The sequence below is a fragment of the Eumetopias jubatus genome, unplaced genomic scaffold (genome assembly GCF_037043125.1).
Source record: "Eumetopias jubatus isolate StellerSeaLion01/CBP00866 unplaced genomic scaffold, mEumJub1_p1.0 scaffold_7, whole genome shotgun sequence".
Classification (NCBI taxonomy): Eukaryota; Metazoa; Chordata; class Mammalia; order Carnivora; family Otariidae; genus Eumetopias; species Eumetopias jubatus.
This window is the reverse complement of record NW_028274813.1, coordinates 28,666,746-29,820,178: the sequence shown is the minus strand read 5'-3', so window position 1 is coordinate 29,820,178 and position 1,153,433 is coordinate 28,666,746. Positions and strand designations below refer to the sequence as shown.

Genomic DNA, 1,153,433 nt, shown 5'->3' with positions numbered 1-1,153,433 from the left:
TCTTTGTCTTTTGGGGGAGAACTAATAATGATAGTAGCTAAAGAATGCAGGTTTTTGATTGAGTGGCTGTATTTGTGTCACTTTGTTAATAAAGATTGTAAAATATTTTAAATAATAGCACTGTAAATTACTTATGCTAATGAAGGACACAGTTGAATTCAGTAAGCTGATAGTCACCCGCTAGAAGCAGCCAACTTCTTTCTGTGCACTGTCCTTTCCTCATCACTTCTGCTTGTCTTGATCACATCTCAGAGTTTTTTGTGGCCCTCACCCTGGAGAGGGATCAGGAATCCCCAGAGCTGGGAAGAAGTCTGTGTTCCAGGAGCTGTGTGGGGCAGAAGGAAGGTGGGAGCCAAAACGTGAGTCTAGCTCAATGGAGCAGCAGAGACAGGGTGCCAAGGAAAATGGGCCCCAGCTTTGCTTAAATAGTCATTGACTGGTTCAGATTGGGAGCAGAAAGCTGGAGGTTTTAAAAACCACACTGTGATGTTTCTTCTCTTAGTCTAACTTTTGTGCGTTTATGTGTTTTATGCACTATTGCATAAAACATTGTCATTTAACTAGCTCAGAAATATTTGGATATCATGTAGAAATAATTTATAGACAACAACAACAAAAAACTAGTTGTCTTTCTAAACTTCCTCACTTAATCCTGGAGATCTACTTACAGAACTCTACTATTTATCTCAATTAAAGATTCCTCCCAAAGTGGCTACTTTAGTATCTGGACTCCTCTTATTTTCATCATTTTTGAGGAGGAAAATATCTAAGAGATCTCTGAATAAACTCTTTGTTCTCCACATTCCAAACTTGGCTCTCCCTGAGGTGTGTGTAAACTGGAATTTATGATTTGGCCCACATTTTGAAAGATGAACTGTAGGAACTCATTGTTTGGAGAAGGACCTTCTCAATGCTATTTTCTTTCTCTTTCAAGACAATCATGAGACTTTTATAAGTTAAATTGTTTTGTGTGGTTTTCTTTATTCAATATTCTGTATAATAAAAGAGCAGGATATATTTTGATTCCATGCTGAATTTAATTTCTGCAACAGAAACTAAAGCCTGTTGCTGAACATCCTGACCTCAAAAGTGGAAATATTTTTTGTATCTAATTATCACCATATGATGCAAGCAGCTTTTAGTGCTAGAGAATGCATCAGCTCCCTTATTTCCAGATGGAGCTCTTTTGAGTTTTGAGAGGTGATTTCCGAGGGTACTTGTGTCTTGCCGTTCATCTTAACCACTACACAGTCCCCCACCCCTGGGGGCAGGGGAATTGGAGTGCTCTCCCTGTAAGACCATCAGTGTAGCCCTGGGACCTTCCACGCTTTACAGATGAAAGTAGCAGGAGCGAGGTTGCCAGTGGTTTCAGAGATATTTAACTTCTACTCAGTTAAGACTTTTTAGTTTCAGGTATCTTCAGGACACTGGACTGGTATTTCAGATCTTATGAAGGAGAGTTTATGTGACCTGTAAAATCTCAGGTCTACATATGCAGGATATTAGGATTATTTGGCTCACCTTCCTTTTGAAATATGTAGTAGTTAGATATTCTTCCTCTGTGGAAACTTAAGAGTTCAATTTCCTTTCTCATCATTGCTCACTTTCAGTAATGCATTATTTCTTTTTTTAAATTTTAACTTGGAGTCACAAATAGAAGGTGCTATTTGAGAACCTTTTGTTTTGCTACTGTTTCAAGGATATTTAGATATAGAATAGACTCATGACATTCATCAGGAATACTTCCTGAGTCCTCCATGAATCCCCAAATTCATAAATTTACCCGGAAGTATCATTTTCTCCATGTAGTAAATGTAGTAAAATGTTACTGGAAAGCATCCTGTCATGGTGTTACTGAGAACAGAACACCTTACTGAAATGGGGAAGGGAGGCTCCTGGCTGCCCGGCTCTCATCGTCCATTTGGCCTTCCCCTTCCTACCAGTCCTGCCCTGGGTGCCATTTGCATTTGTACCTGGGCAGTCTGTAAAGTGTGACTCCTTTCAGATGAGTTGCAAATGGTCAGAATAAATGCCAGGGTCTGCCATACCTTGAATCTTGCCTTACTGATAATGCTATGAGCCTAATACTGAGACCAAAGTACTGCCTTTACGTAATTTCCATTCCATTTATTTTCCTCCCCTTGGCGCTAGGCAAGTTGTATTGAACTGTAGAGTAACCAGCTGTATTTAAGCTGAAGCCAGCAGCCCTCTCAAGTGTGCCCTGCCCAGATTTGCTACACAGATCTGCCCGCTTCATTCATCATGGCTGGTTCCAGCCTCGTTCACTCTCCATGAAAACACCAATTTACTGCTTGTAGAAGCCTAGTTTTTCTTGCATTTTTATGCAAGATCCCAGACTTGAAGGTCATTAGGAAGATTTTTTTTTAAATACTTTTGGAACAGATTTTCCTTTTTTCTTTAATATCAAGGGCATGGTTTTTATAACATACCAAAATATGTTGGTGTTTGAAGTTTCTAATAAGAATTATTTCACTGAATTGTATTCTGAATACATTGTTGAGAGAAACTGATGCAGTAAAAACAGGAGGATTCATTTGCCGTCTAAATAGACCAAAATCTAATTCTGTTTGCCTTAAATATGTGAGCTTTATGCTCTCCAGGTGGACTTTTTGAGTACAGAATTTTATAGTATTTGTGGGAGTAGTATTTATTAACAGAATTAATATTTACTCAACAAAAATAGGTAATATGATGCAAAAATATCACTATTTTGGCCTCAAATTTATCTAGAGTGTAAGGGTAGAACTGGAACTAAAATATCTACTGTGGCACATTGAACTTATCACATTACTGTGTTTAAACATAGTGTGGGATCAGTCATAAAGCCCTGATGTGTGTTAAATATGCTCAGAAAAGTTTACCTATTTCAGGGGCTTTGCCGGACAACAGGCGTCTTAGCATAAGGAATTTTCCTTTCTCCGTTTTTTTTTTTTTTTTTTTTTTTGAATTGAAGCATCACCAGCCTTTATGCAGCTTGGTGCATAAAGGTGTTGGAACTTTAACCGGCTTTGGTACTTTTAAGTTGTACCTGGATGCCACTATTCCCCGTGTCTGCTGCCTTTAGCTCAGCAGCTGGGGGGAGCGCTTGCCCACTTGGGAGGTTAAGACTGGCCACGTGTGCAGCCTCCCCATGCCCTCTCTGCAGACTCCAGCCCCCCACAGAGAGCATCACGGTCATGCGCCCGTTCAGTCTTCGTTTTTAAGGAAATGCTAAGTTTATTTCAGCAGTCCCATGCCGTCTTCACTGTCGTTTTCTGCTTTGACATAAAGCAAGCGCCCCTTTAATCCCTCGGCTGTGGTTAGATGGTTCAGGACTTGCACGTTCCAGATGCAGTCTGCCTGGGTCATAGTTGTTTGGCTTGAGTTGAGGACCCTTAAATCCTAGAACTTGAGAGCTTCACTGGGCTCGCTCCGCCTACATCCCTGACCTCTGTGTTTCTAGAGCTGAACCCCCTGGATGTGGCTGTCTTTAGTTTACCTGACACTGTTCGCCGCTCCCTCCTTCAGACTCCTTTTTCCTGTCTTCCATAACTTCACTCCTGATTTTTTTTTTGGTCAGCTCTTTGCACCTGTCTCATTGCCCCCCAAGCTGTGTGTCCTGCACGACTCCTTCCTCATTTTTCTCTTCATCCCATGCCGGGCAGTGCTACGGGTGGCTCGTTTTTCTCCGCAGCATCGGCCGTCACCTGTGTGTGGGCAGTTCCTCAGTGGTGTAGCCCTGCCTTGACCTCCTTTTTACTTTTCATATCCAGTTGCCTGACGACGTACTGAGTCTGCCCTTGAAGGTCATGCGAGTGTCTCCTCCCCACAAGCCCAAGTGGCCTTCAGCTGCCCCCCTGCTCGCCCGTCCCCTCTTCTTTCTCACGTGTCACCCGCGCAGTGACCGGCTCCCCGAGTGTCGGGGCAGCGCTGGGATTCCTAATCGCCTTCCTGTCCACCCTCAGCCCCATCCTCGCACCCATCTAGTTAGGAGGCCTAAACTTCTCCGAGTTCTTGGTTTTTGAGCTTCCCCCGACCTTGCCGCAGGGGTGTCAGGTCACACTAAGATTGTTCTGGCCCGGACAGCGCTGCAGGCTGCAGGTGGCCGGGGGGGGGGGGGGTGCATGGTGTGTGCAGGCTGATAGAAGTGGATGCGCCCCTCATCACGGCCGTCAGTGCAAGTCCGCCTCCCTGGGAGCTCCTGCCAACTGGCTTTCGCCTTCCACCCACCGCCCCAGGCCCCGGGCCCAGGAAGGACTCTGTTTGCCGGGTACTGTCTCCTTGACGCCTTGACATGAGCGGCCCTGCTCCATCTGTCCTTCCGCTCCCTGTTTCCGCAGCTTAACAGCTGGTCCTTAACAGAACTGGTCACAGTTGACCCTTGAACAACACGGGTTCGGACTGCGTGGGTCCACCCACATGCGGTTTCTTTTTTTTTTTATAAACACAATGCAGTACTGTAAATGTATCTTCCCTTCCTTAATAACATTTCCTTTCTCTGCTTTATTGCAAGAATACAGTATATGATATAGACAATATAGAACACATGTGTTAATCAGCTGTTATCAGTAAGGCTCTGGGTCAACAGGAGGCTCTTAGTAAAGTTTTTGGGGACTCGAAAGTTATACATGGATTTTCACCTGGGTTGGGGGGGTCAGCACCTCTAACACTTGATCAAGGGTCAGCTGCATATTTCATTTTAATCTTACTTGTCAATTTTGCCAGCTTTAGCCCGTCTTACTCATCATTGTATCCCAAGGATCAGTTATAAATTCTGGCATTGTCATGGGCCTACAATCAGTTTTTTTAAAATTTTATTTAGTAATTAAACCAATAAGCAAAAAAACTTAAAGAAGTAGTAGGAACAGAAGTAAATCAATTCAGGAGAAAACGAATCCAATATTTTACTCTTCTTTATTGTAGTTTAATATACATGACCTGAAAGTTACCCCTTCAACAGTTTTTAAGTGTGGGGTTCTGTCGCACTCATTCACAGTGTTGTGCAAGGCAGAGCAGAGACTCTGTCCCCATTAAACAGTCACTTCCCTTTACCTCCCCACCCCTGGTGACCACCCTTCTACTTTTTGTCTCTATGACTTTGACTACTGATTTAAGTGGAATCATAAAATACTTGTCCTTTTAGGGCTGGTTATTTCACTTTAACATAGTGTCTTTGAGGTTCATCTGTGTTGGAATTTCCGTCCTTTCTTAATGCGGGCTGCTATAGCAAAACTCCATTGGCCAGGTGGCTTAAGTAGCAGACGTTGATTCCTCAAGGCTCTGGGGGCTGGGAACTCCAAGGTCGAGGTGCCAGCAGATGTGGTTCTTGATGAGGACCCTCTTCCTGGCTTGCAAGACAGCAACCTTCTTACTATACCCTCACATGGCAGAGAGAAAGAAGCCCTGGTTTCTCTTTTTCTCCTTACGAGGGCACTGATCCCATCGTAGGGGCTCCACTTTCATGACCTTGTCTGTGACTAATCACGCCCCAAGGCCCCCCGCTGCTAATATCATTACAGTGGGGGTTAGGGCTTCAATACATGCCTTTATGCTCTGGTTTCTCTTCAGATCGCATAAATCTTTCGCCTTTTCAACACATGCCTTTGGTGGGGTAGCACACATTCAGTCCATGGCATTTCCTTTTGAAGGCTGAATAGTATTCCATTCTCTGTAGAAATCCACATACTGTTTATCCATTCATCCTTCAGTGGACACCTGATAAATCATTTTATTTTTATTAAAAATTAAAAGATCAGTAGAAATGAAGCACTCAGTAGTCTGACAAAGCTATAGAATTAAAGCTAGATTTAAGTAGAATTCCTTGATTTTTGTCAGCTAAGTTTCGAATACTCCTATTTTAAAAGTATATTGCTAGTAAAGCTGTCTCAAACTGACCCAAAGTGAAATGTGAGTTGTTCTTGATTGAATTTCCTATAAAAGTTTTCAGTTTAGTTGAAACCGAATTATTGGCCAAGATGAGGAAAAGCAGAGGGCCATACTTGACTTAAGTCACTGGGCTCATAAGACTCCTTTTCCCCCAGCTCTCCAAAGGAGCTGGTGCCCTGTGGCATCCACACTGGGATTAGAGTTAGATGGATGCATGCTCACACGTTCAGATTGTAGTGCAGTGATGTTTCCTATTTAAGGATTCAGGAAAGGGGCATAGTGCTGGAGGTCCTCATAACCCCCCTGTTCCCTTTCCTTTATGCACTCCAGACAGACCCAGGGGATGAGACCAGAGTGCTCCAGCGTGGCCTCCAGCTCAGGCTCTCCAAGTGCTCAGAAGTTACTCCTCAGGCCTGCTAAGTAGCTTTCGTGCACTCGGCCCAGACACATGTCCCCACAAGGCTTCCCGCCTGCGGGACCACCAGTGTTGCAGCGTGAACCACCAAAAAACTCCCCGAGGTGCCAGGAGTGCGGAGGCCTGGGTTTGCATGTGGACGAGGGGAGCGGTGTGACAGTGGGAAGTTCCCTGTCCCCTCTGTACTTCACGGCGCTGAGAATCAAATGGGCACCAGCCCCACCCCCCAGAGCTGATGTGAAGATTGATTGAGGCAGTATGGTTACTCTGTGTTCGATCTGAGCTTTAGGACAGGCTGCCACATAATGAGGCTTAGAAAATGATGGTTGCTGTTTGTCACTGTTGTCATTTTGTAGATGCTCTTCCAGAAAGAGCTTCATGGGGGCGGGGGACAGACCGTGTTCCCAAGGAGCGCTCTTGGGCTCTGGTAGTGCTGCCAACCTGGGCTAGCGAGGCCGTCCGCAGCCTAACCGAGGCTAAGCGTGTGGTGGGTCAGTGTGTTTGCACAGGCAGGCTGTGTTGTCTTCAGCGACAGTGTCACGGTTCCCCTTGGTCAGACAGAGGATGGGTTCAGGAGGCCTGCTGTGCATTTGCAGAAAGTGTAGGAAATTCTGGAAAACCCATCCATGCAAATTAGAGTGACCTTTGAGAGGATCTTATGAAAAGCAATTGTGTTCTGGGAAGAGCAGTGAGGGGGCATGTGACCATGCTGCTCTGCGCGTCACTAAGGAACTGTTGTCCTCTGAGTGCCCAGCAGCGGCGTCTTGCCCTCCAACCTGGCGCTAGGGGGTTGCTACCTTAGGACTATCCAGGAGGCCTGGCCTGGCCACACCTTATGGGAGGTTCTACAGAGGCCCATGATGGCCCCGAGGCTTCCTCGGCCCGTACACACGCACGCACGCATGCACGCACGTGCGCGTGCATACAGGACACGGGGATGGTGTTCCTAGAAGCCACATCTAACATATGTCCTGCTGTCACCCTCTTCCCTGTGGAGAAGTTAGGCCTTTGCCTCATGAAGGCACATCAGCTATTTGAATACATTTTTCAAGAATTTAACTCACAGGGGAAAAAAGTATGTTCTGATGCCTTATATTTGAAACCACTGACATTTTTCTTTAAGATTTGTTGATTGCACAGTATATATATATATATATATATATATATATATATATATATATATAAACTTGTAGAAATTAGTGATAAGACAAATTAGCTACCAAACCCACCGCCACAATCATCTGTGTGAAATTTTCCCCTAAGCATTTTGTTCAGAGTCCTGGACAGTGAATGGTCTAAGGTCAGCTTCCACTTGTGAGAATCACACAGTATGGTTACAGAGTGGCCATTTGGGATCTGCCTGTCATTAAAGTGCTGGCTGAGAAAAGTAGATTTAATTTCCATTTTACTTGCAGGAACAGTTGCCATGTGCCATGAGATGGGCTGGTCTTCAGAGTTGAGTTGCTCTCCCGCCCGAGAGTGTGTTTCTGTGTTGGGTGTGTTTGGGCCGTGCCATGAGAGGGCTTGTTAGACACTGCTTCCGGCCACACAAAGATGGCCCTGGACTGCTGGCTGTGGAGTTGCAGGCTCATTTTAAGGAACACAGTGCAAACACGTAAGGAGGGCCGGCAGGGCCAGGGCCGACTCCTGTACCTGTGCCCTGCTTACAGGTATGTGTAGGAGTGCACTAGCCCTAGCAGTTTTGGTCTTCACTATCCAGAGAGTCTGCTGTCTCTGGAGAGAATCAGAGCCAAGCCCAGTGAAACAGCCTGGAGTGTCCCAATCTGTCACTTTTTATTTGACTCTTTCAGTGTCCCATTATTTATTTATTTTTTTAAAGATTTTATTTATTTATTTGACAGAAAGAGATAGAGCAGGAACACAAGCAGGGGGAGTGGGAGAGGGAGAAGCAGGCTGCCTGTCCAGCAGGGAGCCTGATGCGGGGCTCGATCCCAGGACATGGGATCATGACCTGAGCCGAAGGCAGACACTTAACGACTGAGCCACCCAGGCACCCCTGTCCCGTTATTTTTTTAAAAGGACAGATGATGATGGCATATGAAATGGCACAAAATAAAAGGGATGTAGAGATGAAGATGTGGTGCAGCCCTGAACCGTGGTCAACAGCAAACGGTTCGGACTCAAGTACTGGTAGGATCCTATGGGAGACGGAAGTGGGTTGTGTGGTGGTGTTTTTCTCTTCTCCTAGCTTAGGGCAGTTGTGAGGAGAGGACGGGGGGGTCTCAGGGACCCCTAGAGGGAATTGCCCTGGGCAGCCACTCTGAGCAGAGGCCAGCATGGCGTGCCATATTTTGGCTTCTGCTTCCCTTATTCTTGTTTGTAAACTGGGATAGGGAATGAATTTTTCTTGTCTAGTTTTTTCCAGCCTTTAAAATCCTAGTGTGTCAAAACCAAACAAAAAATGACTTAGCTTCTCACTAAAGGATTTGGTTGTGACTTCATTTCATGAAGGATTTGTGAATATTGGTGAAGGGTAGGACTAATCAAAGAGGCTAGTGTTTGTGGTGGGCTAATGGATTCTTATCTGTCTGTATCTCCCTCAAATTTGCCTGCTTACCCTGGGTGTTCAGGATCAGCTCTGTCCATACCACTGCTTTGCTACCGAACCTTCTGTGTGTCCCTGTTAGCTGACAGAGAAAGGTTGTGCTTCCTCAGCTTACCATAGGGGGGCTCACCCTTCAAGACCCACTCATCCTTCCAGTCACAACCCCTGCCCATCTTCCCTCAAGCATAGTGCTCTAGTCTAACTTGTCATCATGGCAGCCACATACACCCTCACTCTCCTCTGTCCTAACTCCAGAGTTCTGTGGAAATCCTTGGTTTCCTATAAGACCTGTTTCGGATGCATTTCTTCATAAAGCTTCCTTTCTCTTAGTTTTCACAGTAGGAGTTGACTTCTAAGCTGCCTGAGCCCCCCACACACACCCTATGTGTACTGCCCTCATACCAGTTATGTTTTACTTGTGCTTTACTTAAGAACTGTAAGTAGGTGGTATTGAGTTCATATCTTATGCCAGGCTCTGTTCACAGTCCCTTGTGTGAGTTTTTGCAGTTCACCCAACAGCCCAGTACATTGACTGCTATTCACCCTCTTTCTTCAAATATGGATGCCCCGGGATTGAGAGATGAGATAATTAGCACAAAGTGATACCTGGTTGGTGGTGGAGCTGAGATTGAGAGATGAGATAATTAGCACAAAGTGATAGCTGGTTGGTGGTGGAGCTGAGATTAGCATCAAGGCCTCTCTCTTAAGCACTGTGATACATGAATGAAATCTAGCACCATACCTAGAGCAGAGCTCATGACATACTTGTCCGATGAGTGAGTGTTAGGGAGGCCCCCGTCATGTGCACTGCAGAGCCGGCTCCATAGTGGTACAGGTTGTGCAGGTGCACAGAGCCCCACACTTACACGGGTCCATGCTGGGTTTCATGCTCTGCTGTCACTGTCTTACAATCTGCAATACTGTTTCAACAAAGGGGACTCTTCATTTTCATTTTGCACTGAGTCCCATGAATTATGTAGCTGATCCTGCAAGCAATCCATTTTTATTTTCTGTTCTTTAGAGTCACCCTTAGATATAAAATTGACTCTTCTTAAGAGGCCCTCCATGATGGGGTACCAGGCTGGGAACTTCTAACAGCTGGCTAGCAGCTGTGATGTGATGATCCATTTATCTCAGTATGATGAATTGCCATATTTCCCTAACTGTGTAAAGGAGTTACTCCTTGTTGTAAAGTGATCTTGTCACGGGAGGCTCATCAGAACAGGATTTCCATGATCCAGCCTGAACAACCGGTATGAAAGATGGTATGATATGGTCAGAAAGCCAGGGGTAGCTCTGGTTCACAAAGAACACAGTAGGAACAGATGAAAAGGCAAAGGGAAGAGTGGCTTGAATTAGACTATAGCTTGTTCAAACTCTGGTCTGGGGATAGCACCCAGATTACAGTACCTTGAATCATTAATGAGAATTTTTTTTTTTTTTTTTTACAAAATTCTGGAAGAATCCTGGTTGATAAACATTTCTGAAGACAGAATTTCTGAAGACAGATTTTAACTTGGTCCTGTTCCCTGGATGAATAGCATTTTAATTGCTAAGTTGTGGTAAAGTGCTGTGCTTAATTATGGACTCAAGTATCTAATTTGTCAGTCATTGGTGCTATTTGAAACCCTCTCTCTCGTTTTTGCCATCATTCCACTGTTTGCACTTGGGTTACAGAAGGCCTTGTGTCCTTGGACACATCCAGACGGTGCTGTCACTTTGGAGTACAAAGCAGGACAGAGAGGCATAATTGAACCTATATGTAACCACTCAGGAAAATGTTTTATCATAAGCCACTTGGATACTGAGAATTCTTTATCCACAAGTTGATAAATTATAATCAGTCACGATCTGAGGAGATCAATTTAATGAGAATCTATTAATGTTAACAGTGCGTGTGTGGTCCTGTGAGTTGATTTATGGGAAGGGTGTGATGGGGTGCAAGAGTTTTACTTTATTAAAAATCGGGGTTTAGTGGGTCTCTTCTCCCTTTTGCCCTGGTATAAGAGTGCTTCTGGAAAATGAGGAACTGATTCTGATCTTGGACCATCTCTTCCTAAATGTCCATTTCGTTCAGTTTTGTGTTTTCATTGCAGTGAAATGCATCGCATATAAATGAAAAGCTGGTGTTAAGTGGAGTCTTGTGGACTAAGGAGGTATTGTCTGTCTGGCTGATGATCATGACTTTTTCAGTTATTGCATTTTTCATAGAATCAAAAAGCCCTGGTGTTCTATTTCTGCAGAGGGAAGTCAAAGGGAGCTCCAGAGAACATTTAATATCAGTTACTTTAAAAACATTTAGTTATTTCTTGGCTAAATTTACAAAAATGTAGGGGAAAAGAACCTCCTGAAATTAACACTAAAAGGTTTAGACATTTCCTTTCTCACAGTGACCAGAACATTCTTGAAAATTCTTACATTCCACAGAATTGAAAAATCTCACAGCAACTGAAAGCTGTGTTAATGTTAGTCCTCTAAATCTATTAGAATTAGTATCCAGATGTCGGGGAGGCTCGTTAAGACTAAAAGAAAGTAGAAAGATCTTAGTTTCTCAAAAGAGAAGAAAAGCCTTGTGGATCTTGCACTAACTCTTCAGTGGCCTCAGCAATCCTTAAAATAAGAGTGGGTGGTGGGGGATGGAGAGTCAAGAAGTCAGCATGCTGGCTTCCTGTGTGAGCCAATTTAGGGGGTCCCCCTTTTCAAAGTGGCAGGACAGCTTGTGGCCCAGCTTGAGTGTGACCAGCCACAGGCTCGCTCTGGCAGAAGCAGACTAGCAGGCAGGCGGCATCCCCTGCTCCCTGAACGAGGTCTGTTCTCAAACAATATTTGTGTGATGGTATCCATTTCAGAGTGTTTGAAAAGAATAGTAAGTCATCAGAATAAGGGCTAATTCTGAAAATTCTTTTGCCTGCCATACATATACATCTAGCATCCTAGAAACATTTGGGTGGCATTCCATCAGTTTCTGTTTGTGTGTTCTGTGTGTGAACAGACAGAAAACAAAGCCGCTATTGAGTTATATAAATGCAAAAGAGGGATGGGAGTGAATGCTGGCCTTCTGGAAATGCTATTTTTTCACTTTGGGATAACTCCAGTAACCAAGTAGAATTTTCTGATACATTTGCCAAATAAAAGAGCTGAGGTTGAGAGCTAGCATGAGATATTTAATGTACGTTTTGGAGAGCAGAGTAAGAAAAGCAAGCTCTAAATACAAATGTAAAAGTCACATCTTGACTTTTCCTATGAAATCAGTTGTCACTTCCTCACAGAAACACAAACATTTGAGTATTTACTCTACGTTTAATTCACTGGCATTACTGGTTCAGCCTGAAGAGAGTTAGAAGATCATGGGCCCCCAGATGTTGCACTGGCCCTGACCATGTGAACATGCTCGGACTGTGTCTCCTGTATTTTCATCTTTCTGTAACACCTTCTCCTCTGCACGGTAGAAAAGCAAAGCACCCACAAATGAAACTACATTTGAAGTTTCTCTGTATTACAAGCCTATGAAAGCCAAATTCTTAAGGCAGAAAGGAGTATGGTATCTTGTTACCTCAGGATCCACGCTGCTCCTTAAACCCTACCTAGTTTTCTTTGTAACTTACTTCTCCTGTTCCTCCTCCGCTCCAGCCCCCTTCGGATTATTTCAGAATAAACAGTGAGAAATTTGGGATATGTCTTAATGGAAAAGAATAAAGGGAGGGGGCGCCTGGGTGGCTCAGTCGTTGGGCGTCTGCTTCGGCTCAGGTCATGATCCCAGGGTCCTGGGATCGAGCCCCACGTCTGGTTCCCTGCTCCACAGGGAGCCTGCTTCCCCCTCTCCCTTTGCCTCTCCCCTGCTTGTGTTCTTTCTCGCTATCTCTGTCACTGTCTCTATCAAATAAACAAATAAAAAATCTTTTAAAAAAAAAAAAAAGGGAGGTCTATTTTATGGTACCCAGATAAGTGTCTTGATCTCTCTTTTACCGAAGCATGTTACCCAAAGTAGGCATGAGCTGGTGTTCCAGGAGCCCACCAGTCCCTGACCTCACCGGGGCTGCCCCACACGTACCCCTTTCCTGAGCCTGTATCCTCCTGAGAGTACCAGCTGTGTAGCTCATATTTCTCTGAGTTTGTGTAGCAATAACAAGATTGGTGATAATAACAGGAGGAACTTAGGGACTCTGCCTCTTCCTAGCCTCTCATCCCATCCCCCCAGGGCCTGGCATCGGCCACATTGGATTACCGGTACCTAGAGGAGCCATTATCAGAAGTTCTCTTGCCAGGATATGTCAGAGTGATGATATGTTCGGGATGGCTGGCTGTAATTCCATCATCCCTTTTTCTCACACTTCAGGAAGAATATTAACTTTGAATCTGTTCTGATTGCTTTTAGTATAATATTCACAAATTTTGGCACTTTGTTATTAGCGACCAACTGATACAGACCCACCATGGCTGAGAACCCCTGGCTTGGGCATCTGATGTCCCTATGGGCCCTTACTCTGAACCCACCTACTCTTCTTCATTTTCTGCCCTGCTGATAGGAGTTCTCCTTCATTCAGCAAATGTATTTTAAGCAACCAGAGATGTAAAGGGAAATAAGGCTCTGTGCTGCCCCTTAAGGAGCAAATCTAGTTGAGAAGATAGACACACATAAAACTGACCATGCTCAAGGATGTGCTATAGTGGTACAAAGAACAGGCCATGTGGGACTCCAGGAGGTTCTGATTAATCTAGGGAATCAGGGACCTGATGCTGGAATTAGGCCTCGGAGAAAAAGGATTTTATGTCAGAAAGGGGGAAGAGAGGCAGAGAGGACAAGATGAGTAGAAGGATGCATACGGTAGCTGAGTCTGAGAAGAAGGGCGTACGGACGTGTCCAGAATGTAGGGTGCAGGGAGGCCGGCAGAGCGCAGAGGGAGAAGGAAGCGCTTGGACAGCATGGTCCAAGGCCTGCAAGAGGGGGCCGGGGATTCGGTCCTCTCTTCTGTAGGCAAAGGGAAGGCGTGCCGCGCACATCAGCAGTCTGACGACTCAGCCAGGTGGAGACTGGAGGGGTGGGGCGCGCAGAGCCTAGAACTCAGAGGACCAGTGAGAGCACAGTTGAGCTGCTCCAGGCCAGAGATGGGGGAGGTGGGGGGACAGTCAGCAGGTTGAAGACCAGTTGTCTTCTTAGTCTTCACATTGTGAAGACCAGCCCCCAGGGTGCCTGACACACTGTACTCATTAGGAGTTGAACTTAATTAGACCAACTGAAGTGGAAGATGAGGAAGGGGGGAGGGGGAAGGGACGGTTTCAGGGTGTTTAGCTTGAGGTAACAAATACAGGGGGGACAGGTTTGGGGGAATGGCGAAACCTGTTAGGTCTGACGCGGTTTAATCTGAGCTGTGGTTGAGGGTGTTGGGTAGAGATGTCTAGGAGACGCAGGGAGAGTCTAGGCTTGTTGCAGAGCAGAGGGATCTGGATTCTCAAGTCTTGGGCGTAGATGGATTCGGGAGTCACACTCTCAGCATCCATCCTTATTCTTGCTCTGTTAGAAAAGCTCGTTGTGATTCTGTTCTCCCTTCCGTCCCCTTCCTGCTCCTGAAACCCCATCCTGCGCTGCCACAGAAGGCGCGCAGCTGCACTGTTAGAAAATGCTGTAGTTCAGTGCATCGGGCTCTGTCCCCCGGCTTCGGAACTTTGGTTTGAGTAAAAGATCTCTTTCCCTCAAACGCGTCCGACCGTGCAGACACACTGCAGGCTGTCCTAGGAAGGAGAGAAAAGCCGGCCTTCTCTAGGGGACCGCAGTCGCTTCGCCCAGAGCAGTGGATTCATAGTCAGGAGGCCCGGCTCACTGAACCAGTGCCTTAGATTCCACTTCCTCAGCTGTCCCACGGAAGTGACTTCCCTGCTACAGGAGGCGGAGGCTGGGTGCCAGCTTTCGCTTCTGAACTAAAATCTTCGTAGTAAGAGGGACGTCACACCCAGTCACAGTGACCAGCATCGCTTACTGATGTCCCCGGGGTTGTCCTGTTGTCTACGCGGAGGATGTAAAGGACAAAATCTGTGTCCCGATGACGGAGCTCTGGTTTCTGTCCCCAGAGTCTGAGGAGCACACCTCCACTATGACATTATGTAAGTTCACTAATGCCAATTAAATTCAATAACTGACATTCTAGGCGTTTTTTATGGAGGTTTTTAGATGGTAGATGCTATACGATCAGTCACGTTTATAAATACTAAATAGCAAAATCTGAATATTCATTCCAGACTTTGAGTAATAAAATTGGAAAACAAAGACACATACAAAGAATGCACTCGTCTCACTGTGGGCATGCACTCTGGGAGAACCAGTGTGAAAAATTGGACTTAATTGCTATGTTAATGTCACCGGGGTTCAGCTATCCTCTGCACTGCCGTACTAGGAAACTGCATAAGCATTTCAGCCCATTGAATTTTGGCAGCTTTTGGAAACATGCATGTTTTTTTCCCCCCTTTTATTTTTTGATGTCCCCTATCCCCATCCCCCTCAAGGCCATTCTCCAGCTGTTCCCTTAGGGAGTCATTTTGTGGGGAAGTTTCTTTTGTAGGCTTCCAGCTGGCTTCATTTTCACTACCTCCACAAAGTGGCTTTCTTTGTCGCGTTTATATGATATGAACCATCATGCACTGCCTCGGGACTTCCCCTTGGATTGACTTCATATTTTTGGTTTGCACTCACAGGCTGTCTCCCGGTTCAGATATCTACGTGACGGTCTCATCCATGGCTCTAGCAAGGTCCCAGCAGTGTCGTAACTCCCCTAGCAACCTGTCTTCATCCAGCGAGACTGGCTCTGGTGGAGGCACTTACAGGCAAAAATCCATGCCCGAAGGGTAGGTGTGCCCCCACCCCCCGCCACCCCATGATATCGCTGTCTCTCATCTGTAACTCAGACAAGCGCCTCAATCGATCTACAAAGGAGTGAAAGGGAAAATGTGGTTAATATCCCAGATAGAAAAATGTTTCAATGTCTGGTTCAAACCACGTCTCGGGAAGTTTATCCTTCTCTAGCCTCCAAGGGCTCCATGGCAGAGAAATCAGGTTACATTCGTTTCTCCAATTGTATATATGGTCTAGTTTTATATAGTACAGATTTTGTTATTCCTTTGAAGCAAACTCCATAGTACTGGCTGGAGTTGGTGTTGCTGTTAAAGGAGGGGAAACAATCATCCAAGCCAAAGCTTAAAATTATTTTTCTCACACTTTCAAAGTCTCTGATTTTAGCTTGTGAGTTTTGTCGTTTTTCTTTTCTTTTCTTTTCTTTTCTTTTTTTTTTTTTGAAAACACCAAACACCCAGAAGTAACTATTTGCTTCTGACAAGACTTAAAAATAAAAGGCTAAATGCACATGATTTTAGAGGCTACTAAAAAGGAAAAAACCACCACCACCACCGGAATGTCTGAAGCTGGGAAGTAATTAGCAGCAAAATATGATGTGGCACACACATGCCCCCTTTGCCCAGAGGAAAAGAACCATCAAAGACATCCTGCTGGGCCATCTCTCTGGGGAAGTTGGTAGAGAACTTGGAACCATTTGAAAATCAAATGTGAGGCATTTATAAAAACTGATATTTCTATTCTGAGTTTTCCCCATGTATATTTTTAACAAATGCACACTTGATTTGGTTACTTTCTTGAGATTTTACCGTGTTACAAAATAGTCACGCTTACTAAGAATACCTTCATAATGGGTATTTTGGTTTATCCTATAGCATTTTGTTGGTTTTTACAGCCATTAAGTGTAATTTTGTTGTTGTTGTTGCTAAATATTTATGTTAGCAGGAAGTAGGCAATAAAACCATTGTAAAAATATGCTTCCCCCCTGCATCCCAGTGTCCCCCGGAGGATTCCCCTGGTAGTATATCTAAAATGCACATATCTTCTTTTAATTACTTGACGATGAGAAAAAAAACTTAACTGCTATTCATGAGTCCCTGCAAAAGGTTTTATGAGTTAAGTATTACTATCATACCATACTACAGGCCCAACTACTTATTTCTTGGTTTAATTAGTAGATTTTAAATGGCCTGGTTTGACTTCAAAAATAAGAATTCACTGCAAATTCAGTGTTAGTACAGCAATAAAACATAAACGAGCTAACAACAAAAGCACTGTTTTCTTGTGACTGTGATACACTTGCAATGTGTACAAAAATGTAAGCTGAAACCTGAGTGTTTTGGTGAATGGCAGAGACATGATTACTGTGCCCATCCTGCACAGTGTTTTTAATGAGGTGGTAATTATGGAACCTGATATGTAACACCAACCCTACTGTAGGTGATACTGAGGGTTTTTCCATTGTTTGTGAGGTTACCCAGTGATTGTTGACCATACTGTATAACACCTTTTTTTTTTTTTTTTTTTTTTACCTGGCGTGATCTTTGACCAGAAGATAATGATACAGTGTTCAGTGGACCTCGGGCAGTTTTTGCCTGTACCCGTGATGTAGGAGACCGTGCACTGTCTGATTCACATGCATTGCCAGTGGGCCAGGTTGTATTCTAAAGTTACCCTTATCAAGAGAAAGATGTTCACATCTACTCTACAGCATAGCCAGTTGACGGTGGGGCAGGACGGAACTTGGTCCACTGCAAACTCAGTAATGCTCAACTTTAAGAAGCTCGGAAGCATGGGGTAATAACCAGTAGATGAGAGCAGGACACAGTGGTTGTCCACAAGTATAATCTGCTGATTCCTTGTCCTCCCTCTGCTTTAGTGGGCCCGCAGTATCTGCCTTGCCCGCTCCCTGGTGCAGGGATGCTGAGACCATATAGATCGGTTGAGAGGCGAAATTTACCAGGGTGACTAATAATGCCTGTTCCACGCAGGTGGGGGAGAAAGGCACCTGCACAAGTTTAGGATGGCAACAAGAGATGTGTAGAAAGCAACACTGTTGAAAAGACCTAGAGTCTGTTCTACCGTCCTTGGAGATTTATCTTCAGGCCACATGCTTGAGGACTTGATGAGTCAGACAAGGGCCAGAGGAAGGGATGGGCTGGGTGAATGAGGAGCTTGGAGATCGTGGCCAGAAGCGTAACTGTGGGCGCACAGCCCGAAGACGAGACCGACAGAGGCAGGCAGGCCACTGTAGCTTCCTTCCACACTCTTCCGTGAGGGAGGAAGCTTGTCCCTGAGGACCACTGAGACCAAGAAAGGAAAGTTCTAGAGCAGTTTCCACTCCGGGATGAGGAAAGGTTGTGAGCCTGCTCTGCAGCTGTGGACTGGCTCCATGAGGCAGAGTCCCGTGGTCCCAGAGCGTGCCTCATGCCGCCAGATGGTACATGCTTCTCAAGGCAGGATTGAAGGACAGCCGTGCTTTTCGTTTAAAACCAGACAGCCAGAAAAGCATTCGGCTTTAAATCCAGAGGTTTTAAAAGTTGTCTTTGGTTTCCACTGCTACCAAAAAGGAAAAGCAAGATTGAATCCATGTCTAACTTTTATCTCTGTGCCTTTTCAGAAAAGTCTTCCTTTATTGCAAATTTAGAATAAAATCCTAGGGCCAGTTGGAGGATATTCACTGTTCTGAGCTAAACAAGGACCCTACTGAGGGAGGAGATGGCAAAGATCATTAGTGACTTGCCCCCGTCACCTGTTTTTGTTGTCACTGTTAATGAAAATAAGCATCATTGCATCAAGTAATAAATACATACAAAGATGCAAACAGTTTTAGTCATTTTCTTCCAGATGTTTGGATCAACTTACAGGAAAGGCAGAACTGAAATCCACACATGGTCTGCAGAACCACCCTTCTGTTTTTTAAAGAGCACCTTTCACTGCAATTTTCATAAATCAGGTTTTTTTTATCGTAATGGAGGTAACTTTGTTTAGGGAGGCTTATGACTGAATTTGTAAACAATTGTCATTGTGCAGAAGTAAATTAGGGAGATGTTAGAGTAGGAGGTTAATGTTACAGCCTTCTCTGCTTTGCAGATGCTTTTGTATAGATTTTTCTCCCCCAATCCATAAAATGGAATTGCCATTCTACAAATAAAGAAATGGAGACAAAACTCGAGTGACTTTGGGTGGGGAGCTAGAACTTGGCTCCAGGCCTTCCTCCTCCTCGTCGCCCGCTCTTTGCAGTACCCCACTTGCTGGTTCTCCCCATGCATTTATCAGTCTGTAGCAAAGAAGACACCTGTCATAAGCATCGACCAGTTCAGGCTCTGATGATCTTTTATCATTATCGATTACTCATAAGCTCATTAGTAACCACGCACAAATGTCTAACGTCCACACGAGTCTTTGAATTTTACACTCTGGCCCCTTTTCCTGGTCTCACTCAGTATTTACCTGCCGATATTGCTAATCAAGGCATATGCTTTAATTAGGCATATATTATTATTTTACCCAGGGTAAAATAAAACTGGCTCATTAAGTAGCTAACTGTTCTTTCCAGAAAGAGACATTTGCCTTTATGTATGCCAGTTTACCTACTTCCAAATTACCCTTTAGAGGCAATTTAAAATTTAGACATCTTAAAGTGGTCACTCTGTAATGTAAATGATAGCAATCTTTGTCTTTCAGACCTTAGAGCACATGTTCAGGAAATATTGGCTCCAAGAATGAGTGACTTAGTGTTTTAGCAGATTACTGAGTTAAGAGAAACCCCTGACATGTTCCAGTCAGAAGATAGACATGGAACATGAGGATGGTGAAATCGTGCCTTTGGGCGTGAAAGAGAATCTGAGTGTGGCTACACGTGGGCTAGAAAATTTGGGTTTTCTTATTCTGTATTTCGTGGGTTAGCTCAAGGCTAATGTCTCTGGCCCTTGTTTACAGCGTATGTGCTGAGCATACATCCCTTTCTTGAACAGAGTGATGTGTGTTGACCGTGACACACACAGTTTCGGCACCCGAGCACACATGCACAAGCATGAGCAGGCGTGTGCCTTCATTAGAGTTTAGTTCATTGCCCCCAGGCCTGTCTTCTCCTTCTGGGTGAGGTCCCTGATGTCGTCTTTGCCTTTGTTTGGGGGGAATCGCCACAGGTTTGGAGTAAGCCGCAGATCGCCAGCCTCCATCGACAGGCAGAACGCCCAGGCAGATATTGGTGGCAGTGGGAAATCTACACCCAGCTGGCAAAGAAGTGAGGATAGCGTTGCTGACCAAATGGGTAAGTAACTAATTCCCACAAGTAGCAAGTTGCTTTTCTACCAGCGTGACGTTGGCCACCTCTTGATGACGTCATGAAAGCGTTCTGTGATAGAATACAGCCCTGGTTAATACATGTGAATGAGAATTAAGTCTCAGTTCGATTATGTATGCATGAGGGCCGCAAATAAGACCTGAGAGAAAAGTCAAGGAATTCTAAGTGACCCCCCCCCAGTTTAAAAATAGAAAGGGCATAGGAATTATTTTCATCACCGAGATTAAAATGCTACACTGCCAAACCACATGTGTCCTGAGTATCTCCCTCGGCCCTTGTTTGTCGGTTTGTTGTTGCCTACTGTAAGTACCCTGAGAGATGCAGTTGTTGTTGGGTCACATCTGTAGTGTGGTTAGGACCTCTCTCCTCCCGCCTGTGCTGTACCCCTCAACCCCCACCGCTCTGCTAGTAAGCTCTCAGCTGAGGACACGTTGTAGCAGTATATAACAGCTGGATGGGAAGGATTCTCATTGGTGAGCCTTCATTTGGATTTCTGGCATAGCCCTTGATCTCTCTATGTGGAACTGTTCCACAGTGACACCGTAACACTAGTTGACACCATAAAATTTTGCCATGAAATAAGACTAAGTCTCAAAGCAGTAGCCTCAGGGATTTAGTGTCAACACTGTTGATGATACATCAGGGACTTGAATCTGGACTGTGGGGTGGGGTTCTCCCCCACCCCGATACTGTCTCTAGTAGCATTACCACCAGAGTGGGGTAAAGAGAAGGAAACTTCAGGGCTGAAAAAGTTAACACTTTTAAGGCAAAGACCCATCTTTTTTTCTTTTTTGCCAATACATTGTTTTGCTCTGTTTTAATGACTCTTCCCCTGTAAATGTACTAATAACCATGCACATAGAAAGGAGTGGAGACGTATTTAGCTAAGCCAGGAAATGAAGAAGAAGAAAAGTAATTCTCAGGTTCGGAAGATCTGCTTTGTTCCAGTAACTTCAGTGAGATGTGCCTTGTTACTGGAGCCATCTGTCATTACCCACTCTCATGGCACCCACCCCCAACACACAAAACCTGAGCATTTTCCGATCTGCTGTTCTGCTCTTGACAGAATGTTTTTAATCCCATATGTTTTGATACTGTTGAGATGGTAACGACACATGTGAAAAGGATCCCTTCTTCAACATGACTTTAGCAGCTTTTTTTGGCTCCTAGTGCAGGCTTCGAGCAGAGCTGTGAGCAAGGTCTTTGTGCAGTGTTCAGAGCCCCACTTCCCACTCATGTGAAGTCACAAAGGTGTCTTGGGACTGGAAAGGGTAATTATAAGGTTCATCCTAGACCTAAATTCATTCTTTCACATAAACCTCCCTCCACTCTTTTTTGCTTTGTATCTACTCTCATTTGGTGGCATCCCACTCTTAATAGATGAGACTCTGAAATTAATATCAATGAGTCTTTTTAACAAATCTGTTCATCCTTTTAATAAGATATGCTTTTTTTTTTTTTTTTTTTTTAAAGTAAGATACCCTAGAACCTGCCAGGGAAGCCTTTTCACCAATGGGTGGCCTTTCTCCATCCAAAATCGAAGCCTTCATAGAAAACGTTAAAATAATTTTTTTCTAACTTTTTATATTCCACCATTCCAGAGGAATAACCTTGCTTTCTCTAACTGGCACATCAGATGGAATCTGGGGCTTGATTGGTATAAGCCATGCTAGGGAGAAATCCAGAAAAATAATTGTTCCGTTCTCATTACTCAGCGTACTGTACATTGAGTGTATCAAGGGCTGACCTTTACACATTCAATTTTTAAAACAATTCTCTAATGACTTTCAAGTCACTGAGTGAAAATGCTGAGGCGGTTTTTATCTGTTAGCCAGACCCACCTGTCTCTGTGCACTGTGTGACACACTGGTGCCCTGGTGGAAACAAGGAGTTGAGCTTCATTGGCTCGCCCATCTCAGCGGATTTCGTTTTTCTGCCTCTGCTTTTGGAGGTGGTTGAGAGTCCGAGTAGAGGACGTTTCCCAGTTCTTTACATTCAGGAATGGTGTTGCAGAAGTCCAGAACTGTTGCTGTTAGCTATCGGTGTGTTACAGAAGCTAAATCGCTTACCTTTTACCTTTGGAACCCCACCTTGAACGCCGGCTTGGAGTCCAAAAGGAAGCAATTGTCTTAAGTAAACTAGTTGCTGTGTGTCTTTTCTGTTGTGCTTAGCTTACAGTTATAGAGGACCTCAGGATTTCAATTCTTTTGTCCTCGAGCAGCATGAATATACAGGTAAAATATTTCCAAAGTGTCCTGGTAAGTAACACGTGATTGCATCCGTGCCTGTCTAGGTAATGTAGACCGAGCTAGGTTAGCCACACTTGGCAATGAATGAATTTCATAAATTGAATCCATATATTCTCAACTTTCCCCCAAAACCAAAAGTTGATTCCTAACTTTGCCGCGTTGTTCATGGCCTTTGGTTTGGTGGTACTTGGCTCTGCTACTGTGTATGACGTGACACACTGTCACCAGCTGCAAGCTTTACCCATCAGCCACTTAGTTTCTGACATGCTGTCTATTGTGTAAACTCTCAACAAGCTTATCGCTGAGATTCAGAGTTTGCTGGTCAGTGACCTGAGAGATGCAATGGCAAGCCGTCTTCATTTGTCAACACGTGCTCGGACCCGTTTAGTGCCTGCCCCATAATGTCCTGTGCTGTATTCCAGAGCCAACGTGCCACCTCCCAGCAGTATCAAAGGTACTGCCTGCTTTTCGAGAGAGCCCCAGCGGGAGATTAATGCGGCAGGATCCGGTGGTCCATTTATCTCCAAACAAACAAGGGCATGTAAGTTAACTGTAAAATATTAAAAATGATCAGATTCCTAGCAACGTACCTTCCAGGAGTGCTTTGCCGTTTCTTCCACGTGGTCAAAGAAGAGGTCATCCTGGCGGGAGGTGGGCATTCACTGCTCTGGCCCTGGAATTTCTATCGCCAGTGGCCCTAAGGTTGCTCTGAAATAAACTCAAATTCCTCCTTGGTATGTATCTTCCACCCCCACAGATCTGGATGGAAGGCCATGTGATGTAGTCCTAAAATGTGGGGAACAGAAATGTGCTAAACGTGAATTTTATTTGCTTACACAATGGCAAGCATAGGCTATGGTTGGAGCATCAGTCCAGGGGACAGACAGCTTCCTGACAACTGCCCTTCCTGCTTTGTCTTGCGTAGCTACACACATTTTTGTTTTACCATACTTCTATATAATTCCTGATCGCTTATGGGTGGAATTAAGAATCAGAGGTTTTGCTCATGTAAGTTGTGCTCTAGTAAAATGAATATGAAGCTAAAGAAACAGAGCGCACGCCCATGCGTGGGCAAGCACCCTGCACTAGGCTGTGTGGTGAGAGATTTGCTGAAGAAATGTGATGTTGTCATAGTTCTACTTGGAAGTGATAAGTTACCCAGTCTGTCAATTTCCCTTCCTTCATTAACACCTTTATATTGATGACACAGTAAAATAATATTTTCAATAGATTGAGTTAGATTAAGTATATTCTTAAAATTAGTATCACCTGTTTCTTTTTACTTTTTTAAACGTTGCTACTGTAAAGTTTAAAATTACAAATGTGATTCCTGTTACATTCCTATAGAAATCTGTTATGTATTTTACACTCTCAGCACATCTCAGTTTGGACTAGCTGCGTTCAAAGCACTCAGTAGCCACACATGGCGAGGGGCCACCAAATCCCACAGCACAGATCCAGAGCTAAGGAAGTTCTGCCTGCAAACATTAAAAATAAATAAAGGCCTTGTAACGTAAATGGTGTTGTTGCAAACAGTGGCACCAGTAAAGTAATAGGTTGATTGGTTCTTGTTTAAGAAGAAATCTTTCGCTTTGAAGTGAAATTCTTTTGTCCTGCTCCTGCTCCCTCCCCTACCTTAGCGGGTGAGGAGCGTGTCTCTTCCCCGAGCAGCACGCGCGCACGTGTATGCACACCCGCGCACGTGTAGTTCCTTCTGTTTTCACTCGATCTCCACCAGGTATCTGGACTTCCTGTCTCGCATCTAATGTAAAATATTATTCAGATAGCTTTTGAAATCTTACTTCTTTGGTAAACTATAGAATGTTCTAAGCAACCAAGCAAGCCACTGTGTGGAGAGGGTTCCGTACACATTCTAATTGAGAAAATTCACATATCATAATATTCACCCCTTTGAAGTATACAGCCCAGTGGGTGTTAGTAGATACACAGAGTTGTGCACCCATCACCACAGTCTAACTGCAGAATGCTGTTATCACCCCCAAACAGAAATCCTATACGCTCAGACAGCCCTTGACCACCACTCATCCACCTTCTGCCTCAGTGGATGTGCCTGTTCTGGATGTGTCATGTGAATGGAATCATACAGTATGTGGCCTTTGGGTCTGGCTTCTTTCACTCAGCATAACATTTTTAAGGCACATCTGTGTTATACCGTGTATTAGTACTTCATTTCTTTCTGTGATGGAATAATATTCCATTGAATGGGTATACCACATTTTTTAATCCATTCATCAGGTGATGGACATTTGGGTTGTTTCTACATTTTGGCTGTTATGAATAATGCTACCGTAAATATTCGTTTAGGTTTTTCATGAACATGTTTCCTCTCTCTTGAGTAGATACTAAGAATGGAATTGTAATTGTTTTTCCCCTGCAGTTGTCCCAATTTACATTCCCACCAACAGTGCCAACCATCATTACTGTCTGCCTTTTTGCTTAGAACCATCCTAGTGTGTGAAGTGTTATCTCATTGTGGTGGTGTTTTGCACTTCTCTAGGGACTGAAGATATTGACCAACTTTTTATGTGTTTGTTGGCCATTTGATACCGTCTTTGGAGAAATGTCGATTCAAATCCTTTGCCCATTTTTTAATTGGGTTTCTTGAAGCACAAAAGTTTTTAGTTTTGATGAAATCCAGTTTGTTTTTCTCTCTTTTGTGCTTTTAGTGTCATATCCAAGAAACCATTGTATAAATAGGTCATGAAGATGTATATTTACATTTTCTTCTAAGAGTCTGATAGTTTTAGCTCAGGCATTTAGGCCTTTGATCTTTCTGGGTTTATTTTCCTGTATGGTTAAGGATGCAGCTTCATTCTTTTCTTTTGCATGCAGGTATCTGGTTGTCCCAGCACCATAGTTTCCCCCCATTGAATTGACTTGGCACCTCTGCGTAAATTTTACCTCTAAGCACTCCTTAGAAAGCTGTCTTCTAAAGAGATGCCAGTTGGGGAAGGAAAGGGAGATCTCTTTAGGAATAAGTCTTATATTCTGCTGTATATTGACTCCGAGTGCTAGGACTTTTAGAATTCACACTTTTTGATTAGGGTAATCTCAATATTATTGATATTTTAGCCTCAGTGAATGAAAAATGGATTCTAAAAAAAACCCTGTCTCTAGCACTCTTTGCCACTAACACTCTGAATGGGTTTTCCAGGCCCCTCCTGTCTTGGTTATCGTTGGACTTCCGTGCCGTGAGCACCCCATAACCAGGCACACACCAGGGCATCCTTCTCCCTGGCGCTCCTGGCGCTTAAGTCAGTCGTGCTTCCCTTGCAGTCCGATAGCCACTACTCGAGCCACTCCAGCAGCAATACCCTCTCCAGCAATGCGTCGAGCGCCCACAGTGACGAGAAGTGGTATGACGGGGACCGCACCGAATCCGAACTCAACAGCTACAACTATCTGCAAGGCACCTCTGCCGACAGTGGCATCGACACCACCTCCTACGGCCCCAGCCACGGCAGCACGGCCTCCCTGGGGGCCGCCACGTCATCACCTCGCTCAGGGCCAGGCAAGGAGAAAGTGGCACCCCTGTGGCACAGCTCCAGCGAAGTACTCTCCATGGCAGATAGGACTTTAGAGACCGAGAGCCTCGGCATGGACCGGAAGGCAGAATCCTCCCTGAGCTTGGATATCCACAGCAAGAGCCAGGCCGGCTCAAACCCCCTGACCAGGGAGAACAGCACTTTCAGTATAAATGATGCTGCTTCCCACACAAGGTAACTGCCGCCCCCCCCCTCCCCACGTCCACCTCCGCCGTGCCCAGCCCGGTCCTGAATCAGGTTGCCAGCCACATCCCACTTTCCTGCACTCACCATTATACAAAGAAGGGGGTTTCCATGCAGTGACTGCTCTTTTTAAGTATGCCTTGTATCTGCCGCCAAAATACTTGATTCCTACAACCCTAACACATTATTTTAAACTGCAAGTAGAAAATAGAAAAGTTCACAGATTTAGCCTTCATGAAATTGTGTTTGATTATTTTATAAAAACTTTCTTCTGTGCCAGAATCAGAGAAGAATCTTAGAATTCTGGCTTTCAGGTAGCGAGAGAGAATGAAACAGCCTTTGAAGGCACTGAAAGAAAACCTTGAGCATTTTTCTTTTTTTTTTTTTTAAGAAAGGGGTCTTTTCTAAGACTAATGTGGCATTATTTATGATGCCAGACACATCCTCCACACTGCCTCCCTGTCAGAGAACATCACTTAGCCAGTGTTTGCATGGTAACTCTTTTTCAGGAATTGCCTCCTGATAGTGATGTGTTGATTTGGGGAGGGGGGTGTCCAGTAGAAAAGTGTAGCTAAAATTAGACATCCCATCTACCTTTCCAAATAGGAAAGAACACATTCTCCTGTATCCTTGGAGATCTCTCTGATAGGCAAAATAAATACCATTTTTCATTTCCTCTTTTGGATTTGAGCCAAAAATCCAAAGTATGACAGGATTCTTCCTTTTTTTTTTTTTTTTTAAAGATTTTATTTATTTATTTGACAGAGAGAGACACAGCGAGAGAGGGAACACAAGCAGGGGGAGTGGGAGAGGAGAAGCAGGCTTCCCGCGGAGCAGGGAGCCTGACGCAGGGCTCGATCCCAGGACCCTGGGATCATGACCTGAGCTGAAGGCAGACGCTTAACGACTGAGCCACCCAGGCGCCCTGGGATTCTTCCTTTTTAAGGAGGAAATATTCCACCACTACCTTTTTGGGCCCACTGATGCCTGTGGTGGTTTCTCCTTTTACTTGTTATTGTTGTCAGTCATTGATGAGTTTGCATGACAGCCCCTAACCTTGCTATCTTCTGGGCTTCCTTTTATTATGCCCTAAAGAAAAGTAGCAGAAAAACTGAATTTAGTTTTACTTTTCTGATGGGAATCTAGGCACATAATCTGTCAGTAAACCCCGGATAGTCTAAATGACAGAGGATGTCCTCTGTGTAATTTGGGTTTGTTTAACTTGATTGGTTAAATACTCAGTTCTCTCATCGTGCCTATATTGTTACTGATGAGATTAGATTCTTGAGCTTCCCATCTGAAAACACCAGGTCGACGTTTGAAGCATTTCACAAGTTTTATTTGTTTACCACTACCACATTGCCTGTCTAGAAACCAAATGACCCTCAAGCAAAAAGGCGATTGGGAAAGTCATCTTGGTGTTCTTGAGTACCGGGCATCCGATTACCTTTCCACAATTCAGAAAATAGAATGTATGATTCAGATAGGTTAAGGGCATTTTGGGGAAAGTAGAACAGAAAGCTGAGCATCAAACATCATAATGTTGTAATGTAGACCAAGAGTCACAAGACAATTATGCCAATCACTTGCTGTTTGGGACATGCCCCACCATCTCATCAGCTAATCCTGTGCCCTGACTCAGACTGTTTTTCATTTCTGAATAGTTTCTGTGTGGTTTCTAGGCTTAGCTCGACTCCTATCTTTTTGGTGTTGAGTTATTTTGAAAGGAGGCTATCTTTTTAAGAATGATATTCCAGGGGCACCTGGGTGGCTCAGTCGGTTAAGCGTCTGCCTTTGGCTCACGTCCTGATCTCAGTCCTGGGACTGAGTCCCGCATCAGGCTCCCTCCTCAGTGGGGAGTCTGCTTCTTCCTCCTCCTCTGCCTCATCCTGGCTTGTGCGCACATGCACGCTCTCGCTCGCTCGCTCACTCTCTCAAATAAAATTTTTAAAAAATGATACTCCATTTGGAGATATATATGTCTGGTCTAATTTGATGATAGAAGAAAGTCAAGTTATGGAGGTCTTGTCTGGAGTAGCATCCCCATAGAGTAAGGTTGAAAAGAGCTGGGCCTCTGAAGCCAAAGCACAGGCTGTTAGCTGTGTCATCTAACAAATCCCAGGGCTACAAAGTTCCCCCCGTGCAAAGTAGGCGCCTGGGCTTGCATTATCTGAATGTGCTGACTGGGGCCGCCTAAAGGCCTCAAAGGATTATCTGAATTTTCTGCTTCAAACTGACCATGCAGAAATCATTTAAATCATCATTTGGAAATAACTCTTCTGTTGAAAGTCAAACTTTGTAGAGAAGAGAAGAATGTGGCCTTTCAAGGAGGGTGGCAGGGCTTCCCACCCGTTGGTAGGTTGAGTCACATTCATTTCTAGACTCTGGTAAGCAGGGGTGCTTTGTGACTTCAGTCTGTTGATCTTGGCAGAGTGAGTTGGATAATCAGAGCTTTAGCAGACTTCCTTCTCTAGAGGAAAGAGGGACTTAGCCACCAAATGCACAGTACTGGAGAAACTAAAATCACTGCAAATTAGAGTGTTTGTGTCCTCAGAAGACAGGAATAGCAATTAATGTGGAGATCTCTTGACAGTGCATAGAAAAGCTCGTACCTGGGACTTGGTGACAAAATCTAAATTACAGTGATTAAGTTCCACCGCGTATTTCTGCCTGGGCTGTGTTCCTACCCCTCTATCCTCCAGTCTCCCTGTTGATGATTGTACAGGTTTTTTGTGGCACCCCAGGAAAACTGCACTAATGTAAGTTGGTAATTACACAGGGTTGTTCTATTCACATATCATTAAGAGAAGCCATATACACTGATAACTTCTTACAATTAAAAAGTCTATTAATGGCTCTGAAGTGTTGCTCTCTAGAATGTATATGTATTTTCTGTGAAGTTTGGAAATTTAGGGAGAGATTTTTATTTATTTTTTTTGCAGTGGCTGTTTCACTTTCAGGTCTTAAACCACCCCCCCCCCAAAAAAAAGGTTTATGGTGACCACAGGAGAGATGAAGACCATTCCAGTTTTAAAACACTCTTACCAGGGGCTCCAGGAGTGGCTCAGTCAGTTAAGTGCCAGACTATAGATCTCAGCTTTGGTCTTGATCTCAGGGTCATGGGTGCAAGCCCCACATTGGGCCCCATGCCCAGCATGGAGCCTGCTTTAAAAAAATAAATAAAAAAAAAACTTACCAGCTGGGCTCTTCTTAGAGTTCTGGCCTGGGCAGTAGGCAATGCTGGTTTGTGTGATGACCAAAGACCCCCTTAGTTAGCCTACAATGCTCTCGTCCCGCGTAACCAGTGGTATTGCTGACCTCAGAACTAGATTCAGGAGCACATGTTATGAAGCTGAAAACCCCACTCATAGTTGCAAACACACATTTCTTCTGTAATGTCCTGACCTGATCTGTTCGGGGGTCCAGGCTTCCACAACCACCCTCATTTGCCAGCCGTTCTGCTGCTTCCTCCTGATGCCTGTAGGCCCCCTCAGAGCTCTGCAGCCAAGGCATTCCCACCCATGTGATGATGTACTTTTTCCCTGACATCTTGTACTAGAGGATTTCTCACCCACTGTTCATCCTGAGCACTAGTGGGTAGGTACTCAGGACATCGTGGTCATCAAGTAGGAATAACTTGCTCCTTAAAGTTCCCCCTTTTTGCCTGATGACTCCTCGGGGGTCCCACCAATAATCCAGTTCAAAAGTAACATAAATCCTCTGCTCCCAGCTACTACTGTATTTCAAAGCTTATTGTGTAGAAGGGTCCATGTTTGCACAGAGCTGTAGTGCTTTTATGAATAGGTATATGTATAAGAGTATACAGAAGTCCCGTACAGCATGAACGTTTAATAAAGTCATCTCTAAGATTTGTTTCATCTGCAAAATACAACCGGGGAGGACTTTTTAATAGCTTACATGCAAGTATCAGTCAATATCTGGCTGTAAGTTGGTCGGTGTCTGACATTCATTGAAAGGCCTGATTTAAGTCCAGGAAAAATGCCTGCCCATGGTCATCAGTACAGTTCAATTTCATGAATGTGCTTTTTCTGGTTGACTTACTATAAGTTCACTGTTCATGCCAGAAAAGCTGTATGTTTCTTGAGAGTAGAGGTGAAGAAGGACTTCTTAGATGGAGTTTACATCGAACATCAAGACGTGCCCTGGGCTACTGAGCGCACTGGACTGTCTTTGTGCCACTCTGTGTGCATTAGAGCTGGTGTGTTTACATTTCGCTCTTTGCCCTCTTCGGCATCCTGTGTATGTGAGAAATATGCCTTCTTTGTTTAGAAATTATTCTGCTGTCTTTATCTGTAATGTTTCTCTCTCAAATATGTCCTGCCTGGAATTTTTTTTTAATTGCTAACAATTAATTAATTGCCCCTTATCTACACTTTTTTCTTAAGGTGAGAATATTATTTTTTCTAAGTTGTATAGGCTAATTCAGAATTTGAACATGCAGCCTCTGAAATGATAAACCCAGAACTTCTCTCCAACATATTGTTGGCTCTGCTTGTCTTAAGTTTCTGGGTCATTTTCATTGGTCATTTCTTCTTTGTGGTCTGACACACAGTGGACATTCAGGATTATATTGTGTTTTGCTTTTATATAGCAGAACTCCAGGTGATCTGTGCTAAGCTAATTTCTTTCAGTTTATGGGAGTAGGTGATTATTTTATCCAGAGTATAGCGCCGTTTGGCTAACCTCAAAGACTGAGAAACAAACCACTGTGGTTGAAATTTCAAGTGAATGCTGAGAAAATGAGGCCTCTGTCAAGCCACAGATGCCGGAGTGCTTGACGTGGCCCTCGCTGCCGCAGCGTTTGTCACCGCTCTCCTCTGTGACGCAGCCCGCTCATTCACCCAGTCAGCAGGGAGGGCGCAGATTCTCCAAATGCCATTAAGTCATAAGGCCAAAAGGAATTCTAAGGAACAGAGTCCGTCCCTTGTCCTACTGAAGAGGACCTCCCAAGGGCCTACCAAGAGGGGACTTGCCCAGCCGCCTCAGAGGCGGGGGGAGGGGAGATAATCCCGAAAAGGGCGAGCCCGCGTCCTTTCTGAGCAGTTCCCGCGCTCGTCGTGTCCTCTCCGTCTTCAGAACCTCGTCCCGCGTCTGCCTGTCTCAGATTTCTCTCGCTGCAGCTGAAATGCACGATTAACAGAGAATAAGTGGTTTCTCTGAACTGAGTTTTTTCTGAACATTAAGAAGATTTTTGAATGCTAAGATTATAAAAATTGTAGACACAACAAGAAACAATTTGCAATATATATATATATGTATTTTTTTTTAAAGAAATTTTATAAAAGCCCTCCACCTCCAGGCAAGTCGAGAGGGAAATAGAAAGAAAGTAGATTTGCATCCTGAGATGGAGGTACAAGTCCAGCTCTGCCACTGACCAGCCCTGTGGCCAGTCAGGGCATTCACCAGGTGTGTCCCTTATCTGTGATCGAATTCTTACGAAATGGTTGTTTTTATATGTTTGTGAGAATAAGAAAAGGTTATCAGGTGTATTGCAAACTATAGGTGTTCTTTTGAAGGTTTTTGGCATTTCCTTTTTCAAGCTCTCTATCCACCTGCCTCAGTGAGGTTTATCTTGCTGCTTTTCCTTCAACAAACATGGATCTCCCACAGATCCTATAATTGTCCTTTAGATGTCTCATTCTACAATTACATTTTTGCTTCTCAAGTTGTCTGCTTTGTTTTCTTTGTCCTTTTTAGATGCCAAACCTGAACGTGACATTCTTTTCAGCTGTGCTTAAAAAAGTGGTAATATTTGTAGTTCTCTTGTTAGCTCCCTCCTAACCAGCTCAGCATTGCAGACCTGTTCAGCTTGTGGTCCACCATGACACCGAAGCCCCTTCTACTGTGTATGCCTAGCCACCTATTTCCCTACACTTTACATAGAATCGGTGTGCCCTTGGACATATTAAATATCTCATGTTACTTTTTTTAAATTTAAATTCTAGTTAACATACAGGGTAATATTGCCTTCAGGAGTAGAATTCAGTGACTCATCACTTAATACAGCACCCAGTGCTCCTCATATAAGTGTCTCATGTTCTAGATGAACCGTTTTCTTGACCACAATTACTTGGACGTCCCCTTTGCCAGTTTAATCATTCCTATTTCATTTTCCCCTGATCCTTTAGAATTAGTGTCTCCTGAAGCCCGCCCTCCTAAATTGTGGAGCCCAGTACTGGACAGAATTGGCTAGTGTTGGACACAGAGGGGGCGGGAGTCCTCCTCAATCATATCCTCCACGTTATCTGTCACGCAGAGGCTTATTTATTTGTTATTTGTACAAGTAATCACAGGAAACCCAATCCCCTCCCCTTGGTGTTAGGCCAGCATTCAGCCTTCGCACAGATTTTGTCATTAGACAGGTGACTAATTGCTGGTGTCTCCCTTCTGAAAATACCATCCTTAAGCAGACTCAGGCTGTCTAAAATCTGTCCCCATGTGTCACGCCTGGATAGCAGACAACGCCAAGTGTTTCCTTCAGCAGCACAGAGAGCGTGGCAGATGTGCCCCATGGGAGGCAGTGGTCTCAGTGACAGTGCAGAAGCGCAGGACGGCTCCCCAGGCCGTCAGAGCTCTGGCACTTGGGCCTTTGTCTCCTCACACTCAGGCCGCTCCGGCCTCTGTGGTCCATCCCTTTGCCAGGTTGACAAGCAGGTGTAGCCCCTCCTTCGTGACGCGGTACCTGCCGTGACTAGCAGATTGGTCATCCAGCAGCCCCTCCTAGAAAGCTTTACCACAGCTGGGATTGTAAAATCACCAGGTTGCAGTGCACTTGGTTCATGGCTTCACTGGGTTGAGACAACAAGTCTGGACAGACTGCCCCTCATGTCGAGTTAATCCTGTTGCCTCCTTTCTCTCTGTGTGAGGGAGCAAGTGTGCGAGTGCAGGCGCGTGGGCCTGTGTTCCCACAGCTCGCTCCCTTTTCGAAATCCGTGTCCCGGAATGACCAAACAAATCAAAGCTTGGTCCGTTGTAAGGAAAGGGAAACGCCCTATAGTCTATATAAAAAGTAAAGGTGGTGGCCCCTTCGTGTGGAGCCTGGGAGCCCTCCGACCAGATGGCTCCGTTTGGCCATACTTGCAGTTAAACTCACTTCTGATACAATGAGAAGTCGCGGGGATTGTATTTGTCATGTCCTAACGTATGGATTGCTCTTCTCTTTTTGTTCCGTATCATTCGCTCATTACTTTCCTCCACAACTCCCGTGGAGAGACCTAATTTGCCAAGGGTACCACCGGATTGCAGTGTATTGAATTAACGTGAAATCTCCAGGATAATGAAACAACTCAGCCACACAGCGCCCCCTGTAAAAATGAGCTGATGGCTTCGTTGTAGTTGTTTTGTAATTAAAGCTGCCTCAGAGATGCTCCGGGGAAGCGGGCAGTGGGCGTCCCTCCAGGGCGTCTGAGGCCAGCAGGTGGGGCAGCTTCAAGGAGCCCCACCACCAGCAGGGCCCAGCTACAGGGCTACAAAGGAAGGAGGAGACCACCCATTTTAGAGCAGGAGGTGAGAGGCTAACACAGTAGTTCTTAAAACTCTAGGGACATGGGATTCCTTTGGGATTCCCCCAGATTTCTGGGGCTCACGAGATCTGACATAAGCCAAGGAATCTTCATGTATATCAGTCCCTGCAGGTGGCCATAGTCCATGGCTGGAGAAACACTGCTCCAGGGGCTTCACCTTCTTTTTGTTTGTTTAGATTTTTATTTGAGTGAAAGAGGGAGAGAAAGAGCAGGAGCAGGGGAGAGAGGTGAAGGAGAGGGAGAAGCAGACTCTCCACTGAGCAGGGAGCCCGATGCGGGGCTCGATCCCAGGACCCCAGGATCACGACCTGAGCCGAAGGCAGACGCTTAACCAACTGAGCCACCCAGGCGCCCAGTGTCTTCCCCTTCTTGATCTTGGCGATAAGAAGTTGGATTTTGATGAAGTCATAACAGTATGAATAATTCAACTGATTCGAGCTGTTCTCAGTGTGCACACTTGGGGGAGATTCTGTAAAAATACATAACCCAGGCACCACCCCGGCTCTATCAAATTAAAATCTCTGCAGTTGGGGCCCAAGAATGTGTGTTTTGAAAGCTCCCAGGTGATCCTCACGTGCCTGCTTGGAATTAGAGGCCAAGTGCACTGAAGTGCTCACCTTGCTTCATGCTGTGAGTTGCATACATTAAAGAAGGAAGAACTGCCAATGAATTAGTCATTTGTTTTTGCTTTTACCTTTGTTCCCAAATCTAATCAATTGTTAAGTAGGGCTGTCTTGATTATAACCATTAGTGAATAAAAGTGTGCTGTTATTTCACACCTGGAAACTTGTGCCAGCCATCATGTTCACAGATAAAACCAAGAGTCGTGGTCTGTGGTCTTATTTAAGCAACTATCCTTTTAAGAATACACTTATGAACAGTAGCATAATCTGTAGATTTAATTATTTCTTGCAGTAAAAATAAAGCCACACCCAGTTTTAAATACAGCCCGAGTAAAACACAGTCTTCACACATGACTCTCTCTTACATTTAAAATGAATAGCTAATTTATTTGACAGTTTCTTTCATCAAATATTGAACGCCTGCAATGGCCAACGACTGTGGTAGGCATGGAGAATATAGCAGTGGAGGAGAAAAGGATCAGCCCTTGTGGGGCTTACATTTAAGTGGGGGAGACAGACTATCAATAAGATAAACAAGTTAAATAGATAGTGTGCTCTGTACGTGCTAAAGAGAAAGCCTTTGTCCAACAACGATTTTATTGGGAGTCTACTGTTTTCTGGCATTGGTAGATACACAAAAATTTCTGCCTTCAAAGAGTTTATAATCTAGTACAAACACTTACTGAATGCCTCCCAGGGATATGGTACTAATTAAATTCATGCAGGAAGCAAAGAGCTCCAAAACTGTATATATATATATATATATATATATATATATAACTGTATAACTATAAACTATATATATATATATATTGCTCTCTCTCTGATGTTTCCAGGCCTTTTCTATAACTTCCCTTTTCACGCAGGCCAGACATTATGGCTAAAACCAGCATAGCCATTTTGTAAAACAGGAGGAGAAATGGAGAAATTATTTATAAATTAATGGACTGTGCAATTTACATTTTATTCTCATGGCTAATTATTTCTATTTTGACCAAATGTGTAGTCTTTGAAAGCCCCAGCGTTCTGAATGCTCATGCTATCATATCAAGATACTTCCTGAGAAATGGAAACTATGGGCATTTCGAACGCATATCTGGTACAGTGGTTTTCAGATTATGAGTTAAGGACCACGGCATTGGCTGGGAATGAGTCAGCGTGCAGATTCCTGTGTGCCTGCCTGCCTACCCAATCAGAATCCCTGCAGTCTGTCCTTTAACATAGAACATGCCTTAACATGCATTGGCTCTAGTAATTCACAAACACTTGCATTTGCTGGTGGATACTAATCAAGGCAGGTAAAGCAAACACATGATTATCCAAGACAAAGATGTGCATGTTAGACCCTGATGTACTGTTTTTCACTTTTTCGGAATCTGCTTCAGACCGTAACCACGGATGAGGCTGCAGACACCCCCACATCTGTGTTATAAGTGTGCATGAGGTAGGTATAGTCAGGTGGGGAAAGTCTGCAAGCCAGAGATAGCTTTTGTCCTTAAGTAAGCAATAAACAGCCACAAGCTTGTCACATTGTAGCAAATGACTGCAAAAGCTACATCCACCCTTAACCGCTTAGGAAGCTCCTATTGATGCTTCCTGAGTTACTGGGTATTGCTGTCTCTGGTGCTGCTCCAGGCTCTGAGGCTGAGCTTGTCTTTATGTCCTTCCCGCTTCCTTTTTCCTTCTGGTTCATCTTTCCACTTTTAGTCTGTTTTCCCGAGACCTACTATTATTTTGTTCTTACTGATTTAACGTATGATATTTATGGAAGAGTTCTGCATTCCTTTTCTTCATTTTAAAAGCAAACAAATGGAGTATTTGTTATCAAGAGGTAAAAACAAATTGAGATTACATGGACTTTAAATTTATGGTGCCCTCTGAGGTCTTGTGAGGGATTTTTTTTCTTTCCCTTCCTCTCTAGCTACAGAAGTCTCTGGGAAAAAGAAAACTGTCAGAGCGATGAGAATATGGCGAGTCATTTCTTTTTATCATACTTTTTGTGAAGTCTGAGCCTGGTACCTCCTCCTTAGTTACAAAAATAAAGCTGCTCATGTTTGATCTGTGGCAGTAAGACCCACTTAGTGTGGAGAACTTTGCAGATCGCCTTCACGGAACGCAGGTGCTCGGTTCCCTCCAATCCGTGACAGAGCCTCATGGACTGATAGAGCCTTCTCCTTTCGGGTCATCTACTCTTGATTTATTTTTGTGGGTGTGTTCTCATTGAAGCATAACATGCATACCGAAAGAGGTTCAGGTCATACCTGTGCATCGGCGTGAATTTTCACTAAGTGAACATATCCATGTAATCACTACCCAAGTCGAGAACTGGAACATAACGAACATCCAGACACCCGTCCTCTCAGCTGTCTTCTCCGGTCATTCCCACCTCCTCCCCAAGGTAAACAGAATCTTGAATCCTAAAATCACACACACATTTTGCCTATTTTTGGCTTTATATAAATGCAATCGTACCATATGCTTTATTCTGTGTCTGGTGTCTTTAAATCAACATTATGCTGGTGAGATTCATCCATGTGTAGCAGGTAGCATTACTTTATTTTCATCGCTGTATTTACATTGTGAGAACATACAGCAACTCATGTATCTGTTCTACTGTGGAACATTTGGAGTGTTTCCTTTTGGGGGTATTACAGATGCCAGTACATGTCCTTTGGTACACATATGTGTGCAGCTGGTGAGCCTGTACCTAGGAGTGGGGTTGCTATGTCCTACGATACACATACAGTCAACTTCAGCAGAGACTGTGAACTACTTTGTCCCAACCAGATTGTGACAGGTAACACATCAGTAGTGAATGAGAGTTCTCGTTGCTTCACATCTTTTCTAGCACTTGATGTCATAAGTCTTTTTTATTTTAGCCATTCTGGTGAGTGTGTACTGGTTCTTCTTTTGGCTTCAATTTGATAACTGATGATGATAAGTACTAATGTTTATTAGCCTTTTAGGTATCCTTGTTTGTGAAATTCCTTTTTAGATCTTTGCTCATTTTTCCTGTTGGGTTGTCTGTCTTGTTGATTTTTAGGAGTTCTGCATTCTGGGTAGGAGCCCACTATTGGGTATATGTTTTACATATATTCTTCTTCTCTGTGTCTTTTGAGGAATAGAAGTTCTTACTTTCACTGGGATTCAGTCCTTTCTTTTGTGATTCAACTAAAGAAACCTCTGCCTCTATCATAAAGATGTTCTTCATGGTATGGTCCAGAATCTTTAATATGCAAGCCAGCAGGAATGGATTTATAGGTAAGGTTGCAGGTGTGGGTTCAAGACTGACTTTCATCTGTGTGTATTCTCTCAGCACCACTAAGATTTGGGTGATTTTTTGATTTTTGTTTTGTTTATTCGCTTAGTTTTTTTTAATAAAAAATGTTTGTGTTTTAGAATAGTTTTTGCTTGGCAGAAAAGTTACGAAGACGGTGCAGAGAGTTCCCGCGTACCCCCCACCCGTTGTCTGTGGTACACTGGTCGTAGCTAATGCGTCATTATTAAGTCCATACTTGATTCAGCTCAGGACCATTGGTTTCTGACAGACGAAGTGCTGCTGGCAAATGCTGTGAGACCACGTCTTGGTAACTGAACCTTCAGTGACCAAGTTCCCTGTGGTAAGAGCCCGCGTCTCTGGTCTCAGCCTAACCTGGAGAACTCAGCAGAGCTCCCGAGGTGTGGACTCAGGTCCTGTGAGATCCCAGGGGGGGACGTGTGGAAATTCTACCACCGAAGGGCCTCCAGCGTCGTAGACCACCTGAACTCTCAGCCCCAGGTTTAAAAAGCCCGAGTTTTAATATGTGATGAGTAGCCTTTTGCTAGAGTCCTGTAGACTTTAGTTTTGTAATCTTGAACCAGAGTTTAAAACACATCGATGATGAAGAGCTTTGGGTTTTTATATTTAGTCAGCATGCTGTACATCACATCCCCAGGATTCATCGTATATGTGGACGTTTGTACCTTTAGACCCTCTTCCCCCATCTCCCCCAACCTCCACCCCCGCACCTGTGGCCACCACCAGTCTGTTCTCTGTATCTATGAGCTTGGTTTTTTTTTTAGGTGGTACACTTAAGTGAGATTATATAGTATTTGTCTGACTTATTTCAATTGACATAATGTCCTCAAGGTCCATTTATAGTGTTGCAAATAGCAGAATTTCCTTCTTTTTTATGGCTGTATAATATTTCTTTGTATATGTATGTCACATTATCCCTTCATCCATCAGTAGACACTTAGGTTGTTTCCATAGCTTGGCTATTATAAATAATACTGCAATGAACATGCGAGTGTAGACACTTTCAAGTAACTATTTTCACTTTTTCTGGATAAATACCCAGAAGTGGAATTTCTAGATCATATGGTAGTTCTATTTTAAATTTTTTGAGGAACCTTCATACTGTTCTCCATAGTGGCTGCACCAGATTACATTCCCACCAACAGTGCACAAGGGGTCCCTTTTCTCCACGTCCTTGCCAACACCTGTTATTTCTTGTCTTTTTGATAACAGCCATTCTAACAGGTGTGAGTGATATTTCATTGTGGTTTAGATTTGCATTTCCCAGATAATTAATGAGGTTGAGCATCTTTTCATGTACCTGTTAGCCATCTGTAGGTCTTCTTTGGAAAAATGTTTATTCAGATTCTTTGCTAATTTTTTAATCAGATTTTTTTCTGTTGAGCTATATGAGTTCTTTATATATTCTGGATAATGTGCCCTTATCAGATGTATGATTTGCAAGTATTTTCTCCTTCACTAGGTTGCCTTTTCATTTTATTGATGGTTTCCTTTGCTGTACAGCTTTTTAATTTGACATAGCCACTTGTTTATTTTTGCTTTTGCTGCCTTTGCTTTTGGTGTCAGATCCAGAAACATTGCCAAGATCGATGTCAAGGAGCTTACCCCTGTGATTTTCTCTAGGAGTTTTATGGTTTCAGGTCTTATGTTCAAGTCTTTAATCCATTTTGAGCTGATTTTTGTATATGGTGGAGGATAGTGGCCCACTTTCATTCCATTGAAGAGCTTTTTTAGAGAGTCCATCTTAATGCCAGATGCCACAGGGAAGGACACGTCAGTGTGCCCCTTTGGCTTTGGGTGTGGGTGTTTGGAGAACTGTATGCTGATCTGGCTCGGACCTGGGGAGCATCACCATGACCCCTAGTTCTGAGGAAGGCAAGGCAGAGAGCCACTGAGATGACCAGACCTTTTATTGCTGGTTCTCCTGTTCCTCCGGTGTGCCGGCATGTTTCAAAGCGTCCCCGACAGTCTCAACTGATTTTACCTTTTGACTTACTATGCAGACTAAGCCACAGTGACCATGTTTCATTTTTACCGCAGACATTTAAATTACAGCGAGAAAACAAGAAAGACTAGCCAGCCAGCCCCATTAATATCTTATGAAGCAGTCACTGTTCTTTCACCTGGCCATAACCCCTGTCCCGGACGACACTTTGATAGCTGCCGTGTGGACCCCAGGATGCACATGTGCACACCGGGGTCCTTTGGTCTTTGTCACGCTTCTCCTCAGTACCGTGGGTTCCCGACACTCTGCCAGCCCGGTGGTCTTCACCAGTGCCAGAAGTTCCCCGAAAGAGGAGCTCCATCCTGCCGCCTCGCAGCTCGCACCTGCCTTCCCCTCCCCCTCGTCCTCCTCATCCTCCTCGTCTGGCCCCAGGACCTTCTACCCTCGCCAGGGCGCCACCAGCAAGTACCTGATTGGGTGGAAGAAACCCGAAGGAACCATAAACTCCGTGGGATTTATGGACACGAGAAAGTAAGGATTCTTTTGCTTCTCTTGCTTGGGTGGTGTGCTTTTAACATGATGGAGAACAGAAAAGGCCGAGGCAGTTTCCTACCACAGAGGAGGCCGGCTAGGGTTTGGTTGGGAGATTTTCTTTTTTTCTTTTCCTCCTAAGGAAAACTTACCTTAAATTATTTCTCTGCACTTCATTCCTTAAATAAATTGTGTGGCCCAACATTGATTTGAGAATCTTAGATCTTGTAGGAAGGAGTATGTCTGAAGAACAAACTTCCGAATAATTGACCCTCTGGCACGAAGGTGACACTCTCCCTTTGATGGTAATCATCACAGCCTTCCCATGGAATTTTTAACTTAGGAACCACCAGACGGAGTATTAGAAAGGGACTGCCCTGAATATAAAGAACTTTTTGACAAAGTAGTACGGGGGGTGGGGGGGATTCCAAATGATTCATTCAGTTATGTTGTTTGTACAAAAGTTACATTTGGGATTCATAGCCTGTGGTCTTATTAACAAGTCTTACTAATTTTGGCTTAGTGGAGGTAATGGTTTCTTGTAGAAGAGCAATTTTTATCCATCAGATTTTTATTTTGTGCTTCCAGTTGGTTGTGTTTCTTTCACAAGCATTTATCCAAGCAGATTGTCCTTTGCTCTCCTTTAATATGTCCCCCCTGACTTCCAGCCTCAGGGTCCATCATGGCTTTACATCACCCTTGTCTGCTTGATCTCTCCCATCTCTTCCCTTCAAGGCGCCATCAGAGTGATGGCAACGAGATGGCCCACACCAGGCTGCGTGCCTCAACCAGGGACCTCCGGGCGTCCCCCAAGCCAGCCCCCAAGTCCACCATCGAGGAGGACCTCAAGAAACTCATCGACCTGGAAAGCCCAACTCCCGAATCCCAGAAGAACTTTAAGGTACAGGACAGAGCTCGGGGCACATGGCCGTTAGGGAGGCCAGGGGCACCCTCCAGAGGTGTTGGCTCCCAGTTCCTGCCCTCTCCCACTCTGCCCTAAAATTAGCTCCCATCGTTCTCCAAGCATTCTGTCCCCGCTGCCACACCTCTTAGCCCCTGTCCTTACCACCCTTCCTTTATCTTCTTTAAGCGTACCCCACTCCCAGTGCACAAGCCACGTTCTCTCACAGACATTAGCTCAGATGACACTGCTTCAGAGAACTTGGCAGAGCACCTGTGGCTCCCTCATCAGACAGGAAGTTTTCTGTAAATGCTTTAGTGCCTTCTGTCCAAAGGGTCTCTCCCTCCCGCCGCCAGTAGCTCCCAGTAGCTCCCAGTTCACGTCCTGCCCTGGGTGCCTCACCTCTGCCCCCAACCCCAGCCAGGCAGGCCTGCCGGCTGTGCACCATGTACTTACTGTTCAGTCAGCCAGAGAAACGGCCTGATGGACACCCACTCTCTTCACCCCAACCCCATCCTCCAAAAGCCACCTCTGCCGCTCAGCAAACTAGGTCTATACACTTACCTTCAGAACTTTCTAGACTCTCTTTACTTGGCAAAACCTTCTCTCCACTTCCTTCGCAGAATTCCAGACTAGAAATGTCACCTCTAAAGCCAGCCTCCCTCCCCATCAAGTCCCAAGTGTGTGCTCAGGGTTTATGTTTGTGTGTCAGTGGCCACGTGGAAGGGTTTGTTCTGCCCACCTCAGCTCGGAGGATTCCTGAAGACTACTTGAGTCTCTCTGCTTTCTTGTCCTCGGAAGTGTGCCATTCTCACCCTCCCAAGGCTCGGAGCTGGCCTTTGTTGAGTGGGGCCCAAAGCTCTGAGCACAAGGCATTTCTCCACGCAGTATGCCATATAGTCCCAGAAGGAGGGAATCCACCCCCAGGAAGGACAGCACAGCAAACTCGCACATGTTCAGTTGTCCAGGTTCTTAGTTGAATGACTGAGTAGTCTGTTGGAAGTGACTAGCGAGTGTAATTTAAGAAGAACTCTGACAGTTGATTGAAAAGGTAAGCTAAAGTATTTCCCTAACCACTTGCTGTCCTCAAGCTGGGATCAGAGTACAGAGGGCGTGCCCAGCAGGATGAACTGTGTGGTCTTGTCCATTCCCACTCAGGCTTCTCATCACCTGTGTGTGCGCGCCTACCTCAAGATAGGTCAGACATACCCCCTAAACTGAAAGATCAGCATTTACAGAAATTAAAAATGTACTCCAAAGGCCATTCTGGCATTCTGTTGAGAAATAAAAGATTTATTAACATAAACATTAACATCATAAATCATTTTAAAGACTTGCCATTCTTGATTTCTGTGATTTCTGTTTTATAAGCCAGCACTTAACAGTTCTGACTCATCACGCAGGGTACAAATGGTTTCCTTAGCAACTTCGCAAAAGATAGTGCTTGAAACTTCTTTAGCCATCAGAACCCAAAGAGATGTATTAAAATGTTTAAGTACCAGTTTCAAAATAAAAATTTTTTTCAGATTTTTCCTTTGAGGTTAGAGGAAAATAAAACTTGCCCTGAGAGGAATCTTTCCTCCAATTCTCAGTTTAACATTTTTGGAAAGGGACGAACTCAGAGCTTTCATTCTTTTGATTTACTCATGCCGTGGAAATAATTGAAAGCAAATGTCTGTTTTGCCCTTATTCCTATTCTTGGCTTTTATTTCCAAAATGAATTATTTTAACATTCCTAGTTGAAACAGGGGTGCACTTTGTCATGACTGCATTACTGAGACCCTCTGCAAAGAAAACGCTCTGCTGGCTACTCTGTTACTAGGAAGGGCTGGAAATAAGGCTGTTTTTTTCTGTGTGTCGTCCTTTTCAGTTTGGTTTCAGATGACTTTAGCTAACTATCTCCGTGTATCTTCCAAGATTCTCCGTCAGAATGCCCGTGGCTCTGCTGTGTCAGGAAGACCAGCATGCCCTTGAGAAGTCTTCCAGGCCATGCCTGGCTCAAGGCCCCGAGCCCCTGCCTCAGGTGTCAGGGTCCCAGCGGTGGCCATCTTTGGGCCGTGATACTTGGAACCCACTCGGACCACATTGGCTTTCTTGGATAGCAAGTGCTTCTTGGAAGTGATCGTTAATATCAAATGACAGGGTCACTCCCAGGCTGATTTGCCAGCAGAGTGAGATGTCTGCAGCAGGACGTGGCAGGCTGTAGCTCAGAGGTAGGAGCCTGCAAGGCCTGAGCAACCGCTGCAGAACTCCTGCCTCAAGGAAAATGGCAGAGCTCAAACATTCTAAGAAACCTCATTGGCAGGCAGAGCTGAGATCACCTTGTCTTCCCCAAGGGCTGCGTCCAGCGGCAAGTGAACAGGCACAGTGCAAACCCGTAGTCCTGATTTGCAGCCAGACTCTCAGGCGTAGACCACAGGAAGAGGCTTCGTGCAGCGTCAGTGTTCGGGAAGAGCTGGTGTTTGCTTACTGCAGGTGCAGGTGACCCCTCACACAGAAGCCAGGAGGACTGGAAAGAGTGAGAGAACAGGAGCCGGACCTGGAGCAAGATGCAACTCCTCTAGGCCTTGTTCCTCAGCTTTGAAATAGATCCATGGTGCCCAGATGATTTTAAAGTTCAAGAACCGCCCCCCCCTTTTTTAATAAAATTATACACAGAAGTCCAATATGGAGAAGTGAGAAAGCGCAGTTTCTCTGATGGGAGGGGTGGGTGTCATGGGCGCCTGGGTCCCACCTGAACATCTCTTCTCCCCAGGCAGTGATGCAGTGATGCAGTGATGCAGTGATGCTGTGAGGAGCCTGTACAGCCCCCTGGAGCAATCTGTAACCGCCCCCCCCCCCAGCCTGATGTGCTCTCAGATCCCTTGCGAGTCAGCATTGACTCCGTGGTGGTTCTTTCCCAGGGCTGGCAGCACTGGGCACCACCAGCAAGCACCCTGCAAGGCAGGCCACGGCGCTCTTGGAACCAGATCGGTGTGCACACACTTTCAAGACTGGAGGGGGAGAGGGTTGGGGTGAGGGGCCACCCCAATGTGTTGGGACAAGACGACTTTTTTTTAATGGGCGGAAAACATCAAGGCAGATTGCTGCCTTCCATCTCCTACCCTGCCTCCCTTTAGTGCAAGATGTTTTAACTTTTAAGAAAGCATGCCGCTCCAAGGATCTCTTCAAGATAGAGGTTCACTGCCTTAAAGTATGTTAATATTTCCCAAAGAGGCTGAAACTAGAATTGGTGGAAAACCTCCTTCCTGTATAACCATCAGGGTGGGGACAGTCACTAGAAAAGGAAATCCCTTTGCTGAACCCAGAAGTGCTAAAAAAGATTGGGGGCAGTGTTTGAATGGAGAGATCTGGGGCCTGGCCTGGTAATTTTTAAAATTATAATCAGCAAGCCATTTAACCTCTGTAATGCCCACAAAAGGGAAAGCACCATTTCCATACCTAGTTCCCTGTCCTTAAAGACTCACAGAGCATTTATCACAGCAGCTTCATTTTCTAGGCAAGCGTATATGTACCTTGCTCCTAACTCATCACGAATTTTTAGAAGTGAGCACAATTTTTACACAGTTGGCTACACCTGGGGCTCATTTACATTGAGTTTGATTAATCATTTTTTCATATTTATGCAGCAACTGTGCACCACTTCATGGGTAGCTTTGACTTGATTAACCCTTGATTTGATGAACAGAAGCCTGTGCTTCCAGAGCACAGCAGTGAACCTGAGCGTCAGCTCTATTCTCGGCGTCCTAAACGGGGACGCGGCCGTGTCCTTCTCTCTCTGCCCCTTCAGAGTGTCCCGGAAAGTCCCACAGAGGTCTTCTGGCAGCTATGACTCAACCCCCCTACTCACACCCTCACCTGTCCTCCACAGTGTTCTCCCTGTCAAGGTGAACACTAGTCTAGGAAGGACTGAATAAATGCAACTTTGTTGCTAACAGGCCAAATACTCTGTTGGCTCTGAGGCTGGATATTTAAATACTGTTAATGTGTCTGTTGTTTCTCAACGAATGGGATTCTCAGAAGCTTGCTTTTTGCAGAAGAACCTCAACTAAAATCAAATCTGGTCACAAAAACAAAAGACGAAAGAGAACAGCTATCTGGAACTTACGCCATTTATATAGAAATATAGAAATATATAGGTGGCTTCCCTATTTTAGTGAATAGAAATCCATCCTAAAAAAGCAATCTCCAAAACTCATTACATACACTATCAGTAGTTGATGTGTATCAAGAGGCACCTCCTGCTAGAGCTACTCTATCATGATGATATATGCCATCATACAAATACTTGTCTGCATGCTCTTGTTCAGTTCCAGGCGCTTTCCTCTCCTCAGTCCCCGTTTCCTACCACCCCTATGGCAAGACGGGCCCTGCACCGAACGCTGTCGGATGAGAGCATCTACAGCGGCCAGAGGGAGCACTTCTTCGCTTCCAGGGCTTCGCTTCTGGACCAGGCCCTGCCCAACGACGTCCTGTTCAGCAGCACGTACCCTTCCCTGCCCAAGTCTCTCCCATTGCGGAGGCCTTCTTACACCTTGGGAATGAAGTCGCTGCATGGTAAGTGGGGCTTGCGTGCTCAGCTTTGCAGCTCCCCAGCCTCCCTGGGTCAGCCTCGCACCTGTAATCCCAGACCACAGGGTACAGATGCTCGGCCTCACCAGACCCTAAAAGTCATCTGGGATGCCTGTTCTGGTTTGGGTTATAACTGAAGACATTGTATTAGTTTCAGTGGTACAACATGGTTCAATGTTTGTATATATTATGAAATGGTCACCACGGTGAGTCTAGTTAATATCTGTCACCTTGCATAGTTGGAAGGTTTGTTTTTTTTTTCTTGTGATGAGAACTTCTAAGATGCCTTCTTAGCAACTTCCAAAATGCAGTAATTATTAACTGTAGTCACCATGCTGTACATTACAGTAATCCCCATGACTTATTTGTCTTCCTCTAATTTATTTCAATCAGCATAGTGTTCTCAAGATCCATCCGTGTTGTTGCAAATGAGATTTCATTTTTTTAAGACTGAGTAATATCCTACTGTGTGTGTGTGTGTGTGTGTGTGTGTGTGTGTGTGTCATTCATCCATTAGTGGACACTTAGGTTGTCTCCATATCTTGGCTGTTATAAATAATGGTGCAGTAAACTTGGGTACATATATTTTTTTCAAGTTAGTGTTTTCGTTTTCTTTGGATAAATACCCAGAGTGGAATTTCTGAATCTTATGGTAGCTCTGTTTTTGAAGAACCTCTGTACTGTTGTCCACAGTGGCTGCACCGATTTACATTCCCATTAACAGTGTGCAAGGGCTCTCTTTTCTCCACACCCTGGCCAACACTTGTATCTTCCCTTTTTGATAATAGATATTCTAACAAGTGTGAAGTGGTATCTCATTGTGGTTTTGGATTTTGCATTTCCCTGATCATTAATGATGTTGAGCATCTATTCATTTACCTCTTGGCCATCTGTATGTTGTCTTTGGAAAAATGTCTATTCAGATTCTCGCCCATTCTCTAATTGGTTTGTTTTTTGGCTATCGAGTTGTAGGAATTCTTCATATATTATGAATATTACCCCCTTATCAGATCAGATTTGCAAATATTTTTTCCCAGTCCATAGGTTGCCTTTTCATTGTTAATGGTTTTCTTGCTGAGCAGAGATTTTTTAGTGTGCGTGTAGTCTACTTGTGTATTTTTGCCTTTGTTACCTTTGCTTTTGGTGTCACATCCAAAAAGTCATCATCAAAACTGATGTCAGGGAGCTTACTGCCTATGTTTTCTTCTGGAAGTTTGGTTTCAGATCTTACAATCAAGTCTTTTATCCATAATGAGTTAACTTTTGTGGTTTGGTGTAAGATAGTGCTCTGGTTTCATTCTTTTGCATGTGGCTGTCCCATAAAGACCATCCTTTCCCTATTGTATATTCTTGGCTCCTTTGTCATAAATTAATTGGCCACATACGCATATGTTTATGCATATGCATAAGGCTCTCTCTTCCATTGTTTGTTCCATTGATGTGGAACACATAAATGATGTGTCTGTTTTGAGGCTAATACCGTACTGTTTTGATTACTATAGCTTTGTAATATAGTTTGAAATCAGGAGCGTAATACCTCTAGCTTTGTTTTTTTCCAAGATAGCTTTGGCTATTCAGAGTCTTCCGTAATTACAGATGATTTTAGGATTGCTTGTTCTACTTCTGTGAAGAATGCCATTAAAATTTTGATAGGGATTGCACTGAATCTGTAGATTGCTCTGTGTAGTATGGACATTTTAACAATATTTTTTTATGAGCATGGAATTATCTTTCTACTTATTTGTGTCTTCAGTTTCTTTTATCATTATCTTACAGTTTACAGTGTACAGGTCTTTTACTTCCTTGGTTAAAGTTACTCCTAGGTTATTCCTTTTGATACAATTGTGAGTAGGATTGTTAATTTCTCTTTCTTATATTTTGTTATTAGTGTATAGAAAGGCAACAGATTTGTGTGAATGGATTTGGTACCCTACACCTTTACTCCATTCCCTTGTTAATTCTTAGAGTTGTTGATGGAGTCTTTAGGGTTCATAATATCATGCCATCTGCAAATAGTGAGTTTTACGTCATATTTGAATGCCTTTTATTTCTTGTCTAATGCCCTGAGTAGGACTTCTAATACTTTGTTCAGTAAAAGTGGTGACAGTCCACATCCTTGTCTTGTTCCTGATCTTAGAGGTGAAGCTTTCAGCTTTCATCATGATGGAGTATGTCAGCTATGAGCTAGTCATACATGGCCTTTATTATGTTAAGGTATATCCCCTCTATACCTACTTTTTTGATTTTTTTATCATAAATGTTGATTTTTGTCAAATGCTTTTTCTGCATCTACTGAGATGATTATATGATTTTTTATCCCACATTTCATCAATGTGGTATATCACATTGATTTGTGGATGTTGAACCATCCTTACATCCCTGAGACAAATCCCACTTGATCATAGTATATGGTCCCTTTTAATGTATTGTTGAATTCGGTCTACTAATATTTTGTTGAGGATTTTTGCATGTAGATGGAATAATATATCCTTCATCAAGGGTATTGGCCTGTGACTTTTTTTTTCTTGTGGTGTCCCTGTCTAGTTTTGGTATCCGGGTGGGTAATGCTAGCCTCATAAAATGAGTTTGGAAGTGTTCTTTTTGCTGCTGCTGCTGCTGCCGCTTCTTTTTTTTTTTGGAAGAATTTTAAAAAGGTTAATTCTTTGAATGTTCGGTAGAATTCAACAGTAAAATCCTCTTTTGTTTGAATCAGTAATCACAGACCTTCCAACCATCTCCTTGCTAGTAATCAGTCTGTTCAGGTTTTTGGTTTCTTCATGATTCAGTTTTAGTGACTTAGCAGGTGGCACGTTAGTCTCATAATCATGATTCACTTTTGGCAAGTTGTATGTTGGGGTTTATGCATTTCTTCTTAGGCACAATTTATTGGCGTATAATTCTTCACTGTAGTCTCTTAAGATCCTCTGTGTTTCTCTGGTATCTCAGTTATCGTGTCTGCTGTTTCATTTCTGATTTTGAATCTTCTGTCTTTTTTTCTTGGTGAGTCTAGCTAAAGCTTTGTCAATTTTATTTATCTTTTCAAAGAACCATTTCTTAGTTTCATTGATCTCTGTTTTGTGTGTTTTGTTTTAGCTTCTGTTTTATTTCCACTCTGATCTGTTACTGCCTTTCTTCGACTAACTTTGGGCTTTATTTGTTCTTCTCCTGGTCCTTCAGGTGTAAAGTTAGGTTGCTTATTTGAGATGTTTCTTGATATGTAGGCATTTGTCACTATGAACTTCCCTCTTGAAACTGCTTTTCCTGCATCCCATAAGCTCTGGTATGTTGTATTTCCATTTTCATTTTTCTGAAAGTATTTCTTGATTTCTCTTGTGATGTCTTCTTTGACCCATTGCTTGTTCAGTAGCACATCATTTAGTTTCCACATATTTGTGAATTTTCCTGTTTTCTTCTTGTAATTGATCTCTAGTTTCATAGCATTATAGTGGAAAAAAATGTTTGATTTCATTTCAGTCATGTTAAATTTATTAAGACTTGCGACCTAACATATGACCCATCCTGGAGAATGTTCTATGTGTGACTGAAAAGAATGTATATTCTTTTGTTTTGGGATGGAATATTTTGTATAAGCTGTTAAGTCCATCTGGCCTAGTGTGTCATTTAAGGTTGATGTTCCCTAATTGACTTGTCTAGATGATCTGTCCATTGATGAAAGTGGGTTATCAAAGTCCCCTACTATTACCATATTGCTATTTCTCCTTTTAGGTCTGTTTATATTTTCTTCTCATATTTACGTGCTCCAGTGTTGGGTACATAAATAAAAATGCTATGTCCTCTTATTGGATTGGCCCCTTTATCATTGTGTAATGCCTTTTTTTGTCTTTATTATAGTCTTTGTTTTAGAGTCTTTTTTGTCTAATATAACTATACCAGCTTTCTTTTGGTTTCCATTTCCATGGAATATCTTTTTTCATTCCTTCACTTTCAGTCTGTGTATGTCCTTAGTTCTCAAGTGACTCTCTTAGAGGCAGCGTATAGATGGGTCATTTTTTTTACCCATTTAATTGGAGAAGATAGTCCATTTACATTTAAAATAATCAATGATAGGCATATGCCTTTTGCTGTTTTGTAGTTCCTCTGTGTTCCTTTCTTCTCCTGCTTTCTTCCTTCATGGTTTAATAACTTTCTGTAGTGGTAGGCTTAGCTTCCTTTCCCTTTATCCTCTGTGTATCTGTCATAGGTTTTTGCTTTGTGGTTACCATGAGGCTTTCATATAACTTATATTTATAACCATTTATTTCCAGTTCATAACAACTTAAGTTTAAATGCATGCTAAAGTTCTACATTTTTACTCTCTCCCCCAACATTTTGATTTTGATGTCACAATTCACATCTTTTTACCATGTGTATCTCTTATTAACTAATTACAGTTGACCCTTGAGCAACAAGGGAGTATGGGGTATCAACCCCCGATATGGTCAAAAATCCGTGCATAACTGTTGACTTCCCAGAAACATTAACTATTGATAGCCTACTATTGACCGGAAGCCTTACTAATAACATAAACAGTCATTTCAAATATTTTCTAGGTCATACGTCTTATATGCTGTAATCTTACAATAAAGTAGAGAAAGGAAAATATTAAAAAATCATAAGAGAAGATACATTTACAGTACTGTAGTGTATTTACCAATACTGTAAGTTTACCTTGTCTGTTTACATGAGTAACCATCTGTCAGTACCTACGCCAGTTTTGTCTTATAGGATACAAAACTGTAGATGTTATACATATTGCTAACACTAGACATTAGAAGTGAAAAGGAATGCAGACTTATTTACAGGTATAACAATTCATGCACTAATAATGAAGCAGCGGCAGCATGATTGCTCTATGGTAGCCTAGTGGAATTGATACAGTTCTTCACAGTAGCCTCTCCTATACACTAATGAAGGAATCACTATAAAATTTTTATGGCGTAAAGTACAACAGTCATATAGTACAGTTTTAGAAACATTGTTACATTTTTTAAAAACCGCTTACCTATGACAACAGGCTGATACACAGTTTCCCAAGTTACGAGAGGCATACTTTAAGGTAATGTAATTCCTTGAGAGCAAAATTATAAAGCAGTAAGAAAACCAAAACATTATTACTTTTATATTAAATATCACTTGCATATGCCTATGTAAGGACAGGGTATCCACTTCCATACAAGACTTACACTCACTGTTCTACATGATGACTACTTCGGCGATGATGATGATGATGACACAAAAGCATCTCGTACAATTATTGCTGTACAGTCAGATTTCACACAAAACATACAACAGATAAGTTTATTAACTGTATGGCCTGATGATTATTTATTATTCATTAAGTGAAAGTGGATCATCATAAAGGTCTTCGCCCTTGTCTTCACGTTGAGTAGGCTGAGGAGAGGGAGGAAGATGAGGGGTTGGCCATGCTGTCTCGGGGATGGCAGAGGTGGAAGGAGAGGTAGGAGAGGCAGACACGCTCAGTGTACCTCTGTAGAAACACATTGTAATTTCTGTCTGTTTTGCTGTGTCATCTCTCTCAATATGTTTTTATACAGTACTGATCCTCCCACTGTGAGCTTTAGTTTCAGAGCCCATATCCTAGAACAGTTCATGTTGTAAAAGAAGTCACAGCAGTCTTGGAGAATCGGAGTCCTTCTGCCAGACTCTCTAATGTCAATTTGTTTTCTCATCATCTGGTGCTGGTTTGGAAGCACTCATTTCCATCCGGTCGTCTTCTTTTAAGTCCTCAGGTGTGATGTCTGTGACCTCTTGGACTTCTCCATCTTAAAACCCTTCACCCCTACCTTTTTTGCCAAATCCGGTCTCTTTCATGATTTCCTTGATTGGCTCTATCACAAATCCTATGAAGTTATGCACAACATCCGGACAGTTTTCTCCATCAGGAATCCATTATTTCGGGCTTGATGGTTTTCATGGCTTTTTCTATAACAATGATGGCATCTTTGGTATAGTCCTTCCAGAATTTCATGTTTTGTCTATCACAATTCCCACCCATAGTGTTGACAGTCCTTTTCACAGAATACTATGTATAGGGACGCCTGGGTGGCTCAGTCAGTTAAGCATCTGCCTTCAATTCAGATCATGATCCCAGGGTCCTGGGATCGAGTCCTGCATCAGGCTGCTTGCTCAGCGGGGAGCCTGCTTCTCCCTCTGCCTGCTGTGCCTGCCGGAGGCTCCCCCTGCTTGTGCGCCCTCTCTCTCTCTGAAAAATAAATAAAATCTTAAAAAAAAAAAATACTGTGTGTGATCATCCTTAAATATTGATCCAGAGGCTGAATTAGAGATGTCGTGTTTTGGGGGCAAGTAGACCACTTCGACACCTTTGGTGTTGAACTCATGGGATTCTGGGTGGCCAGGGCATTGTCCAATATCAGAAGTACATTAAAAGGCAATCCCTTGCTGGCAAGGTACTTCCTGACTGGACAAAGCATCAGCGGAACCAATCCAGAAAAAGGGTCTTCATTGTCCAGGCCTTCTGGTACAACCAAAAGTCTGACAGCTGGTTTTGTGTCCCTTCGAGACTCGGGTTGTCAGGGGTTGGTAGGGTTTATAGAAAAGGGCAGTTCTGATCCTAAACTAAACTGCATTTGCACAACAGTCATTAGTCTGTCCCTTTCTGCTTTAAATCCTGCTGCTCACTTCTCTTCATATGGAGTAAATAATGTCTTTTGTGGCATTTTATTGCAGAACAGGGCACTTTTGTCTGCATTAAAAATCTGTTCAGGCAGATATCCTTTCTCCTCAATGATTTTCTTAACGGTGTCTGGGAACGCGTCTGCTGCCTCTTGGTTGGCAGAAGCTGCTTCTCCTATTATCTTGACATTTTTAAAACCAAACCTCTTTCTAAAATTATCAAACCATCCTTTGCTGGCATTAAATTCTGCAGCTTTTGACCTTTCACCTTCCGTTTGCTTTGAGTTGTCATATAATGACTTCGCTTTTTCCTGAGTCGTGTTAGAGTCTATAGAAATGCCTTTCTTATTAGCAGTCCTGGACCCACCTGATAGCTGCATTTTCAATAGGAGATCGAAAGGTATTTCCCAAAAAGTACAAGGTTTTTATGCCTACTGGCACCACTCCAGTGACAGCTTTGTGAATTTCCTCTTCTTGTTTTCACAGTGGTCCTTACGCTAGATTCATTTACCTTGAAGTGGCAGGCGACCGCAGCTGCAGACCTCAGTCTGTGATACATATCAAGCAGTTCAACTTTTTCGTGTCATTTCATATCTTTTCTGTTTTGGGGGAACGCTCACAGCATTACTAGTAGCACTTTGAATGGATCCCATGGTATTATTCAAGGTTTATGGTATTGCACTAAACAGGATGAAAAGTACGTGCGAATGGAGACCAGTTTTTACCGGATACCCAATTTACTGGAGAGCTGAACTGCTCATGTGAAGATAATTAGCCTCACATGCATTTTAAGTGGATACCTTGAACACTAAGCCTCACTGCAGTAGCCTCAGGAGGTGGCTATGAAATTATTACAGTAGTACACAGTATGTACCATAGTTAATTTTGGGCAATTATGATGTAATACTGCATCTTTGTTCACATTTCTCTCAACTGTGAGTGGTGCCATGTATGGTATGCGTGAGTTTTAGAAAGTTTTTTTAACTTTTTATAATACATTTGTATATATTTTTGGCATTCATGACATCTTTTTTTAATTTCTAAGCTGTGTAGTTTGTCTGCAAGTTTTTGAAATTGTTGCAAATCTTCAAAAATATTTCCGAAATATTTATAGGAAAAAATGCACATAGAAGTGGACCCATGCAGTTCAAACCTGTGTTGCTCAAGGGCCAACTGTAAGACAATTATTTTTATTATTTTTGTCTTTTAACCTTCTTACTAGCCTTGTAATTAATTTACTCCTGCCTGCACTATGTGCTTACCTTTTCCAGTAAGGTTGATATTTTTATGTTTTCTTTTTACTAATTAGCAGTCCTTCTTTTCAGTTTAAAGAAGTCCCTTTAACATTTCCGGTAAGGCCAGTCTAGTTGTGTTGAACTCCTTTAGATTTTGTTTTAAAAGATTCATTTATTTTAGAGAGAGACAGCATAAGCAGGGGGAGAGACAGAGAGAGGGAGACAAGCAGACTCCCCACTGAATGGGGAGCCCAACACAAGGCTCAATCCCAGGACCCTGAGATCATGACCTGAGCCGAAATCAAGAGTCGGATGCTCAACTGACTGAGCCGCCCAAGAGCCCCTCCTTCAGCTTTGTTTGTCTGGAAAACTCTTTATCTCACCTTCGGTTCTGGAGGACAACTTTGTTGGGTAGAGGATTCTTAGTTCGCAGTTTTTTTTCTTTTAGCCACTCCCTTCTGGTCTGGAAAGTTCCTGTTGAAAAGTCTTACTGGGGATTCATTTGTACGTACCAAGTTGTTGTTCTCTTGCTGCTTTTAAGATGTTCTTCTTGTCCAACTTTGGAGACTAATTGTAATGCGTCTCGGTGTGGGTCTTTTTACAATCATTGTATATGGAACTCTGGTCTTCCTGGATCTGCATGTGTGTTTCCTTCCTTAGGTTAGGGAAGTTTTCTCTCTCTTCTTCTGGGACCCCTATAAATAATGTAAATGTTGGTCTGCTTGATACTGTCCTATAGGTCCCTTAAGCTATTTTCACTCCTTTTCATTCTTTTTTTCTTTTTGCTGTTCTGATTGGATGAGTTCCATTGCCTTGTCTTTGAATTCACGGATCCTTTCTTCTGCTTCATCTAATCTGCTGTTGAACTCCTCTAGTATATTTTTCAGTTCAGTGATTGTATTCTTTGGCTCTGTGACTTCTATTTGACATTTCCTTATATTTTCTTTTTGTTGAAGTTCTCACTATGTTCATTCGTCTCCCAAGTTCAGCGAGCATCTTTGTGTCCATTATCTTGAACTCTGTCAGGCAGATTACTTATCTGCTTTTCACTAAGGATTTTTTCTGTGGTTTTATCTTGTTCTTTGTTCATTACATATTCCTCTATTTCCTCTTTTTTCTAGACTCCTTGTGTTGGTCTGTGTGTTAGATAAGAGAGTCACCTCTCGCAGTCTTGAAGGAGTAGCCTTGTTTTGGAGATGAACCTTATCATTCAACCCTGCCCTAGCTCTTTCTTGTCTCTCAGACCTTTGTGATGGTCCAAACAGCCTATTTCATTTTTAATAGATCCCAGTAGTTGGGGTTGTGCCAAGACCAGTGTCCCAAAAGTGACTGATCTCAGTCAGCGCCTAGATTTAGGCTGATTGTAAGCCGGACCCTCTGGCGGCAGCTCTTAAAGTATGCAAATATATACAGTCCTATGGGCCCACAATTGTAAGCCCCACTGGCCACCAGAGCCAGGCGATCTCAACATGTCCCCTGGGTGGCAGTCCTAAAAACCAGAGTACTAATAAGTGAGTGTCTAAGTTCCTTTCTGAGAGATAACAATGAGCCAGAGGAAGGCAGAGGGCAAGCACAAAGATAGCATGCACTGGCCTCCGTGCCCTGTGAGCACCACCATGGACCCCTACTTGTGTGCCAAACCTGAAGCCTGCCCTAGGCCAAAGCTCTGGAATAAGCAAATAAGCCTCTTTCACAGAAGTCTGGAGTTTGTTTCCGTCTGCATTCTGTTCAGTGCCCTACATGTGGTAGTCAAGAATTATCCCTCCAGGGGCGCCTGGGTGGCTCAGTCATTAAGCGTCTGCCTTCGGCTCAGGTCATGATCCCAGGGTCCTGGGATCGAGCCCCGCATTGGGCTCCCTGCTCAGTGGAGAGCCTGCTTCTCCCTCTCCCGCTCCCCTTGCTTGTGTTCCCTCTCTCTCTGTGTCTCTCTCTGTCAAATAAATAAAACCTTAAAAAAAAAAAAAGAATTGTCCCTCCAATTTTTAAAGTCCCATGGGACCCAGGAATGGAGGAGGCCCCCCCGGCCGCCAGAGCCATATGGTCAAGGGGCAGCCCTTGGGTGGCAACCATAAATACTGGGGCAGCAGGTGCATATAACAACCCTCTCCTGGCATGCTTGCTAAAAATAACAATTTCCAGACCTTACCCAAGACCTGCTGAATTTCAGTACAAAGGTGTAGTTTGGAGATTATATTTTAACCAAACATCCTATCTGCTACTGTGATTGGGCACATTTGGCTAACATTAAATTATTTTTTGGAGAATTGTATCCATTTGCTCCTTCCAGCCACTATAAGAACCCGGACTTGCCATTGTTCTGTCTTTCCTAGACCGTGAGGGTATTGCCTATGGTGTCAGCCAGTTGTTTGTTGACTCATTCATTCATTTAGTGAACAAGCAAGTATTAGTTTAGGGAAAAGTGTATTGATGCCAGTGGCACCTCCATCTTGCCTTTGGTTCATAAATGCCTTGTTTGCTCTGTGACCAAACTAGGTCCCAGTTTTATGAAAGACCATATTCTGGGACTATGGGTTTACATTCGTTCTTTTCCTTTCTCCTCTCTCTGTCCACCTCCATTCCAGGGTTCTACACCCACCCTGCCCTGCTGTGACCCAGCCCAGCAGACACCTGCTATGGAACCTGGGGTCCTGCTTGTTCATTAGACATATGCTATAACCTTGTCTCCCATCTGCCCTTCTCCTTCCGGGCATTCTGCCTCCATTCATACCCATGTTTCATATCCTTTCTGCTGCTTCTCTGGAACAGTATTTTCTTTGACTCTCCTGCTTGCCTCATTTGCTTTCTCCCTGCATCACACATGAGCTCTCAACCCACTCTCGTGCATGTCCGTCCACCACCTCTGTCCTGCTCACTGCTCCCCTTCTACCCGATGGCAGGCATCACTCGGGGGCATGCCAGCTTCTCACTGCCCCCTCTCCCCCATCTGACTACAGCTGGACTCTGGCTTCTCTTTTCTCCACGAGGGCACCCTCCAGAGTGAACATGTGAAATGACCACTTTTTACCATCTAGACTCTAGAAGAAAACTTCCTGGTAGTGACCAAATAGGCCCTAATCTTTTCTCCCCTTGTGTCTCCACACTGGGGCCACTCTCCCCTGAGTTCCATGGCTCCTGCAGCAATAAACCCTCCGTAAAGGCATGTCTGCATGTGTCCTGTCAGAGTAGACCCTGTCTTCTAGAGGTTTCCATTCTGAGAGAGCAACCTGGTCACTGTCCAGCTGCAGAAGGGAGGGAATGGGCTGCCCTCTGTGACCCCCCCATCCCCTCTTCTTGCTTTCCTGGAAGTCAGGCAGCACGGTGACCCCATGTCCTAAACGGAGCAACCCTTATTGGGCTGATCCCTCAGCCCTGGCCTTGTTTCGTCGACTGTCACTGGGCAATGGGGAGGAGCGACTTCTTTTGTACATATGGAAATTTGGGTGCCAGAGATAAAAGGGCAGGAGGGTTGTGAGTGACACACAGAATTGTCTGTTCCACCTACTTACCCTTGGGAGCATGTTTAAATAGATCAGAGCATTTAATATCTGGCAGTATTTGTTGATTTCCATTTACTCATCATTTTGCTAATTTAAGCACATTAATAACTAGCAGCTGTACTTCAGAGCAGTTCTTTATGTCATTTGAAAGGGAAAATAAGCACTAAATATACTCTGGTTTCCCAGGCTATCATCCTTGGGGAAACTTTTTAACTCCTTGTAAACAGGTGTTTCTGGAGTCACTCAGTGATTGTAACTGAGGTTTGAGCTTGTGGTGGCATGGATTTTTAGTGTTACAGTCCCACCCTGAGGGTGGCCGTTCTGCTGGAGCCGCACACCCCGCCCTTGCCCCTGCCACAGCCCCTGCCCCGGGGAGAGCGTCTGCGTGTCACGGGCCCAGCAGCCTTCCCACGCTGTTCTCTGCCTGCGTGACCTCGAGCGTAGCAGCATGCCCTCCGACGGCACAGCGGCCCCCTGCGCCCACCCCTCTCTGCCCCAGGCCGAGCAAAGGCTCGTCGTTATGATGGCTTCATGTTTGTGTTTCTAAAATTGTCACCTTAGAAGAAGCTCAGGCTCTTGGACTGCTGTGATCCAAAAGTGATCCCAAGAGTTGCTTCTTCTGTCCTCGGGAAGGAGAAGAATGCCGACACCAGTCCTAAAATCACCTTCCTGTAGTAACTCCATTCGGGTAATCGAGCACTCTCATACAATCTGCTTTGGTTCCCACATCAGCCTGCAGACACATCCAGCTGCGGAAACCAGTGGGCCATCCCCTGGGGACAGGGGGTCCATAGCAGGTGGCTCAGATCCCGGGGCCCAGTCCAGTGAGAATAAGCCTTATTATCCCCTAAAACAGGGATCAGCAAGCTTCTCCGGTCTGGCTTCAAAATCCAGCTGTCTGTTGAAACAGGCCTCGTTGTCCTAGCCTGGATCCTTGACTCGGGGGGGAAAAAAAAAAAGCAAGACATGAGAGCTGCCCTGGGCCCCCCTGTAGACAGACAGCTCCCAGAGAAGCAGACGTGTTGTCTCCGTGCAAAACTAACTTTTCTGTGTCTCACGCTACTAGAGGTGAGACAGTGGAGGATGATTAAAAAGTCAGGCAAGCCTGGAGGAAGCCAACCCCTAGTTCACGTCAGCTTCAGAATAGCCCCTGGTGGTCTGCTGGACTGGATATGGATTCCAGGTAACAAGTGCTTGGCTAGGATCTCGAGCGGTTCTCCTGTGGGCATGAGAAGGATCTTACCTCTCCTCTCTTGCAGGAGAGTTCTCGGCCTCAGACAGCTCCCTCACGGACGTCCAGGAGACCCGAAGGCCTCCCATGCCTGACCCCGGCCTGATGCCCCTGCCCGACACTGCTGCGGATTTAGATTGGTCCAACTTGGTGGATGCTGCCAAGGCCTATGAGGGTGAGTCTGCGGACGATCTGAACAGGACGGGCGGGACCGGCAGGGCTGGGGGCTGCGAGGCTCTGGTCGTTCTCTGTCCACTCTGCTGCTTTGAACACACTGACCACACAGGGTGGAGCCCGTGCAGCTGGAAACCAGTTGGCCGAACCATTACCGAGCACTCAGTAGGGCCACATGCTGTATGATTTAATCCAATGGGGCCTGATGTTTCCTCTGCATAGGAATTCATAGCATGGATGTCTCCCCTCCCCACTGGTGGGAAGGGCAGGGAGCGGGGGAATCCCAGCTGTCACCTGATTGAAAAAAACACCTATCCAGAAAGAGTCTTTGACCCCGTCATGAGGACCTCCCTGTGAAGTGCACCATTGGATCTGTTAGGGATGCTTGTCCCACTTGGCCCTGCCCCCAGGCTTGACAAATGTTGGGTATCTTCTTTGTGTTGCTCTCCCAACTCTGGTAGCACGTTTGCTGTCCACGTCGTTCCTGTGCCAAGCCACCGTGTGTGTGCTTGCATCACTGCAGGCCCTTACGCCGGTGTGCTGGAATAGAAGAAACTCGGTGTAATGCTCTCCGTGTATGTGGACGTGAGGTTGTCGAACGCCTTTTGTGAATAGACTGACTTCCCTCTATGGTCATCATTCCAAATTCTTTGGTGCTAAAATGTTCTTTATAATAAACAATGATAGCAAACGAGTGGTTTAAGGTTGAGTTAGTTTCTTTGTGTTTGTTTTTTTTCCTCTCACGTTTGAAGAATTGAAAGTGGCTATTCTGTCCAAGCTACAATTTTCAGGAGAACTTGATTAGCCGACAGTGGAGTAGCCACAAGGCACTCCCATGTTAGCTGGTGGCAGTTCCCCAGTACAGATGCTCCTTTATATGATATGGTAGTAGTTTTGTGTTTCTAATGAGAGGTTTTGAAAATTTGATTTTGTTTTCTTGGCTCAAGTTTTAAGTTGGGTATATTTTGAAACCCATATGGTTGGACTTTGGCTAAAACCCTCCAAGGTAGCCAGGAATCTTGTGGAAAACATACTTCTACAAGTGCATTTTCTATCGTCACTGAGTGGAAAAAGCCTTGGTCTGGAAATTTGGCACAATGCCTGTTTCCAGGGAAACATTTCATAGAATGCTACTTTGATGGGTAAGAAAAAGAAGAGTACAGTTGATTCACAACGAGTGTTTTCAAAAGGGATCTTACACTGCTACTGTCCTCTTAGAGCTGAAACAGTAATTTTTTCCTACACGGGTCAGGAGATAAGGTTCCTGATGCATCCTCACACGTTGATTGGATTCGACCGGTTGTTGACCTTTGATAGACCGGGCCGGGATGTGGTTCCAAATACTGAATGGCTTCTCCTCTCCCTTCCAGTCCAAAGAGCCTCCTTCTTTGCTGCTAGTGACGAAAGCCACCGGCCCTTGAGTGCTGCATCCAACAGTGACCAGCTTGAGGAGCAGGCTCTGGCCCAGATGAAGTCCTACAGCAGGTTGGTCACCCAGTAGCGAGGTCAGCACTCTGCACCATGTGTCCCCTCCACTCATGACAGCAGGTGTGGGGAAGAGATGGAGGCCACATGGATTAGCTGACTGAAGCTCATCACCGCAGTGCCAGACTCTTCACATTTTAGAATGCTTTGTAACTCAATCCTATAAACATAATTAAACTGTTCTTGATGACTTAGTCATAATCATGAATATTCATTATTATTTAAAGCCATAATACATTTATGCTCTCGGGGCTGATCATGTAAGGTGAGAAGAATCATTTGTCTGATGTCCTTGAGCCTGGTTTTGGAGTTTCTCCCCCTTGCTGTCAGTTGATCATACTTGTAAATGTGCCCCCATCTTAGCAGCTCCCAACATGCTGCTTCAGATCGACCTTAGATCCAAGTCACCAGGAGAGGTAAGATTCGAGAGAAAATGAAAGGCAAGCAATAACTGAGGCCCAGAGGGTTTCCTTAGGAGTTAAGAGCAGGGATTTTGACTTTTGTTGAACTGTGCAGAGGCGGATTTCCATTTTCCCGTTTCACGTGGTGAGGATGTTGGGTAGATGCGTCCTGTTACTATATAGGGAAGCATCCCACAGGCCGCTGTGGTATACATGTACCCCCTGATGCAGAATAATTTCCTCAATTTGAAATCTCTCCTTTTAAAACCTTTTGAGGATGGTTAAGAATCCAGGTATCTAGGAAACATACAACAATAGGAAAAGTGAGGTTAGCCTAGGTTGTTCAAATAGGCTGTGGGACTTGTTCCTGAAGACTTGGCCGAGCAAGTCTGCAAGGAAGTGCTCTTCACAGAGAAAGCAGAAGGGTGATGGGTGGTTTGTCATGAGTATAAGGGACAGGTGCTGCACTCACTCCGATCACTGAGACATCTTGGGAGGGAGAGTGGCAGTTAGTTTGGCTGTTGAGAGCTTTAACAAAACAAAACAAAACAAAAAACAAAACGTAGTGTCAAGGGTGCAGTGAACCCAAAATGTACCTCCTTATAATGGGCCCTCCCACCAGGAGAAGTCTGGGTGAACAAGTCCATTTTCCTCAGAAAGGATTATTCAGCACCTAGTTCTTAAATCCTTACAGAATCCTAAGATGAGGGTGATGGTTGGCACTTTTCTTTGTTCAGTGAACAAGTGGAGTTAAATGTGTTTTTAAAAATTAAAGCATACACAAGCACATAATTCACTTTGAAAACATTCAGAAGTCAAGATAGGCTTCTAGGAGTTTTCATTGGGCATCCCATCTTAAAAGTTTGGAGATCCTTATCATTTCATTTATTTACAGCCTGGAGCTACTCGTGCCACTGCGAGTTTTGCCCTTTGGGCTCGTAGATCTAGAATCAGCAGAAGACATCAACACAGCTCAAGTAAAGACCGCCTTTTATTCCGGGATTCCAAAACTTCAGTCTATCTGTGTCTTCCCTTTTTGACCTCTGGAAAGAGGCACCTGCGTGTTCTCCCAGTGGAAGGCTTTAGATTCTTGGTTGTGTGACTCTGAGGTGGTGTGTCTGGCTAGAGCTCACTTGGAAACTTTCTGCAGCTTGAATTCAGGTAGACAGGAGTTGGACAAAGAACAATTGACAAGGGTCTTCTGTCCAGCCAGTTGGGTGGCCTTCTCATCTGCTAGCTCTTTGGGGGTTTTTTGGTACTCCACTAGCACAGATAAATTGGGCGAAAGAACATTGGGGGCCTAATTTTATTATGCAGAACATAATAGCAAAAGAGACATTAAGGTTGGACTGACAAGCTTTTGAAACAGGTCTTATTTTTTAAAATATTTTAAGATATTTAGACAAGCTTTCAAGACGGGAGCATGGTAACTTAGCTGCAACTGGATGAGTAACCACAGACTGTTTTCTGGGGAGCCAGAGACCTACCCTCGGCCGGCCGCCCCAGGGTAGGGCTGACCTCAGCCCCTCTGCACACAGAGGAGGGGCTCTCTTCTGCTCACAGCCACTAAAAAGAATAGGAAACACTGCACGGCTTGACACTTGGGCCTGCCAGAAAGTACCTCTCCTGCTGCCAAAGAGACCAGTTTCACTTACTGTCCTGTATTCTTTGGTCGTGAAGAGCCGGCATCTTTAACAGAGGAAGCTACTGATTCGCTGCCGTTCACCCTTGCGTTACCTCTTGTTAAGATTACCATTTTCCTTTTTAGAGTGAACATGCACATTGGGTCACCGTACTGATTAGTTTGACATTAAAAAACCATTTTACAAATACAGCGGCCTCATTAAAAATGCCAAACAGACCCAGCCGTGGAGGCTTCTGCCAACACCGTCTTTTGTTTCTTGTCCCCAGCAGTAAAGATTCCTCCCCCACTCTGGCTTCTAAAGTGGACCAGCTGGAAGGGATGCTGAAGATGCTCCGGGAAGATCTGAAGAAGGTAAACACACATTCTCAAAGCAGAGTGCCTGGTCTGTGCAAACTGCCCTTGAACAGATGCCCCGTTAGTGGAATAACTTGGGGGCATTGTCCCTGTCTCCTTGGGACACATGCTCCACGAGCTGCTTGGAGCTCAGTTCCCACCGACACACACCGTGTGAGCAAGCCTTGTCGAGGGTGCGGAAAAGTTGTTGAACCCCAGCCAGCCCCTTGGAGCCCTCTCTGGGCCTCCCCGCCCCTTGTCTAATGGGCCAGTAGCCCAGACCCACCCCTCTTCACTGTCATTCGGGCTTTCACAGCAGGAGAACGGAATGTTGTTTTGTTTCTTAGTGGCTTTGACTATATTAAGACGGCAGCCACCCAAACAACAGTCTGAAAGTTAAGACAGCCCTTATTGAAGACATTAAAGTACACGTTAATGTCTTTGCATTCCAAAATAAACCTTACTGAGCCTCTGGCCTGAGTATCCGAATGCCCAGTGTCAGGTCACAGATACAGAGGTTTAGGATGAAGAACAGAAATGGGTGAAGGGCACACCGGCTCCCTAGCCGCCCCTCCAGCTGCTGGGTCCCAGCCCTTTCCTCCTCTGCCCTGCCTCCCAGGAAAAGGAAGACAAAGCCCACCTGCAGGCGGAAGTCCAGCACCTCCGGGAGGACAACCTGAGGCTGCAGGAGGAGTCCCAGAATGCCTCGGACAAGCTGAAGAAGTTCACGGAATGGGTCTTCAATACCATAGACATGAGCTAGGGCCAGCCGGTTGGGGGGGAGCCCCGGGAGGGGGTGGGGAGCTCTCCGCTGCGGTTTGGCGCTCCTTCGGCCATGACCCCGGAAAGCCTTCTCAGCCGACCCGCCCTCACTTCCCACTCCAGCCCGTCTCGGGGAATGCACAACACAATTATTGCAGATCAACAATCATTATCTGCCTTTTGTAGAAAAGAAAAACAAAAAAGTAAATAAAAATTTTAAAAAGTAAAATAAAAGTTTAACTGCTAAAATGTGAATGTCTTTATTTTTTTGCACAATATCTCTATCTGTTACGTATTTAAAAAAGAAAGTGGGCCTAGGCCGCCCTGGCCCATATGCCTCTATTTCCATGAGCTCTTATCAATTTCAGGTAACCCAAGCTTTCCCTCCTTATCCTGACCCATGTCATTGCTCCTAGGAAAATAAAGTTTTTGCAAATGGTTTATTTGGGGAGGGGGCTTTCCTTACCTTAGTTCCTAAAATGCCTGGGGAGGGAGGCGCCTGGAGAAAATGCCTACCTCCCTTGAATGACATGTGCATGAGCTAGCATCCCTACCTTCCCGAGGATAGCGGGGTCGGGGTTACCCGCAAGTCAAGTGCCCCGGAGACAGAGCCAGGGCTTCGGGCGATGCCCCTTTCCTGTCCTGCATTGTGACGTCACTCTACCACCTGCACCCCCTGCTTCCTCTCCCCGGGAGATGGTCCCAGGTGTGCTCCTCAGAGCTAGAACTCTTTCTGTCTGGTTTAAGAGAGTCCCACCAAATTGGAATCAGCCTCTCTATGGCTTCCTGGCTCCAAACATTAATTGGTTTCAGAATTCCTCCAGAGTAAAATCTTACTTGTATGTATTTTGGTCGAAAGTATAGCTTTTGTTTGAGATGTGTGAAGATGAAAATGTGGCAAAATTGTATTTTTAGCTTACTCAAAATGGCCATATTAATTAATCCTCTCCAAAGCAAGACTTGACCAGTATTTATAACTAGGGAAAGTGAATGTTAAATTGTTTAATACTTGCTTGTTAGGAGCAACGACTGTGATCATAGAATGGGCTTTTGAAACCTGCATGTCCCAGTGTGCAATTTCAGTACGGCATTTTCTGAATCCTTTTGTGGCCAGCCAGAGGATCGATGTGCTATTTTTCCTGTCTAGTGATGCAGCTGCTCTGGGCCTCTGGCCATCGTCCCAAGGCCCCCAGTCCTGCAGACGGACACACTGGGCCCACCAGTGTTAAGGGACCCGGGGAGCCCCTAGTGGCCTTGTTTCTTGCCTTCATAAAATGTCACGAAGCTGATGCCTGTGTCCCTTCAGTGGCAACTCTGATGTAGGGAACATTCTGCGATGTCATCTGCTCGGAAGCTCCCTGCCCCAAGTAATCTCAACTCCTTCCTCCATCCCTGAAAGAAACAGGATGGATTTTCTCTCTTCTCCCACCCCCTCCACCAGACTTTTACAGTTTCATTCATGATTGTGATTTTTCCATGGAATTTTTTTTTCGGGTGACATTTCCACCATGGAAATAGGAAGATTTCGGAGTGCTTTGTAAAGATCTCAATTGTCTGTCTCTTTCTCTCTTGGACTTGTATGAAGGAGATTGTTACATTGCCTGCTATCTCTTTGTAAATGAGAAATATCGCTAACATCCAAGCATTCTGAAGTCTTGCTTATCCTTCTGAGTTTAGTTTTTATTTTGTCTTTCATTTGTTTGGGGACTTGGGGCAAGCTATTTATTAGAGTTTTGCAACAGAATTCTTGTTTGAAGCCTTTAAAGACTACTTGTAAAATTCAAACAATAAAATTCATTTTAAACGCTCTTTTAAAATGCTTTGGTATTATTGCTTGAGGTTTTCTTATTTTAAAGACCACCCAGTAAACTCATTGACCCTCCTTGCAACCAATTTTTTCATGAGGTTCCATTAACGCTAAAAGATGATTCTTCAAAGTTTCTGTCCCTCTCAGAATGTTAATAACCTTTTTTACTCTGTTCACATGTCCTTAGAGAATTCCTAATTTGGCTTCTCTGCTTATATAATATTTGCAGAGCACTTTCTAATTAGTTGCCTCTTCATTATCCATGTGTGGATTTTCCATAACGACACTGTCATTCCCTGAGACCAGCACATTTTTGGACTGCCTCTACTGCATCACCCAAACCTGAGTTAGATGTTGTGTGCTCAGGGAATACAAATGCTTGTTAATATTAGGCTGTGCAAAATATAATTAGAAAAGTTAATCTACTGAAAAAATCATAATGCATTCCAAAGCCAAATGGAACCAAATTTTTAAAATCTACCACATCAGTGTTCCTCTCCACTGGTGCAGCTAATTGAGAACTGACAGAGTTCCTTCCTTTTATCTGGTTCAACAATTCTACAAATTCTAGAGTTACAAGACAGGGTAAGACTGGATGCCACAAGATAAACCTCATTAGCAAGCTAAAAGGGTCTGTCTAGACCATGATTCTTAGCTGGTTAGAAGGGCTTGTCCATTATTTCTGAAGGGCTCGGAGGTGGGTTGGGAGTCCCTGGGAGAAGGTGCCATGAGCCTACGTGGATGAAAGGTCTTCATATATGCCATTTGGTTATGCTTCATATCTGCTGCCTATGATAAACAGATGGGGTTGGGTTGGGTTACCAACTCCTCAGATGGGGATAACATTGATAGTCCAAGGGCAAAGGAAATAGGCGCAGTGAGCGTAAGCCCCTTGTCCCTAGTTAAACATAGAATGATAACTTGAACAGATTCCAGTCTTGCAGCTGATCCATTTCAGCAACGTGGTGCTGCTTCCCCGTCTCAGCCAAAGCTGAGGGCTGAGAGCTGTCCTCGCTTACTCTACCTGAGCACATCCTGTTACTCCTCCTATACGGGTCCTCTGCCAGGCACGGTCTGCAGCTCGTTTTAGCCTTCAGTGTGGACCTCTCATGACCCATTTTCAACCTGAATGATCTCCCGGACAAAATAACCTAAGCTTTGGGTACCTTACTCTGTATCTTTAGACAAATGCTTTCCATAAGGGATCTCGTCACATATTTTGGGGGTGAATCTATCATTCTTTTCCCTTAACCGAAGTGCTCTGTATTCCTTTAAATGGGCCAATCTCCCTCCACATTTTTGTTACATATTTGTTAGCACACCCCCATATCTCTAATGAGTCCACCCAGCCACCCCTCTCCTATGCATTTCTGTAAGTCAGCATGTAAGAAAAGCATCATAAAATGGTATCCACCAATAAAATCCAGCCTCTTTTGCAAGAATGTACAGTTTGGGAAGATATGGGCTCTCCAAAGTAACACAGACACCTCCAAGCCCCTATTGCCTTCCACACTACCAGCTCACTGCACACATTTCTGTACCTGGCCTGGTAACTAGGCATTCAAGTTGCTGTCCCCTGGATCCTACTGCCAAACCCAAGAGAGCCATTACCTTCCCCAGCCGCAGTGCCCATCATACACACACACCCCCCTTACACCCCTCCCACCTTCACCCACCCGGTGTTCCTGGGAGTGAATGCTCTTAGAAAATACACTGAAGGAAGGAGTTCTATTTAAGTTCAAATAGCAAACTAGAAGTGACTAACAAAGTTACCTGGAGGTGGTCCTTCAGTCACCTATCCTATTGAAGAGGTAAGACAGGGGTGCCTGGGTGGCTCAGTTGGTTAAGCAACTGCCTTTGGTTCAGGTCATGATCCCGGAGTCCTGGGATCGAGTCCCGCATCGGGCTCCTGGCTCAGCAGGGAGCTTGCTTCTCCCTCTGACCCTCTCATGCTGTTTTTCACTCTCTCTCTCTCAAATAATAAAACCTTTAAAAAAAAAAATGAAGAGGTAGGACGGATTTGTAACTGACCTAGTAGTTTTTCTAAAGAGCTTAAGAGTATATGAACAGTTACTTTTTAAAGCTGCTTAAATGTTCTGCCATCTTAAAAACAATGAATATGCTTAGCAAACTTTTGTTTTAGTTGGTACAAAGAGAAACTCGGCCCAAGGTAGGTTCATATCAAATCAATGAGGCTATGGCTATTAAAACATGCACCATAAATGCAATCTAGCTTAATACTAAAGATTCCAGCTGGAGTTGAAGCTAGGGCTTCCTTCATAGGCCCTGGGAACAAGCAATTCTACCTCTAAAAAGAAAAGACCTGGTGGCAGATAGGAGGGGTGGGGGTATGGAGTTACCGACCACCATCTTTAAGTATTTGACACACTGTGGTATGAAGGAGAAACCAGCTTTGACATCTGTGGTTTGAGAGGCAAACATGGAACCAGTGGATGTTTGTTGCAGGAAATAGATTTTTTCGCTGAGATAGCTAATCAATGGTGACTGGGTGGTTTCCTGGGCTCAAAGTCAAGAATTAAGAGTCAAACTAGGAACCTCTTCGTGAAGATGACATCCTTTCATCTTTCTTAGTGGACTCTTGCTCTCTTTAAATGAACTTGGGGTCATGAGTCAGACTCAGGAAGGAAGGGAACCTATAGAGATAGGCAATTCTACCTCCCAGCCCAGACAGGACTGAATCTGCTCTTCATCGTCCAGCCACCTGAGCGTGAGCACATCCACTGACGGGGAACTCACTCCTGCCTGGGGCAGCACATTGTATCTTTCAGGGTCTCTTTTAAGTCATTCCTTTCATTTAGGGAAAGTCCATTTCCCTTTCGTTTTTGTGACTTCCCCCAGTCCTACCACTTCGAATTACACAAATAGAAATTTCTCTCCCCAAGTAATAACCATCAATATGTTGGAAAATGTCAGGTCTTCCCGATGGTAGTTATTCCCTGGACAAAAACTCCCTATTCATTCAACTTTTCCTCCTGGGTCATGGATTCCGGTCCCTGCCCCACAATAATATAATCATGTAGGATATGCCTTAAGGACACAAATGCTCTACGTGCATTATTAGCCAATCGAGCCTCACAACTGCCCTGTGAGGTGGGGCTATTATTGTCCCCATTTTATAAAACAAGAAACTAAGGCCTAGAGAGGTCAAATAATATGTTTGCTGTAAAATAGCTGGTGAATGGTAGAGCTGGGATTCAAACCCACACTTTGGATTCCAGAGCCAATAGTTATTTAATCTGTACTTTCTCAATTCCATTGGTCCAACCTGTGGGTCCCCCACATTGCCTGATTGCATGGATCCTTGCTGCAGGGACCTAGGCACTGAGCATCGTGGACACTAGATGGTAAATGGGGTGGGCTGGGGGGCCACAGAAGATGACTAAAAGTGTACCTAAAGGCCAGAAGATGAGGAAGAAACCACCTCTTTTGGGGGCCCTTAACAGAGAGGGGACTCTGAAGTGCTTCAACATTCTTTCTCATACAATATAGACATTCTCCCTGCAAATTACAATTCAAGAAAGCATCTCTGTCCAATCCCAGGCCAAATCTAGAGGTAAAAGAATCTTTGATAGCCTGAGTCAGTGGTTCCTAGACATCAGCACCACTTGGACAAGCTGTTTAATTCCTATTCTTTGGCTCTATGCTTAGAGGTTCGGTATTAATATGTCTGGAGAAGCAGGGAATCTTCATTTTAATAAGCATACCAAGTGTTTATGACATGGATGATTCCTGGATCCATTTCTTTGAGAAACTCCACCCTAAGCTTTCAAAAACCTGTGGCCAGCTCTTCTGAGCCAGGGAATAGCAAGTTAAGGCAAAGTGTTACAGGTGAAGGCTTGAGATACTTGGATACTTTGCTGCTTCTCAGCATGGGAGAATGGCTAGCCGAGCCCAGCTGGCCAGGCAGATTCTCTACGAGAGAAGGGTAGAGGGACCCTTTGAAGAGCCATTTACTCAGTGACTAGTAATTCTCAGCTTCAGCCCACCCTACACCCAGATTTTTTTTTCTCTTTTTCTTTTTTTAACCAAGAGGCATTTGCTTAGTGGAGGTCAATTAAAATCTTTGTTTTAAAACTAACTTCTAAATATTGTATAGAACACTCATCTGTCCTTAGGATAAACTGCTACAATGTTAATTTTACACTCTGGTCTAATCAGATCTCATCACTGATGTTCCTGTAATATCCTGCTACCAGTTGTGTATCCTTATCAGTGAACAGATAGGAGTCAGAGATTTCAAAGTTGGTCCCTGTTTTCAGCAATCAAAAGACAAAGAAGAGACTTCCCTTTTCTACCTTTAAAGCTCATCTGTCAGAAAACTGCCCAAGATCCTTGCAGTCTGCTTACTGAAGAAACAGAAACAGAACAAGCCCTGTCCCACAGTGTAAATCTCGGCAACAGTCCAAACCCATCCCAACTGCCAGCCAAGGTGCTTCTGGGGGCAGGGTTCCTGGTCAGGATCTCTTCCTTTAGCCAGTGTTCTGATTATCAATGGCCGTCGAAGCCACTTCATACTAGTTACTTAAAACAACTACCACTTTATTACGCAGGCATACCTCATTTTATTGTGTTTCACTTTATTGCACATTGTAGACATTGCATTTTGTACAAATTGAAGGTGTGTGGCAACTGTGCATTGAGCAAGTCTATTGGTGCCATTTTTTTCCAACAGCATTTGCTCACTTTCGGTCTCTGTCACATTTTGGTAATTATCACAATATGTCAAACTGTTTCATTATTATTACACTTGTTATGCTGATCTGTGATCAGTGGTCATAGATGACACTATTGTTAATCATTTTGCAGTGCCAGGAACTGTGCCCATATAAGACAGCAAACTTAATAAATGTGTGTTCTGCCTGCTCCACCAAACAACCATTCCCCCATTTCTCTCCCTCTCCTCAGGCCTCCTTGTTTCCTGAGACACAGCAATATTGAAATTAGGCCCATTAATAACCCTACAATGGCCCTCTAAGTGTTCAAGTGAAAGGAAGAGTGGCATGTCTCTCATCCTAAATCAAAAGCTAGAAATAATTAAGCTTAGTGAGGAAGGCATGTGGAAAGCCACCAGGCCAAAAGCTAGGCCTCCTGCACCAAACAGTGAGCCAAGCTGTGGACGCAAAGAAACCTTCTTGAAGGAAATAAAAAGTACAATTCCAGTGAACACATGACTGGTAAGAAAGTGAAACAGCCTTGCTGATAAGGAGAATTTTAGTGGTCTGGAGAGAAGATCAAACCAGCCAAAGCCTAATCCAGAATAAGGCCCTCTCTTCAATTCTGTGAAGGCTGGGCCAGGTGAGGAAGCTACAGAAGAAAAGTCTGAAGCTAGCAGAGGTTGGGTCATGAGGTTTAAGGAAGGAAGCCGTCTCCGTACCATCAAAGTGCAAGGTGAAGCCACAAGTGCTGGTGGAGAAGCTCAGCAAGTTACCCAGAAGATCCAGCTAAGATCATTCATGGAGGTGGCTGCACTAAACAAGAGGTTTTCAATGTGAATGAGACAGCCTTCCATTGGAAGAAGATGCCATCTGGGACTTTCATAGCTAGAGAGGAGAAATCAACACCTGGCTTCAAAGCCTCAAAGCCCAGGCTGACTCTCTTATTAGGGGCTAAGGTAGCTGGTGATTTCAGTGGAAGCCAGTGCTCATTGACCATTCTGAAACTCCTAGAGCCCTTTAGAATGATGTTGATTCTACTCTGCCTGTGCTCCCTGAGTGGATTCAGAAAGACAGAACATTTGTTTACAACATGGTTTACTGAATATTTTAAGCCCACTGTTGAGATTACTGCTCAGAAAAGAATCCTTTCAAAATATTCATTAACTGCTTTTTCATTAACAATACACCTGACCACCCAAGGGCTCTGATGGAGATGTACAATGAGATTAATGTTTTCAGGTCTGCTAACACAACGTCTATTCTGCAGCCCATGGATCAAGGAGTAATTTTGACTTCCAAGTTTTATTATTAAAGAAATGCATTTCATAGGCTATAGCTACATAGTGATTCCTCTGATGGATCTGGGCAAAGCAAATTGAAAAACTTCTGGGAAGGATTCACAATTCTAGATGGCATTAAGTTCATGATTCCTGTGGAAAATCATATGGAGGTTCCTCAAAAAATTAAAAATGGAATTACAATATGATCCAAAGAAATGGGGTATTTACCCAAAGAAAAAAAAACACTAATTCAAAAAGACGTATGCACTCATGTGTTTATTGTAGCATTATTTACAATAGCCAAGATAATGGGCGCCTGGGTGGCTCAGATGGTTAAGCGTCTGCCTTCAGCTCAGGTCATGATCGCAGGGTCCTGGGATCGAGTCCTGCATCGGGCTCCCTGCTCCTTGGGAGCCTGCTTCTCCCCCTGCCTCTCTCTCTCTCTCTCTCTCTCTGTCTCTCATGAATAAATAAAAAAAATTAAAAAAAAATCTTACAATAGCCAAGATACTAAAGCAACCCAAGTGTTCATTCATAGATGAATGGATAAAGAAAATGCAGTATATACAATGGACTATTACTCAGCCATAAAAAAGAATGAAACATTGCCATTTGTAACATGGTCAGATCTAGAAGGTATAATAATACTAAGTGAAATAAGTCAGTCAGAGAAAGACAAATACCATATGATTTCACTCATATGTGGAATTTAAGAAACAAATAAACAAAGAAAAAAAAAAAGAGACAAAAAACCAGACTCTTAAATATAGAGAACAAAGTGGTGGTTACCAGAGGGGAGGAGTGGGGGATGGGTGAACTAAGTGAAGGGGATTAAAGAGTACACTAATCATGATGAGCGCTGAGTAATGTACAGAATTGTTGAATCACTCTATTGTATACCTCAAACTAACATAACCCTGTATGTTAACTATACTGGAATTTAAAACAAATTCATGATTCATGGGAGGAGGTCAAAATATCAACAATAACAGAAGTTTGGAAGAAGTTGATTCCAGCCCTCATGGATGACATTGAGTGGTTCAAGTCTTCAGTGGAAGAAGTAGCTGCAGATGTGGTAGAAATAGCAACAGAACTAGAATTGGAAGTAGAGCCTGAAGATGGGACTGAATTGCTGTAATTTCTTGATAAAACTTTAATAGATGAGGAGTTGCTTCCTATGGATGAACAAAGAAAGTGGTTTCATGAGATGGGATCTACTTCTGGTATGAAGGTTGTTGAAATGACAATAAATGTCTTAGAATATTACAAAAACTTAGTTGATAAAGCAGCAGCAGGGTCTGAGAGGATGACTTCAATTTTGAAAGAAGTTCTATTGTGGGTAAACTGCTATCAAACAGTATCACATGCTACAGAGAAATTGTTCATGAAAGGAAGAGTCAACTGATGTGGCAAACATTTTTGTTGTCTTAAAAAATTTCCAAGCCACCTCACCAAGCAACCACCACCCTGATCAGTCAGCAGACATCAACATGGAGACAAGACCCTCCAGCAAAAAGATTACAGCTCACTGAAAGCTCAGATGATGGTTAGCGTTTTTCAGTAATAAAGTATTTTTATTTTTAATTTATTTTTTATCTTTTTTTTTTTAAGATTTTATTTGAGAGAGAGAGAGCTAGAGAGCATGAGCACAAGCAGGGAGGAGAGGGAGAAGCAGGCCCTCCTGCTGAGCAGGGAGCCCGATGCAGGACTTGATCCCAGGACCCTGGGACCATGACCTGAGCCCAAGGCAGATGCTTAACCGGCTGAGCCACCCAGGTGCCCCTAAAGTATTTTTTAATTAGGGTATATACATTGGGTTTTTTTAAGACATAATGCTATTGCACACTTAATAGACTACAGTATAATGTAAACATAACTTTTTTTGGTAAACATAACTTTTACATGCACTGGGAAACCAAAATATTCATGTGACTTGCCTTATTGCAGTGGTCTGGAACCAAACCTGCAATCTCACCAGGGTAAGCCTATATACAATTCTACAGGTCAGGAATTTAGGCAGGGCTCAGTTGAGTGATTTATCCATTCCATGTGATATTAACTGGAGTGAGTTAGTGGTATTCAGCTGGGCTGGTTTAGAGAGTCCAAGATGGCTTCACTCACATTTTTGTCCCCTCAGCAGGGCCCCTTCTACTCTCTATACAGTCTCAGAGCCTTTCCATGTGCACTTTCTAACAGTGTACTTGGGCTTCTAACATGGTATTCAAGGCTGCAAGAGACCAAGGTAGAAGTTGCCAATCTTCTTAAAAGCTAGGTCCAGAAATGGCAGAGTACCACTTTTCCATGTTTTTTCAAGTCTAAGGGAAACAGATTCCACCTCTCGAGGAGAAGCTTGTCAAAGAATATGCACCATCTTTAATATCCCACAGCTGGCCTCTCCTCCTCTGGTCCCCATGTGATCAAGTGTCATCCTCTCTCAGACTCCTAAATCCTTCACCAAGACTAGAATATGAGGTTCTAGTTCAAGATGGCAATGTAGGAGGATCCTGAATTCACCTCCTCCCACAGACACTGAATCTATGGTTACATACAGAACAATTTCCTCTGAAAAAAAGAGCCTAAAACTAGCTGAGTGACTCTTACACATTGGGCAAATGAGGAAGAAACCCACATCAAAGTGGGAGAGAGAGGCTGAGACACAATCTCACCATAAACCCCACCCATGGTGTGTGACCCACAATCAGGAGAGAACATACAAACCAGTTTGCTGAGGAGCAAAGGGTTTGAACCCCACATGTGGCATCTGAACTTTTAAGACCTGCACCTGAGAGATAAGCCCCCAAAACATCTAGCCTTGAAGCCAATGGGCTTGCATCCATGAGACCCACAAGACCCATAGCAAACGAGAAACAGTTCTTAAAAAGTTCACAGAGGCAGACTCTCCACCCCAGGATGCAGAGCAGAGGCAGAGGCTTATTTGATTATCTTAAAAGTGTCAGCCTGAGGAGCAGACATTTAATTTAACATACATCTTAAGAGCTACTTAAAGGGCTTAGGGGCACCTGGGTGGCTCAGTTGGTTAAGCAACTGACTCTTCATTTCAGCTCAGGTCATGATCTCAGGGTCCTAGGATCAAGCCCCATGTTGGGCTCCCTGCTCAGTGGAGAGTCTGCCTGTCTCCCTCTCTCTCTGCCCCTCCCCTTGTGCTCTCTCTTTGTCTCTGTCTCCATCTCTGTCTCTCTCAAATAAATAAATGTTAAGAAAAAAAAAAAGCTACTGAAAGAAACACTCTCCAATGGCACGGTCTGGTAGGCACCATCTTTGCCTTCTCCTTCTTCCTCTTCCAGTTTGCCAGTATCTCCCAAAAAGGAGCTTATACTTTCATTTGGCACCCTGGTTTTGTAGCTGCCACCCAAGGGACACCTCTAACTTGCTTGGCTCTGCTGGCCAGTAGGGCTTATGCTCATGGGCTTCACAGAACTGTAACATATGGAAAAAGAGTGTTTAACTGGCTACCATCTCTAGAGCACAGCAGTTAGGAAACAGACTCAGTCTTTCTGTGAAAGATGCCTATTAGCCTATCTTCAGATCTCTGACCTAAGGGCCAGTCTTCTAATTAAACACACATCTAAAAGCCAACTGTAATCCTCTCCGGGCATGTCCTCCCACTCTCCCTGTGCAGTGCTCCAGAGCACAGGTTTAGAGCACAGGTTTCCCAGAGGGGAGCCTGGACACATGTCTGATGCCCCAGTTTTTAGACCAGTGTCCTGGTTTCTGTGGTTGTCACCCAGGAGATATCCCTTGATCACCTGAGGCTGGTGGCCAGTAGGACTTGTGTTCATTTCAATGTGACAGTAGCCAAGAAAGAAATGGTTCTTTACTATCATCCCAGGGCTCAGGACAGAGGGAGCAGAGAGAACTGCCAATTCCCAATCTTCCCCTGAGAGAGGTATATTTGCGTATTTTAAAACCTGCAGCCTAAGGGTCTGGCTTCCAATCAGCCTTGATTTAGATGCTGACTTAGATCCTCCCCTTTGGGACACCAACAAGTGTTGGCACACCTTCATCTACTGGGAGCCACTAAAAATAAAATTGGCTGTTTGGGAGAAAATTAAGAGCTAAGGCAGGGTTGAAAAATAAGCTTCATCACCTACATGAGGCCATCCCTTCAAGATTGGGAGAGTTGGTTCTTTTATCTAATACATAAAAACCAACAGACACACACACACACACACACACACACACACACACACACACCCAACAAGGAGAGTCAAGAAAAATAAAGAAATAGACAAATACATTTCATACAGACAGCAAAATGAAACTTCAGAAAAAGATCTTAATGAAATGGAGATAATTAATTTGCCTGATAAAGAGTTCAAAATATTAGTCATAAAGATGCTCACCGAGCTTGAGACAAGAATGAATTAAAGTGAAAATTTCAACAAAGAGAAAATATTAAAAGTACCAAATAGAAGCCACAGAGCTGAGGAATACAATAACTGAATTGAAAAGTACACTAGAGGGGTTCAACATCAGACTAGATGAAGCAGAAGAAATAAAGACAAGGCAATAGAACTCACACAATCAGAGCAGCAGAATGGAAAAAATAAAAAAGCAAAGATAGTTTAAGGGACCTATAGACAATATCAAATGGACCAACATTTGCATTATAGGGGTCCCAGAGGGAAAAGAGAGAGAAAGAGGCATAAAAACTTGAAGAAATAATGGCTAAAAACGTCTCTAACCTGGGGAAAGAAACACACATCCAGATCCAGGAAGACCAGAGAGTTCCAAATAAGATGATCTCAAAGAGACCCAAACCGACACACATTATAATAAGAGTCTCAAAGAGAAGGAGAGAGTCTTAAAAGCAGCAAAGGACAAAACAACTTGTTATATATGAGGGAACCCTCCTAAGACTATCAGATTTTTCAACAGAAACTTTACAGGCCAGAAGAGAGTGCATGATATATTCAAAGTGCTGAAACTAAAAAAACTTCCAACCAAGAATACTCTACCCAGGAAAGTCATCTTTCACAATTGAAGGAGGGATAAAGAGTTTTCCAGACAAGCTAAAGCTAAAGCTAAAGCAGCTCATCACCACCAGACTGGCCTTAAATTTTAAAGGGACTTTAAACTGAGAGGAAAGGGTACTAATTAGGAACAGGAAAAACATATGAAAGTATATATCTTACTGGTAAAAGCAAATATACAGTATAGTTCAGAATAATCTAATGTAAAGATGGTAGATTGATTACTTATAAAGCTACTATGAAGATTAAAAGACAAAAGTAGTAAAACTATAACTACAATAATACATTAAGAGATACACAAGATAAAAAGATGTAAATTGTGACATCAAAAGCAAAAATGTTGGAGGTGGCAGAAAAAAGGCAGAGCTTTAGAATGTTTTCAAACTTAAGTTGTTACCAACTAGAAATACACTGTTATAAATATATATTCTTTCATATAAGCCTCACAGTAACCCCAAAGCAACAAATCTATAGTAGACACACAAAGGATAAAGAGAAAAGACTCTAAGCACACCACTAAAGTAAAAAAGTTAACAAAGGAAGAGAGCAAAAGGAACAGAGAAACTACAAAACAGCCAGAGAACAATGAACAAAATGGCAATAAGGACATACCTATTGCACATCACTGTAAATGTAAATGTACCACAGTTTCCAATCCAAAGACATAGTGGCTGAATGGATTAGAAAAAAAAAAAAAAAAAACATAATCCATCTATATGCTGCCTACAATTCACTTCAGATATAAGGACACATGAAGACTGGAAGTGAAGAGATGGGAAAAGACACTCCCTGCAAATGGAAACCAAATGAAAGCCAGGATAGCCATACTTATATCAGACAGAATAGACTTCAAGACAGAGACTGTAATAAGAGACAAAGAAGGCCATTACATAAAGGGATCAATCCTATAAGGATATAACATGTTTTCAAACTTAAGTTGTTTGTGAATAAAGAAGCATTCACAATTGAAGGAGGGGTAAAGAGTTTTCTCTTTATTTATTCACCTAATATAGGAGCACCTAACAGACCTAAAGGGGAAGAGAGACAGCAATGTAAGAATAGCGGGGGTCTTTAATACCCCATTTACATCAATTGATAGATCATCCAGACAGAAAAATCAATAAGGAAACATCAGCCTTAAACAATGTGTTAGATCAGATGGACTTAAAGCATAATATACAGGCTTCTCAAGTGCACATGGAACATGCTCCAGGATATCATATCATATGGTAGGCCACAAAACAAGTCTTAATAAATTTAAGAGGATTGAAATCATATTAAGTACCTTTTGTGATCACAATGGTAAGAACTAGAAGTCAGTTACAAGAAGAAAACTGGAAAGATCACAAATATAAGGAGATTAAACAACAACCAATGAACAAGCAGTGGATCACAGAATAAGAAAATACTTTAGACAAACAAAAATGGAAATATATCCAAATTTATTTGATGCAGCAAAAGTAGTTCTAAGAGGGGAAGTTTATAGTTATAAAAGCCTACACATCAAGAAACAAATCTCAAATAAACAGCTTAGGTTTATACCAGAAGAACCTGGGAAAAGAAACAAAGCTCAAAGTTAGTAGAAGAAAGGAAATAAAGATCAAGAGCAGAAATAAAGACTAAAAAGACAACAGAAATATCAATGAAACTAAGAGCTAGTTCTTTGAAAAGATAAACAAAATTGACAAAATCTTTAGCTCGATGAACCAAGAAAAAGAGAGGGGAGGGGGTTCAAATAAAATCAGAAATGAAGGAGGAGATGTTACAACTGATACCACAGAAATACAAAGGATCCTGAGACTACTATGAACAATTATATGTCAACAAATGGAACAATCTAAAAGAAATGGAAAATTCCTAATTCTATAACCTACCAAGACTGAATCATGAAGAAATAGAAAATTCCAGGACCAGAAGCCTTCACTGAGAAATTCCACTAAACATTCAAAGAATAATTAATACCAATGCTATGACCTATGATTAATACCAATGCTATGACCTATGACTTTATTTCAGGGATATGAGGATGGTGCAACATCTAAAAACCAATCAAGATCATACAGCAGATTAACAAAAAAAAAGATGAAAAAATATATCATCTCAATAAACACAGAAAAAAGCATTTGAAAATATTTAACATCAATTTATGATAAAAACTCTCAACAGAGTAGATATAAAGGGAACATACCTCAACATAATAAGGGCCTTATATGACAAGTAAACAGCTAACATTATACTCAATGGTGAAAACCTGAAAGCTTTTCTTCTAAGATCAAGAATAAAATGGGGAGGCCCACTTTTACCACTTCTATTCAAGGCCTAGCCAGAGCAATTAGGCAAGAAAAAGAAATAAAAGGCATCCAAATAGGAAAGGAAGAAGTAAAACTGTAACTTTGCAAATGGTCTGATACTATATAAAAAACTCTAAGCTGGATACTATATAAAAAACTGTTAAATGAATTCAGTAAAGTTGCAGGATACAAAATCAATATACAGAAATCTGTTGCATTTCTCTACACTAATACTGAACTATCAGAAAGGGAAATTAAGAAAACAATCCCACTTACAATTATATCAAAAGATACTTAGGAATAAATTTAACCAAGGAGGTGAAAAACTTGTACACTGAAAACTATAAGATATTAATGAAAGAAATTTAATACACAAATAAATAGAAAAATATACCTTCCTCAAGGAATGGAAAACTACTGTTAAAAATGAAGACTGATAAAATAATTAATAAAATTTTATGAAAATATGGATGTTGAATATTGTTAAAATGTCCATACCACCTAAAGCAATCTACAGATTCAAACAATCTCTATCAAAATTCCAGTGGAACTTCTCAGAGAAATAGAACAATCCTAACATTTGTATGGAACCACAAAAAACTGAATAGCCAAAGCAGTCTTGAGAAAGAACAAAGCTGGAGATATTACACTTCCTATTTCAAACTATATTACAAAGCTAAGGTAATCAAAACAGTATAGTATTGGCATAAAAACAGACACACAAAGAAATGGAACAGAATAGAAAGCCCAGAAATAAGCACACACATATGTGGTCAATTAATTTATGATAAAGGAGCCAAGAATATAGAATGGGAAAGGGACAGTCTCTTCAATAAATGATGCTGGGAAAACTGGATAGCCACATGCAAAAGGATGAAACTGGACCCCTATTGTACACCATACAGAGAAATTAACTCAAAATTGATTAGAGACCTAAATGTAAAACCTGGAACCATAAATTCCTAGAAGAAAACATAGGCAATAAGCTCCTTCACATTGGTTGTGGCGATGATTTTTTCAGATTGACTCCAAAAGCAATGGTAAGAAGAGCAAAAATAAACAAGCGGGACCACATGAAACTAAAAAGCTTCTGGACAGCTAAACCACCCTCAACAAAATGAAAAGGCAACTTACCAAATTGGAGAAAATATTTGGAAATCATATATCTGATAAAGGGTTAATACCCAAAAAATATGCAGAACTCATACAACTCAATAGCAAAAATCCCAATCTGATTTAAAAATGGGCAGAGGATCTGAATAGACATTTTTCCAAAGACAACATACAGATGGCCAACAGACAGATGAAAAGATGCTCAGCATCACTCATTATCAGGAAAATAAAACAAATCAAACCCACAATGAGATACCACCTTGCACCTGTTAGAATGGCTATTATCAAAAAGGCAAGAAGTAATAATATTGGTGAGGGTGTAAAGAAAAGGGAACCTTTGGTGAGCTGTTGGTGGGAATATAAATTCATGCCACCACATGGAAAATAGTGTGGAGGTCCTCAAAAAGTAAAAGTAGAACTACCATATAATCCAGAAATTCTACATCTGTGTTTTTATCTGAGGGAAATGAAAACACTAACTCAAAAGGTAACTGTAGCCCCACATTCATTGCAGCAGGATTTATAATAGCCAAGACATGGAAGCAACTTAAGTATCCATCAATGCATGAATGGATAAAGAAAATATGGTATGTACACACACACACACACACACACACACACACACACACACACACACACGACATGCAGGAATATTATGCAGCCATAAAAAAGAAGGAAATCTTGCCATTTGTGACAACATGGAAGTACACTGAAGGCATTATGCTGAGTAAAATAAGTTAGAGAAAGACAAACACTGGATAATCTCCCTCATATGTGGAATCTAAAAAACTCAAAAGCTACCCGCCCCCCCGCAACCAAACTCTGAATGAACAGAGAACAGATGGATGGTGGCCACAGGTGCGGGGGTGGAGGTTGGGGGAGATGGGGGAAGAGGGTCTAAAGGTACAAACGTCCACATATACGATGAATCCTGGGGATGTGATGTACAGCATGCTGACTAAATATAAAAACCCAAAGCTCTTCATCATCGATGTGTTTTAAACTCTGGTTCAAGATTACAAAACTAAAGTCTACAGGACTCTAGCAAAAGGCTACTCATCACATATTAAAACTCGGGCTTTTTAAACCTGGGGCTGAGAGTTCAGGTGGTCTACGACGCTGGAGGCCCTTCGGTGGTAGAATTTCCACACGTCCCCCCCTGGGATCTCATAGGACCTGAGTCCACACCTCGGGAGCTCTGCTGAGTTCTCCAGGTTAGGCTGAGACCAGAGACGCGGGCTCTTACCATACGGGACTGGGTCACTGAAGGTTCAGTTACCAGGACGTGGTCTCACAGCATTTGCCAGCAGCACTTCGTCTGTCAGAAACCAATGGTCCTGAGCTGAATCAAGTATGGACTTAATAATGACGCATTAACGGGGCGCCTGGGTGGCTCAGTCCGTTGAGTGTCTGCCTTGGGCTCAGGTCATGATTCCAGGGTCCTGGGATCGAGCCCTGCTTCGGGCTCCCTGCTCCATGGGAAGCCTGCTTCTCCCTCTCCCACTCCCCCTGCTTGTGTTCACTCTCTCGCTGTGTCTCTGTCAAATAAATAAATAAAATCTTTAAAATAAAAAATGACGCATTAGCTACGACCAGTGTACCACTGACAACGGGTGGGGGGTACACGGGAACTCTCTGCGCCGTCTTCGTAACTTTTCTGCCAAGCAAAAACTATTCTAAAACACAAACATTTTTTATTAAAAAAAAACTAAGCGAATGAACAAAACAAAAATCAAAAAATCACCCAAATCTTAGTGGTGCTGAGAGAATACACACAGATGAAAGTCAGTCTTGAACCCGCACCTGCAACCTTACCTAAAAATCCATTCCTGCTGGCTTGCATATTTAAGTGTAGATCTAAAGATTCTGGACCATACCATGAAGAACATCTTTATGATAGAGGCAGAGGTTTCTTTAGTTGAATCATAAAAGAAAGGATTGAATCCAAATGAAAGTAAGAACTTCTGTTCCTCAAAAGACAGCGAGAGGAAGAACATATGTAAAACATATACCCAACAGCAGGCTCCTATCCAGAATGCTGAACTCCTAAAAAATCAGTAAGACAGACCACCATACAGACAAAAGGAGCAAAGATCTGAAAAGGAGTTTCACAAACAAGGATACCTAAAAGACCAAGAAACACTGATGTTCGGCATCATCGGTTACCGGGAAAATGCACTTTTATCCCCGGCTGGGTCTGAGGGCCACGGTTTGCCATCAGAATTGGCTGGCGGAGGATGAGGGTATCAACCTTCAGCCCCTCTTCCCACGAAGACCATGAACTCCGCCCTAAAACCCCGCCGAAGGTTTACAGTTGTTGCAGGTCCCGAGAGGGCCCCCAAACCTTCAGGGCTGGGAAAGAGCTCTCTCTGGGCCTGCCCTTCATTCCTGAGAATGTGGGTTTTGCTATATATTTGGGGAAGCCCTCCCAGGCTCCAGAAGACCACCTGACGGCCCCCAGGACAGGGTAAGCAGGGCAGTGGGAGGCTAGCTGGCAGGAAGGGAAGGCCCAGCTGGCAGCCGGCAGTCTGTCCGCTCCGAGGCTCGGAGCAGGTGGCCGAAGCTCTAGGAAGATTCCTAGCTGCTTCGGGAGCCCCAGTGACCGCACTCCCGGTGCCAGGGAAGCGACGTGCCCTGAACCGCAGTTTGCGGGGCCGTGACGCCCCCTGCCGGCCGTCCCGACGTACGGGAGGCAGCCCGGCTACCCCGCCTTCTGGGCCTCAAGCCTGGGTGAGCTTAATGGGGGAGATCTGTCAGCTTAATCCCCTACACATCTTCCTCCTGTGAACCTAGTGCTCCGCCTCGAGTCCTGCTAGCTGGCCCAAATCCTTCACTTGCCGCACAACTGGCCACAAGCCGCAGCGGCGGGGGGGGGGGGGGGATCAAGAAAAGCCCCCAGCTGGGGCGCAGGGGGCATCTCCTGGTATCCCCGTGACTCTTTAAGAAAGATGATGTCGGGTGAGGAAGGGACACCCACCTCCCCCAACACCCACAAGCCTCTTCCCGTCCCAGCTGCACCCAGGCGGGCTCTGCCTTCACAGCTTCTGCGCCTCACTTCATGGCAGGGACGGGGACCCCTGGCTCAAGTTAGGGACAGCTTCCCCATGTCTAGCGGAGGGGACTTCTCCACGCCTCCCCTTTGACTGGTGGAAGGGGGTCTGCGTGGTGTGGTCAGAGAGGAGCCAAGCACGGTGCTTATCTCAAAGGCAGGAAAGAGCTTAATCACTAAATTCTCCCTTGAGGGGAAACACTTGCAACCAATCTCGCTAGGCCGGCAGAGTACACGAAACCATCCCGTCTTCGGTGTTATCACCACCTGAATGTCTGCCAAAGCTGCCAACCCGCCAAAGCTGTCCTCTGTGCAGGGGAAGCTCCAAGGGCGAGAGCCTTTTACACTTAAACCAAAAATTGCCTCCCCCTAACTGCTCCGCAGTAGTAACCAGAGGTACATTATCAAGCACTTACAATATTTCTGGCCCTCTGTTAGGCACTTCGTGGCTGTTGTCCTATCCTGGGGGTGGTTCTGGAGCTCAGTGGTAATGGGACCTTTGCATTACAGCCGAGAAAGCTAAGGCCCAGGGGGCTAGGGAAATCACTGAGTCACTCAGTGATGGGCTTGGACATGGGTCTGTGGGATCCCAATGCCTTGGGCCAATGTGCCCCCCCCAGCCTGCTGGGCCTGGTTCTATGCTCCAAAACCCCAAAGTGTCACCCCTCTTTCCCAATGCCTTTCCACATCCCTGTCTTTTCTCCCGGACCAAGCATCCTTGAGCTTCTCATTGCCACTTACCATCTTTGGCCTCAGTCCCCTCCCCATCCTGGTCACTGTGACTTGGGGTCCCTTCTAAGGGTGATGGGCAGGAATGGGCACAATCTTCCAGCACTGCTAACCACCTCTCCAATTCTGAATTCAATATCCCTCATGAGGCAGCTTATGATTCACATGCGTTTTTTTTTTTCTGCCATGCCCTCAAAAGCAACTCCAACACCTGAGACTTTATCATATGTGGTATTTGAAGTTCTTCCTTCTGCCTTCAAAACTTCACATTTATCTCAGTTAAATTTCATCTTGTTCGATTTGACTATTTCAGTCTGTTGAATACTTTTAACAGTGCTGATTTCTGTCATTTAGGACAACAGCTATCCCTCAAAGTATGTCACAGGAAGCGTGATCCACGTGCCTCATGCCTCCATCACCATCCCTGATGACGCTGTCGAATGGCCGAGGACAGGGCCTGCGGCCACCACCCACCGCCCTCCAGACCAGGACCCCTCACTTTCAAACAGGATTCTTCGGGAAGCACTGTTGCCTGTTACGAACCCTCCACTTAATCCAAACCCATACCCTTCCAGGCTCCCTCCTGGCCACACTGCCTTCTCTTGGCCCTTCAGGCTCCAGGCTTGTTGTGTCTGCACAGATAGATGAAGTCTGACTTTGACTCCTTTGGGGAGGAAGCATCGTCGGTGTCGCCCCCCCCGCCCCCCGCCGGCAATGTTCTCTGTGGTGTCTTTGAACAAGGTTGATGGTTGGGTGGCTGAGGCCTCTGTGATGCTGCGGGGGTATCAGGATGCCGGTGACGACGGAAGGAGGGCCTTGGGAAACAAGCAGGTAACTCAGGGGTGGGTGAGGAGGAGGAGGAAGGGGAAGGCACCTCCTGGAACGTGAAGGGGGGAGCGCTTCTGAAAGCAGTCAGCGGTGCTGATGGCAAGAAGCCTCCAGCACCTGTCCCGCGAGTCTGTGGAGAGCCCACGGGCCCTGTGGAGAGCTCGAAGCCTTAGCAGAGGGAAGGAATTAAGAAAGTCTGGCCTGGCCTGGCCGAGCCCACGGGCGTGGGGAGTGGACAGACGTTGCCTCAGCTCCTTTTTTTCTTCACAGTTTGCTCCACAGGAGTTGCACCCAGGTTTGCTCTGACGCGGCTCAGCCCCTCCTTGGAAATGATAGCCCTACAGCACAAAGTGCAGCGTGCCTCACTTTAAGCATGCCTCTTCAAAAATCAGGCGTCGGATAGTTGGCTGAGTTGATTAGCTTCATGGCCTAAAGCTGCTTCTTATAGACGATTCATTCATTCCAGGCCCTCAGAAACTGGGAGTCCCTCTACCACTTTCCCACATGTCCACAGACTAACCATTCAAAGAGAGCCAGAGGGAAGGGGCAAACATGTCAGATCCAGGACAGGGGAAGGATTGTCTCCCGCAAAGGAGTTGGACATGAGGGTAACTTCCCTCTGTAAGTCTCTGAGGAAAATGAGCTTTAACAGACAAGAGCTGTATTTCTGCCTGCTGATTAGGAACAGGACTAGGGTGGAAGGGGGGGTTTAACATGTGGAGGGACGTAGGTCCTGATTTGGGAGGGAAACCACAGTGAGCCCTTGGGAGGCATTCACCTAAGTGACCGTGCGTTTTCTGTGTGCCCCAGTGCCTTGCGGGGGGGGGCGGGCGGTGAGCCAGCACGGCGCCCTGGAACAGTGACTGTGAGGCCCAGCCTGAGTGCCAACAGCAGGCCGCTGGCTCCCTCTGCTGTCTGCTTCTGAGGTCTGCCTTCAGTGAGGGAGCGCTGTGCCGGGAGAAAATGTGAACTCGAGAAGCCTCAGCTCAGAACAGGGGCTCTCCCGGGACCCTGAGAACCCCTGTGCTGGACCCAGAGCTCTGTCAGTATCTGAGCTAATGCCTGGAGTGACCCACTCATGGGCCAGGTGAGCCCCAGAGCACTACTGTCAAGGACGTTTCTGGGGCAGGGGAGAGGAAGGGGTCCCCGGAAGCAAAGGGATCCTCAGAGCACTGAGCAAATGATAAAGACATTATTCCTTCAACCCAGAAGGCGTCCAGAGGAAAGAAGACTTCGCATTAATGGCTCCATCCTCCTCTCCTCAGACTGCTGGCAACACTTTCTGCCACCCATTACTCCCTCCTCTAGAACCTGAGCCAGTGTGGAAAGAATTAGGGAGCAGGGATGGGGATGAGGTGCTTGAGCTTGGAGAGAGCTGCCAAGCACTGGCTTCTCTGACCAGGGATTCTTCCACAGCGTGATCTGTGAAGTGTCCAGATGCAGAAACACAGATCGTTTTTCCCCTAAATTCCAGAAGCATCATGGGTTGTCCGGTATGGAAGGCCCCAATGCCCACTTTTCTCCAGACCATAAGCTCCTCCCCTCACTTCAAGATGGTGGGACAGAGAAAAGGAGGAGAAGAGTGTCAGGCTTCACCAAACTTATTTATGTGGTGGATTATGATTTTGTTGAACAAAATGGTGTGTAAGAAATGTCACCTTTCTTTCTTCCTGCTCTAAATCTGGCTAATGGGTTCTGATCTGGCTACGTTGAAAGGGCGTTCTAGTTTGGTGACTACTGAGGCTTTCACCTGTCCTTCAAGGGTCGTATATAAATGTCCTGGGGGTCCTAGCAGGGAAGTCTCTGGTCTTCTGGCCACCACACCCCATTTGATATGCTCCTTGTTCTGCACCTGCTGAGCTGCGGCCTGGAGGTCACTGCCCAGACCAGGGTCCCTGCCTCTCCAGCTGTGTTCTAGCAGATCTTCCTCTGAGGTCCCCTCACATCCCCAGGACACTGTGCTCAGAACCCAGGACAGGGGAAGAATTGTCTCCAGCAGAGGCTTGGGGGACGCTCTCAAGATTTCATCCTAGACTTCCTGCTTTTCTGTGCCAAGCACAACCTGAGGCAGGTGGATCCCAAAGAAAATGGCCCCTCAATCACAGCACCAACCCTTAAACCTAAGCAGCAGGGGTGCCACGTATACGGGGCCCACAAACCATGCACCCATGCAACATATACAATGTGCAAGAGAACACTGAAGTCACTCAGGATGCCACCCCCAGTGCTAGTACAATGTCACTTGTCACCCGAAACCCTCCTCACTAACACCGTCAGGAATCAGAGAAATGCCTGTCTTTGTCTCTTGTTCTAGGGCTTTAAAACAAAAGGGGGCTGTGGTAGACTGCTCCAAGGTTTATGGGAGCCGGACCCTGTTGTGAAATGTAGGATTTGTGCCCTAGCAGTGCCTAGGGTGGAAAAAAGACAAATTGACTTGTCAAATACTTCCTCTTGGCATCAAAGGAATAGTTTTGTGCACAGCAAAGGGTTGCTTCTCTCGGTGCCAAGTGTCCATTTTCTTGCTTTGTGTTCTGATTCATGGTTCCAATTCTGTGGTATTCACAACAGGTGCATATAGTGGCTGAGGAACATTTTGTAACATTAAACAATTCCAATGACGCTTAAATGTGTGTTTGTAAAGGTCTAGAGGTAACATGTTTGAAAGTGCGATGCCGATTCATTTTTATTTTTACGTTTATGGTAATTTACTTCTTTTGATAAATAGATACAATTCCATTTCATTTTTCTAGATCCTTGAAAGCATGAGAACAAGTCAAGATAATGATAAAAACAGAAAATATGACAGCAGAGCTCAGAAAAGAAAAAAAGAAAATCTTCAGAGAAATGAACTGTTTAAATTTTTAAAAACTGGAAACCCTAAACGTGAGCAGGTTTGCATGTCAAACGCATCATGCCTTTATTAAAACTGACAGAAGGCTGAATAAACAGCCTCTAGTCAAGGTACTCAACAAAGACAAATAAGTGTCAAAGCCTGAAATAATATTATATATCAATATTTAGCCAAATACAGTGATGGCTTTTGATGGCAGGTAGCAGTGCAATATTTACAGAAAATAATGGATCATTTTTAACTTTAATAGAAATGATTTTGAAATTTGATGCTAGAATGGTTGCAATGTGTAGTTTGGATAAAAATTAAAGAAGTAACCCCTCTCTAGGATAGAAAGTTCCAAACGAGATTATTAATTTATGAGTAACAGTCGCAAAAGAAATCATACATATTCTATAGCCAATTGAACTAGATTGCACTAGGGAGGGACAAAAGTCATGTTGCATAACTAACATTCATTATATATTGAACTACCAGAAGAAAACAAGGAAGCTGAATTTAATGTTTTTAGTTGGTTTTACAAATATTGTGAAAGATAATATTCTTGTTCAAAGCAAAGGACTAAAAAAGTTTAAATTTTAGGCATTGATTTAAAGTGCAAGTCCACAAACTTTTTATATAAAGGGCTAGATCATAAATATCTTGGTCTTTGCAAGCTGACCGTGCCTCCAATTCTTCTAGCTCTTTCAGGCACAAAGGACAGGTTCTGGGATAGTACTGGGGTCAGCCTGTTCCACCTGGAACACGTTAGGAAATGCTGCAAGACATCATGGGATCCCCAGCTCCGGATGCCTGGCAGGGTTCCTGTTTACAAATGTGCCCCACGAAGGGGCTTGTGCAGAGTTAAAGACCCCAGTCTTCATTTTTCAACATCCTGTTTACCATCTGCCACTGGAAGAACAAAATTAGACATGCCTGTGGCACGTTATGTTTAATAATCTCCTATTGATGCTGCATATTTTCTTTGTGAATATTTAGGATTTTTCTCGTTTAACTGGATTCCCACATCTTCTAACTGATCCACGCTATTTGACCGACCAAGTTGAGTCTTGACATTGAAAACTCAATGAAGAAGAATTTCCCATTTCTTTTATATTTTTTAGGTTTCTTTCTGGGGTCCAACCCTTCACCTTCGTATTTCTAAAAGAAGGAGCATGAAAAAAAAAAAGCCCTCACAGGTTGGTAGGGGTTTCTATCCCAGCATATCATGCCACTATCCTAAGGAAAGCAGACCACAGAGTTACAGGTGAAACTTAAGAAGTCGAGGCTATATTTTACGTGTGTTCATAAATAGTTTTGTTATTTCTCTAATAATACATGCAAAGTCTCCTTTGAAGTTATGAAAGGGGAGAAGACAGAGAGTAAGAGAGGGAGAGAGGGAGGGAGTTTTCCCCTTCTTTTTTTCTAAATGTACTGACAGGCTACCCTGGGCTGGGATTAGACCAAGAACTTCAGAGAGAAAAGGTAGAAAGCACTCATCTCTTGAAGTTTGCCTGCTGGTCTCCTAGCAACTGGCTTCCTGTTTGAGGTACAGTTGAGCTGTGTCAGGACTCAGAACGCTGTGAAGGGGCACGTATTCGCTTTCCCACCGGATGATGAAGTTGTTTGTAATTAATATAAACACTCCATTTAAGCAGCAGGGAAGGAAAGAGGAAGAGTGTTCAGAATGAGCTTTTCGGAGTCGCTGTGCCTGTTGTTGGGACAAGAGGCAGGTGTGTGAGGCGAGGGCTGACGGAGGGCCCACACGGGCCAGGGGGCTGCCTGGCTGAGGCGAGGCACTGGGGGACAGAGCCAGCTGAGGAGGCATTCACTCTCTCTCTCAGGCTGAGGCAGGTGCTGGCTCTCCTCCAGCAGGATTCTGAGAAGAATCCTGCTGACAGGAGGCCACCCACTTACCTCAACTCAGGCCCCGCTGGGAGGGGGCCTCACCCATGTCACCTGCAGAGGGGGCACGTCTGGCCTCCAGACGGCGTTTGCACGGAGACTGTGAGCCCAGTTATCAGATCACTTGGTTTTTAAAGAGACAATAGGAATCTAGATTTGTGTGTGGATGAGAGCATGCACTAAAACCTCCCGATTTAAGAATATTTTCCTCAAACTTTTTCCATTCACCTGAGTCATATAAGGGCCACAATTTGAACAATATCCCTCTGCTTAAATCTTTTCTAAGCAGTCTTTGTTGTTAAAAAAATCTTTTCTATCCCATTTCTAAAAGCCATGCACCTCCCCTTTGAGCAGGGTGATGATATGATGATCTGGGAGGGTGAGAAGCTTCTGAGGCTTTCCAGGCCCACAGCTCAGCCTGTGAGCCTTGTCCCCAGACGCAGGGGCTGTGGCACTCCCACACCTGTCCCCGACCGGCGCAGATCCTTGGCAAAGGGCTATGCTGAGAGGGGAGACCCTGGCTATCGGGGAGCCAGAAACGTGGTGACCAGGGCTTGCCATCGGTGTTTATAGGAGTGAAGAGTCCAATGAGGAAAAATAGCGCAGAGTAAGGGAATGGAGAGTGCACATTTCGGGGGCAGGTGCAGGGTGGGCAGCGGTTTAGCCAAGGACAAACCTGTGAAGCCGAATTCTGCTTCTGGGTAGGTTACAGTAGATCATGGCAGACCAACTCACCCACTGGCAAAAAGCAGGAAAAAACACTTGGTAAATTACAAAAGTCTTATTTTTTAAAATTTTTCAAAAAGGCTTTATTTATTTGAGAGAGAGACAGAGAGTGCACGAGACAGAGCACAAATGGGGAAAAGGGGCAGAAGGAGAGGGAGAAGCAGACCCCCAGCCGAGCAGGGAGCCTGTTGTGAGGCTCAATCCCAGGACCTGGGATCATGACCTGAGCCAAAGGCTCAGACGCTTAACCAACTGAACCACCCAGGCAACAAAGTCTTATTTTTAATGGCATCTGAGAGCTGAGGAAGCTGCAAGAATATATGGACTAAAATTTCAGAAAGCGAAGAGCTGTTGGAGGTGGGTAGACCTTTGGCTGTCCTTCATTCCCCTGGGTCATTTTCTGACTGTAGCCTGAGCTGAGGCCACATGCTCAAACATGTGGCTAACCCCACCTCCCCGCCAGAACATTTTTTGAATCTGAAGCTGGATGGGTAACCAAAGAATTAGGTAAGAAGTTTTAAAAGGTGGAGTGAAATATCCTATGGTCTGGAGGCGCTGAAGAAAGGAAAAGGGTCAGGGGAGCTGAACTAAATACAAAGAGGCAACAGATGAAGGCTGTAGGGAGTGGTGTACTGCCCCAAGGTCCCGCGGGCCCCTTTCACCTGCAGATTCTGGAAGCTGCTAGAGCCTACGAATCTAGGCTTGCCCCTAAGCCAGCTGCTGGAGGACAAAGAGTTTATGACAGTTATGAGAGACAGGGGTGACCCGACTGAAGATCAGAGAGACCGCAAGCAGATGGCTGGGCTCCCTCTTGATATACACCAAATCTGGAATGTGTGTAAGGTGAGATGTTAAAAAAAAACTAAGCACAAAACCTCCCAAAGGTGGAGCTGAATCTCCTGCAGTCTTTCGGGGTTATGGGGACAGAAACCTGCCAGGCTCTAATTGAAATCTCTGGGGAGTCACACCATAGGAAAGGGATAAGCTGAGGGTAGAGGGGGTTTTCCCATAACTCTTACCAAAACTGTATCCACGTCTTGATCCAGCTCAATCTTTGATGAACGGTCTCCTGCCTGACGCCTGATGAGGATCTGGAGCCTTTATACGTCTTTATCCAAATGTCTGGCATACAGTAAAAATTGGCTAAAGAGCAAAGATCATGTCACAGATAACTAAGCAAAAAAACCAGGCAATAGAAATAAACCCACAGGTGGGTCCAGATATTAGCAGTTAAGAACTTTTAAATAGCCATGATTACTATATTTGAGAAAGTAGAGAAGAAGACGGACAGAAGCAATGACAGAATGGAAAGTGTCACCAGACATTTGGAATAGAATCTTTAAAAAGAATCAAATGGACATGTTAGAAATGAAAACACAGTATCTAAAAATGAGAACTCAATGACTGGATTTAATGGCAGATTGTGAACACAGTTTACTAACTAGTTAGAAGATAGGTCATTAGAAAACATTCAGAACAAATGATAGCGAGGACAAATATGGAAAAGGAACATCAATAGTGTGACAGGTGGGTGAGTCGGAGTCTCAAAAGGAACAGGGAGAGGCAATGGAAGCAATATTTAAGGAATTATGACTGAAAAATTTCTCAAACTGATGAAAGACATCATCCCATAGATTCAGAAAGCTCAGTGAACCCCAGGTAAGATAATCACAAACCTGTGGAGCCCTTCTGTGGTGTTTTTAGATCCTGGACTGAGTACATTAAGAAATAAGGGCCTTGACTTAGAGGAATACAAGTATTTACTCAGGGGCATCCACCACCTTTGGTTAGAAAACTTACAGACTCCAAGAAACTCTCTGCTTTTTGCCCCATTTCCCAAGGCACTGCGTACACTGAAATCTCCCTGCTTTGCTCTTGCTTTTCTGTCTCTGAGGGAAATCCGTTTATCCGTTGAATATCCGTTTATCCTTCCAGACCTGTTGGCATGGATGCTCCCCACTGCTCCTCACGTTTGGGCTGAGGGGAGGGCACTCCCGCTATATTCACCAGGAGGGAGGAGTGTTGCAGGAAGAACGTCTGTTCCCGCTCTTCTGCTTGGCCCTATCTCCTTACAGAAGGAGGCCTAATCTTTTGGACTGGAGAGTCAGAGGAGTCTGACTCTTCTCTGCCACCTGTTTCTTTATGCCGTGAGGCTGCCATGTTAAAAATGTCTCCCACACACGCCTTCCTCTCTTCTGCGTTCAGCCTGCATGAGGCAGTCAACAACCCTGCCTGCTGCCGAGTCCGCCCTGCTCACCGGGTTTTCTCCTGAACTCCGTGTGGGTGCAGTTCCTGAGGTCTAGACTTTGAGAGAAATATAAGGACAATTTTTTTTTTTTTTTTTTTTGGCCTGTAGGCCCAAGCCTCATTTTGTAATCCATTTTTATATGCAATATTTTACTCCTTATTATATTTCTTAATTGGTTCAAACTCCAAGGAGATAGAGTGAGCTTTGTTATCACCCTCAAAACCCCAATAAGACACATCTCAAAGGTTACATCTTCTCCAAAGCCTTTCTCATCCCTTGAAAGCAGAATAAACTTTTCCCTTTCTGGCTCTGAAGCACTTCATTATAGCAACCTATTGTGTGGTAATTATTTCTTAATCTAGAAGTCTTCCGCGCTAGGCTCGGGCAGCCTCTTTGAGGCAGGCACCATATCTGATTTGTTTTTGTTTCCTCCTATCGTCTGACAGCATCCGGCACATTCTAGGTATTCGGTATTTGTTTAAAGAAGGGACTCTGGAATTCGCCAAATATCACTGTGTGGGAATCACTAACGCTACCAACTAGTTCTTTGCTCCGCAGCCGTTTTCAAGATCAGGTCCTGAGTCACTGAGACGGGGAAACTGAAGGGACGCCACGAAGAACTGCTTTTTTGGCTCCTTTTCCTTTTTATTCTTGTTAGTTCCTGCACCCCTGCCCTGCACGTGTCTTAGGTTACAGATCATGGACATCTCCCTTGCAGAGGTCAAGGAGTTCGTGATTTCTGTGGAGCCTTCCAGCACAACAGATAGTATCGAAGGAGTGACTGGGTGGGGTGGTTAGGCTCGTTTTTCAAGATCTCGGACTCTAGCCAAGACCCCTGACTCCGGGGCATGAGTGACTTATGGAGGACACCGGAGCACTCATCCTTGTTTTGACCAGTTCCTGGATGTCGGAGAGGACTCGTACACCAGACCGCTGTCTTCAATAAAAACTCCGGACCACAAAGACGAGACTCTCTCCTTTCCTAGTCTCCTTCATGCTGTGTCTGCATCCGCACTCTCTCTATGTCTTCAAGAAACTCTGCTCTCACTTCCTCCCTGCTCACATTTGATTTTGATTTTGCTTAAAGCCAAGGATCCTCTTAGCTGGTCCTGCTGGACCCTTCTGGATTCTTGGACCCAACCTGCCTACCTCATAACCAGGAATGGGCTATTTAAAAAGGTTAACTCTTAGATAACAAAAATTTCTTCTCTAAGCATCAAGTCTAAAATTTTTTTTACCTTTTTGAAAAATAAAATGTTTCCATACATTTGTAAATGTATAACTTTATTTATATATTTTTTTCTGCTCTCTGAAATAGAATATCTTGAGCTCTGCGTAATCTTCCAAAGTCTCAGGACCATAATCCTCAAAAGGCTGTCGAGATCTAAGTTTTTTTGTGCCTGCATCAAGGGACTGAAATGATTTTCAAGTTCAGGGCTTTCTGTCTTCCCCTTTTCTGTTATCCGACACTCATCGCCTCTGACAGGGGCTTAGCTCCAATAACCAGTTAGCCACTTCCAGTCTGGTAGGGTTTAGGAAACCAGGTAAGGAGGACTGTCATAACTATGTGTTCCAAAAAAGTGAAAAGATTCTGAGTGAGAAGCTCTTTTAAAGAGTCAAGAGCCTGGTTTAGTGCATGGACATCACGAGAGGTACAGCTATGGTCTACACTGCTGGGTGATTTCAGTGTCTGTCACCCCCACACTTGGATCAGTGCTGGGGAAGGTGTAGGTGTGGGCGTAGGGGGTAGATGGTAAGGAGCACAAGGGAAAGGAAAAATCCCAGCTCTGAGGAGGTCCCCCATTCTTTTTTTTTAAATTTTTTATTGTTATGTTAAGCACCGTACATTACATCATTAGTTCTTTTTTTGTTGTTTTTTTAAATATATTTTTTTAAGATTTTATTTATTTATTCATGAGAGACAGAGGGAGGGAGAAAGAGAGAGAAGCAGAGGGAGAAAGAAGCAGGCTCCCAAGGAGCAGGGAGCCCGATGCGGGACTCGATCCCAGGACCCCGGGATCATGACCCGAGCCGAAGGCAGATGCCCAAACATCTGAGCCACCCAGGCGCCCCTACATCATTAGTTCTTGATGTAGTGTTCCATGATTCATTGTTTGTGCATAACACCCAGTGCTCCACGCAGAATGTGCCCTCCTTAATACCCATCACCAGGCTAACCCATCCCTCCACCCCCCTCCCCTCTAGAACCCTCAGTTTGTTTTTCAGAGTCCATTGTCTCTCATGGTTCGTCTCCCTCTCCGACTTACTCCCCTTCATTCTTCCCCTCCTGCTATCTTCTTCTTTTTCTTTTTTCTTAACATGTGTTGCATTATTTATTTCAGAAGTACAGATCAGTGATTCAACAGTCTTGCACAATTCACAGCGCTCACCATAGCACATACCCTCCCCAATGTCTATCACCCAGCCACCCCATCCCTCCCACCCCCCACCACTCCAGCAACCCTCAGTTTGTTTCCTGAGATTAAGAATTCCTCATATCAGTGAGGTCATATGATACATGCCTTTCTCTGATTGACTTATTTCACTCAGCATAACACCCTCCAGTTCCATCCATGTCGTTGCAAATGACAAGATCTCATTCCTTTTGATGGCTGCATAATATTCCATTGTGTATATACACCACTTCTTCTTTATCCATTCATCTGTCGATGAACATCTGGGCTCTTTCCACAGTTTGGCTATTGTGGACATTGCTGCTATAAACATTGGGGTGCACGTACCCCTTCGGATCCCTACATTTGTATCTTTGGGGTAAATACCCAGTAGTGCAATTGCTGGATTGTATGGTAGCTCTATTTTCAAGTGTCTGAGGAACCTCCATACTGTTTTCCAGAGTGGTTGCACCAGCTTGCATTCCCACCAACAGTGTAGGAGGGTTCCCCTTTCTCCACATCCCCGCCAATATCTGTCGTTTCCTGACTTGTTAATTCTAGCCATTCTGACGGGTGTGAGGTGGTATCTCATTGAGGTTTTGATTTGTATTTCCCTGATGCTGAGCAATGTTGAGCACTTTTTCGTGTGTCTGTTGGCCATTTGGATGTCTTCTTTGGAAAAATGTCTGTTCATGTCTTCTGCCCATTTCTTGATTGGATTATTTGTTCTTTGGGTGTTGAGTTTGATAAGTTCTTTATAGATTTTGGATAATACCCCTTTATCTGATATCTCATTTGCAAATATTTTCTCCCATTCTGTTGGTTGTCTTTTGGTTTTGTGGACTGTTTCTTTTGCTGTGCAAAAGCTTTTTATCTTGATGAAATCCCAATAGTTCATCTTTGCTCTTGCTTCCCTTGCCTTTGGTGATGTTTCTAGGAAGAAGTTGCTGCGGCTGAGGTCGAAGAGGTTGCTACCTGTGTTCTCCTTTAGGATTTTGATGGACTCCTGTCTCATGTTTAGGTCTTTCAACCATTTGGAGTCTATTTTTGTGTGTGGTGTAAGGAAATGGTCCAGTTTCATTCTTCTGCATGTGGCTGTCCAATTTTCCCAACACCATTTGTTGAAGAGACTGTCTTTTTTCCATTGGACATTCTTTCCCGCTTTGTCACAGATGAGTTGACCATAGAGTTGAGGGCCCATTTCTGGGCTCTCTATTCTGTTCCATTGATCTATGTGTCTGTTTTTGTGCCAGTACCATACTGTCTTGATGATGACAGCTTTGTAATAGAGCTGGAAGTCTGGAATTGTGATGCCGCCAGCTTTGCTTTTCTTTTTCAATATTCCTCTGGCTATTCGGGGTCTCTTCTGGTTCCATACAAATTTTAGGATTATTTGTTCCATTTCTTTGAAAAAAGTGGTTGGTATTTTGATGGGAATTGCATTGAATGTGTAGATTGCTCTAGGTAGCATTGACATCTTCACAATGTTTGTTCTTCCAATCCGTGAGCGTGGAACGTTTTTCCATTTCTTTGTGTCTTCTTCAATTTCTTTCATGAGTATTTTATAGTTTTCTGAGTACAGATCCTTTGCCTCTTTGGTTAAATTTATTCCTAGGTATCTTATGGTTTTGGGTGCGATTGTAAATGGGATCAACTCCTTGATTTGTCTCTCTTCTGTCTTGTTGTTGGTGTATAGGAATGCCACTGATTTCTGTGCATTGATTTTATATCCTGCTACTTTACTAAATTTCTGTATGAGTTCTAGCAGTTTTGGGGTGGAGTCTTTTGGGTTTTCCACATACAGTATCATATCATCTGCAAAGAGTGAGAGTTTGACTTCTCTTTGCCGGTTTGGATGCCTTTGATTTCTTTTTGTTGTCTGATTGCTGTGGCTAGGACTTCTAATACTATGTTGAATAGCAGTGGTGAGAGTGGACATCCCTGCCGCGTTCCTGACCTTAGGGGAAAAGATCTCAGCTTTTCCCCATTGAGAATGATATTCACTGTAGGTTCTTCATAGATGGCTTTTATGATATTGAGGTATGTACCCTCTATCCCTATACTCTGAAGAGTTTTCATCAAGAAAGGATGCTGTACTTTGTCAAATGCTTTTTCTGCATCTATTTAGAGGATCATATGATTCTTGTTCTTTCTTTTGTTAACGTATTGTATCACGTTGATTGATTTGCGGATGTTGAACCAGCCTTGCAGCCCAGGGATAAATCCCACTTGGTCGTGATGGATAATCCTTTTAATGTACTGTTGGATCCTATTGGCTAGGATTTTGGTGAGAATTTTTGCATCCATGTTCATCAAGGATATTGGTCTGTAGTTCTCCTTTTTGATGGGGTCTTTGTCTGGTTTTGGGATCAAGGTAATGGTGGCCTCATAAAATGAGTTTGGAAGTTTTCCTTCCATTTCTATTTTTTGGAATAGTTTCAGGAGAATAGGTATTAATTCTTCTTTAAATGTTTGGTAGAATTCCCCTGGGAAGCCATCTGGCCCTGGGCTTTTGTTTGTTGGGAGATTTTTGATGACTGCTTCAATTTCCTTAGTGGTTATAGGTCTGTTCAGGTTTTCTATTTCTTCCTGGTTCAATTTTGGTAGTTGATACATCTCTAGGAATGCACCCATTTCTTCCAGGTTATGTAATTTGCTGGCATAGAGTTGCTCATAATATGTTCTTATAATTGTTTGTGTTTCTTTGGTGTTGGTTGTGATCTCTCCTCTTTCATTCATGATTTTGTTGATTTGGGTCATTTCTCTTTTCTTTTTGATAAGTCTGGCCAGGGGTTTATCAATCTTGTTAATTCTTTCAAAGAACCAGCTCCTAGTTTCGTTGATCTATTCTATTGTTCTTTTGGTTTCTATTTCATTGATTTCTGCTCTGATCTTTATTATTTCTCTTCTCCTGCCGGGTTTAGGCTTTATTTGCTGTTCTTTCTCCAGCTCCTTTAGGTGTAGGGTTAGGTTGTGTATTTGAGACCTTTCTTGTTTCTTGAGAAAGGCTTGTATTGCTATATACTTTCCTCTCAGGACTGCCTTTGCTGTATCCCAAAGATTTTGAACAGTTGTGTTTTGAGGCGGTCCCATTCTTAAAGAGATAACAAGCATGGGGAGGGGGAGCGGGGAGGGTGAAAAGACAGCTGTTGAAACCACTTATGCGAGAAAGATTGGATTTGTTGTGCTTCATTTATTGATGAGCTCACACTTAGCAGTGACTCTGAATTAATTTACTTTAAACATCTTAAATACAGCACAACAATATAGTTTGGCACCATGAGCTGAGCAATCAGCCTTCCCAGACTGAGCTGGCTTAGGAATAAAAAGAGTCCTCTAGGGAATTTAACACAGAAGGAATTTGGTTTATTTTGTGAAGCAAAACAATTTTTAATGGCATGTCTTACTAATTACTAGGGAACTGAAATATCAGCTTTGGAATCACTTAGGAAGTTTTAGCCAACATCAAATATATCCAGATGTTGACCGCACTCCCAAATCGGATTGTATATATTTTGGGAAAGACCTGTGCAGGTGGTTCTTATCAACAGTGTTATACACAAAGCAGGAAAAGCAAGGGAATAATGTATAAGACTTTATTTCTCCCTTGTATTAATATTAAAAAGATTTTTTGTTTCATATAAAACTTATTGTAGTTTTCTTTGGATATTTTCCCCCACAATTTATGGACAAGTGTAGCTTCATGTGTCTTTATTCAAATGAGAGAAATGGTCTGTGTCCTATAAATGGTCTCTCATTTAATCCCTCTTAGTTATGTAAATACAAAGAGAGTTGGCCTCATTAGTCTAGAATTAGGGATAAAAAGATTCTAGAGTTTTTTTTGAGCATCCTAGAAAAAACTACCTTATCCCATGGTATGCAGAATTGATTTCCAAGGAGGAAATGAATTGATGCAATGATCTCTGTGGTTGCCTTCTTTCTTTTCTTTTCTTCTCTCTTTTTTCTTCTCTTTCTCTTTCTTCTTTCAGTAGTTCTAGTGAGATATAATTCACATGCATGCCATGTCTCAGTCTGCTTGGCTTAAACAACAGATACTTATTTCTCACAGTTCTTGAGTCTGGGAAGTCCAGAATCAAAGTGCTAGCAGATCCTGTTCTTGGTGAGGGCCTCCTCCTGGCTTGTAGATAGCACCTTCTTGCTGTGTGTTCACAGAACCTTTCCTTGATTCATGCACCTGGACAGATAATCTCCCTGTCTTCCTTATAAAGGCATTAATCCCATCCTGAGGGGCCCACCCTCATGACTTAATCTAAACCTAATTATCTCCCCAAAGCCCCACCCTTAAATACTATTACGATGGGGTTTAGGGCTTCGACATCTGAATTTTGGGGAGACACATTCAGCCCAACATTAACCCATCTAAAGTATACAATTCAATGAATTTTAGTATTAACTCACAGATACGTGCAACCATCACCATAATCAACTTTAGAACATTTTTATCACCTCAAAAAGAAACTCCATACTCTTTAGCTATTATTCCATTCTTCCCCTAGTACTCAAATCCAAGCAATCACTAATCTATTTTCTGTCTCTATAGACTTGCCCATTTTGTACATTTCATATGAATGAATTCATGTAACACACGGTCATTGGTGACTTAGACGGGTGGTGTGGATAAGGCTCTCTCATGAAGTTGCAGTCAAGATGTTGGCTGGAGCCTACATGGGCAGAAGGTTTCCGTTCCTCATGACATGGACCTCTCCATAAGACTGCTTGAGTGTCCTCACAATGTGGCTCCTCTTAGAGCAAATGACTTACTGTAAAGCATTTTATGACCTCGCCTCAGAAGTCACACATCATCAGTTTCACCACATTCTATTTGTTAATACCAGTCACCAAACCTACACTCAGAGGACAGGAATAGGATCCACTTCTTGAAGGAAGGAGAATCAAATGATACGTGGACATATTTTTAAGTCACCACAGAAATATTGCTGGATTAAAGATCATTTAAAAACCAATACCATTTCTGGGGCACTCTGGGTGGCTCAGTCAGTTGAGTGTCCAACTCTTGGTCTCAGCTCTGGTCATGATCTCAGGGTCAGGGGATCTAGCCCTGCATCAGGCTTCATGCTCAGTGGAGAGTCTGCTTGAGATTCTCTCCCTCTGCCCCTCCTCCTGCTCACATGCATGCACACTCTCTGAAATAAATAAATATTACTTCATCAAGATAAAAAACTTCTGCACAGCAAAGGAAACAGTGAACAAAACTAAGAGGCAACACACAGAATGGGAGAAGATTTTTGCAAATGACACCACAGATAAAGGGCTGGTATCCAAGATCTATAAAGAACTTCTCAAATTCAACACCCAAAAAACAAATAATCAAGTCAAAATATGGGCAGAATACAAGAACAGACACTTCACCAAAGAAGACATACAAATGGCTAACGTGAAAAAATGTTCAACAACATTAGCCATCAGGGAAATTCAAATCAAAACCACATTGAGATACCATCTTACACCAGTTAGAATGGCAAAAATGAACAAGGCAGGAAATAGTAAATGTTGGCAAGGATGTGGAGAAAGGGAAACCCTCTTACGCTGTTGGTGGGAATGAAAGCTGGTACAGCCACTTTGGAAAACAGTATGGAGGTTCTTCAAAAAGTTAAAAATAGAGCTACCCTATGACCCAGCAATTGCACTGGTGGGTATTTACCCCAAAGACACAGATGCAGTGAAAACAAGGAGCACCTGCACCCCAGTGTTCATAGCAGCAATGTCCATAATAGCCAAACTGTGGAAGGAGCCAAAATGCCCTTCAACAGATGAATGGATAAAGAAGATGTGGTCCAAATATACAATGGAATATTACTCAGCCATCAGAAAGGATGACTATCCACCATTTGCATCAACATGGATGGAACTGGAGGGGATTATGCTAAGTGAAATAAGTCAAGCAGAGAAAGACAATTATCATATGGTTTCACTCATATGTGGAACATAAGGAATAGAGTGGAGGACATTAGGGGAAGGAAAGGAAAACTGAAGGGGGGGGAATCATAGGGGAAGACGAACCATGAGAGACTATGGACTCCAGGAAACAATCTGAGGGTTTCAGAGGGGAGGGGTTGGGGGGATGGGTAGCCAGCCCAGTGATGGGTATTAAGGAGGGCACATATTGTAATGAGCACTGGGTGTTATATGCAAATAATGCATCATTGAACACTACATCAAAAACTAATGATGTAGTGTATGGTGAGTAATATAACATAAGAAAAAAATTTCAAGGAAAGAAAATTCAGTTGTATTGCTAATTATATTTCCCTTCTAATAATAAAATTCTAATCATAGGTAAAAAAATAAAATAAAGAAATATTTTTTAAAAACCAATGCCATTTCTTTATACCAGCAATAATTAACTAGAAAATGTAACCACAACAAAACACACTATTTACCACTTAAGAATTAACTAAGAACTAATGATGTAATGTATGGTGATTAACATAACATAATATAATAAAATAAAAAAAAGAATCAACTAAGGAAAGTGAGTCCTCTATAAAGGATATAGAGGAAGGTCTGATCAATGGAAAGATATTATATGTTTTATCATGGGACAACATACTAATATAAACATGTCAATCTCCTCCCCCAGTTCTCTAAAACTTTACTATTATCAAAATAAAGAGTCAATTTTAACTGTTTGAGATTTTGATAACTTATGCCAAAATCCATACGGAAAAATGGCAGTCTACAAATAGGTAAGATAATTTTAACTTTAACAGGGCGCCTGGGTGGCTCAGTTGGTTAAGCGACTGCCTTCGGCTCAGGTCATGATCCTGGGGTCCCGGGATCGAGTCCCGGACCGGGCTCCCTGCTCAGCAGGGGGTCTGCTTCTCCCTCTGACCCTCTTCCCTCTCATGCTGTTTCTCTCTCTCTCTCTCAAATAAATAAATAAAATCTTTAAAAAAAATTTTAACTTTAACAAAGAGGCATAAAGGGGGCACTTGCAGGGCACCTGGGTGGCTTCGCTAGTTAAGGGGCCCTGGGTTCAAGCCCCGAGTTGGGCTCCCTGCTCAGTGGGGAATCCACTCGTCCCTCTTCCTCTGTCCCTCCCCGCAATGCGAGTGCTCTCTCTCACACTCTCTCCCCCACAAAAATAAATAAAATCTTTAAAAAAGAAAGAAGGGTGCTTGCCCTATCATATATTAAACATATTGGAGAGTGATAATAAAAACCACACCAAGCCCCAAACAGTATGATACCAGCACAAGAACAATCAAATGGACTGTTGGAACAGAGGGGAAAGCTCATTAAGAGAGGTACAAATGTATATCAGAACTTAAGATAAATATGATGCCACAAATCAATGGGGACCAGTTGGCTTGTCTGACAGATGGTACTGGGAAAGTGACCACTATAAGGTGAAAGACACAATGCACGCTTACCTAACACCATGTGAAAAGAGGGATGCAAGATGGATAAAAGAACTAAATATAGAAGGTTAAACTATCTGGTTCATAGGAAAAATGTCAACAATATTGTTCTGAATTAACAGTATAAAACCTGACAAAATTGTATTTGTTTAAATGAAAATTAAGTATTACTTTCCAAAAAAAAATAAACCATGGATATCTTTTGATAGAATGAGAGATGTTTGTAATGTCTAAAACTAAAAATTATATTAATATCTAGAATGCTGCTTCTGAAACTTTAATAGGCATACTAATTCCCTGGGGACCTTGTTAAACTTCAGATTCTGATTCAGTAGGTCTGGGGTGGAGCTCTGAATTCTGCATTTCTAACAAGCTTCCTGCTGATGTCAATGCTTCTGAAAAGCAAGGATCTAGAAGATGCAACAAACTCCCCAAATGGGAGAAATGCCAATGGAAAAATGGACAAAGGTCATGAGCACATGATTTATAGATAGAAAACCCAAAAGGTGATCAAACATATGGGTTTGATAATTAATGAGTCTCAAACTCATTAATTATCAGATAAATGCAAGTTAAAACAATAGCAAGATATTATTTCACATATATCAGTGTGTCAAAAATTAGGAGGATTGAAAATGCCAATTATTGGTATGGATTTGGGGAATATGGAAATACTCATGCACTGTTGGTGGGAGGGTAGACAGGCATAGCCATTTTTCTGAGCAGTCTAGCACTATTTGATAAATTTAAATATATTCATACCAGTTGTACAGGCACTCTACTCCTGGTTACATTTTTCCCAAAAAATTCTCACAAAAGCTCATAAAAAGACATGTTTATTTATAAAGATGTTTATTAGATCATTATTTATGGTGCTAGGAGTTGGAGGTTCTCTGGAAGTCAATTCCTGAGAGAGTGGACAGACGCCCACCTTAGAATATGCATCATGTTAATGGATCAGAAAACTTAATGTTGTTAAGATGAAAATACTCCTCTAATTGACGTACAGATTCAACATAACCCCTATTAAAATCCAAGCTACTTTTTCTGTGGAAATTGACAAACTGATCTTAAAATTCATATGATAATGCAAGGGACATAGAATAGCTACATGGGGGGTTCCTAGGTAGCTCAGTTGGTTGAACATCTGACTTCTGCTGAGGTCATGGTCTTCGGGGCATGGGATCCAGTCCTGTGTTGGGCTCCGTGCTCAGCAGGGAGTCTGCTTGAGATTCTCTCTCTCCTTCCTCTGCCTCTCCCTCCTCTTTCTCTCTCTCTCAAATAAATAAATCTTTTTTTTTTTTTTTTTTTTTTTTTTTAGCTTAATGGGACTTTTGGCATGGTGGAGTGAAGAGTTTGGCAAATCCAACTAATCTTACTCAATGGTAAAAGACTGAAAGCTTTTTCCCTAAGATGAGGAACAAAACAATTATGTCCTATCTTGCCACTTCAATTCAACATTCTGCCAGAGGTTCTAGCCAGAGGAGTTAGGCAAGAAAAAAAAAGTAAAAATCATCCAGATTGTAAAGAAAGAAGTAAAACTATCTCTACTTGCAGATGACATGATCTTCTTTATAGAAAACCCTAAAGAATCCACTTAAAATATTATTAGAATAAATGAGTTCAGCAAAGTTGAAGGATATAAAATTAATACACAAAAGTCAATTATATTTCTATATACTTGTACTGATCAATTAAAAAATAAAATTAATAATATGATTCCATTTACAATAGCATCAAAAAGAAGAAACTTAATACATTTCAAAAAGGGGTGTAAAACCTACACTCTTAAAACTACAAAACATTGTTAAAAGAAATTAAGAGAAGCCCTAATAAATGGAAATCCATTTCATGTTCATGGATTAGGAGATTTTTCTATTTAGATGACAATACTCCCCAAACTGACCTGTAAATTCAATGCAATCCCTATCAAAATCACAGCTGGCTTCTCTGTGGAAATTGAAAAGCTGATTCTAAAATTTGTATGGAAATTCAAGGGACCCAGAATCATCAAACAATCCTGAAAAAGAACAAAGTGTGACAGCTCCTGATTTCAGAACTTACTACAAAACTATAGTAATCAAGACAGTGAAGTACTGATAAAGATAGACTTTGGCGTCAACAGAATGAAAATTTCAGATAAACTGTCACATTTTTAATCGACTGATTTTTGACAAAGGTGCCAACACAATTCAATGAGTAAGAATAATCTTTTCAATAAATAGTACTGGGACAGCTGAATATCCACATGTAAATACATACTTTGGACTCTTCACACCACATACAAAAATTAACTCCAAATGGAACAGGACCTAAATGGAAAAGCATTGAAACTATAATATTTTTAGACAAAAACAAGGGCATAAACCTTCATCACCTCCCATTAGGCAATGGCTTCTTAGATACGACACCAGAGGAACAAGAAGAGAAAAAAAAATATTGGACATCACCAAAATTAAAAACTTCTGTACATCAAGGGACACCATTAAGGAAGTCAAAAGAGAACGCACAGAATGAGAGATAACTTTTGGAAATTGTATGTCTAATAAGGGAGTAGTATCCAGAATATGGATATATGGAAAGATATGGAATAAATATATGGAAAGATAGATATGGAAAGAACCCTTAAAATTCAATAATAACCCATTTAAAAAATGGCCAAAGGATCTGAATATTTCTCCAAAAAAGCATACATATGGCCAATAAGCACATGAAAAGATGCTTAACATGATTGGCCATTAGAGCAGTGCAAACCAAAACCACAATGAAATAGCCAGTCAATAACAAGAACTGCTGAGAATGTGGAGAAACTGGAACCCTAATACATTGCTAGCAAAAATATAAAATGGCACCGCCATTTTGAAAAACATTTTGGCAATTTCTTAAAAAGCTAAATAAACTTTCTATATGGTCCTTCAATTCCATTCCTAGGTATTTACTCAAGAGAAATGAAAGCGGGCTGTCCAGACAAGGATTTGTAAGGCAAACGTGTAGAGACAGGAAACATCAGTGTTGGCCTGGGTCTGCAGGTGGGGAGCAGGTATTGGCTACAAGTGGAATGAGTTAAGTTTTGTGGTGTTGGAGACATTTTAACATTGGGTTTTTGGGTTACACAGATCTACAAATTTACTTAATGGCATTGACTTACATGCATACAATGGGTGAATTTTATGGTATGAAAATTATAGTTCAGTAAAACTGTTAAAAAAAAATAACCAGTAAGAGGTAGGAGAAATGGTGGTATGGATAAATCAAGACTGGCAATATGCTGGGGCACCTGGGTGGCTCAGTCGGTTAAGCATCTGACTCTTGATTTTGGCTCAGGTCGTGATCTTGGGATCATGGGATCAAGCTACAAGTGGGCCTTGTGCTCAGTGCAAGTCTGCTTGAAATTCTCTCTCCCTTTCCCTCTGCCCCTCCCCCTGTTCTCTCTCTCTCAAAATAAAATAAATAAATAAATAAATAAATAAAATATTTTAAAAATTGGCAATATGTCAAAAATTGTTGAAGCTTCATGATTTGCAATGAGGGTCCATTATACTATTCCTTCTATTTTGGAATAAATTTGAAAATGTTCATGATACAAAGTTAAAAAATAAACCAGTAGTGTTCTAAGAAAAATTTGTAACCAAAAACCACGCGACCAGAAAAGTCTACTTAATGGCAAGACTATTCAGAAAGAAATTCCACCTAGAGATTAATTGTACACATTTCTAATTAATAAATTCAAACTAAGCATTTGAGTTGTCTTTATTCAACTACCATTTAAAGAGGTAAATCTTGAAAATCTGTATGGCAATGCTCACAGGTCTGTGTGCCCCAAAACACCATGTTGCTAGATGCTCAGCATCTCCTCGGGCGGGCAAACAAGACTGCCCGCTGGATGACCCCACTTGCTCTCTGCAGGTTGCCTGGCAACAAGTTCTCTGGGATCAGGGGCTTTCCCCCCACCGGTAGAAGGGGCTGCACACAGTCTTGACTTTCCACAGTCTCCAGGTGCTATCAGCACTGGTCTGCAATCCCCCTGGACAGCTAGAGTTTATGCTCAGACATTTTCTCCTCTTGTGAGGCTGCTCTCTGATTGCCCTGTGAAAATGCAGAGCAATAGAAGGACACGGAGCACAGTTTTTCTGCTTATAGCCCTTTTGAAAAAGTTAAAGGGGTTAGTTAGATCATTCTTGGGGTGGGAGACATGGCTCCAGGGGGCAATGGCAGGCCACTGGCTGAGCTGAGATTGTCAGTGACCATGTGGTCCGAGATTGATGCCCATGGACTGCAGGAGCCATAGAGTAGTGGTTCAGACTTTAAAGAGAGGTATCTAATGTAAGATAAGCCTGCCCACGATTCTATTACTTTACTTTTCTGGAAAATATTTTGAGCTTTAAGGACAAGAAGAAAGAAACAAAAGAGCCCTTTCCTAGGCCATCAACAGAATGGCTGGGTCATCCTAACCAATTAAATCTGAAATCTATTAATATGCAGCAACCAGGGTCATTTTGTGGAGAATCGACAGCAGAAGTGTGAACTGGGCTCCCTCCACCATTGCCACCACTGGCCAGGGGAGCCCTGATAAGTGTGTTCATTTACAGGACATGAAAGGGCCACAGAAGAGAAGTTAAGGGAAACCAAGAGGCAGGTAATAGAGTGGGTGGTTAATCAAGATCCCCTGCTGCTAAGTGAACTGTCTAGAAACCATCGAATTCTTTTTTTTATCATTTTATTTTTTCACCATGATAAATGTGCTCTTTAATCCCCAGCCCCTATTTCCCCCACCCCCCCCCCACCTCCCTTCTGGTAACCATCAGTTTGTTCTCTAGAGTTAAGAGTCTATTTCTTGGTTTATCTCTCTCTTTTTTTTTCTTTGCTTGTTTGTTTTGTTTCTTAAATTCCACATATGTGTGAGATCATGTGGTATTTGTCTTTCTCTGACGTACTTATTTCTTTTAGCATAATCCTCTCTAGATCCATCTATGTCATTGCAAATGGCAAGATTTTATTATTTTTCATGGCTGAATAATATTCCATTGTTTATATGTACCACATCATCTTTCTCCATTCATCTATTGATGGCCACTTGGGCTGCTTCCGTTATTTGGCTATTGTAAATAATGCTACAATAAACATAGGGGTGCATGTATCCCTTTCAATTAGTGTTTTTGTATTTTTTTGGTAAGTACCCAGTAGTGCAATTACTGGATCATAGGGTAGTTCTATTTTTAATTTTTTGAGAAAGCTCCCTACGCTTTTCCACAGTGGCTTCACCAATCTGCATTTCCACCAACAGTGCACGAGGGTTCCTTTTTCTCCACATCCTCACCAACACCTGTTATTTCCTGTGTTAATTTTAGCCATTCTGACAGGTGTGAGGTGATATCTCATTGTGGTTTTGATGATGAGTGATATTCAGCATCTTTTCATGTGTCTGTTGGTCATCTGTATGTCTTCTTGGGAGAAATGTCTGTTCAAGTTTTCTGCCCATTTTTAAGTTGGATTATTTGTTTTTGGGGTATTGCTTTCATCAGTTCTTTATACATTTTGGATACTGACACTTTATCAGATACATCATTTGCAGATATCTTTTCCCTTTTGCAGATATCTTCTCCCGGTAGCCTTTTTGTTTTGTTGATTGTTTCCTTTGCTGGGCAGAAGCTTTTTATTTTGATGAAGTCCCAATAGTTTATTTTTGCTTTTATTTCCCTTGCCTCAGGAAACATACCTAGAAAAACGTTGCTACGACCAATGTCAGAGAGATTATTGCCCATGCTCTCTTCAAGGATCTTTATGGTTTCAGGTCTCACATTTAGGTCTTTAATCCATTTTGAGTTTATTTTTGTGTATTGTGTAAGAAAGTGGTCCAATTTCATTCTTTTGCATGTAGCGGTCCAGTTTTCCCAACACCATTTGTTGAAGAGACTGTCTTTTTCCCCTTGGATATTCATTCCTCTTTTGTCAGAGATTAATTGACCATATAATTGTAGGTTTATTTCTGGGTTTTCTATTCTGTTCCACTGATCTATGTGTCTATTTTTATGCCAGTACCATACTGTCTTACTACTACTTTGTAATATATAACCTGTCCAATCTAGAATTGGGTGACAGGGGATTCGGGTCCACATAACTGAACAAAGGACACATCTCTGAGACTTTGAACATAATGTGGAATTCTATTGATGTCATCATGGCCATTTGAGATAGTTTGTGGGCATCAGGAGGAGCTCTCAACCAACCCCTGACTCAGAGTCTGCCGGATGATTTAACACAGAGACTTCCAAATAGAAGTCATGCCAACCTTGTTCCATGAGTGAATGGGGGTGGGGGGGTGGGGAAGTATTATGAGATGTAGGATAATTTTAGCTGAGGTATACCATGTCTCAAGGGAGAAGATGGAGATAAGGGGCCAAATAGGGGCCCGCATGTCTGGCTGCAATGGAAAGAAAGGGGTGGAAGTAGGGGTGAGCAAAGAAAGAAGACCTAAGGGTCAGACTCATGTAAGACAATCAGGCTGTTGGCCAAAGGGCTTGTTACTGAGGAAGCAGACTGACAGGCTACCCAATCATAATCTGTGGGGAAAAAAAAAAGGCAGACTTCTGAAATCTGGGCTGCTGCGGGCTCTGGGATCCCCCTTCCTTCCTGGGTCAGGGGCCTAGGACGGTCCAGAGGGGCTGTATCAATCTCAGTGCTGACCCTTGAACAAGTGACTTTCTGGCTTGGAGGCCTCTCCTGGCCAATCTTGGGGGCTGCCTAGAGGGACAGAGAAGTCAGAGGCCATAGGAACAGTTGTGGAGGGGGGAGGAGGTAAGAGGTAAGACATCCTGCCTGGACATGATGCAGGCAGGGTTTCTGGGGGATGCAATCTTGGGTCTAGGGGTCATCTAGGGGCTTCTGGGTTTTTTAAAATCTCATTCTTGCTTTTTTTTTTTTTTTTTTTAATCTCATTCTTGTCATAGCCAGAGTGATCTTCATGATGGACACGTCCTGGTTTACACTGGGGAAAGTGTGATGGCCAGATGGGCTTTGTCTCCCTGAGAAGTGGCAACAGTGGCAGCCACTGTAATAGCCAACCCAGGCTGACCACTCTCCAGGTGAGGACTTTGTGCATATTAACTCATAAATCCTCACGAGGATTCCATCAGGTAGATTACCTCTGCTTTACAGATGAGGAAACAGAGGCACAGAGAAGTTAAATATCTAGTCCAGGGCAATGCAGCCAGTAAGGATGTTGGTGTTCAGGAGAAGCCGCTGGTCATGTGAATGCACAGACATGGAAGGACACACAGACTGCCTCTCAGACCATGGACTACATACCTGTGCCACTTTCCCACCTCACCTCTGCTGGTCTCAGAAAGGCTGGGGCAGTGAGTGGTGTGGTATGGTGTTAAAGAAAGTGAACTATGGAGTCAGATGACCTGAGTTCAAGTCCTGGTTCTAACACTTGGTCCATGGCAAGTTACTTAGACTCTCGATCCCGGGACTCCAGGATCATGGCCTGAGCCGAAGACAGTCGCTTAACCAACTGAGCCACCCAGGCACCCAAGTTACTTAGACTCTCTACGCCTCTGCATCCTTATCCTTAAAAAGTGGGTGCTTATGTTAGCACCTCCCTCATAGGACATTATCAGTATTAAATGAGACAACGTGTTAATTCCAGACACAGGGCTGGGTATGCAGGAAGCCCTAAGTAAATGCTGGTCATTGTCGTTGCTCATACAGCTGGAGGTGCAACTCACACATTGTATGACTCTATTATATCCATACATCCATATATATCCAGGCAGCAAGACAGAGGATGGCGGGAAGGACAAAAAGTACCCTCTCTGTTTAAAGGAGCCCTTCAGGAAATCCAACACAACTTTCCAGCTTGCATCTCAGAAGCCAGAACTTAGTCATGTGGCCACTCTAGGCACAAGGAGACTCTGAAATACATGGTGGTCCTGAATCTAGGTTCTGATTCCAAGGAGAAGGGGATAAAGGATGATGAGATCCATTCTTTGCCATACTTCTCCAGACACGTGGAGGTTTTCAGAATTTCAAAATAATCATAGAGATGGATGATCCATTTGATTTTACATTGTAGCAGAATCTTCTCTTGGCTTACTCAATCAATACCCATTCCCTCTATCTCCCTTTCTAGCAGAATCCCCATTTTTAGGGGAGAGAAATGCAATTTTGAAAGAAAGCTGTTTCCTTTACTTCCCTTGTATAAAGTGAAGCCATGAGACCCACTTCAGGTCTACGAGGCATAAACCAGCATCTTGCTCAGTATCTGGGAAACTATTTGCTCCCTAGAGAGAGGTGCTTTCTGCCATTTCCCCTCCTTCTTCCTGCCTAGACTGTGGAGGTGATGGCTAGAGCTGAAGCACCACATTGAGCCCAAAGGCAAAGACCAACTATAGAGGTGACCTTAGTTTTAATATCCTGAAGCCTGTCAACTCACATTGGCAACCATGCATCCAGACTTCTTGTATGAGAAAAAAACAAAAAACCCCAAAAAACCACTTAAGTGTTTAAACCACTACCAGCCTCTCCATTTGTGAGAAATTTCCAAATGTCTATCATCTAAGCCACCCAGTTGATGGGATTTTGTTGTAACTGTCCAAGCAGACAAGGACAAAATGTATACAAATAAACTTAAGAAACTTAAAAATTCCCTTGCAGGGACGTATATAGAACTTGAAATAAATGGAAAGCTAAAATATTTCTGATAAGAAAATTCAAATATTGGGGATGTCAATTTTACCTAAGATAGTTTATGCCATGATCCTGATTAAAAAAGGAATATTAACTGGATATTTTTGAGAATTGGGCAAGTGGGATGATGAAGTTCATATGGAGAAATAAATGTGTCATGGAGCCAGGCTATCTCCATCCCAGTTCCCCAGTGAAAATGGAAGAAAGCCAAAAACCAAACAGAAATGTCCTGGTGAAGCTTGGCCTATTCTTCGTTCATCGGTAAGACCGAGTCATGGGGCCAGACCTGGCTGCTGGGGAGAGTAGGGCTGGGGACATGGCAGTCTCCCAGTAACCACACTGTGACTATGGAAGGGGACCCATTGCCTTATGTATTTCTTCCAAGGACTGAGAGGAGGCTTATCATCATCCCTATTTTAGATACCTCCCTCAGCTTTAGGGAGGTTAACAACGCTCCCAAGTTCACAATTAGTCATCGTCAGCACTGGGAAGCAAACTGAGTTTGTTTTTTTGCAGCAATGAATCCCAAGCCTGAGCTTTTTTTTCTCCACAGCATGTTTAGATTTTAGAGCTGGAAGGGAATTTAGAGATGACCTGGTTGCCCCCTAGATGGTAAAATGCATGTAGGCATCTCCTGGAGTATCCACTCAATTAGACATGTTGCCTGCCTGATTCTCCTCCAGATGAGCAAACTGAGGTCTGGCAGAACTGGAATGAGGCCCTGTGTCAGTTTATTGCTTTCTGTCTTCTAGGCCACAATGCCATGATGCCCTCTGTCCTCCATATGAAGACATTCCAGCCCATCCAACCCCTCTTGCCAGAGGCTAAATCCTTTATTCTGCACTAAGAGGGTTGAATATGGCCCACAGGCAGGCATCTTGCAGTTTTGCATGCAATGATAACTTCACAGAAAAGTTTGACTTCTCATCTGAGGTCCTTCATTTCACTTCTGAGGCTTCACCAGCCTCACTTTCTTCTTGATGACCCCACTTCTAGATAAAAACAAAGTTCTTTCTGACTTTCCTTCCTCCTTGAATTCAGTTTGGAAACTGCCCTAAACTCTTCACACCTGGAACTGATTTCTCTCTCAGCTGCTTCTTTACAAATCTGGACTCTTAAATTGTCATTCCCTTGCACTCCTAATCTGAGGCCAGATCCACCTTTGGTTTAATTCCAAATGCCTTCTGCCTCATAATTAACTGTTGCTATCCCTGGCAGTCACAGGGAAGAATCTGGCACTGGGCCCAACCCTGTCCCCAGATGTCTGCCTTGCGTCGCATCTGCTCTGCTCACACCAGGACCACACCACTCGAACTTTCCTGCACGGTTTAGTCACCACCAGTAAGCTTCTTACCTATTACCAATTTGCACTTGCTGGACACACACACACACACACACACACACACACACACACACCCCTTACAGACACACACAGCCTTACCATTTATATGGGTTTGTTCTCACCTGCACCTAAACACAGATACATGCATTACACCCCCCGGAACCAGTGGGTTATTCGTCACAGCAGTAATGAATCTGGGAAAGCCCAGACCTGCCCTTGGAGTTGACTTCACTTTTGCCCATCAGGAACGATTCTCCTGGGTGACAGGAGGGAGTAGTTCAATGTCAATCATTGAGATGCAAGAGCCAAACTGAACCAAACCTCAACAATTCATAACCTGAGGCACTGGAGAACTCTAATTAAAACCTCTTAAAGGAAATTTTGAGAGGCAGTGATTATCTTGCTAAGTAACCCCTATTTTAAGTGTCCTCCTGAGTAGGAAAATTTCTGTCTGAATAGGCCAGCATCCTTTAAATTTCATGCAGATGAAAAAAGTGTCATAACATTAAAGATACAGGAATAAAAGGAGTTCCTTCAACTCATGTATTTCTTTGACACTGAAAATAATAGCTCTCATTACAAGTAATATTATGTGATGTCTTGAGCCTACAAAGTTGGACATTTGGTTATGTCATTACCAACATTTATCTGCATTCACCTTGTGTGTTCAATCTTATTTTAGGGAAAAAGAATGTAAATCCAAATAATCACAATGTAATCAGGCCATAAAGGATTCTTTACAAACCAGCAACAGACGCTGTATCTCTCCCTTTCCATGATCACTTCTTTCAGCTAAGTCTGAAACACAAATGTTGGAGATACAAGGACCAACCCTGGCTGAAGTCTTGAGCTCTCTCTCTGTCTACATCTAGGAAAACTGGGGGCCACATCAGTAGCCAAATGCAACACCTTTGAATTTCTTTCTGTTCATGTCCTAAATCTCCTGATTTATCCTTATCCTGGGAAGAAAAAGGAAAGTCAGATGCTCCTGGTGAAAGGAAGTTAGAGTGTGAAAGTCATCCAAAGTGAGCTGCCAGGGAGGAGGTTCTATGGTGAGTAGGGAAGATGGAAGAGGGCAAATCAAAGGCGTTCACCAGGCTGGGACGAAGGCAAGGTGGCTGTGCCAACAACCCGTCATCTGTCTGGGGAACCACTGCAGGCCTGTGGCTCAGGTGCAGAGGTGGGGAAGCAGGACACGTGAGGGGTCTAGCATATGTCTTGGGAACAGCAGCTGAGGCGGGAAAGACCATGTGTGTGGGGCCAGCTTTGGGCGCAGCAGCCCAGAGCCCAGGAGCCCACTGGAGATGCGCTCGACTGGGGGTCTTGCAGATGGGTACAAGAATGAGGCAGAGTGAATGCTGACAGCAGGGAGAAACATGCTCGTTGTAATGAAGTAGTGCGGAGAGCGGCCCTTTATATGGGTAGTGTAGTTGTATTCCCGCATCTCCAGAAGCTCCTGGGACAAGCCAGTCCCAGGGGTGATGCTCTGCATTTCCACAACTCCCCTGAGGCCCTACCCTTCCACGAGCGTCAGTCAGACTGTGTTCTCAGGTGGAGGTTGTCAGAGTGAAGCGCTAAGGGCAAAGTAAAACCCCACCCATTGCTTGGGCTTTGACTTTCCAAATGGACGTTTACATCGCTAATTGGGCAAAACCCCATCTTTTGAGTACCAAAACCACAGTGTGTGCCATACACGATAGGCCTGGAAAAGGAAGCCGGATGTTGTCATCACCAGCTCTCCTGCCCTAAACTTGATCAAGGGTCTGCTGACTGAGGAGAGTCGGGGAGGAAGATGAGAGCCATGGTGCTGGCATGTGGCCCTGTGCTCTTGCCCCACCTCACCTCTCTGGGGCTGAGTCTGGGACACAGACCCCTTTACGTTTAGGAGTGTAGGGGGAGAGAGAATGTGTGCCTTGCTATGCATCTGGTGCACTGAGGGCCTCACAAATGTGGGGGTGGAGGCCATTATGGCTGGGATGGTGTCAGGGGCACGGAGGGCTTGATGCCGGCCAGCCCTGGCAGCACTTCAGCCCACAGAGGCCAGGGCAGGCAGCTCAGAAGGGAGTTTTCTTGTGTGGGAGAGAGAGGTGCGAGAGGGCAGACTCACAGCTAGAAACAGAAGTGCAGATGGTAAATTGCGCAAGGTTGTTAGTCTACTGCAGGAGTCTGAGTGGGGCGGGACAAAGATGAAAATCCTATTGGGATTTACAGCTTTCAACCCACCTCTCCCTCCTGGAATCAGGAATCCACAAGTTTATCGGTTTGATTGTTAGTTTGCTTGGCTATTATTTCGATCATTCATTTGTTTCCATTGTTTTCAGCACCTACTCTATTTTTAGAGTTTAAACCTTGAATGAGCTACCAAACCAGCTCTTTCCAGCTTTAAGGCACGTTTCCTCATTCCATCCTGGGAAGTGGTGATCAGACGGGAGTTGCTCTGCCCAGACTTTTCATTGTTCTGGATTCTGTGATCCTACTGCCTTTTAGCTGGAAAGGTAAAGTTTTTAGAAATTTTAAGATTCATTTATTTATTTATTTGAGAGAGAGAGAGAGAGAGAGAGAGAGAGAGAGAAACAGCACGAAAGGGGAGAGGGTCAGAGGGAGAAGCAGGCTCCCCGCTGAGCAGGGAGCCCGATGCGGGACTCGATCCCGGGACTCCAGGATCATGACCTGAGCTGAAGGCAGTCGCTTAACCAACTGAGCCTCCCAGGCGCCCAAGTTTTTAGAAATTTTAAACCATCAGACATTTGTGTGGTCATTTTGCAGAGAGGGGAAACACATATTATCTCTCTGTGAGCTTCCTGCAGTTCAGCAACTATTGCACTTATGAAAAGATGTGAGAGAACATCTAATTTTCAGAAGTCAAAGACATTTCAGGATGGTGAACATATAACTTCTTTGTGGATCTCAAGATCAGAGGGCTCAGAGAGAAGTTCCAGCCTCCGTTTAACTTCAGGCCCCTTGACTGACTCTTATTCTTCTTGAGCAAATAAGGCAGTGGCTATGTTCCAAGTATTTCTGAGGAATAGACTCCACAAACACTGGAAACTCATAGCCATAGAGATTTAACGCGATCTAGGAACAAAAGTGTAATGGCTCCCGGAGGCTGTCAAGAGTGGCTTTCCTCAAGCTTCTTTTATTCTTAGGTTTCTTCTGGGGGAAAGAAGGATGGTAAGTGGATTTATGGACCATACATTAGGTGGATCATCAACCTCGACATTTCCAGAAGAATCCATTAACATAGCAGTAGACACTGGCAGACATCCTGCCTCCTGTGTATAGAATTCAATACAAAGTTTCTTCTATACACTCGCAAAGGGGACTATGTATTTTTCAGTACCTATTTCCTTACTGTAAAGAACAAGAGAAGTGACTGAGGTGTTTTGCATGTCAAAGTATGTGGATATCTCGCCTAGTCCATACTCAATGTCTGACCACAACTCACCTTCCTAATGTGACTTGCAAATGCCTAGCATCGGTCATGAAAACCGATTGAGCTCAGGGCATATCCATCACCCCCAGTGGGGAAGTAATGTGAAGTGCATGCTGACAGCTTATTCCAGGCAACAAATGGCTTCCTTTCTGGTTGTGTTGGAAGCTGAAGGTTTTTCTTATTATAAAAAGATGCTATTTAAATTATTGTTTGCTTTTGCTCTGATGTGAGAAAGGACAAAAAGAGAGTGTGGATTGCAAAGACCCCTTTCCTGCTGAGATGAAACTGAGAAGGATAGGCTGCAAGCTGAGAGGGCATCTGTGGTCTCTGCTTGCCTATAGATCCCAGGCTAGCTGGAAGACACCTCATTCCATTACAGGGGCGACGCAGATTCAGAAAGGAAGTACAAAAGCCTCCAAGGTCACAGGCTTTCTCTGAGAGGAAAGGAGCTAATGAAGGAAGCCACAAAGAGATGGCAAGGAAACCCAGAAGGAATGAGTCTGTCAAGAGCAATTTTCCATTGGCTTTTGTTATGCATAAGACAATTAGGAGACATTCAAGGCCAAGTCCTTCAAGGGCAGTCATAAACAAAACTTTCTTCAGCATTTGTGGTAGGTTCACAGATTAACTGGGTCAGTGCCTCATTTGCAACTCAGCTGGTGAAGGATGTCCCTGCCTTTCAGATGTCATGTGGCAGGTTGTTCTCTGGGCTTTGAGGAATTCACCAAGATAACTGGTAAGCTGAAGAGTGATGTTCAGAGCATAGCTGATATCAGCTGAGGCAGAACCTCTTGGGGGAAACTGAGCCTCACCCTGAGCAAGTCCATACATTTGATTTTTGTTTATGTGTTGAGAGTCTGTGCCCAAGGAACTGACTCACACTAACCAAAGCCACAAGAGGCAGAAGCAAAAGCTCAAGTGACAATTCATTAATTTACAGCACAAACGTCACAGTGGCATACTGTGTCAGCTCATCAGCATGTTGGCTCCCCAGAGGGATGGCAAACCCCAGTGCTGATAAGACCAAGCAGGTAAAGAAATGAACTGACCAAAGGTAAGGTGAAGGGGAATCATGGAGATTGTGCCCAACAGGGAACCCTATTTCCCTTATAAAATATGCAGCCAATGTGATCTCTACCCAATTTTTGCTGTTCAGAATTTGTTGTGTCCAGAGTTTCTGATTTTTCAGAAGTTGAAGATCTAGATTTATATGAGAAATTTCCTGATATATAAATATTAGCAACTAATTTTAAAAATCACTGTGCAAGCCAAACATGCCCACACACTTCTCATTTGTAACCACTCATTAAATTATAACCAGAATGCTGCTTTGAGAGCCAGTTTTAGGATAAAGGAGTTAGTTGATTGACCTCAATGGTTAGGGTCATCAAACTGTAAAAGTTGATGTGTCTGTTTCCATCCTGCAGGCATGCATCTGCCAGGAAGGGTGGAAGTCTCCTCTAGTCCAGATACACAGTCACTTCGTCTCAATTTTACAGGTCTCAGTAAGATCACCCCCCTGCCCCCCCAGGCTAGCAAAACTCTCTTCATTTACATTGTGGTGTTTGCCAATTAAGGCCCCACCTTTCTATACCTCTTCTGGTTCCCCAGTTGGATTTTACCAATCTCCTGCTTTTACCTAAGGATTCAGGAGCATTCTGTCCATGTGGATACACAAGCTTATCCATTAGGAATTGATTTTTCTTCTTCTTCTCTTTTAAGATTTTATTTATTCATTTGAAAGAGAGAGAGCACAAGCAGGGGGAGAGGCAGAGGAAGAGGGAGAAGCAGACTCCCCGCTGTGCTGGGAGCCCAACATGGGGCTCGATCCCAGGACCTGGAGATCATCACCTGAGCTGAAGGCAGATACTTAACCATCTGAGCCACCCAGGTGCCCTGGAATTGATTTTTCTTGTTTAATTTTCCAAAGGAAACAATGCCAATACTAATAATATTTATTAATTCAACAAGTGTTTATTGAGTTCCTACATTGCACGAAGCACTGAGCTGGATATCAAGGATGCATTTGCAAACAAGAAGGAACTCAAGGAGCTTACGTTCTAAGCACCACCAACATTTATTAAGCTCTTTCCATGTGATTAGGCTCTGTGGGAGACATTTTATATAATTACCTTATTTAATCTTCAGGCCAACTCTACAAAGCCAATATTATAATTATTTCTATTTTATGGTTAAGAAAACTTAGCTAATCAAGATCAAATTGAGACAAGGAAACTAAAGGGATCCCATGAAAAACTGTTTTTGCTCCCTTTCCTGCTTCTCTTCTCATTAGGACCTGCACTCCCCCCCTGCATCATGGTTGATAGTACAAATAATGTATGTCCTCCTTGTAAAGGTCAAGGAATTAATGATCTCTTTGGAGTCTCCCAGTACAATCGATAACATCTAAGGAGTGACTGGATGGGGTGGTTATATTCATTTTTTCAAGATCACAGACTCCAGACACCACTGACTCCTGAAGCCAAGACTCCTGGCTCCAGCATGAGTGACTTATGGTGGACACCTGAGCACTCATCCTTGTTTTGGCTAGTTCCTAGATGCCAGAGAGGACTCTTATACACCAGACTACTGTCCTGAATAAAAACTCCAGACCCCAAGCAAAGGCGAGACTTATTCTTCTTTCCTTTCTGAGTCTCCCAGACGTTCTGTTTGCATCTGCACTCTCTCTATGTCTTCAATAAACTCTGCTCTTGCTTTCTGCCCACTCACATTTGATTTCTATCCTGTGGAAAGCCAAGGATCCTCTCGGCTGGTCCTGTGGACCCAGCCAGGCTGCATCAAAAATGACCCCACCTCCACTCTCCAGAGAGGCACTATGGGTCCCCATCTATCAACCTCCTTGTCTAACTAGGTTGTCAGGACTCGGCTCTAGCTCACACAATGCTGTTTTAGGAGGGGACTTGGTGGAAGGTAGCAGCTCTTTTTCTTTTGGAAATTCCACATATGTGTTCAAGGTCTTTCCAACTCAAGAGTTATTAATATTATTTTTTAAAGATTTATTTATTTATTTGAGAGACAGAGAGAGTGAGCCCAAGCAGGGAGATGGGCAGAGGGAGAGAGAGACAAGCAGATTCCCTGCTGAGTGGGAAGCCGGATGCAGGGCTTGATCCCAGAACCCTGAGATCATGACCTGAGCAGAAATCAAGAGCCAGACGCTTAACTGACTGAGCCACGCAGGGGCCCCAAAAGTTAATAATAATTATTAAAAAGAGATGCCATTTACTGAGTGCTTACATTGTGCTGGGCCCATGCTAAGTATTTTATAAATATTATTCTATTATATCTTCAAAGCTATCATATGAAGTAGGGATTATTGCCCCTTTTGACAAAAGAAGGAACTGGAGCTCAGAGAAGTCAATAGTTTGTCCAAGGTTACGCAGGGGTCACTGTATATCTCAAGAGGCACTGACATTACAGACCATGGAGTTAGGTGATACACAATCTAGTCAGTTGTTCACAGAGTTAACACATGGTAGCGCTGACAAATGACCCACAGCAGATACAATGAGATTGGAATATAGGTGAAGGTGGGGAGGAAAGAGAATGCCAAGGAGGGATTTGAGAGAAACCCCTCAAAGGAAGTGAGAAATGCCACCATCATATGGAAGCAACCTCTCCAACATCCTAATTTTGCTTGTGGTCAATCCCATCCATTGGGAAGAGCTGGCTCAGCTAATAACTGGCCCTAAACACAAGCAATGGGTTGCTTCACCTATAAGATAGAATCTTGTTAAACTGTTGGATTTGTTCAACATCTTTGATCTGACTGATCTGAGAACAGAATTGACTCTCTTGACCAGGTCTTTTGACATTGTGTGGGCAAGGTGGCATAAACAGTCAACTCTAAGATCCAAAAATTCTAGGTCAAGATGTGATTAAGAAGAGTCAGAATGTTTTGTAGATCATGGGGCTTTCCCTACTTATGGTTTGTCCTATTGTGCTAACTGGGTTTGAGGAAGGAAATATTTTCCTAAGGTTTAAAAATAAATAGGTGGAAAGCCATCAGAAGACATAGATGAAGAGAGTCCTTGGAGAACAGCCAAACAGGATTTGTTGGTGTGGCAGCCTTCCTGAGCAATAGGACAACTCCACAGCATGTCAAAATGGCTTGCCGATGGAATACATAGTCTTGGAATTCTAGAATATTAGATCTGAAAGGGACTTTAGAAACCAGCTAGGCCATCTCCCTTATTTCTTAAATGAGGAACAAACTTAATGACCAGAGAGAGCAACTTACCCAAGGTCACACAGCCAATAATGAAGGAATATTAGGGTGAAGCCTTCCTGAAGCTCTTACACTGGGCCAGTGTATGTCTCTGCTGTCCTTGAGGGTTACTTGGGGCTATTTGGGGGATTTAAAATAAATAGTTGATTTATTAATGTTATAAATTCAAAAACACAGTTTTCCCCTAAACTTTTACTTTCAACTTATATCTTATATTTTTGTTTATCAAACAGCTTTATTGAACCCAGTTAATAAAATTCTTTTAAAATCCATTAAACATTATTTATAAAGGTCATATATTCCATTTTCATTTTTAAAGGTTTTAAATGTCTGAACTAACAAATAACTTTCCCAAGTACTTAACCCTAACAAATCTAATCAATCTAGTAGAATTTTTAGTGACCATCAATCTTAACTGCTTCAGTAAAGTTGTAAAACTCTCCTAACATCTATGAACTAAAAATCATAATCTAGTCAACTACTCAATCTTACTTTTTAAATTGGAAGCACAAGGCAATGTTTTATTCTCTAATATACCAAATTCCCTTAAACATTTTAGACATCTTAAGCATCAAATATATACAGACTGTCCCAATGTTCATAAACTCTGTTCTTAAAATTAATAAGAAAGTATCAATTCTCCGGAGTTAGTGTACTTCATCATCTCGTTATTTAGAGTCTAAATCTTCCCCTGAGCAAAAAACAGCCATTACTCCATCCCTGGGTTGAGGCTGTCATCTCAAGAATTGAAGTTGCTGAAGGAGATCCATGAAGCACTTGGCTGCGATAAGCAGTCGAGAGCTTTTGCAAATAAGGGAGTCATCCCAGGATGTGCGCTACATCTTGAACCCTTTTAAAATTGTTTCTTCAGTAACACAGTCTCCCAGCCCAGTTCCTCTGGCTTGAAATGATTCCTTCTCCTTCTCCTTTCTCCTTCCTCCTTCCCTCTTCCTCCTTCCTCCTTCCTCCTTCTCCTCCTCCTCCTTCTCCTTCTTCTTCTTTTTGAGAGAGAGACAGGTCCTGCGCCTGCTTGCAGGTGGCAGGGAGGGACAGAGGGAGAGGGAGAGAGAATCTTAAGCAGGCTCCATACCTAGCACTAGCCGAAGGGGGTGGTGGTGGGAGGTTCAGTCTCATGACCCTGAGATCATGACCTGAGCCAACATCAAGAGTCAGATGCTCAACCAAGGAGCCATCCGGGCACCCTGATTCATTCTTTCTTTTGACTTAATCTCCATTCCCTTCCCACCAGTAAGTGTGCTTTGCAACTTGATTGGATTCTACTAATCCCTTTACTGCCTGGTTGTGTTCTGAAGATTATCCCTTGTTCCTGTTGCCCAGACTACAGTTCTTCACGATATTTAAATGACATCTGTTTGGATTCTGTTTGGGTATCTCAGAGCTTTGTCCAGTTCTGTGGTCCCAGAATCCAACGACACCCCACAGGTCTTTCTATCACACATCTTTCTCTATTGACATGATGGTCAGTCTTTGGGAACTGTCTGGTGACTGCAGCCCTTTCCTTCCACTCTCCCAGAAAAAATATACCCCCAATGCTGATTGCCTTATAGACCTCTGAACCAGGGCCCAATTCTCCCCAGGGATCCAGTTGCATACAACAGCTTTATTATGGCAGTATTCTTTTTTTCCCCCTTTCTTTCTTCTTCTTCTTCTTCTTCTTTTTTTTTTTTTTAATGAAAGCAGTGTTCTTACATGGAAGAAATTTCAATAAAAAGCTTTTTAAGATAATGAGATTTCTGGTGTCTCTTAACATTCATAAGAATACAAAATTTGGAGGATATGTTTGGGTAGTAATAAAATAAAATAAAATAGTTATGTTGTGTGGCCACATTGTACTTAGAATGAGTCCTGGGAGCTCTAAAGTGATTGGGAATTACACTTCAGAGAAATGGAAGCTCAGATATAATAGGAGGTCCAAATGGCTTTTGGTCGGGAGTAATCTGTTCCATGTATTAAGATGCTGTAAACAGGGTGCCTGGGTTGCTCAGTTGGTTAAGCATCTGCCTTCAGCTCAGGTCATGACCCCAGGGTCCTGGGATCAAGCCCACATCAGGCTCCCTGCTCAACGTGGAGCCTGCTTCTCCCTCTGCCTCTGCTGCTTCCCCTGCTTATTCCCTCTCTCTCGCAAAAATAAATAAAATCTTAAAAAAAAAAAAAGATGCTGTAAGCAGAGAAAACAAACAATGGTTTCAGATATGAGTTCCTAATCAAAACTCACCTTGAATTACAGGTGTTGATTTACAATTGGGCTGCTTCTCTCATGAGCATATTCCTGGGTACAGGGCAGCTGGGGATGAATGATTAACCAAGGCTCAGTGTGTTCCTATATATGTGTACTCTTTCAAATTAAAAAAGGAAACAGAAGTTCCTTCAGCTGCTTTGTTTATTTACAAAAATATTTAGCTGAGCTTGACACAATTTCCGAGTGTGTGCAGCAGACGTTGTAAATCTGTGCTCCTTTGGTAAAACCCAGCCTGTAGATGGGGTAGTTTAGCCCATCAGAACTGGGTCTTAATGGAGTTTAAAAAAAAAAAAAAAAAAGATCCAACATTTAAGAGTAGAAAAGTAGCAAACTATTCTCTACACCCAGTGTTCCCCCAGGGTGATGATGCTGTCCCCACTAGATGGGGCTTGTACTCTCTAGTCCCCATCAATCCCCATCAGTCTCCATTTCTACCTGACATCGCGTGCCAATTGCTGTTTATCATCACTCTCACCCTGTTCTTTTAACAGTAGTGTTAAGAATCAGCAACATAATTCTATCCAAAATGGAAAAACAAGATGAAGGGAGTTGTGTGTTTTCAAGGCATAAAAGAGTATATTTCTGTGCAGAAATCAAGACTACTCCTGTTTTTAACACGCAAAGTTTGCTTAGACCCAGCGTTATGCATTGACCTGGGGTTTCTTGTTGGCACCTGAGTATGCACCTCCCTGGGTAGGATGTGCTTTGGAATGGGTCCTTATATTCGGCTTCCTGATAATAATGAATGTCAGCATACTGTAACCTACTGAAACACTCATGGCATGGAAGGGGGGTGAACCTCACGAACTTTAGTTTCTACTTCTTATGTTCCCTAAAATCTTAGAGTGAACCCTCTTTTCTCATGAAATTTTCAAGCTGGTTGCACTAACTCCACTTTATACAAACATAATTGCCTTCTCTGGTATCTTTGCTTTTCCAATCTCCCTTGAAATAACTGGGTTATTGCACTAGAAGGGTTTCTGCTGATAGAAGCGAATAGAACTATGTAACACAGAAGACCCAACATTCCCCTAGGAAATTATAGTGGAATAGAGTTGAAAAGGGAAGGTATTAAAACCAAGACAATGTTGAATGAGATTGAAAAGGAAACACAGTAATTGAGAGGAGGAAAAGAAAGTCATTGGAGGGATTTCTTGATTTTAAAATTCATTCTATTGGGGCACCTGGGTGGCACGGTAGGTTGAGCGTCTGACTCTTGATTATGACTCAGGTCATGATCTCAGGGTCGTGAGATCAAGCCCCCAAGCAGGCTCCAGGCTGGGCATGAAGCCTGCTTGAGTTTCTCTCCCTCTGCCCCTCCTCCTAATCTCCCTCTCTCTCTAAAAGAAAAAAAAAAATCATTCTATTAAAAGGATATTGTTGGTTTAGGATAGGCCATACTCTTACCTTTGATTAAAAAGTTGGAAGAAGAAATAAATATTTCAAACTTCCATACGGGCAGAAATAGAGTTGTAGATCACTCATGTCAAAGGGGAAAGAAAAGAAAATGTTTTCTTGCGGTAATGGAAATAATGGAAATAGTGCTGAAGGAGAGGCATATTTTTCAGACAATGAATCTGATCTACTTAAATTCAGGGTCTGGAGAAGCATGGAAATATCAAAGTGCTAAGGAGTCACTACGATCATGTCCTCACTTTCGTATATGAGACTTTTGTGGAAAACCACAACTAATGCAACGAACAGAAAGGATTGAGTGCTAAGGTACTGGCCCAAACAACCTTACTGGTGCTCCCACCCCCAGATCCTGGCTCAGATCTGCTCTGTAGAGCTCCTTTTCCTGAGATCTAAGGTAGGTTCCAGATTGTCTTGGTCACTTACAGATAAGAAAAAAAGTCTTCTGATTACCTCAAGTCACAAAATCAGTCTCATCTCAGTAATTAGGATATTTGGTTCCATGAAATCATCTCAACTCCAGCTGCATTTAGAGTTACAGGTCTTTCCTCTTTTAACTCAGCTTTGCCCCAGGAAAAGGGGGCCTGATTGAATTCTTCAAGATTTCCCAATCTAGCACTTACACCAACTCTCCCCGCCCTCCTTCCTCAGTTTGCTAACCAGCATTTCTGATCATTCTAGAGCAAAGGAGGAAGAGGGAAGAGAGGTCAGATGTCAGGAATAGTCTTACCTGACAGGGACAGACATGACTGGCATTGGGGCTGGGATTAAGACATAAAATTTAAGGGCCCCCCAAATTAGTAATCAATATAAATAATATTTTAATGTATAATTCTAAAGAACTATCTAATGCAAAAAATCAGATGAATAATATGTCAAAATTTTAAATAGACAGGATAAGTTGAAATTAATTAAAAAATTATTTCAAATAGTCACTTAGACAAGAGAAATTGCCAAACACAGCAATTCTCTCAATTGAAAATGTCATAAGCAAATACATTGATTTTGAAAATATTGATAAGTTTATGTCCATAAATGCCAGGAAATTAAATTGGTAGTAAATCTGTTTGGGATGTAAATAAAATATTTAAATGTAAAGCAATGTGGTTTCAATACACCTCAATTTTTCAATATTTTTTCAACTATGTTGATGTTCTGGAAAAAAATTCCCATGAAAAAGATACATTAAAAATGTATATAGAGAACATACATCTTTTCTTTCACCTCAGGCTCTGATATGGCTTGGTGTAGCACTGTTATGAATCCCTCCTTTATTTAAAATTTTATTTCTTTGTTCATCATGGATGTTTTAACCTTAATTTTAATTTATAAAAATGTTGTATCAAAATATCATTCATCTTGATTACTTATATCCCAGACTTCTTTGGTGTCCCCTGAAATTTTGCGCCCACCTGAAGTTCCTCACTCCCCTTACTCTAATCCCAGCCCTGGCTGACGCTGGGTTTGTCCTGCTGCAGGCGCATATACTCTGTCTATACACTCATGACTTCTCCCTCAGGCTTTGGACATCCCACAGGACACTTCCAGCCTTCCCTGTAGCTCTTGGGCACGATCCCCAAGCACACTTGAGTGACGGTCAGGTGCCCATACCTTTCCCAGAAAGCAATGCCTTAGACCCACTGTTGGTGGGGTACAGTCTACCCCAGCTATAGCTCTCTCTGGCTGCCACCACCTCCTGCCTTTTAGATTTTTCAGGTATATGTCACCACACGTCCCAAGGAGTCATATCAAGTTTCTAAAGTGGTCACCTTGATGTCCCTCTCACTAATCTTAAAGTGAAGGAAAGGTAGCCCTGCTTTACCTCCATGGGGAAAATTCCTCTGAGCCTCTCTTCAGTCTCCAACAACTGTTTCTACCTCTACAAATTCTTAGACTGGAAGACCGTTGTCAACTTAGGCTTGCAAAACTTTTTTTTTTTTTTTTTTAGTAACAGCATTATTGAAATTTAATTTGCATACAATGTACTTCACCCATTTAAAGTATAAAATTCCTTAATTTTTAGTGTATTCATAGAGTTGTGTAACCATCACCATAATCAAATTTAGGGCATTTTTATCAGTCCCATGAGATATTCCATCCCCATTAGCAGTCGCTCCTCATACCTCCCAGTAGCACCCCTAGCTCTAGATCAGCACTAATCTACTTCTGTCTCTATGGATTTGCCTATTCTGGACTTTTCATATAAATGGAATCATGCAATGTGAGGTCTTTTGTGATTGGCTGTGTATAATTAGCATAATGTTTTTAAGGTTCATCTACGTTGTAGTATGACTCAGTACTTAATTCCTTCTTATTGCCAAATAATATTCCATTGTACAGAGAGATGTCTATTCATATTCTTTGCCCAAATTAAGTTATTTATTTATAATTATGTTGTAAGTGTTCTTTCTATATTCTGGATAAAAGTCCCTTATCAGGTATATAATTTGCAAAAAAGATTCTCCCATTCTGTGGATTGTTTTTTCACTTCTTCATAGTGTCCTTTGGTGCAAAGAAGTTTTGAATTTTGATGATGTCCACCATATTTATTTTTCCTTACTTGTGCCTTAGGTGTTGTAGCCAAGAAGTCATTGCCTAATAAAAGGACATTAAGATTTATACCCATGTTTTCTTCTAAGAATTTTACAGTTTTAGCTGTCTGATTAGGTCTTTGTTGAATTTGGAGTCAATTTTTGTAAATGGTGTGAGGTAGGGGTTCAAATTATTTATTTTCTATGTGGATATCCAGCTGTCGCAGTACCATTTGTTGAAAAGATTGTTCTTTACTCACTGAATTGTCTTGGTACCCTTGTTTAAATCAATTGACTGTGAATGTTATGGTTTATTTTTCAGTTCTGTTCTGTTGACTTATATGTCTATTTTAGGCCAGTACTTGACTGTCTTGCTTACTATAGCTTCGTAGTAAATTTTCCAAATCAGGAAACTTCCATCTTTATTCTTCTTTTTCAAGATTGTCTTGGCTATTCTGGGTCTCTCAAATTTCCACACCAATTTTAGGATCAGCTTGCCAATTTATGCAAAGAAGCCAGCTGGGATTTTGATAGGGATTTGTAGATCAATTTGGGGAATTTGTACTTCAATTTGGGGATCAATTTGGGGAATATTGTCATCTGAACGATATTAAATCTTCTGAACCTTGAACATGGGAAGTGATTCCATTTATTTAGGTCTTCTTTGAATTTCTTTCAACCATATTTTATAGTTTTAAGAGTATAAATTTTGCAGCCTTTTTGTGAAATTTATTCCTAGGTATTTTAATTCTTTCTGATGCTATTGTAAATGGAATTGTATAAATTTTATTTTTGGGTTGTTGAAAGCAAATCTATAGACATATAATTGACTTTTATATATTGGTCTTATATTCTGCAACTTGGCTGAACTCATCTGTTAATTCTAATAGTTTTTTAGTGGATTCTTTAAGGTTTTTAATTTACAAGACCATGCCATCTGCCTATAGAGATAGTTTTACCTCTTTCTTTCAAACATGGATGCCTTTTATTTATTTTCCTAGCATAATTGCTCTGGCTAGAACCTCTTGTACAATGTTGAATAGAAGTGACAAAACAGGACATCATCTTTGTTTTGTTCCTTATTTTTAGGAGAAAAGCATTCAGTTTTTCACGCTTTAGTAAGATGTGAGCAATTGGTTTTTCATATATGCCATATTTCAGATGAAGGAAGTTCCCTTCCAGTTCTACTTTGTCAAGTTTATTTACCATGAAAGTTTTTAAATTTATTCAAATTTTTATTCTGCATCTATTGAGATGATCATGTGGTATTTATCCTTATTCTATTGATATGTTGTAGTATGTGAACTGATTTTTGGATGTTAAACCAACCTTGCATTTCTGGGAAAAATCACACTTGATCATGGTATATAATCTCTTACATGTTGCTGGATTGGTTCGGTAATATTTTCTTGAGGGATTTTGTGTCCATATTTATAACACATATTGGTCTGTTATTTCTTGTAATGTGTTTATCTGCTTTTGATATTGGGTAATACTGGCCTCAGAGCATGAATTTGGGGGTAGTTTCTCCTCTTCTATATTTTGGAAGAGTTTGAGAAGGATTGGTATTAATTCTTCCTTAAATGTTTGATAAAATTCACCACTGAAGCCATTTTGGTCTGGGATTTTCTTTGTGAGTAGTTTTGTTGTTGTTGTTTCCCCCCTAATTCAGTCTCTCATTAGAAGGCTATTCGTATTTTGTTTTTCTTGAGTCAGTTTTGGTAATTTGTGACTTTCTAGAAATTTTCCCATCTAGGCTATCGATATTTGTTGGCATACAGTTGCTAATAGTATTCTTTCATAAACCTTTTTAATTCTGTAAGGTTGGTAATAACGTTCCGTCTTCATTGCTGATTTTAATAATTTGAGTCTTCTCTTTTTTTCTATGCCAGTCTAGTGAAAGGTTTGCAACTGTGTTGATATTTTCAAAGAACCAAGTTTTCTCTATTGTTTTCCCATTCTCTCTTTTTTTTCTGCTCTAATCTTTATTATAGTCTTCCTTCTGCTTACTTTGCATTTAGCTGCTCTTCTTTTTCCATTGTCTTATGGAGGAAAGCTGGGTCATTGATTTTGAGACCTTTCTTTGCTATAAAATAAAGTTTATTTGTAGAACTGTTTTATATTTACAGAAAAACTGAGCAGATAGCACAGAAGTTTCTCAAATATCCCCACTCCAGTTTTCCCTATTATTAACACCTTACATGAATAAAGTACATTTGTTACAATTAATGACCCAATATTGATACATTACTAATAACTAATGTCCTTAGTTTATTTATATTTTCTTAATTTTAACTTAATGTCCTTTTTAAATTTAAATTTTATTTTTATTCACAATTTTGTAAAGAAGTCTTCATTTTTTGGAGCATTTTTAGGTTCACAGCAAAATTAAGAGGAAACTATAGAAGTTTCCTATATACCTTCTCCCCACACCGTGGATAGACTCCTGAATTATCAGCATCCTCCACTAGAGTGGTACATTTGTTACAACTGATGAGCCTGCCCTGACACATCATAATCACCTAAAGTCTGTTGTTTACATTAGGGTTCAGTCTTGTGTTGTACATTACGTGGATTTAGACAAATGTATAATGACATGTAGCCATCATTATAGTATCATACAGAATGATTGCACTACTCTAAAAATCCTCTGTGTTCTGCCTATTCATCCTTCCCACCCAACTCCTAACCACAGCAACCACTGAAATTTTTACTGTCTCCACAGTTTTTTTTTTTTTTTAGAGATTATTTATTTATTTATCTATTTGAGAGAGTGAGCGAGCATGAGTTGGGGGGCAGAGGCAGAGGGAGAGAGAGAAGCAGACTCCCTGCTGAGTGAGAAGCCCGACGTGGGGCTTGATCCCAGGACCCTGAGATCATGACCTGAGCCGAAGGCAGACACCTCACCGACTGAGCCACCCAGGTGCCTCTACTGTCTCCATAGTTTTGCCTTTTCCCGAATGGTATGTAGTTGGAAACATATAGTATATAGCCCTTCAGATTGGTTTCTTCCACTTAGTAATATGCACTTACATTTTCTCCATGTCTTTTCATGGCTTGATAGCTTATTTCTTTTTAATCCTGAATGATGATACTCCACTGCCTAAATGTCCCACAGTTTACTTATTTTACCTGAAATTTACTTATCTTACCTAAAGAATATCTTGGTTGTTTCCAAGTTTTGGCAATTATGAATAAAAGTACTGTAAGCGTTTGTTAAGTTTTATGCATAGACATAGTTTTTAATTTCTTTGGGTAAATACCAAGGAGTGCAATTGCTGGGTCATATGGTAAGGGTATGCTTAGTTTCGTAAGAAACAGTCAAACTGTCTTCCAAAGTGGGTGTATAATTTTCCATTCCAACCTGCAATGAATGAGAGTTCCTGCTCCTCCACAGCCTCACTAGCATTTGATATCGTCAGTGTTCTCAACTTTAGCCATTCTAATAGTGGTATCTTGTTGCAGATTTAATTTGCATTTCCCTGGGGACATGTGATGTGGAACATCTTGCATATGCTCATTTGCCATCTGTATATCTGCTTTGGTGAGGTGTCTGTTAAGGTCTTTGGTCCACTTTTTATTTTATTTAATGAACTTATTTTAAAGGCCTATTTCCTTATTTATTTAAGGAATCCCTATACCCAACATGGGGCTTGAATTCATAACCCTGAGATCAAGAGTCACATGCTTTTCCGACTGAGCCAGCCCGGCGCCCTGGCCCACTTTTTAATTGGGTAGGTTGTTTAATTATTGGTGAGTTTTAAGAGTTCTTTGTATATTTTGGATAATAGTCTTTTATCAGACATGTCTTTTGCAAATATTTCTCCATCTGTGTCTTGTCTTCTCGTTCTCTTCACCTACTGTCCTTTTTAAGTTCTAGGATCCCATCTGGGATGCTCTATATCTGTCATGTCTCCTTAGGCTCTCTTGGCGCTGACAGTTTCTCCGACTTTCCTTGTTTTCGATGTACTTGACAGTTTTGAGGAGTCCTGTTCAGGCATATTATAGGATGTCCCTCTATTGGAACTTGTCTGATGTTTTTCTCGTGACTACACCGGGCTATGGGTTTTTAGGTGGAAAATCGTAGAGGTGCAGTGTCATTTCTATCATGTTAAGAGTATGTACCATCCACATGATTTTGGTCACCTGGATGGGGCAGTGTTTTTCAGGTTTCCCCACCGTGAAGTTACACTTATCTCCTTTCCATACTGTACTCTTCAGAAGGCAGTCACCATACGCAGCTCACGTTTCAGGAATGGGAATTATGCCCCCCCTCTTTTATTTATTATTTTCTCCAAGTTTTTATTTAGTTTCCAGTTAGTTAACATACAGTGTAACATTAGTTTCAGGTGTAGAGTTTAATGATTCATCACTTACATACAACACCCAGTATTCATCAGGATAAGTGCCCTCCTTAATCCCCATCACCTATTTCACCCATCCCCCGCTCCCCTCCCCTCCAATAACCATCAGTTTGTTCTCTAGAGTTAAGAGTCTGTTTCTAGCTTTGCCTCTCTTTTCCCCCCTTAGGTTCATTTATTTTGTTTTTTTCTTAAAGTCCACATATGAGTGCAATCATATGGTATTTGTCTTTCTCTGACTGACTTATTTCACTTAGCTTAATACTCTCTAGCTCTATCCATGTTGTCACGAATGGCAAGATTTTATTCTTTTTTATGGCTGAGTAATGTTTCTATCTATCTATCTATCTATCTATCTATCTATCTATCTATCTATCTATCTTATCTATCTATCTATGCACACACATACCACTTCTTCTTTATCCGTTCATCAGTCAATGGATATTTGGGCTCTTTCCATAATTTGGCTATTGTATCTAATGCTGCTATAAACATGTATCCCTTCAAATTAGTATTTTTGTATCCTTTGGGTAAATACCTAGTAGTGCAATTGCTGGATTGTAGGGTGGTTCTATTTTTAACTTTCTGAGGAACCTGCATACTGTTTCCATACTGATTTCCATGCTCCCTTCTTTTATTTTTTCTAAAGATTCTATTTATTTGAGAGAGAAATAAAGCGAGTGAGCATGCATAAGTGGGGGGAGGGGCAGAGAGGGAGAGAGAGAGAGGGAGAGAGAATCCTGAGCAGACTCCCCGCTGAACACAGAGCCCCACACAGGGCTCAATCTCACAACCCCAAGATCATGACCTGAGTGGAAACCAAGAGATGGAGGCTTAACCCACTGAGCCACACAGGCACCCTTCCATGCCCCCTCTTTTAGAGGGGAGTGTCTATATAAGTTATTTGTAATTTTTCTATATAGGAGATTTGTCATTGATTAATGTATTCAATAACTTATTTGTATCAGTAGGACTCATATACATTTATTCTTTCTTCTTTTTAAATGTAGCTATTTATAGCTATGTAATTCCTTAAGCACTACTTAGCTGCATTCCGTAAGTACAAAATGGGTTTTTAACCAATTCCTGAGCAAGTCCTTTAGAGTCCTTTAGGTGCTAGATGTAACTAGCACCTAGAGTGCTAGTTACATCTTGGAGCTGAGCCAAAACTTGGAATGAGTGCCATTTTAACATTTCAGGACACTCACAACAAGGTTCTCTGGCACTTCCCCAGCGAACTCCTTTATTATGAAATCACAATAGATATGCATTGATTTCACAGTTCTGTGATAGAAAGCAAAGTTCTAGGGCAGGAGGCTTCACGCAGTTGGGGATTACCAGAACAGGAAGTAAAGTTTCTAATGTTCGCCATGGTTACTTTTAGTTTAGTTTGGGCCTACCCTGGGGTCAGTTTCACAGCTGCATTTGTAAGTTAAGCAGAATAAACAGACCTATCTCTTCTAAATTATCTGGTTAACTTAGACAAGTATGTGTGTTTATATGTAGAAGTATGGAGAAAGGGAGAGTGGAAATGGTAAATATTTGCAATAGTTGAGTCTGGCTCAACCTCCAGAAAGGAGCCCAAAGGCAAAACTCTCAGTCACAGTGACTTCAGGAGCACGATAGTTTGAAAATTCTTGTTGGCACAAAACCAACCACAAACAAAGTAGCTTATTTGAAAGAGGATTATTCCGGCCCACTTCCTCATTTCTTGGCTCTGAAACAAACTGAAGTTGGCCTTTGGCTCTGGGAAGGCTGACATCCCAGGACCGACTCCTGGGGAAGCTGGTATCTACTGGGGACAGATATTACCTTTGAGGCTTCCCAGGGCTGGCATACTGTCACATCAGCCCCAGCTGCTCCATAACTTGCTGTGTGACCTCTTGCAAGCCCCTTAACCTCTCTGACCCTCACTGTCCTTATGTAGAAAATGAGACTGAAAGGGACTGAGTAATTGATTTCTAGATTGTCTTCCAGCTCTAATCTTCTGTTAGATTTCCTACCTGGTTTTAGCCTATCTTCCATTATAAAATGACCCCACGAAACACAAAGAGTACTCGTTTGGTCTTCTCCTTTCTATTTTTTTTTTCTCCCCTCACCTTTGCCTAGGCTATTCTACATTATATTTATCCAAATACCAAAATCTCCCTTAACCTTTAAACTGCGATGGAATTGGAAAAGACATGTGACTTCCCATACATCTGTGTTTAGTAAGGTGGAATGGCTGTTTTAATTAGGGAGGGAAGACCTCTGAAAGCCCAGCAAAAGAAGCTAGTTCTTTAGGGCATGCCCCAATTATGTTTTCATCAGGGCATTTTCAGTTACCAAAAGATAGTTAACAATACAATAGAAGCAAAGCAAGTCCATTCTCTTCACAGGGTGATGCCTAATTCTGGAAGTAATGGTAAAAAAAAAAAAAAATGACCACAAAGGGCTCTGTTGTGCTGCAGTTGGTCAACAGCACACTCCAGTTCCTTTTAATATGCACAAGGTCAGGGAAGGGCTCAAATATGACTAGGTTGCAAGAGCCTTGTTTGGCAAAAACTCAGTGAACTTTTCCTTTGTGTCGTACCTCCTGAGACCTGACGTGGGAAACGAAGACAGAAGGAAATGTAGATAAAATTAAATGTCCTTATAACCTGCAGCCCATTGATGAATGCTTGAGGCAGGCAGAGTGGAATGTTCCTCTAGGAAGCTCCTTAACTGTTCAAAGTTAATGCCTTGCTAGAGGGAAAAACAACCTTGGTCTGACAATAGCAAGGCCTCAGGCGGTATCCTGTGAGTCTTCCTTAGCATATGAAAATCCTTCTGGAACTTCCCTTATCTTGGAAGTGCACTCTCCCCAACACCAAAGTATATAATCCGTTGCTCCTCACAATCCCCCGGGGGCGGGGCGGGAGCAGCTCTTCCTGCCCAGGGGCCCTGTCCCTGGCCTTTAAGAAAACCACCTTTTTTGCACTGAAGATGTCTCAAGAATTATTTCTGGGCCATTGGCTCCAGACCCCAACAGCACTACTCCAAAAAAAAACGACGTCAAAACCCACTGAAACGGGGCACCTGGGTGGCTCAGTCATTAAGGATCTGCCTTCGGCTCGGGTCGTGATCCCAGGGTCCTGGGATCGAGCCCCGCATCGGGCTCCCTGCTCGGCGGGGGGCCGGCTTCTCCCTCTCCCACTCCCCCTGCTTGTGTTCCCTCTCTCGCTGTGTCTCTCTCTGTCAAATAAAGAAATAAAGTATTTTTTTTAAAAACCCCACTGAGATATCTTTTCTGCTGAAAGCACTTCGGAGCAGGGGGAGAGGGGGAAAGAGAAGTAATGTCAGGGATAGGTCCAGCAATCCAGCTTAGGCCAGAGAAGGCCTGGAGTCCCCCGCTGCTCAAGGATGACAGTACAGGGGAGATGAGCGGGGCACGGGAGTTGGAGTCAAAGCCTGGTTCGCAGCCTGACGCCAGCCTCAGTGTCTGAGCCTCCTCAGAACCACAGCTAGTACCTGTGCACGTGATTATCGTGATGACCAACAAAAGATGTGTTAAAGTGCTCTGGAAACCACAGCAGCTCCTGTCGGCCATTGTCGGGAAGAGGCCATGCTCCTTGGGAACAGAGATGCATTCTACACAGAGCAGGGATTGCTGGGAGGGGCCGTATTTGAGGATGGTGAGGGCTGTGGGGATGTGTACGCCATTCTTTCCACATGTATCTCTTCCTGCAGAGACAGACTCGTAACCCGTGAGGCAGAGGCCCCACAGGCAATGGCCAAAGGGAGGTCAGGGGAACCTGAACCAGCCTTGGGGACTCAGGCAGGGGAGTTACTTGAGGACCTGGTGATGCTCCAGGGAAGGGCTAGCTTGCTAGAAGCTCTGAGAAGGGCCACAGTCACTTACGAAGGGTCCGTGCACCTCTCCCTCCTAGCTACAGTGGTGCTGAGCTTAGCTGGGTGGTTAAGCTTTCTCTCTCTGAAGAGTTCAAATGAGCATGCCCAAGAGCCACAGGGTCACAGACTAGGAGCTGTTATCCCTTTTAGTAACTCATTTTCTTCTACTATCTGATGGTCTGTCCTTTAGGCTTCCAGAGTGCTTTATCCTACCAACTTCATTGCCCTTTATCCCCTCTGGGTCCTTCTCTTGGCTTTTCACACACACACACACACACGCGCGCGCGTGCACACGCACGCACGCGCGCACGCGCACATGCATGCGCACACCACTGCTATGTCCCAATCTTCCCTCTCTGGTAGTCTTCCAACTCTGCCAGAGATATTCATTCCTTCCTACGTGATAAAGAAGCCCTGACTCCATATTCTGTGTCTTGCAAACTCTAGCCACTTGGGTTTCAATAGGACAGTGATGGAGGGTTTCCTTTGCTGACTTTAAGTAGTGTGTGGTACGTGGGAGCTGCAGAGGGGTAGCCTGGTTAAGGAAGGAGGATGTCATTGAGGGATACAATGTGGTTTTCTAATCCAGGTGAGGTTAGGTGATCCATCAGCCACAGATGGGTTGAGTTTTCTCCTAAATTAACCTACGTGAAAATATATCTTGTGTTTCTAGACAAAAGTATGGAAAATTCTCTCTCTCTCTCTCTGTGTATGTGTGTGTGTCTGCTGGGGTTGGAGGAAGAGGGATCTTAATATCATTCTATTTTTAAGTGGGATCATTTTAAAATTTAATTTCTACTGGGAGCATGGATAGATGGTTAAACATCATTTAAGTATAAGCTTTAATGTCCACATGACAATGAGGGACATTCAGAAACAAACTGAAGTAAATGATAATTCAGCAGATCTGGTGTGGTCTTGAGGCTTCATAATAAATCTCCATAATGAATAGCAGAGACAGCACTACCAAAATCCATCACCTATCTCATTGAAAATTTCTTTAACTTGACCAAAAGGACACATTTTCACCCGCACATCATTTAAAATGGAGCAAACCAAGCACAATGAAATGTAAAATTCATTAATGGTTTTAGTCTAATCAGAAATAAAAATGGGGTTGACTTTAGTCTCTCAGAGTTCAGATATGTCTTTGGAATGTATAAAAATGCATCATCTCAGCTTGACTGTCTTTTTTTTTTTTTCTCCTAGAGAGGGAGAGAGAGCGAGAGCACGTGTGAACGAGCAGGGGAGGGGCAGAGAGAGAATCCCAAGCAGGCTGCACACCCTGCCCAGAGCCCAACATGGGGCTCGATCTCATCACCCTGAGATCATGACCTGAGCTGAAATCAAGAGTTAGACACTTAACCAACTGAGCCACCCTGGTGCCCCACTTGGCTGTCTCTTCTAGAGCTGAAACACATTCAGTCAGATCTATAACATAGATCTTGACCAAGTTGTCTCATATGAAGTAATTCTGAAATTTTGAAATAAGCTTGAAGCAATTTGTATTTGCTTTCAGTTGTATTATTTCCAGCCCTGACATATTATGACCAAGACAGAAGAGACATCACCTCAATGGTGGATGTGTGGTGCGTCCCCTTACGCTCCCCAGCCCTCTGATCCACTGAGGCAGCCCTGGTTGTCAGGACTTAGCTCGATTTCCCCTGTGCCTTCCTCTTTGTCAAACTTGGGGAAGCTGGTCACACCATGATCACTTCCTCCCTGTGATGTAGTGAAAAGAGTTCTTACTGACGTGGGAGTTTTTTTTGCAAAGTGCTCTTCTGGCCCAGTTCCCAGGTTATCTGGTGGGTACTTCATAAACGTGTGCAGTCTTGAGCGGTGTTCGGCTGCTGTATTTTGTGGGCTTTCCCGCTCAGGGTACTTGGGCTCTCAATGCACTTTTTGAAAAGTATTCTTTTCATTGTGGCATTCTCTTTGACTTTGCTGGTTTCGAGTGCCTGGTATTTTTGGTCTTTGGCACACTCTTCCTGGGTTTCCAATAAGAGGCCCTTTAAATAGCGTCTAGCCTTCCTGTGGGTTTGTTTGCCTGTTTTTTTTAATATCTTGTCTTGTAACTCTTCCTTTACATTTCCCCCCCTCACAAGTGTCCACATGGTGTCAAATTTCCCTTTTCTAACATTGAATGGCTATCCTTGGTTTTCTCTCTCCCTGTGGGCAGTGGGGGAGAGGTGTGGTTGGTGTTGAAAGGAAAGAGCATTCATTCTAAACACATTATAGACTTTACATGTAATTTTATTTAATCCTCACAAATGCTTATGCCCAGGATTATTACAATAAAGAGGCAATATTTACTGAGCATTTACCACCTCACTAAAGACCCAGCTTTTGCTAAGTGATGTGTACTATCTCATTTGATTCTCAAGTGGGGTAGAATATAGGATTCCCACCATTTTAAATGTGAAGGAAGCTGAGGTTCAGAGAGGCCAAATGACCTGCGCAAGGTCTCATGTCTAGGAAAATGGCAAAAGTAGGCTTCACACTCCGTCCAGAGCTTCAGCTGCTATACACTTGGACATCTTGCTAATAGCTGCTGCAGGCAGCGTTCACAACCAGGAGGGCCCGGCGGCAATGGCCATGCTCTTCCCTGATAGCACCCCTGCCTCCCTCGCTACCATGTGCTGTTAAACTCAACTGCAGTGTGTGCAATTTAATTGTCTTGCAGTTACTGGCCCATGGTGAAAAGGTGATATCCCTACGTTGCCTCTAAAGATGTAAAGCCATAATATGGCTGAACAACTGTGGGCATAAATGATCTGAAAATTTATACTGAATTTTGAATAATTTGCAAAAGGTTAAATGATATGGACAGAGGTACTTTCTGTCTAAGGATGCAAAAGATTCACCAGCCCTGTAAGAACTTGACCACGTTCCCATTGCTCCTATTAGCCACGTTTGTGAAATAGAGGAACTGAGCTTGTAAACGACTCCAGTTCATTCACGGATTCATTCTTTCCCTCATTCGTTCATTCAACAAATATGTTTATTAAGTTCCACCAGTATTTCAGGCACTGTTGCAGGTAATGTGGTTATAAACTGAACAAGACTGATAAGGCCCCTGTCCCCTTGGATTGTAGTCTAAGTTGACAGGAGTCACTGGAAGGTTTAAGCAGGGCTTTGTGGATGACTATTCTTGTGTATGTTTTTAAAAGATCACTTTGGAGCGCCTGGGTGGCTCATTTGGTTAAGCATCCGACTCTTGACTTTGGCTCAGGTCATGATCTCAGGATTGTGAGATCAAGCCCCAATTTGGGCTCCAAGCTCAGTGGGGAGTCTACTTGTCCCTCTCCCTCTGCCCCTCCCCCGCTCACATGTTTTCTCTCTCTCTCAAAAAAAGAAGTAAATAAAATCTTTTAAAAGACAAAACGAAATAAAATAAAAGGATCACTCAGACTGCCGGAGGTCAATAGCAGAGGAAGGTAGGCTAGGTGGAAGGATTTTGCAGTGGTCTGTGCAAGAAGTTATGGCAGCATGAATGAGGTGCTAAGGGTGAAAGGCTGAGGTCAGGATGTACTCTGAAGCCACAACCGATGTGACTGCCTACAGATGAGCCGTGGGGGGTGAAGGAGAGAGAAAGTGGAAGATGGCTCCCAGGTTGGGGTCTGGGGAGCTGGCGGAAGGGAAATGCTGCCTCCCGTGTAGGCAAGCCCCGTGGGGGAGCAGGCTGGGGAAGGACTTCTGTTTTGACGACTTGCACTTGCAGGCACCATGTCAGGGTGGTCGAGGCTGTGTGGTTCTCCCTGCATCTGAACTGCCCCACCCAACTCTGGTCATTCAGAAGAAGATAAACTGGGTCTAAGGTTTCCTGCCTCTTCCACTTGGCAGTGACTGGCCACACCCTGCGCGGACCTGGAGGAGGCATATGTGGTTTCTCTGGTGTGTCCTCCTGAGGAGCACCTGACCCCCCAGTGCTCCTCACATTTCCACAGAAGAAATTTTCCAGACCGAGGACATGGCTCCCAGGGCTCTGGAAGGGGGGCACAATGGCCAGCTGGAAGAGGTTTTAATCAACTGACAACGTGCTGGATTACTTCTCTACCTCCACTCCTCCTTCCTAAATCTGTGGTGTAAGAACAGTAGTAAATACTTTGTAACGCTCATAGGAGCCAGGCACAGTTCTAAGCACCTGAATATATCATCCCATTAACCCTCACAATCCCACGTGGAAGGTGCTCTTATTATTCCCATTTCACAGACAGCACACTGAGGCACAGAGCAGGTATAGAACACGTGGCCAATAGGCTGGACTGCCCTCCGTCCTGCTGCCCCCCCCCCCATGAGGTCCGCCTTCCTTGGACCTGCTGCTCACCCTAGCCCCCTTCACCTTCCTTGCTGAATGAAGCCTGGCAAAGGTGATGGACTTTCTGCATAGTGCTCAGGGCCTCATTATTCTCCTTACACCCCTGGAGAGCTGATGGACCACCAGCTCTGCCCTCTGTGATGGGGTCCTCAGTCACAGCCTGGCCTACATGAGGTGAACCCCACTTCTCTGCTTGACCTCTGAAGCACTCCAAACAATCCATCCCGCAGGCATTTACCAAAGTGTGACTGAGGAAGTTCCAAATAGAGGAAAAGAAGCCCTCATGGTTCCTTGTACTGCTTCGAGCATGTCACTTGGAAGGGTCAGTGCAAAAGCTTCCTGGCTGACCCTCTTGTTTCTGCTCTACTCGATCACATCTCCTTCTGGGTCTTCATAGCGTTTAAACATTTTCCTTCAGATATCCTTGTACATGTTTTGTTAAGCTTCTTGCTACTTGTTTTATCTTTTTTGATTGTTACTTAAATTTCAAAAAAAATCCCCCTTTACTAACTAGTTGCTATTTATATATGTTTGAAAACTCCTGATTTTGTATATTTATTTTGTATCCCACTAGGGCACTGAACTCTTACTGTTAGCAGTGAATTTTCAGCTGGTTTTCTTGGGTTGTACAGGTAAAGAGTAATATCTTCAAATAATGAGAATTTTAGCCTCTCTTTTTAAATTTTTTATACTTTTATTATTTATTTATTTTTTTAAAAAGATTTTATTTATTTATTTGAGAGAGAGAGAATGAGAGAGAGCACATGAGAGGGGTTAGGGTCAGAGGGAGAAGCAGACTCCTTACCGAGCAGGGAGCCCGATGCGGGACTCGATCCAGGGACTCCAGGATCATGACCTGAGCTGAAGGCAGTTGCTTAACCAACTGAGCCACCCAGGCACCCAAATTTTTTATATTTTTAATTTCCTACTCCCTCCTGCCTGTGTTGGCTAGTAGTACCTCCAGGAAAATGTTAATAATGGTGGTGAAAGAGAGCATACTGACTTCTTGACTTTGGTGAGACTGCCTCTCCTAGGTCCTGATTCACCCTACCTCAGGAGTGAAGGAGATACATCATGTTAAGAAGTATCCATATATTGCTACTTTATTGTGCATTTTGATCAAGGTGGTTTACTGATTTTGTCAAATGCTGCTTCGGGTCTATGCATATTATTACATGATTTTCTCTTTAGAGTTATTAATCTGTTAAATTATATTAATAGTTTCTTTAATACTGAATCATATGGGAGTTCAAGGAATAAACCCCACTTGGTCATGATGTATTAGTTTTAAATGAGCTGTTAAATTCACAAACGCTATCCATACCTGAGATCGATCTGTAGTTGGTTTGTTTTGTACAAGCTTTGACAGATTTTATCTTTACTATACTGACTTCATAAAAGGAATTTGAGGCTTTTCCTTCTTTTTCCATGCTCTGAGACAGTGTGCGTTAAAATGATCTACCTTTGAGGGTTTGGTAGAATTCCTCTATGGAACTTCCTGGTGCCATCTTGGGAGTCAATTCTTTGACAACTTTCTCTCCTTTTCCCCGTGGAATAGACATGTTGTGATTTTTCTCTTCCTTGTGTGTTGGTTTTATTAAGTTCTATTTTCCTAGAAAATTGTCCATTTCATCCCTACTGACATGTTGTCACTCTCTTAATTTCCTCTTTATCTATGGTATTGTCCTATTACCATTTCTCATTCTGTGTCTGTGTACTTTTGCCCTCCCTCTGCTGACCTGAGCCAGTGGTTTGTTGGGAGTTGGATTCTCAGGGTAATGGACTACGAGGAGATTTGGGGGTACAGATGTTTATCAGAGAACACAGCTAGAGTCAACACCTGTGGAAGGTGGGGGGTGGGGGTAGGAGCAGCAGAGGAGAAGTAAGGCAGGACCACTGACAACCTCTGGTGACTTCTCAGGCAGCTCTGGAGCCAGAATGTTCCTTCAGAGTTGTTTCCTATCAGGTCAACTGATAGGGATGGCCAGGCCTCTCTCTGCTTCGAAGAAATACTGGATCTGAGTGATTCCAGAAGAGGTGTCCACTTGAGTGAGGTGGCTCTCCTCAGCTGAGGCAATCCCCAAAGTTGTTGGCAGCTGAAGTGACCAGTCTTTCAAGAAGAGAGAATTGGGGTGGCACATCTCTGTGTCCCCACATGAGTAATCGATGTTTTACTTCTGGAAGATTCTACTTTTTGACTTATTTATTGCCTCTGCTGTTTTCCCCCTATCAATTTCTGCTTCTATCTGTATTAGTTCTCCTGTCTTCCTTTCATTTCTTTTTTTTTTTTTTTAAGATTTTTTAATTTATTTTTTGACAGAGAGAGACACAGCGAGAGAGGGAACACAAGCAGGGGGAGTGGGAGAGGGAGAAGCAGGCTCCCAGCTGAGCAGGGAGCCCGACGCGGGGCTCGATCCGTGGACCTGAGCCGAACGCAGACGCTCAACAACTGAGCCACCCAGGTGCCCCTCATTTCTTTTCTTGTTTATTTCCTGACTTTTTGAGTCAGATGCCTAATTCATATGTTTGGTTTTCTTTCATGTTTATTTTTATAAATATTTTTAAGATTCCACAATTTCCTCTGAGTGTGACTAGCTGTATTCTGTAGGTTCTGATACATCTTTGTTATTCTTTCTTTTCCTTTCTAGGAAGTTAAAAATTTCTGTTTGTATTTCCTTTTGTCCCCTAAAGTTGTTTAAGAGTGTTTAAAATTTGCAGATGGAAGGAACTTTTTTTTCTGAGGTTATTAATTTCTGATTTTATTGCCTTTCACTGGAATATGTTGTCTGTGCTATTTCTACTACTTGAAATTTACTGAGGTTTTCTTTGCAGATTTAATATATGGTCAGTTTTTATGAAAGTTCCATAGGCACATGAAGAGAAGGAATGGTTTGAATTTTTAGGATACACGGTTTGATGTGTATCAATTTAGACAGACCTTATTAATTATTTAGGTATTCTATATCTTATTTGTTCTTTGTTCCATTGAGTGCTTTTTGGCCTAAATTCTAGCTTAGCTTATATTTAAGACTGTGACCTCTGCTTTTTTGTTTGTTTGCTTGCTTTGATCTAGTATGTCTTAGCACAGATTTCTGTTTCCAACCTTGCTGTATACATTTTTTTCGTGTATATATTTTATATGTTGCACAGAGGTAGTTTTTGCTTTATGATCCAATCTGATAATTTTTTTATTTTACCTTTTTTTACAATTTTTTTTAAGTAATCTCTACACCCAGCGTGGGGCTCAAACTCACGACCCTGAGAGCAAGAGTCATATGCTCTATTGACTGAGCCAGATAGGTGCCCCCTGAAAATCTTTTTATTTTAATAGGTAAGTTAAGCCATTTATATTAATTGATGTGACAGATATATTTGGTTTCAGTTCTATCATTTTGATTTATATTATGTTTTCTGAATTTAGAGAAGTTCTTATTTTTTTTAAGATTTTATTTATCTATCTGAGAGAGAGAACGGGGGGAGGGGTCAAGAGAGAGAGAACCTCAAGCAGACTCTGCTGAGTGCAGAACCCCACACGGCTCAATTTCACAACCCTGAGATCATGACCTGGGCCAAAATCAAGAGTCAGACACTCAACTGACTGAGCCACCCAGGCACCCCATGTTTTGTTTTGGTTTTTTAACCATATGGTCTTTTTTCTTTGCAATGGGTCTCTGGGCAGTCCTTCTGCTAGTTAGAAAGGTATCTATTTTTGTTTGTTAACAATAATTTGTAATGTAATTGTGTTTAATGCCCTTAGTCCTCTGTTTTTTTTTTTTTAAGATTTTATTTATTTGTTTGTTTGTTTGTTTATTTATTTATTTATTTTACAGAGAGAGATTGAGAGCGAGAGAGGAAACACAAGCAGGGGAAGTGGGAAAGGGAGAAGCAGGCTTTCCTACCGAGCAGGGAGCCTGATGTGGGGCTCTATCCCAGGACCCTGGGATCATGACCTGAGCCAAAGGCAGATGCTTAACAACTGAGCCACCCAGGCGCCCCTAGTCCTCTGTTTCTATAGAAAATATCTATTAATTCCTTACTAAGAGAAGTTAAAAAGTTAATATGTCTTTTCACTTCCACTCCCCCTTTTTTTCCTCCTTTTTTCCTTCACTTAATTTTTGTCAATGTTCTCTTTCTTAGCATTTCTTTCGACCTGTTACATAGACTTTGACTTTGATTACTTGTTAAGTTTTAATTTTTTTTCTTTTAAGAGAGAGAGCACGCAAGCAGGGAGAGTTGGGAGGGGTAGAGGGGTAGAGAAGAGAATCTCAAGCAGACTCGCTGAGCATGGAGCCCGATGCTTGATCTCTCAACCCCGAGATCATGACCTGAGCAGAAACCAAAAGTTGGGTGCCGAATGACTGAGCCACCCAAGTGCCCCTAATTACTTGTTAAATTTTAAATGATATCTTTGGCTCCCATTTTTATGGATGAGATCATCTGTGAACTCACTCTACCATCCCTAACAAGATTCCTCTCCCTCTCTCCCATTTTTTATTGTATAATTTTTAAATCGTCAAGAATAACAGTTTCCCTGACATGGGAAGTGCCATTTCAATATGCAAATTTAAGATTGAGGCAAAAGCTCTTGAATTTTACCTTTACATGTTCTTCTCTTTGATTGTCTTGACTTTCTTCTTTCTTTCAGTTGAAGGCATATCTAGGGGCGCCTGGGTGGCTCAGTTGGTTAAGCGTCTGCCTTCGGCTCAGGTCATGATCCCAGGGTCCTGGGATCGAGCCCCGCATTGGGCTCCCTGCTCAGTGGGGAGTCTGCTTCTCCCTCTGCCTCTCCCTCTACCCCAGCTTGTACTCTCTCTCTCACTCACTCTCTCTCTCAAATAAATAAATAAAATCTTTAAAAAAAATAAAGGCATATCCAGTTTAATTCATCCGTTCTCCGTCTGTTTTCTCTAGCCCTTTTATGTTATTCCTTTGCTGACATTTCATTTTAGTCTTTGCTTTTATTTCTATCCTCTGTGTCCCTTATTACCTTTTCCTATAATGTCTGAGCTCCCTGTGCTCCTTCCAAATTTTGCTTTTTTTCCCCTTTGACATTTTTCTGTGTTATTCTAGCTCAGATTTGATCTCCTCTTGAAGCCTGATATCTCCTCCTTGATATCTTACATCTGTGCTCTGTGGATTTTCCTTTGCAGAAGCAGTTACTTCATTAGGTTAATTTTAATTCTTAGCAAAATATCTGCCAGCCATTTCCATCCATTTCATTGTAACATTTTTCTGATAGCAATTTTATCCGTTGGTAAGTTTTATTGTTCTTCTCCACCTTTTTTTTCCTGATGGTATCTTTGTATCAGTATGTGTCAGTCTCCTTATGATTACTCAGGTTTGAGTGAGCTATGTTTTTGTGGAAGTTATTTGCAGGAATTTTCCTTGGGGTAGGGCAGTAAGTAACTTTTAAGTCTTCATAATTCAAAGGCTCTCTACTATCTGCTGCTGAAGACACTGCACTCTGAAAATATGGCTCATCTGGTGATTCTTTGTGTAGTGAGTTCCCACTGTTTCTCTGATGCCAGCCAGACCCAGGAGGTCACCTGTCACCAGCCCCGATCATTTCAGTTCCCATGCTTGCTTTGTAAATAAGAGACATTTGCACTTTGCACGAGGGTGAGCCTTGTCAATTTCAGCAAGAGTATTTTATGGCACATTTGTAGATATCATACCACTGAATCTTCTTGCAATTCTCTATGGTTCTCGCCTTTACATTCTACCCTATTTTAGCTGCTTTGTGGCATCTTTTAGCATATTTTGAAGGCCATGAATTATATTTGTCTCCTAGTATTGCTGAAATTGAATTTGTGGTTTTTCTTTTTCATTTCTTTATTTCTTCTGTATAATTTCCCGGAGAATGGAAATGATACTGATTTGGATACTTTGTTTATATCAGAGGTTCTGAAAAATGACCTTCTTAAGAGAAAAACCAAATCCTGTCATTCCCAGCTTGAAATTCTTTGTGGCTTCACACTTCATCTAGAATAAAATCCAAATTCCTTTGTACTAATAAATCTTGCATGGTGGCCTAGCCTCTGTTCATCTGTCCAACTTCACCTTAAATCTCCCTCACACACATCATGCTCCAGCCACATGGATTATCTTGGGTCTCTTCGAACATACCAGGTTCTTGCTCACCTAAGGCTGTTTGTCCACTAAACACCTCTTTCTCCTCTCCCTCTGGTCTCAGCATTCTTTACATTAGCTCCTTCTCATTTTATCGGTCTGAGCTTAAATAACACATTTAGAATGATGCCTTCTCTGACCATCCTATTCCAGCCCCTTGCTTGTGATGGCAGTAGAAAACACCATCCCAAAATATGTGTGTTTGGCATATTGATCATTCTGAGCTGTAGGAACTTGAGAACCAGCAAATGAAAGGAGAGGCTTTCTCTGAACTCCCCTATATGCCTAAAGATAGATCCTCCAAAAGGAACTCACTTGTCATAAATCTCCTTCCCCGGAGTTTCATTAACCAGGAAAGATGGACTCTTATCACAGGAGAGGAGACTAGAAGCCAACACCTACACCCAGACAAACTTTGTCACAAACCATCATACCTCCCATCAGTTCTTCTAAGGCCCCATTCATCTTTCCTAAAAACCATCTACTCTCCCCTAAGAGGCCTACATCCCACTCCTCTTTCCCTATTAAGATCATATGTAATCCTGAATTCTAAGGGTCTTGGGGAGTTACTCAGTTTTCCTGGTTTCTCCCACGCGTATAGGTGGTATACATGTTAATAAGCTTCTGTTTGTTTTTCTCTTGTTGATTTGTCTTTTATCATAGGGGTCTCAGCTAGGAACTCAGAGAGCAGAGGGAAATTATTTCTTCTCTACACTTGCTTCTTTCATGGTATTTCATACATTTTGTGATTATTTATTTGTCTCTTTCCCTTCTCTCTCTCCTTCCTTTCTTCCCTCTTTCCCTTATTTCCTTGCTTCCTTCCCGCTCTTCCTTTCTCTCTTTAAGCTTTAGGAGAACAGTGAAAGAACTATGATTGTCTTGTTCTCTGTTTATCTCCAGCTCCTAACACAGTGCCTGTCATCAACATGTGCTCAGTAGGCATTTGTTAAGAGAATACACTAACACATGAAGATTGTTTTCACATATGAGTGTCTTATTTCAATAGGGAAACTGATAGGGTCTGTTGTTTGCATTAGAGAATAAACAATTTGGAAGGAGGTCTGGAGACCATTTCTTAGAAGAGTTGGTCATAGGAATAAGGGAGATTTCATTTTGGAAAAAAGAGAAGTTTGGAAGTAGAAATTAATAACCTTCAAACACAGAAGTTTAATCTTGTAGAAAAGTGGTTTTCATCCTCAGAATCACCTGAAGGGCTGTTGAAAAACATGGAATCCAGGCTGTTTGCTGATCTTTGATTCACTGGGTATGGAGTAGGACTAGAGAATCTGGAATTTTTTTGTTTGTTTGTTTGTTTGGCTTTTTAACCCCATCTAGTTCTTTATGTCAGAAAGTGTTGGGAAATGCCATCTTATAAGAGGCAGTGTTGTTATTGTGGGAAAAACTGGAACACATGGGTTGAAGCCATAGAAAGGCGACTTTGGACAAAGGGCAGCTGCTTCAAGCTAGAAAGGCACCAGAGAGCTGAGGCTGCCTCCCTGGCGGGATGCCCATTAGAGCCTGTCAACCCTCCAGGGGCCAGTTTTGCTGTGGATCTTGCAGGTGGTGAATGAGAGCTGTGCTAATGTGGCTAAAATCTTGGGTTCAAGGAAATACAGTTTTAAATGCTTGGGGCTCGCCGCTATGGTGCCAGTGGGGAAAGGCAGGAAGTAAGAATAGTAACAAACGAGAACCAAAAAGAAAACCACATCCACAAAACCGAGTGGGGTTGGAAGCCCTGCAGGGGATGTAATGAAGCCCTCAGAGGCCTGGAAGAGCAGAGGAAACCTGACATTTTCGGTACAGGTAGAGCCACAAGACAAATGACAAGCGCGATGAAGTAAACTGCCATCTCAGTTAGTAACTAGGCTATCTTAAAGAGCAATGAACTTGCCAAACCATTTTGCATTCGCAAATAGGAAATTATGAGGAAACATGAGAAAACGGACTACAAAGAAGCAGTAGGAGGAGGAATTTTCCAGAAATTTTTTCTCTGTGGTGGGTAATTCCACAGGCAGTCCCAGGGAGGAGGGAAGCCTGTTGCCATTCTGACTTCCAGGGGCCACAAGTCAAAAGCAAAAGGTCTGGTTTGTTTCTGGATCCAAAAGCTGGTTCTAGAAACTCATCCTAGACTGGCCTGAGGGAAGTTCAGAAGGGCAGGACTCAACATCATCACTGTTAACATTTATTAAGTCACGAATATTATCTATGATTCCATCCTCATAAAAATCCTGAATGATAGATCACATCATCCCCATTTACCAACAAGGAGACCAAAGTTCTGAGAGGTTATGTATGTTGCCCAAAGGAACATCGCTATTCCCTGAACAAAAGCCTACTGAGTATTTTCTAGGGGCTAATAAGTGAAAGAGAGGCCAGATTTGAACTTCTAACTAACTCCAAAGCCCACACTTTTTTATCCATTTTTTTTTTTTAAGATTTTATTTATTTGACAGAGAGAGACAGCGAGAGAGGGAACACAAGCAGGGGGAGTGAGAGAGGGAGAAGCAGGCTTCCCGCCAAGCAGGGAACCCGATGTGGGGTTTGATCCCAGGACCCTGGGACCATGACCTGAGTCGAAGGCAGACTCTTAATGACTGAGCCACCCGGGCGCTCCTTTTTTTTGTCCATTTTAACAAAGGGTCAGTTTTAATAATAAAGAAAATGCTATCACAAACCTGTAAGAGAAATTCCAAGAATCCAAAAGAAAAATTGACAAAGGGCACGAATAAACAGGTTTCCAAAGACTGAATACAAGTGAATTTAAAGGACATATGAGTGGGGTATAAAAATTTAAGGACATCACAATAAAAGGAAGGCAGAGAACAAGCAATGGCATATTTGTTGGAGAATATGGAAATTAGTGCAACTGCTTTGGAGGGCAAGTTGGCAGGCAGTACCTCTGAAGATTTCAAATGCACATTCCCTTTAGGGCACCTGGGTGGCTCAGTCAGTTAAGTGTCTGACTCTTGATTTTGGCTCAGGTCATGATCTCAGGGTCCTGAGATGCTCAGGGTCCATGCTCAGGAAGGAGTCTGCTTGAGGATTCTCTTCCTCTCTTTCTGCCCCTCCCCCCCAAATAAATAAAGAAACCTTAAAATAAATTCACATTCCTTTGGCCCAGAAATTCTACTCTAGGATTTTGTAAATATGTATATATATGTATATAAAATATGTCAAATATATAAGTATATACATACATACACACATAGAAGCAAGGATATACCTGAAGACACTTCGGGGTTTTTTGTTCAAACAAAAGACCAGAGAAGCAACCCAAATGACCTTTAATTGGAGACTTAGTAAAGAAATCATGGTAAAACACAAAATGAAAAAAAAAAATTTACAAAGCCCACAATTAACTACTAGGGGATTCTGTTCCTCAATTATGATGAGAAGACCCCAGTCATGGCACATTGTAGAGAGAGATGTTGAGTTTTGTACTATTTAAAGATCACTTGGAAATCGGCCTTAATTCTGAGTCTTTCAACAACACAGAGAGGCAGACAGAGCAGGTGTTGTCCTACCCTGTAGACAAGGAAGGAGGGACCCTGTGAGGTTGAGTTGTCCAATCTAACGGTGAAAAAGACTGTGGCTGGAACACAGCTTCGTGGACCTGTGCCCCGTGTGTTTTATGTTGCCTGGTATTTAGAAAAATAGACACCTGCAGAGGAGGTGACCCTTTCCTCTGGGAAAAGGGACAAGATCAAGGAGTTACTTTTAAGTTGATACGGAGAGGGCCCCTTTGGGATGGAGTCATGGCTTGCTCTGCTGGTGGCGTGGTTTCTCCGGCTCCTAGTAAGGCCTGGCTTCTTCTCCTATGCAGGGAAGCAGACAGCTCCGGACACTTTCACTGCTGGTACCGAGTGTCCAAAAATAGAGGCAATTCTTTTTGATATATACCTTCTAGTGGGAACCAACCCTGCAGCTGAGGAAGCCATGGGATCACTCTATGGCTTCAGACTTCTGAGCAACAGAATCATGTCTGCTTTCCTCTACAGTAGAGTTTCCAATCCTGACTGCTCACTGGACCCATCTGGAAGAAGTATATTTTGGAGATGGTGCATACTAGCTCATAAAAACCAGTTCTGAAATTTTCAGAAATTTTGTGAAGCAGTGGTTGAATAAACCTATGGTTAAAAATTAATTACATAAAGGTATAGTTAGCTAAATTATATTAAAAACAACACTTATCATTTCCTAATTATTTTACCCTTCTCTGTACTCTCGAGGTTATTTGCATGTGTTGTATTTGCATGGTGGAAATACTATATAATGGTATGCACCTGTTCATCTCTTCCCAATTCCTGTGCTCTGTGATGGCACATTGCTAGCTAAAAACTGACCATGATGAGAGTATTTACACCATTGAAACTGACAAATACTATAATTAGGGCTTGATCTATTGTCTTGTTGATTATCTAGACTTAAGAAAATGATAGAAGAAATGCCAATAATGCAGATTAAACTTAAAAGTATGTCCTAAAACAAGTAATAAAATGACAATAAATACATACCTACCAACAATTACTTTGAATATAAGTGAACTAAATGCTCCAATCAAAAGACATAGGGTGGGGGCGCCTGGGTGGCTCAGTTGTTAAGCATCTGCCTTCGGCTCAGATCATGATCCCGGGGTCCTGGGATGGAGCCCCGCATCGGGCTCCCTGCTCGGCGGGAAGCCTGCTTCTCCCTCTCCCACTCCCCCTGCTTGCATTCCCTCTCTTGCTGTCTCTCTCTGTCAAATAAATAAATAAAATATTTAAAAAAAAGACATAGGGTATCAGAATGGATAAAAAAAACAAGACCCATCTATAGGCTGCCTACAAGAGACTCATTTTAAACCTAAAGACACCGGCAGATTGAAAGTGAGGGGGTGGAGAAACATTTATCACACAAATGGATGTCAAAAGAAAGCTAGAGTAGCAATACTTATATGGGACAAGACTTTAAAACAAAGACTGTAAAAAAAAAAAGACAAAGAAGGACATTATATAATCATAAAGGGGACAATCCAGCAAGAAGATATAAAAATTGTAAATATTTATGCACCCAACATGGGAGTACCTAAATACATAAAACATAGAGGAGCTAATTGATAATAACACAATAATAGTAGGGGACTTTAACACCCCACTTACATCAATGGACAGATCATCTAAACAGAAAATCAACAAGGAAACAATGGCTTTGAAAGACACACTGGACCAGATGGACTTAACAGATACATTCAGAACATTCCATCCTAAGACAGCAGAATACACATTCTTTTCAAGGACACATGGAACATTCTCCAGAACAGATCATATAGTAGGTCACAAAACAGGCCTCAACAAATATCAAAAGATTGAGATCATACTTTGCATCTTTTCTGACCACAAAGCTGTGAAACTAGAAATCAATCACAAGAAAAAATTTGGAGAGACCACAAATACATGGAGGTTAAACCACATGCTACTAAGCAATGAATGGGTCAACCAGGGTGTCAAAAAAGAAATAAAAAATTACATGGAAACAGATGAAAATGATAACACAACAGTCCAAAACTTTTGGGATACAGCAAAAGCAGTCCTAACAGGGAAGTTTATAGCATTACAGGCCCACTTCAAGAAGAAAGAAAAATCTCAAGTTAAAAGTGTGTCCTGTTTCTAACCATCACACTGTCAATAACACAAGAAGTTGAGGAAATAGGCATTCAAAGTTATCTGATTAAATGAAGAAGTTACTCATGTAATTGACAAGTAAAATTCTGGCATATTTTTTACATGGTTCATTTTCATTTTCCTTGTTAACATAAATAAAAATACTAACCAATATTCATGTCTGAACTACATTCCTCTGTCAGCTGCAACCATGTGTCACCCAGAAATGTAAGAGTTTACCAAAAATCAATGAAACCATTCTGTGAGATTTAATTGGCTAAATGGAATTTACAACAAAGGGTATTATGTTTTATTTTTATACCTAAATTGTGTACTACATATCCTTTATGTTACTAACATTTGTAATACGCTTATGTAGGTATATGCATACAGATTTTTTTCTTTTGGAGAGCTGGTTGTTAAACATTACCACCAGACCACTACTGCCTGGGAGCTTCAAAAACCCTGAATATCTGGAAGAAAGTTATCAGCAAGATGGTGGAATAGGCAACACCACCCTTTGTCTCCAAAATAAAACAATTAGACACCTACCCATGAACAAAAGTAGCCCTTGGAGGGCACAAGTCCAATGAAGAACCTGCAGCAACACAGTAGAACATCAACAATAGCAAAAAATGGAGATAACTACATAGATAGCATTGCTGGGGATGTGTGCATAGCTGAAATGTCTGGAGATGGCTAGGAACATAGAAAAATAGAATAGGGCCATCAGTGTCCCCGGGCGCTACTGCATTTCCTAGTGGCCTGCTCATGATTGACGCTGGCTGTCTTTAACACTGAGGACCTCAACAGTCTCTGAGACAGCCACAGACTCCCTGCAACTGTCATAGCAGAGGACCCCATAGTGTTTGTTGGCATGGATCCCAGTGGCCTCCTCCAAAGAGGACACCTACACCTTCCTAGGTAACCGACAGTTATCACTGCTGTGGACCCCTTGGAGAGGGAGATGCTACTGTGCCCTTGCCCCAAGAATGAGCAGCTGTTGTGCCATCCTGGGCCTGGGGCCAACACCTCTCCACCCAGCCCTGCATTCGCACTGGACCCAGGGGCCATGGCTTCTCTGTGTGCACCTCTCCTTAGTTACCAGTCCCACTGTTACTGTGGGCTAGCTTGTGCCTTGAGTTAGTTGTGGACCCCAGCTCTGCGGCTCCTCTGTGTTTGCCCACACTGGGGAAACTAGAACCAGCACTGTAGCAGGTGTGCCTACACCCTGAACCCTGGAGCCATAGTCCCTCTGCTCATACCCCCACTTAGGACCCCGGCTCCACAGCCATTCTGTGAGTACCTGTGCCTAGGACACTGGGCTACCACCGCAATGGGCACATCTACATCCTGAGCCCCAGAGCCGTGGTTAATCTGCACACACCTGTGCTCAGGACTCTGCAGCTACTCTGGAAGTGCCCACCCAAGGGCACTGAATCCATCTGCCGTGGGACGTGGACCGACTATAACTCTGCACGTGTCTGTGCTCTAGATCACTGGGTCCATGGCCACCCTCTGGGTGCCTGTACATTAGACCCTGGTGCCACCACCACTGGGAACACACTCAAAAGCCAGAACTAGAACCAGAAGGAGTCCCTTGGCCACAGCTTCCCCTATGGGAGAAAAGGAGATCAGGAAGAGCCCAGAACCCTTTGCCACTAAAGACCCCAATAGCTTTCACTGTTTCTATGGTCACCTGCAGTGTTAGCTGCTGAGGACCCTGCAAACCTTGCAAACATTGGCCTCGATTGATGAAGAAGCACTAGACTGGCACCACTGTGCCCTCACTGGAGCAGGAACTGCCACACTCCACCCAGCCAATGCCCTTGCCCACACCCACAGGTAAAGGTCTTTCCCCACTGAAACCAGTCCATAAAATCTGGAAGACATGACTGCTACGTCAAATGCATAGACGTCGACATAAGGCCACAGAAACACGAAAAATCAAGGAAACATGAGACTGCCAAAGGAACACAATAATTTTCTAGTAACTGACCCCCAAGAAATGGAGATCTATAAATTGCTGGACTAATAATTCAAAATAATTATTTTAAGAAAACTCAGTGAGCTATAATATAGATAGGCAACTCAGTGAAATCAAGAAAATGATAAATAAACAAATGGTAAGTTCAACAAAGAAAGGAGAAATCTTAAAAAAGAACCAAACAGAAATTCTAGATCTGAAGGGTACAATGAATGAAATAAAAAGTACAATAGAAGGCATCAATAGCAGACTTGACGGAACCAAAAAAAAAAAAAGAATCTGAAAACCAAGAGTTAAATCATTTGAAATTACCCAGTTAGAGGAAGAAAAAGACCAAAGAATGAAAAAGAATGAAGACAGCCTGCTGGTAAAGGAAACAACCAACAAAATGAAAAGGGAACTTACAATATGGGAGAAAATATTCACAAACCATATATCTGATAAGGAAATAATATTCAAAATACGTAAGGAACTCATGTAACTCAGTAGCAGAAAAACTCCAAATAACCCAATTAAAAAATGGATGAAGGAGCTGAATAAACGTTTTTCCAAAAAAGACATAGAACAGCTATATGGGAACACACTCAACATCACTAATCACCAGGGAGAATGCAAATCAAAACCACAATGAGATATCACCTCACACCTGGTGGGATGGCTGTTATGAAAAGTCAAAAGACAAGTGTTAGTGAGGTTGTGGAGAAAGGGGAGCCCTTGCGCACTGTTGGTGGAAACATAAATTGGTACAGCCACTAGGGAAAACAGTATGAAGAGTTCTCAAAAAAATTAAAAATAGAACAACCATATGATCCAGAAATCCCACTTCTGGGTCTATATCCAGAGGAAATAAAATCACTGCCTCAGAGACATCTCTAAACTCTCATGTTGGTTACAGCATTAAATTCACAGTAGCCAAGATAATATGGAAACAAGCTAAGTGTTTGTTAACAGATGCACAGATAAAGAAAATGTGATATGTATCTATCTGCCTATAGTAGAATATTATTTAGTCCTAAAAAAGAGGAAATTCAGCCATGTACAACAAAATGGATGAACCGGGAGCACCTTTTGCTAACTGAAATAAGCCAAACACAGAGAAAGACAAATACTGCATTATTCCACTTATATGCTGAATCTAAAAAGTTAGTCAAACTCATAGTAACATAGAGTAGAATGCTATTACCAGGGGCTGAGGGATGGGGGAAAAGGGAGATATTTGGCAAAGGGTACAAACTTTCAGTTATAAGGTGGATTAAGTTCTGGATACCTAATGAATAGCATGACTATAGTTAATATGTGTTATATGCTTGATTGAGAGTAGCTCTCAAGTGTTCTCACTGAAAGGAAAACAAAAGGTATCTATGTGAGGGGATGGAAATGCTATTTAACTTCTGCGATAACCATGTCACAATGGATACATATACCAAAACATCTCAGATACCTTAACTCTATCGTTTTTATTTGTCAATCAGACTTCACTAAAGCTGGAGAAAAATGGCTAATACTTGGATTCTGTTCCCCAAATTTCAATGTAACAGTTTCTGACTTAATTATATCAGCCTTAGGCTGGGAATTAGTACCACAGTAGTTTTCAAAATTGAATTCTAGAAAGTTTAGGTTGGGCCATTGGACCAGGACTGGCTTCATAGAAGATGTGGATCTCCCTCCCAGGCCCAGATGACTACAGGGCAGCTTTACCCTCTGAGATGCAGCCAGCCTATCTTAAGCTCCCAGCTCTCAAAAAGATTCCAGCTAAGGCAGGGAGGGCGGCTTGGTATAAATGAAATATGATGAATAATGCAGAGCTTACGAAACTAAGCTCCAGATTATGGGAAGAGGAAGGAAGTATGAAGATTGATTTGTCACAGGCAACTAGGTAGGTACATGTCGGCAATAGTATACTATCAGAGATCTTTTTGAAGGAGGCCAGAAGTAGCCCAGGGCCAAACTTAAAGAGGTTACACCTCTAATTAATAAAACATGTTACTTACACACACACACACACACACACACACACACACACACACACACGGTACAAGTGAGGGCCAGAGGCTGAAATACAGATCTTTTAGGGAGAATATCTGCCTAAATCAGTAGTTTCTTCTTCTCCCCTTTGGTTTTAAATTATTCTTTATACTATTTCTTCCTATCAATTCCTTTCTTTGATCTTATAATAAATACATCTTACTCATTCTTACTGAAAAGAATCAGAGTAACTCCATGTTCTTCCCAAGCCTCCTGAGAGCCAGCAGACTGCCAAGAGCCTGGCTAATTAGCCCAGGATGAGGCTCTCGGGAGGGTAGGAAACCAGGGCTAGAACTTGCAAGGAAATAAAAGGAAAAGAGCTGTTAAAAGGTCAGCCTATGCCTACTTCTTTTCCTGATCACACTCAGGTGAAATTCAAAAAGACCTTCAGCTAGAGTGAAGCCTATAGGGGGTCAGGCGGGAGGGGGGGCAAACATCGTCCCCCGCTCTGACTCACAAATCTCAGCTGCCCCGACGTCCCTCCCAGGGTACTGCAGGGAGACTAGTGGGAAATGCAGAGCAGAGTGTTCTATAATAATTTCATTTTCTATAATACATTAGGACTGACTTCAGTGCTGTACACACTTTAGGTATTTTTAAGAGATAAGGATTAGAAAAAGACATTGGAAAGAGCTGAAATGAGGCCTTTGTGGCAGGCTGCTGCTTATCCCCCGTATCTTAATTCTCTTCTTTCTTATTCATACAGCGACCATTTCTTAACTAGTCAAATGATTATCTAGAATAAAACCCACTTGGCAGTGTATTGAGGCTTTGTGGCAAAGTTCTGAAAATAAGACACGGTTATATGAGATTCTAGAAAATGTCCTTACAGTGAGGGATGTATTCTTTGTCTCTTCCTCCTTCTTATTGACTGGAATGAAGACATAAAAACTGGAATGTTGCCAACTGTCTTGGACCACTGGGGATGATGAAGAGCAAGATGGAAGGAGCCTGAGTTCCAGCTGCTGGTAAGATGGAGTAGACATTGCACCTGGTCGCCCCCACTGAACACAGCTATAGATCCTGGATGGAATACTTGGAACTGATACTTCTTAGAGGACTCTAAAAAAATAAATGATAGTAGGAAGATTGGGGAAGAAGACCAGAATTCAAAAGATCACCAAATCAGTAATTCATTTCCCCCCTTTTTTCTTCTGTTATCCCCCAGCCAGGACTCAAGGCACCCTGAAACCAGAAAGTAGGCACCAAGACATGGATGTGAGGAGAAGCCTTTAGTTCTGGCTTGAAGAGTGGGAAAGGGGATTCTTAGCATATTGAGAAATCCTCCTTGTTTTCTTCATCCTCTTGTACCTTAGCCCCGAGGCGATCCCGTGACAATGGCAGTTGAGTGGAGAGACAGTGACAGCAGTGGAACCTGCAGGTACCTAAAGCTGAAACAGGGAGATTTTCCTCTCTGATCAAAGGGGCTGTGGTCCCAAAAGTATAAGGTAAACTTATATTTTGTTTTGTCCCTCTGACTTTCTGCCACTTGGCCTCTGTTAACAGGTGCAGTTGTGGGAAATATGCTGCAAAATAAAATTTAAAAAACCCCAGTTTTCTGGCCAGTGAACCACAAAGAGGAGCCCCAGGGAGCTTGGGGAAAAAAATCCCATAAAGCTCCTGGGTTCATCCTCAAATTCTGCATACTTGGACCTGACCCTAATAGCACACCCTAGACATGGGGAATTAGCTCCTGGTTAGGCCACTGCCTAAGTCCCAGACTGGCCGTGGAGGGGCATACATGACTGACAGACATGAATAGCACAGCAATGACTTTCAAAACAGATTTGACACTGGCATTCCATTCCACAGAAGACTGGTCAGAACTTGATGCCTGAACCCAAGCAGAGCTATATCCCAGCAACACAAAAATATCAACATTCTCTGTGGTATTTAAACAAGACTTGGAGTCTCATAATATTCAACATGTCCAGGATACAATATGAAATTATTTGGCATATTAACAACCAGAAAAATCTCAATTTGTATGGAAAAAGACAATCAACAGGCACTACTCCTGAAAGGACATAGATGTTGAGATTATTGGACAAGGACTTTAAAGTAGCAGTTACAAATTGCTGTAAAAAGTAAGAGTGAATTTTTTTAATGAATGGAAAGATAGAAAGGCTCAGCAAAGGAACAGAAGATATAACGGAAAAAAACAAATGGAAATTTTAGAACTAAGAATACAAGAAATGAAAGAAAAATTTCACTGGATGGATTCAACAGCAAAATGAACATGACAAAGGTAAAAGTTAGTGAACTTGCAGATAAAGTAATAGAAATTATCCAGTGTAAACTACAGAGAGAAAAAAAATGGGGAAAAAAATTAAGAGCCTCAGGAACTTATGGGACAACACCAAATGGTCTAACAGAATCCTACAACATGAGGAGAAAGAATATGTTACAGAAAAAAAATTTGAAGAAATAGTGCTGAAAGCTTCCCAAATTTCTCTGAAGACATAACTCTACAGATTCAAGAAGCTCAGCAAACCTCAAACAAGATAAACCAAAGAAATCTATGTCTAGCCACATCATAATTAAACTGCTGAACACTAAAGACAAGTGAAAAAAGTCTTAAAAGCAGCAAGAGAAAAACAACACATTGCTTATAGTGGAAAACAATTCAAGGGACTATGGAATTTTTCATCAGAATTCACAGATGCCAGGAAGAATTGGAATAGCATTTTAAGGTGCTGAAAGAAAGTAAGTCAACCCCAAACTGCAGTCCTGGGATAAACGAAACTTGCTTATGACAGTCTTGTTTCTATAACTTCACTGGATTTGCTTAATTTCCCCCCCATCCTTGCTCATGAGAAAGACTGACTTATAATTTTCTTTTCTTGTGTTTTACTTGTCAGATTTTGGGTTCAAGATTATGTGCCTTATAATACAAATAAAGGAGTGGTGTCTCTTTTTCTATACTTGGTAACAGCTTGCATAAGACTATTTTATTTGTATTTAAATTTGTTTGGTAGTAATAGTTAGGAAACCATCTGGGGCTCAAGTTTTCTTTGTGGGATTTTAAAAAGTCGATTGAATTTCCTTAATGATTTCAGGGCATTCAGATTTTCTATTTTTTCTTAAGTCAGTTCTGGTAACTTATATTTTTCCAAGTATTTATTCATCTCATCTAAATTTCCAAATGTATAGGCACAAAGTTGTAGATCTCATTATTTTTTTAATGACTGCATCATCTAGAGTATGTTTCCCATTTTATTCCTAATATCGTTTATTTTGCCTTTTATTAGGAGTCTTTCCAGATTTTTTTTTCAATTTTATGGGTTTTCAGGAAACCAGTTTTGGGTTTTGATTTTCTCTATTTGTTATTTCATCAATTTCTGTATTTATCTTTATTATTTTCCTCCTCCCATTGCCTTTGAGATTATCTTGCTAGCCTTTTACTAAATCTTTATCTCATTTTCTAACTTCAGCTCAATAATTTCCAGCCTTTTATCTTTTCATATATATACATAAGCATGTAAGGTTATAAATATCCTTATAAGTTCTGTTTTATCTTATCTCTTAAGTTGTGATATATAGTGTTATTTTTATGATCATTCATCTTGAAATAGTTCCAATTTCTTTTATGATGAGAGACAGTCCAGTGTTTTGATTACAAGTGTGAATCTAGGGCTTTATTGATTGAATGTAGCACTGCCAGCTGTGTGAGCTCGGGTAAATCACTCCTTGGGGTCATTGATTCCTTTGTTTGTGGAAATGGGAGAAAATAATAATGATGTGTACCTTGGGTGGATTTTTGTACAGATTAAATGGTGCCTGGCACCCAGTAAGAGCAATGTACATGTTAGCTGTTATGCAGTAGCTCTTATTTCTTCTTTGATTCATTTATTGTCATTCCTTAATTTCCAAACATGTTTTTTTCTAGTTATTTTTTACAATTTATTTCTAGTTTTAATACATTGTAACCAGAGAACATTTTCTGTATGATTTCAGTTACTGATGGTCCAGTGCATCATCAAAGCTGGAAATATTCTGGGGACCTGGGTGGTTCAGTCGGTTAAGCATCGGACTCTCGATTTTGGCTCAGGTCTCGACCTCGTAAGATCGAGCCCAGTGTCAGGCTCTGTGCTGGCGTGAAACCCACGTTAAGTCTCTCTCTCTCTCCCTCTCCCTCTGCCTCTGCCCTTCCCCCTGCTCACTTGCCCACTCTTCTCTCTTGCTCTCAAAAAAAAAAAAAAAAGCTGGAAATATTTCACACATGTTTGAAAAGACAATGTAATCTGCAGTGTTGAGTGCAGTGTTACACTGTATTAGTGTATCAGTCAGTACCCTCTGAGAAAAGTGGAAACCATTCTAGGTATTTCAGAGAGAATTTAATACAGGAAATCGGTTACAAATTTGTTATAGAGCTAGAAAAGCAAAAAGAGAAAGAAAAGGGGGGGAAGCTTAGTAACCATAGAAAACCATTAGCATTCCTCCTCACCTAGGAGAAAAAGTTAACGTGGCTTTATCCAAGAGCCCAATATCCCCACACATTTGAGGATGCTAGAGCACCCACAACTGCCATTAGAACGATTGCTGTTGCTTTGAACAAATAGGAGCCTGCACAGGGACAGATGATGCAGAAGCCCAGCAACCAGCAGTCAGGTGCTTTGCTGCTGCTGGTGCGGTTGCCACCAAAAACAGAAAAGAAAAGAAAAAGGGCTTCCCTTTCCCTTCTGCCTTCTGATCTCTGACCAGTGCCTCCCATCGATAGACTATAAACTGAAGCCAGCTGACAAAGGAATCTGGAAACACTGTAGGATTCAAGCCTGTTTTGAGACAAAGCAATGCTCGGACGGTCAATGACTGACCATCTTAAATGTGTTGTTCAAATCTTCTATATCTTTGCTGATTTCTTTGTCCTGCTTGTTTTATCAATTATGGAGGTAGTGGATTTGTATATTTCTTAGAGTTCTGTCCATTTTTTCTTTAATTACTTGGGTGCATACAAACTTAATGTTTTTAGAGCCTCCTGGTAAATTGAATCTCTTTTTTTTTTTTTTTTTTTTTTACCAATTAGACCCTCTTTATCTCTAGTAAGCATTTTTGTCTTAAGGTCCATTACTATGATATGATAGTTTGTTCTAGGCTGGGTTCACTAAGAGCAGAACAGAGACAGGGATTCTGATGCAAATTTTACCACTTTACCCATTTTTAAGTGTACAGTTCATTGGCATTAAGCACATTCATATTGTTGTGTAACCATTATTGTTATAGATTTTTTTGTAGATGCCCTCTCTAAGACCAAGTCAGTTTCCACTTTTCCTGGCTGGTAGAAAGTTATCATAAATGTGTGTTAAATTTTGTTAAATGTTTTTTCCTCTGTGTGAAATAATTATATATTTTTTCTTTTATTTTGTTAATTTAATAAATCATATTAAACTTTGTTTTTAGAATATCCCATCAAAATATTTTGGATTAAAACCCACTTGTTCATGGTGGATTACATTTTAATATATCGATGGATTCATTTTACGTTTTGTTAAATATTTTAAAGCTTATGTTCATGAGTGGAACGGCTCTGTGATTTCTCTTTCTTTTAATATCTTTACAGTTTTGCTATAGCTAAGCTAGTCTCATAAAAACAAATTGGGAAATGTTTCTTCTATTATTTGAAAGAAATTTTGTGAGATTATAATTATTTCTTCCTTAAATGCTTGCCATTTCTTTTCTTAAATGTTCATCACTATATCCACCTAGGTCTGAAGTTTTCTTTGCAGAAAGGTTAATTACAAATTCAATTCAACAGATATTCTATCTCTTCTTGTGTCTTTGATAACTTGTATTATTGACATAAAGATGTTTGTAGTATTCACTCATCCTTCTACTGTATGTAATAGTGTGGTTACCTTCTGATACTGGCATTTAGAGTTTTCTCTCTTTTTAAAAATTCAGTCTTGTCAATGTTTACCAATTTTATTAATCTTTCAAAGAAGCAATTTTGACTTTTAAACATTTTATTGCTGTTTTTCTATTTTCCATTTTAAAATTACTGTTCTTACCTTTATCATTTCTTTCCTGTTACTTGTTTTGGGTTTACTTTGTTGTTCTTTGTCTAGCTGTTAATCTAGATCATTGTTTTAAGCCTTCCTTTTTATTAAGATCAGTATTTATAAGTTTTCCTCTAAGCAATGCTGAGTCCTACACATTTGTTGTATTTTCAGAATTTTTCAATTTAAAGTATTTTCTAGTTTCTTTTATGATTTCTTCTTTGACATATGGGTCATTAAGAAGTATGTTGTATAATTTTTAAAATGTGGAGCTTTTATTTCTTTTTATTTCTTATTTCTAATTTAACTTTATCATGGTCAGAACATACACCCTGCATGATTTCAATATTTTGAATATTTTTGAGATCGTGTTATGGCCCAGCAGGTGGCCTATTGTGGAGGATGTTTTATGTTCACTTAAGAAGTATATTCCACCATTTTTGGTCATTGTGTTCTAGAAATGTCAGTTAGGTTGAGTCACTTGATAGTGTTCATTTTTTCTGTATTCTTACTGATTTAAAAAAAATCTACTTGGTCTATCTATCATTGAAAGGGAAGTGTTAAAATTTCCAAATTAGTCTATTTCTCCTTTTAGTTCTACCAAGTTTATTTCCTGCATTTTGAAACTCTAATCTGAGATACATAATGATTTAGGATCATATGTCTTCCTGATGAACTTATCCTTTTATCTTTATAAAATATTCCTCTTTATCTCTGGTTATAGTCCTTACGATTTTTTTCTCTCTCTACTTAGTACCAAGGTTCAAGACAATTAATTTTCCTTATAGTCTCATGATTGTGTGGGGGCAGACATGACTACCTTTATACTAATGATGTAGTTATTTGGGGTTCTATAGATAGTAGGTGTCACTTTTTTTTTTTATTTTTATTTTTTGAGATGGAGAAAGCTAAAAGAGATGTAGCAGCTAGGGAGATAAACCAAGACTTACAGACATGTTATATTTGAGATTCCTAAGAGCTATACAAATATAAGTGGAAATAATTTTTTGAGCCTTTTCTATATGACAAGCACAACTCCAAATACTTTACACGTACTGACAGATTTAATATTTGTAACCACTCTATGAGGATAACATTATTATTCTCTTTTTTCTTTTTTTTTAAGAAATCTCTCTACCCAATGTAGGGCTTGAACTTATGATCCTGAGATTAAGAGTTGGTTGCTCTGCCAACTGAACCAGCCAGGTGCCCCCCCTTTTTTAATTTTTTTTTTTTTTATAAATGGGAAGTGCAGAGAAGCTAGATTACTTGTAGAGCTAGTAGAGGGCAGAGGCAGAATGTGAGTCCAGGCAATGATGCTTAGAGACCCAACTCAACCACTATGAACATACAGTGATAGAATGACCTCAGGTCAACCGTTAGGTTCTGAATCTGATATGCTCATCTGATCATGACACTTGATGCTCAAATCCTTTTAATGGCTTGTCGTGGTTCTTAGGCTGAAGACCAAAATTCTTTACCTGTTCAAGGAAGATTTATCTCCTGTCCACCTCCCTAGCTTCATTTTGAGTTACTTTCTCCCTTGGTCTATTTCATTCATACAGCTTAGAGAAATCATCTCTAAGATTTTCCAGTATAATATGCTTTCTCCTTCTCCAAGAGCATGACATATACTGGACCCTTGGCTTGAAACCCTCTTTCCCTCTCTCTCTGTCTCATAATCCTCTAAGTCTCAGATATTGCCTCCTCCAGGAAGCCTTCCCTGATGCTCCTTGGTTACATTCCTCAGCATTACATGCTCACAGCAATCTCTAACACTTACCATGCTTGGAACTGCTTGTTGGATGTATGTCTTCTCTTCTAGACTTTAAACCCAATAAGGCCAGGGAGGGTAACTATCTTATTCACAACTGGGCCCCTATTGCCTAACAAAGGGCTTGACATATAACAGCTCTACAATAAAGATTTTTTAAGTCCCAAAGTAAAACCGGCATCTCTAAAAAATAGTCCTCTCTCTGGGCCCACGGTCTCTGAGAATTTGGATATCTTATAAACACTTCAGGCACTTTATAGGGCTTATATCCACGACATAATTCACCATCTGAAAATTAGTTTAGCATTCTGGGACCAACCCTCAGGAGACGAGATGTTTGAGAATTTTGCTTTATAAAATGCTTCCTTTAGAAAAGTATTTCTTTTGGTATTTTGACCTCATACATTCCAGTCCTGTCTGGAAACTACAAAAGCAAAGTTATGTATACTTATGAGGAAGCACATGGCTACATCTGTGAAATAATTCTTGTTTTTCAGATTCCAGATACATTTGTTGTAACCAATGAATAGAGGGCATAGGGGATATTGTGTATAGAGGGACTGAATTGAAATATGAAATAGATGTCAGCAAATCCCCCACACTCTGAAGTATTTCCTTGATGCTTCCTTTAGTTCCTCTTGCAACATTGTTTATTTTGGATAAAAGCAATTGCCTCCTTTTTTTAAAAAAAGATTTATTTAATTAATTTATTTATTTGAGAGCAAGCAGGCGAGCTAGCGAGAGAACGCACACAAGAGTGTGAGTAGGGGGAGGAGCAGAGGGGGAGGGAGATGGAAGGTGAAAGAATCTGGAGCAGACTCCACTTGGGGCTTGATCTTATGAGATCAAGACCTGAGCCCAAATCAAGAGTTCGCCGCTTAACTGGACCACCCAGGTGCCCGGTGATTGCCTCTTTTAAGATGCAAATATCGGGATGCCTGGGTGGCTCAGTCAGTTAAGCAGCTGCCTTTGGCTCAGGACAGGATCTCAGGGTCCTGGGATGGAGGCCCTACCTCCCACTCCCCCTCCCCCGCCCTCACTGGAGAGTCTGCTTCTCCCTCTCCCTCCCAAACCGCTTGTGTTCTGTCTCTCTCTCACATAAATAAATAAATAAATAAATAAGTAAATAAATAAATAAATAAAATCTTTTAAAAAATGCAAATATCACCAAGGTTTGAGAGGGCAGAACTAAAGGAGGTAGCATGCCATACTTTTCATGTTTGCTTGTTTGATTCTTCCCCCTGCAATTTTGTGTGAATTAGTAAATCATCTCCTTCCCAGACTGACAGGTACGTTGAAAATAGGTTCCAAGAGGAGGAAAAGGGGGAGAGAGAAGACAAGGGAAGGAGTTGCTGCCAGGGTGATCCTTCTTGGAAGCGAGATGGCAAACCCTGGATGCCAGCTCAGCAAGAATTCCACAGAATGCCAGGGAAGGAGGAGGGGTCCCCTGTAGGCAGGAAGGACAGCTTCACAAAGAAACTGCATCGTGTTCACAGTGCTTCAAGGGACAATTTTTTCTTTTTCATTTAGCTTTGCTTAATGACCGCTATCCTACCCCTATTAATTTGAAATAAGAGATCTTTTTAAAAAGATAGTTTTATTGAAGAATAATTGGCATACATTGCACATACTTAGAGCATACAATTACACATTTTGCTATACGAACACACCTGTGAGCTTTTACCACAGTCAACCTAAAGAACACATCCACCAACCCCAGAAGTCTCTTTGTCCCTCTTTGTAAATTCTTTCTCCTCCCCCTTCCCACCCTCTGCTAGGCAACTACTGATCTTTCTCTTACTATAGATTACTTTGCATTTTCTTGACTTTTTATACAAATGGAATCATGTTGTACGCATTTCTTTCATTTGGCATAATTATTTTGAGATGAATTCCTTATTGAATGTATTGATAGTTCATTGCTTTTTCACGCCATTGCATGGATATGCCACAATTTGTTTATTCATTTGCCTGTTGCCCATTTGGATTGTTTCTAGTTTTGGGCTATTACAAATAAAGCTGCTATGAACATTCAGGTATGAGTCTGTGTAAGTCTCTGTGTGGACATATGCCTTTAGTTCTTTTGGGTAAATACCAAGGACTGGAATGGCTGGGTCATATGGTAGGAGTATTTTAACTTTGTAAGAAACTGCCAAACTGTTTTCTGAAATGATTGCACTATTTTGCATTCCCATCAGCAGTGTGTGAGAGTTCTCGTTTTTTTGGCATCCTTGCCAGCATTTGGCATGGTCACAGTTTTTAATTTTAGCCATTCTAATAAGTGTTTAGTGGTATTTCCTTGCGGCTTTAATTTGTATTTCCCTCATGGCCGATGATGCTGAGCATCTTTTCATGTGTTTATTTGCCATCTGCATGCCTTCTTTGGTGATATGTCTATTCAAATCCTTTGCCCATTAAAAAAGTTGGGTTGTTTTCAAATTTTTGAGTTTTGAGAGTTCTTTATATTTCCTGGATATAAGCCCTTTATCACATACACGCTTTGCAAATCCTTTCCTCACTCTTCCAGTTGTTTTTTGTTTTGTTTTGTTCTTAACAATGTCTTTCAGAGAGAAGTTTTTAACTTTGGTTAAGTGAAATTTACCAGTTTTGCTTTTTGGACTATGCTTTTGGTATCGCATCTAAGAAATCTTCGTGTAACCCAAGGTCACAAAGATTTTGCTTCTACATTTTCTTCTAGAAATTTTATAATTTTAGTTTTTGTGTTTGGGTCTGGGATCCATTCTGAGTTAATTTTTGCACATGCTGGAGGACTGGATAGAAGTTCTAAATTTTGGCTTATGGCTATCCAATTGCTCCTACACCATTTGTTGAAAAGACTGTCCGTTCTCCACCAAATTGTCTTTGCAACTTTGTCAAAACACAGTTGTCCATATACGTGTGGGCCTATTTCTGGACTCTATTCTGTGCCATTCGTTTATTTAATCTTTATGTCAAGGCCATATTGTCTTGATTATTGTAGTTTTATAACATGTCTCTAAATCAGATAGTGTTAGCCTTCCAAATCTGACTTTCTCAAGGTTATTTTTGGTTAGCCTAGATCCTTTATATTTATCCACCAAGTTTAAAATCAGCTTGTGAATTTCTACCAAAACAAAACAAAACAAAACAAAACAAAAAACCTGCTGAAATTTGGATAGAGATTGCATTGACTCTATAGAACAATTTAGGGGAAACCTGACATCTTAACAATTTTGAGTCTTTCAACCCATGAACAAGGCATATATCTCTATTCATTTAGGACTCCTTTATTTTCCTTTGGTTACTTTTGTAGCTTTCAAAGCCCATGTTTTAAACATTCTTTGTCAGATTTATCCCTATGTATTTCACATTTAACACTATTACAAATGGTAATTTTTTAAAATTTCAATTTTTGATTCATTGCTAGGAAATAGAAATATTACTGATTTTTAATATTGATCTTATATACTGTAACATTGCTAAATTCATTTAATTCTAGTAGCTTTAAAAAATAGATTCCAACAAATTTTCTTAATAACCATACCAAATATTGGCTACAAATAAAGACAACTTTATTTCTTTCCAATCTGGATGCTTTTATTTCTTAGTCTTCTCTTGCTGTACTGACTAGAACCTCCAGTACAATGTTGAATAGAATTGGGGAGAGTGGACATCCTTGTCTTGTTCTGGATATTAATGGTGAAAGACTGAATGTTTTCCCCTAAGTATTATGTAAGTAATAAGTTTTTCTAAATTACTAATATCTAGTTAAGAAAGTTCCCTCTGTTCTCAGTTTGCTGAGAGTTTATTTTTCCTTTAACAGGAATGGATGTTGGACTTTGTCAATGCTTTTTCTGCATCTATTGAAATGATCATATGCCTTTTCTTTTTAAATACTTTTAAAAAAGTGTGTTAACAGGTGAATCACATTGATTTTCCAGTGTTAAAATGGTATTGAATTCATGGGATGAATTATATTTGGTCATGATATATTATACTTTTTGTATATTATTGGATTCAGTTTGATAAAATTTTGTTCAGAAAGTTTGCATATATGGGGTGCTTGGGTGGCTCAGTCAGTTAAGCATCTGACTCTTGATTTCGACTCAGGTCATGATCTTGGGGTTATGAGATTGAGCCCCGTGTTAGCTTCTGCACTACATATATGCTCATGAGGGATTTTGATCTGTAGTTTTCTTTTATTGTAATCTGCCTAGGTTTTGGTATCAGAGTAAAGCTGACCATATAGAATGAGTTGGGATGTCTTCCTTCCCCTTCAATTTTATGGAAGAATTTGTGTAGAATTGATATTATTTCTTCCTTAAATATTTAGTAGAAATCATCAGTGAAGCCACCTGGGCCTCGGGTTTTCTTTGTGTGAATGTTTTTAATTACAAAGTCAAGTTCTTTTTGATATAAATTCATTCAATTTGTTTCTTTCATTTTGAGGAGATTTGGTCCATTTCATCTAAATTATCAAGTTATTATGAAGTTGTTCACCATATTTCCTTATTATCTGTTTAATATTTGTAGAATGTATGGTGAAATAGCCATTCTCATTCTTGATTGTGCAAATTTGTGTGTGTGGTTTTTTTTTTCATGATCAGTCTGCCTAGGGATTTATCAATTTTATTGATCACTCATAGACTTAGCTTTTAATTTTACTGAATTTCTCTACTGTGTTTCTGTTATCTAGTTCACTGATTTTTGTTTTAATATTTATTGTTTCATTTCTTCTGCTCTTTTTTTTCTAGTTTCTTAAGGTGAAAACTGAAGTCATTGATAGGATACCTCTATTTTTTCCCTAATACAAGAATTTAAAGATAAGGGTTGGGGGATGGGCAAAATGGGTGAAGGGGAATAGGAGATATAAACTTCCAGTTATGGAATAAATAAATCATGGAAATAAAAGGCAGGGCATAGGGAATATAGTATAATGATAATGATAATAGCATTTTATGGTGACAGCTACACTTGTGGTGAGCATAGCATAAACTATAGAGAAGTTCAATCACTATGTAATAGACCTGAAATTATTGTAACATTTGTGTGTCAACTCTCCTAACATAGAAAACAGCTATAATTTTCTCACAAGTAATGGTTTCATAGCATTCCTTACATGTGGATTGCTGTATTTTCATTTTTGTTCAGGTGTAAATACTTTCTAATTTTCCTTTTGATTTCTTCTCTGACTCACGGATTATGTAGAAGTGTGTTATTTAATTTTCCAAATAATTGGAAATTCTCTAGAGGCCTTGGCAATTTAATTCTACTGCTGTCAGAGAACATTCTTCAGATGAACTGAACCCTTTTAACTTTACTGAGACATATTTTATGACCCAGAATTTGGTCTATCAGGGTAAATTTTTCCTGTGCACTTAAAAAGGATGTGAATTCTGCTATAGTTGGGTGGAGTGTCAAGTAGGTCGCATTGGTTGATTGGTGTTGTTCAAGCCTTTTCTATTTTTACTGATTTTTATCTCTATTTTATTAATTATTGAGAAAGTGGCAATGAAATCTCCAGCTATAGTTACAGATTTGTCTGTTTCTCCTTGAAGTTCTAACAACTTTTATTTTATGGACTTTGAAGCTCTATTATTAGATGCATAAATCCTTATTATTGTTATGTCCTCTTGATGAATTGATCCCTCGTTATTATGAAATGACCTTTTACCACTGGTAATATGCTTTGCTCTGAATACTACTGATATTAATTTAGTCACTCCAGCTTTCTTTTGAGTGTAATATATATTTTTCCGTTCTTTTACTATTAACTTATGTCTTTATAGTGAATGAGCATTCATTATATAGAGCATTTAGTTAGATGCATCTTCTTTTTCCCCATCAATCTGACAATCTTTACCTTTTGACTTTAATTTTTTTTTAAGATTTTTATTTATTTTTGAGAGAGAGAGAGAGAGACAGAGAGCACTAGTGGGGGGAGGGGCAAAGGGAGAGGGAGAAGCAGACTCCCTGCTGGGCAGGGAGCCTGATGTGGGACTTGATCCCAGGATGCCAGATCATGACCTGAGCTGAAGGCAGACACTTAACCAACTGAGCCACCCAGGCGCCCCTTGACTTTAAATTTTTATTAGGACACTTAAAGTTGTCTCAGCTCATTTAAAAAAAATTATTTTTTCTCTGTTTTATTTGGTAGTTTCTATTGTTACATCTTCAAGTTCACTAATCTTTTCTTCTGAAATGACTGATCTGCCATTAATTCCATCCAATTTTCTTTTCTTTTTTTTTAATCTCAGATATTATAGTTTTTATGTATAGAAGGTCAATTTGGGTCATTTTATTTCCTTCATGTCTACCTGTTTTAACATAGAGAATGTAGTTATAATGACTGCTTTTAATGCTTTTGTTGGCTAAGTCTTACATCTGTGTCGGTTTTTATTAATTGATTATCCTTACTATGGGTCATATTTTCCTGCCTCTTTAGATAGCTGGTAATTTTTTTTTTTTTTTAAGTAGGCTGTATACCTAGTGTGGAGCCCAGTGCGGGGCTCAAACTCATGACTGTGAGACCAAGACCTGAGCCGAGATCAAGAGTCGGACACTTAATTGACTGAGCCACCTAGCCACCCCTAGATAGCTGGTAATTTTTGATTGGATGCTACAAATTGTGAATTTTACATTGAGTGTAGGATATATTATCTTCCTAAAAATATTCCTAAATTTAGATTTGAGATACAATTAAACCACTTGGGAATAGTTTGCTCCTTCCAAGTTTGGTTTTTAAGATTCTTTAGGTGGTAAGACCTAGAGACTCTTCTGAGTAGTCAATCCATTTTCTTGCCAATTCTGAGGTTTTCCACTCTTCTATCTTATCTTTTAGAGGGGTTCTTTCCCTGGCCTTGGGTAATTTTCTCACATGAGTATGATGATTGGTGCATGGCTGAGTACTCAAAGCAGACCCTCTGCACATCTCCAGGATTCTCACTCTGTGCAGTGCTCTTCCTTTAGTACTCTGTCCTGCCAGTTCTGCTTTGGTCTCCACCAGACTCTGTTCTATCTCTTCAAATCAGGAGTCTGCTGGGCTCTGCATAGGTCTTCCTTCCCCGCACCACAGCTTGGAAAGTCTTTCAGGACAGTAAGTGAGGGCAATTGTAGGGAAAGGAGCTCCCAGGTAGTATATAGTCTTGAAGTGCTGTTTTCTTTGATGCAGATCCTGCTTTGGACTCAGAAAATATGCTGAGGCTCATTATAATTGGATAGAATTACTACAGAAAAGTGCTTTTGTATCTTTGTGTGTATGTTCAACTGACCTAGCATATCTGGATATAAACACTAACAATGTTTTGAATTTTTGGCCCGGTCCCACTGGTAGCCATTTTTACAGAGACAACGGCTCAGGCTGCCTTAAATGGGCCCAGGAAACACAGCTTCTGCCTGGCTTTCCATAGCTACATTTTTCAATTCTTTCTTGAAAGTGTAGTGGAGTTAGATTACACAGGCTTGTGGTACTTTAAACTTGGGCAGGACCTCTAAGCCTCTGTTTCTTCATCTGAAACATGAGGATACCCTACCTTTCACAGAGGGTTAGTGGGGGAATTAGAGACGTTGAGTAAATGTAAAGCATTTATTACAGTGCCTGGCATATAATAAGCTCTCAGTTATTGCCAACTACTGTCATTATTCATCATCTAATAAGTACTTATTGGGTAACTACTATGTACAAAGCCCCACACTGGGTTTTGAGATATTCTAGTGAAAAAGCTATCATCTTTGCACTACAACCTAGAGCAAGCTCAGCAAACTTTTTTCATTAAGGGCCAGAGGGCAAATATTTTAGGCTTTGTGGGATATACAGTCTCACAACTATTCTATTCGACTTTGCTGTTATGGCTCAAAAGCAGCCACGTACGAGACAAATGAAAAGGGTCTGGCTATATTCCAAAAGCTCCAGTAAGTAGTTTGCCACCCGCAGTCTAGAGGGCAGACAGAAATTCAAGGAGGCCATGACAATACAGTATGATAAGTGCTATGATAAAGTGGGGGAAAATCTAGTCCCTCACTACTCAAAGTATGATCCTCAGACCAGCAGCACAGACATCTCCACGGAGCTTGTTAGAAATGTAGAATCTCATATCCTACCCCAGAACAGTTGAATCAGAGTCTGCATTTAGTAACAGAAAGTCTGGTAGGAGGCACTTCAGAGAAGGAAGAACATCCAATCTGAAAGCTGAAGGACAAGTAGATTGTTTCAAGGTGATGTATGGGCATGGGGACATCTCTCAGGCAGAAAGAACAGCAAGTACAAAGGCTTGGAGGTAGGAGAGAGCATGCTTGAAGAACTGAAGGAGTTGAGGGCCTCACCAGCATTGTTAACATGTTAACTCAGGGTAGAAGAGAGTTAATGAAGGTAATAGTCAAATGCAGTGACTTGATTTTGTTTAGATCCTGTTTTGAAGAAACCGATTATAAAAAGACATTTTTGAGACCATTGAAAATTTGAATATAGAGTAGATGTTAATACCATTGGCTGTGATGATGGCTCTGTGTTTATATAGGGAAAAGTCCATATTTATTAGAGATATGTATGGAAAGATTTAGGGGCAACATGACCTGATGACAGGAACTGGCTTAAAAAAAAAACCCACAAAAAAAAGAGGAGGCAGATAAAAAGGAATGAAGAAAGTAGAGCCAAAGTGAGTAACTGTTGAATCAGGGGGATGGGCACATGAGGTTCATTATATTATTCTCCCCTCTCTTGTGTACTTCTGACAACTTTCATAATAAAAAGTTAAAAAAATTTTTGGACTTCATCAAATCTCTTACCTTTGCTTTTATGTGAAGTTTGGTTCATGATTAATCTATCCCAGGAGCTAGGCACAAAGCAATATTTTCTTTCTTTGAAGATGATTCAGAAGCCCTTGACAGAAGGTCACTTTGAGCCCAGTGGATCTATGTGCATTTTCTTTTATTGGAAAAAGCAGAAAAACATGGCTTTGTGGAGGTTTTACTCCACTTCTTTAAGCAGATGCATCTGGGCCTAGGGCTGGGGGGGCTTCTGCCCAGAGGCAGCACAGACCTGCACCCAGAAGGTCCCCTGTGGTGCAGGCACAGCCAGGCCTGCAGCTGGGTGGGCAGCATTGCGCACTGGACGTGAGAAGAATGTGCACTTTGGTGCTAGTGAGTTAGAAGTCATGTATACACAATAGTGGCTTTTGATGGTGAGGATTATGGATTTTTCAATCTATAGGGACATTTACCACATCTCTGGGAGGATCAGTAAAAAGGAAATGAGGACAGAGTAAAGGGGATGGCTTTGGAGCTACCATTTATCAACTCTGTAGCCTTGAGAAAGCTACTAGATCTCTTGAGGCTTCATTTTATCACCTGTAAAATGATTTCACCTGCTCAGTTGGGTGGCCGTGAAGATTTAATGAGATGATTTGTCTAAAAACCTCGTCTCGTTGGAAGCTGTAAAAAGTGATCAATAATTTTGCATTTTTTCTCAGTTGGACTTCTTAGTATTCTCCCCTCTTTCTTAGGAGGCTTGGAAAGCTTAATTTTGGCTCTCAAATTTGACTGTTCTCCTTGAGACCCTGCCTTCATTTCTAATGCAAAATGTGACCTTTAGCATGTGCCTCTTAACCTGGATCTTCTTCCTGCCTGCAATGTTGATGTGATCCTGGAGGTACAGTAGCCATCTTGCCATCGTGAGGATTATCCTATAACCTAAGGGTATCAGGGCAGAAAGATAGAAGGAACCTTAGGTCCTTAGTGGCTGTGTTGGACTGTACCAGGGTTGGACTACCCATTGAACCTCACCTTTGAAGAATACACATTCTAGAATTTAAAACTCCAAGTGTCTCTAAAATAAGAAAGAAAATAGGTGTAGTTAAGAAAGTATTGCGGAGCACTGATAAATGATGATCTGAAGACTGGATATATGGATTTACTATATTTTTTTGCTTCTGAGTTTCTGTGTATGTGTGCACGCACGCGCATGTGCCTTGGTGGCTCAGTTGGTTAAGCATCTGCCTTCGGCTCAGGTCATGATCTCCGGGTCCTGGGATTAAGCCCCGCTTTGGGCTTCCTGCTCAGCAGGGAGTCTGCTTGTCCCTCTCTCTTTGCCCCTCCCCCTGCTTATGCTCTCTCTCTTTCTCTCTCTAATAAATAAATAAAATCTTTTCTAAAAAAGAAAATTTTCATAATAAAAAGTTAAAAATTTTTTGGACTTCAAAATATTTTGCATCTTATCATATGACACTCCAGCTCATAATCAAGTTCTTCAAAGAGCAGAGCACATTGATTTCCTGTTGGCAGAGTTTCATTGGCCTCACCATATACCCAGGCCTGCTTCCATGTTCCTGCCAAGCTGCTGCCCTCTGCTGGCACCTGCCATGTTGTGTGCCTGAGTTTAAGCCTTCCAACCACGTCAGAGAGTCCTGGTTGTAAGCTCTCTCTACTGAAGGTGTTCAGGGAGTTCTGTCTCTTGATATCAGATGATATTTAATAAGTGAATGTCCCTTCTATTCCAAAATTCTTAATGTCTGCTTCTTACAAAGCACCATGGCCCCTCAAAAATGGCATATGTGGAAATATAAGAGATATAAAACCCCAGGATGAGGATTCAGAAAGATCCCCCTGGAGTTGATGCCCTCCTTTTTATTCTTATTCCTCTGATTTCTTCAGTTCTCTACTTGTGGACATGTTCTGGGATATGTTTCTGAAAACCCATCCTTTCTGTTTTTATTTGATCTTAGATTTCATGGGTGTGATGTTGGTGAAATGTTGGAGATGGGCCAAGGAAAGAGAAGGGATTGGGTGTGCAGCGTACTTCACCAAAGAGGTTATGGAGTCACTTCTGTGATCCCAGATCTAAATAGAAATTTTATCACTAGGCTGACTGACAAGAGACTGAAGAAGTTGCAATATCTTTTCAAGTTCAGAAAAAATGAACAGATTCACATCCTCCTTTCTTAATATTATTAAGGCTGCAGAAACTTCCTTGTAAGAATGAAATTTTTGTATGTAGTTTTTCAAATTCCTCATGGCTTCTGGGCAACTAAAGACAAGGCTTTGCAAACAGGTTGTATCTCCCATGTCTATTCATTCAGGAGTAGTTAAAATTGGTTTGTTATTGTTGACAGATGGGCAGGAAGGAAGCGGTCTCATTTCTATTTACTCATGGAAGGGGGGTGCACATTAAAGACAGAGGGGAACTTCTAGAGATTATCTAATTCATTCTAATTTTATAGACATGGGAATAGAGGGCCATGTGAGATGGGGTGATTTACCAGATATCCCATTGCTAGGCCAGTAGTAGACAGGTGCTAGAGCTTAGACATATTTTCAAGTGCACTTGGACTATTTGCTAGGATAGATCATATCTTGGATGATAAAAGAAACCTCAAGATATTTAACAGAATTGAAATCATACAAGAATGTTTTCTAATTATTATGGAGTTAAACTACAATCCATCAACAAAAAGATAATAGGAAAATCCCCGAACACTTGAAAAACCATGCATCAAAGAATAAGTCTCAAAGAAAAGTATAAATACTGTGAACTGAATTTAAATGAAAATAGATTTTAGTATGCCACTAAAGCAGTGTTTAGAGGAAAATTAATAGCATTAAATACTTGCATTCGAAGATAAATGTTTCAAATTAATAATCACAACTTCCACTTCAAGGAACCAAAAAAAGAAGAAGAAAATAAACCCAAAGCAAGCATAAAGAAGGAAATAACGATAAAAGGAGAAATTCATGGAATTGAAAACAGGAAAACAAATAATAGAGAAAAATCAATAAAACCAAAAGCTAGTTTTTGGAAAGACCAATAATATCAACAAACTTCTAGTGGGACTGCCAAAGGGGGAAGAAAGGAAATAAGAGTCACCACCTCAGCCTGATTTGCCTGGGACTTGCCAGTTTTAGCACTTTAAGGCCTGTGTCCCAGGCAATGCCCCAGTCTGGAACAATCTGGGAGGGTTTGTCACCCTACAACAAATTACCCAGGTATGGGTGGCTCAGTCGTTAAGCGTCTGCCTTCGGCTCAGGTCATGATCCCAGGGTCCTGGGATCAAGCCCCACATTGGGCTCCCTGCTCGGCGGGGAGCCTGCTTCTCCCTCTCCCACTCCCCCTACTTGTGTTCCTTCTCTCGCTGTCTCTCTCTGTCAAATAAATAAATAAAATCTTAAAAAAAAATTAAAAAACAAATTACCCAGGTATGAGAAAGGACATTTCACTATAGACCCTGCAAAGGATAAGAAGGAAATACTAAAAACAACTTTACACATATAAACTCAACCAAACCAGATGAAATGGACTCATTCCTTGAAAGCCACAAGTTACCAAAATTCACCCAATATGAAACTCACACATATAAAACAGACAACCTGAATAGCCTTATAAATTAAAGAAATTAAACTCATAGTTAACAATCTTCTGTAACAGAAATCTCCAGTCCTAGATGATTTCACTGATAAATTCTACCAATCATTTAAGGAAGAAATAGCACCAACTCTATACAATCTCTTTCAGCAAATCGAATAGGAAGGAACATGTCCCAACTCATATGATTACTTAATTACTCTGATAGCAAAACCAGAAAAGAGATTACAAGGAAAGAAAACCACAGACCAATATCCCTCATGAACATAGGTATCAAAATTCCCAATGATACATTAGCAAATTAAATCCAGCACATCCTATCTATCTGTCCGTCCATCCATCCATCCATCTACCTACCTACATATATATCTATCTCACCATGACCAAGTGGGTTTTATCCTGGGGAATGCAAGAGACTGGCTCAATTTTTAAACAACAAACGTAACATATCATATTAACAATCTAAAGAAGAAAAACCACTTAATCATACTAATTGTTGTAGAAAAAATTTTTTTGACAAAATACAACATTTAATCATGATAAAAACTTTTGATGAACTAGAAATAGAAGGTAACATTTTCAACCTGATAAAAGCATCTGTAAAAAAATTTACAGCTAACATCATACCTAATGGTACGATGTTTTTCTTCTAAGATCAGGAATAAAACTGGGATGTCCACTCTCCTTGCTCCTATTCAACATGGCACTGAGTCCTAGCTAGTGAAATAGGGCAAGGAAAAAAAGGTATACATAATGGAAAGGAAGAAATGAAACTGTCCCTATTCATAGATTACATGATTAAGAAAATCCCAAGGAATCTACAAAAAGCAAAGACAGGACCCCTCCTAGAACTAATAAGTGAGCTCAGTGACAGGTATGAGGTCAATTCCCAATTCAGTTTTATTTATATATACTAGCAATGAACAATTGGAGCCCCAAATTCAATACAAATACAGTAGTCACCACCCCTCCCCAACAAAAAAGAGGAAAAAAAGGAAAGAAATACTGAGGTCTAAATCTGACCAAACATGTATAGGTTCTGTAAGCTAAACACTACAAACTCATGAAAGAAATCAAAGACCTAAAAAAATGCAGATATACATCTTGTTCATGAGTTGGAAGTCTCAACATAGGAAAAATCCAGTTCTTCCTAAATTGATCTACAAATTGAACATAATTCTAAAACAAATTCCAGAAGAACTTTTTGCTGACGTGGATAAGCTTACTCTAAAACTTATTTGGAATGGCAAGGGAAATAAAATAACCAAAACAATTTTGCAAAAAAAAAAAAAAGTTTGAGGAATCACAGTATACAATTTTAAGACTTACTATAAAAAACTACAGAAATCAAGACAGCATGGTATTGGTGATGGGACAAAAAATAGAACAATGAGCAGAATAGAGACACGAGAAATTGACCTACACAAATATGGCCAACTGATTTTTGATAGGAGTTCAAAGGCCATTCAATGGAAAAAGGGTTATCTTTTCAACAAATAATGTTGGAACAAGTAGACATCCATGTATAAAAAAAAAAAAGAAAACCTAAACTTCACACAGATACAAACATGAACTCAAATAGATCATAGATCTAAATGTAAGACACAAAACTATAAACTTTTACAGGAAAACAGAGGAGAAAATCTTCATGATCAGGATTAGGCAAAGAATTCTTAGGACACCAAAAGCATGACCCACAATAGAAAATATTGGTAAATTAGACTCCAGCAAAATAAAAAACTTTTGCTGATAAAAGTATTGTTAAGAGAATAAAAATACACACTGCAAACTGGGGGAAAATATTTATAAATCCCACATCGAAGGTCTTATATGCAGAGTATATAAAAAGCTAAGCTCAAAATGTAATAGGAAGAGCAGGATTGATCCAACCATCTCAGTCCTCTGTATTTACCCTAGGAAAATGAAAACTTTGGTTCATACAGCTCTATTGAAAATCTACCCAAACTGAAAACAACCCAAATGTCCATCAAAAGCGAGTAAGTAGGGGCGCCTGGGTGGCTCAGTCGGTTAAGCGCCAGACTCTTGATTTCAGCTCAGGTCATGATCTCAAGGTCATGAGATCGAGCCCCGTGTTGGGCTCTGCACCGGGTGTGGAGCCTGCTTAAGAGTCTCTCTCTCTCTCTCTCTCCTTCTTCCTCTGCCCCTTCCCTCTCTCTCCCCCTCAAATAAATAAATAAATAAATAATAAAATTTTAAAAAAGGGAATCAGTAACAAACTGTGACACATCTATACAATGAAATTTTACGTGGCAATAGGAAAGACTGAACCACTGATAACACACAACAATTTGGAATTCCTCAAGGCATTATGCTAAAAGGTGATAGACAGTATTATTCCATTTATATGACATTCTTGAAAAGACTAAAGTATAATAAAAGACAATAGATTAGGGGTGGTGTGAAGGTGTGCTTACCCTGGGGCACCATTTTGGGTGTAGGAACTGCTCTGTATTCTGACTGCGGTGGTAGTTACAGAAATCAGTACATGTGCTAAAATTCACTGAACTTTACATCATATGTTAACTTAAAAAAATAACATTTGAGTTTTAATAATAGACATTTAGTTTTCTGAAATAATTTCTGCAAACTCTAAGAATCGGGAGTTGGACTAAATGACCCCTCGAGATTCTTCTAGCTCTGATTTTTATGGAGCAGTTCTTTTGGAAAAGACTAAGGGAGAGATTCATCTATATTTAATTGAATTGCTTCCAATACCATAATTTTGGGTCAAAACTCAATCTTGAATACTAAAGATTGAATACTCAATCTTTAATTACAGAATAATAGAGACTTTTAAAAGTAGGTATTTTATTTATCACAGAAACAGTTGTTTTTGTTAATGTGTGAGGCAAGAATATAGGTGGGAAGAGAGTAAGAGTCATTCTAACCTAATTAGAACACATTTGCATTTCAGTCAGGAACTGTTTTGACCACAGTGGCTTAAATGTAATAGGAAGCCCTGACCTCCTATTTTTCTGCTCCTCCATCCTTAGCATATAGCCTGTATCCTCAAGGACACCTCATGGACCAGAGCTGATGATCTCCAACGGTTGTGTTTTCTTTCCAAGGGAATAGGAAAGATGGAGAGAAGGATTTGCAAAAGGGTACACCTTCCAACGGAGTCAAGTCCTTTTAAGGAGTTTTCTTTGGTGTTCCTTATATACTTGCTCTCACTGGCCAGACCTTAGTCACATGGCTATACAAATCTGCAAGGGAGGTTGGGAAATGTCTTTTAGCAGGGCCCATGGCAGCCCAGGATAAAATCAGAGTTTTGTTACCTAAGGAAGCAGGGGAAATATATATATATATATATAAAATATAATTGACTCACGTGATTATGGAGGCCAAAAGTCCTATGTCCTGCCATCTGGAAGCTGGAGAACAAGGAAAGCCAGTGGTATGGTTCAGTCCAGGTCTGCAGGCCTGAAAACCAGGAGTGCTGATGTCCAAGGGCAGGAGAAGATGGGCATCCTGGCTCAGTCAGGGAGCAAATTCACCCCTCCTCCACTGTTTTCTTCTATTCAGGCCCTCAATTGACTGAATGATGCCCACCTGCATTAGTGAGGCCTCTTCTTTATTCAGCCTACCAATCCAAATGCTAATCTCTAAATGCACTCTCTAAATGTAACCCCCTAGATCCTGTAGCAGTCATTGTCAACTTCTAGCCCTTGTGCCCCCTCCACCCCCCAGATTTCTCATTGGTAGCACGGGCATTTCTTTGCCTGAGGACCTTCTCTTGCTCCTGGAGCCCGCCGCTCTGCTGCTTACATAGCAGGCCAGAAATACTTGGGAGTTAATGCTCCCCAGAAGCAGCCCTCAACCAGTTGCTTACGTGAATTGGTGTATAAATGCCCTCTTGTGTGGGCTAACTCTGAGACACACACTTTATGCAGGCTGCCAGAGTCTTCCCAGCGGGGATAAGCAACAAGCATCCACGTGGTAGTTACCTTAATGACATACTCTTAGCTCCCACTGGGGCTTCCTTTACTTCCCCCCAAAATGGCTTATGCTAGAGTCCTTGTCTTAGGGTCTGCTTCTGAGGGAACCCTAACTAAGGCAGGTCCCAAGTGAGAGTACTGTGAGAAACAGCACAGATAAGCAGACAAAAGAGAGATCACTAATTTTGTGCATTTTTCTTTTTTGAGGAGCACCGCTGAGTCTCACACTAATGACCTAACTATCATTACTTCATACCAATTCTAGCAATCTTAGATATCTATTTTCTAAACCCAGAACAGATTAGAAGTAAAAAAAAAAAAATTAGAAGGGAGTAGTTTTATGCTACAGGAAGGCATGGAAAGAACCAAAAATGAATACAAGGGAAGGGCAAAAACATGATGGAAAATAAGCAGTCATAATTATTAGTAGCCTCAGTGCATGGGGCCACCCATTTAGTTTAGGACAAGCAGCTCTACACAATTCAGGTGTGGCCCCAGTGGATTGGTGTTTACAGAATTTTAGATGAAATGGGTTTAATTCCTAACTCCTTGTTCTTGACCTGAAATAGTAATCCATTGCCCACTGCTGTTGCCCAGGTGGAGACTCTTCCTATTTCTTGCTTGGACTATTGCAACAGCCATTTAGCTGGTCTCTTTGGCTCACCCTCATCTCTCCTTAAGTCATCCCCACTGGAATTGCCAGAGAGATCATTTAAAAATGCAAACCAAGTTATGCTTCAAATCCTTCAGTAGTTCCCAGCCAGGGAATGTCTCAGATGTCCTAGGGGGTTTATGCCCTCAAAGTCTTTTTTTCTTAATTTCCTGCTTCAGTTTCTATTTTTCTGAATATGAAATATGGATTTTAGAATTATGTAATTATTCCCACCTGTTAAAGCTGAAGCATTTGCTCCCTTCCGAGTGGGCGTGCACGGTGGTTAAGAGGTGGGAAGAAGGAAAGCTCTCTCGAAACAATTACTCAGCTGGGATAGCCAGGGACCACTGATGTGCATGGTGGGGTTTTTAGCTGTTATACTATTTTAAGTTATTTGTATTTTAGGTCCTATATTTTTAAAATGTATGCCCATAATGGATTAAAGGCGAAAGAAGGGATACACGTAGGAACTTCTGTGAAATGCAACAAACGAATGGAAAACATAAGAAAGAAATTTTCTAAACCTCTTCAAGATGATTTCATCAGATCTAGAAGTTGCAGTTATATAATACAATGTCTTATATAGTATATCAAGGTATTGCTGATGCTTGTGACTCTTCTATCCAGTTGGGTGTCCAGTTTATTGGGTACAGAGACCACTAATACCTGTAAAGTGTTCGTTGCTAAGAAGGGGTGGAAAAGAGGAGCCTGAAGGCCTTTTCTAACTTCATCATTTAGAAACAAACATGAATGTTTCAAAAATAAACCCGTTGCATTTTTTTTCCTAGCAAAGACAAGTATTCCAACATTAGGTCATGAAAGGAGTTTTCATCTATTTTTGCTACTGTAAAATGTCCTCAAAATCATTCTATATTAGGTGTGTTCAATCTCAAAACACAAGGCAAGATGTTCATATTAAATGTATACTGGTCAAGAGACCATGCCTTTCCTTGCATAATTAATAAGGTAAACTAAGGAACATGTGTTGCTTATTAATGGAACAAAGAAGAAGTATCTCTTAAAATAAATGTTATAAAGATTTATTAAAAAAGTGAAACTTGTAATCTGTAATATGCTAATCTGAAAATGTTTTTTAACTCAAACCTATTTCTTTAGCATATACCACATATAAATGACCTTAGATTTTAAAAATCCTCCAAGAATGTCACAAGCCTATCATAACTCTATAAAGGGAATCCTTGAGTCCTGTGTTGACCCGTCAGTGTGACACGCTAGGCTCTCTGAGGCTTGGTCCACATTCCTGCCCTTTGGCAGTGCACACTGCCTTCCCAAACTATAAGAAGTTTCCCTAGACATGTCCTCAAACCCTGGGTTTTTGCACGTGCTTCTTTTTGCCTGGAATGTTATTCTATCATTGTAACCATTTGGGAAAGGAAGCATTTCTTAATCTTTGACATCAATTTCTCTCTAAACATTTCCCTTTCTGAAATTCACGGAGAGCTAGATGTTATGTTCTGTGTTCTCAAACCACCCTTTTCACAATCCATTTAATTATCAGGAAGTTTTGTAAGGAGTTGATTAGTCCTCTGTCTCTCCCACGAGGCTGTGGGGCTTGCGTGTTATTTATGTTTGTATCCTTTTGGCATAGCGCCTGGAACAAAAATTGGCTCCCAATAAAAGTTTTAAATGATGTACCATAAAGTGACCCCATCAAGAAAAGGCTTAATTGTATTCTACATATTCTGCTTCAAAAGCCAGAAACCGTAAAATGTTATTTTGGAGAAGACTGCCATCACAAATGACTAAAACAGAAACAAAGATGTTGATGCTCAAAAGGGTACCCTCTTGGATGTTCATGGCAATGGGCTTCCTGCAGAGTCCATCCTCTAAGGGATGCTGGGTAGGTGAACTGTGCTGGGCTCAGAGTTGCCCATTTGCTTCCCGACACTGACTTCTGGTTATCTTTGCAGAGGGTCCTGTTGCTTGAGTTAATGGGGTAAAGTCAGAAAAGGACAAAGGAGCCGGGCTATCATTAACATAAGACATTATTTTAGTGCCTGGAGAGGAAAGAGCCCCTTGGAGAGAAGAATCCATGTACATGAGCATGTGACATACATTTAAATTTGCTTCGGAGAAATCCTAAGAAAAGCTGAAGGAAAGCAATGATTCCTTTTCTCTTTCTGGCACAGGAATCAAAAGAAGTGAATGCTAAAAGCCTCCTCGTTTCTAATAAATCAGGGCTGGGTGGGGCTGCTGGGCATCCTCTTTTATGTCTGATGAATGTCAGAACATCTCTAATTAAATATTCTGAAGAGGTGCTCTAAACTTTTTGGAATTTTGTTTGAGCAAAACTCCAGGGATGGGGAAATAAAAAGTTGTGTCTTAAAAGTCTATTTCTCTTTTCTGCTTGAAAGGGCACTGGTGCATTCTAGCAAATTCACCCTCACTTCCCTAAAGAAGTGCATGCAGGTTAAGTGGGTCACCCTTAATCCCTTCCAAGAGAGTTTAATTATTTAACTCAGCTCCAGGTGATTTAGCTGAAAGCAGTTTAGCGAGTTGGTCAAACATAAGCCGGCCAATAAGATAATTTTGGTTAAAAATGAATGCTTCTCTGTCATTGATTTTTCATGTATTAGTCATTCTGGCAGATCATGAAGGAGGTTTTGAAACCCATTAATACTTTTTTTTAAAGCATTTTTTGGTCTCTCCTCCCTTTCTTTTTTTAAGTACAGGGAGATTCCCCCCCCTTATTCTTTGGATATTTAAAATTTGGAGTTAATTTTCGAACCATTATTCCAGCTTTGCACTGTGTATGATAATGAAAAATTGGAAACCTCCTAAATGTGTAGCAAAAGAATATTAGTTGAAATAACCTCCATGTCCAACAACAGGTGGACTGCTCAAATAAATTATGGTGTGTTTCAAAGAAATATGAAAATCCTCAGCTATTTCCCCCATATTAGCTGTTTTTTAAGAGCTATAGACGTGGGGCACCTGGGTGGCTCAGTCTTTAAGTGTCTGCCTTTGGCTCAGGTCATGACCCCAGGGTACTGGGATCGAGCCCCGCATCGGGCTCCCTGCTCAGCAGGAAGCCTGCTTCTCCCTCTCCCACTCCCCCACCATGCTCCCTCTCTGGCTGTGTCTCTCTCTGTCTAATAAATAAATAAACTCTTAAAAAAAAAGAGCTATAGACCTGTAACCCATTCTTATAGTAAAGACATATAGACACACACAGAAAAAATCTGGAAGATGTATACCTTGGTGATTGTTTCTGATGGGTGGACTTATATGATGGTTCTTTATAGTTACCTTTGGTTTGTCTTTTTTTTTTTAAATTTAAGGCAGACACTTAACGACTGAGCCACCCAGGCGCCCCCCTTTTTTTCTTTTTAACAAACACCCATTGCTTTTTTAGTAAAAATAATTTGAGAAGCGTTCTTTTTAAAAAAATATTTATTTATTTATTTATTTATTTATTTATTTATTTATTTATTTATTTATTGGGGAGGGAGAGGGACAGAGAGAATCTCAGGCAGGCTCTGTGCTGAGTGCAGAGCCCGATGTGGGGCTTGATCCCAGAGATCATGACCTGAGCTGAAATCAAGAGTCGGATGCTTAACTGACAAGCCACCCAGGCACCCCAAGAAATGTTCTTAATAAAATAAACTATGAAAGAATGATCCGGAATTTTCTTGCTTTGGGGATATGGTGGAGACCATTGCCTTACGTCACCCTCGTGGCATCTGAGGCAGTAGGTGCACTTGGCCAGAGGGCTGCCTTTCTTCTGTGACTGTATGGATCTTGGGACTGGGTTTTGAACTTAGCCGAGGGGCTCCATGATCCTTCCAGAATATCTTCTTAAAGGGGGTGGACAGGTCCCTTGCTCTTCCCTTCTTCTGTCCTGCTGCTGAACTGGGATGTGATGGCTGACATTCCAAACTTAAGACCAGGGATAATTGACTGAAAATGAACTAAACAATAGAGGAAAAAGCAGCAAACCTCCCTGGCCAGAACGTGAAGATATTTAGAAAAACAGACAGGAATTCATAGAGGTTGTAAAATCACCCCAAAAGGCACTAGAATTGCTAATATTAAAAAAAAAAATTCAGCTGCTGGGGACATTTATGTAACAGGATGAAGATAGGTACCAAGTGAGAGTTCTTTCTCATATTGGTTGGAACTGATAACTAGCTTTACTGTTGGAAACAAAACCTCAAGTTTCCCCACATTGTAAGTGCAGAGAACGGCCAGCTGTTGGGGATGGCAGGGTTCCAAAATGATTTGCTGAGAGGCAACACTTACAGCAGATCCCATACCACCACCATCTCCAACCTCCCAGGGTCCCTCCAATGCTGTCTTAACTCCCACACCATCTCCCAGTAGAGGACTTTGAGGGAGAGAAATGGTCTTCCTGGTAGGGGGACGTGATGAAGAACAGCTAGGTCTCACCTTTCCTTCACCCCTCATGGGGATGGGGAGTAATTTCCAAGACAAGGAGAAGAAACTGGACCTGGAGCTCGGCTGTACAACTTGGGAGTGTCTTCAAGGAGGGCAGGCCGACATCTCCTCTTCTGGCTGGGACGGAGAAAGCACCGTGGAAGAGATGAGGAGCACAGATGACTAAGCAAGGCAGGAACAAGGACCATCTTTTAAATTTTCCATTCCTGGAGGTACAGGAAATAGGTTCCACTTATACTGGCAGATTACAGGATTATGGGCCTTCTTGAATTGAGAAGTGGGTAAAGGGCTCACTGGGGTCCACCATAGCAAGAAGCAAAGAGCCTAGGACTCTCAGAAGTATAGCTTGGACTGCTCCCAGGGGGTCATCCTGAAGATGGGATCACTCTTCTTGAGGGACCCCACACACCTTGGGAAACTGTGTCTCACATCAGTGAAGCCTGTTGAGACCATCAACCATCCACACCCAGACCACAGAAAACAGCTAGAACAGGAATTATAACAAACCCTGGAAAGGGTCATACGTGTACTAGGCCTTCAGGGAGACGATGCCATTTCCTTGCTCTTTCCTCCTCCCACCCTGACATAGGAGGGGGGTGGGGAGGAGCACCGGAAAGAAGAAGGGGGGTGTCGGGGAGAGTCCACCATGCCCCCATCACGCTCCAATCCAACCCGGGCTTGGTGGGGGGCAGGGGGATGGAGAGCTTTGAATTGAATTTGAAATGGAGGGACTCAGATACAACTAAAGGACTAGAGTAAGATGACTTTGATAACTGGAAAGTATCGAAGAGGTGTGGGCTGAAGCTGAAATAGCATGAGGGAAGCTCACTCCTCCGTGGGAAGGGGTGTTCCACAGAGCCTGGTAGACAGCAGGTAGGGAAAGGAGATTTATTTTGTGCTTACACTCCAGTGTGGGATTCCCCGTTGCTAAACCAGTTGAAATCCTTTTCAGAAAAATTGTCCAGCTGACCATACTATTGCATGGCATCCTGAAGTCCTGACCTTGTAATGAAGTGATCACACAGTGCGGGTACGGAAGAAAGTTCTAGAAAGGCACCTTGTGGAATATTGTGTTAGATACATTTCATGAACCATTGCCGATCCTCTTGATCTCCCCTGTCCCTGGGACCTTTGGCAGCCTGCCTGCTCCAGCAAGCATTTTTTCAAGGACACCAGCTACTTTCAGGAGGGCACAATTCCACAGCCCCTTAGCCTTTTACTCTACTGTGCTCCTTCTAACTCCTGCCCTGGGGCATCCCTGTTGGTGGGGGCAGCAGCTCTGCTGTGAGATCTGCTGGGGTGCCAAGAGCAAAAGCATGGGGGTTCACACCCTGGGGGACAGCCCTCCGACCCACAAGAGATGGAATCTGTGGATACGTCCTCCGTTCCTCCAGGGACAGCCTGCCTTGAGCTTCAGCTTCCAGCGCCCCTGAGAAGGCAAGTGTTTGAGCAGTCGGTCCTGCCTGACACCAGCACTCCCTCCATTCCTCTTCACTCTGACTTCCCTGGGATTGTCGTCTTTAATAAGGAGAAGCTCAGAAGCCTTTGCCTCTGGCTGCGCTTCTGGGGAACTCAGGCTGGGACTGGTGTGCAAACCTGCCTTGATTTTCAAAGTATTGCTTCCTGGGTTCCTGGGCCAGATTTGCCTTGAAAATCAGCTTGGTGTTGTGAGCGGTAGTGCTGAGTGAGCAATAGTGCTGAGGATCCTCCAGCTGGAGGCAAGCAAGCAGGTTGCTTTTCTTCCTGACACCAAGTGTCCACGTGCTTGCAGGCAGAAAGTGCAGACGCTCTCAGACCCCAGCCCCAGTGCTGGGACTGGATGACCATTCCGGAGGCCCTCTCCCAAGTGAAGGAACGGAGACTGTCCTTCGCTCCACAAATGGAATCAGGTTGAAATGACAGTCACCGGAGAAACAAAAGCTCTCTCGAGACATTGTTGCTGTAGTCACTGCTGCTGCTAAAACCCAACCTGACAAGCTTTCCCAACAAAGGAAAATGACACAATGTGCTAAGTTAAAAGTAAAATATCCATTTTGAAAGAGAGAAAACCTGTTCCAGCTATAGAATGCCTGCTAATAAGATGAGGCAAAACCTTGAGATAAAGCCCCTCAAACCACTCTAGCATCTTGAAACTTAACACAGTACAGTTTACCAAAAGAATGACTTCCACACCAAGGTCTTTGGGCCCCACTCAGCTGATACCTTTCGCCAGGACGCAGTGTCCGACCCTGTACAACAGAAGGCAAAACCATCTCTACTAATCTTCAGCTTTCTTCTCCTTCTCCTTCTCCTTCTTCTTCTTCTTCCCATTCAACTATTAGTCCCTTTGCAAGGAGGCTAAAGAGAGCTGAATCGAGTCAGGATAACAATGACATGTGTCTGATTCACCTCCAGGGGGGGCGCAAAACAGAATGGAAGAGTCTTCAGTGTTAGTAAAGCGAGCTGACATCATTGCCTCCCTGGGAGGTGCCCTAGGCTCTTCAGAGGCAACGGTAGGGTGTGATGTTTGCAGATGGCCCCTGAGCACTATTGGGGTAACCAAAGCAATAGCTTGAGGAGTTGCTGCTTAACAGGTCTGGAGAGTCTGAGAACTCACCCAGAGTCAATGTGGTGGGTTTGCGCCCTCACGTGTGATACCGGCTCGGTGTCCAGAAAGCACATCAAAGCTGCCGGGGGTCCCCAGAGGGAAGGATTCTGAGGCTGCGGGCTTGGTGGCTGTCGCCGTGCAGGGCCTGCAGGCCCCCTAGAACCCTGGCACAGAACATCTGGAGGGTGTGTGCCCAGGCTGCTGGGACTGTCCACTGAGATCGCCCAGCTAAGGGCTGCACTGCCTCCCGTGCTGGATCACTCCATAAGGCAGACGTAGTTTTCTGCTCGAGGCTCCGGGAATGGTGGAGGTCATTCACCGGGAGGAGAAGAAAATGGCAGCCCAATGAGGTGGGGGTGCCCGAGAAGTGGGATCACCTGCTTCCCAGCTCTGCTGAGGCTTTCCCTGCCACCCAGGGCTTCCAGCTGACTTCTGGGTCACAATGGAACAGCCTAGGTAAAGCTTCCTCCACCAAGACCCTGTTCTCAGTGACTGTGCTCTTGATGGGTAAGGAGCCATTTGGTGAGTTCAGGGTAGTAAGATGGTCGAACCGGACCCACGCTCTCAAAACAATGACTGGAAGGGAAAATCCCAAAGCAGAGCATTTCCCCCAGAATCTTCCACTCACAAAAATGGGGTGTAGATGTGTAGTTGATAGAAGCCAAGCTGCCTCCCAAAGACACCAAAATCCCTTTTTTGCTAGTCCCCAATCAGCTTTTGTGTTCCTTCCTTTTGTCTCTGTATTTGGTGACTCTTCTTCGTTCAGACCATGCACTGGGTATCCCAAAGTTTGGTCTTTATAGCTCTTTGTTCTGACTCTTTTCTTTTTTGAGAGCTAATTTTCAAGAAGCCCACTCCCCAGATATCACCTCTTTGACCTCCTCTCAAATCCATCTCTACTCCTGCCTACCTGTGAACCTGTCCATGTGAACGCTCCTGTGACCCAGGTGTCAACCAACAAACTCCGAACCGGGATGTGTCTCCTCCCCCCACCACATTTGATGGCCATCAAGTTGGGTGATTTCCTTCGTCCCCCCCCTTTTTTTTTTTTTTTGATGTTCCCATGCCTGTCACCCTGACCTTCTCTCACCCCTGAGTTACTGTGCCAAGGGATCTGGCTGGCAGCATCCTGGCCTCTCCTGCTCATTCCACATCTCATCGTTGGGTGAATCGTCCTCGGGCATCTTTCACCATGTCCTGCCACCCACTTATAGCCGAACCTCTAACAACTCTTTCCGGATGCACCAAATCTGTGCCTGACCTGTGTGGGGATGGAGGGGGTGGTGCAGGAGAGAGGGGAGGCGCGCAGAGCGACAGGGCAGGTGTCCCTCCTTGACAGCTTTGCCGGGAGCAGCCGTGGGCAGCCGCCCAGCAGGGCTCTGGCTCTGCTTTAGACTGAGGTTTCTTCGGTTCTAATTACAAGTGAACACAATGCCACCCCCTCTCCTTAGCCACTAACTCCTGTTACTCTCACTAAGAGGAGCTGAAAAATGAGCAGTTTTCCACACTTCCTCCCACGGGATCGGATAAAAGAAGAATCGATTCGGTGACTCAGGGCTTCCTTCTCCCACTGACAATCCCACCCTCCCGCCCGAGGGGCACCCAGTTTCCCAGGATTGCGCTGGCTAATCCCAGTGGTGGCACGATTTTCTCATCAGGACCAACTGGGGAGTCGTTCCTGTCCCCTCCAGCTCAATCAAATGCTTTACCTCCCTCGGGGGCCTCGCCCGGTGTGAGGGGTCTCAAACCACTCATTTCCTTTGTCTGGAAGCCCCAGGGCATTCTAGGTCTTAAAGGGAGTTTTTAATCAAATGGTACAACTGGGCAGAAGCTAGCAAAATTGAAGTAATATTATGCATAAATGTAAAAAATCTATCCCAAACCCTCATAGAAATGAGGTGGGTTTTTGTTTGTTTGTTTGTTTTTAGATTCAGCAGTTTTATCCTTGCCATAGCTTCTTTTCTTTAGGGCTGTTGATTTAAACGTCTATTTCTTAGAGTCCCACCAAGACTCTGCTTCTGTGTCTGGTGTTGTGTCGTTTTCCCGGACATATTTGGCATATCTGTTTTTCCGGATGTCGTCCACTTCCTGGTCCGTTCTCTTTCCCGCCCTCCACACACTCCTTGTCTGGGTTCACGACCCGGCAGGAGGCTGAGCCTGAGGCTTATGGAAGGGGAGAAAAAAACTTGAGACTAGAGCCCCTAAGCTGTAAGACCACATGGGGAAAAACTCACTGTGGATTTATGGGAGAAAGTTATTTTCATTCCCCCTCTTGGAAAGCACAAAATGAAAGAGCTTGGAAATGTAATAGCTATCTTGGAAATTTGCTTTATTCAGAAGTGAAAGATTTGACTGGAAAGAGGAGGAGGCAGTAAAGAGCATAGGCTTTTTTTTTTTTAAGTTTTTTATTTATTTATTTGACAGAGAGAGACAGTGAGAGAGGGAACACAAGCAGAGGAAGTGTGAGAGGGAGAAGCAGGCCTCCTGCAGAGCAGGGAGCCCGACGCGGGGCTCGATCCCAGGACCCTGGGATCATGACCTGAGCCAAAGGCAGACGCTTAATGACTGAGCCACCCAGGCGCCCCAAGAGCATGGGCTTTGAATGGAGACAGAGCTAGCTCGGCTGTGTGACTACAGGGAACTCACTTAACCTCTCGGAACCTCCGTATTCTCATGTAGAAAACAAGCGGGTTAAGTCCTCACAGTGTTGTGAAGATAAAATGACAGGTGCTTTGCACACAGCCGACACGCAGTAGCAGACAAAATCACAATCCCCCCAAACTAAAAGCAAACCCAGCAACCGGACAGCACCTTTTTTTTTTCTCTCCTTCCCTCCCCGTCCTTCCCTCCTTCCTTCCTTCCTTCCCTCATGCCCTCCCTTCCTTCTTTCCATTCTTCTTTCCTGCTTTCATTTCTCCTTCTTTTTTATTGTGGTAAAGGCCACGACATAAACTTTACCATTTTAACTATTTTTAAGTGTATAATTCAGTGGCATTAAATACATTCACGTGGTCATGCAACCATCACTACTATCCATCTCCAGAACGTTTTCAGCATCTCAAACAAACGCTGTATCATTAAACATTAATTCCACATTCCTTCCTCCGCCTAGCATCTGGTAACAACTTTCTGTCTCTATGAACTTGACTATTCTAGGTGCCTCATATAAGTGGGATCATGCAGTATTTGTCCTTTTGTGTCTGGTTTATTTCACTGAGCATAATGTCCTCAAGGTTCACCCATGTGGTAGCCTGTGTCCTTGCATTTTATGGCTGAATAATGTTCCGTTGTGTGAATTTATCACCTTTTGTTTATCCATTCATCTATTGATGGGCATTGAGTTGTTTCCTCCTTTTGGCCATTATGAATAAAGCTGCTACGAACATTGGTGTTCAAATACCTATTTGAATTCCTCCTTTCTGAACAGCACTTTTGAAAGATGTAGTTTGTCATGAAAAATTATCCAAAGTTTGGAAATAGGCAAATGGGATTACTGGATGCACTTTCCGTGCTGTGCTGGGTGCTGTTTAACAAGTCTGTCCTGTGTCAGGATGATCGGATTTGCTAGGGATGTTTGCCTTTGTTTGGTTTCCTATTTTTGATTGATTCAGTGATCTTACAGCTCTGTAAGGGTAGAGGTTGAAGCTTCGAAAACCAGGAGCTTTACAAACGATTCTCGTCCAGCTGCAGTGCAAATGATTTCTGCCCAGGAGAAAAGAAAGTTAACCCAAAGGTTATAGTTAATGCCTTGTAGGATCTTTTAGCAGCTTTAATGCAGGTAGTGAAGGAAATAGAAAATCTGTATAATTTGAATAAGGACAGTTTCTGCTCCTTGGTCTATCTTGCTCTGCTTCCCGAAGAGTCCCCAACAGTGTTTGGTGGACTTGCTTGTCCCTTCATCTACCAGATGCTGCCCCTAAATTGCCCTTCTTTAGGCCAGGCTTGGTCTTGGGCAAAACAGCGAGAAGCCCATGTTTGTCTGTTAATGATACATTCAAAGCTTCTTCCTGTGCAGGCTCTTATCTGAGCACCTACTTTTCTGATCAGCTGAGTTTGAAGCAGTTTCTCTCTTTCAGGGGCATTTGCGTTTTAACTATGACCTAACTGTGACCTAAGTAGGCTCAGAAAAAGCTCAGAGAAAGGAATTTCAGGCTTTATAAATCAATGCAAGATTTCAGCAGATACTAAGATAATATCAAGCACCTGTAATATCATTTTTATTTTATCTTATTTTATTCTAAATGCTGTTTTCAGCCAGTATTGAGGCTGTAGCTAGAGCTGGTCAGTTCCCCCTTTTGAGCAGCTGATTAAACCCACTTTGCCAACCACTTCCCTTAGGGGCTCTCAGACTCCATGGTGCTGTGTACTGGCCTCATTGCCTTAAGGACAAGTACCAGGCAGCTAGGGACAGCCCCTGTGCCCTGGAGCCCACAGAATTACTCAAGTTGACTAGTCCACAGGGAGCCTGAGAAACCTAGCTAAGCCTATCCCGCTGGTCATATATAAGCCACCCCCTACAGCTGCAGCTCCCTATTACCCTGTCCCTTGTCCCCGGGTACAACTCTCTGTATGGCCAGCCTGTAACACAGAATTCTGCCTTCTATCATCCCTAGTGTCACTGTGTTGTGTCCACCGTTGAAAGTAAGTTCCACAGCACATACTGTGTCAGGGACTCTGCTGTAGCTCAAGGAAATGTGGGTGAAGGTGAGATGGTCTCTATCTTCCAGCAGTTTGCAACCCAGTGGGAGAAACACAAATCCTTGTATGAAGAGGTAAGGGAGAAAGCACAGTGTCTTCACGGTCAAGAGCATGAGGGTGGGGCTCTCAGGAGGGCCTGAGCACTCCACCTGGGGGTGGTTGTTTGGGGATTGGAGGTTTTTTTGGTTAAGATTCCTTATTCTTGACTGGAGTCTTCATTTCTTATGGAGAATCCTGCTCCCTCTTTCAACAGTTCAGACATATTTCCCTCCCCTTCTTCATTTTATGACTTATGTTTGTGTATTATTTTATTCTGGTGATAGGCAGGGTGTGGAAAAGAGAGAAGATCAGGAGTGAGCAGGAGGGGGCCAACCTGAAAAGTTGAGTTTTTATAACCAGCCCTCCTCTTCCCTCGGGAAAGTGGCCCTGTCTCTTTGAAGCCAAGATGTACTTCATTCTTCTCAGCCAGAGAATGAGGTCTATTCTGTTTTAGTAGTGAAGCTGTTTACCAGCTGTTCACCAATCTGGTTTTCCACCTTTTCGTGTCCACTTGTCATGACGAAGAGAATCTGTGTGTCTGGGTCTCCTCACTCTCGTGTAGCCCTGACGGAACTCAATTCCTTGGAGCCCGAACTAGGAGCTAGAGGCAGGGGTGCCTGGACATACCATGCCGGGGTGTACATGAGCAGGGGCAGCACCCAAGAGTGATGATGCCTCCTTACTTGGTGCACCCTCACTGTCTCACTTGCCTTACCCTGGCCCTGGCCCTTCTACTCCCATCCTGTGGAAGCTGACCCACGGCCAATCGAAACTTTCTCTCCAACGCCGTCTCCCTCCCTCAGTATGAGCCTCAGCTGGGCTCAGACAGTTTCATTCATTCCCCTTTCTCCCCTTAACCCTGGCCATTCTTCTAACTCACCAACGGGAAGAAACAATTCTACTGACATTGTAAACAAATGTGGTTTGGCCAACACCAAAGAAAACAAACGTTTCTACTTCACAAACACGACCAAGTCCGTTTTTTTTCTTTCCTTCATAAAGTTGCCGAACTAACTCAGTATATACTAAAAACACGTGACACTGATTTCTAGAAAGCCTGAGCAAGGCAACAGGACATCCATCTCTGGATTAGAAATTAGAAGTATTCTTCACTACGGTTCTTACAAGAGCAAATTCTAAGGGAGGCAGTGTACCGTTTGGGGAGCTCAAGTGTTGGTGGGGCAAGTCTTGGTGGTTCTCCTCATGTCTCATGAGGGCTCCCTTGGGGGGTCAGCAGGACTCAGAAGGGATTTGAGGAGGAACAATGATTGAGGTTTTTGAAGGATTTGAAACATAAACAGGGGCTGCAGCATTAATAATGTAGTACATTCTTTTGAACATAGGAGAGTTCAAAAGCTGTTTTTGTGGGACATTAGCTATTGTTTCCAGTGCCAGCTCCTTTCAGAGAAGACCTGCCCCCTTGGCCTTGTTTTTCACCAGTAGCATGTCCCCCTGTGGCCACAGAGGAGGAAGTGTGCTTAACAGTAGGATAAAACTCCTTCCTGCCCTCCCCCTCCCCTCTCCTTCCTTCTTTCCTTCCTTCCCCCCTCCCTCTCTCTCTCTTTCTTTCTCTCTCCTTTATTTCTCTTTCTCGGCCGTTTATTTTATTCAGAAATGTATGTGATCCTAAATTCCAAGAAGGAAAATTGACCACCCCATCCCTTAGAAAACAATTCGCTCTCAGGACTTGAACTGCTGAGGTAGAAGTGATGACAGTGAATTGTGCTTAAATATGGCCTTCCTGGAATATTCCAGGTGTAGTAGTTCTACGGCCTACCCTACTTATCACTCTCTGAAACTCTTCTTTTTCTGTGTAAGAGTAATGGTCTGTTAACTCCCACTAGAAGTTAAGCTCGTTGAGGGCAGTAACGTTGCCTTCAATGGTATAGTGCCTATACCACTGTGCATATCACATCAATTAATGTTGGATAAATGAAGGAATGAATCAGTGTATGAATGAGTTGCCTTCCAATAATGAGTAATTTAAATAAGTCGATAATAGTGTGTTGAAATTCTTTTATTTAGTCATTGTTCTATCCAAAATATCTCTGGGGACATATGCCAGGCAGAGTGCTAGACACTGAGGATTAGGCAAGGAACGAGACCAACATGGTTCCTGCCTCATGGGGCTTAGAGTCTTGTAGGAAATATATGCAGTAAACAAGTAATTTCAGTGTACTGCATTTTTCATAAGGTAGAACTTTAATTTTGTTTGTTTTGTTTTGGGGGATAATAATTATGGTGTAAGTTGAAGGCTGCTGGGTACAGCTTGACAAATTCTTGAAAGAAACCCAGGGCTTCTGGCAGGCCATTACCCATTAGAGGTTGCTTTTGCTTGCATATAATGGAATCCTGACTCTGGAAGTGTAACCAAATTGGGATTTACTTTTCCTCATATAGAAACAGGCTGGCCAGGCAGTCTAAGACTGGTAAAGTGGCTCCCTGATGCCATCAGTGTTTCAGGATCTTTGGATCCCCCTGCTCTGCCATCCTAAGCATCAGACTTTACTCCTCAAGATGGCAAAATGGCTCTTCTACTTTCGGCCTCCTATCCACTTTCCATTCCGAGAAGGAAAAGGAAGTGCCAAGGTGGAAAGGGAGGTGCCTATATTGGGAAATTAAAATCTTCCTTAAAGTCACCAGAGACTTCTTCCAAAGCTGTGTGAGATGCTCGTCCTCAGATGCAAGGAGCTTCTTTACTTTGGGCAAAAGCTGTATTGGGTTAAGGGAGAATGGTACATGCCCCTCCATTACAAAATGGCTTCTATTTCCAAGGGAAAGGGGGAGAGTACATAATGGGTAAACAACTAGCCACCAGCAGAGTCTTGCACAGAGGACTCATTTCTTCCCAAACTTGTTCAGAAGTACTGAGCTGGCCTGACTATGGGTTAGTGACTGGAAACAAAAACTTAGTGAGTTGCATAGGAGAACACATCTTCAGGATGCTGGGGTTTCAGCAGGTGGTGACAACAGACTCAAACACCAGCAGCAGGTGCAAGGACATGGAGCAACAATGCACCTCTCAGTTTGGTGACAGCAGCAACCAGGATCTGGTATGTGTTATATTAAACAGGGGACAGGTTAGAGTGATATAATAAGAGAGACCCCAAAATACAGTGTCTTGAGCAAGCTGGAAATTTATTTCCCTCATACGTAACCTTCCACAGGTAAGCTGTCCAGGGCTATTTGAACAGCTGTCCTTCTCAACCTGTGGCTTCCACCTCAGGACAAGAAAGCTACTCCAGTTTTCTTTATGTCTTGGTCAGAAGGGAGGAGAAAATGGCCAGAGATGTATGTGCCAATTCTTTTAAAAACAAGGGCTGGAAATGGCACACACATCACTTCTGCTCATATCCCATCGGCCAGAACATAGTCATGTGATTATCCAGATCCCAGAGGCACGAGATACTGGGAAATGTACTCTTTTTTTTTTTTTTAAAGACTACATTTATTCATTTATTTGAGAGAGTGAGTGAGCAAGAGAACATGAACAGGGGGAGGAGCAGAGGGAGAGGGAGAAGCAGACTCCCCGCTGAGCAGGGAGTCCATAATCCTCAGGACCCTGGGATCATGACCTGAGCTGAAGGCAGACGCTTAAGCAACTTAGCCACCCAGGCGCCCCTGGGAAATGTACTCTTAAGACAGTTATGTACCCCACTAAAACTACATAACTAAGTAAGAAGAGGAGAATGGATCTTAGCAGACAACAAGCTCTCACACTTACGAGGCCTCCTAGCTTCAAGAGGCTATCTTGATTCCATTAGTGATTCAGGAATGCCCAGGTCTGGCTCTCTGTGCATTAGTAAGATCTGGAGTCCATAAGAGGATGAAGATCCCAGAAAAAAAGGCACACTTTTAATTAAATGGGCAGATAGGAGCTCAAGTATTGAACTAGTGGATAAGTAATGAACTGCTGGATAAATACTGAACTACCAGATACTACAGGAAGGCTTTTATTTGTACCCCATTTTGTGAAGTGGAACTCCAAGTCTCAATAGTAAAATGTGATGATTAATAAAAGGAACTATCTTATCCTGGGTACTCCAGAAAACAGAGTCTGAGGCAAGGATTAAAGCGCTAACCCTTTTATAAGGGAGATGCAAACCCAAAGCAGGAAGAGTAAAGGAAAAAGAAACAAAGCAAGGATGATGATGGGAAGTGATGCAATGTATCACCACACTAGCCACCACTTCACTGAACTACAAAGAGACAAGGGACAGAGCTGGCTGTTCAGTAGATGTGCCCATTCAGCATCTAGGACTTCTCCTGGGAGAGTTGTAAAGAGAAATCACACCTTGGAGTAGGTAACAGGCAAAAAAGAGGAGGGAGAATTTATCTGTCTTCATCCCATTCACATCCTATTTCTCATTGATCAAGGTTCACTCTACAGGAAGCATCTGCTGGCCCCTCAAAAGCCACTCAAATTGGCCAGATTCCATGCTCAGCAATACAATGTTCTTAAGTCCATAAGTAGGAGGGGTGACTTGATATAGATAAGATGCCAATCAAGAGAGAAAAAGAAGGAAGTGGTCAAAGAAATTTGCGAAAATGCACAGATTTCTGTCCTAATTATAAGGACATACAGGCTGTGATGGGACTTTAAAGGTTCAAGAAGACCTACTCTGGTCTAAAGGGTCAGCTGAGTCGCACCAATATATCTTCTCTATTTGGCTGTTAAGGGGCTAAAAAAAAAAAATCTCCTTAGACATATCCCTAAGAGTTACTGTATTGTTGAAAGCAGTAAGAACAATAGGACTTAAATGTATTAACTCCCTAGGAAGAGTACCTATGAACTTTTGATATAGATGATCTCTTGACTGAAGCATTATTGTTGTCTGATACCGGTTGAGTGTGAAGCATGGTGCATCAGAGATACCAGAGACACATGCTATTGTCACTGGCCCACACGGAGAAAGGAAAATATAAATACATGAATAACATTACAACATAGCACATGCTAAGTGCCTGGTGAGCAATCTAGAATTCAGAGGAGGACATGATCACTAGAGTGTGCCAGGAGAGGAGACTGCTTCATGGGTCTGGTCAGATTTGATGTGGGCCTTGAAAAAAAGGTGGACTTAGGTGTGTTTGGAGTGGGAGGGGGGCATTCTGTGTTGGGGGCAAGGCACAGACAAAGACATGGTGAATGACAGCAGAAGAAACAATGAATATCTGCCTTTGAAGGAAAGATTGAGAAACAGCTGTAAGATGGGTCGGGTCTTAAGTTGGGGATATTCTTAAATACTTAGATATAGAATTTGGATCATTTCCCTAACAGAGAGTTGCAGAGGGATTTTAGCACTCTGAGAAGGGGACACTGGAGAACAGCTTGTGATGAGTGGGGGCCGGGGGGAGTTGGAAAAAAATCCCATTATGGAAACCATCCCTTAAAAAGGACCCTTTAACCGAATAGGTCATACCCACTTGGCCAGAGGGGAGGGTTAAGTGGGATGGGCACACCATGACGTGTATTTCAGGGGGTATAAATTGCAAAAAGGAAAAGCAGGGGGGGGGGGGCAACAAAAATAATTTTTCCATGTTGTCGTTTTGCCAAGTTTCTGCCCTGAACAGACCAAAGATTTGGTCAACCTGATTCATGTGGAGTCCTTCTAATGCTCTGTGGGCAGCATAATCACGCAGGAGAGGTCTGCCATAAAGAACTACAGGAAATGGTATTAGTCTGATTTTATGGCTGTGTACTTCAGCTTTCCTTTCAACCAACCACTCACAATTCTATGGCACCTGTTTTCCTGTTAGGACAACTGTCAGATGTTTTTTGGTGAGCATAAGACCTTTGTTCAAACCCACTTTATAAAAGGTTATTTTCCAGTTTATTCCTTTACTAATCATGTACCTGCTGCTAATCTTTAGTGCAGTTAATTCCAGGCCTGCCTACAGATTGTGCCATGGATGTTTTATAACTGTTACAACTTACTTTTCAAAAGCATTTGGGATGTTTTCCCTGTAGTAACTTACCCTTCTAGAAAGTCTTTAGTTGCTGCCCACACACCACATGAGTCACAATAGAACTTGATTCAGAGCTAGTGAAACCTTTAAGAATAAAACTGTTATTAGTGAAAAAGGTTTAGTTCAGGAGCAACTAAGGAGGATTCGATTCAATTTGGGCTTAAAAAAGAGAGACTTCTGGTAAAATAAAATGTGAAAAAAATGATTCCAGAATTAAGGGGTAATTTACTTCAGTTTTATTTGATGTCTGGAGGACAGAAGCACTTTTCTGGATCTGGAAAGAAAAGAAGGCTCCATGGTTGTTAGGACAGTTTGCCAGAACCAGACAAGTCCACTTTCTTAAGTTTGCCTAATGCAGTTCACAGAATATTCTAGTTTGTAACATTTGCACCCAGATCTCCTGTAGGTCCATGAATCAGTCCTTATTCTTGTTACCATTGCTTGTAAGACAAATTATCCCAGGGACAGAAATTCTAAAGGGCTTGGCTGGATAGTTCTCACTTGGCGTTTCTCAGGTAATTGGTCAAATGTCTACTGGGGTCGCAATCATTTGAAAGTTCAACTGGACTGGATGTCCAAGATGGCTTGTCACATGGCTGGCCACTAACGCTCCCTGTTGGCTGACATGAGCATCTATACATGGCCTCTCCAGTGGGGCAGTCTCAGAGTAGTCAGACTTCTTTCATGGCAGCTGGCTTTCCTCCAAGCAAACATCCCAACAAAACCAGGTGGAAGCTTATCTGGCTGCTTCCAGCCCACCTCAGAAGTCACATGGTGCCGTTATTGGTTGAAGCAGTCAGGGCCACCCACACCCAAAGAGAGGAGGCAGAGACTCCCCCTGTTGATGAGAGGAGTATCAGATAATTTGCAGGCCTTAAAACAAAAACGAACCCCAGAAGACTGCTACAGTCCTATACAGACAGCTTTCATGTCTCTCTGAGCACCATTCTAGGAATTCCTACCAAGTTCCCATCTAACTTGGTTAGTATTCTGATACCCACTTAGGTTGTCTTCTCCACCTTCTTCCCAGAACTTCCTTGTCACATTTCTCCATTTCTTTCTATCTACTTGGATAAATCACCTGAAAGAAATATCTCATCCTTTTTTTAAAAGCACTTTCCAGCTGATTTAATCAGTTACTGGATTCTTAACTTACGTGTAAAATGTCAGTCATAAAATTTTATTTTTGCATTTATTACAAAGCAGAGATTTTAATAGAATAGCTTAGTTTTTGAACGATCTTTCAAATGACTGCATTACACATGAATCTTATTATAATACACTGAAATAATCATTTCAGTGAAGAGTCTATGTTTTTTATCTTAGCAGCATCTAATTGCCCTTCTATTTCAAACAATACAATGAAATTCCTTCCCAATAAAATATTATGGACAGTACTTTGGAAACAATTGTAATGGGTTGGGCCCACATTAGAAAAGGAAAGACACTGAGAGCTGGTTGAATGCCTGAGAAATTGTGTTCTGTCAAACATTTCAAGCAATTAGCCACCAATAAGCTTCATAAAAATAGATTCTTCCCTGCTTTAAAAAATGGATAATTGCCAATGATCTTCAGCCAGATGGGTACAGCCTTCCTATAATCACCCTAGATTTTCCTTCTCGTTCTTCCCAGGGCAGCCTGAAAGTTATGCTCACGTTAGTTGCCTAATAATGAATGGATTGAGATTGACAGGCTGGACCCCTTCTTGAGTAAGGATACAAGAGTGGTTTCTCTTCCTGTAGGAAGAAGTTCTGAAGATGGATGGTGTCAGGGAAGAGCAAATGTCACAGTATAACCTGAGCGCTCACATTGAGTGCTTCCATGGGCATGGACTTTGATTTGCAAACTGTTTAAATTGCTCTCTGAAGCAAAAGGAAATGGTAAATTTAGAAAGAATAGCATGTCACTGAGATGCCAATAGGGTTATTCAATAAACTGTGAATGCTTTCTTAGAAATTAAATGGAGGTTTTATAAGACAACGGGTAATTGGGGATCTACAAATAGAACATGGTTCCTCTACTACAATGGCATTTTATGGCTTTTCATGATGATTTTGCATTAACGTTCTGTTTTGTATGCAGTTTGGTCTTACAGAAATAACGTAACAGGACACTATAATGTGCTCTGCGTGCACATGGAAAAGTGACCTGAGGCAGTATCATAGGAAGTAGTGTTCTGCCCCATGGTATTTATTTGCTCTATTGTTTGTATTTTCCTTTAAAACATTTCTACGTAGACACTGAAAAATCTGTATTAGTTGGTTTTTATCTACACTTCAGAAGCAGTTAATATTTGAAGTACTCTAATCAGAAATTATACACCAAGGGGATGGTTAATTAGCATTTAAAAGTTCTACATAAAGTCTACACTCCAGAGACAGCTGGTAGGAGAGGGACTTAAACGTTCCTTATCTCTGATCTGCACTAAGGGCTTTGATTAATAGGGTGGATGTTAGAATTTTGTCATCAATGAAATGAATGGTCTTCAAATGTGTGGACTTGCTAGAAGTATTGTGTGGGTAGTTCCACCTTTAAATAGAGTATAGGGTATAGGTAGCAGGACCAATACCTCTCCCTAGGATTCTGACTCCAAACTTGTTTTGTGCTCAGATGCTGAGTGGAGAATTTTTGTGACACTGCTTTGGCTTGGCAGCTGAGTCTGCTGCTAGAATATTCACATTTACTTTCAGTAAACTTTTCATGAGAGATGCTATCTCACTACCCAAAAGGGCAGAAATTTGGAACTTTATTGAGTGTACAGAATAGGATGTATGACTCTTTTTGTGCTTATATTATTAAAGTAATGTCTCAGACAAATTAATTGCAAGCATATATCAAAGATATTTTTCAACCTTGCTGCCAGGGAGGAATCTTATGAGCACACTAACTTAAGTATTCCTTGCTTGATACATATTTTGTAGGAAAAAAAATTGTTTGGATAATCACTATTTGTATTAATTTTTTTTTAAAGAATGTTTAAATAAAGGTCATGAGACCCCTGGGAGATTGGTCAGAGGTAGCTAAACAGTTCCTGAGGTTGACAGTGGACGTGTTAGTTGAAGTCTTGGTGGAAAGCAAATGGCTCACTCAAAATGGGTAACGTGAAGACACTGGAAGAGGGACTGTTATGGTGTGTGCAGGGTTTGCGGATACTAACAAGGGATGGTGTGGTCCTCAGAACTAGTAACAGTGGGAGCCATTTCTACTCCTGGGCCTGAAGGGGCAACAGAAGGGTAGAGATCTGAAGATGGGAGCTACATAGAAGGTGCTATCTGCCAGGAGCAGGGGCCTTCAGTAGAGGGATATAGCCCATCCATGGCATCTCTGCAAGGAGAGAACCAGGGCATATATACCCCAACCCCATTCTGCTGCCCTTTGCCTTCCAATCTCTGGCTGGTGTTCCTCACTGAGCCAGACTTAACCCAAACTGGAAGGCCAGGAAGCCCAGGAATGCAATCCACGCAGGCTAGCTTCCAGGGCCCAGGAGGGTGGGGAAAGGTGTAGAGTGGAGATGGAGGGGCAAAGAGAAGATCCAGCACAGTAAATTTTCCATCTAGAAAGGACTCTTGAGCTCATTGAAGTCTATCAGAAAATAGCTTATGTGATTTATCAGGAACAGTAATTATCTCTCCAAAGGAGCAACTAATCACTTCAGAACACAAAGTTCTGCTTCAGTTAGGGACAATTTTCTTTCTCAGTGTGTGTAGCAGAAAGTGGTATGACCCGGCTTTTATTATAAATCACCACCTGGTAGGAGGCTTACTGCTTCATCTACCTATAAGGAGTGGTGGCTATGAGGAAGAGATTTTCTTCTTAATACCTCATACTTAGATTGGATTAGGTAAACTCTGTACATCTTTATACAGAAAACATTCTGGGTTTTTTTTTTTCTCATCATACTTGTTGCCATTCATAATTATATATTTATTAGTTTGTTGGTTTGTTTGCCTTTCATTCCATTCAGTGACCATAATCCATGAAGACCAAGAGCTATGTCTCTCTACACTGCCTAGGTACATTGGTGCTAGGCACACTGTAGGTGCTCAATCATTATTATTTACTGAATGAAGGAATGATTATCTGTCAGCAAGGCAGCTTAGTGAAGTGGGGAGAGTATGGGCTCTGGAATAAGGAAGAACTAGGTTTTGAATCTTGGCTGCACTTAGAAGTTGAGAAGCCTTAGCAAATGGCTTAATCTCTCAAAGCTGCAATTTCCTCCTCTATAATATGGTGACTATAAAATTTACCCACCTAAATTTACTCACTTAAGTTTGAATCAGACACACTGTTAAGTGCCTAGTAGGGCTGGGAACATGAAAGAAGGCAGTTGGGAATTAGAGGGACACCTGCTGCTGTTCCCATCCACTGTTGTTAGTTTTTGTAAAAGCAAATTTACAATAAGGGAGGACTCCTTTGAAAAGAGTAATGATCATTAAAAAATTTTTTTTCTTAAAGGAACAACCAAGGGCTTGGCATATAAAATAAAGGCTTCATCTTTTTGAAGCTTATTGAGATTTATCTTTTAAATGATCTTTGGTTACTAGTGTTTGGTACAATCTAGTAGAAATATATTCAGCTGAGTCTGAAGCCTTTAGCATCTGTGAAATCGGGTATTCTACAAAATTGGCATGGTATATGCAATAGAAATGTTCCTAAAATATGTAGGAACACTTTTATTGATTATAACGTATTTTAAATGCATTAGAAGCATTCATCCCATGATGAATTTTCCTCCAAAGCTAAGAATGACCCCAATATTATTGTTTTAAATCCAATTTCCTTTAAGTGGTGTTGATGTGGGGAAAACCCATATGCTGGTGATGTCCTCTGGTCTGGTTTTCCAAGTACTTATCAGTAAAGCACCCTCCCCCACTTTTTTTAAAGTGGTCTTTAAATTTTTTTTAATCATACAAGTTGACTTTAGAACAAAAATAAATACAGATGAGCAAAAACAATTAAACAATGTAAAACCCACCCAGAATCAAACTTTTCAAGTGTGAATTTGTACTTTCTTTATAGGCTTTACTAAGAAAATTCTTCATCAGAGCAACTTTTTTCCTCCCTGGAATATCAGTAGGCTTTCACCAGTTTGAGTAAGTATTTTTGTAAACTGGATCCCTTTTGCAAATTTCCCCCATTTTCCCACTGCAAGAAAACACTGTTAAGAACCTGTGATTGTCTCTCCAACATTGACTTTAACTCCTCCACAATAAGTAACAACTATGTTGTTTAGGTGGAATTGGCCCAACCCCTCAGTTTTAAGGTGGGCACTATGTGGTTTGAGCCAATCCACCAGGTAATCTCATTTTCCTTTGCTGATGTGATTGGTTCAACAACCTAGACTCTGCAGTCCATATATTTCTAAATTCATGGCTTCCTCCAGTCAATTCAAGGATTAACTACCTATATCAAGAGTATGGACTTTGGAATCAAACTGCCTTGTTTTCAAGTCCTGACTACCCCAAACCATTTGTGTGAATTTTGGTAATTACTTGGTTTCTCTTGGCTTCAGTTTTTATCTGTATAACCTATACACCAAGTAAAGCATTTCATACATTGCAAGCACATGGTAAGCATGTGATAATGTCTAACCCAATTATCAATGTTGTTTCCAATCTGACTTATAGTTAATCTGATTGATAAATTCTTGTCTACATGCCAGTAGACATGGGTTACCTATTGGTCTTTCTTCTTGCCAATTAATATATATGCATTTTAACAAACACATCTTAGAGACAATATACTCAGTTCAGATGCTAATGGAACGGCTCCAGTGGTTGAAAGCTCAGGCCAATCCTAAGGTGAGAGTTGTATGACTTCCTCAAACCTGCTTGGGTCAATCCCCATCCCATCTCCATCTCCTTGTTTTTTTTTTTGGTTGATCTTGTTTACAGAGGCTATTGATTGCCTACATAACAGCCATTCCTCCTTGCTAATAGAAATCTAATTGTACATTTATTGGTCACATGGCTGCTTTAGGGGATTAAATCTTGATAATACGAGTTTCTAGGCCAGTGATTGGTTTAGAAATGAATGTGTAATACAATTTTAGTCAATGAAATGTGAGGAGAGCCTTTTCACAGGGCTTCTGGAAAAGAAAACTTTCTTGTAAAAGGCAAATGGAGATGGAACATTCTGTCTTTGGGTATTGATATGCGAGGAAGTGATGCTTGAGGTCGCTGCAGCCATCTTTCTATCATAATGGGTGAAGCTTGAGACCAGAGTCTACATTCTGAGGAGAAAAGATTCTGGTTCTTGAAGACATTATTGAACAATGGAAAACCAAAGTGCTTAGGGACTTCTTGTATGGGAGATTAAAGCCTTTTATTGTTTAAGCCATTGAAAGCTGAGTTTTCTGTTACTTGCATCAGAAAAAAACATCTAAATGGTTCAATTATGGGACATGAATAACCTATTTTCTTCTCTTAGATATTGTTCTTTTTATTCAGAGAGAAGCAGGCTGTGGAAAAACATGAATTGCCTCACTCAATTTGTAGACAAAAAATTACCAAAGGTTCTTTTGGTAACTCACTCTTTATCATAGCCACTTGAGTGACATCATAGCTTATTGGCTTAAAGAAAAAACAAAACCTTTTGTTCCTGTTAGATATGGCGACTTGGGTACCTCCAAGGGAACTCTGGGTATCTTTGGCACATTTTACTTAGTACGGTTTTTAAAAGTCTATGCTCACAGGGAGGTGTGGAACTGTTAGGAAATATAAAATTCAGATAGAGAAAAATTGTCTTCTTAGGGACAGAGAGGAAAATTCTTGGAACTGCAACTTCTGGCCAAGTCGATATAGTTAGGGAAATAGAATAGATGCTGTTTCTGGACATGACAAAGGACATAAATCAAATATATAAGCTTATTTGCCTTTGGAAAGTAAAAGATTGTGTGGTATTTATGTAAAGGCAGATCAATCCCTCTCCCTGGCTAAATGAGGAAGAGATTAATTGAAATCTTAATGAAACATAAAATTGGGCATTGGTGATATTGCCTGCAACCATTGTAGATAGATAGTGCAGCCAGTCTATTTACCTTATTGGAATGAGCCCTGGGAGGTGATGTGCCTGATTCCTAGTCTGGGAGTCTAATCTTTACTCCTTAGATTTTGTTGACAGGCTGACTTCCTGACTCACTGGATCAGCCAGGTATGTATCCAGTCTCCTTTGTTTCTACCTACAGAAGATATACTGACATTGGTCTAGGCATGGCAGGGTCCCAGCATTATATTTAAAAGAACCCTAGGAATCTGGGATGCAGGAAGTCTTGGTCCTGTTAAAAGCAGTGCTCCCTTTAAAACTGCATTAGGGAAATGATGCCCTTTTGAAAGAAAGCACATGCTATAGGGATCCTCCCCTCTCTACATGTCAGCTACCTTATAATTACATGACTTCTTTTCCTAACTAGTTGAGCTCCTTGAGGGAAAGGCCTTTCGCTTTATCTACCTCTTCCTGGTGTTTGATAAATCCTAGTTGGTTGACGATTGAGGTCAGCCTGTTCTCTGACCTACGTTTTGAAAAGTTGGGTTCGTTAATAGTGAGGCTCTAGATAAAGACCATCAGGATTAACAGGCTGGCCCACTAGTGTCTGACACTGAGTTTGCTGGGGTCAGAAAGAAGGTGGGTGTCCCACTTCAAGGAGGACAGCTTCTGAGAGAGGTCCTGGGGTTAGTCAAACAAATCATAGCATAAGGCAGTGAGTCTGAATGATGCTGGGTGGGAGGAAGAGAGAGTGGAGGGTGGGAGGCCAGGAACCGGAGGGATAAATGAGTAAGTGGAGTTCACATTCTTCTCTTTGGACTCATTATTAACATTACCACTTCTGAACATGATGAGTGTGTCACTGTCAATCCATATATCTGTATACTAAATGTTAACAAAGCTTCCTTTTATCCCCTCAAAAATTAGGTAAGAAAAATAGAAATTTTACTATCATCTTCATGCACCACATTTTTTTGCACATCCCACTGTAAAGACTGCTTGTCTACACATGGATAAATAAGATAAACACAGTCTCTGCCCTCATGGGGTTATAATCCGCTAGGGAAGATTAGTGACAAACAGGCCATTACAACAATATAATATCTATATTCAAATACAGGACTCTATACTTAATATTAAAATAAGTGAATATTAACTGATAGATATTGTGGAAATTAATAAAAGAAAATGCGTTTAGAATGGAGTTGGGGGCCGGCAGGGGGAGCTCTTACCACCCTGGTATGCCTGGTCAATCCTAGACCCAATAGGAAGAGAGGGATGGTGCATGTGGATTCTACCTTACTATCCCATCAGGAAGAAGAAAGACTTACCTCCTTCCCTGGTAATAGCCCAGCCAATGAAAGACTGTCATAACTTAGCCAATGAGAAGTCACTATACGTCCAACTCTTAACTTACTTCAGTGGACTTTTTGTTTATGACAGCCAATCCAACTTCCCTGTTTTTCTCTATAAAAGAGCATTCTCCTTTGCTCAGCGGGACTTGTCTGTGGTTTTGCAGTAGCTTACTTGTCCTGGATTACAATTCTCTACTATTCCCCAAAAACCACCCCTCCTTTTTTTTTTTTTTTTTTTCTGGTAAAATAACTGGGCAGATTCATTTTTAAAGTTAACACATTTTTGTGCAATTAAACAGACAAAAATATTTTTCAGCCATTGTAGCAGATTATCATGGCTTCTGCTACCCAGAATCTATTTCCTTTTTTTCTGGGAAGATCGTGAGTTTTTTCTTAGGAAACTTATCTCCCCTTTCCACTGTACTTTCAATGCATGGGGTTTGGTCATCCCTTTACCACTCCTCTCCCCAGATCTAGGGGTGGGAAAATGATCCAACTCTTGGGAATATTGTATCTTAGGGGCACCTGGGTGGCTCAGTTGGTTAAGCGACTGCCTTCGGCTCAGGTCATGATCCTGGAGTCCTGGGATCAAGTCCTGTGTTGGGTTCCCTGCTCAGTGGGGAGTCTGTTTCTCCCTCTGACCCTCCCCCGTGCTCTCTCTCTCTCTCGTCTCTCTCAAATAAATAACAAATCTTTAAAAAAGAAAAAATAATGAAATACTGTATTTTAATCCCTGACCAGGGAGACTGTTTCAGAAGTAGTCATGTGACCAAGCTTTTCTAATCAGAAGTAATCCTGGGATTTTTTTTTTTTTTTTAATGGAATAACCTAGAAAAAGGAGTTCTCTTTTCTACAGACTTGGAATCAAGTATGAATGGTCAGAACTTCAGGCAGATATCTCCACCACAAGAGGAGAAAAGAGAAACCAAGATAGAAGGAATGTAACATTCGAGAGCCAAAGGCAGAGTGACTGAGTTTCAATGATGTTTGACCTCCTGAATCCTTTGGAGACTAGTTCTACTATTTCCATTTACATGAACCAATTGATTTTTTTGCTTAAGCCAGTTTGAGTTGGGTTTTCTCTCACTTAACTGAAATTTGGTACCTAATTTACTAATTTGCCCCTGCTTTCACTTACTGGTAAGCTAACTTTGGTTTTGTCTGATGTCTGAATGGAAATCACCTTTCCAAGATCCTGAATTTTTCTTGGTTTTATACTCAATATTTGTCTTTCTTTCTGGGCTTTTAACAATGACAGTGAATCCTAGATACCATTGTCCTTTCTCCTGCACCCCCTATTGTGATTTTAGCTATTCTACCATGGCTTTTCCTCAGGTTGCTTTGGAATCACATGTGATGCCCAATGAAAGTGCAAATGTTGGGCCACATGCCATCAATATCTGAAAATCTGCACTTTTTTTAAAAAAAAGGATTTTATTTATTTATTTGAGACAGTAAGCAACAGAGAGAGAGTGAGAACAGGGGAGGGGCAGAGGGAGAGGGAGAAGCAGACTTCCCTTCTGAGCAGGGAGCCCTACACAGGGCTTAATCCCAGGATCCCGGGATCACGACCTGAGCCGAAGGTAGATGCTTAACTGACTAAGCCACCCAGGTGCCCCTGAAAATCTGCACTTTAAAAATGCTCCCAGGTGTTTCTGTTGTAAAGTTTGAAAAACAGAGTCTTAACACTAGATCTTGTCTACGATTGCTTTCTGCTCTTCCTCCCAAACCCATAGGTCACTCTCTGCCCTTGATCAGTTTCTCTTCCAATCATGGATAGACTGTAAATGAGAAACAGTAGAGCTACATGAACTTCCAACTGGCTAGTGTGACTCTGAGCTTTCTGTCATTCACTTAGCCAGGAAAATTTTTCTGGATGAACTATCTCAAAACTCAGCTCTTTGCCTTTTGGAAATATGAACTTATATCTTCTAATAAGATACATTGATGTGGTCTTCTGTATTCTTTGCAGCTATAGTTTTTGGTTTTGTTTTATAAGATTTTATTTATTTATTTTAGAGAGAGAAAGTAGGGGGAAAAGCAGAGGGAGAGGGAGAGAGTCTCAAGCAGACTCCAAGCTGAGCACGGAGCCTGACACGGGGCTTGATCTCAAGACCTTGAGATCACAAACTGAGCTGAAACCAAGATTTGGATGCTTAGCTGACTGAGCCACCCAGGCGCCCCCCATAGTTGGTAGTTTTTGAAAGGAACACAGAATTCCCAAAACTCAGCTCAAATCAGAGATTGAAAAATATACACTTAGAACATAACACAATATTTAAGTGTTTTCCTTTTTCTTTCCCCTTTTATGAGAGGCAGGAGAGGTCTAAGGTCACCTGCCCTCTCTTCTGTAAGGTGAGTCCATTTATCCTCTGGGCTTCTATAGCAGTACAAAATCAGGGTCTTTAAGCAAAATATCCAAATATTTCCTCAAATTTGATGGATTGTTGATGACTGTGATACATGAGGTTGAAGGAAAAGTCATGGGACAGACATAGAAGCCAACTTTGAACTGTAAGCTTTTCCCATGACCTGTGCCCCCAAAATAGTAGCTCTCTGCCAGTGACCATCTGCAGCCTTGATCTGACCCTGCCCTAAACATTTGGCATGTGGAAGCTGGCCCAGTTGTCACAGAGCAGGCAGATTAATTTCCCAGTGCTTACAGCCTTCTTTTGGGCTTCTGCATGTCCTCAGAGTAATCACTGTTTAAAAACACTGATAAAATTCAAGAATGTGCCAATAATAACTCCCTCATCATAGGCTGGGCTGGATTTCCAAAGCACCAGAAGCTGAATGCTGATCCTCCAGGGAAGGCGTGAGTAGGGTGACAGTGGGGACCCTACTGGGGGCATTGTTCTCACCAGGCCCTCAGGCCCACCGTACTGCAAAGCACAGGACTGGTCCACTGCAGGGCACAGAGATGTGGGTGGGGCAGAGTGGACAAGAAAGGAAATCTCACCTTTTACATTAGTCTTTCTTAACCTTCTTCGCCTTGAAGGTCCTGCTGCTTGTCTTGCCGTTCCTAACTCCCCCTATTCCCCATGGAGACAGATTCCTTAAAGCTTCATGTAGAAAGCTTTGAGTCACCTCCCTTGACACCATTAATTTTTCTTCTCTGCCCTCTTTCCTTAGACCTCCTCCACAATACAAGTGAGCACCCAAGACTCCTCTGCATTGAGATGTTAGAAAATATGTATTTTTAACTTAATGGGGAAAATGGTATATGAGATCTTCCATTTGAATCAAGACATTGAGAGACACACTGTGGTTTATTTGGGGACTATTCCTTCAGAAGAGCCAGGCTGAAGTCAGACGGGTTTATGATGAAAAGCAAAAAACTAATATATTCCTAACACTTCAGGAAAATTCAGGGATACCCACCCCACCTCAACCAACCTATTGTCTACAGAGCGTATCCCATCGGGAGGACTAAGCTAAGGATGGGAAATAAGAGAGTTTATGGAGCTGGACTGAGGGAGAGAAAGCGTTGTGGTTGAATGCGGTAATACTTTCCTTTCTCTTGGGAAGGATCTCTGCAAGAAAGAGAGGCTTGGGTCCTCCCGGGGATTAATGTTTATATCCTTCAAGAAACACTGAGTGTCTCTTGTGTGCTAGGCCCAGTATTAGATATGTAGGTTACAAGGATGAGCAAACAGATGTGGTCCCTGCCTTCCTGGAACCACCACCGGGAGGGGTAACTCTAGTTATCAATTCGTCATTAAATAAATTAATCCCACCACCGGGAGGGGTAACTCTAGTTATCAATTCGTCATTACATAAATTAATCCCACCACCGGGAGGGGTAACTCTAGTAATCAATTCATCATTAAATAAATGTGCTCCTAAATAAAAAGGACCAGTGATGAGTGCTGTGAAGGAGAGGTTTCTTTTTGGCTCAGAGAGGCGATATGAGAAAGGATGCGACCTGGTCCGAAGGGTCAGGAAAAGCTTTCCTAAAAAAAGTGATGACTGGATTGGGGTCTGAATGATGAGTAAGGATTAGGTAGATAAAGAAGAAAGGACAGGGCATGAGCTGGGGCCCTGTGGGGGCCTGGTGAAAGGCACTGGAGTGAGGACTGTGCATTGGAGCAGGAAGAGCAAAGGGGAGAGGGGGTGAGGCTGGAGAGGTTCTAGGGCACAGATCAGGGAGGACCTTGCTTGTAGACCATGTCAAGGATTCCAGTCATTATCATACAAGCAATGGGAAGCCACTGAATGGTTTTAACTGGTGGTGGTAGTCATGGTAGTGGTGGGGGATATGTTCAGCTTTGTGTTAGAAAAGATTGTTCTGGTTACAGCGTGACTGGGTGAAGACGGGGTAGATTCAAGTAGAAAGAGCAGGCAGGACGGTCTTGTAGCAGCCCAAGCAAAGAATGATGGTAGCTTGGGCAAAGTTGGTGGCAGTGATGCAAAGAGACATCCAAGAGGTAAAATCAATAGTGCATGGTGTGTGTGCTCACCTTATCACCTTTAAGCTTCCTCAAGTGTGAATCTGACAGGAGCCTGAAAGTAGCATGCCCACTGGTGCATGAGAGGGCAGGTCAAAGCTAAATTACGTTTATCTGAACAAATAGCATTGGTGCAAGATCCTAAGGAGCATTTTCCAGCCCTCCTGCATCTTCAGCATGAGCAGGCACTGAAAATGAAGTGCGAGGGAAGGAAGCAGGCACCCAGGTTATTTTTAGCAAGCTATAGGAAATAGCCAACATTCTAATTTGAATTCTTCTCATTAAAACCCAGAGCCTAACCCCACATTGTTCTGGTTTCTAATGTCTGCAAACTGCTCTTTTTCCAGATAATTGACAAGAGGCCCCCACGGAAGTCTTCCAAGCATTTCTGCAAAAATCTAGCAAACATTATGTTTGACACCATCATCATATTTGCCAAGACAGCAAAAATCCCAGCCGGCAAAACTTCAAGTGTGATGAAGTGGAACATAGAGGACAGCGTGGAGTGACGGATCATTTCAGGGTATCTTCTAGCAAGTTTCCAATGTCAGAGTTTTCCATGGTCTTTGCGGTAGGAGCGGTAGGGAATGGCTACTCTGGGGACATGCCATGGTGATGTAGCTAGGGTTTACTCCTCTTTCCTTTCTACTTTTCCTCCCTGCCCTCAAGTGGTTCCCAGAGGTAAGATTATTTTCTTTTAATATTTTCATTTAATAACAAAAAACACTTTTTATTCAATAAGTTCAAATTGTAGAGTCAGTGTCTGAATTATTGCTGAGCTGGTCTTTATGTTAGCATTTCAGGCCTTCCACCTGCTTGACTGGGACATGTTATTTAGCTTCTTTGGGTCTAGATTTCCCCGCCTGAGACATGAAGAGGTGTTAGACTAGCTCCGCATTTCTCCAGCTTCAGTCATTTGGGTATCACCTTTGTAATACTCGCCATGTTGACTTTTCCCTTATTTTTCAACATTTTATTCTCTAAATTTATTTATTTACTTAAGTCCTTTTTAAAAAAAAAGTCTTGGCAATAACATATGTGAAATTGTGGGACTGAAGTGATAATGACCTTTCTTCTAGTACATATCAGTAAGCACATAATTAAAATAAAAATGTTTTTTTGCATGTATCTAGGTAAAATCAAACTACACTCCACCATGATATGTAGACCCCACTCTAGATAACTCTGGACAAGCCGACTCCTAGCTCTCTTGCAGTACTAACATACTATCATTCACATCTGTCCCTATCTACCCAGACTGATTTCCCATAGCTTCTTAAAATAAAACCTCAGGTTTGGCCAAATCAATGTCCCTGTTACTCCTTATAGACAGTATGTGCAAGCTATTCCCTTCATCTAGAATCAATAATCTACTAAGGAAGGAGAAACCATGACCTAAGTAAGAAAGAACAAATTGGGAAAGTACATGACTGGGTCAACAAGCTACCCTTGACCAGTAGAAAATCCTTAGGGTTGGCAGTTGCTGGGTGAAGGTCATGTGTAAAGAGTTAAGGGACCGGTCATTTATGGGCTATTTCTTTTCCTTGAATAAAAGGTTATCCATTCATAGGACAAATTTACTGGACAAAGTTTTGAATATCCCCTGGACTTCTTCAACCTTTTCTAACACAGAAAAGAAGCTCTGGTTTGAATACTTGGGGAGTAATCATTATTTGATATAGAAATTTATTATTTCATTTATTTATAATGCATGATGTGTTTCTTCCATGCTAGGCATTGGACACACAAAGATCATTAAGATATTTCTCTACCCTTTAGGAGCTGAAGTTTTGCAGAAGACAGAAAGTAAATAGGTGAGCATGATAAGGCACTGCAGACCCCCAAAGTATGTCCAGGGTACAATGTGCCACATGATGGGTAGTGTCAGTTCTACGGGATCAGGTAAAACTTCCTAGGGGATGTAACTTGGTATATAAGCTAGGTCTTAACTCATAAGCCAGTGTTGGTTAGGTGAATGGGCAGTGGAGGATGGAATGCCCTCCCAGGGACAATAAACAGTTATAATATTTTCTGGCATATTCAGAAAGCTGAATACAATTTAGTAGGGGTGGAACATACAGTTGCCTCTCTGTGTGTAAGAGAGAGAGAAAGAGAAAGACAGAGAGGTTGGACTCCAGAGGTTGGACTTCTCTATTCAAAGAGGAACTGTTAAAGACTTTTATTCAAGTGGGTGATATGTCCAGAGCTGCATACTGAAAGCTCACTCAGGCACTGGGTGGTGGATAACTGGGTAGGGAAGAGTTCCCACACCATAGGCAGAGACCTATTAAAACACTATTCCAAGGGCCCAGGAGAGAGATGATGAGGGCAGCAGTGGGGAGAAAGAGAGGAACAGCTTTGAGAGGTAGTATGAAGGATGTGGATGAGGGTGGGAGGTGTCTAGGAAGATGTCAAGGTTGCCAGCTTGGTGACTGGGTAGTGGTGCACTTCTCAGAGAGGGAACCCAGAGGGAAAGATGCAATCTGGGGAAACATGGATTTCCTTTGGAACTGTATCCCGTGGGGCCTGCATGGCAAAGTGACAGGGTATGGAGCAATGACACCCGAGTTCTTTTACTAGCTCTGTTGCTATGACCTTGTTTGACTTCCCATCATTTCTGAGCTGTCTCTTAGTCCCTAAGATGTATTGCCTGCTCTGGCTTGATTTGAAGTCTTGAGGAAAAGAAATATGTGAAAGTACTTTGTAAATGTCTTCACAAATGCAAATATTTATGTCTTCAGGGAAGTGCAAGGTGTAAAAAAACAGTCATCAGCACATTTAGCTTGTAAATAGGCAGAGAATGCGGCTCCTTTGCAATGAGGCAGAACGTGCAGGAGACATTTCTCTGCAGAATTGCCAATATCACTGCTTGTCCTTTGGCCAAGATGGCTTCATTTCTAGGAGACAAAAGGTATTACTTTGCTCTGCAACACACCGATTCACCAGACCTTATGTCTCTTTGTCTTTTTCTAAATCTTGTAAAATCACTTTTCCATTTCCACTTGCTAGGGTGGGCAAAACATCCCATCTTCAGTCAAAATTAAGATTCCCTTTGGATCACATAAAAATCCTGTTTTTCACTGGTGAAATGAGTGAAGTCTAAGACATGTATGTAGGCTAGAACTATTACACGGTGTTGGTTTGCAACCCTCTCAGGAATTTTTCTGGTATAGTCTGAAACTGGCCTCTGTACTCAAAAGGCAGGGAGAGACAGAAGAAAGAGGGGGGCCACTCCAGGTTGGGGGTGGCAATTTTAATAATATCAAAGGGAATTTATGTCTTAGGCGGCAGCAAGACGAATGGATCCCTGCACCTGCCTGCCAAAGCTTAAAACTTTATAAAGAGGTCTTCACTGGGTTCAGCCACATATACTGGGCAAGTGTCCTCAACACCATATCACTACCTCAAGGCTATGTCCTTGAAGTAGCCTCTGGGAGTGGGAAAGGCAAGTAGAATGCATATTTCCAGGACAGGGGAAGGAGGGAGAGACCTCCAAGTGCCTGGGTCTAGCTCATGGAGCAGTTGGTGGTCTTTTTTTTTTTTTTTAAGATTTTATTTATTTGACAGAGAGAGAGAGAGAGAGAGCGCATAAGCAGGGGGAGCTGCAGGCAGAGGCAGAGGGAGAAGCAGGATCCCCACCCAGCAGGGAGCCCGATGTGGGGCTCGATCCCAGGACCCTGGGATCACAACCAAGCTGAAGGCAAATGCCCAACCGACTGAGCCACCCAGGCGCCCCGGTCTTGTTTTTTTTTTTTTTTTTTTTTTTTAATGACGTTCCCAACACACAGGCAGCCCACCCTGGCATGAACAGGGTAAACTAGTTGTCCTAGGTTTAGGAAAACCCATAACACCTGTTAATTAAGACCCAGGTCTTTGCAATCTGTTGCCCCTAGTGCTGAGGAGAAAGGGAGACTGAGGTATACCCAAGACATACCCAAGATAACTCAGCAGCATTGTTATCCAGACCTTTAGGAATTACCTTTGGTTGCTGTTATGTTCCCAGTTTGCTGTAGAATAATCATGTTCCTTATAAATGAGGAGAGTTGTGATGTCAACAGGGTGGGGAAGGTGAGGATGGAAGGAAAAGCCCCACACTAAAGCACTGAAGGGGGGCGCTGGTGAGGAGGGCTGATGGTTGAGTGTGCATGATAGAGCGAGGTCTATGCAGAGAACAAGGGAGGAAATAAAGACCTCCTCGGGAAAGGAGGTCAGAATGGAGAGAAAGAGGAATAAGAAGGCATTTTGAGTTAATGGAAAAGAACTCAAAGACCTTTCTTGTAATTCCTTCCTGCGAATGGAGAGAAGATCAAGTTGGGGCAACCCCTCTTAGAATAGCATTTCTGGTCAGGTATTTTAAATGCTAACTCAGCTCCTGGGAGGAGAGAAAAGCCCACCTCTTAGAGCAATGTTTTTAGGGTGGAATAAATGTCCTAATAGTGCCCTCTAAGAGGCTGATTGGACTTAAACATACGGAATATTCTTCTATTTTAATAGTTGCATGTTTATTTGATGTCTCTCATTATCTTTGGCAAGTCATTACACTTTTCTATTTAAGGCATTTTGGCACAACATTTTCTTTCTTTTTTTTTTTTTTAAAGATTTTATTTATTTATTCATGAGAGACAGAGGGAGAGAGAGGGAGAGAAGCAGAGGGAGAAGCAGGCTCCCAAGGAGCAGGGAGCCCGATGTGGGACTTGATCCCAGGACCCCGGGATCATGACCTGAGCCGAAGGCAGACGCTTAACCACCTGAGCCACCCAGGCGCCCCACAACATTTTCTTTTAAAGTAAATTTGAGGGGGAAAAAGTAAGCCAATTTAAAGAAAAAGTACTTATTAAAAGAAACAGGTGAGAGAGTATGGAAAAAATAGAAAGCCAGTATTAGAGTGACCAAAGCTTGGGAAACATCAAAAGCTATGCTCCGTTTCGGGGGGAGAAGCAGGAAGGAAGGGAAATAAGCACCTGGTTTGTGATGGCCCACAGGTGATGGCCCACAGGTGATTCATGACCAGCTTAGCTCATCACACAGGCTTTTTTCCCATGAAGATTATTCTCTGAAAACAGAAAAAAATCCAAGGAGAGGGTCATATCTTACCATATGGTAAGCAGGTTTTTAAATGATCTGCCTACACTCCAACCTGGACATGTCGGGAAGGAGATTCCCCCACAGTGGGGCTGCAGTGGGAGGGGAAGTGAAGCCTGCCGCAAGACACTTCACCAGGTTCACCATTTCATCCAGCTCTCCAGTGGAGAGAGTCCTTGGGTAGTAACACTTATCTAGTGCAGTGGCGGACAAGTGGACTGAATGAAAATGATTTGAAGGTTTGGTTGTAATGTGATGAGTGCCCTCTGAGGGTAGTGAATGTCTGTGGACACTGCAGTTCCTAGAACAGAGTCCTCACATACATGTGTGCTTAGTAAATAGCTCCAAAAGGAAAGAATGATGGGCTGTGAAAATTGCACAATATTTTACATTTGTACTTGCAAAAGAGGAGAAAGAGGCCAGGTTTGAAGTGACAGAGAACTAAGGTCACATCCCATTTCTGCCCTTTACTTGCTGTGTAATCTTGGGTAAATTACTTAAGCTCTCTGAATCTCATTTATCAAATGGCACTAATCAGTGGTATACATGTTTTACAACTGGCTCTCCAGGAAGAAGAAAAGCTCGGCTTTGTAGCACTTGCTGATTTCTGTGGTGTAAATATTCACATTCAAGTTAACAACCATTTCACAGCTAGCTTGCAAAATTCCTGCAAATCTAAAAATCAATTCTCATAAACCCCTGGATACCGCTCACCACCGGAGGTAGTGATCCCAACCTCACAGGGGTGTCGACTGTACTTAGAGCACTCACTACCTGCTGACCACTGGGCTTGGATAATCTCATTTAATCCTTCTAGCACTGCTATGAGGTAGCGACTATTAATATCCCTATTTTAGGGATAAGAAAACAGGATATTGGCAAGGTGAAGAGATTTGTGTGTGGACACACAGCTAGCCTGTATCCTTTCTACTAGACTGCCTCGTCTGTTCCTCGAATGGAATCAAAACAGGCCAAGTACCACATATAGTGTCTGCCATATAATAGATATTGAATTCTTATCACTTTCCTTTTCCTCTTTATCGTTTCTATAAAATATATATTGGTAGAAAATGTCTTGGGACCAGATCCCAGACATCCCTGGAAAGGTCTTAGTATTGGGGCAGGAAAAAACAATGTAAGAAACTGTGAAGATACAATAAAAACCAGGCATAGTTTTAAATACTTCAAGGATCAAATTGTTGTCTAATGACCCTTTTAACAAGCCAGGGACTTTGACCAAGTGTGATTCTCCTATAGGAGGACACATGCTACCTCCATTAACTTTCTGCACAGAAAGACAGCTTTGTCATGATTTACCAGCACAGCAAAGGCTTCTTCCTTGCCTGCTCTCTCTGCTGTTGGCATATCACACAATGAACAGCTCACAGGTGTTTCTAAGAATTTGATATCCAGCTATTCATTAAATATAGAATATTTGGAACTAACCTGATACATTATTATACATTTTCTGCTGGGAGAGTATGAAATTTTTCCTTAGGAGAACTTGGGTTGGAAGAAGTTGGGCTGGGGAATTCAGCTAAGAGACAGAGCCCTCTGCCCAGAAGTCATTCTCCTCCCATATCCTCCTGCCTGGCAGAGCCATCTCCATGAGATGCTGGAAGCTACCACCAGGTACTTTCGTAAAGGGAAGGTGGCCATGTAATCTGCCCAGTTCTGGCCAATGAAACTTAAGAGGAAGCGTGCTAATAGGGCTTCAGCAATTTTCTTTGTTGAACAAAGCAGAAACGTGAAAAAAATAATTCCATGTCTCCCTACCTGCTTTTTGACATTGCTATCGGAGGATGACAGATTTGGTGTCTAACTAGATGGATAGCCTGGTAGTACCGACCTACTTATTTCTTGTTAGGTGAGATCAAGAAGCATCCTTATTGGTTAAAGCCTGTTCGTCATGCATTCTGTCATTTGCAGCCCCAAACATCCTCGGCCAATAATTAAAATGGATTGTCAAGTTTACCTGCTTGAATTTAACTGTTAGAACTCATGGTCACCCAAATCCCACTGTGTAAGAAAGCTTTCTGCTGCAAGTAATTCAAAGTCCTGACTCCTGCTGGCTCAATATAGGGAAGTTTATTACCTTGTGTAAGAGGAAGAACAGAAACAGGGCAGGCTTCAGGTGGCACCCATGCCCTGGCTTTGCTTCTCTGAGGCTCTCCCATTCTGCTTTCACTGGTGGGTGGGTTTTGTCCTCAGGCCAGCTGACTGCCAAGTTCTAGGCACCACATCCCAAAGAGACAATGCTCAGGGGGAGAAGAGGGATTGTCCATTCCCGTGTCTCTTCAGAGAAGTGAGGAGAGGTTCTTTGTAAGCCACAGTCCATATTCATCCTTTCCTAAGTCGGTCCCTGGTAATGGGAGCAGGGTTGTGGCAATCCTCACGGGCTACCTCCTACCTGGGCTGGGGTGGGATGGATTTAAGGAAACCTACACCAAGGACCAACTCCAGGTGTCACATTTCTTGTCTCTTCTTGGAGATCTTTCATGGACGCTGGTGAGCTTTCCGCACTGGGAACCCTAACTGATATTTTTTTCTTTTATCTTGCCTTTGAGCCTTCGCTCACTCAGGTTCCTCCTAGCTCAAAAGTGTTTCTTTCATTTTGCCAGTTGGTTTCTCTTAAAAGAATCAATTCTTTTTGTCCCTGGGTCCTAAATGCCTCAATCATGAAACAGGTGTTCTTTGTTGTAAAAAAACAATGTGATACCAATGTCTTCACAGAAAAAAAGAATCTAGACATCCGCACTACTGTTTTCATGGTTAAAAATGTTTCACTTCCATTTGTTCTTCTGCTTGAGCATATTTTTATGCTCACAAAGAAAACAGGCACCACGCCTTTAAGAGTAGATACCTGTCAGATTTTTAAATCGATACAAACTTACTTAAGGAAAAAGAGCAATTAAATGTGAAGCGACTTTTATCTGGGGAAAACTTGGAGATTCAACTTGGAGGAGATAGTAGAGGAGAGAAATGTGTGTGTCAGGTAAACCCTTTCCTCATTTGATGGAAGCCCTGACCTTCTATTATCCCTCACGGCGCCTTCACCTGTATTCACGTGTAGCGGATTCGCCTCCAAGGCTTGTTTTGTACCTGGTTTCTGCGGCTTTTAGTCAGAGAGATGCCTGGGAATCCCCTGGGTGCGCCGTGAGCCCGCAGTACGGGTTTCGGCCATTGTTAGGAGACTACCCCGCTCCCGACCCCTCCCCTCCTCCGCCCTCACAGGAGCCAGGATCCACCCACGCCCGAGAGCCTGTGCTATTGGGGGAATCTGATGCCACCCCCGGCGTCCGGGTGGGATTGGTCAGTGAGCACGCCTGCCATCATTGGCTGAGGGGCAGGCACGTGATGGACATAGCCCAATCAGGATGAGTCCTAAGATTTTGTTGGTTGGAATGCCACAGTGGACACGTGCCCTCGCCTTCCCTGGTGCGTGGGCGTGAGTTGAGTGGTGCTCACGCCGTGGAAGGTCAAGTAGAGGCACCGAAAACAAAACAAACAGATGGAAAGAGGCCTGACCTGGCTCTGGACCTTCCGGTGCTATGGGCCAAGAACTCCCTTTCTTGTTGGCCGAGTTTTCCATTAGCAGCAACCTGAAGGACCCTGCCGACGGAGTGGCCGGGTAAGAAGCTGCCCTCAAGGAATGTGAGTAAACGGGCCTATGTGTTTTATAAGTCTAGGCTCCTCAAGGCGAATAAGTTGTATTGCTCAAGAAAGGAGGGGGACATGAATTCTCTGTGTTTTGAGCACTGGGAAAAAAATTAGCCTGGGGACAATGATGTTTTCAGAATTCTCCCAGGGCTGAGCCTCTAACAGCGCTCCGGCCGGTCTTAAGGGTTAACTTGCTTCCAGCTTATGCACTCCTTGCTTGCTGACCTAAGTCCCTGATCTGTAGCAGAACTAACTTATTTTCTTTGAGATTTGCAGACCACTGGCCTTGAGGTGTGAAGGATGCCACTTTCCGAGAAGATAAGACCTGACTCCATTAAAAAACAGCTGCCCTGATGCCAGCACGTCTGTTCAGGGTCATGCCGACAGAGGACTAACCACCTGGGCACCTGCTGCTTCCACACTCAGCCCCCCTTCCTGCGCCCATGCCTTTCTCTTTAAAACCCTCTGCCTTTCTTGGGACAGGGAAGAAGGTCTTTGAGACAGTAGTCTGCCATCTTCCCAGGTTGCCAGCTTCCTGGAGAAAGCAAACTTTCCTTTCCCACCATCATCTGTCTCTTGAGTATTGATTTTGGAGCCGGGAGCAGCCGAACCTGAGTTTGAAACCGGTTCTCTGGTAACAAGCCTACACGCATTCAGATGCAGCCCGCTGTGGTGAGGGGTCTCTGAGGGACGTGGCAGAGCAGGCACCTGAAGGAACTGGACAATTAAGGCACCAGAGGCCCAGGTAGACCTGGCAGAATGGCCGTGGAGGTACCTGCTGGCCGGGTCAGGAGGCTAGCAGGTCTGTGGCTTGGGTCAGCTTGCAGGGCGAAGAGTGGAGGACCAGTGACCCACGGTCATGCTGTTTGTTAAAATGCACATTCCTAGGACACCCAGAAAAGTCGCTGAATCAGAACCTCTGAGTGCACAACCTGGGGACAGGCATTTCAAGAAGCATCCCCGCTTATTTTTTTGGGGGGGGAAGTACCATTTGAGAACCCATGCCTTCAGAGCGTGCAGAGGATTAAGCTGTGGAAACTTGGATTTAGTTGTCCCCTCCAGGCGGGAGAATGGTGAAAACAGGTGGCAAGAAAGCCCAGCATCAGGTTCCAGCAGATCCAGAAATAGGATGCCATAGGTCATTATGTTGGGTGATACACCCCTGGGTCAGGCTTAACATCCTGAGCCAGGGTGAATCTTCAGGTAGTTCAGAGCTAATTACCAATGCTTCTGGTGTTGAAACGATCTTGGGTGTAGCCAGTGGCCTTAGACACTTAACTAACAGAATAGTCCTACCAGCTTTGATGTGTGGAAATGTGGGGTGCTGGGCAAATGGGCCCTCATGCTGTCAGAGCACCCCTGGCCTGTTGGGGTCATGTAGTCCCGGTGGCAGACCTCATCACAGGGTGCCAGGCTGTTGCCACACACCCTCTTCTGTCACTGCTTTTGAAAGTACACATTATAGCAGCTTGGCCGGGAAAAGATTTCACCACCACTGTTTACAAATGGGGACAGAAGTACTGAATTATTAGATCTCTCCAAGGTCAAGCAACAGGGAACTGGGGGAGGTGGGAAGCACAGTGGCTTCTACCTGTAACCCTGGGAGCCGTCAAGGTCAGTAGAAGTCATGTGCTGGGCAGCAGCCCCCCATGTGGCCCAGCTGTTCCTTCTATTATGTGCATCCTCAGTGTTTTTCAGCTAAAAAAAGCAACACAAACAACAGCAAAAACTTTGAATGCTGCCATCAGAAAGAAAACAGTGCAGGGACGGGGAGAACCGAGTCTGTTCCAGCTGTAATTCTGCATGGTTCTCTCTGGGCCTGTTTCCTCATCTGCAAAATATGCTGCAGGCTCACTGCAAATGCTATCACGTAGGACTTCCAATGTCAGGTGCTTTCTTGTCAATTCCAGCCTCTCTCCTCTTAGGCCAACTTGAAAAATGCTTTCATTGAACGTTTTATACTGTGGTTCTTAAGATTTTTCAGCTTGGGTTTATCTCATTTGGAGAACACTTGTGTTTACCAGCACAGGGCAATTGAAGGATGAGGCTCTACTCACCATCGACAGGTTTGTTTCCCCCTTGCTAAGCTAAATCACATGCTGAACCCTGATCCCATGAAAGGATGAGCTAATCGATTCCTTCTCTTAATTTTGCCCAATTTTAGAGTCCTCCCAAGAGAAAGAGAATGCATAGTTTATTGGGATGGGATTTTACTGCTGAAATATTTTACTTTTTAATTGTGAGGAAAGATACAAACAGAGATCTGGTTTACCCTAAAATAATTTTGTGTTCCCATTTGAGTAGATGTAGGAGTTAAAAAAATCTCCTACTTAAAAATACTCTTAGTATAAATATTTATGTGTGTATATTTTCTTAAACCTCGATCTTTTTCCATTACGTGAAATAGTTCTCATTCCTGGTATGTAATTCTATTAAACAACCTATCATCTCAAAACTAAGCAGTCTAATAATTGCCTCTGGGGATTAGTTTTTAATCTTCATTTTAGTCAATTGTTCTATTTTTAAGGGATAATACGATTTTACTGCATTTTAAGATATATTTAAATGAAAAGGCAAATATATGGTAAGTGGGAAGGGGGTTGAGCTAATGTGATAAAGGTTTGTCTGAAACCCACCTGAGGTACAGGACAGCTGTGGATTCTAAGCAGTTACATTTATTCAAATTCTTCTTTTCTTGGTTAGAGAATAATTTTTCTTTTTCCCAAAAAAGGATGTTTGTAACCAAACTATGACCCGCCCCAGTGCTGGGGTAAATAGGAAAGAGACAAGGGCCCATTTCCTTTGTGGTCATGCGCCTGGAGAAGCTTGAGGAACTCCAGATAAGGAAAGGAGTGGATTCTGTCATCTGTGGCTCATAAATCCTCCAGAGTTGCTCCCAACTTCTGCACGGCTTCCACTACAGTCTGCGCCTCAGAAGGGAAGAAGAATGAGAGCTGGTTCTTCCCTTGACCTGTTCAGATTTCTCCATAGTGAGTACTTGCAAGGGCCAGGACAGGGGGCCCTCCTCTTCCACTCGATAGTGGGAGTTCTCAAACCCTAAGGTGTATCTGAATTACCCTGAGAGCATGGTACCTCAATGATTTTTAGCCCTATTGTGAGTTTCTGATTCAACAGAACATTGGGAATGAGGCACCTGTGTTTTTAACCTGCATGTCAACAAGATGTCCATATGTCAGTGAAGTTTAGTGAACAGATAAGCAGGCAGTACTTAATATTTGAAATATCCTAGTCAAGAGTGCCTATTCCAGGAATAGTTAGGGAGTTCCTAGAGACTCTCATCTGAAGCCCACCTATGTGTGAGGGGGTGGGCTTACTAAACACAGCTTCAGTTATCTTTATATCCCATCAACACCAGAGGATTTGTTAATTAGCACAATGCACATTAGAAATATTTTTCATTGGTGAAATTAGCGGGACTCAAAATACACAGAAAACCTAGACATTACACAGGCGGCCTACTCTCGCATGAACAGGGTAAACTAATTGTGCTAGGTTTAGGAAAACCCATAACACCTGTTAATTCAGACCCAGGGCTTTGCAATCTGTTGCCCCGAGCGCTGAGGAGAAGGGGAGACGGGGGTTCTGGGGTACTCATTGATCTGTGCTACTGGTTAACATACAGGGCAGTTGAGCAGTATTATCTAGATCATAAAATTTAGGAATTACCTTTGGTTGCTGTTATGTTCCCAGTTTGCTGTAGAATAATCGTGTTCCTTATAAATGAGGAGAGTTGTGAAGTCAACAGGGTGGGGAAGGTGAGGATGGAAGGAAAAGCGCCACACTGAAGCACCGGGGGAGTGGGGGGCTGGTGAGGAGGGCTGATGGTTGAGGGTGCATGATGGAGCAGAAGTCTACTGCAGGAACGAGGGAGGAAATAAAGACTTCCTCGGGTAAGGAGGTCAGAATGGAGAGAAATACGAATAAGAAGGCATTTTGAGTTAATGAACTCAAAAACCTTTCTTATAATTCTTGCAAATGGAGAGAAGATCAACTTGGGGCACCCCCCCCTTAGATTAGCATCTGATCAGGGTATTTTAGATGCTAACTACTTGCTTGTGTGTATGTTAAATCTAATGGACCCACTTATATCTTGCTGAGATGCAGGTTAAAATCCATTAGTTCCTGATGCTCCAGCTGGAAGCCTCATAAGAAGGACTAGAATAGTGATTTTCAGTGGGAGGGGAAGGTCCATGGGCTTTGTATCAGGATATGTGTGTGTGTATGTGTATGAGTATGTGTAATTAACAAATTATATGCTTGAAGGAGTCTCCCTATTTTGAACCTGTTTTGCTTTCTGCAGACACTGACCGTCATGCTATGGAAAATTCTCTTAAGTTCCATGGCTTTAACTTCCACCTATTTCACATCTCTAGCCCTGATCCCCCAGAGCACTGCAGAAGCCCCCAGCAGATTTTCCATCAAACCTCATCGGTCATAACTCTACCACCATGGCCACAGAAGCAGAACTACCATGAATAGTTTAGTCTAATGAAGATCCGCTCTGGTGGAAGTGGGACTAGGTCCTCTTAGTTATGGCTGCCAGAAGTGGAGGAAGCCAGCAAAGAAGAAGGAGAGAGTAGAGAAGGGTCAGGGATGGAGATGGCATAGGGAATGGGTTTGGTGGACAATAAAACAGTGTCTGTTACAGAGTCTGTGTGTTCTATAGATCAGTAAATTTGAAATGGGTCATGGCCTCCTGGGAGAAGAGCATGTCAGAAGCGTGATACTTATCAAAAGGCAGCCGGTATGGATAAACAAAATGTGGTATATCCATACAATGAAAACACTAGTCAGCAGTAAAAGTGAACAGACTGAGGCTACATGCACTGTTGTGGATGGATCTCAAAGGTATTATGCCAAGAAGCTTGACACAAATGACTGTGTACTGTGTGATTTTGTTTATATGACATTATGGGAAAGGCAAAACTATAGGGACAGAAAACAGATCCGTGGCCACCTAGCGGGGGTGGAGGGAGGTGGCTAGATACAAAAGAGAAAGAAGGAAGTTTTGGGAGTCATAAAATATTCTACAGATTAAAGAGAAAACTGGTACTGGGTCTTGGGTGGTGTGTGAAAAGGGACAAAAGACACTGCAGGAAAGTTCGTTTTGAGCGGAGGATACAGTTCTGTTGTCTTGAGAACAGGGTTATCTGCCCAGGCTTTGGTTTGGGCAAATGGAACAAATTTCACTTCTGTGTTCTTCAGAATATCAATGAGGAGTTGGTAAACAAGATTCTGAAGAGGGCTGAGAATACCCTGTGAACTGAGCTCCGGTTCTTAAACACCTGCAAATGGCCTCTAATGGATTAAAATATGGTTCTCCTTAAGAAGAAAGCTTTGCTGTGTTTACAGAGACTGTTATGTGTTCAACTTCAATGTTCTTATTTTGGGGGGCTAGCTGCAGCCTTGGTGGCTTTTGATAGAGTTTGTAACTGACAGATTTTGCCTCAACGAAGCATCCTTCTTGTTGAAGTACTCTCTGACCATTTACCATGGTCCTAAACAAACATGTCTATAACTGAATTTGATGAACTGTGGGAATCCCAGCACCTAGCAGGAGGGTGTTGAGGGGAGAGTGAAGAAAAGATATTTTTGGTTGAGGGGATGTGTCAAACATTTCAAGTCACATCACACAAACAGCTGCCTATTCTGTGACAATTCTGACCACAACATCTGGATGGTGGTATCTGAAATAGTGTCTCTGAGGTGATCTGATGAAGAAACTTGGCCCAAACAATTGGTGTCATGGTTATTTTGGGGCTGGTGTAGGTTTTTTCAAACTTGTTGATGTAAACTTTCTCCCATGTGTATTGGTGTTACATATATACATATCTCTGCTTCCTGATTATTAAGCACTTGGGGCTTTGTAAATATGCATTCCATTCTGACCTAACACTCCTTCTGAGTTTCAGACATTACTGTTCCAGCACCATGACATAAACGCGTCCATCTCCAGACACATGATTTTCAAAACCGCAGATTAAGTGCTAAACTATCATCACGAAATCCACTTCATGTTGTAATCAGCTTGCTTGCCACGGCCCTCTCCTGAGAAAGAGATTATGCAATCAGTAGTAACAAATGCTGGGCATTCTAGGAAGGAAGCATCCCACAGGTTGTGGGTCAATCACAAGCTGTTGGAGGGAGGTAATTGAGAAGACATGACCACTGGTTGACCCTCGAGCTGGACATAGGCAACTAGAGGCTTCTCGCCCCCTCCCCTGTCCTCGGAATGCATGTTTTGTCCACTGTTCCTGCACTTGGAGCCATTTCAAGGATGCAGCCTTGTGAGAATAATGTGTTGTGGAGACCATCTGGACTGGTTATGTGGGCTGGACCCTGCTGAGGCCTCTACAGAAACTTTAAGATTCTGGCAGGTGGGTGCAGAGATCCACTCATCTTGTGGCTGCTCAAGAAAAGCCTCATATGTAAGTTCCCTTGCTTATTAAAAGTGTTACTTACCCATCTGGAGTGGCCTGCCTCTTTTCTCAGTCTTCTGGCCCTCCATTTACAGAGGCCAGTTTGCAAACCAATGCAAATTTTTGTTCAAAAGCGGATTCCCTGGTCCCATCACTAGAAATTTCACCTGAGGTCTGAAGTGGAGCTCTAGAATCTTTATTGCTAAGTTTTCATAAATGACCTGGTGTTACAGATGCTATGGCCTTTAAGTCATCCCTTGAGAAGAGACCCTTTTCTAAAACACCTAACCAGGAAATTCGTTTTCTCTCAGGACTGAACAGGAGGCAACATTTACCTAGAATCTTCTTTCCTTTTATTTTTTATTTTACTTTTTAAAAGATTTTATTTATTTATTTGACAGAGAGAGGCACAGTGAGAGAGGGAACACAAGCAGGGGGAGAGGGAGAAGCAGGCCTCCCATGGAGCAGGAACCCAATGCAGGGCTCGATCCCAGGACCCTGGGATCATGACCTGAGCAGAAAGCAGACGCTTAACGACTGAGCCACCCAGGTGCCCCAAATCTTTTTTCTTTTTATTGTTAAAGTGCAAATAAAATAGCCCTTAACTCTCAGGAAAAGAAAAAGACTACAGAGTGAGGAAAAGAAAATGGGGGGGGTCTTAAGAAAAGCAGCATCAGCAGTCAACTGTCACAAATTCACTGTTCTGGGAAATTGGCCACATAGTACCAAAGCCCTTATCCTCCCCAAATTCGTGGCCCTGTACACTTGCACAAATGCACTGACACTAACCATGTTTTCCCTTCACCTGCCGATGCAGTCATTGTAACTAAATTGCCAACTTGTTTTTATTCTGTTCAATTTGTCACCCCGTTTGAGAGCTACACCACGATCAATTCTATTACATACTTCCCTGCAATTCCCTTGGTAATGAAGTAATCAAAAGATTTAGAAGTTTACCTATAAATGTATTTCATTTTATACTTTAGAGGAGTTTTGGGGAAGATCCTGTACACAGCATGCCCTTAATAAATAATTTCTGAGTGAATGAATGACATGTCAAGCTGAATCACATTATCGTGTATATTCACAAAATAGTAGATCAAATCATATTTCTGGTACAGCTAACAGCTGATTCTTAAAGAAAACCCACTTTTGAAAGTGAAGGCGGTTTTTGTTGTTTCGTTTATTTGTTTTTGTTTTTTGGCAAGGAGAACAATTATACCTTGATATGTTTTTTTAAACTTTCATTTTGAAATCACTTTAAATTACAAAAGGGTTGCAAAAAATAGTTCAAAGAGCTCCCTCATATTCTTCAAGTTGTTAACATTTCTGAATCATCTGAGTAAGTTACAGATGTGCTGCCTCTTTACCCTGTCCTACATCAATATATATTTTCTAAAAACAAGGAAACTCCTAAATAACAACAGTACAATCTTACATCAGGAAAATAACATTGATCCAACTTAATAAAGTCCACTAAAATTTCACCAATTATGCCATTATTATCATTTATAGGTCTTGGATCCCATCAAAGATCACCTGTTGCATTTAGTTGTCTTGTCTCTATAGGACTTTTAACCTGGAACAATCTTTACTTTCATAGCCTTGGCATTTTTGAAGAGTACATGCCAGTTACTTGAATTTCTCTCAATTTGCATTTGTCTGATGCTTCCTCATGACTTACATATTTATGTAGAAGTACTGCTGTGTTCTCACTGTATTATATCAGGAGGCAACATGAGGTTGGTTTTTTCCATTACCAGTGTTTGTTTATGTGAACTGTTGCTGGTTGATTAAGATGGTATCTCCCAAGTATTATAGCTGTCATGTTAATTGGTAAATATGCTGTGCTTATTAATTAATAATTAATGATATATTGATGAGAATTAGTGAGCATTTTTAGGGACATATATTGAGACTCTGTAAACATCTTGTTCCTCATCAAACTTTTACTCACAAATTTTAGCATCTCTTGATGATTCTGGCTTGAATCAATTATAATGATAGTTGTAAAATGGTGATTTTCTAATTCTATCTTTCTTTCTTCATCTATTAGTTGTATTCTACTAGTAGAGCTTTCCTTTCTCCTTTTTTTTCTTTCTACCAGCATGGACTCATTGATTTCTGTTTTACTCAAAGGTTACAACTTATTGACCTATTGCTGTCATTATTTATTTTGATGCTTAAATCGTCCTAGATTTGACCAGTGGAGACCCCTTCAGGCTCCTATATTCTTTTGACATATCTCCGTAATTCTTTAAGTACCTTCTTATTTTCTTTTATTTTTTATTTTTATTTATTTATTCATGAGACACAGAGAGAGAGAGAGAGAGAGAGAGAGGCAGAGGGAGAAGCAGGCTCCCAAGGAGCAGGGAGCCCGATGCGGGACTCGATTCCACAACTCTGGGATCATGACCTGAGCCGAAGGCAGACGCTTAACCATCTGAGCCACTCAGGCGCCCATTACCTTCTTATTTTCTTGCATAACAAATTATTCCAGTTTCACCCAGTACATCATGGAGCCATAGGTCCTTTTGGTGGAGAATGGTATTTAAAAAGCAAAGGCGGAGTGTTAGGTGTATTCATAGCTACTGGGGTACTGTTGGATTTAGACCCTCTCAGTGGATAGAACTAGGAAACATAACATATATGCACACTCATACCTATACTTATATTTTTCTGTCTTTTTATCTATGTAAATTCATTTCATACCATCTCCTCTAATTTCAAGCCACATCACTAGGTTTACTCTAATCTTCCTTCTTTTTATATGGGTAATTCCCTTCTCCAACAGTGAGAAAACTGCCTATCTATATCCTTAATATATTTATTTGTTTGCTCAATTCCTGGTATGTAAACCCCTCTGCTAGACATGGTGGCAAAAAGTATGGCCTGTCTCTATGAAGTTAGCTATTTTTATCATTTTATATATATATAAAAATTATATTTATAATATAAATGTATGTTTTTATTAAAATTATATATAAATTATATACATTATAAAATATATAGTATATATATGTCTATGTGTATGTTATATATATAAATATATATGTAATTAAATATTTCATATGAAACTGAATATAATGAAATAAAATATTTTCCATATGTATATAAGAAATTGTATATCACATATTAGAAAGCCCATATAATACATAAAACATATCAATATAAGTAAATATATATAAGATATCTGATTTTGTATATATGTTTTTTGCCTAGATTTACTGAGATGTTACTGATATCTTGATATCAGTAACATCTGATATCTAGACTTGAAGTTCAAGGTGTAGTGTGTGATTATTTGATACATGTATATATTGCAAAGTGATTACCACAATAAAGTTAGTTAACACTTCCATCCCCTCACATAATTACCACTTTCTGTGTGCATAACAATTAAAACTTATTCTGTTAACAACTTTCAAGTATAATACAATATTGTTAATTATGGTCACCATGCTGTACATTAGATCCCTAGATCTAATAACTAGGTTTATACTCTTTGATCAACTAATTAGATCTAATAACTAGGTTTATGCCCTTTGGTCAACATCTTCTCATTTCTCCCATCCCCCGGCAACTACCATTCTACTCTGTATTTTTGTGAGTTCAACTTTTTTAGATTCCACAGTGAGTTCATATAGTATGTGTCTTTCTCTGACTTATCTCACTTAGCATAGTGCCCTCAAGGTCCAACCATATTGTTGCAAGTAGCAGGATTTCCTTCTTTTTTGTATGGCTAGTAATGGCTATTTCTGTGAAAAATGCCATTGGAATTTTGATAATAATTTTGATAATAAATGTACGTGTGTGTGTGTACATGCGCACGTGTGATCCATTCACGTGTCCATGGACACTCAGGTTGTTTCCATGTCTTGGCTATTGTAGATAATGCTGCAATGTACATGGGGATGCATATATCTTTGAGTTAGTATTTTCACTTTTTTTGGATATATATCCAGAAGTGGAATTGCTGGATCATGTGGTAGTTCTATTTTTAAATTTTTGAGGAAACTCCATACTGTTTTCCATAGTGGCTGTACCAATTTACATTCCCATCAACAGTGCTCAAGGGTTCCCTTTTCTCTTCTTCCTTGCAAATACTTGTCATTCGTCGTTTTGAAAATACCATTCTAACAGGTGTGAAGTGATATCTCATTGTGGTTTTAATTTGCATTTCCTTAAAATTAGTGATTAGTAATGTTGAACATATTTTCATGTACCTGTTGGCCATCTGTATGTCTTCTTTGGAAAACTGTCTATTCGAGTCCTTTGCCTGTTTTTTAACTTTTCTATTGAGTTATATGAGTTCTTATACATTTTGGATATTAACTCCTCCTCAGCTAGATGGTTGGAAAATATTTTCTCCCCATTCCATAAGTTGCCTTTTCATTTTGCTGTTTCCTTTGCCATGCAGAAGCTATTTAGTTTGATGTAGTCCCACTTGTTTATTTTTACTTTTGTTACTTGTGTTTTTGGAGTCATATCCAAAGAATTATTGCCAAGACCAATGGGAAAGAGATTTTCCTGTTTTTTTTTTTTTTTGCCAGTAGCTTTACCATTTGGGGTCTTACATTTAAGTCTTTAATCCATTTGGAGTTAATTTTTGTAAGTTGTATAAGATAGGGGTCCATTTTCATTCTTTTGCATGTGACTATCCAGCTTTCCTAATATACATTATTGAAGAGACTATCCTTTCCCCACCGAATATTCTTGGCTCCCTTGTCAAATAGTCATTGACTGTATATGAGTGGGCTTATTTCTGGGCTCTGCATTGGCCTACTTGTCTGTTTTGATGCTAACACCATGCTGTTTTGGTTACTGTAGCTTTTGTGAAATCAGATTGGGTGATGCCTCTGGCTTTACTCTTCTTGCTCTTTACTATTTTGACTAATTGGGGTCTTTTATGATACCATATATGTCTTAGGATTCTTTTCTTCTGTGAAAAATGCCACAGGAATTTTGACAGAAATTATGTTGAATCTGTAAATGGCTTTGGATAGTATAAATATCTTTACAATATTAATTCTTTCAATCCACGAACCTGGGATATCTTTCCATTTATTTGTGTCTTCTTCAGCTTCTTTCCTCAATGCCTTGCAAATGTCAGTATGTGAATCTCTCACCTCCTTGGTTTATCCCAAAGCATTTTATTATTTTTGATGCTACTGTAGCCAAGGAAATACACAGTAAGGCCTTTCTTCAGATGCACCTGGAGCTCACTGCTCATACTTCCACATGGTTGTTCCCTCATGCCTGACCCTCAAGAAGCTGCTGGTCTCAAAAATGCAGAGCTCCCCAAGGAGGAAGAGCCCCAATCACCACCCATCTCTCAGTAAGCAGCCTATTCTCCAAGTGTTACAAACAGCTGCAGCCAGCTCCACAAAGATGCTTAAGCCAAATGCTAAACGTGGGGAAGGAAAAATTTTATATTTCAATTTTAATAAGTGAAATAACTGGGACATCAATTGAAATTACATTTTACTCACTAGGTTAAGTGTGGTTTCCTTAGGTTGCAGGTTTTCTTCCAGGTTTTGGTGGCACCACTTCCGTGACTTAGCCCAAGGGAATATATATATCTGCTCTGCTTGTGTTACTGTCCCCATTAGACAGAAGGGCCTGAGGGCAGGGACTTATTTCATCGATTTCTAGTGCTTACGGGGGGTCTAACACAGGGCAGGTGCTAATTGCTGTTTATTGGATTAAAGAATAATATATCCATTAATCAGTATAGATGGTGGGAAAGGAGCTGTATGTTGGGAAGGAGACTTTAAATTTCAACCTCTGGACCCACGTGAATGAAGATAGCCCAGGTCATCCATCCTTAGAAACCTTTCAAGTTTTTGTTTTCCTGGTAACACAATGCAAGAATAAATCTTGAATTTTTTCTTGATATTGGTTACATTGATATTGCACACCAATCCCGTGGTTACCATCCAGCACCAACAATCTTGTTCTGTTTTCACCTGCACCTTCCTGAGTTTTCTAAATATCCAATTTCAAAGATCCCACGTTAAAGGATGTCTTCAGTTCAAATTACCCTTTCTCATTTTCTGTCTCCAACTTTTTTCTTTTTTCCCCAAGAATACTTGCAGAGTTTTTCTTAAAAATTCTTTTGTGGTGTTCCAGTTGCGAATGATCATAAAACATTCCAAATACAGCATGTTGTGTAAATGTTGAATCGATCGATAAAAATGACGAGGTTAGTAACAATATCCCTGACGATCGCGGAGGCCTGTTTTAATTTAGGGGGCGCCAGCCACACGTAAGCGATTCAAAGCTACCGGGCAAACCACTCCGGACCTGGAATCCCTTAGACAACCCTGACCGCCACTGAACTTTCCAGACGCGGCCAGCTCTCGGGACTGACAAAAGGAGACTCGGCATCGCTGAGCCAGTCTGCCCGTTTTCTCCGCGGCAGCTAAAGTGCCAGGAATTTCTAGGCTTTACCTTCCCGGAGCAAATCACAATCACAGTCGGCACCGTTCGCGGCGCTGGGAGCAGGTGAGCGGGGCGGCGGCGCCGGGGAGACGCGCGCAGGTGCCTCGGCCCCTCCCGGCCTCCGCCCCGGCCCCGCCCCGGCCCCGGCCCGGCCCCGCCCCTGCCCCGCCCCGCGCCGTGCGGTTCGGGGCCCAGGTGCCGGCGCCCAGGTGCGCGCGGCGCGGGGTTGCAGCTCTGCTCGACACCCGACAGTGGGCGCCGCTGCGGCGGTTCGCGAGCGGCGGAGCTGAGCGGCTTCGCGAGTTGGGGCAGCTCCTGAGCCCGGCCCTGCTCGCGGCGAGAGCTCCGTCCGGCTCCGGCTCCGGCTTCCTCCAGCTGCGGGAACCGGCGGGCGCCGAGGGGGCGGACCGACCTCCGCGGAGCCCGGAGGCCTGGGGCGGGCGAGGCGGGCGAGGGGCGAGCGCCGGAGACCCCGAGCGCCCCGCGCCGAGGCACCATGCGACCAGCCGCGCCTCCTCGCCAGCCCCGGGCTTCGCTCTCCGCTCGTTGAGCCCCGCGCTCGCCACCGCAGCAAGTCGCAAAGACGAGGCGGGTCGCTGGAGAGCAGAGGGGAGACCGCCTCGGACGTGCCCCCCGCCCCACAGAGGCTGCGGGTCCCTCGTTCCCTGGGCTTCTCTAGCTTTACCATGAACCTGGCGCAAGCTTGGCTTTAGGAGAAATTCAGAAGCCGGAGGGGGAGTCAGTGCAATTCTTTGGTTGCTAAGGTAATTGTAGTTGTGACAAAAACGGGCAAGAAACAAATGGGGGAAAAGATGTTTTTAAAACGGTAGCCCCCCTTCCCCAATTCATATGTGTTGATTTCATTTCATCTCCTGGGTGTGGATGCTGTCCGTTTCAGATGCGTGACAGGTGTCGGTGTGTGTGTGTGTGTGTGTGTGTGTGTGTGTGTGTGTGTGCAGTTTGGGACTGTAGAGGCACGAGCTTACATAAGTGGTTAGGCAAGCTGGCGTGCGGACTTGTGTGGGATGGGTGCAGGTCTGCATATAAATCATGTTTCTGGGTTTCTGGGTGTGAAGCGCTCACTGACTGGGTCCAGCGAGCAGAGGGTACGTGCTCTTAGGTACTTCCAGTCTTCCGATTTTGTGATCGCAGGTGGGGCACCTTTACCCCAGAAGCAGACGTTCATTAACTTTTTCTCTGAAGAAGCTCGCCCTTTTGCGGTTTGGAGGAAAGGAAAGCGAGTGGTGAGGTGTGGAGGGCAGGGTGGGTGGGGGATCTCTTCTTTGGGAACTGCTGCAGGAAAGGGAACGGTAAGATATTCGCTCTCAGAGGGCGACAACTAAACTGGCTGCGAGAAGAGACCGTGTTTACCGTCACCGTCAGGCTGTAAACGTGGCCGGGTGAGACAGAAAAAAGTGACCCAGAAAATTTAATTTTGTTCAGAATGAAAGCTGCTGTATTTTATTTTTTTTCTTAAATTTGATGGAGTAGGAACGTTATTTGTTGATGAGAGGAGTGGTATTTCTGTGTTACAAATTGAAGGTATTTTGGGGCTCGTTGACTTGGGATTGTTCCCTCAGCATTTATCAATGGTTAGAAGCTGGATCTGCAGGTAGTTTCTAATCAATACCTTTCAGCAGCCCCAAAGTAAAACTGCAAAAATAGGCAGTATTAGGCAAAACCCAACATTGGACCCTTTTCTCACCAGAGGGGGATGAGAGATGGAAGAATAAGAAGCAGGCTTCTACGTGTCTATAGGAGTTACAGACTGAATCACAAGTTTGTGTGTTCTGTCAAAAAGTGTTTGAGAGGGGACCGTTTTGTAGATTTAGCTTCATTACGTTCACAGCAAGCCTTCTACAGATCAATTTTCATAGGCAGATGGGTAATTATATGGAGTGGGAACTGGGGTTTGGAGAAACTTTCTGTGAGTTGTACATTCTTTATATTATTTATTATTATTAATTTATTAATTTTGCAATGGGTGAGACTGCTCCTTGAAAGAAAGTAAGCAGAGGACTGAGGGAAATTTGAGGCTCTTTGGAGAAGTACCTCTGTAAGTGAAAGTTTGCATGCAAAACAGCCAAACCCAAGACAATAAGTTCTTTCTGAGTTCTCTGATACTATAGTCAAGGCAAATTGTTGCATAAATCTGGTGATCTTAGATACTATAAATGTTGGGGTATAATATATACCCCCCCATGACTCATTCTTTCCTGAAAGCGTCTGTAAATTCTAGAAACGTCAGCTGTTGTGAGGTATTTTGGTAAAACAGGTAGCCACTAGAATTTCCTTTTCCATAGTCATCACCTTGGTTAACTTTACTTCCCTGCCTCATTTAAGAGACTTGAATTAACACTCACTGCATTTATTTTGCTCGGAGTTTCAGTAAAACAATGCTAGTTTTTCTTCAAGCGATGAATTTGTCTTATAAAGTGAAACATTACAGCAGTGCTTTTGTGGCAGAAAAATCTTTTTAAATGAGGTGGTCCTTATTTATCTATTTGCTTGTGACTCATTGAATAAAGTAGCCAATCTAGATATTTTTTAAATGAGCAAACGTTTCTTGAGAAAGAAAAACATTTTTAAAAGGGTATTGAGGACAATGAAATTTGCCAGTAATTTTGGATGTCTTTTTGTCCACAGGGACAGAATTTTATTTTCTGTTTCTTATTTCTCTAATATTCTCCCATGCATTTTATCCCCTGAACTCCTAAGACTTTGCCAGGAATTGCTGAACATTCTGTTTTGTGCCAGGGGTTAAACATCAGGGCGGAATGAGTAAGGAGCTATGTGTCACATCAACGTTTTTCAAAAGGGATGCTCTCAGAGATTTCAGTAAATGTTTCCTTTAGCTTCACAGTTAGCTTATCTTAATTCATAGCGCTTTGAACCTAGGAAAGCATTTAACCTCTTCATTTTTAGTGCCAGCTGGAAGGAATATATTTACTGAGTTTCATCTTCATTGTAACATATGGCATGATATAAATAATTACTACACACACAGTTTCCTGCTGTATGGAGAGAAATGGAATTATAAAATAAACCTTCATGTTGAGTGATTTGGAGGTAACATTTCAAAAAAGAGTTTTACTTTTTTTCTTGATTACCAAAGTAATATATAACCATTGGGAGAAACTCAGAAAAATATATATATAAAAAAGATCATTTGTAATTCTCCCATGGAAGGTGAACCACGGTTGACATTTCTACATACTGTGTATTTTTTCCAGATTTTATTCTGATCATGCATTGCATTTTTATACTTCTCTCCCCCAGCCTTCCAAATTTTCAAATCTTGTAAATGGAACTTGGACGTGTTAAAGGTTTGGGAAATTACTGCTAGTTTAGTGGATGGTTTTGATAGATCAGATTTAAATTTTTGTAAGTGGTCCTTATTTTCAAAGAGAGTAGTTTCTCTGTTTTTCTGTTTTCTTTGAAAAAGGAAGGTTTACACTTTGGGTTGGAAATACTTAGGGCTCCCCATAAGATTTAGGGATTAAAGCATCAGAAAAGAAAAAGGATGTTGGCTGTGTGTAGGGTTGGGTGTGTGTCTGTGGGGGGCGGGGGGATACCTGAGTTCTGGTTTTAATTTCTCCACCTCATGTGGACTTTGGCCTCTGGGCCTTTGTTTCCTCAAAAGATAAATGAAACTTTGAGATTTAGTTAATAAACTAACATATTTGTTGTTTTGACATTTGATGACGATGCTAGTTGTTTGAAGTAGACTTTTTCAAATACAGATGGCTGGGGGTCAACCCCAGAGTTTCTGAGGTAATTGGGTCTGGGGTGGGGCCTGAGAATTTACATTTCTAACAAGTCCCCAGATGATGCTGACTCTGATGGTCTGGGGCCGACACCCAGAACTAGATGATGAGCCCCTGGGGGGAAGAATCCCTTTTTCACTTTTCTTGGCATCCGTCTGCCTAGTGCCCAGCAGCGCACCTGCCAGTAGGACCTCAGTAAGCCTCGGTTGAATCAATATTAGTTTTATCCATGGGGAAAAACTTTCTTAAGTAGTCAAGATAAAAAAGATAATCATCCAGAATTTGGAACCATTAAGTCTATAGTAAGAGTAATATTCAGTCATGAAACCTGGTTCTTCAAACTGCAAGGAAAACAAAAGTGCTTACAAGTGGGCAGTTAAGATGAACGCTAAACCTAATGAGTTACCTTAAATAACAGCTCAGAGTACTTGCTTGAAATGTTACAAACTGCAAAGCTTATGAATGTTTCACTGCTGCCTTCCTGAGACCTATAAGAGGCAATTCATTTTCTATCACGTGTCATTTCCAAAGGTGTGTGTGTGTGTGTAAATTCACTATTAATTATCTCAACTACCAAAGCAGAAGTCAGGGAAGCAATGGCCTAGACTCCTCCCCACAACCCCATCCAAAAGGTAGAACAGCGCTCATTAGATCATCATAAAATGGAGACCTAAGACCTGTAGAAAACATTAACCTGCATAAGTTCACAAAACTAATCAGTGGCTGCACCAGAAATCAGACCCAGGCCTGATTTCTGCCTGACACCCAAGGGTGTTCTTCATTACTTCCCTCTATGGACACTGAGTGAATGAGTGCATTTGGTGGCTAGGAGATTCCAGCTGGCTGAAATAGCCCAGTTACAACCTTTGATCATCCTTGCATGGCTACTTTGTGACTAGAAAATTAATCCTTCTACCTAGGTGTTAGAAACATAGGGTGCAGACAACCCCCATTTTTATGGATGAGACTTAAAAAACGTGTAAATATTTGAGGAAAACAAAGTCGATGTTCACATAACCAGGCTATCCAACTGAGTTGTGGAGACCTGCTGTCTTGGCTTTTGTCAATGCTTAGTAAAACCATAAAAGGAAAAAGCCACCTTTAAGTTTTTGCATGGTACAGTTCTCTTATTCCCTAGTGTCTGCTCTACCCAGGAAGCTATTTTCTGGTCTGGGGGGATGCACACCTCAAGCAAAGCCCTCTCCAATGAGCGCTGCATTTACCTGCATGAACAGGAGCCAGCAGTGGCCGCCCTTGGAAGGACCCAAGGCACCTGTACTGCGCTCCCTGACACCTGGACAGCCTTGAGCCCAGACAGAGACAAGACATGGGTGGCTCTTAAAGTAACACAACGGGCAATCAAAAACACTGTTCGTTGTGTTCCTGAACCTCAATTTCCTCATCTGTAAAATAGGAACAACAAAATGCCCCTGGAGTATGAATGGCTGGGAGGAAAAGAGAAAAAAGGAAAAGCGTAGCGTCCTGCATGGAGGAGGGACGGTGATGCCAGGAGGTGGACCCTGTCCCACCAGTTGCCTATTTTGTAATAATTTTGATTATGAGTTGTTGATCTGCAGCCCTGGGAGTTTCCGGGTATAATCTGAAGCCCAGCTGGGTACGGGAGGGCAAGGAGACCCAGGAAACAGGTCACTCCGGATTGGTAGGTGCAGGTTTAATTGGCAAGGAAATTTACATATAAGCTTTGTCTGAGCCGCTGCAAGCTAAATAGCTCTCCATACTGTATTGCCTGCCAGAATCTTTAGGTTTTCATAGCGGCCTTAATGGGGTTCAGGTATGTATTCAGTCCAGAGGGAGCTCAACAACCCCTTATTCTCCCAGGGCTGTGTCCTTGCAGATGGCTCCCACTCTGGGAATGGTGGGCAGAGCGGACATTCCAAAGACAGGAGAGGGAGTGAGGAGCCTCTGAGTGCCCAGGTCGAGCTCCTGGGTCACCCGGTGGTCATGTCCTCTCGATGACCTCTTCCAAAGTGAGTCTGTTGGGAAGTATTTCGGGGTAATGGTTCCCCCTTCTGTTCCTGAGGACTTGCTTATATCAGCCTAGCATTTGAGGCACTCCCAAATCCCTTGGAGAATCCTGCTCCATCGTTCTAAGAGTGGATTTGAGAAGGCTCGTGGAAAACAAGTGGGGCAGACATTAGGTGGAGAGGGTGGAATGGGAAAGATCTGCCTTTGCAGTAGCCAAGGATGTGTCTGTTTCCTTGAGCCTAAAGGCCATTAATCCCCAGCAGGAAGAGATGTGAAAATGAGGGACTGCTGCTGCCTGGCTGTCTCTTGTGTCAGATTGTGAGCCACACTCGAAGCAAGGCTGTGTGGTACTTTTCCTCTCTGCCCTTGGTGACTCTTACAGTGTTTGGCACGGTAGGAGTTTGGTGAACGCTTGCAGAGTTATTGACTTGTAGCGTGGCAGCTCCGGGTGGGTGAATGTGGGAGGGAGGATGAATGAGTATGAGATGGGTAGAGATGCATGGACTGGTCTGGGTGCAGGTGCATGGGCTGGGCAGGTGTGGATGCAAGGTGCAAAAGGTTACTACCCCCATTCTTTTTTTTTTTTTAAGGTCTTTATTTTTTTGACAGAGAGAGAGAGAGAGAGCACAAGTAGGCAGAGCGGCAGGCAGAGGGAGAGGGAGAAGCAGGCTCTCTGCTGAGCAGGGAGCCCAATGCAGGGCTCGATCCCAGGACCCTGGGATCATGACCTGAGCCGAAGGCAACTGCTTAACCGACTGAGCCACCCAGGCGCCCTTATTACCCCCATTCTTACTGTTTACTTGATTTTGCCTGGCTAGATCACCTTGGATTGATGATATACTGAGGCCCTCATCCTGGTTTGTAATTATATACTAATATTTGTCTCTCCCACTGGCTGTGGTCTGGTTTTTTTTTTTTAACCATGATTTTATCCTGCACCCAGTACAAGGCCACACACATAGTCAATGCTTGAGAAAGCACTTGTTGCTTTCCTAAATAAAAAGTTGCCAGGCCTACAAAGCTATAGATCTGTATTGGACTGATAATACTCAGCACTTGTTAAGCTTTTTGTAGATCACAGCCTCTCAGCAAGAGTTAGGTGTTTATTACTCCCATTTTATGGATGAGAAGACTGAGGCTGAAGAAGAGGTTCAGCCACATGCCCTATGTCAGATAGTTATTGAGTAGAGAGAAACTGAGAGATTTATTTATTTATTTTTAAAGATTTTATTTATTTCACAGAGAGAGAGAGAGAGAGAGAGAGAGAGACAGAGCAAGAGAGAGACAGAGCACAAGCACGGGGAGTGGAGAGGCAGAAAGAGAAGCAGGCTCCCTGCTGAGCAAGGAGGTGGGGCTCCATCCCAGGACCCTGGGATCATGACCTGAGCTGAAGGCAGACACTCAACCGACTGAGCCACCCAGGCGTCCTGAGAAACTGAGAGATTTAAACTCTTATCTCATCTGACCACAAAGTCCTGAGTCCCTCTGAGATACCACAAAGCAGGAGATAGACAGACACCCTACCCTTGAGATCACATCAGTTATCTTGGAGAGGTATTAGAAATAAAGAAAATTAACAATGAAGGATGTTAAATGGCAGTTTAGGAAAAAATGCATGGGATTTCATAAGTCAGATTAGGTAGCAAATAGATAACAAAGACAGTATGCCGTTCAGTGCAGAGAGACAACATTATATAATCAGACCTGGTAGAGACAGGCTTTGAGAAATAGGTGGAGATTTCATAGGTGAAGAGAAGGATAACAGCAAGCTTTGCAGGTGGAGGTGTTGATAATTGGTGAGTAAAGCAATTAGTGTTTGCTTTCAGAGTTAAGAACCGATTTTTCTGAAAACCTCGGGCCCTCTGACCCATTTTTGATAGAAACATGGGTACCAAACAACACTTGCCTTTTTTTTCTAAAAGCAAAAGAAGCCACCCATGTGTGATGAGGAATGGTGTGTGGCACTGAACCCCAGGGCTGGGAAGGCATTAGGGACAGGTGAGGACTGTGTTAAAAGCAAAAGGGTATGTGCAGCTCAGAAAGCCCTGTTGCTGCCATTCATTTTTAATCATTAGCAACTAATTTCAATTAGAAAAATATATAGATGTACATTGCCCGATCCAAGCTGAACACTTGTTTGAGCTGGCTTTGTCTTTCATGTTTGTGACTTCTCTAAAAGAAAGACAACAACTTGAGAAAATGTCCAGTGTATTTTTCCCTTAAGCTGCTGTGTAAGTGCTACTGTGTTCAGATTCCAAACCAAGCAGGAAGATGCCATTATATCATTTTGCTGATCATACATCCTAAAACAAAGACTGATTCAGCAGCTGGTCAAAATAGAAAGGATGCATTCACAAAGAATAAATTTATTGATTATATTTTAGACTTTTGTTTTTAGGGGAAGGCACTTTACCTTTTAGAATGGCAGATAGTTTAGGGGCTTGGCTGCTGGCTGGCTTCTGCCCGAACCCCGGGGTCTGTGACCTTGGGCAAAGTAGCTTGACACTATTGATCCGCATTCTCCCCAAATGCAGAATAGGGCTGAGAAATTGTGACTCCTCTGAGGGCATTACTGAAAGAGAGATTGTTCCTGGAAATCTCTGGTTTAGGCAGCTCTTAGTTGGGGTGGTGGATGGGGTTCTTACCCCAGGGCACAGTTTGTCTAAGGTCTCTGCTGTTCTTCCCTGCTTTTTGCCTGGCTTGTCCTCATCAGCAGTAGGTCCCATTACTGAACACACTTTTCTAGATGATGATTAATCAGGTATAGCTCCTGTTTTTGAGAAGTTTAAAATTCTGTGGGGGAGAGAAAAGAGAAACAGAATGTGGTAAGACAGGTACATATAAATGGGATGGGGGAGGGATTACTGGGAGATTTCATTGAAGACATTGGGTGGTTGAATTGGACATTTGATAATCAATGGTTTGGGGTCCTGCAGAGATAGGGGCAGCGGACCGAGGTGGCAAGGGTACGCTTGAGGCATTTCAGTATAAGTAAAAGGACAGAGGTGACAAAATGTTCAAAGAATATCCCCCCTCTTGAGAATCAGGTCCTTAAAAACCTTCGGGCAGGAGAAGTCCATGTTGGTGAGCTGAAAATTTAAGGGGAAACAGGAACAGGGGAAATCTAGGTAGTAAGAAAAACTGTCTAATAAATATTTATGTTTATCGAAAGTGAAAAGAGAATACAAAGGAGATTGTGGGTGACATTTTCCTCACCTTCTGTTGGTAATAGAGGGTGTGTGCCACAGTGAATTTCTAGTTCTTGCTATATTCTGGGAGATCACTCCTATGTTGAAATGCTCCTAAGTGCTTTTGCTTTATTAGAGTCAGTGCACAATTCCCATGCAAATAAATGGGTATTTCCCTGCACGGTGTCAGGCTGTCTGTCTACTTAATGCCATTTAGACTTTCTGACTGAGAGCTTGACTGCTGACTCCTGGATCTTCCTGTGGCTCAAGGGTAAAGTGGATGAATCTGGGATAAACCTTACTTAACTTCCTTGGCAGAACTGATTAGGAAGTTCTCAGATGTCTTACCCCAATGCGTAGGGTATTTAGCTTTGTGCCAAAGCATATGTTGTCAATTCCAGGTTTTCATTTCTTTGGCTTCCTGTAGCTTTCAAAAGCTTCTCTGCAAAAACCGCATCCCCTGCCTGCCATCTGCCTTACAACCTCCCTCCCCCACTTTCCAAAATCTGTGTCTAAGCCCCAGTTTCTTGTATTTTCTAATTATCTGTAACAGGAATGTCCTCTTGGCTCTCAAATGTGTATTTGGAAGTAGATTGGCTTAAGCTGAACTTTGCTTATTGGGAATTCTTGGTTGGGATAAGTTTCCTGGGGTTGAGATTCGATATGTTGTTGGTCATAGGAAGGTGGACAGTGATTGACAAGACTAGAAATTCAAATTGGGTCCAGTCTATTAGGGACTTGAATGCCACATAAATACATAGTGGTGGGGTTGATAATGGATATTCAGGGTTTTCTGGCATAGAGAAAAAAAAAGAAACTAAAAGAACTGAATTAAAGCAAAATTTAAACCAACTCAAGAAAAGGAATTTATGTGACTCATACATTTGGGAATTCAGGCATGGCTGGATCCAGCATTCTTAACTTGATACCTCATTGTCTTTACCTCCTCCTACGGTGATACTAGAGAAAAAGAAGATGATCACTAATATCCCTCTCCTCATATCATTTTCACACTGTCTCTCACACGGAAGGGTCTTCTTTCTTCCAGCGTCCTTATCTCAGTCTCGGGGAAGGACCCTGATTGGTCCTGATTGTCTAACTTGATCCAATCAGCATGTCCAGTGATACAGCATACTCTGGCCAAGATAGTTCTTGGGCCCATCCTTCCCTATCAGAAGCAGCAAATTTGAGAGCAAAAAAAATATACGGGGCAATGAGAAACCGTAACTGCCTCAATCTTCTAACCTGGCTGAAGGACTTTGGGTTTCATTTGCTGGACAGTAGAATGAATGCAGAGTATTTCAGCCACTGTTTGAGAATTCTGAGATACGTTATATGAGTTGGAAAATGTCATTATCCAAAATAAAGCTTTTGGATAATGTGAAACATTCCCTCAATGGTGTGTTTCTAATCTCGCTTCACTTCTATACCAGTTTTCTCATTCAAGGGTTACTGCTTTGGATCTACAGCTGCTGCACAGATGCTATGCTATATGTGTATATAGTGGCTCCTCCACCACCCCTCCAACCCTGCAGGTCTCTCACGTTGTGCATTGCTATGCCTCACATGGTTCAGGCGCCCCCTTGGGAACAAGAGATGCTGTAGCCTTCTCCCAGAATATTTGCGCTATTCTTTTTTTAAACATACAATTTTAGAGGACAGGACATTCACAGAAAGGTACATAAATCATTGCTCAATAAATTTTCAAACAGTAAATACATCCATATTATCACTCCCAGATCAAGAGATAGAATATTACGATTCCCTTGGAAACCACCTCATGCACCCTCCCAGTAACCACACCCTCTCCTTCCCCAGCGGTAACTACTAACCTGATTTCTAATACCATGGTGTTCCACTTTATTGGAAATATTCCAAATATATATGGAATTATAATCTATGTATATACACCCCTTTTGTGGCTTCTTACGCACAACGTTGTTTGAGAGAATCCTCCATGTTGTAACATGGAGCAGTAGTTTGTTTTTGTTGCTGTATAGCAATCCGCTTTTTTGACAATTTACAGATTGTTTATTCATTTGCTGTTTGTTGATGGGCATTTGGGACATTTCCAGTTTAGGGCTGCGATGAATAATGCTGCTCTAAACTGTTCTGTGTGTATTTTTTGGTGTACATGTGAATGCATTTCTGTTCGGGATACACCTAAGACTGGATTGCTGGGACAAGGGGTACATATGTCCAACTTTAGTAAGTTCTTACAAAGAGTTTTCCTAAGTGGTTGTACCAGTTTCTATTCCTGCCATCAGTTTATGAGTGTTTCAGTTTCTCTACATACTTGTCAACACTTGGGATTGTCAAGCTTTTTAATTTTAGACATTATGGTGGGTGTGTAGTGATGTCTCATCGTGATTTCGATTTGCCCTGGTGACTAATGGTGTTGTGTCTTTCTAATATTTTTGGGGTCACTTTTATTTAATCTTTTGTAGTCTCTGTTCAAGTTTATTGCCTATTTTAAAATTGAGGGTTTTTTTTTTCCTATTGATTTGTAGGAGTTTTTTTTTTAAACAAATCTGAATATAAATATTTTCCCCAGTTATATGTATTTAAAATATCTTTTACTATTCTGTGGCTTGCCATTTGCCTCTCTTTGACGAATAAGAGATCTTGTTTTAAGTGTAATCCAACTTGTAACCTCTTCCTTTATGGTTATTGTTTTCTGTGACTGCTGAAGAAATGTTTGCCTACCCTAAGATCATAAAGTCATTTTCCCATTTTGATTTGTAGAAGCCCTGTTGTTTTGCCTTTTATCGGTAGGTAGGTAAAAAAGATCCACCTGAGGTTGATTTTTTTACCTAGACATAAAAAAGAGATCCATATTTATTTTGTTTTCCATATGTATATCCAGTTAACCTCCTACACTACTTATTGAAAAGTCTCTTCTACAGCTCTGTAATGTCACTTTCATTATAAGACAGGTGATCATTTATATGTAGCTCTCTATCTGCTTTCTAGCCCCTTCTGTTCTATTTGGCATTCTTATTCTGATACCACACTGTCTTAATATAGCTTAATAATAAGTCCATATCTGGTAGTGTATGTCCAGTTTTGTTCTTATTTAAGAATAGCTTGGTTATTCTTAGACATTTGTATTACTGTATAAATTTTAAAGTCTTCTTTTGATGGGATTTTGATTAGGACAGCATTAAATCTCTAGCCCAATTTAGGAGTAAACTAATGTCTTTAAAATGTTGACTCTTTCAATTCATTAGTACGGTGTGTCCCTTCATTTATTTAAATCTTTCTTCTCTGTTAGTGTTTTATATCTCTCTATGTGGTAAAGGTTTGGCACATCTTTCTTCAGATGTATTCCTAGTATTTGAAGTCAGTCGATGCTATTATCAATGATAGCATTTTTGAACGTATTTTCTGGCTGTTATTCTGTGGGTATACAGAAATACAGTTGATTTTTATTTATTGACATTGAATCCAGTGACTTTCCTGAATTCACTTATTTCAAATAGTTCTGTGTAGTTTATTATGGAATTTCCACATACACAATCAAATTGCCTTCTTACTTTGCAATCTTCCTTCACTTCCTTTCCTTTTATTTCTTTTTCTTGCCTGTTGTGCTGGCTTAGACCTCTACTATAGCAGAGAATCGAAGTGGTCATGGCAGGTAGCCTTGTCTCATTCCTAATTTCAGTGGGAAAGTTTTCAAAGTGTGACTATTAAATATTATGGTTGCACTGTTTCATAAATACACTTTATCTGGTTAAGCCAGTTCCTTTATGTTCTAAATTGGCTAAGAGTATTTTCCTGAATAGATGCTGAATTCGACTAGATGCGTACAGAATAGTTGCATGGAATGTCTGGGCCACCTCTGCACTTTCCTTTTTGCGGGGGGGCAGGGCAGTCTTGGTCTCACAGTCTTCATTGCCTTGGGAGCTCTCCTTTTTCAAAGGTTATCTGGCTTTTCTAGTTCTTGAAGGTTGTTCTATAATAAGGTAGACCCTCCTTGTAGGAGGTGGTACATGCTAATCGTACTGTTTTTGTCGTTCATCAAATACAAGTAAAAGTGTAAGAAACCCTCAGAAATCTATTCATTTGTTATTTCTTTGACCTATGTTGCTTCTCTGCTTGATGAGCTTCCTGAATAGATCTTTTTGTTTGTTTGTTTGTTAGATCTTGCTATCTCCAGAACAGGAAAAGTATATTAATGCTGCTCCAAATGTAGGCATAGTATGGGGTCATAGAAGAGAAGCACCTGATATTTAAATGCCTAGTTTTAGGGTAAAAAGATACTGACTTTACCTGTTCTAAAAAAAAAAAAAAGAAGAAGAAGAAGAAGAAAAAACAAAATCTCAAGGAATATAACTGACATTCTTTAAAAAAAAAAAAGCCAATAGGAGTGCCTTTCTTCTTGGGTCCCCTGGGAACACGCCCTCCTCTTTATTTCTTAGTCATCCCCTTCTTGTGTATAAAAATTGGCAAAGCTTCTCTGTCACTCCTCCTTCGTCCCTGGCAGTGATACAGTCTTTGTCATGTGAAATCAGAGAATAACAAGAGTTGCTTCTGCAGTCCCTACAGTCAGGAGTATTAGACGCTACGATCTTAGATCTCATACTAATAAAATGTAAGTCCTCTCACGTGGGAGGAAAGACATTTGGAACCCGAAGACCTACATTTTCATGCTGGCCCCAATACTAACCAGCAAGATGACGTTAGAATATAATTTGATCTCTCAGACTTTGGGTTCATCCTCTGAAAAATTAAATGGTTGGGCTTGTTCAGGGAACAGGAGATTTTTTATGAAAAGGATCAAATAGTAAATACTTTGAGCTCTGTGGGCCATATGGTCTTTCTTGCAGCTCCTCAACTCTGCTGTTGTAGTGCAAAAGCAGCACAGACGATAAGTAAACACAAGTGTTTATTTATAAAACTTTATTTATGGACACAGGAATTTGCTTTTTGTACAGTTTTCATGGGTCATAAAGTATTCTTCTTCTTTTAACTTTTTGCAGCCTTCTAAAAATGTAAAAGCCAGTCTTAGCCCACAGACCATACAAAAACAGGCAGCAGACTAGATTTGTCCCCTTGGCGTCAGTTTGCCAACCTTTGAACTAGTTGTTTGCAAAGGGCTATTCCAGACCTCTGTGTTAGGCCTTGATATGCTAATCTTTTCTTTTTTTTTTTTTTAAGATTTTTTATTTATTTTGAGAGAGAGAGGTGGGAAGAGGGGCTGAGGGAGAGAGAAACTTAAGCAGATTCCCTGCTGAGCGCAGAGCCCAATGCGGGGCTTGATCTCACCACCCTGAGATCATGACCCGAGCTGAAATCAAGAGCCAGACACTCAACTGACTGCACCACCCAGGCGCCCCTGATATGCTGATCTTAAAAAAAAAAAAAAAAAATTTTTTTTTCCTGTCCCATGAACATTGTTCAAGAGAGTCTGTTCCTGGGGCACCTGGGTGGCTCAATTGTTAAGCGTCTGCCTTTGGCTCAGGTCATGATCCCAGGGTCCTGGGATCGAGTCCCACATTGGGCTTCTTGCTCCACGGGAAGCCTGCTTCTCCCTCCCCCACTCCCGCTGCTTGTGTTCCGGCTCTCACTATGTCTCTCTCTGTCAAATAAATAAATTAAATTAAAAAAAAAGAGAGAGTCTATTCCTTTCTCCTAAGTCAATTAAGAATAAAAAAATAAAAGATTTTATTTTCCTTTTATTTCTTCCCTGATGCTTTCTCTTTATTTTTGTAGACCCAAGTTTCTGATCTATATCATTTCCTCTGCCTGAAGAACTTCTAGCATTTCCTGAAGGGCAAATCTGCTAGTGATAAACTTACTCATTATTTATTTGTCTGAGAAAGTTTATCTTATCCTTCATTTTGAAGAAGAATCTCACTAGATGCAGAATTCTAATTTGGTGTTTTTTCTTTCAGTATTTTAGCTATTACACTTCACTCTCTTGCTCTTGTGTGTTTCTGATCAGAAGGCATCTGTGATTATTATTCTTTTTCTTTTAAAGTAAGGGTTTTGCCCTGGGGTGTCTTTCAAGATCTCTCTGTCTTTGAATTTCTGCAGTTTAAATATGTTATGCCTAGGTGTTCTATTTTTAAAAAATTTATAGTGATTGTTGTTATTTGATCTTTCTAGATTTGTGGTTTGGTGTATGTCATTAACTTTGGAATGTTCTAAGTTATTATTCCTTCTGATATTTCTCCTCCTTTCTCTTTCTTCTCCTGGTATTCCAATTACACCTATGTTATACCTTTGGATATTGTGCCGTAGTTCTTGGTTATTCTGTCTCCATTCTTAAAAATTTCTTTTTCTCTCTCTTTTTTTCAGTTTGAGAAGTTTCTATTGACCTTCAGGCTCACTGATTCTTTCCTTGACCATTTTGAGTCTACCAATGAGCCCTTGGAAGGCATTCTTCGTTTGTTAACAGTGTTTTTGACTGTTAGCATTTACTTTTTTGAGTTTTTTTTTTTTGAAGTTTCTATTCCTCTGCTTTCATTACTATCTACTTTTTCTATTAGAGCCTGTAACATATTTAATCATAGTTATTTAAAATTTCTTGTCTGATAATTTCAACATCCTTGTCCTGAATCTGGTTCTGATGGTTGCTTGTCCTTTCTGACTGTGTTTTTTCTTGCCTTATATATGCCTTGTAATTTTTTGTCAAAAGCCGAACATGGTCTACCCAGTAACGGGATTTAAGGTAACTAGGCCCTTAGTGTGAGGCTTTATTTACCTTGGCCAAGAGTTGAACTGTGTTTAATGTTTGTTATAGTTGTAGGTGCTGGAGACTTCAAATTCTCCTCGTGTTCTTGTTTGTGTCTCTTCTCTTGACTTTAGGTTTCCCTAAGAAGTCCTCAGAGAGTTTGCGTCTTGCAGATGTTTGAGCTGTAATCCACTGTTGTCATACTGGAGCCCTGTTAGTGTGGTGGTAGGAGATAAGTGAGAAGGAATGTTCTATCGTCTTCCAATTAAGAGCAAGAGTGGAGTGACTTCCCTTTAGTAAATACAGCAACACTTCCTCTATTGCAAGAGGAGGGAAGTCAAAGAACATGGTGGTGTAGGTGAGGGTGCCTCAAGATGAGAGACTTGCCTTCTGCTGATTTCCATTTCTTCAGTGAATTTTGAAGTGAGCCTCTCAACTGAGACTGTGTGTGAAGCTTGAACAAAAAAAGATATGAGAAAGCCAATTCAGATAGGGAGACAGCAAACTTGATGGGAAAACATCTTAGATTTGACAGGCAGTGTTGACTAACTTAAAGTTTGTGCTCATGCATGTAAAATGCAGCCGGGTCAGTCTGGTTGTGTGATTTCTTCCTCACACCCACCACAGAGAGTGCATCTGCTTGGGTATGAGCTTGGATATTGATATAGTATATGGATATTGTGTGGTGGATGTTCTGGTTCCATTGGTGTCAGAGTTTTGTCTGGAAATCTGCCACAGAAAGGGCATACTGAGGCCATTGAGGATATCTGCAAGGGTATGACTGAGTGGCTAAGATGGTGGGCCCATAGTAGAAGGACGTGAAGGCAGAGTGAGGAGGAGTGGTAATGGAGGGTGAACAACTTGTGAGTTCCATGGATTGAAATGTCTAAAGAAGTTTGAAAAATGTGTGCAGTGAATGTAGAGTAAGTGGACTGGAAAGAACTGGTAAGTGAACTGGGATTTGAGGTGGTATGGTCACCATTGATGATGGGGTTCAGCATGTGGCCATGTGAGACAGTGGCTGAGGAAGGGGTGTGGAGGAAAAGGGTTCAGGTGGGGAAATAAAAGGATGGAGGAACCAGCCTTCGAGATAGGTCTTTGACTCTGATGTTCAAGTCATTGAGATTGATGAAGGAGTGAGGGATAGAGAAGAAAACCTCAGAACTAGAAGTGGGAGTACTCAGGAAATGAAAAGGCTTCATGGGAGGGAGGCAGGAAACAGTAGTGAGGATGGGTAGAAAGTGGCATAGCTAGATGGTCTGAGTGTCACAAGAGCAGGGATTTGTGTAGGAAGATGGGAGAGAAATTGTTTGAAGCACCAATGGGGAAGCAGGAGGATGCTTAGCTTACTTTCTGGTTTGAGATATCTGGGGTGAGAACAGCTGGGCTCTAGGGTGAGGGCAGTGTTTTGGGGGGAAGCCAGGTTTCCATGAAGGTCCCTGAAGGTCAAAGTTCAGAGGGAAAGTAGAAGACCATAGTGGCCATACTGTTTATAGAAGAAGAGTTTGAAAGGCGGGAAGAATGGATGGGGAGGTGGCAGGGTCTGGGAGTATCCAGAGCAGTGTGGGGTCAAGAGAGAGGATGCCTGGGTGGACCTGAACTTTGAGCGGTAATTGCAGTAATAGGACTGTGAACCACATCACATGGTCAAGCGCATCCCGTTTTGTGAAGAACTTTCTGCTTCTCCCAGCTTAATTTTTTTAGGACTTTTGTTTAATATGAAGAATGCAAAAATATCTTTCTAAGCAGTTTTTAACAAAAATTAGTTTGGTTAGGCTGTAAGACAGCTGTGGCAACTTAAAGAGGATTGTATTTATGTATATGTCTTAAGGATGGGTTGGTATGGGGAAGTCAACTTCACCAATACACTAGGAAGTGGAAGTCAGGAACCACACATCTGTTGAGGACCTACTATGTGCCAGTTGTACTATGTACCAGAAGTACCTACTGCTAAGAACTTTACATGTAATATAGAGATGCTAACTACTTTATATTTAAAGTATATACTTAAATTTTGTATATTTACAAAATTTTGCTTTGAATACTTTATACAGGTGAGGTCACTGGAGACCAAGACTGACAAGTTGGATAGTATGTGGGCATTGGAGTCAGTCCTGGGTTTGGATTTTAGTTTCTTGGTTGACAAGCTACTTTACTTTTGGCAAGTTGCCTATGTTCTTGGGCCTCCGTTTTCTCATCTGTAGAGTGGGAATAGTAATAGTCACCTGATGGAGTTGCTATGACACCTTCCCTGGGCAATTCTGAGAAGCAGACAAGGCTGAGAACCCCTGATACCAGTGATTGGTATTTGTTCCATTTTATAGATGAGGAAACCAAAGCTCAGAGAGGCTAAATAAGTATAGGGCCACCGTAGGCCTACCAGATCGGAATTTCTGGAGCATGGGACCCAGGGACGTGTATCTTTAGAGTCAAGCCCCGGTGATTCTATGGCTACTAGCCTGGTTCGGTCCTTGGACCAGCTTTTGGGAACCACCAAATGCTAACCGATGTCCTGAAATGATCAAGTGACTATATCCCAGTAGAATCCTGGGTGCCTGGCATGGCCAACAAAATTGGCCCCTAGGACTTGAGCTCTAGCACCTTGCTTTAAGATCGTTGGTGTGGGACATGAAGCCGACTCTCACTTGTCACTGAGCATCTGGACTTTGAGTTCGTCTATATATGTCACGTTGGCAGACCTGTTAAACAGAAAGAGATATTTGTTCTTCAGAGATGTTGTTCTTTCTTCTTCCCCCTGGAGGTTCCTGCCCACTCAGTCAGATTAGAGCTATATAAACAAGCTCGTACTATTGAGCTAGCACACATCTTGTGAATCTTTTTTCCTGAAGTGTTTAACATTGCTGATGTCAGAAAAAAAATCCACTGTTTTTGTTGTTGTTGTTGTTGTTTGTTTTAAGGTTTTATTTATTTATTTGACAGAGCGAGACACAGCAAGAAAGGGAACACAAGCAGGGGGAGTGGGAGAAGGAGAAGCGGGCTTCCCATGGAGCGGAGAGCCCGATGTGGGGCTCGATCCCAGGACCCTGGGATCATGACCTGAGCCGAAGGCAGATGCTTAATGACTGAGCCACCCAGGCGCCCCTCCACTGGGTTTTAATGGGCTGAGGCAAACAATATGAAGTTGATACAATATGGAGGAGAGGAAATAACATCAACAGAGATTCTTATTTGGCAGCACAAATATTCAGACTATATTACAATCAGGCTTTGATTACCTCTCCGGCAAGATATTTCCCTGAATAGGGTTTTGAGAGCTAGACATCAAGAGGGGCAGGCATGATGTTGAAGGCTTTTAGCTGCATGTGATGGTGATCTTAGTGGTACTGGAGTGTCATTGCAGTGGTCTGAGTCTTAGCTGTGTGTCACGATCACGGGAGAAGCTTGTTAAACAGCTGATGGCTTCATCTCTGAATCCCTGAGGTGGGGGAAGGGTTTCTTCAACGATCTTGATGCTGGTGGCCTGGGATTTCATGAAACCAGACTGCTGGTCAGTTGCTACATTCATTCTGCACTAGGGAATTTGCATGCCTTGTTTTATTTCCTCTTCAAAAACAACTCTGCAAAGATGAGGGTTCTCATCTTCCAAGTTGGGGGGATTGTGGGGAGGTAGTCAGTTGTCAGAGGCTACCCAGCAGGCTTGGTGTAGCCAGAGCCGAGGTGCTATTTCCAACCTGACTTCAAAGCCTCTTTCTTTTGCACATTGAGGTCCTTCTATCTGCTGGGCTCAGCGCTGTTACCTGCTGGACCCTAGTCTTGGCTTGCTCCAGAGGGGCCAGCATTACAAAGGAAACAGCTGGTATTTGTTGTAACTGCAAACTACACACACAACATGGAGTAAATTGCAGTCCTGATTTGTAGAAGATTTACTAATCAGAGTTTGAGTCAGAGATGCTCAATTGTTCTGTTATTCACAGGGTCTCTCCTCACTATACTCTCTGTCCTCGCACATATTCCTTCTTATCTAAATGGCAAATGGATGGAGTGCCTGGGTGGCGCAGTTGGTTAAGTGTCCGACTCTTGATTTTGGCTCAGGTTATGATCTCAGGGTTGTGAGATCGAGCCCCATGTCAGCTCCGTGCTGGGCGTGCAGCCTGCTTAAGATTCTCTCTCTCCCTCTCCCTCTGCCCTTTCCCCCCACTTGGGCCAGTGTGCGCTCTCTCTCTTTCTCTCAAATAAGTAAATAAATAGCTCATGGATTCCTGAGTTCAGGGCTGACCCATACCAATAAACCCTGTGGAAAAGTGTGATTTCATACATAGGTCTTTGTCAATAAAGAGCCGCCTTTGTGGGGCAGTTTTAATGGTTTGTTATCCCGATGAATGTTCCAGAAGGAGTACACTGCATCTTGGTAGAATCTTATCAGTTTCTTCATTCATTCAAAAATATTTGAGTATCTACTATGTGTCATGCCCTGTTCTAGGTGCTGGGGATAGAGGGGTGAACCCCACCAACAAAGACCCCACCCAAGCAGAACTGCCTTTAGTAGAGATCCCTGATAAATGAGTAAACAAAGAGAGGTGCGAAGCCCTGTTATTTCTAACCCCACATTTGACTGTTCCACTTAATCTTCTTGAGATCAGATTGTCTTCATGGTTTTTTTCTCTTGGGTGCCTACCGCTGCTGGGGTTTCAAAGGGCCATGCCTGTGTTGTCCCCTAGGCTGGAATGGCCTCTTCTGCCTCCCCCAGACTCCTATTCATCTTTCTCCTCGGATCTCCATTGCCAGGTTCTGCCCTATGCCAGCATAGCTAAACACCCACACATTACGATGTCCTGCTTCTGTGGACATGCCTGAACCCCCTCCTGGACTCTGAACACTTTAATGAGAGCATCTGTGTCTGATTTATCTTTATGTCTCCAGGGCCTAGCATGCAGCCTTGTGTGCAGATGCTCAGTGCGTTTGCTGGAGGAAATGCTGGGTCCCACCGCACCTGGTGGTAGGTGGTGGTATTACAGAAATCACTTCAAGGGGAGGGATGCTGAGTCTGGGAGGGGATGCTTTGCTCCAGCAGTTCTGTGATTCTCTGACAAGTTCAGCATGAGCCCTGCCATGACCAGAGAACACCGGCTAGGATATGGGCAGTGATGAGTGAATAGAGGTGGTATGGAACATTCTGATGAGTGTTTGAGGGAAAGTGAGAAATGGGAAGTTCTGAGGTTCTAGGACTGAGCTGGAAGGAATAGTGAAGATGCAGGCTTTTACAGCTGTCGTCCACCTAGGGTCCAGAGAGCCTGTGGCTTGACCTAGTTCTGACACTTAACTGCAAATCAGGTGGGGGAACCAGGCTACTGAGTTCAGAAGGCTTTCCGCTATGTGGGGACTCTGGTGACAGCTAAGGAAGCAAAGGCATAGAGAGGTGAAGTAACTTGCCCCAGATCACACTGCTCGTAAGTGGGGGAGCCTAAATTCAGATGTGGATCTGTCTGATGACAGATGCCAGCTTGTAACCCCTGAACTACCTGTCTCTTCTAGGGGACTTAAAAACTCAAGCTCTTAACACGTTTTCAGTTCTCCCCTTTGTTAGCTGTAAGACATGATGTGTTTCCTTTCTGTTGAAGTCTGGTTGTGTGCTTTCAGGAAAACATTCACATTCTTCAAATATTAAGATAAAAGACCCTGAATTATTTACTGTGTGCCTATACATGCAGTACATATAAATAACATGAAGTTTTTGCGTTTTCGCTACCATGAAGTTTAAGATATTCCTATTTCATTTCTATCATATTCCATGTACAAATAAATATTTCATCCTGTGTTGTAACGAATGAGAATCTAGCCCTTTAAGGTCACAAACCCTAGCTTCACAGTCAATGGATGTAATCAGAGCCCCCTTACCTGTGAAGGTTTTGCACCCTGTTTCTCTAACAACTGTTGACACATGGGCTGGAAAGTGGTTAGATCACTATTTTAGAAATGATTCTTTCTAGACACAGAAAAGTTAAATGACATTGAGTTTCAAAATGAGCTGCTAGAGGAACCAAAAATAGAAGCTTTTCTACTACATTACAAGACTCACTGAAATTCCTACCACAGAGACTGTCTGCCAGCACTTGGTAGTCTGAAGTCCCGGTCCTGGACACTTCAGCCTGTTGTAACACCAGAAATGTTTCTGTAGGGGGCAGGGGGGCTGCCAGGGAAAGGCAAAGGCAGGGCCGGCAGGATTGTTTCTAGGTCATTCCCAACCTTGCTGTTATTAACACAGTTTTCTAGGTGGGAGATAATATGCTCATTAAAGTCCGAGTGTTCGTTTACAAATAAAGCCAGAAACCCCAAATGGCTCTATTACATAGATAAATGAGCAGACATAAATGGACTCAATTTTTGTTTTTCATGCTCTCTCATATTCTGTATTCAGGCAAAGGAGTAGGGAAATAAGTAGCTGTTTAAAAATAAAACAGTGTGTTGTTCATTTAACTTTAAAAGCCACTGATTGGAATTAATAATCAGTGTTTCCATGTAGCACTATACTGATGGAAACCCTGACATTACAGTGAGTGGAGATAAGAGAATGATGTTCTTTATCTCTTCATGTAATCTGACTTTTAAAACGCATCTTAATTCACAAACGTTGAAGAAAGCAAGCAACATTCAAATGGTATACTGTGGGCATTTAAATTCTTAGCACACATGACAAATTCCTGTCTCTTGCCCATCTCCCACCCAAATTGGCTTTTATGGAATGACCTTTGGTACCAACTTACTTTACGATAAAATCTTTCCTGAGTTTTTATTTTGAATTAAAATGGCCTTTTCTGTCAAGTATGGTATTTATAAAAGTTTCCTTGTTGAAAAGCCTATGAATTTTGTGCAAATAACCCAGGCAGGCTCTTAGCTTAGTGGTAACATTTGTGTAGGACTTCTTTGGCTTTATATGATACGTTTATACTCAGTTTATTGGACCCATCCCTGTGAGTACTCTGTGGAATTCACAGTTCGCTGATGAGAGCAGTGTAGAGGGAGGTGCCTTGGCATGGTTCTGGGTACACAGCAGGCGTTCAACATTTTGTTTTAAAAAGGAAGTTAACAAAGAGAACCCAATAGGTTATTTAACTTGTACGAAGTAGCACAGCAAATATAGGGTGATACCAAGCACTGAACTTCTTTTCTCAAAAATTCCATATGCTGTCACTGTTACACTGATACCTTTTCACACTTTTTAAAAAGGTCAAATTAAAAATATTCATTTTACTTAATTGAGGTTAAATTCACATAACATAAAATTAACTAAAGCATACATTTCAGTGGCTTTTAACACATTCACAACATTCTGCATCCATCACCCCTATCTAGTTCAAAAATGTTTTCATTATCCCAGAGGAGACCCCATATCCATTAAGCAGTAACCCCATTCCATCCTCCGCCCAGCTATTGGTAGCTACCAATTTGCTTCCTGTCTCTATAGATTTACCTATTCATTTCACGTAAATGGAATCATACAATATCTGACTGTGTTAGTCTGTTCGGGCTGCTATAATAGAATATCACAGTTTGGGGGCGCCTGGGTGGCTCAGTTGGTTAAACAACTGCCTTCAGCTCAGGTCATGATCCTGGAATCCCGGGATCGAGTCCCACATCGGGCTTCCTGCTCAGCAGGGAGTCTGCTTCTCCCTCTGACCCTCTTCCCTCCCATACTTTCTATCTCTCATTCTCTCTCTCTCTCAAATAAATAAATAAAATCTAAAAAAAAAAAAAAAAAAGAATATCACAGTTTGGCTGGCTTATCTCCCACCTAGAAAACTGTGTTAATAACAGCAAGGTTGGGAATGACCTATTATTTCTCATATTTCTGGAGCCTAGGAAGTCCAAGATCAAGGCTTGAGCAGATTTGGTGTCTGGTTCATGGATGGTTTTATTCTCACTGTGTCCCCACATGGTAGAAGGGAGCTCTCTGGGGTCTCTTTTATAAGGGCACTAATTACCTCCCAAAGACTTTACCCCCTAATACCATCACACTGGGGGTTAGAATTTCAACATGTGAATTTTGGTGGGGACATAAACATTCAGTCCATTGCAGTGATCTTTGTGTCTGGCTTCTTTCAGGGCGTCTGGGTGGCTCAGTTGGTTAGGCGACTGCCTTCGGCTCAGGTCATGATCCTGGAGTCCCGGGATCGAGTCCCACATCGGGCTCCCTGCTCGGCGGGGAGTCTGCTACTCCCTCTGACCCTCTTCCCTCTCATGCTCTCTATCTCTCATTCTCTCTCTCTAATAAATAAATAAAATCTTTAAAAAAAAAAAAGACAAAATCAACATCAAAATGGTTGGCTTCATCTGTCTTCAGAAGTTTATGTAGAACTGGCATAAGCTCACCCCTAGGGTGCATGATTCTGGGCTGAAAATAAAGAATAAGTTGCTTGGGATTAGAATAATGTATGTGGATAACAAGAACCCAATTATCCCCTAAACATTTTTAAAAATACTGCTTAAATTAATGAGGAAAAATAAATTCATCATGTTTTATTTTTGTATCACCTGCCAAAAGATACTTACTTCTTTGCATTGTAGAGCTTTCTTTATATATTATCTTCATGTCTTAATGATCTATTATTTATTTTTGCAGTGTGAGTGAAGATATCCGGGATGGCTCAGGGATCTGGGGATCAAAGAGCAGTGGGAATCGCTGACCCAGAGGAGAGTTCTCCAAATATGATAGTCTACCGAAAAGTAAGGCCTCTCATTAAATGCTAGGGGTACTGCCTCTGTGTGTGTGTGTCTGTGTGTGTGTGTGTGTGTTTTGTGTAGGGTTGACTGATGGTTGACAGCTTGACAAATGTTTTCTGCCTAAACTGCCTTGACTGATAAATGAATATCATTTTCTTCTCATAGCCTCTGATTTTCCAATACTAAAATTCAAGGAACTTAGGTTTGTTATACTTGGAAAAATATGATTTGGTTTTCTTTAAAGATTTTATTTTTAAGTAATCTCTTCACCTAGTGTGGGGCTTGAACTTACAGCCCTGAGATCAAGATTTGCATGGTCTACAGACTGAGCCAGCCATGTGCCCCCACTTTGGTTTTCTTTAAATGCAAAGTTTGCCTAAGCAATGCAGAGGGAGATATATTCTCATTTGAGGTAAAAAGCCTTTGTGTAACATTTTGATTGTTTCTGAACCCACAGTAGGTACAAGATCCTGGTCTAGATGCTATGGGAGATAACAGAGGTATGCATGTATTAGATGTCTGCAGTCAGTAGGAGACATAAGATGTACACAAATAACTGTAATAATCTAAGTGTCACTTTCCAAAAAAGAAGTGCAAATAGAGTGTTATATGAAATCAGAGGAGTAGGTGATTACTTCCAGGCTCAGAGGCCAGGTGTGGACTGGTGGAGGGGTGGTCTTTGAACTCCGTTTTAAAGGATGAGTAGGCCTGTTTTATGTGGAAAGCAGAAAAAGGAAGAACAACATTCCAGGTGGTGAGATACGTTCAGCAAAGGGAAGGAGCTGAAGAAGGTGAACAGCATCCAGAACCAGTGAGCTTGGGGGCATAGGTGACTACATGGAGTAATGGAGGTAAGATTTTGGGAAGAGTCTGGATGGAACCAGATTTTAGAATGTTGAATCATAGGCAATTTAATCATGAAAAATTTTGTGCTAGGAGTTGTAAAATCTCTTTGGGATTATGAGTCTTGCCATTGTGTGCCAGATGCATTATTATGAAGGCAGATTCAAGGTCCAGGGCGGGGGGGGGGGGAGGGGATTGGTATTTCTGTCTCTGTGAGAAAGGTAAGGAGGACACTAATTTAGCAGGGGAAATAACCCTCAGAATTGAGTGGGACTGAGCAAAGGGATTAAAGAGTAAAAATGACTTGGAAACTGAATGAATATAGAATTAGAAGGGGAATAGAGAATCAAAGATGACTGCGTTTTGACCTTGGGTATAGAAAGACACTGATGCCATTAATTCAAATAGGGATATTTGGAAGAATGTCTTAAAGGAAGGAACTATGGCACATAGTTTTATTTGTGCAGGTGTTGAATTTGAGGGAATAACTGCTTCTTATTAATACACCTTTTTAAGTCTTGCATATGTGTGAAAATTTAACCTAACTATATTACATATTAATAAGGAAAATGAGTTAATGTTCATTCATTTCACTAAATATTTGAGTTGTCTGCTGGGTTCTGTGTATTCTGCAAGACTGTGTTTGATCTCTGCTAATCACATGGGCAAGGTTGAACTAGATATTTCTGGATGATCAATATGGTGAATTTGTCTCTTTCTTTATAGAGACCTCAAACCAATCTTGCTTTGAGTATCAAATTCCTTAATCCTTTGCTTTGTAAGAGAATGCTTAGATAACCCTTCTCTAACAGAGATGCCTATTAAGTTGTAGTAAAGAAAAAAGAGATTAACAGGGCTAACCAATTAGTGAAGCATACTGAATAGAAGGATGTTTATTCATCATTACCTTCTTAACCCACCCCATGCTGGGAAACCCTAATGCCAAGCTCATAGAAATGTGAGCTTTGGAATCACACCTAGGTTAAAATTATTGCAACTCTACTACTTCCTAGTGGTGTGACCTTGAGTTCTGTGAGCTTCAGTTTCTTCATTTTAAAAAGAAGAATAAAAGGTGGGAGGAAGGATAGTACCTTGTGGGGTCATTATGAAGATTCATTTAGATAAAGTAAGTGAGGCATTTCACATCTTACTTTGCATGGTTGTGGTCCATAGTGAATGCTCCTTTTTTTTTTTTTATCTTTAGGTCTTATAAAGACAGTGTCATTTGGGGAGGAAATAAATTATAAAATGTATAAATGTTGGTGCTATTAATAAGTTGACTAAACTATGTTTATACAGTGAGTTGCTTTTTTAAGACACAGGAAAACTACAATTTTTTAAATTTAAATTCAATTATTTTTATGTTGTTTAGGAGATTATAAACCAATGGGTTATTAAAGGTTGGTAGGAAATGTAAAGGTCATGCAACCCAAACACATTTCTACTAGAATGTTTGGTATTATGTTGAAAGGAAAACTTCCTTCAGGTTTGTGGGAACTTGATTTTTACTTTTTAGGTGGTAGGAGGGGACTCTTTTTTGGTTTAATTTAGATACAAAGTTGTCAATTGCTGTAGTTCTTCAGAGATATGACTTACTAGCCATTTGGTTTCTATATTGGAAATATATCTTGCTTACTTATGACAAATTTGTGTGTGGGGTATGCATGTGTTCATGTTATTTGCTATATTAGTTAATTGCTATAAAAGGGATACTGCATCTGTTCGATCTGTTGGAAAGAAGGCATTGCTTAGTATGGGTCTAGGACCTGGAATCATTTAAACCTAGTTCATTTGACTAAATCCTGGTTGCGTTTCAACCATGGGTTATTTACTTAGTTCTCTATTCGCAGTGCTGTGGACCAGCCATTGGCTACAACCAATACAACCAATATCGCAGGACACTATCCTCAAGGTGTCAGTAAAGATTAAACCTTGAAACCAAGGTCAATTCAAGACATTTGCTATGGAAGTCCTCTTCTGTAATGGTTTTTTCAAGTTTGTAAACTCTAGAACCAAACCTTTTTTTAGAGGTCTACAACAGAAACTTATATTAAAAATTATGCAAATAGTGCTTTCCTTTTTGTTTTCTTTCTCTTGTTTGTTTCTTACTCATGTCATATGTTTTTAGTGTGAAGTTTTTGCTCGGACTGTGTTGTGTTGATTCAGATGCTGACATTTAACAAGCCAGATCTAGAGAAATGGAGCTTTCGGGTAAACTTCCGAGTAATAGGTGGAATGATTATGTCCATGATGTTGTTGTGACTTTTAAATGCCATTTAGGATGGTCACCTTCTGACATATGAGTAATGATGGGTGGGTTTCTTAAGCCTACATTCTCAGAATCCTCTTCATTTCCTTTTCATGTTTTCTGTGTCATTAACTGTGAGAAGTTGTACTTTGCCCAAGGCATGGTTTATTTATTGAGTGGAACAGACTTTCTAATTTAGTTTTTCATCCTTCACATTCACATTTTGGATTGGAGGTGTATATGAAAAATGTATTGGTCACATTAAAAATCTATTTAAGAGAAAACCTTAATTATTTATTAAGTCACCCAGACCCTGTTAACCTTTTTTATATTCTTGGATCTGAAAAATCCTGGGTCATTGAATTGCCCAATGTAGGGATGATATTTGAACCTGGCTGAACATCAGATCACTTAGGGGTGTTTTAGAAAAATATTGATCCTCAAAGGATCCCCTTCACCAAGATATTTTTGTTTCATAGGTCTGAATTGGGTCCTGGGAATCTGTCTTATTTTATTTTTTATTTTAAAAAATTAAAAAAAAAGATTTTATTTATTTGAGAGAGAGGGAGGGGGCATGAGCAGGGAGGGGGGTGGGGCAGAGGGAGAGGGAGAAGCAGAGTCCCCACTGAACAGGGAGCGTGACACTGGCCAGTCCCAGGACCCTGAGATCAGGACCCGAGCTGAAGGCAGACATTTAACCGACTAAGCCACCCAGGCGCCCCCTAGGAATCTGAGTTTTAAACTCTAATCAGAAGAATCTTGAGTTTGAAACACACTTACTTATCTTTTACAATATCCAGGTAGAGTACACATGGCAAAGTGATGGGGAAGTTGATGTTTTGAAGTGGGTTTTTGATTTTATAATTATTTGTAAATCTCTCAGATGTAGAAGAACCAATCTCCTGTCATAGACTTACAAGTAGGGGATTTTAGTAACACCCTCATTTAGATGAGCAAACCGAAGGGTGGAGAGAGTATGTAATTTACATCAGGTTACTCAGCAGTTTCCCAGTGAAGCCATGATTGTGTCCAGGTCGCCTGATTCCCCCTGTTGGTGTCCCTTCCACCACCATGTTATCAACCACAGACTACCACTGCCACATTGTCGGGGCTCAACAGACTTTGGATGAATTAAATAAATGAAAATACTGTGCAGCAGCTCTTTGCTTTTCATGGTTATTCTCAGAGATTTGACTTGGGTTAACTTTGAACATTTGTAAATGCTAAAACTTCCTTCTGCTTGCTGGTGCTCTTGTTTCTCGGGTAAAGATTTTCTAAAATGTCTACTTTCTTTTATAAACTCAGAATTCTTTTGCGTATAAGTAGGTTGCTTGCCGGTTTTGTTTAGTTCTCTGAGTGGTGTTAATAATGTCTCTTGAGAAATTTCCAACTTGACTGGTAATTTGATTTGGTAGAACTCTGGGCAATTAGATGGTAGTTGGACAGAGAAAATTGTAGCTTAACTTGACCCAAACTTGGGTCATGAGGCAGTACAGTGTGGCGGAAGATGCCAGACAGGGAGCAGATTGCTCTGGATATCTGGCCCCAGCTCCCATGCTTACTGCTTTGGTTCTCTGGATCGACAACTTCATTTTCCTAAAGCTCTGTTTCTTATTTTGATTTCCTCCTCTCTCCTTTCTTTTCCTCCTTCCTTCCCAGCCACAAAACATTTCTTACACCAAAAGAATATATTCAGTGTCCACATAAAGTAGAAAGAAGCATGACAAAATGAACCCTGTGTACCTAGCAACCCATCAATGTAATAAATAAAATATTACTTTGGCTTCATTTCCTCTTCTGTAAAATGAGGGGATTGGACTAAATATTGTAAACATACTTTTCTGTAATGATTTACCAGTTTCATTCTGTAAGTTTATAATCATTTAGAAGTTAAACTTCCCTGATGTCAAAACAGTGTTGTGAGACTGTAGACATACTTAATTAAGGGTCTTTCGAACTTTTCTGGAAATATTTTAAACAGTCCTACATAACCTAAACTGGATTGAGATAAAACGTAATGTAGTTAGGCATCAAGAGAAAAATTGTACTTGTAATGATTTAACATTCAACAAAGTATTTTCTTGGTGGCGACCTGTTTCTTTGGCTCACTGGTAACATTTAAGACGTTTGTCCAGGTATTTTTTTGGTGGTACTGATTGTACTTTAGGTAGGAGGAACAGTGTTTAAATAGTAGCACTGGATACTGTCAGTAATACATAGTGTTAGGGATGAATTAGAAGTCTTAGAGAAAGAAGAAAAAGCCAATGTTCTTGTATGTCATTGCTGGCTTCCTTCACTTGTTAGTTTCCAGTTATTTATTCCTTCTCTGCTGGAATTCAGGTCTTGCCTTTGTGTTGCCCCGATACTCCAAGGTCACTTTCCCTAATGTTCTAGGACCCTTGCAGTCCTGCATAGAAGTTGCTTTAGGCATATTTCCAAAAAGTAAATGTAGCACTATTTTAGTTACACAGGCAGTGGTATGCAGCAAGAAGGGGAAAAGAATCTAGCCTGGAAGAGGCAAGCCTGATGAACAAGCTGGGAATAGGAGATTGTTTTGGAATTCATGGAAGACAGTGGTAGTGGCCAGCACAACCGAGAGTCAGGTAATCTATAGATCCTGGTGACCAAGGCACAATGAAGATTAGCAATAATTTAATCAGCAAATATGCATTAGTGTCATTTGCATGCCAGATGCTAGGAATGCAAGATGAAATCTGTGCCCTGACAAAACCTGTAAGCTAATGGGGCAGAGATGGGTAACTAGACAATTGCAAGAGGCCGTTGGTAGACATGAGCTGAGGAATGTGGAAGGAGGTAGAAAGGTCACGAATATCAAGAGAGAGGATGATGGGATGTCATAGAAGACATCCAGAGGATTTGGCACCTGCCTTAATTCGTGAAAGATGAATAGGAATTAACATGGCAGAGAAGGGGAAAAAGAAGTGTAGGAGGCAGAAGGACTACCACATGGAAAGGGACAGAGTTGCGATGTTATAAACTGAGTTCTGGGAACTTCAAGTGGCTGTTTTCTTGGAGCTATGTATATGTGATGGAGGTTGAGAAATAAAGTTGGCTGGGGGAGATGAGGGCTGGATCATGAAAGACCTTACATATTCTGCCAAAGATTTAGGACATCATATATCTTCCCTTTGTACCTGCACATCCACTTTCCACTGGAATGTGCTGCTCTCTGCCCTAGGAAGTAGACTCATCTGCAGGGCTCTTGGGAGCTGTGGCTTTGAATCAAGTTAGGTCAGTAGAAGCCTGGGGAGAAATGGGAGGGAGGAAGAAGAGCAAAGCCAGGACGTCCCTTGCCATGGCTCCCTCTCTGTAGAGTCTTGCACTGCCCATGCCCCTTGACTGAAGATCATTGTTCTCTGGTCCTCATACCCTTTTCTTCTCTTCATCTTTTTTGGGCATCTGGGTGGCTCCAGTTTGTATAGTCCTCTATTGCTGTATAACCAATTACCCCAAAATGTGATGGGGTTAATTGGCTTAAGCATAACATTGTTTATGTCATAGGTTCCATGGGTCAGTAATCTTAGGTGGGTCCCCTGGGTCAGTGCCTCTCACAAAGACCACAATCAGATGTTGGCTGGGATTGCAGTTTAATCTGAGGACTCACCTGAGGAAGGGCCCACTCCAAGCTTACTCATGTGTGTGTTGGCTGGATTCAGTTCCTCGAGTGCTGTGGGAGTGATGGCCTCAGTTCCTCACTAACTGTTGACTGGAGCCACTCTGAGTTTCTTGCTACGTGTGTTTTTCCACAGGATAGCTCACAACAAGGCAGCTTGTTTTATCAGAGTGAGTAAGGAAGAAGAGGCAGAAAGGGGGGTGGTAGTGGGAGTTTCACTCTTTTATAACCTAATCTTGGACATAACATTCTATATCCTTTCTGTAAGGAGCAGGTGACTAGGTCCACTGCTAGGTGAGGGGTTTATGCACAAGTCAGAGGTTCCTGAGTGTTTCTTGTGGTTCTCCTATACTCTGCCACTTCTTTATACTTGGTCCTTTTTGAAATAAACCTTTTTTGAATTCTCTTATATGTGCCATCTGTTTCCTGATGAGTCTCTGACTCATGCAGGTATTAACCCCAAGCAAAGGAAAGACACTGAAACCTTGTTTTACTTCATAAGGAAAATCACCACGAAAGAACTTGAAACCAGGAAGTCATATGGTCAGTATGGAGAACACACTTTGCAGAGAGGGTATGAGAGAAATGGTAAGATTAGTGGGCAGACTGGTTTGGTGATTTTATAGGAATTCGGGTGAGGAGAAAATGACGTCCATGTCAATGGCAATGGTAACATAGATGAAACGATGTGCTTGAGAGATGTTTAGGAGGTACAACCAACCGGGTTTGGTGACCAATAAAGTGTAGGGCAAATCTGAGGGCAAAGGAGTTATCTTTTTACCAGGTTACACCTGGGAAATGTCAGATCTCCTGAAACCAACAAAATTTTGAACCAAATAACTGTAGAGCTGGGTTGCCTGCCCTTCTCCTCCTTGTGGGCAGAGAAGTAAAGTGTCATGGAAGGAGTGTGTAACTGAGCCAGGGTGTCTCTGATTGATTGTGGCTGCACCACTAGATGACTTCAGGCTGTGCACAAGTTGTTTCTGCTTCAAGGCTAGTTCCGCTATTTGTGAAGTGAGGGATTAGCTAGGCTGGGTGATCTCGAAGAAAGTACTTTCAGCTCTAACATGCCAGGGCTTTCATAATCTAAAATAAAGACACCCACATTTCCTTACCTATTTATTCTTTTTATAGCCTTCTTTGTTTTCTTTTAAAATTTTTTTAAAAAGTTAACCCAAGCAAAACTTTAAAAAGTCAGGTAAGTCAGTATGTTTCAAACAAATGCTTTTTGGTCTTGAACAGTTAGGGTTTCTTTTCTTTTCTTTTTTCAAGGACTAACTTCAGAGAGTATTCTGGGTAACTAATTTAATTGTTCAATCTGCATTTTAAGGTTCCTTTCATTAAGTATTTTGAAAGTTTTTTATTGCCTTAGGAAAAAACTGTCTGTTTTCCTTTCCCCCTAGGATTGGAATTGCCAGAGGAAAAGCTCCCCGTCACATTATCTTGGTTGGCAGGAGACAGGAGTGTGGGCAAGTCCCCGACTAGTGGTATCAGTGTCCGCAGATGAAAGGGATGGTATTTTTAGTGTCGAGAACAGCTCAGTGTGGTTTAATATGATGTGTTGCCACAAGTATAGCTTTCTAATTTGGAAAGCCTTTAGTGTGTTCAAGGCTTCATTTCATTTTTTCCCATCTCTCCCCCCTCATTTCGTTTCAAAGAGTCTCAGATTTTACATTTTGGCAATTTATTACTCTCACTATTGACACTCCTTTGCAGTGTTCCCGCACTATGGAGAACTTGAATGGCCATAGAGTGAAGTTCTCATTCTCAGGATTTTGAACAAGAAAAACTAAAAGCCTACAGATATCTGTGAAGAGAAAATAAGTAAGTGTTTCAGTCATTGTGGGATAGGAGCATTATTTTTTAAAAATCATGATTGCCAATAGAGATCAAGACTGAAGATGGACAAGTCTTTTGATCCACATTCTCACTTCTAAAAATGTATTACAATAAGTGAACGGAAATATATACAAAGATAGACATATAGCTGTAGACACACATTCACGCGAAAAGAATATTCGTACCTCTGGTAAATAACATCAAAAGATATAAATCAATCAAATATTTGTTGAAAAGGAATTAAATAATCATAGGGGGATAGGATTCATATTTGGAATGACCCCTCAGGTTACTGGGTCCCTGTTCTGGTAGACCTACTAATTGCTTTGAAAAGAAGATGGTTCTTGACATCCTGGGATATGGTCCAATTGAATATTCTTTACTTTAAAAACCCTACTGGCCTTGAGCATTTTTGTAAAATTTTTGTTTTCTTTGCTAAATATAAGGGTTGTGTAGATTTACCAAAAAATTATTGTTTTCATTTCTTTATTATTTTCTACGTCTCTGTGCTTACCTCTAGGATCATTTTTCTTTTGTCTGGAGAACTACTGTTAGTATTCTCTTTAGTGCAGATCTGCTGATGCAAGATTAAGGAAGATAATAGGGATTTATTGGCTACCACTCTGTACTGGATACCGTGCTGGGTACTGCATATACACTGAATCATGTAATCACCAGAATGGCTTATTAGCAATTGGTGGTCATTCTATATTATATGCAAGGAAACAGGATCAGAAGGAGTAAATGACTGGTATGAGATTTGAATCTGAGTTTGCATTATTCTAAAGTTTGTAATTTTTTTTAAAGAAATTAAATTACATAGAAAAAAACAAAGGAGATTTCAGAGTTGTTTGTAGTTAATTATAGGAAGGGTTGGTGTTAACAAGGAGGTGCTTACAGAGGAGGAAGGAATTTCAAGAGAAATGACTTGAATTGCGTCTTAAGAAAGGGGAGGATTTTGTTCTGTAGGAAAGGCCAAGAAATGATTCTAGGTGGTGGGAGTTGTGGAAGTAAAGGTGTGGTGATAAGAAAACAGAGATGTACTTAGGAGGCAGTGTATTTTATTACACTAAATCTAGGAGATGTGCCTGGTGTAATAATAGCCTTATTCTTCATATGGAGAACCTGAAGCAAGAAAACATTAAACATTTTTAGTTCTGAAACTCACCTCATAAAATGTTGGTAATGCTGAGCTTTCTCCTGACTGATTTTCTTTCCTTCCTTTTAAAAATTCATTGTTTTCCATTTTAAAAGTAATAATTCATTTTCAAAAGAATATATGAACTATAGAAAAAAATATCTCACATATTCCTACCATGCGAATATGACCACAGTTAACATTTTGATTTCCTTCCAGCTTTTATTTTATATAAGTAGTGTGCTACTTATATATATATATAGTATTAGCACATATATAATATATCATATTCAGGGCTACCCTGAATAGCCAAAGCGATCTTGAAAAAGAAGAACAAAACTGGAGGTATCGAAGTCCCAGATTTCAAGAGACTATAAAGCTGTAGTAATCAAAACATTATGGTAGTGGCACAAAAACAGACACATAGATCAGTAGAACAGAATGTAGAACCCAGAAATAAACCCAGAATTATGTGGCCAATTAATCTATGACAAAGGAGGCAAGAATATACAATGGGAAAGACGGTCTGTTCAGTTAATGGTGCTGGGGAAATGGACAGCTACACGCAAAAGGATGAAACTGGACCACTTTCTTCCACCATACACAAAAATAAACTCAAAGTAGATTACAGACCTAAATATGAGACCAGAAACCGTAAAACTCCTAGAAGAAAACATAGGCAGTAATTTCTTTGACAGTTGTAGAAACATTTTTCTAGATATGTCTCCTCAGGCAAGGGAAACAAAGGTAAAATGAAACTATTGGGACTATACCCAAATAAAAAGTTTTTGCACAATGAAGGAAACCATCAACAAAACAAAAGGATATATTCGATAAGGGGTTGTTATCCAAAATATATGTAGAAGTCATACAACACAACAACCCCCGCCCAAATAGTCTGATTAAAAAATGGGCAGAGGGCCTGAATAGACATTTTCCAAAGATGTACAGATGGCCAACAGACACATGAAAAGATGATTAACATCACTAATCATCAGGAAAATGCAAACTAAAACCACAATGAGGTATCACTTTACACCTGACAGAATGGCTAGACTCATAACCAAGAAATAACAAGTGTTGACAAGGATGTGGAGAAAAAGGAACCCTTGGGTGCTATTGGTAGGAATGCAAATTTGTGCAGCCACTATGGAAAACAGCATGGAGGTTCCTCAAAAAAATTAAAAAAAAATTACCATATGATCCAGTAATTCCTCTACTGGGTTTTTACCCAAAGAAAATGAAGACACTAGTTTGAAAAGATATATACAGCACTATGTTTATTGTAGCATTATTTACAACAGCCAAGATATGGGAGCAACCCAAGTGTCCATCCATGGATGAATGGATAAAGAAGGTGTGGTGTATACATATGATAGAATATTATTCAGCCATAAAAAAGAATAAAATCTTGCTATTTGCAATAACATGGATGGACCTAGAGGGTATAACGCTAGGAAATAAGTCAAACACCATGTGATTTCACTCATATGTGGAATTTAAGAAACAAAAGAAACAAAAAAGAGACAGACAAAACAGACTCAAATATAGAGAACAAACTGGTGGTTATCAGAGGGGAGGCAAGGGGGAGGGTAAAACAGATAAAGGGGATTAAGATTATACTTACTGAGCACTGAGAAGTGTATAGAATAACAATTCTATATTGTATGCCTGAAACTAATATGATACATGTTAATTATACTTCAATTAATTAAAAATTAAAACACGTATTAGCCTAGTGGGTAATCATAGTGTCTATACTATTTTATGTTTTCCTACCATATCCTAAGCATTAATCTGTGCCACAATATGTCATCATAATCATAAGTTTTGAAGATTGTATTATATTCTGAGTAGATAATATACTGTAACTTAGTTATTCAGTTCCTTTTATTACTAGCAAAATTTAGAATTTCCAGGTCAGAGGGCATGACCTATGTCATGACTCCTGATACATATTGTTTTCTGGAAGGTCAGTATTAGTTTCTGCATATATAGGCTGGCCTTCCCTGGGTTGCTGTCAGTGTTCATTGAGCTTAAGAAGGAGGGCAAGAGGGGCACCTGGGTGGCTCAGTCAGTTAAGGGTCTGCCTTCGGCTCAGGTCATGATCCCAGGGTCCTGGGATCGAGTCCCGTGTTGGACTCCCTGCTCAGTGAGGAGTCTGCTTCTTCCTCTCCCTCTGCCCTTCCCCCCCAACTAATGCTTGAGTGTACTCTCTTTCTAACAAATAAATTTTAAAAAAAGGAAGAGGGTGAGGGGATCTCTAATAATTGGGCTAGAGTATTCTTTCCTTTCTACCTCGAAACCAGATCCCCATCCTAATGTCTGACTGGCTTTGCAGCACCACCCTTATCTGGAGAGCCTCAACGCCTGGGTCTTGAGAAATTTTCAACTTGGAACTTTTCCAAGCCTTTTGCTATTTTATCCTCTATTTGTTTTTCTTAAGCAACTAACTAAATAAGAATAACATTTCAACCTCTTTCCACTCCCTGCCCTCTGCATTTTTCCTGCCCGCACCACCTCTGCCTCCAGTTTAACCATGGGGTTGCTTCTTATATTTTAAAGCTAAATACAAAAGCACAGTTCTGAGATACAGCCAAGTTCTGCAGCCAAGTTTGAAGAATAAAACTTTAAAACAGCTCTTCTGTCATACACTTGGGAGGGGAGGCAGGCTTTGCTATAAATAAGGCACATTCCATTTCTATCTCATCCTTTGCAGCCCTCGTGGATAATGCTTTTTGTATATGACTGCAGTGTTCTCTTGCTGCCCACTCACCCTTTCAACCTTCCCTTTTATATCGCATTTTATTTCAGTGTTCACTAGTTCTGGAGTTCAGGGACCCTGCTTGAGAGAGGAGTAGAAGTTTCCTTTCATTCTTCAGGGTTAAGTGTACTGAGATAAAGTGGCTGACTTGTAAGAAACTACATTTTATCTGGGACATTTTTAGCAGCTGCTGTATTAGTTCCCAATGGCTGTTGTAACAAATTACCATGAAATTAGGGGCTTAAAACAAAACAGATTTATTCTCCACGGTCCCGGAGGTCAGAAGTCTAAAATGATTTGGCAGGGCTGTATTCCTTCTGGAGGCTCTAGGGGAAAACCCATTTCCTTCCTTTTCCTAGAGGCTGCCCACATTTCTCAACTCATGACCCTGCATCCGTCTGACCTCCTTCGGCCATCATGTCTCCCTCTCTAACTCTTGCATCCCTCTTATAGGAACCCGTGATCACATGGAGCCCACCCAGATAATCCAGGGTAACCTCCCCATCTCAAAATCCTTAACTTACTCGCACTTGCAAAGTCCTTTTTGTTGTGCGAGGCAGCGTATTCACTGGTTTTGGGAGTTAGGATGCAGACATCTTGAGGGGGAGGAGGGTATTATTCTGGCTATTACACTATCTAAGGGATGGAAAAATAATTTTAGAATTTTATCTGTTTTTCATAGCTACAGAGAGGATGTGCTGAAGACTTGGTTTTCCTTTCAGTGTTTGGGATGGTAGATATATGGCGACCTAAATTGAGTCTAGGATATCCGTTTGTATTTGCTAATGTCCCTTTGAAGACAGGAAAGAAGAGCCTTTCAGTGACTGACAGCAAGGATGGGGGTGGGTATCTTAGTTAAAGACCTTCCTTACTCCTTACTGGGTCCTTATCTTAGGTTCTTGTAGGGCATTGAGGGCAAATGACCAAGCAGATGCTTTTTTTTTTTTTTTTTTTTTAAGTAGGCTTCACATCCAGCATGGAGCCCAGTGTGGGGCTCAAACTCATGACTGTGAGATCAAGAATGGAGCTGAGATCACAAGTCAGACGCTTAACTGACTGAGTCATCCACGTGTCCCCCATGCAGATGCATTCTAAATAAATGAAGGAAATCCTCCTTTACTATAGCCTCCTACAGTGTGGCTTTCCTAGAGATGAACCAGACTGTTCATCTCTAGTTATTTTATATTTTAGAATATATAAGAACTGTGGTACTGAACAATACAGTTAATAAACACTTTCCTCATGGCTGGCTGGAGAGTAACAGTAGAAATCATGACTTTACGTTCTTTTTTCAAGCAGTAAGAAGAGCTTAGTCTTCTTAGCTTAGGAATGTGCCAGTCTGCTTGTTGACTCTCCTGAGGCCTCTCTTTTCACCATTTTTCATGTTCTGGTGAGTCACAACACATAATGGCAGACAAAAGGTTCACAGGTGATGGTGTTGACGGGAAAGCCACCAAGCAACAGCAGGATCCTGGATGTTAAAATGACTCAAGGCAGATGAGCCCCTCCAAGGAGCTAGTCCAGGAAACAGACGAGGAAGCCTAATTGTCAGCAAGGGTTTGGAGTGAGCTTTTTCTTTCTAAAAGGAATGATTAACTTCACTGCCTTCTGGGGAAGGAGAAGTCAGTAGTTGAAAACAAAATTTACTGTAGCCGATGACATGTTACAATTTTAGGGCAGAGTTCAGCAGACTACTTGTCCTTGGACCTAACTCATCCTATCAGTTCTTGTATAGCACTTCAGCTAAGGCTGGTTTTTACATTTTGAAATGGTTGGAAAAAATAAAAAAAGCAATATTCCATGATGTGTGAAAATTATGTAAAATTCAGATTTCAGTTTCATAAATCACGATTTGCAGAAACACAGCCATGCTATTCATTTATTAGTTGTCCGTGACGATCACAGAGGAGTTGAGTGGTTGTGGCAGACATTGACCATGTGGCTGACAAAGCCTAAAATATTTACTAACTGGCCCTGTACAGAGAATTTTGTAGCCTCAGGTTATAGGGACTTGGGGGAGACTGAAAAAGCCTCTGCAAATGTCCTTGTTGGAACGATATTTTGATAGGAACCAAGACCCAGTGATTCTGCCCAGTGGGAACTCATTTCTAGGAACCCACAGGGAGTCTAGCGGGAGAATGGGCATACAAGTTAACCCATGTAAAATTGGTCTCTGGAAACCCAGGTATACTCATATGATGCTATAAATAATACACAAATCCTGCCATTCGCTCCTTGAATAGAATGTCTCCTTTACTGAGGGGGTCACAGACTTTATTCCAGTACTTTATTAAAGAGATTTTATTTGGTTGGTTGGTGTTTTTTTTTTTTTTTTTTTTTTTTTTAAATGAAGAAGAGCATATTGAGCTGCTGGAAGTGTTGGGCTGTGTGTTCTGAAATATCCCAGTAGGATAGGCGCCAGCTACCTACGTTTCAGATGCAATGTCCAAATGGCTCTCATTTCTCCAGGACCCACTTTGTCCAGGCATCGGGCCAGTGCTTTGGCACATGATGGCTCACACTGACAGCACCTCTGCAAGATCAGTGGTGCTATTCCTGCTCTGCCTGGGCGGGAAGGGCTCACAGTGGGAAACCCTGTGCCTGCCGTGCTGCATTAAGTGTGACCTGGAAGAAGCAGGCCAGCCACTCGGGGAGCCGCTTCGTTCTGGTCTTTCCTCTGTGATAGTAGAGCTATCACAACCTCATCAGCAAAATGCTCTCATCACTGAGTTACAGTACTCAGTGATAACATTAACTTCCATCACTTTGCTTGTTGTGGTATCTTGACCACTGGGAATAGCGCTGCAACAAACATGGTGCAGAGATCCTTTTGAGGTACTGACTTTGTTTCCTTCGGCCGTACACCCAGAAGTGGGATTGCTGGATCATATGGTAATTCTGTTTTAATTTTATGGACCTTCGTACTCTTTTCCACAGTGGCTGCCCCAACCTACATTGTCACTAACAGTGAATAAGGATTCCCTTGTCTTCTCATCCTCACCAACACTTGTTATTTCTTGTCTTTTTGATAAAGGCCATTCTAACAGGTAGCATCTCATTGTGGTCTTGATTTACATTCACAGTAACCAAGATAGGGAAACAACCTAAATGTTTGTCAGTGGACGAATGGATAAAGAAGATGTGGTATGTGTATACAGTGGGATATGACTCAGACATAAAAAAGAAGAAAACCTCCTGTCATTTTAGGGAAGACATGGATGAACCTGGAGGACATTATGCTGAGTGGAGTAAACTGGACAGAGAAAGACAAGTCCTGTATGATTTCACTAAATCTAAAAAACAAGTAAAAATGAACTCATAGAACCAGAGAGGAGATGGTGGTTGCCAGGGGCTGGGGGTGGGGGAAATAGGGAGATGTCGGTCAAGGGATACAAACTTTCTGTTATAAGTTGGGTAAGTTCTGAGGATCTAGTGCACAGCATGGTGACTATAGTCAATAATACTGTATTGTGTACTTGAAATTTGCGAAAAGAGCACATCTTAAGTGTTCCCACCACACACACACAAAGGTAACTATGTGAGGTGATGGATGTGTTAATTAACTTTGTTGTGGCAAATATTTCATAATGTATATGTATATCAAATAATGACTTTGTGCACTTTATATATGTACAATTTTATTAGTCAGCTATACCTCAATAAATCTGGAAAAAAAATGTTACCTTACATTCTATAGTTCCTTCCAGCACTCCATATCCTTCATATTATGTTCGTGAAAGTCCTGGGATACTATTTATCTAAACTCTGTAAATGAGGAAACTGAGGCTTGTGTGGGGTCAACCAGCCTTTAGTGGCAGAGCCAGACCTTCTGACCTTGGGGTCTGGTGTCCTGCACACTACTTCCCATGCCTTCAGCCATAGAGCCCTAACACTTAAACCAATCTTAGGCAGAAGACTGTGCTACAGTCTATGCCTGTGGTACTTGAGTTCATCCTCATGGTGATCACAAACTGATTTCCAGAGACTAATTTTACATCCTAGATATTTTTTGGCATTACCCTAAAATTGGGACTCTGTTGAGTACAGTGTACTGCTCAATCTCTTTCTCTTCCTCGTCACCACATCTGTTGCTTGTGTTTCAGCCCCAAACCAAACCAATAATGGATTCCCATTCATGTTCCTCTTACCACATGGCTCCACATGAGGAAAGGTATATTGCATGTATTCTGCTCAGAAAAAGGCTGAAAAATTGTGGGAAAACACACTTTCAAAGAAGGTTTGTGTTCTTTGGGACATAGGAACATAGCATTAATCACAACTTCTGCTTACAGCTGCACAAGTTATTAAAAGAGCTCATTTTCAGCAAATTTTAAATAGTGGAGATGGTTCTTGAGCACATTTAACAAGCACTCTGTCCTGGTTTTGCCCGAGTCCCTGTATATTCCTCCCCAGTCTTCATAACTGGAGTAGCCCCCTCTGCCTGCCCTATGATTCCTTAGCCCCCTTCTCTGCTGTATGCTGCCAGGGGCAACATTGTGCTCTGTGTACACTGATTTGGGGATTCCTCAAAATGCTATTTCCTCTCCAAACTTCAAATGCCTATATCCAGCTGCTAAAGGACGTCTCTGTTTGAATCCTCCTTACTTATTGCAGATTCAACAGGTAGAACATAACAAAGTGTTCTCCCTCTGGAATTCAGTGGTTGGTGTCACATCACTCATTCAGTTAGCATCTGAGTAAAAACCCAAAAATGATTCTCCTTGACAGGACTTGCCACTCACCCCTCTTTATTTGCCATGTAAATGTATTTATTTTTGTATGTGTCATCTTTTATGTTTGTCTCCTTATGATATTATAAATGCTTGCCACCAGGTAGGCAATAAAGAAATGTTTGGCGGGCAGACCTGTAGATAAGCATTCCTGAAACATACCCTGTTATCTTTCCTAGATGAGATTTGCTACCACATGACTTCTCCTTACACTGGCTGGATTGTGTAACTCAGTCTTTGGTGCAAAGATTGGTGGCATGTCTCTGAGCTCTGCAAACTTATTTATCTTTGGAATTATTGAGCTTGGCGGCTGTCCACATCATGTAACAACTCTGCTGTCACATTTCCCTCCTTGCTTTCTTTCTTTGCTCTCCCCCACTTTTCACATTCCTATCTGTGAGAGAGAAGGAGAAGAAATGAAGACTACCAACCCATATTTCTCTCACCAATTAAAAATATCTTTCCATCTTGTTTTACTATTAAATGAGTTCCTTGTTTGCTTTCTGTGTTACAATTAAAACAGCTTCTTTCCTTCTTAGTGTCTTTAACATATTTTTATTGCACAAATGATTCATGTTTACTATACAAAATTAGAAATTATAGGTAAACACAAAGAAGGAAATAAAATGTATAACCCCCCTCACTCAGAGAGCTATAGTCAACTTTTAATATAATACCTACTTCCATACATTTTTTTTCCTATACACATATTTCATCAAAAATGTAGACTTATCATACTTGCTATTGGAAAACTTCTTTTCACTTAATAGGTTGAGAACACGTTCCCATGATAATACTCCTCTAGATCAGATGTCAACAAACTTTCTCTGTAAAGGGCCACATAGTAAATATTTGAGGCTATGTGGAACATACAGTTTCTGTTTCAGCTACTTAACTCTGCTGTCATAGTGTGATATGTAAATGAATGAGTGTGGCTGTGTTCCAATAAAACTTTATTTTCAAAAACAGGCAGTTGGCCACGTTTGGCTCATGGCTGGGCCGTGGTTTGCTTATGTTTGCTCTAGAATACCATTTTTAATGGCTGAACAGTAGTCTACTTTATCAATATATCATGATTTACTTAACCAATCTGAATAATAGCTAATGTTCTTTGAGGCCTTATACTGTGCTTTGCACCCTGAAGGGTTTTTTCTATTTCCTTTTTCACTCTTCCCACCCATAACCCTGTGAAATAAAGGTATCATTCTTTCTATTTAACAGATGAGCAAACTTAGATAAAGAACAAGTAGGTAATTTGCCTAAGGTTAGATGGCTATTAAGTAGAAAAGACAAAATTTAATTTGATATTTAGAAACCATGTTTTTAACTACTCATTATATTTTTATGCACATTGGTGGTTATTTCCTTGGGATAAATCCCTAGAATTAGAATAACAAGTGCATCTTAAGGCTTTTGATCTGTGTTTCCAGGTTGATATCTATGGCCAAGTCCTATTTCTTGGGTGGTGTAAACCTTAGCAATAATACTTCATTGTTTTAAATCACATTAAAAATTATAAATGCAAATGAACATTTATTTTATGCATATTTCTCATCTGTGTTTCTTCTTAGGTGAATTTCTCATTCATGAAGGAAAGGTTCTCATTATTCTATAAGAGCAGTTGTCTTTTCTACTGATTTATTGAAGCCTTGTACACAGAACTCCTTTGGTGTTTTAGCTGATGTTACGTGGCTTGTTATGAAAAGGGTCCATTTACTTTAAAAAGCTATTGTCTTTACAGTTAAAGAGAATTAGACAGAAAAGTGTTTGGTTTTAGCATAATAGCACTAATTAGACTTCTGGAATTAAACAAATAAACAAAAAACAAAACAAAACCCTGTAAGGTAAGAGAGAACTTACTGCTGCTGAGGAGCTTGTCCCTTTAGTTCACATCTCTTAAGTCACTAGGATTTGGGTTCTTTAATTGGAATGACTGCTTTGCTGTGGCCATGGCAACATATCTTAGCTGCCATAAAGAACATACACCTTGACAAAATATTTTTTAGGGAGTGGGTTTTAGATAGAATTCATTATCCAGTGTATTCATGGAGAGTCTAGATGAATTAATGGGTGGTAGACCAATAATTATAACAGTATATTATAATATACCAATAAAAATAACTAATAAAAATAGTGAAATTAACAGTTACTATCTCTGATTACTTACCTTATTCCAGGCACAATGCTAAATGCTTTATATTATTTAATTTGATCTTCACTTATAATTCTAGGTCATAGATATTGTCATTATCCCTGTTTTATACATGAGGAAACAGACCAAAAACCTAGGTGGCTTGCCTGGACTCTACAGCTGCTAAGTAGGAGTGGAGCTTGATGTTGACCCTGATGCTCTACTGTGTGAAACTTATAGGCTTATTACAGAAAGCTGTTGGGGTATACGCTTACTTGTATGTACATGTATGGCAGATATCTTGATCGTCAAATGTGGAGTCGGCACTACTAGAATTTAATAACACTAGGATCAATGGGCCATGAATCTGACCCAGGATTCAGAACCCATGCTCTTATGAAGATCAGAATTAGGATGCTTTATGAGATTCAAAGAACACAAAGGGTAGCCGACCCAATATATTCTATCTTGGGTTTCTCTTGAGGACCATCAAATTGAAAGAGGATATCTGATGGGGAAAGGTAGAGTTGTAAGAAATACTAGGCAATAAGACAGAAGAAACTTTTTTTTCCTTACAGCTTTTTTGACAAAATTATGTATGTGTGTATGTATGTTTGTGTATGCACACATGTAGGGATGTAATCATTTGAGAATGTGTAATGTTATGAAATATCAGCCATGGTAAAGTTAATGAACACATCTGTCACCTCACATAGTTACTTTTTTGTGTGATAAGAATGCCTCTTTTAGGGGCACCTGGGTGGCTCAGTTGTTGGGCGTCTGCCTTTGGCTCGGGTCATGGTCCCAGGGCCCTGGGATCGAGCCCCGCATCGGGCTCCCTGCTTGGCGGGGGGTCTGCTTCTCCCTCTCCCACTCCTCCTGCTTGTGTTCCCTCCCTCGCTGTGTCTCTCTCTGTCAAGTAAATAAAAAAAAAAAGATCTACTCTTTTAGCAAATTTTATATACACAACGCAGTATTGTTAACTATAGTCACCATGCTATACAGTAGATCCCCAGAACTTATTCATCTTATAACTGAAAGTTTGTATCTTTTAACCAATATCTCCCCATTTTCCCCACTTCCCAAGCCCTGGCAACCACTCTGGTTCTGAGTTCAACATTAAAAAAAAAATTCACATGTAAGTGATATTATTTGTCTTTCTCTGGCTTATTTCACTTAACATGATGTCCTCCAGGTTCATCCATGTTGTCAATAAGGGCAGGATTTTCTTCTTTTTATGGCTGAATAATATTCTAGGGTGTGTGTGTCTGTGTGTGTGTGTATCACATTTTCTTTATCCATTCTTCCATTGATGGACACTTAGGTTGTTTCCATTCTTGGCTATTGTGAATAGTGTTGCAGTGAACATGGAAGTGCAATTATCTTTTCAAGGTACTGATTTCATTTCCTTCAGATATATTCCCAGAAGTGGGATTGCTGGATCATATGGTAGTTCTATTTTAATTTTTTTTTGAGGAACCTCCATACTGTTTTCCATAATGGCTGTACCAATTTACATTCTCACTAACAGAATACAAGGGTTCTCTTTTTTCACATCCTCACCAACTCTTGTTATTTCTTGTCTTTTGTCAATAGCCATTCTAACAAGTGTGAGGTGACATCTCATTGTGGTTTTGATTTGCATTTCCCTGATGATTAGTGATGTTGAGAATCTTTTCATGTACCCATTGGCCATTTGGATGTCTTCTTTGGAAAAATGTTTACTTAGGTCAGTTGCCTATTTTTAGATTGGATTATTATTATTTTTGCTATTGAGTTGTATAAGTTCCTTACATATTTTAGATATAATCCCTTATGAGATATAGTTTATGAATGACTTCTATTTTGTAGGTGCCTTTTCATTTTGTTGATTGTTTTCCTTGCTGTGCAGGTTTTTGGTTTGTTGTGGTCCCACCTGTTTATTTTTGATTTTGTTGTTTGTGCTTCTGCTGTCACGTCAAAAAAATCATTGTCTAGACCAATGTCAAAGAGTTTTTTCCCTATGTTTTCTTTTAGGAGTTTTACAGTTTCACCTTTTACATTTGAGTCTAATCCATTTCCTGTTAATTTCTGTGAGAAGTGTAAGATAGGGGTCCAGTCTCATTCTTTGGATATAGAATACAGTTTTTCTTTCTTTAAAGATTTTATTTATTTATTTGACAGAGAGACACAGCGAGAGAGGAAACACAAGCAGGAGCAGAGGGAGAGGGAGAAGCAGGCTCTCCGCTGAGCAGGGAGCCCAATGTGGGGCTCGATCCCAGGACCCTGGGATTATGACCTGAGTCAAAGGCAGATGCTTAATGACTGAACCACCCAGGTGCCCCAGATTAGAGTTCTTCTAACATTGTTTATTGAAGAGATTATCCTTTCTCCATTGTGTGTTCTTGTTTCCCTTATCAAAGATTACTTAACCATATATGTGTGGGTTTATTTCTGGGTTCTCTATTCTGTTCTATTGGTCTCTGTATCTGTTTTTTGGATAGTACCATATTGTTTTGATTACTATAGATTTGTAATATAATTTGAAATCAGGAGTTGTGATGCCCCAGCTTTATTCTTCTTTCTTTAAATTACTTTGAATATTCTGGATCTTTTGTGGTTCCATTTGAATTTTAGGATTGTTTTTCCTATTTCTGTGGAAAATGCCATTGGACTTTTGATAGGGATTGAATTGAATCTGTATATTGTTTTGTGTAGTATGGATATTTTAATAATATTAATTCTCCCAATCCATGAACATGGGGTACCTTTTCATTTATTTGTGTCTTCTTCAGTTTCTTTAATCAGTGTTTTATAATATTCAGTGTATAGGTCTTTCATGTCCTTGGTTAAATTTATCCCTGAGTATTTTATGTTTTTCCTTCTATTGTAAGTGGAATTTTTTTCTTAATTTCTCTTTCAAATAGTTCATTTATAGTGTATAGAAATGCAACTGATTTTTGTATGTTGATTTTGTATTCTGCAACTTTACTGAATTCATTTATTTTAAGTGTTTTTTTTTGTGGAGTCTAGAGTTTTCTATATGTTAGGATCATGTCATTTGCAAACAGAGACAGTTTTCGTTCTTTCTTTCTAATAGGAATGCTTATTTCTTTTTCTTGCCTAATTGTTCTGGCGAGGACCACCAGTATTGTGTTGAGTAGAAGTGGTAAGACTGGGCATTCTTGTCTTGTTCCTGATCTTAGAAGGAATGCTTTCAGTTTTTCACTGTTGATTATGATGTTAGCTGTGGGCTTTTCATATATAGCTTTTCTTATATTGAGGTGCATTCCTTTTATATCTAATTTGTTGCAAGTTTTTATCATGAATGGATGTTGAATTTTGTCAAGTGTTTTTTTCTGCAGCCAAAGAAATGATCATATGATTTTTATCCTTCATTTTGTTAATGTGTTGTGACATATTTATTGGTTTGCAAATGTTGAACCTTCTTGCATCCCAGGGATAAATCCCTCTTTATCATGGCATATAATACTTATAATGTGCTGTTAAATTTGGTTTGCTAGTATTTTGTTAAGGATTTTTGCATCTATATTCAACAGGGTTATTGGCTTGCAATTTTTCTTTTCTTGTAGTATCTTTGTCTGCCTTTGATATCAGGATAATGCTGGCCTCTAAGGTGAGTTTGGAAGTGTCCACTGTTGCTCAGTCTTTTGAAAGAGTTTGAGAAGAATTGGTATTAATTCTTTAAATGTTTGGTTGAATTCACCAGTGAAGCCATGTGGCCCTGTGATTTTCTTTGTTGTGAGATTTTTGATTACTGATTTAATCTCTTGACTCATTGCTGGTCTGTTCAGATTTTCTGTTTTTTTATGATTTAGTCTTGGTAAGTTGTATGTGTATATGAATTTATCCATTAGTTCTAGGTTATCCAGCTTGTTGGTGTGTAATTGATCATGGTAGTCTTTTATGATCTCTATTTCTGTGGTATCAGTTGCTATGTCTCCTCTTTCATTTCCCATATTACTTGCTTGAGTTCTCTCTTTTTTCTTAGTTTAGCTAAAGCTTTGTCAATTTTGTGTTTTCAATAAATCAGCTTTTAATTTTGTTTATGTTTTCTTTTTTTTTTTTTCTAGTCTCTGTTTCATTTATCTCCACCCTAATCTTTATTTCCTTCCTTCTCCCCATTTTGGGCTTAGTTCTTCTTTATTTCCTTGGGGCGTAAAGTTAGGTTGTTTGAAATCTTTCTTATTTCTTTTAATGTAGGTGTTTATTGCTATAAACTTTCCTCTTAGAACTGCTTTTGCTGTATCCCTTAGGTTTTTATATGCTGTGTTTCCATTTTTGTGTGTTTCAAGAATTTTTTTGATTTCCCTATTATTTCTTTAGTGATCCATTGGCCATTCAGGAGTGTGTTGTTAATTTTTACATTTGTGGATTTTCCAGCTTTCCTCCTGTTATTGATTTCTAGTTTCATACCATTGTGGTTGGAATAGATACTTGATATGATTTTAATCTTATTAAATTTTTAAAAGACTTGTTTGTAGCCTAGCAGATGATCTGTGCTGGAGAAAGTCCTGTGTACACTTGAGAAGAATGTGTATTCTGCTGCTCTTCGATGGAATGTTCTGTGTATCTGTTAGGTCTGTTTGGTCTAAAGTGTAGTTTAAGTTCACTGTTTCCTTATTGATTTTCTGTCTGGGTGATCTATCTGTTGTTGAAAGTAGAATATGAAGTCCCTTGCTATTTTGGTATTGTCATCTATTACTCCCTTCAAATCTGTTAGTATTTGCTTAATATATTCATGTGCTCAATGTTGGGTGCATATGTATTTACAGTTGTTATATCCTCTTGATGAATTTGCCCCTTTATCATTATATAATAACTTTCTCTTATTATAGTTTTTGACTTTAAATCTGTTTTGTCTGATATAAATGCAGCTATCCCTGCTCCCCTTTGGTTTCCACTGGCATGGAATATCTTTTTCCAACCCTTCATTTTCAGCAATAGGTGTCCTTAAAATTGAAGTGAGTCTCTGGTAGGCAGTATATAGTTAGGTCTTTTTTTAAAAAACATTTTAATCCATTCAGCTACTCTATGACTTTTGATTAGACAATTTAATCCATTTACGCCCAACATAACTATTGATAGATAAAGATTTACTTTTGCCATCTTGTAATTGTGTTCTGGTTATCTTGTAGTTCCTTTGTTCCATTTTTCCTCTCTTGCTATCTTCCTTGGTGATTTGATGATTTTCTGTAGTGTATGCTTAGGTTTCTCTTTCTCTCTTGTGTGTGTAATATAGTTTTTTGCCTTGAGGTTATTATAAGACTTACATAAAATATAGTTATAACAGTCTATTGCAAGAGGATAACTTTGCACACAAAAACTCTACCTTTTTGCTGCCCCCTTTTATGTTTTTGATAGTACAATTTTATCTTTTTATATCATGTATCCATTAACAAATTATTGTACTTATAGTTATTTTTTTATTATGTTATGTTAATCACCATACATTACATCATTAGTTTTTGATGTAGTGTTCCACAATCCATTGTTTTCTTATAACACCCAGTGCTCCATGCAGAATGTGCCCTCTTTAATACCCATCACCAGGCTAACCCATCCCTCCCCCCCTCCCCTCTAGAACCCTCAGTTTGTTTCTCAGAGTCCATAGTCTCTCATGGTTCATCTCCCCCTCCGATTTCCTGCCTTCATTTTTCCCTTCCTACTGTATTCTTCTTCTTCTTTTTTTAACATATAATATGTTATTTGTTTCAGAGGTACAGATCTGTGATTCAACAGTCTTGCACAATTCACAGCACTCACCATAGCACATACCCTCCCCAATGTCTATCACCCAGCCACCCCATCCCTCCCAACCCCCCACCACTCCAGCAACCCTCAGTTTGTTTCCTGAGATTAAGAACTCCTCATATCAGTGAGATCATATGATACCTGTCTTTTTCTGATTGACTTATTTCACTTAGCATAATACCCTCTAGTTCCATCCACATCGTTGCAAATGGCAAGATTTTTTGTTTTTTTTGATGGCTGCATAATATTCCATTGTATAGTTATTTTTTTTAAGATTTTTAATTTTTTTTAAGTAATTTCTACACCCAACATAAAATTTAAACTCCCAACCCTGAGATCAAGAGTCACATGCTTTACTGGTTAAGATAGCCAGGTGTCCTATACCTGTGGTTATTTTAAGTCTTTGTTTCTTTTAAATTCTTTTTTCTTTGTACCAGAGTTAAGTGATTTACACACTACCTTTACAGTATTAGAGTATTCTGAATTTGACTATATACCTATTTTTACCAGTGAATTATATACTTCCATATGTTTTTATGCTATTAATTAATATCCTTTCAGTTCTGCTTGAGAACTTTAGTGTTTCTTGTAAGGTATGTTTAGTGGTGATAAACTCCCTCAGTTTTTGTTTGTCTGGGAAAGTCTTTATCTATACTTCATTTTCAGAGGGCATCTTTGATGGGTAAAGTATTCTTGGTTAGCAGTTTTCTCTTCCAACAGTTTGAATATATTATCCTTTTCTCTCTGAGCCTGCAAGGTTTCTGCCAAGAAATCAGCTGATAGCTTTATGAGGGTTCTCTTGTATGTAATAAATTTCTTTTTCTTAATGCTTTCAAGATTCTTTCCTTGCCTATGATTTTTGACAGTTTTATTATAGTGTGTTTCAGTGAAGTCGTCATTGGGTTGAATCTGATTGAGGACCCATGAACTTCATGTACCTGGATGTCTATATCTCTCCCAAGATTTGGGAAGTGTTCAGCCTTTATCAGACTAACTACTTCTATTGGCCACCCAAACTATTCCCAAGTGCCTACTAATTTACATACAGAACTCCCTTTCCTGCCAATAAAGTGTTTTCTATCAACTGATCCCAAAGTGTAATTTTAGTCTTCTATCACATGACTCCATGATGTATACCCAATTCTCTGGGCAAACAGACCTGATCCAAACAGCTTGTGCTTTCTCTCTCCTTTCTTTAACCTGTTTTATTTACTTGAAATGTCTTCAGTTTCTCTGCCTCAAACCCAAGTCTTCATCTGTCAGAATTCTGCGCCTTTCTCAATACTGAGATAAAATTCTACCTAAAGATCAATTCCTGATTTTTATAGACAAAAGTGACTACCCCATCCCATTTGATTCTAATGGTAGTTATATTACTTTCAAATCAACTATAACCTACTTATTTGTAAGATAGGTTTTGGGTATGTCTTCTCCCTCTAGCTTCATTGGAAGGCCCTTGAGAATTAGGATCTAATTCATTTTTGTATTCCCTGTAGGACTTGCATGGTTCCTTGAACACAGTGATTTTCCAAGAGAACTGTTCTTATGGATCCTGATTCTGTAAGAAAGGAAACCTCCATTTAGAGCTTTGATATAGATTGAATTCTGTTCCCCCCAACTATGTTGAAGTCCTAACTGCCTTTACCTCAAATTGTCTGCAAATAAAGTCATTGCAGATATAATTAGTTAAGATGAGGTCATACTGGAGTAAGGTGGCCCCCCAATCCAATATGACTGATGTCCTTATAAAAAGGGAAATTTGGACACACACACACACACACACACACAAGAGAGAGAGAGAGAGAGAGAGAGAGAGAGAGAGAGAGAGAATACCATGTGAAGATTGGAGTTCTGCTAACACAAGCTAAGTATCTACCAGAAACTGGGAGGATAGACTGGAATAGATTTTTTCCTGGAGCATTAAGAGAGAGCAAGACCCTGCCGGTACCTTCATTTCACACTTCTGGCTTCCAGAACTATGAGACAGTACATTTCTGTTGTTTAAGGCACTCAATTTGTGGTACTTTGTTATAGCAGCCCCCGGAAACTAATACCAGCCTATATTTTCACCATCCCCAGAACAAACAAAAATGTGGTATTTAAAATGATACCTTTCTTGGTAGAACTGAGGGCTGAGGTGGGGTAGCCTGATAACAAAGTAGCTAGAACCTTCTCTATTATTTGTACTCCTGGTACTCTGCTCCAGTCTGAGTTCTTATGGCCCTCAGAGCATCTTTAGCACTGAAAGCTGAGCATGTCAGAAATGGACAATCTTTTGTCTTTAATCCTCTTCTTCCCTCATAAGCCTCTCTCAGTTATTACCATATTCTTATCAGTCCCTCTGGCTAAAATCTTCTGCAGTCCTTCCATTTTCTTATCCCCAATTAAAAAAAATCTAGATTTCAGGGCACCTGGGTGGCTCAGTCATTTAAACATCTGATTCTTGGTTTTGGCTCTGGGTTATGATCTTAGGGTCATGAGATTGAGCCCCACGTCAGGCTCTATGCTGGGCATGGAGCCTGCTTAGGATTTTCTCTCTCCCTTTCCCTCTGCCCTTCCCCCCACCCCAACTAAACCTATGTTCTCTTTCTCTCTCTCAAAAAAAAAAAAAAATCAGATCCTCATTACTGATGGCAATAATTGGCCAGACTGAGGGCAGGCCCTTAACCTAGAGAATGTGTTTTCAGTCCTGCTTGATGCACATACCCAGGCTTGTTGGCAGTGGGGACTGGGACTCTGACAGGGTGAGGTGAGAATGCTGCCCCTCCCTCACAGGGATGTAAGTATAAACTTTCTGATCCTGGGCTGAGTCAGACTGAAGGTTTGCATCCTGCTGTGTCACTTACTGGCTGTGGGGGCCACTGTGGAGAGGCTTCTTAATCCCACTGGGCCTCTGTTTACTAATCTGTAAATGAGATAATAATGGAGCTCACTTCATAGGGGCATTGAGAGAATTAAATGATTTAATGCACATCAAGAAGTGAGAACCTGGCACATGGCAGGTGCTTCATAAATGTTCACTTGTATTGTTATATATGCAAGAAAATCTCATTGGCATTTATTAAAACCGCCTTATTATTTTTCATAAAGAAGGGCATAGTTAATCCTCAGGTTTTTTTTGCCTTCCCTCCTTCCCCACCCGTTTCACACACATTAAGAAATACGGTGGTAATTTATACACATAGACTCAGGACTGGCTTAGCAGGCAACTTGGAGCAAAGCTTCTGAGATCTAACTTGGCTGAGCTCCTGGGCCTCTCTTGGCTGCCAAGTCCCCTGTGCTTACCTGTCTTCGATGTTGTTTAGGTTCCAGTGACCAAGGGCACAGCTTGGTGACTGGCCTCCTGAGGCCTCTGGAGTCACCAGGGGCTGCCTCTAATTAGGTACACTGTTGAGCATGCAGGTATTTATCCTGGAGGCAAGAAGGGCTGCTGGGAATAGCTGCTTAACATGAAATGCAGGCAGCAAGTCCAGTGGTAGTGAGAAGCATGTTCCCTATGATATGAAGCATTGGCAAAGCCCAGACAAGCAAACAGTGAGGACCCCAAACCCAGTTGTTTGCATCATATTCCCCTTATAGGACCACTCCTAAACTGAGCTGATTCATTCAGTGATATTTGTGACTAAATTTTCATAATCAATAGGGATTTGTTAAGCAATTCCTGAGTGCCAGATACAGTACTAGGTGTTGATGATAAATGAAATGATGAGTTAAACACAGTCCCGCCTGTAACGAGTTTATAGTCTGGTCATTGGGACAGACTGATGAGCCAATAGTGGTGTTGAGGTTAGGGCATCACAGAAGTGGGTTATGGTGTCCCAGAGTGGGGGATTCTGACTCAGTCTGGGGGCAACTAGGGGACCATCATACTTGTCATTTTTTATTTAATGCCCCTATAAGATTGACTTTGGACAGGACAAGGATTGTGGCTTTGTTTTTATTGCTCTATCTCCCGTGCTATCTCAGGGTTGGCATATGGTAGAGGCTCAATAAACGTTTGGTAAATAAGGTAATTAAATGGCATCTAAGTTGAGAACTGAAGGATGGGGTATTAGTGAGGAGGAAAGTGTGTGTTTGGGGGAGTAGAAGAGTGGCAGTAGGAAATAAAATGGTGAGAAGGACATCATGGGGAAGGAGTGGCATGTACTCCTTGGGAAGGACAAAGACTGGTTCTGGAAACTGTTTGCTCATACAGTAGGGAGGTATAGAGGCAATTCAGGAGGCATGGTGAAGGCTGATGGTGAGAATAATATGGAATTGTTAAAGATTTTGAACAAGAAAGACTGGTTGGATTTGACATGCATGTTTTAAGGTACAGGAAAGGGATTAGATTGGAGAGGGCAGAGTGGAAGCAGAGAGGCCAATTTGAAGGCTTCTGTAGCAATCTTGATTAGAGATGGGGGTAGCTGGACAAATTACTGATAATGGAGATGGGGATGTAGATAGATTCAAAAGAAGCTAGGGATGTAGAATCACCAAGATCTGGCAACTGTCTCCAGAGAAGAAAGGAAGGAATGGCACTGCATCTTTTTTTTTAAATTTTTATTGTTATGTTAATCACCATACATTACATCGTTAGTTTTGGATGTAGTGTTCCATGAGTCATTGTTTGTGCATAACACCCAGTGCTCCACGCAGAACGTGCCCTCTTTAATACCCATCACCAGGCTAACCCATCCCCCACTCCCCTCCCCTCTAGAACCCTCAGTTTGTTTTTTTAGAGTCCATTGTCTCTCATGGTTCATCTCCCCCTCCGATTCCCCCCCTTCATTCTTCCCCTCCTGCTATCTTCTTCCTCTTCTTCTTCTTTTTTTTTAACATATAATGTATTACTTGTTTCAGAGGTACAGATCTGTGATTCAACAGTCTTACACAATTCACAGCGCTCACCATAGCACATACCCTCCCCAATGTCTACCACCCAGCCACCCCATCCCTCCCACCCCCACCACTCCAGCAACCCTCAGTTTGTTTCCTGAGATTAAGAATTCCTCGTATCAGTGAAGTCACTACTGGGTATTTACCCCAAAGATACAAATGTAGGGATCCAAAGGGGTACGTGCACCCCAATGTTTATAGCAGCAATGTCCACAATAGCCAAACTGCAGAAAGAGCCAAGATGTCCATCGACAGATGAATGGATAAAGAAGATGTGGTATATATACACAATGGAATAGTGTGTCAGCCTTTCAAAATAAGTTAACCCTTGATACTTTGGGCTGTTGGAGCTAGGAGGAGAGATGGGATTGCTCAAGTAGAGCGAGGAGGAAGAGAGCTGTGGGAGCATCAACGTTTTGGGGATGAGGGCACTGTGCTGAGTTAGCAATGGGAGTCAGTGTATGGGGGGTGAGATGAAGATTTACAGAAAACATTAGCTTTACTGTTTTTAAAGTGCTTTCACAGATGCTGTCATTTCATGTCTCAGTAACTCAACTAGATATTTATCATTTGGCTCTGTGTCAGAGTTTGGTACAAGACACAGAAACTTGGCTATAAATTTTAAACAAGAAAGGATTTAATACAGAGATTTGGGTGCTTACAAAATCATTGGAAGGGTGAGCCTGTGGGAAAAGATTTCCAGAACAATGTGGAGCCAAGGTCAAATTGCACCCATGCAGTTGCCATCCTGGCTTTGGGAAGCCAGAATCTGAAAGTCCCTGTGGCCGCTGCCATTGCTGCAACTGCTTCTCGACCCTCTGAAAGCTGGAGAAGGGCACTGGGGTACAACTGGCATTGAAAAGTCTCATGTTTCCATGACATTCCTTGACCGGAGTGAACAGTCTGGGAGCCAGAAGATGGCCACCATCTAATCTACCTTCTACACTCCTTGGTGAATGCATGTAATTAGTGGAACCCAATTAACCCTTACTCCCCTAGATTCAGGGAACTCTGGAAAATATCTTTGTTCTACCTCTCCACCTAAAAAAGAGAGTGAAATGTAGGTAAACAGGAGGGGTTTTTTTCCCCCTAAGGGACCAGAGAGTAAATATTTCAGTCTTAGTGGGCCACGTAGTCTCTATCATACCTACCCAGCTTTACTATTGCAGTACAAAAGCAGCTACAGAAAGTACATAAAAGAATGACCGTGGTTGTGTTCTAATAAAACTTTATTTATAAAAATGGGCAGTGGGCTGGATTTGGCCTGTGGGCCATAGTTTGGTAAGCAGGTCAATTCACAGTAATTACAATGGGTTCATTTTATGGATGAGGGAATTAAACCAGAGAGATTTAGGACCATTTAGCCAGTGTAAGTGAAAACATACCCTCATTATTTTGGTTTCAAAGTTCATGCCCTTTTCAGCAAACCTTGATGCTGAGCCCATCCCTTTGAGAGACCTGTGATCTGAAGAGGAGAGAAAATGTGCACCTCACTGTTACAGACCATGCTAAAAGCTCCAAGAATGGTGCAAAGTGCTTTGGCATACAAGGCATGTTTGACAGAAGAAATCAGAATAACTTTTACTGTGGAAGTTGTTTGAGCTAGGTGTTAGAGAAAGGTATAACTTTAATAGGTGGAGATGGTAGGCAAGCAGATGGGGGGCAAAAGAGCATTTAAAGTGGATTGGGAAACTTCAAGGCAAGTTTACAGAAACAGCTAGGAATCCAAACTCAACTGAACATTGTGAACTTCTAGGGTTTTAAGAGAGGAAGGCTGGATTATGAACCTTGGATGTTATGATGAAAAACCTGGACTTAAAAAGCAGAAGCCCTGGCAATTTTTGAACTACAGGGAGAATTATCTGATATTGTGGTACAGAATTTTTTGACTCAGAAGCTACAGTCAACAGGAATTCACATAGGAAGTGATTGCAACATCTTTTCATGCGAAGGAAGCAGTGGGTATGAGGGATGTCTTGAGCCATTCATGGCACTTGGAAACTCGTACATGTAGGTGGGATAGAAGAATGCCTTCGATAGTAAGAAATGAGAATAACAAAACTTGGAAAGCCATGAGCAGGAGGTTGTTTTTGTAGGAAAGATTGTGGGTGGGAGAAATGGACATATGCGGCAGGCAATTGGAAATATGGGCTTGATTTTCAAGAGAGATGGTTGGGAGTTGTTACGCACAGCTGGACAGAGAGCCACAGAAAAGCTTGAGTCTCTGATGGTTGTGGGTCGTGGAGGATTCCCAAAGCAGAAGCCAGGGGCCTTAGATCATCAAGAACCCAGAGCGGCACAGGGATGGGGAAATGGAGTAGGGAGGGTAGGTAGAGCGCCAGGGTGAGTGTTATCAGAGGACTCAGGAGAGGAGCTGTTTCCAGAAAAAGGAATGGCTGGTAGTGTTGCATGCCGCTGGGAAGACAGTAAGTTTTCATGAAAGGTGATGAGACAGTAGTGGCAGGTGAACCCTGGGAGAGCCTTTTAGTGTATTGAGAATAAGTGGAGGCAGAAGCTGTGGCTTGTTCACTTGAGGAATTGGATATGGAAAGGAAAGAGGAGAGAAGATGGGAGATTGAAATTTGTTTTAAAGTTGATTACTTCTTCAGTGCCTGAACACCATCAATGACTTCACTCGTCAGAATGTATCCCGTTGTCTCCCCTGCCAGGTCTTCCTAAGGAAAAGGTGGTTGGAGGAAGAGCATCATCGATTCTCTCTTAATTTCAGGATGCATTTTTTTTTTTTTGGTCAGTTGTTTGTGTCTGACTTGACTTTGCTTTTTGGCTCTGCCCGTGGCCTCTCCTGGCAACCTGTGAGGTAATACACAAATGTGTGCAGTTGTTAAGCAACTGCTTTCAGCCATGGAGGCTCTGCTAAATTTGGAACACGCATGAGTCCCAATCTAAGTCTTCATTCAGCGGCGAAAAAATAAGTCCCTGACTTTGAAATTTCAGAGGTTATACATTTGCAGAATATAAAATCAGTGCACTGATGATTTTTGTCTTACCTCACAGGATTCCTTTAGAATCCACTAGAGAATTGCTATGCAGTGAAAATTGCTGTGAAAATTTTGTTCTCTCCAGAGTCTTTTCTAGAAAGGAAGTAGGTATGCCCAAGCTCCAGAAGGAATGGAGTATCCTACAACGAGTGCTTCTACGATAATAAACAAAAACGGAACATATACAATAACAACAATAAAGCAAACAAATTCTAGAGTCTCGGATGGAAATGATTTGTCAGTCTAAATTAAGGCTCTTTATTTATTCTAACCCTTATTTTCTTTCACACCTTGGCCAGTAGCATCAGCTGGGTTATGAATCAAGTGGGTTATGAAATGGATGCATGAAGAGGTAACTTGGATTCATATTTTTCCCTCTGTCGAATTCACTTCCTTACTCTCATATTTAAACCACTATGTTGTTCTTCAAGGCCCTCAGGTGTGTTGCTCTGGAGCAATTTACAGAGTGGAAGTGTTCTAAGACTCTTTCACATTTGTATAGAACTTCAGTTTTTGAAATATTTAGACATCCATTAATTTCACTGGACTGCACACTAGTCCATGAGATAGGCAACATGATCATTAAGCCCATCTGACAGGTAAAGGCACTGAGATTCAGAGTGGTTAATTGATTAGATCAGGGTCACGTAGGATGCCAGCCCCAGATCCCCCAGTTTCAGATTTATCCCATTTTTTCCCCCACTGTGCTCTGAGTGGCATTTTTGACATGAGTGTTTTCTTTCATTCCTAAGCACGTCAGTGAACAAGCTTTGTAACCACCAGGTTGGTTTCTGGGAGTACATTGATTGTGGAGGGCCAGGAGCAGAAACCACAGACTGTAAATGACAGTTACCCTTATTGGAGGTTTGGCCTTTATTGAATGGAGTGCTCTTGTTAAAGAAAGGTATGCATTGAGATGAGAGGCTTGCCAATCTCGCAAAAAAATAGAAATTTCTGGGCTCCTTGGGGATGGCTAATGATAGTGATTATGGAGGAGTTTGCAGATATGAAGTACTTTATAAATCCTGGAGGAGTGGCAGTAGACTGCGTTTCTGGGGAGATGGATATTTGCATTTGTTATCTTCTGGACACTGCTGCCTTTGACACATTCTTGTTTTTATAAACCAGCCGGTTTTGCTTCTCTTTAGAAATGGGTCTGTTATCTAGCTTCATGGTGGCTTTCTGTACGCATGAGCTGGTGGCTCCAGTAAAATGGAACATTTGTACCGCTGCAAAACTGAATTTAGTGACGTTGCCAATATCTTAGCCCTCGAGTAGTCTTTAAATATTCTTAGCCCCGGGAGCTGGCCCAAGAAATTGCTTATTCTTTTCCCTGTACCACTCAGCATATAAGTCCTGAATTACTGCTGACCAAAGTTACGTAAAGTACAAATCAATAAGCATTTTGTTTCTGTGTTTTAGGGAATGAGATGATGAGCGAGAGAAAACCCTTTGATGAAGCCTTCAAATTATTGGCATTGTTCTATGGATTAACAGAGCTGAGACTATTAATTTACTCATTCGTTGATCTCCATGTCATCACACTGCACTAAAAGGATTTTTTTAGTAGCTTTTTGAAATATTCACACACAAACGATTCACACATTTAAGGTATACCATTCAATGGTTTTTGGTATGTTACATTATTAATTTTTTACAGTCATGGCCAAAGACATAAAACACATAAAATTTGCCATTTTAACCATATTTAATGTACAATTCAGTGGCATTAGCTATACTCAGTTTTGTGCAACCATCACTATTTCCAAAGCTTTTCTTTATCACCTCAAACAGAAACCGTGTCCTCATTTAACAATACCCCCACCTGAAAGGATTTTTGATTGCTACCTTCAGGTGTAGGTAAGGCCTTTGAGGAAGATTTTCTTTATTCTCTTAGGGGAAGTTCCATATGGTACATGACACAGGTTGGGTGCCCTCAGGAAGCAGCCCTCAGATCGATGTGTCAAGATGAGTATGCAGGACATTATGGGAACATCTCAGGGTCCACACTTGGGGGGTGTGGGAGAAAAGGGGGCAGGCTTAAGTGGAAGGAGAAGGTGCACTGCACTGCAGTCAGGAGGCCCGAGCCTACCCACTGGGGCTCTGGAACTGGGGACTCTGGAGCTGGGCAACAAGGATGGGTCTTCATACCTTTCTTCCTCCAGGCATCAGAGGCTGGCAGGCGCTGGGAGGTACATGAGCCCAGGCTAAATAAGTTACTCCTTCAACCAGGGACAGCTGGGGAGAGAGTTGACAGCCGAGGGCTACAAGCATGCTTGGCGGCTGGGGGATGAAATCTTCAGCCAGTGTTCCCCAAACGTTGCTGCCATTTGGAATCACCTGGGCGTCCTCAGAAATACTCTGCCTGGCTTAATTGATATGGGGTGAGAAGTGGGCGGCAGGAGTTTTAAGAGCTTCCCAGGTGACTCTAAAGGGCAACAGTTTGGGAGCACCTGCTTTCCATCCTGAGGAGGTGGCAGGTTGGTGGGAAGAGCCTGCATTTTGGAGTCTCAGGAAGATTTGCATGTGGCTCAGCCATTTACTAGCTCTGTGAGTTCTCATTTATGTCCTGCTGATAAGACTTTGCCGCTGGGCTTAAAAAAAATATGAATGGAGGTGCATTTGGGTGGGTGGGAGGGGACTATCAACAAATCAATACAAAAACAGTGAACACTTCCAAGAAAATTTGGCAAAAACCAAGAATGCATAATTTACAATGAAGTTCAAATAACTTAAACATTTGAAGATATATTGTCTTAATGTATTAATTGCCTTTCATGTTGGAAGAAATGAAAGTTAAAAGTATTTGCATATAGCGCTCAGTAACAGTGACAGTGATGGCCGGAGACATCTTTACACTCTTGGGATGTGTGCATTGGTAGAGCTGATGGTGGAATATGCATACAAATTCTTAAAAGGTGAATCAGATCTAATTCCAGAGGTTTATCCTGTGGAAATAATGGATCAATGTGTCAAGATGTGTGCATAAAGGTGTCATTGCTGAGCCTTGTTGGCAATGGTGGGAAATTGGGAGCAGGACAAATGCTCATTAATAGGATATTGGTTTTTTTTCTTTTTAAGATTTTATTTATTTATTTGACAGAGAGAGAGAGTGCACAAGTAGGGGGAAATGGGAGAGGGAGAAGCAGTCTCCTTGCTGAGCCGGGCGCCTGATGTGGGACTCGATCCCAGGACCTGGGGATCATGACCTGAGCCGAAGGCAGACGCTTAACCGACTGAGCCACCCAGGCGCCCCTAATAGGGTATTGGTTAAATAACTTGTGGTACATACCTGTTCTGGAACTATGTGGTCATTGAAAAAAATAATGTAGCGTGCATGAAAAAAATAATGTAGCGTGCATGTATTAACGGAGGAAGTTAACCACCATGTATTTTTAAATGAGAGAAACGGTAAACAAAACAGCATAAGCCTACTTTTGCACTAAAATCGTATTTGCATTGAAAATGCCTGTAAGAAAAATACCAGATGTTAGAGTAAACAGTGTTTTTCACGTATCTCTCCATGATGCTTAAGACTTAAAGAAATCATTACCCGTATATTAATTTTTGTGTTAATTTTATATTCAGGAAAAACAGAGCCATTTCCAAAAATGACATGGTTCCAAAATCATACACACATATCTCCATCCTTACATGCTTGTGTCTGTGTGTCCATCCCCACTTCTCCCCAGCAGTCTGAAAGGGAACAGTCTATAATCTAATTAGTGCTATCCCTAGAATTGGGGGTCATGTGTGATTTTTGTTTTCTTCCTTATACTTATTTGTTCTTCACAAATTCTTACATGATTGGAACACTCTTTTAATGAGAAATAAAAAGAGGGCGGTTTTAATATTTCAGTGTGCTTGCCTGGCCTAGTTTTCTATCCACCCTTTAAATAGTGCTTACATCTATTACTTGTGAAGGGTCCTTTGGTTCGAATTTCTTTCTCCCTGCCTTCTTATTTAAATAATCACTATGATGTGTTGCATAGTTGTGTGCTTTACAGAATTAGGGCATTTATTCTGACTCGCACATTTGTTATTAAGTGGTGCGTTTTCACTTTATTCATCGTTTTTTTTCCTAAAGTAAATTTGACCTTTAGATGAGGCATTTCCAAGCATAGCATCCATCATCTACCATTATACTTCTGCTTCATCTGTTAAATGGTAATGTGTCCTCTAAAATATTGATATTAAATTAAGTCGTTCTATATTTGCTCTTAGGAAGAGCTTTGAGGTTATCAAATTTACCAGGCAGGTAGGATATGCAAAAAGAGAAATGCATGGACAGTGTCCAGCAGGCCAGGGCTCTGCCATGTGTCTGACAAATCTCATTCATCCCTCTAGGCCCTAAATTAAACATCGCCTCCCCTGTCCTATTTTCTTGGCTCCCCCAGGGTAAACTGGTGCTGACTTCTCCATATGTTTATTATGGCCCTCATTAAATTTTGTTGTAAGTAGTCGTTGATGGCTGTCATCCCATTAAGACCTCCAGATAGGAAATGTGGTAGCCACCCACCAAGATGGTCCCCAATGATCCTTACCTCTTGGTATTCATGTCCTTGACAAATAAATTATAATGGAAGTGATGATATGTCATTTCCCAGATTAAGTTATAAAAGACTGAGGTTTTGGGGCACCTGGGTGCCTCAGTCGTTGAGCGCCTGACTCTTGATTTTGGCTCAAGTCATGATCTAAGGGTCGGGAAATCAAGCCCCTCCGTGGACTCCCTGGTCAGCCGGGAGTCTGCTTCTCTCCCTCTCCCCTGCCCCTCCCCCCACTAGCACTCTCTCTGCCTTTCTCTCTCTCAAATAAATAAAATAAATCTTAAAAAAAAAAAAAAAAAGACTGAGGGTGCCTGGGTGGCTCAGTTGGTTAAGCGACTGCCTTCGGCTCAGGTCATGATCCTGGAGTCCCTGGATCGAGTCCCGCATTGGGCTCCCTGCTCAGCGGGGAGTCTGCTTCTCCCTCTGACCCTCCCCCCCTCATGTGCTCTCTCTCTCAAATAAATAAATAAAATCTTTAAAAAAAATAAAAAAAAGACTGAGATTTCTGTCTTGGGTTATTTCTTTTACATCAGTCACTCTGTGGAAAACCGGCTGCCATGTTGTAAAGACAGGCAGTGTGTGGGGAGAAGCTTAAGTGACACAGCTAATAGGAAACAGGCTGGCCGACAACCATGTGAGTGAGCTTAGCAGCAGGTCCTCCCCTTGTTGAGCCCTCAGATACCACGGGCTCTGCTGTCGGCTTGATTGCAACCTCATGAGAGACCCCGAGCCAAAACCCACCTAAATGCCTCCCAATTTCTAACCTTCAGAAACTATGTGAGACAACACGTGTTGTTTTAAGTGCTAACTTTGAGATAACTTATGCAGCAGTAGATAACTATTAAGAATTTGGTACTAGAAGTGGAGTACTGATATAGCAAGAAATGAAAATATGGTAGGGGCTTTGAAACTAGGCAATGCACAGTAGAAAAAGCTGGAAGGATTTTGAGGAACATGTTAGCAAAAGCTTTAAGTGCCATGAGTACACTGTTCACAGAAGTTTGGACTCTGAGGAGGCTACCAGGGAAGGCTTAACGGAAAATGAGAATCATATTGGAAACTGGAAAAGGCAGAGTCTTTATTATGTAGTGGCAAAAAATTTAGCAATACTGTCATCTGCAGTAATGTGGAAAGTAGAAAACGTACCTAATGAACTGGGTGATGCAGCTAAGGAGATTTCAAAACAGTGTTGTGCCTTCCGTTTTTTCCCTGTTGCTTATAGTAAAATTGCAAAGACAGAGAAACTGAAGGCAGAACTAGTGAACAAAAAGAGCCAGGACTTGCTGTTTTTGAAGATTCCAGACTCTCCAGATGGCACATGATACTAAAATTAAGAAATGGCTTTTGAGCAACGATCAAATTTGGGGGCACTTTTAGGAAAACAAGTTCCAAACATGAAGCCAAGGGTGTGACTGTAAAATCTTTTCAAAATCTCAAAAATCAAAGATGGTGTCTCAGAGAACTGTGCGGTCAGCCAAAAGGCCCTCTCAAGAGCTAAGGGTTTGCCTTCTAGACCCTCTTGGTCAATGGTAGGGCTTCTTAGAAGCTCAGGGACATTGTACCTCAGCCAAAGGCCAAGGTGAGGAAGGACCCATTGCAAAGAGATTTATGGTATGGCTTCTGTCTAATGGAACGAAGCTTAAAAGGAATCACAGAAAACCTTCAAAGTTTTTGAGAGAGTTACACTTGAAGAGACACCATCAGGTTGAAATAAAAGGGACACAGCACAAAATGAAAAGAGGACTTTGGACCCCCAAGTATCACGAGTAGGAAGCAGGCAGAGAAAACTACTTTGGTGCAAACACTTGTTACCTTTCATGAAAATGGAAGGACCACCAGGAGGCCCAAACCTAGAGTCCAGAGGGTGGAGTTAAGAGCCATAGAGAGTTATGGCCTCAGCAAGGAACTCACATGTGCTTGGCAGGATTTCAGAATTGCTAGCCCATGCTTCCTATTTCCCCCTTTGTGGGTAGGAGTGTTTATAGTGGTTATCCTCTGCTGTCCCACTGTTGTGTGCTGAGTGTGTGGGGACAGATAACTGGTTGCTTTGGTTGCACACCTCTTAGATATTGAGAGGAACTGTAGTCAGTGAGTTGCATGTTAGGGACTACACCCAATGAACCTCATCTATGCCTAGGCCTGATTTAGGCAATAAGAGTCTGGAATGGGAGCTGATTCTGGGGTTCAATGAGACTTTTAGGGACTGTGGGAGAGGTTAGTGTATATTGTATGTAGGACAGATGGGAATCATTGGGAGCCTGAAGGTGACTGTGGTAGCCAACCTCTAAGATAGCCCCCATTAATCCCTGATTCTTGGCATTCAGAGTTGTTAATTCCCTCCCAAACCCACATTGTGCTAGGGTTGGTCTTTGTGACCAATAACAGAAGTGGTGGTATGTCACTTTGGGATAAGTTTATTAGAGCTTCCATTGGGGGGATGCTCTCATTCTCTTGCTGTCTTGGATTGCTCACCATGGGATACACTGTATGTTGAGGACATTCAGGCATCCTTGTGGAGAGAACCACCTGGTGAAGAACTTCCAGCTTATAGCCACATAAGTGAACTTTCTTATAAGTGTACCTCCCAGCTCCAGTCAAGGCTTCAAACGATGGAACCCCAGCCAACAGCTTGACTGCAACTTCATGAGACACCATGTAGAAAGGAATTAACATAGCAGACCCAAGACTGCTATCCTTAGAAAGGCCTGCTTGCAAGATTGGCTCTTGGCTGGCATCTGGGAACTTGGATTTAGGGAAGATTCCCACCATTCTCTAATAATGAGTGGTTGACATTGCCTAAAGTGTGCAAACAATATTATTTATGGTGAACACCTGCTTTTATCTGTGAGTCTGGAATTTTGGTATGTGCTAGGCAGAGAGTGCATGCATGAGCAGGCCCCAACAAAACCCTTGGACCTTGAGTCTCTAATGAGCTTCCCTGGTAGACAACATTTCACACATTGTTGTCACAATATGATGCTAGAGGATTTAAGCTTGTCCTGTGTGATTCCATGGGGAGAGGACTCTTGGAAGTTTGTGCCGGGTTTCCTATGGACTTCATTCCATTCGCCTTTTCCCTTAGTTGATTTTTGCTTTATATCCTTTTGCTGTCATCAAAGCCGCAAGTGATGCCATATGTATGTGAATCCTCCTAGTGATCACTGAACCTGGAGGTGTTCTTGGGGATGCTCAACACAAAGACCCAGAGCAAGAACCACCTACTCAGAAACTGAGATAACAATTGTTTATTATTTTCAGGCACTGAGTTTTAGAGCAACAGATAATACATGAAGCCAATTATTTCTCTCTCCCCCGCCAGCGTTTAGCTTAGTGTCTAGAACATAGGTGTTAAATATTTGTTGAGTGAATTAATACTTCTGCCTTTGAAGAATTTTACAGTCCATCTGGTGCCTTTGCAGGAGAAATCTAAATCCTTGCCTATTACTATGAAGCTGGCTTATCTTCCCTTTCTTTTGCTGGAAGAACCAGTCCTAGGGGCAGCAGCCTGTCTTACCATTATCAGATTCTGCCATCTTCCTTTTTGGATGAGGTTCATGTGTATAGGAATTAGTGTATGACCATGCTTCTCTGTTACTTCTTAGTTTCGTTGTTTTTTTTCTCTTCTATGCCTTGGTAATGACAGCTATTCTTACCATTGGAAGAAAACCTTCTTCCTGCTGAAAAATTAATTACCGAATGTTTCAGGGCCTTATAAGATATTAATATTTCTCTCTTGAGTCTTGCTTCTTATTCTGTCAAATGATTGCCTTGGACAAATGACCGTTTTTGTTTTACATTGTCCCCTCCTCGGCACACTGTCTTGAAATATACAAAGATAGCAACCATTCAGGCTAAGATAACTTTAATGTGGGAGAAAAACCCAGAATATATACTAGAAGTAGACTTCCTGGAGTTATCTACAGTTTCTGAAAGAAGTGTTTTAATCAAAAGTTGTGTGTGTATGCTTGTGTATAGATGTGTGCATGTGCACACAAACTCTCACACACACATACTCATCCCAAGTTGATTTCTGTGACCTACCATTTGGTAGTTAACAGAATATTTCCCCTCCCTTCAAGTGTATTCCAGTCATAGCAAATGACCTTGATTCCTATTTTCCTGATAATCTCAAGGTGATCTAATAGGAGTTCTCTGATTTGATCTCCTTTTCCTTAATTAAAAAAAATATTCTCCCTCTTTTATCAAAAAATCTATCCTTCTTTCAAAGGGTCCTCTCTATAGTTTTTCCTCCCTCTTCTCGAGCATTATTTTGTCTCTGATCCTACTTTATATTTTTGCATTTTCTTTTTTCCTCTTCTCACCAATTTCAATAAGGATGCTCAGGTTTCTCTAACTCTAAATAGAACAACCATCCTTTTCTTTGCCTTGCTTTCTTTTGGAACTGTAATTCTATGTACTTCCTTTTCTTTGTTGCCAAGCTTCTCAAGATTAGTCATTTCTGCTGGCTGCCTCACTTCCTTATCATTCACTCACTGCTTAACACTTAAAACCCACTATGTTACCCTTTCCACTCTGAAATTCCCCTCCAAGGTATTTTTATGACTGTGTCTATTAACCCTCTACCGCCCACACCCTGCAAACAGATTGTTTACATTACTGAAGCATTTACTACTGTTGTTGTTACCTTCTTTGAAACTACTTTTTATTTATTTGACAGTATGGGATTTTTGCTTTGGTTCTCCCCCTATCTTTTATAGCTATATTTCTGATTATTGACTAATGGACCAATCAATCAAGACTTATCCAAGCTGGAAGAAATTGGTTTCTGGAACAAATGGTCCATTTCCAAAAGTCCTGTTCTCTTCCCGGAATTTTTAACACCCAGGGGGTCAGTTGCTCACCTAGAGTATGAGATCATTGCATCTGAATGTGCCATCTAGGTACTGTTTTTGGCAGTCTTGTTGATCCCGTTTGGACATGACTCCAAAGTTCTACATTTCAAGACTCATATTTCAACCAGAAGGTGAACATATCAACCTAACTGTACCTTGATCTCATCAAATTCTAACTAAAAACAAAGTTTTCATTTTCCTTCCTCTCCAGATAGCTTCTTACGACCTCTCTATTTTTATTTGCTTCTAGGATAGGAATCACGTTTTTTTCTTCTCTTCAGCCCTGTGTCCAAATAATCCTCAAGTCCTGTATGATAGTGCCTCTGTTTGATATCTTTCTATTCCCAGTCCCACTATAGCTGTCTCCTAGCTCCTGCCTTTGTCTCCTGTCCTACTTTCAGTCCCATATATATGGGACCGATGGCTCTTTTGAAAGTGAAATCCCCACCCTGTCATGGCACCATCTGGAACTCATCCATTTCTGACAAATGAAGGGTAAATGCCTCTCTTCTCTTCCTCCCCTATGCCTACTGCACCCTTGTAGCTGCCCTGGCTCTCCTCCTCTATTTTGCTCATGATTTCCCTTGAATTAGGTTATGTGAGTAGAATCCAGCTTGGCAGGCAATTCTGGAGATCAAACAAAAAACCAGGAGTTTGGAGGAAATGCCTATTTGTTAAGAAACATGTACATGCACGTCATTTTTGCCCGTTGAAGTCATCCTCACCTTTAAGCTTCATCTCGAGTTTGCAGCTTTTTCCATGAAGGCTTTCCTGCTTTCCCGTGATGGCTCCCACCTTCTTCTGCATTACCTTGTGCTTTATTTCCCGGGCTCCAATGCTACAGTGTTTATGCTCTTTTGGCACTCAGGGTTTATGAATGATACCATTAGGATATGAAAAAAAAGACAGTACAATTACTCTTTATTTTTACATTTTTTTACTACTGATTTTTTTATTGTGGTAAAATATACATAACATAAAATTTACCATTTTAACTGTTTTTTTCTTTTTTATTGTTATGTTAATCACCATACATTACATCATTAGTTTTTGATGTAGTGTTCCATGATTCATTGTTTGCGTATAACACCCAGTGCTCCATTCAATATGTGCCCTCTTTAATACCCATCACCAGGCTAACCCATCCCCCACCCCCTCCCCTCTAGAACCCTCAGTTTGTTTTTCAGAGTCCATCGTCTCTCATGGTTCGTCTTCCCCTCCGATTCCCCCCCTTCATTCTTCCCCTCCTGCTATCTTCTTCTTCCTTTTTTTTTTTAACATATAATGTATTATTTGTTTCAGAGGTATACAGGTCTGTGATTCAACAGTCTTACACAATTCACAGCGCTCACCATAGCACATACCCTCCCCAATGTCTATCACCCAGCCACCCCATCCCTCCCACCCCCCCCACCACTCCAGCAACCCTCAGTTTGTTTCCTGAGATTAAGAATTCCTCATATCAGTGAGGTCATATGATACATGTCTTTCTCTGATTGACTTATTTCGCTCAGCGTAATACCCTCCAGTTCCATCCATGTCGTTGCAAATGGCAAGATCTCATTCCTTTTGATGGCTGCATAATATTCCATTGTGTGTATATACCACATCTTCTTTATCCATCCATTTTAACTGTTTCTAAGTGTACAGTTCTGGAGCATTACGTGCCTATTCTACATTGCTGTGCTGCCGTCCCCACCATCCATCTCCAGAACGTTTTCATCTTCTCTGACTGGAACTCTTACCCATTAGACACTACCTTTTAAGATTTCTGTTTTGATGGACATTTAAAATGTATATAAAGTTAGAGAGTCTATGTATTTTCAGAATAATGAAATTTTGATGTATTGGAAATACATGCTCAAATTTTTAAGTGACCGAGGAACACAATCTAAAGATTTAGAGGTTAATAACAGTTATGTGTCACTAGGCATTTTATAATTATTCTTTGATATTAATTTTGGCTGAAAGCTACTGACACCTGTCATTTAATTATTAGATGGGTTTCTGCTTTGTAGAGAAAAAATTTTAAATAGACAAACAAAAATTAATAAATTAAAATCACCCATCATAAGACAACTCCCATATAAAATTCTATTGTATATTCTTTTCAGCTAGCTTTCTATGCATACAGATATGATTTTCTTTTTAAAAGGAAGGGTCATGTTCTATTATTTTTGTAAATTGTGTACACTGCTCTTTGCACTTTGAAGATTGTCATGACTGTTTCTTTTGATACGAAACATTCTTTTCCCCTATATTTTAATGGCTTTATCTTATGAAAGTATAAAAATAATTGATTTAAATACCCTAATTCCTGTGCTGTTGCATTTTTAGGCTCCTCTGTTTTTTTTATTCCCCTTTTTGCTATTTAAACAGTTCTGTAAAACGGATTGTATTAACCATGTCTTACATACCTGTGATATTTCTTTAGGCAAAATCCCTGCGATTTGCATGTTTCTTGAAGAGTTGTGGTTTTACTGCCATCTTTTCTGTCTGGGTCTGAGGCAATTTTGTGTTCCTGGGTTGCAGTGAGGACTAAATGGGTTAATAAGTGGAAAATACTTAACAGCGCTTGGCATAGAGTAAGCAAACAATAAATTTTGGCATTTTTTTCTAGTGTATGTCCCCTGTCAAGTAAGCCAAGTTAATCATCAAGTAGCTCCTGTAAAATAAAGCATGGTTATATTCCTCAGGAAGATGAATTACATATTAATGACTTCATTTTATCAGTTCTCCTAAGTAGGGACCGTGAATATAGCAATCTCAATGTGTCACCGTTTGTAGGGACAGAGTGTAATCTTATAGATTTGAAAGCTTAATAGGAGCCCTTTCGTAGGTAGATTTATATGGAGACAAAGGGGAAATTAAAGTCGTGTTAGATGATATTTGTCATTTGTGGGGGGAACAGTGTAGTTAATTTCCAGACCCTTGATGAGGGCAGGGATGTGGCGTCTTTCAGTTCACCATTTGTATACCAGTCTAGCATTTGGCCGTAGTAGGCACTCAATAAATAGTTGTGAAATAAATAAATATTTATAAATAACCATGTCTACGCATCATTGAACGTATTGCCACATATGTTGTAAACATAATGAAGGCTTTGTATAATGCACTGATGGTTGATAATGGAACTCTTGTCTGCAGAGTGGGCTGGAGGCTTTCAGGATTTTTCTCCTGATTCTTACAGGATTGGAGGGTGAGCAGATTCAGAAATGCTGCAGGCGGCTGACGCTTCTGTTGAATGTCCCACTCTATGCTGGTCAGGTTCTCTGATTCCTCTGCTGTTCCCACGTGGGTGCTTGCTCTGTCCTTACCGCAGCTGCTGGAGCTGATCTCACTGGGAAAATAGTGTTTCCTTTCTGCCGACCCATGGGGTTTGGTGTTTGATGAACCTGTTTCCCATTTCTGAGCAAAATACATAGGTCAATCCCCCTTGGATGAGGTGAGGATCTGCCATCATTTTACAAGCACTGTGTGGGCCTGGTGTCAAACCACAGGCTCTTTGTGAGGATGTGGTATCATTTGTAACTCTGGCACCAGCTTCCAGTCCGAGGACATTCTCTTGGCACTGTATTGACTCCCACATTGGAGAACATTGACAGTCATCAGAGGAATGACTTAATTGCTGCTGAATTAAAAAAATAAAGTCAGACTTACAGTATAAATGGATTTTACTCTCTTCAAAGTAGTGACCTTGGGATAGATGTAATCCTTTGATGCTTCCATTGATGTTGCTATTGCCCCAAACATTCCTGGAATCTTTTTTAAGTTGCCTTCAGAGCTATGAATATGAAATATTCACATTCTTGTGAATATTTTTGAGTTGGACAAATATTTATTCTCTGTAGGAAGCTTTGATTTTTGGAAGGAGGAAAGCACCAGAGGCATCGAGTCCGGCTTCTGAAGTGCATGCTGAGGGCTGGGAATACTGGTTCTGTCCAAGGCAAAGCAGGGTTTTAGACATCTTGTAATTATGTCATGGGACTTATAGGTGTGTTCTGAACATGACTTCTTTTGTAAAATAATGTTTCAAATTATAAAATACGTCGAGCCTAGAGAACACTACGGGACCCTGTAGGACAGGCATGCTCCCAGCACTGATGTTAAACAGAGGCTAACGTTCTGCTGTGTTTGTTGGCCTGTGTTCTTTCGTCTTTCTCTCCTCCCCTGCTCTTTCTTTGACAGAAGATCTTGCAGGTACTCCTGAAACGCTGTCCTGCCCCGTGCCCACTGCCCACCTTCCTTCCCTCTACAGTCACCCCTCTGCCAGAGTCGCTGTGCTTCATTCCCACGTATGTTTAGGCCTTTTGGAGGCAATGCTTTAAAATTTACACAACTTGTATTTTACTGTATGTATCCCTCTGACATCGTTTTTGAGATGTATCCATGTTGATTTGTTTTAATTGCTTTATACGAACAAATCAGTTTATTCGTCCACTCACCTAAGAGAAGGTTAAGATGATTCCACCCTTTTGCTGCTGCAGATCGTGCTGCAGTGAACATCTGTGTGCATATCTGCCTAGGGATATGTGCTAGGGAGTGTGTAAAGCAAGTACCTGTAGGAGAAATCCCTAGTTCTAGAATATGCACATCTTCAATTCAGTGGATGTTTCCAAGCTGCTGTCCACAGCAGTTGTAACTATGTTCCTATTTGCAGTTACTGTTTCCCTGCATTCTCTTGATTTATCACATTTTAAATATTTGCTTATTTGATTGTCACGCAATTGTATCTCCTCATTTTAGCTCGCATTTCTCTGCTCACTAGTGTGATAGAGCATCTTATCATCTGTTTGGTGGCCACCCGAGTTTCTTCATTTGTGAATTGTCCATTCATACTGCCATTGACCTTTTTATTAATGATTTATAAGAATCATTTCTATTCTAGATATTAATTCTTTGTCAGTTTGATGGGCTACAAATAACTTGTGGTTTATGTTTTTACTTTTTAATGATGTCCTTTATTCAACAGCAGTGCTAAATTTTAATAGAGTATTTTAATTTCTTTGTGGTTTTTTTTGTGTCTTGTTTATGAAGTCCTCCTCTACCCTAATCTTATAAAAATATTTCTTATACCTTCTTTTAAAAAGTTTTGAAATGTAGTGTTTTACAGTGACTTAGAATTAATTTTTGTGTATTAGTATGACATTGGACTTTACTCTTTTTCCATATGGGTGACCAGTTGTCTCAGTTCCACATACTGAATCTTTTCAGTGCTGTCAGATACCACATTCCCATATGTATGTGAATGTGTTCTGTGGCTCTGTGTTCTTTGTGAAGGGTGTGTTTGTCTACTCTGCGCCAGCTGCTCTTTTACTTACTTTGGGCTTAAGTTCCACCTTCAGAATTGCCTTGACTACACCAGACTCTTTACACCTTCAAATACATTTTCAGACTGTAGAGGCCTCATTTTGCTTTTGTTGGAATTACTCAGACGTCTTACAGATACATGGTGAGAATTTATCCTCTTATGATACTGAGTCTTCTCATCCACAAATATAGACTAGTTGTGTTTGTTTAGTTCTTTTTTTTATGTCTTTCAATAGAATTTCATAATTTTTGCCATACTTCTTACATATCTTTGTTAATGTATTCCTAAGTATCCCATAGTCTATATTGCTCTTGTTAATGGCATTGTTTTATTATCCCTTCCTATTGTTGCTGGTATAGAGGAACAATATTTGTTTTTATATACCTTGTTGAATTCTCATGAATTTTCATGTTTTACTGTAGACACTCGTACATTTCCTATGTAGACAGATATATAATCTTTTGATAATGACAGGCTTTTTTCCCCCCTAAGTTGCATGACTAAAGGAAAACTGTCTCTCTACTTAGAACATTTCTGACACCAAATGTGTAGGTTTTCCCTCCATTACATTCTCTAATTTTTTTGCAGACACAAACTGGATGTCCTACAGTTTAGTTCAATTCTGGCATTAACATTACCACATGCTAAAGGACTCAGTCCCACAAGACCACCCCCCCACTTCAGACACCAATCACAACTCTGGGTCTCCCACACTTCTAACTGACTGGCTATAAATTGGAGCACCTATTGATGTAGGAAAGATGTTAGGGTTTGGAGCCAATGGCCAAGAAGGAATTCCTGAGACATCTTTGGTGCAAAAAGTGGTTTTCTTAAAGCCCGGGGACAGGACCTGTGGCCAGAAAAAGCTGCCCTGGAGTTGTGAGGAGAGGCCAGTTGTATACTTTCAAGTTGGGGGAGTAGGGGGTTAGGGAGAGCGTAAGTCTCTAAAGAATTTTGGAAGCAAGGTTTCCAGGAGCTTGAGGGGGCTAGCTATTGTTAGGAAAAGGTCATTTATTACTGTCTAGTAAACCCTTAGTCATGAGACCCTTCCGATGTATATCGGTGGGCCATATGCTTGGGGAAGGATTGCCAACATATATCTTGGGGGGAGGTAGAGATAAAGGAAGTTTCCAAAGGAATTTTTATATGTTAAAGTAGGTTCACAGGCTCCCGAGAGTCAGGCTAAGGTTGCCTTTTGCCCTTAACAAAGTACTAACATTGAGGCAGCTGAGTTCCTAGAGGAATGTCACTCTGCCTGTTCCAAGGACTTGTCAATGGGCTGTAAGTAGTAAGGAAATTTAATTTTTATCTTTTGCCTTTGTTTCCCATATCACCTATGATCCCTTCCTTGGGTGTGAAATTTTTGCTGGAAGGCTCGCAGAACTCAGCAAAGTGCTTTACTTAGTATTACTGGCTTATTATAAAGGATACAACTCAGGAACAGCCAAATGGAAGCAATGCAAAGGGCAAGGTATGGGGGTGGGGGGTGAATGGAACTTCCATGCCCTGTCTAGATGCACCACTCTCTTGGCATCTCCGTGTACTTGCCAACCCAGAAGCTCTTCAAACTGCATAATTTGGGGTTTTTTTTTGGAGGTTCCACTACATAGGCATGGTTGGTTAAATCATTGGCAATTGCTGATTGAACTCAATCTCCAGCCCCTCTCCCCTCCCCACTGGTAACCAGGATCATTCCTCAGGAGTCATTTCATTAGCATAAACTTAGGTATGGTTCAAAGGGGCTGATTATGAATAACAAAAGATACTACTCTTAAAAATTCCAAGGGTTTTAGGAGCTCTGTGCCAGGAACCACAAACAAAGACAAATATAAATTTTTTATTACATCACAATATCACAGTGACTTTCCCTTATTTTTCTTGTATTAAGGTGCTGGCCTGTATTTTTAATACACCGCCTTTATAAATAAAGTTTTATTGAAACACAGCCACACTCATTTGGTCTATGGCTCATTTTGCATTACAGTGGCAGAAATTGACTAGTTTGGATAGCAAATTTCTAGTTTGCAAAGCCTAAAGTGTTTGCTATCTGACACTTTACATAATGTTTCCTGAGGAGTGATAGAACCTTTTTGTGTTATTCCTGACTTTAAAAAGAGAGCCTGTAATGCTGTACCATTAGGAATGTGTGCCTATAGATTGGTTGATGTGTGTTCTTTATTGGGTTAAGAAAAGGTCCTTCTGGTCTTAGATTTGTAAGAAATGTTTTCTTGTTTCTTTTGTTTTGTTATTTTAGAAAATCATGAATGAGTGTTGAATTTTATCAAATGTGCTTTTAGCATCTGAGAAGATTTGTTTTTCTCTCCTCTTAAACATACTTAATTATATTCTCTTTTAGATTATTCTATTTCCAGTTCTTGGAGCTAGAATTCTCTTGTTTAATGTGCTTCTGTAACTTGTGAGCTTAGTGGGCCTGATTTTTCTGTAGGAATTGTCTGGGTCATGGGTCATGGGAGTTTTTGCTCTAGATTTTCCATGCCTCTTTTGGCCTAGACCAATTGTTATGTTAATTTCTCAGGTTGGGCATTTCTGGACCATGCAGGTAGCCTAAAATTATACCCCAGAAACAGAGGTCTGGGGTTTAGATTTTGCAGGAAGCTTTTTGTCCTCCTTTCCTGACGTTAAACAGAGATTTACGAGCGGTCGGAGTTGGGGGGAGAATGCTTTTCAGCCCATTTTCCCCGTGCTCACAACTCTTTGCAGGGCCTCCCTCAGGGCAGCAGCAAGAATTCTACCTTGGGCAGGCCCTTTGAGCTTTGCTTCTGGTCCCTATGTGCTAGGGGACATCCAAATCCTTACTTTTCCTGGATCGATACTTGTTCTACACCATCTTCTTCCGTATGACTTCCCTTACCCCTGGGGAAGCTGCCCAGTTGGTTCCTCTGCTTACTTCTCTTTTTCTGTTGCTGCTTCATTTCTGGCACCTGTTAATTTCTCCTTCATTATTGCAGGTTTAATTATGCATTTACAAAGAAGCTGGTATTTCCAGGTGCTTGTAGCAGGAATATGTGAATGTGTCATCTTAGCTTACCATGTTGCTGAAATGAGAGTCTGCTCTCTAAATGCAATTTCAGCAATCAAAAAACAAAAGCAAAGCAAAATCCAAGAAAACAAAAAACAAAACTCAGAAACTGGATCCCTAAAGGAACTAACTGTGAGCCAGGCAGCATGCAAGGTGCTTTGCTATCAGCTCATATAATTCTTACAAAGCCTTTATAACTCTTTTTAAATGGAAAAGTTAAGTAACCAGCCCAGCAGTTGGTCAGAGGCAGAGCCAAGCAAGGAACTCAGCTTTGTCAGACATTCCTTCCTCTTGAATAGCCTGAACAGTGGTAGCACTGGGTATTAAGTGTGCCCCTTCTCAAAGTGACTACTGTGAGGGTCAACACTATTTTCTATCTAATGTTCCTAATACATTGACACATTGTCTCACATGGTAATTTGTGAGAATTTGCAATTTTGGGTAGATTTAAATTAATCTAAAAAGCAGGTTTTTTTCGGGGTTTTCAACAGTTGAAGAAGGAACATGGATACACTTCCTTTTCAGCATAACAGAGCCTCAGGGAATTAATGGGGACCTGTCATTTTCCATGTTGGTAAGATTTTGGTGGAATGTATCTTACTCGCAGATCTACTAAGACATGTTTTAAGGATATGTTGTTATGCCTGTGGTTTCTGGAAGGCCACAGAGAGTTGGATTTTTATAGCCCCTCTTGGTTTGGTTATTCACATTCTGAAATCAAGGCCTCTATAAAGATGGAATCTGTGGTCATTATATTTTGTGATTAGGAGATTGCAGATGGCTAACGCTGTAATCTCACTTAATGGTTTGAGGATGGACTCCAGAGCACTCCGCCACCACTCACCCTTGTTCACCATCTAATTTAGCAACATCTAACTTGAATCAAAAGACGGCCCTGGAAATTTTTGCTCAGTGCTTGTTCTAAGAGCATTCTGGAATATTGCACGTTACCTGATGCTTCGTGAGAGGAGGTGCTTGAGCCGTTGTGGCCTCTCTGAGCCCCGATCCGTTATGTAGGAGAGGTTAACAAGTGGTGGAACTTCCCTTCCACCAGCAGCATTGACCTGTTTCACTGTGAAGTTGTGTTAATGACTTTGCCAAAAATTTTCTCAGTGCACAATAGGCCTATTTCCTGGAGGAGCTGATCTTGCAATCCCGTATATTTGGAGCAGTCAATTATGAATCTGCTAATTCGCTTGAAGTTTGGTCTCCCAGCTAAGTGAGCTCTTGTGAACTTTGCCAGAATCTGGATTTCCAAATGATTTGACAAGAGAAAAAGGAAAGATTGGGCCAAAGAAGCCATCACAGGTCAATTTCGTATAGTCAGAAATTTGCTCAGCCCAAGCTCCTTGCTTTCCTGTTGCCAGAAAATACCCTTTCTTCTCCTTTTGTAGCTGTTAACCTGTCCCAAGGAAAACTAGTTTTGCCTCCCTTTTCTGTTTTCAGCAGTAGCATGTGGGAAAGCCTCCAGCTCCATGGTCTGCGATGTGGCCTCCCCGGGACACATGTCACTTCTCTTCCCTACCCTAGAAAAGGCCCAGCCTTTCTAATCTATAACCCCAGTGGCTCCATTCATTCTTCTTCCTCTTCCTGGTGGGTAAGTGTGACTTCTCCCAGGTATAGTACTTCCCATCTGTCTTTCTCTTTTTTTAAAATTTTTTCGTTATGTTAATCACCATACATTACATCATTAGTTTTTGATGTAGTGTTCCATGATTCATTGTTTGTGCATAACACCCAGTGCTCCACGCAGAATGTGCCCTCTTTAATACCCATCACCAGGCTAACCCATCCCCCCACCCCCTCCCCTCTAGAACCCTCAGTTTGTTTTTCAGTGTCCATCGTCTCTCATGGTTCGTCTCCCCCTCCGATTTACTCCCCTTCATTCTTCCCCTCCTGCTATCTTCTTCTTTTTTTTTTCTTAACATATATTGCATTATTTGTTTCAGAGGTACAGATCTGTGATTCAACAGTCTTGCACAATTCACAGTGCTCACCATAGCACATACCCTCCCCAATGTCTATCACCCAGGCACCCCATCCCTCCCACCCCCCCACCACTCCAGCAACCCTCAGTTTGTTTCCTGAGATTAAGAATTCCTCATATCAGTGAGGTCATATGATACATGTCTTTCTCTGATTGACTTATTTCACTCAGCATAACACCCTCCAGTTCCATCCACATCATTGCAAATGGCAAGATTTCATTCCTTTTTATGGCCAAGATGTCCATCGACCCATGAATGGATAAAGAAGATGTGGTATATATACACAATGTCTTTCTCTTTTTATAATTTTTTGAGATATTCACCAATAAATGCTAATCTGATTGAATGTGTTTCATATGCCAGGCACTCTTGAAAACATGTTAATAACAACAGCTAATCTATACTGAGCATCTACTGTGTGCCAGGCACTGCTTTAGCCACAAGGGATATGGAGCAAAAGAAAACAAAGGCTGTCCCCCTTGGAGCGTATGTTTTATTGAACAAGCAGCCAGACAGTAAAACCCATCAGGAAACAAACATATACTGTGTCAGGTAGTTCCGTGTGCTCTGAAGAAGGGGTGGAGAGTGACGGTGTGTGCAGGGGCTGGTTGGGGAAAGTTTCTGTGACGGAGGGATATTTGGGAAGGGCAGAGTCTCCAAGGGATTGAAGGAGCAAACACAGTCTGCTTCAGACCTCTTCCTTCCCGAGTCTTGCCGACCTAGAACCTGTCCCACGTGGAACCCCACTCTCCCCTCCCTGTCTCTGCTGGTGGCACCACTTTCTCCCAGAGCCCAGGCTCCAGGCCTGAACCTGACCCTTCCCTCCTCTTTCCTTATCTAAATCACCAAGTCTCTTGGACTTTCTTTGAAGTATGTGTGGCCGCAAACCCTTCATTTCCACTGCCTTTGTGGGAAGGACACTATTGCTTGGTTGAGCATGTTGCCATTCCATTTCAGAATTATGGTAACAGCCTCCTAAGTGATCCCTCTCAGCTGATAGGCTCTATCTTCCTCTGATCTACTACCACCAATGTGCTGGAACACATAAGCCATCATTTGAGTGCTGACTCGGTGCCAGACATGGGATCTTCACAAGGACTTGATGATGCTGGCATTATTCCCATTCTGCTGAGGAGGAAACAGACTTTCTCATAGTCAGTCACTCACTGATCCAATAAGTGGTAAAACCAGGATTTGAACTCCCATCTGACTAAATCCACGGGCCTTTCCCAATCTCGAGCCTGGGCTGCCTCTACCTTGCCATTATGTGTGATCAAGACCCCACTTTGATCTCTTACCTCCTTTGCTCAGAATTCTTTCAGGCTTCCCAGCATCCTCAGGGAACTGTCCAAATGTTTTGGAATAGTATTCAAAGGCTTTCATAACTGGGCCATACTCCACCCGTCTTCCAGTTTTGCATCTGACTTCCCTCCACAGCCTTTGCTGGGCATACACAAATGTGTCACGTAGGTAAATATACCTGGGCTCAAAAGGTGAGCACTTTTTCATTCCCTCTGTGTAAACTCACTCTCTCTTCATGCCCCAGCTCAGACTTACCTCCTCTCAACCTGTATCCATCTCTACCTCCAGCCTCCACTCAGAAGGTGTGTCCTGCCTGTTCTAGGCCAGTCCCAACTTCAGAAGATGTGCCAGGCCATCCCCCAGGCACCTATAGCTCTCCCAGTCCTGATCACCAACCTGCCATCCCCACTGATTTCCTTAGTACTTTTTCACATGTGATCCTAAAATACCGAGAAAACTTATGCATGCAAAATGAGTGTAACTTTTCTAAGTAAGGGCCTCCGGAGATATATACTTATTTCACTGAAGCTTCTCAGAGCTCAGAATACATTTGGAGGAGTTCCCTTTCTAAACTGCCTTCCAGCCACCCAAGAAAGTCAATTTCCTTCTTTAATAGCTACGACTCATTTTTGGACTCATGATGACATGAACCCAGTTCAGTCACCTATCTGAGTCATCGGTAGGGACTCCATTTGAAATTTGACTATTTCCCTAAATCAAATTTATCCTCAAGGGATTAAAACTAGATATTCACTAGAATGTGCTACAGGAAATTCTGAAATAAGAGTTCTGAAAATGTCTGCTTAATATGTCAGGGGATGAAACTGGGAGAAAGGCAGGACCAGAATGTTCCTTTTATTTCTTAATCCATTGTCTTTCACTTGTCTGTTTCTTAGCAGAAGGAGAGGGAGAAAGGGAAGCGTGGAGATGAAAAGGGAAACATTGCCAGGCAGGTTGAGTCATGGGAAGCAGTTAAACCATACAAAAAAGAAAATGAACAACATTCCCCTTAAATCCAAGCCTTCCTCAGGGGAGGACTGGGCAAGAAATTTCATTTTGAACGTGGAATGAGACCTATTCCTGGTACAGGTGTAAGGATGGATAATAGAGGCAGAAGGAATGAGGTGGAAAGGCCTTGGTGCACTCAAGCAAAGGAGTGCCATTTATTTGCAAGTAATTCTCCTGAGGTGAGGGAGGTTGGGAGGTCAGAACTTGGTCCAAGTTAGAGCAGGATCTTGATCTCTGCTGTTCTGGCTAGATGCACCTGCATTACTCAACTGTTGTCTTGACCATGTGCTCATTGAAAGCCGCCACTGAATTTTTTTTTTTAATTTGAATTCAATTAGCCATATATAATAATCATTAGTTTCAGATGTAGAGTTCAACAATTCATCAGTTGCATGTAACACCCAGTGCTCATCACATCACGTGCCCTCCTTAGTGCCCATCCCCCAGTTACCCATCCCTCCACCCACCTCCCCTCCAGCAACCCTCGGGTTGTTTCCTATAGTTAAGAGCCTCTCATGGTTTTTCTCCCTCTCTGATGACTTCCCATTCAGTTTTTCTTCCTTCCCCTATGATCCTTTGTGTTGTTTCTTATATTCCACATATGAGTGAAACCATATAATTGTCTTTCTCTGATTAACTTACTTTGCTCAGCATAATACCCTTCAATTCCATCCACGTTGAAGTAAGTGGTAAGTATTCATTCTTTCTGATGGCTGAGTAATATTCCGTTATATATATACTATACACACACACACACCACACACCACATCTTCTTTATCCATTCACCTCTCGATGGACATCTCGGCCCTTTCCACAGTTTGGCTATTGTGGACATTGCTGCTATAAACATTGGGGTGCAGATGCCCCTTAGGATGACTACATTTGTATCTTTGGGGTAAATACCCAGTAGTGCAATTGCTGGGTCATAGGGTAGCTCTATTTTTAACTTCTTGAGGAACCTCCATACTGTTTTTCAGAGTGGCTGTACCAGCTTGCATTCCCACCAACAGTGTAGGGGGGTTTCCCCTTCTCTGCATCCTCACCAACATTTGTTGTTTCCTGACTTGTTAATTCTGACTGGTGTGAGGGGTTATCTAATTGTGGTTTTGATTTGTATTTCCCTGATGCCTAGTGATGTTGGCATTTTTTCATGTGTCTGTTGGCCATTTGTATGTCTTCTTTGGAGAAACGTCTGTTCATGTCTTCTGTCCATTTCTTGACTGGATTATTTCTTTTTGGGTGTTGAGTTTGATAAGTTCTTTATAGATCTTGGATACTAGCCCTTTGTCTGTAATGTCATTTGCAAAAATCTTCTCCCATTCCATGTGTTGCCTTTTGGTTTTGTTGACTGTTTCCTTTGCTGTGCAGAACCTTTTTATCTTGATGAAGTCCTAAGAGTTCATTTTTGCCTTTGTTTCCCTTGCCTTTGGAGAAGTGTCTCACAAGAAGTTGCTGCGGCCGAGGTCACAGAGTTGTTGACTGTGTTCTCCTCTAGGATTTTGATGGACTCCTGTCTCACATTTAGGTCTTTCATCCATTTTGAGTTTATTTTTGTGTGTGGTGTAAGGAAATGGTCCAGTTTCATTCTGCATGTGGCTGTTCAATTTTCCCAACACTATTTATTGAAGAGACTTTTTTTCCATTGGCTATTCTTTCCTGCTTTGTCAAAGATTAGTTGGCCATAGAGTTGAGGGTCCATTTCTGCGTTCTCTGTTCTGTTCCATTGATCTGTGTGTCTGTTTTTGTGCCAATACCATACTGTCTTAATGATGACAGCTTTGTAATAGAGCTTGAAGTCCAGAAAGCCGCCACTGAATCTTATTCTGCTTTTACATCCAGCACTTAGCACTTGTCTGGTGTATAATAAGGACTCAATAAATATTTTCTGAACGAATAAATAAAAAAATGAATGAATTGCTAGAAGAAATCCAGAGGCTAATTTTGCCCTGTCGTTTCTGGTAGCAGCCACTAGGCGGTGCCTTCCTGAGAGCAGGAGCGAATGAAGTCTTGACTTTCAGTGGATAACCTGAGAGAACCCTTAGGTCTTTCCCAGAACCCTCACGGGAATGCACGCCCTCCAGCAATTCACCATACTTTCTTATTCCTGATGTTGAATGTTCATACAGAATTCAGGTACATGGCTAGCACTGGCTTTCTTTACTTGGGTCAATTTCACAGGAGACCCATGAGAATCCTTTAGAAGGTTTTAATTTATGGCTCACCTTTGGGATGTGGAACCAGTTCTACCCCAGGCCTGCACTGAGTCAAGTGGGTTCCCATTGTTCCTGATTACCCTTGTTCTCCAAAAGAACTCAAACTCCTATTGATCTTGTACTTTCTCCGAAACTCTTTTCCAAAGTCACTGATAGCCTTATACCCAACTTTGGCAGCCTGTGGATTGAAGTGTTGGGTAACCCTGCATATTTTAAGCTGCTCCCTGATGAGTACCTGCTCTTTGCCTATGGCTTATATGTTGAAATTCTCAGAACAGTTCCATAAGATGGGCATAAATCAGCTCAGCAGGCTTAGGCAGCTTTCCCAGAGTGACACAACTAGTAAGTGGGAGAGAGAAGATTCGAACCCAGGGCCATCTCCCCACAGGCCTGACTGTGGTCTTTATTACATTTCACACAGAGCACAGTTTAATATATCTGTATTAATGAGATCCAGGGACAATAATGCTATAATAAAATTCAGATAATGTGAAACAATGTCTTGTAGAGGGAGTATAGTTCACTATCAGTGTGAGCAGATACACTCGGCTCTTGTCAGTTTTCAGACAGTTACAAAGGGATAAATACTCAGCCTGAGGCTCCTTTGTGACCATAAACCTAATTAAAGGTACTAGAGATTTTGATTGGTAAAAGCTGGGGACAATACTGCTGAGTGAAATGCTGTGTGTATGTGTATGTGTATGTGTGTGTGTGTGAGTGAGAGAGAGAGAATGTTAAATCTTATGAAGACCTAGAAAGCTATCATTTTTGCTGGGACCGGACTTGGGCAAAGCAACAGCGTAGATGGACTTTACCTTGAACCTCAAGGCCTGTAGAGTCCTCTGCCCCAGCAGGTCCAGTTCAGTGTCTGAGTGTCCCTTTAAAACTTATCCTTTGTCTTGCTGTGTCGGGTTTCTGCTATATGACAGGCTGCAGTGAGTTGGACAGGGTTTGTCAAATAAGTAGATCAGCATAGCACACTTGCTAAATAGTGATTCTCTTGGGAAAAAATGATTTAACTCAGTTAACATATCTGCAGGCTTGGGAGATGCTAATGCTGGGAACATCAGGAGGAGTTGGCCTGTGTGGGGGGGGTGAAGGGAGGTGAAACTTCAGGGGGTAATGAGGGCTGTGGTTGTGGTGGTTGGAGGAGAGGGTATGAGAGGATTTGGGGTCAGGAAGACCTCTTGGAGTCTTTATTTCAGACCTCGCTTTGTCCCTTTCCATAGGGCCAGGCCCGAGCATCCTAGATTTTATGATCTGAAATGTTTTCTTTGAACCTTTCAGAGACCTTCCAAGTAGTAATATACACGATTCATATTTTTGAACACTTGACATGCTAGAAACTGGGTGTTATTTCCATAATCCTCAGAGACTTTGGGAGGTAGATTCTGGTTCTTTCCTCCCACCCTTTTTTCAAGTAATGAAATGGAGATTCAGGAAGGCAATAAGCTAGGCCAATGGCAGTCCAAGTTCAAAGCCAAGACTGTATGATTACAAAGCCATGCTCTTCACTTCTATAGTATGCTCTGAAAATAAAGAGGCAAACCTTAAAAGTGCTTATTATCAGTAATCCTGCCAAAAAAACATTAATTTATTCATTCAAAAGTGAATGTGCCAGGTGCTGTAGTAGGTACTGGGGATATCAGATGAATAAAACAGACAATGGAGGGTATTTACCTTTACAGAATAATAAAATAAGATTTCCCACAGACTGAGGAGAAGCCTGATTGTTCTGTAGCTATGGTGACAGGTAGCCATCAGAACCAATTTAAAACTGTTCATGAGGTCAATACCAAATTGTCTTGGGAAGAGCTGGTTTTAAAACCAACCAGTGTCAGCTACTCACTTCTGAAAGTCAGCCAACCCGGGATGGATACTCTCCAGAAAACCTGCCTCTGAGTGCCAGCCAATCCACAGTAGCCTTACCTAACCACCCACCTGATGTTAGCCCACATTTGCCTCTGAACATCTGCCAATCACAGAATTCCGCACTTTCCAAACCTTTCTATGAGATCAGCCATCTGTTTTGCTTGGAGGTACTTTTGGCCAACATTGCTTATCTGTATTATAGTGAACAATAAATTCGGTCTTGTGGTTCGATTTCAGATACTGAGAAGTGTTCTCATTGTCCTTTGATAAAACAAACGAGTGTACCACATCAGGTAGTGCCTGGCTACAGAGAAAACAGCCCAGGCAAGAGGTTGGAGCATGACAGGGAGGGAGCTGTTTTAGATGAGAGCTCAGAAGAGCCTCTTTTGTGGCAGAATATTTGTAGAGAGACTGGAATGACCAGAGAAGTGTCCACACATGTGCAGATCTAGACCCAGAGCTTCCAGAAAGTGGGAAGAGGCATCGAGGTAGGAGAGGATGCCTGTGCATGTGGGGAAGGAGTAGAAGACAAGGCTGGAGAGGAAATGGGTGGTAGCTGATTCTTCAGGGCTGGGGTGAGGGGTGAGGTTTGGATTAGGTGTACTGGGAAGGCAGAAAACTACCCAGGAATGGACCATGTTCTCTGCTTTAAAAATGATATGCACATGCTTATGTATGTACATGTGTGTATACAAGCATACATGCAAATACATTTTGAAGTCAGGTTCAAGGATCCTTTTGGTCTATAACAGTGTTTATTATGCCATTGATCATGTGAGTCTGTGTGCCCTCCACAGCATGCTGCTGAACCTGCCTACCCTCTCCAATTGGGAGGCCCATAAACAAGGTGCTTTTACTACCACAGATGTCACCCAGTGACAGGCAATCAGTGATGTTATAAATTGTGGGTCTGAGAGGTTGTTTACTTCATTATAGGGCTGCCGTATTGTCTCAGGTACCGGGGTGACATAGGGTTCCAAGATACTATGAAACCTGCCCAAGAATTGGGGTTGGTCTACTCCTAAATATATTAGCCCATTGTTTTCCTTAGTCATGACATGTGAAGCTCAATGTCTGTGTTTTGCCATCATGATTTATCCTGCTCACTGTTCTGACAGAAGGAGATAGGGGCCAATCAAATACTGAAATATGGTCCATTTTTATTTTTTATACACAGTGGTTTCTTCGGCAGGTTTACCTGACCATCTTCTGCTGGGAATGTTTTTGTTAGTTAATTCATGAAACATGATTGAAACTGCTTTAGGATATGAATCCCATACGTGCTTGTTCTAGTTCCGGGGATTGGTGCTGCACTGGGTGACTGCATGTTTGTGCTGCTGGCTCTTGCTGAAAATTACATTGGATTTACACTGTGCAATGACAAGGCCGGCCTGACAGCTTTGTGTGGGTTGGTAGGTTATTCTCTGATTCCTGGCGGTTTTGCTCTTACGAAAGCATTAACTCAAATTTGGCTGGGAATTGTTCTCCTTTTCATCAGTCACAGCTGCTGAACCCGTCCCTTCAGCCACACCTCCAAACTACCTTGGACACTTGGGTATGTGTTTTGCTTTTTCATATTTGCATTGCATCCTTGTCTGTGGACACTCCCTCCCCAGACTGGCCATTGTTTGCTGAATTCCTGAGGACCAATTACATTGAGTAGCAGGAAATAAAATAGACAAGCAAGGAACTAGTAGATGCTCAGAGGGTAGCCCTGTATCATTTTCCCTTCTTAGCTAATACTGCTTATTGTTATTTCTGAAAGGAGAATTTATTTAAACATATTAAATGCTGTGGATAGTGACTTTTATGTTTGTCACTGCTATTGCTTCCCTTCAAAATGCAATGAATAAATCTCTTAAGAAATGTCTTCATAATATAGTTCTGAAGGACATGCACCCTTTGGTTACATGTTGCTAATGTAGTATCGTTGTTATTGTTTTAATTAGCGCAGAGGGACCCCGTTCTGAGGTTGTGTCTGTGCTCCATTGTAATGTGTCTGTAATGGGTCCAGATGTCTTAGGGGATTCGATGCAGGTAGCTGAAGTATCTAGAGAAGGCTTAGTGCTTGTTTGGTTTTGTGGCTCTGGTGAAATTCTCAGAAGATAGAGTTGAAAAATAAGCATGGGTTGACTCTCTGTTGCTTTTGGTTGTCTAGTGAATCAAAAAACTGTGGAGTCTTCTTGAAGTCTTTCTGACAGTTCCTCATCTGTAGGTCCAGTTGTAATTGAAATATGACCTAAATGGTTGGCATCATGAAACACAGAATCCCTGTGACCCATTAGCTGGTTTCTGGCATAATATGGGCTCTTATTATTTGGGTTCCATCGATAAGTTAGGCAGGATTATATTTTATTAAGAATCTCCTATCATTGGGAATAGTCGACAGTGGATGGATAACGTATTGGATGTGGACATTGATTGTAAGTAACAGTGCCACCTGTAACAGGATCCAGTGTCTCATGATCCCCCTTTCAGTGACTGCCAGCTGGGTCTCTGTAATGGAGGCCTCTAGTTTCAAATGCAGCAGCAACTGCATAATCCCTGTCAGCCAAAGACTGCAAGTCTTGCTGGAAGTTGTCTAACAGTGACCTTGATGATTGTTGACATACATTTACCTTGTCACTTGGCCATGTAAGAAAATTAGAACCATCACTGTATTTTAATGCATCAATCTGTGCATCCTCTGAATGTGATTCAAGCCCTGGGTTTCTTGGTCATGGAGGTATTGAGACCACCTGATACTCAGTGATATGGATTACTGTGAACGTTCCCAAGACTTATTCTGGGTTCTAAAGTTGTATCCTTACAGAGAGGCTCTTCATTGGCACAGTCTGCATCCAGCACCCAAATTTTTCAGTCATTACATTATATATAAATGGACTAAATGTTGAAATGAAAAAAAACAAAGACTATTAGATGGATTTTAAAAACTTTCAGGGGACATATTCAGAAGATAAGGAAATAAAAGTTTAAAAAATAAAAGGGTGGCAAAATATGTCATGCAAATACCAAAGGAAAGCAGATATCACTTGATAGCATTGTTGATCATATCATGGATGTGGTTAACTATGATCTGGGTTTATACTTTATGTCATATGTTTTCATAATCAGTGTTTCTTATAGTTAGGAAAAAATTATCAAATTTTTGACTACTAGAAAATATTTCATAATTGTAGCTGATCTTTCTTTCTTTCTTTCTTTCTTTCTTTCTTTCTTTCTTTCTTTCTTTCTTTCTTTCTTTCCTTCTTTCTTCTTTTCTTTCTTTCAATAAAAATGTAGGCTTTTTTGCTGTATCTGAAGGGGCCTTTCAACCATGGTGCAAACTACTATGTATCATTATGTAAGATAAGTGGACCATAAATACTTTAAGTCATTGTAAGTTAATTGGAAATATCTTGTGTTAGCAATATCATTATCTTCATGGTAAAAGGGGTGGGGAGATTGCAGTAGAAATCAAGTTCCCTGGGGAATATGCTCTACAGCTAAAAGTAAAGTCATTTTTTCCTGCCCAGTGACTTAGCTTATTTCTGAATAAAACAGGTCAATGATGTTCTTTAAATAAAGAAATATTTAATTGGATTGATTTGTACCTGATATGGATTCTGAGGCCTGAATAGAACTAGATATTGAACTGGGAATCTGGAAAGGAGAAGAAATTAGAACTTTAGCAACAAAAACTTTCTAGTGTTTGAGCTTAGTTAATACAAGATATAAGACACACTATGTTAGGTTGTAAGTTTGTGGATAATCATAAATATATAAATAGATTAAAACATTGGCCAAGTAGCTCCCATTTTTGAGGGGAGCATGTTTATATGAAAGGATAATCCCTTCTTTCTGGAAAACTTTTCATTTGCAAATATTAAATGATAGAGTTCCCTTCTGAACTTTTTTATTATGACCACTATGCTTGATAAGAATTGTTTTTCTACCCATTAAAGGTAATCTATGAATGCATGCAATAAGAGGTAGGAAAAATTCCCCACATAGCCCTCAAAAGACAATCATTATCAATATTTGGGTGTGTGTACTTTTATTCTTTTTCTAGGAATAGGATGTCTATAAAAGAGGTACACTTATAGAGTATACAATTTTTATTGTATTCTTTTATACTATTTAATGTAATTAGCATTTTTTTCCCATGGAGTGGACACTATATCAGTCTAAATACTGTGGTAATATAAATCCTCAAATTTTAGTGACTTCACACAATAAAGGTGTTTTTTTTTTGCTCATGTTACATGTCTAATGTAGATTGACAGAGATAACTGCTCATTCTAATTCAGAGATCCATGCTGACACTGATGGAGGCTTCATTTAGACACAAACATTCACAGTCATCAAAGCAGAAGAAAATATGGCCACACTGCACTGGCTTTTAAAGTCTTCCTAGAAGGGAAACATTTGCTTGCATTTCTTTGATCAAAGAAGTCACATGGCCAAGCTAACTTCAAAAAAGGTGGGCAAGTGCACTCCTACTATGTGTCCAGAAGGAAGAAAATTGGAATATTTGGGAAGAGTTCTAATGATTACCCCAGATGACCATTGAAAATATTTTTTTAAACAATTAGGATAATTTCCCAATGAATGTCTATGCCATAGTTTACAGAGTTAGCTCTTCTGTTTATGTTTCCGATTAATACTTTATTAGTAATGCTGAAATGAACATTTTGGTTATGGTCACCATGCCCCCACCCTGCCCCTTCTTTTAGACACCTCACTAATCCTTATAAATTATAGACTAGATTAAGTTCTTCTATATACTTTGTAGCATTTAATTTCTGCCATCACACTCTAAGTTTCATATAGGGACCACACCTTTCTTTCAGAGCTGTGTCATCTAAATGGAACGAAGGAATGGAGAAATTATAAGAGGATGGTAAGGCTATTATTAAGGCTTTTTCTATGTATTGCCAAATAACTTTCCTAAAGATCAATTCACTACCTGTTGCTATCACTGTTATTTTTCTTCTTTGTTAAATGGAAAGGCAGAATAAATAGCATTTTTTCAGCATTTTAATTGGCATGTCTTTGATTAATATTAAGATTAGGTATTTTTCATACATTTAAAAAATTATGGTAAAAAACACATAAAATTTACCATCTTAATGATTTTAAAGTATACTGTACAATAGTGTTAACTGTATGCACATTATTATGCTACAGATCTCTAGAACTTTTTCGTTTCAAAAAATTAAAACTCTATACTCATTGAACCCTATTCCCCTCCCCCAAGCCCCTGACAACTTCTGTTCTATTTTGTTTTTAAGAGTTTGACTACTTTTGATACCTAATATAAGCAGAATTATTCGTCTTTTTGTGATTGGCATATTTCACATAGCATAATGTCCTCAAGACTCATCCATATTGTAGCATATGACAGTTTTTTCTTCTTAAGGCTGAATACTATTCCATTGCTTATGTAGATCACATTTTATTTATCCATTTATCCACTGATATACTGTTTTTTTTTTTGCTTTTACCTCTCATCTATTGTGAATGATTTGTAATGAACATAGGTGTGTAGATTATCTTCAAGATCTTTTGATATATTTCCAAAATATATGGAAGTATGATTGCTAGATCATATGGTAATTCTATTTTTAAGTTTTTGAGGAGCCTTCATACTGTTTTCCAAAGCAGCTGTACCATTTTACATTTCCACTAACAGTGGGCAAGAGTTCACTTTTCTCCACATCTTTGCCAATGCTTCTTCTTCCCTTCCTCTGTCTCCCTCTCTCTTTTTTTCTCTCTTTTTCTTCCTCTCTCTCTCTCACTCTCTGGTAGCTGCCATCCTACTGGGCATGAGGTACTATTGTGATTTGATTTGCATTTCCCTGATATTAGTGATGCTGAGGATCTTTTCATGTTTGTTGGCCATTTTGTATATTTTCTTTGGAGAAATGTCTGTTCAAGTTCCTTGCCCATTTTTAATTAAGTTTATTTGTTTCTTTATTGTTGAGTTTTAGGAATTCTTTATGTATTGTGGATATTAACCTCTTATCAGATACATAGTTTGCTAATACTTTCTCCCAATTGGTAGGTTGCCTTTTGACTCTCTTGATTGTTTTCTTTGCTGCACAGGTTTTCAGTTTGATATAAATTTGGTGTTATATCCAAGAAAGCATTGCCAAATCCAATGTCATGAGGCTTTCCCCTATATTTTCTTCTTGGATTTTTATCATTTCAGGCTTTACATTTAGATCTTTAATCCACTATGAGTTAATTATTATATATGGTATAAGATAAGGGTCCAACTTCATTCTTTTGTATATGGATATACAGTTTTTCCCAGTACCATGTGTTGAAGAGACTATTCTTTCCCCTTTGTGTAGTCATGGAACCCTTGTTTAAAATCATTTGACTATGTACCTGAGGATTTGTTTCTGGCTTCTCAATTCTGTTATGTTGGTCTATAGGTCTGTCTTTATGCAGTACCATATTGTTTTGATTGTTGTAGCTTTGTAATATGCTTTGAAATCAGGATGTATGAGAACTCCAGCTTTGTGTTTCTTAAGATTTTTTGGCTATTTCAGGTCCTTTGTAATTCCATATGAATTTTAAGATTTTTTTTTTTTACATCTGCAAAAATTGACATTGGCATAGGGATCCCTGTGAATCTACAGATTTAGGTAGTATAGACATTTCAGTAATATTAAGTCTTCCAATCCATGAGCATGAGATGTCTTCTTATTTGCATTGTCTTTAATTTGTTTCAGCAATGTTTTATAGATTTCAATGTAGAAGTTTTCTGCCTTCTTTGTTAAGTTTCTTCTTAAGTATTTTATTGTTTTCTATGCTGTTGTAAATGGGATTTTTTTCTTAATTTCATTTTCAGATTGTTAGTATATAGAAACACAACTAAATTTTGCATGTTGATTTTTGTATTCTGCAACTTTGCTTAATTTGTTAATTGGAACAGGTTTTTTTTTCCCCATGGAATTTGTAGTTTTCTGTATTGTGACATCTGTAAAGAGAGATCATTTTACTTTTTCCTTACAATTTGGTGTCATTTATTTCTTTTTCTTGCCGAATTGCTCTGGCTAAGACTTCCAGTAATGTGTTAACTAGAAGTTGTAAGAGTGGGCATCCTTGACTTGTTCTTGTACTTAGAGGAAAAGCTTTTACTTTTTCACCACTGAATATAATGTTTGCTATGAGCTTTTAATATATGACCTTTATTATGTTTAGGTAATTTCTTTCTATTATTAGTTTGTTGTGTGTGTTTACCATGAAAGTGTGTTGAATTTTGTCAAAAGTTTCTCTGCATTAACTGAGATGATCATGTGGTTTTTATCCTTTATTCTGTTAATGTGGTGTAACACATTGAGTGATTTTCAAATGTTGAACCATCCTGGCATTCCAGGAATATTCCCACCATCATGGTGTATAATCTTTTTAACATGCTGTTGAATTCTATTTGCTAGTATTTTGTTGAGGATTTTTCATCAATATTCATCAGAGATATTGGTCTATAGTTATTTTTTTCTTCAAGTATCCTTATCTGGTTTTGATATCAGGGTAGTAGGCCTCATAAAATGAGTTTGGAAGTGTTCCCTCTTCAAGGTTTTGGAGGAATCTGGGAAGGATTGGCATAAATTCTTTAAACTTTTGGTAGAATCCTTAAGTGAAATCCTAAAGTGAAAACCATGTGACTCCCATAATGTTGTATCTTGATTCATTTGATAGTGTCCCATAAGTCTCTTAAGCTATCTCACTTTTCTTCATTTTGTTCTTTTCACTGGCCTGACTAGATAATTACAAATGATCTGTCTTCAAGTTCACTGATTTTTTAATGCTTTATCAAGTCTGTTGTTAAACTTTTCTAGTGAATTTTTCAATTCAGTTTTATTCTTCAGCTCCAGAATTTGGTTCTTTTTTATAGTTTTTGTCTCTTTGTTGATACCCTCGTTATGTTCACTCATCGATTTTCTGATTTTCTTTGGCTATCTGTGTTCCTTTAGCTTATTGAACTTCTTCAGTAAGATAATTTTGAATTCTTTTTCAGGTAATTAATAGATTTCCATTTCTTTACGTTCAGTTCTGGAGATTTATTTTGTTCTTTGATTGGGCCATATTTCCCTTTTTCTTTTTATGCCTTGTTATTTTTGCTGGAATTTGGCCACTTAAAAAAACAGCCACCCCTCTTAGTCTTTATGGACTGGCTTCATATAAAGGAAGACCACTGGTCAGCCCAGTGAGAGAATCTGGAGACTTCTCCAGCCTTTTCTGGGAATCATCTTCTCTGGGTTTGTGTGTATAATTTCCCAATCAGAGAGGTTTGCTGATTTCTTTTTCCAGAGCTCATTGTCACTTGCTCTGTCTGGTATCTCTGCAATACTATAGGTTCTTTGGTGCAGCAGCAAGCTACCAATCTCTCCATCTTTCTCAGTGGCCCTCAGGCATCTTAATTATGCCAGGCCCCCACCAGTGCTCTGAATCAGGCCCTCTGTGTTAGGGAGCCCCCTGAAAAGTCAGAATGTTGGAGATACATTTCACTCTTCTCTTTCCTTCCTAAGGGAGAAACTGCAAGTTGGGTGTTTTTTCCTGATGACATTAAGCTATGCCAGGGAAAGCCTATCAAGGGTGAAATGCAATGGCTCTGTCTTACCAGTTTCAATGAGATTGTTCTTTGCTTTGTGCTTGCCTGGGATACAGTGACTTCTTAACTGGTTTCTGGGGTTCTCATAAAGGCTTTTTGGATCATTGATAAATCAGTGTCTCTGAGGGGGAACAATATCTGGGGCTTCTTATTCTGCTGTCTTGCTGATATCACCTCTCAGGAAGATCAAATTTTATACCTGTCAGCATAGGGGTGTGAAACGACCCTTGTATTGTCTCCCTCTCTGATTTCATCTTATTTTATTTTTCCCTCCCTTCCCCCTCCTCTGTTTTGTTTCGTAAATTCCACATATGAGTCAAATCATATGATAAGTGTCTTTCTCTGATTGACTTATTTCCACTTAGCATAATACCCTCTAGTTCCATCCACATCACTGCAAATGTTAAGATTTCATTTTTTGATGGCTGAGTAATATTCCATTGTATATATATATATATATATATACCACATCTTCTTTATCCATTCATCTATTGATAGACATCTGAGTGTATGGATTTTAAAATATGCTATTTCCTTCAAGTAGATTGTTAGAAATGAGATTCCTAGGTCAAGGAAGGGTGTAGACGTGAGTGATTTTACACCATTTGCCAACTGTTGTTGAACAAAGTGGACAGTATCTGTTACATTGCTTTTTTTTCTCATGTGTATTTAGACATTTTTAGGCTAATTTGATAATGAAATTATATTGCATTTTATTTATATTCCTTGATTATTACCAAGCTTTGATTATTTCTTAGTTGTTATGCTTTTGTGGCTGATTTATTCTTATCCCTTTTTGCCCCTGTTTTTCTATAGAAATATTAGAAATTTTTCTTTCAGTTAGTTTTTGTTCTTTATATATTAGGGCATTAATATTTTCTTAGCTTTGTGGTAAATATTTTTCCTTGATTTATGGCATATATAGCTTTTAATTTTATCTCATGTTCTGGCATGTTGAACCTTTTATTTAGTCAAATTTATATAACTTTTCTTTAGTGATTTTCTTCCTTTGTGATTGTGCCAGCAGTATGTCTCAACCAGATATTAGATAAATCTCCATGTAGATTTTCTTTTAATTTTTAAATATGTATACATGTTTCTGACCTTCTTTTTGAAGAACTTCTTTTTGAAGAACTTCTTTTGACATTTTTTTGCAGGACAGGTCTGCTGAGAATGAGTTCCCTCAATTTCTTTTTGAGAAAATCTTTATTTTTTCTTCACTTTGAAGGAAAATTTTGTTGGATATAGAATTCTTTTTTTCCCCAAGATTTTATTTATTTGAGAGAAGGGGAGAGCACAGAGGGAGAGTGAGAAGCAGTCTCCCAGCTGAGCAGAGAGCCCGACATGGGACTTGATCCCAGGACCCTGAGATCATGACCTGAGCCAAAGGCAGACACTTAACTGACTGAGCTACCCAGGAGCCCCAACAACACATTCTTCTTTATTTCTTTCTCTCTTACTTCCATGGTAGGTATCTTCTTTTCCTTCCTTTTGTTTCCAATTTTCCTTTTCCTTCACAGTCACAATGGGTATAGAATTCTAAGTTGGTAGGGTTTTTTTTCCCCCTAACACTTTAAATATTGTACTCCACTCTCTTCTTGCATGGTTTCTGATAAGAAGTCCACTGTAACTCTTACTCTTGTTTTTCCATAGGTAAAATGATTCCTTTTCCCCCTTGGTTTCTTTCAAGATTTTCTGTTTAACTTTGGTTTTTGGTAGTTTGAACATGATAGCCTAGATATAGACTTTATGGTATTTATCCTTGTCAGTGTTTTCTAAGCTTCTTAGATAAAGGTTTTGGTGTCTGTGATTAATTTTGGAAAATTCTCAGTCATTACTATTTCAAATATTTCTTTATCCTTTCTTTCTTCCCTTTCTGATTTTCCAGTTAAACATGTATTATAACTTTGAAATTTCTCCACAGCTCTTGTATGGTTTCCTCTTCTTTCTTCTCCTCTGTTCTTCTCATCTTCTTCATCCCTTTCTCTTTCCATCTCTGCATTTCTATTTGGGAAATGGTTATTGATCTATTTTGAAGCTCTCTGATTTCTTCCTCAGCTGTGGCTAGTCTTCTTATGAGCCCATCAATGGCATTCTTCATTTCTGTTATTGTGTGTTTGATTTTTCTCATTTCCTTTTGATTCTTTCTTAGTTTCCATCTCTCCACTGATACTACCTATTTGTCCTTGTATATTGTCTACTTTTCCCATTAGTGCCCTTAGCATATTAATCATAGTTATTTTTAAATTCCCTTTCTGAATATTGCAACATCTGTGTTATATCTCAGTTTGGTTCTGATGATTACTTCATTTTTTCAGACTGTTTTTTCCTTGCCTTTTAGCGCCTTGTAATTTTTATTGAAAACTGAGTGTAATGCATTGGGTGGTAAACCTTTAGTCATGTTAATCTGGCCAGGAGTTGGACTGTGTTTAGTGTTTGCTATAGTTGTAGGAGCCAGTGGCTTAAAATTCCTCAATGGTCCTTGTTGTCTCTCCTTTTGTTTTTAGGATTCTCTAAAAAGGCCTCAGATAGAGTCTGTATTTGGCAGCTTTTCCAGCTATAATCTGCTGTTACCATTCTGGTAAAGTTTGGTACTAACTTGAAGTTTATGGGGAAAGGGAAGCATTCTGTGACCTTCACACGTTGTCCTAGCTTTTTTTTCTTTCTTTTTTTTTTTCTTAAAAACTTCATTAGCTGAGACAAGAAGGCTAAAGGATGTTGGAGAGGGAGAAATGTCCTTTCCTCAGGTGGAGTAAGGCTCTGATAAAAGTCTTTTCCCTTGGAGAATACGCTTTTGTTATTGAGAATGCTTTGGGTTTATTTCTCAATGGTTACTGATATGGTTTGAATGTTTGTGTCTCTCAAAATTCATATTTTTTGGTTTGTCTCTTTTTTTTTCCTTTGTTCATTTGTTTCTTAAATTCCAAATATGAGTGAAATCACATGGTATTTGTCTTTCTGTGACTGGCTTACTTTGCTTAACATTGTTAACACTGTATATTAACTACAGTGGAATTATTCTTCCCCTAAGCGGCCCGAGGTGACCTCTGAAAATGGTTCACTATTCGCTTGACTCAGAAAACCCTATGAAATCATGCAACTCACGAGGTTCAAATCTTCGTGTTCACTTTAAGAACACACGTGAAACTGCCCAGGCCATCAAGGGTCTGCAGATCTGAAGCGCCGCCAAGGATCTGAGAGACATCACTTAGCAGAAGCAGGGTGTGCCAGTCCGTCGCTACCATGGTGGAGTTGGTAGGTGTGCCTGGGCCAAACAGTGGGGCTGTATACAGGGCTGGTGGCCCAAGAAGAGTGCTGAATTTTTACTGCACATGCTTAACAATGCAGAAAGTAATACTGTACTTAAGGGTTTAGATGTCAATTCTCTGGTCATGGAGCACAGCCAGGTGAACAAAGCCCCCAAGATGTGGCATAGAACTTACAGGGCTCATGGGTGGATTAACCCGTACATGAGCTCTCCCTGCCACATCAAGATGATCCTTACTGAAAAAGAGCAGATTGTCCCTAAACCAGTAGAGGAGGTTGCACAGAAGAAAAAGATATCCCAGAAGAATCTGAAGAAACAAAAACTTATGGCCTGGGAATAAATTCTGCACAGAATAAATGCAAATAAAAAAATAAAAACCAAAAAAAACAGTGGAATTAAAATAAAAAATTCATGGGTTGAAGCCCTACACCCCAATGTTGTGTTATTTGGAGATGGGGCCTTGGGAACATGATTAAGTTTAGATAAAGTTATGAGGCTGGGGCTCTGCTTGGATAGGATTAGTGCCCTTCCAGGAAGAGACACCAAAGAGCTTGTTCCTTCTCTGTTTCTCTGTCTGTCTGTCTCTTTTTCTATGTGTACATACCAAGGAAAAGCCATGTAAAAACACAGTAAGATGGCAGTCATCTATAAGCCAGGAAGAGGGCCTTATTAGAACCTGACCATGCTAGCATCTGATCTTGGAATTCCAGCCTCCAGAACTGTGAGAAAATAAATTTCTGTTGTTTAAGACACCCAGTCTATAATCTAGTTCCTCTTCTCTCTCTGCTAGAGCCATGAGGATATCTTTGTAGTTCTTGGAGGTAGGTAAAAACCATGAAATTGTGAGGTCCCCTCAATACTGCAGTCTTTAGGAATTTCTCGTTGCCACATTAGTCCACATTCAGCTTCCAGCAGCTTTGGAGAACTACCACGTAAGCATTCTTACCAGTTTATGACTCTCACAGCTTCTGCTTCAGATAAGCATATGAATTCACCTGTCTTTCCAGATTTGGGGTTGGCAGTTTGCCCTGCAACCTCATTTCTTTGACAGGCCCAAGAAACGTCGTTGAACACTTCTTATTGTAAGGTTGGGAGTGATGACTTCTGGGTTTCTTATATTTCAGAGCTGAAACTGGAAGTCTTTGTATCTTAGAGTTTTACTTTTTTCCTTTGAATTTCATAACTACTTAGTATGTAAGGTAAAGAATATTTTGAATTTTCCCACAAATTACCAATTAACTAATTCATCTCTTTCTCAGTGATTTATGATGCTTTCTTTATCATGTTACACAAACATTTTCTTTCACTTGCTTCAGTATGTTTTTCAGTACTATCTGACCTGTGTAGTTTAGTCTTTTTTTTTGTACTTGAGCCATACTATTTTAATTTTTTATTCTTTATGATACATTTTATTATGACACAGGGCAAATATTCCCTGGTTAACTTTCTTTTAAATCTTCCATTCTCCACTAAATATTAGTCCAGATGAATGTGGTTATTTTTGTCATCTCCCTAAACCCATACCTCTCCAGAACAATCCCAGTGGGATTTTGGTCAGAGCTATACTAACTAAGCCTATAAATTAGTATAGGAATAATTATCCTGGCATTAATAAGTCAAGTTATAAAAATTCCTAATGCATTTTTAAAAAACATACTTTATTTTAGAACATTTTTAGATATACAGATTTTAAAGATAGTACAAAGAATTTTTACATACCCGACACCCAATTTTCTTTATTATTGATAACTTAGTATGATACATTTGCCCCAACTAATGAACCAATATTGATAAATACTGCTATTTACTAAAGCCCACACTTTATTCAGATTTTCTTAGTTTTTACCTAATGCCTTTTTAAGTTCTAGAATCCCATACAGGATACCACATTATATTTAGTAAGTTATGTCTCCTTAGGCTCCGCTTGGCTATAACAGCTTCTCAGAGTTTGTTTCTGAGGAGTACTACTCAGATATTTTGTGGAATGTCCCAAACTTGGGGATGATGATGTCTTATGATTTTCTCATGAGTGAACTAGGGCTGTGGGTTTTTGGAAAGAAGACCACTAAGGTTGAATGTCATTTTCATCACATTACATCAAGTGAACTTTCTATTAACATGAGTTATCACTGTTGATGTTAACATGTGATAACATGATAACACTGATATCATGTTAACAGTGATCACATGATGTTATCACTGGTTGATCACCAGGCTGAGATAGTATTTGTTGGGTTCTCCACTATGAAGTTACTCTTTATCCCCCTTTTCCATATGATCTTGTTTGGACAAAAGTCACTGTGTGTAGCCCACACTTAAAGTGGCGAGTTATATTTCCTCTCCTTGAGGGCAAAGTAGCTACATAAATTAATTTGGAATTCGTCTGCATGGAAGATTTGTCTCTTCTCCCCTGTTTATTTATTTACTTAATCACTTATTTATGTCAGTATGGAATCATGAATATTTATTTTATAACGAGTTTTAATCCAACACTTCCTTATTTTGCTCCAATTATTTCAGCTTTGGTCATTTTTGCAGTTGGCTCCTGCGTCCCTTTGATAAGCCCCTCTTGTGTGTGTGTTTGTTGAGCACTTTCTTACTTTCCTGCATCAGAAGATGTTCATGCTCATCTTGTATATTTTCTGCCCAGCTATAGAGTCTACCATTTCTCCAAGGAATTTTGACTTTTTAAAAAAAATTTTATGATGTTATGTTAGTCACCATACAATATGTCATTAGTCTTTGATGTGGTGATCCACGATCCATTGTTTTCATATAACACCCAGTGCTCCCTGCAGTACGTGCCCTCCTTAATACCCATCACCAGGCTAACCAATCCCCCCACCCCTTTCCCCTCTAAAACCCTCAGTTTGGTTCTCGGAGTCCATAGTCTCTCATGGTTCATCTCCCCCTTGGATTTCCCCCCCTTCATTTTTCCCTTCCTTCTCCTAATGTCCTTCCTGCTATTCCTTATGTTCCACAAATAAGTGAAACCATATGATAATTGACTTTCTCTGCTTGACTTACTTCACTTAGCATAATCTCCTCCAGTCCCATCCATGTTGATGTGAAAGTTGGGTGTTCATCCTTTCTGATGGCTGAGTAACATTCCATTGTATATATGGACCACATCTTCTTTATCCATTCATCTGTTGAAGGGCATCTCGGCTCTTTCCACAGTTTGGCTATTGCGGACATTGCTGCTATGAACATTGGGGTGCATATGGCCCTTCTTTTCACTATATCTGTGTCTTTGGGGTAAATAGTAGTGCAATTACTGGGTCATAGGGTAGCTCTATTTTTAAATTTTTGAGGAACCTCCACACTATTTTCCAAAGTGGCTGTACCAACTTGCATTCCCACCAACAGTGTAAGAGGGTTCCCCTTTCTCCACAACCTCTCCAACATTTGTTGTTTCTTTCCCTGTCCATTTTTGCCATTCTAACTGGTGTTAGGTGGTATCTCAATGTGGTTTTGATTTGAATTTCCCTGATGGCTAATGATGATGAACATTTTTTCATGTGTCTGTTAGCCATTTGTATGTCTTCTTCAGAGAAGTGTCTTTTCATATCCTCTGCCCACTTTTTGACTCGATTATTTGTTTTTTGGGTGTTGAGTTTGAGAAGTTCTTTATAGATCTTGGATACCAGCCCTTTATCTGTAGTGTCATTTGCAAATATCTTCTCCCATTCTGTGGGTTGCCTCTTAGTTTTGTTGACTGTTTCCTTTGCTGTGCAGAAGCTTTTTATCTTGATGAAGTCCCAAAAGTTCATTTTTGCTTTTGTTTCACTAGCTTTTGGAGATGTATCTTGAAAGAAGTTGCTGTGAGCGACATCAAAGAGGTTACTGCCTATGTTCTCCTCTAGGATTTTGATGGATTCCTGTCTCACATTGAGGTCTTTCATCCACTTTGAGTTTATCTTTGTGAGTGGTGTTAGAGAATGGTCGTTTCATTCTTCTGCATGTGGCTGTCCAATTTTCCCAGCACCATTTATTGAAGAGACTGTCTTTTTTCCATTGCATGTTTTTTCCTGCTTTGTCAAAGATTATTTGACCATAGAGTTGAGGTTCCATATTTGGGTTCTCTATTCTGTTCCATTGGTCTATACGTCTGTTTTTGTGCCAGTACCATGCTGTCTTGGTGATCACAGCTTTGTAATATAGCTTGAAATCGGGCAACGTGATGCCCCCAGCTTTGTTTTTCTTTTTCAACATTTCCTTGGTGATTTGGGGTCTTTTCTGATTTCATACAAATTTTAGTATTGTTTGTTCCAGCACTTTGAAAAATGTCACTGGAATTTTGATTGGGATGGCATTGAAGGTATAGATTGCTCTGGGTAGCATAGACATTTGAACAATCCATGAGCATGGAATATTTTTCCATCTTTTTGTGTCTTCTTCAATTTCTTTCATGAGTGTTCTGTAGTTCCTAGAGTATAGATCCTTTACCTTTTTGGTTAGGTTTATTCAGAGGTATCTTATGGTTTTTGGTGCTATTGTAAATGGAATCGTTTCTCTAATTTCTCTTTCTACAGTTGCGTTGTTAGTGTATAAGAAAGCAACTGATTTCTGTGCATTGATTTTGTATCCTGCCACATTACTGAATTTCTGTATGAGTTCTAGTAATTTGGGGATGGAGTCTTTTGGATTTTCCACATAAAGTATCATGCCATCTGTGAAAAGAGAGTTTGACTTCATTGACAATTTGAATACCTTTTATTTCTTTTTGTTGTCTGATTGCTGTTGCTAGGACTTCTAGTACTGTGTTGAACAATAGTGGCGAGAGTGGGCATCCTTGACGTGTTCCTGATCTTAAGGGAAAGGCTCTCAGCTTTTCCCCATTGAGGATGACATTCACTGTGGGTTTTTCATAGATGGATTTTATGAACTTGAGGAATGTTCCCTCTATCCCTATACTCTGAAGAGTTTTAATCAGGAAAGGATGTTGTATTTTGTCAAATGATTTTTCTGCATCAATTGAGAGGACCATATGGTTCTTCTCCCTCCTCTTATTAATGTGTTCTATCACATTGATTGATTTGCGAATGTTGAACCACCCTTGCATCCCGGGATAAATCCCACTTGGTCATGGTGGATGATCCTTTTAATGTATTGTTGGATCCTATTAGCTAGGATTTTGTTGAGGATTTTGGAATCCATATTCATCAGGGATATCAGTCTGAAATTCTCCTTTTTGATGGGCCTTTGCCTGGTTTGGGGATTAAGGTAATGCTGGCCTCATAGAATGAGTTTGGAAATTTTCCTTCTGTTCTATTTTTTGAAACAGCTTCAGTAGAATAGGTATTATTTCTTCTTTGAATGTTTGGTAGAATTCCCCAGGGAATCCATCAGGCCCTGGACTCTTGTTTTTTGGGAGGTTTTTGATCACTGCTTCAATCTCGTTACTGGTTATTGGCCTATTGAGGTTGTCACTTTCTTCCTGTTTCAGTCTTGGCAGCTTATAGGTTTCCAGGAAGGCCTCCATTTCATCCAGATTGCTCAGTTTATTGGCATATAGTTGTTGATAATAATTTCTAATAATTGTTTCTATTTCCTTGGTGTTAGTCGTGATCTCTCCCCTTTCATTCATAATTTTATTAATTTGTGTCCTTTCTCTTTTCTTTTGGATAAGTCTGGCCAGTGGTTTATCGATCTAATTAATTCTTTCAAAGAACCAACTTCTCGTTTCGTTGATCTGATCTACTGTTTCTGGTTTCTAATTCATTGATTTCTGCCCTAATTTTAATTATTTCTCATCTAATGTGTGGCTTAGGCATTGTTTGTTGCTTTTTCTCTAGTTCTTTAAGGTGTAGAGTTCGTTGGTGAATTCGGGATTTTTCTATTTTTTTGAGTGAGGCTTGGATGGCTATGTATTTCCCCCTTAGGACCGCCTTTGCAGTATCCCATAGATTTTGGACCGATGTGTTTTTGTTCTCATTAATTTCCATGAATTGCTTAAGTTCTTCTTTGATTTCCTGGTTGACCCAAACATTCTTGAGCAGAGTGGTCTTTAGCTTCCAAGTGTTTGAATTTCTGCCATTTTTTTTTTTTTTTTTTGTGATTTAGTTCCAGTTTTAAAGCATTGTGGTCTGAGAATATGCGGGAATAATCTCAGTCTTTTGGTATTGGTTGAGACCTGATTTGTGACCCAGTATGTGGTCTATTCTGGAGAAAGTTCCATGTGCGCTCAAGAAGAATGAGTATTCTGTTGTTATTCTGTTTTTTTAGGGTGGAATGTTCTGTAAATATCTATGAGGTCCATCTGGTCCAGTGTATCATTCAAAGCTCTTGTTTCCTTGTTGATTTTCTGCTTAGATGATCTGTCCATTGCTGAGAGTGGAGTATTGAGGTCTCCTATAATTAACGTATTGTTATCAATATGACTCTTTATTTTGGTTAACAGTTGGCTTGTGTAGATGGCTGCTCCCATGTTGGGGGCATAGATATTTACAATTGTTAGATCTTCTTGTTGGATAGACCCTTTAAGAATGATATAGTGTCCTTCTGTGTCTCTAATTACAGACTTTAGTTTAAAGTCTAATTTGTCTGGTATAAGAATTGCTACCCCAGCTTTCTTTTGAGGTCTGCTGGCATGGAAGATGGATCTCCATCCCTTCACTTTCAGTCTGGATGTATCTTTGGGTTCAGAATGAGTCTCTTGTAGGCAGCATATGGATGGGTCCTGTCTTTTTATCCAACCTGCAACCCTGTGCCATTTTATGGGAGCATCTGGGCCATTCACGTTGAGAGTGATTATTGAAAGATATGAATTAATTGTCATCATGTTGCCTGTGAAGACGTTGTTTTTATAGATTGTCCCTGTAAATTTCTGTTGTATATCACTCTTGGGGTCTTTGTCCTTTTATAGAACCCCCCTTAATATTTCTTGCAGGGCCGGCTTAGTGGTCACATATTCTTTCAGTTTCTGCTGGTCTTGGAAGCTCTGCATCTCTCCATCCATTCTAAATGACAGCCTTGCTGGATAAAGTATTCTTGGCTGCATGTTCTTCTCATTTAGTACCCTGAATATGTCTTGCCAGGCCTTTCTGGCTTGCCAGGTCTCTGTGGATAGGTCTGACGTTATTCTGATGTTCCTCCCTATGTACATAAGGAATCTCTTCCCCCTAACTGCCCTTAAGATGGTTTCCTTGGTTCTAAGATTTGCAAGTTTTACTATTACATGCTGGGGTGTTGGCCTGTTTTCCTTGATCTTGGGAGGGGTCCTCTCTGCCTCTAGGACGTAAATGTTTGTTTCATTCCCCAGATTAGGGAAGTTCTCAGCTATGATTTGCTCAAATACATCTTCTAGTCCTCTCTCTCTCTCCACTCCCTCCGGGATTCCAATTATTCTGACATTGGAACGCTTCATGGTGTCACTTATTTCTCTGATTTTATTTTCATGGATTCTGAGTTGTTTTTCCCTGGCCTCCTCTTTTCCCTCTTTATCTATTATATTGTCTTTCAGTTTGCTTATTCACTCTTCTGCCTCACTTACCCTGGCTGTTAGATTATCTAGATTGGATTGGATCTCACTGATAGCATTTTTAAGTTCTGCCAATTCAGTTTTCATTTCTGCCCTTAGAGACTCTATGTTGCCATTAATTGATTTCTCCATTCTAGCCATTGTCTTCACAATTGCTAGCCTGAATTCCATCTCTGACATCTTGGTTATATCTGCATCCATTTGTAAATCTGCAGCATAAGTCATGATCTCTTAGTCTTTTCTATTTTGGGGGTTCCTCCTCCTAGTCATTCTGTTGATGGGTGGTTGAGGGAATGTACAGAGTCCAAATTATTGACCAGAACCCAAGCAAGATGCACCTGTTTTCTTGGGACCTTAGGGTTGCTAGCCTCTTGTTTTCCCAGCCTGTCTTCTGGGGGAGGGGCCAGCTGCACTGTTACTCAGGCAACCCTGTTTAGGGGAGTTGCCCTGCCCCCATGTGGCGGGGGATGGGCTCAGCGGGAATCAGTTTTGGGGACTTTTGTTCTCTGGTGGTTTTTCCTGGCGGCCTTCTGTATCTCTTCTGTGAGTCAGAGCAGAAGAGACCGTTTCCAACCCTCTGCCTCAGAGCAGAGAGACCACAGTCTGTTGTTCTTCAGTGAGCTCTCTAGGCCACACTGTCTCCGTTTCTGTCCATGCTGCTATAAACTGCAGCATCCTGGGTTGTGCACCCCTCCGCAGCACCCCCAGTCCTGCCTCCAGGTCGGAGCACATCTCTGCCCTTTGTGCTTCTAAAACCGCCAGCTGTCCCCAGATCAAGTGCGCGACCCCTCTGCTCCGGGTTTCCACTCTGGGGGCTGCCCTAAAGTCCTTTCCCCACCGCTACCAGTCTGCGAGTCTGTGCCGCTGTCCCCAGCGCGCGAGGCTGTCGCTCACCGGCGGTGTAGGATCCCCACGGCCAGGCACCCTCCCGCTGCCGTTTATCCTCCAATATCTGTCCGTGGAATCAGGGCTCTCCACTTCGTACCTCAAAACCAACTGCCTGCGATATTCTGTTTGTAGAGATCCAGATCTTCTTACATCTCAGGCTGGTTTTGTGGGTCCTCAGAGTGGTCTGGTAGATATCCAGCTCAACTCCGGGGACCAGTTGAAATAGGGTCCCCTACTCCTTCACCATCTTTCCTTCTCTGAATTTTGGCTTTTTTCATTGGAGAATAGATTTAGAAACTAATGTCTGGGCACTGGGTATTCTATTATCTTTTAAAATCTAAATTTAACAGAAACTTGAATCCTGGTCCAGTCATTATGCCAGATGCTTGGGAAAGATTGGGAAGTGATACATTTTAGTAGATTTCTGAAGCACATGTTCTAGTTTGTGTTTGGTGAGGTGGGGGAGGAGACATGGGTGGGTGGAAGAAGTAAATAAATAGATGATTTTGATGAAAGATAAGCAGGAAATAAAAGGGTGATGTGGTAGGGAATGACTTGGGATTGGTGCTACTTAAGCAGTGGTCTTACTGGGGAAGATTACCCAGAGGAGCTGCTCTGAGTCACTTGGTAATGCAAAGAGGCAAGTCAAGATCAGGGGGAAGATTGTTCCCAGCAGGAACCAAAAGCAAAGGAAATAATTTGACATGTTAGGAGGACAGAAAAAAGACCAGTGGAGGATCATTGGAAGATAATGGTTGGACAGGAGGATGGAAGGAGAGGAAGTCAGAGATATAAATAGGACCAGGGTGGTGGTGGTAGTCATTGTCATCCTTAGAGTAGAAAATGGGTAGAGCAATATATCATGGGAAACCATGCCTGGGATTCTGTCCACCTTAATTTCTCTCCAGACATTGCCTCTCTCCCCCAAACCCTGATTGTAGTGACTTTCAGGTTCATTGGGGGAATTTTGGCCCTTGTCTGTTACTTTAGTCCTGAACCAGAAGGCTTGCTTTGGGAAGTGGCTCAGTGTTGAAGAAAGATTATGGTTTTGGAATCAGAAAATTCTGAATTTTAATTTTGTGTTATCTTGAGGAATTTGCTTAACTTCTCAGGACCCCATTTTTGTTAGAACCTTGCAGGAATCTTATGTGGATTAGAGGTGATATATGTAAAGTGCCTTGGAGGTGCACAGTGGATGTGGCTTATCATTTGTCATCAAAGTTTAATTGTACACCATGAGAAGAAGCCCCTGGCACAAACTGAACAGTTGAATTGTAACTAATTATGACTAACTCAAAGGTACATACTCTCACAAACTGTTAAGCAGACAAAGTGATTTGGTTCAGATTTAGGAATTATCCTTGTAGAAGCTGCTAGGCAGTAGTGACTTTCCACGGACCCTCCTCCTAGCTGCCACTGCTCTTCTCTGATCTTCCATTTAGTCTGTAGACCTGCTTCTGGCTTGTCAGTGTTATACCTGCCCACCTTCTCTAACCTGCTGCCCACCAGCTACCACTGAGTCTCAGGCAGGGCCTGCCTGACTCTGGGGCTCTTACAACCACATGGGCTGTTTGAGAGTCTCCACGTGCCTACCAAGTATTTCATGGGTTCCAAGACTTCAGTGGAAGCTGGCAGTGGAGGGCACCCAGAAGGTCATATTCCCTGCTGCTGGACTTGCCTCCTTTCGCCTTGTCTCTCTTCTTCCCCCTATGCTTCAGAAGCAAATCAATTCCTTTCTATCTGAGTCAGTCCTTTGGAGGCCCCATCTGCTACTTCAAACTGGCCTACCAAGACATTTCTTCTCAACAAATAGATCAAATCTCCCTAAAAAGAAATCCTGTGATTAACACTTTTCTCCATATTTTTTAAAATTTGTCTCTCCTATTTCTTGAGTGACTGCTCAAATGTCATCTCCTAAGAGAGACCTTTTCTGATCATCCTATCCAAAAGCTTTCTTCCTTCCCATTAACCACCCCTCCCCCATCACTATTAATCTCCTTACCTGGCTTTATTTTGCTGTTTATCACTACTTGATACTATTTTATGGATGTGTTTATTGCCCCATAAGGCAAGAACTTTGTCTTATTCACACTGCCTCTCCAGAGTCTAGAACAGTGCCAGAACCCTGTGGGTTTCAATAAATTGTCAAATGCCTATCATTTGATAGTCCATCGTACTGGGCCCATGGCACATAGAGATGAATTAGATGACCAGATAGTTCATGATTTTGTGACAGACAGACATGTGCAGTAGATGCTGTAGTGAAAGTGTGTACCCCAGGCACCCAAAGAATGGCATATTAGTTTGGTATGGGTGAAAGAGATAAGGATGGTCTTATAATAGGAGAAAATTTAGGGATTAAATTGAAAGAAATCTAAGATCTCAGTGGAGAAAATTCAGTCTAGATGGGGAGTACTACCTGCGCAAAGATATGAAAGTGTGGCACCACCTGCATGCTGGGGAAACTGCAAGTGGAGGGAACAAGGGAATGTGTAGGAAGACCAGAGAAAACTTCTCAGGATGGAACTTGGTACACATGGCCATGCTGGTATGATCTACCCTCCGACTCTAGGAAATTTGGTCTCATCAGATCTTATCTGCCTGGATGTGTATATTTTTACCTGTCGATTTTTTTCTTAAAACACACTGAGATTCTGTTCTTTCACTCTTACAGATTCCATTCAAGGCTTCCATCTTGCCTAACTTTAAAGGGCACTACTTATGGTAGTTCTGATTCACTTCCGTCACTTCTCTCAAATAAAGAACCCCTCCCTGCTTTAGATCTTATTTTTCTCTTATTTTATGTTTTCAGTTGTGCTTATTTGTGGAATCTTTGCCTTCCCCTTCCACTATTTCATGGTTTCTTTGGTTCCTGCTCTACTATCTCTGGTTGACTTTTGATAACTTTATACTATCACAGGGCTCAGGGCTATTATATAGCCATAGTTTCTTGGCATCACCCACATGTATATTTTAACAGGGTCATATAGCTTGAGTTGAGAGACTAGATGAGAGAAACCAAGTTGGCAGAGGAGGCTCACACCAGAGTTGAGCAGTACCTTGATGTGTTCTCAGAGGTTTTGCTGCTCTAAGAACTAAAGCAAACGCTGCAGTCTTAATGAATGGTGACTGTGGTTCTAGGACATATCCTAGAATGTGTGATGTGTGTGTGTGTGTGTGTGTGTGTGTGTGTGTTTGTGTGTTGGAACGTATTGGGGAATTCAAACTCTTCCTCAAAGTGTTTGGTAGTCATGAAGCTCTTAGAGGTCTCTCCTTTTGTGCTCTGGAGTCTCATTGAAATGATCCATTCTTGGTTATAGAGGTCAAAAAGTTACAGTCAGTATTTTTCCTTGGATGTATCTTTTATATTTTTTTCTTTTCAAATTGCCAGGCTAGTGTTAGGAACAGATTCACTCTCTGAATTTTGTTTTTCATATCTGACCATGGCTGTGATGTTGAAATTTCAGTTTCGGACTTTTAGGAATGACACATAATACACATCTCTCATTTTATTTTATATTATTTTAATTGCTTTTAAAATTCCCATGTCCAATATATATTTTTAACCTTATATTTGGCAATCTGAAACATTTATTTCTAAAACTAATTATCTAATTATATAGCATTTATGTGACTTTGGATGAAGATATCAATTAGGTAGTCTAGGTTCCAATGCTTAGTGTTTTATTTTAAAGAGTAACTTATTTTTATCAAAGTAGAAGAGACTGAAAGGTTCCAACGTGTGGTGTAGTGTGTGTGTGTGTGTGTGTGTGTGTGTGTGTGTGTGTGTGTGTGAATAGTTCTCCTTCATCCTTCTCTTCTCCCAACCTCTTTTTCTCATCTCATCCCCCACTCAAAGGAGTTATGACAGCATTAGAAATATCCTTTAATGACTGTACTTTTCAGATATTATCATTGTTTCAGAATTTGCTGGCTGATTACAGGGACATTTGGGACAAATATCACATAAGAAAGAGCTCTTTGAATTTGGACATGGCAAGAAATTTATCTCCCTCAGTTGAGTCATACTCATTTTCAGCCACACTGAGCAACTCCTCGTCTTCTAATATTAACAAATAATTTAAAAGAACTTTACATAATAACACCTATATTCGCCTGGTCTTATGGTCGTCTGATTTTGTTAGAGGATCCAGAGGCTGAAATATGTACTTAGAGCTAATGCTCAAATAGTCAACCCCCATTTTCTTTACTGTGGCTGCTTTCTACACAAAATGTCATCTCTGTAGTAATCTGAGTAGGCACCTGTTCACACGTGCATCATATCATGCACACCAGGAGCTGTGGCTGCTGCAGATAACACACTATTCCGGCAAAATGTGGTACCTAGAATTTCTTCCTGGTCGTTTTAGATGGTTAAGCCATAGAAGTCCCCGATTAAACTATGTTATTCCTGGAAAGAGTAATGGAAGCAACAGAAATGGTTATTATTTAGTGAGTACTTACGGTGTGCCAGGCCCTGTGCCAGGGGCTTTATATGCCTTATTTTGTTTAATCCAACAAACTTGGGAGGTATTATCCCCCTTTTGTGCGTGAAGACACTGAAGGTCAAGCAACTCATAAGTGGAGCTGGTAATAAGCCCTATTCTAGCCATGAGCATCGATTAACTCCACCACACAGACATACGTTATCAGGTTAGTTAGTCAGTCAAGTGACCACCGTGGGAACCAGGTAGAGGAGAGGTAGGTACTGACTGAGGCAGAGTGGAAAAAGATTCACTTGCTATAGGAGTGTGAGTCTGGGGTTCTGGAGATAATGCCGAAGAGATGTGGCAGCAACATTAATAGGCTTATTCCAAATGTGACATTTGACCTTTGCCTTTCCATCACGGTCTGAGTTTGCAAACTTCAGATAGGGATATTAGCTCCTGTGGAGGAAGCCCACTGTTGAGTTATGCTGACACATGGCGTCTGGAGGAGGATGTCCTCCAGGCAAAGCAAACTGAACTGAAGAGAAGGTTGATTCGGGTTTTGGGGAATAGATCATAACTGTGTCCTAGGGTTAATGATGGCTAAATTATCATTACCCATCTTTACATGTTTTTACTTTAACAGAGTTACCAAATGGCACTTTATTCCTGATTTTCCATTAAGCTTCAGAACTGCAGAACTTTTTTTAGTCCATCCTAGGATTATCTGAATCAGTGAGGCCCTTAACCCAATGCATCAGGTGTCACAATTTTGCCAAAGATGATTGCAGAGGACTTCGTTCTCTTTTAGTGGAAAGCACCTGTCTTCCTGGGCACCCTGCTGCCTGTCTCCCCTTATGGTGCAACAGACAGAGAAATCATGCAGCAGTAAGAAATGGGGGCCTTTTCTGGCCTGATTTTCCTTTTGAATCAGAATGGAGATTTATGGTCATACCATTTTCCATCAAGTATTTGCAAGTTTTTAGGCAATCAGTTCTCTTCTGAGCGGCTCTCACAGGTAGTACTAGGTTAGGCAGCTCTCAGTATAGACTGTCCTTTGTTACAGTTTTCCTTTTAGCAGACTTTTTTTTTCCCTCTGAATAGAAATATTGAGATATAAAATTTTTATACCATCTCTAAAATAACAGACCATCAACAGAAACCATCAACATCCCTATCTTGTTAAACTTTTTAATTTCACCAACAATACATGGCAATTGTAGAATTTTTTAAAAGAAAAACAGAAGAACAACAACAAAAAAGCCCCAATTAACTAAAAACCTATAATCCCACCCAGCCAGAGATAAGGTCCAACTCCATCAGCCTCACAAGTTCTGTGCAATGACTGTGTTCTATGTTGCCGATTCATTGAATATTGAGAGAGTAATATTACTTTTATTATGATGGTGATTTGTAAATAATTGCCCCAGAGTGAATTCACAGAGATTTGAAATTATGGCTGTAATAGAAAGCCAGGATTTTATTTTCTCAAATGGAAAGTAGAGAGTAAAAAAAAAAGATTAAGAGTGAAAAATGTTTTTCTAAGTGTGTATTTGTTGGTGGTGGTTCTAATTTCAAGACAGAGAAAAGGTTTTAACGCCTGCCTTCCTGATTCATTCTTAGAAATAAATAGAATCCCAGCAAAACCTTGGAAAACCAAGGGAAGAAACCTTGGAATAGCAGGAGGATTATGGAAATGGGACATGGCAAGGTGAAGGATTTTTTTTTAATTTCTTGGACCTTATTTATTTATTATATTATGTTAATCACCATACATTACATCATTAGTTTTTGATGTAGTGTTCCATGATTCATTGTTTGCATGTAACACCCAGTGCTCCATGCAGAATTTCATTTGGAAACTGCCACTTTTTGGAACACAGAAGGGTTGCCTGTGGCATTGGCTTTCCTTCTCTTTAATAAGGGCATTAGGTTCAAAATGAAGGAGGGGCTTCCAACCACAGGTCAGGATATTGGGAAAGCTCAGCAAAACGTTAAGTCTCTTATGATGTCTACCTTTATGCTTACAGCTTCTCTGTAACAGTAAAAAACAGAGCTAATCTTTTTTTTTGAATTATTTCCTTCTGCTTGCTTTGGATTTAGTTTGCTTTTCTTTTCCAGTGTCTTTTTTTTTTTAATTTTTAAAATTTATTATGTTATGTTAGTCACCATACAGTACATCATTAGTTTTTTTCTTAAATTTTTTATTGTTATGTTAATCACCATACATTACATCATCAGTTTTTGATGTAGTGTTCCATGATTCATTGTCTGTGCACAACACCCAGTGCTCCACGCAGAACGTGCCCTCTTTAATACCCATCCCCAGGCTAACCCATCCCCCCACCCCCCTCCCCTCTAGAACCCTCAGTTTGTTTTTTAGAGTCCATAGTCTCTCATGGTTCATCTCCCCCTCCGATTCCCCCCCTTCATTCTTCCCCTCCTGCTATCACCTTCTTTTTTTTTTTTAACATATATTGCATTACTTGTTTCAGAGGTACAGATCTGTGATTCAACAGTCTTGCACAATTCACAGCGCTCACCATAGCACATACCCTCCCCAATGTCTATCACCCAGCCACCCCATCCCTCCCACCCCACCCGCACTCTGGCAACCCTCAGTTTGTTTCCTGAGATTAAGAATTCCTCATATCAGTGAGGTCATCTGATACATATCTTTCTCTGATTGACTTATTTCACTCAGCATAACACTCTCCAGTTCCATCCACGTTGTTACAAATGGCAAGATCTCATTCCTTTTGATGGCTGCCTAATATTCCACCGTATATATATATACCACATCTTCTTTATCCATTCATCTGTCGATGGACATCTTGGCCCTTTCCACAGTTTGGCTATTGTGGACATTGCTGCTATAAACATTGGGGTGCATGTACCCCTTCGGATCCCTACATTTGTATCTTTGTGGTAAATACCCAGTAGTGCAATTGCTGGATTGTATGGTAGCTCTATTTTCAACTGTTTGAGGAACCTCCATACTGTTTTCCAGAGTGGCTGCACCAGCTTGCATTCCCACCAACAGTGTAGGAGGGTTCCCCTTTCTCCACATCCCCACCAACATCTGTCATTTCCTGACTTGTTAATTTTAGCCATTCTGACTGGTATGAGGTGGTATCTCACTGAGGTTTTGATTTGGATTTCCCTGATGCCGAGCGATGTTAAACACTTTTTCGTGTGTCTGTTGGCCATTTGGATGTCTTCTTTGGAAAAATGTCTGTTCATGTCTTCTGCCCATTTCTTGATTGGATTATTTGTTCTTGGGTGTTGAGTTTGATAAGTTCTTTATAGATTTTGGATAATACTCCTTTATCTGATATGTCATTTGCAAATATCTTCTCCCATTCTGTCGGTTGTCTTTTGGTTTTGTGGACTGTTTCTTTTGCTGTGCAAAAGCTTTTTATCTTGATGAAATCCCAATAGTTCATTTTTGCCCTGGCTTCCCTTGCCTTTGGCAATGTTTCTAGGAAGAAGTTGCTGCGGCTGAGGTCGAAGAGATTGCTGCCTGTGTTCTCCTTTAGGATTTTGATGGACTCCTGTCTCACGTTTAGGTCTTTCAACCATTTTGAGTCTATTTTTGTGTGTGGTGTAAGGAAATGGTCCAGTTTCATTCTTCTGCATGTGGCTGTCCAATTTTCCCAACACGATTTGTTGAAGAGACTGTCTTTTTTCCAGGACATTCTTTCCTACTTTGTCAAAGATGAGTTGACCATAGAGTTGAGGGTCCATTTCTGGGCTCTCTATTCTGTTCCATTGATCTATGTGTCTGTTTTTGTGCCAGTACCATACTGTCTTGATGATGACAGCTTTGTAATAGAGCTGGAAGTCCGGAATTGTGATGCCGCCAGCTTTGCTTTTCTTTTTCAACATTCCTCTGGCTATTCAGGGTCTTTTCTGGTTCCATACAAATTTTAGAATTATTTGTTCCATTTCTTTGAAAAAAGTGGATGGTATTTTGATGGGGATTGCATTGAATGTGTAGACTGCTCTAGGTAGCATTGACATCTTCACAATATTTGTTCTTCCAATCCATGAGCGTGGAACGTTTTTCCATTTCTTTGTGTCTTCCTCAATTTCTTTCATGAGTATTTTACAGTTTTCTGAGTACAGATCCTTTGCCTCTTTGGTTAGATTTATTCCTAGGTATCTTATGGTTTTGGGCGCAGTTGTAAATGGGATTGACTCCTTAATTTCTCTCAGGACAGAAATCTTGTTTTTGGTATATAGGAATGCCACTGATTTCTGTGCATTGATTTTATATCCTGCCACATTACTGAATTCCTGTATGAGTTCTAGCAGTTTTGGGGTGGAGTCTTTTGGGTTTTCCACATAAAGTATCATATCATCTGCAAACAGTGAGAATTTGACTTCTTCTTTGCCGATTTGGGTGCCTTTGATTTCTTTTTGTTGTCTGACTGCTGTGGCTAGGACTTCTAATACTGTGTTGAATAGCAGTGGTGATAGTGGACATCCCTGTCGCGTTCTTGACCTTAGGGGGAAAGCTCTCAGTTTTTCCCCATTGAGAATGATATTTGCTGTAGGTTTTTCATAGATGGCTTTTATGATATTGAGGTATGTACCCTCTATCCCTATACTCTGAAGAGTTTTGATCAAGAAAGGATGCTGTACTTTGTCAAATGCTTTTTCTGCATCTATTGAGAGGATCATATGATTCTTGTTCTTTCTTTTGTTAATGTATTGTATCACATTGATTGATTTGCAGATGTTGAACCAACCTTGCAGCCCAGGGATAAATCCCACTTGGTCATGGTGAATAATCCTTTTAATGTACTGTTGGATCCTATTGGCTAGTATTTTGGTGAAAATTTTTGCATCCATGTTCATCAAGGATATTGGTCTGTAATTCTCCTTTTTGATGGGGTCTTTGTCTGGTTTGGGGATCAAGGTAATGGTGGCCTCATAAAATGAGTTTGGAAGTTTTCCTTCCATTTCTATTTTTTAGAACAGTTTCAGGAGAATAGGTATTAATTCTTCTTTAAATGTTTGGTAGACTTCCCCTGGGAAGCCATCTGGCCCTGGGCTTTTGTTTGTTGGGAGATTTTTGATGACTGCTTCAATTTCCTTAGTGGTTATAGGTCTGTTCAGGTTTTCTATTTCTTCCTGGTTAAGTTTTGGTAGTTGATACATCTCTAGAAATGCGTCCATTTCTTCCAGGTTATCTAATTTGCTGGCATAGAGTTGCTCGTAATATGTTCTTATAATTGTTTGTATTTCTTTGGTGTTGGTTGTGATCTCTCCTTTTTCATTCATGATTTTGTTGGTTTGGGTCATTTCTCTTTTCTTTTTGATCAGTCTGGCCAGGGGTTTATCAATCTTGTTAATTCTTTCATAGAACCAGCTCCTAGTTTCATTGATCTGTTCTACTGTTCTTTTGGTTTCTATTTCATTGATTTCTGCTCTGATCTTTATTATTTCTCTTCTCCTGCTGGGTTTAGGCTTTATTTGCTGTTTTTTCTCTAGCTCCTTTAGGTGTAGGGTTGGGTGGTGTATTTGAGACCTTTCTTGTTTCTTGAGAAGGCTTGTATTGCTATATACTTTCCTCTTAGGACTGCCTTTGCTGTATCCCAAAGATTTTGAACAGTTGTGTTTTCATTTTCATTTGTTGAAATTCATGAATTTTTTTAATGCTTCTTTAATCTCCTGGTTGACCCATTCATTCTTTAGCAGGATGCTCTTTAGCCTCCATGTATTTGAGTTCCTTCCAACTTTCCTCTTGTGATTGAGTTCTAGTTTCAAAGCATTGTGGTCTGAAAATATGCAGGGAATGATCCCAGTCTTTTGGTACTGGTTGAGACCTGATTGGTGACCTAGGATGTGATCTATTCTGGAGAATGTTCCATGGGCACTAGAGAAGAATGTGTATTCCATTGCTTTGGGATGGAATGTTCTGAATATGTCTGTGAAGTCCATTTGGTCCAGTGTATCATTTAAAGTCTTTATTTCTTTGTTGATCTTTTGCTTAGATGATCTGTCCATTTCAGTCAGGGGGGTGTTAAAGTCCCCCACTATTATTGTATTGTTGTCAATGTGTTTCTTTGCTTTTGATATTAATTGCCTTATATAACTGGCTGCTCCCATGTTAGGGGTATAGATACTTACAATTGTTAGATCTTCTTGTTGGATAGACCCTTTAAGTAGGATATAGTGTCCTTCCTCATCTCTTATTACAGTCTTTGGTTTAAAATCTAATTTGTCTGATATAAGGATTGTCACCCCAGCTTTCTTTTGGTGTCCATTAGCATGGTAAATGGTTTTCCACCCCCTCACTTTCAATCTGGGGGTAGACTCTTTGGGTCTAAAATGAGTCTCTTGCAGACAGCGTATCGATGGGTCTTGTTTTTTAATCCAATCTGATAGCCTGTGTCTTTTGATTGGGGTATTTAGCCCATTTACATTCAGAGGAACTATTGAAAGATATGAATTTAGTGCCATTGTATTGCCTGTTAGGTGACTGTTACTGTATATTGTCTGTGTTCCTTTCTGATCTATGCTCCTTTTAGACTCTCTCTTTGGTTAGAGGACCCCTTTCAATATTTCTTGTAGGGCTGGTTTTGTGTTTGCAAATTCCTTTAGTTTTTGTTTGTCCTGGAAGCTTTTTATCTCTCCTATTTTCAATGACAGCCTAGCTGGCTATATCCAGATATGGCTGCATATTTTTCTCATTTACTGCTCTGAAGATATCATGCCAGTCCTTTCTGGCCTGCCAGGTCTCTGTGGATATAGGTCTGTTGCCAGTCTAATGTTTCTACCATTATAGGTTACATATTTCTTCTCCCAAGCTGCTTTCAGGATTTTCTCTTTGTCTCTGAGACTCATAAGTTTTACTATTAGATGTCAGGGTATTTTTATTGATTTTGAGAGGGGTTCTCTGTGCCTCCTGGAATTTGATGCCTGTTTCCTTCCCCACATTAGGGAAGTTCTCTGTTATAATTTGCTCCAATATACCTTCTGCCCCTCTCTCTCTTTCTTCTTCTTCTGGGATCCCAATTATTCTAATGTTGTCTCGTCTTATGGTATTGCTTCTCTCTCTAATTCTGTCCTCATGATCCAGTAGTTGTTTATCTTTCTTTTTCTCAGCTTCTTTATTTTCCATCATTTGGTCTTCTATATTGCTGATTCTCTCTTCTGCCTCATTTATCTTAGCAGTTAATACCCCCATTTTTGATTGTGCCTCATTAATAGCCTTTTTTATTTCTACTTGGTTAGATTTTAGTTCTTTTATTTTTCCAGAAAGGGTTTCTCTAATAACTTCCATGCTTTTTTCAAGCCCAGCTAGTATCTTTAAAATCATGATTCTAAAACTCTAGGTCCGACATCATACTAATGTCTATATTGAGTAGGTCCCTGGCAGTCAGTACTACGTCTTGTTCTTTTTGTTGAGGTGATTTTTTTCCATCTTGTCATTTTGTCCAGAGGAGAATAGATGAATGAGATAACAAAATGCTAACAGGGTAACAACGTCCCCAGAAAATATACTCTAAACAAATCAGAAAAGACCTGAAACCAGGAGAAAAGAAAGGGAAAGAAAGAAAAAAGAAAAAGATAAAAACAAACAAAAACAGAACAAAACAAAAAAAAACCAGAATATGATCAAATATGATCAGGCTGGTGCATAGATCAGTGCCACACACTAGATTTTGGGTGTATTTTGGTCCGTTAGAAGAAAGTGCCTCCCAAAATTTTAAAGAAAGACTTATATATGTACAAAATAAGGGTTGATATGATGAAGGGATGGAATATGACTGTAAAGATGAAAATTATAAAAAATTTTATAAAAGGAATTGATAAGATAAGTTGTTTGAAAAAAGGAAGAAGAGGATTTAAAAAAAAAAGAAAGAAAGAAAAAAAGGGGGAGAGAATGTGATCAGGCAGGAGACTAGAACAAAGCCATACACTAGAGATTTAGGGTATATTTTGATCTGTTAGAAGAAACTGTATCTCAAAATTTTAAAGAGAGAACAACTTATATATATATGCCAAAAATAAGGGTAACTACTATGAAGGGATAGAATATGACTCTAAAAATGAAAAATAAAAAATTTTTTTAAAAAAGGGATTGATAAGATATTGGTTGAAAAAGGCAAAAAGAAAAATTAAAAAAAAGAGTTAAAAAAATTAACTTTGAAAGACTAAAGAATCATGGTAAAAAAGCCATGAATTCTATGTACAGTATTCCCCTAGTGCTGGAGTTCTGCCGTTCTCATTGATCGGTAAACTTGGTCTTGGCTTGCTGGCTGTTCTTGCTGATCTTCTGGGGGAGGGGCCCGTTGCCATGGTTCCCAGATGTCTTTGCCGGAGGTGGAATTGCCCCACCCTTGTCCTGGGCTAAGTCATCCGCTTGGGTTTGCTCTCAGGAGCTTTTGTTCCCTGCAAGCTCTCGGTACAGCTTTGGAGGAGGAGTGTGAAAATGGCGGCCTCCCAATCTCCATCCCGGAGGAGCCGAGAACTCGGGGCCCCGCTCCTCAGTGTGCCCCCAGAGAAAAGCAGTCAATCACTCCTGTCTCCCCGGTCTCTAGCCACACTCTGTGCTTACCAGGCCTGTGACTGAGCATTTCTATCTCTGGCACTCGACTCGGTGTGGAGTCTCCATACCCAACAGATCCCTGCGGTGTGCTCCCGCGCCACTCCTCCCATGGAGGAGGAAGGGGAGTCTCCCCGGATCTGCCGCTTATTGGGTCCCTGCTGGAAGAGCAGTGGCCCAACTGTGCTGCGAATCACGGTTTACGGGAACCCTGAGCTGAGAGCCCGCGCCTCGGCTCCATCTCTGCAGCCAGCTTCCCCACTCTGATACCCAGGAGCTCTGCCGCACTCAGGCACCCCCGGTCTTTCTGTGACCCCAAGGATCCTGAGACCACACTGTCCCGTGAGGATCCCCCCCCCCCCATCCACTGGAGCGACTCCCTCAGCACAGCCAACTTCTGAAAGTTCCGATTTTGTGCTCCGCGGCTCTATCACTTGCCAGAAGCAGCTAACGGAGGCCCCCTCCCCCACTGTCTATCCTCCCGAATATCGCCTCGGATTCACTTCTCCGCATGTCCTACCTTCCAGAAAGTCGTCGCTTTTCTGTTCAGAGAGTTGTTGCTATTCTTTTCTTTGATCTCCTGTTGAGTTTGTAGGTGTTCAGAATGGTTTGATCCCTGTCCAGCTGAATTCCTGGGACCAGATGAACTCCAGGTCTCCTACTCCTCTGCCATCTTGCTCCGACCCCCCATCATTAGTTTTTGATGTGGTGATCCACGATCCATTGTTTTCTCATAACACCCAGTGCTCCATGCAGTACGTGCCCTCCTTAATACCCATCACCAGGCTAACCAATCAACCCCTCCCCCCTCCCCTCTAAAACCCTGTTTGTTTCTCAGAGTCCATAGTCTCTCATGGTTCATCTCTCCCTCCAATTTCCCCCCCTTCATTTTTCCCTTCCTTCTCCTAATGTCCTCCGTGCTATTCCTTATGTTTCACAAATAAGTGAAACCATATGATAATTGACTTCCTCTGCTTGGCTTATTTCACTTAGCATAATCTCCTCCAGTCCCATCCATGTTGATGTCAAAGTTGGGTATTCATCTTTTCTGATGGCTAATATTCCATTGTGTGTATGGACCACATCTTCTTTATCCATTCATCTATTGAAGGGCATCTTTTTAAAAAATGCCCAAGATCCCACCAGTAGGAAGCAAAGGAATGGATGAGTCAGGAGCAGTGAGCCAGAAGCAAACAGATAGGATTGGACCCGGCACCCCTGCAGCCCACACAGAGTGGCTGGCTACAATACTGGCCCCTAGGACCCCTTTGGTGATCACAAAGAAACGTAATTGGAGCTTTGCCTCTGAGCTTTGTCCTCTTGCCCCATTCGCTGATGGGTTCCTGCTCTTGAAACTCTGACAGGGAAACCTTCTGTTGACCCATCCCTACTTTTCAGACAGGAAAGGGCTACCGATTTTATCTGCCATGTAGGCTCTCCAATTGTTTTTTGAATATTTTCTGTGTCAAAAAAGCAATTAAAAAAAAGCAATTTAAGAAAATGGAATAATCAAAAATAAGCACACAAAAGAGTGACACACACATACACACACACAAGAAAGATTGAGAGAGAGAGAATCCGAACAGTACACCTGTGTAAAAGTGACCATCATCTGACTTTGGAGTAAAGGCACATTTATTCTGTCAACAAGATGAAAGAAAGAATTAGAAATTCTTAGAAAAACAAAAATTTGCAAAGGACATCCTAATTCAACTATGAAGTAAACTAGAATGTGGTAGAATTCTGAGTAATTGATATGTAAAAATAAAGAATACATTTGAACTTGATACTTGGAACTGGTGTTGTGACAAAGGATTACATCTCCTTTAACTGTCTGGTCTCAGTATCTGGATCTGCGTGGAATAAAAATATTTCCCTAACTGTAATATTAGAACTATTCTGTTAGTTTTCAGTTTTCAGAATTAACCTGTAGGGAATGCATGAAAGACAAGTTACATTTACTGAACAAAATGGAAATGCTGTAAAGCTTGACATCATGAAATAATAATATGGGTGAAAAGGTGTAAGAAATTAGAAGGGGCTGGAAGGTGGAGTGGAGTGGAAGGGCATACGTTTTCTCCTTCATAATTGTGGTTGAATGGTACTCTTTAGTCCTGATCAAAAGAGAAACAGAGATTTAGGTGTATAATTATGTGATTAACTAATAAAAGGTTTTATATATGGAGACAAAAGGGAAAGGAGACAATGTATCCTAAAATCTCTTTCTCTCAAAATAGGGAATCAATATAAATTGCTTAAAGTTTTAGAGGCATATGGGAGCAAGGCAAACTTTTCACTTTGTTTCTTTGTTTAATTTCTGTTTTTTTTTAAATATCCATGTGTATCTTTTGAAATTAAAAAAGGTGAACACATGATCTGTAAGAAACTGTGATAAACAGTTACACTGCAAAACTTCCTTATCTTTTTCTATTAGAAGACAGAATCTCAAATGCAACCAAAAAAGCACAACTTGTCACCATGTTGTTTACAAGACAAGCACCTGAACAGAATGGCACCAAGGCTGACAATGAATAGACGGGCACAGATTCTAGGCAAGGACAAGCAAAAAGAAAGCAGAGCTGATGATGTTAACCTGGGACAAATTCAAGGAAAAAAGCAGTAAGTGGACAAGAGGGGATATTTGTAATGGTGAAAGTTACAGCCCACCATTAAATTACTATCATGGATCTTTACACATGGAAAACCAGCACTACAATTGGTAAAGGGGAAACTATTAAGAGAGAAAAGAATTAAAAAATAAGGTAAGGGGCACCTGGGTGGCTCAGCCAATTAAGTCTGCCTTCGGCTCAGGTCATGGTCCCAGGGTCCTGGGCCGGAGCCCTGCATTGGGCTCCCTGCTCAGCAGGGAACCTGCTTCTCCCTCTCCCTCTGCCACTCTCTCTCACTCTCTCAAATAAATAAATAAAATCTTTAAAAGAGAGGGTAAGAGAATGTTAGCACATAGAAAATTAGAATAACAATGAAATGGCTTAATTTAATATACAAAACCAGAATATACTTAAGAAAAAGTCTGCATCTCCAGAGAAGTCTTGAAAGGCAGGCCTGTTGGGCTTGGGGGTAAGTGGAAAGGCACAGTTTATTCTGATCATAGAATATGATCAGAATATTTCAGGCACTTTCTAGTAGAAGGAATGAAAAGTTTTATTTTTGTGACATTTCCTCACGGTAAAATTCCATAAAATTGAAAACTTAGAGATAAAGGTATTATCAGGAGATATGGTCATGATTTTTAGTATGTGAGCTGTAAATTTTGTCCTTATCACTAAAGTCACTGAGAAGACTGCTGATTTTCCCAACTCAGTAAAACAGTGACCCAACCAAAAATGATTCTATTGACCCTCATTCTTCTGCATCCAGCCCTAATGCCCTTCCTTCTTATATGGATTCTAGTCGATACAGAAATTTTAGTGGCATGGCTTGTTTCCTCTAATGGCAGCTAAGGTTGGAAGCAAAAGGAGGTCTCCTACGTACCTGTGCAAATGTCAGGCAGAGGGGAAGGGGGAGGGGACAGCCAGGGGACTAAGAAAGATGTGCTTTGAGCATCAGGAAAAGCTTTTCTAGCCTCAGAGACTTGGAAGAGAAATCTACCTCTAGGCCAGAAGAGCACATTTTGTAAAAAAAAAAAAAAAAGCTTCCTGGTGTATATATACCTTTTAATCAAACAGCATTATGATCTTATTACAATCTTTGGATAACAGATATTTTTAGTACATTTGGTACTTAACATAGAACATGTTCATGTGCTGTTTTGTCAAAAATCTTTGAAGGAATTTATTGACAACCAGAATGAACATAACATGGTAGCATTTCCTTACCCTCAATCCCCACCCCTTTTGTAATGTACTGACACTCATGAAATCAATACAGATAAATTAATTTAGTGAATGACTACTACCCAATGTCTGGCTCTGGTGATGAGGAGGCTCATTCTGGATGGACTTGGTATCGGGAGTATATACAGCTTATTGCTGTTCTGAGCCATACCTGTTTAGATGTCTCCATCTCCTATGATCTCAAGGAGCTAGATTCCGTCACATGAGGAATTTTTCTTACAGGACTTTTACAGGCCATTATTTGGCAATTACTTATTTGAATGAACACCTCAGGAGAGCTAAGGAAAGTAACATTTTCAAGTGATTAAAGCCACTTGAACATTGTTGCTTTTGTTTAGTCCTTTAAAAATTGTTATCAGGCTTTATAGGTAAGAGAACAGAGATGTTTCTTTGAAAGTACATTAATTCTCGGAGCCCACAGGGCGCCTGCGTGGCTCAGTCAGTTGAGCATCTGCCTTTGGCTCAGGTCATCATCCCAGGGTCCAAGCAGGGAGCCTGCTTCTCCCTCTCCCTCTGCCCCCACCCCTCTCAAATAAATAAAATCTTTAAAAAAATTTCTCAAAGGCCACAAGAGTATCTTTTAAAACTTACTATTAAAGTTGAATGGATACAATTCAGACCCCACAGGTTCTTTCAGTGTGCCTGATGTCTAGGACAGAGCATGTTTGCTCAGATTTTCATTGTCATTATAAAATAGCATTTTCTACAAGGTGTGGTTCAGGGGTCTCTTACATCAGAATGGCCCAGAGGGCTTGTTAAGAATGCAGCTTCCTGGGGGCACCTGAGTGGCTCAGTCATTAAGTGTCTGCCTTCGGCTCAGGTCATGATCCCAGGGTCCTGGGATCGAGCCCCGCATTCGGGCTCCCTGCTCAGCGGGAAGCCTGCTTCTCCCTCTCCCACTCCCCCTGCTTGTGTTCCCTCTCTCGCTGTGTCTCTCTCTGTCAAATAAATAAATAAAATCTTAAAAAGAAAAAAAAAAAGAATGCAGCTTCCTGGTCTTATTCCTCAGTTTCTGATTCAATCGCTCTGGGGGGATGCTTAGGAATCTGCTTTTTACCACCGTCTCCAGGAAGTTTGTAGACCTTCCCAAATTTGAGAATCACTGCTAAGGGCCATTAACGATTCTGCAAACAGACTTAGTTTTCTGTTTTCATTTTATGTCAAAGTAGGAGTTTAAGAATTTATTTTTGGTAAACCTGGAACACTGTCTTCAAATTAATAAGACCCTGGTTGTGTAGGGGAAATATCCTCTGCAAAATTCCTCTATGAAATTGAGCTTGAGAAGACCTCCTGACTCACATGCTAAGCAAATCTGTCCTCTCTCCGACTGCTGCCTGTCAGAATTGCTGACCTTACGCTTATGTATTCAAGTGTGTCCTGAAAGTCAAAACATATTTTCTGTAGTTTCTAATGGAAAAGAACCAAGCCTGTCATTTGGTTTTAAAAGGAGAAATTGAGAGAAGACAAAATGGTTCAGATAGATTTTACATCACAAGAGTAGAGGGAAGAAGAGAACAAAAATTTCCATAACTGTTGTCAATTATCTTTTGGGTGAGGGTATCGTGAAATAAATAACTCCTCCATGCCCAAATAATGATAAATATTAGATAGTAGACATCATACCTAAGGATTCCTCTGTGTCAGAGATTAAATTACAATTAACTTCATATTGAATTATGAGGACTATAACCCTTAAGAACCTGGGAATTGTTACATTAGAAATTGGATTTTTGTGGGTTTTTTTATATTTTTTTGCTATTTGGGAGATTTTTTTTTTTTTTTCTTTTCTTCATCCTTAGCTTCACCAGAGCCGTCTCTGGCTGGCAAGGTGCAAAAGACAAAATCTGAGATGACAATTCTGTACTTTGTCTGGACAACTTTGAGATTCTTGCTTCTAAAAGGAGATAGACCCTAGGAGATGGAATGATCCTAGCTTATTCGTATTTGACTTTAATTAGAATCATCCTAAATCCCTTGAATTTCCCACTCACTGGTATTGGGTTCTATTGTCTTTACTTACAGAATTTTTCTTTTCCTTCCATTCTTTGGAACTCTAGTGCACAGAATTAGAATAATAATTCTTGGCTCATGATATACCACCAACTGTCCATGCATGGCCTTCTTTTATTTTACTTATTTATTTTTTAAAAAGACTTTACTTATTTATTTGACAGAGAGAGAGACAGAGCACAAGCAGGGGGAGCGGGAGAAGGAGAAGCAGGCTACCCACCAAGCAGGGAGTCTGATGTGGGGCTTCATCCCAGGACCCTGGGATTGTGAACTGAGCCCAAGGCAGACATTTAACCAACTGAGCCACCCAGGCGCCCCTATTTTACTTATTTTTAAAGTGAAGACTGGTGAACACATTGTCTAACCCAAGAATCAGAACATTATTTCTTTGTTACATCAATTGTTTTAATTCTTTTATCCCTTAGTCTCTCCATCTCTCTGCCACCAGAGGAAAGCACTATTCTGAACATTATTTGTCCTTCTCTTGCTTTAGTCATATTTATCTGCATGTATGTTTAAGTGATACATTGTTTCATTTTGCCTGTCTTTGAACTTTATGAAGAGGCATCCCTGGTTTATACAATCTCCTAGACCTTGCTTTTCACTCAGCCTTGTGTCACTGAGATTCATCCACACTATAACTGCTGTGTAATGTTTTGTTTTGTGATTCTAATGCAATTCCTCTGTAAGTTATAGTATAATTTATATTTATGTTTAATTTATATTTATTTATATGTGATTTACCCATGCTCCTGTCATTGGTCATTTAAGATGTTTCCAATTCTGGCTTTTATGCCCAGCGCTGCTCTCTGGTAAGATGTGTGCCGAGGTTTCTCTTACGTGTGTGTCTGCAGGTAGGACAGCATCCACTGCCGTGTTGTAGGCTGTGAGATTGTTCAGCTTTACAAGATAATGTGAAAGCGCTTTCCAAAGTGGTTGTATCAGCATATACTCCCACCAGCTGTGCAGGAAATACTCTGTTAATCTACATCTTCATGAACCCTTTGTATTTTCAGACTTACCTGTTTTTGCCAATTTGTGGCTATAAATCTACTGATACACTTTGAAGTATTTTGTCTATCACTTTAAAAAAAAAAGGTGGGGAGTAAGATTTGGTTCGCTTCATGTATATCCACTAGAAAACAATTAAAGGATGATGCCTGCTTCATTTAACAACACCCAGGTTTTTCTCCCCATTATCTCAATGCCATGGACATTCTTTTCCATACTTGCTAAAAATATTAAAACCTTGCTTGTACAATGAAATCACTTGGGAAATTTTTAAAAATGCTAATGCCTCGACCCCTACCTCCAGAGACTGATTTATTCGTCTGGGGTGCAGCTTTGAATGTGGGGAGGTTTTGAAAGCTTCCCAGGTGATTCTACTGTGCAATCAAGGTTGAGACTCACTGCTTTAAATTAGAGAGATCTTGATAAGCAAGTATTAGCTTGGGGTAGCCTGATACTCTTAATGATTTCTTCCTCTTTTCTGAAGTATTGATTTTGTGTTGTTTTGCAGAATTCTCCTGCCTCTAATTAACCTTTGAGGGAGTGTGTGTGTGTGTGTGTGTGTGTGTGTGTGTGTGTGTGTGTGTGTGGTTGATAGAAATAAATAGGAGGCATCCAGTGAACGTTATTATGGGTTCACATTGTGCTTGGCACTTACTTTATGCTTACAACTATAGATCTCAAAGTTTAGTGTACATAATAATCACCTGGGAAGTGTTTTATTTATTTTTTTTTTTTTACAGTGCAGATTTTGATTCAAAAGCCCAGGAATCGATTTTCTAAGAAAGCATGTCAGGTGATTATGAAGCAGGTGGTTTCAGGGGCATACTTGGAGAAAAACTGCCTCCTCATAGTCCTGCAGCATAGATGGGTATTCTCCTTTAACAGATGAGGGAATGTGAAGCTCAGAGAAGTTAAGAAAACTCAGAAGTTAAGGTCACACAGCTACTTAGTGGTCAAGCCTTTGCTCTGTCTTCTTAGCCTTCTTCATGGTGAACTTTCAGCAAAGCCCTCAGAATGTGGGGGAAGTCTGCCAGAGTTTGGAACACGTGCTGTCTTCTCTCCATTTATGTTCTTTCCTCATCTGGGGATGACTCTCCACCAAAACAACAAAAACAACATAAAAACCTTTAATGTCCCACCCAAAGCCACCTCATTCCTGTGGACCATCAGGTGGGCTGCATTCTGGACATCATCCTGGGCTGCCCTGTGTGACTCATTCCAGAGGTTTATAACCAAGAGCAAATGTTTTCCTTTAGACTTGAATGTATACTTTCTATTGACTCCTGGGTTTTGATTACTTGGGACAATTTGAGTTGCAAGGGAGAGAATACTAAGCTGAGCAAGCAGAAGGGAATTTAGTGGTTTATGTAGCAAAGAGCAGGGCAGGGGCATAGCTGGGGTCCAGGGACCTCTCGGCATTCAGGATCCCAAGCCCCTAACCCTCCCTGCGATGGTGTCTTTCTGTGCCTGGCTTCTCCCACTTAGTGGCTGTTGTGGTTTTTGGTAAGAGTACTGCTTTGTCTTTCACAGCTTCCCTGGAAAGGGAGTGCTCCAGAATGTACACCCTGGGAAGGCTCTGGCTTGGTTTTGGTTGCACACCAGATCAAGATCACTACATAGAAGGTGGTAGAAATGATTTTCAATCTCATGGTGGGAATGGAGAAGAGAGAAGTTTTCCTGGAGAAGGAGGGAATGTATTCTGGATAAAGGGCAAGGCGGTTGCTGGGCAGTCAAAGCAATCCATATCTGATTTGGTGTTTCTGTGTCTAATTTTGGAGGGGTATTTGGCTCTTTGTACAGTAAAAGTGTTGAGCTTTATTGATATATAAATGTCTCTATAGATAACCAAAGATAAGACTAAAAATGTTTACTTGCCTGCTATTGGCTCAGAACTCTTGATTTTGATTTTGAGGTGATTAATTTTTCTGAGAAAACTTCACATAATTTCTTTTTTTTTACTAAAAACTGACTTTGGAAATAAATATGCTATATTTTTGTTCTTAATTGGCCCTAAAACAATGGCTTTAGTTGACGATGACTTCTATACAACTTTAAGAATTATTTCTAAACTCACGTACAAATGGATGGAAGTATTTCTGACATGTTTTAAGACTTATATTCAGTGCATGTTCTCCCCACCCCACCCCCAAATTAGGACTTTTACCATGAAATCTGGGCCTCCGGCCTGTGTATCTTAAATTACATTCATATTGTGCTCCATCTGCAACCATCTGTAATACAGCTGTGTATGTCTGCCTGCTTTTAAGTTTCTATTCCATTTGTGAGCAGATGGTAGCTTGTCAAGAAAACATCATGAGGATGCTGGTGTCCATATTTTGGCAGGAAAACCTCATAGTCACTCTCAAGAGTTACATATCCTTCTCATGTTAACCTGCAGTAAATGCAATGCCAAAATGTATGTTGGTGTTGTGATAGATCTTCGTAGAGGAAGACAACCCTCTTAAGAATGTTTGCTGCTGTAGACCCATTTCTGTCTGCACTGTGCGACAGGTCAAACATGTATTGCAGTTTATGTCTGCAGCTGCTTCAAGAAGGGTGTGTCTGTAGGGTCTGTGGTTATGTTCTTGCCAGTTTCTCACATGGGTATTTCCCAGCACATTTGCTCTAGGAGAGCCCTGGGTTTCTTGGCAACATGCCAGGTGAGTTGGTCTGTTGATGCCATTGCCTGTCACAATAGTTACTGCTGAGCTACTTTAGGAAGTTTTGCTTCACTATCATCCCCTCTTCCCTTATGTGTTCTCATTTTAACTCATTATCAAACTAGCAAACTTGCATTGCAGTGACTTTTTGAATGACTTCCAAAATGCTTCCTTCCAAGGACCTTTTGAGGGTCATCTGGTGTTTCTCCTTAATGCTCACAGATGGTACAAGGTCAACTGTCCAAGAATCAGCTCTGTCACCCATAATCTCCCCAGGTTCTCAGTATGTTCAGAGTTCAAATTTTATTCCTTATAGAATTTTCATCTGGATTGGAAGTGAAGGCTGACCCAGCTCCACATGCTCTCACCAGGTCTCTTGAAGGGTATGCTGACCTCTTCATTGAATTCTCCTTCAGGATCAGATTTCTGGGTGCCATGAGGCAACAATGTCATCGATGAGTGACTGCCATTAAATCTGCCATGATGAAAGTGTTTGTTCATCCTGGGATATGATGCTGGTCATCATATTGTCAGTTCATGACTTTTATTTTTGCTTGTGATCTTCCATGTGAGCATTTCCAGAGCACAGACATTGACTTGCAGAAGGCGTGGCTGTAAGCAATCCAGTTTTCTGAGATATGCTGAGGCTTCAACAAGGGTCTCAAACGCTCATGTTAGAATACCCATCATCAGAAAATTTCCTCTGAAGTTGGTGCATTGACACAGCTGCCAGCCAAGCATACATTTTGAGGCAGTTTTCTTTCCATGGGAGCATATGCTCATCTTCATTCTCTTTCTGGTGGTCTTGGTGTTAAATATTTTAAGAGAGCTGGTTAGAATTGGGGAGTGCTTATTTGGTCATGAAACAATGATGAGGAAACTCTAAAATCACCTGGTTATTCATCAAAAGCATTTTTTTGTTTTGTTTTATTTTTTTAATCCAGCAACTCATTTGTTTTAACAGCCTTTGTGAGGTAGGTTTTTGTAAAAAGTGTTTTTGTTTTTAGTCAAGTGTTATTGAAAAGTAAACATAACATTTGAGAAAGGAAAACCTAATTAGTCATCACACAGTCTCATCCTTTGACTTGACAGGCGAAGAAACTGAATTCCGAGGAGGTAAAGTCACTTGTTGTGGTCCCATAGCTAGTTAGTGGTCTAACAAATTATTTCCCAGTCCAAAGATGGTTTCATGGATAAAAGCACATTATTTGAGACTTGATTTTCATATTTTTGACTGGGTGATGTTTTACCAGTTATCTAACATTTCTGGGCCTTAGTTTCTTTATCTGTAAAATGCATTATTGTCCCTATTACATTAGGCTGCATCTAAAAAAAGCAATTAACCCAGTGCCTCACATCAAGTAAGTAGTTAATTATGTTAGCAGTTCACAACTGAATTTATTTTCCATGTTCTTTTCTCAGGGACCTTGAGAACCAGAGCAGGATGACGATTTTTCAGCTTTTATAATGCCTTTGTTTGGAAGCTTTATATGTATGCATCTGTTCCATCGTTTAAATTCTTCTAATGCAGTTAGAAGGGCTTACCCTGGAAGAAGAGCAGGGATGTTTTTGGGAGAGTCTGATAGAACATGTCATATGTTCACTCAAAAACTGAATGAGGTCTTTTTTTTCTTACTTGTTCATTCTCATTTACCTTGAAGTACCTTGGCACTTAAGACAAGGTGCCGTATCGTTTGGTAGCTGGAACTGTGTTTTGAACCCATGCTTCCGAAAAGAGCCCGTGTTTCATTATCCTCCAGTCACGGCCTGTGTTACCTTTTGTTATAGCCTGAATATGTGTCCCCACCCCCACCCCAGTTGATATGTTGAAGTTCTAATCCTCAGTGTGATGATATTTGGAAATAGGGTCTTTGGGAGGTGATTAGGGTTAGATCGGGTCATGAGGGTAGCACCCTACTGGTGGAATTAGTGGCTTCAATAAGAGGCGAGAGAGAGGGAGAGAGAGAGGGATCGACCTCTGTTTGAGTACAGAGGAAAAGCCAAGTGAGGACTCAGCAAGAAGGTAGCCATCTGCAAGCCAGGAAGAGGGCTCTCACCAGGAACTGAACCCTGTCAGACCTTGACCTTTCCAACCTCTAGAAGTGTGAGAAAATAAATTTCTGTTGTTAAGCTGCCCAGTCTGCGGGATTTGGTTATGGCAGCCAGAGCAGACTAAGATACCTCTGCTGGAGTGTGTGTTGTTCAGCTGCCTACTTCTTTGTTTGCCTAAATTACACACTTTAAGCAGGTCTCTGTGATGGAAGAGGCACAGGGTTCAGATGCATTGAAAATTTTCTCTTCTCTGTCCACCAACATCCTATGTTGTGAGAAAGTACTAGGCCAGGCACACAAAGGGGCATCAGTCAGCAAACCCCTTTTCACTAGGTTTTTGATGATTTAAAATCTCCTCTTCAGTGAATCAAAAAGTTGGGCAGGTATTTATGTCATTAGATCTGTGTAGAACGTGAAAGCTTTATAATAGTTTTTTGGTATATAAATAATTTCCTTGCAAGCATTTGTTCATTTACTCTTTATTTCCTTAATTGCTTATCATCTTTATATTTAGCATTTCTGCCTCCCCCCACCCAACTTTTTTACTATGGTATATGCTTTTATGTAATGTGAACTATAGCAGACTGGAATATTGCAGATATGTTTCCACTTTCATCCATCTGTCATTGTCTTACAAAGCGTATATAGTCTGTCATATACAAATCTCAGCATAGACACCAACACTTTTTAGCTATTCGTTAATCTTATCTTGTTTCTTTGGCTTCTGGGTCATCTTTAGCTGAATTTGAAATCATTTGAGGTCAGAGCTCATTTTTATCCAAATAGGGTGCAGCTAACTGGATTATAGCCAAGAAAGATCTTACATCAAGTGCCTACAAAATTAGAAACATCACCAGGGAAGCATCAGCAGAGTTTTGTTTACTGGTGTCTTATTCTCAAATAAAGTTTATGCATTGGTGATGGAAGCTTTTGGTTGCTATTGTGAAATGCCTAGGAAGTATTTAATTTTGCTTTTGTTTAAAGTTAATTAATTTAATTTAATTATCCAGTGTTCAGTATTGTTGAATTTTGCTTTTTATTTTGGAAACAATTATTCTTTCCTTCCTTCCTTTCTTCTTTCCAGGGGTTTTGCCACAAGGGGTTGGGGCTATCCACTGAGGGCCATTTGTGTGCTCACACGTGTGACTGGGGAGAATGTATGAGGTCAGCAGGAATGTCTTTACCTGCTCTTATATACGTTGTTACTCAAGGCTTTGTAAGGGCAACGTGGCAGTCATGAAGGTGGCAAATATTCTGGCAGAATTGTAGGATCTCACCTCCCCTCTTTCTCTGAAGGTAGGGAGGAATCATGTGATGTGCTTTGGCCACTGAAATGTGAGTAAAGTGTTGGAGGCTTTAAGAACTGGCACATGATCCACCACATTCTATCCCATTGTCCTTGTGATTATGAAAGCAAGCACTGAGATAGAGACTCTATCTTTCTGGGTCGTTAATCGACTATGATAAACTGAATTGTGGCCAACCTGTATTAGATACATACCTTGAGCAATATTCTTTTATTGCCATTTTTGGGGAGGATAATGAAATATGATTTGGATTACCCAATGTAACCTAAACTATTCTGGTTATTACAGGGAGTTCCTTATACTCAGGGAGCTTGAGATCTAACTGGGCAGAGAACATGCATTTGCATAATGAAGGAAGAACTGGGCACTTGACTGTATCCCTTATGTAGCCATGTTTATGACTGAACAGTAGAGAAACTGATGAGAGTATAAAATTGAGACTTTGAGCATATTTCTGAGACCCTAATTTCAGCTGGGAAAATAACTTTTTCTTTCATGAGACTTTCAGATCACAATTGGTCAAAACACCTATGCAGGGGATTAAAATTTGCTGTTAATTACCCAGTGGACACATGATATCTTTAATGTGAAACTGGGGGTAAGAAGAGCAATTATGAGTTAACTCTCCGTTGTTCTTTCTACCTTATTATCTGCTTAGGAAATGGAATGAAATTCTTTAAAACAATACAGATTTGCTTTGATGGCATCTATTAATCAAAATTTTACTTTATCTTTTTGGTATATGGGGACAGCCTGCCTGACTACACTAGCTATACTCATAGCTAATATTGGTTAAATGGGTAATTCATTCATTGCTTAAATTGGTAATTCACTCAGCAAACATTTATTGGGCATCTGGTATGGATCAGGTTCAGCTCTAGAAGCTGTGGGTACAATGAAGAACAAGATAGAGTCTCTAACTTCATGAGGGAGTTGGGTAATAAGCAAGTAAACAAAGATGCAACATGACATTAGTGAATGAGTACTATGAGGACAAAGCAGGGAGAATGGCAAGGTGCATTTAGATAGGGTGGTCAAGAATGGTCTTTCTGAGAAGGGCATGAGGAAGTGAGGGCAAACAAACCCATGTGAATACCCTGGAGAAGAATGCTTCAGGCAATAGGAATAGCAATTGCCAAGGCCCCGAGGCAGGAACATCATAGGGTGTTTAGAGAACAATTAGGAGGCCAGTGTGGTAGAGAGGAGTGAGCACAAGAGAAACTAGGAGGAGAAAAAGCCAAAGAGGTGGTCAGCAGCCAGATAACAGGATCTGGATCTTTACCACATCTGATGGGAAGCCATCAGGGTTTCGAATGTGGGAGAGCCATGATCTGCTTTGTTTTAAATGGATAATGATCCTAGAATCATCTGTAGAGGGCATGAGAACAGGCAGAAAGATGGGTTAGGAGGTTTAGACATGAGTCCAGGTGGGAGATGATGGGGTTTGTACGCAGTTGGTAAGTGATGGTTTTGAGAAGTGGTTGGATTCAGAATATATTTTGAAAGTATTGCTGTTAGAATTTATTAACTGGATGTGGACTTTGGCCATCTGGCTGAATGATGGTACCATTTTCTTAGATGAGAAAAACATTTGAGAGGCTATTACCTGTTCAAGAGCAGGTGGGCCATTACATGTGTGAGTCTGGAGTTCAGGGGAAAGGTTATGCCTGGAGGAGTAAGATTGGGTGTTCAATTGGCAGGTGGGTTTAGAACTATAAAATTGGGTAAGATCCCTAAGGGAGTTAGTAGAGTGGGCCAAGAGAGGTTGCCCGAGGACTGAATCTTGGGGAGCTCCCAACATTTAGAGGTTGAGGAGCCGAAGAGGAACCAGTAAAGGAGACAGAGAAGGAACAGCCATTGAGGGTAGAAGGACACTCAGGTAAGTGAAGTGTCTCAAAGCTTCAAGAAGGGAGTGCCAAGAATGAAGGAGGAATGAAGAACCATGGGAATGCTGCTGAGAGGTTGAAGACCTTACCCATGGACGTGAATGGTGGATATAGCAGCGTGAGATCTTGTTGCTGTTGCCGATATCAGTGTCACTAGTTGGGTGGAGACAGTGCTGGATTGGTGTTGGTTCAGGTGAGATTGAATAATGAGGGAATGGAGACAGATACGTAGTTCTTGAGAGATTTTTGCTATGGGGGGAGTGTGAGGGAGAAGAGCTATATAGGATGTGAGGCCAGAAATATTTACCTTATTTTTTTTTTAAAGATTTTACCCACTTATTTGAGAAAGAGAATGAGAGAGAGAGAGAGAGAGAGAGCACATGAGTGGGGGAGGGCCAGAGGAAGAAGCAGACTCCCCGCTGAGCGGGGAGCCCGGTGCGGGACTCCAGGATCATGACCCGAGCCGAAGGCAGTTGCTCAACCGAGCCACCCAGGCGCCCTACTTAATTTTTTTAAGTAGGAATGATTATAATATGTTTGAAAACTGATGGGACTTATGAGAGATAAAGAAACTGACAGAGGGTCTCTGTAAGTAGGTAAGAGGGGATGAGAGCTAGTATATCAAGTGGTGGCTCGGCCACTTTATCTGGAGCTAAGGCAGTACATGTTCTAGATTGCTACAGACACGTGTAGGTGACTATACATATTATTGGAAGGGGCTCTGTTGTCTTTTGCCTGCTCCTATTTTCTAAGAAAAAATAAGAATCGAGATCACCAGATGAGTATGAGGAAGTATAAAATAGTTTTCTAGCGGTTGGAGTATAAGTTGGCCAGGGAAGTGTGCGGTAAGATTGTTGAGCAGAGCTGAAAGCCTCTGAGATTAGAGTCCTATCTTTAAAGCAAAGCCATCCAGGACAGTTGTTTATTTTCTCTAGATTGGGTCAGTTTCTCTGGCGTAGGGAGAGAATCCAAGGATAATTGTATTTAGCCAGGGTTATAATTTTGCCAACTGAATAATATGGAACAGAGAGAGACAGAGATGGACTGGGGACAAATGCAAGGGAGTGATTACTGTGAAGCTCAATGCATCAGGCTGGATGACCAGGATGGTGGAACCATGAGGCAGGTGATTGACCATGAAGAGGTGGTCCAGTCAACGGATTCAGGGGCCACAGATGTCAAACTGTTGAAGTTGGGGCACTGGAGGGAATGAGCTGGAAATACCTCTGAAAATACAAGTTGGCAGCTTTCCTCAAGGTTAAATCTCAAAAAGAGAGAGTTAAAAAATTACTTACTTTGAGGCATGGCTGGGGAAAAAAAGGTATTTTTCAAATATGACTTCAACTCATTTTGTACCAGGATGTTCACCCTGATATTCTTGGGCAAGTCATTAAAATTAGGCAACTATTTCTGTGTCTTCACCCATAAAAGGAGATGAGCGAGAAAGCAGAACTGAATACTTTGTGATTGTTCGATTCCACAGGATTTCACTGCTTTGTTGCAGTTTAACTGACAGGCTAGAATTGCAGAGACGTCAGTTCAGTTGGGCTACTGAGCCTCACATAAGGAGATAAAATTGGAAGATAAGGTCTTGGTTGACACAACAAAAGAAGCTTCGGTGTGTCACAAATGAGGGATCATTGGATAGATGTCATCTATTTGGTTGTTAAAGAATAGCACACAAAGAGATCTCCCTCCATGGATCATCACATCAAAAACTAATGATGTATTGTATGGTGACTAACATAACATAATAAAATTAAAATTAAAATTGAAAAAAAAAGAATAGCACACAAAGAGATCTCCCTCCTATAGATTTGTCCTGTGTATTTATCTTGTGAAGCATCAGGGAATAAAAAACTTGCTTTGGAAATATAATAATGTCCCCATCAACAATATGGCAATTGTAAAGTGTATAGCATATGTAAATATACTTAATATCACAGGTGAATCTTCTCATGTCTTTTTACAGTATCTTGGGTATTATTGGCTAATAATATTGCAGTAGTCAGGATTATTTTATATTTACCGAAAATCTACTGTAAGCATTCTCACATACATTGTGTTTTAAGGGAAAGTTTTACCAGTGCTTAACATATGTTGTCTAGAAGGAGAGCCTTCTGAATTGAAACTGAAATAGGATAATTGCCACTTTTATTAAATATCCAGCTGGCACACTTTGAAAATGTTATCTCAGCATCTAGCATTGGTTTTATTTTGGCTTCCAACTTCCTATTTATTTTATTCTACTTTTTTTTTTTTTCTTTTTGGAGGGGGATTAGAGTCACAGATTTTATTTTTTCCCTGCGGGGCTCAATCCCAGGACCCTGAGATCATGACCTGAGCCGAAGGCTGATACTGACTGAGCCATCCAGGACCTGGGCAATAACTACTTTTTGAAGTAATTTTAGATTGATGCTTACAGCAATATATGTTTGGGGTGAACTGATGGTGCACAAGGTCTTAAGTCTTAATATGAGTGTTGGTTAATTTGGTAGAGTTAGGGTGAGGTTCACTCATTGTTTAATTTTCCCATCCTTGACTTCCCAATGCAATTTTTCCCTTTTAAAGTGATCTTTCTATTGCCATATTCTTCTTGCCCCTAAGACAACAAGCCATCAAAGGTCACTGGGATCATCAGGATGTTTATTTTCAAACCTTTGACAGAGCCTCTCCACTACACTGAGGGTTATCAAATGACTATTTGAAAAAGAGCAGAGAGGGCAAGGCATCTGTGCCTCACATGCCTTTTGGAAACGGCCCCATCGTTAAATCATGCCCCTGCCTGTTGACAGATATGGTAACTGGTTACTTTATGGACTAAGGTCAGCATCTACTGTAAATGATTGGGAGTATGTTGTCTTTCTGTGCTGGTGAAGTTTAAAAATCCTCCATAAAATGCATAGGGATCTCAAAAGGAACAAATTCAGCAGTGCCTGATATGACCCCTTTATTGCTGCCTTCGAAGTACTTTTAATCTCTGAAGGTGTGTGGCTTGACTGTGGGAGGGGACAAGTCCCTGGAGATTTTACCTTTGCTGCCTTTCCAGGTTTCATGCTTTGAGAACCAAAGGTTGGTAACAGTTGGGCAAAATCCTGTATGGGGCCAAAGATTTTTCTAAAGGTTTTTAGGTCTATATATAGACCCATATGTTACTACTTCAAGCTCTGCCCTTGGCCCTTTAGATTTCATTGAGATTGTGTTTTCCCAAGATAAGCACACTTTCGTAGGAATCACATGTTGTATAGATATTTTTTATTTAGTCTCATCAATAGGTTTTTTTTTTTCCTTTTCTTCTGGTTTTAAGCTAATTTGACATCTATCTCAAGAGTGGCGTATCCGAGGAGATAGCTCTGCTTCTAAAGTACTCAGTGGCTATCCACTGAGAGCTGAAATTAGGTCAGTGTTATTTTGTCTTCAGGTAACAAAAATAAAACTCCATGTGAATATTGACTTGGGATTTTACTTAAGTACTTCACTCCCTGAAAAAAACAGTTTTTGAGACTGAATAATTATTATATTGCTGAATAATTATATCTTTTCATCTCCTGGTGTTCTAACTTAGACTTTAGAGACAAATGTTTTTAAAAAGACCATAAAATCTCCAATTAGCTTAAGAATGAAAGAAATGTACTGTGGACCCACAGTGGCTTACCCAAAACCTCCAGGACAGTTGTATTTTGGAATTCAAGATTTTTTGGATTTTAGCAGGGTCCCATGTGGCCCTTGCTGACCAAACATGCTGGGGACTTCCCCGGCAAAATGTGGATATTCACACGAAGTGAAATAAAGACTAACCTCCCATCAGTTCAGGTAAGGTTTTGCCTCCTATCGAATCTTGGCAACCAAACTTTAAAAACCAACCAGCCAAACAAACAAACAAAACTTGTTTTCAGACTTTTGAAATTTGGTCTTGCAGTTCGATTGTGGGCCTATCCTTGCTTTTCTCTGGATAGCTACCTTATGTATTATTAGTTTATTTGTAAAGAAATGAAGCCTGTGTTTACCATATACTCTAATATTTTGCTACTCAAAGTGTGGTCCAGAGCCAACAGCTTCCACATTACCTGGGAACTTGCTGGAAATGTAGTCTCAGACCCCTCCCCAGAATGGCTGAATCAGAAGCTGCATTTTAATAAGCCCTCATGTGACTCATGTGTACATTAAAGATCAAGAAGCACTGATATAGTATTGAGTTTAATTTAGAGTTCATTTTAGCAGGACAAAGGCTCATGTGGGAATATTTTAGCTTTTCAAACCCTTGGACAATAAAGTTTTCTGTGTCTCCCTTCCCTGTCCCATGGCATCCCCTCTCTCTGCTAGACCCATCCAGATGACTCTAACATGACCGGCTTCTGTGCTCAGTATTTCCTCTGTCTTTTATTCCTGTTTTTTAATCAGTCTGACAACATCTGAATTTTAACTGGATCATCTAGTTAATCTATTTATATTTATTGTAATCCTTGATGCTTTGGAATTTATTTCTCTCATTTTGTACTTTCTCTTTATTCTGCCTTGTTTTCTCTTGTGTTTTCTGGATTGATTGTTTTTTTTTTTTTTTCTCATCTCTTTTCTTTCCTCTGCTAGTTTGTTACATATGACATTTCTATATTGTAACAGTAACCCTAGGAATTTGACCAGGGTTACTGTTACAATATAGACATTTACCCAGTCTCTTGCCTCCTCCCAAACAATACCTTAGAATATTTAGTTCCTATTACTCTTGTGCTGCATGAGTTATTGTTATTGTGTATTTAGTCTGTTTAAAACATTATTAATCACATAGAATTTGTTATTGTTTTAAGGAGGATGTTTATTTACATTTATTTGCCACATTCTTTGCCAACTTATTTTGGCATTTTAGATCTTCTAACTGGGATCACTGTTTTTCCACCTAAATTCTGTAGATTTTCTTCCAGTGAGGATCTCTTGGTGACAAGCTCTCTATTTTTGTTTGAAAATGTCTTTATTTTGCCCTTATTCTAATCTCTTCTTAAATGTATCTATTTTTTATTTCAATTTTAATATTTTTATTTCTAGAATTTCATTTTTGCTTCTTAATATCTGTTCAGTTTTTAATAATAGTATTTTTTCTGACCATATTTTCAAATTTCCTTTCGTACTGCTTAAACATATGAAAGAATATTTTCTGAATTTCATAATTCCAGTATCTGAAATCTTCGTGAGTCTGATTCTGTTGGCTGTTACTCATTGTGTCTTGTTTCCTAGCTCTGTGTGTGTGTGTGTGTATGTGTGTGGTGTGTGTGAATTAATTAACCAATTGGGGTTGATTAATTTTAAAGTGTGAGTCACTCATTTTTCTCATAACTTGGTGAGGATTTTTCCAGATCTAGGTTACAGATGAATTCTGCTATGTGCCTGAGGTGTTACCAACTATGACCCTTAACATTAAATGTTCTGTTTCAGGGTTTTTTGGGACTCTGCTTGTTGTATGGATTTGTGCTGCAAACTTGCATGAGTTTTGGTTGGTTGCAATGAATCCTTAGGGTTGATTTTTTCCCCCCTTCTTCCATCCAAGATTAGGGATAGGCAAGTTTTCTTGTACTCATCCAGGAACACAGTTTAATGGGTTGTTTGTGGTGGTTATGCTGCGGAGGATCTCCTCTATGTGTAGTCACACTGCTTGGTAAAGAGAGCATAGGCTGGACTTGGGCAGTTTCCCTGTTTGCTGTGGTCCTTCCTGTCCCCAGTTCTGGGAAGCTTGATGTGTTTTAAATGAGGAGGCAGAAAGCTTCCTGTTCATGAGAAAGCAGTGGTTTATAGCCCTTTTAGGTAGTAAGTAGTCCTCCACTCAATTAGCAGCTTAATCTGTGTTTTACAGTTGAAGTTAATGGATGTTAATTTTCATGTCAAAGAGATGAGCAACCTCCCCTTAGATGTAAAGTTAGCCTTGTAACCATGAGAGCCACGTGGCATCCTGCTGCAGAGCTTGTATCAGGCTGCACTTCAGCCCTACCTGGAGAAATTTAAAAATAATGCAGCCTGGAAGTCATCCCCAGAAACTGATGCCTCTGGTCTGGATGCAGCCTGGGGCATCAGGAGTTTTAACCCGCACCCCCCCCCCCAAGTGCTTCTACTGTGCGGATGAGGTTGAGGATTACTTGATAGTAGTTAATTTATACCGGTGCCACATTCAGACTAACTGGGTTCAAATCCTGGCCCTGCCACTCAATAGATGTGTGACCTTAGCCAAATTTCATAATGTGGCTCAGTTTCTTCATCTGTAAAATGGGGATGATGATAGTAGGACCTACGTCTCAAAGTGTTGTGAGGATAAAACTAGTACATAAATGCAAAATGTATAGACTGGTGGCTGCCACAAAGTAAACAGTTATTCTTGCTATTTTATAGATATTGATACAAAATTATTACTGTAATTGGATATTTTCTGTCTCAAAAGCATTTTGGAGGGTTAAAAATTTAAATCTTGTTTTGAATAGTACCAGCCTAACTTTGGTGCTAGATTGGTTTTGCTTAATTTTTTGTTCCATAGTTTTATTTAAAAGTTAGTCCTGATCACCCTCTAAATTTAGGCAGTATCTGCTGGAATCATTTAAGATGTTTGTTTCCAAAAGACTGCAAAAATTAAATCAAAGTATTTGCAGGAAAAAGATGGACAGTTTGTCGGTAGCCTAGAGAAAATGACCCCTCCCTATCAGAGAAGAATGTGCACCAGGGAGCTTTTCCTTAAACTGAAAATTAGTGCCTTCATAATGATTTAACATATGCTATTATTGGTGAAAATATTCAGAATTTTAGAGGCAAGCTTAACATAAATATCTAATTTTTCTGAAGTTGTACCAGTGTAGAGCCTGTTTTTCTGAGGATCTACATACCCTATGCTTTGTTCTCATTTTCCAGTGTCACCTCAGTGGTTTCTGTGTCATATAGAAGGTGGTTTAAATGTTTTGTGTTCTTGGCTTTATATTTTTACTCTCATTCAAGTGAATAGTAAGACAGTCATCAGCAGATACTGCATTTGTAAGTCATATTATTTTCCCATTAAATTACTGGATAATTTCAGAGAAATTTTATTCCTATTTTTTATTCATTTTCAACTGGCAATGCACCTAATTTCAGGTCCTATATTTAGCTTCTCTTCTTAACTGATGTGGAAACAAACTTTTATTTTTTTAAAGATTTACTTATTAGAGAGAGAGAGAGAGAGAGAGGGCACATGGGGGCGGTAGGGGCAGAGGGAGAGTGAGAATCTCGAGCAGACTCCACACTGAACAAAGAGCCTGATGCTCGATCTCAGGAGCTTGAGATCAGACCTGAGCCAAAACCAAGAGTTGGACGCTTAACTGACTACACCACCCAGGTGCCCCTGGAAGCAAACTTTTAAATGAACTACCTTTTTAAAGAAATATTTTAGTAAAGGATCTTTTGTAATGTAAATCATGTTTTGTTCAGGATTTTCTGGAAAAACTTGCCATGTTCCTTTAAGCCTTTACCTCTAGACTGGATGTGCTTTCATTTATTTTTTGGGTAAAGGCTTGTGCAAGTATAATTTCTGATTATCTCAGTCTGACCTCTCCAATTAGGTATCATTATCATTAAGAAAATCAGCTACTTTTCCTACCGAATTTAAAAGTAGACCAGGACTTGTGACATCATACTAGTCAGAGCATTTATGAAATATTATTTAATTTCTTTGTTCTCATTGTAAAGAGTCATTTTCACTAATTCATAAATTCACGTATTTGTTCATTATTTGTGTGCCCAACAGAATAATATGATACAATCTCGCACTTAAGGATTTTATAGTCTAGGAAAATAAATATATACACATACTATGTCCGAAGATATGAACAGACATAAGATAAAGGGGGAATCCAAATAAAGCTCTTTTTGCCATGATCTAGCTGGTCTTTTCTTTCCCACAAAGTAGAATAGATTGCTTTTTATTGTAAACATAATACATGTTCAGTGTAAAAGAGAGATAAAGAAAGGTATCTAAAAGAGAAAATTACCTGTGATCCCCCCAAAAGTAATAACTATTGTTAACATTTTGTTATTTACTCTTATAAATTTTTCTTTGTACTCCCGGGCTGACCTTTTTTCTTGCAGGCTTTCTCTCTGTGCATTCCTAGGCTGCTACAACTATTGCAGTCCCACACCAGTTTATGTAGGTCATCAGACAGCAGTGCAACGGGGCTGAAACCTAATCGATTGACTTTATTCGTCCAACCAAAGTCAGTGGAAGGAATAGAAGTCAGGAATACCCAGGAGTTCTTCCCGACACAGGGCTCACATTAATTTTGGAGCGTTCTTCAAATTTCTTTCTTCAAATTCTAAGTCTTTCTCCTTTTTGAAGGAAAACACGCTCCCAAACTCCTACCTAGACCTTCTCTCCAAGAGGTCCTAGTCAGAGCATGTGTGAATTTACATCTGTCTTCACAGCATTTGAATTTTGCTCCTTCCTTTTATAATGCCCTTAACTAGAAGGAGAATAGGCCAGTGCCGGAGCGAGCTGGGGGTGACAGTTCGCTGTGCAACCAACCGTGGGCACCTTAACCCTGCATGGCTATGTTCCTGTTCTGTTCTTCACTTCACAAGGTAAAAAGGATGAAATATTCTGTAGCCATAACTTTCTTCTGTTCTTGTTTTATTGTCCTCACTCTAGCCTTACTGCTGATCTTACTAGTTTTTTTTTTCCATTTATTAATCTAAGTTCTTTTCATTTCTCCTCTTCAGTATAGTTTTAGTCTGAATTTCTCCACTGTTGGATACTGACCATTCAACAAAACTAAGTCAAGCTATACTTGATGCTCTGGTCTGTTTACCTCTTCTCCCTTTGTGGATATCTTTTTTTCCCCTACGTCATCGTAATTACATCAAAATGGTTTTTAATAGTTATGTAACATTCCATTGTATGGACATCCCATTACTTATATAATCAACTGTGTGGCATTGGAGTTATTTTCAATTTTTTAATATTCTGATTAACACTATAATGAATATCCTTTTACTTGGGACTTGTTTCTAGGTGCAGGATTGCTGGATTAAAAGATGTCTAATGTAACAGATACCTCTGTGTGTGTGTGTGTACATATGTGTATGCAAATTATCCTATAGAAGAATTGTACCAATTTACATTCCTGCAAACAAGGCATTACAATTTCCCAGAGCCTTGCCAACACTGGTTATTCACAATCCTTTTAAGCTTTGTAATTAAGATAAAAATATATTGATTTATAATTATTTACTGGTAAAATTGAGGATCTTTCCATATCATTCTTAGATTTTTGTGTGTGAATTTCCTCTTCATATTTTTGCTTGCTTTTCCATTGAATTGTTTTTCTTATTGATATGTAATGGCTCTGTATATAGAAAGAACCTAAGTCTTTGCCTATTTTGTGTAGTACAAATATTCTCCCCAGTTTCCTATTAGTTGTTTAACCTTAGTTTAATGCTTTTCTTCCTTCTGAAATGTTAAATTCTATGTAATCATATCTTTCAGTCTTTTTCTTTATTGTTTCTGGCTTTGATGGCATGCATAGGAAGCCCCTTCCCACCCCGAAGTTGTAAAACCATTGGGAAGTGATGTTGAAATGCCACGTTTAATATTTACTAAGTGCTCCTGCATAATTTGGTCTACCTGGAAGCCCTCTAATTTTTGCTTTATCTGCTCATCTGTTCCTCTGTCTGTTCCTAACTATTGTGGCTACAGCAGAATCCATATTTATATCTACATAGAAAGCCCTGTAACTACATATATAGCAAACACACCTGCTACTCTTCTTTACAATTTTTTTCTAGTCTATTCTTAAACACACATTCTCTTAAATGAATGTTAAACATTTTGTAATGTTCCAAGAAAGAGTCCATTGGTGCTTGTGTTTAGGTTACATCAAATTTTTAGCTAATTCATGAGAGGATCGCATCTTTGTGGTATTGTCTTCCAGCATGTCTAAGATGACATGTAGGCATTGTCTGTCTTTATCTCCTTAAGCTTTTTCAAATTTTCAATAATGGTATCAAAATTCTCAAATCCCTCTGCACTGGAATTCCCTTCTCCCAGCACCCCCGATGGCTCTCTGGCCCCCAGTGCCCAGGCTGATGCTACCCTGAGACTTCCCTTTGTTACCCTTCTGGATCCACACCCCCAACTTCATCTGCCCATCGTGGTTGTAGCTTATGTCTTTGATTTTAATTCTTCCATTTTCTACTTTTTCTTTTTTTCTTTTTTTTTTAGTTAATTTAATTTTATTATGTTATGTTAGTCACCATACAATACATCATTTGTTTTTAATGTAGTGTTCCATGATTCACTGTTTGCGTAGAACACCAGTGCTCCATGCGGTATGTGCCTTCCTTAATACCCATCACTGGGCTAACCCGTCCCCCCACCCCTCTCCCCTCTAAAACCCTCAGTTTCTTGGAGTCCATAGTCTCTCATGGTTCATCTCTCCCTCTGATTCCCCCCCTTCATTTTTCCCTTCCTTCTCCTAATGTCCTCCAAGCTATTCCTTATGTTCCACAAATAAGTGAAACCACATGATAATTGACTTTCTCCGCTTGACTTATTTCACTTAGCATAATCTCCTCCAGTCCCATCCGTGTTGATGCAAAATTCGGGTATTCATTTAAATTTTGTTTTCTCTGTTCTCCTTTTATACTTTTACTATATCTTTCAGAATTTGTAAACCTCCTTTACCCCTAATAATTTGTTTATTCAATATATCTGTTTTGCTAATGCTCCTCTTTCTGTTTTTAACAGCCAGATCTCAAACTGTATTTTTCTACCAATATACCAAAATTAAAGAGCCCCTTAGATGCCCTCCCTCAACTCAAGTGTTTATTACCATGCTCCAAACCCACGCATTCTCCTGCAGTTGAAGTAGAGCATTTAGAAGTTTCTGTGTCCTTATTTTTCCTCCTTTTTCCTTCCTTGAAAAGTCTGAGGCTGGTTGAATTAATTTAGAATTCTAGTTTTAAGATAATGTTAACTTTGGGGCACCTGGCTGGTTCAGTCAGTGGAGTGTGTGACTCTTGATCTTGAGGTTGTGCGTTTGAGCCTCACATTGGGTGTGGACCCTACTTAAAACAAAAGAGACTGATAACTTTTTAACTTTTTTACAGCATGCCTCTGTTGTTTAAAGAATCAAAGCTTTTAAAACACACCACTAGTCACATTTATATTCTCTACTTACCTACATTATCATATATTTAACCTGTTTTTGCACTCATTCTTCTTCTCTATCTAAATCTTGAGATCTTTGCTTTTGTGTAATTTTTATTTGATTGGGATGCTTTCTTAGAGCCCACTGTTGGTATACTTCATGAGTTTGTTTCTAAAAGTATCTTTTTTTCCCTTAGCTGTGTGGTCTTGGATTGCCCTTCTTTTCCTCCACAGGTGTTTAAAAACACTGCTTCATTGTTGTCTGCCAGTCAGTGTTGCAGACGGGAAGTCTGAAGTTCGAGGAATTACTTTTTCCTTTCCAATTACTTGCTCTGTCTTCAGGAAGATTGCAGAATTTTCTCCTTTATCTTTGAAGAAGTTTCTCCAGAATATGTCCAGATATCTTTTTTATTAGCCTTACTAGGATTTCTAAGGTTTTTTTTTTTTTAATTATTCTGAAAATGTAAGTCTGTCTTCGACTCAGTAAAACTTTTCAAGCTGAAAGTTAAAGTTTTAAAATCAGGGAAGTTTTTAGGGGCGCCTGGGTGGCTCAGTCAGTTAAGCATCTGCCTTAGGCTCAGGTCATGATCCCGGGGTCCTGGGATCGAGCCCCGTGTCGGGCTCCTGCTCAGCGGGGAGTTTGCTTCTCCCTTTGCCCCTCCTCCACTGCTCATGGTCTCTTTCTCTCAAATAAATAAAGTTTAAAAAACAAATAGCTTTAAAAAAATAAAATCAGGGAGGCTTTCTTCTAATTTAAAAAATTACTACCGCACCTGCTTTTTTTTTTTTTTAAGATTTTATTTATTTATTTGACAGAGAGAGCGAGAGCAGAAACACAAGCAGGGGCAGAGGGAGAGGGAGAAGCAGGCTTCCCGTCAAGCAGGGAGCCGGATGCGGGGCTCGATCCCAGGACCCTGGGACCATGACCTGAGCCAAAGGCAGACGCTTAATGACTGAGCCACCCAGGTGACCCTCACACCTGCTTTTTTTCCTTATATTTGTTTACATGTTTTTCCAAAACAACAACAAAAAACAACCCCCCGCCCCAGATCAACCTACAACAGTACAGAAAATAATGTGGTAAGTTTTAATTTAGCCCAGGCAAGAGTTAACTGTTAACCTTTTGTCTTATTTGTTTCAAATATTTTTAAGGTATTTTTTAGAGTATAGTATATATTAAAATACTATCTAGAAGACTAGAGTTGGAGACATTCAATTATTTCTTCACTGTACTTAGACTGTTGCTTGTGAATGAGAGGAGATGAGCTAGAAGGAATGCCAGAAACGGCAGAAAGAAGTCTTGTGGGGGGGCAGGGAAGGGTATTTTACAGTTTCAATGAAATGAATCCTGGATCTCACTATTATTTTGTCAATACTTCTAGTGCACAACACAATAAGGACATGGCATCAGGATTCTTGGGCTGCAGGTTACAGAGAACCCCAACTCCAGTTGCATAAAGGGAATTGAAACAGTCCCTCTCCAACAAGGCTCCTCAGCTTTTTTTTTTTTTTTAGTTCCTGTATAGTTAACATACTGCATATATATATATATACACATATTCTAGACCCTGAGATCATGACCTGAGCTGAAATCGAGTCAAGCGTGCTCAACCAACTGAGCCATCCAAGTACCCCTACAGTGTTGTATTAGTTTCACGTGTACACTGTAGTGATTTGACAACTCTCTACATTACTCAGTGCTCAGCACGGTAAGTGTATTCCAGACCCACTCCGCTTGCCCCCAGGCCAGGCCCTCAGGCGGCTACACCAATTCCAGGTATGCTCACACCTGGGTCTTCAGCTCCAGATGTAACAGTGCCCTCAGGAACGAGAAATGCCATCTGCCTTTTGCGTTTCTTATTTCAGAGTGAGGAAGTCTACTTAGGGATTGAAGTAGTCTAGAAGACAGAGGGGAAGTCGTCACCCTCACGAGCGGAGATGTTCACTAGTACCTCTACCTCCAAGCATCAGGGTTGAGAATTGGCGGAAATTCTCATTACCAAAAGTAGCCATAGTCATGTGATGAAATCCCACACTGCACGGGCCTTTGTGGTTTTTTTTCCTTCCCCAGATAGTGGTTTTGGAATTAGTAATATATCAGAACTTTCCAGATTAAGCAGTGAAGGGTCTTCCACAAGTCCTAGCTCGACCACTTTGAGAAGTTGTGTGACTGCTTTCAGTGTTGGGCCCTTATCTGTAAAGTTAAAAAATTGATTTATAAGATCACACAGGTCCTGTAATTCCCCTTGCCTCAGATTAAAAAAAAAAATAGATCGTTTTCTCAATGCAAGAGAATGCTCAACTGTGATGATAGCTACAGTGAGCATCTGCTTGGGCTTTTATTGTTCATAGCAATCAATGAGAAATGTATCAGTTGAAATCTCTCAAGCCTGCATATATCTGGTCAAAGCTCATTTATTGATTTCTCTGCTGAAACTTGCACATATATAAAACACAGAGACCTAAGTTAATTTTCACCAGGTCAGTGTATAATATTGTGGCTGCTTGACTCCCTGAAGCCTAAATTGTTCTCAAATAATAAGCGAAGTGGTAAGATATTTAAATATTTGATCAGGTGGATGGCCTTTCTTTTTTTTTTTCTTTAAATTTTTTATTGTTATATTAATCACCATACATTACATCATTAGTTTTTGATGTCGTGTTCCATGAGTTATTGTCTGTGCATAACACCCAGTGCTCCACGCAGAACGTGCCCTCTTTAATACCCATCCCCAGGCTAACCCATCCCCCGACCCCCCTCCCCTCTAGAACCCTCAGTTTGTTTTTTAGAGTCCATCGTCTCTCATGGTTCGTCTCCCCCTCCGATTTTCCCCCCTTCATTCTTCCCCTCCTGCTATCTTTTTTTTTTTTCTTAACATACATTGCATTATTTGTTTCAGAGGTACAGATCTGTGATTCAACAGTCTTGCACAATTCACAGCGCTCACCATAGCACATACCCTCCCTAGTGTCTATCACCCAGCCACCCCATCCCTCCCACCCCACCCCCACTCCAGCAACCCTCAGTTTGTTTCCTGAGATTAAGAATTCCTCATATCAGTGAGGTCATCGGATACATGTCTTTCTCTGATTGACTTATTTCACTCAGCATAACACCCTCCAGTTCCATCCATGTCGTTGCAAATGGCAAGATCTCATTCCTTTTGATGGCTGCATAATATAGGTGGACGGCCTTTCTGGAAGGATGTGTGCATATGACGTTTAACTTCAAATCCCCTGGCCACACCCCTGATTTGTTTCCAGGGGAAATTTGATATGTAAGGAGCCACCCACCTTGGGCAGCATAATCCTCACTGTCAGCATGGATGTGTGCTGATTACCTATAATGTGCTTTATTGGGAGTAACCTGGTGGAGACTCCAGATATGTAGAAGGACTTAGAGTAATTACTGTTGCAACAATAGGGCATGAAGGGAGGGCATCAAGAATGCAAAAGGGAAAGGAGTTAATGCTATTTTATTTTAATCCCTTGAGGTCATTAGCATTATTTGTGTGTGAGGAAACTGTTGTCCAGAGAGATGGAGTAACTGTCCCAACGTCTCCAGTATTAATTGGTAGAGCTGTGATTCCAACCCAGGGCTGTCCGGCTCCACACATCTTGGCCTCCGGCTGGAAGCACTGAGCACCCGGCCCACATGTGTGACAGGGTTCCTGTCCAGGGGCTTTCCTGGTCCATCCTTACTTGAGAAAACCGATTACTTCCAAGAGTGCAGACACTGGGGCTATGCTTAATAGGAAGAGAACAAGCATCAGAAGGATTAAAATGATCCTCGTGAGAAGGAACTTTCCGGACTCAAAGCATATTATCTTTGCTTCATGCACAATAAATGAGAAAAATTTGTCTTCCTTGGGCTCTCTTATAGCTGCCTTTTGTCCCTCCTTTTCTTGCATAGAATGCCAAGACTGTGGTGTTTATTTCTGTTCTTTCCTCTCAGAGACATACTAAAGTCAAATTAAAAAAATCTCAAATACAATACAATGAATGACTACTATCTTAGAAAAGACTCAAGTTAAGCTGTGTGTTCATCCAGAAGAGCAACAGGGCTAACCAGATTCGGCCTCCTGCTCTCTACTGCTAAGATATTATGGAGGATAAAGCAGTTTTCCCAGAGTGTTCCAGGTCTCAGAGATGTTTGCAGGTGGACACCTGTGACCTCCTTTGGCCTAAAGGCATCAGAGTTTTTCTCCCCCAGTGTTTGGCTTTCTTATTTTTAATTGATGACAACCTGGTTGTTGGGGTTCTTCTCTTTGCATTCATGCGTAAGTCCTGGCCTCCAAAGGAAGCCGTATGGACGTTTTACTTGAGGCTGGATGCTTCCACTTAGGAACTCTGACAATGTTCTCAGCAATATTTTGCTTCCTTAAGGGCTTCTCCCTTTTTTCTGTGCTCCTACAATATCTCTCTTTGCCCTACCACATTTTATCAGGATTAGCACATTTAATTCTTCTTCCCCTCAAAAAAAAAAAAAAAAAAATCCATACCTGAATGCTGACCAGGAGATTTATGGGGTTCGTTTCAGGCATGCTGTGACATATCTGAAGTTGCCCTGTTCCTCTGCGATTAAATGACAGATTAAACTCTTGTAAACTGCTTCTTAAAAGCATGCAATAATAAATATAAGTTTTCTAACTGGAAGTTAAAAAATAAAAGTTTTGATTCAGTTTCTAATCAGTCAGCTAAATAGCACCTGGATATTTGTAGCTAATGAGCAAGGTCCTCCAAATGGTTAATGGTCCTGACCAGGAAGTACCTAAACCCCATTTCCCCTGAAGTATTTATTACCATGTGCTCTTAGGACCATACTTATAATATACTGAATTAGGGAGACTTGGAATATTTTACTGTATTTTTGCCTCCTTCATCAGCTCAGATGAAATACATTTTTTTTTAAAATGGAACTCAACAGAGTATTATGTAGTAGTAAAATTCAAATCAAGCATAGGTACACTCAACACAGATAAATCTTAGTAATGACTGAGTGAAAAAGGAAGTTCCAGAAGAACACAATGTGTGTGATATCTTTTCCATAAAATTCAGAAATATGAAAACTTCAACAATACCTCCCCCCCCCCGCCGCCCAAGTCAGGAGAGTGGTGGTTACAGCAGGGGTTTGGTGAACATGTGAGTAATTCTTGTTCTAATTTTTGGATTGAATCATAGGTTCATGGCTCTTCATTATGTTATTAAACCTAATTTTTTTGAAGGCCCCATGTGGACCAAGGAGGATCATTTCTCCTGATTATAAATAACCAGTTCTGATCATGCAAGATCTTTCCAAGTAAGTCACATGGATGAGCTCATCCCTTGGAGATTTGGGATTTTTAGAGTTTCTGCTATTCCCTATTTATATTTGTGACTCTAGTCCTCAGGGAGCTGTTAAAGAAAAGATTGTGGAGTCACTTATTAAAGATAGTAAGGAGAACTTTATTCAGGGGGACTACTACAGCGTCATTCTGCTATAGGGGAGAGAGATCGACCCAACTCTGAATACGGCAAGGCCGCGTGGTGATTTATAGCCAAAGAGTAGGGTGAGGGTCAGTGGACACGGAATCAGTAAGGGGAAACACCGGGGGCAAGGAGGGTTCTTGCTGAAGGCAGGCTGGTGGATCTCGAAGGTGGGAGATAAAGAACTGGGTGGGACATCAAGGGTGCTCAGATACCAGGCTGGGGGACTTTCCCTAAATGGTCTCAGCAGGCTTCTCGCTGAAACTGGAATCAGCGGGCCAAGTACAGAGACCGAGGGCGAGCGCTGGTCTGAAAGAGGACTTGAGGAGTCGGACTAAGGCTTGGTAAGGAGACAGTCTTTGGCAGAGCCAACAGGCCTCTAGCTACGAATGGTAGAAATAAAGGTTGGTGAAATCTTAGAACCAAGGGGCCGGGTGGGAATGGGCAATCCCCGAGATAAAGACCAGGGAGCAAGAGTTTGTGCTGGGGGCTAAGCAAAGAGAAGACCAGAGTCTTCTTGAAACATCTCTTTCTCTGCATGGAAGATAAAACTTTGTTTTTAAAAATAAAAGCAGTTGCCCCTGTGGCTCTGTGTTGCCAGGTGTTGGCAGCGGGGATTCGGTTCACTGGCATCCTCTGCTCGTCAGTGATCTCTGGGACACAGTGTGTTCATAATGTGGGTGCCAGCCCCTGAATCAAGGACGAAGCTGCATTCCTGCTGCCCATTATCACAGAAACGTGTTACTGAGGGCTGGGCTCCTTGGCCTGCTCCGGGGGCTGGCAGAGGTCCGCTCAGGATTCGCCACCTATCCCCACGTTCTCATTAAGGCCTCTGCTCTACTTGGTGAAACGGAAGTGGGATTTCCTTTGAAATGATTCATTAAAATAATTTCACTTACAGTTACTCACCCTGTCACCATTATCTTTTGTCCGGACAACCATGCGGTCTCTCTGCTCCCTTCAGGCCCCTCTCCCCGCGTCTTCCTGTGCCTTCCTAGCCCATTCTGTTCTCTGCCTGAGTGCTCTGTTGAAGGCTTAGAGTAGACCAGATCATTCCCTTGCTTAAAAAACTCTCCAGTGGTTTTGCATTGCCCTTAGAATAACATCTGCATTTTCATCACGTGCCCTTGGGCTCACTGCAGTCTGGCCCCTGTCTGTGTCCCTCATCTCATCTGCTGCCACTTTCCCCTTGTTCTGTGTTCTCGGCACCCTGGCCTTCTTTTCATTCTGCAGTTGCCCTGAGCTTATTCTCTCCTCAGGGCCTTTGCATATGCTGTTCCTTCCACTAAAGTGTTCCTGCTCCCGATCTTTGCACAACTGTCGGATTCTCATCATCTCCAGGTGGAACTTCCACGGCCACCCTGCCTAAAGCAACCCCAGCCCCACCTCAAAGGATACTATGTCCTTGTACCTTTATGTTCTCTGCATTGCATTCACTGCTTTCTGATACCATTCTGGTCACGTGTGCCCCGGTGAGAATTAATTTCCACGAGGAGAATTGGAATTTTGACAGGTTCACCATTGGGTTCCTGGTGCCTCGAGCACTGCCTGGCGCATGGAAAGCATTCAGGAAATGAAAGCAGGACTGAAGATGGACACTTACCCACTGCTCTGTGTGTCTACCACATACGTAACCAAATCAGATAGCTCCCAGTGTGAGCATGGGGGAAGGCTTCCCGTTTCTCAGGAATAATATTACAAATGATGGAAAATAAGTGCACACAGCTGGAACGACACTAAATAATGCTGTGACCTGCTGATATACATTTAAATATTGCCAAAAGAATTGGGCCAGCATCAGATGACCTGAGTTTATATTGCTACACATTGTACATTAGTTTCCTGATGATCAGAACTGGGTTAATTAGTCTATGTTATGTCTTTTCTGTTAGGGATATGAAGATTATCTGCTCTATCCAATTTGTTTTTTCTTAAGAGAGGAATCACTATTGAATTTAAAAAAGTGACTTGCCTGGCCCTGTTCCCTGATCTTTTGATGGAAATGTTCTAGTGGGGAAAAAAATGTTTACTAGAGCCAGATAATTAAACCCTTTCACGTATTTTTTTATGCTAATGATTCTTCATTCCCTTGAGGGATAACTCCATGGCATAAGGCAGCAGTGAAGAGGATGGTTTTCATCTTTTCTCCCAGCCTCCTCCCTGGTCAGGTCAGGAACCTCTTTTTTTAAACCAATTCACAGTTCAGCGTGGGTGGGAGCTCCTCCAGGTTGCGTGGGACAGTCCTTCCTTTTCCCCTCACACAACTGAGCTCCAGATCCCCGGAGGAGCTGATGGAAAGGGAGATTGGAAATAGCCTTAGAGTTAACTGGTACTTTTGGGAAGCATGCTGTAAGATGTTAGATAAATGGAACACAGCAAATTTTATTAACAATAAAAATGCTTAAAGGAATTTAATTTCTACACCATAATTCTTGGATTCTCATTAAATCAAAGCTGACATGGATTTGAAAATAAGTGAATGAGTAAATGCCCGTAGCAGTCCTCTCATTTCTAACTACCGACCTGGAATCAGATAATCTGAATATGAGTTCTAGGTGGAGAGCTAGGCTCCACCTGTATTAGGCTCTGTTGTAGGTGTTTGTACATCTCAGTCCATCCTCATGTCTGTGTAAAGCAGATCTCATGTGTGCCATTTAACAGTTGTGCAAATAGAGCCTCCATGATTTGATGCAACTTGCTCCTAAGTGACCATGCTGGGGCCGGCACTCGAATTTGCAGGTGAAATCCATCCTTGGTCCATTACAGAGTACCCTTCCTGGCTCTATCACTTAAAATGGAGCATTTGGCATATTAGTTTTCTCATGTGTGGAAGGGAGATGAGAAGCCTGCATTACCTATCTCCCAAGGTGATTTAAGAGTTCAAAGCTATGTGAAAACGGCTCTGTGGAAACTCTGTGGGGCTCTATAAGAATTAACAGAATAAACAGCTAAGTTTTATTAGCGACTGAAGCCAGAACCCATATTCTACCACAGTCCCTTCTCCCCTTTTACTCTTTCCCTTTGTTCTTCTAACTCCTCTCCTGGAATTCATCTCTTTCCTGCATAGTGACAATCCTTCTTTCTGCCGGGTTGAAGTTGCCCAAGAGGAAGACGGAGCTTTGACCCTAGAATGTACCCTCTTTCCCTTTTCCTGTTCCGTGTCTTCAACTCACTATGCTAGGGCTTTGCCCCCTCCACTCTGCTGAAACACTGATTATTTTACAAGCACATGTGGTATCTGTGCCCCCAGTTAGGGAAAATGCATCCGTTTCCATGAGGGGATGAGCACAAGGCAGGCTGATGTTCTTGTTCATTCAACAACTCGTGCAACCATATTTGGCCGGGGAACACTGCTTTGGCAAGGTCATCAATGCCTTCCTACTAGGAAAATCAATAGACACTTCTCATGCTTCATCTTAAGTTCTTTTTGACATTTGACATGTTTAAGAATTCCCTTCTAGAACCAACCTCCTTTCCTCAGTGAGGCTGATACTAGTGTCTCATGATTCTCTTCCTAAAGACCTGGCAGTTTCTCCCGGTCTCCTTCACAGGCTTTTCTTTCTCGAACTGCTCTAGGTTCTGTCTTGAGTCCTCCTTTTCCTACATTACCACCACAAACAAGAATTCCTTAAAAACCTTCAGTAGTGGGGCGGCTGGGTGGCTCAGTCGGTTAAGCATCTGCCTTCGGCTCAGGTCATGATCCTGGGATCCTAGGATCCAGCCTCGCTTCGGGTTCCCTGCTCAGCGGGGAGCCTGCTTCTCCCTCTCCATCTGCCCATCTCCCCATCTCCCCTGCTCACGCTCTCACTCTCTCTCAAATAAATAAATAAATGAAATCTTAAAAAAAAATACCTTCAGTAGTGGCTAGACATAAAACCTGAGTCCCTTTAGATTTATGGTGTCATCATAGTTCCCTTGTTAGCAAAGTTAAATGATTTTTATAGGCAGCTCTCCTTTCAATGATCATATCTACACATGGACCAGTGAAAACCTTCCTGGAGAAGGTTTAACGGGAAGGTAGGGCAGTTTCTATGAAGTTCTCTTTTTGGAGACTTCCAGGCTAGTGTACTAGGAATGGAGTATTAGCCAGATCCAACTTGGCCTTGCTGATGTCCATGCCCTTGAAATCTATGTAGGATTGACTCATGCCTCTGGTACCACATTCCATGAGAGTCCCCATCCTCCCCAGTATTCCTCATTTCCAAGGGCCTTTCTTCCCCTCTGTCATCTGGGCACAGACGTCCTGCTTCAGTCATTTCTACAAAGCAGACCCCTCCAAATGAGCATTTGTGAGTGCGCTAGGCTTCACTGGGGACGGGGGAGGCGGGGAGTGACATAAGCGTCCCAGTGCAATAGGAAAGAAGCATCAATAGCGGTGTCAACAGGCTCTCCAGCCACTCTGCACAAGAAGGGGACTTTCTGCTGGCTGCTTCCCAGAGACCGGCCCTCGGGCTCCCAGCCTTCTCTCCCTGGCCTGTTCTTACTCAAAGCCCGTGGGCCTTTCCCCTGCTGTATTGGCCTTCCCCTAGCCTGCACCCTCCACTGCAAGCAGAGGGGCTTAGGCCATTGCCTCCCTCAGAGGAGCCCTGGTCGCTGCTGAGATCCCATTTTCCCTTGCTCACAGGAGGAGGGCATTCAATGCACCTAGCTTTTTTTTTTTTTAAGTTTTTTTTTTTAAGATTTTATTTATTTATTTGAGAGAGAATGGGAGAGAGAGAGAGAGAGCACATGAGAGGGGGGAGGGTCAGAGGGAGAAGCAGACTCCCCGCTGAGCAGGGAGCCCGATGCGGGACTCGATCCCGGGACTCCAGGATCATGACCTGAGCCGAAGGCAGTTGCTTAACCAACCGAGCCACCCAGGCGCCCCCAATGCACCTAGCTTCTGAAAAAGGGGCCTGGTGGAGTGAGAGGCCCTTGACCAAGTCACTTCAACTCCCCAGACCCTGCTTAACTCACCCTTAAATAAAGAGGCCACAGGAGTTAAGCTTCAGGCTTCTTTGTGGGTCTACACTTCTGTGGCTTTCATCTCATCTGAGCTTGGCTTTGACAATGCAGTTCCTTTTAAATGTACTGGAATCCAGGTGTTGTGCCCATATCTGCCATGCAGTCTTTTTTATTATCTTTTCCTTTAAAGAGGATGTAAATAGTTTGGCTTCACTTGACTATGAAAATGGCCTATACAAGCAGGACAGAGACACTGCCGGGAGACACGCGGAGAGTGGGAAGTGGCCACGCCGGGTAGGAAGCTGTTTGCCCTGGGCCCCTGTTCTCAGATGGACTCACTTCCTGGGAGCAAGCCCGTGTTTGGCCGTTAACCAGGTCTTAGAAAAGGCAAGCTTAAGCTGTCTGATATTTGAGGAAAATAACAGCCGTCTAGGCAATGTATTACCTTACTCTTCTCTGCATTCTCTTCCGCAAGTCAGAGGATCAGAACCCAACACCCTGGGACTATGGGAAGGCCGTTACTAAGCAGAGTGGTTCGTTACAGCTTATGCTTCTTCTTCTTCTTCTTTTTTTTTTTTTTGAAGGATTGCTGTAAGAAAGGTCCACTTAAAGAATATTTTTGTGGTGTTTGCTTTTGCTTTTTTAAAAAATGAACTTACTTTGAAACAGTTTTAGATTTACAGAAAAATTGTGCAGGTAGTTCAGAGAGTTCTCGTAATCCTGGTGTATCCAGTTTTTCCTCTCACTAATATCTTATATTTGGATCATGAATTTGTTACAGTTAATGAACCCATATTGATATATTATTATCAACTGAAGTCTATACTTTTTTCATAGTTCCTCAGTTTTTACCTCACATCCTGTTTCTATCCCAGGATCCCACGCGGATTACCATGTTACACTTAGCGGGCATGCCTCTGTGTCTCCTTAGAGTTCTCTTATCCGTGACAGCTTCTCAAAACAAGCTTCTCTTGTTTTTTTATTTTGAAATACTCCAGGCGTTCAAAAAAGTGTCTGTGTATGTGCGCGCATGGCGCATGTGTATATACACGTATGGTTGGGTAGAGAGAGGGAGAGAACAGCCATATAACCACCATTCAGCCTCAGAAGCAGAACAGCGCAGATATGATTGAAGCCCCACGTGTATCCTTCTCGATCCCTTTCTAAAAACAAACCACCGTCTTCGATTTGGTGTATTTGTCCCATGTATACTTCAAAACAACTATATGTAATGTTCTGTTGCATATTTTAAAACCATATGAATGTTACTCTGTAAGCCTTATTCTTATTTAAAAATGATATGAATGTTACTCTGTAAGCCTTATTCTCTGTAAGCCTATTTTCATAACACTTTTTAAATCTACATTGCTCCAATTTATTTATTTTAATTTCAAAATCAGATTCTATTATATGAAACCACTCTCTTGTTGGTGGACATTTAGGTTTTCTCCTTTTGGTTGTTGCCATGGTTATTGTAGATAGTGCTGAGCAGACAGGCTTTATGTATCACCTTATGCACATGTACAAGTGTTGTACCTTGCGGTTTGGGAGAGGGGATTTCTGGGTTTCAAATTTTATCTTTGACAAAACAGTTTATTCATTTATTCAATAAATATTGATTGAAAATCTAAAATGGGTCAGAAACGGAGCCAGGCTCTGTAAGAAAACAAAGAATCCCTCCCTCCTCACAGGGTTTACAGTCTATTTGGGATGACAGACATTAAAGAAGTCACTAAAGGTATGTATGGACTACACAGATGTATTCTAAAAATATGGAACAGTAAATCGTGTTGTGTGCCACGAAAAAAGATAAAGGTGATTAGAAAGATGATGAACCTTAATATTTCTTGTATCCTAAATTACCAAAAGAATTCCCTACCAGGACAAAGCTGCTCCTTATTGAATAGATATGCGTCCTTTTATCTAATAATGGAAGCAATGTAGAGCAAAAGCTTTCTCTTTTTGCCTTAGCTACCGGGAATCTCACATCTAAATGTGGTGCCCAGGTCATCCCAGTTACTTGTACTGTATTTACATTTTGGCTTTATGAATAAAAGGCTTTCTTCTATTTTTACATGCCATGTTTTGCACACCAAAAGATGTACATTTATACCTTAGTTACTTCTAAGTATAGAGAGAGTTACTTCTAACTAAGTATAGAGAGAGTAATGGAGACAAGACAAGCTCTTGATAAGGGGCTAGTCATCCTTACTTTAGCTTTTCAGAGATGAGCAGCCTTCCTTTTCTTGGGGTTTGGGGGTTGGTGTAGGGGTCTTACTGTACTGACATGCTTATTTGATTTCAATATGAATTCTTCAGATTAATTTATTATCCATCAAGAGGCAATTTTCCCCTAAATACTTCACTTGGATGATGATTCTTTTTAATCACCACCAACACACACACAAACAGAGCTCCTTAGCAACTCTCCTTGGCTCTGCTGCTATCTTTAGGAACATTTGTCTTGCCTTAACTACTCTCCTTTTAAAGACATCTAGTTTTCTGTGACACTGTTTACTTTCATTATGCCTTAATTATGGGATTCTGATAACCGTGGAGGAGTAGAGAGACAATAAATAGGGTTTTGTGGGTGATTAAATGCTAAAGCAAAGCTGAGATGTTTGATAACCACAACAGTTGCTTCTGCAAGTATATTCCAAAGGCAGGAATATTATTGCTATTACACAACAATCAAGCCAAAAAAAAAAAAAAAAAGGCCTCCCACAAATCACTCCACTCATTCCACTGTGCCTTTGAAAGTCTAATGCTCTTTTATCTGATGTTTTTTTGATTGTCGGTCTGAGTAGTTGGCTCTTCATGGCAGGCTCTTCATAAAGGACAAGTTCTCAGTGCTGAAATGTCATTTATCTAAATGAGAGGTTGAAGTGGGCAAAGTGTACCTCATCAACCATGGGGACCATAGTAGAGTCTGAAGAAAAATTATATTTGAGCAGGTATAATTGAACTCAATCTTACTTGTTAGGTTTTAATGAATAATCTAGTACCAGCAAGCAGAAATGCATTTGGCGGCAGGTAATAAAAACAATCAATGGTGGTTTTAATAACCGGGGTATTTTTCTCACATGACAAATCTAGAGATAGGTAGTGTTTAGGCTTTGTTCAGCTGTTGAGACATTCTGTCAGAAATCCCGATTATTTTGTGTTTTCTTCCCTGCTCTTCCTAATATGTTAGCCTTCATCCTTACGCTTATTGCCTCGTGGTTGCAAAATGGCTGCTGCTGTGACTCCTGGCATCATATCCACGTTTTAAAGATTGATTTGTTTATTAGAGAGAGGGAGAGAGAGGGCACGAGCAGGGGAAGCGGCAGAGGGAGAGGGAGAGTGAGAATCTCCAGCAGACTTTCCATTGAGCATGGAGCGTGATGCAGGGCTTGATCACATGACCCTGAGATCATGACCGGAGCCGAAATCAAGGGTCAGATCTTAACCGACTGAGCCACCCAGGTGCCCCGCATCATGTCTGTACTTCAGAAGGGAGATGTGAAGTGGTGGTGCTGGCCATAGCTCTCTCCTTTTATCGGGATAGCAGAAGTTTCATCAGAACTCCCCCACAGTCTTGCTCTTAATTCTAAATGGCTATAATAAAGTTTCAAGGATAGCTCTTTATTTAGCCGACCAATAAGGTTTCAAACAAAGTGGAGGGCACTAACAAGGAACACACAGGGGATGGGTGCTGAGGGGGCAACTAATTGCCAACCACCAGCCTATCATATAGGGCACACAAGAGTTTCGCTACTAAGCATCAAATGTAAAAACAAAGGCCATCACCATGGAAATGGAAAACTGTTACATTTCTAATGTCATGCCCATTTCATAGTTAAAATGGAGAGATAGCAAGTGCTGGTACACTGCCCATATCAATGTATTTGATTGTTGACTTTGATACATGAAGGATGTTGGTAGAGACTAACCTTGCTCTGTTTCTGAAGATTTTGCTTTTGCTTTTCTAGGCTAAAAAGTAAACTTTGAAGATGATTAAGAAAAATACATAGACGTATGAAATGAGGCTTGTTAATTCTGCATCTCTTCCCGGAAAGTGTATACTCTTATGTCTTGATTATCCTCAGGCGATCACTAGGGAAAGGGGGTGAGGGATAATAAATAACTACATTTAAATTTAAACAGCTCAATTGGGCCACAAATTTCAATCTCATTTACCATGTTGCCACAGGTAGAAAAGTCTGGTTTAATTTCAGGTTTTCCTTTCACTTCTGTTGATATCTGTCTTCTGGTTCTATCTTGCTGTTGTAGGTGTTGGCTGCACTCAGCTCGGTTGTCCTTGCTGGGGCGGGGGGGGGTGGGGGTCTCATGTCCTTGCTCTCAAATGGCAACTGGGGCTGGAGTCATCTGAACACTCACTGAGCTGAACATGTCCAAGATGGCTCATCACGTGGCTGGCCGTTGATCTCAGCTTGGCTTCTGGCATGGTCTCTCCATGTGGCATGGGCTTCTCCTAGTCTGGTGGTTGGGTTCTGAAGCTGGAAGTCCCAGGAGATCAAGGCAGATACTGCAAGGCTTCTTCTGACTTAGCCTTAGAAGTACAGCAGTATTAACCTTCCATTGGTTATGCAGGATAGCCCAGACAAGGTGAGGCAGGAGGCATGGTCCCCTGGGGACCATCTTTGGAACAAGCTACCACAGTCTCCTTCCTTTCCTCCCCTTGGGGATTCAAGGGCCATCGTAAGCCAGTCAGAAGGAGAAGAAAAGGGTGAAAATACTGCTCCACGTAGCAGCTAATGGAGCCAGGATGCTAAAACTTACTCCTCTAGTACCCTTAGGGTATCCTTTTCATGGCATTTTGAAACATGACAATGGTGGTCCTAGGTTTCTGAGCAAAAATAAGTACTAACTTAAAAAAAATTCTTTTTAACAGAGTTGTAAATAAAACACAAAACATACAACAACCCTAAGCTCAAATCAAAACCAACCCTGAGCTTTGCTGTGCAATTTCTATTCTTGATGTGTGACCCTCTCCTCATGTATTAGAGGCCAAGCAGAGAATACTCTATCCCCAGATCAGTAAGATCAGAGTCGATTTTACTGACAGCACTGTCTTTGTGTCCAGACTGCGCAGACACAGTTAACCACATCTGGCACCGTAAGACATTCTCTTTACGTCTTTGGTGGTTTTTCATCTTTGCTGCCTTTTCATGTGAATGAACAGCATACTAGAGCAAGTTTTAAGAATCTTTAAGGATCTTCAGAGATTCCTGTCTTGCTGAGACACAGGAAGGCCATAATTAGCAAACAGACGAAGAATGAAGAGGTGGAAAAGAGGGAGGGTATCTTTGCTGCTATAAACTACTAGCTTTCACCATTCTCCGCCTTGGCCTGTGTTGCTGCTGCTACCTGGAACACCCCTCCTCCCCCTTGTCTGCCTGGCTGACTCCTACTCACCCCCAGATGCAGCCCAGCTGGTGGCTTCTGCATGAAGGCACCTCCACCCCCTGGACACAGCACTCCATAGCCACGATCCCCGGGCCTGCCACCCTGTCTCTCTGTATAGTCCACTCCCTCACTGGACTGTGGCTTCTTAAGGGAAGGGGCCACCTTGTGGCCCGGTGCCACCAGCCAAGCAACGCATCGTGTTCAGAGGCTCAGAAATGTGTGAGTTTATAGTCAGCTACACCAACATACGGGTTTTTTAATGGTAATTGGCAGCAGCTGTGGTAAGGGTGGCTTATACCTTTCCCTGACCAAAATAAAACAAAACAAACATTAAAACCAACTGGACCATATAGACTTCTCCGACGTTAGTAACCTGAGAGAGTTGTGCTGCCGCTCATTTCACCGCTTACCTGGCTGTCTTCTCCAGAGGCTCCCCTATCCTCATGGTCGGGTGGTCTGGTTCAGGACCCCTGTCCCAAATCCCTCTGGTGCCTCAAACGGGCACCACACAATTGGACAGTTATATACGACGTAATGCTGGCTGTCACTTTACCTGCATGTGTCTGGCCGGAATCTTCCTGTTCCTTACTTCTTCTCTGTCACCTGAAGATGGTTAAGTCGTTTGTATATGCAGCAGGCCCTCGCTGGAGTTGCTGCTCACCGCCTAGCAGCGGTGCAGTGTGCGGGTATTCGCGAAGCACCAACGCTCTTCACACCTCCATGGGGTAGGAACGTAGTGGGAATTGGTTCTTGGGAAGGTATGGGGCTGGGGGACACTGGTTGAGGGACATGGTTTTTCTCCAAGCTTAAAGAGGACACGCTGTCAGAGTTCAGGCCAAAGTTGTCTCACAGATATATTTTGATTGACCTGTGCAGAGTTTTTAGAAACAGTTGAGATAGTTTGCAACATTTAATGGTCCAGAAACTACATAAGAATACAGAGTTTTAGCTTATCTTAAGAATTTGGAAGATTTGGTATAATTGGGCCTCAATTCCCCATTAGCACTAATTGCTTTGGACTAACTGGTGACTGTTCTGTTCAGACAGAAGATGAGCTTCCCTTCCCTTGTCCCCTATAAAATCGCACCCCCACACTCTCCTTTCATTTGTGTTACCTTCTTGCTTCTTAGGTAAATTGTTCTAGAAAATGCCTCTTTTCTGTGCCGTTGGACTTCTAAATGCGTAGAGCCCTAGTACACACAGGGCTGCCAAAGAAAAACCTTATATTCAAGCAGTTCATATGTGGACTTCTTTCTCATTGTACGCACTTGAGAAGATATAGGACCTCTGTGCATCCCTCAGAATCACGTGTTTTTTCATCTGTTGGCTTATTTGCCAATGTTCATAACCACTCCCTGTTTATTGAGCACTTCATATATACTAGCAACTGCTCTGAGCATGTATTGGCTCATGAATCCCACAACACCCCTGCCTGTGAGATCCCTGCCGTTATTACCCCCATCTTACAGATCTTCCTTCTGTCCTCACGTTTTTCGGATGAGAAGCTGAGAGCTTAAGGACCAGGTTCACGCAGTGAGGAGGTGGTCTCGCCAGGCTCTGAACTCAGGCCTGGGCGAAGGCAGTTATACACCTTTAAGGATGATTTCTGGGACAGTAATATCATTTTCTTTACGTGACTGCTTTGTGGACATTTAAATGAGCTCTCAGATATAGATACCTAGTTTTGGGGAAGGATGTTCCTGTTGCTTATCCGCCGGGCTAGTTCATGACACCAAAAGAAGAACATATAGATGACTCCGCTGTTCTGTTCTGAAGAAAGTTCCACTGGTGGTGGGGGCGAGGGGAGGTCCTGCTAAAGGATTCAGTATAATTGGCTCTCAGAAGCCACTATCTTTTTTTTTTTTTTTTGCATGAATATAAAGGAGGATTTTGTGGTGAAGTATGTGTAGAGTAGCAGATTTAGTTATATCTTTAGTCCTGAACATGTCCTTGAATTTTGTCTCTGCACCCACCTACTTGTAGTGCAGAGTCCCCAAATGCTCACAACCCTAATTCTTTTTTTTTAATTTTTTTATTGTTATGTTAATCACCATACATTACATCATTAGTTTTGGATGTCGTGTTCCATGATTCATTGTCTGTGCATAACACCCAGTGCTCCATGCAGAACGTGCCCTCTTTAATACCCATCACCAGGCTAACCCATCCCCCCTACCCCCCTCCCCTCTAGAACCCTCCGTTTGTTTCTCAGAGTCCATCGTCTCTAATGGTTCGTCTCCTCCTCCGATTTCCCCCGCTTCATTCTTCCCCTCCTGCTATCACCTTCTTCTTTTTTTCTTAACATATATTGCATTATTTGTTTCAGAGGTACAGATCTGTGATCCAACAGTCTTGCACGATTCACAGCACTCACCATAGCACATACCCTCCCCAGTGTCCATCACCCAGGCACCCCATCCCTCCCACCCCCCACCACTCCAGCAACCCTCAGTTGGTTTCCTGAGATGAAGAATTCCTCATAGCAGTGAGGTCAGATGATACCTGTCTTTCTCTGACTGACTTACTTCGCTCAGCGTGACACCCTCCAGTCCCATCCACGCCGCTCACGACCCTAGTTCTTGATTGTTCTTCCCTTGCTCCTTTCTCTTGTCCTCCTCCCCCCCTTCATTTCTCTTTCCCCTCCCTTTTGTATCCCTATCGAGATCTTTGAGTGCAAATGCTACAGAGAAAAATGGGGTAGTTTCTTCTCTCAGAAGATTAAGTTTAGTGGAGGTAGGTAGACATATAAAAATAAAACCGCTTTTTGAAAACTTCACATTACAGTGCACATCAGTGTTCATCAATCATTTGCTCAAATAGACACATAGAACAAATGATTCCTAATGAGAGCAGAACTGTAATGAAATGGGTCCTCTTGTACATTATTAGTATTAAAAAATATTTTAGCATTAAGGAAGTAATACGAGTTTTACATTATCTAATGTATAAATCAAACTGTTGTGATCTTCAAATATGTTTGCACTTAAAGCACATTAGTCCGTCGAGTTATAGGCATATTTTAATATCCCATCCATGAGAAAGTTCCCTGAGGAGAAAAGGGGACCCCCCAAGGAACACATGAGGGATGACTTTTTCAGGGAGTCCTGGACCAAGGCAAGACGTTCAGGGTGTCCGTGGACAATCAGTGTTCCTACAGGATGGATTGTCCACAGGTGGTGCTGCAGACAGCAGGGAGACAGACAGTGGGAAGACTGAGTGAGGAGGGGCGTAAGCAAGAGCAGACAGAATGAGTTGCTTGGAAGATGGCTGAGATGTAAATAGGTACTTATGCGCAAGAAACATCTATATTTTTGTCAAAAACAATCTGACAGTATATCTCTAAAGCCATCCCAGTGCCCATTTCTTTTGAGCCAGTAATGCAATTTCCGGGAATCTCATTTTAGGAAATATTTCAGAATATGGAAAAATCCATATGCATGGAAATTATTCGTTTTAGTTCTATTTATAATAGCCAAAAATGGGGATGCTCTGCATGTCCCTCAGGAGAGGCACGCTTAAGTAAATTAAAAACATTTCCTTGGTGGAATGTTACACAGCAATTCAATGACGATCTTTGAAGACTGTGAAGTAATTTGAAAAATGCTCAGATAATTGAAAAATACAGCAACCATTGCACACTTGAAACTATGTATTTATTATGTGAACCAAAACCATGTAAACATGCCTGGGGGGCAGAAAGATGGGCAGGAAATACAGCTGAATATTTATGGTGTGTTGGATGTGAGAGTATGGATGCAAAATGATGGTTATTATACTCTGGCTGCTTATATGATGGATTTGTAATCTCCTTAACTATGAAAATGACATAAATTTAAACATTTAACAATAGCGCTGTGGTTAAGTACATGATAGATGCAGACACGGGAGCCTCAGCGTGTTATGTGAGCAGAGTTAATGGACATTTTTTCTGGAAGATAATGTGATAGTTGAGTCAGTGAGGTGTATGGCTTGAACCAAGGGCCCAGGAGATGAACACAAAAGGGCTGCAGAGGTGGGCAAGGGACAGACAGTGACAGTCCCGCTGAGTTGGCATTGTGGGCTTTGACGCGGTTATTTGTATCCTGCACATCTGAACCCCATCCTGTCACAGCTGGTGTGCCAAGGGAAATACTGATTTTTTTTTTCTTTCTTTGGAGGCCCTTTCTTTCAGTTGATTAAGGTTTGGTAGGTTTGGGGTTGCTCTCCTTGGGAGCTGCTGATCCCTAGAGAAAGGCTGGGCCAGATGTATTAAGACAGCTCTGCCATTGGTCTGGTGAGGACCCTCCCCTCTTCCCTTTGACTCTGGCTAGGATTAATTGTCATTGGACTCATTACCCTTTCTGGAAGTGATGGCAGCGATAATCATTGTAGCAGTCCCAGATACCTCTGTTGAGCACTTAGAGTGTCAGATGTTAGCGTAAGCACTCCCAAGCTTGAAGAGGAAACATTTATTACTCTCCCCATTTTATAGATGAATGCACGGAGGCTTAGAGAGGTTAAATAATTTACTCAAGATTATACAACCAAGTCGGTGGCAGAAACACCATTAACTTTTAAAAACTTGTTTATTATTTAAAAAATAATTTCATTGGCTGAAAGCTGGCCATCTAGTGTCAGTCCCTCAATCACTATTTTCTCCTCCTGAAAGTTTACTTGTTCATGAAGTCACGAAGTTGAGGAAGCCCTCAGCCAAAATCTCAGTGGGGATTTGACAATGGAACAGAATAGTTAAAATTGGAAATGTTCTAGAAAATCCAGACTACAAGATTGCCATTAAGTTTCAGAAGAAGAACCAAAGGTTTGGCTTGCTGCTCAGAGTTGCACGCTATGTACAAAATATCTTTAGAATTTGAGAGTGCCATTATTTAAGACCCAGAAAATCACCCATTTTTAGCACCTGTACGGTCTCACTTGTGTCTCCGTAAATGAGGCCCCTCACAGCGGCATGCCAGCTGTCCTAGCACTGTCCTTGACCTCTAGGAATCATCTTTAAACACATCTCCAAACTGCAGTATGAGGTCATGTGAGTGTCAAATGGTGGCATGCGCTGTGTTTAAGTAGGACTTGGGAAGAAAAGCAAAAACCTTAACACTTTGACATGATTTTTAAACTAATGGTTTTCCTGTCTTATTTATGCAACTAAATACGTTTTGTGCCATTTTAGTCAAGTTCTTAAAAACACAGGAGGAAAGCAACACCTTTTCATGGTATCTCCCTTTTCCCCAGCAGCAGCCGTCATCAAGCTAACTTTCAGCTCCTTTTTGCTTTCTTGAATTTATATATTTCTGTATATACAACAATTTAGGGAAAGACATAATAGTAGAAAACAACTTTTCCCTTAAGTAAAAACTTACAGAAGATCATAATTACACTATGCCCTTCAAGGAAAGAACATCAAATTGTGCATTTTTTTCTTAGATTGAATGAATAGGCCTGGGTGTATTTACATAGCAGACACAGGGTTCTTTTTTTTAAAGATTTTATTTATTTATTTGACAGAGAGACACAGCGAGAGTGGGAACACAAGCAGGGGGAGTAGGAGAAGGAGAAGCAGGCTTCCCGCCGAGCAGGGAGCCCGATGCGGGGCTCGATCCCAGGACCCTGAGATCATGACCCGAGCCGAAGGCAGACGCTTAACGACTGAGCCACCCAGGCACCCCAGACACAGGGTTCTTAAGAATGTGCTAGAAGCATGCAAGACCACTTGAAGCCTAGACTCAGAAATGGTACATCATCTCTTCCACCACCTTCCACTGGTCAAAGTAAGTCATTAAGACCAGTCAGTTCAAAAGTGTAGAAACAGATTCTATGAATGAAAGAGTAGGGCCTTTTTCATAATCAACCAAAGAAATGACTTTGCCATAGATTATTAATAGAGATAAATGAGTTAATGTAAGTATAGTGCTCAGAAGAGTGCTATTTTGTAGTAATTGCTATTTTGTTGTTTTTGTCATTGTTATTATTTCTAGATGTTTCTCCAGGAGCTTCTTGAATGTCCTTTAATCTTACTTTTGTTTAGTTTTTTAAAATGATGTGGGAGGAACAGCATTGACTTTGTGGGCCCTGAAAATGCTATTTATGGGCTGATGTCCTCTGCCATCCAAAACAAAGGTATGTGAGGTGGGAGAGATGTTTCTTTGGCCTCTCAGAGTCAGAGGCTGCTCTAGATGGTGCTGTTGGGGATTCCCAGGTATCCTGTGTTTTCATGCTTTTTCCTTCTGTCAAAATTAATGCCCATACTTTATTTTTACTGTTGCAGTGTTTACTAAATATGAGAGATATTTCCCTTTAAAGGAAAGCAGTCTTGTGAATATAGGTGTGGTATTCCATTTTTATTTTAATGTTACTTAACTATGTGCAAACATAAAGCCATATATAAACTACTAATATGCTTGCTTATAACCTTTATGCATCTATAAAGCAAAAAATTGAAAATCAAATTTTAACAGAACAGACTTAAAAATTAAAGACAAGAAAAAATTCAGAATTTCAAACTAACAGCATTAACCTAACATGACAGATGATGTTATTTTTACTGAAATGACATCCTGACTCAAAACTACCATGGCCTTTGACGCCTTCATTTTCCCACAGTTTTCTCTGTTAACGATGACTATAAACCCTTCTATTTCACAGTGCGCTGTGACATTATTCATGCTTTGTTTGGTATGAAAGCACTGTTTAGACATCATTTCCACCTCTGTCCACTTCTCTGTGGCCTACAGTAATTAGCGTGGCACTATGTGGTGTCGACTTGATTATAAACACAAATATGAACACTGACGCCCCTGGCACTGCTGGATTATAGGTGGTTATATAACTCAGTGCCTTTTAAATTTTAATGTGCAGATGAATCACCTGAGGATCTTGGTAAAATGCAGACTGGGGTGGGGCCCAAGATTCTGCATTTCCAACACATTTTCAGGTTTATGCTCATGCTGTTGGCCCAGGAACCACTCTGAGTACGAGAATCTGATTATGCTTCTAGGAATATTTTTTAGATTATTATTTAAACAAAATACATAAACATTTGTCAGTAGAAAATTCACATGTCCATGGATATGTTCGTGGTCCCCAGCCGAAGAATAACTGTACTACCCAAAGGCAGCTAGGTTACTAGAGTGTTATGTGGGCCCTGCAGGAATCAGATCCTGACACTAGGTATGAAGCTGAATGCACTGAATGTCAGGCATCAGCCAGTAATACACAAGGAATGAGGATTGTATGAAGCCCTCTCTGGATATTCCAGATATGACTCATAGATGACTCTTCTATCAGTGAGACAGGCCAGCTGTGGTTTTGCCTCTAATAAATCAAATCTCTCTTTTTACCCAAGCAAAAACTTTTTGTACCTTAGATCACCACTCACCTTTTTCCTGATCTTAGAGTTAAAAACGTCGTAGAGCTTCCTTTTTCAATTTTAAATGTCTTGAGGGCAAGGATTATGTTCTGTTCATTTTTGTACTTTCATGCAGCGGCATATAAACAGTTGTAGAATTGAATTTATTAGCTAGATAAATCTTGTGAGTGCCCTTTCCTGTTTGCATAACTATGGCTTGATTTTCTTAAAATTCTAGGAATTTTGCTCTCTTTTATATTTCAGATCACTTACTACTTTATTTACTACTTCTGCTTTTCTTTTTTCTTTCTAGGAAATATTCCCCAAACTTAAATGACTGAAGCTCAGTCTCTGCTATTTGAACTCATGACCAATTATTTTTTTTGATTCATGGCTCTGGAGTGCATTTTGCTTTTTATTTTGGTCTGAGGGTAAATGTTGAGAAGATAAGAAATAGCTTGTAGATATTTAATTGATAATTTGTGTGATCAGGATTGATCTTTTTTAAGTAGTCCCACGGCAGTCTTCTGGAGAGAAGTCTGTAAGAGGCAGTGGAGTGGATTTGCCTTTAATAAGAAAGCTCAAGATTGTAGAGAGATACTGAGGTGTTGGCTTTGTGCATAAAATATCTTTCCTACATTGAAAAAACAAAACAGTGCCCATCCTTAACAATAAATCTCTGAAACAAATAATACATTATATGTTTAAAAAAAAAAGGAAGAAGATAGCAGGAGGGGAAGAATGAAGGGGGGAAATCGGAGCGGGAGATGAACCATGACAGACGATGGACTCTGAGAAACAAACTGAGGGTTCTAGAGGGGAGGGGGGTGGGGGGATGGGCTAGCCCAGTGATGGGTATTAAGGAGGGCACGTTCTGCATGGAGCACTGGGTGTTATATGCAAACAATGAATCATGGAACACTACGTCAAAAACCAATGATGTAATGTATGGTGACTAACATGACATCATAATAAAAATAAATAAATAAAATAAACCATTATAAGTTATCTTTGACCTGGGTTCCAAGTACATTCCAGTGTCTTTTTGGATTGGGAAACTCTCAGATAATGACTGGGAGAGAAAGATCCAGAGGTTACAGAGGGATATCTGGCAAATGTATGAATACGTTGGATAGCACATCATTGAGTAAAGAGGGACCAGGTATATAACATATAAGTGGTAAGGCAATCTTCCCATGGTTTGATATGATTTTTTTTCCCTAGTTCTGTTTGTCAGTCTGCCTATCTTTCCACCCACCCACTGAGCCCACCTGCCCCTCCATCTGTCCATCCACCCATCTATCCATCCATCCATCCATCCATCCATCCATCCATCCATTTAACATTTTTATTGAAAAATAAGACACAGACTCAAAAAAAAAAAAAAAAAAACAGACAAATTAAGGATAGCTTACTGCAAAGATTCCTGAGGTGTGGTCCCCAGATTAGCAGCACCAGCATTGTCTTAGAACTTGCTAGAAATACACGTTTGAGCTTCTGTGTAGACTTTTAAATCATAAACTGTGGAGGTGGGGACTCTGTTTTAACAGACCCTTCAAAGGATTCCCAGGCATGCTGGAGTTTAAGAACCTCTAGCTTAGTGAACTATGGTAAGGTGGACATTTTTGTAACTACCACCCAGGTCAAGAACTAGAACTTTGCCAGTCAAGTCAGAAACCCCACCTATGTCCCTCTTCCCAACCACAGCTCCTTCCTCCTTCTGAAGAATCCACTATCTTGAGTTTCACAGTAATTGCTTCCTTGTCTCTTTATAGTTTTATTACTGAATCATACATCCCCAGATACTATAGTTTAGTCTTTCCTGTTTGTGGTAACTTTTTGTCTCTCTATCTATTGCCCCCTCCCCAGTGTTGCTTTCTTTTTCATGCAATGTACCTGTTAAAGAACCTGGATGTTTCTCTTCCGGGGACGGCATCCATAGACATTCAGAATTGTCCAGGATTTGACCTACCATCGTAGGCTGTCCTATAATACAGCCTCTAACAAAACTAGGCTGTCCCGAATCCCTGGTAATAGAATCGTTTACCTTTATACCAAGAAGGTTGGGAAAGCACCAAAATCTGCATGTGGCGTGTGCCCAGGCTGACTTCGAGGAGTTCGTGCTGAGACCTAAAGTCCTTATGAGGTTGTCCAAAACGAGAAAACATGTCAGCAGGGCCTATGGTGGTTCCATGTGTGCTAAGCGTGTTCGTGACAGGATCACGTGTGCTTTCCTTATCGAGGAGCAGAAAATTGTTGTGAAAGTGTTGAAGGCCCAAGCACAGAGTCAGAAAGCTAAATAAAAAAATGAAGCTTTTTTGAGTAAAAAAAAAAAACAAAAACCTAGATGTTTGACTTGTTGAACTCCCCAGAGTGCAGATTTTGTGATTGCACCCTCATGGTGCCGTTCCATGTGATCCTCTACAGTTCCTGCCTATTGGCAGCTGGATATGGGGGCTTTATCAAACCCAGGCTTGATCCTTTTGCCAAGACTATAGGTGGTATTGGGTTCTTTCATCAGGAGGCATAGGATCTCTAGTTTTACGGGTTTTTTTATGTTATCAAGCATAGTTGTTCAATACCTGGATCTGTTGGGAGGCGTATATTGGCAATATTCTGTCATTTCATTTTCACTTTTACTTATTAGCTGGAATAGTTTTTGTAGAATAAAGGTTTATCAGTATATGGCTCCCCAGTGATAGAGTCATACATGAAAAGCAGATCAAATGCTCAGCTTTCCTTTTATTTACCTAGTTTTCAAGATGGTGAATTGTTTCCCTGTCATGTTCAGAAAATGACCAATTTTTTTTTTTTAAATGTCCTTATGAGCTACTAGATTTAAACATACTGGCAGGCTATCAAATACTGGCAAACCTTACCCTTCTTAAAGCTCAAACTGTCCTATCCTTTGGCCAATGGGAGCTTCTTTGGCTTGCCTCTTGATTCCTCTTGGTCTGACTCCAGTTCTCTGACTTCTTCCTTCTTTGTTCCATGCTCATCTGGTACATTGCTTACCCTCGACCAGTAATCAGCCATTTCTCCATGAAACCTCCCTTTTAATGGGAAAATGATAAATAAAACCATAAACTAGGCACTCATGGCTACTGGCTTTGTTTTTTTCCCTGCATCTTTTCCGTTGATGGAGCTAGGAAATATTTTTATCTACATGTCTTTTTCTACCTACATATAGATATAGTGGCTTTATATATATTATAATCAAATATGTATTTAAATATAAATAAAGTTAAAATACTTCACAAATTTATCCTAATGTTTACAATTTAGGACTACAGAGTTTTTCTTCTCTATGGCATCTATATCTCCTTTCTTCCTAAGGAATCTACTAGAGAATGAGTTTCAGACAACCAAGAGACTAGAGAACCACTGACATAGAGATGGTGGTAAGCATTAAATATATAAAACTAAGAGTTCACATTAAGTGAGGGGTAAATGAGAGAAAGTATAGCATGTAAATAACTATTATCTGATAACACAGATTTGGTGTAACCATAAAGTTACACCAGGGAAAATTGAACTAACATGCACACAAAAAATTTTAAAGTCTTTTTAGTGATCACAATTGGTGGTGGTAGTAAGAATAGTGTGAGTATAATGTGGAATAAAGCAAATGAGTAATTATGAAATATTCGAATCTAGTATCCTCTGTGCCGTTGAGAACCAAGATTCTTAAGGTGGAAGAAAGGAAATATAGATATCCAGTTTTAATGGACATGAAATGCTTGGCTTTTATTTTCTTTCCTTGAGTACCTAGATGTGTTCCTCAGTTGTCTTCCGGCATAAAACATTGCTGTACATTCTGATAATCCGGTATTCTTTCTCTTGTAAGTTACATTCTCTTTTTGCCTAGAACCCCAGAGGTTGTTTTCTGGGGGGGAGTTTTGGTGTTTTTTCCTTTCTTGGAAGTCTTGAAATTTTGGTAGTGTATGTCTGGTGTTGGTAGTTCTGGGTCATTATTCTCACATGTATAGTTTCTTTTTTAACTACATGTTAACCTGCAGTTTCTAAATTTTTGTATTTTAGGAAAGTTTCCTTTATCAAAGTATTTTTTCTTTGTATCCATTATGTTCCCTTGTTCTAGGTTTTCTTTCCCCTTTCAGAGTCTCCTGTTATTTTATTATGTTGCATCTTACTTGCTTGTCTTCAAAAATTTATCATTTTTCCTTGTAACATTTTCTTCATTACCTCAAGGTATTATTATCATTTTAATTCATTCTTAAGTTCCTTCTAGTTAAGAGTTTATTTCTAAACTTTCAAATTCCCTCTAGTTCTGTCACCTCATTTCTGAATTTCTTTTAGTTCTTCTTCATTCTTGTTTCTTTATGTCTAGTATATTTTTTCTGCGTCTTTTGGCACATTTAGAAATTGTATATTATAGTTGTGATCTGATTTTTGAGGCTGTTTTCCTTGGTGTGCTTTTTATTATCTGTGGAGATGTTGTTTTATTCCCTTTTCTCTTGTTCTTATAGTAATATTGGGTAGAATTTGATCTCAGTGCTTTTCTGTTGCTCATTTTCCTGACATTTTACCAAGAGACTTGGTTCAGATAGTTTTTTTCTAACTTCACAGAACTCCCTCTTCTATTCATGTAGTGTTAAAAAACAAACAAAACTTACTGCCTGAAATTTCCTACTATTCTCTTCCTTCCCCACTGTTACCTAGATCTTCTGCTTTTTCATCTTTGTTATTCTTGTTTTGCTCAATTTTGATTTTTCTCTCAGGAGATTCTCTCCAGCGTGAGGCTCTGTCCTGGGAGCAGGAGTTGGCTAGTCATGTAGCTGTTGGTGGTTTATCCTTACCTGACTGAATTTTGCTGTTTGAGGCGGGAAGGGTATCTTATCACCTAGTTTTGTTGTAAATATTATTTATGTATTTTTTATTTTTCTATTTAATTACATATGTTTATATGTGGGGATTCCAGGAGACCCCCCGAAACTATGAAGTTACCACCACCTTGCAATGGACAGATACTTTGTTCAGCGCTTTAAGACTGTGCTGCTCCTTGCCCATCTGGCCCACCTCACTGTGCTGTTAGCTACCAGCTTCGCTCGCAGACGACCTGAGCTGACACAGTGAAGGGAAGTGACTAGCCCAATACCACGAAGGTGCTTTGAGAATTAGACCTCAAGCCTGTGTTTGCTTGACTCCAATCCAAGATTCCTCCTGCTACCACATTTTACCTCATCACCAACTAGAAAGAAGATGGATTCATTAGCCAAAAATAAAACTTGCTGATGTGGAATATATGCTATTTTTTGAAGAAGATTGCGAGTTCTCCTTCCTTGACAATGAGTCCTACAGGTATCCCTGTGACATTCTTTTGTTCAGGCTCACACACTCACCTGGCTGTGGCCGTTCAGTGAGTGGCTTGCTGTACCGCAGACCTTGTTGGCTGCTCGGCAACGTGTTCTTACTTAATGCTCACCCCCTGGCCGAGTGTTGTCATCATCCCAAGTTCACACGTGAGGAATCTTAAACCAACACAGAGTATGTGGCCCCAAATGACCCTGCTAGTAAACTGTGGATCTGTGGAAATAGACCCTCTTTTGTTCTTGGTGTTTCTGTCCCTGTGGCCACCATGGGCTGTGTGCCCCAGTGCCCTCCCCTCTTTGCCCCACTGCGTGCAGATGCATGCGGAGAGGAGGTGAGAGGGTGTCCTGACTGACTATCTTGGAAGTAAGTCCGTCCTGTCCAACAACCTCGCAGGAGCCGCTGCGCGTTCTCCTGTCTCTCACCTTTCCATCTCCCACCCTCTTTAGCAGTCAGTTCATTGGCAACCAGAGTGTGGATCCAGCATATCTTCTCCACTCCTGCCAACCTGTACATCCTTGTGCCCTTTTCTATGTAAAATTTCTACCCGAATTCTTTATACCCTGTTGCTTTGGATATCTAGGGCTGTAGAATAAGCAGTAATGAAAACCAGAAATGCTGAAGGCAAAAGAGCTTTTCACTGATTCTTTATCTCCATTGGCCTAGATCATCGCCACAAGGACTGTGTGAGGTTGGGGGCCAGGAGGCATGGCCCACACTTTGCCGGGCCTTCATCTTTGCAGGGGCTTATCAAGTCCACTAGCTTCTTCGCTTGTCTCCTTGTCTTGACCTTTATCTTTCTCAAATCCGTTGAACACACTAACCAACCCAGGCCCGAAGACTCTGCTTTCACTAGGTCACCTTCCTACCTAGCACCATTGACACCTCCTCATAGTTTCCCAGATCAAACCCAAGCTCCAGCCTGGCTTTGAAGACACTCTAATCTTGCCTCACTAAAGCTCTTTGAGAAAAGGGCCTCGCTTGGTAATGGTCTGTGACCCTTGTCTTCCTTCCATCCTGCCTCTGTCTGCCCCCTTTGCTTTTACTGAACAACATTTTCTTTTCCACAGTTACTGTAAAAAGAAATCGATTCTTTTTAGCTAAAGTAAATTATATCCAGCTCTCCTTATGTGGAAAAAAGGCACGGAAGTGCTGACAGACACCATCTCGGAAGTGGAGGGATGTTCTTGCTGTTATCCTTCCAGGATGACCAGAAACAAATTTAACTGGTGAATGGCCATGCCATGTGGAAGGGAAGTGGTAATTAAGGCTTAATTAGTAAACCTCCCTGTAGAATTCACAGTGTTTCTGTCTAATTTGCCACTTACACATTACAAATCAAATAGAATCTCAATTGGGAAGACAGGATGGGTCATCTACTCTGTCCACATTTATCTCTTTAAAATATAGCTTGAGTAACAGAGCCACATAAGCATGTTAAAATTTCTAGGGCATTGCCGTTATGTATTATGCATGACACCCCCAACAGGGTTTTGATAAAATGGCTTTTCCTGCCAGAGGGTACCACCTCTGCAGATCAAGAGGCCTGAGGAGGACCCATTTGTATGTGTGTGGCCAGCAGCATCCATGGGGGGTATGGAGCTCAAGGGAGCTTCAAAGAGCCATTCAGCGTGGACTCAAAAAGGGAGCCTCAAAGGAGCAGACAGACCATTTGCCTAAATCACTGTATGCCCATAAAAATTGGCAGACTTCAGCTGGTGATCTGGTAGATTTTAATCCATGTCCAGGATGTTTCTTAACTACAAACATCAAAAGGAGCTGGATGGGCCCCTGTCTATGGGTAGTCTCTCAGTTGTGCCCTCTTCCTCGGCTATGATGCTGTTTGTCTCTTTGGTATAATCACTCTGGGAGGCCAGAATCCACTGGCAGGGCTCTGGGTCTTAGAGAAATATGGCTGTAAAATGCATGAGGTTTATTCTGATGGTACTTGTCACACTGACTAGGCAGATGGTGGCATTTACCATGTTGATTGGCAAGGAGTGTTTGCGCTCCCAGCCACAGATGGGCTGAGAGGCCATCCTGATAGTCTCACACACACCCTCTCCAACACACAGCATGGCTGCTCTCTAGCTGCTTCCTCTTTTTGTTCCTATAGCACTTGCGCTTGCGTTTCTTTCATGTTGCGCATTGGCGGTGGTTTTGATCATCTGTCTTGATACATACGCCCCTACAAGGCTGGCTGTCAAGTCTTCCAGGGCAAGGACCTGGCTTCTACTCCAGGGGCTAAGACGTTCTGCACTATGTGCAAGGTGACCAAGCAGCTGAGTGGCAGCAATGCAGGATGCTAAGCTTCATTCATCTGTCTCCAAAGCCCAGGCTCTTAATTAGAAGGCCTGTCATGTCATAGCAATCATGATGGTCCTCTGAGGAGGTCCTCTGAGGCATAAAATAGTCCCTCATCCATTGATAATTACAACGGTAATTGTTTATTGGGTTCTTAGAAACTGCACTAATCATTTTATAGACATTATTTCAGTTAATTCTTCCAATAATCCGATGCATAGATAATATAGCCACCGTTTTCAGATAAAGAAACTGAGGTTGACAGAAAATAAAAGCCTTGCCGGCCAGGTTGCTCAACTAGTAAGTAGCTCCAGGCCTCACCCAGATTGGTCCGTTTCCAAAGTCCTGGTCTTAATCTGCTTTGCTTTAGTGCCTGTTGGCACATATGGACTCTTGACATCCAAGAGCAACTCCAGACAGAGAGTCCCTCATCTGTGTGTGTCTCTCTTGCTTCACCAAAGCCTAAACTCTGTAGATCATTTCTTGTTGCCTTGAGCATAAGAAAACACAAGAAAAGGATAAGAACACTTTATATCCATAATTTGTCATACGCTCGAAACAAATTGTAGAAAATAATTATGTATTGTCCTACTTTTCATTTGAAGTTCGTGGGGGTCTTGGGAGGGACTGTTGGAAGCTACTAGCCATACCCTCTGTCAGCCCCCCAAACACACCCACTTCTTGCTTCAGTCCTGGTGAAGGGGGCATGGCTCTGGCAAGTCTACCCTACCATGTGGATGATTACAGTGTGAGAGGGTGGTGATGATGACAATGGTCTCTCAGTGTACCCTGTGTTTTATACATATCCTTATCTACTCAACTTCAGAGATGGTTGACCAAGCATCATGCATTATTATTCCCTTTTTCCTCGCATGGGTAGGAACTGAATCTCGAAGGTGGTTGAGTGACATCGAGTAGATTCAAACTCAAGACTTCTATTTCCCGATCCAGTGCTCTTTCTGTTAGAGAAATTGCTTTCCGACTGTGGTATGTGGAAGTGCCTCAGATGCTGTCATGATGAGGGGGGTGAGGGGGCTCAAGGACCTACGTCCTGCCTCAAATAGAACAGATCCACTTTATCTGATTGATTTATAGGTTTTGTTTGTAAAAGTGTTCTGGCATTCTAACAGTTTGGTATTTCTGTATGACCACTCCCAAACTTGGTTATTACTGTGTGGGGGCAGGTTGGCGGGGGTCTGGGCCAGCTCTGCCAGGCTGCTGTACTTCTGGGGGCAGCAGCCGAGCACTCTGCAGCTTACTGCTGGTGTGTGGTTCACCTGGGGTGGCTTTCTTCCATTGGCTTCTCCTCCTCCTTGGACCCGTGGACCAGCCAGGGCATGCTCTTCACATCTCCTAGGCTCTGGCTTGGAACTAGCATGCTGTCACGTCCAAAGCCAGTCCTGGAGCCAAGCCCAAAGTCAGGGGGTGGAGCAGTTCACTGCTCATTTATGGGGCTGTGGCAAGACGTGGATGAGGGAGGCGTGAAAAGTTGGGGCCAATAATACAGCCTATCACAGCTACTTTTAAAAGTTGTAGTATCACTGCACTGTCTGAATTTGAAGGCTGTTAAAGTGCTTCAAGCCACATGTACCCGTAAGCTCCATGGATGGTGGCGGTACAATAAAAGACGGGAGCTTTGTACGCAGAGAGAATCAGGCCCAAGGAATGTTGTCATGAGTGGTGACCAGTTTGGGGGGTGGCCAGTGTCCTCATCTTTTCATTGCTTGCTCAGGTAGGTTGATGTTTAAGTGTGTGCATGTGGGCACGTGTGTGTGTGTGTATACAGGAGAGTTACAAGATACAGACGTGCCCCTGCCTACCAACCGCATCAGCTTCCATCCTCCTTGTAGCTGGAAGCTTTCTTCTGTGCTTCACCTCGCCCTCCAATCCCCGCTGTCCCCAGCATTCGTATTAGATCGGTCTGTAGATCCAGCTCTCGTCTGCCACCAGCTCCTGGGCCGTCAGTGTCAGCCGCGCATCCAAGCCTTTACCTGCTGAAAGCCATTCCTAGGTGATTTGTACCTTCCGACCCAAGGCTGGCTAATTTGCCTTCATGAACTGTCAGATTCAGCTAAGGTCATTTAATTCTGTCATCTTTGTAATGCGGTTCAAGAAAAGTGGATAAGAGGCCAAACGATGAACAATCTGCCTTGGAACACAACACCAGCAGTGTTCTATTTCATCATCGGAAAAATGGTGCAGGAGTTACTGAGCAGAATGTTTATCAAAATGGACTCCATGAGGAGGTTATCAAGACAAAGGCAAAAGCTGTAAATGCATAGAGTTACAGGCACAGAATAAAGATTATTTCTGGAGGATGTGGGCACACAGAGCCTCCATCTTACCTCCTGCTCTTGTTCCCAGTGAGTTTAATTACTTGGGTGACAGTCATTAAACATTGCAAGCCATGTGTGCCAGTTGATCCAAGGGCTCCTCACCAAACATCTGAGTGGGAGGGCGATTATGTTGCGGCACAGGTGGTTTCGATAAAGGGAGATGACATCATCAGATGATACAAAAAGCCATGCATCTGGTTAGTTTCGTCAAAATCGATTCCAATGACATTTAAGGAATCATAACCATAGGGACTATATACATATGACTACTTTATCTGATTTAGTAAGTCATTTTCTAATTATCTGGAGTCAAAGCTGACTGTATCCACACGCTAAAATCCATTTCCTTCTAATAAGATCCCATCTACCTGGACCTCAACTATGTGGCAATCTTGTCGACATGGAGCATGTCTCAGAATACAGAAGGATGTGGGAAGGCCATCAAAGCATCATCCTAAGTGTCTCAGTCAGGGTTTGATCAGAAAAGCAGAGCCGCTAGGACTCATTGTCTGGATTTCCCTTATGTGGTTGTGGGATCTGGTTAAACAGTCAGTGGAAGATTGTTGCATCTGTGACTGATCCTGGGGCCCGGGGTCAGTGGGGCAGGCAGTGGGGAGGAAAGATGTACATGAAGTCGAGGAGGCAAAGATGAAGTGGAACCCATGAGGATAAGCTGGTGTCCATGTGCATGGACTGGAAGCCATGTTGGTCTCTTGCTGCCGTCAAACATGGTCCATGATAGGGTCGACCTCCAGGAGCACTTCCCTGACCTTCATCACGGAACTGAGCGTGCACCTGGCCGGGAGTCAGAGGAGGTGAAGGAGGCATTCCAGAAAGGGCTGGACAGGCCCATTTGCTGACTCTTGACAACGAGGTGGCCAGCCATAAACGACGACACACAAGTGCTGGCGCCCTGCACCGACCTGTCCGGCACAGAAGGACAACAGGGGCTGCTCCGCTTCCTTCTTTCTGTCTCACCCAGAATGCCTCGTGGCGTCCCCACTAACCCAGAGCGTCGCAGGGGAGGCAAGTGTGGGAAAAGGTTCCTGCTTAGCTGCGGCAGCACCGTGTAGACCTACCACCCTTGATCGCACTAAGCCCATTTTTCACACATGGCCCACACAGACTGGAATAATCTTTGTTGGCTCACCATTTTTATAAGGGCCACTCTTTACCTAGTTTGCCTCATTCTGGCGCTAGGTGCTGAGGTGCAAACATCAGTTGTGGACTTCCTGTTAAGGAGCTGTTTGCCTGATAGGAATCTTTTAACTCTCAAATTTGTAATGACATCAAAAGGATTATCTGAGAATAACCAGTAACAGAGCATAGCACACTGTACTTATATGTGCTGTGGAGATATGTAAACATAAATGGATATGAATATGATATATATGTGCTACAAACAGTATACAGCTCTTGATATAATGTGGTCTAGCAGTGACACACACAGTCCTCATCAGCGAATCCCAGGAACGAGAGTAGCTTAGTAGACTCACAAATGTTGATTTGACACCTACTGTGTTTCAGGTAGTGCTGAAGCCACAGTTCCGTAAACTGCTGGAACAGTAGCAGCCCCGAGGAGCTTCCATTCTATTCCAGGTCACTCAGCGAAGGCACTGTTGACATCCTGGCTGGACCCTTCTTGGCTGTGGGATGGTTCTGTGCATTGTAGAACATCTGACAGTATTGCTGGCCTCTACCCACTAGATGCCAGGAGTCTTTCCTCCCTCCTCTCCCAGTAGAGACAACCAAAAATCTCTGTAGACATTGCCAAATGTCCCCTGGAGGGCAAAATACCCCCAGTTGAGAACTACTGTTTTAGAGCAAAAGACAGATAATAAGTCCCACTGAGATCCTTTCAGAAGCTAATAGGTATCACTAAGACTATTACATGACCATGTTCAGGGTAGTTAAGAAAGGCCTTATGGAGGATTGGCATTTGAGATGCAGGTAACTCTTCAGAGATCTGGGGTCCAAATACTTGTAGCAGGAGGAAGAGGCCAGGGTGAGGGCCTGGGTGAGGGCAAGCTTGGGATGTTGGGGAGCAGAAATGCCACGGGACTTGGAGCACATGGGGCCTTGACCTGGGGGGCTCTGCTACAGGGGTCATGGTGCAGAGTCTGCATTTAACCCTGGTTACTCTGGGAAATCCTGGGAGAGATTTGATCAGGGGAGTGATAAGAATTATTCCGTAGAAGGACCACGCTGACTGCTGTATGGTAGGTGGACAGATGCCTTGTTGTCCTGCAGTGCTGGGCACCCTGCTTCCTCTGCCCAGTGACCTGTAGGGACCTGTGATAACCCCCGCAGCTGGCTGTTTCCATCTAACAGATTGGTCAGCTAATGGTAGAGAGTTTTGAGTCTCTGTACCTGCCAGTGATGGAAATTAGACTTGAAAATATGGCCCCTTTGATCATTAGCATTTCTTAAATGCTGGTTACTTCTGTTTCTGGTCCTTGGTACAAGTGCCAGGCCCCATCCTTACCCCCCTTTTAAAAACAGCCTGCATCATGGGGCACCTGGGTGGCTCAGTCATTAAGCGTCTGCCTTTGGCTCAAGTCATGATCCCAGGGTCCTGGGATGGAGCCCTGCATCGGGCTCCCTGCTCGGCGGGAAGCCAGCTTCTCCCTCCCCCAATTCCCCTGCTTGTGTTCCCTGTCTCACTATGACTCTCTCTGTCAGATAAATAAATAAAATCTTAAAAAAAAAAAAACAGCCTACATCAAAGACTAATGAAGTACTGTATGGTGACTAAGATAACATAAAAAAATTTTTTTTTTTAAATAATAAAAACATGCCTTTCTGCAGCCTTTGGTGAACATTAGCTTCTGACTAAGGCGGTAGTGGACAGACCTCCGTAGATTTCAAGTTTGGGTGAAATATGCAAGTCTCCTACCTGATGACTGCCCATAATATTATTTTCATTTTTATCAGAACGCCTTTACTCTCTGGGTCATTTCTCTCCCTCTACTCCCTTCCCCTCCCACACACACCCTGTACCCTCATGAGGTTTTACTCTTTACTGGTTTTATGCTCCCATTTATATTTGAATTACACAAGCATGAATAGTCATGCTCCTTACTCATCGAAGAGACATTCTGTTTTTCCTGGAAAAATGATTTACTTTTGTTTTGGACACCATTTGAATACACCTACCTGGTTGTCTGAGCAGAAGCAGAAAAGTAGAGATCAAGAAGAGCCCGGCTACAGGCAGTGGTGAGGTGTGGCATCTGCCAGCCAGCGATCAGGACAGCAGAGCCAGGATTCACAAATATCTTCCTGTGGTCAGCACAGGGTTAATAGCTCCAGACACTGCCATACCCAAGTCCTCCTCAGGCATTCTTCGTGTGACCAGCCAGCATGTCAATGGATTGCCTAAGGAAGATCATGAGACCTCGAGATAAAATTAACTTCTTTTAACACAGCCTACTTAGCAATGCAGGAAATTGTCATACTTTTTAGTTACTCTTTAATTTGAAATGATAGGGGGAAAATGGAGTGGTTTTGGTGCTTAAAGAGTTACTTGGGGAAAAAAAAATCGATCCTCCAGAATGCTTCTCTACAGCTTAGTCCTTTTCCAAATTTTATTATTTGGCATAGGTTTCAGTGGAATCTTCCAAAAGACAATCCATTCTTTTGCTTCTATGCATGTTTTCTTGATGGATATTATCTCTTTTTCTGTTATGTTGTAAGGTTTCCAGGACACATAAAAGTTGGAGGATTTATGGTCGATGCAAACTAATTCTAAAGAGTAATGAGATTGATTTTGAGGGGTAGTTTAAGGAATACAAATGGCTTTCTTTCAGTTTTCCTGAGTAGATGTAAAAAGGAAGGGAAGGAACAGCATCTGGAGCTAAGGAAGGAAACACTTGAGGTGAAGAATCAGTAAATAGGAGTCAGACTGAGCTTTTTAACACAGTGCCAGATAGCAGTTGCCTTAGACCATGGGGCAAAAATGAGCACTGTAAGCACTTGGGAAGCATTTTTTTTTTTTTTTTAAGATATTACTGGGCTTTGACAGGAAATCACACCCCAGTTGTCCTGAAAGAAAATCAGCAGTTTTCTATGGGCCATTTGTGCCAGTGGTAGTTTTGCGGGAGGCAAGATTTACAAAATTGACCATGCATTTGAAAGGTCATTGAGCAAGGTAAGCTTGCAAGTGAAGGTTCCTTTAGGTTTTGCTCTTTCTGTGAACGGCCTGCATTTTCACTTGGCTTAAAGATTTAGGAAAATATCAGTCATACATACTCACAAATCACATTCAGCCAGTATTGATTTTAGCCTTGTATGAAAAAGGACTATTCTTGGTGTTATACATGAATCAAAGGAGAGAGGGAGGGAAGGAGACAGTCTCTGCTCTTGCGATTTAGAAGTGAACATCTAGGTACATGCACACGTCGCTATGATACTGTATGCACGGATATGTGTTCTCACAGACTCAGGAAAATATCCCAGGTTTGTAGAAGAGTGTAGATTTCAATCTGGTTTAAAAGCAAAGGATGGGACCTTGGCAAGTGAGGTCAACAAGAATATTCTGGTAGCAGGTTATTACCAGCTCTGTTTTGTGAGGACAACAGAGTCCTGTGACTGGAACAGTGAGGAAAGTAAAGCATTGGAGATAATCCTTGAAAAATATCCAAACTGACTGGGAGAGCTTTTATAAAGCCCTCACTGATGAATTTGGATTGTATTTTCCATGCAATGCAAGATCCGTTGCAGGAATTTGAATAGGAGATTGTCGTGGAAAATTTAGAGGACATAATTTAAGTATGAACTGTGAAATATTTTCCTTGAAACCATTAAAGAATCATAGATTCTTAGAGCTAGAAGGGACATTAGCAAGTACCTATTGAGGTGGCTTTCAGATTTTGTGTGAAACCCTCCCTTCACATGACATCTTGACAAATGCCTTACCATATATGATGGAAGAGCGGTTCTGGTGGAAAAATGACGGGAAGAGTCTTGCATTCGCTCCATTCTCTTCCCTTTACCCTTGTAGCAATCCCCAAGGTACCTGCACAGAAAACCTGCTGTTTTAAAGACGAAGTTACTCAAAAGAAATTAAAACATGTTTACGAAAAGACGTGTATGACAATGTTACTAGCAGCCTTATTTATAATAGCTAAAAACTGGACCCAACCCAAACGTCTGTCAGTAGGAGAATAATAGATAGGCAAATGGTGGTATACTCAAACAATGGGGAATACTACACAACAGTAAAAGGAGCGCCCTCTGGATACACAGAACAGCACAGATGAATCTCAGAAACATTAAGTGAAAGAACTGTGACGTCAAAGAATACAGATCCTCTAATTCCATTTATGTGACATCCAAGACGTTGTAAAATACCCTATGGGGAAAGAAATTAGAAAGTGGTTGCCTGGGTGGCAGGGAAGACGATGGATTCAAAAGGGGCACAAGGGAACTTTCTGGGGTTTGGAAATGTTCTGCAGCTTGTTTTGTGTGATGGTTACATTTGTGTATTCAGTTGTCAAAACTCATCAAAACAAAACACCAAAGAAGTATGCATTTTGCTGCATATATTACAGCTTAGTTAACAGAAGCTGAGTTTCCAAAGTCCTTAGAGGGCAAGTTGCCCAGTCCCCATAGCCAGTTATGGGGGAGACTAGGGGCTGGAGCTTGGATTTCCTGAATCCCTGGTCCACTACTTTTCACCATATCCCCCTCCCTCAGACCCGTGCATGCTCTTGACCAACACAGCATCAATGCTGACTCACCACCACCCCCAACTCCCCGCTACTAGCTCAAAAACTTCACTGTTGCTGAGACACATTAGCTTGACAGCACTGTAGAGCTTCTGACTCGCTTTTAAAATTTTCCTACAGTGAGACCAGACCTGGCAAACATGTTTCACATACCATGCTTCCTCTGTTTGTATTGCCAAACGATTGATGAACGGTGCTCCAATCCATAGCCATGGGGGGCTTGTGTCACTTAGCCACTTTAATGCTAGATGGAAGTAGGGCAGAGGAGAAGGCTCTGGTGGCTTCCATTATAAACATGTCTACCTGGTAGAATGTCAGCTCTCAAGGCACACCTATTGTTGGATAGCCTAGAGGCTCACCTACACAGATGTACAGTTCAGCTCCACAGTGGTCGCCAGAGGAGTACCACGCACTGCTGCCTTAAGAATATCATTCCAGGAGAAGGTGGGAGGTAGTGGGAGTTTATTACTCTCTTCTTGCTCATGGACGCACTGGGCAGCAGGGCAGCCCCCTTGAGTCACTGACTGATCTTCTGGAGAATCGAGCTCTTTTATCCTTCTGAGGCTTTGCTCATGGTCTCTCTGCCTGGAGTGTGCTGGGGACATTGCCCATCCATAGTGTCACATGTATTCATGTCAGGCTTTCTCACGCTACTGGAGCTTTTCAAGGACTGGGACTATATCTTTGTGCTCTCAGTTCCCACAACAGTGCCTTAATCTGGAAAGATGGATCTTGACTGGGAGCTATTTTTGCCCCCAATACCCCAGGGGACACTTTGCAACGTCTGGACCTGTTTTTCAGTGTCAAAACCTGGGGGCAGGGTGTTACTGACATTTAGTGGGTAGAAGCCAAGGATGCTGCTAATCATCCTGTAATAAAACAGGGTAACTCTCCACAATAAAAAATTACCCAGCCCAAAATATCAATAGTGCCAACACTGAGAAACCCTAATCTAGAATATACTTTGTTGTACCGAAGATAAGTGGTCAACGACATCATGAAATCATTGCTTGCTCAGAGCTGGGACCAATACTTTCCAATGTTATGATGGGTCTCTCGGCTTCTGTTAGCCTCTTGATTCTCTAGGCATTAAAGTCGAGCTGCTTGAGTTGGCAGGGGAGGCATCTGAGTCAGGTAGTCACTAGCCAAATTGGAATAACCTTTGGCAGAGTGTGAACCAGTCCATCTTTTTAAGCCAATGTTGCCTTAACTTAGCTTTGGATGTCTCATCCCTTAATCTGTAGCCAAAACAACAGGGGCCCTTGGCACAAATTGTGGAATCTGCCTGCTCTGCTTGAAAGAGGTCTGTGGGGCTGGGAAATGAGCTCAGATTAAATTTACTTGTCCAAGGCCACATGGCAAGTATGTTTTGGAGCCACATTCAAATCCAGGATGCTTACTTTCTAGCTTTCTTGGATTTCATTAAGTGTTCCTACCTTTCCCTGGTGAGATTGATGCCCCCTTGTTACCAATTCTCTAGGAAACTTGGTCCAGGGCTGAGGCTCTTCAATCAGTACAGAGACATCACTGTGTTTGTTATGAACCATAGTTTCATCTTCTCTGTCCTGAAGTTGAATCAGGCCAGTACTGTGGCTTCTAGTTTATCCTTCTGTTCAACTTGTACACTTCATAAGAATCTTTCTTTTGTTTATGGTAGAAATTGACATGTAGAAAAAAAAATGGAATGGAAGGAAAGACCAAACATTTTCTAGTTAGGTTACTAATTAACTATGTGACTGAGGGCAAGCCACTTATAAATCTCTCATCTTTAAAACGATAAACAAGACTTCATTCTAAATCTCAAAATTTATGATCATAGGGCTAGGGTTCTTTTTTATTATAACACACCCATTTTTCTTAGTTTAAATCTGTAGTATTCAACAGCTTAACATGTAGGAGTTAAGAAAGAGCTGTTCTAATGTAGAAGAGGCAAGATTTGATGTAATTGGTAGAAATTGTGAATACAGTTTTACACTCTGGGTGTGGATTGGGAAGCTCTTATTTCTCTAAGAAGACTCAGTTTCTCAGATAGTCTCTGCCTCAGTTTCCACAGGTTTTAATGAGTGGACTAAACACAGAGCATAGTCCTACATGACATGATCATAATGCAAGCTACGACCAGTACTTTGGAAACCTGTGGCCAAAATCAAACTTAGAATCAGGCAAATTAGGAGACACCTTTTGTTCCTGTGATGAAAAAGTATTCATAATGCTGGAAAATTAATAAGAGGGTTCCTTAAAATAACAGACCCAATTTTGAATTTTTAGCAATGTGATTTTCAAAAATCTGACCTGCCCAAAACCTTTCATACAGAATCCTTTGTAAAGCAAGGAGGGTATATCTTTACTGAGAAATAAATATTCCTTGAAACTTTGGAAAATATGCGGAAAATGTTTCAGATGAAAAACACAGAAATGCCCTCTTCCTGACTCTCTCACAGATGCTCCCTGTCCCTTGTCTACTCAAGGACAGACTTTATCTTCAACTGGCCAGAGCTTGACTACTCTGGGTAATGACTGAAATGACCCCAAAATATCAATAAGTAACAATCTACAGAGTCACAGTATATAGCAGGCACTTAAAACTTCCCTTAAACTGCTGGCTGAAGCACTAATTAAGATCGGACATGGAAGCTAAGTGACACATGCTTTGTGGTGTCCTATAGCGTGAGCGCGGAACTGGGTTCTTTCACTTACTACTGCCTCATAATAAAACAAACATTTAATGTCTCTGCTGATACAGTCTCCTTTGCTTTATTATGTTGTTTATTCCATGTAAGCTCTCAATATGAGTTATAAAAATGTCTCTGGGTCTGCAGCTGCATTTTTCATCTTATAAACTCCCAGGGATCTCATCAATTCAACCTGCTTTGTAAAGTTCGCAGCAAACCACTACAGGCAAGGGTAGGCTTAATCAGAGTTTCTTCTTCATAATGAACATGGCACACAGAAAAAGCATAGCAACGAATGAGCCTGTGATTGTAGGTAAAGACTTATTAGATGAAAATCTATATTTAAATTAAGAGCTCTGCGATAGGATTCTTCCGTGTACAACAAAAATCACCATGGAATGCCTCTAAATAGCAAGTGTTGTCCTAGGCATTTGAATAGAATTTAATCTAGAAACAGTTTACCCTAGGTTTTAAGCAATTCATTGCTGGTGAAAAAACAAATCTGGATTCTTCAGAATAGAAATAGAAAAAAAGCATTTGCGGTAACTGGGCATTATTACAGCTACAGAAATCCAAAGATCACTTTCTTTTGTATAATTTTTGGAATTATAAATTGTTTATCTTTCCTTAATAACTTTCACTCTAGAAAGAGCTCTTTTTTTGTTCAGTTTACAGAAAAGCGTCTGGAGCAGTTCAGTGACACAGATGTTGGAAATTAAGGACTGAATTCAGACTGAAGCTTTTTATCACCAGCCCTCTCCCCACCCCCCACGCTTTTATCCAGTACTAATTAATGTAAAGGCCAAAAGTCAGACAAAATGATGTGAAAAGGGAAGGTGACAGCCCTGGGGATGAGACTGAGACTGTTTTGTGTAACAGAGAGACACCAGTTGACGTTTTGCAAATACTTTTAATGATAATCATTTTCAAAGGTTCTCTTTTCCTAGTCAACAAATACAAAATAAGTCAACTTCCTCCAGACTTCCGAAAGCTTGTAACAGAGTTAGAAAGTGTTCCAGCTTTTCCTTCCAGATAGCCGGAGAGGACAATCCTTGCTGGTGGCCTGACACCGAATCATTCATAACCCCTGGGGAAGGCCCGTGTCTCCTGGCTCCAAAGGGGATGGTATCGCCCATCAGGTGCCGAATGGAGCTCTTCCAGCCCGCAGTAATCTGGCAGGGCAATAATTGTGCACCTTAGGTCTCCCCAGTTGTGCTGTAAAAATGCTAACTCGCCAGTATTATGAATGAGGTTGGGGTTTGCCGAACGGCGAGGAAATGTGTCGAATCTGTGTCCTTCCCTTTCCCAGCTCAGCTCCTCAGGTCCCCTCCCCGCCTCCTTTCTAGGTAATCTTTTGCCCAGTAAAGTACAGTGAACAAATACAATCCAGGTACTTCTTCGAGACTTTCCTGGGAAGTGTAGGGTGGGAATCTTTCTTTCAGTTGCCCTTTCAGGGAGGAAGGCCTCATTTTCATAACGTGTTCATTCGTCTGCACTTAGCAGAGATTTGTGGCCGGGGTGCCACAGAAGGGCTGCCTGGTGGGGCTGGCTGACCTCCTCTCAGGGACCACCGTGCGGTGAAGGGGTCCCCTGCTGGCAGCCCGTCAGGTGAGGGAGAAGGCCCCTGTGGGGTTGTGTGGGTGGTAGCCACACCAGAGCGTTCCTGTCTCCAGTGCTCGGAAGGCTTGCACCCAGAGGTGCTGTGTCTAGTCATGGCTGTCTCATGCCTTCTCGGGGTGCCCCTGCTCACATAGTGTCTTTGATAAAGGGGTGCTGCTCGTTTTCCACAAAGGAGGCATGAGGACGGCCGTGCGTCCCGCTGGTAGGTCCTTGGGCATGGGGAGCGTTTTTGTCTCATTGGGTATTCGGTCAGCTGATACCTTTGAATTCCTTCAGGCCTTTTGTGGGGGGTGGGGGTGTTATTTAGGAGAGTCTTCCTAAGAAAACAGAAACGCGTGAATTCTCTGTTTTGCACGTGGCGATCTTTTAATCAGGGCATTGGAAGTGGCTGATGCCCTGTAGCCAATTCTGTGAGGCTGTTTTGATTAGGAGGATGTTTGACTTGGCTGGATCCATGGGGCTGAATCAGTAAGGAAAACGCAGTTTGTACTTGGCTTGTCCTTTGAATGACTAAGTAATGCATATGGTGATTCCCCATATTACTCCATTTAAGCCCTTGCCCCTGACTCACACCCCATTTTTTCTCATCCTGTCTCTCACCTTCAGCCTACCCCCCAGTGGGTAGAGGGAAGTCATGAGATGGGGATGCATATGTGGATTATGCATTACTCAGGAGAGAAAAAGCTGATGCTTGATTTTTTTTTTTTTAGGTTTTATTAAAAAGTTCCCAAGTCAAAAGAACAGTGTTGTGTTAAAATTGTCTTATCAGAATGTCCTATGCTTTTGCATTTTCCTATTTAAGGCTATGCATGAACTCTGGGGCCTGCCTAGGTGAGGGTCTTGAGAATGTGATTAAAGATTAAAGTGATAGGGAAAGTGATAAAAACAGAAAAAAAAAATACTTTGGATATAAAGTCACCAACCTATTAAGCCACCTTTAGAATGGTGGGTGAAAATAACAGTGTTATTAAAAAAAGGTTGGAACTGTTACCTTTGCTTTGAAATCAGCATGTAAAGGAACATTTTATTACTCTAACACTTCATCTTTAATTTTTAAAATTATGAGATTTATAACATCTAAGTGTAGTCTGAGTACATTTTAATTGTTAAATTTTTTCTTAAACTGTGATTTAAAAACAAGTCATAATTTTTTTAAAGATTTTATTTATTTATTTATTTGAGAGAGTGACTGAGCAAGAGAGAACACAAGCAGCGGGGAGGGGCAGACGGAGAGGGAGAAGCAGGCTCCTCACTGAGCAGGGAGCCGGATGTGGGACTCGATCCCAGGACTCTGGGACCGTGACCTGAGTCGAAGGCAGATGCTTAACCGACTGAGCCACCCAGGTGCCCCAACAAGTCATAATTTTTAAGCTGGGTTTCATTACTTAGGGAAACAACAGTTTTTTTCTAGTAGAACACATTGATGGTTTAAAAATGTAAGGTAAAGAAAAAATAGTATCCACCTGAAAGTTTTAGCAGAGTTCTAGCACAGGACATAATTAGCCAGAACTTTAGAACAACTTCTGAATTTTGAGGTCATTGTAGATTCGCATGCAATTGTAAGAAATAATACAAAAAGATCCTGCATTTCCCTATACCCTGTTCTTTTTCCTCACCCCCCCAACATCTTACAAAACTATAGCACAATATCACAACTAGGTTATTGACATTGATTCAGTCAGGATATAGAACAGTTCCATTAACACAAGGCACCTGTGAGCTGCTCTTTTGTAGCCTAAATAGGAAAGACTTTAGTTCTTCCCTACTATCTGTTCCGTGTGAGTCTTCATTACTACTCACACAGAACACTTCACTTCTGACACTTCTGGTCACCAAATGTTGTGGAAGTTTCCCCCACACTGGGCAACTCTCTGTGACACCAGCTCCATGTCCTAAAACTCAATTCTGGCCCTATCTACATGGAGGCAGCATCAGATTCCACAGGTTAAGAGTTCAATTCTACAAGACTGTTCCCTACCCTCCACGTCAGAAGCCAGTTGCAAGCCCCAGGCTGTTACCTGTGCTTCTGACCAGCCAACCAGCCACACACTAGGGGTTCCAGTGACATCCTCAGTTTTGATTAATTTGCTAGAGTGGCTTACAGAACTCAGGGAAACACTTACTTACCTTCATCAGTTTATTAAAGGATTACAATAAAGGATATGAGTGAATGGCCACATGAAGAGATACATAGGGTGAAGTCCCGAACAAAGAAGCTTCTGTCCTCTTGGAGCTTGAAGCTAGGTTCTGTGGCACTGGGAAGTATTCTGGTTCCCCAAGTGTGGAATCTCTCTGAAAAAGGCCAAAAAGTTTTCCTCTTGGGTTTTTATGGAGGCTCCATTACATAGTCTTGATTGACTAAGTCACTGATCATTGGTTGATTCAACCTGTAGCCCGTTTCCTCTCCCTGGAGGTTGGGGGGATGGGACTGAAAGTTCAGCCCTTTAATCACATTCCTGGTTGGCATTCCTGGCAAGCAGCCCCTGGCCTTGGGTGGGGTCCAAAAGTCACCTTCATAAATAACAGGACATCCATTCCACCTTTAGGACTCTGAAGCGTTTTCAGGAACTGTGGGCAAAGACCACATATATCTGAGAAATATATTTTATTCATCTGAATGACTAAATATATATTTCTTATAAATTATTATATCAGATAGCTACACTCTTTTCTCCTGACCTCTGGCAACTACTAATCTGTTTTCTGTTTCTAGAAGTTGTCATTTCAAGAATGAAATAATACAGTATATAACCTTGTAAGATCGTCTTTTTTCCCGGAGCACAATTGCCTCACGATTCATCCAAGTTGTATGGATTGGTAATTCATTCTTTATTTATTGCCGAGCAGTAGTCCACGCTGTGGATGGACCGTTCATCCATTGAAGGACATCTGGGCTGTTTCCAGCTTTTGCCTATTATAAAAAAGCAAGGACAACTTTTTAAAGACATAGTTACAGAGATGTTTATGACTCTGTCTTATTACAGAGTATTTATTGGACTGAGGAGAGTAAGATTAAAGGCTTAGAATCATGTAGGACTAAAACAAATGTTATGAACTATGACAGTCTAGTTCAGAGTAGCTTGATTTCATTAATATAGTTGATTTTTGATATTCAGTCAAACTTAAGTTTATTATTGGCCAATGTCCATCAGTAGGATTTACGAATAGTTGTGCCCATGTTTTCAACCTAAAGGTTGCTCAACATATGCTATAAACAATTTGCTTTTTTTAAGTGTTGCTCACATATCTCACTGTGTTTCTGGCGCTGTGATAGCACATGATTGTGTTTATTTTTTTGCTGCCAACCCCAATTGTTGGATGTTTAAAACACATTAAATACCCTTATGCACTTGGAGGTCTGTGATGAAGAGGCTTAATTAAATAAGCATTCCATTATGAACAGAAATGCCAGCACAGGCATAGTTTGCGAAGTGTCCAGCTTACTGATGGATGGTAGGCTATCAGTTGAGGGACATTCAGAAATATGCGGTTATGCTGGTAGGAAGTAGAAAGAGCCTGTCTCCTTCCCCTTGGATCCCACAAAGTTTATGCATGCATCTGTTCATGCTCCATGTTAGCCCGGGCAAAGTGGGGAAACAGAGTAACTGACATCTTATCCACCCGGCAGGTGCTTCTAGCTATGGTCATTTGTTGATGTTGCTTTTAACCTAATTCACAGAATTTCTCTAGGCAAAACATGTTAGCACTGACAATAAAATGTCATCTGCTTAGTAAATTTTTCCTAGAAGGCTTAGGATGTTAAAAAAATGTTCTGCTTTGATCTCATAACAATCTTTTGGAAATACTGTTAGCCTCCTTTGGGGCCTTATTTTATAATTAAGAAACTGAAATATAGAGACCGGGTTGGTCTGGGAAAACTTCACGGAGATAAGGAAATGAGTTGACTCTAACCCTAGATTCCCCTAGAAAATGGGGACTCTAAAGAGAGAAATAGTTCCGGAGGATAAAAGTGGACAGCTTTGTTAAAGAAAGACAAAAGGGACTGAGATGGTTATGCTGGACACTCCCTGAAGGCAAGGTTCCTCTTTTATCTGTGCTCCCAGTACCTAGTTCAAGTCTCACCTAATGGATGCATTCGATAAATGTTTGTTTAATGCATAAATAAACATATGGATGAAAAAACGACAATGATTCCTGATGTTGTGATTAAAAATGCCTTTCTTAGGCACCCACCTTATCCTGGTGGTGGTGTTTGTATCTGGTATCTATGGCTACATAACAAACTAATCCAAACTTAGTGACTTAGGACAGCATTTCTGGAGGTTCACTGGGTGCTTCGGGACAGTTCTTCTGGTTGTCCTTGACACATCTCTTGCAGTTGGATAGCAGCTGGGATGGAGTTTCTGGAAGCTCCACTTGGCTAAGGGGATGTCAGACTGCCTCTCTTTCCAGGGGGTTTCAGGGCCTTTCCTCTTTATGTGGCCTTTCCAGCAAAGTAGCTGAACTTCTTATTTGATGGCTCAGGGCTCTCAGAAAGCACAAGGTGGACACTTTCAGGTTTTTCAAAGGCTCAGGCCTGCAACTGTCAGTAAACGACTTCCTCCACCTTCTTTTAGTCATGGGGGCAGCTCAGATTTAAAGGGAGGGGTAATAAATCCCACCTTTTGATTGGGCTCCACTGTGGTTTTCCAACAATTCTCTACACCAACTGGGCATTTGACAATTCCACTCAATTCTGACACTAACTACCCAGAGTTAGCACAGAGCCCAAAGGTTAAGGGTTCAGTCCCACCAAAGTGCCCCCCACTTCAGACACCAGCCACGAGGGAGGGTATTCCCAGGTTATCCACATTTCTCCTCAATCGACTGCAGATTTAGGGGGTTCCCCCAACCCCACCTCAGGTTTAGTAATTCACTAGAAAGACTCAAAGAACTCAGGAAAATGCTATATTTAGGATTATAGTTCATTATAAAGGATACAAATGAACAACCAGATGAAGAAGGGTATGGGGAGGGCCAGAAGGATCCTGAGTGCAGGAGCCTCTGTCCCCTTGGATTTGGGGTGTACCACCCTCCTGGTACATCAATATGTTCACCATTCAGGAAGCTCCCCAAACCTCATTATTCAAGAGTGTTTATGGAGGTTTTGTTCACTAGGAATGATTGATTAAATCATGGCCGTTGGTGGTTGAACTCAATCTCCATTCCCTCTCCCCTCCCCAGCAGTAGGGGTATGAGGTTGAAAGTTCTAACCCTATAATCGCATGTGTGGCCAGCCCCTCTTTTGAAACTATCCAGTGGCCCACCTTGAGTGACCATGATAGCATAAACTCAGGTATAGTCCAAAGGGGTTCATTATGAATAACAAAGGCACTCCTATTATTCAGGAAATTTCAAGGGTTTTGGAAACTCTGTGGCAGGAACTGGAAATGTGGACAAAGGTAAAAGGTATTTTTTGTTATATGACAGGGGTAATGACAAAGAATTTGTGGCTACCTTTAGTCCATCATGCTAGTCCACCAGAGATTCAAGCTGGCCTGATACCTTACACAAAATAGATGGCATTTTAAAAGTGACTGTTTTCCTATCATTTACTTTGTTAAATAACAAAAACTCAACCCATGCATTTTAAAGATCCAAGTGACATTATTAAGCACGATTCAGAAGTTGGGCAGCATCCCATCTATCAAGTAGAGGAGAGCTCCAAGGAATTGTACAAAAGTTCTAGGAAGGAGGGTGGGAAAGAAGTTATTAACAAAAGAAAAATGATCGTTTCAGGTAGGGTCACCTTCCTTTAGGGGGCAGGGTGGGGGTCTTATTAGGTGGGGGGATGGAGAGGGCCCATGTGACAGATTCCTCACTGATGCTGATCGGAAAATTCCTGACTGACCATTTAAGACTACATTTCTGCAGGAGGTTAGATTTTGAGTCCTGGTTTGGTGACCTGGCCTAAATGGTGCCATTTTGGACCTGCAGTTTTCTTTTTACAATTTCTTCCTTTTGATCAGAAGGATCAGAGTCTCAGCTTAGTTGAGAGATGTGATCAAAATTTAAGGCATTAGCACAAGTCTCAGCTACTGCTCTGAAGTTCTCATGGTTTTTGTTCTTTCTTTGTTTGGTATCCAGACGTCATGATGTTTTTACTTAACCCCTGGGATCTTCATAGGTCATGGCTTTGGGTTCACATTCTTTAAGTTGGTCATTTTCCTTGTTCCTTTCTTGACATTCCAATCTTAGGGAGATCATTTGCTTGGTGGTTAGTGGCTACAAAGATGCATTTAAAGCTTTTGAGAGAATAAAGTGCCCCAGGGAGATGATTAAGATTACTATAAACAGGATAATTCCCAGTGTTTGGAGTACACTTCGGAGCCATGGTTCCCAAGACCCAAACCAAAGAAAGACCCTGTTGAAGGAGTCACCCTTTTACGCTAAGTGGCTTGGTCCATGATTTTATGTAACTGACTTTCAGCTTCCCCAGATGTGTTGATCCGGGTACAGCAGGTGGTGGTAACCACAGTACAGATACCTCCTTGCTCAGCTAAAAGATACTTAAAGGGCTCTCCTCTTATCAAGAACAATTTTTGCCAGAGAGTTTAAGAATCTTTGTTGAACTGCTTTTGCTTTAGCAGTGGTTTCTGCAACAATTTCAAGAATTAAGGAGAAGTTCCTGATCATGCCTCATTTACATTTATTCCTAAACGAAGAGATAGAGATGTACCAAAAGGGGTGAATCCTGAATCGTGAAAGCCTCCTGGTAGGTGCTTTCTAATGCAACAGTGTAAATTCAGGGGAGTCGACCAATGAGATGTCTTGTTTTCCTTATGAAAAGTTAGGGTTTTCTTCTAGCCTGAAATAAAAGATTGTTCTAAATTCCAGAGGTTACCCCCTTTTGGCAGTGGCCTGGGAGATGCAGAGGAGGGTCTTCTCTTTCCAGGCTAATGACAGAATAAAGGAAAGGAAAAGAAGGACAAAGGGTTTCATGTTCAGTTAGTGTGAAGTCTTTCCCTGTCCTCTTGGGCAGAAGCAATCAGCCTTGCTGTCAGCTCCTTCCCTTCCTCATCAATTTGGCTCAAAGGTCATCAAGATCTTCTAGTTTCGCAGCAGTGTCAGTGGTTAGGAGCACTTGATAAGGCCCTTCCAATGGGCTTTGAACACTGTCTTCCTCTGGTAACGTTTCCAGTATGCCCAGTCATCGGGCTCTAGATTATGACCAACAGGAACCTCTGAATTGGGATCTAGAAAGGCTTCTTCAACGTGTTGATGCCAGGCTTGAGCATAAGACCTTAGAGACTTAGAGTAGCTGGTCATAGTAGCATGAGACGACAAAGGACAAGCAGAAGGTTGTATAACTAGTAGACATTGGTCTGCTGGTGACTATCTCATGTAGAGTAAGTTTGTTTCTCAAAGGGGGGACTGCAAACTGTCAGCAAGACCAAAGGCATTACCTTAGCCCAGGGAAGTCCAGTAGTCACAGCACATTTAGAAATTTCAAGTTGGAGGATCCTATTTATTCTCTCAACCTTGTCTGATGATTGAAGTGATAAGGACTGTGCTAATCCCGAGAAGTTTGCGAGGTTTCCATTAAGGCTTGTATGATTTGTTCAGTGAGGTGGTTTCCTCAGTGACTGGAAATTGTGGAAGGTTCCCAGTGGGAAACACATTGTCTAATGGTTTCTTTGCCACTAGGAGGTATCAGCTTTGTGGCAGTGGAAGGCCTCAGACCATCCAGAGAACACACTAACGATAACAAGAACACAGTGATAATATATACTAACTGGCAGTTGAATGAAGTCCAGTTGCAGGTATGCCAAGGCTCCAGGGGAAGAAGGTCTGAGGCGTCTGGGGACAAAAGTAATTTTTCCAGGATTATGGACTCGACCAGTCAGACATTGCTAGTAGACTATTTTTGTAATTTTATACAAATCTCTCCACCAATGTCTGTTCATAATTTGAGTCATCTTAAATGCCCTTTAGTGGGTGAAGGAATGTAAAATTCGAAACATGGGGTTTGTTTGCCAGGGAGCTGGGAAGAACCAAGGGGCCATCTTGGGTTTCCCATAACTATGACTGTTCATTGAGTTTACCACCATTATTTGCCCATCGTGATTCTCCCATTCTGGGAGCTGATTGTTGCCATGTTGGAAGGACGTCGGGATAGCAGAAGTTTGGCAACAAGAGGTCATTTTTGTAGAAGCAGAATGAATTTCATCCACATGTGCCATGACCTTTACAGATTCTGTTGCTGTTGGCCTTTGCATCAGTCAGCTAATTACATATTACATTTTTTTCTGGAGATTCCTTTTCCACAATCCTTCGTGGCTTTAATTACATGTATTAGAATTTTTTTAAACCCTTAGAAACCTTACTTTGTGGTGAAAACCAAGTAGTAAGCAATTGTGAACTGTTAAACCAGCATTCTGTAGATTTGCAAATTTATGAATACGTTTCATAATTTTTAGAGGCATATTCCTTTTTCATTTTCCAGTGTAGCACAAACACATCCAAATATCTTTTACTTTCTCTCTAATAAGAAGCCAAAAGTAGATAAGCCTATGTTCAGTCTAATGTTTTAGTATTTTATCTTATTTGGAAATGATCTGGGTATTAAATGAATTTAGTTTATCAATTCACCTAACTTGGCAAAACTTTAAGGTTTTAGGTTACCAAAAAGATTTGGTGCCTCAGATTTTTATAATTTTATTTATATCTATTCAGTTTACTTGTTCTTAGCAATTATGCTTGAATTGCCCATAAAAACTTAATGAGACATCAAAGTCAGTCATTCTCCCAAGCTATTTTTAAAAAACATTTTGTAACAGATAACATCGACGTATTTGACTTTAAATAAACCCAGGCAGAATAAAAGTTTTAATTTTGATGCTGATAACCCTAGAGACATGTCTATTTTAATTAAACCAACAAGCGAGTATTTTTCCAGATCACATGAACTTGAAAAAACATTATGTTAGTTTCTGTCTTTCTAAGAGTTCTACAATGCCCGGTCCTTACAAGTGCTTGCCTTCAAAACTAATTAGATAGAGCTCTTTTACAAATTAATTTTAGCAGTACCATCCAGAGGTAGAAAAATATCTCACTCATACCATATATCTATATCTATATCTATACATATATATAGGCATACACACAGAGACAAATGCAAAGACCCTGTAGTTAGCAATGTTTGCAGAGAAGATTTTTAAGATTTGTATTTGTCCCTGGAATTAATCTTAAGGAGGCTCTGCTATAGAACTCTTCTAGCAGCTGGTATTTTATTTTGTTTTTAAGATTTTTTATTTTTAAGTAATCTCCATCGCCAACGTGGGGCTCAGACTCACAACCCTGGGATCAAGAGCAGCACGCTCCACTGACTAAGCCAGCCAGGCACCCCTAGCAGTTTGTATTTTAAAAAGACCTCCTTTTTTTTTTTTTCCCCCTTCTTTCTCCTTCAGTCTCAGGTGATTACGGTCTATGCCCACAGTATTTCAGAGACACAGGTTTATAACTTTAAGGGCAAAGAAAGAATGCAAGTTCTGCCCAAAAAGGACTTTGGTTTCCCAGAGCCAAGAGTTTATAAGCTGTTTGAGATAAACGAGAAGTTGGGGCATTGGTAAAGGACTAGGTGAATTTTGAATTGCCTCTAGAGCAGCATTTCTAGTTTTGTAAAGATCTGTAAAATAAGGACAGTTATTTTAATTCCTCAAAGAATTGAGTTGTAACTTAAATGATATCATATGTTGGTCCACCCATCCAACTACATTGTTATCCTCAATTTCTTTCTTTCCCTCTGGGTACATAGTTCTAATTTTAAATATTTCTGACAGTATTGAATGACCCGACTTGAGTATAACAGGGCTCCCCAAAGGGTGCATATGATACTCTCTTCCCAAGATCCAGAGTCATTCCTGAAGATAGCCAGAAGAAAGAACCAACAACCCACTTGTCCAGGCAGGCAGAGAGCCAAGCCTGGTGATGCACATTGAGACAAGCAAAGAAGGCCCCAGGTACCCCTGGGAGGGAGAGGATCAGTGACCTATGGGCCTAGATTTGGGAAGGAAGGAACAACGTGAAATTTCATTTTCCTTTCTTAGCCGGGCACGGCAGACAGAGATAGAGGAGAACTGAATCCTCCCCCTTCACTGGCTTCTGCCAGTTTTCCTAGGATCCGCTCTGCAGGCTCTGGTACCCACCCGAGTTTCCCCTGGGCTTTTTAAAAGACTAGCATAGCAGTTTACCAGTTTCATCAACTCTGGGCGGGGTCCAGAGGGGTCCTCCTCTCAAGGGAGGGGCGTAGGGGTGTCCGTAAGGCCATTAACTCAGCAGACCTTGGTTTACGGTTATGTTGCCTTTTCAATCCAGACTAGAGTGAGGTCTCAGAGGAGGATAGAGGGGAACAGTGCGAGTTACGTCACTCTGACAGTCTGCTGTTTTACGTATCATTACACTTTTCATGTTTCACTGGCCTTGTGCAGTAATTCTTTCAATGATACTACTTGGGAATTTTGGAACCTCTGGGAGGCTGCTACTTGCCCATTAAAACAGGTATCCCATCCTGTTTAATTTGGGGACCCCGGCTTTTAAGTGCACTTCTTAAATGAACAATCTTGTCTAATTGGAATATACCCCATACTGGCCATTGTCCTTCTGAGTTGAAATTCCCCTGAGGGCCGGCATCAGTTTGGTAGGACCCTACCTGCAAATAGAATTAACCCATATTTCTTTCCAGCCATAGCTAGCCACAGAGGGTGTGCAACTCATATTACTTTCTGGCCTTATTTTGGGCCAAGTTGCCAAGCCGAGTTCTTCAGGACACAAAACAAGCTTAGTAAGATTTTGCCTTTTTTTTTTTTTTTTTTTTTGAGATACCTGCCATTTCCAGGACTATACTTCTTAGACATAAAATAAGCATGTGTGCCTGAAGGTAGTGTGCTTGACTCTTCAGAATTCAAGGATCCCAGTAGCTAAGCCTTTGGGTTTGTCCTAGCCAAACTAATACATGGACGGGATGTGCTGCTGGGCTGGGGATTGTTCATGTTTCACAGTGTACCTCATCGCGTGGAAGCTTTCTTGAGGTTGGTGAGTGACCTAGGATCAATCCAACCTGTTTCATGACCGATTTATCCTATCATGAGAATCTTTTTGAGGCGGTGAGTGCTCTAACAGTGTTTAAATGCTTGGCTTATGCCCAGCAATTTTTTGCAGCTTTCCTGGCTTCTGAGATTCCCTTAACAATAACTTTTTTTTTTAATTAAAAAAAAAAAAAGATTTAGTTATTTGAGAGAGAGAGAGAGAGAGAAGAGAGGCAACAGGGGGACGGACAGAGGCAGAATGAAAGAGAGGATCTCAGGCGGCCTCCCCACTGAGAATGGAGCCCAACGTGGAGCTCCATCTCACGACTCTGAGATCATGACCTGAGCAGAAACCAAGAGTCCATTGCTGAACCGACTGAGCCACCCAGGCGCCCCAGTGATAACTTTTATCTGCACAAAACAAGGCAGACAAATATGTGCACCTTAACGTACCAGCAGTAGTCAAGGGATGTTACTGAGTCCTGGCCACAAGAAGGCCTGTGCGTACTGCCACCAATTCCTGTGGAACCTTGGACTGGGGAAGGGATTAAAGCAGCCAACCCCAAGGAATGGGACTGTGGACTGATTCCAAACAAAATGGAGAACTCCAGCGGCCACCAACAGTTTCCAGTATGGACTCCAGGGACAGAAACAAGGGCTGGGGTTCTCACTCGGGGAAACTGTGATCTGAAAGGCTAGAAGCTTGAGCTCTGGGAAGACCCTTCTGCCAGCTCAGTTGGGCTCCAGGCAAAACTATCGGCTCAACTGGGTTCCTGAGCAGAATTACCTGCTCAGCTGGGCTCTGGGCAAATCTGCCAGCTCAGGTGGGCTCCAAGCCTAACTGTCTGCCAGTTCAAGCTGACCTGCCCTGTAAAGGAAAGCCAATTCGTTGGAGACCTTGAACACAAAAACGGGGGAGCTCAGAGCTGAGAGGAGCTCACTCAGCCCTCAGAAAGGGCAGGAGAGACTGGAAATGCAGAGGGCTCATGGGGTATCACACTCGTGTTTCTTGTCCCTGGATGCCCGTGAACGTTCGCTTCAGATCCCAGCACTGCCACCAAATCAGTTAAATAATAAAAATTCAATTAAGTACATTTTAGAGATCTAATCGGATTTATTAATCAATTCATGAAGCAGGCAGCATCCCATCCAGCAAGTAGAGGGGAGCTCCAAGGAAGGTTTTTATGGGAAGGAGGGTGGGTCAATAAGTTGTTAGCAAAAGAAAAGAAAGGATTGTTTTACCTTCCCTAAGAAGGGCAGAGGTCTTATTAAGTGGATTACCTTACCTTCTTTTGGGGAGTGGAGAGGACCCATGTGACTGATAACCTCATTGATGCTGATCAGAAAATTCCTGACTGGCCAGTTAAGACTCCATATCTGGGGGAGGTTGAACTGTAGGGAAATAGAGGGAAAATGACCTGTGTTTTTTCCCCATTGCCACTAGAGCAGGCTCCCGGACAGCTGATGCTATGCCTTATGGCACATGCCAGACACATCCATGGATTTATCAGAAAAGCTATTGAATTGATGTGTGGGGGAAAGAGGATGGTGACGGGAAAGGCCCGCCGACAGGCCTCTGGTCCTCAGTCATGGCTTCTTTGGCGACTACTCCCTAGGCCCCTCAGCGCTCATGCCTGCTAGGCTCTGACTTGACGAGAGCTAGGACTATGCTGGTTCCCCTAAACTTGACTGTCTCCATCATTTATTTTCCTCCTCACCCTTGTGTTCCTCTCTCCAAGCCTGGCTCAGACCTAGTTTTTGCCTGTTTGTTTTCTTTTGCTCACAGACTATTCTCTTGGGCCAGATTCCTACCCCCATCTCCCAATCATCTTATTCTGGCTCCTCAGATGTTTTTTTTTTTTTTTCAATCCAATCTTGCTAAAAATCTATTTTAGGGTTTGACTATGGCTTTTTGGCATCATTATCTCACTGGGTCTAGTTTGAAGGTTCCAATGGGATCTCTTGCTGGAGTCTTTTCTTTTTAGGATTTCCTAGTCTACATCAGAAACATAAAGAAAATCATCACTTTGTCCTGGGGAGAACTTTATTTTCTTCATTCAGAAATTTAAAAATCTTAATGCTCCACATCTAGAGTTTTATTTTGTAAGGGACATTTTCTGGTAAGCTGCCAATGACAACCTATAATAAGTGCTGTATGCCCCTTTGGGTTCAACTGTAATCTTTATGAGATAATTTTATCCCCTTCTCTTTTGCCGTGTAACTAAAATCTTCAAGTGCAAAGAAACTTTTGTATCCCCCCCCACATCCCAAAGCTAGCTTGGAGTTTGGCCTCAGGCAACAACCAACTAACAGTGCCCTGATGATAATTCTCTGGGGAGTTAATTAGGACAGCCTGAATAATTTAAGGGGCAGTTTTGGTGGGTGAAATAGAGAAGAGCATTTTGGGTGTCAAGGGTTGATGCATCCCCTTTTTCATTATTTCAGCTCTTACCGCTACTTTCCTAATGAGCATTAAAGAAAAGTAAACCTGTTTTATAGATGTGATACCATTAATTAATTTTGGTGCTTACTATGGGCTCACCATTGGGCAGGACTCTGTGGAAATTTGAGTTGTGATTATAAAGCAAGTTTATTAAAATTGCACAATAAAATCCTAGGCGGTCTGCAAGATCCATCCCAGAGGCCACCATCTCCTGGAAGTCTGACCAGACTCTTTGGGATTGGTCACTCCCTCATCCATACCTCATATAACTTGCTACACAACTATATTGCAGCTCTTCAAATGTCGTCTTGTAACCATTTGTTCACCCATCTTACCCACTGGACATGAGCAACTGGGTGGTGGGGACTGTTGGCTTCATTTGTTTATTCAGTTATTTTTTTTAAGATTAGTATTTATTTATTTGTCAGAGCGAGAAAGGGAGGGAGCACTAGCCGGGGGAGCGGGAGAGGGAGAAGCAGGCTCCCCGTTGAGCAGGGAGCCCGATGCGGGACTCGATCCTAGGACCCTGGGATCATGACCTGAGCTGAAGGCAGATGCTTAACCAACTGAGCCACCCAGGCCGTCTCTGTTTATTCAGTTATTTTAATTAGGCATTGGATATATATTAGTCACTATTTGGTCCTAGTGTTTCAAAGAATGAAGACAGCCCTCATTTTGTGTATATTCTCTATATTTGTTGTGTGCATCATTGTGCAGCTGCATTTCTGCTTCACACTCTCTTTTTCCTATGGACAATTAAGAAATGCAGCCATTTTGAAGAATTATTTGACTATGACTGTGGTTAAGTATTCTCTAAACTTTGTTAACACATCAGCAGTCAGAGGTATAGAAGCTGGACATATTTTATTTGTAGTCTTTTCTCTGCCAGACACAATATGTGCCATCAGCTTCTGATGGACTCTTTTAGGCCAGTGACTTGGCTCCATTGATCTTGGTATCTTCGGCAGTGTTTTGCTCATACTCGGTCGAAAGGTGTTTGGCATCGAACTAAATGAAAGGTGCTCTACTCAGCATTTATATACCTGTGGTTTATTTTTAAAGCTACGTTTTATTTAAAATGAGACTGACTTTAAATGCACTGGGATGGCTTCCTCTTAGAAGGAACCTGGAAGACCGAGGAGTTATGGCAGAAGGAGAAACAATGTGTTCTTATTGAGTCATGACTGTACCCATTTATCTGTTCCTACATCACCCTGAAGATCCCTTTTTGACTCCAACACTGGCTGCATTTCTTTCATCTGAATTTCAAGATCTCTCATAGTGTTTCACCTCCATACCCTTTACTTACCTTACTTAGATTTTCAGTATTTCCAATACTTGCAATTTTTGTCCTCTCTCATCTGCTGTTTTATGTTTTATGGATTTAGAGATATACTCTACTGAGCTCCAATCCTAGAACTGAATTGCTGAAGGAGTCCAGAATTTCCTACTAAGTACCCTTTGCTGTATGGGGAAAGGGGACCCTAAGGCTTCAACAGGAAGATCAGTAAACGCTGACCATGCGGAACAATGAATTCTGTTAATATTTCCTGCTTCTCTCCTTCAGAGAATTTACTAGGCTTCCCCTCTCCCAGGCTTGCACTAACCCCCTTCTCTTTAAAAGCCCACGCCTTATACATATACCTTTTTAGTGTCTCCTCCATTGAGAGGATGGGAAAATACTATATACTAGGGTTCCCCGGTGTGTGAACTGATAGACATAACAGATATTGCTTATTCTTCCACCATCAAGTAAGTCCCTAAATTTGTGTGGCTCCTCTACTTTCTCTGATGACCTTCTGCCATGACCCAAGCTTGCCTATTATGGTAAGCAGTCTGCTCATCTCTTAAAACAAAGGACATGCTCTTACATGATTGGTGGACACATCATTTTCTACTTTATAGAAAACATCATTCATATTCAGTCTGTCTTTCTACACTTACCAGTAATGTTATGGTATAGACTTCATGGAAGTGGGTTTCTCCGTGGCAGATCGTAATGCTCTTTCATGGTATAGACTTAGCAATTTCTCAACACAGAACTCTAAGCAATCACTTTCAATTGATTGGAGTTGTTATTCAAAATGAAGCCCATTTGGTATCCCTAGCAGCTAGTCTTCTCTTACCTAGATATTTTTCTACACTGGTTTCCTAACAACTTGCATCAACCCCCTTAAGTATACTGCTGCCAAAATTTTTCTTCCATTGTCAGCTTTGACTGGATTACTTTTTTTTTTTTAAGATTTTATTTATTTGAGAGAGAGAGAGAAAGAAAGAGAAAGCACAGAGGGAGAAGGAGAGGGAGAAGCAGACTCCTCACTGAGCAGGGAGCCCGATGCAGGGCTCCATCCCAGGACCCTGGGATCATGACCTGAGCCGAAGGCAGACGCTTAACCAACTGAGCCACCCAGGTGCCCTGGATTACTTATTTATTGAAGCTCTCTGGTGATTTCCTGCTGCACCCAGTTGCCTCTGAATGTGTTGGCCATCTCTAGAAGGATAGTTATCACCTGTTTCTACACCCTCCCTCCCACATCATTTTTGTCTCTGCTTGGTCCATAAGTCTCTCTTCATAGGTGGTAGCCAATTCCCCATCCATTAGGAAGTGTATTAACTCCTTTCCATAAAGACCACGCATAGTTGTTCTAGGATTGCCTGGAATGATATGCTAATATTTCAGTGTTGGAGCCTCAGAGTTAACTCAACAGAGACGTTTCAATTTTCCCTGGTTCTGTGTGCATAAACTTAATCATTAATTAGATCTCTGGGGCCAGAAATTGAAGCAGGAATGTGCCATTTAATATGCTGCCCACATGTTTTTAAAATAGTTTAAATTTTTTGCCTGTGTTTCTTGTACATGTGCAGTGGGTGAGTTACTATCTTATCCCTGGACTTTGCCAACCGCTAGGGTGGGATCTATGTCTTGTAATTCTCTCTGTGGCACTTAACACAATGTCACAAAAACTTTGGCATTCAGTATTTCTTCTTATGATAAACTTCGTGGGATTTTGGTATCTTGCAGAACTTCTGGCCTGTGGGGCAGGAGACTCATTTGCTTCTAGACCGGGCACAGACTCTCATTTGATGCTCCTGTGGGGTTCATCTGAGGACATGGGCCTCAGTGTTCTCGGCTGTGAAGTGTGAGGATGGGATTATCAGCAAGCTCCCTTCCAGCTCTAGACTTATCTGAGTGCTCCTTTCCCCCTGTTCTGTATCCACCACTTTTTGAAGTGTCTTCGTATTTAATATAATAAATTTGTCCCCACTTTCAGAGCTGTTTATGACATGAGAAAGAGGTGGGAAATAGTTAACATAAATGCATTCTGAGCAGCCTAATCCTTTTTTTTTTCCTGCCAAACTTCTCTTTCTTCCTCTTCCCCCGATATTTTTTGGGGGGTGGGTGGACGGGTGGGTAGCTTTTGCGATATTGATATTCAAAGAGTGGAGATTGCAGGACTGCCAGGGTTCATAATAGATGGTTATATGGTGCCATTTTAGGAGGGTTATTAAATAACACATTTATTTTCCAAAATAGTAGGATGTCTTAAGTGTTTAGGCTTCACCCTACTGCTGAAATAGAGCAAGAGGAAGAATCTAGGAAACACCTAGCTAGAACATTTTTGCATGATCTCAACTTTCTTATTGTTCCTGAGTGTCTTAATTTGGACAGTGGTGTGTGTTTGGGATTGAATGCAAGGAAATTCATTGCACCATTTTTCTGGCATGTATTCCCCTTCTCTAAACCCGGCTTTGCTAGTGCTGCCTCCTTCCCTGCTCAAGTGAGCCTGTCTGCCCACATCATAGCTACAATGGGTTGACACAGCCTTTCTCCCGAGGAATTATATTGCACTCTGGGTGGATGTAATTCATGCACCCACTATCCCCAACAGGAGAGGCATTCTCTGTATTGAGAACTACAAAGAAGGAACTGACCTCGTATTCCCAATGTAGAGCAAGTATATGGTTTATGTAAGGTGTTCAATAAAATATTTTTTAACTCTAGGAGAACTGAGATATGAGGAAGTAAAGAGACTTGCCAAGCTTCTTTAGGATAGCAGTCTTTGAACAGTTTTTTTGCTCTGTTCGTTGGAAGAGGCTGCCCATGAAATTGTCATTTTAGTGGATTATCATACAAACATTCAGTTACATTAATGTAACTGCTTTCCTTACATGCTGACTTGAGAAACGAGTTCCTTGAAAGATATTATCCTATGTAATTTCTAAGTGAAATAGAAAGAGCATGCCTTAGACTCTTACTTTTCTCATTTTTACATTCCAACCTTGCTTTAGTATCCTTGCTTTGTCCACCCCTGACCCTGCAATGCCTTTCAATGAAATAAAAGCCATTTGGATTGCCATAGCTTGTGGACGTTAGTGAGGGGCATCCTGAAACTTGAGAGGATCCCCAGATTCTCAAGTACTACAAACTGGGTTGCAACCACTGGGTGTCAGCCTGGATTTCCTCAGTGGTTTTATTACCATTTGTGCCAGGGGCCTTACATATTTGTTTTATCTGATCCTTTCTACAGCCCTGTATGGTAGGTTTTATGCTGTTGTTGTTTTGTTTTGTTTTTTATTATTATGTTCAATTAGCCAACATATAGTACATCATTAGTTTTTGATGGAGTGTTCAACGATTCATTAGTTGTGTATAACACCCCGTGCTCATCACCACACGTGCCCTCCTTAATGCCCATCCCCTCGCACTCCCTCCCTTCTGAAACCCTCAGTTTGGTTCCCAGAGTCCAGAGTCTCTCATGGTTTGTCTCCCTCTCTGATTTCTTCCCATTCAGTTTTTCCTCCCTTCCCCTGTGGTCCTCCGTGCTATTCCTTATGTTGCACATATAAGTGAAAACTATATGGTAGGTATTAACCCTATTATAAAGTTTATACCCCAAGAATAGAAGACCCAGGTATGGGGGCCACCTGGCTGACTCAGTCCATGTAAGTGTTTGGCTCAGGTCATGATCTCCGGGTTGTGAGGTGGAGTTCCGCATCGGGCTTCATCCTCAGCACGGAGTCTGCTTGAGATTCTCTCCCTCTGCCTCTGCCCCTCCCCCTGTTTGCTCACTCCCCCCCAAATAAATATTTAATTAAATCTTAAAAAAAAAAGGCACATATATGGAATCACCATAAAAGTTAAATTAACAGTGATTCATATGGACTATGGATGTCTGCTAGATGCAGGGGCCTGCTAGATGCCCTTGAATGAGAAGGTGAGTTCTGTCACCTGTTATGGAGGACCAGAATGCAAGTGCAAGATGAGTGAAGATCTCTGTGGGGGTGGAGCACTTCGATGACTTTCCAGCAGCATCACACAAATGGACATCATGAGTACACTGAGGGGAAGGGATAATGTTCTCATTGCTCTTCCTGTGACAGAATTATATTTGCGTCTTCCCTGATGGAAACCTACTTCACCACAGTGGGTCTTTACTTGTGTTTCTCTGTTTTGGAGGGAGAGTCCTTCTATTTCATGCACTGGAATGGCCAGATACTCCGTCTCCCTGCTCCCCGGCAGCTAGAGCAGGGGTACGTCGTGACGTAGGCTTGGCCCACTGGTACTCTTCTTCTGAACTTTGGAGTTGGGGGACATGTAGTAGAGATCAAGGGACACTTGAGAAAGACTTGAAGGCAGTGGTGTTGACAGGCAGTGAGAGAAGTGTCCAGTGTGCTGCCGATATCCACCAGACCTTCTGCGGGCAGCGCCTGAGTCAGCTCCTGGGACAGCCACCCTCAGTTCCTGGCTGGCTTTCTCACACATCCACTGATTCTCTTCTTCAGTGTTCTTCCAACACATTCCTTTTCTGCTTAAGGTAGCCAGACGGAACTGCTGTTGCTCACAATGAATGACCCTGTATAATTCAGTCACATAATACAGTGTGGCTTCACTTTGTCACCTGGCCTAAACCACCTTCTGCACAGGCAGTTTAGAGACATCCATAGTCCATACGAATCACTGTTAATTTAACTTTTACGGTGAAAACTGGTTCCATGTGTGAAAGCATGATTATTTTGGTTTGAGTTTAATAAGCAGAAAACAACGAAAAAGAAAAGAAATACTGTGTTGGCCCTGAGCATTAAAATATAAGGAAATAAAGCTCTTGATAGGTAGAATTTTAGCAAAGCTCCAAAGGTTTATTTGTTTGTTTATGTTTTCTGCCCATTCGTTCAACAAAAGGAGCTAGGAAAATTCATGGCAAGGAGAAAAATAAAGCATCAAAGAGGATAAAAATATTGAATAAAGTATTGTAAGCCCAAACACTTAAATCTTTAAGATTCATTGTAAGAGTATTTCACATTTCTCGGGCAGGTATTTTTCTCCCCACCACTTGGTATTCTGTGCCTACGCTTGCATATTTAAATAATAAATTAAAAAATCACACCAGAAAATGGTCAGACTTTTTTTTTTTCCCCATTTGACTCTCAGTTATTTCACTTGGATGAGACTTGTTAAGGAAACCATTTAGAGTTATAAATGCCACCAAGTCATTCCAAAGGAAAGATTAGAAATTCTCTCGTCGATTGCTAGTTAAAAAGGTCCTGACATTTCTCAATGGACTTGGCTCCTGTGATCGTTTACCAGTGACCATCTGACCTCCATGCTAAGCTGTTCCGCCTGGAATGGTCATGGCCTTTGCACAAGGCAGAGTGACACGTCATGGGTACCAACAGCCATAACAGTTTCTTGAAAAGCAAATCAGATTCACATTTAGCTTGAGTGCTGGGCAAGATCCTTCGTAGGCAGAAAAGGAACTACACCCCTATTACCATCTCAGCTTTTATATGGCAAATCTTTATAGTTGAAAAAGGCTTTATAATCATTTTAATTAGTGCTTTCTCACCAATGCTCTGGGTGTGACATGATTGGCACCCTTTTCTAGGAAAACTGTAGTTAATGACATGGACTTGACACAAGACGCTAATTGGTGGTGAGCTGGTGATAGCATCAGAGTGATGGCAGAAGGTTTCTTCCATAGCCTGGTGAGCCAGGCTATTTCCCCCCAATTTTTAGAGGTTTAAGGAGGGGGGAGGGAGGAGCTGATGACTATGGGATTATTATAGTAAACAGGGCAGACATGATTTCCAAAAGCATCGTTAGAAATATTAACAGAAGTCTGTTTCAAAATTAAAGCAGGGTTTCTCAAAACTCACACCTGCAGTAAAGCATCCTTGACATATTAGCCAGCATGTAACCAGCATCTGAGATCGCATTTGGATTTGAACCTTTCCAGAATGGCTGTTTGTGCTGGTTTCTTGTCTTCACCTGAGAGTTTTCAGCTGGGCTTCTGAGCAGGCTGGACCTTGAGCCTGGGGAGAGGGGTGAGCCAGGCACAGGATTTTTGAGGCTCTTTGCAGTGGGCTGTTGGCCAGCCTGCCTTAATCTTTCATTAATAGGCATGGACTACACCCCAGCTGCCTTTCCTTTGACTTGAGAGAGGTTATTTGAGCATTCTAACTCTTGCTGTGTAAAATGTGCAGGTGTCCTTGTCAAGACATAAACTCTATTTGAACATTGCTTTACCATTTACTGTTATGTGCAGATGGTAAGTACTGTGAGGTAAAGACCTGTCCTCCTCCGTTCACGTCAGAAGCAAGCATCTGGTGTATTCTTTGTCTATATGATTGATCACAGCCCTCACCTGAAGTTCCTGTAGCCATTCCCTCACTCAGCAGACCATGACATGGCACAGGAAGGGAACAACACCCAGCTAAATAGTGTTAACACAGGTCGTTAGTGCTCTGATCCCCATTTTGATGACTCATCTGTGACTCAAGAACTCCAGTCTTCATGAAGATGCCATCACCCTGAGGACTGGTTTTGGGAATATGGCTCCTCAGCTGCCCCACGGTTATCTCTGTCCTCGGCATGCAGCACTGGAACTGCTGTGTCTGGCAGCCTCTGATGGTTCTCGACCCTCTCCCTGAGTGGCCAGTTACGGTGCCCCAGTGGGTCTGTAGGGACAACCCTGAGTCCCCACCCCTCTTTGCATGAGTTGATTCTCTGGGAAATATTCTTAGGCTTTCAAAAGCTGCAGAGAGACATACATCTCTGCTGAGTCTCCGTTGTCATCCTGGTGATTCTCCTTGAGCTTCTCCTCCCCTGGACAGTGAGGAGGGCACAAGGCCAAAGTTCTCGGCTCCAGGGGATTTCTCATACTCTCCAAAGATGTCTTAAAGGCATGCTTCTAGGAGCCCATCATTTCTCCTTGGCTGTGTCCTCAGTTGGGTTCCTCCTGCGTGTGGCATCAACCCTGAACACATCTTTGTATGCCCTACATAGGACCTTGGGACTCAGGGCAAACTTTAGTACCAGTGCCATGTTCCATATGATTCCTTATCAAATTACATTCCGAGATTATGTATTTTACACTAAAAAAATCCCCCCAAGTATCTAGGACCACACTGGATCTTAAATAAAGGCCCATTAACAGTGTGGCATCCATTAAGCATATATTGAAGTAACTTTTTCTCCTCGAGTGTTCCTCTCGTGATCCCTACTATTAACTTCCCTACTCTGAGGAGCCACTCAGCCAGGACTTTCTGAGAGAGAAGAATTGGTATATTTAGCAGTCATCAGAGAGTTACTGTTATGATGCTGAGTTTTTAGGAACCTGTTAATTGTACTAGCTTAAACCTAAATTGCACGTTCCTCTCTTCATGTGGTGATGATGATGATTTTATAAATGCTGGTTGGATAGCACTGTAATTATTAGGCACCAGCTTCTATTTTGGTAACAATTTATTCTTATACAACATTTGAGAGGTTTCTCTTTCCTGTGGTCACAAAGAGGTAAAAAAAAAAATGACATCCTTTTTAATAAGGCATCCCAAGCAGGCTGAGTACTTATGAATTATAAATGAAAACTTTTCAGTGATTAAAATAAATACACTGATGCAGTCCCCTTTTCTGCGTCATTGTTTCACGAGGCCAGTATGAAAATCACTCAGGGGAAGTCCCAAGGGCCTCTGAGATCACCTCCATCTGTTTCATGCATTTCTCTGATGGAAATCAGAGGGAATTAAGGACAATGGCATTTTGGCTGGTTTGAAGAGAGGGACTCTTTCTTCCAGGGGCCCTGCGGCCCAGCTCTTCATAGACTAGTCTTTGTAGCTATGGTCTCATAACATAACCTGGTCCACATTTCATTCCCTCAAGAATCAATTTCCATTTAATGTTCAAGGATGATTCCATTCCCTTTTTCCACACAGGTAAGGCTCTATTTAGTAGTGACAGTTGAGAGCAGGTGCTGGGGCAGATGATTTTAGAGGTCCTTTTAACTTATGAGCAAGAGAGGCTCATAAATTGAGGAACCTTGAAGACTGTCACTCCAAAATAAGACCCAAACACAATCTCAGAGGGATATTAATCAATATAAATTAATAGAATTTGGAGGAATCCTTCTTTCCCACCTCTCAGAGCAAAGCTTCTGCTGTCATCAGTGGTCATTGGGTAAGAAGCGTGTAGTAGGGAAAGAACTCTTAAAGACTATAATGAGGTACAGGAAGAAAAAGAGGGAGAAGCCTGGATAAAGAAGAAAACTTTCTTCTAGCTTTGTTTATTTCTCCTTGCCCTCCATTTGCCTTTTATTTGATCAGTTGTTGATTAAATAACATTAATGTCTGTTGCAGAATTGTGCATAAGAGACTGCTGGCCTTTTGCTGTTCACGTTGGAAATGAAAGGTTATGAACATTGCAAGTCATCAGTTCTGAAATGGCCCATTTGCCAACAATTAATGACTTTTGGGGAGCAATTAATGTCAAGGTGAAAGCAATGAACCCTTAAGCAAAATGGACAGTGGTTTCTGAGCTAAGAGAAAATTCAGCCTTTCATAGACTTTTCTCCTGTCAAAACATGTCTTTAAGGTCCAATATCTGATATTTTTTACTTTGTATCTCAAATAGCTAACTTATTTAGAGTTATTTTGATGGTTTGTTTAGATTATTAAGTCACACCTTTCTCTCAGAAATATATGGAACAAAAAGTAACACAGGAACAATAATGCTTAATAAAAATCTTAGTTTAATGTCAGTAATACTTATTGCCATCAAATTAGAACCAAGTTAATATCAGATTAGTAAGTGGCATCTCAGTCACAGTATTTTTTTTTTTTTTTAAGTAGGCTCCATGCTGGGCATGGAGCCCAATGTGGGGCTTGAACTCATGACCCTAAAATCAAGACCTAAGCTAAAATCAAGAGTTGGACACTTAACCGACTGAGCCACCCAGGGTGCCCCTCAATCATAGGACTTTTAGGGATGTGAGGTAAAGAAGACAAAAGAAATGTAAGAAACGACTGGATTCATCTTTGGAGAATCTCAAAATCATCAGTGATAGACGGGCAAAACTGAGAAATTATTTCTGATTCTTGAGCCAACAACACCCATTACCAGATCATTTGGCCATTATGCCTTTAGAAAGCCATCATGCTTCTTGGTGTATTTAGTCTAGAAAACCTTTGTCCCCAAAAATTAGAGAAAAATTACTGATGGTTGCTGGTTGGAGGGGGGTGGTTGGGCAAAATGGGTGAAGAAGAGAGGGAGATCCAGGCTTTCAGTTATGGAATGAAGAAGTCATGAGAATAAAAGGCACAGCATAAGGAATATAGTCAATGACATTGTAATAGTGATGTATGGTGACAGATGGCAGCTACACTTGCAGGGAACAAAGCATAGTGTATTAACTTGTCTAATCACTATATGGCAAACCTGAAACTAATGTAACTTTGTGTGTCAACTACACTTGAATAAAAACAAATTAGAGAAAAGTTACAACCATAATAAATTAGTCTCAAATGCATGGGTCATGAGACTACTTTCTTTCCATTTCTTTCTCTTAGTGTTATTTTCAATTACTGTCCACTCAACAAGGCTTGGGAGTCATACTAAAGCTATTAGGCCCTTAAGGAAAAGTTTACAGAGTTACAACTTCTCCTTTCTTCCAATGGACCTTGCCACCCCATAGAACATTCTCTTTCTTTAACTCACAGATTAACAATTGGAAGATGGTTGTGTTTTTGAGCCTTGAAGCTCTTCTAAGCCTTTTATGAAGCAAGAACCCTTTGGAATGACTTGAAATAGCACTCTTCATTCATTCATAATTTATTGAAAATCTATTTGGAGCAAGGTATTGTGCTAGATTTAAAGATAGAGGAGAAATGGTTCATTCACTCGGCAAACATTTTTTGGGCACATACCATGTAGGTAAGAACTAGGAGTGGCGAAGAGCAAAAGAACACATTGTTCCTGCCCTCTTGGGAGTTGAGTTTAGAAAGGAGACACCTAGAAATCAAAAATCACGCACGTATGTACACATACAACTATAGTGTGTGATATGAGATCTAAAGTGGAGGAATCACATCGTCTGGGAGCAAAGGGCTTCTATGAAGAAATGATTTTTAAGGGAAGACTGAAGGACAAAGAAAGATTAACTTAATAAGGAGTGGGGTGCAGAACCATATTGCAGGTAAAGGCAGCAGCTGCTGCTGCGGGCCAGTGGTGAGGGAGAGCACAGCACAGTTGAAAAAGTGTATAAGTGTCATGGCAGTGGAGCCCAAAGAACAAGGGGGGACTCAGAGTGAGATGAGCCTGGAGTGGGAGGTGGGGGCCAGACCGTGCAGGACCTGATAGTCATCTTAATAATTGGGGGCTTTATCTTAAGAACAGTGGGAAATTATTGAAGGGTTTTAAAGCATGAAAAATGGAGGGAACACCTCTGTCGTTTGCAAAGATTACTCTAGTACCATTAGAGTGGAGTGGTAGCAAGATCTGTTAGAGCACTATTGGGTCCAGGTGAAAAGTGACAGTAACTCAGGTGGACATCATGGAGAAGGAAGCCATGAATGGATTCTAGAGATGTGGAAGAGGCAGAAGCAATAAAACTTGGTAGTTATTGAATATGGTCTGGGAGAGGGGTGTTGGCATGATCTCTATGTTTCTAGCTTGCTTAGTAGGGTAAACAGTGGTACCATTAACTTAGGTAGAAAGCTAGGATAAAATAAGATTTGAGGGGCAAGGTGAGTTTTACTTTGGACACGTGGAGTTTGAACTGTTATACAGTGTTGTAAAGTAAGTTCTTGTTACATAGTCTAAAAAAATCCATTTTTTTAAAAGTGGGGGAGGGGCAGAGGAAGAGGGAGAGAGAGAATCTTAAGCATGCCCAGCACAGAGCCCGACATGGGGCTCGATCTCACAACCCTGAGAACATGACCTGAGTCAAAACCAAGAGTCGGACACTTAACTGACTGAGCCACCCAGGCACCCCACGAATGGATTTTTAAAAAATTCAAGATGGCTAGAGGTAAAGTTTTCCAGTTATCTAATATTGCATAACAAACACCCAACAGTTATGGCTTAAAACAACATTTACTTTGCTCATGAATCTGCAATTTTGGTAGGCATTGGTGTAAATAGCTGGTCTCTGCTTCACTTGGTGTCAACTGGGGTAGCCTGAATGCAGGAGACTGGAATCATCAGACAGCTGGCTCACTTCTATGTATGGCAGTTGATGCTGGCTGTTGGCTGGAACCTTAGCTGGGGCTGTGGCCAGAACACTTACACATGACCTTTCCATGTGGCTGTTGGGCTTCTTGGCTGAGGTTGGTTGTCTGGGTTCCAAGATGACTGTCACATGAGTAGAGTGAGAGCCAGGCAGAGGTTCCATCATCTTCCATGACCTAGCCTCAGAAGTCATACAGTATCACTTCTGCTTTCCACTGATTCTGTTCATTAGACATGCCTCCCTAGGCCAGACCATATTCCAGAGGAGAGGAATTAGTCTACCTTTTAATGGGAGGAGTATCGAAGAATTTGCAAATATGTTTTAAAACCACCCCATGGGGTAAGAAGTTGAAAGAAGAAAGCCAGGAGCATTCCAGAAGGAGGGAACAGATTGAAGCAAAAAGTGGTTGTATTCAATAAAACTGCTGCTGACTGAATTAGTTCATGGAGAGTCACAAATAGTGGGAAATACAGGTTAAAAAAAGTTTGGGACCAAATTATAGTAGAGCCTAAACTTCTGGAAATCCATTGTGTTAAACCTTGAAACACATTGTCAGAGAAGAATACAAGTTCATGTTTATTAAATAAAGATCAAAAGTTAGAGGTAACAGTTCAGTGGCTGACTGGCAGAGGTTAGGAATAATTATACTTGATGATAAAATGATTCATGCCAATTAGTTCTGGTCTACAAATTTTGGATCCCGTGTCTCCAAATTTAAACTGCTTACATATTCAAATCTTTTTATTTGAGCTTTGTTGTTTGCCTTATGCCAGTTGGAAATGTGAGTCAAACAAACGCATGCCTCGGGGTTCCATTTGGAGGTGTTTCTCCTTTATTCTTTAGTGGATTCACTGCAGGAATCTTGGTCTTTCTGTTCCTGGTTGTGGCTTCAAATTTCTCCATGTCACTATTGGACTACCCCAAAAGGCCTAGATCAGGAGCAGTATAATGGGTTAAATAATATCTCCCCAAATTCATTTCCACACAGAACGTGAGGATGTCACCTTATTTGGAAATAGGATCTTTGTGGGTGTAGTTAGTGAAGGATCTCAAGGTGAAATTATCATGGGTTTAAAGTGGGCCCTCAATCCAATCACTGCTATCCCTCTATGAAAAAGAGAGCACACAGGGCGCCTGTGTGGCTCAGATGGATAAGCGTCTGCCTTCAGCTCAGGTCATGATCCCAGGGTCCTGGGACTGAGCCCCACATCGGGCTCCCTGCTCAGTGCAGAGCCTGCTTCTCCCTCTCCCTCTGCCATTCCCTCTGCTTGTGCTCTTCTGTCTATCTCTCTGTCAAATAAATAAATAAAATCTAGAAAAAAAAAAGAAAAAGAGAGCACACAGACACAGAGAGAAGGAGGCCGTGTGAAGATGGAGTGGCAGAGGTGGGAGTTATGCTTCTGTAAACCAAGGGTTGTCAGGAGCCACCAGAAGCTCGAGGAGACAAGGAAGGATTCCCCTCTCAGGCCTTATGAACACCTTGATTTCAGACTTCTGACCTCCAGAACTGAGAGAACCAATTTCTGGGTTTTTGTTTTGTTTTGTTTTGTTCGTTTGTTTTGCGGGGCTTCTGTGTGTGTGTGTGTGTGTGTGTGTCACGTGTGTGTGTGTGTAGTTTTTGGTTTGTTTTTTCCTTCTTTTTTTGTTCTTTTTTGTTTTTATTTGTGGGTGTGGGCATTTTTTTTTTCATTTTCATTTTTTCTTTCTCTTTTTCTTCAGCCACCCAGTTTGTGGCAATTTGTAATGACAGCACTAGGAAACCAATATGAGGAGTTTGAGCCCAGCATAGAAAATACAGGTGTTGGTTTGCCAGATGCCCAACAGAAACAATTTTGAGTCTGTTGATCATTGGGTATTATTTTTATCATGTCTACCCTCAGGAAATCAGTCTAACGTATTTCTTTTCTTAATGTAATGGGTGAGTATATCAGACTGGGAAAGGGATAAGAGGAATAAATAACGGGCTCCACCAAAGTATGCTCCCGTAACTCTGGGCTGGCGTGTGATCTGCCCGGGTGGATGGTCACAACAAAGGCAAGTGGAAAATGAACACCCCCTTGCGTAACCTGACGGCTAACAGGGAGAGGTGTCGCTGCTCTGTACCGGAGCAGGGAGCCTGGTTCTTTATCTCTATTACGGTAAATAGGGAGGGAAGAAAGCAAGCCTTCCTATGGCAACAGGGGATTTTTAATGAAGTAAAGGAGACAGGAGAAATGTCCCAACAGAGAATGAAGTGTGTCAAAAACAGATTGTGCACGTAATTACTTTCTCAGACCTTCCTGACATTATCAGCGGGACTGGTGTTTTGATGAAAAAAACTTAATTAAAATTTAATTTTTTTTTAAGTGGAAAATATTCAGCATGGTTACAGGATTGAAATCAGGGCAGTGTGTAATAATTGCCTTTAAGAGATGCTCTCCAGGAAGACTAGCATGGGGAAAAGAAGCCACAGGGACAAAATCAGAGGTGAGTGGCCATGCTGAATGTCCAACATTGGCAGGATAGGGGGAGACTGTGTCCTTGGGTGGGGTTTTTCCCACTCTCATGGGTTGTGGGATGTGAACTCTGTTTTCATTGTTGGGCACAGCAGCCCAGAGTAAGAAAAGTAGTTGATCTATTTTGGACACACTTGGGTAACATGCTGTAATCACATGTTAATTTATAAAAAATCAAGTTTCTTCCCCAAAAAAGGAAACCAGAAGTTGAGGAGATTAAATATTACACGAGGCAGCAGTATTTAAATGCTGATCTCTGAATTTGTTCTATCAGAATCGTCTAGTTCTGGTCCATTACATCTTTTAGAATCTATGTGTTACTGTTTTTTTTTTTTTTTAAAGCCTTCCCAGGGTGCTCTGGGGGTCAGGGTGTGGGAAGCACAGGCTTCTAGTAAAAGGAGCGTGGCCTTCAAAACAAGTCAATACAGGCTCTCGCCTTTACTCTTGTGTAGATTCGAGTTGATTGCTTAGCTTCTTCCATCACATTGGGATAATAAGCTTACCTGATGGGGTTTTGTGATGATCAAAGATCACATCAGGAAAGTGCCTGAGACAGAGTAAGCGATCTAAAAATGATAAAACGGTATAAGAAGAGTCAATCAGGCTGCTTGCTAAATCGGGAGAGATAAGGCAGCTTTCTTCAAATATTTAAAGGGCAGCTGTGAGGAAGAGGTAACAAATTCACATTTTGTGGCCTTTCGTGGTCAGACTCAGGCCCGGCAGGCAGAAGTCACAGGGAGATGAATTTCAATGCAATATTAAGTGGAACTTTCTTATGAATGATCCGGGGATGACATCGGCTCATTTCTGAGGACAGTACATTCCAAATCACTGGAACAATCACGGCAGCTGCCATATTGGAGCAGCTGATGGAGACCACCTGGAATCAGCTCTCTGGTGGGGTTTCTGGCTTCCTGTGGAGTGGCGGCCAGCATACAATCATTTTGTAAACCAACAACACTTGTTTGAAGGAAGTTTTAGCAGAAGGCATATAGAGCTAAGACCTATAAGAGCAGGGATGTCCTTTCAGGGGTTCTCTCTGAGGGACTTGTTGTCACCCTTTCCCCAGGCCTTTCAGAAAAGAATGGGGCATAGTTGTGTTTCTCTACTCTAACTGGGGAGCTCTACTGGCATTTTAGGGGAGGGGGCTAGAGCTATAAAATGTGCCGACATGATGAGGACAGTCCCAGACAGAAATTATCCCACCCCACTGCCAGTAGTGCTCTGTTGAGAAACCTTGCATCTTGTTGAAGGTCAGATGGTCCCCCTGAATCAGCCCCTGAGGGTTCTTTCTGCAGCCTGGTTTGGAAACCTCAGCTGTGGGATGGGTTGCAGGGCTGCTCAGCCTTCCCTCCTGGTACTCTCTGGTGACCATGCATTCAAAGCAAAGCCTCAGGAGGAAGGTGGACTGAGCCAGGTGCCGAAAGCAGAGTGTAAAGACAATGGTGGGAGGGAAGGGGGTTCCCCTTGTTTTTGTGGGGGATCACATTTGGATGACTCACTTTTAAGAAGCACAGTTAACCATTTTCCCGGTCTATCCCTCCTGTTATCAATGGGACTTTGGAGGACCTCTTGATGGGGGCAAGGGGAAAACTTTGTGTTCACAGAGTTTGATCTCCCTGCGTGGTGCTGACCAGGATGTATGGGGATGAGATGTCTGACTTTGGCCTTGGCATCAGGCTCCAGCCAGGTGACACGAAAGTGATTTTTAATTAATTTACTGTCAGTCCCAGCTAATTCAAGTTTCCAGACTTTCCCTTTCTAAATAGATAAATGATGCTAAGCGTTCCTTCTATTTTATTTATTTATTTATTTATCCATCCGTTTATTTGTAAGTGCCTCTCTCCAACTGTTATATTGTTTGCTCTGCTCTCCTAGTGAGTGGGAAGATCCCACATCGCTTCTCTATGGCTGTTCCCCAGGGAGGCTGGCTGTCACAGGACACCTTGATGAGTTACAAGGGCACAACCATGATACCAAGCAGCATGCGAAGAAAAACACTTCTCTGGGCTCTGCATGCCTAAGAGAGGCAATGAACTGCCAGGGAGCGGGAAGTAACAAAAGCTCTGAGAATTTGGCCCTCTCTATGAAGGTGATCCGGAGCTAAGTAAATATTTCTAGTGCTTCATGGTTCACTCTGCAGGTTTCATTGTTGGCTTTCTGGGAAGCCAGTAAACAAGGCAGAGAAACGAATTATTCCCTCCAGAGCGCAGGGGCCCCCCTCTCACCCACACAGTCCTCCTGCCTGTCACGTTGAGTCACACCCCCGGCTTTCTGGAACTGGAATAATTGTCTCTCCTTAGCTCAGGTCTTGCAGCAATGACAAATCCAACCTCTGACATTGTCTGAACAGCAGGACATTCTTTTCCTCCTGGCTTGGTTTAACTCTGCCGAGCAGATCAGTGGCCCAGGCAAGCAACAGGTCTCTTCCTCCTTACTCTCCTCTAGAACCCTCAGGGCCTGTCACCTGGAATCAAAGACTTGCCAACACTAAAGAGAATCTTAAAGGTCAGCTAATTCAACCTCCCGCCTGGGATATGCCTTCCAGAACAAACCACCCACGGTGCTGATTAATAATATTCTATGTGGTTACTCAATGCAGCTGTGTCATTGCAGGAGAAAGGGCCCGTCCGCAGGGTGTCAGGAAACCCATGGCAGTGAGCTGGGCTCTGGTTACCAACCTGAACTATTAGTGCTTTGGATTCCTCAAATTTATTTTTTTAAAGATTTTATTTATTTGAGAGGGAATGAGAGAGAGAGCATGGGTGGGGGAGGGATGGGGCAGAGGAAGAGGGAGAAGCAGACTCCCCACTGAGCAGAGCCCGAGATGCGGGGCTCGATCCCAGGACCCTGGGATCATGACCTGAGCTGAAGGCAGATGCTTAACCAACTGGGCCGCCCAGGCGCCCCTGGATGCCTTAAATTTATAATGGGCTTTTTGGTTACCAATTATGATACACTACATGCCATTTTTTGATGGTAACATGAAGCTCTGACCCATTTTCTACAGCACAGTAGCAAATGCCTAACAATTGGCCATATCCTCTTCTAATCATCCCATCTACTGAGCTGGCTGGGGACCTCTTTGTCTTCATTCTCTCAGTTTGGCATTGTATTGTGGGGCTGTCATTACCTATGTAGGTGCAGCCCGTGCTGAGCTGGGACCTCAGCTCTAGTGAGGGAGTGAGGTTCAACCAGGGAAGGGGCTGAGGGTAGTTGTTCTTACACTTGACTGCACATCAGAATCACCTGAGACCTTTAAAAAAATTCTGACGTTTGGATCCCACTCCTGGAAGTTCTGATGTAATTGGTCTGGGATGCAGCCTGGGCGTCAGGAGTTTTATAATCCCCATGACTAATCCCAGTGTGCAGGCAGGGCTGTGACCCAGTGGCTGGGGGGACTGAGCATCAAGAAGGGCCATCCAAATGGTGGTGGCCACGAGGGGTTGGAAACAAGATCTAGCTTGACGGAAGCAGGAATTTCAGCGGGAATGTTTTATTCATTAGGTCGATGAGTGTGCAGGGGCAGGACATGGGTGCACAAACTAGACGGGTGGCAAGGACTGAGCAGATCGACAGTTCCCTAGCAAATAAGATGGGATCTACAGTTCCAGCAGGAGGGAGTCAAATAAGGAATCGGACAAAGGGCCAGCCATCTGGGCTGTGTCCACAAGCTGTGGTTCAAAGAAAAGGCGATAGCCTGATTGTCATGCTCACACTGGGCTTGCCACTCACAGGGACAGCGGGACAGCAAGGCTGACTACAGAGCCTGCCTGCTGGCTGGGTGATGGGGCTCCTCATTTATCTCCAGGCTCAAGGCTGAGCCTGCCAGAAAACAAAGGCTGGAGTTCTTATGTCAGCTAAGACTGAGGCCGTCGGAGGCTGACCGACTCGGAACATGGAGGTCTGGACAGAAAGGCTGGCTCTGAGTCTGTTGTAATTACCAGGGCAGTCATTAGGACTGACTGGAAAGGTAAAGATACTCTGCCGTGTCTTCTTGTGAAAGTAACTTCATCTCCCAAACCACGCTGATAACATCTGTCTCTAAAGATTTCTCTGGGCTCCTTAGGAAGGAAGATCATTTGAACACTGTGTGCAGGTAGGGCAGAAAGAGAGATGGACAAAGCATTGCACTAGGGCATTCAGGATTCACCTCTAAGTGGGCCCCACGCAGCTGGAGGCAAAGGTGTTGACGTGGGAAAGCTGAATATATCTGCCCATTGGAAACAGGGATGCAGCTCGGGATTGGCAGCGCTAGAAGTCTGAGAATGTTTGGATTCCCAGGTACATATGTCTGTTACTCACTTGAAACTGGGGTAAGTCTCTCCTGTAGGAAATCTGGCTTCTTGTCCCTTCACAGTCCAGGTGGTATGTGTAGGTGCAGAGTGTCGACCTCGTGCTGGGAGGGGAATCCCAGCTTCTTTTACCACCGTGCTGTGGATGCGTGCTTCTGCAAGAGTATGTTTTCTCTCCTGCGGCTTACACATGACAGATATTTCCAGGACTGCTGGGGAAGAATTTGAACTTTCCTCTTGAGACAGTGAGGAGCTACTGGACATGTGTGGACAGGTGGGCAACATACTGACAAAAACTTTAGGAATGTACACTTGGCTGTCATGTGTAGGTGGGGGACAATAATACTTAACTGCTGGCTTGTCATGAAGGGTAAATGAAACGGATAAGCGAATGTGAAGATGCCGGACCACCATGCCGTCATCCATTCTTGTGCTTCCTCTGACGCCTTGTGCCCCCAAGAACACAATTTTGTGCATTAGTTTGCTAGAGCTGCCAGAGCAAAGTACCACAGACTGGGTGTCTTAAACAATAGAAATTTATCTTCTCACGGTTCTGGAGGGTAGAAGTCCAAGATCAAGGCGTTGGTAGTGTTGGTTTTTTCTAAGGGCCACGAGGGGAGGATCTGTTCTGGGTCTTTCTCCTTGGCATGTGGATGGCCATGTTTTCATCGTCTTCCCTCTGTGTGTTTCTGTGTCCAAATTTCCTCTTCCTATATGGACATCCATTCTATTGGATTAAGGTCCACCCTAATGACCTCATTTTAATTTAATTACCTCTATAAAGCCCTTATCTCCAAATATGGTCACATCTTGAGGCTCTGGGGATTAGGACCACAACATATTAATTTTGGAGGCACACAATTCAGCCTATAACACCCAGTCTTCTTGGAGGTTTTCTCTTTTAGGGCCTTACACTTAGATAACTACAGGCTATTTTAAGGTGTGTTTAAAGACCCAACAACCCCCCACCTCAACCTACCATCTGCCCGAAATTATGTTCATCATGTCTTGGTGCTTTGTATCCCATCACTAGAATTACTTGGTTGAATAAAGAAGTTTGCTAAGATAATTTCTGTACCTATACACTCCTTTTATGTAAGAGTAATAATAGCAGCCAATTTACTGGGTGAATTTGCTTACCAAATTATGAGCAAATGCTAATGTATGAGCACGAGTTAGGGAGCCTAAGAGCCTACAGTACAGAATATGTAATCTATCCCTCTAGCATTGTGGAACATAGCACAGGCTCTGGACCAGTCTGCCTGGGTTTGAATCCCTGCTCTGCCCCTTTCCCTGTGTGACTTTAGGCAAATGATTATTCTCTCTGTGATTTTTGTCTTCATCTGAGCAATGGGCATAATAGTAGCACCTGCCTTATATGGTTGTTTAGAAGATAAGCAAACTAATGTATATAAAGCCCCCTGTCTCTAGTCAGATCTCAGTTAAAGTTAGCTGCTAGTATGATTGATGTTGTTATGATGTTTTATGAATTATGAAGCACAGCCCTCTCTGTTTTCTTCTTTGCTCTTGAAACAACTCTGTGGAGTAAAAGTAATTAGTCTCACTTTACAGATGAAGAGACTGAGGCTGTAAGCCATCAAATGAGCCCTCCCACGGCATATGGCAGTGTTCCCAAATTCTATCTTACCATTCATGATGCCTTTTGGAAAAGAAGTAGAACTCCAAAATGATAAGCTTTTTCCCAGGAAGGTGAGGCCAGAGTGTGGGCTCCTGCAGGACAGCCTTGGGGCAGAGCAAGGGTGTAAGCTCCTCAGGGAGAGTCATCCTGAGGAGAAAAGTGATGGAAGGAGCAAACGGCAGGTGAGAAAGCGCTCACTCCCCAAGAACCTTGCCTCTTGGTCGGTGCATCACTGGCTGTGACACTGTCCAGGTGGTTGTACTTTGAACGCTTCTTGGCTGTTTGATGCTAAAGGCAATCGTTGGATGTGATGGTTTCCTTTATCAGATTTGTAGAATTCAGTTGCCTCAGATTTCCCAGTCCTGTGCCGGCTCTGCTAGGTGACCACCCTGTGGTGAGTTTTATGATGCTTCCAGTGCTCAGCGTACAGCCTGTGATTTTTTTTTTCCCCCAAGACTCCCAGTTGTATACTCGGTGCACTGAGATGAAACAAGTTCCTCCCTATTCTCTGAAGTGTGGTCCTCACCAGAGTACATTGCATCCTCAAGCATGGGCACCAGAAATTAATGAGGAGAAGTCAATATTCTCTTAGCGATGAGGCAGGGTTGGAGGAGGACACCATTAACACGTCTATGTATCACCAACTTGGAACTTTGCAGACATTTGCAAAGTTGACCAATCTGGCTAATTTAAAAAATTTTAAATTAGAGCGGGAGCAAGATGGCGGAGGAGTAGGAGACCTGGATTTCGTCTGGTCTCAGGAATTCAGCTGAATGGGGATCAAACCATTCTGAACACCTACAAACTCAACAGGAGATTGAAGAAAAGAATTGCAACAACTCTGAACAGAAAAGCGACCACTTTCTGAAGGTAGGACGTTAGGAGAAATGAATCCGAGGCCATATTCAGGAGGATAGACGGCGGGGGAGGGGGCCTCCCGCGGCCGCTTCTGGCAAGTGATAGAGCCGCGGAGCACAAAATCGGAACTTTTAGAAGCCGGCTCCGCTGAGGGATGTCGCTCCAGTGGCTAAGCGGGGGGTGGAACGGGACAGTGTGGTCTCAGGACCCTCAGGGTCACAGAAAGACCGGGGGTGCCTGAGTGCGGCAGAGCTCCCGGGTATCGGAGCGGGGAAGCCGGCTGCAGAGACGGAGCCGAGGCGCGGGCTCTCAGCTCGGGGTTGCCATAAACTGTGATCCGCGGCCCAGTCGGGCCACTGCTCCTCCAGCAGGGACCCAATAAGCGGCAGAGCTGGGGAGACTCCCCTTCCTCCCCCGGGAGGAGCGGTGCGGGAGCATACCGCAGGGATCTGCTGGGTTTGGAGACTCCACACGGGGTCGGGTGCCAGAGATAGAAACGCTCGGTCACAGGCTGGGTGATCACGGAGTGCGGCCAGAGACCAGGGAGACGGGAGTGATTGACTGCTTTTCTCTGGGGGCGCACTGAGGAGCAGGGCCCCGAGTTCTCGGCTCCTCCGGGTGGAGATTGGGAGGCCTCCATTTTCACTCTCGTCCTCCAAAGCCTTGCCGACAGCTTGCAGGGAACAAAAGCTCTGGAGAGCAAACCCAGCAGATTGCTTAGCCTGGACCGACAAGGGCGGGGCAATTCCGCCTCCGGCAAAGACATTTGGGAACCACGGCAACAGGCCCCTCCCCCAGAAGATCAGCCCGAACAGCCCGCAAGCCAAGACCAAGTTTACCAATCAAGGAGAACGGGAGAACTCCAGCGCTAGGGGAATACTCCACATAGAATTCATGGCTTTTTTACCATGATTCATTAGTTTTTCAAAGTTAATTTTTTTAACTGGTTTTTTTTAATTTTTCTTTTCCCTTTTTCAAACAACATCTTATCAATCCCTTTTTTAAAAAAACATTTTTCATTTTTCATTTTTAGAGTCATATTTTATCCCTTCATAGTACTTACCCTTATTTTTGGCATATATATATATATATAAGTTGTTCTCTCTTTTAAAATTTTGAGGTACAGTTTATTCTAACAGATCAAAATATACCCTAAATCACTAGTGTATAGCTTTGTTCTAGTCTCCTGCCTGATCACATTCTCTCCCCCTTTTTTTTTTAAATCGTCTTCTTTCTTTTTTCAAACAACTTATCTTATCAATTCCTTTTATAAAATCTTTTATAATCTTCATCTTCACAGTCATCTTCCATCCCTTCATTGTATCAGCCCTTATTTTGTACATATATAAGTCTTTCTTCCTTTAAAATTTTAGGAGGCACTTTCTTCTAACAGACCAAAATACGCCCAAAATCTAGTGTGTGGCACTGATCTATGCACTAGCCTGATCATATTTGATCATGTTCTGTTTTTTTTTTTGTTTTGTTCTGTTTTTGTTTGTTTTTATCTTTTTCTTTTTCTTTCTTTTTTTTTTCTCTTTCTTTTTTCTTTCTTTCCCTTTCTTTTCCCCTGGTTTCAGGTCTTTTCTGATTTGTATAGAGTATATTTGCTGGGGACGTTGTTACCCTGTTAGCATTTTGTTCTCTCATTCATCTATTCTCCTCTGGACAAAATGACAAGACGGAAAAAATCACCTCAGCAAAAAGAACAAGAGGTAGTACCGTCTGCCAGGGACCTACTCAATATGGACATTAGTATGATGTCAGACCTAGAGTTCAGAATCATGACTTTTAAGATACGAGCTGGGCTTGAAAAAAGCGTGGAAGTTATTAGAGAAACCCTTTCTGGAGAAATAAAGGAACTAAAATCTAACCAAGTTGAAATCAAAACGGCTATTAATGAGGTGCAATAAAAAATGGGGGCACTAACTGCTAGGATAAATGAGGCAGAAGAGAGAATCAGCAATATAGAAGACCAAATGATGGAAAATAAAGAGGCAGAGAAAAAGAGAGATAAACAACTACAGAATCACGAGGGCAGAATTCGAGAGATAAGCGATACGATAAGATGAAACAACATTAGAATAATTGGGATCCCAGAAGAAGAAGAAAGAGAGAGAGGGGCAGAAGGTATATTGGAGCAAATTATAGCAGAGAACTTCCCTAATGTGGGGAAGGAAACAGGCATGAAAATCCAGGAGGCACAGAGAACCCCTCTCAAAATCAATAAAAATAGGTCAACATCCCGACATCTAATAGTAAAACTTACGAGTCTCAGAGACAAAGGGAAAATCCTAAAAGCAGCTCAGGAGAAGAGATATGTAACCTACAATGGTAGAAACATTAGATTGGCAACAGACCTATCCACAGAGACCTGGCAGGCCAGAAAGGACTGACATGATATCTTCAGAGCACTAAACGAGAAAAGTATGCAGCCAAGAATACTATATCCAGCTAGGTTGTCATTGAAAATAGCAAGAGAGATAAAAAGCTTCCAGGACAAACAAAAACTAAAGGAATCTGCAAACACAAAACCAGCCCTTCAAGAAATGTTGAAAGGGGTCCTCTAAGCAAAGAGGGAGTCTAAAAGGAGCATAGATCAGAACGGAACACAGACAATATACAGTAACAGTCACCTAACAGGCAATACAATGGCACTAAATTCATATCTTTCAGTAGTTCCCCTGAATGTAAATGGGCTAAATGCCCCAATCAAAAGACACAGGCTATCAGATTGGATTAAAAAACAAGACCCATCCATATGCTGTCTGCAAGAGACTCATTTTAGACCCAAAGACACCCCCAGATTGAAAGTGAGGGGGTGGAAAACCATTTACCATGCTAATGGACACCAAAAGAAAGCTGGGGTGGCAATTCTAATATCAGACAAATTAGATTTTAAAACAAAGACTGTAATAAGAGATGAAGAAGGACATTATATCCTACTTAAAGGGTCTATTCAACAAGAAGATCTAACAATTGTAAATATCTATGCTCCTAACATGGGGCAGCCAATTATATAAGGCAATTAATAACAAAAGCAAAGAAACACATTGACAACAATACAATAATAGTGGGGGACTTTAACACCCCCCTGACTGAAATGGACAGATCATCTAAGCAAAAGATCAACAAGGAAATAAAGACTTTAAATGACACACTGGACCAAATGGACTTCACAGACATATTCAGAACATTCCATCCCAAAGCAACGGAATACACATTCTTCCCTAGTGCCCATGGAACATTCTCCAGAATTGATCACATCCTAGGTCACCAATCCGGTCTCAACTGGTACCAAAAGATTGGGATCATTCCCTGCCTATTTTCAGACCACAATGCTTTGAAACTAGAACTCAATCACAAGAGGAAAGTCGGAAAGAACTCAAATAAATGGAGGCTAAAGAGCATCCTACTGAAGAATGAATGGGTCAACCAGGAAACTAAAGAAGAATTAAAAAAATTCATGGAAACCAATGAAAATGAAAACACAACTGTTCAAAATCTTTGGGATACAGCAAAGGCAGTCCTAAGAGGAAAGTATATAGCAATACAAGCCTTTCTCAAGAAACAAGAAAGGTCTCAAATACACAACCTAACCCTACACCTAAAGGAGCTAGAGAAAAAACAGCAAATAAAGCCTAAACCCAGCAGGAGAAGAGAAATAATAAAGATCAGAGCAGGAATCAATGAAATAGAAACCAAAAGAACAGTAGAACAGATCAACGAAACTAGGAGCTGGTTCTTTGAAAGAATTAACAAGATTGATAAACCCCTGGCCAGACTTATCAAAAAGACAAGAGAAATGACCCAAATCAACAAAATCATGAATGAAAGAGGAGCGATCACAACCAACACCAAAGAAATACAAACAATTATATGAACATATTATGAGCAACTCTATGCCAGCAAATTAGATAACCTGGAAGAAATGGGCGCATTCCTAGAGATGTATCAACTACCAAAACTGAACCAGGAAGAAATAGAAAACCTGAACAGACCTATAACCACTAAGGAAATTGAAGCAGTCATCAAAAATCTCCCAAGAAACAAAAGCCCAGGGCCAGATGGCTTCCCAGGGGAAGTCTACCAAACATTTAAAGAAGAATTAATACCTATTCTCCTGAAACTGTTCCAAAAAATAGAAATGGAAGGAAAACTTCCAAACTCATTTTATGAGGCCAGCATTACCTTAATCCCAAAAGCAGACAAAGGCCCCATCAAAAAGGAGAATTACAGACCAATATCCTTGATGAACATGGATGCAAAAATTCTCACCAAAATACTAGCCAGTAGGATCCAACAGTACATTAAAAGGATTATTCACCACGACCAAGTGGGATTTATCCCTGGGCTGCAAGTTTGGTTCAACATCCGCAAATCAATCAACGTGATACAATACATTAACAAAAGAAAGAACAAGAATCATATGATCCTCTCAATAGATGCAGAAAAAGCATTTGACAAAGTACAGCATCCTTTCTTGATCAAAACTCTTCAGAGTATAGGGATAGAGGGTACATACCTCAATATCATAAAAGCCATCTATGAAAAACCTACAGCGAATATCATTCTCAATGGGGAAAAGCTGAGAGCTTTTCCCCTAAGGTCAGGAACATGGCAGGGATGTCCACTATCACCACTGCTATTCAACATAGTATTAGAAGTCCTAGCCACAGCAGTCAGACAACAAAAAGAAATCAAAGGCATCCTAATCAGCAGGGAGGAAGTCAAACTCTCATTCTTTGCAGATGGTATGATACTGTATGTGGAAAACCCAAAAGACTCCACCCCAAAACTGCTAGAACTCATACAGGAATTCAGTCAAGTAGCAGGATATAAAATCAATGCACAGAAATCAGTGGCATTCCTATACACCAACAACAAGACAGAAGAGAGACAAATTAAGGAGTCAATCCCATTTATAATTGCACCCAAAACCATAAGATACCTAGGAATAAATTTAATCAAAGAGGCAAAGAATCTGTACTCAGAAAACTATAAAATACTCATGAAAGAAACTGAGGAAGACACAAAGAAATGGAAAAACGTTCCATGCTCATGGATTGGAAGAACAAACATTGTGAAGATGTCAATGCTCCCTAGAGCAATCTACACATTCAATGCAATCCCCATCAAAATACCATCCATTTTTTCAAAGAACTGGAACCATAAGAGACCCCGAATAGCCAGAGGAATATTGAAAAAGAAAAGCAAAGCTGGCGGCATCACAATTCCGGACTTCCAGCTCTATTACAAAGCTGTCGTCATCAAGACAGTATGGTACTGGCACAAAAACAGACACATAGATCAATGGAACAGAATAGAGAGCTCAGAAATGGACCCTCAACTCTATGGTCAACTCATCTTTGACAAAGCAGGAAAGAATGTCCAGTGGAAAAAAGACAGTCTCTTCAACAAATGGTGTTGGGAAAATTGGACAGCCACATGCAGAGGAATGAAACTGGACCATTTCCTTACATCACACACAAAAATAGACTCCAAATGGTTGAAAGACCTAAACGTGAGACAGGAGTCCATCAAAATCCTAAAGGAGAACACAGGCAGCAACCTCTTCGACCTCAGCCGCAGCAACTTCTTCCTAGAAACATCGCCAAAGGCAAGGGAAGCCAGGGCAAAAATGAACTCTTGGGATTTCATCAAGATAAAAAGCTTTTGCACAGCAAAAGAAACAGTCCACAAAACCAAAAGACAACCGACAGAATGGGAGAAAATATTTGCAAATGAGATATCAGATAAAGGGGTATTATCCAAAATCTATAAAGAACTTATCAAACTCAACACCCAAGAACAAATAATCCAATCAAGAAATGGGCAGAAGACATGAACAGACATTTTTCCAAAGAAGACATCCAAATGGCCAACAGACACACGAAAAAGTGCTCAACATCGCTCGGCATCAGGGAAATCCAAATCAAAACCTCAGTGAGATACCACCTCATACCAGTCAGAATGGCTAAAATCAACAAGTCAGGAAACGACAGATGTTGGCAGGGATGCGGAGAAAGGGGAACCCTCCTACACTGTTGGTGGGAATGCAAGCTGGTGCAGCCACTCTGGAAAACAGTATGGAGGTTCCTCAAACAGTTGAAAATAGAGCTACCATATGATCCAGCAATTGCACTGCTGGGTATTTACCCCAAAGATACAAATGTAGGGATCCGAAGGGGTACGTGCACCCGGTGTTTATAGCAGCAATGTCCACAATAGCCAAACTGTGGAAAGAGCCATGATGTCCATCGACAGATGAATGGATAGTGAAGATGTGGTATATATACACAATAGAATATTATGCAGCCATCAAAAGGAATGAGATCTTGCCATTTGCAACGACGTGGATGGAACTGGAGGGTGTTATGCTGAGTGAAATAAGTCAATCAGAAAAAGACATGTATCATATGACCTCACTGATACGAGGAATTCTTAATCTCAGGAAACAAACTGAGGGTTGCTGGAGTGGTCGGGGGTGGGAGGGATGGGGTGGCTGGGTGATGGACGTTGGGGAGGGTAGGTGCTATGGTGAGCGCTGTGAATTGTGCAAGACTGTTAAATCACAGATCTGTACTTCTGAAACAAATAATGCAATATATGTTAACAAAAAAAAAAAAAAGAAGATAGCAGGAAGGGAAGAATGAAGGGGAGTAAGTCGGAGGGGGAGACGAACCATGAGAGATGATGGACTCTGAAAAACAAACTGACTGTTCTAGAGGGGAGGGGGGTGGGGGGATGGGTTAGCCTGGGGATGGGTATTAGAGAGGGCACATTCTGCGTGGTGCACTGGGTGTTATGCACAAAGAATGAATCATGGAACACTACATCAAAAAAAAATTTTAAATTAATATAAACTCTTCTATGAAATTATTTTTTATCACATTGTAGCTCTTTATGCATGTGTCTTTTACCCTTTAGGTGATGAGCCAACTCATGGGTGAGCACTAGGACCTATTTAACTATGTACCAGAGAGCTCAGTAATGCCTGGGAAATAGTAGGTATTTAGTAAATGGTAAATGTTGTCCAAAGCTTAGATATAATCTAAACCACTTCCCTGGGCAACTGGCAATGCCTATATTGTGCATTGGAGCACACTGAATTCAGGTGCAAAAATGTAAGTTATTTTAACAAATCTAGTGTGCTTTGATAAAGGCAGAATTATAGCTATTTCTTTTTCCCCTCACCATCAAAGCAACATATAAAATTGGAAACTAATAAATATACAGAAGAGTGATCAAATGCCCCAGGAGTGAACTACTATTTGGTTTACAAATGATTCCTCTTGTTGGATTACACGTGGGAGGAAAGGGACATCGGTGGTGTCAAGTAGAGAGAGACTCATTTCTGTTGATAGATGATTTACCTGGACTACTATTATGGGCTGATTTGTATTCCTCTCCAAATTCATATGATGAAACCCTAACCCCCACCCCCACCCCCAGCACCTTAGAATGTGACTGTATTTGGAGATAGGGCCTTTAAAGAGGTGATTAAATTAGGTTGGGCCCTAATCCAATCTGACTGGTATCCCTCTAAGAAGAAGAAATTTGGGCACACGGAATGACACCAGAGATGTGTGCCCATGAAGGTGAGGCCATGTGAAGACACAGGGAGAAGGGAGCTATCTGTAAGCCAAGGAGAGGCCTTGGCTTCAAAAGAAACCAAACCTGCCAATGCTTTGATCTTGGATTTCCAGCCTCCAGGACTGTGAGAAATACATGTTTATTGTCTAGGCCAGCCAGTCTGTGGTATTTTGTCACAGCAGCTCTAGCAAACTAATACGACCACCTACTTTTCAGCCTCTGAAGGATCCAAGGAGTAGAGAATGTCAAAAATAAAAGGGGAGGTGATGCGAATGGACACAGACCTTTTTTTGTTTCATGGAATTTTGTCACAGTGGACTATGAAAGAATCCATGAGTCTTGAGCCTCTCTCCTTGGCTTCCACATGACTCCCTTCTCCTGTGTCTTTACGTGGCCTTACCTTTGTACATATGCATCCCTGGTGTCATTCTGCCTGCCCAGATTTGCTTGTATCTCTCAATTCTGATGCCAGAGCCAGTCTTGGAAGAGGCCAAGTGGGATCTTCCACAGGGGTGCCACGACTTCGGGGGCTCAACACAGACACTGCGGTGAAGTCATTAGTCTAGGTCCATGAAGTTTCTGAACATCATTCTAGGTCCTTCTCCTCCAACCTCAGCAATTAGCAAAACTACAGGAGTGCCGAGGAATGATACCTTTGACGAAGAATTTTGTTTAGGGCCAGCCTTGCTTGAATGAAACTATTTGACCATATCTACCAACTAGAGTGTTGGATAATAAATGAGAAAAACAAAATGTGAGTCCTTCCTTATACTATATGATGGCGCTTCTGTTTTCGTTGTTTTCCTCCTGTTTTTTGTTAAGATTTTATTTATTTGACAGAGACACCGGGAGAGAGGAAACACAAGCAGGGGGAGTGGGAGAGGGAGAAGAAGGCTTCCCGCCGAGCAGGGAGGTGGGGCTCGATCCCAGGACCCTGGCATCATGACCTGAGCTGAAGGCAGACGCCTAACGACTGAGCCACCCCGGCGCCCCTCCTCCTGTTCTTTAAGTTCTGTGGGAAACCCATGGGAAGGGAGAGACGCTAGCCAGGATGTTTGACTTCAAATCTCTTCATCTCCTTTGTTCTTTATCTCATCTATTCCGCTGTGTTTTTATAATATACTCAAGGGCAAGATTAATAGCAGAGCAGAATGCTGCTATGGAAATTTGAGTGACGTGAATTATTTATCAAGATTTCAAGAATCAAAACTTTGTGATATAGTCCATAATTGGCACTTGCGCATACCTGACATTGTTAATTTACATTAACTAGCATAAAATGCCTAATGAGTGTACTAGGAAAGGGGGACAACCGCTATATGGGAAAAAAGAAATGATTGCTCTTCTGTTTCCCATTCGAGGGAAGGGTTGGATTTATTCTCAACCTTTTCTTTCCTTTATGGAGGAAAACACCTTTGATGGTCTTTTCAGAGTTGGGAGAGCAGTGGAGCCCACCCCTGCCTGTTTCCCACCGAACTGTCTGGAGGGAATCCTTCTGAGTAGAGATGAGGCAGAATTACCCTGCATGGTGAAATCGGGGGAATTTTATGAGTTGTGGGGAGCAGAGAGAAGAGAGGTGAGGTGCGATGGGATGAGAGTGTGGAGCGGGGGTAAGTGAGGAGCTCAGCCCAGCCGGGAGATGGTTACGAAGGTGGGGGCCAGGGCAGCAGGGTCTGTGGAACTTGGCTAGGGTGTGACCTCTGCCCATTGCATTCCCCAAAACCTTCATAAAAGACTGCCTTGTAACTAGAGACTCGTCTCTGGGAGATGAAAACTCTCATGGTTCCCTCATTAGAGTTAGTATGAGGGGGCAAAAGAGCATCAGGACAGGAGGTAAAATGCAAATGGACACTCATTGGGACCAGCAGATCAAAGTCAACAGGTGCCAGAGACTGTAAACCCTCCGGGAGTGTACAGAAATTTTGAGGAGGGCACTGGACTCCCACAAGAATGTGCAATTAGTGAGGGTTTGCTTTGAACCATTATAACTGAATACCTTCATAGTAACTCCTAGAAAGCTGGAGTTCTTGGGAGAAAGGCAGGCTCCAAAAGCTTGGGTTCTGCAGTTGTAGATGTTTTGAGATCTCTACCTGAGGATAGGGAGAGACTGTTTCTGTTCCAATGCCGTTGGAAAGAGGGACTCTTCACCTTTTCCCAAGGGTGGTGGCAGGAGGAAGGTGGGTAACGGGGGAGGTAAATAAGATGGAAACGTCCCATGTGGTGGTGGTTCATCACCTAAGAAGATTTTAGGAAAGAAAAAAAAAATGACCTATTCTAGGCAGCAAGCTGATTGTTCAACTCCTGCTCTCCCAGGGTCCACCTGCCCTCCCTGTCTACAGCCTGCCTTTTAGTTTGTAATGTTTTATACTTTCTTATGCAAAGAGATTTTCTGAGGAGAGTAACTGACAGCCCAGGAGTGGGGAGGGGGGAAGGCGGTATCCAGCGCTCCCTCTTCTGGGCACGGGGTTTCAGAGCTGTGCTGCTCTGTGGAAGTAAAAAGAAACCTGTTGTTTGATCTGCAGGTCATTTGTTTTGCTCTCTGTATCCAGTACACCTCAGAGGGACTGTTTCCTCTGGCTGCTCAGGGAGGGCACTGAACCCCTGCCTGACCTGCTGTGGTGGGTGGGGGGGAACCCAGAATGCAGCGTTGAAGACCATCTCTGTGTCAGCTGCCTCCAGTGGATCGTCTTAAATCCTCAACACAAACCTTTGATACAGGGATGATTTTCTCTTTTAGAGATGAGGATACCGAACCACAGAAAGCCTGAGCAAGCAGCTCCTAGTTACACAGTGGCATGGTACAGTTATGTGCTAAGTGTTCTTTCATCAGAGGTGGGAAATTTCATGACTTAGCCTTCCCTCCCTTCCTTCTTCCTTCCTTCCCCCCTTCCCTCCCCTCCCTTCCCTTCCTTCTTTTTGGTCTATATTGAGATGAAGGGTGATAACTCTTGAGTAGTACAGGTACATTCTGAATAAATCATGACACTTAAATTTTTTTTAAAGATTTTATTTATTCATTTGAGAGACAGAGAGAGAGCGTGCACATGAGAGCACAAGCAGGGGGAGCGTCAGGCAGAGGGAGAGGGAGAAGTGGACTCCCCACTGAGCAGGGAGCCCAACGCCGGTCTTTGTCCCAGGACCCTGGGATCATAACCCAAGCTGAAGGCAGACGTTTAACCAACTGAGCCACCCAGGCGTCCCATGACACTTGAATTTGTAATCATACTTTATTCTACAATTTTAACAGAGGTAACATGTTTCAGGTTATTTTTCAATAGGCCTGACAAGGTGGCGTTTGACTGTGACTGTCGTCATTTATCTTCTGCTCTGAAATTCAGGGTCAATTTGCAAACCTCTAAAGATGACATGGCACCAGCAACCAACTAGGGCTGGGGTGGGACCAGGAAGCGGGGGTGCATTATAGGTCCATGTCCCCTGTCTAAGGAGCGCTGTTTTGGCGGTCGCTTGGCTACCACTTTGTGAGTGCCAACAAGGAGCCAAGAACACAGTGCCAAGGATAGAAAATCCAAGAAGCCAGGCTCCATTTGGGTTGTTCACCAAGCCTAGAACATGAGTCAGACCCAGGCAAGGAGACACAGCATGTATGTGCATCAGCCTGGAGATGCAAGGAAGACTTTCTGGGGGACATTGATCCAGCAGGTGGATTCACTTGTAGGAAACAGAGTGTGAAGGAGGAATAAAGCAGTCCAGTAGTTGCATCACAGGGGGAAATGTGGCGGGCGGCAGCAGTGGGTTTAATCCCGCCTTACCTGGCACGAGCAGTGTGGTCTCCACCACCCCAGCTGCAGGTAGTTACGCTGTACATCTGATAGCTTTCACTTAGCTCACAATTCAAGAGTGTTGCTGGGCTTCCTTTGGGGCCCTGCTTTTATTTGTTGTGGACTGGCAAAATGTGCTGCACGGATTTTTACAGCTTGCTTTGTGCATGGGCATCTTTCCACCCAAGCAACATGTTTACAAATGCCAGCCCTTCGTTTTCTGAAAATACCGCTGAAAAGAGCAACTGTGTTGGGATGTGCCATGAGTGTGAGGAGACCAGGCAGCCAGCCGCCAGTCCGGGCTCCTCTTGGTGAGATTTTTGCTCAGACTCACACTCCATGGTGCCTGTGCATTGTGTGGTTCCCCAGCACCAATCCAAAAAGGGCCTGTTCTCTGTGGACATGCTGTTATTTTGGAAGTCAAAACCCTTTCAGAGAATCCCTGCTAGGCTTTGTGTAATAATGCACTGACATAAATTTGTCACACGTTCTAGAAAACCCCTTTTTATGAACTCCCGGTATTACTAAATGTATCAAAACTCCATAGGGGACGTACGCTAGGAGATGCTAGAGTTACTTTGCAATAACTAGTCTGAGTGTTTGAAAATTTGACTTCCCTCTGCAAGTCCCTTTAAACCACCCCTCCTTTTATCCCCATTTTTGAGAGAGAGAGGGACAGACAGAGATAGACAGGGACAGACCTTACCATACCTTACTGGTTTTTCACTGATTGGTTAGGTAAGTCCCTCTTCTCTGCCACTTCCTATTCTTCCTGCCATCAAAATCAGACCTTCTGTGTTTCTTTTACTATGTTTCTTACTTTCAAAGACTTGCAGGAAAGTGGAAATTAAAGGGCATTTGTTATATTTGCAAACTTCTTTCTCTAGGTACTCATTTTCCCACTGCTAATCCTGAATACAGACCAGCAGATTTTTAGTGCAAGAGAGAACAGGGGGTTACACTGCTTCACACACTCAGGAGCTTCCCACAGGAGGAATTTTCAGGGTGAGGAAGACCTCTGACATGGTGACACTAGCTAGCCAGGTGTCTCCTTGGAGCCTGTCTGTGATAGGTCTCAGAAGCAGACCGAAGATGGAGGGAGGTTTGAAAAGCCTAACTAAGGAAGCACAGGAGCTATTCCTAAGGCTCGAGGTAAAAAATGATCAGTGAGAAGGGTTCCATCTCATGACTGGAAAAGCTATAAGGAGAGAGTGCACTTCTCTACGGACCCGTTGAGGGCAGGACACAGCGGGGGGAGGGCAGTGCTCACACTCCGGGCTCCACTCTTCTATTTTCTTCCTTCTCAGATATTCTCAGTTTATTCTGAATGTTTTCTCTACCTAATGTTTGGTGGCAATTTTTGAGGGCTGGTAGCTGGACTCATTTGATTCTTATTCATTCATTTGTTCACCGGATCATTTTGCGTGTGTTTTTTGCTAGGTACTGTTTTAACTGTTGGGCACTGCTTTAGATTCAGTAATTTATTTCAATTCCTTACCAATTCACTAGCACATTTCAAATGAATAAGTCATTTTTAAAGGGAGAGTATTTTTAAGGGAGGTTTGTTGTTTTATGTTTGTTTGTTTTGTTTTGTTTTTAGTGAGCTCTATACCCAACGTGGGGCTTGAACTCAAGATCAAGAGTCACATGCTCTACAGACTGAGCCAGCCCAAGGGAGAATGTTTATTGGGTATAGTGGCCTAAAGGAGAAGATAGCAATGGACCCACCTGCCCCACCTTGAGTTCCCAGTCAGCTTTCTGCATCCAACTAGGGGGGCGCTGCTACCGGATGTTGTATCTGGGCCACCTCTTGGTCTAAGACTTGATCCGTGGGAACCCAGCTTCTGCCCCTTGTTCTTTTTTTTTTTTTTTAACCTTTTCTGCCTCTGTCACTTTATTTTTTTTAATTTTTTTATTGTTATGTTAATCACCATACATTACATCATTAGTTTTTGATATAGTGTTCCATGATTCATTGTTTGCAAATAACACCCAGTGCTCCATGCAGTATGTGCCCTCCTTAATACTCATCACCAGGCTAACCCATCCCCCACCCCCCCTCCCCTCTAGAACCCTCAGTTTGTTTCTCAGAGTCCATAGTCTCTCATGGTTCATCTCCCCCTCCGATTTCCCCCCTTCATTTTTCCCTTCCTGCTATCTTCTTCTTCTTCTTCTTTTTTTTTTTTTTGCATATAATGTATTATTTGTTTCAGAGGTACAGGTCTGTGATTCAACAGTCTTACACAGTTCACAGCGCTCACTATAGCACATACCCTCCCCAATGTCCATCAACCAGCCACCCCATCCCTCCCACCCCCCCACCACTCCAGCAACCCTGTTTGTTTCCTGAGATTAAGAATTCCTCATATCAGTGAGGTCATATGATACCTGTCTTTCTCTGATTGACTTACTTCGCTCAGCATAATACCCTCTACTTCCATCTACGATGTTGCAAATCTGCCCCTTGTTCTTACAGGGGAAGCTCAGAGGGAGGCGCCAAGTGGGATTAAAAGCATCATCTGAAAAAGCAAGAGGTGAACCACAGCACCCCTCCCCAACACAGTTTGAGATCTTCAATAAGGCACACCCCTGCCCTGCACGCCTAAGGTTTTCCCTGTGAGGTCAGCAAGGCAAGCCCTTTGATGTTCCCTTTCTTGCAAAGCTAGTGCATCAGAACTAGTAGACTCATGTTTTATTGGCTTAATAATCTTGTTCTAGGTAGAAGTACAAGATTGAAGTTCTAAAAGTAAAAATATTTTCTTGGCTAGATTATATTATTTGGAACAAAAGGGTTTCAAATCTATTGTACATTTAAGCTAGATTTTTTTTAATTTATAAAAATGTGAACACAACGACAAAACTAAAATAATACAAAAGATTATACAAGCAAAGGAAAATCTTCCTTCTCTCCCCTGAATCTGAGTGTAACTGAGCAGGGAACACCTCTTAAGAGTTTATTAGTTGAAGAATTTTGTATGTGTACACAAATTTACACGTGTATGTATGTGTATACATGCCTATTTATACATTTCAACCAAAACACATTTGCCAACTCTGTTAGCTATCTATTTCTGTGTAATAAATTACCACAAACGTAGATGCTTAACACAACACCTATTTGTTATCTGCTAATATCTGTAGGTCAGGAATCTGGGCGCAGCTTTACTGAATCTTCTGCTATAGGGGCTCTCATGACGAAGTTGCAGGACTGGGTCCTATCTACAAGTTCAGCTAAGGAAGGGTCCGTATCGAAGCTCATTTATGTAGTTGATAGCAGGATTCAGTTCCTATAGGGCTATAGGACTGAGATCCCTCAGGTTCCAGCTGGCTGTGGGCCAGAGAAGCCCTCAGTTCCTTGCCAAATGGGCCTCCCCATCCTGGCAGCTTGCTTCGTCAAAGCCAGCAAGGAAGAGAGTCTGCCGGCAAATGGGAGTTATAGTTCTGCATAATGTAATCACAGAGTGGCATTCCCATCACCTTTGTCATATTCCATTGGTTAGAAGCAAATCACAAGTCCTACCTATCCTCAAGGGGAAGGGATTACACAAGCACATGAATATTAAGATGTGGGGATCATTGAGGGCCATCCTAGACTCTGTCCTCTACACGGTTTGAACGCTGAATATTAATATCGTTTGTACTTCTGCATCACAGTACTCTCCAGAGGAAAATTCGCTGTATGCCAGATGATAACTTTGATCTTCTTGCTTTAATTCTTTACCCCATCCTTGATTATAACTAATGAAACTTAAGGGCATATCAGTGGTAAAACAGAATCCTTATTCTAGAAATTTCATTAATAGCCAACATGAGATAGGACCATTTGTGTATTGTAGGTAAACTAACATATTATCGCCAGGAGAAATGGGTCAGAACATATAAAACACAGTAGCTAATATTAACCAGCTCGGGATGGCAGAACATCCAACAGCCTGTACAGGGAGGGTGTTGATCAATGACTCTGGCCCTACTGGAACCGTGCCTGGAAGATTCTGATTGTGCCTAGTATTCAGCCGTCAGTTGCTGAATAGTGGGGAGATATCTGGTGGGAATTCTGGGGAAGGAGTCTGAGTGGTGGAGATAGAGGACTCGGGGGAGCTGAGGGTAATTATATTTACTGACCATTAGAGACATATTTTAATAACAATGATTGGTACACCCTCCAGCAATACCGTCTGGATATCAGCTCTTATTAATAGCTAACACATATTATTTGTAATATACAGAAAAAGAATGGAGCCAATATTGCCTGTACCAGTCTAAACTCTATCAGAGGGACTAGCAGTCCATGTGATTTGATTTCTAGCTTTTCGTGGAAAGGACCAAAGTAGAAAGGACAATTTATTCAAAAAAAGTTTACTTAACACCTGCTATGTGCCAGGTCCAGTTCTAGTTTCTGGGGATATAGGAGCAAACAAAACAAGGGAACGAAGGCATAGTTTGAACTGCTAGTGCTTTATTTCCGTAATATAAACATGTCTAGCAGTATCTTTAGTCTGAAACTTTTGAGGGCACGGACTCATCTGAAACCTCATGGCATTTACCCTGTTGGGCCTATTACAAACAATAAAGCACAGAGGCCCAGTTCTGACCGGAGTCCAGGGCAGTAGGAAGTTGTCCATCATCATACACGGAGCTAGCTCTCTGGGGCTTCACAAATCACCTCAGGTTATCTTACTGCCTGTTCTGAAATTAGAGTATGAGATTCTTTTCCTCTGCCCTGGGTGATTGCAGATTTTGTTGGTAGTCCAAGCTGCTCTGTTACTGTTTTATCGGATTTTTTTTTTAAAGATTTTATTTATTTGAGAGAGAGACAGAGACAGAGATAGAGAGCATGAGTGGGAAGGAGAAGGGAGAAGCAGACTCCCTCCTGAGCGGGGAGCCTGACGCCAAGCTCGATCCCAGGACCCCGGGATCATGACCTGAGCTGAAGGCAGACGCTTAATAGACTGAGCCACCCAGGCGCCTTGAGTTTAATCAGATTTTTAAAGCAACTCCTGCTCCCTTAATATTATGGGGCTGGATCAAAATACAAACAGATGAGCAAATACCAAATGGCTAAATATTTAAAAGACATAAATCAAGCCAACAAAACAAACGTTTTCTCTCTTCCGACCTTGACCAGTGTGCCTTTATACAGATCTGCAGGCCAGGTTTGAATTTAGGATTCTTGGACACTTTCAGGGCCTGTGCCCCCACATGGTAGGGTCGAGGGAGAGCCAGCTTCTGGCGTGTGTCCTACTTCCTTCCATTTTGCATCCCTGCCATACCCTTCATTGTGCAGTGCCTGGCACACATTCAGGGGACCCAGCATGTCGGGCGAGGCTCCACCCACACACCCCTCAAACAGCTGCTCTTTGGTTCCCCTCATACCTTGGAGCATGGGGTTCAGCTGAGGCTTTCGCAGGCCCTGGGAGTGGACATAGGATCCTGCTGGCAGGAATTCCGGGATCAGGAACCCAGAGCATGGTCTGGAACTGTGCTCTGAGACACAGCAGCGACTTTGTGGCCACCACACCCTGGTTGAGATGTGCTGTAGGTGTAAAGCATGCACTGGGTTTTGAAGACTTAATATGAAAAGGGAAGTGAATATTTTATATTAATGATTACATATTGAAATACTAAGATTTTGGATATATTGGGTTAAATAAAATATAGTATTAAAATTAATTTCACTGGTGTCCTTTTTACTTTCTAATGGGACTTCTAACAACTTTAAAATTATGTATGGAGATCTCATTTGTGGCCCTCCTAACATTTCTACTGGGCTTTGCTGGTCTAGGAGGAGGAGGAAATAGGGGTCTGCTAGGGCACATCCCCTTGGTACCCTGGGCTTCTTGCCTTGTGAGGAGGAAGAGCCACAGCAGAGCCCTTTAAAGTATGGGGTCCTGGGCAGAGGCCCCTTGTGGTTTTGCTTTAAGGTGATGTTCAAAATTAATTCGCTTTTCCACCCTCTCCTGGCTCAACGACCTCCGAATCTGGCTCCCCTTTGCTCACAGGTGGTCTCACCTGAGGCAAAAAGATCACCTTCACACGCCCTCTACCCCATCACAACTACTTCTGAATCAACATGTACCAGGCACTGGAAGTAAAAATGTTGTATTTTGATAATGATCTTTTGAGAAGCTGTCATTCTTTGGATAAGACAGAATCCAATCGCTGAACAATTTTTTCTGCAGGCACAGAGCCTCCTCCCTCCCTCTTTTTAGTCTGGAGAACACATCTATCTTTCTGAATTGGTTCTTCTAGTAGAATGATGACATAAGGATAAGGAATACCTTTTTGGATTCAAGAGGCAAACATTTTACTGTATTTTAGGGGTTAACATAAACTGTCAAGTTACAGTACCGACACTGTCTAAGAAGAAAACTTACTTGTCTAATCTCTAGAGAAAGAAAATTGTAGCTAGTCTCTTATGACATGCTTAAGAAATTCATGTTTATGGTATATTGCTTTCTGACAGCTTTAAGAATTTACAATGAATGCTTTAGACTACGGCTTTAGGGTTTCAACAGAAACAATGGCTTAGTTAGGAGCGTTGTGCCTTCTGTTCCTGAATAAATCTGATTCAAGTTTACAAGTAGGAAGGATTAATAATTTAGATGTTTGAAATCTCTTTAGTTCATTGCTTCTTTTCTTATTGTGGCAGAGGGTGACTAACTCTTAATAAAACTGTTTTTTCCTCCTGAACACATAGCTGGAGTATATTACCCAGCCTCCCTTGCAATTAGGTGTGGCTGTAGGACTGAGACCAGCTCTGAGATGTTGGCCCATGAGATGTATTCCTGCCCACATTGTCATTTATTATTTATCCTTTTCTAATTCTGCCTGTGGATGTAGAGTATCCAAGGGAGAGATTCAGAATCTGCATTTTAACAAGATCTTCAGGTCAATACCTGTGCACAGGAACATTTGAAAAACACTGCCCTAGGAGATAACAGAACCACCTACATGGAGGGAGCACGGGTCCCTTCCTTGTGGCATAGAGGAGAGCCACCCCTCCACATGTTACAAATAAAAGCTTATTTGTAGTCAGTCACTGAGATTTGAGGTTAGTTTGTTACAACAGTTAGCCTTCCCCAGTTAATATATTCACAAAGTATTTGAAGAACTGTGCACCTGTAACGTATTCTCTTCTTACTAATATGTTTTGCACACCAAAATGATCTTATTATATACCTCCATTATCCAAATTATTTAATAAAGACTAAAGTAGATCTTATACGTGGTATTTGTGAAACCTGGTAGATAATTTTTAGAAATCACCCAAATTACAAAACATTGGCAAATTTGCATTTGCCCTATATATATATTTTATAAATTTCCCTCTATCCCCCATCTTTCCTTCCTTTTGTTTTTACAGCTGCCTTCTTCACTTCCCAGTAGCACCAAAGGGGTGAAAATTGTCTTTGCTTCCATGATGGGTATGGAGATCACTCATTTACAAAATCCCCATGGAAGCTGAAGTATAGGAAGATGCAAAGGCAAACATATAGATTTTCATTTCTCTTATTTTCATCTGACTATCTTTAATTTCCTTAGGCCACATTGATTTCTATAACTTAATTATACAAGTTGAAATAAGGTCAATCTTTATCATCACAAGGGATACAATTATTTGTATATTCATCTGTTCATTCTAGGTATAGAGAATAATCCAATCAAAAATAATCTGTTATACCTATGACAGGTATAGGACAGCCCTCAAAAATCAGCCTCTAAAGTGTTAATAAGAGATTTACTGATTTTTTCCCCCTATAGATGTGGAGATGGAAGGTATTTGCAAGATGGATGAATTTATCGGATGTGTATGTGTGTATCTGAGCGTATCCGAGGAGCTGTCTGTGTTGGATTAGGCAGAAACAGTATGTTAAACCTTCATCAGAATTCCCTATATTTATACATTTTAAATTAAGAAATCCAGGTAATTTTTCCTTATTGGCTTACATTATACATATAACTAAATTACTAAAGCATCGGCATGTCTAAATCTCATCATTTTCCTTAGACACATATAAGCATGCTTGCACTTACATGCATGTATGCATGTATACACACTCCCATGCACGCGCACACACATGCTAAAAAGGAAAGAAAAAAGAAGCTGAAAGGATGTGTGCACACACGCATGCACGCAGGCACAAGCATGCATGTGCACACGTGTGTGCAAAAATCCCTTTAGCTTCTCCTTTTTTCCCCCCCGGGCAGTCATTGTAGGGAGGAATGACAGCTTCCATTTGTTGCAAAAATTCAAGCAGAAAAGTGTAATATACAAGAACCACCAGCCTAGTGGTAGAGAAAAGAAGATTCCTTGAAGCTTTTTGTACCTGGGCAATACTAACAATAGATAAATGTTTCCCAAGACGGGGATCCATCAAGGTGTTGAAGAGATTAGGTGCCACTGTGATGGAGGTTTTACCAAATTTTACCTTTCTGTCACTTCTTACCTAAAATACTGTGGGGGTTATATGTGCTGAGGTGTTTTTGTTTTTTTCCCTTAAAGATTTATTTATTTATTTATTTAAGAGAGAGAGAAAGAGAATGAGAACAGGGGGAGGGGCAAGGGAGAGGAAGAGAGAGATTCTCAAGCAGAGTCCCCCACTGAGCACAGAGCCAGATGCATGGCTGATCCCCCGGACCCTGAGATCATGAGCTGAGCCAAAATCAAGAGTCCGCTGCCCAACCGACCAAGCCACCCAGGTGCCCCCTCACTCTTTTTTAAATGAGGAAGCTGTTTTTTTTCTGAAGCAGGAGGAGGAAACACGCGTCTTCTGGTTTATAACGTAAGACTTCACAGCCTGGGGGCGCCTGGGAGGCTCAGTCGTTAAGCGTCTGCTCGGGTGGTGATCCCAGGATCCTGGGATCCAGCCCCGCGTTGGGCTCCCTGCTCAGCGGGAAGCCTGCTTCTCCCTCCCCCACTCCCCCTGCTTGTGTTCCCTCTCTCGCTGTGTCTCTCTCTGTCAAATAAATAAATAAAATCTTTAAAAAAAAAAAAAAGTCTTCACAGCCTGATTGTTACTATTCTTCATAGCCTGATTGTTACTATCCTGATTGGCAAAGGGGAGGGAAACTAACAATCACAAAATGTGAGCTCAATTAGCCTGACCTTTCATACTGAAATCTGAATTATTAACAAGCGCTTTGTGAGCCTTTTTTCATTTAATCCTTATGACAACCCTATGAGATGGGTACTATTATTGTACCATGCGGCAGAGGAGGAAATAGACACAGGGGAGTTAAGTTTCCGGCCCACCTGTCTCCTAGGATCCCAACCCAAGTGACCTGGCTCCAGGAGCTGGCTTTTTAATCAGCCTTCCTCTGCAGTGGAGTTAACAAGCTTGCCCACACCTCATGGTCATTCCCTGAGGCTTTGCATCCTGTGGTTCTGGCTAACTCACTTAAATTTTGGAGTTTCACAAAGATTCAGATTGCTCAGGGATATGAAAATGGCTCATGGGCAGGGCGGGGCTTCCAAGGAAATCCATTTCATTCCCTTCTTAATGGGCTCTGCTAGTTTGCAAAAATCAAGAACTGTGATGATTTAAGATGCGTTTGAACTCTTTCAGATTTCCATAGAACCTCACTCAGCAGTCCTTTTGAGATGATGTCATAGTTCTTCTGTGTAAGCTAGTATTGCCTTCCAGGGGAGGAAGCCAGTGTATTTCACAAATGTTTTCTTATCCTTACAGCACCCTTGAGGCTCAGTGAGTGGTGTTTAGTTACTGTTTAGGGGACTATAAAAATTAGGTTGTGGTTTTTTTAAATTTATTGTTATACAACTGAGAATTCATATACTCCTATGTATACGCTGTCTATATAATATTGTATATCATGTATCACATATATCTATACACACATATATATAAAAGTTTCATGAAACTCTCTTAGTGTATGTGATATGTCTTGATGTGTTGCATTCTGTTCCTTTCTTTTCCACTAAGAATTCTGCTTGTGACCCACAAAGCTGACTGTATTACTTACAAATGGGGTCTAACCCACAGTCTGAAAAACATGGACCCTGCAGCATTTATGGACATAACTCAGCCAGTGCCCTGCTGACCCCCTTCTGGTATTTTGCAACGACCACCAACTGTGACTTTAAAACATGAGTTTTTTAAGTACATGACAAGGTAGCAGTTTGGCATTAGAGTTAGCACCATGTCCCAGAATCCTTTCTATGGGCTCAGTGGATATTTATGAGGGCCAGCTTCAGGTCAGGCCCTAGTATGACAGCGGTGACTCACACAGACTCAGTCCACCTGAGGACCTGGCCATCTCGTAGGGGGAGCCGGAGAGAAAATAAATGTGTCCTCTGTCAGGGGGCAGGCAGTGCTTCTGAAGAACCGTGAAGTCAGCTAAGCCACTGTGACATTTGGGCAGAGGGCTACTTCCCCACCTTTTCCCAGATCTCACCTCATCTGAGGCTTTTCTTACTCTCAAGCACTGGCTTCCAACCAGGGGCAATGTGGGCCTCCGAGGGGCATTTGGCAATTTGTTGTCACTTCTGGGGGAGGCAGTGCTGCTGACATCCAGAATGGGTGGGACAGCCCCTCCCCCCAAAAAGAATTATTGACCTCAGAATGTCAGTAGTGCCAAAGCAGAGAAAGCTTGCACGAGAGCCATGCTCAGGGGTCCAGTAGTCTTCCTGAAGTAGGCATGGAAAGCTAAATTCCTTTTGTCTGGGATCCCTTTTCCTGGCCCAGGAGAGCCTTTGCCGTAGCCTGTCTCGGGGACAGAACTGTCTTCTGTTGAGCCCCAGAGTGACTGGCACCAGGATGCTGCCTTCATGCTTACACTTGCCAAGAATACTCACCGATAAAATGCACGTTCAGGAAGAGAGCCCTCGTGACATGATGCCTTCCTCTGTTCTTCTCCAGGAACCTCCCACCTTGACCGGGTGCTGGAGGTTCCAACAGGAGCTGGCCATCTGGGCTTTGGGCCTGTCTCGTGGATTTTATTTAAAAATAGTCCAAGACCCCAGATTCTTGGGATTAAAATAACCAAATGGCATCCTCCTGCCCCTTCCCCTCAGTAGAAAAGTTACACAGAAACGTCCACTTTGTTGTGGCTGTGGCTCCAAAAGAAGATGAGAGAGGCCATTCCTTTCCCGCCCTGGGTGTGCAGGAGAGAGGTCCACACGGTGGCTTCTCCCTGGGGACACGCTTCAGCCTCGTGTGCCACTGACGGAAGCGGCACCATGAGGGACTGTTGAGCAGCCTAATCTGGAGCCAGGTGCCCTGGTTTTTCCATGTTGTTCCTATCGGTAATTGTTTTTTCTCATTTTTAAATACTGTGTTATCATTCTGTAGTATAAATAAACCACAATTTGTTTATTCATTCACTTGTTGATGGAAATTTGAATTGTTTCTGATTTGGGGTACTTTTGAATGAAACTGCTGTGAACCTCCCTGTCTGCACGCGTTTTGGTGGGCAAAGGCACTCGTTTCTTTTAGATACATGTTTAAGATTGGAATTATCTGTTGCCAGGTAGGTCTAGGTTTGGCTTTACACCTGGTTTGTTCAATTCTTCTGCCCAGGACAAAGGTAGCAAACATGGTGTCTGAAAGAGAGGTTGAAAAGGCTCTTGGGAGCAGAGTGCGTGCATGGCTTGTGCAGGCAGGGGAGCGGGAACTGGGAAGACCCCAGAGGAAGACTGAGCCCAGTCCAGCCAGAGACTCAGGAAGATTCATTAGGAATCACTTTTTACTATGTCTGGGTTCAGAGGAAGCTGAGTAAAGGGCCAGGGGGGTAGATTTAAGAAATGGAAGATTTTTAATCCTGCTGAGCAAGGAGCCTGACGCCAAGCTCAATCCCAGGACCCCAGGATCATGACCTGAGTTGAAGGCAGACGCTTAACTGACTGAGCCACCCAGGCGCCCCTCATCATCTCATTATATGAACAGTAGCTTTCTTATGAATTATCAGTTCAAGTATAAGAGAAAAATCACGTGGAGATTACTAAGAAGACCCTGAAGTTGCTTCCTTCTGTTGTCTTAACATCCACCACTGGATGTTAAAGGAATATGAGAATCTGTCCTTCCTAGGGTTAGATCAGTCCACCTATGTGCCCTTGGTCCTTCATGGGCAGCCCCCAAGCCTCTTCTTGTCCCCCTCCCCGACTCTATGCCTTGTACCTCACCAGGGAGCCCTGTACCCCACAGGTGCCAGTCCATTTCCTCCCCATCTCTCACTGATTCAGCCACTGCTCCTGGCTAGTCTGCTGGCTGTTCCGATACACTTACTAAAAACCACCTGTGAGTGTGGACACAGGGGGGGGGACCATTTTCTTTTCACTCATTTATCCATTCACGAAGTAACGCCAGGTAGGGCCACTGCAGCCATTTCTGAGCCACACTGAGCTATGATACCTTTCTTGACATTTGTCTATGGCCATGGCTGCCAACCCTGGCCTATCCCCAGACATGGCCTAGATGTCACTCTCCTTTTGTGACTTGGGCCAAATCACCCCCCCGACACAAAATCAGCAGTCCCCAGAGGACACTCCTGATTCCTATTTCTTCTCCCCCAGCCTTTCAGCTCAGGGACTGGAAAAAACAGTTCAGCCCCAGCCTTTCTGATGTTCATCAGGGGCTGTGAAATGACCCTCCCACCAAGATGGGTGGGGGCCCTGGAGAAATAAGATGGGGCTCTTGGGGGCTGCTAATTCACAGCCTACTGGATGGAGCCCACACTTGCGATATCTCAGGATGCTTCCTCCTAAAGAGCCCAACCTCCTGCAGGAGGGGAATCCCTTTTTTCCTAAAACTACCCTGGTCCTTGGAATAGACATATCACCAGAGATAATTTATTCCTGTCCTACCTGAGAAATTCTAGACCTCACCAAGTTCTAGTTTCTTCTTTTAAGAGCTGCACTAAAATATCTTTACAACTTGTGTTTATTGTTTGTTGAAGTTTAGCTGTTTTTTTTTTAAATAATTATATCTGTGCTAAAGGAAGGGCCATATAAGTCCATCTTTCCTATTATTGGTTCCTAGTTTGATATCCAGTATATACAAACCCTTCATACTGAATAAAGTGAAAATGGGAAGTAGTTTTGCCAAGAGCCCTACTCAAGGCTGAGAGGTACTGACGTATTACTACCACCTGGTGATATATTACATGAATTGCAGGAATATGCAACAAGACAGGATATTGATGTGAACATCTCAGGTAATACCACAGAAAATTTTGAAGGGAAAAGGTCTTCATAATTAGTATAAGTAGTTCAACATTTAAGACTTAGACTATTCCTGTGCTTGTGGCAATGCTGTGATAGATCAAGAAAGAATTGATATCTGATCCAGGTGAAAGTCTCTCATGTGTAAATATCAGTAAGCATAGCCTCTAAACATTCATATACCACATTTTTTCATGTGGAATCCAGCACATCGTTCTGATCTGATGAAAGCTGAGAGAAACTCGGTCATAAAAATAATCAGAAAATTATAAAATAGAAATCTGGCCCAAGACCGTTTCTTGGAAAAATAAGATACTGCTTTGAGAAATGAAGAAAAGACAAATGAGCCCTAGCATTGGAACGGATTTTTCCAAAAATTGCCAGCCAAGGTCTTTTTCTCCTGTTATGCAAGTTATCTGCTTTGCAATTTTCCAAGGGCTAAAATGTATGCTTAACCTGCATCTGAGTATTGGCCCCAGCTGTGGAAGGCTTGTGGGGGATCCCTCAAATCCATCTGACTTGGTTAAGGAGGGCTGTCAGGCTATTTCATGTTTCAATAACTTCTGCCCAGCCACCCTGAGCTGGCAAGCCCCGCTCAGTTTGTAATAGTGCCTGGCACATGGTGGGTCCAGTGTTGACTAAACTAGTAGATATTCCCAACAGGTATAGGCAGTAGCACTGGTAATTAGGTGTAACATAGTCCCCTGGCAGGGACAGGAAAGGCAAGCCTTCTCTGAGCCCCTGCTGCACACAAAGTACGTCTCTGGTCATAAAAGAAGCAGGGATTATTCAGCCAAGTTATTTGCACTGGCCCCTGCCACCACCAATTCTGCATGACCTAGATGTCCCCTTCCTCCACTGTTCTGTTAAGTGCATACTTGAAGAGGCTGTTCTTTTAGGTTATTTGTGAATGGACTCCTCTAGTGTAACAGTGATTCTCAGAGTTTGGTCCCTGAGCCAGCAGGATGACATCACCTGAGAATTCGTTAGAAATACGAATTCTCAGGCTTCACCCCAAACCTGCTGAATCAAAAGTGGAGGGAGGCAGCAATCAGTGTTTCAAGAGGCCCACCATCATTACAGTTCATGAACCACTGCTATCTAAGGATTGATACTGATCCAGCATCATGGTCAGAAGAACACAACTTTTTACCTCTTTGTTCTGATGGGTCAGGTGTTCTCTATGTTGGTACAGCAGATCATCTCTTAATAATTACTTGGATTTTCAGAGGTGGGAAATGAATGGGAGGTTAAGAGGGAAGTTTAAGCTTTTACTGGTGGGAGAATTATAAGACAAGTTCATTTCTTCTCCATTATTTATGTGATGACTTAACGTGGCAAGAACTGCTGGGGTCTGTTGAAACCTCAGTGCATTACACCTGCGATTACATTTGAGCCGCCATGTTGGTCGTCGCACTTAAGTAACACAGGTATCCCCCAGAATCTTAGCACCAAAACTCTTGAGTTGGACTAGACAAAGGGACTTCCCATATAGCAGCTGTTCTTATGATTGAATGTGAGAGATGCTCAATGTTTAATTGCATAGAGTGGATGCAGTTGTTGAATGGCTCTCTCCAACCTTTATAAAAGCAGCAACTTGATCTTAGCCTTTATAATACATAACCTTTCTTCTCTCTCTCTTTTTTTTAAAGATTTTATTTATTTATTTGACAGACAGAGACACAGCGAGAGAGGGAATACAAGCAGGGGGAGGAGCAGAGGGAGAAGCAGGCTCCCAGCTGAGCAGGGAGCCCGATGCGGGGCTCCATCCCAGGACCCTGGGATCATGACCTGAGCCGAAGGCAGAGGCTTAATGACTGAGCCACCCAGGCGCCCCTAACCTTTCTTCTCTTAAGACAATCTCAACCTTAGGTCACTATGGACTCAGTTGGCTATCATGGGATACCATCTCAGAAATGCCCCAAAGTCTATTCTTCTAAGGCATGTTTAGGTTCATCATCAATTTTAAGAACTTAAAATTCACCCCATGTGTCTTGATAGCCAGAATGTAAGAACCTCCTGTCTTATAATTCGCTACCTATATTTGTATTCAGGTGCTCTCTTAATCCTGGAAAGTCTGGCCGGGGGATGGAAACTTGACATTGTAAAGCATGTCTTTGGTGTCTCTACAGTGTTGATATTAAAAATACTCTGTTTATTTGTCTCCATTTAATAATAATTCACATATTAGAAAATCATTGTTGGAAATTTTGGTTAGTTCAGAGACTGGGGAATGGGATTTCCCATCCTTGATCTTTGTGACTAGGTGAGTAGCGGATGAAATAACTTGCTTTGCTGGGTAGTTATTATGCCATCGGGATAGGTAAGGCTGTTAACAGACGTTTTGATCCAGGCCCTTGTAATTGCTGTACAGACAGTGTTCAAAGCCAGGTCTTTTCTGACCATAAGGTGCTGACAGAACATTCATTTTTGCCATCATTCAGAGCTTTGTAAGAGAGCAAATTGCTTGTTACTTAAATGTGTCTGCCTTTGAAGAATAAAAAGCTGAATTAACACCACTGGGATTTGAGCCTTCAGGTGTATAGGGATTCAGGAAAACTATGAATGTCATAGAACGTGGCTTAGCAGGAGGACCAAGCAGATTTCTTCAACATAATATACTACATACAGTCTGCATTGTGTGGACTAGAGACCTCTTCAACCAGATTAGGAAGATGGGTATTTTCTTGGAAATATCTCAACAATGTGATAAAATCATCAGGTTCTTGCTAACCTTGAATACAAGCAAGCTGATTCTTTGGTAGTCCTACCAACGGTATGAGGCTCTTTTTTTCTAACTGGCATTTGAGTGCCTTTTATGTGCCTAATACAAGGTGTAAGGGTAGCTCACATTACAATTAATCTGAGTTACCAAAATTTGTCTTTATTATGCAAATATACAGTGGCAGCAATAGGAATGATTGTTAATGATGAATGTGTATATACTCGCAGATTACTAAGTGACCAATTTACTACAAAAAAGGGAAAGGAAAATTACTGAGATTTGTTGCTTTCTGCTCCTTGTTTTGCATTATGGTTCAGTTTGGATTTTTGCAACAATTCAGAAATGAAAACTGTTCTTTCCATAATGATATCAGGGTTGAGTTTTTTCCTAATTTTTTTCTTTTGAAAATGTGCAGCTTATTAACTCCAACCCCCCCCCCCCCCGCCGAGTTTTAAAATGCAAGGTCGGTCCTGGGGGTGCAACCCAGCAACACTGTGGGCTTTTTAATTCAGTGAGCAAGAGATGGTGGGTGGGCTATACTGGGAAAATGCTGACAGGAATATCCATCCACATTGAAAGTCGAGTGGAAACCTGGTCCAGATGAGAGCAAATTAAAATATGGATGATGTTTTCAAAGAAGCGGAGAATAAATCGCAGAAGTGCACGCACTATTTTAGATAAGGTCAGCAGTAATTTTGTAGTGTGTAGGAAGGAAAATCCATCCTGGGGAAATCTGCCAATGACTGTTTTTAGTTAAATGTTGGAATGGACAAGATTTAGCAGTTCTTTACTAAATGCATTCTGAAGCTCTTAGAAAGACATCTAGTGTTGTCACTGATGACTCCCTTAGCATACTGTCTCTTGTACATGATATATATAAGAGAAAGAAAGAATAATGTAGGGTCGGTCCACTTCCCGTGACCTACCCTAAGCTAGTACTTTCTTGGACCATATAGTATAGTCCCTACAACATTTGATGGAGACCATGGAGGGCAAAGGTGGATGCTTCTGTGGCTGTAGTTTTGAAAATGCATTCTTCCTAGCCTTCAGATACAAGTTTAAAAATCCTCTTCTATTTGATCTGATAGGATAGCCTTACTTTATGTCACTTTAAAATGAGAATCTAAGTACTATAAGATATCAAGTATTCAATGGCAGTGCTCCATTTCTGTGGGACAAAGCAAGCCTGGCTTAGGTAATTGGCTGTAATGTTCAAACCCGGCTGAATCGCTTCTGTCCCCCCAAACCTCTCTTGTACCATTCACATTCACAATGACACATCTCTGCGGCATGTGCACCCAAAACCCAGTGTAGCCTCTGGTATAATTTGTGTGGTTAATGGACTCTGGGTCCAGAGAATTCCTTATATTGTAGGTCTATAAATTACCATAATAATATAGGCATAATTGCAGGTACATTTTTATATCTGCCTGGCTCTGCAGTGGTTTTATCATTCATTCACTAAGAACAATTATTAACCTTCAACCCCAAGGCAAGACGCACAGTTCCAATTTGGTACATAAATAGTATATCAATTTACAACAGGGTGAGGGGTGGAGAAACAGTGTAGTATAAAGGATATAAATAACACACTAAACCTGGAAACAGGGAGGGGGGCCTGCAGCAAGTGGGGAAAGAGATTGCAGAGAAGTTTGAAAACAAAGAAGAAAAGAAATATCAAAGCACATGTGCTCATGTCTCAAATTAGATGTAGAGAATGCTTTTTCCTTCCTCTGTCAATCTGAGCTGTCTCTGTGTGACTGGGTCTGCCTTGGGGATCGAGGGGTCTGGTAAGTGTTGGGAGTCAAAGCTCTTCATCTTGGAAGGTCTATTTACTTGTGTTGGCTCAACTCTGGGTAAATATTCTAGATGATCAATGTACTAAACCCAATAATGTGCCGTTTAGGGGATTGTTCATTAGCAGTCTACACAGTTAAAGAATTTCCTGCCAGTTGAGAGCCTCTGTAGTTTCTGTAACATTAAAGTCAGAGGTTTGCTTTTGATAGGAATTTTCTAATTAAAAGCAAATCTATCGTCCCCACATCTTGTCTCTGTGTAACCCCATCTCACACATTCTTTGAGTCACTGGTCAGAGGTTGTTTCTCTCTCAAGAAGCTTCTTATGGGTGGGAATTGGACCTCATTGATCTTTTTATTTTTTGCAGTGCTCTCCCTAAATATTTACTGACTAAATAAATGATTATAATTTACAGAAAGAGTCTGTGAGGCTTATAAACACCTCCTTTAGGATACTTAGTAAAGCAACAAAAAATATTGGCGTTTAGCGATGACCTCTTCATACAACAAAAGTATTTTATACACATACAAATAAAACAAACCCAATCCAAGAAACCACTTAAGGGAAACCATTAAAATGATATCATTGTTGCTAGTTGTTACTGAGTCTATAGTTCATTTATGCTGTCCCTGAATATATTTTGTACACATTATGTAATAGCTACAAATAAACTATGACCATTTCCATGGCTATCACACATAGTCCAGGCCCAGAAATGCTTAATTTGAAACAACAGGCAGGAAAGGAGAATTTGCATACATTCCTTTACATGGTTAGTCTTGGAGTCGAAGCAAAAATGTCAAATTTGTTTTTCTGTCATTTGGCAAAACTTATCATTTGCCTAAGCACAAGAAGATACATACTTCTCTCCTACTGGCACAAAGTATTATTTGCACAAATGTAAAGTTTGTTAAACGTATGTATTTGTATATTCCTTTCTGAGCGTTTCTGTAAATGACATGCTTCATTTTGTGCCAGGTCCAATCTTATTAAAATCCCCTCATAGAAAACTCTTGATAACCGTCATGATTACACCCAAGTCCTCTCAGTAACACATTTATTTCGGTCGGTATGTGACACCACAAAATGACAATACTACACATGAGGGACAGGGCGTAGCTAACTGGCGTACAGTGTGAATTATTTGGATGGGATTATAGGGTAGATATAAATGCTTTATATGAAGGAGATTGCAGTAATTGAAAATCGTGAAAATTAGCATCTGTACCCAATGTTCTGATGTATTGACTATGTTCCAAACATTATGGGGTTGATCTTCAAAACAATCCTGTCAGCGTCGTTATTATCTCTTCTGTCAATGGCAAAAAGGAGTCTCTAAGAGTCGATTGGCCTTGGGGCAGCTCGTTAGGTGGGGCCTCATCTGGTGATCTGAGTCTGGTGCTTTTGCAGATGATGTTGGCCAAGCCCACTGCCCTTGCTCTTTCATGGACCAAAGCAGATGCCACTGTCTGATCCCATTTTTCTCTCGCTGAGCCAGATGAAGCCCAAGAATCCCCATTGTAGACAAAATCTGTCCTCTGTCCTGCCCTGCGTTCCTCCAGAGTACATTTTGCTGGGTATTAGTGCAGATAAAACACAGCCAGAGTTTGCATAAGAACCGTGTGGCACGTCACCAGCGCCCTAATGTGAGCCTGCAAGTCACCTGGGTCGAAGGAGGTAGATTTCCTGGAACATGTGTTGATTTGTTTATCTTCTCCAGGACTTTGGCTTTCTTTGGGAGGGGGAGAGGTCTTCTGCTAAACGTCTACTACCTTTATTGCTTACTTCCCAAGAACTTTAGTTGGGCAACTTTGCATGTGCTAAGGTGACCTATTTCTGTCCGGGATAACAAAAACATTCCAGATGACTGACGCCTTTTACTGGGGACAGTTTGACCTGATTCTCACCCTCCTGCTTTACTTGCCAAGGCAGATGATCACTGCTAGGCCTTAGCGCCGACCTCTTTTTATTTCTCTACACTGTTTTTCTATTTTCTTGCAAAAATAGCAGACTTGTCCAAGTGCCTAGCTACTATGGCAATAAGTGATATTTAAATAGATGCTGAATACATGTGTCCCAGCTTCAGTGAGTCAGTGGAAGCAGTTGTGGGATCTGATTGCATAAATGCATGGGAATAATGTTTGTCTCTAGGGCAACAGAACTCCTTTTAAGCCCTTGAGAGGACTGTGTTCAGATGCAGAAAGGCTGATGTAATGATCATACATGTTCAGGTGGAAGGGTCAGTTTCTCCCTGAATGGAAAATGTCAAGAAATGGCCATTTGGATTTTCTGCTTTGTAACCATAGCAAATGCCTCAAATAAAAAGAGAAATAATAGAAAAGCCCTCAATAAGTTCTACAAGGGCCTGCAAAATGTGAAGCCATCATGATTGGTTGATGGTCTTTATGTGTCTAAGCAAATGTCCTGGCTTATTCAAATATATGTATTGATTTTTTAAAAATATGCGATTGACATTAAGAAACTTGATCCTAAATAAATGAACGTTGCCCGGCAGAATACTGTTGAACATGTCTTGAATACTTTGGGAAACCCCACCACTGCACACCATTAAGAAAACAAAACTTGGTGGACTCCATCATGACATTTTTCAGAGATGTCTCTGTCATTGTGGCTACAAGTGTGTTGTGCTGAATCTGCCACCCTAAAAAGCTTAGGGCACATGGGTGGCCTATTAGTACCAGTTCGTTATTAATTCTGCCATAAAAATCTAGCGTGTTCCTTAGGTCAGATTCCTTCCAAATTGTCAACAGACTTGTGTGCCTGTATATGCACAGAGATTAGCAACCTTTTTTGGTCTTGGCAGTAGACAAAACAAGGAATGGGTTTGAAATTTCAAAGGCAAGTTCAACATTAGGAAGGCCTTCCTGATTTTGAACACCCATTAATGTTCCCTTAAAAAAATGGGGATCTCCCTTCCCCCACCATCTACTCCTGCTACCTTTTCTTTTTTTCTTTCTCCAGAGATTTCCCATCTATAAAATGGGGAAAATAATAATATATTTGAACCAAATCCTCAGACTCCTTGCTTCACTCCTTATGCTGTACACAAGTGTCCCCTTCTCCCTCTGTTTTCTGGTGCCACCTTTTTTGCATTCTTTGTGCTTTTTGTCAGTGATTTCACTGTTCAAGATGGCCCCCAATCACAGAGCTGATGTGCTCTCTCTTGGGTTCCTAAGTGCAAGAATGTTGTGACATGACTCAGAGAGAAAACATGTGTTAGGTAAACTTTGTCAAAGCACAGATTACAGTGCTGCTGCCTGTGAGTTCAATGTTAGCAAATCCACAAAATATATTAAATAATGTGTCCTGAAATAGAAACATGCAAGCCAACTTTCTGTGTTGATCCGTTGCTGGAAATGTAACCAGAGGCTCCCAGGAACCTAACTCCGTGTTTCTCCTAGGAGCAGTGGTTCAGTATTCACAAATACTTTGTAGAACATAATTATTACAAGTAACAAGAGTAGACTGTACCTTGCTCTGGGGTTGCCGTGAGGACCACATGAGGTAATGCCTGTCGACTGCAGGGTGCCTGGCATGGCTGCCATTGGTGTCATTGTCCGTGGAGGTTAACACATGGGAAGAGAAAAAAGAATTACTGATAATTCCACTATTTTATCCCAACACTTGGCTACATTCTGAATCTTCCTTTCAGTCTTTGTTTCTCTGTATTCACATTTTTACACAGCTCATTACAATGCATACAACTTCAAATAATTCTGTTAACTTACTGTCCTGTCATGTGCTTCTGTCTGTGTTATGACACAGCCTTCATTTCCCTGGTCTTGTTGAAAACGTGGTTCCTGGGATGACTCCAGAGGAGTCTTTTACTGGTTTAAGGTTGATTAATCCCTCACGATCCCAAGAAGCCTTAAAATTCTGTAATTAAGCATAAAGAAAAAAAAAGCTCAGCAATAGAGAGAAGACTCTTACTGAGCAGAGAAATTTACTATGCAATCTTTTTTTTAAAAGATTTATTTATTTTAGAGAGAGAGAGAGAGAGCACACACATGTGGGGGGAGGGGCAGAGGGAGAGTCTCTCCAGCGGACTCCCTCCTGAGTGTGGAGCCCAATGTAGGGCTTGATCTCACAACCCCAAGATCATGACCTGAGCCAAAACCAAGAGTTAGACGCTCAACAGACTGAGCCACTCAGGGGCTCCAACCATGCAATCTTTTTATCTCTAGTGAAAAATTGTTTTTTAAGCCCGAGGGTCTGGGGCATTATTCAGTAGAAAAAAGGTGCTGGGAGTACAAAGAAAGAGTCATTCTAACCTGAGCGAAAGCCATGGTCTAATATAGGGGTTGGCAACTTTTTCTGTACAGGGCCAGAGAGTAACCACGTTAGATGTTGTGGGCCATATGGTCTCTGTCACAACTATTCAACTCTGCATTGTGGCTAGAGAATAGCTGTGGATGATGCCTAAACAAAAGCATGTGGCTATATTCCAATAAAACTTGGTTTACAACTAAGGTACAACAGAACGCCTGGAGCTCAAGTGGGCCGTGCTTTTGTTACTCTGTTACATGCACTTCTAGTATGTGTCAGGTCTTACACTGGCTGCCAGGAACACCAGCAAGAGTAGCAAAACGTGATTTTCCAATTTCCCTGTCTTGTGAAGTTTACAGTCTAGAGGGGAAGAGAGAGATCTTAATGAATAATCATACGAATTAACATTTAATTACCTATACTGATAAATGCTGTGAAGGAAAGACTAGTGGCATGAAGACAATCATAAGAGATTCAGGCATTAAGAGAAGGAGCTGCACTTTGAGGATCCCGCTAGAAGCTCACTGAAAAGGTAGGAACTTGATCATTGTGGAATATGTAATTTTCATTACCAAGCACTTGATGTGCAGGCCCAGCCGTAAGGAGTTTCTTTTTAGCTCTTCGTAGATTTGCAATGCTCAGCTGGTCATTGAACCAGGGCAAAATAGGGGCTTTCTACCTTGAACCAATAATCCCTCAGATGACCCTCAACCTTTACCCGTGGTTATAACAACCATACCATCTGGATTCTTATTATAAAACTCAGATTTTTTTTTTTTACCCTTTATATATAATATCTTTTTTTTTCTTATGGTTTTACTTGCCAGCTCCTCATTTTCTGACCTGGGGCTGGATTTATTAGTGTTGACCACCCCCTTAGTAGTATTTTATGTATGTATATATGTGTTATGGTCTTTTCTAGGAAGAAATGAGCAGCGTATGCTTGGGACATGCACAAGATTCGGGGTTGTCTTTAGCCTTGGGCAACTTTCTGTTAAGTCAAACCTCTGTCCCCCTTACCCAACCACTGTGTCTCCTTTCCCTGGTGGAGGGGCACCCATGTACCTGCACCTGCCCCTGCCCTCCCGTCGCCTGGGGTCTTTCGAGGCTGCCTGAGTGTAGCAGCCTCGTGCCTCCTCATTGATCATCTTTCCCAGGGGAGAGCAGTTGTTCTCACTCTGGTAAGTAAAATGCTCGACTTCATTACCCCCTACTGACAATTTCAGTGTTTAATCACTCTTATTTCTGTATGGGAAAGGACTGTCTTTCCACGGTTTGTTTCTATGAATCAAGTGGGGGATAAGGAGACATCTTGGAACTCGCGTGTGCGGCAGAGAGTGGGAGACAGCTGTTGCTTGGGCGGGACAGCCGCTCACGGGGTTAGCCCGGGTGACAGTGGCAGGGGAAGTGGCCCCCAGAGCAACTGCCTGACAGCTGCCCAGCAACTGATGCTTTGGGGGCAGTGGAGAGTCACAGGGCTCATGCTCCAGACCCCAGCTGTCCACTGGTTGCAATGGGGCAGGGTCCGGGCACCAATAAGGGGCTTCCTGGGATGAGATGTGTTGGTGCATGTACATGGGAAAAGCCCAGAGACTTCTAGAAATATGTGGGGCAGATTTTAGGGGATGAAGTGTGGTCAGCTGAGAATTTGAGTTATACAGTTTTACTCTTCTAGGTTTTGTGGTAGTTTATTCCTGTTAATGTGATCCCAGCTTTCCAGCAGGCTGTGCAGCCTATCAGAGCATGGATTACACTGTTAACGAGCAGAAATTCCTGATGCTGCCTCTTTTTTTGCTGTTCAATCCTTACATTAGTCCTTTTGAAATCTCTGTAAGTTCTTGAGATTAGAAGTGTAGGTTGTCCCATATAGTGAACTTGTTAAACCACTACTGGATATCAGGGAGAAAGAGATTTCTCTCTCTTCCTTAGCAGTATGTTTATTTTCATAATGGGTTTGTTATCCTTGGTTCATTTTCCATGGGAAGGTTTCCTTGCTACTCTACTCTACTTTTTTTTTTTTTTTTTTAACAGGCTCCATGCCCAGCCTGGAGCTCAAACAGGGTTTGAACTCATGACTCTGAGATCAAGACCTGTGCTGAGATTGAGTCGGACACCTAACCAACTGAGCCACCGAGGTGCCCCCCTGCTACTCTATTTTATTATATTATATTTTTATTTTTTTAAAGATTTATTTATAAGAGAATGTGCACATGTGTGCGTGAGAGTGGGGGGAGGGGCATAGAGAGAGAGGGAGAGACTCCTCAAGCAGACTCCCCGGTGAGCGTGGAGCCCGACACGGGCTCAGTCCCATGACCCTGAGATCATGACCTGAGCCAAAACCATGAGTCCAAATCTTAACTGACTGAGCCCACCCAGGTGCTCCTGCTACTCTATTTAAAAAATTATCTCATCATTGTTATTCTAAGTGAATTCTGCAGTATCTTTTTTTTTTTTAAGATTTTATTTATTTATTTGACAGAAAGAGACACAGCGAGAGAGGGAACACAAGCAGAAGGAGTGGGAGAAGCAGGCCTCCCACACAGGAGGGAGCCCAATCCCAGGACCCTGGGATCATGACCTGAGCCGGAGGCAGACACTTAACGACTGAGCCACCCAGGCGCTCCTGCAGTATCTTTTAAAGGGGGGAAACTAATCATGTGACTCCTTTCCTTAAAATCCCTCATGGCTCTCCAAGAATGTTAGGGTTAAGGGACAAAGACAGGATGCAAAGGAAAGGGAGTGCCAAAAGTCAGTAATCAAGATAAAAAATAGTTAATGCACTATTTTCTAAAAATCTAATAGGCAAACTACAGCTCACATCTGTATTTATAAATGAGGCCTTGACCCACACTGCTCATGTCTCCGGGAGGCCACCGTGGGCCTCATCACACCTCTTTACCTCTGGTTTTAAACTCCGTCCACACTGACCTCTGAGGCCACTTTCCTTTCTGGAACCCACAATGCTTCCTCCCCTGGAAGCCCTTGCATGCGTTGTTCCCTTTCTTCATCCCTGCCTGGGATTGTCCCAGCTCACCCTTTAGGACTCACTCAGTGTCCCTTCTCAGGGTCAGGTGCCTCCACTGTATGTCCTCATGGAGGTGAGTGCCCTTCCTGGAGAGCGTCGGGCAGGTAGACATGCACTGGGGCATTTTGCTTGTTGACATCTAACTCCGCCGTCTGACCAGAAGTTCCCTGAGAGTGGGACGATTCTTTTCTACCTCTCTCTGCACAGCGGCTCCCACCTCGATGATTAATGAACAATGAATGGGTGTTTGTCTGCTGTGCTTCTGGTGGTCCCCATGATATGGGATCTGGAGATTTGAAAGGGTTGTTCTTCCTGGTGGTGGGAGTAAGAGGACACCTTGTCCGCCACTTGTGGAGTTCTTTCTCATCTTCGCAGCAGGTGGCAGGTCAGTTAGGATGCCCCGTTATCTCTGCTGATCTCTGTCTCAAGCTAATCCTCAAGAGGAGGGAGTACAGTGGTCAAAGGAAAAATGCAGCCATCGCTACAGATGGGGCAAGTGAATCTCGGGGAGGTGGACTGACTTGCCCGGGAGTCGGTAGCGTGGCCAAGAATTCTCAGCCGGGTGTTACGACTCTGGGTGTGCCTCTTCGCTCTACTCTCCTCTGCTCGCTCTGTCAAGAGAAGGTACTGAAGGACATTCTCCTTGCACCTTCCAGCAAAAGGACAAAGGAGATTAGGAACCTTTTCTCAGCATTAATGCCTTGCCAATTTCTAGACTTCCTTTCCCTGTTAATCCCTTAAAACGTCTTATTTGCACATCTCTGCGCTTAGAGGCTGTTTGGTATAAGCTCCAGAGTGAATAAAAGGCAAGAAAACAAATAAATAAAAAGCAATGAAAGGCGTCTCCTAGTAGAAGATAGTTTTCTTTCTCTTGCCCACTCTCTCAGGTTGACTTTATCCTCTTCACCGTGAGGGACTTAACTGGATCTGTCTCTCTTATTAGCCCTCAGGTTAAATTGGCTTCCAGAGAGAGACTGTCTCCTATTAGACTTGTTCACTTGACAAACCTTCACGGAAGCTAAGCACAGACTGAAGTATCCACCAGTGTAGGAATGGAACACTAGCTCTGAATGGCTCCTTGCGGCCATGGCGGAAGTCACTGGCTGCTGTTTGCACTTCGGCCTGAACCCCGCTGTGGTGCAGGGTCAAGCCCGGGAAATATTCCATCAGTAGCGATTGCTTCCTCTAACGTGAGTCCACACCCTTTCCCCCATAAACAGTGCATGCCTCGGAGAGGATTGGGTGCCACCTCCGTGGTTTTCTATTCATTCATTCAGCAAATTATTTACTGAGCATCCACTGTGTGCTAGGCATTTCTAGGCTCTGGGCATATGTGGTGAACAACTTAAAGCCCATGTCCCCTTGAAGTTTACAATCTCGTGAAGGCAACAGTCAATGAACAAGTAATCAGATAAGTTTTATTTCCAGTACAAGTGCCATGGAGAAAATTAGGGATAATAGGGATAATGTTTGATGATGGTGGAAGTTGGTGGGTGGGGTGGTCAAGGAAGGCCTCCCAGAGAGGGACATTTGAACAGAAGCCTGAGTCTTGGGAAGAGGGAGGAGCCACATGAAGGTCTGGGAAAAGTTTACCAGGTGAGGTACCAAACACATGTAAAGCTGAGTCCAGAGTAAGGTTGATTGTCCAACAATGAGCAAGAGGCCATGTCAGATAGAAAGCATGGAGTGAGGGGCAGAGTGGTGGAAAGTGAGACCAGAGATGTGGGCAGGGCCAAAGCAGGAGGAACTTTATGCAGACCACTGTCTGTAATGGGAGGCACATGACCTAATTGATGCTTTAAAGAGACCATTCTGGATGCTCTGTGCACTGAGGTTTCTAGTTGGGCAGGGAGATCCATTGAGAGCCTATTGGGACATTCCAAGTAAAAGAAGAAGGGGACTTGGAGTGGAGTGTAAGTGGAGGTGGCGAGAAGAGGTCAGGTGCTTGTGTATTTTGAAGGTGGTGTTCATTCACCATTGATGCTGGACCAGAGGTGAGCTATGAAGGAAAGAGATGAGTGAAGCCTCCCTCAGGAGTTCATTTATGAATATTTGTTGAACACCTATTATGGACCAGCCACTGTTCTGTGTGTTTGGATATACCTGTGAGCAAAATAGTCAAAGATTCCTGCCCTTGTAGAGCTTATGTTCTAGCAGGGGAAAGCCAGAAACAGAGAACAAAGTACAAAACAATAAATTGTATTGCATATTCAGAAGGTGATATATGTTGTGGCAAAAAGAAAAAATAGAGCAGAGGAGAGACCCTTGGGAGAAGGACAGTTACAATTTTAGTTAGGGTGGTCTGAGCGGAGCTGCGTAAGAGGTCATGCGAATTTTTGGTCTGAGTACTTAAATGGATAATGCCACTATCTAATGAGATGTCTAAAAAGAATAAGATAAAATTGGAGGAAGGAACAGATTGAAAGGGTGGTAAACAAGCTGTTTAAGTAGTAAGCTTGAGCTGCCTCTTAGTGAAGATATCAAGTAGGTAATTGGATATTCAAGCCTGGGCCTTAGGAAAAGGTCAGGGCTACATATTTCAGGCATCAGAGATTATAAGGTCTTTTAAACACCTACAGCAGCAGCGGTGCCTGGGTGGTGCCATTGGTTGAGCATCTGACTCTTGGCTTCAGCTCAGGTCTTGATCTCAGGATCATGAGGTTGAGCCCCTCACTGGGCTCCACACTCAATGCGGAGTCTGTTTAAAGTTTTCTCTCCCTCTACCCCTCCTGTTTGTGCTCTCTTGCTTGCTCTCTCTGAAATAAATAAATCTTTAAAGAGAAAAAAAAGCTACAACACCAGATAAGATCTCCAAGGGCATGGGTGTAGACTGAAAAGAGGTCCAAGGGCTCCTGGGTCCTCCAAAGGGAGGAAAGAAAAGAGGAATTAGCAAAGGAAACCCAGAAGGAGCCGTCGGAAAGGCAGAGGAAAGACAAGGAGCATGCAAGAAGAGAAGTGGAAGCTGGGCTGAAAAGGGGGAGAGCAATCGACTGTGTCCAAAGCATCCAATAAGATGCTGATGGGTCAGGGAAATGAACAAGATCTTTCTTACGGGCTCCTTTTTGGGTGGCAAGTAATCACGTTACCCTGTGGTCACCATTTCACTGCAGGGTGTAGAGTCACAGAAGGGTATGCTCTCACTGTGCACCTACCAGGGCTGAGCCCTTTGTGTTGGCCAGTGTTGATGTGGTTCACTTAAGAATAAGTGCTTGTTCTCCAAGGAAGTGCCCCTGGTTCAAGATCATGGGAGACTCTGAATGCCACACACAAGATCGTGGACTTACCTAGCCACAGCAATCAGACAACAAAAAGAAATAAAAAGCATCCGAATAAGCAAAGAAGAAGTCAAACTTTCACTCTGCAAATGATATGGTACTTCATGTGGAAAACCCAAAAGACTCCACCCCAAAACTGCTAGAACTCATACAGGAATTTAGTAAAGTGGCAGGATATAAAATCAATGCACAGAAATCAGTTGCATTTCTATACACCAACAACAAGACAGAAAAAAGAGAAATTAAGGAGTTGATCCAGTTTATAATTGCACCTAAAGCCATAAGATACCTAGGAATAAATCTAACCAAAGAGGCAAAGGATCTGTACTCAGAAAACTATGGAATACTCATGAAAGAAATTGAGGAAGACACAAAGAAATGGAAAAACGTTCCATGCTCATGGATTGGAAGAACAAATATTGTGAAAATGTCAATGCTACCTAGAGCAATCTACACATTTAAAGCAATCCCTATCAAAATACCGTCAACTTTTTTCAAAGAAATGGAACAAATAATCCTAAAATTTATATGGAACCAGAAAAGACCCCAAATAGCCAGAGGAATATTGAAAAAGAAAAGCAAAGCCGGCGGCATCACACTTCCAGACTTCCAGCTCTATTACAAAGCTGTCATCATCAAGACAGTATGGTACTGGCACAAAAACAGACACATAGATCAATGGAACAGAATAGAGAGCCCAGAAATGGACCCTCAACTCTATGGTCAACTAATCTTTGACAAAGCAGGAAAGAATGTCCAATGGAAAAAAGACAGTCTCTTCAACAAATGGTGTTGGGAAAATTGGACAGCCACATGCAGAGGAATGAAACTGGACCATTTCCTTATACCACACACAAAAATAAACTCAAAATGGTTGAAAGACCTAAATGTGAGACAGGAATTCATCCAAATCCTAGAGAAGAACACAGGCAGCAACCTCTTCAACCTCAGCCGCAGCAACTTCTTCCTAGACATATCACCAAAGGCAAGGGAAGCAGGGGCAAAAACGAACTATTGGGACTTCATCAAGATAAAAAGCTTTGCACAGCAAAGGAAATAGTTAACAAAACCAAAAGACAACTGACAGAATGGGAGAAGATATTTGTAAATGACATATCAGATAAAGGGCTAGTATCCAAAATCTATAAAGAACTTATCAAACTCAACACCCAAAGAACAAATAATCCAATCAAGAAATGGGCAGAAGACATGAACAGACATTTCTGCAAAGAAGACATCCAGATGGCCAGCAGACACATGAAAAAGTGCTCAACATCACCCGGCATCAGGGAAATCCAAATCAAAACCTCAATGAGATACCGCCTCACACCACTCAGAATGGCTAAAATTAACAAGTCAGGAAACGACAGATGTTGGCGGGGATGCGGAGAAAGGGGAACCCTCCTACACTGTTGGTGGGAATGCAAGCTGGTGCAGCCACTCTGGAAAACAGGATGGAGGTTCCTCAAAAAGTTGCAAATAGAGCTACCATATGATCCAGCAATTGCACTGCTGGGTATTTACCCCCAAGATACAAATGTAGTGATCTGAAGGGGTATGTGCACCCCAATATTTATAGCAGCAGTGTCCACAATAGCCAAACTATGGGAAGAGCCAAGATGTCCATCAACAGATGAATGGACAAAGAAGATGTGGTATATATACACAATGGAATATTATGCAGCCATCAAAAAACCAAAATCTTGCCATTGGCAACAACGTGGATGGAACTGGAGGGTGTTATGCTGAGCGAAATAAATCAATCAGAAAAAGACATGTATCATATGACCTCACTGATACGAGGAATTCTTAATCTCAGGAAACAAACTGAGGGTTGCTGGAGTGATGGGGGGGTGGGAGGGATGGGGTGGCTGGGTGATAGACATTGGGGAGGGTATGTGCTATGGTGAGCGCTGTGAATTGTGCAAGACTGTTGAATCACAGACCTGTATACCTCTGAAACAAATAATACATTATATGTTAAAAAAAAAAAAGAAGAAGATAGTAGGAAGGGAAAAATGAAGGGGGGTAAATCAGAGGGGGAGACGAACCATGAGATATGGACTCTGAGAAACAAACTGAGGGTTCTAGAGGGGAGGGGGCTGGGGGGATGGGTTAGCCTGGTGATGGGTATTAAGGCGGGCACGTTCTGCACGGAGCACTGGGTGTTATACACAAACAATGAATCACGGAACACTACATCAAAAACTAATGCTGAGTATGGTGAGTAACATACCATAATAAAATAAAATTAAAAAACAAGATCGTGGACTTAATTTTATAGGTAGTGGGGTTTAGTCTAAGGTTTTTGAGCAGGGGAAGTGACATGTCTTAGTCTGTGTCATGTGGATCTTTTCGAGAATGGAAGGGAGGATGGGGTGGAGTGGGGAGAGGCGGGGGATAGGCAGGGAGACTTGTTTTCAGTGGTGGAGGCAAGAGATGGGAGGTCCTGTGCCAGAGGAGACACAGGGAGAATGCAAAGGGGTGGAGAGGCGAGAGACATCAAGAAGGCAGATTTGACAGTATTTGGTAGGTGATGGGCATGGATATTGAGAGAGGGAAAACTGAAGACAACTCTTGGGTTTGTCTCTTGTGTGACTCAGGGATCGGGCCCATTGTGGATTTCTGTCAGGGGATCAAGGGGAGGGGCTGCCAGATTAACCAGTTTATGGATTAATTATTAAGACACAGCAGGGACCTGGGAGCTCCCCTCCTCACAAATTAGTTAGCTGGTAATTAGGCAGTGGCTGATTAATGCTATCGCCTGCCCCCTGTGGGGTGGGAGGAGAGGCTCTGAGCCACCCCCAGAGTTCCTGTGGTGCAGGAGGGGCACCCAGAGTCTCTGTCTTTATATGACAGTTCCTCCTCTGCTACCATAAACCCAGCTCTGAAGGGGCATCCTGGACATCAAATTCTGTCTCCCCATAATTCTGCAGATCTTCTTTGCCTAAATGGCAAAAAAACAAAACAAAACAGAGGAAAGGGTAGATATGTGCATCACAGAATTATTGTTCTCAGTAGCGATGTCTAACAGAAACACCATGGCAACTTTCATGCATTTGTCAAGTGCACATCAAAGTTTATTTTTCCACTTTGGAACTACGATGACCTGGGTCCTTCTGCCCCCCCCCCCCCATCCTGGGCTCTGCCCTCCTGAAACCTGCCTATTCTAATACAAAATGAAAATCCCCCAAGGCTGATGCAGTAGCTCAACACTGAGTGTTGGGGAGAAACCAAAAGCTGAATTCAGTAAATGCTTTTGAAATTCATAAATTCCCCCAGAGACGTAAGAAAGGGTGTTCAGGATCCTCCTCCTCTAGTCCACTAAATTCCAAACATTCTCTGATTTCTGAGTTCAAATACCCATGCCAGAGTGCCTACCTCAGACCTCATTAAAGATACCAAACCCAGGCAAGAGTCCTGTGTCTGCAAGTTTCCCGGTCCCGCAATGGATACATGGGCAGAACATTGCAAATGCAAAAGAGCCCAGCAGAATGGTGGGCAAAGAGCAGAAAGTGTAAGGGGGCAACGGAAGGCCTTGGTGAGGGCTTTCTTTAATAGTATTTTTTAAAATTAACATTAAGTGCTAGATTTTTAAAATCGGTCATTTTTATTTAACAAACCCAAATAACCCTCCTTCTTTTAAAAAAAAATCAGAAAATATGGCACATCAGGGCCCCAATTTCCACCCTATGGTCTATCTTAATTGTAATATTCCATAGTTGTGATGTTTTTCTTCATATGAACAGGCATTCATGGATTCCTTCTACGAGGAAAATACTCTGTTTGTCTCTATGCACACCTGAGTAAGATGCTCTTCTTTGATTTAGTTCCCTCCCTTTAAGCTCATAGAGGTAGAGGATGTGAGGGAGGGAGAGGACCGTGGGATATAGCCTCCTACACCACAGATGGGAAACCGAGGCTTGGGGAAGATAAGTGACTTTCTTGCAGTCATAACTCAGGTTAGAACCTGAGCCTCCAGAAAATAGTCCGCCTGCCTAGGGCTCTCATCTGAAGCAGCCACTGATCAATGTAGAAGGAAAGAACAAAGTAGATGCCCAGTGTCTCCCGAATGGTGAAAATAGTAAACACTAGAGGGGTTTATAGGAGGACAGAAATCCCTTCAGACACATAACTAGGCTTCAGTAATCCAGTGTCCATGGCAATCGGCTTCAAACTGGGGTGTTCGGGTGCATTCTCAGGGGACTTGGGGTTCCCTTTGAAAACAGTGAGTATGTGTACCTTTGGATCACCTGTTGCTGAATTTCAGGTCTTTGTTTGTTTCTCCAAGAGGGTATGGCCACGGAGGGGGAGAAGGAGGGGGAATGGATGTAAATGCTGTCACACACTAAGCGAAGGCCCAGTGATGGCATGGTGCTGTTTCACCACGGTTTGGCGTGGTGGGGGTTAGTGACACTTCATTCTGCAAGCAACGATTTCGTTGCCACGGGACACCCTCATCCATTGCATTATTTTAACATAATGGACGATTACTAGCTTTGTATTTAATTTATGCGTTTATTTTGGTTTCAGAATTACACGAGAAAGATAAACAAAAGCACTTTTGCATCGGGGTGTGTTAGTTTTATACATATTTAAGCAAGGTTGCAATAAAAGTAATCTAAAACAATGCTGAAGGTACAGGAGATTTTATCTGTCCTTTCAAAGGAGCCTATACAATATTCAAGGTTGCATACACTGACTTCCTGTCACATTAGCATTTAAGTTATGAGAAACTGTTGGCATGAGAGATGATTCCAGTGGCCTGAGCTCTTCTGCTGTCAGAGTGAATTACTGAGAAGGAACTTGGAGTGGGAGACATGATACGCTCTTCCCTCAGTAGGTGGCTGTTCCCATAGGCGATTCTAAAATCTAAGAGGTAATTCTGACTATTGTTTTGCTAGCTTTAGAACCTAATCCATTGTAAGATGTTATGATATGCAAGGTCTGAATGGTGAAAAGGTGTATCTTCCATTTAACCTGATGTAATATGTTTAACCTGAGGTCAGCAGACTGTATAGCCTGTGGACCAAATTTGGCTCACAGACTATTTTTGTCAATAAAGTTTTATTGAAACTTAGTCACACCCATTGTTTACAGATTGCCTGTGGCTGCTTTCACACTGTAAGTAATAACACGGTCCCATAGTTGTGATGGAGACTGATGGCCCCCCAAAGCTGAAAATCTTTACTATCTGGCACACCCCTGACATATGCATTCTAAATACAATCACTTCTGCCCCGTGCTTTCAGCTTATGTACATTTCAGTTATTTGATTCTCTAAAGTGTTCTAATCTCTTCTGTTTTTACAATTAGGAAATTCTAGATGATTGTTGCTTTGTGTAAGATTCTTTGATTTCCCTATGAGGGAATTTAGTCTGTTCTCAACATCAATTGTTACCGTCTTAAAATAGTTAGGAAATTGGAGGCTGGCGTGATGCCGCTGTAATCCTTGACCCCTACCTGGTAGAGCGGGCCTGAGCGGAGCTGTGAGTTAGATGCCCGTGTTTTCATCTGTCAGCCCTCCGTCTCCCACCCATACGCTGACTCTCGCTCACCACCTCTGGGACACAGTGCTCTGACTCCTTCTTGTCTTTCAGCCACATCACCGAAGGCCCTGCTGCCTCATTCGCATCTCCGTTCAAATTCACGTTGTCCACTTCTCATTTCCTCAGAGGGTATTTGCACTTGAAGCTTTTACCCCTCCTGGGGAGTAAGCAGCCTTGGCCTCTCCTCATGATCTGACCAACTTAGAGGTGTTGGAGGAGATTGGTAGGATGGGAGTGGCCCAAGGAAAAAGGGTGGGGACAGGGATGTCCTGGAAATGGCACGAGTCCCCCTGCCATGGCTGTATGGCTTAAGTGTACCTAATCCTGAGTCTGCTGTGAAGATCACAGTCTGTGCCTCTCTTAGCTCAAAGGCCCCAAATCTTCAGGAAGATACCAGACTTAAAAAGAATTCTCTCAATGAAGTTGGCTTTTGTATAGAACCACCTAAGGCTAACACAAAAAGCAGAAGACTCAAATGCTATTTGGGATACTTCACTGGGGATGACTTCCTACTTGGACATGGCTAGGGGAAATCATCGGAGGACGGGGGGAGTATGGTATGATGTAGGGATGGTTCCTAAAAGGAGATATTTACTGCTAAGTTTACATTGCTTAAAAAATAAATTTTTGTGGGAGTAACCAAAATAATCTAAGACACCAGAGGTATCTTAGCCAAACTGGTCATTCCCCATCACACCAGCATTGCTCGCCCCCTGAGGATTAGGTCAGCTAGAGTGAGCATCCCAATATACATTGGTATATTTTAACATTGGTTGCAAATCTAGGCAGACTTGGGTTTAAATCAGAATCAAATATCCACCTCTTCTATGGCAAGCATTAACATGGATAGCTCCGAGGACAGTTTAGGACGTACTTACTTCAAGTCTCTATTGTTTTCATGTGCGTGTCTCTTTGTACGAATTAGGGACTACTGTATACTTTATGAAACAAGCCATCTTCACCAGCGAGAGAAGAATAATACCCAAATCTGGTGATAAGGTGGGAAGGGGAGGGACCAGGCAGCGCCCCCATGACATGATTAGAGGAAAAGCCAAATCACTCAGCTGCGGGTACAAAATCTCTTTGGGAAAGTGGTGTCTAAACAGGGTAAGAGCCCATGTGGTGTATTTCAGTAAAGTTTCCCTCACCCTCGTAATTCTCCAGCAGGCCTGCATAGAGTCTATCCTGCAAGAGGGCCTCTGTCTGGATCTGAGAAGTTCGATTCTTACCCATTCTACAGGCCTTTATTTCAGAGGCTTTGGGAAGAACTCACACAACCGGTCTGTGCCCTGTGTTTCACAGAACATTTTAAAACAACTGACTTTCCTGATTCTGTAGCCAAACTCAGGACAAGCAAGGCTCCTCCCCTGGAAGCAGAAGCAAGACCATGCCCACGTCTCTGTGCAGTGTCTTTGCCCCCAGCTTTGCTGTGGGCTAGAGATGCCATTTCTCCACAGGAACTGGAAAAGCAGACTCCTGGAAGGAAGGAAGGAAGGAAGGAAGGAAGGAAGGAAGGAAGGGAGGGAGGGAGGGAGGGAGAGAGGGAGGGAGGAAGGAAGGAAGGAAGCGAGGAGGGGAAGGAGGGAGGGAAGGGAGGGAGGGAGGGGGAAGGGGAGCCAGCATGGGGTAACAGGGGTGGTAGACGGAAACATGCATGGCTGCAATTGCCCACCTCTACTTAACTGGCAAGTTGGTCCCATAATGTGAAGTCAGAACTTATATAGAATGGATCCTGTTTAGTTAGAAAAAGTAGACTCCTAGTACATCACTCCAGGTGTTGTCCCTAGCATGACGGATACCAGGTACATAGGCACAAAAACATATTTGAGTGAATGCATACATTAATGAATTAATTAAGACCTCAGACTGTGGAGGCAGGCAGAATTGGGTTGAAATGCAGCTTTGCCAGTTCATAGCTGTTAGTTCTCTATGGCCACGTAATAAATTATCCTCAAATTGAGCAGCTTCATTTCGTCTCTCACGGTTTCTGTGGGCAAGCAGGCTGGTTATGGCTTTGCTGGGTCCCTCTGCTTCAGAGTCTCTCCCAAGGCCACAGTCATCTCAAGGCTTGACTGAAGGAGGACCCGTTTCCAACTTGACTTATGTAGCTGTTGGCAGGCCTCAGATTCTTAATGGCTGTTGGCCAGAGACATCCCTCCCTTGCCACCTGGGCCTTTCCAAAGGGCTGCTCACAACATAGCAGCCGGTTCCCCCCAGAGAGAGTCCTGAGACAGAAGCTACATGTTTCTGTTTTGTTTTGTTTTTTGAAAAATTGTTTATTGTGGCTACACACACATACACACACATATATGACATAAAACTTCCTATTTTAGCCATTTTTAAGCATCCAATTCAGCGGCATTTAGTACATTCACAATACTGTGATGTCACCACCACTAGTTCCAGAATTTTCATCACCCCAAGCAGAATTTAAAGCTGCAGTGTTTTTACAATCTAATCTCTAAAGTGACACACGGCCATGTCTGTTCCATCTCTTGGAGGCGAGGCGCTAAACCCAGCCTACACTCACGGGAAGAGGATTGCACAGGGTGAGAATACCAGGAGGGTGGGCATCCTTGGGGCAATCCTGGAGGCCGACTACCACAGAAGCCAGGTGATCTCAGGTGGGTTACTTATCTCACTGAGCCTCGGTTACAGCCTTTGTAAAGCAGGGATGGTTTGACCTGTAGAGCTGTACTCATATCCAAGGGCAGCACCACCTGACTTTCTGCTCACCAACACGAGATAAAATGCCATGAGGTTTAAGCACCTTGGACCCTAGACCCTATCTTCCTGCACAGCTTCTTGGATTCCCCACGATGGTTCAGGACCCCCTGACAGCATAACAGATAGGACAGGAGGAGAGGCAGAACCGTGCAGATCCAGGATACATTCCCTAAATAGTCACAGTATAACATGTGTATGAAGCAGAGTTTCCTCTAATGAAGAAGCCGATATTGGACGATGCTTAGCTCCTCTGGTCTCATCATGACCACCTCTAGGGATTGGTCCACCCCTCCCTCAGTTGCTCAAATTCACCACCAGGATGCCATCCTTGTTCCATTATGGTTTACTGTCTTTCTTCCATGCAAATTTCCAAACATCTCTTTAACGCATCTCCTCTCTTTCCTGATGAGCTGTCCTATGCAGTGAATAAGAAACAGTTCCCCTGGAGCTCTGTACATGGGATTATATAATGAACAAGCAGGCTGCTTTTAAAACTATTCTTTAAAAATTTCCAAAATGGCAATATATGTATCTGTTCTTATCCCGTCTCACAGGTCAGCCCTACCCAGGTCAGGGTTTCTTTCCAAACCCAAGCACATAGATGTGTTCCGGGGTCACTGTACATTCCAGCCACATCTTTATACTTCTCCTACCATAGTCCTATAGGAGACTATCAGTTTGAATCCATAACTAATCAGCTGAAAACTAATTCAGATTTTAAGTCAAAGAAGTGAATTAATATTCTGTAGAAAGGTTTCCAGTGATGAGTATTTTAGAAAGATTATTGAAGGCTTTTGAAATGAAAATAGTTTCCTGGCTAATGCTCAAAAACCAAAAATGATTACTGAACAGTGTTTTCCAAAGTGTTTCTATGGAATGAAATGCTATTTGTTTGCTCACTGACCAAAATTAAATTGATAATCTCTAGGGTTGATGAGAATATGGTGAAACAGTCATAGGTTGTTTGCTGCTGGGGGTATGAACTGCACTCTTCTCTGGGGAGGCAATTTGTAGTTTCTATCAGAATTTAAAATATAGGTACTCTTAACTATGGACTCTGAGAAACAAACTGAGGGTTTTAGAAGGGAGGGGGTTGGGGGGATGGGTTAGCCTGGTGAAGGGTATTAAGGAGGGCACGTATTGCATGGAGCACTGGGTGTTATACGCAAACAATGAATCATGGAACACTGCATCAAAAACTAATGATGTAATGTATGGTGACTAACATAACATACTAAAATAAAATTTTAAAAAAAGGGAAAAAAATGTACTCTTAGACCCAGGAATTCTACTTTTAGAAATTAACTTAAATCATCCTTGCACACCTACAAAAAGGTACATACACAAGGAGTTTCACTGCAGTATTGTTTGTGATAAGAAAACATTAGAAACAACTCAGAGTGTTCATCAGTAATATGCTAGGTAAATCAGTCACAGTGTACCTCTGTTTTGGAGCACCATGCATCAGTTAAGATAGCGAGGCAGATTGATATGCCTGCACATGGAAAGACGGACATAGTATTTTGTTACCTGGCTGAAGGCAAGTTATTGAATGACCCCTTCTGTAAGAAATTTTATACATATACATATGAAATGTATACAATATAAATTTTATATCTCATATATATATTATATGTATGTATAATATTACATGTATGCTCACATAGATTTATTTGGAAGGATACACACCAATCTGTTGATAGTGGTTACTCTTCTTCTTGGGAAAAGAATAGAATTTTCTAAGGGATGGGAGTGTTGCTTTCCACTCTACTGTATTATACTTGCATATTGTTTGAATTTTTCATAATTATACACATTGCTTCTTAAAATTACTATGGAAGTAACATATGTTTATTTTTAAGCAACGAAAACAAAAAAAAACCCTACGATCCTTCACTCAGAGGCAATTACCATTAATTAATCATCCACACCCTTTTCTACACCTGAATTTGTTGTTTTAAAAATGTAATTATTTCAAAAAAAAATAAAAAAATAAAAATGTAATTATTTCATATAGACTATTTTAAAGCTACTTATTTTTAGTTAAAAATATATGATATAAAATATGATAAATGCAATTATTCCCTAAGGAGTTACATAATAAATACATTTATGTGTCAGTAGGTATTCAGTTACGTCTAATGGTTATAATATTGTGGTTTTTGGGTACATGAGATTGCTGGAAACTGGGAATTAGAAATGGGGCAAGGTAAACTTTTGATGCAAAAACCTGTTGCCTGGTTGCTTGCGTTCAGTCTTGTCCATCCCTATGCCCACACTATCCAACCTAGGCTCTGTCAGTGTCTTAACTAAAGTCCTCCATGGCCATCAGTCGCCCTCAAGATCAAAATTCTACCTTCCTCATGTGGATTACAAGGTCTGTCGTTTTCTGGCTCACGTTTATCCTCCAGCATATCTTTGGTCAACACCTTTACCTCCAATTCCTGTCCAGCTCCCACCTCGCCCTGGCCTCCTCACTCCTTCATGCTTCTGCTTCCATTCCTCCATTTCAGATTCAACCACTTCTCTGGTTCCCATGTGTCCTGAGCTTACCCTGAGTCCTGGGCAGCTCTTGTTTTTCACACTCAACAGGCACTCTGCCTTTTCCTGACAAAATCGTTCATCATGGGTAGAGACCCAGAGCAAGGTTATTAAGCAGTCTCTGCTTCAAGCTCATCTATGAATAGGATAATAATAGTATCTACCTCCTAAGATTGCGAATTGGACCAAATGAATGAATGCATCTCAGGGCTTTGAAGTGCCTGGTTGCAGAGTAAGTGTCCTGTGTGTTTGTGGTTGTGGTTGCTATTTTACTCATTTGGTTTGGTTGAGATCGATTTTTGCCTTCTTCTCTAGTGGTAGATTATGGATTAGCTAAAGTGATCAGTTAATCTCCTTTTACATTGTGTGATTGGTCCAGGAAAGGACATGCAACCCAATTTGAGCCCATGAGAGTCACTATGAAAACTTTAAGTTTTGAGGGAGAGAAACTCTCTTCTTTCTCTAGGCTTGAGCAGGATGTATAGCAGGCTCATTGCTGCTACAGCCAAGAGATTACAAGCAGGAGCCCCTCTGAGTATGGAGCTAACACAGAAGCAAATGGAGCAGACCAAAGGGAAGGAAAGAATGTCCTGGTGACTCTGGTGACTCTGTGTGGGCGTTTTCATGAACCCGTGCTTGACCAGGTCTTCCCTCCACTCTTCATTCATTTGAGCTAGAATGTTCCTTTTTTTTTTTTTTTTTTTTTGCTGAATCACTTAGGGTTGGGTTTTCTATCATTTGTGTCCCAGAGTTTGAAGACACTGTCCCTTAGTGCAATACTTTGTCTGTTGGTCTTTCCCCTCATTGGGTATAAGCTCTGTGAGGAAAGGACCTGGGTCATATTTACCTTTGTACCTCTGGTTCCCAAGACAGTACTACAGCATATTAGATGCTGTTTCTTGAGTGAATAAAATACACCAGAGGCTGTTTCAACATATCGGTTGAGTGTTTCAGCATAGCCTGTTCAGGGCTGCTGACTTATCCAGGCCTAAAATTCCACTGGTTCTTTAGGAAGACATAATAGGATAGGGGGAAGGAATTAACATTCTTGAATGCCTGTTAGGAGCTAGGTAATGTATACAGTGGTCTCCTCTTATCCACGGGGGATATAATCTAAGACCCTTAGTGGATGCCTGAAACCACAGATAGCACTGAACCCTATACAGACTTATGATTTTTCTTACACATACATACTTATGATAAAGTTTAGTTTTTAAGTTAGGCACAGTAAGAGATTAGCAACAATAATAAAGTAGAAGAATAATAACAATATACTGTAATGAAATTACATGATGTAGTCGCTCTCAAAATATCTTACTGTACTCTACTTACCCTTCCTCTGCTTGTGATGATGTGAGATGATACAATGACTCTGTGCTGAGGTGAAGTGCAGGGAATGACGTAGGCACTGATGCAGCATTGGGCTACTCTTCCCTTCTGACAGTACATCAAAGGGAGGATCGTCAGCTTCTGGATTGCAGTTGACCACGGATAAATGAAACCACAGAAAGTGGAACCGGGGATAAGGGGAGAATACTGTATAATACTTTATGTTACATCATATCGTTTAATCAAGAAGCCTAATTGCTCTTCTTCCCTACCTGCTCTCCCATGATAGGAGAGTGATTTTATCTATGAGTGAAATAATATGAAATAATGAAATAATCACCGTGCAAGTGAGTGATGATATAAGAACAAGATATGAGCTATCTTCAGGCATCTAGTAAGAAAAATGAAAAGCAGATAAAAAGCACCCAAGTTCGGTACTTTAAAGGGAAGCAATCATTTGAGTCTTTTGAGTTCAAGATGCTAGGTTTTATAAATTATTACCATTGTTTTTGAAAGGAGTAATTTCATTAAAGCATGCCATTTCAATTACGACACATTTCAATTCAGAATTCCCTGAAGATACAGAAAATGAGGGACTTGTATTCAACTCCTTAATTAGCTGAGGGACGTAATATGGTTGCCTACGTACAGGTGACTAATTTGCAAGTCACAGGAAACCCTCTCCCCTCTCCAGCCTTCCAGTTTGTTGTCCCTACTTGGTGACATTCAGTTAATCCTTCAAACACAGAGAAATACTGAACAGCGTTCACTCCAGCAGGTTTTTGTGTTGACTTTGTCCCTGACGTCTTCTGCTCAAGAAGCATGCAGTATTAAGAACACCTAAATTATAATGCTTGTCCTCCATCTATAGGCCACGTGCGTGTATTGGCATACAATATCCTGTTGGTTTCAGGGGTACATCATAGGGATTCAATATTTTTATACATTATGAAATGATCCCCATGATAAATCTAGTTACCCTCTGTCCTTCTACAAAGTTATTACAGTATTATTGACTATATTCCTTAGGCTGTACATTACATATTGTTTTGGATTAGTTTTTCAGAGCATACGAATGAAGACTGTAGTATGGTCCAGCTCTTTCTTGTGTAATTACTCTTTATAAAGCAATCTGTAGAAGTATACTGATGAAGTAAATACAGTTATTAATCATCCAGTTACCTGTAAAATGCTACCTAAGAATTACTGAAACTGATTATTGCTGTATTTATTCAGTGAATGACTTACAGAGCACCCATCTGTGGACCAAATTCTGTGGAATACAGAGATACCTAGGATACAGTGGGTCTCTTGTCTACAAGGAGCTGATAATCAGCCTGAGTTGTCCTTGAATCACTTTATTTCCTTTGTGATGGGAATTTTATGGATGGAGAAATTCCTCTAAAAAAGTGTTGAAGAAGTTGGTTGGCCTGCAGCGGGTTGTAAGATTTATACGTTAGTGAGAACCATAGGCAGACCAAGCGTACTGTTCTTGGGCCAAAAGAAGCAAATTATTCAGAAAAGAATGGGAAAAGGCAAACTGCACCTAGTGCCTTTTTGCTCATTGTCAGAAAGGTAAGTTTCTAGAGTCTTCTAGGTCAGGTTGCTGTATTTTTCTCACATAGTTTTGGGTCCCACAAATTTTCATTTTATCCTCAAATTTGTCCTAAGTTTAATACCTATTTGTGCCTAATCAGGGAGGAACATGATACCATATTATGTGTACTTTGAGGTGGAAAATCTTTGAGAGAAATAATTTTTATGTCATTAGAAGGAAAGAAGAATTTGAGTTTTGAGTCCTTGCCAATTCAGGTCTTTATCCTAAGAACAGATTCACTGTTATTTAAACTCTGCCTCAGTGAGATTGAGCTTGGGGGGAAAAGCACTTTCAAGTCTTTGCATCCTATAGTCTAGAAAACACAACTGACGTTAGCAGTAGAATACCCCTTTAGAATTGATCTACTTGGTCTTCTTCTTTTTCCTTTCTCCGTCCTGTCTTGAATCCCCACGTACCCCGTCTTAGAACTCTCTTAAAGCTATTGACTCTCCTTCCCTACTTTTCTTTCCTTGCCAATTTGTTTTATAATTTTTCACCATCTTATAAAGGGATAGCTTCCGAACAAGTCTTTGAGTGATAAGGATAAAGAATAATAAACATTTGTGTGTATGTATTCCTATTACCAATCAACATACTCAATAAAAAAATACCAATTGAAAAATGACCAATGTCACATTTTTCATCCTTGGTCAAAATCAGAGCTCTCTCTTTTATTTTTTGCTTTTGAATATGGGAGAGCCTAAATTCCTAAGAAAAGGCCTAACATAGCCAAGAAATTGAAACAGATACATGTGAGCAAAGGAGGCCACTGACACTTATCTTGGCCACAGGCTGGAGTTACTCGGAGAGAATATCAAGAGACAAATCTTGCAGGTTTTCAGGGGCCAGAAAGACAAGAGGAAACCCTGGATTGAGGTGTCACAGAAGCTAAGGGTATTGCTTCAAGGAGGAAGAAGTAGTCAAAAGTGTCAAGTGCTACTAAAATATCAAGAATAAAAAGGACTGAATAGTATAGTTTGGATTTAGAGACTTGAAAGTTATTAGTGACCTTTTTAAGCATTATTTTAGAGGAGTTCTGGGTCTTGAAGTCAAATTGGAAGGTGGAGAGGTGAATGGAAGAGAAGGAAATTGAGATGTAGATATAGACACATCCTTCAAACAAGCTGTGAAGGGAGTAATAAAACAGTAGCTAGAGGAATATGGGGATATGAGAACTAGAAAGTATTTATTTTAGATGGGAGATACTTGAACAGGTTAAAAGCCGATGGGAATCACAGACCTGTACCTCTGAAACAAATAATACATTATATGTTTAAAAAAAAAAAAAGATAGTAGAAGGGAAAAATGAAGGGGGGGGAAATCAGAGGGGGAGACAAACCATGAGAGACTATGGACTCTGGGAAACAAACTGAGGGTTCTAGAGGGGAGGGGGGTGGGGGGATTTGTTAGCCTGGTGATGGGTATTAAAGAGGGCACGTATTGAATGGAGCACTGGGTGTTATACGCAAACAATGAATCATGGAACACTATACCAAAAAATAAATAAAAAGATTGTTCCATTAAAAAAAAACAACTAATGATGTAATGTATGGTGACTAACATAACATAATACATACATACATACATACATACATACATACATACATAAAAAGATAGTGCAATTAACAAAACAAATTCAGCCGAAAAAGAAAAAAGCTGATGGGAAGAATTCAGCTTGAAGGGAGAGGCTGACAAGCCAAGAGAGATGAGGCAACGTAATAGATGATGTTAAGTTCCTGAGATCCACAATGACCCCAAACCCGAGAATCGTCTTAGAATAGGGTCATGATCCCGGGGTCCTGGGATCGAGCCCCGCATCGGGCTCTCTGCTCCGCGGGAAGCCTGCTTCTCCCTCTCCCACTCCCCCTGCTGGTGTTCCCTCTCTCGCTGTGTCTCTCTCTGTCAGATTAAAAAAAAAAAAAAAAAAAAGAATAGACCTGAAATGATATGCCAGGTTCACCTGGAAAGACCCTATTTTAAGATGGCCTCTGGATTTAGTAAACCCAAGGTTCACCAAATTAGCCTGAAGTTTGAAAGGAAGAGAGGGGTGAGCTTCCATTTATTCCTTCTTTGACTCTAAGGAATTCAAAGTCATATTAGACATTTCATCAAGCCTTGAAAAATAAGGAAAGGGGCAGGTGGTGAGGATGTCTAAGATTAAAATGAAAAACTAGACATGGCCACTAAATTGGTTATAGATGAATCTAGCTAGCTTTGCCATAAGTTGGGAGAGATGAGTGGTCAGGCAGCTTGGTTTTACCTCAAGCTGGACTTGCAAATATTGAAAGATGTCACCAAAGAAATTAATGTAGAACCAACACATTAGCTGGGGAAGAATACCTAGAGCCATAGATCTTGGAGTGCCTGGAAAAGGCCAGAATTTAAAAAATAAAATAAAAATGGCTGTGACCAATGAACAGCACCCCCCTGACACCTCAATTGCACACCACTCCTTTTATGTCCATTTTGAGGGCTCTCCACCAAGACTTCTAAGACTTGAATCACTGGGCAATGCTTTGGAGATATGACAATGCTAATTATGCTGAGTACCCATGATTAGCTGTCTGGTCTTATATTCATATCAATAACTTAATCAAAGACTCAGTTCAGCCAAGCTGACCTCACTGATTGCCTGTGTTGGCTGCCAACAGTTTCATCAGAGAGGAGGGAAATGGGGAAACTGGAGGCAGATTGTGTTGTGATTTATATGGAGCCACGAAGGTAGTGTTTTTGTCAGTGGGAGCTGTGAATAGGTACTGTGGGTAGCTGGATATGGTGGAGATTTTTCAAAAATTGGCAGGCATGTTACATTTGGAAATTCTCCAGGGAGACATCAGAGATTTAATAAATTATTACAGTTTCATGTTCTTGCTTTCTGTGACATCTCTCCTCTTTATGCTTTATCAATGTTTGTTTCTCAGTATGTGTTTGTCACTGTTCTTAATTTTGGAAAATACAAGAAAACCTCCAAATTAGTACATGACATCTAAGAGTGATTCTCTAGTCCTTTTCGTGGGCACAAACCCACAATATAACCCCTTTTGTAGGCTTGTGCAAAGGTACTCATGCCTAGGTACTTGACCATTTATTCCTTTTGAAAGCCCCTCCTATCAGGTGTATAGCTAATTGTATTCCATTACCTGGGTAAAGGAGTAAAGTGGGTGGGTGTGGACAGGAAGCCAGAGTTAGAGAGACCAGCATTCCCCTGGATTATTTTATAATTTCTTGTGTTAACACTAAGGGCTTATTTGTTATTTGGTCTTACCAGCATCTTTGGGCTGCTTTCCCAATTCTTACCACTACTCCTGTATATCTTCGTTTGGAAGCTGTGAGATAGGCAGGATGGCTACTCAAGACTTTCTATGAGTGCCTCTTTGATGTTACTCCCAGGAGCTTCTGGAATGTGTCAAGAGAGATGTCTTAAAAAGCCACCCTATACATGAGGTTGAGTCACACACTCTTCTCGTTCCCATCTCAGATTGCTCTCTGTTATGCTGTCCACCCAAGCTGGCCGGAGGGTCCTATGAGACACCCCAGGAAACAGCACCGTCTAATGGGAAAGTAGGCTCTTCTTCCCAAAGACATTTGCATCATCATCAAATTCTCACTAACAACATCTTGAGTAACAGTGTGTGAGGGCAGACTTTGAGAATAGTATCAAAACCATAATATATCCACAGCAACCATTGTCTTTCACAAACATCAGCAATTTGTGGGTCAAATGGAAATTTTCCTTTAACTATTGACAGTGTTAAATTTCACCTGAGCTCTATGCTTCTGGAGAACAGTGATGATTAAGAATTGTCCCCATCCTGATGATTAAGAAATGTCCTACATCCATTTGTGTACTAGGAAACAGCTTACTGCAGAGTCACTTCCCCCATGTGATTCATGTAAGACTCATGAATGACCTATGTGTTTACCTATGACAAGGCCAGATGCAGACACTCCAAAATCCCGTTCTTTGTCCCATAAATGATTAGTGAATGTGCCCCACTGATCAGCCTGGACAAAATGCCTGCTGATTTGACTTGACCAAACTTTAGTTAAGCCCAGAGGCCTCTGCTCACCCCTGAGGTCCAGGAAGCATTGGAATAAGGAATAATCCCTCCTTAACGGTGCTTCCTGAGAATCTGCTGGCTGCAAAGAAAACCTTTCCTGCTCAACTGTTAGATCATGTCACCTGCTGACCCCCCTACACTCACTCCTCCTAGCCTTGTTTATTCCTCCCTATTAAAAGGGAAGCCTTTTCTGCCTGACCTTTGATGAGGCAGAGGCGTAGACATCTTGTGGTCAGAGCATTGTCCCTATTGCACTAACGCCCCTCCCCTTCTGAAATAATCTTTTAAAATAACGTCTCAGACTGGAATGATTTACTCAGTGGGCATGTGAGCAGTATTGCATCACAGATGCTCCGACTGGTCCAGAGGCTAGCTGAGTGGTGGGGAGACCCTGAAGAAGCAAGATTGAGCTTGGCCAGCAAGGAGCTCCCCCTGGACTCACCTCCAGCAGTGAGGGAACAGTATGCTGAACCCTTGTCACAACGGCACAGGCTCCCCCACGCAGCCGCTGGGCCCATCTCGGGCGGAACGCTGGGCAAGGGCCACTTGGCTGGGGATCCTGGTCGCCGGCCCCTGGAGCGGCACCGCCTGGGGGGAAGGCGCCTTCCTGACCACACGGGCTCCGGGCTCTGCAGCGGGCTCCTGCCCAGGAGCTGGGATGGTTTTGCACAGTTCGCTGCAGGCACCTACCTCCACGACTTTCTTCACTATTCAAAAGTCACACACCCAAACCACGGCTAGGCACACACAGAAATGCAGTTGTGGGAGGTGGAAAGTACTCAAGTCCAGCAACGCATCTATAAAACCTTACCCTAAAATAGCTGCATATTAAACTACCAAGGACAGTTAAGCTTTCAAAGGGAGAGGATCAAAGTGCTGTCATCTTTTAATTTAATTCTTTTGTTGCATCAGGGGTCTTAAGAGGGATGAGACAGATCAAAATAAAAAAGGAAACAAACTATAAAAAATAAATAAGTTCTCTCCTTATCTAAGTTTGAATTTGTTTTAATTTGACACTCTTTTATTCTTTAACACTGAGTATATTGAACATGACTTTTTCCTGGCGACTTGGCTTCCTCCTGGAGACTGTAAGTCATGGTGTTGTGCTCAAGATGTGTTTTTTGATGGTAAAGCTAATTCTGGGTGGGATATTGGCTCATCTGGCACTGATACTGGAGCCGGTTTGTTTTGGGGGATGGAGCAGCTACTTTTCTTTCATGTATTTTTGAGTTAACATTGAGTTCCTTTGGGTGGGATATAATGGAGACCTTTCACTTAGCTGGAGGCAAAACAAAACACTGTTTAAAAACCAGTCAGGGTTCACATATACATACACACGTTTGTATCTATATATATTGTGGCTGCTTTCTAAATATGAGTTTGCATTTTATATATACACACATATATAAATAAATATGTGTATGTGTTTATATATTATATATATTATATTATATATTATATATATTTATATGTATCAAGCTGTTATATTTAGAAAGTAGCCACAAGAATCAGATAGATGTGAGCTAACTTTCTGAAAGGCTACTGAGGTATAACACAGGCATCTGGCTGCCACCTTATTATTGCCCCTGACACTTGCAAATGTTAGCAGGAAAAAAAATTAAGTAGCAACTGATACCATAATCATTTAATTATACCTATAGAATTAGGATTGTATGTACATGTTGTAGGTAGGTACAATCCTTTTTCAGAAAGCAGGTAGGGAAAGAAACAGGTAAGGGTAGAAGAAAACCATCCTGCCATGAGGCCTGAAGAGCACATGATATCAAAATTATTTCCATTTTACAGAGAGAAGAAATGAGATTTGAGAAATGATGATTTGCATGGTGTCACCTGACTTACAAGAGGTGGAGCCACAACCGAACAAAGTTATTCTATCGTCTAGTCTAGGGCTCTCACCAGTACACCATGCCCTCCCTCTAATGAGTTCCACGTTACAATGACCGGAGGAGAGTTCCGGTTTTACTCTTTGCTACTCATTTCACCGTCAGACTCTGCAACTTGTCGCCACCATCACTGCTTTCAGCACCAGGGCCACTAATCTTCTCTTGTTCCTCCTCTAGCCGGCCTTCTTATTCAAGCAGCTATGAGCGCATTCTTGACATCCAGCCAATCAGAGGCCTCAGCTCCGTTCTGTCCCTTGTCTCTTTGGGGTATTTCTGAGTACCTGAGGAGCTACGGCTTTCCTGACAGAAATGGGGAGAGAAAGAGAGGGAATGCTGTGTTCCTCTCTCAACTTCCCAGCTCTTCTGGAGTTCTTCCTTAGCTTCTGAAGGACAGAAAGCATCTTAGATATTGAAATAGTGTTGTATTCCCCTCAATACCCATTCCGTCATCAAAAGATCTCATGACAAACAGTGCAAATAAGCACACATTTTACCTTATGCAGTGTAGCCAAATTCTCTTTTGAGAATGACATGGACGACAGACCTGGTTTGTCCCATGGAGGTGGCATTTTCAGTTCAGAGAGACTGAGTGATAACCTCAGAACGTCACTTGGTAAGGTGCATGCCTCAGAGCAAAGTACAGCCAGCCTTTAGTTTAGCTAACCTCGCTGGATATTTTAGTTGTCAGATCATGCTCTCTGTAAATGCAAAGATGTCAGGTATGTTATGAAGAGACCACAGATGTATTCAAAGCATGCAGGCTTTGCCATCTATCCTAACTCTTCCTAACAGCTACGGCTGGGACAACAAAACAAATATAAGACATAGCCTCAGCACAAGGAGTTATCAATCTTGTCATTGAGGGGAGAGCAGAATTCTTCCATATAGGGTAAATTTCTTTCCAGGCTCTTTAAATGTGAAATGTAATAAGATATTTAAAGATCATTTCACTAACACATAAAGGAAAATACGAACACATGCACATTAAATTGCAGGTCTCACAATTTTATACTAAGGAAACAGTAATTAAAGTAAGTTCAAAATGATACTTGTTGACTGGGAACAGATGAAACGAAATAGTGAACTTGTAAAAATAATATTGAAGAGCTAATCAGGCTTAAACCCCCCTCCACTGCCCCCACCTCTCTCTCTCCCTCTCTGGTTATCGCTCGTCTCTAGCTTTTCCCCTTTACTTCACTCTTCCTGTGTCTTTCATGAAACACGTAATTTTTCCACTGGGCAACAAGGTCACAATTCCCTTTAGTAATTACATAGATTGAGAATATATTTGATATTGGAGGGAAGAAACATTCACTTTGCAAATATAGAAAAGAAAGAATGAACTTTGACTTTGTGGTAAAGATAGCCAAGTCCTTCCTTCAGCAAAGGAAAACAGGCACACAGGGGAATTGGGTTTCACTGTATAGCGATGGCTTCTCCTAATATAGATCTTGTGAGAAAAAATGACAAGTTATTGGTTCAGGGCTGGTAAGAGACCCCTCCCCTAACATCTTGAAGATAAGAAAAATCAAGTTGCTCCCTGAGGATTAAATGAGGTAAGTGCACACACAACAGATGCCATTAGCCATGTGTGATGGGAAAGAAACAGAGTTTCCAGCAATGCATGTTTGAGGAGTTTGAGAACGCCCAAAGCTCCCATCAGAGTGATAGGGCAGCTACCTCACGGAACTGGGTGGTGGTTGCATTCAGTTGTAACAACCTCATCAGTGGTCACCCCTTGGGAAGACTGGATGGCAAGGGCAAAGTTAGCCCAGAGCTGGGTTTCTGGTGAGAAGACCACCAGCCCCCCCTAGGAATCTCCTGAGATGCCTGTGAAAACACAGATTCTGCAGCTTCATTCATTGCACAAGCACTGGAAATTTGGGGGTGGGGTCAAAGAATCTGCACTTTGTTTATTCATATCCAACTGAATATTCCTTTTGATATTTTCTCTTTAAATTTTTTAAAAACAAAAATGTGCGGGGCACCTGGGAGGCTCAGTTGGTTGAGTGTCCAACTCTTGGTTTTAGCGCAGGTCATGATCTCTGTGTCATGGGATCGAGCCCCAGGCCAGGCTGGGCACTCAGTGGGGAGTCTGCTTGGGGGATTCTCTCTCTCGCCCTCTGCCCTTCCCCCCACTCATGCACATGTGTGCTCGCTCTCTCTCTCTCTAAAGTAAATAAATAAATCTTTAAAAAATGTGTTAATTGTACCTGAGAATGCAAATGTGATTGAAAAAGGTAAATCTTACCTGACTCCTCTGTTTCTTCTACCCTGAGGTAACAATGTTAGTAGCTGGGCGAGCACCCTTCCACCCCATTCTCTGCATTACCCATTCAAACATGTACCCAGTCATTGGAGGGCTCTTATTTTTGCTTCTGTTGTTTCTTTTTATAAACTGGGTCATATTACACATAGTGTTTTGAAATTCATATTTCTCAAATCATAATAGAAAACTCTCCAGGTTTAAAAAAATGCATGCATATATATATATATATATATATATGTTTATATATATACACACACATAGACACAAATATGTATGTATCAGTTTGCTTGGAAATGCAGCTCAATGGATGATAAACTCCATCTAGGGCCTAATACTGACAACAATAGTTAATCAGTACCATAAGGGAAAGTTGAGAAAAAAAAAAACCTCTGAAGATAGATGATACAGATATAGATATAGATTTATAGATTTTTTTTATTTATTCATTCATTCCTTAAGCTTGTTGTATAATTTCCCATGGTGTGGATATGTTCAGATAGTCAAGCATTTCTCCATCAATGAATATTCAGGTAACTTCTTAACGTTGCTATTTGTTTTATTGCCATTTTAAACATTGTTTTTATTTTGGGGAAATAGATTTGCAGAATTGGTATTTCCTGGTCAAAAGCTATTCGTTGTTAATATTATGAGTATTATAATAATTTCTTGAAAGCTTGAGGCAAATGTAGTTGATTAGGATTCCACTTAATTATGTCCTATAATAAAGTCATCATGAACACTACAGTAGTGAACGCTAAATCATTAGAGGAAATACAAGGTTAGGTTCCTGTGAGCTTCTGGTTCCAACATTTTCATCAACCAATCAATACATAACCTTGTTTTATGTGTGTTTCTGTTTAAAGACAGCCTATTTTTTCTATGTTATTGATGCATTAACATTGAACTCACAACCAACAGCACTATAATTCAAGCCTGGACAAAGTTTATCTAACAAACATTTTTTCTCTGAAAGCACAGCACGTCCTTCTTGTGCTTAGGAATGTTGGACAGCACTTCAGCACTATGCTTCAGGGCCATTTAAAACAACAAAACCACTAAAAAAAAAAAATGCAGAAAACATGCACTAACCAGATGGCGAAAAGGATACTTGTTTTCGGTATGAGAGCCGAAGCGAGAAAGTAGAAGATTACCTTGTTTGACCTCAGATGGAAATGTGCACAGTGAATGACTCAAACTTTTCACCATTCTACACATATCCGTGGATGACTACAAATGACTGAAAAATCACTGCAAGTATTGATTTTGAGGTTACAAATAAATTTCAGGGAGGAGGTGAATTTGTAAATACAAAATCCACAAATAGTAAGAATTGGCTCTATTCCCACCAGAAACGTGTTTGTCATGTTCATTATCTTTCATCTTCACTGAATGTGCTCATTTTTAAAATATTTGTGAAATTTTTGTGAAAAATAATTTCTTGTTGCTAACTACTAGTGAGGTTGAGAGTGTGTTCTCTTGCATTTATTGTACATTTGAGTGCAGTCTTTGACCACTTACCTGTTCATGTACTTTGCCTTTTTTACTATTAAGTAGCTTATTTATTTTATTTTAATCAATATATAGAAATATTGCATCTTAGGGATGTCAACCCTTTGTTATATGTTATGCAGATATTTTTTCACTCTACGGTTTGTCTTATTTTTGGTTTAAGTATCTTTGTCATATTCTTTTAATTTTAATTTTATTTTATTATGTTAGTCACCATACAGTACATCATAAGTTTTTGATGTGGTGATCCACAATTCATTGTTTTCATATAACACCCAGTGCTCCATGCAGTACGTGCCCTCCTTAATACCCATCAATGGGCTAACCCATCCCCCCACCCCCCTCCCCTCTAAAACCCTCAGTTTGTGTCTCAGAGTCCATAGTCTCTCATGGTTCATCTCTCCCTCCGATTCCCCCCCCCTTTTTCCCTTCCTTCTCCTAATGTCCTCCCTGCTATTCCTTATGTTCCACAAATAAGTGAAACCATATGATAATTGACTTTCTCTGCTTGACTTATTTCACGTAGCATAATCTCCTCCAGTCCCATCCATATTGATGTAAAAATTGGGTATGCATCCTTTCTGATGGCTGAGTAATATTCCATTGTATATATGGACCACATCTTCTTTATCCATTCGTCTGTTGAAGGGCATCTCGGCTCTTTCCACAGTTTGGCTATTGTGGACATTGCTGCTATGAACATTGGGGTGCATATGGCCCTCCTTTTCACTACATCTGTGTCTTTGGGGTAAACACCCACTAGTGCAATTCCTGGGTCATAGGGTAGCTCTATTTTTAATTTTTTGAGGCCCCTCCACACTGTTTTCCAAAGTGGCTGTACCAACTTGCATTCTCACCAACAGTGTAAGAGGGTTCCCCTTTCTCCACAACCTCTCCAACATTTGTTGTTTCTTGCCTTGTCAATTTTTGCCATTCTAACTGGTGCAAGGTGGTATCTCAATGTGGTTCTGATTTGAATTTCCCTGATGGCTAATGATGGTTTGAGTATCTTTGTCATATTCGAGTATGTCTCTCCCTTTTGTGATTTAAGGTCTTTTATCTTCTTATATTTCCAAGATTATCTAGACTTCACATTTTCATTCCATATTTTTAGGGTATAATTTCTATTTAAATCTGGAATTAACATTGCATCACTGAGATCAGCCAGCCCATGGAACAGAAAATGGAAACCTGGTAAGCTATAAGTTAGAAGTGTCCATTCAGGCACTATGCAGGAAAAAGAACACCCTAGCTCAAAGACATGATCTTTGTGTCTGCATGGTAAGTGTATCTCTTCAATCAATCAGGGCCTCATGTTAGACAGCCAAATTAAAATGGCATAACTAATCTCAAATCCATTCACTCACCTCTCTAGAAAATCCAAGGGAGAATGTTTCAGGTTGCTTTGCTCTAATAGCTCAATGATATCTCAAAGACCCAGTTTCTTTCTGTTTGTGCTCAGCCTTCTTCAATATCAGCTTTAACCTAAAGTTGGCTTTTTTCATGTTCATAAGGTATTTACTAACAGCAATAATGAGGGCTATATATTCTTTCTCATGTGTGGTGGCTAGGGTGGACATACTTCTACATAGGTATGGTTCTTCTGTGGTGGTTGACAGAGTTTCTAGGATCTAGAACCAAGTAGTGTTAGTGTCACATAATGAAGATCATTGTCAGTGTGTGATGTGGTTGAGTGTTTTTTCCTAGCTGAGTTGTTTCTGGATCTGCTGCATCCAAGCCTGTTTCCAGGCCCTCAAGCAATTCTGTGAGCTACCTAATATCTTTTATTAATTTCTTTCTACTTAGCCTGGTTAAAGTAGATTCTGTTTTTGCAACTAAGTGTAGTAATTGGTGCCTGAAATATTTTCATATAACAGACTGTCAAGGAAATAGGAATCTGGGATTAGTTATTTAATCTAGTTGGGTTTGAAGGCATAAACAGTGAAATACTTTCTTAAACGTTGGCTGTGGTTAACTGGAGTGAAATGCCTTTTGAAGGTAGGACTGGTGGGCTCAAGTGGCTCCTTCTATATAATATTTCAAAGAAACGTGGTTGCACTGGTTATGTGTAATTGTGCTAGAGAACTTAAAGAAAGAAAAAGAAAACAGGCTCAAGGTTTTCAATTCTTGCTTCAGTGCAGGTTCAGAAGACAAGGGAATTTTCTCTCTTTTTTTTTCCCCTTTTTTTAAAGATTTTATTTCTTTATTTGAGAGAGAGAGTGTGCACATGAGCAGGGGGGAGGGGCAGAGGGAGGGAGAAGCAGACTCCCTGCTGAGCAGGGAGCCTCATGCAGGACTCTCAATCCCAGGACCCTGGGCTCATGACCTGAGCCTAAGGCAGACACTTAACCGACTGAGCCACGCAGGCACCCGACAAGGGAGTTTTCTATGCCTGGCCTAAAAGAATATCATCTCTTATACACACAGAGTTGATGAAGCTGAGCATCAAACATGTGTTCTGATCCTATGCCTTGTTGAATAACAATATAGGCTGAACTCACAGACTTGCTAGGTCCCTTTAGTGAAAGTTAGGGCATTGAGAACAGAAGATGAAACCCTGAGAATTGAAATGGAGACATTTGGGAGGATTCAGATGCCTCATAGATCACTCCTACCCGAAAACCTTGTAAGAGGATGCTGATTCTTCGTTACCCACTCCTATGACCCCCCCCCCCACATTGCTTCCATTCCCTATCCAAAATCAGATCCCAGTGTATCACAGAGAGCTAATCATAATGTCATATCTTGGAAGAAAAATATTTCTTCTATTATTATTTCTATTGTAATTTTTTACATGTCAAAGAATTTACAAGATTTTTCAATCTTTATTCACAAAGATCTGCATGATGTTATCCATTACACACATTAATTTACTTCCTAACTAACACGAACATCTGTTTTTGCAATGACTCAGCTAAAATACGTTTTCCAAACTTCCTAGCGTCTATGGATGGCCATGTGACATAGCCAAGGAGACACAAGTGTAAATCTACTGATTATTTCTTTAAAAGTTTTGCTGCTTTCCAAAGTGCTGTTCTTCCTTTTTGTACCCTCTTCCATCCTACTGTCTGAGAATGATCTTCATTTCTGAAACTGTAGAAGTCATCTTGTGCTCCTGAGGGAAAGGCCAGGACAATTGATAAGACCTTAGTTCTGGTGACCTTTTTAAGACTCTGAACAAATGACAGTGGTTACCTACTACTACTTTTCTTTTTATTACGTAATGGAGGGGCAAAGAAAGGAGGAAGAAACCTAATTTATTTAAATCATTGTTTAGTTGAATTTAATTTTATATTCAGCCACACACCATCATGAATAGGTGACGTGGCAGATAGAAAGCATCTATTTCCCCCATAAAAAGGTAAAAATTCCTGAGTTTCACTGACTGGGCCAGTTTTGATTCCATACCAACCTCATGTCCAATTATATTAGCAAGAGGAATGCTGTGTGCTAATTGGCTTAAGCCAGTAAGAACCCTGCCTTGGAGCTGGGGTCAGTCCCATTAAACATATTTGTTTGCAGCTCCACAGGGTAGAAGTGCTGACAAGAAGAAGAAGGGGAGGTTGGATGTGCAGTAGTCAGGTAACATGTTCACTCCATCTCTGTTGTGGACATGCCATTAAAATGTATTACTAATTACTCTGCTTTCATGATCACTGAGCAATCTGCTGGTTAGATTTGACTTCCATAGAATTTACAATAGATGGTTGAGGCACTGCTGATACAAGCCTTGTAGTCTGATCGCCAGTTAATATATTTACACACAAGATTTCATGACTCAGCAGCTCTGAACTTAGTTAATGTAAGTCCTTTATCCCCACCTTCAAGATATGGATCTGGTCTGCCTGTAATAAACCAGGTTTTGAGTCTGGGAGGCTAAGGACCACATCCCAGACCAGGGAATACTCCAGATAAATGGCACCTTATGAGCCATCCTGGCATCCAGTCCCCTTGCCTTCTGGGGAATGCCCTCTGCTACACTTCTTAGCATCCACTTGAACCCTTGAAACTGTCCTGAGTGCCATGAGCGTTACATTTTCCTTATGAAAGATTTCAGCAGTAACATTTGCCACATCTCCAAAAGAGCCTAAGATACAGTGCAGGGTGGGACACATCCACTTCATATCTTCATAGAGTCAACATGATTCAAGAACCTTCACTACTATACAATGGAACCACTTTGATGAGCCGCAGTTAAGTCTAAGGGTTATGTGACCAATGTAACCAGGATTATTATCTGTATTGTAGAAAGGGAGGGTGAATTTGCAAAAAGAAAAGTCAGATTGATTCTGTAACCCTTATGCCACCAAGTACTCCAGGAGAAAAATCTGGGTTCTGGGTAACTGGCTCATATTTATTGAGTGTAGTAAGATATACATCTAATAGAAATGTTATCAATAATAATCACTAGGATGATGAGAGTTCTGGACTGGAAGAGAGGAGCCCTAAGGGCTGATTTTGCTTACTGTGGGTGCAACTGAGAATCAATCACCTCAGCTGAATGATCTTCAAGTTTCCTTTCAGTTCTACAACAGTAATCATGGGTGATATTTATCTCATTAATATGATATTTATCTCATTAATTTACTTAAAAAGGCCTCTCTTCATATCACAAAGACCAACTTTATTGTGGGTTTTTTGAACAAATTATAACAAATTTTGTGTTTGTGGAATCCAAATTAATGAGGTTTAACTACATGCTAATTAAACCTCCTTAGAATTCTATACAGACTTCCCTTCAAGAGTTCAAATTTGTTGATGAAATTTTCTCATTAGTCTTTACTATGAGCTTGGGAAACAAATGATCAGACTATCAACCATAAAAAGAAAAGTTCTGAGCTATTCTTCCCAGTTTTTACTAGGGAAGGCAGTAACAGAACAACATATAAACCTAACCTTCTGGTTTTAACATGTTACACATAACTCACTCTCTTAAGGAGATTCTTGTAATGATTTAAAACCAAACCGAAATGTAGCGGTGAAGCTCAATTAGCAGATTCATTAGTTGGATCTTGATCACACCTCTGACTGTCACCTCTATTAGATTGAATTAAAATGTTCATTCATTAGAGTCATTAGTCCCTGTCCCTGATAAGAAGCAATCTGTGTTCAACTTCTAATGAGTGTGTTAAGTAATATCTCTGATGAGAACACATATTGGTTCAGGGTGGTGTAGCCCATTTGGAAGCCATTCGTGCAGATACAGCCTGGGAAGTTTGGAACGGCTGGGACAGGTGACACCACTCAGTCTAGTAATGGAAAAGGACAGTTTAGAAAACCAGACCTTCCAGAGTCAGGATGGAAGGTGGTTTACACCTGAGGGAAAGGGTAATTCCTTCAGCCCATCCAGAAGGGAATTTTTGCAATGGAAGGAAGGTTTTCATTAGGCCTGTTCTATGCCACATATGGTGGGAAGACCTCCTGCATCAGAATCATTTAGGAAGTTTGTAAAAAAAAAAAAAAAAAAAAAGTCACTCCTTGGGCCACACTCCTGACCTCTTGGGGATAGGGCCCAACAATCTGTGTGGTTAATAAGCCTTATGGATTATTCTGGGCAAACTAAAGTTTGAGAAACACCCCAGAAGATGCCTGTAAGAAGAGATAGAAAAGCAAATTAGATGTGGCAAAGACATCAGAGCACTTTGTAACAAAGTTTTGGGGAGCCATTTGACTTGTTGAGATTTTTGCCCTAAACAACGGAGGTAAGTTACTGAGAGTACAGGGGTCCAATCTGCAACAGGTAACAAGAGAATGGATTTTTTGTCCTTTAGAGGTTTTGGTTTTTCTTTTCCTGTTCTATGTGGTCTTGTTTAGTTATGTGTGTTTGACTTGGCTACGTAAAATAATTTTTGTGTGTCTTATTATATATATAAGAAATATGAATGTGCTGAAACTTTTTTTTTCCTGCTTGTGAAAAATTCAACATCAGTAATTCATGATACTTTTTTAAGGTACTTTATACTTCATGAATGTGATAAAGAACATGGATTATGATTTCTACAAATCATAAGTGTACATAGATGTATAAAGTTTTATATTTAATTTCTGATACAATTTTTATAGACCTTCCCCAAACCTGATCCATGGAGCCCAGATTAAGAAACTCTGACCTATAAATCACCCACCAGCTGCTCGGTAAACTCCAGTAGCCACACCTAACATACAACTAAAGTAAGGAGGAAAAGAGCATAGTTTGTATGGCACAAATGAATGATAGCAAGTCTGAGGAATTCAGCATCCCTCAAGGCCTTAACCCAGACCTTCAAATCTGTCAGAATTGCCACAAAAGTATTTGCTTCCCCATAACATTAGAGGTTTACCTAGCTTGGGTGGCAAGTCTCAGATTTCCCCCCATTTGCTCATTAGGGCCTGGCAGGAATCATAATTAAAGATAGGTTCAATGTTGGGTTGCCTGGGTGGCTCCGTCGGTTAAGCAACCAACTCTTGATTTCGGCTCAGGTCATGATCTCAGGGTCCTGGGATTGAGCCCCACATATGGCTCCCTGCTCATCAGGGAGTCTGCTTGAGGATTCTCTCTCTCCCTCTCCCTCTGCCCTGCCCCCCAAATAAATAAATAAAATATTTTAAATTTTTTATTTAAATTCAATTAATTAACATATAGTGTATTATTAATTTCAGAGGTAGACTTCAGTGCGTCATCAGTTGCATATAACCCAGTGCTCATGACATCACGTGCCCTCCTTAATGCCCATCACCCAGTTACCGCATCCCCCATGCCCCTCCCCTCCAGCAACCCTCAGTTTGTTTCCTATAGTGAAGAGTCTCTTATGGTTTGTCTCCCTCTCTGATTTTGTCTTATTTTATTTTTCCCTCCCTTCCCCTATGTTCATCAGTTTTGTTTCTTAAATTCCACATATGAGTGAAATCATATGATAATTGTCTTTCTCTGATTGACTTATTTCACTTAGCATAATACCCTCTAGTTCCATCCACGTTGTTGCAAATGGTGAGATTTCATTTTTTGATGGCTGAGTAATATTCCATTATATATATACTATATTAACATATATTGTATATACATATATACCAAATCCTCTTTATCCATTCATTCATGTGTCAGTGGACATCTGGGCTCTTCCCATATTTAGGCTATTTGTGGACCTTGCTCCTATAAACATTGGGGTGCAGGTGCCCCTTTGAAATCACTATGTTTGTATCCTTTGGGTAAATAATAGTGCAATTGCTAGGCTTTAGGGTAACTTTATTTTTAACTTTTTGAGGAACCTCCACACTGTTTTCCAGAGGGGCTGCTTTCCCATCAACAGTGTAAGAGGTCTCCCCTTTCTCCACATCCTCACCAACATCTGTTGTTTTCCTGTCTTGTTAATTTTAGCCATTCTGACTGGTATGAGGTGGTATCTCATTGTGGTTTTGATTTGTATTTCCCGATGCTGAGTGATGTTGAGCCTCTACTACTCACCACTAATAACATTAAACCCCTGGTCAGGTTTAGGGTATATATTTATATTTTTCCACAATAAACAAAGATGCTGTTTTCGAGCATTTGAACTTTGCGTTCTTGTTTAGTCTAGGGGTATGTGGAAATAGGCCCATTATAAACTAGGTGTTTTTTTTTCTTAAACTGTTGACTTTGGAAAAAAGAAACAAATTCTATAATACCGTTACCAAAAATACCTAATATTCATAATTTAGAGTGTTACTTTAGCATACATTTTATACTTTTTTCCAGAAATAGGATCACAGAAATCAGAAATCTGATTTCTTCACTTAATATATCTTAAATATCTGTATCAGTAAATACATCATATTTACTGATGGATGGTATGTGTATACTTTATTGAACTAAGTGCCCATGAATGAATGCTTAGGCTCATTCCATAAGTTTGATTTTCTAGTATCTTTCTGTGCTTCCAGCTGTTAACATTTGGGATTCTTGCTGCTGTTAGGACTAATCTTGAAATCTCTGAAAAAAACAAGTGCTTTTTAGAGTTCAGTTTTCTTGCTTAAAAGCAAATTCCTCAGTGTCAAGGGTGTTTAGATGTAATTTTCACTTCATTCTGGAAAACTAAGAATCAATAAAATCCAAATCTATAACTGATGCCCACCCACCTTGAGAAAGTTGTCAGCCTCAATCTCTGAAATTTCAAAGGGAAAGAGCTGAAAATGCCACTTACATCATTGTTAATTAGGCGTTTAGCAGTTCCTAAAGCAAGTTATAAATTGGCCTTCAGAACCAGTTTTTTTTTTAAAGAAAGGGCCATTTTAATTGGTATATTTTGTTTAGCATTTTATATCAGATGGCAAAGTTTTAGAATTTAGATCATATAAAAGTGTAAGAATATGATTTCTTCTGTCTTCTAACTAAATGGTGGCATATAACTGGATATATCTGTGTGGGTCTCTGGGCGAAAAGAGAACTTTTCTACTAGCTATGGCTTGATACCATGTTTGGGGTCCCTGGAGCTGCCACTTTTATCATTTAAGCCCCTGGAGAGCCTCACTACTCACAGCACGGTCCATGGACCCATGGTATCAGCATCACCTGGGAGCTTGTTAGATGAGTAGAACCATGAGTTCACCCCACCTCCTGAATAAAAATCATCCTATTAGCAAGATTCCCCAGTTAATTTTTATACACTTGAAAAGTTTGAGAAGCACTGCTGGACAGGACACCCAATAAATCAGACCAACTAAATATATACACACCCTCCATCTACAGCTCCCCACTAGATAAACAGCATTTCTTTTAAAAGGAATTGATTCTTTCAGCAGTGTTTGTAAAGGGACTTAAAATACGAAGATGTTGCATGTGCCTTAATGTTAGAATGCGTGTGTTCAACCAAATTGACGTAAGGGAAAATTTACAAATAGTGAATCTTATTTCTCATTTTTAAAAAATAAAATTAGATGCTTGCAGATTAGAAAACTACCCCAGTGTGTAATACTAGAATAAAAAAAAGAAAGAGCAAGTGAAGGTGCTCAGCAAGCCCTTGGTATTTTGGTTGATGGTGATCTTAAAGGTTTGGGAGCTTCTTCCCAATACCAGCCGTTCAACAGACTATTCATGAGCACCTGCTGTGTTTCCAGGTAGTTCACTGGGGATGGGGGAAAAGCAATTCATGCACCACTAATCATAAAAACATAAGTGTCCAGAGATTAAAGAGGACACCTAATTTTGCACGAGGGTGCCAGGAAGGCTTAACAGTGGAAGGGGCGTTTGAACTGAATCTTGCTGGATAATCTTTCCCAGGAGGAAAGAACACATCAAATACCGGTAAGAATGAATATAAATACACAAAGATAGGCTGGCATGTTAGTAAATGTGTTTGTCATCTTGGTAGTAGGGAGCTGCTGGGGGATTTTAATCAGAGGTGTAACCTGATAAGATTGTATTTGGGAAAGATAATTCTGGTATTTAGAGGAAATAGAGGTGAGGTCAGTGCGGGGGAGATCAACAAACGCATTGTCGCAACAACGTGAGTGGTGGAAGATGAGCTTGAAGGAAGGCAGTGAATATGGCAATGGTAGAGGGAGGACTGAGTTCAGAGAGATGTTAGAAGCGGAATTGACCAGATTAGGGACAGAGCAGAGGACAGGGAGAGTGAAAGGACAAGACAGACTGAAGATTCTAACTAGGCTGACGTGATAGCTGTTGGTGCCATGAATGAAGATAGAAATATAAGATGTTTTCTTGCATTTCCCACTTTTGTTCTATTACAATTAGTTCTTGTTTGAATGTCCCCTTCTATGTGAGACCATTGTAGATACACTGGTAGGAAATAATACAGAGATCCATATACCCCTAACCCGATTTTTCCCAGTGGTGACATCTTGTGTAACTATAGTAAAACAAGTGCTTCTAAAAGTTGTATGATCTGGGGGCGCCTGGGTGGCTCAGTCCATTAAGCATCTGACTTTTGATTTCAGCTCAGGTCCTGGTCTCATCGGTTGCTCTCTCTCTCTCTCAAATAAGTAAATCTTTAAAAAAATAAATAAAAATAAAAATTGTATGATCTGTGAACAATTTTGAGTTAAAATATCCATATACTTTAATGCTGATTTTTTAAATTTTTTAAAAGATTTTATTTATTTTGAGAGTACGCACACACACGTGCCCCTGTGAGTGGGGGAAGGGGCAGAGGGAGAGGGAGAGGGAGAGAGAGAGAATCTCAAGCAGACTCCACACTGAACGCAGAGCATGACTCGGGGCTCTATCCCACGACCCTGAGATCATGACCTGAGCTGAAATCAAGAATGAGATGCTTAAATGACTGAGCCACCCAGGTACCCCAGAAGGCTGACTTTTAAATAATTAATTCCCTGACCCATTGCCCCCATCCCCATCCCACCCAATGGTTCTAAGTACCAGCCCCTGTTCCCTTTCTCCCCTGGTAGAACAGATCTTGACTTTGATATGGAAAATCATGTCCCTGGTGGTTAGTAGATGCCTGGTGTCCATCTGACCACCTCAGGGCTGGAGTTGTTTATTCAGGCTGGTGGTCCCACAGAGCTAGCCTCCGGTGTCTGCTTATAGGGATTGCAGACTCAGCAGTGCTCTTTACCATATTGTTAAAACATGTGACATGTCATTGATTCTGGCCTCAGGTCTCCCCGGATGACTGGTAGAGTCTTTTAGGGTTCTTGTTCCAAATTTCTGGAAAATATGTTTCTGTAGTATTCAAGGCTTTGGTATGCAAGAGACAGATGCACAGATTAATTAAGAATCATAAGTGCACTGGCTCACTGAACTGGGAAGTCTAGGGATAGAGCTCCCCTCAGAGATTTCTGAGACTCAAACAAAATGATCAAGACTCTCTTTCCTTCCTCCCCTTTGCCCATCTGTTGACTTTATGCTCATCATGGTATGGTTTATAGGACCACTGGTAGATCTAAACTCATGTCCTTATAGCTCAGAGTGATGCCTGAGGAATAAGACTTTCCCCTCCATCATTCAATATAAAACCCTACTGAGAAGGGCTCTGTTTGGCCCAATTTATATCCTCTGCCAATCTCATAGACCAGTCACTTGTTCGGGGGCATGTAGTATATTATGAAGGACTCAACCTGAGCTACTTGTCATCTGATGGTCCTGGGATTGAGGTAGCAACCTTGCTACCTTTCCAAATGGAAAGGGAGAGATGATTCTTCCAATGGAGGGAAAATGCTGTGCTGGGAAAAAACAACTAATGTCTAGTTTAGTTTCATAAGGATTGGGCATCCCCTCCTGTGGTGAGGAGAGAAATAATGTCACACAGTACCTGTGGATGTCCCTTCTGGGAATTATGGTCAGTGTTGAGAGAAAAAGGCAAGGGTGACTGCAAGCAGAGAGACTTTTATCTGTGTGAGGTTGGAATTTGAAGTTCAGACCTACCAACCTTCATTGTCTTCATGAAGTAAAAAATAAAGTGGCCTGCTAAAAGAGAGTAGGGCAGAGTGGGGAGCTTGAAGAACTAGTTGAGGGTTTGAGGAATGAAAGGCGTAGGTGACCAGGGATGATAAAAAGAACTGCTAAGAGATAGTGGAAGCCCAACTACGATTGGAAACTCTATCAGTCAGGGTTCTCCAGAGAAACAGAACCAATAGGGTGGATGTGTGTGTGTGTGTGTGTGTGTGTGTGTGTGTGTGTGTGTGTGTACACATACGGATTTATTTCAACAAGTTGGCTTATGCAGCTGTGGAAATTGGCACTTCTGAAATCTGTAGGGCAGGCCTGTAGAAGAAAAACTCTCAGACAGGAATAGATGCTATCTTGAGGCAGAATTTCTTCTTCCTCAGGGAAACCTCAGTTTTGCTTTTAAAGCCTTCCCACCAATTGGATGAGGCTCACGAACATTACTGATAAAAACCTCCTTTACTTAAAGTCAACTGATTACAGATATTAATCACATCTGCCAAATACCTTTAGAGCCACACCTAGGTTAGTATTCAATTACATACCTAGGTACCTGTAGCCTAACCAAGCTGATATGTAAAATTATGTGTCACACAGATACCATAAATTCTAGGGACCAATCTGCATTTTTCTCCCCTCTTCAGTTCAGCAGAGCTAAGTATGGAGCAGGTATGAGTAGAGAAATGAGCTGTTAAACTGGTAAAAGATTGAGGTGATTCTCAGGGTGGGGACACTGGAGGCCGAGGGGAGACGGTAGGAAGTTGTTGCTAAAGAATGGGTAAGTGTAAGGGCGCCTGGGTGGTGTAGTTGGTTGAGTATTGGACTCTTGGTTGTGGTTCAGACCCTGATCTCAGGGTAGTGGGATCGAGCCCCACATCAGGCTCTGTGCTCAGAGTGGAATGTGCTTAAAGACTCTCTCTCCCTCTCCCTCCACCCCTCACTCTCTCACATGTGCACTCTCTCTCAAATAAATAAATAAATCTTAAAAAAAAGAATGGGTAAGTGTTGTCCCTCGTGTGGAGGCTGGACTGAGAAGCTAGTTCCCAAACTGTACAGTGGAAGTAATGAGAATATCAACCACATAGGTTAAAATAAATAATTCATGAAGAAGACTTCTGTTGGGCACTGAACTAAGCACCACATTGATTTTCACTTGTTATCATTGTAGTTTCATTTAACTGCCAAGGAATGGACACTGCCCATAAAGTCAAAGAGTAGGTTTAGTGGAAGTAAGAGTATGAGGTAGATGTGGTATATTGCAGTTTATTTATTTACTCCTCCAACAATAATTGAATGAGTACCACTTATGAGCCAGGCACTGTTTGAGGTGTGTTGATAGGGCAGTGGACAGAACAGAAGTCTCTGCCCTCGTGTGGCTTATGTTCTTTTGGTGGCAGGAGGCATCAGCTAACGAGCAAATAACTTCAACAAACCAAGAAGGAATTGATCCCATGGTAAAAGTGCTGGGAAGAAAAGTAAAGTTGAGTTAAGCGATAGAGATGATGGGGCCAGGTGGGCTGGGGCAGGATGATAGAGTTGCAAGAGAAACCTTCCTGATAAAGTGACATTTACATAGGAACCTGAAAGAATGAAGGGAGAGAGTGTTCCAGGGAAAGAAAGTGGTATGTGCAAAGGACCTGAGGCAGGAGCCTGTTCCTCCCTGTAAGGAGGAGAGAGGTGGGAGGTGAACTCAGGTTGGTGGCAAGAGGCCAGATGAGGTTGGGTTTGGTCAGTCATTGTAAATTCTCTGAAGTTTATTCTCAGCAACCCAATGGAGAGTTTTGAGCAGAGTAGTGACAGGATCTGAGTTACCTCTCATAAGGGTCATTTTGGAGGCTGTGTGAGGAATGCACAAAGGAGGACAAGTGTAGAAAAAGAAGATCAGTTAGGAAGATTTTCCCATAATCTAGGCAAGAATTTGTGATTTGAAAGCTTTACTAGGCATTAACAAGGCCAGGATACGTCCCTAGGAATGCATTACCAGAGTGGCCCGTTGGCAAAAATCAAGGTGCTCCAGGACCTTGGAGCAGCATTTCTGAAGGTGTCTTCTACATTGACATAGAACTTGTTCAAGATGAGGCAGGATAGGTAGGGCTAGGGATAGAAAGATGGACAGTGATCTAGGCTTTGAAGTCCTTCATGAGTGAGGGGATATGACAAAGAAGGTGGTAGGGGACAGCTGTAAAAGGGAATAAAAAGCTTTTAGATTGATGTCAGTCTCCTGCCTCAGGTCCTTTGCACTCACTGCTATCTTTTCCTGGAAAAGGAACATTCTCTTCCTTTCTCCATTCAGGTTTCTATCTAAATAGACTAGAAGACTGTTGGTCAGGAAGTAGTAGAGTAAGAACTAAGATAACTCTCTTGCCTCTGCCCCTACATCACCTGGAATGCGAGAGAATGGGCAGCTTCCACCTGGCAGGTCTGACATGGTAGTCGTGTCCACAGGGAAGAGGCAGGTCTGGGCTGAGGCCCAAAGGTGGAGGGACTATCCTGTGAAAGGGGTAAGAATGCCAGGGACTTGACTGACCATGAACCAAGAGTCTGAGCGGGCACAGTGGGGCTAATCATGTCCAAGGGAGGTCAGAAGAGGAGGAAAGAACCAAATGGGGAGGAAGTACTGAGAGGCCTGGAGGGTAAAAGTGCTGGAACTCGAGCTGAGGAGACCAGACAGTGGTAAGTGAACTTAGAGGTCCTGGCAAGCCCAAAGCCAAACACTTCCTGGGGCACTGAACAGAGCATAGGATGTCCACGAGGAGCGAGTGGCTGGTGTGAGGAAGAAACGGGTAGCTCCAGGATGCTTAACTCTCGAATGGGTTGTAGCCTGGAAGGGTGTGAAGGTGTGACTCCAAACAGGGTAGAACTGGCAGAGAGAGGTCGTCTTGAAGAGATCTCTGTCCACAGAAGTCAAATTCTTCAGACTGTCACACTTCAGGGGCCAGACCGCCCCGTTTTCAATGTAGGCGTCTTTGCCCTGGTTTTGTAGAGGGGTGAGTTTCCCTCACTGACGATGTCTAAGCAATCCCACGGACAACTACTTGGAAGAAATGTAGGGAATGGGGGCTCCAGCATTTCCTGGGGGCTTAACTGGATAACCTTTATTTTCCATTTGACCTTGAGCATATGGGATTCTCTGGCTCTCAAATGCCACCTTGCTATTTTCTTCCAGCGGGATAGAGTACAGTCATTCCACAGGTGGGTACATTGTTTATGGAGTGCAGGGCTTGTGGGCCTTTAAAACCTGTTTGTAAATGTGGAAACTATTAAAACTGAATCGAGATCAGCAGCTTTCACAACTTCTGCGTATGACACATCACTTAAATCTAAATCCACATCAAAGGATCCAGGTTAATTCTTGTGCACTTGCAATTAGCACAATGCTTCTAATAATACCATTTCCGGTAAGTTGCTTTTTTTCCAGTGCGTGTTTGGCAGAGCTAGTTAATATGTGAACCTTCAGCGGGAGTGGAGGACCAGCATGATGCTTACCTCTGTGGTTTCACAGTTAGCTAAAGGGACAGGGTAGAAGGCTTGCATGAGACAGACCAGAAGCTGAGGGCATATATATCCAAGGGGTGGGGCTGAATCCTTATACCACTATATGGCTTATGTCTTAATATGAGTACCTGCTACGCTGCATATTCTGATAAGCACCTAGCACACATTGCCTTTAATTTTTCCGGTCCTTCCACTTTAAGGAAGGCAAGCAGTTAAGACAGGCTGGCCCCTGACAAGACCCCACACAATGACTGGATCTCAGAGGGGTAACCATTTTCCAAGGTCTGGATCTCAGGTGTGTAGGTTCAAATTCTGATTTGTATAACCGGGATGAATGGGTGCTTAGGAGACATACACTATCCTGACTCATAAGGGACTGATGTATAAAAACAGGAATGCCAGCCAGTTATTTTGCAGTTATTATCCTGTGAACCAGATATGTGTGTTCTTTGATCAGGGCACTCTCTTGAGGGCACGTTCATAATTTAGGATCATCAGGTTACTTATGCATTGAAGCAGAGCAGCCTGGATGCTGTAGCGGATCTTACTGGCTGGGTCACAGGTTTGTGAGCGTCTAGGCTCCAATCGCCCTGCCTTCTGCAAGCCTGGATGCCACAGAGAGGGAGACATCATCAGTCCCAGCCGCTCTCAGTCTCTGCTTGCAGTGACTGTCACCTGATTGGGCTGATATGTTCTTTCTTTAAACATTTTAATGCTAGGCCTTCAATGAAGTTGTTGTCTTCCTTTGAGAGTAAGTTTCCTCTTTCTAGTGTTTGTGCGTATCACTATTTCAATCCATTATTTCTGTCTTATGGCTCTAATTTCTTCAGGGAAATCTTATCATTTCATTCCCAGATTTGGGGAGAAGGGTAAAAAGAGGTGGGAAAAGTGGGGAGGCACTGCACTGTCAGCCCCATCTCCCGCTGAGAGAGGATATTACTGTTCCCATTTTACAGTTAAGTAGATAAGGTTACACTGCTGTTTTCTGATTTGTTTTGTTTTTTTCCTAGCTCTCATTGCCATCCAACATGGTATTCACTTAGGTGTTTGTTTATTGTTGACTTCTCTCATTAGGATGTCAGTGTTGGGAGAGCAGGGTCTTTATTTTATTCACTACCATATCCCCAGTCCCTGGATCAGTACGTGGCATATTGCAGGTGCAGGCAGGCAGAATATGTATACGTGGGATGGATGGATGATCAAACACTAGGTCTGTCTGGCTCTAAAAGACGTTGTACCACACCCCAGACTCAGTTTGGTGAGGCAAATGAAGGAAGAGAAATCTGACAGTATCTGAGCCCAAATGAAAATCAATGAAGATTCAGGGCGTGTCCTGGGGGAACTTGTGTCCCTCCATTTTCTTAAAGTACCAGCCTGGCCTAGTGGGAACCAGAGCTGGTGACATAGTGACATAAGAATGTTGAAGGCCTTTCTCCGCATAATTGAAATAACCTTGATGGGAATTAAGGAGGGCATGTGTTTTGATGAGCACTACATATGCAGCTAATGAATCATTGAACACTACATCAAAAACTAATGATGTATGTTGGCTAACTGAACATAATAATTTAAAAAAAGAAGGAAGCAATTTGTCCTGCTTTTAATATTTTTATAAATAGTATCTGGATCCAGACGAATCATTTATAATTTTTCCTTTATCAATTTTATTTCACATATTTTTATCTATAGTTTCAAATCCAAAGGAGACACCATTTACCTGGTAGCAGCCCCCTGCATGTCAGACATTAATATCTAAGACAAAATGAATTGGCTCAGAGTTGCCTTTTTGCAACCCCAAACCCAAAATGCGATTATATGGCCCCACTATAGTCTGCTAATTTGCTCGTTGTTAATAGATGGTTGATTGACATACATATTATTCTGCGTATTTTAATCTGTGAATAACCAACAAATTTTAACTTATGTGTCCAGTATTGCATATCAGATGGACCTTTGGTACAGAGATACATACATTCTAGAAATTGTCCTATATTTATTATGTTAGAAAGTGGAGTTATTTTCTCTGAGTCTTCTGAAAGGCCATTAAAAAAAAAAATATCTTGTTCCAAATCAAATGGAGCTACTTACTGCGAGAGAGTTCTGTACCTTCTTCAATAATTAAAGAAAGCAAGCAAGATTTATAGACAATGCAATTTACATGATGCATTGAAAAATGTGTTCTCACAGCAACTGTGTTTATCACACACTTTGATTTTCTTAATATCTTAAAATTACATGGCAAAATGAAAGGGAGGGGAGAGTGGTCAGGGGTCTTTCCAACATTTTATTAGTATAATTTTCAAACAAATAGAAAATCTGAAGTACTTATTCAGGGAGTACCCATGTACCTGCCACCTGTATCTTACAATTAACATTTTTCTATATTTACTTTATGACTGTCTATATATCTTTCCCTCTCTCCATCTTATTTTTGATGCTTTTTTAAAAAAAGAAGTTATTTATTTTTAGAGAGAGAGTGCAAGCAGGGGGAAGAGCAGAGGGAGTAGGTGAGGGAGGGGGAAAGAATCTCAAGCAGACTCCGCACTGAGCACAGAGCCCAACTCGGGGCTCAATCTCATGACCCTGAGATCATGACCTGAGCTGAAGCCAAGAGTTGGATGCTTCACTGACTAAGCCACCCAGGTGCCCCTATTTTTGATGCTTTTAAAAGTAAGTTGCCGAAATCAGTACACTTTAGTGCTAAATAATAAATACCACCAAATACTAAATACAATACTGCATTTGGGTTTTTCAAGATAAATTTTCTTAAAATTTTATTTCATAAATTTATAAAACTCATTTGGCAACATACACAAAATTTAAATTTTCTATTCAATGAGTTTGGACAAGTGCATATACCTATGTAATGCCAATTGCACAGAGGTAACCACTGTTTTGATTTTTCTCGTCCCAATTAGGTTAGCCTCTTCTAGCACTTCATACAGTTCCAGAATCCCATAGTATATATACTGTTTGCGGTAAATAGATACAGTATACACTCTTTTGCATGAGCTTTTCATTCAGCGTGTGTTTGAGATTCATCTTTTTTTTTTTTCAATGTGTCGGTCATCAGTGCCTTTTTGAGTACTGACTGGTATTCCTTTGCATGGATATGCCACAATTTGTTTATCCATTTCCCGGTTGAATTTCCCCCAGGCTGTTTCTAGTTTGGGGGCTATTATGAATAAGATTGCTATGAACATTCTTATCCAAGTCTTTTTGTAGGTATAAGCTTTTTGTTTACTTTTGAAACCCTGGACTATGTTAACCTGACACAGGGTCTATACACAGTCGGTAGTTAATGAACACTATTGACTGGCACAAAACTTACGTGACATATTGGGTTTTACAGTATAGCCGAAACTTTCTTCCTCATCTGTTCTCCTATAAGTTTCACAACTACCTGGTAAAGAGTCAAAGGACGTCCACAAAGAGGCAGCTGAGAAGTTAAGACACTTGCTAACTGTCATAGTAACCTAGAACCAAGATTTCCTGACTCCTAATCCAGTGCCCTTTTGACGACTATCATGGTACCAATCTGGAGGTGTCTCGCCTCACATTCTACCCTTCCTTTTCCAAAGCATTTGCTGCACCATGGTTGTGGCCTTTAACAGTTTCTGGCTTATACTTTGGCAAAACAGAAAACTAATGGCTATTGTCACTTACGCTCCAGCTCACCAGAATTTATGGACTTTTCTTCTCTTCTCCATCATCTTGTTTACCCACTGCTAGGCCTTCACTGTATGAGGGGGGCAGGGAGGGATGCTGTGGAGGGGGTGTGTGAGGAAGCAGCCTAAGCCAACCTGGTAGCTTGTGTCAGGGGCTGTCAGTTATCTCCAAAGAGAGAATTCAGCCACAAATTCTCTACCATCTCTCTACTGATGCGTCTGTGGCAATGAAAACCAGCCTCAGACCTGGTTCGACAAACACACAAATATTTATTAGCAAGCAGATTCAAAAGCACTCATACAACCTGTTGTGTAACCTCAAGGATTCTTCCATCTGTCCTTTTAGGCACCCCTGTGAGCACCTCTCTCATCAGACAGTGATCTGACTACAGGGTCAGGTGGCTACCTATTCAGGACAGAGGACCAGATGTAGTTCTAGTCTGCCCTCCTCTGAAAGTGGGAGGTTGTGAGGGTAGCCAGGCTTGACACCCTTCGTGTAAACCTGAAGTTTCTAGCCAGTTTACACATCACTCACATCCCTCCTTTCGTCACTGGAAAATGATTTCTAATATCCCTTTATGCCAATCAATGAGATTTCTGGTGCAGATTCAGAGGGGTGTTTGAAGCTTTTGTGAAAGCTACCTCAAGGAGCATGAACTCCAGCTGGGATCTTTCCAACCCTTGCTAACACCACTGTCTCTATATTTCTACTTAGGATGCTTCACATGTTAACTAATAACTCTCGGGGGTGGCTTAAACATGAATCCACATACACAAAGCTCAACATTGATGTTAATGCATCTCTATGCAAAATACAGATTATGCTGGGAGATACGAGAGTCTATGCATACCCCCAGCCCTCAACCTCCCTCTCCTCCAACCCCACTGGAGTGTCCCTATAATACTGGCATTTCTATAGGATCTTGATTTTTTTCCATTTGAGGTGTCGAAAAATAATATTCAATTGTGTAAATTAAAAAAAATCTTCTTGGCTTTATTCAATGATTCATGAATTGCGCAGCATCCTGTCTAGCAGATAGAAAGGAGCTGTACGAAACGGAAGACTTTTATAGACTTTTATAAAGGAAGTTATTAGCAAAAAGTGGGTTGCTCAGGCAAGGGGAAAGCAGGGGGTCTACTAGGCAAATAACCTCATTAGTGGCTGACCAGGTAATTTCAGACTAACTAGTTAAGATTACATCCCTGGAAGAGGCTGAAACTGCAGTTAGGTTAGGTAGTAAGTCTCAGGTTTGGTGACATGGGCTTAGCACAGGTGACTCCATTTTGGGCCTGTTGTCTCTTTTTAAACAGACGGAATCCTTTATATTAGCATGAGTTTCTGCCTCTAGACTTATTGTGATTTTAGAGCTCCAGCCCCAATGCTCTCTCCCTCATCCCCTCCTACCCTCATTGACGGCAAACCCACGTGAGTTAAGGTTTTACTGAAATTAGATTTACTATTTCGCTCAAGGCAAATGGCACAGAAACCGAGCAGCAGTGTAATGCTTTCAAGTCACTCTTCAGGCTGTTACAGTACCCATGTTTGGTAACTATTGCTGTTAATTAAGTTTACAGCCTCATTATTAGTTCCTGGCTCTGCTATTGCTATTATTTATGTCACTATCAATTTATAGTGGAAGGCATCTCCTCAGGGGTTATTTAAGGTGTATGTTAAAATTAAAAATAAATATGACAGTTTCCTTATCAAGATACTAAGAGTTTGGGGATTTTATTTCCAGAACTTTCTACATTTGAGAGATTGTGGGATGGCTTGAGAGTTGTGTTATGAATGTTATCTTTGTGGTTTGTAACAGAAATTTCTCCAACATTTAACCACGTGGTTTAGTATTTCAGTGTTCACCCATTCAATGATAACTCATAGCTAATTCCAACAATTAAAATCATGCTTTTATATGGGAAGGAAAAGAAAAGGCCTGGCATGGGATTTTGTGTACTGTAGGAACTCAAATCAGGTTGGACAAATGCAGATGGAAACATCTTTAGTTAACTTTAATTAACAGTACTGTGTGCTTTCTTGTTTTTATTTTTGAAAGTTTTAAATCCTTCCCTATCCCTTGATCCAACTCTCCAGATGATGTTTGCTAACCAGGCTCCTAGGTAATCATGGTACACATTGGTTCTTTTACCTACAGCTTGGTTTGGGTTTTTGGGTTTTTTTGCTCTTATATCAAGAAAAAAATCACCCGTAGTTCTCCAGATTATAGAAAATAACTATTGGCATTTTGATGTATTTCCTTCCTTCTAAGATACCTTTCTAAGCATATACATAAAGCATAATTTAGATCACACAGTTTTATGACTTTATCTTACCCCCCTTTTATTTAACTGTTCTTTGTTACCAGGCATTTAAGTTGTTTGTAATTTTTGTTCTTATGAAAATAAATATATATTATATTGAGCAGCCCTTTAAATAGATATTTGAGAGAATCTCCAATTATCTCCTTAGATGACTAGAAATGAAATTTTTTCCTAAAGGTATGAGAATTAATGATACATATTTATTTATTTATTTTAAAGATTTTATTTATTTATTTGAGAGACAGAAAGTGAGTGAGTGAGTGAGAGAGAGAGCATGAGGAAGCAGACTCCCCACTGAGCAGGGAGCCCAATGGAGGGCTCAGTCTAGCGACTCCACCATCATGACCTGAGCCAAAGGTAGGTGCTGAACCAGCTGAGCCACACAGGTGGCCCTAATGATACATATTTAAAAATTGCTTTCCAAGGAACTACACCAATTTCAAGTCCACTAGAAGCATCTCAGAGTGCCTGGCCCACTGTGGCCATACCGTTTATTATATCTAAAAAGCTAATAATAATATTCACTTGCTCATTTAATAATTTTTGATTGTAGAAACTTGATGAAGGAAATAATGCTGGAATATCAAGCAATGACCCGTTTCTTTTCAAAGGCTCATGTTGTTTTTATTGGGAAAAAAGAAAATCTTTTCTTTTTCAAACTGGAGCCAATGGTTGGCATCCTGCAAATTAGCAATACATAGATTGACAGGAGAAAATACAAAGGTTATTTCCACAAGCATGTGAGTTCTGCTCAGTAATTAGTTACTATAGTCAGAGGTAAAGTTGTGTATATCAATTTAACAAAGGGCAGGGGAGTGGGGGTGGCAGGTGTTAGGGCTTCAGTGAGAAAATATGGAAGATTCTATTGGTGTTTTGAGGCTAATGGCAGTGGACAGTCAGTCTCCATGAGAGTTGAATTTGCAGCAAACCTTGGAGGGAGGTCAATGGCAGTTATATGTTTGGGAGGCTCTGCTTTAGTCAGATAAAGGTAAATTCAGATAAGATTTCTTTCTGTATCTTCTGTAGTTCAAAAGTTTTCACTTCAAAATAATCTTTATACCAACACTGGGGTTCTGAGTGAATCCTTGCATTCCATTTTTTTTTAATATCATAAATAAACGTGCTGAATGATAAATACATTTTCTATCATGAATTATGCTGAGGATTAGTAGTAAGGGTGTTTTCTGCCATTTTTAACTGGTAAAAATTGCCAGTGAGGGATGATACAGGAGAAGAAAAGAAGAAAAGAAAGAAGTTCCAAGGATAATTTTTATCACAGATATGAAGATATTTGCTTGGAACTGACAATTTCTTTTAGAAGAAAATTGGCAGAAATTGACTCTAGTGTGTTGGGGGAGGGGAAGAGATAGTAGTTGTGGCTTTCAAAGAATTTTTAACATACCCTTGGATATAGTATTACCTGGAGTTCATTATTTTAGGTTATAATCATGTCATATAGATATGTTTAAAACTTCTGGGCTATACTCTCTGAGATAGTCACAAATATCAGATTTGGAAAATTAGATTAATTTCTCCTTGTACTGCTGTTCCCCTAGGAAATAGTTTGTTCTACAGATACTATTCAAGCAAATCTCAGTTCCTTGAATCTTGACTTTTGCCGCCACCCTTGATTTTGAATGTCCCCTAGCAGCTTTGTGGATAATGCAGTGTGAGAGACACAATTGAAAGGCATGACAAGTAACAAAATGGGTTATATACCTCAAAACAAAGGCTCATTATACACGACAATGCGATTCATTTTGGGCTCTCCATTGCATACTTGTCATATATGTTCATTGCCTTCCAATTCTTCCCAGATCCTTTGGCACATCCTACAAGGCATAAATCACATGAGTTGGAGAATGTCTCCATTCCAACCAGAGAGGCCCCTTCCCCTTCTTTTAGATTTAATGTGAAAGTTAAATGTGTTGTTTGCAGTGAACCACCTTGCTTCCTTTGATTTTATCTGGGAAGGGGGCATTTAAATGTTTCCTCTAGGAAATGTACATTTTTTTCCTCTACCTTCATAACCCTGGCATCTGTTATGACTGATTCAGCTCTTCAGTCTGGGACAAAGAGACTTTCAAGTTTCTAGAGCTATGAGGAAGCTATAAAGGGAATGCAATTCACTCTGTTAGAGAAATAACAGCCTGGGAGCTCAGGGACTAGAAATGTTGCTCTCCAAAGGTTTGTTAGAGCTTTACTTTGAATTTTATTCCTCAATATTTCTGTTGGCCTGAATCAGTGACTCTAATTATATATAGAAGATAGAAATAGCAGATATATTTAGCAAGTTGGAAAAATCCCTGCAGTATACCCTAGGAGCAGCTAAACATATGGAGCCAACCTGAGACTCTGAAGACCCTGTGTATTCCCTAAGAGATATTGATGACTTCAGAGCCACAGCCCAGGGAGCACAGCAGAGCTAGAACATGGGGCAGGGAAGGTCATCAGTAAGACCTCCAGGAGAATTCTCAGTCCCCGCTCCATGCTTTTGTTTACTATTTGTCTATTTTTTTTTTAATTTTGGAGATTTTCTTTTTCAGACTTTCATTACTTTCCTCAAGTGTCAATCCTACCTCCCTCTCTCTAAGCAAACAACCCACACTTACCTACTTCACTGAGAAAATTGCTACCAGGGGGATCATAGCTCCCACCGCTTTATGATCCTGTCTGTCCCTTAGCTTGTGCTTATACTTTTCCCTTTCTCTCAAGGAGAAGCATACTGACTCTACATGATCTCATAGTGTTATCCCTTGGACCTCCACTGGGAAGTTGCTCCAAGAACAGTCAAACTCCTTCCATCAGCCACTGGCTCCTTCTGAAGGGAGAAAAAAAAATGATGTCTACCCCGGGCCCATGGGTGCCAGAGCACCTGGCTCTGAGGTCTCAAATACACCAGGCTTGGCCACTCGCCCTTGCCAAAATCCAAAGACAGAGAGATGAGTGATGGTGAAATAAGAGGGATTTTTTTTCAGTGAGGTCAACACCGGGAAGACAGTGGACTAACGTCCCTAAAGTGCTGAAAATACTTCTGGATTTATATGAGGAAAATATGCGACAAAGGGTGATGGTGGATACATGCAGATGGGCAGGAAAGGTCAGGTCAGTCATTGTCTTGGGGTCAGTTATACAGGATCCTGCTGGTATCAGGACAGTCCTTACTGCTCGAGGGAGTGGTTTTGATTCCTCATCATAGGATGCTTTGCCCACCAGATCTTTTGCCTGAGTTAAAAACGTAAGCTGGGAAGAACTTAATCGGTATGAAAGTACAGACTGAGGTCAGAATGGAGGTAGATGAAGTCCTCTTTCAGATGGAGAGAGAGTTAGTGTGGTGCCTAAAGCAAACTCCCCCCATCCCTGCATCCCACACTGATACACCGCCCTCCCGTGTACATTTCCTAGAGGAAATGTTTAAATGCCCCCTTCCCAGATAAAATCAAAGGAAGCAAGGTGGTTCACAGCAAACAACACATTTAACTTTCCCATTTCCAGGATGAACCAAGGTGAGGCCATGAGTGCCATCAGCCCCAGGTGCAGGCAATAAGGGATGCGTTGTCTGTGGAAAATGCTAAAACAGTAATAAAGTGGACTAAAAGTAGATCTGCTTTTTATTATTACTAGGTTCTAGCAATTCTAAATTATGTCAGTGATAGAGTAGTCCTCCCCAGAAAATTCTTTTGTTGGTTTAAGTTCTAAACAATTGGTACAATGATTGTTTGGTCTTAATAATACTAATGTCTAATAATACTAATGTATCACTGTATGCTAACTAACTGGAATTTAAATAAAAAGTTAAAAGAAAAAGAAAAAATAATCAGGTAGCATCTTTATGACTTATTCTTTAAGAAATATTGTATTCTACTTGGAAGTTAATTTGGAGAACTCTCAGATATACGTTTTGACTTCCTACACACATGGACTCAGTTATACACAATCAAATGTATGATGGTTAATTTTATGAGTCAACTTGACTGGCCATGGGGTGCCCAGTTTAAACATTATTTCTGAAAAAAATAAAATAAATATTATTTCTGGGTATGCCTGTGTGTGTTTCCAGATGAGATTAGCATTTGAATCAGTAGACTCAATAAAGGAGTTTGCCCTTCCAAAAATGTGGGTAGGTTTCATCCAATCCGATCAGGACCTGAATAGAAAAAGAGGCAGAAGAAGAAGGAATTCACTCTTTTTTCCTGCCTCGATATCCTAGCTGGGACATCTCATCTCATCCCCTGCCCTCAAACTGGCATTTAACCTCACTGGCTCTCCTATTTCTCAGGCCTTCAGACTTGGACTGAATTACACCTCTTGTTTTTCTGGGCCTCCAGCTTATAGATGGCAGATCATGGGATTCTTAGCCTCTGCAATTCCTCATTATCTATCTATCTATCTATCTATCTATCTATCTATCTATCTATCTATCATCCATCCATCCATCATATCTCCAATTTCTCTGGAGAACCCTAATACAAAGCATAAATTCATAAGGACTGGAATTATTTGAGGTTGCTTCCAGCACAGTTTGTGTCTTTAAGCCCTGGGATACTACAGATTCCTGAATTTAAAAGTAGACTCAAAATAACCAATGACAGCACAAGAATTCTGAGGATAAAAAAGCAAGGCTTGCCTGACTTCAGTGTTATATATAAACCTTTCTCTGAGCCTGATGGAGTTGGCCCCTTTAGAAGTACTTCTTTTTTGTGACTTTTAAAAATACTTTATTGCAATTAAAAATTATTAATCCATTACTTCCCCCTCTTTTTTGTATTAATAGTCATTAATTACTGGCCTAATTATATATACACAAAATTTAATAGAAGACAATTTTTTATATTTTCTTTTCTGAACTTTATTATTATTTGTTTAACTTTAAGATCATTTCTGAAGACAATTTTGTTGTATAGATGAGGGAGGTCTTTAATGACCAGCTCTGGGTACAGCCGTACCCCATGCTCTCCTCACTCTCTACTTCCCCATTCCCATGCTCTGTAAACATCTAGAAGTACTTTACTACTGTATAGACTTGTCCTGATTAGTCCACCTCCTTTCTTTCTTCTCTGAATTCCTTTCACATGTTATAGTATCCCACAAGATGTTGCATGTAGCTGTATGCTAGCTTAGATTTCTTTCTAATATATTCTTTTCTGAAATAGAATGTGAGCTGCCTGACAGTCTGGGTTATGCCTCAGGTCTACTCTTTTGCGTCCCCCATGCACACTTACTACAAGTATCTGATTGATGGAGATATGTGCTCTATAGCCCCAATAGATCCTTCCAGAATAACTTTTCCACCCTTGAGAATGTCATTGTAAGAGCTCTTACAACTTTATATGATCATTGTCTGTCATCTTTTTCTGAAACTTTGATCTGGGTGACCAAATGCAACTGCTTACCTTCAAAGAAACAGAGCTTGCTTCAGACATTCATTCTAAAGGCATGTGCAGCGAGAAAGGGGAATCAATAGCAGGAGTTAATTTTGGGCTCTACCCACCAAGTAGATACTTTTACAGCACTGAAGAGGAACTGATTGAAGAGATGCTAGCAGACTCTCAGCTAGGTCAATGAAAACCATCTTATTTGCATCCCCTGTCTTGGGCCAGCAGTTCTCCAAGTATGATCCAGGGATCCGCAGGAGTCCCAGAGACCTTTTCAGAGGATCCATGAGGTCAAATGCTTTTCAGAACATCACCTGGACATCATTTGCCTCTTTCATTCCCCGCTCACAAGTACATGCTGGAGTTTTCCAGATGCCACATGACATGCAATAGCTTAATAGATTCAGCATGGAAGCAGATATGAAAATCTAGTGTGGTCCATTAAGGCAGGTAGTAAAGAGATTTGCAAAGAATATAAAAGAGTGCCAGTCTCCTCACTAAATTTTGGGGGGAAATATTATTCATGAAAATATTCTATTTGTTAACATATAATGGTTTGTTGTTAACTTTTTAGTATACTTTTGAGTAAGTATACTTTTAATTCTTTGAATTAAATCTAGCAAGTAGCACTAAATGTAACCCACATAAACAAAAGCTCTTTGGGGTCCTCAGTAAGAATATGAAGACCAGAACTTTTGAGAATTGCTGTCTTAGTCCAGCTGTGCTCAACTGTGTCTTCCTGAGCTTTCGAGGCCCTTCTTTCACCTTCTACCCATCATGCTGATCAACTCTCTTTCTTTCCCTCCTAAGCCATGTTTTCAGCTCTAACTTGGAAATTTTATCCTGATAAAACTTAGCTCCTAGTGAAACCTGCTGAGGGGCTCACCTGTCTGACATTTATATTCACTCTGCAACGTGAATGGAATGAAGGATCCGTTTGCAGTTGTGGTTTTGATGGCCTTTTGGATTTATGGAGCACAGAAGGGTGGGGTTAACATGTTAGGTCAAGGGCAGGGGATAAGCAACTGCCAAAAAATACCTGTGTTTCCTTCTGTTTCATCATCCTTGCAACTTCTTGCTCAATTACTCATTGTAGTTTACTCCCTGGATAAACAATGTCATTAGAATGAAGACTCTGAATTAAACTAGAAGGGGGGTGCCTGGATGGTTCAGTTGGTTAAGCGACTGCCTTCGGCTCAGATCATGATCCCAGAGTCCTGGGATCGAGCCCTACATCGGGCTCCTGGCTCAGCGGGGAGCCTGCTTCTTCCTCTGTCCCTCTCCCCTCTCACGCTGTTTCTCGCTCGCTCTCTAATAAATAAATAAATAAATAAAATCTTTAAAAAAAAAAAAAAACTAGAAGGAATGTGTTAGGCTACTTTTTACACTACAGTATAAATTACCTGTGTTTCTTCTGTCCAGTGATCCCAACTCATGGGACAGAGATCCTTGGAGGGCTAAGGAAGTGTTGCAAGAAATGCAAATCTGTGTAAACATCAAGCATTATCTGTAAAGTAAACATGTAATACGATTCACTCACACATATGTCAGACATTCTTTTTCAAATGTATGCATGGGCTTGAGTGACAGAAAGGATAAAAATTATTAGAAAAGCATATGGAACACATGATTCTCTTCATCAATTAATTCAAAATTATTTAATGAGTACAACTATGTACTAAATCCTGGGTACTGCGTAAGATAGCCCCAAGCTACAGAGACCCACAGATTGTCATCTAGTGAATTGAGTACCTATCCCATTGTTTCTATCTGTGGTATAAATTTAGGTGTCTGTAATTCTAGAATAATTGCCTTTAAAGCCAGCATGTTTGCTCTCATCTCCCTGTTAGCCTGTACAAATCTACTCAAGTGGCAATTGGCCATCCCAGGAGAGAAGTACTGTCATTCACAGTGTCTCAACATTACCTTTAGGTATAGTAAGCAATGGTTTGCGATTGATGACTATGATGGTTTTAGCCAAATTCATTTTCTCAGTCTATAAAGTAGAGCAATAGTCATGTGGGGTGGGGGGAGGGGGCACATGTGGGGTTGATCCTCAAAATGCATTGACAAAAAGGTTTGAAAACACCAATGCCCTCTGATCACCTCCTTTTACAGAGGAGAACTCTGAGGTTCAGGGAAAGACAATGATTTGTTCTAGATGAACAGCTCATTAACTCTTGGTCCTGGGTTTTTTTTCACAGTACTGAGCTGACTATAGAGCACCGGAGTGACTTCTTACTGTCTTGTGGCAGCCATTGCTGCTTTCTCCCCAGACTCTCACATGAAGGGATGGTTAATTGTGTTATTACTCCTAATTATTGTTCCTTCTTTGTAGGAGTATCACATACCCCTGTAAGTAGTCAGGTAACTGGTGGTGCCTCCTTGTGGTGAGGAGTACACTTCTCCATCCAGTGATATCAGGCTGTGCCATGTGACTTTCTTTGGCCAATAAACGTGCGCCAAACTGATAAAACTACGCACATCCGTGCCGAAGCTTTAAGAGCCATCTTGGGATTAAGCCATGCTGTTTTATCTCTGTCATGAAAATGGCATATTGTAATAGGGGATACTCTACCAGCCTGTGAGGAAGACCCAAATCAGAGCCACAGCCTGCCCATAACTGACATGTAATGTGAATAACAGATAGATCTTTGTTTTGGTAAACCCCTGTGACTGGGAGGTTGTTTGTTACTATAACATAACCTAGCAAAAGCTAACTACTACAGTAGGCCAAAGATCCACAACTTTGTTCTTAAAGGACCAGATAGTAACTATTTTAGGCTATGGACCACATACAGTTTCTGTCATAGGTACTTAACTATGGCAAAAGTAGCCATAGACATATGTAAACAAATGGGTGTGGCTGTGTTCTAATAAAACTTTATTCACAAACATGGGTGGCTATAGTTTCCCTATCCTTGAAGTTGGATATGGCCAGTGAAGTTGGATGTGACACTTGCTCTGGCTAGTAGAATGTAAGCCATTTTACAAACTGTGCAAGTGGTAGCTTCTCTGTCAGCCTGAATCTTGAAAAAGAATATTAGAAAGCTGAGAGCCAGCCAACCCATGATAGGTATGTAGCATGACTAAGAAACAAACCTCATTGTTTTAAACCACGAAGATTTGTGGGCTGCTTGTTGCCACAGCATAACCTAGCCTATATTTACAGATATAGGTTTATCTGACATTATGTTTTAGAGAACCTCTGCTCACTACCATCCCAGTGGGTCCTATGTGGCATTCTATATTACTGACATTTATAGTATTTGGTTTGTTGATCATAATGACAGAATTTACTTAGATGATGTTTTGATTGTGGTAGCACTGTGTGGGGAGGATTGTTCTATTGAACCAATATAACCATAAATATTTGGTAAATATTTGTATTGGTCTTAATGAGCTCTTGAATTTTTTAAAGTATGAATTCATCTGAAATAATTTTTTTTTAATTTTTTATTTATTTATTTGAGAGAGAGAATGAGATAGAGAGAGAGAGCATGAGAAGGGGGAGGGTCCGAGGGAGAAGCAGACTCACTGCTGAGCAGGGAGCCCGATGTGGGACTCGATCCCGGAACTCCAGGATCATGACCTGAGCCGAAGGCAGTTGCTTAACCAACTGAGCCACCCAGGCGCCCCATCTGAAATAATTTTTAAGTCAAATTTGTGGTAGATAAAATCTGCTAGCAGTTTGATTCACAAGGCTGGTTTTTGGAAAAGCACACATCAGAGACTGTCATATTAGCCATATTTCCTCTGGTGTGTAAAGGCTAATTATCAGACTTGGTGCTTGGTGACAAAAACATGAGTTCACAGAAGTCATCACATTATTTAACCAGAAGCATCTTCCTTCAACACTGTCAAGCCTAGGCCGGTTGTGTGATGGTCTGCTCAGACCTGTGGCTTCCTTTGTGCTATGCCTTCCCGTGTAGAGCTGTGTCTGCTTCTTGGCAGTGAATAGAGGAGAGCTGTCCTTTCCACAGTCCCTGTCCCTCTCCCTCTCCCAGGTCTGGTTCATTGCTTCTCCGTGCAACATGTCAACCAGCAGCCTTAAATTGTTATCCAATTTGAGCTTGCCAGAAACCCCTTTGCATCTACTCTGTGATCTCCACTGTTATTTCTGGAAAACTCCCGATTCACAAGGGGCTCTTTGCTTTCCTTCATTATGCCCCAGGGAGAACAAATCAGAGAGAAGCAGCCAGTCTCTCTGTGTCTCAAACTACAAGCCCTGGATGGAGGAACAGAATGAAAGGTAGAATCCCTTTGTTGCCCAGAGAACACTCAGTCCCTGTGCAGCAATCATTCACAGTGGGTGTGGGCTTGTGGGCACCATGACAGTGGCTCATGCTTTTCAGACATTCCCTATAGTGTCACCTACAATTAGTCTTGGAGTTTTTGTTTTTAGTGAAAGGTAATAGTGTTTTAATCCTGTTACCTTGGGTGAGGTATGATGAGGCCAGATGTAGATCAAGAGAGAAACTGGAGATTTACAGTTTTGTTACAGCTCCCTGGGGAGAGCACAGCATGCCACACAGGGCCATTCAGGGAATGCTCCGGGGTCCATCGCCAAGCAGAGGGGGGTGGGGAAGAGTGGGCAAGCGTGCTGATTGTGGTTTCCACAGGAAGCAAAGGATGAAGCAGAGCAAAGAGGTTTAGGACATGCCAATTTAAATAATTTCAGCAGACTCTAGGGCAAAGGGGCTAATCCTGGTTGTCTGGTACCTGGTGCAGGGTGATTAGGGTGGGTGCACAGTGGCCCACGGTGTGAGAGCCCCATACAAGAGGTGACTGGGGGTGTGGACTTCATTGGCCGCTCAAGAAGGGGAACTCACTGGTCATTAGCTGGGGCCTCAAAACTGGGTCAAGTCAGCACACAAAAATGATAATACAAGTAGGAGAGACACCATAATGCTGGGGTCCTGGTCCCTGCCACAGTTATTCCATAAACTGTGTTTTTTGTGTCTATTAAGAATGCCATTAGTGGCTCTTTGACTGAAGTCTGTGTTTAGATAGAGGTTCTGAATTTATTTCCTCATTGGTTCCCAGAGATGGACCGAGACATGTGGATACCTTAGGCAGGTGGAGAAGGGGGCACTCACATTCTTTATCCAGCTGATATTTTGGGGGGAAGCCTTAAAGAAGCTGATTTTCTATCACTAAAAATTCTGTACTTCTTTCCTTATGTTCAAAACAACTATTTACCACATCTACTCTATACAAAAAAGATTTTTTTGCTTTTTGTAAAACTTTTTTCCCATTTCACATTTTCTGCCATTCCTTTTTAAAGAATTGCTCACATTTACTAACGATAGAAATAAGTAATCATTTATAAGGAACATCTGTCTCAAACATGTATTTTTTCCCTGTTTTTTTAAATTTAATTTTATGATGCTATGTTAGTCACCATACAATACATCATTAGTTTTTGATGTAGTGATCCACAATTCATTGTTTTCATATAACACCCAGTGCTCCATGCAGTACGTGTCCTCCTTAATACCCGTCACCAGGCTAACCCATCCCCCCCAAAACCCTCAGTTTGTTTCTCAGAGTCCATAGTCTCTCATGGTTCATCTCTCCCTCCCATTCCCCCCCTTCATTTTTCCCTTCCTTCTCCTAATGTCCTCCCTGTGATTCCTTATGTTCCACAAATAAGTGAAACCATAGGATAATTGACTTTCTCTGCTTGACTTACTTCACTTAGCATAATCTCCTCCAGTCCCATCCCTGTTGATGTAAAAGTTGGGTATGCATCCTTTCTGATGGCTGAGTAATATTCCATTGTTTATATGGACCACATCTTCTTCATCCATTCATCTGTTGAAGGGCATCTCAGCTCTTTCCACAGTTTGGCTATTGCAGACATTGCTGCTATGAACATTGGGGTGCATATGGCCCTCCTTTTCACTACATCTGTGTCTTTGGGGTAAATACCCAGGAGTGTAATTGCTGGGTCATAAAATAGCTCTATTTTTAATTTTTTGAGGCACCTTCACACTGTTTTCCAAAGTGGCTGTACCAACTTGCATTCCCACCAACAGTATAAGAGGGTTCCCCTTTCTCCACAACCTCTCCAACATTTGTTGTTTCTTGCCTTGTCCATTTTTGCCATTCTAACTGGTGTTAGGTGGCATCTCAATGTGGTTTTGATTTGAATTTCCCTGATGGCTAATGATGGTGAACATTTTTTCATGTGTCTGTTAGCCATTTGTATGTCTTCTTTGGAGAAGTGTCTGTTCATGTCTTCTGCCCATTTTTTGACTTGATTGTTTTTTGGGTGTTGAGTTTGAGAAATTCTTTATGGATCTTAGACATCAGCCCTTTATCTGCAGTGTCATTTGCAAATATCTTCTCCCATTCTGTGGGTTGCCTCTTAGTTTTGTTGACTGTTTCCTTTGCTGTGCAGAAGCTTTTTATCTTGATGAAGTCCCAAACGTTCATTTTTGCTTTTGTTTCACTAGCCTTTGGAGATGTATCTTGAAAGAAGTAGCTGTGGCAGATGTCAAAGAGGTTACTGCCTATGTTCTCCTCTAGGATTTTGATGGATTCCTGTCTCACTTGAGGTCTTTCATCCATTTTGAGTTTATCTTTGTGTATGGCGGATTCCAAAATCCTCAACAAAATCCTAGCTAATAGGATCCAACAATACATTAAAAGGATCATCCTCCATGACCAAGTGGGATTTATCCCCAGGATGCAAGGGTGGTTCAACATTCGCAAATCAATCAGTGTGATAGAACACATTAATAAGAGGAGGGAGAAGAACCATATGGTCCTCTCAATTGATGCAGAAAAAGCATTTGACAAAATACAGCATCCTTTCCTGATTAAAACTTCAGAGTATAGGGATAGAGGGACCATTCCTCAAGTTCATAAAATCCATCTATGAAAAACCCACAGCGAATGTCATCCTCAATGGGGAAAAGATGAGAGCCTTTCCCTTAAGATCAGGAACACGTCAAGGATGCCCACTCTCCCCACTATTGTTCAACACAGTACTAGAAGTCCTAGCAACAGCAATCAGACAACAAAAAGAAATAAAAGGTATTCAAATTGTCAAAGGAGTCAAACTCTCTCTTTTCACAGACGGCATGATACTTTATGTGGAAAACCCAAAAGACTCCATCCCCAAATTACTAGAACTCATACAGCAATTCAGTAATGTGGCAGGATACAAAATCAATGCACAGAAATCAGTTGCTTTCTTATACACTAACAATGCATCTGTTGAAAGAGGAATTAGAGAAACAATTCCATTTAAAATAGCACCAAAAACCATAAGATACCTTGGAATAAACCTAACCAAAGAAGTAAAGGATCTATACTCTAGGAACTACAGAACACTCATGAAAGAAATTGAAGAAGACACAAAAAGATGGAAAAACATTCCATGCTCATGGACCGGAAGAATAAACATTGTTAAAATGTCTATGCTACCCAGAGCAATCTATACCTTCAATGCCACCCCAACCAAAATTCTGATGACATTTTTCAAAGTGCTGGAACAAACAGTCCTAAAATTTGTGTGGAATCAGAAAAGACCCTGAATTGCCAAGGAAATGTTGAAAAAGAAAAACAAAGCTGGGGGCATCACGTTGCCCAATTTCAAGCTATATTACAAAGCAGTGATCACCAAGACAGCATGGTATTGGCACAAAAACAGACATATAGACCAATGGAACAGAATAGAGAACCCAGATATGGACCCTCAACTCTATGGTCAAATAATCTTCAACAAAGCAGGAAAAAATATGCAATGGAGAAAAGACAGTCTCTTCAATAAATGGTGCTGGGAAAATTGGACAGCCACATGCAGAAGAATGAAACTTGACAATTCTTTTTCCTGGTTTTTATGTCAGTAAAATATTTCCCCCTTTTTGGTAGCTTTTCTTTGAGATTTCTTTTGTGATTTTGGAAACATACATCTTTTGACCCATATTAAATGTTCTCAAATTTAAATAGTAAACCACTGTTCCTTATAAACAATGTTATACTATGCTTTGTTCGGTTTTATAATTTCATTTGAACATCACTAATAACTCCAGGCAGCTGCCAATTTATTGGTCTTGGGATTGAGGCACAGTTGGTAATAATACTCTGTAATATAAATGTGTACTCCCAAAAATGTGTCATAGAGCTGAGTTGACACCTGCAAAGAGGAACACTTTTTAAAAAATGTTCATATGACGATTCTTTCTACTTCCGTGGGAGTTTTGCCAGTGTTGTTAGAAGTTGCTGTGGAAACCAGAATTAGCTGGCGCTATATTTTTGATTTGTTCTAGTGATATTGTCATGCCCCTCGTGGATTATCACCCAGGCAATTGTTAGGTTGACAATATGTCCTGAAAAGGTGTAGTTTTTGAACTATGTTCTGTGAAGCCCTGGGATTCTTTGAAATTACTTGAGAGGTTCTGCTAAGCATCTGGATCACATTAAAGCAGTCTCATTAATAAGACAAGAGCTGAGGAGCCCTGAGGGTGGGGCCACCCTGGAGGAGAGGGTGGAAGGGTCAGGCTGCCTTTACAACAGCTCTGGTCCAAAAAGGGCAGCCCACCGAGGGCCAGCCCACAAGCCTCGCTCCCACTAATCACGCAGCCACAAAGTACTGGAGGTGAATGCACTATTTGGAAAAAAGAGGTTCGCTGCTTCAAAGGTTTAAAAACCACTGCTCCAGCATTGTTTACGAGGAAAGAAACAAGAGTAAGAACAATACTGAATTTGAAAAACTAATATCTTAAGACCTAGGAACATCCTGTGCTCTTATACAGTTATAATTTAACTGAAATACATTGGAACCACACTACAGTTCAATTCCAGGCAAAGAACAGAGTTTTGTACACAGCTGATTTATTTTGGAACACACTCCAGGGATTTGGTTACAGAGAAGGGCAAAGGACTTCTTTGTGTGCTCTCACCCATAAAGCTGCCCTATGGCCCCGATTTTAGAGGCAGCCTTGCCCCAAGGGCCCTCGGTGGACAGGCCACCTTATTTCATTAAATACCTTAATTAAGGCTCATTTGAGTGATGTATCCACATATTGTATTTGGCCAGATGCTATAGCCTGGTTCTCAAACTGGGGTTCCAGATCAGCTCATTAATTTGGTGTAGTTGTCAGCGTGGTGGATTTTCATGCCTTCCAAAGGGGCATGCTGCATACACTCTACAACTTTGGACGGCACCATCTGTATCATGATCACACTGTGTTCTAGAGAACTGTTCCTCTTCACAGTGTAGTGGTTCTGGGCCTTCTCCAGCTCCCAGAGTATCCAGGTGTGGGTTACATCTGAGTTTGAGACTCCTGCTATGTGACTGCATTGTTTTGAATAGTCATTTGACATGGAGCTAGAACAGATGGGTTGGGTCTTCACACTTTTCACACTTCACACTTCCTGATTCAAGCGTCGATGATCAAGTCAGTTAACCTCGGTCAGGCTCAGTTTATTCACTTGTCAGATGGGACCAGTAATGTCTATTTCACAGAAATAATATCTGTTTCATTGAATGTCTCTTTCAGTGTTGTGAAGATCATTTATACCCTGCTTTGTTCCAAAGAGGATTTAAAATGGACCTATACATTTTATATGAAATACAGCAAGATGACAAATTAAAAGTAGATGAGAAAGGAAAGGGGAGGAAAATGTGTAAAATGGGGCCAAGGGCTTGTACCTCATGTCCAGATCTATATGCTTGCTAGGATTGGGCCACAGATTTGCTTCTCTGCTCTCTGGCAGTCAAGGAAGACGTGAAAGCTTGGTTATTTTCTTTCATCACAGTGTCCACAAGATCAACAACAAAGTAGGAACCTAGGAAAAATAGTCCTCCTCCAAATACCTTAAATGAAGGAGACTGCTCTCAAGGGTCTGCATTGAGAAGATACTCCATAATGGAACCAACAATATCCGCTACAAAGAAAGGTCACAAACTAGCAGCCTGCAGACATCAGCACTTGGGGGTTTTTGTTTTGTTTTGTTTTGGCTTGATGTTTAAAAATTTTGATTCAGTATCAATTTGATTCAATAAAATATCAATAGATTTGACAACTAGAATTTTAAATTTTATTTTTAAAAAATCAAACAATCAGATAACATCTGAACTGCACATCCAAGTTAGTTGGCCCTGAATAGCAGCTACTTCTTTTTATAAAGATTTTATTTATTTACTTACTTATTATTTTGAGAGAGAGAGCAGGGGGAGGTGCCAAGACAGAGGGAGAGAGAGAATCTCAAGAAGACTCCAGGCTGAACACGGAGCTCTATGCGGGGCTCAGTCTCAGAACCCTGAGCCCATGACCTGAGCCAAAATCAAGAGTTGGATGTTCAACTGACTGAGCCACCCAGGCACTCCTAGAAGTTATTTCTTTTTATGTAGCATATCATTTCAAGTTTTCCACAGTCCCCACTCTTCCCTACTCTTGCTTTCTACTTTATAATACCTGCTTAGTAACTTAGGCATCTGATTTAGTGACTCTTATCTTATAACATCCTTATTATAGGCCCAGCAATATGTTTTGTCCCTGAGAGGACTGGTTAAGAAAAGATATGGGGAGATGCCAGCATACCATACAACACTGTACTACAACAGAAGTGTACATTATTGTCATTGTTAGTCCTCTAAAATCAGGTCACTGAGGGTTAAAGAAAAACACTTAATGAACAAGAATTTGAAATACCTTAATTAAAACAACTTCAACAAAGTCATAAATCCCCCAAAGTACTTTGCTTCTAGCAAGTAGCTTACCCAGGGCATCTCCATTTGTTTTTAATCAAATAAAAATTTAACAAATTCCGCCATGACTTTGGATGTGTCACCTGTTGCCATAACGGGCTGCTCCTCTTCATCCACACGGCACCAGGACTTAAATGGGCCTGAGGGCATCTTGAACTCTTCATTTGTTTTGACCCTGATTTATTTGGAGCAGAGGCATTGTTTTTAAGAAAAAAACATGTCATGCAGGTTGTCTAAAAATAAAATGCATTTAAACTCAAAAAATAAAAAAGAATATTTCATTTAAATATTTACATATCTGCATATTTTAATCAGAAAACAGTATTATAGCAAAGGCATGTTTTATGTAGGCCTCTACATGTATAAAGTATTATATGGTTATAATGGCCATCACTATTAGAGCAGAATCCCTGTAAGGTTGGTGTTTCAGTCAAGGTGCACTTCTGGCTCACTGAGTTTGGTAAGATGTTTTCAGCACTGAGTTGCTAACTTTCCAGCAACATAATTTGAAGTGAGGATGTTGAATGGGACATATTTAATTATCAGAAGGAATTAATACTCCAAAGTTGAAAATGAGTGATAATTATCTAATGTTCTAAAATGGGGTGCTAGACATGGCTATGGAGTGTTTAATAAAAGATGTCAAAACCAGTCTAGTGACTACCAACCCCATCACAGCTCTAGCCTACATTAGAGATGACTAGTGACTCATAAGGAGATTGGAGACAGTCATCCCTGTAAGGAGCTGTGGGCTTCGTAAAGACGGCTGGGGCATTCCCTCCCAGTGCCGTGGAGAGAGGAGTGGAGTGCTAAGGGGAGGTTCTCTAATCTGAAGACTAGGACAACAATTCCACTCCCCAGGTGGCTGCCTGCTGAGCTGCCTCCAGTCAGTCAAAGTGGAGCACAGTGAAGACATGGGGGGTTTGTAAATATAGAGGCAGGTGTCCATATTGGCAAGCTCAGCTTCTGGCATTTGGTGCAGAAAAATGTATATGTTCTCCTTGAGATCAGCATCACTGGAAAGGTAGAGAGTTTGAGAAGTTATTGCTAGTTTCTTGCCTGAGAGGTAGAATTTTTGGGGTGAGTTAACCCAGGCAGTGGACCCAGACTGTGATGTGCATGCTGAGGTAGGAGATTGTGTGTGTGTGTTTGTGTGTGTGTGTGTGTGTGTGTGTGTGTGTGCATGCCTGCGCGTGTGCACTTGAGTGCATGTATGCTTGTGCACAAACAGGGGTGGGGAGGTGGATCATAAAAGACCAGTCAAGTGGTTGTTCAACCACAATAGGGAACTAGGCATGGGCAGTTCCATGTGGGGCCCTGAAGAACCTACAAATGAAAGTTTCATGGGAAAGTTCCAACGTGTGACGGCTTGCTTCACACGGCTGACTTTGATAGCCAAGAGGGAATGGCCAACAGCACAAACTGATGATGTACAAAGACAGTCAGCCTCCACTCCACTGATGTCTCTCTCCTTAGGTTGACCCTAGAGGAGCTACAAGAAGTCGGGTGATGGTGGGGAGCAGTGAGCAAAAGGAAAGGTCACTACAGGGTCACAGAAGATGGGGTGGGAGGAGAGAAGCTTTGAATTGGCTGAGATTGAAGTTTTGATAGAGACCACTAGACCTTTAACAAATGAATGAATCTTAGTTTCCACAAATAAGACTCTTCCTACAATGAAAGTGATAGAAAATCTGTGAGGTCTTTCTGAGATGCTGTCCAGCCACAGGGAAGGGAGAGCCATCAAAATAGGCCACAGATAGTGACAAGAGAAAAATGAAACCATATCCTTAAATCCTTACCCTTCAATAAACCAGTTACCAACCCCCTAGAACCCTGGCGAGAATACGCCATAGAAAACTTGATGAGATTCTAATACGAATCTTTCCAAGTAAGGAGACCTCTTCTCTTACCATCTTATGTATCTTATCACAAGTTTTTGGGGGAGTTTCTTGTCTAAAACTAAAGTCTTCTAGCCAAAAAATCAAAACCATCCTCTTCTAAGCTTTACTTGAAAATATTTTCTCTTACAGTGGAATTAGAGCAAATTGTCTTCATTAATTAGTGTCAAAGGTGAATTTATTCTAGAGATTTTTTTGAGTCAAGATACATAATAAATGTAAAACAATATTTTGATTTTGATCTTCAGTCATGGTGATTTCAAGTGAGGTTATTAAATTACTGTAACTTTTGAAGAAAATATGAAAAAATTAACCTAGAGCCTCTTGGATTTCTTCCTTCTTTATTATGTTAGAGTGTTAGTTATTATGTTACAGTTAGAGCCTTCTAGCATTTCCAAATTTTGGAAGGCAGGCTCTAGTCTTCTGCTTTTCCTCATCATGGCTTTTCCTTTGTGAGGGATGTTGGTGGTAGAGAACGCAGGACTGAGGGTGACCCTCACAATGGGACAAGCGGTCAGTTGCTTCCCTCAGAAACTTCATGGGGAGTGTGTAGTCGGGAGCCTGCTTGGGCAGCTGTAACAAAATACCACAGACCCGATGGCTTAAACAACAGACATGGTTTCCTCACAGTTCTGCAGGCTGCAAGTCTGAGATCAAGGTGCCGTCAGGGTTGGTGTCTGGTGAGGTAACCCTTCTTGGCTTGTATATGTCCACCTTCTCGCTGTGTCCTCACGTGGCCTCTTGTCTGTGCAAGGAGAGAGAGAGAGAGTACACGAGAGCTCTGGTCTCCCTTCCTCTTCTTATAAGGACACCAGTACTACTGGATCAGGCCTCCACCCCATGACCTCAATCAGCCTTCATATTACCTCCCTAAAGGACCTGTCACCAAATAGAGTCACATTGAGGATTGGGACTTCAACATATGAATTTGGGGGAAGACATAATTCAGTCCCTAATAGGGAGGAAGGAAGAAATTCTTTTAAAGTTTTCTTAAAGTTGACATTTCTGAAAAAAAAAAAAAAAACATATTTAATCTCCAAATTTGGAAGACTTTTTCGAGCCAATTGCTTACGGAATTTCCTTCACAAGTGACTGAAACCCAGCTCAAGTTAGCCAAAGCAAAACTGGACATTTTTTGGCTCACATAGCAGATGGCAGAGAGTGAAATATGTTAGCCACAGCTTGATCCAGATATTCACGTCATCAGGTCTCAGTCCCCTCCCCCAACCCTATTTTCCACAGTGTTGGCTTCCTCTTCAGGTGGGCCCTCTCCCTTGGTGGCATTGATGACTTGGGGCTCTAGGCTGGCCTGGTCCTTCACGTTTACAACTCTAACAGGAGAGACACTTTCTCCCAAGGGTCAACTCTGATTGCCCCTGCATAGGGTGGGGATAACTTGCTGGCAGCCTGGACCCCTGCAGTTATGAGCTGGCAGACTCTGCAGGTGGGAGAGGACCAGCTCTCACATAGAGAAGATTCTGGGCAGATTAATCTGTAAAATATGCCACAATCTGACCCTTCTAAGTTCCTGAGATAAGACCATTTATTTGTACTTTATAACTTCTATAATTTTATAATTAATAGTTCAGAAAGGTTCATCTTGATCATACTCTAAGAGATTCCATTTTAAGGTCATTAGACTCTTTTGGAAAGCCAGTTGGTATCATGTTGACCTTTGCAGGGGTCTCTCTCTGAAGAACCTTCAGACTTCCTAGCCTTGTCAGCGTTGGCAGATTTGGCTGTGGCTTTCTTTGCTGCTTGTGGGCCGTCTACAGAGGGCCTTCATCTCTGACCTGCTCCTTAACCCTTCCTGTCTCTGCTCCCTTCTGCACACCAAGTTAACCCATCTCATGTGGGTTCAGATGTCTGATGCCCTGCCCGAAATTCTTGGGCTGAGAAAGATTTCTAATTTTAGAACAGCCACACTATACATATAGTGAATACTGACACTCCTAGCAGGGTCTGGGGCAGTGGCCAGAAACCCAGCTCATTAACACTTCTGCAGGGCGACATGGGAATGTTTACAGTGGGTGGAAATAAAGAAAGGCTATCGTGGCTTTACATCAGTCAGTTCAGGTCAGGTGTGGCCACCATAAGTTATGAGAGATTTGTTTTCAGGACTCTTTATATTTCAGATTTGAAAACAAGGGATCCCAGACCTATATTTGCTTGTGTATGGTAGGTGCCCATGAATGCTTTGTTGTAGTCTCACTCACTCTGACTGGTATCTATGGAATTTAAAACTTAAGAAACATTTTAACTTGAAGTTAAACATTTAATTTAAAGCACTCAAAGCAGCATTTTCCAATGTTTAAAGTATGGAAGTGTATCTGTGTGGGCAGATAACTATAAAGAAGAACAGACTTTATGCCAGGGTCTTCACTTTGAGAGGTTCCTGGTGGGCAAAGAGTTAGAAAGCCACCAAACCTGAAATTAAAAGTTTTTACTTATTCATTTCTTTAAAGTTCAACCTACTATCCAGGGGAGAGGAAAGCACTCTCACCAAAAATGTTATTACCAAGTGAAATGAGGTCAACATGAAATGAGTTCCTAACTCTCTTTTTCAACCCTTCTGGGGTTTTCACAAAAAGATTTTCCAAATCTTTTGTCTTTGAGCTGAGAAGTTAGAGAGCACTCTTAGCAGGAGTGAAAGCAATTCAAGCATCCAAAAATAAATTAGTTTACCACTTGGAACCATGAAGTTCAAGAGAATTTTCAAGTTTACAACATTTGGTCTCTACCAGGGAGATGCAAAGGGCAGAATCAATTCTACTTCCGCTAGTGTCCCTGCCAGCTTGTGTCAACCATTTACCATCCCAATATCTCAGTTGTCCCGTCTGTCAGCTCAAAGAGCCTTTGCTGTATTTCAACTTACCATGTTTTTAAGAACTTCTCAACACTGCATTTTAGTTCTTGACAACTGCCATGGATGGATTTGATGCACCTCCAGGGAGCTGGAGGAAGGGCTTAGAGAATCTCCTCATAAATCTTCATAATGATCACGTACATACTGCCATCAATGAGGGACAATGGAATTAGGGGTAGCTGTCTTACTAGAATTTTGGGAATTTACTTTTCAAATACTCTATGTGAGGACTTTGGGGTTGGCCAAGTGCATGTGAAATGTCCTCATCTGGAAAACACTTTGGGGCTGGTAAAATTGGTGGTGTTTTAAAAACATGCTTGGTTAGGATGGTGGCATAGGAATTGGCGTCCTTGCATAAATGAGGGCATCATCAGAAACCTGGCAAGCTGAGGAAACCTCAGCAGAGCAGCGTTTCTGGTCTGAGTGCACTGACCTTGTTGTGTCTCTGTCCCCACTTCATGGGGAACCTGCCCCCTGGTTCAGCCACAGGCCTGCTGGATCAAACGGAGCATTGCCAGCTGGGTGCTGGTCAGGTACTAGTGGGCAGAGAAGACCTCCTGGGAATTACCTGCCTATACAAAGCCTCCCTTTTCTGTTTGATCCAGCCTCCAGTTTCTTTCCTTCCTATAGCTTTCCTTAATGAGTCAAGCCCACATTGACCCTTTGCTTATCTGAATTTTAGTCATACCGCTTTTCTGGCGGGGTGGGAGGAGTACATGTCTTCATACTTACCCTTCTGCTTATTCATGCTATGCCACAAACTAGCCCCAAATTTAATGGCTTAGAACAGTTAACGTTTTATCATATCATATCTTATGGTTCTGTGGACCAGGAATTCTTGCAGAGCCCATCTAGGAGCTTGTTTTGTACCTTGTGGCAGCAATTGAGGTCAGCCAGTGGTTTCCGTTGGCAGATGGGTGATCTGAAGGATTCTAAACAACTTCCCACACATGCCTGGTGCCTTGGTGGGGATGGCTAGAAGGTGTGCTCAGGAAGAATATCCATTCAAACAACTACACCTACACTTGATGGTCTCAGACTATGTGCATGGCAACTGGCTTTCCCAAGAGTGACCATTTCAAGAGAAAGGAAGTGGACGCTACAGGTCTCCTAAGCCTAGGCCCAGAGTCGCTACTGATGTATTCTAATGGTCACGCAGTTACAATGTCCTCCCAGTTTTAAGGAAAGAGAACCTAGACCCCACCTCTCACTGGGTGGGATAGCAGAGTTGACCTCCATCTTTAATCTGCTACACTTGCCTTCCATATTGTCCAAGCTTCTTCAGTATGGTGCTGCTTTCTCCAAACCAAATTGCCTCAAGTTTTTGGTATGTAGGGCAGGATTCAAGAAATATCAATTGAAATGAAAAGAGTTAGAGGAGAGAACATTTCTGCCTCTAACACTTTCTCAAAGAGATGCCAGGGCTTTTTGGAGCAATTTGGGGATACCTCTTTTAATCTCATAGCTTAGGGCTCAGAACTAAGCTGACAGCCATTTCTGGATTTCTTCCCAGGTATAGCGGGTTGGGGATATGAGGCATTGCTCTTTCTACCCAAGACTTAACCATGTCCAGGCTGAGCCAAAGAGCAGTTCTCACTGTCTGGCTGCATGGAGGCTCATTTACCACCACCCATCACCACCTCCACCTTCCCCTGTCATAGTACTTTAGATCAGGGGCCAGCAAACTGTGGCCCACAGGCCAGATCCAGTGTGCTTCTAGGATAGGAATAGTCAACTCACCCATGAGCTGACTGGGTGATGATGTGACAAGGGAGAAAGATGCAAACCATGGTGACAAATATATTTTTTGTCATTCCAACTCCCTGGTGCAAATGATGAACTAAAAGTCAGAGGAGAAACTAATTACTTGGACTGGGAGAAGAATGAAAGCCTTCTGTTGTTAGAATATTCCTAACACTTGAATCTCTTCTTTCAGCCCACTTAGATTAGTGATTCTTAATATAAGCAAAAAAAAAAGTGTTTTTCTCCCCATGGCCAATTAATTTCTACCCTGAAGCATAGAATATGGTTATTTCTGTCATTATCTTAGTTTCCAGAGCCACTGATGATTCAGTGACATACATATCCACACATTCACATACACACATGTAACTATTTATCAGAAGGATCTGACTTAACTTTCAGGAGTGATAATTTCCCCCTAATTACTTTACAAATGATTATTAAAAGCATTTATGTTTTATATACTGAGATTTGCTGGCATTTAGGCTGGCCTTGTAGACTGTTATTCTTGGATCCAAGACATCATAGGAGACACTCATTCGAAATTGCCCACCCCAGCTCCTGGTGAGCTCACCTTCTGGAACTCTACCAGTCCCTACGGAGGCAGGCCCTCTCTTGTTAAAATAAGAATGACAAGCTGGTACCTGAAAGTGAGTTTTTTTTTCCCCCCAAAGGTATGATATTGGGAGTTTTCTGTGCTCCTCTTTCCTTTTATATGCTATTTTTTTTCTTTTAAATTCCATAGCAATTTTTAATAACCTCCCCGCCGGTTTGATAGGCAATGAACTTTCTCTCATGGGTGGTTTCCACCTGAGGGAAATGGGATAGCGTCTCCCATGATACCGCTCTTCCGTCCTCCCACTCCCGGTTACAAATCAGGGAGAACGAGGCTGCATCTGTGTGCTTAGCACAGGCTCTGTAGCATATGATTCTTCAGTCACTGTCACCTGGAATAGGATTTCATTCACCAGTTCCTGTAAGTTACTTGTGACTTCTAGTAGACTTTGCAGCAGTTATTCATGTACCCTTGGCTCAGAAAGAGAAAGATTTGGGGTGAGGAAGGATGGTAGGGGGAGGGGAGATGCGAAGGCAGAACAGCTGTGGTAAAATCCCTCCCCACAGGCTGTAACAGCCTTTGGTGTTACACGCTTTATGCCAAGAAAGATGGCACCTTGCATGTTTCCTGGTGGACTCTTACAATTCTATAAAGTAAATGGACATTACCAAATACAGAGGGGGAAATTGAGGTTCAGAGGGAGGTGAAGTGACTTGTCTAGTGATATTCAGATGGTAAGTAGACCCAATCTTCCTGCCAAAACAGGCTTCTTCAGAGCCTTCTCCATTTCAGTAAATGGCAGTGCCATTTTTCCAGATGCTCATGTTAAACACCTTGCTGTGATTCTGTTTCTCCTGTATTTCTCTTGCCTTCTTCCTTTAGTATAGTACTGAATCCCTGTGGACCCAGAGGCCATCACCTCTGCCAGGCCTGCCCTCTTCCAAGCCACCAAGACCAATGCACTACCTTTCTATCTGGTCTCCCTGCTTCTCCCAGTTCCCAACACACAGGCAGATAAATCTGACCAAACTCTTGCCTGGAAATCCCATTTCATTCCTAATAAAAGCAGAAGTGTGTACAGAGGCTACAAGCTGGCCCCTAACCCCCATTATCCCTCTGGCCTTGTCTGCCATTATTGCCCACGCTTGCTCACTCTGCTTCAGTTACCCTGGTTTTCCTTGCTGTCTCTTGAATAGTCAGGGCCTTTGCACTTGCTATGCCCTCTGCCTAGAACACTCTTATCCCAGGGAACTGCATGATTTACTCTCTAATCTTCTTTATGTCCTTCCTGAAATGATATCATTTCAAAGCCTATCCCATGTAAAAACCTTTCTCACTCCCTCCCTGCACAGGATTCCTGGTTTCTGGTACCTGCTTGAGTTTTCTTCATAGCACTATTCATAATCTGACATACTGCATTTTTTACTCATGTATTTGTTTATCGTCTGTCTTCTAGTAGAAAGTAAGCTGCATAAGGGTATGACTTCTGTCTGTGTCATTCACAGACAGTCCCTAGTACCTCTCCCACTGCCTGCCACATAGTAGATGCTCAGTAAGCCTCAGTGAGTGAATGAAGGGATCATTCAATCTTAGGACTTGAAATCCAAGCATGTCTGCTCTTTCCAGAGGCCCACCATGCTGCTGGATAATTTGTATATGATTCTATTGCTAGAAAACCCCTCATTTCAGGAAATAGCTGAAGAATGCATGTACAGGAGAGGAAATTGGCCCTGATTTCTGAAATCCATTTGGATTTGGATATCCTATGATCACAAAGGCTGATATTGTGATACAAAATTTTATCTGAGTTCTAGAGGATGGGTTTCCCAGACATGGGGTGTCCCTGGGCTCTGGATGTCATCTCTTTTTGGTTCTCAGCTTTCCTGTCTATAAAATATGCAAGCTGGATAGATAATCATTACTCTTCTTTCACGTCAAAAATGATATCCTTTGATCTGTTGAGATAAATAAAACAACTTGACGCTTAGTTTGTGTTGCCTGTTTTTGAATGTGTACCAAAGGCTCAAGCTCTCTGACAACCAGAACTAAGTTTTCTTTCTCTTGATTTTTTATTTCCTCACATTCTTAGATGTCATGTCCTGTACTCAGTTGTGTTCAGTATCCTTTGTTGACACAACTGAAGACAAAATTGCCTTGAGTGCTAAGCTCACCCTCAGTTTAAATTCTGTTGTTCGATAAATTAGTTCTAAGAGAATAGTCCCTGTCGCCAACGTCAGAGGTCACTACACTTCTGTGTGCGTATGGCTGCATCCACAGTCACCATAACCAATAAACACTTCTGTTTGACCAAGTTAATTTCACACAGAGATCAACATTACAGACTATCAAGAAATATCAGAAATCTACTGAAAATCTTCATGCTGGAAATCTTAGGATCTGTGGGTTGTATGAGGTTCTAAGTTTGAAAGCCACCTGAAATGAAGGGATGACTATTAAGATGCCAGCATGGCTTGAGCAACATCGGTGGGCTGTTGCTTAGTATAGGAGGTCAGAGGAAAGTGTCTGTGGGAAAGGAAACAGCTCTTGGTGTCCCAAGTCTGCAGCCTCAGAGAGATTAAAGCATTTGCAATACCGAAAAATGTTTTAAATCTTGATGGACCTCTAATGACTGTGATTCTGCTGCTTCAGATTTTTAATGATAAGAAACTCGGGTGTGTTTTAATGTCACAGTCACGGCATTTTAGTAAGAACTGGTTGATTGCCCTTTACGGATGTGATTTGAAATTAATGTATGCTATCTTAATATGATTTTATAGATGGTATTATATGGTAGACAGAATATTGAGACGAGCTCACGCTCGAGCACCAACTCTCTCTTTCCCTCTCCACACCGCCCCCCCAACATTTTATCTCAGTGAAGTGCTACATGCCTTTCATTTTATGCATCAATATGGGCTTAGTCTCTACTGAGTAAACTATTCTGTAGGGCTCTTAGAGGGTAAAAAAATGAAACATACATATGTCCTCCCCTCAGGAAGTTTACATTTTGGAGGAAGGAGAAAACAAACAGCTAGAATTTATAGCAAGCATGACACACATGCCAAAAACGTTGCAAGGGAGGTGTTGTGCAAGGGGCACATTCAGGAGAGACTTCCTGGAGGAGGGGCTCGAAGAGGAGACACAGAGGAACGCAGAGGATTTAGATCAATCAGGGCCGCTTATACCTCATGCTCCTCCTTGCATTCAAAAATGCACTTACGTGCAAGATGTCGGGTTGTGTGCAACTTTTCTGCCCTCAGCCATCATCTGTAACCAGGTTCGTGCCCACAGTGTTGGTCCGTGGAAAAGAATGAGACTGGGTGACAGCCAGAACAAATGGAATCCTCTCAGGCAGGAAGCAAAACAGAGAGAGGAAATGAAATGGCATCATCCCAGGAACTGCCAATGGGAAAGGGTGGGAGAGGACAACTGGCAAAGATGATGACGCGGTGTTGTCAACTGGCCAGCCTTTCAGATGTCACCAGAGGACGCCACCACAATTAGCATGCAACCAGACGCGCACAGGGACTACACATTTTGGCTGGGTTGCTGGCAAAATCATTGAGTCTTAAACAAAAGCAGTTTCAGTTGCAGATCTTGTGCCAGGCTTTCAGAGAAAGAGAATAAATTAGGCTGCTGTGACAAGCTGTTCCACTGCAGTGACAATAGTTTGGACTTCCAACACTGCCTGTCAACGAGGCCTCGGAATACATCTTCATTTGTTGCCAGGCAGTCGGGGAAGATGAGTCATTCAAGAACTTTATGATTACATCCAAGGCCGTGATTTTCACCTTTCATGCAGGCACACCTGACCCCCGGGCCTCATCAGCCGCAAGAAACTATTAGGATACCTGAGATGAGGTAGAATCCTTTCATTCCTGTGCTGTGTACATATATATATATATTTTTTTTTTTTTTGAGAACTGCAAAAAGACACAGGGCATCCCCTTTAGGCATGCATTTCAGTCCTACAAGTGTTTACCGACCACCTCCTGTATGCCATGCATTATGCCAGTTGATGGATGAGAAAGTTGTGGCCAGGAAACCTGTGACTTTCATTTGGGTTTTTAGTAGTGCAGGAGAAGGAGCATCAGCGATGTGTTCAGAAGGTCAGGGAAAGGAGGCGTGGTGCCTTTGAGAGAGTGAGAAACTAGTGTGCCCATCCCCCTTGTTTCCATTGTAGGCACCACCAGGTTCACACCTGGTCAACAGTCATGGAGCTGGTTGGAAACATATACCACTCCTTCCACATGAGAGCACAGCATTTTAACAGGTGATGGACTTGTGTGGTGTCATTCCAGCTTTGTGCTGGATTTTTCGGGTGGCTATAACCAATTACCACAAACTTTGTGGCTTGACAGAACACAGATTTATTATCTTACAGTTCTGGAGGTCAGAAGTCTGGCATGGGTCTCACTGGGTTAAGATCCAGGTGTTGTTGACAAGGTGTGTTCCTTCTGGAGGCTCTAGGGGGAATCTGTTTTCTTGCCTTTTCCAGATTCTAGAGGCCGCCCACATTCCTTGGTTCATGGTCCCCTTCCCTCTTCAAAGCCAGGAGCATTGAGTTGAGTTCTCATCACTCTGACCTTTTTTTTTTTTTTTTGCCTCCTTCCACTTTTAAGGACTCTTGTAATTGCACTGGGCTCACCTGGATAATCCAGGATAGTCTTCCTAATTTAAAGACAGCTGATTAGCAATATTAATTCCATCTGCAACCTTGATTCCCTTTTGCCATGTGACCTAACATATTCACAGGTTCTGGAGATTAGGATGTGGACCTATTTGGCAGGGGTGGGGCATTATTCTGTCTACCACAAAAAAACAAAACAAACAAACTCATTCAGCTTCCAAAACCAATAATTGTGACCAATTGGGTAATAGCTAGGCATATGCATTCTGGGCTCAGGAGAGAGGAGGGTTACTTGGCCTTTGCCAAGAGTGGTCTCTTCCTACCACACCCAGTACATTTGAGCTTATTCCTTCAAGGGGAAAAAGGATGAATGGCATGTTATAAGGGAGCAGCCCTTGCCTGATCATCAAAAGACTTGGATTTCGGTTTCTCTTCTGAAAACAAACTGCCTAGTTACTATAGGCAAGTCATTGGACTTCTCTGGGCTTCCATTTTGTCCTCTATAAAATGAGGATAGTGGATCAGATGTTCTCAAGTCCTCTTTCAGTTTCTCGCTCTCCATGGCTCTTCACTAGGAAGTGGACTGAAAGCAAGAAAGCCTGGCTTGTTGGAAATGCACTGCCATCATGACAGCATCAAAATGCTAGAATAGTGTACAAGAGGTTGTCTATATAGAACTCAGTGTCTGTACCCCTCCTGGGCCCAGCCCCATCATCCTGCCCCTGATGACTGTAATGCATGGTAGCCACCCACAGTCTTTTTTTCCTAAGTTGGAAATTATGACAAAAGAGTAATGCTAGCGAATTAGGTGAATTAGAGATAAAATCATGGCTCTACAGTTGAGACACGGCATTAAGAAAATCGACTTGGAGATGTATGAGGTCACACATAATTGAAAGTGAGCATTCTAGAGTGACTTGAAAAGGTTGAGTCAGCCTTTCAAAGCTTGTATTATGGGCGAGAAACCTGAGCCTAAAGAAATAATATGTATGTGCGTCATTAGACAGCCTCCTCCCTCAGACACCCTCCTCCCTCACTACCTTTTTTCCTTTAATCAAAGAACCATACATATGCAAGTAACTGGATCACCTCTTCTTCTCTCCTTTTTTCCCTTTAATCACAACAGAGAGGAAAGTTTCCAGCCTAGCCTTAAATTAGGTCAACAGCTAACACAGCATGAGGAGAGACAGCAGGGACAGAAAGGGGTATAGACACAGGAAGTAAAGGACCCTGCGCAGCCAGCATTGATGAGCTGTTGAAGAGTGCAAGGGCCCTATTAGGTAATAAAAGATGAGAGGAAATAGGGTTACCAGCAACCGATCCACATTCCTGCCTTATAAAGGCGTTGGTTTCACTCACTGGCTTCTAGTGCCTCAAGTGAGATCCCTCTTGGTAACCTTCAGCCCCCAGAGCTGCCCTAAAGAACACCTAGGATGCCACCTTTGTAGTTGCTCAAAGAGTAGCTTTGGGTGGCTGCAGGGCAGACCTGACAACATTCCATGTGACAAGTGCATGGAGTTGCATCCCTTTGTGAAAGCTGTCGTTGATTCAGCTTAAGGAGAACCTTAAAAGGATTTTAGGACAGGTTCGTAGGGAAGCTGCACTGGCCCTGGTACATGCAGATAGACGTGGGATTTCATCAGGGGGGTGTATGGAAATGTGCCTAGCTGCAAAAGTGGAGGCATTCTCTGCTCAAATACGGAGACGATTTGGAAACATTTGCTGCTGCCGAACAGTGGTGTTTTCTCACCATGAAACAGTGCTCATACTGGACTCATAGTTGCTGGCAATGTGTGGATTGTTCCTGGAGATCTGGCGGAGGGGTCATGGTTTCCCCTGCCATACCCAGTTAGGAGCATACCAGAGAGTCATTTCCCTCAGGCAAACCTGCAATAGCCAAGACAATGGGGTAGGAGCCGTTCTAGCACCAGTCCACGCTGGGTCCAGAAACATTTTTACCCATGGACCTAGGAAGTAGGATCATGCTCTGCTTGAGTCTGACTCGTCTCACCACCCACCAGTGTGATTGGAACTCAGGCGCGTGTCCGTGAACCTTCAAACCAAGGCCTCCTCAGTGCTGCATCCAAGGCTTGGGGGTTCTGCTCCCTGCATTGGTGACCGTGTGATTAGGAGAGCTCAGCCCCCACCACTGGCACCACTGCAGACCTTCCACTGCCTCGAGGACTGAACCCAAAGGCTGCAAGCATCTGGTCTCTTCAGGCCCAAGGCTTACCTGGTCGGCAAAATAATGGTCCTCAACCACGTCCGTGTCCAAATGCGAGGAACCTGTGTGTATATGTATATTACCTTACATGGCAAAAAGGTCCTTGCATACGTAACTTAAGCTCTTTACTGAGGAAAATTACCCCAGATTATCTGTCTGGGTCTCATGTCATCAATAAGGGGATGGCAGGGGGTCAGAGGTCAGAGTGATGTTACTGCTGGCTTTGAAGAAGGAAGGAAGGAGTTGCAAGCCAAGGAATACGGGCAACCTTTAAAAGCTGAGAGAAGGAAGGAAATGAATTTTTGTCCAGAACCTCCAGAACGGACACAGCCTTGCCCCTGTGTTAGATTTCTGACCTCCACACCTGTAAGAGAATAAACTTGGGTAACTTGAAGCCACTGAGTTTGAGATGATTTGTTACAGCAGCAAGAGGGAACTGCAGTTTGCCTTGTTCTCTGCCTCAGAATTAACCGCCTGATGGGCTAATTAAGGGAGCACGTTCATTTCCTTCAACGGAAGACTTACCCTCACCCACCGACGTGGTTCCAGCAAATGCCACAGAGCACTGAAGCGTCCGTCCTGGGCAGGGCAGCTTGTCTGCTATAGGATTTTGCTTTCATATTACAATTAACAAAATGTTTGTTTCTCTTGTGTGATGGTTAAATTTGGAGGCTCAGATTACTACTTCTACTATTCTAATTTTCTAAGTGTGTCTTTAGTGAACGTACATTAATTTCGTGATTAAATGATATAATAATTAAAAATGCTAAAGGAAAAGAGGAATCCGTCCTTTCTATGGTGCCTTCATCTGTGTTACCTCATCCCAAATGAGAATGTGTCACTTGCCCAAATAGAAGGTGGAAGAAGGATGGAAGATTAATCCTGTAAGTGAAAGCAGTTAATTACCTCATAGGCCAGGAACAATGCACAAGGGTGAGTGTAGACTGTACATATCCAGATTCTTATGAGTTTAATAAGGGCAGAATTCTAAGAGGCCCCCAAGGATGCACCTGCCCTGCATAATCTCTGGGTCTATGGATATGATGGATTTTACTTCTATGATTAAGCATGTCATGTGGCACAGACTTTATGACGGGGAGATTACTTGGGTGGGCCTGATCTAATCACATGGAGCCTTTAAAGGCAGAGAGTTTTCTCTGGCTAATAGCAAAAGAGGAAATCAGCCTTGAAGCATGAGGAGGAATTCTCCTACCATTGATGGATATATAGAATATATTCGTGAAGTGCTGCTTCACTTCTTCCCTCTAAATCCCACACATGAAGATCTCTCTTGTGTGTGTGTGTGTGTGTGTGTGTGTGTGTGTGTGTGTGTGTAGAGTGAGAATGAGAGACAGAGAGAGAGAGATGTTGTAAGGAACTGGCTCATGTAGTTATGGAGCCTGACAAGTCCCAAGATCTGCAGTATGAGTCAGCAAGCAGGAGACTCAGGAAGTCCAATGATATAGCTCCAGGCCAATGACTGGCTGGCTCAGGACCCAGGAAGAGCCAATGTTTCGGTTCAAGTCTGAAGGCAGGAAAAAAAAGAAAAGAAAAGAAAAACGATGTGCTATCTCAAAGGCAGTCAGGCAGCAGGAATTACTTCTTATTTAGGAGACCATCGGCATTTTTGTTCTACTCAAGCCTTCAGCTGGTTAAACAAGGCCCGTCCACATTAGAGAGGATGAGGGGCTCTACTAGATCTGTCAATTTAAATATTAACCTCATCCAAAAATACCCTCACAGAATACCCATATAATGTTTGATGCAACATCTGGGTACACCCTGGCCCAGTCAACTTGGGCCATAAAATTAACTGTCATGTCATGGTACAAAGAATGTGCACGTGGGAGTCAAGTCTCAGCTTTGCCATACAGGCTAGCCATTTATAACCTCAGGCTTCCCACATGTGAAGTGGGGATGATGTATTTATCTCCCAGGACAATTGTGAAAGCCAACTGCTAAGGTAGTTACTCAACAGATGTGGTGAGCACCAGCTTTAGGCCAGGTACCGTTCCCCACACTGCAGACATAATAATGAAGAGAGAGACCATGGCCTCGTGCTCATGGAGCTCACAGTGTAGTGAGAAGAGATAGATAAAAGCAAATCAATAATAATTGATTTAATCACTCAATGCCCATGATCAGATTATACATTCACTTGCATCCTGGGAAGTGGTTCTTATTTTCCTTTTACAGATGCTGACACAGAAGTCACTTGCCTGAGACCTCTCGAGGACCAGTTATCAAAGGTGAGAGACTCAGCCCAGGTCTCTGACTCCACGTCCTGTGCTCTTTGTATAGTCAAATCCCTCCTCCGACAGAAAACATAAGCCTGCAGTTCTCACATACTTAAAAAACTGAAGTAGAGTACATTATCTCATGTGGACAGATGGTTATGGCTTTTATATACCAAGAATATCTATTTAGGCAGATGTTTAGTTGATGACAATAAGTATGAACATGACCCTACTGGATTTGCTGAAAGTTATTGGTTACTGTTAACACAGAGATGGTTTATTGGTGTATTAATGCAGCGAGTAAGTCATACGTAGCAAGCTAAAAGTGAGAAGTTAAACAGGATTTTTAGGACAAGAGAAACCAGTGGGAACTAGTCACACTTCATGAGTTCCAGTGATACCAAATTTCTACTACTAGAGTGGTCAGTGCAATAAAGAAAGTAAGAGGGAGAGGTAGGATCAAATGACGGGGGGAGGAAGCCTCTTTATACAGGTTGGTCAGGCAGAGCTTCTGTGAAGAGGCTGATATGCAAAGATCTGGAGGAAGCCCACTGTAGGAGAGAGAATGCAAGGGGCAAGGGGCAAGGGGCAAAGGCCCTGAGGCAGGAGACTGGGCTTGGTGTGCTTGAGGACAGGATGAAGAATGCCTGGAGGTTGATGAGCAAGTGGGACATGGTAACCCATGCATCTGGAAAGGTAGAGAAGAGCCAGATCCTGCAGGGCCTTGTAGCCCACACCGAAGGATTCGAATTTTATAAAAAGTGTTGGGGAGGCCATTGGAAAATTTAAGCAGGACTGAAACGATCTCGTTTGTGTGGTTTCGGTTGGTTTTTTTTGTTTTGTTTTGTTTTTGTTTTTTTGAATCACTGTGGCTGCTATAAAAGTATCATGATTTATAGGGCACTTCTAGACCTTGAACTCTTTTCAAAGATTATTGTGTGCTTGTTCATTCATGTATTCCAGACTTGAGATGGACAAGGAAGGGAACATCAGTAAGAGTAAAAAACTTTTAGGATCCTGGCTATGCTGTAGACCTTTGAGTTGCGGCATCCACAGATGTCTGTGATGACAGTACAGTCCCCTGATTGTTACTTCTCTCCGTCAAGCATATTTAACCTTCATATGACCCTTTCTACTTCTTGATGACAGGGTACCAGTAGATTAGCATTGATTATTTTTCAGGTCACTGTGACAGATAGGCAATGTGTTACCCTTTTCAGGTAACAGGGTAAACCATTGAAAATGCCCAAATTTTCAAAAGCTCTTGATAATGTGGGATTTCTAAGTCTGTAGCATGTTTCTAGGAGAAGGGCTAGAAGACAGGACGATAAACATGGGCCATGATGACCACCTGCTCTGCATGTGCCTCTGTTCTCCTCGGTTTAAAACATGAGCCAAAATTCCCCTTTAGCTTGTAGGATAACAGATATATATGTATAATTTTATAAGTCAAAAACTCTGCATCAAAAGGCACTAGAAACCTCTAGAATTCTTGTAAGACTCTTCTGTAATTCTCGTGTCTTGGCTTAAGTAATGCCATAATACTGAGAGTCATTCTCTAATGCTATGGAATGAAAGGAATCCACTGCTAAAAATAGACTTTATATTCACCCAGGTGCAGCCTCCAATACTACGAGAGGTTGGTGAGGGGGGAAGCTCCCCAGGGGTGATAAGCAGGGAAGAAGGTCGTGGTGGTCTGGTTGGCGTGGAAGTGGGAATCAGCTCAGGGGGCTGCCAGAATCTGCAAACCAAAGCACAGAGATGAAATTGCAGGCTGGGGGGGAAGTCAGAGTCATAATCCGGGGAGACTAGCTCATATGCCGAGGTGAAGGCACAAGTCTAGTATGTAATGGTGGATGGCGGTAGGGTTGCTGGCCAAGGGGATTTTGAGAATGGAGTGAGGCTTGAGGGAGAGAAGACCAGGCTGGGGGTTGAAGAAGTGTGGGCAAGAGAGCTTGGCAGGGGGACGGCTCCTTGAAGAGGCTGCATCAGTAGGCTTCCATCATAGATGTCTCTCCCTGCCAACAATGTCTGGTGAAAATGGCATTTTAGAGGGAGAGAGTTTCCCTGGGTTTTCTTACTCTGGGCACCTGAATCTTGATTCTAAGACTAAGCTAAGGTCCACTTGGCAATGACTATGAAGATGGCAAAGGGCTCAGATGAGCCACTAAACTCCCATTGTGACATGAGGATTATAACCAATGTACACACAATAAATTAGGATTATACAGTGTTTTCTGATAAAAGTCTTTAAACTCTCCCTACCAGGGAATTGGTGTTAACCCTCAATCAGCAGCTCTGGAAATCATTTTTAGTCAAGTGTGGATCTCCAGGTTTGTATCTCCTTCACTGTCTGGTGATGGCTGATTCCAGATCTCTTAACCTGTATGCTCCCCCTCTGTATTTTCTTTGGCTCCCATGTTCTCCTTGTGGGCTTAGTATTTTCTCTTTTGTCGCTGTGGTGTTGAAAGCTTGCTGTCAGGAGGAGTACTTTACTGCTTAGGACCCAATCTGTCAATGACCTGCCCATTTCACAGAAGCACGAACGCCGTGCTCCTTCCTGGGCAAGCCAGCTAAGTAGTATTCCCCATCCCTGCCCTCCTGCTCTCAGCAGAGACTCCTCAGGACATTATGCTTTAATCACTTAGTGCCCACTATCATAGAAGTTATACACTTACTTGCATCTTTGGAAGTAGTTACTACTTCCCTTGTAAGATGCTAAAACAGAGGTCACTTGCCCGAGACCTCTCTGCTACCAAGGGTCAAAGGTGAGACTCAACACGGGTGGTCTGACTCCACACCCAGCATCCTTTACGCAGCCAGAGCCCCCTTCTGACACAAAACATAAGCCTGCAGTTGTCACATCCTTACAAAACTGAAGGAGAGTGCATTACCTCGTGTGGACAGATGGTTATGACTTTATATACTAAGCAAACCTATTTAGGCAGATGTTTAGTTGATGACAAGAAGTGTAAACATGACCCTAATTAATGACTCTGCTGAAAGTTTTTGGTTACTCCTTGTCAGAACTGTTGTTTTGCCTGTCACTCCTCAGACTGGAGACAAAAAGAGAAAAATGAGCGTGAAGAAAATTGGCATTTAAAATGTGTTCATTCTTCACCCTTCAGCCCAATGGAACTTTTCATTCAAAAAAAAAATGAACTTGTCATTTTGGTGGGAGGAACCACGAATAAGAAAGAAGGCATAGAGAAATTCGAGGAAGGAGGAAGGTCAATCTCTCATAAAACAAAAGGACAAAGGAGAAGGGACTCCTTGCTAAGAATTCGGCAACTGTCCCAAAAGTTCATTTTCACTTATGGAGCACTGGGTGTTATACGCAAACAATGAATCATGGAACACTACATCAAAAACTAGTGATGTAATGTAATGTATGGTGACTAACATAACATAGTAAAAAAAAAAATACAAGAATTAAAAAAAAAAAAAGAATTTGGCCACTGTGTAAATGCTGCTTGGACCGACCTCGGAGTTGGAGAGTTACACCCAGGAGGCCACAGGGACCCCGGTCCCCATTTGGGTTCGTTCTCACGAAGACAGCATCATCCCCACACCCCCTCCCCGGTGCCCCCACAAGCTGTTCAGGCCGCTATCGGGCCACCCTCTGCCTTCCCTGCCTTCGCTGCCAGGGCGGCTCGTGGTCAGGTTTCCTTTGGACCTGCCACAGACCGGCTTGCTCCCCAGCAATGTGCTTTTCTACAGCTTCCGGGTAAGGTGTTTCAGAAGCCCCTTTAAACTGATCCTTTATCGAGTCTTAGACTTCAAAAACTTGGCGGACTGACAGGATCCCGTCTTCTAGCTGGCAGCTGGGTGGGGGTTGATTTGCTGATTGCTGCATCACTAACGCTTCTGTAACTGCAGAGGCGAGGGGGACGCCGGGCGGGTAGTGCGAGAAAATACCCTAGTTAGGAACTGTCCTCACAGGGGTCTCACGGGAAACTCGTTCACTTTGCCCCAATCTCAGCAGATCCTCCCACTAGTTAATGAAAGCAACTACTCCCACCAGTGAAACCTTCAGAGCTGGGTTGAACCGTTGGCAGCCAGCAAAGGGGAGGAAGGCTTAAATCTGGGTTCTTGCAAATTCAGAAGGTTCTTTCATTCTGCAGACTCTGGGGAGCAGGCATCCTTAAGGCAGAAGATATGGAAAAGCAGTTGGGGTGAATTTTGCTCCCTATTTTTGCTTCTCCCCAGATGACCACCCCCCCTGCCTGTCGGCTCTACCCCTCTGCTCTCCTGCAGGTGCTCCAGCTCTCATTCTCCCCATCCTGGTCTGCCCTGGTCAGGCTGCAGCCAGAGCCTTCTCATTGATCTCGCAGGTGCCAATGTTCAACTCCTCATCCCCTGCATCCCTAAATCCATGCCCTTTGCATGGTGTTCTCATGAATACCATGTCACTCTCCACCCTGTGTCCTTCCATGAGCCTGGTAGGCAAGCCCCAGCGGACAGATGCTTGTCTCTCACGTACCCTGTTGACACCCTCCCGTCATCTCATCCAGTCTCCCCCTTCTCCCTTCCTCCCCTAAGGACACTTTTAATTCTTCATGGCTCAAATCCACCTCCCACACTCCTTGCTAAGAGTTCACTGTTCCTCTTCTAATGCTGCCGAAAGGCTCCCTACCACCAGCACACATGTATTTGGTCGCCTTTGTATGACAGTGGTCTGTATGGCTTCTCTTCCCGCCCGATTTAAAGTTCTTAAGATCTGCTTTGTGTCTTACTTCATCTCTAGAACCTCACAGTACCTGACAGAGTTCTCGGTATACACCAAGAAGAGTGTTTGTTGAGTTGAGAATGGCAGAACAACCTTCCTGATGAGCTGGAAAGAGCGAGCTAGAAAGGTGGAGCAGATGAGCTGTCCTACAGATGAGAAGAGCAAGGCAGACTGAAACCTTGCTGTAAGCAAGGCTCCCTTTTAAGACTCATCCCCTCACTGCGGCAGGTTTGGGGTTGAGGGGAGTCGTTGCTGAGTTCATCAGCAGTACTGACCGAGTACCCATGTGTACGGGGCCGGACATGCGAGCAATAGAAGGCTGCCAGAGGAAGAGTAGATGCTTTTTATTTTTTTTAACTCTAGGAGCTGGTTATTTTTCAACGATTTTCATCTAAGGCCCCAAAGGGCCTTCTATTGTTAACTCTGAACTAGTTGTACATGCATGTCCAGTCATGTAACACACGTGCATGCATGTTAGTATGTGTGTGTATGTGTGTATGTATAGAGACACACATATATGTGCGCCGATGTGTTTTTTGAAATCCAGTGTGAAGTAGCGCATTCCAGAGGAAGCAGGGTCTAAGAGACAGGAGCACAGGAACTTGATTGGACCCACTGCTTCTGAGGAGCAGGATTCAGACTGTCTTGGGCAAAAGAAGCGATGGGTGGAGATCCTCCCACCGAATGTGGAGCCTGCTCTCCCCAGTTCATTGGTTTTTCCCTGACGGTGTGGAATAAAGTTAATCCCCACCAGGGCCTCAGGCGTTGTAGTTAGTAAATTTGTATTCGAGGCATAAGCACAGATTTGGCCGTCCCTGGGTAGCCACCTCCGACTGTCATCGGTTCTACTCGTCCCTCTTCTGGCCCAGTGGCTGCAACCTGCATCTCAGATGTCACATTTTTCCTGTCACCTTCCCTGCCCACGGGCACAGAGGAAGAGTGACGGCCACATCTCCCACTGCCAGGGAAAGGGGGAGGTTGAGACTCTGGGCCAACAGAATGAAGGCTGACACAGGGCAAATAGGACAGTGGAATTAAAAATGACTGAGGAATCCCATATACTTGAATTTATCCATATCTGTGGACCAGATGAGAAGGAGCTGGTCCGGGTCACAAAACAAACCTTTCTTTTCCTGACTGTTGAGTTTACTTATATTTCCCATCAAACTGTTGTAACAGTGCCCTCTACAGGCTATTTCTAAAACTACAGTGCCCTGCTGGTCTTCCATCCTCCCTGTTTAGGATTTCCCCCCGCAGGATGGGCAGAACATAAAGCTTTCTGGATGTAAGCAATATGTTATGGATTGGTAGCTTCTTAAAAGCTTAGAAGTGGGCCCTCCCATACCACTGGACAGAGGGACTGTCCCCCTCATAGGAGATATCTTTGTAAAGATCTCACTTCAAATCCTGACCTGGGAAGAGAGGCCCAGACCTGTCCTGGAAGACGTGATTCAGGAACCTTGACTTGGGCTGTTGACTTGGGAACAGTGTAGCATTTTCTGAGCACATTACTTTGCTGACAGCTTTCAGTCTTCTATGAAATGCTCTCTCATATCCTTAGAGTATCCTGGTTTCTCTCTGGTGATATTTTTATTGTGGCTATTCTGCATCTGTCAGAATTTCATCCCTTTTAAATTCCTCTTTTGCAAAAAAAAAAAAAAATCATTCTGGGCTTGTGAGTTTCTTTTACTCCTCAAAAAGAGACCCTAAACATATAGTTACACTAAACAGGTGTTTTCTTACTAGATATTTCCATCAGAACCCCCATCCTCCCAGGCATCTATTTTGGCTCATTTTAAACCACGATCATGCAACAAGTTCAAGAAAATTGTGTTTTTACCCCCTATTATTATTCCTGATCCCTCTGCATGTTGAAGATTACTGAGGCAGCACAGAAAAGCAGTTAAGCGACAGATGAGGCCTATTTACAGAAACTCTAGAGCTGGTGCACACGTTCCTCACACTGTGATTGGGGGAAGGCTTTGAACATTTCTTCTGATGGGCTAGAGTTTGGCTTTTATTCTCTCTCCCCGCCCCTTACATAGAAACGGAATCACACGTATACTTATAATCAACAGACCTGATTTACCCTGCCAGAGAACACACTGCTCAACCTTTTGGGGTGTAAATGAACTCCTCTGGGATCCCAGCATTGCACTGCATGTATAAGCCAATGTCAACCAAGTGGTCCAAGTCCCCATTCAATTCCAACAGGTGAGGTGTATATTCTGTACCCAGGGGTGGGTTCATTTCATTATTTAGGAGTACAGACCTAAAGAAAATGAAGGTCAGACATGGGCTAATTAGCCAAGGGTCTGTGAACTTTTTCTGTAAAGGGCTAGGTCAGTAACTCTTTTCAGCTTGTGAGCCATACGCGGTCTCTGCCGCAGCTACTCAGCTCTGCTGGTGTATTGCAGAAGCAACCACAGACCATAGGAAACACTTGGGCCTGGCTGTGTGCCAATAAACTTACTGATGAAAACAGGTGGCAGCCTGGATTTGACCCAGAAGCCCTCGTTTGCCAACCACCTGCTCAGTAGGGCCTCTACTGGTAGATATGCAGGCTCCGGCCCCTGCATGACGGTGCCCTGCCAAGGGAGCTGGTGGGACCTGAAATCCTACCCCGGCTCTGCTTCTCCCTACCTCCTACCACAAGGGGCACTTGTAATTCACACAATGGTACCGTCTGCTTCCAGGCCGTGTCCAACCAGGAGCACCTTCCCTAATGTATTAGTTAGGACTCTGTAGAGAAACAGAACCGATGAATGTATATAAGCAGAAAGCAATGTATTATAAGGAATTGGCTCACACGATTACAGAGGTGGTCAAGTCCCGGGATCTGCAATGTGAGGCAGCAAGCTAGAGACCCAGGATGGCTGATACATAGTTCCCATCCAAGTCCAAAAGCCAGGAGAGCTGATGTTTCCATTCCAGTCTGAAGGCTGGCAGGCTTGAGACCCAGGAGGAACCGATGTTTTATTTTGAGTTTGAAAGGAGGAAAAATTCCCTCTTACTCACAGGGGTGTCAGTCTTTCTGTTCTGTCAGGCCTTTGGCTGATTGGATGAGGCCCACCTACCTTGGGGAGGGCCATCTGCTTTGCTACTGAGTCAAATCTTAATCTCATCCAGAAACACCCTCCCAGACCCTCCCAGAATAATGTTTCTCCAGATTTCTAGACACTTCATGGCCTAGTCAATTTGACCCATAAAATTAACCATCATACCTAATTAGCAAAAAAGATGCCAGAGTCGCTAATAGTGGTGCTGAGTCCTTTGCATTCTTTGGTGGGCTTTATTTTAAAAAGTGGGATCTTACTACATCTGTTTTAGTATCCATATCACTATTTTTAAACACAAACACTGTCCAAATAGTAAATGAGTGAGTGCCATTGTTAGGACCATTTGATTGCAAAGAGTAGAAACCCATTCATTCCCTCACCTTGATGGAGAGTCTAAAGAGAATGGAGGGACAGAAGATTAAGCATAGCAGGCTCTGGGCATAGGAAGCAGGAACTGTTCCCTCTCATAAAATCTCACATGGTCCCCCTTATCCTTGCCTCTCTCTATTTCTTCATTTTCTCACCATTTCTTTTTTTTTTTTAAGATTTTATTTATTTATTTGTCAAAGAGATCACACAAGCATAGGGAGCAGCAGGCGGAGGGAGAAGCAAGCTCCCCACTGAGCAGGGAGCCCGATGCGGGACTCGATCCCAGGATCCTGGGATCATGACCTGAACCAAGGGCCAACGCTTAACCAACTGAGTCACCCAGGTGCCTCTTCTCATCCATTTCTATGTACACATGGTCTGCCTCAGCCCTGGATCCATGGTTCCTTTCATTTTAGGCATTTGCATCTCACCCCCAACCATCCAAATGATCTATTGCCTGTTGTCCCAACCCCAGATTGGAGGGAGAGGGTCCTCATTCTCCTGGATTAGGCTTAGGGTCAACCTCTGATCCAGTTGACTTACTGAAATGAACAGAGTCACATGGTTCAAACATGGCTTCTTTGGCCCACACCTCAGGCCTGGGAGGAGGTGATGTAAGCAATTCCAAAGGAGCTGTAAACTGGGCAGGTACCCCAGGCGAGGGGAACTCTGAAGAAGGTGATTCATTTGGTTAGGGAGTGCTATGATCTGAATATTTGTCTCTCCCCCTCCTCAAATTCCTATGTTGAAACCTAACCCCCAAGGTGATGGTATTAGGAGGCGGGGCCTTTGGGAGATGATTAGGTCAGGAGAGTGAATCCCTCATCAATGGGACTAGCTCCCTTACCCCTTCTGCTACGTGAGGTCATAGTGAAAAGATGACCACCAGGGAACCAGGAAGCAAGCTCTTACCTGACACCAGATCTGCCAGCACCTTGATCCTGGACTTCCCAGCCTCTAGAATGGTGCAAAATAAATGTCCGTCGTTTATAAGCCACCCGGTTTATGGTATTTTGTTATAGCAGCCTGCACAGACTAAGACAGGGATCTTGTTCGGGGGTATTGCCAAAACCATAGTCCCTTTAAAAAGTTTGTTCCCATTCAAAAATTATGTTCTGGGCCACCAATCTCTATCTTAGAATTGTAGAAAAAAAATTTTTTAAAGATTTTTATTTATTTATTTGAGAGAGAGGGAATGAGAAAGAGAGAGAGCACAAGAAGGGGGAGGGTCAGAGGGAGAAGCAGAGTCCCTGCTGAGCAGGGAGCCCGATGCGGGGCTCGATCCCAGGACTCCAGGATCATGACCTGAGCCGAAGGCAGACGCTTAACTGACTGAGCCACCCAGGTGCCCAGAATCGTAGAATTTTTAAAGTAGGAGAAAACAAGGCAGGATTTTTTGAATTTTGACACCAGAATTCTTTTCTCAAATAAGATATCTTGAATGGAACTCCAGTACACACAACTGAGAATGGAGAACGCGAGAACTCTGGCACAATTGGAAAAGGAAGACTAACAGCCCCTCACTGTTGATTTCCCTCCTTGGCCTCCTGTCTGCCCCAGGGCGGCTGCAGGACCTCTTCCAGGGAACCAGTGTGGAAGTTGCTGATGTCACTCTGCACAAAGAAATGAAATAATTTGGGTTAATAATATGTTCTCCCAGCTTCTATTTGTAGAAAACACCTTTTCCTTTCAAACTCCCCCTCTGTAAACTTCTTTGTTGCATATATATTTAGAATATCTTATAGAGATTAATATATAATTGTAAGGCTTAATATTGGCATTTGACATTCTGTTGGATCTAAGCAGCCACTGAGGAGGGAGTTAATAAAAATAACTACATGAAAGAAACTGCTATTAATGTTAGTTCACATGTGAATGGCACCGCACGTCAGCTGTGCATATAAACATCTGGAGAGAAATTTTTTTCACTTATTTGTATTGACGTATATTTGCATACAGTGAAATGCATAGCTCTTAAGTGCACAGTTTCGGCTGTGCTGGCAAATGCATATACTTGGGTAACCCACAGCTCTGAAATCTACAAAATTTCTGTCACCCAAGAAGGTTCTCTCATTCGCTTCCCCCCCCCAAGCCCTCCCCACTTAGAAGCAACCACAAATGTGATTTCTATCACCATAATCCGTTTTTCTATTCTAGAACTTCATATAAATGAAATCACACTGTATGTTCTCTTTTGTGTCTGGCTTCTTTCTCTTAGCATAACATTTTTGAGACTCGGGGCACCTGGCTGGCTCAGTCAGTAGAGTGTGTGACTCTTGATCCCAGGGTCATGAGTTCAAGCCCATGCTGGGTGTAGAGATGACTTAAAAATAAAATCTTTTTAAAAAAACATTTTTGAGATTCATCCATGTTGCAGAATATGTCAATATTCATTCCTTTTTATGTCTGAGTAGTGTTCCAGCATGTGACTGAATATACCATAGTTTATCCGTTCCGTTGTTGGACACCTGGAATGTTTCTGGTATTTGGTTAGTATGAAAAGGCTACTGTAAAAATTCTTGTTCAGGGCCTTTTGCAGGCATATGTTTTCATTTCTGTTGGATAATATCTAGGAGTAGAATTGCTGAGTCACAAAAGAAATGTATGTTCTCTTTTTTAAAAATCTGTCCAAGAAGATGGTAACTACACTTGCAGTGAGCGTAGCATAACATGTAGAGAAGTTGAATTGCTATGTGGTACACCGGAAACTAATGTAACATTGTGTGTCAACTATTCTCAAATAGAAAAAAAAAATTAGTTAAAAAAGTAAAAATAAAAACCTAGAAGTTTTCCAAAATGGTTGTCTGTTTTACACATTCAGTGGCAATATATGGATGCTCTGATTGCTGCACACCCTTGTCAATGCTTGATTTTCAATTTTAGCCATTTTAATGGGTTTACAGTAGTAGCTCATTATAGTTTTCATTTGTATTTTCCTGTAACTAATGATGTTGATGGCCTTTTCAAGTTTATTGATTGACCACTTATCTATCTTTTGTGAAATTCCTGTCCAATTTCTCGGTCTTTGAAAAAATTGTTTCTTTTTTTATTATTAAACTGTAGGGATTCTAGATATAAGTTCTTTGTCAGGTATGTATCTGGCAAATACTTTCTCCCAATCTGTGGTTTGCTATTTTATTTTTTTATTTTTTTTTAATTTTATTTATTTATTTGACAGAGAGAGACACAGCAAGAGAGGGAACACAAGCAGAGGTAGTGGGAGAGGGAGAAGCAGACCTCCCGCCAAGCAGGGAGCCCCATGTGGGGTTCGATCCCAGGGCCCTGGGATCATGACCTGAGCCGAAAGCAGACGTTTAACGACTGAGCCACCCAGGCGCCCCTGTGGTTTGCTATTTTATTGAGGGTGTCTTTTGATGAGCAGTTTGCAAATTTTTTTTTCTTTTGTGGTTATTGCTTTCTGTGTTTTAAGAAATCTTGCCTTTCCCAAAGCTACAAAAATATCCTCTTATATTTTCTCCTAGAATAGTTATAGTTTTAACTTATACATTTATGTCTATAATCCATCTTGAATTAATATTTATGTATGATATAAGGTAAAAGTCTTTTTCCATATGGATATCCAGTCATTCCAGCACCATTTGTTAAAAAGACTTTCCTTTTTCCATTGAAAAAGCTTTGGTGCCTTTTTTAAAATTGATTTGACCAATATGTGTGGGTATATGTTTGGGCTTTTCAATTTTATTCTCTTGTTCTATTTTGCTTTCCTTATACTAGTTTATTTTTTTTTAAGATTCTTTATTAGAGAGAGAGGTCACACATGCATGCATGCACACAAGTGGGGGGAAGGGCAGAGGGAGAGGGAGAAGCAGACTCCCCACTGAGCAGGGAGCCCACTGCAGGGCTCGATCCCAGGACCCTGGGATCATGACCTGAGCGGAAGGCAGACGCTTAACCGACTGAGCCACCCAGGCGTCCCTCCTTACACCAGTTTCATACTCTTGATTTCTGTAGCTTTCATAGTAAATTTTAGAATCCGGTAGAGTTAGTCCTCCATTTCTAGACTGTTTTGTCTATTCTGGGTCCTTTTCTATATAAATTTTAGAATAAGCTTATCAAGCCAATCACATCCTTCCCCTAGAAACAAGGGGAAACTTTGTTACTACAAAGTGTGTCTCCTATAGCCCCTACTGGTTCACTCCACTCTGGAGTGTAACCCCTACGTGGTCCAGCATGACATGCAGTGTCCTCCTCCCCCAGGCTCTGAGTATATATGACTAATAAATTGCCACCTATCTCATTTGTCTGGTGTCAGGCATTGTGACTTTCAGCCATCTCCTACTATTTAGGGCAGGCGATCCCTCCCTCACTGACTGGGTGAATAAGAGACAATTAGAACAGATCCGCCTAAGCATGCATAGCAATAACTTATTCTTTTAGATAGCTGCAGAGAATCTCACAGCACAAATACAAACTAATTTACTGATGTTCTTCTCTCCTGGTGGACATTTAGTTTCCACTCTCTGGTCTCACACCAATACTATAGTGAATTTTCTTGAACAAAGGTCATCTCACACCTAAGGGAGTAAATTCAAAGAAGTTGAATTATGGATCAAAGACTATGCATATTTAAATTTTTGATGAACATTGCCGAATCATTGTCCATAGAATATATACTGATTTAGACTCTCACAGGCCATGTCTGAGAACCTAGTCCCCACAACCTCGTCAACCCAGGAGGTTAAACTTGTTGATCCTGGCCAAGATGATGGGTGAAAAATGTCACATCTCTGTGCTTTAGTTACCCTCTCCTTATTAGTGAGGGTGTCTTTTCATGTATTAAAGAGTCACTTGTATTTCTGGTCTTTCTCTTATTGACTTGAGGAAGTTTTCCTATTTAAGTAATTAGGAGTTGAAAACTTGTCATTTATCATTTGACTTAATTTATAGTAGGTTTTGCTGTCCAGATTTTTATTTCATTTTACATTGTCACAATTATCTTCTTTTGTGGATTCTGGTTTTGGGGTCATACACATAGAAGTCTTCTGACTCTAATTGTATAAAGAAATTCTCTAGATATTTTTGTCTAGATTGTAATGGTTTAGTGATTGCATTTAAATCTTTGGTTCATCTAGAATCTATAGTGATGTAAGGTATAAGATAAAGATCCAAAACTTTTCTTTTTTCAGTTGACTGCCTATTTGAGAATAATTTGTCTTTTCTCTACTAACATACAATATCACCTTTATCAAATAAAAAGAGATTGCTTTTGGTATGTGATCTATTCCGTGGATCTGTTTCTTCCTGTAATAATACAAGAATGTTTTAATTATTATTATTTATCTAAAATATGCTTTAGTATCTGTTATAATTTGCATTTTCCTTCTTTTTCTTATTCTTAATTTTGTTTTCCATATGAACTTTAGAATCCTCTTGTTTACAACTCCATAAAAAAATTCTGTTGCTATTTTTGTTGGGACTATTTGAAATTTATATACTAAATTAAAGAGAATTGAATCTTTAAGATGTTGAGGTTTCCAGCCAAAAGATGTGATATGCCTTTTATTTCTTGAATGGTCTTTATGTCCTTGAACAGTGTTTTAAAATTTAGTTTATACGGACCTTGCACATTTCTCATACATTTATTTCTAAGTATTTATATAGTAGTCTTTACTTCCTTTGAGGTTTTTCTAATTAGTTATAATTTATAAATATTAAGGCCACTGACTTCTAGATATGAACCTCCCCCAGCCATCTAATTGAATTTTTTAGTATTTATAATAGTTTTCCAGATATATGGTCTTATCTCTAAATATAATGATTTTAGTTCTTTTTTTTAAGATTTTATTTATTTATTTGAGAGAGAGAGAATGAGAGACAGAGAGCACAAGAGGGAAGAAGGTCCGAGGGAGAAGCAGACCCCCCGCTGAGCAGGGAGCCCACCACGGGACTCGATCCCGGGACTCCAGGATCATGACGTGAGCCAAAGGCAGTCGCCTAACCAACTGAGCCACCCAGGTGCCCTGATTTTAGTTCTTCATGCTGTTTTTATAGTTCTTATTTCTTTCTCTTGTCTGTTTTGGGTTGGCCTTCAGAACAATGCTGAGTAAAAGATAAAGGGTGTCTTTATCTTATTTTTGTCTTTAACTTCTGTGGTTTTCCCACACCAAATATTAACCAAGTATCCTCTATATTCCAGACACCAGGATGTAGCAAATCCAGCTGTCATTCAAGACTCAACTCAAATCCACCTTCTTCCAAAGGCCCTTTTGATTAACTCAAGCAGAAATTGTCTTTGTCTCCTCTAAACTTCCTATTTTCCTCCCTTGTGTCCCTTCCTACTTTTTTATCCTGTTTTAGTTACTTGTGTCTTTGTTTTTCAGTCCCTTAAAATTCCACACGCTCTGGGAGGGCAGGGTCTTTGACGAATCATCCCGTCGTGCTCAGAATTCCGCCTTGCACACAGCAAATGCTCAACACTGTACAGCTCAGTTAATTCTTAACTCATTAGGATGAAGATCTGCTCCAATACACTTTAGGTAAGCATCTGCTCAAATAAAATGCAGGATTCTCATACAGAGCACTTAGCCATGAGTAAGAAATATAAATCCAGCTGACAAAATACACACACACACACACACACACACACACACACGTTCATATTCAGCACTAGCTAAGCAGGGGTACAACATTTTCCTTTCAATTGTTAGAGAAGGAACAGAACAGAAAGGAACTAGCCACCTGCAGCCAGAGTACGTGGAACCTTTGGACGTTGGTCAGTTTTCTAAATCTAGACAAAATGATACAAATCATCAGGTCACTTCATGCCTTTTAGGTTTATCCTCAGAATCTTTTCCTCTAAAAGGCCTCTCTCGATAGGGATAATAGAGTGAGTGACCTTGATATCAGTGATTGGTTGGTCTGTAATGTGCAGTTGGTTTTATCTGGCATGGAATGTCCTCTGGATTTTAAATTCCTATTTTTAGCTTCTCCATACATTGTGTTGTGTTCACTTCACTGTTTCCCTCACACCAGTGATTTATCCACACACCCTTTGCAAGTCTATGTAAAAACCTTCAATGCAGAGCTGAAGCTATTTTGGGGGGACCTGTTACCAGCCCACTGGCACCTCCCTACCAACGTCTTCAGAGGCCTGAGTGAGGGTGAGCCCAGGGAAGTGGCTGTGGGAGCCCGAATTTCCTGACTCCTCGGGTCATAACCTGTAATAGGAAGAGAGTGTATGTCGTCTAAGAACCTGTGAATAGGCCCTAATTGCTGGCACACGTGTAGCTCTTCATCAGTGTCTGTTCCATGAATGACTGACCGAATGTGTAAGTGAATGAGCGAGCACGCTGGAGTCTCTACAGGAGCTAGACCGTGGACTTTCACTAGACGCTTTTCAGATTCTTCTCTATGGTTGAAGCCGGCAGCTGGTATGTTTGCACTTGGTTTGGAAAAGTACCTGTATACCGGTCCTCATGCGATATTGTGAAGTTTAGGTTGCTTACTTGATAAATGTGGTTTTATTATTAATTCATGCAGTTGAAAGAACACACATGCCTTGGAAGCAACAGCAAACCCTCTTAAGCTCTGTGCTCTGTTGAAGAGGTCATTTCTTTCAAGCTCCAGGAAAAGCACTGGTCAGAGTGGCGACATGCCTTGTCGGCCAAGTCTCTGGCCATAGCCTATGGAGGAGAGCGCCCATGGCTGCGGGCCCCCTGCATCATCATTTCTGCAACTGGCCAGATTGTATTATCAGGATTTAATTTAAAAAAAAAGCTTTGTGATTGGGGACATATTCTGGGTCCTGTGACCGGTAGTTGGTCCCAACCTTTCTTCTAAGGACTATCATCATTTCCTTCTCCCCCTCCCACCATTGGTGGAATCTGAGCTTTGTGGGTGCACACTGTGTGGGCTCCTTCAGAAGACAGCTTCTCTCCTGCTTCTGCCTCCCCATCCTTCCCTCTCCACCACCTCTTCCTGGCACTTCGGTCATGCATTATTGATGATCTTCGGCCCCTGCTCCACCCCAGTGTTTCCGAAGCCCTTGTGCACCGCTGAGTGGAGACAGGTGCAAGTCCTATGGGGGGCCAGGACTGCTACTCCGAGGCTGCTGGGGCTCCTTTCTCTTCCTGGCCGCTGGAGCGGACCCCTGGCACGGGAGATAGGGCAGCGGCCGGGGCCCAGCCAGGACTAGGGAGCGTTTGTTCTCTAGGCAGTAAAAGGTTAAACTGTTCATTTTAAGAGACCCCCTGGGTATAAAGTACTGGACTTTGTCTTTCTGGAATGGGCTGATTCCTAGGATCTTGACCTTTACTCCAACACATCAGCTGCCCTTTCCTTATAGCACTTTCCTTTACTTCCTCTTTGGTCAGGACGAAGGAGGCTAGTGTGTGTTGTTAGCTTAGTTATTGGGGACAAGCACTGCAGGAAAGGAACATTCTCTTTGTTCCCCCCTTCTTATTCAACCAAGTTTTGACAAGATACACCTGGGTGAATAATTTCCACAGAGTGCCCTTTCTGAAGATTCTCTGCTTAAGGATTCTGCAGAGGAGCCTGGAGCCACACCTCTGGGACCTGTCTGCCTTCACATTGTATGCATAATTTACACCCATTGAGCTCCGTCCACACGTCCATAGCCAGACTCTCCTGGGGCTTCACATGACACAGGCTATTGCTTCAGGGAATATTAGCAAGCCTGACCTTCCAGGAACTCATATCACTTCAGCTTCTTCCACAATGATCAGATTTCATATTTGAGCATTCAGAATTCACAGGGACCAGGGGAATGTTGGCCAAAAATGATCAGATGTCTACTTCCCAGTTCCAGAAAGTTAAACCAAGTGTTCTTCTGGAGAGAATTAAAAAAAAAAAAAAAACAGGACTCTGCTGTGTCCCAGGCACTGGGCAACCTTGTCTTAGAATTATTCCAGAGAGTAAGGGAGTGATTTGTGTGATCACTCTAGCTAAGGAGTGAGGAGAGAAGGAGAGACCATCTTTTGAGTCCTAAACTTCTACAAGGGACAATGCACCTAAAGCTTTTCGAGTTTGCTCAGAATTGTGTCACAAAACAAACAGTCCTTTGCTCCACAAAATATTTTAATGAAAGCCAAACAGAGATTAAGAGCCTCATGTACTACTGGTTCTGCCTAGTTCACATCTTCAAAGGCCTTTTAATAATCTCCATTATGTGGTTATGTGATTTTTATCACACAGACTCTTACAATTTTTAAATAATTCACCACCAAGAACCAATGTCAGAACTAAATGCTAATAAGATTTGGTCTGGAAGACTAGCATGGTAAGATCATTAATGTTTAATGCGTTCACATCAGAGTGGGATAATCCTGCTACTGAAGGTCAAGAAAGTCTTTTTTAGAAAAATAAATAGGAGAGGAAACATTGTAGATGTTCCTCTTTTTTTTTTCCACCCAAATGAGTCTAGCATCAACTTGTGACCACCAAACCGGCATAGACAGTTCCTGGTGATCTAGCAATTCCCCTGTATCATTCATGAGGTCTATCTCTTTCCTCTTCCTCTTTGTTTCTAATGATGATGATGAAAAGCATTTCTGGGATAAACCACATCTTCCAAGTGCTCTGTCATTGTCCCTCCAAAAGACCGCTGTTGGGTTTTATAACAATCGTTGATGTACACAGCCAATTTGCATACTGAATTGTAGTTTGGTTTTAGAGCCGCGGTAATAGAAGTTATCACTTCTGATGGGAAAAGGAAGAATGACCTTCAGCAATGCAGTAGGAAACTGCAAAGAGCTGTGCTCCCAGTTCTCTTGCTAAATCAAAAGATTACAAGGGTCAAGATCAGTTTCTTCATTTTCTTTAGTCAGTATTCTGAAGAGACCCCAGCAGAAAACTCCAGCCCTAGGATTTCTCGTAATTGAAAAAAGAAGCAAATGTTCTTGGATACCAAGTGATGCCCATAAAAGGGCACCAGCTCCTGGGAGCAGCCTGGAGTTTGGGTCCAGTTGGTTCGTGCTATGCCAGGATGGCCCCTGCAGAGTTTCTGCAGGGGGCGTGCACACTAGCATTCATTACTAAGCTTCTACACAAGCTTATAGAGTTGCTTAGTTGCCTGGTGGGTTGTTTTTTTGTTTTTTGTTTTGTTTTGTTTTGTTTTGTTTTTGGTACCCAGCCTCAATTTTCCCTGGCAAATTGTTCCGGAGCTTTGAGATCAAGGCACCCATTGAAAACTCGGGAATAAATTTCTATGTGGTTCTACTATCACTCATCATTTTGCCAAGAAACATTAGGAAAGAAAGGGATGAAGTGGCCAGTGAAGTTTTTGTGGGTTTTGTTTTCTTTTGTTCCTGCCTTTTTATCTTATTATGTTTTAGTGGGAGAAGAATCCCTCGGAGATGAGAGGGGCAGGGTCCAGTTCTCGCTCTGCCCACCAACAATGTGTTTCTTCATGCAAAGGTCTGAATCTTCCCAGGAACTGATTTCTTTATTTGTCAAATGATGCTAATAATACTTGCCTCAGCCATCCTATACCATGGTGGTAAAGGTAAAGTGAAATCACAGATGGGAAAGTGTTTGCAAAATTCTAAAATGTTTAGATAATGTTTCCTTGTGTGTCGAGGGAGTAATGAATTACACCTCTGCTGCAAAAAAGGCAGTTAGGATTGAATGTCAAAGGGCTTAGCAGAGACCATGGCACATAAATAGCACGCTATAGATGGCAGCTGGAGGATCAAGGCGGGGGTGTTACCCCCGATCTCTTCTATAACCCTTCTCCCATATGAAGCAAAAGAATCTAACTAGCCTCAAAGGTCACTTCAGTGCTAGTATTTTTTCGCTTTCGAGACTGCTCTTCTGGAGGCTCACATTCCTGCTTCCCAGACATTTGCAGAGTTTAGCTGCTCTTTGGAAGGGAATGAGGAATCAACAAGGAATGACCTTGGGGCCAGAATGACCTTGTAGCTGCGGCAACTTGAGTTAGAATTCTAGCTCTGCTTCTTGCTTGCTGGGTGTGATTTGTGCTTCTTTCTTTATCTGGGGATGGTGTGATACTGTCTCCCTCGGAGGGAAGTTATGGGTTAAAATGGCACAATGCCACAGTCAGGAGACAACACTTTTCTTGCAGGGTGAAGTACAAAATGAAAATGCTGGGTTCCTTGTTCAAACATTATTAAGAATGTCAAGATGGCAACAGCAGAGCATTAAAACCAGCATGGGGCCCTCCCAAAGTCAAGGTTCTGGGCAAATGTGCAGAGCACACCATGAAGCCAGCAGTGACCACAGTTCCTGGCATGGTGGCAGCCTGCCACCTGGTAGGCACTCAGTAAAGACTGGTTGCTTTTCTTTCTTTAACTCTCTCTTCTTTCCTTTTTAGTTTAGTTTATATCCCTATATCCCTAGTTTATATCCTACTGCAGTTTTTCTTACAAGTCTCCTAGGATGAGGTTCCCTCTGACGATTAAACTGCTTCTTCCCTTTTGCCCTGATCAAGGAGTCAGGTGGTAAGATCAAGAAGGACAGTTTATCTCCAGAACCCTCCCATCTCTATGTCTATATTTTCCAAGCTCCTTCAAAGATAGTCCAAAAAAACAAGGAACTAACAGCGTCATGATGCAGAACATGGGGCTCTTAACTCTAGAGAACACCCTGTGGGTTGCTAGAGGGGCAGTGGGTGAGGGAGGGGCCAGATGGATCTGAGGAGGGCACTTGTTTTGATAAACCCTGTAACATACATTACACTGTATGTTAACTAACTAAAATTCAAATAAAAACAAAACAGACAACAACAACAACAAAAAAAAACAAAGAAGGGGCTAGACTGTATGTATATGGGACAGGGGGAAGGGAGGAAGGACGGAGAAGGCAAACTAAGGCAAAGAAAAAAGAACACAGAAAAATGGATGTATTAGAAGAAGGGAAAAGCTGGGGCGCCTGGGTGGCTCAGTTGTTAAGCATCTGCCTTCAGCTCAGGTCATGATCCCAGGGTCCTGGGATCGAGCCCCGCATCAGGCTCCCTGCTCCGCGGGAAGCCTGCTTCTCCCTCTCCCACTCCCCCTGCTTGTGTTTCCTCTCTCACTAGGTCTCTTTCTGTCAAATAAATAAAATCTTTAAAAAAAAGAAGAAGAAGGTAAAAGCCTGCACTTCCCAAAGGATATCATTTTGCTACCATACATCCGAGTACAACTGAGGCTGATTATACAATTACCTTCTATACTTTCTTCCCCAACTCTCTGCCATTTCCGTGAAGTCAAAACAACCGAACACTTTCTGACATCTTGGTTCACTTGTCTCTGAACTTTATAATTAACAAAGTATTTTGTTATGTATTACTTTACAGAATTCACAGTACTGTGAGTTTGGGTATGCTACTTATATCTTCATGTTATAGAGGAGGAGATAAAGTAACTTTGCATAGTTACTGTGTCTGTTGGAAATGTTTGACTCCAAGCAGCAGAAAACCTGAATTACTGTGTCTGTATTTGGGGAGGAGAGGTCCTCCTAAAAAAGAGGCTTGGACTCAAACTGCTGCCTCAGGGGTTGGGCAGGACACAGACATCATGGTTCCTTTCTGCTGTTCTCTTGACCTTTCCTTCAAGGTCACAGGATGGCTGCTTTGGCTCTTGGTATCACGTCACAAACACAAATGGTGATGTGAAGAAATGTGAGAAGGAGCAATATCAGCCATACTGATGTCTTTTCTCGTGAACGTTAAACTTTCTTGGGCATCCCCTGGCTTGCAGACTTTGCTCATGTCTCATTGGCCAGAACCATGTCCCGTGGAAGTCTTGGTTGCCTAAAAAGGCTGAAAGAGTGTTTAGCTTTTCCAGTCTTTATACGGATGGTGAGAGAGAAGGGTGTTGGGACACCTCTTGGGTGAAGCACACAACAGCTTAGGGCCATAGTGACACAGATAACAAGTGTCAGGAACAGAGGGACTGAACCCAAATCCTCCATTCTCTGAGTTTCATGATTTTACCACTGCCACATCGCTCTTCTTTTGAAAATGTATTCAGCACCATTCAGCTTGGCCCCTTCCTGCTGAGATAAGCAGACAGAAGTCACTCCCTCCACATTATGGAAATTTGAAAACAGGGAATACATTTACTATGCCCTGCCTTAAGGCTCCTCAGAGAACCTCTTCCAAATTATGTAAAAGCGAGAGATAGATGGTTTATAGAGAATTTTTTCCTTACGTGAGAAATTCTGTGCATTCGAAGTTTCATGAAACCAGTTGTAGTATATTTGGAACACATAAGAGAAATTGTGTGAAACATTACTTTAGGCTCTGTGCCCTGGAATTTCCAGGTTTAAGCTGCCCCTCCTCCCCCCGTGCTTCAAATCACAACTAACTTGTTTTTTGGTAGGAACTATTTACATATGAAGATGATACTTAGATGCCCTTAGTAAATTGTCAAACTCACTTTCCTAAACAAGACCAGAGTCATAAACATACATAAATATCAGCTTGAGAGATTAGAAACAAGAGCCAAGATGGAATTTCTCCGCTGTCATCACCACATGCAGTTACCACAGCAGAAAAGCTGAGCTGAGTGATTCAGTCCAAGGTAGAGAAATAACAGAATCTGGAGATGTAAATATGTTTCTTTTGGAGATATTTGAAATGGCATTATCATCAGCTTCTTCCTTTTTAGCTGGGGAATGTTATTTGAGGGATTTTTGTTGTGTTTTCTTTCAATGCTCCCGGCAGTAAATTGGAAGTATAGCGCCTGCTAAATGTTTAGCTGTAGTTGAAGCATTGAATAAATCATGAAATCTGTGTAGGGTGAACTGAATAATAGCTGCCCTGGAGAGAACTGTAACTCAGTGTTGACAAAATAAATCACCTGGCATTTTCCAGAGAATCTTTTTTCTTTTAGCAAGAGAGTTTGATACTCCTAAGTTAATTAAGAGTTTTAACAGATTGGAATGTTTTAAACCTAGTGGAAATGTTTAAGAACTACCACTTATGTGCTAGGTACCAGGTCAGGCAGTTTTATAAGCATTAGGTCATTAAATTCTCACCCAGCCCTGTACGGTTCTTAGCTGTGTTTTTCTAGATGAACAATGAAGACTCTGAGAGTCCAAGACCGCAGCTAGGAAGGAGTCAAGTTCTTCTACCAGTTATTCATAAAAGTAAGTTTTTCCCAGGCAATGGGGCAGATCCAACAGATTGGCCCATTGAACCCTTGTTACAACTCCTTCTATCTTGTCTGCTTCCATCACCGAGGCTCAGAAGCTTCAAACTCTCAGCCTTCCTATAGCTTGGCTTGGGGTAGCCAGTAGACATAATTCTGTCCAATGAAGTGTAAGCAGAATGCCCTGGGGGAAAACATTCCTTCTCCCAAATAGGTAAAGTTTCTCTCAGCCACTCCTGACCATGAGAAGGAGAGTTGTACAGTTAAGGCTGATGTAGCAGAAGTACAGTTCCTTGATGATACTGACTAGTTGCACTAGCCCTAAGCTGCCTGATGGAAGATTCCTTGTTAAACAAGAAAAACCAGGCAGAAAATACATCCCCAAAATTGGCACTCCAGAATAGACATACTCTAAATAATAAAACCAGCAATGCTTTGACAAATGGCAAGAGTATTACAAACCTGGAAGCACACGCATTTCTGGACTCTACCTGACACCAGGTGGTAGCCGATGAAGCTGAAAAGGGAAATGCACAGTTATGTTGTGTATAGAGGAAAGAGCCTGTTGGTAAGGCATTGCTTCACCCTGTTGGCTGAGAAGAAGCAATGGCAAAAACAACTCATAAACACACAAACATTTGTAATAAGATTTAATAATGGATCAAGGCAAATTTTTACCAACTCACAACATCCTGCCTCCTACCCCTCATAAACTTTTTCCAAATGTCTGGATCAAAAATAATTCCCTACATTCAATGAAGAGTGACAATAAAAAAACAAACCAACATGGGATGCTATAACATCCTACATGCTAATACAAAGATAACTGCAATAGAAAAGGAGAGAAAGAAGGGGAAAACAAATGGTAGGTACAGAATGCTCTGTAGTGATTCTAGCAGCCAAATGAAAACATAAGGTGACCATGAACTTAAAAATTTAAAGAAACCACTGGAGAGCTCAAAACAGAGATGAAGTGGTCAGGGATGATACAATGAAATGAGAGGAGAAGAAGCATATAGGATATAACTCACCAAAGAAGTGAAGATGATTTTAAAGCAGCAGAAAGCAAAATAGACACTGCTGAAAATAAAATCGGGGAACTGAAGGATGGGATTTTCAAAGCAAATAAAATAAAATGGAAATAACGGGATAAAAGGAGATCAGAGATAAAATGGTAGATTTGGGTGACACAGAAGACCCCACAGATGCAGAGTGAAATATCTCTGAGGAAGAGAACTAAACAAATAAAACACAAACAACCAAAGATATAATTCAACACAACTTTCAAAAAATAAAAGATGACTTGAATTTACAGATTGAAGGATGTACCATGTTCCAGAAAAATTTGCTAAAGGGCTATCAACAGTGTGCTATATTTTAGATTTAAGAGTATTAATAAACTTTAGAGATAAGTAATAATCATTTAGTCAACCTGGCAGAAATATCAAGTAACCGATATAAAACCGTAGATTTTTAAAAGTCAGTTTAGCCCAAGGGTTCCTTATAGAAACATCAAAAGATAACAGAGATAATGCCTATGAAGTCCTCAATGAAAGGGGAAAGAAATAGTGTGTGGCCTAATAAGAATTTTATGCACAGCCAAACTGTCATTAAAAATAAAGGCAATAGATAAAACTTGTCCAACATTTAAGAACCCAGAGTTGATAGCTCCCATTGAGTCATGCTTTAAAAAACTGTGAAAGGGAAACTATTAAAGGAAAGATTTTAACTAAGAGATGAATGGAGAATTCCTGGCAAAAGAACTGAACACTGAACCCATTTAGCATTTAGACTCAGTCTAAAATAAATATGGAAATTTTATTTACAGAAAAAAGTATAAGCTCTGAACGTATATAAATATTAGAACTAATATTTAAAATGACTAATAGTAGACTGGGTATTTACCCAAAGGCAATGAAAACACTAATTTGAAAAGATATATGCACCCCTATGTTTATTGCAGCATTATTAACATAACCAAGGTATGAGAGCAGCCTGAGTGTCTATTGATAGATGAATGTGTAAAGAAGATGTGGTATGTAGCTACAGTGGAACATTACTCGGCCATAAAAAAGAATGAGATTTTTTTTGCTATTTGCAACAGCATGGATGGACCTAGAGGGTATTATGCTAAGTGAAAAAAGTCGAGAGAAAGACAAATACCGTATGATTGCACTTATGTGTGAAATCTAAAAAAACAAAACAAATGAACAAAAACTTTTTTTTTTTAAAGCTGAAACAGACCATTGAATACAGAGAATAAACTGATGAGGGGGCAGGGGGCATGCATAAAATAGGTGATGGGGAGTGGGAGGTACAGGCTTCCAGTTATGGAATGCATAATTCACATGGATGAAAGGTACAACACAGGAAATGTAGTCAGTGGTATTGTAATAGTGTTGTATGATTATGGTAGCTACAATTCTAGTTAGCGTAGAGTAGTGGATAGGCTTGTCAAATCACAATGCTGGGGATGCCTGGGTGGCTCAGTCGTTAAGCATCTGCCTTCAGCTCAGGTCATGATCCCAGGGTCCTGGGATCGAGTCCCACATCGGGCTCCTTGCTCTGCGGGGAGCCTGCTTCTCCCTCTGCCTGCCACTCCCCCTGCTTGTGCTGGCTCTCTCTCTATCTCTCTCTCTGGTGAATAAATAAATAAAGTCTCTTTAAAAAAATCACAGTGCTGTATACCTGAAACTAATGTAAACATTGTGTGTCAACTATACTCCAGTTAAAAAAAAAAGGACTGGATCTGGAGAGTGGTTATAACCACATTGCTTATCCTATGGGATTAGCGAAAGTAATTGCTCAAAGAAAAATTCATAGACAGAAGTACTTAAATTAATGGACAAAAAGGAAGGGAAATGAATGCATTGTCTTACATTCATGAAGATAAAAATAAGAAAAAAATTAAACTAAGAAAAATATAAGAAAGATAGTAATGTTAATAAAGTCAGAAAACAGTAACTTAGTAAAGAAAGAACAAATAAACTGGCTTATTAACCAACAAGTAAGTGGGTTCTTTAGGGAAAAAACAATCATTAGTAAACTAACCAAGATGGATTCAAGTAAATCATTTACTAGGAAAATATAAATACCAACCATGACCCAAATAGAAAAAAAAAAAATAGAACTAATTAACATAGAAAAAACACAAAACATGGACAAAAAAACAAACCTCTCCAAAGAAAGCACTAGGCCCAGAATGTTTCACAGATTAGTTCTACCAAACCTCTAATGAAAAGGTAGGACCAAAATTAAACTCTTTCAGAGCACATAGAAAAAGAAGACTTCCAAATTCTTTCTTCTAAAACTAGCACACATCAACCACATACTGATAAAGAGAGTTCAAAAAAACAAAATAAAAACCAGTATTACCTGTGAATATGAATGCAAGAAAGCCTAATTAAAATATTACCAAATAAATCCAAGCACTCACAAAGACAGAATTCACTACAACCAAGTGGATTTATTCTTTTAAAGTGTAAGAATGTTTCAAAATCCAGAACCATGTTAATTTAATTCATATAATGTGTCAAAATTAGGAATCATTTTTATTATCTCTATAAATAACTGAAGAGGCATTTGATAAAATTTATGCTTCATTCTTGATGAAAAACTCATAATAAAATACTTCATTACACACACACACACACACACACACACACACACTCACACATATACTTAATAACATACGTTCCCCAGAGCTACTAATATACTTACTGGAGAAAGAGTAGAAACAGTTCCATTAATGTCAGCTATAAGAAAGTGTACCCTAATCAACAGTGTATGTTAACATTACTCCAGAGATCCTAGCCAGCCCAAGTAGAAAAGAAAAAGAATTAAGCACGGATATTAGAACCAATAATTAGTTTCAATTATTGTGAGACGCAGATTACATTATTATACATTGTAAAATACCACAAAAATCAAATGGAAATAGATAGATATACAGACTTAGATATGTAGATAGTGGTTATATAGAGATACACAGTACCATACCTGAATAGCCAGGAAGCTCAATGGAAGAGTGTTTAGAAGTAGACTAGACTACATATGATAAACATAGTGTTACATATCAATGAAAAACAGGCCCATTCAAAATGCTATTGAAATAATTGGATACTTCTTTGGGAAGAAAAAGAATTCCATTCTCAGAAGAACCCTGGATTTCATCCTCAAAACCTACACCAAAATAAATGCCAGGTGACTCAAAGATTTAAATACAAAAAATAAAACCACAAAGGCACTGGGAAAAAAATTGGAAATTTTTTATGAGCCTGATGTGAGGAAGACCTTTCAATTTTTGATTCAAAATGCATAAATTATAAATTTAAATTTATAATTTATATTATATAATTATATATAATCAAAATGCATCAAAAACTATAAATTAAAATATTAATAAATTCTATTTGCTATACATAACACGTCTGCATTGCAAAACGCACCATAAACAAAATAAAAAGAAAAATAACATGCTGATTAAAATAATTTACATGGGGCGCCTAGGTGGCTCAGTCGTTAAGCGCCTGCCTTCGGCTCAGGTCATGATCCCAGGGTCCTGGGATCGAACCCCACATCAGGCTCCCTGCTCCGCGGGAAGCCTGCTTCTCCCTCTTCCCCACTCTCCCTGCTTGTGTTCCCTCTCTCACTGTGTCTCTCTGTCAAATAAATAAATAAAAGCTTTAAAAAATAAAATAAAATAAAATAATTTGCAGACAAAGGACTTCTTAACATATTAAAACTGATAGTTAACTATTCAGTATTATACACTTAAACACTTGTGAAGAGATTTCACATTAGGGGCTCCTGGCTGGCTCAGTTGGTAGAGCATTTAACTCTGGATCTCTGGCTTATGAGTTTGAGCCCCACTTGGGCACAGAGATTACTTAAATAAATAAATATTTTTTTTAAAAACGAGATCTTAAAGTGTTCTTACCACACACACACACACACACACACACACACACAAAAGACAAAATGGAGCAAGAGGAAAGTTTTGGATGTGTTTTCCCTTGATTATGATAATGATGATGATTTCACAGATGTATGCATATCTCCAAATCCACCAAATTGTATATATTAAATATGTCTAGTTTTTTATATGTCAGTTATACCTCAGTAAAACTGCTTTTTAAAAATAATAGAAATTTAAAAGGACAGTGAATGCAAGTAGGTAGTTCCTAAAAGAGATACTCACGATGCAAACAATGGAAAAAATGCCTATTTCTCACTCAAAATGAGAGAATTGTACATTAAGACTACTGAGAGTTACTGATTTTCAAAAACTTACCAGATTTCGTATTGGCAAGGATCAAAAAGTTTAGTTACTTATTGTTGGCAATATTGTAAGGAAATCAAATATTCTCATAGATTTTTGGTGGGACCATGAATTATTAGAGTATTTATTCAGAACAAATTGCCAATATTTATCAAGATGTAATTTGCTGAGTCTTCTGACTCAGAAATACTGTAGAAATTTATCCTACATTGTGTGCAATTGTGTGTATGTGCAATTGTATGAAATGTATGTATAGGCATATTCATTGCCACATCATTTGTAAGAACAAAAGATTATAAACTGAATGGTGGTCCGTATAGACTCATAATTGCAAAGATCTGGTCAATTTATATGAAGGAATACTGTGTCCTTTAAGGATATGACCTCTAAGAAAACAAGATGCTGAGAGTACTAGAGGGTATGCTACCATTACTATAGAATAATGGTGATAGTAATCATGACTATTGTATGCTTATATTCAAATATGCATGCTTATATGAATAGAGTATCACTGACAGTATACTCATGAACTGATATGATGCCTCTTGAGACAGGACTCGAGAGTCTGGGGTGGGCACTGAGAGGTAGACCTACTTTTCAATGAGCCCCTTTACCATCTGTTAAATTTTTTACCCTGTATATGTGTTACCTAAGAAAAAAAATTAATCAATCTTAAATTCATTTAGATCCCAGTTCAAATCCTACATCTGCTCTTTCCAGCTTTGTGACCTTGAGCAAACTGCACCCCATTCTCCCTCCCTGGGAAGCAGGGACGATCATAATGGCCCCTCGCAGGCTGTGATCAGGGCTACCTGAGGCAATCATGAAGAAGCACCCTGCCCAGCGCCCGCAGTGACATGTAATTGCTTAGTAAATGACATCCACCTCTTTTACGCAAGAATTAAAGTAAGTTTCATCTAACTCTCACAACTTAATAAGGTGCATAATTGTGCCTTGCTGTGTTTTTAATTTTCTTTGTAATACACGAATGACTTAAACATCTGGCTTCCTTAGGCATAATTAAGCAAGAGGGGGACCCGTATACATCACCAGTCAGGCATACCTCTTTCCCCGGTGGAAAATAACATTTTTTTATTTCAAGAGCCAAGTCTAGGTGTTAACTAGCCCTTGGCACAACTAGAATAAGATGAAAAGGACGAAAGCTGTCAAAGCACTATTAGGCACTGGCCTTGGATCTCAGATACCTGGGTTCAAACCCGGCCTCCGTCACTCCTGACTGCCACAGGGCAGTCCTGGGTTGTACTTTGCTGCCCTTCCATAACATCACTTTAAAATAGAATACCCTGCAGAGGTGCTATCTGGATTAAATAAAGTCAGTCTAGACAAGCATGCAATCCATGCTAGGCACTCAACAAATATTTTTGGAAGAGTATTAAACATTTACTTGTGCGAGAAGCAAGAGATGACCCCTACCTTCAAAGTCCTTACAAATTGGTAGATGAAACAATGACTCTGATAACTCAAGCAAAAGCCACTTGAAGAGGGTAAGCATGACTAATACAGACTAATCACCAGTGAAAGGGTAGCCACGTTCACTACTGGTAGACGGAATATCAAGGAGGAGAAAAAGCATCCTTGTGAGGGCCAGTCCTCCACACTTCAAACCAGCGGAGTGCTCAGGAAGGTCGAAAGGCTGTAGGGAGCAGGAAAATGGGTGCGACGTGAGAAGTCACAAAAAGCAGAGACACTTTGAACTTTTCTACTTTCACACAACACATGAAAATCTGACTTTCCTGACCTGAGGAAAATGTGAGCTATCCAGTCCACTCACACACAAACACTTCTTTGGTATTTTAGGTGTTGGAAGGCTTTAGTGAAAATTCTCTTGCTCATTCACCCACCGTCTTATATGCACACACACGTGTGCACAGGCATGCATACACACGTACAGGCATGTGTGCACGCAGGCATGCACACCCCAGGGTGCTTCCTACCACTCGCGGTAATTTGGTGAGGACTACTAAGCCAGGTGAGACCTCCAGCCCCTCCCCCATGCCCTGGGTCTCGAGGCGGTGGGACTGCAGAGACTCAAGGCCACATGCCTGGGGACACAGCACTGCCTGATCCAAGGAAGTGTTTGTGGATGCACGGGAGCGACTGCCAAGCAGATGCTCTCCAGAGGAGGCTTAAACAGCTGTTAGGTGTCCAGAAAGCCCTTGCGAGAATGCTTTTATAAGGAAGGCAAGTATCAACTAATTAGCAACACACAATTTTTCCCATTTTAGGGCAAAGAAGACGGTCCTGGAATTAAGGAGCCAGGATAGGTTCATTTCAGTGTCACTAGCACGTTGGCAAAACCTATGGTGTGCAAGTGCTTTTTTGGGAAGCAGAGGCCAAGTGGGGCATCGAAGTGAAGAATCTTATGGGGCAGACAGGGACCAGCGTGAGGGCGAGGGGCACCTTTAGTACAAAGGAGAAGGGAAACTTGCCAAACTGAGGAGGAAGGGGCATACAGGACTGTCCCCGAAATGCGGTCTTAAGATCTGTTCTGGGAGGACGTCACTGGGCAGCCTTTCTCCTCACCACTTCTGACTACAACTTACTGCCCATGTCTACGTAATCAATTTTGAGGTCAGATGCCACCACGTCAAACTTCTAAGTGGAGTAAAGACTCCCACATGGGGGCGCCTGAGTGGCTCATCACTTAAGCAGTCATCTTCAGCTCAGGGTCCCGGCATCCAGCCCCGTGTCCACCGGGCTCCCATGGGCTCAGCAGAGAGTCTGCCTCTCCCTCTGCCCCTCCCCCTGCTCGTGCTCTCTCTCTCTCTCTCTCTCTCTCTCTCTCTCTCTCTCTCAAATAAATAAATAAAATCTTAAAAAAAAAAAGAAACCTCCCACATGGTGAACTATTAACTTCTTGATGGTACACACACATTTTGTGTTCTGCACGGTGCCAGACACAGCAGGTGCACAGGGTCAGTGACAACTGACATTTTAGGTTCAAATGTTTCTTCAACATTGGGAGCCTTGCTAAGATCTGCCACTGGGACTCCAGCCCAGGGTGATGGTTTTCAACTTTCCAGTCCAATTCTCCGCCTACTAAGACGACTTTGTCCGTGACAATGAATACATTAAATGCATATGTATTAAGTGCCCACCGTGTGTGTGTGTGACACCAGCCAGTGGGTGTTAGGGAGGCCCCAGGGAGGAGCAACACTTCTGCAAGGGAGATTATCCCAGCTCTTGCTGCCTTTCGTTGGCATATCTGAGATTTGGGTGTACCTCGCTGTACCCCTGCACTATGAAGGGTAGACTGTAAATAAGGGAGAAGTGCTTGAGAACTTGCGTGAGTGCCTTAGGGCAGCAACACCCTGAACCCTCACGAATGGGGGAAATGGGGCACTCAAGGAGGATGAACACCCTCTTAGCACCTTCTCCCCCACCCATGCCAGAGAGCGTGTTGGCAGGTTGAAAAATCAAAGCTTTGGCCATGTCTCTCCCTCAGTTTGATTCATCTGCAAGGGCATTAACTTCTCCTACACCTCCACTAAGCAGGGTTTTTTTTAAGGATTTTATTTATTTAACAGAGAGAGAAAGAGCACAAGCAGGGGGAGTGGCAGGCAGAGGGAGAAGCAGGCTCCCCGCTGAGCAGGGAGCCCCACGCAGGACTCAATCCCAGGAACCCGAGATCGAAACCTGAGGTGAAGGCAGACGCTTAACAAACTGAGCCACCCAGGCGCCCCTAAGCATGATTTTAAAATCTGTGCTGGTGAATGTTTATTTCATTTCAGATCCACTGGGCCCACATCTAAGGTTAATATCGCATGCTCTTCAGAACGAATTCCAAGCCCTCTCGCAGCAGCCTCGCCAGGGACCTAGAGACTCCTGGCCAGATGGAGTGACATTTTGAAAAGTTTTTGGTGTGTCCCATCTTCCCAGACAAGATGTGAGTTTCTGTCAGTCTGCCCTCTTTCCAAAGCCCGGTGGTCTGCAGGGTGCCTTGGAGCCGAGCTTCCCCTCCCCCAATTAATCCGTTTATCAGAGATGATGCGGGCAGGGCTTCCAGCCCAGGCAGGCAAGGGCTTTCAACAGAGCCCATCTGGAGGGGTCAGTCTGCAGAGGGACGTGATCAAGGCAAGCGACAGGCCTGGGATTGTGCTAGGCACAGAAGGCTCCCTGGCTGAAAGCCGTGGTCTGGACGACTCGGGAAGCTTTTCCCATTGCACCTGCATTGGCTTGCTGCAGTCAAGCCCTCCCACACCTAAAATCGCCCTGTTGTTCAGGAGGATTGGAGCTGTTTGCCCCCAGAGTTTGAAAACTTTCCTTCCCAAGGGTAGCAGTTTGTCAGAGAGGTGGCCAGGCATTCAGATTTCACTCGCAATCCGGGAATCGCTATGAGGCTGTGTGTTCTTGCCGGGTTTGTTCACGTCCTCTCTGCTCTGCAAAATGGGACTGCCCAGCTAACTTGGCATTGTAGAGGGTTGACTAGGACGAGCTATTGTTGGAGATGATTGTCCAGGGAGGGCAGCCTACAGAGCTGCATTTCCACTTGGTGTCAGGCAAGGGCTGCCTGGCCGGGGGCTTCAGTGTTCTTTCAGACCAAACCTCCAAGGTCAAGGGTGTACTGCCTTTTTCGTTTGTTCCCATTCTTTCTCTGTCTCGGTCTCTCTGTCTAGCTCTTCCTCCCTCCCCCACTTCCCTTCCCTCCCTCACTCTCTCCTTCTCTCTTTTCCACTCTTTTCTTTCGTTGCACTTTCTCTGGAGCCAAGCACAAGCAGGATCTCCCTCTGCCCTTGAGAACCTCTCTTCAAGACTACTCCCAAAAGAGGAGAGAAAGGGGTTTGTCCAATTTATTATCGTAACCAATGCCCAATTTTGTTTTTCTCCATGGCCTCTTCTTTTACAGTTTGTGTTTGCAATATTATGTCCCTTGGAGAAAAAAAAAAAAGCTGTTAACAAAGGTGAACTTACTCCGATGATCTAATCTGTTGAATTCCTCTGCAACGCAATGAGTTAAATCACCTGTCGGCCCACATTAGACAGGGCTGTGTTTACAGACCCAGGGGTGGCTTGTGAATTATTTAACTAAGAGGACTCTTGGCTCCGTGTCTGGCTAGACACGGTGCAGCCCCGAGTTACTTTGGAGGTGCTGTCTGCAGCCCCCGAGCTTCCCCTTGGCTGCGGAAACAGCCTGCCAGACACCGTGGGCCGTTGCCAACACCAGGTCTCCTTGAGAACAACCTGAACTTAGCTCCTACACGCTCCAGATGGCTTGCAAACTAGAGTGGAGTCTTGCAGAACCCTTAAAAGCTTTGCCAAAAAAGAGAGAGTTGGCAGTGTTCCCACCGAGGCGGTAGGTTTGCCCTCCCCACACTGTGAACCTGGGTGTTATAGCTGGGGTTTGGAGAGTCCATTTAATAACACCCGCCCCGCTCCCTCACTCCCATCCCCATCGGAGTTTGGATGCACTGAGAGCGAGGGAAGAATGAGGCAGAGGAAGATCAAAATATCACCTTTATTACCAATTGACCTACCGGAGAATGTGGGGGGATGTCCTGATTCGGAACCCCAGAATGGAGGCACGCTTCCTCGCCCAGGGCTGGAAACCAGCCTCACCTGTGGAGGAAGGGGAGAGGCTGGGGGGCAGGGAGGTCAGGGGCCTTCCTCAGGGAAAGCAGCATTTCCTATCTGTCCTGAGCAGCCATGAGGAGCTGTCTCTCTGGCGGACAGAGGCACAGAGATCGGAGGAGCTGGTGCAGATCTTAGAGGCCATTGAAACCCTTTCGTTTGCAAAAGGAAACTGAAGCACAGAGGTTGGGGAATCTCCCATAGTAATGTGGCTTGTTAGAGGCAAGGCCGAGTTCTGTGTACCTCTTCGTCCAAGAGGGGGGCACCACCCCATTGTGGGTCTCAGGCCCCAGTCCCACCCCCACCTCCTCCTCTGTCCGCCCTGGGATCGGGACAAGCTTAGAGGATGCACAGTAATCTGACTGTTTTTGCAGCAAATGGTAATTTAGAAAAAAATTACTGTTATGAAATCAAGTCAAGTCAAGGTCTTTGTTGACACTTTGTCTGAGCTTTTTCAACTCTGAACGTGCACTTGGGAATGCAGTCAGCTTCTGCCTGAGCCAGAGGGCAGGACAGCCAGCTTGGGGAGAGACAGGGAGGGGAGGGGACCTAATTGGTATGTCACTGGGAGAAGGCTGTTGCCTCCCAGTCAGATGGTGATCACTGTCATGCCTGCTTCTGCAAGTGCTCGGAATTCTAGGCAGCTCCTTGGCTTCTTTCTGTCCTTTGGACACAGTCCCCACTGCTGTATTTTACCCCATCAACAATTTACACTGTCAAAATCCTGCTTCTCCCAGCAACTCACCGTGGTGCTAGATTTGTGCAGTATTTCCCTCAGCTGGTGTTTGGGGCTCAAACCCCAAGTGCTTTGGTCCGAGACCCAGTGGAACACCGACCCGAGGAAAAGGTCCATTCCCTATGCACCCAGTGATGTCCAGGAGGCATGCACCTTTGCCATGGCATTCCCCGAGGACTCTCCTTCCCTCACTGCCCGTGGAGCCACTGAAACCTGAAAGCCCACCGGCTGAGTTTTATTTCCAGCACTGCAATGTCACACGTTCACGCACACACTCATGTGCGTGCACATATGGACACACACACACACACACACAATCAAATTCCTATTCCCATCAAATCTCTGCATCCCAAAATGACCTACATGTTGGCAAAGGCTTCTTATCTGTCAGAAGTTATTATCTAATGGAAGTTTCCTCCCTCTATGACACACGCATTATCGCAAATGCAGGTTGTGCCGTTACCCCCACCCCTCCCCACCCCCGTCCTGAACCTTCTGCCTCCCAACTCCCCAGGCTCCTGAACACCAAGGAGAACGTCTGAGCCAGCAAGTAATAGGTCTGAAAGGAGGCCCCTTGGGGACAAAACGGACATTTGGCGGGAACCCACTTATATTTTGGATGGTGCTGTCCTTCTCCCTAAAGCTCAGTGCTGGAAAGCTCCCAACCATGCCAGAACCCACCCCACTGAGGCTCCTGCCAAGCCCCACCTCTCTCCAGGAGCCCTTGGGCCTGGGGGCAGGCCAAGTATGGCCCCTCCCAGCTCTTGAAAGAGCTTCCCTGTGTTATCTCACTCGAACACTACACTGACCTGGGGAAGAGGCAGGGCAGGTGTCTCCACCCCTCCCCCCATGGAACCGTCATTACCTTGAAGGCAGGAGGGACAAGGCAAGCTGGTCTGGATGGGCCTGGAAACCCAAACAGCACCCACACCGGCACTGGGATTTCAGGGAAATGAAGGAACTTATCTGTCTTAAAACATTTTCAACAAAATGTGTTCCATGATGCTGCCAATCCAATTCATTCGCAAGGGGACTGAGACCCTCAGAGGGGAAGTGACGAAGCAAGGGTGAGACCCACATGCAAAAAAAGCCACTAAGAGGGCTTATGGAGATGAGACTCCACCCCATTCAGCCTCTCCCCTCCCTCCAGGACGCTTTGCCCCCCCCTCCCCCACCTGTCAGGGCTCTAGAAGGCCCTTCTGTCCCACCTCCACCCACACCCCTTCTGCCTACAGCCCCTCACCTGGGCCTTCCCCACCTTAGAATTCAACTCTCAGACTCCCCCTCCTCCCACCTCCGCACTTCCCACTGTCCCCTGTCCCCTACACGGTCCTCCTCTCTGCGTTGCCTGGTGACAGCTCATTGGATGGATGAACTCACCCCGGGGAGGACTAAGCTAATAGGCTAACCAGCTCCTCTTCCAAGCTGACTAGGTGCATTTTAAGTTGCAGAAGTGACTCCTAGGGGCCATGCCTTGGCTCAAGACGGGCTTCAAGAGCTGGGCAGTGGCAGCTCCAGGATCTCTACATAGAAAGGGCCGTAGAAAGGCCCGCGGTCCTTGCTTGGAAGCTGCATTTGCAGAGCAAGCATGCTTTTTTACTTGCACTGTGGTTTTGTTTAAGTTGATAGACATTTGGGATAAGGGAGTCATCACTGCCCTGCCAACTTCTACCCCTGCCATTTAATACTTTCATTAAGATCTAGGTCACTTGCTTTTATGTTCACTAGAGTTCATGGCTGTCCTCTTAAGTCTGGTGCCAGAAGGAAACTTGGCATTTTTAAGTGCAGACTCATCATACAGATGAGGGCCCTATCACCTCCCTCACTAAGGTGTGTTTCTGTTAGTGCACCCGTCCTAAGATCCAATTAACCTTTAGCTTTTGTTTGTTTGCTGCCACATTATATTTTAAGTTTTCGGTTGATTCACTGGCAAAATAGCTTACATTTGGGCTGCAATGTCATTTATCACTCAAACTGTTTGTGTAGTGTTTTATCTACATGTCTGTGCCCTAAGTGTAGGAGTTTCTGTATATTCCTTATCACGGATAGTTTTAGAACAAACAAAAGACCAGCTCTAATCATGATACTCCTCACTCCCGATTCTGGAAAGTAGTGACTTCCTGACCCTCCTGGTTGTGAATCTGGTCTGTGAATCTGGCATTCATTCCCAGCCCTAACGTTAGATGGAGTCTTGGCTTTCAGAAAGCCAGAACTTCGAAGTAGTATGCCTTGTGGCTTCCTGAGGACCAGACAATACACGAGATCACGAGATGTCAACTTAGTTAATTTCGCACATGGAACACTGTCTAATCCGAAAATAATTACTCACCATCTCCTGGGAGAATGTGTGTGTGTGTGTGTGTGTGTGTGTGTGTGTGTGTTGGGGAGGGGGAACCTGGGAAGGGAATGGAGGGGAGGGGAAGAGAGCAGGAGAGGAAATAGTTTTCATTGCATGCTGAACAGAAATAGCTGGAAAAAGCTAAGGTCTGTGGTCTGTAGCCAGTTTGCTAGGGCCGCTGTAACAAAGCATTGCAGGCTGAGCGGCCTAAACTACATAAAGGTTTTGTCTCAAAGTTCTGGAGTCTCCCAGTTGGGGAATAAGGTATCTGACAGGGCCGGTTCCTTCCAAGGGGTGTGAGGGACAGATGTGTCCCAGGCCTCTCTCCTCGGCTCGTGGATGCTGTCTTCTCCCTGAGTCTTCACATCGTGCCTTTACACATCTCTGGGTCCAAATATCCCCTTTTTATGTCGTATTGGATTAGGACCCAGCTGAATGATCTCATTTTAACATGATTAGCTCTACATAGACCCTATCTCCAAACAAGGTCCCATTCTGAGGCACTGGGGGACTCTGAACTTGGGGCAGACACCATTCAGCCATAACCAGGGGATTCACAACGAGGCGGACTAAGAATATCACCGACGCAGCAGGGAGCCCCTGGGAAGTAAGAGCGCGTGGAAATCAGCGCTGACGCTGAGCCCTCCCCCGCCAGCCATTTACCTAGTCAACACCCCTCCACAGGTGTTTGAGGCCCTGTGGAAGCCTTCCTCCTCGGGTGGGGGACAAAACCCACCCCCTCCCAAATTGTGGTCAGTGTGTCAAATCCAGTAGTTTCTTGATTGGTGTCCCTCCTCTCTACCTCCTGGCTCCCTGCAACTCCTTAACCCATAAGGAGAGGAAGTTCCTTTTCCTTGGAGAAGAGGCAGCAGGTGTTCTACCTATGATCTTTTTCTCCACCGTCCCTCCTGATGACTGTGAGGAGTGGGCGGGGTGGCCTAATGACTGACAAAGCGACAGGACCACGTTCACCCCAGCCCACCTGTCTTCCCCATAGGTGGAGGCTGGACACCCCCAGCTCCCAGGGCCTGCCTCACTGGTCTGCGTGCAGCCTCCACCTGACACTTAACTCGCCCTCCTGTTGCGGAAGAGATGCAGGGAGACTGCAAAACAAAACAAAACAAAACAAAAAGTGCCTGCGAAAGCCACTTCATCTGGGTGATGAACAGAAATCATTGGCAAATGACCCTGCCTTTCTCCCAAGGGGGCTTGCCCGGTTTATTTTCTGATATTGGTATTTATCCCCAGGTTTTCAGTGTGCAGCTGACGTCCATCAGCTGCTTCCCAGAGTTGCTCAGGCTCCCGAGAGTAAAATCAGAATTAAATCAGAGAGGTACATACTGTCTTAAATCCCATTTTCTTTGAGATGAAGGAAGTTTTTCTTTCGGTCTGTGCTTCCAGGAGCAATAAGCAAAGGACTTGGAAATGAAGAAGCACACCTTCTCCTGGGTTTGCAAAACTTGTCCTTCCTTTGGGCAGGTGTGGACCTCCCTTCGGCAAGTTTTGCTGCTTACCCTGCCTTGTGGTGGGACTTGGGATCTAAGGCCAAAATAAGGCTGCTCTGGGGAGCTCGGGCTAATGCGGAGTTGGGTAATGAAATCATCATTTTCTCTGTAGTTGGAAACCTATGCACGGTGGGTCCCACTCAGCAAGAAGTGACTCGCTGTTTGGAGCGGTGTTTGGAAAGCGCGGCTCCTTGTTGGCAGCTGCTGGCCCCCTGAGGCAACAACACAAAAGAGCCCATCCCTTGCCCCCTGGAGGGAGCAGCAGAACCTTCTGTGGTTACTCCCTTGCCTCAGATGGAAGAAGAAATTAAAATCTATTATGAGAGAGGAGAGATGAACATTTCTCGGGAGCGACTATCTATGTGCCGGGAACTGTGTGCTAAGAGCTTTTGCCTACGTACTCATTTACATTTTAGAAATAAGCTGTTGTTCCTTGAAATAAAGTAATTCCTGGATTCTAAAGAAATTTGGGGAAATAACAAGCCTAAGAAGAGGATAAAATGACCCATCATTCCTTGATCTAGTCTGTTTAATCCCTTGGTGGCTGGAACGAAAGGGGGAGACCGGTCAGTTCTGCCTTCGTGTGGGGGGCAAGAAGAGGCCTGGAGCATTCTCTGGCACAGGAATGTAGTGAGGGGAAGGACCCAAACTCTGCAGGGGGACCACAGCCTCTGGGCAGGCAGTTACAGCCCGGGAAGGGGAGTCCAGCATCACTTAGGTATGTGTTCCAGAAAACATCAGCCCCCAGGCTGCATGTTCAGAAATAGCATTCATTAGCTGCAGGAGAGGCTTGAGACATGAAACCCCAATGGAAGCCTTGCTGCCGACCACTGGCAGCACCAGTCAGGGTTGACCCAGGGCCCTGTCCCACAGGATCCAGCAAGACTCCAGGATGCTACGTGCAGGGGCTCAGGGGCTTCCTCAGGAGAAGAGGCAGGAATTGTCTGAGGTCGGTGGTGTCACTGCACTGCCTTCTGCACGGCCCCCTGGGGGACTGTACCCCTTTTTCCTCAGGCTCATGAAACATCCCAGAGGGGCCTCTCCCCTAAAAGGTGAGCACCAAGGGAAGGACTTGCCTGTCTGGTTTCCCAGCACCTGGTGCATCGTGAGTGTTCAAATATATTTGGAATAAGGAATGATTCACCTTCTGTTTCTCCTTTAGGACCGCTTTGCCTGATTTTGCCCCTATGGAAGGGAGGGTCCCCCACACTGTGATTTGTCTCAGTCTCCTCCCTCAGGGGTAACTCGTGTGCTCACTGGAGCAGTTCGGGGCATCAGACATGAAGAATGGTATAATCAAAGAAAATGCCCTGGGAAGAGAAAATGACACAATTGGGGGCAATGGGGCTGTGATCTGAGGAAACGAAGAGCAGGCCCCAGGTGGTGCCATGGCCAACTTCAGTGAGATGTTTAGCACCAAGAAGTGGTACCACCTCGGGTTCTTCTGAGTATGAGCAACAGATGGTCCTGAGCCAAGCAGACAAACTCTGGTTCTTGCCTCATGTCCTTGGAATGGAAAAAGGGAGCAAAAAATATAGACAATTTATAATACATACGTGTGCGCATGGACTGGTAATATCAAGGGCCATTTCCTAGAGGAGGGGCTTTTGAACAGGCACTGGAAGCATGACTAGGACCCGGCAGGGTTTGCAGTGGGTCGATGAAGTACAGCGTGAGCAGGAGAGCGTGCTGGGAGTTGTTTGCAGATGGAGTGTCCAGAAACAAAAAGCATTCTGGGAGCTGATGCTGGAAAGGTCATTCAACACCAAATAATAGAGGACCCTGAATTCCCTAACAGGAAACCTGATGTTTATTTTGTAGCAAGAGGGAACCACAGCAGGATTTTGAGGAGGGGATAACTTACATAAATTATTTCAAGCCCTAAAATTCACTCCAGTTGCCATTTTAGTTGTTCGGTTTGGAGTAGGGCAAAGTGTTGAGGTAGAGTCAGAAAGGAAGCATCTGCTCATGCTCAGATGTAAGCCAGAAAGAATGAGTGATTTCAGAGTCCTGGGTGTCCTTGGGGTCAGACGGACAGGTGTTATGTTCCTTGCTCCTCTCCAGGAGGAAAAAATTGTAGTCATATTCCAGGACACTGGATAGACCAGTTTTTCCTTGGAACAAAGATATTGTTAGGCTCTCTCCAGCAGTAAGTGGAAGGTGTTATACATGTTAAAACTAGAATCTTTCTATAGAAACTTAATATGAAAAGATGCATATTCAAATTTGGAGCATTTTATCCTGCTAATTATTTGGACTGCGTCTTCATGTGGTATTCCTTGTGGGCTAGTTCTCCCGTGGTAGGCCAGGTTGAAGAATGTGGCAAGATAAAATTTGAGATGGAAATAAAAAAGGATATTTGTTTTTCCACGTATAGAATGTGGTGTTGGCATTAATTAATGAGCTACTGTGACTCACTGAAGAAGTCCTTGGAAGTAACCTCTGAGCCACCCATCTTCTAATTGGTCCCAGGTAGACCAGAAACTGAAGCGTTTAAAATGTCATGGAAACAATTACTTCAGGTTATAGACAGATGTTTTTGCTGTCCTCAACCCTGACATCTTCCCCCAAGCAGACAACCACAATTCCTTGGTTTGGCTGTTAAGCTATTCAGAAGGAACCGAGAACAGTGGAATGTGAGGAAAGCCACCCACTTCCTCTCCAGGAGGACAAAATTCTAATCTGGTTTGGAAACAATGTAGAATACTGATATTCCAAACATTTATTCATGAGTAGGGGTCACCGTATGTATTAGTTTTCTATTGCTGCTCTAACAAATTACCTCAAGTTTCATGGTTTAACACAAGATAAATTTACTATTGCACAGTTCTAGTTGTCAGAAGTCTGAAATGGGTAGCTCTGGGCTAAAATCAAGATTTGGGGTGGAGGGCATACCTTTTGAAAGCTCTAAGGGACAATTTGTTTTCTTGCCTTTTCTAGCTTCTAGAGGTCACCATATTCCTTACCGTGTAGTCCTTCCCTTCATCTTTAAAGCCAACAGAGTCTCATTTCTCTGACATTTTTTCTATGGTCACATCTCCCTCTCTAAGTGACTATAGCTGGGAAGAGTCCTCATCTTTCATGGACACATAGGATTTGGCTGACCCCACCTGCATAACCCAAGGTAATCATGCACCCGTCTCAAGGGCCTTAACTTGAATCACACCTGCAAATTCTCTTTTGCCATAAGGTAACAGATTCACAGGTTCCAGCAAGTAGGATGTGGACAGCTTTTGAGGGGGTCATTTCTTCTGCCTTCCACACTGTGTACTGAACTTTTAAGCATAGGATATGGCCCCATCTTCTGCCTTTTCTTCCACTCTGCTAAAGAATTAGGTGAACTGGGGTCTGCTTGGGAACTGCTCTGGCAGCTGGTATACGGATCCAGAGAGCCAGCTCTGGGGCAAGACAGCCTAGGTTTGATAACCCGTGTTCTCATTATTCAACAGCCTCATTTGGCCTTGGACAATTTGCTTGCCCTAAGTATCAGTGTGTTTCTCTATAAAGGGAGTAGAATAAGAAGCAGATGGCATACAAATTAGGGCAATTTGAGAAGATTATAATAGAGATTTTAGGTCCTCTCACATTGCTAGAATGTTTTATTGATCAGTGTCCATTTTCCTCATTTGCATTGTAGCTGGCCTTCTGCAGTCCAAGATTCCTTATTCCATGGCTCACCCAAAGGACCTGCTCCACTCATATTTCCAAGCAAACAATAGATTCTTATACAAGAGACACTATGCCTTCTAAAGCTTTGCTGTTCCAGCCAAGCTGAGGGGAAAGTCATTTGCCCTAAAATATCATCAACAAGCCATTTGTTCATTGACCTAGAATGTCATTCTTGTCTGTTTTCCTCTTCAATTAAATGGGGGAAAATGTTTTCCATAAAAGTAATTTATGAAGCACTACATCCAGTAATATTGAAACCATAAAAATAAGCCTCCAGGAGACAGAACAAGTAACACTACTTTATCCTTCTACCCTGGCGTTGCCCCCCGGGTAATGTCAAGCATAGTGCACTGGGGAGCTGCTCTAAGCTCAACTGATACTTGGGCGCCTATGGAGCAATTCTTTGAACATTGTTGCTAAGGTTCATGGAATCTTGAGATTTCTGTTTATTTAATCCATTTCCAAAGCAGAATGATCTTTAAAAATGTAAATACCAAGTTCACTTTAAAATGCAGACCCTAATATATTAAGCATCCCATTAATGCTGGAATCCAAGATAAAGTTCTTTAAGGATATAATACTCATGAGGGTGCCTGGGTGGCTCAGTCGTTAAGCGTCTGACTCTTGATTTCAGCTCAAGTCATGATCTCAGGGTCCTGAGATCAAGTCCCACAGAGGGTCTGTGCTGGGCGTGAAGCCTACTTAAGATTGTCTTTCTCCCTCTCCCTCTGCCCCTCCCCGACCCCTCTCTCTCTCTAAAAAAAAAAAAAAAAAAAAAAAGATGGTACTCATGATATGTAAGTAATGTCAATGTCCATCAATAGGTGAATGGATAAAGATGAGATATATATCTATAGATATATGTATATCTCCACAATGGAATATTACTCAGCCATAAAAACAATGAAATCTTGCTATCTGCAACAACTGGATGGCCTTGAGGCTATTATGCTAAGTGAAATAAAACAGAGAAAGACATACGACTTCACTTATATGTGCAAAACAAAGCAAATGGCCGAACAAGACAAATGGAAACCAACTCATTGATACAGAGAACAAACTGGTGGTTGCAAGAGGGGAGGGAGGTAGAGGGATAGGCAAAGTAGGTGAGGGGATTAAGAGGTACAATCTTCCAGTTATAAAATAAATAATACAAGGGGATGTAATGTACAGCCTAGGGAATATAGTCAATAATATTGTAACAACTTGGTCTGGTGACAGATAGTAACTAGGCTTACTGTGGTGACCATTTTGTAATGTATATAAATATTGAATCGCTATGTTGTACACCTGAAACTAGTATAATATTGTATGTCGATTATTCTTCAATTAAAAAAAGAACATAGCACTCATGTCACTCATTCAATTATTCATCAATAAATATTTACTGGTCATCTATTAGGATTAAATAATGAGAAAAATAGTCTAATGGGTAAATGCAAGTACAAGTTAAAGTGATAATTGACATAGAGAAAAGATAGAGGGTCCTGTTAGAGCTTATAACAGAATAAGCACTGAGAACCACAGACGAATTTTAAGCGGGGGAGTTAAATGATGAATTTTTTCCTTCAAGGGTATCACATGGGTTGCAGTATGGAGAACAGATCAGAGAGGAATCAGGCCTGCCCAACCATCCTTTTTGAATGTTCTTTGATACAGGATCTTTGTGCCAGACAATGTTATTTGGTTAACCCAACCCCATTTCTGTTCCTCTCTTCCCATGCTTCCATGGGGTATGGAGGCTGGATAAGCTGAATGCCTTTTGCCCAGCTCCTTTTGCCATGTGACCCTGCTCTGGCCAATGAGACTAGAGCAGAGATCTGTTGGCATCTTCTGGGAAGGTATATGCTTTCTGGATAAAAGGAGTAAGAACAGCTGTACCAACACTCTGCCCTTCCTGCCTTTCTTCTTATTATTTAATGTAGATGTGATGCCTAGAGCTGGGGCAGCTGTCTGGCAAGCATGAGGGAAAGTCCATGATGGTGGTTCACACAGAACTCTGTAACTGCACTAATGCTACCAGTCACCCATGTGCGCATTGCCTGTTATGTGGGAAAAATAATCCCCCATGTTTAGAGGTTGAATTTTTTTTTTTTTTTTTGCTTTCTATCAAAAGCATTTCAGACTGATAACAATGATTCAAAAGTAAGTTTAACTGAAAACAAATTAACAAGCATTTCAATCATTGTCACAGCCAGCACAAAGACTCTCAGAATTCCCCTCATGTCTTTGAAATCATCGTCTTTCGAACGGGATGGTGAAAAAGGAAAGGGAGTTCCCCTTGTGATGACCTCTGAAAGTAGTATTCCTTACTGCTTTGTGTTTCACTGGCAAGCTCCTTTGGAGCCCATACTTGGCTCTGTTGCCACATCCTTAACTTTGAGCCTCAATGCCTGAATTTTTCTGAAATGTATTAGTCCATGATGAAAGGGAACAGACTGTCTTTTACCCACTTCTGTAACAGTAGAAACTAAAACTATGCCAGGCACTTTGTAGGCGCTCAATAAATGTCCACTAACCCAGTAAGTGAAGCTGAGTACGTTTAGAAGTTGAGAATAGCAGTGTGCTATGTTTTTAAAAATAGAAATGAAAAATCGCCTGATCTTATGGAACACATATGGGACAGAGCATGCTCAGTGAAGCATACACATTTTGGATTAAGAAATGTGATTATCATTTGTCAACTCTGATTCTTGCCTCTGGGCTGATAAGATGTGTCCAAAGAGTCATTTTCACTCATTCACAGACACCTAAACAAAAGGGGTCTTTAATAAAATGCAGGAGCTGGAGTGACAGGCATTAGTAGTGAGAAATAGGCAATTGATTGTAAAGTGAAGATGAAACGCTTCAATAAAAAAGACCTTCATGCCTGAGGCATGTATTTTTTGCTAAAGTTGTGGTGGATATATATATATATTTTTTTTAAATAATGGTAATATAGTTTGCCTATTCTTGAAGTTTTTAAATCTTCCACTGAGGAAAAATTGGACAGGCTAAATACATTGGTTCACTGGATAATTAATTTACACAAACAAAACTAACATTGGCCCTTTGTCCTTCCTGTTAGGAGTGCCATCTGTATCAGCAGAGATGAGCAGGCATGGACTGGTCAGTAAGGAACAGTGTCAGGGCCTCTTTGGATCATGTCTCTGTCTGGCTTCTAATGACATTTGTCCAAAATGATTTCTGAAAACATTAAAACTCCCTGGTCCTGCTCAGCATGCCACCTTGCACAGGGAAGGGTTCTGTGTGGAGCCACCAGGCAGACGGGCAGCGTGGTGAATGGGGACCCAATGGCCTGACTGCCTGTCCTGTTCTTTCCTTGCAGACACAGCTTTGCATTTGTCAAGTCAGTGAAGGCTCTTGTGTCCTAGAACTAGAGATCTTCGTTTAGTGACCAGGACTCTCACTGTAGAGATGAGGGCAATAACGTCCAGAGAGGTTAAGGAACTTGTCCAGGGTTGACCCAGCACATCAGTGAAGCTGAGGCTAACATTTCTCCTGGGCCTCAGACCAGTGTTCTTCCTGCGGTCCTGCTGTGGCCTCACTTTGTGGAGAGATGGTTGCTTCTCCTCACCCCTCTCTTAATCCGACAGCTCTATCAGTGAATTCTGTCTACTGTCTCATGACATTCCTCAGTTCAAAGGAAACCCACCCTATGGTGGGTTTCCATTTGTCCTGCTGTTTGGAAGAATGTTCTACCTGCATGTCAGTGCTGAGTTTTGAGCTCCTTTGTAGGAAGGTATCCTGGTTGTTGGGACTCATCCAGGCAGAACCTGCTGAGCAGGCCAGAGAGGTTTTTTGCATCACTCACTGTCAAATAAGGGCCACCTTGTATTGATTGGCACAGGGAAACTGAGGTCCAACATTCTCTCTTATGACACGGAGCTTCATATTAAAGGGTATCAAGGAATTGATGTTGCTCTTCTCCAGGAACAAAAGTATTAAAACTTAGATGGGACTGAATAGCCAAGAAACTATAAGTAGATACCTTCCCATCTCTCCAGTCCCAGGAGCTGTGATCTATGAGTAGAAGATAAATCTCACCAAGTCTCCGGGACAAAGCGAGAAAAAACACAGAGCAGCTAGGCATCAGCAGTGGACCGAAATAAATCCTGAGATGGTTGATAATCTGATTATCTGGATCGATTTCTCTCTTTCCTTTTCCACCCCCTTAGGACTGAGCTAAACTTCCCCTTCAATGCAAACGGTATTAAGTGCTTTGTATCTGAAGAGCATGTCAGCAGACACTGGTTGAAAATAAGGTGAATCTTGGATTTGGTGGAGCTTGGGCATCATTAGAGTCAGGAAGACTTGGACAAGAACTTGGGCTTTGCCACTTATTAGCCATTTGTCCTGGGGTAAATCTAACCTTTCTCAGCCTAAATTTCAACATCTTTACTAAGTAACTTTTAAGACTGAGAAATAAATTATATAATTTATTTAAAACAATACCAAGGACAGCGTTGATCATATGTAGGTGTTCTGAAAATGTTTGCCATTATAACGTATATAAACCCCTGGGAGCCCACTTTGGGTTTTTTGGTAGGTCGGTACTCTTAGCATTTCACCAGAAACCATGACCAAAAAAAATTCAGAAGTAGTATTATTAGCTGATGTTGCAGAGGACCATGATCCAGAATCAAACTCAGCTATTACAAATTTTCATAACACAACAACAGAATGGGCTACAGAAGAGTATAGGCCCTGATAATTTTTAAGTAAATGGTGGATGGTATAATTGGAATTTCTGCATCCTTAAAAAGCGCTGGATTTTAGGATGCCCCACCTCAAGGACTCATTGATTCTTATTACTAAGTATTTGTGTGGCTTCAGCAATTTCTGATCCGTGCATTTATTTTAGAGCCCCACTGTATCAGTAAGCTATAGCCATAATTTTTCTGCAGAGCAAACCACCCAAACTCAGGGGATTACAACAATAAGCTCCTGAGTGTGCACATCAACTGAGGTTTGACCTATCCAGCTGTAGGTTGAGTCCCTTCTGCTCCAGATGTCTCTCACCTTCCTTGGAACAAAAACTATCTGATACAGGAGGGCAAGAGAAGACGATGAGCATGACCATGCAGGTACATTGAAAGCCTCTGCTCACATCATGTTCAGTATCCTCCCATTAGCCAGGCAAGTCACATGGCCAAGCCCAAAAGTCAAGGGGCAGACTCTCTGCCCACTGTGAGGCCAGGGCATAGAATTGGGTAATTATTAATACTATGGAGGAGTCGAGAATTGGGGACCAATGAACATTCTTCAGCACCTCTGGTGTTGTAAACTATTGCTGCAATGTAATTCCCTTTCTGGTCACTTAAGGTGGTTGTCCTTTTGATCTGGCTGTAACCTCTGATAAATAATATACCTCTTGGCACATTGTGAGCCTACATGAGAAGATAGGTCTTCTTTAATAAATACATCCTTTTAAAATTCGGTGGTGTGATGAAATGACTACACAGAGCATAGAAGAAAAGAATTGTGGAGCATTCCTCAGCACAGCCAGTCCTTAAATCCAGCCCACATCCGCAGAGACTGGAAATTACTGTCATCTAATGGCAAGTCAGGAGTCTAACTGAATTGAAATATTGGCTTCCCTCCAATTCCCAATGATTTTGAGTCCATTCTATAAAAAGCATCAATGTAACTGATATATGTGGTTTCAGATAGCACATCAGATCAAAAGCATAGATTACTTTGAAAATATGACCATTTTTTTCTAGGAATAACTCTCCTTGACTATCAGTAAGGAATACTCAGACTACTCTAAATCATTGGGTTAAGTTTAGGAGCAGTAAGGCAGGGCACTAGCTGAGATGATTAACATGAACGTGGATGAAAAGTCTTCTTATCCGGTCTTTTAACAGAATGCAGGTCTTCAGAGAATAACCTTTATTCTTAGCATGATATATCCATCCACTCCCTAAAGGGCCAGGAGCTTAAGATTCATTCTTATTATCACTACTTCTCAGGAAAACCCAGAAATAGCCAGAGGAAAGTGGTCTTCCTGCTTGGCTGCTTTTCTGGGAATCTTACTGAGTGGCAGCACAGCCCAGGAGTTAGAAACCTGAGCTCTGAGGTCTGTGGCTGTGTTTAAACTCAACTGGGTAGCTGTGTGACTTTGAGAAGGTTGTTTAACTTCTGTGGTGGTCATTGGTGCTGCTCACAGATGGTCAGTTCCCCTTTCCTGCTGGCACCCAGAAAACTGGACCCCCTGGCTCCTTTGTGGTAGGGTGATGCCATATAACTAGTTCTGGCTAAAGAATTGTGAGCAAAGGTGTTATATATAACTTCTTGGCCATAACATTTAATAATCAATGCAAGATTCTCCAGAATTCTCTCTTGTCCCTCTAGCACAATGATAAGCAACATTCAAGATGGTGGCTGTTCCATCAGCCTGGGTCTCAGAGTAACTACAATGAGCAGAGTCCCCCTGGTGACCTGTGATAGACTTGAAGCCTGAGAGAGAAATAAACTTGATTGTACTCAGCCATTGTGATTTTGAGGGTTATTTGTTAGAAAAACTTAACCTGATTTACCCTGGTTTGATATTTGAAAAACAGTGGAATCTAGCTTGTGAAGTAATCATGAAGATTAAATAGGATAATATGTGTATATACTTGGAATAATACCTAGCACATAGTAAATTCTTAATATATTTTAGCTATTGTAATATAATTATTAAGTTATTCTGTATCCTAACCTAGTCTCTAATGACTTATTCATATCTATCAAACAAGTTGCCATGTGACTTTGAGAAATTCAACCTCAAATTGCAATACAAGTATGTTAGACTAGATGGGCTAGAGTTTTAAATCTCTAGACTTAGGGGCGCCTGGGTGGCTCAGTCGTTAAGCGTCTGCCTTCAGCTCAGGTCATGATCCCAGAGTCCTGGGATCGAGGCCCACATCGGGCCCCCTGCTCTGCTGGAAGCCTGCTTCTCCCTCTCCCGCTCTCCCTGCTTGTGTTCCCTCTCTCACTGTGTCCCTCTCTGTCAAATAGATAAATAAAATCTTTAAAATAAAATAAAAAATAAATCTCTAGACTTAAAGTTATGTGCATCTTTTATGGAAGTACTCAGAAGATCATCCTTGTGTTTCACAGATATTCTGTTGCTTAGGGCAACAAGATGTATGATAAAACTAAACATCATCTTCTCCCCTTTTCCAGTTGCTCCTTACCCTCAACTCCCCAAACAATAAGATCTATGTCCTTGTCACAGATTGTTCTGTATCCTGTTCTGAAGCTTTCTGCCCAGGAAATTACATCTGGCTTGTAAATTCTTAGCTACAAATTGGTTTCCCAATATATGCACCTACATCCTTAGTAATCCATTTTCTCTCTCAGCTCTGTGTTCAACATATATACATAATATCTTGTTTTATTAACAAAATCTCACTGGCTTCAAGCCACAGCCTACCATAGACTTTCTTTTGGCAATGTGGTCTTCTTTAGCCCAAAAGGAGAAGATTCTGTCGTTGTTCCACTTTAATCCTGGCATAAAGTGACCACCCTCACACCACCACAACCAACCACTGAAACCTGTCCTCTAGTTTCTCTGGATTAGAACTTTCCATGTCTTAATTTACAGTATTTATTTTTCTCCTGTGTGATTCTGCCTGGATCCTGCACTGGTACCAAAGGCCAGATGGTTCATATTGTTCAGCCCATATATAAACCAAATTTGGGAAAAAGGAGAAATTTCATTGCATATTGAATTACAAGTTGGATTTCATTAGGAATCCTAATATTTCTCCTTCCTTACCTTCTTGATCTAGGAGTCTGTTCTTGTAGACTATGCTTTATGCTCTTATATATAACCTCATGGCCTCCCCACCCACCCCCAGTGCTTGGTTTATTGCAGATCCTGCTACTACATTTATTAGCTGTCTAGGCGGAGGCTTTTTTTTTATATCTGTTGTTCATACATGTTCATACATGTTCATTTTGGCTATTAATAAACTATTACTTTATGGGAGGAAATGACACTTCTTTATCCTCTTTCAGATTGAAGACATAATTACAAAGATGCAAGATGACAAGACAGGTGGTGTGCCCATCAGAACGGTCAAGAGCTTTCTCTCCAAAATTCCCAGTGTTGTCACAGGTAAACACTCTCCTTACAAGTGTTGGTGGCAATAGGAAAGGCTGCTGAAGAGTTGTATAGTCTTGATTGTGCCCTGGGGTGTGTCTGAGAATTTGTGACTAGTAAAGATGATACATTCAATGTGCTTCTTAAACAAAGTCGAGCTCTGGTCATGGTTTCCAGAAGCTACTCTTTGCCAGTGATTCAGAATTGTCTTACCATGACCAGCCCTTCTGTGTACAGGGTGAGGCTTCTGGAAAGAAACAAGCTCATTAATGAACTGGATAGCCCATCAGCAATTTGGCCTATGAGATTTACACAAGTGCAGATATATTAAAGAAAGTATTTTAGTTTTAAACAAGCTTTAAGAAAGTCTTGTGTTCAAATTCTGCAAAATGCTTTTATTTTAAGTTTTTAACTCACTGTACTTGAACTCTTGAAAGAAGTGGTTTTAGAATATTTTTCTGCAATACTTTGAGGATTTTGTGTGTTTTGTATGCTCAGACATTTTTAAAATTAATTACGAAGTGTATCAAACACATGGTTATAGTTTCAGATATAATACTAAAACAGACCACCTGTGCCCAACATCCTGCTTCCTAAATAATGTGTCATCAGTATCTTAGAGCCCCTTGTGAGCCTAATGGATGACATCTGCCTCCCTTTCCACCACAAGTAACCACTATATACTTTTATCCTTATCAATTTGTTGCTTTTCTTCATAATTTTACCACGTGGGCATGCGTCCCTTATATCTAAACAGATAACCAAATAAATTAAGATAAAATTGTGGGTAGTTCTCTCATTATCAAAATATAGCTATTTGCTTTCCAAATTATAGAATAATTAAAATAAAAAATACTGACAATACCAAGTGTTGGTGAGGCTGTTGAGCAACTGGAGCTCTCACACACTGCTGGTGGGAAGGTAAAAATGCAACTACTCTGGAAGTTTCTTATAATGTTAGACAAATGCTTACCATATGACCCAGGAATCCCACTCCTTGGCATTTATCCGAGAGAAATGAAAATGTGCATTCAGACGAAAACTCGTGAGTATTTATAACAACTTTATTTTGAATCACCAAAGCCTGGACACAACCCAAATGCCCTTTAATGTGTGAATGAATAAACAAACTGTGGTAGACCCATATTCATTAATAAAAAGGAGTGAACTATTGATACAGGCACCAACTTAGATGAACCTCAAAGTTATTTTTCTGAGTGAAAGAAGCCAGTCTCACAAGATTGCATGCTATATGATTCCATTTATATGATACTCTAAACAAGCCCAAAACTATAGTGATGGAGACAGATCAGTGGTTGCCAAAGACTGAGAGCTGAGGAAGCATATGACTATAAAGGGATCACATGAAGGAATTTTATAAGGTTACAGTGGAACTATTCTGTATCCTGATTGTGGTGGTGGTGGTAACATTAATTTATATGTAGGTCAAAATTCATAGAACAGCACACCAAAAAAAAAAAAGAGTCAATATTAGTATATCACCTTAAAAAATAAATACATTCAACTGAGGTACCCATTAAGTTTCCTAACTCATTATTCAGACTGTCACTATTTGAACTCAGGTACCAAATAGATGTGGATAATGAAGGATGATTGTATTGTTAGTATGCTCTAATTTTGAAATTTATATAAATGGAATTATAATATTGACTATGATATATTTTTCATACATTTCTGGATTTTGCTTGATAAAATGTTGTTTAGCATTTTTAAATCTATTTTCATGGCAAGATTAGTTTGTTGTTTTTCTTACTTACCCTCCTTGCTGGTTTGGGTATCAAATTTATGCTAGACTCCTAAGATGAACCATGAATATTTCTTTTGTTGATATTGTGTTGTTCTCTGAAAAATGTTTTTCTCTTTAATCTAGATTTTAGGTGTTTCTTTTCAGTTATTTTATTCTTCCATCTGGTTCTTTTTCCAGTGTATTTGGTCATTCATTCAACACATATTTATTAGGTGCTTACTCTGTTCTAAACATTGCTGGGCAGTGGGGATTCAGAAATAAATGAAACAAATAAAAATTTCTGTTCATGGAATTTTAGATTCTAATGGAGGAGACAACAAAATAAATAAGGAAAATTTGCAGAATTTCAGGTCGTGATAAAAGCCAAAGAGAAAAATAAAAGTGTGAAAGGGGGATAGTAGTGTTGCAACTTTGGAACGGGTGGCCAAAAAATACTCTGAGAAGGTAACATTTGAGTAAAGATGGAAGGAAGATGAAAGATTGAGTCATGTGGATATTGAGGGAAAGAGCATTCCAGAAAGCAAGTGCTAAGTCTCCAAGGCAGGCATGCTCTGGCGTACAAAAGTCAGTGAAAGAAACAGAAGGAGCAGCTGGAGATGAAGAGGAAAATCAGGAGGACATGGTTTCTTAGAAGCCAGATTCTCAGAAAGTGTTTCAAGGAAGAATGGAGTGATCTACTGAGTCAAAAGCTGCTGATAATCAAGTAAGATAAGCACTGAGAATCAACCTTTGAACTTAGCAACAATTGAATTCAACTGCTGACCTTGATAAGTGCACACTCCGTGAAGCATTTGGGAAAGGGGATAGCAAAAAGCCTTATTGGAGTGGGTTCAAGTCAAAATGGGAGGAGAGTGATTTGAGGTAGTGAGTATAATTAATCTTTGAAGGAGTTTTCCTTAAAAGGAAGAAATGCAGTAGAATATAGAGGGGTAAGAGGAGTCAGACATGTAGGTTTTTAAGTAATATCAAAGTGACAATATGCTTATATGATGATGGCAATGACTCACTAGGGAGGGGAAAATGCTGCAGGAGATAGAGGAAAAATTTGAGAAGCGATATCATTGAGTAGGTAAGAGATTGAATCTAATGCACGTTAGTTGGGTTGTTCTAGCTAGAAACACGTACAATTTATTCATAGGAAGACGAGTAGAGGCACAGTAGATGCACAGAGTTGCGAATAAACACCGTGGGGTGGTGGGAGCTTGTAGGAGTCTCCTTCTAATTGTTTCTATTTTCTTAGTAATATGGAAAGGAAAGAAGGTGGAAATGTTAGGTTTGAGAAGAGATTAGAAGCTGTGAAATAGTCATCTAGGGGTGTAAAGAGGTTGTCTGGACTAAGGAAATAGAGTTTGTGAGGTAGCATTAAGGACCCTCTTGAGATTATTAATATTTATGAATTTAAAGAGAGGCAATTCTTTCTTGAACCACATTTAGCTCTCTGGATTTGGACATGTGTCAGGTAGAAAGCTGGACTTAATTAAGGCTATAGCAAGTATGAGAGTATAATAAATCAAGAGAGGCAAGAGAGTAACCGAAATGATTGACCATTAAATTTTAACTGAGTAAGGATGGAAGTGAAACATGAGATGGGTGAGGAATAGTGAAGAGTAGTGAATAGTGAAGATGACCATAAACTTTACAGTCTGGTGGAAAAGGAGTTTTGGGGGCCAAAGTAAGAGCTAGAAATGTAGGGAGTGGTGATTGGATAGTAGAATGTTTGAAATTGGGATTATGGAGGGATTGCAATTTATTGGTGGTCACAAGATATGAGGTATGACCATGGGAATAAATGACTGAGATAGGATGGAGGTAGAAGAGAGGAGGTCAAGGAACTAAGGGGCCATGATTTGGGAAGACTGAACTATGTGGATATTGAAATCACTACAGGGGGGTAGTTAGAGAGGGTGATTGTGAGTCTGTGGTTAAAATCTTCATGGAATGAGAGAGAGCCCTAGGCATCAGTAGATGACTTTCACAACAAGAGGTATAGGTGGTTTAATCTGATGTTATGAGAGTCAAAGCTAATCATTTTTGGTAGAAGAGGCAGGGAATGAAGACAGTCTAAAAGAAGACATGAGAAGCTAGGGTGTCACTTACCTGCCTTCAAACCTATGGTGTGTAAGGCATGGGAGGGAAAATAGCCACTGCCTCAGAGAGCTGCAGGAAACCAGGGCTGTTGAGAAAGAACAAGAAGACGAAGGGAATATTCACTGAAAAAGATGAGGATATGAACAATTTTATGTATGATTGACTGTGAGTTCCAGAAGGCAAGTGAAAGGCTTTCAGGAAATGGTATATATATAACCTGGGTAATAAGTGTCCACGGTTGCTATGTACCAGGCACTAGAGTAGTCACAGGAGATGTAAAGATAAATAAAAACCTAGTCTCTGCTTTTCAAAAACTGTTAATCTAATGAGAGAAACAGACACAGGTACACCAATAATTATATGAGCTGTGTGTTATGATAGAAAAAATGAACAAAGCCCAGAAGAAAGAATCATGAGTTTTTCTTGAGTAGGTCTGGAACATTTCTCTGAGGTTGTATATCAGTTTTCTATTACTGCATAACCAGCCACCGCAAATCATAATGATTTTTTATTTCTTGTGATCATGATTCCATGAATTGGTAATCCAGGTAGTTCTTCTGCTGGTCTTACCCATGAGGCCCTAGTCATCTGATGGTTCAGTGGAGACTAGAGGTCTGTGATGGGCTTACTCATTTGTTTGGCAGTGGTGCTTACTCTTAGATGGGGCTTCAGTTCTCCTCTGTGTCACCTTGTATCACCCAGCAAATTAGACTGGGACTGAGACTGATGATCTCAGAGTTCTAAGGGGGAAAGGGAGAAAACTACAAGGCTTCTTAAGGCCTAAACTCCGGAACTCATGCAATGTTAAGTACCTGTAGTCGATTCTCCAAAGCAAATCACAAGACCAGCCTAGATTGAAGAGGATAGAGAAACCAACTTCTGGTGGAGGAATAGAATGTCACATTGACATAAGGAGACGTGATTCTTTAGGGGCCATTATTATAATGATCTACCACATGAAATCATTTTAGAACTGGATCTTAAACATAAGTTGGAAACTGGGGAAGGTCATTCCAGGCAGAGAAAATAGAATTTTCATGGGCCGAAATGCATGAAAAGTATGACAGATTGCAGCAGAGATGAGCTCGTTTATGTGGTTATAATTTAAAATGCATGTATGTGTGCATGTATTTGAAGAGAGGAGTACATTGGCAGATTTGAAGAGAGGAGTACATTGGCAGAATACCCAGAGAAATTAAAAGGATATGAGACTTAACCTTAATAAGAGATTATAGGGGCACCTGGGTGGCTCAGTGGGTTAAGCATCTGCCTTTGGCTCAGGTCATGATCTTAGGGTCCTGGGATCGAGCCCCAGATCAGGCTCCCTGCTTAGTGGGGAGCCTGCTTCTCCCTCACCTTCTGCCGCTCCCTCTGCTCATGCTCTCTCGCTCGGTCTCTCTGTAAAGTAAAATAAATAAAATCTTTAAAAAAAAACAACAGATTATAAAGGAACTTGACTTATAGAATTTATCTCAAAGGTAATGGTTTTAAATAGGAGCAACATCATATCCATGTGTTAGAGGCACCCCAATGTTCATAGCAGCAATGTCCACAATAGCCAAACTGTGGAAGGAGCCGAGATATCCTTCAGCAGATGAATAAATAGAGAAGATGTGGTTTATATATGCAATGGAATATTACTCAGCCATCAGAAAGGATGAATATGTACAATTTACACTGACATGGATGGAACTGTAGGGTATTATGCTAAGTGAAATAAGTCAGAGAAAGACAATTATCATATGGTTTCACTCATATGTGGAATATAAGAAACAGTGCAGAGGATCATAGGAGAAGGGAGGGAAAACTGAATGGAAAGAAATCAGAGAGGGAGACAAACCATGAGAGACCCTTAATTCTGGAAAATAAGCTGAGGGTTGTGGAGGGGGAAGTAGGTGGGGGATGGGGCCATTGGGGGATGGGCATTAAGGAGGGCACATGATGTGATGAGCACTGGGTGTTATATGCAACTGATGAATTATTGAACACTACATCTGAAACTAATGATGTACCATATGTTGGCTAATTGAATTTAAATTAAAAAAAAAGCAGGAAGAGACAGGGAACGTGAAAACTGGTTAGAGAATCTTTAGATGAGGGAGTCTAAGCAGGAATTAAGGAGTCAGAGTATCAACTGGAACCACAGCTTTAGAGCTGCTCCTCGTTTCATTTTCACAAAGATTCTGTAAGGTAAGAATTGTTCTTATCTCCATTGTACAGGTGAGGAACCCACTAATTCAAGAGCATAAGTTGCTTTTCTGAGGTCACACAGCTAGTCAGTCCCAGGACCTCTGCCTCCAGTGCACCCCATGAAAGAATAGTGACTGTAAGATTCTGAGGGAAAGATAGAATAAAAGATAGATGGGACTTGGTGACTAGATGTGGGGCAAAGGGGGATTCGTTCAATATAGGATCCCAGTTAACGTGGTGGATTAAATACATTCATCTTTTTCTCCTTTGAAACCCCACAAAAATGATAATAAAGGATTTTTTAAAGATGTAATCCCAAAGTTGGAGGCCATTACTATAACAATACAATGTGAAAAGTAAGTATCCTTGGATTAAATATCCTTGAAAAGATAGTCCAATACAAAAGACAATCAATGCCTCACTCTCAAGATGTGCAGGTATGTGAGATACTCGTGGAGAAACAGTTCCCAACACAGGAGACAGTAACAACAAAATTTAGGGATCTGAAAAGCAAATGGATGCACAGTAACAGGCACAGCTCTGAGGCAACCTAACCATCACTAGTCAGTGGAGAAAGCTAAAAAACAACTCTATTTATGTGATAGAGTCCTCAAAAGGCTCAAATGCTTGTAGTTCTATCTAGTTAGAATGCATTTGTCCAACATACTCACCTTCTGCTTAACCACCACTCCATGGGCCAATCACCAACTCAGTGTCTACTGTTGAGTGCTATCAGGTCCCACACTGCCAGCACAGCTCGGGCTGGAGTTGAGATTGCCCCTAACACCAATCCAACTCTGGGACAAAAGATAAATCTCACGTTCAACCCAGTCAAGGTAGGCAGCATACATGACATTCAGCCAGCACCTGCTGTGACCCAGGGAAGAGTTAGCAATTGGAATACAGGAACCTCATTTGGCAATGCCAACAAGCACAGAAGAACTTAAGTCTGCACCAGTGGGAACTCAGCAGCCACAGACTGAAACAGAATTTAGCTGTAATGTTGTCGGAGGGAGCCACGGTTGTAGCCAATCCCATGAGCATTATGTTTAAACCCATAGCCAGAGTGCTAGCACCAACACAGCAGCCCCAAGCTCTTCACCTCCACCGCCAACCTTCTCTAGAGAAAATCTGGGATGATATTTCAGGAAAACATTATACCTCTTCAATCTCCTTAAGTTGCTGGTACTAGAGTAGAGAGCTACATCCAGAAAAAATCTAGATCACTGAGACCTTCTAGTACCAAACCCAAGGTGGAAATCCATGAATATGTGGCCACTCTGTTACTGTGCCAATGGAGATTGTGTGTACAGACCAGTAATCAGCCCACATTGCAGCCTTTACTCCCACTCAGAACCTGCATCCATCTTTCTAACCTTTAGTGAAATAGCCCATCACCCATCACAACCAGCAGATACCCTCTCACACGTTTTGGGAGTTTTGCTCCAACATTGGTGTTTCCCCCCCATGGGCAGCAGCTAGGAGTAGCTTTCTCTCTTCTGTATCAGGACCCCATTTCCTCAGTAAAGATTAAAAGGTAAAGATTAAAAATGGTGGATGAAATGAGGCTGGTGTAACCAACACAATGTTTCTATCACTTGTATTGGTGGACAACAAATTGTCCATACCTACATGTGACCGACCACCTGAATAAAACAGAAAGTGAATTCCATGGGAGAGGGCAAGAAGATGGAGACAAATAGTGCAATGAGTGTCCTGTGGTGAAAGCTGAGAAGTATGAGATTCCTCCCAAAGATCGTATTGATGAGGGGCATGTAAGAAAAGCTCTAGAAAGCTACTGATCACCACTTTCTCAGAAGCATGGTAAAAACCAAAGATGAGAGTAACATTAATCTGAATGTATCCCTGCTGGAAGGCCCATCTTTGTGCTGTCCAGCAACTACCCTGAGTTGAGAATCTTATTAACTTATCCAAATCATCCCAAAGATAAAGAATAAACAACTGTTAGTGACTTACACCAAATAAATAAACTAATACATGTGAATATGCAGATGTATACGTTTGTAATAGATCAAATGAGTGAGTCTGGGTGAGAGACTCCAAACTGAAGTTTCTAGAGTATAAGGAAAATTCCCTTATACAGAATGCATTTGCAAAAAAAAAAAAAAAAAAAAAATCAACATTGAAATAAAGGAAAATACAGAGACTTAGTAAATAGACTGAAAAATGGAATTTGTGAGGAATAAGGGTATAGGTGATGGGAAGATATAAGAGCTGAACACTGAAATAAAGCTTTCTAGAATTCACAGGTGACATTAAAAGGATCCGTGACACCCAGTGACACAAAAAGATCAGAGTTGAGTGGATGTTATTTCTTTCAGATGAGTCCCTTTGAAGCAGGCTTTATGGTGCATTTGTTTACAACTTTACTAATGTTTTGGTGCCTATCAGTTGGAACTAATGACACAAGAGGTGGTAGACCTTTCTTGACCTCCCATCCTACAAATTAAATTTATTTTGTTAATTCATGCAGGACCCATAGAGAGCCTGGACAGAAAGTACTTATTTGATCATTTATGTTGAAAATAAAACCTTTCCTATCATGTTACTCGGTCCTTTTTCTTCTGGCCTTTAAATATGTGATCTAACCTTATTGGTCAGATCTTTATTAATAATAATTATTTAATAAAAATAAATATAATAACTTTTAAATTTTAATTCCAATACAGTTAACATACAGTATTATATTAATTTCAGGTGTACAATATAGTGATTCAACAACTCTATGCATTAAGATAAGTGTACTCTTAATTCCCTTCACCTATTTCACCCATCCCTTCCCTCCTCCCCCTGGTAATCATCTGTTTGTTCTCTATAGTTAAGAGTCTGTTTGGGGGTTTGTCTCTTTTTTTCTTTGTTCATTTCTTTTGTTTCTTAAGTTCCACGTATGAGTGAAATCATATGGTATTTGTCTTACTTTGATTTATTTTGCTTAGCATTATACTCTCTAGATCTCCATCCATGTCATTGCAAATAGCAAGATTTCATTTTCTTTTATGGCTGAGCAATAGTCCATTGTATGTATGTGTGTGTGTGTGTGTGTGTGTGTGTGTGTGTGTGTGTGTGTATATCACATTTCTTTATCCATTTATCTATCAATGAGCTACTTCCTTAATTTAGCTATTGTAAATAATGCTTCAATAAACATGGGAGGGCACGTGTCATTTTAAATAAGTGTTTTTGCTGTGGAAGGAATTGAGATGCCCCTCAACAGTTGTATGGATAAAGAAGATGTGGTCCATATATACAATGGAATATTACTCAGCCATCAGAAAGGATGAATATGTACAATTTACACTGACATGGATGGAACTGGAGGGGATTATGCTAAGTGAAATAAGTCAAGCAGAGAAAGACAATTATCATATGGTTTCACTTGTATGTGGAACATAAGGAATAGAGTGGAGGACCATAGGGGAAGGGAGGGAAAACTGAATGGGAAGAAATGAGAGAGGGAGACAAACCATGAGAGACTCTGGACTCTGGGAAACAAACTGAGTGTTACAGAAGGGAGAGGGTTGGGGGCATCAGGTGACCAGGTGATGGGTATTAAGGAGGGCCCATGTCGGGATGAGCAATTGATGTTATACACAATTAATGAATCATTGAACACTACAACAAAAACTTATGATGTACTATATGCTGGTTAACTGAACATAATAAAAAAATTAGTGTTTTTGTACTCTTTGGGTAGATACCCAATAGTGTGATTACTGGATCATATTTTAATCCTATTTTTAATTTTTTGAGGAACCTCCAGACTGTTTTCCACAGTGGCTGCACTAGTTTTCATTCCCAAGAAGAGTGCAAGAGGGTTCTTTTTTCTCCACATCCTTGCCAACACTTGTTATTTCTTGTGTTTTTTATTTTAACCATTCTGACAAGAGTGAGGTACTCTCTCATTGTGGTTTTAATTTGCAGCTCCCTGGTGATTAGTGATGTTGAGCATCTTTTCATGTGTCATGTCTTCTTCAGAGAAATGTCTGTTCATGTCTTCTGCCTACTTTTAATTGGATTATTTGTTGTTTTGGTGTTGAGTTGTATCAGTTCTTTATATATTTTGGATACTAACCCTTTATTGGATAGGTCATTTGCAAATATCTTCTCCCATTCAGTAGGTTGTCTTTTAGTTTTGTTGATTTTTTTCTGTGAAGAAGCTTTTTATTTTGATGTAGTCCCGATAGTTTATTTTTGCTTTTGTTTCCCTCACCTCAGGAGACCTACCTAGAAAAATGTTGCTAAGGCTGATGTCAGAGACATTACTGCCTGTGCTCTCTTCTAGGATTTTTGCGGTTTTGGGTTCACATTTAGGTCCTTAATCCATTTTGAGTTTATTTTTATGTATGGTGTAAGAAAGTGGTCCAGTTTCATTCTTTTCCATGTAGATCTCCACAGTTTTTCCAACACCATTTGTTGAAGGGACTGTCTTTTTCCCACTGCATATTCTTGCCTCTTTTGTTGAAGATTAATTGACCATATATAATTGTGGGTTTATTTCTGGGCTCTCTATTCTGTTCTATTTATCTACGAGTCTGTTGTTGTGCCAGTACCATACTGTTTTGATACTACAGCTTTGTAGTATAACTTGAAATCTGGAATTGTTCTACCTCCAGCTTTTTCTTCAAGATTGCTTTGACTATTCAGGGTCTCTTATGCTTCCATACCCATTTTAGGATTGTTTGTCCTAGCTCTGTGAAAAATGCTATTGGTATTTTGATAGGGATTGCATTAAATCTGTAGATTGCTTTGGGTAGTATGGACATTTTAACAGTATTTGTTCTTCCAATCCATGAGCATGGAATATCTTTCCATTTGTCTGTGTCATCTTCACTTCTTTCATCAATGTTTTATAGTTTTCAGAGTACAGGTCTTTCACCTCCTTGATTAACTTTATTCCTAGGTATTTTATTATGTGTGGTGAAATTGTAAGTGGGATTGTTTTCTTAATTTCTCTTTCTGCTGCTTCATTATTAGTGTATAGAAATGCAAAGGATTTCTGTATATTGATTTTGTATCCTGAGCACTGACAGAATGCATTTATCAGTTCTAATAGTTTTTCAGTGGAGTCTTTAGAGTTCTCTATATGTAGTATCATGTCATCTGCAAATAGTGAAAGTTTTACTTCTTCCTTATCAATTTGGATGCCTTTTATTAATTTTTTTTTGTCCAATTGCTGTAGCTAGGACTTCCAGTACTATGTTGAATAAAAATGTTGAGAGTAGACATTCTTGTTTTATTCCTGCTTTTAGGGGAAAAGCTCTGTTTTTCACCATTGAGTATGATGTTAGCTGTGAGTTTTCCATTTATGGCCTTTATTATGTTGAGATGTGCTCCCTCTAAAATAAATAAATTTAATAAAAATAAAAGACTTGTATTGATCTAACCCTATTAGACTTTACCTAATATAAAGACTTGAGGAAGTTTCAGGTTTGGAAGAGAAGACACAAGATCAGTCTTAGTCATGTTGAGTTAGAAGTTTTGAAGAGATATTTAGGTGGTGTTTTCCAGGAGACAGTTAGAAATGAGGAAATGAAGTTCTGGGAAACATTTTCTATAAGAGATATGGGTTTAGGAATCATCAGATCCTAAGTGGCAGGGGATTTCAGGGAAATGATGGGGCCCTAAAATTTGTATATCTTCATGTATAAGCTGTATACCAGTCTATCCCCTATCTAGCCTGAGATAACACACCATCATATTTTATGATTTTGAGTTTGAAATTTTCCTGCTGATGTGAGAAAATTATCTTCACCTCGCAGATAAAAACTCATGGGCAAATTCATAGATGTTGCTAGGATGAAGAGAAGAAGGGTTGACCATTGGTTCACCTATGGGTTAGACATCTTTTTTTTTTTTTTTTTAAGAGATAGAGAGCATGAGCAGGGAAGGGTAGAGGAAGAGAGAGAATCTTAAGCAGGCTCCATGCCCAGTGCACAGAGCCCACTGTGGGGCTTGATCTCACAACCCCGAGATCATGACCTGAGCTGAAATCAAGAGTCAGACGCTTAACCAGCTGAGTCACCAGGCACCTCTGTGGGTTAGACATCTTGAGTTTGGGAAGGTCAGCCCAGAGAGTAAATGTCCTGAGAAAGGGATTGAATATGTTTAGGAGAAAAAGAGTAAACGTAAGATATAGCCATTAGAATACACCCCCCCCCGAAGTGAAAAATTAAGAGCTATAAGAGATGAGGCTTAGAAATAAGTGACTCTCAGGGAACACAGATAGAGAATAGGAGAGAGAAGTAGTGAAGAAAGGAGAAAAGAGAATCCAAAATCAAAAGCCAAGGCTCATTGGCTTTTGGGCCCTAAGTTCATTCATAAGAAATGAAAATCAATGCCAACCTATCTCACCTTCCAGAGGCTTGGTATTTCTAAGCAAGATGCACACAGAAGGGGCACCTCATGGTCAGCTTAACCACTCCCTCTTTAGGACAACAGATCAGCCTCCTTGGGTCCTCCTTTTTGAATAATAAGTGGGCAATAAAGATGGTTGGAGCTAACATGGTAAGGTTTCTGAGTTTCCAACTTCCAGCCTGCCAGTCCTATCTACTCCCCACTTACCCTGCATGTGACAGACACATCCTGGGCCGAATGCCTGCCAACTCCAGGAAACCAGCCAGATTGCATGGCCTTGCCCAGCTGTCATAGACAGTCATTCCAGGATAATTCTCTGTCACCTAAATGTCATGAGGAATTTTCCAGGGACTTTGAAGATTAGTTTCTCCTAGTCCACCCTCAGAAACACAATTTCCTAGCATGTAAGAGCCATAAGATTCATCTAGTCTCACTTATTCTTGCAGACAGGAAAATTGAGTCCCAGAGACGTGATGTAATGTACCCAGTAATCACACAGCTTGTTAGGGACTGAATCAAGATAGGACCTGGATTTCATGCTACTTTTGTAATGCTGTTTCCATTACTTCCTGCAAAAAATTTAAAACTCTTGGCGTGCCTGGGTAGCTCAGTCATTAAGCATCTGCCTTCAGCTCAGGTCATGATCTCAGGGTCCTGGGATCAAGCCCCTCATCAGGCTCCCTGTTCTGTGGGAACCCTGCTTCTCCCTCTCCCACTCCCCCTGCTTGTGTTCCCTCTCTTGCTGTGTCTCTCTGTCAGATAAATAAATAAATAAATCTTTTAAAAAAAATTGAGAACTCTTGAATTGGAATAGTTTAGATGACTGATACAATTCCCCCTGAATATGAGAATCACTTGGGTTACTTATTAAAAATGCAGATCCCAGGGTCCCTAGAGGCCTGGGGTCTATTTTTACCATCTGCCCAGATTATCTAATATGACCTGTCTGAATTTGGGAATCAGTACAACCACCACATTCCTGCCAAGTGCTCTCCAGCTTCTGCTTTAATAACTGCCAATGATGAATGTCATCATCTCTCATTCCATCTTTGGACAACTTTCACCTTTAGAAACTTCTTCCTTATAATGGATGGAAACTTGCCCACCTCCCTATAGCTTTAATCCATTAGTACCAATTTTTACCTCTTTATCACAATCAAAGAATAGAGGGGTGAATTTGATTAAAAGGACATCCACCTAGCTCTTCCTTATGAATTTTTATTATACAAATAATTTTCAGATTATATGCTAGGTATATACATGTAGTTTTATTCTGCTTATCTCAACACATTTCTTCATGTGTACATTTCTGTCTCTTTTTGTAGTCCACAAATTTATTGTTAATGGTTTTATGTTGACATAAACATTTTAAAGTGTTTTCCTTATGGCTTCTTGGCAGTAGAGTTTGCATGAAAGATGAAAGATTCTGGGGCTGTAAACTGCTTCAATGACTTGAGCTGGTAAATGTGCGACCTTTGACCCTCTTTGGGCCTCAGTTTCCTTATCTGTTAATTGATAAGTTTGGATTAAACAACATCTGCGGTCCATGTTGGCTCTACCCTTCTGTGATTCTTCACTGGATGTAAATGAAGGCCTGTCTGAAGTTACTACTTTCCACTTAGTGCTTTTGATGTTCTGACCGAATCTACCCCTGGGTTAATCTAGGCCATCAGTTTTCTCTTAAACTGTGATACTTCCAGATGAGAAAGTAAGAGAATCTGATTAGGAAAACTGAGAGTTACCCCCAAATTAATAAACATTCTTGATTTTTGTTACTCTCCTTCTGCTCCTATATCATTGAGAGGAAGAGGAACTAAAAAAAAAAAAAACTCAAAATAGAGATAATTTGTTGGGTACTGTAGCAGGATGAATAGTAGCTTCCAAAGATATCAGACCCTAATTTTTGAAACCTGTAAATGTTATCTTATGATGATAAAGGATCTTTACATATGTGATTAAGTTAAGGATCTTGAGATGGGAAGATTATCTCAGATGAGGTGGGTAAGCCCTGAATGCATTCACAGGTATCCTTGTAGAAGAGAGTCAGAGAAAGATTTGACACAGACAAAAGAGGAGGTCACATGACCAGAGTCAGAGGTTGGAGTGATGTGACCGCAAGTCAAGGAATGGGCCAGCCACCAGAAGCTCCCCTAGAGCCTCCAGAGGTGGTGTGACTCTACCAACCCCTTGGTTTTGGCCCAGTGAAATTGGTTTCACACTTTTGACCTCCAGATGTGATACAAAAAAAAAAAAAAAAAACCTCTGTTGTTTTAAGCTGCAAAGTTTGTGGTGGTTTATTATAGCAGCCCTAAAGAACTAACACAGTGCCAAAATTGCACTAAACACATTGTAACATGAAGAAAATGACAGAGTAAGTGATGTCTTCGAAGACTGAGATGTTATTAATTGGAAAAAAGTCCCAAGTTTATAAATAATTTTCTTTCAAAGTGTAGTAGAAAATACAAATTATAATATTAATCCTGAAAGCAAATTGCACTGACATGTACCTATATTATATAATTATTCAATGAGTAGTTAGCTTAAATTACTTCATAATCCTAAAATACAAATTTTGTTTGTCCAAGTCTCAATGTAGATACCTTTTATATATCCTAAGTATTCCTATTATTCCTGCATTTGTGATTAATTATATTAAATCAATTAGTAGTATATACATATAATTTATTTTTAATTAGCATGCCAGAATTTATACATATGCATGTATTATTCCCTTCAAATAGTCACCTTGAGAAGTGGCATATTTATTTTAAGAATGCTGCCATTGCTTTATTTCCAGAATTTCTTTCTGATAAGAGGTTTTAAAGCTTCTAGAATTTGTTGAAATATCCTCAACAGAAGCAAAGTCATAAATCCATATCCATATACATATGCACACATGTACATATATATTTTCAAAATAGATTTTCTGTTTTCTGCGTTGGGGAATAGGGAACTAGTCTACTCAGACCAACTGGCTGAGAGCAACTCTAAAATCTGAGGGAAAAAAATAAACTTCATGTTATTGGAGAGTTAATGAGAGAAGGAAGAATTACTGGGCCAAGATGCATGATAATATGAAAATCCATAGATGTAATCCTGGCTTGGGGGACTATTTTTGTCATGGGGAAATTTGACAATCCAAAAAGGCAATGGCAAAGCTGAGCAGTGCTTTTAAGAAGGTAATGGGATAAAGATAACTAAAATTGGAGCCAAAAGAACACTGAAGATGGGCATCCTGGTAAACTCACCGCTCTTTGGATCGAGACTCTGAAAGGCTAAAAGTGAAGTGAAAATATTCAATCTCTGCACAGACCAAAGGCCAGCTCCCCTAGTAACTGACACAGACCACAAAAATCTAACTTCTTGATGAAAAGTGGTTCCAGGTTATTTGTGCCCCTTGGCACTTGGAAAAAGCAGATAACTTTATTCTAGTCCTCCAATTATTTCTACCAGTGACTTTCCAAATATAAAGTTCATATGCAATCAAAGATAACCAGGCACATAAGGAAACAAGTTAACATGAATGAGAGCTAGTAGAAACAACAGATGATGGAAACAAACTCAAAGGAGTTCCAGACTGAAATTATCAGACACTAACTTTAAAATAATTGTCATGACTGTGTTCAAGAAGATGGAGAGCAAAAAGGAAACTTCCAGCAAAGAACTGTAAACCATGAAAAACAAACAAAAAAATTCACAGAACATTTTTAATGGAAATTCTGGAACTAGATAAACTTCATGACCAGGATTAAGAATGGAGAGTGTGGGTTTAATAGCCTATTAAATGTGGCTGAAAAGAGAACCACTGGACTAGAAAGTCATTCAGAAAGAAGAAGAAGACGATGACAATAGAAAATGAACAGGATTAAAAATTGAGAAGAGGGGCACCTGAGTGGTTCAGTCATTAAACATCTGCCTTCAGTTCAGGTCATGATCCCAGGGTCCTAGGATCAAGCCCCACAACAGGCTCTCTGCTCAGGGGGAAGCCTGCTTCTCCCTCTACCACTCCCCCTGCTTGTGTTCCCTCTCTCACTGTCTCTCTCCCTGTCAAATAAATAAATAAATAATCTTTTAAAAAAATGAAAAGAAAAGGTAAAAGGTATAGAATATGTGAGAAAGTGAAACAAATGTTTAATGGAGTCTTATATATAGAAGAGAAAATGAGGCAGAAGCAATATTTGAAGAGAAATTAACTGAGAGTCTTTCCAAAACTAAAAAAATAAAATAAAATAAAAATTCAGCCTACAAATTCAGAAAGCCAAATAATCCTCAAAAAAAATTAAAATCTACACCTAGGATAAATTATAGGAAAATTACAGAAAACCAAAAACAAAGATACAAATTTTAAAGACAGCAAGAGAAAAAAAAGACATATCTAACTTCAAAAAAACAACAATTAGAACCACAGCTAGTTTTTCTTAAGAAACAGTAGATGCTGAAAGACAATAAACTGAAAGCAAATAATTGTCAATCTAAAATGCTGTATGTAGCAAAATAACCCTTATGCCAACAAATTTAACAGCTTAGATAAAAGGTAAAAATTCCTTGACACACAAATTACCAAAACTGACAAATGGAGAATCTTAAAATTGTATAGAACATTACCTGTTTAAAGGAATTGAATTCATAGTTGAAAATGTCCCCACAAACAGAACTATTGGGCCAATTGACTTCCTAGGGAAATCAAATTAAAGATTTCAAGGAAGAAATGCCAGTTCTACATTGAGAAGGTCAGAACACTTCCCAGCTCATTTTCTGAAGCCAAGATTATCCTGGTACCAAAAATAGACCAAGACATTGCAAGATAACTACAGTCCAATGTCTCTCATGAAAATAGATGCAAGATCTTAAAACAAAATATTAGCAAATTTGAATCAACTGAAATATCTACGTCAGGGGATGGCAAACTTTTCCTGTAAACACCAGGTGGCAAATACTTTAGGCTTTGTGAGCCATACAGTCTTTGTTGAAATTATTCCATTCTGCCATTGTAATGCAAAAGCAGCCATAGATAATATGCAAATGAGTAGACATGGCTGTATTCCTATGCAACTATATTTACAAAAATAGATGGCAGGCTATAGTTTGCCTATGCTTGCCTTAGGTGTATCTCATAAACAAGATACTGAGCAAAAGAAGTCAGATGCAAAAGGATATATGCTGTACAATTTCACTTACATAAAATTTAAGAAACAGACTATGGAATGATAGCATTGAGGGCTATAGAATAGGTAGTAAAAGTGACAAGAGAAGTATGGAAGTGACCACCATTTACCTCGAAGGGGCAGGGAATGTATTGTGATTGAGACAATACCTCTGGCGTGTTAGAAAAATGTTTTAAACCTCAGTGATGGTAACATGAATGTTCTCTTTTAATGTAAACTGTTTTGTGCGTGTAGCGCTTCACAATAAAAAATAGTTTCTTTTTTCGTTATAAAAAGTAATTTGAAGTCAGTTTGGTGAGGAAGGCTGGGAAATGCTAATTGCCAATGCAATTTTGGTTTAAATAAGGTATGACTCTGAATAAATGAAGCTGGTTTTCTTGTTGTCCTTATAAACTTGTTTATGAGTTTATTTCCAAAGAGGATTTCAAAAAACATGTGTAGCATAGCCAATACTAATTGAAATAAGGGTGTAGCCTCTGAGGGGCCAACTCTGAAAAGGACAATACTTAATTAAATATTGACTATGCTGTGTTTGCCTTAACAAATATAACTCTACTAACACATTTTCTTTAAATGTATGCATTTTAACTTTCTTTTGATGAAGTTCATTTTAGTAACAACATCCTGAAATCCTGTCAAGTTATAATTGTGAAAGCAAAAGGCATAACTCTGGTATTCTTGGCTTTTGTGCCATTAAAATCTTACTCTAAATGTCACATTAATTCATCTTTTTCACATTTTTCCTTGTTTGATTTTTTTTCCTTTAAGAAGAAATGCTAAGTGGAATGAAAGCAGAAAAAGACAGCTCATTTATTAAAAGTGAAACCATACCACACAACCCTCTAATTTGTTCACTATAAAAAAATTTTTTTAAACACTTCTATTAAGAAGTCTATATCAGAGTGAGATAAAACTTAAGAAGAGAATAGGTTCATATTTATTGTAACTGATCCAGGGTCACTGGTTTCTTTTTTAAAGAAGGAATCATGGAGACTGTGCCCTGTAACAGAGGGTGTTATGATGACTGTTGATTTCATTGAATCAACTGTCGTAGCACAGAATTCTAGATATTGAGATGGCTAGATGTGTTGCTGGTAGGAAAAGTAGCAAAATCATGTTACTGATAAGAAGTCTATGCAAAGATGGTGAACATGGAGACTTAGTTTTCAGCTTAGCCAACTTAGATCATTGATTTTGTCATTCTGTTGTATGGAGGACAATGGCACCAGATAAAGCTTTAATTTATGGGAACACAAAACATTTTTAAAGGCATATTAAAATAATTATGGCATGTGTTGTATATAAAAAATTTTAAAGCCAAATTTAGAAGTTGTCATTGTGTCATCTATGAAGGCTATTTTTCCCCATAAACATATTGACTTTAATATGTTCTGCACAAATAAAGCCTAATTCTTCCCCCAGATGCAGCCAAAGGAAATTTGAAGTTATTTTTATATAAAATTGGATTATAATACTTTACCTAGTTTATGGTTCAAAGGCATCATTTTCTTTTTAAAGATTTTATTTATTTATTTGAGAGAGAGACAAGGAGAGAGAGAGAGAGAGAGCATAAGAGGGTGAGGGTCAGAGGGAAAGGCAGACTCCCCTCTGAGCAGGTAGCCCAAAGCAGGACTCGATCCTGGGATTCCAGGATCATGACCTGAGCTCAAGGCAGTTGCCCAACCAACTGAGCCACCCATGCACCCGACATCATTTTATAGATCTAAGAACAATATCATTGGCTCAGGATCTCCTACAGAGTTCTACCTTATATATTCTTCAGGTAATATGCCACTAGAGCATTATTTTCCTGAGAATTAATCATGACAGCAACATTTACAGAGCTCACCATAGCTAACTAACATTGTTGACTATCAGTATTGTCTAAAACACTCCCACCTTTATCCTGATGCATATGAGCAAACTGCTGGGGTAGAGGGTGAGTTGGGAAGTCCCAAGAGGGGATCTCCAGAGTCACTGTTTATAGATTTTCCTAAATCCGAGTATTTCCTTTCTCTAAACCAAGGGACGAGGGCTCCAAAAAAAATCACTGGTGATGATAAAGGGTGCCACAAGAAGGGATACATTGAATTCTCTCCCTAACTAGATTCTTGCTGAGCTGTTGAACCCCTAGTTCTTTCCTGCTTCTGCCACCAGGAAGAAAAATATGGAAAAGTTCATGGGAAGCTTGGCAGGTACCTCATTGAGTTTGTGGCTGTATGTGAACCAAGAATGTCTGCTTCTTGAAGCTAAGAGGCTGGATAGGGCAGCCCATCACACCAACAGGCAAACAGGGACTATAGTGTGGCATGATTCTCAAGGAGAAAACTATGGAACTCTGACCCCCAGGATCCCTGTGACCCTTGGAGGGTCAAGGAAGGATCTCCATGGAGACTGAAGAAGAGTTAAAGAGAGGAGAAAGAGAGAAGCAGAACTTACACTGTTCCACCACAAGACCCTCTGGATGGGGCTTGTAGAAAAAAAGAAGTAGAGTCAGTTGGGATTTAAATTTTAAATAGAACTGATTGCAAGTAGCCAGAAAGCTAAAGACTCTGACCAAGAAGTTATTAAACAAGAGCAGTGGAGATTTGACTTTTCATGTTTCAGGGCAGTGATCAGGGAAAAGCAAAATCATTTCATGTTTGTATGTCATTTAGTTCATATTGTTCCGTAAACTGTATATAATACTGAGTGACAAAAGGAATCTAGGACTTCTATCTCTGGTCATACAGCCAACCCGATGTCAGAAGAATATTCTTTGGTGCAGAACACAGAACTGGTAAGAACATAAAGGAAATCTTTAGAGACCATAAACTGGAAAGTGGGAATCCAGACAAGTTAGTGAGTATTAGATTAGCCTTTTTTTAGAAGACATCTGTTAATACCAGGTAGTCCATAGCCTGGATTTTAAGAGCCACGCATGTGGGTGTCAATAGGCAAAACTGAGTAGGGAGACAGGCTCTTCATAGATTCCTGAGGGGCAATGCCATCATTGGGTGAACCAGGAGGAAAAGAGCCTCAGAAAGGGAAATGATGAGAATAATCATTTTAGCCCGGGTTATTATTAGAGTGAAAGAAAGGGGGAAAAAATATCTTCCTAGATAATTCCTAATTCCAGATTCTAAGTCTCCTCTTGCTGGTGTATTTCACCAAACTCCATGTGACCAACAAGAGCCAAGCAAAAAATATAAAGTTTCTCCATTTCAGTACTTCCTCCAGTCACCAGGCAAACACATCTCCTCTCTGGAGGAACACACTTTAAATATGGACCTCAAAAATTCCCAGGGTGGGTAACCCACAAAAATTGCTAGAAATATAAGAAAACAAACCATCATGAGTGAAGGTCGGCAGAAAGCACAAACAGCAGCATAAATACTGTGGTTGCTGGAATTATTGTATACAAATATAGAATAATTATTAGGTCAGACCATATGAAATTGCCATTTTTGTAGCTCAAAACTGGTCAATATCTGCAATCTCATATGTTTAACCTAATATTTTTAAAGAAATGAGATGGTATTGGAAGTATTTTGAAGGACCGAGGATCATGTACTCTCAAAAAAACACTAGAAGCTTTGATAAAGAGCCAAGTAGAATCTCTAGAAACAAAAAATTTAATAGTTGAAATTAGAAACTTAATAGAAATGTTAAACAGCAGATTTCACATGGCTAAAAGAAAAATGGCAAGCTAGAAGGTAGAGCGGATGTAGGTGTTCAGAATGCAGTATAGGAAGGCAAAAACATAAATACAAAAGAGAAGTTTAAAGACTTATTGAAAAGAGTGAGAAATTCTAACACATTATCAAATTTTGAGAAGGAAATAATAGAGCAACTGGGAAGAGTAATTCATCCCCATTTTCTTTATTATTTCCTTTTTTATTTAAAGGTATAATAGTTGACAGTTTTTCAGAGTTAATTAAAAACATCAACCCTCAGATCCCAAAAGTCAAATTCCAAGTAAGAGAAACAAAACAAATTTGTATCTAGCTACATTGACATCAAGTTGCAGAAACACCAAAAAAAAAAAAAAAAAAAAGACCTTCAAAACAACTAGAGAGAAAGGACAGATGGTTCATCTAAAAGATGACTTCTCGTGCAGTGACTTCTCATATGTCAAAATAGAAACTTCAGGGCAGTGAAAGAAAATCTTCAAAATACTTAGGGAAATTAATAGTCAAAGTTCTGCATGCAGTGAAACTATTTTTTTTAAAGATTTTATTTATTTATTTGAGAGAGAGAAAGAGAGAGCACATGAGAAGGGGGGGGGTCAGAGGGAGAAGCAGACTCCCCACTGAGCAGGGAGCCCGATGCGGGACTCGATCCTGGGACTCCAGGATCATGACCTATTTTTCAATAAGAGCAAAACTAACATATAAAACTAAAGGGAATGTATTATTAACATACATTTACCAAAGGAATTTCTATAGAACATATTCCAGGAAGAAGGAAAATTATCCCAGGGAAAGTCTGAGAATGGTAAGAAACATGGTAAGTAGGGGTTGATCTAAGCAAACATGGACTACATAAAGCAAAACCAATAATCTCTAGTGTGAAGAGTGAATAAAAAAATACTTCTAAATACTGGAAAATAAAAGCATGCAAATTGGGAGGGAGTTGATCAGTTAACATGTACAAAGGTCCTGTATTACTTGGAAACAGGATAAAGATACTTCGTATAGACTGGCACTGTCCAATGTGGTAGCCACTAGCCAAAAAGGGCTTTTGAAATCAAATTTAAAGTTAAACAAAATATAAAAAGTCAGTTCCTTAGTTGTACTAGTTTCATTCTAAGTATTCAATAGCCACCTACGCCTAGTGGCTACCATATTGGTCAGGACAGAAATAGAACATCCACATAATTGCAGAAATGTCTGTTGGATAGCCCTGCTCTAGACTTTAAGATTTATATATGTGTGTATTAGTTTCCCATTGCTGCTGTAACAGATTACCTACCACAAAGAGTGGCTAATCAATACAAATTTATTACCTTGCAGCTCCAAGTGTCAGAAGTATGAAATGGGTCTTATGGGGCTAAAAGTAAAGTGTTGGCAGGACTGTGTTCCTTCTAGAGGCTCTAGGGGGGAATGTGTTTCTTGTCTTTTCCAGCTTCTAGAGGCTGCCCACATTCTTTGCCTCATGACAAACAACACCTAGCTGAGCCTCTTTAAGCTGCGTGGCTCTAGCACTGAGTCTTCTGCCTCTCTCCTCTATACATTAAAGAACGCTTGTAACGATGTTGGGCCCACACAGATAGTCCAAGATAATCTCACCCATCTCAAGCTCCTTAATTACATCTGCCAAGTCGCTTTTGTCATGTAAGGTAATATATTCAGTTTCCAGAAGAAGTATGTGGATACCTTTGGGGGCCATTATTCTACCTAGCACAATGTGTACTAAAATTTCTAGGGACCATAAAACAAGTCTCAACAAATTTTAAAGATTTGGTGTCATATAGACCATATTCTCTTACAGCAATGCAATTAACCTGGTAATAATAATAATAGTAGTAGTAATAATAATAATATAGGTAACAACTAAGATTAGAAATTTAAAGCATACTTCTCGATGCCTCAGATCAAAGAAAAATTATGATAGAAATTAATAAAGACTTTAAACAAAAATGAAAACACTTCATTTGAAAACTTGTAGAATCTGGATAAAGTGGTACTTAGAGGGAAATTAATAGCTGAAAACAAAGGAACTATGATTCTAATCTGAGAAGTATAAAAACAAGAGAATAAACCATAGAAAATAGACACAGAAATTAAAGATGATAAATTGGTAGAACAGAAAAATCTATCTAAAAGGCCCAAATCATCTTTGAAGAGATTGACCAAGTTGACAAACCTTCGGCAAGATCAAATTGAGAAAGACAGGAAGATGAATATCAGAACAAATAAATAACAAATGAAATAAATAACAAATAAATAACACATATAACCACAGATGTAGGAGAGATCAAAAGATGTTCAGAGTATATATTAAACAACTTTATGCCCCCACCTGAGAATTTCTGTGAAATGGGCAGATTTTTAGAAAAATATAAATTACCAAAAATGACTCAAATTTTTTATGATTATTCCTATAATTTTTAGTGAATGTTTTAAAATATCCCTACAGATATAATACTAGTTCCAGGTTCTTACATATAGGTTCTGCAGACATTCAAGAATCAAATAAGTTTAATCTTACACAACTGATAGAAACAATAGAAAAAAGATCATTCCTCACCTCATTATATAACATTATTCAACCTTGATATCCAAACTGGACAGGGCCAGTATGGCAAAGGTAAATTACAGTCCAATTTCTTTTGTGAACATAGAGGGGGGACAATCATAAATAAAATAATAGAAACTAAATCTGGAAAACTGAAAAAGGAAAAAGCGATCTTAGCTTTCATGGGATAAAGAAAATAGAACACAAAGAAAGGCAGTAGCTCTTACAGAAAGCGTGAAATACTGGGGATGGAGGCACGTGGATCGCAAAGGACTGGTATTACTTGCTTTTACGGGGTTGTGGGTACCTAAGTGGTTATTTAATTGTCATTATGTATTTAACACCAGCATTGTTCAGAATTGGTAAAATCTATAAATCTATTATATCTATGCTTTATACCTTTTGTGTGTGTGTGTGTGTGTGTGTGTGTGTGTATTTTCTGAGATGTAATTGACACATAACATTAGATTAGTTTCAGGTGGACAACATAATGATTCGATTTTTGCACATATTGTGAAATCATGATCACCACAATAAGTCTAGTTAACGTCTATCGCCACACATAATTACAAACACTTTTTTTCTTGTGATGAGAGATTTTAAGATCTACTTTCTGAACAACTTCTCAAATATATAGTACAGTATTATTAACTATAGTCACCATGCTGTACATGACATCCCATGACTTATTTATTTATAACTGGAAGTTTGTACCTTTTGACCCCCTTCATCCATTTTGCTAAGCCCCTACCCACCACCTCTGGCAACTACCAATCTGTTGTCTGTATCTATGAGTTCAGTTTTGTTTGTTTGCTTTCTTGCTTTTCAGAATCCACCTGTAAGAGAGATCATATGGTATTTGTCATTCTCTGTTTTACTTATTTGACTTAATATAATGCCCTCTAGGTCCACCCATGTAGTTGCAAATGACAAGATTTCCTTCTTTTTTGTGGCCAAATAATATTCCATTGTGTATATCTACCATATCTTTATCCATTTATCCATCAATTGATATCCCTTTTATGTATATATTGGTGATGTATTTTTCAGGAGTTTACAACTGTGTATATGTATACACTACAATTACAACCATGCAAAAATCATGTAGACATATGCACTGGTGCGTGTGGATGGGTGAGATGGAGAGATTGAGATTGAGATTTTAAAGAAACAAAATAAAAGCATATCATAAGATGGAAATAAACAAATACATTTACTTCTAGAAGATGAACTTGACCCTGCTCTGCTTTTGGATTATACTCAGCCTCACAATCTAACTTCAGGCTTTTAGCAGGCAGGAGACCATTGAAAACCATTCAAGCTTGCGTATTTTCAAACAGGCTGTTTTACTTTGGGTGTTGTGTGTTTAACCCACACTGTCAAGTTTCTGTAAACAGATCTGCAACATGATCCATCTGACTGCTCCCTGGTTATTATCCAATTATCATCTATTCTGCTCATTAACAGCCCTAAGCAGGCGATATTCCTACATGGAGCTGATACCCTCCCTTGATGGGTCATATGCCCAGCTCTATTCAAAATTGTGAAGGGAAAAAGCAGAGAATTTCATCTTCCATACAGAGTTCTCGCTCCTAATTCCTTCTGGTTTACTCTTTCCCGAGGATGGTCACCTGTCCTCCAGGGGAGAACCCAGAGCGGGACTGTGGGAGCCTCCACTCCAAATGCAGACATTAAGGACTAGGAGTAGGGGAGACATTATCTGTAGAGAATTTTAAAATAATAATAAAAGGGAATGAAAATCATTCTTTATGTTATCACCATACAAGTCTAAATCATGTTGGTATTAAAATATTCCTCTCCCTGGAGCACCTGGGTGGCTCAGTTGGTTAAGCATCTAACTCTTGGTTTCGGCTCAGGTGGGGATCTCAGGGTCGTGAGAGCAAGCCTCATGTTGCGCTCCCTGCTGAGTGTGGAGTCTGCTTCATATTCTCTCTCCCTCTCCCTCTGCTTCTCCCCCGACTTGCACTCTCTCTCTAAAATGAATGAATGAATGAATGAATGAAATCTTTTTAAAAAAATACTCCTCCCCCTAAAATTATTTTGTTGGTCTAGGAGTTCTTAATTGCTACAGTTTCTATTGAGATATAATGTTACCTATGTATGCTTCAAATTAGCACATTGTAATTACCTATCCTTAATAACCTCCTGTTCTACATGGAAGCTAACTCAGAGAACCAATAGTTATAGGGGACTCCCAACACAGTTAGCAGGGCATGCACTCATTTTGAGACCAAGTGCATAACAGTTTGGAATTAGGCACAGTTCATGTCTCAAACCTCTATGGCACTATTTAAATAGTCTTAATAGATTAAAATAAACACTGATAGCACAATGAAACAGACATAAGCTATTTTAATTCTGTCATTCTGTGTGACCACTTTGAGTTTATACCTGAATCTAAATTTTGTATTTGAAATTGAAAACAGTAAAAAACGCAAAGGGTAATATTTTTGTTTGGTAAGCATAAGTTTCAGTCTGTGCGTGAAATATTTACTGAATTTTAGAAATAGCTTTAAAAGTGAAATGTATTCTTTTTGGTCATCTTGGGGAATTAAAAGTAAGGAAAAAAATCAAGAAAGTGATATATTCTGAGTGGTATGATTTAGTAGCTACCTAAATTGTGCTTTTTGCAGATATTTCTGTTTTATTAAAGTTCACTTGTTGGTTGTTGTCAGTAAGGAGAGGGCGTTCCAGGTGTCAGATACATAGGTGCACCCTGGAATCCTCTCTTCCTTTTACTTCTCCAGGGTGTCAGTGGGAAATCTAGAGCTAAGGGCAAGTGGAAAATGACTCTTTTAACTGGATATTTTAAGGGAATCTTCAACTTCCGCATATTTCCCTAAACTTGGTCTGCCCAAGAATGAGCCTTGCTTGCCATTTTGGTTATATGGCTGTCCTTTTTCATAAGCTGAATGATTGAATTCTCTGAGGTTTTGTCAAAAATATATTTAAAGCTTGGTTGTCATGGACATTGCACCTGAAATTACATCCTTGCAACCATTTTAACATCCTTTTAAATGTTTAGATGTTATGTTGAAATATGTAAGAGGGTTCCTTGTTTTTCAGTATTCTTTGGGGGATAACATGAGGAAGAAAAGAGTCTGAGGACTGCTATTGTACAACAGTGTTAGGCAGGGTGCACATGGGGGCGGATTTCAACAGTCAGCAGCCAAGGGTCCTCAGTATTGCTTCCAGAGAATTCTTAAGACAGAAGGTTCAGGCAATTGGGATGTATTCCTTAAGTCACATAGTCAGGAGCTATGCTATTGGAAGTTTGTTTCCTTCTGGTTAACCAGTACTTAGTATGTGTTTTCTTATTTAATATTCCAAACAATGAAGTGAAACACCACTACATAGGGCTCTTTTGATAAAGATGAACCTAACTTGCCCTGCTGGGGGAACCCCGGGATTGGTTAGTAATGGGGCTGGGATTTTCACCCAGCTCACTCTGGGCATCCCCCCACCTCCCCTGTCTTGTGTTTAGGGCTGGCTTTGATCTTCAATGTAATGCTGAACTAAGAATTCCAAAGGGACAAGTGAGGAAGGTGGCACATTCCCTGAACTGTGCTTTAATTTGTAAACATGGCCAAAATCTATTTTCAGCCTGGAATACTTGTAATCATAAATGAGGGTAGAGAAAACTCTCCCAAGTTGACCTTTCGTTTTGCCTCTGAGGGCTCCCCTTGAATGTTGTGAGAGAGAATTCACTCTTGCCAGGGGGCTTGGCAAAGCTGAGGAATTTCATGCTGTTGGGTAAGTGTTTCTCCTTCTCAGAGAGTGGTCCCTGGGGCTTTCTTACTCAGGGTCACTGGCAAGTGCAGGAAGTGGACCAAAGGGAGAAGACTGGCATCTTGGGCAGCAGGCTTCCTGCCTTCTCTTCCTAGTCCTGGCACTTACGGCATCCCTCATCTTTTTGTCCCCCTTCCTCCCATCTCCCTCCCAATATCAGATACCAAAATGCTTGCAGGATCATATCTGATGGTAGCCTGCCTTTATAGTAAATAATATTTGGGGGACTTTCTCAGAGTGTGGGGAAGCATTTGTACATGAGTGAAATCAGTGAGCAAAGAGCCAACGCCATATAAATCAGAGCAGGAGCTCAGATTCCAGCTGCACTCATGTGGCTCTGCCTCTCATTGACTATCTGACTGTGTGGCCCTGTTCCCTCTCCTGCAAAAGGGGGACAGGGGAACCTACTGCACAGTGTTGTTATGAAGAGTGAATGAGAAAACGTCCACAGGTGTTTACTGAGGGCTGCTTCCTCGGTCATTGACATCAAGATCACCATCATTAGGAAAGGAGCTGGAGCCACCTATTTCTCTTTACAGGAAATGGAATGACCCCCACCAGGGTCTACCTCTAGGACAGAGTCATGAGAAGCACCCTCACAGTCCAGAGACCCAACATCTGGGTCACTCCTGACCCAAACTAAGACATTTTTCCAACCCTGAGCTCTTCCCCTTCTGCCCCCCTCTCCCCCTAATGTGTATAATTATTTAAAAAAAAAAGCCTTCATTTTTGTCTCATAATTGGCCTCTACTTTAAAATCCTAAACTGTAGAGTGACTCTTCATTTGTGAGATCATTTTCGAATCCCAATATGTCCTGGCCTCTGGAGAGGCTATGTCTTTGTGAACAGTAAATACCAGGTGCCATTTGTGACATCCAACAAACTCAGAGGACAAGGACTGGTTTAAGTCCTTGGGACATCATGAATGTAAAGAGAATAGACCTACCGTTTACTGAGCCAACTGTGGATGTGCATCAAGTAGTACCTACTTCACAGGAGTGTTGGAAGAATTAAATGAGTTAATATATAAAAATATTTAAAATAGTGTCTGCCCTATAGCAAGAGCTATCTATATTCCATATCTGTTTCTCAATATCATAAAAGCCATCTATGAAAAGCCCACAGCAAATATCATTCTCAATGGGGAAAAACTGAGAGCTTTTCCCTTAAGGTCAGGAACATGACAGGGATGCCCACACTCACCATTATTGTTCAACATAGTACTAGAAGTTCTAGCCTCAGCAATCAGACAACAAAAAGAAATAACAGGCATTCAAATTGGCAAAGGGGAAGTAAAACTCTCTCTCTTCGCAGATGACATGATACTTTATGTGGAAAATCCAAAAGACTCCACCCCCAAATTACTAGAACTCATACAGCAATTCAGCAACATGGCAGGATACAAAAATCAATGCACAGAAATCAGTTGCATTTTCTATACACTAACAATGTAACTGAAGAAAGAGAAATTAAGGAATAGATTCCTTTGCTGTTTACAATAGCACCAAAAATCATACGATACTAGGAATAAACCTAACCAAATAGGTAAAGGATCTATACTCTAAAAACTACAGAACACTTATGAAAGAAATTTAGGAAGACACAAAGAAATGGAAGAACATTCCATGCTCATGGATTGGGAGAATAAATGTTAAAATGCCTATGCTGCCCAGAGCAATCTATACTTTGAATGCCATCCCTCTCAAAATATCATTGGCATGCATTTTTCACAGAGCTGGAACAAACAATCCTAAAATTTGTATGGAACCAGAAAGACCCCGAATCACCAGGGGAATGTTGAAAAAGAAAAACAAAGCTGGGGGTGTCACGATGCCTGACTTCAAGCTATGTTACAAAGCTGTGATCATCAAGACAGCATGGTATTGGCACAAAAACAGACACACGGATCGGTGGAACAGAATAGAGAGCTCAGAAATGGACCCTCAACTCCATGGTCAACTAATCTTCGACAAAGCAGGAAAGAATGTCCAATGGAAAAAAGACAGTCTCGCCAATAAATAGTGCTGGGAAAATTGGACAGCTACATGCAGAAGAATGAAACTGGACCACTCTCTTACACCACACACAAAGATAAACTCAAAATAGATGAAAGACCTCAATGTGAGAGAGGAACCCCTCAAAATCCTAGAGGAGAACATAATCAGTAACCTCTTCAACATCTGCCACAGCAACTTCTTTCAAGATACATCTCCAAAGGCAAGGGAAACAAAAGCAAAATTGAACTTTTGGGACTTCATCAAGATAAAAAAGTTCTGCACAGCAAAAGAAACAGTCCACAAAACTAAGAGGCAACCCACGGGATGGGAGGAGATATTTGCAAATGACACTACAAGTAAAGGGCTGGTGTGTTTCTTATTATTACTATTAGTTGTAGTGTTCTTCTCTTTCATGTGCTTCATCAGTGCTTTTTTCGGAAGCACATAAAATACTCAATTTACCCCTCTTGGCGGTGGGAAATTCTGCTGGGCATCTCAGACCCATCTGCCAGACACATTATTTCTGCTCCTACATCATGCCGGGAATATCAGATACCAATTGTGGGGCTGAGGTGCAGAAATGTAGGACTTTGCAGACTCCCTCTGTTTCCCTTGGGACATGGAGGGGTGCAGATCATCGCTCTCCCAGATGCCCAAATCTTTGTTCTATTAACTGTGCAACTGAGTACCCAGGCCCCTCAGGGGTGCCTGGCTCCTCAGCTTCCTTTCCTTCTCTCTTTTACCACCATTCATCCCATAGACTGCTTTTCCTGGAAGGCTCTAAAAGCTTAAATGAGCTTTCTGGACTCACATGCAGAGGACTGACTCCTGGTCTGCCCGGTCACTCCCTCCCAAGGCAGGGAGATCTCCCTAGATACTGCCTGTGGCAAAAGGCAGGACACAAGTGGGTGATGGAAGTGTGGTGGAGGAAAATCACTGGAATGAACTTAGTGAAGTATTCCCCAACAATGCCAGAGAAACCCTAGAAAGACCCCTCCAACATCCAATAGTCAGACTGTGTCACCTGTCTCACTCATCACTGGTCCCCAGGGCCAGACGCATGGTCTAGGAAATATTTGGAAACTAATTGTCATGAGCAGGAACATCTTCAGTGGTATAATTGTTTACACCCCAAGATTCACCAATAATTATGGCTGGTTAGTTTGTTTTTTCATCATTTAGACACAAGCTATTTTTTTTAATTTTTTATTGTTATGTTAATCACCATATATTACATCATTAGTTTTTGGTGCAGTGTTCCATGATTCATTGTTTGTTCATAACACCCAGTGCTCCACGCAGAACGTGCCCTCCTCAATACCCATCACCAGGCTAACCCATCCCCCTACCCCCTCCCCTCTAGAACCCTCAGTTTGTTTTTCAGAGTCCATCATCTCTCATGGTTCGTCTCCCCCTCCGACTTACTCCCCTTCATTCTTCCCCTCCTGCTATCTTCTTTTTTTTTTTGTTAACATATATTGCATTATTTGTTTCAGAAGTACAGATCTGTGATTTAACAGTCTTGCACAATTCACAGCGCTCACCATAGCACCTACCCTCCCCAACGTCCATCACCCAGCCACCCCATCCCTCCCACCCCCCACCACTCCAGCAACCCTCAGTTTGTTTCCTGAGATTAAGAATTCCTCATATCAGTGAGGTCATGTGATACATGTCTTTCTCTGATTGACTTATTTCACTCAGCATAACACCCTCCAGTTCCATCCACGTCGTTGCAAATGGCAAGATCTCATTCCTTTTGATGGCTGCATAATATTCCATTAGACACAAGCTATTTTTGAAGACTCAGAGGAAGAAAAAAAATCCCGCAATAAAACTGTTCAGATAGCTTATATTCAAGTTTGAATACTTTGTGTAAATTCATAAAGTTGAAGTTTATCCCATGTGAATAAAACTCTTAGAATCACATTAATTACATGAGTCTATCGAATTAACTTTCATAGATTTTTCTGATTCCATTGCACATCCTCAAATTAACAATAAAAGTTAAACTAGAATTTAAAGTTAAAGTCCAGGGAGAGCACATGCTAAATAAACAGACTTGTGTAAAGACTCAACAACAGATGGTAGGAATAGCAAAGTGTAGGAAAACTGCAAAAAAAAAAATCTTCAAAAAAATAAATGGGTCCTTAAAATAGACGAATGCCAAATAAAACAGAAGAGTGTAAAAAGCCATAGCGTTAGTTGAAAGTGAAGCCTTTCACAACAGCTATTGTGGTGGCCCGGAAAATTCCTAAGTATGGGTGCTAGAGAAGGTCTAATGGGGAGGGAAAAAAGGAAAACATCGGGACACTGATGAAAAATTTTAATTATAAACCATAATTTTCTCGTGAAATAAAATTATGGGATACTTTTCATGCAAAAAATGTTATACTTAGATTTAAAATGTTTATATGAGAAACGTTCAGAGGTAAAATGTTTTAAGGGAAAAACAGAGCAAAGCTCATGATCAAGTAATTCATAAATTTAGCTATTACACAATCTCCCCAAAAGTCTTGTATCTGTCTAATAAGAGCCATTTAGCATGATTGCTGCCAGAAAGGGTAATCCTTAAGAATCATCATATACCAGAGTTTAAGGGTCTTTTGTTATCCTCTGGTCCAACTGACTCATTTTACAGGCCAGGAAATAGAGAGTCAGAGATGCCGGTTAAGTGAGCTCTTTCATGGCTAGTTAGTGGTGGAATCAAAAACAAAAACCAGGTTTCCTGGCTCTTATTCCAGGTCTGAGATCTAGAGACATGACCCTCCCAGGTTGCTGGCTACTTACTTTTGGGGCCACAGATAAGCACCAATCTTCTAGAACCTTCCACTAGACTTCATGCTCCAGCGTTGTGTCCACAGTTGTGCTAGGCTGGAAGCAGAAACTGTGAAATTCAAACATGTTGGCAAATGCAAGCACATGGATAAATCAACTGAAATCGGGGCAGAAAGCTTTTCTTATATAAAGTACTGTTAGAAAGAATGGTAAAAACTTACCCATAATCCATGAATGTGTTAATTGTTTTCTTTCTTCCGCAGACACTCACTAATTTATTCTGAAGGGACTGATACATTTCCAAATTCTACCTTTACTTTAAAAAAATTCAAACTTCAAGAAAAAAAAGTTGAACACTGTATTATGATTGCTTCAATAGTTAAGAATATCAGCTGTCATGACTTTGAAAAATCATTAGCAAAAATTGGCCATGGAAAAGGGAAATCAGTCTAGTTCACAACAAGCATTCATCTTAGAGGAGTGAGTAATTCCTAATCTCTTGTTGGAGAGAAACACAGCACCTAACTGTGTGCTGTCAGGATTAGCTCCCCTCACCCCCCCGCCAGTGGCTGGCCCCAACGGACCCCCAAGCCTGGCTGGGCTCCCAGCTTTGGCTGCCTTCATACCTCATCCCCTTGATGTTTTCCTGCCCCTCCCCCTCCATCTCCTTCATCTGTCTAGCATCTTTTATTTATTCATTTATTCCACTGATATTTCTTGTGCCAAGAAAAAAAAGTTAATTGTGTGCCAAGCAAGGTACTGGGTATGCAGGGAAAATACAATGGAAAGCAAAAATAGACAGCCCTCTCTGCCCTCCCAGAGCTTAGAATCCAAGGGAGGACAGAAACGTTAGGCAAGACATCCCACAAATAAACGGACAGGCGTGAGTGAGGACACTCAAAGGAGAGGTACACAATGATGTAAGAGATGAGCACAGAATTTGAGTAGGCTGACATCAAGCTGAAGTATGACAGACAGGTTGGTGTGAGCCAGGTAGAGATGGCTAAAAAGAGAGAAGTGGGCAGAGGGAACAGCATGTGCAAAATCCCTATCATGGGTGAGAGCACATCAAGTACAGAAAAAGATGATCATGGTGGCAGCAGCAGAGAGAAAGCAGAGGGGCATGGTGTGGTGTGAGGCTAGAAGGGCAGATGGGGACTCTGGTCTCCAGAGCGGTGGGAGCCACTAAAGCTTTCAAATAGAGGTAGCATTGGATATGAAGATTGAAAAGGTCGCTCAGCTCAATCGGAGAAGCAGAACCACTAAGAGGTAGCATTGAGTGTCATTACAAGTAGAGATATGAATATACGTATTTGTTACAGGGATTGGACGTTAGGCAATTGTGGTTGTTGTGCAGTCTCTGTAAGGCTGCTGTCTTCACCTCGGGTCCTCTGATGTTGGAGCTCAGAGTCCAGAGGACAGGCAGTCAGCAAGGGAAGCTGGATGTAAAGCAGGGAGCACACGGACAAGCAGGGACCCACACTGAAACCCACAAAGACTGACTGAAACCCATGTCGGTTCTCATTGCCTCCCTTGATGATGTCGTTGTCCTGCAGCCCATGCTGGCTCCCAGCGTTACAGAGATAAACAGGCACCTGGCCCAGGAGTCAGAGAAGCTAAAGGAAAATCCAGGGGAAGGTGGGGCAGTGGCAGGGCTGGCTGCTGCCCCGCCCCAAGGAGGTGAGCCCACTGCTAAGGGACAAGGTGTGAGTTGTGTTCACTTCCGCTCTCCACTCCCACAAGGAATGTCCCTTGTGGCCCACCCTAACTGGAAACACTGGAGAAAGGGAATCCGGGGAAGGCGGTTCAGCCTAGCCAAGTTGATGCTTTACAAAGCTACTAGGCAGCCTGGACACAATGGGTGTGCAAAGCCTGCCACATTCCTCTGTGGCCATTTCCACACTAGTCTCCTGGGTCAATGTGCACTTTCAGGAACCTAGCCACTCCACTCTGCAAGAAGTTGTACTGGGGAAAGATTTGGAATTCCCAGATGAGCTACCAACAGACGACAGTAGGGAAGCAGCAGCTAATAACATTGTAAGTCCATTTGGCAGTGATGCAAACCTCCACCATCACAAGTAGGACGAGTGGAGGGAAAAGAGGCTCTCTTAATGGCCAAATCAAATAAAGAGTGGCAGGCTTCTGAAGATAATGCCGAACCCTGCATGACATGTCAGTGGAACAAAGAGTCTGATGTCATTACATCTTTGGTATATCTGCTTAGATAGATAGGGTGTTTTCTGTCTCCCCCTACCCGAGGGTCTCTAAGCCATACACAAGAGGGTCTGATACAATTTGGCCAGCACTTTTCTCAGTGTTGGGGAACCAGAACCATGCCTGTAATAAGACATTCTGTGATGTACGATAGGATTTGAGAAAAAGGGTAGCTGGGTGATCAAGTAGCTCAGTGGTCCTTCAGATTGGCTGTACCTTAGAATCACCTGCAGAGCTTTATAGTCTGTCCAAATCCAAGTCCCCCACAGCTTGGGGTGAGGATGAGGCATCACTAGTTCATAAAGGTCCCAAAGTGACTCTGATGTGGAGCCAAGGATCCAGTCTAACCCCCTTGTTTCTAGGTAATGAAGCTTAGCCATAGAGAAGTTCGGTGTGTTGCCCAGCAGTGCCTACCAGGAATGGGATTCCCGGTGTCCTCACTCTTAAACTGGGGCGCTTTCCCCTGTGTATCCTACAATACCCCCTGTTGACACGAAGAAACATAAATTAAAACTGCATTCTCTACTGTGGGGTTTTTTTTCATCTTTTCTCTTATTTTCGAAATACCATTTTTAAATTGTATTTGTGTCATATACATTTCTCTTTTTCTTAAAATTTATTTATTTGAGGGGCACCTGGGTGGCTCAGTTATTAAGCGTCTGCCTTCGGCTCAGGTCATGATCCCAGGGTCCTGGGATCGAGCCCCGCATCGGGCTCCCTGCTCAGCGGGGAGCCTGCTTCTCCCTCTCCCACTCCCCCTGCTTGTGTTCCCTCTCTAGCTGTGTCTCTCTCTGTCAAATAAATAAATAAATCTTAAAAAAAAATTTATTTATTTGAGAGAGATCAGGAAGGAGGGGCAGAGGGAGAGTGAGAGAGAATCTCAAGCAGACTCCCCACTGAATGCAGAGCCTAACTCAGGGCTCAATCTCACGACACTGATATCGTGACCTGAGCAGAAACCAAGAGTTGGATGCTCAACCAACTATGCCATCCAGGCACCCTGAGATATGTTTCTTTTTTTTTTTTTATGTTCAATTAGCCACTATATAGTACATAATTAGTTTTTGATGTAGTGTTCAGTGACTCATTAGTTAAGTATAACACCCAGTGCCCATCACAGCACATGCCCTCCTCAATACCCATCACCCTGTTCCCCAACTCCCTACTCCTCCCCTCTGAAACGCCCAGATTGTTTCTCGGGGTCCATAGTCTCTCATGTTTCATCTCCCTCTCTGATTTCTCCTTCTTTGGATTTCTCTCCCTTCCCCTATGGTCCTCTGTGCTATTGCTTTTGTTCCACATACAAGTGAAACCATATCATAATTGTCTTTCTCTGCTTGACTTACTTCACTTAACATAATCCCCTCCAGTCCCATCCCTGTTGATGTAAATGGTGGGTATTCATCATTTCTGATGGCTGAATAATATTCCATTGTGTATATGTACCACATCTTCTTTATCCATTCCTCTGTTGAAGGGCATCTCAGCTGATAGCCAAGATCTACAAAGAACTTCTCAAACTCAACACTCCAAAAGCTAATAACCCAGTCAAAAAATGGGCAGAAAACATGACCAGACACTTCTCCAAAGACATACAAATGGCTAACAGACACATGAAAAAATGCTCAACATCACTAGCCATTAGGGAAATACAAATGAAAACCACAATGAGATACCACCTTATACCAGTTAGAATGGCAAAAATTAACAAAACAGGAAACAACAAATGTTGGTGAGGATGTAGAGAAAGGGGGACCCTCTTACACTGCTGGTGGGAATGCAAACTGGTCCAGCCACTCTGGAAAAGAGTATGGAGGTTTCTCAAGATGTTAAAAATAGAGCTACCCTACAACCGAGCAATTGCACTACTAGGTATTTACCCCAAAGATATAGATGTAGTAAAAAAAAAGGGCACCTGCACCCCAGTGTTCATAATAGCAATGTCTACTGTGTCCTGAGTAGAAAATATGATTATTTATAGAAGACAGCGAGGTTGACAATTCGGTCATTCACTCAAACTCCTGAAGCATGTAGACAAACACACGTGACCCTACAGTCTTCATGCTTCCCAGCAGCCTGCCTTAGGTTACATTGTCCATAGCATGAGAAAGAGAAAGGAAAGTAGGCGAGTCTAGGAATGTATTGTTCCATGGAATGCATTTTAGAATGATTCTAGAAATGACAGGAGAGCTTAATAGCCAATAATTAGGTCTCCTAAAAATGGAACCACCTTAGCTAGCATATGGTCACATGCTCAGTTCTAGAATAGAGCCAGAAGCCTCTGTGACAGTCTGCTTTAAAAAGAAAAACAATGCAGAGAGGGAAATGGTGAATTAGATTAAGAAAACTTTTGTAAATAAGCAAAGCAACATTCAACTTACAGTCTGGGTCCTCCTAATTATCATTAATTATTTTTAATAGAAACAAAATCAAATGATCAGACATTTTCAATCCGTGGCGATCACATAATATACCAATACCTACTTTTACTATCTTCTTACTTTATCTATTATATTTTAATGTTATAGCAAAATATCTAGTGATAGGGAATATTTATGGTATTCACATTTATGATGTAAATACCTGCAGTTTTTTTTAATTCAAGTATAATTGACATGCCATTGTTATATCAGTTTCAGGTGTACAACATAGTGATTTGACAAGTCTATACGTTTTTCAGTGCTCACCACGATATGTTGTATGGTGACAGATGGTGACTATTTTTATAAAATTTTAAAGAAAAAATTGCAACATTGTTTCTATTAAAATCATACATTCTCATTTCAAAGAATTCAAGAATTGCAGACAAGTACAAAGAAAAAAAAGTAAAATAATCTTCCAGATTGCACCATCCCAAAATAACAACGTTGAGTATCAGGTAGACATGAGTTCAGATTCTTTCAAATAATATGTGTCTGAGAGAGAAGGTGGCTGGCTAGACAGACAAACTGTAAAATGGGGATCATACTCTAATGCCTTTCTTTGATAAAAAAAACATACATTTAGGTCAATTTTACTTATATATAGAAGTGAAAGAAACTGAAGTAACACTGGAGGAATTCTGAACCTCCTGTAAATGTTGACTATGCAACTACACTGTTTCCTTGAAGATGCCTAAACAAAAGAGATTGTAAGAGTGATTGGAGTCATAATACTTGTATTGACCACATGGTTCAGTTTTATAGCATATCAATCCATTCCCCGCTATGAAAAATATGTATTAAAACTTCTTCCCATTTCTCTTTCCTCCACGTCCCCATTTTAGCAGTTCATTCTGATTCTTTCACTCAACAAATGTTAACTGAAGGTCAGCTTTGTGCAAGGTACTTTCAAGACGCTGTGCCCACAGCTTACAGGCTGTAGGCAGAGCATACAGAATTCTCACCTGTCATGATTCTTGCATTTTAACAGAGAGGAAAAATAAATGACAATTTGGCCATTGTGCTGATTCTGTTCACTAAGCCTCACAACTGGTCAGGGTTGTTTCTGTAATTGAATTCGTTCTGTGCATATATCGAAGTAGAGGTCTGGCAGACTAGAGAGAGAGCCGGACACACTTTATGAAAATGGGAGGATGCCTGAAATGCCCCTCCATCCTTGAAAGTCAGCCCATCATTGACTTCCCTTCTTACCTTCATTTGTCCCCACATCCCTCGCATTCTGCCTCTTTAAAAGAAGGAAAAGCGCTCTCCTTGCCAGATTCACAGGCAGTTCCCCCATTCTGCTTCCTCCCGGGTTTGCTTTTGAGGAGCAACGACCTTGGTCAGGGTGGCAGTTACAGGCTGAGCCTTCCTCCCCTGCTTCTCTGTAGAATTTCCTTGACTGCAGTTGTGCACGTGAGTGGTGTTAGGCTATTAGGTCTCTTTCCCTTTTTGGTTGCTGCTGATAACATTTTTATTTGGTTTTTCACTATTGTGATGTTGTCATTGTTCATTTTATTACGAATCGCTAAGTTAGAAAAATGTTATGATCAGAATTTGCTATCTTATCTTCTTTACTTGAAAATACCATTATGAACACGAATCCCTGATATAAAATCAAGCCATCATGGGGCGCCTGGGTGGCTCAGCTGGTTAAGTGACTGCCTTCGGCTCAGGTCATGATCCTGGAGTCCCGGGATCGAGTCCCGCATCGGGCTCCCTGCTCAGCAGGGAGTCTGCTTCTCCTTCTCACCCTCCTCCCTCTCATGCTCTCTGTCTCTCATTCTCTCTCAAATAAATAAATAAAATCTTAAAAAAAAAAAAATCAAGCCATCATGAGCTTCCTGGAGTAGGGGTAGAGAGGGATGTTAACTAGATTTTCCTTGTCTGCCCCCTCATGTTGGATCCGTTCCTAAAGAATAATTTCTACTCTGTCTCTTTTAAGCCTTCCCAGCCCTGGCTTGTTCTCCTGAAGGGCTTCAAAGCAGATGGGCGAATCTTTGATAACTGGCTGGGTTCACGAGACTAATTGTTGCAACACATTCCATCACTTGTGAGGGTATCACAACTACTTTGTTGCTAGAAATAAAGAGCAGAATCCACAAATGATTTTGTATCTGTGAGATGTTGCTCAAATGAGGGGATGCTCAATGGGGAGGCTTAGACGACGTGACCTTCCAGGTCCCTTCCAACCTTGCAATTCTGTGGCAGTTTGGGATTTCCAAGTGATTCTGATGAGAAAGAAAAAGGAAGTATCTAAATAAATTTTAAAAAGCTACATAGGAAGCTTTCTGTAGGGCTTAGATTATACAAGGATGGGCCCTGGGTGGCTCAGTCGTTGAGCGTCTGCCTTCGGCTCGGGTCGTGATCCCAGGGTCCTGGGATCGAGTCCCGCATTGGGCTCCCTGCTCTGCGGGGAGCCTGCTTCTCCCTCTCCCACTCCCCCTGCTTGTGTTCCTGCTCTCGCTGTGTCTCTCTCTGTCAGATGAGTGAATAAAATCTTAAAAAAAAAAAAAAAAAGATGCATGCAACAAAGCAAGGAAGCTAAGGAGAAAAACATAAAGTATCCAAAGCTGAACGAGTAATATTCAGATAGGCTAACAGTGAGAAAGGTTGGAGCCTTATGAAACATCCAAAGGTAAACAACAACAACAAAAAGATTTGGAGTCACAAGAAGGATGAGTAAAGGTCTCAAAGGAAACAGATGGCTCACTGATGATATTGAGGATATTTTAATAAAAAGACTTTGAAAGGTATGGGAAGAGTACAGAAAGTAGCAAGAGATGAAGCAAGTCTGAACCTGAGGAGAGTAATTATTTGGGAAGGCTCATAAGACAGAAGCATTGGCTTTCAGTGGTGGACCCCAGCCAACCCAAGGAATCACACAGGGGTGAGCTGACCCCACTATCTTTCTCTTCTCCCCCACCCCTCAGGGAAACCCCTGTCACCTACCCCTCTGCTGCCAACCAGCATGCTATGTGAGCTGTCCCCAGAAATGCAGAGACACCGCATGCCTCGGGACGCTCTGTGTGGCCCCAGAGAGCAAGCATGACAAATAGGCTAAAGGACAGTGTTTTAAAAGATCTCAACTGATGGACCAAATGAAATGCAATGTTATGGAATGAAATTTTATGGTTTATAGAGCTCGTTTGTCTGTCATGTGCTGAAGTGGGACAAAACGAAGGCTGAGCGAAAGGACCGCCACTGCAGTCACTGCCACAGGTAGAATTGTAGTGTCTAAATTAGGAGAAGTGACATAGCAAGAGCACATCGGAAGTGCTCTCTACATGGTAAGGCACTCATTTTAAGAGAACAATGACAAATCTCAAGTTTCTCACTAGGAGAGTAACCTGCAGGGTGATGAGGCTGGAAAATTCATCAGCAGGAAGGACCATGCAAGCAAGTGGGGACCCCAGAGAAGAGAAGAACTCAGAGAGATTCATAAGTTGAAGAAGGCGGAACTGAGTGAGATGAGGCTGCAGGGAAACTGATTTAAAAATCAGTGTGAGGGGGGGAAAAATTCCTTGACAATCAGAGAGGTTTCAAACAGAATCAGCCACATTTTGAGACGAGGTCACTGGAGCAAGAACGCAAGGAGAGGGCTGGGTGACACCTATCAGAGAGGCCGGACTTTATCCCTGCAAGTCCCTTCCTGCCTTCCCAATCTCTCATTCATGAGCCTGAACCTCACGCAAGACAGTGGAAGGAAGCGTGGGGAAGAAGACCTTTTCACAATATCGTTTACCCTTCCTTTTACCCCAAAAAAGTGACAAGTTGGTCTACCCTGAGCAGCATAGCAGACTGACCCCAAATGACCATGATGCAAGGGGAATAACCCCTTACATTTGTTGAGCCTTGTTACATACTGTTCATAATTAATTATATTGATTTGTATTGTATCATGTCATATTGTATTGTACATTCTAATACCAAGTCCCAAGGTCCTCCTCTCTTAAAAACTGGTAACCATCATGGGGGGCCTGGCTGGCTCAGTTGGTAGAGCATGTGACTCTCGATCTCTGGATTGTGAGTTCAAGCCCCACGTTGGGTGTAGAGAGTACTTAAAAATAAAATCTTAAAAAACAAAACAAAACTGGTAGCCATCTATAACACCTGTGGCAGAGCATAGATCCTTCTGGAAGGCTCTGGGTTATCTCCTTTATATCCCATGGAGTGTCACCCCAAGATGCCTTTGTTAGGGTGCCTACTTTTTTTTTTCCTCCAAAACCCTTAGTCTTCACTTGTGTGCTTGTTCAGAGAACCATCTTGCAGTAATGAGTCTGTATTGGCTAATTCTACGGAAAGCTTTGCTTCCCTCCATGACTCTCTGGTACTGCTGTTGCCTGTCCCTCAGATACATGCTGTCTTCTTTTGCTGCCACTTTCACCCCAGCAAGGTCAGTGTTAGTCCAGGCAGTGAGCTGGAATAAGCCCCCTTTTAAAGCCCCCTTGGTCAGGAAACATTTCTTCCTTCTAGAATCTGACTTTGGGTGAAACCCTGATGCCATGACCTTTCCGATGCAATGACATTAAAATCCCACCCTCCTCCTGTCATTGAAGCTTTGGGGAAATGGCTTATCGCTGTGATGGAGGGACCATCCCTTGGCATCCCAACAGATCAAGAACCACCATCACCATCTTGTTTTCTTAACTCATGCTTTATTCTTTTTTTTTTAAGATTTCATTTATTTATTTATTTATTTATTTATTTAGAGAGTCAGTGTGCGAGCAAGCAGGGGGAGGGGCAGAGGGAGAGGGAGAATCTTAGGCAGACTCCCCGGTGAGTGCAGAGCAAGACAGGGGGCTCAGTCCCAAGACCCTGAGATCATGACCTGAGCCGGAACCAAGAGTCGGGGTGCTTACCGCCTGAGCCACCCAGGCGCTCCTTGTGCTCTACTTTTATCACATTTGCTGTGATCTACGTATCATGAAGAAGGTGACCAGTGTAGTAGGAGAAGGAGCCCTACACCTCAAAACAGCACAGCCAGAGATTAAACCTCAGGGTTTGCTTTGCTTTCTGCTCTCGCTGGAGTGGAGTCATTTGTATGCTTGGCTCCTGCTTTCTGCCTAAAACATGCTTCCCAAAAACTTGTATTTCAATCAAGTTGTAATAAAGCTGACTCGTGTTCATTCCTGCACAGATAACTCTTACTCTTTAAAGGAGATGTTGCGGGTCCTTTTCGTTGTCCCAGCACAAGACTGACTTTACACCAAGATCTGTAGACTCCTAATGGTTCTCAGATGACTTGAAGATTCGCAGATTCTGCCACTATTTATGATTTTGTCATTTGATTTTTTTAAATGATCACTGCTTTCAATGTTTATGGTAATCTTTTCAATGCTGATAATAGTTATACGTATATATCATGTGAACACTCACCTTATGACGAAGCACTGCCATGAGATATCGGTGCCTATAACCTAGACATCATCGAAAATAACATCATTTAACTTTAAAGGTTTGCAAGGCCTAGCTGGCTGTCATTTGGTTGACAATGTCTGACTTGTACTCATTTTGTACTGTGTTGAAATCTATCACCAGGTGCAAAAGCAAACCTTCTCTTTTGCCACGAGAGTTCTCCGTGGAATGACCTTTTTCTGGACCGGGAATTTAGTTTCTTGGAGTAGTTAATAAATCGATTTGGCATCATAGAAATGGCGTAGTACATCAGAGTCACCCACTTACATGAAGTGTCACAGTCTAATGATAAAGGACAGAAAAGGGCGTATTAGGTAATTGATACATTTCAGCTAAATGAAGTTGTGGCAGTCTGTACAAACAGAAGTTTCACAGTAATTTGGAAAGATAAAAAATGATGGGGGCATAAAGTCATCACAGGGGGTCTGCCCTATCGCATTGTACCTGGTTTACTGTGGTAGCAGATTCTTCTTTGGGTTCCATCTTCGTACAAGCAACTCAGCGGAAAACACAAAATGACTCTTATTTTGATGAAACAGTGTTTTTATATATTTTTTTAAGTTTTTAAGTCATGTGTCTCAGGGTACACTTGGATTGACTCTGTAAAAGCAAGTACATTATTTTAAAAATAGTAATGATAATAAGAATAACAATAGAGACTCCAGTGAGGGGGTCCACCTTGTTCATCGTCCAAAGACTGAAGTTAACAAAAAGCTCAACATGTAAATTACTCTTTTTGCCATTGGTATTCCAGACCTACAAAAATGGCAAGTGCATATGGTTTGACCTAAGAAGCCACAAGAGTGGCAATTTAGGGTCAGCAAAGAGACATCCATCACAAGGATTAATGCTTCTGAATTTGAATCTTCTCTATATTTATTTGTGCATTCATTGGCTCTATAACTTATGGAAGAAGTGAAAGCATAAAATGTTTATTCCTCGTTTTATGTTTATAACATTGAAATAAAAAGAATGTAAATATTGGAGCACCACCGAAAACGAGTTCTTTAACAGAGCTCTGTATCATTACTCATGTTTGAGAAACGTTGACCTGAATATTCCTACCCCTGGCAGACCCCAAACCCTGGCCACAAACATTCAGGCTGGTTTTCTTTTCTTTTTATTACCTGCCCTCAGCTCTGAATGGGAATATTTTGTAAATATTCCAGAACTGCATATTAAGCCTAAAACTCATAAAGTATCGGATTTGTAACTGAGGTGGATTCTTTTAACTTAAATTCCCCAACGTGTTTCTAGTTCAAGTTAGCCCCAATATATAAAGGGACACCCCCCGCCCAAAAATAAAGTCAAGTGAAGTCATTCATTCTGTTTAGGCCTTTTGGTGGAATTCCATGAGTGCTGTAAGGAAATAGCATTTGACACTTGATCTTAGGCTCTGCACCAACATAACCTGCATCGGTAGCTGCCCACCGCTAACAGGGAGCCGATCCTCCAGATTCAGGCTCTGGAGGAAGCAAGCATTTCTCTCTTTGAGCTTTCTGAGCCAGCTAGGGAGTCTGGTTGTTAAGTAAGGGCTTTGACAACAGACTGCTTGGGTTCAAATCCCACCTCTGACTCCAGATATGTGGATGTTTAATTTCTCAGTGCTTCCACCACCAAATGGGTCTGATACTAGTGTAAAGACCCCCATGGTGGTAGTGTGAGGGTCAGACAGCTTAAAGGGGACATAGGGAATGCCTAGAACAGTGCCTGGCCCATGGTAAGCATGCAGGAAATGTTAGCCGCCTGCATTATTTCTTCTACAGTTACTGTTGTTCCTACTGCTGCCGCCTGGGAGGGCCCAGGGACCTGACCCTTAAGGGATGACAGTGTGGCACCCTGATCATGACATCTGTATAAAGACAAGACATGGATTGTGGGTCTCAGGAATGCTCCCCACCAGCTGAACTGCGTGATCCGCACCAGGCCCGGAAAGAACTGGAAAGATCTACCGAGATACTGATGATGTCATTGTCAAACATTCGCAGTCTCCTGAAACCTGCCGGCTGGTCAGCCTAGGAGGGTTTGGTGCTTCAGTTATTCTCTCACATCTTTGCCTTCCCTTGGCCCGCAGTTGACAGGAGCTAGTGCACTGGGGGAAAGGTGGCAGCTAAGTGGAAAAGGTGCTTTGTGAGTAAGCCGGCAAGGGGCAGAAAGCCAGGCTGAAGATCTTGGGTGTGTTGTTTTTTTTCCCCAGGCAATAGGGAACCTGGATTTGGAGACAAGAATCGCTTCTAGACCCTGTGACACTCTAGATTAACGGTGCAGCTATAAATAACAATGATCCTGCCGGGGAGGCGTGATCATTGGATATGCGGAGAACGTGGATGCTGGGGCTGGTTCTGGGTGCAATTGTGGTGCTGCCATTCCCTGGCTGGATGATCTTGAATAAATTCCTTAGCCAATCTGTGCCTCAGTTGGCTCACCCACAAAATAGACATGGAAGACACATAAAACAATACCGCACAGAGGTAAAGCACTTGGAACAACACGCAGCGCTTCCTCAGATCTTTGTGGGTGTTCATCATTGCTTCCTGCCTCTTTGGACCGTAGTTTCTGCATCTGAGACAAGAAGCAATTGGACCGCATAACATCACATCCTACTGTGCTCAGGGTTTTAATGGGCAGGTTGAAGGCTGTGCTTTTGGCTTCACGTGGCAGTGGTTTATAGTGTAGCTCGGGGGACGTCCGGGATCTTGGAGGCAGGAAGACGGGTTAGGCTATGCCTGTTTCCACTCATTTCACTCCCTCCCTCCCTCCACGCCCTGCCCCAGCCTGCGCATCCACGCGGGAACCACGGCCCCAGTTCACTGAATCTGGGCAGTGTGCGAGAAGTCAAGGGGGCAGCTATAACCTCCTTTTTGCTGCCAGGGTTTACATTCAAAATAAGCTTCTTTGCCAGGACGTGGAATTGGAAGTAGGTAGAAAAAAAATTACAACAGGATCATGAAGATAGGAAAATATGTGTGGGGTTTGTTTGTTTTGGGTTTTTTGTTTTGGTTTGGTTTTTGCTTTTGTCTTTTTCTGAAATCATGGTGCAGCCGGGATACAGACCGGAGCAGGCCCACGGATAGGGAGGCACACCCATGGCTGAGCTCTAAGCCTGAGAGAATGTTCCAGAACTTCCTTCAGGGAAGATGACTCAAAGCACACTTACTCTGCTGGGTTGTCCTTTCTCACCTCCCTTCATCCCCTTTCCTGTCTTCCTCTTCCCTCGAATCCCAGCAGATAAAAGCTCAAATCTGCTGCGAGGATGTAAGTCACAAGCGGTCAGGTGAATTACAGCCGAAACACCGCAGAGATAAGAAGCAAGACTGGCGCCTGGGCAGGCCTGGGAGGGGGACGCGGGACACTCACCATTATCAAATTGTGCAATTTAGCAAGTGGCCGGTGGCAGGCTGGGATGATAGCCAGTTAATCTGTTTTGCATGCACTCTGAAGATGCAAAGCTGGAGCCCCCCCAGGGAGCAGGCTGTCTTAGATGGCTTCTCCCCGTTCACTGCAGAGGAAGCCAGTAAAATTAACCAGACATAGGGATAAACACAAGAAGTTGGGGGGGGGGGCGGTTTAACCATGAAAGAAAGATACTGGTAACTGGCAAGAAGTCCTAGGGGTTAGTATTGTAATTAGTAATAATAAAAAAAAAATACTATTCAAAGCTAGCATTTATGGAGAGCTTGCTTTGATTGGATGCTTTTTTAAGTGCAGGACTTTTCTTTTCCCCTTGCTACCCAGGCAGGTAACCCAGGTGGGGGCAAGGGGATCAGCCAGTTTTGGTTACTGGGTGAGGGATAGGGCAGGAGACCAGGGCTGGGGGTCACTAAAGTGTTATCTTACAAAGGGCAGCCCATGAGAGGTTACTAGGGGCTCCATTATCTGGTGGGTTTGGGAAGCTGGAAATGAGGCTCCCACAGGTAAATACCTGCTCACATTAGAACACAGAAGTGGTGCCATGGATTTTCTCTGACCTGAGTTTAAGTCACAAGGCATTTTTCTCCTCCCAGCACCCATGGGAAGTGGCTGCTCTCATGACCTTCACCGTATAGGTGAGGCAATGTATGCACAGAGAAATTCCACAGCTTGGCCACGTTCACCCAGCTTGCAAGTGGCAGAGCCAGGCTAGGAACTTAGGCAGTCTGGCTCCAGAGTGCTAGCACTGACCACCCGCAAGCCTGCCTACCCCGCAGGAGAGAGTGTGAGGGCACCAGGGACCACGTCCCGTCAGCTGAACATCAGAGTGTTTAACTCAAACTCAGATCCATCACACAAAATACAGTGTGTGTGGGCACGTGATTGTTAATTCCTTCAGCCATCTCCTGGGTCCCTGTGTGTGCCGGCCCCTGGGCTGGATCCTGTGGGGTAGACGAATCCGATGCAAACTACAGCCCTCAAGACCCAGTGGGTACAAAAAGGTTCCGGAAATCATTATAACACAGGAGGAAAATGGTAGATGCTCAAAGGGAAGTATAGACAAAGTACAGCAAATTCATAAAGGACAGGGATACTCTGCACCTGTGGAGTCAGGGAAGGTTTCTCAGAGGAGGCTGCCTTTGTGCTAGGACTTGAAATAGGAGTAAAACTTGAGAATGGAGCGGAGGGTAGGAAGGACAAATAGGAAAGGGGGTTCAAGGTTCAGGGTGTGGCAAATGGTCCAGTTTGGCCACCTGAGGGTATGAGAGAGAGAGAGGTGGCCTGAAGGACCAGGAAGGCTGTCACTGGTAAGCAGGGTGGGGGGAGGAGGAGTATGTGTCACTCAGAACAGACTCAGAAGGCAACTTGGCCAAGCCCCTCACTTTACAGATGACAGACCCAAGATTTAGGATTAAGTGGCGGGCACAATGCAATCATTAGTTCATGGCAGAACCATGTCTCAGACCCCCGGGCTTGCCCCCAATTTCCTTCCTACTCCTCCCCAGATGCAAACAGGTGAGTGTCAAGGGCTCACAATGCCAGAAAAGCTTCACGTTTTAATAACCTGTTCTCTGTGATGTTCTCCAAATACATAGTCTGCATTTGGCGTTAATATCAGCTCAAGACTGCCCCTGTCTGCAGGCAAGGCTAAGCACCCCCTATATGCCAGGAGAAACAGGTGCCCGCCCACTCTTGTTGCCCGCCTACTCATTTGTTCCCCTTGTATCCCTCAGACCGCAGAAATTCACATGTTTATCTAATCCGTATAACCTGGGGGTCTGGAACCCTTTCAAACTCCTGAACAACCTTCGCAAGTTAACTTTCGGCTGGAAGCTCATTTCCCTTGGCCTTCATTATTTGCCTCCGGAAGATGCTGTGGCATCAGACAGACTTCAGATACCACCTCTAGAACTATGAAATTGAGCAATCATTCAGAGTACCCATGATTATACATTTAGAAGAAATAAGAAATCAAGATCGCAATCCTGGATCCTGGCATTTTTTTCCTAACTGAAGACGCTGCCTGTGAAGTGTTGCGGCTTTCAAGAACAACAGCGCTCCCGTGTGGTGATCGGGTGCATTGCACCCCCAGGAGTGCTTGAAAACTCCAGGCTGGAAGGAATCCCGGCCTTGCACAAGGACATCTATTCACCCCAAGTAATTTCCGCCTTAAACCAAAAGGCTGTTTCAGCCAAAAAGATGAGCACAGTTAAGTTTTATTGTACTGATTTCTGTCTTAAAACTGAGCGAGGATCTCTTTTTCCCTGTAAAATGAGGAAAAGGACAGCAAGCCGCCGCGTGGGTTGGTTCAATCCTTTCCAGGGTTTGAAAGTGTGGGGTGAGTGGAAGGCATGGGATTGGAGAGATGGAGTGAAGATGAGGAGAGAGGAAGAGTGGCCGGAACGGCTGGGAGCCAAGGAGTAGAGGGAGGTAGGCTAAGATTTGTCTGGTAATAAAAATAAGGGAGGTCGCCTGGGTGGCTCAGTCGGTTAAGCGTCTACCTTCAGCTCATGATCCCAGGATCCTGGGATCAAGTCCCGCATCGGGCTCCCTGCTCAGCAGGAGCCTGCTTTTCCCTCTTTCTCTGCCTTCTGCTCCCTCTGCTTGGGCTCTCTCTCTCTGTCAAATAAATAAATAAAAATCTTTTTAAAAAATAGATGGGAAATGTAATAGCTTGTACTTTCAATGAAACCAAAGGCTGCATAGAAGTGTCTTACACGCAGAACAGAGAAGTAAATTGGTGTCGCCAAAACTCAGAATTTCTAGCTATGACGCCATGCCTTCAGTGGCTGCCTCCCTGCCTCAAGCTGACCCTCCATGCTCTCTTGAGAAAGAAGGATCTAGTTTCTCCTAACTGTGCCAGAGTGTCTGGGATGCTCCCCCTCCAGGAGCTTCCAAAACCGCTGTGCCCTGTCCTCTGTCACTGGGATGCCAAGTGGGAGAGGGTATTCATCATTGCCCCTTTGATTGTTCTTAAATTCTGCACACCCCTGATGCCCACACCCTGCCTGCAGCTCCCACCTCCTTCTCTCTTGGAGTCCACTGCCCACTTGACCCTGGTGTGGGGCAGGGGCTCCAGTGTCCTCATCTAAAAAGTGGGAATAATGCCGCCTGCCGACCTCACAGACTTGTCTCAGGGGTTAAACTGGATATGAGGATGGAATTCTTGAATCATCATAACTATAAGGTGCAGCTTTGTATCTGCAATATAACATAAATCAATATATAATAACAAAGAAATATACATAACATCTTTATTATTTATAATAAAGGGGTGAGATAACCTAGTAATTCTTGTTAGTGTCTACATCCTTGGGGAAACCAAATCAAGAGAAATGAGTTGGAGAAGTGGCCCTGGCTGGAATTGAATGGGAGGAGAAAGGAGTCTTTTTTCAGGAGAACTCATGTCCAGTTTCAGTGAGCCAGCCCAAGAGACAGGGAGTGTGTGCCCATATAGGGTGGGGCAGGGTCAAATTTGAGGAGTATCAAAGGGACAAATAAACTGGTGTCACACGTGGAAGAAGTTGCCATTCAACAGACGGATATAGGAATGATGCATCTACCAGCCAAGGAATTCCAAGGAAAGTCGGGAACCACCAGAAGCCAGGAGAGAGGTACAAACAGTTTCTCCCTCACAGCCTCCAGGAAGAACCAACTCTGCTGACACTTTGATTTTGAACTTCTGACCTTTGGAAGATGGTCCTTCAGCAGTGTTTTGAATGAGGAACACAACTTCGGATAGATTCTTTTAGGAACCATCCGTGTCAGAGCTGGCTATAGACAAGATCACGAAATAGCCAGAAATGGGTCCCACCGATAGGGCCTTTTCTTTTTCCGCCCATATTTCTTCCATGTAATCTGTATCTGTCCCTCCTACACATGCTGGATGACCTCCGGCTGGCTTGTCCTCTCAAAACCAAATGGCTGGTGCCTAATTCTAAGATATAAGATGAGATAGAAATAACGATTAGCAATTTACTCATTACAAAATTATTTATCACATACAAGTCATAAGTCAGGGCACCTGCCCACCCTCCCATTCATTCCTTCAGTGCTAGGCTAGAGTTATGATCAACAAAAGCAGATGTATTCCTCTCCTCATGTGGCTTCCAGGGTCCTGGGGACATTTACTCAGGTGGTGAAGCCATACAAGTGGCATTTCGGGCATGAGTTGGTTCCAGTAAATGGAGGGGGTTGGGTCTCCTAGGGTGGCCACCTGCTTGGGGGTTTTCTTGATAAGGCCAGGTGCTCTGCCTGGACCTAGACAAACCCACATCTCTTCTCTCGGGGTAAGGAGAGCAGGCCACGTATCCTGCCCTGTTACAGTCTTTGCTAGAATGTCCCACGTGTTATGGGCTGAGCCTTTGTGCCTCTTGCAGAACACTTCATTTGGGGGTGAGTTTTCTGGGGATTTATTGTTTCACCTCAAAAGAAAAATGTGAGATAAAAAGTATAACAAATAAATAAGCAGAGGTTTGTTCAGGTTGGGGTTGGCAGCCTGAGGACATTGAGACTTCCCTTGCATTGACGAGGTCCAGCCAAAGGGCAGTAACCCCAAGATGCTCCTTCCTTGCTCATGGGTCTTTCTCAGTGAAAACCCTCATAGGAGAGGTAGTTCTTCTCTTCAGAAAGATTCTAAAAGGAGTCTTGGGGATAGATAATATCTGCATTTAACTGACTAATGAAATGAAATGTTATGTCATTGATGACAATTCCTTTTGGGCTGATGTGGACCAAAGCCTGTTAACTACTTTCCCCAGCGTCTTTTCAGGCCTTCCTGTCCATGGTGCTCCCGTTGCCCTTTCCTAAGCATCGTCATGCCCATATAGATTTTAGTCATTGTAAAATGCCCCGAGACCCCAGAATCTGAGTTCTGGGCGGCATCGCTCTAATGCCCACAAGGGGCCGAAGACTTCTATGCAGCTGGTCCTTCAATAGACTGGAATATGTTTGGGGTTTGGGCTTATTTCCGTTTCTAAGCCCTTCAGGGATAAATGTTCTCATTCTGAGCTCAGCTCTATGCTTTAGATAATACTCTGGTGCTAAGAATAGGACCAGGCATGCAGGAAGCAGGCAGTAAGTATTTGTTGAATGAATGAATGAATGAATGAATTCCACAAAAACTCATAAGAGCTCATCCTTAAAAAACCTTGACAATATTACAGGCACAGCAACAAAGGCAGAAACCATAGAAAAAAGAGTTGATGGATTGGGATAAAATATTTAAAAACTCTACCTCCAAAGGCATCTTCAGTATAAATAACAAATTGAAGGGGGAACATTGGATAGCACAAATTTCAGTTAAGGTGTTATAACTTTAATACTTCATAAGTCCCTATTAATCAATCTACAAAGATGGGCACTCCAGGAGAAGAAACACAAATAGCCAAAAAATGTATCAGAAACATTTAAATCTCACTGATAAAAACTGAGTTCTTTTCTGAAATGGGCTACCATTCAGATACCTGCAGTTATCTAGTGCTGTGTGGGACACAGGGAGATAAACATGAGCATGCACTTCCAGAAGAAAGAGAAGTTGGTGTAGCAGGTTCGGGAGCCTTGAGTGTAAGCCGGAAATTTCACTTACAGAGATTTATCTTAAGGAAATCATAGGAGATTTAAAAAAAAAAATCTTACAACTGTTGATTGCTATAGTATCATTGCAAAAACAAACAAAGTGGAAACAGCTTTTTAACTACAAGGAGCTACATATAAACATAAACATTTGTTTTTATAAAAAGAGGAGAAAGAGGGAGAATCACAGGGGGAAATTGTGTGATTTTTTAAAGTTTAAATTCAAGTTAGTTAACATATAGTAGTATTAGTTTCAGGGGTAGAGTTTAGTGATTCATCAGGTGCATATAACACCCAGGGCTCATTACATCACATGCGCTCCTTAATGCCCATCACCCAGTTACTGCATTCCCCTCCAGCAACCCTCAGTTTGTTCCCTAGAGTTAAGAGTCTCTTATGGTTTGTCTCTCTCTCTCTGTTATTTTATTTTTCCTTCCTTCCCCTCTGTTCATCAGTTTTGTTTCTTAAATTCCATGTATGAGCGAAATCATATGATATTTGTCTTTCTCTGACTGACTTATTTTGCTTAGCATAATACCTTCTAGTTCCATCCACGTCATTGCAAATGGCAAGATTTCATTCTTTTTGATGGCTGAATAATATTCCATTATACACATCTTCTTTATCCATTCATCTGTTGATGGACATTTGGGCTCTTTCCATATTTTGGCTATTGTGGACATTGGGGTACATGTGCCCCTTTGGATCACTATTTTTGCAGAAGTATAGAGTTCCATGGTTTGGGGAACACTTACCTAGGCATGATCCTATTAGATTATTAGTGTCAAGCAGGCAAGATAAGTTTATTATTTCCATTTTACAGGCAGGGAAGCTGAGGCTCAGAGACGTTAAGTGACTTTTTCAAGGTTGTACACAGTAAGTGAAGTTGGGGGTTGTTTAAACACACTTTTAGTCCAAATCCCCTGCTTGGTCTACTTCAGTATGACACAATAAACTGTCACTTTATCAATATTTCTTAACTTGCACTGTAAAATTCCCAGAGGTTTATCATTTGTGTAAGTCCTTCCTAAGTGCCCTTTCAGCATGGTTGACACGTGTTAAGAAGACTTGGGCACTACCCCTGCGTGGCAGAGTGTATTTCCGGGATGTGTGGAATACTATCTCCTGTCCCACATGCTCTTCTAGAACTTTATCACTCTTCCACCGCAAAGGTGGAGCCAATGCGGTATAGCCGAGGTAATGCTTCGTAACGTATGTTACTTTGTGTTAGCCAAGGCAAAGTCATAAAAATTCCACGCCCTTCTGCCTTGCTTTCTTGGGATGCTTGCTCTTGGAATCCAGCCACGGAGCTGTACTGAAGCCTGAGCAGCCCACGGAGAGGCCCACATGGAAAGGAGAGGCCCCAGCGCACACCCCGCTTGGCTCCCAGCAGAGCTAACTTGCCAGCCAGGGGAGGCATCTTGAAAAGAGATCTTCCTGCCCCCAGGGGAGCCACCTCCGCTGATGCTGCATGGGGCGAAGTGAACTGAACCCATCCAGCTCTGCCCAGATGGCAGATTCCTGAGCAAAAGAAGTGATGTGGTTTGGGGGCAGGTTTTTGGGGGTTTTGGGGGTGTTTGGGGTTTGTTCATTTGTTTGTTTGTTTGTTTGTTTGTTTTTGCAGCAACCATAGCCGACATGTCTGGGAATCACATCATTCTTTTAAAAGTAATTCTGCATGAAAAACGTTCATTTTGTGAAGTACCTACTATGTGCCAGACATTTTCCCAGTTGTATCTGCAAACAAAATCGATAAGGTCCTTGCCCCAGTGAAGCTTGTAGTTCAGCCCAGGCTACAGAGACTATGTAGTAAGTAAAGCATCTAGTTGGGACGCCTGGGCGGCTCAGTCGGTTAGGCATCTGCCTTTGGCTCAGGTCATGATCCCAGGGTCCTGGGATCGAGCCCCGCATTGGACTCCCTACTCAGCAGGGAGTCTGCTTCTCCCTCTGCCTGCCGCTCCCCCTGCTTGGGCTCTCTCTCTCTCTCTCTCTCTCTCTCTGACAAATAAATAAATAATCTAAAAAAAAAAAATCTAGTATGTGGAAGGTTAACAAGTAGAACAGGGAAAGGAGTTGGGAGCGTGGCATGGGGTCAGTTTGCTGTGCTCCCCGTGTGGTCTGAGAAGCCTCCATGAGAGGGTGACTGGAGATTTGGCCTGTGGGTTCTGGGGAAGGAGCTGAGTGGGGAGTGTGCTCAGAGGATGGAGAGTCTTGTGGGGACTTGTAAGGACTCCGGGCCCTTCAGCGTTCTCAGCAGATCTGACCTGACCGGCAGGGGTAGCGGCTCTTTCTGCCACGTGGGGAAGCAGCCCCAGGAAGGAAGGGCGGCAGCAGGGAGCCCAGTGAGGGACGCAGGCAGGAGAGGGTGGCCGGTCCTGGACAGAGGCAGTGGACGTGGTAAGAAGCACTGCGTTCTGGGACGCATCCCAGATGTGTCGGCAGGGGAGGCCGACTGCATTCCCTGAGACGTTGGCTATGAAGTGTGAGAGAAAGAGAGGACTCCGGGGTCACCGTGCGGGGTGGGGCTGAGCGGCTGTAAGGACGGGGCTGCCGTCGGCCGCGATGAGGTGGACCGTGAGTGGGACGGGAGCGGGGTGGGAGCTGAAGGTCGGGAGACCAGCCCACTGTGCTGTCGGGCAGTTGGACTCTGTGGGTTGTAAAGGTCCATTGTTCCACGGGAACAACCGAGTGGCTGCTGAACGGTGGGCACGCAGCCTGGCAACGGGCATTTAGAGACGGACGCGACGCCGTCCGTTTCTGCAGGTGGCATCCGTGTCGTGAGAGGAGCAGATCCCTGGGCGAGCAACAGCCACGCGGTGTGGCAGGCAGTGTGCTGGAGGTGCACGGGTGTGAGCTGCAGGAGCACATGGAGCATGGGGAGGGGGAGGCTGTAGCATCCGAGCGGGGCCCTGAAGGGGACTTGGGGACAGGCCCAGTGTGGTGAGCGAAGGAACAGCACGTACAAAGGAGCCAGGGAGTCAGCAGGGAGAAGCTGACAGATGGGCTTGGCCTTTTCTCTGTCCTGCTGAGAGGCCTGAACTTTACCATTCAAAACAGGACACGGCTGGAGAGCTGCAATGTGTTTGGAGAACTGAAACGTTTAAGTATTTGCATAACCTTTGAAAATCATTCTGTGGTGCTTTCTAAATTCTGGCGCCCTGGCGCAGAACCCTGGTCACTCTTATGGAGCTCTGACTCCAGAATCTCCACCGATTTATAGACAGGAAGAGGGATATGGTTTGAATTTGAAGGTTATTGGAGTGAAGAGCAGGGAACTGTGAGGCCAACCATTAAATGGGTCCTCCACGTGGATAGCGTGATCACCAAGGATAACAGCAGGATTTGGGGGGGAGAATAAAATCGTGTCAAAGTCTTGCATGAATGAGGAGGAATGAACAAAACTAGAGATGACAGCCCAGAGGAGTGGTTGAGTGGGACCTGGTGGCATGTATGCAAACCTCAAATTGTCAGGAATTTTTACCCAAGAAAAAGAAGAGATGTCATAAAGGGCATCAGAGAGCAGGGAAGATGCCTACTTTGCCTCCTCACCCCAAATGAGGTGGTGGGGTGGGGGAGGGGGGTCCAAGAATGGAGGCACTGGAGGGGCGCCTGGGGGGCTCGGTCAGTGAAGAGTTAAGCCTCTGACTCCTGGTTCTGGCTCAGGTCATGATCTCAGAGCCCTGTGTCAGGCTCGGAGCTCAGCAGGGAATCTGCTTGAGACTCTCTCCTTTTCCCCCTGCCCTTCCCCCACTGTTCTCTCTCTCTCTTTCCCTCCCTCTAAAAAAAAAAAAAAAAAAAAAAAAGGCTCTTGAAACAACTGCAGGGGAGTGAGTGAAGACCAGGAGGTCAGGGGTCCTTCTGTGCTTAGGTGAAGGCTTTTTCACCAGTGGAGCTGGAGAACAGAGGTTGCAGATATGTGCATGGGGAAGGGGGGAGAGGCTGATTCAGGGAAGAAGCTCAAAGCAACAAGAAATGAGACAGAAATAATGGGGCACCAGAGGCACTTGGGTTTTACTCACTAAGGATGAGGGAGAATTAACTGGTCCCAACATTTCTTCTAGCTCAGGTTACAGATCATCCAATACATATTTGTGGGTTATTTGGATAAAAGGATAGATGGGTGGATGGGTGGATGGATGGATGGACAGACAGACAGATGGGAGGGTTTATTTCTCTCTGGAAGATTCAGCCTCACTTGGAATGGTGCCGTCTCTGAGAGAACCCTGGCAGGATTTGTTAGCTCCCAGCCCTCACCTCATGTTGGAAGCAATGGTTGGCAGAGGGGAGGCCCCCTGAGCATTCTTGGCTCTCTTGGGATCACTCTCTGCCTTCACTGCAGAATTCCCTCTGTCACTGGCCAGGTACCTCCCATTGCCCACCTGTGATGACTCCTGGAGCCACTCATTAAACGCCGTGTGACAGTTGAAGTGCCCTCTTGCTGCAGCAAGATCTCATCTCTGACTCGAAAGTGGAAAACCCAGTGGGCACGATGTGTACCACTTTCAGCCCTTTAGAAATAGGATAGTAATGGCATTGGTAAAAAGGAACTATAGTTACTCATGGCCTGACTTTAACAAGAGAAATTTGAGAGACCAAAAGTCTTACTGATAACCGAGTGAGCTGTTGCTCTCAAAATCAAAGTCCTGTTGTAGGCTACAGACTTCCCAGCTGGGCTCAGACAATCCTACAGGCTAAAATAGGCATAATAGAAAATGTTCTGCCAAAAGAATTACTTAAACCCCCTTTTTTTAATCAGTTGCCACAATACTTCTCAAGTTTTTATTCTACCTTCTTAGGTATATTTCCTCAATATAGATTCCAAGTGTTGCCAGTTCTGTTTTGAGAAGAATGCTTTTCTCCCCTCCTAAATAGAGAGACCTTCCGTTTGTGTCACAGCCCCACCTGGAAGTCTGCTGTGACTGACCCCGGCACCCATTTCTCCTTCCCTCTTTAGTAAGAAAGCCCCATTTTTGGCTGAGCACAGTGTTGCCCAGAGTAAAAGTCTATTTCCTGGCTTCCCTTGCAAGGAGATGTGGTCGGTGACTTGAGTTCTGCAACAAATTACTGCCAACCCAATGACTTACCACAATATGGATGTATGATCTTACCGTCCGGAGGTAAGGAGTCTGACATGGGTCTTAGAGGGCTAAAACCCAGCTACTGGCAGAATTATGTTCCTTCTGGAAGTTCTGAGGGAAAGTGTGTTTCCTTGCCTTTCCCAGCTTCCAGGGGCTGCCTGCGTTCCTCCCTCCATAGGCTTCCTCTCTCCTCACAGCCGGTAGCTAGCTGCCTTTTCTCCCTCCCACTCTCTCTTCTCTCCCCCCTCACCTCTCCTCACTTGCTTTCATGCCCTCCCTCTCTCTCTCGCTCTCTCTTTCTCTCTTTCTCTCTCTCACACGCACACACACACCCCTCTGCTCTGTCATCATATCTCCTCTCTCGGACACCCCCTCCCTCTCTTATAAAGATCCTTGTGATTGCATTGGTCTCACCTGGATAGTCCAGGAATCTCTCCATCGTGAGTGCCTTAATCGTATCTGCAAAGTCCTTTTTGCCATGTAAGGTAGATAGTCACAGTTCTGGGGATTAGGACATGGGCATCTTTGGGGAGCCATTATTCTGTGTTTCACAATGTGTAAATAGAGTAAGGGACTCCCAGAAAATGTGCTTGAAGGGAGGTGTGTCAACAGGGAAAGGCACTTTTTAGCTCTTGTGCCTTTCCTTCTTCTTCCTTCCTGAAGCTGGGAGGTGATGCCTGTTGCTTTGGCAGACTTTTTGAACCATCAAGTGACCTTGGGGAGGGAAGCCAAGCCCCAGGAGGGTGGAAGAGAAACATCAAGGCATGGATTCCTAAGAACCTATGGAACCACCACCTCTAGACTTCTTTTACCAAATATAGTTCTGTCTTGGTTAAGTCACTGTCATTTTGTTTGGTTTTGTTTGTTTGTTTTGTTTTGTTTTTCTGGAATGTGCAGTTAAACTTAATCCCTCAAAAGGATACACAAGTCTCTACTTAATAAACTCCAAGTCTGGGGGTGCCTGGGTGGCTCAGTCGTTAAGCGTCTGCCTTCGGCTCAGGTCACGATCCCGGGGTCCTGGGATCGAGCCCCACATCGGGCTCCCTGCTCGGCGGGAAGCCTGCTTCTCCCTCTCCCTCACTTGTGTTCCCTCTCTCGCTGTGTCCCTGTCAAATAAATAAATAAAATCTTTAAAAAAAAAAACAAAAACTCCAAGTCTGACTCTCTCAATGCACTACCCTCCCATCAGCGTGGGTATGACCACTTTTATCACATAGTGATCAGACACCAGCCTTTAGTTCTGCCTGTAAGCTAAGCTGTACAACCTCAATATTAATTTCGGCTTTCATAATTGTTTCAGAGCTTTGACCATATTTTACTGTAATAGCACCAGGAGAACCAGGGTGGGCAAGAATGGGCTAGTCCTGGATAACTTAAAACAAGACCCTGGACTGGCCCCCTCATCTTTAACACACACACAAACAATCTGCAATAGGAAACAGCAAGGTAACTTTCCATACCAAAGATCTATCTGGCCTGCCTTACTATCAAGATTCAGTAGTGGCCCTAAGAAGAAACCAGCCCTATCAAAACCAACATCTGGAAGAAAAAAAAGGCATAGTTATTAGCTACACCAAAATGCAAATCACCGATTTTGGCCAATGCTCTGTAATATATTCATCAGATGTTTACTGAAAATCTGTGATGTGTTCTGTGCAAGGAGTTAGGGAGGCAGAGCTGGGGAGACGGGGATCTCTCTCCTTAGGGACCCTCATAGGCCCCAATGGAGAAGACAAACCAAGAAACGAGTGCAATTAACTTAATCGTTTTATTATTTCCAGGAATCATAAGCTAAATTCTGTGATCACTTACAGCACCTCTCCTTGGCTCGGGGTTCCTCGTATAGCTCTCCCCATTCATCATTTGGATCCTGTTGTATTCTCTTTATGAATTCTAGCAATAGCCTTAATTATTTACCACCACAAGCCTATTCTATTTTGGAAGTATCCAGCACTTGGGCAGGGGTGGTGATGAGACCATGGGGCCAGAAAGAATAAACTCATGTTGAGTTTCATATTTATTCTTTCCTAGTTATCGCAGGGTTTCTTCATTTGGGAATATTCTCAGCATCTTCCCTAGACAAAAGCCAGCTTCTCTCTGTCTGGAGTTGATTGGTAGGAAATGAGTCTCGCTCATAAGAAAGACACCTAGCTCCTAACATTTTTCCACCCCAAAGTCTTCTAACACGGGTGGGATCTGGAGCTTGAGGTCACCTCCCAGGCTGAGTGAGCGTGTCCAGCGTTCAGATAGAGTGCTTGGCCACAGGCCGGCTCCAGAGTCGCACAAGATGCTTTCAGGGAGTCAGCTATCATTCAGTGTTAGAAAAGCCAGAAAACACGTTTCAACTTGTCGTAAATCAGAAGAGAACACCAAAATCCTAACTGTCTCTCTGGCTTGGTCACTGGACAGAGCAGTCAGGGGCTGTAAATAGTGGTAGTATGGATTTCCCCCCCGGTGGAGACCTGAGCAAGAGCTCCAACAGCTCTAACAGCAGGTTCTGGTGGAGCCTGGCAGAGAGGATCCAGTGTGGGAGCTCATTTTTCCTGCTGTCTCCCAAGGAAGGGAATGGAGTGCCATGGTCACAGGAGAAATCACAGAAGAGAGAAGCCCAGGCATTCAGAGTAACAAGGCATTTCAGATTAAGGAAGGACAGTCTTGTGTCCCCTGCCATTGCACCATTTACAAGCCAAGGACTTTGTCCCAATGCCGTTGTCTTCTCATCTACATTTTCTCCATGGGTGACCTCATCCAGCGCCCCTGCTTGAGGTGCTTTCCTACACACCAGTCACTCCCAAGTATCATCCCCAGCCTGCTCTCCCCCCAAAAATCCAGACTCTTTTGTCCAACAGCCAACTTGACGTCTCCACCCAGATGGCTACTATATGTAAATCTCAGACAAGACATGGCCAACAAAGGAGCCCACGCTTCCTCCCCAACGTTCTTCCATATCTCAGGTGGTCGAAGTTCCACTATGCATGCAATTAGTTAAGCTAGAAACCTGGGAGTCAATCCAACAAGAGTCAGGATTGACTCTTGTTCTGAGTCTCCATGTCCCATCCATTAAAGAGGACCGGGAGCCCTGCCTCCAAGGTAGCCTGGACTCTACTTGCTTCTCTCAAACCACTGCCACCATGGAGCCCAGCCAGCATCAGATTCCCCCAACCCACTGAAAATGATTGCTAGCTGGTCTCCCGGCTTCTGCTCCTGTCCTTTTACAACCCCTCCTCCCAGCAGCCAAAGCCATCTTTGAAAAACATGCCCCATGGCAAGAGCTCATCCCTTTTTATGGCTATGTAACAGTCCATTGTGTATACATACCACATCTTCCTTATCCGTTTGTTTACGGACAGACACTTCCATATCTTGGCTGTTGTAAATAACATTGTAATAAACATAAGGAGGCGTATATCTTCTCAAATCAGTGTTTTTGTTTCCTTTGGGTAAATACCCAGTAGTAGAATGATCGGATCATATGGTATTTCTATTTTTAATTTTTTGAGGAAACTCCATACTGTTTGTGGGAGGTACAGGCTTACAGTTACGGAATGAAGGGGTCGCAGGGACGGAAGGCACAGCAGAGGGAAGACGGTCGATGGTATTGTCACAGAGCTGTTTGGTGGCAACGGTAGCTACACCTGTGATGAGCGCAGTGTCACGTATGGACTTGTGGAATCACTGACCTAAAAGAAATGAAAGCCCACGCCGGGCCCCTCCCCGTCTCAGAGCCCTCCAGAGGCTTCCCCGCTGTGGCCCCTCCCTCTTCAGGCTCATCTCCAGCCTGGCCTGTGTCTCCAGGCCCACCCGGGGGCTTGGCATCCCTGCTCTTCCTCCAAATACTCACACAACCCGTCCTTCCTGCTGCTCGGGCCCACGGGTAACCACCATCCGCTCACCTCCCAGCCTCTGCAGCCCGCAGTCTCCCTCTCTCCCGCCACCCCTTTTCGTCTTCACTATTGCACTGGTTGTTTGTTGTTGCTGTCTTTGCGTGACTTGCTCCTTAATAGTCTGACTTCTCCGTGAAGGTGTGAGCTTGGAGGCCACCCCTCCAGATGAAGAACAGCAGGGGGCACAGCAGGGGGCACAGCAGGAGCTCAACAGAACGAGTAAGCGAAGAAGCCATTAGGCTCTGAGCCACCGTTTCTCCAGCTGTAAAGTGGGAGCATCTGAGCGAAGGCTCAGGTGTATTGTGCTGGTGACTTAGGGCTGGTATGTGTGCAGCCCCTTTGAGCACTACAGCTCCTTAGAGTTGAAAAGTATCAGTACTGGCGGACCAGGACATCAGAGCAAAATCCGCCGCCCTGCCTTCCGCTGAAGTAAAGCGTGCTAAAGAATAAACGCGCCTGAACAACACTTTATGGATAGGCCTTATGGTAAATGCTTTCTCTCCTCCACTTCAGTGCTGGATTCTCTCCCTGTGTCCCTCCAGAGCCACCCTCCCCCGTTCCTGCCCAGCTCTGCATCCTCAGAGGCTCTCACGGTGGGCTGCATTAATGGGCTCCCTTGCCCCCTGGCTACAACAGGTTCAACCCCTGCCCTGTGGCACCAGCAGGACCTCAGTGTAGAGAAGGAGAGGCCACAGCATTTGATCCCTCGTAGACCTCGGTCTGATAGTGGCTGTATTGTCCTAAAGGCCATGGTCCCTGTGCAGCCACCCCCTCTTACAGTAACCACCTCCTCTGGGCTTCCATAACTGCTCTGTCTTCCCGTCCTATTGGACCTAGTGCTAGAAACTTCTCTAGCCAATGCTCTGGCTCTAGACTGCTTCACCATCCCTTTGTCTACAGCACCCTCCTTGCATGCTCCCCAGCTGTGGTGTTTAAGGGGCGCCCTGCTCCCCTCCAGGACCTCACTGACACAGCGTCCGCATGACCAGGCTTTCTACGAGAAGCCTGGCGGTGGCTCTTACGCTTTTCTTTCTGGCCTTCCTTTGCCCAGCTGATATCCCAACCCTCTGCCCTCAGCGCCAAGACCACCCCTTAACCAGGGAGGACCAAAATCATCTAGAAGCTTACCAGAGAAAATGTGTTCAACATCTTGGAGATGAATGTGGTGACTTCTCCCTTCTGTGGGCTGGGTTCGGCTCCTCTGTTTCCCTCCATAGCCACTGCTTGGGGACAGTCAGGTTTAGTCCCAGCAAGGGGACTCATGGCAGCTGACCATATGAGGAGTACTGACCTTTGGCCTATACTCCGTATTACTTGGGTTTCTAACAGATAAAAACCGTTCTTTCTTCAAAACTTGTTCTGAATCTAAACTTCTTTTTGTCATTTGTCAGGATTTTAGGGATGGGGACATATTACAGGAGCAATGAGAGGACTATGAAATATGAGAGGGTGTGTGTGAGGGTGTGAGGGTGTGTGTGAGGGTGTGAGGGTGTGTGTGAGGGTGTGAGGGTGTGTGTGAGGGTGTGTGTGAGGGTGTGAGGGTGTGTGTGAGGGTGTGTGTGAGGGTGTGAGGGTGGGTGTGAGGGTGTGTGTGAGGGTGTGTGTGAGGGTGTGAGGGTGTGTGAGGGTGTGTGTGAGGGTGTGAGGGTGTGTGTGAGGGTGTGAGGGTGTGAGGGTGTGAGCATGCATAGGGCATGCACAATCACTGGGAGAGGATGGGGGAAGGAAAGCTGGAATGAGAGACTGAGGGAACAAAGAGGAGGGAGCCAGGCCCTGCAAGCCTCAGGTCCCCTCCCTCGGTGTCCTTCCCTGTCCCCACACTTGGGTATGTGACTGATTTAAGAACCCAGGCCTGCTGAAAGCAGAAAAGGCAGGGAAGAGAGGTCTGACTTGTAGACTTTCAAAACTCCCCTCCATTCAACTTCCCCTTTTCCCTCAAATCTTCCCAAGCCAGGCCCTGGCCCCTTACCTCTCTGCCTGAAGAAGAAAAGGAGTGAGGGATTTCACACAGGCCTCTGACCAGCTCCTGTCACTCCGGCCACTGCTTGTGCTTGGTGCCAGTACCTCCCCACTCTCAGACAGCCCAGCTCTCTGCCTTCAGCACTCAAGTCTGTCAATCCTGGTGGAGTCGAGGGGGTGGGGTCCTGGGGAGGCAAGATGGCAGCAGACCCCAGAGAGCCCAGAGCCTCTGGCCCTCCCCTGAAAGGTGGGGAGGCGGGGAAACCATGGGGTTGTGGCGCTCTCCTGTGTTCAGGGGGACCCCACCGGCTGCGGAGGTATGGGGGCTGCAGACTGACCCAGCAGGATTCACGGCAATGCTGACAGAGGCCGTGAGGCTTAGGTTGGGAACAGAACGGAGGGAAAGGCCAGCATCCTTATGCTGGGAAAACATGAGCTCATTCCTCAGCAACTCTGAGATCATCTCCCTTTAGCTCTTAAGCCTGCTTCTTTTTCTCATTCACGCTTGAATCTCAGCCCTTGGTGCCGAGCTACAGGGCTTTGCACGTAAGAGATGTGAGCGCATGCTGCTCACTTCTTGCCCTCCTAGGACTCTTCCCTTTCGCAGAGACTTGCTGTGAATCCACCTTGACCTCGATATAAATGGTAGGTGTCCCAGATGGCATTCGTGTGGTTCCTCGTCCTCTCGGGGAGAGCCCTTGGCTCTGCATCCTCTACTCCCCCCACCCACACACCCCAGACCGTCTTTTCTCAGCGTTTCCCACTGATCCCAAACACCTGCTTCCTGACACTGCATCAGCTGGAGTGACACACTCCCTGCCTGTGGCCCTAGAGCGCCCCACAGATACTCCAGTCACAGTCCCTGCAGCCCACTGGTGTGCCTTTCTGTTTAAGGACAGAGCTGTTTTATTCATCACCACAGGTGGATGAATGAAATGTTCCAGTCAGAGTAACAGCAATAATAATAATCAAAAAGCCAACATGTATTCATCATTTGCTATGTGTTGAAGGACACATCAGCACATGTCTACCCTCTCAGGCTGTGCTTTTTTCGTATCTTATAGAAACTGAAGCTTTCAAAGGGCAAGACACATCCCCAAGGTCACAGAGCTGGTAGAAGGGGACACCTGGATTCACAGCCAGGCCACTGGCCTCCTCGCTGCTCCTGGGGGAGGAGCCAGTCTAGGGCTGGGCTGTAGCTGAGGTAGGGGTCTCGGAGGGGTCCTCCTGGTGTTTTGCCTCAAGAACTGGAAGTGGATCTGGGAATAAATCTCTCACTGATAAAGAAGACCCGAGACCAGGTTTGAAAGGATGGGCTCAGGGCACCTGGGTGGCTCAGTCAGTTAAGCACTGCCTTTGGCTAAGGCCAAGAGCCGGAGTTCCTGGGATCCAGCCCCAAGTTGGGCTCCCTACTCAGTGGGGAGTCTGCTTGTCCCTCTCACTCTGCCTCCCCTCCCTCCCCCTCCATGCTCTCTCTCTCCCTCATGCTCTCTCTCTCAAATAAATAAATAATCTTTAAAAAAAAAAAAACAAAGTGGGCTCATCCATCTGAATGAAAGGAGACAGAAGCTGGGAAGAGCCGCACGAGAACCAGTGGTGAGCTCTCCGGAGGGCCTGTAGCACAGGCTGGGGAGGAGCAGGGAAAGAGGTTTGATTCCAGGTGGGGCATTTTTCCCTGGGAGATCAGCTCCAGATTCCAGTGTGGGCAGATGGAGGGGTCCACATGGGTTGTAGGTGAAAAGTAGACTTGGGTGGTGTCTATTCTACTACTTCATTTTAATAATCATAACAGGATGTGAAGGAGATTCTGTGATTGACCCCATTTTGCAGGTGGGTAAACTGGGGCTCTGTGTTGTGAAATAACTCATCCAAGGGGATGCTCTAGCAAGGGGCGGAGCCAGGCCTTGAACCCAGGTCTGTCTGATTGCAAAAATTTGCTCCACCGCACTGGAGCTGTTCTCTGACAAAGCCCAGAGCCAGGCTCCTGGGGACTGGAGCTGGAATTAGTGCAAAACCGGTAAAATCTTTGCTCACGAACCTGTGTGTGCCAGGTGCTGCTTCAACCCCGGCTTGCTCACATACCCCTGCTGTGCACACCTTGCCCATCCCACGGTAATGGCAGATGTCCGATGCACTTTGCAGACTTGTAGCATTAAAGCGTGCCGTGGAACTGGGTGAGTATAATTGCCCAGTTCCACATTCCAGAGAAGGGACCCCCCGCCCCGAGCCTGCAGACCTGGGCATCAGAAAGTCTCTTCCTCCTGTTACCCTCAAGAAAGCCTTAGCCCCACAGATTAACTTCAATATAAATGCACGTGTTCATGAACCACGTTTCAGATCCAGAATTTGCACAAAGGAGATGACCATTAGACAATGCTGAGAGGCAATGTAGCCCTGACACCTGCCAGCTAGAGAGTCCCCTCCAGCCCTCCCCGGAACCTCCCCAGAACACTCGGCCACCCTCAGAACATGCGTAATGCTCTCTGATGGGTGTGCTGGAGGCCTGGCATTAACTCCCTTCTTCCCAGGAGCCCCCAGTCTGCTTGCCCATCATTCCTGCCTTTGGATTGAGCGGAAGGTGGGCCTCCGTGGCCACCACCCTCCAGGAACAGAGGCTACACCCCCAGTGGCCGTGTCTTCCATCTCCCTGCACCGAGGCCCAATCAGTGTAACCATGTTCCTCCTTCTCTTTAATAAGCTGATTGTGAAGCTAAATCCAGAGTGCTCCCCAACCTCCCCTGGATGCTTTTGATTGACAAAACTAATCTCTCCTCCGCCCCCACGGCTGCCGCCACCGCATCCTCTTGCAAATCATGTACTCGGCTGCTGACAATTAGATATAAGGCCTGGGATTGGGACGCAGGAGGGTTATGAGGTTATGAATCAATCGTGGGGGGTTGGGTGAGATAACAAACCAGGGGGCCCGTCTCAGACACCTCGCCACAACCCTCAGAGCCTCCTGGTTGATTTATGAGTTGGTAATAACCTCGCCTGGTCTCCTGCCCCCTATTATTTTTCATAATGCACAGGGAAGCTTTAAATTTCAGAGAATGGGGAAAGGCAGAATCTGAGCAGGGAGGGTGGCTTGAGTGGGGGGAGGCCCACCAGGGGCTTCCCAGCAGCTGGTCCTCCTCCCTGCTGTGTGGGCCCCGGGTCGCTGAGGGGCACAGTGGCCACACGCCCATGGAGGTCAGCAAGCCAATATGCGTGGCCTGGAAGAAGACCCCAGGGAGGTGGTCCTGCCAGGCCCTGGTTTAGGAGTGGATGCGGTGGTGATGCATGAGTCCCACTGGGTTCAAAATTATATTTGGCGTGTCTGGATTTCATTCCTGCAACCTGTTCAAAACCAAGTCAGACTCTGCGGATGCCTGTGAGGAAGGGAGAATCACACAGTGGATCAAAGCCAGTCAAAGGCAGTTTGAACTCTGCAGTCGAGAAGCCGGTGGAGTGAGCAGAGGGAGAGGCAGAGAGGCAGGAGGGGGACGGTGGCCGTCAGCCCCAAAGGAGAGAGTCAAAGACTCCCTTTCCTGTGCTCACAGTGCTCTTCAGGTGATAGCCAGGGTTGCATAAAGAAAAGAAGGAGACTTGGAATTGCTGCCTAATATTTTTTCAAGCGTTCATTCGTTAAGCTTTCTCTATACAAGAAAAGAGGTGATTTTTGAAAGAGAACCATGTCAATGGGTGAAAACCCCCCAAAATGGACTCAAAAGCAATGGTTGCAAAATGCCCATCCACAGTTGGTGCTGGTTTGGGATGAGGTTTTCAGGGGTCACAAAAATTAAGAGAAATTTTTTAAATGTAATGAATATGTGCATCTGGATGGGTATATGTTATATGATGTCTATTTGAGTATAACTGAATATATTACATCTCAATGAGCATTTATTAAACACTAGCTCCATGCCAGCTCTTTGCACGGTGCTGGAGAGAGGACAGAATGACAGAGTCCTGCAGTCTCAGAGTGATAGGTTAGCGAGTGTTAGGAGTTGAATTGTGTCTTCCCAAAAGTTCGTATGTTGAAGTCCTAACCTCCAATATCTCAGAGTGTGACCTCGTTTGGACAGAGGGTTATTTCAGATGTAACGAGTTAATATGAACTAGTGAGGGTGGGCCCTGATCCCTTAGGACAGTGCCCTGCTAAAAAGGAAAAGTTGGACACCGAGGCACACTGCAGGGAGAGGGCCATGTGAAGAGGAAGACAGGGATCAGGGTGATGCGTGTGCAAGCCAGTGAACATCAAGACTGCCACAAACCTGCAGAAGCAAGGAGAGAGCCCTGGAGCAGAGTAGATTCTCCCTCGCCTGGGATGAACGGACCCAGCCAACACCCTCATCTCAGGGTCTGGCCTCCAGAAAGGGGACCCAATCCATTTATGCTGCTTGAGCCACTCCGTTGGTGGTACTTTCTTAAAGAAGCCCCAGGAAGCTAATACAGAGGGGAAGGCAGACGTGGCCCAAATAACCACATGGCAGATGTCTACTTCCAAATGGAGAAGGAACCCCATTCTCTGCAAGTGAAAGCCAAAGGACTTGACCTGCTTTGGAGAGCAGTGAAGGCTTTCCTGAGGAAATCAAGGCCAAAGGACATGCAGGAGTCAGCTCGGGGCAGAGGTGGGGAAATGGGAGAGCGTTACTGGCCCAGGGAATTGGTGATGCAAAGGCCCTACAGCGGGATGGATCGTGGCACGTTCTGGGAGTGGAAGGGGCGTCCATGAGGCAGAAGAGGAGAGAAGGGAGCGGAGGTGGATGCGGATGTCAGGGACCAGCACACACAGACCAAGAATGATGCTCAGTTCATTATTTTGGACTGAATTGCAGTGGGATGAGGGCACGTGCTCTGCCTTCCACCCTTAAAACTTTCTAGTTGCTGCATGCAGATGATTTGATTAGATACTTGGCTCCAAGACAAGGTCCCTAAGACACAGACTCTGTCCGTAGCTAATGTGTGCTAATTCTTACTCTGTCCCGGGCACTGCGCTGGCATGACACATACATGGATGCGTGGATACGTAATCTTACTTTACCCTCCAAGTAGCCGGTACTTCACCCCATCGACCCATGAAGGAATGCAGGTTGGGGTGAAGGGTGGTTCAGGGACCCGCCCAGGGTCACGCAGTTTGTAAGCGACATGGCTTGAACTGAACTCAAACCTGACTTTATAAACACCGTGCTTTATTGCTTCATATGCTTGGTAAACAAGCATGTATCTGTGAAATTTGTCACACTTTTCCTTGGAGAAACTCAAGCACCTTGACCAAATGCTACTCTTAAAAATGCCACTAGACCTGTCAGGGCACCCAGTTCTGCCTTCTGACCCTCCTTCTGTCCTCCTGCCGGCCATACCCTGTGCCCACCCTCCAAAGTCCTAGAGTTTAACATCTCTTAAGTAAGTTCAGCTTTCCCTGCTGGCTAACTGTCGCATTGTGTGTGTGTGTGTGTGTGTGTGTGTGTGTGTGTGTGTGTGTGTGTGTGTGTGTGTTTTAAAGATTTATATATTTATTTATTTGAGAGTGGGGAGGGCCAGAGGGAGAGGGAAAGAGAGAATCTCAAGCAGACTCCCCACTGACCATGGAGCCCAACACGGGGCTCGATCCTAGGACCCTGAGATCATGACCTGAGCTGAAATCAAGAGTCGGACACTTAACCGACTGGGCCACCCAAGCACCCCTGTGTCTGTTTTTTAACTAAGGTGTAAAAAGAAAGGTCTAAACCTATAAAGACTGCCCTACTTAGGGTGTCCTTCCATTCATCTGCAAAATGGAGATGGTAATAATCTATTTACATCATGGGATTATTTTTTTTAAGATTTATTTATTTATTTGAGAGAGTGAGAATGAGAGAGAGAGAGAGAGAGAGAGAGTACATGAGAGGGGGGAGGGTTAGAGGGAGAAGCAGGCTTCTCGCTGAGCAGGGAGCCCGATGCGGGACTCGATCCAGGGACTCCAGGATCATAACCTGAGCCGAAGGCAGTCGCTTAACCAACTGAGCCACCCAGGCGCCCCACATCATGGGATTATTAGAGTAGGGTCATTCCAAAGCCTGAAATATAGAAAGTGCTCAATAGCTAATATTAGTGGTAATTATTATTACCACTAAGTGAATGTCTATGAGTACAGAGTATCCCTTTTCCAATTATTCTTCTGAGTACTGTTTGGAAAGTTATTCAGAAATAAGAGAGGCAGAATGTGTAGTGGCCATGGTATCTGGCATGGGTTTTTCCTGGATTCCAGACTTGGCTCTTATAGGTGTGTGGGCTTGGGCCTCTCTGGGCCTCATCTGTGAAATGGGTATGCTAGGTATCGTATTTTGCACAATTATTGTCAAGATGATATGTGATTACAGTGTCAGGTGCCTGGCTCCGGCATGGTACACAACGGGCACTGGGCAATGTCTCCCTCCTTCATGAGTGTTGGCCTGCACGTGGCACCTACGTGATCAGGTGGCACAAAGCTGTCCTCTTCACTCACGGGTGCGGCAGAGACCTTGGCAGGTATGTGAGAACCCCGGGTGGACTGAATCATAACCTGGACTGAGGAGTACCGGGAGGTCACTCACAGCAGGAACAATCTTATCTTTTGTTGGGCTCCAGAAAGAGTTTATTCAAGTGAAGGTGTCTTTCCCCAGTGGTGAGGATTGATAAGTAAATTATCAATTGCTTCAATTATCAGGACTATGATTTATAAGCTACCACGTTTCATATGACTTGAAATCTGCAGGTGCCTGGAACCGGTCTTTTCTCAAGTTTGCATAATCAATTTGGGCTCCAGTTGTTACAATACTCTGGGGAGAATGGGGCAAGTGTTTCAGAGTAGGATCCCCTTAGGTTCTGACTTATTTGGGAGGAAGTTCCAGGTATCCCTTAATCTTTGGGGGTGCTTAAAACACCTGAGGACAAAGCTCAGTATAGAACCTTTTTATAATAAGGATCTCCCCCAAACCAGAAAGAGAACTCCCTAAAATATTGGAAGATCTTGCCAGCTTACTCAAATCCAGTTTATATTGAGGGGTACAGAGTGCAGATTGGTCACCCTTCGTCCAGGACTGCGGTGAGCAACCCCTTTAGCTGGTCCAATGGCCACAGAGAGTGACAACTTGAGGCTTAGGAGTGAGCCTCCCACTCTTTACTCCTCAGGGAAAAGGCAGATTTGCAAGTCATGCCTTCGTTCCTCTCTGCCCTTTCCCAGAGGAGCAGGACATGCCCAGGGCCCAGGGGCAGCAGCTCAGAGTCCCCCCCACCCTCTCCACTTTGCGTCTGCAACCTGATTCCCCACAGCCTGTCCACAGCAGTCTCAGAGGCCAGTGCGTCCCTCTCTGCTCTTGACAGTGAAAAGTCTTTTTCTCAGTGTGTAAGCAATATATTAAAGTTCTTGAGCTCCAAATAATAAGGACATGAGAAGAATAGAAATTTCCTGTGATTTGACCCTCCCCTCTCTCCAAGATCACCTAAACAGTTTAAATATCCTTCCAGAACTTTTCTTCTCAGTACATGTATATATCTATACATACGTAATTAAGAGATACAAATGTGAATATGTATTTTCTATTGTAAAAACGTCATTCTTACAATACACACTGTTCCTGTGTTGCTTTTTCATTCAATACAGTAGGTGTTCAATAAATATGTATTGTATGGATGAGCCATAATTAATTATTCAATCCCCTACTTGAGAACGTTTGAGTTGTGTCCAAACACCCTTCCAATACACATCCTTATATGTAAAAGACATAACTGAAATACGTACATACAACACATATAGAAACTGAAAGCTTATCTGCATAGAAACGTCTATTTAAATGCACTAACACACCGCGCATGTTGTGGAGAAGAGTTTCGGGTGCCTCTGATGTAGTTCATGGATATCCCTGGAATATATGTGTCTATATTAGCCTCAAAAAGAAAACTTTCAGCCAAGTGTTTTAGAACCTTTGGGGATAAAGGTGCGTTTGTCCCTAATGTTTCTTTTTTGGTTTTAAGTCCTTGGCAGGGCAGCTTGACTAAGATAAGAACCGCATCCAACAGTGGTAACAAAGGGCAACAATTCATTTGAGAGAGAATAGAAAAATAATCTGCTTCAAATTCTTTTTCGAATAGGAGGGAAAAAATTGATTGGGGGCTGGAGGGAAAAAAGGAAGAAAGGAAAGAGAAAAAAGAAGAAAAATGCTTTCTCCTGACGGTTGTTTGCACTATGTTCGCCTGATTCTGCTGTGGAATAATTGTAGGTCTTTTAAAGGACATAATATTATGACAGAATTCCCTCCCTTACTTTCTCCCGGGGCTGAACATGCAACATTTATGTCCTGCCACGAGGCTGGAGGCTGGCCCCTCCTGGGTTAGTCCGAGGAAGCTAATACACCCCACACCCAAGAGAACGAGAAGGTTCACCACACAAGGCATTGCTGTGCTCGCTGAAGTCCACCCTGCAGGCCCGCAGTGGGTGAGGGACAGTGGGGAGGTGGCTACTGCTGCAGACTGGGGGCAGGGACCCAGGACAGCCAGGGGGTCCAGCTCGGCCCTCACTGGGGCTCAAGGACACTCACACCGGTCCCCAGAGAAAGACCCTGACTGTTACCGTGGCTGCCCCAGGGACAAGAAATCCAAATCTGTGGTCCCCACATTGCTAGGTAAAAAGGAAAGAGGGTTTTGTGACTTTCCCTTCTTGACCAAAAAAAAGGGGAGGGGAGGGGGCTTAAATGTTTAAATGTGATCCTTCAGCTCTGTGAATGCAAACCAGGGCCTGGTGGACTGGGGAGAGCAATTAGGCCAGACACGGAGTGCAGAAAACCAAAAGGGGGTAGAAATCTAGACAATGGTGCTAAAGTCTCGGGTGGGGTGATGGGGGGAACGGATATGATAGCAAGGAAGGAGTTTCAATGTGAATGAATACTAATTAGTGACATGGATATTAATGATGACAGTAATTAACAGGGGAAAGGAAGGGCTGTCATTGTCCCAGGGTGAGTAATCAATCTTGGCAGGTGATAAATAATGGTTCAGCAAGCTCAGCAGAAAGATAATCCGCCTGCCCGGGGGAGAGCTGTTGCTGATGCTGGAAACCTATCTGTTTCCAGGCAACCCACAGAAAAGAACTATTTTTCTTTTGAGGAAAAAACAGGTTACAGTCTCTCCCCCACCCCCAACTTGGGATTACAGTTCTTATTTGATTTCTGCTTTGTTCTTCATTTCCTAGGACAAATGTTGAACTTGTATAATTTGGAGGATATGGACACACACACACAACCACACACAGACATTCTCTCCTTTTGCTCAAAGAATGTGAATGAATAGGAAGGTTTTTGATCCAAAGTTTAGCTCATAGATGCCATCCGGGAGCGAGAGTGGGGAAAAGCTTAGAAGTTCTGCTTTGGAGGTTGAAATGGGGGGAACTTGCTGGGCTGTGTCAGTGGAGGCTAGTCCTGGGGGAAGCACAGAAATAGTGGGATGGGGCCTTGGTTGTCTACTGTGCAAGGTTCATTCCCCCTCCAGGGAGCCAGAGAGAAACAGGCCTGAGCTGCTCTCACCTCTGGAACATGTCTGGGAAACTTTATTTCTGGGGAAAGGGCAATGCTCGCTAAAGACTTCTGCTAGCTTCTCAGGTTTTCAGCTGGGAATCTGTTCCGGAAGAGCTATGGGCAGACCCTCTCTCTCACACCAAGCCTCAGACCCACGCATGACAGGACTCAGACATCTAGAAATGTTGCCCTTTTCAGGCTGCTTTCCATCAAACATTCCATCCCGAGGTGACAAAGCCACCTTTGAAGATCTGCACTGGTTTCAAATGAGATGGCTGAGAAGACCGGAAGTTCAGAACCTTCCAGAAATTTGGACTCTTCTACTCCCACATTGGCTCTAGGTGCAACATCTTCAAAGGGAGGCAAACAAAAGGAAACATATTCAGAGAATTTTGACCAAAATGGGAAAGGGCTCTAGGTCATGTCATGGCAGGAAATAGCTGAGGGACCCAGGTATGTTTCACCTCGAGGGGAGAAAACTCAAGAAGCATGTTGATAGTATATCGGATGGACTCTATCCAGAGCAAGAGGTCTGGATTTGTTTCTCTATCATCAGAGGGCAAAATTAAGTCCAAAGAGAAGAATTTAGAAAGGGTCAAATTTCTGTTCAGAGAAATCAAAGATGATCTGACTAGGACAGCCTGTCTAGGGGGGAATCTGTGATTCCCAGGTACTAGGGTTTTTCCCAGTGGAGATCATGGCACCTCCTGTCCGAGGTATTATAGATGCAGTTCCGGTATTGGCTAGGGTTGGAGTAGATAAGACTTAAAAGTCCCTTCCGACTCTTACAATTTTATATTAATTAAGGTAGTACTTGATATCAAAACAGATAAATCCCAACTTCTGGGGCTTAACACAACAAAGTTTATCTTTTAATCAAGTCAGAGCCCAAAACGGGCATCAATTTTTATGGTTGTTCAGGAGCCCACACTCCTTCCACATTGTGGCTCTGTCCTCCCCTGGGTTCTTGGGGGTCCTCTCCGTTTAGTCAGCAGATAAGGAATGAAGGGTTTGCAGAGTCACATGGGAGTTTTATGGTCCAGGCCTAGAAGCAGGATACATCATTTCTAGCCATATTCCATTGTAAGAACTCAATCTATACCCAATTGCAGAAGAGTCTAGAAATGTTATCTAGTGACCCAAGGAATAGAGGAAAGAAGTTTTGGTGAACGCAAAGAAGTTTCTCCCCAGAAACAGGGGCATTTTCATTTAAAATATGCCCATGCCAGGAAAAATTAAAGGTTTTTTGTTTTGTTTTGTTTTTTGTTGGGTTTTGTTTTGTTTTGTTTTTTTAGGGACCTGTAAGGTCACCTGTGTTGGTCAGGCCTTGTCAGTTAGGGTAGGGAGCTGAAGAGGCCTCCTCCCTCAGGAAATATCCTGGGGGCCAGGTGTGGTAAAACTTCACCTAGCCTTTCTCTGGGAAGTCATCAAAATCTGTATTTGCAAGAAGTCTCCTGTAGATAGTCCCTAGAAGTGTGGACACAAGATCGTCCTGAGTCATCGGAAGTGGATTTTTTTGGAAACAAATAGGACTGTGACTATGGAAGTGTCCCAGTGGATAGATGTGGTTAGTTAGGATGGAAAATTGTCAGTATTACCCAGCTCTCTGGGCGTGTGCTAGTTGGAATTAGGACTTTCTTAGATAAACATGTTTCTTCTGCCACAGGGTACACATCCATGACGTCTTCAGTTCAATTTGCTTTATCATTTCAGGTACTGACATCGTGCAGTGGCTTATGAAGAACCTTTGCATCGAGGACCCAGGTACTTGACCCTGACTTTATCCTCCATGGTACTGAGAAACATCCCATAAACAAGTTCCACACCAGATTCTCCTATTCTCCTGTGAACTGGACTTATAAATATGAATCCCAAGATGTGGAATCACTCTATTTGCAAATAAAATTAATTTATTTTCTTGACTGAATATCTGTCTTTAAATCTAAATCACCCTTTGAGGAAATGAGCAATTATTTAGAGTGCCAAAGACCCCAGTACAATAACGTGTGAAATGAGATGAATTCTCGTTAGCCACAGCAATTAAAGATAAGTTGTAGAACTATCATGGAACAGCCTTCTAGAGCCAGCTCTTAAAATTAGATTGCCTGATCCACAATTAAGATGTCTAATTATTTGCTAAGACTCCTTCTGTTTTCCGCTTCTGCAAGAAGTGAAAGAATGATTTTTTTTTTCCAACCTTAATTGTGCATTTCAATTAGGAAAACCTTACCAGAAAAACAACAACAAAACTCTGGCCAATAAAACAGTTTCCAAATCTGTCCTCCCACCAGAAAATAAGTAGTAAAATTTATTTTCACAGCATAATTAGAAAATGAGGAGTTTCAGAAAAATAAAAATTGCAGATAAGTAAAGCTTACTATCCCTGTGTTAGTTAATACTTTTTGGAGTTTATTATATACTTCCTGTTTTAACTGAGTATCCTCAATGCCTGAAGGTCATATTTATAAATACCCATTAATGTATTCTTATGTTCTTGAGGATTAGATCTATCTGACCCAAATTAAATGGCTTCCAATGGCTATGCTTTCTAAAGATTTTTTTTTTTTAATGCCCTTTCTAGGTGTCTGTGATTCCTTGCTAGGGGTCACTATGTCAGCTCAGGACTTCCTCTATTTTAATCTGATGCTCCTAATATACTATTGACTAAGAACCAATATAATTTACATGGCGTTCAAGGAAATATAGCTGCCAGAAATCTGAGTGCCACAAAAGCAGGTCATTGATGGAAGTGACACTAGCCTTGTTCACCATCATGATTAATGGCCACTTCCATGACTAGTGAAAATTCTTAAATCTAGTTAAGCTCTTAATCCACAGGGGGAAACTGTGAATTCAGATCCTCTTAAGGAAAGAACCCAAATTAACTACAGCATGTGTTTCCCTCATGCAACCTGGACTTGCCATTGTCCACTTGTAAAGCCTGGACCGAATACATTTCCACCAGCTTAGTCCCATGTATTTAAAATCAATGTTTCTTTGGTTATAATGCTTAGCCTAGGGAGTAATTTCTCCATGGTAGTCTTTTCTCTTCCAGTAGCACTCTGTCCTTTGCCCTTCTACAATAATTCTTGTATTTCTGACACATGCTTTATTATGATTGTTAGTACTGGTAGCAGTACTGTGAAAGCCCTGAGCCAGCTGGTGGTAGGGGAATAGGCTTCAGGAGGCCTCTGGCCCTCATATGAGAGGCTTCCCTGAAAAGTCGTGAATAATACCTAATAAAGATCATATCTATGAAGCTCTCTTATACACAGATGGCCTTGGGAGGACATCATGTTACTGGGAACTGTTTGGGCTTCTGAGAAATGGATGAGGAGGAGTTAAGAACAGTTCACCAGCTGGGAATAGAAGGGTGGAAAAGAGGCAAATCAAAGTCCCAGAAGTCAGGCTCATCCAACGTCTGTCCCTCCCTCCCTGTCTGCCATATATCTAAGCAAAACCACAGAAGATGAAGTGAGAGTTCTAGCTCCTACATTGGTGATGTGAAAGTCAACTTCTTACTGGAAGTTGTGCTCTCTTCCCTGGGGAAGGAGCAGCTGCTAGTGATGAAACTCTTTTTTTTTTTTTTTTTTTTTTGCTGGACCCATGATTCTTGAAGCAGGTAGACTTTAAAACACACACTGGTCATCCCTAAGCAAATAAGATACAACTTCATTCTGATTCCACCAGTTATTTCCGAAGGATAGGTGATTCTAAATAAGCAAAACACTTGGATTATATATAACCTCTTGAGAAGTTTGCAAGTAAAGACAAAACAAGTTGCTTTAAAAAATTCAGAGCTTATGAAATTAATAATTCCTGGAGATTCCTTAAGCATATCAATAATTTCCATATCCAAAAGTTAGTTTTTACCAAGAAGAGTACTTTTATATTTGTGAAAGATTATCATGCATGGCAGAACCATATAGATTTGTTATTTTTTTTCTTAGCCCTGCTCAGAATAAATATAAATTATTGATTACGTGAATCTATTTATGGCTGATACTAAGTCACAAAACAATGGGTTGATTGTGGCAAAGATGTACATATTTCTATCAGGTCGGCTTCCCTTTGCCACTCCCCACTGCAGTGTCCTTCCTCCAATTTTCTAAGAAAGTGAGGTTTTACTCTGTGTCCATAAGAGAAGGGAAATGCTCTCCTCTTCTCCAGTGGGACTGTCATATCGGGGAATGCCATGGGAGTCGAGAGTCTCTCTGGGCAGTGAGGCTACATGCTCATTGCTGGGGAATAAAAATGATGAAACTAGCAACATGAATCTGGGCTGCCCACCCCTACTGAACACCAGGCACTGCTAAGCACTTACGTGAAACATCCCACTTGATTCAGTACAGGTCTATATGTGCCAGAGGCCCTGCTCTTAACTGTGAAGCTACTTTCTTCTGGAAGTCTTGCGGGGGAAGTTAACCAAAGCCAGACTCTCAGAGCTGGGATCCAGATGAGTCCCAGACACATGTTGGCCCTTCCCAACCACTGACACCCACCCCATCCAGCCCAGTGCATTGATATCAAAGGTTATCAGTCAATCAGTCAATCGATCATGCAGTTACCTGAGGGTGACAACAGTTGATTTCTGGTTGCCTTTCTGCCCTCCTGACTTCCATTCCAGCTAAGGAAACCTGCACTCTGACAGCTTGCTAAATACTCCTCTCTTCTGCCCTGTCCATGCAGTTGAAGCAATACACTTGGGAAGCCTTATAGCCGCCCAGGGCTACATCTTTCCGATCTCAGACCACGTTCTCACCATGAAGGATGATGGCACCTTTTACCGTTTCCAGGTAGGCCTGCCAGCATCTCTCCCTGAAGAACCTTCTCTTATCATCTGATCTCAGATTAGAACTACCTACAAAACTGAGGGTATTTAAGGGAGCAACCCTTACCTACCCCCAGCACTGGGAAGGCCAAACAAGATTTTATTTGGGCCATTTGTTGTTGGGGGGGGGGTTTCCACATATTTCCTCATTCATTCTGAAGAACAAACTTTTGGGAGGTAAATATCAACCATTTGACAGATGAGAACATTGAGGTGTCTGAGGATTAATAAATCTGGGAGGTGGCCTTGATTTGAGTGTGCGTCAGCCCGATGGCAAAGTCCTTGATCTTTCTACTCTGTCATGCTGCCTTCCTGGTGTGAAGTTTCTATCCTCTGCCTAAGCCCTCCCACCATTTTCCTCTCCTTTTCACAGATCCTGTCATATAGGGAAATGGGGCAGAGGATAAGAGTCCGTGTCAAGGTCAACACCAAGGTGTTTGGAGTGGAGTTTTTCAGACAGCATCAAAGGGTATCTCAGTCCGCTCTGGCTACTATATAGCAAAATACCACAGACTGGGTGGCTTAAACAACAGGAATTTATTTCTCACTGTTCCGCAGGCTGGAAGTCCAGGATCAAGGTTCTAGCAAGTTAGATTTGTGATGAGGGCTCTCATCTGGGCTTTCCAACAGCCCCTTCTCACTGTATCCTCCTCACATGGCAGAGACAAAGAGAAAGCAAGCTCTCTGGCGGCTCCTCTTATAAGGACACTAATCCTATGGGATCAGGACCCCACCCTTGTGACCTCTTTTAACCTTAATTACTTCCTTACTCCAAATACAGCCACACTTCAGGCTAGGCTTCCGCATGTCAGTTTTAGGGGCACACAATTCAAAGGGATAAAAGGAACTTGGAGCTTGTGTGCCCAGTAAGCTGTGCCGGTCTTGGGATAAGAAATGTTTGCCCTGTAAACTAAGTTTCTCATTTTTGCATTTATTTTGCTCACCTTGGATTTCATTTCTCAATACCTAGGTTAAAATGTTGACAGCCTCAGCTGCATTAAGAACAGGAGAAAGTTGGGGATGTGATGTCGGCATGAAAGAGACGGGGCAGAGCCTGTCACCGAGAGGGGTCCTCACTGGGTGCTGGAGAGGGTGGACACTCGCTCCGGGCCGAGGAGGGCAAGTGCCCGCCTTCCTCTGAGTCCTGACACCTGTGCTCTTTTGCAGGCCCCGTACTTTTGGCCTTCGAACTGCTGGGAGCCTGAAAACACCGACTATGGTGAGCAGTGAAGACGTGTCACTCCTGCGAGAGTGGAAGACAAATGCCTGGTGTCTGGGTGATGGTCACGCAGGGAGGAGGGGTCATTGTCCTGCTTAATCTTTTTCATACCATTGACATGTAATAAGCTCCCTGTTCCACATAATGAAGAAAGGCAGAGCACACTGAAAGATGCAGCCTTTGGAAGGGAATGGTGGAAGGGAAGAAAAATTCTATCAATCTGGCCAATGTGCTCATTCTATGGCGCCAAGAGCCAAGACAGTGGCTGCTGACCAGTCCTTTCTGGGACAGGGTTTCAGGGAGGGCTGGATCTAGGGGCCACCTCCCCCTGGTTCTTTCTATTTTCACATCCTTGTTAAGACTTATTAATAATTCATGGATGTTTTTGATAGTTAGAAGTTAGGGGGGAAGGGAGACAGACCAGGGAGGGATGTACAGAAGGTACCCTGGACAAGGAAAATAAGTGGGTGAAGTTGGGAGCTTGGCAAGAAGGGAGTTAGCTTTGTCCAGGCCAGGGGTCTGTTAGATTCTGGCCATATACTCTCCATGAGACTGGTTAATATTTCCACATGCCAATCCTCTAAAGAAGTTATATTGTCCCCCTACTCTAGATAAAGAACCTGAGGCTCAGAGAGGCCACATCCTCACACTTATCCCCCTTGCATTCTATTTATCTAGATGCCCAGTCAATCGTAAGCTCCAGGAAGGCAGGGACTGTTCACTCTCATATTCCCCGGTGCACCGTGCACAGCTGAGGCATTAGTAAATAGTGGCTGACAGTTCTGGTTCTTCATTAAATGTGATTAACAAACTCTCAGTAGAAGCATCAGAATTGGAACTCGGATCTGAGTGCCTTCCAGGCCCATGCTTCCTTCATGGTCTGTCCCTTTGCACAGCGTTCTTGTCACTGACTTGGCTGCTAAGTCCACAGTGGCTGTCCTTGGGACTGGGGCACTTGGTGAGACCCACAGCTTCTCCCTAGGTTCTTTGCAGGATTGCTTGCTCAGGAAGGCAGAGGCAGCTACAGAGAATGGAGGGAGATGTGCAGCTGGGTAGTGTTCAGGGAAGCCTGTCCAGGAGACCTGGCGATGAACTAGACTGGCTCACTCCCAACGCCAGCAGGTGAGAGCAATGCCGAGGGTGGGGTGCAGACAAGTCATTGCCTACTAAGGCTACAGTTGTTCTGTTTTCAGGTTTGAAGGACAGTCCTTACGCAGGGGGAAGGGCCTTCTGACAGTCTCTGTGGCTGTCTGCAGGCACCCTGGTGGGTCCCTCTGGAACTGGGCTGTGCTTTAAGGATCTGATAAGTGGATAAGCAAGGCTTCCAACTCAAAATCAGAGCTGCATTTGGCTATTCACAAAACAAATTCTTCTGGGGCTGAAATACTGCTCACGAAAGCCCAACTGGAAATTTGAGTAATTGTAGCTCAGATCCATGTAGCAGCCATGTGCCCTTGTGAATGTAAAAACCAATATTCTTATAGGCAGTGAAGGGGCGGGGGGCGGGGGGAGGATGGCAGGACCAGATAACTAGACCCTAGTAAGATGAAAATACCTACTTGAATATGAACCTATAAAGCTTCGGCTATCAGGCACTGCATACACCAGGGCATTAGGTTCCCTTTCTCTACAGAGCTTCTCCGCATCATGATTTTATGTGCACATGAACAAGGATAGAAATAACAATTTATATCAGGTTCTCATTAAAACAAAATTATTTCGAATTCCTGTGCCTCGACTTTGGTTCGACTTCTCCAAAGTCAAGGTACGGGATGCAAAAGTACTCACCAGCATTTCCAAAGCAGTTCGGTCAGAAAAATCAAAGTCTTTACCAAGAGAGGATTTACCACAGTGGCTCACGATCAACTGGCTCCACTAGCTGTGTGGATCTTGGCAAGTTATTTAACCTCTCTGTGCTCAAAACCTTCACGTGCAAATTAGAATAATAATAATAGTACGTGTTTCCTAGTGTTGTTTTGTTACAATGAAATGCAATGTCTGTACGATTTGGTGTGTGATCCATAGTAAGGACTCAGTAGAAACCATGGTGGTTAGTGTTATTACTATTAAGTTTGACAGTATTAGTTCTGTGGTGGCCCTCTTGCAGAGAGGATGTGAAAGCAAAGCTAAGAACTCAGAATAGGTGTGATTTGGATTGATGAAGAACCAAACACTTTCATCCAACAAACCTCTACTGATCACCTACTCTGTGTCAGTTGCTAGGGCACAGACTTGAATAAATCTCCGTCTTACCGTCTAAGCATTCCAGGCCAGGGGAGGCGGCATGATGGGAGGAAGAGGGTGGTGAGGAGTCTGATCTGCATATTCAGAGGTTTCATGTTGATGAAGAATGACTGAGAAGGCTGGCTCGTTTGGGAGGGGCAGGTTTGTCCAAAAGCCATTGGAGTCAAGGAGAGGCATTTAGAATGGATGCAGCAGCTTTAGGGAATCTCAACAATGGGGAATGACCTGAAAAGTTTCCCTCATCTGTAAAATGAGGATAATCACAGAACCCACCTCATAGGGTCATTATGGGGATTGAGTAAGTGAACATTTGGGAAGTCTCTAGAATGGCACCTGACATTCAGTGAGCTTCATACAGGTGTAGCTGCTGTTATGGTGATGTCTCAACACGCACATAAAAGGCACTCAGTAAATGTTTAAGTGGGTGAATGAATGAACGAATGAATGACCAGTGAATGTCATTATGGGAAAAGTTAATTCCACCTCTGCCACTAACTGGCCTATGGGTAAATCACTTCACCTCTCTGGGCCTTTGGTTTTCCCATCTGACAATGAGGGGCCTGGGCTTGCTGGTCACCAAGGTTACTTCCGATGCTAAAATCCATTGTACCAAAAAGTAATTTGAAGGTATGAGGAACACAGAGAAATACATGTTATACAGATTCCCTGGTTTAAGAGATTGAGGTAAATGATGTCACTCATGAAGACAAAGTTTGAGAAGGGAGTCAGTCCCTTAAGTACATTGAAGTAGGATGAGGTCAATATTTTCTTATTGTTTAATTACATGTGTATTATATGAAGCTATTCACTTCATGAAACTTTGAATGGTTTCAATTTGTATGAAGGTGAGATGTAGTGACCTTGACAGCAGTGGGTCATCCAAGTGAGATGCCAGGAGGTCGGATTGCCAGGTGTGAGGGTGCGGAGACAAAGATTTAACAATGAGAGATTAACTATCCAAGAAAAACCCACATCTGAGCTTACAGCAAGTCCCCCAGATGTCCTGTGTTGGGACTGGCTGTCATTGCCAACGGTCATCTGATGGGTTAGGCGTTAGAGCAAAAGCACTGTGGAAGGCACTATGGTAGCACAGGCAAGCCCCGAGTTCTATACCGAGAAAAGTTCGACTTGGGGCGCCTGGGTGGCTCAGTTGGTTAAGCGACTGCACTCGGCTCAGGTCATGATCCTGGAGTCCCTGGATCGAGTCCCGCATCAGGCTCCCTGCTCGGCGGGGCGTCTGCTTCTCCCTCTGACCTTCCTCCCTCTCATGCTCTCTCTCTACCATTCTCTCTCTCTCTCAATAAATAAATAAAAATCTTTAAAAAAAAAAAAAAGAAAAGTTAGACTCAACAGCTCCATCCTACATTCCTAGTTGTGGTGAACAGACTCCCTAACATGTGACATTGGGCACAGGGAAAGCAAGCAGAAAGCATGTGACCAAGTAGCTCATGGTCATCAGGAATGGTGCCAGCTTTGCCTTCCTTGCAGGGTATTTTACTTTATAACCCAGCTGGCCCATTCTGACCCAGACGGGTTAGAAATTTCTCAGGATGATTCTGCTTAAATAAAGCCCATAGCCCAACCTGGGCTGGACTTCCCTACGTCTTACATTTATCCAGTACAAAACACTGCTTGGGATAGCATTGTCAAAGCAGCTTTCACCTCCACTGAGCAGCTCCGCGCCTGGGTCAACGAGACCAGCGTGGTGGGGCTGGTGAACAGGCTTCCTCTCTAGTAGCCCCCAATTCCACAGGCTGCCTTAACGGTGGTCCAAGAGAATGAAGGAGGTACCTTGTAATACAGCAGATGCTGCTTTCAGACGTTATGGAGAGTTATGGGTGCCTGGTTCTCTGGAAAAGCTGGTAAGTGGAGGATTATGAAGAGGAGATACATTCATACCGAATCACTTCATATCAACATAAGCTATACAAAGGAACAATCATTTGACAGCTTCTTGAGATAGGACCAAAGACTCTCTTCGATTACGGACCCCAATGATATGAGTTTCTTTCTTAGCTACACACTCAAGATAAACTGTCCAGTTTGGGCATCTTTAAAGAGCATCAAGAATTTAAAAACATTTTTGAAACAATCTATATGTTGACCCCTTTCAGATTATGTTTATTTTTCCCCATTTTTTTCAGTTATTTCACCTCTACCAAACTCATGAGCAATTGTCTTAGCCAACTCTTCTTTATCAGGTTGTTCTGAACCATTCACCTGGGTCTTCATAAAAACAACAACTCTCTCTTTTCACATTAATTTCATCAGTGAAATGTAATATTTAGGGAACTTACATTATTAAAATAACAAGGTATGCTTGACATAAACAGATTTGAGAACAAACACAACTGACTGAATCTTACATACAACTCCACTGGAGTGAGCAGAAGCATGAACATACCAGAGCAGGCTGCCAGCCACAGGGTTCCAGCATATTGTAAGCTGCCATGAGCACATTTTTCAAACTGCATGGAGGAGATTGGTTGATCCAGCAAGGAGTTAGTTGACTAGATCTCCTAGTATAACTAAGCTGTCGAACCACGGGTCAACCACAGGTCCTCTCTGACCCTCTCTTCTGGTCATCCTAAATCTCATTCATACCACTCATCTATTGTCTTCCCTGGGTCATTCTACTTGGCACTGGAGAAGGAGGGAGATACTGAAGAAGCAGAAGTAGGGAGAGGAAGTGATGAAAGCAGGTTTCAGAAAGAATCCTCTGGCAACTGAGGGCCAAGAACCCTTCCTTAGCTTGGAAAGAGAGACCCAAATTGTCCTCCTTTTGCACTGTTCATGCACTCCACCTGGTGGGCCACACTGGTGCTAAGTGTAGGGATTCAAGCTGAGTAGGACACAGCCTCTGCCCTTGAAGAGCCCTCAGCCTAGAGCCGGGGACAGTCTAGTAAACCCATGATTACCGTGCACTGGAATTAAGTTTCATGGGTCAGGGTAGGTAGATGCTATCCAGAACACAGAGCTGAGTCTTCCAAGATTAGTAGGAGGTTGCCAGAGAGAGGAAAAAAAGAGGGAAGTGGAAAGGCCTTTCCTAGCAGAGAACACATGGGCAGAAGAGTGGAACTGAAAGTGAGGCAGGGAAGGAAGAGGTTGACAAAGTAAGCAGACTGGATCTTAAAGAACCAAGCCTGCCACCCTAAGGAGCCTGACAGTTCTTCTGAGGTCACTGAGGAAGCAGTGCAGGGAGTGGAGGAGGCAACATGATCATATTTGTAAAAGATGACCCTGGTGAGGGATGCCTGGGGTGAAACAGAGTATAAGGAGGATGAAAGGGAACGGTCAAGACTTGGAAGGTGGACTCCTCATCCAATCCTGAGCTGCAGGAAGATTCCTGGAGGTTAGGTGCCATGGCTTCCACACAGAAGCAAATTCTGCACAGCACAGCACCGGGCACACAGGGAGGGCTGGCTGGATGGCTGGCTGGATGAGCAGACGGACAGATGGATGGATGGATTTTTAACGCCACCGCACTGCAGGTTTTGCACATGTAATTTCTCTTCTTCCCTCAGCCATCTATCTCTGTAAGAGGACAATGCAGAATAAAGCAAGGCTGGAATTGGCAGATTATGAAGCAGTAAGTATGGTTATTTTTCAGTTTAGGTGTGGGAGGAGAGTAAAACCGTATCTGCAGCTCTGTTTCCGCTTCTGTTGCCTCTTTTCTCTCCCTAGTCCCTTTCAGACAGTGGAAAGGAAGTCCCTTTTATCTCCCCTCCTTGATTCTCACCTCTTCTTACCATCCAATAAAATTGCATCTTTGTATAAGGAGCTCTTAAAACTCAGCAATAAGAAAACAAACAGCTCAAAAATGGGCAAAGGACTTGAACAGATACTTCACCAAAGAGAACATTAGGGAGGACAAATAAACACATTAAGAGATGTTCCCCATCAGCAGCCATTAGGGAAATAAAGATTAAATCCAGGGTGAGATGCCCCTACAGATCTGTTAGATTAGCCAAAATAAAAAGTCCTGGGAATGCCAAGTGGGAATGCAGAATGGCACAGCCACTCTGGAAAATGGTTTGGCAGTTTCTTACGAAGTAAAGCATACACTTCCCATATAACCAAGCAGTCCCACTCCTACATACATACCCAGAGAAATCAGAACTTCTGTTCACACACAAACCTGGGTATAGCAGCTCTGTTTGTGGTAAGCAAAAGCTGGAAACAACCCAAAGGTGCTTTTAGGAGGTAAATGGTGAAATAAACATTGGTATGTCTGGGCGCCTGGGTGGCTCAGTTGGTTAAGCAACTGCCTTCGGGTCAGGTCTTGATCCTGGAGTCCCGGGATCGAGTCCCACATCAGGCTCCCCGCTCGGCGGGGAGTCTGCTTCTCCCTCTGACCCTCTTCCCTCTTGTGCTCTCTATCTCTCATTCTCTCTCTCTCTCAAATAAATAAATAAAATCTTTAAAAAAATAAATAAATAAACATTGGTATGTCCATTCAGGGGAATATTCCTCTGTGGTGAAAAGGAGTAAACTGTTGATCCACACGACCACTTGGATGAGTATTCCAGACATTACGTGGAATGAAAGAAGCCAGTCTCAAAAGATTTCAAACTGTGTGACTCCATTTATTTGACATTCTCGTAAATACAAAACTATCATGAGAGAGAACAGACCACTGGTTGCTGGGAGTTACAGGTGGGGGTATGATGTGGCTATACAGAGACAGCACAGGGAGTTTTTTGGGGATGATGGAACTATTCTGTATCCTGATTGTGGTGGTCGTTCCAGGGATCTAATCTATACGTGTGTTAAAATGCATACAGCTGTACACCAAAAGAAAAGAAAAGGGGGGTAATACGAGAATTTTTAAAACTTACTATATAATAATTTTTAATTGCATCTTTAAACCCAGCTCTGCCTTTCTTGGCAGTAGAATCTAAGGACCAGATCTAATCCAGAAGATAAGATACATGTCAGATGAAGTACAGACCTTCCCAGTTCTCCCCCTGCACCACCTTTCCCCCAAACCAACCTTTATATGGGTCACAGAAAATCTAGGAAATGGGCCAGATTTTCACATACCCTCCAGAAGGTACGGCAGCTGCGGAGCCGTGAAATGACTGACAGGCTGGCGGCGAGGGGGAGGGGCAGCCCTGGGGGGCAGTGAGGAATCCTTCCCCGGTAATCCAGCACTAACAGGACTTCCAGCTCCTTCCTTCCAAACATCCCTTGCACGCTGCCTCAGTTTCCCACAATAAGTGTGAGGCCCACTGCACCAGGCTTTGTCACTCTTGGGGATTTGTGCATAAGCCAGTGGGGAAACAGTCCTGGAGGACATGGTTCAGTTGACCCAGGGCCTCAGGACCTGGCCAAAGTGTGCTTATCAATGGGAGCCATTACACGTAAATATGTTGGAACATTATGATCTTCCCAAGCAAACCCTAGCATGGCTATTCTGTGGATCTGAGCATCCTGGGCACCCAGTTCCTGTCCCCATCAGGCCTCTTGTGCCAGCCATCACCCCTCATTCAGAATCTGCTCTCCCACTTCTGTGCACCCAGTACAAGGTGCTACATCCCTTCCCTAACATGACCTGTCCAAAAGACGTAGCCTGCGGAAGCGTGTGGCCTGGCCTCCCTGTGTCTCTCTTCCCCAGATTTTCCATGTCATAAAAAAGGTCCTACACAGAAACAAGATAGCATCAACTCCCGATATATTTTATTCAGTTTTCTCTTTTGCTGTATAATATTCTGTTTTGGTATTTGTAAAGAATATGGCATTAAGATGTTCTTCCAGGTTGCAGTTCTGCCTAAAAGTGGGTTAGAAAATTTAAAAAGTATTTTGTTTTCAAAATTCAGTAATGTTATTCATTTTTTTCTGATGACATATTCTCTTTGTAAAGCCAAAAATTCAACAGCAAAGAAAGGAGGGGAAAGAACCTGTAATCCTTCTCCCCTAATCTTTCTTCTGTACATACATTTTTTCCTTAAAAAAACAAAAACAAAAACAAAAACTTGAATCATACCCTGAGCATTATTCTGTAAGCTGCTTCTTTCCCCAATCATATGCTGTAAGTATATTGAGAATCTTTCCATGTCAGTAACAATAATCTACATTATTGATTTTGATTGTTGCCTCGTATTCCATGGTGTGACTGTTCATAATTTAAATAACTGCTCCTGAATTGACTGATGGGTAGGTATCACCAGCTTTGCTTCCTATGAACAGTGGAAGAATCAAAGGAACAGGTTTTTTTGAGATATTCGTACACTGAGCCTTGGTAATAACTGAGTTTAGTTTATGTGTGTTGATCTTCAACTGAAGCTCCTTTTATATTAATAAACTACTAATGAGAGTAATCAATTAGTGTTGGCATGAGCTCTATGAAAATACATAGCATAATGTGGGCTCTGTCCTTGCATTCCATCAGAATTAGGTGGATCATTAGGAGACCCGTCAAACACCCCCCCACCAACCACTGTCCCATTGTGCCTTCAGGAGAGACCACAGGCTTAGAGAAAAGGCTTCTCCCCTCTTCCTCTAAAGGCAATCCTGGATGCCTTTTCTTTCTTTCTGTTTTTGGGTTTTCCTTTCATGAACATCACAAATATAGACATTCCCTTTTCTCCCTCTTTTGAATCTGAACTTTCAAAGGCATGAATGCCAGGTCATCAACGTTTTCCTTTCCTGCTGCCTTCCCGGGCCCCTGCTTGCTGGAAAATGAGTCTTGAGAAATCCCTTCTTGCCTTTGCTCTTGGAGATGTCCAATAGGCTACAAAGAGCCCCCTCATCCCTTCCCCAAATCCTGCATGAATAGCCACAAACCCTTCTCCTTATCTTCAGTGACGGTGACGACAAGTTCATATAAAACACACAAGAGAAGAGGAATCAGGTGAACCACGGAGATTTCAGATTTAATGGGTGTGTAAATGAATATTAATAGTTCTACTCTGTACAGCAGGGTCTGGTGCAATATCACATTGGGTTCGCATCCAGTGGATTTAAAGTGGGGCACTGCTATTCTGTGGAGAGTAACCAAAATAGATGACTGCCTTCTAATAAGCATAGGTGTCAGTGTGCAAACTTACAAAGATTAATGCCTTCTCGTTGATTTTCATTTCTCATTAGGAAAACTTAGCAAGACTCCAGAGGGCCTTTGCAAGGAAGTGGGAATTCATCTTTATGCAAGCAGAAGCACAAGTGAAGTAGGTGAACTTGACAGCGACCCTGGAAAAGAGAGAAAGACTCTCTGGAATGTGGAGGTGGTTTGAGAGTGGTTTCCTTCCACGGCCGGCCAGCTACGGCCGGTCAAATGCTGTCGTCTTGCATGAGAGCAGCAGAGTAGAAATCAAAGTCAAGATGGATAAGTTTCTTTGATTTCTTTGAAATCAATGGCACTCTGAAATAACTTCAAAAGCATGTGTTCTAGCAGGCAGTGGGCTTGCTTTCCAATGTAGAAATCTGGTTAGAAGATGTTCCTATTTCCTAAAGAGATTTCCAAGTAGTCTTCTGTGCTCAGGGGCTGAAAAACATCAGACCCACTTTTCTGGAGATTCTCTCTTCATAGGAAAACATGTTGGAGTTTAGGGAGGCCAGCTCCTCTTCCTTCCCCCCTGAGGGGAGGGGTTAAGCACATCAAAAATAAGGCACAAAAGTCAGATGTTGGAGTCCAGTGTGTTAAGATTATTACTGATAAAAGCCAGGTTCTAGGGCGTGACTTTGGATCTGTGACGACAGATCTTTACCCTGGAATTCAACTCGTCCATGCTGAACAGAGCAAAATATCTGCAGAACCCCACCCCTTACAGGGCAGAGTTGACCCCTTGTAAGGTCACTGCATGCAGAGGACAGGCATCCTGAGAACAGGCTGACCCACACAGGGCCCAGAAAGGACCGACCTGAGCTTTCTCAATTTCTTCTTTCAGATCCACCAACAAAGTGAAGGCCCTCTTTCTCCCCCGGAGTACAGGAGATGAAAGACTAGCTGAAGTGTTTCCCCATACTTTTCCCTCCCAGGGACTACAGTGGAAATTCCTACCTCTCTAAGGAAACATAATAAGTGGCCAATACATGGCCCCCGCCCATAAACATAGTTGTCAACCACATCCTTTCAATTCTAGGAAATGAACTTGCTCAGGTTGGGTTCTCTCTTGCCCTCTCCAACAATGATCTCTGATTTAGCCGGGAGTGTTAACAGAAGAAATGGGACAGAGGAGATGAGAAAGGGACACTGAGCTAGGCAAAGGCGAGCACCTTTTCTCTGAACGCTGCTTTGTCCCTGAGCAGCACCCCTCCGCACTCTGGGGGCAGCATTGCAGCCCATCACCCTGGGCTGGGTCACAGGTGTGGTCATAGTTCGAAATGACCCAAGGACTTTGGGTCTGGTGGCCAGCATGGTGCCATGGCTCTCCCCCTCCCTCTGCAGTCTCTGCCTTGCCCCTCTGCCACGATTCCACACGCCTGCAGACCATGCCTCATGCTGCCAGCAGCCAGGAGGGAGGTGGGCACTGGGCACGGGATGCTGTGCTGAGCTGGAGGAGCTGTGGCCCCTGAGGAAAGAGAAAGTGGGGGGGGGGGGTTGAGGGGGGGAGGAGACGGCAGAAACGAGCCTGTGTACTCAGAAGCCACTGCGAAGCAAAGAGGAGAGTTAATTTGCACTTTGAGGATCACCCAGCATCGCATGTTGAAAAAGGAGGGGAAATTGTCACTTTCTACATATACGGTATTTCTCGATTAACTTTTTTGATTAAGTTCGTGATTACATTATAATTGTGGGCCGTTGAAGTACACAGTAATTATCACAAAAATCAGAGGGTGATTATGGTTTATTTCAGGCTAGTAAACTGAAGTGCTCCCAAGAGAGCCAAGAACCAGAAGTTACACAACAATTAATCTGTTACTTTTTACTTAGAAAGGTGATATGAAGTAATATAGGCCTTAAAAAAAAAAAAACCTCTTATCTATTTACTGATCAGACCATAAAGAATCTGTCTTTGTCACCTGTCATTTACCTCCTGCAGTTTGTACCTCCCCCAGCTGAGGCCGGTGATATTTGTCTTCTGGATCTTGTCACATGTTAGGGCTATTCCTCTGCTTTTAGAAAGCTAGATGCTTTAAGTGACTTTTAAAACATGCAATTGCAGTATTTTGAAGACATTTCTATTAACTGAATCTAAAGCAAACTCTCGAATTTGAGGATGAAACACTGCAAGCCCATGGTTATATTCTTTCCTATAATTTGAATACGCAGGGTCCACTTTGATGGGGGCATGTCCATGGATAATTCAGTTCTGAATAATATCAATCTTAATCATTCACATAAACAGTTGGATTCTGGTTCTCTCCTTAGGCCCACAATGTTCAGTCCACATCTATGATGATTTGCAGTCCAGCCTAAAACAAGTACTCTTCCCACGTGTGGACTTCTTAAGGTTCTCTTGAGGGAATGGTCCACCCCTATGTTACAGCTCTGCAAAGAGCAGGGACCACACAGATGCCAGTAGCCCTGTGTGCACTAAGCTCCTAGAAACAGGAGCCTCTGATTTCCTTTCTTCATTCTTTCAGGATAGATCGGAAAAAGGACAAGACGGAAAGGAAAATTTTGGATAGTCAAGAACGGGCCTTTTGGGATGTGCACAGGCCAGTGGTGAGAAAGCTGTGCTTGTTTCTTTATGTTTTTGTTTTGTTTTGTTTTGTTTTGTTGCCCTCTTCCTTCACTTGAAAGAAAAGACTGTCTTTAGCCACCAGGTGTCTCATTCTTTAAAATTAAAGAGCATTGCTAAACTTTGTGAAATTGGTTTTGACATTCAGTCGATATAATCTCGGTAGATTGTCTGGAATGTATGTCAGTTCCAGCTTTTAAGACTTATTCATCCATGAAAATATGGACTTGGGAAGGGAGAACCGTGAGAATTCCCCCTGGGACCTCTGGGCCCCAGAAGTTTGCAGCCCCAAAATAAGCAGTTTCTGGGGTTTTTTTTAAATATATTTGGGTGTTCCCAAATTGGGTGCGTAAATATTTACAGTTGTTAGAACTTCTTGTTGGATTGTCCCCTCTATTATGATACAGTGCCCTTCTTCACCTCTCGTTTGTCTTTGGTTTTAAGTCTAGTTGTCTGATATCAGTAGAGCTAAATCTGGCTTTCTTTTGCTATCCATTTGCATGATAGATGTTTCTCCATCCCCTCACTTTCAATAAGCAGTTTCCATTTCTACTGTCACTCGACTCTAAATTGTAGAATGATCTTCCTCAAATGCGGCCCATTGTCAGTATTCACGGTAGCTATGTTCTGCAAAGTAGCCATGCACACTGAATTAGCCAATGCTGAGCCATTATCCAGGGAGACCTACAGGGTTAGGTTTCCGTGAGCCTCTGGTCACAGTCTTTTCAACTAATCAATAGGTAACCATGTCTAAAGCCTGTTTCTGTTTAAAGACATCTTATTTAAAGTATGTTCTTGATTTATGAATACTTAATTCAGGGCCACCAGTGTTCTCTGCCTGACACACCTGTGTTCTCTGTCACGCACCCCACAGCCCTCTTGCACATAGGAACACCAGACAGCACATCACACTGTGCTCGGGGGCCATGTTAAACAGCAAAACCAACAAAAAGCACAGAACTGTGGAAAAGGTGGGCCTAAATAGACTGTCAAAAGGACATTCGTTTACAGTAAGAGGTGAAACAAGAAGGCAGAGCCTCAGCTTAGTCAGCCTCCTTGGGAACACCACATCGGGCCGCTCATGATTTTTGCTGCTTTGCCCGTGTCCACAAATGATCACAAATGCACCACAAATAGGGACTTGGAGGTTATGAATAAAGTTTAGCTCATAGGTGAATTCACAAATACAAAATCCATGCATAATGAGGTTAGAAGTAATGAGTATTTCTAATTTCCTATGATTAAAACAAATCTTGCATTTTCCTCATGAAATGGAACTAGAATGGGGAACCTATGTCAGCCCTTCCTAAAAGCTGGTTAAAAGCAAAACCCAAAAAGTAATTCCCCAGCGTGATATTGGATTGTTGGTAGATGGTCGAGTAACATGTAGGAACAAAGGCTGTGGCTGAAACTATCTGGCCACTCCGAATAAGAAGTTTACTCTTGGGGTGCCTGGGGGGCTCAGTCGGTGAAGCGTCTGCCTTTGGCTCAGGTCATGATCCCAGGGTCCTGGGATCAAGTCCCGCATCTGGCTCTTTGCTCAGTGGGGAGCCTGCTTCTCCCTCGGTTCCTCCTCCCACTTGTGCTCACTCTCTCACTGTGTCTCTCTCTGTCAAATAAATAAAAATCTTAAAAAAAAAAAAGTTCACTCTTATAAACTATACACTCTACCCTCTACATGTCACCCCTAGATAGTGGGAGGTAGGCTTTGATATTTCATATGGGGACTCCGTGCAGGAACACATACTGAAGAAAAAACATCTTTGTATCAAAAACTAATGATGTAATGTATGGTGATTAACATAACAATAAAAAAATTTTAAAAAAAGATAATACCCCCCCCAAAAAAAATCTTTGTAAAAGGAATTGTAAGTGGCCAAGTGGAGATAATCATGTAATATCTGTAATCGGAAAGACAAAGACTGGGTCTGGTGGTGTCGCTTGGGTCACACTGGAAGGTGTGATTTTCACTTAGCAGTTTATATAATGATTTTTTTTTTTCTCAGCCAGGGTGTGTGAACACAACAGAAATGGATATCAGAAAATGCCGGCGTCTGAAGAACCCACAAAAGGTTAAAAAGGTTCGCTAGTTTAGCTGAATTAAAAATTCTTGACGCAAATAGCCTTTCTGTTTCTGGTACTGTTCAAACAGTTGTTTGCTATTTGTTAATTCTACCCCGTTTTGTCCTTTGAAACAATTTCATTCATTCATTCTACAAATATTTGTGGAGTGGCCGATGTGTACTTGGCACCGTTCTTGCTGCTGAAATACAGTGATGAGTCGTCACAAAGCCCACAACTGGGGTGGGGGGAGGCGAACCCCCAGGCAGTTAGGAGGGCTGTGTGAGGGAAGCGCTGGATGGCACCAGGGGGCCAGGAGGGGACACCAGACCGGGAGCTTCCTGAGGGCTTCCAAAGCAGGCTCAAGTGTGCTGAGGTGTGCAGGGTAAATAGCAATTGGAGGAAAAGAAACTAAAGGAACAAAAAGTATCCAAGTGCCATGGGTGAAGGTGAGCTTAGTACTTTGAAAGTCTTTTATGTATCTAGATCAGCCAAATTCACATCACCATCATACCCAACTGTGAATGTGCCAACCGTCATTTATTTGTGTTTCACTCTCCTGGAAGGGGCAATGGCATGACATACTCAAGGGTGCCACACTCAGCCTGCCCCACAACTGGTATATCCCAACCTCACCATGACACCAAGGACCATATTGTGGGAGAACGTGTCTGTCCCCCATACTATTAATTTCAGGAGGTTAGAGATGAGCCCTCAGACATTCCTATTTCTTGTAATGACCAATGCTCTCATTTTTTCAAACACACATACACACGACATGATATATATATATATCAACTTCTTGAATCTACTTACATATTTTATTCTTTACTGAAATAGTTATGCCCTTGTAGGTATTAGACTTTATGACGTTAGTCTTAAGACATCCTCAATTAATCTTTAAGGGCCCCCTAATTCTAATATTCCAGAATTTCATGGGGCTCACATCCTCTCTATCTGAGCCCCTCTTGATTTTATAGATTTCAGCTATACATTATATAGCCTTTGGGGTTTCATTTCATTCTCAAAGCAAAGATTGTCTTTCATCTGTCTCCAGCACAAGGAAACTGCTTAATAAGAAGCCATAGCATGAGGAGAAACTGAGGCCAGAAAGCTGGCTGAAAAAGAAAGAATCTGAAACCCTGCCATCGCAAATTTGTACCAGATGGGCATTGTCATCTGCTGGGGAAGAGAAAATCTAGAGAGGATCTTTCGTGCCTAACTTTCAACAGTTGTTCTTGAACTTTCTTGTGCCTCAGAATCACCTGGGCCATTTGATAAAAGTGCAGGTTCCCAAACCCCACCCACAAAGACTCTGATTCAGTAGGTCGGGGGTGGGGCTCAGCAATGTGCATCTTTACCAAGTACCCCCAGATGATTCTTTGTGGATGGTCTAGGACCATATTTGGAGACACGCTGATATTCAAGAGACTGTTGCAGTTTAGTGAGAGGAAAGATCTTCTAACAGTGGTAGCCCAAAGATGGGACAAGCTGCCTCAAGAGGAAGAGGTCCCCTCACTGTAGAAATTTGCACAGAGGCTGATCACTTATTGTCAGGATGTCACCAAGGGGACTGGAAGCATCAAAAGAGCTCTTGCAGTGCCTGCCCCTAAAGCGCCCTGCAACTCTGAGGGTGCATGATTCTATCTTGTTGCTTCTTCTCTAGTCAGTGTATGGCGTGACTGAAGAGTCCCAGTCGCAAAGCCCCGTGCACATACCCAGTCAGCCAATCAGGAAAACTACAAAAGAGGACATCCGGAAACAGGTGAATGAATTGACTACTGCACTCCCAGGAGGAGACGTGGCCAGTTTGAAAACCCTTTGAATGTTCACCTCTGAAGGCTGAGTGAGCTTTGAGTTCCTGGAAACCACAGTGGAACCCAGCTGTGGATGACTTGAACCTCTGAGTGCTGTGTGCGAACAACCCATGGAAGCTTGAGAGGAAAAAGTCTGCACCAAGTTCCCCCAGCAGTTATTAGAGAAGGACGTAGAGGAGTTATCCCAATGCTTCGGGGTGACTGCTGTAGGTGGGGTTCCCACAGAATGCTGTGGGGGCTGAAGGGGGGGAGGGATGGATGTCATGGAGTCCTTAAAATTGTAATGCACTTACAGAGTAAGCCAGCTCAGAACCACCGACTTTATTGCTGTGATTCAAAAGGCAAGTTTACAAATAAAGAAAGCCCCACTCTCAGTGCCAATTCAGCATTATTTGGTTCAATGTTTTCTTCCTTCATGATGAGAAGCTAACTGGTCAACCCAGGTCAGCCTATAATGGCTAATTATATCACTCCTTTGTAGGATTCACGGGCAATGAAGTAACTTTAGGATCTTTACATTATGTTTTCTTGGCTTCTTGGGGGAAACCCAAAAGTGCCTGCCCTTGACAAGTTTATTTGTGGTGGGGAAGAGGAAACAGATGTATGTGAAGTAGCTATTTCATGATCTAGTCGAGTACACCAAGCATATGGTGGGTGTGATGTAGGTGTGAAGGGAGTGCAGAGGGCAATCACTGGAAATTAGTCCAAACAGATATTTACAGTGGCCTATAAAGTGTTGCTAAGCTTTGTAGGATGTATACCACTGCCTTTAAGTTTGCAATCACTTTTTGGAGTCGAGACCTAGGCTACAACACAGTACAGAATATTAGCATAGGCTAAATTGTAGAGTGTGATTCCTGAGTGTGGTGGGAATTTCCAGAAGGGCAAATGATTGTTGGAATGCAAAGCTGGAGGGTTGGCAAAGGCTGGCCAGAGGAGCTGTTTGGCTATTGATGGAAAAACAAGGTTTGGGTTCATGGGGTGAAGGGGGAAAAAAATCAAGTTTGGTCTTAACACCTCTGTTCTATCTTTCCCCAGATAACATTTTTGAATGCACAGATTGACAGACATTGTTTAAAAATGTCCAAAGTGGCTGAAAGGTATGTTTCCCCTCCATAATATTACTGTTTTCTTCTAATTTAACAAAGGAGAAATGTTATAGGGTCATGGCTAACAAGGATGCACCACACCAAGAGGCAGACCATAGTCATTTCTTAAACTGATAAGTGAAAAAACACCACAGGCCCTGTGCAAGTACAGCCAAGACAGCAGACCTCCCTTGAATGATGTCAAGAAATGTTTTGTGGCTGAAGCTTTCCAGGGGGTGGCCACAGGACCTTGTCAATCCTTGTCAATCCAGGAGGAATGTCTGTAAAAGCTACCTAATGCACTTTTGCCCTCAGCCTCTTGATTCATTCAAATGGAATTGCTCCCTTTTCAGCTATGAAATGCCCAGATTCACTTTATAGGGGGAAAAAAATGTTGTGTGCCCTTTGAGGTGCTGGCCACGCAAATAGGAGGGGGCCAGGCCATCAGGAGGTGTTCCACCTGCACACACCATGTGTGTGCACAGAACTGCATCAAATCAACTGTAAAGAAAATATTTGGCCCCTCCAGCCTGGCTTCCTCAGGAGCATTTGTGCCACAGTCTGCACCTGTAGCTGGTTCCACTCCCACTCCATTAACTCGGGGGAAACTCCATTTTGTCAACTAAATGGTCTGTTTTCCAATCCTCAGTGAAGAGGAGAGACCACCTGGGGAATCTGTGATGGAATAAATATGATCGGACAGTCCCACACTGAACATTTGTTCGTCCATATGCTACTGTTTAAGAGATGACCAGTATCTGAGGGATCAAGGGCTTAAGCTGGGTCTTAGCATTCACTGGATATCGGCGTAAAGTGGGTTCTTTAAGCCCCGCTCACACAGAGGGCTGGCTGTGTGTTCAACCTGTGAGCCTTTCCCTGCTGGCCCCCAGGTTGATCTGCATATTCTTTCTAGATAAATAACAACAAATCAAGGTTAAGAAAAATCCCACTCCCAAACACAAAACCCTGAATGAGCACCCTGTGTTCAGGGGGCCAAGGACATCTATGGATTTGGGCTGGCATCTCTAGTCCAAGACTCATTGGTAATGTCGCTATTGACATCCTGGACAGTCCTGTGCATTTTAGGATAGCAGCATCCCCGACTTCTGCCTACTAGATGCCAAAACCCACCTCACAGTCATGACAACCAAAAATGTCTTCAGACATCACCAAACATTCCCAGGGCAGGACCAGGCAGGAGGCAAAATCGCCCCTTGTAAGAATCACCGAGATTCCCATTTTCTCCAATGCAAGCACTCTGGAAGGTGGCCGGAGGCTGGCGCTCAGCTCACCCTTCCACAGGGATTGCTGTGGAGTCGGGGCTGCAGCTGACTCTTCGAGCCCTGGAGCCGCCTCCCCCCAACTGTCATGACATGGGGCTTCCCAAGTACCAGGCTCTAAAATTGCTTTTCTGATCTCACTGCAGTTGCCTTTGTCCCAGAGAGTGCCCGTGTGTGAGGTGGCAGGGTGACCTTGCTTGCATTGGTGCCAAGCCTGTAAGGGCCTCTGAGCTTCTGTCTCTGTCAGAGAGGGACAGGGATGGCTGTCCTCATGTGCCAGTCACACCTGGCCTTTGCAGGGCACATGAGACTTTGCAGTCCTAGGAGAGCATGTGTGTTTGGGGTGGAGGGGAGCGCGGTACAGGGAGCATCTCTCCTTGGGTCAAGTGGCTTAGGTCCCATGGTTTTGAGAAGGACAGTCCAGGCAGGGAGGGGTTCAGAATAGGGTTTCCCAAACCCTAGCTCTGGGGATTTGGATTCAGGGACTCCAGGTAGGTCCAGAGGAGCCCACATTTTGAATAATCTGCAGGTGGACTGAGCAGGTCTCCAAGGATTTGGGGAAGCCACTGCCTAGCCCTCACCAATGTGAGAGCTCACAGGAGAAGGGGCACTGAGCTTTGTCCGCTCTCTGGGGAGATGGGGAAAGAGCCTGAACCAGTCAGCCTGAGGGAAGCCCACTGACTAACTGGCAGGTGTGCTGGGGCCTGAGGCTGGCCCAGGAGACAGTCCAGGTGGGGCGGGGAGCCTGGCCAGGCCTGGTGTGTGTTTGCTTACTGCTGTCAGGGAGAGCCCCACCTGGGGGCATCTCTTTATACTTGAGAGACTGCTCGGCTGACGCCAGAAAGATGATTCCAACCAGCCGCTCCTCACTCCCGGCTCGAAGCTTAGGGAGTCTCCGCCCAGCAGAGACTGGATTTTATTCCTGGCAGCAATAACTGGCAACTTTTCAACGTGACACAAGGGTTTTTCGTTAGAACCACAAGGAAACTCCCGGATAGAGAGGAGGAGGGAGAGGAGACAGGTGTAAGCAGGAGATAAAGCAGCCTGGAGCCTTGGCCTTTAGTGGCTCCGCATGGGGCGGGGACAGGGAGGGGGTGTTGGCAGCTAGCCTTGGGTGCCACCGCTCCGCTCCCCAAAGCTGAAAGCTGAGCTGCCTCAGGTGGGCGCACGCAGCCCCGTGGCGGGGCTGCTCTCCCTGGGCCTGCGGCAGGTGATGGGTGGTAATTAGCCATCAGGCAAAGGACCTCATCCCCCTGAGAACAGGTGCATGTCACGCAGTTCCCTGACAGCTGATGTTGGGGAGAGGCGTGAGGGCTGGTGATGGGTGATGGGTTGGCTCAGGGTTGTGGTCAAAGGTTCTGGCCAACACCCAGCCAGGAAGGGAATAAGGACACTTGTCTACTGAAGGAGCAGAGCCGAACGATTTAGGGGATGGGTGTAGAGCCAGCCATCAGGGCTGGGATCCTGCGTCTGCCATTTTCTAACTGTGTGACCTTGGGCAGGTTGCTTTATCTCTCTGTGCCTCTGTTCTACTTCTTTAAAGGAGAGAGAGCAGTAGCACTTAACTTACAGGGTTAATGAGTTCGTCCATGACATGAGCTTCATCCAGTCCTTGGCACTTACTACACATGCAATGAATATGAGCCATTATTTTTTTCCTTTCCCCCCGTGGTGCTTAATGGTGTCTTGGAAAGGAGCAGACTTCAGGTACATGGAACGGAATGAACTGGGTGTATGGTGTTCAGAGGAACCAACAAAGGGTAAGCCAAGGAGTGAAGCTGGTCCTGCAGATGGCAGCTTTGAGTGAATGCAATTCTTCCACCCTGTCTCTTTTCAGTCTGCTGCACAGAGAGCCCTGCAGGCTGCCCATGAAGGCTGCCTCTGCAGTCCATGTCTCTGTGTCAGCACCACTAATCTGGCATCTTTGAGGAAGGAAGGGCCATATGGGAAGAGTTTGGTTCTTCTGCCCAGATCTTCTTGGGTCATCCTGGTTTCGACTGCGCTGTCCCATTGTCACCATGAGTGGCTAAAGGCCAACATCATGGCAACCAAAGTCCATTTCCCAGCATTCGCTGCCTTTTGCACCTGGAAGCAATACAAAGTCCTGTCTAAGATGTTACCCGATTTTTGCTTCAGATAGTATGGTCCCCGCACACACAAATGAATCTCTCAGATAAATAACATTTAACACCTTAAGCCTTTTATCTTAACTATTTTAAATGAGAATCTTTCTTTTTATTCTTTTTTTTTTAAAGATTGATTTATTTAGTAGAGAGAGAGAAGGGAGGAGGGGCAGAGAGAGAGGGAGAGAGAAACACCAAGCCGACTCTGCGCTGAGCACGGAGCCCGACATGGGGCTCAATCTCACGACCCTGAGATCACGACCTGAGCCAAAACCAAGAGTCGCATGCCCAACTGACTGCGCCACCCAGGTGCCCCCATATGAGAATCTTTCTTAAGTATGGTTCATGCACTTGCCTTCTTAAAGAAAGGACACTATATTTCAGTTAATTTTCCCGGATGACTTTTATACTGTGCTTTAAAACCACCAGTGATCAGGGTCTTAGGAAGTCCCACAAACTGCTTCCCTTTCCCTAAACAGCCCAGACCATTACAACCTTTGAGTCTCTGTTTCTGCTTTTTAGTTGTTTGGTTGTTGGGTTTTTTTCTTGTTCCTGGTCAACAATCTGCAGCAGACCAGGTGCTTCAGTTAGATACCGATGAGTAACAACTGACCTCAAAACCTAGTGGCTTCAAACAGCGGGCATTTGCTACTGCCCATATGATTACGTGCCAACCAGCCGGCTCCACTGGGCTTGGGCTTGTGTCTGTGTGCAGCCATGGACCGGGGAGGCAGCTCCGTGAACTTGGCTGGGCTCTCTCCCACGCTTGGCTCCAGCTGGTTTAGCATGACCTCAGCTGGAATACTGGGCTCTTCCTCACATAGTCTCTCATCCTCCGGCCAGTTTGACCTTGCTCACGTGGGAATAGCAGAATTCCAGGAGAGAGAGTAGAAGCAGGCAAAGCCTCCTGAGGCTTGGAACTGACACTCTGTCATTTCTGCTATATTTTATTGGCTAACACGTCACAAGCCCAGACCAGATTCATGGGTTGGAGAAAGCGACTCATTTTTAAATTGATCTACCATACCAGGAAATCAGATGACCAAGTCCCTTAGCCTTGGTCCTAAAGCAAGAGTAAAGAGTGTTTTCCGAGGGGTGTGCTCTTCTGAATTCAGATTATGAGCCTCGAGGCATAGGTTTTATGTCATTGTAGACTGCTCAGAGGCCCTTTTGGTCATCTATCTCACCTGTGTTCCCTCAATAGTTGAGATTGCCAAATAATTGAGGTCTTACTGTCCTTTGCCAGGGTCCTCAATGGAGTCCCTTGTTTATTCACCCAAGCTTTACAGCACTTGACAAATCAATTTGGGAATGCAAAATGAGGTATGCACAGTCACTGCAAGAGTCACACCACACTGCCCCACTCAGTTGTCTCATTCCCTATCTGCCCGTGTACTTGGGCTGTCCTTACCCTATCCCTGGGAGCCATTGTGCATCACAGCTGACTGCTGAATTGATTTTTTACATCATCTTGCTTGCCCATCTCGGGATCGCGGCTGCTCTCTGAAATTGGATGCTGGTTCCTTCTCTGCCTCCCAACCCTCCCTGATCATGAAATGTAATTAACGAAATGAGATAAGACAGCAAGGGGCTGGATCCCCTAAGGGTTATTAAAAACCTGCTAGGGTGATGGAAGTCCATGAACTTAATGTTTAATGATGGTTTCGGGGAAGGAAGAAAGGGGCCGAAGAAGTCATTACAACTTTGCTTTTATGTGATTCCAGACACTGTGGGCTCCTTGCTTCTTCTTTCTCCCAGCCCACCTTAGGGGACAGAGAAGGAAAGATCAGAGGCAACGTGATAGCCAGGGTGATTGTATCCAGACCAAAACCTAGAAGGGCTGAGATCCCTGGCCTGGCATATGCTCTTCTTGCTGAGGGGCTAAATTCACCCTCACGTCCCTTCACCTGTCCCACTTCTCTCCGTGGAATGTATCTTCTCTTGGTGACCCACAATTTAGGAGTTCTCTATAGTCTCTCTTTTCCTCACCTCCAACGTGAAAAAAAAACTGGATGAACGAATGAATGGATGGGAGCCAAAGGTTCCTCTTCCTTCTTTGCAGTATTGCTTGCTCTCCTTTCCCTCTCTAGCCAGAGCCTCTTTCTGTCCTGGTTCCCTTTAGTGAATCGAGTCTAGCAAACCACACATGCAGTGCAAGGGGCTGCAAACACACTCTCCTAGTCACCTTTTCCACATTCAGTTTCCAGGTTTCCTCCCCATTTAGAGGCCCCGATTTTGTAATAAGTGTTGTAGCGCATTTGTATTATATTTCTAAAGGAGGAATGATGGTCATTGTCCCACAATGCTTTACACTCCATGCCTTGTTGTCCCACAGCTGCAAGCCATCCCTCACTGTCCGTCTCCGCAGACTTTGTGTCTCCATCTTCTCCCACACCTGCTCTGTGGACCACACTCCATATGTGTGCGTCACTCCAAGGGTCCCTTCCAGGCACCCCTCAACCCATCACTTCTTCTTCCAACTCGCCTGTCTTACTTTTTTTGCCATATTCTATACAATTTATAGCAAAACTGTGTATTTTTTGTTAAGGGAGAGAGGATGAATTCTAAAACTTTTCTCTCAGATTTTTTTAAGTGGTTGGACTAGAAGTTTTCTAAATTCACTTTTGTTATTTCTCTCCTCTCTAGGTTTATCAAAGGTAGAACCTAATTAACAATCTATATTAATAACCTCCTTTATATATATACAGTTAGTTGACCCTTGAACAACATGAGTTTGAACTCCACTTATACAGGGATTGTTTTCAATAAATACAGTACAGTACTATAAATGCATCTTCTCTTATGATTTTCTTAATAACATTTTCTTTGCTCTGCTTACAACACATCATACATATAACATACAAAATATGCATTGTTTATATTATCAGTAAGGTTTTGGTCAACATTGGCTATTTGCAGTTAAGTTTTGGGGGAGTCAAAATTTGCATGGATTTTTAACTGCACGGGGGCTCAGTGCCCCAACCCCCATGTTGTTCATGTTGTTCATGTTGTTCAAGGGTCAACTATAAGATCTATAACATATATATGTCATATATATGAGCCCCCATATATAAAATATGTGTGTGTGTGTGTGTGTGTGTGTGTGTGTGTGTGTGTGTATATATAAATATATAAAATAACCCATGACTACTGGTCACAGTTGTTAGAAGCCATGACTTTGCTATTAGCTCGGTGTGAGCATCATCCTGTGAGCCAGAGAGCTCTTCACTATTTCATGGCACTAGTAGGTACTAAATAATGTTAACTGAATGACTGACCGTGGGCTCCACCCTTGGCAGCCAGGTGGTGAATTCCTGCCCCCTTCTACAAGGAAATGGAAAGGACTATGGGGATAAATTGGCCAGCTCCATCCTCGCCCGAGAACCAGTTCACAGCGCCTGATGTTGATGGGTAGCACATTTGCTAATGGTTGGTGTGTCAGGATCTTCTACTAATGTGAGATTTTGGCCTTTGATAATGACACCATCTACTAATCAGAAGGAGGCAGAGATAAGGAGACAAGGATGTTAAAACTGGTCAACGAGAAATCATGCTCCTAATGGACTTCCTCCGGATTTCCTGTATTTATTTTATCTTTTCCATTTCCTCCTGTATTAGTCAGCTCAGGTGGCCATAACAAAATACCACAGACTGGGTGACATAAACAACAGACATTTATTTCCTCACAATCCCGGAGGTTGGAAGTCTATGATCGAGGTGCCAGCAGGGCTGGTTTCTGGTGGGGCCGCTCCTCCTGGCTAGCGGATGGCCTCCTGCTTGTTGTGTCCTCACGTGGCCTTTCCTCTGTGCACACACACAGGAGAGAGTGCTCTGGTGTCTCTTCCTGTCTTTATGACCAAAGTCCTATCAAATCTGGTCTCCACCCCATGATCTCCCTTAACCTTAATGACCTCCTTAAAGGCCCTATCTTCAAAACAGTCACACTGCAGGGTTAGAGCTTCAACATATGAAATTTTGGCGGGGGTGGGGGGGTGGGACACAATTCAGTCTGTAACACCTCGCAATTCTGCTTGGGTGCCACCCACCGCCAACGATCTGTGGACATTGTTACATGTGTGCTGTTATGCAGCAACTGTCTGCCAAGCTCTTTCCATGCCTCTCTGTTCTCTCTCTGTGCTCTCCCTGTCCTCTCTCAAGTCTTCCTGTAGTCATTGATGTTGACTTTGCACTCAAACAGGACTGCTACCTCCCACATTGCCTACTGGCCCATTTCATTGTCTGTGTGTGTCTCCAGGAGACTCTGATATCTTGTCTGTGCCCTGCAAGGAAGTACATGTTCTGGGGGAGAGGAGGCCTCTCTGGCTAATGCTACAAAGGGCTGCCTCCATGAACTCCCCTTCACATTCCAATCATGTTCATCCTTCTTTCAATTCTACTGCTTTGTTGCCAGGCAATAGAACCCCAGCTTGAACTCAGTTCCGCTGAAGGACCATGTGCTCACCCACAGGCTACAAGGAAGAGCTGCAGAGTTGAGCTCAGGGAAGGCCGGCAATACCCCTAGGCTCAAGAACAGCTGGAGCTGGGGCGCACCTGGGTGGCTCAGTCAGTTGAGTGAATGACTCTTGATCTCGGTTCGGGTCTTGATCTCAGAGTCGCGAGTTCGAGCCCCATGTTGGGCTCCACGCTGGGCGTGGAGCCTACTTGAAAAAAAAAAAATGCTGGCGCCAGGGCCCCAAACATTCCCAAGGCTTCTTCTTCATCTCTTGTCCTGTTCCACTTTCCATGTTGACCTCATCCTCTTTCATCACAGACAGGTGTTAGGAAACAGGACTGCCTCCAGCCCCTGAACTTTGTAACTGCAGTTTCTACACTTGAAGCTAGAGAAAGAGGGTAGCAACCCAGCCTGGGTCAGTAAGGTATCCATTCCTGGACGGATCAACTGTGGCCGGAAGCAGGGCTTATAAGCACTTGGCAGCCCCTAAAGAAGCCCTGGGTACATGTTGGGGTGAAACTCCCAGGAGATGGGTGAGACTGAGCAAGAACGCAGAGACATCTTCTGGGCTAGTTCACCCATTCTGGAGGGCTTCTCACCACCCAGGATCCCTAGCTGCTTCACTCAGACCCCAAGAGACACAGCACAAGGGTCAACCCAACCAAGTACACTCACTATATTCCTAGATAACATTTCTGTCTCCATTTGTACCTCTTTTCACACCTGAGAAATGGCATTGCGCAGCCTAGATGCAGACCCTCGTACAAGATGCCTTGTACTCTCTCTGCGTGAAGCTTAGGTCTTATCCTAGGCAACCAGCCCATTGTTCCTTTCCTCCGTATCCCACTTTGGAAGTGTTAGCTCCTAAGTAAGACACCTCCAGCCCAGATGAGCAAGGGCAACGTGAGCAGTGCTTGCTTTCACGCCACCCCTTGTGCTCTTTCTGGCCAGTCTCGTGGTGTTGAGATTAGGGGAGAGGCGATCCTCTTCCATCTCTTCCTAGGGTGGGGTATTCTTTCACCTTCCCTCAGTCCTCTGCCACCCTGATTATGGAGTTAACCTTCTCTGCCCCTCTCTCTGAGAAGGATCAGCCCCACAAAAGCTAGGAGAGGAGTTAAGGCAACAGACTACTAACAGCCAAAGCCACTCACAGGAACCTCCAAGAGAAGGCACTTGGCTATCTCCTGTCTTTTCCATGAAGTGATGGTAAACAGGACACGGGTGAGCATAGATTCATGAAAACTCAGTTTATTTGCACAGGTTGTGACAATGACAATGCAATAAAACATGTTGCTGCCATTCTCAAAAAGTCCACGCAGGCCATGTACAAACCTTTTACCTACCACCACACCCTCCGTTAAGTGACTTCATTTTCCACCTTCTGCACAAATGCCTCTCAAATTACACCCGTGGAAGACAGAATAATAGTCCCTCAAAGATGCCCAGGTCCTAACCCCCAGACTCTGTAAAAGTGTCAGGTTACATGACAAAGGGGGATTACATCTGCAGATGGAATTAAGGTTACTAATCAGTTAACCTAACACAGGGGGATTACCCTGGATTATCCAAGTAGGCCCAGTGTAACCAGGAGAGTCCTTGTTGTAGACAAGGGAGGCAGAAGGGTCCGTGTCAGACTGACACAATGTGAACCAGCCTTGGCCAGGCACTGCTGGGTTTGAAGAGAGAAGGGGGCCAGGAGACAAGGAACATGGGACATCTCTACCAGGGGGAAAAGGCAAGGAAATGGATTCTCCCCTTGAGCCTCCAGAAGGAACTCAATCCTGCTGACACTTTGATTTTAGCCCCACAATGTCCATTTCAGACTTCTGACACTTAGAACGATAAGATAATACTTTTGTCCTTTTTTAAGCCACCAAGTAGGTAGCAGTTTGTTATATAGCAGCCGTAAGAAACTAATATACCATCCAATCTCTCTCTTCCTCTGAGAATCTCAAGATCTTCCTTTCTAAAATACCTCTAAAACTTTCCAAGTCTCAGGGCACCTGGGTGGCTCAGTTGGCTAAGTATCCAACTCTTGATTTCGGCTCAGGTCATGATCTCATGACCTGATGATGGTGATCTCATGATCTCAGTGTCATGAGATCGAGCCCTACTTTGGGCTCTTGGCTCAGTGGGGAGTCTGCTTGAGATTCTCTCTCTCCCTTTCCCTCTGCCCATCCCCCTTCCCTCCCTGTCTTAAAAAAAAAAAAAAATTCCAAGTCTCTTGCTTGATCAGAACATCCTGGAATAGCCCTGTCTAATTCTGATGATTCAGTCAGTACATTCCACTTCTACCAATAAAATATTTCATGTAAAATGCACATGCCCATACAATTTTTACTGTTTTCTTTACAAAGCCTCTTACCAACTTTATTCATGTAGCTATACTGTAACAAAATAGCTGTACCTCTTCCAATACAACAAATTTCCCTGCTGACCAAGGTTGCCCATCACTGGTGCTGGGTGACTGATTAGTGATCATCCTGATCTGAGGTCTGTTGCTTCAGTACAGACTGTCAGGCATTTCTGTAGGAAGTTCTTACCCCTCTCTTCACATGTTCTTCCACGCATATCTAGGGTCCCGTCTGAATCCTGTTCTGAGAAGGCACGACGTGGGCTGAGGCCATGGGAACAACTTCAGTCACAATGAATGCAGGTTACATAGTCCTATCTTGCGCTCTTAACTTCAGTGGTTACAAAATCACTCCTTGGGCTCTCAACTACTTCTCTTGAACCAACATCACCCATTAATCTTACCACCCCTCTCCACCCTCTGAAGGTATCCCCAAATTTCTCTAAAAGAAACCTGGCTGTGAGCCCTTGTTTCACTACAGCTTACATCCTCCTAGCTGCTCCCTGGCCCTGTGAGGCTGCTGCCTTGGGCTGGTCAGCACGACAGCTGTCTTCACTGGCAATGAATAACGGGCCACCAACAGGCAGGCTCCCCCAAGTGCTCAACTACTCAGAATTCTCACCCAGCCTCTCATGCACCTCCCCTGCCTCCTCTCATCCCAGGCCCTCCTGCTGGGCTCCATCCAGGGACCTAGGGGTAGCGTGGTTGGTCAGACCTGCCTTCGCCAGATGAGGTGTGGCCATGTGGAATATCTCATAAAACAACCTGGAGAGACAGCTGGTACAACCTCCAGCCTGTCTTTACAGAAATCTGAGGAGGGGTAAGGAAGGCAGGGGAGGAAGTTTTGTTTTTCCATCCCTATGTATCACTTGTGGGAAATCCATTTTTGGTTGGAAAAAATCCCCCATAACTTGAAATTAACTAGTTAGAAGACTCCCCCCTGCCACACACACACACCCTTTACCTTGGGCTCCTCGGGTAGAAGTCTTTGATTGGAGACTGGGGCCACCGGAGGCTGAGGTCATTGGAATGGCCAGGGGCAGACGTTCTGGGAGACAAAGGTGTCACCGCTAAGGAGAGCCCCATGGACTACATCCACCATCTTAAATTGTGAGAATTCTGTGGATGCCCAAGTACATCATAATCAGGAAAGCCCCAACACCTCATCATGACTCAGACACATCTCACCTGGCTCATTGTCCCTGAAAGAGAATTGAGGTTACCAGCTGCTGGTTAGTTTTCGTGCTGATCTGAATAAAGGAGTCAGGTAGGCAAGGGTGCCCTCTCCAGCCTCATGCGGGGATTCTTTCATGTTACCTGCAGTGGGTTGAATAGTGGCCCTCAAAAGGGTATGTGCAAGTCCTAATCCAAGGGAACTGTGAATGTGACCTTATCTGGGAAAAGAGTCTTTGCAAATGTAAATTAAGGATCTTGAGATGAAATCACCCTGGATTATTCTGGCGAACCCTAAATCCAGTGACAAGAGAGAGAAGGGAAGGAAGCCCAGATCCAGAGGAGAAGTCATGTGAGGACAGAGGCAGAGATTGGAGTTACACATCCACAAGCCAAGGACTGCCTGGAGCCACCCGAAGCTGGAGGAGGCAAGGAAGGATTCTTCCCCTCAAGTCCCCAGAGGGAGCATGGGCCTGCTGATAGCTTGATTTCAGAATTCTAGTTTCCAGAAGTAAGAGAGAGTAGACTTCTATCATTTTAAGCCACCAATTAGCGGTCATTTGTTACAGCAGCCCTAGGAAACTATTACGTGCCTTAATGTGCAACCAATTTCTCTCAAAAAGAATAGAATTATCCCAAGTGGCAAAGGGAGGGCTCCCTGTGAAGCTGTCACAGCACCCTTCCTGCCACAGTGCTGCCCCCAGAGCCTTAAGATGCCACAAAGCTCTTAGGGATGAAGGCTTGTCTGGGCACACTGCCTGCCTTGTGCTCCAACAGGGACAACATGCCTCCACTGCACATGGTGATTGCAATCACATATCTACGTGTATAGAAGATTTGGAAGATTCTTTTGAAATGCTTTTCCATTTTTTCTCAAATGGTCCTGGGTGCTCAACGAGGCCGTTATGTAACATGGGGAACTTGACAAAGATCACTTAAATGGTTCACCCAAGAATGAGAACCAAGGTTTTCCAACTTGGACCAATGCTCCTTCTACACCCCTGCTGGGCAACAGTGCACACCTGGGACAGCGAGGAGGCTGTGAGGTGATGGGAAGTCTGCAGTCATGTTTAAAACCCGAAAGTATCCTAGGCTCCTTCATTTTAATTGGATGAATAAAGTGTGTGTCCTGAGCTCCTCAGAAAATTAAAGAATTAGATGTGGTGCTTCTCAAACTTCGCTGTGCATATGAATCACCTGGGGAATCTGGTTAAAATGCAGTTTCTGATTCTTTAGGTCTGGGGTGGGACTTGAGATTCTGCATTTCTTACAAGCTCTCAGGTAATAACTGAGCTGCCTGTTTGTGGACCACACTTTTTGAGTGGCAATGAGATGTAGCTGCTGGCTAATTTCTTCACACTTACAGCAGTAATTAACCATGCTTGCCCTCTAATTCAGTAGTAAGAACTGTGGCTCTGAATTTATCATTTCAGGAGAGATTGATGACACTCAAGTTCGCAGTGCTTAGAGAAAAGTTTTATTGTGGATCGATAACCATAAAAATATTCATACCTTTTGGTCTAGTAATTCCACTTATGGGTGTTAATTCTAAATAAATAACCCCAAAAGATGGAAAAACCTATGTGAACAACAGTGTTCTACTACAGCATTATGTATACTAAAAAAATATATAAAATCTGTGTCTATTATAAAGGAAATTATTACATTAATTATAATAAATTCACTCAAGACAAAAGCAACATGTAAGTAAAGGAATAAAAATTATATGAATGACACGGGCAACAAATTAATGGATTAACCATTTCAACAGATTTTTCCCAGATTGAGAATCTATGGAATTAAAGTATAACCATGGGCCCCTATCTCTATTGTATTTTTTAAAATTGGGTAGTGAAGACAAGGGTGATGTCCTTACAATTCTTATGCCTTTCTGTATTCCTGAAATATTTCAAAATTTAATTTAAAAAAAAAACCAAGATGTTGGGGACAGAATGAAGAACATTATAACCTACATGTTAAGAGTGTCAGTATTATAATAAAGTGAGCCAGATTGCCCCCCAAAAAATTTGGTCTTGGCTCTTGAAGGTACCAGAGACCATGGAGAGCAAGAATAAAGCATGGGCTAACCAAGAGGAATGGGTAAAGTCTGTCTCTGGATCTTTGGATCCCTAGATACCTGCCCCACTAGAAAACTATCTCTCCCCAGTTTCTACCACCATAGAAGATGAGCAGTTTATTCTCCAGAGAAATTGAGTCACATCAGTTCCAAATTCAGGCACCTCTCATCATAAACGGCCAGGTGAAAACAGCAAATTAATTGAAGATCAACATCCTGAACAGTGGGATCTTCCATCCCGTCTCTGCCTGGCTCTCAGCCCTCCAGAAGCTAGATGTATATGCCCACAGGCAAGAGCCTAGGAAACTACAACCTGTGGGCCAAGTCTACTCCACTCTACTGTTCTTGCAGATAAAGTTTTATTGGAACCCAGTCACGCACATTCATTCATGAATTATTTATGACTGCTTTTTGCTGCAACAGAAGAGCTGAGTAGTTGCAACAGACACCATCTGGCCTGTAAAACCTGAAATATTTACTGTGTCTTGCAGAAAACGTTTACTTACCCTTGCTCTAGAGAAAAATCAATGTCCCCCAAGGAGAGCCCCCAAATCCCTCATTTGGAGCTCTAGTGAAAAGTCTGGTGAAGCCCTGTCCACATACACACTGAGTTCTCCAAGCATGTTTTAGTATTTTACTCTTACGCACAAGTGGATGTCCGGAGGTTTTCCAGACATTCAAGGGAAACCCCAGTGTGATGCAGTATGATGCAAACAAAGAGCAAAAGGGACTTGGAGGAACCAAAAACTATTTAAAAAAAAAAAAAACAGAAAATAAAAATATGGAATTAATATCCTCAGAAATATTAATATCAGCATCACCTGGGCGGCTCAGTCAGTTCAGTGTCCGACCCTTGATTTCAACTCAGGTCATGATCTCAGGGTCATGGGATTGAACACCGCCTCGGGCTTCGTGTTCAACAAGGAGTCTGCTTGAGATTCTCTCTCTCCCTCTCCCTCTGCTCCTCCCCCTCCACTCGCACTCTCTCTCTGTCTCTAAAATAAATAAATAAATCTTTTAAAAAAAGAAGAAATATTAATATCAGATATCAGAAGATATTTCATCCATACATCAAGAACTAGATCCTATGATAAACAAGAGTGAACTCTGGAAACTTAAGAAAGTGATAGCCCAAATTAAAAACATAAATAAATAACGAGATGGAAAGGACTGTCAAGCAAAAAGACAAAAAGATGAAAAATGGCAGGGCAAATTTAAGAAAATTAGATTACCAATCCAGAATGTCCAATGTTCAACTAGAAAGAATTATAGCAAGAGAAAACCAAGGAAATGACGGGTATGAAATTAGCCAAGAAGTAATACTTCTGGGAAATTTTTTTTAATCTCTTGCACCTTACACCCAGCACAGTAAATAAAAACAACCATCAAGGGCCAGGGTGAAATCTCAGGGCACTGCAACGATGAAGAGAAGGCTGTGTCTCTAGAGAGGAAAGACACTAAGCAAAAGAACAAGACTCAAACTGGATCCAGAATAAAACTGGATCAGCAGTAACACTGGATGCCAAAAAGCACAGTAGAGCATCACCCTCAGAACCCTGAAGGAAGATAATTTTTTCCCTGGGGTTCTGTGTCCAGCACTGTCAGCCAAGTATAAAGATAAAATAAAAATATGTTTAGCCCTGCAAGGACTTGAAATAGTTAGCCTTTATGCATCCTTTCTTAGGAAACGACTCAAGGAGTATTTCAACACAATCAGGGAGTAAAACCAGTAAACAGAGTGAAGTCCAGAAAAGCAAGGGCTCCACACGGAAGTGAATGACGTCCCAGGAGGGTGATTTTACATCAGGCGTGTAGAGCCAACCGTCCAGACTGGAGCGAGAGGACTCAAGACTTTGAAGAGAGCACCTCTGGGAGACGGGGAGACAGAACTGAACAACGATTATGTAATGTCTTTAAGATGTGGAAAAATTATTGCTAGGCATTTTACAGATTTGTTAGAAGGCTTGAAGAGGGTAGTATGCTACTTAGTGCCGCAGAAGACAATTTGTATCTAGTTTAATAATGTGGACAATAATAAATACTGATTTAACAGAAATTATTATATGTCTCTTAGGAGGATCATGGGAGGAGATGGGGGGGTGGGAGATTTGGGGACTGGTGAAGGGAAAGTTAAATCCTCATCTAAAATTGATAATCAAGAACAACTATAAAAACCAAATTTAGAAATATACAGGTAAGTGCTAAAGGAAACAGAAGGGTAGAAAATATAATAAGTCTCTGTGAGAAGGGATAGGAGAAAAAAAATCTCTATTTTTTTTTTGCTAAAATTGTTGTTTTTGTGTGTGTGAAATCATTTAGTACTATGTTATTGTTTTAAAAAAATTATGTGGCCGTTTAAATTATAACTGATAAAACTAAGTCGCTCTGTGGAATAATGCTTATAATGCATTACCTCCTTTTGGTCTATCAGGATTTTAGTCTTTGTAATAAGGAAGTCTCCCAGGTAGGAACACTTGGCTGGCAGCCTGGAGGGCTTCTAGTGTCCTTGGTGTGACCCGGATGCCCTGAGATCCGTAGTCTCTGTGAGAGGGTGATACACAAGCAGGTTTGGACTTGTGTATCAGTCAGGCTAGCGCAGCCAGGAACGGATGCACCAGGGTTCAGGTAAAGAGTAAAGTGGGGAGAAGATATAAAATGCCTACATAACTATGACTGCATGATGCAAAAATGATGCATTCGTCATGAGAAGGAAACAGTTGGATTTGTCCCAGAATTGGGAGTAAAGGTGTTTTCCCTTTAACTTAGAATTATATAAAGACAGAATGTTTGTGTAAAAGAGAATACAAGTTTTTACAGGAAATCAGTGATGTTCTTTGCTTCCCTCCTGCAGCTTAATTGCTTACACGGAACAGTATGTGGAATATGATCCTTTGGTCACGCCGGCTGAGCCCTCCAATCCCTGGATCAGCGACGATATCACTTTATGGGACATAGAGATGAGGTAAAAACAACAAAAAAAAAGCTTTAGTGTTTGAGAAGGAAAGAGATGTGAGAAAAAAATCATGAGATAGTGAGATTACATTATTTCCTATTTTAATTTGACGATTTTTATCACTAGAACAGAAGCCCCTCAAGTTACCTCCTAAGTCCTGCCCACACATGGTTCTACCTCCCTATAGCTTCGCTTTTGTACATGGATACTCAGTGGCTTTCTCTGACCTCTCTCTGACCCTTGGATAGCATGATAACGGGGACAGTCCTTCACATTTCCCAGTTCTTTTTAAGATTTTATTTATTTATTTTGAGAGAGAGAGTATGGGGGCACAGAGGCAGAGGGAGAGAATCAGACTTCCTGCTGAGCGCAGAGCCTGACAAATGCGGGGCTCGATCCCACGACCCTGAGATCAGGACCCCAGCCGAAACCAAGAGTTGAGCACTCAACCAACAGCCACCCAGGTGCCCCCCATTTTCCTAGTTCTGATTGCTGAAGGGGAAAAAAAATCTGTCGGCCAATTTGTTTGTATATAACAGCAGCAGGAACAATAGTAAGAGCGAGCATGGACTCAGCACCAGCCACATGGTGTCTTGCCTGGAGTCCCCACAACAGGTAAACAGTAGTCTCATCATTGAACAGATGAGTAAACTGAGGCACAGAGGAGTTAATGAACTTGCTCGAGGTCACGCAGCGAGTGGGTCAGAATTAGGGTCAGAACCCAGACAGCAGGCTCCAGAGCTGTGGTTTTCATAACTCTGCTCTCGGGGAGTGACTGCAAGTAGCTCTTTGCCTGTGAGGGAAGGTAGTGCGTTCTTTGACTAGCCCAGGAGCCAAAGCCCAGAGGGACTTGGACCAGAGTCACAGTCACCGAGGGAAGTGCACAGACACATCTGGTGTGGTGTGCCTTTGCACCCACTGCCCCTCGGCTAGAAGACTTTTTATTTCATTTTTCATTTCTTTATATCTCCCTCATTCGCTTTCACTCTTGCTCTTTTTCTGGTTTCTTATGTGGAAATGAAAAAATCTTATAAAAAGTAATAAAAGTCTGGGGCGCCTGGGTGGCTCAGTCAGTTAAGCGTCTGCCTTCAGCTCAGGTCATGATCCCAGGGTCCTGGGATGGAGCCCCGCATCGGGCTCCCTGCTCTGCGGGGAGCCTGATTCTCCCTCTCCCCTCTCCCCCACTCGTTCCCCTGCATGCTCTCTCTCTCAAATAAGTAAATTGAATCTTAAAAAAAAAAAATAAAAAATCTTTTAAAAAAAGTAATGAAAGTCTTTTGTGACTTTTACATTTTGCTTATTATAAAAAGTTCAAACTAGTCAGATGTACATAGCAAAGAAAAGTCTCTCTCCCCGCCCATCCAATCTCACTTTCCAGAAAGAATCTTTGTTTATAGTCTAATGCCATGGTTCCCAAACTGAGCCAGGGCACCCTGGACCACTGCAGGGAATTCACAGGGTTACCCCAGGATATTCTGTATCCTTGAGGGAAACACCGTGGCGTCTGACATGTTTCCGATACTGCATAAAGTACTAGCTTAACATACTTCACCGTTTTCAGCATTTCATATTACATTCTTTTCTTTGCAAATCTGGGTTTTCAGGGCAGTTGCTATGATAAAAGGCAAGTACTGTGCAAAAATCAAAATGGAACAGAAAATGAGCATGTTGGGGTCCAGTTTGATGCCAAAGTTTGAGAAGATGTACAGTGCTCAACAGGCCCACATTGTAGTTATTTAAGAATGAAGTAAACATTGTTTTTTCTTTCAATTTATACGTACTTTGTAGCTAGTAAGTTTTAGGACATAGATATTTATTAAGTCCTTTGGACCTGACTATTTAAAACAAAGCTGTTACATGGTTTTTTTGGCCCAGGGACACCATGAAAAATTTACTGAGACACTAAGGGTGCCATGAACTCAGGGAGTTTAGATTCTTATGTATATACAGTATCATATTCTTTTGCATAAATGGATTCATTATATATACATTGTCCCATAATTTTTTAATTAATATATCATGGGAACACATATAAATCCACCTTATCTTTTTCAGTAACTACATAGTGTCCCCTTGTATGAGTGTAGTATAATGTATTTAACCAGTCCCCAGGTCATAAATATTAAGGATATATCCTTTTGTTTTGTTTTGCTAGTATAAACAATGATGCAAAGAACATCCTTATACACAAGTCCAATTATTATTTTAGGATAAACTTCCAGGAGTTGCTAGGAATTGCTAGGCCTGGCATGTTAATTTTGATTTTAGTTCATATGGCCAGATTCCTCTTAAGCAAAATAGTATCATTTTTTCATACCCACAGCTTAAAAGTGTCCATTTCCCCACATTCCTCACCAACTCAAGCATTATTCTCAAGGATTATCAATCTTTGTCATCTTTGCATGTGTGATAAGTTAAAGTAAAAATCTCATTTTTTTCCCATTTCTTTGTTGAAAGACTTGAGAATCTTTTCTCATGGTTGATATTCATTTTTCTCTTGTGACTTGACTGTTTTGTGTTCTTCACCCACTTTTCTAATGGTGTATTTTGCTTTGGACATTGGGATAGAAAACAGTTACATTTTACTTGGATTATATATTTTATCTTTTCCTGATATTTCATGTTTTCCCGATCTCGTTCTTCTTGTTTCTTTTCCTCTTCCCTGATTTTTGCTTTATGAATCAAGTTTTGTATTAGCTTTCCTTACTCTAGTTTCTATTCTAATCATATTTACTATTAAATGTTTTAATTTTTAATCAATGGCATCAATTCATGCAAATAATAATAAATTATGTAAAATAAAAAATAGAAATTTCCCTTTGCCTCCTTCAAATCCCATTCTTCTTGATAGATCTATTAACCTGATATATTTTAGACCAACATACTGGGACTTAATATTTCTCCATCAACATTAAAAGAAAAATAGTTTGTAGATGAGTATCTTCTTTCTAATAGTTCTGACGTGCCCTACATCATCCCTTCTAATCTGATCCAAGAATGTAAATCTTTCCTTAACTCAAGGGGTTTCTCTTTCTCTCTCTCTCTCTCTCTTTAATCACTAATACTCTTTTTTCTGTTTTATCCTCTCTTCTCAGGAAATCCTGTTGTAGAAACTCTGAGCCTCTGGGATGGAGCAGCCGTATCTCTTTATCTTTTTCTCTTTTATAATTCCCATCTCTTAGTCTTTTTGTGTTATATTCAAGGATAGAATTCCTTGAATTACTCTTCAGAGCTTCCGGCTTGGTGTTCATCAATGTCTGTTCTGTGATTTTATACTTTATGAGTTTTCTTTTCCTACTGAGTTTTGGGAGGGCCCGTTGACAATCATGCTTTTCATTTCCAAGAATTCTTACTATTACTTGGACTCCTTTTTCTTAGTAGCCTGCTCCGTCTTTTTTATATTTATCCTCTTAAATCCCCCTGAGGGTGTGATACAGGTTTTGTTTTGTTTTGCTTTCATACTTCCCCTCTATTTCTGACATAGTCTGTTTCGTTGGGGGTCATTTATCACAGAATCAATCACTGTGACTAATCACCGTTCAGAGCAGATCCGTCCGTCTTTTCATACACCCAGCAACTTGAGGGACTGTTGGTTTTCATAAGTGAAGCTCTTGGCTGTCAACTCCTGCCATACATTAGAACCACCTGGAGAGTTTATTAAAAAACAAACAACAACAAGAAAAACAACGCCCAGTCCCCTCCCTAGGACAATTCAATCAGAATTTTTGGCAGTGGGGCATTGGTTTGTCTGTTTGTTTGTTTTTCATCTGTCCAAGTGATTCTAGAGGGCAGCCCTGATCCAGACGGACTGGATTGTAGCTGATGAGGATTCCCGCAATAACTGGGCGGGGCGGGGGTGGGGGGCGGTCTGTGGTTTTCAAAGCACAGGGTACATCAGAATTACCTGGGATGCTCATTAAGAAGACAGATGCCCCAGGGTGGTTCGGGGTGTCTGTATTTCTGGCAAGTGTCCTAGGTGATTCTGCGGCACAGCAGTTTGAGAGGTCCTTGTGTGGTTCACAGAGTCCCCACCGTCCACCCCAACGCAGGCTCTCCTCTGAGCCATCCACATAGCTGTAGGGTTTCACCTGAGAGTGTTTTGGGGGGCCATAGGTCAGTCAGCAGGGTCCCTCTGGGTCCTGGCCATGTGAGTCAAGAGCAGACTGAAAGACTGGGTCCCCTCTCAGAGCAGGACAGGTGGTAGAGCTCCACGGTCCCTTAAGCCGGGTGCTCTGCTCTGTCTCAGATCCTGATGGGGTTTCTGAAGCTCTTCAGTTTCCTCTCCATGGTGCTCCCAATAAGTCCACTCTTCTCCCTTCTGTTGGGGGGTCTTAGGGAGACTGATTAGATTGCAGAAGTCAGTGAAAGGTAGGGAAAAGGCTGGAATGTCTTTAGAAGTTTCTCTGCTTTGCTGAGATGATTTTCCCTCTATATTTGCTGTTCACCCTGAGATTACAGAGGCACTACTCTCTGGTTTTATTACCCATATTAGCCAGAAAACACCCCCCATTTGCTGAGGAGACCCTCTCTGCCATAGGGAGCCTCTGGTCCATATTTGTTTTGTTTTTTTTTTAATCTGGTCCATATTTCTGCGTTTCTTCCACATGTCCCCATCCAATGCCCACCAATTGCCTCTACTTCCAGTCCTGCTGCTCAGAGCTTGGGGTTTTCCCAGGCTTCTGTTGGGGACCCAGCTAATTTCTTTTCAGATGGCCACAGAGACACAGGTGGTTTTCAGTCAGTTGATACCACTTCAGTCCATCTGCTTTATACCTTCCCCAAATTCCTCAGAGTTTATCATCTGCTGATAACAAATTTCTTTGCCTCTACATACTACCTATTTGTTTGTTTTCTTTCTAACTTTATTTTAATGAACTCCAGACTCTTGCCTATTGCCTCTTCCTGGCCTGCTTCCTCAGAACCTCTCCTGGCTGGTTTCCCTTCTCCTTCAAGTCTCACTCAGCATTGGTGACCTTTCCTCAGAAAGGTCTGCTTGATCACTCACTCTCTAGTGGTCACCCCATCTATCCAGCTATTCTTCATCACATCCTCCCCCTGGTTCTCTTTCTAGTTAGGACTTAAACAGGACTATGCCTGACACATAGTAGGGATTCAAAAAGTATAGTTTGGATGGAGGCTGGATGAAGGAGTGGCTATTTCAAATATGTATGGAGAACTTACTATGTGCTGCATTCCAAACAAAAAAGGTCTCTCAAGATGCAAATGTAGCAAGGTGCATTAAACATGCTATCCTTTCTCCCAGCCCCAGGACTCCTTCTCATTTGGCAAAGAACATGGATAAATCACTTAGGCACAAAAATCAGGCTCAGAGGGCAGGGGTGCTGGCAGAGACTCAAACAAGGGGAGGGACTTGTGACATAAGAAAATGAGAAGAACGTATTTTTTGTTTCCGAGAAGGGAGACCTAAGTGCAGTGAGAGGCAAGGGAGAGCAGAGTCACAGGAGAGACCAGGAAGAACCCTAGTACTGCAGAGTCGAAGGACTTTGCAAAAACAGGAAGGTCAAATATGTGATTTTTTAAATGTTTGCTGCTGCGTGGTGCAATATGTACCCCCTTCTCAAAACCTTTGAATCTCAGTAAAGGCTTCCACCCCTCAAACACCTCATAGGAAGAAGGATTGGGGTGAAAATGGTGGTTTGTGGGAGGCTTGTGGCAGACTAGACGCAGCAGGTAAGAAAGCAGGACTCCCCTTGGGAACTCATGTTAGTCTGAGATGGGCTTTGATTTCTATGGCTCCAGGCAGACTCATGACGATGTCCAGAGCAGGGGCCTCACACACAATGTCTGAATTCTACAGAGTTCATCATACTGTCTCTGCCATGTGGAGGTTACAGAGGGCCCAGTGGAAGACAGCAGCAGGACTTAACAGGATAACTGGCAAGATGATATGGGATATAGCATAAATAATAATAGAAAATTGTGCTTTCATCCTTTCTCCTTCTCAGATAAACTATTAGATCTAGAAATCCAAGGATGAGAAAGCATCTGTTCAGAGGGCAATATAAGGCTACCCTTTTAAGGATGGGCAAACCACATCTCAAGTCTATCCGATGAAAATTCTGAGAAATAAAGCTTAAAGAAAAGAGCGATAGCCAGGGCTCACCGTGGAGGAAAAATCAGCCAAAAGTTGCCAGGTTGCATGTGGAGAGAACTCTGTAGTCTGAATACCACCAGGAGAGTGTCTCAGGGAGGTCTCTGGGAAGTATTCCTGGCCGTGCCATTAACCAGATAAAAACAAAAACAAAACGTGGCACTGCCAGAATTGTGGTTCATAAATTGCTCCCTCCATAATTTGCTCTGATTTGGGTTTAGCTTTCTTTCTCCGCTGAACATCAGGTGCATGAGCCAAGAGCCACAAGGGACCTGGTTTATCCTCTTTGGCTATAGGTATCCACTACCAGCCAGCCTGACCTGCTGAGAGGCAGCGACTATCCCCAGACTGCCTGTGCCCAGCAAGTCTGATAGAACTATTAGTCCAGCATATTAGTCAAGCTCCTTCCTTGTGGTGGTCAGTCTCCAAATACGGCCCCATCTGTGCGCCTTCCCTCTTTGTTCTCATGGGCTACTTCTTACATCAGGAGGGGACACCTCCCTACCTTTTCACCTGGGCTGGCTGTGGTACCTAATTTGACCGATAGAGTGCGGCAGAACTAACATTCTGAGAACAGGTGATAAAGCAGCTCTGTGTCTTCTACCTCAGTCATTTAAAAACATTTGCTCCTGAAATATTCCATCTTGGAACCCACTGACCATGCTCGGAGAATCCCAGGCCATTGATGAGGCCATGTCATCAACAGCCCCAGCTGAGCTCCTGGCAAACAACCAGGATCAACTGCCATGTGATGAGCCATCTTGGGTGTGCAGCCCAGTTGAGCTTTCCGGTGATCCCACCCCCAGCTTCTGGCTACAACTACTTGAGACCCCACATGAGAGCCACCCAGCTGAGTCCAGTCAACCCAGGGGACAGTGACAAAGAATACTAAATCACCATCTTAAGCCAAAGTTTGGGGATGATTTGTTACACAGCAATACATACCCGGACCACTCCCCATCGGAGTAGGCAGGACCCTCAGGCTGTTCTTGGAGCTTCAAATAAAATTGCCATTGTTCCTTTAATAGCCTTGACCCTAAAATGGCATCATTGGATATTTCCTGTTTAAGGAATTGTCTCTTGTCTCATAATTTTTCTAAAGACTCAAAAGTCTTTTCTTTTCTTTTTTTTTAAGATTTTATTTATTTATTTGACAGAGAGATAGAGAGAGCACACAAGTAGGCAGAACAGCAGGCAGAGGGGGAGGGAGAAGCAGACTCTCTGCTGAGCAGGGAGCCCGATGCGGGGCTCGATCCCAGGACCCCGGGATCATGACCTGAGCCGAAGGCAGCCACTTAACCGACTGAGCCACCCAGGCGCCCCTCAAAAGTCTTTTCAAGATGAATTATGTCTTTCTCCAAATCTTAGTTTGGGCATCAAATGTGGGAAATGTAGTGGAAGACAAGGTCATGGGGAAAAAAAGAAAAGGCTTTAGAGACAGACACACCCAGGTACCAATTCCAGTCTGCCTTTTACCAATTGTGTGGCTTTGGGCAATCTGACCTGTCTTGAGCTCTGGATGTCTGAATACAAATCTCCACCTTGCTGACTTATATTGAGATTCAAAGGGACCACTGTAAGGAAAGCCCCTTGCACCATGCCTACCACTATACTGGCCCTGCAGAAATGAATGTTTTATAGATGGCTGCTTCCTCTGAATCTGTCTTTCTTATTCTCAATCTGGGAGATTTCTTCCATGCTCTTAGGTTGGGAGATCAGCTGGAATGAAAGATGGACTCCTTTGGAGAGCCACCTATCTATGCTCTTGTTGGTTTGGGCTGCCCAGTGGGGTGTAGGCATTTGGTAAGAATCAGTGGACACAGAAGACAAATTAGAGTAAAGGAAAGGCATCCAGCCAGCAATTAGAAAGTCCTGTCAGGGTAAGGACATATCACCCCATCACTATACACATTTTCTTATTGATTTCCTCTTAGTGTTGAATACTTGCTGTGTGAAAACGCTAAGGTGAATACAAAGATGCATGAGACATGGTCTCTGCCCTCAGAGAGCTGACAAGATAGCTGGAGAGACGGTGACATAACCCTTGAAAGGCTAACCAAGAGTGCAAACTGTAAGCAAACAGTCATATGGAAGCATTTATCTGCAATGGTTGAAAACAAAGGGGCTATGAGTTCCATGAGTTATTTGTTTCAGTTAGGCCACAGTGAAGTTATTGTACCAGTCACCTGGTGATGAATTTCAGAGATGTTTTAATTTTCAGAATTATTTTATAACCACACAGACCATTCAATGGTAACAACATGTTCAAATCTGATCTTGAACCTTAAAGAGAATGATGCTTGAAATACCCAAGTGATGCAGGAAACACACGTCTAGAGAAGTTGTGTCCAAGGAGCCCTTAATAGAATAGATCCCAATGGCCAAATGTACTAGGAAAAAAGGAACAGATATGGAGCATCCACGTGTAGAAATAGGACTGTGACTAATGGATAGTTGAGGGGACCCAGATGTACCAGGTTGAATAGTGTCACCCAAAAATTCACACCCCTCCCAGAACCTCCGAATATGGTTTTCTTTGGAAATAAGGCTGTTTCAGATGCAGTGAGTTAAAATGAGTTCAAACCGGAGTAGGCGGGCTCCTAACCCGGTACGACTGGTATCTTTATAGAGACAACAGGCGCAGGCACATGCAGAGTGCATACCACGTGAAGATAGACACACAGGGGGAACACCATGTGAAGACGGAGGCAGGTAATTGGAGTGATGCATTGCAGGCCAACAGTCACCAAGGATTGCGGGCAACATCAGAAACTAAGAGAAAGGCATGGAACAAATTCTCTTCTAGAGCTTTCAGAGAGAGCATGGCCCTGCCAACACCTTGATTGTAAACTTCTAGCCTCCAGAATTATGAGATAGATTTCTGCTATTTTAAGCCACCCAGTTAGTTGGTACTTTATTATGGCCACCCTAAGAACCACTACATCTGGGTGTCCTGTCTGTTCAGAACCACCTTATTTCTGCTGAAGGCTGACCTTGCAGCTTTCTGCATGTCCTGATCTCTGTCCTATGCCTCTGATTCTGCAGCTTACATGATACCCAAGCTTTCTGGCCTGCCCCCAAAATGACCTTTCTTCCCCCCTCCCCACCATGACATCACTAGGTAAGCGGGTAGGATGAATGTGGACCCACCGCTGAGTAGCAGAAAGTGGTGGTGCTAGTGGTGGGTGTGCATCCATGAGGCAATTCCTGCAAAAGTAAAGCGACTTCCCACACCTGGCTCAAGGAACACAGCTTTCAAGCGGAGTGCACCTGCTTTCAGCACCATCCATGCAGAGCCCTCCCTGCTTGGTTGGCAAAGAGCAAACCATCGAGCCCATTCCAGGCCACAGCATGACCCTGGCAGAAAGATCCTGCCATTCTCTGGGACTTACATTTGCTGCTATCCTCAACCCCAGGAGGACTTCTCCATACACAACACTTTCCATCCCCTGGAAAGCTATCAAATGTGATGGGTGCTGTGGCTTGCGTTTGAGAGAATCCAGGATCTGTCTTTCTGTCTTGTTGTAAAAGGCCCAGCCTGGAACTTTGGGAGAGATCTTTCATGGAAGTCCCCAGGTTTGACCTGATGAGCTTGGTCTTCCATGGTGACCCTGCTGGGCTAAGAGGTGCCGAGTTATGCACAAGATCCTCCCAAGCCCCAAGCACACAATCTCAGAATTAGAAGATCCTGCTGCTGCTGCTGCTGCTGCTGGTTATGGCTTGCAGTGCAGAAATAGAAGGGCTGGGTTTGAATCGCTTAAATCCAGAGCTGCGCCTTCCAATACAGTAGCTAGAGCTACATGGGGCCACCTCAGCATCAACTTTCATGATTTATTTATTTTTTAAGATTTTTTTATTTATTTTTTGACAGAGAGAGACACAGCAAGAGAGGGAACACAAGCAGGGGGAGTGGGAGAGGGAGAGGGAGAAGCAGGCTTCCCGCCGAGCAGGGAGCCCAGTGCTGGGCTCGATCCCAGGACCCTAGGATCATGACCTGAGCCAAAGGCAGACGCTTAACGACTGAGCCACCCAGGCGCCCCAACTTTCATGATTTAAAATGAAATAAAATTTAAAAATCAGTTCCTCAGTCACACTGACCATATTTCAAGTGCTCAAGAGCTACACGGGTCTAGAGGCTTCCATATAGAGGGAACAGATACAGAATACTCCCATCATAGCAGAAAGTTCTATTGGGCAACACTCAGCTGGAGCTCTTTGTTGTTCCAAACCTTTGAACACACGCGCCCTCTTCCCCCTTCTCACTGAGTGTAATTTTCTAAGATAAATATTGAGAATATATCAACTCCATGATTTTATTCACTTAATGCCATTAGAGATAATAAGAAATATGTGTCAGTTTTTTAAAAAGAGGGGAAGTAAGTATTGCCAGACCCATGCTCCTCAAAGTTTAAGGAGCACTTAACTCACCCAGGGATCTCGTTGTGCTGTGGATTCTGATTCCCCATGTCTGACATGGAGCCTAAGAGTCCACCGCTGGTCCCCAGACCACTCCTTGCATATGGTGGTTATGGCATGTGGCTTGTGACCTAGGACACTGTTGCTACTTGAAGGGTCAGGCAAATAAATACACAAGTGAACTGCAATTGGAAAGACAGAGCTGAAGGAACTAGTCTCATCTTCCCACAGTAGAAGAATAAGACCAACCCCTGCTTTGGTCTGAGGAGGGTCACATGGGTGTGGGACAGCACAGCCGGGCTAAGGACTGCACTCTGGAGCCACATTTGTCTGGATGCGTCTTGACTCCATCACTTCCTAGTGTGTCTCTGGGCAAACGATCACTAGGCCTCAGTTTCCCTATCTGTAAAATGGGGCCAATACTAGTACATTTTTTACAGAACAGTTGTGAAGACCCAGTGAGTCAGCAGAGTTAAGATGCTCGGAACAATGCCTAGAGCATCAGAAACGCTGACCAGGTGGTTGTTCAACGGACACAACATTCTGCCTCTAAGCAAGTGATAGGGTTCATCCTGGATGAGCTGATGTATTTCTGACCGCTCGTATGTCACTTGGATCTAAATAAGACGAGAAGTGGTAGAGTCGAGAGTTGGGCTATTAACGGACAGGCAGGGTCCAGGGAAGCCAAATAAATGGGGTTGTTGCATTTCCTGTAGACGGCAGCCATTTGGCGGGTCTCCTGGTGACCTTCACCTAAACGTTGCCCCTTTGAAATGCCTTCTCTAAAGAGACATTTTACTGTTGGCTGAGGTTGTGCCGAGTCTGCATCTGGAGTTTGTGTAGGTTTTACCAAATCTATCACTTAAATTTGAGACATTGCCCTTCGGCGTGTGGCAGCAAAATAGATTTGAGTTGGTGGAGGCAATAGGACACCAGTTTTTGCCTAGCATTGATCATTTTCTTAAACCTTTGTTCTCCCTCAAAAGCAAAGAACCCAGCCAGCAGCGAGTCAAGAGATGGGGCTTCTCTTTCGACGAGGTATTGAAGGACCAGGTGGGGCGGGACCAGTTCCGGAGATTCCTGGAGTCCGAGTTCAGCTCAGAAAACCTCAGGTAACTCTCTCAAAGGTTGCAGCCATGTGCAGAGGCTGTATGGGGAGATGTGCATATTCAGCCTCCCATTCCGCCACCCCTCTCTCAATAAAAACACGAGGGTGCAGACTCACATCCCCACTAATCTGGCTAAGGCAGAAGTGGAGAAGGACAAACTTGATGTGCAGCTCAGGCATCCCCATGTGGGCACTTCCCCAGACCAGCATTTTCTGTTCAGTAAGTCCAGATGACATTTGTTCAAGTTGTTGGAAACATGTCTCCCATGATAAGTAAATGATCAAATGGGTCTGATGACACCGTGCATTAACTGAAACCAGAGAACCATGGAGCTGCAGAGTGGAAAGGCAGCTCAGAGACTGTCTCCTTCAAAACTTCTCAGTCAGGGGTCCCGAATACTTGACAAGCTAACCAGAGAAAAAGAGGGATCCCTGAGCTCATTTTAGAATTTCAAAAAGCCAAAGGTATATATTTCAATACGTGGAGACATATCTGTAAAAACTAATTAAAACATGCTTTTCCTTTTGGGGGGATTCTGTCAACCCTGTGTTGCTCTGGTCACCTGCTGCCAATGAGAACACATGGCCGTCGCTGTTGGTCTCCAGCTAATCAAGATGAGGGGAAATGTAGTGATGTATTAATAATTACTGTTCAGTAGAAGGAAAAAGCAAAATTTTCAAAACATGAGGTCCATTGAGAGAGGGAGGAAAGGGAGAGCATTCAGTGGGAGAGGGTCCATTGTCATGAAAAGTTGGGAAACTTGTGGTTTATTCAGGGTTCCGTTGTATTAGAATGGACACAGAGACCTAATGGTTCTGAGCCCCCTGAATGATCTGAGCAAACCGGTGACTTCTCAGATGGAAAGCTCAGGATTTTTTTTTTTTTTTTGACACACGGTTCTTTTTTTGCATGCTGGGTTAATTTCCATCTTCCAGTGGTATTTTTTTCAGAAAGGGTGGTTTTATTCATTTTCTAAATGTTTTTTAACTTTAAAAAGTCAGAGCATAGACTGTGGGCAAAGGACTGTCCACTCCGGTGTTAATGTGCAAAGACCATGTAATTTATTTGACAGTAGAGACCATATCAGTCCCATACATCAAGCACTATTTATCACACACCTATGCTGTATCAAGCCCCGCAAGAGTCTGCTGAGGGAGGCAAACAAGTCAAGATGCATGATCTTTGCCTACCATGATCTTGTAGGCCCTGGAGGAAAAAAAACACAAGAAACTATTAAATCGTCACATGAATATAAATGAGTATAAACTCTAAGAACTGTTTTGGAAATGTTTTTAAAAGGGAGGGATGAATGTAAGCCAGAGCAGGCAAATCACAAGCCGGTCTTTGAAAAATACACAGGATACCGATAGACAAATGAGAAGGAGGGAGCGTATTCTAAGCGAGAAGACCCTATGAGCGAAGGTACGGCAGTGGGGCTCTCCCACATCACACAGCCCAAGGGCGACGTGTAGATGCCAGTAAACAATATGTATCGATGCCTTTCCAGGCAACCAGGAGCTTACTGTACAACAGATAAGGCTGCATATCTGATGCCAGGTCAGGACACAAGAGTTCTTTCCTGAGGCGGAGCCATTGTCCTGAACACACCTCCCAGCTTTGCTTCTATTCCTAGTTAAGCATCTGTAACAGAAGGCTTGCGGTTCAGACCAGCCTCCGGGGCTGTGCGTGGACGAGGCGGATTCTGACCAGGAAGCCACGCCCTCTGTGGCCGGCAGGATGCACTCAAGCAGCCCCTCTGTGCGCAGGCTCAGCCCCCAGGACCCACACGGAGCTTGGTCCTCGTGAGCCACCCCTGGGAGTCTTTCCCATTTCTCCTTCTCATCTCTGTCCCCTCCGGGCCCCCCCAAAATAAAGTGATATAGAGGCCTCCTTTACCTGACTATTTCTCAGCCCATGCGTGGCCTTATGACGCTCTGCCACCTGCACCATTACGGTGACTTTGAAAAACCACCACTGGGCCCCGGTCATTTTGAGGGTCATTTTGAGCGGGAGCATTGCTGGCTCAGCACCTCCGTGCCCAGTCTGAGTGCAGCCAGAGCCACACATAGGTTCAGACTAGTGTAACGAAAACGCATTACCTTTAAGGCCAAGAGGGCAGGGAGCAGTATGTCCCTGGCAGGGGTTCAGCACCTCATCCTGCCATTACCTCCTGTGCCTCGGCCAGCTCCTTGGTCCTGTGGCAGGGGGGGCTACACTTGGGTGAAAGGGTGGGGGGAGCACCTGTGAGTGTGCCAGTGACTCATCTACACCCCCAGCAGGAATGCATAAATCCACACTTAAAGAGGGACCCGCCTCTGATCCATGACAGGAGAGAGGATAAAGAAAATAGAACAGCCGGAGATAAAAAGTACAGCCCAGGAGCTTATAAAATCCTCTCTGGAGGCCCAAGTTCCACTTTTATGATACTCAGCATAATTGGACATGTGGGGGGAAAGTTCGGTTTGAAATCACACAACTACTTAGGACTCTTCAGTCATCCATACCCAGGTGGTTCCTCTCCTCCCCTTTGCATTCACTCCTCCAGCCACAGAGAGTGGCTTAGCAGCCCCCATGACCCAGGGCCCAAGGACTCAGCTGAGCAGGGCAGCCATGGGTGCCCTGCCGGTGCGCCTCCACCACGTCCTGTGAATGGCGCCCCCTGGAGCTGTAAAAGCGGCATAACCCAGGGATCCTGCCCATCTGTTGCCTTGGCCACGCTAGGGATCATCTCTTCTCCCCAGGACCGATCAACAGCCCAGGCAACTGGCTTCAGGGGATGGGAGAAAAAAGAGACCAACCAGAACTCAACTGGATCCATTGCAAAGGGCATCTCCATTTCATCTTCCCATACTCCCTCGCATCTCTCTAGCAAAAGGGGTACTTAGATCGGAACCTTTTTGCACAGCCCCGTTTAAGTAGCCAAGTGGTTGAACCTGTACCAGAGCTTCAGAGAAGCAGCCCAGAGGAGCCCCCAAGAGACACAGAAATCACTCTCACAACAGCAAAGAGTCACCCTGGGTCCTTTAAGGAAAGATGTCTATGATAATACGACCTAAGTTCAAGTCCTCTTTCATGGTGAGGTCATGGAGGGAGGGGCGTCAACTTCAGGGCCCAGAGCGGGCATGGCCAGTGCATGTTGCTGCAGCCGGCACAGCGTGAGAACGTGTGCTCTCTGTGGCACTCCGAGCTGTGGCACCCTGTTCAGACGCACAGGGCCCTTGAGACAGCTGTTTGCTGGGGGCCTGCACAAGGCACGCGGGCTGTCATCCATAAGGCAAGAAGCAGGGGCGTCAAGTGCATTATCTGACTTCGTCCTGTGCGTTTTCCCAGAATGGTGACAGGAGTCCCTCATCCACATTTGTCCCCTCCCCATCGCCCCTATGCCCATCTTGGTCCCTCCCCGCACGGTGGTCTCTGCTGCCCGGCAGGGCACGAGTTAAAACTCAAAACCCACAGCAAAGAGCGTTGCCCGTACATTTTTTATGAGCTGTAACGTCTCCTGAGAGAACGTGGTTGTTCTTCTAACCTGCAGATTGATTATCCCAGTTCCACACAGTGTCAGCTGAAGGGAGAAGCAATTAAAGAGAACACGGGGGAGTTGCCAGGTTTGCCTGGAGAGCTCCCGGCTCCGAGAATTGCCCCTGGTCCTGGGAGGACCTGGGAAGGTTCACAAGGCCCGGCGGGACTCCCCACTAACCAAACACATGATTAATCGGAACAGAGGTGGCTGGCGCGTCACCGTGACAATCTATGGCACTTCAGCCACTGCCCCGGGAAGGAGCGTACCTCGGCGGCCGCCGCGGGGCTGGTGCTCGTGGCCACCGTTGGCCCCGGACGATTTCTGCCCCACTGGGGACCCGGTCAAGTTGCCTCTGTCCTTCCTGAGTCTCTGCTGACCAGCAGAGGGCACAGAAAGCCTTCCTTCAGCATCAAGTTTGCTTTTTCTCTGGGAATGAACTAAAAGCTAGATTTTTCTCAGCCATGAAAATCCTAGTTTATGAAAAAAGTAGGGAACCTAAGAACTGCGGGGCCGCCCAGAACCCCTGGCAAGGGGGAGAGGGACCACGGCTGCGCCGTGTTCCTGCATCCAGCCTGCCTCGAGGAGAAAATCCCACTCCCCGTCCGCACCGCCGTCCTGGGGACAGAGGAGGCCACCGGGACTACCTCCTCTCCCCCCGGAGCCCCCCCAACACGGCTGCTGCTGGGCCCTGGGGCATCAGAGGCCCCCCGCGGCCTCCCCGCCCAGGCCAGTGCCAGCTTGCGTTCCTGAGCCATCCCCACGCATCACATGCCGGCGCACGGGCTGCCTCCCCACGCTCTGAGGACTCCAGCGAAGCAGCACAGATGGTCTCCCTGATACCGGCAAGTCCTTGTGGCCTGCCAGTCACGACAGCCCTTCTGCTGCAAGCCATGGAGGCTTAGTGCAGGATGGGCGGATTTGCAGCAGACATCTCCGCCCCCCCCCTCCCGTCCCCCTCCCCGCTGGCGTCCTCCAGGAGGAGCCCGTACCTGCAGGGCTTTCCATAAGGCAGAAGCTGCCCCAGCCTCCCTGGGCCAGCCCCCACCCTGGGTATGTGGCAGGGAGGTGCGCGGCCCCCGGCAAGGGGAGTGTGGCCGGGCCACCAGGGCTGGGGGGAGGGGGTTGGGGGGGCCTCGGAGCTCAGCGCTCCCGCCTCAGGCCTGTGGGCTCACAGATGGCAAACGCCAACCAGAGCCTGTTCTGAATTTCAAATTGACACAAAGGTTCTTCGAAGCCGGTGATGGTAAACACATATGGGATGTCAGGATGCTGTTGTGACAGCATTTTTGCTGTCACCTGAGAAGGATAAGGCAGGTCACCTCCCAGGCAGACAGAAGGCTGAGAGGGTCCCTGCGAGGGCAGGGAGGAAAGACGGCTGTCTAAGGAATGTCATCTCCTCGGCTTCTAACAGGCCTGTGGTTTCTTCTTGTACTTTTATTTTTAAAAAGTCTTGATTTGTGACAAAGGGAGCCTTTTTAATTTTTATGTAAAAGTTTGTTACATTTGATTCTGAAATCTCCCTTTACATCCACTTTAGACCTTCTCTATACCCAGCTGAGTGATGTGCATGACTGTGGCTCCCAAATCATTCTGCCAAAGGGACTCTGAGGCCTCGGGAACCCTAGGAGCCTACAGAGCTCCGAAGCTGCTGGGAGCTTCCAGGGCCCTCCCGGAGCTTGAGAGCTCCTCCTCAGAGCAGCCTGGAACACGGGACAGAAAGTGACAGAAGGTGACCCCCCACATGACATTGATTGAGGGAGCAGGAAATTGCCCAGGAACCATCCATGTGTGTGAGAAACTGCAGGGTCTGGTAGGCTTGGGAAGGATGCTGGCCCAGAGAAGCTGCTTCCAGCCGGGGGAATCGGCCCAGAGGCAACTCCCTGAGGGAGGGCCCTTCTCCCGTCAGCCCCAGCACGTGGCTGCCAAAGACTCACCAACTCAGTCTTTGGTGAGTTGCCCACTAGCAGTCTTTCTGGTCCTTTGAAAAACCCACACCAGCTTCCTTCTTTAGAACTGGGTTTCCTAAATCCCACCTGCCCATCAAACCCTGCTGTCCTGACAAAGAAAGCCTATAGGCGCTGTCATCGCCAGGTGACCATTTTCATCTTTGTGTCCCGGCCACCTCCTTCATTCCATGGCAGACCTCGAGGGCGGGATGGAGAGACCTAAGGACCTGGAGGCATGGGGTTGGGAGGTGGAAGAGCCCCACTCCCCAGCTGAGGCTCAGAGTTTCCCCCGCCTTTGCACTTTGCTCAGAGAACCCTTGCTGTTCTCTCCCCAGTAGCCAGAGGACGTGAACACCAGACCTGCGGGAGCAAGAATGCAGGCTGGTGTTGAGGGGCAGGTGATGACAGATGGCAGGAGCAAGAGCCCCTGGCAGCTTCTGCCCAGACCCCCTAGGAGAAAGCCCGGTACTGAACCTGTGGCTGCCCCCGTGACCCCTCCACCACTCCCACCCACGGGACCTGAAAGCATTTCCGTTACACCTGGATGGGAACTTCTTCAGACCCATGTCACATATCCTGCCACCCACTTTGTACCCATTTTACAGATGAGGAAAGAGATGCCCAGAAAGGCATAATTCCAAAACAGTGGCATAGGCAAGATGAGGACAGAACTGTGTTTCCTGGTCTTCTGGTCAAGTGAGGTCGTGAAATCTCCTTCCTGGCCTCTTGCTCTTCCGGACCAACAAGGGAACCATGAGGATTTTCTTTAAAGAGAGTATTAGAATCCCAAATGCCAAAGCAGGGGAAGAATGAGTCCAGAAGCCCCTGTACACAAACATCTCTCCTTGGAGAAATGGAGCTGTATTACCGCAGTTGGCCACTGAGTGGCGCCTTTGGGCCATGCACTTGGCTCCAAAGACAATTCTAAGAAGAGCAACAGAAAAACATGCTTAACCTTTAAAAAAGGGGGGGGGGGGACAAGTACATCTTACTTTGGGTGCAATTCGATGACAGATTGAATGCACTTTCCACCGCGTCGTGGTCCAGCTTCTCTTATGCCCTTTCATTGACTTGAGTATGTGTGACTACTATGGCTATGGGAACCACATAGCCTGGGGTCTGTCCTCATGTCTCACTGATGGGGACACGGGCCTGTCTTGTTCACAAGGCACAAAGTGTGCTACTCAGATCTGGGCCCTGCTGCAAGCCCTCCCTGGGGTGGCCTCGGAAACCATCCTCACGACCAGGGAGCTGTTGTCCAAGCTTAGCCCTATTTGTTTCAGTTCTCAGCAGAAAAGAGCTCACACCCAGCTCTTCCAACAGCCGCTGCCATGCTGATGCTGAGGAATTCATGAAAGGCACATATGGAAGTGAGCAAGAGGTTTTTCTCTCCAGTGCTCCCTGGAGAATCTTTTGGCATAGATGTTCCCCATGTATGCCTCTTCAGCTTTGGTTCCTCATGAGCCCATCTTCAAGCCAACAGCCATTTATTGAGCACCTACTATATGCTAAGCATCATGCTGGACACCGACCTTGCAAATTGGCTGCCTTTCCATCTGCAACATGAATAGCTGGGTCCTCCCAGCTCAGATATTCTCTATGATCCCAAGATTCTCTCTGCCTCTGTGATTTCCTTAATTTTGATGCTGCAAACTGATCCCAACCGGTTAGGACAAAGGAATTCACATTGTCCACATCAGGGCACCTGTGGCGAGAACTGGCTCTCAACTGGGGGGTAGGGGGGATTTCACCTCCTAGGGGACATTTGGTAATATCTGGAAACATTTTTGGTTGTCACAACTTGGGGAGGGGTCGCCACTGGCACCTGGTGGGTAGAGGCCAAGGTTGCTGCTCAACATCCTACAATGCACAGGGCAACCCTCAAAACAGAGAATTATTGAGCCCAAAATGGAAATAGTGCTGAGGTTGCAAAACCTTGATGTAAAGGGAAAGAAATCTCTGGTTGGTAACCAGAAGCACAATGATTTTTCTAATGGGCACTTCCTTTCAGTTCGCCACAATGATGGAGCACCCTATGGATTTCCAGCAGTCCCTACCGTCTTTGTTACCTAGGTAGGGGCAGCAGGGAAGGCTGCGGGATGCAGCAGAATGAGTTTCATGGGATTTCAGTTCTGGGACCACATCCAGCAGAGTCCAGAGCCTGAGCCCCCTGGAACTGACTTTCTTTATGCTTCCACGTCAGGTTCTGGTTGGCTGTCCAAGATCTCAAGAAACAACCCCTCCAGGATGTGGCCAAGAGGGTAGAAGAAATCTGGCAAGAGTTTCTGGCTCCAGGGGCCCCAAGTGCAATCAACCTGGACTCTCACAGCTATGAGATAACCAGTCAAAACGTCAAAGATGGAGGGAGATACACATTCGAAGATGCCCAGGTTTGCTTATCTACTCGAGTGGTTCTTATCTACTCAAAAGGTGTTCGTTTGTCCACTCCACCACTCCACCCTTTCACATAGGTCCAAGGCATTGTGTGTAGCTAGAATTTCAGGTTTTATTATTTGTAAGTCCATCAGGGGAAACCATTCCAGGTAGGTGCATAGTGAAATTCTTCCTAGGCCCGGCTTCCTAGATCAGTTACATTGTTATAGAGAGATAGACATTTAGTTATATGTGTTATCTTTTCCAGGAGAATCTCAAAGTGTTTTTACAAAACCTGAGGTCCCGTAATAAGTCAGTAGTAGGGTCCGGAAACCATAACACCACATCGGCAAAGTGGGTATAGTGAGCAGGCAGGGCTGTGAGTCACGTCTCACCATGAAGCCCACGCTCGTAACCACCACCCTACACTGCTTCCATAGTGATCTCCAACTCTGCAGTTACTATTTAGGGAGCACCTCTATATCCCAGGCCCTGTGCTATGTGATGAGATACCACCAAGAAAGACAGAGCCCCTGCCCTCAGGGAGGTTACGGGCTAGCTGGGGAGAAAGACAAGAAAATGGGAGGTTCAAGGTTTAAGGGGGACTTAGGGACTCCTAAGCCTGGATGGCACAATTGGGCGCAGATCCTGGGGAGGTTGGCAACAGAAACAGAAGCCAGGAAAGCCACTCTAAACAGCAAGCTTTACCTTGAAGGCTGGGAGGTACCATTTCTAAAGATAAGCATCCAGTCAGCTGTCCACTTCCTGGCCCCAACCGTGATTCCCTCTCACCTATCCTACGCCTAGTGATGGGGCTTAAGGGTTTGCTCTTGTCTTCTCAACCCTCTTCCTGTCTCTCACCTGTGGGGTCCCCAAATAGAGAATTTGCATATATTGCTTCCCTACAGACATTATTATCCAATTTAGGAAACTCAGTGGCACTGATGCGAATAATAGCGTGGGAACAGAACCAGTGTCCCTTGTCATCCAGATTTGCCTGGTTATTTGCTCAGAACTTCAGAATGGAAACACCTCCCAAGCTCAACACGATAACTGTTTTTCCCTTCCTCTGGCCATGAGCACCACTGAATGCCAGTGTCAGGCAGATTTGGTTCTATAGAGTTCAGTTTTATTGCTTTATGAAAGCTCAACATCCTCACACCCTTTGCAGCTTCAAAGCAAAATATTTAAGTCATGAGAAATCTTTTTTTGTATGTGTCTATGTATATGCTCCCAAGTACATATTGATGTATCCTGGTGAGGAAAGTGATGGAGAAGTTCCATGGGTGATGGAGAAGCTCCTTGGGTGATGGAGAAGCTCCTTGGGTGATGGAGAAGCTCCTTGGGTGATGGAGAAACTCCTTGGGTGATGGAGGAGCTCCTTGGGTGATAGAGAATCTCCTTGGGTGATAGAGGCCCCTTAGATGAATGATCTGAAACACACAGGTCAACTCTCCATTATTCATAAAATACAAGACCAGGGATACTGGTCAGAACCATGATGCACTCCATCTACTATTATCACTCTGAGCCTGATGTTAGGAAGGATTTATTTTAATCTTTTATTATGGAAACATGTAAACATGTGGCAAAGTGGAAAAAGCAGAACAACAAACCTTTACAGGCCCTCATCCAGCCTGAGCAATCATCAATACAGGACTGATCTCATTTCGTCTGTATCCCCCCTTCTTTTTCAGCTACCACTGGGTTATTTTAAAGCAAATCTGAGACATTACATCATTTCATCTGAATATCTAGTATGTAGCTTTACTAACACCACTATCACACCTTAAAAATTTGCAACATTCTCTTTAGATCACCAAATGTCACACAAGTTCAAATTTATGGCGGTGGTATAAATGCCATTTTTTAATCTTTAATTTAAAATCAGAATCCAGGGGCACCTGTGTGGCTCAGTCAGTTAAGCGTCTGCCTTTGGCTCAGGTCATGATTCCAAGGTTCTGGGATCAAGTCACAAATCGGGCTCCCTGCTCAGCGGGAAGCCTGCTGCTCCCCCTGCTTGTGCTCTTGCTCTCTCTCTCTCTCTCTCTCTGACAAATAAATAAAATCTTAAAAAAATAAATAAAATAAAATAAAATCAGAATCCAAATCAGGCCCACACATTGCTGCATATTGACATGTCTTTCACATGCCTTTTAATCTATAGGTTTTTTTATATCCCTCGACTGCCCTCCCTGCCCCCTTGTAATTTATTTCATGAAGAAATTGTATTCTTTGTCCTGTAGAGATTCCCACAGCCTGGATTTTTTTTTTTTTTATTGCAACCCTGTGGTGCTGTTTAACATGTTCTTCTACCCTCTGTATTTCCTACAAATTAGTAGTTTGATTTAGATATTTAATTGGATTTACATTTGATGTCTGTGGGCAAAAATGCTTCATAAGTCATGTTGTGCTCTCTTGTCAGAAGGCACATAAGGTCTAGTTTTCTCTCTTTTTGTGATTTTTAGCAATTATCGATGTTTATTGCTTAGATCCATTGTTAATTACTTCATTTACTAGCTGAAATACAAATAATCAAATATATCTCCTATTAGATCGTCCAATAATACAATTTATATAGGAAAGATAGGATAAGTGTTTGTTTCTTTCCCTTTATTTCTTAGTTTTCAAAATAATGAGTGGTTTACTATCATCTTCTAATGGTGACCGATTAGGGTTTTCTGTTTTGCTTTTAGTATCTTTGTAAACTCATAGTTCTAAACATATTTGATGTGTTTTAGTCCATTTGTTTATTATTTTGTTAAGACTTGGATTGTGCCATCTCTGTCAATGGCTCCTTTTTACATGATCCTGGTAGTCTTTGATGTCATCCAAATAGCAAGGAAGCTAAGATGTTCCAGGTCTTGCCCCAGACCTGGAATCAGCCATTTCTGCAAGGACCACTGGTTTCTCTTAGTGGGACATGGTTCTTAGAGACCATAATCTAGGCACTTGGAGGTGCTCATTGTTCCTGGGCTGGTCATCCTTTCTAGACCTTAGACCTTTTCAGTGGACAGAGCTAGGAAATTAGTGGTTGTTGGTGGTGATTAAAAATACATCATAAGTTCAAACTGATACTTTCTATTCAAATTGAAAAGAACTGGGGATTTTATTTAACCTCTTCTTTTTATATTTGTGCCTCCTTTGTTTATGCTGAGAATCTTGGTTCTCAAGGATGCCAGAGGTGATGTCCTAGTACTTCACATCATTACTCATGCACTTTCTCCTGCCTTACCACAGAGCAGCCTCAGAACTCCAGTGCCCACACTAGCAGCAACAAGATGATTATTGCCTGGTTCTTTAATTGTTGCATAGTATTCCATCGTATGGAAGCACCATAGTTTAGCCAACCAGTCCTCTCTTCTTGACTTTTATGTTGTTTCTAATTTGAGAAAGATTGGATAGGAAATCTTAGGAAGTCAACAGGTTGTGCCTTGACAAGTTTCTAAATACACAGCCTTCATTAGTACAGTGCTCTGCCATTTTTCAGGTACTTCCACAAACAGGATACCTCATTGTTGAAGCAGAGTGGACTCTTAGAGAGGATACTCAAAGCCTCTCTAAGTTCCTCATTGTCTGTTAGGATTGGTCTCCTATGAATTCAAATAAAACACTCTTTCTAAACAAACTTGTTTCAACCTGTTCCCTTTTGTTTCTTAAGTGTGTTTCCACCGTGAACACACAATATACTTCTAACTAGCAGTGTGACCTTGGGCAAGTTACTTAACTTCCCTGAGTCTTCCTTTCCTCATCTGTATGACAGAGATACAGGGGTCCCTACGCATGGGGGCAGAAAGGGGACCAGGTGAAATGAAGTACATCAACAACTAAAATGGTCTGGCCCACAGTAAGATAGAATAAACACTTACTATTTTATTTTCCTAATGCGATTAATATTTTTTATACCTTTATGTTTAACACGTTTGGTGAAAAAATTCAAATAATTGCATGTAATTTTAGCATCCAGAGATAATCCCCATTTTAGTGTATTTTTCTCCTCAATTTATGTGTACAAGGGGATTATGCAAATAGAGTTGATTCTATAGCCTGCCTTTTACACTAAACCAGGGTTTAATTTAAAAAAATAATAATAAAATAAAATTTTAAAAAAAACTTTTTCTGTAAAGGGCCAAACGGTATAAATTTTAGGCTTTGTGGGTCATATGGTCTGTGTCACCACTACTCAGTTCTGTGATATGAAAACAGCTACAGTGTAACAACATTACAATGTAAACAGCATAAAGGAGTGGATATGGCTATGTTCCAAAAAATCTTTATTTATGGATACTGAAGGCTCAATTTCATATAATTTTTCATGAAATATTCTTTTTATTTTTTCCAGCCATTTAAAAATGTAAAAACCATTCTTAGCTCAGGGCCAGACATGAGTTGGAGGCCTGTCACTTGAGACCCCTGTGCTAAACAGTATATCATAAAAATCACTGAAACACTTCAAGAAACCCAGAAAAAGGTAGAAGATAGCAGGTTGAGAGTGGTTAATCTTCTATTTCTTTGGGAGAGGAGGTCAGAGGGGCTCTGTTTTGGTGCGGTAGCATGACAAACCCCATCTGCAAATGCGTCCGAGTGGGGGTTGGATGTCACCGATCAGACTGAGGAGAAGTCAGCAAGCCCCATGATGCTCAGACCTGGTCAGCACTGCTGCCTGCACCAGCTACGCAGGTGTGGTTCAGAAGCTTCCAGGTGAGGAAAAGAGCTTAAAATCCTTAGCAGCCCATGACCAGCCTAGACTTGCTCTCAGATCTCCTGACCTGTGGGCCAAGCATCTGCTGCTCAGATCACACTGTCCCCGGATTGTTAGTTGTTGAGGGCTCGGTTGTCATGTTGAGAGCTGGGGAAACTCCTGTCTCTACAGAAGGGTCCAGCCAGGAAGCAGACCTGAGAGCTGATACTGCTTCTGCCACCTGCTTTGTCTAGGATTGCACATTTAAGTCTTAAGTTTGCTTTCCTCATTTTGCCTATCTGCAAAGTGGGAATAAGGATACCCAAGCCCTTTGAAATCCTCCCCTATGGGATCAGGAGCTGTGAGTGGCTTCTTCAGCTGGTCCCAAGGGTTCTCAGAAGCCCCCAACTGGGATCAGAATGCCATAGAGCTGTGAGTGTGTACCCTACTATTAGGGTGAGTAGCCAAAATGGGTCAGCCAGATTTATGGGTTCCTTTGAAATGGGGACTGGGGGTGGGATGCCAGCTCTCTCCGAGGATTTTTTTTTTTTATCTGACCGCATGCATTGTTATAGCAAAGTCAATTGCCTGTGTTTGCTTCCTGTGGAAATATTTCACAAGACACCCCATCAGCATGGGCCCTGCATTTGCAACTTGTGTTTTACTGATCCATTTGGCATTTGGCTTTTTTGAAGATTTGGGCCAAGACCAAATCTTCCATAAAGGTCTGTGGGCTGTGACCATAGCCCTCAGCTGTTTGCTGTGTTGTTCCAATTTCACAGATTTAGCTTTGTAAGGGGAGAAAAAAAGAAAATGGGCCATGTTTGTTTGTTTGTTTGTTTTTAAAGGACTCCGTTTGTTACGCTAGGGATTGAAATCTCTGTTCTCAACCATGGAGCATCAGAGGACCTACATTGCCACTCACTTGCTATGTGGTCCCAGGCAAGAATCTTGACCTTTCATGCCTTAGATTTCTTATCTAGAAATTGGGGACGATGTCTTCCGTATAGCCCTCTAAGAATTTTTGAGAAACCAGATGAGCTAATGGCCCTGAAAAAATTTTTGAATAAGTAAAAAGTGCTACATATTTATGTGTGTGAATTCACAAAAATGAATGGCTCTAGTATTCCTAAGGTCTTCTAATTCCAAGCTAGACCAAGAAAGAATTCTCCTAAGATGTCTGCTCATCTAAGGAGGTCTTAGGAGAAAAATGCAGAAAAAGCATGTAGGAGCCAAATGCTGGGGGCCTCACGCGTCATCCTGAGGAATTCAAACTTTCTCACCCTGAAGATAGTAGGAAACTGTGGAAGGCTTTGAGCTAATAAGAGAGGGTATCAGAGGGTGGTGGGCAGGGTGAGCTGGAGCAAGAGAGGTCTGAATCTTGGAGCATGTAATCTAAAGCTTTGCTGGTGGTTTTTGGAGGAGAGAATGAAACCACAGGAATTATTGAGAACCTAAGGCTTCCTCTTAGGGCGTTCACCTCTTTCCAGAGCCTCTGCAAGCTGCAGGAGGGAGATGAAAGTCAGCTGGCTGGCACAGTGGCTGCCTGGCTTCAATTTAAAAAGTCTTGGATGTTCCCAGGAATGTGTCACTGGGCCCATTTAATCATTCGTCTATCTCCCCACCCATCTATTTCATGAACAGTCATTCTCCCATTCCAGTTGGGAGACCTTTACCTGTGAGCTGTGAAGTTCTATAGTGAGGGAAATTGCAAAGGAAGTAGGAGGCCTGGATGACTCTTGGCCATCAGGCAGAGCTTGTCTAAGAGCACACCATTCTTTACAAACAAAACAAAACACGCCTGAGAAAATACTTCATTGAGATTGGATTGGATTGGAAATCCGTCCATCAAGTGGACTGACAGTTGAACTGGGCAGACCAACTCAGCCTTTGGCTCTGTTTCCTGCAGAACCCTGTGTTGGCTTCCTAGCTGTCCAAGCCCCACTGCTTTCCTGCCCTGCAGGAGCTGCTGAAACACTCCACTGAGGCCCCTCTGGGCCTTCCAGCACCTCAGGACTTCAAAGTCCTTTGATGAGAATTTGGTCTTCTTTACCTCTCATAAGTCCCCACAGCGCTAAAGTAATGCTCTGCCCACAGCTCAAATTTTTAAAAAATTTCCTTGACAACTCAGTCCAGAATCCCAATACTCTCAGCTGCACCTGTCATAGAAGAAAGAAGGACAATCTGTCCCTTGGCTTTCCGCTTTGAAAAATCTTGCCAAACAACCTTGGGGAACACATATAGTACGTGATCAATAAATACCAGTTAAATGGGAATATATAGATACATAGGAGGGACGCTTCCTTTAAGTAGACTTCAGTCTAAGTTCCTGAAACTCTACTCGGCCATCATCCATGCATGGCATGATCAAAGGGCAACCTCAAGACCAAGATGAGGATGGGTGATGAAAGAGACGAGAAATACACCAACAAGTCTACACCTCCTTTAAACAGACAGGAAGCCTCTAGTCAAAAGTCTCTATTATTATCTCATCTAAGATGTTTAAAAGCAACTTGATTAAGGAACTCGAGATTTCTGACATGTGCTTTGTTTAAAAGGCAAAAGCTTTGATGTGGAGTACACATCTGTGTTTGTCCCAGATTACTCACAAGTAGAAGTCTTTGCAGCCTGCTGAAGGCTGGTCACCTTTGCTCTGGTGGTGGAGCTGGTGGTATCGTGTGCCTGTATCACAAGACTGCACCAAGTTTCCTGATATTAATCCTCAATTGGAGGGCATTTCCTGGTAGATTTCCCATGCCAGACATAGTTTAATAAAGAATGCCATAGCATCGCTTGCTCCGGGAATTACTCACTTTATTCTGTGGGTGGTTTTATTTTAGTGAGATGAACAGCAGAGGGAGGGCTGCATTCTCCAAAAGAACAGATCCGTTGTTTGTGATCTGGTTCCGTTTATTACCACACAGACTAGTAGCTCCTAGAGAGAAGGCGCCAGAGAGCTAAATTCCAAAATTTCTTTGTTGATGCTTCAGAGCAGAGCTTCCCTGCACCAAACCCCATGACCTTGAAGAGGAAAAGGAAAACACTAGTCTGAGTTAATGCCCATGGTATTTGGGTAGGCAAAGGCAATACACAAAGCTGTCTTCAGAGCTACCTTTATCTACAGAATAGGGATTGAACAGCATCAAATGACTGCACCCTTTGGTCAGTTAAATTGAACATGTTGATACAGATGCTTCACAGGGTAAAGACAAATGAGAACTTGTTCTTATACTCTCTTATGATTTGAATGCTGCATTACATGGAAACAAGCATCCCCGTGTTCTGCTTAGAAGGACAAAGAAGTACAAACGGGGGCTTCTCATTTAAGATCCACATGATCCTGGGTGGGTCATCCAAAGCTTCTCCATGAGGATAACAAGCTATCACCTTTCCTGCAAGTGGGTGTCCGTACTGCATGGCATGATTTCTGTTCCCTCGCCTACATCTACTCCTCAGATACTGATTTAGGACTCACCTCAAGTCCTTACCACTGTGCAGTCCCATCTTGTGTCCTCCTGCAGGATTCATGTTGAAACAAATGCTAATTTCCCCTAGGCCTCAGCTAACCATGCCTAGGGTCTAAAGACCTCTGGCTTACAATGTTCAAGAGTCTCTTGAAAGGGATCTCCTGGGTGACTTGCTTTGATACAGACCTGCTGCTTATGGCTTCCCAAGAGCCCAGTCAGGCCCCAGAGCTCTGCCAGGTCAGGACCTTCCTTCTGGTATGGGAGGCAAGTGGTACACAGTCTGTGAGGTAAGAAACCTGAGCCCGTTGCCCTGAGTGACCCAGCCATCACCATCACTGATGGCAGAGGTAGTAAATGGCTCTCAAAGGGCAGCTCATCTACTACCAGGATGATTCAGATCAGGACACGAGAGGAGACCCCTAATGTTTCTGCCAACGACACATTGAGGACCTCTTTTGTCCCAGTCACGCAACACTGGCTCCCCTCAACACTCCAACTCAAAGACAATGAAAAGCAACATGTTGCCCGGGAAGAGTGTGAGCTTTGGAGTCACATAGTTCTGGGTTCAAATCCTAGCTCTGTACTTGGACCAGTCACTTAACTTTTTAGAGTTTCAGAATCCACATCTATAAATTGGGGTTGTTTAAATCTAAGCACTGATTCAGAGCAAACAACAGCAAGAAAAATAATGTTTTAGAGCAAACAACAGCAACCAAATAATGGCTCTGCTTCACCTTTCCTCCCACCCCAGGGATCCTGCAGTCGTTGGGCTCACGCCCATGTCATCCCTAGCAAGGACAGTCACAACATGAGGGCCAATTATTATTATTACTTTACATGTATAGAGTTTTTACGGTGCTTTCACTTCTATTTCCTCATTTAATTGTGTGATAGGCAGGGCCGGGTCCTGTACACCCCCAGGTCTTCGGAAGTTGCTGATGGGAGTAGGCCCACTGCAAGGAGCCACGCAAGTAAGCCCTAAGTCCTGCTGGACATTCACGAGTGGCTGGGACCTTTGGCTCCCAGGCCCGTCTTGCTTCCACCTATCTGCCCGGCAACATTCCCGTTCTACACCACAGCCTCATCTTCCTCCAAGGGATTGTGATGGACCCAGCAGTCCCCAAAGTCTGGATGTTGTTCCAGGAAGTCTGGGTGTGGAGGGCAGAGATGAGGCCCATATCTCTGCAAAAAGAAAAATAGGACACTTAAAAATCACAAGAAGGGCTCTTGGCAGCTGTGCAATGCTCCAGTTGAGTGGTTTCCCACTCCAGGAGGATGTTCGAAAGCTGGGAAATGAGATCGTAGCAGTTTTAGGGACCCACAGCAGAGAGGAGGACATGAGGGTGCTCTTAAGTAAGTCAGCTGCTCCAGCATGTTTGGGGCCCAAGGCCCCAGGCATTTGTCTGATTACCTTCCCCAGTGCTTGTGAGGGTCACTGTGTTTTGCCTAAAAATAAAGGAGATTTCCAAATGAGGACTATCACAGCAAAACATTGATTTGAAGCAGGTGTGGTTTTGAGACAGCTTGCACTTCTTGTTCCTTCCAGTGCCCACATGTGTCTCACACCCTCCTGGTTCCAGTTGTTGTTGCTTCCGCCTTAATATCCCAGGCAAGTGGAGCTCCCCATCCCAACCCTGGGCCCAAAAAGGGAGACGCGGGTGGAATGTCTCATCAGGGCGACAACGCTGTGCTATAACAGTCAGCCGCTACAGGGGCGTGATTCCCTCCCCATGCTGAGAACTGTGGCTAAGATGTCCAGTAGGATTTAGGGCCCTGGAGCGTCAGTTGCTCAGCCTATGGAGAACCGTCCTCACCCTCCCATGTGTCAGGAAGGCAGATGTGGACCTGCTAGTTCTGCTTGTTCATAGTTAACTCAGCTATCTTTTTTTGAGGGGGAGAAGGCATAAGGAGGAGGGAGGGAGGGAGGAAAGGAATGAAAAAGGAGAAAGAGGAAGGGAAGGAGCAAAGGATGGGAAGAGAAGATAAGACAAGAAAAGGCAAAGAAGAAAAGAGAAGACAAAACTTCTTTTTCTCTAGCCCCTGAGGAATTTTGTCAGTGAGGGCTTCCTGGTTTTGCCAGTGGCTCTTTTGCAGATTCTGGATATATATTTCCCTTAAGACTGGTTGTCTTCAGAGCAGGGGAAACAAACCGGAACCTCCCATAAATCAGTAGAGGTCACTGCCAAGAGCTTTGTACACTTGCTGTCCCTGGCAGTGATAAACTCATTGCATTTGGGAACTGGCCAAAGACCCTGAGTCCCATCTTAATTCTCATTCCCAGAAAAACCTCAGCACTCCGTTCACCCACCCCCTGTTTACTGTCTTTGTGCTTCTTAGACAAAGCTGGCAAGGAGGAAGAAACAGAGTTCCATAACTGGGTCTATTAAAGGCCCCATTTCTTGGCTTGGTGGAGCAGAGGAGGGTAGGGGAGAGTCATGGATCTCTAGACTGTGGGAAAGAGAGGCCCAGAGGGGGTGGGGGGACATACCCTACTCTGGCAGAGTGGGTCATCCCATATACACCCATTCCCAGCACCCTGTGCTCACACTTCGTCTTTGGAGTCCTTAGCTCAAATACACCCCCAGGTCTACAAAAGTTGCTGATGGGAGTAAGCCCACTGCAAGGAGCCACGCAAAATTCACGAGTGACTGGGACCTGAGACTGCTTTGGGAGTTGTAGTCTATCACTTTTGTGCATCCATCTTGCCTCGTACATCTAAGCTTTATGACGGCAGGGACTTAGTCTGTCTTGTTCAGGCTGTCACCTCAATGCCTGACAGAGTGTTCGTACCTAGTAGATGCTCATTAAACATTTGCTGACTCTGTGACTAAATGTTCAGACATCTGCTTTATCCTGCTCTTTTTTAATTAACAAATTCTTTCTTTTAATGGACCAGCCTTTTCCATCCCACAGTGAGGGTGGAGGAATTAGCTAGATCAGGGGTGGAATTTGTTGCCACGGCCAGAAGTGCTGGACCAGGAGAGATCTCCTTACTTCTCTTGAGGCAGTAGAGGGGTATTTTGTGAGATAGACCTGGGATCTAGATTCATCTGAGAAGCCAGGATAAGAAGCAGGGACCAGTTACCTTGGAGAGGGGTTTGGAGAGGATCCAGGCATGGGTGATAGGTCTCTCCCTATGACTCAGGAGCCACCTGCCTCTGTCAGCCAGACACAAGCGATGCCTGAGACAAGAAGAAAGAGACAGTGAGTCATTAACATTTGTACCTATGATTTAATGGTAGAACAATTGAAAGAGACCACACATGAAAACAAAGACCAATGCAGCGCCTCAGCCTAGGCTCTGAGACCATTAGAGATGACCCGAGATGCTCCCATCTCGGGATTCCTTCGAGCTGAGTGCCAGCCCCACTGCCCTTCCACGCAGAGGGCAGGAACTGACGTGAGCAGAAAGCACAAGTATGGCACCTGCAAACTCGCCGGATGTTACTCACACAAGCACGTCAGTGAACCTGGAAACAGTGTCACTAACATTGAACCCTGTGCTGGACGCTGTACCCATACAAGAGATAAAGACATATTGTTCCTACCCTCAAGGAACTTACCCTAAAGTGGGCTGGATTTTTGTCTGAAATTTGCAGGAAAACACTAGGTGAAGCATGTTCTCACTAAGTTTATAAAATGCACCACATCTGGATTATCAAAGTCGGTTCAGATCCAAGCCACTGTTGAATTTTGCTTGGCTCCTTGCAGTGGGCCATCCCGTTAGCCAGCTTGCACCCTGCTTTTGTAAATATGGGGGCATCACAGGAAGAATCATGCTGGTGCCCAAGCTGAAGATGAGTTGGAGAAGGATCCACTCATGACCAAGGACTTGCTTGCTTTCTGCTCTCACTTTCTTTTGAGGTGGGAAGGGAGAGGCTCCCAGCAAGCCCTCGCCATTGCCCCAGGTTCCTCTGGGTTGCAACAGCATCCTGGCCAGGCATCTATAAAATGTGCCCCCCAGCTGAGGGGAGGCTGCCCTTCCTCCATCCTCCCCTGGGAGGCAAGTACCCAAGGAGGAGGTCCTTAATGACCAGTCTCACCTCTCAACTGAGCACTCTCTCCTCACTGACAAGCTCTTAATTCCCCCGAGCCCTGAGGCCCTTGTCCAGCTTCATGGAATGAACAATGCTTGTGTATAAGAGAAGATGCTTCCTCTACCAGGCCAGCCTCTACCAGCAATCCCATCCTCCCCAGTGGAAGCCCACCATTCCTCTTAACAGGTCCTCTCTTGGGACAGCCAGGCTCTTCGGGACCACGGAGCCACATTTATCCCCTCACGACTGATAAATAATGTTTTTCAACAAACGCCCTCTTTTAAGGTACCAGACTTACCCTGCCCTTGGTGAGGACAGATCTGTGAGGAAGGGCCCACAGACTATAGGAATCAGCTGGAAGTCAAGGGTGAAATCCATCACCAAGGCCAGAATGCAAATGCCTCTAGAAGCCCGGGCGAAGAAGAGAGGGCAGCACGCCACAGCATCTGCCCCTCCTGGATGTAAGCCTTAGGGCAGGCGTATTTGCTCACATGCCCTGTAAATGGTTGCCAACGGCACCCTCCCAGGATAGGAGGGTGGCTCTAACATGCACAACTGACCTAATTGCACCGTGGCCTGTGGAGTTCTTTTTTTTTTTTTCTAATTAAGCTTTTTAATTCACATGCAGCTGTAAGACATACAGAAATGTACCAGTTACCCAGTTTCCCATAATGGTAACATCTGCAGAACCATAGTATGATATCACAACCCTGATGTTGACATTGCTACAACCACCAAGTGTATCAGATTTCTCAGTTTTACTTGTACTGTTGCGTGTGTATGTGTGTATGTGTTTAATTCTGTACAGCACCATCACCCCAAGCATCCTTCATATTGTCTTTGATAACCACACCCTTCCCTACCCCCTCCCATCCTTAGCCCCTGGCAACCACTCATCTGTTGTCTAGTTCTATACTTTGTCATTTTAAGAATGTTATACCAATGGAATCATCCACTATGTAACCTTCTGGGGATTGGCTCTTTCATTCATCATAATTCCCTTGAGATCCACCCAAGTGGTTGGGTGTACCAGTACTTTGTTTCTTCTCACTGCTGTGCCTGTGGTTTTAATCATTAAACAATATTGCATCTCGACATGGCGCCAAGGCCCAATTACAAAGCCTTTGGGACATGATCCTCGAGGAGATTTTATTCTAAGGGAGAAAATATATTTTGTTTGGTGTTTCTGGGTGGGAAAAGAAAACAAAGCAAACATATCACAAGTGTTTCTAGATCCATGCAAGCATACCCCAGTTTGTCTCTTTCCTAAAACAGTGGCCAGTTGGGTTGTGACTCCTCGTCCTTAGCAGTGGCTGACTGTTCTCTCTTGTGTCTTCCTGCCTCCGTCCTTCCCAGGAACACATCTACAAGTTGATGAAGAGTGACAGCTATGCCCGCTTCCTCCGGTCAAACGCTTACCAGGACCTCCTGCTGGCCAAGAAGAAGGTAGATCTTTGGGAAGGGCAGGCCTGCCTTTCTTAGCACTGTTGACCCTTACCTGCTGCTTGCTGCTGGCGTCAGATGACAGTATCATCCCTTGGGTTTTATTTATTTTCTCTTTTCTTCTTTCCCTTTTCTATCTGCTCCCCCTCCAAGGGAAGACATACAAGTAGAATCGTCACCATCCCAGTGCACCCCCAAGGTCCAGGGTGTGGCATCCTGTCTCCAAGTCCCATTACCTTGGCCTGCGCATTCTGCCCACAGCAGGGAGTGTGACCAAATACTAAGGCCACAGTGGCTCAGCCCAAGAGTTCAGGACTGGCGGTGACGCCCTCGAATCCCTTAGGAAACCAGAAAGAGCCCCTCACTGCAAAGTCCTGCCCCCTTAACCACAGACTTTAGATAAAGTCTCACCAGCTCAGCGATGAGAATGAGGCAAGGATCAGGGCAACCCCCTCACTGGGTAGAAAACCTTACAGGTTTCAAGCCCTCCCCCCATCCCCAATCCAGCCCCAGAAGTCACTGGTGGAATCGTCCCCTCCTTGATGCCCCACAGTGTTTGCCTTATCTTTCAGCCATGAAATAACTGCACTCTAGCTCCGTATGCCTCTTCCCCTCAGAGTCAAGCCATGATTCCCTGCAGCCCTTGGCCTCTGGATTGGGGGGCCCCAGGGACCCTCAGCATGTAGGTGACGAGGGGCAGCTGAAGCAGGAAGAACTCAGCTGGATTTCTGGGAGGAGGGAAGGAAGAGCCAGGAGGGGCCTGGGGTCTGGGAAAGGGGAGGCAGGAGAGATGGTCCGGGATTCCTGTATGCCTGCAAACCTTCTGCGCTCTGCAGCTCGGCTCCAAGGCCCCCGTGTGGTTAAGTGTGGCTCTCCTTGCACCCAAATCCACAACGTCCATGCCACGCCGCTTAGGACTACGGGCATCCCCTCGGCCCCCCTCGCAGCCTGCCGAGCCCAGTCCCGAAGCTTGCGGTTGTCCACCCACACGCCCTCTGTCGGCTGCCTCTCCCGGCCACGCAGCCCTCTTTGTGTACTGTCCGTCTGTCTCCCTCGTGTGCCAGGACCCTGTCTGCGCATCCAGTTGGTACCCTCTTAACTCCAGAGTCTAGAAAAGCATCTATATCCTGTTCTCCTGCCCTTAGGTAGCCCTGAGAATATCCCCGAGAGTCTGAGGAAGGAAAAGGGACTTCTGGAACGCCCAGACTGTCAGAAACCCAGCTTTATTGGTTGCCTGCACTCCTTCCATCAAGTGTCACTACTTGATGGAAAATGTGAAGCCTGGCCTCTTGCCAGCTCCCTTGCAGGAGGGTGTAGGTATTGGGGCTCTGATGGAAGGGAGCATCAGATGCCCATTTTTTCAAGAAAAGCTATGGACACTTCTGGTATCTCCAACCCAGATCTCATGGGAGAAGGTCAAAATGAATGTTCCTATTTCTCGTGGCTCAAGACCCTGAACTGATCACAGTTTGGAAAAATTCTAAGGTTCTAGCAGTCTGGCTCATCTGGAGCCATCTACATACACAGAAGAGTCCGGAGGCCATTCAGTCCTCTTATGGGTCTGAACACAAAGGAGAAACACCCTCCAGCTCAGGGAGTGGAACTGATACACCTGCGCCCACAGGTCCTCCCATAAGGGGAGAACTTCTCAAAGGAGATCCCTCATGTGAGGAAGGGACCCATGGCTTGCCTGTGAAATGTTACATGTGAAACTGATTAGAATCAGCCTCCCAGCCCCCAGATGAAGGGATGTTCTTTGGCAGAAAAGCTCTTGCAGATGCCAACACCCTTGCAATATCCAGGGGTTAACTGTTTCCAAAAAACAGTGACAATACCTACTTTTTCTTCCATTTCTCCCTGAGAGTCTCCAGGTGTGGATTGGAGTTGTAACTCGGTATTTTTCAGGTAGGCCTAGAAGTACCCTGATGTCAGAGATTGGCTTGCTGTGTGATATCAATGTCCAGGTCATAAAGGTATGTGAGGGTCCCACGCTCTAGCTACGAGAGGGGACCTAGATCCCACCCCACTTTTCTGCTTTTCCATCTCATGATGGAGTCTGGAACCACAGCCTCCTGAACCTTCATCCCTAGTTCATCCTCTGTCCTAACATTGTCAAAGATAAGGTTAGCTGCTGTGGCAGACCAGGTTCTCAAGGGGCCGGTGAGCCGGGTTTCGAGGGCTCCTCCAGGACATGCAAGGCAGGAACCCGAATGAGTCAGGCTGATGGCAACCCTCTGTGAGCAGCAACCCAGTAGCCAGAGGACAAGAATGACAGGCACACCGTGCTAGCTGCAGGGCCCAGGACCAGCCTGACCCCAGCCGAGTGTGTGCCGCCTGGGCCGCGCACAGGATGGAAGCTGAGTCCCGCCGTCCCCAGAGCCGAGACTTGGTACGGTAACCTTCGGCTCCTTGTGTGAGGGGAAAGACCAGCCTGGCTCTGCCGTGGAGTGTCGTGTGTGTGTGTGTGTGTGTGTGTGTGTGTGTGTGTGTGTGTGTGTGTGTTGTGTTTTCCTTCTGCGATGTCCTGTCTCCCCGCAGCCAGGGGAAGGGATAGGGGTGTGACCACCAACAAAGAAGCCCTCTGACCTTGACCGCACAGACAGATGGCTGCCCTTTGCCCACCCCTCTGCTTTTGGCACCCTGCAGACCCACAGGCACCTGGCTGCTTCTTCAGCTCTCTGGTTTCCATTTTTGCTGGGGATGTGTGTGTGTGTGTGTGTGTGTGTGTGTCCATGTGAGTGACTCTACTCTCCAAATTTCCCAGTCTCAGACTCAGGACCCTGGAACAGGGCTCTAGGATCAACTAGCCAGTATTTGGGTTGTAATTCTCTACCAAACCTCTTCGCAAAGCAGGAAACTTAGGGAAAGCGTCAGGTGCACACCACACCCTCCTCTCCTCCTATGGTAGTGTGTGGTAGTGAGTGACTAGGCCTGGAGAGAGGATTCAAGGGCTTTGCCTCTTGCCCCTGGCAGGGGCTCCTTAACTAAGAGTTCTCCACGGGGGTCCCTGAGCCTCCTGTAGCCGGCCCTGCGTAAACCTCAGAAGGGGTCACCTGCCTACATACCGAGAGAGCACTTTCTGTCCGAAACACTCCTTCTGAGGCCCAAGACCCTATGTCAACAGAGAGGACGTGGGTAGACCCTCCTTGCTCTAAGGACACAGAATGAAAGTCAACAGGGGCCCAGTAGGAAGTCACTGCAGTGAGCAAACTTTCTGGCTGCGTCTGGGTGGGGAAAAATCTCAGAGTCCTAAGCCCGACTCCCGGAGGCCTTGATGACCTCACCTTGCCCACGGCCACTTGCTGATGTCCCCTCAGGATCCCCTGCCTACACCCAGCCTTCAGGAGTCTGTTCTGGGTCCCCACTTGGGGCCCCCAGGTGTCTGCCTGCAGCCTCGGGAACACAAACCAGGGGCTCCAGCCCACGAGCACAGCCAGTGGGAAGCAGGGAGCAGACAGCTCCCAAGGGCGGACGGTGGCTCAAGCAAAGGCACAGAGGCTCCGACTCCGAGCCCTACAGCACCACCGATGGCCCCTTAGAAGCAAACACGCCTCTCTCCTAACTGCGCCACAGAGGCAGCACCATCTCTGGCGGGCTTCCGTTCGCTGTCTCTCCCGCTGACTCTCACCTACAGCGCTGGCTGCTTCTCTTTTCCCGTTTTTTCGCCCTGTTTTGCTGTTGTTTTTGTTCGTTAGCTGCCGCTGCTGCTGTTTGGAAACCACATGTAAGCTGAAGAGTTTTTTTTTTCTGTATTTTTCTCCCTACTTTTTTTTCCCCCCCTAAAGCCAGAAAGTGAGCAAGGTCGTAGAACTTCCTTAGAAAAGTTCACTCGCAGTGTGGTAAGTTCAGCTGGTTTTCTTCCCTCAACGTTTCTTCTGGTTTTTCTTTGTTTCTTCAATTTTTTTGTTGTTGGTTGTCGTTTCCTTCGGGGTGGGAGGGAGTCCAGTGCTTTCCCCACTCAATACACCCTTTTTCTTTTGCGAGCGTCTGCGGCTTCTCTTCTAGGGATGGGTTTGCAAACCCCAAGCAGCTCCCTCTGCAGAAGGTGCACACACAGCTGCCCAGCCTCGGGCCTCGCATTTGATCTTCTGCTTGGGGCTTTGAGGAGGAAGGACCCTGCTGCCCTTGGGGCTGCACAGCGTGTGCATCTTCCGCGGCAGCCCAGGGAGAAGGCCATCGAACTGTACCATGAAATAAATTGGCTCAGAACCATAGCTCATCTAAAAAAAAAAAAAGAGAGAGAGAGAGAGAGAGAGAGAAAATTCCAAATTTCCCTCTGTGAGCTCTAGCAATCACGGAGGTGCAGGTCGGGAGCTGATGCTTCTCTGTAGTGGCTTTTGCGGGTGCAGAAGGTGGCCGTGCTGCATGGGTCCTGGCGATGCCGTCTAGCTGGCGTGTGTGTTGGTGTCCTCTGCATGAGATCCGACATCCCTTACAGTCCCCGTCAGCCTCATCCGCATAGCGGGACAGGGAGAGAAAGGCAGTAGCCGTAGGGTGGAGGAGGAAGCAAGTCCCAGCACTGTTCCTGTGCTCCCCAGGGCGAGGCCTTATCAAGCTCCCGGGGCCTTGACTGTGACGGCTGGCGTAAAGGTGGGCTACGGGTTCACTCTTCTTGTATGGGAGTGGCCTGTTTCTCATGCACATCCAACTTCGAGGGGGGTAGAGAGCAACACAGTGGCAGATAGGAGACCCCGTGGTAAGAGCACTGAATGAGTAGGGCCTTCCCCGTGGTACCTGGTGGAGGTTCTGTCCTGTGGTCTGGAGAACAGCGCAGACCCACCTCTCCTCTTCCCACCATTCTCCCCAAGATCCGAGCACAGGGCTTAGTGTACAGGAAGGCCTTGGTCTCGTTCATTCACTCGCTCATCAAAAACAAGCTGCTGAGTTCATGGGGCCCAGCCTGCACTGTTAACATCAAACCAGTGAGTAGCAAAATGGCAGCCAGGGAACAGGACTCCCATGCATGGAACTGGCCCCACTCCTCTTGCCAAAGGACAGAAATCCGCTGATGCTGACTTGCCCTTTTCTTCCCCCTCTGTTGAAGGTCCTTGTAAACCTGACTACCCTCGGGTGATCTATATCTTTACTTCATCTTTTTCACATAAATTCTAAGAATTCTGGGTTGAAAGCAACCTGTCATAGCTAGATGCATTTTAACGGAATTTAAACATGATTTTGAATCTGCTAGATGTAAACATTACAATAGCTGTGGTAGGGGACGATTAAAATATGAGTGCTCGTGCCTTCTCTTCTTTGGTCCTCTCTCTCTCTCTCTGGCCTTTCCTCATGAGAAATCAGAACTTGCTGAATGGAAGACCTGCCGGTCCCTGGTGTGTCTTTGTGGCTGGTTTGCCATGGCTATGTGGCTTCACACACCAAGAAGGTGCCATAGGCTCTCAGGCAAGGCCTACAGGAGTTTCTCCACCCCTGAGGCCCTATGGAGAATGGTGGGAACCCACCCTTCCCTATTGCTTTTGAGGTGCACACTGTGGGTAGAGGATGTTTAAGGACTTTGTTGACAAACCCAGAGTGTACTGGGAGGCCAGGTGGACCACTGGGTGCAAACTGCAGGAGAGGAGAACTCCCATAGCCCTGTGGAGGCCCTTCAGGTAGACCTTTGTAGGCTGAGGGTGTGAGAGAGGAAGGCTGGTACCCGGACAAGATGTTCAAACATCTCCAGGCTGCTTTTCACAAGAAGTGGGTATTGGGAAAGGCAAGAATGATCTCAATGAAGCTCTGTGAAGAGCTTTTAATGATGTCTTTTCATCCCAGAAGTAGTGTTGGGTCAGTGGTTCTGCAAAGTCTGTTAACAAAGAATTTAGAACAAGAAAATACCAGACACCTTCCAAGTGTCTCAAGTGTGCATGTGGGACAAATTACAGAGATGTTTTCAGGGCTAGCTGAAGGAGAAAAATCTTCCAAGCTCCTGAGATTTTTAGCATCTATATGATAAAAGGTCCAAACTTCAAAAAAAGTTTATAAATTCCCTGCTGTTCTTTTGTGAAGACTCTAATGGGCGGTGCATTCCGATCTTTTGGTTCCAGTGGTGGAAATGGATTTGCACTGATGCAGCCATGTTACATGTGCTCTGGGGCAACACCACCTACCCACAAGATGTGGCTGTGTCTGAGGAAATGGTCTATGACTGTAGAGTAGTGGCAACTCTCAGAGTACTTGAGGCTGGAACCCAAGAACTTGGTCTAAAACATCCCAGTGTTCTAATCAAATGGAATTAACCAACCAACCAAGATGCTTTTCAATCTGGTAGCCATTTTCTATCAAAGTGCTAGATCTCTCTAAAGGGAATCTATATGAATATGTCATCCCTTACCTCCTGCAAACTATAAAACTCAATGAAAGACTAGTTGAATAGTCACTTTCCCATGTTGCTGGGAAAGATGTGTAAAAAGACCATCCATGTCATGGGACTAATAATGGAAAAACTAAGGAGTAAAGCTACACAGTTCATGGACCAAGGATGTGGACCAGCTGCCATTTAGGACTAATTGGTGGCAAGAGGCCTGGATCCAGGTGGTTGGATAGCTCAGTCGGCTGTTCTCCCATGCCAATGTCCTTTCTTTTCTTGGTAAAAGAGAAACCTTTGGAGAAAGCAAATTGTTCTTTCCAAGTCTTAAGACGTATTATGACATGGAGGGATTATTTGTTAAAGGCCAGAGATGGCCCCTTCTATAGGAGATGCTAAGGAGTAGTTTCATGTGGTTCATAGAAGCTGCTGGGGCCATGCTAGTTTGGGTGCAGAAGGAACCTTGCAATCCCCAGTAGAGGCAATGCTGCGTGAGCTTCTCCTTCCAATGGAAACTTGATTCTGAGTCACCCAGAACTTGAGTATATACAGTGCAATTATCAGGGGATATGCTGTGCTGAACATCATGTAGTTGGGGCCGCTGGAGCCACAGGGCCCGCACAAAGTCCTGCTGATATGACAGGAAGGCTCAGGTCTAAGACTGAAAGTCTATGGCATAGTGCAACTAGTCCATGTTGTACCTTCATTCAAAACAGAAGACAGGACTCCTCCGATGGGCCCCAAGCCCCACAGATGGCCAGCACGGTGCGGGCTAGATTTCAGCCCCTACTTGACCTTCAGCTGCCCTTGGGCAGTGAATGACCCACACCACTGCACATGGTGGGGGCCTGGTCCGAGGAGGCCCAGTCCAAGAACTCTAACCTACAGCAGCCTCACAAGGGCAGGGGGGCCTACACATGGTTTCAGGTTATATGAACCCAGCCTATCTCCCCCGAGTCCTGTGCGCTGGGAGGCTTCCTTTCACTACGGCTGTAAAACACGAAAGCCCCAGGGGAAAACATGAGGTGCATCACTGTGGCTCACGTTTGCATCTCCGTCCCCCTCCTCCTCTGATTCCTTCTGCGGGGTCCCGGTGTGACCGCCTGGTGGAGCAGGGGACTTCTCCAACTCAAGACCACTCCCTACCGCTCAGCGCCCAGCAGCCTGCCCGTTCTCTGCCATCCTCCTGGTTCTGCTGCGGACAGATGACAAGGCGGATGTGAGGGTGGCCAGAGCAGAAAGGCTTGCTGCCTCCTTGCTCTCTCTTAGGCATGCTCATTCCCTCGGGGCCTCCCGAGAGTGGGGAGGGCCCTGCCGCGGGCTGACTCTGACACAGAGGCCCCAGGATGCCTAGGAGGAGGGCGAGAGGAAGCAAAGCTCCTTCCGCCAAGGCTCAGCAGCGGCCATTTGGTTGTCGCTTTCTGGGTGCTGGCCAAAGCTACCTGGGGAGGAGAAGCCAGAGAAGGTCTGCTTCTCGCGTACAGTTCTGTGGAAGCAGCCCCAGGGAGTGATGCACTCGAAGGGGGTCAGCAACAGGCAGCAGCCTCCCTGGAGGCTTCCACCTGGGCCTGGGGGTTCGGCTGAAGCCCCAGCTGCCCCCTTGAGAGCTTCATCAGCCGGGGCCTCAGGCTCCAAAGATGGGAAATGGGCTTGCTGGTGCCTGAGCAGGCACCGGAAGCCCCAGAGGGGAGCAGAGATGAGGACCAGGTATTCACCCACCTAAGAGAACTCGGCAGTGGAGCTTCGTCAAGGTTCTCCTTGGAACTGAAACCACAGGGCCGGAAGCTCAGGGTGCCTGGCCTGTTCCCAGTGGCATCTCCACAACAGGCGGCAAGGAATGCGACAGGAAAGTCAGGCAGGGACCAGGAAGTTCTGGGAGCCAGCTGTCGCCCACCCGCCTTCGCCCCTCCCTCCCTTTCCCTCTCTTCCCGACCTCTCCCTCTCCTCCCTCCCTGGCCATAAGGAAAGCTGAGGGAGGAAAAGTTAGCAGCTCACCTTGCCGCCTTTCCAGGCAGTGCTGCAGGAAGAAACCCCAGCTCCAGACCCAGATGCTGCACAGGAAGCAGAAGGCTGAGGCTCCGGGCAGAGGGGGTATCGGGCGGCTCAGCAGGAGCGGCTCCTTCCCCCAGGAGGCTGGTCCCCCTCCCCCTCAGCGTGTCATGGAAGACAGCCACCCACCCCCAGGGAATGTGTTCTCAAATACCTAGACTCAGCAGAGCCCCCAAAGGGCTTTGACCTCAGTCAAAAAAAAAAAAAAAAAATCCTTTTGGGCTTCCAGCAGAGGACTCTTGGCTACAAATCTTTACATAGGGTTGGTTTTGATTGCAAAACCTGGAGCCCCTCTGGAACCGCTGAGTCGGACTGTCGTTCTAGGCTCTCCTACTTCAGAGCCCTGAGGCCCAGCAATAGTGAAACCGTGGCCTGCCCAGAGATGGAGATGGACTTCCATGGTAGATTTTGGAAATCATAGGAAAGCATAGAATCCTGCCTCTCTTGAGCAGTGAGGACTTCTGGGACCCTGTGGAACTTGTCAGCAGGCGGAGTGGCCCCTGCTTCTAGACACAGTTTGCTAGCTGTGCAACCTCAGGCAAATCGTTAGCCTTCTCTGAGCCCTGGTTTCCTCCTAAATACAATGGCATGGACTAAATAATCTCTACAGACTTTTCCAGCTGGGAGTGTCCATAGGTCTGTGCTGCTTTCTAGGCTAAGATTCCTGAATTGTGCTAATCATCCCTCAGACTGAGCGAAGAGCTGCCTTCCTGATTGGAAAGTGGCTGCCAGCCTTGCGGACGGGGACAGAAACCATGGCTAACATTGAGTTGGATCTGTATTTAAAAGCCCTGGGCAAGGCTGTGAGGATAAAGCCCTAGCAGAACTAAGAGTACCACAGGCTCCCTAAGCCATAGGCCCGCTCAGATCCCCAGGGCTCACTCATACACTGTGACCGCTGGGCGGGGGCGGGGGGTGTCACCAGAAACGGGGTAAGCAACACACGCTGGTCACTCCTGCCAGTTCTGCAGTCCCTGCCCTTCCGGATGGATGCCCAGCTGGGTGTGTGGTGGGAGGTAAGGATGAGGTCTGCTGGGCAGAAGGGTGGTCTCCAGGGTGGGTGCCATGGCATCACCCGTGCCTCGTGGGGCTTGGAAAAGAATGCAAGATGAGCATCTGGGGACCTCAGCATCACTCTGCTGCTCACCTGAACCACACTTTCTGGTTCCCTGGAGAACTTTGGGCCAGCTTGCCACTGTCCTCTCTTAGAGGTGGGCAAAAGGAGGTTACCAAAGTCTGTGCTATCCTGGTTATAGGTAGTGGTCAGCGAAGCCTCCTCTGTCCCTCTCTCTCCATCTTGGCTACAAGTAAAGCTTCACAAAGCATATTTAATAGTAGAGTCATAGCTGGAAAATGCAAATGTAAAAGTCTATTTTTTATACACACACAGCATGTAAGACAACCAAATCAGCTTGGCTGCCAGGATGCAGAAAAGGAAAAGTGATCAAGGGATTCCCAATGGCAGGGGATGGGCTTGGGTCTTCCGAAACTCTGGGGAGGAGTGAGATTTTTGTGTACCAAAAAGGGTCAGACATTGTCAGTTTGGAGAAACTCATCCCTACATCCTACCACTCCTTTCAGAAGGAGGAACCCCCAGCTGTTGCAGCTGATGATTCAACCTGTCAACCCAAAGCAGCCAAAATCCCCTCCCCACGGAGTGCCCCCCCGGGGAGAAAACCCAGCAGTGACTCAGCCTCCCCACACAGGAGCACGTGGGGCACACGGAGCCAGGCTCTGCAAAGCCGCTCCTGCTTCCTCTCGCCAGCCTCCCTCCCCACTACCCAGGCCCTCTCTCGCCTTCCCCAGACCCCAGTGTGACGAGCAGTCAAGTGAAAATCTAACTCCTCTGAGGCAGAAAGGCACAGCTGTGTGTTTACAGCCACTGATTCAGATCCACATTGCATACCCTGCCAGTCTCCCGCAAGGCAGGCTGGGGGCAAACTGTGTCTGTATGTGCCAGGCGGGAATCTATTTCGGGAAGTGACCTGCAGCCCTTTGCCATAACAGAGGCTTCCTCTCACCCCCCACTCAGGAAAGATGTCCTTCTAGAAGGAGCTCTCATTTTAACAGCAGCTGATGGGGTTGTGGGATTTCAGCCTGTTCCTTGTCACTTATTTGGTCAGACTTTTGGCACCTGTCCCCAGGCAGCCACATGGGAACAGCCGTGGGGGGGACATCTGTCCAGTGAGAAGGCAGAGGGTGAAGGTGACCGCAGGGCCCTCAGTGGGATGCATAGTGGGAAGTGCAGACCACTCAGCAGGACAGAACACCCACTTCTGCAAAGGATGGAATCCACCTCTGTCCTGCCAGGGGGACAGAGGGGCCGGAGAGAGAAACCCCCAGGTGTTAGCCAGGCTTTGGAATAGCAGGAACCTAGGAAGGGGACAAAGCTGCCAATGTCAAGGTCAAGAAGAAGAGATCCAAGTCGGCCTGTGTCCAGACTGAAAAGTTAGAAGTCAGAGAGCTCAAGGTCTAAGGACCTTGAAGGCTAAGAAGTAAAACCACCATGGAGTTCCCCCCAAATGAGCTCCCGGGGAAAATGACTCGGGGGTGTCCCCTGTTGTCCAGCAGCAAGTGAGTATCTTTGATTTGAGTCAAGTTTGGGAATCTCAGCATTCTGCAAGGAGGGCAGGACGTAAAATCTTACATAGGCACAATCTGTGAAATGTTGCCATGTAGCAGAAGGTTAACTGAAACACTGCCGGGGGCGCTGAGGAAGGCTCAGAGCAGGGGCGGGGGGAGGGGGACTGTCAGCTTGACGACGTGACCTCAAGGCCCACGGGAGAAGGACCCTTCGGTGGCTCCCCAACAGATAGGAAGGCAAGACAGGGTTGGGAGCATGGACCGTCCCCAGCAACGGCCCTCCTGGCGGTTCCACTGTCCCCAGTCACGGCCGAATCCTTTTGACCTGAGCACCACGGCCCCAGCAGGAATGGTTCTTATTGGCATAGTATTTGGCAGGAACTTCCCACAGCCCCCTTGTCAGCCTGGCTGATGGTAGAAGGATGACTATCGTCACTACATCCCCCTGCTCCAGAGAATATTTATTCATGAGCTGCTGTTAGTGCAGTAAGGTTGAAACCAATAGCAATTCCTGCCCGTCCCCCGCCCCACTTCCCAGAAGTGGGTAAAGCCGGTGTATTCATGGCACCTTAGTGACTGGTAAGAGGGTGAATTTATAGATCTGTGTCAACCGGAAAGGCAGTTTCTGGTGGTAGGCCACGTGGCCTGGTCCTATCGACATCCTTTTTGAGGACTCAGATGAAGAGAGAACACGTCAGTCATATTCACAGATCAGCACCTGCAAGGTGTTCATTTGGTAGACAGTGGAATTCTATTTGAAGAGTATCTCCTTCAGGTGGGGATGGTGGGTCAGAAACGACTACATAAAATTTAACAAGATAAGTTTTATGTTAAAAAAAATTCAGCCTCATAACTATAGGATGGCATTCATAGCCTTTGCTGTAATTCAAGTAAAAAAAAAAAATTCTGGGGTTGTAGTTGACTACAAGCTTCATATAAGCAAAAGCAAGATGCAATTGCCTTAAAAAAGAGAAAAGCTACTTTAGGCTATAATACCCAAAGTGGAACGGCCAAAAGAGAAAAATGTCTCACTGCTTTCGTGTTGCTCTAGACTGTGTTGAGTCTTGCTTCTAAGCCCCCACAATTGGTCAGGAACTTGAACCATCTAGGGAAAATTCGAAGAAAGTAACTGAGGAAGCCATGTCGGGTGGGGTAGAGATGTCTAGCCCCTCAGGAGACCAGATAACCATCATGAGATAAATTTGTGCTTGTCTTCCACAGTAAGTGGACCTTTCTGGGTGGTTTCAGACAAAGCTAGAAGAACTAGGTAGAAGATAGAGGGAAGGCCACCCTGCTGGAGAATAACAGTAGCAATTTTCCAACAGTGGGGTATGTCACCTTGAGGATCACCAAGCTCCCTGGAAACGTGCAGAAGCTGAATGGCCAAGGGTATCATAGAGCAGCCTTCTGCATTGGATTCTCTCTCTTTTTTTTTTCTTTTCTTTTAGAGAGAGAGGGAGAAATGGGGGAGGAGAAGAAAGAGAGGAAGAGAGAGAATCTTTCTTTTTTTTTTTTTAAAGATTTTTATTTATTTATTTAACAGAGATAGAGAGAGAGCACAAGTAGGCAGAGCGGCAGGCAGAGGGAGAGGGAGAAGCAGGCTTCCCGCTGAGCAGGGAGCCTGATGCGGGGCTTGATCCCAGGACCCTGGGATCATGACCTGAGCCGAAGGCAGCCACTTAACTGACTGAGCCACCCAGGCGCCCCTGGAGAGAGAGACTCTTAAGCAGCCTCCGTGCCCAGCATGGAGCCCAATGCGGGACTCGATCTCACGAACCTGAGATCATGACCTGAGCCGAAATGAAGAGTCGGCTGCTCAACCACCTGAGCCACGCAGGCACCCCTCTATCCTCTCTTTTAGCTGGAATCCTCTGATGCATTAAATATTTGTTAAATGGATCCTACTGCATTTTAGTCTATGGTTTATAAATAAGTCTTAGAAAAGGAGAATAGATCATATGGAGGGAGTTTGCTGAGATTGGAGGAGAGGGATCCAAGAGTCAGATCAGCCTCTGCCTTGAGGGAGAAAAAGCCAGATGATGACACAAGCCAAGCAAGGGAAACTGTCAAGGAGCGGAATTACTGCCCTTCACATGTCATCCTTGCCTTTTGTTTTGTTGGGTGTTTTTTTTGTGTGTTGGTTTTGTTTTAAGCCAATCGCTGCTGCTGCAGCTGAGCTCTGGCAAGAGGGCTCTCTCCCCTGAAGGCCTGAAAGGAGGTCAGCGAGCAGAGGACACAGATGCCTGCTGGCACAGGGCAGCTGAGCGGCGGTCATGCAGTCGGGCTGAGCACAGCCGGGGTGGGCTCGTGCGTGGGGGACCCTGGCTCTGAGTTGGAGAAAGCTTGGCCTGTCCTCCTTCCCATCCAGAAAGGACGTTTTTTTGAAAGCAGCAAAGATGAGAAAGCCAGTTGCCTTTCGCCCAATGCCAGTTGCCGATTTCAGGGGCGCAGGCTGCTCCAGCACCGTCTCCAAGTGGCCGGGAGCAGAACACGCTCCAGAGGCCTTAGACCGGGGAGAAACTGCCCTTCTGGTGCCCCCTCCTCCTGGGCTCTGCCTTGAGGACTTATCTTCAGCCCAACTCAGGGGAAGGAAGGGCTCTCGTGTCACATTCTTTCCAGCTGTCCTGAAGACCAGCACGATTGCAAATGACACTCCCTCTTCTCTCCGGCTTTACCAGGGCTGCTTTCAACTCATCATGGGATTGTATAATTATGGTGATTACAGCTTATGGCTTTTTTCCTTTCCTCATCTCTTGCTTTCAGATTCTTTGAGGCCTCTCATTAAACATGGCGATCCCCGTAAAGTCAGCAAAGTTTTAATAAGACATTTTTTAAAGCTAAAGAAAACCCAGTTAGAGTTGATTGGTACTATGTTCCCTCAGACAGTCCTTTAAAACTCTGTCAGGCCATTGTGGCCTGGATATAAGAGGTGGGGAGGGAAAGGTATGGGGATCTGGAAGGCACCCACACTTTTTCACAGGGTTGGAGAACCATCCCATGCCACACCGCTGGCCTTTCTCATTTGCCCCAAGAGCAGGGTGCATCTGAACCCCCATGCCGAATGGGAAAAGACAGGCCATCAAGCAAGGATAGAGGGCCTGGCCTTTACATCGTAACAGATTAAGTTGGAACACAGAGATAGAACAGCCAATACAAAACTCAATCCAACCTTGTAATCTGCAGCAAAAGTAGAGAGGAAATTCTGATGGATTTTCTGTCCTGGATGATACTGGAAGGTTCTAGGGCATCCATTTTTCTAAATATGTAAAGGAGTCAAGCATTAGCATTTGTGAGTGATCGCAACGCTGCGATCCTATACTTGATGGCGGTCTCCTTGGTAATGACACAGCTCCAGAGCCCGTCATTTGCTAGCTCTCAATGATAGCTTTTCCTAAATTGTTTCTAGATCTGTAGGATGTTATGTGAAGGATCACCAGGAAGGAGTGCAGGTGGGGTGGTGGTCACCGGAACCCCCAACCTGCCCTTTGGCAGCTTTGCTCAGGTTTCGTGTCAGGGACCTCTTCCTCTCTACCCTCCCCCAGACTGCATGAATAACCACAGTGAGGTGCACCTTGCCCCCACCTGCTCTGAGCAGCTCCTCGTGGCTGACTGCCCGGAGCTGTCCAGACCACTCCTTACCCCGGCCGTAGCAGGTAGTCACATCTGGGCTGTGCCTAAGCAGCACCAGCCACCCAGGGCCAAATGCTGAAACTTGGCAGTGACATTTCCAACTGCATTTTCACCCCCTACTAAAGACCACCTGCTCACTTTGCCCTGAGAACAATGTCCCTTTGGTGCCCCACCCCCAGAATGTGCAGAAGCCGACTGGGTTAGAGATGGACAGCCCTGGCTAACTCCTGTCTGTCCACCTGAGATTGGCATAAGACCCCAGGGGAGCCGCTCACTTGGCTGACGGGTATAACACAGCCCCAGCCTTCTGCACAGGGTGGATGCTGGCACTGAATGAGGGCATAATAGTAGTTACTGCCATTTCTTGGGGGCTCACAGTGTTATACTGTGGCTGTCTGCACCTGCTAAGCTTGGACAGCAAGGGACTTCGGTTCAACTTCAGCTCTACCACTTAACAGCTTCTCTAAGCCTCAGTTTCCTCATCTGTAAAGGGGAGATAAGAGTAGATGATTAAGTAGGGGAAAAAATGCTTAGCAGAGGGTTTGTAGTATATGTGCTCAAGTGGAACTCTTTGTATTACTATTTGCATTATTACGTTGTTGTTTGCCCCCCGTGCTTAGCTCATATTACCTTACTTAATTTCCAAGAATATTCTCTGAGATAGGTATTGTTATATTTATTTTGCAGTCAAGGATGGCTACATGCGTATCTCATATATGACAATGTGTACAAGGCACATCCAATTATCACAGTGACCAGCTCGTAGAACGACTTGATAGATGGTAGCTGTTATTATTGGCTTATTTTTAAAGTCCAGAGCCAGTTTCTCTGCTTTCCCTGGGAGTGGAGGGCCCCAGGTGACTGGCAGGCCAGCTTCTGCCCTGTGGTCAGTTTCTTGCGGGCCCCTAAGCACTTCCCAGGAGGCTGTGAGAGCTGTGTGGTGCTGGGAGTGGGGAGAGCCACCTAGAAAATGTTGCATACATTGTCAGAATCTGGCATTTGCCGCCTCCCCCTCACCCCCACCGAGGTGCACAACCCTGAGACACCTCCTGCTTCCAGACACAGATCAGGAGTGGTTCTTCCCATGACAAGCGTGTGAAATGCAGTCCTCCAGATGTAGCGCTCTGCTCAACAGATGCCTCATTCCCAGAAACCCTCACCTCTCAGCTGTCTGCCTGCCTGTGGCCACCCTGAGCAATACAGTCTTGCTGAGTCTGGTTCTCCAACTGCCAGATCAACAAAGGCTTGTATTTTTTTAGCCATACACTACAAAGTGGGGTTGTTGGAGGAGTCAGAAGCAAGTGGCCGGGGATGCTTTGAAATCCTCCTAAACCAGATCCCTGGGATACATGCTTCTCCTGCTTGTGGTATTGACAGAAACCGAAGCGGGGAGGCCATTTCCACTGACACGAATGGCTTCTTCTGGTGGGGAGAATTCAGGTTTTATAGATGTATCTTAAAGTAAATGCGTTAAGTTTGCAGTGCTTGTCAAAGATTGGCATTTTAGGAGCCTGATATAAAGCTCTGCAGCCAATCACATGGCTGCTTCTGCGGCTTGCATGAGATGCCTCTCCGGCTTGCATGAGATGCTTCTGCAGCTGCCTGTGCTGGAAACACGCACACGAACGTGCGCACGGAGGTCCGCATGGGCGCATGCGCCGCCTGCCCGGCCTGGGCCTCTGTGTTCAGGGTATGGGACGTGAGTCCCATACGCTGCGGGCTTGCATGGGCTTCTGCGCACGCTTTGCATGCCCGCTGCCGCTGTGCGCATGTCTGGGCAGGGGCCCCCCCCGAAAGCCGCAGGTATTCTTGGTTTCAGCTGGATAAGTTATTCTTCACTTCCCTTCCTAAAAACACAATTGCCTAGTGCTGCTGGCGCAGAGTCAGAATGGCCGCTGCCTTTCACCCCCGAGGTGGCTTCCTTCCAGCAGTGGGTGAGTGATCCCGGCGTCCGCACTCTCTAACCTTTTTTTGGGATCCTTCTGCACAGAAGGTGCTCCAAAATCCGGAAGAGATGATCTGTTTGTCCGTGGCCTTGTCTCTGCCTATCACTCTCGTTCCCGCACCCTCGTTCCAGGAACAGTCAGCAGCATCTAGTTGTTGGTGTCCCCATTTTTCTGACCATTTTTTTTGCACCCATAAGTTTTTTCTTCCCAAGAGGCAAGGAGCCAGGGATCCAAAAATAATGCTAAGATGTAAGTCTCTTGTCCCAGAGGCAATGTGCAAATAAGGTCTTTAGGTACAGATCGCTTCTCCCGGGCCCCTAGCAGAACAGGACAGAAATGCTCACTACCTTTGACGATGCTTTTAAATCCAACAGCAGCATCCTTAGGCTTACAGCTTCCATAACCCTTCCCCTGTGACCCAGGGCCAAGTCCTGCAGGAAACTTGGAAATCTTATATTTCTACGTCCTAAACCATCAGGGGAGAAGAAGGCTGGGTGAGGGCCTATCCTCTGTCCCACGGGCACCAAAAGCATTGCAGCAATATGTAAAAAGGGTCTGTAGGGAAGACCCCTTGACCCAAGTTTCTATCGAGAGATCTCTGAAAATGCTGCTTGACCCATCCCCCGACGCACTTTTTCAGGTTAGAAATACATGTGTGATAAATGCCTGCTGCAGGGCATTCCTGGTGGTAGGGAAGAAAGAGAAATAAGCCGGCCTCCTTTGCATTTGTGTCCAAACGGACATGGACATTCATGGAAAGATTATGCTTTGGGGCGGTGGGGGACAGTCTTCATGTTGACTGCCTGTGCCTTCTAGGCTCTGCTTTGGCAGCTGGCTTAACCACGGACCCCAACCTATGGATGAGTTTTGGGTGAACACGTGTGTAGGAGATGAGAGGTGCCCTTGGGAGGCGGAGGTAGAGTCCCCGTGGTTCTGCAGGAGAGTCACACACTGCCAAGCAAATGATTCCTCCTGCTGTCTCTTCCACTAAACTTCAGTGACACTCTCCCCTGGAGCCATGGACAAGGGTCACTTGAACGTCCTACTTGGAAAAAAGCATCACGATGTTGCTAGTAGCAACACAGCCATGTCCCCGTTTCCTCAAGTCTTTTGACCTTTGCCTAATTTGGAGTGAACCAGAGCTAAGATCCTAGAGTACTTCTGGGGAAGAGATGGAGGAACAGGGGCAGAGGAAGGCATTGCATGGGCTAAAGGAAGGCACAGCTCTGAGGGGCCTCGCAGGCGAAATGCTCCCCTCTCCACTCCACTCCTGAATCCACCAAGAGCTTCCCTGCAAGCTGAGTACACAGAGAGCACCAGGGTTGTGCAGTCAGAACCAGAGGAAGGAGAGATGGAGATCTGATATGAAAGGTGGGGGGGGGGGGGCATGGCCCCTGCACAGGAAGAACACAGGTGGAAACGCACAGCTTGGGAAGGAAGCTGGGGAATCTGTGTCTGGGCATTGTGCCCCCAGCAGAGGGCACAGCTGCTCTCCCCCTTGTCACTCCTGCATGCCTGCCTGGTTCCAGATTTGTCCCTGTCTAGCTGGGGGACCGTGGAGGAAGCTCTCCCACCGAAATTAGCTGGCAGAGGCTGGCTGTTGCAAAGAGCCCCAAAAGTGATGAGCCCGATGGAGGGCAGGAGTCTGAGGGCCAGGAACACACCCACAGAGGGCTTCCCCCCCCCGCCCAGCCTGGCTGGGACACCCTGATTTAGGCACTTGGTTCTAATTGGAATTGGTTTCTAATTAGAGTAAGGCAGCTCTGCCTGCCTCTCCTCCCTGGGACAGTTGCTATGGCGACCCCAGGGGCAGCAGCACCAATAACATGAGGGCACAAACAGAAGTGGTAGCTTCACCTGGCCTGTCCAGCAGGTACACCTTAAAGCCACGTGCCCCAAGCAGCGGGGACGGGTGCCCCGGCTCAGTGCAATAGCCAGTCTCACTTGGCCAGGCTTGCCAGCCAGAAAGTGGCGCCTTCTCTCTCAAGAGAACCGAATGTGAGGAGGGGAAGAACCTCAAGCAGAGCAGAAATGCTTGAGATGGTCTCAGGCATGTCCAGGGGTGGAAGCTTCTTTCTCAGTGAGGTTGAGAAAATCTCCCTGGGCTGCCCAAAGAGATTGCCTAGTGGAGATGGGCAGGGAGGAGTCATTAGTCTCTGAGGGTTTCCATCTACCTCCTTCCTTGAGACGGATGGCCACATACAAAGTAGAAAGTGTGCGGCTCATGAAGGCTGACCCACTGCACTCTGCCACTGACTAGCTGTATGCTCTCAGGCAAGGGGCTTGAGCTCTATATGAGCCTGTTTCTTCATCGATCCTGACATAATATATCCTAAGACTTTAACCTAAGATGTCCTAAGACTTTAAACTGGCAAGGAGGGTGTGGACATTAACACGAGTGTCTGTACAATGCCTGGTGTGTTTGACACACAAGAGTGGTTCGATGTTCAGTCGACAGGTGGCTGTTAGTTACAGTCCTGGGTAGCTAACCCGTACCCCTGGTAACGGGCCCATCCCCACCCACTCACCATCAAGGTCTGTGCTGATTGAAGAGGAAGGCACTTGAGAAGGGAATGTACCTGGGATATTGATGCCAGCCCATTGAGCAGGGATGAGAAATTCAAAGAGAAAGTCCCTAGAAGATAGATCATGGGATAGGTTGGTTCTTTTCACATTTAGGACAGTTAGGAGTGCTGGCGACTTACCTTATCTAAATTAAAAAAAAAAATTTTTTTAAGGAAAAAAAAAAAGCACTGGTAGCTGCCAATATAGGCTAGAGTAAGGTTTCTGAAACTCCTAACGGTCCCAGTAACCATTTATGGGAATTGCTTTCAGAAGATATGACTACAGGTAGATTCCATAGACCCACAATTTGCATGGCAAAATCCGGTTGTTTATACCGCTGTACCTAAGATAGTGACCTGTTTCAAAAGAATCCGTTATTTTTATTATGATCATATTCCTTACTTTTTAACAGGTTTAAATATACAAGAATGAATATTAATTCTTCAGCCAGTGAACTTTTTTTATTAATTCAAGTTTCACCTATTTCTTGAATTTTTTTATTTGAGCATTGTTTTATGTTTGTGGTATCTTATTTTTAAAAGTAAAATAAAATATTTTAAAGCCAAACAAAATGCCCTTCAGCTCCTGAGAGAGATCAGAAAGCTTTGCAAGGACCCAGGAGTAATACAGACCCCAGGAATGGATCTTGTCGCAGGCTCCAGCCCCCCACTACTGAGGACTGAGGAAGGCAGAAGCACCCCCGTCCCCCCGTGTGGCACTGGCCTAGCCCTGCTGTGGATTAGCAGTGTGTGATCTTTGGCTAGTCCCAAGACCAGGTTTCCCCCTTTCATCTGCCCCACCTTGCCATGAAGTTCAAAAGAGGGAGAGTTGATGAGAGATGGAGAGTTGAGAAGTTTTTTGAAACTCTTCTGTATTAAGTATGGATTTTCCTCCCAGTCCTCTGCCAACTTCAAAAAGCCCTACACTACCCCTAGCAAGTGGCTCTTTCTCCCCAGCTTGAAACACCATCGAGAAAGGATATGTCACAGAATTCCTTATACACCCTTTTGAAATCATTCCTTTTGTTTTGTTCAGTGGAGAAGGGGCGCCAGGGGGCACCAACCTCCAGGGAAGTCACCCGATGAACTCAGGCAAGTTCTTGACTTCTCCCCTCCTGCCAAACCCAAGCCAGGACCCTTACCTCCCTACCTGGCTCTTAGGCTCCTGACTGCTTCCCTCAGCAGGGCCTCCCCAGGCCTGTGATCACATGCTCACTCATCATTTATGAACCCGAGCATCATATCTCCTCCTGGGTAACCTTCAGTCTCCTTGAGAGAACAGCTCATCTCTGGAGCCTCCCACTTCTTGCCTACTGAGGTCATTTGGTGAGGCCCATTCAGCAAAACCCTATTTTCATTAGCAGGGATGAAAAATGCCTATACCACAACAAGGTGATCAGTTTGGATCAAGGCACTAGACACAGTGTTCCCGATTAGTCCAGTTCCAGTTCTTCTCGCAGAGGAACTGGGTTTCTCCTACACTGGAGTAGGAAGCCCCGGATTGAGCCAAAAGGCAAAGTCACGGGACCCGCAACTGAAAAAGAATAAGGAGTGGGAAATTTCAAAGCAGAGATGCGATAGCTGGATTGTTTCCCAATATTTTTTTTTTTTTTTGAGGGTAATTACAGAGAGCAAAATGAACAGATCTGAAGTGTGTGGTTCAATGAATTTAACAAATCTATGCACCAGTGTCACTGACGCCCCATGGTCCTGGAAAGTTCCCTTATGCCGCTTTCCAATCAATTCCATCCTTCTCCTCCAGAGACAACCACAGTTGATTTCTATCCCCATAGTAACATGGATTTAGACTGGGTGGACCTGAGATCTATAACTTTGGTCTTTGGTCATCTAGGCAAGTCAGCTTGAGAGTCTCATCAGCAGCTGAGATGTCTTTACTCCCTTAGCATTGAGAAGGGTCCTGCCTGAGTCCCTAGTGCTTGGCTCTGCTGTCCCCAATATGCCACCTAACCCCAGTAACCCCCAGGGTTACTCTCTGAGCCACAGCCCTCCTCCCAGCCAAAGAGTGTAGCATCAGTGTCCCAGGTAAGTGGCGAAAGCTCTTGGTAACTCGGATCGTGCATGCTTTGTTGATTAATATCTGGAAGTGCAATGCACAGAGCCACAGCATGTCAAGCAGCATGTTGATTTTTCTTAAAGCATGGCACAAAAGGGAGACATTCCTTTTGTGCATTTCCTTTTAGAAATGAAGGATTCCATGACCACCTTCTTCCAGGCTTCTAGCCATCAAGATGGCCACAGAGCTGAAATGATTAGTCAGGGTGGAGGGTGGACTTTTGTGAACCCAGTCCATGAAATTGAAGGTTCCTGATCCTCTTGGGTTAACTTTGCCAAATGTCTCAAAGGTGAAAAGCACTCTGTCTGTATGCAAAGCTTTGGTGTCTCTGGAATGCACCTTCTGCAGTTCAGTTCTTAATCACTGTGTATTTTTTCACTTGGACAAAGGCTGCCTGCTAATAGCATTTTCAACCACCTTCAGCTGCTTTGCTCAGCTACGACAAGGCCTCGGGCTGAGCTGGCTGCCCTTCCTGGCACCATGATCCATTCCCAACCGACCGGCGCTGGGGAACATCACACATTCACACCCTGAAAAAATGGCTTCCCCCGTAACTATGCAAGATGCCGGGCGGAAATAGAATTACCACACTCCCCTTCCTAAGAGCTTCCTACAGCATCATCCGATTAAGGCAGGGAAGGGGGCGAAGAAGAGGGAGGAAAAGAGCCCGAGAGCATGCAGGGCAGGAGCTCTCTTCTCTCTGGACAGAGCAGGTAGCTCAGGGGCTCCCAGCAAGCCCCTAGCAGCATAGACCTGGGGGCAGCTCATCTCTGAACACAGGTAGCCTCTGCTGTCAGATTTCACTTTGATCCCTGAAAATTACAGGAGCCTCAGCTCTTCAGAAGAGAGGCAGCTGCTGAGCCAGTGTGATTGCAGGCTTTCCTTCCCAAAACCCAAGGCCAGGCATCTAGCCATGCCTGCGTCCTGCATGAATAACCACCTTCCAGCCCCACCCGGGAGGTCACTGAGTAGCGGACAGATTGCAGTTGGACTGAGCTGCCCCCTGAGGGGACCTGAAACCTCACGACCTCCTTTAGCAACAGAACTGGCATTTGAAAAATGTGTGTGTGCAGGGATGGGGGGAGGGAGACAAAAATGCCAAGGAACACCACCTGGATTGCTGAGAGGCTGGGAACAATCTCAGGGCAAGTTCTCTAGGCTGGCCTCTGAAGTCTTGAGAAATGGAAGCAAACTGGGGGCAAGGGGAGGGGCAGGCTTTGACAGCCGGCCACAGGGCCCTGGAGTCAGAGCTATGAGGCTGAGCTCCAGGACTCAAGCAGGAAGAGATTAATTAGCGCCTCCAAGCCCACCCCAGCCCCTTCTACAGAACAGGGAGGGGTGGAGGGTGGAGGACCTCGGGCCCAAAGGCACCTCAAACAGATGGACAGTTCCATAATAATCCAGATATAGAATCTTCAACCCACAGCCCCCTCTCCAGCCAAAATGACCTCACTAATGAGGAAGAAGCCATAATGAGGGTTTGGATGTCTGGTAAACCTCACCTTCTTTGTTTCTGGGCTCTTAACATACACGCTAGCAATAGACCGTTATTCAGGAGCTTTAGTGATTTTTTTTTTCCACATACGCCGGCTCAATCCGAGCCCGAATACCATGTATGGCAAAGCCAAAACATATATATTTGGTGACACAAGATGTGATTTGTTGCCCTGGTGGAAAAGGGACAGAAGGAGAAGGGGAGGAGCCAATATTTGGGGTGTGCTTACTGCAGCAATAAGGGGCACCGAGAGGCAAGCAAAATCCTGCAGTGCCTTTCACATGAGCAGGGATGGACATGGGTGAAGGGGCTGGGGGAGGTTTGTTACAACTCTCGGACCAGGAGGCCCCTAGACTCATCAGCTCCACATTTCCCCCGAGGACCTCACACACGTCCCCACACTTGCTGCCTTCAGGCCTGCATCAAGAAGGCACAGTCCCAGGTGAACCAAGAGGATGACAAATGCCTCGAGCTCCATCTAAGAAAGGGCAGTCAAGGAGAGCACCAGCCATGTGTGCGCCTTAGAATCCAGGGGCTGGAGCAAGTCCTTGAAGGGCAGCCTCTGCCAGCTGTGAGCTCTTGTCCCACCTAACCCACTCTACACAGGGAAATAGCCACCCTGCTTTTAGTGATTTGCAAAGACTGGCACTGGAACCTTCTAGGATTAAAAAAATCTGATTAAAAAATCCTTACCCTGGTATAAATGTAGCCTGCTGCAGGCTAAGTTTAGTGTATTTGAAGATTCAGATAAGGGGGGAGATTTTGTGTGTGTGTGTGTGTGTGTGTGTGTGTGTGTGCGCGCGCGCACATGTGTTTAAAATTGGGGAGAAAAAAATGAAGTTTTGTCTCACTAGTGAAAATGCAGGGTGAAATAAAAGGGGAAGAAGAGCTAGGGGATGTCTATGCAGACTTTCCAACAGCTCCCGAGGGCAGTTCCATTTCTGGACAAGGTCCCGTGCATGCCACTGGAATTCTCAAAGTCAGGCTGGCACGTCCCTCTATGGAGAGCTAAGCCAGATGACACATTGTCTTGCATCCAGCAAACTCACAGCCCTTGTTCATTTACTAGATACACCCATTATCCATCAATTCATCAATCAGCCGGTTTATTGAGTACTCTACCAGGCTTCACAAACCTGATCAATTTTTTTAATTACATCCAGCTTGCACTCAGCCAAGCCCAGTAAACAAGATGAGCCCTCACACCCCTCTTGGAAATGAACATGAGGGGCCGCTGGCCTTGCAGTCCCTCACTACCAAACACCACAGCCCATGCTGATGAGGACCATGTGCTCCCCTTTGCAGATGGCGATGGTTTAGCTGACCAGCTGTCAACAATAGCATGGGTTTTGAGTATTTTCTCAGACACAGTGATCAGTCTGCTCGGGTCCAGCCACACTCTCCTCTAGAGCCCTGTCCAATGTTCTGGATTTCTTTAGAGGGTGAGCAGGGAATGGGCACAGGCTGCGTCAAGGGAAATAAGCAAAACGAGACTCACTTATCCTCCTCATCCATCCTCGTGGTGCCCGATCCCACATCAGAGGCTCCTCGGCCACCTCCTCCCAGGCACAGGAGTCACTGGCCTCTCTCAAGATCTCAGTGCCTCATGCACCAGGCCTCATGGTCCAGTTCAGTTTTTTCATTTTCAAGAACTGCTACATGGCAAGTGAAGGGCTTATAGATGTCCCGATGTGGAGTCATCAAACTCAGCCCCTGGGTACCACACACAGAGAGCCAGGAACACAGGACATGGCAGGAGCGTGCTGCCCTGGGGCCTGTGGTGGCACCCGTTCGCCAGCCCAGGCTCCCAGCCTTGGCGCAGGCCCCTATATTTCCACAGTCCTAGAACCTGTCATCAAGAGGTCACCACACCTGTGTGTCTCTCCCGGGGAGGGCTCAATCCTGCCTTTCAGACAGGATCCTAGGTCTCCTGCATTCTTAAGACTAGTTCATTCATTAGCTTCTAGTCACCCAAATCCTTCACCATCACCTGTGTGGGTCAACCCACCCTCCCTGATCTTACTACTCCTCAGTCCACCTTTTCCTTCCTCGCTTGAATGAAATCAAGTTCAGGGGCAGCCCACAAGCATTAAGAGACACTCTACCTAAAGAGTGAAAATGCCTCGTTTGGGGTAAGTAAAATTCCCACACCCCAAAAAGAGGACCAGCAACACACCTTCACTCCCCACCCCGTGCCCCAGAGCCCTAGTTGTTCCAACTGTCTGCGGTCAAGGCCCCGAACCCAGAGATCAGCAGGGTCCGTTAGCTAAGTCGTTTGGCCTTCGGGGCTCGTGCAGCAATTACTTCACCTGTCTGGCTCTCTGTCTCGGTCTCTGTCCCTGTGTGTGTGTGTGTGTGTGTGTGTGTGTGTGTGTGTGTGTGTGTGCGCGCGCGCGTGCGTGTGGTGCGTGTGCGTGCGTGCGCGCGGTGTGCATGAGCGTGCGCGCCTGTGCGTGCCAACTCTGTCGCCTGTCTCTGCAGGGAAAGTCGCTGGCGGGCAAGCGCCTCACCGGCCTGATGCAGTCCTCCTGACGGTTCCCGCCGCAGGGCCCGGGCCCGACGACCCCACGGGCAGGCGGCGGCGCTCCACCTCCGCGGACAGAGTCTCCCTACGGGGAGACCTGGTCACTGTGAAAGAGAAGGAGTGAGGGCGAGGACGGGCGGCAGAGGGGGGCCCCGGTGGGTGACCGGGGACACCAGAGAGAACAGGCCCACAGAGCCCGGGGTCGGCCCTGTTTACAACCCTCTCTTCCTTGTACAGTTGTGCGCCGACACCCCGTTCCCGAGGAGGTCCCGGGCCCTAACTCGTTCGGAGCACACCACCTCGTGGGGCTCCTGTCGTGACTACCACTTGAGATTCTAATCTTGTTCCCGCCACTCTTCCCTCTGTCTGGGGGATCACGCCTTCCGGCACACGCGAGAGGGACCGGCTGGCCCCGAGCACATCCAGTGTTACGCCCCGCCTCCCCCTCCCCCCCCGTCTGGCTCTGGGGCACCCACCACACCCCCGTAGTGATGGCCACTGTGTCCCGACGGCCCCCTGCCTCGCCCCGAGTCTATGTAAGGCCCCCCCGCGCCACACGTCCCCGTCGTGGCGACCGTGCTGAGCAACCTCGCGGATTGCCTCAGTTCTGCCAGCGCCCTGGAGGCCGGCTTTCCAAGAGGTCCCCACGGGCCCAGGGCTGCCCTCTGGTCCTGTCACATGCCTCAAGGGTCCCACACCAGAGGAAGCACCGGCGTCCCTGAAAGAGCTTGTAGCTTGACAGCGGTGGAGGTTCTGACCATCTTTTAAAACATTTATTACTTCCTAACTCATTCTGTTTTTGCCCCCTTCTCCTTGGCTTGTTCCCTCGTGTTTTACTCAAAATAAACATGGCCATGAACGCAGGGGCCCCTGGGATCCTCCCCTCCGGCAGCCCCGGTGGAAGCTGGGAGAGTTCCCGGCCCCGGGGTTGGTGGGAGGTGGCTGAGTCGTCCCGCTGGCAGCTGGGGCCCACCCTGTGGCATCCTGATGGGCCCCTGGCTGGGCCAGGTCTCAGTTGTGTCTGGAGTTGGGGCTGAACCTGCGACAGAGGGCCTAGGCCAGAGCCAGATGCTTCTCGGACAGCCCAGAAAAGGCAAGGCGAAACAGAGTCGGTCCTCAAGGGAAAAAAGCAGACACAAAGCAAAACCTGCAAAAAAAAACCACTTGTGCTCCCTTCATGTGTATGTCAAAATGACTATCTGCCAATTGGCCGTGAGGTAATATATGTAACACACTGAATCAGGTGCCTGGCGCGTAGTAGGTGCTCAGCAAATGGTAGCTATTACTCTCCTCATTGTCACTGTCACCATTGTGACGCCCGTGAGCCCTCAGACGGAGCGGTATTAAGCAACATGTTTTTGAACTCGGACACTCACTTCACCTGCTAGAACTAGCCTCCTTCGATCTATTTTTGGCCATAGGTGAAAATTTTCTCTGGGGAGTGTATAAACAGCAAACATAGAAGCAAAAAAAAAAAAAAAAAAAAAAAGTGATCACTGGTATTTCTTTACTCATGTAGGCAAATTCACCAGCTGGTGACCAAAGGCTCATAAGCTTGTTTGCAGACCCTGCCTCCTGGGTGCTTCCGTGACCATCTTTACAGCCCCATGTCTGTGCCATTGTATGTCTGATTCCACGGGCCCTATCCCCATGGCACCAGCCTTCCATTCCTCACAGCAGGGCCACTGTGGGCATTAGGAGACTTGGCTAGGGTGGCACCCTTGTGGGTTTTGACCACTATGCCTCAGTTTCCCCCACTGGTGGTAGTTGCTCTCTCTGCCAGGTACAGTAGCTAGTAGATGACATGAGTTGGGTCCTCAGGTTGTCTCCAGCAGTGGCAATATAGACCCGGATTCCCATCAGGCACTCCCGCACCCTGGTTCCACATAACCTCAGCATGGGTCCTGGCCCTTGTAGATACTCGGTAACTACTTGATGAGTAAGTGAATGAGAGGAAGCCCTATTCCACGTTATGGGGTCTTTGGACTCCTCTCCTTGTCCCACCCATTTTTATCTCCTTGCTTTTCACACAGGGCTCCTTTCTCAGAACCAAAATGCAGCCCAAGCTTTTCTGCAACCAACATCGCCCCAAAGAAGCTCCTCTCTGTCAAGGGTCCACAAGCTGTGTTGACATTGAGGCACAGGGTATGTGGACAGAGGATGTTCTAGAAAAGGCCCGGCTGCCTCTTGCCCTTCCCCATGGGCTGTGGACAGGGCAGGGTTGGCTTCCCCAGTCCTCCTGGCCTCTGCTTCCGAGCGATACTGGCCGACACGTGGCCAGCCCTGGGGGGTCCTCAGAAGGCCCACCCAGAGCCAGGTGGACTGTACCCCTGAGATGGTGCAGGCTGAAGGTTTCCAAACACCCCTGGGGACATCCGGAGGGAAGGGCGGGCCAGCAGGTTCAATAGAGGTAAGGGTGTTCCGGATGCATTCAGACCCAGAGCAATAAACCCCATCACCCCATCTCCCAAGCAGGCATGCTCAGTCTTGTGACCACCACATGCTCCCCCGTAGATCAAGCCAAGCAACGTGGGGGGTGGAGGGTGCGGTTGCTCTGCCCAGTTGGCTAGTCCAAGGCCAGTCTACTGTGCAGACCTTAGAATGCAAGCACACTTGGAAAATATGATCTTGGCTAGTTCCCCATTGGCCTGGTCTACACAGCCAAAACTTCAAACCGGATTAGACTTTTGAAGGCCGTTCCATAGCAAAGCAGGTCCCCCTGCTTCCGGAAGCTTCTTTAGCTCCCCTGACTGGGCACAGTCTCTGGACCTGGGACTCTTCCCGTTGAGAGCTCCCAGGACACAGATCATGCTGGCAGCCCCACAACCAAAGCTTCAGGGAAGCCACAGAAGCAACCACCCAGCCAGCAAGTCAGACGCACGGGCGCCAGGCACTGGACATCGGACTGAGATCACCTTTGCCTCATGGGAAGAAGAAAACTTGGAGGCTGGCAAGTGCAGGTGCTCGGCAACAGCCGGAGGGCTCAGCCCAAGCAGCAGAACACTTTCGCTGGGGAGAGGGCTCCTTCCCTTCCAGAAAGTGATGCTTTGTTCTACTGTCAGGTGTGGCTGTCCCCCAGGGCAGTCAGGTGAGTGGTGCCCCTTGGCCCACCGAGGCTGAGGGGTCAGGTCCAGGCCAAACCCCCAGGGCCCCGCTCACCACTCCGAGTTGTTGCTGAGACCAGTGGACATGTGGGGACGTGCTCCAGGCGTGCTTCTCCTGGCAGGATTGCTGGTGTGTTCAAACTACCTCACCAACAGGACACTGAACCAGGAGGCTGCCACCCAGCCGGCCTTTTGGCTATTGGTGGAAATTGATGTTCCTCCTAAAATGCACCCTTCCCATTGTGCTCCAAATGCATGGGCTTCAAAAGCCATCACTAAGAAGCCTTGCTCCACGCTGGAAAAGATAGCAGGCTCTTGGTCTTTGGACCTTGCAGAATATGTCGGAAGGAGATGTTCCAGCAAGGTCCAGGAGCTGGAAAGCCCTGGGGTTGGGGGGAGATAATGGGCCACCGGCTTCCAGCAGGGCTGGTCAAGCTGAGTATGTGGCATAGTTGAGTAGTGGTCAAATGAATCCCCCATAACTCACCCTGAGACCCTCTGAAAAGAGTTCTGTGCTATGGTCACGATGGCAAGGACAAATGCCAGCAGCCTCCTCATTAGTACCACCCAGTGATAAGGCCTCCCCTGGGCACGACCCAGGGGCCATCAAGTAGCAAAGTAGCAAATGTAGCAATAAGGGGCTTGGGGCCTTAAAGGGACGGGGTCCAAATGATCTGGTCTTGGCCCTCTCCCCAGTCCCAAGGAGGGCTCAGAGCCAGCTGCTGTCACCTGCCCAGGGAGGGCTCCTGGTCTATTATACTATGCTCACTCACAGCATGAACACAGACACGTCGGAATGGCCTTCTCATAGTGCATGTGGTTCTCATTAGTTTATTTTTCTGGAATTTGGGGTTTGGGACCCCAGAACCAAACATGCTGGTACAGTCTAAAAATAAATGACTTGAACCCACTCTAATCCACCTAAGTCTGTGTGGCTCCTTGGTTTGCGGGTTTATTGGGCAGGATTTACTGTTAGAAAAAAAAAAGTACCACCTCTCTTCCTTCCCCACTCCCCACCAGCCCCATTAATCACACACACACACACACACACACACACACACACACACACACACACACACACACACACACACTCTGTTTCCATTTCTCTCCCTAGCAGAAAGCTCAGGAAAGCCAGATCTCTGGGGTATGGGACTCATCCTGGCAGGTTGGGACAATGATGTCACCGGAAGGCTAGAGCCCCAGACTCTGCCAAGTTCTCCTTGGCTGCATGGCCCCTATGCTCCCTTGTTTGTGCTCAGCCACAAAACCCAGTGGCCTGATGAACATCAGCAGTGGCCAGACACCACTCTGATGCCCTTAAATAAAGTCCCAAGATTGAAGTCTGCTGCATACAGATGATGCTCCTTATAGGGAGCCTCGGTTTCCTAAGTGTCAATCCCATCTCCCACTAATACTGAAGCAGCAGGGTTCTGAGAGCCTGGAAGTCAGGTTGACAAGAGGAGGACAAGAATGAGAGAAAAAGGAGCCACACACTGCTGCAATCTCCCCATTAGCAACAAGGCTGGTACCTAGCAGCTCGCTTCGGTGGCAGAAAATTTGCTTCTGAAAACAGGAGTGATCTTAGAGCCATGGGAATGGGTCCTCAGTCACACCTGCATGGGAACCAACTTGTCTCCCAACCCCTGGGCCACCTCCCAGAGCGGGACTTCCTGCCCCATACAGTCAAGACCAAATCCACATCAGCCCCAGCACCTGAATTGTCAAGTCTGTAGTATATCCCGCTGTCGGGTCTTGGCCCACCACGAGAAAGCCTGGCTTCCCTGTCCTCCCGGATCAAGGCCACCACCTCCAGGGAACCCAGAACTCCTCCCAGAACCCAGCAGAGCCACCTGGCTTATTTCCAGAATCTTCCCTTAACAAGCCATCACTGTCTAGGTATCCTGATCTGCTTGGGTCCAGGGTGGAGGAGGGAATTGGGGCTGCCAGTTATAACATGAAGAGCTGTGCCCACCTAGGAATGTCTGTGATCCACCCTGCAATCCTCTCTTCCCCACCCCCTTTTGGGGACTTCTGATGCAAAGGGCATTGAGGTTATCCCTTCCCTTGGTGCCAGCTTCCAATTGCTCATTAGTCCCAGCTTCCAGGGGATCAACAAGCCATCTCCTAGGACCTTTTCTGGGATGTGGCAGCCTCCAAACTCTGTGGCTTGGAGAAGCATCCAGGAGGCCCTCTGAGGGGCATGTCCCCCACTGGGCCACAGAGTTCTGATGGCATGCTTTCCCTCAGTCTGCCTTCCTGAGCAGAAGCACCCACATGATCTGATCTTCTGGCTTCCCTTACTGGGACTTCCAGTGCATGCAGCTGGACCCCGTTCCCTGTACCCAGCCCCTCAGCACCCACTGTGGAGTCACAGGGTCTGTGCCTGACCCCGTACACCAAGGGGCAGGGCTCCCTGGCCAAGGAGAAGCTACAGGGGGTGGCTTGTTCTAAAGGGGCTCAGGGTGGGGCATGTAGCTCGGCACGAGCTCCATCAGAAACAGAGTTCTCTGTTATGCTCCTTCTCCCTTAAACTGTGGGCTGTATCACCCCAGGACCCTGGAGTTAACCTGGTCAGGTCTGGCTTCTTTCAGCGGACAAAAGAGAGAAACAGCCCCTGATTGCAGAGGTTGAGCCACACATCCTCGCTTTTAGTGTTAGTTCCCTTTTTGTAAAACAGGGATAAGAATTTTAAAATCTTGGGGTACCTGGATGGCTCAGTGGCTCAGTCGGTTGAGTGTCTTCCTTCAGCTCAGGTCATGGTCCTAGGATCCTGAGGTCGAGTCCTGCGTCAGGCTCCTTGTGCAACAGGGAGCCTGCTTCTCCCTCTCCCTCTGTGTGTGCTCTCTCTCTCTTTCTCTGACAAATAAAATCTTTTTTAAAAAAATAAGTTTACAATTTAATGGCTGTCGTGAATGAGATGTGCCTGGCACATAGTACATGCCCATGAAATGGGAGCTGGTATTAGCTATTTATTGCTGAATCTGAGAGAGGCGCTGAGAGGTGGTGAAGGTGGAGCATGTTTGCTTTCCCCACATCCTGGACCCAGACAGATGGACAGACGGATGGTTGGCTCTTCCTGCCATCAGGGAAGCTGTCGCTTATTGGCCTGTGCAGGTAGCAGTGCAGCCCTGCCTGTGTCAAGCCTCTTGCTCTCTGCTTCCTAGCTGGGACCTGCTTCTCTCGCTGTGTGTCACTTGGATGGTCTCAGCGATCCCACGTTAGGCCTCAGTAAGTAGCAGAGCAGAGGGCTGGGGGACTCCTCCCTCAGACCCTGGATGGAAAATGGAAGCAGAAGCCCACCTTCTCCGTCTAGATTCCCACCCGCCTGACAGGCCTCCATGGCTGTTTCTTTGGGATTTAGATTCTGAGCTCCTGTTCAGAAATATTCCATTTCAGGCCAATGATTCAGACCTCAGACCTAGGACACGCGGCTGGGCAAGGCCTGTCCTCTGAGAATGTTCAGCATGCACACAGACACATGTATGTCCGTGGAGGGACTGGCCTTGTTCTGAAAATGGCCAAACAAATGAAGCCTGTTTTTCTTCCTTTGCCCATTACATCACAGAAAGACTGATTTGAGTTGTTGAAGAATAGGAAGAATCAGGGAAAGGAAGTTTTAAAATGAGATGAGGCCCAGGGCATCTCTTCCTGCTGCCCTGTCCCGGACTGCCCTGCCCGTGAGTGTACCTTCGGTGGAGAACCTGTGAGACCTGGCAGAGAGGGACCTTAGAGAATTTCAAGTTACATAGTGAGTGTGTGTGTGTGTGTGTGTGTGTGTGTGTGTGTGTGTGCGTGTGGTTCATATTTTTGTGGGGTTGTTTTTAAGATTTTATTTATTTGAGAGAGAGACAGCACAGGAGAGAGTGCAAGGGGGGAATGGGGAAGGAGCAGAGGGAGAAGGAGCAGACTCTCCCCCGAGCCCGAAGCCCCATGCGGGGCTTGACCCCAGGGTCACCTGAGCCGAAGGCAGATGCTTAACCCACTGAGCCACCCAGGGGCCTGCATTTTTGTGTTTATTGAAGTATAATTTACCTACAGTAAAATTCACTCTTTTTAGATACAGCATTATAAATTTTGACCAACTTACACAATGATGTAACTAACCACCATCAAAAGTCAGGATAGAGAGCTTTATAGTTAATCCCCTCTCCTCACTCACCTGCTCCTGGCAACCATGGATCTGTTTTCTGACCCCATAGTTCTGCCTTTTTCAGAAAGCCACATAATGGGAATCATACAGTATGTGGCCTTTTGAGTCTAGCTCCTCTCACTTAGCACAATGCCCATTGTTGCATATATCAGTGGAACATTCCTTGATGTTTTGTTTTTAAGCATAAAGAAACAGGCCCAGAGGGGCAAGGCAGAGAGGAGTTAGAGGAGCAGGGCCTGGAGTCCAGGTACCCCCACTCCCAGTCACCCCACAGCCTCACTGGCCACAACTTCTTCAGGAAACAGTCCTTCTTAAGCCCCCCAAATCCATGAGCTCCTGTCTGAGAGGGCACATGAGGACAAAACCTGCACACTGAAGAGAATGCATGATTATTCGTCTACCAGAAGCTACTCCCTTGGAAGCAAAGGGAAGCAATGGTGCATATCAGAGTGAATCTTTATTTATTCAGTTAGCAAGTAGGGCTTTGTAGACCACTACCAATAACTCTGGGACTTTCCCAGTCTTTTTCCAAATAGATCAACACAGAATAGTGAAGTGATAAGCTATACCTGGAAGCAAAGTGTGGGAACAGACCCCAGGGACATAGGGATCTAGGGTAGAGTGGTACAGCCATGAAACCCAGGCCATGAGGAAGAGATGACCTGGGGTTCTCTTGGTTAGAGACCTCAAAATCCAAAAGTTCCAAATAACTGAAGGTTTATAAGCATCATTATGAATTCATGAATTTAAATATATTTGATATATTTCAATCTATCACATTTATTATCTTTACTGACATCCAAAGTGTCCCATTTGGGGTGAGTAAGAGCCTCTTCAAGTTGGCTCCTGAGTCCTATAGATATGACCTTAGAGGTCTTTAATAGCTTTGTTACATATGATATGGTCAAATAATCCAGAATCATCTTGTACATTTCCTGTCTCATACCTAAGTTCTATGTGAATGAATGTCTAATGAATGCTTGGCCATAATGCCAGGGGGTCCTGTGATAGACTATGCCTATGAGAGTGGAGTCTCGCATGCCTGCAGACTATTAGAATTAAAAATTCCCTTAACAATCAACTAGCCCAGGGTCCTCATTCTACAGAAAAGGAAACAGAGGCCCAGAAACATGAAGTGACTTACATAAGGTTACACAGGGCTATGGATTTAAAAACTAGGCCTCCAGAATCTTGATCCCTTGTGCTTCCCATAGACTTATCTCTACCTACATGCCCTCAATCCATCCACTCAGGCCCTTCCCTCAGGCCCCATCTCAGCCTTAGCTGCGTGTGCTGGAAAGTCGACGTAGAAAGTGAATGTATCCAATTTCAAAACTTACTATAAAGTTACAATAACCAATACAGTGTGGTACTGGTATAAGGATAGGCATACAGGTCAATGGAATAGAATTGAGAGTCTAAAAATAGATCCATACATTATGGTCAATTGCTTTTTAACAAGATTATCAAAACAATTTCAGTGGGAGAAAGAATTGTCTTTTCAACAAATGGTGCTGGAACAACTAAATAAGGTTGAAGAATGAAGTTGGGCCCCTGCATCACACCATATAAAAATGAATTCAAAATGAATCAAAGATATTAATACTATAAAATTCCTAGAAGAAAATATAGAGACAAATCTTCGTAACCTTGGGATAGGCAATAGTTTCTAATATATAACACCAAAAATACAAACAACAACAACAACTAGGAAATTGGGCTTCATCAAAATTAAAAACTTCTGTGCTTCAAAGGATACCATCAAGTAAGTGAAAAGACAATCCCTAGATTGGCAGAAAATATTTGAGAATTATACAACTGACAGGTAATTATATCTATAGTCTGTATCTCTTAAAACTCAACAATAAAACGACAACACAAATAAAAGATGGGCAAAGATTTATATAGACATTTCTTCAAAGAAAATATGCTCAAAAAAACACATGAAAAGATGCTCAACACCATAAATCACCAGGGAAATGCAAACCAAAAACACAATGAGATACCACGTCACATCCACTGGGTAGGCTATAACCAAAGAGACAGATAATAACAAGTGTTGGTGAGGATGTGGAGAAACTGGAGTTCTCATACACTGCTGGTGGGGATGTAAAATGGTGCAGCCACTTTGGAAAACATTTTGGCATTTCTTCAAAAGGTTAAACATGGAACTGCCATATGACCCAGCTATCCCACTCCTAAGTATACACCCAGAAAAAATGAAAACATATGACCATACCAAAAGTGGACACTATTATTTATAGCATTATTCATAATAACCAAAAATGGATATAATCCAAATGTCTGTCAACTGATAAATGAGTACACAAAATATGATATATCCATATAATGGAATATTATTTGGCCACAAAGAGGAATGAAGCACTGATACATAGTACAACATAGATGAGCCTTGAAAACATACTAAGTGAAAGAAGCTAGTCACAAAGGACCATATATTGTATGATTCCATTTATTTGCAATGTGCAAAAAAGGCCAATCTATAGATACAGGAAGTGGATTAGTGACTGCCTACGGCTAGGTAGGGTGGGCTGGTAGAGGGGGCAGAAAAGTCATTGCTAATGGCTATGGGATTTCTTTCAGGGGTGATGAAAATGTTCTAAAATGGATTGTGGTGATGTGGCACTACTCTATGAATATACTAAAAAACACTGACTTGTACACTTTAAATGAGTAAATTGTATGGTACCTGAATCACATTCCAGTAAAGGAGAGAGAGAGAGAGAATGGGAGAGCAGGAGGGGGGAGGAGAGGAGGGATGAAAGGAGGACAAAGAGGAGGAGGAAAGGAAGGAGGGAGGGGGAAGGGGAAGGAGATGAGACAGCTAGAGACCAGAAAGAAAGCCAAGCCTGTTTTTCTAAGTCACCAAGAGAGCAGAGCTGGTCCCCAGACAGCGGGTGGAGGGAGACACAGAGGACTTTGAAATCCTACCCTGTTGCAAAGACCGGGTCAACAGGTACCAGGTCATCCCAGAGCCAGTGGTCTGTTTCAACGGTCTCTGCCTGCTCTAGGAAATCAAGCCCCTGAGCCCCGCCTTATAAGGAACTAATTAGGTGGGTTAGTGGTCTGTTGGTTAAGAGATCCACTCAACCCACTCTCCTGCATCCAATACAAGCCTTGTTTCCCAAAGCTTTAAGCCCTAGGGACATTCAAGCTGTAAGAGAAAATGCCCTGAATGGAGTCACAAGACTCTGGTTCTAGTCTTGGATCTGACACCATTAGCTGTGTGGCTTTAGGCAGCTCATGGTACCTCAGGCCACCTGAGGCAAATGTTGAAAATAAAGAATGCCAAGCCCCATCTCCAGAGGTTCCAAATCAGGAGGTTTGAGCAGGACCCCAGGAATCCCCACTTTTAGTAAGTAATCCCATCTGCACAGCAAAGGAAACCATCAACAAGATGAAAAGGCAACCTACTGAATGGGAGAAGATATTTGCAAACCATAAGAGGTTAGTATCCAAAATATACAAAGAACTCATACAGCTCAATAACAAAAAAAAAATCCAATTTAAAAATGGACAGAGGAACTGAACACACATTTTTCAAAGAAGATATACAAATGGCCAGGAAGTACATGAAAAAGTGCTCAACATCACTAATCATAGGGAAATGCAAATCAAACCCATAATAAGATATCAGCTCACACCTGTTAGAATGGCTATTATCAAAAAGATAAGAGATAACATATGTTGGTGAGGAGGTGGAGAAAAAGGAACACTTGTGCACTGTTTGTGGGAATGTAAATTGGTGCAACCACCACAAAAAACAGTATAGGTCTACCTCAGGAAACTGAAAATAGAACTCCTATATGATCCAGCAATTCCACTTCAGGGTATAGATCCAAAGGAAATGAAATCATTGTCTTGAAGAGACATCTGTACCTCCATGTTCACTGCAGCATTATTCACAACAGGCAAGACATGGAAACAACCTATGTGTCCGTTAATGGATGAACAGATGAAGAAAATGTGGAAAGAAAGGGAATATGTAAAATAAATAATAATATAATAAAGAAAATATATATAAAACATTATTCAGCCATAAAAAGGAAGAAAATCTTGCCATTTGAGACAACATGGATGGACCTTGAGGACAGTATGCTAAGTGGAATAAGTCGACAGAAAGGACAAATACTGTATGATCTCACTTATATGTAGAGTCTAAAAAAAAAAAAAAAAAAACACAGAAACAGAGAACAGACTGGTGATTGCCAGAGGCAGGGATGCAAGATGGGGGAAATGGATGAAGGTGGTCAAAAAGTACAAACTTCCAGTTATAGGAAAAATAAATTCTGGGGAATCTACTGTATAGCATGGAGACTATAGTTAATAATACTGTACTGTATATTTGAAATTTGCTAGGACAGTAACTAAATTTATTGTGGTGATCATTTCACAATATATACATGTATCAAATCATTATGTTGTACACCTAAAGCTAATACAATGTGATATGTTAATTAAATCTCAATAAAACTGGAGAAAATGTAATCTTAGGTGATTCTGATAACACAGTCAGATGTGATCCACTGGACTAGATGTTTCCTATGGGTCTTTCAGCCTGAGAACTGTATGGGAAAGAGGGTTTGATTGAAGTTAAGAAAAGACATGTAACCCCTATCTGCTTCTCCAACCAAAGATGGAGGGTAAAAGCCTATGTGTTGCAGTCTGGCTATACCCAGAATTTCTTTAAACCAATTCCAACCCCCTCCACTGGTTCTCTGCTTGTCACCCTCACAAAGCAACCAATCCTGGGTTCTCCTTCTGGAAGAAAGTTCCCTCACCCAGGGCTTAAGGATGCTTCATGTCTGCATGCACACACACATGCACACACACTCATGCACACGCACATGACTATGAGCCAATCTATTGTTAAATGCTTCTATGCATGCAAGACTCTGCCAACATGAACCCACTAAGTCTGCAGATGAATCTATCAGGTCAGAAACAAAGGGAAAGCTTTGGGATCAAACCAAACAATAAATTACAAATTGGATCAGTGGCTCTTCCTCTAGTTCCACTGTGGAAGCACGTTATTAGCTCTCTGGACATGCTCAGTGGCTGGCAACATCCACACATATGACATCCACGAGGTTCCTCCCTGGTCAGGCATAAAGTAGAGGTGACCTTGATACTTCTCACTCCTAAGCCTTTAGCACCAAGGCTCGTGACTGCACTCAGGAGTCGGAGCTTTGGGCTGGAGAAAACCAACTTTCCCTTTGGCTCTCCCACATGGTGCCAGCTGGCAAGCCCACAGAACTTATGCCAGTTCACTCACACAGTGTTCTGGGCCGTTCCCCAGTTCCCTGCTGCCCCTCCCACCCCCTCCACAACCCAGCCTCATGTTATGGCAGAACAGGAAAGACCACGGAGCGGTTGGCCTCACAGAGGAAGGAGGAACTGGCAGAAGGCAGGAGTGCATCCCTCCAAAGAAGATAGATGGGAATGAGGCAGGATTTGGTAACTGAGCTGACAAATAACCCAGGGGCCAGTTCTAATGGAAGGCACATCCTGGGACATTTAAGTCTATAAATATTTATTGACATTGGCCATATGACAGGTGTTGTGCTAGCTGCTAAGCTTATACAGTTGAGTAAAAGTGGTCCTTGTCCTCAAAGACCACACCTTCTAGTAGAAGGTACAGACACGTAACCAACCACCTGGGACACAGGGCAGAGGGGCACAGCTACACACAAAATGCAACTAATTCTACGTAGGAGGAAGACAGGGAAAGGGCGGCATGAAAATTTCTGACCTGTTTAGGAGCAGTGAGTGGACCCCATAAGTGGAGCATGCCAGCACATGGAGACCTGCAATGAGGGTGAAGGAAGAAGAAAGGTCAGAGCTGCAGACCACAGGGAGGCGTCACGATGGCTCAAACCAGGGCAGGGTCTGGCAGTGAAGAGGGGGAAAGAGGGGACAGACTCACGAGATGCTGGGGGAGAATATACAGCTCCATGGTAACTCGATGAATATGGGGCTGGACAGGGAGAGATGAATGAAGGAGGTTTCAGAAGACTCAAATCAGGATGGAAGAAGGCTGTGGGGTCAGTAGACCTAAGACCTGGCCCAAGGGGCATGAGGACAGAGCTGGCAGGCTGGGAGCAGACTTCCTGAGAATAAAGGCAGTGAGGGAGGGGAAAAGATAGGAGGTGGTATTTGAAAGGGCATTTCAGACAGAGGTAGAGCCGTGTGGGTTGTGGCCATGGGGGTAGTGGAACTGGAGAGGAGGAGGCAGGCCAAAGTGGAGGAGGTGAGGGTCATCCCAGTGGACGTGGAGGCCATTGGGATGACAGCAGGAGGCAGAATGGAGGAAGAGCATAGGAGGTGGGGACAAGAGTCCTTATCCTAGCGGACTATGGAGAGGGGACCTGGAGGCCCATGGAGGGAGGACGGAGGGTAAGGATAGGGTGGACCACCCGCCGACGTTCCTCCTGACGCAGAAGGGCTCCTGGGCAGAGTTCACTGGTCAGTGGCCTAAGGACAGGAGTGAAGGGGATGGGCATGTGTGCCTCCAGCTTCATCCAGATTGCCCTCAGAAGTACAGCTGGGATGAAACTTCTTTCACCACCTCCATCACTTCTAGAAATAAAAGCCAGTCCCATTTGGAAGCCGATGCTGCATGTGGTGCTCTACACAGAGCTGAAGCCCAGGCCGGATGACTTCTGCTCCCACACCTCATTTTCATCGGCCCTGTTCCTCTGTGGGAAGGGGTCTAGGATGGCTGGAAGCTCCCCTTCCTGGTCTTCAAGGGCCATCTGGTGGGACTGCCTCTCTGGAAAGCAGTCTGACGACAGTATTCCTTTAATTTTTTTAGTCATCAGACCCTTCTGTGGGGCTCGAGGTGAACTGGTTCTCACCAAATTCCAGTCTCCACTGAACACGGCCAAGGCAAGATTCTCCTTTGTTTGTGGCTCTCCTGTCACCTTTTTGCTTTCCTTTTCACTGATTTTATTCTTCCAACTTTTCTATTTAGGGCATTTCCTCCAAATCCTATAAAACCAGTTTAGATATGTCTCTGTTTGGCCACATAAAGGTGGGCACCCACACACGCAGGCCTGCCATGTATGGAGTTCCCAAGAACAAAGTGAGATCCTGTTGTTCTCTTCCCCAAAAAGTGCATACAGCGTCTTCACTGAATGACATCATCCTGGAATCTGTAACAGAAATAAAATAAAGGATGATGATTTATAGCAGAAGGACCCAGGTCTCCAACACATTAAGGTCATTCCTTTAGTGAACCATTAAAGCAGCAGACAGGTTAGGGACAAATCTGGAAAGGTGTCCGAGGCCAAGTCTGTGCCCTTGAATAGTTCCCAGGAGTCTGCCCAGGGCACAGGCGCATAAATGAATATGGCTTCATGTGAAAAACACTAAAGTGAAAGGAATTATAAAGTATTTTGGAATTCTGGGAGACAGATTGGGAGAAACTACAGAAGATTGGTGATATTTGGACTGAGGCTAAGGGGTAAGTTGGCATCTGTCAAGGGGGACACTAATGAAAGGGATGCTGAGGATCTTTCAGGAAAGGAAATGATGTGGGCAAAAGCACAGGATTATAGAAGCCCCTGAGTGGACAGGGTATTACTTCTGAACAGGTAATCACTGCCCCTGGTCATCACTGTCATGTGCCACATATACCGTCTATCTCTAGCACACCATCAAAATTAGGCCAGAGAGAAGCCCTCTGGCTGGCTGGTTGCTACACGAGGTGGGAAGCCTGTCATCCAAGTAACAAACCCAATTCAGAAAGCATTCCTACAGACCTACTAAGAGATTACGGAAGGGCAGGAGGTGGAAGAAATGTCCTGCCCCGATGCCCAGAGACACTATGGGGAAGCATATGGACCTTCAGAGGCATCTCTCTTGGGTAGGCTTTCCTATGGCCCCAGGATAATGATATCCAGTGACAATGACCAGCCCCACCGATGTCCCAGAGACTCATCCCTTAGAGTGCTGGTTGCTCAGCACTAACCGAGGGCCACCAGAGACCAACAATGTACAGTCAGGGGCGCTGTCTCTGACCACAGAGTGCTCACAGTCTCGGGGCCCAGATGAGACCCATGCAGAGCAAGGAGCCAGCAAGCCCCCTGCAATGACATGCCCAACTGTAGCTGGTAGCAGTGATGCAGCCCCTCAGAAAGTAAAAGTCAGCTCCGTGTGGACTGAGCTCATCAGAGATGGGTGCAAGGAGCAGGTGGGTGGGGCATGAGCTGACCCATGGAGCTTGGGATCTGGACTCTAAGAGAGGGGACAAAGAACAAGCTGCAGGAGCACTGTCAGGCGACTCCCAAACCTGGACACCTGGGTCCTTAGAACTGGAAAACAACAACTTGCTGCTCACCTGTCCAGATTCTTAGCCATCACAAAAACCCTCCTGCAACCCCAACCATCCAGGCTCGTCACTAGCTGGCTGCTGTCAGGGCAGGAGAAAGGAACTGAATGGAAAGACTGTCCGGCAGACACAAATCCCTCTCCGAGCTGCCTCTCCTAACAGTAACACCTTTCTGAGAGACCAATATCCTAAATCTTAAAACATTTTGCCTTGGGACTCAGGGGACGACCCTTCCCCCGACCCTATATCTCAGCAAAAATGTCATCCCCACCAAGGGCGGCAGTTTTGCCCTGCAGGACAGAAGCAATCAGTCTCCATTCTCAGCATCCATATTCATGGCAATCGTTCGTGTTCTGACCTGTAGCCCTGTGTGGGATGTCAGCCTGGGAGCCAGGGCTGATGGTCCCCAGAAGTGCACTTCAGGAATTAGCCCACAGCCATCTGCCTCTCCTCCAAGTAACTCGGGCCCTGGGAGAAATAAACAGCTGTTGTCACTGCAGTCCCAGAGAAGCATGAAATAGGGCAAGGAGGAAGGGAGGTGGTAACTTGCAGAGCCAAGGCCGCTCCTGAGAGTGTTTGAAGGTTATTAGTGTGGCTATAATCAGGCCATTAGCCAAATGCAGGTGGAGAATGAAGTGGTTTTGAAATTGCTTTCCAGAGAAAGCAGGGTCTGTGTTGGTATAATCTATGCATGTGATCTCTTTCAAGTAGCTCTTCTGCTGCCTACATGACCAAGGGGCTAGGACTTGGGTCTCCAGCTAACCACAGTCAGAACTAGCCACCTCCCTGGCCCTTGAAAGGGGTCAGGGTGTGCCAGGGCGTGCCAGCCAAAGCCCTGCCCTCTACCTGTGCCACCTGCCCTGTGTGAGTGAGTGCAAGCCGTCGAGTCCCCGTCTCACACTCCCAGTCCACGTCTGGAGCATAAATACCTCCTTTTAGTTCACGGGCAGCGGCCTCATTCTGCACCCCAGTGCAGGCAGTGTCTAGTGGCCGCGCCCGGTGTGGCCATCCCATCCCCTTCCGGCTTCCCAAGGGCATTCAACCACAGGCTCATTTCTAAGAGCAGCTTCTTGATGAGAGAAGGGTCCTCAGAGTCCCTGTGGATGAAGCCTCTTGCCCAGCTCCTTCTTAGCCACTGAGCAGACCCAGGCCTCCTTCCGAGGCTGAAGAAGAGGAAAGGGTGCTCCCACTTGCTCCTCCTTGAGGTGCCTCGCCATTGTTCATGGCGCCCCCAGCCATCCATTCCCTCGAGCCGAAAGCAGGAGTCTTGTTCTTTCCTTCAGCCCCTCCACAACCAAGCAGTGACAAGTTCTGTCCTTGGATCTCTTCCGCCACCCTCCTCCTTCCCACTCCATTCCAGTTGTTTCCCACCGCCACAGCCTAACCAGGCCGTCTGTGCGCAATTCAGCGGGAATCACGTGCCACACATTTCAGGTCTGACCCTCGGTCGCCTCCGATCCAGCCTTTCAGAGCTCTCGTTGTGCTTCCGGGCGGGCTCCCAACACCTCGTCTGCCCCGCAGCGTCTGGCGCCTGCGTGGCGGCCAGATGGAACCCGCTCACGGCATGCTGGGAGCTCGGCTTTCTCTCACCAGCAGGCTTCACACAGGCCGCTGCCTCTTCCTGGGATGCTTTCCCTTCTCCTCCCTCCTCACTAAATCCCATTCCTCCTTCGGAGCTTAGCTCAGGTTCCACTGCTCTCCAGAAGCCTCCTCTGATCCCTCTTTCCCCCACATTTGGGATAAGGGCCCCCTTTTTATGGGCTTAATGCAGTATATTACCTGTACCTCTGTCTCCCCTGCCCGTCTGGGCTCCTCCCAGGCAAGGATGCTGTTGTAGTCAACTTTGGATCCCCTAGGCCTATTACAGCACATAACAGTTAAAAAGCATTTCAAAAGGATCAAATGGCTGAATTCATGAAAGAACAAATAACATAAGCCCCCAGTGACCCAATGGGACAATAGCTTGTTGAGTAACTGGGGGTTGAGATAGCAGAACCCTGTGTGCAAATCATGCATGCAGAACTAGGGAATGTTTTCAAACAGAGTACCTTCAGCTTCACCGCCGAGACTTCCTTGCAGTTCCGACAGGTGTAATCCCCCTAGTCCCATCCAATCAAATGTGCTGACTCGTGGTTCTGTGAGTCTTATCACTGACCCAAGGAACAACATTTGTAATTGGCCCCTAGCGTAGCCTGACTAGGCGTTGGATGAATGACTTGGCCATACTGCAAGGACTAGGAGCATAAGCACAGCCTCCATTATCTGGTTCACCTACCGTGGGAACTTTGATGCACCAGGATGTGCTTTTTCACCCCAGATTAGATAAAATAACTTTTGACGCCCTTACCTACTCTCTTCAGAGTAGGTTGATGGGAGCAATGAAAGAACCCGGTCTTCTGGGCTGACATTTGCTGGTTTCATGAAAAAGTGAAGGGAGACCAATTGAATTACAACCCGATTCACAAAGTGGAAACTGCTCTGTCTGGCTCAGCCTTCTTCTTGGGCCAGTTTTTCTGTCAATCCTCCTTGGTGCCTCAGCCCTCCCCTGGTCTCTTTCACAAGCTGGCAGATGTGTTTGATGCAATGCTGGCAAAATGACATACAGATGGTTACCCATATGGTGCCAGTTTGGATCTGACTCCTGGAGAAAATTCTGGAAGCCCACTGAGCTATGAAGGACACCCACCAACTTCCTGCACTAGGTCCAAAGCTGACTGCTCATGGGGACACAGGTGGGAAGCAGGTGTTTCACATAAATGGACTACCCTCTGCTAATCACCACCGATCAAGCCAGTGGTGCAGGGGAAAACAAAATGAGAAAGAATCATCATCCAAAAGGTGAAATGACTGGTGGCCAAGGAAGGGATGGTTTGGATTCACATAGCATAAATGGCCATATTTCAGGCAGGCTTTGCTTGAGAGAATGCCAGAAACTTGGAGACAAAGGGTTTGGGGACTTCAGATTTAATTCCAGTTGATACAATATCTGGGGGTGCTCAGTCTAACAAATTCCATCTAATGAGTGTCCACAGCAGACAAAGAACAGATTCATTCAGCCAATTGTTCAATGTTTATTGAACACCTACCATGTGCCAGACGCTGTTCTGGACGCTAGGGACAGAAAGGTGAGCAATTTCCATAAGGACCCTCCATTTTAGAGACTTACATTCCAGTTGGGGGAGCACAGAGATACAAAATTTGTATCTGTCAGATAGCACTAAGTGCTACACAGGAAGGTAAAATAGAGTGATGTGATAACAAAGAAGTGGGTGGTACTTTAGATTGGGTGACTAAGAGGTCCTTTTGGAAAAGCTGACATTTGAAGCTACAGGCTGAATGACAAGGAGGAACCAGCTAACCACACAGGCATCAAGGGAATAACAAAAGCTAAAGCCCAAGGTGAGACAGATTGATGCTCAGCTAACCCCAGAACACTAATGACTCCCAAATTTACACTTGCAGCCTACACATTGATTTTGAAATTTAGTCTCACTCCCTGAAGTCTCAGGAAGTTCCAGCTCAACTTTTCCAAATGTGAACTCACGGTCTCCCTCCCAAACCACCTCCTCTTTCTGTATTCTACATATCAGTGAATGATGTCACTATCCACACTGCTCACAAACCAAGGGGCTGGACATCATTCGCTGCAGGTTTGGGTTTCCCGTGAAGCAGCCTCTTAGATGAAGATTAGCATAAGGAGATGTGCTAGAAAGTGTTCTTGGGATGTCCACCTTGGACAGGAAGGGAGGAAAGCAGGATTGGAAAAAGAAGATGTTGAGCTGCAGGGAAGTGTCAGCTAAGGCTTCAGCCAACTCCAAGGGGGCTCTGAATCTGTGATGGCCCTCAGAGTTGTGTCAAGGCAGGACAAGGGGTCTGGGCTGTGGATTTTGTACCCTGGTGTCAATCCAACACTGAATGTAGGCTGTCCATGAAGGTGGTGTGGCCTTGGACAAGATAACTGTCTTCAGCCGAGGGCAATTCTCCCAGGGGTTGGGGGTGTAAGCCCTTCAGTCCTGAGGGAATCAGGGTAACACCTCAAAACATCTACTTCCCCCTTTGTTTCATTCCCACCATCCGATAGAGCTGAGACCTGTCCTGGGTGTTGGGTGGGGGGAGTCTGACTTTTTTACATCTCTCCCACCTATCCTGTTCTCCCCTTCCATCTTGCACGAGCTCAAGTCTCAAAATTTCTCATCTGGACTAGCTCTTCAGCCAGGTCTCCCTGGCCCCCTCCAGTCTATACTCCACATGGTTGCCACGTGGCTGTCTTATTTTTCTAAGACATAAATCTAAGCCCACTACTCTGCTGTTTAAAACTCTTCAGAAGCTATCTTCAGAATAAAAATCTTAATTCTCTTCAGGATAAATCTAGATTTCAGATCACAGAATTTCAGATCCTTCACGACCTGACCCTGCCAATGCCTCTGTCCTTATCTCTCCCCATCCCCACCCCAGAGTCTATGCTTTGGCCTTTCGGCATGAGTCCTGTGTTGCCTCAGTTTTCCTTTGCACATGTGGCTCTTTGGCCAGGAAAGCCTTTCCGATCTCCATCCTCTCTGGCTTTTGGGACTCATTGCAGTGCTCAGTCTTGAAACAATATAACCATCCAGCCCACTACCCCAATCCCACTAGGTCGTCTTGGCCTTGTCTCTATCCCAAAATTCACAGTTCTCTCCTAAGGACCTGATACCTTGTCCCCCTTCCCTGTGATTCAGCAAGATCCCTAAGAAAAGAGATTATATCATATTCTTTATAATATCCCAAATACTATCACAGTGCATGACACATAATAGGCACTCAGTAAATATTTGATGAATGAATCAATAGTCAACCCATGAGAATAAGAGAAGTTAGTAATGTTGTCTGGGTTTTTTTTTTAAGATTTTATTTATTTGAGAGCAAGAGAAACAGATAGCGAGAGAGAGCATGAGGAGGGAAGAGAAGGAGAAGCAGGCTCCCCACTGAGCAGGGAGCCCAACACGGGGCTCGATCCCAGGACCCTGGGATCATGACCTGAGCCAAAGGCAGATGCTTAACCGACTGAGCCACTCAGGCGCCCCTGTCTAACTATTTAATACCAAAATGAGGTACTCTAAGGAGTTCATCTACCCAACAGGGATGTAATAGCCACAAGGAATGGAGAGAGTGAATCCTCATACCAAGGCAACAGCCTCCACAGAGTGTAAGGACTGTGTGCAGCCATGACAGCCCTTTATCCCTGAGCATGGTTCTAACATAAGCTGGGGGTCAGCCATGTCTATGTATTTCTGGTAAGCTGGTGGACGTGCCCATAAGAAGCCCACCATGACTCACCTAAATACTCATGCCAAACCCCTTCTCACATGCCTTCCTGCACTATAGAGACTGAGAACAGAAAACCACATCCATTTCCAGACCTCATGTGACCTACTTTCTACCAAGCAGACGCACCCATCAGATAGTCAGAAAGTGGAAATGAGTAACATGAGGTGGCAGTCATGTGCCATGAGATCAGAAGAGAGCTGTTTGGTTCTTGGTAGAAGCTGTGGTAGCAATTCTACTGCTGGGGCCCTGCCTCAGAAATAATGAAATGTATGCAGGTGGGCCCAGCAGTGGGCTTCTGCTCCAACAGTCAGGCGTTTCTCCTGGCTGGTCTCCTGACCTTTGGTAACATCATCCCCATACCTTATAATAAGTCCATTTATCCTTAAACTAGGATATGAATAGTACACCCATTTACAAGGAGGCCTGTGGATTGGAAAGTGTTCTTTCTGGGGGGGAGAAGCAGCCAGATGTGATGAACTTAACCCAGCAGCAGAGCCTCTGTCGTCAGAAGGATAATTCTGTCATTCACATGCATCTCCTGGCCCAGCCCACAAAGACTCCTATTGGAATCCCATTAAGAACAGGAGAACTGTCAGTGAAAATAGAAAGAACTGTCGACTAACACTATGTACAACACTGAGTCACAGTCAGCCCTGCTTAGCCACTCCCTCTCTAACAGAGCAAGTAGATGGATTCTGCCCCACTTGGCTTCAAATTATTCTGCAGCTATCACATCCCAAAGGCTTCAATGAGAGGGGGACATCATCACCACCAAGAGCTAGCAGTGCCTGGTTGGATGACCAGTAGGAGGCACTAGAACCAGGGGAGCCCCCAGCTGGAGCAATGGTCATGCTAGAAAGGGGAGGCCTTATTTGTGAACTCTGGTGCAACTCTCCCTGAGTTCTCCCAGAATACCTGGGCAGAGGAACATGTTGAGGGGCAGGTATGAGACACTATTTGGGGACCCCGGCAATACTGGGGGAACTCTCATCTGTGAGCCCCTGGGAGTTCCCAGAGATATGTGGGGAAGACTTGTTCCTGGGCTTATGTATGGGGCTTCTCAGAGACCCCCATAAATGTCATCAAGAACACGTGGGGGACATGTCCTTAGACTCCCAGAAGGACAAGGCAAAGACTATGGTTGATGAACACATGAGAGACACCTCAGAGGACACTCACCTTTATACTGGAGTACTTATTGGGAGAGTGAATGAGGCACTCCTAGGCTCAAAATATTCTGGGGGGGGCATTCTGCGTGACCAGATTGAGGCAAAATCCAGTGAAATTTAAGGATTACAACTCATATGATGTTCTTTTTCCCCACAGGCCTGGGGGCATTTTCACATTCATTTTGGTTACTGAGCATTACACCCCATCCCCCCTTCTGAGAGACAAACTTATTATTTAGGTCTGGCAATTCTTTTGTTGAGGTCACTATCAAAACTTGTGGGCCTGGGAGCCATTTTGACCCTGTCTGGTGACCTTGCATATCACTGCTGTGCTCCATTAGGCAACAAAGTTGCAATTTAACTCCCAGAAGGCAAGCTTTTGTCCCTTCTTCTGTGGGACCCCCTCAGTGTTGCCCTCTTGCTAGTCACAGAAAGGGGAATGGGAGCTTTCAGGAACCAGTTGGCCTGTGTGAAGAAAGGAGGGTGCAGGGTCCCCGGGCATCAGAGGGTGCCCCACCGAGCCAGCACCCTGCTTCCTAGTCAGCTGCCAGCCGATTCTCTCCTCCCCTACCTCCAACGCTGAACACTTCTGCCCACTGCAACTTCTTTGCAGAGTTGGGAAACGTGCCTCAGAAACTCATCTGAGAATAAAAGATATTAATAAACAGTTCACAGAAGGGGAAAAACAAATGACTACTGAACACTTGGAAAGGTGTCCAACCACACTAATAATTGAAGAAATTCTACTTAAAACCAGCTCCCATTTCCACCCATTAAATTAGCAGATTTTTTTTTTTTTTCAAATAAGGATACCCAGAGCTGGCAACAGTGGTGTGAAGTGGGGGTTTTATCTTCTACTGGTGACACTTTAAATTGGTACACACTCTTTGGGAAGCCATCTGGCAGTACATATCAAAAGCCCTTAATATGTTCGACCCTTTAACCTTGTTACTCTGCTTTTAGGAATCTATCTTAAGGAACAAACCAGATTCCTGCAAGAGGACATGCACTGTACTGTTATTGGAGCAATCACAAAACAAAAGTGGAAACAAAAATGTTCAACGGCAAAAACTATTAAATAAATAATGGTACGTGTGCATGGCAGAATATTAAGAAATGTTAAATATCATATTTTCAAACAAAGTAATTACATGAAGAACTTCTTATAATACAATAATAAGTGGGGGAAGCACAGGGTTTAAAGACACATAGGGACTACCTGACCAAAGACCTGACTTCAAAATATAAAACAACTTTCCAACAAAATAAGATGATAACCCGGTTAAAGAGTGAGCTGAAGACTTAAGGACACTTCACCAAAAAAAAAAAAAAAAAAAAAAAAGCATACAAATGAACAAAGCACATGAAAAGATGATCCACATCAGTAGTCATCAGAGAAATCCGAAGGAAACCAATGAGCTAGCACTACACACTCACCAGAATGTCTACAATCAAAAGGGAGAATAAATACTAAGTATTGCAAAGACTTGAAGCAAATGGAACTCTTGTTTACTGCTGGTGAGAGCTGAAAATAGTTCAACAACTTTAGAGAATGGTTTGGCAGGTTCTCATAAAGTTAAACATACTCTTACCACATAAACTAGCAACCCCAATCCTAGGTATTTAACCAAGAAAAATAAAAGTATATGTCCACAAAAAATACTTGAATATGAACACTCACCATTACTTCATCAAAATGGGCAACAACCCAAATGCTCACCAACAGATGAATGAATAAGCAAACCGTGGCTCCTATAAATAACAGAATATTACTCAGCAATAAAAAGAACAAACTGGTGATTTCTACAACAATCTGGAAGAATCTCAAAAAACATTATTCCAGGAAAAAGAAGCCAGACACAAAGTATATATACTGTGTGTTCCATGTATATAAAATCCTAGAACAGGCAAAACTAGTAGTTCCTTGGGCCTGGGTGAAGAAGAGGATGTAAGGATTGACAGGAGGGGAACAAAGGAACATTTTGAAGATAGAAATGTACTACATCTTGACTGTGATGTGTTTGTTCAAACTCTGTGAACTATACACCTAAAAGGGTACACTTTATTTTATCTCAATAAAGTTCTTTTTCTTTAAGAATATGTTATAGAGACTTTCAGTAAAAAATAGCACATTAACTACATGCATCTCTCTTTGAGACCCCACTAAATGATAGTAAAGGAAAAAAAGGATAAGTAGGGATCTCAACTTCAAAAGACATGGCCAGGTTGGAAATTGGATGGACAGGTGGTAAGTGACCCAGTGGGGTGATGAGTCCCTCAGCCTAGAGCACATTCGCTGGGTGATTCGGCCAAAGGAAGAAGCCTGGGCACTCAGAATGTCAGTGTGAATCAGGGCAGGAGTGAGACCAGGGAGTGACTGCAGAAGGATTCATTGAATAGCTGTAGATGAGATAGTCTGTTCCCATACCATGATGTGCTGTGGCACAGAAAGCAGTCAAGTGCCCCCTACACCACCTGTGATAAGACACCAGTGTGTTCCACTCTTACACACGTACACACACACACACACACACACAGATGTATCGATATAGGAGACCCAGATTATAGGAACCCTCCAAGAAAGTAAATCAAAATTATAGAGGACAGAAAAGATAAGGAAATCAAGACTCAATCCAGAAACTCCATATGCAAATAGTAGGGCTCCAAGGGAGAACAGAGAAGAAATCATCAAAGAAATAATACAACAAAACTTTCCAGAGCTGAAGGACATGAGCCTCCAGAATAAAAGCACCGTCAAATGCCTAATACAATGACTGGAAAACCACCTGTACTTGGTACATGACTGAAAATTTCAGAATCCTGGGGATGAAGATAAAATCCTGAAAGTTCAGGGTATAAGAAAGAAGTCATCTGCAAGGGAATCAGAATCAGGCTGGCCTTAGGTTTCTCATAAGCAATGAGGGTGATGATTTCAATGTTCTGAGAGTGAATTGCCCTGAATCTAGAATCCCAGACCTGACAAAAGCACCAATCAGATGTTACAGTGGAATATATTCAAGGGCTTAAAAATTTTACCTCCTTCACACCAAGTTTCTGGAAGTTACTTCATGGACTGCAACCAAACAGAAACCTAGAAGATATTGATCTATAGGCAGTGTAGATCAGAGCAAGCCAGAGAATCCGGGAGCCGAGCCTCTGGAAAGCAACATACATACTGACTTACCTGGTTGGATGAAAAAGTTGGGGTAAAATAGAGAATGTAATAAAGATAAAGCAAAGGGACAAGGAAAATCTAGGCAAAAACAGAGCCCTTCAAACAGCAAATGTGCCATTGGGCTACCGCTTGGCTCTGCAGGAGCCATAGTGACACAGCCACAATGACATAGACACTGTTTACTGATTCTTAGCTTTCCAGAACAACCTCTAGGAAAGATGGAAAACTTAGTGGCTGCATGTGGAACATTATGAAGAAGCTAAAGTACTGCAGACCAGGCAGTTGATCCATGGAATCTGGGAAGGGGATCTGAGAAAGGGCAGGCTGCTGGGGAGTGTTACTATCTTCCCTGTAGAACATGAAGGGTCAAAATAACTGTAGAGTTGATGGAACAAGATTAAAAAGATTTGGGTCTGTTGCTTGTAGTGAAAAGTAACCAGTAGGGGAATTATCACTGTGGAGGAGACGGGGACGAGACAGGGACAGAGAAGCCACATCATGAGAGCAGGAAGTCTAGGGGATAATGTCTAACACTGATAAGCAGGAAATAGTGGTAGACCCACGTCAACTGGAGACACAGGCTGACAAAATCACCAGAAGAAAGTACCAGAAGGGCTCAAAGCAGCTGTCTCTGAGGATCAGGACTAGGGATAGGAGGAGGTCAACATCGGGACTGCTCTTCATCCTAAATTCTCCTATACTTGCCATTTTTATTTAATCATGTGTACATATTACTTCACTAATTAAAAAAAAACACTTAAAAGAACTGTAAGCAGCATGCAGTTGCCAATATTCTAAAACATGCACAAATAAAATCATAGAAAAAAGACTTGAAAGAAATATAGTAGCTGTGTCTGAGTGGAAGTTGTGTTATGCTATTTAACTTCTTTCTACTCTTCCATTTTCCCAAATTTCCTGTAATGAGTATCCATTATTTTTAGAAACAGGAAAAAATATTATATAAAAAATCAAAACAGTGTTTAGGAACCAGTTTTACATGATACTGGAAATGAAGTGAAGGAAACAAAATTAAATATAAAAATGAATTCAATTATTTAAAACAATATGCATGAAAGTAGAGAGACTTAAGAAAATATTGACAGTAATGATCTTGGTGGTAGCGTTAGGGGTGATTTTTCTCATCTTATCTTTCCTTTTTTCCCCCCAATATGTTTTTTGTAATAAGCATATTAAACCAGGTTTGGCTGGAGAACTAAATTTCATCTTTCCATCGGCTTCAGACCAAAATAATTATGTAATGCCTCTGTGTGGTGCTGACACCTAGAAGGCCTTGGATGAGCACTTGTGGCATTAACGGAACTAAATGTAAATGAGTTCTCTGGTTTCTGGTTCAAACTAAGCCAGCAGGCCTCAGCAACTCAACATTTACCTGGTGCCTACTGTGTCCGGTGACCTGCGGGAGAGGCTGTGTGGGTTCAGGACATGGAGGGCACTGGCTGACTCTGATCTTGACATGTGGCAGACCAGTCTGCAGAAGAGAAGAAACACCCACATGGAAAACAGATGGAAAATTTGCCCATAGCTACAGTGAATGGGTACATCTAGGCTGAAGGGGTGGGTATTTTCCTAGGCCAGCTCCCCCACCTTGGAGATCCTTGGTGGTGGAATCCTCAATGGCAGCCTCTCCTCTCCTCTCCTGCTTCTCTTGCCAATGCCTGCTTTCCCTTCTACCACCTAAAACCAACAGAGGCCCTGGGAAGCCAGTTCCCCTCCTCCTCCCCAGCCCCAGGAGGTAAGAGGCCTCTAAATGTCTGAGACAAGAATGGAAAGCAACAAACACCTGGGATTCTTTTCCACCCAACCACACTTGACTCCAGGGGAGCTAGGCTTAATCAGTCTTCCTATGGAGAAGCGAAAAAGCCAATAAGAAGAAAAAAATAATGAAGAGTACACTGAGCTCTCTCTGAAAATGCTCTCCAAAGGAAGGCTGTGAAGTACCCAGTGTGTTCTCTGGCCAAGTGCATCCACAAGACTCTCTGGTGATCCCAGCCAAATTTGCTGGTTCCCAAGAGACTGTCAACAAGACAACAAGAAATGCATGACATGGGCATGGGTGCACAGTGATCTCTATTTCAAGCATCAGAATTTCCTTGGTTGCCCCATCTTCACCTGCAATTGCATCAAGGCCAAAGTGTATGTAACAAGATGTTAAATTGAAAGTTTTGCCCAAGGCATCATGATAAACATAACATTCTAATGTGGTGCCAGAAGAAGATGCAAATTTTCAAGGTAAGATCCAAAAATTTGTTACCAAACTCGAACTTCTCACTGACACTCACACTGAGGGCATGAAATGATCTGGCTTTTAGAGATTGAGGGAGAGGATCTGTAGAGAAGATTTATTTGGAAAAAACATACTGATGTGCTGTAAGCCTCAACCCTTCCAAGAGGGAGGATGGGGAGGTGCCTATTTCTCTTCTCAAATCTCATGAAAGGGACTTCAGAAAGCTTGGTACATGTACCCTGGAACTGGAGGGACACAGTGGACCCATGATGGATTCCAGGCTGGAAATCTAAAAGGCAGGAAGAGATGGGCTGGCTGGCTTCTCCCATCATGAATGGGAGGAGCTATTTCTGCAGCCTGGAGACTGACCTATAAATCCCAGTGTATGCCTGGACAGGGACACCTGGGTGTTTCCCCTGAATGGGATTTGAGCCAATGATACAAGAGAGCAGTTGTGGTCAGGTTGGGCACTGTCCAAGAAGGGCCTCCAGGAAGGGTTAACAATCCTGTAAGGAGAAGCTGAAATGATCTCCAGTTCCTATGGGTGTGGGAAGGGTTGTAATGAACTAGAGGAGAATGACTGCCCAGGAGGAGGAACTGAGAGGGAAAAAAGAAACCTACTGTCCCCACCCCTTCACCAACCACAGGCTTCCTGCCTGCAAGTAGCCATACTGATGAGTTGTAGATCTGGTATTGCATGCGCCTGGGCACTCTGATTTCTGGGTTGAGACAGTGTCTGAGAATTAGCATGACTGCAGGACTTTTATTATCTAAGAGGGAGCTGAAAAGGCATGAAATGGCATGAGTTTCCATCCAATGAGAAGGAAGAACTTTCCTCCTTGAATATATTTGAAAAAGACCATGGAAATGAAAATAGCGTTGCTGGGGCACCTAGGTGGCTCAGTCAGTTGAGCATCCAACTCTTGGTTTTGGCTCAGGTCATGTCTCCTGGGTGGTGAAACGAGCCCCACAGTGGGCTCCCGGCTGAACAGGGAGTCTGCTTAAAGATTCTCTCCCTCTGCCCCTCCCCGCACTCACGTGCGTGTGTGTGCGCACGCGCACGCGTGCGCGTCCATATGCACGTTCTCTTTCTCTCTCTGTCTCTAAAATAAATAAATCTTTAAAAAAAAGAAAGAAAGAAAAGAAAATAGCATTGCTTTATACTTACCTTTCAAGGGTTCTGATTGCTCAAAGTCCACATCGTTCCCCCTGCCATGGAATCCACTTCTCTCCAAAACCAAAGAGCACTCTCTCCCCACAGCTGAACTCAGTTCCAGTCCTTTAGATAAAGCTATAGGTTGGCTAATGAAAATATTCAAAAGGATGGAAGAGGCGATCCTAAGGAAAGTGAGGAGCATCATGAATGCAGGAAACCCTACAAAGGAAGGGGTAAAGCTGCTCAATCCACTATTACTGTTCTCGGAACCTGGATATTCTGCAGTACCAAAACAGGAGGTCCAGAAAGTTCTACCAGCTCTACCAGCAGCACCAGAAGGAAATACCATGGATAGAATTATGATTCAGGGCAGGGGTCGGGGAGGAGAAGGAAAGAAGGAAATTAATGTCTTGGTGAGCACTTCACATGTGCCAGTAACTTTTACACATGTCATCTCATTTAATTTTTGCCACTGTCATGCAAGGAAACAGCATTATCCCCATTTTGCAGAGGAGACACTAGGACTTATAGAAGTTAGGTAAATTGCTCTTGGTCATTGTCTGTAGAGCCCATCCACTTCCCACCGTACCAGGCTGCCTCTCTATATTGTACATATTTAGTTTGGGACTCTACGGGCCAATGTAATGCCAAGAGCTTTGGGAAGCTTGGCTGATAGCTCTGAGTGATGCCAAAAAACCAGTACAGGAAGACAATGTGCTAGGTGGGCCACGCCCCAGAATTCAGGCCCTTCCAAGGGACTCCCTCCCATAGCCCTTTGCTAAGAGAAGCAGATCTTAAACACCCAGCGCCTCATCCTCAACCACTGTGCTGACTGATCCAAGGTCTCCAGCCTGTATATGGCCACAGACTCAGAATCTTGTATCAGTCAGAGTTCCCCCAGAGAGACAGAACCAATAGGAGATTATATATCTGTATGGAGAGAGAGAGAGAGAGATTTAAGAAATTGGCTCGCACAGTTATGAAGGGACAGGAACTGGAGAGACTCCCCATTCCTGAACTCTATTCTAATGTCCAGGAGGCCTGGTGATTTAGCTGTTCTTGCCTTCCCACAAGATACCTATTTTCCTTTAACACAAACATCAACAAAGTATGGCCCGTGGGCCCATCTAGCCTGCCATTTGTTATTGTAAATAAAGTTTTATTGCAACACAGCCACGCCCATTCCTTACAATATTATCTAGGGCTGCTTTCACATCACAGAGACAACGTTGAGTAGTTGTGACAGAGACCACATAACCCATAAAGCCTGGAATATTTATTGTCTGGCTCTTTATAGGACAAGATTGCCTTCAGATAACATTTATTATTGAGCTCTCTCTATATGCCGGACACTGCTCTCAATGCTTTGCTTGCAAAATTCACTTAGCTCTCACAAAGCCCCTGTGAGATTAATCCAGTCCTCTCATTACTCAAATTTTACAGATGAGGAACAGACACGTAGAAAGGCTAAGGGACGATTTGCTCCAGGTCATAAGTGCTAAAGGAGAATTCCAAACCCAGCAATCTAACTTTGGAGTCTGTTCTTTAACTTCCAAAGCTCTGGGGCCATCCTGCCACCATGTACTCCGTGTACCTTCACAATCAACACCCGGTTACAATACAAGCATTTTTATGCCTGAGACTTTTTTTTTTTAAGATATTTCTAAAAGGATTTGTGTTAACATTTTTACCCAGAGTAACATCCAAGAAGCGTTTGTGGTGGGGTGGCGTGCACTTGATGTGCTGGATCTCCAAGGCCGTGACTGCAGTGGGTGACTTGCTGACCCTCCAGTCCCCAAGATGTGGGCAGAGCTGAACCGAGGGCAGTCGGTAGTCCCGGGGACCTTCTCAGAGGCTGTGATCACTGGTAGGAATCTCACTGCCAATAAATGATCTTCTGCCATATTGAGATGAGCTGAGGAGGGCTGATCCTTGCAATCAAGAGTCTAACACAGACATTCCCGGGAGGGAGAAGATGCACCACCATCAAAGAAAAAAGAGCTAGCTATGAAAGCCAAATCAAAGCTGGGAAAAGTTAGGAAACCCATGAGTTGCTCTTGGTTCTGCCTCCTCCCACAACGTTTGGCAGCCTGGGATTGATGACGGCTTTAAGGAGGGTAAGCAGGAGTAACACTGAGATATTTTACAGCTGTAGTAGCCCAGGTACCCATCAGTCAGAAGAGATGCTGGCCCACAGCAATGAGACCCACGCTTTGTCGGGTGTTTACCCTTTAGTGACTGGGTTGTGCGGAGGTGGGAGAGGGTCCTCAGAGAAGAGGGTCCTGGATCAGGACACTAGGGAAAGGTGGGGGCAGCAGCCATTTACCAACTGGAGGGAAGAGCTGCCTGTTTTGACTCACAATATGGCCAGACCTATGTAGCTTAGCGGACCATCAGCTCAGAGCGAACAGTCATAGACTTCGACCCTAAAGATCATTTCGATTAGCTTTGCCAAATATTCCTGTTCATATGAGTCACGCTAGTTAAAAATGGCAACTTTCTGGGGCACATTGGTGGTGCAGTCAGTTAAGTGGCCGGCTCTTGGTTTCTGCTCAGGTCATGATCTCAGGGTCCTGGGATCAAGCCCTGCTTGGGCTCCATGCTTAGCACAAAGTCTGCTTCAGGATTGTCTCTCTCTCCTTCTGCCCCTCCCCCAGCTCACTGTGCTCTCTCTCTCCAAAATAAATACATAAATCTTTTTAAAAAATGCAACTTTCCAAGGGTGCCTGGGTAGCTCAGTCAGTGGGCTGTCCAACTCGGTTTTGGCTCTGGTCATGATCTCGGGGTCATGAGATCGAGCCCCGCATCTGGCTCCATGCTCAGCGGGGAGTCTACAAGGGATTCTTTCCCCCCCATCCCCGCTCCTCCTCTCCTCCTCATGCTTGCTCTTGCGCGCTCTCTCTCTCTCTCTCTCTCTCAAATAAATAAATAAATAAAATATTTTAAAAAATAAAAATGCAACTTTCTAGCCCTCCTTGCTAGAGGTGCTGGAAGTCGGCATTTTTACCTCTACCCTATAACCCTTATAATCTGAGATGTTCACAGAAGAAAATAATCCAATCCAGGTTTCTCAAACATCTTTGGTGCTAAGAAACAAATTCCTAGGCCCAACCTACCCCTTCTGAACCAGAACTTCCAGGAGAGGGGCCAGGGAAGCTGAGTCACCCAGAGAGTACAGAGGCACCTAGTGTGACCTCTTATTCTCTGATAAGGGAATGGGCTGGTGGTGGAGGTTAGAAGAATCAAAATCTAACCGCCTGGGCCAGTAGTTTGTCTCCCTGCAGCTCTAGAAAGCAGTGCATGCTTATTAACCATCTATTCATCCCCATAACAGGGTAGGATTTTGTAAGGTGAGTATTTTGACCCTTGCTTTACAGAGGAGCCCAGAGCAGGTACAGTGACTTATTGAGGATCCAACAATTCAAACACGGTGGAGCCAAGATTCAAAGCAAGGTCCTCCTGCCCCCACATGCGGCCTCCACTTCCTTTCCAGCAGGAGGTCTGCTGTGATTCAGACACACCTGCAAGAAGCAAAGCATTTCCCCTCACTTATCGACTGTAAAGGAAACAAAAAGCCTAGGTCAAACTGCACCCTTGGGCAAACTCCTGCACAGTTCTTTAGTTAGCTGATTGCTTCCCCCAGCCTTCTAGAAAGATCTTAAGTTCTATTTATAGTTGACCCACAGAACGCTGATTCTTTCCTTCTTTGGCTCCTGAGGCCCGCATCATTAGGCTATCAGGGCTCTGACATTCTGAGTGTGGGCAGAGTGGGGATTAAAACACTTCTGCTGGTTACCCAAAAGCCTTGATAACATTGCACCATCTTTCACCAGCAGTGCTAGGAGGAAACCACTTCCTCCCTCTCCTGAACTGCTTGCATATTTAAAAGTTAATTGCCCAAACCTCAGTCCTGTTGAATTAATTGCCTCTTCAGCTGACCTCTCCTCCTCCGGCCTATAGTGGGAACGGGAAGGAGAGTAAGGCCAGGGGCACTTTCTCCTGCGAGGGACACCTCACAGGATGGGTATCACCATGTGGTGGCTTGTGAAGGCCGCCCCCTTGAGCTCACCTCTGTCTACACATCTTCCTTTCCACCTGAAGGCTTAGATCTTTCCAGTGTATCCAGGCCCATTTCTCTGGTCCGTAGTCACACTTGAAAGCCATCCAGAAATAGTGACTGAGTTGCCCTTAACAGCCATATTTTCATGGTCTATGGAAGCATGGTATCTTCCATAAATGATTCATGGGGGAACTCTAAGTGCATTTTATTTTCTAATAACCATCTCTCTCTGCCAGTCCATTACAAATGAACTAAGATACCGAAGAGTGATGAACCCTCATGAAAGATTACCCGCTGTGTGCCCAAAATGACCACACTGACCTTAGCAATATTAATTCCTGGCCCAATTTTGCTGAATATGTCATACGCATCCTCAGATCACCGGAACTATGGTTCAGCGTGTTTTTCTAGCTATATTAAGTAACCTGTGTATATGGTTTAATCATGAGTGTGAATGTGCGGGTACAAATCACAACCTTTGGATACTGGAATTAAAAGGCACTATGAACCGTCCAAAAGTCATCTCAACCACCCTCTTGCATCTCCAAAGGCATCGCCTGACTCGTTCCAGAAAGACTCATATGCAACCCCTTGTTTAAAAAAATCTTAAGCCCAGGAAGAAGATGTCAAAGCTTTCTCTGTAATCCGTTTTGTTGGTTAGCGGGTCTCCTGAAGGTCCTTGCCCTGTTCTGATGGATTTCCTCCTTTTTCTTTCATGGGAGTGAGGAACAGCCCACCGAGAGAACAAGGCTGATTTACCATCAGCAAATTATGAAATGGTGACTGTGTTTACACTTCTATTCTCCATCAAGGCATCTGTTTATTTAATTGATGGTTTCTGCCTTCTTTAAAGGTTACTCTGATATTTAGCAGGGTGTTGAGAGGTGCCGAGACGTGATCAATTATGCCTGCATTTACTCTTCTCCATCACCACAGCCATCACCGCAAACCCTGACGGCCTACACTCCACCCATTCTGTGCCACCTGGGTGGCTCGCCTCTATGCAAAGTCACCAGTGAGCCAATAACTGCTGAACGTAAGGCGCTCTTCTTGGTTCTGATATGGTTTGCCCTCTTTGAAACATGCATGTGAGGAACAGTCGAAGGACCAGGGTTTACAGTCTGGAGGAGAAGACACTCAAATGAAGAGGATACTGGTTTGAAGGCTCTGGTTTGCTTGGAATACCCCTGTATTAGTTTTGTTTTCTGTTTTTGTTTTCGTTTTTGTTTTTGTTTTATCATTGCTATCAGAAACATAGTGCCTTAAAATAACACAAATTTATTATCTTTTGGTTCTGAGGCTCAGAGGTCCTAAAATCAAGGTGTCAGCAAGGCTGGACTCTTTCTGGAAGCTCTAGGGGAGTATCCGCTGTCTCACCTTTTCCAGTTTCTAGAGGTCACCCACATGCCTTGACTCAAGGCCCCTTCCTCCATCCTGAAAGCCAGCAATGGTGGGTCTAGTCCTTCTCACATCGCCTGACTCCAAAGATGACTCTTCGGTCTCCTTCCTTTATCTTTAAAAGATCCTTTTATGTTGGATCCATCTGTGTAATCCAGATGAATCTCCCTATTTTAAGGTTAGCTGATGAGCAACCCTGATTCCGTCTAGAACCTTAATGCCCCCTTGTTGTGCAATGTAACATATTCTGAGGACAAGGACCTGGACATCTTTGAGGTGCCATGGTTCTGCCTACTGCAGCCCCTAACTGGTAGGGTTAGGATCAGTAGATAGAAGTTACTGAGAGTCCAATTTCGGTCCAGTCGAAAAGTTCAGGAAACAAAGACCTTTCCAACAGTCAGAAGTGCCTAGAAGTAGAACTGCTTTCCACTGAATTCCCAGTTCCTACAGGGCTTGAAGTATGGGCCAAAGGGCCACTTCATCCTAAATAAGTGCTTCCTACATGCCAAGCACTCTGCTAAACCCTGTCATACTTTACATCACTTATTCCTTACAAAAGTCCTACTAAATAGAAGTTACTATTTTAGAGAAGATAAATCTGATGCTCAGAGAGACTCAGATAAGGATCCCAGCTCTGCCTGGTATAAGATGCTTGACCTTAAGCAAGTAACTTCACCTCATCAATGCTCAGGTTCTCCATCTATAAAGTGGGTAGAGTAAGCCACCTCAAGAGACAGTGATAAGGATGAAATGTGATAATAGTAGCATCTCATTCATTGGTTTGTTGAATCTGGTATGAAATATGGTTAGCCCAGTGTCTGTCTCATTGTAAAGGCTCAGTACCTCACACTGTAATTCAGCACCTTATACTACTTAAGACGTAGTAGACACTCCTTGGGTGTCCTCTGCCCAGCACCTAGAAACCTTCTCCCAGCATCTGGCTGTGGGCCTCAGGCGGTCCTGTTCCTCCTCTGTGTCCCTGACCTTCCAGCTACGGCTGATTGGTCCAGATGATCACCTGACTCAAGCCAAGCCAATAGGTGTTCTCTACGGGGGATCTGAAATCAGACCCCCGCCAGACATTTGACCCAGGCTCTGGGGGTCACTTTCCCTGGACCTGGTTTTGGAGGACATTCATTTTTCACCATGTGCACTGAAAAACAGAGAAATGTCAGTCTGAAGAGAGGAAGGGGATTAGGGGCACTTGGGTGGCTCGGTTGAATTGGTTTGGACTCTTGATTTCGGCTCAGGTGGTGATCGCAGGGTTGTGAGATTGAGCCCTGCGTGGGGCTCCGTGCTGGCGTGGAGCCTGCTTTAGGATTCTCTCTCTCTCTCTCCCTCTGCTCCTCCCCTGCTCATTCTCTCTCTCTCTTTCTCCCTCTAGAAAGGAAGGGGGGATTAAAGTAGTTGCCAAGAAAAGAGCTGAGAGAAGAGATGGAGGGGCCAGACGGCTTTCCACCCTCCCCTTCTGAACCCACCCCATTGTCCCTCTTGAGACACCCTGTGTCCTCCTCCCTCTGTTTCAGTTTAGTAGCCTTGAATTGGTATCTGTTATTTCCCACCACAGAGCTTTAATGCACAGGTGTTCGCAAACATTTGCAGACTGGTGGAGCTGGAAGGGACCTTCAGCCCCTCTCTTTGTTTACCCATCGGGGACATTGCGGTACAGAGAGGTTAGGTGGTTCGCCCCAGGTGACACTGAAAAGTGGCAGAGCCAGGACCAGCACCTAGAACCTCCTGACTGCTCTGCCCTCTGCCCCTGGCTGTCTCCAAATATTTTTCTTCAGCTCTAATTCCTAGGGCTTGAGGAGCTAACATGACTGGAAGGGAGGCAGAGTTGGGGACTGGGAAGGTTCCCAGAGTTTGGGAAGGAGTTCAAAGGAAATTTCACATTGGGAGACCAAAAACCCATTCAAGAGGCTAATTTTGATGCAGGATCTGGGACTCTTCCAACAGCACCTGGGTCGGCCTGGAAGAGGCTGGGAAAGAAAGGAGCCAGGCACTCATTTGCATATATGCAAACGAGGCATTCCACAGCTGTCCAGAAGCCACCTCTGCTTGGAGCACACACACACACCCCCACCCCCCCCCTACCCCCCGCTCAGCGGCTGGGGCCTGCTTTCATCTGTCTGCTCAGCCTTAGAAGAAAGAGAGAGACGGGCTTGCCAGAGCTTTCCATCAAGCTCACAGAGACAGAGTCATCCCAACACCCCTGCACTGGAGGTGCAAAGAGCTTAAACCTCTGGAATATGAAATTGGGGTCTCCCTCCCCCTCCCACGACTCACCCCTCACCCCCACCCTGCAGCTGCTTCCCTGCTGGGCAGGAACAGAAGGCCAGGCCCAAGATCCAGGATTCTAGCCAGGGCGCTGTGGGGAGGACTTCCCCACGCCTCAGCGGCAGGAGAGCGGCACCTTTCTGGGGTTGGCGCATCCCCTTTCCCTGGCCTCAACCCCACCCAGCCCCATCCTTCTCTGCAAGACCTTCCCTTCCCTTGCTGAGCCCAGGGAGAAAGAAGAGACCAGGCAATTGGCCTGAGGGTGGGGAGACTTGACTTGAAACCCAGCTCAGCCACCAGATTCCCTATCGCCCCCAGCAAGTCTTAGCCTCAGTTTCCCCTTCTATAAATTTGAGGGTGGGGCAGGAAGCTTAGAATCATGTTTTTAGCCAAGGAACTCCTTCCCCCAACAAAATCTTAGAGGGGCCGCCAGTCAGTAGAACCGTGCTGCCTGGTTGCCACAGCTCTGGGAGGAAAAGGAGGTCAGTCAGGCTCTCCCCCACCTTTTCAGTTCATGGAGCCCCTGAGGCCCATCAGAGAATATTGTGAAAAGCACCGGGCTCACCTGGTCCCTAAGGTCGCTTCCTGCTGCCGGAGTCTGTGATTTCAAAGCCAGTAATGGCGGCCTGAGAAGTGCGTAAGATGGGGCTGAGGGGGAATGAAAAAGGATTTTAAACTAATGGCAAGACTCAAGCACAGCCAGCAAACCTGTGGGTTGATACACACTCAGCCCTTAAGTTCGTATTTGTGGAACTGCCCTCTGGAAAATCCTGGTGGAGGCTCTCAGCCTCGCTCCACAACCATCCTGGCCCCAAGGCCTTGGGGAGGACGGCCTGAGTCCAGTGAACTCCCCTCTGAGGGCAGCTGAGGAGGGCTTGCCGACCTTCTAAGTCCTCAAGCATGCGCTCACTTCCTCTCTCTCTCTCACTCTCTCCGCCCCCCACCAGCTTGTTACCACCTTCAATCTCTCCCTCTCCCCTCCCCCTTCTGCCCCACCCCCACTTGCCAGCCCAGCCCAGTCTATCCCTGGGAAAGTAGTTGAACGATACCTGGAGAAGGAGATCAGGTATCCTGGGGGGACCGGCCCCTACAAAACACACAGATGGTTAATCCCTGGGCAATGCTGGGCGTTCCTCTCTCCTCCTCCCCCAGTCCCTCTCTCCTTTCTGTTTCCACTCTGGGTCCAGCTCCCAGCACCCCTGCTCTCCTGACAGACATCCTTTTCAGAAGGAAAGGTAGTTTGCCCTTGATGGCGGTTAACTAGTTGTGAGACTCAGGGAGTCACTCTTCCTCTCTGGGCCTCAGTCTCTTCATTTGGAAAAAGAAGGGATTACATTGACAACGGGCGTTTCAACTTTCAGGATGTCACAGATCCCTCTGAGAATCTGAGGAAAACCAGGCGCACACACACACACACACACACACACACACACACACTCACACTCACACCCCACATAAAATTTTACAGATGAGTTGGAAGCCCATCCCTGAACTAGAGAAAGGCTATCCAGAGGTCTTGTCTGCGCTCGAGTTCTGAGTCTGGGACCCTGGGCCCAGCTCCTCCACACCGTGCCAGCTGGACTAGAAGTGCCAGAGGACTCACAGGAGGGTGGGGCCCCTTCCCATCTTTAGCACACCACTGGGAAAGAGGTGGAGAGAGGAGTGGGCCCCCTCAGTGGAGAGGGCAGAGAGCAAAGGGGCTGCAGCCTCTGGTCCCTTCTTCTCAGCCTCCAAAACCCTGGCCTGGGAATTATAGTCTGCAGCGCACCTGCCCCCACTTGGCACTTGGCCTTGACCCAGCCAGTCTGTCCACCTGCAATCATCAGCAGGCTCTGCATGACAGGGCCCTGGTCCTCAAATCCAGCCTGCTCCGCACAGCTCACCACACCTCCCCTACTCAGGAACATTTAGCAGCTCTCCATTGGAAGCTCCTAACTCCATTCCCTTGCTGAAGACTTTCCAGGTCAGACCCCAGCCTCAGGCATTCCTGCCTTGGCTCCTGAAACTCTGTCCACACTGACCAGCCTGAACTACTAGCCACATTTTCTTGCCTCCACACACATGCCTGGAGTACTCGCTCGCTCTCTCTGCTCCTTCCATCACCTAATGTCCAAATTACCTAAAATGCCACCTCCTCTCTGAAGCCTTCCTAGCTTTCTCTCTAGTTGGAAGTCCTCTCCCGGCTGAACTCTAATTATCCGACAGCTGTTATGACCTTTGCCATGTTCCCCTCATTTCTGAGGATAAACTCCACAATCTAAGACCATACTACTATTTAGTGGGCGCCTCTCGTGTGCCAGGTACAGGGCCAAGAGCTTTACCTGAGTTGGCCCATTTCCTCTTCCTACAAATGCAAGATATAAGGTAGATGCAACTATCTCTATTAAGAGACAAAGAGGCAAAGCCACTTCTCTCTGATTCCCAACTCATGTACTTTCCTTGGCCCTTTGGTGCCTAAATTTCTTGAGGGAACTCCTCCCGTCTTGAGGGCAGGATCTTATTCACTTTTTCTTCTAGATCGAAGCTGTTGCTGTATCTGTCATTAAATGGTGGGAGAGAGGGTGGAAGGAGAAGAGCGAGGGAGGACAATATGCACCAGGCACTATGCACGTGTGACGTCTTTAATCTTTATGGTTCCTCTACAAAATAGGTGTCCTTATCCCGTGTTACAGATGAAGCAGCTGAGGCTCCTGGGGGGCAGGTGGCAATGCTTACCAGCAGTCACCACGAGGAGCAGCCCTGACCTTCCCTCTGAGCCTTCTCGGGCCCCCAAGCCCCTGCAAACCGGCTGCTTCTCGGTGTGCGTTGAGGCAGAGATGAGCTTTCCTGGCGCCTCCTTCCGGTCAACAAATAGGTCCCCAAGTGTAAGAGTCCGCTGACTTTTGTAATTGAAATGTACCTTTTTGCTGCCTTCCATGATTGGAACTGTATTCCCAGGGGCAATTATTTTGGCCTCAAGACATAATTAAAAGCATACAGGAGTACAGTGTATATTCTGTAAATGGTGCAGCTAGAGGAAAGCTAATGATTTTATGGCACAACAAAAGCACCACTAAGAGATGGCCCCAGAGGCTGCATTTCACCCCCTCCATAGTTAGATCCTGGTTGGAGGAAGATGGGCCATGATTCTTACCTAGTCCTTTAAAATCAAAAGATAGTTATAAACCACCACTTTTATTTAAACCCTGTACTTTCAGATGCTCTTTACAAATGGCTTTAGCCTCTGGTTGTCAGTTTAGGGACTAACCTAATAATGTGTTTTTTCAGGGTCCTTTCTGAGCTCTTTAAGGAGAATGCTGGTCTTTTTTGCCCCCAGAGAGGCATAGAAATCACTTTCATAATTTATTATTTCTTTAAGTGCCGAGTGGATTTCCTTTAAGAAGAACACAGGGTAGCCCACTTAATATAGATCCTGTTAATAATGCAGTGGGACTTGAAGGATTCAGATTTTAAGTGGGCCATAGTAACCCAGCAGAGACTGTTGAGCAAAGGCCTGGCCACCCAGTCTTTCCCACCTAACAGAGCCATCTCCCTCACAGGGGCCGGGGCCCATGGTGCAGGACATGCTGCTGGCTTTGCCAGGGCCTTGCCCCAGAGGGGAAAAGACCTGTGTCTGTAAGGCAGACTGTGCTCCAGGCCCCACCCCATTTCCTCTGATTTGCTCACTCATTTACTCACTCACTCATGAATCCAGCCAGCCAGCCATCTATCCATCCATCCAACCATCCCTCCATTTGTTGAACATGTACCAGAGAAGCTGGGATTCAACAGTGAACAAGACATAGTCTGTGCCCCCAGAAAGCTCAGTCTGCTGGGGGACCACCAGCAAGAAAGCTGACGAATGGATCAGGGAGTGCTAGGTGCTATAAAAGAGGTATGTACCCAACATAATGGGAGCTCCATAGAAGGAGCTGCTCCTCCCTGAGCAAGTCAGAAAAGGCTCCATGAGGAGAGAGGGCTGAGTTGAGCCTTAAAGGTATTTGTAGGTGGAGAAGAGTAGAAGTACAAGATGGTGGGAGCCTGGAGCATGGATGGTGGCCCTCTAGACAGAACACAACTCAGACACATTGACAAAAGGCAGAATGGAAGGTTGGAGAAGTTCTCAGTAGTTGTGGGAAATGAGGATTGTGAAAACCCACCTAAAAAGGATCCAGATGAAGTTTCAAGAACTGAGAATAGCTTAAGGAGCTATCCTTGGGGAGGATGTGCAGAGGGCAGGGAGAGGGAGTAAGGGTTGCAAGGATCCAAGCCCACACATCAAACAAAATGGCAGGAGACTTGCTCATCTCCCACAGGTTAAGGGCTCTGAGAGCCTCCAGAACCAGCTCTCAGCTTCAGAAGAGGCCCTCTGTGCAGTCCTCTTGGCAACTAGGGTTCCATGGAAGAGTTTCCCCCAGATCTGGGAGGCAGCCTTGGGCCCAGGGCCTAAGACTAGCCCACTGTCCATAGGTAAAAGGAGGCCTTTGCTCTCATTTCCATCTTCACTTGGAAAGCCCACTCCCAAATTCCAAATCACTGCTATGAAAGTCCCACACTATCCCTCAGCATTTGGCTCCAAGTTGCCTAGCCCTTCTGAGTATGTTCTCCCCTGCTGTGTGCATCCAGGGCCATACCTCTGTCATCTCATCCTGAATTGAAGTCACTTGTGTACTTGTTAGTCCCCTCGGTTGACCCTTTGTTCGGAGAGCTTCTCATGTTGATACTGAGCTCTGTGTCCTCCAAGTCTGTAGCTCATAGAAGATGGTCAAGTTACGCTCATGACAAATGTCTTAGATGACCCCTCTGAGCATCTCTGTGGACACGGAGGACCCAGAGCTGTAAGGGGAGCAGAAAGGGGAGACCACGGGGCCCTCCTCAGCACCCCAGACCCCAGGGAGGCTCTCTGGAATTGTGGTTTGCCTCTGTTTGGGGTTGAGCCTGTGTGTAGTCCCTGGTGGGGCCGGCATTATTTTCCTCAAGGTTTCAAGGGGGTTGAAGAGCGTTTCATATTTCTCTGTTTGGCAAATAATCTGTCCCCTCACTCCCTTCCCAGACATCAGGAATCCCAGAAATTAAAACCATAGGGACTCTGGTTTCTTTCTGAGGAGGGGCCTCGGCAGCAGATGCGAGTTGAGTGGGGAGATCCAGCCAGGAGGTGGGGTGGGAGACCAGGCCCTGGGTTCTCTCCGCGGAGGGGGAGGGAAGAGAAGGAGGGAACAGCCCTGGATAAAAAGCCCCAGGGCTCAGAGGACAGGCTGGGTTCCCATCCTGGGCAAGAACCCTTTCTCTCAAAGCCGGAGTCGGGGCTGCGAGGTCAGCAGCGCCCTGCCGCTCCCTCGCGTTTCTCCTCTGGTGGAAGGGAGACAGCTTCCTGCCGGAGAGGGCCGGGAGGAGCCAGGCCCAGCTGAGAGAGGCGGGGGCCCAGATGCCAGCAGACAGGGAGCGGGGGCCCAGGAGGGCCAGGAATGAAGCGGGCCTCTGAACAGAGCTTGGAGATGGCAGGCGGGCGCTGCGCAAAGAGCAGAGCTGACACCTGAATCTCGGCTTGCCTCCCCCTGGAGAGCACTTTAATGAGGCTCACAGCTGTGATATCACAGAACGAGCATGAACAATGCTAATTACCTCAAGTTTAGCCCGAACATTCTCAACCCACCCGCCTTGGGAGCACACTGTTGTTCTGGCCCTTCGAGAGCACTGGTGGGCTGGGGCTCAGGATGAGGAGGTGACAGCAGACTGCAGAGCACCAGGGAGGCCAGAGCAGGGTGGGAAGTGCAGTGGGGGAGGGAGGGTAGTGAGTGCTGCGGGCTGCAGGGACCCCCGAGAGAGGAGGAAGTGAAGCCTCTGAGTCATGACATCCACGTTCCTCTGCTCTGCTTAAGAGGAACCCAAGGGAGAAGCCCCCGGTGGAAGTCAGGCCCCCATTGGAGAAAGCGGGGAGGAGAGACCGCATCTATTTGTACTTGGCAAAGGGCCATGGGCCCACGATGGCCTCCCGTCATCACATTGCCTTCTGCAACCTCAGGGGACACCCCCTTGGGTCCCTACCGTGTAGTCCCAAAGATGCTTTCAAGTTGTGGGATTTTTTAAGCAGCAGAACCAGGAACATAGGAACTAGATGACATCCAAGTGGTGCTGGTCAGTGGCTTGAGTGGAAGGTTGGGGCTCAGGAACGTTTTTCCCACCTGTGCTCTCCGAGGGCCCTGGGCACCCCCAAGGTCCCTTCCAGAAGCCCAGGCCTCTGCAGAATTCACTTGGAAGACCAGTGTTATAGAACCAGCTGAGGCTCTGGCTTCATTGCGTCTGGCCTTCACCCTGCCCTTCTGTGGGGCTGCGTGGGGGACAGGCCGTGTCAGCCACCCCAGGGAGCCTGTGACACAGGTTGGGGAGCCTTGGCTTCAGGGCTACAGGGTGGATATGGGTGCCTGTGTGCATATTCCCCTGGTCTGCTAGCTCCTTCTCCAAACCTGCTGAGTTGATAGAAGTTCGTGCCCATGTCTACAAAAGTCAAACATCACCCAGCTAGATAACACAGGACCTAGAGCTTCTGACTCCTCTCCCAGCGCCCCCCCCCTGCTCCACGACAGGGAAACCCCACTGTATCTCTGTCACAAGTCCACAGCCTTGGGCTCTCTCTAATAGGGGGTGCCATCCCCTTGGCCCCTTCTTCTTAGTCCCCTGCCCCGCCCCACCCCTGCCCCGTGCTTTTCCCCCTCTCCAAAGAAAGAATGAAGGAGATCCATTCTGCTCTGACTTTGCTCGAACAATAATGCAGGTCCCTCCACATCCCCCCATCCCTCCACCATCCCTGCGACTCCCGAGAGCAACATCAGTGTCTGGGCTGTGCTAGAGAACTTTCCCAAGCCCAGCTGACCACGTGCATCTCTCAGCAACAGGTGGAATGAGCCTGGGATGCGAAGCTGGGTTCTCTGGGGTCCAGGTGGAAACCTCACCACCGTCCGTGCAGATGGAAGGCCTGTGCCTGGGTGTCTGGGCCATCTCTTGCCGGCCCGGACTTTGTCCTGAGCGCATTGGCCCCCACGGCCAGCCTCCGTGGCTCCCGAGATCTCTGGGTGGAGACCCTGCCTTTCTGCTCCATCCCCTGCGTGGGGCCATCACTCCCTCTGTAGAGATGGCTCGGCAACCTGCTGGATAGCACACGTCTGCAGCAAGAGCAGTGGCTCCTGGGCTAGAAAGAACCAGCCCAGATTCAGCCTGAAAGGAAAGGCTAAAGGCACACGGTCTTGAAGAGCAGGAGAGCCCTACCCCAGCAGAGGGACTAAGAGAGACCTGCTATGCCCCGATGCCATGTCCACCCGTGTCTTCCTGGACAGCCCAAGCCGACTCCAACTAAAAGCCCACTGATGGACTGAGACAGGAGTCCCTGCCTGGCTTCTGGCTCCCCCATTTCCCACTGGACCCCGGTCATCGTCTGTTGTGTTATTACCTGCCTGGCTTATAAGCCCTGTGAGGAGACTAGGGCCTTGTCTTCCCTGCTGGACCCCCAGGGCCTAGGGGACATGGGAGAGGCTCTATTTGCTGATTTATCTTTTTTTTTTTTTTTTTTTGCTGATTTATCTTAAATGTGGTTTTGGAAGACTGACTCCTAGCTCGAGGCCTCAGGACCCCCCCCTGGCTCCGTGGTCCCGGAGTCCCCACTGTTCCTTTAAGGCGGTTGCTAAGCAGGCTCGGGAGACTCTCAGGGCACATGTGTCTTCTGCAAAGCCTCCTGCTCCTTGCTTGGGGCAGCCATCTCACTGCCTTTTATGGAAGGCGGTTTCTGACCTGAGAGGGGAGAAGCAATGACTCAGCTGGCTTCTAGATGGGTCCTGAGCCTGAGGTCTCTCTCTCCCCCACCTCAGCCCTGAGCCATCTCTGAACCATCCACCTCCCCTCCCCCAGAAGTTCCAGGGGGCTCTCTTTCGAACGCTCTGGCCTCTCACGGGGGGTCTCCTCCTCGGTGAGTGAAGCTCTAGGTGGTGCTACCTGCTATGCCCACAAAAGCTGCAGGGACTGGGGCTTCCCCGGAGCTTGTGGGGGTCGGAAGTCCATCACCAGCAACACCTGAGACCCGGACCGGGAGTCTCCTTGCAAACATGGAAGCACCAGGTTTCTCTGGAGCCTGACACACATCACGCATGCTGTGCACACAAGCACACGCATACTACATGCACACATGGAGTCCCACTGTATACCCCAACGTGAAAGGGCCCTACTCTCACAGGATCTGTATGTTTCCAGTTGGTTTTTTGAAGACTGCGGTCCGGGGAGAGGGGCACAAGGCGGGGGAAATAACCAAAAGTCTCCAGGTGTTTTAAAGCCTTTTATTTGTTTACACATTCTCTAAATTGCAGACAAAAAAGATTTGCTACATAGGTCATCAACACTGCTAACCAACCACAGAACAAGATACTAACCACAGCAAAGAAGGGACGGGGCCTGTGACTCAGTCTTTGTGAGCGTGCAAGGGCTCCGCAGAGGGGCTGGGATTTCCAGGGGTCCCCAAGATAAAGACTGCTTGACGCCCACGTCATGTTGGCTCCAGGTCTTGACCTCTCCAAGGCCCTCCTCCCGGAACCTGGTCAGGACAGGACAGAGGCAGGGAGAGAGGGAGGGGTCCTGGGTCCTGGGCAGCCCCTCCAGGCAGCCTTCCCAAACAAAGCAGTTACCTCGGCCTCTGGGTGAGCCTAAAAATCAGGATGTGAGCTGTTTCCAACCCGGAGATCCTCCTGGAGACTTTCAGAGCATACCAGCTCTCTGGGAAGTCACAGAACCCACGTGGCCCCTTTGGACAGTGGGAAATGTGGCGCGGCCTCACCTCCAATACTGAAACACGAGAGCTCGTGGTACATCCCTTCGAGAGGGCAGAAACAGCACAGTGCTGCCCACTTTGGGAGCCACAAGAGAGAGGAGACTTGACGCAAGAGAAAGGAGCACCCCAGAAGACGGGAGCAGAGCGGTGCACACACCTACACACTGAGACTACATCACATCACACCTGAAAGAGTCAGGGGGCGGGGATGGGGGGGGGCCCTGTTTGCCTGTTGTGGTGGTTGCTTTTTAGAGGAGCCAATGGGGATCTCTTCTTCAGACCATTACATACAACTTCCTAAGCCTGGAGCCCTTCTCTCTAGTCTCCTGAAAGCTGTGCCAGCCTCCCAATGTCCCCGAGCAGCTCAAGGCAAAAACCCTAAGTTGTCCAGTCAGCAGGAGCTACTGTGGTGTTGGAACCCAAGGTCCAATGGGGGGGGGGGAGTCCAAGGGAGCATAAAAAGGAAGACCCTCAGTCGCAGGCATGTCTATCGCCAAGGCCAGCTCTCTCAGCCACTCTTTTATGACTAAGAGTTTCAGAAAGAGCTGGGGCAGGGTGGGGGTGGGGCCAGCGAGTACAAGAGACAAGAAAGCACTTTGGAAAGATGGGGGTGTACCTGTTGAAAGGGCTTCCCTCTCTTGTGCCCACACCCGGAAGAAAGCGACCCCGAGTTTGCATCGCGTCTGCAGGTCTAGAGATATAATGGAGACCTAGCAATAGGAGATCACTGGGACATTTCCAGGGCTACCCTTTCCAAATATGGTCAAAGCCATGTGGGGGCAGTAAATTCCTGAGGCTGCAAGGCACCCAGGGTCTATTCACCAGTTGAGACAGAGCAGTGAAGACCAAGCCCTTCCCAGACTTCTCCAGCTCTGAGCCCAATTCAAGGGCTTCCGTGCCCTTCCCAGAACCTACACAGGCATGGGCTTCCTCATGCGGTACCTGGGTAGGAAGCTCCTTCTAAAGGACCTCTTCACCCTTCCTACCCTAGCCCACCCGCAACTCCAGGCTTCACATGTGGTAGCAGCCCTCACCAAAGCCCCCAGAACCAGCCTCCTTTCTCCTGAGGAGAAACACAGTGGGGCATCAGGCAACTAGAAGAGGAAAAGCAATTTCTTTTGGCTTCTGGGCAGAGATGCTCCATTTCTTGGCTCTCAAAAGGGAATGTTCTCAAAACCGGGCTTTAAAATCGCCCTCAGCCTAAACGCATGGGGGCTGGGGAGCAGACCTACCTGAGGACTGGCTTTTGCCCCAGTCCACTGTGTCACATGAACAGGCCAGCCTCTCCTTCCGGTGTCGATTTCCTAATTGGTCCAGGGGGTCAGTATCAGGCTGGGAGGGGGTCTGAGCAGCTGTGTTCTCAGCCTGAGAGTCTACTCAGGTGGAGGCAGGAGGGGAGACCGTCTCAGGGCTCCGAGCCGTCCCGCTCCCAGGTCCATCCCTCATGGAGCTGAGGGGGCCGGCCGGCTGCCTGGGAGTGGAGCTGCCAGTCTGGCCTGGACGGGGTCCAAGTCAGATGACTCTCCCCTCTGCCCTGCCACCAGCACAACAGACTAGGTGAATCAGGGTCATTCAAAGGAGGCTCAGTTCAAAAGAACCGAAGGCTTTCGTATGGGCAGTGGGTCAAAGCCCAGAATGCATTTCAGGTTCTCAATCACTTGAAAACCAGTCTGGCAGCCACGCATTACGAGAGCCCTATGTCCCTGAGTCTCTCACCGAGATCACCAAAATCCTGCCTCGCTCAGAGCCACGTGCTGTCCAGGGACCCCAAAGCCTTCCCGGGGCCTCCCCAGCAGAGTCACCAAGGTGGCTTTCGGCCAGCTCGGCACTAACACCCATACCCGAGCAGGTACTCGCCCTCCCCCGAGCCCCGGCATCCACCTTGAAAGCAAGCTCAGTGTGGCTGCCTCAGGGAGCAACGAGAAGCTGAAATCTGGGTGTCACATGTGCAGAGACAAGAGAGAACAAATGGCTTATTCCTGATGCTGTCAACTCAGACAACAGGGAGTCTACTGAAGCATGAAGTCAGGATCCGATGAACACCTGGCCAGAGGTGGGCATAGGAGGGTTACTGGAAATGCCTCCAACGTTAGGGCTCCCCCCCATGCCCTCCTCCTGCTGCCATTGCCAGAACTGCACAAGAGGCTGAGACAGGCTGCTAGGGGTCTCCAAGGGAGTCCACCCCCCAGGCTGAGCATGAGGCCCCCGACCCACCATTCCCCTCTGCTCTTTTGAGTGGGGACGGGACAAGACTGTCCGATGAGTCACTTTCCAGCTCTGGTCAGGCCCTGCCAATTGCCCCTCCCCGCCCACCATCCCAGGAGTCCAAGCCAGCATTTGGAGGCACGGTCCCAGCTCCCTTCGGCCGCTCGGCGTACCCCAACCCAGGTGCCTTCATCATCGCTGAAATTCATGGTAAAGACGGTCACCTTCCAAGGGCAGCCGGTGCTTGGGCAGATGGATGCAAGCAACTAGGCTGAGGTCAACTGTGTTCTTCCCCCCAGCCTCTCCAGAGGGTGGAAACAACCAGATACTTGAGCCTGCTCCTCTTCTATCCATGAACATGCATGAACACAAAAGGAGAGACCTAGATACACATACACCTTCCCTGATGGTATGTTACCAGACATGTGGTCAGAATGCCACGGGAGAGTGTGATCTTGGAACTGAAAAGCAGGTTGAAGGCTGGGCCAGGATGTGGTTTCTTTTTCCAGCCCCCAGAGGACCTAGTGTGTTGCCCTGCCAAGTGTTTTAGCCAGTACCAGCCTGCCCAGCAACCCCTCCTGGTGGGCAAGAAATGTGCTCATTTTCCTTCAGAGCAAAAATGCCCCGTGGCAAACATGGCAGATAAACGGTGAGCAACTCGGATGGACGTCTCTCGTTTTCCCAGCCAAAGGCACAAATGCTCCCTCGGCATCTGACCATTTCCTGCCACAGCGTGACTCCTCTGCTTTCCCAAATGCCACAGAGACCAGATGCATCTGGAAGCTAGGGCTCTCTGCCTCCCTAGCCCCCTCCCAGCCACCTGCTCCCACCTCCTCTGCTCTGAGCTAACCATTCTATAGTTCCGTTCTCTCGCTCACATATTATCTAGCAATGCTTCCTTCCTTTTTTTCTAGTACCTAATTTAGACCTCTTCAACTACATGTTGAAAATGTGCAGGGGGTATATTTTCTCTTCCTTTTGTGCCACTGCATGTTCCCGCCAGCACCCCCCCCCCTCTTCGGCATCTAGCGTGGCAGGAGGGAAGGGAGGGGCGGGTGCAAGAAAGGAGGTGGACCAAGCAAGAGGAGAACCAAGGCCTTGGGTGGGGAGTAAACACAAAAGGGCAAAGTCAATAAGAACTTTCCCAGTTCCAGCCATAAAATCTGCACATCCCTTTGACAGCAGGATTGAGACTTTTGCTTCCAAGTCCACAACGATTGCCAAACATGTTCCCCCAAAGAAGCAGAAGTGAGGGAAGAGGGGAAGGAGTCGGTGTGCCAGGAATCCTCCAAGCATAAGGCTCCCCGTACAAGTCCCCGAGGTATGCAGGGGCTGGAACCCGGGGTGGGCCCGGCTGGACCTCAGGGAAAGACCCCCTGTGACAAGCAGGTTCTCCCTCTCGTCCTGGAGCAACACCGAAGGTTCACTTTAGTTTGTTAAGCGAGGGGTGTGTGTGTGAATGTCCCTGTTTTCATCATCAATATTGATAACATTGATAGAAATAATAGAGAGGCAAGGAGGCAGGCAAAGAGGATGCACTGGGTGTAAATATAACCTGGAGAGGTTGCTGAGGGGAAATACAGGGGCTCAGGGGCCTCCCTAAGTCCTGCAGGGACCACTTCCCCTCCCTGCCTTTTCCACCACGGCACATGTATGTGCCAGACTGGGTCGATGCCGTCCTGAATGGCCACTTTGCTCACTGCCCGGGCTAGAGGTCATGATTAGTATTTATATCTCTGTCAAAGAGGGTTCTGGCTGCCCTCCAGTCCCGGTTCCTGCCTTCCTCTGGCCTGCCCTGGGGAATGTCACCATCAGCACAAATGCTTCCTTCTCTTGGTGGGGCCAAAAAGGGGGAAACCCTGGAGTGACCCTCTTTCAAGGCACTGGAGCAAAGAAAGGAAGGGAGTTGGGAACAAAGAGACTGACCAAGGGACATTCCTGTGCCCTCTGACCCCTGTTATCCACACCCCCTCCCCAGAGCCACATAGGATCCCCGGGAGTCACCTCAGGTCTCAGCCATCTGCGGGGACACAGCCAAGCCTCACTCAGAGCCCAGACAGAGCCTTCCCTGGGAATCCACCCACTTCCAGATCTTTCCCCTTGCACAGGGAGCCCCCTGTTCATTCTAGGAAACCAACTGGAGGAGGACCGGGCAAGGCCCAGACCCCTCCCCACCCCCATTTCCTGGAGGTGCTTCCTTTGGGCCTCTCTTCCCAGCAGCCTGGGCTGGAAGCATGCAGAGGGGGCCACACAGCCAGGCCTTCCAAGGAGCAGCTGCTGAGATGCTCAAAGGAAGCCCCCAGTCCTTCTGTCTGGAGGCTCTGTTCGTCCTCCCACATTCAAGGCACCCGAGCAGTTGGCCGCGCTCTACCTCCCCACCCCACACCCTCTAGTTATTCAGCTCTAGGACTTCCAAGTGCAAATCAGGATTCTGGGCCCTCCTCAAGTGCCCTCCCCTCCCTTCTCTTCATCTTGCTTTGCCTGACTTGAAAGACCTTTGACCCTCCCCATCTCCTTCCTCTGGGCCCCGCTTCTTCTCTCCCTCCTGCAAAATAATGAGCCCACTACAGGTGACACCATGCACATCTCCGAAAAGGAACCAGCTGTGGCATGCTGGGCGTCTTTGCTGGGAGCGAGAGCATGGCTCGGGCCCAGGGAGCCGGCATTTCCTTGGGGTGTGACGGAGGCACATCCTGAGGACGGGCCTGCACTGGGAAGGGGGGTCAGGGAGTGAGAGAGGAAGGGAGGCTGCTGTCCCCCCACTTGTAGCAGGCTGAGAACCAGCCTCGGGACAGGGAAGGTGGTCCGTGGGGCTCCCGGCCCTCCCCGCCAACCACAGACTCAATGAGCCTCAACAGAGCAGGGACCCCTCTTCTCTAACTCTAAAGCCTGAAGTTGCCAGTAATCCCCTTCTTCAAGAGCACAGGTCTGTCTCCTAAACTTGCCCCAATGGGAAAAGTAATAATAATCATCTCATTTTCCTTCCTTAAACTATCTGAACTCTTCAAGGGGAAGGCCCAAAGGAATCATCGTGCTGTGTTCAAAGCACAAAGCCTAAAATGCTCCATGAACGGAACTCTCTGGGGTGTCATGACACCATCACTGTGAAATCCAAACCCTCCCCCAACCTTAAAACCTATTATCTTCTCCAGCTCTGGAAGAATCTGGCCTCCCTCCCACCCACCCATGGCTCACCATCTTAGTTCCAGTCTCACGTCTGAGCGGGGTCCTGGGAAGCAGCCGCTCCTCGCAGCCTGCCTGGACTTCACACCCGGCCCTGGGGCCATGACAGGAGCGGGGACGCCGTGGGACCCACGGGTCCTGCTCTAGGTGTTATGCGTCAGTGGGGGGTTGAGAAGGAAATCAGAATGCCAATCTCCAAGCAGAGGCCTTGTCTGGATCGCCTCACAACGTTGCCTGCACTGGATTTGCTGCAGGCGCAAAAAGCCGCGTTTCGAAAACAGAGGGTTTCCACTCCTGGCGTGGATCCCACCCACGGCCTCGCCCCCTCTCTGGCCAGGTTGGAGCCACAATATCGGGGTGCAGTGGAACAAAGTCACTCTGGCTATTCTAGGGATTCGAGCTGGCAGGCGAGGGCATCATTATCTCCACTTGGTGGCCTCTATACCCAGTGACAAGAGACACCCCAGTGTGGGGGCCTCCGTGAGGCCGGGCCCCATGCCAGGACCTTCACCAGCACTCGTGCTCAGCCCTGCACCAACCCTGCTGGAGAGGCCACATCTCCCTGCCGCACAGATGTGGAAAATGAGCCCCAGAGGGGTTAAGTCATTTGCCCAAGGTCGACCAGCTAGAAAGTAGCAGAGCTGGGCTTTACACCAAAGTTTCTAAGTGAATGTTACACTGAACTGAATTATAACCCTCTCCAGAAGTTGGCTCCCCAGTCTATGATCTTGTAGAAGGGAGTATCCCAAGTATCTTCATTCTGAAATCCCCAACCCCAGGGAAAATCCCTCACCTCCCACCAACAGGAAACCCATGCACAGGTCCTTGTCACAGCTTTGGCCTACTGGCTCTGATCACAGGCAGCCCAGCCCCTAAAACATAAACCCATTTTGATCAAAAGGGAGATTCTGAGAAGGCCATCTGACCTTGGCTAATTCACACAAGAAGGGGGCATAGAAAGCATTGGGGATCCCTCCCTGGAAAGCCCTGCTTTCCAGTGGTTATCTATATAACATTATGTTTTTTTCGGTCTCCCAATGTCACTGTGGAACAGGCAGGGCAAGTATTATTATCTCTGTTTCATAGGTGGGCAAACTGAGTTTCAGAGACATTAAGTGACTTGCCCAAGGTCACACAGCTACTGAATAGCAAAGGCAAAATCAAAACCCGGATCATCCATATGCACCCCATGAATCTAGCTCGTTCTCTGGGGCTCAAAGAAAGACCAATTTGAAGTTTACCATCACTTTCTTTGTTTCAATACAGAAAGTGATAAATGTGACTCTAGAGATTTTGTCTGCTTGCAGTACCCCGAAAGTGCCATCCCATAAGCTGGCTTTGCTATCCCCACTTTCCCGATAGGGAAACTGAGATCTCCGAAGAGGAAGAGGTTGGACCCATCCTACAGGAAATGAAACTGGGAAGGGAACTCTGGACCCTCTTAACAACCATTCTAGGGCCCTGACCACCCCTCCCCACTTCCACTGCAGGGCTACAGCACCCTCCCTTGCAAGACTCAATCCCTCCCCACAGCTTCCACAGGCAGCAGGTGTGATGGAGGCAGAACAGGGCCACCCCATCATCTGCGCTGAGGTGGGGAATGAATTTGCACACACTCCAAAAAGGATTTGTAGGAGGGCCACGGTTTGGGGTTTCAGACTTCGTTTTTTAACCTTTAAGCCATTGTGGCATGTGGGAACATTTTGGTAACTTTTTCTATAAAATTAAGTCAAAGTGATTTTCAAAACCAACAATCAGCCTTTGAGGACACCCCACTTTGGGTTTGTGGGAGGACAGAGAACCAGAGCAGTCGGGAGAGGAAGTCTGCTTGTCTGATGTGACACTTCTGGGGAACAGATGACAAGACGGCACAGCAGCTCCCCAAACCCTCCCTGGACCTCCAGAATCCAAAACAGGTTCCCCAACCAGCAGGGGGAAAAACATACCGTATGAGGAAGATGAAAATCCCATCTGGACAGGGCCCTTTAAACCAGATTATTATGTATGCACGAAGTTCACTGGGAGGCCACGGGCCCCTACAGGAGAGTGACCCCCGTCTCTTGCCACAGGTCACTCTGCGAGGCCCAGGGGGAGACCAGCACCGCTCGGCCCCACGCCAGGCTGCCCTGGGTCCCCTGGCCAAGAGCAGTGAGCCCGGGAGGGAGGCTCTTGCCAAATCGTGGAACACTGCAGCCCGGCAGAAGTGGCCCAACTAGCCCAAGTCTCCAGGGGCTTCTTCAGGAGCTGAAGGACTAAAAATAACCTAGGCCTTTGTTGTGAGCAGCCGGACCACAGAGATGGAGCTGATTTCAGGGAAGCCGAGCATGCGCAGGGGTCCCGCTCACGGAGATCTGCCCTTTGGGCAAATGATTTTTCCAGAAATGTGTCAGTTATTGTGTGCTGCTGCTGTGGCCACTGAGACTCAAAGACAGCCCAAGCCGCTTCGGCCCCTGGGGCTGACTTCCAACACAGACTTCTCGGAAGCTCAGCCTCCCACCTTTTCTTCTCAAAACATTTAAAAAAACAAAAAAAACAAGAGTCCAGCACATATTGGGGAGCTTAGGGGGCAAGGGAAGCCCTCAAGCTGAGGATTCTGCATCGTTGCCACCATGATCATAAATAATCTGCTCACCCTGGTTATTTGTTTAGGTGACAGGCATCTCTTCCCCATCCTAAAAGCTGCAGAGTCGGGTGTCGGCAGACAGTGGCAAACATACAGCGTGTAGAAGGAAGAAATTACTTGGGGAAAGGAACCTGTGGTGCCACATCAATCCTCATGGGCTTCGTAAAGCTGCAGTCCTTCAGACTTGTATTCTGGACTGGGCAGCCTTCACCCGCTTTCCTGATTCTTGAGTCCCACCAGGGAAAGCTCCAGACCCAAGCTGGTGGGAAGGCAGAGCCTTAGGATCGTTCCCCGGCCATAGGCCGTGGCTCGTCTCACCTCAAGGACGCCCCAGCTCTGAAGGTCAACGAGGAACCGCAACGCCTGATCCCTCGCAAAGCCACTCCCGATGGATAACAAATACTGATTGGCTGTGGCCTCCGAATTTTCTTCCCAACATTTCCGCCCGCCCCTCAGCACTTCTACTTCTCTCTCCAGCCCCATCAAAAGACCACCCTGGCTGCAGACAGCACTAGGTATGGGGGGGTGGGGGGGGCGAAAACTGCTTTTCTTCTTCACAGAGACCAAGGATCAAAGGGATTTTCATCATCAAGATGGCCTCCCGACTCTGAGTCTAGAAGTTTCCAGGGAGGCTTGTAATAAATAACAACTTCTCCACAGCCTTTTGTTCCTCTGCTGAGTTCAGGATAAAGAGCCAAAGCAGGAGGCGAGAGGCTGTGTGAAGATTTCTTGGAACACAATAGATAGAAAACACCAAACTACAATGTGAGTGACTGATCGGTGGTCACAAAAGAGCATCCCTTAAAATGGGAACCAGTGAGAGGGCTGCAGGGCCGGGGTAAATGTGAGGGGGTTCCACAGGGCCAGGGCTCGGGGTGTTCTTCAAAAGTGCAAGATCCTTCTGGTGGAAACGAGGAGGGGCTGGCTGAAATACTGGAACCTGTGTGTAGGAGGTGAGCAGACACCTCACCCTCTCGGTTCCACGTGTCCAAGCCCTCTGTGACCACGGGTTTTCCTTACAGTGGGTCTGTCTGGATATTTGGGAGTGGGGGCATGATCTGGTTTGAAGTGGGCTCCGCCTCAGCCTCTCCAGAAGCAGGTCACGTTCTGTGACCCGGGGCCCTAGGCTTGGCAGCCAAAGGCGGAGGCTTTTTCTTTGAGCAGTTCCCAGCACAGGTGGCAGCTCCAGCTTCCTACAAGAAACAAGATGCCCTGCTGACCAGCTGCCCCTCTCCCACCCTCAGGCCCCGCCCCTTGGCCCTAACTCCACAAGCCTGTTGCTCTTTTTGACTTTCCCGGTTCAGAGACTGAGGCCCGGTGCTGAACACGGGCTGGAGTCTGTAACTCGGCAGAGGGTAAGTGCTGTTCAGGAAACAGTTAAGTGCTCCGAGGTGATCAGCTGAACTGTTGTAAAGCCCCTCGTCCCTGGACGGGGCACCACCAGCAGCTGCACCAGGCCTGCGCCGGTTCCCTTGGAAGCTCACACCTCCCCACCACCTCAGCCACACGTCCAGGAGACATCTCCTCGGCGCCCAAGCTGCAGTTTCAGGGGGTGGAACCGTGCCTCTGTTTCCTCATCTGTAAAATGGTAGCGGTCATACCTACCTCATAGGATTGTGACGATTGAATGAGATAAGACATGGAAAGGACTTAGCACAAGGCCTGCACCATAGTGAGGGCTCCCTAAGTGGTGGGGGTAGCTGTTGTTGCTACTGTCGACCTCATCGTCATTACCTTCAGGGGGCTCAGCCACTGGGGGATTTAAACAGTACATGTGATAGCCACGGTCACAGTCATCACAGAAGAGTAGCTGGTCCTGGTGGAAGACAGAGTAGGTAGAGAGGAGGAGAGAGAGAGTGAATTGTTTAGGGCCAGTGTCCAGCCCCACCTACTCCTCCAGCCTATTCTGTACAGACCCACCTCCCTGAATGCCCCTTTCCAGGCCCCCATTTGAAGTCTTCAACTATCCCCTGAATATGCTTGGTGCTTTGCCCATACCTGGAAATGCCCCCTCTGCCTCCCCAACTATGCCAGCCCTACCCCCCCTTCAGGGTTCTGCTTAAATCGTACCTCCTCCAAGAAGCCTTCCTTGACTACCACCTCACATTCAAGTTTAAAGGGACTCCTTATTCTTCTAAACTCTTGTAGCCAATAACTCTTGTTTCCATAAGGGAGGAGAACCACTTTTATGCATGTCTGTGTTCCCTAGTGCATAGAAAGTACTTTAAATGTTTGCAAATGTTAACTGAATTCCTCTTAACCTCACCCTTTCCATCTGTGAAAAGGGCAACGGCCATATCTGATGGTAACATCTATGATGCCTCAGAACCTTTTCAGGGTTTCCTTACGCGACTATAGAGAAATGCATGCGATGCGATGTCACTTTTCAGATCTCCAGAGCCTCCTCAGGGGTGGGGGCTGGAGCCCAGGTGAGAACAGAATCCTCTGGCATGGCATTAAACTTCAAAGAACGCAGTCTGCACCCTCGCTCCCTGCAGCAGCCTCTGGTCAGATGCTCTCCCAGTCCCTGACCCCTGCTCTTCTAGACCATTCCCTCCCCACCCTTCAAGTCTTCCAGCTCTTCCATCCTACGGAGATGTCACTGATGTAGCTCAAATGGAAGTTCTCTCACCTCTTGCATCCCCCACAGTCCTCTCTCTTTCTTATGACAGTTAATTGCGTTTTCCTTCACGCCGCAAAGTCTGGCATGTGGTAGACATCTACACACAATTGTTTTCTTGAATAGTTCCTTTGGACTATGCCTCCTTTGTCCACTCCTTTACAGATTGTAAGGCCCTTGGGGCAGAACCTTGTCTTAACTCTTTATCTCCACATCTCCTTCAGAACTTGCACACAGGAGCTATACATTTGTGATCTGCTCCCCATTATTCAGGTTCAGCTCTGCTCTATTCTTTGGACCTGCTTGGATGGCTTGTAAGACGTTTGCAAAACTAAGTTTTGCATCAAATCTCACCCTGGCTCCCCTCAGCACAGAGATCCTGGAAAAAAGTAGATATTGAAGTTGGAAAACCCAGCAAGCAAGCAATAAGGCAGGAGATACCATGAAAGACCTTTTTTATCACACAAACACCTTTCAACAGGGCAATGGGAAGCCTTTGAAGAGTTAGCAACAGAGGAGTGACTAGTCACACATGGAATTTAGAAAGAGCTCCCTAGCTGCTGTGTAAGAATAGATAGCTGGGTGGAGGAAGGTTGGTCCTAGAGGCTGGAAGACCACTTAGGATGTTACTGCCACCATCCAGGTGAGAGGTGATAGTGGACTGAACTAGGGTTGTGGCATGGGGGAAAGACAATGGTCTTGTTTCCATTTAAAAGTTAATGATTAGATGTGGAAAATGACAGCGAAGAAATCAAGAATGTCTCCTGGATTGTGGCTTAGTCAGCAAGCCAGATGATATAGCTACCCATTGAGACATGGGCAGAAGAGTAGATCCATGGGAGCCAGAAGGCAGCCTCAGCTAAAGACATGTTCTACACATCTACAGATCAGGCAATGGAGATGCCCTGAAGGCAGCTGGACATCAGGAGAGATGCCTGATCATGAATTATGGATTTAGGAGTCATTGGTGCTTAGATGATAATGGAGGGCCTGAGAGAGGAAGCCCAGAGTATGTCACAGATGTCCTTGAACTTGAGCTCATAGAGGGATGTCCATGAACTTCTTGAAAATATATGCACAACTTTGTGTATAGGTACAAATGTACATTTTTCGGAGAAAAGAGTAAGTCCATAGTTTTCATTGAATTTTCTGAAAAATCAAGGACTCAAAAAACATTACTGAGATAAAGACCAAAAACAGACCCTTGGGAACACCAAATTTAAGGTACAGGCAGAGATAAAAGGGACTAAGACATACAGTCAGAGAGGTAGGATGAAAACCCGGACAGTGTGGTTAACTCCAAAAAAAGCTACACCATTGTCTTGGAGCTGAAGTAAGCTAATTACAATATGATTTAGGAATAATACAAGGAGGAACAAGTTAGGATGGGAACAGAAAATAGGGAGAGACTTTTCAGAAAGTGTATTACTAAAGTCTTAAAGACACATAACTCCTGCTATAATGCTGACACAAGAAATACAAGAAGGTAGAATACCCTGGATTAGACTTTCCCAAAGGGAAACCAGGCGTCTGTGGATTTAAATACATTTTTCATGGGCTGATTGTTGTCTAGCACTACATTCTCTTCTTTCTCATGTGCTTTTCAGGATAGCTGCCTGTCAAAACCACCCAGATCAGCCAGCTCATGTTGACCCCAATGAAAAATATAATTTAAGTACCTCTTACTCCCAAGTACCCAAGAACAAGTTCCAATAGAATGGAAACCCCATTATGGGATGCACAGGGTAAATCTCTGACTATGTGAGAGGAACCCTACTGCCCAAGCAGCCTCGCTCCTTGATTCCTCCCCTACAGCTCTGCCAACTCAGTGAGAAGCCTCTGTATTAACACTATTTGTAAAGCCAAAGACCAGAACCAACCCAAATGTCTATCAATAAGAGACTAGTTAAATAAACTAATGAAGAACTATGCAGCTGTAGGAAGAAATTAAGATTATGTCTATATATTGTGGTGGAGTGAGTAATCTCAAGGATATCCAGTGAATTCAAAGCAAGGTGAGGAAAACAGGTGTGTCTGTTACTATTATATAAGAAAACACATTCTTTCTTTTTGGATTCATACACACAAATTCTTTTGGATTCATACACATATACATGTAATATGTTATATTTAAATAGAACGACAAAATAAGCCATAATTTTTTTAAATGGTCACCTATGAGCAGAGTGAGGGAAGAGTAGAGATAGAAGCTAGATTTCTTTGAATTTCCTGTTTATTTTAATAGACTTGATTCCGGAACCAGTAATATTTTGCATAGTCCTAAAACAAAATTCACACTGTTATTGTCCTTAAAAAAATGAAACAAGTGAATCTAATTATGTATTAGTTGATGGCATAACCACACAGAAAGTAACTATTCCAAGTGACTTTAAAACAAGTATTTGACTATACATCCTGAGTCAAATATACCTTAAGAACAATAAGTGTGTGTGTGTGTGTCTTTCCAGCAACTATATTGTTGGTGGTAATAGTGGAATTAATATTCTGAGAACTTTATGTATCAAATGAGTAATTATGTTGTTACTGAAAAGAATTTTGACATACTTGAAAGAAAATAGAGATGTAAGATTGATGAAGTTTAAGTAAAAACCCTACAGTTAGTCCTGGGTATGAATTAGAAGTATCAGTATAAATTCAAGTATCCATACAAATTCAGAATTTTTTCTTTGAAACAAACAAAACATATTTTCTAGTTCTGTCCATTTAAAATGCCCCAAAATAATGACTAATGCAGTAAAAATTAGCACCCCTAGCACTCCTATTCTGTTCTCTAAAGATCATTGCCCACTAAAAGGAACCAGGAGTCCTTGAAGAAATGGCTGGCTCCAGGTCCAGGGCATGAAATGTATAAATATTTTCATATATTGGAAAACAAGGAAACCATCAAATACTATTGGGGTCATGTCAAAAGGACTCAAGATCCAACCTGATTACATTCTTACTGGGCAAATATAGGACAATTTTAACTGTAATGGATTGAAACAAATCAAATATGTTTAAATCCTTGAGTTCATAAAAATACTATTTAAAAAAAGTTGTCACCTTTGGAAGATGCTAGAGAAACATCCCATTATATTTTGATTTATTATCTTGATAGAATTTTCATCTCAGAGAAAGTTGCAAAATGATACAGAGAGTTTCTGTACACACTTTACTCAGCTTTCCTTAATGTTACCATCTTACATTACAATAGTACAGTCATGAAAAGCAGGATATTATATTAACATTATACTATTGACTAATCTGCAGACCTCATTTGAAATTCACTAATTTTCCCACTTCTGTCTCTTTTCCCAGCATCCAATCCAGGATCTCACATTGCATTTAGTCATCATGTTGTCTTAGTGTCCTTGAATCTATGACAGTTTCTCAGTTTCTGTATCTTTCACGACTTTGATGCTTTTGAAGAAACTAGGCCAGTGATTTTGTAGAATGTCACTCAATTTGAGTTTGTCTGATCTTTTATCATGAGAAGATTGAGGCTATGTACTTTGGGCAAGAATACTACAAAAGAGATGTGCCCTTCTCAGTGCATGATATGGGGGCATATTAATACCAATATGTCTCGTTACTAGTAATGTTACTCTGATCATATAGTTAAGGTAGTGTCTGTCAGTCTTTCCACTGTAATGTTATCATTTTTCCCTTTGTAATGTATTAATAAGTAATCTGGTGAGGGAGATACTTTGAGATTATGCAAATATTGTTTCTGACCATACTTTTTGCCCACTAATTTGGGCATCAATTGATTGTTCTTATTTACAACAACCAGAATGGTGATGCTTGCCTATTGGTGATTTCCTTCTTCCCTCTACATTTATTAACTGTAATTCTGCTCTGAGGAAGAGTTTAACTCTTCCCTATTTATTTATTCAAATTTTTAAAATATCAGTATGGATTTTGTTCTTTGAGTTATAATTCAATACTATCATTATTTACTTTGTTGTTCAACTTGTCCCAGACTTGCCATTAGGAGTTCCTTCAAGTTGGTTCCTGTGTCCTTTAGACATGCCTTATCAATTTTTGAGCATTTCCTCACTTTCTAGTACCACAGGATGCTCCAGGTTCCTCTTGTATTTTCCAGCCCTAGCATCAGCCATTTATCCAAGGGTTCCTAGTTCCCTTTACTGGAGAACGGTATTTAGAAACCAATATCTGGGTACCATGGATCCTCATTGCCTCTGGGTTGTCATTGTTTCTAGGCCCTCCCAGCCAACAGAATTAGGAAGTAAATGCATGTGTAGTACCCATGCATACACCTATATTTATTTCTGTGTCTATCCATACGTGTGCATATATGTATATAGTTGTAGATATATATAAGCATATATATACACAATATGTTATATCAAAAAATCCCGATACCCCCTATTCCACCCAACACCATAGGATTCAGTCTAGCCTTCCCTCTATTTGATTATTCTTTCTCTGACATTGAGAAACCTGGCTCTCATTACCACAATGTATAGTTATTAGTTCAGACCTGGACACACATAAACTAGTTGCAGAATGACTGACTTACTACATGCCTGTAAGAAACGCATTTACTAACTAAAGTATAATAATTATGTAGTCATTTCTGCCTTTAGCCTTAAAATACACAGTCATATACTTCTTTCTAAGGTTGCAAAAGTGGGCTCTTTCCTTCCCTGCCCCTCAGTACAGTTGCTCTATCTATTTGCATTACAGTCAGGTTCATTTGCTACTGTTCATATTCCAGTTTCAGTCCCTGCCACCTACATCATGGTTGATTTGGGTAGTTACCTGTAATAGGATATGTGCAACAGTACCTTGGTCCTAAGCGTCAGAGCTATACAAAAATGTATTCTCAGAGAAGTGCCACCTTCCCTCACTCTACTATCCCACACCTGCTTCCCCATTGTTTCTACGCCATTCCCACCCACTGCGTTAGGTAATCAGTCTCTTTAGTTTCCTGTTCATCATGTATATTTTCTTACACTTTGCTTACAAGAATGGCAGCATATTATACAGATATTGCCTTTACTAAGCTTTCTTCATTTACCGATATTAAATTTAGAAATACACTGGAAATTATTCCATATCAATGTATGGAATTTGCTTCATTTTTTTTATAGCAGCAAGTATTCCACTGTGTGGCTGTGCCAACCATTCCTCTGCATAACATTTAGGTCATTTCCAATACTTTATAATTATAAATAGTTGCATCCATGAATAACCTCATGCACATATATTTTCATAGTGTTATATCTTTATGGTAGATTCCTATAGATGAGATGACTAAGTCAAGAGGTAAATGCATAGTAGTTGTGTTGGGTATCGCTAAATGTCCCTACAGAAGAGTGGTACCACTTTGTATTCCCACTGACAATGTATGAGGATGCCAATTTCTCCCACAGCTTCATCAACAGAATGTATTATCATACTTTTTTCCCCAGTTTCATGGGTAAGAAAATAGTATCCCAGTTTTGTTTCAATTTGAAATCTTTAATTATGAGTGTGTTCAAACTATTTTTTTTCAAATGTTTATACATTTTTCAAATGTATAAAAATAGTCATTTTTATATCTTTTGTGAATTGTCTTTCACGTCTTTTTCCCATCTTCTATCAGGTTTCTGGTCCCTTGTCCCTCAAATTTTAAGAGTTCTTTACATATTAGGGATATTAGCTCTTTATCTGTGGTATATGCTGTAAACATTTTCTCCCAGTTTGTTCGTTGTCTTTTTACTTTATCTGTTTTTTACTATGCAAATTTTTTGTGGCCAAATTTGTCAGTATTTTTATTGCTTCTGAATTCTGAGTCATAGAAAATCTTTCCTTATATATATTTTTTAAAGATTTATTTATTTCTTTTGAGAGAGATAGAGCACGCACATGAACAGGAGGGGCAGAGAGAGAGGGAGAGAGAATCTCAAGCAGACTCCACGCTGAGCACAGAGCCTGATGCAGGGCTCCATCCCATGACCCTGAGATCACGACCTGAGCTGAAACCAAGAGTCAGACACTTAACTAACTGCATCACCCAGGCGCCCCAGTCTTTCCTTATATTTAAAGAAGAATTCACCCATGTTTTCTTCTAACACTAATATGGTTTTATTTTTTATATCTAGATCCCCAGTTCATTTGGAGACTATTCTTATGCATTATGTGAGATATGGACCTAATTTTATCTTTTCCCAAATGGTTACCCTATTATCTCAGCACCATTCACGAAAATGTGGTTTTAGAGGCAACCTTTATCCTAACACTAGGATCCATACGTAGCCGGGTCCATTTATGGGTTTCTTTTCTATTCCATTGGTCTATTTGTCTATACTGTTTTAATTAGAGGCTTTATAGTATACTTTAATGTCTGGTACAGCTAGTCTCCCCTCATAATTTGTTGTTTTCAGTGTTTTCTTGACTATTCTTTCATGTTTATTTTTCCATATGAACTTTACTATCAATTTGTCTATTTGGTGTTTTAATTGGGTTTGAATTAAATTTGTAAATTAACTCAGGAATAACTGACATCTTTATAGTGTTGAATCATTCTATCCAAGATCACACAAGGACACAATGTCCTTCCATTTGCTCAGGTCTACCTCTGTGTTTTTTTTCAAGCGCTTTAAAATTTTCTTCAAAATTTTGTTTCTTCATATAGGTTTTACACATTATTGTTAATCTTATTTCTAAGTATTTCCTTTTTGTTGCTATTATGAGTAGGATTTCTCTACTATTATATCCTCTCACTGGTTGTTATTTGTGCATATGAAGGCTATTAATTTTTGTATGATAATTTTATATCCTGCTACCTTTAATGTTTGAGTTAGCTTTATCATTGATTCTCTAGGGTTTCCCAGATATACTGTTATAGTTTGTGAAATAGAGTTTTGCTACTTTGTTACTATTCTTACACCTCTAGTTGATTTCTCTTTTCTAATCACAGTAGCTAATATCTCTATAATAATGATAAATAATAATGAAAATAGTGGGCATCCTTACTTCGTTCCTGATCTTAGTAGAAATGCCTCTCGTGTTTCCTCATTAAATAAAATAATGGCTTTAGTTCTAAGGTATAAAAAGTTTATCATATTAAGAAAGTATCCCACAATGGAACTGGAGGGTGTTATGCTGAGTGAAATAAGTCAATCAGAGAAAGACATGTATCATATGACCTCACTGATATAAGGAATTCTTAATCTCAGGAAACAAACTGAGTGTTGCTGGAGTGGTGGGGGGTGGGAGGGATGGGGTGGCTGGGTGATAGACATTGGGGAGGGTATGTGCTACGGTGAGCGCTGTGAATTGTGCAAGACTGTTGAATCACAGATCTGTACTTCTGAAACAAATAATGCAACCTATGTTAAGAAAAAAGAAAAAGAAGAAGATAGCAGGAGGGGAAGAATGAAGGGGAGTAAGTCAGAGGGGGAGACGAACCATGAGAGACGATGGACTCTGAAAAACAAACTGAGGGTTCTAGAGGGGAGGGGGTGGGGGGATGGGCTAGCCTGGTGATGGGTATTAAAGAGGGCACAGTCTGCGTGGAGCACTGGGTGTTATGCACAAACAGTGAATCATGGAGCACTACATCAAGAACTAATGATGTAATGTGTGGTGATTAACATAACAATAAAAAATTTAAAAAAAATAACCATCAGTAAGCTCTAGAAATAAATAACACACTCATATTTAAAAAAAAAACAAAGAAAGTATCCCACAATTCCAATTTTCTTGAGTGTTTTTTTTTTCATGAGTAGGTGTTGAAACTACCTTGTGATTTTGAAAACTGATAAAGGGAAAAAAGCAAGCATTTATCCTATCTTTTCTATATAATCTAAACCTGAGAGTAACCAAATATGATTTTGAAAACTGATAAAGGGAAAAAAGCAAGCATTTATCCTATCTTTTCTATATAATCTAAACCTGAGAGTAACCAAATATGAGGTTAGAAAAGTTTCTCTTTGCAGAATTACTCCAGCTAGTAAACAAAGAAGATTTTATAAAGTAAGAATATCACTATTTTGCAACCTCTAATGAAATAGTCAATCTCACTGAAGGTCATCAATAGCTGCTACCTTCACAAAAAAGAGATGTACCAGGCATTACATACTTTATGATAAAGAAAAATACACCACTATTTATGAAGTAGTCTTGAGATATATAAGTATATATAATTTTATATATACATATATAAAATCAAATCAAGGCCTACACATAATATAATATATTTTTTATATTATAGATAGAGAGAAAGAGCCCGAATTTGATCAGGATTCTAGTTATAAACATCAATGTACAAAAAACATAAGAGACAGAGGGAAATGTCAAACACCACTACAGGGATGCAGTCTGTAAAAACACAGTCCTGAAAACTCTATTGAACAAATTAACTGATTTTTTTTAAGATTTTATTTTTTATTTGAGAGAGAGAGAGAGCAGCAGAGGGAGAGGGAGAAGCAGGCTCCCCACTTGAGCAGGGAGCCAGATGCAGGGCTTGATCTCAGGACCCTGGGATCATGACCTGAGCCAAAGGCAGACGCATAACAACTGAGCCACCCAGGCGCCCCTAACTGATTTATTCAACATCAAAGGGAAAAAAGAGAGCAAAATGGAGGGGAAAACTACATATTAAAAGAAACTTTAAAAATAGGGGTGCCCAGGGGTACCTGCATGGCTCAGTCAGTTAAGCATCTGCCTTCTGCTCAGGTCATGATCCTGGAGTCCTGGGATTGAGCCCCACATCACGTTCCCTGCTCAGCCAGGAGTCTGCTTCTCCCTCTGACCCTCCCCCCACCTCGTACTCTCTCTCTCACTCTCTCTCAAATAAATAAATAAAATCTAAAAAAAAATAAATAAAAATAGAGGCGCCTGGGTGGCTCAGTCGGTTAAGCATCTGACTCTTGATTTTGGCTCAGGTCATGACCTCAGGGTTGTGAGATGGAGTCCTACTTCAGACTCCATGCTGGGTGTGGAGCCAGCTTAAGATTGTCTCTGTGCCCCTCCCTCCCCCACCAAAAAGAAATATCAACTAGTCACAATGTACGGGCCTCACGTGGATCCTGATTCAAATAAATAAGCTATAATAAAAAATATTTAAGACAAGGCAACATTTAAAACAATTGCAGCAATTAGGATGTTAACTGGCTGTTTGATTATATTAAAAAATTATCGATTTTTTTAGCTGCGTTAACATTTTTATCATTATTTTTGTTAAAAAGTAAGTCCTTTTCTTTTTGATAAACCTATGAAATATTGGCAGGTAAAGTGATATTGTGACTGGAACTATGTGGGAGGAGGTAGGAGTATTTATAAAACAAAATTGGACATGTATTGATCAGAGTTGAAGCTGGTGATAGGCTACATCAGTTTCATTATTTCTGCAACTTTGCATAAGTTTGAAATTGTCTATAACAGAAAGTGTTTTTTTTTTTAATTCTGCATTGATTATAGTTAACATTTAGACCCAATGAGATCACGTACTCTGGAATGTGGTGTAAACGGTCGAGCACATCCCAACCAGGAGCAGCAGGCACCACTGTCTATCACCGAACCCTCGAGGGCAAATGGCCAGTGAGGCAGCCTCTGGCCATCATCTCCTGCACCTCTCCTCACAGGCACAAAGAGTACCGAGGGTCCCTGTTGTGCAAGGATCCCAAGGTCCTGGAGGCAAGGATCCCAAGGTCCTGGAGGCAAGGGGCAGGGGGCTAACATTTCTCCAGGAGCCCAGTGACAAGAGTCCCACCCTCTTCTCCAGCCCTCTAAGGACTCCCAGATCCTGCAAGGGAAGTCCCAAACTCACGTCATTCTCCGAGGTTCCACAGAGGATGCAGGATTTGCACTCTATGCACTGCCACTTGTAGGTCTTGACGGCCTCGGTCATGTTCAGGGTGAACTGCAGGCAGGTTGGGTGACCTGCAAGAAGCAGAAATGGCAGCATTAGGGTCAGAGGATCTGACCTGTCACCCCTTGACATCGCTTTAACCAAAAACACACTGATGCCCCCCTTGGAGGGAGGGCGGGTTAGCACAAGCTGGGAAAAAACGGGGGCCCTACCCACACGCCCCAACCACCTGCAGTTGCATCAGATCGAGGCCCAAGAGAGAAATGGCATTAACACTTAGAGATGTGTCCCCCTGCAGGTGCAGTCAGTTGATGAGGACAGAGAGTGGTGAAGGAAACTGCAGCGTGCTCTGCACAAGGGAGCACTGTGAATGACACCAAAACTTCTCCCCAAGCCCCAGCATCAACCGTGGCAGGAGCAACCCTTCAGAGCTGTTTAGAGCTGGGCCTTCCCACCTGCACAGGTGTTCACACTGCCTCTGGGCACAGGGGAGGAGGTCAGAGGGAGCATGTGAGGTTTCCCAGGGCAGAGCTCAAGGGCACTGGGAGGCACTGCGCTGTTATCTAAAGAATCCTTGCCAATGCCCAGGAGACCAGCAGAAGTCCACGCCTTGCCTGGCAACAGAAACCACAGGGAGAGTGGCCTGGCAGGCACAGCAAAGAAGTGCAGCACCAGAGCATGGCAAGGACCAGGTCTACCCACCGGTCCTTACTCTTCTCCATCCCAAGTATCATGGTAGCCGAACCAACAGCAAATCGGGGAAGGACATTAAGCTGTGACCTTAGAGCACAAAACCCCGGTGGCCCATCACTGGACTCTGTTCACAGCCACAGCCCACCCAAAAGAGAGATGCCAGCACTGAGAGGACAGCTATGAGGTACAGAATGTGAAGACCCTTGACCTTCTATTTGGCAGGGAAGAGAAACTTGGATGATGTTCCCAGGTTTTGCAGGAATCTGCCCAGAGCGCCCAGGACAAAGCCCATAACTGAGTCTGTCACAAGAGAACTGAAAGCTTTGCCTACTGCTGTGGGCCACCCATCTCCAGAGCTCCCAACTCTGCCAAACCAACCACGTAGTGCATTGCATTGCTCCTTGCACGCAAGGAAACGTGCTTCTAAAGCAGGATACTACAGAGAGGGGACACCAGTTAGAGTTAGTCCCACCCACCTAGTACCCTCCACAGATGTTCAGGACCCCATATGGTACAACCACCGCTTGGCAAAGCCACATCCTAGCAAGAGGCCCCCATTTCCTCCCTTCCAAATATTCAGACAGCTGGTTACATTGTGGTCATTTGGGAACATACTGTCTATTCAGTCAAAGTAAGGATCCTTCAACTATGAGGCTCCACAAATGCAAACCCCACTGACTTGTCTCTGAGAGAGTAAGGGTGGGATGGACATGACTCATCAGTGGGGAGCATGGGGGACACTTAGCAAGGAACACAGGGAAGCATCAGGAGAAAGCAGATCTAAAAGCCTTCCAAGTACTCACCAGGTGCCATCCAACTTAGGAGCTCCCACAGCTCTGAACCAATAACCCTCTCAAAGTGACACCACGGCAATGATCCCAAAGGGAAACAAGGCTAGATGACTATCCAGCTTATATTCTTGAAATCATCTCAAAGATCTGTCTAAGAAGAACACTGGCCAGAGTTGTTCTCTATTCCAATCTCTCAGAGACAATACTGGGGTAGGAGTAATAGAGAAAACACCAGCTTGAGGTTCTGAGTGTTGTGGGCCATGACGCCCAGGTTTCAGACACAGCACCCTTGGGAAGGTTGAAGATGAGTCCACAGAACTGATACCTATATATGCAAGTTGACTTTATCCAGTTCTATGGCCTCAGGCCACATCTCAGCCACAGCCAGCTGACTTGCGATAATTGTTCATGAACTTAACAGGCATTCACTGAGCACCTGCTAGCCCAGCCATTTGCAGTAGACAGAAAAGACACAGTGGAGAGCAAGGCACCCAAACCCTTCCAGTCCAGCCAGAGAGAGCTCAAATTAATAAGCCACATGCATATCTATTACTTACAAACATGTGATAGGTTCCATGAAGGAAAATCATAATGAAAACAAACCACAGGAGAACCTCACCTAGTCAGAGATGTCAAGGAAAACTTCTGAGAAAGATGTTTAAAGCTGATACCTGACAGATGAAGAGGACTTAGCTGGGCTGGCGGGTGGGGGTGGGTGGGGGTCGGTGAGAGGCAGCTGGAGAAGTAGCTGGAGCCAGATTACACAAGCACCTATAGCACTTTTTTAAGGATTTAGGGCTTTAAAATCATTAAGAGTTTTTTTAAAAAAAAAGATTTTATTTATTTATTTGAGAGAGCAAGAGCGAGAGCACAAGCAGGAGGAAGAGCAGAGGGAGAGGGAGAAGCAGGCTCCCCACTGAGCAGGGAGCCCGATACAGGGCTCCATCCCGGGACTCTGGGATCATGACCTGAGTGGAAGGCAGATGCTTAACTGACTGAGCCACCCAGGCGCCCCTCATTAAAGGGTTTTAAGCAAGGCAGTGACTGGATCACATTGTGCCTTAAAGGAGCATTCTTTAGCATGAGAGATCTTTGGGGTGATGAAGTAGTCTGTACCTTGGTGGTGGTGGTGGTGGTTATATATGTGGTAAGATTGCACAGAGCCATACGCATACACACATAAGCACCATGCACGCGTGTTATATGTAAAACTGGTAAAATATGAATAATTGCATAGATGTCAATTGCCTGGTTTTGAGAGTGTACTGTAGTTACGTAAGCTGTTACCATTGGGGGAAACTGAGTGAAGGGTACATGGGACCTCTCTATAATATATTTTTGTAACTTTCTATGAAGCTATCATCATTTCAAAATAGAAAGTTGAAAAGATATTTTTAAATAAGGAAAGCACAAATGAAGATTTAAATCATCAAAAAGGAAGGTAGGAAGGAAGGAAGAAGCTTCTGTCTAAGAAAAGAAATTGTAGGGGGCAGGGGAAAGAAGAGATGCAGGAATTGCTGCCAGGAAGCCAGTTAGAAGGCCGATGCGTCTACTGGGGGAGAGACAAGGATCCTTAAGCCAAGGTGGAAATTTCAGAATGGTAAAGAAATAATTGATAGGATTCGACCACTGTTATAAGGTTGAGAGTGTGGGGATAATGAGACATAGTCTAGTCTCAAGTTTCTGACCTAAGAAACTGGGTGGGTTAGAGAGAAACGTCCTCAGATGAGAAAGAGTATAGAAAGCGTAGAGAAAGCACTTGTGGTCGGGGAGGGGGTCACTCCGTTTGGGGCATATTGATTACCTGCCAAGTTTGGGAGACTGCTGGTGGAAATGTCAAGTGGAGAGTCAAACATATGGATTTCTAACACAAAAGAGAAATGTGGGTTGGACGTAAAAATTTAGGAGCCATTGCAAAATAGGTGGTCATCAAAACCGTGAGAACCAATGAAGTTTTCTAAGAAAAGGGAAAAGAGACGAGAAAGGATGAGAAGAGAAGAGAAGAGAGAGAAAAAGGTGTAGGACTGCATGTAGAGGAGTCCTATACTCAACTATTTAACAATGAAAAGAAAGGACAAAGAGAGGAAACTGGGAAGGATGGCCAAAGAGGTAGACACAAACTGAAAACATGGGGTGAGAGCAACCAAAAGAAGAGATTGCAAGGAGAGGGTGGTCAGTTGTGTTGACTGCCACAGGTTCTTGAGTTTGTCATTGCTTAATAAAGACCCGGAGTGAGGGGGTGTTGACAGATCAGAGCAAAAGCTGCCCTACTAATAATAACACTCCAGTAGTGTCATCTTCCCTGGAAGGAAGGCCAGCACATTCCAGAACATGGCATGGAATTCAGTAGTCGAATGCGCATGTGGAGCTGCCTCTGTGGGTAGGGATGGAGGGTGGTATGTGTGTTTTGTGCCAACAACATTCCACAAATATTTATTAAGAGCTAATTCCATGTTCAAGTTCTCTTAGACCACTGGGCCAAGCTCTGGAGACATTTTCTGGGATAGCTTTGGATCAGTGAACAGTAGCAAATGGGTTTTGGAAACCCCTGTTGGAAGTCTCTGAAAAAAAATCCCATGGGCTTTTTCCGTGTTCCTGTCTTGAGAAAGTCATCAGCCTCCAGGAAAGACCTTCCAACCCAAAGGAAGGGAACAAAAATTCACACAGCCTCCTCCCAACTCCCAACACTTCCAGTAAAATGTAGAAATAAGACCAGCCTCGGTGCTGGCTGTAGAGCTCAGCTCAGATCAGCTCAGAACTCAGGCATCACTGAAGTTCGAGAGGAAAGTTGGGGATGCAACTTCTTAGCTGGGGAGGTTGAGGCACAAGACGTTAAGTCACCCAAGCAGCCATTAGCAGGTGCAAAAATTATGTCCAGAACTAAATCCTCTGTGTTACCGTAACAGGTCGGCTGCCTACTGCCCATCTCCAATAACTGGAAAAGTCATTTGCCAAATAAAACTGTAAGAATACTCTTATCTGCCGTGGAAATGACTGAAACAATGCACACTGGGACAAAGGACAAAGGGAAAAGTTTCTAAGGAAAGTGCTGGTAGCCCATTTCTAAGTTTGACTGCTAGAACTCCTTATTTTTGCCCAGAACTACTTCCTAAAATCCTTGGAAGTAAGACAGTAGATACAGTCTTCCCAATTCAAGGGTAGAAAAAAAGAGACAGACTGCTGTAGAACAATTGTGACTTAGAGTCACTCACTACTTAAAGATTCCTAGCTTAACTCTTTTGTAAAGTTAACTATCAGTCTCTGAGGCATTTGCTTGGAAATGTAGATTTTTTTTCTTATCTCCAGTTTTCTTAAAGCAAGGAATACCTGTATTGCTATTCAACTAGCCCGGTGGAGTGAAGGGGAAACAACCCTTCCCAGGTCCCCTGGGGCGAAATGATTCAACAGGACATTTATAAAATTCCAATTACCAAAATGAATTTAGAAAGCGGTGCACGGTGCATGATTCATCCCAGCCAGATCATCAGAAACCACGTCCTTCCTGAGTGTTCCGCCAAATTCGTTCTATCAGGAGGGTTCAGTAAACCTTCTGCCTGCTTGTTTAGTTGGTCCTATAGTGACTTGGTGTGAAGACGCATTCCTAATCCAACGCTAACCTCTTGCAAAATTGACCTCAATCCTCCGTAAACATTGGGAAAAAATTTAACACATGGCCACCATGTGCAGGAAATGTAACTTCTCAACAAGGCTTTCACAGACAATAGGAATTTGGCTTCAGGGTGCTATTTCAGAAGATGGGAAGAAAGAGGAAACCAGCAGGGTGTAAGAAGCTTCTGAGAAAGAAGCCCATCCAGGAGGCTGGAGTGACTGACACTAGAGTCTGCTGAGCTCAGTGAAAGAGAGAAGGCCAGCATCTGAAAGCAGCAACTGCTCCCTCACCACCCAAAGAACACAACTCATGTCTTTTCAGAATCCCTGGACCAGAGATGGAGAAGTGCCAGGGACAGCAAATGGGATTTCGTGGTATTTGACTTAGAAGGCACGTGGATAAATATCCAGGCAAAAACCAGTTTCACACTCAGAGCTGCCTATTCCTACACATGCTCATGTACAACTGCCCACACACATGGATATTTCCAACCTTTCAGGGACAAAAATATCTAAACTGGCCTTGTTGATTAAGCTCACATTACAATTGTGACTTAGAAGCTAACAGAAGTCATTAACCAGTCAATGTCACTCTATAGATATTCAGCACACTGAGAAAAACGCAGTTCATTGTCAACAAACCCTGGGCAAAACTGGACACGGGGCTGTGACATGTGTCTCTTATATTATGGTCCTTATTAAAAGAGTTTTTTATTTCATCATCACCAATATTTAATTTGGACTAGGCTAAGCCACATTGCTGATTAAATTACAGCTCCAGGGGAAAAAAAAAAAACACACACAGACACAACATTATCTCGCTAGGTATGTGCTGAAAATATAAATAAAACAGATACAAATAACTGTGGACTAGCATAGTCTATTATTTATTCATTGTGAAATTATAAACACCTAATTATGTTTTATTACCTTATTTATCAATGTTGATCTCTTAAAAAAACTAATTTCTCAGGAAAGAAAAGCCTAAATACCCATGATTCCCAGGCAAATAAGTGCAAACCTCAAATTGTGCTTCTTATGATGCTTAGTTTATAGAAATTACATTATACAAGGGGCACCTGGGTGGCTCAGTCGTTAAGCATCTGCCTTCAGCTCAGGTCATGATCCCAGGGTCCTGGGATCGAGCCCCGCATCGGGCTCCCCGCTCAGCGGGAAGCCTGCTTCTCCCTCTCCCACTCCCCCTGCTTGTGTTCCATCTCTCGCTGGATCTCTCTCTCTGTCAAGTAAATAAATAAACAATCTTTAAAAAAAAAAAGAAATTACATTATATAAAATACGTAGGATCAATTCCAGTCTGAAATAGCACCAAAAACAAGTCTCTGTGGGCATTCATTAAAAAATAATTTGGTTCAAATTTCTAACAGTTCTCTATATTCATACACACATAAAACTTCTAATATTTACATATTGCAAAACTATATAAGACGCTTTAGCTGAAGAATTATGCAAAGTGCAGTCAAATTGGAATCATCCATGCTAAAGAGTAATTTGAGGAGAAAAAAAATATTAGTAGCTCACTTTGGGAAGCCTCTCATTCAATCAGATCCATTCATTCTCATTTATTCTCTCTCTCCCTCACTCCTCTCTGTCTCTCTCTGTCTCTGTCTCTCCCTCCGTCTACTTCTCTCCCTCACTCCTTCTTTCTATCAACCTCCACTTTGAGACCCAGGTTGTCAGGTGGAGGGAATGAGGCTCTCAGTCATTATACTTCATCTGTAAAGGGGTGAACCAATTCTGAGCAATCAAGAATTCAACCTCTGCACACATATATTATGACATATGTTAACCAGGCACTGCTTCTTCACATAGATTCTTTCCCAAGCCCTGCTTTGTAAACCTTCTGCCATGGTCTGCAGATTCAACTCTCATCTGCCTCAGCGTTACTTCTAACGCTAAGACAGCCACAAATCGATTATCACAATAGCATTCCAGAGGCACCTGCATAGCTCCTTTTTTTTTCTTATCATTTTTAATGTACTTCAAAGAGGACAAAGAAGAGAAAGAGAGTAGAAAGGGTAAAGACCAAACAAACAAAAATGCATTAAAAATAAATGATGGTGTGAGCCCTCGCTGCCTTTTGCTTGAGCAAACCCTTCACTGTGCAGCAAATTCAACTAGTCTTAGAGGTCTGCTTATCCTCCCTCAAAGCTGCCAAACTCTAGGGCACCCAAGCACTATGTGGGAGGCAAACCACAGGGACTGTTGCACTGGTCATTATTATCAATAACTACAGAAAGCACATTTGTGCAAAAGCATTAGGGACACATTTAATGGGCCAAATAGCTAAGAGCTCATGGAACCATTCTCAAAGGGCCCTAGAAATTCCTCCCCCATCCCCCAAAGTTTTCACGGTCAAGAATGGTCCAAAATAGAGTCTCATCTATAAACCTGAAGGCATGTGGTTGATCCTCTTAAAGTGAAATAATGGAATGAGACAGACTTGACCTGGATTTCTATAACTTACCTGACTGGCCCAGGTTAGGGCCAAGGCACAGCACTATAAAGATGTCAAGAACCACAGTAATGATACCAGCATCCCTAATTCATCACCACAGCTGAGGACCAATGATAATTTATCCATTTACTCATTCCCTAATAGTATTTGTTGAATAGATAAATGTGGTATGCACTTTTCTGGGCACTGGGGATCCAATAAGTGAGAAAAACCAAACCCTATCCACATGGGGTAAGTACCACAATTTGAGATCTACTGCAGCATCTGAGTCCCTTGGACAAGTCATTTTGCCTCTCTGAACATTAGTTTTTCAATATATTAAATGAAAGGATAAAAATCCGCTATCCACAAAGCTGTGGCCTTGCCTATGCATTCATAAACAGTATTTTTAGAGATACGATTAATCCCAAATTGCCCATCTGGTTGGTGGGATAAACAAGTCTTCTAAAGTTTGCCAGCTAAAATTCAAAGTGAAAAAAAAAAACTAAGAAGGAAATTAAAATAAGCAGTTAGTACTGCTAGAATTCGTGTCAACTTTTCCACTGGGCTAGCCCAGTATACTAGTCCAATACCATGAAAGAAGGCAAAAGAAATCTAGAAACCTAAAGCACTTCTCATCAACCTCACCACCTACACCCATGCAATAAGGTGGGGCTATTCAGATGTGTTGTCAATGAATCTGCAGGCAGAGGCCTTGGGAAAGTTTTCATATGTGAAGAATATTAGATCTGGGTTGAGCTGGTCATGGGACAGGGGGCCGGTATTGCCTGGCAGCCAGTGGAAGAAGAGAGTCACCAACATATATTCAGGAGACAGGAGAGGTTAGAGATGTAGATTCAGAAGTCATCAGGTACAGGTAGTAGATGAAGCCTTGGCACTTGGTGAGATACTCAGGGAAAGACCCAGAGTAAAAAATAAAAAGGACCTCGTTGGGAGGAGGGGGAAGTGTAACCATTGGAACGAAGCAACTCAGGTTGACCCGCCTTTCAAATCTTTAGCTGGAATTATAGATTATAGGCAACCATCTGCTGGTGATGCTTGCTCCACACGTGTGTGGAGGCCAGACTGAATCACTGTCCAGACCCCAACATCAGCATCAGGTATGAGTCTCTGACATAGGCTGTGCATTTCAGGCCTCTTTGGACATCAGGAGCATCCAGCCATGGACCTTCACTAAAGGCTCTGGGTTTACCTTGGAAAAGTGAGCCTGAAGAAGAAACTGTTGCTCAGATTGGAGACCCTGTAATCCCTGTGCTTCCTTCGTGAGGGTTTTGTAGTGTAAGTGACGGATAGCTGGTGGAAAAGAGTGGTGCTTCATCAACACGTGATTACCTATATCCTCCAGCTGCTGATCTTCCATGAACTGGAAGATGGATTCATGAGTAGTCTAAGTTCTTGAGTTCTCTGAGGACCTTTGAGATGGTATTAATTTATTTCTTTCAAAAATATTTCAGAGTTGTACCAAGCCAAAAGGAAAAAGATACTTTCTTGCTTTTTTGTCTTTCTCTATGTGAAACTGGGAAGCAATCATAGAAGTGCCTAGAAGCAGAGGACTGACAGTATGCCTGTGACCCTTAGACACTTTGTTTTACATTTTTTTAAATCATTTTTAGTCTATTTTTTAGTGGGTTCTTCTGGCTGCAGTTTACTTGACTGTGATCAGGTTCTTACAGAAAAATAATTCTATTTAATTTGACCGAATTCACTGAGCACCTACTAAGTGCTAGGAACTGTATAAATGATGAAGTTTCAAAGACAGATGAGACATGGATCCTGCCTTGAGGAGCTCAAGTTTAGGAGGTATGATAGGCAGCCTATAAGATGGCCACCAAAACTCCCCCCTCTCCTGGTATTTATAAGCTTGTATAATTCTCTCCCCTTGAGTGTGGGCTGGACTTACTGACTCACCTGTATCAAGTAGAATATGAGAAGTGATGGTATTCCCTCCTAACACTGAGTAATAAAAAGACCGTGACTTGCATCATTGGCACCCTCTCTTATGTTTTCTCACAAAGTGGTCTAAGGGAAGCCAGCTGCTGTGTTGTGAGATGCTCTCTGGAGAGGTCCGTATGGCGACAAATAAACGGAGGCCTCAGTCCAATAGCCTGGGAGGATATGAATCCTGCCACAACCATGTGAGTGAGCTTGGAATTGGATCCTCTCCCATCGAGGCTTTAAATGAGACCATGGCCCTAAATGACAAGCTGACTGCCACTTCATGGGAGACCTTGATCCAGAGGCACTCAGCTAAACCACATAGATTCCTGTCCACAGAAACTATGAGATAATAAATGTTTATTGTTTTAAGCTGTTAGGTTTGGGGGTAATTTGTTATACAGCAACAAATAACTATTATAGGTCATATTTTTTTAAAAAATGACTGTAATATAATATACTAAGTGCTATAATAGGGGAACAAATAAAGTGCTTACAGATGGAGAAGGAATAAATAATGGGGGACTTGGGGAAAGCCAGGGAGAGGAGGTAACATTTGATCTGGGCCTTGGAGGATGAAGAGGAATTTTCTAAGTGGAAAAAAAGAGAGAAAAGAGCATTATAGGGAGAAGAAATATCAGGAAATTTAAGGTGCATGGTCCACTTAAGCAAAACAGAGTGGCTCAAGGAGAGCAGGAGAAAAGGCAAGTGGCAAAACATGATGCTAAAAAGATAAGGAGAAAGACTGTCAAAGGTCCCTTATGCAGGCATGAAGATCTGAATTTGCTTCTACAGGCACTGAGGAATCCTCAGAGATTCTTTTTTAAAGATTTTATTTATTTATTTATTTGACACAGAGAGACAGCAAGAGAGGGAACACGAGCAGGGGGAGTGGGAGAGGGAGGAGCAGGCCTCCCGCCGAGCAGGGAGACTGATGTGGGGCTCGGTCCCAGGATCCTAGGATCATGACCGGAGCCGAAGGCAGACACTTAACAACTGAGCCACCCAGGCGCCCCGAATCCTCAGAGATTTTTAAACAAGGACCCGATTTGCTTGTACACACGCTTTGGAAAAATGGTGGTAGGGCGGAGGACAGATGTAGTAGAGATGGCTAGGGCGGGATGACCAGTTACAGTATCCATTTATTCTACAAACTTTTATTGAGCACTTACGATGTACCAGGCACTGTGGGAAGTGCTAAGCAAAGAGTTAAACAGACAAAAGCTCCTATTAACGTGGAGCTTAGGTTCCAGAGTGGGGACACTAGTCCAGAACCAGTCCTGTAACTGTGGGGATAAATGTGGGAAACATTTGAGACGTAGAATTGGTCAACAGGACACGATGCCGGCTAGACACAGGCGTGAGCAAGAGGAAGGAGTCAAAGATGACACCAAGATTCCCAGATTGGGCCACAGAGTGGGTGGGCCACACCATTAGCTGAGATGGGGATGGTGGGCTTGCAGAGGGTAACATAGAGTCAGTTTCAACACATGGCATCTGTTGTTTGGTGAAGATGTCCAGGTGTCAGTGAGAAAATGTGGGTCAATGTTCAGGAGAGAAGACAGATTGGAGATGTCAATTTAGAAATCATCAGGTGTGGGTGGTAAATGGAACCTTGGTACTTGATGAGATACTTGGGGAGAGACCACAGAGGAAAAGTAAAAAGGATCGCCTTGGGAGGAGGCAGGAGGGTAACCATCGGAACTGAAGGCATCCCAGGGCATCAAGAAGAGAACTCGGTGAGAAAGACAGAGACAATGTGGTCACAAAAGGGCCAGGAGAGCCTGGAGGGAGCCCTGCATGGCATCCAAGAAAAGGGAAGGGAGGATCACAGCATCGAGTGAGAGATGAAGTAATATAAGAACCGAAGAGAACATGTTACACCAAGCAAGCCATTGGTCATTGAAACTGGATAAAGTGGTCTCTGGGAGTAGTGCGCCCTGGCGCCTCTCTGGATGACTGGATGGTTTCAGCATTATAGAGGGAAGAATTCACAAGAAGCTTCTCTCACAACATGCTTCCCCTTCCACAGGCTTTGTCCTTCACTGTGAAGTTTGGAAACGCCATATGAAATCATCTCAGGAATATCTGATTCCATTCACTGACAGCAGGGGTCATTTTTTGATGGAGGCTCCATGGTCAAAGCTAGGCCCTGCCAGGATCAGTTTCCATCTTTGTGCCAGGAGATGCATCAAGTCTCTGGAAGCCAGTTCTTTCTCTCTGACCTTGGATTGAAGCTCTTCAGTCCCTGGTTTCAGAGCCCTGCCTGCAAGGCTGGGGCAGGTCCAGGTTCTCTCACAGCCCTGAGTCTGGTCAAGGGCACCTTCGTATTCTCTAGAAATGCCCAGATCCAGGGGGGAGGTTGGTGGCACAGGCAGGAGAGCAGCACCGGGTCAAACTGAATGGTGAGGACAGGGGAGAATGGAAACAATCACCAGGCAGCAATGTTGGTGACTGTGGTGCTTTTCTAAAATGCCCACAAATTCTTTGATCCTCCTCTTTTCAAGAGGTTCCCCCAACCATTGAATGTGGGCTGGACTTGACTTGTTTTAACAAATAACAGTAAAAGAGGAAGTAACACTATGCAAATTCGGAGTTATAAAAAGACAACTCAGGTTTCCATTTTGGTCTCTCCCTCCCATCTCCCCAACCCTCCCTGCCTCCCTCCCCCCCATCTCACTCTAGATAAAGTCAGCGGCTGAATTACAAGGTGCCCAATGGGAAGGTCCATATGGCGAGGAAGTGAGATTGGCCTCTGGCCAACAACCAGCAGAGAACTGAGGCCCTCAATCTAACAGCCTGAGATGAATGGAGGTGAATGGAGGCCCATCAACAACATGTGAGCAAGCCTAGAAGTGACTCCTTCAGCCCCAGTCAAGCCTCAAAATGACTGCAGCCCCATCCAACATCTTGACTACCACATCATGAAAGAACATGTGCCAAAACCACCCAGCGAAGCCATTCCCGGATTCCTGACCCTCAGAAACTATGAGCTAATGTTTATTGCTCTAAGCTGCTGAGTTTGGGAGTAATTTGCAAGAGATAACTAATATACCAGCAAATGAGGAACAGTAACGGGTCGGATGGGAAGGCTCTAGAAAAGCCAGACATTTGACAGGACTACTGCCTAGGCAGGATCCCAGCCACAGTGAGGCCCAGCACTGAATAATGAAGGCCCAAGTGGGGTTTGGGATTTTATCTCATTTCCTCTCTTGCATGGAGGGCTGTTATTTTTTAAATAAATCTTCTTTAAAAGAGCTAAGAGTGGGAATGAAGATAATTTAAAGGATGATGTAGTGAATAGATGTGAAGAACAAAAGAGAATAAAAAAGAAGTGGATAGATGTGAAGACTCAGAACGCAATGGGAGCACATCCACAGCTTCCTGGGCCCAACCTGTTGGCCCGGTGTGGGCCAGAGAGCCCTTCTCCACTGCACAAGCTGCTGCCTTTGGCCTCTCATCTTGTTCTCCACACCCTTGTCTCAGCGTCACCCTGCTCCATCCTCCTTCCACTTGCCAGAGTCTACCTCTCACCTCCCACAACCTTTCTGTTCAGATTCCCTGGAACAAGTCCTCCATTTTAGAAAGTCAGGGACTTCCTGGGAGTTCAACAAACTGATATGAGCAGAGCAACAACCTACAGCCAGTACTTTGGCCTAAAGAAAGCAGTGTTTGCATAGCTAAATGATCATTAACATTACTCCTAATGTTTTCAAGTCATGGTTTCATTTGATGAAATTATTGATTTCATTGTTGTGGGGACAGCAATCCTGTGAGGTAGACAAGACAGATATAAATGTTTCTGATTTATAGGTGAGGAAACTGCAGCTCAGAATGGCTCAGGCAGGCAGCAACCAGTGGACACAGGGCTAGTCTAGCATCCATGTCTTCACACGCTAGTCTTCTGGACACTTTACTTCACCCTGCGGTTTCTCACTACATGGCGTTCCAAGATGGCTGACCCGAATGCAGCTGCCCAACTTCATTTCAGCTTCTTACTTTGAGCTGTTAAACATAACAGCATTTTCCCCTTTTATTCCCAAGAAGTTTGCTAAGGCACAGTAATGTCGGTCACTGAATTTCTCTGTACCTCGGTTTCCTCAGCTTGTACCACCCAAAGGTGGACTAGCTCTCCCCTAAGGCCTTTTTGGGCCTCAGTGTTCCATACCTCGAGCAAAATCTCTCAGAAAGCCAGGCTTCCTCACATGGGGCAAGGCGTCAAGTCCTTACCGTCTCGCAGTGACAAATCCTGGAAATCCCTGAGGAAGAATGGCCCAGGAGTAAGCCAGTCTGGCCCATATAAAGGGGCCCTGGAGGCCGCCAGAAGTAGGCCAGCAGCCTCTGGTGGCATTACTGGGCTTTGGCTCCTAAGAATCTCGACAGAGGTCCCTGACCTCACTAGCTACAGCTCCTCTGCCAGAGGTTAGAGAAGGAAGGAATCATTCCCCTCTTCCCTCCTCACCATCCCTCTCAGTCCTGCTGGCCGTTTGGAGCCGGTTGTCCAAGTCCTCCCTAGAGCTACCCTGAGTGGACTGCCCATCATCAGCTCTCCAGGTGGAGCCTCTGAGAGAAGCACAAAAAGACATCTGGCAACCAGAGCCAATTTCACAACAGGCCCAGACACCTCCATTACACTGTCAAGTCAAGAAAGGACAGGAGTGTTCCTTTTTCACTTTATTTAGGAGAGGAACAAAAGAGCAGACAAAAAGGGCCCTGCTTCTTGCATTCGCCAGACTGTATTGCAGTCACGACGCCTATAACCCTTATCCTCCACCCGGAAACCCCAAAAGAGACTCGCCGACTCCTCCCAATCCTCCTCCCTCTTCATCCCCCAATTTCCCCGAGTCACTAGTTCACTTTCCAAACTGAGATGGCAGGAGAATGGAAAGTGAATATGGTGATGGTGACAGCCAGCCTCCCCTGAAGCCTCCTACCCAAGACCCTTAAACACCCAAGTTCCCTGATGTCCTTCAACACTCTAGGCAATAAGGAGACAAAAATCACACTGAACCAACGCTGCTCAAAAGAAAAATATCCTTGGGCTCCATGGGATTACATCAAAACCCAGCACAGTCTGGCCTTGTATTAACTCTGCATTTGCTTCCAACCTCCAGCACAAAGGCACCACCAGCTCTGCACTCTTCCTGCATCTTTGGTCACTCGGTCCAGCTCATAGATCATTTTCCACCAGCCAAATTCTCATTCAAGATTAATCTGCCTTTCTTTATAATCAAACAAACATTTATCCAACAAATTCATGAATAAGATTGATCTTGCTGTTTACTTAGAAAGCTGGAGAGTTGATTTTACATGGGCTTTATTTTTTCCTCCAGATAAATTAAGGAGTTGAGATAGTACAAGAGAAAGCAAATCAATGGCTATTTCCAGTTACCAGCATCTGTCTTCAGATTTAATAGAAATGATGCTCTAAGACAAGTAGTTTATTCAGTACAATAATACCCATCGATGTCAGAGTACCGCAGAAGGAGAGCTTTTCCTGGTAGTTTGTAAATGTGGACCAGAGCCTCACAACTGTTGGAAGACTCACAAAGCCCTTCTGGGTAAGTGATGGTCAACTCCATTACACAACCAGGGAAATGAAATGAGTATCTCTGAAATGGCCCTGGTTCACCTGAAGGATAGGAATGAGAGAATGAGGAATACATCACCAGAAACCTAACCTCCCTTCAGAGATAGCTAAATATGTGGCACATATACCACTTTTCCATCCCATACTCATGGCAGACATCACTAATCAATTCAACATTCTCTTCCTGTCCTCATGGCTGAGACCTTCGGATCCTTCTTAGCCCAGCACTCCAAGCAACCATGACCAGTCTGAGTTTTCATATAAAAAGAAAAGAGCTGCTACCTCTGAGCTGGAAGCTGGTAAGCTTAATAGGTTAAAAGGCTCCTGTGAGAATTAAGGATTCAAGCCTTAAGAAGCTCACCAGTCAAATATTTAACTCCTATTTCCCTTTCTGTGAGTCAGAGACCCTATCTAAACAACTAGGACCACTAACCCAACGGTGGCCTTGTTTTGTGGTTGGATGAACAGGCGGTATTCCCACAGTCACATACTCCTGTTTTCACAGAAAATGATCTGAAAGACCCTTTCTAAAGAGATTTTTTTTTTTTTAAATAGTGGTTAACAGTTTTTAAAACTACTCCAGCAGTTATGAGGTATCAACTCACCCCTCCTTAAGTAATTCCTCTGTCTCTCATTGCCTGGGGCGAGAAGTAAGCTCTTAGCATTACAAGCCTCTTTGCTGTCCGGTCACAACTGCCTTTTTTAGATTCATCTTCTTTCATGACCCTGACCCAACTACCACTACACCCCATTGCAACCGCCACACAGAAAAGCACTTGCCGATTCCTCCCTCTTCCCACCCCAGCCCCCCCAAAACCCGCTCTTTTTGCACTTCACACTTTTGGACACAAAGGTCTCTCTGTCCTATCCCTCAGCCAAACCTGTCAAGCTGATGGTCTACACTCCAGCTACATAAAATGGGGTCCATGAACTAGCAGCCTGAGCATCACCGGGGAGCTTGTTAGAAACACCCACTCCTGACCTCTGAACCTAAATCTGCATTTTAACAAGATCCCCAGGTGACTTGTGTGTACAGTGAATTTTGAGATGCACTGCCCTAAATCCATTCCTTCTCTTTCTGGGATCCCCACTCAGTCTTCATTCTCTCTAATCTGACTTCCCTCCCCAGCTCTCCACCAAAACAACTTTCATCGAATGAGGGAAACTGTCAATTCATACACGAATAAAAGAATCAATGAAATAACCACTCCCTCCTTTTGCCTATCCTTGGAACTTCTATTCATCCTTCAAGGCCAGCCCCACTTCTGTAAAGACCAATGCAGACGAGGAAACCCAAGTGCCAAGAGGCTGGGGGCACTGCCGGAACACAGCCAGTACATACTCTCGGCACCCACACTGTGCCACCTTTGAGTGACATCAGGAAAGAGGCCCATGATCTCCTGCAGAAGGCCCTTGCAGCCATGGTCAGAGGCCGAGCTCCAAGGCCAGAGCAGGCACGGCAAGTCTAACGTTGCTTTGTGGCCAAGGCCCCAGGTGGGCCGAGCAAATCAGCTTCCCTTGTTCGGTTCCTATCTACTGCCGCATACGCTACCCAATCCCCCAACCCCTTCCCAAGCAGCCCCACTTCCTTGCCTCGAGGGGGAAGTTCTCCTTTTCCTTTGGAGCACAAGGCCCTCAGAGGAAATATCAGTCACTTGTCTCCCCATTTCCCCACGCCAAAGCAATGCCATTGTGGTGATCCTGTAGCTTTCCCACCTTAGAGCCCATAAGAAACACCAGGGGAGATGCAGATCCTGACAGGGGTGGGAGTCCTGGGGCCACACTCAGGGGACCGCCCCCCCCCCCCCCCCCCGCCTCCTAGACTCTCCTCCTATCAGCAAACTGTGCCACGATGCTGGTATATGGGACCACAGGCAAGTCCACCAACTACTCTGATCCTGAGTCTGCCTTGGTCAAATGAGGCTCCAGAATCTTTCCTGCCCACCTCATCCTTCAAATGTGAGGATCACAGCAATACAGTGTGTGCTACTGCTTTGTTAAACTGGAACACACTTTTAAAAAAAGCAAGGTTTTACCACTCTTCTGCTTTGTTTTGGCACCAACCAGCAGCCTCTATTCTCATTCCCAGAAATTCTGTATTTCTCTCAACCTCATAGCCTACTGTCGACATACTCTTAAGTGTTTCAGACAGTCCTGTGATTGTTGGATGCAAAAGACATCAATTCGTACTGGCCAGTGTCCAGACATAAGCTACATCTTCCTGATAGCAGTTCTGTGTGCCAGAGACCCATGGGTCCCGTGCATAAACAGGAGGCCCTTGCTTCCTCTCAGGGGCCTCAGGCCAACGTACACTCTCTCCCCAAGATAAAGCCTTTTAGACAACAAAGCACTCAGAATATTTCCTTTGTGTCAATAAGAACAGACCCAAGTGCCCACCCCAGTGTTAGGAAAGAGTTAAGGCGGCATTTCCATTGTGGTGTTACAAACCATTGAATATCTTTGCAGCCTAATTAAATTGCACTCTTGCAACGAACGATGAATGAATTAGCCCCAGAACAAGCATTGCTTTCTACCATTTTCTATTTTAGTGTCGATTTAACCATCTTAAGAGGAGAACACAGGAGCCCACATCAGAAGGGGACAGCTCGTCAGAGCCGGGTTGGCCCTTACTCACTGAGTGAGCCGGTACTCCTTCCCCTCATCGGAAGCTCCGACCACTACTCCTTACCACGCACCACCCTCCCTGCACTGCTTCTCGCACGCCTGTATCCAGAGACTCCACGCCCATCCTCGAAGTCACACCTCTGCATATATCTACGGACCCCCTCTCTCTTTCCTACTCCCCCCAACCCCAGTTCAGCTCAACCCTTGCCTGCTCTGTGCCTGTAGCCCAGCCACGGTGCTGACCAGCCTCCATTGAAATGGCAACCACAAATCTTGGCAGTAACTCCCATTTCTCCCTGGGCAAACCACTCTCCCACACCTCTCCATTTTCTCCAGTCTCCCATAGCTTGCATCACTTCCTCACACTCTCCTTATTTCATTGAAAAACATATATTCGTGATCAGAATAAAACGATCTCTTCTTCTCCATGCACATCCCCCCAGCCCCCTGCACCTGTGCTCCTCCTATTACTAGAAACAAACTCTCCCAGCTCCAACCCAAGGCTAATCCCCCAATTGTGCCTGGATCCCAACCTCTCACACCTCCCTGAGAATTCTGTTCCTGCTGTTCTTTCCTCTGGCATCAATTTCTCTCTGCTGGCATACAAACACATTGTAAGAGCTCCCATCTTTCAAAGACACCTCCCTGACTGAGCATCCCTTCCATCAAGGACCCAATTTCTGCTCCTCTTTTCAGCCCGACTCCTCCAAAGGGCCATCCCCTTTCAGCACTCTCTTGTCTGCACTCTCTTGTCTTCCTTCCACCTCCCCAGCTGCCCCCTATCAATCTCCTTTGCTGGAATCCCGTCTTCTCTCTAACTCTAGACCCTTCTTTTTATCTAGTTAAACTCACTTCCCCCAGATATCATCCACACACTTCTAACTCCCAAATTGATCTCTCCAGCACGGACCTGGGCCCTGAGCTCCAGACTCATAGAACCGCTTGCCATGGTGGTTGGAAACCCAACGACTAAAAGTAAGAAAGATCCAAGATGGCAAAGGATCACTGTGGGAAAATCCCCATCTCAGGGGACCCTGAAGGCAGGAGGGGAGCCTGCAGCTGGGGGCTATCTTATCTTCATGGAGCTGGGAGGTAGAACTCATAGCAAGCAGAAAAGCCGATAGCACCGGCTTTCAGAACTCCCAGGATGCATTTGGGATCATGAATAAGTAAAGAGGTGATCACAGGTTCCAGAAATCATGAGAACAGAGAGGAGAGATGAAGTGAGAAGAGGAAGAATTAGTAAATCTGGGGGAAGGACATGGGGTGGGGGGGGGGACGGGAGACAAGGAAGGAAGCTGGAAGGAATGGGTAACAGAATGGAAGTAAGAACCCAGAAAAGAGATTTGGGTTCTTACGTATTCAGGAGACACAACCAGAATTCTGGCTGAATTCTTAAAAAGATGTAGAAACTCAATTCTCTGAGTCTTCCCTAGAAGAGTATTCAGCACTATTACTACGAACAGTTCCCATTTATCAAGGTGCTTCCTGAGTGCTAGACACTTTGAACACACGTCCTCATTTAACGCTTGAAACAACCTGTGACCCAGGTGTCACTGTCCCCATTTTATAGAAGCTGAAGCTCAGAGTAGGGAAGAATCTACTCAAGACATCCTGGCAAAGGGTTGCACAATGCACAGCCACATCTTATCCCAACATCCATGCAGGCAACTACCATACCACTGAGCCACAGGAGACAGACCATGGAGGGACCCTTCTCCTGACACAAGAAGGCTGAGGTGCCAATGGGCCACCCTCCAGGGAGCACTGGGCCTTCTGAGCATCCGGTGGCTTCCCCAGTCAGAGGGCTGCCCTCCTGCGCTAAGGTCCTGCTTTCCTCTCCCCCACCCCTATCCCCTGTTCCCCCTCCAGGCTGGGGAGTATGAAGGGAGTCTGAGGAGTCTGCAGGGTGGTGTAAGGATTTGGGGGAACTTGTCATCCCAGCCCCCACAGCTAATCCAGGATCCTGGATTAAAGGTGCTCCTGAATTACCCAAGGGCAAAATCAGGTCAAGGCCACCTCCAAACCTGACCCTCGCAGAGTTAAAGGTGAGGAATTGGAAGAGCTTTGAGGCAAAGAAGCTAATTAGTTCCCTAAAACCAAAAGGGGAGGAACAGAGACTGGATAGAGGAGGTAGCTGGAGGAGGAGGCCCAAGGAAGAGAGCATTCAAGGGGGAGTCCAGAGCCTCAGGCCTACATGGCCCCGAGGGAGCTCTGAAATCTTGGCGGTGACTCTGTTTCCTCCTCTGTTGGATCTGCTCTGAGGCCTCCTCTCTGCTCCCAACAGCCTCGGACAGAGTGGCAGTCGGGGCCAATGCAGCCTCATGTGAAATGGGCCCAGTCTGTGGGACAATGGAGCCTGACCTCCGGAAGGCCAGAGCTGGACAGCATCAATGCTTCTCCGCAGGTGTGCACCCCACAGGGGCCCGGGGAGCCACATGGGAGATGCCCGGTCTAACCCAACCCAGTCAGTTCTCCGTCTCCCTCTCCAGGGGAAGAGATGGATGGATGTGGGCGGGCAGGGATTCACGGGGGGGGGGGGGGGGGGGGGCAGAGAGGACAGAGGAGGCCTCGGCTCCCGCAGCGTAACCGGGAACGGGGGGCAGGGTAAGATACAAACTGCCATCTCTCTTTCCCAAACCCCTGGAACGGTGCCTGGAACTTCCACCAGTGAACTGACCCCCGTGGCTTAAAAACTTGACTTCCAAAAAGCCGCAGTTAAAATGCAAAGCAGTTTGTCAGACCAGCTCACTCCCTCATGGGTTCCTCACTCAGTCTCCTCAGAGCCTCTGACCGTCGGCACCACGGTGAGCCTAGGACCACCCGGTCCAACCCCTTCTCTCAACACCTGAGGACACTGAGCCCCCACAAGGTGAAGTGACCAGCCCAGAGCCACGGGACAAGGTAGCAGCGAGGCTGGAAGGTTAACCCGCGTCTCCTAGGTCTTTCTACAGTGTGGACTCGCTCCTGGGAGTGTAACTCAGGTGGTCTGGAATCATGGCATCCTGTTCCTGGGGCCGCCTCTGCTTCAGTTCAGCCACCACAGCAAAAGAGAGCCCCTGGGGCCTCACCAGCTGACTCCTCCCTGACCCTGCCTTCCGGAAGGATGAGTGCACATCAAAACCCTGGGGCCAAACTATTCCTGGGTACTGTCCATTCTGCACCCAGCTCCCTTTTCCACGGCCTCCTGGGTAAGAGAAGTGTCCAGAAGGGGATAACTCTAAAGGCTTTCACAGAAAAAAGACCATTCTCAGAAACATTCCTCTGGACAATGGGAATAAGGCAAGCAAAGAGGGGGACGGAAGAAAAAGATAGGTTTGGTTGTTTGGTTAATGTCACCTTCTCACCAAAATGGTATCATGGAACTTTGGAGTTCATCTGACTAATATACCAGGTTGGATTCCTTATTTACAAAGATGGAGAATGGATTTCTTTTGAAGCAGATCAACCAAATGATGCCTGGAGCCTTAAAATGAGGTAATGAGAAGCAAAGAAGTCCCAGGAGAGGAAAAGTACCGCATCTGGGATTGAGAGGAAGCTCTTCGCTCCCCTCCCGACAGATGCATAGACACCTAAAGTGGTCCCACAGAACTGCCTGGCACTGGGGAGCCTGGCCAGGGCAGCTGGCTCTTTGCAATGACCCAGTCAGCCCTTGCTGGGAAACGTAGATTCATTAGCATACTGGCAAAACCCACAATGCTGACCGGCCAGTGGGTAACAGGACTCCCGGCCAGGATGGATTCTCCCAGGAACCAGCAGGACTCTTGTTACTAAAAAAAAAAAAAAAAGTAAAGTTTCACAGAGGAGGTTGGGGGAGAGGAAACCAGAATGAACAGAAGCCCAGAGCTCTTGGTTTAAGAAATGAGGGAGGAGAATGCAGAAGGGTCCCCCTCCCTGGCCGATGGTTAGAAAGGAAGGAAAGAGCACCGGCTTTTGAAGTCAAAGCAGATCAGTACTTGCCATTTCTCCTCCTCTTTCCCTCAGCTGTAAAATAGGCCCAACAACCCAGGGTTGTTAGAGGAGATGACAAGACTAGAGAACGTGTGATGGCATATGGCTGCTCAGGGAACCTGGTGCCCCTTCTCTCCCTTACAATACAAAACCCCATCTAGTCCAGAGGGAAAGCCCCAGGGGAAACCCTCTCCCAGTAAACCCTGAAACAAGGCACAGGGGCCTTCCCAGGGAGGAGGGCTGTCCCAGTGGTGGTGGGCTGACTCATTTGGCCAACCATCCTTAATTTCCCTCTTCACATTTTGGGAGCCCTGGAGTGCTCTTCCCCCAAATGAGGCATGCAGCAGAAATGAGCTGTGATTAGCACAGCAGAGACCAGAAGATGGGGGCAGGGGAGGGCGAGGTGCAGAGTTTCCTGGAATTAATGGAGAGGGAGCAGGAAGGGCAAGTTGCTGTCTCGGAAGATCTCTCTCTGCGCCAATCACCAGGCAGGGACTTCTTTTTTAAAGCCAACCTTCTCAACCTCTGTAGGGCAAAATCAACTCTGAGAGCTGCCTGTGATAGATCTAATGTGCCATTAGAGGCAGGCCTGGGGTGTTTCCTGCAGGGCACACAGTGAAATTTCAAGTCAATATGTAGGTGATGTAGGTGGAGGCATGAAACAGACACAGAACACTGCACTGGATGCAGTTAACATTTGGCCCCAGCGCACTGGCCCTACCCAATCTGCAGCATCGATGCAGTCAAAGGCAGATGAAGGGAAGAGAGAATTTGACAGGGTTTGGTGAGACGGGGCCATAGGAGGCCCAGGTGCTGCATAAACGTCAGCGGGGGCGGACCGTGGAGATGGCAGGGGGAAGTGAAGTGGATCCAGAAGCTGGCATCCAATTGTTTTTGCTTTTCTCAGAGGGAAGATGGATATTCCTCTATCGCGGGTTTCAATTCTGTGCTGGGAGGTGACATTTTCAGTCCAGGTCTCTGCCACTTCAGGGCATGCCCCCACCAACATAAGTGCCACTGAACGTTACAGGCAAATAATAAGCAAAAGCAAATGCACTAGAGATCTAGAGTCTAGCCCGGGCCCCGCCCTTCCCCCTGGCTCTGACCATGTCACCTAACCCTGCTGAGTTTTGGCCCATGCATCTGCTAAGTGGGACAGTAACCCGACTAGGCTGCCAGGGAACTAACCTTGAGAGCATGGTGGAAGTGCCAACCGTTCTTGGCCAAGTAGAGAAGATGGCCCTACTCTTTGGACTCATGATGCATGTTCCCCCCACACGGCTACACCTCTTTCAGCCCTGGGGGCCAGCGAAGAACCCACCGATGAGATGAAATGGGGAGACATGAGCACGGGAGGTAGAAATGGAGGTGAGGACTCAGGAACTGTAATCTCGGGTCTTCTTGATTCCTCCACATGAAAAGCAGCAAAGTGCAAACAGGCAATGGTTACCAGGAGCTTGCACACCCAAACCAAGGCAATGGCCAGAATCTGAGCCTCCTTTCCTTGATTTTCCTCAACTACATTCAGTGACCGGTAGGTCTAAAGGGCACTTTTTCAAATAAAGTCTCCACCTTGACGAAAAGGACAAAATTGATTTGATCCCAAATTTCAATCTCTTAGATACAAAGCTCTCTGGGGCCAACCAGCCTCCCAGGATATCCCATACTCCTCTTCAAATGTGTTACAAACCAGGAGATACTAGAAGATGGTTTCAGAATAATACTTGGTAGAAAAAGCCCACAGAATTATTTGATACCCAGCAAGACGAACGTTTCATCAGTTGGCCAAGCATCACTTGATGCTTGGCCAAGACAGGATACACTGGGCTTCTGTCACAGGTCATTTAGAAGGAGTCCTAACCACTTCTTTCCCCCCGCAAGGGCTAGGATCCTACAGTCACAACAGGGTCAGAGACAGTCTGGTAGGGAAGAGTATATGAACCCAAACTTCTTGACGTGTAGTTTGGCTGTCCTCATTCAGCCATCCCAAACATCACATTCATCCCGCTCAAGAACCCAGGACACACTGACTTCCTCCCATTCCTGTTTCCCGCATTGTGGATCAGGCCTCACCATGCCAGGATGCTATGTACATTCCTCTGACTTCTCTCCACAGCCCAGGACCTTCCCCCACTCCATTCAGGCTCATCTCACGCTGGCTGCAACCCCACCGTGCTGCTCACACCGCTGCGCTTTGGCTCAGGTACTTCCCACTTTCAGTGGCCTGTCTTCTCTTTGCTCACCCCAACTGTACTCATCGTCCCACGAAGACCTCCCCTGCCACTGCCGCCTGTGCTGGAAACTCCCTTTGCTCAGCCCGGGTGGCACTCACATTTTGTACCAACTTGGCACTTAATTATAAATGGTCTTGTCTTGAATAATATGCTAACCACCTGTCTCCTCTCTTTGTGAACAGAAAAGACGACTTACACAGTGGAGAGAGTCAGAGCCAGAAAATCAGACATTTACAGCCGTGACTACTACCATTGTCAACTCAATCTCCCTGAGTCTCAACTTCCATATCTGTGAAATAGGAATAGTAATCTGAACCTGAAAAGACTGATAGACAGCTTTAACAAGCTAACATCTATAAGAAGCCTATTGGTGACTAGCACATAGAAAGTACCCCCGGAAATTTGTTTCGACTCTTTTATGCCCTGTAAAACTGAGCACAGTATTGCAACATAGAAGACATTCAATAAATGTTTGATTAATTGATCAGGAGCATAAAGCAAACCAATAACTGGAGGGTCGTTAGACAAAGTAACAGTATGCGGTCAAAACGTATTGATCTATTTTTCAATTACGGACAAAAGGTTGATGTCTACAGAGGGAAAACAATCTATTTTAACTAAAGAACTTTTCAGGATTAGAAACTGCCGGTCTCTTTGAACCCATAACTCAGCCAGGGAGAAATTTCAGCCTAAGTGCTCATGCCAGCTACTCCTCACGCCCCTCCTTCACCCCTTCTTATACAAGCTCTCCCCGATCCCAACCTCTTTTATATTTCGGGTCCTCAGAAAGTTGACTTCACACACCAAAAAATACTGTACAATCCCTCCTACTTCTTCAAATCAAACACAGAGCAAAACGATAGGAGTTCTTTTCTATGTTAATGTAGAAAGAACCCTGACCACAGACTTTCCCAAGCAGAATTTTTGTTTTATACGTATAAATATAAAATTAACTTTATCTTTTAATAAGATCTTTCTTCCCCTACCTACTAAGTTGGGGAGAGGGGAGTAGACAACCATGAATATTAGTGAAGTTGTTCAACCAAAATCAAGCTGAGAATCATATCCGGGTCCTATGAGCAAGGACAAACTCCATGGCCCGAGGATGATACTGGACACGGTGGAGCCCAATGAGATGAGAACCGGTTTGGAACTCAGAACTCAGAAGGAGTTGTCAGAAGAATTATTTTCCCTTGTGGCCTTTTAGCCTTACTGTCCTTTCCAATTGCTTCTCGCTGTTCATTTTTTACATATTTAACATTTCTCTGGAGGAAAATGTCTCTTGCCACTGCATTCACTTTCCAGCTGGTGTCTCACATTACCCAAACAATGGAAGTCCCCATACAGCCTTGGGACATTGCTTCGGTATGAATAGGAACCAGCCCAGAAATGTAATTTTGGTTAATGATCACAATACACATTCATAAGACCAATTCTCCCCGTGCCTCCCCACTCCTGGGTGGTGAGTCAGACACTAACTCTTGCAGGTTCCCCAGCTACAATTCAAAGCATTGCCAAACTTGACGAGACCCTGAGAGGTCATCTAGCCCACACCCCTCACTCCTACGCAGAAGTGTTTGGCTATCAGTGAGGTCATATCAGCCTCAATAGTCAAAAATTCTTGAGGAACTGTTTGTCAGTGTGTTCTAAGCCCCTACTTCTCTTGTCCTCTCTAGAGACCAAAAAGATCAGCGTCTTTTTTCTCAATGATGCACATAAGAATAGTAATTAAGTGACCACAATCCTCTCCCCCAAGTTAACCCCAAATCCTTTCCCCTTTTCTTAAAGGGCTTTATTGTTCATCCCTTTAATTATTGCTAATATTCTTTTCTGTACTTTTTCGTTCTCCCAGTTATTTTCAGCTAATTCAAACACAGTGGTGTCAAATATTGAGTAGAAGTGGAGAAATACTTGCCAGCCCTTGCACATTATGCCCAACATAACACAGCCTGGCATCAGGCTAACTCAAAAATAAACAGCACGCTGCTCCTTCAGCTAGTTCCGCTAGAACTTCCAGGTCCATCTCAGTGATGATGGTGTCCTGCCAGGTGATCCCTAACAGCACAGTCCCCATAATCACATCAGTCAAGTGGGTACTAAACCACTGATACCCACTGTGATCAGCTCACACCGAAGTAGTTCCTATTCTGGTGGAAGGAAAGATCAGGTAACCACGGGATTGTGCTACTGACACCATATTTATGTAAAATACAAGACATACTGTTTTCTAACTAGAATCTTCCTCCTTCTAGTCAGTGCCTAAATGCGAACATCTGGATGACCCCAGGTATGATCACGGGGTGGAGCTTGGCGCAAATGGAGCAGACATACAACATACTGATCCCAAACCTGAACCCTATTAAGAAAACTTGGAAGTAACTCAGGGGACTTAGCAATAAGCACCCCTAACACACACCCTGAAATCTGAAAAGTTGCTCATTCTCTCCAAACAATGAAGTATCCTCTCACGATGTCTAAAGAGCATCTCTTTGATCCATTTGGCAAGGCAGCTGCCACCTGGCATGACTAGCTCATAGGCCACCCGTCAGGCTCATCCCACACTAACTTGGAAGAAGGTTTGAATTCTGTAGTAGATCTGGTATCAGGAATCTTCATTACCATCTAGGGAAGACAATTACTCGTCGGTTCTTTGGGGATGTGAGGTACTGAGTAGGAGAAGTGTTCTGTTTCTGAATATGACCACAAGCATTGGAGCGCTCAGGAAGAAATGCACCTCGGCAACATCCTCAACACCTCATCACTAACAATTTCAGGAAGCCACAGCCATTGGAGAACCAGAAAGAGGCCATTTCTTTAACTGCAACAACCCCACACCTCCCAAGCTGGGCTCTACTAAATGTCCTTTATCATTTACCTCATATACAAACCATGGTCTATGTTCACTTAGCTTCTAGGAGCCATTTGCCTGAATTCAGCTCTTTTACATTTGGCCTTTTTTCATGCTTAAGTTGGTAGAGATGAATGATGTTAGTCATTATGCCTCCAAGAGTCGCCATTGCGTATGGCTAGCATGTCGACTGGCTGGATTATTTATAGGTACTTTTGGTAAGCCCTGTACTATTGTAGTTTGGACTCAGCACCAAAACTAGAAAATCTAATAATGGCTTTCTAACATCTTGCGATGGAATTTTTGGCTCAAAAACATTTTTGGGTATAGGCCTCAACACAGCTTACATTACTGATCATGCAATGCACCTCTTGCCCTTCACCTGGTGATGTGAAATTCTTCTCTTAGTCCTGATGCTTCAAAAAGGCCTTAAATACCACCACCACCTCCCAATTTAACAGTGTAATACTCTCTATTTCTGAGTCAGGATCAGCAAACTCTGGCCCATGGGCCAAATCTGACCAGCTAGCTGCCTATTTCTGTAGATCAAGTTTTATAGGAACATGGCTGTGCCCATTCATTTATATATTGTCTGTGGTGGCTTTCATGCTACAGCCCCAGAGCTGAGGAGTAGCAACAGACATCTGGCCTGCAAAGCCTGAAATACTTACTATCTGGACCTTTACAGGAAAAGTTTACAAAGCCCCTGTTATAAAGCATGAGGAAAACAAACTGCTTATTCAGAATAGCCTTCTCCTTCTCTTCTGGACCAAAGAAAATAAAGCAAGAAAACAACCCTGACCCAAGTGACTAGTTCTTGCATATACTACTTTGCATGAAACCTGTTCTCCGTTGTAGTGTCTTCTGAAATAAGATGCATATAAGATGTGAAATACCTAAGAAAAATTTAAATAACAAAAATTCTGGAATGACATATATATTTTTATATAAAATATAAATTTACATAGGGGCACCTGGGTGGCTCAGTTGGTTGGGCATCCAACTCTTGGTTTCGGCTCAGCTCATGATCTCAGGGTCCTGGGGTCAAGCCCCGCATTGGGCTCTGCATTCTGTGCAGAGTCTGCTTGTCCCTCTTCCTCCCCCTCTGCCCCTCCCCATGCTCTCTCTCTCTCTCTCTCAAATAAATAAAATCTTTAAAATACATATATATTTATGTAAAAATATATAATAAAAATATGTATATTCCTCCCGAATTTTTATTTAAATTTCCTTTCAGTATTTTATATCTTCTATGCATCTCATTTCAGAGAACACTTTGTAAAATATATATTTATTTAGGGGCGCCTGAGTGGCTCAATTAAGTGTCCGACTCTTGATTTTGCCTCAAGGTCATGATCTCAGGGTCATAAGATCAAGTCCCATGTCAAGCTATGCCCTGGGCATGGAGCCTGCTTAAGATTTTCTCTCTGTCCCTCCCCACTCTCTCTCTCTCTCCAAAAAAAAAAAAAAATATATATATATATATATATACACACACACATATATACTTTTTTAATATATATGTAAAAGTATATATACTTTTATATATATCCTTTTTTAATGTACCTTAAAATATATATATATTTCTTTTAATCAAAGCAAGTTCTAAATTTGCTCTTTTGGGGATACAATAAAACTTGCATTGAGTTTTGGTCACATGGAGTAATTTGCAAATCTTAGAAAAGAAGGGTAAAAGGAATGTGATATAACAGATGACTGGTCAGCAATGAGAATAAAGTGAAGTAAAGATAAAGAATAAAAAGCATATCTTTGGGGCGCCTGGGTGGCTCAGTCAGTTAAGCATCTGCCTTCAGCTCATGTCATGATCCCAGGGCCCTGGGATCAAGCCCTGCATTGGGCTCCCTGCTCAGTGGGGTTCTACTTCTCCCTCTGCGCCCCCATGCTTGCATGCTCTCTCATGTACAAGCTCTCTCTCTCTGAAATAAATAAACAAAAATATATATGTAAAATATATTATATATATAATATATATATATATATATCTTTCAATGTATAGCCACACCCAGGGTTTCAAAGAGAAACTCTTTCATTCATATGCAGAGAGAGAGGGAGTGGATAGGGTAATATCTTCTACTAGAATTTCATTCTGAATCCCTAATGTGCTTAATAATGACCTAGCTCCACCCAGAGACCGACCCAGGGGCCCATTCCCAGCACGTAACAATTCTAAGTCAGGTTACCATTAGACACATCCATAGGTAAAGTGAAGGAGTTTGGTCAAGGCCTTCCATCCTCAACTTCAACCTTACCTAGACTGGAGCCCTTGGGGAAGGCTGTCTCAAAGTCATCAAAGGGTGTCTGGCACACACTCCCATTTAGTTTAGTCCACACAAAACTGATTTTCAGTGTTTTCAATTTACTACCAACATTTTGGGGAGATCTCACCAAAATTTCTGAATTTTTGGTCCCTCTTGAGAAACTTGGGACCTGAGAACCCTAGTCCCCATGCCTGCAGGTAGGATCCCTTGAGCTGGTAGCAGCTATCCCATTCAAAGCGTGGGTGCTGTCTGGCTCCATACACTCCCTACCACTGCCTAGGGTCTACCTATGTCCTAAGGCTGAGTATCAAGGGCTGCCCCCTCTCCTTGGCACTGTTAATTTTCTCATGCCTGTCCTGCTTCACTCACTGAAGATACCTGCTCTGTAGGCATCTGAATTTTACCCCAGAACTAACATTTGACATGAGCTAATATATTTCCAAATATATTTGGAGTGATTTTTTTCTTTGTCATTCTTTGGTTCACGTGTATACTTTTCCCCTCCCTCTTGATTAGTGACCATCTACAGACATAGAGCACATGTATGCTTTGCCAGCAACTTACTACCATTTGAAAAAGAGCCTCCCTACCCTCATGGGCCATCATTAAAGACCACTGATTCTGCTGGGTCCCCTCTAATCCTTAGTTATTTATACTGACACTACAGCTGCATGCTAGACATCTTATCCCTAAAAGCAGCCCAAAGACAATACCTACAAAGAAAGCCTTAGTCATGAGGTAAGATACACTTTACATACAGAATGTTTGCCCATTAGAATCAAGGTACCCTTTTCTAGGGCGTAAATTAGAAGGAAGACTTCAGGTGCAATCACTTCCTTCCTAAGAAGATATTTAATCCTGTTGGTGACCTCTGAATGGGGTCTAGTGTCTCAAATTTAAGTCACTATAGGAAGTGGGTGATATGTAATAAATGTGCAAAACCTTCTATTTACACCAAGGATCTATCAACAGATGAATGGATAAATAAAATGTGGTATATGCATAGAATGGACTATCACTCAGCCTTAAGGAAGGAAATTCTGACACCTGCTACAAGAGAGGCAAATCTTGAAGACATCATGCTAAGAGAAATAAGGCAGTCACAAAAGGACAAATACTGTAGGATTCCACTTACATGAGATACCTAGAGTAGCCTAATTCACGGAGACAGAAAGTGGAATAGTGGTAGCCAAGGGCTAAGGAGAGGAGAGAATGAGGGGTTCTGTTTAATAGGCACAGAGTTTCAACTGGAGAAGAAGAAAAAGTTCTGGAGGTGGATGGAGGTGATAGTTGTACAACAGTGTGAATGTACTTAATGCCACTGAACATTAATATGGTAAATTTTATGTAATGCGTATTTTATGATAATAAAAAGAAAACAAAAGCCTAAGGAGGGTTTATGGGTGGGGGGAGCTTTCTACTGCTAGGTGAACTTATAAGCCCATAAAAAATGTCACAATGTGACAATGCTCAGAGGGCAAGACGCGGCCTGAAAGGCTGGTCTGGTTCCACCTGACCTAGAGCGCCCATCCTAGAAGAGTATTCACTTCCACGCACAAGCAGAAACCTATCATAGGGTTGACAGCCTTACCAACTGGCAGCTTGGGGACACTACACCAAGAACACCTCTCAGGCAATGGAAACATTAACCTCCCAGATTTTTCCAAGCACACACTAAATCTTGCGCTCTTATGCCAAACCGTTCTTGGCACAGATATAACGGCAACATTCGACAGGTGTATCAAGTCTGGACACATAAAGAGGCTCTCCATGGAGAGGGGGACAATGGCTGTGGTGATGATGGGTGGATGGCAGCAACTCTGGACTCAGAGAGCAGGTACTGGCACCAACTCTGGGCACCATTCACTTCCCAAGCCGACCACCCGTCAGCCGAGCCAGCGGCAACTGCTGTTCTGCACCGTGCTTCTCAATAAAACAATAAGGTTCGACACAGCTTGGGCATGCAAGTGGGCAGAATCCTTTCAAGATGGTATGAAAGTCAAACTCAAGTAGGATGAGGTCGGTAAAGCAAAATTTACAGAGATGCTATAGGAGCATTGGAAACAGGCTTTTATTTAACAGAAACTTACACAAATTTGATACAAACCCTACATTATGCAAAGCTTTATCACAATTCTACACATTATAACTTGCGGGAGTTGGTTGGAGAGTGGGTTATTATTATAATTATTAGCATTTTGAAAAGGGACCTTTTCTATCAGAAAATGTCACCGAAAAGGGCTACAGGATACAAAGACACCCTTGGTGAGCTCCTCCCGGGACTGGCCTTGAATGAGAAAGCTGAAGGGGCTAGCAGGAAGTCTGTGCCATCCAATCTCCCCTTTCAAAGGCAAGAGAGATTCTCAAGCTCAGACCCATTTCAGTAACACGGACACTCAAGGACTCACTGACGGGAATATCCGGCGTTAGGCTGTATGTTCATGATGATGATTCTGCTTGCAAGTGAGGGAAGGTCAAGAGCATGGACATGCAGAAGATGTGGAATAGAACGGAGTAGCCCGGCCAGGCAGCCCAGCTCCGTCCCTAGGCCACAGACACAGAGCTGAATTAACATTTCTTAGGCCATCACGTTCACTGCCACCCACATGGCCACAAGGGAACATGTTAGAAAATGAGCCTTTCTCCTTTACCCTCACGAGCAACTGAATTTGAGGCTTCTGTCACTCAGGTTGGCCTTCCTCGTCCTTGGAGACCCTCTAGAACTTTAGGGCCCCTAAAGCCAGCTCAGCAGAAGGCTCCCTCTGCAAGTCTCCTCTGGAAGTTGTTAGGTGACCAAATGAACATCATCTCAGCTGATGCATATTTTGTCATCTTTTTTTTTTTCTCTTTCTTCACTGCATTATTTTAAACAAAGCTGTCTGTATTTGAAAATGTTGCCCTCGCAGAGATATGGTTAATCACTAGATGGAATTCCTTTCTGAACTAGGCCTCATCAGACATGACGACCAGAAGGCGAGCTGCTTATTGACATCCAGATAAATGGGGATTGCCTATGGGGAGGGGGGTGGGGAAAGGAGTTTTTTTGGCAGGGGGCAGGGGCGGAGAGACTGCTGATAGCCTTTGTGGCTAATTTATTTCGGTCACGTCTTAACACATAACCACATAACATCACCAACACTTTCAATAGAATTTTGAAGAAGGAAAAAAAAAACCAATCACTCCTCACTTACCACATCCAACTCGCAGAAATAAAAATATCTAAAGCACATACATGAATGGCTTTTTTAAAAGCCTGAGAGAGCAGAGTTGATCTTTATTTTCTTATTAAAAATGTGGGGTATTTTTCCTTAGAGTTAATATGCAGTCTTTATTTTACATTAAGTACTCTTTTGATTTCGTGTCTTCACAAAATTGCTTTTAACTTTCGAAGTAGAAGGTACTTTAAACAAAAATACTGTGCCACGTCAGCACTTTTTTCTTTTAAATATTGAAATAAATAAAATAGTTAACTCTTTTTTTTCCGTCAGTTTGTTCGTGTTTAGTTATTTCTATTGTAGAGCAATTCCAGTCTGACCTGGGTACTTTCTCACAGACACTTAAAGAAAATGTAATGAAGAATTTTTAAAAAGGAAAAAAAAAAATCTTCTTATTGCACAAACTTAGGCCATTCCCGAGACTCCTCTGAGCTGAGCTGAGTCGCGCTGGAGGCGTTTCCACAATCCAGGCTCCTGTGTTGGCTGAAACACACGCACAGGAGGGGGCCAGGCAAGGGAAGAGGAAGGAGGAGAAGAAGGAGGCACAAATCAACGTGGCTTCTTGTCACTCTCTTCGGAAATGGCTTGCTTGGAGGATGCCGGAGTCCCCAGGTCATAGAGTTGACTGCAGAGGGAAAGGCAACAAAAGATAAAACAAAAACAACAGTACAGGACAACTACCTAAAGAAAGGAAAGATTAAAATTAAGGGGGTGGTGGAAATGAAATGAATTGAAAAGGAAAACAAAGGAAGGAGGGAAGAGATCGTACTACCTATGGCCATGCTAATGAGACCACGGCCATGGGCAAGGAGAGCCAGGCCGGTGTCTCCTGTGCCGTGAGCACCAGCAGCACGAGATCAGCCAGCAATCGGGCAGGTCAGCTGCGCCTGGACAACCAGGTGACACAAGAAACAGCGAGGATGCGGCTGCAGTTTCAGTCCCTAGGTGGTGGAGTAAGCAAAACTGGGGGCTGGCAAAATCTATTGTTCTTTCTCCTCTACTTGGAAGCTGCATCTTTCCGCTGTTAAAATACCCCAGAAGGACCATTACGATGCAATCTGTCTGCCTGTCACCTAAGTGGAAATGTGTAGTTCCAGGGTGTAGGACCAGTGGCAGTTACAAAAACCCCAACGGATGCCCCACTGGGGCCTGAGGCTTCATGCACACACCCTCACCCCCCAACCCCAAGTGATTTCAGGCTGTCAGAATTACTGAGGGAGGGAACCAAGCCCAAAGATCCATTCGAGTCCCGAACTAGCCCAGTGATCCCAACTGCCAGCCTTGGAACCTGGTGGCAGTTCAATCCTGACGGGTCTTTTAGCCAGGATAAGTACCAACCAGGAGTGGATTTTACTTCTAGCCAAAACGAAATCTGCCAAGTTATTTCAGTCTTCGGAATGGAGTATTCCGCACAAAGGAGAAAGCACTACAACCAAGTACTATCACATTTCACCCCAGAAGCAGAGGACATAGCTGGGCACCCCTAAACAGTGCCCAGGTCACGTCGGGCTGGGTGGTGAGGGAGGGAGGAAAGGAAGGAGGGGCCCAACTTGAAAATGGCCAAGGCTTTGAACTTTGAACCAAAGTTCAAAACCAAATGAGTGGCTCGTTTGAACCCCCCTTCCTCCATCTTTCTTTCTAATACCCAAGGCATTACTCACTGTTCAGGGGTACAAGACTGGTATAGATACTTCCAAAACTAAGACTCTATCTGTCTACTTAATGTTTTCAAAGGGAGGCTGAGAAGAGCCTCACCTCTACCCACCACCAAGCCCTCCCCCTCCATCTGCTCCTATTTCCTTCCCCTCCCTCCCATCCTATACCCTCCCAGTCTCCCCTCTCAGATCTGCTTTCCTGGCACCCTTTCCCAGACTCTGGTCCTCTTCCCTAGCGCTCATCTCTTCACTGTGCCTCCTGCTTCCAGCCCCTTCACTCTACTGATAAAACTAGTTGGCATTCAGACTTCCCACAGGTGCCTGCCGAGTGTTCCCTTATTGGGCACCCAAATTTTCACTCCCTCCGGAAGTCTTTCTGTGCCTCTCCCAGTGCTCCCGACCCCTCCAGTCAGATATCAGCTACTACTCTTTTAGTGAGTCTCTCATAACCATACCCCGATGCCCTTTCAATCTCCTCAAATTTCCCTCCTTGACCCCCCAACACACACACACACACACACACACACACACACACACACACACACACACACACACACTCTTCTTTTGCCCCACTTAAGCCACCTAGAAAATAGTTCCCAAACTTGTGCTCCTAACATCCATTTCCTCCTTCATTTCCTCTGGGTGGGCCAAATGCAGGCTATTGAAAATGTCCCACTGCCTCTCAGTCTTCTGCTTTCAGTCCCCTTCAAGGAAGCTACCTTTCCATCCCTCCACACATCTTCAACTTTCCCCTTACCCCTCTCCTCACACCCTCATTCTCCCTCCTGACCCCCCATCACTATTTCACTGGCTCCTGGAGAACCAGCCCCCTTCTGATTTGACCAATGGATGCTGTGTCCAGATATGTCCTCTCCAACCTCTCTGTCCACATTATTTATTGAGCATCCAACCATGTATGGAATGAGACACTAAATCCTTCCACTAATTAGCTCAGAAATATTGCTCAGTTCTCAGTTTATTTCAACAAATAATTATGGCACAATGGTGTCAGGCACTGTCCAAGGGACATGAATGACATCATCTTTGCCCTCAAGGAACACACCATCTGCTGAATGAGAAAGACTACAGTCATGTTATGTTAAGCACCAAACTAGTGGCATGAACAAAACACGACAGCACAATACTTCAGCATGTTTTTCACTTGTGATTTTGCCATTTTACATGGTTCAGGTTGTGATCTCCAGCTCTGCCTTTTGTTAGCTCCATCTCCATCCTCTCTGACAACAGACATTCTTGCCTACAGATTAAATAGCAATAGCCAATCTAGAGCCCTTAGTTGATCTGGATGGCTTCCTCCAAACAAATCTCCCTCACTACTGTGATGCCCAGCAAAAATAATCACATACTACCCCATGATGCTCTCACACATTTTTAACTACTTGTGAATATCTGGTCTGCCCAACTAGATTGCCAAAAATCCAGTGGACACCAAATCCACTGGTCCCATCTTTAACTTCAGCCTATTCTTCACAGGGCTGAGCAGTCAAATGCATGCCACTGTTATTCAGGCTCTAGTCACCAAATAAATAAAGGCATATATGAATGAAAATGTATATAAACATACTAGCCTGAACCTGAGCTGAAAGGACAAATGTCTGAGTCACCAATCATGGGATAAATCAATCATGTGCCCCCAGATATGAGGCCCTGAGAAGGATGCAACATCATTTCTATAGTACTCTTACCCAAATCCATAACCTGACTGTAGCCCTTAGGAAACAGTACACAAACCCAAAGAGAAGGGCTTCCTAGGAATTGACTAGCATCAAGGTATGAAAGATAAAGACAGACTATGGAACTAACTACTCCAGATTAAAGGGCTTTAAGAGGACATGACAACTAAATACGACATGTGATCCTAGATGAATCCTGGACCAGAAAAAGGGCATAACTAGTGAGACCCCTGGCACAATATGAATAAGGTCTATAGACTGGGAAGTATTGCATCAATATTAATTTCCTGATCGTGATCATTTTATTGAGATTATTTGAAGAATCTAAGTAAAGCGTACATAGGAACTCTTTGTATTATTTGTGTGAGTTTCTTATAAATCTGAAATTATTTCAAAATTAACAATTTTTAAGCCTTAGTCATTGGTTGAGTGCCAGTATGGAGATACTTTGAGAACCTAACTGCCAATGCTTTTTAGCTAATAATTCAGTTCTGACAGTGTTCTTCCATCATTCTCAGCTATTTTGTAAATCAATCAAGCAGAATGGTTTTTCCTGTACTGTTATTTTGAGAAAATGGTCAGAAATCACTTTTATTGAGCAAAACAGTATCATATAATTCAATTCTTCAGTGTTAGAAGCACTAGGCATGTGAAGTGTTCACTCCCTGTCACCTCACCCCTCCCACCCTCACCCCCACCCCAATATCACCACCAAAACATTGCCCATGTAAGAAGCTCAACCTTAGTTCCTTGGGAAAGTTCACAAGGACTTCAACATTGCTATTTCTCAGCAGGAATCTAATGTGAATTTGTTTTGTTTTATTTTGTTTTTATAGCATCAAATACCTCCTCTCAATCCAATGAGGTCTTGAATGAAAGACCTCAAAAGCTTTACTCATTTTACTCAATAAATCTCAAAATACGATCTATGGAGAAGTCAGTATAGACTGGGCAAAGATTATTAGAAGACCCAAATAACCACTTACTGAGCCTGGTGAGGCTGCTCAAACTGTAAGTACAAGTTTAAGATCATATTCATCAGATGTAACAGGAGGCATATTGGGATAATATTAATTAATTTTATTCCACCATGGAGTGAGTACCTCCAAACAGCTTTTAGTTCTCTCCCCGAGTAATGATCTTGTGTTCCCTCAAGTGCTATCTAAAGGCAATATCAGGCTGCAGCCCATTAGGTGCATAGAGAGATACCAAGTAAGCAGGAAGGTTTAAAGGGGTACAATTGATGTGAACATCATATTTTTATTAAATCCTTCTCTCTAAAATACCAGTAGCAAATTGCATTACTGACTTTAAAGTACCTTTAAAAAATTAAATGCATATTTCTCACTCCCAGTGTTACAGATTACGGGACCTGATCTCTACACAGTCTCAATAACAGGAATAAAGGATTAGATTGTTCTAGGTGGGAAAAAAAAAAATCAGATAGACAACAACAGTCATCACTTTTACATCAACAGTTCTCCCCAGGGGATTGGAAGTTTGTAACAAATTTAGAAAGTTCTGTATCTTCGGTTCTCCTGTCTTTGGGCTAAGACTCAGAAAATTTGGTGACATGTCTAAAGCATTTTGGGTGGTGCTTTCCTGAGCTGAGGACAAAGGATACTAGTCAGATCTTTGATTATCATCTTGATGACTCTAATTTCTTTTATATTGAATTTGAGTAGTGATACTTATTTAACAAGAGCAGCAACAAAACGATAGATGTGTTGACTGCAGGCACAGCTCTTGCAACTCCTGAGGTCATGCACACACACACACACACAAAAAAGTCTTCGTTCCTAATAGGTGTCAGTCAGTAGGGAATGTCTAGAAATGATGATTTAGAAGATGAGCTCTCGGCAATATTCAGCATAGAAATTTAATCGGAATTGTCTTTTTGGGACCTAGTTGTTTACTCTTCAGTTTTAAAATTGCTTTTAATAAGGTTATCTTTTAAAGTTATATTCATTACAATACCCCTTTCTTTGATTGGACCTGAGAAAAAGCGAGGGATACCAATCTACCTACCTACCTATCTATATCTTCCCCTCTTTGACCAAGTATTAGTTGGAAAAGGAGTATTAGTTGAAAGAAGTGCAGCCGAAACCATAACCAAAAGAAGCATTATGATTGCAGAAAAATCTCAAGGAAATGTATTGCAAGCAACTGTAGTAGCTTGTTGGATTGGGCTCTAAAGGAAAGGGTGGAGAGATTCAACCAGTTAGCATGAAAGTGTGAAATAAAGTTCTTCTCCCAGAATACAGAGGCGCCAAAGTAGTTCTAGATGACAAGGATTACTTTTTATTTAGAGACGATGGGTGACATTGTCGGGAAGTACGTAGATTGAAAAAAATCACTATTGAAATGGCATCACAGGAAGCTGCCCATTCCACTGAAGTTCTGAAAGCTTACATCATGTAAAGAATTTCCATGTTTCTCTTTTATAATAAACTAATGATACCCAAACTTTTAAAAATTATAAATAAAATTTTTTTAATATATATGTATTTAATATATTCCTATATTCCATATACAGGACCATGCAAGTGGCAGCACAGAACAATAATAAAGGAATACAGGTCCTGGAGTCAGGTTGCCAGGGATCAAAAGCTGGCTCCTTATTAACTGTGAGGCCTTAGGTACATTAAATGAACTGTCCTAGGGAAAGCACTCAGAACAATGCCTGGTACATAAATGTTGGCAGTTGTTATATGGAGAAAGGGGGATAGAGGTAGAACATCAACCATGCAGGCATCTGGAAACCCAAGACAGCCAGCTTCCTCTCCTGTGCCTCCTCTGAGTTTCCTTCCTTCACCTTAAGACATTTGTCTTCAAAGCCACGTTCATTCCACTCCCTCAAACCTCACTCAACCTCTCTGGATTGATCTTTCTCAACAGAAAAGTGGAAAATTTGAACTTGATCATCTTCGAAGTCTCCTCCAGTTCCTTTTTGTTTTTTTAAAGGATTTAAAATCTGACAGATGCTATAAGCAAGGTGCGACAAGGTGCTCAGGCCATGCTAGGATACATTATTATGCTCGGTTGGCTACACCAACTGAGAAAGATGAGGACATCTACTACCCCCAAAAGGAGAAACTGAAGATCAAGCTCTGCTCATAAAATTAAAATAGAGAAGCATTTAGCCATCCTCGGATAAATCTTTCCATGGGAGACTGCCTTGTTTAGACAGGTCTTCATTTTGGTTCTTCAGAATCCCAAGCTAGACTCTGAAATTAGGTGGCTTTTTATAATTCAAATTAAGTAGATTTTTTTTTTTTTTAATTTCAAGTTCAAAGGCAAGCTGTCATTGAAAATGTTAGGACTACAAACAACTACACAGATTTTGAAAGATCATATAGATTGGCTGGACATATTTTTATTAACAGAGAAGCTCACACTTCATCAATGAGAGCAAGTCGCAATGCTGTGAATCCAACATCTAAGTCAAAGCAACAGAACAGATGATAAGGAGAATGACAGCAAGAGCAGGTTGTATCCCCTTAGCAGAAATCAACTGGAGCCGACCATATGGGCTTTTTCACACAGGTGAGCATGCAGGAATATTACAACATGGGAGGTTTATGCCATATTTGCTAGGAGCAGGGCCACATACAGATTAGGCAGAACATCCCCAAAGTGGGTGAGGTTGTTCCTTTCATTATCTCACAACTGAGAGCAAATGCCCAGGCCAGCACTTACACATTTCAAGCAGGAGAAAAGTAGAAGTTCTTTCTGTCTCAGGCTACCAGGGAAGCACAAAGAGTCCATTTGTGGGTTTCTTTGCTTAGTCTTTGCTTTTGTTCAGTGGGTTTGTTATTTTAATGAGAGGTCTCATTCATGGAGATTTGCAAAGCCCGGATTGTCAAAGTAGATCTTCCCAGACACTTACAAGCAGCCTGTTGCCTGGGTGGCTACTTGGCTCTCCCAACCCAAGCCAAATAGCAGCGCCCATGTCTCTGGACCTGTGCTCTCATGGAGGCCAGAGACCCTGACCACACTTAGAGGAAGTTTAGAATCTTCAGATCTGCGCAGTTGAGTGTTTTCCTAATCAGAGATCCTCTTTAATTTGGACACAACCCCTTGGCTATTAAGTTGGTCCGTGGAGCAAGGAATACCACCCTAGACATGCAGACCCCATGTAGCCAAACTCTCTCCTTCCACCCAAGTACAGTAGCCAGCTCCGACCTCAGATCCCTGGACTCCACCCACCAGGTACAGCCAAGGGAGGCAGCGTGAGCCAAGCACTGCCCCAGCCATTTTCTCTTATGGTTGAAGCCAGAAGCCAGAAGCCCACCATTCTCCACACAGGGTCCCTCCCATAGTCCAAGCAAGCCTCGGTTGCCACACTAGGTCCAGGCCCACGTGGGTAAGCATGCACACACAGAAAGCTGAGGGAAGACACTCCACACCGGTAGCCAGGCCCACACTAATAAGGTGGTGTGAACCCAGGAAAACAAAAGACAAGCCAGGGGTGGAAAAGGAAAGAAAGAAGACAAAAGAAAAGACAAAAGAAAAAAGAAAAGAAAAGAAAGAAAAAGAAAGAAAGAAAGAAAGAAAGAAAGAAAGAAAGAAAGAAAGAAAGAACAAAAACAACCACCAAAAAAAAAACAACTACGATGGTTTTGCCCTCCCTGTAAGCCAGGCCAGCCAACACATACCTTTTGACTAGGACTGCACAGCTGTTCATTCTTGGGACTGCCAACAAGGTGGATGGTCTTCTCCATCGCCCAGGGACCTTGAGCAAGTGTTGCTTTGGTTTATTTCAGGAGGTGCTATTGGAAACATAAAACAAGGTGCCTGGAGGGCACTATAAAAAAAAATAGAGGAAGAAACACGGGAGACTTGATCATCCAACGGGAATTTATGTTTGTCAACAGGGGCCAGGGGAGAGGGACATATACTGTGAGGTATCATTCTTCCTTCCATGAGCACGGCCTCGGCTTGCTTTGTCACTGCTGAGTCCATGACTTTCTGTTTATATTCCATTCCTGCATTTGGAAATTGCTCTTCGCCAGGAGGAAAGTGAGGAGAAGCCCAGCGACTACACCACAGCAGCTATGCTGGTGGAGGGGAGGAGCCCGGGAGGTGCTGGAGTCAGGGCCCAGGCACTGGAGGGAGGCCACACGCGGAGGCCCAGACTTCCCAGGAGCTGCTGACATTTTCTCACAAGCAGGGAGGAAGATGGAAAGGTTAGGGAGCAGAAATGGGGAAGGGGTCTGCCGTAGGGAGCCACACACTCCGTGGGGTACAGAAAGCACCATCATCTCCCAGCGAGGAAATCCTCCCGACTAGGTGTCCTTGAATCAATCCCTCCCCCAGCGGCTCTCTCCCAAGCAGGATATCACTTCAATTGCTTTGATTTGCTTTCTCTCTCTCTCTCTCTCTCTCTCTCAAAAAAAAAGGTCCATTTCTAATAATAGCTAGAATACATAAATAATCATTTTTAATGTTATTTGTTGTTTTCAAACCCAATGTTCCTCCTCTCTTCATTTTGCCAATAAATAGGAAAACTGAGGAAATCGACTCTGCTCAAGTCAAAAAGATCCCCACCACCCATCCCCAAAGAGAGACAATCCACCTAACTTCCCATTTCTACGGAAAATTAACAGTACGTCCCAATGCCATCTCTCTGAAGGACTGTCATTCTGCTCTTTTGTTCTGCTTTGTTTCAGGAGTTTGTGCTTCTGTTGTACATACCCAAAACGGGGGGCGGGGGAGAGGATGCGTGTGGAAGGAGAGAGGAAAAAGCAAAGATGAAGGGAAAACCTAAAGTTGACTTTCATTTAAAAAAAATATATATCAGACCCAGAATAATGACCAAAGTCAGAGGGTGACAGCTAGTCGCCCAGAGAGTCTGTTCCGTGGGTTTAGCAACTGCCCTTTTTATCTGCTGTGGGCGAACCCCGGCCACTGCGGCGTCCTCGGCAGGAGCGAGGCTCTTCCAAATCGTCCTCATCAAAGCCGTGGAAAGTTGACGTGTCACTTTCTGACGTGGAACCGAATAAGTCCTCCGTGGTGCGTGCTGCGGCCGCTGCCTCCTCCTTCCTGCCTTCTCCTCCCAAATGAGCTGACATGTATGATGAATATATCAGCACATGGGTTAAGCAACAGACAGCATTATTAATATTCTTATTACATTCTTACAATGTTACTCTTAATAGCAAGACCAAAAACCATTTCACACCAAAAGGGATTAGCTGGGTGCATCACCTGGTGACAGGGATTCAGGGTAACGGGACAAAGCCAACATTTCCAGGGAAAAGGATTCCTCCCTCCCCAGAAAGACATCATCTCTACCATAATGCATATGTCCACAGCTCTGACAGCGACAGATTCAACCGTGGTCTTTCTTTCTCCGCTTCCGTCTGCACACATACGCATGCACGCCTGCTCAACCCTGCCCCAGACAATGAGTTGCCTTGGTGGTTTTTAAGCCTGGTTGGTATTTCTTTGGTGTTTTCGGTTGGTGTTTCTTTGAACACTGTTTGTCCTTCACTTTGACAGTCAGCTTTACAAAGGTATTACTGTCAGATAACCCATTCAAGGTGGTTAAGCCTCCATCCGTTTTATTTTTATTTTTACCCATTTCTAATCCCATTCTTATGGCACCCTTTCAATTCTGCCCTTACACCACATAGTTCATTTGCACTGAAAGCGAGAAGTTAGAAAGTCTGATAAGCGGTAGGCAACAAAAGAGTCTTTTGTTTTCTTTAACGACTAGAGGAAATTTCGATGATCTGCATCCGCATACATGTGCGTGCACATACACACCTGTGTGTGCACACACGTACACGCACACACACACACGCGCGCGCGCGCGTGCATGCACACGCGCACACACACACTACAGCCACGAAACACGCCCCGGTCTTAATTACTCCAGAAGGTCCAGAGTTGTCAAATCTAACTCAGAGCACTAAAAAAGCAGGAAATAGGGGTTTCGAAGCCTAATAAAATACAGTATCCTGAAATCCAGAAAACTCCGGTTTAAACTTATTCACACTGTAAATGGGCCCCAGGACCACCCCCGAATGAGGTCACAATGTTTCACTTATGGTGTCAATTTCAGGAATCTCATTTTCTCCCCAAGAAACAGAGGTAGCGGGGAAGATGGGAAGGGAAAGACAGTTTTTCTGAGCTTCACACTCTTCCTTGGAAGGATTCCAAGGAGACCCTAGAGAAATATTCGCCCACCTGCCTTCACGAGCATGTCTCGTGGGCTAATGCCGCCTGTTTATTCCCAAGGTAGTGACTATTTCAAGAGCATCGGAGTCAGACCTTGACTAAATCATCCACCAAAATTGGCAAATGCAATGAGAACACCTAGGCTGGTATCAAATAGCCCCTGAGTCACATAGCAGACAGATCTTGGGCGGGGGGGGGGGGGGGGGGGGAGGCGGTGGTAGGAATGCTGAATAAAGGCTGGGAGGAGAGAGGCTTTGGATAGACAATACGAACTGCCCACGTCTGGTCCCCCGTGGATCAGATCCAAGTACCCCGTCGTTTGTAGGGAAGAAAAGGAGAAGAGCCAAGCAGCTTGCAGTGAGCATTCTGAAGCTGCCCTCTCTAATGCACCCCAAACCCATAACAGTCCATCACGTTCTGCCTAGAATATCACTCCACCAGGTGACTTTGCTTCTGGCGATAGAGATTTTGTCCGATCATTTGCTTTTAAAAAACACTGAATTGAATTTCACTTGTTTCATTTTCTTTAATTATGTCTAAAACTATTCATTTTCTTTAAAGTATTTAAAACCCAGAGTGCACTGTCACATGAGCCCTCTCCTCTCAGCTAGCACCGGCAGAGTAAAGAGTTCAACGTTAGGTATCATGTTTGGAAAACAAATGAACATGGATGGGCCAACCCAGTCAGGTCCTTAAGAGCTCACTGCTGAGGGTATGTGCACTAGAGACCACAGTCCTTTTCCAATTACTGATTTGCTACTCAAGTCAGTCTGGAACCCTAAACAACCCCAAAAACAAATATAAAAAGACTGAAGTTCAGGTTTGCAAGCAAAGCAAGGGAAGAACTGAGTTGTTACAGTAAACTCAGGTGCGGTCACCTCAGTCTGTCTCCTGGGCCTCAGAGCAGAAAAGACCGTGGGAGAAATATGGGAAGGAGCAATGGCTTCTCACTGCTACACCAACCACCCAGCTGAACAGCATCTCACCCACTAGTCAGCACTGGGCCAGACTAAAGATGAAGCTGAGATCATTTCTCCTCCCTGCCTCGTGCTTTGACTTCACTGACATATCAAACAACATGAAAAATAGGTCTCACCAACCAACCACGACTAGCCAAAGATAATGGTTTGGTTAGAATTGCAAAATGAAACATCTTGAACAAAACTTTGAAGGCCTGAACTCAGTTTAAGAATGAGAGAACAAGACCCAAATCTGTTTTTGTCATTTTAGTCTTTGGAGAGGTCAAAGATGAAAATTACAAAACATGCCAAGTCAACTCCAGATCAGCCCTGAGAACACCTGCCTTTTGGCCCCGTTGATCTATCAGGGTCTCTTTTGTCGGTTTTATATGGGAAAATGGGATGAGTGGCCAATGGAGGTGGTCTTTATGCAGGTGCCCATGAGCCCTGGGGCCTCAGACTCCCACAGTTCAAGATGTGGCTGTTCTCCCTACATTCATGTTTCCATACTCTTCCAGGATGCCCTAGGCACTTCCATAGAACACACACATCTCTTTGCTAGGTGCACACCATCTGATACGAGGAAGCATGTTGCTTGTGTCTCCAGGTGTTTCTTAGATACTACCTCACTGTTGTGTGCCACAATACACACAAAGAAATAACCACCTCGTGGAGAGGCCAGACATAAGCCAAAAGCTCCTTTCCCCTCTTCCTACAGCCCAGGGCACAACTTTTGGTTCTTAAGACTCAAAGAAGAAAAATATCAAAATGACCTGAAAACTCCTCTCCACCCAAAATCACCACCGTGTCTTCTCCACTCCACCCTTCAGCCCCCACACAAGATGGCGGAGGCATGCAAGTGGAACAGCTCCTGGTCTATGGGCACAGATGCAAGAAGGGGCCACACTCACCAGATCGTCCACAGTCTGCACAGGATACCAGCTCTTCAGGCCGCCCACTCTTCTTGTTCATATTAGAGCCCCCCAAGCAGAAGTCACAGTAGTTGTTGGGAATGACTGTCCCATCCGGTCCTTTCTGGGCTATAGAAACATTAAAAATAAAAAGAAATCTGATTTTAGGCTGACATGAGTTTCTACTGGCCCTTTAACTCCCACGGAGTGGCAGAATCTGTTCTAGAAAGAATATCAAGTCTAGAACGCGAGGTTTCGTTACAACCAAGTTGTTAAATTGGGCTAAGTTTTCTTTTTGATCCTCTTCAGCTCAAAAGTTCTAATCTCTTGCAAGCCATCCAGAATTTAGTTTAATTTCGGCAATTTTTGCAAAACCCATCTCGGTGTTTTTACAGAAACTACCTTGCTCCTCAGATTGCATTCCCTGGATGAGCAAAGCATCCAGAAGGCCTACTAGTCAAGTAAACTTCTCTCATCCCTGAACAACCAGCTCTTGGGGCTTAGGCTTCAAATAGCAGGTAGTAACCATAACCAGCGGTGGGATGAGAGGGAGAGAGAATGGGCAAAGCCTAGGCCTTTCCCCTGGGAAAGATGCTCTTGTTTGGGAGATACTCCTTCTGTCCCTGAAAATGAAAACAAAGAAGCACTGATAATAGTCATTTCCAGAAAGGACACTGAAGATGCTTCTGGGGACTCTGATGAACATCTTGGCAGGTACACAAGTGTCCACTCTTGTTCAGCCTCATCTCCCTAAAGTCAGACTCGCATGTATGGAGAGAACCCAGGACTAGTTAATCAGCAGACCTCAAGGGCCTAGAATCAGAGCTGAGCACTCAGCTCAGCCTCATGCCAAAGACAAGTTGAATGGTGAGTTTGTGAGTGTGCCTTAAGGCTTAAGATCTTTGTAAGCCACCCCTGCCAAAGGTCCTTATCCAAAGGCAAAGAAAAATCTTGGGACATGATCTTAAAAACAAAGCTTGTGCGAACAGCACATATTCTCAAGCACTGAAATCATTCTCAGTTCCTAGGGGCTGGCTGAAAAAGCTTGGACAGGTTTCTTTGCATGGGGAGAAATGCCTCCATTCTCTTGCTTTTCGATCCCTATTGTGGAGATTTCTTTGTCACATGAATACTCCCTGTTTGCAACTAAGAAGAAAAGTCTGTCTGTTTATGGGATCAGCCTAAACCACAGGGGTATCTTCCTCCTCACTATACCCAATGTCTGCTGCTATCTTTCATTATTTACTGGCTAACATTAATCAGGGTCCCGTAGGGTACAAATCTGTAAAAGGAAGCAGATATGTGAGCAGAAATACCATCCAGACAGTAAGTGATAAACGGATTCACCCACTTTAATATGATTCCCTCTGGCCTTCACTTCCTCCATGCCTCTGCTTTGCCTCCAGGAATAGAAAAACTTACCTGGGGAAGGCAGAAGACAAAAGCTCGCAGAATTACATTATAGAGAGTTAATCCATTTATCAGTTGCTATTTGGATTGTTTAATCAGTTTCTAAGTCATTGATTTTCATCTTCAGGGAGGCAGACAACTCCCCGCAAAAAAAGGTGTTGGCTGTTGGGGTCAGACGGAGGAGCTGACCGCACCCTGTGGCCTCTTGAGTGTGGGTTTTTTCTTCATCACTCACTGCATCTCAAAGACATCACAGGTCATAAAGAACGGTTTTGCAAATAATCTCCAAAATCAGTACACCTACAAAAATTGTACTCTAAAATTTTCGTTGCCCAAATCCAGAGGAAAGCTCCTTTCATCCTTCTCTCTCACTTGCCATCTTCCAACATTTCTAGAACTCTCTTAAGAAAAATCAAAGCATGTCTATGAAGCAAATAAACTCAGGGTTTTCTCATTAAGAGACTATCCTAGAACGCAATCAAAAGGTGAACAGGAAGAAGTAGGGTATATGAAATTTCGGGGCTGAGTGTAAACCAAAGTGATAGGAACTAGAAAGAAAATATGGAGATGCCAATCACAACTCAGATAGCTTCCCACATGAAAAGCGATCAAAGACGTCCCCGTGTATCATACCACTAAAAGTCTCAGGAGCCCCAGCCTCACCATCTGTCTCTCCTGTTCTTTTAGGGACTTCCTATTATGTCAGATTTTCTCTCCTTTCACAAAATCTTTAAGCAACCAAAGAATCTGGTTTTCTCCAACACAGTGTATGCCTTGTGATTTATGAGGATGAAGTAGAATAGAGTATAAGAACTCCCGGGTAATTCTTCACAGTCTTTCCCACCAAGAGATCATCGGTAGAATGCCTTCATTGAATCAGGGACTCCAATACTACAAGAAGTTAAAAATTCAGAAATGATCTAGTAGGGCAAAGCAGGTAGTGATAGAGAAATTGGTCCTGTGTAAAAAGACCAAAGGAACAGAATTTAATTCATCTAATGAAGAGAAATTTCTGAGAAGACGGAATCAGAGCAGAATCCCCACATATATTTGTATTGGTTGCTGGCCATACAAAGGGCCTGGCCAAGGGGGTGAAGAAGGTGCTAAGACCCCAGTTGTAGGCCCCGCTGTGTGGAGATGTGACATGTCATTGCTGGGGAGAGGGGAGGGGTACGATTTTAGTCTAGCAATGACCCAGTAGAGAAAGTGACAGTGAAGAGTTACGCTTCATTTTTGGCAAAATCCTACACTCTTCTCATAATAGTGAACTCAGAGCTTCCTTTCATCTTGGTCAAAGGTGTGGGATAGACTAATCAGAAGCTTCTGCATCTGGTTCTCTTATACGTTTTGGTATTTAGGATTGGTTTCAGGGTGAGAGTTTTCCCATAGAGTTCTCCCAATTCCCCAGCCAGAAAGATCAGTCAGGCCTTGGGGAGGGCACTCTGCTGACATCACTTTTATGACCCTTCTCTTGTTCATACCCGTGTGTACCTGCCTCAACTCCCTGTACTAAATGATCTCCTCCTTCAGGTTGGGCACCATGTCTAACTCATCACTGGAATACCTGAATGCCCTGCACACAGGAAATGGTTAACCACGATGCAGAGGATGAATGGCTTAGAAAGGATGGCAGATGTGAGTAGACAGCCCAGTGACACCCCTGGGACATCCCTCCTGGTGGGGACAGAGCACTGTGTTTGCTTTCCCTGTGGTAGAGTCACTCTGACTATCATTCACTACATGGTTTATTTCCCAAGTCCTCAGAGAGAAGTGCTGGTCCATGTCCAGCTGGATTGGTCAGTCATCCGGCCTGGTGTCATGTCTAGCTCCCAGAGTAAACAAGAGCGGGTGGTGTACACAAATATATAAGAAAGGATAAGACTACAATTCATTGTCCAGGTTGCTCCTACCCATACAGCCTCCCTCTTATTCAACGGTTTCTTGAAAAGAAAAAGAAGCAGACATTTCTTACACTACAAAACTGTGACAGACCTTCCACTGGATGCTTTACATATGTTGTTTCACTGATTCTCACAAAAACGTTGTGAAGTGGGGATTGTTTGAAGATGACATAACTGAAACCCAAAGGGATTATGGGGCTGGCTTCACCTTTGGGTTTTCTATGTCCCCAGAGACTGTCTGCCTCCTGGAAAGCCCAGAGGCAAACACTTCCTGGCCATACCTCGCATATAAAATATTTCATAAATCTCTTTAGAGTCAACTTGATTCACCCAACACGTCATTTAGGAAGCCCAAAGGGATAAAAATGATTGAGACTGGCCTGATAAAAACAGAAATTCCCTTTGAACTTAAATTTCATGTCCCTCCCACAGTAATCCATCCTGGGTGATCCTGTTTATTGTCACATACTCTGTGAAAAGACTTCTCCAGAGAATTCCAGAGGCTCTGGAAGGAATTTTTTTCTTTTAAGTAAAGCTTACACCACAACTATACTGGCCTATGGCCTGACCCAGCCATGAGTGATTTCCTGATACCATGTATGAGATCATTATAAAAAGGGTTTTACTATAAATAGGAAGCTCACACAGACCTTGCAAGAGGGATTTAAATAGAGAGGGAAATGGAGTCCCACTTTATAGAATAAGACAACAGGAGGGCAAAGACCTGAGTGGTATCTCGATGGCAGCGTCCATAATGATGGATCTGGTTTTCTGTTGATTAATGTCCATGGGCTGAGATCATATAAGAGATACAAGGAAGCTGCTGAGAAAATAAAGTGAGCCTTAAGCGTTTAGGAATTGACCTGGGGGAGATAACTCGACAAAGTTCAAAGCGGGGAAAAATGGAAATCAAGAACAAAGTTCATGAAGAAACACACACACACACACACACACACGAATAAATAAACAGAAGATAGGAGGGAGCATTCAAATCAAACCAAGAGAAAGGAAAAGCCAGGCCCCAAACAGCCCCACCATCACACTCAGTAAAGGTATTAGTGTACACTTTAATCAGGCCATGTGTTTCTGGCAAACAAGGCCCCAAATCTTCCACAAAACTACCACCTAGACAGGACTGTCTTTCCCTTTCAGTCTGATCTCTGCGGCGATACGCCTGCCACTCAAGAAAAGAAGGAGTGGCAAGGACAGTCTGGCCACCAAGCAACAGCCCCTCATCTGGTTCTGCCAAGACCGAAGCTGCGTCCCAAGTGTCCTAGGGAAATCGGAAGCAAGCCAGAAGTTTAGCCGCCCCCCCCACCCCAATGGCACATCCACAAAAGCATGACTTCACATCCTGAGCAGACGCTCAGACCGCCTGCCAGGGCCTGGTGTGCACAAGCACACGACCATGCTCCGTGCCCACCACCCAGCCGTGCCGCCCAGCAGTTCTTTCTTCCAGGGCCTGCGAGTTGGGGTGTGTGGCCCTTGGGGAGCAGGGGGGGCAGTGAGAAGAGCCCTCCAGGAGGAGCCTTGCCTCTCCTCGCCCCCTCTCACTGGCTCCCCCACCACCCTCCACGGCTGACAGTTCCCATCCCTCCACAGGGCTGACCTGTTTCCATGGCAACCGGAATCCTGGGCTCCGGCAGCCTCTGGTCTTGCCACCTGTTATTACTTCATCTCTCAAGTGTAAAGCATCCTAGCCGGTGCCACTTGGCTGTGCAGAGCGCATCTTCAGAGGATGGAGGAAAGAAAAGGGGAGAGGAAAGAGGGAACACAGAAAGGCAGCCCCAGGCTGGCCACACAGGAGACACACACACATACACACACACACACACACACACACACACACACACACACACACACACACACACACACACGGGCCAGGACGAGAGAAGGAAGGGAAGGCAAGGAGGGAGGGTGGAAGCCAATGTGCCTTCCCTTCAGAATCAGCAAGCAGGCCTCAGCTGGAGGCCACCACCACAGCCCGCTCCCTTGTACCCAGCCTTTAATGAGGGCCGTGGGAGGCGCAGGGAGCGGGAGGGCACGGGGGCAGCAACACAGAGCTCTGCGTGGGCCCACACGGAGCGGGGCAAGGAGAGGGTTAAAGGAGCAAAATAAAGACCGTGGAGAAGGCTGGACCAGAGGGCAAACAGAGCCTCAAAGCCTGGATAAATGGCCTTAATTCTCATGCTCTTGCTCACCCTACTCCTTACGTGTTTACTCATATAAATTATCCCCAAGGCCTGACACCTTTTTTCACTGTTTCCTTATAACTGATGAAAAAATAAATCCTACAGATCCAAGGAATAAAAACGTTGGGATTCCATTCAGGCCCGTTCTTCTTGGTCACTAACAGCAGCTTAGGCCCCACCCCAGCGCTCCAGAAGGAAGACCAGGGAGGCCTACCTCCCCGCCTGTGAAAAAGCAAGGGGACTGCAGAGCCCAGCAGGGAAACGGACACCAGGGGCCACTTCCCACCCACCCGTTGGGCCGCCCGAGTGCTCATGGGCAGAGACCTCGCTCTCCCTCACCGGCCATCATGCCACCTAGCACCAGGGACAACGTGAATGTAGGTGAGGATGAAGGAGGCGGGGCTGCTAATGCAGAGTGATTCCAGGCCCTGAGATTAGTCCAGCGGCAGAGACGAAGGCCAAGGGCTGATTCAGTAAGTCTTCAAGTTTATGGATGGGCCTAAATTCGCCATGGTCCGTGGTGTTCAGGACAACATGAGAAAGAACGAGCTGAAATGGCAGAGCGTGCTTGCAGGAAAGCAGGGAGCAGAGCCGGTCAAACAAAGGCACAGTAGGAGGAGTGGGCTTCTCTGAAGAGGCCTCGGGCCCTGGGGTGGAGTGCATGCCTAGTTAGTGGCAAGAGAATATATGCTAGGGCCCATAAGTCTGAAGGTCTCTTTCCGGCCTATGATTTGATGATTATAATAGGGTGAAGGTAGAATCAGAAAAGGGAGGACTCCCAAACCCAGAGGAGCTCAGCCTCTCATCACTGAGTTGTGTCTCTCCCCCCGTCTGCCGCGAGCTCCCTGAGGGCAGGAGCACTGTCTTTAATGGTGGAATCCCCAGCATCTGGCACTGTGGCTGACTCAGTGCTGGCCATAAATACTTCACAAAAGGAGGAACAATCTTCACAGAGGCTTTTTGGACAAAGAAAAAACTCAGGCAAAGGGAAGTCAAAGATTGGAGTTGAGTGGCTGTCAAGTGTCACCCGAGTACCAAGTGACCATTCTAAGGCATTGAGCATCAGTCCTGTTCATAGCGGGGACAGACAGAGGGCGCAGCAGAAGTAACTGGGGACCCAGCAGAGAGAATAAAGCTGTGGTGGAGGAAGCCAATGGGCCTTCCCTCCCTCAGGAACCCTCTCCCTGAGGCATTTCTTGGAAAACCAGGATGGAAGGGGTTAAGAACTCCCAGACTCAGTTGGCTCCAAAGCCCGTTGAACCCCATGTTCGAGGGCCTCTCGCCAGGGCCCCTGCAGCTGCTGGAGAGAAAACAGTCTGTCTTACTATTTGAGTGGCTGCAGAATCTTTATAAAAATTTTAAATGTGGTGTCAGTCACCCCACCCATCCTTGCTTCTACTTTCTTTCCCTCACCGTTGGGGAGTACAAAACCCACACCGTTAGACACACAGCTTGAGAATATTTACTCCTAAACACTGTGCCGTGAAAACAGAAGACATGTCTGCTCACATCGATGTCTCCGTCCTGATGGACGTATTTGGTTAGAGGTGCGATTTGCCAGGATTTTGGATAGCACATCCCCAATTCTGGGGCTCGGTGGTCACGTGACCCGTCGGCAATGTCCTTTATGTTCCAGCCTCAGGCTGGCAACTTCGGGTCTGTCACTGATGCTTCAGAAAAGCAAGGAAAAGACCAAGCAAAGCTGAGGACTTTTCACAGTGCTGATTAGGGAAAGCACAAGAAGGTATTTCAATTTTCCTGTGGAAGGTCATGTGGGTCAGTTCATGCCCTGGCGTAGCAACTTGTTATTGCCACCAAATGAGTCGGTGGAAGGGGGAAACGGTTAATCTGAGAGTAACTATGTCAACAGGGCTCTGAATGAAGTGGTGTCATTCCCCTTAGAGAATTGCAGGACATCTCTGCGCGTTAGAGCAGGATAAGCCTCTTCCGTTTAAGCTGTCAGGATATTATTATTGTGATATTAGAATTCATCAAGCTCCCTTCGTCTCTTATTCAGCCTTGCCTCTCTCCACTCCTCCTCACCAGCACCTCCAGGGGACTCGGCTCTGTCAACCCCAGCAGCCTACAATGGACCAGCATCTTCCAGGTCCTTCAGACTGGAAAGCAGTACTCAAGAAAAGGAAAAGGATGTGCCTCTAGCGTCAGACCTGAGGATTAGGGCAGAGTCAAGAGACCACAGAGCAGAAGGGCAGCCCGGCCCGGGGGTGTGGGCCCAGATGGGGGACACACCCAGAAAGCAAGCCAGGAAGCAGGCGCTGAGAGCCACAGACACGTCTGCCATAGTAGGACAGAGCCTTAGGAAAAGAGTGAAAACCAAGTCTATCCCCTGGATTTAACAGTGCAATCTGGTTCCTGGCCAGTCATCTTAATTCGGTAAATCCAAAAGAAAAAAGAAAACAAACTGAACATCTGTTTCCAAAAAGTGGATGTCTCTAAGGTAGCGGTTCACCTGGGAACTTGTTAAAAATGGAAATTCTAGGCCCCTAGAATTTGGTAGGTCCAAACTTCTGAGGGAGGATCCAGCAGGTTCTGTCTTAAGGAACAGGTGATTCTGATGTGCTCAAGCTTGAGAATCACTGCTCTATAGCCACACATGTGTCACACACATTTTCCGTTAATGCTGCGCTTTACATGAATTGACTTATGGAATCTTCACATAACCCTAAGAGATAGATGCATTAATGTTCTGATTTTATATAGATGATACTCGCAGCACAAGGAGGCTAGGTAGCTGTCTCGGGTCATATGTCAGCAAGCAGCTACAGCGGCTCAGGCCCACCAGCTACTACCCTACCCTGGGCACAGAGGCCACACACTGGAGGGAAGTCAAGTCAGAGTGGATAGCAGGCCCCAGGGCTTCTCAAATGTGAGTACTGTGCAAACAAACCATGGAGGCCTCTCACTAAAATTCAGATTAGGATTCATATGTCTGGCTTAGAGCCTAAGAGTCCACATTTCTTACAAGCTCCCCCACTGGGTAGCCAACCGTCTAGGTTTGCCTGGCGCTGAGGGGTTCCCAGGGCACAGGACTTTCAGTCTACAACAGGAATGTCCTGGGCAAACCTGGATGAGTTGGTCACCTGGGTCCCAGCTGACGTTGATGCCGCTGATCACACTTTGAGAAGAAAAAATGCAGACCCTCAAGGTGAGAAGTGTGGATCGTATTCAAGTGTGATGTAAGTTCTGAGAGTGGAATATGGCATAATCTATTTTATATTTTAAAAAGAACTGGGGCACCTGGGTGGCTCAGTTGGTTGAATGTCCGACTCTTGATCTCGGCTTAGGTCTCAATCTCACGGTTGTGAGTTCAAGCCCTGCACTGGGCTCTGCACTGGGTGTGGAGCCTACTTTAAAAAAATGTATGTTTAAGGGCGCCTGGGTGGCTCAGTCGTTAAGTGTCTGCCTTCGGCTCAGGTCATGATCCCAGGGTCCTGGGATGGAGCCCCACATCGGGCTCCCTCCTCGGAGGGAAGCCTGTTCTCCCTCTCCCACTCCCGCTGCTTGTGTTTCCTGCTCTCACTGTGTCTCTCTCCCTGTCAAATAAATAAATAAAATCTTTTAAAAAAACTAAAATTAAAAAAAATGTATGTTTAAATAAAAATAAATAAAAAGACCACTTTGGCTACTCCATGGAGCAAAAACAGGCTGACAGACCAATAAAGAAGTTGCAGTGATTCCAGGCAGGAGCTGGTGGAGGCCAGATGAAGAAAGGAAGACAGATTTGGAGTATATTTTGGAGAGGAAGCTGGTACAGGTGATGAAGGAAAACAAAGCCAAGGATGAATCCTAGGATTTTCACTTTTGGCACAGCATTATTGTTTTTAAAGAACAAGGTCAGAAAGAGATATATATAAGAACTAGAATAGGAAAGACAGCAAGACACAAATGAGAGAAAGATGCAGGGAAATTATTGAACTAAGAGATGTGTAATTTTTTTTCTAAAGTAAGACTCATTTACAAATTAAAATCTCAGGCAGAATTTGTAATGCGGGGGATCACATAACACCACAAACAGCTAAAGTTAGTTTTAAAGATTAAATGTGTCTACTATGGACTAGATTGCATCTCCCGCAAAATGTTATATGTTGAAACCCTACCCCTCAATGTGATGGTGTTTGGACTGGGGGGTCTCTGGGAGGTGATTAGGTTTAGATGAGGTCATGAGGATGGCAGGAATAGTGCCCTCATATGAAAAGACGCCAGAGAGCTTGCTTCTCTCTACCATCATGTACCAAGGAAAAGCCATGCGAGGACACAGCAAGAAGATGGCCATCTCCAACCCAAGAGGACAGTCCTCACCAAACATGGACACAGCCGCACTTTTATATTGGACTTCCAGTCTCCAAGACTGTGAGAAATAAATCGCTATTGTTTAAGCCACTAGTCTGTGGTATTTTGTTAGGCAGTCCAAGATAAGTGCCTGCTGATACATTCGTTTCTTTTGAAAAGCCACTGTGCACCATGATGCACTTCACAACTGGCCTACAGGTAAAAATTAAGAGACACCACTAGGACAAAGAGCCCATCTTTGAGATTAGGATCCATCACTTGGGGTTCCAATGTCCTGACTTAACCGAATGGTGTCCAACTCAAGGACATTCACGTCTCAGCTTCCCAATGTTGATAACCATGTGACTTGGGGCAAGTGACACAACCTTTCTGAGACTCCGTCTCCTCCTCTACAAAATGAAGAGTTCCAGCGTGTACCTATGTGTGCAAAGTGCCTGGCACCTGGTAGGCCTTCTGTCATTTCTCCCCCTCTTTCTTCTCCTATGTAAAATAATTTTATTTCTGGGCGCCTGGGTGGCTCAGTGGGTTAAACGACTGCCTTCAGCTCAGGTCATGATCCCGGAGTCCCGGGATCGAGTCCCGCATCGGGCTTCTTGCTTGGCAGGGAGGCTGCTTCTTCCTCTGACCCTACCCCGTCTTGTGCTCTCTCTCTCTCTCTCTCTCTCTCAAATAAATAAAAAATAAAAATCTTTAAAAAAAATTTATTTCTGATAAAGGTGGGGGTTGGGGGGGATCAAAGGCCTAAATAAGCTTCCCAAGAAGTGACACATGATGGGAGAATTCACATTCACGCTCCATGTCCATGAGTACATCGGTCAGGGTCTGTGTGCCTTGGTGTCCTCTAGGAGACACAGCATCTACCTTACTTACGGGTTTGCTGCGAGGAGTGAATGAGAGAAATGTGGCCTGCCTAGCGCAGTGTCTGTCTGACACATTCAAGGAACGTCAGCAAGTATTACTGTCATTGTCATTACTCAGGATGTGGAACTCTTCAATCCAGAATCTCCTAGGTCATTAGGCCCAAAACATGAGAGAAAGAGAAATGAAAGAGGCTCACAGAAAGGCAAGTCTGGGTGGATGCCCCATCCTGGGGAAATGGGACGGTAATACAGGGATGCTACACGGGTGGGACTCTACTCCACAGCTTCCTCCTGCTGGGTTTCCTGCATCCATCATATTTCCCCAATTAAACCCGTACAGAACGATTGCTGTCCTGCATCTGAGGTTTAGCAAAGGATGCGCCAGGGCCAGGCCAGGCTCTGATAGCTTCGCCTGATGCCAGTAAGACCCCCACAGGCAGTTAGTTTCCCGGGATCACACAGCCACAGACAGGCCCTGACTCAGATTAGCGATCTGTGGTCATAGACATGCTCTGCTGGTCCGAAGGGCACAGAGATGGGCTATCAGCATTTGCAGTGGGCAGGCATGGTGCCAAACACCCACACTATCTCACTGAAGCCTGGAAGCAACCCCACGAGGTCAGTACGGTTACTCTCTCCATCTTACAGATGAGGCAACAAAGGAGCAAGGAAGTGTCAGTGACTGACCCACGTTCACACAGGCACAAGATGGCAGAGTGACAACGTCATGACTCACACTCTGGCCTGGCCAATTCCACTGCCATTCTCCCAGCCAAAAGGTCTGAAAAATTAACTCCAAATCTGTCCTCAAGCCCAGAGGGACCCCTCAGGTTTCTCTTCGTTTGCTTTATAATCTGTAAACTGTTTAGTTAAATAATAATTCACCTGAAGAACACCTGTTGTTAGTTCCCAAATTTGCTCTTGAGGAAGAGAGAAGCAGCTCACTTTTCCAGACAGAGCCCTGTATCTGAATTTTCCTCTCTCTCCCCTGGAACAAAGCCTGAATTTCCTGCGTCAAGATTGGTAAGTGGTGGATTGTGTGCACTTTATGGTTTTTTAGGCACCTTCAGAGTGATCCAAAATCCTTAAGCTTGTGTCAAAGGCAATTTTCACTCTCTCTCCTAAAGCTCTACTCGTTGCCCCCGGGCCATATGCTAGAGGACAGGGATGTCAGGAGACTAATGTCTGTTAGATCTTTCCCATCAGTGTAGCAATGACATCATATGCTTCTTTTAGGTAATTTGCACATTATCAGACTAATTTTCAGATTATCTAATCAGCCGACATTACCCTTAATCAACTCAGCTCTCCTCTTCCAGTCCTGCAGAGTACAACGTGCCCTCCAAAAGCGCACTAGGGTGGGGCCTTCTCTTCTCTCGGCAGATACCGAAAGCCTAGCTATGTGTCAGGCACCCTGTCATTATGCAGAAGACGGAGACCTCCCAGGACCCAGAACAACCCAACTTCTATTCCACGGGCCTGAGAAACAGGCTTGAAATAAATTTTATAGCTCCACGTTTTTAAAAAGCACTTCCCTCTTAGGAACTGCAAGTGTGTTATAACATTTTATACTCATTTATGCTCTCAGGTAAAAGAGACACACCATGTGACAATTAATAATATGTCAAACAACTTTCTTTATAAATCATACGTCCTTGCCTTCTAGTAATTGCTACTGTGGCTCTCCCTTTCATTACAGGATGCCAGCTACACAGCCTAGCACAGAAAATGCTTCCAGCGGCGGCTCCCGCTCACTCTCCCACCATTCTTCCAGGGCTACCGTCGGACCCAACCACAATCCCTTGTCTGGGGCATTGTGCTATTTCATACCTCCCTGCCTTTGCCTCTACCTGGGAAATTCCTCTTCATTCTTCCAGAGCTAACTTGAATGTCCTCAGCGAAGTCTTTGCAATGGTGCAGTGGTTCTCAAGCTTTTGCATGTCCCAGAATGCCCTGTAAAATACAGATTGCCACCCCCACCCCCAGAGTCTCTGTTTCAGAGACTGGTGGAGTCAAGAATCTGAATTTCCAACAAGTTCCCAGGCAATTCTGATGTCACACGGGGAGCATGGCTGCCCTAAGTGGTAGAAAGTGTACTGTGCCCTTGAGCCCTTCACTAGTTTATACATCCTCCATTACACACTCCTTCTCAGGACAGGGAGTAAGACAGTATCTAGCACACGGGTACTAAACCAATGGATGGATGGATAGAAGGTTGGGTGGACAGATGAATGTAGTAGACTGAATTTATTTACACAGCTTTTCCATTCAGGTCCAGGACCTCAGCAATGCCCACACCCACTCCACCTCCCAGAAAAGTACTTTGAAAACAACATCTTTAGTAGATTCCCACTGTGCATAGAAGATAAAAGCAAATTCAAGAAGAGTTTTGGCATGGTGAGCATGGGTCAAAGAGTTCTGAATTCTAATCCAGTTCTCTCTGCTACCCTGGCCCCACTGGGACTGTTTACCAAGGTGGCATTTCAGAAGTCACAAGAGAATGCTTCTGAGTGGGGTGCCTGGGTGGTTCAGTCGGTTGAGCGTCTGACTCCCGATTTCAGCTCAAGTCATGATCTCAGGGTCATGCGATTGAGCCCCACATCGGGCTCCGTGCTCAGTGGGCAGTTTGCTTGAGACTCTCTCCCTCACCCTCCGCCCCTCCCCCTGCTCACTGGCACTCTCTTTCTAAAATAAACAAATAGGGGCACCTGCATGGCTCAGTCGGTTAAGCGTCTGCCTTAGGCTCAGGTCATGATCCCAGGGTCCTGGGATCAAGTCCCAAGGGCTCCCTGCTCTGCGGGGAGTCTGCTTCTCCCTCTCCCTCTGCCCCTCCCCCCACTCATGCTTGCTCGCTCTCTGTCTCAGATAAATAAAATCTTTTAAAAATAAATAAATAAATCTTTATCAAAAGAGAGAGAGAGAATGCTTCTGAGTGGCACCACACAGAGCCCTAACCTGCCCCCCATCCTCCCTCCTTTTATTCGTATACATGTAGTCTATGTGTGTGTGTACCTGTATGTACACGCACACACCTGCGCGCACACACATACATACGCACGCTGATTTCATTTGTAGAAAGCAAACAGAGGTCATCAGAGAAATGCAAGAAGGAAGAAGAATCCAGCCTCACGCAGGGAGGGCAGGGGAGGGTGACAGCTTAGGTAGGGAAGACCCCATCAGAAAAGTCCTATCCCCCCAAGGTGAATGTCGGAGCTCCAAGCATCCCAGCACTGCCTATAGCTGAGGCGGAGAGGCAAGGGCATGAAGGAAAGGGGACGAGGCTACAGAAGAGACAAGAAGTGTATACTCAGGAGAAAACACGCAGCGAGGAGAGGAACAAAGGCAAGAGAACAGGGTGGATTGCTGAGCTGGCGGCCCGGGGCAGCCTGGGACTGGGGGGCAAGGGGAGGTCAGTGCTGGCTCCGGCACTCCACTCTGCCTGAAAGCAGGCGTGAGCATCGGCTTGGCGGGAGACACAGTCGGGGGGTGCGACGAGGGACAGCAGGTGCACCAAAGTCAAAAGGTCTCTACTGTTGCCGGTGGTGTGAGCGCAGATGCCCATGCCATGGAAAACTCCGGAGTCTGTAGGGCTGTTTTTCTCCTAGGCCTGCGTGTGCTCACAAGCAGCTGGGCCACCCTGCAGCTCGGCTAAAGAGGGAAAAGTCAGCGTTCCCACTTTGCTGGCGTCCAGAACTTTTCCTGTGGGATCTGCAGATTAGCCTCTTGGATGAAGCTCTCCTGCTCCCTTCCCCCAGTCCAAAAGCCTTGCCAAGGAAGGATCACAAAGCTGGGACCTTCGATGCCGCAGAGCTGTCGCATTCAATTCACCACACAGCCCCAGTTGCATTTAGGGGCAGGATGGATGGGAGCCCACCCCCACCCCAAGCAGTGGGAGCAGCTAATGACTGGGTATTAATGATGCCGGCAATTAGTGCTCGCGAGAAAATGGTTGGGGGACTGCTCACCAGGGGAATGTGGGAGGGAACAGAGCAGACATTCAGAGCAGCAGACAGATTGGTGGCATGCGTGACGCAGAGAACCTAGGAAGAGCTGCTGTCTCTTAGATCTGTTCCGAGAAATTGGGGAAGAGGGAAGGAATGGCTTCTGTGGCCTCGGCGGCCTTCCTGCCACATCCTCCTTGCTAGCAAAATTGGAGTTAACCACAGAGTTCTCAGAGGCATCGTGAGCAGACGTTGTTTAAAAAAGGTGTTTGCGAAGGTTCTGGAACTTTCCCCGTGTAAGGAGGCCCCTGATGAACCCAGGGACAGCTATTCTTTTCTATGCAGCTTAAAACCCTTGGGTTTTTGAAGAACTCAGTTTGTCATCAGCAGGGGAGGGGGGAGGGGAGAGGACTCGCAGCCACACTGGGGACACACCTCCATCCAGGAGGAGGAGAGACATCGCTTCCTGACTAAGCAAGGCCATCTGGCCTCATGGTGAAGACATGAGGAGAGAGAAGACGCTGAGTCACGAGAATACGTGAGGAGATCCTGGTAGACAGAGGGAAATAGGCCAGCGTGCACCCCGGAAGTCAAAAGCCAGCAGGTGCAGGCATGGGGCAGCCGGTGGCGGGGGGGGATGCCTAAGGAAGAGACTTCCTTGATCTGCTTCGGGCCTGCAGCATACCTTGGGGACCACAAGGAACCTTCCTCTGCTGTGGCCATCACTGTGCACACACACAAAAGAGACACAGACAAAAGAGAAGCATTCCAAACCCTATTGCATGAGTAAAGCACCGCAACACGGGGACCAAGTGGCTTGACATTTGAGAAGAGATGTAAAGAAGATAAGCCAGCACTGGGTGGAGTGGGAAATAATACAAAGTTAACAAATACTTCAGAGAGAGCAACTGTGACTAATAAATACTTTCCAGATAGCAATCCAAATCAAAAGAGATCATTCTCGGCCTCCTTTGCCGGAAGAGACAATAGGTACGTCTAGGCCACTGAGATCAGAGAAGGGATAAGAGGAGAAACAGAGAGACGCAAATGCCGGCTGCCCCATACATTTTCCTTTCTGAAAGACTGGACCAAGGGAACCTCTCCCCAGGGAGGAGGGAGAGAGAGAGCTCGGCGTGCCTCAGAAGCTGGCAAGGGAGGTGGGCTAGTTCTGTCAGACCCTCCTGCCCTGCTTCCCAGGTTCTGTCCCGATGACAAGAGCAGGTAAGGAAATAAGGGTCTGTCACATGAAAGACTTGAACCCTGCAAGCGAGTAGGAATTAAAGAAGGTATATGGGCTGAGCTGGGTCCCCCCAAAAATGTGTATGTTGAAGCCCCAACCCCGGGCCTCAGAACGTGACTCTTCTGGGATAGAGCCTTTAAAGAGGTGATTAAGTTACAGTGGGCCCTAATTCAATCTGACTGGTATCCTTCTAAGAGGAAACTTAGACACACAGAGAGACAGCGGGGCTATGTGATCACAGAGGGAACACCATGCAAAGAGGCAGTGAGAGGGCAGATACCTGCAGGTCAATGACAGAGGCCTCTGAGGGAACCGACCCCGATGACACACTGGTCTGGGACTTGCAGCCTCCAGAAGAGCAAGAAAAGTAATTTCTGTTCTTTAAGCCACCCAGTCTGTGGTATTTTGTTATGGCGGCCTGAGCACACGAATACAGAAGACAATGTTACAAGGAGAAAGGAGGGTGGGGTTAGGCAACCCTGACACTAATCCCAAGAAAGGTCTTGGCCAAAGTATGTTAATCATTTCAAGTATTTGATGAGTAGCCGATGGACAGCTGTTGACTAAGTTGATGGACTAAAATGCACAGGAGTCACCCTCAGATCCTAGAGTCTGGATATTTTTAAAGGTCTGACCCCTTTAGTTACATTGCATTGCTCACCTTAAGAACACCTACCACAAAATCTCGTGAACAAAATAAAAAAATACATGGCCTGTCCACAGTTTTTCTTCACCTAATGATCTTAGAATGACCCACATCTTGAAACAGGCTCTAAAAACTCCATCTTGCCACCCCATTTTGAGTTTTTGACAAGTGCACGCAGATCATGCTTGCTGATGGAGTGCTCAAGTGAAATGCATGGAGGCTCAAGGGCAGTATTTCTAAGGCAGGAGAGCCCTGAACCAAAATTGTGACCCCTATAATAGCCAAGGCAATAGATCAAGAATATTCTACATCTCTTGGTGGCCAAGGCAACATTTGAAATGTCCATCTGAATTGACATGCCCAAGGGCTATGCCCACATTAGGTTAGTACCCGTGAATGGAAGTTCTAGAGCTGAGGGAGAAGAGGAACAGGTCTGGCATTTGACAACAGCCAGGTAAGGATGTTTCCCTTCTGCCTTAACGCTCACATCCCTTCCTCTGGGAACAGAACTGGGGATGCCACCTGGCCCACTCACTCTAAGCCTGGGGCTCAGATGACCCACAGGGCAGCTGGGGCTGCGTTAAAAGAGCCAAGTCACCACAGGACGTTGAAACCAATCAATGGGTGCCACCAAAGATGCCAGAGGTGAAAAGAACACTCTATCACCCTGCCCACCCACTTCATCACTGCCCCAACCCAACAACTGGGAACTCACGTCTGTGGTTCTCATTTCTGTGGTTGGGCGGGGACCGGGTCTCCTGGTCTTGAGCCTCATCTCCCTCCTCACTGGCCAGGTGAGTGTGAGCGTAGTGGTAGCTAAGTCCTGGCCGGTTCTTGTAGCGCTTGCCGCAGACTAGACGGGAAGAGAAGAGGGGAAAAGGCAAAGATTAGCAAACTCTGCAGTCACTGCCATCATTCTCCCAGGCAGTGCCTCCCATCTGTTTACCCCAGAGCTGGGTGTTCCTTAAGAAGTGTCTCCCACCCTCAGCAACCTTTGCCCCGCTGGACAGAACGGACACCACTGTAACAACATGGGCCCAGGTAAAGAAAAACCAGAAAAGTAAAGGATGGAAGTTGAACTGTGAAAGAGCTCCATCATTTCCTATCTGTGAGACCCTGGGCAAGTCACTCACCCTCTTTGGGAAACCCTCTCAGTTTCCTCAGAGGGAAAACGGGAATAATGATAGGACTTAACTCATAGAGTTGTTGGGATAAGATGATCTCTATGCAAAACACTTATCACAGTGCTGGGCACGTCGGAAGGGTGATGATTATTATAACTTTGAGGCCAAAGAGCACTGGTGGTCCATCCAGTCCAACATGCCATGGCACAGATGAGGCAAGTGAGGCCCAGCAAGCCCAAGTGATCTGCCTGGGAACACGCAGCTAGTTGAGGCAGAGCCACTAGCACCCAGGTCTCCTGGATTCCCATGCAGTGCTCCTCCCACCACACGGTGGTTAACTCTGTATAAAGTACACAAGCTTGATACGGATAATATTTTGATGTATCACACGGTGATTTTGTGCCAGAAAAACACATCCCAATTCTGCCATGGAAACCACGAAGCCAAGCCACTGTTGGTAGATGTGGGCACAAGAGCTTGTGCCCTTGATGCCCCAGGAAGCCTCTGATACCCAAAATCTAGGAACGTGTCCTCACAAGCTCGACCTCTCACGTGGACAGTGTGAGACAAGGACACCCAGCAACATAAATATGGCTTCATTGGGCACAGAAGAAGAAAGGGGCAGTTCCATTGGTTGGCTGCCCAGTACCTCAGAAGCAGAAGCCTAGCTAAATGGCTTAAGACTAGACCACCCCCACTTTCAATGAAGTTGGATTTAGTGGTTCACTGTTTAGAATGATACATGTGGCTAATTTTTAGTCCTTATCAAAGTTAAGTATTTCCTCTTATCCTTAGAGTTTTATTACAGGAAAATCTGATCAGCCTTTCAGCATCTACTGGTATATGACTCTCCAGCAGTTTGTTGATATGGTGAATTATGTTGATTTCCTAATGTTTCTTCTTATTGAGCCATTCTTATATTCCTAGAACGCTCGCCATTTGGCAAAGAGTGCATTATCCACTTGATAAACTGCTGCTTTCTATTTTCTAATCTTGCATTTTGGATCTATACTCAGACTTGAGATAGATCTAGAATTTTTGACCTATCTTTTACCGCATTTCGATTTTATGGTTATGCTGACTTCCAAAAATGAATTGAGGTGATTTGCTGTGTGAAACTGGACAAGATACATAGCCTCTCCGTGCCTTTTTTCGTATCTAGAAATGATGATAGTACTACTTGCCTTGAAGGGTTCTAGATAATATTTGTAAAGTATCTCACTCTGTACCCAGCACATAACAGATGCTCAGTAAATGGTGGCAAGGGGCTTCAGCTTAGCCTGCCACATCTTAAGTGCTGGGCCCTCCTGAAAGAAGGACTTTGAACCTGGCCTCAAACAATGGAATTTAGCAATGGTTAGACTTTCTTAATAAGGTGAGAGTCTGAAATTCAAGTTGGTGACCTAATGACTATAAATTCAAGTCCTACAATTGGCTATTTACACTCTCTCTCTCTGTTGTAAATATTTCAAAAAAATAAAATGGCACTAGACATCTCAATTCCATTTGACTCGGGAAATGAGACCTAAAGAGGCCCCTGAGGCACGCTCTGGGCCTGCTTGTGGCTTCTTCTATTTAACCTTTGCAATGATCTGAGGTCAATAAACAGCAAATTGTGGGGTCACTGGCTATAAATCCACTTAGTAACCAAGCGTACTGTTGTTGAGGAATAAATGTTTATTAAGAATCAGGACAAGAATAGTATTTCCATGAGGATGCCTCAGCTGACTCTGGAGACCTCCCTACTACAAACTCCACAGCATTCCATTGGTGCCATTTTGTTGTGTCAATTATCACTGTCTTCCTTAATACAGAATTTCAGGATCTTAATAATCATGGGGTCTCACTTATCAAATTGTTTTATTCTCGCTAATGCTAGATGCCTGGGACAATTCCACGGATCAGGGAATCACGACCCATCCAAGCAAGCATTTCTTCTTTGATCTCCTTGAATCATAGTTACATCTGCACTGAAGGACTTCTCTCAAGGACAGTTTCATACCAATTTCATCTTCATAACAACAACTCCACCCCTTCTGTTGCCATGCACATACCACACCTTCAAAATATATTCATTGAATAGCTGATGAACGAATATGGAAACACTTTGTGGGAAAGCCAGGAGATAGGGGAGGAGGAAAGCGTGTAGAATCTGATCCATCTATCCACATTAATCTCATACTAATAGGTCTTTAAACCTACAAAACCAAACCCAAGCAAAGAGCTTCCCATATCTCCTTCCCCAACACCATAGAGAGTAATGATTTTTAGAGTAAATCCTTTTGCTAGAAAAGAGATTCTGGAAGAGTAGTCCCCAGACCAGCACCATCAGCATCACCTGGGAAGTTGTTAGAGATGCATATTCTTGGGTTCTCCTCTGATCTACTGAATCGGAAACTCTGGGGGTGGGGCCAGAAATCTCTCTTTTAACAAGCCCTCCAAGTGATTCTGCTGCACACTACAGTCTAAGAACCACTCTACTAGAAGAATGAATAGATTTAGGCTTGACTCTGTCCACCCTAGTGCACCTGCCCTTTGAGATGGATGGAAGTGGCAAGTAGGGGCAGTGAGACTTGTGCTCTGTCATTAAAGGAACCAGAACCAGACAGTACATTGAGGTCATGGAAACCAGACCTCTTATGCATCATCCCTATACACAGACCCACAGAGCTTTCCTGATGGAGCTGCCCTTTTCACCACCTGTTTATACCATGTTATTCCGCATCACCAGGTCTTCATAATAAGCACCTCATATGTGCCCAGCCCTGTGGCATCAGAAGGACAAACATAAAGGAGAGCCCCAGTGCCCTCCCTCCAGGAGCTCCCATTCTGGCGGAGAAGACGTAGAAGTCAACAAGCAAAAAGGGAGATGAGACAAACGCACCAGTGTGCACATGCACGCAGGGAAGAGGAGGGGCCAGCACACCTGCTTGAGTGTGGAGGGAGGGCTTCCTGGAGGAGGTGGGTGAGCTGTGGCTTGCAAGGTAGCAGATCATTACCAGACAGACAAAGGAGGCAAAGGCTTTCAGGCAGCAAAGCACATTCCGCCCAACTATGGGGACCTGTGGGCGGGGGTGGGGCGTGATGGAGCTAACAAGCAAGGAAGCCAGGCAGGACTTTGTCCCGGAAACGGGAAGCCAGGGGAGGATTGTAGCCTGAGGACCGACTTACTCAGATTTACATTTTAGAAATCCCATTTAAGCCTACAGCACAGAGGATGGGATTTGAAGGTGGCAAGAGGCTATTTTAATTTTCCGTGTGTGAACAATGAGGATTTCAGGATGGGAGAGGGGTTAAAGAGAAGGAATCTGGTGGAAAAGGGTGGGTATAAGCAGCAAGGAGAAGCCTAGAATGACAGTAACTTGGCCTTCCTGGCCATGCGCCATCCAGGCCCTGTCTAGCTCCCTAGCCTCACCCAACACCACATTCCACCACCTTCTCTGCCCTTCTGCCCATTGCCTTTCCACTCCATAAACATCTTTATTTCTACCACAAAGCCTTTACACAAGCTCTTCCCTTGGCCTACAATGGTCCCCAGCAACAGTTTGCCTAATGAATGCTTCATCATTCCTCAGATGTCAGTTCAAATGTCCTTCCCCAGGGAAGTCTTTCCAGTCAAAATTAGGACCCCAGTTTGTTACCTTCCTAGGACAAATCATGGCTCACTATGTGTGCCCCCCACCGGCAGCAAGCATGGCAGGCCCTGTGTGTTTGCACACTGCTGTATCCCCAGTTACCAGCACAGGGCAGATCATGACCGGCACTCGATGTCAGTTAAGGGAAGCAACAAAAACACCCAGGTTCCTATGGGGCAATAGGTCGAAGGATGAGGAGGAAAACCAGATTTAAAGAAAGAAGAGAATGTTCAGTCTGGGGTTGCCCTGCACACCCTGAGCTTAGGAAAAAGATGTGGATGTGGAGGTTGGCAGGGCGGCAGGAGTTAGGGATATGGACAGGAGGAGAGATTATGGAGACAGAGAAAAAAAGGTGGACAGTGGATAGAACTCAGAAAACACCAGTATCTCAAGAATCTGGTGAAAAAAGAGAAACTGGTTTGTTTGTTTGTTTTAAGTTTATCAAGAAAGACTCATCCAGGAATGAGCAACATCAGCCAAAGAGGTAGGGTTTCTAAATGTCCACCACTAGATGAATGGATAAAGAAGATGTGGCATATATAAGCCACAGAATATTACTCTGCCATAAAAAAAGAATGAAATCTTATCATTTGCAACAACATGGATGGATTTAGAGGGTATAATAAATTAAATAAGCCAGTCAGAGAAAGACAAATACCATACGATTTCACTCATATGTGGAATTTAAGAAACAAAACAGAAAGAACAAATTTAAAAAGAGACCAAAAAAAAAAAAAAAAAACCCAACTCAAATATAGAGAACAAACTGATGGTTAACAGAGGGAAGTGGTGGGGGGATGGAGTTCAAGAGCACACTTAACATGATGAGCACCGCATAATATATGGAACTGTTGAATCACTGCATTGTACACCTGAAACTAATATTAAAGGTATGTAAATTATACTGGGATGTAAATCATACTGGCATTTTTTAAATTTTTTTTTTAAAAGAGGTAGGGTTTCCAGATGACAGGACCAAGGATTCCACCAGTCACGGCCACTGAGAACAGCTACTGAGTGTGTACTGAGTGCCAGGCCTGTTCTCATGATCCAGGTCAGTTTGCTCACTGCAACCCAAGTCCCCGTTTCACAGATGAGAAGCCGGCAGAGCCAGGAGAATGTCAGATGCCCAAGAAGGGTTGAGAAAGATGGGGACTAGAAAGAGAGCACTGGATTTGACAACCAGGAGGCCACCTTCGTAAGAAGGGAATCCACGACCTCATGGAGCACGAGACAAGACTTGAGAGGCCCAGGATGCTCCTGGAAATGAGGAAGTGGTGACGGGGCTAAGAGACCACTCCTTCCACCAGTGAGGCTTGGGGGTGGGGGTGGGAGCAGGGGTCAGGGAGGCTGAGTGGGGCTCGATCTTTAACAGGGCACATCCCGGAGCAGGCTCACAGGCAAAGGGAAGGAGGTGAGAGGGAGGGGAGTTTAAAAGGCAGGGTTAGGAGGAATTGGAGATAATACAGCATGATGCCTGACCCCAAAATGAAGCTTCTAAGCCAAGTATCGGGCCTTTGAATGACTTCATCCTAGGGACAAAAGATTTCTAAGATTTATCTTGGTGGAACTGTATCTGGATCAGACTGCTACATTTTGATGGAAAGAAATGCCTTAGAAATCCTACTTTGATTGGATTGGAAGAAAAGGAAAACCCAGCACTATTTAATAATATCTCCCTGCCACACCAAACACGGACGGACCAGCTTCATGGGCGTGGGACCCGTGCATTCAGACAGCGTCTGTGCTCAAAAGGGCCCCACACTTGGCTTAACACTTTGCTATCACCATCTTGAAATTCTCAATACATATTGAACGAAGGGCCCCTTGTTTTCATTTTGCACCGGGCCCCGTACAATGTGTATCTGGTCCTGGAAACCTGTTAGAGCTGGGGTCAGAGATCAGGAACTAAGTTACTCGAAACAAACAACCTGACAGCCTCGATATACGGGAGCTGCCACGTGGAACACAGGACCCAAGCAGCCCTGAGCTGGGAGTAAATGCCCGTCTGCGGTAACCTTGGAAGTCTGGCCAGGGCATTTCAGTGCCACCCTTCAGAGAGGCAGTTTCTCGGTGGTGAGTAAGTGGGTAGGATGGACCGGAACCGCCTGGACTCAAAGCCCTGCCTAGTCTGCTACTGACTGCCTGTGTGATCTGGGCTGAATTGCCAAACCTCTCTGTGCCTGTGTGATCTGGGCTAAACTGCCAAACCTCTCTGTGCCTCCACATCCTCTGTGGCAAATGGGGATGATCACAACAGCACATCTGCCTCACATCGTCGTGAGAGTCTGTGAAAGAAACACATTTAAAACAGTGCCTGGCTCGTCCTGAGGGACAGCCATTGTCGGCTCTTATCAGCACCATGGCCATCAAAGCAACGGGAATAAACCCAAAAGGGGAGGGGGGTAGTAGGCATTTCTTCTCTGCGGTCGGTCGGGGGTGATGGAGTCGCAAGAAAAAGAGGGTGGGGAAAGTACACTCTGAAAATAAAGTCTTAGAACCTTCTGCTATCCCTTTATCACGTCAGCAACCTCACTCTGGAATGATCTGTCGTGCGGAATCAGACCGAGCCCCAAGACTGCTGAAGCACTCAGAGAGGGCTGCGCCCCATCCTCCCACCCTGGTCTCCATCCCCGGGGCCTGCTCCTTTGTGTCCTGGCCCTCTGAAGCCATCACCCCAGGGACCGGTCAGCCTGGCCTGGGCACAGCCCTTGGCCCTTGTTTTCCCCTTGGCAAGTATGCACCTGGATTTGTGTTCCTGGCACGGTGCTCGGAGGGGAGCGGCTGTGACAGTAAGGAAGGTCCAGCTTGCCTTCCTCTCTCTCCTTCCCCTGGGGCGGATCCATCTGTCAAGGTGCAGAAATCGTGCTTGCCCACTTCCCCATCCAGAGCTGGATTCTCCAGGTAGCACCTCCCGTCTGGAGTTATGAATACCTTCAGTGTTGCCCCAGAATATTTACAGCAGCCCCCTCCCCGCTTCAACCCTACCCCCACTCACTCCTTGTCTGGGGGAGCAGGGTGGGGGGAGGCGGCGGGGGCGGCGGGCGGAGAATCAGGGGCAGTTTGTGTGAACAAAGCCGGCTGCCGCAGACAGCAGCATCCTTCCTGCAGGGGAGAGACAGCCGCCTTCCCCACTGATAACTTAATGACTCTGGCACATTTTCATCAGTCCAACTTGGAGCACGCAGTGGGTATCTGAGCCAGTGGTTTCCGAGAGACTGAAAGCAATTACGGGATGAGCGCCCAACGACAAAGCCTGGGCCTCGGGAGTCACCAGGCCGCATCTCATTCCCAGTTGTGCCCCGTGGCACTTGCATCCAACCCGAGGAGGCTACTTCCCTCTCTCTGCAGCTCCACAACCTCATCTGTAAAATCAACCCAACCCAACCCACACTTACGGGCTGTGAGGCAGGCACACAGTCCTACGCTGAATTTCACAGTAGCTCACAAGATAAGGATGTTCATCCCCACTGTACAGATGAGGAAACTGAGTCTGAGGGCATTGAAGCAACTCCCTCAGTGGCAGGGTCAGGATTTGAACTCAGGTCTGCCTGACTTTGAAGCATGTGACTGAAAGATGCGTTATCCTCCATGCGGACACCCCTCCCAGTGCCTGGGGCTGAGGTCTCTGGCCTCTTGCTCTCTGCCTCTTGTGACGTCTGGCCAGTGGGAGGCAGGGACAGGAGAATGGGGGGTGGGAAGGGGAAGGTGGGGATTTGTGCCCTGCCCTCCCTGCTTGGTGCAGGTACTACCCCACCCCCCCATCCGGGGCACCTTGCGTCCTCCCCCTGCCCCTTGGCTCCCCATCTCCCTTTCGGCACTTCTATCCTGCCCACACCTCCTTAATCGTTTTGTCATCCAATTCTCTTGCTTTCAGCCCTTCTGAGTAGAATCCTATGTCCCAGTGGGCCCAGGACAGATACAAAAGGAGGCCATTTTGACAAGGGGATCCTACCCTACCAGACTGGGTCATAGACGTTTGGGGCTCCTCACACCTTCCTGACTTCTCTCTGCAGAACCATGTGGGGGTTGGAGGAATGTCTACAACCAGTCCCCCAGAGAAGCCCCAAGTGAGAAAAGCCCTGCATGACTCAGTTTGGGATAAAACTCAGGAGATACTTCAAAAAGCCGCCAGGTCAGACTTGCATACTCATGGTGGAGTATTAATCCCTATGACTATTTTAAATGGTTAGGCCTTACCCAAAGAGCCAACCATGGCTCCACTGAGCTCAAATGATGAGAGTAGCCCAGGTCCTGCAGTGTCTAGGCACCAAGAGGCTCCTCTTGGGCAAGTCCCTGTGGGCTTCTCTTCCCAGCCTCGAAGTCCAGAGGCCAGACGCGTGGGTGGCCTTCGGGAGACCTGGGGTCTGGCCCTGGCTCTCCTACTAACCAGCTATGCACCCTTGGACAAACCCCATACTTCTTTGGGCCTTGGTTTTCTCATCTGTAAAATAGGACAATTTAATCAAATAATCTTGAAGTCCTTTGATTCTAGCACTTTGTCATTCTCTGTTTTCTCTGGGCGCTCGGAGGCCTGTATGCCTCCTGAAGGAATTAGTCCCTGGACTCTGATAGAAAACCAATGTAAGCTCCCAGCCTTGGGATCCACCCAGGGCTGCCTACATCCCTCTCCCCTCCCCCTCACCAAGCCAGGTCTGCAGCTGCCTTCCTGTGGCTTCATTTCTTCTTCCAGGACACACTTGGTGCTTATTTTAAACTGAATTCTTCTGGATAGAAGCACAGGGGGCTGGGAATAAGGGTGGGATGTAACATCCTGATTTTTCAAAGCCACATTCCTTGGGGCCTGGCACTGACCCATGTATGAGGAATGAGTCCAGAGACAGGATCTATCAAATGCCAGGGATCCGCAAATTCTGTATCTTCATTGAGAGAGGGCTTCTGCTTATTTTAGGAATTTGCTGTATATGAATGTGACTCCAGTTTTTAAAAAACAGGAAGAATGGAGATAAGCAACAAGCTTTTCATTTCTAAATACTATATAACCTGATTTCGGATCCCCAGCAGAGAATGCAGAAACTCCCAAAACCAAAGCATTAAATGTGTTAGTGGGACTCTTTCCTGCCCTGCTGAGAAGCAGGGTAGCAGAACTCTGTTAAACTCTGGGATCTGCCTTCTTGTGTCCGCTAATTGGCTGTGTGACCTTGGGCAAGTTACTTAATCTCTCCAAACCTGGGTTTCCTGGTCTGGAGAATGGAGCTGATAATAGTTCCCATCTCACATGGGTGTTACAAGAACTGAATGAGTTCATCCTTATAAAGTGCTCAGCACAGTGGCCGGCACACAGCAAACACTCAACATTAGCTGGGCTCGCTAGCTTCTCTGGTTCCTGACACCTCCAGCAGCCAGTGCACAGAACAGAACTGGGGACCCAAGGTAGGTGCAAAATATGTACTTTCCTGACTTGGCATAAAAAAAATAAATGTTTATTGAGCGCAACTATGAACCAGACAGGGAGCTAATTGTTTTTGCACGTGGTCTCATTTAACCCTCTTGGAAACCCTCTAAGGTTAATCTTATTGTCCTCACTTGACACAGAAAGAAAGCAAAGCTCAGAGACAAATCCTTGGGGATTTTGTCCAAGGTCACAACCAGGAAGTGATGCAGCAAAGATGCAAATCCTGGACTTCTGACTCGAGAACCATCTTCTGGCGTCCCCTTTGCAGAGACGGTATCTTCATTTCTTATTCTGGTGTGTCCTACACTAGCATGTCCTTAATCTACTTAAAAGGGCAAAATATAATCCTTTTTTTAATCATACATTTAAAATTACTTAAATAATAAATATAAATGTCAACATTTCTGGAGAAAATAAACAAAGAAAGGTTAAAAAAAAATTAGACCGATGACCATAAAGTATGGCAGCCCCCAGATCTGGAAATGTGGCTAGTGTGCTCTCCCTCAGGATCTCAGGGTGAATATCTGCCATAAACGCTGCCTCAGATGCAGATGGGGCTTTATTTGTGAGTCCCGACCTATCCGGTATGTCTCATTGGCCTTTTCCTGAGGTAGACCCCCATCCACCTGCAGCATCCCTGTAAGTGCCTCACTTCCTTTGGGGAACCAAATGTCCAGTAGCATGTGGTAAATATTCCTGCCTGGATGTCCTGCTAGTTCCACACACTCCTATGTGAAAATTTCATCATTCTCCAAAATTACCTCCTCCTCTAGAATATTCTAGTTAAGCCTCCCTCGTGTCTCCACAACCCAAGACTTCAAGAGTCATTGTTGCTCCGCCCTCTCGCTTGGACCCCACATCCTGTTCTGCAGGGTTTTCACTCATAAAGTCTCTCCTGTTGTCCCGGTCTACTTTGTACCTGCTGTCATCACCATCCAGACTTCATGTCTTCTCCTATCTCCTTCTCAGCCACTGGACTCAAGGCTCTCTGCCCTGAACACACCTTTCCAGAGATGTGTCTGGGATCATCATGTTCACCACTGACGATTCGGGCCAACATCTAAGAAAATCAGCCGCGCCTTCCCAGTTCCCTTGTCCAACTCTGTACCCCCCAATCTTCCTACCCCAAAGCTCTGCTCTGACCAAGCTGGTCTCCCTCCTGTCCTGCTATGTGCATCCCACACTCCACATTTTGGGAGCAACCACAGTGCTGGGGCTGGGATGCAGGATGAATGTAGTGTACGTCCTGCCTTCCAAAGGCTGACAGTCCAGCCTGAAGAACAGACAGACTGCTATCATCCAATGTGACAGGGGGTGGCCTACACAAAGGTATGTACAAGGTAAGGCAGATTCCAGGAAAAGGTGAGTGCCAGGAGAGGTGGGAGACACTGCAGGGGAGGGAGGGAGGCATTGCTGACTGGGATCAAATCCTGTCTCTGCCATTTTTTGCTGTGTGACCTCAAGAAAGTTAATTAACCCCTCTCCTCCCCAGTTTCCTTATCTGTAGGTTGGAGAGGATCATACCATCTGTCTCATGGCACTTCTGTGAGGGTTAAAGAATTAATACAGATAAAACCCATAGAACATTCCAGGCCCATAATATAAGTCAACGAACTTATGCTATTGCTATTACTACCCCACTGGCCCACCACCACCAACTCCCACACATACGCCTCCATCCCTGGAGAATAAAGTCAATTCAGTACTCATTCACTGGAGATATGCTTGGCCTCCTCGGGAAGCAGCTCCGACACACTGGCTCCTGCCCCCCGACCACTCCCTCCCCTGAATCCTGACAGCGCTCTCTATCTACTCAATGAAATACGCTTGGCGGGGTGTTACCTCTGTGATATCGGCCTTATCTTTCCAACTCTGTTGGAGATAGAGGAAATAAGGAACAGGTGAAGGAGGAAGAAACATTCATTAAGCACGACCCAGGTGCAAACATTTTTACATACATTATCACACGTGCCTTTCCCAACCATGCACCATCCCCTCTCCACACCTGAGGACATGGAGCCTCCTAGTAGCAAAATGATTTTTTTCAAAAATGCCCCAGATAAAAAGCTAACAAGCGGCAGAGCCACAATTTGACCTCAGCTTTTTCTCACTCCAAAGTCAGTGCACATCCCTCTTCACCGAGCTTTCTCTCTCACCTGGGCAGCAGGGACCTTGCTTCCTACTTCCCTTACCCCCCCCCACCAAGACTTGAAGTAAAAGACATCAAAGGCTGTGTACCAGGCCCTTTGACCTCACAATTCCACTCCTAGGAAATCATGAAAGCATTATGCAAAGATACAGCCACAATATTGTTTGCAATAGTGAACAAACTTTAAACCGTCTAAATGTCCAACAAGTGGAACACAGCTTGAGCAAAACTGGGGCGTGCCCACGTGATGGAATACCGTATAGCTCTCAAATGTCATAAACATGTCTTCACTGACCTGGAATGATGCTTCCCATGTACTGCTGAGTGAGGGCATGGGTTAAAATGGTCTGTACCATGGTGTGCATACGTGCATGTGTATGTGTGTGTGTGTGTGTGTGTGTGTAGAAAGAGACAGAGACGGACAGAATCCTCCAATGGTATACAAAACCAAAATGGAAGCTATCTCTCAGGAGTAAGATTATGGGTGATTTTTATTTTTCCTTTATGCATATCTGTAATTTCTGATTTTTTTGCAATGAATATATACCATTTCCATAGAAAAAAATTATTTAAAAAAGCAAACTGCTACACATGTTCATATCTACCCTGTCATCGGTCATCTACATCTTGGTAGGAATTATTTGCCACAAAGTTTGCATTCAGGAACAGCTAGCTGAGAACCAGCTCTGACTGGAGGACAAAATAATTCAAGAGGCCGTGGGTTACAGCTCAGAAAAGGCAAACCAAGTCCTTGAGAGCCAGAGGTGTAGGCCAGGGAGGGCAGAGCAGGCAGCAGGAGCATAGGAAGGGGAGAGATGCAGGTGTGCGGGGAGCAGGGACAGACTGCAGCTTCTCTTCAGCCCTGCCTGCGGCCAGCCCTGCTGGGTGCTACCGGTGTCCACAACAGGATGGCATTTAAATATTTAAACAGACCCAGCTTCGCTGTCACAAATGCACTCCATCTCCAGGGATCAATCCCATGCCACAGGCCCTGTTCCACAAATCAAGTTTCTGGGGCACAGAGCCATTCCCACCCTCCCCCGTTGCACCCCATGCAAGGACCTGCAAGATAATAGCACGGACAACTGAGTGATGAGCCCGGCTTCCCTTCAGTGACAGGGGCAGCCAGCCTGAAGGCCGCGTTATTGGCTTTTCCACTGCAGCTCGAAGCTAAAAGCACATGAGTCTTAGAGAATGTGGGGCCTTAATGCCCTCAAAAAAAAAAAATTTTTTTTTTAATAAGACTGCAATAGTCATCTGATTCTCCTGTACACTCAGATATGGGGGAATCCAGAGTAATTTTAGGAAGTTGAGGTCAAGCAGATTTTGTGAGACTACCTTGGGTGCAAGCTGCGTCTGCCCCATACGCCAGTCCATCCAGCCCACAGCCCCTCTCAGCCTGTAACATGGCGGCCCGACATCTTGTCTCCAGGGAGAAGAGCCTCAATGTTAAGCCACTGCCTGAGAAGAAAGGAGCCCATGGTGTGGGGAAGGGGTGCTGATGGGGGAGGTCTAGACACTCAAAAAAGGAGCCCCCTCATTGACAAACCAGGAAAGTAACATCATAGCCCCTGAAGGGTAGAAGCAGGACCAGACCCCCAGACTCTTGGCTTTTCATCCCATACCCTTCTCCCTCCAGGATTCCACCATCAAGAGGAGCAGGAAGGAACCCCAAACCCTATTCTGACACTGTCCCATTTGGACATAGTTACACCCCCACTGAATTTCTAGAAGGGAGGCAATACTGTGAAGTGGCCATGTTTTCAGTCATGGGCCACACAACCAAAAATACATGCCTGTGGGGTGAGGGTGGTGGAGAACAAAGTTTTTACTGATATGGAGGCTGAGTTGAGAGCACCCACTCCTGATGTGTGAATACCCAACATGACTCAGAGGTGAGTCATGCTCCTGGGAGGACTTTGATCATGTCTATTTGCCTTTTGTCACTAATCCACCCTAATGCCCCAGTTTGGGGGGGGGTGATTTTAATAGATTTAAATGTAAAAGGTTTAAAAGTATATAATCTATTCCATTCCACTGACTCCAGCTTGCCAGCCTGACGCCTAGAAGCCATCTGTTAACAATGGACACGGCTTCACCTCATAAATGAGATGTATGTGATCATTAATTCACTTCTCATTTTTTTTTTTTTTAGAGATGGGGAGACAGGGTGGGTGGAGGGAGAGGAGGGAGAGAATCCTAAGCAGGCTCCGTGCCCTATGAGGAGCCAACTCGGGGCTCGAGCTCACAATCCTGAAATCATGACCTGAGCCAAAATCAAGAGTTGGACACTCAACCAACTGAGCCACTCAGGCACCCCATTAATTCACCTTCAAAGATTTATTTATTTATTTGAGGTGGGGGAGGGGCAGGGGGGGAGAGAGAGAGAGAGAGAGAGAGAGAGACTCTTAAGCAGACTCCATGCTAAGTGCAGAGCCCAACGCGGGGCTCCATCTCACAATCCTGAGATCATGACGTGAGCCAAAACCAAGAGTCAGACGCTTAACTGACTGTGCCACCCAGGTGCCCCTAATTCACTTTTAAAACATGTTTTTTCCTCAACTCTCAGGACAGCCACACTCCAGGGTAGGAGGGCATATTTCACCCGCAGGATGTGTGGACAAGTCCCCTCACCTCTCTGTGCCTCGGTTTCTTCATACTAAAGTGAGGTCAATTGTCCCCGCCTCTTAAGGTTATTGTGAGGATTTACAGAGACAGTGTACGTAACGTGCTCGGCACCATGCTCTGCACACCGTAAGCACCGTGAGCAGGAGTGATCGCCGTGATCAGAAAAAGCTGGGAACAAAAGACAAGCGTTGGCAAGGCTGTGGAGAAACTAGAACACTTGTACACTGCTGGTGGGACTGCAAAATGGTGCGGCTGCTCTGGAAAAGAGTATGAAGCTTCCTCAAAAAACTAAAAATAGAATTGCCATAGGATCCAGCAATCCCACTTCTGGGTATTTGTCCAGAAGAATTGAAATCGGGATCTCAAAGAAATATTAGCACTCCCATGTTCATTGCAGCACTATTCGCAATAGCCAAGATGTGCAAACAACCTAACTGTCTGTTAACAGATGAATTGATAACGAAAATTTGGTAGAAACATACAATGGAAGATCCTTCAGCTTTTAAAAAGAAGGAATACTTCAATACGCAACAACAGGAATGAATCTCGAGGACGTTATGCTGAGTGAAATAAGCCAGTCCCAGCCAAACAAATGCTGCCTGATTCCACTTATGTGAGGTATCCCAATAGTCAGCCTTGGGGCATCAGAGAGGGGAATGGTGGTTGCTGGAGGCTGGCAGAGAAAGGGAGTTACGAAATCACTAACCAATGGGCATAAGGTTTCAGTGGAGCAGGATGAATAAACCCTACAGATCGGCTGCACGGCATTGTGCCTATGTTCAGCAATAGATATTGTACACTAAAAAAATGTATTAAGAAGGTAGATGGTAAGTAAAATAAACAGTAATATAAATAAACAGTAAGATAAACTTAATTTTTTAAAAAAATTTTTTAAAGGAAAAACTGGGAATGGGCGCCTGGGTGGCTCGGTCAGTTAAGTGTCTGCCTTTGGCTCAGGTCGTGATCCCCAGGTGCCTGGATGGAGCCCCGCTCAGCAGGGAGCCTGCTTCTCCCTCTCCCTCTCCCTCTGCCCCGCCCCCCCCCCGCTTGTGTGCTCTCTCGCTCTCTCAATTAAATTTTAAAAATCTTTAAAAAAAAAAAAAGAAGAAGAAGGAAGAAAAATGGGAAGGAGGAAAAAAAAAAACTTCACTTCCATTGTGCCCAGCAAAGGGGTAAAGGGGGGCTTGGCTCCCCCCTAAATGGCTGCTGCTTAGAGACACCATGTTCTCCCTCTCTCCCCCCTTGAATATCACCCTACCACCCCCATCTTCTCCCCTGTGATGCTTCCTGCACAAAGGCAATGGCAAAGTGGGTCTCATCCAGAGGCAGTCCCAGTGATGCTAATAGAAAATTCAGGGTTGGGAGCAGTTGGAGAGAGAAGAGATAAACATTTAGAATGATTTTTAAAACATCCCAGTAGCCCGACCCAAGGACTGCTTTCATACGTCTGTCTCCAGTTATCATCCCACCTCTAAAAGGGGCTAATGATACTGTTAGGATTTAAAGCTATTAAGTAAATTAAGGCCAAGTGCTGGATTGCTGAGTTTTATATGGGACTGCTGAGTTTGAGATCAAGGCTGGGGGGACAAAAATGAGAAAGGAAAGATTCTAAAGAGACCAACTAAAACAGTGAAGCAAGCCTATGGCAGTTGGCGTGGAGAATTTCTGAAGACCCTAGAACTTCCAGATGCCAAAAGCAGGGAATAATAAAAAGGCTGAACAGTTAGAGGCCAGAAGCCTTCAAATTTGAATGAAGTAGACCAGTCACTCTCAAAAGTCAGTATTCAGAAGTAACTCCCCTGAGGAGCTCTCAAAAAAAAATTGCAGGTTCCTGGGTCTGCTCCCTGTGGTTCTGATGCAGGAGGTCTGGTATGAGGCCTGGGAATCACATTTTAATAAGTATCTCGGGTCTCTCTGTGCAAATGGTGCAGGTCCACACTTTGACAAACACTGACGGCCATCCCCACAAAGTCAGATTCAGTTGCTCTGTGGATAACGAACACTTTTCTTCGGCAAGAGATTGAAACGGAAGAAACAGAACTTTTATCCTTAAGCTTGGTAAATGTTCAGGATAATTAATAGGGATTGGTTACGTGCTGGAAAATGAAGTATTCATGTACACACACACCACAGATTGGGTAAAAAAATAAATTATGTTCAGATGATTTAGTAGTTCTCTGAGATGGAATAAATTCGATGGCTGCGTGAAAGGCAACAGGCAAACTATCTATCACCTGAAGTTAGCAGCTAAGATAATATTTCAACCACCCATCTTGAAAGGGATGCTTGGACCAAGAACATAATAGGACAACTACATTTAGGAATATAAACCAGGAAGGGTTAAACATAATCACATCTGAAAGATAACTATTACTACTCCACATATAAACCCAGGAAGAGGTGGTGGGGCACAAGGTGGCCTAATATTTTCATAAATAACTTGAAAGATGGAGTGGGGATTATGCAAATCAAACCAGAGAAAACACAACAATGGCAGGGATTGCAAATCTGCAGAGGATGAAATTCAACTACGGGGCAATGCCTTTAAATTTGCCTTTATTGAATCTTGTATATGGAAGTCACATATTATTGTATCTCTTTATTGAGACTCAGTAGGGCTAAATGTGGAGTGATTTATGGAAGAAGGAATAATCAAATGCATTAAGTAGAAAGGAGCACGCACCTGGCGAGGCATGGGGTCAGGACAGGCCCTGCATGGGAAGTCGTGGACATGGTGCACAGGGCAATGGGCGGGCCAAGTACTTCTGTTCTCTACAGATACGGGCTGTTATTAAGAGCCGATGTGTAAAATAAACAAGAAAATGTGTCGGTTACTCTTGGAGTTACTTGGCCTTGGTATTACTTCCAGTGGGAGTGCTGAGCTTAAATGTAAACCTGGAAGGGAATTTAGAGCCAGGCCATCACAGAGGTTATGGGATGTGGCCCTAGATAAACCAAGAATACAAGGGGATGTGAAAAGCGTCTCCAAAATAGACAAAATGCTCAGTGTGCCCATTTGTTGGGAAAAGATGTGCAAAAGATAAGGAGGCCTGTAGGAGAAAAAAAAATGTAGCTCCTATCAAGGAAAAACAATCCTTCAGAGCACAGTTGGAATCATGGAAGAAAGGGTAGCTTATGGTAACACCATCCCTGGGGACACTCAAGGAGGTGACCAGACACCTCTCTACTTAGGATGCATTAGAGATTATTAAAAGCATTCCTTGCTCAGTTCGGGGGTGGAGGGTGGGCCTCATGACCTCTCCAAAGGTCACCCCTATCCCAAAGGATCACATGTCTGAAGGGCACCAGATAAAAATAAAGTCTATTAATCACCAAGGTGCCACACAATTTCCTACAAGAGCCAGAAGAGACAAGGGCAATCTACGGTGGACCCTGGTCCCCTGAGGGAGAACAGAGGCAGCGGCTGTGTGGGCAGAGCCAAGGAATCAGCTGCTGAGACTTCCAGAAAGCCAACATCAGGCCTTCGTGTAGGCCTCCCGAGCATCACAGGGTAAACAGAAGGAGGAAGAGACCGTGGGGACAGGGAACGGAAAAGAGCCAATGGTCCTGAGAGCCCCTAATCACAGCCACAGGAACTGGGGTAGAGGGTGCGATGCAAGCACTTGGTGCAGCAAGAGGGGCGCCAGGCAAGAGAGGGACACCCACAGAGGGTGCTCCATGGAGGTAACAGGTGAGGAGGCAGACAGCAGACAAAGGAGTGAGGAGAGGAACTGAGAGGTGGGTGAAGAAGGGCATGCGGGGTTATGTCTGGGAATATATGGGACTATTGGCTGCAAATCCCATGAAAATTGAAGAGATGGAGCAAAAAGTAATCCCACTAGCTATGGAAGCAGAAAATCACATCACAAAAATAAAGTTTTTTAAAAGAGGAATCGAATGGCAATGCCCCGGTCCCAAAGCAGCTGTTGGCTTTCTTGAGGGCTGGGCTGCTCCAGCCATACACAGCTGGAAAGCCTGCTCCGAGGGGGTCAGAAGGACCCTCCCAGCCCAGAACCAGTCCCCAGAGGGCTCACACAGCTAGGGCTCCTGTGCATCCGAACAAAACAGAGGCCCTTCCAGGAGGGCAAAACCCAGGCCAAAGCAGGCACCTCCTGACATCACCAAGAGACACCAGACCCCATGCCCTGCTCCCTCCTCATCCTGGAACAGAACCACCGTGGGATGGAGATGTTACCTGCAAGAGTTGTCTCAGGAATGCCATCTGCACGGTGTATTAAGCAGCCAAATGGGGGTCATGGAGTTTGAGTTCTTCTAGCAAAATGTTCTCCAACCAGCTGTCGCCCCACCGGGCACAGAACAACTTTTTGAAATCAAAAGAGGCCAGTGAAGAGGGAGGAAAAGGGCACCACCCCCGATGTGCTCCCTGAGCCCCATCTCCCCCACTCGCCCTCTGCTTCCACAGAGACCGCACACATTGCCAGATGCCGGCAGAAGGAAACACGGTGCCAGGGCCCTGCCTGAGCCACCTCGCTGCCCTTCTCCCGTGGCCCAGCTCTGCGTCCTCGGAGGGGAGAAGACATGAGGGGAAGATGGTCAGGGAGTGTGGTTTCTAGGGCGGTCCCTGCTGTGGAACGAGCAGATGGCGCCCCGTACAGTGAGAGGTAACTAGGGCAAGGATTTTCAACCCACCACCCAACGCTCTGGTAGGTGAGAAAGACAACAGCGTCTGAGCTGATAGCAATCCCTCCGAAAGTTGAAGGTTTCTGGAGCTACACCCACTGCCCCTGCTCCCCGCCCCACTCTCCAGCTCCTCCCTCCCCAGCTCTGCCTGCACCGCCTAGACCCAGGAGCCAGGCAGTCCTTGTCCAAGAGATGCCTCTGAAGCAAGCAAGAAAGGCTGGAGATGGATCAAGGGCCATTTATTAAGCTAAGTCAGAGAAAGGTTCCTACCTTGCCCTACCTAGGACAGGAGAGACAGAGGGAAATGAAAGGGAAACACGAAGAGCCAAAGGAGCCAAGGACCTTTGTCGGAGGATTTTGAGTTATGCTTTTGTTTGTAACTCTCTGAAACAGAGAAAGAAATAGAGGATGAATCTTCAGGAGACAGAGAGAGAGAGAGAGCACGCCAGGAGAAAGCCACCGAGGAGGCGCTGCCGGAGACAGGAGGCTGGCACCAAAGGCAAGGGGCCTCCCTGGCTGGCCCCCCCTCATGCACAAACACCGGGGTGGGCGAGTGGTGGTGGCGCGGCAACAGGAGGTGGTGCTTTCGCTGAGGCGGCAGGCATGCAAGCTGGGGCGCAGGCCCCAGAGGAGGAGCCAGTGAGCCTGAGGCTGGGGGCATGACAGCCGGGGAAGCACAGGGAAGGGGGTCCTGGGGGCAGAGGCAGGGGCAGGAAGGCGGCACCTGCCGTACTTACTGTCACAGACGTAAGGTTTGTCATGGTCTTCCTGGGAGGCAGCGTCGTGCCTCCTCCTGCCACCTGCCGAGCCACGGGCCTGGGGAGACAAGGAAGCAGGATGCTTGTTATGGTGAGGGCCACTGCGGCTCCTGAGCACGTACTCTGCGCGGCCCCGAGCACCTCACCCACATCTCTTCATCCGGCCTTCCTCACAGCCTTTGAACCAATGACCGACCCCATTTTACAGGCCGGGAAACTGAGGCCCAGGGAGGTCAGGTAACGTGCTCCAGAACACTCAGCTACTCACCCACATCATCTCATTAAATGTTCACAACTCCAAGAGAGGTATTACTTTTATTTCCATTTTACAGATCAGGAGACTGAGGCAACAGCAGTCTTGCCCAGGGTCACTCCGCTAAGTGCGGAGCCAGGACGTGAACTCGCAACAGTCTGACTGCAAAGCCTACATCTACCCAATCCCTGTACTCTGTGGTTATCACAGGGACCTCCTCCTCCAGCTGCTTAGCCACCTAGCTTCACTGACCCCACATGGAGAAGCTCACCCTGCTCCCCTCAGCTGACCACATGATGGCAGATTGCAGCAGGGAGTGTGACAGCAACCGTCACCCCGAGCTCTCGCCCCAGGCTCACACTGTCCCCTTCAAGTCTCTCAAGGGCCAGTCAGGCCTGGCATCCGGTCTAGGGCATGAGCCCAGGCACAGCAGGGAGCACCCCCACCCCTCTCCCCTGCTCCTCCTGGGGGTGAGCTTCAGCTGAGGCCTCCCGCCAGTGACAAAGGCCTTGACACCTCAGTCTCCGGGGGCCTGACTCCTGATCCCACCACCCTGCGTGCATCTCCAGAAAGAGCCAGCATAACCTGGGGTGGGGGTGGGAGCAGTTCCACGTCTGAGGATAGAGGAGAACAGCCAGAGAAGGTGCTGGCAGCTCTGCAGGCCTGGGACAGTGGCTACAAGAACGTGGCAAGGTTTATTTTTAAACCTTTGTTAAGTCCCACGTGGTCACGTGTGTAGCACCCTGGCCTCCTCCAGGTCATTCTCTGGTAATGAGTAGCAGTAAACTCCCAACCAGGGAAAGGGCCTGCTGAGGTCTTTGGGGACAGAGAAGGAGTCACAGAGGTGAGAACTAAAACATGGCGGCCGCCTCGGGTGCAGGGGGAATGGGGCAGTCCCAGGGGCTGGGCCTGGACAAGTGGCCCTGGGGACTTCAGGGCCAAAAGACCTGTGATGCTCACACACACGCACGCACAGGCACGCACACACACTCACTCGGGATTTCACAGCGGAAAGGCCTGTACCCCAGGCCCGCGATGTTCACACGCTCTCACCAAACACGCACTCTTCACAATCAACACCACCTGCCAAGCTACCACCTACACCACCTCCTCAGCTTGTCTCTCTCCGAAACAATTTACAAAATTCCACCTCCCTCCCTCCCTCCCACCGCTTCGCCTCTCTGCCTCCCCACCCCCAGCCGAGCCCGCCACAGCCAGCAGCCCCGCCCCCGGCCCCGCCCCCGGCCTCTTTACTCCGAGTTGACCCGAAGGGGGAGCCGTGAGACGCTGCGGTCCCCCCCGCGGGCACTGACAGGCCTCCCCGCCTGCCCACGAAGACGACGACGACGACGGACGGGGAGGGTGGTCACCCTCAGCTGCCCTCCCCCCTCCTCACGCCCCCGTGGTGAAGCCAGGGACAGCTTGATGTGTGCAGCCCGCAGCCGTGTCAGAGCCGCCTGCAGCAGGTGAAAGCGAGTCAAGCAGAATGACGAGCCAACAGCAGACGCGGGGAAGGGGCTCTGAGAGACTAAAAATACCGCCTGGGATAAGAGGAGAAGCCCTGGAAGCACACACTCCTGGGGGAGCCGCCAGCGGGAGGGGGAGGGCCCTGCTGAGAGCCGGGGTTGGATTGCACTCTGCAGGGCTGACCAGCCCCGTCACTTCCACACTCTCCCTGCACCTTGGTTTCCTCAATTGCAAAATGGGCACGGGCAAGGGACTCTTCCTGCGGCAGTGACACTCCTCTAGTCTCCCGGAATCGCTCAAACTTGGAAACTCAGAATCCCGCTAGTTTGCTCAGACGTCACCTCCTCAGAGAAGCCCTCCCTGACCAACCTAGATCCACTCATACCCTCTCCATCGTTCTCGTTCCCCTGCCCGGCTTTGTGTTTGGTCCCAGCACTTAGCATGGTCTGACATTACATTATACATGTGGTTGGTGTACTTGTTGATCTTGAATCTCCCCAACAAGGAGTGGAAAACGTCTACTTGAGCCACACTATATTCAGAACCTGGTACGGGGCCTGCCACTTAAGACACACTTAGTAAACCTTGGCTGAAATAATTGGTCCATCGGTCAGCGAGTCCGTCATCTTTGGTTCTTCTCCTTCATTCCTTACAGCCAAGCGCTGTTGTTTCTTCCTTCAAAGCCCATCTGAGGCTTTGCATTTTCCTTCTGTTCCACATTTTAATCCATTGACCCTGAGCTGCTCGAAGAACCCACCAGCTGGGGTTCTACCTCTGCACTGCCCTTCCCAATCCACTCTGCATGACTCCCAGATCAATTAGACCAAGGGAGTGAAGGACAGAGCCCATGGTCGTTCACTCATTCATTTATTGCCATCTAAAACCCACTGACACATCCAACAGCAACCTAGTGCCAGAACCATCAGGTTCCCCTCATGCTCATGCTATGATCCCTGTCAGGGACCAGCCTCTCCTCTGCCACCCACACTGGTGCATGCTTTAACCCCCCACCAAAATCCCACTCCTCCAAGAGCTTTCCTCTTGCCATATTGAGGAGTAAAAAGAGCACAGCTTTAAATTCAGACAGGCATGGGTTTGAACACCAGCCACGTGTCTGTAGACAAGTTACTTCTCTAAGTTTTCATTTTCTCAACTGTAAAATGGGCACAGCAACACCTTTAGTGCAGAGTTGCTGAGAGCGTTCGCAGAGTGTGTGAAACCACAGGGGACATCGCCACATCCACAGGAAGTGCTCGATAAATTACTTCCCCTTCTTGCCCAAGCTGATCTCTTCTCTCTCCTCTGAACTTTTATTGCATTCGGTTAGTGCACAGGCAGAAGCCTGCTGTTTTCTAATTGTATCATGGCCATTCGCATTTTCTCCTCAATTTAATCCCCAAGGTTCTTAAGAGCAAAGATGGCATTTCATACTTTATTATGAACGCCCAACACTTAGATCTATGTTGGGCACATAGCATCCCAAGCTCTCTCACATGTATTCGTTCAGCTCATTCCTACCATACACCGTGAGTTACAGAAAGTAATAGTATTCCCATTTGGCCCTTGATGAGACGGCCTCTAAGGAGGTTTCTGACTTACCCACAGTCACAGAGTCAGTAGAAGAAGCAGGACCTAGGTTTCCAGACTCTATTCTGTAAAACTTTGAAGCTGACTGTCCAAGAGAAACCAGTCCTCCCTCTCTGAGAATTGTCCACCCCACTCCACTCCTCGCCACCTCACCCCACCCCACCCCACCTCCTATTCAGACACTGGTAAGCCAAGACAGCCTTGATTATACCCCGTAGCCTGGCCCCACTGGCCACAGTTGATTGGCTGGCTCAAAAGTGGTCACATGACCTAGGCTGGGCCAATCAGATTCTACCTCCAAAGCACTTGGACTTGGGGCAATGACTCCAGTGCGTATCGGCGCTTAAGCTGGGAACCCATCAATACAGGAACTATGGAGCCAGGGGCACAGAGAAGCAGGCAAAACAGTCTTCTGATAGAAAAATAAAGAAGGAAGAAGTAGAGGCCACGAGCCGCCGAGGTTCCTTATTCTATCCCAGTCCTAAGTCCCTGCCTGCCGTTTTCTTGCCCTTCCTGAGGGTTGAAACTTCAAAGATTGTACCGATTTGGGGCACTGACCCAGCAGCTTTTCAAATACTCCCCATTTTTGCTTAAGTGTTGAGTTTCTTGCAATTAAAAGACCCTTGACTCGGACAGGCTCAGAGAGCTAGTTCCTGTATAAGAGTTATACAGAGTTATACAAGTTATATACATACATACATACATATATATATATATACACAAGTTATACTTGAGAACACTCAAGTAATGGTCCAGGGATCCCCAGGGATCCTTGAGACCCTTTCAGGGGGTCTGCATCACAGTACTAAATAGTACTAGAATGTTACTCGAAACTTTACACTTTCATTCTCTCACAAGTGCACGGTGGAGTTTTCCAGAGGCTACCTGACATGATGATGTCATCACTCTGTGTGCTGGTGTATTCTGAAGATTAACATTTTTTTCTGCTTTAATTTCTAATATGGTACGTGTCACTAGTTATAATCCACCAGAACAATAGTTTTTTTGGGGGGGGGGCTCTCTCAGTAATTTTTAAGTAAAGAAACCCCCTGAGAGCCATAGCTCCCCATCCTTGCTATTTAGAATGTGGCCCTCAGACCAGCAGTGCTGGAATCACCTGGGAGCTTGTTAACCAGACAAACTCTCAGTCCTCCCCCTAACCCCCAGACCCACTGCATTAGAATTTGCACTTTAACAAGATCACCATGTGCTTCACATGCACAGTACACTTTGAGAAGCACTGGGCTGCACCACAGTGCATCAATAAATAGTTCCTGATTGATTGATTGACTGATTGATAATGCTCACATGGATGACTTCCAGGAATTTCATGAATTCTAAAGAGCTTGGATTCCTTGGGCTAAAGCTAGCATAGACACAATTATTAATTGTTGGGTCTGAATTGCCCTCACCCCTCAGGGTATGGCCATTGTCAAAACTCCAAGAGCTGTTCCCTTTGCAACCTCTGAACAATGTCTAGCCTTTACTAAACACTCAGAATTGGCTGGGTACTATTCCTCCCATTTTCATGATGAAAAACTGAGGCCCAGAATATTGCTGTAATTTGATCAAGATGATGCAGTTACATAATTCCCACAAAGTCTAGTAAATAGTGGAGCTGGGATTTGAATTCATGGTTCAAACAGGGCAGAGGCTGTTCTTGGAATCACTACCTTACCCCTGGCTTCCTCAATGAGTGCACAAAGCACCTGGGGGTCTTGTCAAAGTGCAGACTCTTATTTGGTCCGTCTAGGGTAGAGTCCAGGGCCCTGCGTGTCTGACAAGCTCCCGGATGATCACGAGGCTGAGGTCCAGGGACCACACATTGAGGTGCTGCCTGTCAGTCCTGACAAAAGAAATGCTCTCCAGGAACCAGAAGCAGCCTGAACATACCACTTAAAAGGGTAGCTTAATTGAGGCTGTGGGTAAAGCAGCTTCATGCTTGTATTCCAGCACAGGCAGGCCCACGCATGCCCTTCTAGATCATCCCATGGCTCCTACCATGGGTGACATGTCCACAGTGTCACTACCCAACATAGAGCCATTCAGCTGGCCCTTGGCCAGCATCAGGTAGGCCCTGAACTAGTCTAAGCTCCATCCAGCTCCCTCACTGTGTTCAGGCCTTCTTTCAACTCCCGCAAAGTTGAAATATAGCTTTTCTTTCTTTCCCAACACTCAGTCAATCATTCAACAAGCTGGTCTTTAGCCCATGATAGGCACTGGGCCAGGCACGACTCCGTGACAAAAGCACAGACCTGAGTTCGAATCCTGACTTCTTTACTAGGTTAGATGACCTTGAGCAAGTTACATAATCTCTCTGGGAGTAATAATACCAGTGTACGGGAATGAAACAAGAAGTGCTGGCCAACAGAAACACAACGCGAGCCACACACATCATTTTAAATTTTCTAGTAACCACATTTTTCAAAAAGAGTAAAAAGAGAAACAGGTACAATGAATGTTAATAATATAGTTTATTCAACCCAATGTATTCAAACTATTATCATTTCAGTACATAATCAATATAAAAATATTAATGAGATGCTTTGCATTCTTTTCATACTAAGTCTTTGAAATCTGGTGTGTATTTTACCTTTACAGCACATTGTAATTTTTTTTAAAGATTTTTTATTTATTTATTCATGAGAGACAGAGAGAGTGAGAGAGCGAGAGAGAGAGAGAGAGAGAAGCAGAGGGAGAAGCAGGCTCCCAAGGAGCAGGGAGCCCGATGCGGGACTCGATCCCAGGACCCCGGGATCACGACCTGAGCCGAAGGCAGACGCTTAACCATCTGAGCCACCCAGGCGCCCTACAGCACATTGTAATTTGACCTGGCAAAATTTTAAGTGTTTGGTCACCGCATGTGGCTAGTGGCTGCCAAAGGAACAGGGCAGAAATCAAGAGTGCAGGACAAAGTACGTAGTCATCACCCTCGACGTGTAGCTCTTGTTGTAAAGAGCCCCAGCACGTGGCCTGGTATCCAGTAAGTACACAGTGAGACCCACTGCTGTGTTCTTACAGAGGAGACACCTAGCTCACATCCAGGCATTGCCGAGTTCAATCATCTAGATTTAGGTTGGGAGTGGAGTGGATGTAAAGAGGACCATTCTCCAAAATCTAGCTGAGTGACTTAGGTTTGGGCTGAGGGACGGGATGGAAGCAGGCCTGGAGGCACACTGCTCTTGAGTTCACAAAAGGCCCAGAAGTTCTAAAACCTCCTCCAATGATGGAATTAGATGTTCGTTATTTTGTGGCCCCCAGTGAAGTCATGAGTCTAGGCATTATCGACGGCTGCTGAAACAGCTAGATGAAAACTTGATGGGGAACCTTTTAAGGAGAGATCAGGCTGACAACACCTGAATCCACTGATCCATTCCCCCCACCCCACCCCGAGACCAGAACAGCTGGACAACATGTACCTCCTGATGTGATGCAGTAAGAGGCACAGGAAAGGTCCTTGCCTCCCCCCAAAATTATTTACGCACATGAACAAATAGCCTGAGTCTAATCAAGTCTCTAGTCAAACCACGAGTTTCCAGAAGATAAAGAGAATACATTAAATACCACCTATCCACCAAATTTAGAATGTGGGGAATTCTGCAAGACAAACCACCCAAGTTCTTCAACAAATAAATAGCATGGAGAAAAAAATATGTGTGTGCATGGTGGGGCAGAGCAGAGAAGCGGTATGTCCTAGAATAAATGAGGCTAAAGTTTCAAACAAGCCCTGTAAAAAGGCATTTTTGAGAAATTCCAGGGAAATCATCAGGGACTGGAGTGTAGATATTAGAAGAGCTGTTGTTTTTATTGGGTATAATAATGTTACTTGTTAGAGATACATTGAGGTATGTGCAGGTTAAATGATATAATGTCTAGGACTTCCTTTCAGATATTCTCCCAAGAACTGAATATACAAACCAACAAAAAGTGGGAGTAAAGAACAAATACCACCAGCTCATCGCTGAAGCTGGCTGGCCACTACAAGAGGCATGCAGTGTCAGAGGGCTGCCCTGCCCAGCCTGAGAAATGCCAGCCCCTGCCAACAAGTCAGAGCATCCGAGCTCAGTGCGGGCAGCACTGGACCACTCACACCAGTCACCTGGTTATTTGCTTATGATACAGCTTTCTGGACCCTACCCTAGACCTCCTAAATCAAAACTTCTGGGAGTGGGTCCTGAGAATCTGCATTTCGACAAGCTCTCCTGGTGCTTCTGATGGATACTTAAGTACAAGCAGCACAGGAATAGAGAGGCGGGCCACAATTAGCCCTGGACCCAAACCTGCAAGGCAGCCATGGAGAAGAGGGGTAAAGGTCCTGCCTAGAGCCTGAAGGAGCCAGAAGGCCCAATCCTAATTCTCTAGACGCCACACGAACCTACCCCTGGAGGTCCCTCTCCACCTCATTATTATTGTCAGACGCCCTTGCAGACCCCTGAGGGTGACCCCCAAAAGCCCCTTGGGCTTGGATATGAGGACTCTGAAGGAGCGACCCGCATGCCTCAGAGCACTGCTCAGGCTTGGGGCCCTCCCCTCAAGTACCGCTCCCATAAGTTGTATAACTTCCACCATGGATTTCCCCTTGGCCACACCCCAGGCTTCTGGCCTCCTCTTGCCACATCCGGGGCCCACACCAAAAGCCCATGCCCTACCCACTTGGAAACCATTAGCTGTGGCCCCTGCACTCTCCCAGAGTGATCCTACTCTCTGCCTAGTGAAGCACACCCTAAAGCAGGTCTTTCTGGGGCAGCCCCGGGGACAAGAAAATGCAGCCTTCTTTCGGGACCAAGTAATGGGTACAACAGTCACATTCTCCTCCTCCCCCACCCTCTCCGGACCCCCACCCCAACCCTCCCAGGACCCTCATTGTCCCCTCTTCTCCCTCCGGCCAGCTCTAAACTCTTACAGGCTATCACCTGGGACCAGAGCTCTTCTGGGGCTCTTCCCCTCTGAGAACTCTTCAAGAGAGACCATGGGTATGAGAGGGTATGTGGTGGGACTTGGGGTCTGGGGCCCAACTGTTCTCGCAGCCTCAGCCCCCTTTTACCCTGCGCCCCCTCATGGCATCCCCGGCTTACCCGTCCTCGGGTCCTGTTCTTGCGCTTGGGGATATCTTCTTCTAAATCTTCTTCTTCGTTTCCTTCTTCTACATTTTCATCATTTTCCAAAACCCTCTGAAATGACAAGAAAATAAACAGAGGGGTTGAGAAATAAAATGCAAAGGAGGAAACCGTCAGAGGGCAATTTGAGGGAGGGGCGGGAGGTCTGTTTTGTTGTTGTGTTCTAACAAAGTGAAGACCATTGCTGGGGAAGCAGAGCCTCCGAAAGGCTGCCCAGAGTCCGAGCTCTTGGCGGTAACAAGCCTCTCAAACCCCTGGGGCCCGTCCAGCCTGATCCTCCCAGAACACTGGCTTTTTTCAACTCTTTTTACCCAAAAAAACATTTCCTAATAAGAGAATACTCTGGTAGGGGCGCTTTTCTATGTGGACCCAAGATGTTTTTCAAAACCCACATTTTTAATGTAATTTTCCTTTTGTTCCTAAATATGAAAATACGTTCTTCCTTTCTCTGCCATTCTGGAACCCTGCCCTGTTTAATGAAAACAAGTAACTTCCTGTTCATCTGACCAGAATTTGACATTAATGCGTTGGTTCTTAATCATCCATTGTTGTTTTTTTTTTAAGAAAAATGGATTTTCATTACAGCACATTACTTGTAATGAAGCTTAAAGATCAAGAATTTAATTATCTCTTTCCAACAGATCTGTGATTCACACAGCAGCAGAGAATCCAGTTTCCATTTTATAGGTGAATAAACTGAGGCTAAAAACAGTTGTAATTGCCCACGGTCATACAGTGAATCCATGGCCAAAGCCAAGTCAGGTTCATCAGCTCAGAGTTTCCCGGTCGTTTCTCAGCTGTGTGTCTGAAGATAGAAGTAGAAGAAGATAGTAGACCCTTCCTGTAGGGACCTGAACACTTTGCTCCCTTTGCAGGGAGGGGAGGGCAGGTAAGGTGCGTACCTCTAGGTTTAAGGGCAAAATGAAAGACTGTGGCAGAGGACCCAGCTCCCCAGACTGAAAGTGGGATAAGGAGAAGGGGCATGGAATTCACCAGACTCCACGTCAGGAGCCCTTTATGGACTCACTGTGCAACCCTGGGTGAGTCATCATCTCTTCATGCCTCAGTTTCCCCAATTATGAAATAGGAATTCATTTATTCATTCAATCAACAAACATTTGTTTAGTGCTGACTATATGGCAGGCACCGTGCTAGACAAGCCCCAGAATGACTACAGTCCTTGCCCTAAAAGGACACTACAGTATAATGAAGGGAGGACAGATTCAAATAACATCCACAACCATATAGTTACAACGGCCATAAACACAGTGACAGGCAAGTGCAAGCCGCTACGAGAGGCAATTAGAGGGAATTTTACCTAATCTGAGGGTCAGGAAAGGCTTACCTGACGAAATAACCCAAGTGAGTTGACATGTAAAGGATGAGCGAAGACTAGCCTTGGGAGTGGAGACCAAGGGCAGGGAGGGAGGAAAAGTGTTCTAGGCAGAGGGAACAGCATGAGCAAGCTCCCTCAGACAGGGAAAGGAACATGGCTTGTCCACATTGCAGAAAGAGGCCAGGGTGACTAGAGTTCAGTGACTCAGGGAGAGATTGGCATAAGAAGAGGCTAGAAAGGAGGGCAGGCACCATATTATACTGGATAACAGCCCGCATTAGCATCCACCCATGCTTGTGATGGTGTGACAATGACACAAGCTATGAAAAGGCTTAGAAGCAGCACACGCTGTACCAACATGTGGTATCATCATCACTGTTCAAATGGCCTCCCAGACAATGCCTCTGGCCTGTCCTCCAAGCAGGAAGCCCAAGAGTGAGTTTCCAGGGACCTTCTCCCACTGCCTTCTTGTCAGAGTTCTCTCCCAATCACGGGAGTCAGGACACTGCGGATTACAAATCCTCACACGGAACTCAAAACAAGTCTCACAAATTCTCCTCCGGCTCCTCTCTACTCGGCTTACTTGGGAAGCCATCAGCTGACAGCACACGGGGGGTTCTGGGCTGACCACAGCCATCTAACAGAGAAGTAGTGCTGTCTGCTAGACACGCCCTCTGGCCCATAGCCAGGAAACGTTGGCCCAGCTCCCCATCAAGCCTCCTAGGCTCTCTGCACCTTGGCTTCCTGAACCATAGGTGGGAACACAAGTGAAAGTCAGGCAAGATGATGACAAGTCGAACACTCTGCGGACTTCAGTGAAAAGATGCTGTATAAATATGAGGTGTTGTTGTTAGGACCGTTGTTGCCATTCAAACAGCTGTCTCGCCCACTTCTGGGTCTTGAAGTCATTTAATCATGGTGAGTTCCAAGGGCCTCGAATTTAAAGGTCATGGCCTCTGGCCTGTCATACAACCTGACTCCACTCTCATTTTTTATCATGTAGGTATTTGTGACCTGCAATACGGACCCTGGGTGGGAAGGGAAAACCTGGTGAAGGTGACTGAGCTAGTCTCCAGCAGTGCCCACCGCATGGCCTCAAGGTTCGGAAGTAAAGGGCCTTCTCCCTCCGTTTCCCATTGGTCTCCCTGCGTCTTGGGAACCCCTAGTCTGTGCCCCTTGGCCTCCGATGTGACAGCACCCACCCCAGTGTGTTTGCGTTTCCTGCGACAACGTGGCCCTGATACCCAGAAGCCTCTCTACATAACCAGGGAGGAGCCAGGAGTCCCTAACAAACAAAGCGCTCCTTCAGGGCTCAGGAAGCAGACGGGGCGCCCTGTGTAGAGGAGTCAAGGGGGGGGTCCAACTAAGATGCAGCTGATCCCCCACTAACATACTTGCATTCCCTGTCCAAGGACATTATCTGGAAAACAAACACATTTTAAAATAACTTTTCTCCCTGTTACTCTAAACAGTCTTTACAGTGACGATAACAATTGTTTGTGGTTGTGTTTAAAAAAGAAGAAGGAATGCCTTTAAAAGACTCCATTATCTCTAGCCTGGAACGCTGCAAAAACCTCCTAACTGATTTCCCTCCTTCTTCCGTCGGCCCTGCGTCCAGTCTCTTTTGCAGGCAGCAGACAGAGGGATCTTGAGGAAACATGAATTCACTGCCCTCGTTAAAATGGCTTCCTTCTTCATTTCCATGAAATCAAGTGCCTCTTCCATGTGCTGAGAGGCCGGAGTGGTCGGATGTGGCCCAACCCTCCCGCTCCACCCTAGGCCCATCTCTCCCTAGCACTCTGCTCTAGCCACACCGGCCTTCTGTCTTTCTTTTTTCCCTTTTTTTCTTTTTCTTTTTGTTTATTGAGGTATAATTGACATGCACTATTACATGAGTTCCAGGTGAAGAACACAGTGATTTGACATTTGTAGGCACCGCAAAATGGTCACCAGTGAGTCTGAGTACCATCTGTCACCCTACAAAATTAATATAATGTTATTGACTACATTCCACAGGCCGTGCATTACATCCCCATGACTTATTTTATAACCGGAAGTTTGTACTTCTTAATCGCCTTCACCCACTTCATACCCTCCCAACCCCCCGCCTCTTTGGCAACCACCAATCTGTTCTCTATATCTATAATTCTGGGTTTGGTTTTGTTTTTTAGATTCTGTATATAAGTGAAATCATACGGTTTCTGTCTTTCTTTGATTTATCTCACTTAACATAATGTCCTCAAGGGCCATCCATGTTGTTGCAAATGGGAAGACTTCATTCTCCTTAATGGCTAAGTAGTATTCCATTGCATATATGTACCACATTTTCTTTATCCATCCATCCATCAATGGACATTTAGATTGTTTCCATGTCCTAGGTATTATAAATAATGCTGCAGTGAACATAAGGATGCATATATCTTTTTGAACTAGTGTTTTCATTTTCTTCAGATAGATACCTGGAAGTGGATTTGTAGGTCATAGGATGGTTTTATTTTTAATTTTTTGAGGAACCTCCATACATTTTCCATAGTTGCTGCACCAATTTACATTCCCACCACCAGTGCACGAGGGTTTCCTTTCCTCCACATGCTCACCAACACTTGTTATTTTTTTTTTTTTTGTCTTTTGATAATAGCCATCCTGACAGGTGTGGGGTGATCTCACTGTGGTTTGATTTGCATCTCCTTGATGATGAGTGATGTTGAGCATCTTTTCATGTGCCTGTTGGCCATCTGTGTGTCTTCTTTGGAAAAATGTCTGTTCAGGTCCTCTGCCCATTTTGTAATTGACTTGTTTGTTTTTTTGTTTTTGAGTTGTATGAGTTCTGCACCTTCTGTCTGTTCTTTCAAAACTACAAGCTCAGACCTATCTCAAGGCCTTCAAGCACACTGTTCCTCCGCTCAGAAAGCTCCTCCCCACATCCTCACTTCACTTGCTTTTTCTCATCTCTTAGGACTGAGGTTAAATCCCTTTATTTCCCTTAGGACACTACCTAGAATCTGTCCCTCCTCTTTCCTTAATCTTCATACTCTGTTCTTTTCATGGTCATTTATCCTGAAATGCAATTATTTCCTTTGTGTACTTGTTTTCTGTCTGTATGTCATACTAGAATATAAATATGAACAGATGGGACTGCTCTCTCTCGGTTTCTCTGTCTCCCCAGAACCTAGCACAGTGCCTGCTCAGAGGAGACACTCAGTAAACCTTGGTTGAATGAATGAACGATAAAATGAACAAATATAATCCATTTACTACATGTATACTTTATTTTAATAACCAAAGCCAATAAGGACACGTAAACTCATTTGGCTTATGGTCCTGGTTTCAGCTTCTAGCACGGAAGATGGTAGACCCATGCTCTGAACGTAGTAGATGTTCTGTTTATGTCGGGGACAATGGTGATGGTGATGATTTCATAGTGATGGCTTATGTATTGGCCCAACACTGCCTGAGAGGAACTTGAACCCACCACCAGCTTGAAAGAGTAAGCTGTCACTAGAGTGTCAGAGCTTCGGGGCAATGGTTCTGTCCCACCCACTGATTCAGTGAAATTACACTAACTACACAATACAGATGGGACACACCTTAACTTCAAAGACCTGCAAAGTCCAAAAACTGGCGGAAAGGTGGGAGGGAACATGAATAAGGAAAAAAACAAAGAAGAAAGGACGAGGCACCCTAAATGCCAGTGACAAGAAGAATCCCTCTGGCTGTGGGACCATCAAGAAAGGCTTCCTGGGGAAGGTGGCACTGGGGCTGAGCCTGACTGATGGGTGGAATTTGTGCACATAGAGTAGAAGAAAAGATTCCCCAGGTAAAGGACACAGCATGATCACAGGCACATAGGAGAGAAGACTGAAGAACGGCGGGGGAGGGAGGGGCACAAAAGTGGGAGAAAATAAGTCCGAAAACTAGGTTAGGAGAAGAGTGAGGAGGCCCAAGAAGATCACATTCATCATTTTGGATTTACCTGGTAGGATACAAGCGTTTCAGCTAAGTTTTTTAAAGAAGGGATTGGCACAAGCAGAGCTTTCTTTCAGGATGAAAGATCAGCTAGCAAAGTGGGACATGTCAGAGAAGGGACAGACTGCCCTACGGGCCGACCACCAGGAATCTTCACTCATACATCCCTTCAACAGATGCTTACTGTGCACCTACTATGTGCTAGGTACTGTTTGCATGCTTCAGATATATTAGTGAACAAAACAAAGCATCCCACCCTTGAGTTTACATTCCACTGGAAGAAAACAGAAAATACCCAATAACATAACCAGCAAATTACAAAGTATGGTAGATAGTGATCAAAGCTATGGGAAAAAAGAAAAAGCAAAGGAAAGCAGAGTAAGGGAATCAGGAGATGGGGAGGGCACAGGATGCGGTAGTACACACAGGGTCAGGGTCAGCTTCATAGAGAGGAAGAGACACAAATTGAAGAAGGTGAGGGTGAGGGCCCAGCTGATGTCTGGGGTGAGGACCCTGCAGGCAGAGGAAACAGGCTGAGCAAAACCCTGAGGCAACAGAGTGTATTCTAGAAGGAGCAAAATGAGGTCAGTGTGCCGGCAGCAGAATGAGCAAGGGAAAGGCCCAGCAACCGAGTCAGAGAGGTAAGAAGGCCTTGACTTTTATTCTGGGGGAACAGGGGCCTGTGCCAGGTTTGGGGCACAGGATCCAACTTAGGTTTAAAGGGCTCCCTCTCAGCCATCAGCAAGGGCATCATTTAGAAAGCAGTTGCAGTGCATCCGTTCAGATGACAGCGGCCAGGACCGGGGCAGTGGCAAGAGGACATGGTAAGAGGAGCCTGAGCTCTGGATCTGGGTTGCAGGCACAGCTGACGGGATTCCTGATGAACCAGATGCTGGGTGCCACATTAAGGCAGGAGTGGCTGACGACTCCAAAGTGCATTAGACACATGGAGGTTACAGCGATTAAGCACCTTCACGAGGGCCATAGCTCTGAGGAGCGGAGGCAACCATATAAGCCATGCTGTCATATGGAGAGACCTGAGCACTCATCTGCACACAGGGATGGCAGAGGAGGCAGCCAACCCAGGGCTTCATCCTACATCTTTATTGAGACTCAGCTCTACCGGGCACGTGCAAGGCCCCAAGGGGACAACGGTGAGCATGACCACATGGTCCCTGACTCGATGGAATGCACTGACCGGTGGCACTCATGAAGCAAACCAGAAATGTAACTGTTATTACTTTAATTATCATGTCAATAAATGAATATGCAAATACTAAACATTACGTTAGATATGCAATTAATAAATATATAATACATGATAGGTATCACATAAAATATAAAGTATAATAAAATATACATTTAATATCAATGTAATTTGATTTTAATAATTGAATTGTATTTAATTTTTAATACTATTGTTTAATATTTATATTACTATTACTACAATACTCCATGCCAACCATTGTATTCGACCTCAGCGATTCAAGACGAATATATCAGAACAGTCAGAGCGCACCATTATGATCTTGAGTAGCGAGGAGCCTCCGTAGTGCTGGGAACAGAGGGCAGGAAACCAGCAGGGACAGGAGCCACCAGCCCCGCCTGGAGGGTGACTCCTCGACGGGGCCTTGAAGGAGGAGAGGGCGGTGCTGTGAACTAGAGCTGAGGACGGGGTGTGAGGATGGGGTGTGAGAAAGGCAGGGGCTCACTGGGGTCAAGCCGGTGTAGACGACCCCGAGGTTTCAAGCCTGAACTACGGCCTGCCCGTTCCGCGGGGGTAAGGACTCCGTTTTGCTCACCATCGAGTCCCCAGGCCCTAGCCCGGCCCCTGGCACACAGCAGGCTGGAAAAAATATTTTTTGAATGGCTACATGGGGACACCAAGAGAGCAGTGAGGGCTTGTTCTGGAGGACAGGTCACAGTAGGAAGGTAAGCGCTACTCCCCCAGCAGCCTTGCACGCGACGGCCTGGGAGGAAGAGCCGGTGCAGGCCTCCCGGAAGCACAGCACCGACTCCCGGAAGCACAGCAACGACGCTCGGGACACATCCCCCATGGCGGGTGCGGAAATACCTGTATCTCCTGCATGCTTTCCTCCTCTCTGGCATCCACCTTCTTCTCCACACCCTCACCCCGGAGCAAGGCTTCCAGGGTGGTGCTTTCTGAGGTGAAGCCATCCTTCTTCAGGGGCAGCTCCACTTCTGCAAAGTAAGGACAGAGAAGCAGGGTCAGGCCATTAGAAGCAGGGGGAACAGGAGGACCAGGAGAGACACTCAGGAGCTGGAGCTCTGGGTAGGGCTAGAGGCGGCCTGTGCTCTCTCCTCTGGGTGGAACAGGAACCCCGGAGCTGGGTCCAGCTTTTCCGTCTCCTGTTCCCAGCCCCGGAGACAGATCCCAACCCTGCCCAAAGCCTCATAGACAGCAGAGGCAGAGCAGGAGGGCACCAGACAGTGACTGTGAGCAAGGCACTCAGCGATCCCAGAGCCCTCTTGTGCATCTACAGAGCGAGGATAAAAATACTCAGTACCCCATAGGGCCATTTTGTGGGGTATAAACATGTCCCTTTACATGAAAGTACTTTGAAAACTCTACAGCAATACACCAATGTTCACCTCAAATCTTAGTATTCTCTCCCTCTACCCCAAGTTTCATCTGGCAACTCCATGACCTGCCCTCCGCCATGCTGGCTGCCCAGCTCCGGGTTGCTCCATGGGAAGCTATTTCGACCCCAGAGAGGCTGTTCTCATCAAGGGATACAAAGACCACTAAAGCCAAGGGAAGAGAAGAGGGAGCACAGATGCCTGACCCCAGCTCAGTGGCTGGGAGCTGCAGCGCCTGCACAGCAGGGCACTTTTTCTGGAAATGTCAGAGTTTGCTCGGCTACCTGGGGCTTGAGGTCATGGGGCCAGCTGAGTAGTGGCAGCCAGAGTCAGCCCCATCTGAAAGAGACCAGAGAAAGAAGCCAAACTCCTTTCTCAAGATACCCCCCCCCAAACTCTCAACCCAAAGGAAGATTGTTTTTGTTTTTGTTAAATTAAAAGCAGAAACCTCAGGTACAGGTGATCCTATTTTGATTTGCTATGAAACATTCCTCCGATCTCTCCTCTGATCCTGTACCTCATACCCTCCGGCAATCAGATACATGGCCCCTCTCCTGTTACCAGGTAAGATGAATACAAGAGTATGAGGGATTGGTACCCTAGAAAACAGCCAGGGGAAGGGAATGGCCCATGTGTATGAGGGAATTGAGAGTTGAGTGTAGGGACTATTTACAGCGATGTGAGCAGGAATAAGGGAACTACATGGAAAGGTGAAGCACCCCTGGGGAGTTAACAGTGGGGAGCCATTACCATGGCTGTTCCTAGAGGTACAGAGGGAGAGCGTTCGCCAGAGCCTGGAGAGATCTGTGGCTTGCAGCCTCAGTGAGCTCATGAAAAAGAGAACCAAGGTAAAGAGACGCATGGCCTAACCTCTCTTTCCGTCCTCTGCTCTCCCATTGGCCAACCTCAATGAGAAGGGCAAGGGGGCCTTACTAACAGAGCACACCAAAACCAGCTTCCTGGGGCCCAAATTAGGGCCCCAGGGTAAAGAGTGGATGGGGCAGGGGCAGAAATGGAAATAACCAGCACAATCAAGCCTTGCTCTGCTGGGCTTCATTCCAACTCAAATGGAACTCTACCAACCCCTCCGTCTCCTCAGAACCAGATGCAGGCTGGCCAGTCCACAAGAAAGGGGCACTAGGCTATCTCATTAAAACTGAAGAAATCCACACCTACAAGTGACCAGCCCCCAGAAGAAGATGGTGGGAAGGAGAAACTGTATCTGAAGTCCCTTGAGAGACAAGGTCTTTGGCAAGCAGAGGATCCACCTCCATTAAGAAACACTACCACCAAATCAACCACCCCTGAAACTCATCCACACTCCTATTCATTCAACAAATGTTTACAATGAACCACTGTGCTGCAACCAGGCACCCTGGAGGTGTACCAGATAAAGACAGTCCTGGCCTTAAGGTGGTTTACAATCTAAAGAGACAGACATTAAACACTGCATAAAAAATTAATACGTAATGACAAACTGTCATAAGGGCGACGGAGGAAAACACAGAGTGCAATGTGAAAGGAGAATACAGTGGGGGGTTTGCTTTAGATCAGGTGGTCAGGGAAGGCCTAGGCGATGAAGTTACATTGAAGTTGAGTGTCAGGAAAATAGTCCACTGTCTGCTTTAATGAGTTCAGAGCGTGCAACTCCAGAGCCTGCTCTGATGGCATATTACTCTTTCTCCCAAGTCAAAAAAAGGCTTGCAAACATCTAATATAAAACAATTAAAGTATGTTGCCTCATGTCCTGTCCTCAGTCAAAAGAGGCTGGTCACCATCCTTTAAACTTACAATAATTATATATATACATATATATACATATATTTGAAGTTCATATCTTAGTATTCCCGTTAAGCCTCCCAACACTAAATAAATCCTATTTCCAGAATCGCACAGCATTTTAGAGCTGAAAATAGCCTTACAGATCATCTGCTTTAATCATGTCATTTTATAAATGAGGGACCTGAGGCTCAGAGAAGTTCAGTAACTTCACAGAAAGCCACACAGCAGAACAAGAACGGAGCCCGGTGATCTTTCTTAGATGCCATTAAGATCAGGATGAGGCCCCACCCGATGCATCCTTATTAGCAGTTTGCAGGCCCAGGCTCAGCCCCGGTGGGCACTGATACGTTTGTGTACATGCAGAGTGCTCAGCACACACGCAACGTTCAAAATGCAGTGGCTGTTATTGCTGTGTGTTGCTTAATCCCCACTACCACCCAAGAGGCAAGCACAGTTATTGTCCCATTTCACAGTTGAGGACGCTGCAGCTTAGGGAGGTGTAGAACTTGTTTAATATCACACAGCTGTTTGGGGGCAAAGCCCAGCCTTGACCCCAATCTGCCCCCACAACCCATTCACATACTCTCTAGCTTGTACAGACATCGCTTTGTCTCTCTCTCTTTGGTTCTTCCTTAAAAAGTCCTTTTCCAAACCTTTGTGCATTTCCGTTGCATCCCTAAACTCTCTTCACAATTTTCATATTGCAAGATAAAAGACAGCTCTCTGCTGAGGCTGAGGGCAGGTCTGTGTCGTGGTTCTGGGCTCTGCTGTATATGAACATCCCCATGTGGTGTTCACCCCTTCGGCAACAGGTCAATGACCCCACACGGAACTTTGAAACCACTGTGAACTTCCTCCTCCTCCTCTTTCTTCCTCCCCTGCTAAATATCCCACCATCCTGTTTTCCCATAATTCAGTCTACTCTCTTTGGTCCTCTGGTCATTTACCAGATGGGCACAGTAGAAGCCCCAAGAGAGACAAAAGAACCAAATTGGGAACAGTGAGATGGTCTCTCTACATGCAAAGAGCCAGAAGGGACTTCCAGTAGCATCTAGAGTACAATCCCTCAGGGAGGAAAGTGTAGCACAGCACGATATGGAGCCTTTCCCAGGGTCACGGAGAAACTCCGTGGCATTATCCTTGTCTAATGACCAAAATATCTGATGGGCTCGTAGAAGTGCTGCTTCCAGATGGCCCTGGAGTCAAGCTCTAGCCCGGCCATGTATTAGTTAAAGGACTATGGGCTAGTTCCTTAGATCTTTGAGTCCCTATTTCCTTACATGTTAAGTGAGGATGATCAGAATATTTCACAGTGTTGATGCGAAAATGAAACAAGGTGATATGTTGCATAAAGATACTCTGAAAGATCCACAAAAAAACAGCACAGAAGCATGGAAATGGAATGGAAAATGAAGCGTACCAATTTTTTTTGGGTTTTGGTTTTTCTCTTCAAAACTTATAATTCAAAATTAGATCATATATGAAAAGAGCCTGGGATGGTCCAAGTGCCCTATAAATGCTACAATTTATTAGTGTCGAAGTTAGAATAGTCCTAATTTTAATGGTACAGCAGTACTGTCCAATAGAAATATCATGCAAGCCGCTTACAAAATTTTAAGCTTTCCAGCAGCCACATTTTAAAAAGAGCAACAGGTGCAATTAATTTTAATATATTTTTTTCTAACCCACTCTGTCCAAAACATTATCATTTCAACATGTAACGAATATAAAAAAATTAATTTGATATTTTGCATTCTTTGATTTGCATTGAGTCTTCAAAATCTGGTGTTTATTTTTATACTTACAGCACATCTCCGTTCAGATTAGCCATATTTCAAGTGTTCCATAGCCCCATGTGGCTAGTGGCTACCATATTAGTGCAGGTTTCTACCCTTAAAAGTAACATGTACTATGATTTTGTTTCCCCAAAAACGGAAGGATATGGTTCTTCATGTTGCCTTCATACCCGGCTGAGCACCTTTCCAGGACAGCGTTCTAGCTGACCACTGACAAACCCTGGTTTCAAAGCCCTCTGGGGAAGGCTTGCAAGGTCAGAATGACAGGCTAACCAGTGCCCTCCCAACAAACCAGCAGAGGGTACATTCCCCAGCCCCTGACCACAGGAGGTCCCAGAGTGAAGGGAAAAACAAGGTAACGGGTCCAAGCTCTTGCACAACATACGTCCTAGGCATGCTCCCTATTGAGCCCTCAGGGATTTCATTGATTGTTTTATTCTAATACATTCCATCTAGACATAGGATTTAGTCATTCTTTATAAGTGTTCTCATTCTGACCCTTGCACAAATTTGGGGACCACATCACCTGACAAGAGCCATCAGACATTTAACATTAAAAGAAAATGGTCCAAAACCCACACATAATTCATCTTTAAATTAGCCTGATTTTATACACAAGGATATAAACCCACGGATCGTTACTCTCTCCAGAGTGGCAGCAGCCATCACCCAAGCCAGCCACCTCCCTGGGCCCCCGTAAGCAGCTCTACCTCCACTTCTAATTGGGAACAGAGATACTCCTTGGGTGACTTCCAGCACGATCCATCACACTAGAGACAGCTTCTGTGCAAACCGAAGAAAATCGGTTTCCAAATAAGAAAAAACCTCTTAGACAAACAAGGATTGAAGCATAGAAAGTCTTCTAAAAGAAGAAGAAGAAGAAGGAAAGAAAGAAATGCATGAATTAAAGCAAAAAAAAAAAAAAAATTGCCAGAGAAGACCAGTCGCTTCTATCTAGGGCTGTGGACAGGGCAGCATCCTCCCGGATGGAAATCAAAGCCACAGGCTTTTGACACAGGTGCCCCAAGCCTGCCACCCAACACACTGAAAGCAAAGCTTCCACTGGGTTGTTGAAGCCACTGAGCTCATTAACAGGATGCAGGCGAGCTGAGCCCGAAAGTGCAACGTGGGAGCACAGTGAGTAATTAAATCCCAGGCCATTTAAAAATGCAAACGCCTGGATGTCACAGGCTCACGGAGCCTCTGACTCCTCATGCATTTTTTGGCTCAGGGTGGAGGATTGGGAACCTGCAAGTCATGTATGGATTATAATAAAATATGCCATATAGAAAACAGATTAAGACAGTTCTTCTTTGGGGAAATATACAAAGAGAGGAGCTGTCTGTTAGCTGTCGAGTTTGCAAGAGATACCATCTTTCGGGAGGCTGTGCTCTGCGAACAGACAGTCTGCCCCAAGGGAAATAGTGGTGAAACACCCCGACAAGGCACATCCATCCATCCATCCATCACGGGCTCTCCGTGACGCAGGGGTCTGGAGACAGAGTAACGGTGCAAAAGGGAGGGAGAGACCCCACAGACAATGGCAGACAATCCTCCTGCTACATCGGGAGTGTTCAGATTTTTTTTTTTTTTACCTGCCTCTAGTTTTTCTGTAAAAATACAAATGTGCAGTTTTTGCTTCTGAGTGCTTATTATTGTAAGGAGTTAAGCTCATCCTCTTTCCTTGGATTTATACATCAACTTACACCAAGAAGCAAGGGGCTTAAGAATCATTAATTCATTTATCCCCATCGGACTCTCAGACTCATGGGGAGAAAGAATGGGGAATGGATATTGTTGTCTCTCACCCCACGGGGGAAGAGATTGGGGTCGGGGACAGACCAAAGCCCTGATTTCCTGAGATGGTGGCAGGCCCAGAAATCCATCTGCTCATTCCTCAGGGGTGCCATTTTCTTGGCTGCATTTGACTCCCTGTTTTGTGATTCATAAAGCTCAAAATAGATGAGGTTCACGTTGAGGACCCATCACCCAGGCTGCACCCTGCAGGCCCTGGTTACCACCTGTTTTAGAATCCCATGATATCCACACAACGGGACGGCTGATTGTTTCCCCGTATGGCCCCTGCCCCCCACTCCCTGGTGTGCCTATCCTCTCACATCCAAGCCAGCATGCAAGGATTGGCCCTCGTGCACAGCACCCAGGGGTGAGCCCCTCAGATAAGCATCTCCCCACCCCTGAGACCCAGAAAAACACCTACACGGCCAAAGGAAGCTCACCACTGGGCTGGCTGGCAGACCAGGTGGATGCAGCTTAGCAGGATGGTGCGGGAAGGGAAGGATGGCGGCACACGGAGGGGTGATATCTCCCTTGTGTTCAAGGGAATACAGAAAACCAGAAAGTGCAGGAGCTGCTCTGGAGTGGAAGCTCCGCTCTAGTTCCCAACACCACACACTGGGCCTTGATCTCCCAAACTATAAAACTAAGGGATCAAAGCCCACTTCCCAGGGTTGCTGTGGGGCCGAGACAAGGGACACAGAGTGTCTGCACAAGAGGCGTGATGCTCAGTTGTGAGCGCCCTCCCTTCCTCCTCCAAAGTGGTGGCACTTCCCAGCAAGCTCCTCACCCTCGGATCCTCTCAACCAGCGGAACGAGTGTGGCCCGGCTTCCCCCAACCGGGACACGGGCCCAGGGAGTGCAGCAGCGAAGAGGCCAAGTTCAGAGCTGTGCTGAGGACAGAGGGGACCAAGGGTGAGACCCAGCTTGAAGGCCAGAGGCCAGCCCTGCTTCAGGTCCAGGGTAGGCACCGTCCTGCAGATTTGGAAGTCACGGCAGAACCACATGGAAAATGCCTTCCTTGCCCTATTCATTCATTGGACAAATCATTACTGAGCACATACTATGTACCAGGTTCTATTCTAGGTGCTGAGGACACAGTTGTGAACAAGAGAAGAAAAGTTCTGCCCTCATAGAAACTGGATTCTAGTGGGGGGCTGGGGGACGACAATACCTAAAACAAATGAGTGAGACATAGAGCACAACAGATGATAATCAATGCTTTGGCGGGGAAGCAGAGCAGAGGAGGGGACGCTGGGGTATCGGGGGGGAAGTGGGAGGGTGGTTACACTTTGAAATGTGGCCAGGAAAACACAAACCTGAGGAGGGGGAAGAGGGCACGCTGATATCTAAGAAAGGACGCTCCAGGCCAAGGAGCCATCAGTACAATGGCCCAAAGCCGGGGGCCCCTCTGCCTAGAGCACAGTGAGCCTGGGGGGAGAGCCGGAGACGAATCCAGAGTTACAGGGGCCTTGAAGGGCCATGCAGGCCACTGAGAGGAGGTCGGCTGCCACTGTGAGTGTGATCAGAAGCCACTGGAAGTTTCAAGCAAAGAGTGACATGACGCTGCCTGTATTTTAAGAGGATACTCTGAAAATAACTGAAGGAGGAAAGGCAGAGTGCGCAGAGCAGTCGGGAGTTCCTGGAATATGTGTGGGGCCCCACCAATGAGCCCGGGGCTTAGGACAGGGCTGTGCATGACCCACATGAGCCCTGTCTTCATGGCACTTGCACTCTGGTTTCCAGATACATCCAGGGAGCAGCCCCCTGGCCCCTGAGCAGGGGGCATCTGTACACAGTGAACCAGGAGAGAGGGCGGGTGCGGAGGGCGGGTGCCCGGCACTGAGGGGCAGAGGTATGGACACCAGAGCAAGTCCACAGAGGAAGGGCTTTCCAGAAGAAGGTGGAGCAGCCTAGGCCATGGGCAGGAGAAAAGAGCCAGTCAGACAGGCCTGGCCTAGCCCACCATGGGATGATAGGTGTCAGTAAAAGTGGGGAGGAACCCTTCCAAGTTGACCTCTGTGCCCTGGGCAACGGATGCTAGAGTTCTGGGACACAAGGGGTGACTTTTGCAAACTGTGGGTCTGGTAGAGGTGGATCCCACAGCCAGGTGCCAGGTCTTCTCTCCTCGGTATAGAAGGTTCCAGACTTGGGGCTTTTAAAAGACTCAAAGGCAGAACGTGGTGCCATTCCAGGCCAGACAGCACGCGCTCCTCAAGCAAAGGGCACATCACTGGGCAGAGGACAGACATGGCGTTAGCCGAGACCTCCGCAGCCCACCTAGCAGCACAGTGCAGAGACGGCGTCACCGTGGAAGCCCTCCAGATCCACCCTCCCTCGGGACTCTCAGAACAGCCCTATGATGTGAGCAAAGCAGCTGCCAGGGTCTGCCTTTCACAGACGAAGAACCAAGGCCAGAGTTGTTACAAAGCTGCCCCAAATCACACAGTCAGTGGGTGGAAGGGTCTGGACTTGAACCCAGGCCTTGGGATCCTTTGATGGCTTTTCTCCTGCAGAGCACAGCTGTAGGGCACAGCGAAGGCCCCTATGACCTAAAATCGAAGAGGGGCAAGGTGGCAAACCTGGAACAGGCCCCACAGGCCAGGCTGGGCACTGGACAGGAAGCCCAGGTCAGCTGCCACGGTCAGCTCAGTCTCCCTCATCTGTGAAATGGGCATGCTGAGAGATACCCCATGTTTTCCGAGGCTGAGACCAAACACTGGGCACCTTTCTCTCCTCCATCCCTTTCATAAATCTTTACTGTCTACCTGCAATGTGCCAGGCCTGTTGCTGGGCGCTGGGGAGCCAGATGAAGAAACCGGTGGGTCCCTGCCCTCAAAGTGTGTACTCTACCTCCCAGTGGGAGAGACAGGAGTGAACAGGCAGCGCGGCGGATGACCCATGCTCTAACTGTGGTGCCACCGGGTGGGAAGGCACACGTGACCATGGACACTCGGCCCCCACTGGGCACGCTGCCCTGCCCACTCCCAGCTGCCACCCGTGTCCTCTGCCGGCCCCAGCTCCCGGAGCCCCGTGGGCTGCAAGCAGGGCTGAGATAGCCCCGCCTCGGTCCCCCAGCCTGCCAGGAAGGCAGAGAGAGCATGAAGAGTCACAGCGTGAAGCAGGGGGGCTGGAGGGGCCTGCCCACCTCTCTCCGGCTCTCCTGCTCCGGAGGCCAACAAGAGCCGAAGAAGCTGCTGTTGCAAGCCTCCAGGATGGATGGCTGCGGGCTCTGACACTGCAGGAAGGAGATAAATGACTGGTCATTTCCCCCTGATGCACTTGAAGGCATCCATTCTTCCAGCTGTACCAAGCTCAGGCAGCCCCCCCGCACAGAGCCAGATAAGCACTGACAGATGCGGGTGGGAGCCGGAGTGTCCTTCCCCTTCAGAAGGACACAGCCAGACTCCTCTGCAGGCCGGGAGAAGGTCACGGTGTCCACTGGCTCACACCTGGCTGGGGGCTCCACGGGTCCCTTCCTTCGCCTCCCACCTCACCCACCGCTCCCCCCACCCCCCCGCCAGGCTCATCCCTGCAAGGAGCACCCGGGAGAGGAGGAGGGCCAGGGGCAGAGGGAGCCAGCTGACAGGCTCATCAATCTCGGGCTACATGCTTGGCACATCGGCGTTCCTTAAGTTGTTCCCGGACTGGGAGGGTGCTGGAGGAGTCAGGGGGACTGTCTGGAGGAGAAGAGAAATCACGCCGAACATCAGAGAGCAAATGGTGGAAGAAGCCTGGAGACTATTAAAATGTGGGCCATGTACAAAAGCAGTAGGGAACTAATTAAGATGCAGGATTTGCAAAAGCTGGGGAAGTTGGCCGCAGCCTGCTCCCATCTGTGGGGTTCTGCCGGTGCAGTGCGGCGGGGACAGCACCCTAGGCCGGCGAAACAGGCCTCTCCACCCCTGCCCAAGCAGGCAGGACTCAAGCTTCTCTGCCTGGACCGCCCCCTTGGGGGGGGGCACCCTTCGGAGGGTCCCCGTGACTTGCTTGTTGGTCTGCTGGGACACCCTCTGCTTTGAGGCACCCTAGGCTACCATCACCTCAGGGGTCCTGCCCTTCGGCTCCTGTTCCCCCGATGACGTGTGGTGGGTGGTGACCATTCTGATCATTCATCCCCAGTCACTGAGTGGCTGCCAAAGGAAAAAAAAAAAAAAAACCCTAGAGAAAGAACCAGAACCCTATTATTCCTGGCTGCCTTCCCTGCCATCACCCTTGGAATTTGGCAAGGGTGGCAAAGAGCTATGTTGCTCCCCAAGTATCCTGAAGCAGAAGGGATTTACAAGGCCTCAGGTACATTCCAGGAGCAGAAAGAACATCTGTTATAAAGGCCCCATTGGTCTGAGAACACCACCGTGAATGTGTGTGTTGGGTCCTGGAGCAACATGGCGCCAGTTCCAACAGGCTCTCCCTGAGGGTTCCCTCCTTGGCCTCACCGCTGATCTCCCCTGGGAAATTAACTTCCTAATTCAGTGCCACATTTCCCCAACCTCTTAAAACGAAGATAAAATCTACCTTAGACAAGGGGTACCAAAGGGTCTGGGTTTGGAAGCTGCTAAATTGATCTAAGCAGACCATCCAAGCATTTAATCCAAAGAGACACAAGTAAAAGTTTGTTCCCAGCCTTTTTCTTCTCTTCATCCAAACACACGCGCGTGCACACGCACACACACACGCACACGCACACACAAAGTGAAGTTAAAGGCCTCTTTTTTAATCAGCTGGCTTTTGCCCAACATCTGCCCTGCTTCAGGGCCTTCTGGTGGATATTTACTATCCACCTTTCTCTCCTGCCAGCTCAGCTCCCCCTTCGCAAGGACAGAGCTCCATTCTTGGGGAAATGGTCCATGGGAGGCCCCTCTCTGGCAGCAGGCCTCTGCCCCAGTCTTCATGTTGCACGAATTGTGATGGCTGCGCCTTGAAACACCTTGCGTTTGCCTGCGCAGCCAAGTGCAAACAGCAGAGAACACTGAACTCCATTGTCAGTCAGCGGAGAGAAATAATGTTGTATGTGTTGTCCTTCAGACGCCCAGGCAAGTAGGAGGTTGCAAGATATTTATTCAAGACAGATTGGAGGGGTGATGTTAGGCGTGAGAAACACATAGGTCCAGGGACACAGAATGTTTTCAGGTCCCAAAGAGCTCTCCCCAGCTCTCAGCCCCATCCCACCCGCACACAGACACATTTTTATTTTTAGCGAGTAGTAAAGAAACACAGGCAGGATGTCATAGTCGCAGTGAGGAAGATGGGATGACGACAGCAAGACGGGGGGTAACCCACCGGTGTGTGATCCAGCTCTGAACGACGACTGAATGGCAGCCATGACCTGCCTCCCCTCTCCCGCCTTGACCTGGTTTCCTGACAGAGCTCTGCAGACCTGAGGTCAAGGACAACTCTTACCTGACGGCCTCTGTTGCTGAAAGCTGCCCACCACAGGCAGGCTTCAGGCAGGGACACAAAGGAAGACAAGAGGTACAAACTGGGTGTTGGCATGATAAATTGCTTGTGGCATCTCCTCATTGTCCACAGAGGGGCCTGACATGGAAGGAAACTCATGCCTGAGACAATTCTGCTCCAGGCCAGTGCCCCTGTCTCTCACAAATCGGGGGAACTCTTCTCCCTCTCCCCAGAGGAAATGAGGGTGCTGACGGTGGAGCCCACGGGAGGCTCTGAGCGTCACAGACATAACTACATTCCTGGAGCTTGTCAAGGGGACCTCAGGAGACTCGCAGCGGGAGGCTGGGAGGGAAGAGAGAAGACAGGATGGTATCCTAGGCGCTGGGTGGTGGAGGGGTGCCAAGGATTGACTGGTTCATTCATTGGTTTTCTTTCAACATAAACTTAGTCTTCTAGTTTCCATAAATTTAAAGAGATTCAGCTCAGGTTAGACAAATTGATTATCGATTTTCAGCAAGTTTTGCCCAAAAAGGATTATACACAATGTTGTGCAATTTGCTTTTCTTTTTCCACTTAACAATATATCTTAGACAGCTTTCCATTTTTTTCCCACTCATTTCTTTAAAAGACAAAATAGTATTCTATTTTATGAATGTACTATATATTTAACTAGTCCCCTATCAATGGACCTCCTGGTTGTTCCCATTCTTTGTTATTATTGTTGTTGTTAGGAACACTGTCACAATGGATGACCTTACACATTGGGAGTATGTATTTATCTGTAGGATAAATTCCTAGCAGCAGAATTTCTAGGTCAAAGGTGATATGCCTTTTAAATACTGATAGGTATACCCAATTCCACGGCAATGTGTTAAAGAGAGAGGAGATCCCTTGCCTCTCCCCCGTCCCTGTTTCCTTCTGCTGCTCCTCTATCCCTGGGAAGGTGGGCCTTCGTTCACCCAACTGACTGTCCCCACCTCCTAGGAATTTATAGCAAATGCTCCAAGGACTCTTGCCATGACTCTAGCCTGAGTCACACTCAGAAGTGGGCAGAGCCACTGGAAGGTGGGGACCTGCCAAGGGGACAGAAGAGGGCTGAGAGCCAGCTTGGGCTCTACTCACCAGCAGATGGGACATCATTTTGCAAACGTGCAGCCAGAGGGGGCGCCTTCTACTCTTGCACAAAGGTGCCATTCAGGCTAGCTGAGGCCCTGGATGAAGGCCCTTTTCGACATTTTGGCTTATGTGAAAAATTCAACTTCAACCGTGCGGCGCCTCTAGGAAGACAGTGATCCGTGCAGCTTCGTGTTCTCTAGATGGGCTCTGATGCTCCGAGGTCCAAGGCTGAGGTTCCTTATCACCGACTCTCAGGCACTCCCCCAGCCGCTTCATTCACAGCCTGCGGTGGCCCACTGGTGCAAGGGGCAGCCTGAGCGCGTGGCCCCCGTAGGGCAGACTCAGAACGGTATATGGAAATGACAAGCATTTGGCCCACAGCTTGGGGGGTTTTGTTTTTAGCAGGCATAGCTGTAGATCTGATCCCCCAATTTGGGGGAAGAAGTTCGCCTGAGACAGAGCTCAGTTATTTATTCCAGGCCTGGCTGTTTATTGTTTCTCAGTGGATGCTGACATGGAGGGGTGAGCCCAACAAACTTGGGATCTTTTGCCACGTTGGGACATGGCTACGCCTCTGAGAGCCCATTCTTAACAAGCTGGCACTCACTTTTCCCAGAGAGCATCCTCCCACAGGACCCTCACATCTCGGGGGGCTGGGCCAAGACCATCTCAGCCTCTGACCCAAGCACAAGGGCAGAGGCCAAGGCAACCTTTCAAAGGATCGCAGATAGAGACATGATGTGCTGGTGGGCACTTGGCTCCAGCGAACCCCCAGCCCCGGGGCTCTTCCCTTTCCCACCGCCCACAGGTCATGACATGTCTGTAGACAAAAGGGCCAGACACTCATAAAACAACTTCTTCCTCAGTCTCACCAACAACGAGACTGTCAGTTTCCAGATATGTGAGCAGCACAGTAAACCTTGCATGGCTTGGAGCTGTCCGCAGCCAGATTTCCCTAATATATAAAGTGGGGGCTTATTCCACTTTGATGCCCTCCTTCCTGCTCTACCTCCCAGGGCTATGGTAAGGACCAAAGGAAATGCTATAAATGAAAATGCTTTGTAAAGGGCTTTGTAAATGACAGTGTGCTGTTCAGACACTGGTTATGATGATGACAATGATGATTCAATCAGATCTCCCCATCCCCTGGGTGGCAGTGATTGGTAGGGCAGACATAAACTCAAGCCAGCTAATCAGTCCTTCCCAGGACTTCTCTGCCACAGCTATCGAAGGGGACTGCTGCTTTCTGCTGAGTCTAAGGAGTGCAGAGTCTGGGACTGCAGATGGCCACCTTGCCTGCCCCACAAGGAGAAGAGAGAGGTGGAAAGAGCCTCAGAGCCCTCACTACAATGTTTGAACCCCTGGATGCAGCTATGCCTGAAACCAGGGCAATGCTGAGATCTAACATTACATGAACCAACTTCCCTTCTTTTTTCCTTAGGCTAGTTGGAGTGTATGTCTGACATTTATAACTAAAGGAATTCCAACTATCTCTTGGGTGCATATTAATCATTTATGTATTAGTTTTTTAATCATAAAATAAAGTTTTTAAGGGAAACACTTCACTAAAGTTTTTTTTTTTTAAGTTAGTGTACCTATGAGCAGCACGAAGAAGCAGAAAAAGCACTGAACAGAGAAATCAAGCAACGTGGATTCTCTGCTTGTTCCCACAGGAATTGCTGTGTGACTTTGAGTAAGTCTCCTAACCTGCCTGAACCTCATACAATAAGGAATTGGAGCTAATGATGTCTAAGGTATTTTACAGCACGAAATGTCTTCAGTTCCATAAAAGACAATCCAATTAGTCTAATACAAAGTGTTCTTAAGAAAGACTTTGTAGGGCACCTGGGTGGCTCCGTCGTTAAGCGTCTGCCTTCAGCTCAGGTCATGATCCCAGGGTCCTGGGATCGAGTCCCGCATCGGGCTCCCTGCTCAGCGGGAAGCCTGCTTCTCCCTCTCCCACGCTCCCTGCTTGTGTTCCCTCTCTCGCTGTCTCTCCCTCTGTTAAAAAATAAATAAATAAATCTTAAAAAAAGAAAAAAAGACTTTCTCGGGGCACCTGGATGGCACAGTCGGTTAAGCATCTGACTCTTGCTTTCGGCTTGGCTCATGATCTCAGGGTCATGGGATCATGCGAGCAAGCCCCATGTCAGACTCTGAGCTCAGCATGGGGTCTGCTTGAGAGTCTCTCTCCTCTCCCTCTGCCCCTCCTGTTCCTGCTCTCTCTCTCTCAAATAAATAAATAAATCTTTAAAAAAAGACTTTCTATATAAACGTTAAGAATAAAGACTAACAATTTAAAATTAGCGTCAAGCACTTACCAAAAAAAAATCTTTTAAACTGATAAGTTGCATATGAGATGTCTTCCCATTTGAAATTTAATATGAATTCATACATGCATGTGAAAATACTCGTTGCATCTCCAGTTAAATTGGAAAGATTAGAGACAAAAAATGGGAACAACCTGTTTAAAATAGTTGCAGTACATTCATACAATGGAATATTGTGTAACTGTAAAAAAGGAATGAGGAAATTCTTTATATATTGATAGGGCCGATGCCTGAGGCACATTTTTCAATGGAACGGGCAAAACACACGGTGGCCGTGCTATGTCAAAAGACGAGGAAAAGGTCATATGGATGTAATTCTTGGTGTGTGCATAGACAATCTCTTGAAGAATCTCAAGAAACTGGTGCCACTGATGACCTGATGGCCTCTTTGGAGACTAGGTCTTATTTTTCACTGTGCATACTATATATGCTTTTTATCCTTGGAATGTCAAAACACGTGACTGTGTTGCTTACTCAAATATTTTTTTAATTTTAATTAAAAGAGTAAGAAAGAGGGGGAAGGGGGTAAAAAAGGGCAAATACTATTACATATGACTTAGGTGATCCTCATGGTTAAACTGAACCCCAACTAGGAATCCCCAAGTACCACTGTGCCTATGTATAGATGGGGAAATATACCCAGAGGGTTCACATACTCCACCATGGAGACACATCCAGCTAGTGGCAGACACTTCACTAATACCCTCCCTTCAAAGTCCACACAGACGACACAGCATGTGGTCAGCCTCCCGCTACAGCCCCTCCTGCAAAGCCCTGGATGGGGTAGAATGAAACTGGTCCAGGTAAAGATCGAGCCAAGGGTTACCTCCTCACTCATCCATGGCACTTTCAAAAGAACAGGATCAATGATTCCAGAACAAAGAAGGAGGAAGTCCCCACCTCCAAAATAAACTGTTCATATCGGTAATTGCTCATGTTTAATAAAGAAACAGAGGTGATGTGGAGTCACGCCATGCAGACTTCTGATCTGGCCACCTGTAAGTCTTTAAAACCAGTGTTTCCAAACTTTAGTGTGCATCGTGGGGAATGCAGTCCTCGGGATATGGTAAAATGCAGACTCTGACTTAGCAGGTCTGGGGTGAGGCCCAAGATTCTGCATCTCTACCAAGCTCCCTGGGGCTGCCTATGCTGCCAGTCAAGACCACACTTTGAGTGTAGTTCTAGAACAACTCCAACCAATATGGGCACCCCTAGCCATGTGTGCACCTGCAATGTGGCCAGTCTGCAATGAGATATGTTAAAAGTGTAAAATATACACTGGAATTAAAAAACAATACAAAAAAAGAATGTACAATATTTCACTCATCATTTCTATATTGGTTACATGCTAAGATGATAATATTACTGCTGTGTTAGGTTTAATAGAATCTATAATTAAAATTAATTTCGCCTGTTTTTTTTTCCTTTGTTTAATGTGGCTACCAGAAGTATAAAATGACACATGTGGAGGGCATTATATTTCTACTGGATTATACTGCTCAGGGAGGCTTGGTTCTCCTACAACCTCCATCTTGGGAAGTTTGGAACAATCTCAGTCACCACCCAGAAGTGTTCGCAAGGGTCTGTAAATTCTGCAGGGCCATCAAGAACGTGGATGCAGCTCATTGAAAAAATCTAGCCTCCACCCATCTCTAACAAATAAAACTTCTCCAATAAGTGAAATCTAGGTTAAAATAAACAATCGAAACAGGCTTAACCATAGAACCATGAGTGAAAGCATCCCAAACAATTGTGAACAGAGATTTTACAGAGAAAATGCAGCCTAAGAAGTCAACATGGAAAGGCATGAGGTAACCTTGCCAGGCAGCCTCCCTTAGTCAGGTCTGCGTTGTTTGGTGACAGTGGGAGTGGACATGTCAGCCCTGCCTTTGTTCCACTTGTCAGCACTGTCCCCACCATCCTGAGTCACCTCCCAGCCCTAGTAGCACCCCTAAAACCAGAGACTCTCTGAAAGCTGAAGACCCAGGACAATCACTTGGCCTTACTGCAACCCAGACACAGGTCTGAAGGGAGCCATCGAGTCAGAAGTGTTCTAACAGGTCAGTAGTCTAGAAAACTAACCAGTTCCTTCTGCATGGCCACAAAGCACTCAGCATCACCTGGAGGCAAATTTTGAACACAGACTCTCCCATTTCCATGCCCAAGATGGGTTCTATTTTTTACACCTCCTGGGGCCCTGTTGGAAAAGGCATTCCTCCTGGGCCTGCTCCCACACTTGCCTGCTTGCTTTACTCCACAGGGTGGCAAGAGGGAGACGAGAGGAAAGGGAAGGCACAAAACACCAGAGGGAAGAGATGCTCAGGTGAATACATGGGCATGTTTACATAGGAGAACAGGCACAGAGGCACACCTTTGGGCACCATGGGCCAGGTTCACTCTCCCACAAAACTCAGCTCTATAGACAAAGGAGCAAAGCAACCTTGTCCTGGGCCAGCCCAGCCCTCCCCACCACTCCCACCAGCTCCAGAGGGCACTGACCAGGTTTTATTTCCAGCAGCCGAAGTTTAGGATCCTCAGGCGGGTGCAATCGTCTCTTCTTACGCCAGCAGCGGGCAGGGTATGTGTATAGCTGGCCCGGGGCAAGGCCTGTGGACAGAGACAGCATAAAGGTTAAAGGCTCCAGGCTAGAAGGGGCCTTAGAAACCTCCCTGTCCAAGCTTCTCACTCACAGTGAGAGGAAACTGAAGACCAGAAAGGTAGCGTGACTTGTCAAGGTCACACAGCTGGTTGACGGTAGAGCAGAGGCAGTATCTAGGTCATCTGACCCCAGGACCCTTGCCCTGTCTGCTCCACCATGCTGTCTCCATAAGCCCACGACCATCATGACCATGACCAAGACAGTTCTGCTCTCCTGGTCTGGGGAGATCAGAGGGACCTTTTCAGATTCAACCTCACTACAGTGTTTCCAAGGCAGTGGACCTCCAGCTACTACCCATCAATTGCCCCTCTATACAGGTCCAGGTGAAGCAGGTTCTCCACCAGGCAAAGCAGCAGAAGTCAGTCTGCCTACCTATAGATGGTCTGGACTGGGAAGCCTTTCAAGGAAACAGGATCAAGGATCCAGATCTCCTACCCGCTAACTTTCTCCACCCACTGTTAGCTACTGGCATCTCGCTGAAGCCAATGCGAGCCCCAAGAGCCTCCAACAGAATATAAACCTACTCTGGTGACCAGGCTCCTCGGCCAGCAGAGCCAGCATACTTCTACATCCCTGCCCACTTGCCTGGGCCTTACAGAAAGAAATGGGCAAGAGTCCAGTGGCTGGGCTTGTATACCAACCACACTGTCTCTCAAGAGTCTCCATTTAGATTTGGCCTTTGGCACCAAAGTTCTACATGAGCATCGTCTGTCATAACAACCACAGATAGATAAATGGGGCATGTGACAACCATTAGACCCATGTGGGAAGGTCACTTCCTAGACCTAGGACCACAGGGATAGAAAATATGAGGACCCTATTTCCATCAGCTGTCATTTGGGGACCTTTTGCAGAGACAATCTACCAAAGTTTCACTGTTATATATCCATTTCTCCATTTTTCATTTTTACTAGTTATCTACCCATTTATTGGTTTGGGTCCAAAGCAGAGGCAACTATTCCAGTACTAAAGGAAGCAAAATTGTCAAATTCTCTTTAAGTGCTAAGTTTCATTTTTAACCACATAGCTGCTCCCACAGGTTGCAAGGCTATGAAGAAGTTGGAGGTCCCTACCCCTCCCCTATTTGGGTTCTCAGAAACCATTAAGGATCATGGAGCCTAGAGGCTCCAGAAAAATCTCTGATGTCATGAGCTAAGGGCTTTTCATGTCCAAGAGTCATCCTAATACTTAATTTTGTTGATAGCTTCATAGCTTCTGCACAGTAGGAGGATCCCAAAGCTCTGAGCTCCCTGTGCTCTAAGGACCAGCCTTGTGGTTGATTTGGAGAAGACCAAATGAATCAAAGTAATATTGCTCTCCCTTCCATGGAAGGTCCCAGTTTTGATCTCTCTTTGAGGGAAGGCATCACTGGGAATAGTTTGATGTTTCTGGTGTGATTCACTCCAGGACCATGTCATCTCTGACCCTAGAATTCCTGAATGGCTACATTGATTCTGGTTCCTTGAAACACCTCTGAGGCTGGTATGCCCCAGGATCCCAACAGAGGCCAAGTACAAGGGCTGACCCAGTACTCTACAACCCAGAACCAGCCCCACAAATCCCCACTCATCTTGGGTTTGTGATTCTTATTCCAGACTGAACCCAAAAATCCAGACTGAACCTGGAGAACTTCTTAATAACATCAAGGCCAAAAATTCATGCCCAAACTACCCAATCTGAATGTAATGGGTGGAGGAATTAGGCCAACTATTTTTTAAAGAACCTTATAGATTGTTGCAATGTCTGGCCAAGAACCCTGGATGTCTAAGCGTCATCTAGTTACTGCCTGGATATTCTCTCTAATGTATCAAGATTGGTTTCATGGCCTTCCCCAAAGGCATCTCAAGGTTCCAGTGTTTCCTCCAAAATGTTGTCATTAATTTCCTGCTCATTATAAGACCCAGGATGACAGGGAACTATGTCCATCTCTAGTATCCCTAAAACTTGGCACAGTTCCTGGTAGGCATATCAAGAAATAGTTACCAAATGAATTCAACAGAACTGAATCAGATTCAGAAATGCAGGAAGCGAATGACCTGCTATACCTGGTTCCAGGAGGCTCATCCACCCACATCCAAACCAGCCAAGAGGGACCCCAGAGGTGGGGCCGAGAGTGAGTACAGAATCCACCCCAAGATGGCAGTCTCTGTGCCTTAGGCTCCTTCTGGCCCCACAGACTGCTTCATAGTATTTCCAACCTGACCAAGAGCAGGTGAGTAAGAAAGGACTGGTCCAGACAGTACTCAAAAGATCTAAATGACAAGAGGTCAAAACTGTCAACACTTGCCCAGGGCCTCTGCCCTCCCTGAGACCTGGTCACTGCACTTGTTGGTCAGGAGCATCAGTGCAGCCTTGGGCTGTTCAGTTTATAGCTGCAGACCCACTCACCCACCCACTTGGTAGTAGGTAGTTTGAATGGCCAGAAGAAGGGACTGTTTTTATATCATTCTTTAACTTTCTCTGATGGATTACAGAAGGCCCCCAGTGCAAAGGAAGAGCACATGAGTCCTCATACCGCCACTCCTATAATCTTGGAAATATCACCACACATTTCTGAGCCTGTCTCCTTACCCAGAAGATAAGAATGTTAACATTACCTACCTTACAGGGGCCGTTGCGGGGATTAGCTTATATTCAAGAAGAAGCTCTTTATAACCATGAAGCCTTGTGCAAATGTCAGTTATTAATTATCATGAGTTGGCTAACTTAGATGAGTCTGGACTCGACAGCCATGTGGCATGACAAGGCCGCCACCCTGCATGCCCATGTTGCTCTTTGCTCCTTTAGCCATGAGGGTAGACACAGGCCTCTCTTTGATGTCTGCCTTGACTCCACCTCATCTCAACAAGCAAATGGCCCAAGAACTCTCTCGGGGCTCCAGCCCCCCTTCCTTACCCTCCTCCCTAGGCTGACAAGCACCAGGGTGCCTTTATAGGGCCAACACATTCAGCCCCAGAGTTCCACTTATAGAGGGACGAGCAGAGCCCCGTGAGAGTTATGTTGTTTATCTCATTAGAACAGGAGGCACATAACTCAAAGCCTGTGTGTGCGGTAGATGGAGGAGGGAGGGAAGCAGGGCGGGGCGGGACCCACAGCTGCAGACAGGGAAATTAACCTGAAGGAGTGAGCCTGGGGCTAGGGGGACTGGGGGGGGGGGGGGAAGGAGGCAGGACAAGTGGGGTGGGGGGGACTAGTCTTCCCTGGTAACCAAGGCCACAGCTACCCGTCCATGCACATAGCTCACTAAGCAAACTGCTTTTCTGTCACTTTGAGCTGCAACTCCAGCTATACCACTCGTACTCAGGCACCAACACAGGCATCTCACACACACACACACACACACACACACACACACAGGAACTCACACACTGGCTGGAGGGACAGCTGTCTCCACAGAAAAAAAACAGCAGGATGGGCTTTGATGCCTGGATGGTCAACAGACTCCAGACAAGTCGCTCGTTACCAGCATTGACCAAATCACCAGGTGGATCCTAAGTGTCAGCATTACTTCTGACAGACACAGCATACGCTATTAAGAATTCAGAAGAAGTGGGATAGAAAAGAGAAGGAAGGATAATAGGGGATAGGAACAGGGTTTAAAAAGAAGAAAAGAACTGAAGTAACTTCCTCTTCCCCCAGCCAGAGTTGAGCGGTGGCAGCTCAAGCCCACCCTGCTGCATCTCAGAGGTGGGCCAGCAGCTGCCACTGAACATGCCCTGCAATGGAAACCTCACTATTTCACAGGACAGACTGCCTGTGGTTTGTCAACTCTTATTGTGATAAACAGTTTTGCTGCACCCCTATTTTGAATCAAAATCTACCTTCCTGTAACTTATGCCAATTTGTCCACTCTCTGTCCCCAGGGTGGACAGGTGTCACCTGTATCCCAACCATCTGTCCCATCCACCCACTTGGTTTTGAAGGACAGCCAACAAGAGGCCGAGGAACTGGAGGAGATGGGAGTTACAGGAAAGAGGCAGTGACCACACCTGCTCAGAATAGGGGTAACAGGATTCAAGTTTCCAAATTAAGAATCCAAACACTGCTTCCCTTTCATCATCTCCCCCTTGCCCACCCCTTACTGGACAGGAAAGGGATGGAACAGCGGGCTGCTCTTCAGACCATCACTGCCATTAAAGAGCTCCTCTGCATGTTGTTCCAACCACGTGCCTCCACAATGGGTCACCAATAGCCCCCATATTTATAAACAGATAATGATACAAGCCAGGGGTTCTTCCCCAAGACTAGGCATCAGAACTGCATAAGTAGTTATTGAAAAGGGCAGATGCCTGGACTCCAGCCCAATCCTACTAAACCAGAACATCAGAGATAACCAAGGCGATTGTTGTTTGGAAAACACCTACATAAGGATGCTACTAGATCAACTCTTACTCATATTTATATTCCCAGGGCCCAGGACATAACAGGTGCTCCATTAATGTTTGCGGTTGAAAACACCAATTTGGACCAACTCTACAGAGCTGGAGGGATGAGCGATAAGTCCAGAGGCAGGGCTTGAGGAGTGGGCAAGATGTATTTCAGAAGCACTTACACCCATGATATTTCCTGGTTCTCGGCCCTCCCCTCTTCTCTTGGCTTATTTAAAAGTTGTCCTGACTTTATGGACCACCTATTCAGTGAAGCCCCCCTCAACCATCCCAGGCCTCAGTACCTTTTCTTTTCCCTGAAAGCCTGAAGTCCTGGGCACTAGGCACCACACCCCAGACCTCAGCACAGCTCTCTATCTGGCTCACCAACCATCCCCTCCAACCACCCTTCCCACTCTTCTCCATAAGCTAGCTTCCCTCTCTAACATTCAATTCTAATGTCCCATGTACCAAGACGATCCTGGTAAGGTAGGCCTCAAATCCAGTATGCTTCCTGCCCCTTCTGGCCCAGAGCTTCCCAAGCCCCTCACTGGTCCCACCATGCTCAAAAACTGACACAGTAACAATAGCTAACATTTACTGAGCTCTTACTCTGTCCTAGGCTAGTACCTCACACTCACTGTTATCTCACCACGACAACAACACTATGAGATATTTAAAGGACAAGGACAGTGAGACTAACAATGATTAAGTAACTGGCACAGGGTCATACAACTCAAAGGGTAATCTAGTCCATAGCCCACACTCAAAACCACTCCACTAACCTAACTCCCCACCAAGCCATCCCATTACTGGTCCACACACAGCATGCTTGAACCCCTGAGTCCTTCCCTTGGGAAAGCAGCTCCTTACACCAAAACTATCAGGAAAATATCCCCCAGCCCTCCCACCCCCCCCCCATCAAGCCATTTCTTGTGGAATTTATTTTTCCTTTCCTTCCACATCACCAACTAAAATTGCTCATGGAGAAAAGCATCCTGATAATATAAAAGCATTGTTGAGAGGCACATAAAATGTGTGGGGAATCAGAAAAATAACCACTACATACCTTCTAAATTCATCAGATAAAGAAATTTTAAGAATAATAGCATTATAATGTGAGGAGGGAGCTTAAACATTATTGGGTCTGACTCTTACATGATACAAGAATCACCTCTCCAACATCCCTGACAAGAGCCTCCACCCTGGCCTTCATTTCAATAATTCTAGTCCTCACCCTTTCATGGGGCAGTCTACTGTGCTACTGAAATACTGTGTTAGAAATATGCGTACCAATCTGATCCACCACTGGTAAGAATGCAAAGTGGCAAAACCCTATGAAGGGAAATTTAGCATATCTAGCAAAACTGCACATGTATTTGCCCTTTGACCCTGCATTTCCACTTCCAGGAATCTATATCACAGATTCATATGCAAAAATACAAAAATATGTATTCATTGTATGATTTTTAATTCTAGAAAAAGACTGAAAATAATCCAATGTCCATCTATAGGGAACTGGCTGAATAAACAATAGGATACATACACAATGGACTACTATGAAGCTATTGAGACACAGAGGGAGGGAACCATACCCTGCAATGGAGTGAAAAAAGGAAGGTGGAGAATAGCGTGTATAACATACTATCATTTATCTAACAAATGGGGATACACACACATATATACGTCTATAAATATGTATGTCATATGTTCACATAGTTTTTTTAAAACCAAAAGTTTAGGAAAAAATTTACTTGGAGAAAGAACAAAAACAAAATCATAGTAACAAGAAGAGAAAGTTGCCTATAGAAACAGGAAAGGGACAGAGTAAAACGACAGAGACAGAACAAGACTTTCTCTGACTCCACCATGCTTTATTGATATGACTTTAGACCCATGTGAATATTTTATACAGTTAAATTAAAAAGGCAAACATCTGCTTCTGGCTAGATGGGAGTATCAAGGATATTTACTCTCCTACATGAAACCAAAAGAGAGAGAAAATACGAAACGAAAGTTCTCAAGACCCTGGACATCAGGAAATGAAGGACAGTGATGCCTGAAACACTGAAAATGAACAAGATAAGCCCTATGATTGCCCTAGTTTACTACCTCAAGAGAGCTTCCAGACTGCAGCACAGGGAAGAGGAACACAGGTGGAAACCAACAGACTCTCTGAGTCTGAGTGAAAAGAAAGAGCTGAGAGTCTGGGGAGACCAAGGTGACTAGAATTCAAGAAACAGAATAGGAAACAGAAGAGAGCTGAACAGAGATAGAACTTTGGAAGGGAAGCATGCAGATCCAAGAAGCTCAATAAAACTAAGCACAAGAAACATGAAGAAAACACTAACAAGGCACATCATAATCAAAATTGCTCAAAAATAGTGATAGTCTATATATCTATTTAATGTACACATGTGAATACTTAAATGCCAACATTTTAAATAATTTGATAAAGTCTTTGCAGCCACTCAGCCAAAAAAAAAACAACAAACAACAAACAACCCAAAAAAGTGATAAGGAGAAAATATTAAAAGCAGCCAGAGAAAGGAGCCATATTATACAGAGAGGCTCAAAGATAAGGGTGATTTCTCATTAGAAGTGATGCAAGCAAGAAAACAGCGGTTCAACATCATCACAGTATTGAAAGGGGGAAAAAAAAACTTGTCAATCTAAATTCTATACTCCATAAAAATATCTCTCAAAAAACTAAAGCAAACTAAAGATATTTCAAGACATACAGAAGTTGAAAAAATTAATCATCAGCAGACCCACACTACAAGAAATATTAAAGGAAGTCATTTAAGCAAAAGGACGGTGATACCAGATCTAAATATGGATGTACACAATGAAATGAAAAGCATCAGGAATGGTTTAGTACATGAATAATTATGTAAGGTGTTTTCTTCCTATTTTTAAAAAAATTATTTTAAAGATGATTAAACAAAGATAATGACAGTGTAGTAAATAGGTTTATACCATATGTGAAACTAAAATATATGGCAATAATTGCACAAAGGTCACTAGGGAAAAGATAAAAGTACACTTGTATTAGTTTCCTGCTACCACCATAATGAAGTGCCACAGACTCAGAGGCTTAACACATGAATTTGTTGTCTCACAATTCTGGCAGTCAGAAGTCTAAAATCAGTCTCAATGAGCTAAAACCAAGGTTTCAGCAGGGTTTCATTCTTTTTGGAAATTGTGGATCAGAATCTACTTCCTTGCTTTCTCTGGCTTCTAGAGGCCACCCACATCCTTTGGCTTATGGCCTCTTCCTCAATGGCCTCACTTCAGCCTCTGCATCTGTTGTCACATCTCCTGCTCTGACTCTGACCTGCTGCCTCCCCCTTATAAAGACCCTTATGATTACATTGAGGCCATCTGGGTAATAATAACAATCTCCCCATCTAAGGTCCTTAACTTAATCACAAGAGCAAAGTTTCTTTTGCCATGTCAGGGAGCATTTCCATGAGTTCCAGATGTGGACGTCTCTGTGGATAGTATTATTCTGTTTACTGGAATACTATTGGAGAGTTTTTATACTATTCATGAAGTAGCAAAGTATCACCTGAAGTCAAACTGTAATTAAAGATCGAGACTACAAACATTAAGTAATCATTAAAATAACAAAAAAAGTTATCAAGCCAACAAAGGAAATAAAATGGAATCATAAAAAACAATTAATCCCCAAAAAGGAAGAAAGTGAGGGAAAAGGGAACAAACAGATGGATAAATAGGAAACAAATAGCAAACTGATGGCTTTAAACCAAACTATAGCAATAATCACATTAGATGTAAATAGTCTAAATATCCCAATTTTAAAAACACAGATTGTCAGCTTGCATTTATTTATTTTTTTCCGAGAGAGAGAGAGAGTGCATGCGTGTGCATACATGAGTGAGGGATGAGGGCGAGAGGGAGAGGGAGAGAGAGAATCTTCAGCAGGCTCCATGCCCAGCATGGGGCCCAAAGAGGGGCTCAACCCCACAACCCTGAGATCATGACCTGAGCCAAAATCAAGAGTCAGACATTTAAGGTGCCCCCTGTCAGATTGCATTTAAAAAGCAAGACGTAGGGGCGCCTGGGTGGCTCAGTCATTAAGCGTCTGCCTTCAGCTCGGGTCATGATCCCAAGGTCCTGGGATCGAGCCCCACATCAGGCTCCCTGCTCGGCGGGAAGCCTGCTTCTCCCTCTCCTACTCCCCCTGCTTGTGTTCCCTCTCTCACTGTGTCTCTCTCTGTCAAATAAATAAATAAAATCTTTAAAAATAATAATAAATAAATAAATAAATAAATAAAAAGCAAGACATAGGGGCGCCTGGGTGGCTCAGTCGTTAAGCGTCTGCCTCCGGCTCAGGTCATGATCCCAGGGTCCTGGGATTGAGCCCCGCATCGGGCTCCCTGCTCAGCGGGAAGCCTGCTTCTCCCTCTCCCACTCCCCCTGCTTGTGTTCCCTCTCTCACTGTGTCTCTCTCTGTCAAGTAAATAAATCAAATCTTAAAAAAAAAAAGTAAAAAGCAAGATATATAAAATGGAATATTATGCAGCCATCAAAAAATGAAATCTTGCCATTTGCAACAACATGGATCGAACTAGAAGGTGTTATGTTAAGCGAAATAAGTGAATCAGAGAAAGACAACTGTCATATGATCTCACTGATATGTGGAATTTGAGAAAAAAGGCAGAGGATCATAGGGGAAGAGAGGAAAAAATGAAACAAGACAAAACCAGAGAGGGAGATAAACCATAAGAGACTCTTAATCTCAGGAAACAAACTGAAGGTTGCTGGAGTGGAGGGGGGTGGGGGGGATGGGGTGGCTGGGTGATGGACACTGGGGAGGGTATGTGCTATGGTGAATGCTGTGAATTATGTAAGACTGATGAATCACAGACCTGTACCCCTGAAACAAATAATACATTATATGTTAATAATAAAAAAAAGCAAGATACAACTATATGTGCCTACAAAAAAAAAAATCTATGTTTAATATAAAGATCTAAATATATTAAAAGTACAGGAATGAAAAAATATACACCATGGTAACATTAACCAAAAGAAAGCTGGAGTGGCTATATTACTATCACAGGAAGCAGATTTCACAGTAAAGAATATTAGTAGACATAAAGAAGGTCCTTACATAATGATAATGGACCAATTTATCAAGAGGAAATAATAACCCTAAATGTGTATTCCTTTAATAACAGAGCTTCAAAACACATGAAGCAAAAACTGACAAAATTGTAAGGATAAATAGACAAACTCACAACTATAGTCAGAAATTTCAGTACTCTCTCTTGATAATTCATAGAACAAATCAACAGAAAAATCAGTAAGGATGTAGAGCAGAACAATAATATCAACCAACTTGATTTAATTGATATTTATAGAACATTCCAACCACCAACAAGAAAATACACATTCTTTTTCCAGACCAAAGAGAAAATTTATCCAAGATAGGCCATATTCTGAACCATAAAAGAAGTCTCAGTAAATTTTAAAGGAGTCAAGTCATACAAAGTATTCTCTGACCATATGGAATTAAATTAGGAATAAGTAACAGGCATATAGTTGGAAAATCCCCCAAATGTTTAGAAACTAAATAACACACTTCTAAATAATCCATAGGTAAAATAAGAACTCGAAAGACAAATTAGAAAACATTTTTAATTGAATGACAATGAAAATACAGTATCGACATTTGTAAAATGAGGCTAACGTGGTATTTATATTTGGGGTAAACTATGTTAGAAACCACCTATAGTAGAAAAGAAGAACAGTCTCAAACCAATGACCTCAGTTTCTACCTGAAGAAATAATAGAAGAAATAGAAGAGTAAATTAAATCCAAAGTAAGTAAAAGAAAGAAAAAAAAACAAATATCAGAACAGAAAACATAAAATAGAAAACAGAAAAAAATGGAAAAAATCTATTACATCAAAAGCTATTTCTTTGAGAAGATTAATAAAATTGATAAACCTCCAGCTAGACTGATTAGATGAAAAAGAAAATTCAAATTACCAACATAAGGAATAAGAGAGAATATATCACAAGGTTTTACAGATATTAAAAGAATAATATACTAATGGTATGAACAGCGTTGTACAACTAATTTTGACAACTTAGATGAAATGGACAAATTCCATGAAGTCACAAACTGCCAAAACTCACTCAATATAAAACGAATAACCTAAATATCTATTAAAGACATTAAATTTGTAGTTTTAAAAATATTCCTACAAAGAAATTGCCAGGCCCAGATGAATTCACTGGTAAATGCTGTAAAACATTTTAAGGAAAAAAATACAAATTCTACATAAACTCTTCCAGAAACCTGAAAAGGAAGAAATATTTCCCAACTCATTAAATGAGGCTAACATCATCCCGATACCCAAACCAGATACAGACACAACAAGTAAAGAAAACTATAGATAAATGCCTCTCATAAACATAGATGCAAAACCTCTAATAAAACTTTAGCAAAGTGAATCTGATGATATATAAAACAGATAATACATCATGACAAAGTGAGGTTTATCTAGGAAGGCGATGTTAGTTTAAAATTCAAATATCAATCAATGTCACTCAACATGTTAACAAACTACAAAAGAAAAATCACATGATCATCTCAACAGACTCAGAAAAATCAGTTAATAAAATCCAACATCAATTCCTGATTTAAAACTCTCAAACTAGCAATAAGCACATCCTCAGTCTAATAAAAAGCAACTACAAAATGCCCACAGCTAGCATCATATTTAATAATGAAAAAAAAATGAATGTTTTTCCCTTAAGATCAGGAACAACATAAGGATGTCCACTCTAAACACTTTTTCTTAATATTATACTAGACATTCTAGCCAGTGCAACTGACAGGTAAGATAAATAAAAGTCATCCATATCGAAAAGAAAAGTTTTCTCTTTCACTAACAACAATCAACTATGTAGAAAATGCTGTGGAATCTACAGAAAGATGTTAGAATAAATTAACATAGCAAGGTTGCAGGATACACAATGAATATACAAAATCCACTGTATTTCTGTAAAATAACAAAGAATAATCAGAAATTGAAATTTTTTAAAACCAATTACAATAGTATCAAAAATATTAAATACTTAGAGATAAAGCTGACAAAAATGGGAAATATCTATAGACGAAAAACTAAAAATCATCAATGGGAAAAATTAAATTAAAGAAGACAACAAATGGAGAGAGATGTTATATTCAGGGACTGTAAGACTCAGCACTGAGAATTGTTCATTTTACCCAAAACTGATCTACAGATTCCACATAATCCCAATCAAAATCCCAGCAGAGTTTTTGTAAAAATGGACAAACTGACTGTAAAATTCATGTAGCAATGCAAAGGACATTAGAATAGCCAAAATAACTTAGAAAAAGAAAAACAAATTTAGAGGGCTAACACTACCTGATTTCAAAAAGCATTACAAAAATACAGTAATCAAGACAGTATGATATTAGTGTGAGGAAAGACAAACAGACCAATGAAACAAAACTGAATGTCCAGAAATAGACCCACATACATATGAACATTTAATTTTTGACAAAGGTACAAAGGCAATTCAGTTGAGAAAGTCTAGTCTTTTCAACAAATTATGATGGAACAATTAGATATCTATCTGAAAAAAGACAAACTTGAATCTGTATCTCAAATTATATTTTAAAATTAATTCAAAATGGACCATAGACCTAAGTATAAAACCCACAATCATAAAACTTCTAGGAAAAAAAAAAACAAATATTGCTTGACCTTGGATTAAGCAATAATTTCTTACATACAACAACAAAATCTCAATTCATAAAATAACAAATTGATAAATTTGTACTTAATCAAAATTTAAAATATCTGCTCTTTGAAAGATACTGTTAAGATAATGAAAATATAAGCCATAGACTGGGAAAAAATATTTGCAAAGCATATATCAGATAAAGGTCTTGAATCTAGAATACATAAAGGACTATGAAAATTTAATAATAAGAAAACAAACAAATCCCCCTAGAGATCTAATACAGAGTATAGAGAATATAGATAACAATATTATATTATAATCACCAAACTTGCTAAGATATTAGAACTCAATTATTCCAACCACTAAAAAAAGGATTATTATGTAATGTGATAGAGCTGATAATTATCATTACAATGGTGATCATATTATAATTTATAAGTGTATAAATTTAACATGTTGTACACCTTAAATAGACACAACGTTGTATGTCAAATAAATTTCAATTTTTTTTAAACTGCAATTTTTAAATGGCTAAAAGATGTGCACACTTTACCAAATAACATATAGAGTCTTATAACATCATGGCCAAAATGTCCAAGATTCAATCAAAATCACTCATGTGAAGAACCAGGAAACTCTCAACTTGAATGAGATAAAAGATAACATATCAACACCAATATTAGAATTGCCAGATAATTCTAACCTGACAATATTCTGATAGAATTATTAGAAATATCAATCCTGAATCCTAATTATCTGAATTAAGATTTCAAAGGAGGCATCATAAACACGTTTCAACAAATAATCGTGAACACTTGAAACAAATGAAAACATTTAAAGTCTCCACAAAGAAATGGAAGATATAAAGAAGAACCAAGTGGAAATTATAAAACTGAAAAACAAAATAAAACAACAATAACAAATGTAGAGAATAGAAGAAGCAGTGAAATTGAAGAGAGAAAAATAAAAATAACCCTGAGCAACAGAGAGAAAACAGACTAAAAACAAAACAAACAACAAAAACAGCAACAACAACAACAAAAACAAAAAACAGAGCCTGGGGGGTTTGTGGGGTATAACAAAAAATCTAAAAACTGTGTTAGTAGAGTTCCAGAAGGATAAGGGAAAGAGAGTGGGGCTAAACATATATTCAAAAAAATAATAGCTGAAATTTTCCTAAATTTTTTTTAAGATTTTATTTATTTATTTGACAGAAAGATAGCAAGAGCAGGAACACAAGCAGGGGGAGTGGGAGAGGGAGAAGCAGGCTTCCCGCCAAGCAGGGAGCCCGATGTGGGGCTTGATCCCAGGACCCTGGGATCATGACCTGAGCCAAAGGCAGACACTTAACAACTGAGCCACCCAGGCACCCTGAAATTTTCCTAAATTTGGCAAAAGATACAAATCTACAGATTCCAGAGGCTGAGTGAATTCCAAAAAGGGTAAACTCAAACAAATCCACACCAAAACATATCAAAATCAAATTTTTGAGAACTAAAGACAAAGTCTTGAAAGCGTGACAGAGAAATGACACCTCACTTATTTTTTTTTAAAGATTTCATTTATTTATTGGACAGAGAGAGACACAGCGAGAGAGGGAACACAAGCAGGGGGAGTGGGAGAGGGAGAAGCAGGCCTCCCACTGATCAGGGAGCCCGATGTGGGGCTCAATCCCAGGACTCAGGACCTGAGCCGAAAGCAGATGCTTAACGACTCAGACACCCAGGCGCCCCAACACCTCACTTATAAAGGACAAGAATTTGAATAACAGCAAATGTCTCATCACAAACCTCATCACATCCCAAAGGAAATGCAAAACATTTTTCAAATGCTAAAATAAAAGGACTAGCAACCCAGAATTTTATATCCAACAAAAATATCCTTCAGGAATGAAGGGAAAAAAAATCAGGACATTCTCAGAAGAAAGAAAACTTAAGATAAGTTGTTACCAGTAGATCGACTTTAAAAGAATGGCTAAAGAAAGTACTTAATTAGAAAGGAATTATGAAAGAAGGTCTCTTGGAACATCAGGAAGGAAGAAAGAACAATGAAAGAATAAAAATATGAGTAAATACAAGAGACACTTTCTTAAGTTTTCTAAGTTAACAGTTCTGCTGTGGTTTTCAGTGTGTGTAGAGGAAATGTTTAAGACACTGTAAACGTATTAAAATGATGAGAGGGGCAGGTGAGTATGATTATAAAGGGGTAGAGATGAGGGAGATCTTTGTGGTGATGGAACAGTTTTATATCTTGATTATAGAGTGGTTCCACAAATCTATATGTGTGATAAAATGGCATTGAACTCTGCACACACATTTTGCCAATATCAAATTTTCTGGTTTCCAGATTGTGCTATGACTATATAAGAAGTACCCATTGGGGGAAATTGGGTGGGGGATATGGGGGATCTCTCTGTACTATGTTTTCAGCTTCCTGTGGATCTACAATTATTTCAAAATAAAAACCAATTTTAAAAAGACAAAGAAATTGTACGAAATTCAAAAAAAATAAAGGAATACCTAATAAGTGAAAGCAAAATGAAACAAATCCAACTGTGTATTCAGTTCGTGGCACAACCACTCAGAGGAACTCTTTCAAGTGACCTTAAAACACAGTCATTGGACTCTACGTCCTTAGTGGGCAATACCTTAAGGACAAAAAGAATTACAAAAAGAAGGAGGAGGAGTAGAAGAAGAAACCATTTTCAGTAATTTCATTGTTGGAAGTCTCATTTTATTCTGATACTCTGGTTGTGTATGTTTTGGGATAAAGCAAATAAGTCATTATGTCAGCATCATTAAGAGCCAGGATTTTTTTTTGGTGTGGGAGAAAGGAGACACACAGTTAGGATAGTTAAGTAAAAACTGTATAAAACTGAATTGAATAGGAAATACAGGTGTATTTTCTCCTTTCAGAGAAGAAATCATATTTCTTAGATCCACTCACTAAAAAGTCCTAGAAACAGCAACCGACCCAGGAACAATGAGCACCACCAGATTATGGTCTTTAAATAACATTTCCTACAAAAAGGCAACAGGATTTCTTAGAGAAATATCTGATCCCAGGTCTGGGCAGGAAGATGAGCCTAAAACATCTGTCTTAATACCAGGATAGCAAGGTAGTTATCTGAAACTACTGGGATTCTTTCAAAACACCAACATTGGCCCAAACCCCTACTGGCCAAAGATGGGACAATAGAAGCAACAAAAAGAATAATAGCTACAACGGATTAAAATGTACCCAGTGCATTTAAATCTGTGAATCCATGATGGTACTCAACAAAATAATAACTTTATTGATCACCTTTGGTAAATACTAGGGAACCAACTCATTATTTTGAAAACTGGTAAATACATTATTTACAATAGCCAAATTATAGAAGCAGCCCAAATGTCCATCGACAGATGAATGGGTACAGAAGAAGTGGTATATATACACAACGGAATATTATTCACTTATAAAAAGAATGAAATCTTGCCATTTGTAACAACATGGATGGAGCTAGAGAGTACAATGCTAAATTAAAATAAGTCCGTCAGAGAAAGACAAATGATGATCTTACTCATATGTGCAATTTAAGAAACAAAACACACAAGCAAAGAAAAAAAAGAGAAAGAAAGAGAGACAAACCAAGAAACAGACTCTTAACCTCAGAGAACAAACTGTTGGTTAGCAGAAAGGAGGTGAGGGGGGTGAAATAGGGGATGGGGATTAAAGAGTACACTTACGATGAAAAATAAAATAAAATAAACTGGTAAATAAAGGCAAAATTATTTATCCCACCTTTCATAGGTGAACTATACCTCACAACAACCAAAATTTTAATGAGGAGATGTTTCTCTTTATAGAAGTTATAGAGCTCATAAATGAAAAAATAGTGACAGCCCTCGAATTGAATGTTACCTTTTTGCAGCCCTTAACTGAATAAAGAATCTAGTCAACTATCATGGAAGGCTGCTAACATCAGTAAAAGAGAGATAACCAGGCAACATGAGCCTCGTGATGGAAGTACACACCACCACTTCGGAGTTGTTCTTGCCCAAAAAAGCTGAACTTGAATCTGCTCAAGTCTCTAGTCCTAACTACCAATTCACAGGAATAACACCATGGGGATGCAATCAGAAAATCCAGACTCTGGGAAACCCTACAGCGCAAACAACCCAGTTTCTTCCACAAATAACATGCAAGGGGGAGAGAGACAGATACACACACACACACACACACACACACACACACACACCCCAAGACCTACAGATTTAAATGATTGAAGAAACACATCAGCCAATTACAATGTAGGGATCCTCTTTGGGTTCTGATTTCAACTACAGGGGGAAATAAATGTTGAACAAATATTTTATTCTATTAATGTCTTATTGTTAAGTTGGAGCTTTGATAGCTATTGTGGATTTGTTTATGTCATTGCCATTTACAGATACATCCTGAAAAATTTACAGACAAAATAATATGTTGCCTTGGATTTACCTCAAAATAACCAAGGGTCAAGGAGGGAAGTGGGCGATGAGTATAAATGAAACAAGATTGGCCATGAGTTGATCATTGTTGACACTGGGTAATTAATACATGCACACTCATTTTACTATTCTCTCCACTTTTGTATGGGTTTGAAATTTTTCATAATAAAAAGTTTTTAAATATACCCATATAGAGCCAGAAAACTGGCATTACTTTGGTTGCCTCTCTAATCTCTGCCCATTGGTTTTTATTCTGTTCTCTGGTGTCTAGAAGATTAGTGTCATAGTAATAATAATAGTAATATCAACATTAATAGCCAGCATCTTTGGAGCACATACTTACTATGTGCTAACTCATTATGAATTCAAACCTTTTATGAATATTTCCATTTAATCCTGACAAAATCCTAAAGTAAATACTATTATTATTCCCATTTTACAGGTGAGGAACCCGAGGGAGAGAGGTGTGATGATGGAGCCAAGCCTCAAACCCAGATCTGACTGCGGATTGCCAGCTTATAACCACTAAGCTACAAAAGGGCAAAAGATGAAGATGGCTGTCACGTCCTCAGTCTTCCCTTTTTGGGGGCTAAAGCCTGAGTTCTTCCACTCGGCCGCTGCCTTCCCCCCAGTGTGGCTTCTCTGCCCCACACCACCCTTGGAACATGCGCCAAGAGCTAGGAAAATGGTTGGTTGAGGTTCTTGAGAGTCTCCCAGGCCTGCGGAACAGCCTGCCCTTCCCCGGCCACCCTGCAGAGATTCCCGAGGGCTGTCTGGTCCTCCTGCATCCAGACTAACAGCCAGAACGTGCGGAACGTGCGCACGTGCCGGGGGGCGTGGCTCACCTGGGCCGCGGTGCCTCTTCTCCATCCAGATGTAGCAGTTGTTCTGGGCCACCCCGGTCTGCGAGTCCAGAAAGGGGAGGCGCACACTGCGCTCTGCGCAGAGCCGCGAGTTATAGCTGCGGCAGTGCTCAATGGCTTCCTTGTAGAACTGGTCCCCAAGCCTGCCCGGGAGAGGAAGAGAAGAGGAGTGAGGCCAGGGAAAAATGGAAGTGCGCACAGAGGGAAACTCATGTTACCCACCTCCCTCCCTGGGGAAATGATGGAGTTATGAAGACCCAGGCGATGAGGTCCAAGAGCCTTGCCAAGGGGCAGAATCCAACTTGGAGTCAGGTCTCAATCAGGTTCTATTTCCCATACCAAATCCACCAGGGAATTTAGAATCCCCTTTAACAAAGAACCTAGGGCCCCTAGATAAACCACCAGTAAAAGTGACAAGTCCCTGTTCCAGGAAGCATGAGGTCCTGTTCCAGGATAGAGGTGGCTCTGGAACAGTCTTCTACCTGGTTTCTACCAGGAGCTCAGGCTTCTAGAGTCCCTTCATTAACATCCTCCATTAGCCACACTTTGTTCTCAATAATTGCCAGCAAAAGCACTCTAGAATGAACCCAAAACACCAGCATGGAAAGCATGGCTTTCCAGTACAACAGAAGAGAAACACCAATATAAACACAGACTAGAAGGACAGAGGAAATATCCCCTAAAAATAGAGCTATTGTGGTGAAAGGAGGTGAAGAGAGGCATGCACCAATCTTTTATTTCTTTTTATTTTATTATGTTATGTTAATCACCATATAGTACATATTTAGTTTTTGATGTAGTGTTCCATGATTCATTGTTTGCGTATAACACCCAGTGCTCCATTCGATACAATGCACCAATCTTTTAAAACCACACACTTAAAGAAAAATAACGTTCTAACCGAAAACAAAGGAAGCATTTGTAATAAGAGCTGAATTTTGAATTCAAGATAATTTAATCCCTGGGATCTAAAACACAAATAGAAAGACCTTTCTGATTTGTTGGAGGGGTGATCTGATTAAGCACAGTAAATTTTATGTTCCTGAATCTTTGGTATCCTTGGACATGTGGTCATGCTACTAATTTTAAGATAGTGTCCTTTTCAAAGACCAAAAATATAACATTGGTAAAACTGATCAAATGTAAAGAAAAAAAAATCAGTGCGATCAAATACCTAACAAATAAAAGACAGGCACATGTTGGAGGTTAATAATTGTCTCAAGGAAATACAAATGTCATAACCTAACCTCTGCCAGGTAGACTTGCACTTCTTTGTGGGGAGCCGTGGGGAAAGGCAGAAATGGGAGGAGCCACAGGGATTGTTGGGCCAGAAGGGAGAATCAAGTAGCTCATTCTGAAGCGACATTATGAATGTCCCTTTGTTTTGGTTCTATGTAGATTAGAAGAAGCCAAAATCAGAGTGACAAAGTCCCAAAGTTAAAAATAATATATTCCTTAACCAAAATATTTAGAGAACTAAAGAAAGCAAAATTTTAGAGGGATTTTTCTATACTCTTAAAAAAAAAATCAGCAGGTTAGAGTCTACCAAGGAATTTAAAGCAAATTTCTTATTCTGGGAGGATACAACCATTGAAGCTTCTGAGGCATCTTTTGGAAATTACTTATTGACATACCTCTTAAAAAAAACAAAACAAAAAAAAAGCCCCTTTGCTCCTTTTCCCGCTCTAAACGTCTTCAGCCTCACAAGGAAGGCATAACGTGCTCAGAAAGTGTCCTAGCAGGTGCAAAACCAAACTGTAATCAAATTATAATAGCCACACAGCTGGAAATGAATTGGGGGGATGGAAGCCTATTAAAATGCTATAAAACGGAACATGAGCTGATGTAATCAAAGATGGTAACAAGGATCATGAGATTGACCAAAAATAAAGAACCATTTCCTACAAAGCGTTCACATTTGTGTCCCACCGGCTTCAATGCCTCCACTGCTAAAGCCCAGGGCGACAGAACTTTCCCAGACAGCTCAGCGCAGCCAAGATGACACACAGCCCCATCCGGGGCATCCTGGATGCTCCAGCTCCTTCATGAAACAGCGACCAGCTGCACCACATTGATGAGAACTGACAAGAACACGCAACAGAGAGGTGTCCGATGTGAAAAACAGTCATCTGGTTTCCCAGGATCTTTTGGCAGATGGCCAAAATATATGTTAACTCTTCCAACCCCAGAAATTCTGCTGAAAGAGAATCCATAAGCCAAGCAAATGGCACACTAGAACTCTAGACTGGAGAGAAGGTCTCCATCTTCAAAACAAATTCTGGAAGCCGGGATAAAAGAAAACGACAGCAGGATCTCAAATTAGACTTTACCTGATACGCTCCTAACTTGCTTCCAACATCCCAAAGAGAAGGACAAGAAAGGGAAGTTGCTGAAAATGAAAAGTGAGTTTGGCCAAGTCCATGCCCCACATCGAATGGAACGAGAAAGTCAAACAAAGTGGTGTGCTGGGCGAAAATTAATTTCATCTTAAAAACTTTCCACTTTCCGTAACATACGATGTTATTAGTAACAGGCATGCTGGGGGGGTGGGGCAGGGGGACGTGTATTTTTAAATGTAATCTTTGTGTGAACGATACCTCTCTTACGTAAACAGAGAAACCCTTCTCCAGACTGGAACAACTGTATTAAAGATTGAACCTGCAAAAATGTGACATCCAACACCCTCCCTGCCCCTGTCTCCAGGGAAGTCACTTTTAAACAGACCAGGCGTTGGCAGCGACTTGGAAACAAAAGTTTAAAGCCTTTTTCAAGATACGGGAGGAGAAAAGAGACTTCAACCTTTTTGATAAATTCAAGCAGAACGTCTCTGAAAGTTAATTAGCCAAAATCTTCACGGGGCTTGTACTGCTCTCGAGAAGAAAATCGATGGCCAGTTCTCCCTAACCCGTGGAAAGCAATTTAAACAGGAGAGAGGACAAATGTCCTTTTCAATATGGGATTTCTTAAAAAAAAAAAAAAAACTCCCACAATGATAGGATCCCGGGGGGTGACATTTGCATTCAAGTTGTTGGGGGGGTGGGCAAGGCTGGCAGTGGGCGGTGACCAGCATGTCCCAGGCTGGGTCACCCAGCCTGGGCCGTCACCTGTCTGCATCAAACCAAGGGGGCTGGGTTACCGCGGGCTGATAGATGTCTTGGGCTGGAAGAAGCTCACACGAGGCAGAGTAGAATGATGTTCTCATCAACATCCTCATTCAGGCTACCTGAGGCTGCAATCAAAAGCAGGAGCAGCACAGTGGGACACATTGCTGGGCTCTGTCCCCCACAGCCTGCAGCTTGTAGCAGCGCTGGCTGCCCCGTTCTGGGGGTGCCATGAGGGGTGAGATCCCTCAGTGAGCAAATCTGGAGTAAGGGAGCCATAGTTCTCAGAGCTTTCCAGTGACCCTCCTTGAGCATATCTGTGGAAAAAATGGATTCCAGGGAACCAAAGAGGATGCGTTGGGGTACAAGTTAAGACTTCTCTGAAATGATTCCACCTAGGCTCCAGATGTGCTTTTCAGAGCCCATCACAGCCCCTCCAAGACCCTCTGCCCCCTTTCTTCTTCATGCTTCCACCTCTCTCTCTCAACACCTTGCCTGTTCTCTTCGATTCCATATCCACTGGCCTGAGCTGACTCTCAGATCCAAACCCCCAACCCAGACACCTGGGGCCCCTCCCTCTTCACTGTCCCTCTGGTCCTGTGTTCTGACCCAAGAACAGGTGTCCTGCCATACCCCAAACACGTGTCCAAAAGCAAATTCCTCATCTCCTGCCAGAAGCCTGCTCCCTCCCCAGAGTCTCCATTCTCCTGAAGTTGGGGAGGGGGGGCGCCTAAGAGAACCCCATATTTCCCCAGCAAGGTGTCCTTGACCCTTCCCTTTCCTTCATCCCTTCTGGCATTGGATTCTTTCATTTCTCAGGAAGTCGCCTCTTCTGTCCATTCCTGCTGCATGGCCACCAGTCCCCTTTGACTGTAAAAACAGGACCTTGGCCCATCATTGCTATTTGTGCACATAAACAGAGATAAGCAGAGATAACAAGAAGCCCTAGCCTGTGGCAGGATCTCTGGCCCCTCCTTCCCCACCATGGGCCCCTCCTCCTCTCTGTGGGCACCTGGATTTCCTGCTGTCTCACCCAACTGCCCACACTTGCACCACGGCCCACAAACACATATTAAGACTCATTGACACCAATATGCTAACTTCCTCCTGTTTGCATTTAAATGTATTTAACTCTAACTGTGCTGTGGAAAGCATTTTATAATAACTAGCAAGCAGGGGGCAATATTTGGCAAGGTGGAAGAACCTCTTCGTTTTCCTCACGGTGACACTGTTCCTAAAGCTGCCCTTCAAAGAAAGCCAGGTTGAGTATTTGCTGTGGACTGAATTGTTTCGCCTGAAATTCATGTGCTGAAGCCCTAACACCCTAATGTTCTAGTATTTGGAGATGGGGCCTTTGGGAGGTAATTAGTTCATGAGGATGGAGCTCTGGTAATGGGATTGGTGCCCCTATAAGAAGAGATAGGAGAAGGACCGACCTCTCTCTCTCTCTCTCTCTTTCACTCTCTCTCTCCCTCTGCCAGGTGAGCACACAGCAAGAAGGCAGCCATCTACACCCAAGAAGTTTCTCACCAGAACAAGACCACGCTGACTCCCTAATCTTAGACTTCACAGCCTCCAGACATAAATATCTGGAGAAGTAAATAAATATCTGTTGTTTAAGCCACTCAATCCCTGGTATTCTGTCATAGCAGCCTGAGCTAAGGCAGTGTTTCTGATATTTAAAAGAAGAAAGGCCTGTAGAGGATGGTGGCGCAAGACTCCAGTCCCCTTCGTCCCTCACTCTGTCCTCTTCTAACAAAGATGGCAATAGTAACACTATTCATAAGGTCAATTTCAATTCCATGCCATGCTTAATGTTTATCTTCTTTACAAGACTTTAAACTCTACGAGGGTAGAGACCACATTTGCAGGGCCACTGCACACAGCCACCGGGCTTTGCACTAAACTGCCCAGGGGTACCAGTAACCCTGTGAGCCTGGCCTTTTTCCTGACTTATCCCCAGCCTCCAGTACGGAGCCCAGCACACAGATGAATTGCGTTCAACAACAACTCATATACCTATGATAGGTGTTTCCATTTGGACAGTCTTCAATTTGTTGCACTTATAGGTTGATGATTTAGACTGCGTGGATGTCTCGTCACAATTTGCAAAAAAAAAAAAAAAAAAAAAAAATCAAGAGAATTCTCAACACCCAGCTCCTGGGTTACTGCAGCAGTCCCCTGACTATAATTACTACAGCTCTTCTCCCCATCCTGACAAAAAGAAATCTCCCCGGAGCCCAGTTTTTAGTCTTTCACTCCTCAGGATGGAAGGCAAGATGACTCCCACTGGTGCCCAATTTCCTCTGGAGGCTGACGGGGCCCTTGGAGAGCTGAGGGATTGGGGTGGAACAGAAAGAACAGAGACTTGGAATCAGGCAGATCTGAGTCCAGCTCCAAGGCTGACTGGCTACACAACCCCGGGGCCGGTTACTTACCCTCCCCAAGCCTCAGCTCTACTTCCTACAACCCCTACTTCAGGTCTGTGAGAGAATTAAATGAGAAGGAACCTCTGGCACCCAGAGGGAAATGCCTTTCATCAACGGTGGTTCCTTTCTCCTTCCCCCAAAGAAGAGCATTTTCTGCCACTTTGTGGCACACCATCTGCTTCAGCTGGTCGATGGCCCCCACAAGACACACACACACACACACACACACACACACACACACACACCACTCACTGGTGCAGTGTCTTTGAGGCTGGTGGACGACAACCAAACCTCTGTCCCAAAACCTTAGGCAGGAGGGTGGCTGAGGCCAAACCTCAGGCAACAAGGTAAGCTGAAGAGCTGTTGCATGATGATCCCAAAGGTCCAAAGCCTGCCCAAACACAGAAACAGCACCTGGCTTGTTTGCTGCTCTATCCCCAAGCCCAGCACAGAGCTTGCCATGTTGGGTTGAATGATGAATGAATGAATGAATGAATGAATGAATGAATCTTCGTCTGACCTTCTTGTGTATATGAATCAGACAGACCTACCCCTGGACCCCAACAATATACTTAGTCAGGTTCTTTCTCCCACCTGAAATTCTTGCCTCTTGCCCCCGACCTGGCTAATCTTAATCTGTTCAAGGGCTGGCTGAAGGCCTGCCTCTTCTGGGACACCAGTTATCCCTGCCAATAGTGTTTGCTCTCTGCCCTCTCGGAGCTGCCTGATTGTCTAAGTTGTATTTGGCCATTCTCTACCATCTTCCTTATCTCTCCCCACCCAACTAAAATATAGGAATCTTGAAGACAGGAACTAAGAGTTCTATATTTCCACGTTACCCAACAAAGCCCAGCGCTGGGACTATAGAAGCACGTGATAAATACTGATGTCAGGCCATCCTAATGGAAGCTTCCAGCTGAGAGATGCTTGGGACACTCTCCACATGCAGATGAGGTGAGCCTGAAGTTACCTGGCTTCTCCAGAGCACAAGCTTGGCCAACTGAAAACGGATATCCTGTAAGCTCAAATCTCACTGAATTTTCCCTATCATCTTAAAAAAATCCCTTCAGCTCTCAAGATTTTCGTTTCTCCATCTACAAAATTCACGCCACTCTGCAAGACACAGAACTAATATTCCCCTTCTCTGAACTTTACAAAAAGCTCACTGAATACTGTGTTGTCATCAGACCACCTCGGGACGACTAGCTCTTCCTCTGCTGATGCAGGAAATAAGGCTTTGGTGCTTATCAAGAACCCCAACACCCGACTCTCCAGGAGAATGGTCTAGGGAGTGGCTCTCCAACTTTGGTTTGCGTCAGAATCGGTGGGGGCCAGGGAGGCTGTGACATTCTGATTCCGGTGGTCTGGCATGTAATCCAGACATCTGTATTTTTGATAGATCCCCCAGTGATTCTGAGACATACGAGACTCATTGACCTAAGGATGGCTCCCCAGCCTCCAAAGCAAGGGGAAGAACAAGAGGGCCTTGTGATGCTCTTTCGGCCACATTCTAATGGCAGAGCAGGAAAGCCCAGTTAACTGACTTTAACTCGGCTGGGTTTGTTCCTGAAATTTTTTTTTTTTCTGGCAGCAGGCATGGACTAAGCAGCACTAACCTATAGTAGACTAGTCCCACCCACAGAAAGCCTCATCCCTCACAAAACATCCAAGAGACCTGGTGAAGGCAAATTTATGGAGAAGATCGTGACATTCTTTGAGTCACTCTGGCAGTAACTCTGACCTTCATAACATCTCAGGAAAGGCACCTTGGGGACGAGGGTATTGCCTCGCAAAAGCCAAGTCCGATGAAGAATTTGAACCCTAAAACTCCTATGATGACTTAAATGCCACGCAGTCTGATGTTCAGGCCTGCTAGACCCGATAAATCCTTTTTCCAGCATCTACTCTGGTGAAGACTTTTCAGGGACTTATTATGCAAAGCTGCCTAAGCAAGACGGAATTTATGTTGAACCTGGCCATGATTTCTGAGCTGCCACTGGGTGTTCTGATGACATACGCAACTCAGGGTTGAAGTCAAGGGGCTGCCAAGGACAAGAGACTGGAGGCAGGAGGGAAAAAGGATGATTCCTTCCAGTAAATAAGGGGGGGGGGCAGGAAAGGGGGATGCTCCGGGGAGGAAGAAGACTGTAGTTTTTCTGGTATCCAAGGTTTGCCTTTCAAATGGCATCCAGACATGACAAAATAAATCTCTCCTCTGGAGGCTGAAGAATGTGTAGAATGCAACCAACTTTCAAAAGTGGAAAAAAAAAAAAAAGGCTGCTTTATCTTAGGGTGAAGCATACCTAGAAAGAAAATACACACCCATCACAGAAACTTCATTGACTGAGGATGTATTTTTACTTTCCCTGGTTCATAGACTGAGTCCTCTCTGAAACCCCAGCGATGAGCTAGGCACCAGTATGTTGTCCCCTGGATGTGCTTTGCTAGGAGAAGTGGACCACTGATTAGAGACAATTCTTGGACAAACATATCCTCAGACCCCATCTTCGCTGCTGGAATACAAGAGCCTCAAGGCTGCCCTTCCTGATAAAGAGAATATTGGCCTGGCATTTAAAACACAGCCACAAAGAACACATCCTCTGTAGTCAATTCTCAATGCAGCAGTCCAAGTGATCTTTTTAAAATGGAAATCAGATCATGACATTCTCCTCCTTAAATCCCTCCAACGGTTTTTCACTGCACTCAAAATAAAATCCAAACTCCATCCCATCGCTATGGGCCCTCAGATTGTCTGGCTATGCCCACCTTTCCTATTTTCCCTTATCTCCGCCCCCTCTTGCCCGCTCAACTCCATCCTCACTGCACTTCTCTCTGCCCTTCGAATATACCAAAAATCATCCCACCTCAGGACTCTTGCACGTGCCATTCCCTCTTCTTGGTATACAGTTCCCCCAGGTCTTCTCATGGCTGGGCTCTTCTCAGAAGAGTCTTCTTTGACCCACCCTAAGGCAGCCCACCCTTCTCCACTCCTGCCCTAGTCCTATGCTATGACCCATTCTACTTTATTTTTTTCATTATATTTACTACTACCAAACTTTTTCTGTTTTTTCTTTGCCTGCTGATTGTCTCTACATAACAAAATTACGAACTCCATGAGAGCCAGGTCTTTATTTCTCTTGTCTACCACTCTCTGAACCCAACACAGGATTTGGCACAAAAGAAATTGCTTGGGCGCCTGGGTGGCTCAGTCGGTTAAGCGACTGCCTTCGGCTCAGGTCATGATCCTGGAGTCCCGGGATCGAGTCCCACATCGGGCTCCCTGCTCAGCAGGGAGTCTGCTTCTCCCTCTGACTCTCTTCCCTCTCGTGCTCTCTATCTCTCATTCTCTCAAATAAATAAATAAAATCTTTAAAAAAAAAAAAAAAGAAATTGCTTGACAGATAACACTGAACAAAGAAGTAAAAGACCCAGGCTACCTGCAAGGGACAGCTTGAAAGGTATGGGAGCCTGGCTTTCCAGAGGGCAAGAAAGCCATCGCTAGGGGGAAGCCCCCAGCACAGGGAAAGAGAATGACACCACCACCTTCTCACTTCTGATCCTCCCTGCCCAACACACTCATCAGGGGGTTAGGAGCCCATTCCTCTGTCCATCCTTGAATCTTGCTGATGACCCAACAGTGCCACCCGCACACTGCAAAACCTGCAGAGAAGTGGAGGCAAGAGGATAAATGATGCCCTTCATGACATCAGCTCTTCTTTTCTATGCCCAAAAAGAACATTCCAGGCCTGATACTGGCACTGTAAACTAACAGTGCCAAAAGATGGTCCCCAATGTACCTATTCCAGTCTCCTGAAAGGACCGGTCTCTAAATTAACCTCCCCTGCATGTTCTTTCCCAGAGACTTGATCCATGTCCTCTTTCGGAGCCCCGAGCCTATGGGTAGTGGCAGGGGCAGGAGCAGGATGGGGGTGGGGAAGCACTGCTTGACGGGAAATCAATGGGAACTTGAAGGTCATCCGGAGGGCGCTGTCTCCCCATCATGCACCTGCTGGGATGGGATTTGTGGTCCTGACCTCGCTTGAGGGCCTCTGCCCTCCTGTCAGACTTGGTTAAAATCAGCTGGTAGAAGCAAACGCCCTGCAGACCAAATGACCTCCAGGCTGCCCTTCTAAGGGACATCGAGCCAAACAAAGAAGCATTGAGTCTCATTTAACCTGCCACAAGGTTGAGAGTCACCCCAATTTCTCTTGGCACTCCTCTGAGAAAACTACCTCGGGCCTGCTGTTTTTTTTGTTTTTTTTGTTTTTTTTGTTTTTTTGAGGCACATGCTTGTAAACCTTTTAATAAGGACAGAACAAAGCCAGGTTGACCAAGAGGCTGGTCATGTCGCCAAACTTAAGTTCTCCGGTAGAAAATATAGAAATATTCTGGGAAACTAAGAAGACGAAAACCAAAAGGTAAGTGCACCCTAGAAATACCTAAATCTGCCCTCATAACCTCTATATCCTGGCATGAGAACAAAAGATACCAGAACCTCCAAACCACTGAAGGGAGATCTATTTTTCTTGCCAGCCCAATAACATAAGGGGATTTGACTGCATTTAAAATCTGACCCTCCTTTCCTCGTGGACCAAGTTCCCTCCCTCCCCCGTTTCCTCCCTCCCTTCCTCCAGTCTCTCCACCTCATCTAGAATCACTTGACATACAGGTCAGCCCAGATCTCCAATCCAAAAGTTGAAGATGAGTCAGGTATAAAAATGAGGAAGAGACATCCTCAACATACTTACAGAAAGGCGACAAGATGGTGGTAACAAAAACTGTGGCCTGGCCGCCATTTACTGAGCACTTACTATGTGTGCCAGGCACTGTTCTAAGCACTCAACCAGATTGTCTCATTTCATCCTCATACATCTCATTATTTCCCCCAATTCCACAGATGAGGAAACTGAGGCACACAGAGTTTTCAGGGATTTGCCTTGAGTGTCAAGTGGTGCTGCGAAGCGATAAGCTCAGGCAGTTTCAGTCCAGAACCTTGTTCTTGGCCACGACACTACCAGCCTCTCACAGGGGCACCGCTGCCCCCTCACTGAGAACTGAGCCTCTGGAACTGGCATAATTTGAACAGCACTTCTTTTTTGCGAGTATGGAGGCACCAGATTTCTCTAAGGGCATCACCAATTTGCTGGGCAATCTTAGCCCTTTCCCTTTTTTGTGCCTCAGTTTCCCAAACTGCCAAACAGTTCCAGAGGTACTGCTAGTCACAGAGCCTGTCACAGGGCCACCTCTTAGTAACTCAAGAAGTAGGTTGGTTATGGAGCCGCCTGAAAAGATACCATCAGAGAGATACAAAACATTATTATGTGGTTTAGAAACCAAATCCATCCCGACGGTGAACAAGGGGTAATGGGCTTTGAGAGGCCCTGTGGCTCTCTGAACGTTGGCTGAGGGGACCTAAAGGAAAATGCCAGATTACCATAAGAATCCCAGGTGTTAGAGATTGTCTAATGCTCAGCGCTTGTTGTACTGTAAGGAAAACCAATAACTAGAGAGGGGAAGTCATTTCCTCCAGTCACACCGGGCCAGGGCTGAGATCGGATCCTCAGTGTCCAGGTTCCTCGTCTCAGGATTTCTCCACTGTTTACAGCAGGGGTCTGCGAATGACCACCCCTGGGCCAAATGTAGCCCCCACAAATTCCTATAAATAAAGTTTTATTGGAAGACAGCCATGCACATTCATTTACGTACAGTCCGGGCGCTGTCACACCACAGACAACAGTAGCATTGAGGGGAGTTCCAACAGTGACTGCGTGGCCTGCAAAGCCTTCTGGACCTTTACAGAAAAAGTCTGCCAACTCCTGGTTTATAACCTAAGTCTCAAATGATGAAAAGACTCCGCCCTTGGAATGAAAGAAACCAGCATGGGAGGCCGAGAGTCACACAGCTCAAGCAGAGCATTTTACAATTATCCCAGCTTGGTACAACTTAATAAAAACCCATAAATACAGTTAATAATAAGGAAAACAAGCACTAGCTCACCCTACCTATTTAATAATTATTGTTAACTACAGCATGCAAAACTCATTGCTGGAAATTACTTTTTTCCTAGCCTCTCTCGAAAGCCCTTTTGCATTAGAAAACGCTGTTGGCCAATGGGTGAAGCACGCTTCCTACAGTTTGCAGAGGCCTCATCTCCTCCTGTGGAGTGAGAATGGGGGCACTGAGATCACTGTCCCCTCCCTGGGTGCTCCCTGTCAAACAGGAAGGTGCCAAAACCCTCCTTGGCCCCTCTTTCCCAATAACATTATTAGGAACCACCAGGCCCAGGAGAGGCTCTTGTTCAGGCTTCTCCTGCCGGCAGTGCCTCCCTGCCTCCCTCATCCCCTCTCTGCTCTCCAGAATGTGATCAGAGGCAGCATTCGGCTCCCAGAAGCATCCCAGCCCTTGGCAGTTTGGGTAAGGATATTCTGTCACGCCCTGGAGCGGAGGAATGGGGCTTGGCCCCTGAGAGGCCCATGTGGGAATCGAGGCTGGACCTCGGGTCCAGGCCGAAGTTGGAATTTGATCACTGTGGATCTTCGGCAGGTCTCCCAACCCCACTGAGCCCCAGGCTCCCATCGGTGAAGGGGAGAGAACCATCTTTACATATTCCAAACACTGGAACGCGCACAAAGTCAGAACGCAGGGGTGAGGCAAGCCAGCCAGGCGGCAGCCAAGGTCCAGTCTCACCAGGATTAGAACATCAGAGAACCATGGAAGTTGGAAAGGCTTATATGTAATAGCATTATCTCAGGCAGAGAGCTTTGCTAGATAGGACTCATCTTGCACGGAGCGGTCCCAGTTCACATGGAGGTACAAGCAATCATTGCTAGTAACTCTGCTTTCCCTCTCACAAGTGCCCTTGCTTGGCTGATAAACGATAAGGTCATTCTATTGATAAGCTGTCTGGGGTCAGAGAGAGGTAAGGGCCCCTCTGCCCTGAACATGGTCGGTGATGGCAGTAAATGGGCTTCTAAGGTGGTCACATCCGGTTTGGTGAAGACTTGGGGTACAGGTCTGGGGCCAGAACTGAACAGCTTGGGACAAGACAGGAAAGACAGTCCTGCTTCTCCAGCTGCCCCTCATCAGGCCTTCTGCCTCTTTTTACAGTTGTTAAACAAATACTTAGAGAACGTGAGCCAAAGGGTGAACTCCCTAGGAGGCCCCCAGGCTTGGAGAGAAGAGGGGGCTTCGGAAAGTGCTAGAAGCAGGAGATGTACCGACAGGTGCCTACTCCCTGCCTGCTGTGCTAAGCACCTGCCCGACCTTCTCTTCATCCCTGGGACCAGGTAGGGTCCTGGCCTTTCACAGAGCCTGACGCTGACCCAACCCAACCCAACTGCCCTCGGGAAGTGCATGTCTGGGGACCCGGACCCAGGCGAGGCTCAAGACTTCCTCCTGTTCTTTGAAACTCTTCCCCACAGGGGCTGCCCCTCTTCCACCAACCCTGCCGAACTACAGGGGTGCGGGTGGGCGTGCTGTGTTCTGGGACCTCCATCATGAAGAGAGCCAAGAGGCGAGCAAAAAGAAGGGCCCAGAAGAGCCTACCTGAGCTGTAGGCTGAGGTCTGTAGGGGAGGAGGGCCGGGCGGGCAGCCGATTAGAGGAAAGGCAACAAAGAAGGCAGAGGAGGGGACGGAGGAGGTGGGGCACAGGAGTCAATATTTGTGGAGGGAGGGCGGCCCCCGGCACATGCCCCACAGCCATCAATATCTCTTCTGAGGACAGCTTATCTGGGGAATTTATGCTCTCTAATAATTACCTTGCAGAGGGTTCCACTTATCTTACCACAAGAATCTGCTGGTTGCCAGACACACGGGGTTCTGGTTAATTCCATCCACACTGCCTTCCACCTCCACCTCGTCCTGCCCAGGTCCCCAGCTCCCCAGCTCCCATCCCCTGACCTCTAACCTCTCCCTCTCTCTCTGGCCTGGGGGAAGTTGAGGGTAGGAGAGTCTCAACAACTTCCATCAGATTTAAGGGCCCCTAGGAGCCGACGCAGGGGGTGGGGGAATCTCCCTTACGGACAGGTATGAGAGGTAAGTTGAGGCCCAGCCTGGGGTTGGGCACACGGCTACAAAAGGCTGTGTGTGAAGGGCAGAAGCACTGATTTGACCATATTCGTCTTTGCCTGATGCCATCAGGTCTGGTCAGTATTTTTATTTTCTTGTCTCCACAACCCCCCTGAGAGCCTTCCCTTCCCTCCTCCAGCCCTTTGAGGATGCCCCCGCCAATAACGGTGGGGCCTCTTATTCACTGATCAGCATTCACTGCCTTGTGTGGCTGGGATCTCCTCGAACACCTGTCTCAGACCCAACTGCAAGCTCCTTGCCAACGGAGCCCTTGGCACTCTGGCACTGAGTCCCTCCTGAGCCTCAGCAGTGACAGTACACCAGGTAACCCTTGCCATGGGCCAGGTTCCAGAACGTTCTAAGTGCATTAGAAAGAATAATGCATTTCATCTTTGCAGCAACCCCATGAGAGAGCCGCTATCCCTCTCCCTCCGTGACACAGGTGAGGACACTCTGACAGCTACGGTCATGGGCCCAGGGCCATCCGGGGAGCAGCCAAGTCAGGATTTGAACCAGAGTCTGGACTCTTCAACACTCTGCCCTGCCTGGCAGTAAATGTCTGCCAACCCACCGGAACAGTTTACACCATGTCTCCACACTTCTTTATGCCCTCCTGTTCTAAAAGAATAATTTTCGTGAAAGTAATCATAATACCAGCTGACAACTTCGGGTCCTTGAGCACGTATGGGTGCTCTCCACTTAGTCCACATGGCCGCCCGACGAGCCACTGCCATTACCAGCTGGAGGCTGCACTCCCCAAGCCACCTCTCTGCCCCAGAAACACCAGCCTCCCCCTCCTCCGGGCCTTGGCACCTGCTGGGCCCACTGCAGGCACACTCACTCCCCTCATCTTTACAGGGCGGCTCCTGTGGCTCCTTGCGCCCCGCTCACTCCCGCCTCCTTCCCCAAACTCCTTCTCTAGAGCACTCACTCTTTCTTCACCCACCCCCCTGGTTTCTGGTCTTTTTAGCACTTTGCCAACTATCAAAAATTATTGTATTCCTATTTACTTACTACCTGTCTTTCCACTCTAGATACATAAGCTCCCCGGGAGAAAGACTGGCCTAGTTTGTTCACTGCATTCCCAGTGACTCAAACCAGGTACCTGGCCTACAGCAGTTGGATAAATAATATCCCCACTGGGCCTTACACAATCCTCGCAGCCTGCTCAGTGGGACACTTTGTTTCGTGGAAAGCCCGCTCTCTGTCCTATCTTCACTTACCTGGTTCCAGTGTCCCAGGCATCCTGCAGAGTACTTTAGCCTTTCATTGTACCCACTATGAGATAGAAAATACCCACTTTACTGATGAGGAAACGGGCTTCGAGAGGTTCCACGGCTGGCCCAAGACCACACAGAAGGAAGGTAAAATCAGTCCCCATTCTGTCCGCCTCCCTGAGTCCGTGATATTAATCATCCTGCCACAGAGCCTCTGGCTGGGTCCCCTGGGTAACTCAACTTTCTTCACCCATGTATCCCTAAATGTCCCCTGCCTTCCTCTTCCCCGAGCCCTTGCTTCTCTGTGCCAACTCTCTTCCACTCGCCCTTCCAGGTTCTCTCTCCACTGTTCTTCTCCCTGCTCCGTGCCTCCAGGAGTATGTCCTACATGGTCAGCCACCTGCCATCTTCCCGCAGCCTCTGGCAGCCTGGCCAAGGGCGAATGCCAGCAGCAGGTCAGAGGACAAGATGGGGCATTTACTCCCCCAGCCGCCTCCTTGCTGGGTCTACTGAAGGTCACGGCTCCTGTCAGGCAGCCCTCTCCCCTTGACCTAGAGCCCAGGGCACTGCGTGCTGTCTTACCTCGGACATTTCCCTGTCCACACTTTTATAAATAGCCATCTTATTAAACACACCTCCGTTTACTCTGTTGGAATTTGCTGCTCTCTGCTGGAACCCTGGCTCTCCGAATGCCACCTGGCCTCTCTGTCTCCTCCAGCGGCGCCCCCACTGTCAAGGCCCCCAGCTCCCCCCCCCACCCCCTGCCCTCTGCCAGGCCCTCCTCCACTGCCTGGGGTGTTGAATCCCTCCAAGACCTATAAATAAATGTTGACTTGCTGGCTTGAAGCTTTGCCCTGGCAGCCTCCACTCTCTGCCCGGGCCCCACCAGCCCCTTTGCTAACCACTGAAACAACACCGGGGAGAGAGGGGTGCGCCAGGCAGCCCCGCAAGTACCCAGCGAGCTGTCTGCCTGTGACTATTATGAACACAGAGCTCAATGTGGGGTCCCCTTTGCTCGGATCAGGCTCATCCTGTGCAGGGCATTGGAGGATTTTATAAGTGATGTACTGTTAGCTCAAGCGAAGCCAACATCACAGCTTCGACCATCTTAGCACAATCTGCTGAGCTACGGCTGGGTGGCAGGTCCTGTACTCAACCACCATTGGCGTTCCTTCATCATTATAGTAATAGATAAGGAAACTGAAGCTCAAAGGGGACGCAGAATTCAACCAAAGCCACAGAGCAGCTGCGATTAGAGTACAACTCAGCCCCAATCCGCAGACGTATTTTCCCCCCAGGCCACGCTGCCTAACAGCCAACCCCGTCCTTCTGCAGGAGGACCACACACTCACACCGAGGCAGGCAGCTCAGAGACACCGGCCACCCATGACAGCAAGAGGGCGGGCAGCCGGGGGTATGGGTTGGGGAGAAGAGTGTGGCGTGATCCCTGCCGCCTGGAGCCACTCTGCCCAAAGGCCGGGGCACCGCCCGGCCACGGCAGGCACGGCCCAGCCTGGGGACACTGGAACATGCCCCCGCTGCTCCTTCCTGCAGAGCCAGCAGGGAGCCCTGTGCTTGTCCTTGGGCACACACCAGCATGTCAACAAAACATGCCCGCAGGCATGGGCCCTCCCGCCCTCGCCCTGGACAGTCACAAGGAAACTCTGAAGGGCAGGGCGGGGGGACCAGGCGGCAACAGAAAGGGAGGAAGGCTTCCTGCTCCGGGACCTGGAGCCCAACTGGGCTTCCTCCCGTCCTCCCTGCAGCCTAAATTTATGTCCCCCTTAACACAATTCAAGGACTAAAGGGTTTTGTTTGGTCTTTTTTGGAAGGCAATGGCAAAAAAAAAAAAAAGCCCACATTTCTAGTGTTAGGAGTGTTCTTGAAGGCAAACATCCTCACTCATGAGGACACACACGCACACACACCTCAGCTCTGGCCCCACAGGGCCCCACACAGCCCTGACTTCAGCACTGGCTCTCCCAGTGGAGAAGCCGGCTCTCCACAGCCTCCCGACCTCGGGCCACAGGACTGCTGGCTGGCTTTCGCACCCCAGGGGAACAAAGCCTCCAGGACCTGGCAGCAGTGACACCTGCTTCTGCAGACCGTCCCACCCCCACCAAGCCGTGGCCCTGTCTGATGTGTCCTGACAGGACAAGGTCCAATTAGCCGAGGCCATTTCCAGTGACCCAGCATGAGATGGGACCCAAATCTCCAGAGCTGTCCTGAACCTCCTCTCCCCGAGCCCCTCCAAATCTTCAATCACTGATGTGACATCTCTAGACGGATGGTTCCTACAGCATTGGAGAGACTGGAAAACATCCAGAACAGAGTGTTCTTCGAGATAAAACAAAGACAAAAACAAAACACTGCTAAAATACAAAACTGAGTTCCATCTTAAAATCTGTGCGCTAGTGAACTTGGAGTAGCCTCCGTCTGGTCAAAAACACTCTCCGTCCCTCCCATTAGACACCAAAAACTGAATCTCCCCTAAAGACAGGAGGATAGCGAACATGACTAGACCCAATTACTATATGGAGAAACTGAGAATGAAGGAAGGAAAATCAATAGAATTTCCTCGCTCTGACCACTGCCACAAATGAACTAATAACTTGAGAGAGATGTGAAGAAGGAAACCAAAAGCGTCCGACGGCAGCCACGAGGCCATTTAACAAAGCGGCAGCAGCCCGTCTGAACTGGCCGGGCAGAGACCAGTAAGGCTGACAAGACACTCCTGGGGATGACGGGAGGGGGCGAGAGCTGGTTTTCTATTGCTTTCTATTCATTACATAGCACGAGGCTCATCAGTGGTGAATTCTCATCTCGCTCACAAAAGCAAAACATAAAAGAAAGCAAAAGGGAAAAAGCATCCTCATAGGCTGTCATATGTTAGGGACATTGGTCATTTCTAGATAGGCAAAGGGCCCCCTGCAGCTTCATACCAAGTTTATGTCCATCATCACCGCCCCCTCCCCATCTCTCTCATCCATATTCGGTGAGGAAGAAAGGAAATTAACAAGCCTACACATAACATCCACCCTGGATCACCAGCTGGGCCATTTGGAGCATCCAAAGATGGGGTGTGGGAAGCTCCAGGGGAAAGGGAGATCTCCAGAGATCACCATCCCCACCTCCTGCTCGGCGCCTGGGGCTCCATTGGATAGAAGACGCCGACAAATTCAACAAGAATTTAGCTGGCCTCCCCATGAGTCCAGATGGGAGATGCTAAGTAAGATAGCCAGGTCTGTGCTATCTTTGCACCTGCAGGAGTAAATTCCTTGCTGTCCAGCTGGGTTTTCTGGCAGCCACTCCGTCTCCCCTACTGCCTCTGGATGGGGTTCATAAAGGTGCTCCTGGCCTGAGTGGTCATCATTCATTCATTTAGCCAGTAAGTGCTTAAGGAGCACCTAGTCCCTGCTATAGCACACGTGTGAGAGGTAGCACACCACGTAAGTGAGCAGCAAGGGTGCTGTGTTCGAGTCCTGGCTCCTTGTTTACTTGCTGTCTGACCCACCAAACTCCTGAGCTTCCTTTGCCTCATCTGTAAAGAGGGGATGACTATAGCACCCTCCTCCTCAGATAACTGAGAACCAGTGATATAACTTCACCATGAGTGATCAGTAAATATTAGCTGTTGTTACTCTGACACGGGGGTCCCACCTGCTACTCGCTGCCATCCTCAGTGGTAGAAAAAGCTCATGAGTTAACCCCCTGACAGTATCATCTGTTTCACGGGCTTCTCTGTCCACACAGATGAGCGGTAGCAGAATGTATTAAAAAATAAAATAGCTCCATGCCATTGGCTCAGATTGCCCCCCCACACACACACACCAGTCAGCTGTCTAGCCAGGAGGGTCAGTGGTCAGAAGCACAACGATGAGTGTGCAGATGATTCAGTACAAAAACACCCCCACCCGCAAAAACCCAACTCTAGTACAGACCCTCCTAGCAGTGGGTGGAGGACACCTATCCCCTTTGACCCAAAGGAAGAGGAGTCCTAGCTGGCTGGAACTTCAGAATATCCAACAGGACATGTGGAAAGGCGTTATGTTGGTCTCCTATTGCTGCTGCAACAAATTACCACAAACATAATGGCTTCAAACAACCCAAATTTATTATCGTACAGTTCTGGAGGTCAGAAGTCCGAAATGAGGGGCGCCCGGGTGGCTCAGTCGTTAAGCATCTGCCTTCGGCTCAGGTCATGATCCCAGGGTCCTGGGATCGAGTCCCGCGTCGGGCGCCCTGCTCAGTGGGAAGACTGCTTCTCCCTCTCCCACTCCCCCTGCTTGTGTTCCCTCTCTCACTGTGTCTCTGTCAAATAAATAAATAAAATCTTTAAAAAAAAAGAAAGAAAGAAAGAAATAGTCCAAAATGAGTTGCATAGGGCTGAAATCAAAGTTCTGGCAGGGCTGCTTTGCTTTGGGAAGCTCTCGAGGAGAGTGTGTCTCCTTGCCTTTTCCACCTTCTAGAGGCTGCCTGCCCGTGAAACAGATGATACTGTCTGGGGGTTAACTCATGAGGTGCTTTGTGGCTCGTTACCTCTGCTGTCATATCGCTGGCTCTGACCCTCCTGCCTTCCTCTTATAGGGACCCCTGTGATGACATTGGGGGCCACCCACATAATCCAGGAGAATCTCCCCATCTCAAAACCCTTAATGTAATCACATCTGCAAGTCCCTTTTACCTTATAAGGTAACCTTGTTACAGATTTCAGGGATTAGGACACAGACCTCTTTGAGGGGCCCCTATTCTGTCTAGAAAGGTATGTTCTGCGGCAAAATACACCTGAGCACTGTTACAGCCACAGTGAGGGATTGTAGGAAATAAGGTTGTGCCCTTAGCTCAAGAATACTGAAAATATCCTACACTGCAGCAAAAATCTAAAGTATAAAGTGTATGGTGCCTAAGAGACATGTCTGTGTGAGCTTCTATTTCCCCATCTGAAGCACTAACTTTGAAGGGTCCTCGTATCATGAGGAACAAAGGGAAAAAATGCACCCGGAAGCCCTCATTCCATGCCAAGCACACAGTTAGTGCTCAGTAAACAGCAACTAACAAGCTGCCCACTAGTTCTGTTAGCCCGTCGTTTTGGTTCTACCAGGCCCAGTGACTAAATAAACCAGCTTGACATGAGCTACTTGTCAGTCAGCAAATACCAGCAAAGCCCTGTCAGGTCCCAGGAATCAGAGGGGCCATTCAGCCCAATGCAGAGCCCCCCCCGCCCCCCACCAGAGGCACCCAAAGATCTGGATTTATGATCAGAATTTCCTAGATCAGACATGGTCTGGATCTGAGTTTACTTTCTGCAGAAAGAAGACAAGTGTGAGACCCCAGCAATCTTCCACAAATCCACGCTCCATTCCCCTACGTGCCTTTCTCCTGCAAACAACGGTGCTATTTTAAAATTGTACTGTGATCACTTTGGGCTACGTGCTGCAGTCAACAATTCCCAACAGGAATCTTTCCACCCTCCCATTTCATAGATGGGCAAACTGAGGCAGGCACCAAAGAAACAAGGATTTTATCTTACAACAACATTGTGCGTCATTTGCTTTCATCACTGAAGCATCTCGGATGAGGTTGAAAAAAAGAGAGTTTTAGAATTTGAAGCTCAGATCTCCTGCTAATTAGTTGTGTGACTGTGGGAAAATTGCATAACTTATCTGAGCAATCCCTTTCTTTATCTGTAAAAGGACACAGGAAAATCGGCCTCTCTCAACTGTTCCATGAATTAAACATCACATAAAACCCTTGGCATGTTGGATTTAGGGGACACTTACTATGTCTCAGGCACTGTGCTAAGCACCGTATGTATATTAATTCACTTGCTCATTACAACAACTCCATGAAATAGGTCTTATTATTGCCATTTTCCTAGAACGTAGGCCTCTGGAGGGCAGGGATATTTTTTGCATCTTCAGCCTCTAACTCAAATACACTGTGAGTAATAAATGCAATCTACAAGCACCGTTGCTGATTAAAAAAATGGAGAGATCAGTTGAGTCTGGAATCATTCTGGAAGGTTTTATAAAGGTGGAATCTGGAAGGTAGGTAGAATTAGAGAAGAGAAGGACAGAGAGAGACCAGATCTTCCCACCAGGGTAAGGTGAGGTATTAAAGTGACAAGAGAAGTAAGGCATGTAGGAGATAGGACAACACATGGTGCATGGATAGGAGACAGCAAAACTTAATCCCCTTAAAAACACCCTTAATGGGGACGCCTGGGTGGCTCAGTCAGTTGAGCATCTGCCTTCAGCTCAGGTCATAATCCCGGGGGCCTGGGATGAAGCCCCGCATTGGGCTCCCTGCTCTGTGGGGTGTCTGCTTCTCCCTCTCCCTCTGCCTCCCCCTCCTCATGATCTCTTTCGCTCTGCTCTCTCTCTCAAGGAAATAAAATCTTTTTCAAAAAAGTTTTAAAAGTGCTCTTAATTATCATGTCTACATCTGTGAGATACATATGAAAAGAAAATGGCCCTTCCTTACCAACTCCCTGGGCTCTTGTAGCAAGTGAGATAGGGTGTGAAGGTTCTTGGATGCTTTCCACCAGTGAGTGATTCTACTTCCCCTAGAAGCAGAGTTTTATGTACTGATAGCTTCTAGTGTTTTTACAAACACATCCTTTTATGAGCTCCATCTACCCTTTTTCCATCTTCATTTGAACATTCTAACATTCTGCTCTCTGGTAGCTATTTTCAACGGTAACAAAAATCCAAGGTAGGAAACAGTTAAAATCATCCTTGACGGTGAGGAGAAAACTGTTGCTCAACCCTAAGAGAGCTGGTATTTCTGGCACTAAGGATTACACGTGACTGAGGTCAGACCTGATCTGCCTGATTTACTCTCTGGGAACAAAGTTCCAGTGGACGACTCTGGGTCCCCACTCGGGCCACACCAGGGGCTACCAGCTGCAGAGAATGAGGCCTGGGCCCTCTCTCCTTCGGCGGCTTCGGCCCAGGGTGGGAAGTCAGAGGCTCCAAACTGCAAATATGGCTTTTCCACGGCCTCAGTTCCTGCCTTGGGCCAAGTCCTGGGATCCATGCACCTGAGTCAGCCCTGCTAAAACGGAGCCCTTCATCCTGGCAACTCCTCCTGCAATGGCAGAAACTGGGTGGGAGTTCAAGGAGGATTCTGAGCCCTTCGGGACCCTCTTGGGTTACTGTCCTTTCCCCAAACAACAGAAACTTTGAAAGTCTCAGTTCTGGAGTGAGCATTGGTTTCCACAGATGCGAGCATCTCGGGAGCGTGAAAGAGGCGGTGCAAGGCCCACCCTTGGCCCACCTAGCACCGTGCTTTCCTCATCCTGTGCCCCATGGGAGCTGGACAGACATCAAGCTGGGATACAGGACAGAAAGTGGGGGGGGGGGGGGCGCGGCCCCAGTCATGCTCAGCATCCTGGGTCTTGCTTTACAGTGCGAATGCAAGAGTCCAGTCCTTCCACCAACCCACCCCACTGTGGGCGTCACAGGTGTGTTTGCCTGCTGAGCTGCCATCACAATACCTCCATTTTCCTCCAGCGAACCACCTCTCCCCCACCACCAGTTGAGTAAAACCAGTCCCACTCCAACCCGCAACTTTAGAGACAGGCTTATGACCCTCGCATCTCCCCTGGCCTGAGTGATTGGTTCAAGGGTGAACACATGGTAGAAGGCAGGCAAACTCAGATCAAGCCTAGAGTTTCTGTGGGAAAGAGGTGCTGCTGGGAGACACCCAGGAAGCAGGCCTGTCTGTTGAACCCCTGTCTGGTTATGGATTTGCACAATGATCCTGCCTACAAACAGGCACAATACAAACAATTAAACCTCGAGCTGCTGCCATCAAGGGGCCATTTGATAACATGGGGAAAAAAATAGCCACGGACTTACGTCCGTGCGGCTCTGGTCTCTGGAATAATGGGGGAGGCCTCTCCAGCAGCACACCTCCCACAGGTGTTCTCCTCCCTCCTGAGCCCAGGTGGTTAACACGATGCCACCAACTGTGCAGCACGAGCAGAAACCACTCCTGCATTCACAGGCAGCTGCCTCAGCAGACACCCTGGCCTGAGGAGGTAGCCTCCCCTCAGTCCCCAGCATCTACTTGGATCCAGACACCAGCCACAGACACAGAAAGAACCACAGAGAATGCAGGCACTGTTTCGGTGCCTGGACTTGGGGTAATCATTAGCAGTGTCTCCAAATGGATCCGTGAGGCTCTTGCCTTGAAACAAGGATCTGAGGGGTCTAGGGTGACCAACAAGGGGCACCAGGTGCCTCAAAGAACTGAGAAAAAAGAAACAAAGACAGTGACAATGGAGCTCAGAGCCAAGACAAGGCCTATCCCTTGGACACCTGGCTGGAGACATCAGCACGACGTCAGGGAGGTAGCTGGCGATTCCCAAAGAGCCACACTGTGAGCTCTTCATTGTAGTTGTGTATGCTCACAGTTAGGCCGCTGCTTGCCTCAGAAACTACATAGCGTTCCCTCCACTGTGAAGCGTATTCCCCCTTCATTGTCTTTGTGAAGCCATCACAAAGTTTGGCGTGAACGAATCCCTCTTTTCCTAGGACAGACCAGGAAAGCAGCACTCATGCTCAGTGGCACCTGGACAAGGCCTATTCGTGCTGCCGATGTCACCCCAAACATGAGGAACAAAACACAAAATGTGAGGGCCCTGCACCTCATTGGTCCTTACAGCCAGGAAACGAATGCACATAACAGTGGGAGAAAACAGAGCTGCACACCTAAAGACTTGCAAGGGCATAGAAGAAGGGTAGCTGCTGAGGGGTAAGAAGTACCAGCTTCCTCGGGAATCAGCCTTCATGGCGGATAGCATCCCTGCCAGGCATCCACTTTCCAGGTGACCCAGTCCCAGAGCTGAGGAAACACAAGTGTGGGATGAGTCATGGGAAGTAGACTCCCACTGAGGAGCAAAGGAGGCACCAACAAATGTGAGCACCACGAGCAAGCAAATACTCCCTCGCCCGTTGCTAACAGGAACAGCTGGGTGTGCAGGACGGTCAGCAGTCCCCTGAACACTACAAAAGACTGACATGTTGTCTCCACCCTCAACATGCTTCTGTTTGAGAGAGGCAACAAGACCCATGAGCGTATAGCCGAGGTAAACTGTATACGACCTGGAGTCAAGTCATCCTGCTCCGAGGCGTTGGGCTTGAAGCCCACCATAGAGTTTTCTGGGCTTCAGTTTCCTCATCTGTAAAGTGAGATCCCTCACCGCTCAAAAGTTGGGTGAGTTTTTGGTTGTCAGATTAGCTGATTTTCAAGGGGCCGCCCAGGGTTCAGAGGCGATGCCTTGGGAGAGTCACACACATCGAAACGTTCAGAATTCGCTCCTGGGAGTGAGAGCAAAGATGTTGCGCCCTCAGCCTCTTGGGCAGCACACACCTCAAGGTACATGGCCCCAAGCAGCCCAAGACTGAGACACCCTTTCCATTGTCCCTGAATACGTGTATTTTCAGCCCTGGGTGTTTGTTTTAACTTACCAGGAAGAAAGAATTTGGATTCTTGTAAAATATATACAAAGGGAATGCATCTGTTTATTTTGCAGAATGTATTTTCGGATACAACTGGTGAGAAGCAAGACTACAGACCATCGTTTTCTCTTGGCTCGTGTGAGTGCTATACCTCCACGGTGATTTCTCCAAAGACCACCAATGGCCAGGATCTTCGATCTCTCATCTCCTGACCTGTCTCAGTTTGATACCCTAGTCAGAAGCAACTGTCACATTATCCTTCAGGTCCTCGGTGCTCCAATGACCACATCCTGCCATCATCACCCCCATGGAGGTGCAGGGTCCCTGCCCACTGCCCACCTTTCCATCCGCCGCACACGGTAAGATAGCCAGGTAAAATAAGGAATCCCAGTTAAATCTGAGTGTTAGATTAAGGACACACATTTTTAATATAACATTTGCCTTTCCAGGCAGCAAAACTGAGGCAGGTTCCTTCCAAGGAGAGAAAAATTCTCTCCCTCTAAGCCTGTGGTCACAGAACCTCAGCCCAGGGGCCCTTGTGTCCCCTGGCTTCACTGAAGTCTGCCTTTGCCTCTTTCAGGGTGAGCTATGAAGGCCATTGCTTCCAAGGCTCATGGTAACACGGGTAGTTCCCATTTGGATGCCAATGGTGCTTGGCCAAAAATCTGCTTATGGCTGGAGTCAAAAACATTTCTACCCAGAGCTACCAGCCCCAATGCAGAAGGGGCCGGTGAGAGGGGGAGCGAGGAAGGAAGGAAATGTGAGATGGGTACTGCCATAAAAGTCTCTAGGGGAGATCTCAGTATGAGAGATCTCACTTTAAAAAAAATGGGGCGCCTGGGTGGCTCAGTCAGTTGAGCATCTGCCTGCGGTTCAGGCCATGATCCTGGGGTCCTGGGATGGAGCCCCGCATGGGGCTCCCTGCTCAGTGGGGAGCCTGCTTCTCCCTCTGCCTCTGCCCCTCCCCCTGCTCGTGCGCTCACGTGCTCTCTCAAATAAATAAATAAAATCTTTAAAAAAAAAAAAAGTGTCACCTGGCAATGGCTGGTGACATGGGCCATGAACTTCTAGTTCTAGTTTCTGGCTATAAGAGATAAGCCCAGCATGTCCCCCAGGTCTGGATTCCATAACGGTCAAGCGGGTCAAACAACAGCTGCAGAGCTGGGCAGCTGGAGTGGTAGCTCCATGAGGCCAGAGCTTCTGCCTTCCTCCTCTCATCACCGGATACCCACCATCTTGGTCTGGGACCTAGCCTCACAGCGAGCACTCCGTGAGCGTCTGTTGAACACATGAATGAATGTCTACATTATCCACCATGTCCCAGAAAGTATCATGAGCTTTGTAGTGCAAAGGGCTCTGAACAACTCAAATGAGAAACACAAACATGTCCAGTCGATAAGTCCGGCCTGAATGACCTCCGAGGTCATCTGCAATACCATGAGCCCTTGAGCCTGTCCTCTTCGGGCAAGTCACTTCACTGAAAGAATGTTAAACACTTTCTTCAACACCTCAGCTCAGCAGCCATCATTGAAGTCCTCAGACTGTGCCCAGCCCGGGGTGACGCCCCAGGAGGCAAGTGTGCAGAGAAGCCAAAACCAGGAACGTGGGGAGGAACACGAGGGACAAACGGCTAGGGGAATGGCGCCTAGGTGGGTAGGGACCCAAAGAAGGAAAAACAGAAATAATTTAAGATGCAGCATGGCCATCCAGGACACACACACTCACACAAACACAAAGATCCTCCTTCCAGATCCACAAGGCACCCCCCTCCCACCCCATCCCATCGTTCCGTAACAGTGCTTCTTTGTGGAAGAGAACAATAGGTACATTATGCCAACCTATAATTATCCTAGGAGAAGCGATAGTGAAGTCAAGGCATTACATGAACGTCGGGATACTGGACACCATCCCACAACAACAACAACAAAACAACAACAATCCACAAAATCCCTAATTTAAATAAAGACTGAGAGCTGCCCAGAGCCAGTACCCTTTCACATTTCTGTGAGGGTGGGATTTTTTTTCCTTTTCACATGATTATTTAAGCACAAGGCCTTCTTTCACTAGAATTGGGAGAGTATTGGGGGCAGGGGTTGGGAAGTTGTACTTTTTTTTCCCCCAATAAGGAGGCAGAGGGTAAAGGAAGTGGAGGGCATGAGACAGTGCGGAGGCAAGGCTGTGACCCACACAGGCCGCCCTCAAAGGGAGCGGGGTCTGAGTCCACTCAGTGAGTCCCTTCCATTCACAGAGACTCCTTCCCGCCTCGCCAACGTAACCAGGGTCCAGGGACGGTGGTGTAAAACACACAGGCAAGACAGTGACCAAAAAGTAATCTGAATCTCTGAGTTCCCGTCTCCCTGCCATAACTAGCCGCTTCCGTGGCTTATTCAGTAACTCTGTGTTCCATCTCTGCACAGGCGAGGCATGGAGTCAGCCACTGAGGAAAATGACAGTCCCTTTCGCCACCGAGCCTCAGTTTCCTCAGATGCAACCTGAGAGTCCTTACCAGCCCTGGAGACGCACGCACGCATGCACACTCGTGCACATGCTCCCGCTCACTCACACACGCACGGCCCTCACGCACGCACACTTCTGGACTCAAGGTGCAGCCCCGGGCCGCCTGGCGTGGGGCCGCACTGAGCGAGGCCATCTCCACCGGCCGTCACTGAGGAAGGAGAGAGCCTGCCGCTGCTAAAACAGAGATGAAGCCCGAACTCTCGGAGCAGAGGAGCAGAAGCCGCCCGCCAGGGGCACACAGGGTCATCTTTGTGTGTCCTGGTAAAAAGCAAGGGTGTGGAAAATCGATGGCTCATTTTTCAAACCCATCCCTAGTTTCTAAGCAAAGGTCTTTCTTCTCTTTCAGGAGGAGCCGTCCTCCTGAACCACAGCCCCATGCGCGCTGCCTCTTCTGGACCCAGTCAGCGCTCCTTCCCTCAAAGGCCTCCCTTTCTTCCACCTTCACGCACTAACTAGGGACTGCACTGGAGAATGGCATTCGTTGTCAAAGGGCCCCCCTAGCAAGGATCCCACCTCATTCCTTACATTGACTGAAAAGCTCCTCAGATATATAGTATTCGCATCTGTCCATTCCCTTTAGAAGCCATTAACCAGGGGCACCTGGGTCGCTCCGCTGGCTAAGCATCCGACTCAGGTCATGATCTCTGGGTTATGAGATTGAGCCCCTCATCGGGCTGCGTTGGGCTCCATGCTGAGCATGGAGGCTACTTAGGATTCTTTCTCTGCCTCTCCCTCTCCCTCTGCCCCTTCCCCCACTCATGGGCTCTCTCTCGCTCACTCGCTCGCTCTCTAAAATAAATAAATCTTTTAAAAAACAAAAAAAGAACCCATTAACCATCCTTCCTCAGAAGCCACTATTTCATGCTAATTTCCTCCTTTTCTTGTCAAACCCAAAGGCCACTTCTGAGTCGTCATGCTGCTTGACCAACATTGATGGTAGTAGCAATGTATCCTTTGGAACTCTCATAACCTTGATTCTACTCACTCGTTTAGTTCCCTCAATGAACAGTACCTCCATTCTATGCTGGGTGGTGGGATAGGGCGATGACCAGAGCCAGTTCTCGCCTTCTGCTCATCTCTCCACATCTACTACTGACATCAGCCAAAGGGCTTTAAAGGACTCAGAGTGCGTCCACACTCATTACCTCTTGTGATAACAAAGTCCAGTCCTGCAAACTTTGGGAGAACATTTTACACGGTAATAATTTTTCACCTGGAAAAGAAGCGAGCCTATTCCTGCAACCGATGCTATTCTGGAAGTGTGGGAAAACCTGTGATGGAAGTACCACCAAATGACTCCTGAAATGTGACATGATTTTGTGTGTCAGTCCTTCCCCAAGTGCTCTGCTCACTGCCCCCTCTCCCTGAGTGCTTTGCTGTGTGTCCCTTATCACAGAGGTAACCACGTGTCCATCTCCAAGCTGTGAGCGCCGGGAGGGCATGAAATAGACTGGTCTCTTTTTCATCCCCGTAACTGCCCAATGCTTAAATATTTGTTGAGATGCAGCAAGAGCAGGGAGAAATTCAGCATCAAATCTCATCTCTACACCATTCCTCAGGATGCTCTGCACCTTTGGGAAGCTATCCCCGGGGGTTTATTTCTGGCACGGCCTGGGGGAGGGCTTGCCTACCCACAGGGTCATGAGGGTGAGTTTTCTCTGACCGTGGGCATTCCGGGGGCCACCATCCCACCACACTAAAACATCCGAGAGCAGGACCCTGAAGCCGACACTTCACCTATTCAGGGAGCAAACTTAATGAGTTTGTGTCACTTAGTAATTCTGTAATTGCCTTCCTACTTACTGCATGCCCTAGGGCAAGCTCCTTCAGATATTTGTCCCTGCTTTCTCAGCAATAAAATAAAGATTAGAGTACGGGTCTCCTAGGATTATTATGAGGATTTGACAAGCACACACTAGGGGAAGTGCCTAGGCTGTGCTCACTATGTAGCAGAGTGTCGATAAACACGTCATTATCATTATCATTATTATTGTTATCGACAGGTTAGAAAGGGCGCATGACATTGACTCCCACATAACTTGGATGCTGCCCTTTTGAATTGGCTAGTTTGGACAGATGGCCTTTTGACAATGCCTCAAAAACAAACCTAAACTCTCCGCTTTTAAAAAATAACAAGATAATGTGAGACACAGCTCCTTCTCCCTCCCTCCCTGAGATCACCCCACCCTAACCTGGGACAGGATGGGAAAAGATAAGCTCAGAGATGGGGGGTAGGGATACGGTGGGAGTTAGGCCTGGGGTGAAGTCGGGGAAGGGGGAGGACCGAAGTTGGATGAAGGGTCTTAAAGTGGGGAGGTCAGAAATGGAGTAAAGGTCAACGTTGGAGGGGGCACAAGTAGGGTGAAATTTAGGACTGTCTGATTGATGCTCACATTAATCATTTTAATTTTTCACTCCCACCACAGCATCAAAATGCCCCACTCTGTGAAGGGGGTAGGGGGAGGGAAGGAGAGAAAGAAAGAAGAAATCTGAACTGAGTGAACATTTTTAAGCCAACAAGACATTTTGACTCAAAGAGTAAGTCACTATGCTGATCAAATTCCCCTGGTCCTTTACCACAAGTGGGGCTCACAAGCAGGACTGGCAAGAAGGTTCTAGTAACTGGCTCAGCCTGCAGGATATGAAATGCTTGGTGAATTTTGCATTCCAAGGACAGGAGTTTTCTAAATTAAAATTTTAAGAGTGTATGAAAATAGTTCACCATTTACTTTTAGGATGAGGTAGTGTTTAGGATGTCAGCCTGAAAATCTAAGCTAGCATTTTCAGGGATGCTGTCTATTCTGAGGAGGAAAAAAACAGCTTGTTGATTCTGTCCAGATCCCTGAGATCTTGGACCCAGAAAGAGGGCAGAGTCTGAACAGCTTCTCCCACCAAAAAACCAGCCAGAGTTCTCTGGGCTTACAGGACATACATTTCAAAAGCCATGACTTCGATTTTAATATTCTTGGGAGCTCAGGAATAACCCTGTTGATTCAGGTTCTAGCCCCAGCCACACCACCTACTTGCTGTGCAAACTCGGGTGAGAGATTTCTCCTCTCTGAGCCTCTGTTCGCTCCCCTGGTCCTTCTGGACAAGCTTAACTTAGCACTGCCTTTCAGCTTTAATGTTAATTCAGTCAAGAAATATTCACTGAGCACCTACTACATGTCAGACACCCTTCTAGACAGTGGGCATAGGACAGGTTCCTGCCTTCGTGGGGCTGACATTCTAGCCCCAATATCCTATGACTGCTAAGAGGCTGTGAAGACCACACCCCGCATGATGTGCTTGCATATCTCAGGAAAAGAGACGCGGCAGGGGCTCCATAAGATCTGACTTAAAGCTTATGGGTGATGGGGCGCCTGGGTGGTTCAGACGTTAAACGTCTGCCTTCGGCTCAGGTCATGATCCCAGAGTCCTGGGATCGAGCCCCGCATCAGTCTCCCTGCTCAGCAGGAAGCCTGCTTCTCCCTCTCCCACTCCCCCTGCTTGTGTTCCCTCTCTCACTGTGGCTCTCTCTGTCAAATAAATTTAAAAAAAAATCTTAAAGCTTATAGGTGAGCAAGTCATTGCACCCCTCAGTAAATAGGACAATAGAACTTCTTTCTTCAGACTTTTTAAGTTGCTAGAATGTACAGGAAAAGTGAAGAACATGAGGTAGGCAGAATGAGAGCAGAGGAAGACAAAGCAAGGAAAGGAAGTGTGGTTCTCAACGGAGACCCCATATTCCACCGGCTTCACGCTAAGATTTCACTCGGAAATACTGACTCCCTTTCAGTCACAGGGAAACTGAACATCATCATCAAACGGGGCTTGGTCCCGGCCAGCACTGCCCTGGCTGCTGCCTGATGACACCAGGGCTGGTTTCTCCTGCAGGGACCTTGGGCAGAGCACAGCAGGGAAAGGACACGGGAACCACAGAAAGGGTAAGAAGCCACGGGTCAACGCGGTCCACACAAGCCCTCTCCCAACCCATGTGCAACCCAGTTGCATTACCTCCCCCAGAGCTTTGGGAGCCACTCTACACCAGGGGGAAAAGGGGGGCGTGGGGAAGCTGTATAAAGGTGGGCTGCCCCACATTTCCAAACCCCATGTCGGGGGAATGGCAGGTTCTCAGCCTGCTGGGAATCAGGGGAGAAGGCACTGGGGAGGTAGGGAGTGTGCAAGAGTCACAGAAGGGGAGGGCTCCTTTGGAGAGTAGATTCCCAGCCCCACCCCACCCTCTTCTGGTTCAGCAGATCAGGGTGGAGAGCAGGAGCCCGACTTCGCACGCCAGGGTCAGGGATGCCAATGCAACCAGGCTCCCACCCACCCTCAGAGGCGCGCTGTGAGGAGAGAAAAGAATTTGAGGTTCCAGAGAGGGGTGTAAAGTCCTTCACTAGCTGAGCGACTTCAAGCATTTACATTTCCTTTATTTCCTTTCAAAACCTCACCTGTCCATCTAGACAAGGAGGATAATGCAAATGAGTACCTGCTTCTTCAGATTAGTGGGAGGAACAAGAGAAGTGGAAAGCACCTATCATTGAGCCTGCTGTGCAGTAAGAATTCAGTAGACTCCTTCTTGTTATTCAGGGAGTGGCTTTTCTAAATGCCTTCTTCCACATCAGCCCCTTCCTAAATTGCGGGTGTGTCCTGGGGAGGATGGAAATGATGCCAATATAGAAGGCAGGGCCACCAAGATCCCCTTGCGCCACGCATGACCAGCGCCAATGCTGTGGTCCAAGAACACACTCAGTGTGGATCCCACCAACTCAGAACACGCTTGCTGATGTGCGAGCACCCAGGGCGAAGAGGGGGGCCTGTGGCATGGGAGGGTCCGCCCATCAGGGATATGCTCTGGAAGGAGACTATGGTACAGGACCGAAAGGATGGCAAAGGAGGAGGGAAGAAGAAGAGAAGGTGAGCCATATTCACCCCAGGGGTGTCCTGTATCGGCAACTGTGTCCCCAGGCTTCAGAGTTATAAAGGAGGGGGGTCATGCGTGTATAGATTAGTGGCTTGAAGGGAGATAGGGCCATGAAAAAGCAAGGGAGTATGAAGAGTAAGAATGGGTACTGCATTGGGGTCTAAAACACACATAGAGCAACTCCGCTTAACAGGAGCTACTCAGAAGGGAAAAAAACAAAATTAACTCTAGGAACAAAGATCCAACTCCCCCCAAATCCAGGAACAGTAGTAGAAAATGGGGTGCCTCACCCAGCCACCAGCCACATCTGTATCAGAAGAACTCTCTTTTCCCAGCCAAGCCTTAGCCTTCCCTATCCTGGAGCTGGCCCCCTGGGGCTCAGAAGACCCCCGCCCACCGTATTTGAAAATAGGGTCGCTGCATATGTGATTAGTTGTAGTCAGGTAGTTAGGGTGGGCCCTAATTGAACGTGACTGGTGTCCTTATGAAATGGGGAAATTTGGGCACAGAGGCAGGCACACAGGGGGAATACCATGGGGAGATGAAGATAGAACTTGGGGAGATACTTCTAAAAGGCAAGGAACACCGAAAACTGCCAGCAAACCACCAGAAGCTAAGAAGAGGCCCAGCACAGAGTCCCCCTCCCAGCCCTCAAAAAGAAGCAACCCTGCAGACACCTTGACCCTGACCTCCAGCCTCCGGAAGGAATGGAGACAATACATTTCTGTTCTTTACACCACCCAGTCTGTACTTTGTTACAGCAACCCTAACAACCCAATCCGCTCACAGCCTTACTTGTCTTCACCACACAGATCACCAGTGAGGAAAACCAGAAATTTCCAGAAAGTCACCAATATTTACTTTTCTACCCAACAAACCAGACCTCACAGGAGGAACTCAAAGATCCACTAAACACAGTCCTCCAGCGCACAGGTACACAGATGTTTGTCACTTTACAGTATACAAAACACTTCCACGTGCATCGTCTCTTGTCCATCGCCTAACCTCGCCTTGAGGTGGGAGGTGGGTCCTGGGATGATGGATGGGGATGCTGAGTTCTAGAGGGGTGGCTAGCTGCCTCGGAGCACTCCGCCACTGAGCGGCAGGGAAGGGCGTGCAGCGAGGTCTTCCGAGTCTGGGAAGATGTTTGGTGGGCTTGCTTCCTTTTCTCTGTCTTGCTGCCTCTCCGGCCGTCTTGGAGCCTCTTGCCTCTCTTGCAAGCAGAAGCCCCTGCACTGAGGCAATTGGAAAAAAGTTGCGAGGATCCAAGATCCGTTCCAAGAAAGCTCTGGAAGGCAAGAAGGGAGGCCGGCCAGGGAGAACAGAGACCGGCGCCCTCCACCCTCCTTTCTCGCGGCTGCTACTGTCCCCCCCACCCTCCTGGCCTCCTGCTACCCTCCACCCCAGGCCCCCCACCACTGCGGGCTCACAGGCAGGCCAGGTTCCTGGTAACGGTGCCATCCAGTGTTGTCAAAATAGCGAGCAGCTGGAAAGGGTTCCAGAATGAAATCTCTGTGCCTCTGCAGCCTTCTAAATGATACAACTGTGGCAGCTAAACCTGCTAATGTGCTAAGCATTTTCTGGCAGGGCCAGGAGGCAGGGCTGGTGGTGTGGTAACTGGGAGGGGCTTGCGGGCGTCATCCTCATGGGCAAGTAAGTGTCCGAAGGAGGTGGAGGCAAGGAGAATCAACCCAGAACCCTTCCCGCGAAGTCACCCAGAGCCACCCGAGCTGCACTTCGGGATTCCTGGAGCGCTGCTGGCTGGGTGGGCAGGGCTGGCCAGGCCCAGAGGCCTTGCAGGCTGGGGAAGGGAAGTCCCGGGCGGTGGGGGGAGACGGCCCTCTAGAATGCAAGTTATGGTGGATAATTTTCTGCTGACACAGAGCAGTGTATAATGCTGTCCACGAGGCTGGGCAGCCAGGGTCTGGCCCTATCTCTGTTTGCCTCTGAGTTGGCAGGGGAAGGGCCCATGGTGACCAAACAAAGGACATGATGCCAAATCCCTAGAGGCAAGCAGGCAAGACTGCCTGAGAGGGGTCTGAGGACAAGGGCATTCGGAGTGTTCGGGGGACTGGAATCAATAGGCTGGGGCGGGGGCTGGGGGGGACCACGGGAACTTTCCTATAGGGTGCCCCTGATTTTCCGGATACACTCGCACCATGAGTTTCTCCACGGTATCCTTGTTTTGCAGGAGCTCTTTGGAGTGGTGTCAAAATAGGAGACCAAGAAGGGGAACAAACCCCCAAATCTGGGATCAAAATGAGGTCCTGGTGTTCCTTCATCCCTGATGTACTCCACTCTACACTTCCTGGAGAAACCATCCGGGCTTGAGAGAGTGAAGAGGGGAGGTTAGGAGCCAAAACTTAGCACAGGGGAAGAATCCTTTCCAGAGCCATTTGGTGATAGGAAATGGTGTGCATGACAAAGCAGGTGCTGCTCAGGTGAGGGAGAGGTGGGGTCGTTCTGGGAACATATAAGCCAGTAAAACCCTGACAGGATTCAATCTGGAGGGGGAAAAATCCCAGCTGATAGAAACTGCTGAGAGCATGCAGCTTTTAAAGCCCTTCTAGCAAAAGGATCTTTGGAAGCTTTGCAAACTCTGACCACGCAGCCAGTCAGCCATAGCCCAGCCCACAGCGCTGAGAGTGTTTTTGCTAAATCAGAACTAACCCCCTCACAAATATCTAGTCCTGACCTCCCCCTGGCTCCCATTCCTTTCTAGGTGCTGCTTTCCTCAGAAATACAATTTTGCCAGAGCAGAGGGGAGAACGCTGCCGGGGCCCCAGCAGGCCAGCCAGCAACCTCAGGTCCACTGCTCACCCACGGCTAACCCTGGGCAAGGCATTTGACCTTTATGAGTCTCATTTTTTTCATCTGCAGAAGTGACAAGAAGGAAGCTGCGGGTGGAGAGTTGCGGGGAGGATTAATGAGACCATGTATTCAGGGTGCCAAGCCCAGGGAGCCGGGGAGGGGAGCTCCCTGAGGGCTGGCCCCCTTCCTTCTCACCTTCCTCTCTGGGCCCTCCAGCCCCACAATCGATGGGAGGAGGATGCAGATCAGTGGGAGCTTAAGTTAAAAGATGGGGAGACAAAGGCATGCTTATACAAAACAAGTCATGAGTTTAATAGAACCCCATCCACCCCAGAACACGGGTCTGCCCCCACCCCCGCTGCCACCTTCCCCCACCAGCTCCACCAGCTGCTAGACTTCCTTTTAACAGCGTCTCTGTGTCAGACAACTCTAGGTGAGCGCCATCTGTATCTATGCCCTGTGCCCTGAAGGGAGCCCCACTCAATAGACCAGCATTGGAATGGTGGCCCCAGAGTTGGGCACTGTTGCAGCCCTACTAAAGCCCTTCCTCTGTGTCCTCACCTTCAGGAAACCTTTTCTAAGGCTTCCCTTGCCTCTTCTTTCTTTGAATGCCAACAGCAGTTCATCTGTACTTCTCTCTGGAGCTCATCAAACTCAAACCCCGGCGGGGGCGGCGGAGGGGGGCATGTGTGTGATTCCAGCAGAGGTTGGATCTTACCTTCTATATTCCCACAGCACCTAGCACAATGCTAGCGCCTTTAGTGAGGCTAGCATTACCCTGATACCAAAACCAGTCAAAGACAACCAAAAAAAATTTTTTTTTAATTTTAAAACTTTAACCCTTACCTCACACCCTATAAAAAAGTTAACTCCAAATGGATCATATAGCTAAATGTAAGAGCTAAAACTATAAAACTTCTATATGAACAACTGGAAGGAAATTGTTGTGAACTTAGGTTAGGCAAAGTTTTCTTAGATGGGACACAGAGAGCTCAAATATATTGGATGTGATCAAAATTTAAAATGTCTGCTCTTGGAAAGGCACTAATATGAAAATAAAAACACAAGCCACAGACTGGAAGAAAACATCTGCAAAACATATATCTGATAAAGGACATGTAGTCAGAATATATAAAGAACTCTTAAAACTCAATAATAAGAAGACAAATGACCCAATTTTTTTTAATGGTTAAAAGCACTGAACAGATATTTCACAAAAGAAGTAATACAGATGGGCCAAAACACCTGTGAAAAAAGGTTCAACATCATTAGTCATCAGGAAAATGCAATTAAAATCACAATGAGATACCACTAAATATCTATTGTGATGGCTAAAACTAAAAAGACTGACAATGCCAAGCACTGGCAAGGATATAGAATAACTGGAACTCTCACGCACTGCTGGTGGAAACGCTAAATGGTACGCCCACTTTGGAAAGCAGTTTGGCAGTTTCTTACAAAGTTAAATATACACTTATGACCTAGCAATCCCCCTCCTAGACATTTGCCCAAGAGAAATGAAAACATATGTCCACACAAAGACCTGTATACATGAATGTTCAGAGCAGTGTTATTCATAATGGCCAAAACTTGGAAACAATCCAAGTGTCCATCAATTGGTAAATGAATAAGCAAGTTGAGATATATCCATACAGTGGAATGCACCCATACAGGCAATAATATGAGCGAATCTTAACTGCATTGCATTTGTGTCCTATTGCTGCTATAACGAATTACCATAAACTTAGTGGCTTAAGACACCACAAATTTATCTTATTGTTCTGGAGATCAGAAGTCCAAAATCAGTTTCACTAGGCTAATGTCAAGGTGTCAGCGGGACTGGTTCCTTCTGGAGGCTTTGAAGAGAAAACCTGTTTCCATATCTTTTTCAGTTTCTAGAGACCACCTGCATTCCTTGGCTCTTGTCCCTTCCTCAAAGCCAACTCTGCTTGAAGGAGTTGTTTGACCAAAGGCACAGAGGCATAGCAAGTTTGAACTTCTAAGCAGTTCCATATTTCCAGGGTGTATAATGTGACATTTCGAAGATAAGGAAACTGAGATTCAAAGAGATTAAGTGTCTTACCCCAGATTTTGGACATGGTAAAAGTCACATTCTAAATCTAAACCAGACTTTTTTTCCCAGTACATGTGAGCCCTCAGACTTTCCCACCTTGACCTTAAAGACCTCCAGCCTTGGAGGTTGGATGGGCATCTTTCCCATGTCTCAGCGGCCCTGCACTCCCTCCTCACTCCACCAGAGACAGTTCCTGCCTCTGTACCCTTCTTCAGCAGCTCAACCTGTGGAGGTGCATGACCCTGGGCCTCCCCATCTCCCCGCCCTGCAACCAGCCAATTCCCACCCCCAGTTTGATGAAATTGTGACCTTAAAAAGAAGAAGAAGATATTTGCATCCTGCTGTATATTTGTCAACGCTCTTTTACTTAGGTTATTTTACTTGGCCTTCCCCATTGTGTGAGGCTAAGGGTACAGATATTACCAAGCCCATTTAGCAGATAAGAAAGCTGAGGTACTGAAGGTGGGTGCAGGCTGGCCACATTCAGATAGCAAGTGAGGCAAAGCCAAGATCAAAATCCTCTCCAGGCTTCCCCTCCTCACACCACAAGTGCCTATTAATTCAGAGAATAGAACTGAGACAAGTCTCCTAAGTAAGCTGAGCCTCACCTTCCTCATCTATAGGATGGAAAACGGGGTAATATCTGCCCTGCCTATCACACCAGGCACAAAAGGAAGAAATAGTATGTAAAAGCACTTTGGGAACTTTAACATGTACAAAATATAAGGAACTATTCTAATTACACTCTCAAGGAAAGTCACAATTTTTCTCTAAAAGTTTCTTTTAATCCCTCAGAAAGCCAGGTTCTCCTCCTGCTTTCTTTACGTCCTGGTAAAGTACAGAAGTTCTAGCCAGTCCCTCAACATCAACCTCAAGCTCAGTCTTGAATTCCTCCTTCCAGCTTCACTCTTTCTGAAATCAAGAACTGGCCATTCCCCACCCCCCACCCCACCCCATCCTCTCTGGCACAATTAGTCCCTCCTTAAAGCTAGAAATTGCCAGCACCCGCTTTCAGTCCTCATGCCTTTGGTTCTCCCCAATCAGAACCAACCTATACAATGCTAATGTGGCTCGGGACCCCCGAGTTCAGAGTCCAGGGGTCCTCCATGGGGTGGCCCAGCCAGCCTCTCTGGCTTGTCTCTCACAAATGCTCCTCCCCAGGCTCCCCCAAGTTCAAGTGGCCCCCATTTCCCAAAAGTTCTACCCTCTTTCCCCCTTATGTCCCCACTAAGAACTCCCTTTCCCACTATTCACTTAGCTGGGGGGAGGGGGGAGAAAAAAAAATCAAATTAGTCCCTCAACTCTTAAACCCAACATATTCTAAGTGAATCAAAGAACTGAGAGGAAAAATAAAGGAAAAAAAAGGAGAAGAAGAATCCAGCAGACTATATACGTGAATGTCCACATGTTAGCTGAATTAGGGGGATGAAATTTCTTTTTTTTTTTTAAGACTTTATTCATTTATTTGACAGAGAGACACAGCGAGAGAGGGAACACAAGCAGGGGGAGTGGGAGAGGGAGAAGCAGGCTTCCCGCTGAGCAGGGAGCCTGATGCGGGGCTCGATCCCAGGACCCTGGGATCATGACCTGAGCCGAAGGCAGACGCTTAACGACTGAGCCACCCAGGCGCCCCAGGGGGATGAAATTTCTAAGCTAAATAACAATGGGATAAATCAGAGGGTAACAAAAAGCAATACAGTTGACCCTTGAACAATGCAGCAGTTGGTACCTATTAGCCTGCTGTGGACCTGAGAGAAGACTTACTAATAACATAAAAAGTCAATTAACACATATTTTGTATGTTATATGTATTACATACTATATTCTTACAAAAAGTAAGCTAGAGAAAGGAAAATGTTATTAAGAAAACCACAAAGAAGACAAAATACATGTATAATACTATACATATATTTATTGAAAAAAATCCGCACATAAGTGGACCCGCACAGTTCAAACCCAATGTTGTTCAGAGGTCAACTGTAATAGTTAATATCTACTTATTTTTACTTGTACTTATTTTAACTGGTAGCAGTATTAGAAATAAATAAATAAACCTCAAACTTGACCTCATATAATACACACACGTGCACAAAAACTCCAAATGGATCACAGAATTAAAGCAAAAGCTAAAATTATAAAATTTCCAAAAGAAAACATAAGGAAAAATCTTCATGATCTTGGTGTAGGCAAAGACTCTGAGGATACAAAACACAAGAACCACCAAAGGAAAAAAAATAATTTAGACTTTATCAAAATTAAAAATTTCTGCTCTTCAAAAGACACTGCTAAAGACAGGATTAATGGTTGTGCAACAATATGAATGTAATTAATGCCACTGAACTGTACGCTTGACATGATTAAAATGACAACTTTTATATACATTTTATCACAATTTACTTTTTTTATTTATTTGACAGAGAGAGGGAACACAAGCAGGGGGAGTGGGAGAGGGAGAAGCAGGCTCCCCGCGGAGCAAGGAGCCCGATGTGGGGCTCAATCCTAGGTCCCTGAGATCATGACCTGAGCCTAAGGCAGATGCTCAACTGACTAAGCCACCCAGGCATCCCTATTTTATCCCAATTCAAAAACAAAACAAGGGAGGCCTGGGTGGCTCAGTCGTTAAGTGTCTGCCTTCAGCTCAGGTCATGATCCCAGGGTCCTGGGACAGAGCCCAGCATCGGGCTCCCTGCTCAGCAGGGAGCCTGCTTCTCCCTCTCCCGCTCCCCCTGCTTGTGTTCCCTCTCTCGCTGTGTCTCTCTCTGTCAAATAAATAAATAAAATATTTTTTAAAAAAAATTTTTAAACAAAACAAAACACTGTTAAGAACACGAATAGGCAAGTCACAACTGAAAGTGTTCATAGTACATATATATGACAAAGGACCTATATCCAGAATATATAAAGAACACTACCAACTCAGTAATAAGAAGACAATCCTTTTTTCAATTGGGCAAAGATTTGAACAGACTTTTCACAAACCCAGAAGTCAGGAAGCACATGAAAATATGCTCAATATCTTAGTCATCAGGAAAATGCACATTAAAACTACAATGAGATGCCACTCACACCCACCAAAATGGCTAAAATTGAAAAGATTAATAGTATCAAATGCTGGTAAAGACATGTAGCAACCAAAATGTTCATACATTGCCAATGGAAATGTAAAGTGATACAACCACTTTGGGAAGAAGTATGGCAGTTGCTTGTAAAAAACAAAACAAAACAAAATGTGCTTGCCATATGATAGAGCAGTTTCATTTCTAAGCATCTACCCAAGAGAAGTGAGGGGAAAAATACGTCCACAAAAAGACATGTACAGGGCGCCTGGGTGGCTCAGTTGGTTAAGTGACTGCCTCCAGCTCAGGTCATGATCCTGGAATCCCAGGATCGAGTCCCGCATCGGGCTCCCTGCTCGGCGGGGAATCTGCTTCTCCCTCTGACCCTCCCCCATCTCATGCTCTCTCTCTCTATCTCATTCTCTCTCTCAAATAAATAAATAAAATCTTAAAAAAAAACTCATTGAACTATATACTTAAAAATGAGTGCACTTGATTGTATGTAAATTATACCAAAATAAAGTTGGTTTAAAGAGAACTTTTTAAAAGTCAAACAACAAACTGGTGAAAACATTTGCCAAACATAACAGATATGACAAAGCAATATCCTTAATATATAAAGTGTACACACAAACAAATATAAAAAGCATTAAGACGTCAACAGATTAAAGGCCAAAGGACACAAATAAGCCACAAAAGAGGAAATAAGAAAAGCTTATAAGCAAATAAAAAATTAAATCAATGAAACGCCACATTCCACATACCAAATTAGCAAAGTTTTTTTGTTTGTTTTAGTAATAAGGCTAGTAGGGCAATATGGGCATTCTGCTGGCAAAAATATAAATTGATACATTTCTGGAACATAATTGGGCAATAAGGATTCAGAGTCTTAACAATTTCCAGATTATTTGACCCACTTTTAGAAACCTATGTTAAAGAATAATCAAAGGTGAGTAATCAAAATTAGAGATCTACATGTGAAAATTTTCATTACTGTCTTAGAACAAGCCATTGGGCTGAGTAAATATGGATACATCAATATAATGAAGTACCAAATATTTGTTGATGATAGGAACTTAACAAATATTTCTTAAATGTACTCAATTAAATACTATATAAGAACTTTAAGGAGTGAGATGTATAGATGACCTACACAGACGGGTAGAGAAACATACATAAAAATTTTCTCATTCGGCAAAGATTGGAAATCACCTAATGTCCAGCAAAAGAGGTGAAGTTAAATAAATCATGGTGGGGCCCCTGGGGGGCTCAGTCAAGTTGAGCGCCCCACTCTTGGTTTCAGCTCAGGTCATGATCTCATGGCTTGTGGGATCGAGCCCCACATGGAGCCCCCCAGTAGGGTTCCGCATTCAGTGGGGAGTCTGCTCTAATATTCCTTCCCTCTGCCCCTTCCCCCGTTTGTATATGCTTGCTCTCTCTCTCTCCCAAATGAATAAATAAATCTTAATATAAAATAAAATAAATCATAGTAAATCCATACAATGAAATACTATGCATCTGTTAAAAATAAGACAGACATAGAGCTATTGATATGGAATAATCTCAAGATGTATCATGAAATTTAAAAAGCAAGTTGCAGAATAGGGCATTTGGAATACAACTATTTGAAGGCGGGGGAAGAAGGATAGATATAAATTTATGCTCATAGACATCTCCAGAAAGATAGAGGGGGAAAAAAACGAAACGATAACAATGGTTGGCTCTGAATTGGAGATCTAGGGTCTAAGGATGGGGAGGAGGGTTGGGAGGGAGGCTTGGATTTATTTTTCTCTTCTGGTTTACTCTGCTGTAATTTTGGAATTTTTTATTATATAGAGGTCTTTTTCAAAACAGAGAAAACACACACACACACTTTATGTAAAAGAAGGAAGAGGAGTGTAATGGGTTGAATTGTTTCCCCCAAAATGCATACGCTGAATTCCCAACCCCCAGTATCTCAAGTCCCACAATGTGATCTTAGTTGGAAATAGGGTCACTGCAGATGTAATTAGTTAAGATGAGGCAATTAGGATGGGCTCTAATCCAATATGTCTGGTGTTCTTATAAAAAGAGGAAATTTGGACACAGAGGCATGCACACAGAGAGAACACCATGTGAAGATGAAGGTAGAGATTGAGGTGATGCTTCTAAAAGCCCAGGGATACCAAAGGCTGCCAGCAAACCACCAGAAGCTAAGAGAGCTCTCCTTCACGGCCCTCAGAAGGAACCAACTCTGCCAACACCTTGATCTTGGACTTCTGGCCTTCAGAACTGGGAGGCAATAAATTTTTGTTGCTTAAGACGCTCAGTTTGTCGTACTGTACCACAGCAACCCGAGCAGACTAATCCAGGGATGAATATTAACATGAAATCAAACCAAAAAATGATAAGGTTCACAAAGATCAAACCAACCATCCTAGAAACAAACATCACCAGCATCTTCTCCCATAACCAATCCATCACGTCACCCCACTCCCACCCCCGTAGCTCTGGAGTAAATGCTTCTCTCGCTCTCTTGTGCTCTCTCTTGCTCTCTCTCTCTCTCTCTCTCTCACACACACACACACACACACATTTAATTTAAAAATATAAAACAACAGAGGCACCTGACTTTATTACAATCCCATGCATCAATACTGCACCACCCACCTAGGGGAAACAGACCATTGCCCAGAATAGTGTTGAATTAAAGACACCGGAAGAAAAGAATATACCAGAAAACCCCCTGGTAACTCTGGTTTGTCTGTGGAATGGAAACCATCCATTCTGTCAGTGCCCAAGACATCTCCAAAGAGGAAGCTATAACTTTCACAACTGCACCGTAGTTCTGTCGGCACTCAGGGATTCAAGGGGCACCCAGCTGTGCACCCAAAATAGAGTCTCTCCCAGAACAGGAGCACTTACAGCAGGACTCTGAACCACCTGGGCGCCGGGCACCACCCCTCCAGGGTAGGCTCCAGATTCCCACCAAGACTTCACCAAAGCTCCCAGCAGTCCTCGCTCCCATCAGGCTAGAATCCTTTCCAGAGGCCTTTCTTGTCCCACCCATCCCTATTTCTGCCAGAAAGCAAAACGGAAGGACAAAATCTTGGTCATAATAACCAAGTGAGCTCAGAGGGTGGAGGTGGAGGGAGGGGTTATAGGGAAGGTTTTAAGCTCCTAAGACCCTTTAGCTGAGGTTTCAAAATGGCAGCTAGCTAAGCTCCATTTGGTCTAAATCTGCTCGCCCAAACCTCCCTCACCCCGTTCCCCAAGGGGTGTCCATAATTCCTAGCACAGCCCCCTGCGGGCATGGAATCTGGCTCTCCCTTCTTTCAAATACTGGGGAAGTGGGACCACAAAGATTAGCTCCCATTGCCAGAGAAGAGGCTAGAGGGGGGGGAAAGGGGGGAAGGAAGACCTTCACGGCAGCATGCAAGGACATGGTGGGCTCGCCCCATCCCATATCTCAGCTATTATGCATTCCCAACTGGCTTGGCCAACATCCAGAGAGACTCCAGGCTGGTGAGTCTGTGAATGTGAGGCAGAGATAAGCGACACGGAGAGGGGGAGCTCACCCACGGTTATATATGGGCTGTAGTGCTGCCGTAGCAAGGAGCCAAGGGACTCTTCCATTTCCAAGACATTTCTGCACTCAGTCCTCTCCCCAAGATTAAGAATTCTCCTTCTTGGCTGCCTCCCTCTCCCTGGAACGTAACTAAGCAGCCTGAGAACATGAAAAATTGGGGGTTTGGCTATGAGATTTTTAATGTGTTAAAATCACATTGACCCTGGATACTGATTTGCAATAAAACGAGGTGAGGAGGAAGCTCCTTTCTCTTCTCTGGGAGGGGCCGATCTCCAACCTACCCTCAGCCAGGGGTAGGGGGTAAGTTCTGGGAGCCCAGAAAAGTTGTGCTTCCTTCCAGGAGGAGGCTGGACCTCTGGGGAAGGGTGGACACACTTGGACAACAGATATGGGAGGAAGGCCTCTGAGGAGAGGGAAGAGCATGAGCAAAGCCTCCCAGAGGGGTGGCTTTTGTCCCGGCAGTGAGGACAGCTGGGGGAGGAGCAAAGAAAAGTCTCACGGAAACTGAGAGATCTGGCGCTAGGAGCTTATCCACCCTCACCAACAACAGGCCATCTCTGAGTGTGTCCTATGCACCCTCCAAAGAGCAAAATCCAGCAACACAGGGCTCTCGAAAAGTCTGGAGGAAAGGAATGTCTGTTCCGAGCCTTGCCCCAGGGTCAGACGCTGGGGAAAAAATTCCTGGGATTATTCCGTGTTGTCTAAGATGGATTTGGAGCCACCCTGGCTGAGGAGAGATGTGGCTTTGGACTGGGGCTGCCAGGACTGGTCTGCGGCAAGCTGAGGACAATTCCAGGTCTCCGAGCTTTTGCCCTAGCTATTGATCAATCTGAATCTGCCTTCCTTCCTTCCTCTCTTTTCCCTGTTCATTGAAATCCTTAAAAACCATCTCCCTGCCTGAAGCTCCCCTGAGCCCCTCATTCAAAATTAAGTCACTTGTCCTGTACGCTCCTTCAACAAGAGCTTGTATCTCGATTTCCAGGTATGCTTACCTGCCTTGTCTTATAATTAGTCTCACAGCCCTCTAGGTATACGCTCTCAAATGCCAAGAACTGGGTTTTACATGTCTTTTTGATCCCTAGCACCCTCTTCTCTAGAGCAGCCCACTCAGTAAACGCTTACTGATTGGATACACAGAGCCCTAAGGAGTGACTGAACATGTCTCGTCCCTACATCCATTCATTCATTTGTTCAGCAAACGTGTGAGTGCCCAATATCTGCCAAGCTGGTTAACACTCTTGCAGAGCACCCTGGAACTCTTTAATCAAGCAGCCAAAAAGTAAGTTTCAGTATCCAGGCTTTAGTTTGAGGTTTATCCGGGACTTGGAAAATTCCACAGGATCCCTGAATAAAAACCTGACCACGACAGGTGGCTGCAGCCTACAACCCAATGCCTGTATCTGTCCAGATGGAAAGTCACGCCCCCAAGAAGGCCCAGGGGGAGACAGATGGTCTGGGACGTGGGTGAGGACCCTCGAGGACTTTGCCCAGCCCATCCAGGAGAAGCCTGGATGTGCCTATCACAGAAGATGGCGGAGCCAAGATAGCCCATTTGTCTATGTACACAGTATCCTGGGGATACTCAGGGGAGGAGCTGGGAATCTGGGGTGGGGGGAGAGCTCTAGAAAGTCGTCTCAGCAGAGCAGATGTGGTCCTGGATGGGGAAGGATCTGCTGAAGGTCATGAGAAAAGTCTGCCCTGCTCAGGGATCAATAAGTGCAAATTACTCGAGAAGCTGGTGTGTCCAGGAACTGCTCTGCTATGGGGGGAGACTAGGAGTGTGGGAAGAGACAAGGGGTAGGTTAGGGACAGTCACTTATCCCAGGTCTCTTTCAACTCCAAACTTACAGGATTCTAATCTGAACCTCCCCTGCCAACAACTTGAAAAAGTTGTCTGAGACCAGGGACATTTGGAAAGAAAGTGGAATAGTGAGTCAAATAATAAACCAAAAAGAAATCCTGAAGTCAAAACAAGGGATAAATTTTCCTTATCTCTCTAAGACATGCATCAAAGCAGCTAGCTGCTGTCTGCCTAGCCTGGGAAGATGATCGTGGTTTTTAATGGCCTGTAAACAATAGGACCAGCCTTTGTAATAAAGTTGAACCAGTTAATCCTTTCGGCTTCCTCCCCGCAGCCTGCCTACTCCCCGCTTCCCCGCTCTGAGACTGGGCGACCTTCAGGGGTCCAGGAGTAGAGGGATCCAACCCCAAGACTCAAAGCCTCTGAGAGCTCAGGGGGTTTGTGGAGGAGAATCAAACCTGTGGGAGACAGGGACGGCTCCCAGAAGGAGTGTCAAAGGAAACTCCCTCTAACCTGATCTGGGTGAAAGGAAAAAGACTCCTTTCAAAAAATAGGGAAAAACGAGAGACATGCTGCACTAAGGAAGTGGCACAAGAGGTAAACTTTGTTCCTACTTCGTGAGCTCATTCCCTCATTCATTCAGCAAACATTCATATACGCCAACCATAGGGCAAGACACCTGCACAGGGTGTAAAAGTATACAAGGAAAATACCTCCCCTCAATGGAATTACAGTCTGGGAAGTGGTGCTGCCAAGAAGGCATATCCACAGGTATGGATAATAAAAGTTAGTACAATAGTATTTGCAAAGAGCTACACAAGTCTAGACCTTTCTTTTCATTTCTTTGCATCTACTTTCTTTGATGTACCATAGTCAATCTGGGTGATTGGGGCAGAAATTATTGAAAAAAAACAAACAAACAGGGAAATTGGAAAGAGGAGAAAGAAAAATGGGACAGAAAAGAAAAAAGAAACCAAGCTCCTCCTTCCTGCCCCTGCTCTAAGCTCAGCCCTAGTTCCAGAAGAGCAAAGGACCAGTTGTCACTAGAGGTCTTCAGGCAGGTCCAGGCCACCGAGTCACGATTCGAGGCACATATGCTCCTGTACCAACAAGGCACATTTTTGCTGAATTGCACAAAATTCTGACCATCTGGAGTTTTCTATTTGATATACCAATTCCCAGTACCTGACAACCGTGTGCCCTTTACTCTTAGCAATACCGTGTACATGTTCATAAGCACACATACGCATGCTAACGGTGATATAATGGAGGAAATTTGAAGGTTTTTTTTCATCTGTGGTTCAAAAGTTAACATCCTCTCCCTTTAAAAACAATGACATATACACGTGCTGCATGCGTGTAGCCTCTCATTTTTCAGTTCCTCGATAAATACTACTTTTTCATGCCACTAGCAACGTTGGGTGGTAAACAAACGAAAAACATTATCATCTCAGCTTTAAATTTTCCTCCTTTATCCATTTATTTTCTACTCAAGAATGGTTAAACAGCAACCCTGTGCCATGACCATGCTGGGCATGAAGTATTCTAGACAGAACCAGACAAAGGCAAGCCCTGCCTTCAATGGGGTCACAGTCCGGCATGGGAGAGAGACCAGGAAATGCACTCTGCCTCCAGGACCTGGAGCAGCTTCCAGAGGAAATGATGGAGACAAACCTTAAAAGGCAACAGTGATTTTGCCAGGTAGAAAAGAGGGAAAAGAGATTCCAGGAAATGATGGGTCAGCAATTTGTGCTCAGAGAAGAATGAGCCGTCTGGCGCATCCAGACCGTGGGGTGAGTGGCGGTGAAGGGCAGAGGATGAGAAAGGAGACTGAAGAGGTTGGCTGGGCCCAGACCACAGAGCCAAGAAAGCCTTGCCAAAGAGTTTGGACTTTATCCCATGGGCAATGAGGAAACCACTGAGGGTTTTAAGCAGAGGCAAGTGACATGATCAGATTTATGTTTTAGCAAGATTATTCCGGCTGCTGGGTGGAGAATGCACTGAAATAGGAAGAGACTGGGCAGACTCAAAGGGACATTTCCAAAACAGAATCCACAGGACTGGGTGCCCCATTGGAGATAGGAAGGAAAGGAGGTTCAGCCCTAAGGCTTGAGGGGCCCTCATCCAAGACAGGAAACCAATAAGAAAGCAAGAGGTGGAGAAATTAAGTGCCTTGTCTAAGGTCCCATAAATTACTAGATGGCAGACAGAAGCCAGGAACCTAAATTTCTTTCCAGTAGAAACCCCTTGGTTTGCCATGTTAGCATCAGTCTGTGACTAAATTGAGCCCTCGATTGCCAGGCTCTTTCCTCGTTCCCTACTTGTTTCATGCATATATGCTTTTTGTCCTAGGAAGACTATGAACCCATCAAGGCAAAATTTCTTTTGACCTCTCATAGGGCCTGGACATACCAGGCGCTGAGTGGTCAATGAATGTTTGTTATTAAATCAAACCCAGGATCCCAAGGGCACCCTAGGCGTTGTCCTTACGTGCAATACAAGCCACTTTCTTTTGTCAATCCTTAACACACAGTATTTGTAAAACATAATTCCTAGATCAAATAAATCCTAGAGGTTTGGATTTCATAGTCCAGGACATTTGTAAAAAATTAGAGGGATCAACAGAGTCTTGCCAATTTTTTTATTTTGCCAAATAAGGACAATCTAAAACCCAGCCACCATCTACTAACTGCCATCCACTACTTTGTTTCTTAAAAGAAAAAAAAAATTTAATCCATATCCCAAAGTCAGAATAATATAAGATTAAGGATAATCCTTCAAATTAAATCAGAGTTCCTCAACCTTAGCACTATTGACACTTGAGGCCAATAAGTCTCTGCTCTGGGGATGAAGGGGGACAATGGGGAGCTGTCCTGTGCACCGTGGGGGACCCCACTGCAGCCCTGGCCACTACTCATTACATACCAGTAGGGCCTCCCAAGTTGTGACCACCAAAAAAATGTCTCCAGGCCTTGCCAAACATCCCCTGGGGGCAAAATCATCTCAGTTGAGGACCACTGAATTACATAAAGCCTTATTAAAAATCTAGCTCTATCGTCCTTATCTCTTAGACCAGTGAAAAGTTTAGTGCAGACAGGCATCAGTCCATAAACCAAAGGCACAGAGGCTAAGAGGGTGGGATTTAAAATCAGACTTGAACTCAAACCCCACTTCTTCCTCCTTCCCGCTGCCTGACCTTGAGCAAGTGACTGCTCTCAACCTCCCTCTCCTTCCCTGCAGAAGGAGGACAGGATCTATCTTGTCCAAGTGGGTGACAGGATTGAATGGAGTAGATGTAACCCACTTAGCCACAGGCCTGGCACATGATTGTCGGGAGAGGAAGTATGACCATTATAAATATTATTTCTAACACTTCTAAACCCATTGCACATTAACAACGGCTACCCAGATTTAAGACTTTCTGAGTAAAGGGGCCTTGCACGTAACATAGTAGGTCTTCAGTAAACATTTATTGAATGAATACACGAACCCTAAACCACCCGGCTCCCACCAGCTCCTTTCTTCAACCCTGCCACATCTAAGTCCTTTTCTCTTTTACAAGAACTTTCTTATATCCTACCCACGGGGATTAAGTGATAAAAGAAGCCTGGCCAGTCCAGGACCTCTGGCTGCGGCCCTGTGGGTGGGAACCTTGTGGACCCATCTAGCGCGCCGTATCAGTCCGCCACCCACTCCCTGGACTTTGAACAACGCTGACCCCACCAATGAGCGTGCACCACCACCCACCACCACCATCACCCGCTTCTCCACATCTTCAGGAGGCTGCTGTCCTCCCTAGATATTTAACCTGGAGTTAGGCCAGGGACAGGAAAAGGAGATGGTGATATCCTTGAACAAAAGTAGCTATAAAAGGGCATGGGAAGCAAGGCAAATGACAAATTAAACAAGCAGACAACCTCAAAGGAAAGGAGGTGGGGAGGCTCCAATGACGGGGTCAGAGTTCCCGCTGCTTCCTCCGTCCCTGCCAAGTCCACCTCCCCCCTCAGCAGGCAGAGAGCTCACTGGTGGCTCTTACAAGGGGAGAGACACTCGTCATAAAGCAGACACGCTCCTGGCCAAAGCCCAGCCAGTGATCAATTCTGGAGTCTGCCTCACAAGCACAATGAGTGTCTGTGGCAATTTCCCGAAGGGCTGAATTTTTCTGGCCATCACAGGGTCATAGGGTGTGAGCACGGGGAGGGGACTTAAAGAGTGGGGAATCCAAGCTCTCATTCTATAGATGGGGAAACTAGGCTCACCACGAGAAAGGAACTTGCTCAGGACCGTTCGAGGATGTTCCGGTCAGTGGCAGTGCTGAGCCAAGAGCTCAAGGCTTCAGTTCTGGCGCTCAGCTTTGCCGGGAGCTCAGAAACATCCCCAGAAGAGGTTTTATTGCGAACTAAATCTCAGTCTTCCTGAAAAAATAGATGATCACATTTGCAACTTCAGATGAGGAGAGGATTAACAAATTCTCAGAAGGGGCCACTGATCTAGTCCCATGGCTGCTCCAATCGTTTGGAAACTGTGAGAGAATAAAGTACCTTCCACAGGAGGATCCAGCAACTAATTTCTCTGCCCCATCAAGCATCCTCCATCTTCTTCAGACTATTTGATACTATAACCAAAATACAAAGAGGACAGTAAGGCCATTTAGGGGAAGTGTGCGGTGGGAGGTGCACACAGGTGCATAAAGGGGAGGGAAAGGGGGACAGTAAGGCGGAAAAATACTAGTAAATGGCGAATCTGAGCAAAGAGCACAGGGATGCTCATTGTATCCTTCTTGCAACTTTTCAGAAGACTTGAAATTTTTGTAAGTAAAAAAATTTGAGGGAGAGTAAGAAAGCCTGCTTCTCCCTCTGCCGGCTGCTCCCCCTGCCTGTACTCTCACTCTGTCTCTCCCGTGCTCTCTCTCTGGCAAATAAATAAATAAAATCTTAAAAAATAAGTAAATAAATATCTAAACTAAATTAAGTTGTTTTTAAAAATATTTGAAGGGACGCCTGGGTGGCTTGGTCGGTTAAGCATCTGCCTTCGGCTCAGGTCATGATCCCAGGGTCCTGGGATCAAGCGCCATGTCAGGCTCCCTGTTCAGCGGGGAACCAGCTTCTCCCTCTCCCCTCTACCTGCCGCTCTGCCTACTTGTGCTCTCTTTCTATCTCTCTGTCAAATAAACAAATAAAATCTTTAAATATATATATATTTAGAAAGGGGCACCAGGGTAAAAAGCTCGGTCGGTTGCGCATCTGACTCTTTGTTTCAGCTCAGGTCATGATCTCAGGGTCCTGGGATCGAGCCCTGAGTTGGGCTCTGTGCTCAGCAGGGAGCCTGCTTGAGATTTTCTCTCTCCCTCTCCCTCTGCCTCTCCCCCTGCTCACACTCTCTCTCTAAAAAAATAAATAAATCTAATAAATAAATAATTTTTGAAAATAAAAATATTTGGAAAGGGCCAGGAACCATTCCTTCAGTTTCACCGAGTTTCTTTATCAAAGGACTAATGTCTTCAGAACAAGAAGACACCACAGAGTTTAGAGGTATAGCTCTCCAAACAAATATGTGATGCTGGTGTTCAGAGTAGTCAGTAGCTATGGCAACCTTGGAATCCAAATCTGATTTCAAATATTTTGTCCCATTAGCTCCCAAAATACACATATACTTGTCACCCCATGTATCCTGGTGTTCTTGATTCAGAAAGTAACTAAAGTAACAACAAGCATAGATGGGGCAGATGTCAGAATTTTTCCCAAAAAGTCCATCACCTTTGCAATACAGGTGGCTCATAAATACAATAAAATGAAGTTTACTTTCTAAATCCTTTCACATAAATAAATTATTAAATCAAAATCCACATCCAAGCCACAGTCACCATGCTCTCTCTCCACAGTAGTATTTAATTGGGGCCATATTGGATCCATAATCCAGCCCTGAAAATCTATCCTTGACCACAGAGATGAAATTCATTGGAGATTTGAGGGAACACAAGCCACCCAAGAAACCTGAAAGAACTCCTTATGGCTAAAATAAGGGCTGAGGAGAGAATGAGCAGGGGAATATGAAGTTGGAAAGATAGGTAGAGGTCAGATCCAAGAGGGCCTGTACACGCAACAAAGGAGTAAGAAGTTTATCCTTCAGGTAACAAGGCACCACTTTAAGATGGGAGGAGTATAACTGGATCATTCTGGCAGAGGATGGATAGATGGAAGTAACTCAAAACTAGGGAATCTAGTTGGAATGACAAAGACCTGAACTAAGGTAGTCAGCATGGAGTAAAGAACCGAAGACGAGTTAGAGCTACTAAAGAAAGCCAATGTACTGTACTTGACAGGAAGAGGGCAGATGTGCCCTAGAGAGAGAGAAGGGAGTCCAAGATGACTTCCAGCTTTTTTGACCTGGTAGATGATGCTGCCAGTCATCCAGATGGGGAACCCAGGAGAAGGTTTGGCAGAGGAATGTAGTAGGTTTTGAACATGTTGACGTTCCACATGGATACATAAATATGGAGCTCCAGAGAGAAGTCCTAGCTGGATGTACACATTTGGGAGTAATCAGCATATATATGGTGGTGGACGCCATGGGTGTAGAGGCGGTCAAATGGGAAAGAACTGAGAGCAAAATAAGAATTGGTTGAAGAACAGAAGCTGTGGGGGAGAAAACTGTTAAGGGTAGGCAACGAAGAGGAGATCCCCCAAGAACACCAAGGAGTGGCCTAAGAGGCAGAGACCTCAAGATGCTTTTAAGTGACCCATTAAAGCCCTCCATCTCCATGGGCTGGTCAGACCATGTTAGAGTAGAGGAAGGAACAATGAGGTATTAAAACAAACTTAACATCAAAAAGACAAATGACTCATTTGAAACACGGGCAAAGGATTTGAACAGACATTTCTCCAAAGAAAATATGCAAATGGTCAAAAAGCACATAAAAAAGATGCTCAGCATCATTAACCATTAGAGAAATGCAAATCAAAACCACAATGAGACACCACTCCACACCCACTAGGGTGGCTAGAATCAGAAAGGCAGATAATCACAAGTGTCAGCAAGGAAGTGGGGAAACTGGACCCTCACACATTGCTGGTAAGAGTGTAAAATAGTGCAGTGGAAAACAGTGCATAGTTCCTCAAAAAATTAAATATACAGTTATCATATGACCCAGCAGTTTCAATCCTAGGTATAGAGTCAAAAAAACTAAAAACGTATGTCCACCCAAAGACTTGTGTTTGAATGGTCATGTTAGCCTTACTCATAATAGCCAAAAAGTGGAAAGAACCCAAATGTCCATCAAATGATGAATGGATAAATAAAATGTGGTATACCACACAATGGAATATTATTCTGCCATTTTTTTAAAAAAGGCAGTATCAATATATGCTACAATATTGTTCGACACTGAAAACATGCTAAGTTGAAGAATTCAGACACAAAAGGCCACATATATTGTGTGATTCCATTCATATGACATATTCAAAGTAGGGAAGTCCATAGAGACTGAAAGCAGACTGGTGGGTGCCAGGGGCTGGGGAGGGGGGAGGAATTCGGAATGACTATTTAATGGGTGCAAGATTTCTTTTTGGGGTGATGAAAATGTTCTGGAATTAGGTAGTAGTGATGGTTGCTCAATATTTAGATTTACTAAAACCATTGAATTGTACACTTTTAACCTAAAAACCAATGAATCATGCACAGTTAAAATGGTGAACTTTATGTTATACAAATCTTATCTCAATAAAAAAATTCAAATAATAAGCTCACTTTACAAAGTTACTCATAGCTGAGAGCAGCTGGGTAAGTAATTTCTCCAGCTTGTCCAGATATTCTGCGTAAAGAAGACAAAATTCCAGATACTCTAACCAAAACCCAAGAGCATGCTTCCCAAAAGACTCTTAAATACCTATCCATAGATTGGGGGTGAGCAGCTCTGCTGAAGAGTAGAGATGGTGCGTTCAGCCTCATGATAGCTACTCATGCATTGGTCAGGCTGCTGCACCCATTTTTAAGATTTCAAAATGCCAGGGTGACAGGGAGACAAAAAGGCAACCATGATTTGATCTATAAGAAACAGCAATTGGGCATGACCTGTTAGAGTCATCCCACAATGACAGGAAAGGAAAAATGATGTCCGGACAAAGAATACCCAAAAGCCCCAGAATAGCAGTCTCCCAGTTCATGCCCTTTAATCAACCCTTCGACACCTATAACCCTTGCACTGTGTTCAAGATGACCTCCTGAGACAACATTCCAAGCTGTCCCAGAGTGTCAGCACTGACCATATATATATATAGCTGCTTTATCCACAAGGTGCCTCAGGAAGTTGCTCGGAATCACTCTGGGCTTTAGGCGCAAGTAACTTTGAAATTAGCACAACTTAAATGGTTTGCACCCGGCTCGACACTGTCTACTGCAGAAGCGAGGCCCAAAGAAGCAAATAAGGGACAGGAGATGGACCGTGTGTGCACGTGTTGGAGGAGCTCCATATCCCTGGGCAGGAGAACCTGAGGACTGAGCTCCAGTGTTCCATGAAACTTCCTGATGACAATTTCACCCCTCTACTTTCCTCTCCGTTGACATGCTTCCCTCTGTTTTTGTTCCCCCTCTCTAGCCAAATTCTGAGGGCAACCCTAAATAATAAAGTAACAAAATCAAACGCTTCAAGATGGCACACCACCACCCCCAGAGAGACTGTCAGAGCGGGGAGGCAGGTCTAAAGAGAGAAGCAAACCTCTGGCCTAGTCTAGTCATTGGATAAGCAACCCCTCCTCCGTGCCTCTCTGCTCCTGCCTGCTCCGATGGGAAAAGGAACACAATGAAACTAGGCCTTCCCTTGGGGTTCTGACCACCTCGTGCAGAGACTATGATTACCCTGCCATTGCTACGCCTACTGTGATGTCATTCCTTTATCATTCCATTTGGGTGGAGTTCTTTCCCCTCTTTTCTCTAAAGGATACCCTACTATCCAGTGCCTGGGAGCCCACTGGGAACTCCAGCCCTCATCCTATCTAGACCCAGGCAAACCACTCTGTCTGGGGACCTCAGGAGACTCTATAGTCCCAATGGGAAAAGGGAAAATTTAGGAGCAGCTTCCAGGATGCAGGAAAGCTCTCTTCCCAAACTGCTCAATCTATCCCTATATTTAAGCAGAATCAAGCAGAGCACAGATTTTACCTTCTCCATTCAAAACTGCAAACAGAAGAGGGATGTATAATTAGGTCCTATCCATTTTATTTAATTGGTCAGAAAGAAATCACTTTTTTTTAAGATTTATTTATTTACTTGAGAGAGAGAGAGAGCAAGCGAGTGCGAGTAGGGAAGAGGCAGAGGGAGAGAAAGAATCCCAATTCCAAACAGACTCCCCACCACAGAGCCCAACACGTGACCCCATGACCCTGAGATCATGACCTGAGCCAAAATCAAGAGTTGGACACTTAACCCACTGAGCCACCAGCAACCTGGAAATCACTTTTGAAGTAAAATAAATGCAAAGAAGAATAAGAATAGAGGAAAAGGTGTCCAAATCCCACACTTTATCATGCATAGAGGAATGCAAAGGAAGAAAGAAGAATATTTCCTGTATGGTTACTTCTCACACCATCCAGCCATACATGTCTAGAGGTTCCATGTCAATGAAAAGCATTTCTCGGGCTTCCTCCTGTGCACCAGGTACTATGTCATGTACTGGAGTCCTTGTCCCCATCTTTAAGGAACTAGTAACAAGATCACTGTTCACCCTCACAACTTCTACACAGGCTCATTCAAAGGATTTTGCTCCACTAAAAAGAGAAACAGAGGCTCTGAAAGACCAATTTGTCCTCAGCCATGAGGCTCAGTCTATTAACCTGTGGGCAGGAGGGAAAGTGTGGGCAACAGCCTGCCACATGCTCTCTCCTCATTCTGTCTTGCCCTCCCGGGCCTCGCAGTGCTTCCTCGGGCAGTGAAGGAAGGCAGCAGGCTGGCTCCAGCAACAGCACCAGAGGAAGGGCAGCCATCTGCCTCAGATGGAAGGCCGGAGGGTGCAGGGAAGGCCACCCCGTGGCCAGCTCACCTTCTGCGGCCACATTCACCTTTAGGTAATGGCCCTGCTCCTGGAAGTCGCCAGTGCCACTGTGGATCAGACACGGCTCCTTGTAAAAAAACAGTGGCCCTGCCGCACTGGAAACATCCAGACTTGTTCCATAAAAATGGCGCTGACCATTGGTGTCGGCAGCGCTGTTGTCTGTAGCCAAAACCTAACACGCAAAACCAGCCTTGTCTGTCTAAACAGACAGCATGCTACTTATCGTTTAACAAAATATATTCTAGATCACCTATTCTTTTCATCATAAGAGAAAAATCCAATCCCCATTTGGTGAATGAGGAAAGCAAGGCCAAGAAAAGAGAAGGGAGTCACAGGTGACCATGGACTTGCAGATCTGAGATTTTTGTCTTAAATACTCACTTTGGGGCACCCTTGGCGACAGCACAAGCACTCACTTGGCACTTTGGGTGGAAGTCACACCCCCAGGCCACCAAACAAGCCACGACTGTTCGTTCGTTCTTTTGTGTTTAGTGGATGGCAAGGAGAGGTGGGAGAGAGATCCCCATGAAACCCAAACATTTACTCCCAAAGTGGCTGCTGAGACGGTGCAGGGGCCAGATGTTAGATGTGGTCAAACTGTCCTCCTTTTTAACAAGCCAGTCTGTCTCTCACCTGTCCTGAGGTAAGTGCCCACATGCCCCACTTTTCCACGAAGCCCTGCTCCCTCGGGAACAGAGGCCAGAACAGGCTGCTCTCCCTCACCCAGGTAAGAAGCTCTGCCATCCAAAACCAGGCCAAAAAGAACACACAGGAAACATTCCCTAGATGGTGGCATGGTTGCTTTTAACAGCAAAACCTACACGTTAGGACCCTGTGAGAGAGGACCTCGCAGAAATCTCAGTGTGGATCAAAGCAGGCCAGCCCCAACCACCCCCACTAAGCCCCAAGCTATGAGGAGATCTAAAATGCAGAAGTTCTGGAATCAGACGGATCTGGGCTTAAACCTCAACACCACTCACTCACTCCGTGGCCTTGAGTTGCTTGCTCCTCAGCTTTCCTCATCGTGAAATGGAGATAAAAATATCTAACTTCTAGAAAGTATGAAAATGCCAGCACGTGGTAGGCACATCAGGATGGTAGTTACGATTACTGGTTTGCCAAATGCAGCCGCGTTCCTATGCTCAGACACCCACACATTTTTCCCATTCCACTTCTGACCAATGTCCTTCACTTACAACATAACTGACCTGGGGGTAAAGCCTTCAGCCACAGAACTGAGCTCTCACCCCTGCAAAGCTAACTGGCCCATATAGGGTTCACAGCCCTATTCTTACTGGAACAACTCGTTTGCCATTCAAATGTATGCATGTACTTGTTATGCATTTCCTTATGCATATGTGTACATATATATGCGTGTATATATAAATTTATTCAGATGGCCTTTTATCACATGCTATTTTGCTATACCTTGTTCTCCCACATCCTCAGCCCAGCTTTCCCCAGGTAGCCCATGTTAACATTTTAGTTTGTGTCCATCCACATTTTTCCCCATACTCATGTAATTTAAGACACACACATAAATCGTGGTTTGGGGGAGGATGGTTATTGTTTGTTTAAAATATAGAATCATAAAAAAAAAATAAAAAATAAAAAATAAATAAAATATAGAATCATAAACACACTCTTCTCCCTCTTATTTATTCTGCCATACTTTGCCAAAATCCTTTCAATAGCTCTGTAACGATCCAAGGTATGAAGGAAGCTTAGCTACTGGACCATTTCCCTACTGACATAGATACTCACTGAGTTTTCACTCTTGGCCACTACAAACAAACCTGCAATCAATTCCTTGTATATGTCCTTACCGAAGACCACTTTCTAACCAGATAAAATGCCAAGCTCTGGGATGTGAAAGTCACCCATCAAAAGGACCTCATGATGAGCTCCCAATATAGCCTCCCATCCTTAAAACTCCTCTTAGAAAAGACCCGCCCTGTTCCTAGAAGGGCAAAGCCCAGGCATGTGCCTGGCTTCCAACCACCCGTTCTTCCAGGATCCTAGAGTGTCAAGTCAACTCCACAGGCCTTAATTTTCCCATCTGTGAAATAAAAGAATAACTTTTTGGTGCTGCAGGATTTGAGAGTGCTTTTGTGATTTTTATGAGGAAGCAGTGTGTGACATACTCTCTGGAATGTTGTTTCTAGCTTGTTGTTTTGGGGTCAGGGAAGGGAGGGCAGGCCAAAATGAACAGATTCGATTAAAGTCCCTCTAGGACTCAGAGGTCCCTATTTATAAGGTGTCTGGGGCTGGATGGGAAGGCCTTCTGTCTCTGCACCGCTGAAGCACCTTGCACCATGATTGTTTACAACCAAAAGTCAGGACTAGACCAGGTGACTTTTGACTTTCCATTTGCCCAGCTTTGTCAAATTCCAAAGAAGGGCACCTATAACTCGAGTTATGAGTGAACTGATCCGGCAAGCAAATTTTGGAAAATCCATAATCTCACTGATGTTTGATTTTCACTCAAAACTTCCCTAAGCCCTAAATTTCATCCAATAAAAAGTGTAAGGAGTGTTGGGAGGGTGGGAGAGGTTTGCTTGTTTGTTTGTTTTTTCAGGGGATGTGGTGATTAGTATTTTCTGTTCTTGAAAATAAAACAGACACTTTAGGGGGAAAAAACGAATCCTAAACCTTCCATTTCAGGTAGCAGTTCTAACAGTCAAGAGCCTCGCAAAAAGAAGCAGTTACAGCCACTTGAGTGGATTTGCCCAGTTACCATATGGTTCACCCACATGAAAGGGGAGAAATAGGAATGGCGAAATCAATAGAATCAGTGCAGTGTTATTCTGCTTTAAAACTCAAACCAAATCTGAATATGGAATCATTTTCTTCATCAAAATCAGGCAGATGATTGACACCCCTACTCCAGAAGAGTGTTTGGCAAGCACTTACTGAATAGATGCCTTTCCTGTGACCTAGACATCCCACTGGCAGGTCTGTGCATGTCATCCCCAAAAGACATGCCACCCTGTTCCCAGTAGTGAGATTCATAGAAGTTTCCAACCAGAAACTGCCACAAGCCCATCAAGAGTAGAATGGCAAAGAAATCACGGTATACTCACGCGATGGAATACTATACAGCACTAAGTATGAAGAGCCTACAACTACAGTCGACACTATGAATGAATCTCACGGTGTTGAAGGGGGAAATCCAAACACGGAAGTGCAAATACTAGAAGATTCCATTGGATGGGGTTAGAGCCAGGATAATCTCCATTGGCGGGGTTGGGGAGGGGGTGAGGTAGTAACTGGAAGGGGCACAGCTAGGCTTCTGTCCTTTGTTTCTTAATGTGGGTGTTGAAGACACCAATAAGTTCAGCTTGTCAAAATGTATTGAACTGAACGCATGAGCTCCTTTCTGTGTGTATGCTATATTTCAATATTTAAAACTTTAAAGAAAAAGCCAATGAACGAAAATAAAGGTGATTACGAATAAAATCAGGTAGACAAGGCTCCTGGAGCTAGACTGTATCTGGAGTGTGTCATTCCCAGGAGCTCTTCTGTTGGTGCAAAGAGCAGACCAAGTGGCTGAGCAAACAGGAAGGGCATTCTGTGAGAAGAGATGGAAGGGGAACGGAGAGCCTGGCACTGTCTTTGGAAAAGAGCAGTTTCCCCAAATCTGGTTGTGCAGCCTCCACCCAGGTTATTAATCCAATGGACTATTACAGATGGACCCACCTTTGCTTCAAACACATTTGGGGTTTCTGTTTTTTGCTTTTCTTGCCTTAAAAAAAAAAAAAGGTTTGGAGGGGCGCCTGGGTGGCTCAGTCAGTTAAGCGTCTGCTTTCAGCTCATGATCCCAGGGTCCCGGGATCGAGTCCCGCATCGGGCTCCTTGTTTGGCAGGAAGCCTGCTTCTCCCTCTCCCACTCCCCCTGCTTGTGTTCCTTCTCTCGTTGTATCTCTCTCTGTCAAATAAATAAAATCTTTTTTTAAAAAATCATTAAAGGGATGCCTGGGTGGCTCAGTCGGTTGAGCAACCGCCTTTGGCTCAGGTCATGATCCCAGGGTGCTGGGATCGAGTCCCGCATCGGGCTCCCTGCTCAGCAGGGAGTCTGCTTCTCCCTCTCTTGCTCCCCCTGCTTGTGCTCGCTCTCTCTCTGTCAAATAAATTAATACAATTTTTTTTAAAGTTTGGAATGAGGGAAAAGTCATAGTTATTTCATGTGGAAATCAAATGTATTTTCACAGACAAGCGACTAGAGAGAAAATCTGATCAATGGTAACGAAGCAGAAACCAGGTATGGAAAGAGATTCTCTATAAGGCTCTAGCACCTTATAGTGGATGGGTTTCTACTCAGCTCAATAGCAATATGTATAAAACAGCTAACACTTATGCAGGTTTCTATATGCTAGGCATGGCTGTAAGTGCTCACATGTATTTGCTCCTTCAGTCCCCACCGATGAAGTAGGGATTGATATCATCCCCACTTTACAGACTACCACTGAGGGCCAGAGAGGTTAAGAAACTTGCCAAAGACACACAGCTAGTTAAGTGACAGAAGGAGGCAGTCTGGTAAAGTCTGTTCTTAACCATTCTACCATATTGTTTCTGAATAGGCCTTTATTAAGCACCTACTCTGCACTGGGCTCTATGCTGGGCGAGAGACGCACTGAGCTACAGAAAGCACAAATCCAAGGGTTCTGGGGTGAGTCCTTGCAGCAACAAGGATCACACGGGCATCCCCATGTCTAATTTCAGAATGAAAAGCTGGAAAACTGTCTCCAAACACTCGGATATTAAGTTTTCAATGACTAAAAAAGCCATGCCCCTTTTCTCACTGATACTATTCTACCCAGTAGAGTAAGTTGTAAGAATAAATATTCCTTGACTCGCCACCCGCCCCTGGGTCGTGAGACTCCATAAAGCTCTCTTCAGGTTGATTAAGAGGCAAAGATGACCCGTAAATACGTTTGTTGATTTTTTTCTTGTGTAAAAAGAGTTGTTCATCCCTGATCGAGCAGGCCTGCATACAGGGTTCCTTAGAGGGGGAGAGACCCCCCAGGTGCCCAGGTGATTAAAAAATGAAGAAATTCACAGCAGGATTATAACATGTATAGCACATTTGAAATACTCACACTTAATAAATTCACACTTTCCACACACACACAAACTCAAATACAATGTAAAATTCTCACGCTCTCAAGGGGCGCCTGGGTGGCTCATTCGGTTAAGCCTGCAACTCTTGGTTTCGGCTCAGGTCATGATCTCAGGATCGTGAGGTCGAGCCCCACTTGGGGCTCCATACTCAGCGGGGAGTCTGCTTGAGATTCTCTCTCTCCCTCTGCCCCTCACCCACCCCCATGCGCACGCATGTGTGCACACTTTTTCTCTCTCTAAAATAAATAAATCTTTTAAAAAATTATTTTGATCTCAGGAGAATTACAGGATTTACTCTTCTTAATATTAATTCATAGTGCCTATGGATGATGTGGTCTAGGCACAGACTATACATTTGATGCTTTGTGAGGCACATCCTGGAGACTAAGAATATAATCTCACACAGGGATAACATCCCAGTTTCATCTGAGGCCCCAGGATTGGAGACCCTGGTTTAATCAGCTTTTACTATTGTCCCCACCCCCTTGGTAAGTTTTCCTTAAGGGAAAAAGAATAAAAGATTAATCCCAGTGGTAAGGAAGAGTGAAGGCCCAGCTGGGAACCAGTGCAAGAGAAGACATGAGGTTCACAGAGCTGGAGAAAATGTGGGTGAAAACCCCAGGCCATGGCCACCTACGGACCCAGGCTAGCCAAGTCTAAGATCTTCATGACACCGAGAGGTCAAGACCAGGAGGTCAGCCAAGGTTACGAGAGGCAGGCAGGACTACAACCACCTGCCTACTCGCCCACAAGCTAGCTCCTACCCAAGCCTTCAGATGCTCCACTCTCAGCCCTGGTCCACCTCTGCTGGCCTCCCTACAGGCACAGGTGGGGTCCTAAACACATATGAGTCTTGCAACATGTGCTTCCTCCTGTATGTCTGCTCCCTCCTGTATGTCCACCCCCTTTCCTGGGAGTCAACTGGACATTTTTAGGGTGTCAAAAATGGTACCCATTGTGAGACAACCTCCAATGCTACTTTTTTCCAGAGTAGTGTGTGGTCTGATTCCAAAATCTGGGGATAAGAAGGGTATGAAAGCTCCTCAAACCTCTGAAAATGAGACAGGGCAGAAAACTGGTAGAAAATCATTTTCCAATGCCTATTTTTCTGCTAAAATCTACCCACTGTGTGAGTTGCCAAGGAAAGCTAAGTCTCTTGTTCTGAAGCTAGGAAGGTTCTCTTTCCACATGATACCTGCAGAAGATGGAAAACATGACACCCTCTGCATATCATAGAACATCAGCTCCCAGTAAGAAGACACCCCAACTCCTGCCAGTGCAGCACCAGTGGGGGCAGCTTTTCCACTTTTCTCCTCTTGCTAGAGAGGCCCTAGACAGGCTACCAGAGGCTTCCCCAAGGACAAGGATTTCCCCAGCTCCTGTGAGGGAAGCCTCATTGTTCACTATCCCTTTTATTTACCTAAGTAGCAGAGTTTTTAAATAATTTCTCAAGCTCTTTACCTGGAGACACACCCAAAAAGAAGGGCTCTTACTCTTCCCACAGAGGCCTACAGACCATGTACTAAATTCACTGGCTCCTATTCAAGATAGAAAGCTGACCTTGAAATATCCTCTCTAAATTCATCCTCTAGATCCAGTCCAGGCAAACACAAATTGATTCTATTTTTTCAAAACACTGGCCCCTTCAGATGGCCTTGTTTGTCTTCATTAACATTTCTCCATGATGAGATGGGCCAAGGGTTCAAGGCCCAAAGTTTGCATCCAGAGAGACAAGGCCTATGGGAAGCTATAAAACCAAGGAAGGTGGCCAATCCATGAGGAATTCCCCAGATCCTGAGTCATTGTCTTTCTTGACATAGCCCACCCTCCAGCAGTAATAGCTTACACTTGCTGAGCATTGACTCTGGATCAGACCATACATATCCTAAAAGCATCATATGGGTTGACTTATTTAATTCTTATACCAACCCTGTGGTAAGTGATAGAACTGGGATTTGAACCCAGAAGTCTGATTCCAAATCCCAAACTCCCATGAGGGCCACAACATATTCCTGGACTCAAGGATTACAGCTGGTGCTATTGAGCATTTGCCTGTGACAGCGTTCATTTACTTCCCTATCTCCCTGAATCATAAACTGCTAACTTCCTTCCAGGATTCATTCTCCCTTCTTCCTTCTTATAATAACCTCCACTCCCAAGTTTTGCAAAAGTACCTGGCCATCTGCTGCAGACTACATTTCCCAGCATCCCTTGCAGCTAGCTGTGGCCATATGACCAAGCTCCAACCATTGGGATGTGAGTGGAAGCTCCTTAATTATTAGCTGCTTGCCTTGGATTTCATCACCTCCTACTTCCCACATCCTGAAACACAGACTTAGAGATGCAAAATAGTAAGAAACCTGGGTCCATGAATGAGTTCATGGACCTGCTTTACCAGCTTGGTGTGCTTACCCTAGGGCTTACATAAGACAAAAATAAACTTCTGTCTTATTTAGCCATTCTATTTGGAGATCTGTGTTATAGCAGGTTACTCTACATGTTGGATTCAGTACCTTAAGGCCCAGCCCTTCTCCTCTTCTAGTCAGCATCCCCCAAACCTTTTCTTAGGGCTTGGAACATAGTTATTACTCAGCAAATATTTGTTAGATGAATGAAAACACCATTATATAAACCAGGTGGTACTGGGGTCAAACAGGCTCACCTAAGCTCTGTAGTTGACCCTTATCCAGATGAGTACAATGTCTCCTGCTTTTCTGGCAAACAGGAGCTCAGGCCAAAGGGTCTATGTCTAGGGAAGTATTTGCAGTAGGGGAGGAGTCAACTGCTACTGCATCTGTTGTTGACTCTCTGCTGAGACGAAGGATTTTGTGCTTAACCACAAGGTTGCTGAGGTTATTACTTGTCTCACAATAATAATGAGCGCAGTTTGAGCACTTACTTTGTGCCAGGTTCTGTACTAAGCACTTCACACACATTAAGGCATTTGTTTTCATTCAGTTCTCATGACAACACTACAAGGTAGGAACTGCTGTTAATCCCCACATGAACAAACCAGGCTCAAAAAGAAGTTAACTTGCCCCGGCCACAGGGCTACTAAATGACAAAGGTCAGATTCAAACTCAAGTTGTATGAGCCCTAAACTTACTCTCTGCTCACCCAGCATGCTATGCTGCCTCTTTATGTGTGACAGACTTATATTCCCAACTATGATTACAAGTTTGGGAGGCTGGACCAAGTTTTATGCTTTTCTGAGTAGATGCACAACGAACTTCCCATGTGGCCTTGACACTTTTCTGCTGGGCATGGTTGGTGAGGGGCTGCACACACCCACCAGGCTAGAGCAGGGGAGAGGGCAAACTACCTCAGCCCCACAGTCCACCTAGCTCCTTCTTACTCTCTCCTGGGCTGCCCTCGCTGCCCATACCACTGCCACCCAAGGCCTCTGCCCTTTCCCTCAGCCACCTCCCTTGGATTTGCCCTCCCGCCTGCCTCCATGCACAATTCTTGCCTGGCCTTGCAACTGTGCTCACTGAAGCCAACACATCCAGATCTATCTGTCTAGCCTGGTAATGGTATGGTCCAAGTTTCACTTCTCACCTCCACCCCAACTTTGTCCTCACAGCCATTCTCCGTCTACAACAGTTCCTTCCTCCTCAAGCCATAGGCGCAGCAAAGTAGAGTTGGTAGGGAGACACCAAGCAAACTTTATCCCCGAGGTTGCAAACCTAGGACTTACAGGCCAAACATGGCCCCCAAGTAAGTTTTGTTTGGCTGCACTATGCTTTTTGAAAAGTGAATTCATCACATCAAAGGTTGTTAGAGTTCACATACAAATTCAGGTTTCAAGCCTCTCTTGAAGAGTCTTGGCAACACCGGGCTCACCTTCCCATGTGACAAATGGCTGGAGTTGAATTTGGACATCCCACTGGTTGGGCGTGAACTTCCAGCTTACCACCATCTCCTCCACGACTTATTCTACTTTTCCCATCCAGATATCCCTTCCCTCCCTCACGCGCCCAGCCTGGCCCCCATAGGCACCGGAGTTTGCAGTGCCTGCTGCAGTGACGAGCACACTGAGAACGGGAGAAGAGAAATTAGTCTTCCAGGTCTCAAAGTTGCATTCATCCGCAAACCCATGGCTGGCTCTCATTAGCCAATACTGATCAAGCCCCTGGGTGCCCGGGCCCTGCCCAGAACATCACAGAGGTTCAAATACAGGCCACTGCCCCTGCTTCTGCCTAGTCCCTATATTCTTCCACACTGCTGCTCCAAACACATGGGTGTGCCAGAGAAAGGCACTTGCTTTTTGCAAAGCACATGACACAAGCATCTCTTTTTTAATAATTTTTATTGTTATGTTAATCACCATACATTACATCATTAGTTCTTGATGTAGTGTTCCATGATTCATTGTTTGTGCATAACACCCAGTGCTCCATGCAGAATGTGCCCTCCTTAATACCCATCACCAGGCTAACCCATCCCCCCACCCCCCTCCCCTCTAGAACCCTCAGTTTGGTTTTCAGAGTCCATCGTCTCTCATGGTTCGTCTCCCCCTCTGACATAACCCCCTTCATTCTTCCCCTCCTGCTATCTTCTTCTTTTTTTTTCTTAACATATATTGCATTATTTGTTTCAGAAGTACAGATCCGTGATTCATCAGTCTTGTACAATTCACAGCGCTCACCATAGCACATACCCTCCCCAATGTCTATCACCCAGCCACCGCATCCCTCTCACCCCCCACCACTCCAGCAACCCTCAATTTGTTTCCTGAGATTAAGAATTCCTCACATCAGTGAGGTCATATGATACCCGTCTTTCTCTGATTGACTTATTTCACTCAGCATAACACCCTCCAGTTCCATCCACGTTGTTGCAAATGGCAAGATCTCATTCCTTTTCATGGCTGCATAATATTCCATTGTGTATATATACCACATCTTCTTTATCCATTCATCTGTCGATGAACATCTTGGCTCTTTCCACAGTTTGGCTATTGTGGACATGCTGCTATAAACATTGGGGTGCACGTACCCCTTCGGATCCCTACATTTGTATCTTTGGGGTAAATACCCAGTAGTGCAATTGCCGGATCGTATGGTAGCTCTATTTTCAACTGTTTGAGGAACCTCCATACTGTTTTCCAGAGTGGCTGCACCAGCTTGCATTCCCACCAACAGTGTAGGAGGGTTCCCCTTTCTCCACATCCCCGCCAACATCTGTCATTTCCTGACTTGTTAATTTTAGCCATTCTGATGGGTGTGAGGTGGTATCTCATTGAGGTTTTGATTTGGATTTCCCTGATGCCGAGCGATGTTGAGCACTTTTTCGTGTGTCTGTTGGCCATTTGGATGTCTTCTTTGGAAAAATGTCTGTTCATGTCTTCTGCCCATTTCTTGATTGGATTATTTGTTCTTTGGGTGTTGAGTTTGATAAGTTCTTTATAGATTTTGGATACTAGCCCTTTATCTGATATGTCATTTGCAAATATTTTCTCCCATTCTGTCGGTTGTCTTTTGGTTTTGTGGACTGTTTCTTTTGCTGTGCAAAAAGCTTTTTATCTTGATGAAATCCCAATAGTTCATTTTTGCCCTGGCTTCCCTTGCCTTTGGCGATGTTTCTAGGAAGAAGTTGCTGTGGCTGAGGTGGAAGAGGTTGCTGCCTGTGTTCTTCTTTAGGATTTTGATGGACTCCTGTCTCACGTTTAGGTCTTTCAACCATTTGGAGTCTATTTTTGTGTGTGGTGTAAGGGACACAAGCATCTTTTTTACTGTGTGCCTTGATCATCTGATTCTTCTCATCTCACCCTAAGACTCATTTTTCTCAAATCTGTCGTCCAGATTACACACCTTGAACCTGCGAAGAGGTGACCTTTCTATAAGGCAACCCCCTCTGGGCCTGAATCCTGGTGATGGGTACGTGCATATGTGTGTACATGCCTGTGCTCATGGGTATGCTTTCGGACTAACACTCTATGCCCTCACTAACTTCCCAGACAGGTGAGAAGTCAGCATGTGCCCTGGGCAGTGAACCAGACAGTGTCTGTCTCACTGCCCCATCAAAAGGGGCTGCAGCTGCTGATGCTCGCCTTGATGGGATGACTCAGGGTTACAGATCCTGGATTTTGCAAGAAGCTAGGAATATCATTTAGAAAAGTGAAACAGTGATTTTTATCCATAAGCCCAGTGCTGAAAACAAGCCCCCAAGCCCTTGAGACACTTTATGAGGATCAGATGCTGGAGGTCTGATAGGAACGACAGGATTTGAAGGCTCCCCTTGAAATGCCCCACTGGAACGGTCAGCAGCAAATCATCGATCCCCTGCCATGTCCTGACGCCCATCTGAGGACACAGAAGAGGACCCTAGTGTGCATGGCTGGCTTTGCCCTCCAGCCTTGTCCTCTTTGATGACAAGACAACAAAGCTGTCTTTCACTTACGTTGTTTTAATCCCCTGTTCAGTCTGTCCTTAAAACAAACCTTTTTTTCTTTTTCTCAACTATCTTCTCCTAGGACCCTCAGGTCCTTAACTCAGACCGCATTATCTAGATCTTTCCAATAAGTAGGTTGCAGCTTCCATTTCTTTGATTAAACAACTCTAACAAAGAATCCACTGATATGAAAGTGCTTATCATGAAACAGGTAACAACCTTTTCCTCCCCAACCCACACGAAATTACCATATAAATGGCCCCAGGAAGGGACTTCTTTGAGAGGTGGCAGAGTCAAACTACTCTTACACTTCCAAAGCTTTAAAAAAGAGACAGAGAAGGGCGCCTGGGTGGCTCAGTCTTTGGGTATCTGCCTTCAGCTCAGGTCATGGTCCCAGGGTCCTGGGATCGAGCCCCACAACAGGCTCCCTGCTCTGCAGGAAGCGGGCTTCTCCCTCTCCCACTCCCCCTGCTTGTGTTCTCTCTCGTTGTGTCTCTGTCAAATAAATAAATAAAATCTTTAAAAAAATAATAAGTAAATAAAAATTAAAAAGAGACAGAGAGAAGAACAATTTCCAAATGAGAAAATGTCACAGACAGCCACAAACTAACTTCCCAAGGGATGATCATTTTGAGGCAAATGCTCCTTTCTCCAAGTAAAAAACATGCAATGTACAAACGTCCGTGGGAGGGTCTGTGCCTCCTATTTGGGCAGTCGCCTTTCTACCGTGGGCCACGAGCAGGCGACGGACATGCCCCAGAAAGGCGGCCAATGAGAGGCCGGCTCGCGCTGCGGCCGGATTGGCCAGGCCTGGCACCAGCTGGAACCGGGGCCAGCTTTGAGGACAGCAGAGAGACTTGATAGGATTCTCTCTTCAAAGCATAGAGCAAACATCAATTAATCCTCAAAAGACGCTTTCAAGGAGAACATTATCCCTTTTGAGCATGGGGAAGCTAAGAGGTGCGGCAGGTAGTTGAAGGGAGGGCAGGGGAGAGAAAACAGTGCTGGGCTCCGAGCCCCAGATCCGGTTCTCCGGAGAGAGTCAAGTTGCAGAAGGATGGACCCACAGAAGTGGGGCAAAGGAGGCCACGGAGATGCTGCTGCTTTGGAGGGTGCTCCTCAAGGATCCCCCTGCTCCATCCTGGAGCAGGCTGCAGGTAAAAACACAGCCGGAGACCTATGTGTGCACCTGACCAGGAACCAGACAAGAGTTCAAATGAGATAAGAGTTCAAATGACGGGACCTTTTCCAGCCTGATGACCGTTAAGTCTGTGGGAGGAGGAAAAAATGAAATCTGGATCCAATTTGCCATAGGGAGCCTGTTTTGGTAACCCCACCCCCACTTCTTGAAAGGGGGAGAGGGAGCTTGTGTGTGTAAACCAAGGGGATGCCCTGGTTTCCTGGCACGTCTTTCCATCTTAAGAGAACCCATCCACAGCTTCCTACACCTCACACTCGAAGGATCACCCATGTCACTGTGGTTGGCAATAAGCGTCACACAGTTTACATCACGCATTTATTCAACCTTCAATATCTCACTCTGAAATACCTGGAGAAGTTGTATGCCACTGATCAAATGTTGTAAAAACACCCCAAGATCCCTTCTTCACACACAGGCAGTGTTACTACCTTATACATTGATTTCTATGGTCAGACATATGGTCAGTCATTGATTTCTATGGTCATGACATATACTGTTTGCCAAAAGAGAGCCCAGGCCATGTGCAAATTATAGGCTGATTAGAGATATTTAAGTGTTTGTCAAAAGGATTTTCCTAAAAGGTCTGAATGAGTTTTCTCTCAATTTACCATAGCCAAAGAAATAAAGGAAATTACCCTAAAACTGACTTTTTCTTTTTTTAATCCAAATACCCAACAGCTATTCTAACATAGCCTTGCATATACATATGTATGCTTTCAGAGCCATTGGAAAATATCTGGAAGGACACACCAAAAACCTGTCCTTAACAGTGGGGAGCAAAATGGGCAATGAGGGAAGAAGTCTTTCTTTTTTCTGTTCTTTTTCGTCTTGTTTTATGCCCTTATCTTCTATGCATTTTTTACAGTCAGCACGTCAACTTTTTCAGTGTGTAAAATTATAAAATGAAAAAGTTACTCTAAGATCCTTTAGTTTTCCCCACGTGTGGCATTTTTGTCCTGATGCCTATACAAAATAAGTCAGTAGGTTTTGGAAATATCTTGCCGTCTTTTACAAAAAAAAAAAAAGTTACAAACTTTCGTCATGATATTGTCAATACTTTCCTCCAGAATGCAGCAAGCTAAGAAAGGACAATACCTTGAAACCCACTTCACAGAGGAGTTTGAAGGTGCATCAGGCAGACACTAAGTCAGAAACATAGTTCCAAGACCAGGGGAATGGCTCAGGCTTCTTGACTTGACTGGCTTAAGAATAACCTGAGAAACACGGCTGAAAAGCTGTCATTCTGCATTAGTGGGACACACCTCCTGCTCCCCCATCCCTATCAATGGCCAGAACACACAAACTCACAAAATCAGCCAATAGGCTGGAATCCCTCCAAATCTTAAGATCATCTTCTTGAAGAATGGACTTTTCCAGTGACACCAAACTCTTCCATCATTTAAATGTTTATATAGAGAATATTTCTGTTGGAAGCTTGCGGAAGCTTGAGAAATGGGGATCTAACCTCAAAGGGCCTTTACCAGTTGCAAAGTAATTAGAAAAGAAGTCAAAAAAAAAGTGTTGGAGTGATGAGGCCAGTAGGAAAATCCAATTCATTTACAGGATTTTCACTTAGAGCTGCTTTTTGCCTGAATAAAGCTAGATACAGTTGTTATCAGCCAATCGGTGACTGGGGATCCGAAATGAAGGAAAACGCATGTTCTGGGTCTCTCTGACTCCCGGTTTTTGGCAGAGCTAGGCAGCAAGATCAAATTGTCAATTCCAGCCTGACCCTGAAATCAAAGTTCGCTAATAGTCACAGAAGTTCTGCAGCTAATCAGTTACCGTTCACACTTCACTCCTCACAATCCTTAAAGTCACCAGAGGCAACCCAGATTTGCAACAAACCAGGATGCGTTCCTTCTGGGGCGTAGAAGTCCTTCCAATTCCACTTTTCCGTCTCCTTTCCAAGACTCGCTTAGGAAAGAAGGGAAGCAGGCTAAGAAAACCCACCCCTTCCATATTAATAAGAATTATGCAGTCCCCGGATGATCAGAGCCCAGGCTACATAGGACTTGAAAGAACGACTGAGACTTTGATATGGAATATGAAAAAGTAACAGGCAGGAGGGGCGGGGAGACCAAACTAGGAGACCCAGGGCCCAGCTCCTGCCATCTCCAGTCCTGACTCGCCAGGGACGGTCGCTCTGACTTACGAAGCAAAGAAGATGTAGACTTACCTCCCTACCTTTTTATCTGTGAGATGAATGAAATGAACTTCAAGTGATTTATCTGCCATGACTAAAAATAATAATAATAATAATAATAATAGTAATAATACAAATGCCAGAAGCAAGAACTGAGCCCACCCTTTGCCTTCTTTCTAAAGAGATTTCACACATGCCAACTCCTCATCGCCCCTGGTGAGAGATAACACATCATTATTATTAGCCCCATTTTACAGAAGAAGCAACTGAGGCACAGACTGGTGAGCTGACCAGGGCAGCGTGGTTTGTAGAAGAAGCACGGTCCGGTTCAACACGTTGAAATGCATTCCAGTGACACTGGTCTGTGAAGATCTCTCTGGGTGGTGCCTTCAAGATTTGGCCACCTGGGAGATCAGCCCGGAACCTTCTCCTTGGGCTCACCCTGCTTCTACACAGCTTAGTTCACAGGGAGCCTTTTAACTAAGACACTCTTAGAGTCCCGCTGGCCAAGGCATGGGTAGGGAAGGCACAGGACTCTATCTAACCCAGGTGTAAATGTGGTCCAGAGCACACATGTGTCACCCTAGGTCCCTGGGCAAAGAGAGAAGACAGCAGCTAGGACTGAGCCCCTGGGTGCTGTTTGCAGGGACATCATACCTCAGGGGGTTTTAATGGTTTAAGACCTGAGTGATCAGCAGGAGCCCCAAATCATGATACCTGTACTCGGGTGTAATTTCTATTCTTAGGCAGGGAATGTCAGGCAAATTATGCTCTAGAATCTAGATCACCCGCTGCTAGCGGAGAGCTGGGTGAATTGAAAGGAAGACAGAAACAAGTGGGTCATGAGTGCCTTCTAGGGCCTGGCCTAGTCTTTGGGTCTTCACATGGCTCATCTCGACGCGACGGCTTCAGGCATGGCATGACCCCCTCAACGTTCTCTGCCTGTGGCATGGGGAGAGGCTGTCTATGCTCCTCCCGTCCCAGACACATCGTCAGCTACCACCGCACCCCCACTCCATTACACGGATTCTCTTGTGCGGGCCCCAGAGGATGCTGCTGGTGGTTCTCCAGGCCCACAAACCCCCCCCACCCCCGGACTCCCCCGCTCTGAGGCAGAAGGAGGGCATCTTTCTTTCCCTCTTCTGTTATCACTCTTCTTACCGCCAGCAGGACACACACTCACACACACACACATCCCAGAACACACTCAATTTACTCGGGAATCCATGAGACAACTTCGGGAGAGCCAAGAGGGCCGAGGAAAGAGGAAGAAGAAGGTCACAGTGGTGGCCTGGCATTTGCAGCCTGCTTTGTGAAGACCCCAAACTCTGCAGGTGGCTAGGGAGGGAAGCTGCATTTGAGAAATGCAGGGGGACGGGGCAGACCCATGTGGAGCCTGGATCCCACACCACGGGGGATCAGATTTTTAAAAGAGCACACATTTGGCCAGGGAAGTAGAGACCAGGCCCAGGCTTAAGAGCATAGCTGTTTTCTCCCCTACCTGCCCCCCTCCCCTTTCCCCAGCCTCGACTTGGAGCAAACGGTTAAGCCAACCCAAGCCCAGAAGTGCGACTAATGCATGGAGCCAGCTCGCAGGCCTCCCACACAGGAGGGCATGCTGGGCCGCACAGACGGCCCTCAACCGCGCATAGGCCACAGCTCTGCTGTCAGGGGCTGAGAGTCCAGAGCAGCCTCTATGCCTCTCAGGAGACATGCAAGAGAAAGTGGGAGGCTCCCCAAGAGAGGTATGAAATGCGGGGTGAAGACTTGGGAGCGGGCGGGGAAGTGCCAGCCATCCTGGGGCAGACACCAACAGTCGGAGTGATTTGTTAGCCCTTTTTTTTTCCCATGAGTGAATTTGCTTCCAGCAGATTCCATTAGTGACCCAACAGACCCAGGGCCTGGAGGAGGGCCCTGGAAGAGCTGCTAACTCAGCAGACCGAAGGCCAGACGTCTTGCACCCAGCCCTTTGCCCGGGATTTCTATCTGAAGAGCTTAAAATACTTCTTTGCAAAGCTCTCCTTAAGGCAGCACCCCTGAACTACGTATAGACAGAAGACACATGAACCCTGACCCCTAAACGTAAATGGCCAGCCAGAAGCTGACGTAATCCAGGAAAAGGATTCCCACACGCAGTAATCTTTTCTTCCCAATGGCAGGAATAAAGCAAAAGTCAAAGTTATGAACTGGGTTCCCCCGAACCTGAGTGGTGGCGGAAGGGAAGAGGGGGAGGGCTGCACTTTCTTTGAGTTCCAGTTGACATTTCCAGCGGAGTAAGAATAATACTGTTACTACCGCCGCAGCTGTGACTACACCGAACGGTAACAATCACAGTCAACACTGATGTGGCACCTGCTACAGGCTAGGAACTGTGCCCGAAGCTTTTCAAGCATTACCTCATTGACTCTTCACACCAGCCCTCTGACGTAGGTACGCGGTGCGAGTGAGAGACGTCACACAGCTGCTAAGTCATGGGAAAAGATTCAGAGCAGAATCCAGCCCGGGGTGTCTGACTCCACGCTGGTGCCCTGCACCACACTGCCACACAGCTCCATCTCAGGCTGGAGGAAGAGCCAGGAACCAGGGCTCCCCGCCCCACCTGTGCCCTCGCTAGCTGTCGGTCGGATCCTAGCAAGTGATTTCACCTTGTGGGCCATCCAGTTCCACAAGACAGCCGAGGGATTTCTTAAGCACCCCTTCCATTCAGACCACAGTAATGGGCCACCTGGGTGCCTGGCTCGATGATGGGGGAGGCGGGTGTCTAAACACAACTGAGGCACAGCCCGGCCCTCCAGGGCTCTGCAGTCCAGCCCTGCCTTATGCAAAAGCCTTAGGACCCCTTTCAGCTCTAAAATAATACTTAGCAGGGCGCCTGACTGGCTCAGTGGGTTGAGCGACCGGCTCTTCATTTCGGCTCAAGTAGTGATCACAGGGTCCTGAGATCAACCCCACATTGGGCTCTGCGCTCAGTGCAGAGTCTGCTTGAGATTCTTTCCCCCCTCTTCTCCCTCCCCCTCTGTTCCTCCCCCCCGCTCACGTGTTCTCTCTCTCTCTCTCTCAAATAAATAAAATCTTTAAAATAATACTTAGCATTTTTAATATAAATATTAAAATACTTCTGACTGTATTTATACCCATCTTCTATTTGTTCTCCTATGTGAAACATATGCATGGAGAGATATCTGAAATGGAGTCCATCTAATGGGTTTGCTCCATTTTTGCTCTCACTTTTTTACTTTTTTGTGTTACTTGAATTTTTAGTAACAAATACACATTTCCATAAAACCAATGAAGTCATTTTTCAAATACTGCTAGAACAATATATATGTATGTTTGTGTATATATACGTGTGTGTGTGTGTGTGTGTGTGTGTGTATACAGACAAGTATTTCATCACTAACTGGATATTTTATAATATTAAGAAATTATTATTAACTTGAATGACTATGTTTGTTAAAAGAATCCTGATTTTTACAAATACATACTAAAGTTTTTACAGATAAAATAAATGATGTCTTGGATTTATTTCAAAATAACCCCTGGTGTGGTAGGGTAAGGGTATTTCCCAAAAGATAAACTAAGCCCCCAGCTGGCAACCTCTTTTGCCTGAGCATTTCACCATCTTTGGCTAACTCTTCCTTTGACTATGAGAGTTTAACTTCATTTGTCCTCTGTGGCTTCATTCCACCCCGACACCATTCCCCCAAACCTTCTGGAATCATCCATCAAGTCTGTTGGTATATTCTGGTGCCCAGGCCACTCTATCTGACCTTACCCTTGCCCAGGGGACAGAGGGTATGGGCCTGAGCTATACTCCCACACCCCTCTGTTCAAAGTCAGCTACTCTCAGACTCTGTTTGCTCTACAGACAGAACAGCTTGACCAGTAGAGCGGTGGGCGGCAGTTTTCATTTATTCATTCAACAAATATTTGTCAACCACTTACTTTGTGCCAGGCACTGAGTCGCATGCTGGGGATCACTGGTGAACAAGACAAAATTGTCACCTTCACAGTTTTCATGCTAGACAAGGAGCTACTCTAGATGTCATCTCCCCAACCCTCTAAGATGTAGGGTCAAGGCTATATTGCCCAAGACATCCCTGAGTCACCTGGGATCTTGTCCAAAATAAGGAAAGACATGATCTGATGCCAAGAGAGAGAATACCACCCAACTCCCTACCCTAATCCAATCCCCAGTTCATGCAACACAAAGACTGAAATGATGAAGACCACCAGGTAAGTAAATGGTGGCAGACAATAGGGCCCAGGCACACAGGTGTCATATTCATATCAGCATTTTTGTCACCTTTGCTGCCACTTCGACAAAAGCTTCTCACCCGTTTTTAAGGTTAAACTAAATTAAACTAAAATTTTAATGGCTGGCATGATTATAGCAGTTTTTCAAAACAAAACTTCCCTGCTGGGGATAACTTATATAATCTCTATAAGCACGGGCCTCCTCTGTAAATGCTAGGTCATGTGAAAGCGTTCAGCGCTGTTCAGCGCTCACTTCTACCTGCACATGGTCACAAGGACTTCCAAATCAAATTTCTCAGCAAAAAAAGTTCCATTTGGAAAAAAACATTTTCAAATTTTCTTGCTTTATCACAATAATGGAAATAGAGTGTCATGAGTAAAGATTTTAATTTATTCATCAAGATATAGGGTCTATTCTCATATTAGTTGTGGATTTACCATTGTTCTAATAAAAATGCATGCTTTGCACACTTTTCTCCATTGCCTATAAGCTCCAAGAGGCAAAACCCATTTCAGTCCTTGTGTTATATACTCCTGTGTTATATCCTCAGCACCTACCATAATGCCTGGCATATAGTTGATTCTAGTAAATACTTCTTGAATTGAATCCCCCTATGCTTTTTTAAATGGTTTTTTTTTATTGTTATTTTTAAGTTCAATGGCACATGCCCAGAGATAGTTCCCTGTGCCTTTGGATCAACCAGCTTGCCAACCATGTCCCAACAAGACCCACTGGAATGTTTCCTAATATCCTCCCTGGGTGGAGGTCCAACAGGGGCAGGCCCAGTAAGGTCCCGGCCTACTGGACATCTCCAGCTAGATGTCAAATCACCATCTCAAGCCTACCAAGGGCGAAGCTGAGTCCACACACAACCACTGCCCCTATGGTCCTCACCATCTTAACAATCCAATTCTCCTACTTGCCTGAGCCAAAAACCTTGGAGTCACCCATGACGCCTCTCTTGTTGTCAGACCTCACTTCCAATTCCTTTGCAAATGCTGTTGTCCCTATGTATGAAATGTATTCAAAATCCAGCCACTTCTCACAACCTTTACAATTTCCACCCTGCTCCCACCCACTGCCTCCTTACTGGTCTCCCTATTTGGCCCCTGCTTTCCTCCATATACTCTCAACTCAGCAGCCAGAGTGACACTGTAAAAATCTTCCAGTGGGTTCCCAATGCCAAAGATAACCCCAAGTTCTCCTACTACTCTCCCTCTCTCTCATCCTGCTCCAGCCACATGGGCCTTCTTGCTGTTCTTCAAAAGATCAGCCATGCTCCTACTCAGGACCTTGGCACTTACTGTTCCCTCTGTCTTGAATCTGCTTCTCCCAGATGACCCTTAAATGACACTTTTCAGGGAGGTAATCTATAACCACCTTATTTTAAACTGTCCTCCCCCAGCACTCCCTGTCTCAACTCCCTGCTTTCATTGCCTTCATACGTTATTACCATCTCATTTATATTTACTTAGGCCATCATCTGGCTGCCCCACTAGAATATAAGCTCCAGGAAGGCAAGGATTTCACCCATTTTATTCACTGCTTTATGTCCTTCAGAATAGCAGTGGGTGCTCCATAAATACTTGAATTAACAAATCAATCTCAGGGCACCTGGAAATATTCTTATTTCTCCATAATGGAGGGAAGATCACAGAATCCTCGGAAAGACATATGATTCAGTTCATAGCAATATATATATATATATATATATATATATATATATATTTCAGGCCTTTTTCAAACAAATATGATCTAATGCATTTCGAGAAGGAAGGAACTCTCATTTCATTTTTACTCCCTCCCACCCTTCTCAAGTCAGAGCCCACCTTCCCCCTTCTCAGCCCAAAGCTGGAAACCATCTGCTTGGAAGATGCAGGAGGAGGTTCAGGTGCCACCAGATCCAAAGGCAGTTCCCACCCACAAATCTGAGGGGAACAGAAATGACCAAGAAGGAAAAGAGAAATTAGCACATAGATGAGAAACACAAGTTTAAAAATCCCAACCCAGGCCATGAGTCAGCTGAGTGAAGCTGGCACCAGAGTGACAAATTAATTTCATGACCCTGTTGCTTTCATTAGGCACTGCAGGACTCTTAAAAAAAAAAAAAAAAAGGCAACTTATCAATGTACAAAAAGGGCATGTATGTCTGCCTACATATCTCTGTAGAGTAATCTGGTAATAAAATGGGTTGTTTTCTAATGAAATTTGCTTTGGATGTACATTAAACCACCTACTGTGTGTCTCACACAGTGCACTGTGCTGGAGACAGTTCCTTCCCGTGAGGAGCTCTGGCAGGTGGAGGGGACTGGCACAGATAAGCTCACCAGAAGGCACCATGCTACACGGTGCTCTGCTAGCAGGAACAAAGTGCAATGGCTCTGCCTGGAGGAGGCTCAAACCTTGAAGGGTGAGTGGAAACTGGAGAGGGTCGTCAGGCAGAGGCGTGGGGGTCAGAGGGGAAGTCCTGGCAGAGAATGTCAGAGAAGCAAAGGCCTAGAGGTGGGAAGTCCATAGTCTGGCGCGATTTGAGCTGAGTCCACGGACCCATGGTGGAATGGGCTGTAGTGGGAGCTCAATAAATATTTGATGAATAAATCAAAAGCACCTGTAACACTTAAATGATTTTTTTGGCTATTTATATCTATCCCCACCTACAAGATTGAAAATTGATACGAAAGCAAAGATTGTGCCCTCAGTTCTCTATCCCAGCACCTCACACAGAGCTGCACAGGTTGGCACTTAGTAAATAGCAGATGGTTGGATAGATGGATGGAGGTGGCTAGGTGGGTGGGTGGATGGATGCGTGGATGGATGGATGGGTGGGTGGATGGATGGGTGGGTGGATGGATGGTTGGATGGGTGGTGGGTGGATGGATGGATGGTTGGATGGGTTGATGGATGGGGGGTAGATGGATGGATGGATGCATGGGGGGTGGATGGGTGGATGGATAGGTGGATGGATGGATGGATGGATGGATGGATGGATGGATGGACGGATGGGGGTGGATGGATGGATGGATGGGGGGTGGATGGGTGGATGGATAGGTGGATGGATGGATGGATGGATGGATGGATGGGGTGGATGGGGTGGATGGATGGATGGATGGATGGATGGATGGATGGATGGATGGGGTGGATGGATGGATGGATGGATGGATGGATGGATGGATGGATGGGTGGATGGGTGGGTGGATGAATGGGGGTGGATGGATGGATGTATGGATGGGGGTGGCTAGGAGGGTGGGTGGATGGATGGATGGATGGATGGATGGATGGATGGGTGGATGGGTGGGTGGATGAATGGGGGTGGATGGTTGGATGGATGGATGGGGGTGGCTAGGTGGGTGGGTGGATGGATGGGTGGATGGATGGGTGGATGGGTGGGTGGATGGGTGGATGGATGGATTCTATAATCATTAGGAGCCACTGACAGTATAAAGGACTGAACTGTGCAAATCTCTCCCTGTGAGTAGAGATTGCCTGACATGGGGAGAGACTGAAGCTGAGAAGCCAATTCGGAGGCTCCTGCCAGTGTCCCTAGGAGCACTAATGTTGCCTATATAAATGGAGGAGGAGACAGAGTCCAGGGACATTGCCAAGGTTAAGTCAACAGAACTCGGGGACTAGGAGTAGGAAGGGGTGAAAAGAGAAAGAAGTCAAAGATGCCTTGAGATTTTTGCTTAAATAGTAGTGAACCCCGAGGGGAATTAGCAGCTTTAGGGAAAGAAGAAGAATTCATTTAGGATATAAGTTTGAAGGGGAATGCCCAGGAGAAATGGAGTAGGCAACAGGACAATCAGGAGGAGAGAAGATTGAACTGTGAGCACTGGCTGAACCCATGGGAATTTACTCATTCATTTCTATCTTAAGCCCCTTCCATGTCCGGAGCACTTACTATGTACTAGGAGCTACGGATATTGCAGTGCCCAAGATAGGCAAGGCCTGCGCTCTCGCAGAACTTACATCCCAAGGGGAAAGGCAGACTAAAAACAGGTAAACAGATACATCATTTCTAATGGTTGTCTGCACTATGAGAAAAATACAGGGTAATACACCAGGGGCAAGTGTTGCCTTAAGTGTGGTGGTCAGGGGAGGCCCCTCTGAAGAAGTGGCTTTTGCCACAAAGAGGTGGAGTGACAAGGAAGTTCCTCACTTTGTGCCTTCGACTTTCTTACACGAGTCTATGGTAAAATCATCTGCTCAGAGTGAGAGGATGGAGAGGGTTTTCAGGTCAATGGAAAATCCTGGAACAAGTGCTGTAGGCGAGAAAAGAAAAAGGTTCAGGAAAGAGGTTATGATCGGGCACTGAGGACCTAGCTGAGGGCCGAAACTGTAAATGTGTAAAGGAGCCTATCGATGAGGAGCATACACATATTTTACAAATATTATATATTGATGAAGCTTTATGTCCCTGCAGCTATATTGAAACCAGCATTAATGCCCTAGGAGTGATCTGGAATCTCTCCCCCTACTTTGTGTGAGCTGGGTTTGCTGGAGTGTTTATTTGATTTTAATTAAGTTTGATGGGCTGTGAGGGTTTTCATTACTTGCTTTGACTGCCGCCGCCACCCGCCCCCCCACCATAGACTCCAGTCACTTCTGTCTGGGTCCCTGCCACAGCCTCCCCTCTCAAGCCATCCTGCAAATTAATCGCCCTCAACGTCCATCCCACCATATCTTAAATATCTCCCCAGCCCCTATAGGCTCAGCGCCAAAGTTTTCATGCTGATGCTTATAACCAGGGGCTTCACTACCGCTCCGGCCTTCTCTCTCCCAACTACCCAGTCTGGCTGCAGTTCTTTTTTTGAACCCAACCTTGTTTGCATGAACAGACCCAGGTCCATGCCTCAGCGTCTTAGGCAAGTTGCTTAAACTCTTTAGAGTTTTCTCTTCTATAAAATAGTTAACATTATCTGCTTCCCGGGAGGATTGAATGGGTTACTGTGTGTAAAGCACACGGTATAGGACTGCTGAGCAGAGTACAGGTGTTTAAGAGATGGTCACTGGAACTAGTATACGCATTACTTAAAAAAAAAAAAAAAAGCCTGCTGTGTGATGATGCAGTTATTGTAGTGACCAGCACACGGGCCTCACACACAGAAGACACTGGGCCCACGGCCATTAACATTGCTACTATGTTCTGCTTTGGGACGCATCTCTTGGTTTCCAGTGCACTCTTCTTTGGGCTTACCTTAAAAGTCAACTTGTATCTTAGAGTCTTAGAGTCTTCAACTTACGTTAACATTCAACATGCATCTTGTCCCTCAGCTAGACAGAAAGTTCCTGGAGAACAGAAATCGTATCCTCTGCTTCTTAGTACCCCACTCAGGGTGAAGCACATAGCCTTCCACTTCAGGAGGTACTAAATCATTCCTGGTTGATTCCCCTCTTAAAGGGAAGGCTTCTCTCTCCTTGGCTCCCTAACTTCTGCCCATCCATCAAGGCCCCCTTCAGCCCTGCCTCCTCCATGAAGCTGGCCGGTGAAATTGATTTCTTCTTTCCCTGAAGGTCTATGGCTCCCACTATCCTGTCATATTTTGTCTTAGAGCTTCTAGACTATTAGGACAGGCAGAGCTAAGGGAGAATACACATGCAGTCCACCTCGCTTTCATCAGTACTCATTTTATAGCTTTTCTAACCAGACTGGGGGACTGCTGGGCTATACCAAAGGTCTTTATCACAAAGAGGAAGCAAAGGTTGAGGTGGCCAAATACTGGTATTTCAACCACTGGAACTCTGGACAGCTTTTCATAGGGGTTCTGTCTCCAGTGGCTTTGTGCTGGAAAACATCAGAGCCAAAAACAAAAACAAACACTACAGCACAATGAGCTACCACCTCATGCCTGTTAGAATGGCTATTATCAAAAAGACAAGAGTGAACAAGTGTTGGCCAGGGCGTGGAGAAAAGGGAACCCCTGTGCACTGTTGGTGGGAATGTAAATTGGTGTAGCCACTATGGAAAACAGCATGGAGGTTCCTCAGAAAATTAAAAATAGAACTACCCTATGATCCAGCAATCCCACTTCTGGGTATTTATCCAAAGCAAATGAAAACAGTAACTCAAAAAGATATCTGCACCCCCATGTTCATTGCAGCGTTATTTACAATAGCCAAGACATGGGAACAACCTAAGTGTTTATCAATGGATGAATGGATAACAAAAATGTGGTATATATATAATATATATACACACAATGGAGTATTATTCGTCCATAAAAAAAGAAGGAAATCCTGCCATTTGCAACATGGATGGACCTCAAAGGCATTATGCCAAGTGAAGTCAGACAGAGAAAGACAAATACTATATGATCTCACTTACATGAGGAATGAGAGAACAGAGGCAGGGGTAGGGGAAGGGTGAAATGGGTGAAGGTGTTTAAAAGGTACAAACTTCCAGTTATAAAATAAATAAGTCCTGGGGATATAATGGATAGCATAGTGACTATAGTTAATAATGGTACATTTGGAAATTACTAAGAGGGTAGATTTTAGGGGCATCTGGCTGGCTCAGTCGGAAGAGCATGCAACTATTGATCTTAGGGTTGTGAGCTCGAGGCCCACATAGGGCATAAAGATTACTTACATAAATAATAAACTTCTAAAAATATATTTTAAAAAAGCTCTCGGGGCACCTGGGTGGCTCAGTAGGTTAGGCATCCATCTTTGGCTCAGGTCATGATCCTGGGGTCCTGGGATTGAAGCCAGCATCCAGCTTCCTGCTCAGCGGGGAGTCTGTTTTTCCTTCTCTTTCCCCTAGTTCCTTCTCTCTCTCTCTCTCACTCACTCTCTCTCAAATAAATAATCTCTTTAAAAAGTTTTTTAAAAAATAAAAAATTTAAAAAGTCCTCATCACAAGAAAAAAATTGTAAGTATGTGTGGTGATGTTAATTAGACTTATTTTGGTGATTACTTTGCTATATATAATATAATATATTATATTATATTATATTATATATAATTATGTTGTACCCCTGAAATTTATATAATGTTTGATGCTAAATAAATCTAAATTTTAAAAAGTGTGCAAGACTGTTGAATCACAGATCTGTACCTCTGAAACAAATAATACAATATATGTTAAAAAAAGAAGAAGAAGAAGAAGACAGCGGGAGGGGAAGAATTAAGGGGGGGAATCGGAGGGGGAGATGAACCACGAGAGACGATGGACTCTGAAAACCAAACTGAGGGTTCTAGAGGGGAGGGGGTTGGGGGGATGGGTTAGCCTGGTGATGGGTATTAAGAGGGCACCTTCTGCGTGGAGCACTGGGTGTTATACGCAAATAATGAATCATGGAACACTGCATCCAAAACTAATGATGTAATGTATGGTGATTAACATAACATAATAATAAAAAAAAAGTAAAAAAGTAAATGAGAAAAAAAATGCCGAGACCCTCCGCAGCGAGTAAGGGAGGCAGGGCAGGAGGACGTGGGGCCCAAGCCCAGTTCTGAGCTTTGACGAGCTGTGTGGGGCCTGAGCACCAGCCCAGACCTTGCCCGGCCTCTGCTGCCATGTCCAGACACTAAGGGACCCCACCAGTGCTCTCAAAGGGATTCCCTCGATCTGCAGTTGCAGGCACTAGCTATGCCTCTGAGCTGTATGTTAAGGGACAAATTGAGTCAAAAGAGCTTTCTCCCTCTCTGGTCATTACCTGGCAGGGGTACTTTAAAAGCTTGTCTGATCCTTCTGCCCATTCTCCTATCAGGCATTTCATTCAATGGACATAAAAATGAGGGTACCCCAGGGCAAAGTCTGAACCATTGAAATGCCCACCCCCCAGCCCCATTATCACTGTTGAACCTGGGTGATGGATTTATGGAGGTTCTTTATGCTATTCTGTCTACTTTCATACAGGTTTGCATCTTCCATACTAAAAAAAAAAGTTAAAATAATGATAAACCCACCTCATTCCACCCTTTCATGTGCTAGATACTCACTTTCTAGATGGATCTCATGAACCCCCCCCCCAACACACACAAAAAAGTTATTGAATCTTTAAAAAAAAAAAAATCTGGAAATTGTAAGGATGCACTACTTTTTCACCTTGCACACTAGAGAACAGAGGTGTGAAGAAAGGCACAGTGGGGTGTTCGGGGGCAGCCATGAAGCTTTGAGCCCCCTCCTCCCACGGGCTCCATCACTTTGTAATGGTGTCAGCTAGGACACTACCATCCCCAGATCCTTGCCTGCTCCGGTGTACTGTTGCCAGGCCCAAAGAAGGCCATCTGGGCCTCCAAAGCACTTGGTCCCCATGTAACAGTTAAAGCATCCTTACATTTGTTGTTGCAGGTGCAGGGCTAGAGAGAAGCTTTAGAAGGCAGGAGAATCAGACTGCACAGCCTCGCCCCCAAGATTCTGGTTCAGTGGGTCTCAAGGAAGGCCCAGCGGCCTACCTTTCCATCAGTCACTCAGGTGCTCCTTGTGTAGGTGGTCCACACCTTGAGAAGCCCAAAGGAAGGGTTTGGAACAAGCCGCAGGGACAGCAGAGGGGGGCAAACCACTCTAGACTCTACTTGGGAAGAAAATCCATCTAGCCACAGATTCAAAAACTTCCAAGGTTGGGGATGGGGTGTCAGTTTCTTTCCACTGCCAGATGGGACTGGGAATATGGGAAGGAGAGGAGCATGTACAAGGAAAACTCTGCTCTTACAGCCTTTTCCAAGCCAATACCCTGTCCTTCATGTACATGCTCATATCGTATTTCTATTTTCAACATTTTACCCAGAAAAGTCTCCTCAGAACTCACATGTCCTGCCCTTCCCAGGGCCTATAGCTAAATCTCCCTATATTGCCAGGGGGAAATTTTTAGAATGTGGATTGGATCAAGCCACTTCCTAACTTGAAACCTCTACAACTGCTCACTGTTCTTAGGGAAAAGTACACATCTCTAAAATTCCCATCAAGGCCTGTGTGTTCTGGTCCCTCTGACCTCTCTTACCATATCATTTTCCCCCGTTCTCTGGTGCTCCAGCCCCAACAGCCTTTGCTGATTCCTCCAATATGCCACAGGACCTTTGCATGTGCCATTCCTCTGCCTGGGATAAAATGTCACCTCTTCAAGGAAACTTTCCCTCAACACACTAGACCAGACTGGTATTCCCTGCTCTACTCTTTCACTTTCCAGGCCTTTCCAACATAACACAGATCCAACTTTTATTTATATACCTATATGATTAGTGTCTGTCTCCCCAGCTGGACTATAAGCTCTGTAAAGATAGGGCCCAAATCGGTTTTGCTTGCCATTGTATACCCAGGGCCATAATAACGGGTACATTATATTTGTTCTACTACTATAAGATAAATGCCAAGTGCACTATGGTCTGGAGAGACTTGTGAATGAAAAAGAGAAACAAGACACAAGCTGGAGAAATTCATGATGTACATGACAGGCCAGAGTGAGATGGTGCACTTTCTCCTGGACGTGGGCAACTGAGAATCTTCTCTATTATCACAAGAACAGTGGTCACCGGACACCACAAGATCTCAGGCTTTAAAAAAAAAAAAAAAAAAAGCATCTGTCCAGAGGGCAATGAGAATGTAACTTATCCCTCAGGGAATATGGGAGCTGGAAAAGAGGCCAGAAAAGACTGAGGACCAACCTCCTCAGTGCCCTTCCTGTCGTCTCTCTGGACACGTAATTTTGTCCCTCGGTAGCTGGCCTCAGAGAAAGCAGGGAGGAGAAGGTCACAGACTGAACCAATCTTCCTCCCTCCTATCTGGAGCCACCGAAACGGGCGAGCTCAAGTTATCTTCGTGCACCCTTCTTTTCCCCAGAGAGGAGTGGGGGGTAGGGCGGGCGGGAAGATCTAGAACAGTCAATTCAGAAAACAGGCTGGTTTTTCTTCTGGGTCATCAGACACATGCCCATTCAAGGGAGGCAAAACGTACTGAAGTTTAGGTTCTCTGACTAGGCTACTGAATCCCATCAATTACACCACGTGGAAAAAACTTTGGACAGTTAAAAATAACATAGGGGTCTGGTGTTTGGAAGATCTGGGGAGTGTGGAATGCCAGCTTGTCAAGTACAGAGCGCCGCCAACAAAAGCGTGTGCTAGGAACACGTTTACACACGCCCGCAGGGCCAGGAGGGCCACGGACGAGCAGGGTGCCCACCCCCGCACCAGAGCGCAGACCAACTCTCAACGCCGCCCACTCCGGTCCAAAGGACGTTCAAGCCCTCTTCTAGCTGTGGAAAGGGCAGACTTATCCGGGAAGGAAGCGCTTTCCTCCCCCTCGGAGGAGGCAGCAGTGGGTGGAAGCCCGAGCCAGGAGTTCAATCACGTCCGAGTCCGTTCACCTCCGCGTGTTGTGCTTCTGCATCTGTGACATTCGCGTTCTTTCTCAGAAGGGCCCACTATCGGCACCAATTAAGTGGCAGGCAATAATCGAAACCTGGACAAAACATCCCACAGATAAATCTTTCCCAAAGTCTCCTCGCACATTTCTTCAAAGAGTAAAAAAATACATTAATAATAATAATGCCGTAGAGTTCTAGAACTTCTTTCTTCTAAGGAAATCAGAGGCTCTCTTAGTTATGATCTCATTTTCCTTAAGACGACAATGTGGGGGAGAATCAGCCAGTCCATCTTTCCATCTAATGGATGGAAAAACAGGGTCCCCGTGGACATCGAGTAAGAGGGTAATATGGGCCAACTCTTGTAAGCACTTTAACATTATTAACTTCTTCAATTCTTCCAACAAACCTTGGAAGGCAGACACTATCATTACAACTTACACATGGGGCCACCGAGGCACAGAGAGATTAGGAATCCTACCCACCATCAGGGGCCTTGGATTTGAACCCAGACTCTTAGAGCTCCCAAGGCTGCATCCGAGCTCCGGGCCACATATCCCCTGCCTGCCACGCTGCTACCCCTGGGACGGAGTGTTGGAGCTTCCAGAGCCCAAGACTCTAAGGAACACCGAGGACTGGCGTGATGCCCAGCCTCCCCCTGAAAGCCAGCTCCCTGGGCCCCGGGCCTTCCTGCAAGAGGGAGTGGGCAACACATAGGTGGACCACCTGAATGGGTCACGGGGGTGCCCATGTGCCTGGGTGGCTGTGAGGAAGCCCTACCTGCAGGATAAACCAGCTCAGTCCTCCCAGAAGGAAATACCATCCTAGAGATGGGCAGTCCCCCTCCCCCCGATTTGAACCACGGAACTAATCCTCGGGGCACCCGGCTTTGATTGAGCTCTGAGGGTCAGCATTTATGCTTTCCTCCCTTGACCAGATTTGTGTATTTTATTTATACCATTTATGGGTTATCGCTGTTGTTTTGAAAGAAAAGGCATGGTGACTGAAGGAGAGAAAAGGGGAAAGACTTTTAGATCTTCTGCTTGGACAGGCTTCACCCTTCAGTCCTGCCCTACTAGACAAATCTGCCCATGCATGGGCCAGGGCTGTCCTATACCTGCTGGGACGGGGGGCTCACACCAGTGCAGGCCCCCCAGTGTGTCCCTTAGTCCCCACCCCTCTGGGAGGAGCCTTGAAAAGGACCCAGAATGTATTACCAAGGAAACCAAGAATGAGGATTCCATTCAGCCTTAGTGAGGGAGCCTGTGGAGGTAGGCAATCCTCCCTGTTGGGGGACACCCGAGGACAGCCCAGCCTCCCCCTGAAGCCTCTCTTGGCCTCCGAGGTGTTCAAGTACGTCCCAGGAATTGGCTGCCCAACTGGGACTCCCCCCAGAACAACCTGGTGCCAGGCTCTTTCCCATTTTTACCTTCTGTTCATGAACCACCTTTCCACTCCCATCCAGACAAACAGGTCCATTTGCTCCCCTCCCCAATCCTTCCCACCTGGCCTTTCCTCCCCCAGAAAGGAAGGGGATTCTCGAAGGAATCACTCAAATGCTTCCCAAATCTCTGTTCACTTCCCTTTCTGCCTTTCCCCATCCTCACCCTCCACTGGTCCTCTGAGCCTGACCAGATCCCATTGTCCTTTTCCCAAACTCAGCTCAAAGCCACCGCCTCCCTGAAACCTTCTCTGACACCCCAACCACAGGACACGCTTTCTCTTCTCCGATTTCACAGACCCCTGAGGGGCTGGCCCGCTCATTTACTGCAGTGTAACCTCACACACCGCATTCCTTCTCACCTGGTTTGCTGTGTGCAAGCTTTGACCTTTTCCTCCTTCCCTCTCCCCACTCCCACATGCACGAGATTGAGTGTGCCCTCCTGGGGACAAAGCAAATACTCTTTCCTTCTTTTTGTGCCCCTTCAGTGCTTTTTGATCAAGGTGCGGTGCCCAAGGAAAAGGAGACAGGTGTCAACAGGGCAGGGACAAAGGGGTCAGAAGGAAACCGAAGCTGAAGATACAAACCTTGACATTAGGCATTAAGCGGAGTATTCCTCTATCTAGGGCTCAGAGAACCCTGGGGAGGCTTAGGTCTGAGTCAAGAAGTGAAATAAGCAGCAGAAACAAAAAGAAAAAGAAAAAGAGTGGGCTTTTCTTTCCTGGAAATTTCAAAAGCCACAATACAGCCTGAAGGAGAGATGCCAGGAAGTGGCCCAAGGCTGCCTGATGTGGGTCTTGGAGAAAGGTGGGAACATTTCAGAACTTTCATATTGTCCAGAGTAGTTCATCTGGGCCGAAAAGGAGACAGGAACTCCAGGCAACACGGGGCAATAATAAAGACTGTTGCCATCAACCAGAGCATCTTTTGTTCTGTATTTCTCAGGAAACTGATCCCATTCCAGGCAGGTAATGGGTGAGAACAAATGATGGCCAGAAGAGGGACCTATACTATGGGGTCCTCTCAGTTTGGCAGGTTATCAAATAATAAAACAAGAATCCTCCTGCTCAAAGGATAGCCAGGGCAAGCTTGGTCTCAGAAGGTTCAGCCTCATGAACCAGTCAGGCTCCATCCCTCCGCTAACGCTAACTGAGATCTCCAGCCCCTGTGATGGCAAACAATGCCCCCTGGTGTGCTCTGGACCAGGGAACTATGGGAACTTTCCCGAATTTCACAGAACTCTATAGATTAGCGTTCATCTCAGCCACCCGGTGCATAACTGACCTAAAATTGAATGATCCAAACCTGTTTCCCATCCCCCAGAGATGTGTGTAATTAGATAAAATGAGGACAGAATATGTATAAGTATCTGTTATACTGGGATGGCTGCCCAGAAAGGAAATGAACACCAGGAACCGGACGGCCCTGTGTGAGCCCTCTGCACTGAAGAGCTACACACTGGGACTCAGGCACAGTCACTTTGAGAGAAAGTGCTAGTGCAGTATGACCTTTCTGAGTTGACAAACACTTCTGTACAGTTCTGCTCCTCCAACCTGTGTTTTGGTGCACCATCAGCATTTTCTCTGGCTTTCTGCACTGAAGGATGTCTAGTGGACCAGAATCTGATTCAAAACTTGACTCCAGTAGCCCATCACCACCCCTGGTCTTTCACCTTACTCCTGACCCAGAACCAGGCCTTTCCTGGGTGGTACCTTCTCCCAAACAGCCCCACCGCAGAATGATTTGGAGCACGGAAAAGCAGTAAGAGGACATACAAAAGTTACACTGATATTTTTCTCTCTCTTGATATGAAAAATGAAGGCCCCCACATGATCTCCAGGTCATCATATTTTGTTTCACTGTCAAGCGAATTTATCTGCATTGAACGTAGTTGGGACAATGAGTCGTAGGGAAGGTTATATGCATGTAGGCATTGGTACTATGAAAGTACACAAAAGGCATCGTTTCGAGGAATATATATCTGAAAATAGCTACCGGGGCCATCATTATCTCCAAAACTCAGTAGGACAGGTCCCAGCATTGGGGTAAACCATTATCGTATTCTCATCTTCTGGGCTCCTCCATCTTAAAAACTCATAAAAGTCCTCAGGTATAAATAAGGCTACAGGAAATCCCATAACATATATAGCTGAGCACATTGTAGATGCTCAAGAAAAATGTGGCTGATTTATCAGTGGCTGTTCACAGAGTTTGGTTACTTACTTCATCCCCGAAGGAGAGCAAAGTGAGAAGACTTGTCTTGGCTTCCCAAGACCAAAGCGAGTCTTAGCTCCACAAAAATGAAGTGGTGAAGAAACAAAGGGCTAGAATCAATGACTCCAACATTCATCACAGCCAAACATGCCACATGCAAGCAAGGTCAAGCTGGTGCCTGTTTCTCAACTCCTGAAATTGAAGAATTTGGAGAAAGGAATTCTGCTGCCTTTTCCAAACTCCTGCAGTCAAGAAAGAGAATGGGAAACATGTCAACCCTAAAGGGCTGGAAGCAAATTAGGTAGAAAGAGCAGTATGTCTGCTTGCAGACTTCATTTGCTCAGATAGTCCATATGTAGTTATGCAATGCCTGCTATGCTAGATCCTGGGAATAGACAGGCCCAGGTAACAACCATCCCAGCCTTCCAGGGCCTTATTCCAACTAACCAGAGTGAAGTAGTTCAGTGATCAAGAATGAAGAGTATGCTTGGGACAATAGGGCTGAGGCAGGTGTGGCCAATTCTACCTGAGGGTCCACAAGGACTTCACTGGAGAAAGGGGGGCCTCCAAAGTGCCTGGAAGTTAAGCAGGTAGGTGCTCATCGAGGGTGCCTGGGGCAGGGTGGGGCTGGAGGAGCCACAGAGGTTTGGTAAGAGTATAGCGGAGGATGGGGGACGTGGTCCCTCTGAGCAGGGATACAGGAGCATCATTTTAGGATCAAAAGTTCACCCACACCCCACATTCTGAGGTCCTTAACCTGGAGCCTGTGGACCTCTAGGGCATGCACGGATGGGCTCTTCAAGGTCCGTGAACCCCATATGCAGATGCTCACATCTATATGCATTTTTTCTGGGAAGACAATCCACCACTTCCACAGGATTCTCAAAAGGGTCTACGGTTGCCAAGGAAAGGTGAGGAAGAAATATTCCACAGGACATCGAGTAGCCTGAACACCACAGTGTGGAGAGGAAGCCACGGTTTTCTGTCTCTGCATCCCACATAGAGTTTGGTCTCTGACATGTCCTAGGTTTTCAGAAGGAGCAGACCTAAAAGGATGAGGGGCAAGGAGACGGGAAGAAATCACCATTCTCATCACCAACACAAACATCTGTGTGTACTGACTGTGTGCCAGGCACTGGGCTAGATTTTAAAAACCAATACGTCTTTCCGTAAAGACACGTGGAAATCCGTCTTCCTGGCCTCCTACTCCCAGAGCTAGGATTGCAAAGCCAGGTCCCTAAATGTGAATACGAGTCACCCAGGGCAATTCACTGCAATCCCCAGATCAGGCTCAAACTTTAGTTGGCAGTTGCCTAGCAACAGGTAACCCCGAAGACACAACACCAAACCGAGATACCAAAAAGGCATTTTGTGGATAAGCTGGTGCTGAAAAGAGCCCCCACGCAAGTCTGTCTGCCAGGTCTCTCTGGGATGCTAGGGGAAGGTGTTGACTTTGCAGCCAAAAGGAAGCTGGAGGGCAGAGCTGGGAAGGTGTGCGAGTGATGGTGTGTTCCCCCCAATCCACCTGCCCGCAAATTGGGAAACAGGCACAGGAACACGGAACTGAGGGTTGAGGGAGAAGGCAGCCTGAGTAGAGAAGGCAACTGGAGCCTCTGCACGTGCTCTTCCAGACCAGACCACACATACTCTTCCCAGCTGTATCTAAAGCCACATTAAGTGGCAAAGATCTGACTTGCCCCTACATTCAGCACTCCCCTTAAAGGCATCACCAGACCTCCACCTGCAGCTAACTGGGGACGGGGGGGGGGGGGGGGGGGGGGGCAGCTTCCTCCCTTCCAGAGGCAGCAAGCCTGAAAGAGGCTAAGAGATCTTACTTTCTAAAATTCCTTTTTTTTTTTTTTTTTAATGGAAAGCTCAGAAATTCCTGCAACTGAGTCAGATGAGCCTGGGATTCCGGAGACAAAAGCTCTCACCCAAACCATCACAGAGGCCAAGAAAACTTGGGTAGACGGGGCCTTCTTAGAACCCGTCCACCTCTTCTGCAGAAAGGTCTTGGGGGCTGTGGGAAGGGGCAAAGAAATTACATAGGTCTAGAAGCGGTTCAGGAAGAACAAATGCGGAAGTCAGACAACAACAAATAAGGCGGGTATAAATCCCGATAAAATATTAAAATCATTAAAGGGCTGCTGCTCCCTGAAGATTGGGAAAAATGAAGAGAGTTAATTAAAAGCAATCTCCAGCACTGCTGAGCCAGCCGGCCCTGATAAATCAACAGCTGGGGCTGCTGTGGAGGGCAGTCAAGGGGCTGGGCGGGCGCGTTACCGGCCGGGGAGGGGGGCTGCTGCAGAAACAGCAGTGACGTCAAATTGAACCCAGCGACTTACAAGTTTCGTGTCTACTAAATATTTTATGGCCACTGAATAAAGTTGTGCTCCGATGGGGAGAAAACGATCAGCGAACAAAGAGGGAAGAAGATAATAGATGAAGAGGTACTGTTTGTTTGATTCAAAACATACTCAGAACTGCGATGCCAAGCATCTCTGATCTTGCCCCAAATGCAGAGGCTTTCGCTTTTTTTTCTCTCTCTCTACCTGATCTGCACAGATAGCTGCATCTTCTCCGGTCCCTCTACAAAACCCTGGGTGACACGTTTGTCTAGGGCGGCTGAGGGAGGTAGTGCGAAGTCAGGGAAAGGAACAGAGAGAGGGCAGTTAGGAAAGACCTTAAAAATGCTCATCGCTGACTTTTAGCACCAAAAAACAAACAAACAAAAACAGACAAAACAGACTTTTAGCACAAAACAAAAACGTCAGCAAAAATGGTGGGAACTTTTTTTTCTTGCTTGCTTTCCCTCTTCCCCCCCTCTTTCTTTCTCTACATCCTCCCTTCCCCCTTTTTTTCTGCAGTCCGATAAAGTTTTTGTTTTTCATTTTAAACAAAAAAACAGCTCAGAATTTTCGGGCTCAATCTAAGTAAAAAACCAGCGATTTTCAAAGTGTTACAAGAACAGCCCTTCTCTATTCTAGGGGAACCCTCCGGCTCTTCCTTGATGGAAATATAATCAAGAGAAATGATTGGGGGAAAGTGTTTTTTCTCCTCCATAGAATTGGGATTGGAAGGGGAGTGTGTGCATGGGGAAACATAAGGAATTATGCATTTGGATATGCATTTTAATTAGGTGGACAGAAGCAGCCGCCTGTTAATTTTTCTTGCTTGTTTCCACTTAGCATTCATCACAGGCAGAACCACCATAGAGCGCTCCCACGATAATAGATGGTTCTGCATTGGCTAAGTCCTCAGGGAAAATAATTAGCAGGAGAGAATATATTCTCTCCACTCCCACTACCCCATCCACCCTGCCCTCCCCCATCCCCAGCACCACATTTCATTTCCCCTCCCCACCCCCCAACCCACAGTGGTTTCCCTAGGAGAAGCCTAGCGGAGCAGTTAACCTCCTGGCTTACAAGCACTTACTTTGCCCTGCCAGAGAACCAGGGTCTGGAAGGAGAAACAGATAGCCTGGAGGCCTTCCTCGGAGGCGAAGGTCCTAGATGCAGGGAGGGAGGCTACTCTGCTGCTGAGGTCTGAGTTCTGAGTTCTGGGGGGCAGGCCGGCCATCGGTGTTGGCCAGGACAGGATGAAGAAAGCCCCAAAGAGGATGAGACAGTTCTCCCTGAGACCAACTGGCAGCAAACAAAGACATGTAAAGAGTTGTTAGTTGAGGATAACGGGGGCCCAGATGACATTTTTTACTCAATTTGCTTTTACAAAGTAAAAGAATGTTGTGGTGTTGTAGCAAGCTTGAATGTGAAGGCTGGCGATCAAGATGGAACCCTCTAGAATTTTGACCCCCGCCACAATGCGCTCCATAGGCTACTTTTATATAAAGAATCAATTCAGGCAGCTGATCTCCTGTGTCAATAGCACACCCTCCTCGTTGACCAGCCGACTGAAGCTCCAGCCCCACCTCCACCGCTTCTCTCTTCCTCTCTTCCTTAAAGTCCTCTTGATAGGAGTCAGAGACTGCCAGATGACTGAAGCCCAAGTTCCAGGAAAGCTCTCCCCTCTGCCCTCCAAGCTTCTGTTTCCTCTGATTTTGCGGCTGACTCCGTTCAGAGCTGACAATGGGAAATGAAATGAGGGCTTCCCCTGAGCTCATATTCTCACCTATTTCAAATCCAGACAATGGGGAAAATCCCAATGAGATCTTAAGACTATTTACACACAGCTGGATGAGTGAGGCTTTGCATTTCCTGAGAAACAATGATTAGGCTTGATGTGTAAGGCCATACTCATTTCATTTATTTGAGTTTTAATATATTAAAACAATGTTTAACATATGAGGTATGGTTGACTCTGAGAAGGCCTCAGTCAGCTACCTGAAACTGTGCCGTTCTCCTAGTAACACCTCCCATGTACACTTTACACCTTTGGAAATGTTTTCACATCCATTATTTCATTCAGACACCTTGGGGGCCGAGGAGGGCTGGGTGTAGGAGGAAGGGAGGAGAAAGGAGACCTCCCAAGCTCTTCTCGCTGAGGAAGACGATCGGTCTGATTTACTCTTGCCTTTTTAAAGCTGTCCCATCCTCCCCGTGCTCCCTCGCCCCCTGTTGCCAAATGAAACTTCCACCCTGCCCAGGAAACAAACAAAACCTTCACTCCAAGACTCACCAGGTAACTACTGCTACAGCTCCTGGAGCCTCCCCAAACCCAAACCCTGACACCCCACGTGCCCTCCAGAGGAGGTGGAGCCGAGGGGAAGGCAATCCGCCTGGCTGGGGATTAAAAAAGAGAGTCTTTGGGTTCTCAAAGGATTTACCCTTCAACAAATAATAGTATTCCTATAGGGGAGAGGGGAGAAGGAGTTTGCATTTTACAATACTATTAGTATTTTCCCCTAAGTTTTTAAGGTGGGGGTTGCCTGTACTATTTAGAAATGTAGTCCCTGAATTTTAAAGAGTCTAAAAATGAAGGGCTCTAGGCATATACCCCAGAGAATTGAAAGCAGGCCCTCAGCTACCTATACACCCATCTTCATAACAGCATTACTCACAATAAGTAAGAGATGGAAGTAAGCCAAGTGTCCCTCATCAGGTGAGTAGGTAAACAAAATGTGGTATGTACATACAGTGGAACATTATTCAGCCGTTAAAAGGAAGGAAATTCTTGGGGCGCCTGGATGGCACAGTTGGTTAAGCATCTCAGTTTCAGCTCAGGTCCTGATCTCAGGGTTGTGAGATGGAGCCCCACTTCAGGCTCCCTGCTAAGTGCAGAGTCTGCTTAAGTTTCTCTCTCCCTCTCCCTCTGCCCCTCCCCCCTTTCACATGCACATGTGCTCTCTATCACTCTCTCTAAAATAAATAAATCTTTTAAAAAAGGAAGGCAATTGTGGCACATGCTACAACATAGATGAACCTTGAGGACATGATGCTAAGTGAAATAAACCATCACAGAAGGACAAATATTGTGTGATTCCACTTACACGAGGTGCTTAGAAGAGGCGATTCATAAAGACAGAAAGCAGAATGGCTGTTACCAGGGATGGGGGAGTGGGGGAGGTGGGGAGTTATTGTTTAATAGGTACAGAGTTTCTGCTTGGGCTGATAGAAAAATTCTGGAGAGGGACTCTATCAGTGGTTGCACCACGTTATGAATGTACTTAATGCCACTGAATTGTATACTTTAGAATGACTACAATGGCCCATTTACATGTTACAAATGTTAAATATACATGTTATGTATATTTTACCACAATGAGAAAAAAATTAAGGGGTTGCCTCTGTCTGCTGGAGGTCAGGGTAACCATTTTGGTTTCTCTTTTATTTTGCCTGAGAATCACAGTTTGGGCTTCTATGAATTCTCTGATGGATTCTGCAACCCCTTCTTCCTCCTTTAGGCTTGTAGAAAATTACCAAGGGAGTTTTCAATCAAAGGAAAGCCTGATAATAACACCCCCAGAGGAATCTGGGATATTCTGGAGGCATGTCACTAGAGGAGAAGGAGGAGAGGCAGTGAATTCTAGTTTAGATAACTGCTAATACCTACCAGGATACAGCCTGCCTCTGTATGGTTGCTAGTCACCTCTATTCCCTCAGCAGTGTTACACAGGGTCCACTAGAGGAAGCACAGTGAGACATCAGTACAGGTCCACCTGCTTCAGGTCACTAAACAGACAGGTATCTGCAGCTGCCCAAATGGAAGTGAAGTAAGCACTTTTATTTCCATGTTAATGGGACGGGTGCAATAGGGAAGGAGGGGGGTAGGTCCAGGGAGATTGTGGATAAATGAAATCCAAAGGAGAACAATCTTTTGCTTGCTTCCCCTCCTCCCTCCACACATTTAAAGAAAAGAAGCGGGGGGGGGGGGAGAGGGAGACAGGTGTTCTCAATAATTCCAGTCTTTTCCACAACCAAAAACTTTATCTGAGTGCTAATAAACAGCAAAATAGGCCAGATAGTCTTCCCACTTCTCTCTCTTCTCTCCATCCTCTGGTTGGGGTGCTAATGAGAAGAAAAGTGTTCACAAAGGAGAATCAGAAGGAAAGCCCATGTTCTAAATGGCCCACCACCTGGTCCTCAGCCTTAGGCCCTGAGAAGGGAAAGGAGTGCCATCCCGGTTAGAACCCCAACTGGTAGCATGATGGGGCAGGACTGAACCCGAGCAGATGAAACTAACGAAGACTCCCCCAGTCTTAACAAATCCCCTTTAGAAACACTTTAAAAATAAGAAAGAATTTGAACTTTGGGCCCTAACTGCTCCCCCCGCCCCATCCTAATCGACCATAGTAAGAGCCACCAAGCTTTTGACCAGAAAGGAATTTGGGCAATCAAGGTGCATCACCCTCATCTTAAAGACAAGGGATATGCAGCTCAGAGAAGCTCTGTGTCCAAGATTCAGTAGCAGTTTGGTGGCACAACTCAGAGCAGGTCCTCAAGTCTCCAGATTTCTCTCTCAGAGCTTTTTCTCCTCTACAACGCTGAAGTCATCCCAGCTACCAAGACTAGCAAGTGGTGAGACATGAACGTGGAAGAGGGACACAGTTCGCGATAGGGCCACAATGATGGCAGGTGGAAGGTTGGAGATGCGAAACCTCTTCTGGTGGAGCTTCCAGTGGCAATCCATACACACAGCAGGTTTTCAAAGTGAATAACGACAAAAACATGCTCATTTCACAGCAACCTGAGATGACCACAGTCTCTGGATTCAGCGGGGGAGGAGAAGGGGCAAAAGGGGGATTAGACATGTGCCATCATTGTTTCCCAGACTCCTATCCAAGACCAGGGTGGCAGAGGACTCACTGTGGGCTATTTGAACCCCATTATTAGGCACTCTGAGTCTAATCCCCCCCGCCCCTCCCTGCTTCCAAACGTAGCCCCTAACTCTTAGCCTTCTCAAGGCTTCTCTCTTCCCTTCCCATCCCCCACACCCCTACTATTCACAAACACAACCTAGAAATTCCCAACACGCCAGCTCCTCTTTTCCCACCCACCCACCCCCCACCCAACACCTCTAACCACTGCTTTTAAAACTGATGCAAATCACAGGCTTCAAAAACCTTCCTTGGGTGACAGTTTTACGATGCTAAGCTCCATTCATCCATATGGTCTGACAGACTGTGAAACACTAGTAACCGGACCAATAAGAAAAACAAATTAGAAAAACACCACAACACCTCATCTCGTCCTAGTCACTCACACAACTAAAGAAAACTTTGGAACTTGCAATAGATCATAATATCAGGCTCTCTCCCTGTTAAACGATAATCTTTTCAAAGTTCCGGACCACACAGAGGTTTTATCCGCTCACCTACTGCCTTCCCACCACCCCACCTCACCCCACCCCACCCCCAGACCACGCTTTATCTTTCTTTGTTAAATAGCTACCTATTTAAAGACTATTTCGAGCTAGGATCATGCTTACATAGGCCCCTGCTGGAAAAACGGTGCCAGAACCCAAGTAGAGGCAAAAACTATTTCAGTGGTTAGGGCATTTCTTTGGCCAGGGGCTTGCCACATTTGGCTACATTTCTGTCTTCCACTGACTTTCAGAACACTCAAAAACCACAAAAGTTACTTTGCAGAGGTTGGGATAATAAACAGACCTGGATTCTGTGCCTTTTTATGACCCAGCCCCCACCGCCACTACAAATCAGCGGAGGCTGCACTTTGAAAACAGAGAAGTCAGCCTCAGTTTCCTTTCTGTTTCTGGTGCAAAACAAAGCCTGCTGACCATAGCATTTTATTTTTTGCATTGATCTGAGCAGATGGCTCTGAAACCGCTTTAGACATTATGGCCTTTCTCAGATGTATCCAAATTCCAGCTACCTGCATGACTGCATAAACACAGAGGAATATGAGAGGTCTCCAATTAAGTGGCCTCTGAATGCCAGCCCACCTTAGGGATCTCAGCAACTCCCATTCTCCTGGCCATCTCTGGATGTCTCCCAGGTGGTCTGCAAGGCAGGCTATTTTCAGAGGTTTATCCTGTGACAATGCCTCTACTTGGGTTCGGGCAGAAATTAACATCCTTCATGGGTGTATCGTCAAAACCAGACATTCTTCCTGCTGAAAAATAATGTGTGCTAATGAAGTTTGGGGAATTCAGGGTTTTTTTGTTTTTTTGTTTTTTTGGGTTTTTTTGAGTAGCAACCAGAAGCAGATGGAGAAGGTGGCTCTTAGGCATCTGTTGGCTTAAAATATCTGAGGGTCCTTTTTCATAAGGGGCTAAAATAATGTCCATAAAAGGCTACAAGTTCACAAAGTCCCAACCTCCATATCTCCCACTTAGTACCTACCCACGTTCCCCCACTCCGACCGAAAGAGCTAAGAGGAGATTAGAACCAGGAATGTGCCCCCCCACACACACACACCCCTTCTTCTCTGATATCTAAACTGAGTGCCACAGCAAGAGTGAGGTCTGGCTTGTAAGTGGCCACAATTGCACAACTTTCACAGGCACCGAAACCACTTTAGATTATAATACAGTGTATCCAGATCATAGGATGTATAAAGAGATGAAGATTTGAAGATGGATGTATAAAGAGATGAAGATTTGAAGTCCATCTACACACATGACCTGCTGTTTAACCTTGGCTAAGTAAGTGTGTATTTACTTCTCCCAGAATTGTTCCTTAATAACAAAACAGATATAGACACATACCTCCAAGCAAGGGAAACTCCTTACCAAAGAAAGTTTCAAAACGATAATGTATTTGTATGTTCACAGTTAGAAGCATGACAAAATAGTTTGCTGGTCTCATTCTTTTTAAACAGTTACTTGAGGAAAAGCCCTGTTGGTTTATATAGAATAATTAAATAATAATAACAGTTATTCTTTTCTAAGCTGGCAGTTATAATAATAGATACATATGTGCATAATCAAGTCTGGCAGAAGGTGGCAGACATTCCCAGTTAAGTGCATACAAACCAGGGTTTTGATAACTTAATAAAAGAGTAAGTTGTCTAAAGCGTTGATAGCAAATTTGGGGGAAGGTGGTTTACTTGAACTAGAATATTGAGTAAGATTAGAATTTATATTAAAAGCATCATGTTTCCTAGGTATGCAGAAATCAACCAGAATATGTTATGTGACTTCTACATAGACCTTTACCAAACCCATATCTATGTTACCTGCATGGGTTTTACCTCACTACATGGCCCTTCTCTTGCTTGTCCATGTAAGAAATGAGGGTTACTCACACATCTAAGCTCAGACAATGTAGCTGCTAAATTAAATAATGTGTAATACCCATTTACACATCATACAAGTCTATCAATGCTTTTAAATTCTATTTGTCCAGATGTGACTGCTTGGTTGTGGGGCCACCCGCCGTGTCCTCTTTGTGATCTGATCAGTCCAGGCGGCTCCTGTTTCTGCCTCTAACACCCTGTTGGGCAGTAATAAGATGTTAAAGGCGCCAACAGAGAGAAGCCAGGCTGTCAGCTTCAGAGAGGAAGGGGCTGAAGGGTCCAAGGAGGAGGAATAAGAAAGGGAGTTGAGGGGAGATCAAAGACAGGCAGGAAGAAAGCCAAACTGCTAAGAGAGGAGATGTGGTTCCAGGAGCTTGGGACCCTAAGGAAGACCCCAAAGCAATGAGATTCAAATTGTACCATCCAGTCACCCGAGCTATTGAATTATTAAATGTCCCACATGGAAAAGCCAGTATAATGAAAAATAGTCCACACTCAGGGTAGGCAGAGCCCCACGGAGGTGTTGCATGAAACCTGAGCTTGTTTCTCCCCAGCATATTAACCTACCACCACTTTATTCCCCAATCCTAGAGGAAACCTTTGTGTGACTGGTTTCTGTAGGGGGCGTCCGTGTTGTTGGCTTTTTTTTTTTTTTTTTTTTTTTTTTTTAGGAAAGGGAGAGACTGACTCGGCCGCACACAGAGAAAATGCTAATGTCGTTCAGCTCTGTTTCATTGTCAGGAGGGACACAAGAGGATAAAAACCTAGCTCTCCAAACCATTCTCCCTGCTCCCCTCCTCCCAACACCACCATCCATCCCTTTAGCGGGATGTGTCTCTGCGCTTTGTTCTAATTTATCCCATGCATAATTTATTTACGTGTGTATTGTTTCCGACCAGCAACTTTTAAAAAACAAATGAAATGTATAAGATGTTTCATTAAACAAGTTGTTTCCAAAAATAAAGGCAGATGGTGTAGGTCTCCCAATAACAACGCGTGTGCTCCTGCATTAGGAGTTTAAAACCCGTCCGGAGCGCCGGAGGCTCGGCTAGTTGGGGAGAGGGGGTGGGTACTGTTTACACCCCCTTACCTCCAGGGAAAGGGTTTGGGATGCAAAAAGGAGGGGCTAATTAAAAATGACCACTCAACTCCCATCTAGAAAAACCAGGCAGGGGTGTTGTGTATATGCTAGCGCGTGCGTGTGCGTGCGTGCGTGTGCGTGTGTGTGGTGACACAGAATTACAAAACACCTCATTGCAACTGTCTCTACACAAAGTACAAGTATAATAATTCAAAACTAATTCCACTAAACCAGCCCGCTGCTCTGTCCCTTCCTCCACCTCTAACCCCACCCCACTCAGACACCCTCGCCAAACACGCACCCTTCTGCAGTTCAAAAAACAAACAAACAAAAAACTGGAGCGAGCTGGGAAACCCTGGAGCGTAGAGATACTGCGCCTGCCCGCGCGTGAGCGGGCTCCAGGGTAACGATGGTACCGCTTTCCCAGTAGGAAACAAACCTGGCGCACATATGAAATAGATTTCTCTAACTTGAGTTTACCAGGTGGCAGCGGCCCGCCTATGTGATTTCGGCTGGAAATGGGGAAACTGCAAATCAGCTGTAGGTTCGGTAGAAACTCAGCATCAGCGGTGTGGCTGCGCGAGCGACCGGGAGCGAGGATGCGGCGAAGTTACGCCCATTTATTCTGCCATAAAACATTTTCTTTCTTGGGTGAACGCTGTGGCGTTCAAGAGCAGTGTACCCGAGCTTGCGAGCGAGAACTAAAGCCGGGAGGTTCTCTGTGATGAACATCAGCTTCCAGGATCCTCTTAACGGCAGCTTTAATATATATGTATATGTAAAACTCCGATACCGGGGATATTACTACCTTTTTCCCTATTACTGATGGGAGATAAGCTGGTGCAAACACGTCCGATTACCCTCGCGCGTTCCTTCGCGCTAGGAACCCCCCTGCCGCCCCCCCTCCCCTGCCCCCGGTGCGAACCTGGTTTTCAACTCCAGGAGGACCCCGGGGTGCCAACGCGGTGTGCTGAGTTGAAAGAACCTGCACGGCATCGGCCACACACCCGGCAGAATTCTGCATGAAACGCCCCCCACCCGCACCTCCCCCTCCCTTCGCCCTCGGCTTCCAGCCCAGCTGGAAAGTCCTGGTCCCAGAGGCGCGGACCGCGACCCACGTCGCGCGGCGATCGGGAGGGGAGCTCTCCTCTGCCAACATCATTGCCAATAGCACCCCTTGTAGAGCGACGCTAGTTTTCAGAAGCTCCGCGATCACGATTGGACTTGGCGACTTAACAGTTCCACCGACTGGAAGGATGGAAGAAGGAAGGAAGGAAGGAAGGCAGGCAGGATGAAAAGGAGGAGGAAGGAAGGCAGGCAGGAATTGGCTGTCGGACCCGGGGACTGGTCCCCGCATGTCCTCACCCAGCCCGCCCCCCTGCGTCCGGGATCTGGGCGTCCGCTCAAAGTCTCCCGGCGGCGGCCAGAGGCACCTGCCCCTCGCTCTGGCCGGGAGCAGAAGCTGCCCGCTCAGACGGGGAGCCCCAAGCTGCCTCTTCGCCCGCCTCGGCTTTTCACCCAGAGGAGGCGAGAACACCATTCATAAGACCTGCAGCTTCCCTGCGTCCAAATCAACCCCAAGTTAACCCGAGTCGTTAATATACTACAGCCAGTTCGCCCACAAACACACACACACACACACACACCGGTGACCGCCCGGAGCGCAGTCATGCTCGGGGGGGCTGCCCCGGCAGGAAAGCCCCGGGCAACCACCTGGGCCGCAGGGCTCCCGGGACCCACTGCTCCCCCTGCGGTCCTCCCAACTCCGGAAGGCTTGCACAAACTCCCCGCAAGCGATCGGAAGGCGTAAAGCGCCCTGCAAACTCCGGAGCTGCCACGGTCCGCTCGCCCCGGCGGACCCAGCAGTCGGGCAGGGGCTGCGGACTCAGGAGGCGCGGGGCTCAGCCAAGTGCACCCAGGCGGCCCCTGCCCGGCGCTCGCCCCCAGCTCCGCCGCCCCCCGCGCCGCGCTCGCCGCCCCGCGAGGCCGGGCACTCGGGGGACCGTGCTGTCCCCGAGCTGCCCACGACCGCCCTGGAGAGCGCTCGAGCGCCTGGTTCCCCTGCCGAAAACCCCTCTCGGTGCGTCCTCCAATTAAGCAGAACACAAATGTAACAATTTTCTTCTTGTTAATTGCATCTCTTGACATTTCTGCGCGTTGGGGGGAAAAAAAGAAGATGAAGAAGTAAGAGCTGAAAGAAAAGAGAAGCCCCGCCGCGGCTGCAGGCGCCTGCAAGCGCAGTGCATTGGCAGCGCTCGGCACGCGGAAGGCGCCTTTTTTTTCATATTGAAACCAGGCGGAATATGTACATTTTTTAGTCTTACTTACGCTTTCAGGGGGTTGTGAATGACAGTCGCCATTTTGCTACAATGTAACAGAATATTGTCTGTCTCAGAGTTCTAAAGGTTCGCTCAGGGGAAGCGGAGAACCAATCAGAGCACGGGATACCGGCCCGCTGGCCAATTGGCGCTGCTGGTCGCCAGATGGGCGGGGCCTGCACGGTGGTAGTTATTAGGGGAGCTGTCAAAGCCCAGAGGTCACTCCCTTTTGTAGAGCCCGAGAGCAAGCAGGTCTTAAAGGGGCAGTACCGCGCGAGCAGCTCCTTTTCCGATTTGGGAAAGTGGAGACGCACGGGAGAGTATTCTAATTTGGCTTGAGCCCCTACTTTCTGAATAACTGCAGAGAGTTTGCGCTCCTGGACAGAAATATTTAAGTATTGCCAACAAACCACTGAACCCCATTCATTAGCTTTTGGCTTTGCTGTTACGTTTTTAATCCCCCAAAGGGCAAATCCCCTTGTTCCCGTGCAAAAGTTGGAAGGCTGCCGTTTCGTCTAACAAATTACTACACGTGCCCAGCCGTTTGCTAATGCTCTGGGTCCTAAGGCTTTTTAACATTCTCATTCCCGTAGTGTTTTCTTTATCTCAGCCACCTTCCCTCCCTCCCTCTCTCTCTTTCTCTCTCTCTCTCTTTCTTGGAACTGCTACCGCCGTTCCTGGCGACTCCAGGACAGCAACTCCCCTCCCCCTGGAATGTCTCAATGTCAGGCTCGCTCCCTCCTGCAGCCAGGGCTTTCGTTACGTAATGCGCGGTGGTCACTCTGCGCGATTCCCCACCACCACCTCTTCTCATCTACACACACCGCGGAAACTTCTGAAACGATCAGATTCCGGCCGGCTGGGGAGCCAAGTGGGACCTGGCGCTCTGACCTTTAGGCTTAGGAACAGACGAGGTTTAAGGAAACTTTTGGAAACGCTTTCTGCTACTAGGAAAGAGTAACTTGACAGAAGGTGTTGCCAGAGTCTCTTTCGGGGAGTAGCACACGCGATTCTGGCGTCACTTTTCACTACTTAGATACAAGGTGGAAAAATCTGCTACTGAATAATCCGGTATAACCCGAGGCTTTTGGAGTCTGTGTCTGCTCCAAGTCAGCGTGAACTCCTCACTGGCGAACCCCTGACAAAATTGGGAGACTTCTGTGAAGCCAGGCTTCCACTGAACAGCCGGGAAGCTCCCGGTGGGTGAAATCTCACTACATCATGAATAGGGGCCTCGTTAGCATACAGAAATCTGGCTAACATCCCAAAGTTGTTTAATCAGGTCAAATAGCTAAAATAGCGGAGGAGGGGTGAAAGGGGGAGAGGAGATGCCAAATTGCCAGTTCTTCAGAGCTGTGCCCTCTCACTTCCTTTCTCAGGGCTCCTCAAGGCAATGAATTAAAAAATAATAATAATAAAAATAAAATAAAGCTCCAGGACTTTCAGAGTTCAATTCTATACACTATTCAAGTTACAGAAAAACAGAACAAGGCTGAATGGGTATGTGTGTAAGACTTGAAATTTTTAACTCCTTTCTCCTAGTTAATAGCATAGGCGAGTCCTATAGATTGCTTTGTAACTCCTTTGCGCAGCATCTTGCCATTTGAAAATAAGTTATCCATTTTTCTAAAATTAAAGTTTAAAAAAATCCCTTTCTTACTAATTTGTCAAGGGAATGGTTCAGAAGCTAGTTCTTGGCCTGAGATGGGATTTGAGAACATCAAAAAGCAAGCACTGTATTCAGACCCAAGAACTACGATGAGTTTGAAGTATCAGCCAGAACTCCCACCAACCTCTTTGAGATATCAAAACCACAGCAATTCAGACTGGAAGACAACAGCATATTTTAATATACACAGCTTGATAAAGGAAGCAGGAAATGTGGAGCCTACCCTGAATGAGGCTTACAGTTTAATAGGAGAGGGAAGACAAATTCATATTACAAATTTAAAAAATATATAGACTCTCAGCATGTATAATTATTTAAAATGTGTTAAGGCCCAGATGCAGAAACCAGCATAATTCCTAACTACCTGGCATACTTGAAAATGGCAGATCAGATCTGTCTTCACTTTGAGAAATTTTAATCTAGAACTTAAACACTTAAGTTGCATTTTATAATGATTGAACTGAAAAAAATAATGAATTAAAGACAGAATTTTTTAAGTAGGATATGCATGCTTTTTATAATCTAATGGAATGTCATTTTAAGTCTACCAGTGGTATGACTTTTGAGTAAACAGAATTGTTGTGAATCTACCTTTTATAATTCTAAGACATGTAAGAGTTATTATCTTAACTTTGGTTTTTATATAACAGATCACATTATTTTTTTGCCAATGGTAAGGCAGATTCTGTCAGTTTGCAAATGGCCTGATCCCTCTACAGTGAGGCCAGATTTTCCAAATAGGGCTTAAAATGTACTGATCCCACCCCACGAAAAGGCATATATTTTTTGCCAGAACACTCAAAAGCAAGGGTGTTTAGAGTGGACATGTTTAAAGGAGACTGGAATCTTGAACAGTTCTGGAGAATGTTAAGTTTTACATTAATTTTGCAAAGAAGTAGTATATATGGTTAGAGGTGTGGGCCTTGAAATCCACTTGCCTGAGTTCACCACTTACCAGCTGGGTTATCTTGGTCAAGTTTACTTAGCAACTTGAATGTTTTGGTTTCTTCATCTGAAAAATGGCAATAATGATGGAACCTACTTCATATGGTTCTTTTTTGAGACACATATCAAGTGTCTGGCACATAGAAAGCTCTCAATACATGTTGATTATCATTTTTTATTGAGATATTTAATTCCTTCCTGATTGCATAAGGAATGTAGGGGATCTGAACAAAAAGACACAACAAAAAGTAAAACTGTCTATCAAGTTTAGTTTTTTAAACTCATAAATTCAAGAAGAATGAACAAAGAACAACTTTCATGAGAACAAAATAATAAATCAGACTACTTCAGTTAGGAGCCATATAACTACTTAAACCCAAAAAATGTCTTCTTGCTGATTGTGACATCAAGACGTTTTTAAAATCCCATCTCTAAAGCTCTATAGATATTCTATAGCTATAGATAGATATAGATTTAAATACACTCCATCCCTCCCCAACTCTTTCCTTCTTTTTTGCGGGGGGGTATAGTTGCCCATCTCTTTCATCTTGATTCAGCGGTTGGGTAGCTTAATCTGGAGGTTAGAGTGGGCCCAGAATAACCACTCTCCATCTCACCTGGAAAGTCTAGAGCTGTGCTATCCAACGTGGGAGCCGGGAGTCACATGTAGCTACTGAGCATTTGAAAATGTGGCTAGTTCAAATGGAGGTGGGCTGTAACTGTTAAGTACACACCAGATTTCATAGACTTAGTACCAAAAAAAGAATGTAAAATAGCTCATTAATGATTTTCATATTGATTTCACATTAAAATGACAATATTTTGGACTTACTAAATTAAGTAAAAAAATGTTATTAAAGCTCATCTCATCTGTTTCTTTTGAAATGTGGCTACTAGGAAATTTTAAATTATTCATGTGGCAGGTGTTGTATTTGTATTATACAGGATTGCTCCAGATAGTGTGTGTGACCAGGAGAGGGAGGATGAGGACTTTCTCCATCATGTTAATCCATGAAAGGCTGAAATTCAGCCTTAATATCAGTTAGCAAAACTCCCTGGCCCAGTTCAGGTATGTGTCCAACACCACCATCCAAAGGATCACTGGGGGTGTGACCACAGACCCAAGGACCCAAACCACTAGGGGCACCCAAATCTGTTTTCTTTTAAAAAGTTTGAGGGCTGGGGCACCTGGGTGGCTCAGATGGTTAAGTGTCTGCCTTCGGATCAGGTCGTGATCCCAGGGTCCTGGGATCGAGCCCCACATCCGGCTCCTGGCTCGGTGGGGAGCCTGCTTCTCCCTCTCCCTCTACTTCTCCCCCTGTTCATGCTCTCTCTATCTGTGTCTCAAATAAATAAATTTTAAAAATCTTAAAAAAAAAGTTTGAGGGCTGTTTCAGCAGACCATGAGTCAAAGCTGTGAGGAGATGCCCGTGCAGAAGCAGGGAAGAATGGCATTTCTGTAGCAAGTGTTGGCCTTTGTGGCTGACTTTTTTTTTTTTAAGAGTTTTTTATTTATTTATTTGACAGAGAGAGACACAGTGAGAGAGGGAACACAAGCAGGGGGAGTGGGAGAGGGAGAAGTGAAGCAGGCTTCCCGCAGAGCAGGGAGCCCGATGTGGGGCTCAATCCCAGGACCCTGGGATCATGACCTGAGCCGAAGGCAGACGCTTAACGACTGAGCCACCCAGGCGCCCCTGTGGCTGACTTTTTTTGAGGCACATCAAAATAAGAGAGAGGGCGGAAGGAGATGCAGAAATCACCAACAGCCAAAGAGTTCACTTGAAAGAGGAAGTGTGCCACAAAAGCCATCCAAAATAAATGCACTACCTAGCAGTCTCGGGGAGCTGAAGGAGTTTTAAGTCCTATGGGCATTTAAAAAATAAGAACAAGCTCCCACCCTCAATCCCTCTATTCATCCACAGAACAATCAGTCATGGCCTTGGCAGCTGATTGGCCATGATTGGCCACACTGGTTCCCTGAGATCCAGAATCAGCTCTGGTATGTTCTAGACACTAAGCCGAAAAGGGGGCATCAAAACTATAATCTGGTTTTCTCTTCTCTTGGGGATATGGGTGGAGAGGGTCTTACTCCCCTCACAATATCTCAAAGCACAGAAGAAAAAAAAAAAAAAGTCAAGTTCTGGGTATCTGAGATGCTCCCAGGGCCAGACCTCTGAAACCTTTACCTTATTTCAAGGTAAAGCCAAAGAGAAACCAATGCTGCCTGCTTCCCACTAACTCAGTCCATCCATCCACTCATCCACTGGAGGCTCTCTTTGAGGGAGGCATTGTGCTAGGCACAGGTGGTGAAATAAAAATAAACCAGACAGGGAAAAAAAACCCAAAAAGCAATTCCCATCCATCTGGAGAGAGAATAAAGATAGTAGGCCCAACCCTACAAGCAAGAAGAGTAATTACCTGATGCGACTTAAAAGGGAAAAGCAGCCTACCCAGCCAGGCTCTCCTTTTCCTGGAATGATGCCCATAATCCCAATGGAAGCATCCTTGGGTGTTTACGGAATGCATTCACTCCTTTGGGTTTTCAAGGTTTCATGGTATTGAGATTTTCACAAATTGGTCTAAAACAGGGGAGAAGAGATATATGTCAAGGAACCTTCGTGGAGGGAGCAAGGACCTCCAACACTGGGGGGAGGGAAAGCTTCATAGAGCCAGTCCCATTCAATTCAGGCCTTGGTTGGGTAGACATCAGAAATGAGCCAAGGAATGACAGGACTTCCAGACCCAAACCATAACCCAAGAACAGTTCATTCATCCAGCAAATATTTGTAGATTCCCTACTCTGTGCCACCATGTCTCCTTTATGCTGGGCCTTGGGATCCAGAGAGACCTAAGACAGTTCCCACCTTTAAAGGGGAGGGAGGGAGAAGCAGGCAGTGACAACACAGACCCATGAAGCAGTGGAACAGGGCACACTGTGGGGTTGGATGAGGCACAACAACCAGACAAGAAGGTCAGGGTTGCCCTCCTAGAAGTGACTCCTGAGCTGAATCCCGAATACCCTGTAGGAGGAAAGATGTCCCCACGGAAGTGGCAGCACGTAGAAAAGCCCCCAGGGAAGTGAGAGAGAGCACCGTGATTTCGGGGATCCCTCTGGTAGGAAGGGAGTGGCAGAGGTCTGAGAGAGCCCGAAGAAGCTGGAGAGACGAGGAGTGGGCGCCGACACTATGACAGGAAGAGTTTTATCTGGAAGGCAACTGGGCAACACTGAAAGATTTTTAAGCTGTGGGTGAAAATGAAGAGGTTGCCTTTTTAGAAAGCCCTTTCCATCAGCAGTATGACCATGAATTGGAGGGAGGGCAAGCTGAAGGTCTGGGGCATCAGGGAGAAGACGAGGGGCAGAATCGGGGATTTCTAAGGAAGTAGAACCTGCAGGCCATGGTGGCAGGCAGGCCATGGGCCTACAGCAGATGGGAAGGCCCAGGATGCTGCCAGGTTTTGAGCTTCTGGGAACGGACATCAGGCAGCTCCACTTGCCTGGAGAAATATGAAGTCAAAGCCAAGGCCTGAAGGCTGGAAGCCAATGAAGTACCGAGACCTTCAGTTGTGGGAGATGGGCTTGCCTCACTAGAATACCTTAGCCCCCATCCCTTTATCACCGCCCTGAAATTGGTATAAGTCTCTTCTCCTGGCAGGACAGTGACCTAGGCTGGGATTCTCTCAAGCCCGCATCCTCTGGCTCTTCCTGTATGGATTCCACCTTGTGTCAAGGGCCTCTTCCAAATCCTTTGCTGCTAATCCCCACCCTTTCTTTCAGGGCATGCTCTGAATCGGCTTAAAGGACTCTCCCTCCTGGGTAGTTGCATCTTAATAGGGGATTCTAGGACACCCCAAAACCTTCACAAGGAGGGGAATCAAGACTTCATGAGACACAGTCTACACACACACACACACACACACACGCGCGCGCGCACGCACACACACACACACACACACGCACACACACACGCAGGCATGCAGAAACAATGGCTTCATTAGAATCTCAGGCACCAGGAAAGACAGCAAACTCTCACATCACACAGAGTGATCACAGCCTACTCTGAGGATTGGTCCAGGTCCCTTTTCTCCCTCACTAATGCTAGACCACCACCAGTGGGCCTTGGTTCTTCTTCCTGGTAAGCCACTGGTTATAGAGCTTCTGCTGTGTCTATTTGTCTAAGAGAACTGATTCCTCTCTCTTATCCCCCCCTTTACCTGCCAATCCATGTTTTCCGAGGCCCGCCTTGGCCCGTCTACATGGACACCAGATCTGAAATACAGGCACTAACCAGACGGGAAGGTCAGGGCTGCCTTCGTGGCTGCCTCGTTGCCTGGCAGCCCCTGCATCCTAAATCAAAGCAACTGGCAAGGTCCTCCTGCAGAGAAGGACAGGATGAAACAAAGGAAAAAAAAGAAAAAAGAACTCCACCATTATCACCATGGGGAGGGACTAGAACCATGTTTGGACCAAGACACGCATGAACCAATTTCTCTTAAGCCCGAGTCCACGTATAAAGAAATAAATGTATTCCCTTAGCCATTTCCTGGGGAAAGAAATGTCTTTTCATCTGCAAAAGTGGCTGCCCCAAGGGCCCCCAGAGAGGCCTTTCTGTGGGGTATTGCTTTAAGTATGGTGACACTTCCAAGGCACCTGTTTCTCTCACTCACACCATTTCTCTGACCTCAGGCTTCTCCTCTGCCATGAGAAGCTCATCCCGGAGAAGTCGGAAAGCCAAGCACAGGAGAACACATTAAGTCTGGTTGTTCTGCAGATATTTATGCCACCCTATAAAAATAGGTGTCCACAAGCAGGAGAGATGGACGGAAGCCACAGGACCTAAAATGTCCCACATTCTGGCAAAGAGTGGGACCCAGCCCTGCCGAATTGCAGCAGGTGCTTTCTGTTCTCTGACAGCTCTAGGCAGTGAACTCTGGTCTGCAGAGCTGCAAAAGGACAACTCCATGTTTATTCTACTTAAGAGGGCAGAGGGAGGTGGTAAGAAAATGCTCCAGAAGCCCACAGAGGGCCCAGTGCGTTTTCAATGCATCTAAGCCAACAGGGGCAGACACCCTGATGACCACTTCTGCGATGCAGCTTTGGATTCCAGGTCAGAGGTTTGGCGGTCTAAAACCCCCAGAAACTAATGGCAAAGGAACCGGGCATGGAAATGAGTAAGGGGTACTTCTGGGAGAGGAGACAGAATGGAAGCAACCGGTTCTGGTGAAGGAGAAAAGCACAAATCCAATGAAATGGGATTATTGAGGTCTAAGCAAGAAATGAAATTTATTTTGGTACCTGGATTCCCAAAGTCACCATATGTTCTTGTCCTCTGTTCTCACCAATCAACTTATTTTATTCCCATTCAACAGGCAAAAACTTGTATTGTTGCCATATTGTAATAGTTGGAACTCAGTGACGGTTCTGAAAACCAGGGCTATTTTCTAGACATGAGTGGGTTCAATGACGATGACTCTGAAAGCCATCATGTTTGTAGAATGGCTTTTCATAAAGCTGATATTAAATACTTTTATCTATTTCATAGCTTGAATGTAAACCTATGCAGATTAAAAGGATCTCAAATTAGTCACTTGCTACTGTTGGCGTTCACAGAGTTTTATCCATAGCTATATTAAAATACTTGGTTCCTTAAAAAAATAAAAATAGTAATGCCATATGATCTAGTAATTCCATTACTGGATATTTACCCAAAGAAAATGAAAACACTAATTTGAAAAGATATGTGCACCCCTGTTTATTGCAGCACCATTTACAATAGCCAAGACATGGAAGTAACCCAAGTGTCCGTCAAGAGATGAACAGATAAGGACGATGTGGCGTACACACACACACACACACACACACACACACACACACACACACAATGGAATATTACTGAGCCATTAAAAAAGAACGAGCTCTTGCTATTTGTGACACATGGATGGACCTGGAGGGTATTATTCTAAGTGAAATAAGTCAGACAGAGAAAGACAAATACCATATGATTTCATTCATATGTGGAACCTAAAAAACAAAACAAATGAACAATCAGAAATAGACTAATAACTCCAGAGAACACACTGGTGGTTGCCAGAGGGGAGGGGGCTGGGGAGATGAGTAAAACAGATAAAAGGGGGAGAAATGCTTATATTTTCGTGTGTCCCACTTGCTGTCTCCCTGTCCCACAAGATGTGGAGGGCAGGTGTGGCACCTTTAAATCTCCTGAGCCTGACCCAAGGCCTGGCAGATGGTTAATAATTGGTAGTGGAAAGAATAAATAAAAACATAAATAACTACATAGGGATATAAATCCCATCCTGTTAAAAAAAAAAAAAAACTCTACTTCACACCCACCAGGATGGCTAGAATCAAAAAGTCAAATGACAGCAAGTGTTGACAAGGATGGAGAGAAGTCAGAACCCTCACCCAACGCTGGTGGGATTGTAAAATCGTCCAGCTGCTTTGGAAAATAATCCAGCAGGTCTGCAAACAATGAAGCATAAGTTACCCTACGATCCAGCGATTCCACTCCCAGGTGTATATCCAAGAGAAGGGAAAACATGTCTACACAGAAATGCATACACGAATGTTCCTAACCGCCAAAAGATGGAAACGCCTCAATGCCTTTCAACAGATACATGGATAAATGAAAGGTGGTGCATCATCCAATAGAATATTAGCCAGCCATAAAAAAAGGAATGAAGCACTGATCCATGCCACAACGTGGATGAACCTTGAAAACACTATGCTAAGTGAAAGAAGCCAGATACGAAAGCCTACATACTATATGATTCTGCGCCTGTGAAAGTCCAGAGTAGGGAAATCCACAGAGACAGAAAGTAGATTAGTGGTTACTTAGGGCTGGACGTGGGGGTAGGTATAGGGGAAAGGAGTGTGCCAGCTAAAGGATACAGGATTTCTTCTGCAGGTGATGAAAATATTCCAAAACCAACTGTGGCAATAGCTGTACGTAGCTGTAAGTATCCTAAAACCCATGCAATCATACACTTTAAACAGGTGAATTGTATGGTGTATAAATTATATCTCAATAAAGCTGTGTTTTTAAAAATCTCTACCCATAATAAATCCCAAACACTCGCTAACCCAGACATTTCCGTGGTCATTTTCTTCTTTAGAACCACATTAGACATGTAGAAAACATAAACTATTGGAGAGAATTCAATTTCCAACCTGGTGATTCTATATTCATGTTAGCCTCTTGTTTCATACTAAGTAACACAGAAATTCCTTGCCCTGAAAAACTCGAAATATTGAAGCTATAACTACGACCCAACAAATGAGCTCATTGACAGAGATCCTGAAAGCCTTTGGGTTTCTAGGAAGTCTTCCTAGAAAGTCAAATACAAATGTTTTAATCTTGCATATTAGCCACTCTGGCGTGACTCCTAAGGTGAAATCTTCATCATAGAAGGGCAGAACCAAGAACCTGTTTTACCTAAGGACCAAAGCGACTCCTATCTCAAGTTTGGCTTCTTTTTAATTCTGAAATATAATGGGGGTAGGAGAGGCAATTTCATCCAACTGAGGTTCATTTCCATTTTTATATTGTCTTTCGCTAGTTTTTATCATGCATTGTGAATTTTGGTTCAACTTTCACCTGGTAAAAACCAAGGAGCATGACCAGGAATGATACAAGCGGATGACACTGATGACAGTACTAAACAGTGTGAAAGTCTGATTAAGGAGGGCAGTGCAGAACAAAATGAATCAGAAAATCTTAGAACTAGATCCTGACTTGACTACTTACAAGGTACACAAACTCTGGCAGGTGACTTAATCCTGACCCTCAGTTTATTCATCTGTAAGATGGGGAGCTTGATACCAGTTTCTAAGGGCGGTGGTGAGACATACATACATGTGATAGTGTGAGGGAAATAAAGGAAAAGCAACTGACGCATAGTGAGCATTAAAGGACTGAGTACTGGTTGATACTGAAGAGGTACAAAAAAAGAAAGAACGGAAGATACAGGATGGGGGAGTTAGGTGGAGTCCAGGGGTAACAGAATGTGATCCGTTAAATCGGCGAAAGCCAGAAAATCCCGGGGCCAAAATGGGAGGCCAGACTCGCTTGTGCTCAAGGGGAAAGGGCGTTGGACGCAACAGTGAATAAGAGCCGAACTGGCCTGTCGGTAAATTCTTTTGAGTTCCTAAAGGAGTCCGTCCTTTCCAGAATTTCCTTTTGGCGTATCATGGAACTCGATGTGGATGTGGTGGATGGCAGTAGGATGCGATTAAATGTCGTGTGCAGCGTGTGCAGTTCCTAGCAAGTTATTCACTATTAACAGGGTATTTCAAAAGTCTGGATTTTAAGGGAGAAAGCCTTCATGGAAACTAACGTGTAGTCCACGATAGAAGGTCCCCTCTTTTGACATTCCATTAGGAGGAGAATGGAGTTGTGCAACTGTTCTTTCCTGAAAAGACTAAAACCAAAGTCTTGAAATAGTGCGCAAAATCCAAGTACCCAAATTTGTTACTGGCGATTGAGCGCCCTCTAGTGTCAGCCAGTGGGGAAGGCCCCCTTCGAAAGTCATAAAATTGGGAAACCCTGCAGGGTTCCAACTCTGGAAGAAACTGACAAACACAGCAGTGTTCACATGGATACCTCGAAGGCAAAAAAAAAAAAAAAAAAAAGATTGAAAACGCATCAATATGACACAATTGAGTCTTTTTTTCATGATGTTCTGGAACATAGCAGTATTCACAAGATATTTGCTGAATGAGTGAATGGCATTAGGTCCATGGCAAACGGTCCTGGATTAATGCCACATCAGGGCATTGACATGCAATGAATGCACCACCTGTCAAACTGATGCAGCAGTGGAAAACCTGACTGTCTGGATTTTAAGATACCTTCTGAGTGATACAGTTGAGTGAGAACTACGGCTAGGTCACCTGGTTGAAATTAAGGAAACTGCTCCACTGGGTCAACCAAAATGTGCATGTCATAAAAGCAAGTCGTCTTTTCCTCTCTAAGCTCTGGCGAGTCCATCTGCAAAGTTGGGGGGAGTGCGGAACATGGTTTGCCTCTGAGAAAAGATTACCCATGATCCTACATACTGTTAGAGCAGTAAAATGTACTTGATTTATTTATCACCCATGCTGAGTCAGGTGGAAAAAACATGCTCAGTTCTATCGCCAAAGCTGTTTTGGCATCAGATCTGTTACTACATTGAGAGGGGAAATAAAAAATTAACCACACAGCCTTACTTCAAATTGCTTGCCATTCCAGTTTCTTTTGCTGTCAGAAACTTAGATTCAGTAGATTCGACATAATATGGAACGATTCTTCCCTGACTATTCCAATTTTGCCAAGAAGGATCGAAAGTCTTAAAGGGCGGCGGGGGCGGGGCGGGGGGGTGCAGAAGCCCTAGCATGCAATGACCCACTTTGATCAGGTGCCTGGATTTCTGGGAAAGCCAGCAATGTATTGGGACCTGCATTATCCCCACTTGGAGAGAACTTCGAAAGACATGCCTTATACAACTGCAATGCAAATGATGACATGCACTATGCTACTTAGCTTACCAAATCTGCAATACATCCCATTCCTTCCGATGTGAATGGCAGCCTAGTATACCTACGTATTGTATCTCTAGCCTGTATCTATGTCCCCCGAATAGTCGATCACCTGAAATTGAACATCCAAGCAGAAGTGCCTCAGATGATATCTTACAGATCAGGCCTGCCCTGCCTTTTGGAAAATCCCCAAAAGCCATACCTACTGACTGTTGATGCTTCCGATGACTATTCATTTGGCCTAGAAGTCACAGACAGATGTGTGCCTCAGATACTCTGGCGAGAGGTGCCCAGAGCACACACTATGAGAACTCCAGTGATCATTCCCAATCTTCTTTCCAGGACCAAGAGGACAAAGGGAGATCAGATGCCTTAAATGCATCAAGGGCAGAAGGTGTCACTGGGAAGGGGGTATAAATCTGTTCCTCAGATAAAATCCCTTAGGAGAGGGTGCCCAACAGGCACTTACTCATCATTTCCAAAAGTAAGGCAGGCAGGTGAGCGCTGGGAGTAAAAATTCAGGCTACCACTGGCCACCACATTTAACTGGTTACTATTTTAAGTAAGGACTACAAGGAATGAGGTCAGAGAGGGGCAGAGTCCTCCTACATTTGCTCTGCACTCCCATGATTGTCATTAGGCACCAGGGTACTTTTCAAACATGGGAGCCCTGCAGGGGGTTGCTTTTTCTGGCTTACAGCTAACACAGAGGAATGAGGCCTTCTCTTCTCCAGCCTTCTTGTCTGGGCTCCTGACCTTCCCACACCAGGAGTGCTCTCCCAGTGGGTGGGTCAAAATAGCTTATCCAGAATTCAGGGAGGGTAAAGGAGGTAGAAAGCGTAGGGCATTCGAAGACTCTGCTCTCAGAACTATAGAGGTCATAGAGGTGGTGGGACATTGTAACAGGATGAAAGAAAACACCAAACCCAAAAGCAAAACTCCTTAACTCATCCTCATCGCATGATGTTCTCAAAGGTTCTTCTTTTAATTACTAGAAAAAGACATCCTTGGTGAAAACTGCTGGATATCCCAATAAGGCTATACTTTCTCCGTGTCCCATCCCAAACTGAGCATGGGCAACACCTGATTTTATTGAAAAACACATTTATCTTTAAAAATCAAAAGTATTGGGGCACGTGTGGCTCAGTCAGTTAAGCGTCTGCCTTCGGCTCAGGTCATGATCCCAGGGTCCTGGGATGGAGCCCCGCGCGCATCAGGCTCCCTGGTCAGCGGGAAGCCTGCTTCTCCCTCTGCCACTCCCTCTGCCCCTGCTCATGTGCTCTCTCTCTCTCTCGCTCACTCTGTCTCTCAAATAAATAAATAAAATCTTTTAAAAAGATCAAAAGTATTTTTAATATCCTATTAAATTGCTAAGGGTCATTATGAGGTGACTATAAGTAACTATTGATATAATTCTGCCATCAAATAGAATAGAGTGCCCTCCAGTCGACAGTGTTGGGTGAAGTATCATACACAAAGTAATTCAGACAGCATGTCAGAATCTTAAACTACATCAGTGCCTTACATTGTAAGCCATTCCCAAAACAAAGTAAGTGCTTCTTATGCAAGCAGTCGAGCCCAACCAAAGAGACAAGATTAATAACAGTAATAGTAATAATAGAGAAACACTTACATAGTGCTTCCCAAGTGCAGGCACCGTTCTAAAGCGCTTTCTTCATTTTAGCCCATTTAAATGTACGTACTCTTAGGATCCTCGTTCAACAGGCAGGAAAGATTTCCCTTGTTTTCTCGGTTTGTAAAGGGATAATTGGGTAAAAGCGAACACATACTAACTAGCAGCCTTGACTTAAAACTAGGTCAACACATTTCCTGCTCTCTAAACCCCAGTGCCAATAATTCTCCTCTCAAGTCCAAATTACAAAAATGAATTTCTCCCCCAAATCTAAAATTTGCAATGCTGGGTTTGTAATATCCCATAGTGCTATTTTCATTAGCCATCTGAAAAGTAAAGAGGAAACCTCCCTCTCTAATGGCTAAAACCAAACACCTTCAAGGCAGCAGGCAACACTGAGCTAGCGCGCCCCCAACTGCTGGAGACGCCTCCCCACCTTTTACTTAACACTGCTCTTTCCCCTCCCACAGCCCTCCCCACCGCCCCATGTCCTCCCATAAAGAAAAACCAAACACCAAACTATCAAACTTCTACTAAAAGTTTTGAAAAGTTTATAAAAGGCAGCAAATAATTCTGCTGACACAGTGAAACCAACAAGAAGATGTGCCGTAACAAAATATACGTGCAAATTTAAACATTTTCCCAACTGCCCCATAATTTGTGATGAAGGTAATACTTCAGAGCAACAGACATTTGCTTTGTTCATTCTTTTGCATCGCTTTTTCAAGTTGAGTCCCCTCAAGCCAACTATAAATAAGAACGTGTGTATTACGGAGTCATATTAGTATTTGGAGTTTGGGGTTTATTTGGTTTTTGTTGTTATTTCATTTTCAAAATGAAAATAAGTTCGTCTTCTTCCTGGATATAAAAATAATACATGTCCCTTATAAAGAATCAGAACACTACACAAGAAACGATCGTGAAAATAAAAGTGCCCTGAAATCTCACCATCCCAGCCGGTGACACTGAAGGGTGCATCCTTCGACGCATTTCTGTACGCGCGTAGTCACACACACTGTGCACAGAAACCTCCACAATCTTACATGAACGGGATTATATCACATCTGCTGCTTTTATTGTGGGCAACTCTTCCTCTCTCCCCCTAACATTAACTAGAGTGTGTCCATGTAGGTTTCCCTTTGTTAGAATCACACACACACATATATACGTTCCTATGTGCCCACACATATAGGGAGGTTTTTATGTTCTGCTTTTTGCCATAATGGAATCATATTACACTCCTTTTGCATCTTGCTTTCCTGACTCACTGGTGTCTCGTGGAAATCCCTCTCAGACATCTGGTAAGGCTATAATTCATTTCATTTAACGGTCATGTAATATTCTATGGAGTAATATATCTTAATTTTTCAGCCATTCCCTGATTAACGGCCATTCACCATGTTTCCAGTTCTCGGCAGCTACAAACAATCCTGCAATAAACATTCTTGCACACATGTCCGTACCAATGAGCACTTTTATTTTTATAGGATAGTTGCTGAGGAGTAGGATTCTAGGGTCAAGGGGATTATGTATCTTTAATTTTAATAGATAGTGCCAGACGGCCTCCCGAAAAGGCTGGGACGCTTTACAACTTCAATATACGAGAGCCCACGTTCCCCCCCATCCCTGTTGGCAACAGGTATTATAGCTCCTTTTACGTTTTTGCCCGTCTGACAGATATAAGGCAATACGTCGTTACGAACTTGCATTTCTCTGAATCTGGGCTACTGCGTGCATGGTGCGACGTATGCATAGTTTGCTGGGGCCGAAACCCAGCCCACAAATGGCTTGCAAAACCAAGCGTCCGGGCTGTGTTCAGTGCAGAGGAAGGACCTTTTCCAGTTGATGGGAAGGTACTGCCAATGGTCCTGTCCTGACCTCAAGAAATTGGAGCATCTTCTTATAGGGCAGTTACATGGCAGGATATTTGAACTTGATCTTCTGTGCATTTTCTCTTGATAATCAGTTGCCCCTTTTCCTCCGGCATTATTTAATGTCTTTTCTTGTCGATTTACAGGAACAGAAATTTGTAAGATTACGTTTCTAGAAATTATTTGACTACCACCTCCAATATAGAGATGTTAGCTATCATTTGTCCCTTAACTTTGCTTATGGTACTATTTATGATATTAATTTTTTCCACCTTTTTTTAAGCCCCTTCCCCTTTTTTTCAACCCCTAATCTTCTAATCAAATATGTTTATCTTTTCTTTTATAACTTCTGGGCTTCCAGTCCTAGTTAAAAAGACCTCTTTGATCCTTAGAAAACACATGTGGCCTCCTAAATTATCTTGTAAAATATTTATTCTATTTTTTACACTTACCATTTTTTCCACCTGGAATTTATTTGTGCATGTGAAGTAAGACGGAGGTCCAAATTTACTTTCTTCCAGCAGGATACCAGTTGAACCCACATCATTTTATCTTTTTTTTTTTTTTTAAAGTAAGCTCTATGCCCAGTGTGGGTAGGGTTTGAACTCAGAACCAAGAGTTGCATGCTCCACCAACTGAGTCAGCCGGGAGCCCCAAACCCACATCGTTTTAAAGAGTTTCATCCTTGGGCTCCCTGGGTAGCTCAGTTGGCTAAGCAGCCAGCTCTTGATTTTGGTTCAGGTCATAATCTCAGGCTCAGGTTATGATCTCAAGGTTGTGAGATCAAGCCCTGCAACAGCTCTGTGCTCAGAGCTGAGTCTGTTTGTGAATTCTCCCTCTCCCTCTCCCTCTCCCTCCCCCTCCCCCGCCCCCTCCCCCTCCCCCTTCCCCTCCCCTCCCCCTCTCCCCACACTCCCTACACTCCCCCCTGCCCCCGCCGGACTCACGATCATTGCACGCTATCTCTAAAATAAATAAATAAATAAATAAATAAATAAATAAATAGATATTTTTTAAAAGTATTTCATCCTCTAGCTACTGAATTCGAATGCCTCCTTTGTGAATACTAATCTCTAATGTGCCAGTTCTGGATTCTCAGCGTTCCACTGCTCTAGCTAATGATTCCTAGACCAACACCAATGCCTATACTAATAAGTTCTGATAGCTGGTATTCTTTTTTCCCATGGCATATCAGTTATTCTTTGTATAAAGTTGGAGATTATTTTATCTGGTTCAGAAAAAAACCTATGAGTATCCTAAGTGGAATTGCATTAAATGCATATATTATTTTGTGGAGAAATAACATTTTAAATATTTTCTTCATGTCCAAGGATATGACAGACCTTTGCATTTATTCAGATCTTCATTTGTGTTTTTATCATAATATTTTGTAGCTTTCTTTATAAGTCCTCTGTCTTATTAGATTTATATCTAAGTATTTCATTATTTTTTTGTTGTTGTAAATGTAAAACTTTTTTCCATTTCCACTTTTTTTTAAAGATTTTATTTTTAAGTAATCTCTACACCCAATGTGGGACTTGAACTCATAACCCTGAGATCCAGAGTCACATAATCTACCTACTGAGCCAGCCAGGTGCCCTGATCTTTATAAGTATTTAAATTCCATTCCCATTACCAGATTACCTGATTAATTCTTGTACCTTTTTTTTTTTTACTAGAGTCTGTCACTTTTTTCTAGGTATGTAATCATATCAGAGGAAAAAAAAGATAGTTTGTCTATTTTTTCCAATTTGCCAGTCAAATTATAATAATGATTTTAATGGAAATTATTTTCATGTTTCACCACGTAGGACATTATTTGCTTTTAGTTTTTGGTAAATAGCTTTTGTCATATTTGTTTCATTCTTTTAATATTTCCTTAGAGTTCTTATTAGGAATGACATGAATTTTATCAAACACCTTTTCAGCATCTATTATATGATCATATAGTTTTTCTTATTATGAATTTCATCAGAAAGTTTCCTGATATTGAATCATCTCAAGAAAGCCTTCCTGATCCTGGTATATCAGGCAGGGATGTTATTTTTTTTGTTTTGTTGTTTTGTTTGTTTTGTGTGTGTGTGTGTGTGTGTGTGTGTGCACGTGTGTGGTTGCGCCTGCGCGCGCGCATTTAATAAACAAGGCTCCTTTTGCTAGATTCAATTTACTGATATTTTGAGTTTCTGCAAATATATATTCATTAGTGAGATTGTTCTAGAATTCTCTTTTGTACTACCTTTATCCGGTTTGGGCTGTAAAATTATGCTGGCTTTGTAAAACAAGTTGGGGGGGTTAATTTTTTCCTGTAGCTTGGAATATATTAAATAACTTCAGAATCATCCATTCTTTAAAGATTAGATAAAACTCAGCTTTAAATCTACCTGGTCCCCATTTTTAATGGCAGATTTTGAAACATCTTTCTGATTTCTTCTCTGGTTAGTAATCTATTCTGCTTTTTCATTTATTTTTGGGTCAAATTTGGTAGTTTGTATTTTGATAAGATACAGCCCATTTTCTCTGGGACTTCAAATTTGCTGCCATAGAGTTGTATTTTGCAGTCTATCAAAATTCCTTTAGTCTTTTTCTATTTTGTACTATGATTATGTCTCCCTTCTCATTCCTAAACTAGTCTGTTTTTGCTTTTGCTTTTTCCTTTCAAGCCCCTCAAACCAAATGTATATAAGAAACGGATGCATTATAAGCCATATTCAATACTGTATTTTCCTAAAGATAAATAAGTGCATATGATATGAAACTTAAAAGGTTAAAAAAAAAAAGACAGTGGAAAGTAATTCTTTCTGCTCATGTCCTCCAGCCACTCAGCACCCTCCTGAGACACAGCCACTGCAGGGTGGCTCTTTTCTCACTTCTGGAGATGAATGCTTATCCCACTAATTGTCCGTCTTTCTTCATTTTTAGCATAGGTATTTAAGTATGAATTTTCCTATAAAAACTGCTTTAACTACATCCTAGGATTGTAATGTGTTGGGGTTTTTTCATTATTAATTCAATTTTTTAATCTCATGTCCACTATAATTTCTTCCTTGGGACGCCTGGGTGGCTCAGTCAGTTAAGCAAGCGTCTGCCTTTGACTCAGGTCATGGTCCCACGGTCCTGGGATCGAGTCCCACATCAGGCTCCCTGCTCAGCGGGGAGCCTGCTTCTTCTTTTGCCTGCCACTCCCCCTGCTTGTGCTCTCTCTCTCGTTCTGACAAATAAATAAAAATCTTTAAAAAAAAAATCTTCCTCAACCCATGGGTTATTTAGAATTTCTTCATTTAAGTTATAGATATATTATTTTTCTCAATTATTTACTACTCCCTCCTCACCCGTAGTAGGATAATAAATGCCCGCTGAGTTTAGATTTGACCATGTGGCTTTCTTGGGCCAATGGACTACTGAGCAGATGGTACAGATGGTCCCTGACTTAGGATGGTTAGACTTACAATTTTTTTTACTTTACAATGGTGCAAAAGTCATACTCATTCAGTAGAAACTGTACTTTGAATTTTGAATTTTTATCTTTTCCCAGGTTAGTGATATATGTAGGATCCTCTCTCAGGGTGTGGGGCAATGGCTGCCAGCGCAGCTTCCAACCATGATCAGGAGGGTAAACAACCCATACACTGACAACCATTCTGCACCCATATGACCATTCTGTTTGTCACTTTCAGTACAGCATCCAGTAAATTACATGAGATATCCAACACTTAATTGTAAAGTTGGTTCTGCGTTGGATGAGTTTGCCCAACTGTAAGCTAAGTAAGTGTTCTGAGCCCATTTAAGGTAGGCTATGCTGAGCTCTGATGTTTGGTAGGTTAGGTGTATTAAATGTTTTCAACTTAACAATGTTTTCAACTTACAATGAGTATGTCGGGACATAACCCCACCGTAAGTCCAGGGAGATCTGTACGCTATATTACACAGAGTTTTAAGTTTGCTTCTGTGGCTTGGCTAGGGCTTTTGCACTCCAGTGACTTCTGCCAGGAGAAAGACATGTCCCACATGGAGGTTGCTCCTTCCTTCCTGGATCCTAGAATAAAAAGATACAGAAAAGAGACTTGAAGCTAGCCTATGGCTTGGAGCAGAGCTGCAATAGGGACAACATGAACATGAATGAGAAATAAATGTGTTGTAAGTCAAGGAGAGACTGACGTTGTTTGCATGATAACCTAACTAAAGCTAACTAAAACAATTTGCAGGTGCAAGGGGATTTATTTTCTATTATCTTTTTGTTATTGATTTCTGGTATAATTGCATTGTGGTCACAAAACACACAACTTGTTATTCCAATCATTTGAAGTTTGTCAAGAATTCCTTTATAGCCAAATATATATCCAGGTTTTACAAATATTATCTGGCCTTAAAAAGAGTATGTATTCTGCAGTCATTGGATGTGGTTTTATCTACTAATATGTCCATTAAGTTTGCTCATCATGTTGTTCAAATCTTCCCTGTGCTTACCATTTGTCCCCTTATCCTATCAGTTATTGAGACCCATATGCTAAAACAGCCAGTTAAGATTTTGCCCATTTCTCTTTGTAGTTCTGTCAATTTTTGTTTTATACATCGTAAGCCTTCATTATCAGGTGATTCAAAGGTAGATTCTTGAGGCGCCTGGGTGGCTCAGTTGGTTAAGCAGCCGGCTCTGGATATCAGCTCAGGTCATGATCTCAGGGTCATGGTATCGAGTCCTGTGTCAGGCTCCGTGCTTAGCGGGAAGTCTGCTTGAGATTCTCTCTCTCCCTCTGCCCTTCCCCCTGCTCACACCCACACTCTCTCTCAAATAAATAAATAAAACCTTCTAAAAAAAGAACAAAGGTAGATTCTTCACATCACTCCAGTAAATTGAACATGTAATCATTACAAAGTGACTATTTTATTTCTAGTTATGGTTTTTGTCTTAAAATCCATGCTGTTTAATGCAAACACAGCCACGGGCGCCTGGGTAGCTCAATTGGTTAAGCGACTGCCTTCGGCTCAGGTCATGATCCTGGAGTCCCGGGATCGAGTCCCACATTGGGCTCCCTGCTCAGCAGGGGGTCTGCTTCTCCCTCTGACCTTCTTCCCTCTCATGCTCTCTACCATTCTCTCTCTCTCTCAATAAATAAATAAAAATCTTTTTTAAAAAATGCAAACACAGCCACACAACTGTCTGTCCTAGCTCACATGAGGTTTTTACTCTCCTTTGACTCAAAATTTTTTGTATCTTTATGTTTTTGGATGTGTCTCTTATAAGTAACAGATAGTTAGGTTTTGTTTTGTTTTTTATCCAGTCTAATAATCACTGTCTTTAACTGAAGCACTTAGTTTAGATACAGTTAATGTAAATTCTGATATATTTGGATTAAAAAATATTATGTGCTTTGTTCTTTTTTTAACTCTAGTATAATTAACATATAGGGTTATATTAATTTTAGGTGTAAAATATAGTGATTTGACTATTCTATATATTAGTCAGTGCTCCTCACAATATGTGTACTCCCAATTCCTATCACCTATTTCACCCATTTCCCCACCCTCCCCTCTGGTAACCACCAGTTCTCTATAATTAAGAGTCTGTTTTTTGGTTTTTCTTTTTTTTCTTTGCTTATTTGTTTTGTTTCTTAAACTCCACATATAAGTGAAATCATATGGTTTTGTATTTCTCTAATTTATTTCACTTAGCATTATACTTCCTAGATCCCTCCATGTTGTTGCAAATGGCAAGATTTCATTTTTTATCATGGCTGAATAATATTCCATCATTTATATACACCACATCTTCTGTATCCATTCACCTATCCATGGACACTTGGGCGCCTTCTATAATTTGGCTATTGTAAATAATGCTGCAATGAACAGAGGGGTGGGAGCGCCTGGGTGGCTCAGTCAGTTAAGTGTCTGCCTTCAGCTCAGGTCATGATCCAGGAGTCCCGGGATGGAGCCCCCCATCAGGCCCCCTGCTCAGCGGGGAGCCTGCCTCTCCCTCTCCCTCTGCCCCTCTCCCCACTCATGCACTCTCTCACTCTCGCTCACTCTCTCAAATAAATAAAATATTTTTTAAATAATAAATAAATAAATAAATAAACACAGGGGTGCATGTATCCCTTTCAGTTAGTGTTTTTGTATATTTTTAGTAAATACCCAGTAGTACAATTCCTCGATTGTAGGTTAGTTCTATTTTTAATTTTTTTTAAAGATTTTATTTATTTATTTGACAGAGAGAGACATAGCGAGAGAGGGAGCACAAGCAGGGGGAGAGGGAGAAGCAGGCTTCCCATGGAGCGGGGAGCCCGAAGCGGGGCTCGATCCCATCACCCAAGCAGAAGGCAGACGCTTACTAACTGAGCCACCCAGGTGCGCCCTATTTTTAGTTTTCTGAGGAACCTCTATATTGTTTTCCCAGAGTGGCTGCGTCAGTTTGCATTTTCGCCAACAGTTATGTGCTTTACTCTTGTCCATATGTTTTATGTTCCTTTTTCTCTCCTTTTTGCCTTCTTCTGGATTGACTGACCTTTTTTTATCATTTCATTTTATTTTTTTAATTGTATTTTTTTCCATGCAGAACGTGTCCTCTTTAATACCCATCACCAGAGTAACCCATCCCCCCACCCCCTCCCATTTTATTTTCTTACTTTCTTTGAAGTTATATTATCTTCTTCTTTTACTCTTAGCGTGCTGCACATTAAAAATTACAAAGATACGGGCACCTGGGTGGCTCAGTTGGTTAAGCGACTGCCTTCGGCTCAGGTCATAGATCCTGGAGTCCCGGGATCGAGTCCCCACATCGGGCTCCCTGCTCAGCAGGGAGTCTGCTTCTCCCTCTGACCCTCTTCCCTCTCGTGCTTTCTATCTCTCATTCTCTCTCTCTGAAATAAATAAATAAAATCTTTAAAAAAAAATTACAAAGATGCGTTACAAAAATGCATCTTTGACTTATCAAAATCTAATTCAATCAGTACAACTACATTCTTCCCAGAAAATTCAATATATCCCCCTCCCAATTTACATGTCATTATTGACATGTATTTTATTTTAAAACTCTACAGTTTCTATTCTTCTAGATTACCGATTTATTTGCCCCTCTCTTTATTCCTTCCTTTATTTCTAACCTTCCATATGAGATCATTTTCATTTTGACTGGGGAAAAAAAATGTGCTTTAGAATTTCCTTTAGTGAGTCTACTGATAGAAAAACTCTCTCAGTTTTTGTCAAAAAAAAAGATCTGTTTTAATTTTATCCCCATTTTTTGTCTAGATAATTTTGTAACTTAGAAATAACCATGAGAGGGCACCTGGGTGGCTCAGATGGTTAAGCGTCTGCCTTCGGCTTGGGTCATGATCCCAGGGTCGTGGGATCAAGGCCCACATCGGGCTCCCTGTTCGGTGGGGAGCCTGCTTCTCCCCCTCCCTCTGCTTCTCCCCCTGCTCATGCTCTCTCTCTCTCTCTCTCTCTCTGTAACTCTGTGTCTCGAATGAATAAATAAAACAAAAAAATACATTAAAAAAAAGAAAGAAAGAACCATGAGAGACTATGGACTCTGAGAAACAAATAGGGTTTTAGAGGGGAGGGGGGAGGGGGATGGGTTAACCCGGTGATGCATATTAAGGAGGGCACGTACTGCATGGAGCACTAGGTGTTATATGAAAACAATGGATTCTGGATCACCACATCAAAAACTAATGATGTATTGTATGGTGACTAACATAACATAATAAAATTTTTAAATTTTTAAATAAATAAATAAATAAATAAATAAAATTGGTAGAGAAGGAAAAAAGAAAAAAGAAATAATTGTAGGGGCACCTGGGTGGCTCAGTCGGTTAAGCTCTGACTTTGGCTCAGGTCATGATCTCAGGGTCCTGGGGTCAAGCCCCACAGCTAGCTCTACGCTCAGCAAGGAGTCTGCTTGTCCCTCTGCCTCTGCCCCTGCCCCCGCTCATGCTCTCTCTCTCAAATAAATAAATAAAATCTTTTTAAAAAAAGAAAGAAAGAATTGTGAACATAACCTCTTTTTTTCCTGAACCGTTTGGAAATAAGCAGCCAACGTAATGCCCCATCACATTTAAACACTTTAATGTATAATCCTTACCAACAGGACATTCTCCTATATAATCAAAATACAAACATCAAAATCAGAAAATTAACATTATACACTACTATCGAATCTAGAGACCCACTCAAGTTTTGCCAATTGTTCCAATAATATCCTCTGGAAAACTAGAAGATCCAAATCAGATGACATGTTGCATTCAATTGTCATGTCTCTTTACTCTTCTTCAATCTGGAATAGCTCCTCAGACTTTCCTTGTCTTTCATGACCCTAAAATTTTTTCAGATTACAAGATAGTTATTTTGGAGATATGGGTTTGCCTAATGTTCCCTCATGGTTAGATTCAGGTTCTGTGTTTTTGGCAAGAATATAACAAAAGTGATGCTGTGTTCTTTTCATTGCATCTATCAGATGGTATCCAATCAAGATATGTGCCATTACTCGTGATATTAACTTGGTCACTTGATCAAGGTGGTATCTGCCAGACTTCTCCACTGTGTAATTACTCTTTCCCTCCTTGTCATTAATAAGCATTTTTAGGAGCTCTTTTGAAATTTTGTCTATGTCCTTAACTCATCAAACACTTGCCCCCTAGTTTCATCATCCATTGGCGTTTCTTTGCTGAATTAATTATGATGATGATGGTTGCCAAATCATGATTTTCTAACTCTGTCATCTCTATTCATTGGCATTCTGCTGGAAGAAAAACTTTTCTTCTCTCTACATTTGTTTATTCATTTAGTTTGTTATATCAGTATGGACACAAAGACTCCTACTTATTCAGTGGGCTAGAATCCATTAATTCCATCATTCATTTAAGTGCTCAGATAGTCCCAGATTGGGCCAACAGGAGTCCCTTCAAACTGGATATTCCAGATTCATCTTGGACTTTCTCTGCCCTAACCCTGAAGTCAGACATTTCTAAAAAAATTAAATTAAAAAAATGGTTCCTTTTACTAAAAAATAGTGTTTAGGGGCCAAGATCTGAACTTTAGGTATGCTTATTGTCATTACAGTGTTGCTGCTCCTGGACCCTCTCAGGGGCTAAAGGGAGGGAATCCGTGCATGTGGACACACGCACATATATATCTGTATTTGTTTTCTTTCTATGGAAAATCATGATTCACTTTAGTACCTCAATTCCAATATAGCTTACTATCTTTCTGTATTGCTAGCTCCTTTCTTTGACAGTGAGAACCCTGTCTCCTATTAGTCTCAATATATTTATTTACTGGGTCATGTTACGGACTAATTTGTCTCCCCAGAATCCATATGTTAAAGCCCTAAGCTCTCCCCCCGCCCCGACCACCACCACCACCATAGCTCAGAATGTGGCTGTATTTGGAGACAGAGAGCCTTTAAAGAGGTGATTAAGTTAAAATGAGGCCATTAGAATGGGCTCCAATCCAATCTGACTGGGGTCCCTATAAGAAGAGGAAATTTGGACACATGGAGAAACCCCAGGAATGCGCACACAGAGGAAAGACCATGTGAGCACACAGTGAGCCAGCAGCCATCTGCAAGCTAAGGAGAGAGGCCTCAGGAGAAACTAACCCTGCCAACACTTGATCTTGGACTTACAGACCCTGAAACTGTGAGAAATAAATTTCTATCGTTTATTTTTTTTTTAAGATTTTATTTCTTTATTTGGCAGAAGAGAGAGACACCGAGAGAGGGAACACAAGTAGGGGGAGTGGGAGAGGGAGAAGCAGGCTTCCCGCGGAGCAGGGAGCCCGATGCGGGGCTCGATCCCAGGACCCTGGGATCATGACCTGAGCTGAAGGCAGACGCTTAACAACTGAGCCACCCAGGTGCCCCAAAATTTCTATTGTTTAAAGCCCTCCCTGTCTGTATCATTTTGTTATGGCAGCCGTAGTAAACTAATACAAATCAACCTCCCTTCCTCCCTCCCTCCCCCACCCAATATGTAACCAGTCTCTTATCATGGTCCCTCACATCCTCCCAACCCACCCCTCAGCTGAGTGGGTACCCTCCTTACCCCATTCAGGCTCCAACACCCTGTACTGGGCTGACCCTGCTGCTACTAACATCATTAACATCACTCCCCCATGTATTTGCCCACCTCACCCAACCTAGGCTCTGATTCCCCATAATGGACCACCACAGCCCCTGATGCACTCCCTCCCCTGTACCAGCAACCCCCCTTGCCCCACTCAGGCCTTGACACCTTGCGCCACGCCACAGACGTCATCACGTGGATGTTTACCTTGCTTATTAGCCTTACTCACTGACTTTTGGTCTAAACCCCACCTTCATTCATCCAAGATACTCTCACCTTTTCCAGGCCAGCTTTCTCTGGGCATCAGTGCCAGCTAGAAAACCGATGAGGCTGCAGGGATGTGTCCAATCTATTACACACATTGCTTAGACCTGAATCAGCAGGACTGACCTGCAGAAATCAAAAAGTTCTCAAGCACACAGACCTGGTTTGATATTTATATAATATAAAAGCCTCTCTTCCTTCTGTTCTGTCTCCTGACTCAACCCAGGTTCCTACCTGGTAATCACTCAGGGTGGTCTGACAGTGCTGGTCCCCTCCACTGTGGTGTTAGTAGAATCGGGGGACCTGGATGTTTCCTCTCTCTGAGGTGCTGGTGATGCCAACTGGAGATCTGAATCTTTTTTCATTTTCCTTAAACTCTGGGATTTACTTTTTTTGGGCAGAGGTCTCCTTCCCTTAGATTTTTTTTAATTATATCTACTCATTTCTAAAACATTATTATACCTTTTCTATTTTATTTTACAGCTCATCAGAGTGAGCATGAGGCTGCAGAGATTTGTGTCAAGAACAACCAGGTTGCAGGGGTGCCTGGGTAGCTCAGTGGATTGGGTGACCATCTCTTGACTTCGGCTGGGGTCATCTTGGGGTCATGGGATCAAGCCAGGCATTGGGCTCCATGCTCAGCAGGGAGTCTGCTTGAGATTCTCTCTCTCTCTTCCTTTCCCTCTGGCCCTCCTGGCCCCCACGCGCTCTCTCTCTCTCTCTCTCTTTCTCGATAAGATGAATATATCAATCTTGGGAGGGGGGAGAACAAGAACCATCAGATTAGAGTGAGTAGCAGAGCTAAAAGATGACGTAGCTCTCAGGGGGCAGAGAAAAAAATCACCTGGGTTCCTGACATTCCAGTTTCTAATTCCAGTGCTTCCTTATAGATAGGACATACCTGCAGAATCCTTCCACTAGTTCTCCTTTGGCTTGTGCTAGCCTGATTGGGATTCTGGAGCTTTGCACAGAGAGGTGTGTCTTAGACATTCATTGATCTGCAAATCTCAGTCCATCCAGCCAAAAATATCATCTAAAACCAGAGCCTACAAATGCTTCATGCTGGATGGTCCAGCCTGCCTTCAGTGAATTCTAAGAAGCACCTATTTCTGTAGCGATCTCTCGTTCGTGTAAGTTCAGTATTCACTGCCAACCAACTAGCCATGCGCAATCTCAGGGTTTGTAGAGCCTGGTTTTGTGAAGGAACCGATGGATTTTGTCACAACATATATTCTGTGTATATTGCACTGCGATAGACCCTATTCATTCTGAAGATCTCCCCAATGGCTCAGCCAATCCACAGCACCTACGATGCATATTTACTGAGCACTGGAGAGTGCAATCTCTAACAAGGAAACCAACTCAGAGCTTGTACCTTAATAGGGCATTGCTCAGATTGCTACCCCTTTAGGCAGTGTGCTTTCATTTGCACTACCATATTACCTTAACTGACTCAAAATCTCGGAAACCTGAAAAATGACTCTAAATCACAGACCCCAGTTCCCTTATCTCACTCATTTTTATTCCTCTTGGAATTTATGTCCTGACTTCACAAGTCCAAGAATGATTGCTCCGGCTGTCTGCACCGCACGACCTGCTGGGGGCTGGAAGCCCCAGCTGTGCTTTCCCTGCCTCCGACACCTCCCCTGGCAATAAACAGAACTCTATTAGGGCTTCCCTAATGGCTCCTGAAGCAATGGGCAACATTGCAGCTTATTAACAGTGGCACTATCACAGTGGGGCTGGAGGGAACAAATGTTTATTTGGTTCCAGAAAATGAGCCCACCCCATTAGACAATGCCCACAGAGGTGAGGTGGAAAGAAGCCATTTATAGAAAGAGAAGCTTATTTTGCTGAAACCTCCACTGCAAGATGAAGTTGTTAGTTAAAGCCGTTGCAGCAAAAGCCCACTGTGGCTGATGCTGAGCCTTGTAGGAAGGAGTGGCCTCTCCAGGGGGAGGTAGGAAATCACACCCATGCCTCAGATTGGGCAGACAGGTGCCTGGAAAACCTCCCTCTGCAATTCTCCCTTGCCTTCCCACCTCTTCCTCAAGGAGGTCCAGCGAAGTGGCTAGGACTCCCGCTATGGAGAAGAAGGGTTTGTTTTTCGGTTTGGGGGTGAGGTGGGGGGAAGGTTTGCCTTCAGTTTCCCTGAGTTCTCAGGTGCTCACTGTGGGTCAGGCACTGTTCTAAGTGCTTTGTGGGAACCAAACGCGTTTAACCCTCACACTGAAGTAGATATCCTTGGTAGCCTCATTTTTCAGTCGGGGAAACTGAGGCTCAGAGAGGCCAATTAACATGCCCAGGGGCCCACAGCTAAACTGTAAAGGAACAGGAATGTGGACATAGGCCAACTGGTTCCAGAGCACATAGTCTTAACTCTAGGCTGTATATCAAATGATGACCAACAATATTAGGCAACACAATGTTGTATGTCTTCCTTCCAATACACAAAACACCTTCAAATATGTCGTCACACTTATCCATAGTGAAATACTTTTCTAATCAGGAAACGTGGGGTCTAGGTAATCAAATCTGGGACAGAACAAGGAAGAAAATAATTTTGTGAAAGCATCTGGCTTTCAGTATGGATTCATCTGAGAAATGGGGGCTAAAGAGGTCCCTTAATTTAGCCTTCTTGAGTTATCTGATTTTCTACATATGTGATCCCACAAAACAAAAGAAAAGCTTAATACAGTCCCTATGTCCTCTCCTGAGGTCAGGAACAACATGCCCATCTGATCTTCTAAAAGCCTCCCCAGGCACGTGCTTGCACAGGTTTCTTGATAAAGCAGGTTCTGCTTCAAGTCTTTCGCTGTCTCCTAAGGCTAAGCTGAAGCCAATTCTCCCTGCTACCTCCCTCATGTCCCCTAAAGACAATCCCCTCCACCATCAGTGTTAAATACAAATCCAAACGCAGAAGAAATCAGGGATGCAGTAAGATTTGGAACAATTACAGGCCTCAATTTTTTTTCCTGCTCTTAATCTGCAGGATTTTTTTCTCTTTCTCTCAATCTATACCTTCTTATGTCTATAAAGCTGTTGTCACTGATAAAGCCCGTCACGGGAAACAGGGCACAGCCTTTTAACATTCTTCTAGCTTGCCAAGAAAATGAGTGATGCTAATTGAAGCTATGGCAAAGTACTCATCCTGCAGGCCCCTTCTCATTCTCAAATCCAGGCCACCCTGGGAAGACCCCAGGCTTGCAAATGCTCAGTATTTGCAGAGGAGGAGAAAAGTTTTAGGAATTATTTGAAGAATCCCCCAAATGGAAGCACAATTCTCAGCACCAAGTAGACAGGGTAACATAAGAAGGTGGAAAAAATAGGCTCCTGCAGTGGCCTGTGTTTCCAAGAAAGGCCTCCATTGACTCCTGATGACCAAGATCCCTCCTTAGGGGGCAGAGACTGGAGAAATGCACAGCTGAGGATGAAGCCTGATGAAGGAATTACAGTCTGTAGCATAAAGAAGCCCAAAATGGAATTATCTGGATAAACTGGATGTCTGCGGTGGGGGGAGGGGGGTCACAACAGCATGCGTTCCTCCCCCAATAAAGCACAGCGTAAGCCACTTAGCCCTCAGGTCAGGGGCAGGACAAGAAGGCAGTCCATTCTGCACTCAATTCCAGAAATACAAACCCGGCTAACGTTTTCCTTTTTTAACTAATCAGACTGAGTTTTTGAAAATCATATTGTATAAGAATATATATTGACCTGAAAAAAACATGGTTCACAAAAATTGTTTAAACAAAAAGAGTCATTTCCTCAAAGAGCCCTTTCCTGAAATAAAATCCAGCTCAGATGGTTCAAGAGACTTTAATGATGGAACTATTAACAAAGGTGGAAGCAGGGTAAAGAGAAACAAGATCGTTGGGACACCCATATGCTAGCGACAGTGGGAAGCTATTACTACCAGGAGGCTTGAAGGGACAAGGGGAGGAAATGGCATTTCTGGAGCCTATGAGAGCTGGAGCCCAAGAAATGCCCACTGCATTCCCAAAGCAGGAAGAGATTTCTCCCTCTTCTCACCCACCTGTCTCCTACTGGTTGAATTCAATCAGAAAGTAGGCAGCAGAGGACCTAAAGTAATGCATTGTGTGGGTATGCATGGAACAGGGCGAAGAAGGATGGAGAGTGGGGCATGACATCAATTCACATCACCAATTCACAGTAGTATCTCAGTTCCTTCTTATCACATTATCCAGTTTTTCCACTGCACTAGTCATTACCTGATGTTTTATTTTTGTCTCTTTGTTCCCCATCTCCCATCATTAGAATGTAAGCTCCTTGAAAGCCAGGATTTTTGTCTCTCCAAAACTGTATCCCCACATGGAGTGTTAGAACCCAAGAATGAAGAAGGCATCCTCTCTGGAGGGGGGTGGAGAGTATGGCCCAGCACACATGCTCAGAGCATGTACAGGGTTAGGAGGGCATCAGCACTGGGAAAGGAATGGTGGCAGAGACTCCTATACGTATGGCTACATCTAGAAGGATTGATCAAATAAGTAAATACATTAAAGATAATTCACTGTTGGGCTGCCTGGGTGACTTAATCAGTTAGGCGGCTGACTTTGGCTCACGTCATGAACTCAGGGTCCTGGGATTGAGCCCCATGTCGGGCTCCCTGCTCAGTGGTGAGTCTGCTTCTCCCTCTCCCTCTGCTCCTCCCCCTGCTTGTGCTGTCTCTCTCTCAAATAAATTAATAAAATCTTAAAAAAAAAAAAAAGATAATTCACTGTTAGAGAAGATACAAATATGGAAAGGGAGAAAACTTGAATGAGCCTTATGGTGATGGATTTGAATTAGAGGTATTGGTGTGAATTCATGGTTTCCTATTTTTTTTTAAAGACTTTATTTGACAGAGAGAGACACAGAGAGGGAGGGAACACAAGCAGGGGGAGTGGGAGAGGGAGAAGCAGGCTTCCCGCGGAGCAGGGAGCCCGACGTGGGGCTCGATCCCAGGACCCTGGGATCATGACCTGAGCCGAAGGCAGACGCTTAATGACTATGCCACCCAGGCGCCCCAAATTCATGGTTTTCAAGATAGTTAATTACTTCTCAGCCTTTTGACTAAGATCAAGTGAAGATAGAAAGAAAGATAGATAGATAGATAAATGTACAAGTAAATATCGATGTAAATGTGTGTATGTGTTAGTGTGTACATTCTGTGTGGAAGTATGTGGGTGTATATTCCCAACTGTGACCCTGAGTGGGCCTTGCAAGAGGGACGCCCTAATAGCAATGAGTATGCTTAGCACTCAGATCTTGCCTTCTATTTTTTTAGATTTCTTTTTTTAATTTATTTATTTGACAGGGAGAGACACAGCAAGAGAGGGAACACAAGCAGGGGGAGTGGGAGAGGGAAAAGCAGGTTTCCAGCTGAGCAGGGAACCCGATGCGGGGCTCGATCCCAGGACCCTGGGATCATGACCTGAGCTGAAGGCAGACGCTTAACAACTGAGCCACCCAGGCGCCCCTAGATCTTGGCTTCTAAATACCACTGTCCCACTAAATGATACTAGGCCTCAGGCCTGGGGCAGGGGCAGTACAAGATGAGCCGACAACATCTTTTGCCAGAAAGGAATGACCAAAGAATAATAAGGACATGTCAAAAGGACACAGAAGTCAGTTTGAAGAGCTTCTACTAGCCAAACCGGGACTATTTTAGCATAAAAATAAATAACGATGAGACTGGATTTAACCCACCAAATAACGTAGGAAACTCTGAGCACGTTAATCAATTGATTAATTGAATGCTTGGTAAAGAATAGGATATTTACACAGACTCACAAATACTTACCAAGTTACCAAAAAAAAGTAATGTTGCACTATGGTTATGTAAGATGCTACCATGGGGGAAATTATATGAAGGATACAGGGACTTCTTTTTCTTTTTCTTTTAAGATTTTATTTTTTGACAGAGAGAGAGAGAAGGAACACAAGCAGGAAGATCAGAAGAGGGAGAAGCAGGCTTCCCTCGGAGCAGGGAGCCCAATGCGGGGCTTGATCCCAGGACCCTGGGATCATGACCTGAGCTGAAGGCAGACGCTTAAGCCACCCAGGTGCCCCGTACAGGGACTTCTTTATATCATTTTTGCAACTTCCTGTGAGTCTGTAATTTTTTCATAATTTAAAATAAATTTTAATTTTAGGGGCACCTGGGTGGCTCAGTCGGTTAAGCGGCTGCCTTTGGCTCAGGTCATGATCCTGGGGATCTGGGATCAAGTCCCACGCCCGGCTCCCTGCTCAGCAGAGAGCCTGCTTCTCCCTCTCCCTCCGCCTGCCACTCTGCCTCCTTGTGCTCTCTAACTCTCTGTCAAATAAATAAAAATCTTTTTAAGTAAATAAATAAAATAAAATAAATTTTAATTTTAAAAAAAGAGTAACTTTACATTAGAGAAGCCTGTCTGACCATGACCTTAATCAAGAAATGAAAGTTAACATCATCTGTAATGGGACAAACCAAAATTATGTGCAGCCTGATAGGATGCAAGGAGAAGAATGCAGTATCACCTCTGTGATTTCCCTGTTGGAAGACACAGTCCGAATCTAATCCTGGAAAACAGCAGGCAAACCTAAGATGAGGGCCCAAATTGAGGGACATTCTACAAATTAACTGGCTTGTAATCTTCAAAAGTGTCAAGGTCATGAAAATTAAAGATTGAGGAACTGTGCTATACTGAAGGAGATTTGAGACATAACTAAATATAGCATGTGATTCTGATCCTTTTGCCATAAAGAAAATTATTGGGGCGATGGGTGATTCTTGAGTGGGGCCAAGAATTGGATTGCAGAAAAATGCTGATTTCCTGATTTTGATGGTTATATTGCGGATATATACAGTGGTTATACTGTGAAAAATACAAACTAAGAGTATTCCAGTGTGAAATTCCTCTGTATTACAGCCGGAATTTTCTATTAGTTTGTGATTGTTTCAAAAAGAAGTTTTTAATTATTAAAAAAAAAATACAACTAATCCCCAGCACCTAGAACAGGCATGGCATTCCAAGTGCTCAATAAATATTTGAATGAATTAATGGACTATATAAACAAGTACAACAAACACATGCTTAGAAATAAAGACATCCAAATAGTAACAGTGGTTTATTTCAACGAATGGATTTATCATAGGTAATTTGGGTATTTTTTTTTTTTACTTCGTGCTTTTCTGTTTCGTAAATTTTTGCATCAAACCTGTATTACTATTGTTAAATTGGCCAAGGAGCCTGATGCGGGACTCAATCCCAGGACCCTGGGATCATGACCTGAGCCAAAGGCAGCTGCTTAACGGACTGAGCCACCCAAGGGTCACCCTATTTTTACTTTTGATGGTAATATGCACCATCCAGATATCCAGCCTTCCTCATAATGGAGGGTCTCAATCCATGGGCATGCAGACCAAGCAGTGAGGTGCTCTATAGTCATCACATCTACTCCTCACAATAACTCTCTTCAGTACATATCATCATTCTTATCTATGAGGAAACTGGGGTTCACAGACACCAAATGACTCTCATCTGAGAGCTCCCTTTGTGCCTTGATTTGCAAATATTCTTTAATCTTTCTTCTCTGGTGTGCCTACTGCACATCACCAAGGCAAAACCTGCGTCCGAGCCCTGTGCCTGGCTAGCAGCCATTCACTCAGCATGCCCCAAGCCAACTCCTTCCTGACTTCCTCCAGTGACCCTAGCTCTTCAGCTTGCAATCCCCTTTGACTCCTCCCACAGGGTTCATCAAACCTTGCAGATCCTCCCTCCTCTTAAGTGTGTCCCCCATCTGCCCTCCCTTCCATCCCAGCAACCACCACTCTGCTTCAGCCCTCACTGCCTCTCACAGGGACTGTGGTTGCACTAAGCTCCTAAGGAGGCTCCCAGCCTCCACAATCTGTCGTCTCCTGTCTCTCCCACTGTGCCACCTGGGTGATCTCTCCAAAGCTCAGCTCTAGTCCCGCACTCCCCAACTTTCAAACCTTCCGAGGTCCCCTCTGCCTGCTCCTTTCCCTGATATTTGACCCAACCTACCCCACCAGTTTTGCTTCCAAGACTCCCCTCCCATAAAGCCAAAATGAATGCCTCACTATTCCTTGAACAGACTTCCAGTGAGGTTGTTTGTTCAGCTTAGAATTTCTGTCTGCCTTCTCTTCTGGGCCATTCAAGCTTCACAAAGCTGTGCTTTATTCTGACTATACTCACTTCTCATTCTGCTCACCACCTCTCCCCGCTCCACACCCTGCATTTGTTTGTAAACTCCTTGAGAGCCGAAATTCTACCTTCTTCATTATTGATTGAAATGTTTTCACACTGAGATACAACTGATAAACCACACGACCTATTTTCTAATTGGTCCAGCCACTCACAGGGACCCTGGATTAATAAGGCACATGGTGTGCCAGGTCTGCTAGTGGCAACAACCAAGCTTGGCCTATTTGTTTAATTCGCCCCCCCCCAAGCCTGGCCTATTTGAACCCAGATCTTCTCACAAAACTGTCACTTCTGGCCAAGTGCCCATCACAGGCTTCTAGAAGTTCTGATAGCTGCCGGCTGATATCTGGAACAGTCACAGCACACAGAGAACATTCTGGAAATATTAGTCGTACGAACAGACTTTGCGCTGAAGAGAACATCAGAACATCAGACCAACTTCATTGTTCAACAACAGAAGAAATGAAGGCACAAAAAAAGAGAAGAGACTTGACCTACGTCACACAACAAAGCGGGAAAACACAACTAGACCTAAAAGCGACCCTCCATGACGGCCCTTTAGGCCACGCTCCTCTGCACCTTGGAGCCATACAGACCTAGAGTCACCCGACTCAGCCACCTGAGGTCACTGCCCAAGACGTCACCACCTGTTTTCTCTCCCTCATCTCAGAGACTCCTTTGTCCTTCCCACAGTAAAATCTTTCCTCCCCCCAAGTCTCAGGTTTAAAGAGAGTAGCCCAGGGCGGCGAGAGGACGACTCTGGGCTGGATCAGTTGGCTGTGGACAGAGAAGGTACCCGTTCCTGGGTCAGGAACCCAACCTCTTCGGAAGAAGCCGCCTCCTCCGAGCTTCGGGGATCAGAACTCAGCCTCCTACCCTGCCCGGCCCCGCCCCCAACGCGCCCGGCCCCGCCCCCAACGTACTTGGCCCCGCCCCAGACCCGCAGGCCGACACGCGGCCTCCTCGCCTGGCCTGGGCGGAGCCGAGCTCCAATCTCCGCCCTCCCCCTAAGATCCATCCTATTGGCGTAGACAGTCAGAAGCCACGTCCAATGAGAAGGAATGGGCGGCCGCCTGGACCTATCCGCTGCGACAACACAAAAAACGGACGCAACTAACTGGCAGACGCTACACCGTGGTCTTTCCGGGTCCTTCCCCGCTTAGACCGTACTCCTGCGGGTCCCGGCCCTGAGGGCGAGCCGGAAAGGACCGTCTACTAAGTAAGTGTCTGCCTCGGCGGTGGCCGTTGGCGTCAGTCCGGTAATCGTAATTATCCTGTTGGATTTTTAGGATGTTCTCACTTTTAAATATTAGAGTTCTCCTGCGGCTGCTCTCCGTCAGAGCTCGGGGTGGGATGGGCCGTGGGGGAAGGCCTGAGAAAGGGGCGGGGAGCAGCGGAGCACGTGGAACGCCGGCCTGAGTGTGGCGTGGATGGGGGGCTGGGCCGGCGAGCTCCGGGTGCGCCGGCTCGGTGGGCGTGTACAGCCCGGCCCGTCCTGTCGGGTCGGTTCTGCAGCCCTAAACGGTGGAACGTGGGGGGACCCCGAGTGTCGCTGCTCTGTGTCGGACCCGAAAGAGCGTTTTATTAAGCCCTGTTGCTGAAGGTAGCACCCAACACCTGCCTCTGGCTGGAGCGCGGACCCTTGGTGGCCGTTTCCCTGAAAGTTTGTGTTGTGCGAACAGCTAACGCACCTGGAGCGCGTACTGACTGCTCCGCGCTGTGCTAACTGCTTTACAAGCCTTAACTAAGTTTCCCCCCCGACCCCACCAGCCCTGTGAGGTAGGTAGGTGTACCTTTGTCAGACGCAGGAAGAGGCCTAGTGAGGTTTCGCTTGTCCGGGGTAACTACTGAACTAGTCAGTAGCAGAGCCCCGGTTTGAACCCAGGCGTTCCGAGTTAACCTCCACACCGGATCATGTGTGAGCGAGAAAGCCACCTTTTCGTACTCGTGCCTTCGGGGTCCTGGACGCCTCATCGCGCCCCGGCCCCGCTGACCTCAGAAACCGTGATACCACCCCCTTCCCCCCGCCCACCATGGGCGTGGGGTAGTCTACAGCCCTTGTCTTCTGACTGAAACAGCAAGGAGGAAAGAAAACTGATAACTTCCTGGAGGAAACAGACGAAATTCCGAACCCCCAAAGTCTGGTATTAAATAACAATGGAAATTACAGTTGTGGTGGTCGGTGGGTTGGGTGGGTAACCAACCCCCGGGGGCCTGACCAGCAGGGGTGGGATTCCTTTTTCTCCACTCTTTGTGTCCTGCTGAGTAAGATACTTAGTCCTGGAAGCCTCAGTTTCCTCATTTGTAAAAATAGTTAGAAAAACCAACTCAAGGTGGGCATGGCGAGCTCCTTGTAGAGGCCATTTTGTATTTGGCTTTACAAACCGTTCAGCATTAGCATTTTCCGTATTACAATCCAGTAGTCTCCATAATCGTAATTACCCCGTTGGATTTTTAGGATGTTCTCACTTTTAAGTATTATAGTTCTTCTGTAGTAAATCTTTTTTGTTTTTGAGATGTAATTCACATACCCTAAAATCCACCATTTTAAAGGGTACAGTTCAGTGGGTGTTGTAATATATTCACAAGGTTGTGTGACTATCACCACGATCTTATTCCAGAACATTTTCATCACCCCAAAAAGAAACCCTGTGGCCCCAGTGTGGCCCAGGCAACTCAGAGGAGCTTTGTTGGACTCCAGGCCAGATGTTAAGGCGCAGCTGCCAGGGCCTCCCAACCTGAGATCTTGGGTGGGGGAGATGGAGCCTCTTCCTACCCTGAATTTCAGCCCTGGGCTCCCAGCACACCTGCTGAGCAGAGGCCCAGGTAGAGACTGCCCCACAGCCCCCTGGCATGAGGAGGCGTCTTGGGGGAGGGGGAGAGCCAGTTATCCAAGAAACTGTGGGATGTTCTAACCACAAGCCTTTGGGAGAGCTGTGCCAAATCTTGGACATTCCTGTGGGGAGAACTGCCCGACTTCCAGGTCAAGCCAACTTCCAATGAGATCCCACAACTGGGCCTCAACAGAGACTGTAGATTTGAAGCAGGGCCTGAAAAACTCAGGAATTTGCCAAACCTCAGGATTATCAACAAGCGGAGGTTCAGACTTGGAGCCAAAGGAGGTGAACCTTTGAAAGCTCTTACAACCAAGGTAAAAATGAAATGGAATGACTTCATAGCAACACAACAGCAAAGAATGGAGAAGCTAAACTGAATTAGAAAGGACAAGACTGCAAACCCATCTGAAGGGCATGTTATTTCACGGGCGGAACCCAATTACAGGCAGCTACAGTGGATGCTATCCAAACAGCTTTCGTCTAGAGAAAGCTATTGGCAGTTCTGAAAAGCAAAGAGTAAAGGATACCAATACTGTATTTCAATTTTATCACTATTGAAAAGCATTTATTTAGCACTATTGAAAAGCACTGAAGCAAAGCGTTAGAGGTATACACTGCTGCCTACCAAAATGCACCAAAGGTTGATGAGGGAGATTTATAGGTTTTTCAGAAGCTCTAGGTATCCACTAGATCATCAACCTCATTTAGATAACGTAAGAATGTTACCCAGTGATCTAGCTCAGCCAGTAACTCCGGAAACCAAAAGGAAAGCTTTTGTGCACTGTGAGGCCAAGTGCTCCATCCCCAGGAATACCGAGGGAGCTGGACAAATCAAAAGCACAGCTCCTGGCTAGGTTTGCCAACGCTGTTGCCGAACAAACTCGGATAAACTCATCGCAAAAGAAGCCAGTAACTCAAGAGACCAGGGTTTGGAAAAGAGAAAGAGAAATTTATTTCAGGTGCCAGCAGCCAGAGGAGGTGGCAGACTCAAGCCTTAACTGACCTCTCAGCCCACAAGTTGGATACCTAGAGTTTTATAGGGAGAGGTTCAGAGGGGTACGTGCCAAAGAACAGACAGTGTGTGATCACAGGTTGGGGGTTTGGTATGTGTGCATCACGTGATCGTGGGCAGGGAGGGGATGTGTGGGATGTGGTCTTTCTAGGCATTCTGTTGCTGTTGGGGCTTTTCTGGCCTGGCGGTTACAATGTTCTGGTCATTACAAAACCTCTTCATCAATGCCTCAAGAAAGTATGATTAGAAATTAGAGCAATAGGTTTCAGTTAGAGCTTGAGTTAGGCATCCTGCTATTTCTGGTTTTAACTGTTGGGATCTGTAGTTAAGCAAGAGGGCTCACTGACAACAAATTCAAATTCAGAGTTTCCAGAGATCAGTGTCAGCTAAGTGTGTATCTGCAACAGGAAAGGTATCCACCTGTCGACTAAGAAAGGGTCAACAGGCAGATGATTGAGATGTTACAGAAGAAAATTAATTTTCTTACACTTGTTTCCATTTTCATCTTAAAATGACTCAGAATCCAGGATTACAGTGGTACCCCTTATCCGGGGGACACATTCCCAAACCCCCTGTGGATGCCTGAAACCATGGATAGTACCGAAACCTGTATATTCTGTTTTTTTCCTATACAGACATACCTGTGATAAAGTTTAATTCATAAATTAGGCAGTAAGAGATGAACAACAATAACTGATAATCAAAAAGAACAATTACAACAATATACTGTGATAAAAGGTATGTGAACATGATCTGTCTCAAAATCTTATCGTTCTGTACTCACTCTTTTTGTGATAATGTGAGATGATAAAATGCCTGTGCGATGAGACGACTTGTAGACATTGTGACACAGCATTAGACTGTTATTGATCTCCCGAGGATACATCCGGAGGAGGATCATCTGCTTCTGGATCTGATGGAGGCTAACTGAACCCCAGGGAAAGTGAAACTGGGTCAGGGGGTCTGCTAGACTGAATTGTAAAACTTTATACTGGCTTGCTATGTTAAACCTCAAAAAGAAATGCTACTGAAAATAGGGGAAAAAAATAAAGGAAGTTTGTGCTGACCTAAAATGAAGGTTTCAAAAAATATTACATACCCATTTTAACCTCTTACCTTGTGACGTGTATCAGTGTTTTATGAACGCGCAGGCATGAATCTTAAATAAAAGTCACATTCAACCTGATTCTTGTTCTAAAACAAAACTGTCATAGTGAAGTATTATATATGTGACTATTGCTTTTGGTACCAAAGCTAAAAATTTGGTGGCATGAAAACATAAACAGGTACACATGGAACATTATAAATCACTTAAAGTTCTATAAAAATTTTACTAAGCTACCACCTAGATAATAAAAGGATATAACAGTGACTCTTATTCCTAAAAATAAAAAACAATTTAATCAGAGCCTTTATAAAGTAATTTGGGGTGACTGGGAAAAGCACTTACTCATAACAGAAAAATAGACTCCCAACAAGCTTCTTTCAAAAAGAATATTTGGGAGTGGAGGGATCTTTGTGCCAGTTAGTCATTCCCCATTCTCTGCCTTCTCTTCCCCTACTTCCAGCCCCTTGGAAACCACTTCTTCCCCCCCTCGTTCCTCCCCGCCCTCTCTGTATCTGGATTTGCCTACTCTGGAGGTCTCATGTACATTGATTCATACAACATGTGGCCTTTTGTGCCATCCTTTTGTGTCTGGCTTCTTTCACTTAGCTTAACGCTTTCAAGGTTTGTCCACATTGTAGCACGCATCAGTACTTCACTCTTCCTGATTGGACTCTTTTGTGCGGTTCTGGCACGTTTTGTTTATCCATTCATCAGTTGATGGAAATTTAGGTTGTTTCTACTTTGGGGCAATTATGAATAATGCTGCTATGAATGGTACTGTCCAAATGTTTATATAGCCTTATGTTTTCATTTCTGCTGGATTTTGCTAGGTCATGTGGTAATTGTTGAACCTTTTGAGGAACTGCCAAACTGTTTTCCAAAGTGGCTGCTGCATTTTCCCTTCCACCAGCAATGTATGAGGTCTCTCCACATCCTCACCAATATTGTCATTACCTGCTTTTTTTTTTATTGCAGCCACCCTAGTAGGTATGAAGTGGTATCTTACTGTGGTTTTGATTCGCATCTACTTAGTGACTCACGATGTGGAGCATCTTCTCACATTCTAAGTGGACATTTGTATGTCTCGGAAAAAAAATGTGTTCAAATTTTATTACTATTTAATTGGGTTATTTTCCCTGTTGTTTATATGTTCTGGATATTAGACCCTTATCAAATATATGATGTAAAAATAATTTTCCTGGGACGCCCGGGTGGCTCAGTGGGTTAAGCGCCTGACTCTTGATTTCGGCTCAGGTCGTGATCTTGGGATCGTTGAGATCGAGCCCTTTGTTGGGCTCTGCACTCAGAAGTGAGTCTGCTTGAGATTCTTTTTCTCCCTTTCTCCCTCTCCTCTCCCCCACTTGCGCACATGCTGTCTCTCTCCCTCTCTCTCTCAAATAAATAAATCTTTTAAAAATATAAAAATAATTTTCTCCCATTTTGTGAGTTGTCTTTTCACTTTTTTTTTGCCTTTACCTTTTTTAATAGTGCCCTTTGATGCACACAAGTTTTTAATTTTGATGAAGTCCAATTTATTTTTTCCTTGTGCTTCAGGTGTTCTAAGGAACCATTACTTAATCCGTGATCATGATGATTTATATCTTTATTTTCTTCTAAGAGTTTTATAGTTTTAGGGGCACCTGGGTGGTGCAGTCAGTTAAGCATCCAATTCTTGGTTTCAGCTCAGGTCATGATCTCAGGGTTGTGGGATCAAGCCCTGTGTGGAGCTCTGCACTTAGTATGGAGTCTACTTGGGATTCCTCTCCCTCTCCCTCTGCCTCCTGCTCATGCTCACACTCTCTCTCTTTCTCTAAAAAAATCTTTTTTTTTTTAAGTTTTATAGTTTTAGATATTGGATCCATTAGAGTTAATTTTTATATATGATGTGAAGTAGGGATTCAAATTCATTCTTTTGCAGGTGGATATCCAGTTGTCCTAGCGGTTGAAAATATATTCTTTCGCCCACTGAGTAGTCTTGGCACCTTTTTCAGAAACCAATTGGGGGGCACCTGGCTGGCTCAATTAGTAGAGCATGTGACTCTTAATCTCAGGGTCGTGAGTTCAAACCCCACATTGGGTGTAGAGCCCACTTTTAAAATTTTTTTAAAAATCAATTGGCCAGAGATATTGTGGGTTTATTTCTGGACTCTCAGTTCTACTCCAGTGATCTACATTTTTGTCTTTGTGCCACTACCACATTGCCTTAATTACTATAACTCTGTAGTAAGTTGAAATTGGGAAGTGTGAGTCCTCCAACTTTGCTCTTTCTCAAGACTTTTTTTTTTTTTTAACTATTCTGGGCCCCTTGCCATTTCCATGTGAATTTTAGGATCAACTTGTCCATTCCTCAAAAAATAGCAATTGGAATTTTGATAGGGATTGCATTAAATCTCTAGATCAGTTTGGAGGCCATCTTAAGTCTTCCAATTCCTGACATGGATGTTTTTCCATTTATTTAGGTCCTCTTTAATTTCTTTCATAGTGTTTTATAGTTTCTTTTGTAGTTTCAATATACAAGTTACCCATTTACCTTATTATATGTATTCCTAAGTAATTTATTATTTTTGATGTTACTGTAAATGGAATTGTTTTCTTTAATTTCATTTTCAGATTGTATCCTGAAACTTTAACTGATGTATCTATCACTTCTAATAGTTTTACTGTGGATTCTTTAGGATTTTCTATATATAAGATCATGCCATCTACAAATAGAAGTAGTTTTACTTTTTCTTTTCCTGTTTGAGTGTCTTTTATCTATTTTTCTTGACTAATGGCCCCTGGCTAGAACTTCCAGTATAGTGTTGAATAGAAGTGGTGAGAACAGACATCCTCGTCTCGTTCCTGACTTGGGGGTGGGGGGGGTGGAGCTTGTACTTTTTCACCATAAAGTATGTTAGCTTTGAGTTTCTTGTAGATGCCCTTTATCAAGTTGAGGAAGTTACCTTCTATTCCTAGTTTTTAATCATGAGAGGCCATTGGATTTTACCCAGTGCTTTTTCTGCATCTTTTGAGATAATCACATGGGGTTTTCCCCTACATTTATTCTATTAGTATGCTGTATTACAGTGATTGATCTCCTATGTTGAATCAACCTTGTATTTCTGGGATAAATCCTGCTTGCTGCTCGTGTATAATCCTTTTCATATGCTTTTGGATAGGGTTTGCTAGTATTTTGTGTGTCTGTGTCCTAGATATATTGATATATAGTTTTCTTTCTTTTTTTTTTAAGATTCTATTTATTTATTTGACAGAAAGAGACACAGCGAGACAGGGAACACAAGCAGCGGGAGTGGGAGAGGGAGAAGCAGGCTTCCCGCGGAGCAGGGAGCCTGATGGCGGGGCTCGATCCCAGGACGCTGGGATCATGACCTGAGCTGAAGGCAGACACTCAACGACTGAGCCACCCAGGCACCCCAATATATAGTTTTCTTGTGACGTCTTTGGTTTTGGTAACAGGGTAATGCTAGCCCCATAAAGTGATTGGAAAGTTGTAGTAATTTTTATAATCTTTTGGATTATTTTTTTAGGATCGATTCCCAAAAGAAGGCTTGTACATTTTTAAATTACTTGATAAGTATTGCCTGGTCATTTTCCAAAAAGTTAAATCATGTTTATTTGTTTGAGATTAACATTGTCTTTCCAGAATAATGGTCTCTCAGAAATTATTTTTGTTTACTCCTTCAAGTACTTAAAAGATTCTCTGAAAGGCAAAGCCAGGTCCAGCCTTTCACAACACATCTTAATACCTGCCTGGCAGAGCAGCTCCAAAGGAGCCGGGATTCAGCATTTGATCCAGCAAATTGTTAGCACTTCTAGTAAGAATAGAGTTTCTCCACCTGAGCACTATTGCTGGATTAACGCGCAGTGTATTGTGAGATGGTAAGCATCAATGGCCTTTTCTCACTAAATGGCAATAGCAGCCACCACCAGCCCCACCTCCTCCCCCCCCCAAGTTGTGACAAACAAAAATGTCTCCCATCGTTGTCACATGTCTCCTGGTGGATAAAATTGTCCTCATTAAGACACACTGATCTAAAAACTGATACGTGCTGGATTTCCTATTACTATCCAATAAAACTATCTCTAATTTTGAAATCAAAGCCTCACTATATATTTGGCTTTGGATCTACATTTGTCTGAGTCTTTGTCACCATGTGTTGATGACTTTCAAATCTATATCCTTAGCCTTGTTTCCTCTCTGGATTCCCAGAGCTTGTTTACAGTTGCCTGCCTTGGTGTTCTACAGGCATCTTGAGATTGGTTTGTTCAAAATGAGACTGATTCCCTTCTCTCCCCCAAACTGCTCTCTGTCCTTAATCTTGGTCTCCCAGGTCAGGACCCTACCAGTCACTTACTGGTTCTTCACTTCTCTGTCTCCACCTCTCCCATGAAATTCACCTCCTGAGTGTTTCTAAATTCAGGATCCTCTGTCCCAAGTGTCACTTCCATAGTGGGAAGGTTCATCTCCCCTAGCTTGCTGCAGCAGTCCTTAACTTCCAGCTTATTCTCTCTGCTGCCTGTAAAGTGCCCTTTCCAACGTGTGTGTCTAATCCTGTCAGAGCCCTCATGGGCTGGCCCTGCCTCCCTTTCCAGCTTCAATCCCCCAACCCCTTGTACTTTAGGCTCTGGCCATACCAAACTGCTTGCAGGCCCCTTTCCTCACCCCCTTGCCTGACACTCATTCTTCCAGCTGCAGTTCAGACTCTGTCTCTCCTCCAGCCCTTCCACTCAAAGAATGACTCTCCTCCTTTGCTACACCTGGAGAGACCTGGGTCTTCACTTACGAGGCACTGCAGGAATCGGTTCATTCACGACTGTGTCCCTGGTGATCAGTAAGTGTCTTGATAATGGGAACCACAGTTTATTTATCTCTGCCTGCTCCCCAGGGCCCAGTGGGCCCTCTGTAAATCTGTGTTGAATAGCAAATGAAAATGCCTAGAGCAGAAAGGGGCTACCTGGGCTTTTAAAGTAGCTGTGGGGTTGTTTGGGTTTGTTTGTTTAGTTCAGTGAACATTTACTGAGAACCAACTAGGTCATGGGTATTAGGAACAGAAGGAACAAGGCAAGATCTTTGCTTAGAGAATTTACATTACACCTCATATGAGATGGGAGTACAGAGTTTAGTACAGAGTGATAAGGGCAAGCATAATGCATAAAGTGGATACTGAGAGTGAACTATGTCTGCATTAGGGGAAGACACTCTCCCCACCCCTGAAATAGGCTTAAAAGTACGAAAAGGTATCATTTCATCCCACTCTAACCCTTTCTGTGTTCAGTCAACTTCTATTTATCGTGACTTTTTTAAATGACTTTGGCTTGATCATGCTTATTAAATCAGTTAATGTCGTCAGCCTCTTCTTGTGTTGCAGTACCTGATCCTGTGCTTGTGTGAGTTTGTGGTTTAGAAATGTTCCAAAATCAGCAGTCACTAGTTATTTCATTATTTACTATGTCCTTGATTTTGCGCCCCGCTTTTGAGGATAATGGTGCAGGCGTGCCATGCTCCTGCCTCCTGATCTGAAGCCTTTGACTTACCATTATGTGTGTTCTTCACTGTAGTCCTGCATTATTTCATAATTAAAGCAAACTGAAGTCCTGTGTACAGAATGTGCAATCTAGAGAAATTTTTATCTTTTTATAGAGTTGCTAATAATAATCTTTAGGTCAATATGGCTTCTTTTTCTTACCAGTTTTCTTAACACTGGCCCTATTTCCCTTCCTCTGCATAGTGCCTCTTAGCTTGTAACTTAACTAGTTAGTAAATACAACTTTATTCGTAAATAAAGATTAAGGTAATTGATCCTTAGGGAGACCCGTGCATGTGGTGTCCAGGAGCCATGAAATGGGTTGCTTAGGAAAGTGAATAAGGTTATTATACTATTGGACAGGGGTGAGGGCAGCAGTGGTGTTTACAGAGAAGGGAAATATGGATAGGCACAAGAGCACACAGGGAACTAGGGAGAGACTCTGGGCTCTGAACCTGCTGAGTCTGCTGTCGCTGTGGAAGGAGGAGTGGCGGTAGAAGACGTTGATGCCCTGCCCAGGAGGGACGCCAGGCGTTGGAGATGAACCTGTGTTGGCAGGTGAGATGGTATATGTATGAAAGAAGAGGATCTAGGACAGAACAGTAGAAAACAGATAACAGGGCAGGTGACCCAAGAGAAAGCTATTCCAGAAGCCAAAGGAAGAGGGAAGCTTTGTGGCATCACATGTTTTAGGAGTGAGGGCTAGATAAGGAGAGATCACTAACTTTGGCAGGTAGGGGGATCATTAGTTAAACCCCTCACAAGAGCATTTGAGCAGAAAGGCGGCGGAGGAGCCCTGACTGCAGTGGGTTGAGGAGTGACTGGGAAACAAGCAGTGGGATGTGTGCACATAGACCACATGCTCAGGGTATCCTCTTCTGTTTGGGTCCGAGATGAAGCACAGACAAATGAAAACCCTGAGCATGTCCATAGGTGAGGTAAGGACAGGGGAAGTTGGTTAAACATACGGGAAAGGTATCTGTAGGGCCTGAGAAGGAGTGAGAGCAATGACAGGTGGGACGGGTTTGCCAGGAAAAGGCACAAGGACACCCGTTTCTCCAAGATAAGCGGGAAGAGCACTGGAAATATTAAAGGCAGGTATTTGCCGAAGGGAAGCGAGGGAAGTTGGGAGTATTCATACCTGGCAACATCTCTCTTCTCTGTGAGGTAGGGAGCTCTGCCAGCAGGGAAGGAGGACTGGAAGAAAGCGGAAAGGGGTATGTTGGGACAGGGTTAACACCCTGAGCTGTCAGGAGTGACGCAGACTAGGAATAACTAAAGTCATTTAATTCATCAGGGGATGAAAATAAGACATTTCTCATAGCTCCACCTCAGCACAGCTACATGCTTTTCTTCAGTGGTGCTTATTAATCCTGGCACGGGACTGGAGAGCGTCTGGTGCAAGTAGTCCAGGTTGTGGAAGTGCCCCGTGGGGGAGGCAGACTAACTGTCTGAAGCAAGCACACTGAGGACTTGGTTACAGAATTCGCAAAATGTTGGGGTAAGTACTGGACCGGGAGTCCAGACTTCTGGTGCTCTGATGCCAACAGGCATTCCCCACTCAGAAGGAGAAGTTGGGAAATAAAGGCAAATAGTTTTCTCATCTATTCTTGGGTTTCATTCAGCCCTAGAAATGTTTCTCTAATTTTGTTATGGCATTTGAATGTAGTTTTAAAGTATATTCAGTAAAAAATAAATAAAAGCACATTCAGTAAGATGTCATCACTGTCTCCTGTGAGTGGGAGAAAAAAATCAGGCATTGGGAAGGCGTGGAACTCACAGCAGCTGGTCCATGTGCCATTTTGGTCTGTTTAAGAACTCTTAATGTGATTCCCAATGTTGAAACTGGCAGTTAAGTGATAGATTCAGGCTATACAAGATAAGACTTGAAAAAGCCACCTGAAATATTATGGCAATATCAGTAAGAAGTGTTTTTTTCTCATTCCTTACTTAAGAAAAAAAAAAATGCATGTGCACATCTGTCCCTTTAACAGCTTGCTTCGGGAAGCTAAAACCTTTATAAAGCACGTTGAGAAGTCCTACACACGGGCCCTTGTTTAACTGTGTTCACAGTTTTCCCTGCTCAGTGCTGGAATTGTGTAGGAGAAAGTGCTCACTGTCAGCTATTCTCTATGAATAGGGATGTGTGTGGATTGAAAGAAAAATTATATGCTCTGGTATTATCTGGTAAAGAAAAGAAAGAAGAATAACCTAAGAGTTCTCATTGCCAGCTTCAGCTGTCTTCTAAAGTACTTGTGAGACTCTGTCATCACCTCACACAGTGACTCAAGGAAGCAGAGGTCGGCAGATTGGCAGGCCAGGTGGTCAACTGTGAGGTAAGAACTGCAGCTGGAGAAGTGGCTCCAGAAGCCTGGGGTCTCATCGCTGTCTCCACCTGGAGGCAGCCCTTACAGGCGAGGCATGGTGTGGTGGCTCTGGTGAGAACCCAAGTCGGGCCATTCCCTTGCCTAGCTCTGAGCGTGAGGGAGCTATCAAGCAGACAGAAAAGCACGTGCATGCGCGTGCGCCCACACACACATTTGCATGTGAACTTGCTTTTTTTTCTCTTTTAGGAGAAGAAATGCACAAAAACAGCTGGCAGAATAGAAGACATGGGAGAAGGAGCAACCAGCAGAACCCTCGGTTCAGACAACAGGGTTCTGATGAGAGGCAAGTGCTGCTACCCAGGACCACTCGAGCCCTGTGGTGGCCCTTCAGGTGCGCGGTGGCCTCAGGTGCACGAGTCACCAGGGCTGTCACCGCAACGCAGGGTCTGAGGGGGGCGGCTGCTGCTGCAAGTCAGCCCGCCTGCCGCACTTGGAGTAGTGAGGAGATATGGCCACGCTCTTTCTCTTCAGAGTGACCATGACCTCTGGCCAGAGCATTAGCCAGAGGCTTAGGAGTAGACAGTGTCAGATAGAACTGGAAAGCTATTTTTCTAGTTTGTACACTTTTTCTGTCTCTCTCCCTTTTTTCCCAGCCAATGAAAATAGCTTCCTGGAGACCTAATTTCATTAATTCAACCTAAATCCTTAGAAAGAATAAATATATCATATTGTATTTAATAAACACAAAAGTGTATACAGAATAATACAGTGAACATCATGTACCCACTGCCTTGCTTAGAAAGTAAAACCTAGTCTATACTGAGTCGAAGTCCCCAGAGCAAACATTTTCCACTTTCAACTTACTGTTCTTATGGCCAGAAGTCCTGTTGGCCCTGGACTGTGAGGAAGTGTCCTCTCTTGGTGTGCGCAGGTTACCTTGTGCTGAGACTAGATTGTATTTCCTTCGTGCAAAAGTCTTTGCACCAGAAGAGGCCCACATGCCAATTTCAAAACTCTTCCACACTTCAGACCCCCTCCTAAAATGGACAGATTTCTAGGTACAGGGTCAGAAGATAACAAATACCAAGATGCTTCTCTAGAACAGGTGAACCTAAACAGTAACAAAAACCAGCCAAATGTTGTGGAAAGAATGGGGCTTCAGAATTAGGAGGTCCAGATTTGACATTCTGCCTTCTCCTATATGAATTTGGGCAAGTTAATCACTGTGAGTCACTCTTATACAAAAGAGAGCTAATACTTAACGAGGTTTGCAATACTGCATGGAGAGCCTCTGATGGGCTGCTTGGCTCTGAGTAGGCCCTTCATACATGGTGGGCCTCATTAGGGGCAGAATAAAATCTATTACTCTAAGCCAGAGTCGCAGATTTGACCCATATTGTAGAACGATCAGGACAGTGCCCAATGTTTGTGTGTTTTGTAAGGAGAACCATGGATATTTTTTGGGCCCCAGGCCTTCCCACAAGAGTACAATGTGTAGCAAAATGTGATCTGTGCAAGAAGAGAGTCTCAACTCTGCTTTGGCAGAGTCATGTGGAAACACGCTGGGCAGCCACCTTCTGGGCTCTGTGTGGAAAGAATGGAGCAGCAGTCCTTGGACTAGAAATGTAGACATTTGTTGTGACACTTAATCCTTCCTCCTCTTGCTGCTGATTACACATGAGCTGCCTCAGAAAGCTCTAGGCCATAAAAAGGGAGAATAAATAATTTTCTCTGAAACTGTACGGTTAGTATTTACAGACAAAAGAGAAAGTTCTTTCATTCCTTCAGCATACTTAATTCAATTTGTATTCCTTTGAGGGGATGGGGAGGAGGTTCTTGATTTTAAAGCACATTTTGTCAGGATTCTAAAATTAGGTGTTTTGCTCTGTCATTATATCCTTCAGCCTGTAATTGCCACAGAAGCTGCTTGTAGCTTTGCAAATCAAGTGTTTAAACCATGGCTCTATCCCGGTATTAACTGAGCAAATCACCTCTGTGCCCTGAACCCCCGTTTCTCCATCTGTAAGGTGGTATGCCCAAGTAAAATTTAAACCCTTTGTATTGCTAAATCCAGTAAAGAATAAAATGCACCTGACCTTGTAACTGTTGTTGAACTGACAAATGAGCCCAGCTGGTAATATTCTTATTGGCAAAGATTATTCCTCTTTTCATCTGGAAATTTCAAAAAGACCTTACAAAATGCTCAAGTGAGGAGATAAGGAAAGGGACTCGCTGTGACACACATCCTGTTAAGGATGAGGAACCAGAACCTTGTCCTAACTTTTGTATATTTGAAGTAGGTAAACTGCCTTCAAGGAGAAGGGAGAGGTCAGGGCTCCCCAGGTAGTCAGAAGGGTCAGAGGGCTGGGGTGAAGGCCATGGAACTGCCTGAACTGACCCCTGTAGGGCCCTACGGTCACAGAATGACTAGGACTCCAGCCGTTCACTGTGAGTTACTATGACTGTGTGTCAACAGGGGTAACTCAGTAACACGGCAAAGCTCACGGGATTCTGGCCACGTTGGCGATGACGAGGCCCCATCGACCTCATCCGGCACAGCGGGGAGTTCTTCCGTGCCAGGTGAGGCCGTCTGTTGGACAGTAGACCTCCTGTGGCCCTGCCTGTGGGGAAAGATGAAACCTCGTCCCGCCTCATCATCTGGTTACATCTGCTTGGGCTGCCCTTCTTAGCCCTGTGTGTCTTCGCTTGCACGTGGGTACACTCCATGTGGGTCACCAGCCCTTTCCCGGCTTGGAGGAAATTCTGGAGCAAATTGAAACACTAACTAAACATCCTGGCTGTGTCAGGAATGGGGATCCTGAGGCAGACGGCTCCCCCCATGGACACAGGATGGTGACTAACAACGTTAGCCCACTTCCTGCCCCTCAGAACAGACAGACGTCTGTGGGGTGGGGTGGACAGGCCCCTGGGATCCTTCAGAGGTGGGTCCGTGCAGTGTTCTAAGTTGAAATGGATTTCATTTCTTTTGACTAAAAGATCTGCCAGGGTATTACTTTGACCCTGAAAAGAAACGATACTTCCGCTTGCTCCCTGGACATAACAACTGCAACCCCCTCACAAAGGAGGGCATCCGGCAGAAGGAGATGGAAAGCAAAAGGCTGCAGCTACTGGAGGAAGAAGACAAGCAGAAAAAGGTGGGCTCCGCACTCCTGGTGGCCACCCTGTCCCCTCCGCTGGTGATGGGAGGTGCCGACTAGATGCCCCTTAGCATGGTGCACTTGAGGGAATGTGGCATTGAGCTCCCCGCATAGGGGTCTGATGAAGAGATTCTGTTGAGAACAGGCAAGAAATCTCCCACCGCCCCTTTTCTTACCTTCGAAGTTCCATCAGGGATTCTTACATCTTGTCCTTCCCCAGAGGAATCTTGGGAATTGGTATGATAGAGTTTCAGTAACTGTATATCTTAAATAGAAAACCAAGGTGTGTGGATATGAGGATTTCCTGTATCCCTTCTGGGGATTAAATGCCAGGACCTTTCAGTGGTTTATGGGGGCTCTGGGGTCACCCCAAGTCGAACAGAAAGCATGGTGAAGACCCGAGTGACCAGTGCGGTTCTTGTGCTCACTAGTGGGGTGGCTTCATCTCTTCACCTGGCTCCCCAGGTAAATTGATGGGGCGCTTAGACATGGGCACCAGGCCAACTTTCCAGCTCACATGTGCTTTCTTGTGACGGACGTTTCCTCTTGCCAAGGAGAGGAGACCGTCAGATCTCTATACATATAATTTCTGCCAACTTAGTACACCTGCTTCTTTATTAGATCCTATGAAACTAGAAACATTCTCCATTATCCCATAACCTAAAACTTCACTGAATCTTTTTGGTTTTATTTAGAAAATAGCCAGAATGGGCTTTAATGCATCTTCATTGCTACAGAAAAGCAAGCTCGGTTTTCTCAATGTCACCAGTTACTGCCGGTAAGACAAAGCCTCGTGAAGCTTTTTCATGAATGTTCTTTTCCTGTTTCTTATTTCCATGGTCCAAGAAGCCAGTCAGGATAGAGCACATAACCACTCTGAGGAGTCCTCACAGTTGCGGGTGGGGGTGGGGGGAGAAGCATAGCCTCCCTTCTGCTAAAACCAGCCCTGAGAAAATCATTTCCCTTTAGAGCAAGGGAAGAGTCTCCTGCAGGAGGCCACAGACGGAGAAGGGATCTAGGCAAAGAAACTCAGCAGAAATTTCTCAAGACGTTTTCTCAGTATTACTCGAAATCATTGTCATTGTAATGAAGGTCCTACAACTTCATTCCCATGAGATTTCTGCCTCCTCCCGTTCCAATCAGTTGTCACCCAAAAGAGAGCATTAAAGGGATGTATGTGTACTAAACTTCATATACTTGTGATGACTGATATTCTAACTAGAACCCTGGGAGCTAGGTTGGTACTTCCCCCAGTTTTCAGAAGAGACTGAGGCTCAGAATGGAGCGATTGGCTCAGGGTAAAGCTAGAAAGGGCGGGATCCGTCTGACTCCAGTGCCTGAGCTCCTGAGCCCTGCATTCTGCTGCCTCCTGCTGTGCATGGGCTGGTGAAGAAACATCATACGGGGCACAGCACTTATCTTAGAGCAGGGCCCCCTTCAGGGAAGGCCAGCCATGCAAGGGTTACCCGCCAGAGTAGGTAGGGCAGGTCTCTCCTGTTATTCCCCTCTTCAGAAGGAAAAGAGTTAAGGTCTAGTTAGATCTCTCTTCACCTTAAAACCTGCTTTGTTCTTAGTGGGGTGGTGGCCGTGATATGGAGAGGGAAGGGTCTCCATACCTGGTTCTTACTAATTGGGCTCTCCTTCGGCATTGCTGTTTCGTTTCTCAGGCACATTCTTTTCATCTCAAGAAAGAGTTGTACTAGATGATCCAAAAACAAATTTGTCTAGTTCTAACTTTCTTTGACCCTGTGGATGGGTCCCCCATTTCTTGGCCTTAGTTTTCCTAAGAGGTCTGTAATTGAGATGATTTGGGATCCTGCTCAGCTCCCTTGCTGAGAATTACTTGGGAGGAGAGTCGGCTGACTAGGGGAGGTGGTCTCCAGGGTGTGGGCCAGGGCAGAGCCTCGGAGTCTGCTTCATGGGTGTCTAGGCACAGTGTCCATGCCCTCCCTGCCCCTCTTTCCCTCTGCAGTTTAGCTCATGAGCTGCGAGTGAGCTGCATGCAGAGGAAAAAGGTCCAGATTCAGAGCTCGGATCCCTCCGCTTTGGCAAGCGACCGATTTAACCTCATACTGGTGAGTGGGAGGGAGCTCCCTGTGGGTGCCAGAGGTATAGCTTTTATCCCCTGACACTGTGTGGCTTAACCTTGGCTTTCATTAGGGCTAATTATGTGGCAGCCAGTGCCATGAAAGCAGGCAGTATCCCCGTGGTTTTACGGTTCTAGTGTGTGCCTGCTGGCTACCCGCTAGCAGGTGCTGAGCTGGCAGGGTAGGCCGTGTGCTGACCATGCTCACCCCCACTACAGCTCTGTCATTCGATCTGAGAGCCTGGGCCCACCACACATTGACTGAGAACTATCACAAAGTAATTTTCCCTTGGGTGTGTTGGGTACAGACTAAAAGATATGCAGTGGACTAGGGGCTTCTAATCCTTCCTATACTGGGGCATTATCTGGTGGCCACACCTGAAGCTCCAGTGTCCTTCAGAAGCAACCATGTGTTTCTCCCTTGCTCGCTGGCTCTGACCTGAGCAGCAGGGGCCCACAGGCCTGGACTTCTGGGCCTGCACATCTGGCACACCTTTATCATATCATTTACAGGGAGCAGAGAGTCTTCTCTTCATTAGGTTAGACCTGGGCTGGAAGCCAAGGCCAAAGCCAGAGCCAACTGCTTGAACCCAGGGTTCAGAGAAATGTTGGCAGGGGACCCCATAGTCCACCAAGTTAGACTAGAAGCTCGAGGTTACAGGAGGTCGTGGCCTGCCCTGCAAGCCCTGTCCTTCCTGGAGGCTGGGGGAAGGCTAAGGAGAATGAGAGAAGGATCCAGACTGGATCCTGCTGGACAGGACTAGAATCCGAAGCCACAGAGCTGACCCTTGAGGTCTTGCCCCGGGAGACCTCAACCGGAGAACCCTTACGTAAGGGGTATTCCAGGACTCACGTTCTCTCCCGTGGCTTTACTCCCCCAAGGTCCTGGGGGTATGATTTGACCTGAATCAGAATATTTTCTTGCAGTTCATTCTCCTCCGGAGCCCCTTCCCTGGGGTTCCTCGGTAAAACTGGGTAGGGATGCACATGCTGCTCAGTATGGCCCGAGCCCCCAGTCTTCGTGCTTCACCTCACACAGGCCTTGAGCTGGCTCAGAGACCTTCCTAGTCACCCGGAGTTAAGAGTCGAGCTGATTGGCTAGCTTTGTGGACTGGAGTTTTGGCTTCGAAGGGTGCTTTGCCACCCAGAGATCAGTTTTTCCAGTCTGATTCTAGTCACTGTAATGATTCTTCAGGAAACGTGCTTTCTGAGTAAACTTGCAAAGTGAATACATTTTCACCAGCATCCAAACCCATGTATGTGTATATAAATATATATAAAACACATACAGGGTTTTTGTTTTGAAGTAACTAGTAATCACATTTTTTAAGTGAGGAGAAAAAAACCGACATCCCAATGCAGTCTCTTCTGTTGTAATTTTTTTTCAGTGCAGTGGGCTTGCTTTTTTTTTTTTTTACTTGGTGGGGAGAAAAGTACCTGTGTAATGGGAATCCAATCTTGTCTCCTCCTTTCACCCCTTCACAGGGGTACAACTAGCATTTTCCACATTGTGTATGGCTTTCGTGATGGCTACATGTCACCATGTGGCCCATCTAAACAGTTCACCTGGTGGACACTGGGACTCTTCCAAACCCAGTTCTGAGTGGAGTCGCTGTACAGACCTCAGACTTCCTGACAGCGCTCCCTCACTGCCCTTAGCCCTGCTCCTGCTTATGAGACCACATAGCTGTCAGCCTTGCTGGGTGACAGCTGGGCTGAGTAGGGGCAAGTTAGGTGACCTCCATGCTCTGTCCTCCCTCGTGGGTGGGCGCACTCACGTGAAAATGCACAGAGCATGGGATCCTAGAGAGATGGGCAGATGGTCTTGGGCAGCTCAGCTCGCCTGGCTCAGCCAGGGAGGTGACCTGTAGTCTCTTTTCCCTCCAGGCAGATACCAACAGTGATCGGCTCTTCACAGTGAATGATGTCAAAGTCGGAGGCTCCAAGTATGGCGTCATCAGCCTGCGAGGTCTGAAGGCCCCCTCACTCAAGGTGCATATGCACGAAAACCTCTACTTCACCAACCGGAAGGTACGTTGCCTTTCCCATTAATTAGCCTTGCAGCCCCCTTTGCACTTTGGATCCAAGGGCCCTGCTGTAGTTGGCCCAATTCAGAGGAGAGGAGAGAACTTTGTGAAGAAGGTGGGGCTGGAGTACCTATTTTCCCCAGGGAAAATGGGGTCGTAGCTCTTGAGAACCCGTAGGGGAAGAAAAGGGCCTCAGGAGTTTCTTTTCTTGGAAGAGAAATAACTGTCAATAGTTGGGAGAAGGCGTGAAACTTCTTAAGGCTTGAAAGGCTTCTTTAACCGGTTGGACAGACCTTCTTTCCAGGAGGATTGAAGTGACCCGAAGGAGCCCTTGCCAAGCACAGGGTTCCTGGGCTGGGGGCTGAGGTAGCTTGAGCGGGGAGTCCTCTGGTGCATCAGTCACTCAGCCAGTCTGTGACCTACACAGAGGTTAAATAAATATAACACAGCACAGCTTGCTGTCTAGGGAGCAACCTTTAAATTCCACGGGGGTGATGACTGCATGTGTAAGAAGCGGTGACATTCTGTTCATTTGGGACCTGAGCCACAAGATGGATACAGGTTGAAAATGGTTTCGGTTGAAGTGAGAGTACAGTATGCCTTTCAGAGTTAGGTTTGTCCCCTGCTATTGCAGAGACTCCATCCCCAAACCAGAGAGTATACCAGAGGTCTCACTGCGAGGTCCATGCTAATGACAGAGGACCAAAGTCTGGGGGTTTCTTCCTCCCTGTTCCTCTCAAGGCCCTACATGGTGGAGCAGGGGAGACTTGCCTGTTCTGGAGCCTGTTCCAGCCCCTTTAAAAGGAGTGAGATCTGAAGAAAGAAGTCCCGTGTCTGTATCCCCATTAGTTATTCCATGGGAAAGCATTTGTCTGTTTCTCTCCGCAAGTGGGTAAACCATTCTTGCTGTGTGCTTCCTCACCAGGTAAACTCTGTGTGCTGGGCCTCGCTGAATCACCTGGATTCCCACATTCTGTATCTTTTGGCAGATGAAGAGGTTTGGTGGGCAGGCCATGCCCTCGTGTGGAGCTGGGCATCTGTGCGGTTTGTGAGGTGGCATCTTAGTGGCCAGAGGTCTGCCCCATTTTGTATGCACATCTCACCCTTTAGGAAAGAATAGTGCAGCTCGGTAGAGGATGAGGATTGCCATGGAGCAATAGCGGAGTTCCCAGAGTGACATTGATGTCACTGTGTGCTGGATACTGTTAGGAACGGTAAAGTCTTAGGCAGGAGCCCCACATCCTCCCGAGGTGAAGGAGGAGGAGCTCAGAGCTACAGTGGTTTGAGGGTGGGCCAGGCCTCTTGTGGGGGGAGGCTGAGGGCGGGCATCAGTAAAGGGGAGAGGGGAATCCTTTGGCGTTGGACATGAGTGTGTGGGCTCTGTGCCTAGGGTCCCTGTCAGAGACAGCCTCTTTCTTTCTTTCTTTCTTTCTTTCTTTTTTAATTTTATGTATTTATTTGAGAGAGAGGAGAGGGCATGAGCGGGGGTTGGGGGGACAGAGGCAGAAGGAGAAGCAGACTCCCGGCTGAGCAGGGAGCCCAATGCAGGGCTCGATCCCAGGACCCCGGGATCATGACCTGAGTCGAAGGCAGACGCTTAACCGACTGAGCCCCCCAGGCGCCCCCAGAGACAGCCTTCTTTAGAGCTCTCTTCATTCTAGTCTCTGCCCTCTCAGAGAACAATCAGGGCTCTTTTACTAAAAGCACAGAAGTACAGTGTCAGGCTGTCTGGACCCTTCCTCTGGAATCCCTGGAGGCTTTTGATGGACAAGACAGCAGTCTGTCCTGTGCTTCTGGGAGTAATACGGTTTGAGCCAAAGCCACATGTGCGTGACTCTGGTCCATGGTTTGAGTTCTTAAAACTCTGACCACTCACTGTACCTAGCACCTACTTCGGGAGTTGTCCCGGGGCTAACATTATTTAACATCTGTGAATGCACCTTGAGCACAGTGCTTGGCACATCACGGGTCCTCTGCACGTGATGGCTGAATCGGAACCAGTTGGGGTTTTTTTAATTTGTTCCACGGCACTCTATTTTTAAAAGCCTAAAGTACATTAGAGATCTGGTTATAAATTTTACGTAAGACAAACACAAAACTGTGTGGCCTGTAAATTGAAAGGCTTTCATTTGATGGGATTCTGGGGGGGGGGGGCGGGGGGTAGGACCACCTGTTACTGGAATCGTACCAGAGGACAGAAGAGACCAGATCTTAAAGGAGAGAAAACAAGAACCTTGCTTTCATTTCTGATCTTAAAACAGGATGACATTTTCCCAGCTTTCTCTCCTTAACGCTAAAGAGAGAATAAAAATCCGTATAATTGGGTTTAAAGAGTGTGGTCTGTGGTAGCTTCTTCAGCCACTTGCCCTCTGGTGGTCACTTCGGTAATCTTCAGGCTTCTGTGCACCCCCTGCTTCTGCTGAAGGTCATGGAACTTTCTCCCTTTACCAGAATGGCGCCTTGTTGAGCCCGGTACTCTGCATTTCCCCCCACAGAATGGGGAGAGGTTAGGCCGAGGCTGCCCCTCCTGGGCCCTTCAACCCCTGTGGCCTCTGAAAGGACCAACTGATACTGGTCCCATTAGCATCACACGAAGCGTAAGGGTAGTTTGGATCTTAGTCCTAGTAACTAAAAGTGCACCTGGGTAGGGACTCCCTCCCCACATCCTCACCTTCCAAACCCAGAAGCAAAAGGGGTTTCTTTAGGAAGGACTTGGGTTGCCCAGCTGCAGGGTTATCGTTTATAGCTTTGGCAGTCTCTCTAACTAGAGATACTTAACACGGGGCCTGCCATCCAAGGCAGCGTGACACATGCACACGTCACACGTTCAGACGACCAGGAATGTTGCCTGATTGCTTTGCAGATGTTTACAGTTTTCAGTGAGGGCTGTGTGTGTCCGTTCCACCAAAGGCCGTCGAGCAGGTGCATCCCTATGTGAGTGCTAGAGAGGGCAGCACAGCAGGTGCTCAGTCTCTGCCGTGATGTCCGAGGGGCACTTGGATGCTAGTGGGATGGAGGGACCGGGGTGGCCTTCCTGGCAGTGACTCCTGCATGGGAAGAAGGGGACGGAGCTCCCAGAGGAAGGAAGTGGCAGGAGGGAGCTTGGCACCTGGGGCAGCGGTAAGTGGTCTAGTAGTATCTGTGAGGTCTCTGGCAAGGTGGGGCACCTGGTGCTGGGATGTTCTGGAGGACTGTGGCCCCGGAGGAGTATCTTATGAGAAGCTGGCAAGGGTGAGACCTCAGATGGGGGGCGGGGGGGGGGGCGGTGGCAGCTGCTGCAAGACTGCAGGCAGGGGAGAGGGTGTGGTGGATGAGCCAGGGGTAGAGGAGAGGCACGAGTCGGAAGAGGCTCAGGATCTAGGCCAGGCGATGTAGGTGATGGAAGGTCCGGGGGGGGGGGCCTCCCAGAGGAGGTTCTGGAGGCCACCACCGAGCGTGTTGTTGGAAACAGTGCTGCGTGGCCACAGTCAAGACTGGAGAGTGTCAATCAGCGTGAAAAACCGAGTCCCTTAGAGGCCTCGGGGAGGATATTTAACTGGGAGATGACTGGGTTTCAGTGGGCTGAAGAGTGAAAGGAAGACAAGGGAGTTGGAGAAACACAGACTCCTCTGAGAGAAGTTTGGCTATGAAGAGAGAGGACACAGATCACTTGGAAGACAGCCCAGTAGACATGTGGGTAAGGCCCAGACAGAGGCGGTTCAAAGAAAAGGAAACCCAAGTAACTGTGATCCGATGCATCAGCACACCCGGTTGTAGTCGGGAAACTGAAGTTAAAATGATGATGTGTCAGTTTATACCTGTTCAGATGAGCACAGATGAGGCTGTTTCCAGACTGCACGGCGTGACCTCCCTCTGTGGGCCGTTAACGTCCATTTGTGAGCGGCATTGTTTTAATGAAGTCGACTAGAAAATAATGAGGCCCATATTTAGTAAGAGCAAATATTTTATGAAACTTTTGTTTCAGTTCTTTGTGTGTATGTAGTGCTTGGTAGCAAAAAATAAAACTCGCACCGTGGGTTCAAGAAAACACTGCCTTAAAGCAGCCTCCCACACATGGCATATGAGACAGGGAAACAGGAGGGGATGCTCATTCCAGCAGCAGAGCAAAAAAACCCCAAAACCACGCAAGTGCCCATCAGCGGGAGACGAGACAGATGAGTTGTATATTCATACAAAGGCATGCTCCACTGTGAAAGTGAAGAGATTGGAGCTACAAAATCACCCCAGATGAATCTTGAAGACAGTGGAGATGGAAGAGTTGTAGAAGATGCTCTGTGGAAAGAATAGAGCACGGCACAGAACTCAGAGCAGTGTTAGAATGTGATTCGGGGGGCGCCTGGGCGGCTCAGTCATTAGGCGTCTGCCTTCGGCTCAGGTCATGGTCCCAGGGTCCTGGGATCGAGCCCCGCATCGGGCTCCCTGCTCCACGGGAAGCCTGCTTCTCCCTCTCCCACTTCCCACTCTCCCTGCTTGTCCATTTGTGAGCGGCATTCCCTCTCTCGCTGTGTCTCTCTCTGTCAAATAAATAAATAAAATCTTTAAAAAAATAAAAATTAAAAATCTGAAACTAAATATGGAATATGGGAACGTGTTAAATCTCGCTCGTGGTGTTACAGTTTCTTGAAGGGTACTGATACCCAGAGGAGACCCTTGTACTTGACTATCCTTAACAGCTTTTGCAGGCTCTGCCTCATGGGCATCGCAGAGACTCCGGGCTGTGCCACCCTGCTCCCAGCATCGCTGTTCGTCAGTAGTCATCCAGGTACCAGGTCCTTTCCCTTCGGAGGAGGAGGTGCTCTGAGGGAGGTCTCGGTCCCTGCCTCCAGAAGCTGCAGCCCACGACAGTGTAAACTCCATGGCCAAGGCTTGGACAGGAGGGGTGGGAAGCACGGGCCACGCGAGCCCAAGTCAGCCTGCAGAAGCACTTATCGGAGAATTCCTGCAACCTAACCCAGGATTCGGACTGCAAGTGCGCACGTCCACATACCCTTCCTTTGGGGTCATTTCAGCAGCCAGAACAGTTAAAAGTACAAGAGATTAAAATATTTATTTGGGCTGCCCATACAGATGGTGCAGAAAAGCCTGGCACCTGCTGCTGGCATTGCTTGCGATCTGTGTGCCTGAAGGCAGCCGGACTTCTCCTTCCAGGCGGCACTCTGAGTATTAAGTTTTCAGTCTTTCAGAGACTTAGGGACCCATTAGACAAGGGTCAAGGCTCTAAGAGTGCAGGCCTTCAGGCAGACCTGGCACGAATCCCGGCTCTGCCCCTTACCAACGTGAACAGGTTGCTTACCTTCTGTGAAGAGAACACCCACCCCATCGGGTTACAGGGAGGATTAAATGAGGTGATGCACACTCGCCTGTGCGTGATGCACACGCCTGGTGTGCCTGACATTTCATCATGAGGCAGGTCTGTGTGGCAGGAGTGTGTGTTACCACCGTTTTTACAGATGAGGAAGCTGAGGCAAAGAGGTTCAGAGCCTGCCTTACAAAACTGACCAGGACAGTGGTTCCCTCTCAGGAAGAGTGGGAAGGTCGTAACGGGAAGGGGTATCAGGGTTCTGGAATGTTTTGCTTCTTAACCTGAGTGGTGGTCATGTGGTTACATTTACTTTGTGATCACTCGTTGCACTCTCTATTTGGGGTGTGTGCCCTTTATGGATTATTAAAAGGCTTATTTTAAAAGTGTTCTGCTTGAGATCACCCATCAAATAGTGTGATGTGGGATTGGAACCCTCTTGTAAAGATGCCACACTGCCTACCTGACAGCAGTTAGTTCTAACACTACTGCGAAGTCAGGAAAGATTCATGTGCTCCTTCTCAGAATAGCCCCTTTTGAGCCAGGTACCCCAGCTGAGTGTCTTTTTTGTTCCCATAAAAGCCAGAATGGAGCCAAGGTATAGATCTCTGAACAACCATTCCTGGAGGTTTCCCAGATCGGGCAGTCACTGGCCTGGCAGCACAGAGGGAAGGTCCCTCAAGGGCAGCCACCTCTTATATTCACTGTTGCCCTCAGCAGGAGACCGGCCTGGCATGCTCTGCAGTTTCCGGATCCCTGGGGCCTGGTCCTGTGCATGGTCCCTCAACATTCAGGCGAATAACTGCTTCAGCACAGGTGAGCCGCAGCTGCCCCCCCGGGTCCCCAGAGGAAAGACGTTCATAGGCTTCAAACCCCTGTCCAGACTGTGAGTGATGCTTGTTTCTCTGCCCCCTTTGTCTCTGTCAGGCTTATCTCGGCGGGTCCTAGTGACCAACGTGGTGACAGGACACCGGCAGTCCTTTGGGACCAGCAGTGATGTCTTGACCCAGCAGTTTGCTCTCATGGTTGGTTGGATTGGGGGAGGAGAGCAAGTAAAGTTTCCCAAGGGTGGAAATTTTGCTGGATTGAAACGATCCCTCTGTGTGGCATCTGGTCGTCTCGCTTTTTCAGGGGAAAAAAAGGGCATCAGAAAGGATTAGCGGGTTACTTGGTGATTATATTTGCACTGGATGAAAGTTGGCTGATTCACAAAAGCCTGGCTAAATTGGCTTTAAACAGCTTCCTATTTAAATGAATTGTTAGCAATTCTTGAGTACTTGGATTAACCAGCAGGACAAGTAATTTTTTTAATGTATAAATTAAGTCCCAATTCATCATACTTAATAGGTTCATACAGTTTTCAAGTTATGTATTTTATAAATTTAAAAAATCCTACTTCTAGACAATACCACATTTCAAAGACTTGCTCACTGAAAATGCCATCTTTCTTTAAATGTGGAGGAGAGAGTGTGCTTACCTGCTTTCTGCAGTAAGCACAGAGCATGTTATTCAGGCTTCTTCAGCTGTCTGCCCTCTGTTTGGGACTGCAAGCCTTACCTGGATCTCTAATCTCTCCTACCCCATATTCCTCCCCCTGGCTTCTCACAGAGGATCTTGGTGGAGATGAGGCACCATCACTTGAGCTTCACAGAGTGAGGCCTAAGGGGCCAATGCAGCCAGTGGGGAGGACACTGGAAGACACCTGGGGTCCAGTTCTTTTACCCTTTCATAAGGAACCCTTCCAGCTGTACTGAGGCTCAAACCCTGACCACACCATCGCCCACACCGCTAACCCAGGGGCTGGGAGAGGGGAGGCGAGGCAGGAGTTGTATTCTGGAGGGCGCACGCCTCTCAGCCTTAGAGGAGGTAGTACCAACCATTCTCTTTCCATAGGCTCCTTTGCTGTTTAATGGCTGTCGTTCTGGGGAGATCTTTGCCATAGATCTGCGTTGTCGAAATCAGGGCAAGGGCTGGAAGGCCACCCGCCTTTTCCACGACTCAGCAGTGACCTCTGTGCAAATCCTCCAAGAAGAGCAAAACCTGATGGCTTCTGACATGGCGGGAACGGTAGGGGTAGCACTGATGACTCGGGCCACTGGAGCCGCTGGTCTAGAGCTTTGCCAGGTGAAGGGCTCTTCAGCAAAGACCCTCGTGGTGGGGCACGTGGCTGGCTTATTCAGACGAGTGTGTGACTCTTGACCTCAGGGTCATGAGTTTGAGCCCCATGTTGCGTGTAGAGATTACTTTAAATAATCAAATCTTTTGAGAGAGCGAGCCTGTGCCAGACGGCGGGGGAAAGGCAGCTGGAGACGAGTTGTGGGCTATGTGTAGGGCAGTTGCTTTCTCCATCTGGGAGCCCAGCCTGGTGTAGACTGACATGAAACTGGTTTTGGTGCTTTTGAAATTTAGACTTTCCTCACCCTAAGAGGTGTTTGGAGACCACCTTGCCCTGCCTGGGTTCACTAGTGTACCTGCCGGACCCTCTCTAATGGCCCCTTGTGCTTTCCACAGATCAAGCTGTGGGACCTGAGAACCACCAAGTGTATAAGGCAGTATGAAGGTCATGTGAATGAGTACGCCTACCTGCCCCTGCACGTGCACGAGGGAGAAGGAATTGTGGTGGCAGGTACCTGGGGAAGGGGGCTCCTTCTGTCCCATCAAATAAAATGGCAGAGGGAGAAGTTACTCCAGATCAGAACCTCGTACGTGGGACTGGGGGCTGCTGGTCAGAGACACTAGATGGGACATAGAACAGCACATTAGTAAGGAGCAGTCAAACGGCCGCCAGTTGGGACAGCCCTTTGTCCTCACGTTAGTGGGAGACCATCACCTCAGTAACAGGCAAATTACATGCAGTAAAACATTGAGAGACTTGGGTGTCCACCCGGTCAGCATTCAGTGTGACCTTTATCCCATCCTGTTTAAAAGCTTAGGCTCCCTGCACTTCGTGCTCACTTTCCAGCCTTGGATGTTAAGAAAAGAAATTAAGGTAAATGTAATGGAACTGGTTCCTGGTCCCCTTAACACCATCCCTGGGGATCCCTACCTGCAGGATAGGAGCAGAGGGGTTGAGCCACTAAACTCCCTTGAAAAGGGCTACAAGTTGATTGCAGATTTTGCTGTTTCTGGGGCAACAGAATATTCTGATAGCATGGAAGTTCAGTGGTTTGACACATGAAATAGCCCTTGACATCAAGGAATATGTTCTTGGTCTTGACATGTCCTCAGATTTGCAGCTGTGCCTCCAGAATGTGTTTGTTCTCTGTGAATCTTCTTTTGTGCCAAAGAAGCATCACTGTAAGAACTTTCTCAGGCTGTTTAGCTTCCTGTTTAAGCCTAGTTTCCACCTCAGAAGAGCTGCTGTGCTCTAGGTAACAGGAAAGAAAGGAGCCCATTGAGAGGCAGACATGGTGGTGGGCTAGTGCAGTCCTCGATGTGCTGGACAGCCTGAGCCATCACAGCTGAGGGAGTGAAGCGAAGTCCGAGAGACCCTGAGATCTACCCTCCTTTCCTCTGAAGACTCCAGTAGCCTATCTGGGCTGCTGCAGCCGGTGCTTGTTCGGTGCCACATTCCTCACAGCTATGAGCCCCAGAGACTTACCTGGTCTTAGAAACTGAGCCATTAAACCAGAAACAGCTCTGGTGAGAGTTGTCACCTGGTGTGTCCCCAGGATATACTGAAGGGAAGAGATCTTCCTGGTTACTCTTTCACAAAAAGGAAATCAGTTGGGTGTCATCTAGACCAGGGGGCTGGGCTCTCCCTTGAGCAGCCCTTGGCATAAGAGAAGCAGAGTGGCCACCTGTTCGCCAGGATGCCTGGGGACACCAGCCAGTGCATCTTGTCACTTGGAGTACCTGCGACTAGTTGTGATTCTGGAGCACCAGGGAGACCTGTGACTTTGATTTTCAAGAAATACATATTATCAGCAGAAATAACTTCCATTTGAGTTTGTGTTCTGGCTCCAGTGGAGTCCCTTAGGAATCATGAGAAGCCGTGTCCACATGTATACAAGTGCTCCTGTGTGTTCTAATGTGCCATGTGTCTTCCCTCTTTCTTAGTGGGCCAGGACTGCTACACGAGAATCTGGAGCTTCCATGACGCCTGCCTGCTCAGAACCATACCCTCCCCACACCCCACCTCCAAGGCTGACATCCCCAGTGTGGCCTTCTCTTCTCGGCTTGGGGGTTTCCGGGGAGCCCCAGGGCTGCTCATGGCTGTCCAGCAGGACCTTTACTGTTTCTCCTACACCTAATTCCACAGGGTACAGCCTGGAGGGATGTGGATTTGACGTAAGGGAGTAAGGAGCAGCCAGACTTCTGCCACAACTGCTGTTTCCACTGAGGGCATTTTAAATGGACACTCTGTGTATACAGATCCCATCCATCCAGCTGCCGGGAAGTAGGTGCTGTGTGGAGCACAGTGGAGACACTTCAGTAAAGTTCTTTCAGTTAAGTTGTGAGCTCAGAGAGCTCAAAAGTCCTTTTCATAAAAGGTACTTATTTCCTTGTTAAATTCCTTAGAATAGTCTGTGGCCCCCCTACCTTTTTTTTTTTTTTTTTGAAACAAGAAATACTTTTCTAAGGGCTGAGGATTGGCAGTAACTAAATTAAAGCTGGTGCTTTCACCAAAAGCCCTTTTAAGAAGCTTAATGAGATTGGGTGAGGCTGTTAGTGCAGTCAGTGCCTGGGTCCCAGAAAGCTGTGCCCGTGGGCTGGAGAAAGCCAGCTGAGGAGACAGGGAAGGGACAGGGGGAGGGGGAGTCGTTTCTCTGAGTCTCTAGAGATAAAGATTGAAGGCTGGATTTTGGAGTCATTAAAAAGCCTTCTCAGGCTCATTCAGCATCCATAGCAGACCTTGCTTTCTCCTTTTACCACCATTCATAGGCATTGAAAGGAAGGATGGATCTTTCTAGATTCTAGAGGTTTTAAACAGGTCCTAGCAGGCCTTTGTTGAGGTGCCTTCCAGAATGTTAGGTATAACAGCTCCTGTTTCTATTATGGTGACTTGAATGTCAGATTTAAGGGCCCCATCTCAAAGAAAATTGGCTTTGACTTTTTGCAATCTAGAAGCACTTTGTGAGATGTTTATACAGCGTTCAAGAACCTGTCTTTCTACCAAACAATAAACTAGAAAGAACCATGCATGTTTTGTCGCTTCTGTTAACGATTTAGAAGATCATGATTGATGGCTTGTCCGCTATAGCAACGAACCAGCTGCAGTAACGTCTACTCAGATCGTGGGTACGGGGTATAGACAGATCGGCTTTAATGGCTTCGCTAGAGAGCTTTCACCTGGCCCTCCAGACCCGCCGTGCCCTTTCCCGCCTGCTCTGTGCATGCCCCAAGAAGCTGACTGTAGGGACTACAATGGTGAGCTCCCTGGTCCCCCTCTGGCTGGGCTGTGGGGGGCTGTGGCTGTGTCCCTCCACCCAAGGCCGCAGCCCCTGTTGGAATAGCACACTCTCTGGGTTCCAGCAGCTTCTCCATTCGTCCCTGCAGATCTCCTCGTAACTGCACCTCACTGTTGTTAGCCCAGGAACTTTGCCAGTTAAACTCTTCAGTTACTCCCTTGAGTGGTAGTTAATTCTGTTTCCTGCCAGAACCCTAGTACAAGAACCAAATCCAAAAACAAAAATAATGAGACCATCAGATTGGTCATCTGATAGATGAGCTACATGTTACAGCAAATATTTTTAGTGCCTCACATTTTATAAAGAACTTTCCCCCATCTTACTTGATCCTTCTAACAACCCATAAAGGTGGCACAGCTGGAATAATGTAAAAATTATTAGCATCCCTTTACAGGTGGGGAAATCTGGGCACAGAGACACTGACTTGCTCAGATCTCAGGCCTGTTCAGCGGAGAAACTTGAGACCACGTTCCCTGCTGCTCAGGCTCCTCCAGTCGCTGATGACACTCATGTTATCACGGCAAGTGCTGTGGAGAAATCAGGAAGTGGCCTGGTGCCAGTGCACGTGTATAGCGCTAACAGCCCATGATCTTGAAATCACCAGGTAAATGCACTTTTCTGGTCCTCAGCAATGGTAAGATTCGTAAGTGTTTAGTCATTTAGATTTGGCCCCTGTATATCTGCAACCCTGGCATACTGACCTGCACAGAGGTCTCAGGAAACACCTACATAACTGAAGGGTCCAGGTGGCCACTGTCACTGCAGAGTCTTGGATCAACTTTGGTGGTGTGTCCCTGCCCCACACACAAGCAGAACTGCTGAGCCATGAACACTCACTTTTGTCCCCACAAGTTCTAGGTTATCACAATATATAAGTTCATTACAGGACCTGCAATTTAAAATTGCTGGTACTGGCCATCTAACGCAGTTTCCCCCACAGTTCTGTATTGTTCCTATGGAGCTGAGAGCCCATGGGTGGCTACCCTGTCCAACTTGGATCCCTCCCCAAGCAGTGGAGACAACAGGACTACTCAGGAGAATAGTGGTGAGTTCTGACATGATGGCCCTGTCCCCATATACCTTCTAAACAACACCTGTGTCCTGGCCCAAGTTCCTTGTTAGGCAGACACAGTTGTCAAAGAATCGTTTTCCATTTCCCCTAGGCTTTTTAAAAAGAAGGGAGGGAGTGGTTCTTTAAAAATTCTACACTTAGCAAATTTGTTCTCGATCTCTGGTTAGCAGTCACTTCTAACATCTGGTATAGGTTGTATGAAAAGTCAAACTTAGCTAAGAAATTAAACATCATGGTCTGTTTGCTTGTTAACATAATGTCCCACAGTCTGGATGAAGTATTTTTTTTCTCTTCACCTGCACATCTATTAGGGCATTTTGCCCTGTTCCCCGGTGACAAGAGGTGGAGATGACCAGGCGATGGGATGCAGCACCACGCTGTGATGATACATGGTGCTTGCTGGTGTGTCGCCCTGTAAGCGGCCGAGAGGACGGCGGCTCTGCTTAGCGGTGGGGATCACAAATGCCCACAAGATAAACACTTGCTTCACACCATCCTGCTGTGTAGCCACCTTAGAATTCAGCCAGCCCGATGTGCTCGGGAGGGCGGACAGCCTCCTTGGTGTCCCCCAATGGGTCCCCAGAAGTGTCCTTTAGACCAAGTTAGCCCCACTTATCTGTTAGCCCTAGATCTGTCCTGGCCGAAATTTTCCACAACCATCTCTGAGAACAACTGCAGGCCAAACTCGGTCTCCCCTTCATTCTGTGCATGCTGCTGCATCTGGGCCCTTTCCTGTCTGCCTCTCCAAGCTACCCACTGCATGGCCCCTGCCACGGGAGCGATCTTCCTGGGTCCCTGCGTTCAGTGGCTTCTTGTGCCTCAGAATGTGTGGCCTCAAGATTGGGTCATGTACGCCTTGCCCCTTTTGCCCCATCTCCACCTCCTGCCTGGTCTCAGGACACAAATGTTTCAAGATTCTCCCTCACCTGGGCCTCTGAGCAAGCCGGACTCCCCTCCTTTCCATCTGTCAAAGTCCCACTGTTAAGTCTCAGAAACCTCCAGAAAGCTTAGCTTTGCCAGCATCATCGCCTTTTCATTACAATCCTTTGAAGTAGGTGACAGTCACTCCAAGATACTGAAGAAAAAAAAGCGACTGGCCCAGGTCTTCTAATAAGTGGAAGAGCCAGAAGCGTCTCCCGCTCAACTCTGAGATCTCTTAGGCCCCTTGGGCTTGACAGAATGGGACTTTTTATTTAACCCTGGAAGTTTAAGGTCTGGGTTCAGTTCAACCTCATTCTCCCTTCTGTCCTCTTTCCTCAAGACCAGCCATCTCTGTCCCCCACAAGTGACCTCTGGACTGGTTGGCCTGTCTCTGTTCCATCTCCTGGTTTGTTCCTGCCCCCCACCCGCTTGCACTCTTGGCTTCATCTGAATTAAGAGCAGCTATAGCAAAAACGACTTTCTCTGCAGAAGCCACAATCCGAGCAAAGGCACCCAGATATAAATGCCGCCAATAGCCCAGGGCTGCCTAAACTGAGATGACATGGTGTCTGGGAAATGGAAGCGAGATGTCTAGGGCCGGAGGAGCCAGAGCCTCGAGAGTGAGTCAGGCTGGAGTTAAGGATAAGGTGGCAGCTGAAACCACAGCAGTGGATGAAGTCACCCAGTATTGGCATTATGGGCTGGTGGACTCTGCCAAATTCCACCAGATCCAGAAAGACATGCTGTGGTCTATAAGTGGCAGTTTCAAAGATGGCGTCGGTCATACGAGCATATCCCTAAATTACCTTCTCTAACTCCATATACCCCGTACCATCTGTGCTTCAGTGCTCACAAGTCTGAGTGTCCCAGGTACACAAAAAAGGAAAAAGTTGCACCAGGTGTAATTTAACAGAAGGCAGAACTCAAGATTCTAAAACGAACCCCATCGGTGGTAAGAGTTACGGGCTGCCATTATGGGTTCAGTTTTCTCCCCCTGGTTGATGGAAATTCTGAAATTGAAAACGCAAATATAGTGGGGAAAATTACCATTTTTTTACAACCAGAAGCTGAGCTCCAATAGTACAAGCCAGATCAACTTGCTTAATCTGTAAGCCAGTTTCTGTGTGATGTTTTATGAAAGGGAAGTAGTGCTCTCCTTTACCATGACGAGCAGATGTAAAGCTAAGTCCTCCTGATACAATATAGCAGGTACCTTTTTCTCTTATCTGAAAATGCAG

General features: G+C 44.0%; 4 protein-coding genes and 2 pseudogenes across 40 annotated transcripts in view; 5 read left to right on the top strand and 1 right to left on the bottom strand.

Moving 5' to 3' along the window:
- SIPA1L1 (signal induced proliferation associated 1 like 1) overlaps positions 1 to 63,101 on the top strand; it is a 466,784-nt gene extending 403,683 nt beyond the window's left edge. For 23 of the 25 annotated variants that reach the window (XM_088024540.1, XM_028087081.2, XM_088024541.1 and 20 more), the window contains 11 exons: positions 15,555 to 15,704; positions 19,860 to 19,984; positions 22,689 to 22,807; positions 25,564 to 26,006; positions 39,711 to 39,956; positions 40,692 to 40,857; positions 45,168 to 45,414; positions 58,075 to 58,221; positions 59,591 to 59,705; positions 62,018 to 62,102; positions 62,704 to 63,101. In XM_088024540.1, coding sequence (XP_087880666.1) covers positions 15,555 to 15,704; positions 19,860 to 19,984; positions 22,689 to 22,807; positions 25,564 to 26,006; positions 39,711 to 39,956; positions 40,692 to 40,857; positions 45,168 to 45,414; positions 58,075 to 58,221; positions 59,591 to 59,705; positions 62,018 to 62,102; positions 62,704 to 62,847 — 1,987 coding nt within the window. In that variant the 3' untranslated portion in view covers positions 62,848 to 63,101. The other 2 variants (XM_088024555.1, XM_088024556.1) reach the window with 2 other exon arrangements.
- A 167,422-nt stretch (positions 63,102 to 230,523) lies between these two features.
- RGS6 (regulator of G protein signaling 6) lies at positions 230,524 to 787,721 on the top strand. 2 transcript variants are annotated; one of them, XM_088024538.1, is made up of 18 exons: positions 254,399 to 254,497; positions 616,760 to 616,859; positions 690,415 to 690,465; positions 693,391 to 693,497; positions 694,700 to 694,751; positions 700,520 to 700,584; positions 704,085 to 704,161; positions 706,521 to 706,602; positions 708,625 to 708,699; positions 710,346 to 710,444; positions 711,535 to 711,596; positions 727,895 to 728,005; positions 739,511 to 739,636; positions 747,303 to 747,489; positions 761,014 to 761,103; positions 764,886 to 764,939; positions 777,534 to 777,600; positions 786,227 to 787,721. In XM_088024538.1, the coding sequence occupies exons 1-18, from the start codon at positions 254,414 to 254,416 to the stop codon at positions 786,391 to 786,393; spliced, it is 1,656 nt and encodes a 551-aa protein (XP_087880664.1). In that variant the 5' UTR covers positions 254,399 to 254,413; the 3' UTR covers positions 786,394 to 787,721. The 2 variants fall into 2 exon arrangements, with proteins under 2 accessions (XP_027957310.1, XP_087880664.1); XM_028101509.2 differs by lacking the exons at positions 764,886 to 764,939; positions 777,534 to 777,600 and adding an exon at positions 230,524 to 230,959 and having other exon boundaries at positions 254,394 to 254,497; positions 786,227 to 786,368.
- Positions 394,286 to 398,237, top strand: LOC114222827 (large ribosomal subunit protein eL34 pseudogene; annotated as a pseudogene).
- A 52,769-nt stretch (positions 787,722 to 840,490) lies between the features above and the next one.
- On the bottom strand, positions 840,491 to 1,085,306 carry DPF3 (double PHD fingers 3). 2 transcript variants are annotated; one of them, XM_088024537.1, is made up of 11 exons: positions 1,085,253 to 1,085,306; positions 984,041 to 984,201; positions 966,446 to 966,553; positions 949,205 to 949,332; positions 941,787 to 941,882; positions 933,384 to 933,462; positions 913,769 to 913,906; positions 896,553 to 896,681; positions 851,861 to 851,973; positions 841,194 to 841,275; positions 840,491 to 840,652 (listed from the first exon to the last, which is right to left on the bottom strand). In XM_088024537.1, exons 1-11 carry the CDS (start codon positions 1,085,282 to 1,085,284, stop codon positions 840,582 to 840,584), a joined length of 1,137 nt encoding a protein of 378 aa, XP_087880663.1. In that variant the 5' UTR covers positions 1,085,285 to 1,085,306; the 3' UTR covers positions 840,491 to 840,581. The 2 variants fall into 2 exon arrangements, 1 of the variants encoding a protein (XP_087880663.1); XR_015768484.1 differs by lacking the exons at positions 840,491 to 840,652; positions 841,194 to 841,275; positions 851,861 to 851,973 and adding exons at positions 882,983 to 884,773; positions 892,156 to 893,564.
- A 35,238-nt stretch (positions 1,085,307 to 1,120,544) lies between these two features.
- Positions 1,120,545 to 1,149,927, top strand: DCAF4 (DDB1 and CUL4 associated factor 4). Of its 10 annotated transcripts, none has more exons than XM_088024536.1 (15): positions 1,120,557 to 1,120,631; positions 1,132,126 to 1,132,230; positions 1,132,468 to 1,132,564; positions 1,134,698 to 1,134,801; positions 1,135,219 to 1,135,376; positions 1,136,075 to 1,136,157; positions 1,137,352 to 1,137,454; positions 1,139,353 to 1,139,496; positions 1,140,418 to 1,140,467; positions 1,144,175 to 1,144,254; positions 1,145,509 to 1,145,607; positions 1,145,719 to 1,145,816; positions 1,146,685 to 1,146,858; positions 1,147,303 to 1,147,417; positions 1,148,851 to 1,149,927. In XM_088024536.1, exons 3-15 carry the CDS (start codon positions 1,132,476 to 1,132,478, stop codon positions 1,149,042 to 1,149,044), a joined length of 1,491 nt encoding a protein of 496 aa, XP_087880662.1. In that variant the 5' UTR covers positions 1,120,557 to 1,120,631; positions 1,132,126 to 1,132,230; positions 1,132,468 to 1,132,475; the 3' UTR covers positions 1,149,045 to 1,149,927. The 10 variants fall into 10 exon arrangements, with proteins under 10 accessions (XP_087880661.1, XP_087880662.1, XP_027944311.1 ...); XM_028088436.2 differs by lacking the exon at positions 1,120,557 to 1,120,631 and adding an exon at positions 1,127,077 to 1,129,201 and having other exon boundaries at positions 1,130,380 to 1,132,230; XM_028088383.2 differs by lacking the exon at positions 1,120,557 to 1,120,631 and adding an exon at positions 1,127,077 to 1,129,201 and having other exon boundaries at positions 1,130,377 to 1,132,230.
- LOC114197578 (CBY1-interacting BAR domain-containing protein 1 pseudogene) lies at positions 1,120,558 to 1,123,879 on the top strand (annotated as a pseudogene). Its single transcript, XR_015768483.1, has 2 exons — positions 1,120,558 to 1,120,631; positions 1,122,034 to 1,123,879. The product of XR_015768483.1 is annotated as a CBY1-interacting BAR domain-containing protein 1 pseudogene (transcript).
- Positions 1,149,928 to 1,153,433: the final 3,506 nt, after the last annotated feature.

Bases quoted from the DNA above. Each gene is read 5' to 3' on its own strand.
- DPF3 (XM_088024537.1), bottom strand. From the start codon at position 1,085,284: ATGGCGACTGTCATTCACAACCCCCTGAAAGC. The intron at 933,463-941,786 runs GTAAGCCGGGGA...TTGTCTCCCCAG, and splicing joins AGAACAGGACCCGAGGACGG to GCCCGTGGCTCGGCAGGTGG. The intron at 896,682-913,768 runs GTGAGTTCCCAG...ATGTTTCTATAG, and splicing joins CAGAAATGAGAACCACAGAC to CCCAGAAAGGACCGGATGGG.
- RGS6 (XM_088024538.1), top strand. From the start codon at position 254,414: ATGGCTCAGGGATCTGGGGATCAAAGAGCAGTGGGAATCGCTGACCCA. The intron at 690,466-693,390 runs GTACTTGACCCT...CTGTCCATGCAG, and splicing joins CCTTTGCATCGAGGACCCAG to TTGAAGCAATACACTTGGGA. The intron at 693,498-694,699 runs GTAGGCCTGCCA...GCTCTTTTGCAG, and splicing joins GCACCTTTTACCGTTTCCAG to GCCCCGTACTTTTGGCCTTC.
- DCAF4 (XM_088024535.1), top strand. From the start codon at position 1,132,476: ATGCACAAAAACAGCTGGCAGAATAGAAGACATGGGAGAAGGAGCAAC. The intron at 1,135,377-1,136,074 runs GTGGGCTCCGCA...GGTTTTATTTAG, and splicing joins AAGAAGACAAGCAGAAAAAG to AAAATAGCCAGAATGGGCTT. The intron at 1,137,455-1,139,352 runs GTGAGTGGGAGG...TTTTCCCTCCAG, and splicing joins ACCGATTTAACCTCATACTG to GCAGATACCAACAGTGATCG.